The sequence below is a fragment of the Hermetia illucens genome, chromosome 6 (genome assembly GCF_905115235.1).
Source record: "Hermetia illucens chromosome 6, iHerIll2.2.curated.20191125, whole genome shotgun sequence".
NCBI classification, from domain to species: Eukaryota; Metazoa; Arthropoda; class Insecta; order Diptera; family Stratiomyidae; genus Hermetia; species Hermetia illucens.
Genome location: NC_051854.1, coordinates 29,683,380 through 30,829,866, shown reverse-complemented (window position 1 = coordinate 30,829,866; position 1,146,487 = coordinate 29,683,380). Strand labels below are relative to the sequence as shown.

Sequence of the window (1,146,487 nt, the reverse complement as noted above, 5' to 3'; positions counted from 1 at the left end):
TATGATAGCATAGCCAGGGTAAAACTGTACACGACCATGAGGGAATTCGGTATCCCGACGAAATTAATAAGACTGACTAGGCTGACCCTGACCAATGTGCGAGGCCAGATAAAAGCAGCAGGATCACTCTCAAGACCATTCGACATCAACAACGGTCTACGACAAGGGGATGCGCTATCATGCGTCCTCTTTAACCTGGCCCTCGAGAAAGTGATCCGTGAAGCTGAGGTAAATGCAAGAGGTACGATCCTCTTCAAGTCCACCCAACTACTGGCCTATGCTGACGATATCGACATCATGGGAAGAACCACCCGAGATGTACAAACTGCCTTCATCCAGATCGAGCAGGCGGCGCGAGATCTTGGGCTGCACATCAATGAAGGCAAGACAAAATATATGGTGGCAACGTCAGCACCGAAGACGAATCAACCAACAACATCAAACCGCACTGGTCAAACACAAACACGAAGAAGAATAAGGATAGGAGAATACAACTTTGAGACCGCTGACAATTTCTCCTATCTAGGGTCGAAAATCACAACCGATAACAACTACGATGATGAAATCCGCGCACGGTTGTTGTCAGCCAACAGAGCCTATTTCAGTTTACAAAGACTGTTCCGCTCGAAACGTCTCACCATAGGGTCAAAGCTCTTACTGTACAAGACTATGATCTTGCCAGTCCTCATGTATTCCTCGGAAACTTGGGTTCTTAGGAAGAAAAATTGCGAACTCTTGGCTGCGTTCGAGAGAAGAATCCTCCGAAGAATTTTTGGCCCCCTACATGAGGATGGACGATTCCGTAGCCTACACAATGACGAAATCTATGAGCGATACCATGACCGTCCGGTTGTGGATAAAATCCGGCTCAATAGGTTACGGTGGGCGGGTCACTTAATCCGTATGGATGAGGATGATCCCACCCGGAAAGTCTATAAGGGTAATATCTATGGTAGAAAAAGAAGACGAGGCAGACCCTGCCTAAGATGGAGCAATGGCGTGGGTCAGGACGCCAGACAGCTTTTGGGGATATCGAATTGGTGGACCTCGGCGCAAAACCGAGATGTCTGGAGTTCCTTGTTAAGGCAGGCCTAGACCGGATACCGGTTGTTACGCCGTTGATGATGATGATGATAATGATAGAAAGGTGGGTCTTTCTTCTCCCTCCCCCTTCCGGTGGCGAGTTTGGCAAATCAAAGTTTACCATGATGCTACCATAATATTCCCCATTTGCAGCGCCTTTCCAATGGGGGTGGGGGGGTTGAAATTCGGAAAATTATTGCCACCCAAAAAATTGAACATTGTATGATCATCTTGAAACAAGTGAGATGCATGATTTGACAACATATGAGTTTGAGCTTCAACTTCAATTTGCCTCCACTTCTATCTCATATTGCTGGGGCTAATCAGGAATCCAAACACTTTTCACATCCGGAAATACAATGCATGCTTTTAAATGGCATCATTTGGAGGCACGATGGAAATTTAATACCCACATTCGAGTTGCAAGAACACGAAGGTCCAGGCGGTTTAACGTGTGTGCCTGTCGTGTAGGCATAATCCCATTGTCCTCTTCAGACACGGATTGATTTGGAGACCACAATCATAGCCCCTCCGAGATTGGCACAGCGGTGCTGATTTATACTGAATGCATGAGGGTCCTATCTAATACCTATATCACAACTAAGGGGTACTGCTTCCGAGTTGTACAGAGCAACCCTACACTAGAGCCCAAAAAGAGCTCCGATTGGGATATGGGCACAACCAATATCCCCCCAGAATTTCGCTGGAGCATATGATTCAACGGCCATGCCGCTTCCGATGGTACCAGATAACCCCCGATAAGCTCCGTGGTACTAGCCACTTCTGATGAATTCCATTGCAGACTCGGGTCTGATCGCCTTCATCGAGTACGTGGTAACAAAGCGCAAGTGTATCAGCTTCTTACTTCATCCAGTATACGAAGGAAATCCGCAGTTTTCGCGTCTGCCGAGTTCAACTAGTAATAAATAAGTAGTATAAATTTGGTGTTAATTGAGAATTAGTAGTTTTTAGTAATCGCGCCTACCGCGAAAATAACTTCAAAAAACACGATTCTAAGATAACCACGTTTAAAATTTCAAGTTTGTTACTTTGTGTTTAAATTGAACAACTAAAATCGACTCATCGATACCAGGGCTATATAGTATTCGTTCTATAGACTGTAGAACATCGATTTCTCTTGTGGATGCAGCTATAAGTAGTTTATTCAGTGATTAAGTCTATACACAACACTGGACTGACCAGGTAACACGGTCTTAATGACAATAACTTCGGACCTAATGTTGTCCGTCTGTCCGTTTGTCCGTCTGTTTGTCATGCCCGATTTACTCGAAAATGGCTGAACGAATTGTCACGAAATTTGATGAAAACATGTGGTCTCAGCTTCCCTTTATATGCAGCGAATGGCATCTTTTTGTGTTGGGATTAAGGGGTGCTATATTCGAAGGGGGGTGTAATTTTCTCTCACAAAATATAGTGTTGGGTATCAAATAAAAGGGCTCGGTTAGTACTTTTCAAAACTGATCCTATTTTTGATATTGGGTGAAACACAGAGGAGTGTTGACTTAAAATTTGTGCCACAAAAAACCGATAAAACGGAAAAAATACAATGGTACATCCATATGTGTATTATTTGTGAAAGAATATATGAAATCATTGCAGAGACATCCTGTACGGTAACTTTTGTAAGTATAGTATATATTTAGTTACATTTGGCAACCATTTTCAGTTGAAAATTATATATTTTCAGTGCATATCCTGACAACAATAAAAATGACAGGTACATTGAAGAGTGTCTCTTGAGAAAAAGTGCGAATTATCGGCACTTTTAAAAAATAATACAAGTATCAGAGAAGTATCTGATATTGTGGGAATTAGCCATACCGCTTATAAATAGAATAAACTTATAATAAGAAGTTAAGAAATCGGCAGCCATGAGGGCTGAAAATGGTCTGGAACGAAAAAAACTCTTTCCCAATGGGGAAGGGCACCATTGAAGGCGGTACTATACGACAGATGCTTTTAAGGGGGACATCCCGTGTGTTGGATCCGAGGAATCGATTTTTTTTTTGGTATTAATTATATCTAGATATAGTGTAGAATATATAAGCAAAGTGATTTTTCGATATTCGGAGCCGTTCGGAAATTACAGTGTTAAGCATGTAAAATATCACAAGCCAGGTTTTTGTCGATCGCCGTAATAAAGCGCATATTTATCGCTGAAATCATAAGAATTTAAACCAAGACTTTACATGTGTTTTTTGAGGAAACCTAGGGTTTTTGGAATAGGTATAGCAGATTAATGGTTAGTTAAGACTTTATGGTTGAAAATCGCATTCTACTTTTTCAATGCATTTCTCTCGAAATTGCATGTTGAAAATCTGCTGCCACCATAGCACAAAATCTATCCAACGAAATTCTTTGAAATTTTCACGACTTATTCAGAGCATATTTCTACTGTCCGCAAACTAGCATAATTACGATTCATTTGGTAGCTGTTTTTTATTCATTAAAGAAGCCTTGAAAAAACACCAAAATTCATTAAAAAAAAATTTAACAAGGCACCAAAAATTTCGTTTTCAATATTTTTTAATAATCCTCATTTTCAGACTGTGGTTAAGTCCGCATATTAAAATGCCGTTTAGATTTTTTCATTAAGATGACCACAGCGCCCTCTAGCAGCAGGAAACGCTTTTTTTGGAGATGGGTGTATAAGTTGCTCAACATTTCAATAACGAACGATGCTATTGGACTGGAAAAAATACTACGCATGCTCAAGATATTAGTAAATATATGGTAAAAAATTCGTATTTCTACCTTTATCCAGTTCTTCACAAAAAATTTCTAAAGAAAAGCGAAAAAAACGGCCTTCACACGTTCGTACGATGGAAGCCTACTAGAAAGCCAATAATAATAATCGTTGGCGCAACAATCCATATTGGATCAGGGTCTTGAAGTGTGTTAGGGCACTTCATTCAAAACCGAAACGGTACACTACAGTATACTGTAGGAGGCAATGTGGTAAGCAATGCACTCGGCCGAAATTATAACCCTGATTTGACTCAGCTACTCATTCACAGCTGGGTCGACTGGTATCCGACGTCAAATCACGATACAATTCCCACTGCCACCAGTGAGATTTGAACCGCGACCTTCCGTACGATAGCCTTGTGTTCTAACCACTCAGCTATCCGGACACTGCACAGAAAGCCAATGCTCACGCAAAAAATAAGCTTAACCGATTGTTATGGTGTCAGCACCACGCCAACTGGACAGTCGGACGGTCGATGATTGAAAAAGAGTCAGATGAAAGTTTAAATTATAAATAATAATTATAAGGCGGGCAAACGGAATTATAGTGCTGTTCAGCACTATTAAGGATGGATCAAATCGGCGGGAGCTGGGTTGATAATTTTCTTGATGTCATCAATGAATGCGATAAAATACATTGACATCATTAATGCAGGTCTGGTGCCTACCAACAACATCAAACTGCACTGGTCAAACGGGAAGAATAAAGATAGGAGACTACAACTTTGAAACCATTGATAATTTCTCTTATCTAGGGTCGAAAATCACAACCGATAACAGCTAAGATGATGAGCCTATTTCAGCTTACAAAACTGTTCCGTTCGAAACGTCTCACTATAAGGTCAAAGCTCTTACTGTACAAGACAATGATCTTGCCAGTCCTCATGGAGACTTGGGTTCTAAGCAAGAAAAATTGCGAACTTTTGGCCGCGTTCGGGAGAAGAATCCTCCGAAGAATTTTTGGCCCCTTACATAAGGATGGACGATTCCGTAGCCTACATAACGACGAAATCTATGAGCGATACCATGACCGTCTAGTTGTGGATAAAATCCGGCTCAATAGATTACGGTGGGCGGATCACTTAACCCGTATGGATAAGGGTGATCCAGCCCGGAAAGTCTATAAGGGCAATATCTATGGTAGAAAAAGAAGACGAGGCAGACCCTGCCTGAGATGGAGCGATGGCGTACGTCAGGACGCCAGACAACTTTTAGGGATATCGAATTGAGGGACCTCGTCGCAAAACCAGGATGTCTGGAGTTCCTTATTAAGGCACTTCTAGACCGGATACCGGTTGTTGCGCCGTTGATGATGATGATAGTGCCTACAACAGAGGAGGTTCTGAGGGACTATGATGATGTCATATTACAAAACGATTCTGCCCCTTGCAATCAAACTATGGTTTTAAGAACTTTCTACAAAGCTTTCAAATTTAGTTCTTTTAATTGAAATATTTTTGCCCTATCCCCTAGGTTGAAAATTATAGGCAAAATTTGGGCACAAACTTCTTTCTGAGCCTGAGAATAGCCCGGATTTTAATTTACTTTAGAGTTTATCGCAAATTATTAGGAAACAAAATCGAGAAAAAGAGCCTGTAACTTTAAGGAATCTGGAAAAGCAATTTTAGTGATGTGGTATAATGAGGGAAGATAAGAACACAGAATGAAATTACATGAATCAATACGCAGACGTATAGAAGCTGTCATAAGAGCCAAAGGTGGCGCTACAGCAACCAAACTTAAGTTTGGATTTATTTTAGGCACTTCGTATTTCCTAAATAAAATATCATAAAAACAGTTCAGTTCATATTTTGACCAAAAAATTTGAAAACTGAGGATTTAATCTAAAATCATTATATAAGTCGAAATGACATTTTTCGTCGTCCCTAGAGTTTTTTGTCATTGTAACCAGAAAAAATTTGAATAGAAACATTTTGTTTTAGTTTTTAGTTAATTGTATATCATGTGTATGTATACGTGCTATTATTATTATTATTCAGGCATAGATATTGCCTATAATATGTATGTATATCTTATAGTTTAGGAAAATATGAAAGAATATGTTGGATTTGGGGCTATATACGGATGGACAAATGTGCTTAGAAGTTTCTCACATAAGACGAACACAAAATCTTTATACCCTTTATGTAATATAGTAGTACACGGTAATAGGCAAAGTTTGTTGTTTAGGATGAGCAAAATATTTATATTTTTAATATGTATGTACATATATATATATAAAATATTGTAATTTGGCAATATATGAAGGAAGTCCCTCACATAAGATGAATACAAAGCTTTATACCCGAAGCGCCAAACTTCCGGTATTCTGACTTGTTATATTATATTATCAGCGAATTGTGTATTTTTTTATAAACTCGAGTTCACTGAGTACGGTAAAAATATTTTAAAATATCTATCACGTCCAGTTTAAAAAGTTGTTAATAAATAGTAAAAACAAACATTTAATGAAATATAAAATAAATGAAATTAAATTAAATTAATTTTCGTAATTTTTTTAATCTGATTGTCGAAAAGATAGCAACTGTGGTACCCTAAAATATTTAAAAAATGTGAACTGATAAGTTTTGTTAATCACCACCTTTCATTAGTAGACGCTAGTATAATAAGAAAATGCATAGGTGCTTCATCAAAAGTATATAAAAAAGTTAAAATTTGTAAGTTTCATTATTTTCAAATGATTTGTTTTTTTATGCCAACTATTATCTGCATGTATTATTATCAATACCGGAAGCTCAAATCGAACCAGAAAAGGGAGAGAGATTACACAAATAGTTGAAATATGTACAATAAATTAAAGATAAACTGCGGTGAAAGTCATTTCTAGAACAATATGTTTATAGTAATGTAATTTGCTCAGAACTTCATATCTTTACGTTAGTTTGCTAGTGTATTAATAGTAGACATATGGCAGGATCCTGTGAATAGTAAGTGTGTTATCGAAATCTCATTAGCACTTTTACCGATAGCAATATGTCAAGAGGACGGATCCTAAACAAGAATCGACGAAAGACTACAGCTTTCAGCAAATAAAAGCATTCACTCTCCATGTATTGTACGAAAATAACACCGGTTTCACAGGTTGTAATACTTCCATAAGATGATTTATGTCTTTATTATCGATATCTCTTTTATCCAATATGAGGAAATTAACTTGGTTTTCCAGATTTTAAGCGAATTTTAAATCACGAAGCTCCCACAATATGATGTCTAAACCTCAAAAGAACCCTCAACACCGATATCTGATCATATAAATCATCATAATGAAAAGAATAATATACCTTATTTATTATAATATATTTTTACAAATTACCTGGAAATCACCCTTGAGTTTATCCTCGAATTATCAAGTTTTGCAGCAATATAGACTATCCTACAGATCATGGTACTACCAAGTTTAGCAGATCGCACTATTACTAACAAAGTTGTCTCTTGTATGCAAACTTATTGCAATGTAAAACTGAATGTTAATATCACACTAAAGTGAATATTCTGACATAATATATGCATATAAATTACCAACCAGGTGCAAATAGGAAAGAGTCTACTAAAATATTCTTATATAAGAAATACACAAAACCTTTCAACCTGAAACGTTCAGTTTCCGATTTGCCGACTTGTTTATTTTTAGCATTAGAGCCTTTTGTATTTGTCCACATTGTCATGTGTCATGATTTGTCTCTATGATTTTAATGTTACACCTAAACCACTTGAGTTTTCAAAATAAAAGAATATTTTTCTCCCTGCGACCATTTGCGTAGTCCACGAACTCATTTTATACGGCGCCCATTTCTTCTTTTGTTTTTGTATCTCAATTTGAAAATACATTTCATACAATTCTTCGATAGATTTTGAAATACTTTGCAGTTGTTTCCAGTTCCACATATGTAACAAAACTTATCTAAAGAATCTCTGCCCTGGACGAAACCGTCAGTCAACATTTTTGAAAAACTTGGGTGTTTAACCCAGGAAGAAGGGTCCATAGACAACAAGAGAGGAAGTAAGTTGCTTCCCAAGTGATCCGGTCCGTATCAAGTGACTCAGGACTCCCAGCCGTCAACAAAAAAATTGTCTAAAGAATATTTAAATCACGACAAAAAAATGACCATTGAAGGTAATAATAATAATCTTTGAACGTTGAACTGCGTGCAAGAAGGACTATTGCGCCCTTTTGTTGGTTTTAGTATATCTATTAACTATAGTATGTGGTTTAAGAAAATGCTTACCAGCGTGGAAAGTCCTGTGAGTTTGCACTTCATTCTTTAGTTACAAAGATAGAGCATGCAACTTTGAATGGTGAGTACGCGATGAGGGTATTCGTGGACATTGAAGGGACATTTGACCATGCGCCTTTTCAAAAACTTTATGATGCTGCCAGAGCGCATGGCATTGATGATGCTTTAATTAAGTGCTATACTAACGCGGAGATTGTTGTGCGCAATCTAACAGCAGAAGCAACGAAAGCCTGCTCCCAATGAGGCGTGCTTTCGCCACTTCTGTGGATTATGCGCACTACTATGCGAACTGCAAAATAAACATGTAAAGGTAAAGATGAAACGAACTCTCACAGTTTATGGGCTGTGCAAACAGACCTTTGCCTGGACATGGAGACTCAGGCCTCATATGGACGCTGCTATCATTAGGCCGATGTTCATTTATGCATCCGTAGGGTGGTGGGTTAAGAAAAAAAGGTTTTCACCGTAAACTAGCCGCACTGCAAAGAACTGTGTATGGATATCACGGGTGCCATGAGCACGACATCCGGCGAAGCTTTAAATGCATTACTCAATTGGACCCCTGGACATATTTATTTAAAGTACTGCAATGAGAGCAGCTCATAGACTAATTCGATTAGATGTATGGGGAAACAACGGATGTGGGGGGCACAGAGCATTGGAAGAGTTTTTCAAGCCGAAGTGTACGAGCGGTTGAAGGGCATTGAGGCTGCATTGAGAGCGTTGAGTAGTCCTTTGATCACCTCGAAAATCGTTCAGGAACGCAGAAATCGTTTGAACTCTATCTCTAAATTCAATACTATGGAACTACTCTGGGTACCAGGTCACTGTGGCGAAGAGGGAAATGAAATCTCGGATGCTTTAGCGAAAGAGGGGTCAATCTCCCCCATGCCAGGACCGGAACCAGCAATTGAAGTATCAGTAGCATCGGCTAAGGCTGTCTTCAAAAACTGGGAACAAGCTTCCCACAATGACAGATAGTAGAGCCTAAATGCTGCGTGACACACCAAACTTTTCCTGCCAGAACCGAACATGCGTACCCCAAAGTTTATCCTGTCGAAAAGCAGGAGGACTTGCAGGAGTGTTGTGGGCATTCTGACACGTATCCCTCCTCCTGTAATGAGGAAGCGGAATCCACCGAGCATTTCCTATGTGAAAGCGCCGCCTATGGACGCATCAGGCATCAGATCTTTGGTGCCGATGTTCTCCAGTTGCGACGGGTAGCTTCACATCCACTAACAGAAATCCTGCGATACGTTAAAGAATCCAAAATTTCCGTTAGATGGGGGTGGCGAGTACAATGGGCCAACACGGCCTGAGAGCTCAGAAGCTGTAGCTTCTCCCCCATCACACACACAGCATATAATGGACTATATATTATGTTCATTGCTTCCAAGTGTTTCAACCTGACATCCGGTATTAAGCATTTTCCCAGGTACCTCAACCTACTTAGCACAAGCGCCGAGCATTTTCCAAGAAAATGTGTGGGGGTTTCGTTAGGTAATATTGTAGCCTACAGGGACTAGTGAGTATTTCCACTACGATTCGGAGACTCTTCTTGGTGAAATTTAAACAATCTTTCGAACGCTTCGTATCCCCCATAAGCGCCCGGGACTGTTCCCACAGCCCTTCCTCTCCATTTTAAAACACCGTAGCCATGTATCAATTGATTCCACAGAAGGACTCAGCTCCATATAGCGGAGGGCTTTTTTGGCCAGCTTATCCTCTTATCCAATGTGGCTTGGAACCCAGAGTATCCAAACTTTATTGAGCGAGACGAGCATGTTCAGTTTCTCAAAGCATTCTCATACCAGTTTACAATTCACCTAGTTGGACCTAAACGCCTTGGTTATTGATTAGAATAGCAATGTTCTGTCCTTATAGTTCCTTTCCAGGTTGAACGAGGCATATCTATCTGCTGCTTATATTTCCGCCGGGAATATATTAGTGTGATTACACATTGGTTCAAAGTAAATTTTCTCTGAATCAATGACCCTGGCGCCGGCTGTCTCTGTTGTAAGGGATCCGTAGTGAGCCGTTAGCTCCCGCCACGCTCACCCAATTTGGCCTGTTGCTCTAACGTGTTTCAAACTTCTTATCGAAGTGGAACTTCGTTACCATGTTATCGCTTAGAGACCAATTCAGAATACCGGCTAGAAAGAATATCAAACTTCCTTCGATTTAAACAACTCCTCGCCTCATTGAAACTCCCGGACATTCTGAAGATCACTCTTCTTGCCTACATTTTTATGTGCAGATGGAGAGGAGTCAATCCCAGAAGAATTTCTAGAGATGCCGTTTTGCTGATACAGCCGACTGTTTGCGCTGACTGTTTTTTTTTTGGAGAAAAGAAGTCCTTGAAGTTTTTATAACTCCCTTACTATTGCAATGTATATCCTGCGCAGAACTTTGGCGATACATCCCCACTTTTAAGGCTTTGTGTAAAACAATTATTAAAATCCGTTTACTGGCTCTCGATCTGACTTTTTTTTTTGTGATGGGGGAAATCGATCATGGATATGCTTCTGGAATCTGTCGCATGTCGGACTCTTACCAGCTAAAACCTCCCATATTCTCTCCACACTCTCCCCAAGGAGCACTGTTCTGGTATTGCTTCGCGGGGCTGTTCAGTTCTTAGTTATTCATTCTAAAAGAGCTGCTACCACTTTGAGTGGGGGCTTCGGCGTGGTGTTGCATATCAACACGGGTGCCGTACTCCTTAGTTCGGTAGAGATTGGTATGTCTTGCATCGACCAGTATGAATGCTAAGCCATGCACTTGGTATAGACTGATACCGTTGTTGCTTGCCTCAGCGGGGCTCTGATTGTGGTCACAAAATAAATCCGTGCCTTAAGAAGACCGTGGGATTAAGTCACAAGACAGGTGCTCACGTAAAACCCTCAAGGACTTAACTGTACTTCGACTGGGTGATTGGATGTTATGACCACTCCAACGTCATCTGCGAATCTGACGACAACGGCTTGCCTAGTTACTGGGAGCCGTAAAACGCCATTATACATTAAATTCCATAGCAGGAGGTCCAGAACAGACCCCGATCAAGCCGGTTATAGATTACCATGGTGGTCAAATGGTACTATAGGTCCCAGAGCGAAACGTAGATTGGTACCCACGATGGAGCATAAAACCTGGGAAACGCCTGATGAACAAACACCAATAGCTCTACTACCAAACCCTATCTCCACCTCCACGTGGTGATCGCTGGGAGCTCTTTCTTAACGAAAAACTGCGGACGAAGAAAGATGAAGGCGAGGCTCCACACGCCTAAAATCGGGACAAATTGTACCAATTGGTCCTCCAGGTTGGGGGTTGGGTGGGGCTGACAACCCTACACGGAAAACAACTTGTTACGAAGCCACAACAGGAGCCTCGGACTGGAAGGATAACACAACGACGAACCCAACAACGACAACGGATTAACGATTTGCACATTCTCTCATGGAACGTGCGCTCCCTGTACAGAGATAAAGCTGATGAGCAGTTAGCCGATACCCTGTCCCAATATAGGGCTGTTGTAACAGTGTTACAGGAGATACGTTGGACAGGGACCGGTTTCCTACAGAATAGCCGCTACACCATATATTATAGTGGCCATCCAGTAAACCATGTTCTCGGAGTAGGTTTCTTAGTCAGCCAAAAAATTAAACCTGCTGTTATCGGCTTTGAAAATATTAGCGAACGCCTATGCACTCTGCGCTTGCGAGGCAAGTTTAGAAATATAAGCCTCAGCCTACAGAGGAGGATGCAGAGTCGGAGAAGGATACCTTCTACGAGGCAGTAGAACGAACCCTTGAAGCCTGTCCCAAATATGATATCAAAATCATACTTGGGGATTTCAACAAATAGAGAAGGAGCCCGTATTCAGGCGATACTTAGGCTCCCATAGCTTACACCAAAATACAAATGATAACGGACTGCGGATCATTCAATTAGCAGTGTCACACGAAATGGATGTTGAAAATATCTGTTTTGTGCGGAAAGCGGTCCACAAACATGCATGGGCCTCTCCAGATAGGACCACTTTCAACCAAATTGACCACGTGCTAATTGAGCGCCGCCACCTCTCAGCCTTGATAAATGTCAGAACATATAGGGGGGCCAATATAGGTTCGGATCACTATCTCGTTGGCATGGTGCTTCGAGCTCGAATAACAACACCACCCAGAATCCCCTCTGACAATCAGGTGAGAGCTAATACTGAAGCCATCCGCAACACAGCCCTCCGCGACACCTATAAGAGGGAAATGGATGCGGCAATAACTGCAGTCAATACAGATCCTGGAGATGAAGTATCAACAAATGATATTCACAATCACCTGAAGAACGTTATCATAAATACGGCCACAAACATACTTGGCCCCAGCCGCAAAAAGAACCAGAACGGCTGGTTTCACGATGAATGTAAGCAGCAACGGAATGGAATAATGCTGCATACCGAGTAATGTTGCATTCTCAAAGAACGCGGGCACGCCCGGAGACTTACCACGAACTCCGGCGAGCGGAGAAGCGATTTCGCAGACAGAAAAAGGAAGCCTGGGAGAACCAACAGGTCTGTGAACAACCGCACCAGCCGCGGAAGTTTACCAACAAGTCAGCAGGATGAAGCCTTATACACCTCGATGTTCATCCTGCCGAGACAAAGAGGGAAATTTGATGAACTATTGAACAACCAGAACATCGACGAGTTAGAGGTCCCGCCAACTAAAGACGACGGACAAATACTGCCACTACCAAGTATAGAAGAAACAGTCCGTGCAATTCATCGGCTTAGAAATCATAAGTCGCCAGGGCCCGATGGAATTACAGTCCAATTAGTTAAATATGGAGGCGACCAATTACGCCAAATGGTTCATCAACTTGCGCTCAAGGTGTGGGACGGCGAATCAATGCCTGACGATTGGCAACGAGGCATTATCTGTCTCATACATAAAAAGGGAGATATCACACAGTGCAGCAATTATAGAGGTATCATGTTGCTGAGTACCATCTATAAGATATTCTCCGCTATCTTGCTAGGCCGGATAACTCCATACTCTCAGAACATCATTGGCCCATACCAAAGAGGCTTCACTCCACTCAAATCAGCAATAGATCAGATTTTCTCTTTTCGGCAAGCGATGGAAAAACTGTTGGAATTTGGACATCAGCAGCACCATCTTTTCATCGATTTTAAAGCCGCCTATGACAGAATAGCCAGGGTAAAACCGTACACGGCCATGAGAGAATTTGGTATCCCAACGAAATTAATAAGACTAACTTAGCTAGCCCTGACCAATGTGCGAAAGCTGCAGATAAAAGCAGCAGGAACACTCTCGAAACGACTCAACACCAACAACGGTCTACGACAAGGGGATGCCCTATCATGCGTCCTCTTCAACCTGGCCCTGGAGAAATTTATTCGCGATGACGATGTAAATGCGAGAGGCACTATTCTCTTCAAATCCACCCAACTACTGGCCTACGCTGACGATATCGACATCATGGGAAGAACAACCAGAGATGTACAGTCTACCTTCATCCAGATCGAGCAGACTATGATCTCGCCAGTTTTTATGTATTCCTCAGAGACTTGGGTTCTTAGCAAAAAAAAAAACTGCAAACACCTAGCCGCGTTCGAAAGAGGAATCCTCCGAAGAATTGTTGGGCCCCTACCTGAGGATGGACGATTCCGTATCCTACAAAACGACGAAATCTGTAAGCGATACCATGACTGTCTGGTTGTGGATAAAATCCGGCTCAACAGGTTGCGGTGGGCAGATTAGGATGATCTAGCCCGGAAAGTCTATAAGGGCAATACCTATGGTAGAAAAAGGAGACGAGGCAAACCTTGCCTGAGATGGAGCGATGGCGTAGATGGCGAATTGGTGGATCTCGGCGCAAAACCGGGATGTCTGGAGTTCCTTATTAAGGCAGATCTAGACCGGATACCGGTTGTTGCGCCGTTGATGATGAAGATGAAGCTGTCACCCACTGCAACTTTATGCGATCCCCTACAATTAATTTTGATTACATTTAAGTAAAAGTGTACGCTTCCTAAATTATTCGTAGTAAGATGTCACTAACTTGCATACTCTAGATGAGCAAATTATTTGAAATTTCGAAGTGTGCTATCCTTATCCAATACACTGTATACTTGTTTTTCGGGTACAAAATCGACATCGTTTAGAATAATTTGTTGTTTAGGATTTTGGCCACTCTTGCAAAAAATAAGCATATACACAAACCTATCGTTCCAATATCGAAGACACACGGACTTTCCAGTGCAGTTGCTTAGAAAGCTTTGTATCGTTCGTTCTTTTACCTTTGACTCACGGCGTAGAATAAACCCGCACATCTCGTAAAGGCTTTGTTGTAATTAGTTGCTTTCGTTCAACGCTACGGAAAGTTGAGAATCTCGCGGAGTCATTTTGTGCAATCTTATCCCTGTCACTTCAGGAGGCAGGACCAAGAGTATAAAAGCACCTCATTCTCGAGATCAAAAGGTTTTAATTTTTGTAATCCATTAACATTTAAGATAATTACCTTGCCATCTTTCAGGTTCAATTTGTGGAACAAGCCGAAATCAAAAGTCGAACTGCAAAAGGAGGAAGTGGATCAACGGTTCTTTTCGTTTGAAAAACTAAAACGAAACTGTTAAAATGGCGGAGCAACTGCCGTCAGCATCAACACTATTTAGTTTGAAACATGAAAACTACCAACTTCGGCATCAAATACAGCAAGTGAGGAGTTTCGTTATTGATTCCAGAATAAAGCAGATGACATTGGAGCGCAAATTCACAGAAATATCACATTATCCAGATTTCCTGATTGCGATGTAAGTATGTTTTCCCATTTAATTTATCGGGGAAGGGACTGTTCCTTAAGATTTGGACCTTATTCAAATCGATTCAGTGCCGTTGTCACATTCAGTCACATAATATATTTGAACACGGCTGAACTCCTCGATTGAAAATGTGGTTGGAGGCATAAGTTTAGAAGAACTCCCCAGAAGTGTGTATATGGGGATGTAAGGAATAACATAATTCATCATCATCAGCAGCGCAACAACCAGCATCCCGTCTAGGCCTGCCTTAGTAAGGAACTCCAGGCGCCCCGATTTTGCGCCGAGGTTTACCAGTTCGATATCCCTAAAAGCTGTTTGGCGTCCTGACCTACGCCATCGCTCCATCTCAGCCAGGGTTTGCCTCGTCTTCTTTTTCTACCATAGATATTACACTTATAGACTTTCTGGGTGGGATCATCCTCATCCATACGGATTAAGTGATCCGCCCATCACAACCTATTGAGCCGGATTTTATCCACAACCAGACAGTCGTGCTATCGCTCACAGATTTCGTCGTTTTGTAGGCTACGGAATCAATGTAGGGGCCCAAAAATTCTTGGGAGGATTCTTCTCTCGAACGCGGCCAAGAGTTTGCATTTTTTTGCCAAGAACTCAGGTCTCCGAGGAATACGTTTGACCAGTGCAATTCAACGTTGTTCGTTTTTAAGGTTTTGTGTGAAACAAAACCTTATTAGAATCGATTCGATGTCTGTCTGTCTTTTTTTTTTTTTTGAGGAGGTGGAAATCTTCAGACACTGGTCTGGACACACCAGCGTATGGGATTTTTACCCACTAAAACCACCCACGACTCCCTCCATGCCCCGCGGAACCACCATAAGGTATTACATCACGGGGCGGAGTCAGCTCACTCTAGCTTAATCCAATTTCTTCTATACGCGGCACACGTGACCGCGCTTTTCTCCTTTCCTCTGCCTTTCGCAATTTATCTTGAATAGATGCGATCATGGAGTTGACCGCATCCCAATTCTCTTGATGTGCTAGCATTTTCGGTACCAGATTTTCTGGTACCAGCACCTCTCCTAGAGTCTCCTCTAGATTCCTCCTTTCTTCCACAAATCTCGGACAGTGGAAGAATACATGCTCTGGGTCCTCTGGGACTCCATTGCAATTTGGACAATCGAGTGAGGTCTCCAATTTAAACCTGTGAAGGTATTGAAGATATCCTCCGTGTCCCGTGAGAAACTGGGTGAGATTATAATTAATCTCACCGTGTCGTCTCTCCAACCACTCCTTGATGGCAGGAATGAGCCTGTGCGTCCACCGGCCCTTTCCCGAGCGTTCCCACCGCTCTTGCCATCTATAATATTTATGGATCTCTCCCTCTCAGCGTTCTTCGTCCGCGATGAAGAAGAGGTTGGCTTTGCATTGTATATATTCGCCATCTCATCTGCCAAGATGTCAATCGGCATCATTCCAGAGATGACGAATGCTGCATCATCTGAGACAGTCCTGAAGGCAGAGCATACCCTCAGGGCTGTCCTCCTGTAGACTGAACTCAGTTTGGTAGCATTCCCTGACATCCACAACGCCTCCCTCCAAACTGGGGTCGCATAGAGCATGATCGAGGTCACCACCCTGGCTATAAGCAACCTAGAGGTATGCCGTGGCCCTCCCACGTTCGGCATCATCCTGGCCAGGGCCATACTAGCTTTGGATGATTTATCACAAACATACTGTACGTGTTGCTTATAGCTGAGCTTCCTCTCTATCACCACCCCCAAGTATTTGATGGTCGGCTTGGAAGTGATGATATGATTCCCGATTCTAACACAGGCGTAATTTCTCTTCCGGCGCTTCGTGATGAGGACCACTTCTGTTTTTTCCTCCGCAAGCGTCAAACCAGAGCTCTCCAACCAGCATTTGACAGCACTGATTGCCTCGCTTGATTATAACTCAGCATCTTCAAGATGCTTTGCGACAACAACCAGTGCTATGTCGTCAGCGTAACCCACCACTGTGGCTTCCTCCGGAAGGGGAAGATTAAGTACATCGTTGTACATGATGTTCCACAGTAGTGGGCCCAATACGGAGCCCTGTGGGACACCGGCGGAAACAACGTACTCCTGCGGTCCGTCATCAGTGTCATACCATAGCCTCCTTTCAGTTAAGTAACTATCGACGATAGCAGCGAGATAGGCGGGAATACCAATCTTCGCTAGGGATTTGCGTATTAGATTCCAATTGGCCGAATTGAATGCATTTTTCACGTCCAGGGTTACTACCACGCAATATTTACTGGTACTACCCTTTCCGTGAATTGCATCTTCGGCCAAGCCAGTAACCAATTTGATGGCATCAATGGTTGATCTGGCTTTTCGGAACCCATACTGCCGATATGAAAGGCCGCCTTGGCCCTCAACGATCGGGAGTAATCTATTATAGATTACCCGCTCTAACATTTTCCCCACCGTGTCCAAAAGACATATGGGTCGGTATGACGATGGTTCACCTGGAGGTTTACCAGGCTTAGGAAGAAGTACCAACTTCTGTCGCTTCCAAGCCGCCGGAAATATTCCTTCGGACATGCACGCTTCAAACAGCTCAGCGAACATGTCCGGCCTGGATTTCACGGCAAGCTTAAGGGCCTTATTCGGCACTCCGTCCAGGCCCGGCGCTTTATTGTCTCCTATTCTGCTGCAGATCTCCAGCAGCTCGTCTCTGGTGACTGGAGAAATTGCCGTCACATTCAGAGGTGGTTGGAATATGTTGGTGCTCTCCTCTTGCTGGGGGAATAACCCCTGGATGATTTTCAGCAAGAGGGTGGGACACGTGATCTGCGGAGAGGAGCGGCCTTTGAATCGTCCCATCACTATTCTATAAGCACTCCCCTACGAGTTGATGTCCGCTTCTGAGCAGAGCTCCTTAAAGCATTTTGTCTTGCTTCGCTGGATGGCGAGCTTGAGGGTTTTGCGGGCTGCCTTATAGGCGCACTCTTTCTGCCCCTGATCGACTCTACCTACCGCCCTCTGAGCCGCTCTTCTGGCTCGGTGGCAGGCTGATCGAAGACCGGTCAGTTCATCATTCCACCAGTAGTTTGGTCTTCTACTGGGGAATGAGCACCTCCTAGGCATAGACGCGTCACATGCTTTGGCGATGCATTGAGCCAGATGGACGGCTCTTTCCGTAGAGGCGCCCGCTATATCAGGTTGATCTAAACACACCTCTAAGAAGCTCTGCTCATCCAAAGATTTTGCAGACCAGCCTGAAACCTTTTTCGGTTTCGGGCATGATAGGTCTTTGCCCTGTGGCTCAACACATGTCTCAAAGAAGATTGCCTGGTGATCGCTGTGGGTGTAGCATTCGCTGACGCACCAGGACATACCACGCGCCAGCGCAGGGCTGATAAAGGTCAGGTCTACAACCGACCCTGACCCCCCCTTTCTGAAAGGTTTTTACGGCACCTTCGTTAGCCAAAACCATGTCCAGCTGCGCAAAAGCCTATAATAGACTGCGCCCCTTAGCATTTGATTCTCTGCTACCCCACTCTAGGGCCCAAGCATTGAAATCACCAGCAATCACCTTTGGACTTCGTCCCCTTGCGTCGAGAACAAGATTATCAAGCATTTGCTCGAATTCAGGCAGTGTCAAACTTGGTGGGGCGTAGCAGCTGTATACATATACACCACTTATTTTCGCCCACACAAAGCCACTGGCTGCCCGACTTGCAGTACATTGTATGGCTTGTCGACCACAAGCCCATATCGCCGCTCCACCAGTCGAATCTGTGACCCATACGCCACCGTGGCGGTTTCTGTACAGTTCACTTATGATGGCATAATCTTCGAACGTGGTCTGCTCAAGTAAATCCTGAGCGACCCTGCAATGATTGAGGTTTATTTGAATAAACCTCATTTTCTCATTCCAGTAAAAAAACTCGCAAATCTTTATCAACTTACGAACTTGTTTTCAAAAACTTCGAACAATTTTATATGAATAATTATCCGCTTATCAATTAGCACGAAAAACTCTTAATCTCGATGAAAAGTCAAATTGCCAAATAAAGCAAATATAATAATAATAAAACGTTTCAAATTGTTGTGTTCACCACCGCGGTTGGAAACTGAAGAGACCGGCTTATTTCCATGCGGTCCTTACTGTCCCAACCAACGGCATTTTTCCACCGCTAATTCTCCACTCCCTTGGTGCGTTCTAAAATGAGTGAGTGGAGAGTTCCGCGCCATCTACCCGTCCGCATCCGCAACATTCGAAATAAATTTCGAATGCTGCAGATCCTGCCGCTCCACATCACTCCGCCCCCAGACGAAATCTAGGGGGTTTCGGCGACGGATCCCGGAACTCCGTTCCCCGTTAATCCACAAAACGGACACGACGCTGCTTCGGGGTGCACACGGGTTTCAGTCTGGACAAAGATACCGCCTTTTTGTGTCCACCGATCTCGAGCTGGAAGAAATGTTCTCCCCTCTCGAGAACGCGGTACGGGCCCTCATATGGAGGCTGCAGCGGCTTCCGGACGGCATCCGTCCTGACCAGATCGTGCGTGCATGTGTCCAGTTCCTTGGGCGAACAGGCAGGTGTGAGCGAGTGTCGAGTGGGTGGTGGCGCTTTGATGCGTCGGAGATTGTCCCTCAGCAGACGCACCAACCCCGACTACGTCAGACCCGATCTCTTGCCGAAGACCGGATCGCTTGGGAGTCTTGGGTTCTCCCCGTAAACCAGCTCCGCGGGGCTGGCAGCAAATTCCTCTCGGCGGGTTGTACGTAGGCCGAGTAGGACGAGAGGCAAGACTTGAGTCCAGGACGGGTCGTCGCGTGCCATAATGGCGGCTTTCAGCGTCCGGTGCCAACGTTCTAGCATCCCATTGGATTGCGGGTGGTATGCCGTAGTCCGCTGGCGTTTAAAACCCAGGAGTTTGCCTAACTCCGAGAAAAGGGTGGATTCAAATTGCATTCCCTGGTCAGTGATGACCACTGCAGGGACGCCAAAGCGAGGTATCCACTCTCGGCAGAGGGCTTCGGCACAAGATTGCGCCGTAATGTCTTTCAGAGGTATTGCCTCAGGCCACCGCGTGAACCTGTCGATGATTGTGAGGCAATACTTATAACCGTGCGAGTCTCGCAAAGGCCCTATTATGTCGAGGTGCATCGTGTGGAAACGCTTGGTAGTGCGGGGGAATGAGCCCACTTCTTTCCTTACATGCCTGGAGACTACACTTTTGGCATGCGATGCACTCTCTGGCCCAGGAATTGATATCCTTGTTCATGGAGGGCCAGAAGTATTTTCCGGTGACTAACCGGTTTGTTGTCCTGATGCCGGGATGCGCCAAGTCGTGAACTGCGTGGAACACTTCCTTGCGAAATGTGGCCGGAATGTATGGCCGAGATCCCTTTTCCGATTCTTCGCAGCAGAGCGAAAGGTTTGAGCCGAAGATGGGCAACTCCCGAAATTTGTATTTGGGGTGGATTTGAGGCTCTGAAGTGCTGCGTCATCCTCCTGCGCCTTGGCAATAGCCGAGAAATCGAGTGAGGCGGGGATGTTAACCTCGGAGACACGAGACAAAGCGTCAGCAACTATGTTGTCCTTGCCGGACACGTGCTGGATGTCTGACGTAAACTGGCTTATGAAGCTCAGGTGTCGAAGCTGACGAGGGGACACTTTGTCGGGCTTTTGTTTCAAAGCATACGTGAGAGGCTTATGGTCCGTGAACACTGTGAACGGCCTGCCTTCTAGGGAGAAACGGAAGTATTTGATGCTCAAGTACGCGGCGGCAGTTCGCGATCGTAGGTACTGTAGTTCCGTTGAGCGGGATTCAACTGTTTCGAGAAGAAGCTCAACGGCTGCCAAACTTGATCCACCTTTTGGTGAAGGGCAGCACCTACTGCGATGTCAGAGGCATCAACAAAAACGGCTAGGGGTGCATCTTGCAGAGGAAATGCCAAGAGTGTAGCATCAGCCAGTTGCTGTCGGGATTTATCGAACGCGCGGACAGCCTCTTCAGACCACACAATCTCTCGTGTGTCTTTTGTTTTGGGGCCAGGCAAGTACGCGTTCAAAACGGACTGGTGATGGGCGGCCTTGGGCAGGAAACGACGGTAGAAGTTTAGCATGCCCAAGAACCTCCTCAACTCCCTCACTGTTTTCGGACGCGGGAAGCTTGTAATTGCTTGCACCTTGTCTGGGTCGGGCTGTATTCCTTCAGAGGAAATGGAGTGGCCGAGGAATCTCACCTGTTGTTGAAGGAATTTGCATTTCTCAACGTTTAGGACTAAACCGGCCTCAAGGAGACGTTGAAAAATGCACTCGAGATGGGCTAAGTGCTCAGACTCAGTGGAAGAAGCGACCAAAACATCATCCAAATATACGAAACAGAAATCGAGGTTTCGCAGGGCTGAGTGAATGAACCTTTGAAAGGTTTGCGCCGCATTGCACAATCCGAAAGTCATTCGGGTGAACTCGAAGAGTCCAAAGGGTGTGCATGTTGCCGTCTTTGGAATGTCTCAGGAGCTACTGGGATTTGGTGGTATGCCTTGGCTAAGTACAAGGTCGAAAAGATGCGGCAATTCGCGAGGTGATGCGCAAAGTCGTGGATGAGTGGAATCGGATATCGGTCAGGAACAGTCTGTGCGTTTAGCCTTCTGTAATCCCCACAGGGGCGCCATTCGCCATTTGGCTTAGGGACCATATGCAATGGGGAAGACCAACAGCTGTTTGAGGGCCTGCAGATACCCTGTTGAACAAGTTGTTCAAATTCTTTCCGCGCAATAGCCAGTTTCTGGGGTGGTAGAGGACGCACCTTCGAGAAAATCGGGGAACCAGTAGTATTAATGTGCTTCACTGGTTTCGAGATACTACACTCGGTAGTAATCTGGCTGAACTTTTGGAGGAGTGTCCGAACACGAGAGTCGGTGATGTCTTCCAAAAGAACGGAAAGGTTATTGTCAGCGTGAGATACCATTTGGCCCGACAAATTAAGGTTGGTTGTGGGGTCTATAAGGGACTTATTTTGCAAGTCCACCAGCAAACCATAGTGACACAAGAAGTCTGCGCCTAATATGGGGAAGCTGACATCCGCCAGGATGAAACGCCACGAAAACGTCCTACACAAGCCAAGACTCACGTCCACTTGCCTGTACCCGTATGTATTGATGCGGGAGGAATTTGCTGCCGCCAGTTTGAGGGGTTGTGGATAGAGTTTATGATGCCGGGGTACGGGAAGAACCGAAACCTCCGCACCCGTGTCGACGAGGTAGTTGCGCCTGCTGAGGAGGTCGAAAATAGTTAGGCGACGTGGCGCTGCGCTCTAGGTGGCCGTCGCCAAGACCCACCGCGGACCTAGTTTTTTGCGGTAGGCGCGAATTTACAAGGTAGCGTACATCTTGTCGCTTTATCTCCGAATCTCAGATGGTACCAGCAAATACCTTTGTCCGCAGGATGTCTTGACGACCTGCTATCCGAACGCCCTTTTCGTGTGGCAGACCGTGAGCGAGCTCGCGATCTGGCACTCGAACGCTGAGCGTCCAACGTCGCCCGCATCTCGACCACGCTGGCTGTTAAAGCAGCTATCTCGCGCCTTAAGTCGCTCACCTCATCCGACTGTGGTTGAACGGCCGCTATGGTTGGGCGAACGTACACCTCCTGCACCTGGTCGGCCGTCACTGCCAGTTCCTCCAAGGAACCGGAGACGCAAGCTAGGATCGCCTGGGTGCCCTCCGGGAGCCGTCGCAGCCAGAGCGACTTGATCAGGTCATCGCCAATCTTGCTCCCACCCAATTGCCTCATTTCGCGAAGCAATTGGCTGGGAGTTCGATCACCCAACGTTAAAACCGCCAGCAAGTGGTCTAATTTTGCCGACTCGCTTGCCGACAGGCGCCTGATCAACTCGCTCTTGAGCTGTGTGTACGATGCCGACTTCACTACGTCGGACACCAGAAGAATAGACTCTTCGTCCAGGCCGCGTAGTTGAAGCGGGTCGCGTCCGATGTGATGCCGGACATTTGAAACTGCGCGTCCAAATGCACGAACCACAGTTCCGGGTTCCGCCGTCAAAACGGAGGAACGCGTACGGCGAGGGCGGTCACTTGCGGGTCCGATGGGCCTGCCGCGTCTTTACTGTCCAACGACATCTCGAGTAACAAAAAAGTAAGAGTTTTCAATGAACACGCGATGAGTCTGTAACGAAAAACGCGGCGAATTTACTCCGACACGGCAGGCCGCACCCACGAATGACCGCACGCACAAAGTGGATAACACGACCGAAGCGGACGCTTGCTAGGGCAGACCGAAAATAAATAGTTGCCGAGAAAATGGAGAACCCGCGATGAGATAACACCTTGACGCCGTCTCTTGCAGCGATTTTTAATTATTATTATCTGAACTATGAATATAATATAATAATATATATTAAATATACAAATGCGGAATAAATAGTGTAGAAAACTTCTATGTGGTTTTTATAGTAAAAGATGTGGTTGTTGTAGCATTAGTTGGAATGAAGTTGCGGTAGGCTATGCCTGATGAAGACGATGATGATGATGACGGAAGTGTTGGCGGTCAGGTTGTTACTGATGTCGCGACTGCTGATGATGTAGAATTCAGCTGCTCTTGTAGCTCCAGATACTTGGCAGCTTTTAAGAAATTTCGAATGCTGCAGATCCTGCCGCGCCACAGCAGTGAGCGCCTTCCTAAATTCCGGACATTTGGCACTTCCGGCAATGTGCCGGTTATCCTGTCCCTCTTTGGCTACGCACAATAGGCATTTGGGGTCCCTATTGCACTCTCTGGCAATACGGCCTTTCTCCCCACACCTTCTGCATCGATCGGACCGATCAATGTTGCCGGTGCATGCCTTCGCGAAGGGCCCAAACATGAGGCATTTAAAGCACCTCTTTAGTGAAGTTTGCTCCCTTAAACGGCAAACAACCCATCCAATCCGAACCCTTCCGGCAGCTAACAACATCTGCGCTGCCTCCGCTGGCACTCGTATGGTGGCCGTTTGAGTGCCACCATAGGCTTTCCGTAGACCGACAACAGACTCCTCTGTAAGTTCTTTCAACTTGAATTGCTCCTTCAGAGCAGTACAAATTTCTCCTTTCGATGTAACTTCATCGAGATTCTTACATTGTATATAGATCTCATGTTTTTGGGCATGCACTGCGGCATTCTCCCCAAGTGAGTTTTTCACTTGAGTGCGAAAGTCATCAGTTTTGCCACCGCTGGATCTTTTCAGCTCGAACATGAGATCCCCTTTCTGGGTTCTTCGGATTCTGTTCACATTTCCGCTCAGACCTTTTAGGTCGGGATCAGCTTTGACCTTTTTGAGTATCTCCGCGTAGGACAGATTGCCCTTACTGGAGATAACAATCGCATCTGGACGAATTCGCACTTTTGCTTTTCGTTTCGCTTTTTTGTTGGTTACTTTAGTCCATCCATCGTTTTCGTTCGTCTCGGGCTTCGCAACGCTGGTCGAGTTTCCTAGATTCGCTGTATGCTTTCCTCCTTCTGAACTGTTGGTGTTGGTTTTCAGGATGTCCTGTCCGCCTTTTTTTCTCTTAGGCGCCTGCTGCTTATTTCGCTGGGATTCGATGGTAGTACGGTTAGGCGTCACTTGGGTCGCTTGTGATACTGTTGGCACAGCGGGGTTCGGCGTGTTGTTATTATTCTTTTCCTCCATCTGTGATCTATTTTAGAGGACTCTAATGGCCCTCACCATATTCTTTATGGCTTGGTGCACGTTGTGCTTGTCCTTGATAAACTCGGACAGCTCAACTATCTTTGCCCCAAGCTGGGTGAAGAGTAATTCCTCCGGATCGGGACTCCGCTCCTTATAAGTCCCGACAGGGTTACTCCTTTTATACGCTGTTTCACTTTTGCCAGTTATTGATCTTGCCTGTACTTTTTCCTTCATCGCCTTTAGCATTGGTGGAGATTTCAAAGTTGATGAGCTTCTTTTGAATGGATCCTTATCTTGTTCCTGGAGCACCTCTTGCTGTCGCGCATCTTGAACATATGCTGTGGGTGTTGTTACAGTTTTTGTCGTCCAACGATCCATCTTCAGTTCATCCTTGGTTGTTCTTGCTACTGGTGTTCTCGGTAAGGTCGTACTTCGCTTGAACACTTCCTTCTCCAGATCCAATTCACTTGTAACATTATATGCCAAGGTGGCCAAGTTGTCCACCACCGAGGCACTGCGGTCGAGGGATATCGACGACCGGGAGCCCGCTTGCTCACTCCCAAAAGCCGCCGGTACTGGGGTTCCGAGCCCCTGCACCGTAAGTTTACTCCTTCTCTCGTCTTCCATGGTGGTTTTATGTTCTGGGTATCCTTCCCATAGCCATGTTGGTCCACGCACCAGAGATGAGCAAACACTAGCCCATACACAGTCAGAAAAGAAAAGTGCATGAACACATATTTACACATCAATAGGTATGCCCCTATCCGCCACCTGGGGTCGCGCCTGATGGGAGATCTGGCAACTCCTCACAGGCGTGTGGCTTATAGCTAAGCTTCCCATCTATCATCACTCCCAAGCATTTGATGGCAGGCTTAGAACTGATGATATGATTCCCAATTTGAATACGGGCAAAATTTCTTTTACGGCGCTTGGTGATGAGGACCGTTTTTTCTTCCGGAAGAGTCAGACCAGAACTCTCTAGCCAACCCTTAACAGCACTGATCGCTTCGCATGAGTATAACTCAGCATCTTCGAGATGCTTTGCGACAACAACCAGCGCTATATCATCGGCGTAGCCCACCACCGTGGCTTCCTCAGGAAGGGGAAGATTAAGAACATCATTGTACATGATGTTCCACAGCAGTGGACCCAGTACGGAGCCCTGTGGGACACCCGCGGAGACAACGTACTCCTGGGGTCCGTCATCGGTGTCATACCAAAGCCTCCGTTCTTGTAAATAGCTATTGATAATAGCTGCAAGATAAGCGGGAATACCAATCGTCGCCAGCGATTCCCGTATTAGGTTCCAACTGGCCGAATTGAATGCATTTCTCACATCCAGGGTCACTACTATGCAATATTTGCTAGTACTGCCCTTTCCGTGGATTGCATCTTCGGCCAAGCCAGTAACCATTTTGATAGCATCAATGGTTGATCTGGCTTTACGGAACCCATACTGCCGATCTGAGAAACTTCCCTGGCTCTCAACAACCGGGAGTAATCTATTATAGATTACTCGCTCTAGCATTTTGCCCACAGTGTCCAAAAGACAAATAGGTCTGTAAGAGGTTGGCTCACCTGGAGGTTTGCCAGCCTGAGGCAGTAGCACCAACTTCTGTCGTTTCCATGATGCAGGAAATATCTCCTCGGACATGCACGCTTCGAACAACTCAGCGAACATGTCCGGTCTGGATTTCACGGCAAGCTTAAGGGCCTTATTCGGCACGCTATCCAGACCCGGAGCTTCGTTGTCTCCTATTCTAGCGCATATCGCCAGCAGCTCGTCACTGGTGACTGGCGGTATTGCCGTGTCATTCAGCGGTCGGAAGCTGTCTATGCCCTCCTCTTGCTGAGGGAATAACCCCTCGATAATTTTTAACAACAGTGAAGGACACGTGATCTGCGGAGATGATCGCCCTCTGAATCGCCCAATCACGATTCTATAGGCGCTCCCCCACAGGTTTACGTCCGCTTCTAAACAGAGCTCCTTAAAGCATTCCCTCTTGCTCCGTTGGATGGCGAGCTTAAGGGTTTTGCGAGCTTCCACCAATAGTTTGGTCTTCTACTGGGGAATGAGCACCTCCTGGGCATGGACGCGTCACACGCTTTGGCGATGCATTGGGCCACATAGGCAGCTCTTTCCGTAGAGGCGCCTGCTTTATTAGGTTGGTCCAACCACACCTCCATGAAGGTCTGCTCATCCAGAGCTTTAGCGGACCAGCCTGACATCTTTCTCGGTTTCGGGCATGATGGTCTTATGCCCGGTGATTCCACCCATAGCCCAAAGATTGCGTAGTGATCGCTGTGGGTGTAGTGCTTGCTAACGCACCAAGACATACCACGTGCCAGTGCAGGGCTGACAAAAGTTAGGTCTACGATTGTGGTACACCCCCCTTTCTGAAAGGTGTTTACATATCCTTCGGTGGCGAGAACGACATCCAACTGTGCAAAAGTGTCTGATAGACTGCGGCCCCTTGCATTTGCCTTTCTGCTACCCCACTCACGGGCCCCAGCAATCACCCTTGGACTACGACCCCTTGCATCGAGAACAAGACTGTCAAGCATTTCCTCGAATTCGAGCAGTGTCAGGCTTGGTGGGGCGTAACAGCTGTACACATATACCCCGTTTATTTTCGTCCACACAAAGCCGCTGTATGTCCGATTTCCAGTACATTGTATGGCTTGTCGACCGCATGCCCATATCGCCGCTCCACCGGACGAATCTATAACTCACACGCCACGGTGACGGTTTCTGTAGGGTTCGCTAATGATGACAATTTCTACCTCGGATTCATAGACGGTCTGCTCGAGTAAATCTTGAGCGACCTTACAATGATTGAGGTTTATTTGAATAAACTTCATTTTTTTCATTGAAGTCAGCGCCTTCCTAAATTCCGGGCATTTAGCACTTCCGGGAATATGCCGGTAGTCCCGTCCCTCACTTCCTTCGCACAATAAGCATTTGGGGTCCCTACTGCACGCTTTGGCAATATGACCTTTCTCCCCACACCTTCTGCATCGATCGGACCGATCAATGCCGCTGGTGCATGCCTTCGCGAATGGCCAAACACGAGGTACTTGAAGCACCTCTTTAGAGAAACCTGCTCTCTCAGACGGCAAATAACTTCTGCGCGGCGTCCACTGGCAATCGCAATGTGGCCATTTGAGTATTGCCATAGGCTTTCCGCAAACTCACAATGGACTCTTCGGCAAGTTCCTCCAACTTGAGCTGTTCCATCAAGGCAGTGCAAATTTCTCCTTTGGATGTCACTTCATCGAGATCCTTGCACTGAATATAGACCTCATGTTTTTGGGTCCGTACTGTGACATTCTCCCCAAGTGAGTTCTTAACCTGAGTTCGGAAGCCATCAGTTTTCCCCAAGCTGGTTTTTTCCAGCTCAAACATGAGGTCACCCTTTTGGGTCCTCCGAATCTTCCTGACATTTCCGCCTAGATCTTTTAGGTCGGGGTCAGCTTTGACCTTTTTTAGTATCTCCGCGGATGACAAACTTCCATTGCTGGAGATTACAATCGCTTCTGGGCGAATTCGCACTTTTGCCTTTTTCTTCGCCTTTTTCTTAACTACCTGTCTGTCTGACTGTCACAGCCAATTTATTCGGAAACGGCTGGACCGATTGCCATGAAACTTGGTGGAAGCATGTGATCTGTTGTTCCCTTTACATACAGCAAGTGCCGCCATTTTGTGTTAAATTTAAGGGGGGCTTCCCCATACATGTGAAAGGCTCTAAAATTTTTTCTCATAAAATGTGGCCATGTGGGGTATCAAATGAAAGGATTCAATTAGTACTTTTCTAAACTGGTTCCATATTTGATATCGGGGGAAACATAGGGGAGGGGGGGCTCAAAATATGACCCAAAAAGTGTAACAGAACCTATCTAACCGAAAAATCTGAAAAAAATCACAGTGGTGCACCTGTACGAAATCTAGGCCACAAAATACATCCGGTTCCGATATCTGCACAAATAAAGTTAATAATAGCATATTTCCACATTTTAGAAATTTACCCGGCAACCCCCCTTATGTTCATCCCAGAAGTACAAACTTCGGTATGGAAGTAAGGGATAACATAACGCATAACTTGGTCAAGTTTAAAGAAAATCCAGCTATTATTAACAAAGTTATGGGGGGGGGAAACTTTGGCATTTTGGTGAATTTCGTGCATTCTAAAACATGCATGACGTCATCATCAGATAGCAATTCATCAATACCACACCCAAGGGAGTTCGTATGAATGAGGTCTCAAAAAACTATTTTGTTTTAGGTTTTTAGTCATTTGTATATGAATATCAATTACTCCAAACAGACGTGTGTGTATGTAGGTATACACTATATATGCGTGCTAATGAAGTTTGCGGGTGGTGTCTAAGATAGATATATTTGTAAATTAAACTAGCGGGATTTAATATTGGTGTTATATTTGTACATATCTATGATTTTCGATCGCAAATATGGGAACGATCAATTGATGTACATGCATATATATTTACAGTATTCGGAAATAGGCAGTTTGTTTGTTTAGGGTGAGGATAATATCTATGGCTGTAATATGTACGTCTGTCTTGTAGTTTGGAAAATTATGGAGGATTATATTGGATTTGTAGCTATATATGGATAGAAAAATGTGCGTTGAGGTTTCTTACATAAGATGCACAAAAAACCTTTATACCTGAAGCACCAGCTTCCGGTATTCCGACTTGTTTGGTTTTTGGGGCTGGGGCTACCACCATGTACTTCGTCTTGCCTTCATTAATGTACAGTCCGAAATCTCGCGACGCCTGCTCTATCTGGATGAAGGTAGATTGTCCACGTCGGGTTGTTCTTCACATGATGTCAATATCGTCAGCGTAGGTCAGTAGTTGGGTGGACTTGAAGACAATTTCATTCACATCTGCATCGCAAATCACTTTCTCCAGATTAAAGAGGACGCACGTTAGGGCATCCCTTAGACCTTTGTTGATATTAAATAGTCTGGAGTGATCCTGCTGCTTTTATCTGGCCCCGCATATTCGTCAGGGCCAGCCTAGTCAGTCTTGTCAATTTCGCCGGGATACTGAATTCCCGTATACAGTTTTACTCTGGCTATGCTGTCATATGCGGGTGCAATTGAAGGCCATATTCCAGCAGTTTTTCTATCGCTTGCCACAGAGAGAAAATCTGATCTGTTGCTGATTGCCTGGAGTGAAGCCTCTTTGGTATAGACCAATGGTGTTCTGGGCGAATGGAGCTATGCGGCCTAGCAAGATAGCGGAGAATATCTTATAGATGGTACTCAGCAAAGTGATACCTCTATAATTGCTGCACTGCGTGACATTCCCCTTTTTATGTATGAGACAGATAATGCCTCGTTGCCAATCGTCAGGCGTTGATTCGCTATCCCACACTTTGAGCATTAGTTGATGATCCATTTGGTGTAATTCCATCGGCTCCTGGCGACTTATGGTTTTTAAGCCGGTGGATTGCACGGACTGTTTTCTATGCTGGAATAAGTCCGTCACCTTCAATTGGTGGGACCTCCAAACTCGCCGATATTTTGATTGTTGAGCAGTTCATCAAAGTACTCAACCCATCGCTCTGATATGCCTATTCTGTCAGAAATCAGTTTTCCTCTTGGTCTCGGCAGGATGAGCATCGAGGTGTGTAAGACTTCATCCTTCTAACTTGTTGGTAAAACTTCCGCGCCTGGTGCGGTTGCTTCCTCTGCTTTTCGAGCTCACAGACCTGTTGGTTCTCCCAGGCTTCCTTTTACCCCTGTGAAGTCACTTCACCGCTCAACGAAGTTCGTGATAACTCTCTGCACGTGCCCGCGTTCTTTGAGAATGCACCATTCCTCGGTATGCATCATTCTTCCGTTCTTTTGCTAGCTTACATTCATCATCGAACCAGCCGTTCCGACTTTTCTTGCGGCTGTAGCCAAGCATGTGGCCGTATCAATGACAACGCTCTCATGTGGTTATGAAAATCATTTGTTAATGCTTCATTTCCAGGAAATTTGTTAGCTGGGGTTATTGCGGCATCCATTTCATACTTATAGGTGTTACGGGGACTTTTTTGTGAACTGTTTCAGTATTCACTCTCACCTGATTGCCAGAGGAGATTGTAGGTGATGTTATAATTCGAGCCCAGAGCACTATGCCAACGAGATAGTGATCCGAGTCATAAATTGGATTTCTTTTAATTGAATGTAAGAAACTAATTAATTATTCTCTCTGAAAAGGGTCACCCGTAATTTTTTTATTAGCATGGATCAGCAATGTGTTCACTTGATCTTTCGTGCCTTACTCCTCAAATATTTCTTTAAAATTCGTTTTTATATCAGTTTTCATTCAGTAGATCATTCGTCATTCGTTTTCATATCAGTAGATAATTCTTCATCTTCAATTACAAAAAGGAAAAAGCACGTTAGTGATTTAAAACAACTTTTTTTGTTTCTCCCGCCCCGACTATTATTGCCGCCCCGGTAACTCCGATATCAACCAGTGAGTCAGCACCAAGCAACCGAGCATGAATTCAAACAAAAAAGAACGTTACTCCATTTGCACGACTCCTCGCGCCGGGGAGAAAAGGAAAAACCTAACATGTTTAGCCGACTCAAAATAAAAACAAACCCCCGTCGCGTCGGCACACACTGTTTTTATCCTAGGTGCTTAGGTTCGACTCAAAAAGAAAATTATGAGTGTCGGGCAATTGGACTATGAACTTTTAGTAATTGTTTTTGGAAATTGTTAGCGCAACCCAACTATTATAGTATCCACTTGGGTTACAATCCGGATAAAGCGTAGTATTTATTTTATATGAAATCACTAAAAGTCACACATGTTTACACCGAGAAAACATTTTTCGAACTCTTGCTTTTTTTTTCATTTGGAACACTTCTCAAACCCCAAACCTTCCGCTATCCTCTTCTCTCCCAAAAAAAATGTCCCCCGCCATGTTGCGGGGCAAAGCGGAGTAGGGCAGCCACAAGGAAGAATTTCCCTTCCGTGGCCGAAATTTGACGACTCTAATTTGAAATTTCAAATTTGAATCTCAAAATCTCGGAAGTGGGCTGGAAATTATATTAACATAAACAAATCCTACTATTATTAACAAAGTTACAGTAGGTAAAAATTGTCTCTTTTTCGTCAAATTGGTACTCCCTAAGAGATAAAATGTCAGTACACAGCGAATTAAATATCGGGTACGTTCAACGTATATGCACTACGAGTTATGTATAAATTAATCCATCTTGTTCCCCAATACTATAAAATGAAAGATCCACAAAACTTTTCATGACTGAAGCACCGGACTTTCGATTTCCCGACTTGTATCTATTGTAGGTTAACTTCTTCACATTTGCTAATAATATTGAACTCCTCGTGTGAAGCGTATTATCAATATGGTGCTTTGATCAGCCAAATTATTTGTGTAATGTGGCTCTTTCAAAAATAGAGCGAAATTGAGTTTTGAACTATGTACGCACAGAACTTGTCTTTCATTGTTCCTCAGGTAGAGAAACACAAAGCCTTTTATACCTGAAACGTCTACCTTGCGGTTTCTCAACTTTTTTTTTTTAAATAGAATCTCACGCTCAACTTTGAATGAAAAAGGCGAAAGTGAAAGTAGGTGCACGCTGAAAAAAGACAGTTTCGGAGCCTAACTAATCGGGACAAAATATAGATACTTTCATGTAAAATCCGAGTGCCAGCCAAACTACAAGTTATTCTAATGTCCTCAAAAAAAGATAATTCATCTAGGAAACCGAAATTTTTGGGTACAGATGCAGCACTGACAAAAGTATGCGTACCGGCACGTGACATATACGGCACGTATACTAATGCCAAAACAGCAACTCACAGCCATTCTCAAACACGACCAAAGTCTATACATAATTCCAGATTGTTTCCGCTTAAATGACATAGCGTTTAGTAGGCAGTGTCTGTGCGGATACGCTACGGTCACTTCTTATAAATATAAATACTTGCATACTGAATATACGAAAGAATATTTTCCTGGCTGTGACGCTACATACTGCATACGATACGTGCTCACAATGCTCGCTTTCTCCTACTTCAGCGGGATTTCCAATCTAGACATTCTGGGTCCAAGCGAAATAAGGTGGAAAAACTCTGGAGAGTACTTTTCTCCCTCTTGCCGCAATGTGCTTTTGTACTCTGGAAAGCCAAGTGGTAACAGATGCGAATCCGGTGTCGGGTTGCTTCTAACGACTACCCCAAAGCGTGCTCTCTTGACCTGCCACTTGTCTCCGGATTGGGGAACTGCGGGCCCTCAAGTTCGACATCGGCCGCTTGTATGATTCAGCTATCGGTCGACAATGGGAGAGCTATCTTACTGCTCGGACAGTAGATATACTGAGTAACCCGCCTAAGAAAATCAATAACTATTGAACTGCCATCAAAAACGCTCTTTTCTCGGGTGCTATACAGGTCGTCGGCCACGTCCCGAAGGGGCGTCGTCATATCTGGTTGACTGGGGAATCGTGGAAGCGGATCGATGAACGAAACGGACTGAAGGCTCTACTGACCGCTGCGAGTGATCGCGGGCGCTCGAATTCCAATACCCAGCGAAATCCCTAGAAGTTCATCGTAGTGTACGCCGGGACAAAAGGGCATTTGCTATTGCGCTGGTCAGGGAAGCGTTAGATGCCGCAGAACGCAATGATTTTAGAAGTGTATACCACTTCACAGAAGAGCTTGCATATGATCGCAAGCCCTGTGAAGGACGACAATGGTCGACTTCCCATCCACAGTGATAAGCAACTAGAGAGGAATACTTCACGACGGTTCTTTATCATATCACATCCGGTGAAATTCCTCCTCTTGTGGATGAAATGGCTAGTCACCGCAGCATGCGGATACGGACTGTTTCTCCAAGCAGAAGCGAAATCATTTTGGCTATCAATGCATTCAAACGGAGTAAAGCCGCTGGGATTGACGCTGTAACTGCAGTTACTTAGACCTTTCCCAGAGTGTAGAAGAGGCGATGATCGTTAAGATTCCAAAAAAAGGGCACCCGTTTTAAGTATGACAATTGGAAGGGTATCTGCGTGCTCCCTGTCATTACAAAAATACTCCTGAAACCCATGAAAAAACCTCTCAAAAGCTTAATCGACAGAGAACAGGGGGTTTCCGCTCCGGATCCCCCTGCATTAACCACATCAACACTCTACGGATCATTTTGGAACAGTGCGTGTAGTTTAGATGTTCGCTACGCTTGCTCTTCATAAATTTCGATAAAGCTTTCGATAGCATGAGCAGGTAGTATATATGCAGTGCTCTATACAGGAGGGGAATAGCCATTACCAGAGCGACATATGATGCGCAAAATGTCACGTGCTACATCAGAGGATTTTGAGGTCTAAAGCGGAGTCCACCATGGTTGCATCCTGTCACCGATATTATTTTTTCTTGTTGTCGGTAACATTCTTCATGATACCTTGTCCTAAGAACGTGAAGGAATTTAATGGACTTTGATATCTCTCCTTAAACACTTCGACTACGCTGATGACATCTGTTCCCTCTCTTACCGGGTCATGGACCTTGGCCAAATGGCTCCGGATTTGGAAAGACAGGCAAGTAGAGTCGAAGAAAAGAAACATCGAACTCTCCCTATCAACATTAATGGATACTTGCACACGAAAACTGGCCCCCACTGTCACTCAAAGGCTTCAAGCCTTTGTTAACACATGCCTGTGACGTGTCATTGGGGTACGTTGGCCAGATAAACAGCTTTGTCGTCGCACAGTTGCAGTTACTCGTAGACAGTGTGATCAGAAGGTGGAAGTGGATAAGTCGCACATTAAGAAGGAGCGAGAGTTCGTTTGCTAGCTACGTCATGCAGTGAAACACATTCCCAAGAGCACAAAACAGTATAGGAGGAGAGCAGACTTTCGGAAACCCTGGAAGCAATTCAAGTGTTTTTTTAGCGAACCGTGGATGCTGGCTCGTATCCGTATTTGACGCGCTATACCATGTTACATTGATCAGTGTCAAGAATGTATTTTAAGGTTTTGTAAAACTAAACCTTACTAAAATCGATTCACTGTCTCTCTGTCATACACACTTTTCTCCAAAATGGTAACACCAATCCAAAAGAAATTTGATGGGCATTTGGGAACAATGAAATCGCACACATACAGGGAGTAACACAAATTTACGTGAAATTTAAAGGGATGTAAACGTATCAAATGAAAGGTATCAATCAGTATTTCTCGAAATTGATATTAGTTTTGACGTAAATTGTAATGTGATTTTTTTCAATTAAAATAATCAGCCATCGTGTCCGGATAGCCGAATGGTAGACTGTCTTATGGAAGGTCGTGTTTCAAATCTCACTGATGGCAGTAGAATTTGCATCGTGATTTGATGTCAGATACCAGTGGACTTAGCTATGAATGAGTGCCTGAGTCAAATCAGGGTAATAATCTCGGGCGAGCGCAATGATGACCACATTGCCTCCTATAGTGTACCGTTACGCTCTTGAATGCCTTGATCCATTTGGATTGTTGCGCCAATGATTATTATTATTAATAATCAGCCATTTAGCTTCCAACTCAACAATCTTTTCCGAGTTTGCTTTTCTGTCGAATCATTGGTATATGTATGATCTGATGAAAAATTTCAAGAATATTGTACCGTAAAAACGGTTAAGCATTCACTGTTATAGTCTGGTAGGTGATTTGCGATAAAAGTACAGAGCGCCAATAAATTCTCTAAAATACAATGAAGCAGAACGAATACATAAAAGTCGTGGAGACCAGAATGGTACCCAAAGTACACGAATGGTTACCAAAAGGCAATCTCATATTTGTATACGACCCTGCTCCATGCCAAAAGCCCAAAAAAGAACAGAATTAAAAAAATGCCAAACAAGAACTTTCTATCGGCTTAGTATTTCACCGAAATTTAACCTCACTAAAAACCTTTATTAATTCAAGAAGAAAAATATAATGAATAAGATACAGTCGATAGAGGCTGTAAGTTATGTATAAACACTCACAATCCAATATCGATAAGGAATTGCATTTCTTCAACAAACCAAAAGATAAGAAAATAACATCTTAAGAAACAAATGTGTATCTTATCTGATGGTTACGAAGAAATGTAACGTGATCATAAAACGAGGGGATAAGGATCGAACTGTGTTCTATGATGGGAAATCAACAGAGCAGAGTCGTTCTTATCCATACTATAAATATGAGAACGACTAGTATCTTATCTAATGGTTACGAAGAAATGTAACATGATCATAAAACGAGAGGATAAGGACCGAACTGTGTTCTATGATAAGAAATCAACAGAGCAAAGTCGTTCTCTTATCATTTAACATATGGTTACTTATCCATACTATAAATATGAGAACGACTATTGAATCGTTGCTCATTACGTAACTGTCAGTATTAGAGTTAAGATATATTTTTTTTAATAATAAATATTATTATTATCACAATTTTTTTTGTTGTTTTAAATTGAACAAGTATTGTTCATTTAACTGGCGCAGTCGGTAGGATCGCCCAACGTAAAAGTGAAATTACTTAGCATAAAAACGTTGTCAAATTTTAATTTGAAATCGGCGTAGATCCTTATTACAAAGTACAAAAAAAAAAGAAAAATATCTTACACTCACGACTAGGCTGAATTTTCATAGAATTCGCCCCTTGCCGAGAAATTCGAGCAAGTTAGCTTGAAAGCCAACATTTCCAAAATTTTTTTTTTTTCGCTCTTTGCGGAAAATCTAAGCAACTTAACCCGAAAATAATTATTGAAACGAAAATTTCCCAGCAAAGTGAAGAAAATGGCAACAATCAGTTTCAACGATGTTCTACGAGAAGCGAGAAGCATCCCAAATTTCAATGGAACCGAGGAGTATGATCTAGAGTGCTTTTTGGACGAAGGAGAAACGATCATGGCTATGGTTACCGACGCATCGCAAAAGCTGTATTTAACGAAAATTGTTAAATCAAAGATACAAGGACGAGCTCGAGAAGAACTTCGAAAATTGATAAACCCCACATGGAGTCAAGTGAAAACGGCACTTATCAGCAGATTCGGAGTACAGGAGGAATACATGGAGCTAATTAATCAGGTGAATAGTATAAGATATCATGAAAACTTTTTAAATGTGTACAACTGCCTAAGTCAAATATTAGTGAAAATGAATCGGAAATATCAGTTAGACGCAAATAAGCCGCATCAATATAGTCCTGACCGAAACGAATCGTTTGTTTTAGAAAAGTTTAAATCGTGTTTGAGTGAAAATCAAGTTATTTTATTAGAAACTAAAAACGTGATAGAACTAGAATCCGCAGTTAGATTATTGAAATTATGTAATAAAAGGCATCAAGGAAATAGTCACAATCGTGCTAGTGCTAGTTCAACTAAAGATAAATATGTAAATTTTCGTAACACCAATAATTCTTTCAATTATCGTAACATTGATAATTCGCGTAGAAATTTTGAAAAAAAATCTTTTATCAAACCTTCAACACAAGCTTCTAGAAACCGTGAAGAACCAATGGATGTAGATGTAAATTTTACAATACACGCCTCGAAGATATCTTACCGGTAGTCATACTTTCAATTAATAATAAAAAACTTCCAATATTAATAGACACGGGAAGTACTGTCAATTTACTTGATAAACGTGAAGTAAATAATTTATTAAAACTCTCTCAACCTCTAAGAGTCCAAACGGTAACTGGTTCGCAAGTTATAACTCATGAAACTTTGACCGCTTTACCATCAGAATTCAATGACGACGCTAACATGTATTGGAATGTAACTGATTTAGGGAATAAAAACTTTAGAGGAATAATCGGGAATAACACTTTAAAGAATATGAATGCGATACTTCATTTAGGAAAGGGAATTCTTGAAGTAAACGGAAAGCAAATCCCATTTACTTATTCATGTCCATTAGAATATGTTAATTATATAGAACCAATTGAACATTGCGAGTTCAATTTAAGTCACCTAAATTTAGAGGAAAAAAAATCTTTAGGTAAAATATTAAAAGAGTATAAAGGTCTCTTCTATCAGGCAGGAACGAATCTCACAAACGTAAAAGACGTTTTCCACGAGATTGTTACGACAGATGAGAAACCTATATTTTCTAAAATTTATAGATTCCCTCAAGTTCACGAAGAGGAAGTCAAATTACAAATAAACAAAATGTTGGAACAAAATATTATTCAAGAGTCAACTTCTCCATATAACAGTCCGATATGGGTAGTTCCAAAAAAAATGGACAATAGTGGCAAAGCTAAATGGAGAATAGTTATTGACTATCGTAAGCTTAATGAAAAAACGATAGATGACAAAATGCCAATTCCTAACATAGAATCCATTTTAGACAAACTTGGTAGAGCAAACTATTTTTCCACGCTGGATTTAGCAAAGGGATTTCACCAAATTCTGGTTAAACCCGAAGACAGAGCTAAAACCGCCTTTTCAACTAATACAGGTCATTATGAATTCGTGAGAATGCCTTTCGGATTGAAAAATGCACCTGCTACCTTCCAAAGAATGATTAATCATGTCCTTAAGGATTATATTAATAAAATATGTATCGTATACCTTGACGATATACTTATATTTAGTACTTCTCTACAGGAACATATAGATTCCATGGGGAAAATATTCGACAGATTAAAAGAATACAATTTGAAAATACAACCGGATAAATGTAGCTTCCTACAAAAAGATACGGAGTATTTAGGGCATATTTTAACTAAAGATGGAATCAAGCCCAACCCACAAAAAGTTGAAAAAATAAAGAATATTAAAATTCCGGAAACACAGAAACAAATTAAAAGTTTCCTAGGAATAACCGGATATTATAGGAAATTTATACCTAATTATGCGAAAATAGCAATTCCATTAACAACATGTTTAAAGAAAGATCAGAAAATTAATATCAATGACATCAAATACATAAAGAGTTTCGAAAAACTTAAAGCAGTTCTAATATCAGATCCGATATTGAAATACCCTGATTTTAAGAAACAATTCACGCTAACAACAGATGCATCTAACTTCGCAATCGGAGCCGTTTTATCTCAAAACAGCCATCCGATAGCATATGCTTCTAGAACGTTAAACAATAGTGAAACCAATTACGCGACTATTGAAAAGGAGTTACTCGCGATTGTGTGGGCTACTAAGTATTTCAGACCATATTTATTTGGAGTAAAATTTAAGATAAAAACAGACCATAAACCACTAGTTTGGTTAAATAATCTAAAAGAACCAAATCAAAAATTGATTCGTTGGAAAATTAAATTAAACGAATTTGATTATGAAATTGAATATCTTCAAGGGAAAGAGAATAAAGTTGCAGATTTTCTAAGTCGTTTAAAATACGATGAAATAAATCACATTGACGAAAACGATGACGCAACTATGGCAACAGTTCATACTTCTAGAGAAGAAAGAAATGAACATATTTTCATAAATGATACTTGTGTGAATAAATATAAAACACAAATTATTTTGCAGGATAGTCCTAGTACAGAATTAGAAATACATTTTAATAAAAAAAGAGTATTTATTTCAAGAAACATTCTTAACAATCCAGAAGATCTATCTAACATATTAAGAAGATATATATTTAAAGGGGTAATAGCCATATATAGTGAATTGGAAGATCGTGAATACAACAAACTCCAAAATAAGTTAATAGAACTTTTTTCTCATAACACTAGGTTGAAATTTTACAAAACAACAAAATTTCTGAAGGATGTATCTAATTTAGAAGATCTACATAAAATTATTGATAAAAAACATCAAGAAACAAATCACAGAGGTATAATTGAGAATTATGAGGAATTGAAAAATGAGGTATATAACCCAAGCTTATTTAAAGAAATAGAAAAAACTATTAACAATTGTGAAACATGTAATAGGTGTAAATACGATAGAAATCCAATTAAAATGGAATATCAACTTAGCGAAACTCCAAAAAATATTAATGAGGTAATTCACATTGATACATTCCATATAAAACATCATTATTTCCTAACAAGTATAGACAAAATGACAAAATATGCTCACATATCTGAACTAGAAGACAAGACAATGGTTACGGTAAAAGAAAAACTTCAAGAAAGAATGGCGAATTTAGGGAAACCAAACAAAATTATTGCCGACAATGAGTTTAACAATATTGAAATAAAAAATTTTTGCAGGGAAAATAACATACAAATACACTTTACTAAACCAAATACACATACAGGGAATTCAGATGTTGAAAGATTTCACAGCAGTCTATTAGAACATTTTAGGATCCTTAGTGTAACTCAAAAAGAAAATGCTTTCAAAGTAAATTTGTATAAAGCTGTTGAAAAATATAACTCAACTATTCATTCAACTCTAAAAGAAAAACCGTATAACATCCAATTCAATATGAATCCAGAACAAAGGCTAGCAATTTCTCAGAAAAACTTAGAAATAAAGCAAAAACGGCTAAAGTATTTTAACAAGAATAGGGAAAATATAAATTACAACCATGAAAGAGCATTCATAAAAAACTACGAAACACATCGTCATAAACACTTACCAAAATTTAGAAGTGTTCCAATAGATCAGAAAGAAAATAAATTATTTTATAGAAATCGTGAAATAAGCAAAAACAATCTAAAAAGACCTACGAAATTCTTTTTAGGACCCCCGGAACAAGAAAAGGAATTTTCGAAAAGAAGAGGGAATACTAGGAAAGTCAATTATTCAGTTAATAATAATAATTCTAGCAGTAGTACAAGGAATACAAGGAATGTTTCAAGTACACGAAACCAATAGTAACAATGGAATAATCATTTTTGAAAAAAAGAGCAAGTCAACCTAATTTCAGAATATTTCAATGTTTTACACTCGATATGATGATAAACCAATTCAACTTAGGAAAGAAAGTATATTCATTAAATTGCAAACTTTATACCCCACGAGATCGAGAAGAGGACTTATAAATGTAATAGGTACTGGTTTTAAATATCCTTTTGGAATCTTAGATGAAGAGGACAGAGAGAAAATAATAAATTATTTACACACAGTAACATCCAATAATAAAAATATGATTAACACAATCAATAGTCAAAATGTAATAAACTTTTTAATAAAGATTTCACTATAGAAGAGTTGGAAAAAGGCCAATTACTTATTAAAAATGCGAACAATGTATCAATAAATCAAAACTGTAATGAACACGAATACATTTTAAACGGACAATATGTCATCAATTTCGATAACTGTAACGTACAAATATCCAATAAAATATACAAAAATACTAATGACAAAGTACAACAGATTATTCCTAGACCATTATACAATAACATAAAAAATTTAGAAATAATTTATCCAGAAAATGAAATGCACCTAAAACATATAAAAAAAAAAATCTCAAAGAAATAAAAGAGATTAAAGTCGAATACCAAAAACATGTACTATATCTTGGAACATCATTAATATTAACAATGATTCTCATCCTAATAGGAATGAATCTCTATTTTAAATGTAAACAAATGTAAACAATCAAAATAACAATGATCATGAGGACATTGATCAATCTAAGGATGGAGGAGTTATGTATAAACACTCACAATCCAATATCGATAAGGAATTGCATTTCTTCAACAAACCAAAAGATAAGAAAATAACATCTTAAGAAACAAATGTGTATCTTATCTGATGGTTACGAAGAAATGTAACGTGATCATAAAACGAGGGGATAAGGATCGAACTGTGTTCTATGATGGGAAATCAACAGAGCAGAGTCGTTCTTATCCATACTATAAATATGAGAACGACTAGTATCTTATCTAATGGTTACGAAGAAATGTAACATGATCATAAAACGAGAGGATAAGGACCGAACTGTGTTCTATGATAAGAAATCAACAGAGCAAAGTCGTTCTCTTATCATTTAACATATGGTTACTTATCCATACTATAAATATGAGAACGACTATTGAATCGTTGCTCATTACGTAACTGTCAGTATTAGAGTTAAGATATATTTTTTTTAATAATAAATATTATTATTATCACAATTTTTTTTGTTGTTTTAAATTGAACAAGTATTGTTCATTTAACTTGTACGGGAGGTTAAGCATAGAAGCCATAGAATAAAAATAAACTGCATTAAATGTATTGAAAGTATGCCATCAAGAGATAGAATTGTCATCATCATCGACGGCGCAACAACCTGTATCCCGTCTAGGCCTGCCTTAATAAGGAACTCCAGACCCCCGGTTTTGCGCAGAGTCTGCCTGGCGTCCTGACCTACGCCATCACTCCATCTCAGGCAGGGTATCCCTCATCTTTTTTTTCTACCATAGATATTGCCCTTATAGCAGTTTCCGATGAATACATGAGGACCGGCAAGATAATTGTCTTGTATAGTAAGAGCTTTGACCCTAAGGTGAGGCGAGTGAATCAGTTTTTATAAGCTGAAATAGGCTCTGTTGACAGCCAACAACCGTGCGCGGATTTCATCGTTATAGCTGTTATCCATTGTGATTTCCGACCCTAGATAGGAGAAATTTTCAACGGTCTCAAAGTTGAAGTCTCTTATCTTCACTGTTTTCGTTTGACCAGTGCGATTCGATGTTGTTTGTTTTTTGGGGGGTGACGTTGCCACCATATACTTCGTCTTGCCTTCATTAATGTGCAGTCCAAGATCTCGCGCCGCCTGCTCGATCTGGATGAAGGTAAACTGTATATCTCGGTTTGTTCGTCCCATTATGTCAATATCGTCAGTGTAGGCCAGTAGTTGGGTGGACTTGAAGAGAATGGTGCCTCTCGCACTTGCGTCTGCATCGCGAATCATTTTATCCAGGGCCAGGTTGAAGAGAACGCATGAAAGGACATCCCCTTGTCTTAGACCGTTGTTGAAATTGAATGGTCTCGAGAGTGATCCTGCCTGACCTCGCACATTGGTCAGGGTTAACCTAGTGGGTCTTATCGTCGTACAGTTTTACCCTGCCTATTCTGTCATAGGCGGCTCTTTAAAGTCGATGAAAAGATGGTGCAACTGATGTCCATATTCCAACAGTTTTTCCATCGCTTGCCTCAGAGAGAAAATCTTATCTGTTGCCGAATTGCCTGGAGTGAACCCTTTTGGTATGGGCCATTGATGTTCTGGGCATATAGGGCTACCGTCCTAGCAAGATAGAGGAGGATATCTTACAGATGGTACACAGCATTCCTCTATAATTGCTGCACTGCGTGATATCCCCCTTTTTATGTATGAGACAGATAATGCCTCCTTGCCAATCGTCAGGGATTGATTCGCTATCCCATACTTTGAGCATCCGTTGATGAACCACTTGATGTAATTGGTCGCCTCCATATTTAACCAATTCGGCTGTAATTTCGTCGGCTCCTGGCGACTTATGGTTTTTAAGCCGATGAATTGCATGGACTGTTTCTTCTATGCTTGGTGGTGGCAGCATTTGTCCGTTGTCTTCAGTTGGCGCGACCTGCAACTCGCCGATATTTTGGTTGTTGAGCAGTTCATCAAAGTACTTAACCCATCGCTCCAATATGCCCATTCTGTCGGAAGTCAGATTTCCCTCTTTGTCTCCGCAGAATGAGCATCGAGGGGTATAAGGCTTCATCCTGCTGACTTGTTGGTAAAACTTGCGCGCCTAGTGCGGTTGCTCCCTGCACTTGTCTAGTTCAAAGACTTGTTGGTTCTCCAAGGATTCCTTTTTCCGTCTGTGAAGCCGCTTCTCCGCTCGACGGAGTTCGTGACAAGTCTCTGTGTGTGCCCGCGTTCTTTGAGAATGCAACATTACTCGGTATGCAGCAATCTTCCGTTCCGTTGCTAGCTTACATGCATCGTCAAACCAGCCGTCCCGGCTTTTCTTGCGGCTTGTGGCCGTATCAATGATAACGTCCTTCAGGTGGTTGTAAAGATAATTTGTTGATGCTTCACCTCCAGGATCTCTGTTGACTGCGGTTACTGCGGCATCCATTTCGCTCTTATAGGTGTTGCGGAGCGCTGTATTGTGAATGGCTTCGGTATTCACTCTCACCTGATTGTCAGAGGGGATTTAGGTGGCGTCGTAATTCGAGCTCGGAGCACTATGCCAACGAAATAGTGGTCCGAGTCTATATTGGCCCCCATCATCAAGGCTGAAAGGTGGCGGCGTTCAATCAGCACTTGGTCAATTTGGTTAAAATTGGTCCCGTCTGGAAAGGCCCACGTATGTTCGTGGAACGCTTTCTGCGCAATCCAGGTACTTCCAACAACCATTTCGTGTGATACTGCTAATTGAATAATCCGCAGTCCGTTATCATTGGTATCCCTATGTAAGCTATGGGAGCCGGTGTATTGCCTGAATACGGGCTCCGTCCCTGCTTGACTGTTGAAATCTCCAAATATGATTTTGATATCAGACTTGGGACAGGCTTCGAGGGTCCGCTCAACTGCCTCGTAGAAGATATCCTTCTCCAACTCTGCAGTCTCCTCTGTAGGGGCGTGAAAGTTTATGAGGCTTATATTTCTAAACTTACCTCGCAAACGTAGAGTGCATAACCTTTCACTTATATTTCCAAAGCCGATAACAGCAGGTTTAATTTTTGGCTGACTAAAAAACCTACTCCGAGCATATGGTTTACTGGATGGCCACTATAATATATGGTGTAGCGGCTCTTCTCCGGCAAATCGGCCCCTAACTAGCGCATCTCTGCCAACGCTGTTCATCATCATCATCAACGGCGCAACAACCGGTATCCGGTCTAGGCCTGCCTTAATAAGGAACTCCAGACATCCCGGTTTTGCGCCGAGGTCCACCAATTCGATATCCCTAAAAGCTGTCTGGCGTCCTGACCCACGCCATCGCTCCATCTTAGGCAGGGTCTGCCTCGTCTTCTTTTTCTACCGTAGATATTGCCCTTATAGACTTTCCGGGCGGGATCATCCTCATCCATACGGATTAAGTGACCCGCCCACCGTAACCTATTGAGCCGGATTTTATCCACAACCGGACGGTCATGGTATCGCTCATAGATTTCGTCATTGTGTAGGCTACGGAATCGTCCATCCTCATGTAGGGGGCCAAAAATTCTTCGGAGGATTCTTCTCTCGAACGCGGCCAAGAGTTCGCAATTTTTCTTGCTAAGAACCCAAGTTTCCGAGGAATACATGAGGACTGGCAAGATCATAGTCTTGTACAGTAAGAGCTTTGACCCTATGGTGAGACGTTTCGAGCGGAACAGTCTTTGTAAGCTGAAATAGGCTCTGTTGGCTGACAACAACCGTGCGCGGATTTCATCATCGTAGTTGTTATCGGTTGTGATTTTTGACCCTAGATAGGAGAAATTGTCAACGGTCTCAAAGTTGTATTCTCCTATCCTTATTCTTCTTCGTGTTTGTGTTTGACCAGTGCGGTTTGATGTTGTTGGTTCATTCGTCTTCGGTGCTGACGTTGCTACCATATATTTTGTCTTGCCTTCATTGATGTGCAGCCCAAGATCTCGCGCCGCCTGCTCGATCTGGATGAAGGCAGTTTGTACATCTCGGGTGGTTCTTCCCATGATGTCGATATCGTCAGCATAGGCCAGTAGTTGGGTGGACTTGAAGAGGATCGTACCTCTTGCATTTACGTCGGCATCAAGGATCACTTTCTCGAGGGCCAGGTTAAAGAGGACGCATGATAGCGCATCCCCTTGTCGTAGACCGTTGTTGATGTCGAATGGTCTTGAGAGTGATCCTGCTGCTTTTATCTGGCCTCGCACATTGGTCAGAGTCAGCCTAGTCAGTCTTATTAATTTCATCGGGATACCGAATTCTCTCATGGCCGTGTACAGTTTTACCCTGGCTATGCTATCATAGGCGGCTTTAAAGTCGATGAACAAATGGTGCAACTTTTGTCCATATTCCAACAGTTTTTCCATCGCTTGCCGCAGAAAAATCTGATCTGTTGCTGATTTGCCTGGAGTGAAGCCTCTTTGGTATGGGCCAATGATGTTCTGGGCGTATGGGGCTATCCGGCCTAGTAAGATAGTGGAGAATATCTTATAGATGGTACTCAGCAACGTGATACCTCTATAATTGCTGCACTGTGTGATATCTCCCTTTTTATGTATGAGACAGATAATGCCTCGTTGCCAATCGTCAGGCATTGATTCGCTGTCCCATACCTTGAGCACAAGTTGATGAACCACTTGGTGTAACTGGTCGCCTCCATATTTAACCAATTCGGCTGTAATTCCATCGGCTCCTGGCGACTTATGATTTTTTAGCCGATGAATTGCACGGACTATTTCTCCTAAACTTGGTGGTGGCAGTATTTGTCCGTCGTCTTCAGTTGGCGGGACCTCCAACTCGCCGATGTTCTGGTTGTTCAGTAGCTCATCAAAGTACTCAACCCATCGCTCTAATATGCCCATTCTGTCGGAAATCAGATTTCCCTCTTTGTCTCGGCAGGATGAGCACCGAGGTGTATAAGGCTTCATCCTACTGACTTGTTGGTAAAACTTCCGCGCCTGGTGCGGTTGCTCCCTGTACTTTTCTAGTTCATAGACTTGTTGGTTCTCCCAGGCTTCCTTTTTCCGTCTGTGAAGTCGCTTCTTCACTCGTCGGAGTTCGTGATAAGTCTCTGTGCGTGCCCGCGTTCTTTGAGAATGCAACATTACTCGGTATGCGGCATTCTTCCGTTCCGTTGCTAGCTTACATTCATCGTCAAACCAGCCGTTCCGACTCCTTTTGCGGCTGGGGCCAAGTATGTTTGTGGCCGTATCCATGATAACGTTCTTCAGGTGATTGTGAAGGTCATTTGTTGATGCTTCATCTCCAGGTCCTCTGTTGACTGCGGTTATTGCGGCATCCATTTCCCTCTTATAGGTGTCGCGGAGGGTTGTGTTGTGGTTGGCTTCAGTGTTCACTCTCACCTGATTGTCAGAGGGGATTCGAGGTGGTATTGTTATTCGAGCTCGGAGCACCATGCCAACGAGATAGTGATCCGAGTCTATATTGGCCCCCCTATATGTTCTGACATTCATCAAGGCTGAGAGGTGGCGGCGTTCGATCAACACGTGGTCAATTTGGTTGAAAGTGGTCCCGTCTGGAGAGGCCCACGTATGTTTGTGGACCGCTTTCCGCGCAAACCGGGTACTTCCAATAACCATTTCGTGTGACCCTGCTAATTGAATAATCCGCAGTCCGTTATCATTTGTTTTTTCGTGTAAGCTATGGGAGCCAACGTATCGCCTGAATACGGGCTCCTTCCCTACTTGGCTGTTAAAATTCCCAAGTATGATTTTGATATCATATCTGGGACAGGCTTCGAGGGTTCGTTCTACTGCCTCATAGAAGGTATCCTTCTCCGACTCTGCAGTCTCCTCTGTAGGGGCGTGAACGTTTATGAGGCTTATATTTCTAAACTTGCCTCGCAAGCGCAGAGTGCATAGCCGTTCGCTTATGTTTTCAAAACCGATAACAGCAGGTTTCATTTTTTGGCTGACTAAGAAACCTACTCCGAGCACATGGTTTACTGGATGACCGCCATAATATATGGTGTAGTGGCTCTTCTCCAGGAAACCGGTCCCTGTCCATCGCATCTCTTGCAACGCTGTTATATCAGCCCTATATTGGGACAGGGTATCGGCTAGCTGCTGGTCAGCTTCATCTCTGTACAGGGAGCGCACGTTCCATGAGAAAATTCGCAAATCTTTATTCCGTGTTCGTTGCCGGGTCCGTCGTTTTAAAATATGTCCTGTCCGAGGCTCCTGTTGTGGCTTCGTAACGAGTTGTTTTCCGTGTAGGGTTGTCAGCCCTACCCAACCTGGATGTTGGTACAATTTATCCCGTCGTTGTAAAATCCATGCTGTCCGAGGCTCCTTCCGTGGCTTTGTAACATCGGTTTTCCGTTTAGGGTTGTCAGCCCTACCCAGCCCCCAACCTGAAGGACCAGTTGGTACATTCTGTCCCGTTTTCAGGCGCGGAAGACTCGCCTTCATTCTATGATTCCAGCAAAAAATGGCTTGACTAAGTATTACATTTTTATTTTATTTTTGACGGTATGGAATTATTTCAAGTAGATTCAGATGCCTACTCAATGCTGTTCGACAAAATATATAATTTGTAAAAATTGGTAATATGTTTGTTACTTTTCCTTGCATATAAACTAAAATTATGCATTTTTTAGGTGTATCTTATAATTTGGCAACCCAATGCAGTATATTAATATATTTTTAAAGTTTAGTGCGAATATTTTGCGTACAATATTGATAGTACTGCTTGCCCTTAAACCGTTGCTATCGAATAGTAGAAATTAATTTACAATAAGAGTTACATAATGAATAGCGAACAATAACGTAAGTTCAAGTAGCAAATCTAAAGCTAGTCAATTCTCTTTCCTTTCTATCGCAAAAAGGAGGAAAATAAAAACTCATAGCCATCATGCCTTACTGCTTTGTATGTTTATAACAACTTAATTTTCAGTGGACATTATTTTGTTATTTTGTTTCCGTAGCCTACATAATGTCGAAATCTATGAGCAATACCATGACCGTCAGGCTGTGGATAAAACCCGGCTCAATAGGTTACGGTGGGCGGGTCACTTAATCCGTATGGATGAGGATGATCCAGCCCTGAAAGCAATATCTATGGTAGAAAAAGAAGACGAGGCAGACCCTGGCTGAGATGGAGCGATGGCGTAGGTCAGAACGCCAGACAGCTTTTAAGGATATCGGTCAAAACGGTGCAAAACCGGGATGTCTGAAGTTCCTTATTAAGGCAGGCCTAGACCGAATACCGGCTGTTGCGCCATTGATGATTATTATTATTTTGTTTTATGTATTTACTATACAGCTCGATGCAATTCCCACATTAACCAAATGTAATAAAACCCACCTGATTATTATATGTATACAATTTTCCTTTCAGTAATGACCGAAATTCAGCGAAACTACATAAAGTAAAACGACATCAAGCTGGTTTACTAGAATTTGTTAACAATTTAGAAACAAACCGAAACAAAATAACGAGTTATTTTCAAACTTTGGACCAAATATATAATGAAAATAGCCTCAAACTATCTGTTAGTCATCGCGAAAGAAAAAATTATGGTAACGTATTGTTTGGCTACTGACAAGGAGCAAATTGCAAGTTCAATATACATTCACATGCGCATTACTTTCAGATGTCGAAGTATTGAAACTTCAAGAACAAATCCATCAGCAAGACGAAAAACTCGCAATCGCTATGGCGACGCATTGCAAAGATCAACAAGATTTAAGCGAAAATAAAAAAAAACTTGAAGTATGCTATGTTTCTTATAATTAATTGTACATAACTATCCACGAATCTTTTTTATTACATAAAAAATATTTTCTGCAGGAAGCTGAAAAGTCCAAACAATCAACTAAAGAAAAATTTGAAACTATACAGCGTCAGTATAAACAACAAGAAGAATATTGGAACAAAGAAAAGTCCCAACGGCTACAACATTTAGAGGTTTGCATTGCTTCAAGCTCTCTACTCCCCTTTGAAACTGATTGAATTCTTTGCAGAAAATGAAAGAAAAGTTCAAATCTGATATAACGAAAACTGTAGAGGAAGCAGAATCCTTAGACAAAATAAGACATGAAGAGCAGCAACAATTCCATAACTATTTGAAAACTCAATTACAAAGAAATAAGGCGGTAAGGTTCCAACAGTACAGTTTCTGGTTCTAAATGCTATAAGCAAATTGACTAATGCTGTAAACCAACTGTTTATCATAGCTCAAAGCTAAAGTCACAACATTACAAAATCAGATTGAAGGCAAGATATCTACCAACAACACACACCCAACTTCTTCCCAGAGGAAAACACTTCAAGCAAAGTCTCCGTGTAGCGATGTTGGCTCTTGCAAAACATCTTGCCGGAAATCACCTAGAGAGTCCATATTTAAGAGGAGGAAATTAATGTGCTCCGGTAGTAGTAAATCTGAGGTCTCCTCCTTCGCAACCCAGGTATGATTGTTGTTCTCACTAATGACATATTGAAGAGCATGCAAGACAAATTTATTCGTAAAAATTTATAGTTTTCAAGATCCCTGGCACCAATGGGCGTTGCACCCCCCATCGGTAATATGCACTTCAATTCCAGAAAAACATAAACTAAAACTTACATTTGCTGATTCTTCTTTTTTATGCTTTTTACAGTTCGAACGACAAGCTCGAACATCTACTAAAATCTTCAATTTTGAAAAAATACATTGTTTTCCACCGGTACAGCTAAATAACAACCAAACTCGAGAATGAATTTTTATTTCATTGTAATACTTTAACGAAAGAGGCATATTTCATTTCTTATTATTTCTATTTTGTCATCTGACAATATACAATGAATTAAATTAACATTCTACATATTACATGTAATTTCCTGTAATTGGAATTAAAAACTTGTGAATTAGATGCTACTGATATATGGAAAAACTGTTTATACTAATGTACAAAGTGGCCCAAAATAAATAAACCTTTTGGAAAATGGAATAGCCTAAGTAAATATTTGTAAATTATACATAATTAGAATTTGTGTGTGGAAACCGTTGAACACTATACTCCTCAAGAACGCGGAATGGTTCTACTTTTTAAGGTATTTATTTATATATCAACTTCCTCGTGCCCCGCAGACTGCGCGAACATTGAGGAGATTTATGGCACAGAGGTAGACCTCGAACTGTAGGTTCTGCCCAGAATATCCCTTCTGTCACTCAAGATGTGGTGAAAGAGCGAAGTACCCAATTTCGAAATGGTACGTAGACGTGATTGACGCGCTATGACCCATTAAGGAATGAATAGCAACCATATATATAACTTCAAATTTCAAACCTGCACCGAAGCAATCCAGACGCACTTTCGACCGCTCTAATGACCTCTAAAATCACGCCACCCTTTTCCCTGTTCAACCCGACAGAAAGTCACATTCCCCAAATCCTAACAAACAACATTTCTATTCAAGTTCACGATCACCACGCACCAAATACTTACTATCCACGCTTCTGCACATTACCCAATGCGCAATGGAATTAATGCAAACGGTATATAGCATTCAAACACAGAAATGGACTTGAACTATTTGACCACAGCAGCCAGCAGAAACCCACCTTTGCAACAAAATGTTTTTTTGGAAATATTGGACTAATCCTGCTACAACAACAACCGGCCCGACGACCAAGAATAGATTTAACTCCTCAACCTCATATAATCAACTCAACTTCCTGCATTACATACCTTCGAAACTAACTTCTCAGCTAATTTAAGATTCAAAACCCAGTCTGATACTGATAACGAACCGAAGTATCGAAACGAGTCCATGACCATGTGCCCGATGGTACTAATACCTCTATCCTAAAAACTCATTATGAAGGACGAAGCGCATTTCAACATGAACAAACAAAATGTCTGTTTCTTAGCCCAAGAATGCCCGTATGAAGAACCGTTACATCCACTCCATTCACTCAAAGTCACTGTACGGCGTTCTGTTTACTCTTCAGGTGTCATTGACCAATTAATTTAGAACAATTCAGGCCGAACAATCCATGTGAATGGTGAGCGGTACATGGCCATAATTTCTGTGTGGATTTACCAAATTTCCCATCAGGCGCGTTCCTTCGTGCGGATAAGGGATGTATTATAAGCATGCGCATGCACGCATCCGGGTGCGTGGAGACCAAAAGCCCAACCGTCGATAACAATTGGCTATGAGAAGGATAACTAGAAATGAAACCAGACATGGTGGAACAGAGAAGAAATGGTTTGGGGAGGTTTTTGGGAAGACACGAGTTGGATCCCGGCCATTGTTATCTAACGACCGTAGTGCCTCAGTATTGGGAAACTTGACTACTATGGCATCTAATATTATAAGCGAACGGGAGGGACTAGAACTGGTTCCATCAAAGGACCCGTTCAGAAGAAGCTCGATTCTTCACAAAGCCCCACCCATAAGGGCATCAGCTCCTGTGATTAAAAACGTGAACGTGGAAGTTTGGAAAAAGGTGGCACATCAGAAAAGGGGAGATCATCTCCAAACATGGTAAAGGGTCATACACTGACATTCTCAGAAATGTGAAGGCAGACTCCGAACTCACAAATTGGAAGATAATGTTGGTCACAATAGACGATCCCAGAAAAGAGATCTTATACTCGAGCTCAGGAAATGCAAGAATGTAACCGCGGAAAAATTCTTGAGCCAAATAAGAAATTCCTTAGGACAGCAAGCCGAAATAAAAGCTAGCATTATCGGAATAGAAGAGTTGACGGTGAAAACGCTGAGGAAAACTTACGGTGAAATACAAACCGCCATCATCAGTCTACCAGTGGAGGCAGCACTCGAACTGTTGGCATTGGGGAGAATAAGAATAGGCTCAGTTATCTGTCGGTTTAGTGGGCAGATCGCACTAAAGTGGTGCCTTAAATAATCTGTCAGTCACATTGCATAGGCACGCACCAATTTAAATGGCAAGTTGAACAAAGCAGAAGCTGTGGAGCGAAAGGACTGTATTAGCCAAAGGGAAGAAAGCTGTGGACCATCGACACACTGCAGGCACAGCAGCGGAATTCAGGAGAGTCATCAACATAAATCGCAGATAAGGTTGATACAAACCAACGTCAACTACTGCCAGGGGGCGCAGGACCTACTCTCTCAAACCATCCGCGAAAAAGACATCGATGTGGCCATAGTGGGTCATATCGAAATCACGATGATGACATTTGGATCCAAGACCAAATGGGCCAGGCAGCCTTATAGGATTGCGGAGAACCAGCCTTCCGGGAAATAATGAAGCATCCAAAGGATAAATACATCAGAGCAAAAATGAAAGAAATCCAAATATATAGCTGCTATGCCCACCCAGGGCTACATTTACCGAATATGAGCGGATGATGAGCGCTCTGGTTCTGAACGCGCGCTTCAGTATGGATTTGAGATTTGCGCGTTTATCAGTGACAAATCTATATTTGTGTGCATGTGAAATTAAACTGAAGCCCAACTTGGAAATCAGTTCATGGTTGGAAAGGGTAGGTGATGTGTTTAATATTGCAAAACTAATACCATTTTAAAGTGTCATATTGCTTTTATATCACCGAGCACGATCCAAACATCACCCCCATCGCAATCCAGTAGATAAGTGACATCACATCACAAAATATCACCGCCGATTTGATATTTCATCACAAAATATCTCCAAACATCGGCAAGTAATATTGTGATGTATAGTCCAGAACATCATACCCTTACTCCGAGTACAACTGGCGTTGGCGAATATCGATTGCGAATCTGTAAGTGTTATGATTTCCTGTTCACTAGGCTGGCTGGGAAAATGATTTCAAGTTTGAGCGATAACTAACTTTTCATCTATGAGAATGTTTAGCACTATGTCAAGCAAAGCAATAGAGAATGCACGTAATAATAGCTTTCAACCTCCGAATTCTTTCAGCCAAGACCAAAAGTTATATAGCCCCAAGAAACAAAAGTTATATAGCGCCGATGTTCGCCTTTTCTTTTTTCGCCGAATATAGTCATGGGTATCAAATGAATGGTTTCGGGAGTGCGGAAGTCGAAACTGCATTTTTTTAACGGAACTATTCTCAGAAGCTGCCCAAGCGAAAACTCTGAAAAAAACTCATGAAACTTCTATATGTTCTTCAGGGCTGAAAATACTCTCCATTAGTAATCGGAAATATGACTCTTTTCGATGAGTCGGCCCATTTCGACCCACTCACTTTGATAAGTCCGTATTATTTTCATTTCGCATATATAACTATGAAGAAAATTTTGTATTAAAAAAGAAGGCCCCAACAACCCTACAAGGTTTTGCTTTTAAATGTCTGGACAAGTTAAAAAGTGATGAGCTTTCAAAGTAAGAATTTCGAAACGCGAATCACATCTGGCCTTATCAAGGGAAATTTGCATATGTTGTGCAGATGTTCAGATCAATCTTGGCGAGTGAATTCTCGTTAGCGCGAATAACGTTAACATAACATTGAACACGTCTCTCTCGCAATTTTGCCACGAACGGTGCAACTCCATATCGATCACGGATATCCTCATTTCAAATGTGATCAAAAGGTGTCACGCCACTATTCGAACGCAACATCTTCGTCTGCATTACCGCAAGACGCTATTCATTGTCTTTTATAATCAGTCAACACTCAGAACCATAGAGAGCGAAAGGACGGACGACATTGCGGTAAATTTTAGATTTAAGACATTCGTTGATACGTCGATCAAAAAGAACACCAGTTGTGGAAAGCCACTTTATCCAGGTTGCGTTAATGCGTGAAACAATTTCATAACGCAGTTCTCCATTGGCTGATAGCATTGACTGGACATATTTTAATCGCTCAGTTCTGGGCAGATCACTGCCACTGACAGCGATTGTGGCTGTTTCATGGGGATCGGTCGTCGAAAATTCAGCGATCATTCCATTTTTGGACAAGTTTCTCGAGATCATTTTTGCTATCAGATGCTAGGAAAACATCATTAGCATAAAGCATTACATAGAGTGCTGGACGTTTGATGTCCCGTGTCACGCTGTCCATAACAAGCACAAAGAGGAGTGGTGAGAGGGCGCTCCCTTGATGAACACTAACGGAGCTGCGAAGCGGGTTTGATACACTCGCCACACTTCGAATTTTACTTTTCGGATCGTGGTAGACCAATTGAACCCAGTGCACGAGCTCTTCTGGTACTAAGGGTTGTCATAGAGCAACCAAATGAGTTCGTGTGACACACGATCAAACTCTTTCTCAAGGTCCAGAAATGCTATGTAAAGAGGGCGATGCTTCTCATGGTGTTTCTCTATGAATAGTTCCGCAATTCTTGACAAAATCGGCTTGATTCACGATTATTTCAACGATTTCGCGAATACGGTTGTCAAGAATGCATTCAAAAATCTTCATGGTATGGGAAAGTAACTGGATCGGATGGTGTTCTTCCTTCCTAAATAACCCGATTAAAGAATTCACTACGCCACAGTGTTAGGTCCCAGCTTTTCGCTTTCCAGAACTCAGATGCGATGTCGTCAGGTCCTGTGGCTTTCCCCGATTTCATTCGTTTTATTGCCCCCTCGACTTCAGTTGCGCTAATAGGTGGATCTGCTCCAAATGTCGGGAATGATTCTTCAGTTGAAATCTGCTCGTAGTATTCTCGCCATCTATCCGTCGCGGCTCGACGATTGGTAAGCAAAGAACCGTTCTTCTTATTAAGGCAACAGAAATGTTCGATATCCTGTGTACATTCGTTACGGCTTTTGGCATGTCGATACAGGTTTCTCTCGCCATCCCGAGTGTCCCGAGTTTATCGTAAAGATTTTTGTAATGGTCCGCTCGAGTGACAGCGACTGCTTTCTTTGCTTCCTGGGTAGCATTCTTATAAATTTGCCAATTAGCCAGTGTTTTATGGTCGAGAAATTTGTGGTAGAGGCATTTCTTTTCACGAACCTTCATTCAACATCATCGGTCCAAAGCCAAGTATCTCGGTTAATGTACCGATTACCCGGCTTGGTGATCCCGAGAGTTGCAGAAGCCGCTTTGTGGATCATCTCTTTCATTTGGTTCCACGATTCTTCCACATTCTTAATGGTTGGTAATCGCGTAAGCGAAATCATATCTTCTTTCTTCTCACGAAATCGCCACCATTAAATGCGCGGCGGGCCAGTCCGTTCCTCACGCTGTTTTATCGGTGGCTTAATTCGCAGGACGGCAACCAACAGCCGACGTTGAGGTGCGATGGTCTCATTGGGAACGACTTTGCAATCAGTGACAGTGGTAAAATGTCGGCGTCTTATGAGAATATAGTCGATTTAGGTTTTACTATTCCCACTATAAAATGTAAGAAGATAAGACAATCGTTTGATGAGCCATGTGTTCATAAGTACAAGGTCAGTTTGTCCGCAAAATCGATTATACGTTCGCCACCCTCATTGCGCGCTCCGAACCCCTTTCCCCCATGGCACCTGTTACCGTCTGCCTTTTCACCCACATGACCATTAAGGTCGCCGGCAATGATGATATAGTAGTCAGCAGGCACATGACAATTTTTGTCATCGAAAAGTTGCCAGAAGGCATCTTTCTCGGCATCAGGTCGGCCTGTCTGTGGCGCGTACGCGGTGAAGAAATGAATAGTGCAATCAGCTGATTTAATAGTGAGCTTCATCAGCCGATCATCAAATCGTTCGACTTGTTTAATGGCATCACGGAAACCCTCTGAGATGGCAATGCCGGCACCATATTGAGTGTGTGGGCTACCAAAATAGAGAAGTTTGTAGCCATTTTTACCGCGTTCGCGTTCAATGTCGCAGCTTTTGGCACCAAACCATCGGGTTACTTGCAGAGCACAGATATCCATGCGCCTTTCCCGAAGGGCTCTTGTGAGTTTCTCGGTCTTTCCACTTAGAGTGCCAACATTTACCGTGCAGACACGTATTTGTTTTGTTCGAACTAACTTGCTTAAGTCCTGACGACGTCCATGCGTCAAGAACCCTTGCCCATTTCTCAACAGGACCGAGGCCCGTCCTGCCGCGTCTACTGAGGTAGCCCTAGCATTCAACTTCAGTCTACACCACCGCTGCGTCTCAGGGGACAGGTGAGGAAAGTGCAGGAACTTTACAGTCTTTCAGATTACTCACAGAGGAAGCTTTCATCACACCTGGCAGTTAGGGATAATATCCAAATCCATTAGATGAGGAAAAAAAGAAATATCAGTTCCGGTGTGATTTGAAGTGGTCCCCCGTAATGGGCAGCACGGTGTCGACATCGCTAATCGTGGGGCGGTTCGACGTCTAGGCGACCACTTCAGCAGGTTTGCATAGGCAGCGGATGAAGTGGACTGGGGAAATAAACCTCTTCATCATCCGCTCCTAGTACGAAATAATGACGAGGAACGGGTACAACATCTTGCCGTCCCTTGTTTCACTAGAGATTCGTCGAGCGTTTCGCGCAATTCGCGCACGTGACTGCGCAGCGAGTCGCAGACCAATACCACTTTATTTCTTGGAAATAGATCCTTTACATACACCAGGTATTTCCAGGCTCTATGCATCTCCATCAATTCCATCTCAAATCAATAATGAAATTGCATCTCGACAGTGATATGTCGCTGCTACAACTACAATCATTTGTGTATTGTGGTGCAATTACCGCTGTCAGATTGCACAGTCAAAAGATTCGCTTTCGTGTTATTGGTTTCAGGGACCGAAAAGATCCACCATGGAAAATGTACGTTGCTAGACTGATTCAGATTAGCACTGGAAATACCAGCAGACGGGTGAAAAATAAAGTGCAGAGGGTTTACAGGAACTATGCTATCCCCAGTGAAACATCCGTAGTTGAAATTCTGGACACACTAAAGCAGAAACTTTCTGTCATATGCATTCAGTTACGACGTTATGGCGGAAGTCACTCCAGATGTGCCGAAAATGCAACTTACGCGAAGTACCAGCAGAGTTTCTTTAGACCACTCAACGAATCCCAACAGAGACAAACAGACAGTACAGTTTTCGCTGACGGAAGAAAAAGAATATTGGGGTGGACTTGGGGGTTACCCACCCAGCATGGTGAATTAAACACCGCCGAAGGCACCCGCCATTCCACTATGCCTGGCATGAATTTTGCTGCTGTGTTGAAGAGGATCTTCGACGAGCCATAAACAGCTCCTAGGACTGCAGGGGCCTTGGTCTGGATTGGGTGCGGAATTTCTGGTATGAGAAATTTACCAGTATACGCAGTCAGTTGGCACATTGTATATATCAGATCATTAGTCGACCGGAGGAATTTCCACCCTTCCTTATATATATTTCCACCCTTCCTCACTGCGGAGATTACCTACATTATCCCTAAGAAAGACACGGTACTAGACCCCGTAGACACAAGATCGATTATCTGAGTGTAATTTCGCGGTATTTCTAGCTATTAATTATTTGAAATAATAAAAACTTGTTTTTCCTATTCACTAGTGTTGATTTATATTTTACAAATGCCGATATTTCGGGAAACACTTCTTCCCTTCATCAGTGCTAATAAGTCTGTTGGGACTTATTTTTACAGCAAAGAGCAGGCGAGCCTCTTGCATGCAGCTGTCTGTAAGGCAGACTGTAGGCTGACTCCACTTAACTTGAAGGATCGATCTTTCAATTCTCTTAGTGGAGTGAAGTCGGACCAAGAGCGGAACGATGAATGGAAGTCGAAGGTAATGCACGATAAACACGTAAATTGTCTTTGGCAGCCATTTGTCGATTTGCATTTGTCGAACAGATGGCTGTGCTGGGGAGCTCTTTGCTCAGACGGAAGGATTCATGTGTGCCATTCAGGATGACGTGGTCGCCACGCGAGCTTATAAAAAGCTCATAATGGAAGAGCGGGTGGAGAAGGACCAGTGCAGATTGTGTGGTTCGGCGTTAGAGACGTTGGACCATCTCACTTCTGGGTGCACTGTAGTGACACCGGTGCAATACACAAACAAGCATAATGCTGTATCAAAACCTTGCATACAAGGATGAGAAACTTGTCCGGTTTACCGAGAAGCGCAAGGAACATTTAATAGTTCTGCTTACAACATATATTGGGACCGGTATGTTCTAACTTATCACCACCTTCCACACAACAAACCTGACGTGCTGTTAGTTGACAAGACGGGTCGCCCCGCGTATATTATGGATCTTGCTATCCCACATAATAGCAACATTGAAGGAAAATACGTGGAGAAGAATGTTAATTATCAGTAACAGGTATTATACCTTAATTCCTCACGTCTTCCCTTGATGTCCTGGGACCTCATACAGTCAGCAAAAAAACTCCATACTACATAGGTGCTCGATGTCGCAGGGAATTCTCGACGGATTGTCCCATCAGCTTGCCACCACAACCAGCGCCCCTTGATCTTTTAAGTAGATAGGATCCCCCGAACCGAAATACTTGCGCCCGAAATTATTACCCTGATTTGACTCAGTTACCCATTCACAGCTGAGTCCACTATTATCCGACATGCGATCACGACACAAATCTCTGTCACCAGTGAAACAGTCTCTACTGGATCCGTACAAATTTTAGGTTTTCCGGACTTGAATTTTTTCTACCTAAGATAAATCATTCGGCCCACTGTGCGTCGGTGTTGTCAAAGTCATTTCTTATAGTAGTATACAGCAAATTCTATTTCTCAACAATTTTCTGTTTTAATATATACGAATTAAGTCCTTAAAAATTAGTTTACATTTATCTTTTCCCATATAGTCAATAAATTTATTGAAAAAAGTAGACAGTTTCTTTTATAAAAAAAAAATAAAGATTAAACTCTCAAAGACTCGACTTCAAATCTTTAATACAACTAGCCTTCGCGCTATAAAAGGCAATTATGGCAGCCATATTATTAATTTTATTCGTTTTTACGAACTTGCACTTACGTTCCCTTGATTGGATGTATTATCTGCAGTTACACCGCGGACAAAATCAAAAAACTAGAAAATAGGCAAGTTATCATTAGTATTTATTTATTAGTCCCACAAGAGTATACCCGATTTCCGATTACGGAAGGATTCAATACTCTGCGATTGGAGGGCTCACGTATGCTTTCGTTCGATGTCGACCCTTCAGAAGATCTCTTGGGAAAAATCTCGATACTGTCCTCTTCACTAGAGTAGAGCTTTGATACGCTTTTATTTCGGGTGGATTTTGGATTTATGGCGTCCGCGTTTTCAACTCCTTTTTGAACTGACAATTGCTCTTCTAAATTTTTCACCTGAGCTTCCAGCTAGAAAAGGCGTTATTATGATCACCTCCAACATGCAATGTAAGTAAGTACATTACCTGACTGTTATGTTCTGAAATCATTTTCAGATTATTTTGGAACTGTCTTAATTCTTGATCTCTAAGACGACATACTGAAGCTGTTCGTTTTCTGGTCTCTATCATGTCAGCACTAAATTTTTCTTTTATTGCCTGCAAAGAAAGTTTAAAAAGTCGACGAAAGCTCTTTAAATTGCACATTAGTAACCTCCAATTTCTCATCTATTTGCGTCTTTTCTTTGTTCCAAGATTCTTCCTTTTCTTTGTGCTCACAATGTATAGTCTCATGTTGTTTCTCCACTAATTCTTCAACTTTTAAAATATCCTGCAGAACATGTGCATTAATTAAATTTAGTTAAATATGATCTCATTAAAAAGCAAATACTTCAAGTTCTTTTTTCATTTTCTTCAATTTTTGCTGGTTTTTGCAATGCATTGCTTCCGCCACAGCAATCTTTTCATTTCTTTCACAAATTTCTCGTCCAAGCGCGGATATTTCCATTTCCCAGGCTTTCTCTAGATGTAAAGAACATTGTTTGCAACAGAAGTAAATGTTATGGAGCCCGAACTCATTTATACCTTTTTGTTTATACACTTGAAACTTGTTATCCAATTTTTGAAAATCATCAGCATATTTTTGAGTCAAACCATGGAGATAGCTTTCAATCCTTTCTTGATTGGTTTTCAGCTTAGTTATAAACCCAGCCAATCTATTTTCACTCCCCTCCAGGTCCTCTAAATTTGCTAAATTCTCCTCATTACTAAAATCAAATGATACCACTTTCAATATATATAATATGTGTACGTCCTCATAATATCTAAATAAATATATCTTTAAAGGGACTTAAACTTGAAAATTCATGAAAAAATCATTTTTGGTATTTTCTTCAGAAGCGCTTCTCCCGAGGTGTGGGGACGGTATGGAAGGTAAAGTAGATACTCATACTCATTTTCAATCGCCTTGAAAACTCATGCTGCTCTCCCCTAAAAAACCTAAATGCATGCACTGTAATAGCCACAAAAAAATTGCCAACAAATGCCCGTTGCAGAGACAATTTATCATGCGGGGTGTTCCCGCAATGGAGTTTTCGAAGACCGTGAGATCGTCAAGGGCCTCAGCTCACAGGCTCCCTCGGCACATTTATTGGCTTCACAGGCCATGCAAGCCGTTATACCGATTTGTACAGTACCAATAACACAACTTTTATCAGCGCAAATCACATCGATAACTTAATCTTACAAATTTTTAAATCAAAGCAGCACTTGAAGGCAAGTTGGGGGTCTTGCCACTGTTTGGCCTTTCAGGTACCCCTCCAATTGTCAAACTCAAAACGGGTCCCCACCTTTGAAATCTTGACGATCATTCGGTCTCGGATTCACAAGATTTTCGTACGAGTGGAAGTAGCAAATCTGCAGTAACTGCAGGTGCAGCGATAAATAGGTCTGCGGGGAGACCGCTAAGCCCATAGGCTTTACTCCGTTTCAATGCATTGATGGCTGAAATAATTTTTGTTTTTGTTTGGAGGTGAAACAGTCCGTATCTACAGGTTACGGTGACTAGCCATTTCATCCACAACAGGAAGAACCTCACCCGAAGTGATACGGTCAAGAACCATGGTGGAGTGTTCTTTCCACCTCTTCAATTAGTCATCATCGTGGATGAGAAGTCGACCGTTGACGTCTTTAATAGGACCATCGAAAAATGTGCGACCACTTTCAAATTCTTTCGTGATATGGTATACACTTCTGAAATCATTATGATCTGTGGCATCTTCCGCTTCCCTGACCAAACCAATAACAAATTCTGTTTTTTCACGGCGCACACTACGTTCAACTTCGTGGGATTTCGCACGGTATTGGAGGTTGAGCGCGTCACGGACGCTATCATTCGCAGTGGTCAATAGAACCTTCATGCTCGTGCCCATCACATGTCCGAGCAAGGTGTTGTCAGATCCCACTTGACATTTGGATAATCCATCACGATCACAATATCACCTTTAGGAAGCCTCCCTTGGACTGCGTCTAATTACTCGTAGAGAGCATCCTTCTCCACTATATATACTTTCGCGTCCGCGAACAACGTCCGCCAGGCATTCTACACGACTGGGCCGGAAAATTAGCAAAACATTAGGCAGCTGAGAAAGGGCGAAACGGCAGATCATCAGCATTGAGGTTTTTATCTCATGAAGAGTAGCAATTTGACGTGAAAGGGGCAAGTCTGACTTACTGCAACTTTGTTAATGATATTGAGATTTCCAATCAAAAAGCAGCATGATAATTTCTACTAACCTAACCTTTAAGGGGGTTCACAGAAATATAATGATATACTATTATTAACTATAATTAAGCAGATATCGTAACGCGGAGTATTTTGAATCCTAGATATCGCGATTTTTACGTTAGGTAGTTTCTGAGAACGGACTCTGAAACATTTTGGACCCCTGCACCTCTACCCTTTGCAAAACAATGTAAAAACTCATATCTACTTTGAAAAGCACTAATCGAGACCTTCCTTTTGATACCCCTTAAGACTATATTCGGTGAAGAAAAATGCATTGCATGTATGGGAACTTCCCCTTAAGCTCAATATAGAACGATGTTACTCACTGCATCAAGGGGATTCATAGTTCTCACCTTTTCACCGAATTTCGTATCAATAGGAGTAACCGATTCTGAGGAAATGAGTATAACAGACAGATGGACGGACGGACGGACAGAGAGTAAACCGATTTTAATAAAGTTTTGTTTTCAACACAATACTAAAATCAACAGAATCATTACATTAGTTGTGGATAGCTCAGTTCTCATGAATAATGTTGCTCAACTACGATAATTATTTTAGTCATCTCCACGAGTAATTACAATGTTTAAAAAAATACACAAGCGAAACCCAATCTTATCAATGCTAGTATGACAGTTCAACAAAACAACGCCCAAAAAAAAGGATCTCAAGGCAAGAATCATGTAGCTGGTGAATCATCAGAATAAATAGGAAGTAGTTTACAAAGCAATCTAAGCGATCGTCGCTGCCATCGATTATTATTAACATATTTTTGAAAGAGTTCTGTATATGTATATCTTCAGAATTTTCCGACATTCCTCAGTTGTATGGCTTCATTACCTACAATATGTCGGCACTGCCACAGGCCAATAATTGTTAGTAAGTTTTACCGCAGGACTGAGCAAACTACAGACTTATAATCATTGTAAATAAATGAAGACTCAACCGACAAATTGTTGATTAAATTGTTCCTTGTCGTTTGAGTCGTTAACCGTTTAAAAAGGACATGTGGCTCCAAGCAAGGGAAAAATCTGCTCTGAACTGCCGACCTGAGAAGGTAGGCTAAAATCAAGGAAAAGAATTCTGCTTTATAAATAAAGCCGAAATTCTATCTGGATTACCATAACAAGATTTTTAATTGCCTTTTATAATTTTCCAAATATTTTTTCAGAGAAGCTTGAAGAAGGGATTGAGGACAGAGCATGTCCGTCAAGAGGAGAAAAGCGCCAGGCTCCTCAGAAGAGGAGGAGAATTCGGGCGACGAGAGACGCAGCTTCGGAATAACTGAAATGCAGAACCAGCTGATAAAACAATACACCAATTCAACTCTGTGGAGAAGAAGCTTGTGACAACAAAGGAAGTACTAGCGGCGCTACAAAGTGATATAAGTAACGATGTCAATGGTATCAGTGCAAATGGCAGCAAATTAACAGTCATGACCCCAAGAACAACTTCGGAGAAAAATGCATCGGTGGAGGCGACAATATAATTCTACTCGTCGTAGTCATCCTCAAGAAGGCCATCCGCGTTCAGTTCGGCCCGCCAGTTAAGCCGGCAAGAGCCCGCAATACAACCAGCCGCCAGTTGAACTGAAAGTATCACCCACATACCGGCAAGCTGCGTCATCATTAGGACAACTCTGAACGTGGAAAGCCTTGAGACGAGAATTTGAGATCTTTTTGTACGTGGATATTTATCAAAAATGTTCACCAGCGGTAAAGATGCCCGTAAAAATTTCGCTCACAGCCTTAACAAACATGTCTGGCCGGTTAGCCGAAACATTTTCATTCGATCACTAGCCAGCTGAATAGTCAAAACTGGCAGACAAACGGCATCCCATCCCCATTACGGCCGCCAGTCAAATGGGGACTGTTCAGGCGTAACTGACAGGCCGAATTGAAAGTGGATGGAGGACTTTAGCAAGACAGGTGACAGAGGCGAGTTTAACTTCGTTCGGCGAAGGGAAACAAAAAAGGCACAGCTAAGTGCCAAATCGGCTGCATCGGCAATGTAGGCAGTGTTAAAATGCCCGTGCCCTTTGCGCTTCAAAAGGTGAAATTGCTCCCAATTACCGGTTACAAATTAAATGTGCCAGTCTTTTTGAATGTTCTACAGAAAGAGGACTAAACGACACGTTAAAGGATATGCGGGCTAAATGAATATTCGTCGGATCTATCATCAAAAAACCAATTTTGCCAAATTCGAAAGTGTGGAACAGGTTCAGTGCTACTACTGTCAAAATTTAAAGCACATCGCCTTTAACTGTTCCATAGGCTACCGATATCCACTCAAAGCTAACCTCGCGGGGAATGCCCTCCGCAAATACAAATTGAGTCCATAAAAGCTAAAAAAGGTGCGGATAAAATCATAAATGAAGTAGCAATAGCGCAAATTAGTAAAACTACTACGATAACGGGGTAGTATAAGTTCCAGGGCGAAACGCGGATTGGTACCCACGATGGAGCATAAAACCTGGAAAACGCCTGCTGAAATAACACCAACCGCTCTACTGCAAAACCTTATCTCCACCTCCACATGGTGAGCTCTAGGAGCTCTTTCTTAACGAAAAGCTGCAGACGAAAAAGGATGAAGGCGAGTCTCCCGCGCCTAATAACCGGACAAATTGCATCAACTGGTACTCCTGGTTGGGAGTTGGGTAGGGCTGACAACCTTATACGGAAAACCGAAGTTATAAAGCCACAATGGAAGCCTCGGACTCGACTGAAAACACAACGACGAACTCGGCAACGACAACGGAATAACGATATGCGCATTTTCTCGTATAAGGTGCGCTCCCTGTACAGAGATGGAGTTGCCAAGCAGCTAGGCGATACCCTGTCCCAATATAAGACTGACGTAACAGTGTTGCAGGAGATGCGTTGGACAGGAACCGGTTTCCTGGAGAAGAGCTGCTACACCATATATTATTGTGCCCATCCAGTAAACCATGTGTTTGAAGTAGGTTTCTCAGTCAGCCAAAAAATGAAACCTGCTGTTGTCGGCTTTGAAAACATAAGCGAACGGCTATGCACTCTACACTTGCGAGGCAAATTTAGAAATATAAGCCTCATTAACGTTCACACCCCTACAGAGGAGACTGCAGAGTCGGAGAAGGATACCTTCTACGAGGCAGTAGAAAGAACCCTTGAAGCCTGTATCAGATATGATATCAAAATCATACTTGGAGATTTTAACAGTCAAGTAGGGATGGAGCCGGTATTTAGGCAATACGTTGGCTCCCATAGCTTACATCAAAATACACATGATAACGGACTGCGGATTATTCAATTAGCAGTATCATACGAAATGGTTGTTGGAAATACCTGGATTGCGCGAAAAACAGTCCACAAACAAACGTAGACCTCTCCAAACGAGACCACTTTCAGCCAAATTGACCACGTGTTGATCGCTCGCCGCTCGAATAACAACACCACCCAGCATTCCCCCGACAATCAGGTGAGAGTTAACACTGGAGCCATCCACAACACAGCCCTCCGCAAAACCTATAAGAGAGAAATGGATGCCGCAATAACCGCAGTCAACAGAGATCCTGGAGATGAAGCATCAACAAATGATCTTCACAATCACCTGAAGAACGTTATCATAAATACGGCCACAAACATACTTGGCCCCAGCCGCAAAAACAGTCGGAACGGCTGGTTTGACGATGAATGTAAGCTAGCAACGGAACGGAAGAATGCTGCATACCGAATAACACGGTGACGCAAGAAGGCTTATTACGAACTCTGGCAAGCGGAAAAGCGACTTCACAGACGGAAAAAGGAAGTCTGGGAGAACCAACAGGTCTGTGAACTCGAAAAATACAGGGAGCAACCGCACCAGACGCGCAAGTTTTACCAACAAGTCAGCAGGATGAATCCTTACACACCTCGATGCTCATCCTGCCGAGACAAAGAGATTCTGATTTCCAACAGAATGGGTATATTGGAGCGTTGGGTTGAGTACTTTGATGAGCTACTGAACAACCAGAACATCGGCGAGTTGGAGGTCCCGCCAACTGAAGGCGACGGACAAATACTGCCACCACCAAGTATAGAAAAAACAGTCCGTGCAATTCATCGGCTTAAAAATCATAAGTCGCCAGGAGCCTGACGACTGACAAATGGGCATCTGTCCCATACATAGAAAGGGAAATATCAGACAGTGCTACGACGATGAAATCCGCGCACGGTTGTTGGGAGCCAACAGAGCCTATTTCAACTTACAAAAACTGTTCCGCTCGAAACGTCTCACCATAGGATCAAAGCTCTTACTGTACAAGACTATGATCTTGCCAGTCCTCATGTATTGGGTTCTTAGCAAGAAAAATTTCGAACTCTTGGTCGCGTTCGAGAGAAGAAACCTCCGAAGAATTTTTGGCCCCCTACATGAGGATGGAGGATTCGATAGCGTACATAACGACGAAATTTATGAGCCATACCGTGACCGTCAGGTCAGATCGGTAAAATCCGGCTGAATAGGTTACGGTGGGCGGGTCACTTTTTCGGTATGGATGAGGATGATCCAACCCGGAAAGTCTATAAGGGCGATATCTATGGTAGAAAAGAAGACGAGGCAGACCCTGCTTCAGATGGAAGGTTGGCATAGGCCAGGACGTTAGACAGCTTTTAGGAATGATCTGCCATGCCCACCGTCTCAAATCAATCCACACCTTGAAACCATATCTCGTCTGCATTATAGACGGAGACAGGATGATCACAACACGGGTGCCAGTTTACTATTAATGTCCAATATTATTCCGCGGCAGAGGAAATTATTAAAAGTGAATCGTGGAAGAAAACTCAGTTCGTTGGCAATTATAAAACAAGTAGGCCAGGATTTCAAAATCTTCAATCTCTAGTTAAGAACCGATCATCTTATAATTGGCGGGCCTTCAATTAAATGCACATTTCTGGGGGACACTATCATCATCATCATCAACGGCGCAACAACCGGTATCCGGTCTAGGCCTGCCTTAATAAGCAACTCCAGACATCCCGGTTTTGCGCCGAGGTCCACCAATTCGATATCCCTAAAAGCTGTCTGGCGTCCTGGCCCACGCCATCGCTCCATCTTAGGCAGGGTCTGCCTCGTCTTCTTTTCCTACCATAGATATTGCCCTTATAGACTTTCCGGGTGGGATCATCTTCATCCATACGGATTAAGTGACCCGCCCACCGTAACCTATTGAGCCGGATTTTATCCACAACCGGACGGTCATGGTATCGCTCATAAATTTCGTCATTGTGTAGACTACGGAATCGTCCATCCTCATGTAGGGGGCCAAAAATTCTTGGGAGGATTCTTCTCTCGAACGCGGCCAAGAGTTCGCAATTTTTCTTGCTAAGAACCCAAGTTTCCGAGGAATACATGAGGACTGGCAAGATCACAGTCTTGTACAGTAAGAGCTTTGACCCTATGGTGAGACGTTTCGAGCGGAAGCTGTAAGCTGAAGTAGGCTCTGTTGGCTGACAACAACCGTGCGCGCATTTCATCATCGTAGTTGTTATCGGTTGTGATTTTCGACCCTAGATAGGAGAAATTGTCAACGGTCTCAAAGTTGTATTCCCCTATCCTTATTCTTGTTCGTGCTTGTGTTTGACCAGTGCGGTTTGATGTTGTTGGTTGATTCGTCTTTGGTGCTGACGTTGCCACCATGTATTTTGTCTTGCCTTCATTGATGTGCAGCCCAAGATCTCGCGCCGCCTGCTCGATCTGGATGAAGGCAGTTTTAACGTCTCGGGTGGTTCTTCCCATAATGTCGATATCGTCAGCATAGGCCAGTAGTTGGGTGGACTTGTAGAGGATCGTACCTCTTGCATTCACCTCAGCATTACGGATCACTTTCTCGAGGGCCAGGTTAAAGAGGACGCATGATAGGGCATCCCCTTGTCGTAGACCGTTGTTGATGTCGAATGGTCTTGAGAGTGATCCTGCTGCTTTTATCTGGCCTCGCACATTGATCAGGGTCAGCCTAATCAGTCTTATTAATTTCGTCGGGATACCGAATTCTCTCATGGCCGTGTACAGTTTTACCCTGGCTATGCTATCATAGGCGGCTTTAAAGTCGATGAATGGATGGTGCAACTGTTGTCCATATTCCAACAGTTTTTCCATCGCTTGCCACAGAGAGAAAATCTGATCTGTTGCTGATTTGCCTGGAGTGAAGCCTCTTTGGTATGGGCCAATGATGTTCTGGGCGTATGGGGCTATCCGGCCTAGCAAGATAGTGGAGAATATCTTATAGATGGTACTCAGCAACGTGATACCTCTATAATTGCTGCACTGTGTGATATCTCCCTTTTTATGTATGAGACACTGCCAATCGTCAGGCATTGATTCGCTGTCCCATACCTTGAGCACAAGTTGATGAACCACTTGGTGTAACTGGTCGCCTCCATATTTAACCAATTCGGTTGTAATTCCATCGGCTCCTGGCGACTTATGATTTTTTGCCGATGAATTGCACGGACTGTTTCTCCTAAACTTGGTGGTGGCAGTATTTGTCCGTCGTCTTCAATTGGCGGGACCTCCAACTCGCCGATGTTCTGGTTGTTCAGTAGCTCATCAAAGTACTCAACCCATCGCTCTAATATGCCATTCTGTCGGAAATCAGATTTCCCTCTTTGTCTCGGCAGGATGAGCATCGAGGTGTATAAGGCTTCATCCTGCTGACTTGTTGGTAAAACTTCCGCGCCTGGTGCGGTTGCTCCCTGTACTTTTCTAGTTCACAGACTTGTTGGTTCCCCCAGGCTTCCTTTTTCCGTCTGTGAAGTCGCTTCTCCGCTCGACGGAGTTCGTGATAAGTCTCTGCGCGTGCCCGCGTTCTTTGAGAATGCAATATTACTCGGTATGCGGCATTCTTCCGTTCCGTTGCTAGCTTACATTCATCGTCAAACCAGCCGTTCCGACTCCTTTTGCGGCTGGGGCCAAGTATATTTGTGGCCGTATCCATGATAACGTTCTTCAGGTGGTTGTGAAGATCATTAGTTGATGCTTCATCTCCAGGTCCTCTATTGACTGCGGTTATTGCGGCATCCATTTCCCTCTTATAGGTGTCGCGGAGGGTTGTGTTGTGGATGGCTTCAGTGTTCACTCTCACCTGATTGTCAGAGGGGATTCTAGGTGGTATTGTTATTCGAGCTCGGAGCACCATGCCAACGAGATAGTGATCCGAGTCTATATTGGCCCCCCTATATGTTCTGACATTCATCAAGGCTGAGAGGTGGCGGTGTTCGATTAACACGTGGTCAATTTGGTTGAAAGTGGTCCCGTCTGGAGAGGCCCACGTATGTTTGTGGACCGCTTTCCGCGCAAACCAGGTACTTCCAACAACCATTTCGTGTGACCCTGCTAATTGAATAGTCCGCAGTCCGTTATCATTTGTTTTTTCGTGTAAGCTATGGGAGCCAACGTATCGCCTGAATACGGGCTCTTTCCCTACTTGGCTGTTAAAATCCCCAAGTATGATTTTGATATCATATCTGGGACAGGCTTCGAGGGTTCTTTCTACTGCCTCGTAGAAGGTATCCTTCTCCGACTCTGCAGTCTCCTCTGTAGGGGCGTGAACATTTATGAGGCTTATATTTCTAAACTTGCCTCGCAAGCGCAGAGTGCATAGCCGTTCGCTTATACTTTCAAAGCCGATAACAGCAGGTTTCATTTTTTGGCTGACTAAGAAACCTACTCCGAGCACATGGTTTACTGGATGGCCGCTATAATATATGGTGTAGTGGCTCTTCTCCAGGAAACCGGTCCCTGTCCATCGCATCTCTTGCAACGCTGTTACATCAGCCCTATATTGGGACAGGGCATCGGCTAGCTGCTTATCAGCTTCATCTCTGTACTGGGAGCGCACGTTCCATGAGAAAATGCGCAAATCGTTGTTCCTTTGTCGTTGCCGGGTCCGTCGTTTTAAAATCCGTCCTATCCGAGGCTCCTGTTGTGGCTTCGTAACAGGTTGTTTTCCGTGTAGGGTTGTCAGCCCTACCCAACCCCCAACCTGGAGGACCAGTTGGTACAATTTGTCCCGTTTTTAGGCGATAGGAGATAGGGTTTGGTAGTAGAGCTGTTGGTGTTGGTTCAGCAGGCATTTCCCAGGTTTTATGCTCCATCGTGGGTACCAATCCACGTTTCGCCCCGGGACCTATACTACCCTTTGACCACCTGGGGGACACTATCACTAACCGAAATGGAAATGCTCTTTATAATTGGCTCAATAATACTTTCCCATCATCTAATCTTGAGATGGTACTACCCAAAGCACCTACCAGACAATGTAGTCAGTCAATACTAGTTCCTGGAGCAAATATTTAAAATAAAAGGTTGCCAAACACTCCCAGTCATGTCATACCATTTCGCGGCTGAAATGCAACTTTCTAATTCTGAGAAGTTCAGAAGGTAGCTATTCACCACAATAAGATCATTTCCTCATTCTAACCGGGAACAGTCCAAAACAGATCTAGCCCCACAACTCAACTTTGAACTTTGATGAGACAATCAATCTCGTCACTGGCTATAAATACTGCTACACGCAAAAATGTTAAATTAAGTAAAATCGATGAGTTTAGACATAACTCTCTTCCTCACCACATCCTGATTTACTTGAAAGTCAAACAAGTGAAAAACGACCTAGGAACAAAATTACTGTCAAATATAAGGCGCTGCTCTCTCGGAATAACTGTTTGAGGACTCTAACCCGAAAGATGGTTACTAAATTCTATAACAAGGAATGGTCACGGAGATTGGTCGATGTTGAACCCGGTCCTCCGTCAGTCTCTCAATCTCGCAGTTTTGGGTTCGAATCCTAATCGCGATGGGTGTCTGTGTTTGTCTCACTGCTGTAAGCTTATCACTAGCACAGCATCAAATGTGATGATAGTGAAACTGAAGCATTGTCTGATTGTGTAGGTGATCTATACTCCACTAAGCAGTGAACAGGAAACACTAGGTTGGGAATTAAAATCAACTATAGCAAGGGTCAGCGCAATATATTCACAAGAAAGAGAAATACTTCGGATCTTTGTCGAGCCATAAAAGATCAAAGTCAATCAAACTACAAATTGGAGACGCTATAATTGTCCCAACACACTACCTTACAATGGAATTTTATTCCAAGAAAATCTGAAATTCAATCCGCACTTTAAGCAAGCCATACCTAAAGCAAATGGTGCATTAGTCCATTTTCAGAATTATGCTTGCCCTATATAAAACTCGCATCAGACCAATTATATGCTACAGAGCACTCACACAGATCAATGGTTCCGTAACTTTCATACCAAAAGTAGAAAAGTTCGAACTTCAAATTCTACACCAATATGCAGGTCTCACACGTATTTGTAAGACCTACAAGGACGATGGTATGGAAACTCAAGAGTCTACCCAAAGGCAGAAGTCAAACCACTTTGAGAATATATTCTCAACCTGGTTCAACGGTTCTTTGTCAGGGCAGCTAATAATCCAACAGTTCATCATCGCGATTTCACGACGGTCAGGTTGTGGATAAAATCCGCCCCAATAAGTTGGGCGAGTCACTTAATCTGTATCCATGAGATGGTCCAGACGGAAAATCAACTTTGTATAAGGACAATATCTATGGTAGAAAAAACAGACGTGGCAGACTCTGCCTCAAATGGCCGCCAGATAGATTTTAGGGATATCAAGTTGGTGGATCTCGGCCGAAAACTGGAATATCTGCAGTTCTTTACTAAGCCAGGCCGACAGTTTTTAGGGATATCGAATTGGTGAACCTCGATCGAAAACCGGAATATCTGGAGTTTCTTACTAAGGCAGGGCTAAACAGGATACCGGTTGTTGCACCATTGATTATGATGATAGTGATCTGAGGGAAGTTCAGGCAGGCCAGTACGTGAGTGATATGAGGCGCCGCCTAGGAAGGAAGCGTTCTGTTCAGCATATGAACGTTTTTCATGATAAGTGTTCAATTGATGGTCTTGCCGGTACGCGAATTGAGTTATCAATTTTTCATCAGTCTAGCGTCAGTCGGACAAAACTACGCCAAACTGATCGTCTAGTGTATTTTTATGGCAACGACTGATGAAAATTTAAATTTGTTGTTAAATTTGTTTGTGTTACGAGTATATTCTGTATTGCACATGCAAAAGTATTGTATATTGTATTGTTAACCAAGGCCTTCCGCTTTATACCACCCTAACCAAATGCGTCACGAGAAAACCACTCCCCGAACTTAACACCGAATGATGCTAACGATACCATCCAAAAGCTTGTACCGACCCCAACTATGGTTGCCATTCACCAATGTATATCAACTTCCCATATTACGGGAAATAATAAACATAAATTCATATAAGAAATTGACCCCAAACAAATTTAACGATAGATTACATAGATTCAATTATCTAAAAATCAACAACGATCCAAATCTACAGATACGTACATCGAAGCAAAAAGATTAACCATATCTGACTTTCCTTGTAGTTCCACTTGTAGTGATGCTTGCTGCTTCATATTCTCTTCAAGATATTTCCAATATTCCATTAATTCTTGCCGAAGATGAATATTTTCTTGTTCCAGTAACTGTGCGAGGCTGTCAGCTGATTGCGGAAATTTTGAAGGGTTCCCTTTGACTTCCGTATAATATGAAGTCCTTCCGCTTTCGGAACAACCCACAAATCTGGTTTTTCTACTTGATTCCATCTAGCAAAAAAGATAAGTTGCTCTTAAGTAGCTGTGAATGTACTTACATACGTAGCTATATAGTTAACAAAGTGGACTTACGACTCCAATTAACGTAGCGTTACTGCTTTCTTATTTATAGGTCTAGGGACACGGGAAGTTTCTCTCAACCAGAACCAATGAACTGAAAACAAGAAAGCAAATCCCGGGGCAGTTTTAAAGCAACACTCATGAGTTCTGTGACTAATCGTATATTTAAACCTTTATTTCTTTGATTTTTTACAAAAGGCTGCCATTCCCAGAAACTTTCGTTAGCTTAGCCGTGAAACCCACCACTGGGAGTAACAGTCTTATTTATTTGGCCATTACTGTAGTGTTTCACTTTCGTTCAGTTTATCAAGCCAAATTGAATTTCCATGGAAAAGCTAAGATAATATATAATATGACACTTGAAATTTCAACGTTATTTCATTTTTAAGATTTTGTGTAAAACAAAACTTCTCCACATTTGCTAATAATGTTGAACTCCTAGTGTGAAGCGTATGAGGTTAACTATTATCTGTACAGTGCTTTCCAGATCAAAGTATTTATGTAAATGGCTTATAAAAAATAAAGAGCAATTGCATTTTCAACTATGTACACACGAAACATTGCACTCGTTGTTCCTCAGATAGGGAAACAAAATCTTCCATACTTAAAGTGTCTAGCTTCCGGTTTCTCGACTTGTTATTTTTGAAAAAAATACAGAATCTCTAATATGATTTGAATGGCATCTTAACCCTTCACACTCAATAGTTTTAGTTACGTAAATGACCCCAATTGAAAAAAAAAATAGTATTATATATAAAAATTGGTGTAAAATCTGCATATTTAAAAAAAAAACTCTCGTGGTTTGTGTAACACAAAACCCTATTAGAATCGAGTCGATATCTGTCTGTCCGTCTGTCGCACCCAATTTATTCGGAAACCGTTGTTACGATTTTCACGAAATTTAATGAGAACGTATTCTCTGTAGATCCCTTTACATACAGCAAGTGGCACCATTCGGTGTTTAATTTAAAGGGAACTCCCCATACTTGCGAAAGGAAGGTGCACATTTTTTTCATAGAATATGGCTATGTGGGTATGGCTATCCAATGAAAGGAAGGAAAATTAGTACTTTGCGAAACTAATCCCATATTTGATATCGAGTGAACGTAGGAAAGTGAAGGCTCATAATATAACTCCTAAAAAGTCTAAGAGGTCTCGTTCTCAGAACCTATTCAACCGAAAAATCTGAAATCTAACTATTATAAATAAAGTTATAGAAGGTGATACTTTTACATTTTATGTGAATTTCGTGCATTCTTAAACGTGCATGACGTCATCATAACGTATCAGTTCATCAATACCACAACAAAGTGAGCTCATATGAATGGGGGTCGCAGGGAAACATTTCGATTTTATTTTTTAATCATTTATATATCCATATCAATTACCCGAGACAGACATCTGTATGTATTTATATGTATACGTTAATCCAGATAGATATATTTCCGCATTGAACCAGTTGTATTCAATATGCGTAGTTTATATCTACATATGTATACTTTTAGCGCGAAATAAATTGGAAATAGGTGTACAATTGATTTATATACATTCCGTCTTATTTAAATTCCAATCAAATTTTTATTAACTTTATTGTAGATCTTTCATCATATTTTTGCTTATTACTTACAGTCTTCGATTTGGAGGATCTTTTTTGAGTGTGTACTTCAGATGACTTTTACAAATATATTTGCAACATTTACCTTTTTATTGCTGTATGTTTCGTGTGCTCTAAAAAGTTTTTCATTCTTTTTTTGAAGTCAGTAAAACATTACCGAATATTTGATATGTTTTTTGTGAACAAATGGAATCAGCAAATCTATGTTTATATTAATATTTATTATTGATTGATTTTCATAGGTTTGTCTAAATTAGAAGCTGTTTAGAAAACTAACCATTTGCATCGATTCTTACCTCAAAAATACCCTGAACCGACTGCACGTGTTATCTCCCTTTTCCCCAGAGCTAATTGTACTGTAAAAGTTGTCGACATGAGTAATTTCACCGCCTTCGGAGCAACGAACATTCTCTACTTCTTCTCTATCACTAATAAGTTCATCGTTACATAATCCCCTTCTACCGAGGACATTACCGCTCTCGAAATCAAACTTATATTCCAGGCATTTAGATTCCGTGACATTTTTGTTTCAAAGTATTGAAAAAAAAAAATCAATAATAAATTTAAATTAAAAAAATATACATAACTGATTTCATTTGTATTTCTGCTTCTATAATAGCAACGACGTAACAAGATTACTTTAATGAGCATGCACGTAAGTTAAAAAATATTAGAACCAAAATGTGGACGGTGGAGTCCATTTTGACTCCACGACTCCAGGTAAGGATTAAAATACACATGAGTTGGCACTTAAAAGTGCACTTGAAGTTTTCCCTGCTTGTCGTAAAAGGCGACCAAAAGGGATATATAAATATGTAGGCTAGCAACATGCAAATTTCGAAAGTTTACTGCTAACGAAACGTCAGAAACGTCTCCAATAACGGTTGACTTTACCTGACCTTTGGCGGACCATGATTGGTTTCTGAAATGTGCGCACACTCCTCGACAACGTTATCGAAAGTCCGTAGAACATTTTCATTTTCTTCAACTAGAGCGAGCATTCCAACGATATAAGCTGGACATGCAGGATCGAAACGTAGTAAGATGATGAGACTCTGGAGAATAGTCCTCTCCTTCTGACGGCAATGTGCTTTTGTACTACGAAAAGCCGGTGTCGGGCAGTTTTTAATGACTACTGCAAAGTACACTCTTTTCGCTTGGGAGCCGGTTTTGACAGACTCCTGACTACAAGATTCCGATCCAGGTTAAGGATCGTACAGAGTATGCACCAACGGAGACTTTCAATATAGTGGAGAAAGTTGCTTTCTATGAGCAATTACACGCAGTTAAGGAGAGGCTTCCAAAAGGTGACATTGTGAACGTGATGGATGATCTAACGATAATGATGAAAGGTTTTTGGATTCTTACAGCTTCAACCGCCTCAATATTGGTGGCACATTGTTTGAGCATTGAGCTTTCCGTACGGTCACATCCTGTTGAAAAAAATGTAAACCCTCCACTGTAAACCAAGCAGCTCTAAATGTCACTTTTAACTATTCTACTACTATTGTTGTTGCTACTTCCTACTTGACTGTCATATCAAAAGTAGTGTATTCGCACATTTGTTCCTCATAATAAATCGAATATGATAAAGTAGATTTTAGTTTACTTTAATCACAACCCATCATCTACTTTTTGCTGCGTGCTCCCTGCCGTCACAAAGACAAAAGCTAAAATAATCCTGCAACGCATCAACGAACATCTCGAAAGTTGGCGGTAGCACATGGGAAAGGATCCCCACTGTCATCCGAAAGCTCTAAACCTTCGTCAACACCTGTCTGCCCCATATCATCGAAGCACCCTGGCCTGATACTATTTCAACCGAAAAACTTTCTCAACTCACATTTCTGGCACTCGTAGACAATGTAATCGTAATGCGGAAGTGGCAATGGATAGGTCACACATTAAGAGGAGGTAACAATTGCAACGCTCGCTACGCCATGTAGTGGAACTTACTCTGCCAAGATGGCCTATGAGTGGGTCGCCACAAGAGCACTTGGCACAGAATAGCAGAGGAGGGGTACGAGCGATTCGGAAGTCCTGGGGAGAGTTGAAGCGCATTTCAGCGAACCGCGAACAGTGACCCGTAAATATGGTTAATGCGCTATACCACACAACCATATATAATAAAATTATATAGGAAAAAATGATTTACATTAATTTATTTTCTTTTAATGACCAAAGAAATATGATTTCGGGTGTATCTGAATACGGGGTTGCAGATTCTTTGCTTAAGTAAAATTGATCTGTAACCTTATCGCTTAGTAATGAATGCCACATGATTTACGTGTGTATGACTGGTGGCCTAAGTAATATTGTAGTGTTGAATACCATACATCACCATTCTTGTAGTACAAGTGGCAGCGGTTATCGCGTGCCCAGCCGATGCTAACTATCGCTTCCGAATCTGTAAGTAGGTCCGCAAAACTGATTTACTTTGCTTTAAGTAATTAATTTTAACCTATAATTTTATCGCTTGGTAACTTTTGGGTGTACATTTTTTTCAATAGTAAAATATTAACTTCGGGGATGATTTCATCAAATATTTTTGAATATACCTGATTACTTTTGTGATTTAATATGTTTTCGTGGTTTAATATACTTTTGTGGATATAAATTTGTGTGATTTTATCGTGTGGGAAAAAAAATGAATAGTGGGTCCAGTATAATTTTGTACTTTGTCATTATTTAAAAACTTGATAGTAAATGCAAAGCATTTACTTTTGTAGTTTCCTTAGTTTTTGTGCAATTCGCAAATTGTACAGTGCGGAAACACAATGCCAAGGAAAGAACGTGCATATTAGTTTATCTACTAAGAGAAAGTTTTGCTCATTTTAGTGTTAAATGCAAATCCATCAAACGAGGAGAAGGAAAAATGTAAGATCCGGTACGAATATAGTTTATTTTATTTTCAATAAAAATAAACTTTTATTAACGATTAATACTTCTCCTGCTCACTTCTTTGTGGAGTATAGGGCATCCACACAGGTTCAGGTTTCAACAAGATGGTGCCGAGGAGGCCCCGACGTCGAGGCTGAAATGGTGGGGACTTCGCTCGAGGAGCTCATAGCAGCCCTCGTAAAGTAGGCGCAACTGTCTCTGGAAGGTATCCGCCCTAATTAGGATGTGCGTGCAGGAGTCGAGACCCGGTCTATGCCGTCTTTTAAGCATTCCATTGGACTGCGGATGGTATATGGTTGTCCAATGGCGTTCGAAAGAAACCGAGAAATTTGCCTAACTCCGAGAAAAGGGAGATAGATTGGTGAACACCCCTACCTCTTATCTCACATTTTCCACTGCTTGCACTTCTGGCACGCAGTGACGACGGCGGGGATCTTGACCTATGCAACACGTAACAAATCATCAACAACTACTTTATCTTTTCGGACACGTGTTAAATGTTAGAAGTATACTATACCAGCCTGCCTTCAAGAAAATACCGGAACTATTTTATTGTGAGATACGGGATTAATAACTTACGATCGTAGATGCTGCAGTTCCGTTGAGCGGGATTCAGCAGCTTGGAAAAGAAGGTGAACGGCCACTCATGCGGCACAATATGATTCAAAATTTTGTTAGTCATTGAACAAATCGTATCGTCTAAACACCAATCAAACCACATCATCAAGATGCGGCAAAGCTTTTTAATTTTTAAACTTTCCCTTCATCTAACCAACTTGTCGCTCCTTGAGGCAGTCCCTGTTTTCGCCGTACTAGCCACGTCGATGACGACATATGTATGTATCGGCATGAAACAAAGAAAATGGAGTTGGTGGAGGTGACAATCAGGAAAGAAGTGTAAAGAATGAAGAATACCTTTCGAAAATAGTATATATCCGAATGTTAGACGTCTCGGAAGGATGAAAGGAGATATTTTAAAAACAAAAATAAAAAATGGTAATAGCGTAATTACTCTATGTACTTACTATGTGAAATTATCAATCAAACCAAACATTGTTTTAAAACGCTAGTGAAAAAACAATGATTACTTTTTGTGCAAGACCATCAAAAATCTTAAACCATCAAAACCCATCAAAAATATTAACCGGGATTAATAAATATGGCCCTGGGTTTGATGATGACTATAAGCTAGCAACGAAACGGAAGAATGCTGGTTGCCGGACATTACAGCAAGAGAAAAAAGAACGCGGACAGGCGCAGAAACTTATCACTAACTTCGTTGAGGAGATAGCGGCTTCACAAAAAAAGCCTGGAAACAACAACAGGTCCGTGAACCACAACAGGCGCGGAAAATTTTACCAACAACTTTGAACTACTACAATTTTGCGGTTGGTTACAGTTGGATTTTGCTTCAGACATGTAAATAGATGGTAGCTGTCTTTAGATCTCGGATAATACTACTCGCCAAAAATCTTCTAAAGAACCGCGACGTCGAAGTGATGTCTACCAGCAGACCACGTCAATTTAAGATAGGTAACGCCAGATACGACAGCGAGAAAAGCGGAATATACCTGATAATTTGTACGGATTGCGAAAAATCCTCAGTGGGCAAGGCGCTAGCAACTCATGCGCGTGAGTAAAACATTGTTTTAGACTGTAGACCTAGGGCTGAGGTGACTTGCCGCACCATTGAAACCGAAGAATACTTCGAGCTCAATATCATTCGACGCATACACTTTAAAGTAGAATCAAGATTTCGAATATGAAGTTTCCGTGTTAGTAATAACTTTCTTTTGCGTCACTATATATGGCCAAAATATATTAAACCATCACTTTCACTCCCAAATACTTTTCTTTTCTCCTCATTTTCTTTCAACACACCCCGTTATTGCCCAATAAAAATTAAGAAATAAGTTCGTGCATAGGTCGAATAATAGTAGACAAATTGATTAATGGACAACACGCGACCCCAGTTGGATCTCATCATGAAAAGCCAAACGCTACACACTTTTCACCACTCCAACCGTATTGACAAGTACCTCAGAACAGTACAAGGTGAGAAATGCAACCCATATGGAAGGACCTCGCCATCGAATCAATGGGCATCGGCATCGGATATAGAGCAATTAAATATAACTCGTTCTTGTCAAAATTCGAATGAAACTCGTTCTTTTGTAATGCGTTGCTGATTCCATGCCCATTTTTGTCTAAAATTGAAACGCCGAACAACGAAGAGGCTATATAGTCGAGAGAAGGCGAAATCGAAACAGGAAATATAAAAAAAAATCGTTTGTTAGGATAAAACCCGTCCGGCCTTCAGAGCCTTAACATCTTAACATCTGAACATCTTCCTTGCTTCTCAGTAAAAAAATCATTTTACTCTGTATTTCGAATTCAAAAATAAATCGTGCAACACATTCATATTTTACAAGTTATTATAACCTAAAGATACACTTTCTTTCTTTCTACTTCCCATTATAATTCAATAAAATCATGTGATTAAATATTTCACGCCCTTTCTTTAAAGAATATAACATCATCGGCAATAATGCTCGTGCTCATCCTCGGCTTCCCTTCATTATCGGTTATTTCACCATAAGTGATTTTTCCTTGTACCATTGTTCTTTGCCCCTTCTTCAGGAATTCCATAACAGCTTCCCGAAGTTGTGGTTTGAAAACAACTATTCTATGCCAATCGGTCCTTTGTGCCCAATCTCCACTTTCATATCTGCAAAATAAAGTAGAAGAAATATTTATTACCTTCGTAAAACTGATACAATGTATTACGAATAGAAAACGTAGACTTTGAATACCGCAGGGTCGAAGGTGTAGAAAAGATAACTGATTAATCGTTTCAGCTTGCAAATTTACTTTTAATTTTTCTTCTTCTTTTCTCGCAAATAATTACAAGATTATGGAAAAGTTTTATTATTCATTTCATTTGGTTAATTATTTGGCACGTGTCCTATCTCCAATCTTAAAAGGCACCATTGTGGGTTTCTACAAATCTGCTAAATTACAGTAAATTACTTTATAGTATGTGTATGAAATTTCCAGTAAATTTCTAAAATGTAGTACTACACTTGTTTAAGCAGTAACCGTAGTTCCGACCATTGCGTAAATAGTAGATAATCGTAAGACTCCGGAATCAACAAACGGAAACCTAATTCGCACTATTATCAGCAACGACAACATACACTTTAGTTCCATAGATGACGATCTGTTCACCAATATTAACTTTTCTCCAGTAAATTCCCGGACCTGGGAACACCTTGGACGGCCAACAATACAAAAATCCGTAGGACGGACGATTTGCAAATTGAATTTCGACTCATCAGAGAACACAGCTCACCTCCAATCGTACACAGTCCAGTCACGTCGTTAATAATAATAATAATAATCGTTGGCACAACAATCCATATTGGAGCATTGCGCTCGCCCGAGATTATTACTCCGATTTGACTCAGGTTTTCATTCACAGCTGAGTCGACTGGTATCCGACGTCAAATCACGATACAAATCACACTGCCACCAGTGAGATTCGAACCGCGACCTTCCGTACGACAGCGTTGTGCTCTAACCACGCAGTTATCCGGCCAGGTCGTTCCAATTCCAAATGTAGCCTTTTTTCGAGGATAGCCTTCGTTAAAATCGGTTTTTTATTGATCTCCGAGCTCGTCGTGAAGACTCCATCACAGCATTTACAGGTAAAAGAGGAGGGTTTGAGGCAACATACTTCGTACTATTCTCAATAATAAAAAAATGCTAAGATCAGGGAAAGAGATAAATATAGTTGGAGTCATTCCAGTATGCTAAATTCTACCTGATCTCTGAGTCCCGGTCCCGACGTATCTGCACGTTAAATATTGGCACCCTTACTGGAAAGATCGAGAAACTCCAAGAGCCCTTCGGAAAAGGCGCATTGACAGTTGCGCTCACAAGAAACCCGATGGTCTGGTGCCACAAGCTGCGGCATAGAACGCGAACTCGGTAAAAATGGCTACAAATTGCTATTTTGGTAGTCCACACACTTAATGCGGTGTTGGCATTGCAATCTCAGAGGGTTTCCGTGATGCCTTTAAAGAATCGAATGATTTGATGACCGACTGATAAAGCTCACCATTCCATCAACTGATCGCATTGCAGACAGGTCGACCTGATGCCGAGAAAAATGTCTTTTGGAAACTTCGCGATGCAAATGCCTGTAATGTGCCTCGTGATGACTATATCATCATTGGGAGTGACCGTAATAGACATGTGGGTGAAAAGGCAGACGGCAACAGGTGCCATGGGGAAAAGAGTTTGGATCACGTAATGAAATTGACGAGCGTCGGTTCTGCGGACACTTATGACGTACTTGTGAATACATGGTTCATCAAACGATTGTCTAATTTTCCTACATTTTATAGTGGGAACAGTAAAACGCAATTCGACTATATTCTCATAAGACGCCTACATTTTACCATCGTCACTGACTGTAAAGTCGTTCCCTATGTTTCCTGTGAGACCATCGCACCTCAAGATCGGTCGTTGTTTACCGTCTTGCGAATCAAACCATTGATAAAAAAAGCATAAGCAAAGCACTGGCCCGCCGCGAATTAAATGGAGGTTATATCGTGACAAGAAAAGAAAAATTATCTCACTTACGCGATTACCAGCCATTACGAATGTGGGAAAATCGTAGAACCAAGTTAAAGACACGATCCAAAAAACGGCCTATGCAACCTTTAGGATCCCCAAGCCATATAAGTGGTTCATCAACCGAGGTACCTGGCTTTGGAATGATGATATTGAAAAAAAAATAAAGAAACACCTGTAACACAGTTAACGGTGCACTCAGACCTTTATTAGGCCCATTGTACTATCCCCAGAGATCACCTATTCATCGGCCTCTCCCCGACGGCGTTCACAAGTGTTCGCGAATCTGAGAACATTCTCCAGAGATAGATAATGCGCAGATTTTTCGTTCAAGAAAACTTTACCAAGGTATCTTCGTCTGAAGTCAAAGGGGGCCAAGCAGCTACATACGGAGTGCAGGTCCGTCTCTTCTTCCTCCTCGTATTGGCTGCATATGGCCGAGATCACCACTCCGATTTTTGCTATGTGGTAGTGTTAAAAGCCCTACTAGGGTTTTCATGTCCCACTTCTTAAGGGACTACAAAAAAGCCGTTCTAAGGGGCCCGGGTTCGTTCACAAAAATTTTTTGACTACCGGCAAAAGCCGGCTGCGTAAATGCTTGCCATTTTCCCCTTCAGAGTAGACTTGACAGTAGATAGTCGGACGCCAAAAGGTGGTTGTGGCCCCCAACATTGTGAATTCAGAACCTTGGCAAACCAGTCTGTCAGCTTCCACATTACTAGCAATGTTTGAGTGCCCTGGCCCCACACAAGGAATGTTTCGTTCAGTCGAACCAGTTTCAGCAGCATCTAATGACAACCCCACGCAACTTGATATGTCATTGCTGTGAACGTATTCAAATGATGCGATACCTCCAATTTAGCCGAAAACATCCTTCTGCTGCTAATACAATGGCATATATCTCCGCCTAGAATATGGTTGTCATTTTTCCGAAAGGTCGAGCCATTTCCATAATCAGATTTCCCGAGAACACCCCTGCGCCCGATCTGTTTTTCATGATCGACCCGTCGGTGAAGATTATTAAGTGTGTATTCCCAAAAGATTTTCGATCCTCTTGCGTTGATGTTGGAACTTGGCGTTAACATCACATCCTGCTATTATTCCAATGCCTTTACTTTTGCCATGTTCCACAGAGAACTTCATCTACATCATAAGAGAAATAAACGGAGCACCATAGAATCTTATCTCCCTGTTGGCTTTTTATGGTCAATTTGATCGTTTTGTTGTCGTCATCACATATGTCGTTAACCAAGACAGCTGGGAAGTCTTTTGAAACCACCATGCAGGAGCGGGGTCTATCACTTCCAATGGCATGCTACAAGTCAGCATGTCGCAAGTTTAAACCCCTAATTTCCAGACCATTTGCCCGGAGGTTGTTTGCCCCAAGGCTTTATGTCCGGAACATTCTTTTATCCGAAGGTTGTTTACGTCGACAGATGCTTACTCGTAGGTAAGGTATTTGCCTCAGCAGGTGGCGCCAATTGAAGCCCGGGATCAGAAATGCTGACAGAAGGGAATGCTTCGACTCGTCCGTTAATGAATGAATCCAAATAAGGTTGGTTCCCACCTAAATAAGTGTCGAATCTAAGTCTAGATTCAGGTTTTTCTATTGAAGAGCTCAGGATTGCCCCTTCGCTCAAGGTTGGATCGTCATGATCAAAGTTCTGTTGATTTCGTTTGTTTTGTTTTTTAGGTTCTTAGTTAGTTCATAGTTGGCTGACATGGCCTTTGTTTTACCCGGGAAAATAAGTCGATCTCGGCAGAGCCCCTTTTTGTCGAGACAAGGCTAGTTGAAGCTGGTTCGATTGGTACCCAAAGTTCACGGCCACATCTTGACCCCTATGATCATTCAGGCCCCAGCACGGCAGTCAGACCTTAACTTGGGGTTTCGATTACCACTTAGCTTCAGACGTCGCCTCTGGTTTCCCGGAGAATCCTCTTTACTGAGCTCCCTAACCATGACAAGATAGGTAATCGTCGAGAGAGCCTCTCCCAGAAGTTTGTCGACGATAAAACGCTGCCCAATTGGCAAATTTACATGAATGTAAACCGGGAAGCAAAAAAACGCTGTTAACCGAGAGATCCATTACAAAGATCTTTACCATAAACTGGCAAGAGAGATCTGTATCGAGTTGTCGAAACCGACACCAACGCACACAGAATATCGAACACTCCTGTTACGTTAATGACCAGAGCGGCACTTTGCTTACCGAACGGCGACCCGCGGCGGATAGATGGCGAGAATATTTCGACAAGATTTCAACTGAAGAGTTTGCTTATCCTCCATTTCCACGAGTACTGGCGACATTTCAACGAAAGAATTCAGCGCCACTGAAGTCGAGGAAGAAATAAAACGAATGAAATCGAGGAAAACAAGAGGACCTGACGATATCATATCCGAGCTCTGGAAAACGAAGAGCTGGGACCCAACACTACGGTTAAGTGAATTCTTCAATCGGGCTATTATAGAAGGTAGAACACGATCTGACTGGCAAGAAAGTACCACAGCTCCAATATGAAAAAGAAAGGCAGTCTAGCAGAATGCTCAAATTACAGTCCGATCCGGTCGCCGTCCCATACAATCAAGATTTTTGAACGAATTCTTCACAACTGCGATATCGTTCAAATAATCGTGAATCAAGCCGGGTTTGTCGAGAACTATTGAACCCCCCCGGGTTACTCATGGAGAAACGCCAGAACAACTCGCACGCTGATTCAAAATGCTTTACTATGATCCGAAAGTAAAGCTCGCGGCGCAGCGGAGTCGAAGATGTTGCGTTGGAATTGTGGCGTAACATGCCTTGTTTACATCCGAAATGCAGATATCCGCGATCGTTATGGGGTTGCACCGATCGTGATCACGTAATTCCCGTAAACGAGAATTCACCTGCTAAAGGCTAAAGAAAAGGAAGATTTAAATATTTACAACATCGTATGTTCTTAACGTAACTGTGGTGGTTCTTTTCTACCAAAGTTATGTACTCCCCAAAAGTTAGCTAATTACTAGAGTGTTAAGTAGAGCAGTCGCAGCACTACAATGACAAGCAGGTTCGATGTTAAAACTACATTCAAATAAACACATAAAGTTTATGTCCAAGACGTTTATGAAATGTCTGCTGCCACCACCAGCCATACCTGGTAATAAGTGGTGACCCTGAATTCAAAAGGAGAACTGCCAAGTTGAAGGTCAGCATAAACGCAGTAACAATCAGAATGCTGACAACACGCAAAAGGAAATGTCAACGTTCTCGGCCCAGGTTGAATACATAGCGCAACGCGAAAAATTCTCGCCCCCAGGGCATATGTTGGTACAACTAGAGGTTCAATTCCGAAGCCATAAAATGCACGAAACCATGTAATTGGAGAATGCAAATGGTACCGATTCATCCCCTTCACGACGCCTACCCCGTTCCCAATCGTTCTATCAAAAGCCTGATCTAGATGCAGTCGCGAGGCTTTCAAATCTCCATCTAGCTTATCAAACCACCGGTTTCCGCCGGCCTTTTAGTCCGTTACCATCCACTTCGATGTTTAGACCAATCTTAACCAGTTAACACGAATTATATGTCCGCACCATCGAAGAAATTTCGAATGTGATCAAAGCGTGTTATGCCGGTCATTGTTTTTTATAGTCGGCCAAGACACAGAACCGTAGAGGGCGACATTGCGGGAAATTTTAAAATTGAGAAATTCGTTGATATGATCGATGACAAAGAACACCATTTGCAGGTTGCTCTAATGCGTGAAGCAATTTCATAACGCAGTTCTCCATTGTGTGATAGCGTTGACCCAAGATATTTAAGTCGCTCAGTTATGGGCAGATCACTGACTGTGACAGTGCCTGCCTCATTAAAATCGATGGTCAAGAATTCAGTTTTATTCAGATTTAATCTGAGTTCATGTTGCATGTATAGGGCGCTGGACATTGAATGTCCCATCTCACAGTGTCAACAACAAGAACAAAGAGGAGTGGTAAGAGAGCGCTTCCTTGATGTACACCGATAGATATACGAAGCGGTTTTGATACACCCGCCACACTTCGAACTTTACTTTTCGGATCGTGGTGAAGTAATTTTTTGCCGTAGAGCATAACAGATAGTTCGCGTGGCAAACGGTCAAAGGCTTTCCCCGGATCCACAAAGATGATTCTTTCATCCCTCACGCAGTTTTATCAGCGACTTGATTCGCAAGACGGCAATCAACGGTCGATGTTGAGGTGCGATGGTCTCAGAGGGAACATACGGAACGGCTTTACAATCAGTGATGTTAGTAAAATGTTGGCGTCTTATGAGAACATAGTCGAATAGCCTTTTACCGTTACCACTATAAAATGTAGGAAGATGAAACAATCGTTTGATGAACCATATGTTCACAAGTACGTCTTCAGTGAAAACGTTGCACTCATATCTAAAATTTTACTTCATGTCATACAGTAAAACTCACGGTTAATATTGGGTAATTTAACTAGTGTTTGTAAGAAGTATAAAATTATAATAATTATGGCCCAGCTGGACAACAAAATTTAAGTAGGTTTGAACATGATACTCACCTATAATTATTATGAGTTGCGAGAGAAAATGTTACAACAGGATGTTCTTCATTACCGCGCTTTTGTGGATCAGCCCCAGCTCTACCCAGCAAAATAACTTGATTAATACCTGCAAAGATCCTAGACACCTCAAGAATCCTCAATTTCATTAAGACATTTCATATACTCACTTTTTTCCGTTCGTACCGGTTCATCACTATAACCTCTCAATGGTATGGAAGTGATGGTTGCAGGCTTTAAATTTATCGATAGAGCACTCTACAATCAAATAATACAATACAATAAATTTATCTAAAAACTTGGCAATATGAAATGACATACTTTTATAAACTTTCGCGCCAACATCTTGAATAGTACATCTGACGAATTTCACGGTTCTGGATGACAGTTTGTCTTCTTCTTCTCTTGTTCTTCTTTTCAGGTTACATATCTATGATGCATTGCCCTTCAAATAAAGATTGTCTCGTGAAGTTTGATCTGCGATTTTTTAGGTCATAACCATCACCGGCGGAATTTAAACTATAAAATGTGCAATTTCCACCGAAAAGGTTGAAAAATCTCGTCATCGGAGTAATTCAAATATAAACTTAAACTTTCTCCACTGTTATACAATTATAACTGTTCCCTGCTGAATTAGCTGAATTGCTGCATCTTCTGGCGGCGCGAACGTTATTAACGTTTGACAGATTTCTGCGCAGAAAGATGTTTCACGAAGAGTGTTGCGTTCAGCTTAAATTGTTTTGGATTGTTGGCCAGTATTGTGCTGCAGAGAAGGAGAAATTTCGAAGTCCTTTTCAGAATGCCGATGTCAAATGCAATTATGGTCACGATGATAGGAGAAAAATGTAACGACTTTTGCGCAATGTGGAGACGAATGAGTAAGTTGTATTTAATCTAGAATTGTTTAAGGCAAATATCTTATTTAAGAAGATTCTACGTAGAATATTCTGTTCGAGTTGTCCCACTGTCCAAATTAATCTAATATTTCCAATTAGCAAGTATATTCCATTATTATGTCGTTCATATATTCATATAACTCTAGCATTGGGAGATACCGCTTGATGGATGGCGACATTAAAAGAACGAACCTTACTATTAGTTTTCCAATCTTCTATTGTCCAATTCAATGCCTTGGCAAACTTATAGCGTAATATATCAGTATCTTGCGTGACATGACAGGGGCAACGGTTCTATTGTTGGCATCACTTTACAATGGTGAAATGTTTAATAACGTTTTGCGTATGTAATTCCAGCAGGACGCACCCGTGTTTTACACTCCATAATCTCTTAGCGTTTCGTTTGAAACAAAATCCTTGTATGTATACCTGTTGTAGCCTTTTTTCTCAAAAACGACTAAATCTGTTGTCACGGAATTTTTTTAGGAGTTTGCGATTTCTTTTCTTTATACGCAGCTAAAGTTTTGACTTTGTGCTAACTTTACAAACATTGAAAAAGAGGGCTGTAATGTTTTATACAACCACTAGGTATTCAAGTGAACTGGTCCATTATACTTGAAGCCTCACCTAACGTGATACCCCGGGTTCGCTTACAAATCACCGGATTATCGTTAGCGGATGGAATAGTACCCGCGTCTGCTGACACAGATTTAGGAGCTCGGTTGCCTAAGTATTACTCTGGCAAAGAGTATTATTTGGAGGTGAAGTGGAAAGCAGCTAAAGACAATATGGCTTGTGGAAAGGCGGCTAATTATAAGGTCACCATATGGGTCAGGTGGCTCTGATGCCCGCTGATCATATGGTTTCCAGATTTGTCTTCGAAAAGACACGTTAACAAACTGGTTCGCCAAGGTCCTGCATCCACGATGGTGGGACCAGAACCAGCTTTTAGCATCCGGCCATCCACTGTCAAGTCCACTCTGAAGGGAAAAATTGCAAGGATCCACGCTGCCGAATGGAGAAATTTGAGCTTCTGCCGACAAGCGAAAATCCTTGTGAAGGAACCCGGGGCTGCGAGCGAGTGAGATTTGGGTTGTCCCTTAAGAAGTAGGACATGAAAACCCTAGTAGGGCTTTTAACGGGACACTACTCCGTAAATTACCACATAGAAAAATTAAAGTGGTGGTCTCTGCTATATGCAACCCAATATGAGGAGGAAGAGGCAGCTCCTGGCCTCATCAGACCTCAGGCGAAAATATTTTAGTAAGGTTTCCGTCGGCGAATGGTCTGCGCATTCCCCGTCTCTGGAGAATGTTCTCAGATTCGCGAAAGCCTGCATGCGCCGTAGACTAGAGGTCGGCCGCACCCAAACAACAAAGTAAACTAGAACTCCCTGCGTCCTCAACAAAAAAATTACTTCGGCCTAATTTAGGTATGAATATACGACGGATTTCAATTCAATATAATCCGCGTTCATGTTGTGTTTGCGATTATATGTTATATAAATGGAGCTGTTACCACCTGTCGCTACTTTCGGTCACGCTGCCCCCAAGGCAAAGGTTAGGCAGCATCTGATGAGTTGCCTCTGACCTGGATGAAACCGTCAGTCAACTTTTTTGAAAAACTTGTTTGTTTAACCCAAAAAAAAGAGACCGTGGAAAGCAAAAGATGAAGTAAATTGCTTCCCAAGCGGCCCGGCCCGTCATCAAGTGGATGTGGACACAAAACTCCCTGCATCCTCAACAACAAAATAGATTATAAAGGACGAAAAAGCTGACTGACGGTTTCGTCCAGGGCAGAGGCAACTCATCAGACGCTGCCTCACCTCTGCCCTGGGAGTATGCGTGACCGAAAGTAACGACAGATGGAAATCCTCAACAAAAAATAGAATATGTTTGTTTGATTCTTTCAGGAAAATATTGACCTGTTTAGCCGCAGTTGGTTTCTGCCTCTTCATGTGTATATGAAACCTGTTCCTATGCCGGACATAGTAAGGCATCCGAAATGTGATTTCCCTCTATGCCACTCATAATATCATAGTTAAGTTAACCTAATAATACAAAAAAAAAATGAGATTATTGCATTGTACTAAGGAGATTTATTCAAGATAAATTGAATTTATCGCTTGCATTCTAAACATTTATTTATTTTTGCCGGATCTTCATCGCAAACGGGCTTTTTACCCTGAATGCAATACTTTTTTGCCTTTCTTCGTTTTGGAATAGGTGGCTTACTGCAAATTAGGCATGATCCTACTATAACCCTTCTGCCAGTATCGTCTTGCAGTTGGTTGGCCTCAGTAACCTCTATTATAATTAGTTTGTCCTCTTTAACTTTAAATCGCCAATTTCGTTGGTTGATTTCGCAAAATCTGTTGATTTGAAGCGTGATCTTCAATTATCAACATTGCTTATTCTTCTTTAGCCTTATCTTCGTAATAAATGATATAAGCACCAAAAAGGCAATAATAAAGGTGAGCAAAAACCCTAGCTACCATCTGTACGTTCACCGTTGAGCGTTCCTCACGCACAGTGGCCCATGGTATCGACGCAGGTTCTAGTTTTATAATAAAGCATAATAATTTGTGACTAAATCATCATCTAAAAATAAATTAATAATAAATTTATGTCTTATAAAAGCCTTATACCCATAGTACATAAAATGTGTTGTTTTGTATAGGTTACCTCAAAAATTCAGCTCTTGTCAGTTCTATTGTTTTGTATATAAAATGCGAAAAGCCTAATTTATTTTTATAAGAGAACGTTAAATGATCCGATACCGATCAACATACGGAAATATCCGAGCTTTGCTAGTGATAGCTGCGAGACGCCTATATCTTTCTTCTCTGAGTAAACGAGACGTGCTTCAAAACTGTTCCATAATGTTCCTCATATATCTTTTTACTTATCTTTCAGTTCAAAAAACGTGGCCTTACCTGGATTAAGAAAATACACTGAATATTATATTGGGCTTAGGATTACCAACCACTATTTGTAATTCAATAATATAATACAATTCTCACTATATATTATTTTATTCAACTTAAACACCTTCCTGAACCATAACTTTGTCAATATCTATCTAATAAGACGAACTTATTTTGAGCTACAGTATAGTATTACTTATAAGTATGTGCTTGGGTACTCGGGTGGTAAACAACGTAGATATTTTGGGTGGTAACACGAGGATTAATTCTAACTCTCAATTAAGTTTTGTTTTGATTTAAATTTAGTAATTCTTATCTAAGGTAATCATTAATTTCTTAATTGAAATCTAAATAAACAAGTCGGGATACCGGAAGCCGGGCGATTCGGGTAAAAGGTTTTGTGTTCATATTATGTGAGGAACTGAATCCATGCATGGTTTTCTTTTCGTGCATAGCTGAAAACGCAAAATAATCCATCATTAATTACTAAACTGCAGATATACATATGTACATACATGTCAAAGGCATAATTATTGTGCTAATCCTAAATAAGCAAATGTTGGATTCTAGAAATTGATCTAACGTACAAAAAACATACAAATACGTACACACAGGATAGACATGGACACATATACATACACATGTCTGTCTCGAGTAATTGATACTGATATGCTAGAAACGGAAATGTAATATGTACCCATGGACCCCACCGTCCATATAACTTCACTTTATGTGATGATGATTTCGAGAGAATCTTGAGCTTTCCGCAAGACTTCAATGCAACTCGATTCGTCAAACAGTACAGCTTGGTAGCGATAAATATGGTTTCGATCGGACCACGCTTCTAGATTTCGTCAGTCCTTTAATAAAGTCTACAAACTTGTTGCTTTTGAGTTAAAATCGCAGAAGGAAATCAATCATAAAACTTTATTTGATTTTAGAATGTAAATAACTTTATTACATAAAAAATGGAAGAGGAACTAACAACTTTGTGGATACTCTCTTTCTCAAAATTGAAATCTCACTAGATTCATTTTTCAAATTCAATTATTTCTTTAAATCACAGCCTACTCCGCCACGAAGAACACCGGTGGTGGCCACTGTCAATCGAATTAACAACATTCGAAATAAATTTTGTTAACCCCGCTGCGCCACAATGACATCATACATCTCTTAGAGCGCAATAAATATTCGTGAAATGTAAGTTTCAATGCCAATAACTTTGTTAATAATAGATGGATTTCATTGAAACTTCCGAAAGTTATCCCTTTATATTATCTCTTATACCTATGCTAAATCTTGTACATCTAGAATGAACTTAAGGGGGTTTTCCGGCAAATTTTAAAAACATCGAAATATACTATTATTAACTTTATTTGTAGATATCGAAATAAGATCTATTTTGAGGTTTCACTTTTTGGGGCACACATTTTAAGTCCTTACTTCCCTATTTTCACCCAATATCAGAAATAGCAGTACTAATCGAATCCTTTCAATCGATACCCCATATGACTATATTCTGTGGAGAAAAAATTACACAACCCTTTTGCATGTATGAGGCGCCCCCTTCAAACTCAACATTAAATGGCGCCAATTGCCATATGTAAAGGGGTTCATATAACACACCTTCTCACCAAATTCAGTGTTAATTGGTTGAGCCGTTTCCAAGTGAATCGGGTGTGACAGACATTGAATCAATTTTCATAAGGTTTCGTTTCACACAAACCCTTAAAACAGTTGATTTCTTCCTAAAACGGGATAGGTTATTTACTTTTAAATTTTTCGGCCACAAATTGAGTCTTTCCTCAGTATCTGATCAACTGAGATGTCTTGTTCTAGTCTGGTTTTTAAATATTAAAAATTAATATAGGGACCTTTTAATTGCTAACAGATAACTTAATTGGACATCGCGGTTTGCATCACACAAATGTTAACTCGTGCCTCACTAGCCGCCAGAAGCTTCGATTGCACGTTGCCCGTGGTTCAACCTGTTCCGTTCTGGTTCCCTTAGGATCGGCAAGCTTTCATGCGCGTCCAACTTCCTACTGTTTCCGCATGCCTTGATGACCTCTGCGTTGTTCCTTGTGATGCTATGATGCGAAGTTCATCTATTTTACAACCTGCAATACTTTCTGCTTAAGGTAATAGTTCGAAGCGCCGAGTGAAAGAATATGCAACGTACCATTGATTTGATAGACAATTGGTGCTTATGGAATGGGCTCTCAGTAATTCTAAATAAAATCATGATGAAATTATTGCCAAAAAAAGAGGAAAATTTTAGATTTTTGCTTTCAAAATGGGGAACAACCCTCTCAAAGTGGAAGAGATATATGAGCAAGTCATTCTAGGTAAAAAATTTCTCTGGAATAAACGTGGAATTATATATGAAATGGGCTCTCATAACATATAACAACGCTATCAAAAGCATTAAAAACAGCAGGATTTCATTGCCCATTAAACGTTTTTGGTTGATGACTGGACTCTTTGCCTCATTTCAACGTACACGCGGGATGTCCTGTAGTTGGCAGTGCAGTTTTTACAGTAATTTTCGCGTAACCTCGAAAGAGCATCTTCATGATAGGCTTTTCGATATAGAATAAAGATCACCACATATGTGGCATGCTCAGCATTGCGCTCGCCCGAGATTATTACACAGATTTGACTCAGGTTCACACATTCACAGCTGAGTCAACTGTTATCTGCCGTATTTTGTTGGTCCTATTTAAATGTGTATGACTGAAATACAATATGGATTCTGTCGTGAAAATAATTCATATTGCATTTTATACTCTACTCCTAAAAATTCTAAAATTTCCCTAGCCCGCGGGCTTAAACTTGACTGTCGTTAAAATATCTTGAGCTCTGGTCGGATTTATTAACAAGATGCTTTCTTTTTTATATTTAATTTCCAAACTCTTTAAAATGTACTTTTCCGCAATTATGAAGACAAAATATAATCTTGAAAAGTGTCCAATTTTTAGTTTAGAAATGAAGTTTTCTCTTTCCACCTTTACTTTCAAATTACTAGGATGAACTTACTAAAAAAGTTGAGAAAAATTTTCCCTTACGGTTAAAAATTATTTTAAGTAAATATAGTACTTCGGGAACCAGCTATTCCCTTCCTCAGAATGAGGTTTTCCAAGAGTTTTTAGCTTCATTTATATGATATGCTTTAAGCTTAACATGATTACAGCTTCAGGTATGAAAATACTTGAGTGGACATTTGCTCCATTTGTACGTAGCCCGTAATGTATATGCATATATTACACCAGAATATCCACTTTAGATGGTGAAATTTAAGGTTTTAGAATGCATTGAAGCGCCAATTTTGTCATACTATAACTTTGTTATTAATAGTGCGATTTCCACCAAACTAGCAGATAGCATTATGAACTCTATTATGGCTTATTAACTCTCCCCCTGTTTGCACTAAATGCCAGAACTGAGGACAGCATTGAATCTACTAATTGAGACCTTTCATTTAATATACCACATGACTATATTCGAGAAAAATCGCCGTTTAGGTAGGTCGTAACCCTTTGTTCGTCCTGTGAGGGACCTTAAGATCAGGCTTTTCATCCACAATAAGCCGCTAAAGAAATGTAAAGAGCACTTAAGAGCAATTTTGATTCACATAACATCCGGTGGAGTTCCACTTCTTGTAGATAATAGGGCACTGTAATATGGCAAGTACGGGCTGCTCCTCCAATAAGAAGTGAAAATATCTTTGCTTGCTATCAACGCGCTCAAAAGCACAAAGTCGTCGACCTTGACGGTCTCCCTACTGAACTTTTTTGTGCAGCTTCAGTCTCTGCAAAGTTCACACATTCGTACATTCCAAAAATTTGAGATGTTTCTCAATGGCTGACCTTACATGATCAGTATTTCATCAGTCTGCTATGAATCAATCCATCAAAAATGAAGTGATGAAATGTCTATTGAACTGACGTATTTCGTATAAACAAGACGACAAAAAACCACTCTTGTTGTATGTATTTAAAGAGCCGAACCATTCGGGAGTCACCTGCACTACACTCAACTTATTATCAGTCGAACGAGTCTGGCAGATTTCTTCATTTTGCAGGATCTCCAATTCGTCGATATTTTGGTTGTTGAGCAGTTCAACAAAGTATCAACCCATCGCTCCGCAAAGCGTATTCTGCTGGATATCAAATTTTCTCTCTTTGTCTCGGCAGAATGAGCATCGAGGTGTATAAGCCTTCATCCTGCTGGCTTGTTGGTAAAACTTTCGTGCTTGGTGGGGTTGTACATGGGCCCCCTATATGTTCTGGTATCAAGTCTGAGAGGCCCATGTATGTTTGTGGACCGCTTTCCGCGCAAACCAGGTACTTCCAACAACCATTTCGTGCGATACTGCTAACTGAATAATCCGCAGTCCATTAACATTTGTCTTTTTACGTAAGCTATGGGAACTGACGTATCATCATCATCATCATCATCCGTCCCCTACATGACTATTAATGTCGCCAAGTATGATTTTAATATCATACTTGGGACACACTTCGAGGTTCCGCTAAACTGTCTCATAGAAGGTATCCTTTTCCGTCTCTGCAGTCTCCTCCTAGGGGCGTGCACGTTAATGAGGCTTATATTTCTAAACTTGTTTCGCAAACGCAGAGTGTAGGTTTTCGCTTATATTGGATTGGGGAAAAAGAAATGTCGTATTTTGTCAATAGATGGGGACACTTAAACATATCTTGTGTTGTACTTATCGCATCAGGTCATACTATACGGCGATTTGAACACGACAATCTGTGCTATAAGTGTCTCTTTGACAGTGTTGTGATCGTACGTTTCAGTCTCAAGTTATAGCGCGTCAAAGTTGGAGTCCACCAAGCAAAAAATTCGTCATATTTTACTTTTTTGCTACCTGGTGAAAATGCAACGAAGGCGGCCGAAAAAATTTGTGAAGTTTATGGATCCGGTACTGTAACGCACAGCACAGCGTTGGTTTGATTGATTTCGTTCTGGTGTAGTAGATGTCGAAGATATACCCCGTACTGGTAGGCCAATCGCCGTAGAAACCGATAAACTCGTCGAAATCATCCAAGTAGATCGGCATGTAACCATTTGCTCGATTGACCAGGAACTGGGTATAGACCATAAAACCGTTTGGAATCATTTGCAGAAGATTGGATTCCAAAAAAAAGCTTGATGTTTGGGTGCCACACGAGTTGACGCAAAAAATCTCTTGGATCGAATCAACGCCTGCGATGCACTGCTGAAACGGAACGAATTCGACCCATTTTTGAAGCGGATGGAGACTGGTGATGTGTGGATCACGTAGGACAACCTCAAGTGAAAAAAATCGTGGTCGAAGCGCGGCGGGCGGGCACAAATCATCGCCAAGCCTGGATTGAAGGCCAGGAAGGTTTTGCTGTGTGTTTGGTGGGATTGGAAGGGAATCATCCACTATGAGCTGCTCAACTATAGCCACACCCTCAATTCGATCCTCTACTGTGAGCAACTCGACCGTTTGAAGCAGGCGATTGATCAGAAGCGGCCAGAATTGGTCAATAGGAATGGTGTTGTCTTCCACCAGAACAACGCTCGGCCTCACACATCTTTGATGACCCGCCAGAAGCTAGGGGAGCTCGGATGGGATGTCCTATCGCACCCACCGTATAGTCCGGACCTGGCACCAAGTGATTACCATCTCTTCCGGTTCATGCAAAACGCTCTCGGTGCTACTAAGTTGGCCTCAAAAGAGGATTGAGAAAGCTGGCTGTCTGAGTTTTTTGCAAATAAGGAGGGGGGAGGGGGGGGGAGGATAATGAAGTTGCAGCGGGCTTCATTTTTTGGCTGACTAAGAAACCTACTCCGAACATATGGTTTACTCTATGGCCACTATAATATATGGTGTCGTGGATAGGAAGCTAGTCCCCCTTGCAATGCTGATACATCAGCCTTATATTGGGAAAGGGCTTCGGATATCTGCGGAGCAGCATTCGGTTTGTACAGCGAGCGCACGTTTTCGTTGCCGTTAATCCATCCTGTCCGAGGCCCCTTTAATTGCTTCATAACGTCCATTTTGCGTGTAGGGTTGTCGGCCCTACCTAACCCCCAACCTCGCCTCGGCTGGAGAACATGGAGGAGTTCCACTAGGTCGGACTGATGTTTCCATTTTTCCTCTGGAAAAACATAATCCCAAAAGCGGACCCCCTCTGTGTGACGTAAATCATGATGGTTTGCTGTTCTTTTTTTATGTCACGGTTGTTGGCATGGCGCGTCTTTTAAAGAGGTTATATAGTTATAAGTTAAAAACAATTGTATCCAAATATTAGACTTGGGGACCTAACCAGGCAAACTCACATGCTTGAAATCAGCTTGCGCTGGCATATTTTCTTTTTATTTTTTTCCTTGACATACTTTTTATTTCAGTATCTAGACCAAAATATAATAACAACTTCCGAAAATCTTTACTTGCAGAGAGCCACGTGGTTTTCCGTGGATCCAACTTCCGGACGATAAACATTTGATTTTGTTGTGTATGATTGTAAGTAGGTAAGGTTGTTCCTGATTACAACGGCATTGTTCCTGGAAGTAACGATAGGATATCATTGGAGAAATAACCAACGCTAAATCCATTTTCACAATACCAACATAAAGTTAAGGCAACTCGGCACCAGTGCTCTCACATTGCTTATATATGGTAGTAGCACATCTTATTGCAACTTGATAGCACCCAAGTTTTGATGTGCTGCCATTATCACACTAAGGTTCCATTCCACAAATGTAAAACCCACTTAAAGATTAGGATGAGGTGGGGACAGTGAATAAAAGGAGTAACCACTCCGTTGCTGAACATGCAGGAGAAGGTTGGACGATTGTGTGGTCGTAGAAATATAGTCTTCTTTTTTATAAAGAAGGTTGGCTAGTAAATCGAATACGCAACGCAAAACAATCGAAAAAGGGTACAGGCTTCTCGTGAAGTGTTAACGAAGCTGAAGCACATTGCCAGGAGACGGCAACAGAAGCCCATAGTCATGATTGGCGCAATATGTCCTACATAGAGGTAGACTAGAAACATAAATTCTGCATCAATTTTTATAATGCTTACTTCACTTCATAATTTATCATTTGTTGCATTATCAATCAAAGCATGTTTGATTTTCATTCAATCAGAATGGAAATATTGCTTTAATACGAGCCTTCCTTTACTTACTCTTGCTTTCCTCGAACGCGTCATAAACAACCCTGGATATTTCGGAAATTTTTCTGGTTTAGAGAAATAAATGTATCATAGAAACTTTAACCATCTTCTCAAAATGTTTTTTGTTTTATTTTTTAAGGTATTTAATCATAGTAAGTTGTCTTCTTAATGCAACGATGTTATTGCCAAGAATTGCAATATCTATATAGAATAAACTGAAGAGACATTAAAACCGAATTATTAACATTAATATGTAATACAAGACGCTCACCAACGCTGAATACGCTGCTGAATTTCTCAAATGCGAAAGTTACCAATGGTCTACCCAACGTGTTATCCGGATATTACAGGTAAATATTGAGGCTTCCGCAATATATCTTAATTTGGTCGTCATTTTCTTTTCGTATACCGACAGAATAGGAGACATTATTACACGACTAGAGTAAAAAATGTTTAAGCATTTATAGTAGTCCTTGGGTAGTCAGATATGGGCAAAAAAAAGAAAGCCTAAATGAAGAAACTATTCATTTTTTTGGAATACGCTATTTCAAGTTTCCCATTTTTCTCACTCATAATTTTTAGTCAATGTAGATATTTCCGTGTTGATCCTATTTCGACAGCAGGTACAATGTATCGACTATAAAAAGATTATAGTCGTAATTGTAGTTTAGTTTGTTAATGAATGTGCAATTTAACCATGATATAGGTAAAAATATTGGATTCTGTTATATTAGTTTGATGTTAAGAAGGTATAGTAATTGAACCGTATCGTATGGAAGACAATACTGATCAACGTCAGTCAGGACGTCACAGTCGGAAACATTCGACGAATCCAGTTGAAATGATTAGACACTGAGAGTATCGCCGAGAGACTAGTGAAGAAGTATCTTGTTCATAGAACCATAATCGAATGGAAATTTAGATAGATGAATACGGTAAAAAAGAAATGGTTTCGGTATAGGCATATAAAAAATGGCTTACAATTTGTAGGAAAGACCAACCACTTGCGTCGTCTTTGGAAAACTTTTACATGCATGGTAGGTTCTGATGCTTGACAAAATTCAGTTGGAGGAATGTACTAGGAACTTCTGAAGTATGGTCAAACATGAATGCACATCTATGTCGTCAACAATTAAAATGACTTCCGTAAGTGTCCCTCTTAAGCTAATTGGCCCAGGCTATCTTTCACCTAAAAATAACTCAGGTTGCACGAATTTGAATTTCAAGTGTTATAACAGGCGCAACTACTATGGATTTCTTTCTTTCGCCTTTTTGGCGGATCGCCTCGGTATCATTAGAAAAGGTTCTAGGGAGCAAGGAACAAATGGAAGGAAGATCGCAATCAGGGAAACCAAAGATTGACATTTACTAAATTTGTACTAAGATTGTAAGTTGATTTGTATCCCATGCGTGCACTCTCTTCGTGCGACCTGGTCTAAAATACCGCAATAAATTCCATTAATATCCTCTCTGTCCGATATTAGCCCTATTTCTGGTTAACTAACTGTGAAAGGCTTCCACAATTAGCTATTTCCTACAGTACGGAGGAAAGTGCACACATGTTATGATGTTTCTGCATCGTCGGGTGTGTGCATATCCTGCAGGAAACAATTTTTTTCCTCACTTCCAATTGCGCATCGGATGCATTTTTTTGAATTCTTAGTAATGCATTGTTGAAAGCTTTTTTCATGGTAATTTATGTTTGGAGCGGTTAGTAGTCAATCAGAGGTTATGCCAGGTTAAAAAAAATTATCACAAAGATGTTTCTTGATGGTTTCTTCTTCTAATTAAAAATTTGAAACCTCGCAAGTATTCTAATCGACAGAAATAACCACACGAAAGGAAAGATATTCCCAATGTCAATGTGAAAGTTTTGTCAGAAGGACCAAACGGCTTAATTCTATTGTACGAAGGACACAGGATACAGGATACATTAGAAATAGAGTTTATGCTTCCGCGAATGTAACGTCATTTTATGCAATTCAAGCAGCGGACAACCTTTTAGCTCAATCCCCTTTTCTAAGTAATATCCAATAGCATCGATGCACTATTTACAGTGGAAACCCCCTCCTCAAAATAATCATACTGTAGACTACGTCTTTATTACGGATAAATTTTTAACCATCGAACCAATTTTGCTAGTTGAAAAAAAGAAATTCAACCTATTGAATAGGATACTCAAGAAAGGAATTACAACTTTAACTCAATGATTTTTGCTTTTGCGATGATGAATGTGTGAAATAATGTCTCGAAAAATAATATGTTTATATTTCATTGGGGAGTTGAAAACGGGATGATCGTTAATATTATCATCAACGGTGCAATAACCGGTACCCGGTCTAGATCTGTCTCAATACGAAACACCAGACGTCCCGGTTTTGCGCCGAGGTCCAAACGCTGTCTGGCTTATGCCATCGCTCCACCTGAGACAGTTTGCTACGTCTATTTTTCTACCATCGCAGCATATTGAGCCGGATTCACAACAACGGTCATAGTAAAGCACATAGGCATCATAGCGTATCTCTTTATTTTAGACTGTTTTTATCTTATCATTTTAGTCGGGATACCGAATTCCCTCATGGCCGTTAACAGTTTTACATCGTTTATGCTATCATAGACGACCTTGAAATCGATGGAAAGATGGTGCAACTGATGGTTTGATGATTTTTCCATCGGTCCCCGCAAAGAGAAAACTGATATGTTGATTGCCTGAAGTCTCCTTGTTATGGGCATATAAGACTATCCAGCCTAGCAAGATAGCGAAGAATATCTTGTAGATTATACTCAGCATACCTCTATAGTTACTGCACTGCGTGGTATCCATCTTTTACTTATGTAACAGTTAATGCCTCTTTGCCAATCATCAGGCATTGATTCGCTGCTCCTCACCATGAGAGTAAGTTGATGAACCGCTTGGTGTAGTCCGTCACCTCGATATTTAATCAGTTCGGCCGTTACTCCATCAGCACCTGACGGCTTATGATTCTTAAGACGATGAATTGTACAGTTCTTCTATGGTTGGTAATGGCAACATTTGTTCATCGGCTTCAGTAGGCGAAATCTCCAACTCGCCGATATTCTGGTTGTAGAGCATTTCATCAAAATACTCATATATACTCAATACGGTCGGAAAAGAGATTTTCCCTCTTTTTTTCGGCAGCATGAGCACAGAGGTGCATAAAACTTCATCCTGCTGACCTGTTGGTAAAACTTGCGCGTCTGATGCGCTTGGTCCCTGTACTTTTGTAAATCACAGATTCGTCGATTCTTCCAGGCTTCGTTTTTCGATCAGTGAAGTCATTATCCGCTTAATAGGTCTATGTGCATACCCGCATTATTTGAGAGTGCAGCATTGCCCGGTATGCAGCATCCTTCCGTTCCTTTGCTGCTTTTTTGCGACTGGGGCCAAATATGTTAGTGGCTGTATCAATGATAACATTCTTCAGGTGGTTATGAAGATCATTTGTCGATGCTTCATCCTCAATACCTCTGTTAACTGCCCTTATACGTGTTACGGAGGGCTTCGTTGCAGATGACTTCAGTATTCAATCTTACCTGATTATCAGAGGGGATTCTAGGCGGTGTTGTTATTCGATCTCGGAGCACCATCCCATCGAGATAGAGATCCGAGTTTATATTGCCCCCCTACATATTCGGATATTCATCAAGGCTGAAAGATGGCGGTGTTTATTTAAAACAAGTCGGAATACCGGAAGCTCGCGCTTCGAATATAAAAGTTTTGTGTTCATCTTATTTGAGAGACTTCTACACACATTTTTCCATCCGTATATAGCTACAAATCCAACAAATTCCTTCATATTTTTCAAAACAGACACAGATATTATCCTCACCCTAAGCGAACAATCTGCCTATTACCGAATACTGTACATATACATGCACGTGTATAAATTGATCGTACCCATATTTCCGATTTACTTCGTACGCAAAAACATGCATATGTACATATATAGCACGTCTATTGAATACCCCTGTTTTATTGTACAAATATATCTATCTAAATTAAACACTACCCGCAAACTTCAATAGCATAAAACGCACATATGCCTGTCTGGAGTAATTAATATTGATATACAAATGACTAAAAAGCAAAAACAAAAATGTTTTTTGCCAATATACAATTATTAAGTTTGTTTGTGCAGATATCGGAACCGGATGTATTTTGAGGCCTAGATTCCGTAGAGATGCACCACTGTGAATTTTTTCAGATTTTTTGGTTGGATGCTTTACTTTTTGGAGCACACACTTTGAGCATTCACTCCTCTATGTTTCATCCAATATCAGAAAAAAAGATCATTTTCGAAAAGTACTAATCGAGCCCTTTCATTTGACACCTCATATGTCCTTATTTGGTGGAAAAAATGTACATGTAAAGTATGCTCTCCCTACTTAGCTAACCAAATTTTCAAGTATGATTTTGATTTTTTAAATGCATAGCGGTTCTCTTATGTTTTTAAAGCCGATAACAGTAGGTTTTATATTTTGGCTAACAAGGAAACCTATTCAGGGACGTATACTACCCTTTGGTGCTCATGATTATTTATTATGGTTGCAAAACTTCACATACCGCATCAACCACACCCACGCGCAATCGTTGTCGGCTCCTGGCAAAGTGCTCCAGCTGCCTCCACCATTTTCCGAAAAGCTTACACTCTCTACTGCTCTAGCTTACACAGTTCTAGATAAACGCAATCGTCGGTCATCCTAGGATAGTAGGTTCAATTGCATAGCATAATCAGCAATGAAATTTTCGCCTTTCCTTCTTCCGCCTTCTGATCAAGAGATCCACGTGTACCTGGCTCGCAAGCCGACTAAACTCTTCATTAGTTATGGACATAGGCCAGAATAATCCGATAACATGACGCATTTATGAAAGTTGGAGTTTCTGAATAACAAGAGCTGCTACCTTTCATGTACTTCTTCCTTATAGTTGCACCGAGAGAATACGGGCGCGAAACACCTTCAACTTGATGTTGATTTTTACATAACTGAAAGCTTTCCCGAAATCCATGAAGAACCGGTAGAGCGGTGATCCAAATTCCTCGCACTGTTCCAAATCCAAAGGGTGGTAATGTGTTCGCTACAAGAGGACCCTGAACAGCAAGTAACCTAAACTCTGCCGATGAAACTTTCCAGGTGTTTCTTGATGTATCGCAGAATTATTTTAGCTATATTCGTGACAGCAGGAGGTACGCAAATACCACACTCAAGACGTGTACCCTTCTTCGGAATCTTCACGACCATCGGCTTCTTTCAGTCATTGGTATGACGTTTTTTCCCAGGATTTACGAACGCGTGAAAGTAATTCCGCAGGAATATCGGCTGTCGGTTTTGCCCCCTTTGAGTACGCTGATGGCAAAGATAATTCAATCAGGCCTTGTAACTTATTTTGGAAACGACGGCATCGTCGGCACTAAAGACAAAGGCATTTTTGATGGTGGGGTTCAGCGCTCATTAATATACCCTGATGGGTTGCTTAAATGTTTGTTATTTTCGGCACAAAAACGTTTTCTCACTGCTGGACGACAGTCGGATTGCGGAAATGTCTTGAATTTGCCTGATGACGCTTTGTTCGCCTGTGAACAAACTTAAGCTATCATCAGATGATAGTCCTTTCAAAGCCGATACCGGCAGACAATTCTAAAATGTACGCGGTGACACTGGCAAGTCTATAACCCCTCTATTATTATGGTCACCAAGGCCATACCTCGCCATCAAGTTTCCGACCAAGGCGTTGCCACTGTCCAGCTTATGAAGCCTCTCCTGAAATGCGTGTAATTCCTCATAGGAAGCATCCTTCTCCACAATATCGGAAACCTCCGTTGGTACATAACACTTCACAATTGTGATGCTCCTTAACCTGAGCTGGAATCTTGCAGTGAATATCCTGTAAGAAACCGGCTCCCAGGATGAGAACGTGCCCCTTGCGTCGTCACTAGCAGCAGCCCGACACCGGAGTCACGTCTCCTACTGTTTGATCACAGTGGGGCAAAAAGGAGAGGAATACTCTCCAGAATCCAAGCTTCTCACTTTGCTTAGGCCCAGAATATCCAGTTTGTATCTAATTCGAGATGGAGAAAGCACAGTAAGAAATTTCATGACTGCTTAAGTAATTATATTTAAATTCCATTACATTATGCTACGTTTCCTATTAATGCTCTTTAATAATGAATATAATTAAAAAATCTAAAAGTAAATTGGAAATTAGACAGCGATAGGGCAAGAAAAACGAAATCAGAGCTTTGAGTGTTGAGCTAATTTCATGCAATCATTATGTTTATTGTTCTCCGATGCTTACTTACTCTTTTAAATATCCGTATATTCTGGCTATATCGTCGAAAAGACGACAGTGTTTGCCTGCGAATTTTTTATCAAAGACGACCGCCTGCTAAAATAAGGTAGCCAGCACTAGATTTTCTTTCAATAACTTCGCCGGCTTAATCTGAATCAAAAGACGATGATTTGTTTTTCTACAGGTTAGTTTAAGAAACATACTTACTTTAAGTAACGTAAAATACACTTGCGCCTCTCCAGTGAATTTCAGATGCATTTTGACAAAGTCTGCTCATATTCGGGCGACTTACATTCGAATAATAGAGAAGGAAACCTATGATTACTAGATATGGCTTCGTTGTAATTGACGTGATTTTTCATTATTGACGAATTTAAGTACATCTTGCGTTAAACTTGCGATCGGATCATCAAAGTAAATAGAAAGACATGCAACATTTGACCCACAGCATAGAACATATGGTACGAGGGTAGGACAGATGCTAACCTTTCAAATTCATTACGTTCCCGTAATAAATCTGTTTGTAGATATGTTGTGACAGTATATGTATACATATTTAGTGAATATAAAGCCCTTAATTTGTAGCAATTGCAAAAAAGTGGGCGAATCGCTTCTAGCCGTATTATCCGATCACACGGTGATAAAGTGCAGTAATTCCATTATTGGCCATGCCATCCTATCCCAGGATCTCCGACAAGTGTGTCGCTATAAAGCTACCTGCCACAAAATACTTTTTAAGATTTTGTGTGAAACAAAACTTTATTAGAACGTGTGTTCTGTGTTTACCTTTACATATAGCAAGTGTGTTAAGTTTAAAGGAGGCCCCCCATACATGCGAAAGGGGGTACAATATTTTATTTCAGAGAACCTGTTCATGTGGAGGTAGGTAAGTGAGGGTTCAAAATATGACCCCCAAAAAGTGTAACAGGTCTCGTTCTCAGAACCAATCCAACCGAAAAATCTAAACGAAATCGCACTCAAAATACATTCCGTTACGAAATCTGCACAAATAAAGTTAATAATAGTAAAATTAGTAGCAGTAAATTAGAATATTTTAGAAATTTAGGCGGAAACCCCCGTTAAGTTTATGCTAGAAGCACAAAATTTGGCATAAACAGGAGGGATACATGAGGCATAACTTTGGGAAGTTTGGAGGAAATCCAGCTATTATTAGCAAAGTTATAGAGGGCGAAACTTTCACATTTTATATGAATTCCGTTCATTCTAAAACGTGTATGATGTCGGCATAACATATCAATTCCTCAATACCAAAGTGAACTTATATGAATGGAAACATTTCGTTTTAGTTTTTTAATTATTCAGATAAATATATTTGTAAATTAAACCAGTGGTTTTCAATAAACCTACTATATATATACATATGCATGCTTTTGTGCACGAAGTAAATCAGAATTGTGTATGATTAATTTATATACGTGAATGTATAAGTATAGTATTCGGTAATTGCCTACTATATTTGTCTTTTGGAGTTTAAAAAACAAATGAAGCAATATTTTGGGTTTTTAGCCATATACGAATGGAAAAATGTACGTAGAAAGTTTCTCACATAAGGTGAACATAAACCTTTATACCCGATGCGCCAGCTCCCGGTATTCCGACTTGCTGAAAGCACATTAAACGACAACGGTAATACATAGAAGTGGATGACGTACCGATCCCCACGTAAGAAATTTATAGCAACCATATAAAAAGTTGGGCTTAAGAATGCATTCAAAGTCTTCCCTCCTTCGTAGCAACTAAAAGTGATAGAAATTTGTGGAGTAGCATTCTGCAAATTTCGAAATTTTACTGCTACCGAAACGTCAACAAAGCCTCGGATAATGGCTGACCTCACAGCTACGACCTTCGGCTATCGAAAACGGGCCATAGCCATCAATCATAATTAATAATAATAAAAATCGTAGTTGCAACAATTCATATTGGATCAGGGCCTTGAAGTGTACACTTTAGTGGGCAATGTGGTTAGCATTGCACTCGCCCGAAATTTTTACACTAATTTGACTCAGGTACTCATTCACAGCTGAGTCGACTGGTATCTGACATCTAGTCACGATAACAAATCCCAGCGCCTTATCCACTTGAGCCATCCGGGCACACAATCATAATTGGTTTCTAGAATAAGCATGCGCTCCTCAACAACGGCATCGAAAGTTCCCAGAATGCTCACTTTCTCCAAATTGAGCGAGAATTCCAATGATTTAAGATGGGCATCCTAGGCCTTACCGAAATAATATGGTGGGAGTCTTGAGAGTACTTCTCTCCATCTTACGACAATGTGCTTTTTTACTTTGGAAAACCAGGTGGTAGCAAATGCGGATTGGTGCTGACGGCTACCACAAACGGACGCTTTCTTGACTTAGCCGGTTCCTGACAGAATTCTGATTGCAAGATTTCCATCCAGGTCAAAGAGCATCACAATTGTATAGTGCTATGCACCAACGTAGACTTCCGGTATAGCCGAGAATGATGATGCTGCACTTCAGAAGAGGTTTCCTAAAGGTGATATTGTGATCGTGATTTGTAGTCTGAATACCAAAGTGGACTCTTACAACACCTTGCTTCTCACGACCTGGTCATTGATGCCATATTGTTCGAGCACAGAACTTACCATAAGAACCATTGGGTTTCAACTGACCGACACCGTACCAGCAATTCGATTGACCACTGTGCGATCAGCAGTAGATTTAGGATGGTTCTCTGGATGTGCGTAACAAGAGAAACATCGACTTCGGAAGGGTTCACCATCTGATGACCGCTTACCTTCGCTTGCGTGTAGCGTCCATAAATTCTCAAAGAATTAGCGAACTGTGACTTCCCAACTTCAATATTGACCGCTTATATGATCCAGTTGTCACTCGACAGTGGGACCGCGGTCGTGTTGACTATACAGCAAATACCCTGAGCAACCCGCCTGAGAATATCCATAAGCAATGGACTGCCATAAAAAGTGGTCTTTTCTCGGGTGCTAGGCAGGTCATTGGCCATGTCCCGAAAGGGCGTCATAAGATCTGGCTGACTGTGGAATCCTGGAACAGATTGAAGATTCTATTGACTGCTACAAGGGATGGCACTTGTGACGCGCTCAACTTCCGATGGCGAGCGAAATCCCACTAAATTAAACGTAGTGTGCGCTGTGACAAAACGGAATTTGTTATTGTGCTAATCATGGAAGATGCAGAGAACACAATGATTACAGAAGTGTATACCGTATCACGGAAGAACCACGATTCTCAATCGGTCAAGTGTTTCCTCTTATAGATAATCTGGTTAGTCACCATAACATGCGGATACGAATCGTTCTCCAAGCAACAGAGAAATCACCTCAGCCATCAATGCAATCAAGCGTAGTAAAGCCGCTAGGCTTGACGGTCTAACCGCGCTACTACGTCAACTCGTAGGGAAATCTTGGGAATTCGAGATGTTTCGAGGTTGTCCGGTTTCGCGGAGTTTAACACTCTCACGTTTGTGTTCTTGACCCCGAACTACACTTTATAGTTTATCTTTTCCAGTGCCTCCCAAGCACTCTTCCTGTATACGGAATAGAAAAGTTTGACTGTTCGCCTGGGGTCCTCCTCCTTTATAACTATCGAGTCGTCCATTGGAATCCTGAGGTTTACGATGCGAGCGACCGGGCTCCTGGGGATCTCGTCATAGGGGATGATTTTGAGCTTTACAACCTGTCAGGCGGATCTTGTCGTCCAGAAATTCTCGAGGACCATATCCCACCACTTGGCCCGTGCGCTGACTCACACCTCCGACGCTAGTTTCTCGCTAGCGGAATTGCCATTCCCAGTGTCACTCGTGACTCCTGACCATTACGCTGAAGGTTTTCGCAGTTCGTGGTTCGTCGACCGACTGTTGCTGCTTATCCATTTGCAGAGTTTGCTGGCCATCCGAGCCCTTGCACACTATGCTTCTCTTATGCTGTTGTTTGACCTTGAAATCGATTGCCTTTGAAGGCGGTGGGTTTCGCCTTCTGCTCGTCGTCCCGCCATTTACCGCCTCGCTACGGGGTGTCCATGCGGTTGGTTTAAGCACAGCGATGCTACCGGTGGCACCGACTGCACTGCCCTCAAAGGCTACTGTCTTCTGCCTGTATGCCAGCAGCCCGTCCTCCGATGATGCGCCTGGCATTACAACCTCTTCCATCGTCCGTTTTTTATATTTTTTTTTGTTGTGTATTGGTCCCACGAGTAGTCCGAAGGTGCTCAAGGTATTCCGATTCAGGGCACTAAAGAACAAGCTCCCCGTTGGCCGCGAATCCCTCGGCGTATGCTTCTCCATCTTGGCTTGGGGTCCTGTTAGCACCTTCTCCAGGACAAGGAAAACAATCCACGGTGTGTTACTCCGGCTCATCAGTATTCGTCAGGAGTAGATTCCCTAAAATGATACGTACTGCCGGGGACTTATTTCCAAGGCAGTTCGGTTTTAGATCAGGGAGATTCACGATGAATGCTGTCATGTAAGTCGTGGATGCTGTTCATTAAGCCGTTCCGATCTGGCTGGACTTTGTATCTGTGGGGTCGAAAAATCGTTAAATGAAACGAGGAATAAGGAACTTACAAAAGCAAAAACTAGGGCCACATTTAGGGAACTCAATAAAAAGTATGCTCGGAAGATGTGTAAACCAATAGACAGCAAATTTCATCGGTCATTAGTTCATCTTTACTGTTTAAAATTCAGCATTTAAGAATGCGAAAATTGGCTTCACAATACATTTGACTCGTCGCACGTTGCTTTTTACTATCTTCCAGCATTCGATTAAAATTATTTTTGGGATAACAATTTTACTGAGAACATCTTTTAAGATTTTGTGAATTAATTTCGTTATCCAAATATAGAGCTCAAGTTTGATATTCAACTTAAATTTAATATGATTGACACAGTACCTTTTTACACAGTGGTGAAAACCATAATGCGTCGTAAGTCCCCTATGATTATCCTTAAAAAAGGTAGTTTTATTTACTCCGCTGAAGCAAATAGCAATTGGCTGCCCGAAATATGTATTAGAAAAAAATATATCTATCGACTTCAAGGAAACAGGAAATTTTTATTTTTGCTTATGACTCGTTATACAGGGTGTCCGGTTGACGATTGTAAAAATTTTAATCGTGGATAGCACCACTCGTCCAATTGTTCCATGGAATGGCTAATTTTTTCGTTTATCATTACAGAGTTATAGCGCTTTCCATAAATAATGTCAAAAATGTGGGATTTGTATCGTGATTTGGCGTCGGATACCAGTCAACTCAGCTGTGAATGAGTACCTGAGTTAAATCAGGGTAATTATCTCGGGCGAATGCGCAATGCAATACTGACCACATTGCCTCCTATAGGGTACTGTAATCCTGTAGTGTACCGTTGCGGTTTTAAATGAAGTGCTCTAACACCATTCAAGAAACTGCTCCAATTGGATTGTTGCCCCAGCGATTATTATTGTTATAGAGGAAATACACAAAATCTTTCATACTTAAAGCGGTACGATAAGTTAGCATAAAGGGGCAACATTTGTCAACTTTTCAGGTTTGTAAGTTTAAAATACGGTTACAATATTGCATTTTAAAATTTAGATGAAAAATCGATTTTTAAATTTCTGTAAAGTTTGAATAGTTGAATCTTCGAAATAACGGGGAAAAATATCCATATCTGTGAAATTTTATACTGTTGCCGAAACTGGCTTCAAATCTGGAATTAAATGTTTGAGGAAGAGGGAAATTGTGATTTTGTTGGGCAGGGCAAGCCTTTGACATTATTTACGGAAAACATCACTCTGTAATGATAAAAGAGAAAGGGGTCACCACTAAAATTTCTACCACTGCCAACGGAACACGCTGCAAAGAAGCCAAAATACAGCACAAAAAACTGCTGCGCAAACACTATAAAACCCCGCTTAAAGGGTTATATCTGCTTGATGCCTCCAAAAAAAATTTTTGTGAGTATATTTTTAAATTATAATACACAATCAATATATTAGGTTGTTGCACAGGAAATGGCCGATTTGGCAATCAAGTGAAGTTAGTTACGATTTTGCTGTATCAAACCACCATGAGTTTGCGCTGTTGGTGTCGGATAATAAAGTACAACTGCTCCTACATTTAATCAAGGAGTCATTTCAGTTTTGACCATCGTTGTGATAACGTTGTGATAATAAATAAAAAGATAAAAAGGATGGAAAATGGATGGATGGAACTCGGTCATAAAGCAGCGGAGGCGACCAGGAACATTAACAGCGCATTTGGAGTTGATACGGTAAGCGAACGAACTACCCCTTCAAAGCGAGCCACGTGGACATCCAAGACCATTGATTGACAACGGCGAGTTGCGTTTGCTAGCCGAATCTGACACACGTCAATCTGTGGGAGACATTGCAGAGAAACTGGGCGTACACTATTCGATAGCTTCCCGGCATTTGTGACAACTTGGAAAGGTGAAAAAGCTCGACAAATGGGTTCCGCATGCCCTTACGGAAAAAAAACATGGCGCTTCGAATGGAAATTTGCAGTTCTTTACTCTCCCGCAACAGGAGCGATCACTTTTTGCACAGGATAGTGACATGTGATGAAAAGTGTCTAGATGCTGATGAGCCCCCGAAGCATATGCCGAAACCGAGCCTCCATTCGAAGTAATGATGACTGTTTGGTAGTCTACATCTGGCATTATTCACTATTCTTTTTTGACACCTGGAGAAACGATAAATGCACAGAAATACTGTACCCAACTCGAGGAAATGCACCAAAAATTGAGTATTCGACGGCCGAGATTGGTCAACAGAGATGGTGTGATACTCCTTCACGACAATGCACGACCTCATGCATCCAGAACAACGGTTCAAAAGTTGGACGAATTGCAGTATGAGACTCAGTCTCATCCACCATATTCACCGGACCTTTCGCCAACCGACTACCACTTTTTTAAGCATATAGATCATTTTTTTGGCGGAAAAACAATTTAGGAACGAAGAGGCTATCAAAATTGCCTTCCACGAATTTATCAACACCCGACAGTTGGACTTCTACGAAACTGGCATACATGCTCTTGGATCTCGCTGGGAGAAGTATTTTGAATCGACTGGCACCTGGCTGATTAAATAAATAAATTTTTGGAAGCTTTACAATCGTTTCAAATTTTAGTACCAAAACTGGCCGTTTGCAACAACCTAATACCAATAAATTAACATCAATATACCAATAGATTAACCGCTGCAGGAGTAAGAACAATTTTTATTACTAACATTTTTTTCAAAATGACGATTATAGGACCGAAGTTTAAAAAGCTTGTCACTTTTCGAATTCATAACAAATTGTCCATAAGAATTTGTTTAGTTTCACTCTGCTATCCCATCTTCACGCATTTGCTCTTCCATAGCTGCATTTTGTTCCTCCAGCTGTTTTTGGGTCGATGTAATCTTTCGTCGAGTTTCTTTGCCATATTGGAAAGTGAGTGCTTAACGACTTGGATACGGGGTTCTTATTAACAATTCCTCCAGAAAAATTAATTTTAAGAATATTTAGTGGTATTTAGACAAAATCATTATTCATTATGAATCTAGGAATGATAGAGGGCAGATCGGGTTTTTATATTCTAAGTGTCTTGCAAACAATTCGAGATAAGAGCGAATCGAAGAAGTTCGTGTTCGGTCGGCGGTATCTTCTCAACTGGTCGCGTTATTGCGGATTTGGTTGGAGTTCGGCATCGTGCCCTGGCTCGAATCCTAGCCTTCTCATTTTGGCAACCCTATCATGGACACAACCGCAATTTGATCGTTTTCGGGATTATAGTCCCATCCTCTTACAAGTTTTAGAGGTAACGGGCAAAAACCTTTGGCTTCGATTCAAGGAGGAGAATTGACAATAGCCCCACACAATACTAGAACTAGCTTGAATAGCGATATGAAAGCGTGTTCTGGAAGAACCTGCACGCTACTTGATAAAGAGTATTTTCTAATCTCTTGAGGTACAACAATTTCATTTCGGAAATTGTGGGTCATGAGGAGCGAATGTAAGTATTCTAAGGGTCAAATAACATAAGAAATCACATACACAGATATGAGCTATGTATACAAAGCGAATCATTTCACACAAATCAACACACATCTCAGAAAGAAAAACAATGCCATTTAACATAGAGGCAGTACGACAAAAAAAAAGCAAATCGGAATACCGGAAGCCGAACGCTTCGAGTAAAGGTCTCCCTCTTTTTCGTCTTAAGAATGTCTTGAATATAACGTGCCATTCAGCTCCACGTGTCTTCACTCTGCAGCATGGCCTGAATTATGGTATCCGGGGACCCAAGACACCCTTCTATCGAAAGGTGATGACGATGGCTCTCACACATTCTGCAGTAGAAAAAGGTTTGGCAGGCATCATCCTTTACGTCTTTGCAATAAATACCGTCGGGCTACCGATTAAACAATTGCCGCACGTCCTTTATGAAATGCGCGGTCCATCTACCTCACGATTCTGTTTCTTAAGATTGCTGCCCAAAGAGTACGGGCTATCTCTTCACAGGCGGCAGTTTCTTTACTTCCCTCGCCTTTCGTCAGATATATAAGCCACTGCTCGGCAGCGTGAAGAGCGAACAGAATAACTTCACTATCACCATCACAGCTGGCTCCGATTCGGTACGATACGCGGACAAAACTCGCAAAGCCCCTCGTCTTTGTACTTGCGTTAGGCGGTTACCGTACATTTCTTTACTGGGGGAGTCAGTCTATATTTCGGAACCGTAAAGGAGGACAGACTGAACCGCGTTCGTCAGCAAACGACGCCTGCTGGATAAAGAACCTCCGACGTTGGACATCAGCCGGCATTTCTTACGTCGGTCACAAGGAGCACTACTCGCCGCATGAGCCACCTCCTCAATGGCATCAATTGTGGATCGCCCCGCTCTAAAACCATATTGTGTTTATAAGTAGTCTATGTCAGCACATATTGCGTCAGCCAGTCTTAACTTGATATGCTTCTCAAGCAGTTTCCCCGCTGTGTCCAACATACTGAGCGGACGACTCACTGACGTTGCCTCTGGGTCGCTTTTGTCCTTGCAAACTTACGGCGGAAGGGAAAACACCCGCTGTCAAACATACGTTGAATGCATCGAGTGGCGATTTTCAACACTTGGCTGGGAATAATATCCGGTCCTGGTGCTTTTTTGTCCTTCATGGACAGGACCGCCTCCTCTAGTTCCGGTGCAGTAAAGAGCGGAAATTCCTCAGTACTCACAGAGCCACCAATGGACGTCGATTTTTTTGGAAACCAGCTTATACCCGAGGTCCCATGGCTCTGCTTTTATGTCGTTGATTAGCTCCTGGTAGCAGCGTGCCTTCTGCCTATTGATTTCGTTCCTTTATCCCATTCTTATACTCTGCGGTTCTAAGCGTCACCTTGTCTTGGCCTCTTGCACGCTGAGCAATCCGCCGAAGTCTGAGGCAATTCCTTCATAAGCTAGCAATTTCAGCCATCCATCAATACATGGGCAATTTCCCGGGACGCGGTTTCCTTTAGGGAACCGATGCATTACAAGCTGCAGTAATAAGGCTCATTGTTGAATGAGCTAGCGATTCAGTTGCAGTTCTTCTGGCTGTGTCTGGGTATTGTCATTAATTTACCTCTTGAGAAAGCTTTGATAAATTATGTCACGTCAATTTCCCGATGTTCCACCCGGTAAAAGATCCGCAAAAGATTTCCCTTCGTTCGGCTTAATGAGGCCCCTGACCGTGGTTTGGTCCTTCTCTTTTTCTTTGACGCTAATGCCGTAGTCGACTGCCATGTCAGGTCGTCGTCGTTGTCGCCGCTCGCGTTAGTTCATCACCAGGTTGACTAACGGTTATCCGGGGCTACCAACTGGGAGGTGTGACTTGGTTCGGAAATAACAAGGGTCGTTGCCATCCAGCAACTTTGCCCTGTCTGTCCGGAGCGGTTTAGCCGATGCATTGACAAGTACAAGATCGTCAGTGTTGGCGAAATCCGGAAACGTTCGGCACCTTAATTACGTGTTCGAAAGCCTCCACTTTCATGTCATAACAGTGAGTTTTATCAACCGGTCATCAATTGGCTCCATTTCTTTGTTGGAGTTATTCAAACTTTCAGATATGGCAATGCCAGGAGGTGCAGTTTTTGCAAATTTTGTTTTGCTTAAAAATAATGTGTGTCATGGTTGATGTAAGTAAATAACGACGCGATCGTTGAAGGGGTAGAGCGGCAGCCTCTCAAACTTGTTGTTTTAGGTTCATATGCAAGTCGTCGTGGATTCCTGTGTTTGTCTCGTTGCTATAAGCTTATTATTTGCACAGCTCTAAGTGGATGATAACGAAACTGAGGCGCAGTCTCATTAGAGACTTATACTCCACCAAGGAGTGAACATAAAACACTGTGATCCATGTATAAATAATCATACAAACATAAATCAAAATACAGAGAAGGTCGGGTAGGCCAAAAAACTGTAATAGCCATCCAGTGAAATAAAATTAAGTTAGATATAACTAAATATAAGCTAGTATAACTATATTTACTGTTTAGATGTAAGCCAATATTAAAAAAATAAATCAATTCTTACTGTCTTCGCGTTTGATGTCGCAGCTCTTGGCACTATCCATCAACTTCCTTGCAGGGTAAATATCAATACATTCCTTCTGAAAGGCTCTTACAATTTCCTTCGTCTCACCATTGAGGATATAAATTTTTAACGTGGAGACATGGATTTGTGTGGCTCTTCCTGATTTTCTTACGTTCTATTATCCCTTTCTGCCAGTGATTCTCCGTTGACAAGAGAGGTAGATCATCATCATCATCAACGGCATAACAGCCGGTATCCGGTCTAGGCCTGCCTTAATAAGGAACTCCAGATACCCTGGTCTTGCGCCGAGGTCCGTCAATTCGATATCCCTAAAACTGTCTTGCGTTCCGACCTACGCCATCGCTCCATGTCAGACAGGGTCTGTTTTGTCTTCTTTTTCTACCATAGATACTGCCTTTATAGACTTTTCGGGCTGGATCATCCTCATCCATACGGATTAACTGACCCCCCCACCGCAACCTGTTGAGCCGGGTTTTTATCTACAATCAGAAGGTCGTGGTATCGCTCATAGATTTCATCGTTATATAGGCTACGGGATCGTCTATCCTCATGTCGGGGCCAAAAATTCTTTGAAGGATTCTTTTCTCAAACGCGGTCAAGAGTTTGCAATTTTTCTTGCTAAGAACCCAAGTCTCCGAGGAATACATGAGGACTGGCAAGATGATTGTCTTGTACAGTAAGAACTTTGACCCTTTGGTGAGACGTTTCGAGCGGAACAGTTTTGGCAAGCTGAAATAGGCTCTGTTGGCTGCCAACAACCGTGCGCGGATTTCATCGTCATAGCTGCTATCGACTGTGATTTTCCTTTGATTTGACCCTAGATAGGAGAAATTTTCAACGGTCTCAAAGTTGTAGTCTCCTATCTTTATTGTTTTCGTTTGATCAGTGCGATTTGATGTTGTTCGTTTTTTTGGTTTTTGGCGCTGACGTTGCCACCATGTATTTCGGCTTGCCTACATTAACGCGCAGCCCGAGATCTCGCGCCGCCTGTTCGATCTTGATGAAGGTAGACTGTATATCTCGGGTTGTTCTTCCCATAATGTCAATATCGTCAGCGTAGGCCAGTAATTGGTTCGACTCGAAGAGGATGGTTTCCCTCGCATTCACATCTCGATCGTGAATCACTTTCTTCACAGCCAGATTGAAGAGGACCCATCCCCTTGTCTTAGACCGTTGTTGATGTTGAATGGTCTTGAGAGTGATCGTGCTGCTTTTACCTGGCCTCGCACATTGATCAGGGTCAGCCTAGTCAGTCTTATCAATTCCGTCGGGATATCGAATTCTGTCAAGGCTATGTATAGCTTTACCCTAGCTATGCTGTTATAGGCGGCTTTAAAGTCGATGAAAATATGGTGCAGCTAATGTCCATATTCCAATAGTTTTTCCATCGCCTGCCGCAGGGAGAAAATCTGATCTTTTGCTGATTTGCCTTTGGTGATACCCCCTTTTTATGTATGGGACAGATAAAGCATCGTTGCCAGTCGTCAGGCATTGATTCGGTATCCCACACGATACCGTCTTCAAAGGCTTAACATCAAATAAAGCACCGCGTATTGACAACATATCTTCAAAACTCGTGAAAATTGACTTTTTTAATTTGTATTGCAAAACGCATCCATCTGCTGATCTAGCTAATATGGAACAAGGAGAAAGTCCCGTTGGGAATATAAACTTGACGTTTATTAAATATTTGTACACTTTAAGTAGGCATATGGCAGTATTATTTATGCTGTACTGTACAAAATGACGTGCAACTCAACATAACATGGAAATTAGTTTGGCTCATAAAATCGAAGCTGACTGGCACTTACTCCGTATGGTTGAGGATGATCCAGACCGGGAAGTCTATAAGGGCAATATCTATGGTAGAAAAAGGAGATGTAGATTAGGACTCCAGACAGCTTTTAGGGATGTCGAATTGGTGGACCTGGACACAAAACCGGGCAGCCCTAATCCGGATACCGGTTGTTGCGCCGTTGATGGTGATGACGGGCACTTAAGATCAAGTGCCTGATGATATTAACATCTTGTTCCGACCTTTTTCTGAGTGTAGAAGAATCACTAGTAGACGGTATAGGTTATGATGCATCCTCAACTCAGATAAGAAAACCAAATGTTTTCAAAGAAAGAATGTTGGAGGCAATTTGTGGCACACCAAAACCAAGTTGGGACCGGAGCAACCTATCTTTCACAGAATCACTTATTTGGAACCAAGCGGATGTCTGGCCCTGAACCTAACGAATGATGGGCCCACATTGGGTGTAATTTGTAATGACTTAACGGATTGCGCGATGAACAAAAAATCATCCGAATTGGCCAAAGCTAACTAAGGGGACAGGACTATCTCGAAAACCTAAAGAAATGACGAAAGTGACCTAGAGGTCCGCATATAATATAGCTCCACTGAAGTATCCCCTCTTCCCATTGCTCGCTAACTCTCGCAAAACTCATAGTAATAAAGGGTATCCTCCATTTTTGTGGCCAAGGAATGCCACAAAGAAGTGAGATCCCGAAAAGCTACAACTACTCCGAGGCCGGGGAGACATTGAATGAGGATGTGATCCGTCGCGGATTTTCCCTATCGAATGCGACACTCGATTCTTCAACTCCCAAGTAAGTTGGAGCGAACGTTTAAAGAATGGAAAAACCCGAAACTGTGCCATGCGATAGTGTTGCGCAGAAGGAGAAGAAAACAGCAGAACTTCAATGAATTTGTATTCCACCAAAACAATAAAAATTTTGATTGATCTTTCATGGATTCATGCAAAGCCTGTTATCTTCTGATATCACATATTTAGTGAAGAAGACTCTCGTACAGCGCAAAAGCTCATCATCTCTCATTGGTAATAAAAGTTTGACAAAACGTTAATAGTCTATTTTGGAACTCTCCTCGTAGATTGTGCAGTGCGCTGATACCGAGTGTCTGCATCAGGTTAAATGCAAGGAATAACTATGGCGAGGTCGAAATGAAATTACTCTCCTTCATTAATATCTTTGTTTATATCCTCTGCCAGCAGATGGCGTACACTGTTAAATATATGAACCAAAAAAACGCTGAGAACGATTCAAGGCTTGGCAATCATTCTATTTTTGTATTACTATCTTTTAGGAACTCCCCGATATTTGTAGCAAAAAATAATGACTTGTTGAAGGTATGCAGTGGTCACTCCCACAACGTTTTTCTTGCTTACCATTAGAAATCCAATTTATATCATGAATTTTTTAAAAATAGTTAATGATAGTCTTTTCAATCGACTTCTGTTTTAAGCAGATTCCCATATTTCAAACAACCACAGCTTTAATATTCGTCAAAAACTGACTTTTTTTTGGGGGGGGGGGGGGGGGGAAATTACATTGTTTTCGGGTAATAACTCCTTCCTCATTTCTTTTTCAAAACATCGTTTCGTTCATATCCCGATAAAATCTGCCCTTTTGTTAACAATTTGGTCTGGGTAAATGATTTCGGAGAAATTTGAAAGCCTGTTTATATTAAAAATATACTTAACAATTTTTAAATGATGCTAAAAAAGCATCTTTCCGACTTTATATAGATATACGAGTCTATGTAGAAACAAATTTGAATATTCCTTTAGAGATTCATCATGAGCGGACATCGCGAAGCTCCAGCGTGTCAGTTCATTTCTTCTCCGCAATAATATTCCTTACCGCATCGTCTATTATTCAACTTGCCTCGCTCCTACCTTAGCTCTGCGTTTGAATTCTAAGTGAAATGAAATCAAATTATGGAAAGCTTAAATTCATGTTGGGAGCAACAAAATGTCCTAAATATGATAAGCATTGGGAATTCGAGTCTTGGCCATCTTTTCCACGGCTAGACAGAGTAAATGAAAACCCAAGTTGATGGGCAGAAGATACCCGATGAGTCGGTAACAGATTTGTATCTGTTACAATCACTCTTGATAAGAAAAATCTAACCACTTGGCAGTTATGAATACTATCATTGATATTTTCATGCCTTTGGTCGAGAGATAAAAATGAACTCGTTCAAAACGTGTGATATGCCGGGAATTGACGCTGTAGCGCGCCAATGGAAGCTCCCGCGGTTAATAATTGCGACCTTGCAATTGCGATGCGTTGCGTGTGATTTTCCGATGCGTGAAAGCCGATGTTGAAGCAACGATAATGATCAAAGTACGATTATACAGTACTTCCAGTGGGATACAAAAGCAACGAACTTCACGAAACTTGCAACTTGAATATACGCCACAGTGTCCGCCTAATCTATTCAAAGCGAACCAACAAACCATCTTTATGACGCAAAATGTGGGAAAGATGGAAAAATCGTTCCCGTTTCGCCGAAAGATAATTTCCCTAAAAATACTCTGAAGCAAACAACAAGTAAGCATTGGGTTATAGCAACGCGCAAATCAACTGAAACCCAAGTCCAACTCGACAAGTGGAAGTGAATTCAAATTTTCACTTGAGAAGAGAACGAAAATGCGTGAAATGCTTGTACGCTTAAGTGTTTTGAAAAAAAATTCTTCACCTCTAATACTCCTTTGCTAATGGTTAAAAATGTTTACAAAATATGAGTTTTGGGGTAGTAACGAAAACGTGTATACAATTAATTCGCAAGTACGGCCTCAATATTGAATCGAACTTCTATACTATCAGCTTGATGACTCTAATCTTGTGGCGAAAATTCGATAATTCGAGAGCTATGTTCGGAATTACATCGGAAGAACGTACTCGAAGAGATTCTTGCATTTTCATAATAAAGTGCATGCAACTTGTAGGACTCTGGCCCTCTCAAGTTAATATTTTCGAAAGCTATCGTTAACCGAAAATTAACTTGTTGCGATGTGTTTACGGTTTACAGCTTCGCAACAGCATCGTGGAAAACCGCGATGCAGTCATCGGAATCGCAGCAAACATGACTATCGCGTAGTACGTGTATTTCATCTCGAAGTAATGGCATAGAAAAATTACGCTAACCGTAGACTGCCCTGAAAACTGCTGGAAAACATTGAATAGTACACAATATAACGAACAAAGGTTTACATCAGCTAGTGCTGGCTAGGTAGTGGATACTTGACAGCAGTTGCTTCAGAGTCGATATTTCGAGCGAACAGGCAGGGGTAGAGCTAGAAAGCAAGCGAACTAGAGAGCTGCGAATCAACGAAACAGCCAAACAGCCAAAGTAGCGAAGCAAGGCAGCTTAGCTATTCGTGTTAGTTATAATAACTCCATCTCTAAAAACATGGCACAATTGTACGTTGTGGAAACTACGTACTGCAGCGGCGAGCAAGCAAGCAAGCCAGCAACAAGAGGAGCAGGTTGAAATTTCTGAATTTCTGCTTTTGCCCCGTTGTCGCTACTAGCGTCGCCATCGCTGCTATTACTAAACATATTATATTAAGAACCAGGGACGAGAGAGGAGCCTGCGCGGCACGCGGCATACATATCGTGTCATTTTACTTCCCCCATCCCGCCTCCTCTCTGTCTCGTCAACATTCCGCCGTTGCACCGTCCGCACCGCGTCCATGGAACTGAAAGTTTCTCGTGTATAGGGAATGAACATTGCATGAGATCTCTCGAGGTGAATGGTGTGAGGAGGAAATTTTCCATGAAGTTATTTTAGCTAAGTTAAATACAGTAACTAACATTTGAGTTTGTACATACATATGTCTCGATTTCAATGAGTGTAAGTTTAGTGCAAGAAGAACTAGTTGAAAGATGCATGTGATTCTGCCTTTTGAAATAAGAATTTTAAAAAAAGGATGACAAAAATGAGTTGTCAATTATAATCTTTTGATTTGAAAATATAAGACTTTATAAATTGAGAGAGTTAAATGTAACAAGTCGAAAACCGGAAGCCGGGTGCTTTAGGTATGAAAGGTTTTGTTGATTTTTTATTCAAGAATATTTGTGTACCCCATTGTTTCATTGATATAATACATTGCTCGTAGTGTATATACCTTGAACATGGTAGATATTCAATTCGATGTGGTACTCATCATCAACGGCGCAACAACCGGTATCCGGTCTAGGCCTACCTTAATAAGGAACTCCAGACATCCCGGTTTTGTGCCGAGGTCCACCAATTCGATATCCCTAAAAGCTGTCTGGCGTCCTGGCCTACGCCATCGCTCCATCTTACGCAGGGTTTGCCTCGTCTTCTTTTTCTATCATAGATATTGCCCTTATAGACTTTCCGGGTGGGATCATCCTCATCCATACGGATTAAGTGTCCCGCCCACCGTAACCTATTGAGCCGCGGCCAAGAGTTCGCAATTTTTCTTGCTAAGAACACAAGTTTCCGAGGAACACATGAGGACTGGAAAGATCATAGTCTTGTACACTAAGAGCTTTGACCCTATGGTGAGACGTTTTGAGCGGAACAGTTTTTGTAAGCTAAAATAGGCTCTGTTGGCTGACAACAACCGTGCGCGGATTTCATCATCGTAGCTGTTATCGGTTGTGATTTTCGACCCTAGATAGGAGAAATTGTCAACGGTGTCAATATGGTACTGACATTCTATATCTTAGGGAGTAGTAATTTGGTGCAAAAGAAGTAATTTTAACCTACTGTAACTTGGTTAATAATAGGATAATGATTCATATTAAGGGGTTCATCCCGTATGAAGGCTGCTTTGTAAGCTTTTTTAGAAATTTTTTGTGACAAACTGGATAAAGGTACAAATACGAATTTCTCACGATATATTTATTAATGTCTTGAGCATAGTAGTAATTTTTCCATTCCGATAGCATTGTTCATTATTGAAATACAAAGCAACTTATACCCCATCTCCAAAAAAGGGTGTTTTTCTGCTGCCACGCTAGAGGGCGCTGTGATCATCTTAAAGAAAAAAGGTAAACGGCATTGTAACGTGCAGACTTAACCACTGTCTGCAAACTAGGATTATTAAAAAATATTGAAAGCAAAATTTCTTTTTTTTGTGAATTTTGGTGTTTTTTCAAGGAAATCGCAGTTATCCTAGTTTGCGGACCGTAGAAATATGTTTTGAATAAGTCGTGAAAATTTCAAAGAATTTCGTTGGATAGATTTTGGGCTATGGTGGCAGCCGATTTTCAACATGTAGTTTCGAGAAAAATGCATTTAAAAAGTAGAATTCGTTTTTCAACCATAAAATCTTAGCTGATCGTTAACCTGCTACACCTAGTCCATAAACCTTAGGTTTCTTGAAGGAACACATGTAAAGTCTTGGCTTCAATTCTTATGATTTTAGCGAAGTCATTCGAACGCTTTATTATCGCGATCGACATAAACCTGGCATATGACATCTGTTCAACACTGTAGTTTCCGAACGACTCTCTATCAACAAATCACTTTGCCCATATATTTTACACTATATCTAGATGGGTCCTTGATATAATTGTCCCTTTCCGACCCAACATTCCTCTCCTTTGCAACCAATGTCAAAACTAATACCTGCTTCGAAATACCCTTTCATTTGATACTCTACACGGCTATATTCGGTGAGAAAAAGTTTTGCATCTCTCTTTTAGATGTAACTTTGAATTCAACGTGCAGCGATATAATTCATCGCATGTGTGAGATTCACAGTTCTAACCTTTCTACCAAATTTGGAGTCAATAGGTATAAGCGTTTCTAAAAAAGTGCATACAACAGACATTCGATGAACCGATTTTAATAAGATTTTGTTTTGTTTGGAACAAGACCTTAAAAATGCATATTTGGCAAAGGCTTCATGTCTAAAATGTTATAAAATATGTTTACGTGCACTACGCAGTACAAGGAATGGTAGTCCTGTTCTGGACTTTGGATGTTTCAATACATTGATACATTGAAGTATATAAGTTTTAGTGTTCTACAAAAGAAGAAGATTGATGACGAAAACTCAACAATCTGAAAACTAACAGAAAACGTTCATTTTTTTTACAAGATTTTGCATTGCGTTTATGTGAGGAAAATTCGTAAATTAACATGCAAAATTCCACTATCTTATTATATATTATCATTGTTCTTCTTTATTGTTCCACCTAATAGTGGAGTCGGCTCGTTTGCATCACATGTGCCAATTTTCCTCGGTATTACCATTGGTCCGAGTGGCGTTGAGAAGTACTAAAAACACCATGGGGGTGTATCAGGTCGTCGTTCTTTCAGTCGGTCTTTTGGCCGTTTCCCATCGACTTGGATATTCAAGCCGATTTTGACTAGTAAGTTCTCGTCAGCGTGAATTACGTGACTATACCATCAAAAATGCCTCTCGCAATTTTTCCACAATGTATGCGACCCCATTACGTTAGCGGATATCCTCGTTTCGAATGTGATCATAGCATGTTTTGCGATTAATCCAACGGAACATCTTTGTTTCTATTACCGCAAGGCGACATTCATTTTTTGATAGACGACCAACACTCAGAACCACAGAGTGTGAGAGGATACTTGGGACATTCTTTGATCCCTTGATCATAAAGAACGTGAGTTTCGGAACGCCATATTATCCAAGTTCTGATGCTCGAAGCAATTTCATGTACAATTCGCCGCTGGCTGATAGCATTGATGCGGTATATTTGAATCGTTAGGTTTTGAACAGATTCATCATCATCATCAACGGCGCAACAATCGTTATCTGGTCGAGGCTTTCCTTAATAAGGAACTCCAGGTTTTGCAGTTAGATTCACCAAATTCGATAACCCATCTCAGATTGCCAACACAAAAACCGATTGGCAAGAGGGCGCTTTCCCAATGAACAGAGCAGGATGATTCTTCTCACGGTGTTTCACATATCGCAATATCGTAGACCTAACTTAAAGTTCCATAGAAATATAATAGAAACTTATACACTAGAACGCGAATAACTCCACTTATGTTATGCCTGATTACCAATAATTTCAAAATGATAATTCTTTGGTCCGAAACCTAGCCAACAGAAACACTTTTGCAGGTAATCTGCTATTCTACACCACAGGATTGAAAATAATAATAATAAATTAAATAATGTCAATAATAGTATTGCTTCATATTCTAAACATTTACTGCAAAACCTGCCTTAAGTTCATTTTAGAAGCACAAAAGCTAAACCGATCCGAACAAAATTTGGCGGACATATGGGAACTATGAAATCCCACGCATACAGCGAGTGACATAAATTTAGACGGAGTTGAAAGGGGGGCCACCGCATATAGTCGTGTGGGTATCAAATGAAAGGCCTCGATTCGTACTTTCCGAAATTGACATTAGTTTTGGCGTGAATTGCAAAGTGCGTGAGTAAGGAGTCAAAATGTACGCACTTAGTGAGACAGGGCTCATTTTCAGAAACTACCCATCCCAAAAATCCGAAAAAAATCAGGGTGGTGCGCTTAGATGAAATCTAAGCCTCAAAATATGTCTCATTCCGATATCTGCTCAAATAAACTTACTAATAGTATATTACCAACTTTTAGAAATTTACTGAAAAACCCCCCTTAGATTCATCCTAGGACTACCAAATTCCGCGCCAGCATAGAGGACCACATTTCCCATACACATGTTCATTTTATAGAAATCTGGCCATTAACGCCAAAGTTATAGCAGTTCAAACCTAGCAATTTCGCGCGAATTCACTGCTTTCAAAGCCATGCAAATAAGCTGCTGACGTCATAATTAGCGAGAATAATTGACATTCGCGTGAAATATTAAAGTCGCATTTATGAAGAATTTTGTGTAAAACACTTATATGAAATCTAAGCCTCGAGAGATGTCCCATTTCGATATTTGCTCAAATAAACTTACTAATAATATATTACCAACGTTTAGAAATTGACTAAAAAAAACCCTTAAGTTCATCCTAGGAGTGCACCGGCATAGCGATCAGTATCGTGCATACGCATGCCAAGTTTCATGAAAATCCAACTATCATATTAGTGTCAAAGTTATAACAGTTCAAACTTATCAATTTCGTGGAATTAACAGCATCCTAAGCCATACAAATAATATGATGATCGCGAGGCTTTTAAATCTCCATCCAGTGTATCAAGCCACCGTTGTTTCGGTCGGCCTTTTGATCGCTTACCATTGACTTCGATGTTTACACCAATATTGGTAAGTGAATTCTCGTTAGCGGGAATTATGTAACTACACCATTGAAAACGCATTTCTCGCAGTTTTTTTCACGATCTAAGCAACCCCATATCGATCGCAGATATCCTCATTTCGGATGTGATCAAAACGTGCCACGCCACTAGTCCAATGGAACATCTTAGTCCCCATTACCGCGAAACGCCATTGATTGTCTTTTATATGTAGTAGGCCAACACTCAGAAGTATAGAGATACGTCGATCACAAAGAACACCAGTTGTGGAATGTCACTTCATTCAGATTACGTTAATGCGTGAAGCAATTTCATTAGTAGTTCTCCATTGCCTGATAGCATTGACACGAGATATTTAAATCGTTTAGTTCTGGGCAGGTCACCGCCGCTGACAAAACTGAGCGATTTAAATATTTCGAGTCAATGCTATCAGGCAATGGAGAACTACCTAGCCAATGGAGAACTGCGTTATGCTCCTCACATGAGAAAACACAAAACCTTTTATACCTGAAGATTTAGCCCGAACTTGAATGATAAAACCATAATCAATCTGTGTACTCAAAGTATTTTAGAAAAAAAACATTCATAACTCAAGCCCCCAGCCCACATTTCTGGCTTATAATTTCATGCATTCTTTGGCATCAAATTTCGTTATTTGATATCCTTTTTTTAATTGTTGTTTATGAGGTGGGGAGGGGAAAAGCCTCTGAACCTCAAAAGCGAGTGGTCTATTGCTCTTAATGTGATTGATTATTAGTTCTATTTCAAAAGCTATATCTTTTATTTTACCATCTGATAACCCCAGTAAAAATAGGAGACTACAACTTCGATACCGTTGAAAATCTTTTCCTATCTGGGGTCCAAAATCACAACCGATAAAACAGCTATGACGATGAAATCTGCCCAAGGTTGTTGGCTCGCAACAGAACCTATTTCAGCTTACAAAAACTGTTTGGCTCGAAACGTCTCACCATACGGTCAAAGCTGTTACTGTACAAGACTATTATCTTACCAGTCCTTATGTATTCCTCCGAGACCTGGGTTCTTAGCAAACAAAATTGCGAACTCTTGACCGCGTTCGCGAAAAGAATCCTCCGAAGAATTGTTGGCCCCCTACATGAGGATAGACGATTCTGTAGCCTACATAACCATGAAATCTATGAGCGCTACCACGACCGTCTGATTGTCGATAAAAATCCGGCTTAACAGGTTGCGGTGGGCGGGTCAGTTAATCCGTATGGATGAGGAAGATCCAGCCCGAAAAGTCTATTAAGGCAATATCTATGGTAGAAAAAGAAGACGAGGTAGACCCTGCCTGAAATGGAGCGATGGCGCAGGTCAGGACGCCAGATAGCTTTTAGGGATATTGAATTGATGAACCTCGGTGCAAAATCGGGGTGTCTAGAGTTCCTTACTAAGGGGCAGGTCTAGACCAGATACCGGTTATTTCACCATTGATTATGATGATGATGATCACCCCAGTACACAGTAAACAAAGGTATGCGAAATCTAGAAGGCCCTATGAACCTGGCAATTCTCAATGAAGAAATATTAAGGAGGGGCACAATAAATTAATCTAGAAAACCAAACAATGGAGCCATAAACTTCCTTGGTATATAAAAGGGAGAGAGTAATTAAAAATGGAGCATATCACAATGACCGGTTAAATGGAGACGGAAGATGATTAACAACTTGCGTGAAAACTACGTTTCAAATGAGAATCATTTCCTAATGCAGAAATTCGTGCAAAACTGCATAGAATTGTGTTTTAGAACAACAAATTTCAGGTTTACTTATTTTGGATGAAAAGAAAAGCAGGGCAAATGTAGTTTTCTTCTTCTTCTTTTCCTTCTGCCTTTGTCCCGCTCACAAGCGGGATCAGCTCGTCGTGATCGGTTTCGCCATTTGGTTGTATCAAATACCTGATTTTAATGCAATCTCGAGGCTTTTAAATCCCTATCCAGCGTATCAAGCCACCGTTGTTTCGGCCGGCCTTTTGGTCGTTTACCATCGGCTTTAATGTTTAGACCAATCTTGGCAAGTGAATTCTCGTTAGCGCAAATTACGCGACCATACCGTTGAAGACGTCTCTCTCGCAATTTTTCCACGATCGGTGCAACCCAATATCCTCATTTCGGAGTGTCACGCCACTTGTCCAACGAAAAATCTTCGTTTCCATTACCACAAGACGCGACCATACCGTTGAAGACGTCTCTCTCGCAATTTTTCCACGATCGGTGCAACCCAATATCCTCATTTCGGAGTGTCACGCCACTTGTCCAACGAAAAATCTTCGTTTCCATTACCACAAGACGCCGTTCATTGTATTTTATAGTTGGGGTAGTACTAGCTGGAAAATGTGGCTGAGGTTTCGTGGTGGAAATTTAGTACAACATATTAAAGCAGTTAATAAAAGAATTTGGACATACTTCCTTTCTATCTGGCATCAGATTAATTCAAGATCATGGCCTGCAAAACAATTTCCACTTCTTTGTTAATGAAACTGCAGAAAACCAATTTTTTGTCAGGTTCGTATGTTAATACCATAAGAAATGGATTCTTGACGGCAGCTTTCAGTGAACCATAATCTGCCCTGCGGCTACCCCTAACAATATAAAAGGTGCATTTCGTAGAGCTATAGGAAGTTTACTTTGAACCCTTGAAACTAGGAGAAACCTATACCGCAGACATCTCCTCTCTAGAAATAAACCCACTTCATACATCAGTTTTATAAACGCTGTCAGCTCTGGTAGATTAGAGAGGAAAAGATTTGCAGTTTAATAACATCTGACCTCATTCCACCAGTGACCCAATCGTCAATCAATAGAAGAAAGAATGTAGGATTATAATTTGTTGAGCATGATTATGTATATCGTCTTGATAGCCGCTTTCTAAGGCAATTACTAGTTAAAATGTATCATCTCTTTCACCAAGTAATTCCGATTGAAAAATTTATCTATTGATCTATTGACTTTCCATCAATTTATAAAGCTGTTGTATGTATGAAAATTTAAATTTTCAACTGAAGATAAGAGTATAGGTGAATAGTTGATAGTAATACGTTTAAAAATAGTCACAACGAACAACTACGTTTTCCAACTAACTGCAGTTGTTGGAGTCGCAAATAAAACTACAGTAGTTGAAGAAAGGAGTTACAGTGGAATAACTACCATCTACCACTGGTAGAGACTACTTACTGAAATTGTTTTATTCTGTGTAAGATTTTTTTTGAGTAAGCCAACTACATACTTTAGTTGCCTCATCACAACTACTTTTTTCAGTTACTATAATTGCAGATGACTTTTCAACTCCAGCTGCAGTAATTCAAAAAATAATTGCTCTTCACTTTTTCTTCATTCTGTTTATAACCTTTGTGTGATTTAGTAAGGCAATCGGATTTACACCAGGTATAAACACAGTAGGTGACTGTGTTACTTGCTGTTCTAACTTTCAAAGCCTACGTACAAGATATAAAAACAGAAATGAATCCTTTATGTGTGATGATCCAGCTCGGAAAGTCTATAAGGGCAATATCTATGGTAGAAAAAGAAAACGAGGCAGACCCTGCGTAAGATGGAGCGATGGCGTAAGTCAGGACGCCAGACAGCTTTTAGGGATATCGAATTGGTGGACCTCGGCGCAAAACCGGGATGTCTGGAGTTCCTTATTAAGGCAGGCCTAGACCGGATACCGGTTGTTGCGCCGTTGATGATGATGATTAATCCTTTATGTGAATGAGGATCTTAAATACAGCTCTTCTGAAAATTTTTGTTTTATGAATCTCCCCATAATTTCAATTTTTGCAGACTCGGGAAAATAGTACAACAATTTTTTTATTTGCAAATAAAGCTTTCCAAATACAATTGAGGGAAGCACTCAAGCAAAATATTCTCTTGTATCTTGTAAGATTTCCCATTTACTAACTTGTATTTTTAAAAAAAGTTTTGCCAACATTAGTTGCATTTCATTTGTGTAGAATGACTTTTTCGAAATTAACCCGAGTAAACAAAAATTTATCCCCAGATATTTTCTAATAACATAATTGTTTTTGAATTCGACTAACGAGAGCAAAAGTTGATCCTTTAATATTTTTTGATAGTTGCACATCGTTAAAATGAAAATTTTAAAAGTTTTCGTGATTGCAGAGGACCAAGTTGTACAAATGCGGCAATGAAATACTGTATCTGGTATCTTGGCGGCGATTTACCTCGATTCTTGCTTGATTCCAACATTTCTCTACTGGTGGATATACTGTGAACTGTGAATACGACGACCACCATCACCATGTTCATGTAGATTTCAGCCCATGGAAGAGAACTGGTTGAACCATCAACCTTCGCATTTCCCGTCGTCATCGAATAGCTGCTAGCTAGCACGGCAACGAAACGTACCAGCCAGCCAACAAGCAAATGTTCATCATTTCATACGTACATTTCGTTCATTCGAAGAAACGGGCGGACGGCAAAATATCAAACAAACCTACAAAAAATATGAAGGCAGCGCAGGCATAGCAGCAGCGGCAGAGGCAGCAGCAGCGGTGGAGCGGATACAAAACACATTTGCCTGGTTCGGGTTCGGGTTCGGGTTCAATTCCGACCAGTGTTCGTATACCAGTAAAGCAGGCAGCCCACGATCGAAACCAGCCAGCAAGCGGACGACATCGAAAAAGCCGGTCATGCAATTTGAAAGAGAGAGAGGAATGGTGTGTGCGAGGAGGAAAGAGCACACAGTTTGGTGTCGCCGTATATCGCACAATGAGGATGATGATGATACAACGGCATTATATAGTAGCTCATAGCCAAAGGCATACTCGTATTATAATGTAGGCTAGAAACGAGGGACGATAGCGACGACGAGAGAGAAGCTTATGAGGCACAGCGAACAGGTCAGGCAATGAGAAATAGCAACAGCATAGGGTAGAGGAAATTGAGGGTAAAGTTGCACTTGGGAATATTAGGGAATCTTGGAGTTTTGAAAATATTTTAGTTTTATATTTTTATTCTGGAAACTGAATTTATTTCAAAATTCCTGTCGCCGAGACAGTAAACGATGTAACTAACAGAATAGGCAGTATGGAAGTAACCCACGTTTTATTTACGATCAAAAACTCGAAATGATAATGCAGCAAAAGAGTACTATGTTTCATTTTGATTCTGGGAGTTTATAAGGGATGCCTCAAGCGGCAAATATAACTATCTATAAACTTTTGCATGATATTTGAAGTAGTCTTAGGAGAGACTTATTAGGAGCAGTCTGCAAGCTACTCCCGGCTAGTTCCCTGGAACTGGCTAGTTTTTACTTTTAGTACAAAGTGTAATTAAGCAACAGACACGTTTCTCTTGATTGGAAGTACATTTTTATATAAAAAAGGATATTCTTTATATGAATAAAAAACAGGTCGGGAAATCGGAAGCTCAGTGCTTCAGGTATGAAAGGTTTTGTTGATCTTTCATGTAATAATATTCGGGTACACGATGGTTTTATTTATGCATAACTCGCAGTGTATATACGTTGAACATACCCGATATTCAACTCGATGTGTTACTGACATACCAATACCAATTTGACGTAAAGGAGGCAATTTTGACCTACTGTAATTTTGTTAATAACAGTAGGATTTCAACCCCTTTATGACCCTTGACTTTCGCGTTTCGCAACCGAATTCAAAACTAATTTATGATTTGGAAAGTACTAATTGATACCTTTCATTTGATGCTCCACGTGAGTATATTCGGTGAAAAAAAATTTACACCTCTTTTGCATATATGATAACCCCCTTGAGTAGAACGATGTAACTCACTGCATGCGAGGGCGTTCACAGTTCCTACTTTCCCACCAAATTTGGTGTCAATCGGTACCCCCGTTTCTGAGAAAATTGCATGTGACAGACAGACAGTAAGCCGATTTTAACAAGGTTTTGTTGAAAACAAAACCTTAAAAACGGTAAGAGGCAAAGACCTATATGCTTACACTCAGGTTAGATTTCCATTATTATGAGAAATAAGCGGCAACGGATTAAGCTCAGGCGATCACACCAACGACTAAGGTACTTTGGTGATATGATATTTGTGCCATGGTGGGAAGCTTCGCGAAATTATCTCTACAATGTCGTTCATGCATTTATATACACAGAAAAGTGCATTTCTGCCCCTTTGAATCCTATTCTACGAGAATCTCAAAACGTTTAGCGAAAATTGAAAAATTCGAAGCAAACATATTTATTGGTTTTATTCAAAGATTTTTGTCTATACGGCCTTACAATTTCCACATGAGCTTAGGCCAAGTCAAAAAAGAAGAAAATTGTTTAAGAAAAATATTTGTTCCTCCAAACGTTTCACCAAGTTGTCTCGGCATCGGAGATACTGGTCCATAATGATATCAAAACGTTAGAGTTATAAATATTTTTCTTCAACAAACTTTTCCCTTTTCTTGCTTGTCTGTGGAAATGCCAAGTTACGAACTTTTAGTGAGAATTTTGTAAAGTACTGAAGAAAAGAAAAGAGGTTGTTTAATATGCGCAATACTTATAATAAATATGGTATCGGTACGGAAAGTATTTTGGGGCATAGATACCATGTGCATGGGCGACTATATTTCTTTTCAGATATTGGTACCCCCACACTCCTACCATTTGCAACCAATGCCAAAAAAATATTTCAGAAAGTATTCGTCCTTTCATTTGATACCCCACATAACTATACTCGGCGAAAAAAAATTATGAGATTCATAGGTCCCACCTTCCTAGAATTTTGTTTGAGAATTTGTACCAAATTTCATATCAATAGGAGTAACCGTTTCTGAGATAAAAGATGTGGCAGGCAGACAGACAAACGGACGGGCAGACAATAAGCCGATTTTAAAAAGGTTTTGTTTTATATAAAATCTAAACCACTTTTCCACAACTTTAGATAAAAATGAATGGAAGTACTTTCATCTAGAAACGACATTCAACTCCCCAAATATTTTCTACATTATCACTTCCTGGATTCTTACTCACCACAGGTTTAATATATAAAACGAAACATCGTTGACTTCCGTACCAACAGCTTTTTGTAATGTTGCCAAAAAAAATAGTAAAGGGTAAACCCTTTCGTTCAGTAATACAGACAATATGAGTTTCTGGCACATTGGTGTTAATTATTTGCCTTATATATATATATATATATATATTTAGGATTTTATAAAACTTGTAAAAATGTACTGGGTACTTTTAGGTATGGACGCTGCTAATATAGGCCTATATTGTATTCAAACAAACATATTTCGACCAAATGATCAGGAATAACAATATTTTTTCCATTGGTCTCTGGAGTACATCAACTCATTAATCAACTGTATATGCCCAACAAAGCGGATGAGGTAAATTTGTTATTTCCATCATCGATTACTGTATAATAGAAATTCAATTTAAGATTTATTAGCGATTCCGCAATGTGAAGGACAAAAAGTTCCTAAATACCTTATGAAAGAGAAAAATTTAACAAGAGGAGAATTTTCGGTAGAAGTAAGTGAAATTTTATGATTTTTATAGAATATTTTATACACTATATTTATCCAACGGAATCAAAAACCGCATCCAGTTCACAAATGAAGGATTCTACTGTCCGTCCTGGTATTTTAGTAGCTCTGTTAGCTACTTAGCAATTATATGTTAAGACCTGAGTTATGTTAAGTGTTTCAAAATTTCCTTCTTGAGGAGTATTATCGAGTGAAGCTCGATGAAAATCGATGGTAAATTAAGTACAATCATGAGCTGTGCGAACTATTCGACACACCTCCAAGATGATCACTAAAAAACTACTGGCCATGTTTAACGCATAGACGATACTCGAAAGTAGAGTATATGGCGGGGAAAACCGAGGGATGCGCTAAGCAGAATCATCCAATAAAGAAAGCCTGTGGTAGAAAGTAGAGACGCGATCAAAGGATCGAGAATTTCATAGATAAAGCATTGTTAAGACCAAGGTCTATAACTGGCGTAACAATATTGGCAAGAGCGGATTGGAAATATTGCCACAATGTAACCAATGTAAGAAATCTAGTGGAAACTGAACCATGTAAAGGCTGATATGAAAAATGTCTTCGTTCAACCAAAAATATTTGAATGCTGAAGGGTGTATTAGCTTCTAAATTCGGTTGAACATTATAAAGCATTAGCAATTTCGTAAAAGGGCAAATCTTGCTTCAGCAGCGCACTATCGAAAGTTGTCGAATTGAACCTAAATCCTTTGCCAGCAATCTCCTGTATATTCATCACTCTGCTTTTATAACATAGCAGTGGTATCCCAAGCAAAACGGCACCAACAGCAACAACTACCTCTACGGATTTATAGGAACGAAAGCAAGCTATATATCTAGCGCACAACCAAGGGTATATCAGCTCAGTTCAGAAGAAATAGCAACTGCAGGGTATGTTTGTGTCGGTAACCGATTTTGTTATTAAGATTGCCTATGTATGCGTGTCGAGCAGCAATGAAATAGGTACAGCAAAATCGAAGTCGAAATCGAGTAAAGTATTTTGTGTGAGCTCGCAGTCGAATGAAACACATAGACCGGGAGGGTAGGTCGAAGTGGAAGGGGGGAGAAACGTTGTTCAGTCAGGTATAGAGAGTGGATAGAGCGGCGTATGACAGACGAACGAATATACGGACAGGCGGACGTGCCTGAGAAGCAGCAAGAAACCGAGGAACTAGAGTCAAAGCAAAATATTGAAAAATGCTCGTGCTTTCGAAGTGGGTAAAGCGTGTAAAATGAAAAGCAATGGAAATCAGTACGGCCTGTGCATTAGTTGAAGAAGGTTGGGCATGTACATGTCACACGTTTCGGTATTGAAGCTCTTTTATCTAAGAGATGTTTCTGAAGTATAAGTTTGCTAAATAATAGTGTCGGATAGAATTTTGTGCAGTAAATTATTGGAAGAACAAAGATCAATGCTGGGCAAGAAACATTTCACCAAACCTCAGTTAGTGTCAGTGAGAATTCCTAGGAAATCAGTGAACACTGAAACTTTATAAACTAAATCTGACAGCTAATACAGTGGTGAAGTTCTTGAATAAAGACCTACGAGTGAATTGGAGTGATAGTAATATATATATTAATAATTGAATGCAATCTTGGGATTTGAAGACGAATATCTAGAGTATCAGTTTCATGAAGTTTTGTTGAAAGTGGAGGAAAAATGTTCAAATTATCAGACTTAGAAGCAAGAAAATTTCACATTGGCCAGTAGAAAATGTGGACAGAGACAAAAGTAAGTAGAAATTCAAATGGAAATAATTCGGAATCACCTTTGCATCGTGTAGAAAACATAAACATTGACTTAGCGAAGGACCAAACCCGTATCAGAACAATAACAATAAATTGGCATATTTTTAAAATCGCGCGCACTTTTGACATTTCCATCATATTATCATAGTCGTCGTGCCGTGAGTGCACATTGTGTGTTATCAAATCTGTCAAAAGAGTAGGAAATAAGTGCTTAGGCGCTCACACATGTCATTATACCTTTTACTTTAGCGCTTTTAGCTACACTTCAATTTATATACTTACATACAAATAGTAGATTTTACATCTCTTATATATAATCACATTAGTGATTTGCCACTCTGCCATACGCGCTCTTATGTAGCGCATTGATTATGTCTAGTGGGTAAAGTATTGGGCGGCAGGCAATAGTAGTTTTAGCAGTCAGAGTTGTTTTTTCTCAACATATCGTTCACGTTCTTTATTTTTGATGTATGCTCGTGTCTACTATTAATTTTCGCTGTTGCTGCTTTGCTGACGGTTGCTTTTGCTTGCAGATAGTGAACACTTAGGTGCTTGCTGCTGATGCTTATGTCGATATAGCAGCTAGTCGGGTGAGAGCACTCCGTAGCAGAATGTTCAGTTGAATAAACACCAAACAGTAAAACTAAATCGGGAAAACGCTCAGAAGCACACAAACGAGACAGCAAAAAAGTTTTGTGTTACCGTTTTACAATTGATGGGTTGTCTATCGTATATTTACTATGCTTACATTTCTCTTTAAATCTCTTTAGTATCTCATTGTTTTCTTCGTTTGTTGTCGAAAAACTTTAATGATTGTTTTGATTGTTATTCGCTTGATTAGAAATTGTATCTTTGCCAATTGCCTATTGTTTCTCGATCGCTGATAGTTGTTTAAATTGTATGAATTTGCATAAATAGCAGCTTCAACTGATAAGCAAGTTAAGTAAATAAATTAGATCCCTTACTGCAGACCAATATCTTGAGTACAAGAAAAAATGAATCAATTTGGTTTATGATCACAGTAGTTCCAGTAACGTAGATGATCAGAACTTTCTTTGCCAATATAACCTTTCCTGTTCAGCTAACACCAGGTTACAAATGCAACCAGCCAGATTTTCTATATTATTTTTCAGACTCAATAAAATTTCGATGATTTTGGTCAATTTAGAATCAGCCCTTTCAGTTTTTTCGCTTAAGCATACAAGAGGGAATATCCTGTAAGGCTTCTTGCTAATATCTTCCTTGCACAAAATTAAGGACCATATACGCACACCCTTTAAATCTCGCTCTAACCCTGTTCTTCCTCCAGTTTATGGAATATTATTTCAATTATTTTTCCTTGTGATTGTTCGTCTCCAATGGTATTAGCTGTTACCCTTTTTAAAGAGGTTCCTACACCTACACCATTAGTTGCATCAAAAGAATTCACTCTTCTAAAATCTTTTCCTTTTAAAAAATCAAATTGTTCTATATTTAAAGCCAACAACTGCATTTCCACCGTATGTGAATTCAAAGGAATTATTGTATGAAACCTTTCATACAACCCACTTTTTTCATTTCATGATAATATTCGTAATTTACTCCTCTCAAACTTTGCACTACAATCTTTAATTGGTTCCCTCCTTGAGATCTGATCGGTTTGAGATTAAAACCTTTTTGGTATTGTGTCCTACAGTGAATATTAGTATATTTACATTAAGGAGTACTTAACCAATTCCATATTTTTCACAATTTTCTATCAATCATTTGATGAGATTATGTCATCTGACTCGATTTAATCATTAACTCTTAAGTCTTTCCTTTGTATTACAAAATCTAAACGTCAACTCCACAATATACTTAGACACTTCATGTTCAGGTTGCATAAACACATATTTTATGAAGTGCTACTAATATTTTCGAACAATATACATTTTGTTCCGAAAAGACGGATGTCCTCTTAGACGCATTCAAATGTCGAGTCCATTTAGAAAATATCAGAATTTGATTATAATTACTGGGTAAAGTCTCATTCATGCTATCCCAATGCTAATTGCGTTATTGTAACATTCCAACCATATTCACGTTAGATTTATCTGTGTTCTCTTGGCATATACAGGCATGCATATTCTTGACCGCAAGGATTCGATTCCTAGTTTCTAATCAAAAGTCCTAACTTTCATAATAAAATTCGTATCATCAACTTCAGTGAATTGACTGTTCATTCATTTGCAAATGCATTTGGATTCGTCTTCTAAATATATTTACAGAAGAAAGAATATTGAGTCCACTGAACTTCTACCCACTTTGCGCGCAAAACGTCACATGTTCTTCTATTTACTAAGTACGAGAAAATGCTTCTTCAATTAATGACCACAGGCAATTCTATATCAAAACTGAAGCAGTAGAAACTCCCGAAAATTAACTGCGAATTGGTATGCCTACTCCAAGTACCTGGTAAGTGATCGCCAATGCCAAATCGTACTGTACTTAATTGTGTCCAATCGAACGTTTAATATGATAACGTGGATGCTCTGAGAATATGTTGGAAGGAGCTTCTGGAAAAGTTTCGTATGTAATACCCATATTACAAAAAAACTCATATTTTGAGATCTTTTAAAGCTCATTGTGGAATTGAAATTTCGAGTTTGAGTACCCAAAAATGGTAGACATATCAAACAGACATCGCATTCATGGGTATGAATGGCAAGCTTGCACTGCATATACCAATGCAGTACAGTTGTATGTCAGCACTTCCTAATTTTTGGAACTTTAATTGGTGGAGGAGTAAGTCCCCTTCAATGAAATTCTTTGCTCTTTTGCTGATTGGTTTACTTATCGATATTAGGCGCGAAAAATATAATTTTTGCATTTATTATTCATAAGATATAGTGCCTAGTTTCTCAAAACCGGAGAACATGACAAATATTTTCCTAATACAAGCTCCCAATCCTCTTACTTGCTAATGATTTTATTGCCTAATTCTCCATTGTTCACTCTAGATTTCTAAATCAAAAATTGATACCAAAGTCCCAAACAGTCGAGGGATTAAGGTGCAGCGATAATGCAATTCACCTTGTGAAGCTATCACCAAGCAAATATTGCCAAAGGTACTGAGGCAAGAAGAACATCCCACAATTTAAAATTACCCTTTTCGAATGTTTACAACGAACCAGAATCCAATCTTAACATTATTGCACTCTCTCACCTGTTCTCTATAATGCATTCCATTCAAGCCCACTATAAGACCCAACATAAATGCGTAAAGATTTTAATTATCAACAATTACCATATACTCTTTTCTTCGGCTCTTTCTCTTTATTCCGACATAAATTAGGAGAATTTGCCAATTTCATGTTTACCTATGTACGTACATCTCTAGACGCGGCACATCAAGTGTGTATATTACAATTTTGGCGGTGACATTGGTCAGTGTGAACGGAACGATAACCCTTTTCTTGCGAAAAACGCATTGACTAACGTCACCTAACAACTTTAGCGCAATAAGAAAACAAAATGTGGCTAACGAAAAAAGCGCACACAAAATTATTGGAGGAGTCATGTGAATGAAAGGGATATAGAATGTAAACAGGAGTTAGCTGTCAAAGTCCATTAAAAACTTGATCATTGGGAATATTTTGAGGCGAAATATGTTCCGCTTAGTTGAGCTCAATTCCTCCTTTGGCACAAAGTAGAGAGGGGTATTCAAAGTGTAGTAAAAAGGAGGCGAAATTGGGCTCAAAAGTGATGGTCGTATAGCCAGCGACGAGAAATCTACTCGTTCACGAACACCAACTAAAAATATACGTCAAAGCTACACACAAAGATACCGAGGGCGAAGGCGTAGTATATAGCATAGAAAATAGATATATGTATTATAAGAAAAGAGCATATTCATGGTATCCGTTGGGTATATAATGACGAAACTTACTTCTCTTTCTCTGGGAACTCTAGTCGAAACAAGTCGAGTTGGTTTTCGTTGGTATTCCAAACGACGCAAGGCGACCCCTGACGATAACATCCGACTGATCCGACTTGAGTGCTGATGTGAACGATACAGTAACATCATCTAAAATTCGTACAGGCAGAATTCGCGTCAGAAACTAGGAAGATAATCGCATCTTTCAAAGAAGCTAAAAATGCTTGATATTGGAGAAATTAAACGGTTTCTTTTACAAATGAGGGCAGTTTCGATGGCTTACACCTTTCTTCACTACAAGTAGAATATATGCTTCCCATTGCAGTGGCATGACTGGTTGAGCGTCAGTTGTTCGATGACTTCGGATGTGAATCTTGATTTCGATCAGGATATTTGTATTAATAATAATAATCGTTGGTGCGACAATCCAATTGGACCAGGGCCTTGAAGTGTGTTAGAACACCTCATTCAAGATCATTTTAACTTATCTTTTGAAAAGCTCACAATTTTTGGGAAAAGGCAGAAGCATAGCTGAATTAAAATAGAACAGAAATTAAAGTAAGCAAGACGAAACAATGTTGGGTGTCTTATACTGCACAAAGGATTAAAGAGGAGGTATAGAATTTGAATGAAGCTCATTTCTAATGAAAGACTAATACTCACATTTTCGCCAATAGAAATGGAAAGGAATGATTAAAATGGCTATCACCATGTACAATATGGCAAATGGAAATTTAATTGGAAGTTCAGTTTTATAAATGCACATCTTGTTCTGACCTGAAGAAAAAACAAATTCATGTGTACAACCATACTAACCAGACACTGTAAATACGTTGTATTGTATCACGGGTATCCAGCAATTGCGATTACAGTGAAGTAGCGAACTGCGGGACACCTCGATATTCAGTTCGATTAGGAGGCTATATGACGTATAGGGGCCGAGGCTTAGAGTAGAGTTTAGATCCAAACATTTTCCTTTATATTTCGCCGACATCAATGTCGTTGATGCAGTTGTTATTGTTTAGTAGTTGCTACACGACGATATCTGACTGTAGCTAACTGTCTAACGCGTTGCGCTACACCAACTTATCCCACACTTAGTTTGAACTGAATGCTATTGAGGTTCGCCGAGCAACGAAAAAAAAAAAGAAAGGAAAAAAGAAGAACGCATGCATTGAAAAATTCTCTTTACTCGAATCTCTCCTCTTTAGGGCTTTCTCATGCTTTTATATACTTAAAAATATTTGACCGCGATAGCTGTCAAAGTGCTTTCGTTTTATGTAATGTATATGCCAAGGTATATACCGAATACATGGTGCGATGGCTGAGTCGTAAGGAAAGTCCAGATGTGATTGGGACTGGGAATTTTCTTACGTCCTCGCTATCGACGGACGTCGCCAGTGTAACGTCGGTGCTGCTGTCATGGTTTTTTTTCTTGTAGCTTTGCTCTTTCTTCTGCCTACACCTTTGAGCTTATTTCTGTCAATAGAAGGGAATGTCGACAACCAGCAAGCTTTGTTATATATGGGAGGATTTGTTTTTGAATGTGCGTCATAAAAGATACGACATTCTTGCCGTATAGGGAAGATATAGTAGCTGAAAGTGTGCATAGTGAAAATACGTCTACATATTACCAATTACCAAAATTAAAGAAATTGGTAGATTTCCAGGGAAGTCTAAGCCATTATGAAAATAGGATGAAATTATTTTAAGTGTAACGGAAAGATTTCCTTCATTTACTTATTTTAATTTGAATTCACCTACTTTTTGTTAAGTTTAGCATAATCTAATCTCTAATGAAAAATAATTATTGTCATATAAATTTTTTTCAATGAACTTGATATAATATCCTTGCTTAAAAAGAAAAATACTAACATGATTCTCTAGGAAGTTTAAGACACTTAACTCTTTTTTAATTTTACCACATTGGGCGGAATAGACGACGGAAAGCATTTTCTTAAATATTGAGGAGGTTAGAAACCACTGCGCCGTATCATAACATGTGCATCTGATTATAAGATGGAATGGATACACATAATATTATGAGAAGAATTGCATCGCTTTAAAATCTCTCAGCAAGAGAGAATTAAAGATTTTTGTAATTGCGTACGGATTCCAAATCGTCGCTCATAATTACCATAGATCTGAATGACACACGAATTGTAGATGTACATACATATATGCCACCTCTTAGAACGTCTGCCGATAAAAGGGACACTAATATCCGCACTTCACCGATTCCCCCAACTGCATGTCGTTACTTGACCAAGAGAAAAAATACCCTCAATATTTGAATTTTTCTGACTGCAACCAGGTTTTATGTATGTAACAATATTCAGTTAAGAGAGGATACTTCCTTATTTATTCCGGACCTTCGAATGTAGAGATTAGGTTTCGATTTCGCAGGAGCATAGGGAATATAAGCATTAAATAATATAGCAAGAATGAGCATCAATAGAACAAGAGGAGTAATAGAAACCGACGCAAACCCGTTTCCCTTTAAGAATGAGGGAAAGGAATCGGAGAAGCTAAGCATTGGGCTTTGCACTTTTATCATTTCCCTCGAAGGAGAAATTTCAGTGTTAAAAAAATAGAAGGAAATGTCGCGAGTGATTGTATGCAATTGAGATAGGATATTCGAAGGAAGAGCTAGTATGAAAGTCGTTCGATCTATAATTTCGATAAGGTAATATGCGTAGGAAGCGATGTGGAATAAAAGCCTTTTGAGGGGAAGTATAATACCGGCATCGCGATTGCCGATGTCTAGCATTGAAACGTGTGAGACTTGGACTCTTTCATCCTCTATTTTATACAGTGAACCGTGGCGAAAATTATCCTTCCATACATTTGCTAATATAAAAATTAGCGATCCGAATGCAACATTCAACCAACATGTATCCATCCGTCCATCATTATGATGCACTGAGAACAATTTACTAAACATACCTTTTAAAGAGGGTGTAACAGATAGATGGAGATTGAACAAATTTAAAGAAAAGCATTCATATACATTTTACATATGTTTTTAGCTTCAAGATGAAATTATTCGTTTAATTTAGATTAGATTGCGAGGCGATGTTACTATTGATTAAGGGATATCCTCGTCTAGAGGGCTACATTTGCGAGTGTCTTGACGAGTTCGATAAAAAAAGCTATAGTATTCTCATTATTTTTCTTTCAAAACTATTCGTTGATATTTGGGAAACAAAAGGAAAAAATACTGAATAAATAAGTTATAATTTAAAATTTACCGCAATGTGGTCCGTCCTGTCGCCCTCTACAGTTCTGAGTGTTAACCAACTATAAAAGACAATGAACGGCGTCTTGCGGTAATGGAGGCGAAGATGTTGCGTTGGACTAGTGGCGTGACAAGTTTTGATCACATCCGAAATGAGGATATCCACGATCGTTATGGGTTTGCACCGATCGTGGAAAAATTGCGAGAGAGGCGTCTTCGCAATTCGTGCTAACGAGAATTCACTTGCCAAGATTGGTCTGAACCTCGAAGTCGATGGTAAACGACCAGAAGGCAGGTTGAAACAATGATGGCTTGAAACGCTGGATGGGGATTTAAAAGCCTCGAGATTGCACCCAGATCAGGCATTCGATACAGCCAAATGGCGAAACCGATCACGACGAGCCGACCCCGCTTGTGAATCGAACAAAGGCTGAAGAAAAAGAAGAAGAATTTGATAATTTTGGGAGTAAAGAAAAAAATAGTATACCCGTTGACACGAGTAGGGTAACTTATGGTCATCTGAAACAAAATTTAAAAAAAGTCCCTTAATTGGATAGAATGTCATCGTATACTATATCTAAGGGAGCACGGACATTTTCTACTGTAAGATGGTGGCTGTCTGGCAAAAAAAAACTACTTTTAAAGTACATAGTAAAATAAAAACGATTTTGATACCAAAATATAGAGATAATTATACATAGAAGCTTGATGCAAAATTTGGAGTATCTGGGTTAAATAGGATTTGAGATATCCCAGCCCTGCTGAATTATCTTTGAGAGACAGAAAAACAGAATTTTAATCATCTATCGAAAATAGTTTTTTAAAAGTCTAAACTTAAATATTCAAGGAAAGAAATGATTTTATAAAAAAAGTCAAGCGACGGCGGCTTTACGGTTTCTTACCAGGGCAGAGGCAAATCGTCAGACGCTGCCTCACCTCTGCCCTGGGAGCAGCGTGACCGTAGCGGCTCGCAGATGTTGAATGCTCCTTTATATAATTCGTAAAACATGACATGCCTACGAATTATATTGAGCGCAAATCCGCCTTATTGACCAAAGCTGGCCAGGGCTGAAATATTCGTTTTGAGAATGAAGGGGGTCCTAAGTCCGCATCAACTTAATGCAGGACCGGACCAATTGAGGAGCAACTTACTCCTTCTTTTCTGGTCCACGGACCCCTCGCAGGGCTTGCACCCAAACTTTTTTAAAAAAAGTCAAGCGACGGCGGCTTTACGGTCCTGCATTAAGTTGATGCGGACTTAGGACCCCCTTCATTCTCAAAACGAATATTTCAGCCCTGGCCAGCTTTGGTCAATAAGGCGGATTTGCGCTCAATATAATTCGTAGGCATGTCGTGTTTTACGAATTATATAAAGGAGCATTCAACATCTGTGAGCCGCTACGGTCACGCTGCTCCCAGGGCAGAGGTGAGGCAGCGTCTGACGATTTGCCTCTGCCCTGGTAAGAAACCGTAAAGCCGCCGTCGCTTGACTTTTTTTAAAAAAGTTTGGGTGCAAGCCCTGCGAGGGGTCCGTGGACCAGAAAAGAAGGAGTAAGTTGCTCCTCAATTGGTCCGGTCCTGCATTAAGTTGATGCGGACTTAGGACCCCCTTCATTCTCAAAACGAATGATTTTATAAATTTTAACCAAAATACCTGCTCAGAACTAAAATCTTTAATACATCATAATAAAAATTTCAACACCAGTGGAATAAGTGTGTAGTTAGGCGTTGCTTGAGATACTATGATCAATAGGTACACTATAACCAGTAAAAGGGGCACAATAGTTCTTCAAGGACGCGGTGCGATTTTCTCTTAACAGAATAATAATAGGCGTTTTAACGCCTCATTTTCGATAAATTAAACCAATCCAAACTCAGAGAAATTATATATAATATAGAGTTAAATTCATCAAATACAATGATTCGGTGCTGTTAAAAATTGATTTACGTTAGTAAGTGCTTGACGCTAAATATAATGTTCACCAGGAAATAAGTTTCACAAACGCTAACGTTCATAATATATAACATTTCCTCCTAACTTTTGGCTAATTACTTTTCAATCAAAGATAGCAGAGGTATACTCAGTATCTGAAGCAAATTTAAACCGTTTATTTTCAATAATTCTCATGTGAAAGCTTCCAAGCCTGACGATAATCTACGGCATAAATCACATACAATACATAACAATTAGGATTTTTAAAAAGGAAAGAGGATAAATTCTTACAAAAAGAAAATATCTTCAAATACCCTTCCATCGTGTATCGATTTGATTAAATTCTAGTGGATTTCTGCACATCTGCAACTCTTACTTCCCAAGTAAAAGAAATTGAGAATCTTCGTAACATCATACTGAAGTTCAAAAATAGTCAAATAAGATGCATCTTCAATTTATATTTGGATTGTATACAAACAAACCATGCAATTCGTACATGGTGTGATAAGAATAAATTTACTGGGAAATCCCGACAATTTCTGTAACTCTACATAACAACAATTAGTCTTATCCCATGACTCACAGCGACTAGCTAACTTTTTTTCTGAATTCGATAATTTTAGGTAGGATAATATGATGTACTCCTTCCAGAGCGTACATAAGTTCTTGATCTTTTTTCGTAAACTGCAGCAATGGTAAAATGTCCCGGGCTTCACAGCTTTCGCCTTACAAGGAAATTTTGTGGAACTCACAATAACGTGTTCATCCACACATTTCCAGCTAAGAGCGTTGAGAATTTTACGTTTGCGATAAAGTGGCAGATATTGGAAACGACGGAACGCACGTGGCTATGCACTACCTTGACTCTGCTACAGTTGTTATGTAGGCATGAGTATGAAATTATACTGGAAATCTCATTCTGACGGCGGTGTTCTCTGTTCTCTACTATTTCGTAAACTGATAGTCAGCAAACATTCCGCCAATTGTTGTTCGGCACTGATACACATTGGAATGGTTATTGCAATTTGCAATGAAGCCAACGATGCACTTTCGTGATGTAAACAGACACCACGTTTTTTCTTCTCTCCCTCGATTAGATACAGTGAACGTAGTTCTACAGTCGCAAATGTTTGTCGCCTTGTGTGCAGTTTTATCGTAGACATCTTCATAGTTGTCGTAGTCGAAGAATTCCAATCAAAAGCTTTTGGGATGAGAGCGAAAGCATTGTTTTTTTTCTACTGAAGCCAAAATTTATGGAAACTGCGGGAAGATACTTAAATTGAGAGTGAAATGAAAATATTAACAATAAGCGCATCAATTGTGTTATCTCTGCAATATTAGCGAGGTGTATAAACTAAGTTCATACTTACACCGCGAGTCTCAGAGTTCACCAGGCGGATTAAACTTTGCGTGATTCGAGAAATATGTATTTGTTGTATTGTTTCCTGGTTAGGTAAGGCATAGTATAGACGAATAGATGGGTTCCGATGCCTATTGAAATTTAAATGTGGTTCATGCAGTGCCATATCTTATACGACTTTGCAGTTGAGACGGAGGGTACAGGTTAATCTGTTGCGTCCTTGTAAGGTTATTATCAACAAGGTCAATGTTACTTTGTTGCTATTGTTGAATCGTTACCCGTGCATCCTTTTGAAGGACATATCTCTTGATTTTTATTTTGTTTCTAAAAAATATGTTAAGGGAAATCCAATTAGAAAATTCAGTTACATGTAACGATGGAAAAATGGAGAAACGCCGTTACAATCCCTTCACCGTCTGAGCCAACCATCGTTCAAAGTAAAGCTAATGCTCATGCTGATTTTAAGAAAAAATGTCTGATTCATCAATTAATCTGCACGTATGGGTGGCATGAATGCATGACGCAAAATATATTTTCGCGTGAAGTACGGTATTGTGTGGCATTCATGAGTTTTTTAAAGAAAAGGTTTATGAGAGTGTGGAGTACGTAGGGTATTTGATATCAGTATTTTCAGTTTGGCTTTCAAATATTGTTAATCAGTTTGAAGGTATGCTTTACAATTGTTATTCCGTGCCCTAAATAGGAACTGCTATTATATACTAAAATTAAAACTGATATACGTACATCCGGTTTTTTTTTTTGTTATTAGACTATATTCTAGTTTTATCATATATACAATACTACCTGCAGCGGCAGGACACCCATGTCTTTTTTCCAGAAAAAAATCTGATTAATATCCCTTACAATCTTGCGGTCTCTAAAATATTAATCAAATCAATCCCGTGAAATCTAAAATATCTACGATTTTCTTTCGTGAGCACTTTATTTAATAACTGAAAACTATTTCATACCTACACATTTCTAAATTGACACGAGTCAAAAATCACTTTTTTTGGGAAAGTAACGAAAAATTGTAGGTAGAACTAGATTTCAGAATAAGTACAATGACATAAGTGCTTTTTGGCGGAAGGATATAGTGATAACTCAAAAATGCAGATTTCCTATTTATGTCACTTTAGAAATAGGTATGTGTGGGTTAGAGGTGACATAGCGTATATGTATCTGCTTGAGATACTATGATCAATAGGTACACTATACCCAGTAAAAGGGGCACAATAGTTCTTCAAGGACGCGGTGCGACTTTCCCTTAACAGAATAATAATAATATGTATCTAAAGATATCACAGCATATATAGATATAACCATTCAAATCATAAACTATTGTGATAGAAAAGTATTGAAACTCTTTGGTAATTAACACCTGGATGTACTTACAAGGATCGATTATTGAAACTACTTAATGAATTAATATTAATATAGATTTTGTGAAACAAAGTTACTTCAAAATTGCAATCAAGTCTGTGTTTGTGTTTATCTACAGGCTCAGGAGAATTTCAATAATCAAGACATCTAGTATATAAAAAAAATAAATTCACTCAATCATTATATATTTTTTTTCCATTTAATTTTGTTATAGTATATCTCCTCTTTATTATCTCTTTTGCATTAATTTGTGAAGTATAGAACATACACATATTTTTTTCTTAACTGAAGTACAAAATCGAAAATTGACGCTTAGTCAACTCGAAAATCCTTAAGCAAGAGGGTGGCACCAATTTCATACTCCAGTGGTGTCCTGAATTTCTAACAACGTCGGGAATTGCATTCAAACAATTGCTACCGTTAGTAAAATACATCATCAAACTATATTTCTAAATTCACATTCAATTGCTTAAATAGTCAAGATTCTGTGAGTACCAGTAACATATTCGTCTGCATCTCGTTTGATTGCAATAAAGATTGGTTTTTGCGTAACATTAATAGAACATTCCTAAGCTTATTTCTCGTAGCATTTTTCGGCCAAAGTTCTTCTTCATTTCATAACTCCTGCCGCCTTTTTGTTTAGCTAATTCACGGCTATTGAATTCATTTGCGGAGGATGTTTTAAGTATTTTGAATGCCGCATTCAACAGTTGTCTGACCTTTTTCGAGCAAAAGTCCTTTTTTTGTTGCACTTCTCCTTTGTATTTCACGCAAACACTGACACATAAGAAATTCCTGTTACGAGAACTTACTGTGCGAGCCTTATTGCGATTGAATTTATTCTAGAGAAAGAAAGTAGTTCCTGCTTCGCGTATATGACAAGAACTCTATGTGTCGCCTTCAAAATCGCATACCTTGGAAAATTCAATATTGAATCAATGTGTTCTAATTTATCGAGCACAAAAGGACAGAATGACCAAAAACAGTTGTGGGTAACAGAAATTTGGGTCATAATACCAGCATTAATCACCATTAACGATTTACATCGTCTCTTACTTCACTCTTCGACTTTTCATAGTAGGTAGTATGTAAACAGGCAAGTGAATTCACCTTTGACACACAAAAAAGGAAAAATACCATGTGAAAATATGAAGACCATTACGCCACATAGTGTCGAGTAGGCGAACACATACAAGTAAAGGATGGCAGAATATCCGTTCTACCCCCACTTGGCTGAGCGTTAAAAGGGTAAAAATCAGCAAAAAGTGGTTTGCATGAAACTCAGAAGTAAGAGGCGATTGGAGTGGAGAATTAAAAGCCCAACATCTGATAATGATGTGCCCATGCTACTTGGCTATTTCATTATTCAGTTTTGTGTGAGAATCGAATGCTATTGACGCATAGGATGTTTTCGATTTTGACCTGCACCACATATTATGCAATTAGCGTAGCGGGCAGTTATGTATGTAGATTATATACAAACCGGAATAAATGGAATGGAAAAGTTGAACAAGTGAATATATACATATTCAACAAAAATCGTCTCTAGTTAAATTATTAATTATTTTAACATGGAATCATATATATCCCCCACTCATGCTGTGCTATATTATATACTGAGCTATACATTTGTACATTCTGTACCTATTGCCTTTGCAATTCCAGGATACTATTTTAACCCGCCATTATCCATCCAATCCAACCATCCATTTCATCCACCTAACCTGGTATATCACTCTCCAACTTTTCTCTTGCTACATTCGGTACATCTCCTCATTTTGTCAGTATACAGAAACCCAAGCGGTTTTACTCGGTTTCTATTCTATTTAGCTTCTCTATATAGTCCACATAAAATCCACCCTCTTACCACTTGGAATCGAGGGCGAAACAGAGCGCACGGGTGTTTCCACTGCTGAACAGCTCGTTGTATATTGATGCCATTCAAGCTACGCCTGGCATACCGAACCCTGTACGTTCCCAATTTGTGTTATCCCTCCACACCATTCATTTCAACTCTGTTTGAATCCTATCTCCCTTTAGCTTCCTCGTCTATTCTCGCAGCATTATGCCCTGTTTTATATCCCCCTGGTATTATGGCGTCGTTGTTCGGGTGGGTTGGCATCCTCTGTGAATTCTTCACCTCATCGTTCCACCGTCGCTTCGGTCGGTAGAATGCACGATGATATACCTCTGGCTGATATAAGCCCTTGTATTTATGCCCTGGCCGCCCTCTCGGTTCGTTCACTCGCCCCCCGTTTCACTGAATGTCCTACGACATATACATATAGTAATGAACTAGCTAGAGCAAGAGAAATATCATATAGAAGTAGCAACCCGAAAGTGCTCGGTGCTTGGAAATTGTCTATATAACATTATTGTGGATATATGTATGGGAGTATATATGTATATGACACTGAAGACTTTGGGGGAGTCTACTGGTGGGTAGTGAAATCGGAAGGTGGCAAGGTTGGTGTTGGGTCGATTCAGATAGAATAGAACAGGATAGGCAAGGATGGATGGTTGGTTGGATTTAGCTCTCGGTTGATTCCGCTCCTCCGTTCGTAGAAGTGGTGCTGAATGTGTTCTAATAATGTGTCAAGCAGAAGCTGTTCTATGGAGAAGGCAAGCTATAGATAACCCCATTTTCATTTGCTACTAAGAAGAACCCAGGGTTTTCGCTGCTTCTTCTGCCGTTGCTGCTAGAGCTGGCATTATGGTTGCTGGTGCTAGCAATCTTCATACATGCTATAGCAAACATTATAGATAATGTAGCGGTGGTTGTCTGTTTCTTCTATTGTTCCCTTTGAGGTTATACCGTACGGATTTTCAAGCAAGCAGACTCATGGTAGAAGTTTCGACGTTGACTGCTGCTTCTACGGTCGGCGGAGGCATCCCCTGGAAAATTTTAGAATCCAGAAAAACGTCATCAACTTGTTTTTGCCTTCAGCATTGAACTATGGTTCATGACGTATGTGTCTTTTCTATGAAAATCTGAAGACTAATCCATCCATTGCCATTTTTTAAAAGCGTCATGGCTTCTAATGAAGAGGGCTGCGAAGCTTAGGAAAAAAGAAATGCAGTGCAAATCCTTCGACAAGCGATTATTATAAATTTCCAAGTCCAAGTAAGATTTTCTGTTCCGATTTTATTCTATAAGTTTTCCCCACTGTCCTTGTGTTCACTAGATTGACTCCATGGTCCTTCGGAAATTAAGCACTCTTTATTGAGCGGGTGAAATGATAATGAAAAAAATACCTATGGCCCACATTTTGAGTCTTCGTCGTAATGTACACGGCCGTTATCAGCTCCTTAATAACAAACTCGCCACACTCAGCAACGATACCTTCGGACAAGAAGCTTGCATAGCATAGCGGCACATTTAGCTTTCGAAAGTTTTTAATGTGCAACAGTTGTGTAGAACAATTGTATATGCTTCTCCATTGGCTTTGCTTTCCTCGCCTTCGTGGCCGCTATTTGTACATATTTCTCGAATAGCATTTCTTCTTAGGCAATTATACCAATTTGTGCCTGTCCATGACTCGTGCTCGCGAGAAATGGGGTTCGGGACTGAGATCGAGGACGTGGATGGTTTGTTGGGTGGTTCGCTCTCAATAACGCATGTACCCCTTTCATTTGATCCGTTGGAAGAAGCTTTTCCGGGTACATTAAGAGTTGTTTCCTTCGCGCTAACATATAAATGAGCGCGCGGCGGTTTAAAACCCACCACATATTAGGTGACCTTTATCAGAGGTGGAATTCACCACTCTTTAAGGTATTCTAGCCCCGAACCAGTTGTTTATTTATATTTTGAAAATGTGCAGTTAATATTATTATGAATACGTGGGGACCATTCCCATCGGTTTCCCTTCGAAATAGTAGCATTATAAGAAAAAGACACAGAAAATAAAAAAAGAAAAGACGAAAATATCCAGGCAGAGGTTGTATAGTCATTTCTACATAATTTTGATATACATTATACTCAACCAAGACGACGACAACGATAGCGATGACGACGACGTCGACTTGACTCGATTGTCGGTCTCGGATATAACGTGGTAGTTCGTTTAGAGGTGCCGCCACCGCGCCAGCAGACCGACCGAACCGAACCAAACGAAATTGTATTAGTCTCCTCTTGGCTTTTATGAATGTATCTACTACTGCGTTCAGTGTATTTGTTCCCTTACTTTTCGCTTGCTTGCGTCTGTTCTCTCTAAATTGCGCTGTTAATGGAAAACCAAACCCGAGGAATTCGGTCAGACAGGCCGATGTGGAGCGGAACGGGCCGAAGCGCAAGCTGACGGTACCCGAACTGAAGATCGGCTCAGTCGCAACCGTTCGGCTGTGCACTAGACGTATCCGGGTCGTATGACTTCGGCCATTAGCCCGGATTCCTCTGAAGGCTTTCTACAATGGAAATCTATCTACACTAGATGTTGGCAGGAATAGCACACGATAGTACAGTACAGTACACTAAAGCCCCTAAGTATGAAGGCAGCCGATATACAAAATGTACTTACGTATACTTTATTTTATGCGCAGTACAACGATTGAGGGAAGGAACGATGGCGGCGGCGATGACTGTGAGCAGTGAGCAATGGATATTATATGGAATACTGTAGATTGTAGAATAAAGGAATGAAGCTGGCGCATGATTTTTTTCAACAGAGGCGATGTTTTTTAGTCGTTTTTGCTCCTCGTTTCGTTGCTGGCTGGGCTGGTTGCTTGTTTCATTTACCTTCTCGGTTGGTCTCGTTTTTCTCTGCATTATTTTTTGAGAAAATGCAGTGTTTGCGACTTCCCACTAAATTCTTTTTTCGCTGAGATTTCTCGACAGCATCCATCCAATAATGATATTAAATAATTAGAATTTTAAAGAATATTTTTTCTAATATGATATGGCAAGGGGTAGAGATGATTTGTCAATAGCAATAGAAATAAATTATTTCGTATCAATCAGGCAGCATGTTTTCTTATCAAGTATTGTTAAAGGTTGGGGGAATTCCTTTTCGGAATGTGCAATATAATTATATTAGTTTAGTAACTGGAAAAGCTCCTGATTTGTTCCGTTCCACGAGCAAATGGGGAAAGATTCAAATGCTGTGTAAACGTACTTTACGATGAATTCGTATTATCGAGGGTATAATGTTTCGTTGTTCCACCTTGACATGGAAAAATATTTAAAAATTGAATTTCCTCCAAGAAATTGGATTTATCGAATTCAAAAATGACTACTCACCTTTGGGGCATAACAAAAATGTAATTTAGTTCGTTATCACATCATCTGTATTTTTGATATGAGGACAGGAATTGGTTCTGAAAGATAAGACCATACACGAATGTGTCTGACGCAAGTACATACAATGATTAGAGCCTAAATATTGCACGATATACGCTACCAGGTATATATGAGCCATATGTTCAGCTTGTTATTGAAGTTTTGAAGACAGTGGTGGTTAACCTTCACGGTTAAATGGGGCACATAATGGAATGAATAAAAATGTTTTTAGATTGACAATATTGTCCAGTACCACGGGACCTTTCCAGGTTGCATCTCTGCTTGGTATATTGGGTAGCATGGTCCCAGTAATTCTTGCAGCTACGCCTAATATACTGCAGCCCATTCTAAACAAGATAATGAAGTGCTGAGAGAAGTTAAATATTCGAACTTAAGGGCAACTTCCAGAAACAACAAATTTTAAACAAAAGCGGCACAAATTTCATTACAATAAAATTTGTAAGAAATCTCAGTTAAAACATTGCGAGGCTGCTGTTTTACCTTTTTTAACCTTAATCTTGATATGTCAAGGTACTACCGAGAATCTTCGAGGTGCTCATGTAATAAATCCAAAACAGAACATGTAAAAACCTCTGGGCTAACACCGCAATATTCCAGTCAGAACTCTATCTGATAAACCTATGCGTCAGAAGGAAGTACAGACATGATGAAATCCATGTTTTCTCTGACAACTAGCAATCTTAAAAGCTGTTGCATCATCTTAAACCAGATCGAAATTGATATAACCTTAAGAGCCTGATAACTGGCAAAGAAATAACGTTGAGTTGGGTAGCAGAACATCAAAATATTGAAGGCAATAAAAATATGGAAGCATTCTAATCATCATTTGTAGCGGCTGAATTTGCATCTGAAATTAGCATATCCACATCCCTGAAAATCATAAAGGAGTGGAAGACTTGTTTGGTCTGGTAATTCGATGCGAAAGGGCGGTGGGCCCTAGGAAGCATTTCCACACGATCGGTGTCCAAAGCCACAACATGCAATGAGGAGGACGAAACTATGTCTCATATGATACTAGACTGCCCCACACTCGGTGTAGCTATAATACTTGTGAAATAACAAATCCTGAAAAGGGGGCTTGTTCAAGTGCAGCTAGTCGAATATATCCTCAGTAAATTCTGGCAGAGCGTACAAAAGCTGATCCTACAGAAATTACCTATCCATCCTCCCAACCGTTGGAATACAACTGCACTGATCCATTCCGCGATTTGGTTCAGGTGTTGTTTCAATCTACTTTTAAAGATATTTGTTAGCGTAAAGATAATCATCTAATATTTAAGTCTATTGCGATGGACAATTTAACTTATTTTGAAAGTTTGTAAATCCCGAAAATCGATTAATTGAGCAATAGGGAAAATTATTCTGATGGATGAGTTAATATATAGAAATGAAAAAAGTTAGCACATTCATTCAATTCGAATCCTATCAATTTCCTTATTTTTGGATATTTTTTTTTTTGGTATTTTTTCATTCGAAATTTTGCTTCCAGTGTCAGACGATAAACATGTCACTATCGAAGCGAAGATATTTCAAAATTTCAGAGAAATGGTGCCAAATCCATATTGGAAACACATTGCTGTGATCTGGAACATTTATGGTGCGTTTATTATACTGATTACGCGCCTAACCGATCTTTAATTTATTATTTCTCCCCTAGTTCTTCACTACGTAGGAAATTACAATTCTGATCAGTCAAGTTGCCCAATGCATGCTTCTACTTAGAAATGCTGTAATTTGTGATAAAATTATACGAGGTTCGATTCATCCTCCTCCTGAACTTACAGAGCAGGAAATCCTGTTCCAGTTAACAGTTGGAAAGGAGACTGGGGGAGACTACCAATGGTGCCAGTGAGTTCCAGGAGTAAAGCAACAACATAGGCAATGTATTTACGTAGAAGCTAATATTCAAAACTCATACAATTCACAGTGGCCCCTTATAGTATATCTTTAACATGTAGTGGCCTTTTCTTCCTTTTGCTAATTTGATTTATATTGGTAGGAAAAGGCTTTAGTTTTATCGCGTTAATTTCTTGCAAGTGTTAATTCATGATCCCGCCTGGATTCAAACCTGGGCACTTTAGTTCTCCCAATTATAGCAAATTCATATGACTGCACGTATTCATTAGTCTTGCAAAGCTTGGTCGAAAAACGAAGATTGGAACTGTTTATGTAAATTTGCTAAAATCAGCTTTTCTTGTAGTTAGCTAGCTTTTGTGCCAAAAAAGTGTTTGTCTTCTTGGTTAGTGTGACGCTTATTGGTCGTTTTGGAATTTAAGAACTCATATGCGTTGTCATAAGATTATGGATCTACTACAGGAAATATAGTTATCAATCTGAAGCCATTCAGCAGATGCAAAAATCAAAAAGAAATAAGCAGGATCATAGTTTCAAATGGATAAATAATTGGTTTCGGCCTTGTATATACATTTTTTGGCAATTATTTTATTCTGCAAACAGGTTGATTTGTGGAAGGGGTTATTAGTACTATTATCATATGTCAGGATTCAACCTGAAAGGCGCAGTTCGGGGGGAAACTTATGATTGTAAAGTACTGAAACCGAACAATCTAACTTAGAGGCAATCGCAACGTTAGCTGACTGCGATTTAACAATGTGTGAAATAGCTTTGAACGTAACATGGGTTTTTACGTCTGCCAGCATTGTACTGTTACGTTGGTCGGATCGGATGCGTGCCTGAACCACAGCCGTACACACAAACCGAACCCTGAACTGAGCTGTTTTCGTGCTAGGTGAAATGAAAAGAAAAAGTATCTATGAGCGGCCAACGCTTCGACTTGATTCGTTTTCTAATGTCGCCGTCTCAACCTTTTAGTTATTCCCAATAAGCAACGAAACGTGTGAGCGTCGTCATTCGCTACTTCCACACGGAATATATTAAAGGTTATGCATAAAGTGATAGCTGAAGCTCGAGCTAGTCGGCAACCAGTATAACGATCCAGTTGTTGCTATTGCTGCTTCTCATGTACAGGCGAATTATAATGATGAACTCACAGCTCGAAACAGCTAGGCCATTACGATCGTTGCTGTCCGTAAGCAAGTGAGCAACTAAGCAAAACAAGTTGTGAGAAAGAAATGAACTGGCAGTTGGAACGGATAGACATCGAAACAATCAACATTTTTCCTATATTCGTTCAAGAAGCTGCGTCAACCAATATATGCGAGTCAGTTTTGTCAGGGTTGCACACACGGATGTGTTGCCACTTACTTGCTTTCCAGTTAGTAGATATTATACAATATTTCGAAATTGATAGGACACATTCTTTATTTCTAATCTTGATTATATTGGTAAAGAACGTCATCTTATACATTTCTTAAATTGAAACAACTTATTTGCGCAATACCTTTCGTAAATGTATCTGTTACTCTAGGCCTCTTAAGATAAGTCCGCCAAATTAATTTGGCAATTTATTTAACCAAACTTTCCCAATTTTGTGAATCGAGAGATATTTGAAAAGTAAGTTTTGGAAAATTCTGTAGAGGGAGGGTTACGAAAAAGCTTAAGGATGCGACTTAATATTTGTTCGTTTCATGCGCACAATTCAACCCTACCTTTAATAAATCGCAACATAGCAACGATGGTTGTTGCTCCGCGTTTTCCTGCTCGGCCGCTAACTTGTTCATATCGTTCATATGAGCTTAGCTCCCAACTTGCTACAAACTTAGCGCTCAAGATGATGAAGTAAACAAGCAAAAAATAGACTTGGAGAATGGAATTTTAGCGGCCAGAAATAAAATATGTTGATGATGTTGATGATGATGACGACGTCGACGGCAAGCGAAGTCTATAGTAGGTTAAATGTGATATTGTCTGATTTAGCTGTACAGTTGTGCGGCTCAAGATGATTTCTGCTGTTTGTGTCATGATTTCGCCAGCTATGTTCGTTGCTTGTTCATTGAATGTATCTTTTTTACTCCTGAGAAAAAGTATGCTTGTGGTGTGCGACAAGCCAACAATTAGAATTTCTAAAATTGTTCTGTTGTTGGATACTTTGAGATATTCTATGATTGGGAAAACTGACTTGGTGCATTATTACCAATAATTTTTGAAGAACTTCCCGCATTTTCGCCGAGATTTGAGGATATGAGACGGAATTAAATTGTTATATAAGATGTGGCAATTCAACGAAGTATCTTCGTGAATTGGTCAACATTAAAGGGAGGCAATCATTATTTATTATTAATACACAATAATTTAATATTCCTCTCAAATCAAAAGAATTGATACATATTTGCATTTTCCGTCATTTCTGTCCCAAAACTATCATTCGTTGAGTCCAACAATTGCTTCAATATTTTTGTTACAACTCAAATTGATACAAGCATTGATATGACTTACTTGACTAATTTGATAGAGGGACATTAACGTTGTCTGATGCTTGGAACTGCAGCTGTTACAACGCCTAACGATTCTAGAACACTATCGCTGAAGAAAACTAACAATGCTGGCATAAAAAAGCTTTTTTCTGAAGTTCATTGAAAAATGTCTCAACTTTCTCCTCCTGGCCTGTTTGTCTGCATCGATGACTACGGACTCCATACATTGATGCCATGCTGCTAATAAAATTTACTATAGAAGAGACTATGAAACTGCAAAAACTCCTAAGGTCATCGAGAAAAAGAACGAAATATAAACATCTCTCCAAAGCTTTCCGGTTGTGCTGCTTCTTTATAGTTGAGATTGTATATTGCGCAAAGCATCGTGGATTTTTCGCGGTTTGAAAGCAATTATTTTGCAGTCAGCCGGACCGAGTCCCATTCACTTGTTATCTCAAGTCTTGACTGTGTGCTTGATGGCTGCATGCACGTAGTAGGAATTTAGAGATGCTGGCGTTCTTGTTTCCTTGAGATGTAGCCTAGTCTATTGATCTACGAAACGTTCATAAGTAACTTCTCCCATCATTGGCTTCTATGACATTTTGGCTTAGCCCACCAGCCTCTATTATAGCGGCCTCAAAATTTCCTTAACGGTACTCTCCATAATATTCGAATGAATTCGTGGCGATGACGACGGCATCGACTCACAGGCCGCAGCAGTGTATCTGAAATACCTTTCCTCCAAGTGTTATTCACTTCCACAGATCTGAAGCCAGGTATGAGAGAATGGTTTCGCTTTGGCTTGGCCGCGTTGCTTAAAAGTCGGCGGTGACTCGATAGTATCACGCTATAGCTGTATACAAGTTTCAAAACGAAATACCACGCAGGTAAAGAAAATAATAAGAAATGAAGGTATCTTGAGTAACAACACAACAACAGTATCTGAAATGAAATTTTCAAAGTATTGAGGATATACTGCAGAGTAGAAGTATTCTTCCAGGCAACATTTTGTATTAAAAAAGAAAGTATAATCTCCAGATCCATGAAGCATGAATATTCCTTGAGAACAGTTGTTAATTGCATGGAAGGGGCTACTTCAACGCAATTATGTGAGTTGCAGGCTCAGATGCAAATCGAAAAACGCATATTTTCCATTAAACACCGATTGATTGTGCACTAATCTTTGGTGGAAGCATGTACATACTTTTCTATCTTGAACTGTAGATTTCGTTAACGAATGGAAAACTGGCCAACGTCAGCTATTCCTCCATGGATTGGAAAATAAAGGCGGGATAGCATAGCCAACACAGCGGTGGAGTAGACACGTGAGTCATATGTGAAGCAATAATGACAACGAACTGTGTGGTGTGGAAGATGGAAACTGAGCAGCAACAAGGCACATATGAAAGACGAAATATTTTCAGATGTACATACGATACGCCAGGCGAATGAGTGCGACTAAGGCCTAGAGAATGGTGTTGCCTTGGCGGTGGCGGTATGTAGAGAAAATTGGTACCGAGGTTGAAAGACGCACCAAAATGTAGGCATTATTGAACAAGACGGCATATCTATGTAGTACCAAAGCATGGATATATCTTATATGTGGAGAGTGGAGTGAAGTCGGCGAGTTTGTACTGCACTAAGTCAGATCAGTCCCTGTCAAGTGAGACGGTAGAGAATGTCGTGGTAGGGAACGCTATCGAGTGAAGCATTGCTACAACAACAACAACATCTCCACTCGGCCTTAACAAAACCCATCAGAAATGAGAAGAAAAGAAAGAAACTCTGGAACGTAGCTTGCCTCGGTACATGGTTGCAATGTGTACGAAAGAATATTCGACGAACCCATGAAGGAGCCACAAAAAACAGCAACAAAAATAAAGCGTGGGGCGCATTAAAATAATCGAGCTACAACGACGGGTCGGCAACGGCAATGGCAACAGCAACGAGTCAACATCTAGCTAGGGAACAAACCATTGAATTAGCGGGCGGTAGCGTGATGTGGGCTAAGAAGGTCAAAGAGAGGAAAACGAGGGTGGATGCGGATGGCGAATATAGCACGGTTATTCATTGTATTTTGAAAATAAATTCGATATGCCGAGGAATAGGTAGGCATATTTTGAAAATGTATCTTTGGACCTCTGTTTTGAATTACTTGGGCAGAAATGAGTATTTAGAAGGAAAAAAACTTTACAGTTTATTGATCAGTGAGATTAATTCATCCTTCAAAAATCTTTCAATTAATTGGTAATCAATGTAAAATCGCTCATTTGCATTACTTGAATTATCAAGTGCACGAAAGAATATTATATGAAATAATACATTTGGAACTGCTAACTATATCAATATATCACTTCCGTGACTGCAGTGGGTCAAGAAGTTCAAATACGCCATCAGTAGTAAGAGAATCGCGGATGTCGAAAATTACACAAAAAAGCCACAGATTGAAAAATACCCTAGTTTACGGTACTCTAGTATAATAGCAATACCTGAAAAAGAAGAATATTGACATCAACTAAGATGAAAACGACAATACCCTAACTCCATGCTACCATACTCTTGCGATAATTCCCTATGTTCTGCTGTACGTAACTTTCCCTGACTATGTGAGTTTTGCTACTGTTATATTCTACGAGAGAATCGTCTTTTTACCCCAAAAGAAAACCTCATCGTCGTTTTTCGTCCTCGAACTAGTCTTCATGCAACCATTGCCATTGATGACAAAATCGTCGCCCTTTACGTTTCAACTTCTCGCATTGCCGTCAAGTCCTAAACCCGCACCGTCATTTAATTCCCTGACATGGGATGTGTAGAATACAGAGAGTATGGTAGGGCAGGGAACACACCATTCGAATAAAATCACTCGAAAAGAGGACAAAAAGACAAGGGCGACCATGAAGCAAAGGGGATTGGGTTCGGGTGCTTGCAGAGAGAAATGGAATGGATGTGGAAAATCATCCTTCTCCGTTTCAACGAGGACAACAACAACAACAGAAGCACAAAATATAGTATAGCGGAGCATGGCTAAGAGCGGCAGCAACCCTCGGCATTATATTCCCTGTCCTGCTGTTGCTAGCTTGCTACATTATAGAGCAACAACAACTTGGCTGTGGCTGGGCTGCATGTATTTACAATGTATACATACATCCCACTGTAGAGGAAAGTAGCAGAGGGAACGTACAGCATTAGGGATATACAGTTTGACGTAGCTGCAACGTAGCAGGATGTAGATTTTATATACACATAGACGTACGCTTGGAGAGAAAGAACTCGGTCGTTCCATAGTTATACCCTCAATGCTATTGAGATCCCAGGTCTGTGATGTAGAGCGTGGGGTATTTTCAGCTGTTATTCTATGGCATTAAAAGCCTCGGTCCTCCGCCTTGCCGGCCCCTCTGCTGGAAACCTTTCTACGTTGGATGGTTCGTAGGTAGATGATACATTTTCTGCTCTATATTATTCTGATTTTCCATAGGCATAGATATAGATAGCATGTAGTATTGCTATAGCTGTACCTTACTGGATCTGTGTAAATTCTCTTCCCTCATTCTAACCCAACCACCTACTACTCTTCTATTCCACAGCGATATTGGATAGGACAGAACACTCTATGGAGTAGCTGGTTTCACTGTACAGCACGCTATGTTATACTATATGCCACGGTATGATAAAGTATAACGTTTTTCGGAGGTTTTTCTGAGGTTTGGGAAAAGTTCGAATTTTCTATTCGCAGAAGATTCATCCTCACACAATCTCTTACCGTTCCACTCTCATTATGATCTTTTTCGTAGGATAAATTTCTCCAGAGTTTTTGAAACAAGCGGTGAATGGGGGAAAATGTGTTTCAACCGTAAAGAAAAGCAACCAAGAACAGGAAAGGCATGATGGGAGATAGGGCAAGGATATGATGATGATGGTGTTGTTCTTTGGCAATGCTTCTGGCGGGAAAAAATTCAACGTATGAATTTAAGGTTATCAACAACAAACGAATTATATATTTTCATCTGTTTATATTTGTTGCCTATTTCGTCTTAAATTTCGATTTTTTCACACAAATATTGTCATAAAGTGCGACATTTATTTGTTGAATAACTTTAAGCATATTTTTTACCTTTAAATTATGAAATATTTAGAGTTATATAACGCTTCCATCTATATGAATTCATCCGTTAGTTTACGGATATGAATCAGCTACATAATTATTAAGGCACTATTATCAATTTCCTTCAGTTTCGAAGCAAACTATAAAATTGGAAAGGATGTGTCCTTGTTTAAAGATAAATGCCAGATAAAACTGTTCGCTTTTCTAGCTAGATAAAAAAAAATCAACAGAACAATGTGATTTGATATCATGAATTTTATTCCAGGGAAATATGCTTTGTATATTCTACAAAAATATTTCATTAATCGAAAGAAGTTTCAATCATTAAGTTGAGGAAGTCAATGGTTGTTTCAGTAGTATAGTATTTTCGGTAATATATCCCTTTGGAAGTGGTTAGCCCTGTTATCGGTTATAGTTTCACAAAAAATACATTAAAATATATTTGTAAATCAATGTGTGGTATGTTCATATAGAAAATAATCGAGCATCGGTGATTGCAGCTAATTAAAAAAAAATCCTTTGCAATCATTATCATATAATTAATGTTGGTTTTTCTTTCATTTTGCAGGTTATACCCACAATGGGTGTTCAAACAGCGAATCCAGCTGCTACTAAACGTAAATATGAGTTAATACCCGCGACTCCAGAAGAATCTAATGATTTATACATGAATTCATGTTCGCCGAATAAAACAAGCCGATGGTCAGCATCTGATATACCCTCATTACCGCCTCCCGGTACAACAGCGACGACAGTACCGCTTTCTACCATTGCAGCACAAACTACTGTTCCGCAAGCGCTTCAAACGTCGACAACGATATCAAATACGACTCCGCAAAATACAAATTCGATACCGAATTCAAATTTAGCGGAAGCTAGTTCACCAGCTACAACACCTGTGTTGTCAACTGCTTCGACGACACCTTCATCTGGGAACTGTGATGATAGTATTGCAAAATTAGAAGTAGTAGCGACGGTACCATGCACGGAGCCATGGAACACGGAACCTATAGTTGATAGTATATCAAAACTGCAAGCAGTAACTGTACCTGGTGACACGTGGGGCGGAGGGATCTCGACAAGATCAACTCTGGCCACTGCTCTATTAAGTACCGATGAATTCGATGATGATGATGATGATTTCGAAGATGAATTTGAAGACGATGAAAGCACCATTCCTACCTACTGTCCATTAAGGTATCCGCCATGTACACCGCCAACAAAGAATTACATATACCCAGGTGGATATTCGAAACCTCCGAATTTCTATTCGGAACCATTTCCGCAACAGAATTGCTCGCGAACGGCCAGTCAGCAGCATCATCCACATGCAGGATCGCCTTCCCCTCACCAACAACCCCATCATCCTATGCGTATGACGAATTTTGGGGGTTGGAATAACGGTGGTCCACATAGTCATCCGAACGCGAACAATTATTATGGACCACCTCCGCATCACGAGCCGAGCAATACGTATTCGCAACAGACGATACGCTGTGCTGAAAATGGCAAATCGTACCTGGAATTAGGCAGTTCTAATAGTTTTAATGGTAGCATTAATGGTAGCGGTAACAACGGGATAAATATAAGGCATTCCAAAGGATGCTGTGATGGCCGAGGAATGTGGTGCAATAGTAAAATCTGTTACAAGGAAGTCAGACTTAAAATAAGAAACCTATCGATGTTCAAACTATCGAGATTTCGTCAAGTATCCGAACAATCGCTCTACAGGTCAGTGTTAATATGCAATACTTTGAAGCAAATCGACAAAGAATTGGAATCTGAAGGAAAAGATTCTATGATGAATGGTCCAAATTTCATGCCAACTCAACAACAAATTAATGCTCGACTGGCAATGGAACCGAATGAAAGCATGAACCAAGGCTTCAATCAGTCACACCTGCATCCGCCACATCTGCAAGCGCATCCACATGTTCCGCCACAAAGCCAATACAGTAATAACAGTAGCCCTAACGTTAATGATAACAGTAGAGATTTCACGCCAAGTTTCAGTCAAATGAACTCTCGCCTTCCCGCACTGGCATTTAACACGTTGTGCAGCGGCAGTGATTCATTACATCCTTACGATCACCACCCTTTCCGAGATTCACAGTCAGGCAGAGCGACGCCATTTCCTTCACAAATACCAGCCGATAGCGATTCTGGCTACGGCGATGACGACAGTAATCGCACGATAAACTGGAGCTCGGTGTTGAGTTTATCATCGCAATCCGCCCTGGATCCATTGAATAATAATGATCTCTTTTCAACGATACCTGCCGCTACCTCAATATCGACGCCATCGTCGTCGCCGCCCTCGTCAACGTCACCGCTAACATGTTCCTCTTCAACGCCGCAATCTACAACGTCCGCGACAACAACAACAAACGTTAGTGGAACGTTTTCAACACAGCCATATCCAAGTTCGGGTACCACAGTTACACCTATTTCGCCAATCAGCATGGGCTCCTCACCAACATCCACCTGGGAGTATGACTTTTTCGACATGGACCTTGGCATCAGGTCAGAATTCACGGAACTTTTACCCAGCTGTAAGATGTCCTCCTCATCAGCCGACGACCTATTCAAGTCTGTATCTCCTGCGCTGAACGCTGCCCGTTATGTCCATGAAAATGAGTTAGACGCACCTGCACATATTATGGTCGGTAGTTAGTATAATGCGAAATATTAGGCACTTCTTAATTCTAATTGCTCAGGTTGTGAAATCTCAGAACGCTCCAATATTTGGAGTGAGAGATTCATCATATGTCTCTTTAAGAAACACTAAGAAGCGGAGGGAAAATATGACAAATTGATACAAAGTATAATAGGGACATAAGAACTATAACTGGAAATCAATTCAGATGTCTACAAAGGTATATTTCAGTTTCTATCTGGTAGAAAAACATGCAAAATTGTACTTTAAAGATATGATTCAAGTATTTTGCCTCTGCTGGAAAAGAATGTTGCGGATGGACAAATGGTTCACTTCTTTTGTGATTTGTAGTGAAACAGATTCCCGCATTTAGCCCAGAGAGCAGTACGGATAGACATGTACGTTTTTGATTGTAACAAAGGAATCGACCTAAGCTCAATATTTGGGAAGGGAGTTATCATGCAATCGAGGTACAGATAGAACATGAAATGTCGATAAATAGACATGTTAGTTGTATATTTTTCGAAAGGCCGAAATATTTCGTGTTAAAACGGAAGAGGTGCGACTTACGTTCGCGTTTGCGATAACGTCCTTTAAACAACTGTGGTATTTATTTTGTATTTTATTCTTAATGCAAAACATTGAAATTTCTTTATTTAAAAACCTGCCTAAAAGCCAGAAAAATTATTCTATAGTAACTTATTGTATGTGTACATAAAATACTCGTTAATTACGTTATGAAATAAACAATTATTTACTGAAGCTTTATTTTTCACTATGTTTTCTGACCGGAATTTCGATTTAAGCCACTCTTGCTGGAGCGGCTTAAAATAACCCTTTGGCATGTGATATAGGTAATTTTTTGACGGGATCGTTTAGTGTTGAAGTGAAAAAGTCATAATGATTTGACCTAAACTCTTTCCTCAAATGGTTGCTTGAAAGCTCAGTTACTTCTTTGCAGTATTCGAATCATCATCGAACTTTACTAAAAGCTGCAGGAAACCTTGTAATGTTGCGTACAGCGCAAAAGGCACACCAGTATGTGAACCGATTGAATGTTCAATAAACAGAAAATTTTAATAAGAATTAAAAGTATGAAAGATATAAATAATGTATAAAATATCAAATAAAATTATATATAAAACATTGTAAAACTAGTTAAATTTTTGGATGTATATATTAAATGTTTAAGGAAGACGAGAAAGCGGGCGAGTAATTAAGGAAATTATTATGAGAAAGTGTAAAATCTATATAAGAATTTTAGTATTTTATTGAATAACAAGATATTTTGTTTAAATTTATAAACAAAATTGATGTAGAGCAAAGGGTAAAGCGAGAAAATTGAAGTCTAGTCCTACAAAATGCTGATAAATTGCCGACAGAAAACAAAACTTAAAGCAACCAGAGAAAAAGTAAGAACAAAGAAAAACATTACAATGCGATGCGAAATAATTAAATTGAGCGTTGATCGCTAAAATGAAGAAGTGAACACAGAAAAGTCTACACATTATATTTTTATATAATTTTATTATCTTTTATTTTAATTTTTATTGAAATATTTTGAGAAAAACGAAATTTATTTAAAGCATTAGTTTAAAATCTTAATTTTAGAAGGAGGTCAACAAGCAGAGTCAAATTTCGTAACGTACAATAGTCCACAAGAATAAGACAACAAAGAAAACCCTATTATATTCCAAGATAAATTTTACTCTTTACACTTCCGTGCCATCGGTTTTATTCTTTAAAGCAGATATTTAGTGATCTTTTCAATAAATGGCTTTTTCGCAAAGTAATGGAAAATTGTGAATGAAATTCAAAACCCCATGGATTTTTCTAATGTTTCTAATGTTCAATTATTGTGTACAATCAGGCGTATAGTAAAAGGAGAAGCAACATACTCATGCATCTCATTCTTTTTTGATAAAGAAAATGTGAGAAGAACAACTAATGAAAATCTACATAGACAAACAGAAAACATGAATTTGATCTTATGTTGAACTATATACAAATAAAATGATAAAAAGTTGTTATATTTAAATAGTGAGACTTTTCATTCATTGAATTTAACTGGACATGTGATGAGGCAATAAATTTTTCAAATATTCATATTAGAAGTCGGGAATCTTCTTTGATTTACCGTGAATAGAACCTAGGAAGGAGATTAGCAGTGGACAATGAGGTGTCCCTGTTCTTGTGGCATAAGATTGAAGGTTCTATTGACTGCTGGAAGTGGTGTCGGGCGTGACGCGCTCGAGCTCCGGCACTGCGAAATCCTGGGAAGTTCAAGGTAGTGTACGTCGTGACAAAATGAAATTTGTTGTTATGCTACCGCAGAATGCAATGATTTCAAAAGTGTATACCGCAGTACAAAAGAACTTGCATGTGATCGCAACCCTGTCGATGGGCGTGAGGAGGACCTTAGCGATCGACTCCTTATCCACGATGACTAGCAGCTTGAGCAGGAATCCTGGCGGGATCGGCTGCTTACACTGGATCTAAACGAGATGAATTTAAGGGGCTCTGAGAAGCATTATAATAATTCAGTGTATATATGAAAGAGATTCTCTGAATCAGCAGAATAAGAGGATTCATCTGTGAAGCTTGATGTACTTCAACAGGAGACCCTTAAAAGTTACAATGTAGTGTTAATAGAAGATTTGGATGTGAAAATGGATTCTGCAAGTGGTATGAGAACGGCTTGCAAATTTCGAGAATTTGCACCCCTCACCTGTAATGATAAATTCCATTGACTCCATTACCCTCTGCCTTTTGAATAAATGCAGTAATGATGGTGTCGATATTTGAATTAGTAACTGTCTTAAACCCGAAACGGTGCCTTTACTAAGAGAGTAAAGATGGAAAATTCTAAATCGTATTATACCTAATAAAGGATTGCTGGTGAACTAAACTCCAATTAGGGTATGATCCAGAAGAAAATAAACACAAGGGGATGATCCAGAGGAGAATAAACACAATTGCTTTGCGATGAGCTGCTTATGAAGGAAAGAATTGCAGTGAATGAATGACTCAAATTGCACATCTTTGTTTCGTTATTATCTATATTCCGTTCGACTATCATTTTCTTAAATGTAGCATCATTTGTCGGCACTCTTTGATTTAGTGAGAGAGTAGGTAGATTCCTCTCATGCTTTATATTGGTCTCAGAAACCCCAAGTCTTTCTAAGAAGCTTGCACTCTTCATCCATGGCTCTGCACCACGTAGTACTAAGACGAACCGTTCGTCGGGTATCCCTGCATGGCATCGCTGGTGTAGGTGTAGTGTTTAGGATAGATTTCTTGCAATGGCCACTTGGCTTAACTCCATGAGACTGAAAAAGCGGAGTTAAATTATCCACAGTAATTGGCGAATAGTGACCCTATATGTCAGCCAGCAAATATGTGTAGCTTAACTAAAATGTCCCGGCCACACGCACTTGGATGTTTCTATACTAGTCAGGCTCAGGAATATGGGAAAGTTCATTGAACATTTCAGCCGTTCTTACGTGGTTACAAAAAAGAACTGCGTGCCTTGTTCCCAAGCGTAACAGAAATTTCCAGCAAATAAGAATTGCGTCCATGGACGAGGTAAACCGCGGAAATAAGTAGGAAGGGAAGGGGGTAGGAAGAATGCTAACGATTATCTCTTCTACTATTCTCTGGGAAGTGTCCAAGATTTCACTTCTGTTTTGAAGAGCAGTCCGTATCCATGATAAATGCAATGATGTCGCAGTGACGACATGCAACCGATCATCATATGATGTCCTCTTTCGAGGTCGAAGTCAGTAGCCCTTTTCTTATGCCCATCCATGAGATAATTTTTAAATCTAGTACAGAACGCGATGTACTCAAAACCTATTTGACTTACGCTATTAGAATCGATTCGATGTCTGTCTGTCTGTCTGTTTATGTGTCACACCCAATCTATTCAGAAACGGCTGGACCGATTGTCACGAAATTTTGTGAGAACGTGTCGTCTGTGAATCCCTTTACATATAGCCAATGCGCCATTTTGTGTTGACTTTAAGGGAAGGGGGCTCCCCATGCATACAAAAGGGAAATGCAACTTTTTTTCACAGAATTTGGCCATGTAGGGTATCAAATGAAAGGGCTCAATTAGTACTTTTCGAAACTGGTCCCATATTTAATATTGAGTAAAATGTGGCTCAAAATATGATCACCAAAAAGTGTAATAGATCTCGTTCTCGGAACCTGTCTAACCAAAAAATCTGAAAAAAAGTGGTGTATCTTAACGAAATCTAGGTCTCAAAATACATCCCGTTCCAAAATCTGCACAAATAAAGTTAATAGTAGTATATTTCCACATTTTAGAAATCTAGACGGAAACGCCCCTTCAGATCATGCTAGAAATACAGCGGTATAAGGGATAACATGAGGCATAGCTCTGGGGGATTTGAAGGAAATCCAACTATTATTAACCAAGGTATAGAAAGTGAAACTTTTACATTTTATGTGAATTTCGTGCATTCTAAAACGTATATGACTTCATCAAAACATATCAATTCGTCAATACCACATCGAAGTGAGCTAGTAGGATTGGGGGCTCGCAGGGGAACATTTCGTTTTAGTTTTCTAATCATTTATATACCAACATCATTTACTCGAGACAGACATATGTATATATTTATATGTATGTATATGCTGGTGCTCAGAGGTGGCGATGAAAAAGACGGGGCGGGAACCCTGTCGGTTTCATGGGGGTTGTGGTTATGCTCAAGCGAGAAGAGACCTTCGCACCTCGGCGTGGTGTTACGTTTCAACACGGGTGCCGTACTCCTTAGTTCGGTAGAGATTTAGGTAGGTCTTGCATCCACCAGTATGATTGCTAAGCCATGCACTTGGTATAGACTGGTACCGTTGTTGCTTGTCTCAGCGGGGCTTTGATGGTGGTCACAAACTCAATCCGTGTCTTAAGAAGACCGTGGGATTAAGTCTTCCAGACAGGTGCTCACGTAAAACCCTCAAGGACTTAACTGTATGTATATGCTAATGAAGCTTTGGGGTAGTGCCTAATTCAGATAGATATATTTGTACATTAAACTAACGGTATTCAATATACGTGCAGCATATTGACATATGTATGCTTTTTTGCACGAAGTAAATCGGAAATATGCGTACGATTAATATATATAGGTGCATGTATATATACATATGTACAGTATTCGATAATAGGAAATGTTTGTTTGTTTAGGGTGAGTATAATGTCTATGGCTGTAACATGCACTTATATCTTGTAGCTTGAACCAATATGAAGTCATATATGAATGGAAAAATTTACGCAGAAAGTTTCTCACATAAGATGAACAAAGAACCTTTATACCCAAAGCAACAGCTTCTAGTATTCCGACTTGTTTTTTTGAAAAAAATATTTATTATTTGATTCTAACATTGTAAACTTCAAATATATTTTAATTTTTAAAAGTGGTTTTACCACTTTTACTTAGATAATCCCATGCGATTGCTGGAAATTTTCTGTTTTAGCATGAAACTATATTTTTCCATTTTTTTTTCTTAAATTTAAATTAAGTTTTAGGGAAAATTGATAATATCCATCTAATTATTTAAAAAAAGAGCAAAATTTACAAACTGTTGCTAGTACAGAGATCTTTCTGATCTTCTTTCCAGCCGCTTGAATTTTTGATGAGACAAAATTCCCTTAGTTATTGTGTTGAAGTGTCCGGATGGCTGAGTGGTTAGAGCACAAGCCTGTCGTACGGAAGGTCGTGGTTCAAATCTGACTGGTGGCAGTGGGATTTGTATCGTAATTTGACGTCGGATACCAGTCGACTCAGCTGTGAATGAGTACCTGAATCAAATCAAGGTAATAATCTCGGGCGAGCGCAATGCTGACCACATTGCCTCCTACAGGCTATCCTGCAGTGTACCGTTACGGTCTTGAATGAAGTGCTCTAACACACCTCAAGGCCCTGATCCAATATGGATTGTTGCGCCAACGATTATTTCCGGGTTATCGCACTCTCGGCAAATGCCGGATTTTACCTAATACTAGCACTAAGTACCAAAAATTTAGGCTCGGACGATCCTACCTACTTAAAAACTAAATGGGCGCTGGTGGTAGTGGCCGGTGATAGGTCAATGGGAGAATCCGTCGAGTACTCCCCGCAATATCGAGCACGTATGCAGAATGGTGGACTTCTGCATGGTTTGAACCAGACTGTGCGAAAGTCCCAAGACATCAAAGGAAGCCGTGAGGGATTTAGGTACAATACCTGTAGCTGACAATATTATGGGAACTACAACCACCCGCTCGACACGCCAAATTTCTTTGATTTTCCGAGCTAATGGCTCATAGTTCACCTTCTTCCCCACATATTTCCGTTCAATGTTGCTATTATGGGGGATAGCAATATCAATAATATACGCGGAGCAACCCGTTTTATCAACTAACAGTACGTCAGGCTTATTATGTGCAGTATGGCGATCAGTCAGAACTTGCCGGTTCCAATACATGCTGTAAGCAGAACTATCAAGTACTGCTTGCGGCTCATATCGGTAAACCGGACATGTTTTCGGGATCAGCCTATGCTTGTATGCAAGGTTTTGATGGATAACCTTACATACAGCATTATGCCTGGTAATGTATTGCACCGGTGCCATAACTGTACAGTAAGTGGAGTCAGCCCACAGTTTGCCTTACACACAACAAGGGACTCGCCTGCTCTTTGCTGTAAAAATAAGCGCGCAACGAGTCGACTTGGTGATGATGCTGTACCGCCACGTCAACCACGTCTCTACCTCCGATGTCACGAGGCAGGTTCATCCGCTCCACGGCAGACTTTGGATGATGCATTCGGAATTGGTCCGTATACGCCGCTGAACATTTTCCAGATCGGTCTTCATCCACGGCAATATTCCAAATGCATAAGCCAATGAAGGGATAGCGAATACATTCAACGCGTTTATTTTATTCTTCCCCGAGATATGCGATTTCAGCACCAACTTTACACGTCGCAGGAATTCGGACAGCAGAGCAGCTGGCTTCTAGTTGCTTGTCCTACAACTACCGAGTCGATAATGAGTTGCTCTTTGCAACCTCTTGATCCAATTCGGCAGCCCTTCTGCTCCTCGGACAGAATGTTGTTGGTCTCGAGGTGCGCATTGACCCTTCCACTAATAATGGCCGTTATGAATTTTTAGAGGGTTGGTAAGCAAGTAATCGGTTTAGTGTCTGCGGGGTCCTGCATCGTATCCTTGTTAGGGATAAGGGAGGTAATCCCCGCAGTGAGGAAAGGTGGAAATACCTGCGGCCGACTCTTGACCTCATTTATACTGTGTGCCAACCGACTGTGAACGCTGGTAAATTTCTTATACCAGAAATTCTGCACCCGATCCAGACCTGGCCCCTCCAGTTCTTCGAGCTGTTTATGGCTCCTCGAACTTCCTCTTCGGTAACATCCGCAAAATTCATGCCAGGCGTGTTGGCATGGCGGGTGCCTTCGGCGGTGATCCGCTCAACATGCTGGGCGAGTAACCCCCAAAGTCCACCCCAATACTCTTTCGTTTCCGTCACCGAAAACTGTACTGTCTGGACGCTCTGTTGGGATTCGTTAAGAGATCTGAAAAAGCTCCGCTAGTTCCTCGCGTATGTTGCATTCTGGACACGTCTGGAGTGTATTTCCCCATACCGTCGTAACCGACTACATATGACAGAAAGTTTCTGCTTTAGTGTGTCCAGAATTTCAACTACGGGTGTCTCACTGGGGATGGCATAGTTCCGGTAAACCATCTGCACTTTATTTCTCACCCGTCTGCTGGCATTGCAGTGCTGATCTGCATCAGTCTAGCAATGTCCTGCCTTAGTGAGTCCCGCCGACGTTCCAGACGAATTTTCCATGGTGGATCTCTTTGGTCACTCAAACCAGTAACACGAAAGCAAATCTTCTCATCGTGCAATCTGACAGTCGCAACTGCACCACAATACACAAGTGATTGTAGTTGCAGCAGCGACATATCAGCACACAGCCGAGATACAATCTCATCATTGATTTGAGATAGAATTCCCGGAGTTGCTGGAGATGCATAGAGTCTGGGAATACCTGGTCTATGCAAAGGATCCATATCCGAGAATTCTATACACGCTCTTTGGAATTCGTCCCGAACCTCAGCGAAAACCTCAGCTGGACGATGGAGAAGTACTGAAACTGTTGCCTGCAGTGCGGCATGGTGTTGTTAATGCCTCTGCCCCCATCCACTCTCGGTCACCAGTTTCCCTGATGACCACAAGTCGAACACGCCCCTTGATGGTGGCCGGGATTGTGTCGCTGCGAGTAATAAAGTGGTACTAGTCTACAACTCGCTGCACAGTCATGTGCGTGAATTGCGGGAAACGCTCGACGAATCTCTGGTGCAACAAGGGGCGGTAAGATGTTTTACCCCCGCCCCGCCGTTATTTCGTAGTAGGAGCAGATGGTAAAGAGGTCCATTTCTTCAGTCCACTTCATCCGCTGCCTACGCGTACCTACTGAAGTGGTTGCTGTAGATTGTGGCGAAACAGTTGCAGCAGGTGGAGCAATGCTCCTGGTAGTCGTGGCGCCTAGACGTTGAAACGCCTCACAACTAGCGGTTTCGACGCCGGGCTGTCCATTACGGGAGCCCGACCCAGTCGCCAATTCAGACGACTCCCGCCGGTTATCCGTACCGGACCTCTAATTTCTTCTTCTTCTCATTTTAGGTGGTGCATTTTATTCCTAGTTGTCAGGTGTGGGGATAGCCTCCTCAGTGAGTAATCTGCAAGACTGCAAAGTTCCTCCACTTTCCTCACCTACCCCCTGAGACGCTGCGGTGGCGTACAGCCATTCAGACCGAAGCTATCCATCCCTCCTCCTTTCACAATCGGGCTTGGGACCGAATTGTGTTGAAGTGATTCTTCAGTTTGGCTAAGTGTTTATTAACGGAACATTCAATTTATTCTACTATTGTCCTTGTATTTTAGTCTCTATGGATATCAACGTTGTTGAAATACTAGATAGCAAATCTCAGAATTTTGGATTGAGACCGATAAGGCAGATTAATATTGGATAATTTGGCAGAGCCCCATAGTTGAATCCCATAAGTCAATTCAGTCTTAAGCACCGATTTGTGGATCAATTTACAGTTAAGAAAAAGTGGTGACTTTTTGTGAAACATGCACTAAAAATTTTTGAATGGAATTTGAGTTGTTGATTTTTTACTTCTATGAGCCGTTTCCAGGAAAGTCTTCCATCGAGGTGTATCCCCAAGTATTTAATGTTATCCGATTAGGGTATAGCAAGGTTGTTGCTTTTCACTTGGGGACAATTTCCTTTCCGCGAAGTGAAAGCTACTTGCATTTACTTCGACTCTCTCTCTCTCTCTAACTCTCATCCTCCACATTTGGAATCAGATTTCTACTTCCCCTAAATGCGATTCCAGTTGCAGATAAGCTAGTTTTGGGTTTGCATGTGAATTTAAGATTGCGGTGTGGTCAGCAAAGGGAGCTGTGGCAATTAAACCGCTAACAGGAAAATCCTCCAAAGTACAATTTTTAGTTTTTAAATGTAAATAAATATTTCGGGAGCGACTTACCCTCTTCATCAGTAGTAGCTGAAGGGGGTAAGTCGCTCCCAAAATATATATTTACGTTTAAAAACTAAAAATTGTAGTCTAGAGGAAGCTAGTCCTTGTCTATCGATATTACCGAAACAACCAGAAAGTAGCCGTTTGATTTTATTAATAATACCTCTAGAAATACCGCTGTGCAATATCTTCTTCCTTCGAGGGCACAATTTATTTCTGATACCATTCCGTGCACTTATTCTACTCTATTGTGCTGTTTCCTAAATTTGAATTGGTGATCAGGTATAACATTGCTGTTTGCTAGGATTGGCAATATCTTCTAAGTAGTAGTTTTTCGAATACCTTCGATATTGTGGTAATTTGACTTATCGGTCTGTACGATATGATTTGGGTAGCATCCTCTCCAGATTTTGGAATGATTCTTACAATTGCATTCTTTCCACAATTTGGGAAATGTCAGATTTTCAAGAGCGCATTGAAGATATAGCACAATAATTTGAGGAGTTTTACTGGCAGTTGTTCCAACATGAAAGAAGTAACTAAATCATACTCTAGAGCCTTTCTAGGATAGATTTTCTCTTTAATGTTGCTTTCAACCTCTTTCAGGGAAGTTTGCAGGTGGCTCATCTTGGTGCTAATTGGACATCTGCAAAGTTCAAATGGTATTTAGAGATCGACTGGTTGAAATACTTCTTCCAAATTGGCTACGAATGCTTTGGCTTTGTCCTCATTACTTTTAATCCAATTTATAGTGGTAGCTTTTATCAGGGATTCTCTGAACGTTCGCTTTTTAATCTTTTTAACAGGTTCTACAACGGACAGTCACTGGACTCAAAGGTAGATATTCCGCCGAGGTATCATTGAATATCAGAGTCCTGATCTTCTAGAACCGCTGATTTAAGCTGTTTTGTTGTTTCATTGAGTTTGTTTCTTGCTTGGGGAACACTATGCAGTTGCCATCCCCTCCGTTTTCGTCTTTTATCCCGCAAAAGCTTTAAAACTGTTGACTAATAGACTTCTTTAAATTCGGCTCTCTACGAAGTATTTGGTATCGTTATAGAGACGAGAAATAAGCACTTCAATGATATCATATTTACTCCTTAATTAATTACGGGAGAGTGGTCTGCCAATAGATTGTAAATTATTTCCGCCATTGTACATTGGCGTGGTATTCTTTTGGAGACTCCAAAGTCGGTTAGGTGTGGAATTTGTTTGATATCAGTCGGCTGGTAAGCAGGCCGAATCATTCAAAAGTAATGTTTCTATTAACAACACAATGACGACTACACTACACTCAACTTATAATCAGTTCAGTCCGGCTGACAGATTTTATTTAAGAAATTAAATATTTATCCGTCCATCATCATCATCAACGGCGCAACAACCGGTATCCGGTCTAGGCCTGCCTTAATAAGGAACTCCAGACATCCCGGTTTTGCGCCGAGGTCCACCAATTCGATATCCCTAAAAGCTGTCTGGCGTCCTGGATCACGCCATCGCTCCATCTTAGGCAGGGTCTGCCTCGTCTTCTTTTCCTACCATAGATATTGCCCTTATAGACTTTCCGGGTGGGATCATCTTCATCCATACGGATTAAGTGACCCGCCCACCGTAACCTATTGAGCCGGATTTTATCCACAACCGGACGGTCATGGAATCGCTCATAGATTTCGTCATTGTGTAGGCTACGGAATCGTCCATCCTCATGTAGGGGGCCAAAAATTCTTCGGAGGATTCTTCTCTCGAACGCGGCCAAGAGTTCGCAATTTTTCTTGCTAAGAACCCAAGTTTCCGAGGAATACATGAGGACTGGCAAGATCATAGTCTTGTACAGTAAGAGCTTTGACCCTATGGTGAGACGTTTCGAGCGGAACAGTCTTTGTAAGCTGAAATAGGCTCTGTTGGCTGACAACAACCGTGCGCGGATTTCATCATCGTAGTTGTTATCGGTTGTGACTCTCGACCCTAGATAAGAGAAATTGTCAACGGTCTCAAAGTTGTATTCTCCTATCCTTATTCTTGTTCGTGTTTGTGTTTGACCAGTGCGGTTTGATGTTGTTGGTTGATTCGTCTTCGGTGCTGACGTTGCCACCATATATTTTGTCTTGCCTTCATTGATGTGCAGCCCAAGATCTCGCGCCGCCTGCTCGATCTGGATGAAGGCAGTTTGTACGTCTCGGGTGGTTCTTCCCATGATGTCGATATCGTCAGCATAGGCCAGTAGTTGGGTGGACTTGAAGAGGATCGTACCTCTTGCATTCACCTCAGCATCACGGATCACTTTCTCGAGGGCCAGGTTAAAGAGGACGCATGATAGCGCATCCCCTTGTCGTAGACCGTTGTTGATGTCGAATGGTCTTGAGAGTGATCCTGCTGCTTTTATCTGGCCTCGCACGTTGGTCAGGGTCAGCCTAGTCAGTCTTATTAATTTCGTCGGGATACCGAATTCTCTCATGGCCGTGTACAGTTTTACCCTGGCTATGCTATCATAGGCGGCTTTAAAGTCGATGAACAGGTGGTGCAACTGTTGTCCACATTCCAACAGTTTTTCCATCGCCTGCCGCAGAGAGAAAATCTGATCTGTTGCTGATTTGCCTGGAGTGAAGCCTCTTTGGTATGGGCCAATGATGTTCTGGGCGTATGGGGCTATCCGGCCTAGCAAGATAGTGGAAAATATCTTATAGATGGTACTCAGCAACGTGATACCTCTATAATTGCTGCACTGTGTGATATCTCCCTTTTTATGTATGAGACAGATTATGCCTCGTTGCCAATCGTCAGGCATTGATTCGCTGTCCCATACCTTGAGCACAAGTTGATGAACCACTTGGTGTAACTGGTCGCCTCCATATTTAACGAATTCGGCTGTAATTCCATCGGCTCCTGGCGACTTATGATTTTTTAGCCGTCCATCAGACACTGTTATTAAAATATCCTGGACGATCAGGTTGCCATGATTTTGTCATTCTGATTGACACCAGACTGATGAAATACTGATCGTGTAAGGTCAGTCAGAGCCTTTAGCTACGTCAGACCTTATTTTCCCTCCTTCTATCGCGGGAATGGCAGCTACCTTCCCCGCTAAAGCTAGCGTTCTATAACACGAGTCCACACGTTTTATAAAATGAGGACACACAAACTTCCATAATCCACGAATTTTTAAAATGAACTGAACATCTATGAAAAGATCCCGTCAGAGTTCTATTCAAAAAATGCCAGTGACTACGCATTAATTGCATGTTCCTGCTGAGAAAACAATAGGACGTAAATATGAAAGAGTAAACATGGGCCTACTCCAATTTTTCGATTTCTTCGTGACCTTTTTCGTGCGAACCTCATTATTTTAGGAAATTCAAGGGATCAAAGAAAATATTATTAATATTTTTCTACAACATAACCTCCGATGCGAAAAAATTAACGAAAAAAGGTAAAATAAAAGTCTTTACTGAGCCCGAATTATAAGAGAAACATGCATTTGATTATTTATTGTTCAATTGTTTGAAGGTAGACGAAACCCCTCGACAATCCTTTGATTACATCTGTGGGATTACATCGACGATTGACTTCGCAAATATTTCATTTCAATAAAAAAACACATGTCGAAGAAATGAACAAAATCCAGCCGTGGGTGTCCAGGATCTATCATTGCTGTTTTTCTATGTTGATGTTAGATTATGACGTTGCTGCTGATGCTGTTGTTGTTCATGTTGGCGGCACGGCTTCTGCAATTGTAACCTCTCTTCTCTGATATTTCGTAGATCCTCCTAAGGTTGAAGGATGTGTGTCTGCTGCTACTTAAGCTGGTGAGCCATGTAGATTTTAATTCCTTCAGCTCTTGAATTTGGCTTAGAAGGCCCGAGCTCCTCTCCAACCGTTTTGCAAGGCCCGAAATCCCCCCAACGACTCCCCTAGGGGCTTCATCTTTTATCTCTTGGTGTCCCTAAGCCCGTTTTCAAGTGTTATCGGATGGCCGCTGGCTGCTACTCGGATTTCACTATAATTTATGCTGAAACTACGAAAAGAATATCTTTTTCACAAAATAAAATCATCATGTATATCATTTACAAGTATTTATTGAACTTAAATTATCTCAAACATGTTTCTCAAATAACATTTTTTCTAATAAATAAAGAGTTTATAATTTAACTCCGCCATGTTATTTACATAGCATGCTGGTCCTAGTTCCAGATAAAGAAAGAGAGTTTGAGGCAACGTACTTTGTACTATCCTCAGTAAAACAAAAATAAAATGCTGAGATCAGTGAAAGGGATAAATAAAGTATAATTGGAGTTATGCCACTATGCTAAATGCTACCTGATATCTCTTGGTAACAGGTTTCGCGACAGGCCGACCAAGAAAATGCATCCAATGTCGTTAGAAACAAAATGATCTGGTTGAGTCATAAGTCTCGGAGAAATGCTAGGGCGTTCACCCCAGTCGACGGCGGTCGACGATCCTGTCGAGAAATAAGCAAGGGTTCTCAACGCATGGATGGCGTCAGGACGTAAGTAAATATTGACACCCTCAAATGAAAGGCCGAAGAATTCGCAAGAGTCCTTTGAAAAAGGCACATTGATATCTGCGCTCTATAGCTGCGATATAGAACTTGAAAGCGGTAAAAATGGCTATAAACTTCTTTTTTAAGGTTTTGTGTAAACACATTATTAAAATCGGTTTACTGTCTGTTTGTCTGTCTGTCCGTCACACGCATTTTTCTCGGAGGCGGTTGTAGCGATTGACACCAAATTTGGTAGAAAGGTGGGAACTGTGAACGCTCACGCATATAGTGAGTTACATCCTTTTACGTCGAATTTAAGGAGGGCCCTCATACATGCAAAAGGGGGGTGTAAATTTTTTTTTTATCATATATAGTCATGTGAGGTATCAAATTAAAGGTCTCGGTTAGTACTTTTCGAAGTTTTGACATTTGTTGAAAAGGGGGGTTGAAAGTGATCATTTTTTTAAAGAACCCATTCTCAGAAACTACCCAACCGAAAAATCTAAAAAAAAAAATCAGGGGGCTGCCACTATGTGGTGCCTAGGCTCTGAAATACCCTCCATACCGATACCTGTTCAAATAAAGTTAATAATAGTACATTACTATAATTTTTAGTAATTGACAGGAAAACTCCCCTTAAGTTCACCCTAGAATTACAAAATCCAGCAATGTAGGCTACAGCATAGAGCATGATCCTGCCAAATTTGGTGAAAATCGCACTATCACTAACAAAGTTATACTAGGTTAAAACTGTCGCTTCTCTGCAAATTCAAGACTATGAATGTCAATATCACTTGAAAGTGGATATTTTCACATAATATATGCATATTTTACATGCTACATGCTAATGGGACAAATGCACACTCAAATCTCTTTATAAAAGAAATACAGAAAACCTTTCATACCTGAAGCGTCTAGCTTCCGGTTTCCCGACTTGTTTCATAGCCTCAATATAGTGTTGGCATTGCCATCTTAGAAGATTTCCGTGATGCCATTAAAAAAGTCGAACGATTTGACGACCGGCTGATGAAGCTCATCAATATATCACCTGATCTCACTATTCACTTCTTCACCAAATAGGCACCAGATGTTTTCTGGCAACTTCTCGATGCAAAGACCTGTAACGTGCCTGCTTATGGCTATATCATCATTGGAGGCGAGTTTAATGATCATATGGGTGAAAATGCAGACGGCAACAGGTTCCATGAGGAAAAAGGATTTGAAACACGCAATGAGGTTGGGGTTCCAAACGTATAGTCGATAAGAAGGCGACATTTTATCACCATCACTGACTGCAAACCCGTTCCTTATGAGACTGCACCTTATGACACTGCACCACAACATCTACCGTTGATTGCTGTCTTGCTAATCAAGTTACCGATTAAACAACGTGAGGAGCGTACTGGCCCGCCGCGTAACAAATGGTGGCGATTTCATGAGAAGAAAGAAGAAATGATCTCAGTCACGCGATTACCAACATTACGAATGTGGAAGAGTCGCGGAACCGAGTTAAGGACACGATCCACAAAGCGGCCTATGCAACCATCGTGATCACCAAACGGTTCATCAACCGAGATACTTGACTTTGGAATGAAAATGTTGAAATGAAGGTCCGTGAAAAGAAACGCCTCTACCACAAGTTTCTTGACTATAAAACGCTCGCCAATTGGCAAACTTATAAGAAGGTCAATCGGGAAGTGAAGAACGCGATCGCTGTCACTCGAACGGTTCATTACAAAGACCTTTACAATAAACTGGACATTCGGAATGGTGAGTTAGATCTGTATCGACTTGTAAAAAGCAGACAAACGCACAAGATATCGAACACTCCTGTTGCATTAATGACAAGAGCGGTACTTTACTTACCCACCGTCAAGCCGCGACAGATAGATGGCGAGAATATTTCGAGCAGATTTCAACTGAAGAATTTGTCCATCCTCCACTCCCTCAAGCATTGCCGACATTTGGAGCAATTCCACCTGTCAGCGCAACTGAAGTCGAGGAAGCAATAAAACGAATGAAATTAGGGAAAGCAAGAGGACCTGACGACATCGCATCTGAGCTCTGGAAAGCGAAGAGCTGGAACTTAACACTGTGACTCAGTGAATTCCTCAATCGGATTATTGAGGAAGGCGTCCAATCCGGTTGTTGTCTCACACTATGAAGAATTTTGAACTCATTCTTGACAACCGTATTCGCGAAATCGTTAAAATAGCTGTGAATCAAGCCCGGTTTGCCAAAAACTGCGAAACTACTGACGCAATACACGCTGAGCGATGAGCTCATAAAGAAACACCGTCAGAAACGTCGCCCTCTTTACATTGCATTTCTGTATCTGGAGAAAGCGTTTGATTGTGCCACACAAACTTATCTTGTACGACAACACCTAGTGCTAGAAGAACTCGTACGTTCAATTGATCTACCACGATCCGGAAAGGAAAGTTCGAAGTGTGGTGGGTGTATCAAAACCGTTTCGTGTCTCGGTTGGCGTTCACCAAGGAAGCGCCCTCTCACCACTCCTCTTTGTTCTTGTTATGGACACTGTCCCATGGGACATCCAACTTCCAATGCGCTATACACTGCTTTATGCTAACGTCTAATAGTAAAAATTATATGAACCTCTTATCCAAAAATGGAATGATCGTCTCATGCAACACGTTCTCAGATTGAATCTGAATAGAACTAAATTTGTTCGACCGGTGGCAATGATTTGCCCAGAACTGAACAATTTCAATGCTATTAGCTATATAACCTGGATGAGGTGGCATTCCACAACTGGTTCTTTGTGGTCGACGTAAACACGAACGTCTCAAATCTAAAATTTACCCTAATGCCGTCCGCCCTGTCGCCCTCTATGGTTCTGATTGTTGGCCAACCATAAAAAACAATGAACGGCGTTTCGCGAGAATGGAGACGAAGATGTTGCGTTGGACTAGTGGCGTGGCACGTATTGATCACATCCGAAATGAGGATATCCGCGATCGATATGGGGTTGCACCGATCGCGGAAAAATCGCAAGAGAGGGTCTTCGCTCACCTAATTCGCGCTAAGGAGAATTCACTTAAGTAAGCGAAAAAGGGCCCGAAAAAACAGTGGCTGGATGGGGATTTGAAAGCCTCGCGATTGCATGCAGATCAAGTCTTTGATAGAATCAAATGGCGTAACGGATCACGACGTTTGTGAACGGGACAAAGGCTAAAGAAAAGGAGAAGAGGTTCGGCTGTATAGATATAGTTGATACAGATGTATATAGAGCTGTGATAGGTTAGTATTTTTTAGATTATAAACTCTTTATTTATAGGAAAATATGCTATTTGAGAGATAATTTGAGTTCAATAGACTCAACAGCATTTACGAGTTTGCGAGTTCACGTGTGCCAATGGGGACATGTGATTTCGTTGTAGCAGTTACCCGCGTGAATTTGGGTGGGTGTGGCGGGTATGGCCAGTAAGCCTTAATGGATAATGTTAGAATTTGTACACCTAACAGCGCCATCTTCTCGACAAACGATGGTTGGGACAATGTAGGTGGAAACATAGGATAATTGGATTTAGTGAAGGTTACGACCTAAGGTAAGATAATACGGGGATATTTTCAAGATAACCACCACAATTGTCAATGAGTGGCGGGCGAATCAAACGCATTACGGACTGGGCAATTCATTAATTCTAATAAGTATAAAATGAATAGTCTTTTTTTAATATAGGGCCCAGTATCTTGATTTTCAACCTTAGTTCAAATTATATTTTAAGTCAGAATAAACGTTGTTTCAGATTACCGCAATAGGCAATAGGAGAGATGTATAAATATGAATATAAAGTGAGTTTTGTCCAAGAAGATGAAAACACTTAGGCAACGATATTGGCATTCCAAACTACGGAAAATAAATTCAGATGCACAGCGTTTTCGTTTCATTTTTCAAATTTTCTAGTAGAACCATTGAGAGCTTTTTGGGGCGAATGAAACAGAAATAATGTTTTAAAAATCTATTACAATTTGAAATTGAGATATTAATCTGACATCAGTCAGCTGTCATCTGTCATCTTGTGCTTGCCGGTGGATCGGTTTATGTTGTTCGTATAGTTCGAGCGAAATGTCGTTTCATTTGAGTACGAAGGAAAGGCTCCTTCTCCTGATAGATGACATCGAAATTATTGCTAAGTATAGTGTGAGGAAATTCGGATGAGGAATTGCTTTGAAATCAAATGTTTTGCAGGCAACTGATAGAAAATGCGATGACGCCGAAACATTTGCGAGTACCTGCCGTGGAAACGACCGCACTTGTTGATCTGCTTGTGTCGAAAGATGAAGAGTTCCGGTCAATGCTGCAGCTCGCGGCGGAGCAGGAGAAAATCGAACAAAAGATGAATGCCTACAGGGCTCAAGTTGAAATACAGGTAGGTGATGAGTGGGGGATTGTTGGCTGGGTTTAATTGAATATTCTTCAATAATTTCGAAGTTATTGTCATCACCCACGCTGATTTACATCTGAGTTGTCGAGTAGAGCTCCTTACACCAAAACCTGATGGAAAGCCAATTATTTTCCCCTCTACAATTGTCCACCAACCCACCTGTGCTCCTTGAAATCTTGGTCGGATGTAACGCCGACGACATCGAGTTCATTACTATAATCAGCGGAAAATTGCTCCACATGGATTTCTATTCATTGGTTTGCTTGCATGCAAGTCTGCCTTTATTTTCGTGTATTTCTAAAGATTCGATTAGTTCATGACTTATATTTGCTATTTCCTGTATAATGTTCGTTCTGTTCAAAATCTATGGATTTTGATCGGTGCTAAAGGAAGTATCCACGGAATACCCGCTTATGAACGAATTTCACGTTTTCAGTCATATTTTTTGTAACTAATTTAGAATAGTTCCAAGTCGTTCTGCGGTTTTGTCTGACCTCAAGCGATCCAGTGTGCAAGCGTCGTTTCCAGCAATTTTTTCGCATATACCGTCCTGGCCTAAGTCATCGTTCCAACTGTCTCCTTTTTTACCACAGATATTATTCTAGTAGACTTTCCGCGCTGGATCATCCCCACCCATACAGATTAAGTGATCCGCCAAACGCAACCTATTGAGCTGGATTTTATCCACAGTCAGGCAGTCGTGGTATTGTCCATAAATTTCGTCGTTATGTAGGCTACGGAACCGTCCATCCTTTTGTAGGTTGCCAAAATTCTTCCGAGGATTCTTTTCTCAAACACGACTTAGACGTCGTAATTTTTCTTGCTAAAAACCCAAATTCTCCGAGGAATACATGAGGACTGGCAAGTCAGCTGCCACAACAAGAAGCGCATTTCATCGTCATAGCGGTTACCGGTTGTGATTTTCACCTCTAGACAGGAAAAAATTATCAAGGGTCTCAAAGTTGTAGTCTTCTAGCAATAAAGATATTGCTCTCATTTGACCAGTGCTATTTTATGCTGTTGGTTCTTTGGTTTTTGGTGCTGTCGTTAACACTATGTACTTCGCCTTGCTTTCATTAATATGTAGCTCAAGATCTTCCATTGCCTGCTCCATCTGGATGAAGGTAGATTCTGCTTCTCGGGTTGTGCTTCCCGTGATGTCGATAGCGTCAGCATAGACCAGCAGTTGGGTGTACTTGAAGAGGAAGATGCCTCTCGCATTTACATGAGCATCACGGATCACTTTTCCCAGCACCAGGTCAAAGAGGATTCACGATAGGATGTTTCCTTCCCTTAGAACGTTGTTGGTGAGATTGATCCTGCTGCATTCATCTGGTCTCGCATATTGGTCAGGGCCAGCCTAGTCTTTTTCTTCAGCCCCTGTCCCAATCACAAGCGGGGTCGGCTCGTTGTGATCGGCTTCGCCATTTGGCCCTGAGTGAATTCTCGTTGGCACGAATTGCGTCACCATAACATCGAAGACGCCTCTCTTGCAATTTTTCCACGATCAGTGCAACCTCATAACGATCGCGGATATCCTCATTTCGGATGTGATCAAAACGTGTCACGCCACTAGTCTAACGCAACATCTTCGTTTCCATTACTGCAAGACGCCGTTCATTGTCCTTTATGGTTGGCCAACACTCAGAACCATAGAGAGCGACTGGCCGGACAACATTGCGGTAAATTTTAGATTTGAGATGTTCGTTGATACGTCGATCACAAAGAACACCAGTTGTGGAACGCCACTTCATCCAGGTTGCGTTAATGCGTGAAGCCATTTCATAACGCAGTTCTCCCTTGGCTAATAGCGTTGAGCCGAGGTATTTAAATCGCTCAGTTCTGGGCAGATCACTGCCGCTGACTGTGATTGTGCCTGTTTCATGGGGATCGGTCGTCAAAAATTCAGTTTTGTTAAAATTCAATCTGAGACCGTGTTGCATGAGGCGATCATTCAATTTTTGGACAAGTTGCTCGAGATCATTTTTGCTATGGCAAGCAAAGTACCGTTCTTGTCATTAATGCAACAGAAGTGTTCGATATCCTGTGTACGTTCGTTACTGCTTTTAGCAAGTTGATACAGATCTCTTTCGCCATCCCAAGTGTCCAGTTTATCGTAAAGATTTTTGTAATGGTTAGCTCGGGTGACAGCGACCGCTTTCTTTGCTTCCCGGTTGGCATTCTTATAAATTTGCCAATTGGCTGGTGTTTTATCGTCGAGAAATTTGTGGTAGAGGCGTTTCTTTCACGGACCTTCATTCCAACATCGTCATTCCAAAGCCAAGTATCTCGGTTGATGAACTGTTTGGTGACTACGATGGTCGCATAGGCCGCTTTGTGGATCGTGTCTTTCATTTGGTTCCACGATTCTTCCACATTCATAATGGTCGGTAATCGTGCGAATGAGATCGTTTCTTCTTTCTTCTCACGAAATCGCCACGATTTAATGTGCTGCGGGCCAAAGCGTTCCTCACGCTGTTTTATCGGTGGCTTAATTCACAGGACGACAATCAACGGCCGATGTTGAGGTGTGATGGTCCCATAGGGAACGGCTTTGCAATCAATGACAGTGGTAAAATGTCGGCGTCTTATGAGAATATAGTCGATTTGCGTTTTACTGTTCCTCATTTGCCTTGAGTGAAGCCTCTTTGTTATGGGCCGATGAAGTTCTACGATAATAATCAGCAACGTAATACCTCTATAATTGCTATATTGCGTCATATCACTTTTTTTATGTATGGGGCAGATAATGCCTCTTTGTCAGTCATCAGGCATTGATTCGATATTTCCCACATTGAGCATAAGTCGTTGAACTGCTTGGCGTCATTGGTCGCCTTCATATTTAAGCAGTTTGGTCATAATTCTCTCAGGTCGGACTGTTTCTGCCATAGTTGCTGGTATCAGTATATGTCTATCGTCTTCAGTTGATGGACCTCCAACTCGGCCATATTCTAGTTGTGGGGCAGTTCATTAAAATACGCAAGCCATGGATCCAATCTGCCCATTCGGTCGGAAATAAGATTTTCCTCTTTGTCTCGACAGGATGAGCATCGAGGTGTGTAAGATCTCATCTTGTTGACTTGTTGCTAAAACTTACTCCCTGCACTATGCGAGTTCACCGACCTGTTGGTTCTTCTAGGCTTCCTTATTCCGTCTGTGATGGCGCTTTTCCACTCGACGAAGTTCATGATAGATCTCTGTACGTGCCGGTGCTTTGATAGTGCAGTATTCTTCCATTTCAAAGTATGTTTATGATCGTATCACTGATAACGTTCTTTAAGTGGTTGTCAAGAGCACTTATCACACTGCGGAGGACGTTGTTATGACTGGCTTCAGCATTGAGTCTCCTATCTTTATTATTTTCGTTTGACAACGCAGGTCACACTTCCTCAACATAAAGTAGATGATAACGCGGGGAAATGGAATTGGGACCAAATTAGTGAACCCCTTGGTGTCCAGCAAGCGGCCAAATAGTAAAAAGCCTCTCCGCCTGATCAAAGCGAATCCGGAATTGACAGACTTGGGCGGTAGTGTGAGTCGTATCAGGTGAATGCAGAAATGGGATCTAATGTTGGAGTTAAACAAATCCAGCGAAAAGTCAACGGACCAAGAGAAAAAGGTGCTAGGAATAGCAATCGAGTACAAGGACTTAGACGAGCTTACATCACGGGAGGGTATCTGCGTTGCGGGAGGAATGGAACGATTTAATTTTATCGGAATACAAGAGAGTGCGGTAAAGTAAATGAAGAAGGCATATGAGGGTACACACGACGCAATTATTAGCACGCCAGTGGAATCATCGGTTAAATTGATTATCTCGGCAAGGTTGGGTCATGTGCCAATTTAGGAAGCAAGTGTATCTGAAGAGATGCTTCAAATGTCTGGATTTCGATCACTTTGCAATGGCATGCATTAGTCAGCATTTCTTTTTCTTTAGCCTTTGTCCTGTTCATCAGCGGGGTCGGCTCTCTCGTGATTGATTGTGGCATTTTTCTCTGTCATTTGCCTGATCTGGATGCTGGCACGAGACTTTTAAATTACCATCCAGAGTATCAAGCTATCGACCGGCCTTTTGGTCGTTTACCATCGACTTCAATGTTCAGACCAATCCTGACAGGTGAATTAGCGCAAATCATGTGGCCATACCGTCGAAGGTTGAAAAGGTACAGGAAGTGAGAGGGGATAGCAATGTAGACCCACGATGGGTGTTGTGCAAAGGGAAAGACAGAATGGACGACCGCCTGGTGGCAGGTGTCCGGCATATATGAGTGAGGAAAATCGTAGGACTAAGTCAGGTGGATGAGTTTTACCTTAACCATAGCGAGAACTCAAGGTCTGCTTTCGCGGATCATTCATGAGTCGAATGTAGAAGTGACAGTAACTTGCGAACCTGCATATGCAAAGCTGCATTTTAATGCTGCATAGGTGAAAGACCCATCTGGAAAGGCGGGGATAAACCATACAAGCAACAATGAGATTCTCGGAAACCGGCTTTGTACGACCCTGCTACTGCAATATTAGCGCAATATGAGAGGTCAGAACGTGGGATGCACGCCCACCTTCCGAGGTAGAAGTGGAACGGAGGATTTTTTATGGCTTGCTTCACCGTTGACTCTCACCTGATTGTCAGAGGGGATTCGAGGTGATGTTATTCAAGCTCGGAACACCATGCCATGTCTGAGTCTATATTGGCTTCCTATATGCTATTAACAAATGGTCAATTTGATTGAAAGACGTCCCGTCTGGCTAACCACGTACTTCTAATAACCATTTCGTGCAGCACTGCTAATTGAATAACTCGCTGTCTGTGTTTTTATGTAAGTTTTGAGAGCCAACATATCGTCTGAATTGGCTGTTAAAATCTCCATGCATGATTTTGATATCATACCTGGGACATGCTTTGACAATTCGTTCTACTGCCTCGTAGTAGGTGTCCCTTTCCGACACTGTAGTGTCCTCTGTAGGGGTGTGTACCTTAATGAGCTTATATTTCGATATTTGTCGATAACAGCAGGTTCCATTTTTTGGCTAACTAAGAAACCTTCTCCGAGCACATATTATATATGGTGTAGTGGCTAGAAAACTGGTTCCTGTTCAACGTTTCTTGTAACTCTGTTACATCAACCTTATATTGGGACAGGTTATCAGGTAGCTGCTGAGCAGCATTCGGTCTGTAAAGGGAGCGCACGTTCCATGAGAAAATGCGCAAATCGTTAATCCGTTGTACTTGTCGGGTTCGCCGTTGTAAAATCCATCCTGTCCGAGACTTCGTAACATCAGTTGCCCGTGTAGGGTTGTCATCCCTATCCAACCCCCAACCTGGAGGACCAGTTGGTACATTTTGTCCCGTTTTTAGGCGCGGGAGACTCGCCTTCATCCTTCTCCGTCTCCGTCTGTCTGAAGAAAGAACTCCCAGCGATCACCACGTGGAGGTGGAGGTGGAGATAGGGTGTGGTAGTAGAACTGTTGGTATTGGTTCAGAAGGATTTCCCAGGTTTCATGCTTCATCGTGGGTACCAATTCACGTTTCGTCTTGGGACCTATACTACCACTGTCTGTGAATTACTGCCAAAATTCATTGCATTTTTCATAAAAAAAATTTTGTCTCCAGTATATTATTAGAAACTGCTAAATTTTGTATGAATAACTGTATTAGGAATGTTTCTTGTCTATATTTTGCAGGATCGGGAGATAAATCAGCTTCAAAAGCAATTGAAGGAGGCCGAACAAATATTATCAACAGCCCTTTTCCAAGCTCGCCAAAAGCTAAACAGCATTGCTCGCGCTAATAAACGTCCTGTTTCCTCGGAAGAATTGATCAAATATGCCCATCGAATAAGTGCATCGAACGCTATTTGCGCACCGCTGACTTGGATGCAAGGGGATCTAAGACGCCCTTATCCTACTGACATTGAAATGCGAGTGGGGTTCTTGGGAAAGTCAGATTTGAATGCAAATGGACATAGCGTCACACAACCAAATAATACGAATGATATTCATCGAAGTACTGGTGAAGTTCCCGCGGCTTCTCAGAATCAATTCGCTTGGCAACTGGGCGAATTGCATATGATGGGCGGATCAGGAAGTTCAGTGTCACTAGATACACGAGCTCATAAGGAGGCGTCACAGGATGATGTTGAAGTCATGTCGACAGACAGTTCAAGTTCAAGTTCTAGTGATTCACAATGATTTCGTTTTTGGGTATTGATTCTGATGGGCATATTGCTCACACGTTTTTTATGTAAGTTTAATATTAAGATTATCTATTCACCGCAAATATATGTAGTTCCAAAAGAAGTTTTGCATTGTTATCGAAATTTTAATTTAAGATTGCATGGTTTGAGTTTTTTTTCGTTGTAGGGTAGGTGAATGCATTTACACACAGTGTTAATTCCCGGTTCGGTACGTCGACGGACTACCAACTAAACACCTCTCCATCGCCAGAGAGCTAGCCTGGAACCGCTTGTCACATTACTTCATTTGCTTCTAGTTTCAATTTGCCAATATAGTTGCCACTCGTCTAAGGTGCGTTGTCGTTCTTCACGAGCAATCACCTCCCTTGGCTTTTCTCCCCTACGCTTGTAAATGGCTTGACACTACTTAGCAAGAAGGGCAAAGGGTATCACTTCCGCGATCACCATCACGGCTGGTTCAGGGAGAGTGCGATACGCAGATGCAGATGCCGCCCGGAAAGCTCCTCGTCTCTGTATTTGCGCGATACTCTTACGACATACCTCCTTACCAAGGGCGTCAGCCCATACCTCTGTGCCGTAGAACAGGACAGACTACGTCGCCTGCTAGACGTAGGACCCCCAATATTTGCCATTAGCCAACTTAATCCCGAAACTCCAGCTGCAGCCTTGTTCGCTGCTGCTTTGATTTGTTCAAACAAGCTCACCTTCGAGTCAAGAGTCAGCCCGATGTACTTTACCGCCGGTTTTGACTCGATTGTCGACTCGGCGGACGATATGGGATGCAGGGTCGGAATTCTCTTTTTAGTCAGGATGACTACTTCGGTTTTTTCCAGGGCAAGGTTGAAACCATAAGTAGTCATCCATCCGCTTACCCATAAATATCTCGAATTTGCTTTGCGGCTGTTCGACAGTGCGTCCAGCAACAAGCCCCGCGACATCATCTGCATAACCGACCAGGCGCGACTCTTCTGACATGCCGAGCTTAAGTAGGCTATCATAGGTAGTGTTCCAGAGGTTCCGCCCTAGGATGAATCCCTGTGCTACCCCCAACATAACCTCCATCCTCCTCTGAACCTCCAGCAGAGAGTGGTTCTTCAGATAGTTCCTCAATGTCCGTAAGAGATAGTTCGGCACGTGGAAAGTATTGTCTAGGGTGCCTAGAATGCCTTTCCATCTTACGGAATTAAAGGTGTTTCTGACCTCAAGCGTTAGGAGGAGCACCACCCGTCGAGTTGGGCGGCTATCTGCCTCCGCTCGTCGAACGGCATCCACGACTTGCATGACAGCATCAACTGCGGACCTCCCTGCTCTAAAGCCGAACTGCCGGGGAGATAAATCTGCGGCAGCCCGCATCGCTTCAGCGAATCTACTTCTGATGAGCTTCTCGAGCACTTTTCCAGCAGCTTCAAGCATACATAGTGGGCAGTATGAAAACGGTAATTCGGGGTCATCTTTCCCTTTGTAGATCAGCGCAAGGCTCGCCACATTCCAATGAGCAGGGAAAATGCCCTCTTTCAGGCAGGCGTTGAATGCGCCGAGCAGTAGGTCTGACCGGTGTTGGGATACCAATTTGTATACCTCTGGCGCCTACTTATTTTTCATAGAGAGGACTGCCTGCTCTAACTCTTTTATAGAATAAGACAGGCCTCCGCGCCGCCGTCATCATCCCATACGGTGTGCGCAGGGAATAGTGCCCGTACAATGCGGTCTATCTGCTCGGCCTTAAGTGAACAGGGTTGGTTTCCGCAGAGCCCTGATTTTTCGGGTTAGCAGTTTGTAACCGAGTCCCCACGAGTCCTCATTCACCTCGTCGACCAGATCCCGCCAGTAGCGAGGTTTACGCTGTGGAGTCTTCTTTTGGCTGATTTGTACTCCGTCATTATGGTACATGCCTCCTTCCGGTCGCTTAGACGTTGTGTTAAATGGCGGAGCCTGTGACATTCCTTCCGAAGCTCTGCGATTTCCACCGTCCACCAATACATAGAAAGTTTGCCTTGTCTCGATGCCCTCCTGGGCATGGAGGCCGTTGTTATCAGGTCCATAACTGAATTAAGTGTCAGCTGCAGCGCCACCGCCCCCAGGAGTACCCTCCAGCGTGGCCTCATCTGTTGCAAGAGTTTCGACAAACCTCCCGGTGTTCTCTTTCCCAACGTTTCATGCACAGAAGGAGCACCAGGGTGGCGCACACCGAGAGTTTGTGTCCACCATTTCGAAGGCAATGTATTGATGGTCGCTTGCCGAGAAGTCTTCCAGAACTCGCGACCCGGCCACCAGCAAAACCAGTCATTCCGACGCGAAGGTTACGTCTGGCATCGTCTCATTCGGTGTAAGACATGTCCGCCTATAATATGAAATTTTGGCCCGGAGCTCGTCCAGCTCCATTAGTCCGTTTTTCACCCCTTCGTTTTTCTGGAGGAACGTTGCAGATTGCATGCGCTTCACAACTGCCGCGCATTTCTTAATAAGCCTTTCCTCTTCAGCTTGCGCCAAAGAAGTCGACAGCCCTCTCACATGTATTATATAGGAAACCATTTGGTTAGTGCCTGTTTCCGCAATTATAGCACTGCGTGGTAAGGTCTGGGTTCCCGTCTCCGTTGCAGATGCCACATCACTTTGCAAGTCCTTTTCTCCGTTTACCCGACGCGATGTCTCGTCGGGTATTGCAGCCCTTATTGCGTCTTTCGCTGGGACGAGCCGCGCATTTTTGTACTGCGTTTAAACGCAGCCTTGTTTGTTTTGTTTTTATTCTCCATTTAAGTTTTTTATCAGCGCATCGTGTGTAAAGGAGCGGGCCGCAATAGTCAGGAACGGGCACACCCTCGAGGACAAAGCCCCTACCCCAGTTCCCTGAGGCCTGACCTACGATCAGCTGATCCCGGAACTCCCGGACGGATCAGCGCTCGCTCAGGGCAACGCAGTCTACTAATACCGGTTCAATGCATACTACCCGACCAGGGTCCCGAAGGGGCTGGCTCCTGGTGCACGCCACAACTATTACCTCGGCAGAGCTAGACAAGTAGTTGTCGACGGCTCTGGGGACTCCCAATGTGTCCCGGCGTGTATTTGTCATTAACAATTGGCTCTTCACCGAGAAACTTTCTCGAGGCTAGGACGCAGGTATTTTGGCAGCTAGAAGGTCAGAACTACTTGCTCGAGCATCTCGGGGACGCCACTCCTCGTATCGTAAGTGACCCGTTAAGGATCGTTGACGACCCTTGGTTTGAGTTACGAGGTGGTTAGTTAGACAAAGTTTAAGTAAATAATTAATTTGGAAAATAATTTCCTTTATTGACTAATAATTTGATAAAATAAACACAGATACCATGTTTCAGGGTCCAACCGTTCCCTTAGATTTAGGAAGAGGAGAGTTGGTTCCCGAAATGCACTGTTTGTATTTATTTTACAAAATTACTAGTTGATCCCGGCGTGCTTCGCTACTAACGAATACACACATTAAAGCAAATACATTTGGTTTTTTTAGTTATTGCTTTTTTTATTTGGAAATATTGGAAGAAATGAATAATTCAGTCTTATACATTTAAAGTATAAAACATTTTCTGTTTGATTTTGTGGTGTACGAATAAATAAATTTTTTGTTGCTCCCACTCTGGAACATGCTACGTATAATTGTCTATGCAAAAAGTACGTTTCCTCCAAATTCACACCACATACTTGAAACAACAGTCAAAGCAAAGGATGGACGCACGGGAAATTGAAGATATTTGAATTGAAATGACACGTCTGTTGATATTAGTCAGATTCACGGTATCAGGACAACTTCTCTTTTGCTTTGCCAAACAAGTTGGAATTGAGATTCCGAAGAAGTTTTCTTTTAAGAGGTGGAGATCTTCAAAAGGCTAACCTCGAGGTTCACCATCCTTGAGAGTGTGGGGTTTTTACTCACTAAAACCACCTCTCGCCAAACTACGACGAGTTTTCCCCATCTAGCAGCTTCGCATATTTAGGTTTCATTTTTATTGGGAAAAGACCCTGTGATCCATCCCAGCGGTTTGGTCAGCTTTGCTAAGGAACTGGCTATTATATTAGCGATATCAGTCAATTGGACTTCGTTATTCTCATGGGAGCGTGGTCGTTGACAATGTTTAATTACTTGGTCTTTGATGACTTCACTAACCAGTTGTATGACTTTCAGGTTTGATTTTTTGGCACAGCCCGGAGCTGGATGCCGTACATCCATATGTGCTTTAGGATCTGGTTTTAAATTAGCAGCTTGTTGTCGATGGTTAGCTAGAAATTCCTCCCCAATAGCCAGTACATCTGCCTTCATCTGGCATTTAGGTTGTGTCTTTTCCAGCTGAGCTTAGCATCGAGTGTCATTCCTAAATATTTGACCTCACTTGCCAGTGGTACCACTTGTCCGTTTATGATGACTTTATCTGGATTCTCTTTTTTGTTTGTGAAGTTAATGTACGTTGATTTGCTTTCGTTTAATTTTATTTTCCATTTCGTGATCCATTCTACAATGTTGTCAATAGCTGTTTGTAGCTTCATTTTTGCTTCTTCCGCAGTCTTATTCGTGGTAAGGATAGGGGTATAGCAAGGTATATCATTGGTATACAGTAGAAACAGTGTTGGGCCCAAGGCATTGCCCTGCGGTACACTAGCTGCATTTTTTTCAATTCAGAGTAGGTTCCTTCGTATTTCATTCTGAATAGGCGCACTGATACATATGATTTTAAGATATCGGAAAATTCTTTTGATAGATCCCTATTCAATTTATACAACAGACCTTCATGCCTCACCTTATCAAACGTCTGGGCAACATTCCGAAAAATCGCTGAGCGCACCTGCTCACTTCACCTCCTTTCGAGCGGATTGGTGATCCTGCGCACCTGTTGGATTGTTGACTGCTTTTCGCGGAAATCGAATTGGTGAAGTGGTATTAGATTTCGATCCACAATGATTTGCTCCAGCCTCTCAGGGAGGAGCATTTCAAATAGCTTAGCTGTAGTAGGGAGTAGCGATATTGGTCGATACGAGTGGCTCCTTCCCTAGGGACCATTATAACTTCGGCCATTTTCCATTGCCGAGGGACGTATTTTAATTTGAAAGATGAATTAATTGTTTATAATAATTTAATCCTTTTCTGGCCATTCTTTTAGTATTCCTTGTCCTGTGTAGAACAAACCCATCCCGTTTCCCGTTTTCCCGTTGAATAGGTGGAATTTGTTGTCTGGGTCTTTTTAGATCTTCCGTGGCTTTCCACAGAGTGCGACCTATGTTTTTTTGTGCTGTAAGATTTGAGACATATCTGCTGAAGGATTCGTTTCTATATTTGTTAATTAAGGTCTTTAGTTTGTTTGCTAGAAAGTTTAGAGTTTTATTTTTCTTTCCGTTTTGTGGTTTCTTTGCCATGGTTAGCGAACTCTACGTTTCTCTGCAATTATTTCGCTAACTTCTGCAGGACAGTCAGTATATTCTTTATTCCGTCCATGATGAGTAGGAGTGCTTTTCCAAGCCCCCTGTTGTATCTTCATTGCTAGCAGATCGATCTCCTGCTCGAGTTGATAAGCAGTGTTGATTTGCCCATTTATGCAAACGCGTTCTTGGATGTGCTTTTTGAATACTGCCCACTTTGTTTGTCTATTGGTCGTCCTGGGAGGATAAACTTTTCTCTTCACTTTTTCGCATCATAACAGGCGAGTGATCGGATATTATATTTTCATTATTGACAACATGGATGTATTCATCTGAATTCCCCTTAGTTACGAAGAAATCAATGACGTCGGGTGTTTTTGTTACGTTAGTCGGCCAGCATGTAGGCTTACCGCTGGAGTGGAAATTGCACTTTTGTGCTCTTCCTGCTTCAAATAATGCTCTGCCTTTGGATGTTGTTAACCTAGATCCCCAGAATCTATTTTTTGCGTTAAAATCTTTCCTCATAAAATAAGGGAGTTTCCGATCAACTGGAAAATTCGAACAAAATATTCTTTGTTAACACCGAATCGGCGCGGACAGTATATTGAGGAGATCCTCGCAACTTTGTTAAATAGTTGTATACCAATAGCCATAAGCATAAGCATTTCTTCATTTTCAATTTACTGTTCTTCATGGTGTCTGATATCCTCTTTAACGGCTCCTTCCCACCCTGGCTTGTCAAATAGGATGTGCTGCATGATGTGAGCAAAAGCCACGTATTTTAGCGTTCTTAGGCCCCGTGAGGTGGCTTTCTGAGATAAGGCATATGTCTATCTTCTCAGTATTAAGAAAGACTTCCACCACTTGCAGTCCATTTACTTACTCAACTTCTAAGTGGGCATGGAGGTTTTCAGTCTTATCTGCACAGGATTGGAAAGGCGCGATCTCCTGATTGTGTGTTCTGCAATAGAGTGGCGGATGACGCTGAACACACCTTTTTCTCCTGCGAGAGGTGGGACGGCCTTCGCCAGCAGCTTTATGCAGACACAGGGGAGCTCTCTCCGGACAACATTGTCAGAAAGATGCTGAAGAGCGCTGGCAGCTGGAATCGTATTGCGCATTATGTTCGGGTTCTTCTTATTGCGGAAAAGATTGAACTCGACCGGCGGAGGGATCGGACGGTAAGGGGTTGCCTGAACTAACAACAACTCCCCTCCTCCCCTCCCCTCCCGTTGGTGAAAGGAATTCCCTTACCTGAAGGCTCCCAAAGCCGGGAGAGCGGGAGGGCTAGCCCGAAGTAATATGTCAAACGGTTCTAGGCTAGTTCTCTGATGACAAGGAGGTGTTTAGTTGGTAGCCCGCCAGCATGCTAATGCGGGAGTCCAACACTCTGTGCGTAAACGCATTCACCTACCCTACTCCCAAAAAAAAAAAACCAATTGCAATTACGCCATCTGTAGTAGTTGCTATGAAAACTGACGTCCTGATGGATCACTTTCAAGACGTTAAGCGATAACTTCTATACATTTCCCCAAAGAAAAGAACTTTACAAATATGCATTAATTTCATCAGTTGGAGTTGATCAAGGAATAACGGGGAACGTTTCTCGAAAATCACCAGATAGTAATATTAATGCATCGCCGAACAATTATTGATTTCCAAGTAGCTCCTTCATTGTTCGAATCAATGCTTCCGAAAATTTTTGATGGGTCATTGGACATTCTTCCTACAGAATAATTAGTTTTGGAGACTTTTGATGAAAAAAAAACTAATGAAAAATTTAATCGAAGCAACAATTCTCACCTGCAGAAAAAAACGAGAACTTGTACTTATAACGTGTATCCCATTAATTAATCCTTTGCTATGATCATTAATAAAGCTCAAGGACAAACGCTTCGAGTGTGTGGTGTGAATTTGGAGGAAAGGTGCTCTTCTCATGGACAATTATACGTAATATGTTCCAGAGTGAGAGCACCAAAAAATTTATTTATTCAAGCACCACAAAATCAAAAAATGTTGTATACATTGATGTATTAAATTGAATTGCTCATTTTTTCCGAATAAAAAAACCAAATCCATCTCATTGTTGTGTTGATTAATGTTAGTATTCGTTAGTAGCGAAGCATGCCGGGATCCCCTAATTAACGATAATAATCATCGGTTGTTTTCAGCATATGGGTAGAATTCTACCCATAACTGTTATGAAATTGTTTGCAATCAAATGCACCACCAAATAATAGTTGCCACGTAGAAGTGCTTTGAAATCGAAAAAATAATGAACGAAAAATTAATAACTTTTAAATTTTATTTAATTAAAAAAAATTATACAAACAGCATTACCTTAATTCATAGAGCGAGTATATTGGGCAACAGCGATCGCTGCGCCAAATGGGCAGTTACCAGCTAATAGAGTGGTTGACAACTGTACTATAATTTTGCATATTTGTGCCAAATTTGTCATTATGTCCATTCCTTGCTTCAATTATTCAATGATTTGCATGGCAAAAAAAAACAAAAAAATATATTTACACGGCAAATGTCATTTTGTTCAATAAGGAACAATGAAAATATCAAAGCGTGGGTCATCGTTTATGTCCGTTCACAATGCGAGTTCTTCGAAAAATGTTATAGATTTTAGTTGTCGCACGACGTCCCGGCAAGCTAACAGAGAGAGCTAAGTTCTTTGGTCCGGCCCGCGAATATCTGGGCCCTGTGTAGTTAGTCTTTCTGAAGGCTAGATAACCCAAGTATGTTTCAATACGTTTTGTGACGGCACTTGCTAGCACAATTGTGTCGGAGCCTGTCCGTTTTCAAATCCTTGTGGTTAGGTTATGTTGACTATATTGCGTTACTCGTCCGTCATCTAGGTCTGAGAAGACCCCAAGTGAGAAGGACTTTAACGGTATTTAAGGCCAGAGGCCGTTATTTCTTCAAAACTTTTTAGGTTAGAATGTGTATTCAAAGCACGTGCTTATAAACCGACACTTTTTACGGAGTTTTCTTTAAACTGCTTGTTAAAACTATTAACAAAACACCCACAAATATATATACTGAAAACTGCCAGTTTCCATGAGCAATAATTTGAAACATATTGCTCTAAGAAAAGAGTCGGTTGTATATGAATCGGCCTAACGAGCAGTGAGAGTTGAATCGCCCCAAAAAGAATTTTAATATGTCGCTCATTGACAGCTTCTTGTCAATGCACATATGTATTGAGCAGCGCGCACACTGGCACCGATATGACAGTTTTGCTAACGCCCACTTGGAACGACACCAAACCACAGATTGGCTAACGGCGCCTGGCAACGACACGACACAATATTGTCTAGTATATTTGCAACTTAAACATATTGAAAATACTAATACAGACAAATGTCTGTATCTGTTTCACACATTAGGCAGCCAAACATCGTGAGTCGGAATCAAGCAGACAAATGTCTGTTTCAGACAAAACCTTTTTCTGTATCTCGCACATCAGTCAGACAAATGGCTTAGTCGCCAACCGGCAAATGTTTCAAATTTTTCAACGAAATTTTTTTTTCACCATTGCGGGTAGCCTACAAGACTGTAGGTGCCGTAAACATGCTTTTTTTTGCCCAGCTAGCAGCACTCCAGGGTGATTATATTTGCTACACATCCGCAAATCAGGATGTATAAGGCGATTATATCTGGATTAGAATAGCAACAAATCGAGAAACCGCAAGCTTGACACTTCAGGTATAAAAAATTTCGTGTTTCCCTATGTGAGGAGCATAACGTAGTTCTCCATTGGCTGATAGCATTAAGCCCAGATATTTAGATCTTTCAGTTCTGGGCAGGTTACTGCCATTGCCAGAACTGAGCGATTTAAATATCTCGAGTCAATGCTATCAGCTAATGGAGAACAGCATAATGAAATTGCTTCGCGCATTAACGCAACCTGGATGAAGTGGCGTTCCACAACTGGTGTTCTTTGTGATTGATGTATCAGCGCACGTCTCAAATCTAAAATTTACTGTAAATGTCGTCCGTCTGCCGTTCTCTATAGTTCTGAGTGTTGGCCGAGTATAAAAGACAATGAACGGCGTCTTGTCGTAATGGAGACGAAGATGTTGCATTGCACTAGTGGCGTGACACGTTTTGATCACGTCTGAAATGAGAATATCCGCGATCAATATGGGTTTGCACCGATCATGAAAAAACTGCGAGTGGGGCGTTTCGACGGTGTGGTCACGTAATTCACGCTAACGAGAATGCACTTACCAATATTGGTCTGAACATCGAAGTCCATGGTAAGCACCCAAAAAGCCGGCCGAAACAACGGTGGCTTGATACGCTTAATGGGAATTTAAAGGCCTCGCAATTACATCATAATCAGGCATTTGATAAAATAAAATGATGAAACCGACACGACGAGCCAACTCCGCGTGTGAACGGGACAGCTCCGTGTCACATAGCTAAAAATTCCATTGCCCTCTATTTTTTAGAAAGCGATTTAAATAAATCATTTGATGGAAACCCCTGTATTGATAATAGTCAACCTCATACTCTTCACACTCTGAGTTTAATATTATTAACAAATGCCAAGAATGTAACCTACATCAAATATAAAAAAAAACTGGGAGAATTAGTTTCTTCTTGAATGGAATTTTAATATTTCACTCGCCGTCAGCATCTTATTTGTATGGCTTAGGATGCTGTTAATTCGCACGAAATTGATAAGTTTAAACTGCTATAACTTTGACACTAATTGTTGGATTTACATGAAACTTGGCATGTGTATGCAGGAGGCCCTCTATGCCGATGCAAAATTTAGTACACCTAGGATGAATTTAAGGGGAGTTTTCAGTAAATTTCTAAAAGTTGATAATATACTACTAGTAAGTTTATTTGAGCAGATATCGGAATGGGACATATTTTGAGGCCTAGATTCGATCGATTTTAATAAGGTTTTGTTTTACACAACCGATCACGACGAGTTGACCTGGTAAAGGCTAAAGAAAAAGAAGATGGTCTGACCGAACTACACGCGCCCACACGCCCGCCGGAGGATTAGGATGTGATTTCTAGAATAAAAGATTTTATGTTTAGGATTGTACCTGTTAATTTTACCTTACGTTATATGTAATTCTCTTTACTGCTGTCCATTGTATTAAAGTGTGTCAATCGTTATACCGATCCACATTGCTCTCAGCAAACGGGATATCTAACTGAGTAGCAATTAGTGTAACGATAATGGTGAGAGGTTTGATTGACAACAAACATCCCACATCCCAATCCGCAGTATAGTTAGGAGTTGTACATACTCTGGATGTGCAAAACAAGAGGAACGATGACATCGGTCTCGAATAAGACCATCTCTTGATGGTCCTTCTTCCTTCTCTCAAGTATAGTGTCCGCATCTGCCTGTAAGGGTGGGGAACTTCGACTCCCAAAGCTGAACACGGTTTGCTTATGGGACACGCCTGTCATTCGACGATGTAAAAATGATCTTCCTTATCGAATCTTCAACAGCTCGATGGAGAATATTAATAAGCTCTTCTTTCTGGCATAAATGAAGTTGTTGGCCACGTCCGAAATAGCGACAGAATGTCTGATTGACCGCCGAAACGTGGAAGTAGATCGGGAGCATAAGGAAGTCAATGCTCTTATTGTCGCTGCGAGTGAAGGCGAACGCGAACTTACAAAAGAACTTGTAGGCAACCGCAAGTCGAACGATGGTCCTGTGAATGACGCCATCTACGACGATGAATAGCTTAAAAGGTGCAGGGAATCTTACCACGGTCCTCAATCGGATAGCATCTGGTGAAATTCCATCTCTTGTAAGTGAATTAGTCTATGACTAGTCATTATAACATACGGATACGGACTACCCCACCGAATAAAAGGTCATCGATGCGCTAAAGCGGGTCGAGGTTGCTGGGCTAGACGGTCTCCGGCTGCCTCTGTAGAGCTGCATCTTATACTCATCTGTAAATCCTGGTAATCCGAGATTTTTTCTGATGAATGGAAGAAGGGGATAATTGTCAAGATTCCAAAGAAGGAAATGATCGTCAAGAATCCGGAGAAGGGGATTCGTGTTGAGTGCGGCAATTGGATGGGTATTTGCATACTTCCTGCCGTTGCAAAGATAATAGTTAAAATTATCCTGGATTGCGTTAAAGAACATCTAGGAAGCCTAACGGTAAATGTAACCATAACGGTAAAACCCGCAGTGCTTGCCATAGCGTTATTTGAATTTCGGCTGACCGGCAACGAACAGTAGTAATAGATTAAAGCGTAGTCTTCTGAGTCTTTCATATTCATTCTTGGCTGTTAAGGCTTGTGCATAACAGAAAGGGTGCTGATGTTGCCATGGAAAAAGAGCATCAGCTGATGGTCGTCTACACATGCTTGTGTGTTGCGGATGTATCTGCTCGTAGAGATGCCCTCGTACAAGAATTAGTTGGGGGTCATTTCCTTAATCCGATTGTCTAGTAGCAAATAACGACCTGCCCGTGAAGGAGCCGCCATCAAAAAGCTTTTATCTCTGACTCTGACTTGCCGTTGCCATTAAAATCAATTATTAAAATAATAGATTTTGACAGTTTCAAAGATAAGGTAGGACAAAAACTAGCTGCGGGTAGTTTTGGTTATTTAGCTCCTGTTTAGTGATGAAGCTCCTTTGAAAACATTGACAAGCCAGTTTGTTTCCATTCGATGACGATCAGGAGAAAAGTACCTTCCTTCTACCTTCAAGTATCTATTAAGCACCCTCCTTCAGTGTTTCTTTAGTATTACTTAGTCAGTATTTAAAAGTCTTTAATGATAGTCTTCTGCCATTTAAACACAGTATTACTTTGTCAGAACCCGGTAACGACAACGGAATAACGATTTGCACATTTTCTCATGGAACGTGCCCTCCCTGTACAGACCGAATGATGCTGAGCAGCTAGCCGATACCCTGTTCCAATATAAGGCTAATATAACAGCGTTGCAAAAGATGCGCTGGACAGGGACCGGTTTCCTGGAGAAGAGCCACTACACCATATATTATAGTGGCCATCCAGCGAACCATGTGTTCGGAGTAGGTTTCTTAGTCAGCAAAAAAATGAAACCTGCTCTTATCGGCTTTGAAAACATAAGCGAAAGGATATGCACTCTGCGTTTGCGAGGCAGATTTAGAAATATAAGCCTCATAAACGTTCACGCCCCTGCAGAGGAGACTGTAGAGGATACCTTCTGTATCTTCTACCTTCTACGAGGCAGTTGATAGGACCCCCAAAACCTGTCTCAAGTATGATATCAAAATCATACTTGGATATTTCAACAGTCAAGTAGGGACGAAGCCGTATTCAGGCGATACCTCGCTCCCACAACTTACATATAGATACCAATTATTCAGTTAGCAGTATCGCACGAAATGGTTGTTGGAAGTACCTGAACTTTTAAAAAAAGTCAAGCGACGACGGCTTTACGGTTTCTTACCAAGGCAGAGGCAAATCGTCAGACGCTGCCTCACCTCTGCCCTGAGAGCAGCGTGACCGTAGCGGCTCGCAGATGTTGAATGCTCCTTTAGAACACGACATGCCTACGAATTATATTGAGCGCAAATCCGCCTTATTGACCAGAGCTTGGCCAGAGCTTCTCAAAAGTACCTGGTTTCCGCGGAAAGCGGTTCACAAACATACATGGGCCTCTCCAGACGGGACCGCTTTCAACCAAATTGATCACGTGCTGATTGCCGCTACTTCTCAGCCTTGATGAATGTCAGAACATATAGGGGTTCCAATATAGAGTTGGATCACTATCTCGTTGCCATAGTGCTCCGGGCTCGAATTACAACACCACCTACAATCAGATGAGAGTGACTACTGAAGCTATTCACAACACAGCCCTCCGTAACATCTATAAGGGAGAAATGGATGCCACAATAACCGCAGCTAATACATTTCCTGGAGATGAAGCACCAACAAGTGGTCTTCACAACCACCTGAAGAGCGTTATCATTGATACGGCCACAAACATACTTGGCCCCAGCCGCAAGAAAAGTTGGAACGGCCGGTTTGACGATGAATGTAACCTAGCAACGGAACGGAAAAATGCTGCATACCGAGTAATACGCAGAACCTTGCAAAAACTCCGTCAAATGAAAAAGCGATCTCACAGACGGAAAAAGGAAGCCTGGGAGAGCCAACAAGTCTGTCAACTCGAAAAGTAAAGAGAGCAACCGCACCAGGTGTGCAAGTTTTACCAACAAGACAGCAGGATGAAGTCTTATACACCTCGATGCTCATTATGCCGAGACAAAGAGGGAGATCTGATTTCCCGTAGAATGAGCATATTGGAACGATGGCTTAAGTATTTTGATGAACAACTCAACAACCATAATATCGGCGAGTTGGAGGTCTCGCCAACTGAAGACAAATGCTGCCACCACCAAGCATAGAAGAAACAGTCCGTGCAATCCGGCTTAAAAACCATAAGTCGCCAGGAGCCGATGGAATTAAAGCCGAATTGATTAAATATGGAGGGGACCAACTACACCAAGTGGTTCAGGAATTGATGCTCAAGGTGTGGGGCAGCGAATCAATGCCTGACGACTGGCAAGGGGACATTATCTGTCCCATACATAAAAGGGAGATATAAAATAGTGCAACAATTATAGAGGTATTACGTTGTTGAATACCATCTATAAGATATTCTCTGCTATTTTGCTAGACCGGATAGCCCCATACGCTCAGAACATTATTGGCCCATACCAAGGAATCTTCATTCCAGCAAATCAACAACAGATCAGACTTTCTCTCTGCGGCAAGCGATGGAAAAACTGTCAATTGCACCATCTTTTCATCGACTTTAAAGCCGCCTATGACAATATAGCCAAGGTAAAACTGTACACGGCCATGAGAGAATTCGGTATTCCGACGAAATTAATAAGACTGACTAGGCTGACCCTGACCAATGTGCGAGGCCAGATAAAAGCACCAGGATCAGTCTTGAGACCATTCAATATCAACAACGGTCTAAGACAAGAGATGCCCTATCATGCGTCCTCTTTAATCTGGCCCTTGAGAAAGTGATCCGTGATGCCGAGGTAAATGTAAGAGGTATGATCCTGTTTAAGTCCACCCAACTACTGGCCTATACTGACGATATCGACATCATGGGAAGAACCTCTCGAGACGTACCAACTGCCTTCATCCAGATCGAGCAGGCGGCGCGAGATCTTGGGCTGCCCATCAATGAAGGCAAGACAAAATATATGGTGGCAACGCCAGCACCGAAAACGAACCAGCCAACAACATCAAACCGCACTGGTCAAACAGGAAGAATAAATATAGGAGAATACAACTTCGAGACCGTTGATAATTTCTCCTATCTAGGGTCGAAAATCACAACCGATAACAGCTACGATGAAGAAATCCGCGCACGGTTGTTGCCAGCCAATAGAGCCTATTTCAGCTTACAAAAACTGTTCCGCTCGAAACGTCTCACCATGGGGTCAAAGCTCTTACTGTACAAGACAATGATCTTGCCAGTCCTCATGTATTCCTCGGCGACTTGGGTTCTTAGCAAGAAGAATTGCGAACTCTTGGCCGCGTTCAAGAGAAGAATCTCCGAAGAATTTTTGGTCCCTTACATGAGGATGGACGATTCCGTAGCCTACACACTGACGAAATCTATGAGCGATACCATGACCGTCCGGTTGTGGATAAAATCCGGCTCAATAGGTTACGGTGGGCGGGTCACTTAATCCGTATGGATGAGGATGAACCAGCTTGCAAAGTCAATAAGGGCAATATCTATGTTAGAAAAAGAAGACGAGGGAGACCCTGGTGGGATGGAACGATGGCGTAAGCCAGGACGCCAGACAGCTTTTAGGGTTATCGAATTGATGGACGTCGGTGCAAAAACCGGGATGTCTGGAGTTCCTTATTAAGGCAGGCCTAGACCGGATACCGGCTTTTGGGCGGTTGATGATGATGATGATAAGTCACTTTAAGTAACGAAAAAATTGTGATTTTTCGACTGATATACGAAATTATTGGACTGGGAAAAATATAAGAATCCTGAGATAACAAATCCTAGTAAATCTTAACTTATTAAAATGCAAACCCTTAAATATCTCAATTTAGAAATAAACTTTCAAAATGAACAGCTGAATTGACGTATTACTAAGCAAAATATTGTAAACGAACTTTGCTGACTTTTGGTCAGTGAAACTTCAAATTCTGGACATTTTCTTTCTTTCTGCTTCGAAAGAATTCAATCTGTTGATTTGTTATCTTTTATTATTTACAAAAGATTTTGAAACCAGGTTTGTGACGTAAATTATGTTCCGAACTTTAAAAAACTGTATGTACACACTACTACCCTGCGTCTCGCAGGGATTCCCCGAATAAGGGCTATCAATCATCTGTTCGTGTTTTGGTTGGCAGGAGCGTGCGCGAAAAATATCTTTGAATGGAAAGTATGCGTCGGAATTCTTGATAAACTTGAGATACTTTCAGTGTGGCAGTACACGAGTGTACATTGTGTGGTGAAGGCAGGTCTCTCGCCGGCTAGAGTAGATACAGATTGCTGAGTGGCAGTACGAGCTTGTGGGACTCGCTCGAAGAAGAGCGGGCGCAGTGCGGGGACGAGGACAACAGACGAACAGACTCGTCTGCAAGTTTTTTGGTACAGCGAACGGCACGGAGAGCGCCAAGAAAATCAAGTCGAGGGAGTTGAGTCAGTTTATTGTCGGAGGCTGTTGAGTTAAATCGCGCTTGGTGGAGGTTGTTACGCTGCCTGACGGCCGGGTGTGGTTGACATTTTCCGGATTTTCCATAGCAGCGTAAAGTGCGGGCGGAAATAGTGTATTGGAAATTGTGAAATTTTGATGTTGAGTTGTTGCTGTCGAGAGGCGGTAATTGGTTACGAGTGAGTAGTGTTGAGTGGTCAGAGGAAGGGTTGATTTGTCCCCGTACCCATTGTTGACGCGCGTACAGAGTGGCGGCATTGTGCGACTAGTGTGGTGCCGGGCTGTCCGGTGGCAGTGCATGTGTTAGTAGGTTGCAGTCGATCGTAAATGAGGTGCAAGGTTCGTGACAGATCAAGGATGCACAACTGGTCCTCCTCCACGTAATCAGAAAGCAACAACCGTTCGTTTGGCACTGGATGCAAATCGTCTGAAGTGGATGTGTAAGTTGCATTGTTGAGTTCTCATACATATGAGCGGGGAAATGTCTTAGGTCATGAATGAATACGCATAAAAGTGGAAATTACGAGACACTTCTCTGAGATTTGGTAAATTCCACAGCGAATATGTTAGTGGAAGCACTCTTCCAGCAGCACCAGTGCGGCGACTATTTGTTTTTTTCGTAGTGACATAACGGTAAGATTCTTTTTGTGACGACTGTCTTGGACTGACTAGTTTCGTGGTCAAGACAGGCTAACAGACGAGACCATAGACGGTAGCTGCTGGGAGCAACGAGGCAGAACGAGACATATCAACAGATATTGCCGCTAGAAAAGCAGCTCAATCATTGCGTTGCCTTCTCAGTCCGGCGGATCTTCTGGTGATGCTAATTCTCGGAGCGGTTTGCTTGTGGGTTCTTACGGAGGAACAAATAAAACTATGAGGGATGCTTGGATGTTAAGATATTTAATGGTTGTAATATGGGTGGTTGAAAGGAGTGATAGTACTTGCTCCCATTAACAAATGGCACTAATCATTTAGGTACGAAGATAGTTGTAGTTGTGGAGTTTCAAGTTCACAAGATCAAGACTAATTTATCGTGGACAAGTCTATGAATGTTTCCTACGAAGCAGCTTCGTAACTATGGCAAGGGTGTTAATTTCCAGGTAGTGCCATCGAATTAAACATCAAAAGTAATTCTGCATGACCTTGCGCGAGATTTGAATTGGCTCCACTAAAGAATAATAAATAATGGGTAATTATTTGGAAAAGCATCCTCACCTCCGATGAATGATTTTCACACTTGTTCTGCGGGTCATCGCCCTGATCGTTTATATAGATACATATGTGTACAGGAATTGTATCTGTATAGCTTAGCAGTTAGACCCATATAAAGTGTGAAAATTTGTTTTTATGTATCTTGGGTTGTTGGTACTTATTTGGTGCTACACTCGCCCGATATTGACAGGTAGCGACTCAATAAAAGACCATTCATCTCACTGAACACCCGGCGGCCTGTTGCTGCCGTCATTTGACTGGTTAGGTTGCTCCGTGGTCAGGATGATTGGTAAATAAAAATTGGAGAGTATGGGAATGGATGTCTTATCATTGCAGAGATGTTTCCATTCTTTTCCTTGAAATTGATTACAACTGTATTGCGCGAGAACTCTTACACTTACCCTAATAAAATCATTAAGGGAAGCCTGGGTTATTGTTGTTGTGAATATGTAAACTTGAATCACGGTGTTAGTTATAATTTAAAACGGATGAGTTTCAATGGCCGACCCTTACATGATCAGTATTTCATCAGGCTGGCGTAAGTCTGAATGACAGAATTATGGCAAACTGATCGTATAAGGCATTTCTATGACACTGACTACTGAATCGATCTTTAAAATACTAACCTCGAGGTTCACGATCCCTCAGAGTGTGGGATTTTTACCCACTAAAACCACTTTTCGCTACGACTGAGATTTCCCCATCCATCAGCTTTCCTTGCATATTTAGGTTTCGTTTTTATTGGGAGAAGACCCTGTGGTCCACCCCAACATTTTGGTTGGCTTCGCTGAGGAACTGACTGTTTCTCAGTAGCTTATATCTTTAGGCATCATTTATGTTAGCTAGTCTTTCGGCTTTACTCTTTTCAGTCTCCTCATTATATCAGCGATATGTGTTAATTTTCTGATCGTAGTCGGTGGCTACGTTTAATTGCTTAGTCTTTGATGACTTCACTGTACTTTCAGATCCCTATGCAGATCCTTATCATGAATGAACCAGGGAGCGTCTACTATGCTTCTAAGCACCATGTTTTGGAACATTTGTGTGACCTTCGGGTTTGATTCTTTGGCACAGCCCCAGAGCTAGATGCCGTACGTCTATATGTGCCTTAGAATCTGCTTATAAATTAGCAGCTTTTTGTCGATGGTTAGCCAGAAATTTCTCACCAATAGCCAGTACATCTGGCTGCATCTAGCATTTAGCTCGTCCTTCTTTCTTAGGATCTGTCTTATCCAGCTGAGCTTAGCATCGAGTGTCATTCCTAAATATTTGCTCTCACTCGTCTGTGGCACATCTTGTCCGTTTATGATGATTTTAGCTGGATTCTCTTGTTTGTGAAGTTAATGAATGTTGATTTGCTTTCGTTTACTTTAATTTTCCATTTTGTGATCCACTCTACAATGTTGTCAATAGCTGTTTGTAACTTTATTTTTACTTCTTCCGTAGTTTTACCCGTGGTAAGCATGGCAGTGTCGTTCGCAAATGCCGCTACTTTGGCTTATTCACAGCAAGGTATATTATTGATATACAGGAGAAACAGTGTTGGGTTCAAGATACTGCCCTGCAGTACACCAGCTGGAATTTTTTTTTTCAGTTCAGAGTAGGTTGCTTCGTATTTCATTCTGAATAGGCGCACTGGTACATATGATTTTAAGGGGGTCATCCCGTGTGTCGGGTTGGAGAAATCGATTTTTTTTTTTTTTGCATGAATTGTATCTATATAGAGTGGAGAATATGTGGGCAAAGGGATTTTCCGATATTCCGAGTCCTTCAGAAATTACAGTGTTAAACAGGTAAGGAGTTTGCAGCCGCGGCTAGAGCACTCGATGAGAAAGAGTATCGAATCTTTTTTTACCTGTTAGTTTTTTACCTGAACCTTATAAATTTGAACACAGGTATAAATATAAAAAGATGGAAAACCAATCAATTGTCTAAAATTATTTGCTGTTTGGAATAAAAAGGATAATCCAGTCTAGAGTGAGCACCGAAAAGCTTTTAAGCTATACTGAGTTATATTTTGTTGTAAGTATTGTGCTGTTTGTGTGTTCAGTGATTTTTTTAAATGGATCGTACGAAGGGAGATCGCTTTAACGTTCAACGTCATGCTCGCACTAAAAAACGAGTATTTCATGGGAATCGACACTTATCAGAGAAGAAAAAGGACTTCGCATCAACATCAGCAAAGAAACTTTTAGCAAGCATGAACATGGATGTTCCAATTGCGACAAGTTTTGTATATTGTATATTGAATTTTGCTGGAGTTTTCTCCGGTAATTCTGCACATTTCTGCAAATAATAAAATATACGTAGTAGTATTTAAAAAGAATGCGTAAGACACGTCGAGAAGAGAATGGGAACGCGGCTTAGAAATGCAAAGAAGAATCACAAAGCCATTGGTAAAAAAGGGGCTGGAAAACTTACTGATAAGGTTATTAACGACCTCACTACATTTTTTGGGCTAGCTATTCGTTGACACGCAAATTCGATAGAAGGAATAAAGGAAGAAATTGGGGCAGCTTTCTTTCATAAATGTTCTACAGATGAAAATCCTTAGCATCAAAATTGTCCAGCAAGCGAGGACAGTTGGTGCAAATGGCGCAAAGCGGAAGCTAAAGGAGAACTGGATAAGGCATCTTTGACTGAAGAAGTTCAAACAGTCATCAAATCAATCTACGAAGATTTGCCACGAGATGATCTGTTGAACAGCTGTTTAGGAGCAGAGACCCAGAATAACAATGAATCGTTAAATGCATTAATCTGGACTTTCGCTCCTAAACACCTTCATTCTGAGGCCAAGGTCGTAGAAATGGCCACTTTTCTGGCTGTAATTATTTTCAGTGAAGGATTCAATGGCATTCTCAAAATCCTAGTGACAATGGGATATCAAGTTGGACACATATGTCAGGTTTTTGTCGACCACTGTAATGAAGCGCGAATTTGGCGGTCCGAACGACGATCGACTGACCTCGCTAAAAGAGCCAGAATTGAAACCAGAGAGCAACAATCGGCCTTATAAGACTTTTTTGAAGAAACGGAGGGTGCTCTCTATGGACCAGGTATAGCAGATTAATAGTGAGTTAAAATTTTACTCTTGATAATCACATTTAAATTTTCAAATGCGTTTTTCTCGAAACTGCATCTTGAAAATCGGCTGCCACGATAGCTCAAAATCTATCCAACCAAATTCTTTGAAATTTTCACGACTTCTTTAATACATATTTCCACGGTCCGCAAACTAGGATAATTGCAATCGGACGGGTAGTTTTTTTTTTATTCATAAAAAAAGCCGTAAAAAAACACCAAAATTCAAAAAATCAACTTTAAAAGCCCACCAAAAATTTACCTTTTAATATTTTCTAATTATCCTAGTTTGCGGACCGTGGAATATTGTCCACATTAAAATGCCGTTTAGTTTTTTTTCCCCAGATGAACACAGCGCCCTCCAGCGTGGCAGCAGAAAAACACCTTTTTTTGGAGATGGGTACATAAATTGACACGTATTCCAAAAACTAGCTACAGTATCAAGCTGAAAAATTTATCACATATACTAGAGATATAAATAAACATATGGTGAAAAAATCATGTTTCTATCTTTATCCAGTCCTTCAAAATAATTTTTCAAAAAAAGGCAAAAAAAACGGCCTTCACACGGGATGACCTCCTTAAGATATCAAAAAATTCGTCAATTTATACAACAGATCTTGATGCCATACCATATCAAACGCCTGGGTGATATTGAAAAAAGTTATTCGTGACCCTGTACACTTGTTGGATTGTGGAATGCGTTTGGCGGAAACTGAATTGGTGAAGTGGTATTAGATTTCGAACCAGTCTTTTAATGGGAAGCCTTTTAAATAGCGTGGCTGTAGTAGGGGGTAGCGATATTGGCCAATATGATTCAACTGTTTCCTTCCCTGGTTTAAGAACAATTATAATTTCGACCACCTTCTATTGTCGAAGGACGTACTTTAATCTAAAAGCTGCATTAATTATTTGTAATAATTTCTGGAAATTTTTTTAGTATCCTCCCCGCAATAAGTTCATAGCCAGGCGCTTTGTTATGAGGAATATTTGTTTTAATTTTCGTCTTTTTGTCGTCAGTTCATTTAATTTTACATGCTGTATTGGGTAATGGTCATCTTTTCTGACTGGGGTTAAGCATGTAGACGCTTGTGTATCTAGAGGCTGGAAGGTACTTTCTAAATGCTTCGCGAGCAGATCTGCCTTATCCTGTGCAGAATGAACCCATTGCCTGTTTTCTCGTTTAATTGGTAGAAATAGTTGACTGGGCATTTTTAGATCTTTCGCGGCCTTCCAGAAAGAGTAACCTGTGTCTTTTTGTGCTATAAGATTCGATAGATATATGGTGAAGGACTCGTTTTTTAAAATCGATTTATTGTCTGTCTGTCACACGCATTTTTATGGGAAACAGGTATAGCAATTGACACCAAATTTGGTGGAAAGGTGGGAGCTGTAAGCGAGTTACATCATTCTATGTCAAATTTAAGAGGGCGTCCCCATATGTGCAAAAAAGAGGTGTAGACTTTTTTTTCACCAAATTTAGTCATATGGGGTATCGAATGAAAAGTTCCGGTTAGTACTTTCTGAAGCCGATCTCAGTTTTGACATTTGTTGGAAAGATGGAGAGTACGGGGTTCGAAAGTGATTATTTATTTCACGAAGCCAGAAACCACTGAACCGAAAAATTGAAAAAACAGGAGGCTATCAATATAGGGAGCTTAGGCTCCGAAATAAGATATTACTCTAAGTTTTAGTAACTGACTGCGAAATCTCCTTAAGTTCATCTCAGAATCACGAAGGTTTGCAGCGATGTAGAGCATGATCCTACCAAGTTTGATGGAAATCACGCTATTATTAACAAAGTTATAATAGGTTAAAATTGTCGCTTCTGTATAAATTCAAGACTGGTCAAGAATAACTTTACTTCCCGAAAATGGATATTCTGACATAATATATGCATATATTACGTGCTAGGTACTAATAAATAAATATTGTTATAAAAGAAATACACAAAACCGCTCATACGTGAAGCATCCAGCTTCCGATTTTCAGATTTTCTTTATTTGTTAATTAAGGTCTTTAATTTGTTTGTCAGAAAGTTTAGAATTTTTTTCCTTTCCGTTGTGTTTCTCTACACTTATTTCGCTTACCTCTGCAGGACCGTCAGTATATTTTTCATTCCGTCCATGATGAGTAGGAGTATATTTCATTGTGAACAGATTGATCTCTTTCTCGAGTTGACAAGCAGTGTTAATTTGGTCATTTATGTAAACGTTTTCTTGGATGTGCTTTTTGAATACTGCCCATTTTGTTTGTCTATTAGTCAGCCTGGGAGGATGGTGTTTTCCTCTCACTTTTTTGCATCATAACATGCAAGTGATCGGACATTATATTTTCATTGTTGACAACATGGGTGTATTCGTAGGAAATCTCCTTAATTACGAAGAAATTAATGACATCGGGTGTTTTTGTTACGTCAGTCGGCCAGTATGTAGGCTTACCGCTGGAGTGGAAATTGCACTTTTGTGTTTTTCCCACTTCGAATAATGCTCTGCCTCTGGATGTTGTTAACCTAGATCCCGAGAATTTATTTTTTCCGTTAAAATCACCTCCTAAAGTGAAGGAGCTTCCGATGAACTGGACGAGTGGAGCAACATTTTCTTTTTTAACACCGGAACCGGGCGGGCAGTATTTTGAGGAAATCTTCACGGCTTTGTTAAATAGTTGTACATCAATAGTCACAAGCTGCATTTTTTCATCTTTAATTTTCTATTCTTTGTTGTATCTGATATTCTTTTGAACGAAGATTGTAGTTCCCCTTCTGCAATAAGGGACATGTCTACATTTTCAACTACTTCCAACTCTTGTAGGTTCCCACCCTGGCTTGTCAAATAGGATGTGCTGCATGATGCGAGCAAAAGCCACGTATTTTAGGGTCCTTAGGCCCCGTGAGGTGGCTTTCTGAGATAAGGCATATGTCTATCTTCTCAGTATTAAGAAAGACTTCCACCACTTGCAGTCCATTTGCATTCTATGATTTTCAGGACATTTGATTTTCTTGTTGTCGGTTTTGCGTGGCTCAATTTGTCGTTTTTCGGGAGCAGCCAACTTTGGTGGCAGCAGTCCTTTACGTCTTAGCTTCTGTAATTATTTCACTTCTTCACAGCCTCTGTAATTGGCTGAGGTACACATTTTACCGGGGAAGATCTGTCGTTTGGACATTTTGAAAATTCATGGTCACCAGCACATTTCACATAGCTCGGATTTCGATTACAATACCTTTGAGTGTGATTGAAACCCTATCACCTTTTGCATCGGGGTATTAGTTCGCTGGCTTTTCTCAGTGCTTCTATTTTGACCTTCGTGTTCAGAACAGCCGTTCAATTGTGAATTCTGTTTGGATCGTCACTATTGTCGAATGTAAGCATGAACAGTGGGAGTCCTTGCTCATAGATAATTGTTCTTCCCTCTTCATTGAATTTTTTTCTTTCTTTAATATATTCCCAGTGTCTTGGATCTTAAACCCCTTTTGCTTTTGCTCCTGAGAGGGTGGATTTTCCAGTACAACTGGTCTGCTACCTGGGGTATATTCTCCATTGTTTTATTCCATTGCATACGGATGACTGCAATTTATATCTCTTGCCAGGTTCAGCTGTCTCTGTATTAGATTGTGCGCTGGGACGCCGCTCACGTTTGTTCACCGCACGACGGTTGTCTAATGGTTATCCAAGACTACCACTGGGAGAGTGTGAGTCAACTTGATCCAGACATGGAAAAGGATCATCACTGGTCTTTGCTGAGTTAAGGGCGATCAGGAATTTTACCTTTTGTAACTGAACCCATTAAATCCCACAACTGAACTGATGAATATTTAAATTTTTATCTGTCTGACTAATGTCAAGTGTAGTGCAGTCCTCATTGTGTTGATAATCAAAGGATGAATGGTTAGGAACTTTAAACGCATGCAAAAAAATGTTTTTTGTCATTTTGTTTATAATAGACATGTCATATATACATAGGTATATGGTTATCATTTACCCCTTGGTGGGGTATAGCGCGAGTTTTATGCCCACGTTATAGCCGAAGTAAAAAAAGAAGAAATAATTATGTTTTAACTATAATATTTTATTCCTCTTTTATTTACATTAAACAACAAAACTTTATTAAAACTTTATATAAGTTATTTAGTATTAATAATTTCGATTCACCACTCTGACTGTTGGTTTCGCGACTCCTTTAAATTCACATTGTGAAAGGCGAGAGTAGAAAAATGTGTTCATTGCTTGTACTTTCGGGATATTTTCTTCTAGGTATATTCGAGATCTTTGGATTGTACCTCTTTGTCGTTGTTATTACCAATCGGTTCTGTTTTGTCCTCTAGATTGAGTACTGTTGTTACGTCTTCCTGAGTTTTGTCTGAATTGATTGGAATCTTGATACTTAACATATTCATTCTGAGCAGAATTCTGGTTGGTATCGTTTTGTCTGTCGTTAGTATTGTCCTGTTTGCAATGTTCGTGGGTATTTGACTTTTGTCTATATTCATTTTTATTTCTGTTCTTGGAAAGGTAGTTATTGTGGTTAAATTTCATTAATTGGTTTCTGATACACTCGTCCTTTTATCGCCTTAACATAAGTATTCTTGTTTCATTGTCAACATCTATTTCATAGAAGATTTTATCCAACAAAACACTTTGAGTCATTTCCTTTACGACACTGATCAGTAAAGAATTGACGTTTCCTAAATCTATTCCCGTACAATCATCATAATATGTTATCCGTCTTGTGTAAAATAAAACCTTATTAAAATCGAATCATTGTATGTCTGTCATAGGCATTTTTCTCCAAAACGGCTACACCGATTCAAGAGAAATTTGATGGATATATGGGAACTTTAAAGAGGGGCTTCCCATACATGCAGAGGGGGGATGTAAAGATTTGATTTCCGGGCTGATGTCCTTTATGTTGTGCACTTTACAAATGTTATTTTTATTATATGAGCCACAGTTTGTTTTGATTTTGATTTTTCAATTACTTCTCCACACACCAGCCTCCCCATTAGAGAGATTTAACCTATTATGGCTTATCCTTATCCAGGTATTGGCCTTTTTGGCCAAGTTCGATTTTTATGCTTTTTCGGCTTTAAACCGAATTTTTAATTCGCGTCACGATATTCTAAATTAGTTATTTATTAGGGCTTTTTCTGTTTTTACCGACTGCGCCAGTTTTGAGTCGCGAACCAACAGTCTGAGTCGAAATTATTAAATAACTTAAATAAAGTTTTGTTGATAATTTAAAGTTGGTTAAAATTGAAATTTTGTTAAAGCATAATGATTTCTTCTTTCTTTTTTACCTCGACTACAATGTGGACACCAAACTCGGGTCAATTACACCTACACGCCATCATTCGCGGTACCCTAAAATACACTTCAGCTTCCCCCTACTGTTATGTGCCAAGTGCCTTTGGGGCGACCCACCTGTCGGCCATTCTGGGCCCCTCATTAATTTGTGACCTATCCACTGCCGCTTCCGCTCACACCGCATACGTGTACCAGGTCTGTGTGCCAACCAGTTTTTCGTTAGTTCATTTTTGATGGATTGACTTATGGCAAATATGATAAAATACAGATCGTGTAAGGTAAGCTAATTAGAAAAAATACTCCTAAGTCCACCTTAAAAATATTGTTGTTTATTCAACAACACTTACTTTCGTTTCACTTGCTTCTCTAAGGAAGGGGCCTGCTTTTGGTGGTCTCAAAAAGTTGTTTTTTCTTGATTTTTTAAGAAGGAAAAAATGAGCTGAGCTCAACAAAAGTTTTTTCTGTGTTTTGATATACAGTCAAATCTCTCTAAGTTAAATTCTGATTTGCCATAAAAAATCTAATCAACCGATTAATACATTACAAATTAGACAAATACATTAAGTTTTGGAAATATTTGATCACGTTTCCAATGAGAGGCACGGCAAAAACTAACTAATTTAGGTGTGTGCACTAAAACTAAAGTGTTTTTATTGATTATCCCTGCCATCCATGACCGTTTCTTTCCCATATAATCGACAAGCTGGTAATTTATACCTTGAAAACACTGAGTTTTGTTACTTCTCCCTCCCTTTATAGAAGACTTTGACTTGTTTGACGCAGTCACGTTGGCTCTAATCAGCTTTCTTTGCTATGCTTTGTGCCATTTTGGTATTTCCCTGTAGCATTAAACCGCCGACAAGACGTTTACCGATACAAGAAAAAGATAATTGCAATATTGTTTAATAAAGTAGCAGTACTTTATTTTATATAATTAGAAAAAATACTTTGGTCCTTTAATCGCTGCGGTATTCCATGCATCTCTTTTTGGCATTTATTGAGTTGTTGAAATTTGCCTGATGTGATTGTTATTGATGGGAGCAGGATGGTGAAGTCATCTTCGCTTCGTTTTGACGGGATAAAGTGGTGAAGTTGTAGGAGTAACCGTTTCCGATTTCTGTTGATGAGGGCAAGGTACTGCAATTTTGGTTACGTTTCAATGAAAATTTTACTTCCAAATTTTGCTTTGTTACCAAAATTTCTAAAGATAACATCAAAAAGGATTAAAGTTATAAACGAGCTTTGTTTTGTGTTATTTACATTGAGCTCTTTCATAATTTCTAATTAAAGTTTCTCATGAAATTCGTTTTCGTTTATAAGGTTTTCAGTATAGAGGGAAGAACCTGAACCGCAGAAATTTCAATAGAAATGGAAGTTCGGTTGTTGATGAAGATTGCAAAGTTCTCGAATTTAGTAGTAGCAGTAGGATGCCATCTGAAATTTCTTCAACCGAGGTTATTTCCTATTTACTATATTTAATTTGTTTACAAATAGACAGCGAATTTGTGGTTGTGCTTTTGTTCTTTTATTCCATATATCCTTATTCTTAGAACATTACTGAAAGGAATTTAATTTATCAAACTTTGTTGCTGGCTGTTGTTTGTTTGTAGTAAATCCCGTTAATTGTACCCTCAGTGTTTCATACACATGATACGTTATCATTCGAATGTTAGCAACATAAAGGAAGTTATAATTTTGACTTCAAAAAAACTAACCTTCGATAGTTGAATGAATAGTTATAGTTGTCGGGACAAGATTAATGAGTTAACAATACCCAGTCTCACCCAGTGTGATCAATATTTTTAAATCCTTCCCCTATTGAATTTAACTTAAATTGTATATTCCTATTTTCGGTCATGTTGGTATTGTTTTCTTCGTTGAGAAACTGTTGTATTGCGTTGATGATTCTAGTTATGTTATTGATTTCACCACTGTACAGTTTATTGATAAGGACCTGCTTTTTGATGTTTTCATTTACATTGTTCATTTTTAAGGTTTTGTGTAAACACAAAATCTTATTTTATGTAAACACAAAACCATATTAAAATCGGTTTACTGCCTGTCTATCTGTCTGTCTGTCTGTCCGTCACATGCATTTTTCTCGGGGATGGTTGCAGCGATTGGTACCAAATTTGGTAGAAAGGTGGAAACTGTGAACACTCACGCATATAGTGAGTTACATCCTTTTACGTCGAATTTTTTTACATTTTTTTTCATCAAATATTGTCATGTGGGGTATCAAATTAAAGGCATTTTTAAAGGTATTTTTTGAAGACGGTCTTAGTTTTGACATTTGTTGAAAAGGTGGGGACTGCGGGGGGTTGAAAGTGATCATTTTTTTAACGAAGTCATTCCCAGAAACTACTCAACCGAAAAATCTGAAAAAAATCAGGAGGCTGCCAGTATATGGTGCCTGGGCTCCGGAATGCCCTCCATACCGATACCTGTTCAATTAAAGTTAATAATAGTACATTACTATAATTTTTAGTAATTGACAGCAAAAACCCCCTTAAGTTTACCCTAGAATCACAAAATTTTGCAGCAATGTAGGCTAGAATAGAGCATGATCTAGCCAAATTTGGTGAAAATCGCACTTATACTAGGTGAAAACTGTCGCTCCTGTGCAAATTCAAGGCTATGAATGTCAATATCACTTGAAAGCGGATATTTTCACATAATATATGCATATTTTACGCGCTACATGCTAATGGGACAAATGCACACTCAAATCTCTTTATAAAAGAAATACAAAAAACCTTTCATACCTGAAGCGTCTAGCTTCCGGTTTCCCGACTTGTTCATGCTGTTGTCACGAAGTCCTAATGGTCAGGATTGCCAAAAATCCTCTTCCATGAGGCGCCAAGAAAATCTCATGAACGCCTAATTCTTTGCGATTTTACGTTTTGTATAAGGTTTCGAATCTGCTGAAACTCTTTTGATAAATATGATTCGAAAGGATAATGTGGATTTTTTGGGGTACTGAACATTGGTCCTATTTGTTGTTGTTTGTGTACCTTGTACCAATTATGTAGGTCGTATTTATCGATGTCAATTACATTAGCAAATTTAAAATTTATAGAGAAAACCCTTTTAAATCAGCTTATTGTCTGTCTGCCATATTCTCTAAAGCGACTACACGGATTGAAACGAAGTTTAGTGGACATATGGGAATTAAGAAACCCCACCCATACAATAAATGGCATAAATTTCCGTGGAGTTTAAGGGGACATCTCATACATGCAAATAATGATCGTATAGGGAATAGTATCCTGCATAATAATAATAATGGAAAGTTTCGAGGAAGTCCTAGAAGTATCAAAGTTACCAATTTAACGCGAATTTACTGCATTTTAAGTTATTAAAAGAAGATGCTGACGTCATAATTGACGAGAATAATTGACATTCCAGTGAAATATTAAAATTCCATTCATCAAGAATCTACTTCTCCCGAGTTCTTCTTTGTATCTATTTTAGGTGAATTTCTTCACATTTAATAATATTTAACTGCTAGTGTGAAGCATATGAGGTGAAATATTATCAATGTGGTGCTTTCCACATCAAACTATTTGCGTACTTGGCTTTTCACACAGGGGAACGAAAAACTTTTTATGCCTGAAGCGTGCAGTTTCCGGTTTCCCGACTTGTATCCGTTTTAGGTCAACTTTCGTACACTTGAATTTTTTAATTATGTACAAGTGGATCTACCATGTATTTAAGGTACCGGCTTCCCAACTTGTTGATATTACTTTTGTGTACAACTTTGCCTGATTCGGTTGGAACAGTGTCTGTTCCGCAGGGTTAGTTTGGACTCCTTTCTATGTATCGTTAATCTTGACATAGATTACATCCCCTGTGCTATACTTTGTTGCATGCGGTCTTTTCTTATTGTGGTTTTCAAAGTCTGTTATTTGATTTTTAGTTTTTCAATGTTGGAGACCCTTAAGCGGGTCATTCCGTGTGTTGGATCCGCGGAATCGAATTTTCTTTGGCATCAATTATATCTAGATATAGTGTAGAATATATGGGCAAAGTGATTTTTTGATTTTTGGTGTCGTTCGGAAATTATAGTGTTAAACACGTTAGAAGTCATATGGCAGATTTATGTCGATCGGGTGTTTATCGGCCCGAATGACGTTCGAATGACTTCGCTAAAAGGACAAGAATTGAAGCCAAGGCTATATATGTGTTTCTTGAAGAAAGCTAAGGTTTATGGACTAGGTATAGCAGATTAATGATCAGTTAAGATTTTATGGTTTAAAATCACATTCTACTTTTCAAATGCGTTTTTCTTGAAACTGCATATTGAAAATCTGCTGCCATCACAGCTCAAAATCTATCCAACGAAATTCACGACTTATTCAGAACGTATTTCTACGGTCCACAAACTAGGACAATTGCGATTCATTCGGTATTTTTTTTTATTCATTAAAGAAGCCTTAATAAAACACCAAAATTCACAACAAAAAGTTTAAAACGCCGCCAAAAATTTAGCTTTTCATATTTTCTAATAATCTTAGCTTGCGGACTGAAGTTAAGTCCGCACGTTAAAATGCCGTTTATGTTTTTCTTTAAGATGATCGCAGCGCCCTCTAGCGTGGCAGAAGAAAAATACCTTTTTTGGAGATGGGTGTATAAGTTGCTCTGTATTTCAATATGAACTATGCTATCGGGTTGGAAAACTACTACGCATGTTCGAAATATTTATAAATATATGGTGAAAAATTCATATTTGTATCTTTATCCAGTTCTTCACTAAAAATTTCTCAAAAAAGCGAAAAAAACTGCCTTCCTGGATGATCCCCTTAAATTTTTGAAATTTTCGGGGTCTATGTTAGGGACTCAGTCAAATAACAATTCTACTGGTTTCTTAGCTTTCGTTAATTGGAGAACATAGTTCTTCAAACATGTCCTTTCTTTTGTAAGCACCTCATAATCTCGGCAAGGGTGGAGTGCCAGCGTCTAACTTACCTTTTCAACTCGCTCTTGCATGGTGAAGTTTTATAAACTCTAACATGTAGTTCATCGAATAGTTCGAAGGTCGACCTGAGTGAACTCTCGTTGTCAATGGCTAGATCCTCGGGGACGCAGAAAGAAAATAGAATATCTAGTAGGGGTTGTCTAATATTTTCAATGGATTTCGAAACAACTGATCTTGCTTGGCAAACTTCGTAATCTTATCAGCTGCTGTAAGAATACGATGCCATAGGGAAGGGATCTAGATACCGGGCTACGAAATGATTGGTGGGTGTCTATCGCATTTGTTCTCTTTACAGATTGTACACCTTTTGATGATGTCTTTTATCTTGGTTGATATTTTGGAAGAAGTTAAAATTGCGTTAGAATTGCGCTTAGGGAGTAAATAAAAGTATCGGTAGTTAATGAAAACTTCTTTTCAAAGTGTGAGCCAGGATTATATTTTGGATTTCCTAGAAGCATCAATGGCTTTACGATCGAAATTAATAACATTTCGTAAGAGAAAGGCAGGTCTTTAGGAATCCAATTCAATGGCAGGTTGACAGTCGATTCATTTTTTTCTGGATAGTCTTTATACCCTCGTGATTTCATAGTTTGCTACCAATCACATACCCCGAAAATTCAATTCCTTTTGCAAGAAATTAACATTTATTCAACTGGATTTTTATATTAGTTGCTTCCGAGGTTTTGAGAACTATGTCAACGTTAATGAAATGAAATGTTCTTTTTCATTTTTTCCGAAAATAATGACATCGTCAATACAAACAACAGCATGTTGTGTTCTTGAGGAATATCAATGGGTCCTTGTATCCTTCTACAGTTTTTTCGTTATTTTCATGCTCATTGCCCATTTTATTTTTACATTGGTCTCATTGTCTGTTTCTATTTCGGTATGGTGTACTCAGTGCAGTTTCGACAGTCCGTGGGGTCTCTGTGAATCCGGCTGGCTACTCTTTTCACGCCTTCGGTCATTCTGTTGCCTTTTAGTGTAATCGAGAATATTTGTTCTTAAAGATGGATCCGCATTAATCGGTACTGTATCACTCTAGCGCGATATCGGCATGGCCTACATTTTTTTCCGAATGAACAAAGATATTTCATAATACTTCGGTCCTTTTTAAGTAGTCACAAATTTCCAGAATACTGTCGATATTTTTGTGCCACAAGCTAAATTCGTCTGGTTCATCAGAGAAATGTGTTAGGTTCTTTACCAATTCTGGAATTTTATCTATGTCGGCCTTATCGCTATTTCACCCAATATTCATTGGAACGTGGTCATCGTTGTTGATGTCAGCTGCTGGGTTCATAAGGGAGCCAAAAGGTTGCCTTGTCTGAGACTGTAAGGTTCTGTGACGATTCGCATGGTTTGAATTAAGTTACCGGCGGGAAAGCTATTGTGGACGTTGGAGTGATGATGATCTAAGTCTAGGTAGTCTAGAATTCAAATCGACAGATGATGTCAAGGAGATAAATGTATATAAAAAAATTTAAAGAAAACCTTGTACTACAAACAAACAATAAGCACCACAAAATAGCGGTTGACTTTCTGGAATTTGCGAGGCTATAGTATGCATCAGACTTCTGTTCATATCTCCTCCTAAAACACTTTTACTCGTGGTCTTTCTGGTCACCACCCATCTCTACCGTTAACTGCAAATGGCGCTCAACAATGGGCTATTATATTCGATGTGTTCCTCAAACTGTACTGAAACTGTGGAAGATCGTCTAGTCCAGTTTTCTCTTTTGCTTTGGGCTGCTGGATAGAGATAATATCTGTCTATTAATTCTGTATTCTTCCTTGTTGGAGTAACCGCAGCATGTAGCAAGGACTATGCGCGGGTGTTCTCAAAAGCTTCACCTAAATTTACGTCGATTTCGTCCTAACTTTCCCTAATATTTAAGGATTTCAAATTCGTGCTGGTAGTAATGGCAAATAAACCGGATATTTTAGTATTCCAAAGCTCAATTCGTTATCCTTAGTTTAGTAGGCGTAGAGACCGCGCATGTTGGTGGAATAATTCAGTAGAGTTCTACTTAGATCCTGCAGAATATTCGTGGTCAGCTTTCGCCATTTTTCACTTTCTGCAGGTAGTTCGTCACGCTATACTCGTTGTATCGAAAGGGTCACAATGGACCGACACCGACTGACTATGATTAGGGTTTTCTACGTCTCGTTATTTATTTCGAAAAGCCCCACCGAGATTACAAATCAAACGAATCCCACTGGGAATACATATCGAACCTACAATTCCTTTCCCTTCTCCAACTTGGATAGGTATGTTCGATTGACTGCTTACTGAAAAGTAACTTTACTTAGTCATTACTTTAACAAACATCAGGGTTTTAACATTCCACACACTCATCTCCTGGGAAAATACTAGGCGAGACACTGGAAATAATATGGTTCTGAAATTCATTTGATTTTTTAGCCTCCTTGAAACTTCACGTCAGTTTGTTTATATATATATGTATAGTATGTGTATTCGGCGGCAAATAGAAAGATAACTCGTGCCATTTATCCGGACTTGAACTCGGACACAATTGTTCATGCGGATCGAAGAACGGTCTTTTTACCCAAACTGTCAGGACATCATTAAATTTCGAATAGGGGAAATGCTTGAAAGTTTGTTTAAGAGCAAAAAGCGGAACTTGAATTTCTTATATTTGTTTGAATGCCAAACCTGTTGGTAAAACTTAGAAATTAAATGACTGTAAGAACACTTTGTATTATAATAAGATCAAATGCTCTATGACCAATTTATTTGCAAATCATGCAAGCCTCTAAATTAATTAATTGTAAATAATTAGTTTTAATTATTGGCTAATGGAGACTATTATTCTAACTTCATGAGCGGTTAGAACTTTTGCCTCAAGCTCGGCAGAGCAAGGAATGCAGTTGCAACAGTCTTTTATGAGAAATTTTCTGGAAGCAGTCCAATGAATGGAGTCAAAAACAATTACTTCGGATGTATTGTATGGGAATGAATTCATAATTAATGCAGGCAAAAAAGCAGCCCGCTAAATGCGCCAGCAGATTTTTCCCCTAGATAAATGAGTAATTGTGGTTGGGAAGTTTCATAATTTTGAAATAAGAAACTTCAAGAAAAGAAGTGGTGGGCGTATATTTCTTGTTTTTAAACAATGGAATTCAGGTACGAGAATGTTTTTACACAGGCATTCGAGGTTATTGTCTACTTCCTAGCCATTATTTTCGTTAAAATGAATATTTACCAAATGGCCGACCTAAAAGAGTGGGAAGAAAAAATGAAGAAGGACGTCAGTCCATGATTGGATAATATATTTATCACAATAAATAGAAAATCTGTAGCATTTTATCCAAACAACAGCGATGTGAGGCTTAAGGTATATTTTAATAGATTTATATACACATATTTATAGCTAATTTCAGGATCTCCTGGGGGTGCAACATTATTAATATGGATTGCATATTGGATGATAGCACGGGAGCCAAGATAGCCCTCTTGAAGTGAATTTCCCTTTGCGGTGATTTCGTAATGATGATATTGAATACATAAAAATCTTTTTGAGCTCGGCGTATTCGTTCATTAGGGTGTCATTACCTAAAGACGACGGACGCATTGGTTAGTATCATATAGTATGTGACATGATTGTAGAAGGGGGATATTCGCTGATGGGCATCTCATTTCTAATATCAAATTCATAAAAACTTCCTCGTCTTTCTCTGGTTTTCTCTCGATGTAATTGATTTGAATTGAAAAGTTTTGAAGTTTTTGTACTCTGCCAGCAGTTTTTTTCAACTGTAGGGTTTCATCTAATATATATATATATATATATAGTTGCCTTTCATCCCTTGGTGGGGTTAGCGCTTCAACCACACCCACCGTTCGCGGTTACTTGAAATGCTCTTCAGCTCCCCCTACGATTTCCCGAGATGCTCGCACTCCTCCTCTACTGTTCTGTGCCAAGTGACCTCTGCGGGAGAACTTCGTCGGGCGTCTTGGGAGAGTGGATTCCACTGCATAGCGTAGCCAGCACCACCTCCTTAATGTGTGATCCGTGCATACGAGTGCCAGGCCTGTGTACCGACCAAGTTCTCCATTTGAGATATTGTCAGGCCAACCAGCGTACTCCGAAAGCTTAGAGCTTTTGGGTAACAGTAGAGTTCACTTTCCATTTGCTACCCCCATATAGCAACACAGAAAGAACACTAGCACAGAACAGTCTCAAATTGATCTTGGTGTTGAGATAACTGCATTTCCAAATTTTAAACAATGCAGCGAAAGCGGATCTAGCGCGGTTAATGCGTCAGGCGGTATCTAATCCGATGCAACCCTCAGTAGAAACCATGCGTCCTAAATATACAAATTGATCGACGCCCTCGATGCTCTGCTAATTAATGCAGATAGGGAAAGTACGATGAATCGTCAGACTAAAAACCTTGGTTTTGTTGGTGTTTATCTTCAGTCCAACTTGTCTCTCTCCTTCCAAATCCAGAGCCATTTAGCCAATGTCCATGACTCGATGAGATAGCAAGGAGATGTCATCAGGGTAGACGAGTTGTTTGAAAAAAGATGTCATTGGCCATAGTTGCGACACAATCCTCACTGTGGTCAGACCGATTTGCTGTCTTCTAAGCCTTTCAGACACAACTAACAGTGAGCATCAGGGAAGCTACCGACTCTGTATCCAGAGTAATATGACTCATATTATTGCTTATTGAAGCTGGTAGTATTCATTTGTGGGCGTACGTTTTCGTGTTTGTATCGTCCATTGGAAAATCTTGCAGCACGTGTCTAGTTTGTTCGAACAAGTTTCGAGACAGTTATTCGATAAAGATACTAATTTGATAAATAAACGTTTGGCCGTTTGGTCAACAACGAAAATGTCTTTTTGGCAACATAGATTCAGTGCCTGCCATTAGTCCTGTCGGTGTCATCGTGGTTGGTATTATTAAATCCTTTTAGTTTGCCTGGGCTCCAGAGGACTAACCAAACAAAACAACATGTCATTGTCCATTGAATTCCTCCACGTCCTCCGGACAAGACAGCATGAAGAACGCCACTGATAACAAGAAGAAATAATATCGATGATTTTACCTCGATGCAGCAAGTGACATTTTGTGCCGCTGTGATAACAGCTATTAGTTTCCCTGGAATACCAGCTCTGCGCAAAGTACTCCAGATTTCTCGAAATCGATGAAGAATAAGTGCAGCGAAAATCTAAATTCCTGTCCCAAAATGATAGTGTTGATATGGTCAATGCAAGAGGATCTTATCTTGCACCCGTTCAAAAAAGTTTTTTCTTACGTTTGATGGATAACAAAAGTGCAAAACGCTCCAATATCTAATCTGTCCAATTTCATCCTTCCCCCTTTTCAAGGCTTTGTGTAAAACCGTATTAAAATCAGTTCAATATCTGGCTGTCTGTTTTGTTTATTCGGCTGGGGCAATTCCATCACGGATACGCTTCTGAAATCGTGGACCCCCATATCGGACTCTTGCCGAATAAAACCTCCACCTTTTCCAACCTCTTCGCGGGACCACCGTTCTAGTACTACTGCACGGGGCTGTTTAGTTGTTAACTGTTGGTAGTGTTAAAGGTTATAGTTTCGCTTCTATGCTTTCTTTCAACTACTGTCACACTCAAGATTCGAATAGATATTAGAAGTAGAGACCACTGGGTTAAAGTTGGAAGTATCACAAGTAGTGTATGTCATCATTCAGCGATAGAATTGGTGACCGTTATTATCGATGTACGCGTCCAGTCAGGAGGTCTATCTGATGTTTAATCGTTTAAGATTAGGGACCACAATGCTAACTGGATGGGGTTGATCTGGTAAAAAGGACTTAATGGTGAAGCTGTCGGGATGTTGATTAGGACAATAATATATGGATCCCGTTGGTAGATATTCTTTCTCGCGGTAACTGTCGACTTTCAACACTTCTCTCTTAAATCGAGTTGCTTTGTTTATATCTATAATTTCGTTTAATTTACACGGATATAAACCTTAAATAACATAAGATGTCCCTGCGACACTGGGTTGGAGGACTCTTGCAAGTGGCAGCCATAGAATTGAAACTTTTTCTCATAAATAATCAGGCAGCGATTTTATATGGACCTTTTCTTTAAAAAATCAGACGCTTTCTATCCACATAGTCCTGAATGAGACTGATGATATATTCATTTCAATGCTCATCTAAAATTCCCGTAATTTTTTGTAGAACCATTTATCTTTAACCCCAAAATATGTTTCAGTGGGGCTTGGGACCACTCCATCCAAAAAAAAAGTGTTCGCTTCAGTGTCACTAATCATTTTTAAGGTTTTGTTTGCAAAACAAAACCTTATTAAAATCGGTTCAATGTCTGTCTGTCTGTCACAGGTACTTTTTTCAGAAACGGCTATATCGATTGACACGAAATTTGGTGAGAAGGTGGAACCTGTGGACCCCCAGACATGCAGTGATTGATATCCTTCTACGTTGAGATTTATCGGGGTCCCCATACATGTAAAGGGGGTATAAACATTTTTTTCACCAAATATAGTCATCTGGGGTATCAAATGAAAGGTCTTAATTAGTACTTTTAGAAGCCGGTCTTAGTTTTGAGATTTGTTAAAAAGGCGGGGGAGGGCAGGGGTGGAAAGTGATGATTTCTTTAACGGAGCCATTCTCAGAAACTACCCAACCGAAAAATCTGAATGTCTGTCTGTCTGTCACACGCATTTTTCTTAGAAACGGCTTTACCGATTCGCAGGAAATTTGGTGAGAAGGTGGGAACTGTGGACCCCCAGACATGCAGTGAGTGATATCCTTCTACGTTGAAATTTAGGGGGGGGAGGGTCCCCATACTACATGTATGGGTGGGCGGGGTGTAAAAATTTTTCTCATCGAATATAGTCATGTGGGGTATCAAATGAAGGTCTCGATTAGTACTTATCGAAGCCGGTCTTAGTTTTGACTTGTTTCATTTAGTCAAATATGCTTCCTTGGAGTATTTTAGGTATGCAGTCCCCAGCATTCTGGAGTAGTTAGATTCAGAGGAGACGATCAAAGGCTAAGCAATTCAAAGTGCGATTCGGTTATTTTGCCAGGGCACATTGGGCGCATTGTGTTGGTAAAGAAACACTTGTTTCTTTTCCATATAGTTTGGTTTTCGCGAATTCTTCTTTCATATATACAAATAACAGCATACCATTTTCTTTGGTCAGCCTTTAGGTTTGGTACGGATGGAGTTAAGAGGCTCCTAAATCTTTAGCAATCGTATCTAGCCATCGCTTTTCCAGTCGACTTTTGGTGCATTTCCAATTGATTTCAACGTATGGGCACATTTTAACTAGGCAGTTCTCTCTCATCTCAGCGCAGATAACGTGACCATATCATCGAGGATGAATTCTCCGTAATTTTTTCAAGATGGGTGCAGCCTTATATCGACTGGAGATGTCCTCATTTCGGGCGTGATTAGTGTCAGTGTCAATCGCGAGAGTAGTTGCAATAGAGCATTTTCTCGATGAATGACTACCGTCTAGCTACCAGTTTATCGAATTGTTCTTTTTATAATACTTTGGACAATTTTTACTCTTTGCTGCCGACCCAGGTCGCTGATTTGACTCTGAAGTAGACTGATGGATCCACGTTTCATTCATTGGTCCGAAATCACTAATGCCAACCAGGCATTAGTGCCTCGGTGGAATTTTTCCACTAAAAGCCATGCTTTATCTACCTTCGAAGTTTACATTTAATGAACCGATTGACATGTATCAAAGTATCTAACGATTTATTTTTCCTCAAAATTATATAGATTTGTCAGTAGTCGTGACATCTGTATAACAGCCTACAAACCTGGGCCCACAGAAGTCGTCAGGACGCTGTGTTATTTAAATGTCCGCTAGGATAAGATGGGAAGATTGTAGACAAGCGCATCAGTTTCAGTCAACGTAGTTTACAAGAACTTCACAAAATGTTTTTATGAAGATGTGAAATAAAACACTGCGGAAGTTATGTACCATTCGGTGGAAATTTGACTACTGCTAGGTATCGGGATACCCACAAGTACCGTCAGCAGTTTCGATAACTATCAGGAGTGAGTGTGGCTGGTGACAGATAAGTGTCGGCGTCGGTCATGTGTGCTTTAGATTTTTTCTTATTTGATTGGAAATGATGTAGCGAGCTGACAACTTCTGTAACAAATGTGCAGCGAGCTTTATTGACCCACTTAGTAATCCAACCGGACGGTCATGATATCGCTCATAGATTTCGTCATTGTGTAGGCTACGGAATCGTCCATCCTTACGGTGGGGGGCAAAAATTCTTCGGAGAGTTCTTCTCTCGAATGCGGCCAAGAGTTCGCAATTTTTCTTGCTAAGAACCCAAGTTTCCGGGGAATACATGAGGACTGGCAAGATCATAGTCTTGTACAGTAAGTGCTTTGACCCTATGGTGAGACATTTCGAGCGGAACAGTCTTTGTAAGCTGAAATAGGCTCTGTTGGCTGACAACAACCGTGCGCGGATTTCATCATCGTAGCTGTGATTGGTTGTGAATGAAACATTGCCTTAATGGAAAAGTGCGAATAAGCTAGATTTGTAACCAAGGAGGAAAATGATCTAAATTTTTTGGAATTGCAAAAGCCTGCTGCTTGCTGTTTTGCGTGATATTTTCAAAAACAAAACCTTACAATAATGCCATTAGAAGGCTCAATTTCAACGACCAAATGAAACCTTAAGAATATTAAATCCCACAGACCAAATGATGCTGCACTACGGCAGATGGAAAATGTACACAGCAGTATTCGACAAAGAACTCTTCAAGTGGAAGGTTGCTCAGTAAAAGGCTAACATATATTTTGCATGTTTCTGCAGCGGAGTGATACCGGACACCCGGCGAGAGCGCGGCTGGCCAATGGCGGCTTAAAAAGAACCGAGATTACTTCACAGTTCAATCTCAATAATCGCGTGAAGTAGGCCAGGTTTTTGTTTTAAGACGTGAAATTGAAATAATTATCCGATTTTTGTAGAAGATGACCCGATAGGCTAACAATCCAAACGGGATCTGATACTACCCAAGAAGTATACTAAAGGGACTGATGGCAGGCACTTAGCCCATGTTGCCAGAAACACACTATCGATATCTGTCTGTGAGTCTGTCTGTCTGTCACGCCCGGTTTATTCGGAAACGGCTGGACCAATTGTCACGCAAATTGGCGAGAGCGTCGTTGTTCCCTTTACATACAAGAAGTGGCGCCATTTTGTGTTGTATTTAAGGGGGGCTCCCCATACATGTGAATGGAGGGGAAAAAATTACTATTTTTATTATTTAGACGAATAGACTGGACACGTGTTGCAAGCTTAAAGGGTACTAGTCATTAATGTTTTACGGTTATGAATGTTTAGTCGTTATTGAGGTGATAATACTTAAGTTGAGAAAATTAATTCACGCGATGATGCATGTTAGTGTTTTTAAGGTTTGTGCAATTTTTTTTTTATCAAATATAGTCATCAGGTATCAACTGAAAGGTCTCGATTAGTACTTTCCGAAGCAGGCTCCCGGTTTACATTGATTACAATGGCGTTGTGCATCAAGAACGAATGGAAAGACAGTGAACAAGGAGTATTATTTGGAAGTTTGTGTGAAGCAATTCGTTAAAAACGCACCATGATAACGTACTGTCGCACAATACCAGTGAACGAATACTATCCACCAAATTTAGCTCCCTGAGATTTGTTTTTTCAGTCGAGTAAAAAAATTGCGTTTAAGCAGTCGCGATGATGTAATGGCTAAGTCAAAGATGGCTAATAAACATACAAAACACCGAGTAAGAAAATTTTTTTCCAGGATGGAATCAAGCGTTGTCATAAGTGCATTTCAATTGATGGGGATGAATAATTTTGTAGTTATATTTCGGGAACATTTTATCCAAAGTAGTATATTCTCTTCAAGGTGAGAGGGAGAAAAATTTGGCACTGGGGTGTTCACTCGACCTAATTTTGTTCAACACTATATTCTCGAGTTTCTGGAGTAAGCTCTAGGCCTGTAAGATTTTTTTCCCGCCCCTTTCTGTTGTCCATCTTTCCTTGCGATGAGTCTGATTCTTTAAGGTATACTTCGTTGGTTTTGTTTATCGATGGCAGGCAACAAATCTATCAATTATCAAATTGTGTTTTGTAAACATTCTTTTTGAACTTGATTTCTACCAGTCTCGTATAATATATTTATCAATGCATATATTCTAACATTGAGTGAAGATTGGTTTTGATATCCGCATCTCGTTTACCCTGTACCCTGAAATTCACTTCTTACCACCTTATATGGTTCCCTGAGCAATTAAAATTATAGTGTAATTAGCTAATCAGGCCAATCGTTCTCTTTCCGTGCTTGCAAGTATCTTTTTTCAAAGTTGTTTGTTGGAATCTCAAGAGCACTAGAACAGAGTCGTTAGTAAAAATGATGGTTCTAGCTTATACAAAAATGAGTCCCTGTGGAATAACGCTGAACCATTGTTCTACATGGCAAACATTTGTCAACATTCTGAAAATGCTCCGGCACCGAAAAAAATGTAGATACACATGTGCTTCAATGAAATCCCAGCAACTTGAAGTGCTCATATAGTAGACACTTTCATATCCAACAATTTTCACGTGAATTTTGCTGTGGGCGGCAGTGAATTTGAAACTGTTTTGTGTTGCAAGACTCGTTGAACTGTGGCCAGATCCGAAATCTGATAATCTCATTTGTGTAGAGATGCGATCCTCTAGTACGAGCAGGTACCCCATGTGAAGCAAATGATGATAAATAATCGGTACTATTGCGTCCACGTTCTATGAAAGTGGATTAAACACCACTTTGTCGAATCCGACTTCAAAAATATAAATCGAATTAATAATGGCCGGATGACGATTTGATATTATTATCCAGGAACGGATCGCAAGTCCAACACTGTTCACTTCATCTCTCATGCGGGAACAAGTTAAATGCGAAATGTTTAGAATAGTTTTGGATTGCGAGCGCCATCAATTGCTCTCTATAGACTTACCGAGCTGGGTATCATGGAATATGGTGCAGCGAACAATCCGCTATATTCCCACATGAGTTTTCCTCATGTCAGTACACACACACATACGTGCTTGCAAACTTAGATGTTTGGAACTTGGAGCCAATTCACGTTGAGTAATGCAAAAATTCACCATATTTATGTGTTGTGTTGTCTTGTACAGCAAAAGTGGCAACTTTGCAAGTGGGAAAGTTGTGAAACTGGTTACTCTCGTTCATGTTGCCGTTGGCTCTTACCTCGGCTTGAATGAGGAAACAAAGAATGACTTGGAACAAACCTGCCTACCTACAACGTCATTATGAAATACTTCATGGGGGGATTGTGTTGTTAAAAGCTAAAAGCAGCTTCCCATTCTCATTATTTTGGTATTAGGAGTTCGTCTACTTGCTTATGACTAAAGGAAAAGCATGTGCACGAGCCCATAAGCAGTAAAAATGCTTATGTTTATGGTGAAATAAATTAGACACAAGACCTAACTATGTGTACGTTGTATACGCACCAGAACCAGCTGTGTCAGATATTAAAAATTGCTATAGATGGCTAGATGTTGTGCTGTAGATACTTCCATTATGGTCTCTTCTCGGCTTGTTGATGCCATATTTGTTATGTCTTCACTAATAAATTTGCATTCAAAAGAAGCTGATATCGTGAACTCAAAGTAATGAGTCCTAGGTTGAAATAAATTCGATCGCGAAGGAATCAACTCCCTGACTATGTTATCAGGTTTAGAATATAACATTTGACTGGGCCTCAAACTGGTAAAAATTAAGAGTTGCAGCGAAAGTTGCACACCTTCCATTAACATTGAGAGCAACTTTTTCGATAAGGAGTTGTGAAAAACAAGGTCGTTGCGTTACGATAAGAAGAGCGACGAATTTTGCTAATTGCCATTAAAATTTGCATCAGTTTATAAGGAAATCAAATGAGAATCATAGACAGGGAAATATTATATTGTGTTTGGTTCATTTTCAACAGTGAATGAGTTTGGGCTATCAAATAAGAATTAGATTTATTCTTAAACAAAATCTTATTAAAATCGGTTCTGTTTGTCAGTCACTCGCACTTTTCTTGGAAATGGTTATCCCTGTTAACTTCAAATTCGGTGGAGATATTGGAAAAACATCATACGTATAGAAATTTTAAAAAGGAGGATTTGTGAAGGTTTGCTTTTCCTTCGTTTATTAAAACATATGTTGAAAATTCTGGTGGCGCGGCTTGATCCTATTCATTCGGAACATATGTTCGATATTAGACGAGAGAAGAAATTGACATTTTCCACCTAAGTAAGATTTGTGTCAAGTTATCCTGTAGCTTAAATCAGGTATAAAGGCTCATCCCAGTTTTTTTCTCCGCAGAAGTGGTACCTACTCACTCCTCAAACATTCCCCACTACTTAGTTTCCCTTTCCTTTGAGTTCACAGCGATCTCTGCGTGGGTATGCTTTCCCCAATCAGTCGTTAGTGCGCCTCCATTGCTGTAGGATTATTGGAAATTTCGCTTTTCTTTGAGGTTACTTCGTTTGAAATTTTGGTAGTCATTTTGACTCATGATTGGCAAAATGTAAGTTATTAGGATGAGTCGAATTGACCTAGGTTTCTATTTCCCATTTTTGAGGTTTTGTGTGAAACAAAACCTTATTAGAATTGATTCGGTGTCTGTTTGTCTGTCACACCCGATTTATTCGGAAACGGCTGGATCGATTGTCACGAAAATTGGTAGGAGTATGTGATCTGTTGTTCCCTTTACATACATCAAGTGCCGCCATTTTGTGTTAAGTTTAAAGGGGGCTTCCCATACATGTGAATGGAGGGTGCAACATTTTTTTTCATAAAATGTGGCCATGGGGGTATCAAATGAAAGGTCTTAATTAGTACTGTTCCAAACTGGTTCCATATTTGATATTGGGTGAAACATAGGGGAATAAGGACTCAAAATATGACCCACAAAAAGTGTAACAGGTCTCGTTCTCAGAACCTACCCAACCGAAAAATCGGAAAAAAATCACAATAGTGCATCTCTACGAAATCTAGACCTCAAAATACAGCCGGTTCCGATATCTGCACAAATAAAGTTAATAATAGTATATTTCCACATTTAAGAAATTTACCTAGCAACCCCCCTTATGTTCATCCCAGAAGTACAAAATTTGGCATGGGTATAATGAAGAACATGTACAATTTGATTAAGTTTGAAGAACCATTATTTACAAAGTTATTGGGAGTGAAACTTTGCCACTTTTGTGAATTTCGTGCATTCTGCAATCTGTATGACGTCATCATCACATATCAATTCACTTAAATTCATCAATCAATACCACAACGAAATGAGTTCTTATGAATGGGGTCGGGGAGAATGATTTTGTTTTAGTTTTTTAGTTATTTGTATATGAGTATCAATTACTCCAACCAGACATGTGTGTATATAGGTACATAGTATATGTGTGCTAATGAAGTTTGCGGGTAGTGTCTAATTCAGATAGATATATTTGTACATCAAACCAGTCGTATTTAATATACGTACTATATATGTACATATGTATGCTTTTGTGCACGAAATAAATCGGAAATATGGGTACGAGCTTATTTACGTGCATATATATGTACAGTATTCGGAAGTAGGCAGTTTGTTTGTTTAGAGTGAGTATAATATCTATGGCTGTAATTTGTAAGTATGGCTTGTAGTTGGAAAAATATGAAGGATTATGTTGGATTTGTAGCTATATACGGATAGAAAAATGTGCGTTGAAATTTCTTACATAAGATGAACACAAAACCTTTATACCCGAAGCGCGAGCTTCCGGTATTTCGACTTGTTATTATTTGTTAACTTGAATTTGTATTTAGGTAAAGAAAAAAATGGAGGAAAATCAATATTTGACAATAGAAGACAACGAGGAGGAAATTGTACGATTCGACGAGTCCTAACACCGGAAAGCCAAAATAAATTAATATTATTCATATTAGACATGGGCCTAATCCTTCCACGAATTATTCGTTTGACGTCTTGAAATGTTTTGTGCTATTTTTTTCACCTGAAATCCTTAACTTAGTCGTATTTCACATAAATCAAGAAATAAGACGACAGAAATTGAAATATAAAAACCCGAAAAATTCCAGTCTTAACGAAATGAGTAAGAAATCAACGCCTATCTTGGATTACTAACTTTGGCAGCCGCTCAAAAAGATAATCACCTTACGGCAGAGCGCTTTTCCCAGGAAAATACTATAATGATCTTTACAAAGTCTGCATACCGCCTACTCGATTTAATTTCTTGACTAATTATCTAAGGTTTGACGATAAAGAAACCCGAGAACAATGGAATAGAAAGCTTGCGCCAATTGAGGAAATATGCAATATCTTGGTTGAGAATTGTAAATAGCATTACAAACCCGGAAGCTATCTCACCTTCAAAGTCTAACAAGTAATAATAATAATAATAAGGACAAGATGCAGGATAATATTTTGTTACAAAATTGGCTGAAATAGTTAAAAACAGCCATCGTACTATTAGTATGGACAACTAGTTTACCAGCTTGTCACTGTTCAAAAAGTTGAGAACGGAATACGGACTGACAGCCATAGGGACACTAAAAAACAACAAAAAGGAGTTACCTACTGAATTTACAGATTTCAAGTATCGTAAGAGAAGCACAGAATCTTCTTTCTTTCCTTTTCCAACCCCATAACACGGCTGTTTGCTATAAGCCAAAATCTACGAAGTTAGTAACTTTGGTTTCAATTTTACACTGCGACCAATCAATTAACACCAACACGGGTTAACCTGAGATGATACAAAATTACAATTAACAAAGCATGGAGTGGCCGTTTTTAACCAACTATGTCAAAACATGAACGCTAATAGAAAAACTCGAGGCACATAGGCCCTTTTTTACAACATGATAAACATAGCCTGCATAAATGCTTATGTGATTTACACCTGCTCAAACCCGATCTGTGGTAGCAAGAATCGCTCGCGTTATGAAGACATCAGATCAAGGAGATAAAAATCCAAGCCCAAGTCAAAGCTCCAGCAAAAATACCCAATCAAGGAAGTACTTTGCTTTCTGAAGGAAAAGCTTCAAACATTGCTCAGAATTGTCAACTCGTCGTTGTTTTTGGTCGATTGTGATTTCGTACGGTATCCAGTTTGGACAAAGCTTTCGCATACCCAAACATTCATGCACGATATGTCGAACACGTTCCTTTGAAATCTTTAGAGCCTCAGCTATTTCGATGAACTTCACTCTGTATTTTGTGGACTTTTTTGATGTTTTCGTCGGTAACAGTCTCTTTGGAGCGTCGACTGCGTGCATCGTGCTTAGCAAAAGTCCGAATAATATTTATCAAGCCAAGCCTTAGCTTCAACAGTATTTTGTTCGCCAAAAAGCAATGCTTTATTAACAAAAATTGATTCACTCAAAATGCTGTCAACATAAAAAGGGGTAATCATGCAGTGCAGCAATTATAGATGTATCACGTTGTTGAGTACGATCTATAAGATATAATCCGCTATCTTATTAGGCCGGATAGCTTCATAATGGACTTATTATACATCATCATTCCATAGCAAAGAGGCTTTACTCCCCGGCAAATAAACAACAGGTCAGATTTTCTCTGTGCGGTAAGCGATGGAAAAACTGTTGGAATATGACCATCAATTGATTCGCGATGCAGTCCACCCAACTATTACGGTGACGATATTGATATTATGGGATCGAGCAGGCGGCGCGAGATCTTAGGCTGCGCATTAATGAAGGCAAGACGAAGTACAAGGTGGGAACGTCAGCGCCAAAGAACAAAAAAAAACAACAACATCGAATTGAACTATTCAAATGAAAACAATAAAGATAGGAGACTACAATTTTGAGACCGTTGAAAATTCCTATCTAGGGTCGAAAATCACAACGGATAACAGGAAGATGAAATTCGCGCACAGTTGTTGGTAGCCAACAGAGCCTATTTAAGCTTACAAAAACTGTTTCGCTCAAAAAGTCTCACCATAGGGTCAAAGCCCTTACTGTACAAGACAATGATCTTCCCAGTTCTTATGTATTCTTCGGAGAAAATCTTCCGAAGAATTTTTGGCCCGCTACATGAGGTTGGACGATTCCGTGGCCTCTATAACGACGAAATCTATGAGCGATACCATGACATATAGACATATAGACTGTAAAGCGAAGCCAGTAAAAATCTAAACTGGATGACTGCTTTTGCATCTCCATGTCCCTTCGGGACCCTGGTCGGGAAGTGTGCATTGAACCGGTGTTAGTAGACCGCGTTGCCCCGAGCGAGCGCTGATCCGTCCGTGAATTCCGGGATCGGCTAAGCGTAGGTCAGGCCTCAGGGAACTGGGGTAGGGGCTGTGTCCCCGAGGGTATACCCGTTCTTGACTATTGCGGCCCGCTCCCTTGCACACGATGCGCTGGTACCTTTTTCATGGAGAATATTCTGAAAATTATAAAAAAAAACGACGAAGCAACAGACAAGGAGGAAGAGCTGGGTGCGTTTGGGCGGAGCACAAAAATGCGTCGTTCACCGCAGCGATCAGTGAAAGAGGCAATGAGGGCTGATATACCCGATGAGACACCGGGGCGCCCAAATAAAGAGGAAGCCTCATCAAGTGGCGTGACTGACCGTGCGGAGATGACAACTCCATTACCTTGCAGTGCCCCTGTTTTGGAAGTAAGCTCAGTGAGAAACGCTAGTCCTGAGCAGATGGATTTGGACACAAATCGAGTGGAAGTGCATTCGACTGTCCTCGCTAGAGCCGAAGAGGAAAGGCTCATCAGAAAGTGCGCAGCAGTGGTGAAACGTATGCGGTCAGCAACGTTCCTTCAGAGAAACGTCAGCAAAGGCGTCAAAAACGGGCTGATGGAACTGGAGGAACTACTGGATCGCATTTCCTTTTATAGACGCACGTGGAGAGCAGCGGAAGACGATTGTAGAGCAGAAACAGTCGCACTCCCCGCTGAGAATGCTGCTTGCGTCAAACGGACTGCAGATAGCCCTCTGCAAAGTGAACAGGGGAAAAAGCGGAAAGAGGACGACGTGCCTGAAGGAGACTTTGTCGAAGTAGTCTCCAAGGCACAAAAAAAGAAGGCGAAAAAGGATAAAAAGAAACAACGGACTCCGTCGCCAGAGACACCTCTGTCCAAAAACAAGGAGGCTGCCAACCCAAAGCCAGTAGCGGAAAAAACGAGGAAACGAAGAAGGACTAGACCGTCGGCTCTGCTCATTAAGCCGATGGAAGGCAAGACATTTGCGGAAGTCCTTAGTGAAATCCGCTACAGGATGAAACCCGAGGAGAACGGAGCAGAGGTGTCTTCGATACGGAAAACGAGGAGTGGTGGAGTTTTCGTCGAACTGGGCCCAAAGACGACCAGCAAGAGCACGTTCTGCGAAGCGGTCAAGGGGCTATTGGGGGAGAAGGCTCTTGTTTCCAGCCTAGAACCCATGTGCTCTCTAGAAATACGGGATCTTGACTGCCTCACAGAAAAGGTCGAAGTAGAGGAGGCGCTAAAGCGTGAATGTCCAGAGGTAACCAATACCCGGGTAGGTATTACCTCTGTAAATGCTCGAGGCCAAAAACTTGCCGTGGTGGATGTCCCCGAGCAATATGCGAGGAAACTCCTTAACAGCGGGAGAATCAAAATCGGATGGGTAGTATGCAGGGTACGAATGCGGATAGTCCCCACCAAGTGCTACAGGTGTCTGGACTATGGACACACGTCAGCAGCTTGCAAGGGTCCGGACAGGAGGACAGCATGCCGGAGATGCGGCCAAGCGGGTCATCAAGCGAAGACTTGCAAGGAAAGCGAGAGTTGTGTTCTCTGCAGGGATCGTGGCGCGTCTGGCGAAAGCGTCGCACACACTGCGGGCTCGGGACGGTGTCCAATCTTCAGGGCGGAATTAGAGAGGGCTAGGGTGCGATCGCCATGATCCGCATTTTGCAAATTAACATGCACCGGAGTGCAACCGCTCACCAGTTGCTAGCACAGTTCGCTGCGGAAGTAAATGCTGATCTAGTGCTGATTAGCGAGCAATACCGAAACAAGGACCCGTCCTCATGGTATCTCGACTTATCGGGCACCGCTGCCATCTGGGTTCGGGACGACGTTCGACTTCGTGTTCTTGCCGAAGGCCGGGGGGACGGATTTGTCTGGATCCGGTGTTTAGGGATAACGTTTTTTAGCGTTTACCTGACGCCGAATGAGGCGATTCCGGACTTTCGGCGCCGGCTTGATGCTCTAGAGGACGCCGTTTCGAGCACGGAGGGACGAATCCTGGTTGGCGGTGATTTTAACGCCAGAGCTCTTGAATGGGGCATGCCTCAATCAGACTCCAGAGGGAAACGGATTCTGGAAATGGCGGCGAGAACCGGGCTCGTAATTTTAAACACCGGATCCACGCCAACGTTTCGGCGCCCAGGCATCATCGGTGGACGGGTGGCGAGTCCTAGAAGACTTCTCGGCAAATGATCATCAGTACATTGCGTTCGAAGTGTTTGACGCTACTTGCCGGCGAGCACCAACACGACGTTCCCCCTGCGTGTGGAATGTCGCGAAGGTGAACATCGGAAGGTTCGTCGAAGCTCTTGGAGCAGGTAGGGCCGCGCTGGGGGGCACTCCGGGGGGTGGCGGTGTCGCAGCTGACACCGTCGTAAATTCAATGATGAACCTGATAACGACGGCGTGTGAGGCTTCCATGCCCCGGAGAGGCCCCAGGCGCGACAAGCCTTCTATGTACTGGTGGACGGCAGAAATTGCCGACCTACGGAAGGAGTGTCATAAGCTCCGCCGTTTGGCACAACGTTTGTACGCCAACGAGGAGGCATGTGCCATAAAGGAACAATATAGATCAGCAAAAAGGAGACTCCGCAGCGCTATAAATAAAAGCAAAGCTCGCGGTTGGCAAAATCTTGTAAATGAGGTGAATGATGACCCGTGGGGACTTGGCTATAAGCTTGTCACTCGGAAAATCGGGGCTCTGCGGAAGCCCTGCATATTGAGCACCGACCAGATGGACCGCATTGTGCGGGCATTGTTCCCCAGACACCCTGTATGGGTTGATGTAAACAGCGCGGAAAGCGTCGTGGATTGCCCCCTTTTCACAATGGGAGAACTCGAAGAAGCGGTTCTCACTATGAAAAACAGGAAGGCGCCAGGTCCTGATGGCATCCCGGCGGAAGTTTACAAACTGGTGTTCCGCCAACGGCCAGAATTGCTGCTCGAAGCGTTCAACGCGTGCTTGAAGGAGGACATTTTTCCTTGTCGCTGGAAAGTGGCCAGACTCGCGTTGATCAGTAAGGGTAAAGGAGACCCGGAGCTCCCGTCTGCATACCGACCGCTGTGTATGCTTGACACGGCCGGAAAAGTGCTCGAGAAGCTCATCAGGAGTAGACTCGCTGAAGCGATCCGTGCTGCCGGGGACTTATCCGCAAGGCAGTTCGGGTTTAGAACAGGGAAATCTACAGTGGATGCTGTTATGGAGGTCGTAGATGCGTTTAATCGAGCCGGGGCACACAGCCGCCAATCTCGACGGATGGTGCTCCTCATAACGCTTGATGTCAGAAATGCCTTCAATTCCGTAAGATGGACAGATATGCTAGGCACACTAGAGAACTCCTCGCTAGAGGGCCAGAGGAGGATGGAAATCACGTCGGGAGTAGCGCAGGGATCCATCCTAGGGCCGGACCTCTAGAACGCTTCCTACGATAGTCTGCTGAGACTCGATATGCCTGAAGAGTCGCGCCTGGTCGGTTATGCAGACGACGTTGCGGCACTTGTTGCCGGACGCACTGTTGAACAGGCGCAAAGCAGACTTGGCATATTGATGCGACGGGTAAGCGGATGGATGATTGCTCGCGGTTTCAACCTTGCGCTGGAAAAAACCGAAGTAGTCATCCTGACCACAAGGAGAATCCCGACCTTGCGTCCCGTATCGATCGGTGAGTTGACTATAGAGTCGAAACCAGTGATTAAATACCTTGGTTTAATGCTCGACTCGAAGATGAGCTTCTTCGAGCAAATCAAAGCAGCAGCGGACAGGGCTGCAGCAGGAGTCGCGGCCTTGAGTCGGCTAATGGCGAATGTCGGGGGCCCTATATCAACTAGGAGACCTCTCCTCATGGGAGCAACGCAGTCCGTCCTTCTCTATGGTGCGGAGGTATGGGCTGATGCCCTTGACAAGGAGGTGCATCGTAAACGCCTCGCTCAAGTGCAGAGGCGGGGAGCTTTGCGAGTGGCGTCTACTTATCGCACGGTCTCCGAACCGGCAGTGATGGTGATTGCGGGGGTGATCCCCGTTGCCCTCCTTGCCAAGGAGCGCAAAGCTATCTATCGCCGTAAGAGCGAAAGCTTAAGAGAAGTGGTTGCCCGTGAAGAACGTCAACGCACCCTTAACGAGTGGCAACTTTCTTGGCAAAATGAGCCAAGGGGCAGGTGGACTGCGCGGCTCATCGACAAATTAGATCCGTGGTTGAGCAGAAAGCACGGTGAGATTGATTACTTCCTTACCCAACTTCTAAGTGGGCATGGAGGTTTTCAGTTTTACCTGCACAGGGTTGGGAAGGCGCGATCTCCTGATTGTGTGTTCTGCAATAGAGTGGCGGATGACGCTGAACACACCTTTTTCTCTTGCGAGAGGTGGGACGGCCTCCGCCAGCAGCTTTATGCAGACACGGGGGAGCTCTCTCCTAATAACATTGTGCGAGAGATGCTGAAGAGCGCTGGCAGCTGGAATCGTATTGCGCATTATGTTCGGGCTCTTCTTACTACAAAGAAGATTGAACTCGACCGGCGGAGGGATCGGACGGTAAGGGGTTCCCTGAGCTAACAACTCACTTCCTCCCCTCCCCTCCCGTTGGTGAAGGGAATTCCCTGACTTGAAGGCTCCCAAAGCCGGGAGAGCGGGAGGGCTAGCCCGAAGTAATGTGTCAAACGGTTCCAGGCTAGTTCTCTGATGACAGGGAGGTGTTTAGTTGGTAGTCCGCCAGCGTGCTGTTGCGGGAGTCCAACACTCTGTGCGTAAACGCATTCACCTACCCTACTAAAAAAAAAAAAAAAAAGTATAATATACTTAGATCGTGCGCTTTCATGCTTTATATAAATTTTGCGGAATCAATGCTGTCGTTAAAATTATGACTGGAACTACTTGGACCTTTTGTAGACTCCATATCTGCTTCATATCCTCCACTGAGGGGCCGTAGTTCCATATTTTTTTCTTGCTGTATTTTAATATTTTTCTGGTTCAATGGTAAGTCTATACAGATTGAGAGCAAAACTAGAGATGTAATCAACTGTGGTCGGTGGAGATAGTGTGATCCCACGGTAGTGCACTTCTTTCAACTAGAGTTGGCAATTGAGGAGCTATGAAGGATGTACCGTTTATAGTTTTTTTGTTGGGAGCAAAACGTTCTGAATTGAAGTGAGGAATGCTTTAGTCTCGTAGAATAATGAACCATCAATCAAGCATTTGTTGGAGACTTCGATGTCAATGCTCACTGTTGCCATAAATTCTTTGTATGACCTTCATGAATGGGTTTTGATTTCCACATGTTGATCTCCGGTTGGACTGACATTCGACATGGGATCTCATTTTTTTTTCAAAGACGACAATTTATTATCTGCCACGACGGTACCCTAATGTAGTTGGCTAGAGGATTGTTTCTCAAAGGAAAACGAACGAAGAGAGTGCATTTGATTGTAGTGCAACGTTTTTAATCAGATACCCCCTTATGACCTTAGATAGTGCTTTCGATAGCTTTACTATGCATGTTCTTGTTTACAAGAGCTACCTCTATCTGTTTGTTGACAAATTTAGTATTAATGTTTCACTGTGTCACACCGAACGAATCTAGAAGGACGAGAACACTTCCATTACACTTGATTACCATAATTTGATTTTTCCCGAACAGCTCAGTTTTCTACGACTGATTAGTATCTTTGTTTATGAGGATACCGATAGCTTCGTGTTCCAATTTTTCATCACTGTTCTCAGAATGAGAATAACATTCGGGTTGATTTTGATTGTGATATGGACTCAGAGGCTGATTTATAGTTCATATACCCATAGGCTCTCCGTCGAGCGGAGAAGCGACTTCACAGACGGAAAAAGGAAGCCTGGGAGAACCAACAACTAGAAAAGTACAGGGAGCAACCGCACCAGGCGCGGAAGTTGTGTTGTTGTGATGTTCGCGCAGAGAATTGAAGTCAAAACGTTTTAAATAGTTGTTTCCAAAGATTTTCGCAAAACATCTATGCCCTCTTGATGATCAATTTCCAAGATGCACTTGTATGACGCGATAAATCTCCTTTCTCTTCTCTTTTCGACTCTTTTGTTGTGTTGAAACACCAAGCGCGGTAAAGTTCTTCTGCGCATATCACTGTTATTTGCTCCAAGATATTGATGGTTGGATGATTGGAGACGAACAACCATGGCAGCCGCAGCGAAAATCAAACTATGAATCTCTGTCGCAGCAATATGGCTAGTCAAACAGTCACGCTAAATTCTCTCCACCGCAAAAATGATGCTGGTAGTTGTCGAAGTCTGGGAGAGTGTCAACGTATTCTATGAATGTGACCTGGAGTGCCGTCATGGTCTTATTATAAATTGGGCCGACATCCCCAGTCTCTAAGCTTCTAGTGACTACTGGTGGACTATTTGAGTTGCTCCTTTTATGATGACCCCATACAGAGCTCAAGTAGAACTTCTTCTTCGCCTAGTTCATATTCACTACCACCCGGCATTGATTGACGACATTCTGTTCCGGAACATGACTTAGGTCTTTGTCAATGCCTGTACCCTGCTGGATTCTGTTTCAAATCCCTGTCAAGTTAATGGGCGCGAACGGTAAATTCGTTCAGTTGGATCGTCCATCATACGATGATATTATTGAGTGACCCTCAATCGTGTTGGGTGCTGTCTTCATGCTCTGATTGTCCGCGCTACTTATTTACATGATTAACCTGCGATATTCATAGCTAACCCGGTGGGTCATGTGATTATTTGTAACCCATAACACACGCCTAGTCGCATGAAGCTCTGCGTTTGCAGCTCAGGTCGAGATTGATCTGGTACACCAGGCTACGTCATATACACAAACTTGTATTTTTAACGTGTAACTATGACATTTGCTGCGTGCGTGGGGGTTCACAGATCTTAACTTCCCAGCACTAACTTTGAAGCAAGTTTTGTCCCAAATTGTTTGGATTTGTCTCATGTTCTTGATTAGATTCGCCACTGTCTTGATCAGACATGACTGGCTTTTTTAATTGAGGATTCAACGCAAATTATATTTTCGACCTAGTCATTGCCATCTTTGCATTTTAATGCAACTAATAACTCTATGCATTGCTATCTTGTAACAACGGACCAAACACTATGTGGAGTACTTGTCATACATGGCGCACAGTATAACAGGACAGTGTAAACATTTTAACCGCAGCATACAAACTGACAATCAAACTATAAAATTGTACCTTTGTAGTGCCTCTTATTATAGCAACAAAAATATCTATTTTTTTTATATTAAATTAATGTGCATATAATACGACAAATAAACGAAATAAACTCTTACCTTGTGTAGAGATCCGTCCGACTGGCTGTCGCCACTTTGTAGACGGATACCTGCCATGTGCTGCTTTTATTCATTACAAAATAACAGCGTTGTCATAAAAGTACATATATTGCTCTTTTTTCAGAAAAAATCGTTAACAAAGAGTGCTAATGATGCTTTGATATTCCAATTATTTTAAGTCGGACATAGCCAACATTATGCACTAATGGATTAACATGTTCAGAAACATATCTCCAATCTGTTTCCGCATATGAAAAGTCCTTTTAAAGATAACACAGCATACGTCGTAGTTGTTTTAAAGGATATATCCTTTGAATCCTTTCAATAGCAACAAATGTATGATATATTTAAGTAGGAATTGTTTTAGGCAATTAGTTCATTTATAGATCCATTTGTGGGATTATAGTGGAATTGTTATGTGAGATTAAGCGTGACCATCCCTGTGTCGTTTTTTTCGGGGCGAATCAATTTTTAAGGTTTTGTGTAAACACAAAGCCTTATTAAAATCGGTTCACTGTCTGTCTGTCCGTCACACGCATTTTTCTCGGAGACGATTACAGCGATTGACACCAAATTTGGTAGAAAGCTGGGAACTGTGAACGCTCACGCATATAGTGAGTTTCATCTTTTTACAAAGAATTTATGGGGGGGGGGTCCCCATACATGCAAAAGGGGGGTATACATTTTTTTTTCATCAAGTATAGTCATTTGGGGTATCAAATTAAAGGTCTCGGTAAGTACTTTCCGGTCTTAGCCAGTCTTTGACATTTGTTGGAAAGGTAGGGAGTGCGGGGGGTTGAAAGTGATAATTCCTTCCATTCTCCGAAACTACCCAACCGAAAAATCTGAAAAAATCAGGAGGCTGCCATTATATGGTGCCTGGGCTCCGAAATATCTTCCATACTGATATCTGTACAAATAAAGTTAAGAATAGTATATTACTCTAATTTTTAGTAATTGGCTGCAAAACCTCGCTTAAGTTCATGCTAGTACCACGAACACAACAATATAAGGTTTAACATAGAGCATGATCTCACCAAGTTTGGTGAAAATCGCACTATTACTAACAAAGTTATTATACGTCAAAGTTGTCGCTTCTTTGTAAATTCAAGACTATAAATGTCAATATCATCCGAAAGTGGATATTCTCACATAATACAGTCTGTCAATTAAGAGGTCGTGTTAATTTATAAGAAAATTTATTTGATGAAACTTTCATATTCATATATTCATTGTACACATTACAAACAATGATGCAATTCGGTCAATAATGTGTCCAGTCACCACCGGCGTCGATAATTGCCTGGCATCTCCGAAGCATGCTTTCTACTAATTTGACGGCGTATTCTAGTGGCAAGGATCTCCAGATCCGAGGAATATCGTAAGACAACTGCTTGAAAGTGTATGTGCGTCTTCAACGAAGCTTCCGTTTAATATATGCCCACACATTTTCAATAGGGTGTGCATCGGGCGACTGCGACGGCCAATCCAATGTAACGATGCCAGATTGAGTCTTCCACTGAGTACAGACCTTGCTGCGGTGTTTAGAATCATTGTCCTCCTGCAGAATCCAATCTTCATTTCTTGTGATGAACCATCGTTTGGCAGATGGCAGTAAAGCCTTTTTGTAGATTTTTATCATTTTCTCGGCATTAAGGTTGCCAGTAAAGAGGTGCAAAGTGCCGAATCCCTGCTTTGAGAGTAAGCCCCAAAGATGCACGTTTATTCTATGTTTTACGGTCCGTTGAACAAGCCTATTGGTGGAAGTTGACCAGGCTCGCGTGAGGACAGAACGTGCCCATATAGAACATTCATCAGTAAAAATGACATTTTCAAAATCTATATCAATGTCAAATATATTATCTTGTTGTTATACGGTAGGTATCAGTGGCCGCTCCGAGGAGTCCAGTTAGCGCTTTGGTGCGCCGTTTTGATGCCACAAACTCCTAAGACTGTTGTTATAGGGCAGGGAGGCGGAGTCCAGCCGGCTCGGATCTTCAGAGCCAGCCCATAGCATTCACGAAGGAAAGCAGCTCTCAGACCCTGCAGCTAGAAATCTCTCTGACGTCCCCAAAGAATGGTTTACCCAGTGTCCGTAGCCTGACTCTAGCCAGAGCTGGGCAATCGCAGAGAAAATGCATGAGGGTTTCCCTTCCCTCTCCGCAGCTTCGGCAATGCGAGTTATAGGGTATGCCGAGCCTAGCGGTATGATTCCCTATGGGCCAGTGCCCCGTACAGACCGCCATAATCTTGAATGCATTTGCACGCGTCTGGCACAGGAGCTCTCGTGATCGGGTTATGTTATAAGCGGGCCAAATTCTCCTTGATTTGGCACAGCTTGTAAGCCTTCGCCATCTCAGGCCCGCGGCTGCTAAGTAGTGTGAGTAGACTCCGCCCCCGACAGCCGCCAGCGGAGCACCGACTGTATTCGCCGAGGGACTGCCAAGAGCAGAGCCTGGCCTGGCCAATCAGTCAGCCCGCTCATTCCCCCTATGTTCCTATGCCGGGAACCTTGAGCGTGCCGCCCAGATGGTTGAGCGTGTCTCTGCACTGCCCCACCAGCCGGGAAGATGTCGTCGTTGAGTACAAGATCTTGATGGCCGCTTGGCTGTCGGTAAGAATGGCCATATTACGCTTGGGGCTCGAATCACACTCCAGCCATCGACAGACTTCCAATATCGCCAGTACTTCCGCCTGGAATACACTGGCGAAACCTGGGAGACCATACGACTTGGATACACCGTGTGTATTCTAGAAAACCCCCGCGCCGACCCCATAGGCCATCTTTGATCCGTCCGTGAAGAATACTGTGTCATAGTCTTGCAACACGCCGCCGGTCTTCCACTTCGCCCTTGTTGGAAGGTCCACAGCAAAATTTCTCGTGAAGTTCGGCTTGCGTGTGACATAGTCCGCTGGGAATGCCCCAGATTTCCCGAGGTATTTTATCTAGGATGTTGCTGTGGCCGTTGGATTTCGCTGCCCAGCATCCGGACTCACGTAGTCTGACGGCACTGCACGCTGCAACATATTTAATGTGGAGGTCTAGTGGGAGGAGATGCAGGAGTACATTGAGAGCATCTGCCGGGCAGGACTGCAGAGCCCCAGTAGCACCCGCACACGCGGTTCTTTGAATCCTATTAAGCTTCGTTCTATTGTATTTTTTCTTCAAAGCCTGCCACCATACATTAGAGCCGTACGTTAGGATTTTTATACGGTATTTGTATATATTTTTAGGGCTCTCTAACTAATGTAAACCCTTTCATCATATATGGTATATCTATGAGTATTACAGTTTCGAGGGGGTGAGGTTGTAACAATGTTTAATTATAAGATGATCAAAGACATCCATGGTGAGGCCTAAACGTATGAGAAGTGGGGTAATCCTAAATATAACTGGAAGGCTTTCGACCTGTTTCTGAGATCTTCGAAGCTAAATCGATTACCGAATGCAATCGTTGACTGGGAATTTGTGGTAATCCTTGAATCCATATGAGTGCATGCACAATCTAAGATGTCTCCTTACACAAGATTCATAACTGAATTGTATTATCTTTGCTTATGCAATAACACGAATGAAATTTACTCGATTCTCCAACTAACGGATTTATGCAGCCATAATGGAATATTAACTTTAGGGTTAAAAGTTTGACTTTGAATGCAAGAAACAATTACTAATTGAATTTGAATCGGGCATTTTGTGCGGTTACATACATTGCTCAAACCATATGAGGAAAACTGTTAAAGTTAGATGGAACTGCTTTCTATGTAAACTAATGGGTTGCATTACAAAGTTTGTCAGGCGGTTTGAGTTTACTACTTTGTATTGATTTTCCAATTAATTTTGAGTAAATCTGCATGCATGCTGCTCAGATATATTGCGATGTAGGTATATATGTGAAAAAGTTTATGTATAATCCTACGGAATAGTTTCAAAATATGGGTAGATACATGAAACTTTGCTTAAACTGGCGGCTTCAGTCAGTCATGGCTAATTAACTTGGATTAGAGTACAACTGACAAAAAATCTGAGGTTTATTCATAGTGTGACAACGGAGCCAGCCGTTGAATTTTAATAAGATTCCAGATGGGCTTGTGTTATCAACATCCTTGTGTAAATGCACATCATATATTCTCTGAAGTTATGAGATCTGACGGGGACATAACGTAGGAGATTGGAAGAATAGTGCAAACTTCTCAGAGAGTCGGGGGAGGGCGGGCGACTGCGGAAGCACATTTCCAGAAACCGTCAATTATTACATTATTAATCGTTAGTGTGTATACCTTCACAGCGAATTATTTCGTGCACATGGGGTCAATTTGACCCCAGACCATTTTCGACTTCGAATATCTATAGCTATGCATTTCTAGGAAAAAAAGGTTAAGTCATTTTTAATAGTGAACTTAAAGACCGTGAAGTTAGATTTCCAAAAAGTAGATTTATAGCAATTCAAAAACATGCTTAAGGTGGATTGTATGCAAAAAAACACTATTTAAATTTATTCTCGTAAAAATTTGAAAGAAAATCTTTTAGAGTTTTGCAAATCTCTCTCTCTCTTTCTCTGTTTGTAACTGTTTTAAAAAGTATATTTAGTTTAGAAGATGAAATTCGCCATTCTTCAGGTTTTGTGAAAGAAGAAGAATGAGCGATTACTACAACTATTCTAAGAATAATCATCTTAAATCTGGTTTATTTATTAAAAATCCTAAGTCCGCATCCACTTGATGTGGGACCGGACCAAATGGGGAGCAACTTACTCCCTCTTTTTCTGGTCGATGGACCCCTCGTTTAGGGCTTAGCGAACAAACTTTTAAAAAATATTAGGCGAGGACGGCTTTACGGTTTTTTACCAGAACAGAGGCAAATCCTCTGCCCTGGGAGCGGTTCGCAGGTGTTAAGTGCTCCTTTATATAATTTGCAGAACATAGCATGACTACGAATTATATTGAACGTAAGTCCTAAACGCTTTTAGGGATATCGAGTTGGTGGCGCAAAACCGGGATGTCTGGAGTTCCTTATTAAGGCAGGCCTAGACCGGATATCGGTTGTTGCGCCGTTGATGATGGTAAGCCCTAAACGAGGGGACACTTGGGAGTCGCTTCGGTCACGCTGCTCTCAGAGCAGAGGTGAGGCCGCGTTTGACGAGTTGCTTCTGCTCTGGTAAGAAACCGTAAAGACGTCCTCGCCTAATATTTAGTAACATTATTATTCTATTGCGCCGCAATCGATACATAAATATGCTCAATGGGCACAGCACATCGGTCGACAACAGGAATGACACTTTAACTTTGACTTGTGGTCCATGCATCGAACTCTTTTTTCGAATGTCGGACGCTCGTTCTCCGGAGTCGGTACTGGATCAATAGCCAATATTATTTCGATGCTTCTTGTAAACGGCGCTGTAGTAACGGATGTAAAGCAATTCGCTTTTGGCTTTCTCTTCTAGTCTCAGTTCTATCTTATCTTTATGCTGCATTGTGTGACACGTATGAAGAATCTGACCATTGACTGCTGCTTGATCGAGCATCCCTGTTACTAGAACAATTTTATTCTTTGATGTCAAAGGGAGTTGTGCAATATCGTTATGAAAACAGTATTTTGTACTTTTCTCGTTCCATCCTATTTTCATTGGGATCTCACGTTTGTTCTTCCTGATATTACCCGCTGTTTTCCGATTATACGGATCAACCAGCACTTCTTCAATTAAAGAAGTGGAAGGGAACCAATTACCACAAGTTACAGTACAGTTCCATGAATCGGTTCGGTCACTTTGAAACTTTCTTAGAGGTTATGTTGCATGATGTTTTTACATCATTTAAAGTACCTATTTTGAGCCCATATCGATCTGGTTTACTTTTTGCGTAAACAGGAAGGCCAATTTTTCTCGAAAAGATAGTAGCTGCTCATCTGGTCTAGGCCTACCTTAATAAGGAACTCTAGACATCCCGGTTTTGCGCTGAGGTCCACTAATTCGATATCCCTAAAAGCTATCTGGCGTCCTGACTTGCCTCGTCTTCTCCTCGCATAGCTCAGCGTCGTTCCAGGTACGTGAATTTGAATTGATGAACGTCAGGTTAATAAAAAAATACAATAAATATATATCTATATACATTTGAAAGTATACAAAAATTATAGATCGGTACGCAGAGATGAGTATATCCTTACCTGACACTCGCTTTTGAACCTCAAAGTCGTTGAAGGTCATCCTCGCGCTTGTCGTGTCTACGAAGGTCGTTTCCGCGCTTGTTGTGTCGAAGAAAGATGTTCTTGCGCTTACTGTGATGGCTTTTACCTTTTCTGCGCCGATTTTTGAACGGCTTTACTATCTGATAATTGGTTACTTGACGGTCCATTAGTTTCCTCTTCTGACATTTCTTTAAAGAAATAATCATCTTCATCGCTTGAGGCTTCGCCAAAATCATTATTTTCAAGCTCCTGCAGAAGGGCGTCCGCCATGTTCCGCGGTCGTAAATTATACTATCTATACTACACTATATTATCTCTAGATACACAGATGCACAATAAAGGTTAATTTGTTGCCCAGTGGTTATACTTGAATAGTAATGTTATAATAATGAACCGGGGTAAATTGCGTTTCTCGATTCACTTCAAATTTGACACACCTATTTTGTATCTATTTACCTATTGTACTGATCACATTTTAAAACAAACGATTAATTTTTGTCGATTCTGTAATCCTTTTTGCATTTAAAAAAATCTGTTGTCTGAACTAACAGATTTTTCCCCAATATTATGCTTACATATTAATAGTTTCGTCGAAATACATCCTCCAATTTCTTTTTTCATCGCAAGCGCGTTAGTTTTGAAGTGCGTGTCTGCGACACCCGCCATTTTGTATTTTTTTTTCTAAGTGAAACTGTTAACTTGAAAGTCTAATAAATGAGCATTTCAAATCGATAGCTTTTGTCATTGTTGTTTTATGAAAGGTTAGAGAAAAAAGATCGTCTTTCGGGTTTTAATGGACTGTAAACAGTAAAAATTAGCCAAACTTTGGAATTTTTTTTCTTATTGAAACTTTATTTTAATAATTTTTTATTTAAATGATAAACTAAACTAAAAAATTTCAAAATTTATTAAAAATGTTCACCTTTGAATAAAAAAAGTGCAAATTTAAAACTTTTTGCCTTAAAAAATATTTTTCTTTAATAATTTTCGCATATTTTAGGTTAACTAGCAACTATAGTCCACGAACTAATTATACTAGACAGCGAAAATTCTTATTTATTACAAAATTATTATAATTTCATGATTATTTTTTCTTATGCATATTATTTATGTAATGGGAGCATAAAGGCATTTCATAATAATTACTTATTAATCAAATAATAATATGCAACAACAAAAAATGATAATAAACAAACGGTCCGAGCGAAATAATTATGGCGGACAGGTATAAAAATTTCCAAATAAATGTGTTTTATTTAAAAGGTTTCATTTAAACAGTTTGCTATTCTTCTTCTTGTTATTCTACTTTTCATTATACATTTTTTCAATGAATTTACTAGGGCCTCGATAAGCATATTCTCAAGCATGACTCAAGTGATTAGAGCGCTGGACTGTCGTAGCGGAAGGTCGCGGTTTAAATCTCACTGGTGGCAGAGGGATTTGTTATCGTGACTGGATGTCGGATCCCAGTTGACTTAGCTGTAAATGAGTACCTGAGTCAAATCAAGGTAATAATCTCGGGCGAGCGTAATGCTGACCATATTGCCTCCAACAGGCTATCCTGTAGTGTCCCGTTACGGTCTTGAATGAAGTGTTCTAACACACTTCAACGTCCTGATCCAATATGGATTGTTGTGCCAACGATTATTTCCGAGTTATCACAATCTAGGCAGATGCCAGATTTTACCTAATGCTAACACTAAGTGCCAAACATATGGGCTCGGACGATCCTACCTACTTAAAAATTAAAGGGGCGCTGGTGGTAGTGTCCGGTGGTAGGTCAATTGGAGAATCCGTCGAGTACTCCCCGCAACATCGAACACGTATACAGAATGGTGTACTTCTGTATGGTTTGAACCAGACTGGGAAAGTCCCAGGACATCAAGTTAACCCGTGAGGGATTTAGGTACAATACCTGTAGCTGACAATATCATGGGAACTACAACCACCCGCTCGAGACGCCAAATTTCTTTGATTTCTCGAGCCAATGGCTTACAGTTCACCTTCTCCACGTATTTCCGTTCAATGTTGCTATTATGGGGGATAGCAACATCAATAATATACTCGGAGCGACCCGTCTTGTCAACTAACAGTACGTCAGGCTTGTTGTGTAGAGTATGGCGATCAGTCAGAACTTGCCGGTCCCAATACATGCTGTAAGCAGAACTATCAAGTACTGCTTGCGGCTCATATCGGTAAACCGGACATGTTCCCGTGATCAGCCCAGATTTTGATGGATAACCTTACATACAGCATTATGCCTGGTGATCCTACGTCTCTAACATCGAACCACACATTCTGCACTGGTCATTCTCCACTCGTTCTTTCATGATGAGCTTTTATAAGTTCGGGTGGCGACCACGCCGTCCTGAATGGCACACATGAACCCCTCCGTCTCAGCAAAGAGCTTTACACGTCGCAGGAATTCGGACAGCAGGGCATCCTTCAGATCACCGACTCGAGCATGGGTTCCTTGCAGAATTCCTAGGTACTTGTAGAAGTCTGTCTCGGTCATAGCTTCGATGTGGAGGTCACCAATGATATGTCCGGCATGCGGCTCGTGATGACCTTTGCGGATGGCTTGGATTCGACACTTATCTAATCCAAACTCCATCCGAATATCACGACTGAACATATCTATTCGCAACAGACTTCTAAGATGGTCGTCAGTACCAGCATACAGCTTGATGTCATCTAAGTGCATCAAGTGTGTCAGTTCGCACTTATCAGGTAGGCCACACTTTATTGCAAAACCATACCCTCTAGCTTTATTCAGTAGCCATGAAAGGGGGTTCAGTGCCATACAAAACCAAAGAGGACTCAATGAATCCCCCTGGAAGATGGGCTCTGAGGTATTAGCACCCACAGATGTACGCACTGACAAGGTGGTATGCCACCCTTCCATGATTGTTGCCAAAGCTTTATTAGTTTCGGATCAATGCGATACAGTTTCGGATCCATTTGTGCGTTATAGAACAAATGGGGGTCTTCCACAACATCCAAAACCAGCCCATATAATGGTGTCATTAATAATTATCTCCCTTCAAAGTTTCGAGAGTATGTGTTTCATGCTCTCGGCGAACGTCCAACCAAAATTTTTTAAAGCATTAGAAACATCCAAATTGAATTTGTTTTAATTATTAAAGATTACTAATAGCCACACGGTATACCAGACAGAGTAAAAGGCGACTTTTTTTATATTTACTGTTTTTGTTCGAAATTTGTTGGGCACATCTTATTATCACAGATAAAGTTAAAAAATGACGAATTTTTGATAAGCTATTTTTTTTTTGTTTACACTAAGGCTTTTTATTTGTCTTTTCGTCTTTTCATCGATTTTTGGTTGACGGCCAGAATGGTTTTTTTTTCATAACCTTTTGGATTTTCCCGCAATGCTGACCACATTGCCTCCTAGTGTACCGTTACGGTCTTGAATGAAGTGCTCTAACACACTTCAAGGCCCTGATCCAATATGGATTGTTGCGCCAACGATTATTATTATTATTTGGATTTTTCAGAAAATCGTTTAGAGGGCACTTATTTCGGTTCAATTGTATTGCAATTTGGCGAATAGAATCTTGAATAATAAAAATTTCGCGAGCTTAACAATGCATGGAATGTTTTTTATTGCCAAAATAATAATAACAATTTCCAACAAATGTTAAAGCTAAGACCGGCTTCGGAAAGTACTAACCGGAACCTTTCATTTGATACCCCACATGACTATATTTCGAGTAAAAAAAATGACACCCCCCTTAAAATCGACGTAATAATGTAGCTCACTATATGCGTAAGCGTTCACACTTTCCACCAAGTTTGGTGTCAATCGCTATTGTCTCCAAGAAAAATGCGTGTGACAGACAGACTGACGGACAAACAGATAGTAAACCGATTTTAATAAGGTTTTGTTTTACACAAAACCTTAAAAACTTAAAGAAAAATTTTCGAAAAAAATTTATGTCTCTCAAACAGGTATTTTTGTGACCAATTGTCTTCTTTCTTAGTGGGTCTTAGTCCGAGCTCCGCGGTAGACGACTGCTTGGGATGGAATCTCACTCTGTAAAACTTTGACACCAGGAGGGCTTTCAGCTATTCGGAAATATCAGTCCCATACTGTGATCCTTCAGCTTCTTCATGAAGACCGATATATAGGTGTACACTAATTATATATCAGTATATAACAGTTAATCGTCTAAAACGAAGCAGAATGGGAGAGACTCTCCCTCCACTAGAGGCATGGACACTTCTAAGGCTTCGAAATAATTTCGAAAATTGCCAACTGGATTTCATAATTGATTGCTGTCAACAGAAAGGTGAATTATGAAAAGAATAGAAGGGATGAGGGAATTTATTCTCACGCAAGTCAGGAGGTCACTGTTGTTTTATAACATAATATAAATCCTCAGCATAAAAATAGTTATGAGAGAATCGAGCATTTTTATTATTATTCTGTTAAGTGAAAGTCGTACCGCGTCCTTGAAGAACTATTGTGCCCCTTTTACTGGTTATAGTGTACCTATTGATCATAGTATCTCAAGCAGGCCTATAACCTTTAGGAACTTTAATATGTTCCCTACTTCCAGATCTTTCACCCTTGCGTCTGGTAGTAAGTATTCGCCCAGATGCCTCGACCTACTTTACACAAGTGCCGGACACTGTCCCAGGACGTGTATAGAAGTTTCGTCCTCCTCCTCACAAAAGTTGCAGGCAGTGTCCGTCGAGAATTATATGTTTCCATGGCCGTTGCAACCCCATCTCGATCGCGGATATCCTCATTTCGGAAGTGATCGTGGCGATCTATGCTGCTAGTCCAACGTAACATTTTTGGCTCCATTACCTCAAGGCGCTGTTCATTGTCTTTGGTAGCGCCACTGCTCGGAACCATAGAGGACAGAAAGTAAGTTTTGAATTTGAAACGTTCATTAATGCATCGTTCACAAAGAACCCCAGTAATCTGGAACTTCCTCGAAATTGCGCTAGTGCGTGAAGTAATTTCATAACGCAGTTCACCAGTGACTGATTGTATTAATCCGAGATCTTTAAATCGATCAGTTGTTTGCAGGTCGCTTCCACTGACAGTGATGGTGCTTGTTTCATTGGGGTCGGTCGTCTTTATCTAGATTCAATCTGAATGCGTGCTGTATCATTCCAGCTTTGGAAAATTTGCTTGAATACGCATAGTGCATAGTGCGCTGGACGTTGCACGTCCGATGTTGATAACAATAACAAAGAGAAGTGGCGAGGGGGCATTTTCTTAGTAAGTTATGCCTCGTGGATTTATATAATATTTGTCTTAAAATAAAATAGTTTGTAGTACACCTGCTTGTTATTCTAGATATGTCATTGGCTGAAGGCGGCTTCGAAGTATTTTAGTCTGAGCTTCTCACGATTTATTGATTGTCTGCAAAGTTCCCTCGCTCATGAGCTTAACCATCTCTCTGCCGTAATTTCTCCACTCCTACAGTACTTTGTTTGCCTATGAAGGAACAAACGGCGACTTGTTATGGTTGTTTCGTTTGTCTTAACTACCCTTTGACTCCATTTGTTTTCTCTGCTGTTCTTTCTATGGCCTTAATTCGTATTTTTTGCTAGGACCATTATTGTATCTGGTATATGTTTTCGACTTGCTAGTATACAATGACCTCCTTATATCTACGTTTGCGAAAGCAATGGCTAATGATGTAAAGAATTCGTCCAAACGAAAGCAAAAGCTGTCATGCTACCTTCACTCTTAATCGGAAAACGTCCATTTCAATCAATATTCCATAAAGTGGCATTGTCAGATATCTATGCTTCTACCTCGATCGATATTTTATTTTGAGAAGACTCATCCAAGCTAAAAGGACGTAAGTGCAACTAAAAGTAAAAAGTATCTATTGGCTAATCAATTAAAATTCTAGCTTATCACTAGACAAAAGAATATTATTGTAGAAGTCATTTGTTAAACCCATTTCGACCTACAGAATTCACCCCATAGGGTTGCCACGAAAATTCTTAGCAGCAGACTACTTCAACAAATACAGCTGAAGATGCTATGAATAGTAGCAAATGCACCTTGGTTTATTCAAACATTAGCTTGCATCGAGATCTTAATTCTCGTAGATGGCGAAATACTTTATCACTTTAACAAAAAGCCGAAAGGTCAACCAAATATTCTTAGCAGAAAATTGTTGCATGGCCCTCATCAGTAAGATATGTATATGTAGTTGATGAAACCTTCATAATTATACCTTTCAGTATCACTCGAGCTAACCTTAGAATAATAAAAAATTCCAAACATTTGGGAGGAATCTCTATATATTTTTTTTTTGAATATGAGGAATCCTAGGTCCACACCTACTTGATTTTGAACCGGATCAGATGGAGAACAACTTACGCTCACTTTTTGGTCCACGGAACCCTCGTTTTGAGTATGTGACCCAAGTATTCAAAAAACAAGAAAGACGACTAACGGTTTCATTCAAAATAGAGACAGGGCATAGGAGTCCATGGACCAAAAAAGTGAAAGTAAGTTGGACATAATTTGCATCCTTGACGTGTTTGCAATTGTATAAAAAGTCGTTCGGTCATGCTGCTCTCAGGGCAGAGGTGAAGTAACGTCTGATGAGCTGCCTCTGTCCAGGAGGAAACCGCTAGTCCTCTTTCTTGCTTTTTCAGGAATTCATATGTTTTTCCAGTCCGTAAGATTTGATCGCTTATTGTTAGTCCTACAAAAATAGAACATACAACAATAAACAAAATTGTAAAAAAATCTTTCACAAGAACAACGACGCAATCTGGTTTTCTTGTTGCCAGGAAACCTTTCCTTGCCATAACTTCTGTGTCTAACATCCAGTACCGCAAAGGTTTCGAGAACGATCACAGCACGACTAACGGGAATCGTAGTAGCTTTAGATGTGGCTGTCAAAAATGTATACACCCGGCATTGAAGAAGGGAAAAAGTTGTTCCCGAAATATCAATATTTGCTGAATAAAAATTTTTTACTAGCCACGGAGGCAGAGTTCCTACAAAGAGAAAGTTGAGGAGGCCCCGATTTCTTGTATGATCTGTCTCGCAAAAACCCACCTTTGGGCATCACTCAATATATTTCTAAACCAAGCAATGTTTAATTGCAGTACGGTTTAGGGATTACTGACGTTTGGTTTCGAGTTCAAATCCTTATTTATATCAGATTCCTATAAATATAAATATATCGTACACATATGTTTTCCCATGCCCCACATGCATGATGTTTTTCCTCCTATGTAATTTTTGTATCGGTGGCTTTATTTTCAACAATTCCTGCATTTTTTTTATCTCCCCTGTTCGCCGGTGCTCGGTGGTGCCTTTGATTCCAAGGAGTTTAAAAATTTATTCCAAATTATCATTCGTTCAAATAGGTAGCTAGGAAAATCTAATCCAATCATATATTTCTGAAAATGTTTATATGTTAGGTATCTTCGTATCAAAAGATACGTATTCACCTACGTATATACATATATATAATGCATGCATACTAGTACATTCCAGCATCAATGAGATTTTCGTACATTTCAATTTGAGGATACATTTCCTACGGCTTTCTTCATTTTCAGGGTTTTTAGAATGCTGAGAATAACAAAATTAATTCTGAATCCATATAGAATGTATCCTAGAATGAACCCCTATCCACCCCTTCATTATTATAGCAACTCACTAACTTATCAATAACTGAACAGATGTGAACAGGGAGGGAAATGCTAAGGTATTTTGCCGAAAACGAATTTCATACTCGGAAATCCTATTAACCCGACCTCATTCTGCTGATAAGGACCATTAAATGTGATTGAGCGCTTTCCCTTTCTGTGGTTGACCCTTTAGGATGTCATTTGGTGAAATCACCTGTGACCTTAAGAAGTCAATGTATGCCTTTTCCTTATGTCCCTTTAGATTTATAATCTGATTCTTTTGTATCGAATTGATAGGAATGCAAATAACAATAAGAGCGGAAAATCTATCTATGTATATTCTATGTTAAGATGGGTAGGATTTTCTCTCAGTTATTATTGAACTACATATGAATAAAGTTATTTTATTAGTATATTTGGGAAGTAGAATAAAATAGAATAGTGATGAGACAGGGAGAATCCTCAGAGATTTGTGCGTATAATTAGTTGCAGGAGTCTTTCAATGATTGTCATTGATGGAACGTCCTTAAAAGTTGGGACAAACTTTTAAATATTATTCTTGTGAAATGTAAGTGAAGCTTCGTAGAAGTGATCGTCAACAGGTTAAATTATAACCCTTACTTTTGAATCCTTGATATACACCTGCTTCATTACAAATGATGTCGAAGGTGATGTTTGCGAAGAAGAGACCAATTTTGTCTTCAAGTCTTGCTTGCTGTTTTGGCCTGATAGACAGGGATGATAATTTCTATTTTGCAGTGTCAACCTCCCACTTCCCCCAAAGGTCCCCTATAAATTGGCATTCTTCCTCTAACGTTTTGCCACATGAAGCTTAAGTCGGCGGTCATCCCCCAGTAGCAGTAAACCTTTGCACGCTGTGTTTGTGCTGCTCCCATATAGAACAGTACAGTACATTTCTAGATTTCGAACAAAACAGTGACAAGAAGTGATATCAAGTTTGATGTTATTGGCAGGAGAAACAGCATTTGCTAAATATACAGTTTGATCGAAATCCTCAACATCGTGTGCATTAATGCAAACATTTTAATCTTGATTTTGCTCTTACTCAGTGTAACCCCTTCTGAAAATTAAGATCCATTTGGACAAGGTCCATGATTCGGTAAGACAATCAATAGCGCAATCGACATATTCTAGGAAAGATGACATGATCCACTAAATGCTTCTATATCCTCCGACCAAGATAACGTGAAAGGTGTGACCAATAGTGAAAAAAAATGATCCAAAGGGTGTTAATGTAGTCAGTGTGGGAGGACCCAGAGCGAAAACTGATCTGCACTTTGTTGATCAAGTTTATAAGTGTTTCAAAAATATTCAAGCTGTTATCCGTTCAATTTTCACACACCAAACTGGTGGCCCTATCTCGAATTTTCATGGGAATCTCCTTCCTCTACTTCCTGGTAAAGATTTCTGCATCAGTGGAAGTATCAGCAATGTTGAAACTGCAGGGGCAAGACAAACTTTTGTGGAGCACCGCCACGTCAGTCGCCTAGTGTCAGCCCATTAAAAAATAGAATTTTCTGTAAAAAAAAGTCATGTAGATACACCCTTATTCAATTTATATATAATAATAATCTGTATTGCATTGATCCGAAACTAATAAAGTTTTTGGCGACAGTCATGGAAGGGTGGCATACCACCTTATCAGTGCGTACATCTGACGGTGCTAATACCTCAGTGCCCATCCCTATACGGAGAGATTGTATCGCTATTGTATCGATCTTTCAATCCTCTGAGTGAGGTGAAGTCAGACCAAGAGCGGATCAATGAATGGAAGTCGAAGGCAATGCACGGTACACACGTGAATTGTCATTGGCAGCCATTTGTCGATTTACATTTGTCGAGCAGATGGGTGTGCTGAGGAGCTCTTTGCTGAGACGGAGGGGTTCATATGTGCCATTCAGGACGACGTGGTCGCCACTCGAACTTATAAAAAAACCCATTGTGAAAGAACGGCTGGAGAACGACCAGTGCAGTGAATGTGTAGTTCGGCGTTAGAGACGTTGTACCATCTCATTTTTGGCTGTACTGTTATGGCACCGGTGCAATACATCACCAGGCATAACGCTGTATGTAACCTTTGCATACAAGCGTGGGCTGCTCACGGGAATATGTCCGGTTGACCGATATGAGCCGCAAGCAGTACTTGATAGTTCTGCTTACAGCATCATGTATTGGGACCGGCAAGTTCTGACTGATCGCCATACTCTACATAACAAGCCTGACGTACTGTTAGTTGACAACACTGGTCGTTCCGAGTATATAATTGATGTTGGTATCCCCCATAACAGCAACATCGAAAGGAAATACGTGGAGAAGAAGGTGAACCATAACCCACTGGCTCGGGAAATCAACGAAATTTGGCGTCTCCAGCGGGTGGTTGTAGTTCCCTTGATGTCCTAGGATTTTCGCACAGTCTGGTTCAAACCATGCAGAAGTACACCGTTCTGCGTTCGTGCTCGACGTTGCGGGGAGTTCTTGATGGATTCTCCCATTGGCCTACCATGGGCCACTACCACCAGCGCCCCTTTAGTTTTTAAGTAGGTAAGCTCATCCGAGCGTAAATGCTTGGCACTTAATGCTAGTATTATGTAAAATCCGGCATCTGCCGACATTGTGATAACTCATAAATAAATAATCTTTGGCGCGACAATCCAGTTGGATCAGTTGGACCCTGTAGTAGGCAATGTGGTCAGCATTGCTCTCGCCCGAGATTATTACCCTGATTTGACGCAGGTACCCATTCACAGTTGAGTCGACTGGTATCCGACGTCAAATCATGATACAAATCCCACTACCACCAGTGAGAATTGAACTGCGATCTTTCGCACAACAGTCTTGTGCTCTTACCATTCAGCTAACCGGACACAATTTACTTAACATTCTATAACACATACATGACGAGGAATGCAGCTTAGTTGTAAGATACAATAAAACAATATGTTGCTTAAAAGAACATGATCCTACAAATTCCAGGCCCCACGCATTAAAATCACTGGCAATCACCTTCGGATTCCGACACTTGTGACGTGAAAAAGGTTTTCTAACATGATTTCTGAGCTTGAAGTGTGAGACTGGGTTGGGCATAGCAGCTGCACATGTAAATGTCGCTTATTTTTGCCCACACAAAAGCAACAGGCCGACTGACTCATAGTGCATTATATAGCTTGCCTATATTAGCGCTCCACCAGTCAAATGTGCGTCCTATACGCCCCCGTGACAGTTCCTCTAAGGTTCACTTATGATAGCAACTTTCATCGCAGACTCGAAGGTGGTCTCCTCAAATAAATCCTTAGCGATCCTGTAATGATCAAGGTTTATTTGAACAAACCTCATTCTAAAGGCTTTGCCTATAACAAAACCTCATTAAAATCAGTTTACTTTCCATCTGTCTGTGAATATCCACTCATACAGTGAGTAACATCGTTTTAGGTGGAACTTGAGGAGGTATCCATACATGCAAGGGGGGGGATGTTTTTTTTTATAGGACGCATCAAATAAAAGGTCTTGATTAGTACTTTTTAATTCCGGTGACAGTTCTGAAAAAAAAATCACAAATTTGCCACTATACGAAATACCCTCAATATCCGTTCAAAAGACGTAATATACTATTTGTTGTAATTTTTAGTAATTGACTGTAAAATCCCGCTTAAGTTCATTCTATTATAGAATCAGAAAGTGGCAGTAACATAGGCTATAATATAAAGCATAATCCTACCAAGTTTGATGGAAATCGCACTATTACTAAAAAAGTCATAATAGGTCGAAGACTTTGAATGACAATATCACAATCAAGTGAATATTCTGACTCAATATGTATTTTGGTTTTTTGATTTTGTACTTCAAGTGAATTTATCGCAATCTACGTCATCATATAAAGTCAATTCATATCCACGGCGATCAAGGAATATTTCGAATTTTTAGCTATGTACGAATGGAAACACCTGCATGGAAATGTTCTCCCGCAAGATGAACACGAAAGCTTTACACTCGAAGTGTCCAGGTTCCGGTACCCTGACTTGTTGGTTCTGGTGGTTGAGTTTTGTGAGAGGGGTTGAGGAGTTCTTTGAAATAAGATCCCCACCACTCACGTGTTTCACTTCCGCTCCAAGTGATTGCTTTTTCAAAGGGTAGATTTTGATTAATAACCACGCCTCGGGCCCTTCACTGCTTTGTAGGCTTGCCTTGTGTTGTTGCTCGCAATGTTGTCGTCAATATCCTTTAATTCCTCGTCAAAATGTTTTCTATTCTTTTGCTTTAATATTTCATTAGCTGCTTACTGGAGATTTTCGTCATTTTTTGTCTTCGTCCTTGTGTTTCGCACTATATGTTGTCTGTATATCTCTTTTTGGTTGGCAAGCGTTTACTGGCATTCACTATCAAACCAATCATTTCTCCGAAGCCGAAATTGTTTTGATAGTGCGATTTAGGTGATACCAGGTGTCATCTATGAGTCTCCTCGAGTGGATAGGAGCAAATCGTTCTTCCAGTTTCTATCCTCAAATTTTCAAAAAGGGTTTTTTTATTCGGTGGGTCTTTGAGATTCGACACCTGTAAACGATTTGTATAATACCATGCAGTCATCACGTCGTAGATCCTGGATGCTGATCCTCTGGTGATGAGAACTTTGTGTATCTGGTTGAAGGGGATGCCATCTTGGAACGCTTATGTCCTTTTGTGAACGCGCTTATGCGGGAAGCACGGTGTTGGTCGTTGCCATTTGTCATATCATGGGAACTGTGCTCCCAGATCCTCCCTCGATGTGTTTCCTCATTCTCAATCTTGGCATTAAAATCACCATATTGACGTCACTTGGAGGCAATGCGTCATATAATCTTCTTTGGCTATCGTAAAATTGCTCTTTGACTTCGTCGTGGCTTTCTTTAGTTGGGACGGATGTGATGACAAGCCATATATTGAAAACCTTGGCTATGATGCGAAGTGATCACAATCTTCCTTGTATGGGTTTGAAGACAATAACATTTAAAGTTCCTATTTACGATGAAAACGTCTCCAAACTTTTAAAGATTGTGTGTGACCTCATGTTGGTTATCTTAAGGTTGTACTTGCTGACGTGTTTGAAATTGCTTTGACAGCACCAGAATTGTGTAATGATCAGGCACTCCATTCGAACAACTTTTGAGAATTTTTTTGAATAATGTAGGCCATAAATAACGAATTTACGTGACATTAGTCCTATGAAGCTCGTAATTAGAGTTTGCCAACTGCGGGAGGTGTAGCGATTCCAATTTTCATCTGAAAATATAAACCTTAATGCAGCTAAAAATAATCAAAATTAAAAATTTTGCAGTTGTTGTGAAAAAAATATTTAAATTTTTATCATTTTCTTTCACTAGTTGTAGAGCATTCTTAAAAACAAACAACAGAAATCATACCATTGATAATGATCGGTTCATTACTTTTTGAAATAGAATTCTCGGAAATGTGAGAAAAGTCAATTTACGGTGAAAAGAATGTTCCCATCCCCTTTTGCATGTAAGGCGACCCGCTTTTCAAAATTAACGTAGATTTATGTTACTCATTGCATGCGAGAGGTCCCATCTTTCTACAAAGTTTCGAAGCAATCGGAGTAACCGTTTCTGAGGTAATAGATGACAGGCAGACAGATAGTAAACCGATTTTAATAAGGTTTTGTTTTACACAAGTTGTTAAAAAGCCAAAAAAGTAGGGAAAAAAACCTACTAGGTTTCAGAAAATTTTTGCTTTTTGAGTAAATGCTGTTTGATGTTTAAATGTGTTTATTTTTTATTAGTTTATACAATTATTAATTTAGATTTAATCCTAATGAATTGTAGTTTAATAAAATATTTTTTTTTGCTAAATCTAATAACAGTTTTTAATTGGAATTTTTTGTCGTTTTCATGGGACATTGACTCATTTTTGCACCGTATTGTATGCATTTCTTCTATAATAACAACGTAGAAAATAGATTGTACCTTGAAATATTAATTAAATATTATTTACTAATATTAAAATGAAGTGGTTGTTTGAAAGGCCGCAGCAAAAAGCTAATTTCGATTATGCTTACGCCGGAGTGTGGGAGTCCATCCGTGCTTTATACATTTTTAAGAAAAAAACTGAAAGAACGTCTGAGTTGAAAATATTGATTATAAATCTAAATATGTCCTAGTCTAGATGTTTTTATAACTTCTCCTTAAATTTGTTTTCCTTGTTTCATTACACTTCAAAGCCGATAAATGTCTCATCCTTCTATAAACTTTCCAAACTTATTCCACTCTATTTCTCCTATTTTCAACATGTTGATATTCCCACTAAAAACTTTTACATGGTTGCAGGGCAGACGAATATGTATGTGTTTGCGTACGCGTACGTACATAGTTGTGCACAGCTTCCAGATAAACATATGAACTCGGAATTTACTAACTCTTTAAAAAGACAATTTCAGTTTTAACTTTGTTTTCAGTAACGAAAATTATACTTGCCGTCATGCGAGAATTTGATCTATTTAAAAGTTGTTATTTAATTGGAAAATCAGATTGAAACTGTTCTTTAATAGATGTTCGAACGTTACCTAGTTATCGAGGGAAGTTCTTTGGGTTTCGAGGAAAATTAAATTTGTACATTGTTGTCAAGTTTGGAAATATACCTGGATGTACGGCTAAAAGGAGCCTGCTCAGTAAATAAATTGGAAAAGGGGTGAGTTACGTGGGGTGAATCCAATGTCACTGTTAAACAACCTCTTGTGGAGCAAAAAGGAGGAAGAATACATTCGTTTTCGAATTTAATTTTAATTAAAAAAGTTGTTGATTTTGGTACTGGAAAGTTAGTAGGCCCTAAAGAAATCGTTTCGAGGAATCAAATATGCAGAAAAGTATACATACTTTTCTCTTAAGGAATAATTATTTTGTTAAAAGATAGTTGTATCTTCTATTTTATTGGCTCGAAAATACATTATAAATGTTGGGTGTGGGATGCATAGGGATTGGCACCATCTAAAGATATGATAATGTGGAGTATCCTCAAGGATCATGGTGAATGCTGTATGTATAAGCTTTTGAAGGACTTGTCTCCTAAACTTGGCGTAAATTGAGACCAGATTTGGATATGACAGCATAACATAACAATAACAACATCTATTTTCTCAATTTCAAAATATTAAATTTTGAATACTCTCTTATAAATGACGTTATTTGTTGTCCATAGTAGTATGGATATTGCGGAAAACAAAAGACACATTTGTTTTGAGAATGATGGGGTCCTAAGTCCGCATCAACTTAATGCTGGACCGGACCAAATGGGGAGCAACTTACTCCCTCTTTCCTGGTCCACGGACCCCTCGCTTAGGGCTTGCACCCAAACTTTTAAAAAAAGTCAAGCGACGACGGCTTTACGGTTTCTTACCAGGGCAGAGGCAAATCGTCAGACGCTGCCTCACCGCTGCCCTGGGAGCAGCGTGACCGTAGCGGCTCGCAGATGTTGAATGCTCCCTTATATAACTCGTAGAACACGACATGCCTACGAATTACATTGAGCGCAAATCCGCCTTATTGACCAGAGCTTGGCCAGAGCTGAAATATTCGTTTTGAGAATGATGGGGTTCTAAGTCCGCATCAACCAGACCAGACAGACAGTAAACCGATTTTAATAAGGTTCTGTGTTTACACAAAACCTTAAAAAATGAAACCTTCACTCACTTTTGAACTAATTACAGTCTTTAAGGTTTTGTGTTTACAGGGAAAAAACGCTTTAATGTCGTCTGTCTGTCTGTCTGTTAGACCCGATCCACTCGAAAATGGCTGAGTCGATTGTCACGAAATTTGGCGAGAACTTGTGGTCTGAGAATCACTGTACATATAGCATGTGGCGCCATTGTGTTGGGTTTGAAGGGGGTGTAATTTTATTCTCTGAATATGGTCATGTGGGGTATCAGATGAAAGGGCTTCATTAGTACTTTCCGAAAACCTTCTTACTTTTGATATTGGGTGAAATGTAGAGTGGGGAACAAAATATGCGGCCCAAAAATTGAAGCAGGTCTCGTTCTCAGAACCTACCCGACAGAAAGATCTGGAAAAATCGCAGTGATGCGCCTATACAAAATCTAGGCCTCAACATACATCCCGTTCCAATATCTGCACAAATAAAGTTATGTGTGCGTATGTAAAATATACTTTAGTGCATAGAGTAAAGAGGAAATGCGCCAAAATGCCAATATATATAAAAGAGTATTTTATATTTATAGCTATTTATGTGCATAGAAAGTTGCTCATATAAGATGAACATAAAACTTTTTACCTGAATCGATGAGCTTCTGGTATTCCGATTTTTTTTATATAGAGGTAGAAAGCATCGAAAGCGTTATTGTGGGACTTTAACCCACTAAAACCACCTCTCCTCAGTCGCTATCCTCCACGGCGCTCTAACATTCGAAGCTCATGAATACAGCTTATGGTTCCAACAACTACATTCCACACTTCTTGGGATTCGAGCATTTGGGGAATGATCGTCTCCACTTATAAGGGTCTCGTCAAGAGAAGTTGAAGCTGTTCCCTCTCATTTGCACATGTCAGACACACAAAAAATATGTGCTCCGAGTCTCTGCAATCGTAGACATTCAGGACAGAAGGGAGAATCGTCATGTCCAAAACGATGTAAATACCTACGGTATCCACCATGCCCGGTCAGAAACTGAGTCAAGTGATAGTGTACATCTCCATGGCTGCGCATAATCCAAAGCTGGTTAATTGGAATCAGCCTATGCTTCCACCTCCCCTTGTGGGAATTAATTCAACGTTCCTGCCACAACCTGATCCGTCGGTTATCTGCGGCATTTTGGTCAGTATGTACTTTCCAATTGTATAACTTTCACATCTCTTCAACCAAAATATCAATGGGCACCATTCCCGCGGCTATGATAGCTGCTTTGTTTGACGTTGTTCGGAATCTTAACGCGCTCAGACGATATACCGAAGAAAAATTTCTCCCATATGCATGAACATTAAGGGCTTTTGTCCAAACTGGTGTTGCGTACAGCAAAATGGTGAACACACTCTGGCTAGCAACAGCCTTTTCGGTGATTGGGGTCCTCCAATATTGGGCATCATGCCAGTTAACGCAGCTACAACTTTCCCTGTTTCCCCGCTCGTGTAGCTTAAGTGTTTCTTGAAGCTCAATCGATGGCCCAGCATAACGTCCAGGCATTTGATGAAAGGCTTGGACTCTATCACATGCTGTCCCACATGAAATCCTAGAATTTCTTTAAATTTACAACTGCTGACTAGTTTTGTATTCCGCCACCTCTGATCCACTTGATATCAACCGATCCTTTATCAGGCTAACCGATGTGCCCCGACAACATCCTCCAGGTGTTTGTCTAGTACAACAATTGCGATGTCGTCTGCATAACCAACAAGTCGGGAAACCGGAAGCTAGACGCTTCAGGTATGAAAGGTTTTGTTTATTTCTTTTATAAAGAGATTTGGGTGTGTATTTGTCCCATTAGCATGTAGCACGTAAAATATGCATATATTATGTGAAAATAGCCACTTTCAAGTGATATTGACATTCATAGTCTCGAATTTGCAGAGAAGCGACAGCTTTGACTTAGTATTACTTTGTTAGTAATAGCGCGATTTTCACCAAATTTGGCAGAATCATGCTCTATACTGTAGCCTATATTGTTGCAAAATTTTGTGATTCTAGGGTGAACTTAAGGGGGGTTTTCCTGTAAATTACTAAAAATTATAGTAATGTACTATTATTGACTTTATTTGAACAGGTATCGATATGGAGGGTATTTCGGAGCCTAGGCACCATATAGTCACCGCCCGCTGATTTTTTTCAGATTTTTCGGTTGAGTAGTTTCTGAGAATGGGTTCGTAAAAAAAATGACCACTTTCAACACCCCGCACCCCCCACCTTTTCAACAAATGTCAAAACTAAAACTGGCTTCGAAAAGTACTAATCGAGGCCTTTAATTTGATACCCCACATGACTATATTTGATGAAAAAAAAATTTACACCCTCCCTTTGCATGTATGGGGACCCCCCCTTAAATTCGATGTAAAAGGATGTATCTCACTATATGCGTGAGCGTTCACAGTTCCCACCTTTCTACCAAATTTGGTGCCAATCGCTACAACAGTGTCCGAGAAAAATGCGTGTGACGGACAGACAGACAGACAGACAGACAGACAGACAGACAGACGGACAGACAGACAGACAGTAAACCGATTTTAATAAGGTTTTGTTTTACAAACAAAACCTTAATAAGGGCCGCTTGTTGCGGGTGTTTGATGCGCAGCACATGGTCATCATATCACGTTCCAGTGTAGTGGACCAGAACTGAACCTTGAGACACTCAGCCGGTTATCAAATATATATATGTATACGTCGGTGTGAGAGAGGAACTTTCTATCCACGAAATAATCACTAATTATAAAGTGAGTATCCGTGGCCACATTTAGTTGGCTCGAGAATCTTAATATATGCTGCCATTGCGCTGAGTTGAAAGAATTCACCACATCGAGGGTGATAGCACAGTATTTTTTGGTACGTCCCTGCCACCTTTTACTTGCAATTGCTACTTCTGCCGGATTGAACATTGCATTAATAGCATCTACCGTTGATCGGCTGGCGCGAAAACCATATTGTTGTGTGGATATGCCTCCTGCTTCCTCTAAAATAGGGAGCAGCCTGTTTCATATAATGCGCTCCAGCAACTTTCCCGTACTGTCCAGCAAATAAATGGGATGATACAACTGTGGCTCACTAAATGGTTTACCACTCTTTGGTAGTAGCATCAGCACTTGCCTTTTCCACTGAGTTGGGAAAATGCTCTTTTGAAAGCAGGTAGTAAAAGGGGAAACACACCACTCCGGTCCTGCTTTTATCGCCGCCTTCAAAGCCACGTTCGTCATTCCGTCCAGTCCGGGTGGTTTTTTAGCCTCTACCATTTCGCAAGCAATCGTAAGCTCATCCTTTGTTATACTTAAGATATCCTCGGGAGATGCTCGTTTTCGATGCCTTAGCCCATTTGCTTTGTGGTAATAGAGTGGTTACTATTATCCGCAACAAAACCAGGCACCCGATTTGCGAGGACCTGCTTCCTTTCAAGTTAGCCATTAGCGCTCTATAGGCTCCTCCCCACGGATTGATGTCGGCCCCTTCGAAGAGTTTTTTTTAAAGGAGTACCGTTTACTTCTTCGGCGCGTTGCTAATTCCACCACGGCTTCAGTAATCTGTGAGCGTTATTGCTGTGCCTTTGCATAGAGGGATCACAGGCTGCAACCATGTTCCTGACAATTTGCTCAGATTTTTCGCTCGCTGTACCTGTTAGTGTGAAACTATTCCGCGTCAAACATCTTTGAGCTCCGCTACTTCATCATTCTCCTTTTTTCCATTACACTAAACAGCATAGCAGGTAATGTCCTTTATCAATGCACTGCCTACGAAGGCAATATCTACCACTGAACCTATCCTCCTTCATGTAACATTCGCTCATATTCTACACTTGTTGCGCTTGATGGAGCGGTGCAATAATCATGCATCCCTTAACTGGCGTTGCGGTTATTTCTTCGAATAGGGATCGTCCTATCGGCCAAATCGGGCATTCTTCACGTTTGTCGGTGGCCCATACCGCGTTATCTTTTCCTCTGTATGGTTCGCTAATAATCGTCACGTTCACATCGGGTTCTTGGACTGCTGGCTAAAAAGATTATGTGCGCCCTCGCAATATTTGGTTTTATCTGAATGTAAACTACGTGAGGTTTACTCTTTGCTTTCGATACGCTCCTAGACAGCGGGCATTTTCGACTTTCTGTGGAGTGGCTTTATAATATAAGCTACATCTTTACAGAGCATGCATTTACAGTCATTCCGCCGCACCACCTGCATTAGTCGTGCTTGCTTGTGTAAGATGTGGCTATATGACCGTACTCCAGTCACTTAAAACATAATAATAATAATCGTTGGCACAACAATCCATATTGGATCAAGGCCTTGAAGTGTGTTAGAGCACTTCATTCAAGACCGTAACGGTACACAACAGAACACTGTAGGGGGCAATGTGGTCAGCATTACGCTCGCCCGAGATTATTACCCACAGCTGAGTCGACTGGTATCCGACGTCAAATCACGATACATATCCCACTGCCGCCAGCGAGATTTGAGCCGCGACCTTCCGTACGACAGCAAAACATAAAGCAGGAGATATTTTCTCCCGAAACCAACGGACAACCCATTCTATCTCGCGTTTGACGGTTTTCCCTTGACCTTCCGCAGAATCTCAGCATAAGAAAGGTCACCTCTGCTTCCGATAACTATTGCATACAGAGGAGGCTTCCTTTGTTTTACCTGCTTCCTTGGCGTCAGAGTTATCCAAACATTTGCTCCTATCTTTTAGAATTCCATTTGGGAGCTCGATTTGAAGTCCAAATGTTGCATTCCCTCCGTTACTGTTTCTTTAGACTCTCGACTATTCTTTGGTATTGGAAGTTTAACGCCAGTATCCTCCATTTCTTCTCTGATCCTCTTTACGTCCTCTAGGGCTTTCAACTTTGGACTTGTTCCATCCTTTTGAATGATCGATGGACTGCAGAATACTAACATGTTTAGATAAAATCTGTCAATTTGATTGGACCCCTGACAGAGTTTAGTGCAGTTGCCATTGTTATTAGTCAAAATATGACATCTAATTTTGGAGATTTACTGCAGTTTCCTTCAGATCATCCTAGAGCCGTAAAATTTGGGCGTAAAATAGGTTTTCATATGAAACAGCATTCTGGAAATGTGTTGAAAATCCTACTATTATTAACAAAGTTATTGTAGGTCAAAATTGCATCTTTTGCGTCAAATTACTACTCCCTAAGAGATAAAATGTCAGTTTCAAATGTGAACAATGGAAAATTAATGTGCTAAAAAAACACTACACAATCATATTTAAGTGAATTTGTTCCATATCAAGACCATGTTGCGTAATACTCCGGAATTTTCTATAATTGATCCCATCACTTTTACATGTCATTTGAAAGCTAAGCGTTGTCAACTTTGCAGGTTTAAAAGTTTAAAGTACCGTTACGATATTGCATTTTGAAATTTAGATGAAAAATTATATTTTCCAAGTGATGCAATTGAAAAAGTATCCATTTGTACTAAATTTTACGTAGTTTCCGAAAATAGTATCAAATGTGGGATTAAATGGTTTAAGGAAAGGAAAATTGTGATTTTGTTGGGAAGTTCAAGCTTTTTGACACTATTCACGAAAAACGTTATAACTCTGTAATGTAAAATATAGAGTGCCCATTCCAAGGCCCATTTTTCTTCAAACAGGTGGTATTTTGCACCGTTAGAATTTTTCCCATGGTGAACGAGACACACTGTATAGTTATATAAGGTGGCATGTTAGTAAGTGGCAAAAGTTGGTTCTGTTATGTGATTGGGGAAATCTGGCTTGGCGCAATCTCAAACGAAAACCACATCTGCTTACGGACCTGATACTCATAGACTTTAAGAAGGTCGAAATGAGAGAAAGGGCAACAGCTTCACGCGGTGGGATCCAATTCCTGGATGATGTGCGAGTATGTCATCCTAGAAACAAGTCTCGTAGGGCAATGGTGTTGTCTAGGCTTTATGGTAATTATGTATTAATATAGTCTGAACTACCTCATTGCCTTTATTGCAAACTAATTTTCATTTGTAAGTTTTGATTCTTCAGATTTTCCAACAAACTTTCAGTGCTCTTATAATAGCTATTCACATTCTTGCAGTAGTTATCGCTTTTTTTATAAAAACGAGCCATTTTCCTAGATTTTTTTCCATCCACAATGGTTTTTAAATTGTATATGCAATACAAATTTTCCTGCAAAAATCTGACGGAACTTGCGAATCGTTTTGGATATTGTCGCTCCTTTAGGATTTCGTACAATTTTTTTTATGGAATATCCCAGAACTTTTCAAGGGTTCTACTCTGCGCGGAAAAAGTTAGACATCAGAAGAAGTTCTATTGGAACTTTGAGTTGCATCTGTCAGAATACAATTTTCGGAATTCCAAACACAATGAAATGTTAAAAATACCTACATTGCCTTGCTCAGTCATAAAGTCATTTCAACGAATTATCGTTAGTTGTTTCATTGTGATAAAGAGTGCAACTTGTTCGAGTTTCCATTTTTTCCGTGAAATCCCATTCCATATCAAGGAAGTATTTCGTTTAAAGCATCCATATTTATATATATATATATATACTTGCGCTATGGTGCAAAGGAGTAGCGCTCAAAATTGCTTCTTATCCAATAGAAATCTGAAAACGGTAGATAGTAATCATTGAATCCTTTCCTTGTAATCTTCGCTACATGAGACATAAACCTCTTGAAGAAGGTACTCAAATGGTACCGAATAGTCCAGCCACGTCATCTGCAGATACGATATTGGATGAAACTTGACAACTAAGCTCGTCTGAAGGAGTATTGAAGAAATTGAGGCCGCTTTTGGTTTAAACGCATCGTGAAAATGCATTCGAATCCATATGCGACGTTATGATTTTTCTCCTCTCTTATTCGACAGAACTATATTCACCGATGAGCTTATGCCTTATGAGTTCGTATTCAAAGTTAGTAATGAACGATAATATTAGGCTGCTATATTGATTGCCTTCTTTGTTGTACGTCAATCTTATTCTCAGAATCTTCGGCAGAATCTTTCTTCTAATAGCACATCTTGAAATAGAGTTCTATGTATTATATGCTCATAGCCAGATGGTATTTTGACTTTGACATTACACTACCTAATGTCTTTATAATATGTTTTGCATCCGGAGTCTTTTCCAAATCGTACATCTGCTCAGATTCAGATACTGCACGTATGCATGTTATTTACCATTATTAAGACGAAAGCATTTCTTCGAATCCAGTGGTGTAGCTGGCACGTTAGGAAGCGAAAACATCTGCGGAATAATTCAATTTCGAGAATATTTCAGGATTTTCATGAATAATTTGTTACTGCCTGTCAGGATAGATTTTTTTCTGCACTTAGTGTCATTTATTATCAATCCACTTGCTTATATATATATTTATATTTCTTTCTTTTTCAGATTGTACGGCGACTTTACCGTGACAAAATTTGGTATGTACAATGTTTGAGAAGTTGGGCAAAAGAAATTGATTCTAAATGGCATTTTATTTTATGCGATGGAGAGGTTACTTTGGTGATTTGACATTAACCCTTTCCGAAATTGTTGTCGAGTCTTAAATGCCTTATGGAGATGCTGTTGACGATGACTTTTCTAGGTCACGGAGTATCTAGATCTTTTGAGAGGTTTCTGTTTATTCTGCACCATGGAGAATTGATTTGTGATTTCATAATAATTATAACTAAGGGTTTAAGGGTTTGGGACTTGACCTTTGACAACTATAGTCGTATTACCGCCAGTGTCAGACAGTATTAGCAGCTAGCTTTTCTTGGTTATTTTCAAACAATCTTGTGTGCGTTTTGGTTTATACGTTCCCGTCAGCCCCATAAATTGTTTCTTTCCTGGTCAACTGTTCTTCCTCCTTCTTGAGTTTCATGATAGTGAAACGCATCCCAATTCCTCAGAAAGTCCTGCTGACTTATTTCCTGCTTCATTGTCATCTGTTGTAATATGGTCCCGAATCCTTATTGGAAAAACAAAACCTTGTGAGGATTGTCTCACCTAGTTGTTTATTGGGCTTGCGATATTCTGCTATTCTTTCTATCTCTTTTGATGACACTCAAAATATTTTTTATGGACAGATCTCTTGCATCTGCTGCCTCTACTGGGAAAAGTCCTTGGGTATACCAGGTAATCATTTATTATTTTAGGTTCCCAGTCTGTCCTGCTGCTCATTCGTGACTCGTTGTTAATGTGAAACTTTGTTGTCATATTGGGAAAGTATAAAAATTTGTGGGCTAGTAACCTGCAAATTTCGAAACTACACTGCTGCCGAAACGTCAATTACGACTAACTTCAGGGCTATGATCTTTGGCTTCGCCTACGTTCTTCTTACATCTTTCTCTGTGCGCACTGCGCTGTTGTATTCTGGAAACTCAAGTAATAACATCTGATGTTGAACTGTTATTGACGGCTACTGTGAAGCGCATTCTCTCGAACTGAGAGCCGTTTTCTGACAAAATTCTGAATGCAAGATTAAGGAGCATCACAATTTTCGAGATAGTGGAGAAGGATGTTTCTATAAGCAATTACACGCAATTCGGAATAGGCTTTTGATGTGATGGGTGATCTGAATGCCGAATGTACCGGCAGTGATGGGAAGTTTGCGGATTTATGTAACTTCCTCCACCTCGTCATTGAGGGCATATTTTTGGAGCACAGGACTTCCCATAAGATCAGTTGTTTTCAATTGACCGACATCGTATGGGCAATCGGATTGACCACTGAGAGATCAGCAGTAGATTTAGGAGTTGTCTTTTGGATGTGCGTAACAAGAAAGGTGTTGACATGGGTTTCGGAAAGGATCACGGTTTAATGGTCGCCTACTTTCGCTTGCGTGTTACGTCTTTCGCTTTTCGCAGGGTTGGTGAGTTGCGACCCTCCAATTTCAAATTCGACCGTTTATATGATCTAGTTATCGTGTTTTCACTCGATAGTGGGAGAGCCCTCTTGTTGATTGAACGTCAAATACCTTGATGAGAATTTGGTAGACATGAAAAATGCTCTTTTGTTGGGCGCTATACAAGTCGTCGGCCTAGTCCCCAAGGGACGTCGCAAGATTTGGCTAACTGTGAAATGATGGAAGAGACTGCATGTGTGTACATGATGTGCGGCAGCTCCAATACCGTGCGATATTCCGGGAAGTTCAACGTAGTGTGCGCTATAGTAAAGAGAAATTGGTTATTGCGCTTGTCAAGAAAGTCACAATAATTTGCAGCAGACTATGCTGCAGATAGTAGTGATTTCAGCACTGTATGTCCCATTACGAAAGGACTTGCTTGTGGTTGCAAATCTTTCGATGGTCCTGTAAGGGACGTTAACATTCCGCCTCTTGTGAATGAAATGGGTAGTCACTGTAACATGTGTGTACGGACTGCTCCTCTAAATAAAAGGGAAATCATCTCGGCCATCCACTGTAACGAAATAAAGCCATTGGACTCCTGCTGTTTCTGCACATCTGCTACTTTTATTTATGTGAAATCTTTAGGAAGCCGATACCTAAAATAACACTGGAAAGCATCAATTAATATCTTGACGGAGAACAGAGAGAGTTGGACTGAAAATAAACACCAACAAAACGAAGGTTTGCGGTCTGATGGGCCATCGCACTCTCCCTGTCTGCATTAATAGATAGAGCTTCGAATGCGTTGATCAATTTCTAGGAAGCGTGGTTTCTGCTGACGATATCACTCGATGCATTAACGACGCTAGATTCGCCCTCCCTGCCTTTTCTAAAATCTGGAAATACAGTTGTCTCAACAACAAGATCAAATTGAGACTGTTCTGTGCTAATGTCCTTTCTGTGTTGCTATATGGGAGTAGTACATGGAAAGTGACCCGCACTGTTACTGAAGACCCTCAAGGGTTCGTGAATACTTTTCTGGGACGTGTCATCCGGGTACGCTTACCTGATACTTTTTGGAAAGAAAAGAACTTGGTCGACGCACAAGCCGGCTACCCGTGGACGATGTGACCAGAAGGCGGGAGTGGCAATGGATAAGCCATACATTAAGGAGGGGCGAAACTTCCATCACTGGCTATCCATGCAGTGGAATCTACTATCCAATGTTGGCCGATGAGTGTTTTGCCCCGGTAAATCCTGAGGTAAATTGAACGATGGCGGGTAGACATGATTGGTGTTGTGCCCTATTAAGTGGCAATCATATATGGATAATGATTAGATAAAAAATTAACATTCAATTAACATAAAATGCATTAATGATGAATATTTTCCTAGTAGTTTATCGTGGTTTCAACAAATCGATATTTTTTCGTATATTTTGAAAGTATTATACTTTGGGAGACGAAAAACGCATCGTTGAGTAGGTGACGATGCACTAAGGATTCGGATTTAACAGAGAGAGGAAAATGGAAAATGAAAAACCAAGAACATTTTCTTAATTCCACGGCCCTGGTATTGCAGATTGCATCGTAAGTTTCTGCAATCATATTTTATACCATATTTTATCTTTAACCCGTTTTCCCGAAAGTAGATTTTCTTAAATATTGGGGCATCATTTCTGCCAGAAATATTTATCGAATTCATTCAATTTTTCCGGTTGTTCAGTGGACATATTGCTATGACTTTCCGAATCAATTTTTGAAAATTTTGACTTATTGCATTTTGACAACCCCTAAATTATTAAAAGAAGTCGGAATACCGGAAGCTCGCGCTTTGGGTATAAAGGTTTTGTGTTCATCTTATGTAAGAAACTTCAATGCACATTTTTCTATCCGTATATAACTACAAATCCAACACATTCCTTCATATTTTCCCAAACTACATGACGTACATACATATTACAGCTATAGATATTATCCTCACCCTAAACAAACAAACTGTCTCTTTCCAAATACTTCCGAATATGCACGTATATACATAAACTGATCGTACCCATATTTCCTATTTACTTCGTGCACAGTAGCATACATACGTACATTTATAGTACGTATATTAAATACGGCTGGTTTAATGTACAAATATATCTATCTGAATTAGACATTACCCGCAAACTTCATTAGCACGAATAGACTATATACTTACATACACACATGTCTGTTTCGAGTAATTGATATTCATGTACAAATGACTAAAAAACTAAAACAAAATAATTTTTTTCCGACGCCATTCATATGAACTTACTTGTGTTATTGACGAATTGATATGTGATGATGACGTCATACACGTTGTAGAATGCATGAAATTCACTAAAAATAGCAAACTTTTTCAATAATATTGGGATTTTCTTCAAACTTGAGCAAATTGTCCATTATGTTATTACCGAATTTTGTACTAATGGGGTAGACATAAGGAAGATTACCGGGTAAATTTCTAAAATGTGGAAATATGTTTTGCTTGTGCAGATATCGGAACCGGATGTATTTTGAGGCCTAGATTTCGTAGAGATTGCACCACTGTGATTTTTTTTAGATTTTTGGGTTGGATAGGTTCTGAGAACGAGATCTGTTGCACTTTTTAGGGGTCATATTTTGAGCCTTCACTCCCCTATGTGTCACCCGATATCAAATATGGAACCAGTTTCAAAAAGTACTAATTGAGCCCTTCCATTTGATATCCCACATGGCCACATTTTATGAAAAGAAAGTTTGCACCCTCCATTCACATGTATGGGGAGCCCACCCTTAAACTTACGCAAAGTGGCACCACTTACTGTATGTAAAGGGAAAATAGATCACCCGCTCTCACCGATTTTCGTGACAATCGGTCTAGCCGTTTCCGCATAAATCGGGTGTGACAGACAGACATTTACTTGATTCTAATATTCATATAAAACCGTAAAAAAGCGCCAATCACAACTTTTTTATAAAATGATGCATATTTTTGCCAAATTTCAAAATATTATAATAAAAATCTTGAAGGGGAAAACATAGCAATTATTAAGAAATATATTTTTTTTGTGATTTCGGAAAGACAAGGCAAAAGATGACATGACGATAAGATTCGTATATGTGTATATGAGTTTAATATGTTGTTAATGGCGTGGCGAATGAATAATTCATTAATTCGGTGCTGGTATTCTATAGTATCTATAGTATAAATTCCCGCTATATAACTAAATTTGACTTTGGTTAATAATAATAAGATTCCCCTCAATAACATGCCGTATAGTATATTATTCTTTACGTTTCTCCAAAATTTTATTATCCTAGAATGTACTTACGAGAGGAGGGAGATTTATAGTGAATTTCGAAAGTATAGTAACATATCACACTACCATACAATTAACTTTATTTGAACAGAGATCGGTATGAAATGTATTTTTAGGCGTAGACTTTACATAGAGGCACCTTCATGTTTTGTGCGAATTTTTCGGTTAGGCGGTTTCCGAAAATAATTCCTGTCTCGCTTCAAATTTGTATTTTTGTAGCTCCTCACTCCCTTTCACGTCGTTGAAGTTAAAACTTGTAAATCGAAATCTCTCATTTGATATCCTCAACAGCTATATTCCGAGAAAAAATGTGTAACTCTTTTCCTCTTGTATGAGAGGCCCTACCCACATAAAACCTCGCTTACATCGACCCTGGGGATTTTGCAACTATTGACATAAGACATGGCGCCGAAAAATTTCGTGCAAATTTCATTATAATTAAGAAAATTATATTAAGTCATGTTTCTCATGTCAATATATTCCACCGGAAGAGGTCATAGCAGAAGGAGATTGATTGATAAGCGTAAATTGCTTCATTTATCTCCATGTATCCATGAAAACGCTTTAAGATTTTATTTAGGAATAATTCTGTTCATACTTTCTGCAATACAAATTATTTATTTATCATCACCTTCATCAACAGCGCACCAGCTGGTGTCTGCTCTAGGTCTATTTTAATAAGGAGCTTTAAATATCCCAGTTTTGCGCCGAGGTCCACCAATTTGACACCTGGCCTACACAATGGCTTAATTTCCGGGCTGAGTCATTATCATCCATAGGGATTAAGGATCTGCCCATGCAGCCTATGTGCTATCCCTTATAAATCGTGTAAGGGCTAAAAAATTCTTTGGAGGATTCTCGTCTTGAACGAGATTAAGTGTTCATGCGTATTTGCAGCTAACGGCGTAGGCGGCTAGAAGATCGCCCAGATACCTTTTGATTTTAATATGTAAACACACATATTTGTACGCACTACACCGCAACAAAATTCCAACCGTGGCGATTGAATGGAGAGCTTTGGCCCGACCTGCGGTTAGCCGCTGACTTGACTGTACACACTAGGCGTTTGTAATGCGCGGCTAACCGCCAGTTAAGGGTATCTCGCAGGCATAAATTTCGATTGCTGTTTGATGGTTTCAGATAATTTCTGCAGTGATTCATCAACAACGCAACACTCATCACATAAACATGTCTTCTCAGTACTTGAAAACGAATTGCAAATTGACCAGATTCGTAACGTGCTTGGAGTAAAGGATGAATCCAACATTTCTTCCTTTCCTTTCGTTTTTTTTTTGTAACGGAACCATAAATATATAGCACCAGTTAATTCAACAGCGTCCATTTCGTTTCTGAACAAAATACCCTCTCTTCGGTAGCCCAACTGCTTTATTTACGCGATTGAATAACAGCCAGCCATTTAAGTCGCGTCACGGGGCTAGTCGCGGCATCAAACCCTTAAAGAGTAATGACTCCTCAAGGTGGCGTCCTTTGATATCAACATGGAAAAGTTTGGATTTTCAACCCTACTCCGGGAAAAAGAGAGGATGAGAATGTTATGAAGAAGAAAGAAGCAAGTCCTCCCTTACTAATCCCTTGGAAGAATTGTAGCGGTCTTCCCCGCCCGAAAAGTCATGACACTTCAAAATGGGGTTATTTTAATGTCACGGCTATTGAGCTTAGCTTCGAACCTCAATTCCGGAAGCGTAAAGGAGGAAATGAAGGAAGAAGCGGTGGATCCCCTCTCTCAGTCTCTGTTGGAAAATCGCGGCGGTCAGCCCCCCTTAAAAATTATGACGTCTAAAATGGGGCAGAGAAATTGATATCCTTGTATATCAATAATCAATATATCAAAGGTAAAACAACCAGTTCTGTAACAATAAGCATTTTTGATATGGCGTGACATTTGTAAACCAATTGTGTATTGTTCGGCAATTTAACATTATGGGGCTGGACAACCTTTAGTTATTTCAAACGTGTCTCATAGCGCGTTTGGTGGTTCGCCGGGAAGGAAGAAGTGTCTCTTTTTCAAACCCGATAAAAACTCACGGTCACCCACTCTTAAAAACTGAGTTTTTTTTTGTATCATTAAGCCAAATTTTGGATCTTGAACTCTACTTCGGGAAGGGGAGAGGATAAGGAGGATATGAATAACATGAAGAATTGTAGCGATCCTTCCCCTCAAAAAGTCATGGCATCTCAGAGTAGGCTTTTTTTATGTGAAAACGGGTGGGCTTAACCAAACTCCAACCCCTTGTGGCACAGTGAGGTTAACTCGATTGATAGTTGCCACCACCGTGGCGGAGTAGGCGTAGATTAGGTCGCAAAAATAATCCATGTTAGGAAATTAGTTTTTACATAAGTTTTTTTTAATGAGAAAGGTTCTAATTTTGATGCAATGTTAAAAAATAAAAATTCTAATTTTGTTGCAATGTTAAAAATAAAAGTTCTAATATTGATGAAATGTTAAGAATAAAATTGTGTTTCTAGTGCGATGTCTTTTTGCTTTCTTCTAACATTCTCGCGGTACTTCAGTATTCGAACGTGCATTCATTAATTACCGCGTAAAGTGAATCTAGAACAATTTGGTTGTATGCGACCAAACCCTCAAGGATAAAGGAAAGAGTGAAGGAAGAAACGGAGATCCTCTCTCTCAAGCTCAAGCTAACTTTTTAAGGGAGGCCTACGGCCGCGATTTATCAACGGAGCTTGAGCTAAGGCTTGAGCCGGTTGTTCCGCCAATCCCTCCTTTATGTTAAACCCAACTGCTTTAGCTACGCACAACTGCTTCGACATGAAAACAGCTTCACTTTGAGCTGCCATGCCTTTTTAAGGAGGATGACCACCAGAATTGTTCAAAGGTGGGACTTTCTTCTTCATATATAGTTCTTATCCTCTCCACTTTCCAGGTTGAAAATTCAAACTTCACCATAATGATATTAAAAAACCTTACGTTGATTGGCTATAACTTTTTAAAGGTGGGCCGCCACGAATTTTCATCGGATTTGAAGAGGAGGAACGTCCGCCCTCCCTCTCCATAAACTCTTCACTCTCGCCGAGGAAGTGGTAGAAGACTCAACTTTTACCAAATGTGGCCAAATGTTGGATTCATTCAGTCACTGAAATTCAATTGGTTTCATTTCATTTCATACTTAGACTTAGCGGTTCAAGTACCATATATATCACTAACCGATATAGTACAGGTAAAACAACCTGTTCTCTAACAGTAAGCATTTTGGATATGGCGATGATATATGATGACGTCATCCACTTCAATTGTGAACCGAATGAGTATTGTTCGGTAATCTAACCGCCCTATTTACGTGGTTGGACAAACGCCAGTTATTTCAACCGTTTCTCGCGGCACCCAACCGCGTCTGGCGGTTCGCGGCACCCAACCGCGTCTGGCGGTTCGCCGCTCTTTCCACCAAGGCGGTTAATCACAGGTGCGCATAAACCCTAAGAGTTCGCAATTTTTCTTGTAAGAAAACCTACGAAATATACATGAGGACTGGTAAGATCATTGGCTTCTACAGTAGAACTTTAACCTTATGGTGAGATATATTGAGCAAAACAGTTTCTGTGTGGGGATTTCATCGTCATAGCTGTTATAGGTTGTGATTTCTGACCCTAGGTCACTCCAGGTTCTCAAAGTTGTAGTCTCGTATCTTTGTTTTCAGTTGACGAGAGCTATTTGATGTTGTTGTTGTGTTCATTTTTGGCGTTGACTTTGTCATCATGTACTTCGTCTTTAATAATAATAATAATCGTTGGCGCAACAATCCATGTTGGATCAGGGCTTTGAAGTGTGTTAGAGCACTTCATTCAAGACCGTAACGGTACACTAGGAGGCAATGTGGTCAGCATTGCGCTCGACCGAGATTATTACCCTGATTTGACTCAGGTACTCATTCACAGCTGAGTCGACTGGTGTCCGACGTCAAGTCACGATACAAATCCCACTGCTGCCAGTAAGATTTGATCCGCGACCTTCCGTACGACAGCCTTGCGCTCTAACCACTCAGCTATCCGGACAAACTTCGTCTTTCCTTGGTTAATATGTAGCCCAAGATCTCGCACTGGCTGTTCGATCTGGATGGAGGCCGTTTTTTATGTCTCCGGTTGTTTTTCCTATTATGTCGACATCGTCAATTTAGGCCAGTAACTGGGTGGACTTGTAGACCATACTGACCCTCTCATTTATATCGGCGCCGCGAATCACTTCTTCCAAGGCTCATTTGGATAGGATGCATGATCAGGCGTCCCCTTTTCGTAGACAGTTGGTGATGATGAAAGGTCTTCAGAATTATTCTGCTGCTCTTATTTGCTTTACCAGACTGGTCAGTGTTAGCCTAGAAGATGTTATTAATTTAGTGGAGGTACCGAACTTTCTCAGGGCCACGAGAAGTTTTTCCTGGCTATGCTTTCATCGAAATCGATAGGAAGATGGCGCTACTGATGTTCATTTTCCAACAGCTTTTCTATCGGCTTTTCTGCTGATTTGCCTGAAGAGGAATCTCTTTGTTATGGGTTGATGATGAGAATATATTACAAATGGCTAAATATATTCAATCCTGTCTTAGGAAAACACGACGAAAAGTCTTTTTACTCATTAGCCCTTCTTTTACATAAAAAATTTGCCGCTGCATCAAACATTTCCAACCTCAGTGTTGCAATATTTTTCTGCACTTGAAGAATGTGTTCCGAATTCAATTTAGGACAGGATTGCAAATCTATTTCCGTTTTTTATGTGGGCTAATTTTTATCGGATTCGTGAAAGAACCAGGTTTAGGAGGGTGTACTGTACTAGGATTTCCAAATGGTACATGTTATAAAACTAATTTCAGTCAATGGATCGCTCATATCAGCGACATCTGGTAAATATATGCACATTTTTCATCAACAAAAGACAAGAGAAAAAATTGTTTACCAAGTCGTGTTCAGTAATGTAAAATATAACTGATGTGATGACAGATTTTTTTCTACGAGTTCATCACTTTTTCTGGCTATTGGCTTCGCCCAGGGGTCCTGATTTCCCAATTTATCGTATCAAGCCATCCCTCTTTCGGTGGGCCTTTGGTTCGTTTGCCTTTGGCTTAAATTAGCGCGGATGCTATTATTACTGCTATTTTATTATTATTGTTCTGAAAAAAAAATCCAAAAATGTTTGTTTTTGTTCTTCTAACTCTAAAAAGTCCTTGGAGGAAATTCATTAATTTCGTCCTGTAAGTCGACTATGAATGTCGCAGGGCCTAGTTTTTAAATCAATTGCTCTTCCAACGATAAGTTGTTCAAATGTCCTTAACATTACTGAAATATTAAATCAACTTGGTTTGCATCACTTTACAATTTAAAAAATAGTAAAAAGCCAGCAATTTTTATTTCTGAATGATTCGTCTAGGCTTCAGTCCTCCTCCCATTGAAAAACTTTTTGAATTGCTTTTCATAATTCGTATTTAGAGGCGACAAAGGTTTTAATTTTTTTATGGTACATTTCATGATACGATGATTTTTCGTATTCTTTGTGGGCAACTATTATAACAACTATTTCATCCATATTCCCCGTTCTATCAGCGTATCAACGTACTGAGTAGACAAAGGTATCTCCATCAGATGCAAAAGTTTGATTCTTTAGTTTGCTGATACTACTGAGAACCGTTTGGCCAGGACTAGTTGATATTATATGAATAATAGGTTAAAGGTGGATTGGAAATGAGTGGTGAAATGTGGAAAAGATATTGAATGAAACGTTCATTACTTTTGTTGTTATTGCAGGGAATCCTGACTGCAAGCTGCTGGTATTGAACATTATCTTTTATACTTCAATGCCATAGCGTTATATCCTATTTTATCATTTTGTTTAATTCCTGATTAATGAATGGGTATTCATGGAAAATATTGAAGGCAGCTCCAACCGAAATCAAAGCTTTCCTAGTTGAACCATCATTCTCAATAGTTTCGGATATATTATTGCCAATGAATTGATTTTTGTTATGCCTTGAATTCGTATCCATAAAATCCTTTTGAGATTACTTCTCATGTGAATACCTTGAAATAAATTTCACTGAGTGGAAACGTTTTTTAAAATAATTGCTATATCTATATCCGTGCTGAAAATGATTTTGCAGAACATAGGATGGGATTTAAAATTATATTTTAATTGGATTAAATATTTATGGTGTTATCATGTGAAAAGTATTCTGAATCCTACATTAATACAATAATCTGAGCCAATTAAGAAATACCCATGGAATGCGTTTAATCCTGACCGGAAATATGAATATTGATGCGTTTCATTCAGGGATATTTTCAGGAAAAAAATCAGTCGCTAATTATCCGTTTATTGCTATTTATACATTTATTTTTTGTTGTTGTTCCTATCCAGGAAAGGATGTCACATCGCATATCAGGCTATGTATTTATTTTTTGGGATTCAAAAAAAAAAAATATTTTATGTGATTTTTCTTTCTTGTCTATGGTACTGTACATATTAGTCCAGTGATTAAAGCTTTCAACTTCCGAATTCTTTCAGTCAAGATCGATTGACAAGAAATTTGGGGTGGGAGTAGAGGGTGGTATGAGAAACAAAAGTTATATAGCGCCGATGTGCATCCCCCCGGAGAGGAGGTGCCACAATTATTTTCAAGGTCAAATAACATAAAATCAGTAATTTTTAGTGGAAATTGATCTACAGCTCTTTTAAAGTGCTTGAAAAGGCCTTGAGGTACAATAAAACTCAATGTGAGAAATAATTACGGAGCTATTATATAACCAAAGTAATGTAATTACCTGAATTTTTGATAAATTGAAAGTAAGTCGAATCCTCTGAGAATCTGCTGTATTTAGCCCCTTGTAATAAATTCTGAAAGTTTGGTGGATACAGACTTCGTAGTTTCGAAAGATGATTTGTGATTTACCCCAATTTTTTTCTAGTTCCAAAAAAGAAATCAGTTTTTCAAAAATGTGAGGAGCGATGAGTGCATGACAGTTCCGTGTGCACATAGTTAAAAATTCCATTATCCTCTGTTTTTTAGGAAGCGCTTTAAATGGATCATTTAATGGAAAGCCCTGTATTGGTAATAGTCAACCTTATACGCTTCACACTCGGAGTTTAATATTATTAGTAAATGTGAAGAACTTAACCTACTGGCTGGCGCTTCGGGTATAAAGGTTTTGTGTTCATCTTATATGAGAAACTTTCTACTCATGTTTTTCCATTCGTATATGGCTAAAAGCCCAAAAGATTCCTTCCTATTTTTGTCAAACTACAAGAGATACGTACATATTACAGACGTAGATATTATGTCACGCTAAACAAATAAACATTGCCTATTACCGAATACTGTATTCTATATGCATGTACAATATAAATTGGTCGTGCACCTATGCCCAATTTACTTCTCTTGTTCAATGTACAAATATATCTACCTGAATTAAGCGGGAAAAACAATTGCCAAGCGTACGGGCGAGAGAAGCGGACCGCACGCAGCTTCAATGTACGAGTACAATGAAGATTTCAGGTCGGCAAAGCTAGCTCCACGTGGGCAAGATTCGTTCTGATGACAAATTACGCCATTTTCATTTTGGCGACGCTTTTTGTTTTCGACTGCTACTTTTGCCTGTAATTATGATAATTTAAATGAATTCGTTTTGAGAACTGCGGAAGGTATTATTTGCGTTGCAATTATTAATTGCTAATTATTAATTTCACTTGCATTCGTCCCGTTGCTTCCATTCATTAACAAGTCGGGAAGCTTGACACTTCAGGTATAAAAGGTTTTGTGTTTCCCTATGTGAGGAGCATAACGTAGTTCTCCATTGACTTATAGCATTGACCTGAGATATTGAAATCGCTCAGTTCTGGGCAGGATACCACCATTGCCAGAACTCAGCGATTTAAATATCTGCCATTGAAAGAACTGAGCGATTTAAATATCTCGAGTCAATGCTACCAGCCAATGGAGAACTGCGTAATGAAATGTTTCAAGCATTAACGCCACCTGGATGAAGTGACATTCCGCAACTGGTGTTCTTTGTGATCGACGTATCAGCGCACGTCCCAAATCTAAAATTTACTGCAATGTCGTCCGTCTGTCGCTCTCTATAGTTTGAGTGTTGACTATAAAGGACAATGAACGGCATCTTGCGGTAATGGGGACGAAGATGTTGCATTGAACTGGTGGCGTGACACATTTTGATCACGTCTGAAATGAGAATATCCGCGATCGATATGGGTTTGCACCGATCGTGGAAAAACTGCAAGAGAGGCGTTTTCGATGGTGTGGTCACGTAATTCACGCTTAACAGAATTAAACAACCAGTATTGATCAGAACATCGAAGTCAATGGGAAGCAACCAAAAAGCCGGCCAAAACAATGGTCGCATAATACACTGGATGGGGATTTGAAGGTCTCGCGATTACATCCTGATCAGGCATTTGATAAAATAAAATGATGAAACCGATCACGACGAGCCGACCCCGCTTGTGAACTGAAGGCTGAAGAAAAAGAAGAAGATGTGAGGAGCGGTGAGCCTGACAGTTCCGTGTCACATAGTTAAAAATTCTATTGACGTCTATTTTTTAGAAAGTAATTTAAATAAATCATTTGATGGAAAGCCCTGTATTGAAATAGTCAACCTCATACGCTTCACACTCTGAGTTTAATATTATTAGGAAATGCCAATAATTTAACCAACATCAAATATAAAAAATTTTTGAATCCCCCCTTTGCATGTATGGGGAGCCCCCCTTTAAACTCCACCTAAATTTATGCCACTCACTGTATGCGTGGGATTTCATAGTTCCCATCTGTCCACCAAATTTCGTTCAGATCGGTTTAGCCGTTTTGGAGGAAAATGCGTGTGACAGACAGACAGACAGACATTGAATCGATTTTAATAAGGTTTTGTTTTACACAAAACCTTAAAAAGGGCTAGGGAGAATTAGATTCTTCTTGAATGGAATTTTAATATTTCGAATGTCAATTATTCTCGTTAATTATGACGTCAGCATCTTATTTGTATGGCTTAGGATGCTGTTAATTAGCACGAAATTGATAAGTTTGAACTGCTATAACTTTCCCAATAATAGTTGGATTTTCATGAGACTTGGCATATGGATGCACGAGGCTGTCCTCTATGTCGGTGCAAAATAGTACACCTAGGATGAACTTAAGGGGAGTTTTTTAGTCAATTTCTAAACGTTGATAATATACTATTAGTAAATTTTTTGAGCAGATACCGGAATAGGACAACTCTCGAAGATTAGATTTCACATAAGTGTTTTACACAAAATCTTAAAAAGGGCTGCAGATAAGTAGATTCTTCATAAATGCGACTTTTATATTTCACACGAATGTCAATTATTCCGGGTAATTATGACGTCAGCATCTGATTTGCATGGCTTTGGAAGCGGTAAATTCGCGCGAAGTTGCTAAGTTTGAACTGCTATAACTTTGGCATTAATTGCCAGATTTCCACGAAATTTTGCATGTATATACGGAATATTGTCCTCTATGCTGGCACATTCGGAAGTCCTAGGATGAATTTAAGGGGGGTTTTTCAGTAAATTTCTAAAAAGTAGTAATATACTATTAGTAAGTTTATTTGAGCAGATATCGGATTGGGACATATTTTGAGGCCTAGATTTCATCTAGGCGCACCACTCCGATTTTTTCCGGATTTTTAGGTTGGATAGTTTCCGAAAATGAGTCCTGTCTCACTTCAAGTGCGTACATTTCGACTTATTACTCACGCGCTTTGCAATTTATGCCAAAACTAATATCAGTTTCGGAAAGTACAAATCGAGACCTTTCATTTGATACTCTACACAACTATATTCGGTGAAAAAAATTTTTGAATACCCCCTTTGCATGTATGGGGAGCCCCCCTTTAAACTCCACCTAAATTTATGCCACTCACTGTATGCGTGGGATTTCATAGTTCCCATCTGTCCACCAAATTTCTTTCGGATCGGTTTAGCCGTTTTGGAGAAAAATGCGTGTGACAGACAGACAGACAGACATTGAATCGATTTTAATAAGGTTTTGTTTTACACAAAACCTTAAAAATGGATTTAAGCCGGAGGTATGTGCACTCTTATTGGCATTTAATTACATGCAGGTCGATGGTCCGCGTATAAAATCGCGGCATTACACATAATCTTCAAGTTTGTTAATAATAGTTGCATTCCCTTCAAACTTCCTAAATTTATGCCTTATGTTATCGTTTATGCAAGTACAAGTGCCAACCGACAAAATTTCTAAAATATGGTAGCACACTATTATTAACTTTATTTGTGCAGATATAGGGACGGGATGTATTTTGAGGCCTAGATTTCGTTTAGATACACCACTGTAATATTTTTCAGATTTTTCGGTTGGATAGGTTCTGAGAACGAGACCTGTTATACTTTTTGTGGGTCATATTTTAAGCCTTTACTCCCCTACGCTTCACCCGATATCAAATATGGGGGTTTCGAAAAGTGTTAATTGAGCCCCTTAATTTGACACCCCACATGGCCACATTCTGTGAAAACAAAATGTTATACCCTCCTTTCACATGTATTCGGTGCCTCCCAATAAAACTCAAAACAAAATGACGCCACTTACTGTACGTAAAGGAAGGACAAACCACACGTTGTCACCAATTTTCGTAACCATCGGTCTAGTCGTTTCCGACAGACATCGACTCGATTCTAATAAGGTTTTGTTTCACACAAATAATAATAGATCTTTATTTGTATTTCACTTCGCTTGTTGTTGTTGTGCTATTACTGTTCTTATGCGACACTAGACGGAAGGTGGATATAATAAGTAGTTTGGTGAAGTGGCATACAATTCAGAAGTATATGAACTCGTTTCATGTGGTTGGTCGACAGTCAGTGACTCGGTTGAGAAAAAAGAGATTTTTTGGCCAGCAATCTACTTAGTGATTTTGACAGCAAAAGTAAATCGGACGAATATATTAGAAAAGATTAAATTTTAAAGAAAATAAATTCTAATTTCTGTGAGGTAATGTACTTTAAGAAAGAACAACATATAAAGAAGTGGGAAACTGGAAACGGATATCATACCTTACATAACTGCAATCCTAGAATGAATTTAAGGAGAGTTTCCGCTTGGTTTCCGATAAAAATATTAATATACTATTGTACTATTAAATATTAATACACTACTATTAACTTTATGCGAGCAGACATCGTTATCGAGGGTATTTTGTGGCCTAGATATCGTATGGAGGCACTACCATGATTTTTTTAAAGATTTGTCGTTTGGGTACTTTCTGAGAATAGCTCCTTAAAATAAATGACATATTTCTGATCTCCCCGCTCCCTCCCTTGGGATCTTGTGAAAAGTAATAACTGATTTACTAATTGAGACCTTCCATTTGATACTCCACATGGCTGTATTCGGTGGAAAAAAAATGTTCTCTCCCGTATGCGTGTGGGTTCACAATTATTTTCCACAAAACCTCAAAAAAATTCTGAAGGTAATTCTTATATACTTTGAGGAAGAAAGATTAGTCGAAAATATGTCTTCTCAAATCTAAACTATCAGATCTGGGCGAAAACAAAATCAATAATTAAAAAGGGAACGATTACACCGAGCGGGAAGTGGCAAATGTAACGTCTAGGTATAAGAGAGGAGTTTCCAATGCCGTCCTGGCTCAGGTTGTTTCATTTTGAAGAACAAGATAAGAGAAGTGTTGAACACATTTTCTCATCCCCCGAGCCAAACCAAAACGATTTTACATACACCCACGGACTTAGGAAATGAGGCATGAGATGTTGTCATTATTGCTCGTTTAGTCCAAAGACCAGTTAAAGGCATTTTTTGGTATACTTTAGATAATTTGCTTTTTAAGCTTTTGTTTTCAACAAATATTAAAATTGGTTTACTGTCTGAAAGAGGAGTGCAATTTATTTTCATCGCATATAGGCATGTTGAATTATTGAATTAATACTTTTCGAAGCAGGTATTAGTTTTGATATCGATTGCAAAAGAGAGAAGCGCAGAGGTCCGAAATGTGTCATTTACTTCAAGGACCCTTCTAGGAAATGGCCCAACCGCAAAATCTGGTGATCCATACACATAGTATGACAATGGCTTCAAAATACGTTCTGCTACGATATCTACTCAAATAAAGTGAATAATAGTATTTTGATATATTTTTAAATTGACTGCGAACCCCCAGGTTTTAATATGAAGCAGCAATCTGAAAAGTTTTGTAAAAATCCTTATATTTTTAACAAAATTATAGTAAGTCCACTTTCCTTCTTTCGCGTCAAATTACTACTCCTTAAGTGATAAAATGTTAGTATTGCATTCCTCGCACCTGTTGTTAAATCATAAGTTTGGCTGAGTTGAGCAAATAGAGGAAACTGTACCTCCAAGTACTCAAGCATTATGTCTACATATCCAGACAGTTTCCTGGCTGTTGTACTCGTACACTTTTGTGAACCTAAGATACTTCCTTAAGGAAGAAAACGTAGTGATTTCACGGCCCAGCAGTTTGGTTTTAGTCTTTCCTATCAGGAAAGTGGTAAGAAATCTTGGGTTGGTAATCATCTGAACCTGAAAAACCATTCCTTTGTTGGTAATCAATCCAGAGTGGCGAACTTTAACATCTAAACTGCTCGAGTGCAGAGTAAAATGATTGAAAGCGCCTCGTTTCGGAATCACTTTTGACAATAACCTCCGCTTAGACACCGAATGCCTGAACGTCATCAATTGGGTTACAAAATATAAACTCCCTCGTTAGAAATATCCTCGGGTACTGCTCCGTGATCCGATCACCCTCCCATAACTGTGATTGTCTTGGCCTTGAAAAGGTGCAATGTAAGATTGCACTCCTCCTTCACTGCTCTATGCCAGGTAGCTCTAGGGGAACCAATGTTTCGGGCATTTATGGACAGTAGGTTCCATTATTTGACATTACCTGCAATTTAGTTGTCAGCCATCATTAATGTATACACCGCAGCTTATGTTTTCCGATCAACACATCCACATGAGTACCAACGTTTCTTTGGTTTTTGGTCTTTGCCTTTCGGACTTTCCGTGGAAACTATTTTAGGTATTCGGGTGTGGTCCATGCCGTGCCTTGCCCATCATAATTTTGTCATCTTGATATTCTGGCTCCTCAATTATCTCCTACAGTTCATGGTTGTATCTAATTCGCCATCGGTCTCTATCGCGCTTCGTCCTGAAAGTTCTACAAGGAATATTCTTTCATATGCATTCAGTATTTTCTTAGATGCTTGCATGAAGGTCAATGCCTCGCATCCAACGCATTACACAGGTGTTATAATTGTTTTGTAGATGGGAAGCCTCGTACGCCTGTGCATAAAGCTGGCCTTCAAAATTACCATGACAAAATAGAATTCCTTATTTACGAGCTGAATTTGGCCCCCTATTTCATAAGATTCCCTGAAATTTCTTTTCAATTCCGTGCCTAAGAAAATAAAGTTTGTCTAATGGCTGGACGAAAATGATTGTCACAAGATGTTAATGCCACCTGCGTAAGCCACTATTTGGTTGGACAGAAAAGCATACTTTTGACATTTACCGGCTGCAATAAGAGACCCTTCCCTTGCTGTGAACTACCGCCCCATTTCCCTTCTCTCCTCTTGCTCCAAAATCCTAGAAAGATACGTCAACGACTGGTTGACCGCGCACTTCGGTCACCTCATTGCCAAAGAGCAGCATGGTTTCGTGAAACATAGATCAACGGCTTCAAATCTTCTGGTCTTTACCAACTTTGTTGCTAAACGCTTGAATTCACGACAGGAGGTACATGCTGTTTATACTGATTTCTCCAAAGCCTTTGACACCGTTGACCATAACATTCTCCTCTCTAAACTTTCTTCGCTAGAGTTCCCTCCCTCAGTCATCTTCTGGCTTTCCTCCTATCTCTCATACCGTTCCTGCAAAGTTTCTTTTCATGGTCACTCATCTCGTTCCTTCTCTCCTTCCACTGGTGTTCCCCAAGGCTCTATACTTGGCCCGTTACTCTTCCTGTTTTTTATCAATGACCTCGCCTCCATCCTCACCTGTCCGTATTTGCTTTACGCAGACGACCTTAAATTGTTTGCCTCTGTTTCCTCTCCATTGGACTGTGCTCTCTTACAATCCAACCTTGATAATTTAGCCCGTTGGTGTTCGGTCAACAAGCTAACACTGAATGTCAATAAATGCCACTGGATGCGCTATTCCCTGAAACCCTCCCCATCATCCTTTCTCTATTCTCTCAGTGGTCAACCCCTTTCAATACTGACCTCCTTCAAAGACCTGGGTGTAATATTCGACGATAAACTTCGTTTCAATTCCCACTTCGTTGACATCATCAATAGAGCTTCTAAAATGTCTGGTTTTATCCTACGTTCCTCGTCCGACTTTACCTCAATCCAGCCCTCCTTAATACTCTTCAATTCCCTTGTCAAAAACATCCTTGAATACTGCTCTGTAGTCTGGTCCCCCTACCGCATCCGTGACGGCCGCGCTCTTGAAGCTGTACAACGCAAATTCACCCGGACCCTCTTTTACAAAAAGAACCTTCCACGGGTTGATTATCCGTCACGACTCCGCACCCTCAATCTCCCCTCCCTACAGCAACGCCGTATTTTCCTTGATATGTGTACTCTTTTCAAACTCTGCAATGGTCTGATGGACTGCTCCGCCAACTCGGATATTACTCCCCGTATCGCCTCGTCTCATGACACACGTAATGCGGACATTTTTGATGTGCCCTTCGCCGAGCTCGAGATTTACTTTCACTCTCCGATCCCGAGGTTTTGCCGGTCCTACAATGCCCTACAGCTTGGTTCATTTGACTCTATGTCCCTCTCTAGCTTTAAGCGCAAAATATGCCATTTACTTGCTCCTCCCTCTGAGGACAATATGTAATAAGAAATTTGCTTTCTGTGTATTGTCCTCATTAAATAAATAAATAAATAAATAAATAAGATTATACACAGGAGGAGCGACTTCAACGGCAAAGGGGCACAAAATCTTATTATGCATCTTTCTGGTAGGGACGAGGTTGGTAAGTGGTATTGGTATGTCGGTATGTTGATGTCGCCTAGATGGTTTTTTTCTGTGTGTTTCTTCATCTTGGATGCATCTACTCCTTTGCTCCTCACTTCCTACGAGAGCAAATAGGGATCTATTGCCGAGAATGTTGCGCGTGTTTGCTTCCACCAGGCTTCTCATAGAGGAATTTTGAAGCATCATTTGCTCAGTGATTTCATTAAGACAAGATTTATAAGATTTCATAAGATTACCATTAATCCGAAATGAATCTTTGTGCAATATCTATTGTTATGACAACCACGGAGGTGCAACCAATGCGTTGCACCACATACACGGCACTAACACTAGCCCTTACGCGCGAAATTTGACTCGTGCAACTCCCGTCGCGGTCGAACGTATGCAAGATTTTTCCGTCTCCATAAAATTTCAAAGAATGTACTGGGAGTTGAATCTGCTGTGTATAGTCTTCTTGACCGGGAGTATCCGTTTGTTATGTTTTAGTGGTTGATTGAATTAGGATTTTAGGTTCTAATATTTTACCTTAGAGCGGTGATGTATCTCGTTTGTCTTCTTGAAGGCGTTCTGACATTCTCCGTTAAATCAATTATTTCCCCTGCGACCAGATCAATGACTTCGGCTAGTGGAGTTTTGACTGCGTTCTTCAGTCATATTCACGAGACGAGACGATGAGAGAAGCTTTGTAGTATCGAAGTCAGTCAGTTATTCAGCTGCACTTTGTATTTCTCGGCTACCGTGTGGTTTTTCAGATTTGTTGTCTGGAATTTGCGGATATGATCTAACTTCAAGGGTGTCTTTTCTAGATGAGAATATGTCCTATTCGGCTGAATTTAATGCTCTTTTGGGATGGCCAGATTTTATGGAGGTATTTAGATGAGAAGTTGGGCGTTACTATTATATTTGCCGCACCTTAGAAACTGTGACTATCGATTATTCCTCTGTGTTTCCTCATTCCCCTCTTTTGCAAAAAGTGGCCAAATATTCATTTGGTAGCAGTGAATTGAAAACTCTCCTCAGACTGGGAATGGAGATTTATGAGCCAGAGTTTAAAAAAAAATGTCTTTACTTCATTTATGGTCTTGAAGCCTATGATGGTTGGTTTGAATTACTTCTCCACCGTGAAAGCGATTCTAAACTTCTATTTTCCTGATGGTTTCCCATTTTTGAAATTTGTATTCGATTTTATGTCGGTACTCTCGTGGCAGTCAGGGGCGCTCCTTTCTGCCTGTTGGTTTTTTGTAAATGACTTAAAATCCCACCCCTCCTACGCCCCAATCTAGAGAACGGATTATTGTTTCCGTTTCAGGGCGCAGAAAACTTGAAACAGTGCACCAAGTCGAACAGATAAACTGATTAGGGAATCTTCCGGTGATACCTAAAACTGACAGCCAACTTCCTAAGAAAAGCCTGCTCGAAATTACGCACATCGGACACCATATTGAAAAAAGGATGCAATACAATACATTATTGTAACAGCGAAAGCGAAACTTTCCAGCAACAGATAGTCATAAATCCGTAAGGTGTAAGAGGACGGAATGTCGACCTTTTCGAGCGAAACCTTTGTAACCTGTAGGTTTGATAATTCAGTTCAGTGTAGAGATATATGTTATTGTTGTTTTTAGATTCCCAGTCATCGACACACATTTTCTAGTTAATGTTCTGTTGTTTCTTTAGGGAAATGGGAATAAGATATTTCGATTGAGGAGGCTAGTGACAACTTTGAATTTAGGTAACGTGACTTTATTCGTCCTGAAAATTTTTTGGATCTGGAGAGTACTGGCTACGTCGGCTCCTGTCTCCATCGCTTTGAACTAAACATTTTTCTTCGACTGGGTTCGCTACATTCAGCTGGGAGAATATCATGAGGTCGTCGACTAAGTTTCTAGGAGATGAGCAGAAAGCCCTGCGGGGAGACCGACATGACCCTAGAACTCGAGAGGACGACGAAGCGCTAATCACTATTATATGCTATTCTGAATTTTCGGTATAACCAGAGAGAAATGACTTTTCCATTGAATATATTCGGTGTTTTGTGAATCTTATTATTGCTATTCGTGTTTTCCCTTTCACTTTAAGAAGGCTTTCGCGAGTATAACCAAATGTTGGTGCAGAGAATGAGAGAATGGTATTCCTCAGGGTCTTATTATCTTTTTTGATCTAGCCCGTATCGTTTGAATTCTTATTTCAACTAAGGAGTTTGCCGGAGGAGCAAAACTGATAACGAGGAGTTCATTTTGTTAGTTTTTCATTAGGTATCGCATCTTGAAATTTCCAGACTTGAGGCATAAAGATTTCGGTCGTTCTATTCTTTTGGGTCACTTGTTATGCAAAGTAACTGTAGTAATTGGTTTGTCCTGATTTTCCAATTGAGCTTAAGACTACTGTTACTTGTATAATGGAGAGTTGAGTAAAAGCTAAGCGCATGAAATATTTGCACATCATACCTTTTTATTGGGTATAACAAAAAATATTTCATAGTATCCTAGGGCTTCATCCTTTTACCAAGAATGGAATTAATTATGCTCCTCTTAAGAACTGCCCTAGACTAGCTTGCAGCTTCATTGGGTATTTGGTTGATTGCGAAGGAATTCGTATCTATGTTTCTAGTTATTATATTAGAAACAATCCGGGAAACCGGAATCTTGACGCTTCAGGTATAAAAGGTTTTGTGTTTCCCTATGTGAGGAGCATAACGTAGTTCTCCATTGGCTGATAGCATTGACCCGAGATATTTAAATCGCTCAGTTCTGGTAGGTTACTGCCATTGCCAGAACTGAGCGATTCAAATATCTCGAGTCAATGCTATCAGCCCATGAAGAACTGCATAATGAAATTGCTTCACGCATTAACGCAACCTGGATGAAGTGGCATTCCCGATTGGTGTTTTTTGTATCAGCGTATCAGCGAACGTCTCAAATATAGAATTTACTGCAATGTCGTCCGTCTGCTGCTTTCTATAGTTCTGAGTGTTGGCCGAATGTAAAAGACAATGAACGGCGTCTTGCAGTAATGGGGACGAAGATGTTGCATTGCACTGGTGGCGTGACATGTTTTGATCACGTCTGAAATGAGAATATCCGCGATCGATCTGGGTTTACACCGATCGTGGAAAAACTGCGAGAGATGCGTTTTCGATGGTGTGGTCACGTAATTCACCCTAACGAAAATGCACTTTCCAATATTGGTCTGAACATCAAAGTCAATGGTAAGCAACCAAAAAGCCGGCTGGAACAACCGCGGCTTGATACGCTGTCACATAGTTAAAAATTCCATTGCCCTCTATTTTTTAGAAAGGGATTTAAATAAATCATTTGATGGAAACCCCTGTATTGATAATAGTCAACCTTATGCGTTTCCTTCACATTCTGAGTTTAATATTATTAGCAAATGCCAAGAATGTAACCTACATCAAATATAAAAAAAAGCCTGGGGAGAACTAGATTCTTCTTGAAGGGAATTTCAATATTTCGCTCGAATGTCAATTATTGTCGTTACTTATGACGTCAGCATCTTATTTGCATGGCTTTGGAAGCAGTTAATTGGCACGAAATTGCTAAGTTTGAACTGCTATAACTTTGGCGTTAATGGCCAGATTTCCATGAAATTTAGCATGTATATGCGAAATATTGGCCTTTATGTTGATGCAATTCGAAGTCCTAGGATGAATTTAAGGGGGATTTTCAGTAAATTTCTAAGAGTTATTAATATACTATTAGTAAGTTATTTGAGCAGATATAGGAATGGGACATCCCTGATTTTTTGCGGATTTTTAGGTCGGATAGTTTCCGAAAATGGGTCCTGTCTCACTTTAAGTGCGGACATTTTGACTCCTTACTCGCACACTTTGCAATTCACGACCTTTCAGTTGATACCCTACACGACTATATCCGGTGAAACATTTTTTTGAATCCCCCCTTTGCATGTATGGGGAGCCCCCCTATAAACTTCACCTATATTCATGCCACTATATTCGTAGGATTTAATAGGTCTCATCTGTCCACCAAATTTCATTCGGATCGGTTTAGCCGTTTTGGAGAAAAGTGCGTGTGGCAGACAGACATACAGATAGACAGACATTGAATCGATTTCTATAACGATTTGTTTTACACAAAACCTTAAAAGGGAGATGACTAGACGAGTCATAGAGAGAGATAGTTGAATCAATCAAAAAGGTTTTTGTACGTCATAGTTTTCAAGCTCTTCATTCCTTTCAATCATGGTAGATGTACATAGTATACTGAATACTTGTATTACCTAACAAATTATTGCCAATAATGAATGAAATTCTGAAGCCTGGGAACATTTACTCACGGCTTGAAGCCCTTCAAACATTAAGTGTGGATCGGGTATTTTGTTTTTCATTCATTTTTGCGAGCCCACACAAAAAAAAAAAATTTTCTCCTAGTATGGGTTTATTCCTTGTTCGAAATTGCAGAGATGTAAATGTAGCAAAATGACTTAGTTGGAACTCCCTTTACTCCTAGGGTAAACACGTTGCTTTCGAATATTTGAAACAGAATACAAACTGTTGGTATAGGCGTTTCCTTGACGTAATATTTTCTGTAGCCTGTAATAATTAATTCAGCTGTGGGGGCGCCTGTAAACCTGCTTTATCGTGTTATTGCCACTAAAAAAGTACTTTTCACATTTTAGTATTGCAAGGAAAAAACTTGACACCTTTTAGACTGACATAAATATTTAAGTATTCTCAGAAGATGCATTATTTTCGGAAGTACGGTTAACCGTGGAAAAGATTTATACACTCGCTCAGCTACATTGGGGTTCGTTCTTCCTAATAGGAGCTTGTATTGAAGACATTTAATGTTCGTCTGGAGGAGATGACTTTAGGCTGGCATCACTGAAATGAGCCCTGATAACTTGATAGGTATACATAATTGTGTTTTCTTTCCTGAAAAGTTTCGCGGAACTTGAACAGCACTGAATGCTGTTTAACTTGTCCTTTATTTGGTAGAGGTGAGAAAGCAACAAGTATTCATTTTCAAATGCATAAAATATATGGTGAAAAGTATATGGACTACGGAAACTTGTGTAAATGGATAGGTTAGTTAAAAAAAATCAAAAACTATAATTTCCGAACATTATTTTGATCCGGGTTTTTCCGACGTGATCGACAGATTCACCTGCGACAGTGATAAAATCATTTTGGGTGGTAACCCGATTCTCACAATTTGCTTGGGTGGGTTGTCCAAAGTTTGTATCCTTTGCACAGCAAGCAAAACCCTCTGCTGGACAACCGGATTGCGGGAACGGCCAGGCTTGATTTTTTCGCTGGCGTTCCGCAACGACTAGACGCAAAAGCGACACATAAACGAAGGTAATCGACCACTAACTGTTTGTTTTGAGACCGGGGTCGACAAACCTTTTGTTACGTCCATTCTGGCCACTACTTCTCCTGTTGATCACGATGTGGTCGAGGTTAATTGCTGGTCAGTCGAAATCCAACTGACTTTGCGGCAGGCCTTGCGCACGAGTAATGTGCCGGTCAAAAGATAGAAGCTGCGAAAATGTTTAAGCCTCTAACGGTTATCGTTACGGTCATAAGACCGTGCTCCCCCATCAAGGTGTTTTCGCGGAGACCACCTTGGTACTTAAATCACCTGGTGAGTCCGCCATCCACGTTCAATTCAGCATGTCAGTTACTCCGGAAGAGTCCACAATGCACCCGGCCGTCAGTTGAACTGAAAGCACCGTCCATACCGTCAAACCGGAACATCATTAGCTCAACTCTGGACGTGAAAGGCCTTGACTATTCAGGTGTAACTAACAGGCCGAATTGAACGTGGATGGCGGTCTTTAGGAAGCGTCTTTTGGACTGCGTTTCGTTGTTCATATAAAGCATCCATCTTCTCTCCGTTGATGCGTAGGACTACACAACTGTGATGCTCCTTAACTTGGACTTTAATCTTGCAGTTAAGGTAGACAGGCAGCACGTTTTGCGGCAGCTGTCAGCTCAGTTCGGCATAGGATTCGGAGCTGCTATTGGAGAAAAGCACAGTGCCCCAAGAAGGAGTGAACTGCCCTTCACTTCCGTTAGATCCAGAATTTCCAGCCGATATTGTGGAAATGCTCACTCAAGTTGGAGAAAGGAAACATTCATTTTTTAGGTAGTTGTTTAGGATATGCGGGATCCTAAGTCCACATCCACTTGATGGTGGACCGGACTAGATGAGGAGCAACTTACTCCCACGTTTACTAGTCCATGGATCCCTAGTTTGGAGCATAGCACCCCAAGCATTAAAAATCGAAAAATCAAAAATTACGAAACCGTCAGTAATTTTTGATTTTTCTACCTATCATTCTTCAGGACAATAAAGGATCTATCCTCCTCTACCTTTTTATTTGTGGCAGCAGAATGATTACTTTGAACATATTTTACAATTTGTAAGACATGTTCTCGCAGTTCCTTCATATCCAAACCTTTCAAGAGTAAAATTATAATATCCGCAGCATAGCATACATTATTATACCACCTTCATTCTCATTATCAGTTTTTCAGTCTAATCGCATTCTCATAGCTCGTGTATTATCCATAACGAAAATTACAAAGCTATATCTGTACCCGCTCTTGCACGTCGACCGTCTCAAAATAATCCCTGGGTTAATGTTTTATCACTTCTTCTTCTTCTTCAATGGCATGACAGGCCAAATCGACCCTTGGACTCCAGGGTAGACTTCCTCTAGCCATCTTGATCCTTCGATCGCGTCCTCCAGTTAGAAAATTTCAGCAGCTTTTTACTGGACTCGTCGACTGAATCCTCCCATCGTTTGCGTAGCTTTCCCACTGGACGGCGTCCTTCGGGTGTATCTCTGAATGGCTTGAGGTATTCGGTTGTCGTCCATTCGTTCTACATGACTGGTCCACTCCAATTTTCGTAGTTTTACCACCACCGATGCTGCTGCGTCGTCATGGAGCTAGTACAATTTATGGTTATATCTAATTCGCCAGTCAGCTCCATCTTTCACCGGTCCAAGTATTCGACGTAGAACTTTACGTTCGAATGTGTCGATGGACTTCTCTAACGGCTGCGTTAGAGTCCACGCTTCACAACCATACAGTAGCACAGACCGTGTTATCATCCTCAACGGCGCAACAACCGGTATCCGATCTAGGCCTGCCTTAATAAGGAACTGCAGACATCCCGGTTTTGCGCCGAGGTGCACCAATTCAATATCCCTAAAAGCTGTCTGGCGAGGAATACATGAGGACTGGCAAGATCATTGGCTTGTACAGTAAGAGCTTTGACCTTTTGGTGAGACATTTCGAGCGGAACAGTTTTTGTAAGCTGAAATACGCTCTGTTTGCTGCCAACAACCGTGCGCGGATTTCATCTTCGTAGTTGTTATCAGTTGTGGTTTTCGACCCTAGATAGGAGGAAATTGTAGTCTCCCTTCTTTATTCTTCTCGTTTGACCAGTGCGGTTTGGTGTTGTTGGTTGGTTGGTTTTTGGTGCTGACGTTGTCATCACATATTTTGTTTTGTCTTCATTGATGTGCAGCCTAAGATCTCACACCGCCTGCTCGATCTGGATGAAAGCAGTTTGTACGTCTCGGGTCGTTCTTCTCATGATGTCGATATCGTCATCATAGACTTAAAGAGGATCGTATCTCTTGCATTTACCTCAGCATCATGGATCACTTTCTCGCGGGCCAGGTTAAAGAGGACGCATGATAGGCATCCCCTTGTCGTAGACCGTTGTTGACGTCGAATGGTCTTAAATGTGATCCTGCTGCTTTTATCTGGCCTCACACATTGTTCAGGGTCAGCCTAGTCAGTCTTATCAATTTCGTCGGGATACCGAATCCTCTCATGGCCGTGTACAGTTTTACCCTGGCTATGCTATCATTTAAAGTCGATGAAAAGATCGTGCAACTGATGGCCATATTTCAACAGTTTTTCTATCGCTTGCCGAGAGAAAATCTAATCTGTTGTTGATTTGCCTGGAGTGAAGTCTCTTTGGTATGGGCCAATGATATTCTGGGCGTATGGGGCTATTCGGCCTAGCAAGATAGCGGAGAGTATCTTATAGATGGTACTCAACGTGATACCTCTATAATGTGTGGTATCCCCCTTTTTATATATAGCAGGCATTGATTCGGTGTCCTACACCTGGAGCATTAGTTGATGAACCACTTGGTGTAGTCTGTCCCCTTCATATTTAACCAATTCGGCTGTAATTCCATCGGCTCTTGGCCACTTATGATTTTTAAGCCGATATATTGCGGTAATGGAGACGAAGATGCTACGTTGGACTAGTGGCGTCACACGTTTAGATCACATCCGAAATGAGGATATCCGCGATCGTTATGGGGTTGCATCGATCGTGGAAAAGTTGCGAGAGAGGCGTCTTCGATGGTATGGTCACGCAATTCGTGCAAACGAGAATTCACTTGCAAAGATTGGTCTGAACATCGAAGTCGATGGTAAACGACCAAAAGGCCGACCTAAGCAACGGTGGCTTGATACACTGGATGGGGATTTGAAAGCCTCGAGATTGCACCCAGATCAGGCATTCGATGGAACCAAATGGCGAAGCCGATCACGACGAGCCGACCCCGCTTGTGAACGGGACAAAGGCTGAAGAAAAAGAAGAGGATATTGCACGGACTGTTTCTTCTTTGCTTGTTGGTAGCAGCATTTGTCCGTCCAATTTGCCGATATTTTGGCTGTTGAGCAGTTCATCAAAATACTCAACCCATCGGTCCAATATGCCCATTCTGTCGGAAACCAGATTTCCCTCTTTGTCTCGGCAGGATGAACATGGAAGTGTATAAGCCTTGATCCTGCTGGTAAAACCCCCGCATCTGGTGCGGTTGCTCCCTGTACTTTCCTAGTTCACAGACTTGTTGATTTTCTCACGGTTCCTTCTTCCGCCTGTGAAGTGGCTTCTCCGCTCGACGGAGTTCAAAATAAGTCGCATGCTCGCGTCCTTTTAGAATGCAACATTACTCGGTATGCGGCATTTTTCGGTTCCGTCGCTAGCTTACATTCATCGTCAAAACAGCCGTTCCGACTTTTCTTGCGACTGGGGTCAAGTATGTTTGTGGCCGTATCAATAATAACGCTCTTCAAGTGGTCGTGAAGATCATTTGTTGATGCTTCATCTCCAGGGCATTTGTTAGCTGCGGTTATTGCGGCATCCATTTCCCCCTTATAGATGTTACGGAGTAGTGTTGTGAATGGCTTCAGTATTCACCCTCACTTGATTGTCAAAGTTGTAATTCAAACTCGGAGTGCTATGCCAACGAGATAGAAGCTAGGAGGCTTTTTTAGCAGCCTAGTGTCAGTGGATCAAAATTTGAACTTTATGAAAAATAGATTAAAAACTGAAGCGAAAAGATATGTCGCCACATCGAAATTTGTACTTCCTAAACAATGCATTCAATAGAATAGGCGAGGAATACATCTTAAGTTGAATTGTAAGATGTGAAAACTTATTATTAGTTTCTACCGCAAAAGGGTGCAATAAAGTAGATAAGTATTTAGTTATAGAGAAAAAATTTGATGAAGTCTACCAAACGTACATACTTTTCACTACTAAAAAAAAGTTTTCATTTTGCGCAGATACTTGTTCCCTTCATCATTGCTGGGCATTTTTTCATGCATTTTACCATAGAGTTCAAATGTTATACTTAACCCAATTCTGCTGATGCATCAAGCACACAGTGCCCAACCTTCGCAGACATTGTTACTAATGACAAACCTTGAACGTATTCTAAGAGCGCTACCCTTATCCTTTATGAGGATATCTCTTTAAATCCCGTTTTGTGACAGATGGAAGCCCCATCTCCAACGTGCTGAAAGTTTTCGCTATCAGCTTTTCGCCGTAACATCTTAATTTCGCGTGACCGAATATAATCTAACGGGTAACCCTTAAGAATCCCATCATCATTATCATCGCTTCCATCCTTTTCGAGGTTGAGTAAATATTTACGCGCGTTCTCGAGCTCATTAATGGATTGAATTTAAATCCTAGTGCCAGAAAAAAAACCGATACCTCCATCCGACGAATTAAAACTGTCCCGAGATCCTTTATACATCTGGAATTAGAATCATTTTCATGATTGTCGTGCAGGACATTTTTATCTTATGACATCCCCACGGTACAAGGGAAAAGTAAATTTGATAGAATATTTCAGTTTGTATTATCAGATTGAGGGGAAAAATGTAATTACACAAGGACCAGGTATTAACGATGATAAATGCCGACACTTATCCTAATTACGGTCAGAAATTCCGAAATTCCTTTTTCCGGCTATGCCTTTTCTAATTACTGGGCATCTATCAAAACCGTTAAAAAAGGGCCCATTGCCATCAGAGCCCACAGTCCGACCGCCTAACATTTCAGCATACGCATTATGGGGGTGTAATCATTTATTGGACAGGGTTGGACAGGGTTGGCAGGTTTGTGGATCCATTTTGTGGGGCGGGTAATGGAATTTCGAGTCGAGGTTTTGGCACTGACCTGGGAAATCAGCGTGACATCTCTGATATGTCGGAATGTCGTTTGGCAAGATGCGTTTTCTGGCATTTTAGTAGATATGCATTTTTATATTCTAGAAGGAGGCGCAGGAACCTACCCTTGGATTTTTTTTCTTTAGAATGGTTGTTGAATGCACTACAATAAATTGATCCCCAGTTCAATTAAATTTCATTCATGAGATCTGATCCAATATTGTTGGTCCAGTCCAGAGTAGATACTGTTAAGCCGTTTGTACGTAGAATTTCTAGATTGTTATTCATAAAGGGGTGTCCTGCTTCTTGGAGCCTCTAAGCTGAATAAACTCAAAGTACACAAAGTTGATTATCTCTGCTTAATTTTAGAAGAGTTGCTAACTTATTTCTCTTATAATGAATCCATTTTACTATTTTGTCCTCAATTTCGTGTCGTTTACTTGGTTACAAAAGTGGTTCTACGTTTTCAAGCCACGATTTACAAGAGGTAAGCAAAGTATCTACCACAATATTCAGATGCTTGTTGAGCCACTGAGCATTGCTTTGTGAGTCTTTTTGCTTCTACTTTCATAAATTTCAAATTGCGACATTGGCATGTGGCATTGAAAGATGGATTTGTATAAATGTTTGTGCCTCGCGAAAGCACAGAAATAAATGTTGCTTGTATGCACTTGCATAAAAAATTGATTTGCTTGCGTCATGTTACTTGAAATTTCACATTTAGATAAAAGTATCTGCCTTGGATTGTGGTTATTGTTTACATTGGTCGGTGCAGTGACTGAATATCTACGAAAATGCTGGGAAGTTGAAGTTGCTTCTATGGATTTTATGTATTGGAAATTTTCTGGTTTATTGCTGAAAGTTCCAGGATATAAAGTTGATATTGTAGCTGAGGCGGTAGTAAATTAAGGCGGTAAGATATCACCTCTAGCAAACGTAGGGAACTAAAATGGACACATTTAATTTTCTTTCACTCGGATAATCCGATTTGTTGTGCAGCTTATGTACATTAAGTTGCACAGTCTTAATAATAAATAGCCTTGAAGTGTATTAGAGCACTTAATTTCAATGTGGTCAGCATTGGACTTGGCTGGAATTGTCACTCTGATTTGACTCAGGTACTCAGGTACAAGGCTGAGTCGATGTTCGATTTCTAGTCTATTCTACAGTCATGTGGTTTCAGCAATTTTTTTCAGCTCTTCTCAGGACTGCCTGAAAAGCATACATGCACCAATCGTCCTGCGCTATTTCTTTTGTTCTCGTTTTCAAAATCATTATTATTTAGAACAGGGTTTTTGTTTAGTGGTATGCAATCCAATGATACGAGTCTACGTAAAGCAAGTAATCTAACAAGGATGTGTCTACGTAAAGCAAGAACGTAACAATTGGTGACAGCGGTGGGACTGCGTAAGCCAGGATGGTTAGATTCGAGGGCTTGAAATTGGAGCAGCTGAAAAGGGAGCTGTTAGCGTTAGAGTTCCCTACGACGGGAACTAAAGCGGATTTACAGAGAAGACTTCGTGAAATTTTCGAGTCGCGAGTTGTTAATGTCGACGAACGTGAATTCCACTGTGAGCTTACACTGTCTATCGAAGGTCGCGAGGAAGCAGCTGGAACGCCCATATTAAGCAACAAGAACATAGCAGCTCTAATTCAAGCTGTATATAGATTGGAAGAATTATTTAGAAAGCCACTAGAATAATCTAGAAAGCAACGAGAAGAATTTAGAAAACAACGGGAAGAATCCAGAAGACGACATAAGGAATAGGTATGACGTCAAGCCGAAGAACAAAAGGAAAGTGCGTGGCAAGAGAATGAAAAATCATAGTATAAAGGTACTCCAGAAGTAACAGAACAGATAGCGGAAACTGCAAAGCGATTGGGCGATGCTCCCGAAGAACCTCAGGAAAGAAAGAGGTAACTGCAGAGCGGCAGGATGGACAGCCAATGTATCAAGAAGTGAGCATACACAAGGAAGTGATACAGCGTGAGAACGCCAATGAGATTCCAAAGCCGATGGAAGACATGGTGCAAGAAGTTGAAAAACCGCAGGAGGAAGTTGCAACCCAATCAGGAGATTCAAAAATCACAAGACGTGATCAGTCAGGAAGTGACTAAAGAGGAGGAGCGAAACTGCCGAAGAGCGTTAGACCATGGAGAGGTGAAGGTGAAAAATGGTAGGAGGAAGCCATGCGCGAAGGTGCGAAACAGGAGGAAGAAATTTATAATCAGGGTGAGCATACCCTGCAGGACAGTGCAAAGCCGGAGGCGATGATTATTCGAGAAGTGATACGTCGGCAGACGGAAAGTTTTAAGTGGCGAGAAGTGATTGAGAAAAACTTCAGACCGTTCAGAATAAAGATAGCAACAGACATACGCTGGGCGGCAAGGAATCTTGCAACAGTTACATGTTCAACGTTTCAGAAAATGAAGGTCGTGAAGCCGTTCAAATGTTTATTGTTACGTTATGAACAAGGGACATTATTTTGGGACATCATGAAGTAGCAATCAGTGAACATTTGGAGGTTACAGGAACTATAGCGAAGAACCAGCGGCAGTTCTATTCGACTACATGTTTAGGATCAGATTGCGTAAGATGATGCGAGTTTGCAAGAACGTCGAAGGTACGAAAACGAACGGAGATGCTAATAAGGGAGCTTAGAGCTACATTCGAGCGGGATTTTATAATTGAAGCAAAGCCCCTATCTGACCGCAGCTCCTTCAGGGACCAACTAGTATAGCTCCAGAATGTACAGCGCAAGAGCGGAAAGTCACAATCGAAATTGGAAGGACTTCGTTGGGAAATTAAGGAATTTAATGACGCTGTTAACTAAACTAGGTGAATTGGATAAATAACGGATGCAGCTGGAATTGGAGTACATGAAAAAAAACGGCACGATTCGGAACACCAGGCAAATAGCGATGATTCTTGTTCGGGACGGACAAGTTTAGGCGGTGTGCCGAAAATCACTTTGGAAAGTTTTGTGTGACGGCAATGTAATTCGTAGTAATGACAATTGGGCAGGACACTCAAATTGTATAACAGTAGGGCGAATATTTAGTTAGAATAATTGTTAACAGATGACTCTAATGCCATTAAGAAGATCTTGTCAAAGGCGCAAAATAGTATTGTAGTGAAGTGTTTGCATGCCTTTCTGGGATGTTCCGCGGGGTATAATAGGGCCGGAGGTCTGCCCACGGAGTCAGTCTAGTTCTAGAGTTAGAACTTATAATTGTGCCAGTTGAAGGTTTTGTTCTATAATTAATTGTGCAGTATTGTTGTATAATTTAGTGTAAAATAAAGGTTTATATTAAAGTTATACAACCGGTTTTTGTTTAGTGCTACGCAATCCAGTGATACGAGACTACGTAAAGCAAGTAAAGTAACGTGACGAGTCTATGTATAGCGAATAGCGTAATAATACATTAAATTGAAAAATAAGATTTAAGTTGTCGTGAAATGGTCGAAAACTCGACAGCGTTAGCTGTGCCTTGTTGGCAAAAGAAAAAATAAAATAAACTTAATACTTCACTTTATATCTTTTAAACTAGTTCTGAACTTTTACTTAATTTGATTAGAATCAGTATTTCTTAGAACTGTGTATATAAATTTAAACTTAAGTCTAATAGCCAAATATTGCTCTCTTCTTAGCTTAAAATTTAAATTTAAAGCTAATGCATTTATTTATCTTAAAGATAATAAAATGAATAATATATGTGTTTAAAGATATGATTATTCTTATATTTTACAGTTTTTTTCTTTTTTTGATGAATGAATAGCGAAATGAATACAATACAATATAATAGAATATTTAATTCATAACGACCGGAGGTGAAAGCTACACCCGTATAATATGGCAGAACTGAGCACGACTGCCACTAGTCGGTATTTCGAAGCCACCAGTACCCGGGTTTCTGCTTTTCATCCCGCTTAACATGAATTGTTCTCGCTTTCTCCAGTCGAATCCCGGAGCCCTCGCAGTCAAGCTCCGGGGATATTCTATCCTCTTATCGGCGACTCGTCTATATATATACTTAACCGGGACATCGACGGAATCAAGAACTAAACCTTTCCTATCCAGATACATGAAAACTTCAGGAGGCCTGTCGTGAGAGCTTTCTCGGAATACCCGTAATTTGGGCAGAACCGCTGCGAAATCCAAGGGTTCTCACCATGCAAAGGGGATCGCACTATATGATTCCGAAACAATCTAACGATAACTGTGTCGTTTCTCGGGGCAGCAGCAGCTACATTCATCACCTCATTAGAACATACATGTTCAGAATTTGACGAAGCACTCCTGTTAAGTCCCGTAAAAGCGCGCAGACATTTCCTTTCAAAGACATCCGTAGTTGAGTACTGGTCTAACCAGAGCAAGGTAGCAAATGATTTTAACATTTCGGTTAAGATGTGGAGTATAAAAGAGTCTTCGAAGAGACATGAATACCTTGCGAGCGCAACTTTAACGTGCTCGTTAAATTGAAGACATTCATCGAGACGCACACCTAGGTATTTAAATCACTCCAATTGCTTTTCAAGTTCCTATTGGCGAACGTCAAGGGATGTCGAAACAGAATCGTTTCACACTTCTGCGCGTTGATTTATATTCGCCAGCTGTTCGTGAAGAGCTTAATGTCATTGAAAATCTTCTGAAGTTCAACTTGCATCTCAGTTACCTTCTTATGTGCTGTATAGTCTACCGAATCATTAGCGAAGGTAACCAACGACGTTTTCGGAGATTTATTGAACTCAAACAAGTTAAGTAATTCGCTGGCAAATACTGCAAAAAGTGCAGTCACTGTTCCTTGCTGCAATCCGTTCGGAACATGAACTTCTCGATTAGTAGTGAGATTTCCATCTGTGATGACAAAACATTTCACAGTCTACAGATCAGGCCATCCAACCAGACAGTATCGACGGTCTTCTTCATGTCTAGAAGACAAGCACCTACGCACTCACTATTGTTAATCCACCAGCAAATATCAGACGTTACCTACGTTATACACGATACGATACATAAGTCTAAATCGAAATCCGAATTGCGCATTCGACAGTAATTCCTTCCTCTCGATATGTCTGTTCAAGGCTACCTTGCTGATGTTAGGCAGCAAACTGATTGGGCGGTAGCTCTTAGGCTGGATGAATCCTTCCCTTTCTTTTCGATCGGGAACCCCCAGGCTTTCGTTAACTGTCCGGGAAACAAGGAATTGTTCAATGAATGTTCGTTAAATACCTGAGAACTACGTTGGGAATGCTATTTATATCGCATGATCCCTTATTGTTTACCCGTCTAAATATGGAGGTTAATTCCCCACATGAGATAAAGTAATTAAGCAGATTATCACTAGGTATGAGATCAGCCTGCATCGCAGGACTGAACTGGAAAACTGTAGTGCCGTTTATTCCGTTCTTGGGCGATACACTGATCCAAAGCGCTCTCCTATAAGCTCGAGTTTAAGATCATCATCCATCACAATGTCCTGTGCGTCAGCAGTTACACTATTAGTTTCTATACTTAAATCAATAAGGTGTTGTATTTCGCTATAATGGACTCGGCACAGTTAGTCGTGACTTCTTCCGGAATAACGTATTTATCTTAGTAAACATGGAATCTGGATCGCTTGGTGAAATACCCTTTAATTTCTCCCCTCATTGGGAGTTCATTTATGTAATATTGGCGGATGAGATTCCGCGCGATCTTAAAGAGTGATTTGAACTGAACAATATGGGATGATGATAGTATCCATCTCTTCGATAGATTTTGTTGACGCGAGTGAGCAGAATGCTTTTCACTTTTTTGAGCAGTTTTATGGCTGCAGTTTCATATCCTTCCATATTATTCCAAGGTTTAATCGTAGGGATGACTTGTTCAATTCTATCTGGCGTCAAGTTCTCCAGCTTCAGAAAATACTGAAGTATTTCCACGTTGCTCAAGTTCCTGTCACCTGGCGCAATTGTACTATCGTATTCCCCTCTCGATATGCCCGAATAAACTTCCGTTGGAATTTCTTCTAATCTAGTTGTTTAAAATTTAGCCTGTGAACGCCGCTGTCTATCGGCAGAAGGCGAATTTAGCGTTATGGTCGCTATCGTAAGGAAGAGTCTGTAGCTTCCGTTGAGGATTCCTAAAATTAAAGTTCAGGCGCGCATCATCATCATCGTATAATTCGCATTTATACTCTATCTGGTATTGCTCTATCCAAGATTTGAGGAATATCCTTCTGGATTTGTTTGTAGCGTTTAGCCACAAGGTTCCCACTGCCTAGCCTGACAGAATGTAAAAATTCTTCCTCTAAGCAGTGAAAACAGAATACAAGGGACTTCCATACATCCATAGGTCTCTAATTCAGACCTATTAATATGCTTGAAACGATAATGGCGACCTACAAGTAATCCGGCACCACCTCCCCCATCACAATTTCGCTGTCGTCCCTCATAAATTCAAAATCCTTGAATGTTATCAAATGCCTCGGACTGAGGTGGGTTTCTGAAATCAAGACAATGTCAGGCTGTTGCCTGGCAGTGAAATCAAGGAGCTCTGCTCTTCGGTGGATTCCTACGATGGAATTTACATTAATTGCAATGATCCGGAGACCATCCAGCGATACCGCTGTGGCTACAAACCTAGCCGCGGTCATGCTGTTTGTGTAAATATTCTGTTATACTGTTTATTTTTGAATTGTGTACGTGTAGCGTATGCTGCATGTTTTCACACATGGTTAGTACTTTATTGAAGATGGTGTTCATCCTGCAACTTGCATTTTGTTGGGGCTTCTTAGCTCCGCCTTGTCGGACTACTTCTGCAAACGGGATCTTCGGTGTCCGAAGGGACGGTACCGACCTTCGTCCTTTGGGCCGATTTCGACACCTGCTGCTTTGTGACCTTAACATTGCGGTATGCAGGACATCCACTGTACGGAGTCTGATGCCCTCCGCTTCCATAGTTGACACAGAGGGGTTTTTTCATTGCCCTCTGCTTCGATCACCGACCATTCGACTGCGGCATGGTTTTCCCGCACACATCGCCAGGTCATTTGGCAGTTCACTGTCGAGTGATCATAGCGCCGGCATCTTCAGCGCTGGACTATTTCGCCCCCCAGCAGGCGCTCAAAAACAAATTACCTGGCAATTAAGCGACCTGATGCCGGTCAGATCGCTTTCCTGGATCTGCGGGCTTATCTGCACGAGGAAGTGCGTCTGAATTGGTTTTTTCAAAATGGATCTCCTCGTAATAAAAAGCGACATTGAGAGGAACTTGACCTCAGTTCATTTTGAGCAACTCATCGGGCTCTTTCTCCGCATCCAAGCCTTTCATAAGGAAGGTTTGCATCTTCTCTTCCTTTGGGGTGTAGGTAAAGTGAGAAGCCTTCACTTGCTCGAAGACATCCCTTGCTTTGTTGTAATCCGCTATTTGTTTACATTTGATTTTAGTTCTGTAGGCCCCCGTCCTTTTGATAATAAAATTCGAGAGCTCCGCGCTCCCATTAAGTAGAGTGGCAAATCTCTAACACCTAATTCATATGCACCCTTTCCTCCTTTTTTTATTTCGGGTGCCTACTTATGTTATTCTTTTCATCGGTTATCATTTTTTCTGCATTTTTGTTTTTGTTTTCTATTTTTTTTGTTACATAAAGCAAAAACTCACCCAGTTTCCCTCCTCAGGGCTATAATTGTCGCACTTGTCACTATCGCAACCATCGTGGTTAGCGCCCTCGTCTCGGACATTTCCACCGTCACCGTTATCACTGTCTCTCATACTGTCAGTTTGATGGTTTTCTATGTCCTCGCCGCCGAAAAGTTGCTCGCCCTCAAGGCAGCCCGGTTCCTCCATGGCTGCGAAAGTATTCGAAGAAAGCTCCACTTTTTTCCCTGACGTTTGAGAGGTAGCTCCGTAAGCTTTCCGTTTTTCGCTATCAATATTGACATTTGATTTTTCAGATCTTCGAGTGTCTCCGCCAGCTTGTCATTTCTTCTTTCAAGGTTGGCTATTCTTACTTTGGCTCTTTTAAGATCTGGATCCTCCTCGTTACGTTAATTTTGATAAAATTTTTCGGGAAAAAAGAAATTAAATGTAGCTTTTTAAATTTTTATTAATTAAGTAAACTTATTACCAATAACTTAAACTTAATCTTAAACTTAAACTTAATTTACTTTATATTTTAAAATTCTTTATATTAGTAATAATGATTTGTAGAAACGCCCGTTCCCTACAAATGTCTTCCTACTTCTACTCCGCGCTATTTCTAGAGTTTTTGTAAATGGGGACTGTGAGTTTCGGTGTAGAAGATTATTCTATTTTAGAAATTGAAGAAGCGGTTTTGGGATTGTAGGGATAAGAGAAGTTGAGGGAACAGATGCGTGCGAAGAAGATTGTTTTCGGCGTTCTCATTCTGTTTGGCCTGGACGATAAGAGGAAAGAAGTGTGTCTGACATTTGGTTAGGAAATTAATGGCGTGACGAACGAAGACAACGCCGATGCAGGAAGTTTCACAGAAATCGTATAGGATTTGGTTGGAGATATATTTGGAATGGTCTTCGTTCTTGTAGATCCTGGATCACTGGCGAACGATTTTCAGTTCTCCCACGTGGAGCCTTCCTATTTGGGGCGGGAAACTGTCAGACCATAAGATGAAGCCAAAAGTGAGGAGAGGTCTGATAAGCTATTTGTAACAGAACAGCTTAATTTTTTTGGTCGTTGGGACGCTGTATTTTAGGAGAGGATACAGGGATTTGCAGACACTATTTGCACGGTTCAATGCCTTTGAAATGTGGAATACGTGGGAAACATAGGAGTTTATGGTCACCCCTAGGTAGGTGACTTCGTTCATAGTGGGAATGGGTGTGCCATGGATGAATTTTCCGGGAAAGGACAGGAATTTTTCTCTCCTTATTTTCGGTGTAATCTTCATGTTGCGCAAAACATATTTGTTCCACACTTTTGGTGATTAAGTGATAATTTCCAACGGATAAAGTATCTATAAAGGTTGCCCAAAAAGGAATTTAGAAGATAGAATATTCTTGGCGGATGTGTCTAGGGAACGAGCCACTCCAGTATATATTAGAGTGGACATCCAGTAAACAATGTGCTCGGAGTAGGTTTCTTAGTCAGCCAAAAAATGTTATCAGCTTTGAAAGCATAAACACTGCACTTGCGAGGCAAATTTAGAAATATAAGCCTCATTAACGTTCACGCCCCCACAGAGGAGACTGCAGAGTCGGAAAAGGATGCCTTCTACGAGGCAGTAGAACTAACCCTCAAAGCCTTTCCCAAGTATGTTAACAAAATCATACTTGGAGATTTCAAGTCAAGTCAAGTAGGGACGGAGCCTGTATTCAGGCGATACGTTGGCTCCCATAGTTTACATAACGATGCCAATGATAACGGACTACGGATTATTCAGTTAGCAGTGTCACATGATATGGTTGTTAGAAGTACCTAGTTTGCGCGGAAAGCGGTCCACAAACAAACGAAGTCGATATAGCTGGTTCGACGATGAATGTAAGCTAACAATGGAACGAAAGAATGCTCTAATGCGAGTAATGTTGTAGTCTCAAAGAACGCGGGCAAGCGCGGAGGCTTTTTACAAACTCCGTCGAGCGGGAAAGCGAAACAGACGACAAAAACGAAGCCTGGGAGAACCAACATATCGGTCGAAAAGTGCAGAGTGCAACCGCACCAGGCGCACAAGTTTTACAAACAAGGCAGCAGAATAAAACAAAGATGGAAATTTGATTTCTGACAAAATGGACATATTGCGGCGAGTATTTTGATGAACTGCCCAACTGCCCAACTCACCCAATCGGTGAGTTGGGGTTCCACCAACTGAAAACGACGGACAAATACTGCCACCACCAAGTATCGAAGAAACAGTGCGTGCAATTCATCGGCTTAAAAATCATAAGTCACCAGGAGCCAATGGAATTGCAGCCGAATTAGTTAAATATGGAGGCGACTAATTACAGCAACCGGTTGATCAACTTATGCTCAAGGCCTGGGACAGCGAATGAATGCCGGAAGACTGGCAAGGTGGTATTATATGTTCCATACATGAAAGCGGAGATATCACGCAGTGCAGCAATTATAGGTTTATCACGATGCTGAGTACTATCTATAAGATATTCTCCGCTATCTTCCTAGGTCGGACAGCCTTTGGTATCCCGAAGACATTGGTAAGGGTGACTAGGCTGACCCTCATCAACGTACGAGTCTAGATAAAAGGACCAGGATCACTCTCGAGACGATTCAATATCAACAACGATCTAAGACAAGGGATACTTTATCATGCGTTCTCTTTAATCTGGAACTGGAAAAAGTGATCGGCAAGCAAATGAGGTAAATGCGAGAGGTACCACCCTCATTAAGTCTACTACTAACCTATGCTGATGATATCGATATCTTGGGAAGAACGACCCGAAACGTACAAACTGCCTTCATCCAGATCGAGCAGGTGGTCATTGGCGCGAGATTTCGGGCTGCACATGGATGAAGGCAAAGCGAAATATATGGTGGCAATGCCAGCACCAAAAGCCAACCAACCAACAACATCAAATCGCATGGGTCAAACGAGAATGATAAAGATAGGAGACTGCAACAATCACAATCGATAACAGCTATCACGATGAGATTCGCGCACAATTGTTGGCTGCTAGCAGGGCCTATTCCAGCTTAAAAAACCGCTTGAAACGTTTCACCATAGAATTAAAGCTACTATTGCAGAAGACAATGATCTCGCCAGCCCTCATGTATCCCTCGGAGGCTTGGGTTTTCAGCAAGGAACTCTTGGTCGTTATGGATAAAATCCAGCTCAACAGGTTGTGGCGGGCGGGTCACTTAATCTGTATGGATGAAGATGATTCAGCTCGAAAAGTCTATAAGGACAATATCTATGATAGAAAAGAAGACGAGGCAGACCCTGCCTCAGATGGAACGATTGCGTAGGCCAGGACGCCAGATAGCTTTTAGGGATATTGAATTCGTGGACCTCGGCGCAAAACCGGGATGTCTGGAGTTCCTTATTAAGGTAGGCCTAGACCGGATACCGGTTGTTGCGCCATTGACAATGATTAGTAGGCTGCGCCCAGGACGTCTCCGGCTGCGGTTTCTGTCAAAGCATTTGCGCAACTAAGCTCAAAATTTTACCATCCAACCAGGTTTCAGAAATGCAGATGATGTCATGCTTAGAAGCCAGGACAGATAGGTTGAAGTGCAAAAGCTCGTGTCAAACTATTATAATAAAGAATTTGTTTATAATGGTCGGCGAGGTAAACGTTCGGCGTCGAAATTTCCTCGTAATATATTTTTTGGGGAGGTTTGAAAAAGTCTTCTTAAGTTGGGAAATTGAGCAAAGTTTATGAAAAACGTCGAGGTGCCACCCTTCGTCAACTTCACAAGTAAAAAAGGCGACGGATATAAGCTGATTTTTCTTCTGATGTTGTCAAGAACGTCTTCGCAAGAGATAGTATAAGCCAGCCTGAATGTGAAGAGCTTTTTGGGTGGTAAAGCGTTTTGCAACAGCGCACCATAAGAGTAAGTAGAAGTGGAGCCCGGAATTATAGCAAGTGTACCTTGCGGTGCTGTGGTGGCAATGAACGGTGAGAAGCTGAAAGAAAGCTCGGTCGAGCAGTTTCAGTATCAAAAGATAGATCTGTGATGCTGCTCGGCGCTACTATCCATCGCCGTTAAATGTATGGATGAAACGAAAATGCTGAATGAAGCTTGAATTGAAGGGACCATTGGATTGACACCAGGGGTTTAGGGTCTCACGAAAACTGTATGAAGCACTCAGAGCTGAAAATATAAGCGTCGGGGTCACTTAGGTCTGGCACCAGTATTAACCGCAACTTTTCCCGGGATGTCAAGATGGGGAGTGACGGGGGACATCTCAATTTCCGCGGAATCACTGCCGTCTCATAATGGTAATAATGATAGGCAATACAAATATCAGTTTGGGAAAGGACTCAACTTTATGCTGATGTCAAGGAACCATTTTGAGTAGAATATTAAGGTAGGTTTACCGCTGATTATGCCCACAACAGAAACGTTGTATTTTCTACCCAAATGTGATGACTCGTCTGACTGAGAACTGTTGCTTTTCGGTATTTATTTTTAACTCGACTTTTCTTGTTTCTTTTCCCGTATCGATAGTCTTTCGGTACAATTAAGACATTTATGAAGGATTTTATTGCTCAATAAACTTTCCTATGCCTTTATCAGGCAGAATAGAAGGAAGGGATATTTAATGTGCCAAAATATTTTGACAGTTTCTATGTGGGATAAAGGCTTGCACCACGATATCCTTTCTTAGCAGCATATTTGTTGTTTGCCTTTTCGGAATTAAAGATAATAATCAGGAATATTGGCAATCTAAATTTTGAAGTGTTGATTTGCTGTCGCTTTAAGTGGATTTTCCATCGGCTCCTTTTAATGTGCTCCAACACCCCGGTCTACCCATGAAAATCATATTGCAGTCTGAGCAGGAAATCTTTTTCTGTATATGCCACTTTTTCCGGTGTACATCCTTTTTTATCCTTAACCGATTATATCCGAGTCTTCCAGAAAGTATCGTCTACTGGTTGAGGTACCTGGAATCCACGTTTATGTACCTGTTTTTTAAGGTTTTGTGTTCGTTGGTACCAGTGGTGATGTGTTTGATATGTATATACATATGTATGTATATCTAGAGTCTGGCAATTAATAAAGAAATATTTAGCATTTTTAGGAATGTTCGAATGGAAAACCTTTCACCCGAAACGCCCAGCTTTCCGTATCCTGATTTGCCTCAGATCCGAAGAAGTTAATGTTACCCATTGCCTTGGCTCTGTGTTTGGCTCCTGGAGGAATGTCGAAAGTTGTTTTGAAGCCTGACGTTTCCATTGCTCATCTCATCGTTGAGCGGGGTTGTGACCATCCTGTGGATCAAAAAGTTATATGCTGTCATCTTGTGGTGCAAATCGTGGTTTGAGGTGTATGTGATGCTTCGTTTCATTTGAGTCGGTTTCCTGTTAATGTGGAATTTCAAGTGCTTTCGATCCCGGATTGTTGTTAAATGGTAAATTCGATGTTTCTGTGCCCCCAGTTGAGTTTCTCGAGGATCGTTCCTGTTCCTTTCCTTTTGGTAACTGCTAGTACATCGTCCAACATGGCTGAGTTCTGCTATTATCTTAACACCTTTCGAAATTGCCCTTTATTCACTGGTCAGGAATAAATTCTCCGTTTCATTTTAACGACGACATAATTGGTGCTATGTGTGGTCTTTATTCATAATCATATGAAAAGTGTTTTGGTGGCAGTTATGTTGATCCTTTCTTAATAAAGATCCAGAAAGGGAATAAATGTTTCTAAAAATGTCCTTATTTGTGGCTCAACTACAATTTGATTCATGTCTTATAACCTAGGAAAAAAGTATTTACCGTGAGATAGGTATGATGAATGTTTAAATCAAATTTTCTAGCAAAGTACTTACATAGCAAGGCTTGCTGTGGAGCGATATGATGAGGGTATCCTCACTAAACTCTATTATTATGAATTTCTTGGGAAAATGAAGCTGGAATAGAGTGTGTATTCGTACTTCTTCAAAATCATAATTTAGGTCGAATGTTACCATTAAGAGTGTTGTCAGTGTTGGTTGATTTGCTTGATTTAATTTTATTCTTCATAATCATCAACGCCGCAACAACCGGTATCCGGTCTAGGCCTGCTTTAATAAGAAACTCCAGACATCCCAGTTTTGCGTCGAGGTCCACCAATTCGATATCCGTAAAAGCTGTCTGGCGTCCTGACCTACGCCATCGCTCCATCTCAGGCAGGGTCTACCTCGTCTTCTTTTTCTACCATAGATATTGCCTTTATAGACTTTCCGGGCTGGATCATCCTCATCCATACGGATTAAGTGACCCGCCCACCGCAACCTATTGAGCCGGATTTTATTCACAACCGGACGGTCATGGTATCGCTCATAGATTTCGTCATTGTGTAGGCTACGGAATCGTCCATCCTCATGTAGGGGGCAATACCATTGTCTTGTACAGTAAGAGCTTTGACCCTATGGTGAGACGTTTCGAGCGGAACAGTTTTTGTAAACTGAAATAGGCTCTGTTGTTGGTCATCATCGTAGCTGTTATCGGTTGTGATTTTCGACCCTAGATAGGAGAAATTATCAACGGTCTCAAAGTTGTAGTCTCCTATCTTTATTCTTCCCGTTTGACTAGTGCCGTTTGATGTTGTTGGTTGATTGGTTTTTGGTGCTGACGTTGCCACCATATACTTTGTCTTGCCTTCATTGATGTGCAGCCTAAGATCTCACGCCGCCTGCTCGATCTAGATGAAGGCAGTTCTGATCTTTTAGGATTAGTCTTGTTCTTCAATGTAATGAACAAATAGAAGGGTTCTTGTTTTCTAGGATAATTTGCTATGAATTTTCTCGGTTCAGTGGCCGCATCTAGTTGGACAGCCAGGAAAGTAATATATACTTTCATAATCATCATCAACGGCGCAACAACCGGTATCCGGTCTAGGCCTGCCTTAATAAGGAACTCCAGACATCCCGGTTTTGCGCCGAGGTCCACCAATTCGATATCCCTAAAAGCTGTCTGGCGTCTTGACCCACGCCATCGCTCCATCTTAGGCAGGGTCTGCCTCGTCTTCTTTTTCTACCATAGATATTGCCCTTATAGACTTTCCGGGTGGGATCATCCTCATCCATACGGATTAAGTGACCCGCCTACCGTAACCTATTGAGCCGGGTTTTATCCACAACCGGACAGTCATGGTATCGCTCATAGATTTCGTCATTGTGTAGGCTACGGAATCGTCCATCTTCATCTAGGGAGCCAAAAATTTTTCGGAGGATTTTTCTCTCGAACGCGGCCAAGAGTTCGCAATTTTTCTTGCTAAGAACCCAAGTTTCCGAGGAATACATGAGGACTGGCAAGATCATAGTCTTGTACAGTAAGAGCTTTGACCCTATGGTAAGACGTTTCGAGCGGAACAGTCTTTGTAAGCTATATACTTTGCGTCAATTAAGTCCACCTATCGTTAATAGGTGGGTCCTTTCCTGGACTCTATCTCTTTATGTATGGTTAAGGATGTTTCGCACATTCATCCGTTACATATACCTAACTTATTGAAGTATCTAAATAAGCAATTTAAATTCCAACTTTCTTTCATGCCAAATACAGGTTTTTAAATATACCGTAGGGTTTATGCTAACATCGTACAGCGCTGGTTGTTTAGACGTGAACAGTAGCATACCTCTGGTGTCAACTGGTGTTTTCTTGGCAAGAAATTCCAATATCAGATAGGATAGTATAGATATCATCTCCTTCCTTTGTGCCGTTGGTTTGGTTACTTGGACTTCAATATCCATAGTTGGGGCTGTAACTTTTGTAAATGGGACTAGCGTGGATAATAATAATAATAATAATCGTTGGCATGAAAATCCAATTCTATCTGAGCCTTGAACGGTGTTAGAGGAGCCTACAATGTTTCTATATGTTTTCCTTTTCGGCAGGATAAACTTTGCAGTGTGTTTGTTTGGTTCTGACATTTAAATTTTTGGTATGTCCAGCGGTGTTTAGGCTCTTTTATTTGTCCTTACAGGAAGCTTGTTTTCAGTTTTTGATAGGATTAGCCGATGCCTCTGACATTCCAATGGTTGGTCACAGTCCTGGCCTGGGGTAAATTGAACTCTTCTTTTGCTAGGGTATCCGAAATTTCATTTCCCTTTATCCCACAGTGACCAGGTACCCAGAGAAGCTTGACCGAATTACTCTAAATATGGAATTAAAACGATTTCCTGAACCATCTTTGAGGTGATCGAAGTACTGCTCCAGTCCACCTCACCTGACAGCAGTGTCCAAAATCAGTTCAGGAGAAGTATATTCCTGGGCTCATGCGTTGCCAAGCTGCTTGACTTTTCACTTTCTGCATCTGTTCTTTGAGGACCTCGTACCGCTTCGAACTAGGAACTTAGTCGCGCCTTCTTTCCGCATGTTGTTGCTGTTACAAATATCGAAACATTCTTGCGACGTGCAAGAGTGGGCTTTATTTTTAGGTTCGCCATATTTGTAACACAAAGCGCTCCTGTTTTGCCTTTTAGTACGTTCAGTCTATGTATATGTACTATATGTATGAATTATCAATCCGAGCATGATTTTCCCGACATCGAAATCGCTGGTGTCTTCTCACGGGATACTTTTGTCCTCTGGAGTTGAAAGATGTGACCCGTTCCTTCAAATTATTCACATCTAGGTGATTATGTTCTTGTTTGTCCACGGCACAATCCAGATCCAGCGTCCCTTTTGGCGCTGTTGTGGATTTCTTAAAAATCTTCCGCTTCGTTCATTCTCCTTTTTTGGGGCCCTTGTTGATATCGGAGTTAGTTATTGTTGTATTTGGTATTGGTTTATTGTTGTATTTTTCTTTTTTGAACTCGGCGTATGCCCTGTGAGTTGGGGCTTAAGAATACACTCAAAGTATTCCTTGCTTGTCGTAAAAGCCGACTAAAAAGTATAGAAATTTGTGGACTGGCAACCTGCAAATTTTAAATCTTTACTCCTCCTGGAACGTCAACAGCGCCCCGAATATTGAGTGGCCTCACCGCTACGACCTTTAGCTATCGAAAACGGATTACGAATGGTTTCTGGAACGTGCGCATTCTCCTCAGCAACGAATGCTCGCCTTCTCACATTCTCAGCCTAAGTGAAGTAAGATGTGTTGCTCTACCTTTTGCGGTAATGTGCTTTTGTACTCTGAAAAACCGAGTAGTAGCAGGCGTGAATTTGGTGTCGGGTTGTGTCTGGCGGCTACCGCAATGCGGGCTTCATTGACCTGGAAGCCGGTTTCTGACAGACGTTTGACTGCAAGTTTCATGTCTATGTTAAAGAGCATAACAATTGTACACTACAAGTAATTACACACAGTTCAGTAGACACTTCCTACAGGTGAAATGTTGATCGCAACGGATGATCTGAATGCAAGTTGTTCTCTGACAAAACCTTGCTCGGATATGTAATGGGGAAGCACCATCGTGCCGACCGTAATCATAATGGTGGAGGTTTGTGGATTTCTGCAGCTTCCACAACCTCGTCATTGGTCGTAAATTGTTCGAACAGAAAGCTTGCCATAAAATCAGTTGGATTTCAGCTGATCAACGCGTACGAGTGACCAGATTGCCCACTCTGCGATCAGCAGTATATTTAGGAGTTGTCTCCTGGATGCACGTAACATGTGAGACGCTGACATGAGCCTCGTAAGGGATCACCATCCGTTTGTGGTTTAAGTTCGTTTGCGTGTTGTGTTCGTTGATTATTATTTCATTATTATTCTCTTAAGGCGAAGTTACACCGTGTCCTTGAAGGATTATTGTGCGCCTTTCACTGGTTATATTGTACCTATTCATCATAGTATCTCAAGCAAGTCTATAACCGTTAGGAATTTTAGTATATTCCCTACTTCCAGATCTTTCAACTTTGCAACTGGTATTAATGTTCTCCCAGATGCCTTCAACTGCTTTGCACAAGTGCCGGACACTGTCGCAGAATGTGTATAGAGGTTTCATCACACTCCGCGCAGAACCTGCAGGCAGTGTCGGTAGATATCGCGGTAGTGATCAATGAGAATTCCCACTATGATTCGGGGGTTCCTTTTGGTGAGGTTTAATCAATCCTTTGTGCGCTTGGGTTCATATTCCCCAATAAGCACTCTGGACTGCTCTATTCCTGGTAGACCCGCCCAGTATAGTTCCCTCAACCTTTTCATTTTTTAATATCATTGCCATGACCCCGTTTCTGATTTCACAGAACGGTTCTGGCCTGTATAAAGGCGTCCCTGCTCCTTTCTTGGCTAGTTCGTCTGCTGTCTCATCGCCTTTCAACCCAACATGGCCTGGAACCCAGAGTATCCAGACCTTGTTGGACGAGCCGAGCGTATTCAGTCTCTCAAGGCATTCCCATACCAAATTAGAATTCACCTGGTTGCACCTAAGTGCCTTGATCACTGCTTAGCTGTCGATGAAAATAGCAATATTTTGCCCCCCGTAGTTCCTTTGGATATTAAAGGGGGTACATTTGTCTATGGCGTGTATTTCCGCCGGGAGTATGCTAGTGTGCCTTGTTATTCCAATGTGTTTCAAACTTCTTATCGAAGTGAAACCTCGTTGTCATGTTATCGCTTGGCTTCAATAATTCGGGATATCGCCTAGAAAGAATATCAATCTCGCAGCTTTCCGTGAACTGTTTCCGACATGCGTTTTCCAGAGTAATTTTTGGTCTAGTGTAATTCCCACATATTTGACCTTTGCTCCTCATTTCACTTTCATGTCATGTAACCTTATGGCTTTCTGATGATCAAGCTAACGGTATAATGATGTTTTTGGCTAGATTGATACGCAGTCCCACCTTCCTGGAACAAGCGCTAGTAACCCTTAGTTCAGTTTGGATTCTATCACATAAGGTATTCTCATATTTGTCGCTCCAGATTAAAGCAATATCGTCCGTGTTATCGTAGACCTGTATTCCAGTATTTGTTAACACGTCCACTACCATACTTCACATAAGCGGCGATAGTACCCCGCGCTGCAGACAACCTTGAGTAGCATTCATGACAATACAATTTGTACCTGTCTTATACTTCTATTTGACTACTCTCTAGCATTTTGTCCATCTAGGAAGCCAGGGTGTTACCCACTCCCTTGCGGCTCAGGGCATTTTATCTATGTGTGCGATGTATTGTCGAATGTTCCTCCGATATCGAAAAACCCACGTAGTACTTTTTTCGTTTTTTTCTATGGCATCCAGTAGTACATTCGTTAGCTGATACAGAGCAGTTTCAGTTGACTGTCCTGCCCGGTAAGCGTGTTGAAACTGATATAAGGGATTACGGTTTATAACGTTAGTTCTAATATAGTTGTCTATGACCTTCCCCACCGTTTTGAGTACGAACGAATTAGGCAAATTGGTCTGAATGATTTAGGGTGAAAAGGATTCTTTCTACCCGTTTTCGGAATAAAGACCACTCCATATCGTTGGTATATATCCCAGGGCTATGCTGCCCATTACTACCTTCAGAAGGGACTCTAAGATGATTTTTAGGCCTTTGTGGATTAGTGCTGGGAAAATGTTATTTACTCCGGGTGATTTCAGTGGTTCAAAAGTTTCCACTGCATATGCGTCAATGACGACTGTGTTGAGGGTTTTCACCACTGCTTCTAGTTCCAGTTCGCTCTTGCTCTGCCCTCTTGAAGGTGAGCCATGTTGTTGTTCAGGTCCGTGGCATTGGAATCCCAATTTCTTCTCATGGAATTACTTATTATTCTTCTTACTTCGGAGTTGCCCTCAATGTCGAATCTGATTATTCTGTGATTAGACATAGAGGGCTCATCTGACACCCTCCAATTCCTGACCAGCCCGTTCAATAGAGTATTTCCTAGACTTATGTCTAGTACCCCCGTCTAGGACTGGTTACAAATATTGGAGTGTTCCTTATGTTATATATATCTAATTTATTGCTAAGAATAAATTCGGGAAGGTACTCATCTCTTCGATTGGTGCCGCTGCTTCCCCAGACTTCGTGATGGCATCGCAATCGAGAAGAAATGGTAACGCCCTCTTCTTACAGTACTTCACCAGTTTAGCGACTTGTTCCAGTGGAACCCGGATGTTGTCTCCTGGGAAGTATCATAATATCACGACAGCCTCTCGAGTGCTCCTCCCGGCTTCCAGTGGGAATTGAATAGCCACAAGGTCCTCGGTCAAGAACTCTGAAAGACATAAATTTTAAAAGATGTTTAAGAATTATGCAAGCTCTTGGTTTTTCACAAGAGGAGTCCCAAATTACCTGCGTGCTTCCTCCTTGTAGAACGCGAATCTACCCCTGTACACCAAGGGCTCCTGAACTCCTTGGAACTTGAGCTTGTAATTACCGTAGATGCAGGTTTTGCATGGTTGAAGTTTATCTGGGCTATCTTCCGTTATTCCGTTATTGTTTGGAGCTTCTCGCCACTTTCGGAGTATCGCCCTCCTTCTCCGGCATGGTGCTTACCTGTGCGTCGCTGTCCACCCTAAGCCCTAGAAGTCCTAGGTGTAGGGCGTCCAGCTTCTGCTCTTTGTTTGTTTGTTCTTCTACCGTTTCATAGATATTGGGGAAATGGCTCTGAGTTTGAAAGACAGGCAAGTGGATTTGAACTAAAGATAGACATCAACAAGATCAAGGTTCCAGTCTGACGGGTCATCGTGCTCTGCATATCTGCATTGAGGGGCAGAGCGTCGAAGGTGTCTATCAATTGCATATCTTGGAAACGTGGTTTCTGCCGACGGTGGCACCGAACTGGATGTTGTCCGACGTATTTACAGCGTTAGATTCGTTTCCGCTGCCTTGTTTAAAATCTGGAAAAACAATTATCTCAACACCAAGGCCGAGTTGGAACTCTTCTGTGCTAGTGTTCGTTTTCAGCAAATGTTACCCTGATGTACTAAGACTACAGAATGTCAGAGCTTTTAGCTTATATGAAACCCAACTAGAACTGTTTATTGAGCGATCTGAAAATGAACAAAGATCGTCGCTAATCAGCAATTCGGCCTTGCGTGTTCGAACTATAATATTTGTGATGAAGTGAAGTTTGGACAAAAATAAAAGGAAGCTCTTTGTTAATATTGGGAATACCATGGGCTCAATAAAGACGCCAAAAAACTCAGGTGGTATTGAGCCTGGTTGTAATTATCTAGGACGTAAGAACTCACGGTAAAATTTAGATAAGAGAATATGTTGGTAGGAAAGCTGGCGATAAATTTACACGTATTCCTTTCAAACCGAATTACAGCAGGTTGACAACACTCTAGTGGAATTCCCAGACCCATTGCACTTGGTCTACAAGTGGAGAAGATGAAAAGATTCATGGCAGAGGCCCAGAACCAAGACGTATATATTTGCGGCATATCTCGTCATTATAATTAAATTTACAGAAAATTAAGTAACGACTTTAATTTGAAGACAGCAGCAGCTATTAGACGAGCAAGGTTGTGGTTTAAGGTTGGCGCTGAGCACGACAACTGGGTGTTGTGTACTCAGGGGATGTAGGCGGTCGGTAATAAATCTAATTACACTGGCAGGCGGATGACGGTTATTTCATTTTTCTAACTAAGCAAACGAGGGCTTCTTACTGCTCCGGAAAACAACTTGATTAAAATTTAAATGTTTTGATGTGTGCTTGATCGGATTCGCTGAAATGTTACGTGGCACCATATGTGCTTGCTTAATTTGCGTATACTTGAAAAAGGAAATTAAAGAGACAAATTTTTCGAGAGATTTTCCATTTACAGAGGAAGCCGAAAACGCTTTGATGTGAAAAGCTTCCGCAGGAATCTCGTAATGAAAATTCTGTGAGTTTTTGATGACCCAGCCAAAAGGAAGTGCTTTATATCCTATTTGTGGATTTCTTTTTACTCGTTTTCCGGATATCTCCAACTGAAGCTTAGATTGTGATCTCTGTGTGATTTCGTGTGTGCATTCGATTCAGTCGTTGCTCCGCGTAGGGACCGCAATATACCTAAACCGGATGGAATAGCATCCCCATGTGAGTGCACACATATAAGTTATTCAAACTTGGCCAGAATACGTGTATGTATGACGGTTTAGTTGATCTATGTTGCCCATGTTTCTGCTCCGGGGGAAGATATGGAATGTGTTTAGGATTCAAATCGCCTATATAAATGTGCCCTTCGAGTGTTTAACTCGCAGAGCATTTGGAAAAGTTTCGAATTCGAGATCAGCTAATGAGATTTCGATACGAAAGAACTTGAATTTTCAAAAATGTCCTCTTTACTCATCTACTACAGTGTTGGAAGCTAATGTTGTAACTTTACCTTGGCAAACGTGCTCGCTAGATTGCGGGAGCGATGAGAACTTCTGGAACTAGACAAAAACAGATGATGTACAGGCCAGCCCCTGTCAGTGTAAATTGAACTGAATTTACGCAAAATTTAATTAAAATTATTTCAACATTCGTGTCCTACATGGCAGGGTGAACTCTGCCAGGGCCTAGAGTGAGGAGACGTGATCTGGTGACGGTTGAAAGAACGGTAAAAGGACCCTAGACGTCGAGAAAAAATTGTTCGTACCCCATATTACGGAAACTTACGTAGACTTGCTGGAAATATTTACTATATTAAAAGCTCCAAGCAGCAGAAGGACGAAATTGCTTTAAGTGCAATAATAATCCTAACACATATAAGTAGCTTCTGAAACCATGGCTGATAAAGTGGAAACTGGGTGGCATTCAAGATCTATTATCGGAGAAACTTGTGCAGGCATAAAATGTTATGCGATATTTCGAAGATATTTGGGAGTAGCCCAAGGTAGAGTGTGGAGGGGTTTGTAGTTTATTATTGATTTGATATTTCCTGCATATTGTGAGAAGTATTTCGATTTTATTCATTCGGAAAATGGATTAGTTACGCGAATCACGTACGAGTATTTATACAGTCACGGCTTCGATTTCTTTAAGATTTATGTTGTTCTTCTCATCCAGCCATATTTACATATGTTGAATCCTAGCAGCAAAGTGGTAGAAATTTCTTTGTCTAAATTATTACAAGGAAAGGTGAGTTTTTTTTAATTGTTCCAAATCTGCCTTTCAATCAACTCGATTAAATCCGGTACCAAGTCGATTGGAAGAAAGAGGCCTTTGAGGGACAAGGCGGGCATTATTAATAGCAAGCATTATTAATCCTCCGCATCTTCACTTTGAGATAGGCACTAAGAATTGGTTCAAAGTACTACCTGTTTGTCGTAAAATATGATTAAAGGATAGACATTTGGGGGCTAGCAATCTGCCGATTTCCAAACTTTCTTGCTAGTCAAACGTTATTCATGTCTTAGATAAAGCTGGACTTCTCAACGAGCTTTGGCTTTTGTACTAGGATGCACCCTCCATGACAGCGGTATACACAGCTGCCAGAATGCTCGCTTTCTCCAAGAGATTTGGAGCATTACAAGCTCAATATTCTGGGATTAACTGAAATTAGAAGATGGGAATCTGGAAAGTACACCTTCTCTTTTTGCGGTATGGTACTATTGTACTTCCTAAAACCCGACGAAAATAACATTGAATCCGGTGTCCTATTAATGCTTATAATAACCAAAAGCCATGCCCGCAGGGGTAGGGCTGACAACCCTACACGGAAACCAACTTGTTCCGAAGTCACAACAGGTGCCTCGGACTGGACAGATTACACAACCACGAAGCCGGCAACGACAAAGGAATAACGATTTGCGCATTTTCTATTGGAACGTGCGCTCCCTGTACAGAGATGAAGCTGCTCAGCAGCTAGCCGATACCCTGTCTCAATATAGGGCTGATGTAACAGCGTTACAGGAGTTGCATTGGACAGGGACCGGTTTCCTGGAGGAGAGTCGTTACATCATATATTATAGTGGCCATCCAGTAAACCATGTGCTTGGGGTAGGGTTTTTAGTCAGCCACAAAATGAACCCTGCTGTTATCGGCTTTGAAAACATAAGCGAACGGCTATGCACTCTGCGCTTGCGAGGTAAGTTTAGAAATATAAGCCCCATTAACGTTCATGCCCCTACAGAGTAGACTGCAGAGTCGGAGAAGGATACCTTCTACGAGGCAGTAGAATCAACCCTCGAAGCCTGTCCCATATATGATATCAAAATCATACTAGGGGATTTTAAAAGCCAAGTAAGGAAGGAGCCCTTTATTCAGTCGATACTTTGGCTCCCATAGCTTACACCAAAATACAAATGATAAAGGACTGCGCAATTAGCAGTGTCACACTTTAACCAAATTGACCACGTGTTGATCGAACGCCGTCACCTCTTAACCTTGATGAATGTCAGAACATATATAGACTCGGATCACTATCTCGTTGGCATGGTGCTCCGAGCTCGAATAACAACACCACCCAGAATCCCCTCTGACAACCAGGTGAGAGTTAACACTGAAGTCATCCACAATACTGCCCTTCTCAACACCTATAAGAGGGAAATGAATGCCGGAATAGCCACAGTCAACAGAGGTCCTGGAGATGAAGAATCAACAAATGATCTTCACAACCACCTGAAGAACGTTATCATTGATACGACCACAAGCATACTTGGCCCCAGCCGCAGAAGGAGTCGGAACGGCTGGTCTGACGATGAGTGTAAGCTAGCAACGGAACGGAAGAATGCCGCATACCGAGTAATGTTGCATTCTCAAAGAACGCGGGCACGCGCAGAGACTTGTTACGAACTCCGTCGAGCGGAGAAGCGACTTCACAGACGGAAAAAGAAAGCCTGGAAGAACCAACAAGTCTGTGAACTCAAAAAGTACAGGGAGCAACCGCACCAGGCGCGAAGGTTTTATCAACAAGTCTGCAGGATGAAAGCTTATACACCTCGATGCTCATCCTGCCGAGACAAAGAGGGAAATCTGATTTCCGACAGAATGGGCATATTGGAGCGATGACTTGAGTACTTTGATGAACTATTGAACAACCGGAACATCGGCGAGTTGGAGGTCCCGCCAACTGAAGACGACGGACAAATACTGCCACCACCAAGTATAGGAGAAACAGTCCGTGCAATTCATCGGCTAAAAAATCATAAGTCACCAGGAACCGATGGAATTACAGCCGAATTGGTTAAATATGGAGGCGACCAGTTACACCAAGTGGTTCATCAACTTGCGCTCAAGGTATGGGACGTGATCCGTGCTGCTGAGGTAAATGCAAGAGGTACGATCCTTTGTAAGTTCACTCAACTACTGGCCTATGCTGACGATATCGACGAAGACGATATCGATCATGGGAAGAACGACTCGAGATGTACAAACTGCCTTCATCCAGATCGAGCAGGCGGCGATGGCGCGAGATCTCGGGCTGCACATCAATGAAGGCAAGGCAATGTATATGGTTGCAAATCAGCCAACAACATCAAACCGCACTGGTCCAACGGGAAGAATAAAAATAGGAGAATACAACTTTGAGACCGTTGATCATTTCTCTTATCTAGGGTCGAAAATTACAACCGATAACAGCTACGATGAGGAAATCCGCGCACGGTTGTTGTCAGCCAACAGAGTCTATTTCAGCTTACAAAAACTGTTCCGCTCGAAACGTCTCACTATAGGATCAAAGCTCTTACTGTACAAGACAATGATCTTGCCAGTCCTCATGTATTCCTCGGAGACTTGGGTTCTTAGCAAGAAAAATTGCGAACTCTTGGCCGCGTTCGAGAGAAAAATCCTCCGAAGAATTTTTGGCCCCCTACATGAGGATGGACGATTCCGTAGCGTAGATAACCACAAAATCTATGAGCGATACCATGACTTGAGGTCGTGAATAAAATCCGGCTCATTAGGTTACGGTGGTCAGGTGACATAATCCGTATGGATGGTAATTACCCAGCCCGGAAAGTCTATAAGGGCAATATCTATGGTAAGGAAAGAAGACGAGGCAGACCCTGCCTAAGATGGAGCGATGACGTGGGTCAGGACGCCAGACAGCTTTTAGAGATATCAAATTGGTGGACCTCGTCGCAAAACCGGGTTGTCTGGAGTTCCTTATTAAGGCAGGCCTAGACCGGGTACCGGTTATTGCGCCGTTGATGACGATGATGCCCGCAGGCCTTGGGGCCAGTTCAAAATGAGGAACATTTGAATAGTTTACCGGTCAACGGAGACTTCCGATATGGAGAATAAAGTAGCTTTGAGCACTAGAATGCAAAGACATGCTTCTTAAAGGTGACATGTGACGGTGGAACAGGGCCAGCCAGGTGAAAGATTTCTGGATCTCTAAAGTTTTCACCGCCTCATCATTGGTAGAATATTGTTCGAACACAGAATTAGGGTTTCAACTGGTCAGTAATATTCAAATAATCAGACTGATTACTTTGCAATCAGGAGTAGATTTACGAGCTACCTTTGGGATACGCATGCATGAGAAGCGTTGACATTGACCTCCAAAGGAATCATCATCATCCAAAGCTCGCTTGCTTTCCCTTGCGTGTTCTCGGGCGGGTTGCAAAGGTTCGACCATTCAAGTTCAAAGTCGACCGACAGTTCCTGCAGAACTACTACTTTCTGCAGAACTGCTACTTCATAATAACTATGCTGGATTTCCGTTCTGAATTTTCTTGCACTAACCATTTTTTTTTGAGTAGGGAGCTGAAATGCATTTTCTCCTCTGTCAGACAGACTATTAGCTAAAGCACATGCTTGGAACGTTTAGGACTCTGACTCGGAACTATTTGACACATTATCTTAGGCCTAATTATAAAAGCAAAATCCCCATGTATTCCGGAGGGCCATGGCATTTCTCCTAACCATTTCCCTCTTTTTCGTCTTAAGAATGCCTCGAATGTAATGTGCCACTCGGATACACATGACCTTGTTCTGCCGCATGGCCTCAATTATGATGGTCTGGGATGTAAGCCACCCATCTATTGAAAGGCTGTGTTCCCACCTTCTGCAAAGAAAAAGTTATGGTAGGCATCATCCATTACATCCTTGCAATAAAAGCCATCGGGAAACCGTGTTTTCCCGATTGTGTGCAAATAAAATTGATAATACCCATGTCTGCTAAGCCGCTGAGTTAGGTAATAGTCAACCTTATCACGCTTTCGATTGAACCACAGCCACACGTCATTTTTGAGATGCGCGGTCCATCTACCTACTGATTCTTTTTCCCAAGATTGCTCCCATGCGCGGAGAGTATGGGATTTCTCTTCACAAGCGACAGCTTCCTTATTTCCCTTGTCTATTCTGAAGTATCAAAGTTTCCCCTCGGCAGCATGGAGAGCGATCGGAAGAACTTTCGCTACCACCATTGCTCTCTGGTTCCTAGGCGGTACGATAGGCGGACACAATTCGCAGAGCCCCTCGTCTTTGAACTTGCGCTATGCGTTTGGGGTACAATTTCTTACTGAGGGATTCAGCCCATGCTTCGGAACAGTAAAGAAGGACGAACTGAACCGCGCTTATCAGCAAGCAGCGCCTTCTGGATAAGGGACCTCCGATATAGGACATCAACCAGCAAATCTCAAATATTCTAGCCGGATGTCTTGTTTGGGGTGTTGCGAACTTGCCTGAAAAAACTGATCTTCGTGTCTACTGAGGTGTTTCAACGCTGTTTTCGACAAGACCATGGTTTCACCAACCTGAATAGGGAGGACTGTGGCAACCCACTCCTAGGTCAAGACAACAACGTCGGTTTTCTCTAGATCTAGGGTCTGCTTTTCTTCCCTGATCTCGTAGCCTAGAGTATGAAAACGATTTTCCAATGCCTCATGCATGTGGCACCACCTCACAAAATCTGTGGGGTCACAAGGAGCACCACTCGCTGACTGTGGCGAATGTGTGCCTCAGCCAGTTTTACCGCTTGGACCACCTCCTCAATAGCATTAATTGTGGATCGCCCCGCTCTAAAACCATTTTGTGGTCTCACGCAGCACGTAGAACGTCAGTCAATTGTGGCTTGATGAGCTTCTCCAGCAGCTTCCCCGCTGTGTCCAACATATTGAGAAGACGATAAGCTGACTGCACCTCGGGATCGCTTTTGTCTTCGCTTATCAGCACAAACATGCGCTGACCCCCTCCTTTAGTTCCTTTGCAGTGAAGAGTGGGCATTCCTCAGTACTCACTCCTTCCTCGGCAGCGTCAGTTCGGATGGGGCGGAGAGGAAAAAGGGTCTGCTCGATTTCTTCCAGCTTCGCTGCTTCCATAGAACATGGTGACCGATGAGCCCCGAGATTTTTGGTAACCCGAGGTCCCATGGCTCTCTGTTTAGCTTCTGCCAGCAGCGTACCTTCCGCCTGTCGATTTCGTGACCGAGTTCCTTTCTCCCATTCTTATATTCCGCGGATTTAAGCGTCACTCCTCGTCTTGGCGTCTTGCACGCTGAGCAATCCACCGAAGTCTGAGGAAGTTCATTCTTAGGCTTGTAATTTCAGCCGTCCACCAATTCCAATAATTTCCTGTGATGCAATTTCCCCTTTGGGAGCCGATGCATTACAAGATGCACTGGTAAGATTCATTCTTGGGTGGAGTGGCGATTCACTTGTGCGTCAATGTCTTCTTGCTGATTTAACCCTCTTGAGAGAGTTTCGGGAAATTTTGCAACGTCAATTTTCCCGATGTTTCACCCGGTTGGTGTTTGCCGGACGTTTGAACATTGGGAAGGGCCGTTTGTAACTTCGAAGGAAATGCACTGGCCGTGAAATCTTCCAGTATCTTCCATCCTTGGACCGCTGACATTATGGACTCCGTAGCAAAAGTTATGTCAGGGATAGTGCCCTCGCAAGCAGGTCGTCGGGATGTCGGCGGGCTATCGGTATTTAGGAGAATACGTCCTGTTTTGGCGGGCATCTCCGAAACATGTGTGCCTTGAGAATCAGGTTTATGCATACCCCTTTCGAGGACTCTGATATTTAAGTCTCCTCCAACTAGAATTCTTCCTTCCGTGATACTAATCTCGTGCTCCAAGGTGGTGAGCCTATTCCGAAAAGCTTGCATAGATCCGTTCGGTGTGAGCTAAACCCTGAAAAACGTGACTTCCGCACAACGAACCCAAACGAAACCGTCTCCTGGACAAAGGACCCGCTCTTGCAAGTTAACCGTATATTTCATACAGATGGCAGCAGTCCCAGATATATCGGCATATCACAATGATGAGCTCCTATCTCGGTTCTGTTCGGTGAGAAATAACAAGTCAGTTTTTTTTCTTGTACCAAATGCCCCATAAGGTGAGCAGTTACACTCCTATGCATCTTTGCTTGCACGATGCGGATCATGTTGCTTGACTTTTCGTTTTCTCTAACTCTTTGAAGACCTGAACGAGCAGACCGCGGTCCTTGCAAAGGACAGAACACTTTGCCGACTCGCAAGTCTTCGCTTTGTATCAGGGTTCACCATATTTGTAACACAAAGTGCTTCTGTCTTGCCCTTGCAAACCCCTGCTATATGCCCGTATGTCTAGAACTTAAAACCCCGGGTGCTGCTTTTTGCAGAATAATGATCCACTCGATCTTTTTTTCCCCGCAATGGAAAAGTTGGTTCGCTATATTCTCATGAACAGTGTCCAATTTTTGTCTTCTGGAGTTGACAGACATAACTAACGCCTTAAGGCTGCTGGTGCTGTAACCCCTTTTTAACGCTTCCTCCACCTCTTCCATATTAGTGAGACAGATTTCTTACTTCCAGAATGCACGTGTGTTGTAGGCTGGAAACTACTGCTTTCTTGCCTAGAATGCCCTGGGCTGTCTCGCAGAACGTATTCTTCTTATCAGTCTTCAAATCAAGCTCGACAAATATATCACCGGCTCGAGTACACCGGATGTACTCCAGCGTCTATTGGATTCGCGTTGTTGTGGACTTTTTGAGAAACTTCCGCAAAAGATCTCCCTTCGTTCGGCTTGATGAGACGGAACTTTGACCGTGGTTTGCTCCTTCTCTTTACATTTGGCGCCGACGGGACTTTGATTCAGTGCTACAGCCACTGCCGTCGCTGCTCAACTTAGGTTACTGTTGCTGAGTTTACTCCTTTTTTCCACGCTGCTGCGTTTGTGCAATTGCCGACTACACTAGCTCAGCTCCTCTTCGGTAGTTCTTCAGGAGTTTCGCTGGTGTGCGATATGGTCCACCAATTCTTCCAACTCTATTATGCTATTTTTGATATCTATGAAGTTGTTTCGCTGGACGATGGTAGCTACCTTCATTTTTCGTTCCGCACTTTTTGAGAGGCCTTTCTTTCTCTCCACTTATTTTTCAGATTAGGTTCATCCTCTCCGATTCGTTGACCTTGACCGATCCTTGAATTTTGGAACAACCCGGAGATTGTATTTTATTCAAAGGTGTTGTTTTACACGGAGACAACTACTTATCCCGCCAATTGACACTACTTCCTTCGTCTTATGATTCAGGAAGCGGTGACAATCGGAGCCTAGGGTCAAGGGTGCTAGCAATAGTGGACTGCTTCTTTCCTTAAGGACTGGGTCTCAAACGAATTGGTTTCCTATCCATGCCAAAATTTTGATTCTAGTCAGGATCTCCATCGATGAGGTTTTTTTTTAATCACTTCATAATCGGCAGCTATCATCCTTGTTTTACTTGGGAAAGTGCTCAATCTCGGGAGAAACTGTTTTTTGCAAAACCAACTAAGGACTACCTGGTATCCACTGTTCGGGGCCCCATTCTAATCGCTATGCCCACTCAGTCCTCGACGCGTTTGTCACACTCTTTTGGAGTTAAATTATCGTTTTGGTTCGGGTTTCTCCTCTAGTTTCCTCGAAGATCAGTTTGCTCATAATAGCAAGGCAGACAATTGTCGTGAGCCGAATATTTTTTCAACGTTTTTAAATGTTTCATTAGCCTACGTAACAGAACGCAAGAATATTTAAGAGAGAAGGGTTGGTACAAGTTAATAGCACCTGAATAGGGCAATAGGATCACAAGCCAATTACTGTACCTCGCATAACGTCAGCTTCAATTTTATATTTCGTGTTGTAAGTGGTCGCTGTTTTATGGAAAGTAGAAATGACTTTTTTATTTTATACATGGGGGCTCGACAGGGTACCTTAGTCAAGTAGAAATGAGATCCATAGCGAGTCCTTTTCGCAAGAGCTCAAAACTTGGAAGGTCGCCACCGAAGGCAACATTATACCTAGGCAGTCAAAATTCGTCGCGAAACTCGGAAAGGAACTTGGATAGTCCACAGATGGACAGGATTTTTGATGTTCTAAAAGACGAGTGTAGAAGGCAGCAAACTGCAACAGCGTTTCTTTCAATGGGAGAACGCATAAGTGAACTCTGTGAGTTCATCAAGGAGAGTCGGAATATCCAACAAAATAACAGGACTCTGATAGGGTGCATTCAGTTGTCCTATATTAGGGCAGTAGAGGCCACAGACGCCTCCTCAGCATAAGGTAGGTGACAACGGGTGCAAGTTAATCCTTTAGTTCCCAGCAAGTGACTAAAAAGAAAAAATCATTTCGGCGAAGAAAGCTGAGCTAGCGAAAATTCCGGATAGTTCTTGACTAAAGGGGAAGGCCTACAGCTAGAAAACCCGAGAAATGGATCAAGTGGCAAAAAGTGGCGAAAGGAGAAAAAGAGGAGGTCACATCACGAAAGGGTATCTAAGAGAACAATAAAGAGCACGATAAAGAGGATGAAGAAGGCGTATGGAGGTACACACCGCTTGACGGTTTCATTAGAGATTAAACTGATTACCGCGGGCAAGATAAGGATAGGTTGAGTCATGTGCCGACTTAGGAAGCAAGTATCTCTCAAGAAATGCTGCAAATGCTGTACTAGTGACTACGATAGGTCGGGAAGGTGCAGGAAGTGTGGAGAGAGCCATCTTCTCAAACACTGCACTGAAGATTTACCAGGGGTTAAATCCTGCTTGAAACTCACGCGGAGTTGCATTCCGAGGCCAGGCCAGGTTCGATCGTCGATCGGACTTACCGCAGAGCCTCGTTTGCAAGAGAGATGGTCTGACGGGTAAGTGAACACTGCACCGGTAGTGGCCACTAGACCATCTTTTTCGACATCAGGAAGGGATGAGGCAACAGTCGAGTGAGCAACAGAAGTAGAAAAACCAGGGTAGTTAGTTGGTCCACTGGAAGAGACATTATTGGCGGCTTTAGAAGGAGGTTACGACCTAAAGGGAACGACGCCGGAAAAAGTGAGCCAAGTATGTCAGCGGGTAACTGGGGCAATGTGTGATGGAAGCTTCACCATAGTGGGACACCAAACTACTGGTGGAACCAAGAAATCGCGCTGTTGAGCGCATCGTGTCTGCGAGTAAGGAGGCTTTGCCAAAAAACAAGGAGGAAGCCAGAACATTCCGTAATCCTCGAAGTAGCCTTAAGAAGGCTATACGAGAAAGTAAGCAAAATTGTCACAAGCAGTGGTGCCTTGAAGCAAATATGAACCCAAGATTGGTGGACGGAAATCACCCCAACTGACGCGCCCTCGAATCTTCTTCAAAATAATCGCATTCCTTTTCTCTATCGTAGTGGGTGGTAATATGGGTTTCGCAGAACGCGGTCCACAGTCAATGCAATATAAACGGTCGTGGACCTGGCTCGGGAGGCATCGGCCGATGGTAAGAGCTACGCGGTAGTGACGCTGGATGTCAGGAATGCCTTTAACTCGGTCAATTAGGGTTGGATTAAGGGCACCTTGGCTAAACTGGGTGTCCCTGGTTAATTAGCTCAGATAATCGTAAGGTGCATCGGAGAGACTTGTGACAGCAGCTATTCTGCAAGGCGTCGCATTGGGGCCCGTATTGTCGAACAGAATGTATGACGGAGTGCTCATCTTTTCCGTGACAAAGGAGGCAACGTTGAGTGGTTTTGCAGACGACCTGGCGGTGGTGGTAATTACGAAACCTTCCCAGGACGTGGAACTGTATGAAAGTAAAACCATTCATGCCATCAAAGCATGACTCCAAATGGTAAAACTGGACCTGGCAGACGATAAGACGGAGACGCTCCTTATTACCAGGAGGTCATTTAAAAATCGATCATTAGATATCTGCGGGTAATGATCGATGCCAACTTGAGCTTCAAGGACCACCTGGACTCTGCGCGCTAAAAGGCACCAAAGGCTAGCTTATCACTAGCAAGGAAGATGCCCAATATTGAAGGGCCAAAATCTAGTCGCCGGCTGCTTATTGCAGGGTTTGTTAAATCCTTCCTGCTATACAGAGCTCCTCTTTGGGGTACAGTCCCATACTGGTCAATCGCGTTGAGGGTGTGCAGGGCATATAGGGCAGTATCTGCTGTGGCAGTGTGCGTCATCCGCACACTGTATCTACCGGAGAGGGAAGGCGACTCTGGCCGAAGTGATTGCGGTCTTCCGAAAAGGCACTAAGTAGGAGCTATATGGGAGATGGCAGCAACGGTGGGATATTTCCGAAAAAAGGTCTCGGGACCCTTACATTGATCCCGTGTATTGAGAAATGGGTCGTGCGAAATTACGGGTAATTGAACACAGTTCTTTACGGGACACCAGACTGTCCCGAATGCGCCGCTACACCCGAGGACCCGGAGCATGTTATGTTACATTTTCCGAAATTCGCGATTGAAAGAGGGAGGTTAGATGACGCCTTAAACATATTTATCGGACTCCATAATTTTGTGGAGGAGATGCTATGGTCGGAAGAAAATTCGAATACGATAAACGCAGCAGTAACTGCGATGCAGGAAAAGCTGCAGGAACTGGATGCAACCCGGAAAGCGCGACGCGACGTTCGTATGACTTATTCGTGTTAGTGTAAACTAGAGCCCTCCTTGGAAAGTATTAGTTCACGATGGCTCCACAGGGATATGGACGGAGAAGTAGGGGTGGTTTTAGTGGGTGAGAATCCCACACACGGCTACAACTTCCAACCTTCAACACAACAGGATCTTTTCAACATTTCCACCTCCACCCATAAAAAACAAAACAGCATATCTTGAGAATTTTGAGAAATAGGGTTGATTAGTTGTGTTTACCTGCGTCTGTTCAAATATTCGATAATTTCACTTAAGCCGAATTAGTGTGATGGAATTAATTCGTTTAGGCGGAACAACAATAACACGTCGGGAAACCGGAAGCTAGACGCTTCAAGTATGAACGGTTTTGTGTATTTCTTTTATAAAGAGATTTGAGTGTGCATTTATCCCATTAGCATGTAGCACGTAAAATATGCATATATTACGGAAAAATAGCCACTTTTAAGTGATATTGACTTTCATAGTCTTGAATTTGCAGAGGAGCGACAGTTTTGGCCTAGTATAACTTTGTCAGTAATAGTGCGATTTTCACCAAATTTGGCAGGATCATGCTATCTCCTATAGCCTACATTGTTGCAAAACTTTGTGACTCTAGCGTGAACTTAAGGAGGGTTTTCCTGTCAATTACTAAAAATATAGTAATATACTATTATTAACTTTATTTAAACAGGTATCGGTATGGAGGGTATTTCGGAGCCTAGGCACCATATAGTGGCAGCCCGTTGATTTTTTTGCAGATTTTTCGGTTTAGTAGTTCCTGAGAATAGGTTCGTTAAAAAAATGACCACTTTCAACCCCCAGTACTCCTCACCTTTTCAACAAATGTCAAAACTAAGACCGGCTTCGAAAAGTACTAACTGAGACCTTTAATTTGATACCCCACATGACCATATTTGATGAAAAAAAAATGTACACCTGCCTTTTGCATGTATGGGGCCCCCCCCCCCCCCCCTCCCTTAAATTCGTTGTAGAAAGATGTAACTCACTATATGCGTGAGCGTTCACAGTTCCCACCTTTCTAGCAAATTTGGTGTCAATCTCTATAACCGTCTCCGAGAAAAATGCGTGTGGCGGACAGACAGACGGACAGATAAACAGACAGTAAACCGATTTTAATAAGGTTTTGTGTTTACACAAAACCTTAAAAATGGTAGAAGCTTATTGTGGAGTCCTTCCGAAGCACCAGGACCAGAAGGTCATTCATATCCTATACAAGATTGCTGACAGTAAGGAGGTCGGTACGGTGAATGGGCTCTGTTGAAAGGTCGAGGCTAATTATTAGGCAATTGCAGGCACACCGCACTTTTGTGGAAGATCTTCAGCCATGTGATGAGCTTTCATATTATATTCAGCGCTTGTAGATGGTAATTTCACTGGTGTAAACTGTCGCCGGAGACAGTGTGGATGCTAAACTGTCTAAAATGTTGATTTTTCAGTGGATATGGAAAGTTTGGCCTGTTTCGAAAAGTCTTATTAATCCTTCACTTTTTGCCTCGCATGATCATATGTCGAGGAAAAAAATGTTACACCGCCTTTGGTGGTATGGGAAGCTACCTTAAATTTTACATAAAATTGTGCCACAGGTTTCACAAACGACCAAACAAACAACAAATTTCATGCCAAAATGTTCAACCATTTTTGGGTAAATTGGTTCTGACATTCAACCGATGTTAATAAGGTTTCGTTTGATGCAAATTATTTTAAATAACCGCTTGATAGCGGAAAAGATTTATTTACATTTGAAGATTTATATTTTGTGGGCCTTCGATTCGCCCTCATATGAACTTCCGCAAATTCAATTCATCACCCTTGGTATAATATCTAATCAATCCTGGGGCAATGTACAGGCATTTGGGTCGGATTCATTCCACTCGAAATCCGGTGTCCTGTTTGAATAATGAAAACCCAAGGTTTTAGTACTATTTCTGGTTCAGTTGGCCATTTTGCTGTATTGCAAATTCCTAGCTCCTCACTAATTGCTTGAAATGCTACAAATTTCTACTCACTGGCTATAACTAATCTGATAAAGTTCGTTAGTTTCATTTCGGGTATCCCTTCATGTTCAGTCCGTTAGAATAGCAACTCCCATGCAATATTTCACCTGGTACCATTCCGTCATATGCATGGTATGTACTATTACGTAAAAAGCTTTTAGTTTGAATTATTAAAACTTCTACAGCGTTTTTAAGCTAAAGAGGCCTGGCCAGTAATAGTTCTTGGATGTTTGATTAATTATACATATTTGATTATTCCGGGTCGTGGGAAAGTTAATTCAAATTCATGGAAGCATTAGTCACGGATGTGGCTCCTTTCGTGAGCGGATAATGTGATTTTAAGCTAGTCTGATAAGAGAACGCAAATTGGGTTTAATATAATTGCAATGAATTTTATGATTGAGGAAATTCATTTCAAATTGAATCAAACCAATTGAATTTTTCAGAGTAATTCTGGTGATTTTTGCGGGTACCTACTAACACGGAACACCGTCGAATTTTACGCTTCATTGACATGAAAGAGATCTAACCAAATAAAAAGATATCCCTCCGTTTTTGCTTTTTTACGATTGATTTTTGATTTCAACTTTGAACTTTTTTGAATTCAAAATGGTTGGTTGAATATTGGTGGTTAATGAAACATATATAAATATATTAGGATGAATTTATGCGGAAGGGTTTTGCACACGAAGCGAACATGTTTCGGAAGCAAATATTGAAGATTGAATTAGTATATTTACTAATAATTTACTATATGTTTATAAATAACACCAACTTAAATTTCACTGCAAAACTAGATTAAAAACACATAGGGAAAGCTTGGAAATAGGCTGTATTCATACCACGTTTATTGTATTATCCTCTAGTGGGTCTATTCTAAAAATTTGTTGCTTTTAAGGCACGTAAACTTACCCCTCATCTTCACCCGGCAGGAATACCAGTTTGCTGGTATTTTGACAATCAGCTACCGAGCTTCATACAGGATACCTGATCCGATACAAAGACTTGTTCAAACAGTGTTCACTCTCACCTGGTTGCCAGACAGGATTTGAAGTGATGATGTTATTTAAGCCGGGGGCACCACTCCAACGGGTAATCCCATCTGGACAAACGCACGTCTGTTTGTGGATTCTTTACCAAATACATCCAATACTTTCGAAATGTGTTCCGCAGGGGCATAGTACATAACCATTCACTTACCTTTTTAAAGCCGGTAAAAGCCGGTTCTAATTGACTAGGCAACATATACCGAACTTTGGTATAGTCGGTTTTCTCCAGTTATACGATTCCTCTCCAGCGCATTTTTTGTAACGCAGTGGTGTCAACATTACATTGGGACATGATAACGACCATGAGAAAATGCGCAAATCGTTTGTTCTTTTTCTTTGCCGGGAATGTTTCTCAGGTTTTGGAATTTATCCTGGATTGATACCATGCTTTCATATTGGGATTTTGTACTCTCCACTTTTGTAGATCGAATTTTGTGGGACTTTCTGGTAAATTTTGAAAATATGCTAGTGCATATAAAATTATTACCTTTCTATTTTGGGGGCTAGATTTTAGATCATCATTTTTTCAGATTTGTCAGTTGGGTTTTTTTTCTGAGGCCAACACATCAGTTCCATATTTTGCGATTGATGAAAAATTTAGGATCTTATTTATAAAGGGTCTTTTTATTTGAGGATATAAAATTATTCCAATTTATCTATGCGTGAGATTTCGCAGTATATGCATCTTTAGTTCACCAAATTTCGCCTTAACAAGATTAGTTGCTTCTGGGAAAAGTGTTTATGATAATGAGACACGTGGAAAGACAATCAGACATACAACCAATGTACGGATTGTAACAAGAGAGAGGAGAACGAGCAATAGCATGAGGGTATGGGGAGGGAGCAACTTGGTTACGCAAGTGCGAATCGCAGTGGCCATGACATCAAAAAAAATATATATAAATATAATATATTGCGAGTTCAGCTTCTTACGTAATTCAGTTAGTAGTCAACTGATAGCAACGCAAAAATTGGGGAAAACGCGATTTCCGTAGCAGCGCTGATCACCACACAGGAGCTGACAAAGTGTTCGGCTAATCAAGCGTGCTTAGCGAAGGATGTCGCTGTTGATTTTGCTGGTTTTTGTTATCTGTATTTGCTGATTTCCTAGGAGCTATTGGCTCAGGAACTGGTATCCTGTTGGCTGTCACCATTATCTATCAACACGAAAATCTATCACCTGCATTTCAAAAGCGACCACAGTATCATTCACAGTCACAGGGGATCAACAGCCTACGTCTCATTCGCAGGAATAACACACGTTGGCAAATGGTTTATCAACATCAACACCACCATCGATAACAACGTCACATCCAATTTTCAATTCGAGGATATCGCCAGCATCAGAACATTCGCCTGGTCCACCACATCATTTACATCACGCACAGCTTCAGCACCCGCTAACAGCGCAACAACGGCAATCGCAAGTAGCACCTCCAGTAAAACAACTGCAATAACAGCAGTAAATTATACTGATTATACAGACTGCTTTACAACAACAGCGGCGCAGGACCGTTTTCCTTTTCCTCCGTTATTTTTGCTTGTTCCACCTGCGTGTTCTCTCTCTTGTGGGTTGTTCGCTTCCGCTAAACAATGCTGAGGCCCAATTCGCTTTGGTCAGCACCACAGCGGAGGCCGTTCGCTTTAGTTACGTGCTGGTCGGGCTGGGCGAGGAGGCGGTTGAGCTTGTCTGCAATGTCCTCGAGGGTTGCTCTTATACTCGACTAAAAGGGCAGTTCATAGAACGCCTGTCAGTAAGTGAGACAGTTAAACTTAAACACTTGCTGAGAGAAGTGCTGCATGAAATGAAAAAGTCGGCACCGACCTGTTACACTTTTAATGGCTGCAAAAGATTTCCCGGAGAGCACACAGGCCGTCATGAGCTCCATGTACGACCAATGGTTGCTGACGTGTCGTGCGACAACTAAAGCCAGATGGATCAGTTGCAACAGATGATGGTAGCATTAACCGCCATCGTCTCTGAGTTGGCAGAGGCGTCGGTGCTTTCCTTTCGGGAAGTAGAACTAGATCAAGGTCTCAATCCACCTCCCGAAATGGGCGATCGATTATTAGGTCGCCCGGACCTTAGGTAAGTACCGGGTGATGCTGGTACGTAGGTTCGCTGAAAAGATTAAAACATGTACCAGCCCCTGTAATTTCTCACCAAAAAAATGAGACTTGACATCATAATTTAACACTGATATCTGTAAACTGGCGGCAGTAAATTCTTCGTCGATCCGTACGTATCGCTAGAGGCAGGTAGACTTAAGTTTAAAACTTCGACGAGCCTTTTCTTGGCCCTTCATACTGGCGGACATCAGTATAACCACCTTAAGCGCAAATTTCCTGTGCCACTATGGATTGCTAATACATAATATGTTAATACCCCACAACTTCCCTTCAGTCATCAGGAAAAATCTCATCTCGTTCACTCAGCACTATTTCTAGCGTTTTTGAAGATGTTGCCAACAGACGCATTCACCCACTTCACCACACTACCGAGCGTTGTCTCTCCGAGCTCATTAGGTATGATGGTTAGCACCACATCAACACTACTGGATCCCCATTTTCCTCCATTACCACCACAAAAGCTTGTAGTTACGCGGAAAGAGTTCGAAGAGTTTCTTAAGCAGGGTATTTGCAGATCTTCAGATAGTTGTTGGTCTTCGCCACTTCACATGGTCCCTAAATCCAATGGCGAATGGAGACCTACAGACTACAGACGACTAAATGCTCAGACGATTCTATGCCGACACCTCATCCCGCTCATCCAGGATTTTGCGCATTCTATCACAAACTGCCGTATTTTCTGAAGTATGGACTTAGTCAAGGCATACCATCAGATCCCTTAAGAAATTCCCAAAACGGCAATATGCACCTTTCGGATTCTTCGAGTTCACTAGGATGACTTTTGGGCTGTGCAACGCAGTGGAAACCTTTCAGAGATTCATCCACTCGGTGCTACGAAAATTCCACTTCTGTTTCATATAGATGTCCTGGTCGCGTCTTCCTCTGAGTCCGACCATTTGGAACACCTCGTGTGCATTTTTCAACGTCTCCTTGAGGCCGGTCTAGTACTTATAGTTGAAAAGTGCAAATTCCTATAATCGCAGATGAGACCCCTGACTACCCCTGAAGGGATCTAGCCAGACCCAGTCAAGGTGCAATCGATTTTGAGCTTCCCGCTCCCAAAAACTGTTAAGGATCTCACAAGGTTCTTGGACATGTTAAACTTTTATCGACGTTTCTTGCCTAAGGCCACCCACCATCGACCGATCCTTAACGTCTGACGTATCGACTTATACTTCCGTTATTCCTTGAATGCAGGCCGTTCACATTGTTCAGGAACCATAAACCACTCATTTTTACTTTGAAACAAAGGCCCGGCAAAGCGTCCCCTCGCCAACTTAGACACTTCAGCTTTATCAGCCAGTTCACATTCGACATTCAACACTGCGTTACTGCAAAATCTTGTGCAGGGGCCCTCTGTCGCGAATGGATTCCACGCTTTGATGTGCCGGCAATTATAATCACCGACCAGGGAATGCAGTTTGAGTCCTCTCTTTTCTCAGAGTTGGGCAAACTCCTCGGCATTAAACGCCACCGGACAGCTGTGTACCACCCGCAGTTCAATGGGATGCTCGAAAGGTGGCACAGGACGCTGAAGTCCGCTAATTTGTTTCAAACGGGTCTCGTAATTTTTCGATACCAAGTCAATTCGAGAAGAAGAAGGACTTCTCTCTATTTAATTTATATTAAAATTTATACTTTAATAAATAATAAAATATATTAAATTAATAATATAGTAATTTCAATTATCATAGGGGTTAGAATTGGGAGGTGGATTAGGAATGGTCTAAGGTTTTGTGTGAACCAAACAAACCTATAGTGAGTTACATCGTTCTACGTTGAGTTTAAGGATTGTCTTCATACATGCAAAAGAGAGTTTTTTTCCCGCAAATATAGTTATCTGGGGTATCGAATGAAAAGTCTCGATTAGTACTTTTCAAAGCTGGTCTGGACATTTAATACACAAGGGGGAGGTTGGGGACTGAAAGATTATCATTTCTTTTTCCCAGACCCAATCTCAGAATCTACCCACCCGAAAAACCTGTTGCAGCATAGAATGGGTTAAATGTCTTGTTGATATTTACGATAGTGCACAGTTTGAAGGCAATTATGACGCCTGGGTGGTGGATAACTTATTTTACTATGCGGATGGGTGTTGCTTCAATGTTTAACGGTTTCGCTGCCACTCTCATTAGAGGTACGGAAGTCTGCCGTCAAGTTAGAGTTTGACACCATTCATACAACCTCAACCGCTGGCTGTTGGTTTTGCGCTGCTACTACGGAAGGCATAGGCAAACGATAGAAATAGTCTAGTGATTGAAACCTTGTGAAGTTCGAGCGTTTGATACCACTGGGTCAGGACTAGAAAGCCCCGCTTCCATATAACTAATTCTAACTAAAGACCTCTGAAAGAATCCAAGGACTCACTTTACACTCTAAAATGATGATGCTTCCGTATACAGAAGCGGTAAAATTATTAATTTGTTTGGATTCAACTATTCGATGCTTTGCCTTTCTCCACTTATTCTTCTGTTCCCCTAATAAAGAACCTTTGGTTAGTCATTGTTCACCGCATTCATAATAACAACAGCCAATTTTATTGGTTTTCTAAGAGGTGCAAATCTACAAAAGACTAAACTCGGGGTTTACATGCACATTACCCACTAAAATCACCACTCCGCAAGCGACGACTTCGTTTACATATTTTAGCTTTGCATTTATAGGGGAAAGAGCCTCTGGTCCACCCTTAGTTGGCTAATATCTTTTTGTAACTTCATTCTTGCTTCCTGAGTATTTTCACCCGCGACAAGGATAACATCTTTTCAGCATTGCAAGGTGTATCATTGGTATCCAGAAGAAAGAATGTTGGGCCGAAACCACTGTCCTGTGGTACACCACCTAGAATTTTCTTTTCATTTTCCAAAAAATCTTCTGGGGGCCCATATGAAATTTGTATAGTATACTTTGATCTTCTCTTTTTCGTCAGCCTTTGCCCCGTTCGGTCCCGTCGGCTTTTCTTTTTTCTATCATTTGCCTCGTTTGGATGCAGTCGCGAGGCTTTCAAATCACCATCTAGTGTATCAAGTCACCGTTGTTTCGACCGACTTTTTGGCCGTTTTTCATTGACTTCGGTGTTCAGACCAGTCTTAGCAAGTGAATTCTCCTTAGCGCGAATTAAGTGACCATGCCATCGAAGATACCTCTATCACAATTTTTTCATAATCGATTCAGCGCCGTGTCGACCGCAGATGTACTTATTTCGGATGTGATCAAGGTGTCTCCATTACGGGAAAACGCCGTTCATTGTCTTTTATAGTCGGCCAACATTCAGAACCGTAGAGGGCGATAGGGCGGATGACATTGCGGTAAATTTTAGATTTAAGACGTTCGTTGACACATCGATCACAAATAACACCAGTTGTGGAACGCCACTTCATCCAGGTTGCCTTAATGCACAACGCAGTTCTCCATTGGTCGATAGCATTGACCTGAGATATTTAAATCCCTCAGTTCTGGGCAGGTCACTGTCACTGACAGATTACCCAGATTCTTCTGAGTTGCATGAGGCGATCATTTCATTTTCGCCAGGAAAACATCATCTGCATAAATCAGGGTATAGGGTGCTGGACGTTGGAAGTCCCATGTGACAGTGTCTATAACGAGATTAAAGAGGAGTGATAAAAGGACACTTTCTTGATGAGCACCGATAGAGACACGATACATCCGCCACATTTCGAACTTTACTTTTCAGATCGTCATAAAGCAATTGAACCCAGCGCACGAGTTTTTCTGGCATTAAGTATCGTCGTAGAGTACACCAGATGAGTTCATGTGGCAATGTAAAGAGGGCGATGTTTCTCCATGAGTAACCTCGCAGTGTGTATTGGTGGTATTCTACTTTCCTGAATAACCAGATTAAAGAACTCACTGAACCACAGTGTTGGGTCGCAGCTCTTCACTTTCAAGAGCTCAGATGCGATGTCGTCAGGTCCTGCTGCTTTCCACAATTTTATTCGTTTTATTGTTTCCTCGACTTCACTGGCGCTGATAGGTGAAATTGCTGTAGTGGAGGATGAGCAAATTCTTCATTTGAAATCTGCTCGAAATATTCTCACCATCTATCCATCGCGACTAGACGATCGGTAAGCAAAATACCGGTCATTAACGCAACAGAATTGTTCGATATCCTGTCGATCCAGATCTCTCTCGTCATTCCGAGTGTCCAGTTTATGGTAATCTTTGTAAGGGACCGCTCGGGTAACAGCGATCGTTTTCTTGTAAATTTGCTAATTGGCGAGCGTTTTAGGACCAAGAAACTTGTGTGAGAAGCATTTCTTTTGTGTAAAAATGTGTAAATGAGGTCCTTTCCTGTCCTGTATCGAAAGCCAGAAAGCATTTTTCTTAGCTTAGGTTGGCCTGTGGTGCTTATGCAGTGAAGAAGTGAAATCATTCGACTTCTTTAATGGTGTCACGGAAAGCCTCTGACATAGCAATGCCAATACCGTATTGAGTGTGTGGGCTACCAAAATAGAGAAATTTAGAGCCATTTTTACCGCGATCGCGTTCTATGTCGCAATTTTGATACTAGACAATCGGGTTTCTTGAAAAGCACGAATATAAATACGCCTTTTCCGAAGCGCTTTTGCGAGTTTCTCGCTCTTTCCATTGAGGTAGTTAATATTTAGCGTGCAGACACGTTTGTGTTCTGCCTGGACTAACTTACGTCCCGACGTCGTCCATGCATCAAGAACCGTTGTCCATATTTTTACAAGACCGGGCCCTTCCCGTCACGTCGGTTGAGGTGGACGCCCTTGCATTTCTCGGAGGCTTAGGACTCAACACGATATTGAATGCATTTTGTTTGTAGGCTTATCGTGGGACCTGTCCCCAAGAGAGATCAGGTAGTATTTAGCTTATTGGAATAACTCCAATTATACTTTATTTATCTCTTTGCTCAGCACTTTATTTTTGTTTTGTTGAGGATAGTACAAAGTATGTTGCCTTAATCCCTCCTCTTTTTCCTGCGCTGGGGACCAGCGTGCTTTGTAAATAACCTGGCGGAACTAACCTATCACTCCCGTACGATCGGAAATCATGTTTTTATATCGACAAGATGTAGAGGTGTATATGGCTTCATCAAGCTGACTTCTTGGTAAAGCTTGCGTACTTGGTGTGGTTGCTCCTTCACTGACTTATCGGGTTTCCCTGGTTGCCTTCTTGTCTGTGAAGTCTTTTCTTCGCTCGACAGAGATTGTGATAGGTCTCTGCATGTGCCCCCGTTCATTCAGAGTTGTCATCGCCTAGTGTGCAATATACTTCCGTTCTCTTGCTAGCTTACATTTGTCGTTAAACCAAACCGCGACATCCATTTCCCCTTTTAGATATTACGGAAGATTTTTTATGGATGGCTTGAGAGTTCACTCTCATCTGACTGTAAGAGGGGATTTTAAGTTGTGTTATTACGAGATAGTAGTCTGAGTTTTTACTGGCCCCCCGATATGCTTCATCAAGCCTGAAAAGTGGCGGTGTTCGGTTAACACGTTATCAATTTGGTTGGTTCTGTCTGGAGGGGGTCATCGTTTGTTTGTAGACATCTTTTCGCGTAAACTAGAAATTTTCAACGACTTGGTGTGACACTGCTAGTTCGTTGTCATTGGTGTTTATAAGAAAGCTATGGGAGTCGACGTTTCGTAGAAAGGATCCTTCTGCGAGTCTGCAGTTTCCTCGGTAGGGCGTGAGTGTTGATGATTTTCCTTTCAAGCGTAGGGTACATATCCGTTCGCTTATGATTCAAATGCCGGTAACTGCAGGTTTGATTGGTTGGTTAGGCAAGTGCTTTCTGGATTTTATAATCCATCGTGCACCAGTTCCCGTTTTCGCTCTGGAACCCATAGTACTTTTTGCCCGCTGTAAACGTATGGACGTGGACCTTAGAACATTCTTTTCGATGAATAAATAAAAAAAAATAATAATTCCATTTAGCTTTAAATTACAGTGAAAGTAGCCAAAACAGAGGTAGCTATTAAAGGTGCCTTCATTTTCTCTAATGAAAGAATATGTATATGTGAAGAATATCTTCTTTTTCATGGGATGGCTTTTAGTCGTTACCCTCTTTTGCTGTTGATGAGGATTTGATGATATGAGTTCCCTGACGTTTTTACCAGGAAATTGCTTGTTTTGATTTTAAATACAATACTTTCAACGGTGGGATTTGTTTTTCTCATAAAGATTTTATACTTTTGAATTCATTTCAAATCTTTTCACATATTTAATCCATTTAGATGTGTATCTTATGGAATGTTAAACATTCCTAAAAGAATGCCACAAATTGGAAAGGGAATGACAATTGTGTGGATAAGTACACATGCTATTCTGACATATCCTACGTGTTCATTTAGGAACGTGGTACATATCTGCCTTGGGATGTTTATCCTTTGTTTGTCAAGTTAAAATCTGCGAAATGTCAGTTTCTATTACCTGGAAATGTTTTGAACCAGATTTGTAGCGAAAAGAAATAAATTGAAATTGAAATAAATGTGACGAAGCGGTGGCTACATTGTGCAGGGAATATCAAAGGGCATAATTTTCTCCTCGATCAATATTACTGCAACGACGGAATTACAATACATTATTGTATACGAATGAAAAGATATTATAACAAAGCTTTAATCAAAGATTTCGCTCAAAATATTAACCCATATTATCATGAATGCGTTGCATCCTTTCTCCAAACCATAAAAACCATTGATTTCGTTTGCTATTCATCTTTCGGATTCTGCAATATCATTTCACCTTTTTACAATGTATTTTTGCCGCTCATGAAAATTGAAATTTTTAAGTTTTTTTTTATTTTATTTTTGCGAAATTACTCTCTGTTGGCGCATTACTCTCGTTTTCTGTAGCCTTTGAATATTTTTAAAACAGTCTGATAATATTTAGTTTAACAAAGTAAATAAGTAGCAGGATGAATTGCCGACGGGATTCAGGTTACAATTTGTAGTACATACGCGTAAAAACTACAAACCACTCGCCCAACCTGATAAATAAGGGAATTTATTGGAATTGAAAAAATCGAACGCCTCTGGCATTAAGCATGAATTTATTGCTAAAATCCGAACTCCAGAGATACACTAAAAGCTGCTGGGAAAGAAGTGAAACAGCAAGGAGTGTTTAGCGTGAGATTAGGTAGCTGAGTTTGCGAATTATGCTCATCAATGGCGTGTGAATCCAGATGCATTCCGCGTACATAGGTAGACGATCCCACGCGGGGAAAATGCGACATGAGTGGATATGGAAAAGACGGCGATTACTGCAATTCTTTGTGGCTTGGTACTCTTGAAAAGACATCTAGTATCATCATAGGAAACTCCTCTAATATCTGCAGACTCGAAAAATTGAGATTTTTTGATGAAGAAGTGGACGAAAGGGATAATTGTCCAGAGTCCGAAAAAGGGCCCTCGTCTTGAGTATAATTATTATTATTTTGTTAAGGGAAAGTCGCACCGCGTCCTTGAAGAACTATTGTGCCCTGCTTACTGGTTATAGTGTACTTATTGATCATAGTATCTCAAGCAGGCCTATAACCGTTAGGAACTCTAGTACGTTCCCTACTTCCACATCTTTCAGCTTTGCATCTGGTATTAAGTGTTCTCCGAAACGCCTCGACCTACTTTGCGCAAGTGCCGGACACTGTCCTAGGACGTGTGTAGAGATTTCGTCCTCCTCCTCACAAAACCTGCAGGCAGTGTCCGTAGATATCCCTTGCTTCCCTAGGTGATAGTTCAGCCGACAATAACCAGTGAGAATTCCCACTATGATCCGGAGGTTGTTTTTGGTGAGGTTTAAGCAATCCTTTGTGCGTATGGGTTCGTATCCCCCCATAAGCACCCTGAACTGCTCCATCCCTGGTAGGCCGGACCAGTATAGTTCCCTTAACCGTTCTTCTTCATTTCTTAGATTCAAAGCCATGAAACCGTTTCCGATTCCACAGAAGGGTTCTGGCCCGTGTAAAGGCGTCCCTACTCCCTTCTTGGCTAGTTCGTTCGCTGCCTCGTTGCCTTCCAACCCAGAGTGGCCTGGAACCGAAAGTATCCAGACCTTATTGGACGAGCCGAGTGTATTCAGTCTCTCAAGGCATTCCCATACCAGTTTAGAGTTCACCTGGTTGGACCTAGGTGCCTTGATCGCTGCTTGGCTATCGGTGAGAATAGCTATGTTTCGCCCCCTATAGTTCCTTTGCAGATTAAAGGAGACACATTTGTCTATGGCGTATATTTCCGCCTGGAATATACTAGTGTACCTGCCCATTGGCTCAAAGTACATTTTCCTTGGACCAATGACCTCAGCACCCGCTCCCTCTGCTGTGGTGGATCCATCAGTGTACTAAGTAATCAGTTGCTGGTTTAAGCCGTATCTCGCAGCCACGCTCTCCCAGTTTGCCTTGTTACTCCAACGTGTTTCAAACTTCTTATCAAAGTGAAACCTCGTTGTCATGTTATCCCTTGGTATCAATAATTCGGGATACCGCCTAGAAAGGATATCAATCTTCCTTCGATTTAGGCAGCGCCCCGCCTCACTCATAATACCGGCCATCCTGAATATTGATCTCCTTGCCTGCATCTGTATGTGCAGATGGAGAGGAGTTAATCCCAGAAGGACCTCCAGGGATGCCGTTGGGCATGTCCTCATTACTCCACTGATACACACGCAAACCAGCCTTTGGAGCTTATGTAATTCCCTGGCTTGTGTGCTGAGTTTGGTTCTTTCTGCCCAGATTACCGCTTCATAGGTAATCATTGGCCTTACTATTGCAGTATATATCCAAAGTAGTATCTTCAGGCTGCAACCCCATTTTTTTCCTGCTATGGATCTGTAAGTCATCAGAGCCCTAGTGGCTTCCCGACAAGTATTTCTGACATGCGTCTTCCAGAGTAATTTTTGGTCTAGCGTAATTCCCAAATATTTCATCTCTGTTTCTCGTTTCACCTCCATATCATGTAATCTTATGGCTCTCAGGTGATCAAGCTTACTCCTCCTAGTGAATGGTACTATGGTGGTTTTGGCTGGGTTGATCCGCAGTCCCACCTTCCTGCACCGGGCACTAGTACCCCTTAGTCCAGTTTGGATTCTATCACATAGGGTATCTTCATATTTGCCACTGCAGATTAAAACAATGTCGTCTGCGTAACTCTGGACTTGTATTCCAGTATTTGTTAGCACATCCAAGAGTTCATCCACTACCATACTCCACATCAGCGGCGATAGTAGCCCACCCTGTGGACAGCCTTGAGTGATGTTCATGATAATAGAATTTGTACCTGTCGGTACCTCTATTTGCCTGCTTTCTAGCATTTTGCGCATCGAGAATGCCAGGGTGTTTCCCACTCCTTTGCGGCTCAGGGCACCTTGTATCTTTGTGTGTGATGTGTTGAGTATGATAGCTAGAGAAATATATTTGCGTGCTTCTGGCCCTCGCAAGGGTAATGGCCAGTAAACCCCCAGAATTAGATCGTCAGAGACCAGATTGGTTTCCGTTCTGGATTTTCCTGCACTGATCACATGATCATCCTCCGGATTACTTTCTGGGGAACATGCACCTCATGCGACTGTCGTTGCTAGCACAATGTCAGATTTGTCTTTCCTTCAAACTAAGCTTCCCCGCCATATGCCGAGGGCACATCTTTTAAATCTATTTTATTAAATATCAAACAATATTTTATTTTTGGTGTGTCATTTTCACTAACCTTTTCTTTAATTTTTTCAGGTGGGTAACAGCTGTCAAGCCGCTGATATTGTAGAGTAAGTGAAAATATTTTTGACAAATGGTAAAAATAATATAATTGTGCATTTTAAGCTTTAGTTAGAAACCAAATTTTATGTTGTCATTGCTTGATTGCATCCCGCCGGTAAGTTGGGGGCTTAAATTTCTCTGTTCTCTTATTCACAACTGATGGAATTCGTACAGTCAGCCAAAACTGTTTGTTGTAGTATATTTAACATGATGGTCGAAGCAAAAATGTGGGAAAAAAACATTTAGAATCCCTAACCTCAAAGTACTGGTTTTACCGGCGCATCCTGCTCTGTGTACCCTGTTGATATATAAATGGTTGCCATTCACTCCTTGGTAGGATATAATGCGTCAAACACACCTACGTGCCATCATTTGTAGTTACCTGAAGTGCGCTTCAGCTCCCCCAGAACTTTTTGAGACGACCGCACTCCTCTAGTATTCTGCGTCAAGTGGTCTTGAGGCAACCTACTTGTCAGCCATCTTGGAATATTGGATTCCACTATATGGCAAAGCCATCAATGCAATTGTCCCCTCTCCTTAATGTGTGACCTATCCACTACCATTTTCGTCTTCCGATCAAAACGCGAACGATTGCCAAGCCTGTGCGCCGACCGAATCTTTTGTTTGCAATTGTATAAAGCTAGCATACTCCAATGATTGGTAGACAGATGTTGACGAAGGCTTGCAACCTATGGGAACATAGGAAAAACACTAGCACGGAACAGTCTCAATCTGATTTCGGAGTTGCGATAACTGCGTTTCCAGATTTTAGACAAGGCAGCGAAGGCGAAACTAGCGCTGTTATTGTGTCGGGCAACATCCAGTTCGGTGCCACCACGTTTCCTAGATATAAAAATTGCTCGACGCCTTAACAGAGCATCGAGCCCATTAATGCAGATAGAGACAAACTACCGTGGTTTTGTTGGTGTTTATCTTCAGTCCAACTCTATTTGCCTCTCTCTCCAACTCTAGGGCCATTTCCCCAAGGGTTATGACCCGGGGAGAGAGGAAACAGATCAGATTCACAAAAATCAAGAAGAAATAATATCGGTGACAAGATATAACGCTGGTCGACTTTGATTTTGACTTCAAATGCCTCTAATATTTTACCTCGATGCAGCATGTGATATGTTGCGCCATTCCGGAATACCCCTCTTGCGCGGAACACACTAGATACACTCCTTGCGGACGCCGTCGAAATTTTCTTGAATGATCCGTAAAGTGTTGATGTGGTCAATTCAAGAGAATCGGAAGCAGATGTTTTTTGAGGCGTTCCGGCACGCAGATGCTTTTTCAAATGTCACATTCGAAACGGGTGCCCTTATTTGAAATTTTAACGATTGTTCCACTCTCTGGGAAAGGTCTCAAATTCCGAAGATTATCGCACGAGCAAAAGTAGTAATTGCATGGCTAGCGATAAATAACTCGGCGTGGAGACCATCAACCCAGCGGTTTTAGTTGGTTTGAGTGCATTGATGGCTGCACTGTTTTCTCTTCTGCTTGAAGAAACGGTCCGTATGCGCATGTTACGGTGATTAGGTTAAGAACTGTGGTAAAGTGAACCTCCTATCTCTTCAGATTTTCGTCATTATGGATGAGTAGTGAACCGTTAACGCTCTTCAGCGCGGCGCATAGTACCTTAAACTTCCCGGGATTTGGCTCGGTATTGAATATTGATGATGTCACACACATACGTTTATTGATCCGCTTTTATGATTGCGCAGTTACAGATCGGCGCCTTTTTGTAATGTGGCCAACCACTTGCGGAGCACCTGGCCCAGTGCTTATCAATATTCTTAAGCGGGTTATTCTGTGTATCTGCCGTCCTAATAGCAGGATAACTCTCCAACTTCCGATTGAAAGCTAAATCATAGAAGTGTTCGATTTTGAACTTGGGGGTCACAGCTCTCCAGACGCAATACGCAAACGAACGTAACCAACCATCAAATGATGATCGTTAACGAGACTGATATCATCCCATACTTCCGCGTAGTAGACCAGAACGAACTGCGTTTCACTCATTTATTACTAGCCGACTCAAGGCCGAGGCTCCAGATACAGCCTGCTACTTTGATTTGCTCGATAAAGCTAGTCTTGAAGTTGAATCTTAAACCAAAATATTTAACCGTTGGTTTAGCTTTACAATTAACTCGCCGGTCAATATGGGGCGCATACTCGGCATTCTCTGGTTGGTCTGGATGATTACTTCGGTTGTTTCCAACGCAAGGCGGAAATCATAAGTAGTCACTCCATCCACTTAGCCGTCGCATCAATATCCAAGTCTGGTTTGTGTCTGCAATGCGTCTGGCAACAAATGCTGTAACATTGTAAGCATAGTCGACCAAGGCCGTCCCGTCTGACATGTCGGTCTTACGAGGAAGGATCGTAGGGAGCATTCTAAAGGTCCAGCTCTAGGATGGATCCCTGTGCTACATAGTGATCTTCAAATAATTTGAAGTATTATAAGCAAGAGATAATTCGGCACGTGAAATGGATTTAATAGTGTGCCGAATGTATCTGTCCACCTTATGGAATTGAAGTCCTGCCGAGATGGGTGGCAGTACATATTGCTTCAGCGGGTCTGCTCCTGATGAACTTTTCAGGCACTTTTCCAGCCGTGGAAAGCGTTCACAGCGGGTGTTGCAAGATTGAAATCATGAGCAGTTTTTTATCCGCCTATCCGTGCCGTCAATATACCAAGCCTGCTTTGCGCCTGTTCGACAGTGCGTCCAGCAATGAGTGCCGCAATACCATCTGCATAATCTACCAAGTGCGGATTTTTTGGCATGTCGAGTTTAAGTAGACTATCATAGGAAGCGTTCCATAGGTCCGGCCCTGGCGTGACGTGACGTTTCATAGTGCAGGGAGCGGTTTCTCAGATAATCCCTCAATATCCGTAAGAGACAGCAGGGGAAAGTGTTGTGCCGAGAATGTTTTTCCATATTATGGAATTTCTAATGTTGAGCGTTGAGAGGAAATCCACCCGTCGAGCTTGGTGGCTGGGTGCTTCCGCTCGATGAACGGCATCCATAACTTGCCTGACAGCATCAAGTGTAGATCTTCCTACTCTAACCCCGAACTGTCGTGGGGATAAGTTTCCGGCAACACGTATCACTACGAGTCTACTTCTGATGAGCTTTTCGAACACTTTCCCGGCAGTGTCAAGCATATAATGTGGTCGGTATGAAGACTGCAACTCAGGGTCGCCTTTCACTTTACTGATCAGTGCTAGCATCGTCACCTTCCAACGAGAAGAGAACATACCCTCCTTCAGGCAAGCGCTGATTGCGCCTAACAGTATGTCTGATCCATGTTGGAGCACTTTCGCGAAGTTCTAACCACAGAAAGAGCGCCGGGGTGCCGTATGTTGGGAGGTGGTATCAACCACTTCGAGGGCTATGTACTGGTCCACCAGTGATTCCGACGAAAAAGTTACGTCGGCAATACTTCCCTCCCAGTCTGGGCGCCGAATCTTTGGGATGTATCCAATGTTTAAAACTACAAGCCCTGTTCTCGCCGCTATTTCGTGAAATCGTTTCCCTCTGGAGTCTAATTGAGGCATGCCCTATTCAAGTGCCCAGTCCTCTGTGCCAAGTCTGCGTCGAAAGTTCGACATCATCTCACTCTGCGTCAGATATACACTGAAAAGCGTTACCTCGAAATACAGCATCCAGGCAAAGTCCTCCCTTTGGTCGGGCTAAAAACCGAACTTAGATGGCAGCGGTACCATGAATCTGAGTCGTTGCTTCGGTATTGTTCACTGATGCGCACTAGATCAACTTTGATCTCCGCAGCAAACTGTGCTAGCAACTCGTGAGCGACTGCACTCCGGTGCCTATTTATCTGTAAAATGCGGATTATGCTAACCGCGTCTTAGTGCTTACAAGTTTTGCTCTTAAGACTGGATATCGCACCGAGCCCGCAGTGTGCGCAACGCTCTCACTAGACATGCCACGATCCGTGCATAAAACGCAACAATCCCTTTCGTTGCAGGTATTCGCTTTATGGCCTACCTAACCGCATCTGTGGCATGTTGTCTTACTGTCATCCCCCGACAGGTTGTAAACGTGTAGCCATAATCTAAACACTTGGTTACAGCGGGCCAGATTCGCATCTTAAATGTTACTCAATCAATTCTTATTTTCCCGCTCTTTCAATATTGCTCGGCAACTTCCACCACAGCGAGTTTTTGGCCTCGGCAGTTCACAGAGGTGATACCAATCCGGGCATTGGTTACCTCCGGACACTCGCATTCCATGATCTCTTCAGCTTGATTCTTTTCTGTGAGGTAATAAAGGTCTCGGATTTCCAGCGTGTATGTGGGTTCTAGGCTAGAAACCGAAGCTTTCTCTTCCAGTAGTCCCTTGATTGCCTCAGAGAACGTACCTTTATCTGTTTACTTCGGGCCTAATTGGACTAGGACTGTATCACCTTTGGTTTTTTCGATTGGAAGGCTCTTCCTCCTCGCTGTCTTCGGGCTTAATCCTGTAACGATGTTGCGTCTTTTCCCTTTTCGCTTTCTTCTTTTGGGCTCTGGAGACGACTTGAGTGAAGTCTCCTTCAGACGCCTCTTCATCGTTTCGTTTTTGGTCCAGTATGCTCTGCAACGCGTTATCTGCGGTTCTTTTGGCGCTAACGGTGTTCTCAGCCGGGGCGCGGTTGCTTCGGCGATTGTGCTCCCACTTGGCTTATATTCGAAGCCATCTAGTCAGTTTCAGCAGTTTCCACTGTGCCTCTTTCCGCAAAAACAGCACTGCGTGATACTGCCTAAGTTGACGTCTCTGTCCCAGGTGCCACAGCATTTTGCGGGTCTTTTTTTTATTTTTATAAATTTATATTTATAGGTATTTCAGCCTTTGTTACGTCCTTCTTTGGGCGCTGTGGCGTGCGAATATCCGAGTTCCCTGAGGCCTGGTCTACACTTAACTGATCTTGGAACTCACGGATTTATCAGCGCTCGTTCAGGGCAACGCGGTCTACTCATACCGATTCAATGCTCACAACCCGGCCAGAGTCCCGGAGGGCCTGGCTCCTGATACACGCCACAACTACCATAGTGGCAGAACTAGGCTCACATCACCTCATCAGGGTCGGCAAGGGATTATCGACGTCTTTGGGAACTCTCTGTGTATCCCAACGTATATCCATCATTAGCAATTGACTTTTCACCAAAAAACTCTCTAGAGGCTACTACCTAGGGCGCAGGTATGAAGCCAGCTAGGGGGCTAGAACTATTATACTAATCACGACCCCCATTACTCATATCACCTGAGAACCTCATTCAGTAGCGATGCTTCTACTGCAGTTTCTGACAAATTGTGTGTGGATGCGGATTCAGCACCCTCTCAATTCCTAAACAAAAAATATATAAGTAATTTGAATGTTCTTAGCTTGAGCGTCGTCAATTCAAAAATTGGGGAAAGATCTTGCTTTGATCTAAGCAGTTTTAGCATTAGGTGAGAAACAATGGAATTAGTTCACGGAAGGCTCTCGGCGCTGAAGAGTTTTTATGCAATTCTGCATAATCTTCCTTTGTTAAATAACTACCAACAAGCATTTAGTATTTTCAGAACAATACGTTGAAAAAATATGAACTGGTTGTTATGAAATATAAAAATTATTCAAGCGTTCAGGGAAGATGTAGAAATTCACAATTCTCCATTCATCGCCAACATTTGTTTTATGTCAATGAGTCCATTCAGTTTCATATGATCCGAATTGGCCATTGTTCCTGCATTTTCGCAAAGTGAGTTTGAAGATTCGTCCCACACTTTGTACCTTGCGTTAGATTATCCATGCTGCCACGCTGCTCGTGCAATGCAAAATAATTGTGTGCTAAACGACCTTCCATTCAGCTATCCAATTCTCCACCGTTTTTCTTCAACAATTGAATTGAAACTCCATTATACCGTAATTATGTTTGCAGCCGCCATCGGCAGTGCTGCGAACAATATCAAACTCACTCGGGGAGGAATCTAAATCCAAATCCCAACGAGTCCAAAACCTGAAGGTGACATGAATGATTAATTTTATTTATCTCCCTCACAGCTTGATGTTAAACTTTACAAATGCGAAAATATTTTGCTTTTAATGGGATTCCTCCGAAAATCTTTGTTAGCTTGGGATTTGTAGATGCACGTATCTGACCGGTAGGAGACTGGAGTGATAGCAGTGGTACTGATGAACTTTGCAGAAGATAAATGGAGAATGGCGCAGTTTTTACACAGATCATCCAAGTTATGCGAGAGTGGGATTTTGTAGGTTAATATCTGTTATGTAGCAGTGACATCATTTGCTATGGAAATAAATATGCAGAAATGGGGAAGATCGTGGCATCACTGACCGCTAAACGATAACTGGTTGCCTAGAAAATTAGCATAACTTGTTTAGAGGTTGTGTCGATGACTCGTATGTAGGAATATTGGTTGTAAAGCGACTATTTATCATACTGTAATCGCTGAAGAATTATCATCGATGCAGCTCTTAAGTTGAAAGAATGGGAAATATATGTGTTGGTTGACTCTTTTTCCAGCAAAATCCATTGGCAAATCCGGTCATAGATTCTAAAAAGATAGAACTGAGATTATTGTTCACTTGGTAATCACAAATTGAAATATTTTTTATCACATATGGTCTTGTGGGGTATTATATTTTACAATTATTAGGGAGAAACAATTAAAAACAGTTACTACTGAGCAATACCACTCTCAAATTGAAATGATAAGATAAATAATCCTTTTTAAGGTTTTGTGTAAACCAGCATCATTCAAGACAGTCCTGAAGGCAGAACACACCTTTAGGGTTATTCTACTGCAGACTGCACCCAGTTTGTTAGCGTTACGTGAAGCTTGAAATGCCCTTCCCCAAATTGGAGCTGAAGAGAGCAGGATCGGTCTCACTTCCCTAGCTATAAGGAACCTGAAAGCATACCGTAGCCCCCCCACATTCGACATCATCCTTGCCAAGGCCATACTTGCATGGTAAACCAAACCATGTTAAAATCGTTTTACTGTCTGTCTGTCCGTCTGTTTTTCTATTTTTTTTGAGGAGGTGGAAATCTTTAAAAGACACTGGTCTGGACACACCAGCGTTAGGGAGTTTTACCCACCAAAATGATCCCCGACTCTCTCCCTGCCTCGTGGATCCTCCATAAGGTATTACATCACTGGACGGAGTCAGCTTACTCTAGGTTAGTCATCTTTCTGCCATACGCAGCGTATGTGACCGCGCTTTTCTCTTCTCCTCTGCCTTTCGCAGTTTGTTTTGGATAAATGGGATCATGGAGTTGACGGCATCCCAATTCTCTTGTTATGCTATCATTTTCGGCACTATATTTTCTAGTACCTGTACCTCACTTGGAGTCTTCTCTAGGTTCCTCCTTTCTTCCACAAATCTCCGACAGTGTACGAATGCATGTTCTGGGTCCTCCGGGACTCCATTACAATTTGGAGTCAGGTGAGGTCTCCAATTTAAACCGGTTCAGTTATTGGCGATATGCTTCGTGCTCCATGTGAAACTGGATGAAATTATAATTGATGATGATGATTGAGGTTACCACCCTGGCTATAAGCAACCTAGTCGTATACCGTGGCCTTCCCACGTTCGGCATAATCCTTGCCAGGCCGTTTTTTCCTCCATAAGTGTCAGACCAGAGCTCTCTAGGCAACTTTTAACAGCACTGATTGCCCCGCCTGATTATAACTCGGCATTTTCGAGATGCTTTGCGACAACAACTAGCGCAATGTCGTCAGCGTAACCCACCACCGTGGCTTCCCCTGGAAGGGGAAGATTAAGTACATGATGTTCTACAGTTTTGGGCCATACCAGATCCTTCTTTCAGCTAAATAACTATCAAAAATATCAGCGAGATAGGCGGGAATGTCCCCCTTAAGGGCACTGATTACTTCGCATGAATATAACGCCTCCTCCATAATTGGGAGATTTATAACTTCGGTGCACATGACGTTCCACAGCAGTAAGCCAAGTACGGAGTGTTGTCGGACATCCGCGGAGATAACGTACTCCTTCGGTGTTTCATCGGTTTCATACCAGGCCTCAGTTTTTGTAAATAGCTATTGACAATCGCTGCGAGATATAAGGTTTCATGGGTTCAATTGGACGAATTGAATGCATTTCTAACGTGTAGTGTCATTACCACGTAATATTTGCTGGTTCTACTTTTTCCATGAATGGTATTTTCGGCCAAGCCAGTAACCAATGACTTAGCGTTACGGGAGCCATACTCCTTGGCCTTCTTGGCTGTCAACTACCAGGAGTGATCTATTGTAGATTAGCTCTAGCATTTTCCCCGCAGTGCCCGGAAAACATATAGGTCAATGGGATGTTGGCTCGCCTGGAGGTCTTAGGCAGTAGCATTAATTTCTGCTGCTTGCAAGCCGCAGAAAATGTCCCTCGGACATGCACGCTTTAAAAAACTCAGCGCACATGTCCACTTTTGAATTTTATGGCAAGCCTAAGGGCCCTATTCCTTATGCGACCCAAACCTGGACCTTTGTTATCTTCTATTCTACCATAAATCTCCATCGTCTCGTCTCGGATGGCTGGCATGATTGTCTGACTAGCAGTCACTTTCAGAGGTCGCTGGAAGTTGTCAGTGTCCTTATTGGAGGATGATTTTTAAGGAGGAGAGGGGTTGGGCACGTGATCTGCGGAGATGAACGGCCTCCTAATCGGACTATCACGGTTTTATAGGCACTCGTCCAAAAGTTTACGTCCACTTCCGAAGAGAGCTCTTGCTCTGTTGAATAGCCAGCTTGAGGGTTTTGTGAGCTTCCTTATAGGCATACTCTTTTTGCCTCTGATTGATTCTACGTCCCACCTCTGAGCCGCTCTTCTGGCTAGTTTACTATTCCACCAATTCGGTCTTCTAATGGAGAATTAATACCTCCTAGGCATGGACACGTCACTTGCTTTGGCGATGCATTAGGGCACATTGACCACTCTTTGTGTAGAGGTGCCTGCTTTACTGTTGTGTCTAACACCTCTATGATTATCTGCTCATACAAAAGGTTTGCAGGACAGTCTGTCATTTGCCTCGGTTTCGGCCGTGATGAGGCAGAGAGCCTTGTGGCTCCACCCATAGCTCGGAGATTGCCTGGTGATCTCATGGGACGTACTCCTCCCTGTCACACCAGGATGTACCACGCGCCAGTGCAGGACTCACAAAGGTTAGGTCTGCCCCCATTCCTTATGGTTGGATTTATAAAATGAAAATGAGAATGAGCATAAGAAAGGAATTTCTATTTTAAAACAGTTTTGGTATTTAGATTAATTCAGGTCTCGATAAGATCTATCGGCGTCTACATACAAGCATTCCTTCGAATTCGGACAGTGTCAGACTTGGTGGGGCATAGCAGCTGTACACATATGTACTATTTATTGTCGCCCACATAATGTCTTCGCGAAATGACCAAACATGAGGCACTTGAAGCACCCCTTTAAATATATCCGCTCTCTCAGGCGGCAGACAACCCATCCGATCCGAACTTACCTGGCTTCTGCGTTGCCTCCACTGTCTCAATTTTACCATTTGAGTATTGCCATGGGCTTTTCTCAAGTTGACAATAGACTCCTCGGCAAGTTCCTCCAACTTACACTGCTCCTTCAAAGCAGTGCAAATTTCTCCTTCGGATGTCACTCCATCTAGATTTTTGCGCTGTATATAGACCACATGTTTTTGAGCCCGTATCGTGGCATCTTCCCCAAGTGATTCCATGACTTGGGTTCTAATGCCATCAGTTTTTTCCAAGCTGTTTTTTTTTCAGTTCAAACTTGATGTAACCCTTTAGGTGCTTCGAATCTTGCTAGCGTTTCCGCCTAGGTCTTTTAAATCAGGGTCACCTTTGACCTTTTTGCTGCAGATCACAATCGCCTCTGGGCGAATTCGCATTTTTGCTTTCTTCTTCGCCTTTTTTCTAACCACTTTGGACCATCCACCATTTTCTTTCCATCTAGATTTTGTCAATTCGATTGCTGGAGCTCGTACTTGGGGGACTGCCTGCTAATTTCCCAGAGGATCCAAATTTTTTTCCTGCAGTCGCGTGTTCTGTGGCAGGTTGATGGCAATATGCCACTTGGGTCGCTTGTGACACTATTGGGGCAGCAGGTTTTGACTTGTCCTTAGAATTGCTGCGATTTATTACATAACACTGTAATAGCTCAGTTTTTTTCATTGCTTGGTTCACGTTATGGTTGTTCTTGATAAACTGCTCAACTATTTTTGTACCAAGCTGTGTGAAGGGTAATTCCTCCGGATGAGTGCTATATTCTTCATGAGTCCGAACCGTGTTAATTTTTTTTATAAATAGCCCTTTACCTTTGGGAATCATTGACCGTTTTATCTTTAACGATCTTTGATATTGACGGAGAACTCAGAGTTGACTAGCTTCTATTGAACGGGTCCGTTTCTGAGTCCTTGAGTATCTTCTGCTGTCGCCCCTCTTGAGCGCATGAGGCCGCTGTTCCTACCGTTCATGTCGTCCAGCAATCTGCAACGTCTGTCTGTTTACCTGTCACACGCACTTTTCTCAGAAATCGTTATACCGATTGACATCAAATTTGGTGAGAAATTGGGGACCGTGAACGCCCACGGATGAGTTATGTCGTTCTGTGGAACTTAAGGAGGGTCTCCATCCATGCAAAAGGAGGGATGGACATTTTTTCCCATCAAATATATTCATGTGGAGAATCAAATGAAAGGTATGGATTAGTATTTTTCAACGCTGGCCCCAATTCTGGCATTAAATGCAAGGGCGAGGGCTGGAAAGTGGAGAGTTGACGGTTCTTGCAACCCCTTCAACACGCAAGTGTTGCAAGAGGAACTGGAACACTGCGAAAGCGGTTGTTACCCATGAAAAGGTGAGAGCTGCCATACTGTCCTTTGAACACTTCAAAGCACCTGGCATGGATGGCATCTATCCGGCAATGCTAAAGGAGGGTATGGAGCATTTAGAGCGACCTCTAAGAAATATTTTTCGAGGATGTCTTGCTCTGGGCTACGTGCTCTTCTTGGCAACAGGTTAAGGTAGTTTTCATACCGAAACCTGGGAAAGATGGCTATTCTAATCCAAAGAACTTCAGACAGATCAGCTTGACTTCATTCTTGCTGAAAGGTTTGGAGAGGCTGGTGGAGCGTCACATTCGTGGAAAAGCACCTAGGTCACACCCACTTAGTGAAAACCAACATGCTTACCAACGTGGAAAGTCATGTGAGTCTGCTCTTTATTCTTTGGTCACAAAGATAGAGGATGTAACTTTGAATGGTGAGTACGCGATGGGGTTGTTCGTGGACATTGAAGGGGCTTTTGACTTTGTGATGCCGCCAAAGCGCAAGGTGTTGATCATGCTTTAATTAAGTGGATCCATGCTATGCTAACGCAAAGATTGCTGTGCGCTGAGGTAGGGGTTGATCGCTACCTGACTACGGAGGCAACGAAGGGCTGCCCCCAAGGAGGTGTGCTTTCGCCGCTTCTGTGGAGTATGCTGATCGACTCACTGCTATGCGAACTGCAAAATTTGCCAATACACGCTCAATCTTATGCTGATGACGTGGCTGTACTTGCTGTCGATCGGGATCTTGGAACGGTGTATAGGAATATACAGCGTGCCGTTGATTTGATAGACAGCTGGTGCCTTAGACATGGTTTGTCAGTTAATCCAAATAAAACCACAATGGTTTTATTCACAAAAAGGAGAAAACTGGATGGACTTTGCCTCCCTGAGATGAGGGGTATTACCCTTCAACTCTCCGAAGAAGTGAAATATCTGGGGGTCACTCTAGATAAAAAACTTCTTTGGAACAAACATGTAGAGGTAAAGATGAAATGAGCTCTCACAGCTTATGGGCTGTGCAGACGGACCTTTGCCTCGACATGGGGACTCAGGCCTCATGTGGTAATGTGGATATACGTTGCCATCATTAGGCCGATGTTCGTATATGCATCCGTAGTGTGGTGGGTTAATAATAATAATAATAATAATCGTTGGCGCAACAATCCATATTGGATCAGGGCCTTGAAGTGTGTTAGAGCACTTCATTCAAGACCGTAACGGTACACTACAGAACACTGTAGGAGGCAATGTGGTCAGCATTGCGCTCGCCCGAGATTATTACCCTGATTTGACTCAGGTACTCATTCACAGCTGAGTCGACTGGTATCCGATGTCAAGTCACGATACAAATCCCACTGCCACCAGCGAGATTTGAACCGCGGCCTTCCGTATGACAACCCAGTGCTCTAACCACTGAGCTATCCACTGGTGGGTTAAGGTGAGACAAAAAGGTTTTCACCGTAAACTAGCCGCACTGCAAAGAACTGTTTGTCTGGGTATCACTGGTGCCATGAGCACGACATCCGGCGCAGCTCTGAATGCACTACTCAATTTGCAGCTACTGGATATATTTATTCAAAGCACTGCAATGAGAGCAGCTCATAGGCTAATTCGATTAGATCTATGGGAAGACAACGGATGTGGGGGGCACAGAGCATTGGAGGAGTTACTGCGAGGACTGAATCCAGTTCTTACAATGTCTTCCGATTCTCGTGTCCCCATACATCTGTTTGGTAGAAGATATGTAGTTACCCTGAAGCGTAGAGAGGACTGGGAAGACCCAGCGGAATGCGTGGCGGGTTATACGGAAGTCTTCTACACCGATGGCTCAAAAACAGAAGAGGGTTCTGGAGCCGGAGTCTACCTCTCGAATAAAAACGAGAAGTGGGCTTTTCCTTTGGGACAATATGCAACGGTTTTTCAAGCCGAAGTTTCTGCGATCCTAAGGGTGGCAAACTGGGTGATTGACGAGCGGTTGAAGGGCAGGCGCATCGCAATCTGCAGTGACAGTCAAGCTGCACTGAGCGCATTGAGCAGTCCTTTGATCACCTCGAAAATCGTTCAGGAATGCAGAAACCGTTTGAACTCTATGTCTAGATTCAATACGGTGGAACTACTCTGGCTACCTGGCCACTGTGGCATAGAGGGAAATGAAATCTCGGACGCTTTAGCGATAGAGGGGTCAATCTCCCCTATGCCGGGACCGGAGCCAGCAATTGGAGTATCGCCAGAACCCAACATACGTACCGCAAAGTTTATCCTGTCGAAAAGCAGGAGGACTTGCAGGTGTATTGTGGGCATTCTGACAGGCCATAATTCACTAGCTGGGCATATGTTCAGAATAGGAATTACCGAAGATGATACGTGTCCCTCCTGTAATGAGGAAGCGGAATCCACGGAGCATTTCCTATGTGAATGCCCCGCCTATGGACGCATCAGGCATCAGATCTTTGGTGCCGATGTTCTCCAATTGCGACGGGTAGCATCACATCCACTAACGGATATCCTGGGATACGTGAACGAATCCGGAATATTCCGTTAGACGGGGGTGGCGAGTACAATGGGCCAACACGGCCTGAGTGCTCAGAAGCTGTAGCTTCTCCCCCACCATGCACACACACACACATCACGTTTGGTGAAAATCGCACTTTAACTAACAAAGTTATAATAGGTTAAAATTGTTGCTTCAGTGCAAATCCAAGACTTCAAATGTTAGTATCACGTGGCACTGGGTATTCTCATATAATACATGCACATGAATTACACTCAAATATTTTTATACAAGAAATACACAAAACCTTTCATCTAGCTTCCGATTTTCTGGCTTGTTTGTATCTATATTTAGAAGTAATCCAATATCTAAATCGCACAATTATGCCAGTAGATATTTAGAACTAAATTTTCTGTTTGTTTTGGATCTGATACTCTGATTTGTTTTAAGATTCAATTTTCGTTAAAATTGCAAATTGTTTTATGTGATGAACAGTTTGCCTATTATTTTCATCAAGTGGAGCAATGAAAGTTGTATCAAAGTCATTGAAAATTCAATAGCCTTAGGTAGCAATCAGTGTTTTCTTGGATTTCAAAGCAAAAGTGGAGCTTCTTAAATGTAGTTTTCCCACATCTGTGTAGCACCCGAAATTTCATCGGAGTGAACATAATCTTTAGAAATTTGTATCCAAGTATCTATTATTCACATTCTGCAAGTGTTTCTGCTATATTCGAAAGCGAAAGCACCGAGGCATATTTATCGTCGTTATCAAAAAACCTATGACATTTTCATTGCTTAAATTAATGAAGGAGTTTTTGCTGAGGCGATTGAATCTTTTAATATACATAACATAAATATTTATTTCTTCATATATCTTGGAATAATCCAGATATTTTTTTTTCAGATTCCAGAGTTTTTCCCTTGCGCGGGTTTTATTTGAAAAAGCTGTAGCCCTCAGCAGAAAGTTTGCTAGTATTCTTTGGGCTGGTACGTAGGATTTCTAATGTTAGAGTCTCTTCAATCCATCAGCAGATCCTAGAAATATTTACTACATTGGGATGACAGAAATGACGTTTTTGATTAAACATTTTTGATATACTTGATTGGTCCTTTTGATGTCTAGACCACCTTGAGATTCCTGATTCATGATTTGTGACAAGCATTAATTATGATCTGAAGAAATCTTTTCTGGCTTAGTCAATTTTTGAGATTCAAATTGATCACAATTACTCAATTATCTATATATATGTGTACATATATGAACTCTGAGAATGAAAGTGCCTCCGGGGATAGTAATTCCATTGAAATGCCTCTTCAGATTGCTGTCAGTTGGCTGTAATGTAAATGTAACATGAGAGGAGGAGTATGAAAGTTTCCTTTCGAGTGAATTTACTACCCCCAAACTCATCACTAGTAGATTAAATTGAATATTTCGACATACAGGACATACTGAATGCTTTGGTCGTGAAAGCAGATACCAAATATAACATGAACCGGTCCAGATTAATTAGTTGAAATCGAAGAGTTACTGAAACATAAAACTAGTCTTCATCCTATTACCGAAGGTACGTTTTGCTAATGGTAATTGTAGTTAATTGTAAAAAAGATTAAGTTGTTCGAGAGCAAATGTGATAATAAACAAGTAAACAAGCTACTTTTTCCCATTAATTTAATGATGAACTTCTCCAGTAAGTTGCTCCTAACTGTCGTTGTGAAGAGGAATATATTATGTATAACTTTGCTTCCGCTGCGGTAAGTGGTTTGTGTCCTTCGGTTCACAGATGCTTCCTAATATCCACATGTAATACGTAGCGCCTCTGGAGGCATTAAAGTTGAAGTTGGTTTTTCGCAAATTTCGTATGTCGGTTTTAATTGTGATGCGGTGGTATTAGCCGATTTCGTATGCTACCGTCCCCCAAGAATACATGCGAGGACTTACAGTGAACGAAATTTAGATGCATTCGCTGACCGATCGCCCGACCGAAGCTAGTGCTTCTAGGCCATCTGAGACAAAAAAACAAAGAGCCTAATACAGAATCTGAATACCAGCGAGAACAACTCGTGATGTTGACGAAAATCGCGAAAACGTTAGAATTCAAGTTCAGGGCAGTTCTGGCATCAGTAAGTGTCCAAGTGTCTGAAGCGCAACTGACCCGAGTGATTCGTTCAACTTCGGAAGCGCAGGAAGAATCTAGTTAGGCCACAATTTGTGAATGCCCCGCAGATGGTACCAAGCCACTTTCTCAATATACTCGAAATAAGTTTAAAAGATGAAAGTTCCTGCTATCATAGAGCATAATATTAACGTATCCGAATTTTTGAAAACCCTCCAGGAAAAATATAAAGCGTACTTAAAAAACACAAGGGACTGATAAGCATGGGCTTAACGCCACAATTCGAATCCATTCAACCCTTAGGACATTGTGTCAGCGGTTATCAGAGGTCTTCACAGAGAAACAGACCCTGAAGATATCATGTCTGAACTAACCGCGAAATACGCGCAATTAAAATTACGTTTAGTTGCAAACTTTGGGGGGAAGGGAAAAAAAGACTCTTCACAGGGAAAACCCAACGATACCAATCAATTCTTCAAGCCGGGGTACCGTTATGCTGCAACTTTGTCAAACTGGACATCCAGCTAATTTATCGCAGATGCGGATAAATTTATTGAATTAAATGTCGATAACATTCAACACTTCATCGCTGGTTTTACGTGCTTCAGCCCAAGTGTTGATCGATTTTTTGAAAGCAGACTTCTATTGCGTTTCGGAGACACACCTAAAAAGTAGGCATAATGTGAATTTCAACGGATATGATGTTATCCGAAATGACAGCAACACTGCTACTGACTTATTAGCTAGAAAAAAACTATGACTTTGAGGAAGTCGTCATCAAAAGCCTGTTAAGATCTTCTGCTGCTACCGCACCAGTTAAGACTATCGAGAACAGACGGATATTGATAGTCTCTACCTACATAAAATGCAACTCCCCAACTGAGCAGCTGGAGGATGACTTAAACCTCATGACCGATCTCCAGTTAAAATTCAAGTACTTTATTTTTGGTGGCGACCTCAATTCAAGGCACATCTCCTGGGCCGATACGATAGATAATCGAAATACATTAACTCTCTCCATAACCAGCATCAATTAAACTAGCTTGAGATAATCCTATCCGATACACCCACAAGACCCACTAGTCACTCCACGCTTGACTATTTCTTGCTATCTAAGGAAACGGGATACTTTTCAGGTGCAGTTATGTAAAACATGTCAATATGTCTGACCACTTTGCAGCTCAATTCAAACTGTATTTCTCCTCACAACTAAAAACAATTAGATCCTTCGCCCACACTAACTGGGAAAAATTTAAGTCAGATTTGGCACCAATGCTAAACTTGAACAAACTTAACACTGCCTCACGAATAAAAAAATCGACGAAGCTCTCATTTTGGCTAATAGTACATGCAAAAATAATAAATTGATAAAAGTCGATGAGGTGCAGCTTAACAAACTGCAGGATACCATGACACAACTGAAAGTCAGACAGATTTGGCGTAGAAATCTTAAGCGAAACTTCCATAAATATGGAAATAAGGTCAGTATGGAATACAAAGCACTGATCTTCCGGGGTAACTACCTGAGTACTCTAATCCGGGAAATGGTTGTAAAATTCCGTAATGAAAAAAATAGCCGTAAGCGAGCAGATGTTAAGCCCGGGCCAAATATGTTCTCAGCAAGAATAGGGAACCTATCTGCAGTGGAAGCAAGAAAAACAAAATTCCTAACTTCGTCATTGAAGATCTACCAAAGACCTCAATGAAGTTTATTCTGACAGTCTTTAATAACTGCATTAATAATGGCTACTTTCCCAGCACCTGAAAGACAGCGAAGATAATTTCCACAGGCAAAAAAAGCAATTCGCACGAGCCACAAAATTGCAGGCCCATCTCTCCATTGTCTAACTTGGGAAAGCTTTTCGAGTTCGTCCGACACTGCGATCTCAAGAGTGTTATTCCTTATCATCAGTTTGGGTTTCGGCATAAACATGGAATACAACATTCAGCATTCAGCTATCTTTACGATAGCGTGATCAGTAGACAATGTCAATAATGAAACTTGGGTAGCAATTGTAATTATAAATTTCCTATCTCGATTATTAGACTTGCTAGAAACTTCTTCAAAGGTAGACATTTTCATGTCAGCATGGGAAGTGAATATTAGGATCTCTTGCCGGTAACTTGGGAGTACCGCAGGTGTCCATTTGAGGAACAACACTTGACAATATTTTCACGGCTGACGTTCCGATCCCTGAGAGCGGCACAGATGATGCAATTTGTTAAAGGCACACTTATCTTCTCTTCGAAGCTTCGCCCCGACAAGGCAGCCAACGCGATTGAAAGTCCTTGGTAAATACTACCATAGCTGGGGTATTAAAGTCAATTCAAGCAAAACGCAAATCTGTACTTTTCGAAGGCAGTCCAGATACAGTCGATCTAGATCTATTCATAAAAGAGCTAAATGCCTGAAGCTTAACATCGAGGGTACAACAGTGAGCAGTTCATGAACAATGAAGTACTTAGGAATTAGATTTTATAAGTTCCTGATATTTAATCCACATCTTAAGGTTACTATTAGCAAAGCACGCGATACAGTTAGTAGTCTATACTCTATTCTTCTCTTTACAAAGCCCCCAAAAGGCCTATTATTTGTTACGGACCTCCTACGTGGATCACTTGCTCAACGAGAGCCCTAGGCAAATGAGGGGCATTTGAACGCCGTGTCTTACCTCACTGTACCGGTTTGTTCTACAAATGGAAGGCAAAAAGTTGCGGGCGCAGCACGGAAATGTACCGGCGAGCAAAGATCTTTTCGAGAGATCGCTCTCAATGTAATAGAGAGATTCTTCCAATGAATAGAGAATCATTCAAACCCACTTCTAAGGTATATATATACCAACAGGGTAGCATAGTTGGCTTAGTCACTTTTTAAGGTCCTGCCAAATTGTGATCACCAACATAAACTCGCCATTCTTTCCCTGTTTGATACTCCCTGTCTGGTAGGGGTACCCCGAGGTTAAGCACAGTAAATTATAACGTGCTATTCTATTTAGTGGCATTAAGTTAGGTTAAGTTGTAACTTAGTTTTAGGTAGCTTTAAGTTAGTAATATAAAACTTTCTTGTAGTGCGAGTGCAATTCCCTAAAATACTATTTGTCTTAAAAATAAAATTATGATTGATGGATCTCGAAAAAACTATGAAGTTTAAGAAAATATCACCTCATTTTCTAAGGAAGGTTAGCTTGGCCGACTCATCCTATTTAGGAGCTCTGAACAGCCTTGAAGTTTCTTTTTTGTCTTTCTGTTCTTCACAATATGTCCTAAAGGAACATTTTTTGAAATTGTTACAAGTCTCCTATGTCCATACTGGGATTTCTTTTCAGTAGATAGGATGATTGTCCAGCATCACTGGCGATACCTATAATGATGTTGAATTGGACAAGACAAGATCTTATACCTCGCAATTTTTGACTTGCTTTACCGCTAAAAGCTTAATCTGAATGTCCGATGGCTGGAAAGTCGATTCCTCCCAGGACAAAGTATCGGCCATGATGTTCAATTTACCGGAAATTTACTAAATCTTGTTTCCTTTAGCCTTTATTCCGTTCGCAAGCGAAGTCGGGTCGTCGTGACCGGTTGCCCGATTTTATACCATCAAAGGCCTGATCTGGATATAGTCGCGAGGCTTTCAAATCTCCATCCAGCGTATCAAGTCAAAGATATTTCGGACGGCCTTTTGGTCACTTACCATCGGCTTCGATATTCAAACCAATCTTGGCAATTGAATTCTTGTTAGCGCGAATTACATAACCTTGGCATCGAAAACGCCTCTCTTGCAATTTTTCCACGATCGGTGCAACCCGATATCGATCACGGATATCTTCATTTCGGATGCGATCAAGGCGTCTCACGTGCTAGACTAAGGCAATATCTACGTCTCCGTTGTCGCAAGACGTCGTTCATTACCTTTTATAGTCGGCCAACACTCAGAACCATAGAGGACGACAGGGTGGATGACATTGCGGTAAATTTTAGATTTGAGACATTCGAAAACAAAAAACCAGTTGTGGAACGCCATTTCATCCAGGTTGCGTTAATGCGTGAAGCAATTTCATAACGCAGCTCTCCATTGGCTGTTAGCATTGACCCGAGATATTTAAATCACGCAGTTCTGAGCAGAGCACAGCCACTGACAGTGATAGTACGTACGATCGGTCGTCAAAAAATTAGTTTTATTGAGATTTAATCTAAGACTATGTGGCATGAGACGATCATTCCATTTTTGAAGTTAATTCCAGTTTGAAGTTGACCTTTGCTCTGAGGCGCCAGGAAAACATCATCGGCTGGACGTTAGGCGTCCCATGTGACAGTGTCAATCATAACAAAGAAGATTGGTAAGAGGGCGCTTCCTTGATGAACACCGACAGAGATATACCCGCCACACTTCGAACTTTACTGTTCGGATCGAGGTAGAGCAATTTAACTCAGAGCACGAGTTTTTCTGGTACTACGTGTTGTTGCCGTACTCAGGTGCAGAAGTGCAAGAGGGCAGTGCTTCTCACGGTTTTCCTCCATGAGTAACCGCGCAGCGTGTGTTGCGTCAGTAGTTCTACAGTTCTTGACATACACGGCATGATTCAGGGTTTTTTGAATGATTTCGGGAAAACGGTTGTCAAAGATGCGTTCAAAAATCTTCATGGTTTGCGACAGTAACCGAATTGAACGGCAATTTGAACAGGCTGCTGGACTACCTTTCTTTTTCCTTATTGTAGCTGTGTTATTTTCTTGCCAATGGGATGATGTGCTATCTTCGTGATTAGCCCGATTGAAGAACTCAATATTGGGTCTTAGCTCTTCGCTTTCCAGAGCTCAGATGCGATGTCGTCAGGTTCTGTTGCTTGCCCCGATTTTATTCGTTTTATTGCTGGCTCTGACAGGTGGAATTGCTCGGTAGTGATTGTGAAATTGGATGAACAAATTCTTGAGTCGAAATTAGGTCGAAATATTCTCGTCATCTATCTGTAGCGGCTCGTCGATCGTTAAGTAAAATACCGTTCCTGTCATTGACGAGACAGAAGTGTTTGATGATGTGAGCATTGGTGTTGACTTGTGAAAAGTCGATACAGATTTCTCTCGCCATCCCGAGTTCCCGAGTTATCGTTAAAATATTTGTAATGGACCGTTCGTACTCAATCCTCGTTGTAAATTTCGAAATAAATAAAATTTGTCAACGTTGCGTATGGGAAGCCTTATCAGTTTTCTGGTGAAAGACATAATCCAATGAGTTATGACCTGTTTTCAGCACAAAGTTCGCGCCTTCAATTCAAATGGCGAATACTGGCGTAAAGGAGTTCAAGCTCGTACGTACTCTATAGCTTCTATGCTCAAGTCAGTTTCTGCTGAATATTTTTTAAGGGTAATCTACCGTCGTTGCGCTTCTGTTCAATTACTGCTCTTATTACCACATTGGATGCATCAGTAACAAGCGCCGGATAGCTGAGTGGTTAAAGCACAAGGCTGTCGTACGGAAGGTCGCGGTTCAAATCTCGTTGGCGGCAGTGGGATTTGTATCGTGATTTGACGTCGGATACCAGTCGACTCAGCTGTGAATGTGTACCTGAGTCAAATCAGGATAATAATCTCGGGCGAGCGTAATGCTGACCACATTGCCTCCTACAGTATACTGTAGTATACCGTTACGATCTTGAATGAAGTGCTCTAAGACACTTCAAGGCCCTGATCGAATATGGATTGTTGTGCCAACGATTATTATAGTAACAAGCGCATCTGGTCGGAAATGGATGAGTTTTTTATATCTTTGGAATGTTCTGTTCTTGTTCTTGAACTGGTGCAGTTTGTTCAATGGTGCCGGCTGCCCTTGGGGTGAATGGGTGGAAATAATTCAAGGTCTCTAAGAACCTTCATAGATCTTTTACGTAACCACAACTGCCTTGTCCGTTACTGTGATTTGAATTTGGCGGTATCTCTGAATAGATTGATTTCAGAGATCGTCTTTTCTATCAGTCCGGTGGCAATGTCTGCGTGTGTGTGTGGTAGCGGGTACCTTTTAGGCTTCGCGACTGCGTTCAGTCTTCTTCTTTTGTTTGAAGAGCGGCAGAACCTTTTGTTCATCATGACTTCGAACTGCGCCTGGTAATAGTCAATTCGCTCCTTATCAATAGGCGAAGCAGATGTTTCTATGTGTGGTCAGATTCAACATGTTCTGGAGCGTGTGATAGCAGAAAATTCATTCTACTGATGATAATGCTGAGTAGTTGACAACTTTCAAAAAGCCTTTTAAAACGCGTTTAGACGCGGGATTAGCCCTCATTGTTAGACGAGAGATGTGAGCGGCACAGAACTGTCAAGTGAACTTGTGGTGAAGTCCTAAATCGAGTATCAGAGCTTCGTGGTCATATGATAATACTATAAGCGGCATACAGTTGAAATGATGCTGGTTAACATTTACATATTCGTGTTTCCGAGGAACAAGAAATTTAAATCCGCAACAGTGTCGAGATGCCCACGGTTTTTTGATGGTTGTAGGTTTTTGGCTAGTCTGAGTGTCAATAGCGCAACTCACGACATCAATGCGCAGCATCTCAACACCAAGAAGAATGTTTAACGAGCGACTTCCGAATACCGTCTTGTGGGGACTATGGTGATACAGAAATGACTGATATGCCATCCGATCCGATCCGATCTGCCATTTTCGAAAGATTTCAAAAAGCTATCAATCACGTAAGAGTTGGGAGAAGTTTTGGTTTCCTAGTTCAAATCCAACTAATAATTTTCTGACACTATACACGTGTTGTATTTCCCTTCCATAGGGAGTGACTCAACTCTGCCCACCACCTGCACCAGGATTTCGAGGTCCAATTTACTAATGACCTTGTCGAACTTGAGGTCGCGCTTTGTGACTTTGATAGTTGAGCTTTAAGTCAGGCGAGTCATAATGCCGGCCTATTCTTAGAAAAAGTTAGTTTTCGAAAAGGCCTTACTCATTTCAGTCATTTCCAAGCTAGTTAACGACAGCACCACCAGCATGCGATGAGCTACGTTAAAGTTCATAAAAACGGAAGAAATATGAAAAGGAGATGATGTTTGACTGTATGTTTTGGTTTTCCAAGAAATGTGTTTAGATTTCGTCGTTATGTAGGCTACGAAATCGTCCATCCTCATGTAGGGGGCTAAAAATTTTTCGGAGGATTCTTCTCTTGAACGTGGCCAAGAGTTCGCAATTTTTCTTGGTAAGAACCCTGAATCTATGAGCGATACCATGACCGTCCGGTTGTGGATAAAATCCGGCTCAATAGGTTACGGTGGGCGGGCCACTTAATCCGTATGGAAGAAGATGATCCCACCCGGAAAGTCTATAAGGGCAATATCTATGGTAGAAAAAGAAAACGACGCAGACCCTGCCTAAGATGGAGCGATGGCGTAGGTCAGGACGCCAGACAGCTTTTAGGGATATCGAATTGGTGGACCTCGGCGCAAAACCGGGGTGTCTAGAGTTTCTTATTAAGGCAGGCCTAGACCGGATACCGGTTGTTGCGCCGTTGATGATGATGATGAAGAAATGTGGTTGCAATACCACGAAAATGTTTCATGTATCTCACAGCAGGGCCTCGTCGCTACCTACTTCATTTCAAAAGGCCTAAATTTCTATCTTTGCTCCTCAATTCGTGTAAATTCCCAAATATCCAGCAACAGCAAATGTAGAGCTTTAAGCGAAGTGCAGTTTGGAGCAGAAAAGTCTGCTAGTTACATTCACTCAGATGCACATACCCATAAAGTCCTGAGAGCATTTTTTTCTTTCCTGATAATGTGTATAATCCCAAGTTTTCAACAATTTATTGTTGGGTCTAATTAACTCTCGGAAAATCAATATACGGTATTATGTTCGCCCATTAACTGCATCTGCTTGAAGTCCTCTTTCCTGTTCAATTCAGTAGACAAAAGTACAGATAATGCGAATAAATACAATATTTTGCATCTGTTGCTACCCAACAAATTGCTCGGAGGTTGAACTGTTTGAACATGGCTTTGTCTGCAGCAATCGAGCATACAAACATCTACTGCCACCCTATGGACCACCTCTTCCGTCCATTGCAGAAATTGCATTTGCAGTCATAGCTTGCACTGAACGGGTAATGTAATTAATTATTTATGGACTAATTTTTTATACCTGACAAAGGGGACAATGAAGAATGTCGGTTCCTAGTTGGGTTACAGCCGTGGATGCTTCTTCGCTTTTATCTGGAAGATGCAGTTTCATCTAAGTGTGCCTTATCCAACTGTGACTAGTTGGCAGTGTTTGCACCGTCATCACTAGAGCTGTTAACCTTTAATATTGGAAGGTGATTAGTTTTGTGGGCCGTCGAAAGTAAAACCTTCAGAGTGAGGCTTTTTCTACTACGATAATTAACACCTGGTGAAGAGTCTACCGCTATGCCTGGTGAGTTCTTGTTGATATGCAACAGTTCACCTTTGAAGTGCAGTTTCTAACCATTTACCAAACGAATCATGAAAGCGAGCAGTCATAAAACTCCTGCACTGTAACAGTGACGTTTATTCAATTAAAATTGATGGTCATTTTTCACACTTATTTGCCCTTTTGAAAGCTTTTCATTTTCATTTCCCTTTTTTCGTTCTTCATAGCTTCTGTAACAATGATTCATCGTTTCATGCCTTTTTTAATTATCACTCCAACTTTTTTTTTCGCTATTTTTTCTCTGTACTTAATTTACTTGTTTTGAAGTCAAAGAGCGTTCTTTCGTACTACAGATATTCCACATTGTATTCCAGAGTGGATATTGCAAAGTACGATCACGGTAAATTTGTTGGAAATTTTCCTTTTCATTGGTTCTAAAAGCGGGAGCCCATTGTGAGTAGCTAACGATGTAAGTTGAATAAATGTTTTGACGAAATTTCAAGAGATAATGAGTTGACTGTCATGCTGTTGGGGAAAGTGGAATAAAATACTGGCAGAATGTCAGTTGGGAATTTTAGAAACGGAGAATGAAGGATTGTCAGATTCATAAGCAAGCAGGTGGAACTATCTTCATTTCTATGACCCAGATCCCAACCCAAATTGTAATGGATGCTTAACCACTATCAACAGAGGTTGATGTTTTTGATATTATAATGGCATTTAAAATTCAGAGAATGAGGATTTATACAAACACCTCATTTTTAAGGTTTTGCGTAAAACAAATTGGTTTACTGTCTGTCTGTCTGCCCCTTTTTTTTGGCTGGGGGAAATCCATCATGGATACGAATCTGGAATCTAGCACACGCATGCCGGACTCCTACCGACTAAAACCTCCCATATTTTCTCCACACTCTCCCCGCGGGAATACCGTTTCTTAGCTGTTCACTCTGAACAAGCTGCTACCGCTTTGCGTGGCGTTAATTGCAGTAGCTTCCCTTCTATGTTTCCGCTGTACTTCTGCTGATTTTAGTTGCTGGTGGCTCCGTTTCACAATTGCAATTACCGCGTCCCATGTTGTATTTGATTTCACGATGTACCTTATCAGGTTTCCACCGTTAAACGGGTATTTAGCTCTGTTAAATCTGGGGCAGGCGAAGAAAACGTGTTCTGCATTTTCGGCTGTACCTTCATACGTAGGACAATCGGGCGATTCATCTAGACCGAACCTATAAAGGTAACTCCTGTATTCACCGTGTCCGGTTAACAACTGAGTCAGATCGTAACTCCTCTCACCGTGGTTCCCCATAGTCCACATGCTTATGTCTGGGATAAGCCTGTATGTCCACCGGCCATTCTCTACCTGGTCCCATGCTGTTTGCCATGCAGCCAGTGACCGCAAACGCTCACTTTGCTTGTTTAGGCTTGCTTCCTGATTTTCGTACAGACGACTCATCGGTTAGAATATCGACCGGGATCATCAATCAGCAATCATGCATGCCGCCTCATAAGATGTTGTTCGGTAGGCGCAACATGTTCGGAGAACGCTTGTTTGATATCCAGCTTGAAGCTGTCTACGATTTTCTCCGATTTTTATCGCAGTTTATATTAGAGGTACCGTTGCTCATACTCTGGCATGTTTTTTCGGCGTTGACTCCGCCTTCTGGCCTTCAAGCATTCCGTACGACACTTCGCTATTTCAGCGTTCCACCAGTAGTTAGGGTTACGCTTCCGAAAGTGTGCACGTCTTGGCATGGAAGCGTCCCATGCTCGGTATATCTGTTGGTACAGTTGCAATGTTTTTTCTATGGCTATTCCAGTAAACTCGGTGTTCCACTGCAATACCTCGAGAAATGTATCCTCATCAAGTGCTCTTGATGACCAACCCGTTTCTCGTTTCTTCAGGTGAAGATTTATTGTTTTGGGTCCCTTTTCAATAGTAATATATATCGCCTGGTGGTCGCTATTCTTCGCTAACTTACCAGTGTAGATACTTGTCCAACGAATCACTTACAAAAGTTAGATCTACAATGGAGCCTAGCTCTCCATGCCTAAAGGTCTTTACGCTTCCGATGTTTACCAGGGTGACGTTTAGGCAGGAGAAAACCTCCCCTTTCATTTGTTTTCTGGCTTCCCCACTCCATTGTCCATGCGTTGAAGTTGCCACCAATAATTTTGGGGTTGCGATCTTTGGCATCTCTCGCCAGTCTATCTAGCAAGTTGCAATGCTCTAGTATTGTCATACTTGGAGCGGCATAACAGCTGTATATGTAGAGGTCATCGATCTTATCCCTTACAAAATCGTGTTCGTGGTGCGTCATTGCTTGCTGTAAGGCTCGATTGCCGCTAGCCCACACCGCAGCCTTTCCACCTATGTCTGTTTCCCAGACATCGTGATGGAGGCTTTTGTATTGCTTGCAGACAATAGCAGCATCAATTTCCTGGGCGTCCTGGCTTGACAATGATTTAGATTCAGCTGAACGACTCTCATTTACGTAGTATACTTAAAGCTATCCTGTAGGCTGGACACCTCGTGCTACCCGCTATGTGGTTACAATCGTGATTTTTGGTTTCCCTGCATAGAAGGCAATGAGGGTTTTTACTGCAGTCCTTCGCCAAATAATTTTCCTCTCCACATCTTCGACACAGTTTGGATCTATCAATGGTGCTTGTGCAATCCTTCGCCATATGTCCGCATCCGAGGCATTTAAAACACTTTTTTAGTGGAATTTGCTCACGTAGCCTACACACGACCCGTCCGCATCAGTGATTTAACCTGCAGACAGTGCTTTTGTAGGTGAGGTCATAGACATAGTTAGGGTCGCTGTCTGCCTTCCACCATACGCTCTCCTTAGGCCCTTAATGTCCGTTTCCTGCACGTCCTCTGTCTGTCTGTCTGTCCGTCTGTATGTCTGATTTTTCTCGGAGACTAGCAGCGATTGACACCAAATTCGGTGGAAAGGTGGGAACTGTGAAGGCTCACGGATACAGTGAGTTGCATCCTTTTGCGTTGAATTTAAGGGGGGCCCCATATATGGGGTGTACATTTTTTTTCACCAAATATAGTCGTGTGGGGTATCAAATGAAAGATCTCGGTTAGTACTTTCCAAAGCTGCTAGTTTTGACATTTGTTGGAAAGGCGGGGAGTTCGAGGGGTCGAAAGTGATCATTTATTTAACGGGGCCATTCTCAGAAACTGCCCAAGCGAAAAATCTGAAAAAAAATCAAGAGGATGCCACTATATGGTGGCTAGGCTCCGAAATACCTTCCATACCGATAACCCTTCAAATAAAGTTAATAGTAGTATATTACTATAGTTTTCAGTAATTGGTTGCAGAACCCCCCTTAAGTTCATCCTAGCACCCCGCAGGAATGTAGGCTATAATATACAGCTTGATCCTACCTAGTTTGGTGAAAATCGCACTATTACTAACAAAGTTATAATAGGTCAAAGTTATCATTTCTTCGGAAATTCAAGATTTTGAATGTCAGTATCACTCGAAAATTAATATTCCCACATAATAGATGCGTATATTACGTGTTACGTACTAATGGGACAAATTCACACTCAAAGGCCTTTATAAAAGAAATACACAAAACCTTCCATACCTGAAACGTCCAGCTTTCGGTTTCTCGACTTGTTGTAAGGTGGAAAGGTTCAAAACTTAGTGGTGGCTCCTGTAATGCGGAGCACTTCAATCCCTTACGTGTCATTGTACAAAAGTTCACGTTTCAGTAACCGATACGTGGATCCGCACTGCATCTTGAAAAACCAAACAGAGGAGCCTTAAAACTTCGGATCTAAATGCCGCGATCAAGAGGGAAGATCCACAACTGATCGCTTCCTCAATCGATGCTTCTGCTGGTTATGGTTAATGCAGCGCGGCCTTTGGGTTCGCACTCCGCTTGACATCGTTAGACCATTATATTACAGGAGCTTGCGGATAAGAGACGGAGAGGGTAAGGGAACTCCACAAATATAATAAAATTATCTATAATAATTTATTGTCAATAATAGATTTAAAAGAAATAATAAAATAGAACAAATAATAAAATTTAAAGGATAGAATAGAAAACTCAGCCGTAGCCAGTCCCAAGTCAGGTTCTGAAAGGCGGAGGGATGGACAGTGTCAGTTTGAATGATTGTAAGCCACTGCAGCGTGTATGAGGAAAGTGCAGGAACTTTGCAGTCTTGTAGTTTACTCACTGACGAAGCTTTCACCACACTTGGCAGTTAGGTATAAAATGTAAATCCATTAAATGAAGAGAAGGAGAAATCTTAGATTCCATACGGACAATCGGCGCGAGTCGTCCGACTTGGTGATTGGTCGGGTTCCGAGAATGGACAGCACGGTGTCAAAATCGCTAATCGTTCGGCGTCTAGGCGCCACGATGACCAGGAGCATTACTTTATCTTCCGCCGCTGTTTCGCCATAATCTGTGCCAACCACTTGAGCGACATAATCCCGGGCGTCGTCAGGAAATGTGTTTGACTTGAGCTCATCGAGGAAACTGGTGATCAAACGTCGATGGGAGCGGAGGCAGCAGCATCAATGACATCACGCTGCACTGCAAGCAACACTTTCAGAACTCGCCGGAGCACACTTCTTCACCGTCCGGCTGAATTCATCACCGGGGTTCGGGACGAATTCCAAAGAGCATGTATAGAATTTTCGGAAATGGATTCTTTGCATAGATCAGGTATTCCCAAGCTCTATGCATCTCCAGCAACTCCAAGAATTTTAGATCAAATTAATGATGAAATTCCATCTCGACTGTGTGATGATGTGTCATTACTGTGATATAGTCACAGTATCGTTTGTGTTGTGTTACGGCTGCCAAATTGCACGGTCAGAAAACCAACGTACGTGTTATTGGTATGAGGGAGGGGGGAGGTCCACCATGGGAAATTGTTTGGCAGGACTCACTAAGCAGCGCATTGCAATGCCAGCAGACGGGCGAAAAAAGAAGTGCAGAAGATTTATCCGAACTATGCCATCCCTATTGAGATACCCGTTGAAATTCTGGATACACCACAGCAAAAACTTCTTCCCATATATAGCCAGTTGTAATGGTAAGGCGAAAATCACTCCAGACGTGTCCAGACTCCAAAGTGCGTGGGGAACGGGCAGAGCTTTTTCAGATCGCTCAACGAATCCACACAGAGCGTCCAGACGGTACAGTTTTCAATGTTTACCAGGGTACAGGGTCGGTTTGCACGCAGCATAAACCAAGTTGTTACTCGGCCGAAGGAATGTCTACCCTTCCTAATTGCAGGGAACATCTACCTTATTCCGAAAAAAACACGATCGGTTATTTTCTCACCAACCATCTACAAATTCATAATGTCCGTTGTTAGGAGAAGGCCCAGACCAATAACATTCTGTCCGAGGAGCAGAAGGTCTGCCGAGTTGGATCAAGGGGTTGCAAAGAGTAACTCATTATCGATTCAGTAGTTGTAGGACAGGCAATTAAACCTCTTTAGTTGCTCTATTGATTATGTCAAAGCTTCATCTACATCTCTATAGAATTGATCTGAAACTAATAAGATTTTTGGTGAAACTAATAAGATTTTTGGAAGGCTTTCATAACACTTTATCAATGCATTCATATGAGCGTACCAACACCTCAGAGCCCGTCCGTTCCAAAGGGATTCATTGAGTCTCCTTTGGTTTTACATGGAGCTGAACCTTCTTCCATGGCTAGTGAATGATGCTAGAGGGCATGTCTGTGTGCGTGTTTGAGTTGGGGGAGAGGCAAAGTCTCTGAGCACTCAGATCTTAGTGGTCCATTGCATTCCATTCATCCGTCTAACAGATTCGTTTATGTATCGCAGGACTTCCGTTAGTGGATGTGATGCTACCCGTTGCAGTTGGAGGACATCAGCACCAAAAATCTGATGTCTGATTACATTACAGGATGGACACGTATCATCCTGGATAATTCCTATTCTGAACATATGCCCAGCTAGTGAATTATGGCCGGTCAGAATGCCCACAATACTTCTGCAAGACCTCGTGCTTTTCGACAGCATAAACTTTGCAGTATGTTTGTTTGGTTCTGACAGGAAGAGTTTGGTCTGTCTAGCAACGTTAAGGCTTCGCCACCTTTCATTTTGGGAAGCTTGTTACCAGTATTGAATCTAGAAACAGCATTCAATCGGTTTCTACTTTCCTGAACGATTTTTGAAGTAATCAAAGTACTACTCAACGTCCTCAATGCAGCTTGACTATCACTACAGATTGCGATGCGCCTGTCCTTCAACCGCTCGTCAACCATCCAGGTTGCCGCCCTTAGGATCGCATACACTTCACCCTGAAAGATCATTGTGTATTATCCCAAAAGAAAAACCCACTTCTCATTTTTCTCGCCCCAGAACCATTTTCTGTCTTTAAGCCCTCGGTGTAGAGTACGTTAGTATATCCTGACATGCATTCTTCTGGTTTGTCCCAGTTTACTCTCCGTTTCAAGATAATATCATGTTTCCTACGCTGGAGGGCATAGTTTTGCAATCAAATATGGCCTACGTACTAAGTGGGAGCTGACACACCTTTTGTACTTCATCATCGTCAACGACGCAACAACCGGAATCCGGTCTAGGCCCGCCCTTATAAGGAACTCCAGACATCCCGACTTTGCCCCGAGGTCCACCAATTCGATATCCCTAAAAGTTGTTTGGCATCCTAGCCTACACCGTCGTTCCATCTAAGGCCTGCCTCGTCTTCTTTTTCTACCATAGATATTGCCCTTATACACTTTCCGGGCTGGATCATCCTCATCCATACAGATTAAGTGATCCGCCTACCGTAACCTGTTGAGCCGGATTTTATCCATAACCAGGCGGTCTTAGATTTCGTCGTTAGGTAGGCTACGGAATCGTCCATCCTCATGTGAGGGCCAAAAATTGTTCGGAGGATTCTTTTTTCAAACGCGGCGAAGAGTTTGAAGTTTTTCTTGCTAAGAACCCAAGTCTCCGAGGAATATATAAAGACTGGCAAGATCATAGTCTTGTACAGTAAGAGCTTTGCCCTATGGTGAGATGTTTCGAGAGAAACAGTAGCTTTAGACTCTTACATAGAATGTTCATTAAATTCGCTGGCTCTTTTACTATCTCCTCTTCACTTTATTTGGTAGTCATTTCTCCTCTTTATTCTTATCTTCACATCTCCTTCCTGTATAATTCCTCATCCTCTTCTTCTGCTGCTATTTTCATTGACCTATTCTCGGGGGCGATACCGATATAGGATCCTTCCTCCTTCGTCAGAATAAGCTTATTTCAGCTCATACTATTGCTTTTCACATTTGCAGATCTGAAAATCTAGTTGAAAACCTGTTCTGTTCTGAAATTCTTTTGACTAGGGGAGCAAGAGATGTTCAACATCTTCAAAAAGGTGGAAAAATCATTCATCCATGAGAAAACTCATCGCAGATGATGATGAAAGGTATCTAGGCAAAACCAGTAAATGCAGTTGAATTTAATTTCAGTACATGAAATAATCCGTTAATCCTTTTCATTGGTCGGGGACAGTAGATTTACTCAGAGCACTCGGGGCCTATCAGAAAAATCATTTAAAAGGAACGGAAACTTTTAGTCCATTACATTTAGTTCGTTCGTCCTTCGTGATCGCCATATCTCCAAAATGTATCATGAAATCTGCAACACTGCCGAGACGTGAGATGAATAGGTAAATGCCAATTCAAAGTTAGGCAAATGTAACTGAATACAAGGATGACGCACTGAAATTTTCGTCCTAACCATCCAAAAGCACGCATAGTGTGCTCAATGCTGGGAGGAAATACTCACTCGTTGGAGAAGGACATGCTAAACTTATCTATTATCATTAAAAGTAGATTATTCATCTGCAAAGATAGAAGGTACTTTGCAATTTCTTATATACGAGTATTCAGTACTGAAATAAACTCAATTCCATCCTCAGAATTTTAGGAGTTTATTTAATTCTCAGCGAATAAAGACTCGGCAGTTTCGACTTAGAAGGTTTCACATGAAATAAAAAGGGGATACATTCAAAGAGGAAAATGTGAAGTATACAGAGAAGAAGGTCTAAAAGAAATAACAAGTACGTCATAAAAAGATTTGTCAAACTAGAACGAATGCTGAAACTGTAATCATTTATGATTTGCGGTTTCGTCCAGAGCAAAGCAAAGCTCACTAGTCACTGCCTCATCCCTGCGCTGCGAGCAGCGTAATCGAAGTGGTTTCAAGTTGGCATTTGCTACCTTACATTAATTCAAAAACACGACATGTGTATGAATTATAATAAAGACAAAATCGCCTTGTAAAATTCAGGCTTAGGCCGGCCAAGGCTACACTAAAATTTTGTTTGGGAATTGGGGGATGTCGTGTTTTTAAGGTTTTGTGTAAAACAAAACCTTATTAAAATCGGTTTACTGTCTGCCTGTCCGTCTATTTGTTCGTCTGTCACACATATTTTTTTCTCGGAAACGCTTGTAGAAATTGACACCAAATTTGGTGGAAAGGTGGGAACTGTGAACGCTCACGCATACAGTGAATTACACCATTCTAGATCGAACTTAAGGAGGGGCTCTCCATATATAGTTAAAAGGGGGCTGCAAATTTTTGTTTCATCAAATATTTTTTTATTTTTTTTTAAAGGATAGCTGAATGCATTTACGCAAAGAGTGTTGGATTCCCGGTTTAGTACATCGTCGGACTACCAACTAAACACCTCCCCATTGTCAGAGAGCTAGCCTGGAATCGTTTGTCATATTACTTTGGGCTAGTCCCGAACTCTCTCGCCATGCGGAGCCTTCAAATCAGGGAATTCCTTTCATCAATGGGAGGGGACAGGACGAAGGAACTCCGTGCCATCAGGCTCCTCCACCGGTCGAACTCTATTTTCTTAGCAACGAGAAGGACCCGAAAGTAATGAGCAACACGGCTCCACTTCTCAGCACTCCTCAGCATCTTTTCGATAATGTTGTCTGGGGAGAGATCCCTTGTATTTAAATAGACCTGCTGGCGAATCCCATCCCACTTTCTACAGGAAAAAAAAGTGTGATGGGCATCGTCCGCAACTCCATTGCAAAACACACAATCCGGAGATCGCGCCTTTCCAATCTTGTGCAGGTAATACTAAAAATCTCCACGCGCACTTAAGAACTAGGTAAGGGAATAGCCAGTCTCACCATGCTTCCGATTCTGCACGTACCTAAGTTGCCGATGAGGTTCGCAGTCCATCTGCCTCTAGTTTCATTTTGCCAAGAGAGTTACCGTCTAGAGTATGCTGCCGTTCTTCACGAGCAACCACCTACCTTGGTTCTTCTCCCTTGCGCTTGTATATGGCTTGACGCTCCTTACCAAGAAGGACAACAGGGATCACTCCCGCGATTACCACCACGGCCGGTTCAGGGACATTGCGGTACACAGAAGTCACCCGCAAAGCTCCCCGGCTCTGTACTTGCGCGAATCGCTTACGATATACCTCCTTGCCAAGAGCGTCAGCCCATACCTCTGCTCCGTAGAGCAGGACAGACTGCATTGAACTCATCAGGAGACGTCGCCTGCTAGACGTAGGAGCCCCATTATTTGCCATTAGCCTACTTAACGCTGAAACTCCAGCTGCAGCCTTGTTCCTTGTCCGATTCTAGGATGGATCTCTGTGCTACCCCCGGCGTGACCTCCTTCTTACTCTGATCCTCTAGCGTTTCATAGAGCAGGGAGCAGTTCCTCAAATAGTCCCTCAATATCCGTAAGAGATAGTTGGGCACGTGGAAAGTATTGTGTAGTGTGCCTAGAATGTTTTTCTATCTTATGGAATTAAAGGCGTTTTTGACGTCAAGCGTTACGAGGAGCACCACTCGTCAAGTTTGGCGGCTATGTGCCTCCGCTCGTCAAACGACATCCACGACTTGCATGACAGCATCAACTGTGGATCTACCTGTTCTAACACCGAACTGCCGGGAAGATAAATCTCCGGCAGCTGGTATCGCTTCGGCGAGTCTACTTCTGATGAGCTTTTTGAGCATTTTTCCAGCAGTGTCAAGCATAAATAGTTGGCGGTATGAAGACGGCAACTCGGGGTCGCCTTTCCTTTTGCTGATAGGCGCAAGCCTTGCTACTTTCCAACGAGGAGCGAAAATGTCTTCTTTGAGGCAAGCGTTGAATGCGCCGAGCAGTAGGTCTGGCCGGTGTTGGAATACTAGTTTGTAACTTGTGCTGGAATACCATCGCGTCCTGGCACCTTGCTTTGCTCTTGTTTATTGCGCTGTGGAGTCTCCTTTAGGCTGATTTGTACTCCGTCATTATCGTGCATTCCTCCTCCCGGCCGCTTAGACGTTGTGTTAAGCGACGAAGCCTGTGATACCCCTTTCGCAGCTCTGCGATTTCCGCTGTCCACCAATACCACGTCTCAATGCCCATCTAGGCATTGAAGCTCCGCAAGCCGTCCTTTTCAGGTTCATAACTGAATTTACGACAGTGTCGCCGCCTCCAGGAGTACTCTCCAGCGCAATCCCACATGTTCCAAGATTTTCGACAAACCTCTCGGTGTACACTTTTGTGACGTTCCATGCACAGAAAGAGCGCCGGGGTGGCGTGGTGGGAGTTTATGTCCACCACTTGTATTAATGGTCGCTTGTCGAGAAATCTTCCAAACCTCATCACCCTTCCACCACCGACACCAGTGATTCCGGCGCGAAGGTTACGCCTGAAATGCTTCCCTGGCAGCCTGGGTGCCGTAATGTTGGGGTGGATTCGGTGTTTAGAACTACTAGTCCTTTTCTCGCCGCCATTTCCAGAATTCGTTTCCCTCTGGAGTCTGTGTGAGGCAGGCCCCATTCAAATGCCCTGGCATTGAACACCACCGACCAGGATCCGCCCATCTGTGTCTAAGATAGCGTCCTCGAAAGCATCAAGCCTACGTCAAAAGTCCGGCATCGTCTCATTCGGCGTAAGGTAGACACTAAAAAACGTTATCCCTGAACACTGAATCCAGACAAAGCCGGCCCCTTGGCCTTGGGTAAAAACCCTAAGGAGGGCCCCGCCCCGAACCCATATGGCAGCGGTACCTGATATGTCAGAGTGCCATGAAACTGGTTTCGGTACTGCTCACTAATGAGTACTAAATCAGCTTTGGTCCTAGCGAACTGCGTTGGCAACGTGTGAGCGGTTGCTCTCCGGTGCATATTAATTTGTAGGACGCGAGTCATGGTGATGTTCGTTTTGACATCTGTTGAAAAGGTGGGGAGTGCGGAGGGTCGGAAGTGATTATTTCTTTCACGGAGAAACTGCCAACCGAAAAATTAAAAAAAAAATTAGGAGCGTGGCACTACATGGTGCCTGGGCTCCGAAATACCCTTCCTACCGTTATCTGTTTCAATAAAGTTAATATATATATTACATATTACTATAATTTTTAGTAATTGGTTGCAAAAACATCCTAGAATCATCAAATTTTGCAGCAATATACGGTATAAGATAGGGCATAATCCTTCCAAGGTTGGTGGGAATCGCACTATTACTAAAATCTGGGACTGTAGGTAATTCCTGGACATCAAGGATGACGGCATTATGATACCACAGACGTGCTGCAAGGTATCAGAAAATGGTCGAGGTACCGATGGTCGTTTGGAGGAAATGTTAGGAAATATTTGTCACCGCGATGGCTGGTGAGCTAGAGCGCTGACCTCTTGATTGTTGATGTTGTTGTCCAACCAGAAGATGTGTCTGGCCTTCAAGTGGACCCTTAAAATCAAGGTCGAAGGTTGTTCCAATAAAGTCATTGATAAGTAACTTCCGAAACGATATCTGGCCAAGCCGCTTTGGAGCGTGAGAATTTGAACTCCCCCCAAATTTACTTTGCAGTTACTTTTCATTTCTCCATCTGAATACAGATCGCTCTCTCATTGACAATCAGAGCCGTAGAAAGAAAATCCGAGCCGGGGTGAAAATTATGCGGAAAATGGAATCCGAGGTGAAAATTATACTGGTTTGGAGTGTAATTCCCCTTTCCACCTCTCTCTTGTCAGGCATGTTGGCAATCTTAATGTCTAAATTCTGCTATGATGGTATCCCAGAGTTTTTTCTGAGAAATTTCCTTCTTCGAATAACACCAATAAACTGAAGAGAGATTATCAGTCTGTACTATTATTTTGGCTTATTTGAAATCATCATTAACCAAGCAGTAACTGATACCCTACCTTAGTAATTAACTCTAACCATCTTGGTTCCGAGATCTAAAAACTTGATGTTTCCAGCATCTGTCTGACTTCCTGGGTTCCGTCGTATCTCCATCTAAGTGTCCACCGCGTTTTCTTTCTCTGTTATAGATATTACCCCTATAAAAAAAAAATAAAATAATAAAACTTTGCTATCATCTTCACTAATATGGCTTCGATGGTTCGCCTGCCGTAGGCTACTGCGTCAAATTCTATACCCAATCAATCGCCCGTGACATTACTCATAGATTTCTTTATTATCTAAGCTACAGAATCAACATTTCTTCTGAAGGGGCACAAAAGTCTTCGGAGGATTTTTCTCCAGAACGTGGCTAATTGCTCGCAGTTCCTCATGCTAAGAAATTAGATCTTTGAAGATTGTTAAGACGTTTCGAACGGGACAGTTTTTGCAAGCTGCAATAGGCTCTATTGGCTGCCAACAACCGTGCACGTTCGTTTCGGATTCCGTTGCCGTAGCTGTTATTGGTTGTGATTTTCGACCCACGATGGAAAAAATTGTCAACGGTTTCAAATTTGTAGTGTCCTTTATTATTCTCAGTTGACCACTACTATCTGATGTTGTTTCGTTCGTTTTTGGTGCTGACGTCATGTATTTCGTCTTGCTACCATTAATCATTGCCTTGTGAGTTGGGGCTTAAGAATACATTCAAAGTCTTCCTTGCTTGTCGTAAAAGGCGACTAAAATGGATAGAAATTGGTGGGCTAGTAACCTCCAAATTTTGAAACTTTATTGTTATTGAAACGTCAACAACGCCTCGGATTGAGACTGACCTCAAGGAAACAACCTTCGGTTCGTGGTTACCTGGAGCTTCCACCACCAAGTTATTGGTGGCAAATTGTTCGAGCACATAGCCTGCTATAAGGTCATTTGGGTTTCAACTGACCTCGTGATGAGCAGTAGATTTAGGAACTGTCTCCTGGAAGTGAAAGAGGCACTGACTTCGGCTTCAAAAGGGATCACCTTCGTTGCGTGTTGCGTCCGCCACTTTTCGCGGGGTTGTGGAACTGCGACCCGCTAAGTTCAACATCGACCGCTTGTATGACCTAGCTGTCGTTCGACAGTCGGAGCACTATCATGGTGATCGGACGGCAGATATACTAAGTAACTCGCCTAAGATTTGTAATGAGCATTGGGGTGCCATCAAAAATGCTCTTTTCTCGGGTGCTACACACGTCGTTGGTCACGTCGCGAAAGGGCGTCATAAGATCTAGCTGGCTGCAAAATAGTAGAAACTGATCGATGATCGGAAGGGGTTGAAGGCTCCACTAATCGCTGCGAGTGATGGAATGTAACGCGTTCGAACTCCGATACCGAGCGAAATCCCTAGAAGTTGAGTGTAATGTACGCCGTGACAAGAGAGAATCTGCTATTGTACTGGTCAGAGAAACAAAAGATGCTTTCCGGAGATTGGAAGAAGGAGATGATCGTCAAGATCCCCAAGAAGGGGACCCGTTTTGAGTGCGACAGTTGGTGGTTGAGATAAAAGCTAAAATAATCGTAGAATGCATCAAAGACCACTTTGAAAACTTGATCGACAGAGAGCAGGCTGGTTTCCGCTTCAAATCCTCTTTCGAGCTTTCGTGAACGTGAACAGCGAATGTATCTGGAGTGCTCTATGCAGTAGGAGTATTCCGGAGGAATTAAAAGCTGTTATCAGAGCAACATATGATTGCGCAAAATGTCACGTACCGCATCGAAGAAAAATCTAGGATTTTGAGGTCCAGAGCGAAGTCCGCCATGGTTGCAGCCTGTCCCCGATAACAAGAAAAAATAACATCATTTATTTTTCCTTGTAATCGGTGACGTTCTTCATGCTGCCTTGTTCGGAGGACGTGGAAGAATTCAATGGACAAAGACGTCTTTCCGCAAAGATCTTGACTACGCATGGCATCTGTTTGCTTCCTCACCGTGTTATGGATCTTGGAGACAAGTAGGAGTGGACTGAAGATAAACACCAACAAGCTTGACAGGTTATCGCACCTCCCTATCTACATTAATGGGCGGAGCATCGAAGTCGTCGATCAATTTTTATATCTTGGTTTCTACGGACGGTAGCATCGAAATGGATGTTTCCCAACGAATTAACAGCACTAAATTCGCTTTCGCTGCCCTGTCTAAAAACTGAAAATGCAGTTATCTCAACACCAAGATCAGTTAAGACTGCTCTGGGCTTATGCTCTTTCTGTGTTATTATATAGGACCAGCATATGGAAAGTGAATTCCATTGTTACCCAAAAGTTCCAAGGTTTACATTTATTGCGGAAACTATTTCTTTCTTATAGGAGTTTGCTATGAGTGGCTTCAAGGTTTACTGTCCCCTCGTTGTCAGAAGGGATTCGAGGTGGTGTTGTTATTCGAGGCCGGGGCAGCCTGCCAACGAAAAATTGATCCCTGTTTAGATTAGCGCCGTATATAATCCGACATTCATAAAGAATGTGCGATGGCGGCGGTCAGCTCAAATGTGGTATCTTTGGTTGAAAGTGATATCTCTTCCCATGCACACCAGGTACTTCCAACAACCATTTCGGATGACGTTATTAGTTGAATAATCCGCGGATATTTTATGCAAGCTATGAAAGCCGACGAATCGCCCAAAAAAAGCACGCCGTAATTATTGGCTGTTTAGATTTGTAAGTACGATTTTGATATCATATCTGGCACAGGCTTCAAGGGTTTTTTCTACTTCCTCGTAAAAGGTATGCTCCTCCGGCTCTGCAGTCTCTTCTGTAGGGGTCGTGGACGCATATATTTGCCTCGCAAGTGTAGAGTACATGGCCCTTCGTTTATGTTTTTAAGGAAGTTAACAGCGGGTAATGCCCACGGACTATGCCACACGCAAGCTGAACTTGACGAGAAACTTTGCTGTGGACCTTCCAACCAGGGCAAAGTGGAAGACCGGCGACGTGTTGTAAGATTATGGCACAGTATTCTTTACGGACGGATCAAAGATGGCCTGTGGAGTCGGTGTGGGGGTTTTCTCGAATACACACAGTGTATCCAAGTCGTATGGTCTCCCAGGTTTCGCCAGTGTATTCCAGGCGGAAGTACTGGCGATATTGGAAGTCTGTCGATGGCTTGAGCGAGATTCGAGCCTCAAGCGTAATATAGCCATTCTGATTGACAACCAAGCGGCCATCAAGGCCTTGTACTCAGCGACGACATCTTCCAGGGTGTTGGGGCTGTGCAGAGACGCGCTAAACCGTCTAGGCGGGATGCTCAAGGTCACTCTCCTCTGGGTTCCCGGGCATAGGAACATAGAGGGGAATGAGCGGGCTGACGGATTCGCCAGGCAAGGCTCTGCTCTTGGCAGTTCTTCGGCGAGTACAGTCGGTGTTCCGCTGGCGGCTGTCGGAGGCCGAGTCTACTCGCACTACCTAGCAGCCGCGGGCCTAAGATGGCGAAGGCTTACGAGCTGTGCCAATTCAAGGAGAATTTGGCCCGCTTATAACATAGCCCGATCACAAGAGCTTCTGTGTCAGACGCGTGCAAATGCATTCAAGATTACGGCGGTCTGCACGGGGAACTGGCCCATAGGGGACCATGCCGCTAGGTTCGGCTTACTCTACAACTCGCATTGCCGAAGCTGCGGAGAAGGAAGGGAAACCCTCATGCACTTTCTCTGCGATTGCCCAGCTCTGCCTAGAGTCAGGCTGCGGACACTGGGTAAACCATTTTTTTGGGGACTTCAGAGAGATTTCTAGCTGCAGGGTGGGAGAGCTACTTTCTTTCGTGAATGCTACGGGCTGGCTCTGAAGATCCGTGCCGGCTGGACTCTGCCTCCCTGCCCCATAACAACAGTCTTAGGAGTTTGTGGCATCAAAACGGCGCACCAAAGCACTAATTGGGCTCCTCGGAGCGGCCACTGATACCTACCGTATAACAACAAGATAATATATTACCGTTCAAATCAAAAACCCGAGAAAAAACCATGATGACCCCATCTATTGATGACATGAAGATCTCGCTCATTAGTGGGGATAATGGGTTTTCCATAGCTACTCCCGAAGTGGTCTTAAAAAATCTTCCTCGGAAAGTAAAATAATTTTCGTTGATACACAGGCTGGTGATTGCCCAGCTCTGGCTAGAGTCAGGCTGCGGACACTGGGTAAACCACTCTTTGGGGACCTCAGAGAGATTTCTAGCTGCAGGGTGGGAGAGCTACTTTCTTTCGTGAATGCTACGGGCTGGCTCTGAAGATCCGTGCCGGCTGGACTCTGCCTCCCTGCCCCATAACAACAGTCTTAGGAGTTTGTGGCATCAAAACGGCGCACCAAAGCACTAATTGGGCTCCTCGGAGCGGCCACTGATACCTACCGTATAACAACAAGATAATATATTACCGTTCAAATCAAAAACCCGAGAAAAAACCATGATGACCCCATCTATTGATGACATGAAGATCTCGCTCATTAGTGGGGATAATGGGTTTTCCATAGCTACTCCCGAAGTGGTCTTAAAAAATCTTCCTCGGAAAGTAAAATAATTTTCGTTGATACACAGGCTGGTGATTGCCCAGCTCTGGCTAGAGTCAGGCTGCGGACACTGGGTAAACCACTCTTTGGGGACCTCAGAGAGATTTCTAGCTGCAGGGTGGGAGAGCTGCTTTCTTTCGTGAATGCTACGGGCTGGCTCTGAAGATCCGAGCCGGCTGGACTCTGCCTCCCTACTCCCATCACAACAGTCACGGTCTTAGGAGTTTGTTGCATCAAAACGGCGCACCAAAGCGCTAATTGGGCTCCTCGGAGCGGCCACTGATACCTACCTCCCTACCCCTAACAGCGGGTTTCGCTGGCTAGGAAGCCTACTCCGCCTATATAGTGTAGTGACTCTTCTCCTTGAAACCAGCCCCTGTAGAAGTCAACCCTTGCAACGTAGGGACTTCAGCCTTATATTAGAAAAGAGTATCGGCTAGCCGCTGAGCAGCTTTCTTTCTACACAGGGAGCGCATATTCAATGAGAAAATGGGCAAATCGTTTGTCTTTTCTCTTTGCCGGTATTTTTGTGGCTTAGTAACAGTTGTTTTCACAATTAAGGTTGTCAGTTCTGTACGTGAGGGTCCAGTTCATACAGTTCGTCCTGTTTTAAGGTGCGGAAGACTCGTTTTAATCCTTTTCTGTCTGCAGTTTTCCGTTAAGAACGAGGTTTCACCAGTCCTCACTGGGTGAGGGGAGGTGAAGATGGAATTTTATAGCTGAACTGCTGGCGTTGGTTCTGCAGCCATTTCTCAAATAGTACACTCTATTATCTTCAATACGCGTTCGCCCTGGAAGTTTTACTATTCTTTAAACATTTAACACATAGTTTTATACTGTAACTGTGATATATGGTTAAGTTTCCAGCCTTTTTGTTAGGTTAAATGAACAATTTTGTTACATTGCTTGCCTGCATGCTTGTTAGTTCAAATATCTCGCAAGTTACATGCTTTTCCCTTAGATATTTATCAATCATCTCCTATTTATCAATCTTACCAAGTTGTGCCTGTGAAGTATACTTGAAGATTGTTGATTAAGTTAATAAGTGAATTTCACGCTTGCTTAGTCTAATCCTTTATCATATCTACATATCTTACTTATGCATGCCAGCACACTCTTGTACACAGCCATATGTGACTGTAAACTTTAGAAAAGATCTCCCGAGGACCTTCTTGCATAAATCTAAACTTTTCCTTCAAAGTAAATGTAAGTGAAACTTTACATCTTACTTTTCGCTTAGACTGAAATTTCAGTTGAAAGGAATGATGCGATAAGCTTTTAAATTAATGCTTCGTTAGCATTTGGAGATTTCCCTCCCGTTTTTTAGCTAACTTTCCAATTTCCATCACGAATTCTTCGAATCTCTGACAAACTAATCGTTTTTGTCCTGGTTACGGTCCTTTTCGATTTTTTTTTCAGGCTGCTTACCGCTTTATATATCCCTTGGAGGTTTTGATTTGTGAATGGAATATGCTTTGTTACGTGGTTTGGTTGCTGGACAGCTAATTGTTACTAAGGATTTGAATAGTTAAAAGGGTTGGATTCACCGAAATAGGAAAAATTTGATACACGGTGAGTCTTTTAATGTTGTCAAACGATTTTTTGGGAAACACCTGAAAAGGCTTCATATTCGCAAATTTTTCACTTCTCTTCACTTGACTGAAAGTTGATATTATTCTTGAGGAGGTTTTACAAGAAATTGGCTGGTTATGATACCTCTCTGATGTCATCGTCCTGAAGGAAATTTTTCTTAAAACAGGGGTATTTAGAGAAAACAATTGGCGCAGGGTCGATATCGGTCTTTCTGTAGTTCAATCATGATATTATCTCTGTCTTGTCTAGAGTTTGAAATACTATCGTTAAGAGCATTTGTGAAGATGCTGCCTAATAATTATTCTGAATCAATAAAGCCCTACACACATATGTACACCTACAGAGAATGGATTTATTTTCCCCTTGCGGTACCAGTAGTGGCATTGCATGTCACGACCGTATTGCCCGCCATTTGTGCTCTTGAACTTTTTTAAACGAACTTTAACTTCAAACAAATGTCCTGGTCAACGCCACTCACTCTACCGCCCTCTGTGACTCTCAGAATGTGCAACAAATGGCACCTCATGAATATGGAGAAGAGAATGTTGCGCTAGATCTGCTGCTTAATCGGGATTATCATGCAGGCGAGACAACGATGGCTTGAAATATCCTTCCGTTTACGCTTTTCTTGTCAAATAGTGGCCGGCTGACATGATGTGGTACTGTTGTGAAATCGAAGAGAGCATGGCAAGGCTCAGTTCACCAAAGCCATCGAGGTGAGGGTGGAATGACTGGTGAGGTGTGAAAAGTCAGCTGGCGGGCTGTCCCGTCTCACATACAGTATTTATTTGAGTGTTGTTTACAGGAGGCTTATTTCCGTGCTATCTGAAAGACTGTCAGGTCACCGGATAAGGATAAGAGATATCCTTGGTCATACAGAGTCACATTCCTTCTCTCGACCCTTAGTATGGTCCTGGAGAGGAAGATGGTCTAGCAACTGGGAGCAAAAACATCCCATGGCGGTAGTGCTTCCAAACTAGTAGGTCCACCTACGATACCTGTGAAAAATTTTGTTACTCGTCTTTCTAACGAGGAATCTTCGTTGGTTTCAAAGGTCCGTTTGATTACCTAAATTGGTTATCTGTGTTGTCAAAACTTTGTAAGTGTGGTTGCCAGGAATTTGCTCTGTGGAAGAGCTGGGTTCATGCGCATCAATAATGCGTGGTCTGTTAAAGTCGGTGTCGCGATCTCAATGGAAAAACCGTCAGAATGTTGCTAAAAGGCAACCTACGTCATCCCCCTCTAGTTAAGTTATTTCCGCACCTCATCAAGCTCAAGATACGTTTAACTAATTTGGTTTATATGTCGAGGCGTATCATCAGGTCTGCGCAGGAGATTTGCTATATTCATATATGTCGGACTCTTGCTTGCATGCTTTACGTATGGGGCCCCTACATTGTATGAGTTTGCGTTAATGGTGCTGGACATCAAACTGCTTCATACCTGTAAGCGAGTAGCGTACTTAGCCTGTCTTCCGGTTTCCGGTTTCGACCGGCCTCATGCAGGTTTTGTTAGATGTTCCGCCTCTTGATCTAGGGGTGGCCCAGCATTTCTCGGCTTACAGAATGAGGAGGCGCGTATTTGTATTGCATTAGTACTAACTAGGTGATTTAATTAGTAGTAACTAGGTGGATGCGTTAGGACCGGCTGCGGTCAAAAGGCTGTTAGATGAGAGTCTTACTTCTAAGTGACAGGTTAGATGGAACGAATGTGAGAAAGGCCGGGTCACATATCCGTACATAAAATGTGTGTCTGCTAGAGGGAGCTCTATCGTGGTCTTAAGATGAAATGATATGGTGCTTTTTTGAGCTTCTAATAAACAATTGAATGATCTATTCGGACGAGTATTTTCGGCAATTAAACAGTTTGCACGCATCTCTCAGTGTTTCATGTCAGGATGAAGCATTTTTGGTAACCCGTCAGAAATTATTGGGATTTGGATGGGATGCGCTGCCCCACTCAGCATACTCGCCTGACATTACGCTGTCACTAGCTGTTTCACTGTCTTCAAAATTCCTTGAATGGGGTAACGTCAAATTTAGATGGGGCGGTAAATGAGTACCTTGATCAACAATAATCGCAATGTTTGAACAGCCTGATTGTCCACGCTCTATTAAATATGTAGTTATCCAGTGCTCAGGTTAAGAATCGTTTCTGGTATAGACGAAGATTATAAGAATCCCCCTTTGTGTTTTTGAACATTACCACTGCAGCGGAACAGACAAGCAGATTCTCCATGCGGGTTTCTTCAAAATGATAGACTTTTTAGAAGGGGTCTTTTTTCCGCCAAATACAGTCATGTAGGGTATTAAATAAAAGATCTCGATTAGTACTTTCCGAAGCCGGTCTTAGTTTTGACATTTGTTGGAAAGATGGGGAGTGCAGGGGGTTGGAAAGGATCATCTCTTCGACGGAGCTATTCTCAAAAACTTCGTCTGTCCGGATAGCTAAGTGGTTAGAGCATGAGGCTGTCGTACGGAAGGTTGTGGTTCAAATCTCACTGGTGGCAGTGGGATTTGTATCGTGATTTGACGAAGGATACCAGTCGACTCAGCTGTGAATGTAGAGAGAGTACCTGAGTCAAATCAGGGTAATAATCTCGGGCGAGTGCAATGTTGACCACATTGCCTCCTGTAGTGTGCCGTTCCGGTTTTGAATAAAGTGCTCTAACAAACTTCAAGGCCCCGATCCAATATGGATTGTTGTGCTAACGATTATTATTATTATTCTCAAAAATTAGCCAACCGAAAAATTTGAAAAAGAAATTGGATTTTACGTAACGTACATAGAAAGTTTCTCACCCAAGATGAGGGTAAAACCTTTATATTCGCAACAGCTATAGTGACTTTTGTGCCTCTGTTGGCTTCCTTAAATCCTTTTCAGAAAAGGGTTGAGACGAGTATCTCTTCCGAACGACGTAAACTAATCTGAACCAGCTAAGAAATAGGAAGTTCGAACGCCATTTTGCGAATACCCTGGCTGGCAACCTGAGATAAATGCTTGAAGCGCCCGCGGGAAGCTTTTACATTCTTAAAATTAGCTCTGTAATAAACAAGCGTAAACAGAGAAACATCCCTAAAGGTCAAGAATTCAAGGCAATTCACATGAATAATATTGGCTTTGACTTGTGGGAATCATCTTCCCGACAACATTTTTAGGATATAATCTCTTAGCCAAATTGAATGAATGTTTAATTAAAAAACAATATAGCGATATCTCGAAGTATGTACGTATTTGGCATTATGAATTCACAAAAGAAGGATATACTATGTAAAACTTAATTATATAGGTTTATGCCAGGCAATGGAATCCATTATCCAGGGATGGCTTATATATAGATCGTCCTAGAACTACGAGGAGAATAAACTTATTGTATAATTGTGGCGATCGTTGAAGTACAATGCCAGGAACCGACAGTACATAAGAATAGCTTAGTTTATGGCAACCATATTCGAAGAGATCTCTTTCTGCCGCGGTTCTTCGACAATCATCATTGAATTCATTCGATTTAAAAAAAAAACAGACAGCTTGCAATTTCGTCCAGGGCAGAGGCAACTTATCAGATACTGCCTCATATTTATCCTGGAAGTTGTTTGATTGAAATGGTTGCAAGGTGTTATTTGCTCCCTTCATATACATATAAGTTCTTGCAGATGAAATGTCGAATTTTAAAACAACAAGAACAATGAAAAACAACTGTTACTCTTATGCAAATTTTATTAACCAAAATAAGCACCAATAGATTGTACGCATTATCACAGCAAGATACGACAGCATTTATGCCAGTTTCATAGAAGTCCGAGTTTCTAATGTGAAGAAATTCTTCGAAGGCAATTTTGACAGCTGCTTCATTGCTAAATTGTTTTTCACGCAAAAAGTGATCCAAATGCTTAAAAAAGTGGTAGTCGGTGGGCGAGAGGTCGAGTCGAATATGCTGGATGAGGCAGCAATTCGTGTAATTTTTGGGGGCTTATTCTGAATTCATGAGGTCGTGCATTGTCATAAAGCAGTATCAATTCATCTCTGTTGAGCAATCTATGCTGCTGAATACGCAATTTTTGATGCATTTCATCGAGTTGGATACAGTACTTCTCTGCATTAGAGACTCATACCCACTTGCGGTTAATCGCCTTGGCAATTCACTACCGCGTTGCACCGCCAGATGCGGTTCGTGCTGCAGTTAGCTATGAGATGCGGTTGAAATAACTGGCATTTGTCCAACAGGCGTAATAGGGCGGTTAGATGCGGGCGGAACAATGCACAATTGATTCATCATCGCCATATCAAAAATCATCATCATCATCATCAACGGCGCAACAACCGGTATCCGGTCTAGGCCTGCCTTAATAAGGAACTCCAGACATCCCGGTTTTGCGCCGAGGTCCACCAATTCGATATCCCTAAAAGCTGTCTGGCGTCCTGGCCCACGCCATCGCTCCATCTTAGGCAGGGTCTGCCTCGTCTTCTTTTCCTACCATAGATATTGCCCTTATAGACTTTCCGGGCGGGATCATCTTCATCCATACGGATTAAGTGACCCGCCCACCGTAACCTATTGAGCCGGATTTTATCCACAACCGGATGGTCATGGTATCGCTCATAGATTTCGTCATTGTGTAGGCTACGGAATCGTCCATCCTCATGTAGGGGGCCAAAAATTCTTCGGAGGATTCTTCTCTCGAACGCGGCCAAGAGTTCGCAATTTTTCTTGCTAAGAACCCAAGTTTCCGAGGAATACATGAGGACTGGCAAGATCATAGTCTTGTACAGTAAGAGCTTTGACCCTATGGTGAGACGTTTCGAGCGGAACAGTCTTTGTAAGCTGAAGTAGGCTCTGTTGGCTGACAACAACCGTGCGCGGATTTCATCATCGTAGTTGTTATCGGTTGTGATTTTCGACCCTAGATAGGAGAAATTGTCAACGGTTTCAAAGTTGTATTCCCCTATCCTTATTCTTGTTCGTGTTTGTGTTTGACCAGTGCGGTTTGATGTTGTTGGTTGATTCGTCTTCGGTGCTGACGTTGCCACCATGTATTTTGTCTTGCCTTCATTGATGTGCAGCCCAAGATCTCGCGCCGCCTGCTCGATCTGGATGAAGGCAGTTTGTACGTCTCGGGTGGTTCTTCCCATGATGTCGATATCGTCAGCATAGGCCAGTAGTTGGGTGGACTTGAAGAGGATCGTACCTCTTGCATTCACCTCAGCATCACGGATCACCTTCTCGAGGGCCAGGTTAAAGAGGACGCATGATAGCGCATCCCCTTGTCGTAGACCGTTGTTGATGTCGAATGGTCTTGAGAGTGATCCTGCTGCTTTTATCTGGCCTCGCACATTGGTCAGGGTCAGCCTAGTCAGTCTTATTAATTTCGTCGGGATACCGAATTCCCTCATGGCCGTGTACAGTTTTACCCTGGCTATGCTATCATAGGCGGCTTTAAAGTCGATGAACAGATGGTGCAACTGTTGTCCATATTCCAACAGTTTTTCCATCGCCTGCCGCAGAGAGAAAATCTGATCTGTTGCTGATTTGCCTGGAGTGAAGCCTCTTTGGTATGGGCCAATGATGTTCTGGGCGTATGGGGCTATCCGGCCTAGCAAGATAGTGGAGAATATCTTATAGATGGTACTCAGCAACGTGATACCTCTATAATTGCTGCACTGTGTGATATCTCCCTTTTTATGTATGAGACAGATTATGCCTCGCTGCCAATCGTCAGGCATTGATTCGCTGTCCCATACCTTGAGCACAAGTTGATGAACCACTTGGTGTAACTGGTCGCCTCCATATTTAACCAATTCGGCTGTAATTCCATCGGCTCCTGGCGACTTATGATTTTTTTAGCCGATGAATTGCACGGACTGTTTCTCCTAAACTTGGTGGTGGCAATATTTGTCCGTCGTCTTCAGTTGGCGGGACCTCCAACTCGCCGATGTTCTGGTTGTTCAGTAGCTCATCAAAGTACTCAACCCATCGCTCTAATATGCCCATTCTGTCGGAAATCAGATTTCCCTCTTTGTCTCGGCAGGATGAGCATCGAGGTGTATAAGGCTTCATCCTGCTGACTTGTTGGTAAAACTTCCGCGCCTGGTGCGGTTGCTCCCTGTACTTTTCTAGTTCACAGACTTGTTGGTTCTCCCAGGCTTCCTTTTTCCGTCTGTGAAGTCGCTTCTCCGCTCGACGGAGTTCGTGATAAGTCTCTGCGCGTGCCCGCGTTCTTTGAGAATGCAACATTACTCGGTATGCGGCATTCTTCCGTTCCGTTGCTAGCTTACATTCATCGTCAAACCAGCCGTTCCGACTCCTTTTGCGGCTGGGGCCAAGTATATTTGTGGCCGTATCAATGATAACGTTCTTCAGGTGGTTGTGAAGATCATTAGTTGATGCTTCATCTCCCTGTCCTCTATTGACTGCGGTTATTGCGGCATCCATTTCCCTCTTATAGGTGTCGCGGAGGGTTGTGTTGTGGATGGCTTCAGTGTTCACTCTCACCTGATTGTCAGAGGGGATTCTAGGTGGTATTGTTATTCGAGCTCGGAGCACCATGCCAACGAGATAGTGATCCGAGTCTATATTGGCCCCCCTATATGTTCTGACATTCATCAAGGCTGAGAGGTGGCGGCGTTCGATCAACACGTGGTCAATTTGGTTGAAAGTGGTCCCGTCTGGAGAGGCCCACGTATGTTTGTGGACCGCTTTCCGCGCAAACCAGGTACTTCCAACAACCATTTCGTGTGACCCTGCTAGTTGAATAGTCCGCAGTCCGTTATCATTTGTTTTTTCGTGTAAGCTATGGGAGCCAACGTATCGCCTGAATACGGGCTCCTTCCCTACTTGGCTGTTAAAATCCCCAAGTATGATTTTGATATCATATCTGGGACAGGCTTCGAGGGTTCTTTCTACTGCCTCGTAGAAGGTATCCTTCTCCGACTCTGCAGTCTCCTCTGTAGGGGCGTGAACGTTTATGAGGCTTATATTTCTAAATTTGCCTCGCAAGCGCAGAGTGCATAGCCGTTCGCTTATACTTTCAAAGCCGATAACAGCAGGTTTCATTTTTTGGCTGACTAAGAAACCTACTCCGAGCACATGGTTTACTGAGTGGCCGCTATAATATATGGTGTAGTGGCTCTTCTCCAGGAAACCGGTCCCTGTCCATCGCATCTCTTGCAACGCTGTTACATCAGCCCTATATTGGGACAGGGTATCGGCTAGCTGCTTATCAGCTTCATCTCTGTACAGGGAGCGCACGTTCCATGAGAAAATGCGCAAATCGTTGTTCCTTTGTCGTTGCCGGGTCCGTCGTTTTAATATCCGTCCTATCCGAGGCTCCTGTTGTGGCTTCGTAACGGTTGTTTTCCGTGTAGGGTTGTCAGCCCTACCCAACCCCCAACCTGGAGGACCAGTTGGTACAATTTGTCCCGTTTTTAGGCGCTCACTGTTAAAGAACAGGTTGTTCTACCTCTACTATATAATTAGTGGTACACACGGATATCAACCCCCCCCCTTTTTTTAGACGTAATAACTTTTGAAATTAAGCTGACAACCGCAATTGTCCAACGGAGCTTGACAGCTTCCCTCCTTTACCCTGGTGGGGTTGGAGTTTGAAGTTTTGACAAGATAGTAGCCCAATTTTAAGGTGCTGTGACTTTTCGAGGGGGAAGACCGCTACAGTTCTGCAAAAGGATTAGAAAGCAACGACCTTCTTTCGTTTTGAGAATGATACGGTCCTAAGGCCGCATATCTAATGCTGGACCGGACCAAATGGGAAGCAATTTACTCCCTCTTTCCTGGTCCACGGACCCCTCGCTTAGGGCTTGCACCCAAACTTTTCAAAAAAGTCAAGCGAAATCTTTCGTAGTCATGTCGTGTTCTACGAATTATATAAAGGGGCACTCAACATCTGCGAGCCACTACGGTCACGTTGCTCGCAGGGCAGAGGTGAGGCAGTGTCTGACGATTTGCCTCTGCCCTGGTAAGAAACCGCAAAGCCGTCATCGCTTGACTTTTTTGACCTTCTTCTTTCTTCTAATCCTCCTCATCCTCTCTTCGTCCCGGGGTAGGATTGAAAATTTAAACTTACCATGATGATATCAAAAAACTTCACTTTGCTATTATTTGTTGAGGATTAGGTGCCGTGGTTAGCGAAAGACGATTGATTGAAATGACTGGCGATTGTCCAACCTCATAAATAGAGCAGCTGGTCTACCGAACAGTAGACATTCTATTCACAAACGAAATAGTTGCCGTTGAGTTAGCTGGAGCTCTCTATTTGTACTCCCGTTTAAAAAGATGGAAGGAAAGGAAGAAAATTGGAGCACGTTAAGAATCTGCAATTTGTTTCCAAGAACTGAGAAAATAGGAGTATACATTTTTCGGGTATGTGAGAATGAGTGTTGCGTTATTTGATAAATTACTACAGCGATAATTTGGAACCATAAAACAACAAGATACAAAATTTCGTGAGTGTATCAACTATAAATTTCTCCGTGTCGAAATTCATACCTGCGAAGAGCACAAGTACACTATATATATTTATATATATATATATAAACGCGCATTACAAACTCCTAGTGCGTACAGTCAAGTCGGCGGCTAAACTCTGTGCATTTGAAATTGTGTTGCAGCGTAGTGCATGCAAGTATGGGCGGTTACATATTAGAATTAAAAAGCGTTTAGCCGCCCACGCGGTCTCTATACATGTAAAAGGGGGTTGTAATTTTTTTCACTAAATGTAGTCATGTGGGACATCAAATGAAAGATCTCGATTAGTACTTTTCGAAACCGGTCTTAGTTTTGAGATTTGTTAAAAAGCCGGGGAGTGGGAGGGGTGGGAAGTGATGATTTCTTTAACGGACCCATTCTCAGAAACTACTCAACCGAAAGATCTGAAAAAATCTATGAAGCTGCCTCTATATGGTGCCCAGTCCTCAAAATACTCTCTATATCGATATCTATTCAAATTAACTTAATAATAGTATATTACCATATTTTTTGGGAAATTGAGTAAAAATCCCTTTAGGTTTACCTCAGATTTATAAAAGTTGGTAGTAGTATAAAATATAATATGAAGCATATTATCCCCAAATTTCATCAAAATCATACTATTACTAAAAAAGTTACAGTAGCTCAAAGTTGACTCTCCTCTGTAAATTTACTGCAACTAAATATCAATATCACATTGAAGTGTGTAGTCAAACATGCTAAATGCAAATACGTAACGGGCTACGTACAAATGGAATAGTTCTACACTTAGATATACTCACAGAAGAAGGAAACAAAACCTTTCATACCTGAAGCGCCCAGCTTCCGATTTCCCGCCTTGTTTAATTTGGAGAAAGCAGTCCTCAGTCCGACATGCATTTTCTCATTTTTCCCATTGTTTTTGATGCAGGGATCCCTTTGTTTCGGGCTAGCATCCTTTTTTCTAAAGACTGACGACTTGCAGCCATTCGATTGTTTTTTTTTCTACTGTGGCCCTGTGACAATCAGCGCGGGTGCAATCGCACCCTGTTTCCCTGTTGCAAATGCCAATGGGATTTCAAAGTTCCTAACATTTTCTGAGATAGCTCTGCATTCTTCATTTAATTAAATGTCAACCCCTCCATCTCTCGTCCTTTCGATGTTTGCCTTTATTTTGTTCGTGACCTTATCATTTGCATAGCATTATTTGTGATAAAAATGCATACAGTAGCAACAAAAAATTGCGCTGTATCTCCGTTAATATTGAGAATTTCGACAAAAGGAGCGAAATTCGTGATCACTAGGGTTGGGAGAGGGTATGAGCTTCCAAATGGTTGGAGGTCTGGGTGCCAGGAAAATCACTGGAATTTGTGGAATTTTGGGGGTGGGGAGGCTTACGCATATGTACTAATTCAAGCTAGTGTTAGCTCCACTTTTTCGACTCCTAATTTTTTTTGCAGGATTGCAAAATACTCATCATTATCAACGGCGCAACAGCCGGTATCAGGTCTACCAAAAAAGTCTAAACATCCCGGTTTTGCGCCGAGGTTCACCAATTCGATATCTCTAAAAGCTGTCTGTTGTCCTGACCTACGCCATCGCTTTATCTGAGGCAGGGTCTGGCTCTTCTTTTTTTTACCATAGATATTGCCCTTATAGACTTTCCAGGTTGGGATATCCTCACCCACACGGATTAGGTGAGCCGCCCACCGCAACTTGTACTAGGCCATTTTCAATAATTAGTATGATCAGGAATTTGATGTTGGGTAAAGGTGATTTCACATTGAAAATAGAAATTTTTTACGTTGAATTATTTGCTCTGGAAGTGAGAGAGTGATAAGGGCAAGTACTCTTTTCTTTTATAGCATGAGTTCCCGTATATTTTACGTTCCTGGTAAATATTATAGAATCTGATAAAATAAGCCAAAATATTATACGTTGTAGTGAGTGGGCTTCGACCCATTTTATAACCATGAGAATGACATTATTCATTTAAAATTGCATGATTTTCCCTATTATTCGTAAACGTGAAACCCCTAGAATATCACCTGAAAGCATACGTCGCTATAGTTTATTATGGTGCGCGGGTATAACTGATCCTTTTCTTTTGGAGAGAAGTTGCACAATCTCTTTGAGAACAAGTGCACAAATTCAGACGTGAGGAACACAATGGAAGCTCTCAACAACGTTTAGTAGAAAAGAAGCACTTGACGTTGAAAATTTCCGAAAGAACTCTTATAAGAAGTGTATTTTATGGTCGGGAAGAAAACTTGAAGCCGCTTTGCGTCTGGCAGTTCATTATTAAAAATAACACGCAAAACCTTTGGCGTTGTTGATGTTATACCACAAAATAGAAGGACGACGATAATGTAGAAAATTTAAATGTGGAAAGTAACGTAAACTTGATGAGATACAGCGTTTTTGTCAGTAATATCTGATGGTCTTCATTTCGATTAATACTTCTTCAAATTTGCTGGAGACACTTTTATACATATGTCCCTTGAATCATTATGCAGCGCTTGTATCCCCATATGCATATGCATACGTATGAACATTCCTGTAGTCGTCAGGGAGCAGCGTCCAATTCGTTACCTGGAACTACTGTCATAATTATTCCTGGACTAATCGAAATTTTGGGAAAATCAGTGAAGTTCTATGTAAATTAACGAATTAAATCGGATAAGTTAATTGCAAGCTATCGCTGCGTAAAATTAGCAGGGTGAAGTCACCGAGAATCTAATTAGCAGAAGTAAAATATCTATATTCCCATTTGTTATCCTGGGAAGCAAATACGAAGCATTGGACACTATAATAAATACATGTATGTAAAGGCATCTAGCCGCCAATGGGGAGCTAAGTTCCTGGATAGTGGATTTTGTAGTTTCTTTATGTAAGAACCTTTGTGTTCCCTATGGTATTAATTTGGGAAGTTTATCAGTAAATTCTCTAAATGATGCAATACTATTATTAAATTCAATTCATATCAAATGATATTTTAAAATCTTGGTTTTATATAGGATCGTCATCGTGAATGTTTTATGATGCTTCCGTAGGATAGGTACACTTCCTCTCGGTGCTCTTCTAATTTTCACCCAATATCGACAGTAATGCTAGTTTCAAACATAGTTATAAACGTGAGCTTCCATAAAAAAAGTTGGTAACCTCTTTGTTCGTAGTTGTTTTCACATCTGCAAAATGCCAAAATTCAAAATCTCTACATTTTGTCCGCACTAATTTCAGTTAATTTCAATTCATCATCATCAAGGAACTCCGGACTTCTCGGTTTTGCGCCGCAGTCCACCAATTCGATATTCCTAAAAGCTGCCTGGCGTCCTGCCCTATCCCATCGTTCCATCTCAAGATATATAGATATTGCCCTTATAGACTTTCCGGGCTAGGTCATTCTCATCTATTAAATGACTCGCTCACCGTAACCTATTGAGCCGGATTTTATCAACAATCTGACGGTCATGGTATCGCTCATAGATTTCGTCGTTATGTAGGTTACGGAATCGTCCATCCTCATGTAGGGGGCCAACAATTCTTCGGAGGATTCTTCTCTCACGTTGCCACCATATACTTTGTCTTGCCATCAAATTGTGCAGCCCAAGATCTTGCGCCGCCTGCTCGATCTGGATGAAAGGAGTTTGTACGTCTCGGGTGGTTCTTCCCATGATGTCGATATCGTCTTCATAGGCCAGTAGTTAGGTGAACTTAAAGAGGATCGTACCTCTTGCATTTACCTCAGCATCACGGATCACTTCTTCCAAGGCCAGGTTAAAGAGCTCCCGCGTTTGCTAGATAAGGTAGCATGTAGAACATCACTGACAATGACAATAAATAATATCGGCAACAGGCGACCCTGGCGGAATCCATTTCAAATTCTTCGCGGTATTTACCCTTTGTCCGGATAGCTGAGTGGTTATAGCACAAGGCTATTATATGGAAGGTCGCGGTTCGAATCTCACTGGTGTTAGTGAAATTTGTATCTGATTTGATGTTGGATACCAGTCGACTCAGCTATGAATGAGTACCTGAGCCAAATCAGGGTAATAATCTCGGACGAGCGCAATGCTGACCACATTGCCTCCTACAGTGTACTGTAGTGTACCGTTACGGTCTTGAATGAAGTGCTCTAACACACTTCAAGGCTCTGATCCAATATGGATTGTTGCGCCAAGGATTATTATTATTATTTACCCTTGTAATGAACGTTGAAGTGGAGGTTACCCAGAATGATCATCTGAATTGACCATAGGCAATCAACGGGACAAAGCTAACCATAGCAAAGTGTGATGCGTTAAAAAATGAGTTTATTCAGGACTGGTACCTTGTACGGAATCAACTCTCAAGACTACATAACTTATGTATTCTTTGTTGGACCGTATATTGTCTGAAAAATGAAACGAAGCTTCATAAATTTTGCTATGTGATATCAAAAGCCTATGCAACGCCTATGTACTCGTATATATATCGGGGTAATTATTCCTTCATTAATAATTATCCAGTTGAGGCATCGAAAGCCCATGAAATACAGTTGATACCACGATTGGGAATATGTGGCGTAGTTCTACTATTCAAATTTATGTCCCAAATGGTGGAAGGACATAGATGGAGTGAGGTGCCAAAATATTGTTTCACTGATTCGATTCGCGATGTAGAAAGTTAGGTTGGAAATCGTGTGAGAGGGCCGATGGGGAATTAACTTGCAGTTGTTGGACCCAACAATGCTTTCGTGTCGGATACTGATGCTGCATTTGCGAAAGCACTGGAATATTGGTCCTGGACAGGCTTGGGCTTCAAGTTTTTTAACTGTTGCAGTTGATTAGAGTCGAAGCAGCTATTGTAGCAGCGGTAGTTTTAGATGAGCGTCTTCAATTGATTTGTTTTCTTCTGATATGAACCTTAAATCGCATGCCAAGATGAACACCGAATGCACTTGCGTTGAGTTCAGTTAGTTTCGGGGTCACCAATTGTTAAGTTCACTTAAAACCAAATTGGCCAGCGCGATTTGCAATTGCATTCGTTCGACACGCAAGTTGCTCGCTCCGCCACACAATCAACATAACCGTGATTTCCAAACGATTTTGATGCGACCATTTCAGTTGGGCTTCACCTTTTGTACGATATTCCCTGAAGTAGTCGCTTGTTTCCGGGTCGTAAGCATAAATTCAAGTCTTATCTTTAGTCATAATCCCTTTATTAATAGTCAGAAAGCATCTCTTCAAAGATCTTTATTCGACACTCTTTTTCGAAGAAAATGAGTTATTTTAGCATTAGCCGAGACTTTACACTTTTCAGCCCCAAAATATCTTTCAAAATGGTATTGACAGATTCTTTAGAAATACCAACAGCATCAGTAAGGTCTCTAGCAATCATTCGACGGTTGATAAGCACAAGTTCTTCGAGTTTCTTCATTTTCAACACTTTCTCGATCTTTGAACTGTTTATACCACTTGTAAACACTCATTTGCAACAAAGCATGGTCCTCGAAGGCCTGACAGTTTTTGCACCCAAAATTTCATTCCGCAGATAAAATTTAATGCAGGTTCTTTCCTCAATGGAAAAATCACCGAATGTAATTGTAGCGTCGTCCAAAACCAAGCGCAAAACAAAAGGTGACGAATGGTTCGACATAAAAGTTGTTACAGATGTTTGTCACAGCGTTGCCAACGCGCAATTTAAATTGAAAGTTGGTCTTACTTTTTGGACACAGTTGTATCTACAGTGTAGTGCCAGCAAATTATGAACACCGCTCACTTCAATGCAACTATGAAATTTTAGTGTGTACAGTTTTATAATATACACATTTTTTAATCCACATCAGCTTCTTATTATTTGTTCACTTCTTTACTTCCTGCTGACACTAGAAAAAGTACCGTTATGTTTTATTTTACGCTGGAAAATGGCAGATAATAGAACCTCATTATGTGTCGTAGTTTGCAGAATTATCATTTTTTTTATTTTTATTGTGAAGACGTTTGACATCATTGAAAAACGTTTGGCATCAATAACATCTAGATTAAATCAATAGATTTTAACAGTTTTAAAAATCAGCAGCTAGAAAAATGTGCGTTTTCTCCTATTGACAGTGTATGCATAAAAGCTGATATTCCAGCAGCAGCAAAAGGACCCATTCTTGTTCTTATTCGTGGTAAACGGCATATTTACCTAGAATTAACTAATTAGAAGGAGCAAGTGCGAGTACAGTTTCTAAATATGCTAAAAATATTAAGGAGGAAAGAATGACCAACCAAGGAACTGTAAGGGCAAACGCAAAATCGCACCACCAGATTGTGGTTGGCAAATTGTTGGAGAACCATAAAGATACTTTTAAACAATTCGAAAACCGGAAATTCAGTGGTTCAGATATGAAAGGTTTTGTTGATCTTTAATGTAATAATATTCGGGTACACGATGGTTTCATTTATACATAGCTTGTAGTGTATATACATATGTTATGTTGAACGTATCCGATATTCAATTCGATGTGGTACTGGCATTTTATCTCTTAAGAGATATCAGTTTGAAGCAACAAAGGCAACTTTGACCTACTGTAATTTTGTTAATACTAGTAGGATTTCCACCAAACTTTCCAGAAGACTGCTCTATATTAAAGCCTATATTTAAGGGTCTAGGATGAACATAGGGCGGTTTCGCGGTAAATTTTAAAAATAAATTAATATTCTAGTATTAACTGTATTTCAAGAGGTATCAATATAGAAGGTATTTCGGAGCCTTGATGTCATATAGATATACATCATAATTTTTTTCAGATTTTTCTAGTGGATACTTTCTGAGAATGGCCTCTTAATTTAAGTGATCCCCTTATAACACCTTATAGGGGAATCCAGACCTTTCATTTGATACCCCACATGACTATATTCAGTGAAAAAAAAATTTTGCACGCTCCTTTTGCGCTCCCACCTTCTAACCAAATTTGATGCCAATCGGTACAACAATTTCTGAGAAAAGTGCATGTGACAGGCAAACGGACAGATGAAAAGCCAGGCAAACAGATAATAAACCGATTTTAATAGAAACAAAACAAAATCTTAAAGAGGTTATAAAAATTTGGAAACTAGTAGGGCCTTTTTGTCCATTTGAATATTGAAGCGTCGATGTGCTGATTGCTATTTACAAAAACTGGTTCCGGGTAATTTTGACTTTCTAGATCCTGTTAGGGATGAATCCATTTTGACAGCATTGACATACTATTAGATTGTTGCAGATGAAATCTCGGATTTCACAATGAAATGAAGTTAGTTGCAATTTTGATGTGTCAAACTGTCGCGAGGTGGTGCTGGTGGTATTAAATAATAGAGCATAAATAGTCCTTCATTTGGTCAAAGTGTCATTTCAGTTTTAAAAGTCATTGTGCTTTTAGAAGAATAAAAAAGAAAAAAACATGGAAACGAGTGAAAAACGCCTACTTTTCCTTTATGAGTTTAAACTTGATCGCAAGGCAGTGGAGGCAGAGGCAACCACACATATTTGCAGCGCCTTTGGGGGCTGATACGGTAAACGAACGAACCATACAGCAGTGGTTAGAAAAATTTCGGTCGGGCGACATGGACTGTCAAAGTGAACCATGAGGAGTAGTGGAATCAGAAACATTGCGCGCAACCTATTCGACAGTTTTTCGGCACTTGAAACAGCTTAGAAAGGTTAAGAAGCTTGATGAGTGGGTTCCGCATGAACTTACAGAGCAAAACATGGCGAACCGAATGGAAGCTTGCAGTTCTCTGCACAGAATAGTGATATGGGATGAAAAGTGGATATTGTACAACGATCGTTGCAGATCAGCATAATCGCTCGATATTGTTGAGGTTCCAAAACACATGCCAAAGCGAAGGTTTCATCCGAAGAAGGTAATGGTGGCTGTTTGGTGGTCTGCAACCGGAGTTATCCACTATTCTGTTCTGCAACGTGGTGAAACAATTAATGCAGAGAACTACTGTGCCCAACTCGATGAAGTGCATGGAAAATTGCGTATTCAACGGCCTAGATTGCTCAACAGAGATGGAGTGTTACTGCTTCCTGACAACGCACCACCTCATGCATCCAGAATAACGTCGCAAAAATTAAACGAGTTACAGTATGAGACCCTGCCTCAACCACCATATTCACCCGACCTCTCGCCGACCGACTACCACTTTTTTAAGCATTTGGATCATTTTTTGGCGGAAAAAAAATTTTGCAATGAAGCAGCCATCAAAATTGCCTTCGAGGAATTTCTTCACACTAGAAATTCAGATTTCTACGAAACTGGCATAAACGCTCTTGTACCTCGCTGGGGAAGTGCGACCAATCTGTTAGTGCTGACTTTTATTAATAAAATTTATTTACATAAAAGTTACAGTTGTTTGAAATTTTACTAACAAATCCGACATTCCACCTGCAACAACCTAATAGTTTGTTTCCGTCCGACCCACGGTCAGGAGAAAAGTACGACTCTTCCTTCGTTCAAGTAACTGTTAAACACCCTCATTCAGTGCTGGTTTGAGAAGTGGGAGTGAACAAAAGTCCTTGATCCATGCACTTTGTGGAAGGCAGCAAAAAACAGCAACAATAATTGAAAGCCTTGAACGATGGTCTTCTGCCACTTAAACATCGAATGGAAATAAATGGAGATTCTACAATCTTTATGCACGGCAATGTACCCCTACCATGCCGCGAAATCTGTCAAGCAGTTTTTGTGCAATGGAAACATCGCTGTTCTTTCTTGGCCAAAAAAATCTCATAATATCAACCCAACTGAAAATGGTTGGAGTGTTTTGAAGCAAAAGGTTTATGAGAGGCAAACCCTTACGAAGGAAGTTTAACACATAATATTCGCGAAGTATACCTGGACAATCAACTTATCTCGTAATGCTTGATTTGAAACAAAGCTGGATGAACAAATTAATATTTTGTCCACTTTAAGATAAAAACAAATATATTTTTTTTTAAATCGCCCATTTTAATCATTTCATTACCTTTTTATCCTTTTTGAAACATAATTTATTTAATGTCACATTTGAAAAGATAATATATAAAAATTTTCTCAGTGTTCATAATTCGACGGCAATTTGTGTAGGCGGGAACAAACTCTCGGTTGCCAAAAAATACAGGGTATGCTCATGTCTCTAGATATATATATATATATATATATATATATATATATATATAATCAACACCTTCGCCATTCCCGTCCTTCTATACACTTTCGGTGTGATACAGTGGAGTAATACTGATTTAGAAGCTGTCAATAGACGGGTAAGGGTAGTTCTTGCAAACAACAACATGCATAATAGAGCTGCCGAAAAATTGAGGATCACTATCCCACGTCATCAGGGAGGAAGGGGGGTACTTGATTTAAAAACGTTGCACTACAATCAAGTGCATTCTCTTCGTGAGTTTTTCTATGAGAAACAATCCTCTAGCCAAATACATCAGGCTACCGTCATGGCAGATAATAAATTATCTCCTTTGAACTTGAGAAGCAGAGAATGGGATCCCATGTCGAATGTTACTTCAGTCCAACAGAAGATCGACATGTGGAAAGAGAAACCCATTCACGGAGGTCATATAAAAAATTTGTTGTTGTCAGGCATTGACATCGAAGCCTCCAACAAATGGTTGACAAATGGTGTACTTTTCTATGAGACCGAAGCATTCCTAACTTCAATTCAGGATGCTTCGCTCCCAACAAAAAATTATAAACGGTACATTCTTCACGACTCCTCAATCACCAACTCCAGTTGTAGGTTATGCAACTGTGAAGAGGAGACCATCCAGCACATAACATCTGCGTGCAGGATGTTGAGCGGTACCGAGTACACCAATCGTCATAACTCCGTCTGCAAGATTCTCCATCAAAACCTTGCGTTGAAGTATAACTTAGTGGCAACCTACCATCCTTACTATAAGTATACTCCGCAGAGAATCTTGGAAAATGATCGGGTCAAACTACTGTGGGATCACACTATTGCCACCGACCACAGTGTTAATCATAACAGACCCGATATAGTTCTGCTTCTGAAGGAAGAACGAGCGTGCTTTATAATCGATGTAGCCGTACCGTTGGACCGGAACACTGTTGAAAAACAGCACGAAAAAATCCGGAACTACGGCCCCTTGGCAGACGATATGAAGCAGACTTGGAGACTACAAAAGATCCAAGTAGTCCCAGTAATAATTTCAGCGACGGGATTAGTCCCGCAGAACTCACATAAAGCGCTGAAAACGCTCGATCTTAGGGCTGGACTATACATGGAGATGCAAAAAGCAGTTATCCTTGCAACCTGTGCTATAGTCCGAAGAGTCCTGTCCGGCAACAATCTGACCTAATGGGTTTCAGTCTTGATCCGCACTGTCTTCAATATAAGATCCATGTCTCTGTAGTGTAGGACCTCCGCGTCATTGGCTGAAGTGTTTGCGACAATCGGGATGTAGCAATACATTTTCGCATGGTCGCACACACTTTGCGTTAAAACGCATCATCGCTGTGATGCGGGCCTTTGGATGTTGCCTTCAGCCCATCCTTAGGTTGGTCGCCCCTCGGTCCGGTTGGGCGGGAAGAAGGTCCGTGGGCTTTTTGAACTATTTATATATCCTGGTGTACCAGGTTTATCCTCACCTGAGTTGCAAACGCAGAGCTGCATGCGACCAGGCGCGTGTCATGGGTTGCGGATAATGACATGACCCACCGGGTCAGCTACGAATATCGCAAGTTAATCTTGTAAATAAGTAGCCGCGGACAAGCAGAACGTTTCCCTTTGTGTTCGTCCTCCCTTACCGATTCTTCCCGTTCAGGGGGAGTAAACCTCCTTAACAAATCCGTAATCCGGGGTGAAGGGATCGACGCGCCTATCGGATGAATTGCAGTGACGTTACACTGTATTTCAGCGGCTCCCCTCCAAATACCTTCCCTACCTTTGGAGGCAACCATGGGGCATTGCAACATTGGGGCTCTGTTGCAGGGCTGACTGGTTCCCCATTACTCGTGGGAATAAAATTGGGGACTTTGGTTTAAATTCTTTAAATGGGACCCCAGGGACACGAAGACAGTACCCAACACGGTTAAGGGTCGTTCAACAACATCAGAGCGGCTCTTCGCCCTTGGATGTTTTGGCGGTTATGCCGTCAACCACCAGGGACGGGAGACCTAGGCGTCGTATGGTTTGGACGAACCAACTCAACGAATTTATCGTCCGCGCCTATTACCGTGTCACGGATTTGGAACGGAATCCATCAGGGTACAGACATCGACTACATGACGCGTTCATAACCCGATTTCCGGAGCTAAGTCATGTTCCGGAACAGAACGTCGTCAACCAGTACCGAGTGATCGTGAATAACAACCGAGTTGCCTTACCAACTAGGCAACAAATCTTCCAAGAGGTTTCACTTGAGCTCGGGCTGGAGTCATCAAATTACCGGACTAGTCAAAGGAGTAACACAAGTACTCCACCTGTAAGGCACTCCATGAATCCAGTAGTCAGGAGAAGCTTAGTAACTGGGGATGTCGACCCAATTTATAATGAGGCTTTGACCGCATTCCAGGTCGCATTCACAGAATATGCTGAGATTCTCCCAGACGCTAGGCCAAGGATCCCAAAACTGAAGTTTACTTCGGCAACTGCTAACATCATTGCTGCCGTTGACAGAATTTTGGCTGATCGTTTGGCTAGCGAGATTACTGCTACGGAGGTTCACAGCCTGATCTACGTTGCAGCTGCCACGGTTATTCGTCTCCATAACCAACATCTTAGAGCGAATAACAGAGGTATGCGCAGAAGGACTTTACCGTTCTGGGTGTTTCGACTCAACAAAAGAGTCGAAAAGTTGAGAAAGGAGATTGGTCGTGTGACGCAAGCACTTCTTGGAAATCCATCACCAAGAGTGCACAGATGCGTTGCGAACATCATTGGAAACTACCATCTGTCCAATGATATGCCAATCGAAGAAATCCTCGAGGTGCTGAAGCAGAAACTTGCGGTATGCTCCAATCGCATCCGTAGGTATCAGAAAAGCTTTCAGCGAAGGACAGACAACACCTTGTTCTTCCAGAACCAACGAGGATTCTACAAAAATCTCATCAACTCAGGTAGGGAAAGTAACCTCAATCTGGATCAGGCAGAAGACTTCTGGAGAAGTGTTTGGAGCGAATCCAGTCGTTGCAATTTAGAAGCAGCGTGGCTCCCACACCTTATGCGTTCATGCGAGGCCCTCCCCGAAATGACCATGCCTGACGTAACTGAAGTCGACGTTAAAGCAGTCCTTGACAAGGCAGGTAACTGGAAGGCGCCAGGAGTTGACAAGATTCACAACTTCTGGCTGAAGCGGTTCAAGAGCACTCACAGGATATTGGCAAATCAATTTAATCAGATGATTGCCGATCCTGATTTAGTTCCACCATTTTTCACCAAGGGGATAACTTTCCTCATCCCCAAGGAACAGGGTGTCTCTTGCCCTTCAAAATGTCGACCAATTACTTGTCTTCCTACCATCTACAAGGTCTTCACTTCAGTTCTGTGCGCGAACATCTCAAAACATCTTGATGTTCATAAATTGATAGCTGAGGAGCAAAAAGGATGCGCAAAAGGCTCCCGAGGCTGCAAAGAACAGCTTATAATCGATACGGTAGCTGTAAAGCAGGCTGTCCACCAAAAACGAAACATCTCGACAGCCTACATCGATTATAAATCAGCCTTTGACTCCATATCACATTCGTGGTTACTACAAGTGTTACGCTTGTATAAAATCAACCCGAATGTTGTTCTTCTTCTGAGAACAGTAATGAAGAATTGGAGCACGAAGCTATCGGTATCTTCGCAAACATCAGGAGAGATACCAATCAGGCGTGGCATTTTCCAAGGCGACTCTCTAAGCCCACTGTGGTTTTGTTTGGCTTTGAATCCGCTATCCCATCTTTTGCATGAAAGCAAATACGGGTTCCAAGTCAAGCATGGCATATTGTCGAAATGTGCATTGAGCCATTTAATGTACATTGACGACATCAAATTGTATGCCAAAGACGAGAACCAACTTCGCTCCTTGCTGGACATCACCATCCAGTTCAGCAGGGATATCGGCATGCAGTTGGGTTTGGAGAAATGTCGCATAAAAACAATTGTTCGAGGAAAACACACCGACAACGAAGGATACAGCCAAAATAACATCCGAATTGAGGGCATGGATTCGGACGACGTCTACAAATACCTCGGCATATTGCAAGCAACAACACCTGCTGTAGCAATAATTAAATCTAAGTTGCTGGGGGAATTTGAGCGGCGTCTGGATCTTGTCCTTAAAACTGAGCTGTACGGGAAAAATAAAATCATGGCAATCAACACCTTTGCCATTCCCGTCCTTCTATACACTTTCGGTGTGATACAGTGGAGTAATACTGATTTAGAATCTGTCAATAGACGGGTAAGGGTAGTTCTTGCAAACAACAACATGCACAACAGAGCTGCCGAAAAATTGAGGATCACTATCCCACGTCATCAGGGAGGAAGGGGGGTACTTGATTTAAAAACGATGCACTACAATCAAGTGCATTCTCTTCGTGAGTTTTTCTATGAGAAACAATCCTCTAGCCAGGTACATCAGGCTACCGTCATGGCAGATAATAAATTATCTCCTTTGAACTTGAGAAGCAGAGAATGGGATCCCATGTCGAATGTTACTTCAGTCCAACAGAAGATCGACATGTGGAAAGAGAAACCCATTCACGGCGGTCATATAAAAAATTTGTTGTTGTCAGGCATTGACATCGAAGCCTCCAACAAATGGTTGACAAATGGTGTACTTTTCTATGAGACCGAAGCATTCCTAACTTCAATTCAGAATGCTTCGCTCCCAACAAAAAATTATAAACGGTACATTCTTCACGACTCCTCAATCACCAACTCCAGTTGTAGGTTATGCAACTGTGAAGAGGAGACCATCCAGCACATAACATCTGCGTGCAGGATGTTGAGCGGTACCGAGTACACCAATCGTCATAACTCCGTCTGCAAGATTCTCCATCAAAACCTTGCGTTGAAGTATAACTTAGTGGCAACCTACCATCCTTACTATAAGTATACTCCGCAGAGAATCTTGGAAAATGATCGGGTCAAACTACTGTGGGATCACACTATCGCCACGGACCACAGTGTTAATCATAACAGACCCGATCTAGTTCTGCTTCTGAAGGAAGAACGAGCGTGCTTTATAATCGATGTAGCCGTACCGTTGGACCGGAACACTGTTGAAAAACAGCACGAAAAAATCCGGAACTACGGCCCCTTGGCAGACGATATGAAGCAGACTTGGAGACTACAAAAGATCCAAGTAGTCCCAGTAATAATTTCAGCGACGGGATTAGTCCCGCAGAACTCACATAAAGCGCTGAAAACGCTCGATCTTAGGGCTGGACTATACATGGAGATGCAAAAAGCAGTTATCCTTGCAACCTTTGCTATAGTCCGAAGAGTCCTGTCCGGTAACAATCTGACCTAATGGGTTTCAGTCTTGATCCGCACTGTCTTCAATATAAGATCCATGTCTCTGTAGTGTAGGACCTCCGCGTCATTGGCTGAAGTGTTTGCGACAATCGGGATGTAGCAATACATTTTCGCATGGTCGCACACACTTTGCGTTAAAACGCATCATCGCTGTGATGCGGGCCTTTGGATGTTGCCTTCAGCCCATCCTTAGGTTGGTCGCCCCTCGGTCCGGTTGGGCGGGAAGAGGGTCCGTGGGTTTTTTTGATATATATATATATTCTTTTTTGTGCGTATACGGAGGTGGAAGATCTTAGAAAGACACGTCCGCTGCAGCACCACCGCCCGAACGCCGGAACTATAGCGGGCGCGTGTGGGATTTACACCCACTAAAACTATCTGATGTGGTTCTAAAAGCACTGCAAACCCTCAAAGCCATCCGCCGGTAAACCGAGTTCACCTGCTTCCGTCTCTGAGAGTTTGCAAGCGCCTCTGCCCACACAGGCGACGAGTAGGGCAGGATGGAGCGCACCACTCCGGCTAGCACCAACCTCCGGCAATGTTTCGGTCCACCAATATTTGGCAACATTTTTGCAAGTGCTGTGGTGGCACTGGCTGCCTTTTGGCATGCATACTCTAGGTGTTCCCTAAAACTCAATTTGGTGTCAATTATTATCCCCAGGTATTTAATTGCCGGCTTTGATACGACCGCATGTCCACCGACCTCCACTTTCACAGTGTTATTTTTTCTGCGGTTCGTTATTAAGACCGCTTCCGTTTTCACGTCTGCCAAGGTCAGCCCGGCCTTTTCTAGCCAGGACTTCATCGCTCTCACTGTTTCCGTCGCGTAAACCTCCACATCTTCTGGGTGTTTCGCTGCAACAACCACAGCCAGGTCATCAGCAAAGCCGACAATCGTAGTCCCCTCTGGGACGGGAAGAGCAAGCACCCCATTATACATGATATTCCACAACAGGGGACCAAGTACCGATCCCTGTGGTACCCCGGCTATGACAATGTACTCTTTGGGGCCCTCATCCGTCCCGTATCAGAGAGTCCTCTCTGAGAGGTAGTTTTCAACCAAATTCGCTAAATATCCGGGGACACCTCTGTCAGCCAACGCCCCTTTAATTCTATTCCAGTTGGCCGAGTTGAATGCGTTTTTGACATCCAACGCCACCACGGCACAGCAGCCACCAGAAATCAGAGCACCTTTTGCCAGGTTTTACCACCATGTTAATTGCGTCCACCGTGGAGTGGGCGCGTCGGAAATCAAACTGGCGTTCCGACAAACCATTGCTGGCTTCGATGATGGGCAGGAGTCTATCGTAGATGATTCTCTCCATCATCTCCCCCATTGTATCCAACAGGCAGATAGGACGATACGACGCTGGGTTTCCAAGTGGCTTGCCAGGCTTCGGAAGCAACACCAACATTTGCTTTTTTCACTGGGCAGGGAATATTCCTTCTTTTAGGCACGCCTCGAAGGTGTTGGCGAAAAGGTCGGGCCTAGTCTTCACTGCCAGTTTCAAAGCTGGATTGGGGATGCCTTGTTGTCACCGACCCTACCACATATTTCCCGCAGCTCCTCCACAGTTACAGGCGGTATTATGCCGTCATTTAGCTGGACAAAAATTTGCCTTCCCCTATTTTCGTGGTGAGGGAACAGAGTGGTAACAATCTGTTTCAGGAGGCGCGGACAGGTCACCTGGGGTGATTTCCGCAGCCTTTTCATCACCACTCTGTAAGCCTCGCCCCAAGGGTTTATGTCGGCATGGTCGCACAGCTGTTTGAAGCAGTTCTTTTTGCTCCTCCGAATGGCTTCCTTTAGGCGGCCACGCAATTGCTTGTGTGCCTCCTCTCGACCGTCGCCACGGGGTTTTCCCCTGAGCCTTTGGCAAAGCCTCCTTGCCCGAAAACATGCGGCTCGCAAACTTGCGATTTCGTTGTTCCACCAATAGTTGGGTTGCCTACTGGGGAGCAATCGCCTTCTGGGCATGCGATGCTACTCGCATGCTTCCATCACCCATCGAGTGATCTGGGTGGCTTTCTCTCCAGCCGTACCATTCAGGGATATGTCGGATTTGAGCACCGCGGAAAACGTGTCCCCCTCGAAAGCTTTCACTGTCCAGCCAAGCATACCACCCGGCATTCTGCGAAAACTCTTTTTCGAGCTCGATCCGCCCTTGATCTCTATGCAGACTGCCTGGTGGTCGCTGTGAGTATAGTCCTCACTGACATGCCAAGCGATTCTACTGGCTAAACTGGCACTCACGTATGTCAGGTCCACTATAGACCCCAGGCCCCTTCCCCGGAAAGTGTACGAAGACCCAACATTCGCCAGTACCACGTCTAGCTCCGCGAATGCTTCGAGGAGAACACGTCCCCTCACATTAGTTATCGCCTTGAAATCGCCTCCTATTATGATCGGCCAACGTATTTTTGCATCCAAAACAAGAGCGGTAAGCATCCGCTCATACTCGACGAGTGTAGTGCTGGGTGGAGCATAGCAGCTGTTGATGTGGATGCCCTTCACCTTCGCTCTGTTGAAGCCCTCCGCCGGGTGCTCCATTATTTCCTCCTGTCTCTGGACATATAATTGTCGATGTGAAGTCGCAGGTATTTGTCTCTTTCGGCGCCAGGTGGACCTGTTGGAAGCGAGGGAGTTGAGAATGCCGGCGCTATTTTGACTGCCTGGGCTATCAATGTAGTGAAATTTATAACTGTTGTTCCTGCGTTCGCGGTTCATGTTGACTCTGGGTACAGAAATCGAAGCGTCTCCTTCAAACAACCCTAATAACCTCATTCATTTTGCCGGTCGGTATACCAGGGTTGAGGATAAAGACGCCAAATTCGTGAGTTGTTCATCTTCTATTAGTTTACAATATTTATGTCCTCATGTCGTCCTTGCATCAAGAATCGTAGCTCATTTTCCAGGGTATCCGCCTTGTGACATTTAACTTTGGTGGATGGTCTAGCATTCCTCCGAGATTTGCTGTATAATATTTTCATGGCTTAACGACTCTAGATGCCTCCTCCGAGGGACTCGCTAAGTATTCCCATTTCACCATCGGATTCTCTCATATGTATACGGTTATGTAATGGTTTCCTGTACGAAACAAAGGATGCTACTTTATCGATTACTTTTTGATTGCTCCTGCAATCAGTAATAATTTTCATTTCGCTCATCTTCTGGCACCTTCTCTACCCCTAAAACACCGCCCTTGCCTTGATATTTTCTTGACACCATTCTGCACATCGCTCTGGGCTATTTAGTTTCAAACCATAAATTTCCCTCATAAATACTCGTGCACAAATTATGTATGGTCTGTAGTCAAAGCTTAATCAACAGGAGTCAGGATGCCATTTTCAAGTGAATCACTCTTGGGTAACTTTTCATGTGCAAAATTAAATTTTTGGTTTTCTGAGATAACTTCACACCCCTCATTCCAGCGTGGGATTTTTCCGTGGGACCAACCAGCAGAAACAAGGTAATTTCTGGAAGCTCGTTAACGATTTCATGCATGAAAATATTCAATAGTCAAAGTTTCAGTCAGACGAGCTACTGTAAAAATATTGCAAGTATGTACTGAAGTGCATCCTTGACAGAGGAGATGGGTGGATCTCTGGAGGAGTGAAGTTTTCAGGGTAGTTGGCTTCGTTGTATTATGTGCTTGATGGGATTATTTGGGAACTATGAAGAGGTGGAAAGGGAGGTTTGAAATCCTGTTGTTTTAATTAGAAAAGGAGGAAAGCTTGTTTGCGTTGTATGGAAATATTCGGATCAAAGAAGTGGATTCTCACAGCGTGCAGCATGTGTAAAAATTCCTTACCATTAAGGCCCTTATTTCGTTGCTTTCTCTGGTCGTCATGCTTGTGTATTATGTTCACCCCCTACACGAACTAGCTGAGAGCTGGTCTCATTTATGGGAAACGAAAATACTTCTTTGAAGATTGTACTGACATGTTTGGATCAAGGGACGGATTGCCCTTTGAGCAAAGAAATGGAGAAGAAAGTGAACGGTGGCGGTCGTTTCATTTTTCATGTGGGATTAAACTATGCAGGAAATTATTTTCTGAAATGATGATGTTTGCCGAGTGCGGTGGAGGACTTTCAATTGAGGTTGATCACAACTATGTACGGATAGTGTGTGTATGGCTACTCATTGTTTCAAGCGCTCCCAATCATATTTGTTTGCAGTCAATTATCGCACGTAATTAAATCCAAATATTGTCTGCAGAGTACAATTAGAGGGATAATCGCAATATTTACTGTTTTTCTGTGTTGTTTTATCGCTTTGTGTATGATAGTTTTAAATTACGTATGGGAGCTTGGTTTTTATGTAGATATGCATAGTGGTGTTTCTCACTTGTGGTTAATTGATATATAGATTCCAGCAATTGTTGTGTTTCAGTCTGGGTTGTTGATCATACCACGTTACTTTGCCTCTGCCACTGCTTTCGTATTCCGATTTGGAACCGGTGGGTGCTATGGACAAGTGAGGAATAAACGCACATGGGCGGTGAAGTTATACTTATTTTTTGCGTTGCTTTTTTGTTTTGAATATTAACTATCTTTTTTATGTATAACAGATTTAATATACACTTTCTGTTAACCTGAATACTGCTTCCTTCTGTAATGAACGGGGCTTGTGAAAGATAATCAAAAGGCAATCAAGAGTTGACTAGTGTCAACCATGAGATAGAACTTTGCGTTGCTTGGGAAGTTGGCGACTGTTGGAAAGTGGCTTGGGTTGACACTTCAGGAAATGGGAGTTTCGTTCTGCCTACTATTGAAATATTGGCACAGAATCTATTTAAATGAAAGCACAATTGTTCTACTGTTATTAATTTTATTTATTCTTTTCTATTAAGCAAGGAGTGACTAACCAACTTGAAAAAGGTCTATCGAAGACTGAACTTATTGAACAAAACTAGCAGATATGTAACTATATGTACCACAAGCATTTATCTAACTCATTTTACATGCACACTTGTATAAACAGTAAAAGAATGAGTTCCGGACTTTATCTCTCTAAAGGTTTATTAGGGTACAGTAATAAAAGTAGAAAAGAATTAGTTTTTGTTGAAATGTAAATGATAATATTTCAACACTGCCCCTCAAAAACTAATCGTGTGAAATGTAATGTTTTAAATTCTAAGAATTTATCATATCAAAAATGCTAGAGTCACTCCTTTGTATGTTCGTTCTGGGAAAATTACAAAATACCTGTAGTCCAACATTTGTTGCAAGGATTAGGAAAACCCAGTCAAAACCTAATCAGACCACTCACTTAAAGTACCTTATATTACTCCAAGCCGATCGCTGTTCTGAGCTCCTTAAACTTGATTGCTGATAGGGCTTCGTTAGAATATCTGCCTGCTGATTATCTGTTGAAATATAACTAACTTTGATTATTTTTCTTTCTATTTGTTCCCTAGAAAAATGATACTTAATATCAATGTGTTTCGATCTCTTGTGATTGGTCGGATTATTTGCTATGCTGATACAATTAACATTATCTTCATATATTATAATTGGTTCTGGGATATGGAGATTGATACTTTCTGATAAAGATTTCAACCATAATGCTTCTCTAACTGCTTCGAATAAAGCCATATACTCTGCTTCTGTAGAAGAAGCTGCTACTGATTTTTGTCTTCTAGTATTCCACGCTATTGTACAATTTTCAAATAATTTGAATAGATATCCAGTGGTACTTTTTCTATCTGTATTAGCATCTCCTCCCCAATCAGAATCTACAAACCCTATTAATATATTAGTATAATTGTTTCTTGTATATGTTAATTTAATGTTAGTGGACCCTCTTAAATATCTTAATACTCTCTTCAAATATTTCCACAACTCTTGATTATTGTTATTCATGTATCTGCTCAAAATATTAACAGCTACACTCAAGTCAGGTCGTGTACATACCATTACATACATTAAGCATCCAATTAGATTTCTAGAAGGTGCATTGTAGTTCTCTTCTAAACTAAGAGCTTCATAGTTTAATTTACTTTCGAGTGGAGTGGAAACCGCTTTACAATCTTGCATATTAAATTTCTTCAGAATTGTTTCTATATATGCACTCTGATCTAAAGTAATTTCTTCACCATTCCCAGTAACTTTTATTCCCAAAACTAACTTTATTTCTTTCAAATCAACCATTGAGAATCTATTCATCAAATAAGTTTTAAAATTATTTAATGTATCAATATCAGCAGTCACAATCACAAGATCGTCAACATACAGTACTACATATATATTTTTCGAAATATCTTTTGTGTCTAAAATATAAATACACCTATCAACAGGTGAACTACGAAAACCTCTTTCTTTTAAAGCAAGATCGAACTCTTCAAACCAGCTTCTTGCTGCTTGTTTCAAACCGTATAGGGATTTATTCAGTTTACAAACTAAATTCTCTTTACATGATATTCCTTGTGGAACTTTCATATAAATTTCTTCTTTTAATTTGCCATTTAAGAAGGCTGTCTTTACATCCATATGATGAATTAGTAGATTAAATTGATTGGCGAATGCAATCATGAATCGGAAACTAGAAATTCTTGCAAAAGGTGCGAAGGTTTCATTATAATCTACCAAGTATTGCTGACTAAAACCTTTTGCAACAAGGCGTGCTTTATATTTTAATGGATTTCTAAATTCGTCATTTTTTATTGTAAAAACCCATTTACAATCAACAATATTTTTATTTTCTGGTCTTGGTACTAAAGTCCAAGTTTTATTAATTGAAAGAGAATTTAGTTCTTCCCTTATTGCTTCTTCCCATTTATCTTTATCATCACTATCTTTAATTTGATTATATGAAGTTGGAATTTTGCAAATTATTGATTGAGCGCATAAAATATGATCATCATTTATATTATCTTCATTATAATTTACCAATGGCTTACACTTAATTCGATCACTTCTCCTTGGTTCATTAGGAATTTTTTTATCACTATCAGATGAATTCGGACTATTATTCTCTTTTACAGAAGTTTCATTTTCATTTTTTTCACTCATGGGATCTGTCACATCTGATTTACTATTATCAGATTTTTCACGGTCAACTACTGATTTTGACTGAATACCAGCGGAATCAGTTTCTACTTGCACATTATTTTTATCTGATATATTTTCAGATACTTGACCTTCTACTGATTTTGACTTTTTGTCAGAAACATCAGTTTTATCTTCAGAGTTTCTTTTATTAACTCCTTCACATTTCGCAATAGGTCTTGATCTTATAAAATCAAGTTCATCAACAATTACATCTCTTACTATTGCATACTTTTCTTTTTGAACATCCCATACTTTGTAACCATTTGGCTCGTATCCAACTAATATTCCCTTCCAAGACTTATCATCAAACTTTGTTCTACTGTTTTTGTTATGTACAAACACAGTAGAACCAAATATCTTCAAATATTTTATTTGTGGCTTTTTACCATGCCACATTTCATATGGTGTCTTGGTTTGTTTTAGGGCTCTAGTTGGAGTGATATTTATTAAATAGGTAGCAGTGAGAACTGCATCACCCCAGAAAATTTTATCCATACAAGCACTAATTATCATGGATCGAGCCTTTTCGGTTATCGTTCTTACCATTCGTTCCGAAACACCATTCAACTGTGGCGTTCGCGGAACTGTCAAATGATAAGTAATACCTTTTTCACAACAATAGTCCTTCATTTCATTTGATAGATATTCTCCTCCATTATCACTATATAAATTTACTACTTTTAAATCAAAATGTGCTTCACTGTTTGCCACAAAGTCTTTAAAAACCAGGAAAACGTCGGATTTATGTGCAATCGTATATGACACACAATAATGTGTATATTCATCAACAAATAACACAAAATAATTTTTGTTGTTTATAGCCGTAGGAGATATTGGACCGCAAACATCAGAATGAATAATAAACAATGGTCTTTTTACATGACTTTTATCCTTTTCTTTATTAAATGGTAGCTTGGCTTGCTTACCTTTAATGCAAGCTTCACACAAGTCATCACTAGGATTTATGTTACAAATTTGATCTAAATCATAAATCATTTGTTTATTTTTCAATTCTATAAACTTTTGTTTGCCTATATGTGTAATCGTTGATGCCACAGGTTATAATTGACTTTCGTAACATTGAAAGCGCGATCAATATTTTCTGTCTTACAAATTCCAACTTTAAAATTCAATTTCAAAATACTGTTAAAATGCTCACCTGCCATCAAGGTCTTACCACCTTTTGGAACAACGACACCACTTTCATTAAAAATTATCGTCATTCCAGCTGCTTGCATTTTTGTTACAGATAATAGATTGTATGGAACTTCCGGGCAGTACAAAACATCCTTTAATTCTCCTTGTATCCCTATTTTGCTGATTACGTTCAGTTTGCCTCTCTTAGTTGCTGTTATAAATGATCCAGTCTTTGCCACAGATAATTTCAACGGATGTTGAAGATGCTCAAAGTCTTTTGCTAAATCTTCTCTATTTATTATGTGGTCGGATGCACCAGAATCGATGACAAATTCTATTTCATTCTTCACGTGGTCACTCTCATAATTATCACCAATCATAAATGCGAATCCCGAAGCGTAAGCATTCTTTGCTGATGATTCACTTTTCTTATCCATAGTTTCATTCTTTTTATCGAACTTCGATTTAGAGTTTTTATAATAATAGCAGTCCTTTTTGATGTGCCCTTTCCTTCCACAATGGTGACATTCAAATTTTCTTGTACTTTTAGGGAATTTTAATTTATTAATTTTATTATTATGTCTGTTAAAGTCGCTTTTATTCATAGCACCTTTTTGCTTAAATTTCTTTTTATTGTATGACACATTTTCAACATGGAGCACTTGTTCACATAAGTTTCGTCCCTCATTTGTCAATTTAACTTCATGGTCCAACAGTCGTGTTTTAACGAAAGCTAGACTTAAGCTATCATCTGATAATGTCTCTATTGCAGTTATCACACCATCATACGAATTCGGTAATGACAATAGCAAATGTGCAACTTTATCAGTTTCATCTAATTTTGCGCCAGCCGCCAACATGTCGCGAATAATGTCGTCGAAATTAGTGAAATGTTTTATCAGTTTTGTATCACCTTGCAACTTTAAAGAGAGTAACTTCTTTCTTAAAGCCAATTGGGTTGCGACACTTTTTCGTTCGTATATTGCATCTAAGTCACTTATTATTTCTTTTGTCGTATGTTCTTCCTTAGCAAAACTCAAAAAGGAATCACTTAAATATTCTACTATTACACTTTTTGCAGTCCTTTCTGCAATTTTCCACTCTTCGGTTATTTCATCTGGAACTTCACTGTCTACAACTTGCACAACATTTAGTTCGGTTAATAAGGCGCGAATTCGAAATTTCCAGACACTATATTTTTCACCGTCAAAGGGTTTAATGTTTCTTTTCGCACTAACACGATCCATAACTACCTATATGTTATTGTTTTTCAATTTTCACAGAATCCACTATTCTTTGTATTGTTCAAAATTACTTTTCAAAACCGAAACTAATTCACAACGTGTACTGGGCCCATAACCTATTGAAATATTGGCACAGAATCTATTTAAATGAAAGCACAATTGTTCTACTGTTATTAATTTTATTTATTCTTTTCTATTAAGCAAGGAGTGACTAACCAACTTGAAAAAGGTCTATCGAAGACTGAACTTATTGAACAAAACTAGCAGATATGTAACTATATGTACCACAAGCATTTATCTAACTCATTTTACATGCACACTTGTATAAACAGTAAAAGAATGAGTTCCGGACTTTATCTCTTTTCTAAGAAAAGGTTTATTAGGGTACAGTAATAAAAGTAGAAAAGAATTAGTTTTTGTTGAAATGTAAATGATAATATTTCAACACCTACATCTGCGATAAGTGCATTTCTGCACAAGTGCTCTTTGAAAAGTATTTGTATGCTACTGTGGTGACTAGTTCGGCCGTAAAGACTGAAAATTATGAAGGAATATTTGAATTTTTAGCTATATACAATGGAAAACGTGCCTAGAAAGTTTCTCACATAAGACGAACACAAAACCTTTATACACGAACCGTCAAGCTTCCGGTATTTCGACTTGTTTATGTAAGGAGGCAATAAGAATCTCCTTTACCCTGGCTGCAAAGATACCTTCAGGTGGACTAGATAGACTAGTTGGGACAAGAGCAGTTGCAGCGGAAGAGGCGAACAGCAAAAGCTGCGAAAAGTTATCACGAAGAAGTTTACAAGCTGATTGACGGGAGTTAGAAATAACATAAAATTTAATACTAAAAAGTTAGTCCGATCTTCGTAAATTGTTTCGTTTCATACTCGTTGCAAATAAATTTTTTCCTGGAAATGATTGGATTGTTGTCGGTGAAGCAGCAGTCGGACAATCAGAAAGGGTACTCGGAGACTAAGACTTGGGTATCTAGTAAATTTTTTTCAATTTCTTAACCGTTTATATGCCACTGGTATTTTAGTTTCTAAAACAATCATCGCCTTTACACCACTTAAATCATAATAACTCAAAAACTGCAATAGCTAGAGCATCGGAATAAACGTCCACCCTTTGTTTGGTAATTTTGAAACACTCCGTATATATCATTAAATACGAATTGTCAAAGTACTTTTTAATATGCAAATTCAAAATATTCCCTGCCATGTACAACTCTGCTGTTTACATGAGGTCATCATCAGCATCATCAACGGCGCAACAACCGGTATCTGGTCTAGGCCTGCCTTTATAAGGAACTCCAGACATCCCAGTTTCCCGAGGTCCACCAACTCAATATCCCTAAAAGCTGTCTGGCGTCCTGACCTACGCCATCGCTCCATTCCAGGCAGAGTCTACCTCGTCTTCTTTTTCTACCATAGATATTGCCCTTATAGACTTTCCCGGCTTGGTCATCCTCAGCCATACGGATTAAGTGATCCACCGTAACCTATTGAGCCGGATTTTATCCACAACCTGACGGTCATGGTATCGCTCACAGATTTCGTCGTTATGTAAGCTACGGAATTGTCTATTCTCATGTAGGGGGCCAAAAATTCTTCGGAGGATTCTTCTCTCGAACGCGACCAAGACTTCGCATTTTTTCTTGCTAAGAAGTCTCCGAGGAATACATGAGGACTGGAAAAATCATTGTCTTGTACAGTAAAAGCTTTGACCTTTCAGTTTTTGTAAGCTGAAATAGGCTCTGTTAGCAGCCAACAACCGTGTGTGGATTTCTTCGTCATAGTTGTTATCGGTTGTGATTTTCGACCCTAGATAAGAGAAATTATTATATCACCGGTCTCAAAGTTGTATTCTCCTATCTTTATTCTTCCCGTTTGACCAGTGCGGTTTGATGTTGTTGGTTGATTGGTCTTCGGTGCTGACGTTGCCACCATATATTTTGTTTTCCCCTCATTGATGTGCAGCCCAAGATCTCGCGCCGCCTGCTCGATCTTCCCATGATGTCGATATCATCAGCACAGGCCAGTAGTTGGGTGGGCTTAAACCTCTTGCATTTACCTCAGCATCACGGACCACTTTCTCGAAGGCCAGGTTAAAGAGGACGCCTGATAGGGCATCCCCTTGGTCTTGAGAATGATCCTCCTGCTTTTATCTGGCCTCGTACATTGGTCAGGATCAGCCTAGTCAGTCTTATTAATTTCGTCGGGATACCGAATTCGCTCATGGCCGTGTACAGTTTTATCCTGGCTATGCTATCATAGGCGGCTTTAAAGTGGATGAAGAGTGGTGCAACTGATGTCCATATTCCAACATTTTTTTCATAACTTGCCGCAGAGAAAATCTGATCTGTTGCTGATTTGCCTGGAGTGAAGCCTCTTTGGTATGGGCCAATGATGTTCTGAGCGTATGGGGCTGTCCGAGCAAGCAAGATAGCGGAGAATATCTTATAGATGGTACTCAGCAACACTTTTAGCACAAGTTTCATCAACTTTGTGTAATTGGTCGCCTTCATATTTAACCAATTCTGCTGTAATTCTATCGGCTCCTGGCGACTTATGATTTTTAACCCGATGAATTCCACGGACCCACCACCACGGACCTCTACATTTGGTTGTTCAGTAGTTCATCAAAGTACTTAACCGCTCCAATATGCACATTCTATCGGAAATCCGATTTCCCTCTTTGTCTCGGCAGGATAAGCATCGAGGTGTGTAAGGCTTCATCCTGCTGACTTGTTGGTAAAAATTCCTCGCCTGGCGCGGTTGCTCCCTGTACTTTTCGAGTTCACAGACCTGTTGGTTCTCCGAGGCTTCCTTTTTCCGTCTGTGAAGTCGCTTCTCCACTCGACGGAATTCGTGATAAGTCTCCGCGCGTGCCCGCGTCCTTCGAGAATGAAACATTACTCGGTATACAACATTCTTCCGTTCCGTAGCTAACTTACATTCATTGTCAAATCAGCCGTGCCGACTCTTGTTGCGGCCGGGGCCAAGTATGTTCGTGGCCGTATTTATGATAACGTTCTTCTGGTGATTGTGAAGATCATTTGTTGATGCTTCATCTCCAGGATCTCTGTTGACTGCTGTTATTACGGCATCCATTTCTCTCTGTGTTGTGGATGGCTTCAGTGTTAACTCCCACCAGATTTTCTGAGGGGATTTTGGGTGGTGTTATTATTCGAGCTCGGAGCACCCTGACAACGAGATAATGATTCGAGTCTATATTGGCCCCCTATATGTCGGGATGGCTGAGTTGTTATAGCACAAGGCTGCCATACGGAAGGTCGCGGTTTGAATCTCACTGGTGTTAGTGAAATTTGTATCTGATTTGATGTTGGATACCAGTCGACTAAGATGTGAATGAATACCTGAGTCAAATCAGGGTAGTAATCTCGGGCGAGCGCAATGTTGACCACATTGTCTCCTACAGTGTACTGTAGTGTACCGTTATGGTCTTGAGTGAAGTGCTCTAAGATACCTCAAGGCCCTGATCCAATATGGATTGTTGCGATTGTTGTGACATATGCGGACACGTTAAATTCATTAAATGCACAAATTTGACCTTGAATACCTTCCTCAATAATAGTTGGATTTTTTCCAAAATATCCAAAACCATAATGACGGTGTACTTCCATAATGAACTCAAGGGGGTTTCCTGTAAATTACTGGTTTACTGTCTGCCTGTTTGTCTGTCACACGCATTTTTCTCAGAAACGGTTGTACCCATTGACACGGAGTTTGGTAGGAAGGTGGAATCTGTGAACGCACAGGAATGCAGTAAGTTAAATTGTTCTATGTGGAACTTAAGGTGCGTAACCGTACATGCAAAAGGGGATGTGGGTCTGTCTCGATCAGTCATCATTATCATGGTATCATGAAATTTTGTAGTAGTATAGGATATAATAAAAAGCATGATCTTGCCAAGTTTAGTGAAAATAGCACTATTAGTAACAAAGTTATAATAGGTCAAATTTGTCGCTTTAGTCATCATCATCATCATCATCAACGGCGCAACAACCGGTATCCGGTCTAGGCCTGCCTTAATAAGGAACTCCAGACATCCCGGTTTTGCGCCGAGGTCCACCAATTCGATATCCCTAAAAGCTGTCTGGCGTCCTGGCCCACGCCATCGCTCCATCTTAGGCAGGGTCTGCCTCGTCTTCTTTTCCTACCATAGATATTGCCCTTATAGACTTTCCGGGTGGGATCATCTTCATCCATACGGATTAAGTGACCCGCCCACCGTAACCTATTGAGCCGGATTTTATCCACAACCGGACGGTCATGGTATCGCTCATAGATTTCGTCATTGTGTAGGCTACGGAATCGTCCATCCTCATGTAGGGGGCCAAAAATTCTTCGGAGGATTCTTCTCTCGAACGCGGCCAAGAGTTCGCAATTTTTCTTGCTAAGAACCCAAGTTTCCGAGGAATACATGAGGACTGGCAAGATCATAGTCTTGTACAGTAAGAGCTTTGACCCTATGGTGAGACGTTTCGAGCGGAACAGTCTTTGTAAGCTGAAGTAGGCTCTGTTGGCTGACAACAACCGTGCGCGGATTTCATCATCGTAGTTGTTATCGGTTGTGATTTTCGACCCTAGATAGGAGAAATTGTCAACGGTCTCAAAGTTGTATTCCCCTATCCTTATTCTTGTTCGTGCTTGTGTTTGACCAGTGCGGTTTGATGTTGTTGGTTGATTCGTCTTCGGTGCTGACGTTGCCACCATGTATTTTGTCTTGCCTTCATTGATGTGCAGCCCAAGATCTCGCGCCGCCTGCTCGATCTGGATGAAGGCAGTTTGGACGTCTCGGGTGGTTCTTCCCATGATGTCGATATCGTCAGCATAGGCCAGTAGTTGGGTGGACTTGAAGAGGATCGTACCTCTTGCATTCACCTCAGCATCACGGATCACCTTCTCGAGGGCCAGGTTAAAGAGGACGCATGATAGCGCATCCCCTTGTCGTAGACCGTTGTTGATGTCGAATGGTCTTGAGAGTGATCCTGCTGCTTTTATCTGGCCTCGCACATTGGTCAGGGTCAGCCTAGTCAGTCTTATTAATTTCGTCGGGATACCGAATTCTCTCATGGCCGTGTACAGTTTTACCCTGGCTATGCTATCATAGGCGGCTTTAAAGTCGATGAACAGATGGTGCAACTGTTGTCCATATTCCAACAGTTTTTCCATCGCCTGCCGCAGAGAGAAAATCTGATCTGTTGCTGATTTGCCTGGAGTGAAGCCTCTTTGGTATGGGCCAATGATGTTCTGGGCGTATGGGACTATCCGGCCTAGCAAGATAGTGGAGAATATCTTATAGATGGTACGCTCGCTTTAGTGTAAATTCTAAAGTTTCGAATGTCACCCCATTACCCTAAAGTAAGTACTTGGACATAATATATACATGCATTACGTGTTTGGAAGTGTTCCTACCTGAAGCCTCCGGTTTCCCGACTTGTTATATTTTGCTAATTATGGCCTGTAGTTCGTTTGTCAGAAAGGTTATTGTTTTTTTCTTTCTTTTGGACAGTTTCTCTTCAGTTAGTTCGTTGACCTCAACAAGATAGTCAGAATATTTGTTATTCCGTCCATGATGAATAGGAGTGCTTTTTCGAGCGGCCTCTGTTATCCTCATCGTTAGCAAATCGACCTCTTCCTCGTGTTGATAAGCGGTGTTGATTTGGTCGCTTATGCAAACGTTTTCTGGGATGTATGCACTTTGTCAATACTGCTCGCTTTGTTTGTCTATTCGTCAGCCTGGGAAGTTAGTCTTTTCTCCTCACTTTTTCGTTAACCAGCATCATAACAGGTGAGTAATCGGGGACTATATTTTCATTATTGGCAATATGGATGTATTTGTCTGAGATTCCCTTAGTTATGAAGACAACAGTGACATCGGGTGTTTTTGTTACATCAGTCGGTTAGTAAGTAGGCTTACCGCTGGAGTGGAAACTGGACCTTTGTGCTCGTCCCGCTTCAGATAATGCTCTGTTTCTGGATGTTGTTAACCTAAATCCCCAGAATCCATTTTTTGCGCTAAAGTCATCTCCTCAAATGAAGGAGGTTCCGATGAACTGGAAGAGTCGAGCGAAATCTTCTTTTCAAGGTTTTGTGTAAAAAAAAACTTCTTAAAATCGGTTTATTGTCTGTCTGTCACACATATTTTTTTCGGATATGGTTATAGCGATTGACAGCAAATTTGGTGGAAAGGTGGGAACTGTGAACGCTCACGCATACAGTGAGTTACTTCATTCTACGTCGAATTTAAGCGCCCCATACATGCAAAAGAGGGGTGCAAATTTTTTTTCATCAAATATAGTCATGTGAGGTATCAAATGAAAGGTATCGGTTAGTACTTTCCGAAGTCGCCCTTAATTTTTACATTTGTTCTAAAGGTGGGAAGTGCGGGGGGTCGAAAGTGATAATTTCTTTAACGGACCAATTCTCAAAAACTACCCAATCGGAAAATCTGAAAACAATTAAGAGGCTTCCACTGTATGATATCTAGGCTCTGAAATACCCTTCATACGGATATCTGTTCAAATAAAGTGAATATTAGTATATTACTATAATTTTTAGTAAATGACTGCAAAACCCCCCTTAAGTCCATCCTAGGATCACAGCAATATAGGCTGGAACATATAGCATATAGCACTATTACTAACAAAGTTATAATTCGTCCTCTGCAAATTCAAGACTTTGAACGTCAATATCACGCGAAAGTGAATATTCTCACATAATACGTGCTAAGCGGACAAGTGCACACTCAAATGTCTTTAGAAAAGAAATACCTGAAGCGTCCAACTTCCGGTTTCCCGACTTGTTTAACACTAGATTGGCGCGGACAGTATATTGAAAAGATCTTTACAGGTTTGTTAAACATTTATACCCCAATAGTAACAAGCTGCATTTTTTTATCTTTCAATTTTCTGTTCTTCGCGGTGTCTAATATCCTCTTCAACGAAACCACGCATTTTAGCGTTCGAGGACTTCTTTAGATAGCTTTGTATGATAAGGCAGATAAGGGGAAACTCTGTTTTTCGACATTTTCACATTTCAAACAGCTTGGGTTTCGAATTGAATACCTTCAAGTGTGACCGAAACCTCCGCATCTTTTGCACTGGGGTACTTGGCTCAGCACGTTTGAAGTTTGCCGCAACCCGGCGGAAACCAAAGGAAGAGCTTGCTTAAAGATTCATTTAGGATTAAGGGCAATTGATCTTAATGGAATCTGTGAGCAAATGATGCTTCAAAATTGCTCCATAGGAAGCATGGTGGAAATACATGCGCATATACATTTTCAAGGTTTTGTGTAAAACCGATTTACTGCCGATTTTTCCCGTACATGCAAAAGGAGGTGTAATTTTGTTCATCATGTCATGTGGGATATCTAATGAAACGTCTCTCTTAATTTGACATTTATTGAACAAGGGGGGAGTGCGGGGGGTCGAAAGTGATCATTTCTTTAACGGACCCATTCTCAGAAACTACCCAACCGAAAAATCTGAAAAAAATCAGGAAGCTGGTACTATATGGTTTCTAGGCTGCGTACTACCCTGCATATCGATGTCTCCTCAAATAAAATTAATAATAGTATATTACTGTAATTTTTAGTAATTGGCTGCAAAATCTCCCTTAAGTCTTAATCTTAGCGCCAGCAAATTTTACACACAGACAATGTAGGCTATAACATAGAGCATAATCCTATCAAGTTTGGTGGAAATTGCACTATTACTAACAAAGTTATAAAAGGTCAAGTTGTCACTTCTTTGAAAATTCAAGACTCGCTGAGGAAGCTATCACCACACCTGCCAGTTAAGGATAAAATGCACTCCTAAAAATTAGGAGAAAGAAAATTTTAAGTTCCGGTACGGATAACCGGCGGGAGTCGTTCGGCTTGACGACTGGGTCGGGCTCCTGTAATGGACAGCACGGCGTCGAAACCGTTAGTTGTGGGGCAGTTCGACTTTTAGGCGGTACGACGACCAGGAGCATTGATCCGCATACTGCAGCTATTTCGCCACTTCAGTTCGCGTAGGTAGCGGATGAGGTGGACTGAGGAAATGAACCTCTTCATCATCCGCTCCTATTACGAAATAACGGAGGGGGCGGGTACAACAACTTTCCGCCCGTTTTTGCAGCAGAGATTCGTCGAGCGTTCCCCACAATTCGCGCACGTGACTGTGCAGCAAGTCGCAGACCAGTACCGCTTTATTACTCGCAGCGACACAATTCTGGGCATCATCAGGGAGCGTGTTCGACTTGAGGTCATCGCAGAAACTGGTGACCAAGACTCGATGGCGGCAGAGGAGGCGGCATCAACAACACCACCCCGCACTGCAGGCAATAGTTTCAGTTCTCGCCTAAGCGCTATTCTCCATCGTCCAGCTATGGCCTCCGCTGAGGTTCGGGACAAATCCCAAAGAGCATGTATGGAATTCTCGGAAATGGGTCTTTTGCATGGACCAGGTATTCCCAGGCTCTATGAATCTCCAGCAACTCCGAGAATTCTATCTCAAATCAATGATGAGATTGCATCTTGACTGTGTGATGATATATCCCTGCTGCAACTACAATCACTTGTGCATTGTAGTGCTGTCAGAAGATTCGCTTTCGCGTTATTAATTTGAGTGACCGAAGAGATCCACCATGGAAAATTCGTCTGGAACGTCGGCGGGACTCACTAAGGCAGGACATTGCTAGGCTGACTCAATTAAGCTGTGGTAATGCCAGCCGATGGGTCTCGTTGGGGGCAGAGGAATTTGTTATCGTGACTGGATAACGGATACCAGTGAACTCAGCTGTGAATTAGTACCTGAGTCACCTGGGTGAAGAATAAAGTGCAGAGGGTTTACAGGAACTATGCCATCCCCAGTGAGACAACCTTAGTTAAAATTCTGGACACTCTAAAGCAGAAAATTTCTACCGTATGCAACCGGTTACGACGGTATGGCGAAAGTCACTCTAGACGTGTCTAGAATGCAACATACGCGAGGAGTCATCGGAGCTTTTTCAGATCTCTCAACGAATCCCAACAGAGCGCCCAGACAATACAGTTTTCAGTAACGGAAGCGAAAGAATGCTGGGGTAGACTTTGAGGTTACTAAGATCCATGCCACAACGTCTTGCATGAATTTTGCGAATGTTACCGAAGAGGAAGTTCGACGAGCCATAAACAGCTCGAAGAACTGGAGAGGCCCAGGTCTGGATCGGGTGCAGAACTTCTGGTACAAAAAGTTCACCAGTATACTATATATGGTCGGTTGGTACCCAGCATAAATCAGGACGACATCAGGTGAGGACACTCTTAAGAACGACACGGTACAGGACCCCACAGACACAAGACCGATTACTTGCTTACCAACGCTCTACAAATTCGGAACGTCCATTATTAATGGAAGGATCAACAACATTCTGTCGAGGAGCAGAAGAGCGGCCGAGTAGGATTAAGGGGTTGCAAAGAGCAACTCATTATCGACTCGGTAGTTGTAAGCTAAACAACTAGTGGCAAAGAAACCTGTTTAGTTGCTCTACCTGTTATACCAAGGCTTTCGACAGCGTACCGCATACCTGGCTGCATCGCATTGATCCGCAACTAATCAAGTTTTTGGCGACAGTCTTGGAAAGCTGGCGTACCACCTTATCAGAGCCCATCTATATACGGAGGAGGGGGATTCGTTGGATTCCCTTTGGTTTTGCATGGCACTGAACCCCCTTTCATGACTACTGAATGATGCTAGAGGACATGGTTTTGTAATTAAATATGGCCTACGTGCTAAGTGCGAACTAACACATTTGATGTACTTAGATGACATCAAGTTGTATGCTGGTACTGATGGCCATCTTAGAAGTCTGTTGCGAATAGTAGAAATGTTCAGCCGTGATATTCGGATGGAGTTTGGATAAGATAAGTGTAGAATACAAGCCATCCGCAAAGGTCATCACGAGCCGCATGCCGGACATAGCATTGGTGACCTCCATCGAAGCTATGACCGAGACAGACTTCTACAGATACCTAGGAATTCTGCAAGGAACCGATGCTTGAGTTGGTGATCTGGGAGATACTCTGCTGTCCGAATTTCTGCGACGTGTAAAGCTGATACTGAAATCGCATCTCTTGAGGAAGAATGAAATATCGATCTGGGAAACGTCCAGCGGCGGATAACTATGTCCAAATTCGTAATGCAGCATCCAAACTCTATCGTGGAGCCGATGAACCTGCCTCGTGGTATCGGTGGCAGAGACGTGGTTGACGTGGCGGCATAACATCATCGCCAAGTCGATTCGCTACGCGCATATTTTTACAGTAAAGAGCAGGCGAGTCCCTTGCATGCGGCTGTCTGTAAGACAGACTGTGGAGTGACTCTACTTAACTTGAAGGATTGATCTTTTAATCCTCTGAGTGGGGTGAAGTCGGACCAAGAGCGGATCGACGAATGGAAGTCGAAGGCAATGTATGGTAAACACATGAATTGTCTTAGGCAACCATTTGTCGATTTGCATTTGTCAAACAGATGGCTATGTAATGGGGAACTCTTTGTTGAGACGGAGGGATTTATTTGTGCCATTCAGGAAGGCGTGGTCGCCACCCAAGCATACAAAAAGCTCATAATGAAAGAGCAGGTGGAGAACGACTAGTGCAGAATATGTGGTGCGGTGTTAGAGACGTTGGACCATCTCATTTCTGGCTGCACTATTATGACAACGGTGCAATACATCACCAGGCATAATGCTGTATGTAAGGTGATCCATCAAAACCTTGCATACAAGGTTAACCGATATGAGTCGCAGGCAGTAGTTGATAGTTCTGCTTGCAGCATGTATTGGGATCGGCAAGTTCTAACTGATCGCCATATTCCACACAACAAGCCTGACGTAGTGTTAATTAATAAGACGGGTCGAAAGAAATTTGGCGCCTCGAGAAAGTGGTTGTAGTTCCCATAATATTGTCAGTTACTGATATTGTACCTTAATCCCTCACGGCTTCCCTTGATGTTCTGGGTTCAAACCATGCAGAAATGTACCATTCTGCATACATGCTCAATGTTGCGGGGAGTTCTCGATGGATTCTTCTATTGACCTACCACCGGTCACCAGCACCAGCGCCTCTTATAATTTAAGTAGGTAGGATCGTCCGAGCCTAAATACTTGACACTTAATGCTAGTATTAGGTAAAATCCGACATCTGCGGAGATTAATAAAAATCGTTCACGCAACAATCCACTTGGATCAGGACCTTGAAGTATGGTAGAGCACTTCATTCAATACCGTAGCGGCACACTACCGCACTATGTTGCGCTGTAGGAGTCAATGTGGTCAGCATCGCGCTCGCCCGAGATTGCTACCCTGATGTGACTCAGGTACTCATTCACAGCTGAGTCGACTGGTATCCGACATCAAATCACGATAGAAATCCCACTGCCACCAGTGAGATTAACGAAAATCCAGCTTTAGATTAGATTCTCTTACCATCAAAAGCTCCGTTCTTTCAAGACATTCTGAGACGCTTTCGCGTTCCTAAATTTGACCATGATGGAATCCAGTGATCTATTCATCTTTTTCAATGGAATGGTGGGCATTGTCCGGTATTTAAAACGAAGAGATGAAACCAAGCACAATTTTGTAGTATTTAGCTTCGAAAGTGTACGGTATCTACCTCGAGCATTTAAGTTTCTGATTATACTCTTATTAGACAGCTCCGATCTGGTGATATCTGCACAGTGTTTTGTTGTCCCGACTAACCCGTGTATGTTGACAGTTTGAAGTTTTGTGTTGTTGTTTACAATTACGGTAAATCTACCATACAACTAAATGTTCTAAAAGGCTTTCCAAATTGCTCGAGGAAATGATGAATCTTGAGGAAATCTTCGTATCAGCTAGTTGCCTAAAAGACGCCTTCTGGGGGTCATAAATTAGACAAGGGCGGGTTGCCATAGAGCTGCATCGCATAAAAACCTTCAAGAACAAGATGAAAATGAAAATTTCTTGGGAAATCTTAGCGCCAGGATACCTCACTTCGCGGCAAGAACTGGGAAGAATGATATCTAGGTATGATTTACGTTTTCGCTTCGCAAGGGTGTCGGTTACCCGTATACATATATTTTCACTTGTGGTGTTCAAATAGAAGAATAGTAAGTTTATTCGCATACGAGTATGTACATTTGTTACCACTTTTAGATGTATTTCATGCCTACGCAGAGGGGGTTGGCCAAGGATATTCATTCTCGTTTATGAAGACTTAGTCGAAATGTAACTAGACTACTTGAGTTCAGAATAAATGTTGAAATAAAATTCATTTGAAAGCTTAAGTACTTACATAGCCCTCGCACTTCAACAGCTAATTAACCCACAAGAGCCTGGTTCACTTGATTCCCATGTACATATCCGTATATCCTTCAAGGCATAGTTCCAGGAATTGCTCCTAGGACATTATTTGCACAGTCACAGGATTCAAGTTATATTTATTTCCATTGCCACTTGACAAGGATTATAATAGGCAATTTCCAAGGCTTTCTCTGAAACTTTATCTTCAAATGACAAGTTAATTAAGGGAATAATGTAAAATTTTGAAGGTGATTCAACCTGTTGACTACGTGATTACGAGCTTGTTCCCTTTGCGAAGAATGATTGTGAAGCCAGCCTAGGGTGGTTTTGGATGAAAGCCATGACATTTTGTTAGATGACGGGCATTTAATGATGTGTCTTTGCCATTATGATTTAACATTGACTGTGATTAAATTATCGTTAATTATACCATCTCAAGTATTTTTCAGTGGAAGATCAACTGCTTTTCATATGGTTTCGGTCTTGGAAGAGGATTTCTTGGTATTGTGTAACCAACAAAACGTTAATGACTCTTTTCTTCATGGTAGTGGAGCTATTCGTCTACTCATTGAAAGAATTGTAGAGTTTTTTTTAAAAAATCAAAAATAGATAGATGGCACCTGTTAAAGAACTTAGGGGTTAGGTTAGGTAAATATAATTAAAGGACATAAGAGGACCATGGCGTGGATAAAATTAATTAAAAAATGCTATAGCCTAGGTATAATTAATTTGTATTTTTAATGGTATATACGTATTTCGGACACTAATTGCGCCAGTGAAATACGCCCCGAAATACGTATAGCTGCGACAAAATTATAGAAGTGCGTACATCGAGGTGAAGAAATTAAGGAAAAGTCTGATTTTTTTTCTGCTGAATGTTTATGTTATTTTTTATTTTGATGTATGACTGTTAAGAATAAAATTATGGAAGGAAACTGTCGCAAATAATTCATTATAATGTTATTAAATTTACATTTGATGTGAACATTTCTTATACCCAGTCGAAAAAATAGTAGCAAAATTTACAAAAAATAAAAGGATAATGAAAATAATTATTCAATTCCAAGGATTTGGTGGTAAAGTAATAATATTAATGATGAATACTTAGTAGCATATCCTCTGTCTGCTATTGGTGCAGCACATTATCGGATGCACTGAATTAACGATATTTTCACATCCTTCTTTACGTATTATTTTCCACGTCCGTTCTATGGTGTCCCAAAAATGGTTATTATTTGTTGAATTAACAATTGCAAATATCTTCTTCACGTCGCACTACACACTCGTATTCCCTTCTGGAATAAGGACTAAAAACTGTGCACATCATTCCATGACCCCAATGCGATTTTTCTGAAACCACTGCTCCATCAACTTGCTTGTGCGCGTTGGTTCATTATCCTACTTGGAGATCAAAGCGGCGGTATTTTGTCACGGGTATTTGATACAATAATATTCTCCATAATTTAACCATACGCATTATGATCAATGGTTTCCCTCATCCATTATATCAAATACTGGATCCTCCCTGTTTAATGATTTTTAAATTTTTGTATATAACAATGGACAATTTTCAGAATTGCCAAATATTGTATTACTATATATGTGAAACTTGAAGCAAAGTTAAATGTCCCGCCAGGATGCAGACCTCACAAGCAAGTGCAGTTTTCTGACTTTTTATTCACTACCATCGGAACATCATCTACCATGTACTCCTCGAGAGGGAGACTGGGTTTTCTTCTAAATGGTTTTACGCAAATGCGCTTCAAATCCGTTTCAACTCCCTCCAGGATTTCCCAAGACGCCCGCACTTCCCTTCTACTATTCTGCGCCAAGTGTCCTTGGAGCGACCCACTCGTCGGCCATCTTGGGAGAGTGGGTCCCACTGCATGGCGTAACAAGCAATGGAATTGTTCATCATCATCATCATTAGCGGTGCAAAAACCGGTATCGTCCATCGCAACCTATTGAGCCGTGGTCGTGGCATGTACATTTCGTCGTTATATAGATTACGGAATCGTTCATCGTCATCATCATGTAGGGGGTCAAAAATTCTTCGGAGGATACTTCTCTCGAGCGTGGCCAAGATTACAATTTTTCTTGTTAAGAACCGAAGTTTTCGAGGAATAAGGAAAAGGAAGGCAAGGACTGGCAAGAGTGAGTGGTGAGACGTTTCGAGCGAAACAGTTTTTGAAAGTTGAAATAGGCTCTGTTGGCAGCTAACAATCGTCCGCGGATTTCATCGTCATAGCTGTTATCGGTTGTGATTTTCGAACTTAGATAGGAGAAATTTTCAACGGTCTCAAAGTTGTAGCCTATTATCTTTATTATTTTCGTTTGACCAGTATGATTTGATGCTGTTTGTTGATTGGTTTTTGATGCTGACGTTGCCAATATATATTTCATCTTAATAAAAATAATGATCGTTGGCGCAGCAATAAAATTGGATCAGTGCCTTGAAGTGTGTTAGAGTACTGCATTCAAGACTGTAACGGTGCACTACAGGATAGCCTGCAGAAGGCAATGTGGTCAGCATTGCGCTCGTCCGAGATTATTACCTTGATTTGACTCAGGTACTCACCCACAGCTGAGTCGACTGGTATCCGAGATCATATCACGATACAAATCCCACTGCCACAACTGAGATTTGAATCACGACCTTCCGTACGATAAGCTTGTACTCTAACCACTCAGCTATCCGGACACATTTATATTTCGTCTCGTATTCATTAATATGCAGCCTAAGACCTCGCGCCGCCTGCTTGATCTGGATGGAGGCAGTTTGTACGTCTCGGGTTATTTTTCCCATGATGTCGATATCGTCAGCATAGGCCAGTAGTTGGGTGGACTTAAAGAGGATCGTGCCTCTGGTATTTACCTCAGTACCACGGATCACTTTTTCTAGAGCCAAGTTAAAGAGGACGCATTATAAGGCATCCCCTTTATTTAGACCGTGATCTTACTGCTTTTATCTGGCCTCACCCATTGATCATAGGCGACCTTAAAGTCGATGAGAAGATGATTTAACCGATGTCCATATTGCAACAGTTTTTCCATCATTTGCTGCAGAGAGATATGTTGCTGATTTGCCTGAAGTGAAGTCTCTTTGGTATGGGCCAATGATGTTCTGGCCGCATGGGGCTATCTGGCCTAGCGAGATAGCGGAAAATATTTTATAGATAGTAACTCTACAATTACTGCACTGCGAAATATCTTCTGTGTATGGGACAGATAATGCCTCTTTGCCAATCGTGAGCATATGATGATGAACCGCTTGATGTAGTTGATCGCCTCCATATTTAACCAATTCGGCTGTAATTCCATCGGCTCCTGGCGACTTATGTTTTTTAAACCGGTGAATTGCAGCGACTGTTTCTTCTATACTTGGTGATGGCAAATTGATCATTTTTTTCACGGACCCATTCTCAGAAACTACCCACATCAAAAATCTGGAAAAAACAAGAGACTGTATGGTGCCTAAGCTCCGAATTACCCAATATGCTGATATCTGTCCAGAAGAAGTTAATAATAGTATATTACTATAATTTTTTGGTTGCAAAACCCCCCTTAGTTTCATGCTAGTATCACGAAATTTGGTGGAAATCGCACTATTAATAACAAAATTATAATAGTTCAAAGTTGTCACTTCTTTGCAAATTCATGATGTTGAATATCAATATCACCGGAAAGTGGATATTTTCATATAATCTTTTCCTTTTTCTTTAGTCTTTTTCCCGTTCACAAGCGGGGTCGGCTCGTCGTGATCGGTTTCGCCTTTGGCCCTATCAAATGCCTGATCTGGATGCAGCTTGATTCACTGTTATTTCAACGATAATTTGAACATTCTGCCGGACTAACATTCTTTATCCATATTGGAGCTGTGGTACTTTCTTGCCAGTCAGATGGTGTTCTACCTTCCTCAATAATCCGATTAGGGAATTCACTGAGCAACAATGTAGGCTTTCCCCGATTTCATTCGCTTTATTGCCTCGTGGACTTCAGTTGCGCTGACAGGTGGAACTGGTCCAAATGTCGGCAATGATTGTGGAAGTGGAGGATGCGCAAATTCTTCAGTTGAAACCTGCTCGAAGTATTCTCACTATCTATTCGTCGCGGGTGGACGGTTGGTAAGCAAAGTACCGTTCTTGTCATTAACGCAACAGGAGAGTTCGATATCTTGTGTGCGGCGTTTCTTTTCACGGACTCTCATTAGGACGTCGCCATTTTATTATACAACTAAGATCTCGGTTGTTGTACCCCTTACCTGGCTTGTTGACCCGGAGAGTAGCATGGTGGATCATGTCTTTCATTTGATTCCACGATTCTTCCACATTCGTGATGGTTGGTAATCGCGTAAGTGAGATCATTTCTTCTTTGTTCTCACGAAATCACCACCAATTAACGCGCAACGGGCCAGTGTGTTGCCCACCCTGTTTTGTCGGTGCCTTAATTCGCAATCAGCGGGCGATGTTGAGGTGCTATGGTCTCATAGGGAACGGCTTTGCAATCAGTGGCAATGGTAAAATGTGGGCGTCTTATGAGAATATAGTCGATTTGCGTTTTACTGCTCTCAGTATAAAATCTAGGAAGATGAGGCAATCGTTTGACAAACCATGTATTCATAAGTACAAGGTCATGGATGTCCGCAAAATCGATTATACGCTCGCCGCCCTCATTGTGCCCCCAAACCCTTTCCTCACATGGCACCTCTTACCGTCTGCCTTTTCACCCCCATGGCCATTAAGTTCGCCGCCAATGATTATGTAGTCGTCAGCAGGCACGTGACATGCCTTTTCATCGAGAAGCTGCCAGAAGGCGTCTTTCTCGGCATCAGGTCGACCTGTCTGTGGTGCGTATGCGGTGAAGAAGTGAGTAGTGCGATCAGCTGATATAATGGTGAGCTTCATCAGTCGATCATCAAATCGTGCAACTTCTATTTTCTTTCATCACGGAAACCCTCTGAGATGACAATGCCAACACGGTATTGAGTGTGCGGGCTACCCAAATAGAGAAGTTTATAGCCATTGTCGCGCCTTTTAGCACCAGACCATTGGGTTTCTTGCAGAGCGCAGATATTAATCGCCTTTTCCGAAGGGCTCTTTCGTGTTCCTCGATCTTCCCAGTTAGGGTGGCAACATTTAGCGTGCAGACACGTATTTGTTTTGCTCGGACTAACTTATTTACGTCCTGACACCGTCCATGCGTCAAGAACCCTTGCCCATTTCTCGACAGGACCGGGGCCCGACCTGCCGCGTCGATTGAGTTGGACGCCCTAGCATTTTTCCGAGCCTTGTTACTCGGTCCGATCATGTTGTTTCTAACGACATTGTATGCATTTTCTTGGTGGGCCTGTCGTGGAAGCTGCCACCAAGAGAGATCAGGTAGGATTTAGCATAGTGTAATTGCCCCAAGTATAGTTATCTCTTTCCTTGATCTCAGAACTTTATTTTTGTTTTACTGAGGATAGTACAAAGTACGTTGCAGCAAACCCTCCTCCTTTATCTGGGCTTGGGACCAGCATACTATGTTAACAGTATGGCGGAAAAAAAAAAAAGTTGATGCGGATTTAGGACCCCCTTCATTCCTAAAACGAGTATGGCGGAGTTGGATATTTTCACATAATATATGCATATATTATGTGCTAGGTACTAATGGGATAAGTGCACGTTCAAATGTCTTTATAAAAGAAATGCACAAATGCACAAATGGGGTATATGAAATTGGTTTCACGGAATAAGAGGCATCTGTGTCGGGCTTAGAAATTAGGTAAAGCATAGAAATAGAAAAATTACTAATTGAGTCAGTTGCAACCAAAACACCCTTGATGAATAAATTTTCTGCTTTTTCCTAGAAGTCCTGCTTAATGTAAAATTCTACTGACATTGTTGAATACGATATCAATACCGCACTATTTACTTTGGAAATTTGACGAAGGAAAACGGAGTGCACTTTTTCCCCGGCTGAATGTTCCCAACGTAGTTGTACATACATATGTAGATGTAATTTTTTCTATTGTAGTTCGTCCTTGAATAGGAACGGAATCGTCAGGATTGTTCATATCCAATAAACAAACCCCCTAAACTCAGTTTGCGAACGATTGAAGTTGCAGCGAAATATTCTTTCTGCTCTGCTAATGCCCTGTGCCGGATTTGGGCAGGATTTTTAGTTTCCAGCAGTGGAAGCACTGTTGCTACCGTCGAGGGAAAAACAATTTTGCTTTTACATGAACGAGCATCGGAAATTTGCATAGAATACGTACACTTGTACCTGCTCTATTTTTTTATCCTTGAAAAAATACTAGTACCGCCATGAGCTCTAGTGGAATTCGGAATCCGTGCATGCAGACAGAAACGACGCTGGGGCGTGAACGAATCTAATCACACAATTTTCTGAGTTGTCTGGAGGGAAAAGAATTCCATGAAAAGAGTTGAGAGTTTTCTGTAAAAATAAGCATGTAAATGTGTTTGGGTGAATTAAGGATGCTGATCGTTCTTACGTTTTTTCTGATTCATTTGACGTAACGTTTATGTAGCCCACTTATGTCAGCATGAATTCAGCATATTCATTTATGTATGTATACAGCGCCTTTCATTTTAGTTTGTGTTCACTTTGATGGTTTCTACTGCCCCCAAATTGAATTAGGGATTGCATTTTGACGACGAAAGACCTTATTTAATATTAGGTTGCGGAAAAAGTAATGTCGTACTTTGTCAATAAGATGGCGACACTTAACCGTATCTTGTGTTGTACTTATCGCATCAGGTCATACTATATAGTCTCAAGTTATATCGCGTCAAAGATGGAGTCTACCAAGCAAGAAATTCGTCATATTTTAGTTTTTACTACCTGAGAGGTAAAAATGCAACGAAGGCGACCAACAAGATTTGTGAAGTTTATGGGCCCGATACTGCAACGATTCGCACAGCACAGCGTAGGTTCGATCGATTTCGTTCTGGTGTAGTGCATGTCGACCGTTTGAAGCAGGCATGGTGGGAATGGTGTTCTGTTCCACAGGGACAACGCTCGGCCTCACACATCTTTGATGACCCACCGGAAGATACGGGAGCTCGGATGGGATGTCCTATCGCACCCACCGTATAGTCCGGACCTGGCACCAAGTGATTACCATTTCGTCCGGTCCATGCAAAACGCTTTTGGTGCTACTAAGTTGGCCTCAAAAGAGGCTTGCGAAAAGTGGCTGTCTGAGTTTTCTATAAATGGGAAGGGGGGGGCTTTGTAAGAGGGGGATAATTGCCTTCTAAATGGCAACAAGTTTGAGAACAAAACGGTGCATATTTGACTTAAATCCGATAATTCTAAGTATGTTAAATAAAGCGTTAAAATTCGATCACAAATACGACATTACTTTTTCCCCAACCCAATATTTGGTATCTATGTACTGCGTACTTCGATACTCCTCTCTACAAAGCTTTTCCCTATCTTAAAGTAATGAATTTAAATTCATGTTGTTGAATCAATGTATGATTGGCAATCGGTCGATCAAATTTAAATTCAAGTTGTTGGTTTAAGATTTTCAACATTTATCTCTAAGGAGGTAATTGTCAACCGGCTATCAGTTTCGCTGCATTGAACATCGATAAGGCCTTTCCTTTGATTTGGTATTCAAGCAGCCTCGCTGGCAGATTTTTAGGTTGGGCTTTCGACTTTTGGCTATGGCGAGGTTGGCATTCTTTCGGGAGTGTTCATTTGCAGTGTGCGACGAATTATTTTGCCTCTATAGAACTTTCTGCTTCTGATGCTTCATCTGCAGTCCTAGAAAAATTTCGGTAGTGTTATTTCTTTTGTTAAGTAATTTAGCGATCGTCCATCCTTGATATGTAATCGCTGTGCCTTTTGGTGAGCAGCAGAGATATCAGTGAGCGTTCCCATTCGTTGAGGTCGCAGAATAGAAGTGTATCTAAGCCCATACTTTGTTGAGTTACACATCATTCCTGTTAGAAATCAACCACAGCGTCACGAGTCTAATCCCTTAATCAGGCCCAGTGCAGAACTTAGAAAAACTCATTAGCACTCTATGGCAGAAGGCCTTAGTAGGCAATATGATATCATACCACTTTTTCAAGAAAGTGATATTACAAAATAATATCGCAAACATAACCTTTCATAACCAGACCGAACCGTTATAGCATCAACAAAAAATATTAACATTCAGCAGCTCATAGTACTAGATATGGCTTATCACTAGAATGGTTTACCCTACATTTATTACATTCGTAACGTAAAGTATACGGCATCGCCCAATAAGTATTAATGAAGAATAAATGAGCATTTCGTGCAAGAGAAGAGAAAAAACAGTGATATAGGACATTAAATAATACAGTATTTTCATATGAGAAGAACAGGGTAGGAAGTTATCAGTGGCCGTTCCGAAGAGCCCAATTAGCTATAAAGTGCGCGGTTTTGATGCCACAAACTCCTAAGACCATGAATGTTGATGTATGATAAGAGCAAGGATGCAGCATCCAGTCGGTTCAGATTTTGAGAGCCAGCCTATAGCATTTATAAAGGAAAGCAGCTCTTCCACCCTGCAGCTAGCGATCTCTCTGACGTCCTCAAAGAATCGTTTTTTTCAGTGTCCGTAGCATGGCTCCAACTATAGCTGGCCAATCGTAAAGTAAATGCCTATGAGTTTCCCCTTTTCTCCGCAGCTTCGGCAGAGCTAATTGTAGGATATGCCAAATCTAGTAGCAGCAGGCCGAATCCTCCTTAATTTTGCACAAATAGTGAGCCTTCGCCATCTGAGGTCCGCGGCTGCTAAGTAGTGCGAATAAATTCCACCCTTGTAATCGCCAGTGGGACACAGATTATACCCACCGAAGAGCTGCCAAGAACAGAGTTCCCCCCCCCCCCCTGCCAAGTCCGTCAGCCTGCTCATTCGCCTTTATGTTCCTATGGCCGGGAAACCAGAGGAGGGTGGGCTTGATTTGATTTGATTTTTTTCACACCACAGCGAGCCAGCCGAGATAACAGCTTGCCAATCGACAATCGCCTCGGTCATTTCTGCTAGGAAAATTTACGTAGACCAACAGCATATGCACACACTTCAATCAGCACCCGCCATAACAATACCAGGCCATAACATTACAAATCAATTGCTTACAGCCAGGAATCTTCATCCTCAAGCACCCGAAATCATTTCATAACCCAAAATCAACTAATGAACAGGCGATCGTAATAGCAATAGATTCAAGAGCGAAACTCGACGTTGGTATATGTTAGGTGATATATGAAAAAACATTACCTGTCGCAGAATTAATATGACCATCACTTTGGTAATGTGTCAATGTTAGGTAATGCGGTGACGTATGGTAATATGGGGATGTTAGATAATGCGGTGGTATTCTAATGTTTGGATCGCGGACGGTGAAGGTTATGTGATATTACACTTTAAGGTGACATCAGTTTTCTGCTATTACATACTTTACCTATCCATTTTTACCTCGTATGCTTACCACTCCCCCCCTACACATTCCAGTTAATTATTCAGGGAAGGATTTCTGCCTCAGAGTTTTTGTTTTCCTGACCAACATGCCTGTGGAAAACCTTTTCTCGGTCACATCATAAGGAGGCACTATTTTGATCACTCGCTGTTTGATATGCTTGGAAGATCTTGGCTCGAAAGATATTCAGCTACTTTTTAAGGTTTTGTGTGAAACAAAACCTTATTAGATTCGAGACGGCGTCTGTCTGTCCGTCTGTCTGTTACACCCGATTTATTCAGAAACGGCGATTGTCACGAAAATTGGTGAGAGTATGTAATCTGGTGTTCCCTTTACATGCAGTAAGTGGCGCCATCTTGTGTTAAATTTAAGGGGGGCTCCTCATACAAGTGAAAGGAGGGTCCAAATTTTTTTTTCATAGGATGTAGCCATGTGGGGTATCAAATGAAAGGTCTCAATTAGTACTTTACTTTAATATTTGATATTGGGTGAAACATAAGCGAGTGAGGGCTCAAAAAGTAACAGGTGTAGCAGGTCTCGTTCTCAGAACCTATCCAACCGAAAAATTTGAAAAAAATCACAGTGATGCACCTCTACGAAATCGAGGCCTCAAAATATATCCGGTTCCGATATCTGCTATAAAGCTAATAATAGTATATTTCCACATTTTAGAAATTTACCCGCCCCCCCCCCCTTATGTTCATCCCAGAAGTAGGATTAAAATTGGTTCAAGGTCTGTTTTTTCTTTTTTTTTAAGGAGGTGGAAATCTTCAAAAGACTCTGGCCTGGGCACGCCAGAGTGTGGGATTTCTACCCACTGAAACCACCTCCGACTCCCGGTGATAGCACTTCACCTAGAGTTTCCTCTAAGTTCCTCCTTTCTTCCACGAACCTAGGAAGAATACGTGCGCTGGGCCCTCTGGGACCCCGTCGCAGTTTGGACAGTTAGGTGAGGTGTCCACTTTAAACCTGTACAGGTATGGACGGTATCCTCTATGGCCGGTGAGAAAGTGGGTGAGATTATAATTGATTTTCCTCTACTTTCCCTCTAGCCACTACCCCATGGAAGGGGTCAACATATAGGTCCAACAACCCTTTTCTGACTGGTCCCACCGGTGTTGCCATTTACTTATGGATCTCTCCCTTTCGGCTTTTTTCACCTACAATTGATGGACCTGGTGTTATAAATGCTCATCATTTCGGTTGCTAGGATATCATTCGGCATCATTCCCGAGATTTCTTAGAAAGGCGGAGAGTGGGAGGGGCGGAAAGTGATGATTTCTTTAACGGTCTCATTCTTAGAAACTACCCAACCGAAAAATCTGAAACAAATCACGAAGCTGCCTCAATATGGTGCCCATGCCTCAAAATACCCTCCACATCGATATTTGTTCAAGTTAATAATAGTATATTACCATATTTGTGGGGAAATCGAGTAAAACCCCTCTTATCGCGTTATAAAAGTTGGTAGTAGTATAAAATATAATATAAAGCATATTATCACCAAGTTTGATCAAAATCGTGCTATTAGTAACAAAGTTACAGTAGCTCAAAGTTGTCTTTACCGTGTAAATTTACTGATATCAATATCACACTAAAGTGGGTAGTCAGACCTGCTAAATGCATATACATAACGGGTTACGTACAAATCTTCTTCTTTGTCCCGTTCACAAGCGGGGTCGGCTCGTCGTGATCGGCTTCGCCATTTGGCTCTATCGAATACCTGATCTAGGTGCAATCTCGAGGCTTTCAAATCCCCATCTGATAAAGGGTTACGTACCAATACGATTGTTTTACACTCAAATATACTCACAGAAGAAGCAAACAAAACGTTTCATACCCGAAGCGCCCAGCTCCCGGTTTCCCGACTTGTTTAAGAGTGCTTTTCAGCTAAATGGCTGCGGTGTTCCATTCGGTAGGGATTAGTTGTGGTTATGGGTTCAGAGTATTCACTATATATTCCTTTTGTTGGAACGGAGTTTGAGGGCTTTTTTCGAGAGGCTTCCAACCTGTGACTGATTCAGTTTATTTTTTTTTTTTTTTTTTTTGATACCAGGGTTACATCCGAAATTGAAAATCTGTAACCCGGTCATGTGACTGTTGGACTAGAACTTTTATTTTCAATAAATTAATCCATTCTGACCGCCATGTTAGGTACTCTTCTAGTTCGGGGATTGCATATCTTATTCTGTTTGTTTTATGTTGTAGTATTAATCAGTTTACCTTGGAATTCTTCTCTGTTGTTACTTCGGGTAAAATAATGTTTAAAAGTTGCTGCACCAGTGTTAAGTGGTGAAATTGAAATGTGTAAAAAGCTAAAACTGAGACAAAATATGAGCTCTGTCTCTCACTTATTTCGTATTCGGGATGTGCAATGGGAGTTAAAGTGTCTCCGACTCATTGATTATCAATGCGCAATCAGATGAAAACTATGTAATTACATAATTGTCGTGGAAGAGGTTTAGTTAAACGTGTAGGACGAGCATGGTAACACGCAATTAGTAGACGTACTAACTTGTTGCCATAGCTTGCAATCCTACCCAAATGAGAAAATTGGGAATAGATCTTAACGGAGATCTTCCAATAATACATGTGTGTGGTGAATATGTGTGTGTGAAAACAGGGTTAGCTTGAAACCTGTAATGATAGTTATGGAGATAGGAGATCAAGTCGATCCCTTGAGTGGCCGATAACGACCTAGAGGGCAGAGCTATCCCAAAAAGCTAAACAATTTGGCAAAATTTGACCGTGAAGGTCCGCCCACGAAGATTGCAGCTCTATCAAAGCTCTCGGTCGACACGTTCTTGCACGCCTCTGTGCTAGCCAGGCTCGGGAATGTGGGGGGGGTCCTTTGAGCGCTTTGATCCCTCACGCTTCATTACTAAAAACAACGTGTCTTTACCGGTGCGTGGGTCCGCACCGGATTTTAAAATCGAATTTTACGTAGGAATTCGCGACGGCCTATCGAATAAAACCAGAACGCGAGCTAAATTGGAAAATAAAAATAATAAAAAAAAAAAAAACGGCTCGACCGCGCGCGTGGAGCCGTTTGTCTCCGGACCCGAGTGCCGCGATCAAGTAGTGGAAAATCCACGACGGATCACCTTCCCGATTGCCGTCCCTTCCGCCTCAGATCTTGAACAAGGCGCGGCCGGTGAGGTTCCCACCCTTCCTCGACATCCTCCGCCAGTTATTCTTTTAGAGGATGTCCCTTTTGTAAGAATCCCGCGGGAGTAAGGAGGAACTAAGGGGAGGAAGTCCTCAAACTACCTTTGATTATTCACACATTAATGTACTTTTTCAAGCTTCTGAACATAATACAAAGGAAAAAAAAAATTATTACAACCAAAAAGAAATTAAAATAAAGTTAATTAAAATGTAAGTTTAAAAAAAAAGAAAATGAAAATAAAATAAGAGAAAAAAAAAACAATAAATAACCAAAGTGTAAAATTTACCAACGAGAAGGGAAATAAACTAAAAATCAATAAAAAAAAAGAAAAGAAAAGAAAATAAACAAACCACTTACCCAAATGTCACTCCGAGCTCGGACCGATCCTTCGGGTACCTATTTCTTTTTTGTCTTTAAATTCAAATTATTTATAACTAAAAATATATAGTCCTACAACAAAAAAACTAACGTTAGTTCACTTCTTCTCTATGATTTCGTTCCTCATGCTTTTATGAGGGATGGTTTATACACAACGCGCAAATTTCGACACTAGATTTCAGCAATTAGATATTAATTTCTTTCCGTTGCGATTTCGCCTATTTCAATTGTTTTTCTTCTTTTTGCTTTAAAACTCTGTACATTATTCAGGTGTTAACGATTAAACGATTTTAATCTATTCTCGGAATCTTCGTTTTAACTACACTTCAGTTAGCACGATGTGGGGTTAGTTTTCTCGGTCGGATACTTTTATTTTGCTCGCGAAAATCTTCACACTTTAGGATGAATTATCCTCTTCTTTTTCCTCCGTCCTCACTCTTATCTTTCCTCTTCCTCGCCTTCTTTTTCCCCTCAGTACTCGCTGCACCTTCCTTTGCTAAGTTCACCAGACCTCCTCAAGCTCCAAAAGACTACCTCCTCCGTCCTCACTCTTATCTTTCCTCTTCCTCGTTTTCTTTTTCCCTTCAGTACTCGCTGCACCTTCCTTCGCTCAGTTCACCAGACCTCCTCAAGCTCCAAAAGACTACCTCCTCCATCAAGAAGCTCTCCGACCCGCTGCCCTACAGCTCTCCAACCAAACTCCCCCGTTTTTCCTTCCCGCCAAAAACCTTCTCCCAGCAACATTCTCGCTGCCTTTGTTCGTGCACCGCTTCTATTCCCGCTACATAGCCTTTCTCACTCGCTAGGCAATGTTGCGGCAACATGCGCATGCGCCTGCGGATGCGGCAAATCATTCCCCTCCTGTCAAGATCAATTCGCTTGAATACATTGAATAATGTGCAATCTGCGGCGAACTTTAAGGCAATTGCACACTATTAAATGCATTGTTTAAGCAAATTGATTAAGAAAGAGCCGAATGAAATTCCGCTCCCGTCGCGCAGCCGCGGTCACTACAAACCCTTCCACTTGTCCAGTTTTACGCTTTAAGATAAGAATGGATCTCAATCGGAGATACGCGGTGAAACAATAAAGTAGAAGATTTTAGAAGATAAAAGATCTCGGTCGAATATCGAGCACGAAACATTTGAAATAAAGACAAATTGACGGACTTTTTTTGTGTTTTAATATTTGTGCGTTTAAATACTTTACAGCCAGATTCGTCTTCTGCCTATTTTCTACTGCTAACACTAGAGTTCCGTAAAAGTTGTCGAAGGTGTCGCAAAATCCTTCTTTTGGTCCCGCATCATTTTCTGTTAGGTAGGTAGGTAGTTCATGGCCAGGGACTTAAATTTCTTTTGCTGGTGAAAACGCTGTGCGATTGTAGTTTTGTAATGTCTCAGCAAAACCATATCATTTCTTAAGCTAACCTTAGACGATCAGTATTTCATCAGTCTGGCGTCAGTCTTCATGACAAAATTATGGGAAACTGATCGTCTGATGTATTTTTTTGTGTAGAGCAGTTGTCTTTGTCTTGTTAAACATGACTTCAAAATGGTTCGGCTCTATACTAAACACGTCAGTCCATCAGTCCATTTTTGATGAATTGACTTATGGCAGACTGATGAAATACTAATCGTGTAAAGTCAGTCTTAGATTACCGGAATACTGATACTGCATTTTGAAGTTATAAATAATAAAAATGTTGTTTAAGAATTGAAGAATTCATAAGTTCGCCATCCACTTAATGGCGGACCAGACCAATTGGAAAGGAACATGCTTTTTCGATGGTGGTCCACAGAACCCTCATCCTGGGGCAAGCACCTAAGTTGCAAAATATATTTGTATTTGATCCCTTATATTTATTTAAAAACACGACTCGAATTATATTCATAGGCCTTGTAAAATTCACATCTAAGCCAACCGAGGCTAGATTAATTTTTTTTTTAAGAATCGAGGGATTCCTATGTCCACCATCCACTTAATGGCGGATCGGACCAGTTGGAAAGCAACATGCTTTTTCGGTTGTGGCCCACGGAACCCTTACCCTTGGGAAGCACCCAAGTTGCAAAATATATGACTTGCGGGCAGAGGTAAGGCAGTGTTTGATGAGTTGCCTCTGCCCTGGGCGAATCCGCAAGTCATATATAAATAATAGTTCCCGATTTGATTCTGGGCGATTTGGCCTTTGAACTGCCCAAGATTCCCAATTCCTAAAATTACTGTTCGTTGCAATTTAGTCGAAATGTTCTTCCCCTCTCAGTTGAAATCTAGTTACCTTTCAAAGAGTTTTAAATCACTACTCCTATACAAAAGGCGTAGGATAACAGCCTTTTGAACTCATTTCAACGTTAAGCATATCTATTATGACATCAACGTCCCCTGCAGCTCTTTTGTCCATCTGTTGATGGAATTGCTTGGAGCTGGCCCATGGTCTCCACTCCATTTCTAACCAAACTGAATGGATAGTGAGTTTCGTTCACGATAGAAGGAATTTTTTAGATAATGTTTTGCTTTCGTCTGGACCTGCTTCGCACATATTTCAGACTTCAGGACTTCTTTGTATGTTCAGATGAGCATGGCAAGGATGAGAATTATCATGAACTAAACCGGCCACGGAAAGCAAGTTTGTGTTGGCCATTATTTAATCGCTCGGTGGTAAATCAGAAAGCTGCCTTGGTGCATACTATTTCGTGCCTTTATATGTTTTAGCCTGAAATTTCCTATCAGATTGCTGGTAGAATTAGAGTCAGTAGAGTGTAAAATTAATTTTGCTCCTCATTCAGTAGAGATTAGATAAGACGCTGTTTGTCCTGATCCCAGTGGTCATTTTTTTTTGGTATTAACCTAACATTTTGAAAAAATGTATTCAAATAAATTCTTTTTTTTTTATTTTCAGGTGTATTTAACGGTGAGTACTGCTTTTTCTCCAATGACGAGAGTTTTATGAAGAACCTACGGAAGTATACTGACATCGGTTATTTTTGTGGTAACATCCTTTTTCAATGATGAACTGAAATGATATTGTAAGTATTACGTAATTGTCTCTGAGTTACAAACGTTGTATGTTCGAATAAATTTTATTTAGTGCATTTGGTTAATCCTAAACAGTTTCATACGAAATTCCCAATTACAAAACCCTATATTTTTAAGGTTTACAAAACCTTATTAAAATCAGTTTCCTGTCAGACTGTCAAAAACTGGGCGAAATCCATGATGGATACACATCTGTAATCTAGGACACGCATGCCGGACTCTTACCGACTAAAACCTCCCAGATTTTCTCCACACTCTCCCCGCGGGACCACCCTTCCCGTATTGCTTCGCGGGGCTGTTCAGTTCTTAGCTGTTCATCCTAAACGAGCTGCTACCGCTTTCCGTGGCGTTAATTGCAGTAGCTGCCTTCTATGTCTCCGCTACGCTTCTGCTGCTTTTAGTTCCTGGTGGATCCGTTTCACCATTGCAACTACCGCGCCCCATGCTGTATTTGATTGCACCATGTACCTTATCAGATTTTCCACCGTTAAACGGATATTTAGCTCTGTTTCATGATTTCTCCTTGAGCTTTTAAATCTTGAGCAGGCGAAGAAAACGTGTTCTGTATTTTTGGCTGCACCTTCATATGCAGGACAATCGGGCGATTCATCTAGACCGAACCTATAGAGGGTAATTCTTGTATCCACCGTGTCCGGTTAAGAACTGAGCCAGATGGTAACTCGTTTCACCGTGGTTCCGCATAGTCCACATACTTATGTCTGGGATAAGCCTGTGTGTCCACCGGGCATTCTCCGCCTGGTCCAATGCTGTTTGCCATGCAGCCAATGACCGCATATGCTCTCCTTGCTTGTTGAGGCTCGCTTCCTGATTTTCGTACACACGAACAGACTCCTGCTGAACTCCTGCCGTTATTACATATATCTTCGTCCCTTCGTCCGTATCATAGAGTGGCTTCCGCTGACGGATGTAATCGAAGATTATATTTAATATATATTTTGGTGTTTGTGCCGCGATGAGCACTTCGATTCTATGAGAGAGGATTACCAGTGCGCAGTATTTCCCTTTGTCCTAGGCTTTTTTGGCTAGCTCAAAAACCAGTTTGGAAGCATCAACTGCTGATCGAGCCTTCCAGAAGCCAAACTGTCTATTCGATGAATAATCATCACTATCAATTAATGGATATAGCCGGTTATAGATTATCCACTCGAGGACCTTGCCTATTGTATTCAGAAGACAGATAGGTCTATAGGATCTTGGTTCACCTATTGGCTTATCTGTCTTCGGGATCAATATAAGCTTTTGTATTTTCCACTCTGCGGGGAAGAACTCTTCTTTTAGGCAGTCTGTAAATACCCGTGCCAACATTCTTGGTGTCATTCTCATTGCCAGTTTCAGCGCCTTGTTGCGGCATCCCGGACCCTTTTTATTGCGCCCAAGACATCGTCTGTGGTTACTGCAGATATGTCTTCGGCGCTCATTGGTATCATTGGGAAGATTGTTTCCGGAAGTTGGGGCAACAATGTCCAAACTATCTACCACAATAATCTAAGGCACATAATAGGAGTGGACCTTTTGTCTTTTATTCCCAAAATAACGGAATTGCACTCTCCTTCCCAAGGATCGGAGTCTGCCTCATCACAGAGTCACTTGAAGCAATAATTTTTACTTTTCGTGATGGCTCACTGCAACTTTTTTCGTGCCAGTTTATATTCGAGGTATGTTTGTTCATACTCTGGCTGTTTTTTCTCGGGGACGGTTGTAGCGATTCACACTAAAATTGGTGGAACGGTGGGAACTGTGAACGCTCACGCATACAGTGAATTACATAATTCTACTTCGAATTTAAGGGGCGGGAAGGGGGGTTCTCATACATGCAAAAGATAGGTGTTTATTTTTTTTTCATCAAATATATCATGTGGGGTATCAAATGAAAAGTCTCGGCTAGTATTTTTCGAAGCGTTTTGACATTTGTTAGAAAGGTGGGGAGTGCGGGGGGTCTAAAGTGATAATTTCTTTAACAGACCCATTCTCAGAAGCACGCAATCATTTGATGTGGACAATCGACTGCAGTTTTCGGAATTTTACTGGAGTCGAGCCATCAAATAATTCATGATTGGATTTGATTTGCCAGGACTCTCCTGCTTTTGTGGCTCCAAAAATGTTTAGGGGATATTTTCATTCATTATCTGCTTCTTCGATTGCATGGGGAAGATTAAGATTAGAGAGCCGTCTGGACTATGAGCAGGACTACATAAAATCCTTTGTGAGTAGCAGTAATTCCTCTTTTGGTTTCACGTTTTTCATTTCCTTTCAACTGAAATAGTCCCCCTTAGCAGACGAATCATTTCACCAGTTCAAAATATACTTGCTCATTGTGATATTTTGCCTGATTTTTGGTTTCGGGTCATGTTTTTATTGCCTTGACTCTGAGTCCGGCTTATTCTCTAACTCTAACTTTAGGAGCAGAATTACCCATCGAACATGGACGTCATTTATATATGCAATCAAATAAATATTCCAACCTAATTCTGTCCGTTATATCTTAAAAAACTAGTTTTAACCATATTACATAGATTACAATCAGTGTTTCTTAGAACTATGCACCTAATACACTTAACTCAAAAATATAAAATTTATTTATGAACAATATATATATATATATATATTATGTTTACATTTTACAATTTTTTTCTTTTGAAGGTTTTGTGTAAAACAGACAAACCTGTGTAAAATAAAATCTTATTATAATCGATTTATTATCTGTCTGTGGATATTTTTTTAAGGAAGTCGTAATCTTCAAAAGGGACTGGCCTGGACACGCTAGTGTGTGGGATATTTACCCACTGAAATCACCACGACCTTTAGGTATTACATCACTGGCCGGAGTTAACTTACCTGAGCTAGGTCTGCATCTTTCTATCCGCCGCGATCGTAACCACGCCTTCCTCATTTCTTCCGCTTTCCACAGTTGACTTTGGATGGTCGCGATCATGAAGTTGATTGCATCCAAATCCTCTCGGCAAGCTATCATTTTCAGTACAACATTTTCTGGTGATACCAATTCATCTAACATTACCCTAAGTTCCTCCTTTCTTCCACGTACCACGGATATTGGAAGAATACGTGCGCAGTTTGTACAATCAGATGAGATGTCAAATTTAAACCTATACATATTTTGACTATGGCGGTGAGGAACAGGGTGAGATTATAACTGATCTCCCCATGTCTTCTCTCCAAACACTTCCGGATGGTAGGGATTAACCTGTGTGTCTACCGACCCTTTTTTGAGTGGTCTCACCGCTGTTGCCATGTAAATAAAAATCTCCTTTTTGGCTTTTTTCGCTCCCGATAAAGGAGAGATGACCATAATGTTATATATGTTTGGCATCTCATCTGTCAAGATGTGAATCGGTACCATTCCTGAGATGACGAACGTTGCATCATCTGACATAGTCCCTAAGACAGAACACACCCTTAGCGCTGTTCTTCTGTAGGCTGCACTCAGTGTATATACGTTAGATAAGCTATTGAACGTTGATCTTCAAATTGGGACTGCATACAACATGATAAAACTCACCACCCTAGCTACAAGCAGCCTACAAGTATGCCAAGGACCTCCTACATTCAGCATCATTCTTGACAGAGTTATACTGGCTTCGGATGCCTTTTCCGAAATATACTCCCTGTGCTGCTTAAAACTGAGTTTTGCATCTATTATCACTCACAAGTATTTGACGGCTGGCTTGGTATTATTTGGTATTTCATCCAGGCCCGGAGCTTTGTTGTTACGTATTCTGTTGCAGATCTCCAACAACTCATCTGTGGTTACTGCCGCAGTTGCCACCACTTTCAGAAAACTCTGAAAGATGTCAGCGCTCTTCTCTTGCTGCGGAATAACCTCTGGGTGATTTTCAACAAGAGGGTAGCGCACATGATTTGCGGAGATGACCAACGTATGAATTGTCTCAACACAACTCTATAGAAGCTCCCACACGGGTTTACATACGCCTCAGAGCAACGCATTTTGTTATGCTGGATGGACAACTTGTGATTTTTGTGGGTTTCTTGGGATGCACGCTCCTTTTGCACCTGAGCGATCCTACCTATCGCTTTCCGAGCAACTCTTCTGGCTCGGTGGCAGGCTGATCGAAGGCCGGCCAGTTTAGTTTTCTCCAGTTATTGGGTTTTCTGCTGGGAAATGTACATTTCCTAGGCATGGATGTGTCCTCGCTAACGTGCGAGAGCATACAGCGCGTCAGTGCAAGGATAACAAAGGTCGGGTCAACGACTGAAGCAGACCCTTCTTTTCGACAGGTACTCTTTGGTTAGAACTATAATTAACCGTTTTAAAGCCTCTAATAGACTTCGGTCTTCTGTGTCATTCTCTCTGCTTCGGAATTCCAGGGCCGATGCATCAAAGTCACATGCAATCACCTTCAGGCTTCGTCCCCTTGCATCGTGAACAAAGTTGCTAATAGTATATTACCAACTTTTTGAAATTCAAACTTATCAGATTCGCGGAAATCAACTGCATCTAGGGCCTTGTAAATAAGATGCTGATGCCATAATTAACGGGAATAATTAACATTCGAGAGGAATATTAAAGCCCCATATATGAAGAATCTATGTCTTCACAAACCTTAATTTATCTGTGTAAGTAAACACACAATTTCCAATAATGTTGAACTCCTAGTGTGAAGCGTATAGAATAATGCTTAGAAGAGCAGATTATTAGTGTAAATGGCTATTCAAAAATGGTGTGCAATTGAATTTTAATTTGTTATGCAAATATCATGCACTCAAAGTTTCTCACATAGGGAGACATGAAATCTTTCACACCTGAAGTGTCCTGCTTCCAGTTTCCTCGATATGTTTTTTTATTAATGAACAACAACAACGAAATGAATACAACAATATAATCGAATAACTAATCCCTGTTTAATGACAGGAGGTGAAAGCAACGTCCGTATAATATCTACATTTTTACATAATCCCACCAAAACAGAAATGGCAGGACTCAGCACGGTCGTCATTAATCGGCATCCCCATCCACGAGTATAAGAATTTTTCTTTCCTTCCTTCCTCTTCTTTCAGCTCGCTTAACAATAATTTCGCTCGCTCTGGAGTATATCCAGTCGAATCCCAGAAACCCCGTAGTCTAATTCCAGGGATATTCTCTCTTCTTGTCGCCGACCCTACATACAATGATACCGGGGCGCTAATCACCTAATCCGTATGGATAAGGATGGTCCAGCCCGGAAAATCTATAAGGGCAATATCTATGGTAGAAAGAGAAGACGAGGCAGATCCTGCCTGAGATGGGGCGATAGCGTAATTCAGGACGCCAGACAGCTTATGGCTATAGAATTGGTGGACTTCGGCGCAAAACCGGGGTGTCTGCAATTCTTTACTAAGGCAGGCCTAGACCGGATACCGGTTGTTGCGCCGATGATGATGATGATACCGAGTCGATGGCAGAATTAAGAACTAAAACATTCCTGTCCAGATACACGGACGCCTCGTGAGGAATAAACCCTTCCTTTTCTCGAAATACTCGCCATTTGGGTAAAACCGTGGGACTTGTCTTGATTGGTTGCGCAATTTTCGTTTGTGAAAGGCCTGATGTGGATGCAATCGTGAAACACGATCATCATGTACCGTATCAAGCCACCATTGCTTCGGCCGGCCTTTCGGTCTTTACCTATAGACATCGATGATCCGACCATCTTAGCAAATTATTTCTCGTTACCGTGAATCACGTGACCATATCATCGAAGATACCTCTCCTGGAAGTTTTCCACTTCAATTTGCTTCTAATCTCAACATCTCAAGCACGGAATTATGGGGTCCTCTAACTGTGTTGAGTCGTTTAATATCCCTCTCTTCTCTTTCAATCGCGAATCTCGGACAATAGAACATAATATGATCCACGTCCTCGGATGTATGCGGTGCATTCGAGACAGTCTGTGGGAATCATACCATCCGAAGCAATGAAAGTACTCCTTGCATCCGCCATGTCCCGTAAGGAGTTTTGTTAGATAGTAATTCAATTCTTCGTATTTTCGTCTGACCTATCTTGCAATACACGGGGTCAGTCTATGAATCCAGCGTCCTTTTTCAAGATTATCCCTCCGTTGCATGCCATCTCCTGTACAGCTCCTTCGTAGTAGCTTTTCAAAAGCCCGCAGTCACTTCGGCGGGAATAGCCTTCTTTCCCCGGTGGAGACAGTGTGCCTCATTCGCTAGAAATTCCACGTCGGATATTGCCCTATGTGCGCTGCACACCCTCAGCACGAGTGGCCGGTATGCCAGACGTAAACTTCTCTGGTTCGCCGTATTCTTCAGCTCTCCCGCCCAGACAAGAACCGCGTATAATAGGATGGATTTCACCACCTCTCCGATAAGCAACCGGCGACAGGATTTTGGTGCTCCAATGATAGGCGTCATCCTTGCTAAAGATGAGGTAGCCTTTGCTGTCTTTTCGGGCCTATAGTCCAGATGCCCCTTGAAGCTCAACTTGGCAGCGATCATTACCCACAAGAATCTAAAGATTGAAACGACCTCGAATTTTGGCAATATTGTTTTTCCTACCATTGGTAATAAAGAACCCCTCTGTCTTATCTTCCGCCAGCTCCAATTTCACCATTTGGAGCCATGCTTTGATGTATGAATGGTTTCACTTGCATGCAGTTCCACGTCCTGGGGGTGTTTCGCAACTACTACCTCCGCCAAGTCGTCTGCAAAACCAATCAACGTTGTCCCCTTTGGGGCGCAGAGGCTAAATACTCCATCATTCAATATCTTGGGGATTGAGAAAATGTCCTGTTTAAACCATTGTCTGGGTTCCAATTTCTTCCTGTCGTGGAAAAATAATTGCGAATATTTTGAACAAAAGTCGGAGGAACGTCACTTGCGGTGATTTCTGTCCACAAATCTTGTTCATTACGACCTTGTAAGCAACTCCCCACGGCTTCGTATTCCTCTCAAGGCACAAGTGATTGTAGCAATTCCGCTTATTTTCATGTATAGCCTTCCTAAGATTACTTCGAACATCGTGGTGTTCTTTCTTCGGCTGCCGATATTTTGACTTCCATCTTGGTCTTTGACAAAGCCTCCTCATTCGCAGACACGTTGTTCTCAGTAGCGCAATTTCTTGGTTCCACCAGTAGTTTGGTTTCCGACTATAATGGAACTTCTGTCGCAGCATTGTAGATTCGCATGCCTCAGTAACTCGCTGACACAGCTGGCTCAATTTTTCCAGCGCCGTTCCCTTCGGATCATGACCGGCCTTTAAAGCCGCCAGAAATGACTCTTCCTCGAAAGCTTCAGTGGACCACCCAGCTATTCTTGTTTTTCTCTGGTAGCTACTGTGGGTGTAGTTTCCACTCACCCACCACTCGCCGACGATGTACTGAGGTAAGTCAGATCGACGATTGAGCCTAACTCTCTGCTTCGGATGAGACGATGGCCAGCTCTGCGAAGGTTTCAAGCAGGATTTGAGCTCTGGTGTCGCTTTCAAGTTTTGAACTCTCGCGAAAAAGGATCCGGTGTGGATTTCATTTCCATTCCACAAAGATTTCTTGCAGTATTAGATAATGAAGTAACCAAGTTTCCCACAAGTGAGGCATTAGGGTCGCTGGATATCGACGGCCGGGAGCATGCCTGCTCACTCCCAAAAACCGCCGGTACTGGATGTTTGAAATCCTATACCGTAAATAAATTTCCTTTGTCATCCTCTTTATTTGATTCGATTTCGGGGTGTCCTTCCGACAATAATAATAAGGCCTTGAAGTCTGTTAGAGCACTTCATTCAAGACCGTGACGGTACACTATAGGATTACAGAACCCTGTAGGAGGCAATGTGGTCAACATTGCGCTGGCCCGAGATTATTACCCTGATTTGACTCAGGTAATCATTCACAGCTGAGTCGACTGGTTTCCGCAGTCAAATCACGATACAAATCCCACTGCGAAATTTGAACCGCAACCTTCCGTACAACAGCCTTGTGCTCTAACTACTCAGCTATCTGGACACCTTCCTTCTGATAGTTAATTTTTATCCGCGAGTGGGCGTGTGCTCCCCACTTACCCGGCCTGCGCATAAACATGCCCATCGCATATCTCTTGATGCGTTCATATACATTCTCATAACCATCCAGCCAGCATTTCCTCATCCGCATGACATGAGACATCCCTGATGGAAGATTGGGCGACTGCACACAAGAGGAGTGGTGGGAGGGCATTTCCTTGATGAACACCGACAAAGACACGAACCGGTTTTGATATACCCGGCACACTTCGAAATCTACTTTTCGGATCGTGGTAGAGCGAGTTTACTTAGTACACGAATTCTTCTGGTACTAGATATTGCTGCAGAGTATACCAGATGAATTCGTGTGGCACACGGTCAAAAGCCTTCTCTAGATCTAGAAATGCAATGTAAAGAGGGTGATGATTCTCACAGTGTTTTTCCATGAAGATAAACCCGGCTTGATTCAGGGTTATTTCAATGATATCGCGAATATCGTTGTCAAGAATGCGTTCAAAAATCTTCATGGTATGGAATAGTGACTTGATCGGACGGTAATTTGAACAATCTGCTAAACTACTTTCGTTTTTCCGTATTGGAAGTATAGTGCTTTCTAGCCAGTGAAATGCTGATCTACCCGCCTCAATAACCCGATTAAAAAACTCACTAAGCCACAGTGTTGAGTCCCAGTTCCTCGCTTTCCAGAGCTCAACTGCGATGTGGTTAGGTCCTGTTGCTTTTCCGGATTTCACTTTCCTCGACTGCAGTGGTGGTGACAAATGGAATTGGTGCAAATATCGGCAATGCTTGTGGAAGTTGAGGATGAACAAATTTTTCAGTTGAAATTTGCTCGAAATATTTTCGACATCTATCCGTTACCGTTTGTCGATCGCGAAGCAAACTACCGTTCTTGTCATTAACACAACAAAAGTGTTCGATATCATATTTGCGTTTGTGTCGGCTTTTGACAAGTCAATACAGATTTCTCTCACCATTCCGAGTGCCCAGTTTATCGTAAAGATCTTTGCAGTGGACGCTTGGGTAGCAGTGATCGCTTTTTTCTTCCCTATTGACTTTTTTGTAAATTTGCCAATTTGCCAGCGTTTTATCTTGGAGAAACTTGCGGTAGAGGCGTTTCTTTTCACGGGCCTTCATTAGGAGTCGGAACTTCAAAGCCAAGTATCTCGGTTGATGGATCAATTACCCTTGGTGACCTCAAGGGTTAAATGGGTTGCTTTATGGATCCTGTCTTTATTTTAGTTCCACGGTTCTTCGAAATTCGTAATGGTTCATAATCGCTTGATTCATCATCATCATCAACGGTGCAACAACCGGTGTCCGGTCTAGGCGTGCCTTAATAAGGAACTCCAGATATCCAGGTTTGCGCCGAGGTCCACCAATTTGATATCCCTAAAAGCTGTCTGGCGTCCTGACCTACGCCATCGCTCGATCTCAGGCAGGGTCTGCCTCGTCTTCTTTTTCTACCATAGCGACTTGATTTGCAATACCGCAATCAATGGATGAAGTTGAGGTACGATAGTCTCATAGGGAACGGCTTTGTAATCAGCGATAAAATATCGGCGTCTTATCAGGATATATGCTAGTTGATTTGCGTTTTACTGTTTTAAAGTTGGAAGATGGAACTATCATTTGATGAACTATGTATTCCCAAGCACAATGTCATCATGTGCTCCAAACCCTTTTCCCTCATGGCACCTATTGTCGTACGCCTTTTCATCCATATAAGGTTGCAATGACGATATAGTCATCAGCGGGCATGTTGCAGGTTATTTCGTCGAGAAGTTGCCAGGAGACATCTTTCTCGGCATCAGATCGACTTGTTTGTAGCGCGTATGTGGTGGTGGCCGGTTATTAAATTGTTCGACTTCTATAATGGCATCGCGGAAACCCTCTGAGATAGCAATGCCAATACCGTATTGGCTACCAGAATACAGAAGTTTATATCTATTTTTACCGGGACGGTCGTTCTGTCGCGCGGTCTGTCATCAAGGGAGATCAGATAGGTTTTAGCATAGTGGCAGCATAACTTCAATTATTCTTTATTTAATAAATATAAATACTGAGGTCAGGGAAAGAACCCCAGTATTTTATTGATATGTTACTGTCTCAAACCCTCCTTCTCTATCTGGGCTTAATATCAGCAATCTATATAAAAAATGTGTGTCGGTATAGCCGAGTGGTTAGAGCACAAAGCTATCATACGGAAGGTCGCGGTTCAAATCTCACTGGTGGCAGTGGAATTTGAATCGTGATTTGACGTCGGATACCAGTCGACTCAGCTGTGATTAAGTACCTGAGTCAAATCAGGGTAATAATCTCGGGCGAGCACAATGCTGACCACATTGCCTCCTACAGTGTCCCGTTACGGTCTTGAATGAAGTGCTCTAACACACTACTAGGTATTGATCCAATTGGATTGTTGCGCCAAGGATTATTATTATTATTTCCGAGTTATCACAATCTCGACAGATGCCGGATTTTACCTAATACTAGCACTAAGTGCGAAGCATTTAGGCTCAGACGATCCTACCTACTTAAAAACTAAAGGGGCGCTGGTGGTGGTGGCCGGTGGTAGGTCAGTGGGAGAATCCGTCGAGTACTCCCCGCAACATCGAGCACGTATGCAGAATGGTGTACTTCTGCATGGTTTGAACCAGACTGTGCGAGAGTTGCAGGACATCAAGGGAAGCCGTGAGGGATTTAGGTACAATACCTGTAGCTGACAATATTATGGGAACTACAACCACCCGCTCGAGACGCCAAATTTCTTTGATTTCACGAGCCAATGGCTCATAGTTCACCTTCTTCTCCACGTATTTCCGTTCAATGTTGCTATTATGGGGGATAGCAACATCAATAATATACGCGGAGCGACCCGTCTTGTCAACTAACAGTACGTCAGGCTTGTTGTGTGCGGTATGGCGATCAGTCAGAACTTGCCGGTCCCAATACATGCTGTAAGCAGAACTATCAAGTACTGCTTGCGGCTCATATCAGTAAACCGGACATGTTCCCGTGATCAGCCCATGCTTATATGCAAGGTTTTGATGGATAACCTTACATACAGCCTGGTGCCTGGTGATGTATTGCACCGGTGCCATAACAGTACAGCCAGAAATGAGATGGTCCAACGTCTCTAACGCCGAACCACACATTCTGCACTGGTCGTTCTCCAACCATTCTTTCATGATGAGCTTTTTATAAGCTCGGGTGGCGACCACGCCATCCTGAATGGCACACATGAACCCCTCCGTCTCAGCAAAGAGCTCCCCAGCACACAGCCATCTGTTCGACAGATGCAAATTGACAAATGGTTGCCAAAGACAATTCACGTGTTTACCGTGCATTGCCTTCGACTTCCATTCCTCGATTCGCTCCTGGTCCGACTTCACCCCACTCAGAGGATTGAAAGATCGATCCTTCAAGTTAAGTGGAGTCAGTCCACAGTCTGCCTTACAGACAGCCGCATGCAAGGGACTCGCCTACTCTTTACTGTAAAAATAAGCGCGCAGCGAGTCGACTTAGCGATGATGTTGTGCCGCCACGTCAACCACGCCCCTACCTTCGATGTCACGAGGCAGGTTCATCCACTCCACCGCAGACTTTGGGTGATGCATTCGGAATTTGGACATAGTTGTCCGTATCCGCCGCTGGACGTTTTCCAGGTCGGCTTCGTCCACGGCAATATTCCGAATGCATAAGCCAGTGAAGGGATAGCGAATACATTCAACGCGCTTATTTTATTCTTCCCCGAGAGATGCGATTTCAGCATCAGCTTCACATGTCGCAGGAATTCGGACAACAGAGCATCCTTCAGATTACCAACTCGAGCATGGGTTCCTTGCAGAATTCCTAGGTACTTGTAGAAGTCTGTCTCGGTCATAGCTTCGATGGAGGTCACCAATGCTATGTCTGGCATGCAGCTCGTGATGACCTTTGCGGATGGCTTGGATTCGACATTTGTCTAATCCAAACTCCATCCGAATATCACGGCTGAACATGTCTATTATTCGCAACAGACTTCTAAGATGGTTGTCAGTACCAGCATACAGCTTGATGTCATCTAGGTACACCAAGTGTGTCAGTTCTCACTTAGCACGTAGGCCATATTTTATTGCAAAACCATGCCCTCTAGCATCATTCAGTAGCCATGAAAGGGGGTTCAGTGCCATACAAAACCAAAGAGGACTCAATGAATCCCCCTGGAAGATGCCCCTCCGTATACGGACGGGCTCTGAGGTATTAGCACCCTCAGATGTACGCACCGATAAGGTGGTATGCCACCCTTCCATGACTGTCGCCAAAAACTTTATTAGTTTCGGATCAATGCGATACAGATGTAGGATGTCGATTAGCCAGGTATGCGGAACGCTATCAAAAGCCTTGGCATAATCGATATAGCAACTGAAGAGGTTTCTTTGGCCTCTAGTTGCTTGTCCTACAACTACCGAGTCGATAATGAGTTGCTCTTTGCAACCCCTTGACCCAACTCGGCAGCCCTTCTGCTCCTCGGACAGAATGTTGTTGGTCTTGAGGTGCGCATTGATCCTTCCACTAATAATGGACGTGATGAATTTGTAGAGGGTTGGTACGCAAGTGATCGGTCTTGTGTCTGCGGGGTCCTGCACCGTGTCCTTCTTAGGGATAAGGTAGGTAATCCCCGCAGTGAGGAAAGGTGGAAATTTCTCCGGCCGACTCATGACCTCATTTATACTGCGTGCCAACCGACTGTGTACGCTGGTGAATTTCTTATACCAGAAATTCTGCGCCCGATCCAGACCTAGGCCCCTCCAGTTCTTCGAGATGTTTATGGCTCGTCGAACTTCCTCTTCGGTAACATCCGCAAAATTCATGCCAGGTGTATTGGCATGGCGGGTGCCTTCGGCGGTGATCCACTCAGCATGCTCAGCATGCTGGGCAGGTAACCCCCAAAGCCCACCCCAATACTCTTTCGCTTCCGTCACCGAGAACTGTATTGTCTGGGCGCTCTGTTGGGATTCGTTGAGAGATCTGAAAAAGCTCCGCTGGTTCCTCGCGTATGTTGCATTCTGGACACGTCTGGAATAACTTTCGCCATACCGTCGTAACCGACTGCATATGACAGAAAGTTTCTGTTTTAGTGTGTCCAGAATTTCAACTACGGGTGTCTGACAGGGGATGGCATAGTTCCGGTAAACCCTCTGCACTTTATTTCTCACCCGTCGGCTGGCATTGCCAGTAGTGATCTGAATCAGTCTAGCAATGTCCTGCCTTAGTGAGTCCCGCCGACGTTCCAGACGAATTTTCCATGGTGGATCTCTTTTGTCACTCAAACCAATAACGCGAAAGCGAATCTTCTGACCGTGCAATCTGATAGCCGCAACTGCATCACAATACACAAGTGATTGTAGTTGCAGCAGCGACATATCAGCACACAGTCGAGATGCAATCTCATCATTGATTTGAGATAGAATTCCCGGAGTTGCTGGAGATGCAAAGGATCCATATCCGAGAATTCTATACCCGCTCTTTGGAATTCGTCCCGAACCTCAGCGGAAACCTCAGCTGGACGGTGGAGAAGAGTGCTTCGGCGAGTACTGAACCTGTTTCCTGCAGTGCGGCGAGGTGTTGTTGATGCCGCCGCCTCTGCTCCCATCGACTCTCGGTCACCAGTTTCCCCGATGACTTCAAGTCGAACACGTTCCCTGATGGTGGCCGGGACTGTGTCGCTGCGAGTAATGAAGCGGTACTGGTCTGCGACTCGCTGCACAGTCACGTGCGCGAATTGCGGGAAACGCTCGACGAATCTCTGGTGCAACAAGGGGCGGTAAGATGTTGTACCCGCCCCCGCCGTTATTTCGCAGTAGGAGCGGATGATGAAGAGGTTCATTTCTTCAGTCCATTTCATCCGCTTCCTACGCGAACCTGCTGAAGTGGTCGCCACAGATTGTGGCGAAACAGCTTCAGCAGGCAGAGCTGTGCTCCTGGTCGTCGTGGCGCCTAGACGTCGAACCGCCCCACGACTAGCGGTTTCGACGCCGTGCTGTCCATTACGAGAGCCCGACCCAGTCACCAAGTCAGACGACTCCCGCCGGTTATTATTATTATTATTATTAATCTATATAAAAAATATCGCGGGGTACACCTCATAAATTACATAATCTTCATAATTTGACGAAGCAGTCATTTTAAGCTCCGTGCAAGCGCGCAGATATTTCCTTTCAAAGATCCTTGATTTCTTCAGCAAAGCAACGGAAGCAAATGATCTTAACCTTACAGGTAAGATAGGGAGCATAAAAGGGTTGTCCAAAAACATGAAGACGAGAGCTTTCTAGTGTAATTTTAATGTGTTCGTTAAAATAAAAATAGACCAGTTAATTTTTTCCTAAAATGCTTTGAATACCAAAACCTCCAGCACCTTGTTGATGTTAGCCAGCAAACTGCACCGGATGAAACCTTCCCTCTCTTTAAGATCAGGAACCCTCAGGCTTTCTTCCACTGTCCTGGAAGGAATGAATTGTTGAATAGATTATTAAACAAAATGCAATAATTACGAATGCGAACGTCCGGTAGATGCCTGAACATAGCGTTGGAAATGCTATCAATATCGGATATTGTTTACCCGTCTAAATATGGAGGTTAATTCCCTACATGAGACAAACTAATCATCCGGACTATCAGTCAATATGAGATCAGCAGGATTGCAGGACTGAACTGAAGAATCGCAGTGCTGTTCAGGCTTTTTTTTGAAATGTGGATATTTCATTCCAGGATTTCCGAAAGTTGCGTTGGTCCTAAGTCCGTTCTAGGCCGATGATTATTACAAAGTGCTTTTCTATAAGTTCGCGACATGGTATCCGAATCAGATTTGAACCGCGACCTTCGCTACAATAGTTTAATGTCTCTCTATATTACTCCAAGGTCTAAACTTTGGAACGACTTATTCAACTGTGTCCAGCGTCAAGTTCTCCGGCTTGGGAAGATACTGAAATATTTCCTCGTTGCTCAAGTTTTCGCCATCAGAAAGCGGATATTGCTCTCGATATCCCCGATCAAACCTCTCTTAGAACCTCTTCCAATCTGTTTGTTTAGAATTCAGCCTGTGGACACCACTGTCCATCGGCAGAATGTGGACTCTTCGTCCATCAAACAGAACCTCCACCACTAGAAGGGGAGAGGCTGTAGTATCCGTTGAGGATTCCTAAAATTTGAAGTTCAGGCACGCACTACCAATCGATTAGATTACGTTAAACGGTCTTATTTGAACATGTTCTATCGACAACCTTAAATTTCGCCCTGCGAAGCGTTCTTGTTTGTTCTCTTCACGCCTGATATTGCTGGAATTTATCACTTACATGAAGTTGTAATTCCATTTTGACACAAGTTTTCATAGGTGCTTCCCTTCACATCATCACGTGCACAACATTACGCAACCAAGATATCTCCTACGTTACTCCGAGAACTATTTCAGTGTCATTGTAATCTACAAAGGTAACAGAATTCAATCGCTGTCAACTCAAACGCAATCATCTCTTTGTCGAATGCCTCTTTTAAACTAGGTTGACATTACCATTACCTTAGTTCAGCACCAGATTTGCCGGTGGCTACCTAGAACAAATCAAATTGGTTCACAGATCGGCAATGGTAGGGCACTACTTGTCCAAATCCAATTAGTCGTCCTTGTTATTGCTGTCCGAAGTAACCTTTTGCTAGTTATAAACAGCAGGCAGGTGACTTGAGAGAATATGTAATCGAAAAAGGAATTTATTTCGACGACCCAGTGAGTTTGGTCTAACAAATAACATTGGCAATAGTTACTTAGTTAGATAGACTTGCAGAGAATCGATAGACAAGTTACAATGTTTCTTGTATGCCATATTTGTTATCACATTCTATCCTTCATTTAGGTTTTTTTTTGCATATGTGGTTATAATTCATATGCAGTGCATTTAGTAAATTCTGTGTATCAAATGGAGGATGAGGTCAAAGCCAAAGGACGTATCAATGATATGCATTAAGCGATTGGACGTAATTTCGATTCCCATAGTCAAATCATAAAATACAGTGGAGGATCCATTAGCTCATCGTTAGTAGGCGATTCCACGTACTAATTGTAGCTTTGCTCGGATGATGTCAGCTTCAAATGTAATTCATATTGGAACTTATTGTTCACATTATTACAGGGAGAAAATTGGTTTCGGGATTCAAGCGCGAATGTTGTACCGCCTATCATACGCATTTGTACAGATTAATTGAATAATTTGACCATGGTAGAAAGTACTATCGAAAATTCCGCAATATTGTCTCTATTGGCATCGTTTTGTGCATGACTTCCGTAGAATTTGTGAAATGTAATATCAGAATTCCATCATGAAGGTATTTCGCTCATGTATGCGAATAGACTGAATAATACCAGTTCTCATAAAATGAATATAAGCTCGTTGCAGGCCAATTTGACAATAACAACTATTATCCGTCAATAGTTTGAACGTGGTTGGGCGCAAATACAAAAACGCTTCAGGACTAAAAATGTTATTTCGATCCACTTTTGATTTTTTTATTTTCCCATTCTTACTATGCCTTTTATTATCGTTTTTATCTGGATTTCAAATATTTCATTCTGAACATAAAAATGGCTTATGTGTCCGGATAGTTTAGTGGTTAACTATTGTGCCCTTTTATTGTTTCAAGTTTTTTAACCGACAGGAACTTTATTACGATCCCTACTTCTAAGTATTTAAACCTTGCATCTGGAATTAAATATTCTCCTAGGCGCCGCCACCTACTTTGCACAAGTGCCGGACACTGTCCCAGAACGTATGTGGAGATTTGGCCACAGCATCTGTAGACAGTGTCCTTAGATATCCATACCTTCCCCAGGTGATAAAATTATCAGGCTAAACAGCCTTCAGTGACCAGCGCGTATTTCTACATGATCCGGGGGCTCTGCTTGGTGAGGATTAAACAAACTTTCGACTGCTTGAGTTCGTATTCTCTTATGAGTACCCTGGGTTGATCGAGTCCAAGTATGTTCGCCCAGTAAAGCTTCCCTAGACGTTCCCCCTGCTCCCAGCCATCAACACACTTCTGATTCCAGAACAGGGCTCTGGTCCATGTAGCGCCGTTACTTCTCCTTCCTTGGCCAGCTCGACCACTGTTTCATTGCCTTCTAATCCAATATGACCTCAGTCTGTTAAGGCATTCCCGTATCAGCTTAGAATTTACCTGGTTGGAACTAAGTGCCTTAAGAGCCGCTTTGTTTTCGGCTAGAATCGCAATGTTTTGCCCCTATAGTTCCTTTGGAGGTTGAAGGGGCCACACCTATCTGTGACGTATATTTCCGCCTAGAATATAATAGTGTGCTTACATTTTCTCTGGGCCAATGACCCCGGCGCCCATTCCCTTTTTGAGGGATCCGTCAGTATAACCGATAATCAGTTGCTTGTTTATATCGTAAAAGGAACCCTCAGTGTCATGCTATTCCTTCGTTTCAGTAGTTCGAGATACTGCCTGGAAAGAATACGAAATTTTCTTTGACTTAGGCAGCTTTTCTCTTGAGTGATACTCCCGGACATTTTGTATTTATATAAGGAAAGGAATCGATTGTGCAATTCCCTGACTTTTGTGCTAAGTTCAGTTCTGTCTGCCCAGATTGTCGCCTCATAGTTAATCATTGGTCTTACTATTGTAGTTTATGTCCAATGCATTTTTTTCGGGGTGAATCCCCAATTTTCTCCTGCTATGGACCTCTAAGTCATCAGATCCGTTGTAGCTTTCCGACATATGTTTCTTATATTTGTCTTGCAGAGTAGTTTTTGTCTAGTGTGATTCCCAAAAATTTGACTTCTGTTTCTTGTTTAACCTCCATGTTATATACTTTCATGGCTCTCAGGTGAGGTAGAGTGCGGTTCTTAGCGAACAGTATCCTACTGGCCCTGGTTGTATAGATGTGCAGCGCCGCCTTGCTACGCTAGGTTCTAGTAACCCTTAGCCAAGTTTGGATTCCATCACGTAGCGTATCCTTGTATTTGCCCCTACAGATTGAAACAATATTATAAGCGTACCCCTGGACCTGCATTCCAGTGTTTGTTAGCTCTCCGACGAGTGTATCAACTGCCACACGACACATTAACGGTGATAGTATCTGTGTACCCTGTATAAAACCTCGAATTAAGTTTCTGACAATTGAGTTTGCTTCCGTCGGCACTCTAATATGTCTATTTTCCAACATCCTGCCCAGAAGGCCAGCATGTTACTATCCTTACGGGTAAGGGCATTTCGTATCTCTGTATGCGATGTGTTATCGAACGCTCCTTCTATGTCCAAAAATCTACATTGTGATTTTTTTTTCTTTCGTTTCGTTTGCTAATATACGGCCCTTTCGGTTGACATTCTTGCCCAATGAGTGTGTTCACACAGATGCAGGGGAACACGCATTAGAAGGTTAGTTCTATACAGTTGTCTATGACCTTCCCCACTCTTTTGAATACCAATGATGTCAGGCAGGTTAGTCTCAAAAATTTAGGGTGAAAAGGATCCTTTTTACTCGGTTTCGGAATAAAGACCACTTTTGCCATCCTCCATGTCCTTGATATATATCCCAACACTATGTCGCCCCTTACCATCAAGAGGTACTAAGATGGTTTCCAGCCCTTTCTTAAATAGTGCTGTGAAAATGCCATCTACTCGGGATGATTTTAGTGGTTTAAAGGTTCCCATTCATCTTACCCTAGCTTCGGAGTATACCTCTTTTGCTAGTTTCTAATTTTCCTTTTAGTGTTTTTATGATGGCTGGCAAAGTGTTGTTGTCTTCCGCCGTAGGATAGAATCCCCGGAGTTTTGGAATGCAAATGTACCCTGCGGTCGTCATTCTCGGTAAATGTCCAATCTTCCTTCTTCAGACAGACAGAAAATATTGAAGTATTTTTGGCTATAGCTGTATCCCGGATGCTTCTATAGTTTGTTCTATCCAGTCATAGAATTCCCTGGAGCTGTTTCGTTTTGCGTCCTTGATCGCGATGGAATACGTCGTAAGTGTATTTCTGTTTGTTTCTCAAAGTTGAAGCATTTTTACATTTATGTACCCATTCTGGCAAGGTTCCCGTCCAACCAGGGTACAATCGTTTTTGACGTGACTGTCTTAGCCCAGCACCTGGCCTCATATGCATCAATGGCGACTCTGTTGATATCTTCCACCACTGTAGATGAGCCATATGGTTGTAATGTGTTCTACTAGGATTCTTTGGTTTTTCGCAAGAGAAATCCTAAATTACCTAGTAGGATGCGGTTATATGAACAGGAAGTGCATCATGAGGGGCATATCGGAGAAACTAATAGCCATTATCAGAGCGACATATATTGGCGCAAAATGTCATGTGTTGCACCGAGGTAAAATCTCAGAGAATTTTGAAGTCCAAAGCCAAGGTTGCATCCCGTCACTGATATTATTTCTTCTGCTATCAATAACGTTTTTCATGTTGGCTTATCCGCAGGACGTGGAGGAATTCAATTAACGATGACATCTTTTCTCAAACATCTCCACTATGCTGATGACATCTGTTTGTTCCCTTACTGGGTCGTGGAGCTTGGCCCAATGGCTCAGGAAGCGTAGTTTCAAGATAAATTCATATATTCTATCGAATAGGAGATGGAGATCCGAGAATGTATAACTTAGCCAATGCTCTGTACCTCCCACGTCCATTATTTGTCCATTGCAGTGCTCTAAATAAATAAATCCAAGTGCTGGAAATTGAGTAATGCATTTAGAGCTGTGCCGGATGTCATACACAGTTCTTTGCAATGTGGCTAGTTTACCGCGAAAACTCTTTTGTTTCACCTTAACTCACCACACTACGGACGTAGTAGCGAATATCGGCCCAATGATAGCAACATACATGTACATTACTACCTGAGGCCTAAGTCCCCATGTTGAATCAAAAGTCCCCCTACACAGCCCGTAACCTGTGAGAGTTTGTTTCATATTTACCCGTACATGCTTACTTCAAAGGCTTGTTTAGAATTGAAGGGTTGGACCTCTTCCTTTTTGTAAATAATACTATTGTAGTTTTATTTGGTTTTACTGAAAGTCCATACTTGAGGCACCAACTGTCAATCAAATCAACGGCTCCGTGCTTCCTGGTGGCATCACAAAGTTTTTGGAAAGGTGCACAGTCAAACGGCCCTTCAATGTTCCACACTGGTAAACGTGTTGGTTTTCATTTAGTGGGTGTGATCTTAGGCCCTTCTCGCGGATGTGACACTCAACCAGCCTCTCCAGACATTTTAGCGAAAATGATGATAGGCTGATTTGTCTGAAGTTATTTGGGTTTGAATAGCAATCTTTCCCAGACTTCCGTAAGGAGACTAGCTGAACCTTCTGTCTCACTACTCACTCTAAATGCTCTATACTCCCGGTCAGCATCACTGGATAGATGCCATCCATGCGATGTGCTTGCCTCAGTATGGTTGCCTCTCACTATTTTGACATCAGGCTCTCGGTCTCGAGGATCTCTCATCGAAGAAGATTCTAGTCCCCTTTACTGATCCAATAGCACAGATTTTGTTAAAACTTTGATCAGAAATATGTAAGGATTGTTCTGTAACTTTGCCAGCCTTGCTGCCAATTGATAGCAAGAGGCATTGGCACGCTCCAGGTTAATTTGACTAACCTTTATATTTATAGACATAAGTGTAGTCTAACGTAAAAGTCGCCTCTAACTGAAAAGTTTGCTGCGTTCAGCGTGAATCTCACCGGGGCTACCAGCTTGTCCTAACCTTAAGCCGAAAATTCCGCTTGCGTTTGTTTTTTTCTATATACGCCACACTTAGAAAGGATAGATCTGTTTCCACATACCGGAATTAGACCAGTTGCATCCACATCACCAGCTTTTTTATTCCGCTTTTCCTGGTAGTAACGGAAGAGAGGGTACTGTCAGGCAAGCCTGTAGTCTCTTCTCCTTTGCGGCTGAAGTTTCCTTCTGCCAAGCCTTGGCCTTCCGTTTTCTGGGAGAGTAAGGCAAGAATGTCACCGACGGCCCGGTCGCAATCAAGTATCCAGTTCATCTCATTGAGGGAGTTGCTGTGCACCCGGGTGGGGAAACATGAATCTGATGGACGCGCGTCGGCCACGATCTGGGTAGCCTAAATGTAATAGTAAAGTACCACAGGCTCCACCGCCACAAAAAGTCGATATCCAAGTGGAAGGTGGCACTGGGTAAGTCACCCATTAAGGAGGGGCGGTCATTGCATAGCCGGTTACACCACGCAGTGGAATCTCCTCTCCCAAGTTGGCCAATGAGGGGGTCATCAGAAGAGCATTGTCCAGTTCAGAAGCTTACCCCCTCTGTCTCGCTGAAAAGTTATGCAATTGCAATGTCGCCCTATAACTGTAGAGCATGTTGCAGATATTAGGGAAAGTTTCCTGTTATGGGGGTACTAGTAATCGCTTAGATGAATAGTGCAGACCGAAAACTAGCGTTAACCGTTTAACCGGCATGAACGAAACGGGAGCCATGTCTTCGAGTTCAAATGAGAATTTATTTTATTGGTTTTTATAGATTTTTTTTATAAAAATGTTTCTTTATTTTGGCTTATTTAGCAAATTATCTAATCATTAAGTGCCTCCAATAGCCGATTGACTTTGCTTTAAAAATCTTGATAATGCAACATTTTATCCTGCTTTTTCCTTTTCCTGCATCATTTTGTGTATACACTTTGCATACATTCAACATGGATACGTACATATTTATTGCAGTTTGCATATGAAGTCCTTACCTTTTGAATACCAGCGGAATGGTTTGCAATAAAGCAGAAACCATAAAATCATCAATGAGTTGTAAAACAAATAAACGCATGGAATGCCTAATGGTTTGGTTTAACGGTTATTTGTTTACATATGGAATGTTTTCGACGTGTTTTTGTACAGTGTACATATGTGTATGTTACCCTACTCAGGAGAAAATGAAGCTTCATATGATGATTGTCTTTGAGTACAAGATGTCAAGGGCCAGCTATCGAACATGCAGCACACCCTACCCTACCGGAGTTACTTCCACTTTCCGCTGAAGGTTCCAATACCTGGGATGCAGCAACACCCGTGTTCTTATTCCTAAAGAACTTCGTTAATATACCCCATTAAATGAACGTTATATCGTTGCACGTTATGTTCCAGAGATTCGCACCTTGAATGGAACCATGCGCTTCATCAGACCTTGTCTGTATCCTTTGTATCCTACCACGTGTTTCAAATATAAGCTCACGATCTTTTAGTGAACTCTGCTGCATCTTTAGCAAATGTCCTGAGACTCCAAACATGAAATATAGCATCGCTATGATCGCTTTTCCAAAATTACTGATGTTCAGTGTTGCAAGCAGAGCTACTCGTCTTGACAAGTAGTTTATTCGTTGGTTTTCAAATAACTTACCAGCTGGATCCAATTGTAGAGGAATCTATATGCGGATGGCCCGGTGGGATTCCTTTTGCTTCACTAAACGAGATTCACTGTTATTAGGTTGTTGCACATGAAATGCCCGATTTGACAATCAAGTGAAGTTAGTTGCGATTTTGTTGTAACAAACCACCACCAGTTGGCGCTGGTAGTGTCGGATAATTAAGTATAAATACTTCTACATTTAATCAAATAGTCATTTCAGTTTTGACCACCGTTGTGATAACAGTGAATAAAAAGGAAAAAATGATGGAAAAGAGCCAAGAATGTATACTTTTTCTGTATGAGTTCAAACTCGGTCATAAAGCAGCGGAGGCGACCAAGAACATTAACAGCGAATTCGGAGCTGATACGGCAAGCGAACGAGCCACACTACACTATTCAACAGTTTCCCGGCACTTGCAACAACTTGGAAGAGTGAAAAGCTCGACAAATGGTTTCTGCATGCACTTATGGAGCAAAACATGGCGCTTCGAATGGAAATTTGCAGTTCTTTATTCACCGGCAACAGAACCGATCTCCTTTTGCACAGAATAGTGGCATGTGATGAAAAGTGGATATTATACGACAATCGTCGCCGATCAGCCCAATGACTGATGCTGATGAGCCACCGAAGCATATACCGAAACCGAGCCTCCATCCGAAGAAGGTAATAGTGACCGTTTGGTGCTCTACAGCTGGAGTTATCCACTATTCTTTTTTGGGTCCTGGAGAAACGATAAATGCACAGAAATATTATACCCATCTGGAGAAAATGCACGAAAAATTGAGTATTCAACGGCCGAGATTGGTCAACAGAGATGGTGTGAAACTTCTTCACGACAATGCACGATCTCATGTATCCAAAACAACAGTTCAAATGTTGAACGAATTGCAGTATGAGACTCTGCCTCATCTACCATATTCACCGGACCTTTTGCCAACCGACTACCACTTGTTTAAGCATTTGGATCATTTTTTGGCGGAAAAATAATTTAGAAACGAAGAGGCTGTCAAAATTACCTTCAACGAATTTATTAACACCCGACAGTTGGACTTCCATGAAACTGGTATACGTGCTCTTGAATCTCGTTGGGAAGTATTTTGAATCCACTGGTACCTATTTTGATGAAATAAATAAATTTTTGTTAGCTTTACAGTCGTTTCAAATTTTAGTACCAAAACGGCCATTTCATTTGCAAAAACCTAATAGTTTGTCCATATCTCTGGAAAAACTCCTTATAATAAGCAAACATCATACATTTCCAACTTCATCCATGAGCGCTGGATGTTTTAGCTATGTGGCATTAACCTTAAAGTCATTGCGACATGTTGGCACTCATGCTTACTTAGGCGACAGAATGCTGAGTCCGCTAACCCAGAAGAAGTTTGTTCAACATCATGGTCACGGTTTATAATACTGTCCTTAACTAGCTCATCGTAGTGCTTATTGCCTCCGTGGCACTTTGAGCGAAGACTGCTTGCCAAACACGCAAACTTCTTGGAACTTTTTCCAGGTTTCAAGGTTCTTGATTGGGGGCTGCTTATTTGATATTCTATTGACAGAGTAACTCTGGTAATAGGCTGTTCACTGTCCACCAGCTGAGATCCCTAGTCTGAGATCAAATAAGCTTTTTTGCTACTCATCCGTATGGGTCATCAGTAAAATTTCATTGATGATCTGAAATTGCAATTGCTATGGTGGATGCAAATAAAAGTATTAATAATATTTATATGGGCAATTATCACGAAATGCTTATAATAGTTTAATTGGATAAATTACATAAATTACAATTTTAATTACTGATTGCGAAGTTAAAACTGCGACGGGGGTGAATACTAACCGTGCCTACATATATCAATAGGATTTGCTATGCATAAAGCCACTTGTTACCCCTAAAAGTTCATTATTGGTACTTTATAATAACGAGTTAAATTTGTTCTGCTAATTGGTTTTCTACCTCACTGAACATTATTTAAAATGTAAAAGGCAAATTACGGAGCATGGAAGTTTAAAATTGTGCAACATTCCGCAAAAAAAGTTAGAAGTACTTTTGGATGGAAAGTAGGCCAAGTTATATTATGTTAATATTTGGGGTGTGTTGCATTAATCATGGATTACCGCCCGCCAAACATGTAACATTAACCATTTTAATAAATAAATGAAAAGGCCGATAATTATTATAGAAACATAATCGTTTATGCACATTCAAGGTGAGTTGGGGGAATATTGCGGTAAGAAGATATTGCTGTTAAAAAGGCAAATAATATGATTGATAATATGAATTCTATGAACATACTATTTATACTATATTTAAGTATGGAAGACTGAGTCCTAGTTGGAATTTATTCTATTAACTTACAAGTTTTTAGCCCGTTTTTATCTATCTAAGTGTCCACTAATTAACTTGTTGCGAGGTACTACCCAGCTTGTAATGAATTTTGCGTTAATAATCTTTGGGCCTGAAAAATCAATCCCATGATGGGGGTCTAACCGGTGACACGGCGAACGCTGTAACCTATGGGGTAATGAAAAGCTAGACTAAACTAGGAATAAAGATATCCCCATTGCTTATTAGTAAGAATTATCTTTTTAATCTGTTTAAAAAATATTATTTGTTAATCAGATGCTAAGTGGGTATTGCCTAGATTTCCCTGTGTAGTTCAGCTACTTTTTAACCCTACGAGTTCGTTATAAGTATTGAGACAAATTGGTGTTCTTTCGTATCGACACATCAACTTCTTCTTTTTCTTTAGCTTTTGTCCCGTTCACAAGCGGGTTCGGCTCCTCGTGATCGGTTCCGCCATTTGGCTCTATATAATGCCTGATCTGGGTGCAATTTCGGAGCTTTTAAATCCCCATCCAGCGTATCAAGCCACCGTTGTTTAGGTCTGCCTTTTGATCGTTTACCATCGATTTCGATGTTCAGACCAATCTTGGCAAGTGAATTCTCGTTACTACGAATAGCGTGACCATACCATCGAAGAGGCCTCTCTTGCAATTTTTCCACGATCGGTGCAATCGTCAAAAATTCAGTTTTGTTTAAATTCAATGAATGAGACGATCATTTCATTTTTGGACAAGCTGCTCGAGATCATTTTTGCTATGTGATGCTAGGTAAACATCATCTGCATAAAGCAGTGTATTAGGCGCTGGACGTTGGATGCCCCGTGTGACGGTGTCCATAACAAGAACATAGAGGAATCGTGAGAGGACGCTTCCTTGATAAACAACAACAGAGACACGAAGCGGTTTTGATACACCCGCCATACTTCGAACTTTACTTTTCGGATCGTGGTAGAGCAATTAAACCCAGTGCACGAGTTCTTCTGGCACTAAGTGTTGTCGTAAAGCATACCAGATGAGTTCGTGTGAAGCGGTCAAACGCTTTCTCTAGGTCCAGAAATGCAATGTAAAGAGGGTGATGCTTCTTACAGGGTTTCTCCATGAGTAACCGCGCAGCGTGTATTGCGTCAGTAGTTCCGTAATTGTTGACAAATCCTGCTTCATTCACGGTTATTTAAACGATTTCGGGAATACGGTTGTCAAGAATGCGTTCAAAAATCTTCATGGTATGGGAAAGTAATCGGATTGGACGGTAATTTGAACATTCTGCTGGACAACCTTTCTTTTTCCATATTGGAATAGTGGTACTTTCTTTCCAGTCAGATGGTGTTCTTCCTTCCTGAATAACCCGATTAAAGAATTCACTGAGCCACAATATTGGGTCCCAGTTCTTCGCTTTCCAGAGCTCAAATGCGATGTCGTCAGGTCTTATGGCTTTCCCCGGTTTCAATCGTTTTATTTTCTCCTCGACTTCAGTTGCGTAGGTACCTGTCGTGGAGACTTAATCCTACGGTCTTCTTAAGACACGGATTGATTTTGTGACCACAATCAGAGTCCCGCTGAGACAAGCAACAACGGTACCAGTCTATACCAAGTGCATGGCTTAGCATTCATACTGGTGGATGCAAGACATACCTAAATCTCTACCGAACTAAGGAGTACGGCACCCGTGTTGAAATACAACACCACGCCGAGGCCCGAAGGCCTCATCTCGTTTGAACATAACCACAACCTCCATGAAACTCCCACTAGAGGGCCTACCGCAAATAACCGAGCTGACCTCACATACAACGGGAGTTCACCCGAAGTATTAGAGTCCAGGAGCTATCCTGGTTCCCATGGTACCAGTATACCCCTGGTAAGGTTTCGTGGCCAAGTACCACTTCAGATGAGTCCCCGTGCAGACTAGGGTCCGATCGCCCTAATTAGGCCTGTGGAGCACTCGCCTACTGCATCACGGCCGGCAAACCAAAGTGAGTACAGCGTCTCCCGGTGCCACTACTATGGAGGTTCTTCTCGGCCACTTGGTTTTGGTTTGGCCGACAGGGTTGCCGCCCCGTCTTCCTCACCGCCACCTCTGAGCACCAGTTGAGCTGGTCCAAATGTCGGCAATGATTGTGGAAGTAGAGGATGAGCCAATTCTTCAGTTGAAATCTGCTGGAAGTATTCTCGCCATCTATCCGTTGCAGCTCGACGGTTGGTAAGCAAAGTACCGCTCGGGTGATAGCGATTGCTTTCTTTGCTTCCCGCTTTGCATTCTTATAAATTTGCCAATTGGCGAGCGTTTTATCGTCGAGAAATTTGTGGTAGAGGCAGAAAGGGTAGACAATATATTATAGTCGATTTGTTTTATAAAATGTGGCAAGATGAGACAACCGTTTAATGAACCGCGTATTCATAAGTAATATTTGAAATAATAAAAACCTGGTGTTTCTTTTTCGTTGGTGTGAATATTTATTCTTGCAAATACCGATATTTCGGGAACCACTTGTTGCCTTCATCAGTGCTAACAAGTTTGAAAACTTGTTAGCACTGATGAAGGGAACCAGGACTAAAGCTGTCTGGCGTCCTGACCTACGCCATCGCTCCATCTTAGGCAGGGTCTGCCTCGTCTTCTTTTTCTACCATAGATATTGCCCTTATAGACTTTCCCGGTCGGATCATCCCCATCCATATGGATTAAGTGACCCGCTCACCATAACCTATTGAGCCGGATTTTATCCACAACTGGACGATCATGGTATCTACAAATAGATTTCGTCATTGTGTAGGCTACGGAATCGTCCATCCTCATGTAGGGGGCCAAACATTTTTCGGAGGGTTCTTCTCTCGAACGCGGTCAAGAGTTCGCAATTTTTCTTGCTAAGAACCCGAGCTTGCGAGGAATACATGAGGACTGGCAAGATCATAGTCTTGTACAGTAAGAGCTTTGACCCTATGGTGAGACGTTTCGAACGGAACAGTCTTTGTAAGCTGAAATAGGCTCTGTTGGCTGACAACGACCGTGCGCGGATTTCATCATCGGTTGTGATTTTCGACCCTAGATAGGAGAAATTGTCAACGGTCTTAAAGATGTATTCTCCTATCCTTATTCTTCCTGTTTGACCAGTGCGGTATGATGTTGTTGGTTGATTGGTCTTCGGTGCTGACGTTGCCACCATATATTTTGTATTGTTTTCATTGATGTGCAACTCAAGATCTCGCGCCGCCTGTTCGATCTGGATGAACGCAGTTTGTACGCCTCGGGTGGTTCTTCCCATGATGTCGATATCGTCAGCATAGGCCAATAGTTGGGTGGACTTAAAGAGGATCGTACCTCTTGCATCTACCTCAGCATCACGGATCACTTTCTCGAGGGCCAGGTTAAAGAGGACGCATGATAGTGCATCCCCTTGTCATAGACCGTTGTTGATGTCGAATGGTCTTGAGAGTGATCCTGCTGCCTTTATCTGGCCTTGCACATTAGTCAGGGTCAGCCTAGTCAGTCTTATTAATTTCGTCGGGATACAGAATTCTCTCCTGGCCGTGTTCAGGTTTTACCCTGGCTATGCTATCATAGGCGGCTTTAAAGTCGATGAACAGATGGTACAACTGTTGTCCATATTCCAACAGTTTTTCCATCGCTTGCCGCAGAGAGAAAATCTGATCTGTTGCTGATTTGCCTGGAGTGAAGCCTCTTTGGTATGGTCCAATGATGTTCTGAGCGTATGGTGCTATTTGGCCTAGCAAGATAGAGGAAAATATCTTATAGATGGTACTCAGCAACGTGATACCTCTATAATTGCTGCACTGTGTGACATCTCCCTTTTTATGTATGAGACAGATAATGCCTCGTTGCCAATCGCCAGGCATTGATTCGCTGTCCCATACCTTGAGCACAAGTTGATGAACCGCTTGGTGTAACTGGTCGCCTCCATATTTAACCAATTCGGCTTTAATTCCATCGGCTCCTGGCGACTTATAATTTTTTAGCCGATGAATTGCATGGACTGTTTCTCCTTAACTTGGTGGTGGCAGTATTTGTCCGTCGTCTTCAGTTGGCGGGACCTCCAACTCGCGGTTGTTCAGTAGCTCATCAAAGTACTCAACCAATCGCTCGAATATGCCCATTCTGTCGGAAATCAGATTTGCCTCTTTGTCTCGGCAAGATGAGCATCGAGGTGTATAAGGCTTCATCCTGCTGACTGGTTGGTAAGACTTGCGCGCCTGGTGCGGTTGCTCCCTGTACTTTTCTAGTTCACAGACTTATTGGTTCTCCCAGGCTTTCTTTTTCCGGCTGTGAAGTCGCTTCTCCGCTCGACGGAGTTCGTGCTAGGTCTCTGCGCGTGCCCGCGTTCTCTGAGAATGCAAAATTACTCATATGCGGCATTCTTCCGTTCCGTTGCTAGTTTACATTCATCCTCAAACCAGCCGTTCCGACTCCTTTTGCGGCTGGGGCCAAGTATGTTTGTAGTCGTATCCATGATAACGTTCTTCAGGTGATTGTGAAGATCATTTGTTGATGACCTCCAGGTCCTCTGTTGCGGCATCCATTTCCCTCTTATAGGTGCCGCGCTGTCAACCATATTAGTTCTTATTATCTGGATGACGTGGCGAGCTTAAATAAACCATGATATTTTCCTCCAAACACCTCGACTGTGGTGATGATGTCTACTCGTTCTTTCACCGAATCATTGACCTATGGTAAATTGCTTGAATTTGGATGAAAAGGCAAGCAGAGTCCGACTAATGGCCGATTACGGAAACGTCGAGGGGGATTGTCGAGGGCTCTGTTTCGCTACCATATACCACATCACGAAATAGCTTGCGAGTGGTGGAGAGCCCTTCGAGGGTTCTGTGAACAACTTCCAATCTCATCGATTCAAGTCTGCGCCACTACCTGGTCGATACAGGCGGTTCTTCCTGTATCACGGGATCATAATTTAATATCGCAATCGTTGAAACTCACGGCAGTAAATTCTTCGTCGATCTGAACGTACGGCTACAGGCAGACAGACTTGAGTTTAAGGCTTCGACGAGCGTTTTCTTGGCGCTTCATTATCGCGGACATCAGCATTCCCACCTTAGGCGCGGATTTCCTGTGCCACTATGGGTTGCTAGTGGATATACACAAAAGGACCCTCGTTGACCCCACAGTTTCTCTTATGAAGGGGCACTCCACAACAGGTGTCTTTGCAATGGATGTCTCCGTAGGCGTCGTTGGCCCGGAACTCGCTGGAATGGAAATGGAGAGGTCGCCTTGGATTATTGACATAACACGCTATGAGTACGCGTGGCAGGAAGATATTCGCGGTTGATATGGGCTAGGAAATATCGTGGAAAAATTGCGCTGACGAGACCTTTACTAGCTAAGATTGATTTTCCGATCGGAAACAACCCAAGGCCGACCGAGTGCTTAGGGGGATTTTTCCGAGTCAAGATTAGAATAAGAAGTAAAGTATTGGACAATGACGCGGGTAGTCATCTCCGCTCTTCAAAGCGCTGGGCAATTTTGGTGAGGCAGCGGTTGCCGTTGATTCTAAGAGAAAGCAAGTGAGACAAGAGATGGTATTATCGTTTGTAACAACTGAAGAGTGCAGCAATCCAATGATGATTGAAATAGGTGTCCCTTATAAGGATAGTGTTGTATGGTTTATATCCAACGTGAGATGTCAATTGTAAAAATATGTTTCCTATGACTGCAAAATTTGAACTCAAAGAGGCCTCTTGAGATGGCGGGCGTACAGAGAAGAAATCTATCTTAGTTACTCGAAAAGTAGTTTCTGCTACTTTTCGGATCTCCTTCGTATGTATTATATAGTTCGAGAGCTCTAATACAATATCCATAAAACTTTGGTGAAGATCTATTCCTTTACAAATTTTAAGAAAGTAAATTCTGCAATTACCATCATCAAAGCTACGTGTAAAAGTCTATGCATTGTATAGAGATCCCGGACTCATAGAGTATAGTTCCTTGTTCAAAAAGCAATTATTCTTCCTTTCGAGTAGATCACGTCTGAGCTTACCTGCCTAACTAAAACATATGGATGTAATTAGGTTCCCCTTGTCCCCTAACCAAGCAGATACACGGACATGTTCTGGATGCACGTGAAAATTTCCTACCTCTTTGTGTGTCCATTTACAATGCCATTAGCCGTGATTTATATTTATATCTACAATTTACTAACCTTAAGTACCACGCTGAAAGCTTACCAAAAAAACTAAGTATCTTACTACATCACGGCCTTTAAACATTGAAGAAGTCCTGGTTACTGTGGCGAAAAGTACTAATGACTCTGTTCCAGCCCGTCATCTTCCACATATAAATTGTAGAAGCGGGAAAAACATCTTGAGGTTACATGAAAGCTGGTAAATCCTTCAGATTTTTATGTCCTTGGCAACGGGAATGAATATGAAAAGCTACTGGCGGAAAAGAACAATGCGAGCCAGGCGTGTTTGTAAAATATGATGGCTGTTAAGGCAATTATATAAACATGTTTCTCGTGTTGCCTGGAAAGTGCAAATTGCAAAAAATTAAAAAGGGTTTTTGAGTAGAAAGGCCAAGGAATATCCGCGAGTTGAATAAATTACCACTTATATGGTGCAAGCATGTTGTTGGTTATTCTAAATGCCTGAAAGAAGGACAAGAACGGATCAAATTAGCATACATAATGACTCTTTGGAAAAACTCTATATTTGGAAGTTCTTTGGGTTGTTAAATAATGAAAACACCCTTTTCCTGCTTATTAACCTGTTTGTGTAAAGTGAAAGTTGATTATTAACCATTATGTAGATATTCATCAATATTTACAATAAAGAAGGCAAGTGGTATCCTGGATGCAGAAGTCAACTACCCTTTTCCCTAGCAGCTTCAAAATATAATATTTACGACAGCATCCTATTGTAGAGACACAAAGCTTCAGGTTCAGAAATTAGAGGGAGAAAACGTTTGTTGCAAGGATATCCCATTAAATTTGGCTTGGATTTGGAATTGTTAGTATGGAATAAAAAGGCAGCCCAAGATGATACGACTCAGACCAATGCTTGACTAAAAAATTAAAACTTTCAAACGTTGATAGCAATGCGTCTTAAAAGACACATATATATCTATAGCAATTGCAGTTGAAATTACAGCTAGTAGTTAGTAGTTAAGAAAATTAACTATTAGGTTGGAAACTATGAAACAAGCGTTGAATAGAAATGAAAATCGAAAAGCGCTATTTTTTACAATATTTATTATTTTTAATCGAAATAATTTCCATGGGGATCTACCATGTTCTGCCAAAGGCTAGACAAGCCACAAATCATCATCATCATCAACCGGTATCCGGTCTAGGCCTCCCTTAATAAGGAACTCCAGACATCCCGGTTCTGTGCTCGGGTCCATCAATTCGATATCCCTAAAAGCTGTCTGGCGTCCAGATCTATGACATCGCTTCATCTCAGGCAAGGTCTGCCTCGTCTTCTTTTTCTACCATAGATATTGGCCTTATGGACTTTCCGGGCTGGATCATCCTCATCCATACGGATTAGGTGAGTCGCCTACCGTAATCTATTGAGCTGGATTTCATCTACAGCCTGACGGTCATGGTATCGCTCATAGATTTCGTCGTTATGTAGGCTACGGAATCGTCCATCCTCATGTAGGGGGCCAAAAATTCTTCGGAGTATTCTTCCCTAGAATGCGGCCAAGAGTTCGCAATTTTTCTTGCTAAGAACCCAAGTCTCCGAGGAATACATGAGGACTGGCAAGATCATAGTCTTGTACAGTAAGAACTTTCACCCTATGGTGAGACGTTTCGAGCGGAACAGTTTTTGTAAACTGAAATAGGCTCTTTTGGTTGCCAACCGTGCGCGGATTTCATCGTCGTAGCTTTTATCGGTTGTGATTTTCGACCCTAGATAGGAGAAATTGTCAACAGTCTCAAAATTGTAGTCTTCTACCTTTATCCTTCCCGTTTGACCAGTGCGGTTTGATGTTGTTGGTTGATTAGTTTTTGGTGCTGACGTTGCCACCATATATATTGTCTTACCTTCATTGATGTGCAGCCTAAGATCTCGCGCCAATCAACGCAGTTTGTACGTCTCGGGTTGTTCTTCCCATGATGTCGATATCGTCAGCATAGGCCAGTAGTTGGGTGGACTTAAACAGTATCGTAACCCTCACATTTGTTTCAGCATCACGGATTACTTTCTCGGGGGCCAGGTTAAAGAGGACGCATGATAGGATATCGTCGTAGACCGTTGTTGGTGTTTCATAGTTTCGATAGTGATCCTACTGCTTTTATCTGGCCTCGCACATTGGTCAGGGTCAGCCTAGTCAGTCTTATCAATTTCGTCGGGATACCGAATTCTCTTATGGCCGCGTACAGTTTTATTCTGGCTATGCTATCATAGGCGGGTTGAAAGTCGATGAAAATATGATGCAACTGATGTGCATATTCCAACAGTTTTTCCATCGCTTGCCGCAGAGAGAAAATCTGATTTGCTGCTGATTTACCTGGAGTGAAGCCTCTTTGGTATGGTCCAATGATGTTTTGGGCGTATGGGGCTATCCGGCCTAGGAAGATAGCGGAGAATATCTTATAGATGGTACTCAGCAAGGTAATACCTCTATAATTGCTGCACAGTGTGATATCTCCCTTTTTATGTATGAGACAGATAATGCCACTTTGCCAGTCATCAGGTGTTGGTTCGCTGCCCCACACCTTGAGCACAAGTTAATGAGCCACTTGGTGTAATTGGTCGCCTCCATATTTAACCAGTTCGGCTATAAATCGATCGGCTTCTAGCGACTTATGATTTTTAAGCCGATGAATTGCACGGACTGTTTCATCTACACTTGGTGGTGGCAGTATTTGTCCATCGTCTTCAGTTGACGGGACCTCCAACTTGCCGATGTTCTGGTTGTTCAGTAGTTCATCAAATTACTCAACCCATCGCTCCAATATGCCCATTCTGTCGGAAATCAGATTTCCCTCTTTGTCTCGGCAGGATGAGCATCGAGGTTTGTAAAGCGTGATACTTCATCTCTGTTGACTCCGGTTATTGCGGCTTCCATTTCCCTCTTATAGGTGTCGCGGAGGGCTGTGTTGTGGATAGCTAGAGTGTTAAGTCTCACCTGAGTGTCAGAAGGGATTCTAGGTTGTGTTATTATTCGAGCTCGGAGTACCATGCCAAAGAGATAGTGATCCGAGTCTGTATTGGCCCGCCTATATGTTCTGACATTCATCAAGGCTGAGAGGTGGCGGCGTTCGATCAACACGTAGTCAATTTGGTTGAAAGTGGTACCGTCTGGAGAGGCCGACATTTGTTTGTGGACCGTTTTCCACGCATACCAGGTACTAGCAACAACCATTTCGTGTGACACTGCTAATTGAATAATTTGCAGTCCGTTATTATTTGTATTTTGATGTAAGCTGTGGGAGCCAACGTATTGCCTGAATATGAGCTCCGTCGTTCGAGGTTTCGAGGGTTCATTCTGCTGCCTCGTAGGAGGTATCCTTGTCCGACTCTGCAGTTTCCTCTGTAGGGGCGTGAATATTAATGAGGCTTATGTTTCTAAATTTGCCTCACAAGCGCAGAGTGCATAGCCGTTCGCTTATGTTTTCAAAGTCGATGGCAGCAGGTTTCATTTTTTGGCTGACTAAGAAAGTTTCTCCGAGTACATGGTTTACTGGATAGTGTGTCGACTCTTTTCCAGGGAACCGGTCACTGTCTAACGCATTTCCTGCAATGCTGTTACATCAGCCCTATAGACTAGCTACTTGGCAGCTCCATCTCTGTACAAGGAACACACATTCCATGAGATAATGCGCAAATCGGTATTCCTTTTTCGTTGCCGGGTTCGTCGTTGTAAAATCCATCCAGTCCGAAGCTCCTTTTGTGGCTTCGTAACAAGTTGTTTTCCGTGAGACTCTCCTTCATCCTTCTCCGTCTGCAGCTTTTCGTTAAGGAAGAGCTCCCAGCGGTCACCGCGTTGAGGTGGAGATAGGGTTTAATAGTAGAGCTGTTGGTATTGGTTCACCAGGCATCTCCTAGGTTTTATACTCCATCATGGGTACCAATCCACGTCTCGCCCTGGGACCTATACTACCCTTTGACCACCATAAATGCCTTTTTTTTTTAAAAAAAAAATCTTAATTTTTAGAGTCAATAAACAACTCAAAATCTTTTCTAATATAGGTTTGGTTATTGTTTTTTTTTCTTAAAAATAATTCAAAGGTATAATCGGTCAATGAAGTATCTGCAGGATGTGGTAAAAGTTCATATTTTGATGAATCTAACTTGTTAACAGTGACTGAGGCTTTGTGGGGTCTTGCGTTATCTTGCAGTAATATTACGCCGTGCCGATTAAGCAATGTTGGTTGCTTTTTCACAAATTGTTCATGTAAGGCATGGCTTTGCCTGGCTGCAAAAGGGAATAATGGATCACCCTTTTGGCATTCCACCATACGGTAATCATAATCCTTCATAGAATTTCAGCGTAGGGGTATATCCTGGCGGCGTATTCCTATTTACCTTTTTGCCTGATCGTTTTCGATTGTCATACAAGGACCATTTTTCATTGCAAATGATGATTTGGTGCAAAAACGGCAATCTTGTATAACGAATCAACAAAGGTGTGCACTTACCTTTGCAGTCGACCATCTGCAATGACGTTAGTTCGTACTGTAAATGAATCCACGCAAATGCTTCAACACAGTTGTATGGCTAATTCCTAGCTTAGTTCCGAGTTTATGAATGGTAGTGTATGGATCGGATTCCACAATCGTCCTTTATTCCTCGTTATTAGTATGGACTGGAGGTTTTCCTCAAGGAGCTCTGACGATGCTCAAGCTCCCAGAATGAAATTTTTGGAACCAATATCGAGCATTTTTTTCATTGGTGGATCCAACTCCAAAACTTGGTTAATGTTTCTCGAAGTTTGAACTGCACTATGACTCAATTTGTATTCGTACAGAATAAATTGGAATATTGGAAGTTCATTGCGTTCATTTTATGTGATAAAGTTTCTACTATTATTATTCGGTTAAGGGAAAGTCGCACTGCGTCCTTAAAGAACTATGCCCCTTTTACTGATTATAGTGTACCTATTAATCATAGTATCTAAAGTAAGTCTATAACCGTCAGGAACTTTATTGTATTCCCTGCTTCCAGATCTTTCAACTTTGCATATGCTATTAAGATGCCTCGACCTACTTTGCGCAAGTGCCGGACACTGGCCCAGGACGTGTATAGTGGTTTCATTACACTCGGCACAAAACCTACAGGCAGTGTTCGTAGATATCTCTAGCTTCCCTAAGTGATAGTTTAGCCGGCAGTGACCAGTGAGAATTCCTACGATGAATCGGAGGTTCTTCTCGGTGAGGTTTAAACAGTCCTTTGTACGCTTGGGTTCGTATCCCCAATAAGCACCCTAAACAACTCCATTTCCGATAGGCTAGCCCAGTATAGTTCCCTTAGCCGCTCTTCATTTTTTTTTAAAGTCACAGTCATAAACCCGTTTGCGATTGCACAGAGAGGGTCTGGGCCGTTTAAAGGCATCACTGCTCCCTTCTTGGCTAGTTCGTCAGCTGCTTCATTGCATTCCAACCCAAGATGGCCTGGAACTCAGCGAGCCAAGCGTATTCAGTCTCTCAAGGGATTCCCACACCAGTTTAGAGCCCACCTGGTTGGACCTGAGTGTGTTGATCGCCGCTTGGCCGTCAGTGACAATAGCAATTTTCTGCCCCTTGTAGTTCCTTTTGGAGAGTAAAGGAAGCACATTTGCCTATGGTGTATATTTCCGCCTGGAATATGCTAGTGTAGTTACTCATTGGCTCCAAGTACATTTTCCTTGGACTACCAAGTAGTCAGTTGCTGGTTTATTTCACAGCCACACTCTCCCTGTTTGCCTGGTTATTCCAACGTGTTCCAAACTTCTTATCGAAGTGAAACCCCATTATCATGCTTTTCCTTGGTATCAATAATCCGGGGTACCTCCTGGAAAGAATATTAATCTTCCTTCGATTTAGGCAGCTGCCCGTCTCATTGATACTCGCGGCCATCCTGTAGATTCTTCCCCTTGCCTGCATCTGTATGTAAAGATGAGGAGGGGTTAATCTCAGAAGGACCTCCAGGGATGTCGTTGGGCGCGTCCTCATTGCGTTCCTGGTACACACCCGAGCCAGTCTTTGGAGTTTGGGTAACTCCCTGGCCTGTGTGCTGAGTTCAGTTTTTTCAGACCATATTACCTCTCCATATTCATCATTGGCCTTACTGTTGCAGTGTATATCCAAATTAGTATCTTCCAGAGTAAATTTTGGTGTAGTGTAATTCTCAAATATTTGACCTCTGTTTCTCGTTTCACTTCAATGCCATGTAACCTTATGTCTACCAGGTGATCATGCTTACGTTTCCTAGTGAGTGGTACTACGGGGATCTTAGCTGGATTGATACGCAGCCCCTGCTTTCCTGCACCAGCCACTAGTAACTCTTAATCCAGTTTGGATTCTATTACATAGGGTATCCTCATATTTGCCCCTACAGATTATAACAATGTCGTCCACGTAACCCTGGACCCGTATTCCAGTATTTGTTAACTTGCCCAGGAGTTCCTCCACTACCATACTGCACATAAGCGGTGATGGAACCCCGCCCTGTGGACGACCTTGAGTAGTATTCATGACTATGAAATTTGTTGAAATTTGTTGTCGATATTTGTATTTACCTACTATCTAATATTGTGCCCATCCAGAAAGCCAGGGAATTTCCCACTCCCTTACGGATCAGAGCATCTTCTATTTCTGTGTGCAATGTGTTACCGAATGCCACTTCGATATCCAAAAATGCACATATTGCTATTTCTTTTGCTTCTATAGCACCCCGTAATAGGTCCGTCAGCTGATACAGAGCAGTTTCAGTTGATCGTCTTGCCCGGTGAGCGTATTGATGCAAATGCAGGGGATTACGAATTAGAATGTTAGTTCTAATATAGTTTTCAATTACCTTTCCACTGTTTTGAGTAACACCCTTAGAAGGGACTCTAAGATAATTTCTACGCCTCTCTGAGTGCTGTGAAGATGCCATCTACTCCGGGTGATTTCAATTGTTTAATAGTTCCCAACGGCCCACCTTATCGTAGCTTAAAAGCATACTTCTTTTGCTAGTTTCCAGTTCTCCTCTTTTCCACTTTTATTCGTTGTTGCGAGGTCAACCAGAATGTTGTCACCTTCCGCGGTGGTATAGGACTTCGGGAAATGAGTTCAGAGGAGCAACTCTGTCTCTCTAATTCTTAGTAAATGCCCCATCATCCTTCTTCAGACAGAAAGAAGATATTGCCCCGTCTTTGGCTATGGTTTTGTATAGTCTGATTGATTCTGTGGTTTCTTCGATTCCTTCACACAATTCCCCGAAATCGTTCCGTTTTGCTTCCCTGATTGCGTTGCTATACGTTCATTTTTGTGCCTCATTTTCGTACCTCTGTTCTCATTCTGGTTAGAGTCCTAGCTGGACAGTTGGTTTGCGTCAATAACGACTTTGTTGAGGTTTTTCACCACTGTTTCTAGTTCCAGTGAGCTCCTGATATCACCGCCCCTTTGAAGGTAAGCCATGTTGTTGCTCAAGTGCGTTGCATAGGAATTCAAATCCCTTCTCCTGGGATTCCTTATTATTCCTTTTATTTCGGAGTTGCCTTCATGTGAAATTTGATTATTCTGTGATCCGACATAGAGGGTTCATCCAACATCCTCCAATTCTTCACCACCCGTTCATCAGAGTATTCCCTAGTGTAGTATAGAAGTGTTGTATCTCTTGTCTAGTGCTGGTCACGAATTTTGGAATGTTCCCTATGTTATATATCCCCAATTTATTACTAAAAATAAATTCAAGAAGGTACTCAACTCTTTGATTGGTGTCGCTACGTCTCCTGGCTTCGTGATGGGCGTTTACATTGCAAGCGAGAAGAAGTGGTAACGCCCTTCTCTCACAACAGTTCGCCAGTCTAGCGACTAGCTCGGGTGGGATCCTGGGAAGCAGACCGACGCCACGATTGCCTCTCGAGTGCTCCCTTCGGCTTCCAGCGAGAGTTGGATAGCCACACGCTCAGCAAACACATATATATTTTAAATTACGTTTAAAAATGATGCAATCTCTTGGATTTTCGCAAGAGAAGTCCCAAATTACTTGCATACTTCCTCCTTGCATATCACGAATCTGCCCCAGGGCTGGTAAGGAGCCACTTCTGGTTTAGAGCCTTCCTTGAGATAACGTAGTTACTATTCAGCATTTGCGCTATGGAGGCCTGCTTTTTTCCTTACGTCTAATACATTGATCACAAACGTGCTTTCGCTTGTCCCTATTTTTTAAGCAGTGGTCTTTGTTGGTTGTAATCATCGCCGTATGCCAATTTTGACCTTGGAATCACTGTTTGATGTCCTAACTCCTCGCCGCTCCATCTGCCTATCGTTCAATTCATGCGGCACCCATTTTCCGATCTTTTGAACCTTACCCATTGCACGTAGGCGCATGGAAACGGCTTGTTGAGAAACACCTAATTGCTTGGCGAGCATTTTCTGCGTTTGAGTATCGTCCTCGTCCAAAGGAGCCTCCAATTCGTGGTTCTTAACTTTCCTGGGCCGATTTTCACGCTCCTTGTCGTTCAGATCGAAATCGCCACCTATGAACCGACGGAACCAGTGTCGCCACGTTGTTTCCGATAGACCATTGTCGCCGTAGGTCCCCACAAGCATTCGGTGCGATTCAGCGGCTGATTTCTTCAAATTGAAGCAAGGAAGTAGAGCTTCCCGCAAATGCTTTTTTCTGCGAACAAAACTGGACATGATTATTAAAGAGAAAAAATATGTTTTTGCATGAAATTGTTGATATGGACTGACAATTGTTGACAAATGTATTAAAAAAAAAATATGGCGTGCTCATAGTAGCTTGATATGCCCACTGACGCCAACTGTGAGCAAACAGCGGATTTAAATTTGTACACCTGGTACATAACCGCAGGGGCGAACATACTCGTATATATCCATGACCAGGCGGCATTCAGCATTTTTCTACCTCCCTACCCATCACGCTATCCAAATAAAAGAAATATTAAATGTAAATAATGAGATGATTTTATTTCCTGTCCACTTCTGGGTATACATATATCGATATTTCGTGAACGACTCTTGTCTGCCACCTTTGCTAATAAAACCGAAATTATTATAATTATACTAAATCTTAGTAAGGATCATGAAAGTGTTAATAACCCATAGGAGGATATGGATGGATTCATTAGCTTTTAAAATTCAGGTGTAGGTACATATTTTAACTGAGTGCAACCACAATTAATATATATAATTTCGGTTTAAACGATGAAAGGATATTTCGAAAATAAATTGGCGGGATCTAACCGTCCATTAGGAAATTGATACTCAATATTCGAGTTTCCCATTTCAGGGCAGTTTAAATTCAGTTTGTTGATACACCATTTGACGTTGCGATGATTGTTAATTTCGAGAACGTCCATTAGGGGATACAGCAGATCCACATAATGCAGAGCAAGCGCAGCTACTAGGCAAATATAAACACAGATATGCCTAATAATGAACTCATTATCCTAATGTGTACATTGTTTCAAATAGGGATCAGACTTGAAGAGGACAAAGTAGACATAAAATGGAGCATCGACTCGCGAAGTCTTCGAAAACAATGTACATAGTACACGTAATGAACTACATTAGCCCGAGGCATGGCGAATCCATTGTTCCGGGACATTGAAGATAATCTGTTCTGTGAGTATATCTATGAGTGCAGGCTGGGCTCGGCTACCTATTGATTATGTGCTCACTCTCAACAGAATGGTATGGCATTATTTGTGCACAACTTGCACAATGATGGCCTGATGTGGGTAGGGCTGTTCCAATATGTTAAATCTGGAAAGTGCAGACTCAGTTCCCGGAATGTTATGAGTTTAGATAACAGCAGGCATTACAACAAGAAGTCAAAATATGTGAAGTTTTGGTATAACTCAGGATTCAATTTCCTGGCGAGGGTAGGTTAGTATTTTCTCGATTCAATATGTTTCACGTACATACCCATACCGTTTCCCATGTTCATAGAGCTGTCAGAAATATGATATTGTTTCTGTTCACTACTTTGTAAGTGATAAGTCTGCAGCAACGGAACGGATACAAAGTAAACATAAGCATATCCGACACTTGGATTTGAACTTGAGGCAATGTGGTCCGTGATGTCTCTAGGAGGAATTGTTAAGTTTATTACATGATTGGACAGTCCTTTTTAAGGTTTTGTGTAAGACAAAATCTTATTAAAATCGGTTTACTGTCTGTCTGTCTGTCCGTCACACGTATTTTTCTCGGAGACGGTTATAGCAATTGACACTAAAATTGGTAGAAAGGTGGGAACTATGAACGCCCACTCATACAGTGAGTTACATCCTTTTATGTCGAATTTAAGGAGGAGGTCACTATACATGCAAAAGGGGTGTGTAAATTTTTTTTTCACCAAATATAGTCATGTGGGGTATCAAGTGAAAGATCTCGGTTAGTACTTTTACGTTTGTTGGAAAGGTGGGCAATGGGGGGGGGGGGCTCGAAAGTGATTATTTATTTAACGGGCCCATTCCCAGAAATTACCAAACCGAAAAATCTGAAAAAAAAACAAGAGGCTGCCACTATATGGTACCTAGGCTTGGAAATATCTTCCATATCGATATCTGTTCAAATAAAGTTAATAATAGTATATTACTATAATTTTTAGTAATTGGATGCAAAGCCCCCCTTAAGTTCATCCTTCATAGTACTACGAAATTTTGCAGTAATGGAGGTTATAATAGGTCAAAGTTGTCATAATATTCTCAAGATACTAGGGATGTGTCTTGGGTAACTATGATTTTTTCGGCAGGCAGAAACTTAAAAATTGGAAATTATTTCGTAATAGAAATTGGCAACGCTGTGCCTGAATTCCAATCTTTTTGTGTTCGCCGCAGCTCAAATTGCAGTTGACTTCAACTGCCGGCTATCATGTTTGGATATATTGGTCGTAGGGAATTGAGAAGCCATCAAATTTAGTTAGTATCAGGAAAATGCTGCCCTGGGATGATCCGTTCACATCCCAAAAAGACAGTTTAGCATATGACGAGTGATGCTAAATTTCATGGTGTCAGCAAAAATCAGATGACTACCATCCTAAGAAATTCGTATTGGCGGAGGATATAAAGCATCTGATAATGAAGTCCATGACTTATTTGACGATTCTAATTGGGAGATACTATGAGAAACTCCAACCAAAGCACCTGGCTTCTAATCAAGTACATTCTCGGGGTTACAAGAAAAATTTGTTTAGAGAAAGGGGTGCGTCTTAGAACTTGTAATGCAACATGAGACTTTTTCAGAGTAGATGAACCCAGTACCGATTCTCATCGAAACTTATGTAATGTATAATATAAGGTACATCCCGAAGAAAATAATATGAATAATCTAGGATAGTACAAATTGGAGCAACCCAACAACTATTTAAGAACAAAACAACTGGTCTCAAACCTTCGCTAAAATCAGCTAAGTTCAATTTCCGCAACACCTACTTTCAATTTAGTGTTAATTTCAATGGGGATTCATCATCCTTTCCAGTCTCCTTTATAGGTTAAAAATATGGCTGATCTAGCTCATTTCACAGGTGTGTCTTTAAAGTAGCATATAATTAATACATGATGGTCGTGGAGCCATAGATCGCGTTGATTTGAAAGCATTTTGGTCGCACGCTCGCGGTTCCTGTAACTTCATTCAATCTTTCCCCATTTCCATCAATCTTGCTAGCTCCATTGCCAGTTTCCCAATCCGTTCCCGTGATCTATTTTATTCTTACTTCTCTTTCGTGTTTACTTTCACGCTCCTGCCCTCTCTTCTAGGTGTGGACTGTTCTCGGTTGTTCGCTCTTCTTCTTACTTCTGTGCACCTTCTGCTATCTACTGCCATCATGCACCTGGGACCTCTCTCCCCTTTACGCTTTTTCTAGGTACAAACTGTTCTTAACTTCCCTCGTTCTTCGCCTCCTCGTTCCAACTACATCTTCTCTAAGTGGAGACTATTCTCAGTCGTTCGCTCTTTCCCTCTTCACTTCTCCCGTGGTTGAGTTTCTCGTTGACGAACTTGACACCAATTCGAACCTGGTCCCGATATCATCATCTTTTGAAAGCAGCGGGCCTTATTGTCCCTATTCTCAAAAGCGGAGATCCTACTCTAGTTATGAACTACCGCCCTATCTCATTGCTCTCCTCTTGTTCTAGAATCCCCGAGAGTAACGGCAACAATTGGTTGACTGCGCCCTTTATTTACCTTATAGAGAAAGATCGATATGATTTTGCGAAACAAGGATCCTGCGGAATCTTTTACAGTTGCACAATCCAAAGTCAACTGAATCTTCTTTTTTAAATATAACTTTCCCCTTTATACTTCCTGGTCCCGCTCTATCAATTTTCCTTACCTGCAACAATGCGTAGTCTTTCTTGATATATGTATATACCCTTACAAATTCTATAATTGGTTGGTGTACGAGTGTGGCCCCTTTTATATTATCTTCGGCGTTGTCTCCCGTAGCATACGTAGCGGACTTTTTTTAAGCTCCCTTGGTGGAGCTTGACAACTGCTTTCATTCTCCGATTCCAGGATTTTAGATAATTCCTGATAGTAAGTCTTCTCATTTCAATTTTTTCTTTTTGGCCCCTTGCTCCTCTAATAATCAATCGATGTCAAATCTGATATCTGTTTGGAAAAGTTCTTCTGGTTTAATACGGCTTCAACTACAATTGGCGAAAAATTGTGTAGCCCTCTCTGCTCGTATGGGACCCCCTTAAACTTCATACAAAAACCTGTATTTCACTTTTTTCATACATTCACTAAATTTCATTTAAATAGGTATAGCCGTTAAGACAAAACCTTAAAAAGTATAGCGAAACCGCGCTGACCTATCATATCATATCATCAAGAGCCTAATTTCAAAGACGTCAAGGGATAGACCAGAGGAAGCTAGTGCAGGAAGCAGCCCAGTTTGGGGCATTCCACCTTTACTTAAGATTAAGGGTTAATTCATTGTAAAGGGAGAAAAATTGAATAAATTTTCAAATTTTTTTTTAAGAAGAAACGATATTCTCTAAGGAGGTGTTTAATAAAAGCAATTGGGGGTGCTTATAAATAAAAAAAAAGACCTTTCTGTTTATTCTAACTGCGTTGCCAGACCCATGCCAGCAACAATTTCAAAGAGACAGTACTAAAACTAACATTAAATAGGTTTTTCAATTAAATTAATTTTTGCCAAAATTATGTACTTAAAAAAAAAAAAGGCTTTAGCGAAGTCAGTGTAAATGGTATATACTTTTCGCCGTGAATTTAGAAATTTGGCGACAAAGTTGGTAAAGTCAAGCAGGTTTGAGGTAGTGGACCTACGCTTAACGAAGCCATGTTGCACACATAGTGAAGTGTTAGCCAAAGTAGGCGGACAACCAGTCGCTGACATGTCTTTCCAGGATTTTGGAACAGGAGGAGAGGAGGGTAATGGAACGGTAATTCTCGGCAAGCGTACGATCGCCACTTTTTTGTATGGGGATGATGAGTACCTCTTTCCACAAGCCGGGAAAGTGATTCTCTTTGAGGCTTTTGTTGAAAATAAGAGATAGGGGAAGGGACTTTGGGAGTTTTGAGCAAAAAGAGGTTTGGAAGACCATCGTAGCCAGGTCCGACATTGGCAACAAGTTTGCCAATGAGATACTCGACAAGGATAGGGGTAAGAAGGGGAATAGTAGCCGATGCGGGGCAGGTTACATCCACTGCAGGGAGAGATTCGGAGGAAGGAAGGGGAACATAGACTGACGAAAAGTAGCGGCAGAGTAAATCACAAGATAGTTGGTGGTAGTTAGCTGAGAAGCCAGAGAATTTAATGAACGGAGGGGATAACTGGACAGGGCAGCGGGAGTTGCGAATGTGGGACCAGAAAGGTTTCAGGTTTCCGCGCTTGAGTGAGTCTTCCACACTGGTCAAATATTCGTTTCTGGACTTACGTATTAAGGATTTGACTGATGAAAATAGAGATTTAAAAAAAACTAAGTCAGCATCGTTTCTAGAAGACAGGAACTTCTTCCTCGTAGTCTATTTTTGACGTAGTTTTTTGTGAAATTCAGTGGTGAACCAGAAGGAGTAAGAGCGTAAGCACTTAGGAGAGGAGGGAACGTAACAAGGATGATGTAATATCTAAAGGTGGTTCCACGAAGTAGGACGGACTCGGGGGTGGTTTTAGTGGGTAAAATCGCACACACTGGCCTGTCCAGGCAGTGTCTTGTGAAGATTTTCACCTCCTTGAATAGACAGTCTAACAGACGGAGAGACAGACAGATATTTAATCGATTTTAATAAAGTTTTGTTTTACATAAAACCTTGAAAAACCGCTTGTGTAAAGTTTCACCAGCATGCGAAGTGTTAATTAAACTTCTTCGGTTACATTACCATTACAATTAATGCAAGTGATAAGTCAAGGATAATCGGCAACCACAGGCATCTATGACTGGAGCCAGAATTTGACACCAAAGCGCGAGAATGGAGAATCAGCCATCGAACCGCTGACTTTCATAGGTCTAGAAGCTTCATATTAACAAATTGTTTGATTTCTCTCTCAAATTGCCACTTTTTCGATCCGTTGGCGAAGAGCCCCCATCAATTTGTAAATGTTACCATCCCAGCATTTCCATTCCAAGGAACTGTGACGTTTATTTATCTTGCGCATTCGTTCCATCCTATTAAGTCAATATAGTCCAAAAACGACTTATATTCAAATGGGTATATCATTCTTCCTTCCTTGGTTGCATTTTACTATGGAAACTTCCTACGTACGTTGTAAGCCCTAGAATACGTATGCACATTCCATTTAATTTAGTGTAATACATTTCCAAGATGTGAACAGTATGCTGGATCTGCTCCACATTTTACTTGGTATGTTCCGTTATAGGGATTTTTTCTTTAGAGGGTCATTACGTATGAAAGACTTTTTATGCTATCTTGAATGTTCAATATTCATGGATTCAGTCCTGCTCAATAGTAGACCTGGAATATTCTTTTCTTGCTCGTTTTCGTTCATGATTCCTTTTACCTTCCTCATGTGTTACGTACATATTGTCCCTTCCGCAAGCTTGTATAGCACGGCATGGAGTACTTCCCTTCGGGATGCTATTATTATCCAGTCACCTTCTTCAACAATTTCCACTTTATCATGGGTGTTGACGGTAGCAGAATTTTTGTTTCTTGGGGAACAACTTTCTGCCTTTCTACGTAGAGAGATTGTCAGTAACGACCTAACTTAAATTACAACCTCTTCCTCGTAAATGAATAGCGTAGTATTATCTAATTGCCGTTAAATGAATTAATTCCTTGGTACTTGTTAATCTTGTAACCCCACTCTTATTCCCTCCACCCATCCCAACCGTTAATTAAGAATCGAACGGTTCGAAACTGAACCTTTTGATGGTGTGGAGGACATTACCTCATAAACTCGAGTACATTATGGAGCATATATACTTTTATTACACCGGACGGATCCTGCTTCCCATGCTTTCCTTACCCCGCTATCGCACAGCCAACCTACCAGCTGGAGCTACCATTGGAATAATAATTGGTTCCATATAACACTCATAAGTGTAAGAAGGGCGAAAGGCTGGAGTCCTAAGGATACATTCATTTTTTCTCCTTTATACAAAAATTCCGTAATATGATATAAAATTTATATATGGGCTATATGAAAAGGTTTGAAGTGGAACGAGGTCTTGACCTAAGTGCTATTTGAAAGGAATTCGCATGTGATACGAGAAGGAAAGAAGGAGTTGAAGAAAACCCGAAAGCGCTTCCTTCCTGAACCTCGTCAAGATGAAAGAATATTTTTTTGCACTTCTCAAGAAAAGGACCATTTTGGAAAGCTTTTTCTGGCAGCATTCAATTCAGCTCCTACACTTTTTTACCTAAGGTGACGGGGTTTTTATAGTGCATACTTGCTAAGTAACTCGTAGTAGTACAGTCGGGTAGACCTTAACTCCTGCCGTACAGGGTATGTTCGGACGACGTTGGGATTCCTCTATAGTCTGTGGCAAAAATGTAAATTTATGCTGACTGTGGAAATACAAGACATACAGAACCCATGTGTTATTTGCTAATGATGATGAGTGTTATTTGAGAGCTGTAGATACTTCCTGTGAATGTATAAAGCTTGGAGAACGTTTGAAATATTAGATTCTACTTGCAAGTAACTATTTCAGGTGAACAAATCCAAGAGCGGCTCTACCATCCTTGCCGAAGATTTACATAGAATTTATCTTAGAATATGAAACGCTACTTCCAGAATATCAATATTTACAACTACAGAAATCATATTGAATCAAAATCTAGAGATTTTCATCAAATAAGGAAATTCAGTTTTACATTGAATCCTTTGAAATCCTTAAATCCATTTCTTCCAACAAACTGTGTCTACTTCTGTTAAATAACGCCCAGAGCAAGACGGACCTTTCCTTTCTCTGTGGGAGAGCGCCAATGGAAATGATTATACTACACGACGAGTGTTTATTACTGCCAGGGTATTCTTCCTCCAAGAATGTAGAAGCTATTTGAAATCAGTAAGAAAGGGTGGAAATTCCACAAAGGACCGTTTCAAGTTTTTCAACTTTCATATTTCCTGTCATGTCTTGCCTTATGTGAAGTAAAGTACTCATAGACGAAATGGAATTTATAGGAAAGCAAAGAAAATCAGGAGACGTGCAAAGCTTCTCAAGTGAACAGAACATAATTTAATTTACCTGAAATTTCATGATCTAAAATGAGTGACAGTTTCTGTCCTTAACTCTTGGCCAGCATTTATTGATTTGTGCTGCCAACAGGGCGGCAATTTTATAGGTATTCTCTCATACGTGGTCTAACTAAGTATTAAGAAGGAATTTATTATCTGTTGCGCCCAATAGGCATTACCCCGCATGTTTGTTGACAAAATATTCTTTCCATTAAGTGGATAATTCTCGGTATTTATTATAACCGACGATTTATTGTCGACGTAGATGAAGATACATATGTTGCTTTGGCTTAACTCTGGGTCCCTATTCTGGAAATTTATGGTTCCTCCAGAGGCAGAGTTGGAAGCCCTGCAGGTTTAAGGGTTGGTTTACAAGATTATGAGTTCGTTCCAGCTCCGATAACGTGAGACTAAACTATTTTAAGTATATACAATCGCCTGATGATTTGCGATGTGGTCGCCATCGAAGCATAGTCTTTGTCATATTGTGCAATGGAGTTACTCCTTCGGCTTTATAAGGAAAGTGGGTTCCATTGTATAGCAAGCCGACTAACATTTTACTTTCCCTCTTTATGTCTGAATTTACGTAGCAGAAGACTATGTGTGCAATTTATTCAGGTCAGAATAAAGGGAGTACATATATGATGTCTGTAAATATTTGGAATATCAAAACAGAGCTGTGCTTTACGTTTTGTAATCCTAGAATGAATTTAATTGTTCCAGTAAGATTAAATAATACAGCAATACACAGTAGTGTATTGAATTTAATAACCGCTTGTCTTTTCTTTGCAGCCAAAGACTGCTCTAACAAAGATGGGATGCTCAGTGGAAGCACATCTCATTTATAATAATCTGAATTCAATAATTCAAAGGCTTTTTTATTTCGTATACTTGCCTCTATGGTCCGAACCATGATTATAATTTTACCTTACTGAACGTTAAAATGGTAGAATTATAAAAAAAATATCCAAAATGTGTCTTTTTCTCATTGAAAATCCAGAATAAAAATAAGAAATTAGTTGTGCTGGTATTTACTGAAAAATTGTACAAAATAACCCTTGAGCTTCCCCGTAGAGATCGTTTGCAATCACTTACTGACGGAGCTCACCTTAGGCGACCGTTCCCCGAATCAACTGCTGCGAGAGATGAAGGATTGGGCCGGAATAAAATCGGGGTTGAGCTTCGTCGTTACATCGACTTCCGGAAAGCAACCAGGCCATCTTGGCCTTTAGGGACTCCGGATCTTTAGAGGTGTTAGCAAACACTGCTGACAAAATCCGTGAAGTGCGTGCGGACCTCAATGAGTCCTGCAATTTGCTGGCACCACCGCATCTTTGCTCACAAAGTAAAGAAATGTACTAGCTCTTACACGTACACGGCTTCAAAAAACTGAACTCGCCTGGAACTCCAGTAGCTACCCAGAACGCAGCTCTATGTCGCTTAACAATATATGATTCCTTGAAAAGGCACCATTACCCGATTCAAGCGCAGACGTGTCAGTTCTCCCGGTATCGCGAAATCACAAACTGATTCTGCATAAATTCAAACTATTGGCGGCAAACTCCTCAACCAAACACACTTACAGTTGCTGGTAAGTAGACGTAAAGTCTGGGATTTCGGCGAATCCCATAGTAGCCGCAGACTTTCTAGGGCACTATGGATTGCTAGTGGATTTGCAAAATAGATCTCTTACAGATCCCATAACATCGCTCAGATGTTGAGGAAAACTTACCACCTGCTCTACTGCCAGTCTTTCAAACATTATTGAAGAAGTAGTGGACCCTTGCATTCGCGCTACTTGAAAAAGGCAGTAGCATAACTACCGAAAGTAGTCTCTCGCAGCCAGCTAAGCATGATGTACGGCATCATATCCGCACTACTGGGATCCATATATTCTCGAAGGTGCGTTCATTACCACCCAAGAAGCTCACTGTTACTAAGAAAGAATCTGCCACACTTTTAAAGTAAGGTATTTGCAGACCATCAAATAGCTGTTTATCTTCTCCACTACATATGGTCCGAAAGCCCATCGGTTATTGGAGATTATGTGGCGATTACAGACGTCTGAATGTTCAGACCATTCCAGACCGCTATCCCATATCACTCATTCACAACATTGCGCACAACCTCGCTAAGTGTCGTGTTTTAACGATCTTGCACTTAGCCAATCAACCATCAAATCCCTGTAGCTCCAGAAGATATTTCGAAAACAGCAATAAGCACAACTTTCGGACTCTTCGAGTTCACATGGATGCCTTTTGGTCTGCGCGATGCGGCGTAAACTTTTTAGAGGTTCATCTACTCTGTTCTGCGAAATTCTAACTTTTGTTTCGTGTATTTGGATGATGTTTTGGTCGTCTCTTCTTCAGAGTCTGAGCATTTGGAACATCTCGAATTCATTTTCCAACATCTCCTTGAGGCTGGTCTTGTACTTAACGTTGCAAAATGCAAATTCCAGACAAAGTCCAGGCCATTACAAGCTTCCCACAACTTAAAGCAGCCAAGGATCTGCAAAGGTTTTTGGGCATGTTGAATTTCTATCGTCGTTTCTTGCTCAAAGCCGCACCAAATCGAGCGATCTAAAAGATTAGATATATATCTGGGATTTGTAGTCTAGTCTAGAATTGATAGACAGTTTCTTAAAAACTTACCCTACCTTTCTAGCTTTGTACTGATGAAACGGGTAAGTTGCTTCCGAAATATATATTTACATTCTTTGGAGGAAGCTACCCTTTTCTATCAACATCAAGCGATCCTTAAAGCCTATTTGTCTGGTCCTAAGGCTCGCGTGTGACTGCGTGGTCCACAGAGGCCGTCCAGGCCTTTGAGCTAACCAAACGACAGCTGACGGACCCTCACCGCCTCGGACATCGCTACCTTTCACAAAAAGGTGAAACAAATCTGACAGCCGTTGAGCTTCTTTTTCAAGAAACTGAATTCAGCTCAATAGAACGAATCTACGATTGTGAGCAATTAGCGGCTTACATCTTCTTCTGTTTCTTCAGCCTTTGTCCCATTCCCAAGCGCGATCGGCTCGTCGTGATCGATTTCGCCATTCGGCTCTATCAAATGCCTGATCTGGATGCAATCTCGAAGCTTTTAAATCTCCATCTAGCGTATCAAGCCACCGTTGCTTCGGCCTGTCTTTTGGTCGTTTATCATCGACTTCGACTTTCTTGGCAAGTGAATTTTCGTTAGCGCGAATTGCGTGACCATATCATAAGCCAGTTTAGTTCGGACATCCAGCACATGTTCGCCAAGGACAATATAGTTGCAGAGGCTTTGTCACGCATTTCAGAGGTCAAGATCCCTGCCACGGTCGATTTTTCGGCAATCGCCGAGATATAAAAGGAAGACGCCGGCTTCAGAGCCTCAGGAACAACTCCAAATACTTCCCTTTTTCGGCTCAACCTCTGAAAAAGAAAAGAAGAAGCATTTTCCAAGGAAGTATTCCATGCAGTACACGATCTTGTGCACCCAAACAGTCGGATAACAAATGGGCTTGTCACTAACAAATATTTCTGGCCCAAATTGAATCAGGATGTCCGGATGGCTCAAGTGGTTAGAGCGCTGGGCTGTCGTAACGGAAGGTCGCGGTTTAAACCTCACTGGTGGCGGTGGGATTTTTTATCGTGATTGGATGGCGGATATCAGTCGACTCAGCTGTGAATCAGTACCTGAGTCAAACCAGGGTGATAATCTCGGGCGAGCGCAATGCTGACCACATTGCCTCTTACAGTGTACTGTAGTGTACCGTTACAGTCTTGAATGGATTGCTCTAGCACACTTCAAAGCCCTGATCCAATATGGATTGTTGCGCCAACGATTATTATTATTAATGCATAATGATGTTAAATCATGGGTCAGACAGTGCAACGTATGCCAGAAGTTTAAAGTCACCAACCACTTCGGTCTACAAAACGTTTTCACACGATCCACATCGACATCACTGGTACCTTGTGAGATTCGCATGACTTCAAGCATTGCCGCACAATCATCGATAGGTTCACGCGGTGGCCTGAAGCACAATCGCGCGCCAAGGCTCTTTGCTTTGCGAGTTTCAGCTAGGCTTCAAACACCACGGGACGACTGCATACCACCTGCAATCCAATGGGATGCTGGAAGGCTGGCATAGGACACTGAAGGCCGTTATGATAACACACGATTACTCTTCGTGGTCGCACGCCTTTCGTTTCATTTGGCCTACCTACAGCCCATCGTGAAGAGCTTGTCCGAGCTCCACACCAACGTAGCGCAACTCACCACCAATCGAAACGCACCCACCTGAATAGCTCGCTTACCTGTTGGTAGCAGGCTGACAACCACGATACCGGCGTAGCAACTGGGCAGTCTGCCATTAGAAATAAAGAAATAAGAACGACGAATTTCATTCGTTTCAGTTTTAATATTTTGTGAATTAAACAGTTCAGTCGAAACCGACTTGCCTTGGATCCGATCGATCCATCTCCGAATATCCCCAATTGGCCCATTATACTATCCTATGTGCTAATTTAAGGAGTCGCGCCATGATGGCAAGCTGGACCACTTGAGAAGAAACCTTCTCCCACTAAATTAACTGACGGTTTCGTCCAGGGCAGAGGCAAGTTAACAGCAACGTGACCGAAAGTGGCTACAGATGGTAATCGCTCGTTTGGATCTGAATATATAAGGTGCATTTCACTTGATGAGTTGCCTCTGCCCTGAACGAAACCGTCAGTCACATTTTTGAATTTTTGGGTATTCAGCTAAAAAAGTGAGATCCGTGGACCACAGATGTGGAAGAAATTTTCTCCCCAGTTGGTCCAGTCCGATATCAACTGGATGCGGACTCCCTCAATCTTCAAACAAATATAATTTCTCCCACTATTTGTTGTCCACGGACCCCCTGTTTTCATTATCATCAACAACGGCGCAACAACCGGTATCTGGTTTTGGCCTTCTAGGCCTAGTAAGGAACTCCAGACAATCCGGTTTTGCGCCGAGGTCCATCAATTTGATATCTCTAAAAGCTGCCTTGCGTCCTGATCTTCGCCAACGCTCCATCTCAGGCAGGGTCTACCTCGTCTTCTTTTTCTACCATAGATATTGTCCTTATAGACTTCCCGGGCTGGATCACCCTCATCCATACGGATTAAGTGACTCGCCCACCGCAACCTGTTGAGCCGGATTTTATCCACAAGCAGACGGTCGTGGTACCGCTCATAGATTTCATCGTTATGTAGGCTACGGAATTATCCATCCTCTTGTGGGGGCCAAAAATTCTTCGGAGTATTCTTCTTTCGAACACGGCCAAGAGTTCGCAATTTTTCTTGCTAAGAACCCAAGTTTCCGAGGAATACATGAGGACTGGTAAGATCATAGTCTTGTACAGTGAGAGCTTTGACCCTATGGTGAGACGTTTCGTGCGGAACAGTCTTTGTAAGCTGAAATAGGCTCTGTTGGCTGACAACAACGCGCGGATTTCATCATCGTAGTTGTTATCGGTTGTGATTTTCGACCCTAGATATGAGGAATTTTCAACGGTCTCAACGTTGTAGTCTCCTATCTTTATTGTTTTCGTTTGACCAGTCCGATTCGATGTTGTTTGTTGCTTGGTTGGTTGGTTCGTTCACCATATATTTCGGCTTGCACCGTTTGCTCTATCTGGATGAAGGTAGGCTGTACATCTCAGGTTGTTCTTCGCATAATGTCAATATCGTCATCGTAGGCGAGTAGTTGGGTGTACTTGAAGAGGATGTTTTCAATTAGCACCCAGCCAGCGGAGTGTTTTCAAGAGTCATATCATTTCACTTCACTTAGAATATTCAGCCTATATCGGCAAATATCTGGCTCAAGTTGGAAAAATCGAACTTTCTTGTAGCCCTTGATATATCAGGGAGGGTTCGCACTTTACCAAAATCAATTGTAAATCGTTGTCGATAGGCGAAAGTCATAATGATGAGGGCAGTTGATATCCGAAGCGTTGTTAACAGTTGTAATAAATTTGGTAGTCCCCAAACTTTTATCCTTTTTTAAGGTTTTGTGTAAAACAAGTGCCTGTCTGAGACCGCTTCCATTCTTGTTCGGTGCGCGGTGAACCTGGGGCAATCAAAAATTACATGCCCCGTATTCTCAGCCACGTTACCACAGCTTGGGCAGCATCGCGACTCGTCGTGACCAAATCGATGTAAATAAGCACGATAACCTCCACGTCCACTTAAGAATTGCGTTAAGCTTAATTCTCCATGGCTTCCTTCAAACCATCTCCGAATACCCGAAATGATGCGATATGTTCAACGACCAATTTGTGACTCGTTCCATCTCTTTTGCCACTCTTCATTCGCCAAGATGTCTATGCTAGTATGCTTCTCCTAATGTTGTCCGATACGCACTGCATACCCAGAGTGCACTTAGGCGATACGTCATTTCCAATATTCGGCAGTTCACTTTGGAGTTCACACCAGAATAGTTGCTCAAACTGGGGCTACGTAGAGTAGCACAGAGATGGCTACCCTAGAAAGTACAGGGTGCGGCAGCATAACTTCCTTTTTTAAAATACGCGCCACTCAGTTAGTTGATGTCATAGCGGAGCGCTAGTGGTGTCTTTCAAGAGGGGATACTGTAAAGTTTTGTCCCGACACGGTTCAGTCGCCATCATGCGTTGGAATAGTGAAGAGCGTGCCTTTGCCGTTGAGGTTTACTTTTCAAGCGGATGTTCGGTTATTGCAACACAGCGTGCACTTCGGAATCGCTTTAATTTAGCCCCGTTGGCTCCCGTCTCAGACCGCAAATCAATTGTTACATGGGTCACTACATTCAGACAAACTGCAAGTGCGACAAAAGGAAGAACTGGAGTCGCTCGGCCCGTTAGATCACCTGAGAACATTGAAGCAGTGAGAGCGTCAATGTTGCGATCGCCACGGCGTTCTGCGCGCAAACACGCATCTGCCCTTGGAATATCCGATCGTTCTGTGAGAAGAATTCTTCGTGATGATGGCGATAGTGCAGGAACTTTCAGAACGTGACTTCAATTCTCGGATGAACGCGTGTGAGCTTCTTCTTGATGTCGTTCCCGAGGGTGCTATTGTTTTTTAGCGATGAAGCCCATTTTCATTTGTGTGGGTCGGCTAACAAACAAAACATGCGCTACTGGGCTGACACCAACTCTCGAGAATTGCATGAAAAGCCTTTGCATTCACCCAAAGTTACAGTGTGGTGTGCAATTTCCTCAGCTGGAATTATTGGTCCCTGGTTTTTTTGAGGAAAATGAGGTTACAGTGACAGTGAATTCGGACCGGTATGTAAACATGCTACAGAATTTTTTTTTCCCACGCCTAGAAAATTTGGATTTGGGGGACACTTGGTTCCAACAAGACGGTGCAACAGCACACACTTCAAGAGCATCGATGGCTGTTTTGAGGGAACACTTTCCAGAGCGCCTTATCTCAATTAGAGGCGATTTGGAATGGCCGGCACGCTCTCCCGATCTATCCCCTTGTGATTTTTATCTATGGGGTTTTTTGAAATCCCGTGTTTATGTGAACCGTCCAAGAACCCTACAAGATTTGAAGACCAACATCCAAGAAGAAATTGCCAACATAACACCTGCTATGCTAACAAGAGTCATGACAAACGCCAGAAATCGGTTTACGCAATGTATGGAGAATGGAGGACGTCACCTAACAGATTTAATCTTCAAAACAATGTAAATAAAAACTTTAGACATGTACCTACATTATAAAAAATAAATAAATATTTTCCGATGCATACAATAGTTTTTATTGAGTTTTGAAAAAAGGAAGTTATGCTGCCGCACCCTGTATAAGACGCCGAATTTGTCTTGGCCAACCAATGTTCGGTAGTATCCTCGAGATCGTTGCAGTGATGGAAGACGCTTTAGTTGCGCCGTACTCAATGTGTCTTTTGAAGTTGAATCTTCTGTCAATAATTACTCCCAAGTATCTGAACGATGGTTGGGAGTAAATTGTTTGTTCACGAACTTTGATTTTAACAATTATCCAATACGCTTCATTTGCATAGATCTCTATCTCGTTTTGGTGCTTTTCAACCACTGTTATTCCAATATCATCGGCGAACCAATAGTTGTCACGTTGTCCGGAAGGCGTAACGTCAACACTCTATCATACATAACTAGCCACAGTAAGGGACCTAGGACAGAACCCTGTGGCATCCCGCAAGTTGTCGGAAATATTTTTAACCCATCGTCCGAGTCGCATTAAAGTCTTCTCCCAAGGAGAAACTCAACCACAATGCGTACAGTGTACTTCGGTGCCTGTATCTTAGCAAGTGCCTCGATGATCGCATTTTTTACGTCGAGGGTTATTAATGCGCAACATTTTCTTTCTTGTGTTGCAGCCTGAGCCAAACCAGTCAGGCTACGTCTAGAACCTCCTCATTTACCACTACCGGAACTTCGTTGGGATTTAAATGTACTGCAGGAAGACTTGTACAGTTCACATCTACTGGGAACAGAGTGTTCACTATAGTCTCCAACAACTCTGGACAAGTAATCGGTGGGGCGCGCTCGCCTTTTAATGATGACATCACCGACCTGAATGCGCCACCCCATGGATCAGAGTCAGCTTCAGTACACATCCTCGCATTTTTATTTTGCACGTGTAGCTCCTCGAGCTCAGGTCGGTTTCTCCTGCGCTGGGAGCGTCTCCTAGTTTTGAGGCACTTTTTCGGGCATTCCTCAATTTCTGAATTCTACCAGAAATTAGGATTTCGTCTTCAGAAAGTGCTATGTCGAGGCATAGCGGCCCCCTACAATTTTTCCACGACCTGTGAAACTTTTTTTTTGTGCTTCCCGATAGCAATGTATCTGTCCGTCTGTCTGTTCCTCACATGCATTTTTCCCGGAGACTGTCAGCAATTGGCACCAAATTTGGTGGAAAGGTTGGAACTGTGAACGCTCACGGATACAGTGAGTTACATCCTTTTACGTCGAAATTAAGGGGGGGCCCAGTCCCCAAACATGCAAAAGGGGGGTGTACATTTTTTTTTCACCAGATATAGTCATGTGGGGTATCAAATGAAAAGTCTCGGTTAGTACTTCCTAAAGCTGGTCTTGTTTTTGACATTTGTTGGAAAGGCGGAGAGTTCGGGGGGCCGAAAGTGCTCATTTATTTAATGGGGCCATTCTCAGAAACTGCCAAATCGAAAAATCTGAAAAAAATCAGGAGGCTGCCACTATATGGTGGCTGGGCTATGAAATACCTTCCATACAGTTAATAATAGTATATAGCTATATTTTTCAATAATTAGCTGCAGAACACCCTTAAATTAATCCTAGCACCACGAAATGCAGCAGTATAGGCTACTATATTATAACTTGATCCTTCCAAGTTTGGTGGAAATCCCACTATTACTAACAAAGTTATAATAGGTCAAAGTTGTCTCTTCTTTAGAAATTCAAGATTTTGAATGTCAATATCACCAGAAAGTGAATTTTCTCACATAATATATGCGTATATTACGTGTTATGTACTTATGGGAAAAATTCAAACTCAAATGACTTTTTATAAAAGAAATACACAAAACCTTTCATACCTGAAGCGTCCATCTTCCGGTCTCCCGACTTTTAGTTGTCTTCTAGACAAGTGTATTAAGTGTATTTTTACAATAAGTCCATCTATCTTTCACCCCTTGGTGGGTTATAACGCTCGGGATTACTTGAGATGCCCTTCAGCTTCACCATGACTTCGCGAGACGTTCACACTCGTGCTCCACTGTTCTGTAATTAATAAATTTTATTTTGATCTCTCTCTATCCTATAGACTGCGGGATTTATACATTGTTGTTGTTACTCTTACTAAAGCAGACGTTGTCATTGATTTCGTCAATTAGGTCACAAAATGTCTATATCTATCAATGATTATGGCTAATGTTAAATCGAGGATCGTGTTCATGCATAGATTCAAACCAGCTTCTTTTATTTACGTATATTATTATTCTCTCAAGCGGTTGTGTCCATCATCACTGAAAGCGTAAAGTGAGTATGGGAGATACAAACAAATGCGAATTGAATCAAATCATCCTCATCATGAAAAGGATGCTACACTTCAGGCACCGATTAGGCTGGTACACTGACATTCTCAACATAGTGGAGTCAAGAGATAATTGAAAAGACTGACGACGTCTAGGTTTATTCCTCGTCAAAGAATAGACAAACGATAAGGACCTTTCAGCTGAACTCAGACGGGATAAGCAAAATTTGATCCAGTATTCTGTTCACTTGTTTCAAATGGTACAATGTGAAGGTTCAACTCGTAATAGTGTAGACGCAAGACTCTCGTATTTCAAAACTACTCAGATACTGGTTTTGCCACTGAAGTCGTTGCCTTTATTTACGTGGTTTTCCGCTAAGCCTAATAAAGATTTAGTTCCACTGAATTGAATTCTATTTTTTTACTGGACTTCCTTAGATTTGAATTTAGCATTTGCTCTTACTATTTCTGAGTAGCACCATCATTTCTCCGGCCTTGAGAATTTGTTGGAGTCTAAGCATTGAAAAAGTTTTATTTTCAGCATTTCACATTTCACACCGGTAGCTATCTGTTGGCAGCTCTTGTTATACCAGCCAATTTGAGCTCTTGCTAAGCCCTTCTTAGATGTAGCTTCTCAGAAATTTGAGTGGCAAAAGTTTCCATGTGGAAGATTCTCTTCATTCCAGGGCACAGATGAACAATTTAAGTGCGATTATTCTATGTAGGATAGTTTGTAGTGTTTTGAATTGAATGGCCACTTAACATCATCCCCATTGTGCCTTCCACGAAATATGCAATCCATGATTTTCTGAAAAGGGATAATACTAGCTGACGGAAGAAAATTACAGATAGACAGCGAATCCTAGAACGTTTCGTATAATGTTGGAAATTCTCAAATTTAATAAAGAGCTCTTATAGTAGATGAATGAGTTATAATACTTTACAATACTCCCAAGTTCTCATTAGTGTTGTTGGATTATTGTTGGCTCCAGTATCGTACTTCAAAATGCTGCAAAAGTTACATCGCCCCCATTTCAGTTTTCTAGGAATCATATTTATCCCACGATATGAAATATTTCCAGTCGAAAGGAACTTCTGAAATGTTCATCTAAGATACCCTATCTAGAATCTATTTATGGTGCGAATAAAGTCAACACCGCCTCCGTTTTGCCTCCTTTTAATTTTTTAAGAATCACATTTATCTGAAGTTTCAAGTGATGCGCTCCTCTGAAACTTTGACGTAGAAGAGAATCGATTTGAACTTTATTGCTCCGAAGCTATTTTCATCTTATTTCCGTATCTGGTGCATTCCGTAGATTTGTTTTAGTTAGTTAGTTCGCCAATTCTGGAATTGTTGTTGTTAGTTTCACCTTCGTACTAGATATGCAAGCTTTGTGGCAAACCAAATACTGGAGGAAAGCGAACACCAACCCATCTGACTTGTTTCCACTATCGATTTGAGGTACAGAGCTCTATTAAAATAACCATATTATTCCGAGATAGCGTAAGCCCCTGGTTCATCAGTCAAAATTTATGGCTTGAATAGCATTTCTCCGCTGATCCAGTTTACTTGTTTCATTTCTAATGGTGGCAAACGGAGGATATCCTTAGAGATTCCACAGTCTCCCCATCACCTTTGCTCCCTTAACGCTTATAATATGCCAACTGTATACAGAATTGTGAAAATTTCATTGACTGCAATCGTATCCAAACGATGGCAACTTTTAAGTGTTGATTTGGGAATAGCGGAAATTCTCTGAGTTGAGCAAGTCCTTAGAGTTTGCCAGATATGATATAAATTTTTCCCGACATTTTATAGTACTTGAAAAAGGAAGGAATACATTGAAGCTACTGTTCACGCTTCCCCAACGCGCAAACCATAGTCCCTAGCTTCCAGGACAAGGACTGTTCCGTATTATACATGGGACTATGAAGTGTAGATAAACAGACAGTCTGTTGCACTGTCATTAAGGAGGGAAGCGATATGATCCCGTGGCAGTTCCACATTGCGGCACTGCTATTAATATTCATAAATTCATTTAAAATTTCAAATTACCGCCAAGTGTTTTTCCTAGGAAAACGAAGCGGATAGATGATCCCATCCACCTTCTGGACGTAATGCATAGAAATTTTATTGTGTAGGCAGTGAAAAGTTTGGAAGTATCGACTAATCGATGTTTATTTTCGCAATCGATACACTTACTGATTCCAAATACGACTAAATTACATATAATTGTAGTCTTCAAAACAAAAAGTAAAGCTGTAGTTGCTAAAATCGGTTTCTTGGTTAACCAATCTGGTTTTATTAACATGAAGGGTCTCTATTTCTCCGAACTTTGGCAATATCATTTTGAGGTAATTTGCTTTATTGCATAAATTGCGTGTATATAAATAAAATTTAGAATGTCTGACCAAGCTAATTTTTAAGAAAAAATTTGACGGCTTTTGTTTCTTTGCTAATGTTATTTATTTTATTAGCATATAACGATATTTCGGAGACCACTTGTTCCCTTCATCAGTGCTATACTTCGGACGTGTCAAAAAATTTGATCAATAGAAACACTGTAATATTACACTTAGATTATTTTTAAGGTTTTCTGTAAAAGAAAGGGCCATTCATACCCAGCGGAGCTCGCATAAAGTATTACATCACTAGGCGGAGTTAGGCCACTCTAGCCTAATCTCCTCCCTTCTATTTATGACGCTCGTAACTACGAGTTACTTGTCTTTTGAAATTTACTAGCCAGTATAAATTCGATAATGAGGTTGATCACATCTCAATCTTCGTAGTATGGCGGCATTCTCCGCAGCACATTTTCCGAGACCAGCAACGCACTTAGAGTTTCCTGTAGGTTTCTCCTCTGGTCCATGCATCTAGGAGAGCGCAAGAATAAGTGCTCTGGATTCTCCGGGAATCCATCGCAGTTTGGAGAGTTTAGGTATCCAGGTGAATTGTCCGATTTAAACTTGAAGAGGTATTGTCAATATACTGCTTGTCCTTGAGAAACAAGGTGTGATTATAATTGATTTCTGCATGTTATTTCTCCAATCACTCTTTGATGGGGATCACCCTGAGCATGTCAATCGCTGTTGCCATGTATTCATAGGCTTCTCCTTTAACATTTTTCGTCTCCGCGGAAGGAGAGATGAACTTCACATTATACTTATAAGATCATCATTTCGTCTGCCAATATGTCGATTGGCATCATTTTCGAAGTAGTGAATGCTGCATCATCTGAGATTTAGATGGAGTGCCTTTTTCCAAATAAGTGGAAGATCGAGCTCATCACCTGACTAGAAGTAGCCTACAAGTACGCCATGGATTTGCCAGACCCATACTTGTGCCCGTCTATCTACCTGTTACTCCGTCACAAACACCAATCTGAAAAACGGTGTTTACCTATTGACTCGAAATTCAATGGGGAGGTTGGAACTAAACTTGTACGGTTGCAATGAATGATATCGTTCTACATTGGGTTTACAATCAAATGGAATGTCTCGATTAGTAAGTCTCCGAAGCAGGTTTTCGTTTTCACGTCAGTTGCAAAGTAGAGGATTGGGGGGCGATCAAAAAGAGGTCACTTAAGGGAGGTAACCGCAATAGTAGATTAAAAAATTGATTTTTTATTGCATAAATTATTAACTTAGCTATCTCAGAATACAAAAATTCACATTCTTTCATGCGATGATTTTATAAGTGTCGAGTGCTTGTTAGGTACAGGTTCAGATCGAGCATATAGTCGCTTTATGTACTTACATAATCTTGTAACATTATTCAAGTAGCGTTCTTAGAAGTACTTGACATCAGGCTTGACATTGTCTTTTAGAAATGCATTTTTATTTGTGGTAACTGGATTTTTTCAAATCAGAAAGTGGACTTTTCAAACATTTTTTTTTTGCACGTGTTTTCTCTAAATTATTATACTTCGATGCTCAGACCAATCTTGACAAGTGAATTCTAGTTAGCGCGAATTACGTGACCATCCCATCGCAGACGCCTCATGGATATCCTCATTTCGGATGTGATTAAAACGTGTCACGCCACTAGTCAACAGGCAACATCTTCGTCTCCATTTCCGCAAGACGCCGTTCATTGTCTTTTGTAGTTGGCTAACACTCAGAACCATATAGAGCGACGGAAGGGACGACATTGAGGAAAATTTTAGATTTGAGACATTCGTTGACACGACGATCACAAAGAACACCAGTTGTGGAACGCCACCTCATCCAAGTTGCGTTAATGCGTGAAGCAATTTCATAATGCAGTTCTCCATTGGCTGATAGTGTTGACCCGAGGGTACTTTTCGGATCGTGGTAGAGCAATTGATATTGATATTCTGATATCCAGTTGACGTTACCACTAACTATAATGAATTCTAATTAATTCTTCCCAAATCGTAAAAAATATTTCGAATGTGGTTTTCCCCTTAAATAAAGAGGTAATTTTCAGAAGGAAGAAAACCAAAAATTATGGTGATTCCCTCATATTACGTCTAGGTTTCAGAATACATCCTATACCCATATCTAATCCAATAAAGTTAAAATAGTGCGTTTCATAACTATAGGACCATCTCTGATGTATCTAATTCATCCTTTCGTTGTATTCTAAACTAAATGAAACTCTGATCAATGGCCCTACATAAAATTTTATAGACAATATAACGGAAAATAGTAATTCGCACGTTTCATAACTATAGTTTGTCATGAAGCTATGAAACGCACTTTAGTAATATATAATTATATTTTGAAAATTCACTGGAAGGGGAGCTTCCAGTTGTTGACTGCTAATGTTGCCTACTGTGTTGAAGCTAAAAGTACAAAAATGCAATAATATAGATGACAATATATGGGATAATGACTTAATGGGTTCACTAGCAAATAATGAAGTGTCTCGTCTACATACGCTTTATGCCTCTGTTCTAACCAGGTTCGGAAATGAGGGGATCGGGGGGTTCCTTTGGGTTCTCCAATCCGTCTTACGCCATCATCAAAGTTTTTCCTCTTCATTGTTTTCAATGCGTTGGGACTGCACTGGAGCCTGAAATACAAAAAGAGATATCGCCGAAAGTGAAACCTAACTGGCGGAAAGCTGAAAATGGAAATATACATCGGTCTGATCGCACTTGGAGCTGGAAAACTCCAAGTACCGCGGGCGAAGGGTAAATCCAAGATGGATCACATTCTCTAAGTTTTACACATTAAAGTTGAAGGGGGAAGGGGCAGAAACCAAACAAAATAACAAAATACAAGAAAAATAAAGAAAAAATTATAATTTTTAAGGAAAATAATGACAGAATAAATTAAAAATAAAGAAAGAAAAGTATAACAAATAAGCATAAACTCATGCGAATAAAGATAAAAAATAAAATAAAATTATTAATAAAAAAAACGAAACAAATAAATAATGGTGAATAAAAATAACTGAAAATATAAGATAAAAGCCCACTCCCTTTAAAGCAGTTAACGCTTGGAGGTTAGATATTGTCTTCTATTTGTAGTTAAATCTAAAATTGATAGACCAGTAGCTTACTCCAAACTACAATTTTTTTGTATTGTGTATATATATATTTCGGAAGCAACTTACTCCCTTCATCAGTACAAAGCTTTGTACTGATGAAGGGAGTAAGTTGCTCCCGAAATATTAATTAATTAAAATTAATATTTCAAAATTTATTTACATAAAAAGGTTCAAATAATTTGTTATAACTTAAATATATAACATTATTTTCGACAAATTGTTGCCATTTAGAAATCAATTTCCTTATGCCGCTTTCTCCTGTTGTGCCGTTCATTCGAAGAGAGTTTCACACAATGAAGAGCGGTTGACATGAATTAGAAAAGATGGTAATCACTTTGCGTTAGGTTTGGGCTATTAGGTGGATGCATAAGGGCCTTCCAGCTAAGCTCTCGGAGCTTCTGGCAGGCATTCATGGTCGTGTATGGTTTGACGTTTTCCTCTTAAACCACAACGTCTTATGTCTATCATGACCACTTTTGGTTAGCTAATTATGACCACTTTTAGTCGATAGTTCCCTTTAGTCGGTCAGATTGCTGGAAGTAGATGTCCGGATTGACCGATCGGCTTACCAGTGCGTGTTTCCCCTTTGTCATTGGCTGTTGCACTACAGTTCACAGTATAGTTCAGTATCACAACAGTCGGTCACCTTAAAAAGTTAATACAGAGTATTTAATTTGCTAACTCCATCCCCGGAAGGGAGTGCGGAGGAAATGTAGGACGGGTCTCCCCTAACTTACAGCGGTCGCTCCTTCTTTAAAAGTTACAGCGCCCCAAAGGGAATCACGACTTGGAAGGAGGATTGGACAGGACACCGGCTTTTTTCCCTCCACCCACTCGGATGAGTTGAGGCGTGGACTTTATTTAAAAGCTTTTGGGAGTGTGTCTTGTTTCACTTCAAATTTTCATTTACTTATTCCCCTACTAATCAATGTATATTTGAAGGAAACAGTTTTTCCATCTCCTTTTAGCTTCTATGGTGACCTAAGCTTGATACAAAATCATGCTTTTTATTGTATGCGCGAGATTTTATAGTATGCATATGTACAGCAAATTTCATCTTAAAAGACGTTCCCGCTTTTTTTTAGGAAAAGGCGCATAATAGACAGACAGAAAGCTCGTTTTAATAAGGTTTTTCAGAAAATTTCAAAAATTGGTCGTTTGTTTTAGATTTGGAGTAGTCTTCGATTCTATCTGTGTTGTGTATTGAACTATTGGAGCGGGCGAGGGAACGAGATGCGTTTGAGTTTCGAAATCGTGACTAATATCGGGAAGTGCATCTTTCCCTACACGATGACAACCGAGAATTTATTTTTACTCTGGTCGGGGAGGCGGGAGCTCCTGCAAATAATAATTTAGTACGCGGGACTAAAGAATTTGTAAATGGTAGCAAATCTTGTCCGGTCAGGGACATTAACAGTTGCCACCTTATCAACGATGATGAGCAACTTAAAAGGAGGAAGAAGCCGAAATCCAACGGAGCGGATGAAATGGCGGATATAGACTGTTCCTTCAAATAAAAGTGAAATGTCCTTGACATTTCATCCATTTGTACAATTGTTTTTTTAGCCTCTGCTGCTCCTGCAAATGTACTGCTTCCAGTAAATAGAAGAAGAGGATGATCATCGCAAAAGGGCACCCGACCTGAATGCAACCTCAAAAGCGAAGAGCAGGGTAGTTTCCGCTCTGAATCTTACGGTACTTTGGATCATTTTCGAACAGTGTGCGCAGTTTAGATCGCTCCATCTAATTTTCATTGATTTCGAGAAAGCTTTCCACAACATACATACACAATATGCCGCGTGCTACATGGAAGTATAATTTGGAAAGAATTGAACTACAAAGTAGAGGCTGGTAGAGCCTATTATTCTGTCATGATGCTAATCGTCTTTGCCATCGGCGACCTCATTCATGCTTCCTTGTCCGGAGGTCGTAGAAGGCACCAATGGACCATGACACATTTTCTCCTTGACTAGTCTTATAACATTTGCTTTATCTCACACCCTGTCATGGACCTTGACCAAATGGTTTTGCATTTAGAAAAGGAAGCAAGCAGAGTCAAACTCCACATAAATACCAATAAATTCGCGGTTCTCAGTCTCTGACGGGTGATCGCAGCTCCTAGCCTTCGTTAACACCTGTCTTCGCCAATATCATCGGAATACTCTTGCCCGATTCAACCTAAAATGGAGAACTGCGCCATTGTACGGGTGAAGTACCAGCAGAATACAAGGAGGAAGTGACGGCAGATAGCCCATACATTAAGAAAAAAAGCGACAATTCCTTTGCATGGTATCGTTTAACCCAAAATATCCGAAGTTTATCGTCCTACAAAGACGTGGTATAGAATAACTGCGAAGCAGTAGAAGTTTCTCAGAAAAATCAGGAGGGAGTTGAAGCACATCTCACCGATCGGCAGCTATTTCGCATAGGTGTCGTGGCCACGTTATACCCTATTTAGAGGACAATGGGTACGCGTCGTATTAAGTGACACTTGGTATTTGCCAATAATCCGCATGACTTTTGGCGAAAATTGAAATTAACAATATCAGTCTCAGACGGATGAGTGAAACGAACAAATGGTCTAGCAAACGATGATTTACATTTATTAGAAATTCTAATTGCCCCTTACCTACTTAAAGCTTATTATAATGAGGAAGCTATTTATCGTTATTAGATATACAATTTATCTAGAAACAAGTCGGGAAACCGGAAGCTAGACGCTTCAGGTATGAAAGGTTTTGTTTATTTCTTTTATAAAGAGATTTGGGTGTGCATTTACCCCATTAGCATGTAGCACGTAAAATATGCATATATTATGTGAAAATAGCCACTTTCAAGTGATATTGACATTCATAGTCTCGAATTTGCAGAGAAGCGACAGCTTTGACTTAGTATTACTTTGTTAGTAATAGTGCGATTTTCACCAAATTTGGTAGGATCATGCTCTATGCTATCGCCTATATTGTTGCAAAATTTTACGATTCTAGGGTGAACTTAAGGGGGGTTTTCCTGTCAATTGCTGAAAATTATAGTAATGTACTATTATTAACTTTATTTGAACAGGTATCGGTATGAAGGGTATTTCGGAGCCTAGGCACCATATAGTGACAGCCCCCTGATTTTTTTCAGATTTTTCGGTTGGGTAGTCTCTGAGAATGGGTTCGTTAAAAAATGACCACTTTCAACCCCCCGCACCCCCCACCTTTTCAACAAATGTCAAAACTAAGACTGGCTTCGAAAAGTACTAATCGAGACCTTTAATTTGATACCCCGCATGACTATATTTGATGAAAAAAAAAATTATACCCTCCCTTTGCATGTATGGGGACCCCCCCTTAAATTCGAGGTAAAAGGATGTAACTCACTATATGCGTGAGCGTTCACAGTTCCCACCTTTCTACCAAATTTGGTGTCAATCGCTACAACCGTGTCCGAGAAAAATGCGTGTGACGGACAGACAGACAGACAGACAGACAGACAGACGGACAGACAGACAGACAGTAAACCGATTTTAATAAGGTTTTGTTTTACAAACAAAACCTTAAAAATGGACTCCTTTATATGAAGAGGTATCACATGAACTGTGGAATGTATTTTTTTTATTATAACTTGCATTTAGTAATATGAATAGTTATTATCTATATATAATTTTTTGCAAGGCTTATTTTTAAGGTTTGGTGTAAAACAAAACCTTATTAAAATCAATTCAATGTCTGTCTGTCACACGCACTTTTCTCCGAAACGGCTAAACCGATTTGAGCGAAATTTGGTGGAGAGATGGGAACTATGAAATCCCATGCATACAGCGAGTGGGATAAATTTAGGTAAAGTTTAAAGGGGGGCTCCCCATACATGGAAAGGGGGGATTTAAAAAAGAAAATTCACCGGATAAAGTCGTGTAGTATCAAATGAAAGATCTCGATTTGTACTGACATTACTTTTGGCGTGAATTGCAAAGTGCGTGAGTAAGGAGTCAAAATGTACGCACTTAAAATGAGACAGGACTCAATTTCGGAAACTACCCATCCCAAAAGTCCGAAAAAAATCAGGAAAATGCACTTAGATGAAATCTAGGCCTCAAAATATGTCCCATTCCGATATCTGCTCAAATAAACTTACTAATAGTATATTACCAGCTTTAAGAAATTTACTGAAAACCCCCCTTAAGTTCATCCTAGGACTTTCGAACTTAGCAATTTTGCGCGAATTAACTGCTTCCAAAGCTATGCAAATAAGATGCTGGCGCCATAATTAATGGGAATAATTGACATTCGGTTGAAATATTAAAGTCGCAGCTCTTTCTAAGGTTTTGTGTAAAATATTTATATGAAATTATCAAATTTTAGAAATTCTTTTTCTTTTTCTTCGGCCTTTGTCCCGTTCACAAGCGGGGTCGGCTCGTCGTGATCGGCTTCGCCATTTGGCTCTATCGAATGCCTGATCTGGGTGCAATCTCGAGGCTTTCAAATCCCCATCCAGCGTATCAAGCCACCGTTGCTTAGGTCTGCCTTTCGGTCGTTTACCATCGACTTCGATGTTCAGACCAATCTTGGCAAGTGAATTCTCGTTTGCACGAATTGCGTGACCATACCATCGAAGACGCCTCTCTCGCAACTTTTCCATGATCGGTGCAACCCCATAACGATCGCGGATATCCTCATTTCGGATGTGATCTAAATGTGTGACGCCACTAGTCCAACGTAGTATCTTCGTCTCCATTACCGCAAGACGCCGTTCATTGTCTTTTATGGTTGGCCAACACTCCGAACCATAGAGAGTGACTGGACGGACGACATTGCGGTAAATTTTAAATTTGAGACGTTCGTTGATACGTCGATCACAAAGGACACCAGTTGTGGAACGCCACTTCATCCAGATTTTAGAAATTGTCTGAAAAAAGCTCCCCTTAAGTTCATCCTAGGTGACATAGAGGACAGCCATACCGCAAGACGCCGTTCATTGTTTTTTATAGTCGGCCAACACTCAGAACTATCGAGAGTGGCAGACGGGCGACATTGCAGTAAATTGTAGATTTGGGACGTGCGCTGATATGTCGATCACAAAGAACACCAGTTGTTGAATGCCACTTCATCCAGGTTGCGTTAATACGTGAAGCAATTTCATTACACAGTTCTCCACTGGCTGATAGCATTGACTGGAGGTGTTTAAATCGCAGAGTTCTGGCAATGGCAGTAACCTGCGCCTCAAGATATTTAAATCGCTCAGTCCTGGCAATGGCAGTAACCTGCCCAGAACTGAACGATTTAAATATCTCGGGTCAATGCTATCAGCCAATATAGAACTGCGTTATGCTCCTCACATAGGGAAGCACAAAATCTTTTATACCTTCCGGTTTCCCGACTTGTTGTTTTGCTCTGGAATCTTTGATTTTTGGACGTCTATTATTTTTCGGAATACCTTCTATACCTTCTGCCTACAAAAATGACATTAACGCGGAAAAGGTAATAATAATTCCCCATTGGGGAAACATCAGGAGAGTAAGCTGAATGCAGAAGAAAAGTAAATTATGACTGAAGCAGCTTTTCTTCTATTCTGGATGATGTATTCAGGAGGGATTGGACTATATCTATTTGCCAACACAGGTTGCTTTCCAGCATACATCATGCCGATTTCCTCAATATTGACTGCATTAATTAACGGAAAACTACTTGCTACGATGCCACAAAAGCCTGTCCTAAGTATGATATCAAAAGTATGCTTGGCGATTTCAACAGTCAAGTAGATACGGAGGCGACTCAAGTGATGTTTCCATAGCTTACATAAGAATACCAATGATAACGGACTGCGGATTACTCAGATAGCAGTATCGCACGAAATGGTTGCTGGTAGTACCTGGTTTGCGCGGAAAATGGTTCACAAACATATACTGTGAGCGTCAAAAATAAGTAAACACTTAATTTTTTCGTATTTAAGCTTTAGTTTCATAGCAGTTACTGATAAAAATTAACATGCTTCATCACCGGTTAAAAGTATTATATAATAGAAGTTTAAATCTGAAAAAAAGTTAAACAAAACAAAATACCGTTTCAAAAAATTATTAATGCTTCAAAATACTGCTGATTTTACGCGTCAAAAGAAAGTATACAGAATTTACTTCTCTAAGAAATAATATCCAATAATTAATTAGAAATAATTTTTAATATTTAGTTTGTTTTCCATGTGACTTTAGAACAGCATTCAGTCTTTTAGGCATTGATTTGACAAGATTTTTTGTAATATCTGGAGAAATGTTGTTCCATTCTTCGATTAAAGCCCTTTTTAGGTCGTCCTTGTTGGAAATGCTTTTTTGTCTGATTTTCCTGTCAAGGTGCTCCCACAAATGCTCGATAGGATTAAGGTCTGGGGACTGCGGTGGGTGATCAAGGGTTTTTGGCGTTCGGTATAACAACCATTCCTTAACAATGTGGGACGTATGTTTCGGATCGTTATCGTGCTGAAAGATCCAGTTTCCCGACAGCCCCAATTTGTCAGCACTAGGAGTGATATTGTCCCTCAGTATATTTAAATAGTCTATTTTAGTCATTTTAGACTCGATGAAAACTAGATTTCCAACTCCGAATGCCGCCATACATCCCCAGACCATAACTGAGCCTCCACCGTGCTTTATGGTGCTTGTAACGCACTTGTCGAGAAATGCTTCATTTTTCGCTCGCCATATTTTTGGTGGCTTTTTCGCCCCAAAAATTTCAAATTTACTCTCATCGGAGTATAAAATGTTTTCCCAAAAGTGTGGAGCCTCATTTTGGTACTTTCTGGCGAATTTTATACGCTTCTTTTGATTCGCTTTAGAAATATAGGGTTTCTTACGTGGCACTCTGCCATGTAGACCATTTTTGTGGAGCGCTCTTCGAATTGTGCTTGCACTCACTGATTTGCCTGAAGTCTCAGCTATTTTCTTTGATATGTTTACTGCACTTGAAACTGGATTATTCCTTACTTCTCGTACAATTGTCCGCACTTCGGAGTCAGTAAGCTTCTTAGGTCGCCCAGACCGCGGTAAATTTTCAATAGTATGACGAGTCGTATATTTATCTATAATTTTTTTTTATCGTACAATGATTCCTTCTAACGATTTTTCCAATTTCACGCAAAGATTTCTTTTCTTTATGTAAATCTAAAATTATTTTTCGTGTTTCGTTTGTGGTTTGCTTACCCATTATCTTAAATGTTATACTTTTGCACTTATTCAAACAAAAACAAAGAAAATCTACGAAAAATATTAGTGCACTATATTTGCTTACTTCACTTATAAACAGTTTCAAAGAAATTTGTGTGATTCCCGGAAATAATTAAAAACAAAACGAGAAGTGTTGCCACTGTATACTTTCTTTTGACGCGTAAATTCATGAGTATTTTAAGACAAGATGAATTATTTTTGAAAATGTTTTGTTTTGTTTAAGTGTTTGTGCTAACATAAACTTCTATTATATGAGCCTTTCAAGCTATGATAAAACATTTTAATTTCTATCAATAAACATTGTGCAATAAAAGTTTAAATACAAAAAAGATGGGTGTTTACTTATTTTTGACGCTCACAGTATGTGCCTCTCCCGACGGAACCACTTTGAACGGAATTGACCATGTGTTGATTGAACGCCACCACCACCCAGCGTTGATGAATGTCAGAAAATATAGGGGCGCCAATATAGACTTGGATCACTATCTCGTTGGCATACTGCTCCGGGCTTGAATGATAACATCGCTTACAATCCGCTCTGAGAATTAGGTGGAATGAATACTGAAACCATCCACAACAAAACCCTCCGTGACAGCTAAAAGGGGGTAATGGATGCTGCAATAACTGCAATTAGCAGATGTCCTGGAAATGAAGCATTAACAATGACCTTCACAACCACCTGAAGGGCGTTATAATTAATACGGCCACAACCATACTTGGCCCCAGCCGCAAGAAAAGTCGGAACGACTGGTTCGACGATGAATATAAGCTAGCAACGGAACGGAAGAAGGTTGGATACCGGGCAATGCTGCACTCTTAAAGGAAGCGGGGTCGCACAGAGATATATTACGAAGTCCCGGGGGAACAGCGACATCACAGACCAAAAGGGAAACCCTGGCAGATCCAACAAGTCTGTGAACTCGAGAAGTACAGGGAGAAATCGCACCAGGCGCGGAAGTTTTACCAACAAGTCAGCAGTATGAAGCCTTATACACCTCGATGCTTACTGGGCGTGAAAAAGAGGGCAATCTGATTTCCGACAGAATGGGCATATTGGAGCGATGGGTTGAGTATTTTGATGAACTGCTGAACAACCAGAATATCTGGGAGTTAGAGATCCCATCTACTGAAGACGACGGACAAATACTTCCACCACCAAGCATGGAAGAAACAGTCCGTGCAATTCATTGGCTTACAAATCATAAGCCGCCAGGAGCGGATTGAATTATAGCCGAATTCGGTAAATATGGAGGCGACCAATTAGATCAAACGGTTTATCATCTTACGCTGCTCAAAACTGGGACAGGGAATCAACGCCTGACGACTGGGAACGGAGCATTATCTGTCGCATACGTACGCCCAGAACAGCCAAATCAGCAACAGATCAGATTTTCTCTCTGCAGCAAGCGATGGAAAAACTGTTAGAATATGGCCATCAGTTACGCTATTTTGTCATCGACTTTAAGGCCGCTTATATTAGCGCCATTATCATCAACGGCGCAACAACCGGTATCCGGTCTAGGCCTGTCTTAGTAAGGAACTCCAGACATCCCGGTTTTGCGCCGAGGTGCTAAAAGCTGTTTGGCGTCCTGACCTATGCCATCGCTCCATTTGAAGCAGGGCACGTCTTTTTAACCCATAGATGTTGCCCTTATAAACTTTCCGGATCATCCTCACCCATACGGGAAGAGTCAGACTCAGATCCGAATGACGCAGCTTCAGGAAAGGCACAAATAATGAGATGTATAACGAAAGAATGTCATGCCAAGACGGCGAAGAGGTCAAACTGGTGGTGTGAAGAAGGAATCTCGGAATTGCGGACTGCGCGCTTTTGGGCATGAAGATTCCGCCATCGAAGAGTGGCGAGAGATGGACAATGTGTGGGAATCTTCGAGATGGGCTTAAACAAGTTGCACGAATTAGCAGCCAGACTCTGGACTATGAGTGAAAAAAGGCAAAGGTCCGTTTGCACAGCCCATAAGCTGTGAGAGCTCGTTTCATTGTTGCCTCTATATTTTTGTTCCAAAGAAAATTTTTATGTAAAATGATTCCCAGATATTTCACTTCTTCGGAGAGTTGAAAGGTAGCACCCCTCACCTCAGGGAGGCAAAGTCCATTCAGTTTTCTCCTTTTTGCTAATAATACCATTGTGGTTTTAACTGAAAGATCATGTCTGAGGTAACAACTGTCTATCAGATCAACGGTGCGTTGTATATTTTTACACCCCGTTCTAAGATCCCGATCAACAGCAAGCACAGCCACGTCATCAGGATAAGCTTGAGCGTCTATTAGCAAATTTTGCAGTTTGAATAGTAGTGAATCGAACAACATACTCCACAGAAGTGGCGACAGCACACCTCCTTGGGAGCATCCTTTCGTTGGATCTGCTATTAGGTAGCGATCGATACCCACTTCAACACACAGCAATCTGCGTTAGCATAGCGTGGATTCACTTAATTAAAGCATCATCAACACCACGCGCTCTGGAGGCATCATAAAGTTTTTGAAAAGGCGCACAGTCAAATGGCCCTTCAATATCCACGAACACCCCCATCGCGTACTCACCCTTCAGAGTTGCAATTGTTGCATTCTCTATCTTTGTAACCAAGACTGAAGAGCGGACTCACAGGACTTTCCACGCTAGTAAGCATGTTTTTTTTCATTAACTGTGACGAAGTGTCACGAATGTGACGCTCAACCAGTCTATCCAAACCTTTCAAAAAGAATGAAATCAAGTTGATCTGTCTGAAGTTTTTTGGACTAGAATAATCATCTTTCCCAGGTTTCGGTACGAAGACTACTTAAATCTTTTGCCAAGAGGAAGGCGCGTAGCCCAGAGCAAAACATCCTCGCAAAATATTTCTTAAAGGTTGCTCTAAGTACTCCATACCCTCCTTTAGCATTGCTGGATAGATGTCATCCGTGCTGTGGGTGATTCGAAATATTCAAAGGCTAGTATGGCAACCCTCACCTTTTCATTTGTAACAACCCCTTTCGCAGTGTTCCAGTTCCCCTTGTAGCACTTGCGTGTTGAAGGGGTTACAAGAACCGTCAACTCTCCTCCTACTACTTCTCTCACCCGTTTTCCCGGGTGGTGTACTTCCAGAAAGGTCTGTGCTGATTCTAGTCTTCTCCGGAAGTTTAACCAGTCTTCGTTCTTACTACTTTTGCAAGTACGGTCCGGAATTCGCCTGGTTGATTTTCTGAGTTTTTGCAACTTCCGGTTCCACCAAGGAACCGTTTTACCGCTTTGGCCTCGGGAAATAGAACAAGCCTCTTGATAGCTCTCTAGAAGTGTGCAGTTCAGAGTTTCCAATTCATCTTCCAGCGCCAAAGGAGTCCTTAGTCGCCTAGGGAACTGTACTTTATTGCCAAGAAGTTCTTTGAATTTTGTCCATTTCGTTTTCCTAGGGTTCCGTCTTTGTACTGCAGACTGTTCACCCGCAATAGTCGGATTGAATTCTGGGTATCGATGATCTGACAGTGAGACCTCGTCTTGCACCCACCAGTGTGTAATTAACTCTAACACTTTTGAGGTACAGATTGCTAGCTCAATTACTTCGCTTCTTCACGGTCTCACGAACGTAGGGGCGCACCCTACGTTAGCGGTAATAAGACCAGCTGAAGTGATAAAATCAAATAGCTTCTGTCCTCTTGGACTCACCAAATATGTTAAGCACTCGCATCGCAACCTATTGAAAGTTCGAGATCACTTGATTCTGCATACACTACCAGATCCCTAATTTCTTACGTTGGTGGAGGATACAAAGGATTATGGGGTAAATAAGCGGGGGCAACTATGATGTTTTTCCTCTCGCCATTAATCTGAAATTGTACGATGACCGTAACTAAGTCCTGGGAACAGAATTGTCTCAGCATGGTTGCCTCTAACCGTCGTAGACATCAGGACGGGTCTTATGGATCTTCGAAGCCTAGACATCGTATTGTGACAGCCATGTTTTTTTTCAAATTTTTCGGTCTTCTTCTTCTTCGGTTCTTAGAATGAGTCTGTGAAAGACCACTTTCCAATCTTCGCTCTCTCGCCTTCCAATTAAATAATCGACAACTTTCATTTGATTTCTTACATGACTGTATTTTATACCCTCCTTTTGCATGTTTGGAGACCCATCCCCATAAGTTCAATGTAGAACGATGTTACTTACTGCATATGTAGGCGTTAACAATTCCCACCAGACTTGGAGTCAATCGATACAGCGGTTTTTGAGAAAACTTCGTATGACAGGCAGACGGACGTGTTTTATACAAAGCCTTAAAAAGATAGACAGGTTGATTTTAATAAGATTTTTCTGTTTTTCAAAAATGGAAAGACATGTTTCCATTTTACACACATAAAGTAGTAATGTGCAATAACACGTCACTGTGCTTCCTCGGAATGCAAAGATGTTTCATAGAGTTAGATAATTCAGCGATCAAAACTGGCGCAGGATGATGGAAAAATTCGGATAGGTCCCCCGTTTGACTACTATACATAAATAGAATAATTAATTTATGTGAAGATAATTAGCAGTTAGGTGTAATTCCTCCGAAGTGCATCAAGTCCCCGAAGGACAAGAGAGCGCTTAGGGCCAATTAAATATTTGTAAATTCTTTTAAGAGTAGAAGTGCGACGTCACGATATTTATCCTACATAGTTTATGAAGCCTATTAGAACTGAGATTTGGGAGGACTTTCGTATTGAAGATATACTCGTCAAAAATAATAACAATGCATGTATTCTGTTAGGAGACTGAGGTGTCACAGGATAATTCATTCGAAGCAATAGTCCCAATCCGTGTCCTCGGTTCGCTGGACAATGATAATGCAGAATACGGCAAGCCAAAGGCCTCTCTCCTCAATGAACTATGAAAACTACACAGGGCGGAATACACAAAGATGATGGACGATAAAAGAATCCGGAGTTTTCATAAAAAACCTTAAAGCAAACGGAAGGACTCAATTGGCCAGAAAAGCCGCTATTTACCCGAAATTGTAACACGTCAGTGGACCGAGACTGAGGGGCGAAATCCGTTTAGAGTAAAAGGCACGTTCAGTATGATTTAACCAATATTCCACGGCCAATTAGAGTGATTACGGAAGGCATGAATGTTAATTAGCATTTGTGGTGTGTATTGTGTTTGGTGGAACTATTTAGCGTGATCTCTCTGCAAATTTATGCACCTGACTACAAGAAATGGTGTTCCTATTCCAGAGCCCGATGGTGAAACTAGAAATTGAGGGCTCAGAGTTCCTATGCCAGACTCGCTCTGAGTTCAACGATGTTTCCGGTTAATGAAGAGAATTATCAATCCTCCTGGAGCGCTATCGTGCAGGATATTCCCGAAAATATTAATTAGAATTTACGTACAGATTTCAGAAATAATCCCCTGCTATCGATGCTGCTTACCTATCCCTGCTCCTTGTGATTTACGGTATGTACGCTATCCGTGCTCGTACTTATTCTTTGACGGTGACTTATGATGATGACGACGATGATGATAACTACGATAATCACGGACCAGGAGTACGATGCGAGTTTGCTATTGTGTAGGTCTTAACGGCTGGAGCTTAAAGAATCTCCCACCGTCAGATTCGTTAATACGAACTGTGCAGAGAGTGCTAAATTGCCACGGGAGTGCTAACAATTGATTTATATTTGCTACGAACGGAGCTACAACAACTTAACATGGATATAAAAATGACGAATGATTTTCAAATCGCTTAGGAAAATGGAAAAGCATTGGATTATCCGAAGTATAATCTGCGTTTGCACGTTTTATGAATTTATTGTGTTTTCCCCGGTTTAAATAATTGATTGATGATGTGAAGACTGCAATGAATTCCTCAAAGTGGGTTTTGAATTTAGATAATGTTCTGGTTGAGCGTGAATGCAAAGAAACGGGTTTTATGTTAAAAGTTTGCTACTGTCAACTCCCAGTCGACGATTTGGAATATGATTGATCTTTATCTTTTCCTGTAACGAGTAACCTGAGTCTAGAAGTGACTCAGTGTCAATAGAAGTTTTCCGATGATAGCCAGTTGTTTCTTGGCTTAGTGATGCTCATCGAAGAAAGGAAATTATAGCACAAATCAGTTGATTTATCTTATAGATTCTGAATTACGTTCTATAGATACGTATTTTGATTAAAACAAGTCGGGAAACCGGAAGCTGGGCGCTTCAGGTATAAAAGGTTTTGTTTGCTTCTTCTGTGAGTATATTTAAGTGTAGAACTATCCCATGTGTACGTAGCCCGTTATGTATATGCATTTAGCATGTCTGACTACCCACTTTATTTTGATATTGATATTTAGTTGCAATAAACTTACACGGTAACGTCAACTTTGAGCTATTGTGACTTTGTTGCTAATAGCACGATTTTGATCAAAATACCACCAAATTTTATAACTCTGGGATAAACTTAAGGGGGATTTTACTCAATTATCCCGAAAATATAGTAATATTCTATTATTAACTTAATTTGAACAGATATCGATATGGAGAGTATTTTGAGGCCTGAGCACTATACAGAGGCAGCTTCTTGATTTTTTTCAGATTAAAGAAATCATCACTTTCCACCCCTCCCACTCTCCGTCTTTCGAACAAATCTCAAAACTAAGATCGGCTTCGAAAAGTACTAATCGAGACCTTTCATTTGATACTCCACATGACTATATTTGGTGAAAAAAAATGTACACCTCCCATTTACATGTATGGGGACCCCCCTAAATCTCAACGTAGAAGGATATCACTCACTGCATGTCTGGGCATTCACAGTTCCCACCGTCTCACAAAATTTTGTGTCAATCGGTACAGCCGTTTCTGAGAAAAGTGCGTGTGACAGACAGACGCCTTTCGAAAGGGGAGGTCTACAATGGATGCACTTGTCCTAATAGCTAACACACTTACACTTGATGTGAAGAATGCCTTCAATTCCGCTAGATAGAGGAAGATACTTGAGTCCCTAATCAACTTAGGCGTGGCGAAGTACTTGGTGCGTATCGTTGCCGACTTCCTAATCGATAGGATTCTGTGCTGCGAATCAGATGAAGGAATGAAATCATACCAAACGACATGAGGAGTTCCACAAGGGTCTGTCCTAGGGCCACTCTTGTAGATTATTATGTATAACGGGGTACTGACCCTAGACCTTCCTATTGGTGTGACCTCTATTGGTGTCGCAGACGATATTGGTGTGACGGTTGTTGCACGCCTTCTCGAAGAAGTCGAGCTTTATGCAAACAAAGCAGTCTATGAGATTAAATCCTGGTTAGAGAATGCTGGTATACAGCTCGCAGAGCATAAGACGGAAGTAGTACTTATTACCAAACGGAGAAGGTGCACTTCCATGAAGATCAACGTTGGAACGCGGACAATTCATTCCAAGCCTGCATTTAAGTACTTAGGTGTAATGATTGACCAGAGGTTAAATTTCAGATTGCATGTGGATGGTGCAGCAACCAAGGCATATAACATCGGAGCGCTGGTTGCGAGAATGCTACCAAATATAGGTGGCCCAAGGTCGAGTCGTCGACTCTTTATTTCGAAGGTGGTCAGTTCGGTCCTACTGTATGCAGCCCCAGTATGGGCAGATGCACTGAAAAACATAACAAATAAGAGAAAGATTGGAGCTGCGTATCGCACGAACTGAAACTCTCGCGGAATGGCAAGAGAACCAGTGGGACCAGTCAGAAAAAGGCCGCTGGACTCACGAAATCATATGGGATATTCGGAAATGGATCGAGCGATCCTACGGCAAAGTAGGTTTCGACCTAACTCAATTCTGGAGTGGACACGGAGGCTATCGAGCATATCTGTATCCATTTGGGCGTGATGATTCGTCATATTGCTCAAAGTGCCCAAATATTGCAGAGGATGCAGAACACGTCATTTTTCATTGCCCCAGATGCGAAGCCCAAAAGGCTACACTAGAAGCTACAACCGGGGAGCACTTTACACCCGAAAATATAATAGAACTTATGGTGAAAGCAAAGGGGATATGGACCGAAGTCGAAAGATGATTGCAGCCATCGGAAAGAAACTTAGGCAGGAAAAAGTCATCCGAAAGAATGAACGCGAGAGGAATACGAATATTAACATGAGCGCAGTATAAATTCTGATCCAGCTCCGCGACGTAATACCAAATGGGAGTCCCGCTTGGAGAGTGGAAGGGGAAGGAGGTGGTTTTAGTGGGTAAGAATCCCACATAACCGTGTGGCAGGAGCCTGCGGTAGCTTTTGAAGCTTTCCACCTTCCGTCGGAAAAAAAGACAGACAGACGCTGATGATATAGCACTGGTTGTGGTCGCAAAGCATCTCGACGATGCTGAGTTGTACTCAAGCGAAGCAATCAGTGTTGTTAAGGCTTGGTTAGAGAGTGCTAGACTGGCACTCGCGGAGGATAAGGCGGAAGCGGTCCTAATCTCTAAACGCCGTAAAAGAAATTACGCCTGCGTTAGAATCGGGAATCGTATTATCACTTCCAAGCCGGCCATCAAATACTTGGGGTGATGATAGACGGAAAACTCGATTTTAAGCAGCACATAGAGCATACTTGCAAAAAAGCATCCACCACAAGTATGGCTCTGACAAGGATGATGCCAAATGTAGGAGGACCGCGGCATACTTTCAGGCTGCTTATAGCCAGGGTGGTGAGTTCCATCATGTTGTATGCAGTCCCAGCTTGGAGAAAAGCGCTAGGCAATGTATATAAACTGAGTACGGTTTACAGAAGAACAGCTTTAAGGGTGTGTTCTGCCTTCAGGACTGTCTCAGACAATGCAGCGTTCGTCATCTCGGGAAAAATCCTGATTGACATCCTGGCAACTGAAATGATGAACATTTATCATACCAGGTCCATCTCTCCCTTATCGCAGGTGAAAAAAGCCGAAAAGGAGAGATCCATAAGTAGATGGCATCAGCGATGGGACCAGTCAGAAAAGGGTCGTTGGGGGTGGCTTTAGTGGGTAAAAATCCCACACTCTGGCGTGCCCAGAATCTTCTGAAGATTTCCATCTCCTTAAGAAAAAGACAGACGGACAGACAGACAGACATTGTACCGATTTTAATAAGGTTTTGTTTTGCAAACATAACCTTAAAATCACATCCCAGTACACAAAAAATACATGTTCACTATGATACTTAAACATCTTCTCTTCTCTTTCAGGTGAGTTCGATTTGCGACACAATTTGTAAGTACAATTTCTCCTTTTTTTTTTGATGGGATTTCAAAACGAATCTAGGTGGAGACTTTTAACTCCGATAAATTGACCCCACTTGAACACGTTGGGATATGAAATGCTTCATTCTCGTCAAAAGATGTAATCCGTATCTACATATGACTGTCACCAGCCATTTCACCGACTGTAATAGAGTTAAAAGCTAATATTACATTGTGCACCTGAAATCGGGGGCCCTTTTCTATAACGTACAGAAGAAAATGAGTTAATATTTTTAAGTTCTTTTTGAATATTATTATTATTTTGTTAAAGGAAGCTGCACTGCGTCCTGAAAAAACTATTGTATTCCTTTTACTGGATAAACTGTACCTATTGACTATAGTATGTCACGCAAACCTATAACCGTCAGGTATCTTAATTTATTCCGCACAGAACCTGCATGCAGTGTCCGTAAATATCTCTAGTGTCTCCAGGTGATAATTTAGTCGGGACTGACCCACCAGTGATCTCAACATAGTCTGAATGTTCTTCTTGGTGAGGTTTAAACTATCCTTTGTGCGCTGGGGTTCGTTTTGCCTCATGAGCACCATGGAATGCTCCATTCCCGATAGCATCTCCCAGTATAGTTTCCTCAACGGTTCCTCTTAATTTTTTAATGTCATAGCCTCGAATCCGCTTCCGATTCCACAGAAGAATTCTAGCCCGTGTAGAGGCATCCCTGCTCCTTTCTAGTTCATCCGCTGCCTCATTGGGTTCGAATCCAACATTTATATTATTATTCTGTTCAGGGAAAGTTACACCGCGTCCATAAAGAATTATTGTGCCTCTTTGCTGATTATAGTGTATCTATTAATAATAATATTTCAAGCAAGTCTACAACCATTGGCAATTTTAATATATTCCCTATTTCCAGATCTTTCAACTTTGCTTCTGGTATTAAGTATTCTCGCAGATGCCAGACACTGTCCCAGAGCGTGTATAGAGGTTTAATCACACCTGCAGGAAGTGTCCGTAGATATCCCTAGCTTCCCTAGGTGATAGTTTAATCGGCAGTGACCAGTGAGAAGTCCCACTATGATTCGGAGGTCTTTTTGTTGAGGTTTAAGCAATCCTGGACTGCTCCATTTCTGATAGGCCCACCAAGCACAGTTCCCTCAACCGTTCCCCTTCACTTTTTAATGTCATAGCCATGAACCCGTTTCCGATTCTACAGAAGGGTTAAAGGCGTCCCTGCTCTCTTCTTGGCTAGTTCGTGTACTGCATCGTTGCCTTCCAATCCAATATGGCCTGGAACCCACAGTGTTCAGACCTTGTTGAACGAGCCGATCTATTCAGTCTCTCAAGGCCCATACCAGTTTACAATTCACCTGTTTGGACCTAAATGCCTTGATCGCTGCTTGGCTATCGGTGAGAATAGTAATGTTCTGCCTCCTGTAGTTCCTTTGAAGATTGAAGGAGGCACATCTGTCTATGGCGTATATTTCTGCCTGGAATATGCTAGTGTGCTTACCCATTGGCTTCAAGTACATTTTCCCATGCCTGTGAGGGATCCATCAGTGTACCAATTAATCAATTGTTGGTTTAAGCCGTATATCAGAGCCACGCTCTCCCAATTTGCCTTGTTACTCCAACGTGTTTCAAAGTTCTTATCAAAGTGAAACCTCCTTGTCATTTTATCCCTTGGTATCAATAATTCGGAATACCGCCTAGAAAGAATATCAATCTTCCTCATTCTCCCCGCCTCACTGATACTCCTGCCCATCCTGAATATTGCACTCCTTGCCTGCATCTGTATGTGCAGGTGGAGGGGAGGTTAATCCCAGAAGGACTCCCCTCGGGCACCACCTTGTCGTGGTGGGGGAGCTTGTGGTAGTATACTGCTACACTAAGAGTGTCCAAAAACACACGAAGATGAAAACAAAGGATTGTAACTCTGCAAGTGGTAAGAAGTTACAGACTTCGAATCCACCCGCGACTCTGAGAAATCAGGTCATGGCCAAGGCGCGGATTTGGGAGGCCTCACCTAATTCATGTTCCCCCACGGAGAAATTTGTGGAAGACAGGCTCTCCACTTAGTGGAAAACCTACACTCGGTGTCTACGACGCGGTCAGCCAAAAAGAATAGTACAGCAACTCCCTTAACGAGAGCAACTGGAAATCTGACTATGGCCAGTCGGTCGGTGACTTTGTTACCTAATTCTTCCAAAATACGGGGGAGGAAGGCTCGGCAGAAGGAGACTTCAGCCGCAAAGGAGAAGGGACTACAGGCTTGCTTGTCAGAGCCTTCTCCTCCGCATGTACCCAGAAAAACGGAAGAAAGGGAAGCTGGTGATGTGGACGCAACTGGTCTAACGCCGGTATGTGAAAATACATCTATGCAGCCGACGACAATGGAAGGCACTGCGAAAAGGCGCGAAATTTCTTACGAATAAGGACATGGACGTTGCTACACCACCAAGTGTGCGATATCCAGAGAAATCGGACGCAAGAAAGCGGAACTTTCGGTGGAAGGTGAGGACAAGCTGGTAACCCCGATGAGATCCACACTGAACGTAGCAGACTTGTCAGTTAGCGGCGATTTTCATATTAGGCTGTGCTTATGGATACAAACATAAGAGTTACTCAAATCAACCTGCATCATGCCAAAGCTTCTTCTTATCTACTGGCGGCAAAGCTGGCGAAGTTACAGGACTGTCCTTATATATTTCTGATTTAAGAGCCATGGGTTCGTTTTAACAAAATCTGTGGCATTGGATCAGTCAAGGGGACCAGGATCTTCTTCGATAAAAGATCCTCGAGACCGAGGGCCTGCGTTCTGATGTCAAAATTGTTAGAGGCAACCATGCTGAGACAATTCTGTTCACAGGACTTTGTTGCGGTCAACTTACAATACCAGGTTAATGGTAAGAGGAGAAACGTTATAGTTGCCTCTGCCTACTTACCCTATGTGCCCTCCGCCGATGCAAGAACTAAGGGATCTGGTAGTATATGCAGAATCAAGTGGCCTTGAACTTTTAATAGGTTGTGATGCGAACACTCAGCATATTTGTTGGGGCAGTAGCAAATGCCATCCTAGAGGTCAGAAGCTGTTTGATTTTACCACTTCAGCTGCTCTGATGATAGCGAACGTAGGGTGCGCCCCTACGTTCCTTGATATGGCGATAAAAAAAACAGCAGTTTTGAAACGCCATTTCATCCAGATTGCGCTAATGCGTGAAGCAATTTCATAACACAGATCTCCACTGGCTGATAACATTGACCCGCTCAATTCGGGGCAGGTCGCTGCCATTGAAAGTGATGGTACCCGTTTCATACGGATTAGAAATTCAATTCAATCTGCTGTCAGACGCTTGGAAAATATCGTCTAAATAAAGCAGTGTGGATTTGGATGTCCAAAATTACAAACTTGACAAATTTGTTCTAAACTCGTTAAAAATTAAGGTTGTAAAAAAATTGACAAAGCACACACACAACTATACTCAAAACTGTTAAGCTACGACGCTAAAGTTCGGAGAATGGTGCAAACTAACAAAAAACAATAGAACTTAAATCGGGTTCGTATGAATGCTTTTAGATTGTAACAGTCCGAAACAGACCCTGAGAAAAGCTTGGAGCTTATGAGTAACATTGGCGCCACTTTTCATGAGCTAGTGACGGTACAGAAAGGACCTTGTCAGAGAAAACCGTAGGCAAAAAGTTCAGCGCAATTTACAATTGAGGATTAATGATTGAAGGGTTGATCCCGATTAACACTTAATTTTGGCTAACCGATTACGATTAGTCTAAGTTAATCGTTATTTGGGATTAACTGATTATGATGAATAAATGACAATTGTCTTTAACTTAAGTATATTAATCGTCAATTGTCGACCTCGATAATACGTACGTTGGTCGTGATTCGTTAATAGAGGGATTTTTCATTACGTCAAACTAAAAAATAGGAGTCCTGCATGGAATATAAAGTAAATCTTCGTTCGCAAGTCAATCAGTTTATCGATTAGTGGTTACGATTTATTTAATTTTTATTAGTTTGATAAATTAAAATATTGACACTGACTATTGACTATTAACTGACAACCTCAAATTACTACTCAATCCTCTAAATTTTAAATTTTGAATAAAACAACGAACACTGTCAGCGCATTTTATAGCGTATAGTTCGGTGCTACCGTTCATCAGTTGGACTCTCGCTGCCTCTTTTTCCAGGTGCAGAATTGATAACCTTGAGGGAATAATAACTTCAGCAAAATCTGAGAGTTTGGAGAATTACGCCGTTGTCTATTGAACTTCTCGGTGATATCCAGGTACGGCCGCCTGAAAAAATATCACGAGAAGATATGATGTCCGCTACAAAATACAGCTTTGGTGGACACCACTTTGGGTTTGAAACTTTGCAATGGTTTTATCTGAGCACTGCCTACTGCGCTATAGATATACTTACGCTATTTTTATGCAACACGTGACATCCCACCAATGTTTGGTGGTATGGAATATTCGACAAGATTTACACTTTCTACTCAAGGATATCGTGCATATTACTAAATTCAAGAATAGAATAATGCTTGATGCTACTACCCAATCAATATTCCCAATATCGAGTAACTGTTGGGAATATCGATTGGGTAATGGTGCTTTACGTAAAGCATAAATATTCGAGAGTATTTCTTTCTAGATCAAAAATTCTATCACAGGATAACGCCAGTATTCCTTCCGCAAATTTGCATGTTCTAACCAGAAACGTGAAGCATATTTTCTCCCCTCTATATATTATTCAGTACTTGCAGCATACGAAGAAGCTATCTAATTCCTCGGAAGTTTATATGCTGTTATGAAAGAACAAAGGTAAAAAGGTATGTCATGTATGTATCCTGTGACATATATGTTCCCCGGAGTCTTCTTTCTATTCTGAGAACGTGCATTTCCTGACACCAGATTGCCAAAGTTCTACATCAAAAACAAAGAGCTTCCCGCAAGGAACAAAATCTGATTGACTTTAAATTATTTTTTTTTTTGTAATTTCGAAACGGACCAAACAAAGTGGAATCGAGATCGTTTGCCGATATGATAGGGACCAATCAAAATGCACAAAATTCCATTTTATAAAGTCTATTGTTAGTCATGACTGTGAAAAATTCTCTTTCTTATGCCAGTCATTGTTGGAGAAATATTGCTTATCTACGTCGAAGTTTTGCATTGGAGTAGGTAGACGTTGCGGAAGACGAGAAGCTAAAGTTAGTCGTCTCCTACCTCTGGTAGAGAAGATGGGGTCGTTGTGGATTTTGAAGGGAAATAAAAACAAAATTGTTTTTGAAACTTTCGAATTTGTTTATACATACTTCCTTTCGGTGTTTGTTTAGGGAATCTACATAGGCTTTTTGTTTGTTTCTCTTTTCAAAATAAATATGATTGTATCAATACTCGAATCATTCCACTGAAACAGATAAACAGATACAGATATTACTATTAATTGAAGTAATGATTTCATGAGAGATTTGGGAATTGAATTTAAAAATTTAGAAAATATTATTAAAATGGATTCAATGTCCGTTTACGTCATACTCCGTTTACTCGAAAACGGCTAACCCGATAGGCATTCAATTGGTCGTATGTGCTTAATAAAACCGTGTACCCCTATATATGGGGGATATCATTATATAGGGCATCAAACGAAAGGGGTGAATTAGTATTTTTCAGAGCTTCTCCAATGTTTAACCTTGGAGCTCAAAATATACGCACCATGGCAGGTAGGGTAGGCATCGGTGGCCGCTCCGAGGAGCCAAATTGCCAGAAGCTACGGGCCATGATTGCTGTGGTATAAGCAAAGGAATCGAGTCCGGTCGGCTGAGATCTGCAGAACCAGCTCGTAGCATTCACGATGGATAGCAGCCTTAAATATTTTTTTACCTAGCAGAAAAATGTTTCCTTTCCCTCTACTTTCCCTCTATTTTGCAGTCATCTATAGACCCATATACCGTGCAGACCGCCGTAAATCCTGTGCACATTTGCATGCGTCTGGCCCAAAAGCTCTCGCGATTGGGTCTTGTTATCCTTCTTGATTGGCTGTTAAGAAGTGTGCGCAGATTCCAAAGCCGACTGCACTCACCGAGGGCCTGCCAAAAGCCGAGTCCCAGATGGCCAGCCCGTCAACCGCCCCGTTACTCTGTATGTCCCTATGACCACGGTACATCTAATAAGCAGTACCCACACTCAATGGACTGGACTTGCGAATTTATTGAGGAAACTTATCCGTACATATTATAGGCACCAAACCACGTGTAGATACTGCTTGATGTTGAGGGCCTATGATGTGTACGGATAAGCTTTTCCAATACATTCGCAAGTCCGGACCATTTAGTTTGGGTACTGCCTACTATGTAGATATACTGTGCATATTACTGGGAACCCAGAGGAAAATCACTTTGATCATACCGCCCAGACTATTCACTAGCCTGGAGGGTATTCATTTAATACAAGGCCTTAACACTTACCTGGATTCGTCAACTTGGACTTCACTGTATGCATTTTCGCTCTAATATTTATATTTTTTAAAGAACCAGCACGCTCATCTAAGTAATCTTAAAAGTAGGGACTAACGTTTTCGTCCAGGGCAGAGGCAACTCAACAGACGTTGCCTCACCTCTGCCCTGGGAGCAGCGTGACCGTAAGTGGGAACAGGTGAAACCGCCAATAGTTTGCGCCTAAGATGAGGCAGTGTCTGATAAGTGGCCTCTGCCCTGGACGAAACCGTTAGTCCCTATTTTTAAATGCTTGGGTACCATGCCTCAAACGAGGGATCCGTGGACCAAAAAACGTGAGAGTAAGTTGCTCTACCTTTGGTCCGGTCCAGCATCAAGTGGATGTGGACTTAGGATCCCCCACTATCCGTCACTATGCGTCATGTGCTGCGGTGATTGCCGTATGTAGGGCGGTTAGTCTTAGCTAGAAGCAGAAATACAAATAGCTTGCGGTCCAAATGGTTATGGTTACGTGTTTTCTCATTAATGTGAATTTACAAATTTTATTTTGGTTTTTTGTTTTTCATTAATTTGAAACAAAAATGTCATGAAATCTAAATGCCCATGGAGTGTATTTCTGGAAGATAAATTTGATTTTGAGAGCGATAATTTAGAAAAACCAATGAAATGCTATCAATATCGGGTATTTATAACTTTTTTCTTGCATTTTTTTTTTTAAATAAATGCCTAATTTTTTTTAAAAATATTGTGTCAACATTTCACATCCATCGGTAGTTATGAGTGTTTGGTTTTTTAGTATGCAGTTAAATCGTTCCTTTGGAACATGCTATTTTTGAAGACCCTGAACATCATAACTCAGAATCTACTGTACAAATCGTTTTCAAGTTCTTTACAGTACTTCTTCACATAATAGTCCAAGTATCTCTGGTAGCTTTGTGTTTTTTTTTTAATATTTATTAACTTGAAATTTATTTAAATAAGCCAACTTTTTAGCAAAAATCTGGTTTTTGGCTTCTAAGTGCTGTAAAAATTGAAAAAAAATCCTCCTTAATAAATACATTTTGAGTTTTGGGTTTCAGATAATTCTATTGCGAGATATAGTGTACACAATGAAACAACTTTTTCCCGAAGTACCTCAGGAGATTCAATATCACTCGTTCAATTTGAAATTATTTGAAATAGAACGAAGGCTGCTTTGGAAGAAGTTGAAACAATTAATTAGACCAAGAGCATACAGCGAGGGCCTATCTAAAAGGAGCAACTGTGAGTGAAATTCCGAATTACGTGATCCACAAGTTCTCAACGATGTTTGCTGAATAAAGTAATCTAAGGAATTATGCCATAAAACCAAACTTTCGAGCGGAAAATATAGTGATTGATGTCGAAGGAGCTATTAAATTTATGGCAAGTGATGTGAGAGAGGAGATCAGATACGAAGTTGCTAAAGTGTTAGCAACGAGCAAGCACAGCCAGGCCACGTACAATTGCAGAGAAGCTCAGATCGTTAAGAGCCTCAAGAAATACATACATAGATAGTAGGCAATAGAATCCATGATAAAAAGATAGTTCGAAAATTGGAAAGAGAGAAGCTAACTATTATACATTATACTCGCAACAAACACTCCCCTGTGGCACATAAACTACAACGAATCTTCCAAAAATTTGATATTTTTGTCACTGGATCCAGCAGGCCATTCCAACTTAAAACAAACCTGTCTTGTGAGAATGACCCTAAACAGATATCGGAAATAAGCGGAATCTACAAGGTATCTTGTCCTGGATGTCCAAAAGTTTACGTTAACAAACAAAAAGATTGGTGACCACAAGAATCATAGAACACCTTAGGGAAGCAGAAACAGCGAGAAGAAGTATTAAAAAGGCTTTCAAATCCATGGTGGCCAAACATATTTCAGAGGAAGGACACCAGATAGATGTTAATAATGTGAAGGTGCTTAAGCAGGTACAAAAGTGCACTTTGTTAGATGCATACGAAAGCCTCTGGAAGAAGGGAACGAGTTGTTCCCAAAATATCGATATTTGCGTAATAAAATAATCACTACCAGCGACGGAGACGGTGTTACATTTTAATTCCTTATAACCTATCCCTCCCCCTCCCTTCCAAACTATACAGGTTTTCCCCACAATCTTTATATAAACTACTATTTATTTACTTTTTTTCCAATTGGGGTCATTTTGAGTCCACGATATCACACACGTGACTACAAATATCGGCAACAGTTAAGTATTAAGGAAAGCGCACAGCAAAGTGCCTCTTGAAGCTCGGCTAACGTGTGGTGCAGTCCACCGTTATTTCGGCCGACCTTTTGGTCGCTTACCATTGACTTCGAGCCAATCCTGGCAAGTGAGTTCTCGTCCTCGCGAATGATATGACCTTACCATCGAAGACGCAATTTTTCTATGATCGATGCAAACCCATATCGATCGCAGATATTCTCATTTCGGATGTGATCAAAGCGTGGCATGCCACTAGTCCAACGCAACATCTTCGTGTCCATTACCACACGCCATTCATTGTGCTTTACAGCCAACATACCCCAGACTCTTCGAGAGTGATAGGGCGGACAACATTGCAGTAAATTTAAGATTTGAACATTCATTGATACGTCGATCACACCACTTGTGAAACGTCACTTCATCCTGGTTGCGTTAATGCATGAAATAATTTCATAACGCAGTTCTCCATTGGCCGTTAGTATTGACTGGAGATATTTAAATTGCTCAGTCCTGGGTCACTGCCACTGACAATGATAGCGCCTGTTTCATTAGGATCGGCCGTCAAAAATTCAGTTTGATTCAGATTCGACCTGAGACCGTGTTGCATGAAGCGATCATTCCATTTTTGGACAAGTCCTTAATTTTCTTTTGAGAATGGTGCAAGCTCTTGGTTTTTTATAAGAGGAATCCCAAATTATCTGCACATTTCCTCCTTGCAGACCGCGAATCTGTCCCCGATATACCCAGGATTCTTGGACTAGCACTGTTATAATGTTATCCTTGGAGCTTACCCTTGCAATTACTGCAGATGGAGCTTTTGCATGATGGAGGTTTACCTGGCCAATTTTAGTTTTGGCCATCGGCTCCGTTAGCGCTTGGAGCTCTTCTCGAATCTTGGAGGGTTGCTCTCCTCCGACATGTTACTTCCTGTTATTTCGCTGTTTGATTTGAGCTCTAGAACGCCTAAATCCAGGTCGTTCAACTTCTCCTCTTCTGAGGGCAGCAGGTTCATTTCACTGCCCAGTCTTGCTTTTTTGCGATTCCTATGGGGACCTCAGTAGGCTTACCACCAAATGTGTCCTCCAAAGTATCTTTCCTTGGTTTCTCCCTGTGGACGTGCACAGATATGCTACCAAATCTTTAATTGATGAGACAGTTACGACGTTTAACTGCCCCAAGAATCGGTCGTCTACCCTGCTCGTGATGAGTTTGCCTTTGCCCTCTTCCTTGCTTCTAAGATCTCCCCATAGCCGCGTGTGGAGTTCCAGATTTTGAGTGATAAGGAGGCTTTTCTCCATCTCAATCGCTATGGCTTTGAGAAGGTAGACCGTCACAATGTGTGCCTCTGGTATATCGTCCCCAGCACATGTCGACAGTTCCATTCTCTTCCATCCTGGAAGTTTATGGACTATCGTGTCCTCTCTCGCGCTGTCTCCCAGTATACGACCTGGTCGAAAGCGCATGCCGGTGAGCACGAGCTCCTTATTCCATACTTCACACGGCTTCATAAGGATGAAGTCCTTAATTATTTCCTGCTCCTCTTGAGTGAGAAGTAGCTCCCGACTTGACCGCCGCGAGATTTGTCCTTACTTGGGCTCGTGTCTAGATCTCCTGGGATGAAGGCTTAGGTCTGTTCTGACCATTCTTAAGGGTCTTCTCTGCTTTCAGGTCGTCCTTCGACTCGCGGAGATACCATTTAACACCTACGTTACTGAGATCTGTCTCCTTTTTGATGTCTGATATGGTGACTTCAGACGTACCTTTGCTCATCCCAGCTTTTTGAGCGCAGTACACCAATGTTGATCTTTTTGGGTGTGGTCACTTGGTTTTTGGTGTTTGTGTGTGGCACGGGGTCCTGTTTGTTCGATTTGTTCGTTTGTTTTATTGTATTGTTCATATGATTCTCACGAATATGGGGGTTAGGAGGTCCACCGTGCCATAGCCGCCCTAGCACCATAACGTCAGGTTTGCTGAAGCGACCAGGTATCAGTGAGGTTCCGCTCAAATACAGTCAGTTAATCCGACTGTAAACTATTCATTGGAGAAGGTGTTTTTCGAATCTTCGATTTAGATAGTTTTGTTAATGTGGCTGCGATGATCGTGGAAGTATTGGAAAAGAGGCGTCTTTGATGGTATGGTCATGTTTTGGGAATGCCCAGGTTTTTTGATGAGAGTTGCACCGGTCAGGCTGCTGAGTTTTTGAAACAAACTCTATGCAAACTGTCTTCCTTGATCTGTAGTGTTCCGAAGTGGTATGCCGAACCTGGAGATTCATGTAACAAGGAACGCTCTGGCAGCCGAGATGGCTTCTTGATCGGGGATTGGTACTACTTCCGTGCAATGTGAGAAACTGTCTACCATGGTCAGGGAGTAGCATTGCCCCTCGCAAAGGTCTCGACTGGTGCAGTCACATGTCGAGTCACTTTTGATCGCTGACAATTATTGCAACCAATTCCAATGTAAGTTAAGTAAGGTCGGATGGTACCAGTAGATACATCGCCCCATAATTTGTACTTGACCCACGGAACCTGGAATTACTTTAGCCGGAGTCCTGTGTTCCCCTGTTGTAGCGTTTTGAGCTCTTCTTCCGCGAATTGAGACACTGCAAGCTTTACCTAGTTGATAATTGATTGCAACTCCTCAACGCATGATAATGCGTCCGCGACAACGTTGGGTCATCCGGTTACGTGTTTAATATCGGTGACAAACTGTCCATTATAATCTAGATGGGGAATTAACGTGGTGAGCACTCCTTCTTTTTGTAGAAGGCGAAAGTTAGCGACTGATCCGTAAAGATGGTGAACTCCTTTGCCTCAACTATATGACGAAAGTCTTTTATCGCGAGGTACATAGCCAATAGTTCCGGCTCGTACGCTCCGTATTTACGTTCCGCTGGACCGAGCTTTCGTCAAGCTTCAAAGAAAGCCAGTAGTTGCCAGCGACAATTAATCCGTTGTTCCAATCGCAAAGTCAGATCATCGCAGAAAATATCGAAAAGCGCGTCAAACTTTGGAGGTGCAAGCAGTTCCAGTGTCCAGTTGATTGGCGAATCTCCTTTGATTATGCCTTGAAGAATCTCGTTGCTGCTCTGAGTAAAAAGTTAACATACTCAAGAATGCTCTAAGCTGCTTCACGTTGCTTGGTTGCAGGTATGATTGGATCGCGTTGACTTTAATCGGCAAGAGAAATGTCCCCATCTTTAAGACAAGGTATTCTAAGAAACTGACCTCGTGCTGACCAAAAACGCATTTGCTTGGATTCACGACTACTCCGTTTTGCTTCAACCTTTGAAACAGAGTTCTTTAGTGGCAGTCGTGTTTTTTACGTGAAGTGACCAATATGTAATCGATGTAGGCATAGCAGAAGTCCAAACTTCTCAAAGCCTCGTCGATGAATCTTTGCGACGTTTGCACTGCAAATCGTAAAGGCCGAACGGTGTTGTGATGGCAGTCTTTTGTATGTCTTCTTCAGCAACTGGGATCTGGTTTAATCCTCTTATCAGATCTATTGTTGAAAAGACAGTTACCATAGTGCGTTTGGGCGAAATTTTGGATGTTCTGAACCGGGTACTTGTCGGCAAAAGTCCGGGCCTCGAGTGCGCGATAATCTCCGCACAGTCTCCACTCATTATTTATTTTAGGCTGCAAAGGTGCAGTCCACGGACTGTTTGATGGGGGCGCCAATTCTACCTGGATCATGGTTTTGAATTCCTTTTTCGCGATGTCCATCTTGTCCGGAGTTAATCGTCTGGGTTTTAAAGCAACTGGTTGTCCTGGCGTTGTGACTAGATGATGCTTAATTCGATGACACGCCATTTTTCTAGTTCCATTCGAACGAGCTATTTCCGGAAACTCATGTAGGATATCGTGATAAGGGGTTCATCCAGTACTTGTTGTGATGGTCGGGATTGTACATTCTGCCATCTCTCTTTTTCAGGTAAGGTGAGTTGTTAAATCGCGAAGGCAACCGTGCTGAAGATCCGGAAGGAGTCCGTATTGTGCTAAAAATCCGCTCCATCTGTGGGTTTTGAAACATCCGCTATAATAAATCTTCATAAGAAATCCCGACGAAGGTCGAAGCTGAGATTAGCGATTCCGTATGTAGCAATTGGTGTTCCGTTGGCAGCCGAAAGCTTTCTACATGGTTCTTGGAATTTTAAGCGTGGATAAACACATATATCGGCACCTGTGTCGATGAGAAACAGGTTCTTGTATTTTGGTCGAGCATAAACAGGCGGCAGGAAGACGATGAAAAGGGGCCGTTTGCCACTTTTAACGGCCCCCGATGGCATTTCACGAAGTTCAGTTACACGGTTTCACACATTTGGTTGCTACGGCATTAAATCTCCAGTGATACCAGCATATACTTTGGGGACGAAGACTTCTGGGCTGTGAGTTGATTGCGAATGAGAGCGTCAACGTTTACGAACGGAAGAACTCTCGAGTTCGGACTCCTGTTTGACTATTCGAAGCTCTGTAAGCTGACTTGATAATTGCTGGACTAGTTGCGTTAAACTGATTTCCATTGCTGAAGGCGAGGATGTTGTTTCTGCGATGCTTGACGGAAGTGTGGCGTAGACCTTATCAGCCATAATCGGTTGAAGAACATATGGCAGGCGTCTTAACCGTAGACTTCTCATCAGCGGGTCCGGAATTGGGAGGGTTCCTCATCACCCATATATATGTCCCTCATGAGCTGTCGCCTGGCTGCCACACAATTGCTTTATTAATTCCCCGCGTAAGCGGTTATATGAGCTATCTATCACGGACTCTATAATTACGTCGCGGACTTCGGTGACACGTCGCGGTGGCAGCACCATTATGACTTGCAATTTTGCTGCTCTTTTATCTTATACCTCACAAATCTTGCCTCCACGATTTTAAGCCGAATTTTAGGGTCGTGAGAATTGAAGTCTGGAAAAGTTGGTACCCAGTTTACCGCAGTCGGACGCATGCTGCGTGTTCTCGGCATTCTCGTTGTCACTGCTTTTACGTTTACCTTGAACCCGGCAATTTTCCTTTTTTAAATTCGAGGCACCACTTTAGAAATTGCCAGGTTAGGTTGATAACAGAAGTTAAATGATAGCCGTGTTTATATATTTGATATGTTTATTTAAAGCCAATATTGATCCTGCGAGCTGTGAGCCTTTTCTCGAGTTCGAGTGATTGCTCTACTTAACCCTCTAGCAATTAGTTAAACATCGAAGTCGATAGTAAATGACCAAAAGGCCGGCCGAAACAATGGCGCCTTGATACGCTGGACTGCATCTAGATTAACCTTTAGTAGAACGAAATGGTGCAACCCATCACGATGAACCGATGAAAGGGCCAAGAAGAAGAAGATTGTGGAGGGTGTCACAGGTGGGTTATCTACAATATTTTAATTGTTATAAAGCCGGGTCTGTCGGGTTGTGGAATATTACTACAAAAAGAATGCCATTTTGGAAGTTATTTAAACATTTGAAAATTATTTTATACCATTCCTGCAACCATAGAAATTCCCACATCAAATACATTATTCCCTACCACTTTCATTTAATTAATTCCAACCTGGCTTAATGGCCAGATTTAGGTCGTTTGTTTTACTGGCTTCAATGATAATTAGGATTTGATTTAAATATATCGCATTGTCAAGTATCTCAAGTCGTATATTGCTGCAAATATGGACAAGGTACCACAATGCACTCTACAATTGATGGCGGAGCTTCACCAACTAAGTAGCTTCGAGCAGTATGTCTACGATACCCATCATATGACTTCCTGATGGATATGTCAACTCACCATTTTTGGCGAAAATACTTATTTATATATATATATATATATGCAATATATTATATATATTCAGTTACATGGAAAGACATTGATGCATAAAACTTTCAATTAGAGGGAGAAATGCGTAGAATAACCACAACGCCATACCCTTACATTAATGTGCAGACATTGTAAGACTATAAAACTCACGAGGTGGCATTCAGGATCGTGGTGGTTGTAGCACAATATGTTGCTTCTTAGAGGATGTGCTGATAAGGGAAAGAACCTTAGGACTAAGAAGACGAGTCAAACACAGACACTCAAGAAGACAATTTTCGAAGAAATTTTAATAACTCCATTCGAAGGAAGGGTCTGAGTGGGAAGAACTTTCCAAACTTCTATCCATTGTACCTACACTATCTGAGTTCCATGGGCAGAGAGACAATATAGAGAAATGAGTGGAGGGCTCATACGTTTTCACTTTGCAAGTAGTGAAAGGTCAAGAAAACTTCCGAAAAGACACTTATATTGTCTTGTACTACAACTTCCATAGCTTCCAAGATCAGCTCCGCTGGGCAACAGGAGAATGGCGAAAGGAAGGACGTTATTGTTAGTATTGTTGTAATTCAAAGTTGAACTCAACTTAAACTTATGTAACTAAGAACATGTGCTCCATGTCGTCGAAGGAGATTTTATGCTACGCTTCCTGCACATAGTAGAGGAATACATCGAAAGTATTAAGTGTAGTTCGTAAAGATGGCGTTTCTATGTGGCGAATGTATAAAATAGTTGGGATGAATGGCTGCCATTACTCGAGCCGTACTTGTAGAGTACCAGAGAATGGAAGACAAAGTTTTCGGGAACTTGAAATTATTTGAAAACCGTCGGAGAACAAAAATATTTTGGTTGCTTCCTGGGCGGGGGTGGAGCTATGAAAGCAGCTCAAGCGTTTGATTCCAAGCAATTTGAATACATTATTTATCTGAAATAATTATTCAGTTTGGCTTTCCTGTCCTTCTGTAAAAAGCGTAGCTCGTGGGGTGTCCAATTTATTGAGTTAACTTTAGCCGATGGATCATTATTAATGAAAGACGTTCCAATTAGTGGCCTTTCAGCTTCCTGACTTAATTTTATTTGAGAGAATCGGACAAAGCAATGCGGTCGATTACGTTTTTTTCGTAGAGAAATATAAAAATGTTAGACAGGCGAACTGGTGGTTTATATACATATATGTATATGCCAATACCGAATGTCAGTGAGCATGCTTTCCCTATATGAGGCATTGAAGAATGTCAGAAGTTTGGGATCCTCTTCAAGAAAGCATCAAGCAGCCAGGAAGGACCTACGATGTCCATTTCAATTAAATGACAATGTTTTTTTCCACAATTCTACCCAAAATCACTTATCCGACATAACTACAAACATACATTGTGCCCGAAAACTTTCTTTCCACCTAAATGTTTTACGTTATGTTCTAGACAGAGGTCGAATTTCGGAATTCTTTTGCAAATTGTAGACATATGCCTAGGAGGAATTTCATGGTGGGCATGTTCGTATGTGGTATTGTTTTTATATTGAAACATGTAGCTTAACCTTGTCTGGCAGATACTTTAGAAAATTCAGGTGGAAGTATTTGGAAATTTTATAGCTTACTTAACTTAGAGAAAATAGGAAGGGGTGAAAACTACAAAATAATTCATTAGAAACCTGAGTGTTTGAATCTCCCCAATATGATGACCAATGTTAATAAAAGCAATCAGTTGTTTGGATTTTGAAATTCTTGATAATAGGACCTACACTTCGCTACTGTTGAGAGAAAAATATAATCCCTAATCATCTACATTTCCCGGCTTTACTAAATTACATTTAAAGGAATCTGGTGATTGTCCTAATTTTATGTCGTTAACAGTTTCTAACTATGGGCCTCACCTCAGCAAGGATATCTTGTGCGGTTTACACTCCTTTCCAACAATTCTGCTTCATATAACTCAAAGGCAATCCGTTGCGAAGTCAGCAATGCCAATAACAGAATCGTGGTGATAAATGTGTTCTGCCTCCAAACAGCTCTTTTGGAGGTCGATAATATATAATCATAATAATAATCTGTCAAAAGAAGTTGCACTGTATTCTATAAGAACTATAGTTCCCTTTTACTGGTCATAGTATACCGGTTAACTATAGTACATACATATGTCGGCCAAACCTATCTGACATCTGGTATTAAGAATTCTCCCAGGGGCCCCAACCTTTCGCACAGTTAGACTTAATATTGGCTAACGATGGTCAAGTTAATACTTACCGAAATGAGGGGTTGGTTTCGGTTCTGGATTTGACTTTTGTTATTTCTTCAATAGCTCGCGAGATGTCCTGGAATGTCAGTAAACACTATATTCACAGTGATCACCAAGCAATATTCTTTGACATGAAAAACAAGCCAAGCTCGTCCAAGAATGAGGAGAGCCTCAGGTTTGTCTGTGAAAGCGATTGATGAGCAAATATTCATAGATTTGTAGTTGAACGAGGACACTATGCCAGGAAATCCTTCGGCAAGAGCTTTCATATCACGGAGTATATCGCAACGGCATGCGATTCATCATTGGTGGTCCAAGGGTAGTATAGGTCCCAGGGCGAAACGTGGATTGGAACCTGGGAAACGCCTACTGAACCAACACCAACAGCTCTACTGCAAAACCTTATCTCCACCTTCGCGTGGTGACCGCTGGGAGCTTTTTCTTAACGAAAAGCCGCGGACGGAGAAGGATGAAAGCGAGTCTCTCGCGCCTAAAAACGGGACAAATTGTACCAACTGGTCCTCCAGGTTGGGGGTTGGGTAGGGCTGACAACCCTACACGGAAAACCGAAGTTACGAAGCTATAACAGGAGCCCGGCAACGACAAAGGAATAACGATTTGCGCATTTTCTCATAGAACGTGTGCTCCTAGTACAGAAATGAAGATGCCAAGCAGCTAGTTGATACCCTGTTCGAATATATAGCTGATGTAACAGCGTTGCAGGAGATGCGTTGTACAGAGACCGGTTTACTGGAGAAGAGTCGCTACACCATATATTATAACGGCCATCCGGAAAGTGGTCCACAAACATACGTGGGCCTGCCCAGACGGGACCACCTTCAACCAAATTGACCACGTGTCGATCGAACGCGCAATCTCTCAGCCTTGAAGAATGTCAGATCATATAGGGGGGCCAATATAGACTCGTATCACTATCTCGTTGGTATGGTGCTCCGAGCTCGAATAACAACACCAACCAGAATCCCCTCTGGCAATCAGGTGAGAGTGAATACTGAAGCCATCCACAACACAGCCCTCCGCAATGCTTATAAGAGGGAAATGGATGCCGCAATAGCCGCAGTCAACACAGTCAACATAGATCCTGGAGATGAATCATCAATAAATGATCTTCACAATCACTTAAAGAACGTTATCATAAATACGGTCACAAACTTATTTGGCCGCAGCCGCAAAAAGAGTCGGAACGGCTGGTTTGACGATGAATGTAAGCTAGCAACGGGACGTAAGAATGCTGCATGCCGAGTAATGTTGCATTCTCAAAGAACACGGGCACGCGCAGAGACTTACCACGAACTCCGGCGAGCGGAGAAGCGACTCATCAGACGGAAAAAGGAAGCCTGGAAGAACCAACAAGTCTGTGAACTCGAAAAGCACAGGGAGCAACCGCACCAGGCGCGCAAGTTTTACCAACAAGTCAGCAGGATGAAGCCTTATACACCTCGATGCTCATCCTGCTGAGACAAAGAGGGAAATCTCTTTTCCGACAGAATGGACATATTGGAGCGATGGGTTGAGTACTTTGATGAGCTACTGAACAACCAGAACATCGGCGAATTGGAGGTCCCGCCAACTGAAGACGACGGACAAATACTGCCACCACCAAGTTTAGGAGAAACAGTCCGTGCAATTCATCGGCTAAAAAATCATAAGTCGCCAGGAGCCGATGGAATTACAGCCGAATTGGTTAAATATGGAGGCGACCAGTTACACCAAGTGGTTCATCGACTTGTGCTCAAGGTATGGGACAGCGAATCAATGCCTGACGACTGGCAACGAGGCATAATCTGTCTCATACATAAAAAGGGAGTACCATCTATAAAATATTCTCCACTATCTTGCTAGGCCGGATAGCCCCATACGCTCAGAACATCATTGGCTAAAAGGGTTCACTCCAGGCAAATCAGCAACAGATCAGATTTTCTCTGTGCAGCAAGCGATGGAAAAACTATTGGAATATGGACACCAGTTACGACATCTATTCATCAACTTTAAAGTCGCCTATGATAGCATAGCCAGGGTAAAACTGTACACGGCCATGGGAGAATTCGGTATCCCGACGAAATTAATAAGACTGACTAGGCTGACCCTGAGCAATGTGCGGGGCCAGATAAAAGCAGCAGGATCACTCTCAAGACCATTCGACATCAACAACGGTCTACGACAAGGGGATGCCCTATCATGCGTCCTCTTCAGCCTGGTCCTGGAGAAAGTGATCCGTGATGCTGAGGTAAATGCAAGGGGTAGGATCCTCTTTAAGTTCACCCAACTACTGGCCTATGCTGACGATATCAACATCATGGGACGAACGATCCGAGACGTACAAACTGCCTTCATCCAGATCGAGCAGGTGGTGCGAGATTTTGGGGTGCACATCTATGAAGGCAAGACAAAGTATATGATAGCGACGTCAGGACCAAAAGCCAACCAACCAACCACATCAAACCGCACTGGCCAAACGGGAAGAATAAAGATAGGAGAATACAACTTTGAGACCGTTAATAATTTCTCCTATCTAGTGTCGAAAATCACAACCGACAACAGCTACGATGATGAAATCCGCGCACAGTTGTTGTCAGCCAACAGAGCCTATTTCAGCTTACAAAAACTGTTCCGCTCGAAACGTCTCACGATAGGGTCAAGCCTCTTACTGTACAAGACTATGATCTTGCCAGTCCTCATGTATTCCTCGGAAACTTAGGTTCTTAGAAAGGAAAATTGCGAACTCTTGGCCGCGCTCGAGAAAAGAATTCTCCGAAGAATTTTTGGCCCCCTACATGAGGATGGACGATTCCGTAGCCTACACAATGACGAAATCTATGAGCGATACCATGACCGTCAGGTTGTGGATAAAATCCGGCTCAATAGTTTACGGTAGGCGGGTCACTTAATCCGTATGGATGAGGATGATTCCACCCGGAAAGTCTATAAGGGCAATATCTATGGTATAAAAAGAAGACGGGCAGATCCTGCCTGAGATGGAACGATGGCGCAGATCGGGACGCCAGACAGATTTTACGGCGCAAAACCGGGATGTCTGGAGTTCCTTATTAAGGCAGGCCTAGACCGGATACCGGTTGTTGCGCCATTGATGATGATGATGCTATTCAGCGATGCGCAGTAGAAAGGCCAACTCTTGTTGAAGTAGTGAATTGTCTGATCTTCGGTGGGCGTGTTATTAAACCAGACGAGCGGCCCAGAAAGCAATGGGTAGGACTGACCAGGAGGCGAAGCAACGTGTTTAAAACGAAGCTCGAAAAAACTTGAAACTAGCTATACAGCGAAGCAAGAGGGCCTGCTTCAAACAACTCTACGCAGAGCCGGATATTGACCCATAGTGAAGCGCCTATGGAGTCGCAATGGGAAGATTCAAAGGTCAGGCAGCTCAGGAAACTGCATGTCCCGATCTCCTACTGAAAATTGTAGAGGGTTTGTTTCCTCAAGAGAGCACTAACGGTTATCGGTTACCCTACCACGAACCTTTAAATCTGGCTGTAATATTCCCAGTAATAAAGGAAGAACTGAAGCTTTGCAGTAGGCTGGTAGTCAGGAAAGCAACACACCTAGACTGTATACCAAACAAAGCCCTTAAGCTGGCTGTTAAGTCGAGATCATACATATTTTTAGAGTTTTTTAAAACACGCGTGGTGAATGTCATCTTTCCTGAGAATGAAAATGACAAAGATTAGGTCTTACTTAAACCTGGTAAGTTTTGTGGTTACCCATCCCCCTGCAGACATATATGTCTATTGCACATTATGGAGCGAATAATCTATAACAGATTGCTTCCAGTTGTAGAGAGTTTAAACTTATCAGGCCGACAATTCGTCTTCCTTTCGGCCAGATCAACCGTTGACGTGTTTATACTGATTATTGGCGTAGTTCAAAATGCGATGCATGGAAAGGGTGGCACTATCAAGTATTGCGCAGTGATTACTCTTAATGTGCACAATGCATTCAACTCAGCCAGATGGAACCTTATAAGGAGGTGTATTGCGGCGATTGGAGTAGCCAGTTATACGCTTGTCGATACTTTTGTAACAGGTAGAAAGCTCTTGTACGACACAGACAGTGGACCTAGAGAACACATTTTTTAAGCAGGTGTCTTATAGGGCTCTATGCTTAGACCGTTATTGTGGAACATCATGTGTAATGATGTCCTTAATATCCCAGCTGCTAACGAGGCTATAATAGCGGGTTACGCCGAGTACATAACGGTGATTGGCAATGCAAAGCATCACTGCTATAAAGAAGTGACTGAAATATGCAGTTCTTGCACTCGCGAAGAACGAAACAGAGGCGATGCTTGTCACGAACCGCTGTAAGGAAACCACTGCTGGTATCAGAATGGAAAGCATATCCTCACTTCAAAACAAGCAATCAAATACCTTGGAGTGATGATAGGTAGATGCTGGCATGCCCCTGACAAGGATAATGGCAAATGCTGGAGGCTCGAGATGTATCCATAGGTTATTTATAGCTAGAGTGATGAGCTCTATACTGCTCTACGTAACGCAAGTTTACTACATGCAATGCTCAAAAAATGACCGCAGCCCATAGAAAGACCGGCTTAAGAGTGTTCGGTGGTTTTAGAATCATCGCAGACGAAGCGGCCTATGCCGTAATTGGAATGATGGCGATCGATTTTCGGCCGACGAGATGACGCGTATCTATGATGAATCCGATTCTTCTTCTGATCGGTACGTGAAAAGCGGCGAAAGATTTAAACTGGACAGTGGTATTCCGTAGGATCGGGAGTATGCTTTCTTTCATTGTCCTAGGTTTGCAAAGAACAGGATGAGTTTAGATGCGTGCCAAGAGAACTGCAATGCAATTAACTACATTGTGGAGTGGACTCAGTGCAGTGCAGTGGTGCAGTGAGAAAGGCAGATGAGGCGAGAAAGACGGGGTTGCGAATGCAATCGACACATCTGTCTATGGTGTATATTTCCGCCTGTAATAAACTGTTGTGCCTAATCATTTGTTCAAAGTACGTTTTCCTTAGACCAATGATATATGTATGTGCCCGCTTCCTCTACTGTGAAGGGTCCGTCAGTGAATCAGTTAACCAGTTGCCGGTTTACTCTAACTTACGTAAAACTTCTTATCGAAATGAACCCTCGTTGTTATGTTATCCCTTGGTATCAGGATACCGCCTAGAAAGAATATCAGTCCTCTTTCGATTTAACTAGCTACCTTCATCGCTGATACTGCCGGCCACTCTTTCCACTTCTACATATTTTGCTTCTGATGTCATCGCCCACCCGTAGATGAGTCATGTTGTCATCCAGGCACCTTATAAAAGAGAGGCGGTTTTTTGTCCTGGGATAATAAGAAATATTATTCTTTCTACTTCCAAGTTTGCCTCAATGTCGAAGCAGATTATTCTGTGTAACCAGCATTCCGATCCACTATTATCCACAGACTTTCTAAACATTGACCATTTCGCCTGCATCTCTTTGTGAAAATGAAAAAGTGCTAAACTTCAGCAAGCAACATCGAAGTTAGACTTCTGAGGATGCTGTAATACTAGTACCTAAAAGCCTTTAGAATGTAATACTATATAATTTGATAGCTTCACTTTAGTTTGAACCTATCAGTAAATGGTATGAAAGCAATCTTTCTTTGGGTTACTGTTCAGTTGCGCCTTGTGGCACTAGGGTATTCTCGAATTTGCTTCTGTAGATTAATACCATCGTCGATACAACCGATGTTTGTTAATTCTTCCAGAAGATCGTTCACTACGTTGCTCTACATTAGTACCCTATAGAGTGAGATGAGGCCAGAATTATGTGATGTAGAAAGAAAATCGTGTTGAGAGTTGCAGGAAATTGATGGGAAACGGCAAAGATGCCGCGTAGAAATTTATTATTATAATTTCTATTTCAGAATCGCCTGCTTTGCCAATGTTTTCGCCGTCATTTAGTATCAGTTGAATCCCTGCTACGTTTTTTTATCAGGAACAGGAAAGGCAAATATACTTTGGATCTTAGGATTTCGCAGGCTCAGTATGCCAAATTACCTTCTTACCTCCTCCGGATAGAACGGTATATACAACACTATTGCAATGCCTTTCTTGGGAATCGCTTACGCAATTCTCCAGTCATAGCTTTCGCGCGGTGTGGTTCACTTGAGCTATTCTCCCTCTGCGACATCCTGTTCGTCTTGAATTTAAGTCTAGATCATCCTGCGCATACTCCTTGCTAGTCTAACTGCATTCTAACCCATCTGGTTTCATAACTTTGGCAGTACCTTCTGGGATAGTTTTTACCTAATATTATTTGCAGAGGTCTTACATTTTCATCATGCAGTTACTTTACTTTCCTCTTGGGCAGGCAAAACTACCACCAGGTGTTACCTTAGTATGCCAGCCTCAGCACATGCCGTCCTTTTCCCAACCTAGCAATTTAGGAAATAAGGCCCTAACGTGTTGTGCATTGCATAGTAAAGTAACTTTAGCCCTGGTAGAAGTTCTATGTCATCGGTCTTTCATATTTGTAGAGCCATTTCCCTCTTTTTTGTCTTATTCTTTATTATCACAAGTCTCCCAAATAACCCTGGACATTGTTCAATGTATATTAACTGTTTTCACGTAACATGGACACTACTGGTTTAACGTCCATATGAGAAAATGAAACCAGGCGACCAAGACACCGTGAACTTGGGAAGGCTCCAACCGGCGCTAGAGAAAGGCACTGCACAAGAAGGTGAAGCCCCTTGTGACGGCGCATCCGGACGTGGCTGCACCACCAGGTGCGGTAATGTCCAGAGAAATCAGACGTAATTAAGCGGAATCGGTAACCCCGGTGAGAACCACACTGGACGCAACAAGCTCCTCTGTCAGTGGTAATGCACGCAAGAAGCGTCAGACCAGCACATTTGGGGCAAGGCTGCGCAAAATCCTTAAAAGGGATGCCCAAGTTGGACTCTTTTAAAAAACCGGTGGCACTTTCGCGAAATTGAGACTGGAATCAGTACAGACCATCTTGGAACCAACCCGGAGAACTGGTGAGAAGTGGAAAGCGGAGAGTTGGTGGCTCTTAAACTTCCTTCAACACGTAATTGTTACAAGGTGAATTGGTACACTGCAATATGTTTGTTACCAATGGAAAAATGAGAGCTGCCATAATATTCTTTGAACACTTCAAATCACATGGCATGGATGACATTTATTCAGCAATGCTAAAGGAAGGTATATAACACTTAGAGCGACTTCTATGAAATATCTTTCTAGTCCAAATCGAAATATGTTTTACGTGCTCACCTCTTGGTAGAAGGTTTAGATAGCTTGGGAGGAGGAAGCTTGGGAAAGATGACTATTCTAATCCAAAGAGCTTCAGGCAGATCAGCTTGACATCATTCTTGCTGAAAATGTTTGGAGAGAGAGAGAGAGTTGAGCGCCACATTCGTGGGAAGGTTCTAGAGTCGCACCCACTAAATGAAAAACAACATATTTACCAACGTGGAAAGTCCTGGGAAAGAAAAAAAAAGATAGAGGTTGCAGCTCTGAAAGGTGAGTACGTGATGGGGCTGTTCGTGGACATTGAAGGGGCGTTTGTTTGTCCGCCTTTCCAAAAACTTTATGATGCCGCCAGAGCGCATCGCGCCAATGATACTTTAATTAAGTGGATTTACGCTATGCTAACGCAGAGATTGCTGTGTACTGAAGTGGGTTTTGATCGCTTTCTGAGAATGGAAGCTACGAAAGGCGGCCAGCAAGAAAAAGTGTGCTATCGCCACTTGTAGGAAGTAGTTTAGTTTTAGTTTAGTTAAATGGGGGGAGCCGCAGCTCCGAGCACTCAGGCCATTATTAGGCCCATTGTACTATCCCCGTAAGTTGCCTATTCAATGGCTTCCCGCCTACGGTGTTCGCAGGCTTTAGCGAATCTGAGAACATTCTCAAGAGGCAGAGAGTATGCAGATTCTTCATTGAAGAAAACCTTGCCAAGGTGTCTTCGTCTGAGATCTGAGGATGCCGGGCAGCTGCATAAAAAGTGCAGGGCTGTCTCCTCCTCCTCCTCACATTGGCTGCATACAGCCGGAACCACTACCCCAATCTTTTCCATATGGTAGTTAAAGGGGCAGTGTCCCTTCAAAAGCCCTATTAGGGTTTTCATGTCCCACTTCTTAAGGGACAACAAAAATGCCGCTCTAGTGGCCCTAGGCTCTTTCACAAGGATTTTCGCTTGCCGGCAAGAGTCCAAATTCCTCCACTCGCTTGCGTGAATCCTTGCAATTTCACCCTTCAGAGTAGACTTGACAGTAGATGGTCCGATTCCAAGAGCTGGTTCTGGGCCCACCATTGTGGATCCAGACCCTCGGCGAGCCAGTCTATCATCCCCCTCATTACCGGCGATGTTAGAGTGCCCCGGCACCCACATCAGGAGTGTTTCGTTCAGTCGGTCACGTTTCAGCAGCACCTGATGACAACTCCACACCAACTGGCTTGATATGTTGTTGCCATTTAGTGCTGATAATGCCGCCCGACTGTCGGAACAGATTCGAATGGTGCGACCCCTCCATTTTTGTCGCAGACATTCTTCTGCTGCCACTGAAATGGCATATATCTCCGCCTGGAATATGGTCGTCATTTTTCCGAGGGGTCGGGCCAGTTCTATAATCGGATTCTCCGAGAACACGCCTGCACCCGATCCATCCTCCGTGACTGACCCGTCGGTGAAGATTATTAGGTCTGTAATCTGAAAAGACTCATGGCCACTTGTCGACCATTCTTCTCTTTCGGTGATTACGACAGTGTATGTCTTTTCAAAGACGAATCTGGAAACCATATGATCGGTCGGCATCAGGGCTACCGGATGTTTTTCAAGGAATTTCCATATAGACGCATGCTCGTTGGATTGGCCGCCTTTCCACGCCCCAATTGTATCGAGCCTATATGCGTCGTTGGTTGCTTTCCGTTTCACCTCCAAGTGGATAGAGGGTAAATTTAGGATGGCTTCAAGTGCTGCAGTCGGCGTAGTACTCATTGCTCCAGTAATACTTAGGCAACCAAGTCTCTGAATCTGCGTTAGCAGCTTCCTGCTGTTAGCAAAGTTCAGTCTTGGCCACCAGACGATGCATGCATACATCAAAATGGGTTTTATTATGGATGTTTTCATCCAATATATCTGTTTAGGTGAAAGTCCCCAGGTCTTACCTATCGCATTCCTACAGCACCAGAGCAATCTGCAGGATTTGTGGTATTGTTTCTGGGTATGATACTTCCACGTTAACTTGGAGTCGAAATGTACTCCTAAGTACTTGACTGTTTGTGCCAGCTGGATTTCCGCCCCTGCTAAGGTGGGTAGCGTATAGCTGCCCCACCTGACGTTCCTAGTGAACATAACTAGTCCAGTCTTCCTAGCGTTCACCGTGAGTCCATTGCGGAGGCACCAGCTGTGGATTACATGCAGAGTTGCATTCAAGCGGTCACATACTGTGTCCGCAAACTTGCCGGTAATTATCATATTAAGGCTAGGTCGTCCGCAAATGCTTGCGCGAAGACTTTTTTGTCCTCCAGGAGCCACAGCAGGGTATCCATCACCAAGAACCATAACAGTGGAGAGATAACCCCTCCCTGTGGGCAGCCCCTGAGACATCCTGCTTCAATAGACTTCTGGCCGACCGATATGCGGATTTTTCTCTACTCTAGTATGTGAAGGATCCAACTGATTAGCAGCGGTTCGATTCCATGCTGTCTTGCCGCATCACAAATTGCCGCAAATGAGGCATAATTGAAGGCACCTTCGATGTCCATGAATGCGCCTAAAGCGTATTCTTTATCGGAAATCGCCTTTTCAATTTTTGCCGTAAGTTCATGGAGTGCTGTCTCCGTGGTCTTTCTGGTAGGCGTGTTGCCTATGGTGAAGTGGCCATTTAGGAATGTGTGTATCCCTTATGAACCGATCTACTAATTTTTCTAGTCCTTTTAGCAGAAAGGACGTTAGGCTGATCGGTCGAAAGCTTTTTGCGTCTGTGTAGGTGGGTTTTCCTGGTTTGGGAATGAACAACACCTTCATATCCCGCCATTTAATTGGAATATAACCGTGTGCTAGGCATGCACGATATATATTCCGAATGTGTAGACCCAGGGCATCCATTCCTTCTATTACTAGCGCAGGGATGATGCCATCCGGACCTGCAGACTTATATCTGTGGAACGAGTTAAATGCCCATTTCACTCGCTCCAGTGATACCACTTTGCATGCCAAATTCCAATCTCTCGGTTGAGGGCTGTGTGGCGCGGCAGGATCTGCAGCATTTGAAATTTATTTCGGATGTTGCGGATGCGGACGGGTAGATGGCGCTGAACGCGGAAACTCTCCACTCACTCGTTTTCAGAACGCACCGGGGGAGTGGAGAACCAGCGGTAAAAAAATGCCGTTGGTTGGGACAGTAAGGACCGCATGGACATAAGTCGGTCTCTTCTGTATCCAACCGCGGCTCCGAACACTTCGGCTCGCTCATAAAAAAATAGGAGAAATAGGCAGTGTGAAATAGTAACAAAGTGTGGTGCATTGTTTTTAGATAAATGCTTTTGTAAATAAGAAGAAAACGGGTTATAATTTATTTTAAAGAAAAAGACTAAGTGGTTAAAAGGTAAAGTAAAAAATAGGTGATCGATATTGGAAGAATACAACAGAATTTAAATTGTATTTAAAAACTGTAACACAAACAAAACAAAGACACGCAGAAGATCAACTAAAGTGGTGACCCCGATAGAAAAAAGTGACAAATTGTCCGCCATCGCCACCATTGGTGAAGTTCTATTAACGACAAAATTCGTCCGAGCAACACGGCAAAAATAGAACTTCCAAACACCGAGAAATCTATCAAAAACATCAGTAGACCGTACGGCAAGCGATTTTCACGCGTTCGCATCTACAGTTGAGTGTCGAGTGCCGTTGTAAACATCACGAAAACGTGTCGCATCTCCACATCCCGAGTCGGAGCAGAGGCAAGAAAAAAACGCGAGAAAACTTTCTCTACACAGTGTACTGCGCGACCCACGACGGACCCTCACCAGAAGTAGATTTTCACGCGACTTCCCGTACGCGCGCCCTCCTGCACAACACCTTTCACGCACCGGACCTGCCATCATTGCCACGACCTTCCGACAATCTTTGCAGGAAATACTATCCGCGCTTCAGAAGTGTTCCCAATGTGTGTGGGCGGATTAATGGCGTAAAAATAATAAATCCGGAAAATCAGAATTGGGCAGAGTCCAGCCCGCGAGCAGGTTCAGAGCAATTTGGCGCTGCAGCGTTCGGAAAGGATAAGTTGAACAACCGCCTGGTCTCCTCGCAGTCAGTGGCCGCGTCATTGCCGTCGTCATTTTGGTGAGCACATTTTCCTTGAGGCCGGTTTAGTCTTAAACGTTGAGAAGTGCAAATTCCTTCAAAAACAGGTGAGATTCCTCGGCCACTCCATTTCCTCTGAAGGAATACAGCCCGACCCAGACAAGGTGCAAGCAATCACAAGCTTCCCGCGTCCAAAAACAGTGAGGGAGTTGAGGAGGTTCTTGGGCATGCTAAACTTTTACCGTCGTTTCCTGCCCAAGGCCGCCCATCACCAGTCCGTTTTGAACGCGTACTTGTCTGGCCCCAAAACAAAAGACACACGAGAGATTGTGTGGTCTGAAGAGGCTGTCTGCGCGTTCAATAAATCCAGACAGCAACTGGCTGATGCTACACTTTTGGCATTTCCTCATCAAGATGCACCCCTAGCCGTTTTTGTTGATGCCTCTGACATCGCAGTAGGTGCTGCCCTTCACCAAAAGGTGGACCAAATTTGGCAGCCGTTGAGCTTCTTCTCGAAGCAGTTGAATCCCGCTCAACGGAACTACAGCACCTACGATCGCGAACTGCTCGCCGCATACCTGTCCATCAAATACTTCCGTTTCTCCCTAGAAGGCAGGCCGTTCACAGTGTTCACGGACCATAAGCCTCTCACGTTCGCTTTGAAACAGAAGCCCGACAAAGCGTCCCCTCGTCAGCTTCGACACCTGAGCTTCATAAGCCAGTTCACGTCAGACATCCAGCACGTGTCCGGGAAGGACAACATTGTTGCTGACGCTTTGTCTCGTGTCTCCGAAGTTAACATCCCCGCCTCACTCGATTTCTCGGCTATTGCCAAGGCGCAAGTGGATGACGCAGCACTTCAGAGCCTCAAGTCCAACCCCAAATACAAATTTCGGGAGTTGCCCATCTTCGGCTCAAACCTCTCGCTCAGCTGCGAAGACTCGGAAAAGGGACCTCGGCCATACATTCCGGCCACATTTCGCAAGGAAGTGTTCCACGCAGTTCACGACTTAGCACATCCAGGCATCAGGACAACAAATCGGCTAGTCACCGAGAAATACTTCTGGCCCTCTATGAATAAGGATGTCAATTCCTGGGTCAGAGAGTGCATCGCATGCCAGAAGTGTAAAGTCTCCAGGCATGTAAGGAAAGAAGTGGGCTCATTCCCCCGCACTACCAAGCGTTTCCACACCATACACCTCGACATAATAGGGCCTTTGCGAGACTCGCACGGTTACAAGTATTGCCTCACAATCATCGACAGGTTCACGCGGTGGCCTGAGGCAATACCTCTGAAAGACATTACGGCGCAATCTTGTGCCGAAGCCCTCTGCCGAGAGTGGATACCTCGCTTTGGTGTCCCTGCAGTGATCATCACTGACCAGGGAATGCAATTTGAGTCCACCCTTTTCTCCGAGTTAGGCAAACTCCTGGGTTTTAAACGCCAGCGGACTACTGCATACCACCCGCAGTCCAATGGGATGCTAGAACGTTGGCACCGGACGCTGAAAGCCGCCATTATGGCACGCGACGACCCGTCCTGGACTCAAGTCTTGCCTCTCGTCCTACTCGGCCTTCGTACAACCCGCCGAGAGGAATTTGCTGCCAGCCCCGCGGAGCTGGTATACGGGGAGAACCCAAGACTCCCAAGCGATCCGGTCTTCGACAAGAGATCGGGTCTCACGGAGTCGGGGTTGGTGCGTCTGCTGAGGGACAATCTCCGACGCATCAAAGCGCCACCACCCACTCGACACTCGTCCATACCTGCTTGTTCGCCCAAGGAACTGGACACGTGCACGCACGTGCTGATCAGGACGGATGCCGTCCGGAAGCCGCTGCAGCCTCCATATGAGGGCCCGTACCGCGTTCTCGAGAGGGGAGAACATTTCTTCCAGCTCGAGATCGGTGGTCACAAAAAGGCGGTCTCTTTGTCCAGGCTGAAACCCGTGTGCGCCCCGAAGCAACGTCGTGTCCGCTTTGTGGATTAACGGCGAACGAAGTTCGGGGATCCGTCGCCGAAACCCCCTAGGTTTCGTCTGGGGGCGGAGTGATGTGGCGCGGCAGGATCTGCAGCATTTGAAATTTATTTCGGATGTTGCGGATGCGGACGGGTAGATGGCGCTGAACGCGGAAACTCTCCACTCACTCGTTTTCAGAACGCACCGGGGGAGTGGAGAACCAGCGGTAAAAAAATGCCGTTGGTTGGGACAGTAAGGACCGCATGGAAATAAGTCGGTCTCTTCTGTATCCAACCGCGGCTCCGAACACTTCGGCTCGCTCATAAAAAAATAGGAGAAATAGGCAGTGTGAAATAGTAACAAAGTGTGGTGCATTGTTTTTAGATAAATGCTTTTGTAAATAAGAAGAAAACGGGTTATAATTTATTTTAAAGAAAAAGACTAAGTGGTTAAAAGGTAAAGTAAAAAATAGGTGATCGATATTGGAAGAATACAACAGAATTTAAATTGTATTTAAAAACTGTAACACAAACAAAACAAAGACACGCAGAAGATCAACTAAAGCTGTATGCACCTGTTGGCCCCGAGATTAGATTTTGGATGCTGCCTGGGAAGTGTACTTCAAGCAAATGCTTTGAGGTTGCCTCAGGAGAATTAGTCTCTTCGCAAAAGCGTCTCCAAGATGATCGTTTAGCCGATTTTATGCTCTTCTTTAGAGCCTTCTGTGCCTCTTTATAGCGATTCTAGCTAGTGCTTGATTCACCCTTCAGAGCACGATTAAGGCGCATCCTTGTCGTTCTCCTCTGTTTTGCCAAATCCGAGTTCCACCATGGCGTTTTACCTTTTTTTTTGCATCTTAAGTGGAGAGCTTTCTTCGAAAGCTTCTCTCATGCTAGTTGTGATCATCTGGGTTGTCTTCTCAATTCCAGCAATGGATTTGATGCGCCTCCCAGGGATCGTGACTCGGACGCTCAATTCAGTTTGATACATTACCCAATCTGTCTTCCTCGGATTCCGAAATGGAGTGGGTGGAGGTAGATCCATGCCCATAACGAAATCAATGCGTCTGTGATCCGAGAGTGTGATATCGTTTGATACTCTCCACTCTCCGATCAGAGCCGCGATGTCAGGAGATGCCACCGTGATGTCGATGACCTCTCGCCTGACCACGTTGAAGAAAGTGGGTTCATTACCCACATTTAGGATCTGCAAATCGGTTCCTACTAGATACTCCAGTAGTCTCGATCTTCTTGCATTGATGTTCGAACTTCCCCAGCATATGTGGTGAGCGTTGACATCACATCCTGCTATTACCCCCATGCCTCTACTTTTGACATATTGGATAGCTCTGATGAATGTTCCACTGGGAACGTCTTCTGCCTCGTAGGGGAAATATGTAGAGCACCATAGTATCTCTTTATCTCCCTGTTGACTTTTTATGGTTAGCTTAGCCGATGTGGTGTCGCCATTACATTGGTCGTTTACCAGGTTAGCCTGGAAGTCTTTGGAGACTACCATGCAGGTGCGGGGTCGATCGCTTCCATTGGCATACAATAGGACAGCATGTTGGAAGTATAGGCCTCTGACTGCCCCACCAACAACCCACGGTTCTTGTATGAGGTATATAAATGTCTTGCAGCTATTGATCCGACGACTGATAAGTGCAGTCGCCGCTTTACAATGCTGCAAATTTACTTGGGAAATGTGGCACCTCATTTACGTTTCAGATGTAGATGCCGGGGGCTGCATGTTCCCTTCAATAGTTTTAGGAGCCGACACTTGTAACGTGACGGTCCCCAGCCCATAGTAGAGCCGGCAACCCGATTTTTCCCGAACTTTCTTAACATCAGGTTCGGGAACACCGATAGTGAGAAAAGTTCTCGGCCCATCGGTTCTCTCTCCTGTTTTGCTGCCTAGCAGCAACCAGGTGGAAGTGTTAAGGTTGTTCTGTACACCAAGTTGTTCCAGAACCCCGACACCATTTCGCTCTTCTTCTGGAAGCCAGAGAAAGCACTTTTTGATCGATGGCAGCTCAGAGACCCTTTTCAAGGTTAGTCGCGCACCCTCCCACACATCGTTAAGGGAGGAGCAGTACTGCCTGAGCCACTCGTTCGTGTCTTCGTCGGCAAAGTTCAGCCGTAACATTTTACGGTATACACCTACCGACTCAAAGCAAAGCTTAATGCCTTGCGCAGACGCAGTCCTTACAGCTAGGAGGAGTTTCCTCCTAAGCTGTTCGCACTGCTCAGTATCGTAGCCGGATGGATTAGAGTCGTCATCAGGACGCATCCATCGGCTTCGATAGCCTTGACTGCAATTGAAGGACTAGCCGTTGCCGGCGAGCCCTCTTTGCCGCCTTTTGTGTCGAAGAGTTAGGATCGTTCCCCTTAGCCACAGGTGCCCCGAACGCTCCTTTCTCCTCCACCTTGGCACAGCTCTTTGGTTGTGCGTTGCCTGGAGGCGGTTTGCCCGAAGGCGGTTTGCCCGGAGGCGGTTTGCCCGAAGGCGGTTTGCCCGGAGGCTGTTTGCCCGAAGGCGGTTTGCTTGAGGGCAGTTTGCTGTCCGTGGACAGGTGCTTACTCATGGGCAAGACTTTAGCCTCAGCAGGTGGCGCCGATTGGAGCCTGGGGTCAGGAGTACTGACAGAAGGGGCCTGCTTCGGCTCATCCTTTAAGGACTGGGTCCCAATTGAATTGGTTCCCACTTGGATAAGTGGGGAATCTGAGTCTAGACTGAGGTTCTCCATCGGTGAGCTCAGGGTTGCCCTTCACTCGGGGTTGGATCGTCACGATCGAAGTTTAATTGTGTTTGCTTAGTAGCCATGGCCTCAATTTTTCCGGGGAAAGTAAGTCGATCTCGGCAGAGCCCCTTTTTGCCGAGACAAGGCTAGTTGAAACTGGGGGTCGCCTGGTACCCAGAGTTCACCGTTTACGGCCACATCTTAACCCCTGTGACCATTCAGCCCTCGGCATGGTAGTCACACCTTGGCTTGGGGTTTTGATTACCGCTTGGCTTCAGGTGTCACCTCCCGTTTCCTGGAGGATCTTCCTTACTGAGCTCCCTCACCACGTCAAGGTAGGTAATCGTCGAGGGAGTGTAGGGAGTATGTAGATTGACTTGCTACTATGAGAAGTGCAAAATTTGCCAGTACACGCTCCACTTATGCTGATCACGTGGCTGTGCTTTCTGTTGACTGGGATCTCGGAAAGGTAGTGTTGAAATATATAACGTCTTGTTGATTTGATTGGCAGTTGGTACCTCAGACATGGACTTTAAGTGAATCCAAATAAAACCATAATGGTGTTGTTTATAAAAGAGAGGATTGGATGGAGTTTACCTCCCAGAGATGAGGAGTGCAACCCTTCAACTCTCCGCATAAGTGAAATATCTGGGTGTCACTTTTCGCTTCTTTGGAACATGTAGAGGTAAAATTGGATCGAACTCTCATAGACCTGATGCTATCATTTGACCGATGTTTGCTTATGCATTCGTAGTGTGGTGGATTAATAATAATAACTGTTGGCGCAACAATCCATATTAGATCAGGGCATTGAAGTGTGTTAGAGCACCTCATTCAAGACCTTAACGGTACACTACAGTACACTGTAGGAGGCAATGTGGTCAGCATTGCGCTCGCCCGAGATTATTACCCTGACTTGACTCAGGCACTCAGGCTGAGTCGACTGGTGTCCGACATCCAGCCACGATAACAAATCCCTTTACCACCAGTGAGATTTGAACTGCGACCTTCCGTATGACAGCCAGAGCTTTAACGACTTGAGCCATTCGCTGGATTAAGGCAAGAAGGAAAAGTTTTGACTGTAAACTAGCCATACTGCAACTGTCTGTCCGGGTATTATCGGTACCATGAGCATAATATACGGCTCAACTCTAAATGTGTTGTGAGGAAAATCTGATTTCCGACAGAATGGGCATATTAGAGCAATGGGTTGAGTACTTTGATGAGCTACTGAACAACCAGAACATCGGCGAGTTGGAGGTCCCGCCAACTGAAGACGACGGACAAATACTGCCACCACCAAGTTTAGGAGAAACAGTCCGTGCAATTCATCGGTTAAAAAATCATAAGTCGCCAGGAGCCGATGGAATTACAGCCGAATTGGTTAAATATGGAGGCGACCAGTTACACCAAGTGGTTCATCAACTTGTGCTCAAGGTATGGGATAGCGAATCAATGCCTGACGATTGGCAACGAGGCATTATCTGTCTCATACATAAAAAGGGAGATATCACACAGTGCAGCAATTATAGAGGTATCACGTTGCTGAGTACCATCTATAAGATATTCTCCACTATCTTGCTAGGCCGGATAGCCCCATACGCTCAGAACATCATTGGCCCATAGCAAAGAGGCTTCACTCCAGGCAAATCAGCAACAGATCAGATTTTTTCTCTGCGGCAAGCGATGGAAAAACTGTTGGAATATGGACAACAGTTGCACCATCTGTTCATCGACTTTAAAGCCGCCTATGATAGCATAGCCAGGGTAAAACTATACACGGCCATGAGAGGCTGACCCTGACCAATGTGCGAGGCCAGATAAAAGCAGCAGGATCACTCTCAAGACCATTCGACATCAACAACGGTCTACGACAAGGGGATGCGCTACCATGCGTCCTCTTTAATCTTTCCCTCGAGAAAGTGATCCGTGATGCTGAAGTAAATGCAAGAGGTACGATCCTCTTCAAGTCCACCCAACTACTGGCCTATGCTGACGATATCGACATCATGGGAAGAACACCCGAGATGTACAAACTGCCTTCATCCAGATCGAGCAGGCGGCGCGAGATCTTGGGCTGCACATCAATGAAGGCAAGACAAAATATATGGTGGCAACGTCAGCACCGAAGACGAATCAACCAACAACATCAAACCGCACTGGTCAAAGACAAACACGAAGAAGAATAAGGATAGGAGAATACAACTTTGAGACCGTTGACAATTTCTCCTATCTAGGGTCGAAAATCACAACCGATAACAACTACGATGATGAAATCCGCGCACGGTTGTTGTCAGCCAACAGAGCCTATTTCAGCTTATAAAGACTGTTCCACTCGAAACGTCTCACCATAGGGTCAAAGCTCTTACTGTACAAGACTATGATCTTGCCAGTCCTCATGTATTCCTCGGAAACTTGGGTTCTTAGCAAGAAAAATTGCGAATTCTTGGCCGCGTTCGAGAGAAGAATCCTCCGAAGAATTTTTGGCCTCCTACATGAGGATGGACGACTCTGTAGCCTACACAATAACGAAATCTATGAGCGCTACCATGACCGGTTGTGAATAAAATCCGGCTCAATAGGTTATGGTGGGCGGGTCACTTAATCCGTATGGATGAGGTTGATCCCACCCGGAAAGTGTATAAGGGCAATATTTATGGTAGAAAAAGAAGACGAGGCAGACCCTGCCTAAGATGGAGCGATGGCGTAGGTCAGGACGCCAGACAGCTTTTAGGGATATCGAATTGGTGGACCTCGGCGAAAAACCGGGATGTTTGGAGTTCCTTATTATCGCCGTTGATAATGATGATGTTTCAAAGCACTCCCTTTAAGTCCTAGAGGCGAGTGCCAAACACATATTACGAAAGCTGTCACACAAGTCAAATCTATGCACCGATTCTCTTAAAACTGCAGGTATAAATGGCTAAAAGAATGCTGAACACAATTGTATACACTGTTACTAGCTTAGTCAACCCAATTTCCCTCCTTACAACCATCACTTTTTGAGCAGCCCTCGTACATCTATAGAACCACTTTCAGGGAAAGCCCCCATTTTTATGTCAGCGACTTTTTGTAAATGACTTTCTTAACCCACAGTTCCATATTCAGTCTCTAACTTAACTTCGCATCGAGGATTACGCCTGCATACTTTGCATTAGAAGGAAGATGGTAACCAGGTACCTTTGTCTTGTGGGTAAATAGCGTCATATCAAGAAACTAATAAGGTGAGAAGCTGTTTATAGCCCACCTAACTCCTTCCTTTCGATGTTTTCTAGTGACTGCGACTGTATGGTTGTCGAATGGCCTACACTTGTTCTCACTTATGGGAAATGCGTTTAAATTATTAACCCCAGATTCTCCTCAGATTTTTTTAAGGGGGTCATCCCGTGTGAAGGCCATTTTTTTGCCTTTCTTTGAAAAGTTATTTTGGGGGACTGGATGATGATAGAAACGTGATTTTTTCACCATATGTTTATTGATATCTCTAGTATATGTGGTAAATTTGATATCTTACCCAGTTTTCGGAATACGTGTCAATTTATGCACTCATCTCCAAAAAAAGGTGTTTTTCTACTGCCACGCTCGAGGGCGCTGTGTTCATCTCAGGAAAAAAAACTAAACGGCATTTTAATGTGGACAATATTCCACGGTCCGCAAACTAGGATAATTAGAAAATATTGAAAGGTAAATTTTTGGTGGGCTTTTAAACTTAACTTTTTGGATTTTGGTGTTTTTTTACGGCTTTTTTTATGAGTAAAAAAAAAACTACCCGTCCGATTGCAATTATCCTAGTTTGCGGACCGTAGAAATATGTATTACAGAAGACGTGAAAATTTCAAAGAATTTGGTTGGATAGATTTTGAGCTATGGTGGCAGTCGATTTTCAAGATGCAGTTTAGAGAAAAACGCATTTGAAAATTTAAATGTGATTATCAACAGTAAAATTTTCACTCACCATTAATCTGCTATACCTGGTCCATAGAGAGCACCCTCCGTTTCTTCAAAAAAGTCTTGTAAGGCCGATTGTTGCTCTCTGGTTTCAATTCTGACTCTTTTAGCGAGGTCAGTCGATCGTCGTTCGGACCGCTTCATTACGGCAGTCGGCATAAACCTGACATATGTGGCCAGCTTGGCATCCCATTGTCACTAGGATTTTGAAAATGCCATTGAATCCTTCATTGAAAATCATTACAGCCAGAAAAGTGGCTATTTCTATGAACTAGGCCCCAGAATGAAGGTGTTTAGGCGCGAGAGTCCAGATCAATGCATTTAACGAGTCATTGTTATTCTGGGTCTCTGCTCCTAAACATCTGTTCAAGAGATCATCTCGTGACAAATCTTCGTAGATTGGTTTGATGACTGTTTGAACTTCTTCAGTCAAAGGTGCCTTCTCGTGGTGGAAACTATCCAGTTCTCCTTTAGCTTCCGCTTTGCGCCATTTGCACCAACAATCCTCGCCTGCTGGACAATTTTGATGCTGAGGATTTTCGTCTGTAGAATATTTATGGAAGAAAGTTGCCAAAATTTCTTGCTTCATTCCTTCTATCGAATTTGCGTGTCGACGAACAGCTAGCCAAAAAAATGTAGTGAGGTCGTTAATAACATTATCACTAAGTTTTCCAGCCCCTTTTCCACCAATACCTTTGTGATTCTTCTTTGCATTTTTAAGTCGCGTTCCCATTCTTTTCTGGACATGTCCTACGCATTCCTTTTTTACTACTACGTATATTTTATTATTTGTAGAAATTTGCAGAAATATCGGAGAAAACTCCAGCAAAATCCAATATACAATATATAAAACTTGTCGCAATTGGAACATCCATGTTCATGCTTGCTAAAAGTTTCTTTGCTGATGTTGATGCGAAGTCCTTTTTCTTCTCTGATAAGTATCGATTCCCATGAAATACTCGTTTTATAGTGCGAGCATAACGTTGAACGTTAAAGCGATCTCCCTTCGTACGATCCATTTACAAAAATCACTGAACACACAAACAGCACAATATTTACAACAAAATATAACTGAGTATAGCTTGAAAGCCTTTCAGTGCTCACTCTTGACTGGATTATCCTTTTTATTCCAAACAGCAAATAAGTTTAGACAATTGATTGGTTTTCCATCTTTTTATATTTATACCTGTGTTCGAATTCTCATCTTTCTCATCGAGTACTCTAGCCGCGGCTGCAAACTCCTTACCTGTTTAACACTATAATTTCTGACCGACTCGGAATATCGGAAAATCCCTTTGTCCACATATTCTCCACTATATATAGATACAATTCATGCAAAAAAAAACGATTGCGATTGCGATTTCTCCAACCCAACACACGGGATGACCCCCTTAAGAAGGCGTGTGTTCCTATATTTTCTGGATGGAATCTTGCTGAGGTCGCTGATGCCTTCAGTATTTTCACTGCGGTCGGGTCAAGGCGGTATGTTAGCATTCTCGGTGGTGCTTATTTAAAATTTCAGGGAGTTCTTGTATGGTTGTCGGTGTTTATGCTTCTAGTAGATACTGCAAACCTTTAGTCACCTTCTTAAGATTAAACGCGATTTGATTCCAACATGATCCTAGTGTTTTTGCTGTGAGTTACTGGACATGAGACTTTAAACGCGACTTGCATTGTCTTCTCTAAAGTCACAAACTCTGGCTTCAGTTAGTTTACGATGCAAATATTGCCAATAAGAGTCCTGGGAGGTTTACCACTAAAGACATCCAGCTTCCCAGGGTCGGAATAGTTTGAAAGCTTCTACCACAAGGAGTTGAAGATTATTCAACTATGATCTAAGAAAGATCTTTCTTTAAATACTCTGTAGGTGTCAAGGTCTATTTACTGGTAACAGTAAATAAAGTGCTATCAAAGATTTCCTCCCGGCTGTCACAAATCGTTGGATTTGCAAAGCACAAATTATCAAGTGAAAACCCTTATTTGCCGATTTCCGGGCTGCTTTACAGTGTGTTTTTTTTTCGTTGGCATCAAAGCCTACTGTTCCGCTCGAAACGTCTCACCATAGGGTCAAAGCTCTTACTGTACAAGACAATGATCTTGCCAGTCCTCATGTATTCCTCGGAGACTTGGGTTCTTAGCAAGAAGAATTGCGAACTCTTGACCGCGTTCGAGAGAAGAATCTTCCGAAGAATTTTTGGCCCCCTACACGAGGATGGACGATTCCGTAGCCTACACAATGACGAAATCTATGAGCGATACCATGATCGTCCGGTTGTGGATAAAATCCAGCTCAATAGGTTACGGTGGGCGGGTCACTTAATCCGTATGGATGAGAATGATCCCACCCGGAAAGTCTATGCGGGATATCGAATTGGTGGACCTCGGTGCAAAACCGGGATGTCTTGAGTTCCTTATTAAGGCAGGGCTAGACCGGATACCGGTGGTTGCGCCGTTGATGATGATGATGATCAAAGCCTCCGAATAGATTAGCTTTCCGAGCGATACCGATGGGTCATGAGCAATGTACACCGAGGAAACATACAAGTCCTCCGCTTCCCCCAAATATTTGGTTGTTCGGGTTTATATGTCACATATATTGCTACCTTATCCTAGAATGATTCTTGTTGATTAGGTGCTTTTCAAAGACCAGAATTATCTCTGTAGGATTTATTTGCAAGAACTTGAATCTGTGTTGGCTGTTTACATTCCGGTGACAAATTGTTTGTTCCCCTTTCTAGTAGGACTTGGATTCGGCTCCGAGTTATTTCCTTTATCATAACTTACATAGCTTCCTTAACCTCTGATCCCACGCTTTTGAAGATATTGGGCTGTGGCTGCTTTCTCGGTGTCGCGATTGGGGCTACCTATGGACAACAGCAAAGTAATACTTTATATTTCTTGGAAAACGAAGTGAATGTCAAACGCTTCGGGTTCTGTCTCTCAGGCAGCTTCGTCAGTTCCGATTCTTTCCTCTGTCCCTTAGGGTTTGAAAGGTTTGAAAGTTATGAGTAACAGTCGTAACTATTGTCAACTAATTAACATACATTGGGTACTTTCGTTTTAATATACACAGACAAAATTAGATGTTTCTGTTTTGAAGCAGGCCAGTTTCTCTTTTCCGAATCAGACTTTATTGACTGGAGATATTAACAATTAACAATACAAATACAGTCAAATCAAGAAATGATTTAATTAGTCCAGACCTAGGATAACAGGCATTATTGCCTTGTGGTCCTCCGTACATGGTCGTGTGTTAGCATGAAAGCTACGAGTCACCAGGTCATATCCTATAAACATACATTGAATCGATCCGATCTGAATATATTAGATAAATTCATCAGAGCGTGCTACAATACATGAATTGTAATAAAATACCTCCATGTTGCAGGTCAAATTAACCACATTCCTGGAGGCACAAAGATAATAAAATTAAGGACTCCCATGCTTGGACTTAATTTTCATCTTTTGAATGCAATAATAGCTTCAAATTCCTGACGACCCAGATCCTAATTTAGATTGGTGAAATTCAATTTTGATGGTTAAGGTAAATGTCTGTAGAGGAAGCTAAACCTGGGCCGCAAACAATCTAGCAAATTATGAAAGTCCAGCATGAACCTACCAACAGGCGGTAATGCAATTATAAGTGTCGTTTTTGCTCGACCCTGTCATCTTTTGCTTTGGCTATAAACCACATTACCTTTGTGTATTCACTTTGCATTCGTGTTTCATGAATAAATAATTGAATGAAAATGGAAGGTAAAAGTTCCATAAAGTCAATCAACTGGCCAGATGCCAATAAATCTGGGAAATGATTGTCGTTTTCGTCTATGATGTCCTTTTTAATAATGAAATCAGGAATCGGCTTTTTCTTCAAAATGGAAATTCCTCTTATCTCCTTGAAGCCGTTTACGAGAGACAATGTCAATAATGAGAAGGTAAAAAAGAGAATTATTAAATCTTAATTATTAGGGTTTTTTCATTAAAACTCAGTCACCCAATAGCCACTTTGAATATCATGCCTGGAGATGGGAAATACTCTTACAAGTGAGGACACTCAGGATAAAGTAATGGCTTCAGCGAAAGTCAATTTAAGTAGTCCAAAGAAACAAAAAGATTTAATAGACTTTAATGATTAAAAGCCTTTTTTCTTAGGATTTCATAAATTTGAGAGGACAATGTTGCAGATGATGACACACTAAAGGAAACGCTAAGCCCATTTCAAAGCAGGTGAAACCCCTGGAAGCAATAGAATCATTTTCTTTTAAGTTGTTGAAATTGTTTGACCTTTCTCTCCTCTAAAAAAGGGACTAAATCGGGCGTTAAAGCATTATTACCTTTAAGACGAATCTGGCACATGTGCACGATTTGCTGTTTTGTTCGGGACAAAATTGTCCGTTGATTTTGAAAGTCAATTTGAATCGGTGAGCTTTGTGGCAAATAGTAACAGACATAAACTGCTTAGGCCGCGTACAAATTAATAAAAAGTTACGCTGGAAAATAGTCCAAAAATTCCAGGAGAATCGTGGATCACATTAAATAAACCCCAGAAGGATTCACACTATGCCAAACTCTGACAAAGGGCAGAATAATATCTTCTATCTACTTGGCAAGGGGAGATGAATCGTATACTCGCAATAAGAACAAGAACGATGAGATGCACCTCCTTCTCAACACTCACTTCCGAGGCTCCATATTACTGTGGAAGATAAGATACCCTATTGGAAACCCCGGTATCTGCTAGGGGGAACTGGAAATTATCGAAAGAGGTATTTTTGGAAGGTAGATTAAGTAGTCATCTTTAATGCAGACTTCATTTTCCTAGCTCTGCGTTCATTCTACGCATAAAGTGGTCAGGAGCAGAAGACCTAGCTTTGTTTGTGTTTCTGAACATTAAATGTAACTTGAACAACACTTCGCAAGCAGAATGCAGAGCGTACAGACCATAAGGACACTCTTCTAGATAGAACAAGTCGGTAAACCGGAAGCTGGACGCTTGAGCTATGAAAGGTTTTGTATTTTTCTTATGTAAGGACATCTGAATATGCATTTGTCCCATTAGTACGTAGCACGTAATATATGCATATATTATGTGGGAGTATACACAAGGAAGCGACAACTTTGACCTATTATAACTTTGTTAGTAATAGTGTGATTTCCACCAAACTTGGTAGGATCATGTTCTATGTTATAGTTTATATTACCGCAATCTTGTGGTGGTAGGATTAGCTTATTGGGGGTTTTGAAGCCAATTACTAAAATTATAGTAGTATGCTATTATTAACTTTATTTGAACAGATATCGGTATGGATTATATTTCGGAGTCTAGGCACCATATAGTGACAGTGGTTTTTCGCTTGAGTAGTTTCTGAGAATGAGTCCGTTAAAGAAATTATCACTTTCGACCCCTGCACACCCTACCTTTCCAATAAATATCAAAACTAAGTTTCGGAAAGTATTAGTCGAGACCTTTCATTTGATACCCCACATGACTATATTTGGTGAAAAAAATTTACACCCCCTCCCCCCATTTTGCATGTATGGGAAACCCCCCCCCCCCCCTTCAATTCAACGTAACAGGATGTAACTCATTGTATGCGTGAGCGTTCAAAATCCCGACCTTGTCACCAAATTTGGTGTCAATCGCTGTAACAGTCTCCGAGAAAAATGCGTGTGACGGACAGGCAGCAAGAGAGGGGTAGTGACAACTTCCAGCGTCCCCTGAATATGACGCCGATTCCACCAGTCACCAGGGACGAACTGTTGAAGATTTGCAGTCGAATAGGCGACAGCAAAGCCCCGGCTCTGGACGGTATACCGAATGAGGCCCCCAAACTTACCGTCAAATGTAGACCGGATGTTCACGGAGTTATTCGAAACGTGCATGTCCGAGGGTATCTTTCCTGCACCATGAAAGCGGCAGAAGTTGGTGCTGTCGCCTGAGGCTGGCAAACCTCCAGGGGAACCTTCCTCCTATAGACAAATATGTCTTCTAGGCACTATGGGGAAAGTGCTGGAGCCGGTTATTTATCATAGATTACTCCCAGTCGTCGAGAGCTAAGAGGGCCTTTCAGATGGGCAGTATGGGTTCCGTGAAGCTAGATCAACGATTGATGCCATCAAAATGGTTACTGGCTTGGCCGAAAATGCATTTCACGGAAGAGGTTGTACCAGCAAATATTGTGTGGTGGTGACCCTGAACGTGAGGAATGCATGCAACTCGGCCAATTGGAACCTTATACGAAAGTCTCTGGCGACGATTTGTGTTCCCACCTACTTCGCCGCTATTATCAATAGCTACTTGCAAGAGCAAACAGTCTGGTATAATACCGATGATGGACTCAAGGAGTACTATGCCCACTACTGCGGAACATCATGTATAATGATGTACTTAACCTTCCGGTTCCGGAGGAGGCCACGATGGTGGGTTACGCCGATAATCTAGCACTGGTTGTGGTGGCAAAGTATCTCAAGGATGCCGAGTTGTACTGGTTAGAGAGTTCTCAACTGGCACTCGCGAAGGAGAAGACGGAAGCGGTCCTCATCACTAAGCGTCGCAAAAGAAATTACGCCTGCATTAGAATCGGGAATCGTATCATCACTTCCAAGCCGGCCATCAAATATTTGGGCGTGATGATAGACGGAAAACTTAATTTTAAGCAGCACATAGAGCATACTTGTCAAAAAGCATCCACCGCTAGTATGGCTCTCGCAATGATGAAGGCGAACGTATACTTGCAGGCTGCTCATAGTCAGAGTGGTGAGCTCCATCATGCTATATGCAATCCCAGTTTGGGGAAACGCGCTGCAGGTTTTAGGCAATGCCCATAAACGAAGTACGGTTTGCAGGAGAACAGCCTTAAGGGTGTGTTCTGCCTTCAGGACCGTCTCAGACGATGCAGCGTTCGTCATCTCTGGAATGATGCCGATTGACATCCTGGCAACCGAAATGATGAACATTTACAACTCCAGGTCCATCTCTCCCATATCACAAGTGAACAAACCGAAAGGGAGAGATCCATAAGCAGATAGCAACAGCGATGGTATCAGTCAGAAAAAGGTCGTTGGACTTCCAACGCGGAGTGGCTAGAGACGACGCAATTTTCACCTCCTTAAAAAAAATAAAAACAGAGATGGACAGGCAGACAGACAGTGAACCTATTTTAATAAGGTTTTGTTTTACACAAAACCTTAAAAGGTAGTATACAAGAAACTTGTTTAGGTAGGAAGCAATAATGTAGGCATGAGCGCAACCCGAAGTTGCGGAATAGCTATTGCCTATAACGTGGAGCATCATAGTATACCAGTTTCTGGAATAACTGACAAATACTGGATTAGAGTTATATTGATAACATAGTATGTGACCGAATTCAAGGAGCACCTTTTGGATTCACTAAGAAGGCAAATTAAAGCCGCTGCAGTGTATTAACGTGCACTTTTAAAGCAGACAGACAGGCTAAGGATTTGGAAATCAGTCCACACTAGAAGTTACTTTAGAAAGCTCATGCTTGCAAATCACATGCATAGGATGACCTGGTATGGTTTCATATTGCCTTCCTCATCTGACTTTCATTCTATCCAACCCTTGTTAATGATCATCAATTTCCTCGTTCGAAGCATCTTCGAGCATTGCTCCATAATAAAGTCCTCCTCTTGTAATTATGATTGTATTGCCCTTGGAAAAGTTTAACGAAAATTCACCAAATCCATCTTCGTTAAGAAAAACTTCTCCTGTGTGGACTATCCTATCCGTCTCCATTCTTTTAGTATCTCTTATATGAAACTGCCTTCAATACGTATACTCTTTTTCAAATTTTTTTCTAGTAGAAATATTGAATTGTCTTGTTTAGGAATTAATGATCTGCAATTAATGGTATATTTGTAGGTCCTGTTAGGATTGATTTGTTTGTGGTTTGTTTTAGACTCATATTCCTCTTTTAGGCTGCACCAAACAGCGTTTCATTTGTTTCCTACGATCCTTCTTGGTAGACATTGAAGCTCACTATACTTCTCTCTTTTAGCTTGAAGCACGTTCTACGTACTGAAAAGCTTTCCGGTGAACTAATCAGTAAGAGCTATCCCAAAAACCGAAAGAAATGGCGAAACTGCCGTCAAGGTCTGCCCGCAGATATGACTCTTCATTGAAGTGTCTGATTCGCGTTTGTACGCTTCGGTGAAAGCCAGGCTCGGAAATGTCGGGGTATCCTTTTGGACAAGTCAGCTCGTTTCACGCCATCTACAAAATTTCGCGTATCTTGAATGCGATGTATTACGACGGCATCAAAATCTGAAATCTAAAAACGGGATATCGCGCGAAGTTGAAACGTAGTCGCCAGGATAATTTGACGTGGAACCGGAAAACTGGGGTCCTGAGTGTGGCAACTGAGGCGTAAAGATTTTCAGCCGGTGTTCTTCCTGCTTTAGATTTCAGAACGCGCGACCTTTGATTTTCCCGCCCTTTCTTGACATCCGTATGCCATAAAAATGAAGGATATTTTGTATATTCATTGATAACAAAAAAGAATAGTGTTGGCCACGTAATTCAATCTTGAGGGACTTCGTTTTGGATTTAAAATTTTTCCTTGACACAACACGTAACGTTTTGTTTCCCCATATGTAGCCTTCATAATAGCCTTTAGTTTCTTTGGAATTCCCTTGATGAAGTACTTCAGATGCACTCTTTGTTAAAGCTATCGAAATCTTTGATAAGCAGGTGAAGGGTGGCTCTGAACACCGCACGCCGTTCCACAATTATCCACAATAAATTCCTTGTCGATCAAGATTTTGAGGTATTGCTTGATCAGAAGACGGAAGTGATCATGGATAAGTCAAACATTAATGAAGACAACAACTCTACTGCTGGCTAAGATGGTCCACAAGGTGGTGACTCCAAAAACAGTGAAGGAAGAGTGTGAGTTCCTTGGAAACTCCTGGAGGGATTTGAAACATATTTCCCTATGCCGTGAGTGATGGCGCGTAGTAGTGTTTGACGCACTAAGCCCCATTCAGCGGTAACGGGCAAGCATATATTTGCGGCAGCCTGTATAATAATTATTGCCTTCAGGACAAGTGCCCACTCCCCGAGGATTCCGCCATATTCCTAGGACTATTATATAAGTGGTAGTAGTAGGTTTACTGTTGCTGCAATTGCAACGAGCGGGCTTCCGGTTTAGCGTATTGGTGCCCGAAATTATGTTACTTCTATTTGGAGGAGTATCCATATCCGCATATTACCATGCCCACCCATTTAATCCGCAAGAGGTGGAACTTTTTAGCTTTAAACCTCTTGAACAGCTGGTCATCGTGAATGTGGAACCTACGGTTAGAGTTCTTGGCAAGATAATTGAAAAACTTGCATTCTCCTGCAGTTGTTTCTTGATACATCATACGGTATTGAAATTATTATTATTTTCGACGCAATGTACCCTTCAATACTTTTCGCTCATGGATCCACTTCCAAATCTTATGGTGCCTTTTGGGTTGTGATCAATGAGGTGCTGACAGAACACATCAACGACACTCCATTTTCAGGCATTTTAAATGAGTTTACGACGGCAAGACATTAGAAACTCCTTCATTTCCCCAAATGCTGTTTTAACTTCTTCAGCCCACAGCACCGGCGTCTTCCCTTAATCGTTACCTTGCTGCAAATTGCGGCTTGAATTCTACCAGCTTTAGGTATAAATCTTGGACAGAAGTTAATCATGGTTAGTTCAGGTTAGGTTGAAAGTTTGGCATGGAGAAACAATTTCAAACACCAGCACCAGGGCGGTATCCCTCCTCTTTGCATTGGTTAAATAAACCAAAATCATCACCCCAATGCCTCCATGCACTAATTCAAGGAGCGGGGTCCCGTTCTCCCCAGTTCTTCAGGGTCAATGCCGCACCTTGGGTTCTTTCGCAAAGATTTTCCCCTGCTTTCTGGAATTCATATGTGTCTACTCAGTTACATAAACCCGTCTAAGCAGACTTGACAGTAGATAGCCAAATCAAGTTAGACTCTTTTGGTTATGGATGTTCGAGTGCTTTAGTTTCTACATCAGTGGTCCTTCGTTCTGTGGGCCAAAATTTACCAGCAACTAATGCCCGCTCGACACCAACTGGCTGGATAAAATGTTGCTATTTAGCACTGATAAATCTGGTTGACTATTAGAACAGATTTGAATGCTGCAGGATAGTTTCAGGTATCAGAGATCTCATCGCTCCAGTGATATTGCGGCAACCGAGCCTTTGGGTCTATGCTAGCTTCTTCCTTCTGCTAGTTAAGTTCAACATAAGTCACCAGACGATGCATGAGGCATATTAAAGCAGTTCATTCAAGATCGTAACGGTCTACTACAGGACTACAGTGTAACATAGGGGCAATGTGATCACAATAAAAATCCCTCGAGCCAGCAGCCATGGTAAGGTAACCATTACCAGGAGACGCAACAAAGGGGAGAAAGACTCCCTGTGAGCAACCGGTAAGACATTTTTCGTTTGGAGATTTCCGTCTGACCACTACAGCATGTGGCTCCAGTTGAAGGTAACTTCGATGTCCATGTAATATTGCCTTTGCTATCTCCGCGAATTTGTCTTTGTGGAAGGCATGCACCTAGTTAGTTCCCAAAAATATCTCCATGATAATCGTTTAATCGACATTTTGCTCCTCCGCAGAGTTTTCCGAGCCTCTTTGTTCTGATTCCACTCCCCAGCTGAATCAGAGTTCTGGGCTCGGTTAATTAGTGCCCTTGTCGTTCTCCTCCGTTTTGCCAAATCTGAATTCCACGGTGCTAAATGGTGTTTTTGCTTTCTTTTGCATACTGAGAGGATAGCTACGTTCGAAAACTCCTCTTATACTGGTTATGAGGTGAGGTATTTTTTCAATTCCAGCAATAGGTTTGATGCGCCTCCCAAGGATCGTATCTCGGGCACTCAGCAATAGCTTGCACGTCGTCTAATCCCTTCCCTCCCTGAGTCTGAAATGGGGAGGTTGGAGGTAATGAAATGCTGGTTACGAGATCAATGCGTCTGTGGTAGCGTAGCGTAATATCGTTCGATGCCAGGGGATGTCACCATAATGCCAATGACTTCCCGCCAGTTCACATTAAAGAATGTAGATTAACTAACCAAGTTGAGGTTCTGTTGTTCGATCCCTAGAACTTTCCCAACAAATAAGGTAAGCTTTGATTTCGCAACTTGCTATTACCCTCACGCCTTTACTGTTGCCATGGGATAATGTTGCCTGGGAAACTAGCGGATCACCAGTTTTATTTTATTTTTGACTTTTGAAGGCCAATTTTATTGTTATGGTATTGTCATAACTAAGCTACTCTGAAGGTCCTTTGGAAACATCGTGTAGAAGCGAGGTCTAGGGTTTCCATTGGCATACAATAGATCAACATATCGAAATTTTCAGCCCCTTATTAGCTCACCACTAATACATGGTACTCAAACGAGGTATGTAAACGTTTTGCAGCAATTGATTCATAATGCAGTGACCATTTTACATTGTTGCAAATTTATTGGAAATGTATTGCTCCTCATCTATATTTTAATGAGGATATTGTGGACTGGAAGTCCCTTCACTGACGTTAAGAGCCAACACTTGGAGGGTGATGATCCCAAGTCAACGCCGATAATAAAGAAAGTTGCCGGTCTACCAGCATGTTCCCCCGTTGTCTGGCCTAGCAGCATGTAGGTGATTGTGTTGAAGTTGTGTTGGACACCAAGTCATTCCAGAGCCTTACTACCTCATCTAGAAGTCAGAGAACCTGATGGATTGATGTCGTCATAACATATCTATCCATCGACATCCGATAACTTTGGCTGTGAATGAAGACTTAGCCTATGCCGGTCGAGCGTTCTTTGACGCTATTTGGGTTGCGTTCGGAATGTCCCCGCTTCGGTTAACCCTTTCGCCTCGATCTTGATGCAACGCAAGGGTTGCCCAGAAGTGGTTTGCTAGAAGGGGATTTGCCTCAAAGCGTTTTGTCCGGAGCAAAAAGTGCTGCGGATTCGAATCAGTGAGTTCAAGGCTACCCTTTCACTGAAGGTCGGATCAATTCGTATTCATTTTTTGTTTTTTTTTTTCTTTATTGCATAACTGGCTTCTGTATGCTTTGTTTTGCTGGGGGAATTAGATCGGTGAAGTCCTTTTTGCCAAGGCAAAGATAAAAAGCCTGTCATTGTCATTATTTTGACTATGCCAAAATGTCTTAATTTCGCGAACAACATTTTAGGGTAATGTACATGCTCTAAGGAAACGAAGATGAAGGAGTTCGCAGACAGAGGTCTAAGTTACGAAAAAAATCATTCATAAATCCTTGGAAAGTTTGAGCTGTACTACGGAAATTGAAAACCTGTCGTGCTCACAGTCTTGCAGATACTCCTCCTTATGAAGGGTGATTGGGCCAAACTCTCTTGTTAAATTTATGGTTGAACAAATATAATTTTCAAAATAATTGTGAATTTGGCAAACAGGGTACCAGCGAGGCTCTCAACATTGTTCGTCAGTACGAGGTGGTGGAGTTTTATTATAGCGTCAAATCCCTTCCTAGCGGGCAGTAGCCTTTCGATTCGAAGTTACTGGTGAAGCCATTGACCTTGAAACATGGTGGGCCTGACTATCTGTATCCAATGTGAGGATTAGGAGGAGACAACTCTGTCCTTATTTGTGCGCAACTTCCATTTCCTTAGACAAAGATAGTCTGTGAAGGTCTTCTTCAAAAAAGAATCTGCAACCTCTCTGCCTGTTGTTTTTATATTCGCGAAAAGTCGTTAACAATGCAGGCAGGAAAAGATTGACTAGGTATACCAGGTTGTGTAATAGATCTAACGTTTCGTCTGAGTGCTTGAAATTATATCTTCCCCAATTCCTCAATCTAACCTAGTCACCCAAAGTTACTTTACCGAATAGCATAGTCTCCACTGCGCTCTTTAAATCGGAGAAGGCCAGATCCCCTATTTTCGCCAAAATAGTTTTATTGCGTTTCACTGTACTATGACATTTTAATTCCAAACTTTTTACATTAATATCGATAAAATCTATCCTGAATATTATTTCTGCATTATCCTTTTTTATGCATTCAATCAAATTAAAACTTGCTTGAATATTTTATCGTCCAACTTCAATATAAAATATAAATTTTTTCACTGTAGGCTACCGATGTCCATGTTTTTTTTCTTAATATCGATATCGGAATTTCATCGATAAAGTAAAATATTTGCTAGCCCGAGGGTCGCCAATATTCTCAGCGAGTAAAAGGGAAAAATCTCTCTGGGCTGGATAAAGGGAAACTTTATATTCGGATAAATATCCGGAGAAAATTCGCCTTAGAATAATGATTATCACCAAGGAAATTGCGAGTTCCTTTGCAGCATTATACCGTTCATTCACTGAAAACTTCAAATGCTATGTAAACAACAACTTAACTTCAAGGTTCGTTTAAAAGCGATTATTTTCTGTATTTATCCCATGCAAAGTGTCGGGAAACTTTTTTTAAGCAGGAAAGGTTCTCTCATTTCGGAAAAAATTTGGTAATATTCCAGACGAAAACCCAATGTTGGTTTGGTGAGTTCATCACTGGTTGGTTCCTTTTCCGTCGTCCAGTGAAATTGATTACATTAGGAGTGTAATTTGGAGGAATGAGATAAGAGGTTTCCCGCAATATTCGGTTAAATTGCAGTTTAATCCTGTTGGAATGTAGATGAAGGTTCGGAGATGGTTCCAGTTAATTTTGACTCCTGCTTCCATCCCTCTGATGGCTTCGTGTTTTGCACATCAGGGAGGTTATTTCAAATTGAGAGTGCAACTGATCCAAGTTTCACTATGTTTAAAATTAACATAAACAAAGACCACTTCAATAGAGAAATATAAAATATCCTTGCTCAAGGACCCTTCAACAGCCCCCAGTGTACAGGCATTCCTGCAACTGCCCGCCACTCACAGCATCTCATGCCTAAGTGCTGATCAATTGTGAGTTGGCTTTCTCTTCTTTCAAGGACCATGAAGATAATTTGCAACGCCTAACTTTGTTGGGATGACTTCTTTTTTTCAAGTGAGTTCACAGAAAAGTATTAGCCATTGCGAAACTTTCTGAAAGTCCTCCCTTTTTTCTCCACGCAATCTAATGGATTTGCGTTTGAAAACCAAACCACGAACTAACTTTCTTACGAGTGGGCAATAGGATGGTGACTCTTAAATGTCGTGGTACTCGGATAATAATGCAGAGTACTTTTTGCACTACATCACAGCTCTGAAGAGCTTTGTGCCACTTAAAAAGTTGTGAATGTAATAAAATTTCATGAGGATGGCGTTGTGTTTCTCGCACATTTTTTCCCCACCAAGTTTGAGGTTTTGGGTAAACACAAAGGCAAATTGTTAGTCATAAAATTCGGCGGTGATGAGTTGTTTGTCATAAAATGTAAATGTCATGAGTTTTGGCTAACGTATGCTAATTTCATGCACTTCAAAATCTTTTCGAATGAGGAAGTTGTCCCAAGTTATGTTAAGACCAACATTTCTGTATGCAGCACCTTTTGCCTTTGGTAACAGCATTTGAACCTACGAACCTATCCTATATACATAACGTGTAAAACATTGAGCGCTGTTTTCATCCCCGTTGATAGTTTCTACTTTTGCTATTGCTATAGAGCGATCATGCAGATCCCATCAGGACCATAGACTGAAAAGACTATTTCCACCCTACTCCCTACTTCATATTTTTATATTTTTGTGAGATGCTTAAAGAGCTAATCTGGCATTAGAGGCGATTTCATATTAAATGTCCTTCGTAATGGATCGTTATTCTTCATGCTTCATGCGAATGTCCATTCAGATTCGCTCGGCATCATCATCCTGTCTAGGACTGCCTTAATAAGGAACTCCAGATACTCCGGTTTTGCGCCGAGGTTCACCAATTCGATATCCCTAAAAGCTGTCTGGCGTCCTGATCTACGCCGTCGCTCCATCTTAGGCAGGGTCTGCCTCGTCTTCTTTTTCAAACCATAGATATTGCCCTTATAGACTTTCCGGGCTGGACTATCCTCATCCTCAGTTGAGCCGGATTTTATCCACAACCAGACGGGCATGGTATCGCTCATAGATTTCGTTGTTATGTAGGGGGTTGTTATGTAGGGGGCCAAAAATTCTTCGGAGGATTTTTCTCTCGAATGCGGGCAAGAGTTCACAATTTTTCTTGCTAAGAACCCAAGTCCCCGAGGAATACATTAGGACTGGTAAGATTATAGTCTTGTACAATAAGAGCTTTGACACTATGGTGAGACGTTTCGAGGGAAACAGTTTTTGCAAGCTGAAATAGGTTCTGTTGGCTGCCAATCGTCGTAGCTGTTATCGGTTGTGATTTTCGACCCTAGATAGGAGAAATTTTCCACGGTTTCAAAGTTGTAGTCTCCTATCTTTATTGTCCCCGTTTGACCAGTGCGATTCGATGTTGTTCGTTTTTTGCATTTTGGCGCTGACGTTACCACCATGTACTCCGTCTCGCGCCGCCTGCTCGATCTGGATCAAGGTAGACTGTACATCTCGGGCTGTTTTTCAATATTGTCAGCGTAGGCCAGTAGTTGGGTGGACCTGGAGAGGATGATGTCTCTCGCATTTACATCTTCATCGCGAATCAGTTTCTCAGGTTAAAGAGCCGCATGATAGGGCCTCCCTTTGTCGTAGACCGTTGTTGATGTCGAATGGTCTTGAGAGTGATCCTCCTGCTTTTATCTGACCTTGCACATTGGTCAGGGTCAGCCTAGTCAGTGTTACTAATTTCATCAGGATAGCGAATTCTCCCATGACCGTGTACAATTTTACCCAGGCTATGCTATCATAAGCGACTTTAAAGTCGATGAATAGATGGTGCAACTGTTGTCCATATTCCATCGCTTGCCGCACAGAGAAAATCTGATCTATTGCTGATTTGCCTGGAGTGAACCCTCTTTGGTATGGGCCAATGACGTTCTGGGCGTATGGGGCTATCCGGCCTAGTAAGATAGCGGAGAATATCTTATAGATGGTACTCAGCAACGTGATACCTCTATAATTGCTGCACTGTGTGATATCTCCCTTTTTATGTATGAGACAGATAATGCCTCGTTGCCAGCCGTCAGGCATTGATTCGCTGTCCCACACTTTGACCACAAGTTGATGAACCACTTGGTGTAACTGGTCGGCTCCTTATTTAACCACTTCGGCTGTAATTCCATCGAATCCTGGCGGCTTATGATTTTTTAGCCGATGAATTTCACGGACTGTTTCTCTTATACTTGGTGGTGCCAGTATTTGTCTGTCGTCTTTAGTTGGCGAGACTTTCGACTCGCCGATGTTTTGGTTGTTAAGTTCATCAAAGTGCTCAACCTATCGCTCTAATATGCCCATTCTGTTGGAAATCAGAGTTCCCTCTTTGTCTCGGTAGGATGAGCTCCGAGGTGTCAAAGGGGTCATCCTGCTGACTTGTTAAAACTTGCGCGCCTGGTGCGGTTGCTTCCTGTACTTTTCGAGTTCACAGACTTGTTGGTTCTTCCAGGCTTCCTTTTTGCGTCTGTGAAGTCGCTTCTCCGCCCGTCGAGGTGCGTGATAAGTCTCTGCGCGTGCCCGTGTTCTTTGAGAATGCAACATTACTCGGAATGCAGCATTCTTCCGTTCCGTTGCTAGCTTACATTCATCATCGCACTAGCCGTTCCGACTTTTTGCGGCTGGGGCCAAGTATCTTTGTGGCCGTATCAATGATAACGTTCTTCAAGTGGTTGTGAAGATCATTTGTTGACGCTTCATCTCCAGGGCATCTGTTGGCTGCGGTTATTGCTGCATCCATTTCCCCCTAATAGGTGTTATGGATGGCTTCAGTATTCACTTTAACCTGATTGTCAGAGGGGATTGTAGATGGTGTTATAATTCGAGCCCGGAGAACTATGCCAATGAGATAATGATCCTAGTCTATATTGACCCCCCTATATGTTCTGACATTTATCAATGCTGAGAGGTGGCGGCGTTTAATCAGTGCGTGGTCAGTTTGGTTGAAAGTGGTCCTGTTTGGTGAGGCCCACGTATGTTTGTGGACTGATTTTTGCGCAAACCAGGTACTTCCAACAACCATTGCGATACTGCTGACTGAATAATCCGCAGTCCGTTATCATTGGTATCCCTATGTAAGCTATGGGAGCTGACATATCGCCTGAATGCGGGCTTTGTCCCTACTTGACTGTTGAAATCTCCAAGTATGATTTTGACATCATACTTGGGACAGGCTTTGAGGGTCCGCTCAACTGCCTAGTGGAATGTATCCTTCTCCGACTCTGCAGTCTCCTTTGTAGGGGCGTGATATTTCTAAATTTGCCTTGCAACCCCAGTGTGCGTAGCCTTTCGCTTATATTTTCAAAGCTGATTACAGCAGGTTTCATGTTTTGGTTGACTAAGAAACCCCTTCTTCGAGCATGTATGCATAATGGGTCTTCACCCGGAAATCGGTCCCTGTCCAACACATTTCCTGCAACGCTATTACATCAGCCTTATATTCAGACAGAGTATCGACTTGCTGCTTGGCAGCTCCATCTCTGTACAGGGAGCGCACTTTCCATGAGAAAATGCGCAAATTGTTATTCCTTTGTCGTCGCCGGGTTCGTCGTTGTAAAGTCCATCCTGTCGAGGCTCTTTCTATGGCATCGTAACGTTGGCATCGTGGTCACTGGGGATTCTTCCTTCTCTTATCACTCACTCAGCGGCTCGGCTTTTCTGTACTGAGTTCTCTTCAGAGTCCCACCATCTAACTTCACTCATACCCTGAATATTCAGCTTATATCATTGGATTTTCCACTCAATTTAGAGAAAACGAGTAGTTTGAGGAGCGTGCACACATTCCAGAAACCAATTATAGTCCGCATTCGATAGCCAAATGTCTTCGCCGTGAGGTCAGCCCCTATTCAAGGTATTTTCGATAGAATTAAAACTTCAAAATGTGCAGATTTCTATCCCTTTTAGTGGCCTCTTCGACATGCAGGGAAGACTTTGAGTGAATCCTTAAGCCCCAACTCAGAGGGTGCTTACTTAAACAACACAATATAGAAAGTCTTCTTCGTCAAAACTCCTATCCTGACTATCATCACTGACAGGTATTATGTTTAGCTTATTAACAACCCACGTAAATTGTTCGCTCGATTTCACCACCGTCGTAACCGGAGAGTTCAGCTAATATGAGGAAGATAGAATTCGGTCAAGTTGTTTAGAAGATTGCAGTTTATTGGGTAACAAACTTTACCACTTTCATCGTTCTTCCCGGTGTACTGCTTAACGGGCATACTCTCGGGAGAAGTAGCAAATTTAGATTTCATGTACAAGAGTAAACTGTAATCTCCACAGCTCGTTAATTCGTAAGTAAATCAAGATAAATTTGTAAACATCCAACATAAATTGAAATGATTGCCCTCGAAGTAAATGTTTGTGCATTTCACTCGACCAATTACACTTCGATGTAGGTTCTTAGTATGGAATTGTATCAACTGAATTAATAGTCCAGGAGAATATCTGCAGAACTCTGCCCGACTTAATGGCTTATTCGTAAGGACGAATCTGAAAGGATCACAAGAATAACCAACTTTGTTTGCTTAATTCCTCTCCTCAAATAGTTTACACATCATATTGATGATGATGAATGAATCGATAATAACTAAACTTAACTCATTTCCAGCCCATAAATGCTTATATGTATGTATATTACTGCCGACTAGCAGGCGAACACACAAAGTCGACAAAGTCTTGTGTTTAATGAAATTTCCGCAAAACCACTAAAGACACTGTGGCAATCCTGTGGACACTGTAGGTATCCTGCATTCGCATGAACGATAAACGTAACCGCAAATTACGACATAACTAAATTACCTTTTCCCCACTTGCCTAACCATAACCATAACCGAATTCAGTCCGGATAAACATGCTTACATACGTAGTAGTACGTAGGCTGTTTGCCGATAAATACCAGGGAGAGGATTGCTTGAAATCTCAATTTGACTCGAAGTCATTTCTTCAAGTAACTGACTCGAAGTTTCCCATTAGCACATCCCCACTCAGACCGGATCCAATTCCCACATAATTTGGATAACTACGTAGAAATTAGTTTTCCATTGCTTGCACAAAATTAACAGCAGAATCTCTTCAAGATAAATGCGTATGCTACTGAACTCTAGTACAGGACAGCATCCATAACGACGGCCCAGTTAGCCTGAAACTTGCTCAGTTTAATCTTGCTGTTGAGCTGTCTATGTCATTTACTTTCTCGCCCTCCCGTTTCCCCCACCTCCTAATGAATAGGAAGTTAAGTACTTTGGAGCGAAAGATACCACATTCGAAAAACCCCCACTTCAACGTCCTTTCCGAGCACTGAAGGAATTGACACAGCACAGAGAAACGGGAAAGTTTCTTTCCATACACAAATTTAGGAACAGTGCTGGATGGGATACATCTATTTATACTTTCTTATGGATCAATAAATATTGTGATATTTCAGATAAAATTTGACGCACATCGCTTGTGATTCCATCCAGTATGCCGAAGACCTAAAACATGATATTAGAATGTGCCAAATCCTGCCTAAAGGGAGAGCATTGCTAAGGCAAAGCAGTGAATAATTGATATTGTATTGTAATAAAAAATGGATGATCAACAAATGGGGATAAAGAGAAATGCGTTAGACATGGGAAACATGCCAGGATGTTTTTCGAATAAGAAGAGACTTTGGCGATTGTTAGGATGACATTGAGGAGTCAATCCCAATATTGGGTCCTGAAAAGTAATCGTTAAATGTCGATATGATAACGTCATGTGGTAGACATGTTGGCAGTTTTCGGCATGAGTGAAGGATTTTTATGAATGCAATGAGAATCTAGCCACATTCGTAACATAATCCAGCTTAAAGTCTGAATTTTTATTCATATTCTATGAAGCAACAAGGACTCGATTGATTGTGGATGTATGTTCTTAAAAAGAAAAGGGACGACAGTATGACATATCGATTCAAACTGCGATCATCCTAATGCCACCCCGTTAGTTTTTTCGCACTTGATTTATTTATTTATAACGCAGACAACAGGACAATCCTATTAGATTGTTGAATTAAATTAGTTGTGCTTAAAACTATTATAGAAAGGCGAGTCTAGGGGATCAAGGTGTAGTGCGTTGCTAATCTGACATAGTCTCAGAATCAAGGAGTGTTATTTGAGTCGGGTTCTGCGAAAGGCTCCTATATCCGTGTCGCATTTGCTATAAGAAGGTACAGTAGGTAATGCCAACAGAAGTGGAGTAGTCTATCAAGTCGGTAGAGAGTTTTCTTCTTCATTGTTATGGGTAAGGCAGATTAAAAGAACAGAGACGGATAGGGCACTTCACACGAAAAAAGATCTTCTCAAACAAGAACGATCGTGTGCATTTATGTTGCAGCCTTTCAATAGTAAGGCCATCACAATTTTCCAACGAAATCTCCCGTAAATATTAAATATCGCTGCGATACCTGGATTGGTGCCTCACATTCTGACGCAGTTCAATTGTTATATCAGCAGTCTACGGTTCTCACTCCTCCGACAACTTATTTTGCAACATCGTGCACTACTGTCTCGGGTGTTCTAGAGGAATCGAGCGGTGCTACTCGCGAGGCTGAAATTCAAGAAAAGGTGGTTTCTAACATTGACGCTGTACCCAAAATCCCAAAATGAGCCGGATTTTATCCACAACCGGACGGTCATGGAATCGTCCATCTTCATGTAGGGGGCCAAAAATTCTTCGGAGGATTCTTCTCTCGAACGCGGCCAAGAGTTCGCAATTTTTCTTGCTAAGAACCCAAGTTTCCGAGGAATACATGAGGACTGGCAAGATCATAGTCTTGTACAGTAAGAGCTTTGACCCTATGGTGAGACGTTTCGAGCAGAACAGTTTTTGCAAGCTGAAATTGGCTCTGTTGGCTGACAACAACCGCGCGCGAATTTCATCATCATAGCTGTTATGGGTTGTGATTTTTGACCCTAGATAGGAGAAATTATCAACGGTCTCAAAGTTGTATTCTCCTATCTTTATTCTTCCTGTTTGACCAGTGCAGTTCGATGTTGTTGATTGGTTGGTTTTCGGTGCTGACGTTGCCATCACATTGTAAAATACTGTAAAACTTATCCACATTATCATTGCTTACTACATAATATTTTCTCTCATATACTGTACATGCATATGTATCTAAAAGTACAGGCCTACTAAGTATACGTAAATTTTGTATAAAATAGGAAACATGAATTGAGAAAAATATAGTTCGTTAGAACTATCAAAGATAATCACGACGTGTTTTATTTTGTGGAGTCCAAGCAATTGCTGCTCCCAAAAATCACACTACGTGTTTAAATTCTTGTGGAGTTTAAGCAATTGCTGCTCCCAAAGCCGGTTAGCCTGGAGTTTGGCATTTTAGCTGCTCCGACTTTCCATAAACTCATTTAGAGAGAAAGTAAGGTAAAGAGGAACTATCAGTGGACTGGCAACATCACATAAAGTAAAGAGGAACTATCAGTGGACTGGCAACATCACAATATACTTTGTCTTGCCTTCATTGATGTGTAGTCCAAGATCTCGCGCCACGATCTGGATGAAGGCAGTTTGTACGTCTCGGGTGGTTCTTCCCATGATGTCGATATCGTCAGCGTAGGCCAGTAGTTGGGTGGACTTAAAGAGGATCATACCTCTTGCATTTACCTAAGCATCACGGATCACTTTCTCGAGGGCCAAATTAAAGAGGACGCATGATCGAGCATCCCCTTGTCGTAGACCGTTGTTGATGTCGAATGGTCTTGAAAGTGATCCTGCTGCTTTTATCTGGCCTCGCATATTGATCGGCGTCAGCCTAGTCAGTTTTATAAGTTTCGTCGGGATACCGAATTCTCTCATGGCCGTGTACAGTTTTACCCTGGCTATGCTATCATAGGCGGCTTTAAAGTCGATGAATAGATGGTGCAACTGTCGTCCATATTCCAACAGTTTTTCCATCGCTTGCCGCACAGAGAAAATGTGATCTGTTGCTGATTTGCCTGGAGTGAAGCCTCTTTGCTATGGGCCAATGATGTTCTGGGCGTATGGGGCTATCCGGTCTAGCAAGATAGCGGAGAATATCTTATAGATGGTACTCTGCAACATGATACCTCTATAATTGCTGCACTGTGTGATATCTCCCTTTTTATGTATGAGACAGATAATGCCCCGTTGCCAATGGTCAGGCATTGATTCGCTGCCCCATACCTTGAGCATCAGTTGATGAACCACTTGGTGTAATTGGTCGCCTCCATATTTAACCAATTCGACTGTAATTTCATCGGCTCCCGGCGACTTATGATTTTTTAACCGATGAATTGCACGGACTGTGGCAGTATTTGTCCGTCGCCTTCAGTTGGCGGGACCTCCAACTCGCGGTTGTTCAGTAGTTCATCAAAGTACTCAACCCATCGCTCTAATATGCCCATTCTGTCGGATATCAGATTTGCCTCTTTGTCTCGACAAGATGAGCATCGAGGTGTATAAGTCTTCATCCCGCTGACTTGTTGGTAAAAATTGCGCGCCTGGTGCGGTTTCTCCCTGTACTTGTCGAGGTCGCAGATCTGTTGGTTCTCCCAGGCTTCCTTTTTCCGTCTGTGAAGTCGCTTCTCTGCTCCACGCAGTTCGTGATAAGTCTCTGCGCGTGCCCACGTTCTTTGAAAATGCACCATAGAATAGTTCTCCTAATGTGTCGATCCTGCAGACTGCACATGTGGGGTTGTACACATCCAACACCACCCAAAGGACATTACTGGCAGCAATAAGTGGAGATATCACATCGTACAACCGATAAATAAGGTTCCAAAACGTTTTATAACTTCTTGGATAAACTGCTTCCATGCTTTATTCCCATCTTGTGTTATAAGCTCCGTAGATATCCAGTTTGGTTCCCAGTAGAAATTTGTAATGCCTGACATGCGTTAGTTGATCCTGCCAACATTAAACTCCTACCATCCTCCACAACGCTTACTCCCATACCTATTGAAAATTGAACTACGCGAATTTAAGCCCTTTTCGTCTCATGCCAGAACTTTTCGTCCATTGCCAACATAAAATTCGATGATTGTGTTTCATTCTTCCCTAATGCTTCATGTGAGCTTCTTCGAAATTACTTCTCTGCAATTTTTGCATCTACCCTGCCTTCTGTTTCCTGCCATTGTTGAATTTCTCATCGACACTTTTGAGATTAACGGCGGTTGCGATCCTGACGGTCTTCCAAAATTTTTTTTCAAAGAAATGTGAACAGAATATTAGCCTACTCCTTGCGCTAATTTTCAACAAAAGTTTATTTGAAGGTATCTTGCTAGACAATTGGAAGGCTGCTTTTCGTCTTGCTTAAGACATCTCATTGCGAACTTTGTTTTTAAATCCTGCTATGAAAGGATAGACGTGCACACAATTTATACTGACTTCTCCAAAGTTTTTGATTCCGTTGATCCTATCCTGCTCCTTAAAAAGCTTGGTTCATACGGCTTTCCGCCATTTTTATTCTCCTGATTGAAGCCTTACTTTTGGTAGTAGATGGAGTAGGGTTTTTTCAACAGCTTTTAAAAATGTAAGCGCCTTTAAGGTTTTGTGTTAAACAAAACCTTATTAAAATCGTGTCTGCCTATTAATTTTTATGCGTTGGAAGGTGGAAAAGTTAAAAACAACCCCAGCGTCAATTTCCGTCTCTGTTTTTTGTGCGGAATCATCACGCATGTCAGGCAATACGGGGAGTCGTCACGCCCGAAGCGATAAAGATATTCGCGGTACCTTCCGTGTGCGCTTAGGAATTGAATTAGGTCGTAACTAACCTCACCGTGCCTTCGTTTGATCCATTTTGAGGCATCTGGAATAATCCTGTGTGTCCGCGTCCTGATCTTTATCGGCGTTTGCTTCCTTCACTTAGTGATCAAAACTACCTCGGTTTTATGCAAGTGTGCTCGCTTGTCAGTACTTCAATCTCATCAATATTTTGTGCCACGATAGTCACTCCGATGTCATCTGCGAAACCAATGATTGTCACTCCTTTGGGCAGTTGCAACTTTAAAATTCCGTTATACAATATTATCTACAGCAGAGGACCGATGACTGATTCTCTTGGAACCCGGCAAGTTGTTCTATACCTCTTAGGTCCATCGTCCGAATCGTAACACAATAGCCTCCCCCGGAGAAATGCCATGACTATGCGCACCAGGTATTTAGGAGCGCTCAATTTGGCTATTTTGCCGTATTGAAGGCATTTTTCACATCGAGAGTAACTACCGCGCAGGATTTATTGGCCTCCATTGCTTTTTCTGCAATTTACGTTACCGTGTTGATCGCGTTGACAATAGATCTTGCCTTTCGGAATCTGAAATGTCTGCCTATCCTTCTATATGATTGGTACAAGCTTATTGACGATGACAGGTTTAAAAAGTTTACCGATGCCGTTTAACAGGCACATAAGCTTATAAGACGAAGGATCCCCTAAAAGTTTTTTTGGCTTCGGGATTGGCACAAGCTTCTGTTTCCTCCACTTTTCCAGGAAAATCCCATCTTTGAGGCACGTCGTAAATGTTTCGGCGAACCACCTTGGAACTGTTTTGACAGCCACTGTCAGTGCTTTATTCGGAATGCCATCTAAACCTGGGGCTTTATTTTCGGCAATCTTCGCGGCTTCCAGGACTTCTTCAGTGGTTACCTAGGGAATTTAATCGAGATCTATCTGGACAGTAGGTAGGTTCGATTGTCTTGAAACTTGTGAGAAGAGAATACTAATGATATCCCGCAGCAAATCAGGATTGCTGATCGATGGTAAGCGCTTACCCTAGATTGATACCATGACTGCCTTATATGCAGCTCTCCATGGGTCGAAGTCAGCTTCCTTGCATTACCTCTTGCAGTGTTCAGGTTTACTGCTAAAGATGGCTGCTTACAGTCCTTTCCTCGCCTTCTTATATCGGCTGTGCAGCTCTTCAGACTCAGGCCGGTTTCTGCTACCTTGGCTATGTCTCCTGGCTTTAAGGCAAACTTTACGAAGTTCTTCGATTTCAGCATTCCACCAGAAGTTGGGCATCCGTTCCTTGACTACAGTACGGCGGGGCATGGAAGCGTCACATGCTTTTTGCATCCTTTCAAGAACCTGCATCACCTTTTCGCCTGCGTTTCCCACTGGCATCGCTTCCTGCAGAAGTATTTCCTCGAACGTCAAGATTCTTGGATGTTCAAACCGCTACTTCAATTTTTTGATACGTTTTGTTCCTTTCCTACGTTTCACCTGGAAGATGATAGCCTAATAGTCACTGTGCGTACACTCCTCGCTCACCTGCCATCTCTTAGATAATGTGGCGCTAACAAAAGTAAGGTCTATCACGGATCCCATATCCCGTCTTCGAAAAGTATTAACGCCGCCAGTATTTGCCAGAATGACACCAATCTTCGGCCCAAACCTTAAAACCGTCAGTTATTATTATTAGGTTGTGGCGGCTTACTTCGGAAGCTAATTTTTCCACGATCAGTACGAATTAATCTGATTATGTGGATGCCGCCTTAGCTAGTTTACTGTCTGCCTGTCTGCCACACACATTTTTCTTGGAAACAGTTATAGCAGTGGACACTAAATTTGGTGGAAAGGCGTTAACTACGAATGCTCACGAATACAATGAGTTACATCATTCTACGTCGAATTTAACGGGGGTTCCCCATACATGTAAAAGGAGGGCGTACATTTTTTTCACTAAATAGGGTCATGTATTCCCCACGTGACAAATGAAAGTCCTCAGTTAGTACTTTCCAAAGCAGGACGTATTTTTGACATTTGTTGCAACAATGGGGAGTGCCGGGGGTCGAAAATGATCATTCCTTTCACGGACCAATTCTCAGAATCTACCCAATCGAAAAATCTGAAAAAAATCAAGAGACTGCCATACCCTCCATATCGATATCTGTTCAAATAAAGTTAATAATAATATATTACTATAATTTTTAGTAAATAACTGTAAAACCTCCCTTAAATTCATCCTAGAATCACGAAATTGCAACAAGCTATAACATAGAACATGATTCTACCAAGTTTGGTGGAAATCGCACTATTACTAACAGAGTTATACCAGGTTAAAGTTGCCGATTCGGTGCAAATTCTAAGACTTTGAATGTCAGTATCACGCGAAAGTGAATATTTTCACATTTATATATGCATATATTAGTGCTACGTACTAATGTCCACTTAAATGTTTTTATAAAAAAAATAAACAAAACCTTTTCTACCTTCTGGCTTCCGGTTTCTCGATTTGTTTTCCTTGATCTGAAATCCTCCAGAGTTCCATCCACTCGACTTTTTAGCTGAGCAGCCGCTTAGGCATTGATATATCGCACATGGACTTTGAAATTGAAGAAGGGGAACGAAGTAGGGTTGGAATTCTGAGTGGGATTTGTCTATGGGTCTTTTTTTGCAGGGTAGGTAAATGACATCCCTCGAGGCTCTGGCAACAATTTATAAAGAATGCGGACAAAATATGCTGTTTGGCTGTAAGCAAAGAGAGGCAAGGAAGACCATCGAGCTTAGATTCAAATTTGACATCAAATTGTCGATGAGATATTTGACTAAGGAGAGGAGGGAAATACAGAAGGTACGCGGCAGATTACGCTCAGATGGAGGAGAGAAGAAGAAGGAAAAGATGAATTATATAAAGAAGGACCTTCACGGAAAGTCGCACGATAACTGAGTCGAGTTAGCTGTGGCTGTAAATTTAATAAATGTAGGACAAGACTGGACAGAGTTGCGGGTATTATGGACGCAAGAGCAAAGCAGAGAGTGGATATTGCTTTTTTGACACAGGAAATGGCTTTACCGTGAATGAAGGCAGTGAGAGAAATCAACAGACGGAAATTTATAATTGATTTTAGTGGTGAACTAGATTGGGCAAGAGCACAGGCACTTAAAGGAAGGACGGACGCAATAGAGACGAAGGTCACACAGAATAGTATAGATTTGATCTGAGAAACTTGACGAAATTTTAATCCAGTCGAAGCAGGGTGGTCATATGCACAGAGTGCCAACAAAATATCGCGAATGTCCTCATTTAGGACGTGATCGGCTATACAACGTACATATATACAATATATGGCCTATTATGAAAATATTATCAAACGGAAGGAATTCACCATTTGTTTCGTATTGGCGACAAAATTGAGGTATATTGCTAATAATCCATTGTCGTCCTTGTTGGAAGAGTATCTAATCCTGTACCATTGTAATGGTAAACCCTGCCTATAAACCTGATATCGATCGACATCGAGCACAGTTCCAAATTTTACCTTCTTCAATATTATCTCTTCGTTATACTTTTTATACGTTTCTTAAATTAGGCACAAAAACATGAAGAGGATCTTCGTGATCGAATGACTTCGTCACTTCAAAAAGCGTAGAGATGGCTTCCTCCTCGTACCGATTGAGACCTCTATTGTATACGAGCTGGTCCTTTAGGTCGCTTTCCTTCCGTTAGTCCAGCGTTCACACAATATATTTAACTCATTTGACCTTGAGTAACTTAATATAATTCTCGTAACTCATCAAATGGTTCAAGTTGTAATTCATGGTTGTACCTTACATCTGCTGACTCAATTCGAAAGTTAATAGTTAGGTCATACTCCGATTCATACCTTCCGCAGTTGCGGGAGGATTTCTAGTTTCAGTAAAATTTTATGTAATTAGATACGACTAATGCTGCACAAGTTTGACAGAACTTTAAGAAGTGTTTCTATACATCGGCAACGAACGTCTCAAATCTAAAATTTACCGCAATGTCGTCCACTCTAGCGCATAACATCCAACATGAGGATATCGGCGGTCAATATGAGGGTGCCTTCGGTGGTATGGTCACGTAATTCGCGCTAACGAGATTTCACTTACCAAGATTGGTCTGAATATCTAAGTCGATGGTAAGCGACCAAAAGGCCGGTCGAAACAACGGTGGCTTAATACGCTGGATGGGGATTTGACAACCTCGCGATTCCATCTACATCAGCCTTTTGATAAAACAAAATAGCGCAACCAATCACGACGAGCCGACACCGCTTATGAACGAGGCAAAAGCTAGAGAAAAAGAAGTTTCTGTATATCGGTTGTATTTGGCGCACTTGTTTGACTGAAAATGGTTGATGAGCACCCATGATGAGCAGCCATTCTGGTACGCACCTAAGATATCCTCGGTATAAGACGCGAATCATTTTTCAAAAATTATCGTTAGCATTGTGTATGATGTTGAGGTAGGAATACCTCAACGCGGATTGTTCGAAATTGGAAAGTTTTTTGCTTCCGTCACGTTTAGGAGATCCCAGTAATGTTAGATTTTATTCCAGTAATGCGTCTGTCTTCATAGAGAGTGCATCAAGTAGTGATATTTTGTCAGCGTTGAATTTTCGCTGATTCCGTTTACAGAGTTTTATGTCGTCTAGCCACTTCTAGTATTTTTGACGCGCTTGATGTCCACATGTTTGCTGATGTCTTAATGCCTTTATTCGTGCCCCGCCACATTTGCTCAATTGTCGTTTCTGGTCCTATAGGATACGTACGCACGTACTATGTACCGCCATAATTGCTGCCTTCATTTTGCCGGTATATAGTTTGCGTAGTTCGAAATTCTGTACTTTTGTGTGCCAAATTTGGCACCAACATCTGCCTCGTATAAAATAATGCTTCAACTTGTGGTTGACTTCATGTTAAGCTCTTACATCTAGGAAGCTGAAGGCCGTACTTTTCTCGACGAAGTTGTGGTTGATTCGATTGTATGTCCGCCCATCAAATGATGTCAGTGTTATTGTTATATGGGAAGTAAGTCTTAGCTTTCACCTATCCAGACTGGCTCTTCTGAGAGGGGATTGAGCGAAGGGTTGCCAACGCATTCTCTGAAAATAACAACATGTCCAGCAACCTAGGAAACAGCCTCGTATTGGACGAATCAAACGCAATGACTTCGACTCCTCTTCTGAGTCTTGCGATCCCTTTTTCGGAGGGTGCGCTGCGATAGCTTCTCCAGGAAGTATTCCGTAACAGCGTTACCAAGAAACGAAATGTCTCGGGAGCGAAGTAAATGATTCCGGACCTTACACAAAATTTCATCATCATCAACGGCGCAACAACCGGTATCCGGTCTAGGCCTGCCTTAATAAGGAACTCCAGACATCCCGGTTTTGCGCCGAGGTCCACCAATTCGATATCCCTAAAAGCTGTCAGGCGTCCTGACCTACGCCATCGCTCTATCATAGGCAGGGTCTGCTTCGTCTTCTTTTTCTACCATAGATATTGCCCTTATAGACTTTCCAGGTGGGATCATCCTCATCCATACGGATTAAGTGACCCGCCCAACGTAACCTATTGACCCGGATTTTATCCACAACCGGACGCCACAGCTACAGCCACAGCCGAAGGATATGAACTCATTAAATCAATGTGAAAAAGTTGAAAGACAACACGATCAAACATGTTCACAATCAAGGCACATTTCGACGCACTACTTCATGCTGGTCCTGAAGAAAGAAGTGGCGAAAAAATAAGGATGGTATCCAAAGTGCAGCCAAGACGTCCATAGGTATAAAGAACGGAGGAATCGTAACGAATTGTTCACTGATGCCTGCCTGGAAGTGATTAACAAGAAAAACGAAGCTTTCCGACTACTAATCGAAAGACAAACCCGAGCCAGAGAAGACAATTATCACGCACTAAGGCGGCACGCTAAGAAGATCTATAGACGAGAATAACGAAATTTCGATAACAACAAAAATCGAACACTTGACGACAGCTTGAAGAAGAACGATGTACGAGTAGCATTTAGCACATAGAAGCAGGTAAAGATAGGTTTTAAACCGCGAACCTCACTATAGCAATATCATCAACGACGCGACTCAAATAAAAGGAAGATGAATTCAATCTTTTCAAGACAAATCAAGTTCACATAAAGCTTCCAGAATCAATGCCATCCCAGCCGAGCTCTTAAACAAGTCGGAATACCGGAAGCTCGCGCTTCGGGTATAAAGGTTTTGTGTACATCTTATGTAAAAAATTTCAACGCACATTTTTCTATCCGTATATAGCTACAAATCCAACATAATCCTGCATATTTTTCGAGAGACGAGACATACATACATATTACAGCCATAGATATTACGCTCAGCCTAAACAAACAAGCTGCCTATTTCCGATATTTCCGATTGACTTTGTGCACAAAAGCGTTCATATGCACATATATAGTACGTATATTAAATACCGCTGGTTTAATGTACAAATATCTGAATTAGATACTACCCGCAAACTTCATTAGAACGCAATTATTCTATATACCTACATACATATTATACATCTCTGGTTGAAGAATTGTGACTAAAAACCTAAAACAAAATAATTCTTTGCGACCCCATTCATAAGATGAATTGATATGTAATGATGACGTCATACAGGTTGTAGAGTGCACGAAATTCACAAAAAAAGGCAAAGTTTCACACCTTACAACTTTGTTAATAATAATAAAATAATAATGACCAACTTGTGCATTATGGTCTTCATTATAGCCATGCCAAATTGTAAATTCTGGGATGAATGTAAGGGGGTTGCCGGGTAAATTTAAATTAAAATGTGGAAATATACTATTATTAAATCTATTTGCGCAGATATCGGAACCGGACATATTTTGAGGCTTAGATTTCGTAGAGATGCAGCACTGTGATTTTTTTCAAATTTTTTGGTTGGATAAGTTCTGAGAACGAGACCTGTTTCACTTTTTGGAGGTCACATTTTGAACCCTCACTCCCCTATGTTTCACCTAATATCAAATATGGAACCAGTTTCGAAAAGTACTAATTGAGCCCTTTAATTTGATACCTCACATGCCCACATTTTATGAAAAAAAATTTTGCACCCTCCCCTTAAACTTAACACAAAAAGGTGTCACATCCTGCATGTAAAGGGAACAACAGATCACACACACTTACTAATTTTCGTGACAGCCGTTTCCGAATAAATCGGCTGTGACAGACAGACAGACAGACAGACATCGAATCGATTCTAATAAGGTTTTGTTTCACACAAAACCTTAAAAAATATGGAACAGAGTTCACCAGTCTCTAGAAACTAATCAACAGAATCTGGACAACTGAACAAATAGGTGTAATTTGTCCAATGTACAAAAAGGGTGATCGTCTGCATTACAAAAACTAGAAGGAGAGTTTGATTGCTGTGCACGTGCTACAAGGTACTAACGAATATAATCGAATGACGGCGAAGCATATAGACAAAATCATCGAGGAATACCAAGGCGGCTTCAGATCTGGGCGATCAACAAAGGACCAGATATTAGCAGTTAAGCAGGTGGTTAGAAAGTGCTGGGAATATGACATGGATGTTCACCAACTGTTCGTAGACTTCTGGTAGGCGTAGAATACTGTAATTCGTAATGCTCTATAAAGAAAAATGATCGGGGCTAATGGCAATGATTAACAACGAGGGCCAGATAAAAATCCAAAATGAACTGACACAAAACGTTCCTATAGTGTCAGGATTTAAGTAAAGGAATGGTCTCGCCCCCACCCTCTTCAACCTGGTACTCGAATGCGTCCTCTGGAAGGTGGCTTCAGTTGATACCAGAAGTACGTTATTGCTAAATGAGAGTAACTAGTATGGTGGATATTCTTGTCCGATCGATGCTTCGTGCCAAGGAAGTGTTCAAGCAGTTCGAGTCAGCAGCGCGTGAAGTGGGACTCAGGGTCAATGAATCCAAAACGAAATATATGACCCAAACAAGAAAGGCGGCTGCTAGAACGCAGAACATCGCAATGGTGGAGTAATTCGTCTAGCTAGGAACCCTACGTGGACCATGACGCAAATGTTGGAAAAGCAGATCGATATCTTCGAGAGAAAAATCTTAAGATTTTCGGAGCCGTAAAGTGAATCATATACAATAATGCATTGTTTAAATTATTTGACGGCCCACCAGCATCGACATCGGTCAAAATCTGGAAAATGCAATGAGCTGGCCACGTCGAACGAATGCACCAGGGAAGGATTCCGAAACAAGTGCTGAAAGGCAGAGCCGATGGTAACCGACCAACAGGGAAGCCAAGGAAACGTTGGCGGGGACTCAGTCGACAAAGACTGAAGATCAATTCTAAGATTTCTTCTTATAGTAATAATCGTTGCCGCAACAATCCATATTGGATCAGGGCCTTGAAGTGTGTTAGAGCACTTCATTCAAGACCGTAATCATACACTGCAATGCACAGTAGGAGGCAATGTGGTCAGCATTGCGCTCGCCTGAGATTATTACCGTGATTTTACTCAGGTACTCATTCACAACTGAGTCGACTGGTATCCGACGTCAAATCACGATACAAACTCCACTGCGACCAGTGAGATTTCAACCGCGATCTACTGTACAATAGCCTTGTACTTTAACCACTCAGCTATCCGGACACGATTTCTTCTTGGATCGAGATAATGGGAGTATAATCTGGGGGGCCAAGGCTTGATTTGGGCTGTAACACTAACGAAGAAGAAGCAGAGCGCTCATTTCTGGATCCACCCTGGTACTCACCTAAGATATTCTCGGTGCAAGGCGTCAGTCATTTTTCAATAATTATTACCAGCATAGTCTGTGGTATTCACAAAACTCTTATCCCTACTTCGACAAAGGTTGATGAACTGTTTTTCTTCGGATTGTCCGGAATTGAACATTTTTTCTTTCGTCCTGGTCAGGTTTAGGAGATCCTATGAATGTTCGATTTTGTTCCGATAGTGTTACCTATGTCCGCCAAGTCTATAAGACGTTAACCGTATTTGCACTCTCCACGTTTTATTATCATGGAGAATATGCCACCCCCTTTTCTTTAGTCTTTGTTCTGTTCAGTAGTAGAATCAGCTCGTCTTAATCTAGTTCGTTACTGTTGTCAGTCATAAGATTGGTCCGGGTGAAGTCGAGAGGTTTTCAAGTCACCATTTATCGTATCAAGCAATCGTTGTTTCGATCGGTCTTTGCATTTTTTCACAGCAGCTTGGATGAAGCGCGCGAATGAATGATGCAATGCTTTCTTCTTCTTCTTGTCCCGTTCAGGAGCGCAGTCGGCTTATTTTGACCGGTTGCATCATTTTCTTCGGTTAAATGCCTGATCAGGATGGGGTCGCAGGGCTCTAAAATTACTGTCTAGGACATCATATCACTATTATTTCGGCCGATATTTTTCATTCATTACGACGAGCGCCATTCATCGTCTTATAGTCGACGGATACTCAGAACCATAAAGGTGAAAGGGTGGACGACACTGTGGCAAATTTTGGATTTGAAATGATCGTTGATACCTCGATCACAAAGAGTGCCAGTTGTGAAACGCCACTTCATCCAGTTTGGCTGATGCATGAAGCAAGCGTATAATGCAGTTCATCATTGGCTGGCAATATTAATCTAAAATATTTAAAGAGGCCAGTTACTTCCCAATGAAACTATTTCATTTTCGGGCGTGTTAATACGCTGTTGTTATAGATTACATCTTGAAGAAGCCCCGATATTGCAACTAAATAATGTACCGTGCAGACATCTCACGATCCAAAAGAAAAGTTCGGTTTTCGATGATGAGTTTATTGCTGATTGATCCCATGCTCTGTCCTGCGTTATTAGACAATATTTTCTTTTGTCCAGCAAGTTTTCAGCCACTCATTTGTTTAGGTGGACAAAACAATTACCCTGGTTTGGTTTGCTTGTTTTCCATGATTCCTTTGAAAGTCAGCGAAATCAGAACAAGAGGATGCACGATGGGAACTGAAAAGATGAGGGTCACTATTTTCCTACACATTCACCATTGGAATGCATATCACTCCCTTGCGATTTTAAAATTTAAATTTTAATTAAACGTGATTTGAAAGTTAAAGTTGATAATTAGAAAAACTAATGGAAAAAGTCCATCCATCCTTCAGATAAGGCACCAATGAGCTCCATCGAATTCAGTACGATTTTATGAGGGCTAAAAGCCGTTTTCAATATCTTCCCTATCAATCCATTGATTCTTCGGCATGTGCGTCTCTTTCTCGAGGCCGCTGTCAGCCCTTCTTGATAAAAATAAGTCACCTGATTTCATCTATATATATATCTTGTTAGCCAATAAAAACCGGTGGTGGACGTTGAAGAACTTTCCCAACACGTGATGGTTTGGGACTAAGATGTTTCGAGGTAATCCACTTTCTTGGAGTCAAGTCATACAAAGTCTGATATATAAGGGAAATTCTGCCAGAATGAGAGACTAGGCCTTGGATTCCCATAAAAATAAAAGTGTTATGAGAGCGTGTGTTTCGTTGACTTCGACTCTCCGAAATGACAAATTTCAATAGCAATTTGAAGGTGACTGTTGAGGTCGGGCCGGAAAGCGTCCTTAGAATCAGAGTGTCGTCCATAAACAATGCCTTTACCTAATCGTCGTTAGTTGGTATTTCGGCTGTACATATAAAGTGAAGTATCATATTGAACACTTGAAATACTTAGCGAGAATATAGTATTTTTCTGAGAAGAAGTCTATGTGCCTAAATTTCCTCCAAGTAGCTCTCTCGGCGAGGGTGGACAGGCGTAAGTAAAAAAGTCTTAATTTTAATGGTAAGCCCCTTTTGTCAAACTCTATACATAAAGAGCTTGGACAACATCTTGAAATATTGCAAGATAGTATTTTTATCCTTCAAAAATTCGTGTCGTGTTTTTCTTGGAAGCCAAGTAGGTATTACGGTATTATCGTTTAATCTTTGAGTGACGGTAAGATTTTCTAAAGCAGCAACCTCTCAAAGAGTTTCGAGAGAATCATTAGGAGGCTGATTCGTCAAGAGGATTTACTGGTAATGGTTCTTTCTTGGTTCAGAAATCATCGTTAAGTATGACAGCTTCTAGAAGAATAGTGTCTCAGTTCATAAATTATTTTAAAGATATTCTACAAGTGCTCAGCGCGGTGTTTTGAGGTTCCTCGATCATTTCCGGCTTTTTTTTTTATTGGCAAAATCAGATATTGGTGCTGTTGTTGTTTTATTTTGAAAGATTGACCTCGGGTAGAAATTCAACACTGTTGAATATGTATATGTATATATATATACTGTCAATATTCAATATTTTCCTTCAATTTAATCCGTTCAAAGAATACTAGTATCAATGTCATCTTTCTCTATTGACAAAATATATCCAGCGGTTAGTCATGTGTTATCCTTTATCCTTTCAAACATCCTAAGGCATTCCCATGCAAATCAAATTCTATGACATGAAAATCTTCAGAAATGAGTAACTTTGAAAAAATTCACTCTCAGAAGTCTTTACGTTACAAATAAAGGTAATAATGAAGTGCCGCTTTCCAAAGAATGTTTTATATCGTATTTGTTTGGGCTTGATTTTAACGAGGGTGTACTCTCAGTGACGTATTGATCGAAATGAATATGCATGTAGCATATACTCGGTACTTCAGAACAAAAGTGGATTGCAGTCGCAAGAGGTTACATAACTTGCATCCTGTTTTGCATAGTCATGATAGGTAAATACCGTCGACCGACTTCCAGAGACGTTTTGTAGGTGCTCAACACTTTGCAGTAGCGATTGCGTCAAAGAGATTGTGCTTAAGGACAGGCATATGAATAAACTCTTTAAGAATATTGTAAGAGGTGCGACCTAGAAACAGAAAAAAATGTAAATGCAAGGAAGTAACTTCGATAATCAAATACGTCTTTTTGGTTTGGGGAAGCTTTTTGTGATATTTCTTGTGTGGTTCGTTTTGAGTTTCGGCTTCCATTCTGCGTAATAATACTACCAACTGAAGTCAAGACTGAGATTTGCTAAAGGGGTAGTGGATTGTAATGAACCTCCTTCGTCTTTGTCCATTCCAATATGGTAGGAGGAGGTAGGAGTTTAAGCCGATGACGCAAGATAGAGTGGACAGAGAAATTCGATTTAACACACATGTTTTTAAGGAAATATCTCACCGTTCTCATAATTTTCCCTTCTTTTATTAACTCCACTTTTGGGCACATTGCCTAACCACAAACCCATCCGCAGTAGATTTAGGAGTTATCTCCTATATGTTGTTACGCAAGATGAACGCTGACATCGGTTTCCAATTGGATCAACATCTAGTGATAGCTTGCTTTCGCTTGCATCCGTCACTTCTCATATGATGGGGAACTGCTACCCTTGCCAGCCTTGTTGATCAGGGAGCAGGTGTCTTGAATAGTCCGTCTGAGAATATTGATGGGCATTGACTCTACATTAAAAATGCTCTTTTCTCGGTCCCTATAAAGGGGGCAAAGGGCCGTCGCAAGATTTGGCTGACTGCGGAATGGAAGCGCATCGATAAACGGGGAATTTATTATTCCGCTGCTCAGGAAAGCAGCTGGAGATAGCAATAATTTCAGGATCACGAAAGAACTTGCATATCGTCTCAAAACTTTCGATGGCCTTGTGAAGGACGTGAATAGTCGACTCTTCACCACAATTGTTAACCGTATGACATCCAGTGAAGTTCCGTCTCTTGGATGAAGTGGCTAGTTACTGTTACACGCGAATATGGACTGCTCCTCCAAATAGAAGAGAAGTCATCACGCAATGCACGGGAACGGAGTAAAGTCACTGTAATTGACGATCACTTGCGGGTCCTGCAGTTTTGGCAGAGCTGCTATCTCCACTTATACGCAAATCATGGAAACTCGAGGTGATCTTTAAGATACCTCAGTGGACCATGATATCTTGCATCAAACACCTCGACTATTCTGATGAGATCTTGCTCTTTCATCGGGTCATGAATCTTGGCCAAATTACTCCGTGGAAAACAGAGAAATAGAGACTAATTAACAAAGCCAAGGTTCTCAGCCTGACGGGTTATCGCATTCTTTGTGCCGACGGCGGCACGTACGTTTATGTCGCTCAACGCATTAATAGCGTTAGATTTACCTTCACTGCTTTGTTTAAAATCTAGGAGTGGCACATGTAAATTGACCACCAGTATTACTCAAAGTTTAAGGCTTACGCCAATACTTGGCGCACAAGCCCTTTACCAAAGGACGAGTTGGTTAAAACACGTAAGTGGCAGTAAATAGGTCACAAATGAAAAAAAGGTGACATGACACCATGTTGTGGTGGTACATCTTGGGATGGTAGATGGGCGATGAGTGGGTCACGCCAAGAACAGGTTGCGTAGCACAGTTGAGGAAGACTGCAATTGTCTGGGGAAACCCTGAAGGGAGCTGAAATGCATTTCTGAGAACCGCGAATAATGGCGCTTAGGTGCAATTGACGCGCAATTCTTTATTAAGAAGTGTACGGCCACCTTATATGTGCAGCAAATGGAGACAAACAGATATATATCCTGAGCTGAAGTAGCATATTGGGACACCAACGGTATATTCAACCACAAAAGTGAACTGGGAACCTTTTAGACTCTATCGTTTTTATGAGAGAGAATCAATGTGCAATTTATTTTTCTATTGAACAAAAACAGAATAGTCCGATACACTTTTTAACTCATTAAGACTTAAATTAGGCCTAGACGGGATACCGTCTGTTGCGCCGTTGATAATGTTGAAGACTCAAATTCTTAGCAGCAGGAGATTATAATGGCAATTCCCCTACTTGTCCTCTCGATTACCAAGCCCAAAGCCCTGGGTATGTCTTGATAGGTGACAGACTAATCAAAGAACTGCCTGTAGGTAAACGATAGGCTATACTGTATACCTCTAATGCGATCCCAATTAACAATCACTATCCAACAAAGTGGATAGTATCATTCACCAGACTATAGGTTAATGATCATCCCGAAACCAAAAATTCGGTAGCCTATATAACAACGGAATTTATACGGAAAATTAAAATGGGCAATATCTTCTTCTTCTTCTTTTTCTTCAGCCTTTGTTCCGTTCACAAGCGGGGTCGGCTCGTCGAATGCCTGATCTGGGTGTAACCTCGAAGCTTTTAAATCCCCATCCAGCGTATCAAGCCACCGTTGTTTAGGTCTGCCTTTTGGTCGTTTACCATCGACTTCGATGTTCAGATCAATCTTTGCAAGTGAATTCTCGTTTGCACGAATTGCGTGACCATACCATCGAAGACGCCGCTCTCGCAACTTTTCCACGATCGGTGCAACCCCATAACGATCGCGGATATCCTCATTTCGGATGTGATCTAAACGTGTGACGCCACTAGTCCAACGTAGCATCTTCGTCTCCATTACCGCAAGACGCCGTTCATTGTCTTTTGTGGTCGGCCAACACTCAGAACCATAGAGAGCGACTGGACTCACGACATTGCGGTAAATTTTAGATTTGAGACGTTCGTTGATACGTCGATCACAAAGGACACCAGTTGTGGAACGCCACTTCATCCAGGTTGCGTTAATGCGTGAAGCAATTTCATAACGCAGCTCTCCATTGGCTGATAGCGTTGACCCGAGGTATTTAAATCGCTCAGTTCTGGGCAGATCACTGCCGCTGACAGTGATTGTGTCCGTTTCATGGGGATCGGTCGTCAAAAATTCAGTTTTGTTTAAATTCAATCTGAGACCGTGTTGCATGAGACGATCACTCCATTTTTGAACAAGTTGCTCCAGATCATTTTTGCTATCAGATGCTAGGAAAACATCATCTGCATAAAGCAGTGTGTAGGGCGCTGGACGTTGGATATCCCGTGTGACGGTGTCCATAACAAGGACAAAGAGGAGTGGTGAAAGGGCACTTCCTTGATGAACACCAACAGAGATACGAAGCGGTTTTGATACACCCGCCATACTTCGAACTTTACTTTTCGGATCGTGGTAGAGCAATTGAACCCAACGCACGAGTTCTTCTGGCACGAAGTGTTGTCGTAAAGCATACCAGATGAGTTCGTGTGGTACACGGTCAAACGCTTTCTCTAGATCCAGAAAGGCAATGTAAAGAGGGCGATGCTTCTCACGGTGTTTCTCCATGAGTAACCGCGCAGCGTGTATTGCGTCAGTAGTTCCGCAGTTTTTGACAAATCCGGCTTGATTCACGGTTATTTCAACGATTTCGCGAATAAGGTTGTCAAGAATGCGTTCAAAAATCTTCATGGTATGGGAAAGTAACCGGATCGGACGGTAATTTGAACATTCTGCTGGGCTACCTTTCTTTTTCCATATTGGAACAGTGGTACTTTCTTGCCAGTCAGATGGTGTTCTTCCTTCCTGAATAACCCGGTTAAAGAATTCACTCAGCCACGGTGTTGGGTCCCCTCTTTGCTTTCCAGAGCTCAGATGCGATGTCGTCAGGTCCTGTTGCTTTCCCCGATTCCATTTGTTTTATTGCCTCCTCGACTTCAGTTGCGCTGACTGGTGGAACTGCTCCAAATGTCGGCAATGATTGTGGAAGTGGAGGATGAGCAAATTCTTCAGTTGAAATCTGCTCGAAGTATTCTCGCCATCTATCCGTTGCGGCTCGACGGTTGGTAAGCAAAGTACCGTTCTTGTCATTAACACAACAGAAGTGTTCGATATCCTGTGTGCGTTCATCACGGCTTTTAGCAAGTCGGTACATATCTCTCTCGCCATCCCGAGTGTCCAGTTTATCGTAAAGATTTTTGAAATGTTTCGCTCGGGTGACAGCGACCGCTTTCTTTGCTTCCCGGTTGGCATTCTTATAAATTTGCCAATTAGCAGCCGTTTTATCGTCGAGAAATTTGTGGTAGAGGCGTTTCTTTTCACGGACCTTCATTTCAACATCATCATTCCAAAGCTAAGTATCTCGGTTGATGTACCGCTTACCCGGCTTGGTGACCCCGAGGGTGTAGCTTCTGGTTTCCCCACCTGTTTATTTCAAGTTTTGTTGCAGTTTCAAGCTGGTTTGCACAGAACCCTCCGGGCCTTCACGGTTGTCATTTCTATAGATTTTTGGGATAGTTCTACCCTCTTAATTAACTTCGGTAACCCAACTCTGAACATCGCACTACCTGAATAAGTCATTACAGAAATTAGGTGGTAGACCTTCCGTTCCTGCTACCGTTATTATGTCAGTATCCGCAAGTAATTATTTTTGGCAGATAGTCTACTCCATTATTTTACCTATTTTGTTAGACCAGCTGTTTGTTAATCACAAATCTGCTATTAATCTCTTGAGCCATGTTGCCAAAGACGGGTCTGATTCCATATCGTATAGCCTTGGTGTGGTCTGAATGGTCTAGTGCGAAAAGTTCTGACATAGAACGCAAACGTGGTAAAAGTGGGTGTAAACTACTCTATTGCCGACAAGAAGTCGTGGAAGCAGTGAAACGAATTAAATCGGGGAAAACAACAAGATCTGACGATGTCGCATCTGACCGAAACGAAGAGCTGGAACCAAACATTCTGGCTCAGTGAGCTCTTCAATCAGGTTATTAAGTAACCGTCCCAATATGGAAAAATAGCGCTAGTCCAACTAAATTTTCAAATTATCGTCCGATCCGGTTGCTGTCCCATACCATAAAAATTGAACGCATTTTTGACAACCGTATTCGCGGCATCGCTCAAATAAGCGTGAATCAAACGGGGGTTTGCCCAAATTTAAAGTCCGGTGTGCCCGCCCTGTCGCTCTCTATGGTTCTGATTGTTGGCTGAATATAAAAAACAATGAACAGCACCTCACGGTAATGGAGACGAAAATATTGCGTTGCATTGGTGAAGTAATATGCCTTGCTCACATGAACATCAAACATCGAAATCGATGGTAAGCGACCGAAAGGCCGGGCGAAACAACGGTGGCTTGATACGCTGGATAAGGATTTGAAAGCCTCGGGACTGCATTCAGATTAGGCCTTTGATAGAACAAAACAGCGCAACCGCTTGTGAACAGGACAAAAGCAGAAGAAGAAGAGGAGGAGCGAATGTTGAGGGTTATGTTAATATATACGTCATCATCAACGAAGCAACAACCCATATTCGAACTAGGCCTGCCTTAATAAGAAACTACAAACATCCCGGTTTTGCGTCAAGGTCTACCAATTCGATATCGCTGCAAGCTGCCTACGCGTCGCTCCATCTCAGGCAGGGTCTGTCTCGTCTTTTTTTTTCTACCGTAGATTTTGCCCTTATAGACTTTCCGGACTGGATCATCTTTTTTCATACGGATTAGAATCCCGCCCCACCGCAACCTATTGAGGCGGATTTTATTCGCAACAAGACGGTCATGGTATCGCTCATAGATTTCGCCGTTATGGAGGCTATGGAATCGTCCATCCTCATGTAGGGGGCCAAACACTTTTAGGAGGATTCTTCTCTTGAACACGACCAGAGAAAATCTTCTGGACGAATGGGACTATCCAGGCTAGCAAGATAGCGGAGAATATCTTACAGATGTTACTCAATAATGTTAAACCTCTATAGTTGCTATACTGTGTGATATCTCCCTTTTTCTAGATGGGACAGATAATGCCTCGTTGTCCATCGTCTGGCATTGTTCCGCTGTCCCACATCTTGAGTATAAGTTGTAAGTACGCAATATCAATGCGTAAGTAGTGCAATTAAATCCTTGTAATACTACTTTTTTCCAGAAGTGATATGATTTCACATCAACTACTAAGGTGATGTTGTGCCTACCTCTACTTCAGACTTTGAATAAAAATGTCTCCGCGAAAATGTTGATATTAACCCTTGCTCTCGTACTGGCATATGTATTTTGCTGATTAATTTTTGCAAGCATTGAGTATAGAAGTAACATTATTTTTCAAAATATTTGTGCCATTTATCATTTGATATTCACCTAACAAAAAGGAATAGGCGCTGCTCTCGTATAATGCCCCAATTTTTACAATTCAGTACCCTTTTTTCCACGGCTGGCCTTCTGTACATTATTATTCATCTTATGAAATTCGAAATTCCGCTTACTTCGGCTAATTGTCTTGGGTTTTGTTCAATGCCAAATTTAAGGAGAAGATGAATGTGTGATAAAAGTCTCTTTAGCTTCCGAAAGTAAATTATGTAGGCTTGGTGCAACAATTCTTCTTAAGGGATGTTTGGCAGTAAAGAAAATCATGTTGGGAACTGGAACCTCCGCGCCTCTATTGAAAAAAAGGACCCTAACCTTCCTTCCTAAGGATTCCGTTTGTTCATAGCTAGAAGGTTGTAGTATATACGTCTTCTATATGTCAGGCTATTAATGTGGTATTGTCGGTGGTATTGTGTTGCAATGAATTTCCACCAATCACGAAAGCTTTGGGAAAAGCTAATAACGATTGATTTCCATTTCATTTAAACTTTCCAGTATCGTGCCTTATAATACGTCGTACGGAAAAATATATTGATATAGTATTATTAACTTTATTCGGGACCTGTTTTTTTTATAGAGACACCATAATGATTTCGTTCAGAATTCTTGGTTGGGTAGTTTCTTAAAATCAGTCCAATCCAAACCTTAAATTTGCACTTTTTAATGTCTCGATTTCCTACTTTGCAACCGCTGTGAAATCTGAGACCTTTTTCGTAAAACCCTAATCTAGACCTTTGATTTAATACTGCACCTAGTTATATTCGAAAGTGCTAATCGAATTGATGCATACGTTTACCAAATTTCATCTAAATGGCGTTAGCCATTTCCGAGGAAAGTGCCTTGTGGCAGACAAATAGACTAGCAGATACATCGGGAGACCTGCCGGCCACAACAGCAGATTTTACTGAAAATATGCTTTTGGTGTCTAGAATTGATGCAAATGCAGAGAAAAAGGTGAAATCACTAAGGATGGCGATGAAAGGCCCAACTGTCTGTTTTGCAGGCAAATGAATGACTCAATAGCGCCCACATCACAGGGTGCAGCGCAGGTCCAGTGTTTAAAGAATCGATCAACACTATATGCAAATGAGGTCCTTACAACTAAATTTAAACCATTACCAAGCAGCTCAGGACCTGTTCTCCCAGACAATAATTGAAAGTAAAATCGACATTGCCTACGAACAGTACAAAGACTGACACAGTACAACTTGGGTTGCGGATAATTGCGACAAAACGGCGATATGGTCATGTAGAAATCGTGCTATAGAAGGAACAAAGAAGATCCTGGAGAGTGGCTTTACGCGAGCGAAAGGAGGCGGTAAATCTATCTAGAGTGGTTATGCGGCACCAAATCTTACGAGAGAAGAGGCTAGCGAACAATGCAAGAGACCACAACCCTAAAACCGACGACGACTTTAACACATGAACTGAAGAATGGGGCAGCCGAGGAACGATTGCAAGATCGTCTGTAATACTACAACCTTTTTCTGGTCTAAATCTTGTTATAAGAAACACTTGGTTCGGCAACACTTTCCAAAGAGGCAAATGGGGTCGACGATATATGCCACATTTTCTAATAATTCTTTAGTCAAGGATCTCCAGTGACACATTAGTGAAAGTTACAAACGCAGCAACCAACAGGCCAAAATTTTCAATATCAAGCATCTTACAAAAATAAATTGGCCGAGAGACAGCTGCAAAATGGGCAGTCAACGGGTCTGACGAGGAAACTTGTAAAGAGGTCCTGCTGCAAAACATAACGCTAGCAAGAAAAGCAAAGGCTTCCCAGGTTGGCGAAAAGTTGCGACAAGCATGCAACGCGTCTATCCCAAAGTGTGTTGTATCCCAGAAACGAGCACTAGTGGAATCCTGAAATCAGAGAAAGACGCAATATCTGCCTCAAAGTCAGAAGACGCAGTCAACGAAACTGAAACGATACGAGATACTAGCAGCTACATGAACAATACAAAGAGGCGCGGAAAAAAAAGCACGTGGCTATATTAAGATTTTGAAAAAATTAAGACGTTTTTCTATTTTTAGTGATATTTATTAAACTTACATATACAGACATTTCGGGGACTTGGTCCCTTCATCAGTGCTAACAAGTGTTCATCGCAACAAGGACCAGTTAGCACTGATGAAAAGAACAAATGGTTCCCGAACTATCGATATTTGCAAGCTTAATAAATACCAATAACGAATAGAAAAACGCAAAGATTAATTATTTCAAATTTAATCGCTAGAAATACCGCGAAATTACACTTAGATATAGAAAGAAATCAAAGCGAACACTTCAAGCAATGGTAAGCGAGGCCGTAGAAGCTGCAAAAAATAGCAGAGAATAAGGCTCCTGGCTTGGATAGTATCCTCAACAAAGCCCTTAAGGTAGCAGTGAATATATTGCCAAACATGTTTGCCGAGATATTTACCAAATGCCTTCAGGAAGAAGTATTTCCCACAAAGTGGAAAAAGCAGAGGCTGATTCTCATCCCTAAGCCAGACAAACCTGTGGCTGAACCTACAGACCCTTAAGCCTTCCAAATGAGACTGGCAAATTATTTGAAAGCATTAACGAATAATCTACAACAGATTACTTCCGAATGCCAAAAAGGAAGGTGGTCTCTCTGAGAACCAATCCGGATTTCGTAAAAAAAGGTATACGACCGATGCGGTTAACCTGGTGGCTATCATAACTAAAGCTGCCCTCGAAGAGGACCAATGCTATGCAGTCATAACACTTGACGTGAAGAATTCCTTTAATTCTACAAGATAGACTAGAGGCCTTACTTAACTTGGGAGGGCTGAAGTACCTGGTATGAATTATTGGCGGCTTTTTGATAGATAGGGTTCTGTGCTGCAATTTAGATGAAGGAGAAAGAAAAATGGGAGCTGTTCAACTGCACTTCGAGCATAATGTACCTATCGAAGCAGCCTGCGGTATAGCAGGAATGGTGTCAATTAATATTCTGGTGTGACAAAAGCAACGCCTTTATGACGTATTTCACTGGAGAATTTTCTGCGCGTCGGCGGCAGTCCGCCCGGAGTGAAACTCTCACCGAGTGGCAAGAGAGGTGGAATGAATAAGAGAAAGGCCGATGGACACACTGACTCAAATGGGATATTCGGAGATGGATCGAGCGACCCCACGGCTAACAAGGTTTCGATCTAACGCAATTTTTGAGCGGACACGGAGGTTATGATTTGGGCATAACGAGTAACCATGTTGTCCAATGTGCTCAGTGCTCATTGCAGCGGGCGCAAAACACGTGTTATGTATTTCAATACCCGAGTTGCGCAGTTAAAGGAGCCGCAGTAGAAGCTAAAATTGGGGAGCACTTCTCTCGGGAAATCAATTGATCATAATTGTTGATGATGATGTTTAAATCGAAGCAGAAGTGGACTGCGGTCAAGGAAGTGATCAAAGCTAGACAAGAGGAAGTTAGCCGGAAGAAAGAACGAGGACGAGTACAAGATGAATTTTGATCCAGCCCCGCGACATAATACCATATGGGAGTCTTGCGGGGGTGGTGGAAGGAGGTGGTTTTAGTGGGTAGGACTCCCATATAACCATCTGAAAGGAGCCTTCAGTACCTTTCAAAGTGTTCCACCTTCCAATGAAAAAGAAGATATATCGAGAGACAGGCGAGAAGACAGACTTTCCCCGATTTTGATAAGGCATTCTTTTTACACAAAAACATATTTTTCTAATTAAAAATCGCAACGTCTTATTATATATAACAACTCTTCTATTATTAATATAATAATATAGCTTTACGCCCTTTTCCAAAAGTCCTTCAAGTGGGAATAAGAAAATAAAATCTCTTTTTGAAAAACTGGAAACATCATATGTGCACGTATGCATAAATATTTATACGACTAAATGTACCCCGATGCGAACAGACCAACAGCGTTTTCATTTGAACGTGCAAATTCCAATCAAAGAAATTGGGAAATCGTGTCAACTGGTCTGGGAATCAGATTACTTTATATCCTTCGGATTACGAATTAGTGTATAGGATATATAGGTACGTGTGGTTGAGTTTGTAGATTGCCATTTCTCCATTTCACTATATCCGACAAATCTACAAACAGAATGCCATACGTACTTACGAAGCAACGGCTAACATCCAACCATACTCGACGCAATGTCACTCGCTGAGTGAATGGATGGAATGAATTTGAACAATCCAATCGCTAAGATAGATACAGATACACACGCACATCTATACTGCTTTCGCACTGAACTGACACTCTTGCTCCATGCCTAGTTGCTACCAGGAAACAACACCGAATACGATTTTCTTCGGTGCCAATACTTATCCTGCACACTTCTGGTCTGCGGTACCCAACTGCCTCGCTACGTTGTCCCTGCAACGGAAGAGTCCTTAACACATTTTACGACTGAGAATTTCCTTTTTAATGGTCTTTTTAAATCGGCAATAGAAAAACTCAAGTCCGATGGAAATTAAATTTGATTGCGTTGTGTGTGACAATCGTCCCTTAAAGCAGTTTGCAGGATTTTCCGGCATCGCTTCCTAGACTTAAGCAATTTATTACAAATGTGTTTAAATGGATTTTTGTTTGAATTAATGTTTCTATTGTTGTGTATTTCAGGCGAAAATGGCCAGGACATCGGGGCTTGTTTGGTTGATTTTAGTGCTTCTGTGTGCAGAATGTGAGTACCGTCATTCATATTTAATATTTTTATTCAAATTTAAAGCCTATTTGTGTGGTATGTCATGGACCATGTAAAATAAATTGTTCAATGGGAATGTATGCAAATATAATCTCCGTAAAAATAGTTTGAATCCTGTCATGCCAAGTAGACTGTAATGAAATGGATGAAATTTGATGAACCTTCACAGCAAATATGCGAAGCAGAATAAAAGTTCTCCATCCTCCTTCAGATCCATGAAATAATTTGATTATGGCTAACTTAAGAGAAAGAGGATCCTCCATGGCATCATGTTCCATGCTGGATATGGGTTACGTAAAAGGATTTCCAGAGTGATGAGGTATTGGTAGAATGCACCTCTACTACATAACGTGTCTAATTGGACGGAGTTGAGAAGTGTAATGAAGTTTTCAGAAGTAAAAGAGGAATAAATAACGAATCACATAGTAAACAGAATTTCCACGACACTGCGCGCAATATTTGATTACATACTCATATATTACACTATGTACCGCAGCAAACTCTTCAGTTAGTGGCTTTCACATTGTATGTGTATGTATATAAACATAAAGGTTGGGTAAATTATTTGCAGCAGCGAAATATGGTGGCCCTTCACCCCTTGGTGGGGTACAGCGCGTCGACCATACCTACGCGCCACCGCTCGCTTTTACCAGAAATGCGTTCCAGCTCCTTCAACGATTTCCTGATACGCTCGCACTCATCCTCTTCTGTTCTACGCCAAGTACCTATGATCTACTGGTCAGCCATCCTGAGAGAGTGGATTCCACTGCATGGCATATCCCGTAATGTAATTGTCACCTCTCCTCAATATGTGACGTATCCATTGCCACTTCCGTCTTCCTATCACATCACATACGAGTGCCAAGTCTGTGCGCCGACCAAGTTGTGCGTTTTAAATAGTGACAGGCAGGCGTACTCTGATGAAACGAAGCAGACAGGTATTGACGAAAGCTTGGATTTTTTGAGTGACAGTGGATCTAGCGCTATTAATGCTTTAGGCAACAACTAATTTGTGCCGCTTCCTAGATATACAAACGAATGGACGCCTTCAATGCTCTCCCCGTTAATACAGATAGAGAGAGTGCGATAACCGGGACTGAGAACCATGGTTTTGTTAGGGTTTAGGGTGCACCAAATCGATGAAGAGCAGATGCAGCGAAGATCTATATTCCGTGCACTATTCCAAAATGATACGTAGGGTGTTGCTGTGGTAAATACAAAAGTATTCGAGTTCTCTGTCGAACAAGCTTGCGAGATGTCCTTTGATGCGCTTCATGATAATTTTATCTATTATTTTTGCGACGGAAGGGAGCACGCAGATACCCCTACAATTGTCACACTCAAAACGTGTTGAAACTCAACTGACCTTATTAGAGGCTCTTTGCTCGAACAATGTGACACCAACAACGTGACGGTGGCGGCAGAAATCCAGAAACCTCCTACGGTCGCCGAAATCGGTTTTCCCCATCACATGCCCGAGCGGAGTGTTGTGAGATGCCACCTTGCCAGGAAGCTTCGCCTGAACCGCGTTTAGTTGTTCGTAAAAAGCATCCTTCTCCGCTGCAACAGAAGTGTCCGTTGGTGCGTAGCATTGTGCAATTGTGAAAATCAAGAGAGAACGCGCCTTGCGGTAGCCTTCAGAAGCAACCTGACACCGGATTCGCGTCTGCTACCACTAGGCTTTCCAGAGTAGAAAAGAGGAAAAGAGGAAAAGAAGAACTCTCCAGAGTACCACTATCTTACTTCGCTTATAGTCAGAATGTCCAGTTTATATCGCTGGAATTACCGCTGAAATTGGAGAAAGTGATCATTCAGAGGACCCTCGCTACCGTTGTCGAGGGGTATGCGCACATTCCAGAAACTAATCATAGTCTATTTTCGGGACGTTGCCATGAGGTTAGGCCGTATCAGAGGCGTGGTTGATGTTTCGGTAGTAATAAAGTTCCAAAAATTGCCAGTTGCTAACCCATATCCCCTTTAGTCGTCTTTTACGACAGAGAAGGAAGGCTTTGAGTATATTTTTAAACCCCAACTCGCTGGGCAAGTATTACGCAGAGGCAATATCGTAACCGGTTCAACTGATTATTGCTGGTTGAAACTTGAAAACTTTAACCAGAGGTGATCATGATGAGACAATTCTGTTCGCAAGACCTGATCGCGGTCATTTTAAAGTACCAAATTACCGGCAAGAGGAGAAATATCATAGTTACTTCTGCTTACTTAGCTGATGACTCTGGCAAACTCTCACTGCTGGGTAAATTGCAAATTGAATCCCGGAGGAGATTTTCATTTCACCATTTCAGTTGGTCTGATCACCTTGAGCGCAGGGTGCGTTCCTACGTTCGTGGGGCCAAGAAGAAGTGAAGGTTTAATTAAAATGGTCCATTTCTTTGCAAACCACAATTTTTAGGTACACCGGAACATAGACTAGATTTTTACAATCAATACTCGATAGATGTAATAATTATAATTTATTTATTTTAATAAATCAGTAAGAGCAAACGATTATTTACACGTTACAGGCAGAAGAGAAATATCTCGCTTCATCTGTTTCTTTCTGCCCCTAACTCATGGCACACTTTCCTCGCTAGTCCTCCACTCCCGTGGCGAGCTCTACAAAGTGGATAGTTCCGCGCCATCTATTTGTTCGCATTCGCAACATTCGAAATAAATTTCGAATGCTGCGAATCCTGCCGCGCCACATCACTCCGCTCCCAGATGAAACCTAGGGGTTTCGGCGACTGATCCCGGAACTTCGTTCACCGTCAATCCACAAAGCGGACACGACGCTGCTTCGGGGCGGACACGGGTTTCAGCCTGGACAGAGAGACCGCCTTTTTGTGTCCACCGATCTCGAGCTGGAAGAAATGTTCTGCCCGCTCGAGAACGCGCTACGGGCCCTCATATGGAGGCTGCAGCGGCTTCCGGACGGCATCCGTCCTGACCAGAACGTGCGTGCACGTGTCCAGTTCCTTGGGCGAACAGGCAAGTGTGGACGAGTGTCGGGTGGGTGGTGTGGCTTTTATGCGTCGGAGATTGTCCCTCAGCAGACGCACCAACCCCGACTCTGTGAGACCCGATCTTTTGTCGAAGACCGGATCGCTTGGGAGTCTCGGCTTCTCCCCGTATACTAGCTCCGCGGGGCTGGCAGCTGGTAGGACGAGAGGCAAGAGTTGGGACCAGGACGGATCGTCGCGTGCCATAATGGCGGCTTTCAGCGTCCGGTGCCAACGTTCTAGCATCCTATTGGATTGCGGGTGGTATGCAGTAGTCCGCTGGCATTTAAAACCAAGGAGTTTGCCTAACTCGGAGAAAAGGGTGGACTCAAATTGCATTCCCTGGTCAGTGATGACCACTGCAGGGACGCCAAAGCGAGGTATCCACTCTCGACAGAGGGCTTAGGCACATGATTGCACCGTAATATCTTTCAGAGGTATTGCCTCAGGCCACCGCGTAAACCTGTCGATGATTGTGAGACAATACCTATAACCGTGCGAGTCTCGCAAAGGCCCTACTATGTCGAGGTGTATTGTGTGGAACCGCTTGGTAGTGCGGGGGAATGAGCTCACTTCTTTCCTTACATGCCTGGAGACTTTACACTTCTGGCATGCGATGCACTCTCTGACCCAGGAATTGACATCCTTATTCATAGAGGGCCAGAAGTATTTCTCGGTGACTAGCCGATTTGTTGTCCTGATGCCTGGATGTGCTAAGTCGTGAACTGCGTGGAACACTTCCTTGCGGAAGGTGGCCGGAATGTATGGCCGAGGTCCCTTTTCAGAGTCTTCGCAGCAGAGAGAGAGGTTTGAGCCGAAGAAGGGCAACTCCCGAAATTTGTATTTGGGGTTGGATTTGAGGCTCTGAAGTGCTGCGTCATCCTCCTGCGCCTTGGCAATAGCCGAGAAATCGAGTGAGGCGGGGATTTTAACCTCGGAGACACGAGACAAAGCGTCAGTAACTATGTTGTCCTTGCCGGACACGTGCTGGATGTCTGACGTAAACTGGCTAATAAAGCTCAGATGTCGGAGCTGACGAGGGGACGCTTTGTCGGGCTTCTGCTTCAAAGCATACGTGAGAGGCTTATGGTCCGTGAACACTGTGAACGGCCTGCCTTCTAGGGAGAAACGGAAGTATTTGATGCTCAAGTACGCTGCGAGCAGTTCGCGATCGTATGTACTGTAGTTCCGTTGAGCGGAATTCAACTGCTTCGAGAAGAAGCTCAACGGCTGCCAAACTTGATCCAACTTTTAGTGAAGGGCAGCACCTACTGCGATGTCAGAGGCATCAACAAAAACGGCTAGGGGTGCATCTTGCAGAGGGAATGCCAAGAGTGTAGCGTCGGCCAGTTGTTGACGGGATTTGTCAAACGCGCGGATAGCCTCTTCAGACCACACGATCTCTCGTGTGTCCTTAGTTTTGGGACCAGACAAGTACGCGTTCAAAATGGACTGGTGATGGGCGGCCTTGGGCAGGAAACGACGGTAGAAGTTAATCATGCCCAAGAACCTCCTCAACTCCCTCACTGTCTTTGGACGCGGGAATCGTTAGTTATCGCTTGCACCTTGTCTGGACGGGCTGTATTCCTCCAGGGGAAATGAAATGGCCGAGGAATCTCACCTGTTTTTGGAGAAATTTGCATTTCTCAACGTTTAGAACTAAACCGGCCTCAAGGAGACGTTGAAAAATGCACTCGAGATGGGCTAAGTTCTCAGACTCAGTGGAAGAAGCGACCAAAACATCATCCATTTGGATGATGTATATTTATACGAAACAGAAGTCGAGGTTTCGCAGGACTGAGTGAATGAACCTTTGAAAGGTTTGCGCCGCATTGCACAATCAGAAAGTCATTCGGGTGAACTCGAAGAGTCCAAAGGGTGTACATATTGCCGTCTTTGGAATGTCTTCAGGAGCTACTGGGATTTGGTGATAAGCCTTGGTTAAGTCCAAGGTCGAAAAGATGCGGCAATTCGCGAGGTGATGCGCAAAGTCGTGGATGAGTGGAATTGGATATCGGTCAGGAACAGTCTGTGCATTTAGCCTTCTGTAATCCCCACATGGGCGCCATTCGCCGTTTGGCTTAGGGACCATATGCAGTGGGGAAGACCAACAGCTGTTTGAGGGCCTGCAGATACCCTGTTGAACGAGTTGTTCAAACTCTTTCCGTGCAATAGCCAGTTTCTGGGATGGTAGAGGACGCACCTTCGAGAAGATCGGGGAACCAGTAGTGATAATGTGGTGCTGCACATTGTGCTTCACTAGTTTGGAGAGACTACACTCGGTAGTAATCTGGTTGAACTTTTGGAGAAGTGCCCGAACACGAGAGTCGGTAATGTCTTCTAAAAGAACGGAAAGATTATTGCCTGGGTGAGATACCATTTGTCCCGACGAATTAAGGTTGGTCGTGGGGTCTATAAGGGACTTATTTTGCAAGTCCACCAGCAATCCATAGTGACACAAGAAATCTGCGCCTAATATGGGGAAGCTGACATCCGCCAGGATGAAACACCACGAAAATGTCCTACGCAAACCAAGACTCACGTCCACTTGCCTATACCCGTATGTGTTTATGCGGGAGGAATTTGCTGCCGCAAGTTTCAGCGGTTGTGGAAAAAGTTGATGTTGCCGAGGTACGGGAAGAACCGAAACCTCCGCACCAGTATTGGTGAGGTAGTTGCGCCTGCTGAGAGGGTCGTAAGTTGTTAGGCGACGTGGCGCTGCGCTCTGAGTGGCCGTCGCCAGGACCTCCCGCGGATCTAGTTTTTTGCGGCAGGCGTGAATTTGCAAGGGATAGTACACTTGGTGGCTTTATCGCCGTATCTGCGGTGGTACCAGCAAATCCCTCGGTCCGTGGACTGTCCCGACGACCTGCTACCCGAACGTCCTTTTCGAGTGGCAGACCGTGAGCGAGCTCGCGATCTGGCGCCCGAACGCTGAGCGTCCAACGTCGCCCGCATCTCGGCCACACTGGCTGTTAAAGCGGCTATCTCGCGCCTCAAGTCGCTCACCTCATCCGACGGTGGTTGAACGGCCGCCATGGTTGAGCGTACGTACACCTCCTACACCTGGTCGGCCGTCGCTGCCAGTTCCTCCAAGGAACCGGAGACGCAAGCGAGGATCGCCTGGGTGCCCTCCGGGAGCCGTCGAGAAATATCTCGCTTCATATGTTTCTTTCTGCCCCTAACTCATGGCACACTTTCCTCGCTAGTCCCCCACTCCCGTGGCGAGCTCTACAAAGTGGATAGTTCCGCGCCATCTATTTGTTCGCATTCGCAACATTCGAAATAAATTTCGAATGCTGCGAATCCTGCCGCGCCACATCGGAATTGACCTAATAATCTGCACTTCGAAGTTGTTGGAGACTGATGGGTGCTACTGTTGCAGACGAATAGACTGTGATAAAAACACGAAATCGTAAAATTTCAATGAATAAGAATTTCTTTACTAAGAATACTTTCTGTGACTAAGAATTTCTTTAGCAATATAAGATTGGATTTTAATTTTTCACCGGCAGAGGAATGGTTCCCGATCATGCAAAAATTAAAATAGATTTTTTAGACAATTTCCAAAATGTTGGGAAGTTTTGTTGACTGGAAACGTTAGTATATGGAAATCTACGTATTTTGATTCACATCTAATCAGACTAATTTTATTCAATTTATCTTCTATAGCGTGTTCTTCTTGGCATAAAGCTATAACTCAGGCTTAAGAATGAGTACTGTTTGCGGAACTCCGAGCGTGACTATGCATAAGAGGCTTATAAAACGTTCCAAGCGAGACTTTTTTGGAGCAAATGGAAATAGAAAGGCAGATTCCAATGCTGTGCAGGGTCTTTAAAAGAGATGAGCCGGCCAACTAGGACTCTCTTAGAAAATTGGTTGAAATTTTCATTCTAGAAGTACACTAACCGAGAATAAATGTGATAAAAATAGTCGGGGTAGAACGGCATGAAAGTATTGGAAGAAGAACTGGAGCACTGTTAGAGCAATGACTACCAATGAAATAAATCGGAAAACCTGGAGCTGGATGCTTCAGGTATGAAAGGTTTTGTGTATTTCTTATACAGTTACGTCTTTGTGGATTTCCGTGAGTACCTGTCCCGTGGACTTAATCCCACGGTCTCCTTAAAACACGGATTGATTTTTTGACCACAATTAGAGCCTCGCTGAGACAAGCACAACGGTACGAGTCTGTACTGAGTACACGGTTCAGCAGTGGATGCAAGACCTACCTAAATATCTACTATCGAACTATTCAGTACAGCACCGAGTTGAAACGAAACACCATGTTTGAAGCGTCTCTGTTCGCTTGAGCGTAATCACAACCTCCATGAAGCTCTTATTAGGAGGCAAACCGCAACAACCGAACTGAACGCACATGAAACAGAAATTCTCCTGAAATATGTGAATTCAGGAGCTATTCCGGTTCCCATGGTACCAGTGTAGCTTCGGTAAGGCTTCGTGACCTACTGCCACTTCAAATAAGTCCCCGTGCAGACTCGGGTCTAATCGCCTCATTCGCCTGCATCACAGCCAACAAATTAAAGTGATATAGCGTCTCCCGGCGTCATTACTATGAGGGTTATCCCCGGTCACTTGGCTTTGCTGCCCCGTCTTCCTCACCGCGACCTTTGAGCACCTGTATTTCTTATACAAAAACATTTGAGTGGACATTTGCCCCATTAGTACCTAGCACGCATTGTATATGCATATATTATATCAGAATATTCCCTTTCGCGTGCCACTGACGTTGGAAGTCTTAAAATCTGCACTGAAGCGATAAATTTGATTTATCATAACTTTGTTAGTAATAGTGCGATTCCTACCAGACTTGACAGAATCATGTTGTATATTATAGCCCATATTACAGCAAAATGATTCATGACTCTAGCAAGAACTTAACGGGGGTTTTGCAGTCAATTACTAGAAGCGATAGTAATATGCTGTTATAAACTTTATTTGAACAGATATCGTTATGGAAGGTATTTCGGAGCCTAGGCAGGGTGTAGTGGCAACATCGTGATTTCGTCCAGATTTTTCGGTTGGGTAGTTTCTAATAATGTGCCATTGAAAAAGGTGGATAGTACGGAGGCTGGAATGTCAGAACCGAGACCAGTTTTGAAAAGCACTGATCGATATCTTTCATTTGATACTAAATGGCTATATTCGGTAAAAAGAATTGATATCACCCATTTGCATGTATGGAGATCCATCTCCTGCATAAAATTACCCGTAAAATGATGTAACTCACTGTATGCGTGGGCGTTCACAGTTTCTATTTTCCCACAAAAGTTGGTGTTAATTTGTATAACCGTTTGTGAAAAAAAATGCGGGCGACGGACAGACAGAGAGTATGCCAATTTTAGTAAGGTTTGCTGTTGTTATTCAAATCCGAAGAACTTCAGACAAATCACCTTAATATCGTTCTCCCTGAAATGTCTGAAGAGACAAGTTGTCACATTCACGAGAGAACGCTAAGGTCGCACCCACTAATTGGAAATGCTTACCAGCGTGGAAAGTCCTATGCGTCTGCTCTTTGCTCTTTGACTTTTAGACTTTTGGTGTTTATGAACATAGAAAGGAACTTTAAGTGGATCTGCGTTATGCTAACGCAGAGATTGCTGTGTGTCGAAGTGGGGGTTGATCGCTACCTGGTAACAGAAGCAACTGCCGCTAAGGAGGTTTGCTATCACCATTTCTCTGGAGTTGGAGTTGATCGTCTCACTACTATGTGAATTGCAAAATTTGCCCATACACGTCCAAGCTTATCCAGATGGTTTCCGTTATCCGCGCCGTTGATTTGATTGACAGTTGGTGTCTCAGGCACGATCTTTCAGTAAATTCATATAAAACCACAATGATATTAAAAGGAAGAAACTGAATGGACTTTGCCTTCCAAAAATGAGGGTAAAACCCTTCTACTCTTCGACGAAGTGAAATATCTGGGGGTCATTCTAAATAAGAAGCTTCTTTGGAATTAATATGTGCTCAAAAACAGAACAGGGTTTTGGAACAGTAATCTATTTTTCAAATAGAAACCGAAAGTAGGCTTTTCTCTTGGAATGGTCTTTCAGGTTGAAATATGTATTTCCGTTCCTAATGGCAGCAACCCGCGTGATTATATATCTGCTTGCCATTAACCCATTTATGGGCTATAGCACGTTGATCACACCTACGCGTCATCGCGATGTCCACATTCCTCATCTACTGTTCTGCGCCAAGTGCCCTTAGGCAACCCACTCGTCGATTATCTTGGAAGAGTGGGTTCCACTGTATGGTGTAGTGAGCAATGCAATTGCGATCCTTCCTTCCGATCACAGGCCGTACCAGTTCCAGGCTTGTGCGCCGACAAAGTTATTGTTTACCATAATATCAGACCTGCGTACTCTGATGATACGACGTAAACAGGTATTGATGAAGCCTTGGAGTCTTTGAGTAGCAGTTGGGGTGATTTTCCACTAGCACAGAGCAGTCTCAACTTGGTATCTGTGTTGAAATAACTTCATTTCCAGACGGGGCAGTGAAAGCGGATTAAGCGCTGTTAATGCGTCGGACAACATCGAGGTTCGGTGTCACCATCGGCAAAAACTACGTTTTCTAGAGGTATAAATTGATAGATACATTCAATGCTCTACCCATTAATATGTGCGATGACCCGTCAGATTGAGAATCTTGGCTTTGTTGGTGTTTATCTTCAGTCCAAATCTACTTGCCTCTCTCTCTAAATCCAGAATCATTTGGATTTATGACTCGGTGGGAGAGCGAACAAATGTTGCAAGCGTAGTCTAGGTGTGTGAGGAAAGATGCCTTAATCTATTGAAGTCCTCCATGGCTTTCAGACAAGGCAGCATGAAAGGCGTTACCGATAATAAGAAGAAACAATACGCTTGCACGATTCTGCAGTCAGCCAGATCTTATGACACCCCTTCGGGAGCAGCAGCTAAAAAAGCAGTCATTCTTGCTTTTATTCGTGGTAAACGGCATAATTACCGAGAAATCGCCCTATAAGAAGTGGTAACTGTAGGTATTGTTTCTACATATGCTAAGGAGAGAGCGACCAAACGAAAAATCGAGCCGAGCATAGACCGGTTTGTGGCTGGAAAATGGTTAGAGAACCGCAGAGCAGCCCTTGAACAAGTTCAAACAAATTTGGAGACTAGTGGTTTTTTTTGTGCTGCAACTGGTGATGAAAAAAATCCATTTGGGTCAGTTCCATTCCGAGACACTGTTGACGTTGCAGTTGGAGTAAAGTTTCGAAATTTGCAGGCTGCTAACCCATGAATTTCTATTCCTCTTAACCGCCTCTTACGATAAGCATGGAGACTTTGAATGCTCCAACTCACAAGTCAAGTGACAGTCTCTTGACCATACTCAGTCAAATAAGTCATTACGTGTGTCATCATGTCTGAATTCTTGTGATTCTACCACCAATATCAAAACTATCTGCACAAGTAAGCCGTTATACTGTATAGCAATCAGGTGCCAAACAATGATACTGCAAGCGGCCGCGCTTTCGTCACTATGCCACCCACAAACCTTCACTGGTCCTCAGTGGACTCCTGGTTCCTGGTTTTCTCCTCCTCATCCTGAAAATGAAATGCGCTTTGAGTGACATAATGTGTTACGTACATATTGAAAACTTTATTCCGCGCATAAAATTTCATCGGGACTCACCTTCCAAATTGAACTTCATTAATATTGTTTTCTTGTCGTTTAAGGCATCTGATGTCATTAGTATGTACGAGCACTTGTGCAACGCCACTGAAATTCAATTAATGAGAGCACACGGAAACTATTTCCCTCTTTCTTCTGTGGGTTCATGGAATAAAGATGAGTATTCGCGTTTTTTAAACTGAACTTTTTTTTCTGCCAGGATAACCTATTCAAGATCTCATGATAATACGTTAAAAGCACACTTTTTGTTCTTATTGTATTTTCACGAATCCTTTCAAACCGATTTTCAGATGAGTTTCAACAAAAGACTCTGAAACATTTGTTTAGAGAAGAAAACTCTGAAGCCCGCTCAGAAACTTTAAATTACGCGAAACGAATGAAAACTTTGTGGATTGAAAGTGAAATCTGAAGTAAAGCAAAATCTTTGAATGAACTGAAGAACTTAAGTTGGATTTTTTTGTGGCTTTTTGTGAATATGATAAGTTAGATGGCTTAGTTGGTTTGGGTTTATTTAGCAGGTAATTAAAATACCTTAAAAAAGTGGATAATATTTAATTTAATTATTACATGGGTACTGCTATACCTATATCCAATGTCTAGCGTTTCTAGCGTTTCCGTCTTGGCTCGGTCGCTACGTGGAGCTTAATGAGCGCTATCGGGCATTGTTTTAATACCACACCACCACTTAAGACCATGACTGTTGTGGAAAGGGCAGGGGGTCTTGAGGATCTTGAGATCCTCAAAGAATGAATGGCTTACCTAGTGTCTGTAGTCTGACTCTAGCTAGAGCTGGGCAATCGCAAAGGAAGTGCCCGAGGGTTTTTCCCCTCTCTTTGAATTGTAGGGCAGGGCGAATTTGACGGCATGGTCCCCTATAGGCAGTACCCCTTTCAAAACCTCGTAATCTTGTATGCATTCGGGTTTTGTTATAGCCGGGCCCAATCCTGTTTGACTTCGCGCAAGTTGTGAGCCTTCAGCATCTGATATTAGCGGCCGCTAAGTAGTGCGATTCCACCCCTACCAGTTACCTGCCTGACGACGATTGCGCTTCCGAGGGGTTTCAAACACAGAGTACCGCCTAGACAGTCCGCTGATTACCTTCTATGTTCCTTCAAAACGGAACCCAGAGAGGGGTGGCTTTGAGTAGGCCGCCCAGACGGTTCAGCGTATCTCTACATTGCCACTTGCCTGGAGGATGTCACCACTAACTACACGGCCTTAATACCCGCTTGAATATCGGTCGGCAGCCATCGACAGACTAGCAAATCCTGGGAGATCATACGTCTCGGTTACGCTATGTGCACCCCAGAGAACCTCCGCTCCGAATCTACAGACTATCTTTCATCTGTCGATGAGAGATACTACGTCATAACTTTCCAACACGTTTCAGGTCCAACACTCAGCCCTGATTGGAAAGTCCACTGCAAAGTGCCTCATTGTTCCGGACGTGTGTGTGGTGTAGTCTGTTGTGAGAGAGTTCCTAAGGTGCTTCCTTTGAGATGTTATTATGGCCGTAGGACTTCGCTGTTCAACATCATATTTAAGGAGGCCTAGGGAAAGGAGGAGGAAAACTACATTGAGGACATCTTTCGGGAAGAACTGCAGAACCCCGGTAGCATTTACACACGCGGTTCTTTGACTCCTGTTAAGCTTTGTTCTTGTACTTTTTGTTCAGTGCCTGATACCACACAACAGAACTGTTGGGATGGAGCGAACCACGGTTGTGTGCATCCGGAGGACCATTTTCGGCCGAAGATTAAATTTCCTTACAGAGGTCCACTTGCAAGCGTAGAATGCTATACATTCTTTAATTTATCTTAGTATCCAGGATCGTATCTAATGTTCTAACACTGAAAGGAGGAACGAATCTTTGTTTATTTAGTCGCGGGAGATGGAATTCGGATACCCTTACTTTCTCATCGCTTCTATCACTTTTAACCAAAGCATCGGAGAGATGGTGCCATCCCGGGACGTATCTCTGCCCAAGTGGCTGCCTCCAGGATCTTCTTTTTCTTCAGCCTTTGTCCCGTTCACAAGCCAGATCGGTTCGTGGTGATCGGTTTCGCCATTTGGCTCTATCGAATGCCTGATATGGATGCAATCTTGAGACTTTTAAATCTCCATCCAGCGTATCAAGCCACCATTGTTTCGGTCTGCCTTTTGGTCGTTTACCATCGACTTCGAGGTTCAGGTCAATCTTGGCAAGCACGAATTGCGTGACCATGCCATCGAAGACCCCTCTCTCGCAATTTTTTTCACGATCGGTGCAACCCCATAACGATCACGGATATCCTCATTTCGGATGTGATCAAAACATGTCAAGTCACTATTCCAACGCAACATCTTCATCTCCATCACCGCAAGACGCCATTCATTATCTACCTCCCAGATCAGACTAGATTAACCTAGTCCCTAGCATTGATACTATCCAATGCGTAAGATACCCCTACAATCCTTTTCTATTTAGATCTTCCTTGATAGCTTCAGTACTAACGTGGTTGAATGCTCCCTTTATATCCAGGAAGGCAGCTAGAGTATATTACATGTACGGTAGGGACCACTCAACCGTGCTAATTATCGCGCGTAGAGCGGTTTTCTGGATTTGTTTTACAATACGAAAGAGGTAGGGTCGAAGGTCGAAAGTCCGTCACGAACTCATGGCCGCACCTGGCCGCTTTCGGTATAAAAACCACACGCTCACATCTCCAAAAGTGTGGTACGTATCCGAAAGTAATGCTGCGGCAAATTTCTATCAGCGAAGGTATAACCTTTTCTTGCTCTTTCTGTAACATCATTGGTATTATGCCATCTTGACTCGGAAATTTACATGCGGAGAAGCTGTTTTTAGTCCAACCGATTTCACACTAGGTAATTACCTCCATTCCAGGCAAATCTCTGAATCACAACCCTCCTCACTGGCGGGGAAGTACGTCTTAACTAGCAGCTCCAGTGTCCCACCAGGAGATTCCGTCCAAGAACCTTTTGACTTTTTAAAAAAGGATAGGATCCCATATTCTTTGAATAGAATCTTTAAGTTCAGCCCAGCCAGTCCATCTCCTCCCAAATTTGAGGGCCGGCTTTTATAGCTTCAGGCAGTTCGCTTTATGGCGTTAGTATTGATGCCTGCAGCAGATGTTCAAGACTCCTTGCTTAGCTTTCTGATGCTGGACAGATCTATATTCCACCACCGTGGCAATGTCTTCTTTCTATATTTAGCTTTCTGTATTTTCCCAGAGCCGTGACCTGTCATGCTAAAGTTGTCAATTGCGTGCCGGAGAGTTTGTTCTTCATGATCATCGTCATCAACCGTGCAATAACCGGTATCTGGTCTAGCCCTGTCTTAATAAAGAACTCCAGACATATCGGTTTTGGGACGAGGTCCACTAATTCTATATTCCCTAAAGACTGTCTGTCATCCTCGCCTACGCCGTCGCTTCATCTTAGGCAGGGTCCGCCTCGTCTTTTTCTCTATCCTAGATATTGCCCATATAGACTTTTCGGGCTGGATCATCCTCACCCATACGGATTAAGTGACCCGCTCACCGCAACCCATTGAGCTAAACTTTGTCTACAACCAGACAGTGATAGTATCACTAATAGATTTCATCGTTGTATTTGGTATGGAATCGTCCATCTTCTTGCAGGGGGACAAAAATTCTTCGGAGTTCGCAATTTTTTTTTTTACTATGAACGTAAATCTCCGAGAAATACATGAGGACTGGCAAAATCATTTTTTTGTACAGTAAGACCATCGACCCTATGGTGAGACATTTCGAACGGAACAGTTTTTATAAGCTTCGCAGATTTCACCGTTGTAGCTACGACCGGTTGTGATTTTCGACCCTAGATAGAAGACATTATTAATGGTTTCAAAGTTGTAGTTTTCTATCTTTATTGTTCTTCTTTGACCAGTGCTATTTGATCATGTATCTTCTTGGTTTTGGTGCTAACGATGCCACCTTATATTTTGTCTTGCCTTCATTGATATGTCGCCCAAGATCTCGCACTGCCTGCCCAATCTGGATGAAGGATTGTACATTTCTACTTTTTCTTCCTAAAATGTCGATATCGCCAGAATAGGCCGGTAGTTGAGGGGACTTTACGAGGATGGTGTTATTGGTGGGACCTCCAACTGACCGATATTCTGGTTATTGAGCAGCTCATCACAAGTCCCTCATTGTCCCGGCAGAATATGCATCGAGGTGATGAGGATTTATCCTCTTGACTTATTGGTAAAACTCCTGCAACTGGTGCAGTTGCTCCCTGTACTTTTTGAGCTCACAGATCTGTTAGCTCTTCCAGACTTCATTTTTATGTCTGTGAAGTTCCTTTTCCTCTCGACAAAATTCGTTATAAGTCTCTGCGCGTGCCTCCGTTCTTTGAAAGTGCTACATTACTCAGTATGCAGCATTCTTCCGTTCTTACTAGCATTCATTGACAAACCAGCCATTCTGATTTTCTTTGCGACTGGGGTCAAGCACGTTTGTCGCCGTATCAATGATAACCCTCTTCAGGTTATTGTGAAGACCATTTATCGATCGTTTATCTACAGCACCTCTATAGGTTCCCCTTATAGCTGTTACGGATGTCTGTGTTGTCGAAGGCTTCAGTGTTAACGCTAACCTGATCGCCAGAGGAGCACAATGCCAACGATATAGTGATCCGATTCCATATTGGTCCCCCTATATATTGTGATATTCATCAAGGCTAAAAGTAGTCCTACTTGACTGTTAAAATCTCCCAGTATGATGAAAGTACATAACCTTTCGCTTATATTTTCAGAGTCAATAACAGCAGGTTTCATTTTGTGGCTGTCTGGAGGGGCACTATAATATATGGTGTCGTGACCAGTCTCTGTCCAGAGCATCTCTTGTAACGCTGTTACATCAGCATTATATTGGGACAGGTTTTCAGTTACCTACTGGGCTTCGTAACTTCGGTTTTCCGTATAAGGTTGTCGGTCCTATTCAACCTCAAACTTGGAGGGCTAGTTGATATAATTTGTCCCGCTTTTAAGTCCGGAGATTTGTCTCCGCCTGCAGCTTTTCGTTAAGAAAGAAATTCCAGCAACCAACACGTGGAGGCCAGAGATAGGGTTTGGTAGTAGAGCCGTTGGTATTGGTTTAGCAGGCGTTTCCCAGGTTTTGTGTTTTGTCATAGGTACCAATCCACGTTTCACCCTGGGATCACTACCATTTGACCACCTTGATAACTTTACCAAACTTCCTCCAGTCGATCCACCTATACGTTGAAAACAATTTTCCCGCTTTTCCAAGCACGATTAGCGTGCTGGTTGCAGAAGCGGTTTTTATTACCGTTCCTTACGTTTTCAATGATGAAAAAGAAATCATGCTGGTCATCCCCCTCGTTGAGGCGACATTGGCATTTGGTCGGCAATAGTCGAGGGTAACTCCCTTCATTAAAAGATCGTTACATTTTTCCAAATTGACCAGTACCATGTCTGAGTAGGGGTTCCCAATTGGACTTGCCCCGGTGTGTTTGTCAAGTGGTTATCCTACCTGATGGCTTTTACACTGGTAAAACCTATTACAGACGCCGCCGTAGTTTTTTATACGGACTTCGTAAATGTATGGAAATGTGTTTTTTTACAAATAATTGAGTGGAATTCAAATAATGAAATTCTCATTAGCCGCCGAAGGCAAAGGTTAACATTACCTCAAGGCTGAAATTCGCCTTCAACAACATTTGTTCATGGAACAATTCTGCTAATAGCCCGGAGGTGTGCTTATTTTCATTTGCGATGGCAAACATTGCAAACGATTCAGCAAATCCTTGTGCTAACAAGTTTAATTAATTTTCTGCTCAATAAAGTAGCAAAAACATCGCTTTCAGCATCCTTCCATCGAGTCTGGCATAACACAATTTCCTCACTGCGGTAGAAAATGGAGAACATGCATCCTTCATTTAGCAGAACAAAAAGCATGACAGACATCTAAGTGGTTATATGTACTTATTGATACGAGCATGTACCGATAATCAAATTGCAAAACAAAGGACCAACTCTTTGCAAACCCAACATTTGCATGTAAAGACCGAGGAGCGTCTACCAGGGAGTGTATTAAGCACATTTGTGGGCTACAATGGAGTGGCAAACCACAGATACTATTGGCTGGTCGAATAACGAGCCGGAAATGCACACATTTGAACAATGGAGAAGTCCTTTGAAGGACCAAATAACATCCCTTGCAAAGGGGCTAATAGAATGAAAATGGTTTAGCTTTGAAAGACACGTATTATTGGTGAAAGTAACAAATGCGTACATCTACAGATCTGAAAGTAGATTATGGTTGGGTTGGATGTATACATATCTATGCTCGTAGGTAATTATACCCATGAGGGTTTGTACGTTTCTATTTAATATTTCATCATATTATGCCGCTTCGCTTATTCGTATTTATTTGCAGCACCTTAGGACCGCAGTTGTTCTATTTACGGAGAAATGAATTTATAAGCATCCCACAAATCCACGCCACTTGATGAAAATAAATAGCATTTATATACCCCTCGTTGTCAGCTCGACAAATAACTGTTGACAACGCAGAATAAGGTCCTTTAATAGCTGCAATCAGGAGGGAAGTAAAAAGAAAATTTGCTAAATTCTGAAAAATGAGTGGCCAAATTCCGTTTCAACTTAATGACCGTGAACTTACATTAAGATGGAATTCGACGAAAAGATACCATTCCATCAGGTCCTCGCATGGTGGGTGTTCATTTTTAAAAGAGACAAATATGTTTGAACGTCGATGCTGAAATCAGTATTCTTTGAATATTGCTTTACGGTGCAAAGCCGTGAATTTTGTTCAATGGCTTGGGAAGTAGATGTGACCTCGAAGCCCACTTGTTTCCCAACTGGTAAGCAAATCGGTAATCAGCCGCATGTCAATGATTACTTTGGTGTATTTGCCTTTACGCTAGATGTTGGAGATTGTCATAAATAAAATGTAAATAAAATCACTTTTTCACTTTGGTCTGTCCAGCACCGAAGTGACTTCAGTACCTTTCGATATGGGTCTTCCCTTCCGTGATTTTATTCTCCAAGATTCTTGGAATAATATGTTATCTTGGGATGCATGTATAGTCAACCAATTAAAAAGCTGTAACACTTACTGTAGTGGATTTTGAAGTCAAATGTCTCGAGAAGCATATGACAATATCTTATTACGGGGGTTTTCCACCGTTAGTACTATTTTATTAGATTTGAGTTACACAGAAATATTGCAGAACAACAAAAAGGTGAGTTTCTCGCAGCAAAAAAAAAAAAAATCGGCATTTCAAGTTATCACCTTATATCGAAATATGTAACACGATTGCGGCTCAAAAGGAAGTACCGTTATGTGTGGTCTTGTATTTAGAGATGATATAAAAACATTCAGAAAATAGCTCAACAAAAAGAATGCCAAAGTTTACTGTTCATTGCGCAATAAATGAAGAAGCAGGTGCAAACCAAATGACAGATTTTGCGAAACATAAAAAACAACTCCAAGACAACCGCAATATCCATTTCAAAGAATTTTGGTACAAAGGTATACCAACAGCTCGTCCTAAATCCATTTGCAATTTTCCTCACAAACAGGAATTAAAAAAAAAACCATTGCTTGCCGAAAGAAATATTGAAAACGCTCTCTTTGGTTCTGAGTGTTGGCTAACTCTAAAAGACAATGAACGGCGCCTTGCGGTAAGGGAGACGAAGATGTTGCGTTGGACGGGCGGCATGACACGTTTTGATCACATCTGAAATGAGGATATCCGTGATCGATATGGGGTTGCACCGATCGTGGAAATATTACGAAAGAGGCGGCTTCGATGATATGGTCACGTAATCCGCACTACCGAGAATTCACTTGCCAAGATTGATCTGAACATCAAAGTCGATGGTAAACGACCAAAAGGCCGGCCGAAAGAACGGTGGCTTGGACAGGGATTTAAAAGCCTCGAGATTGCATTCAGATCAGGCATTTGATAAAAAAAATGGCTAAACCGATCACGACGAGCCGACCCCGCTTGTAAACGGGACAAATGTTGAAGAAAAAGAAGAATATGTTTTGTTAATAAAACAGAAGAGCTTTGGAAAACCGTTATTTTTATCTGTTCTGATGACCTGTAATTGGCGTAGAGAAGGGTGTTAACTGCCTTAGGAGATCATAATATTAAGCCGACAGTGAAAGCATCACCAGGATTACCGCATATAATCCAAGAAGACATAATTAAAATAAGTTAACTTAGGTTAACAAATTAGTATATACCAGCAACGATTGCTATATTGGACTTGCCACCTGATATAATTTTAGATCATTACAATGATTACAAAACCACACTCAGGGTTGTTAAGAAATTGGTCCTCTATAATGTCAAAAGGACTCTTACTGAACCACCTCGGAACCCGGATTTACATCTTGGTAAAACTCTTGTAGATACAAGTTAAAAAGGAGCTATTCAAAAAGAGAGGTAAAATCCAACAATAATTTAGTCAGTTTTTATGGTAAATTTGTCGTCTTTGTATTAGCCTTCCGCTGTAACTGAGGTAGGTAACATGGGCTGATGCCTCACCCCAACGGATTATTAAGTAAATAAAACCTTTTTTTTTTTATGCGTTTATTTACAGTTAAGTCATCACTTAAATTATGAAAAAATGGTTAATATGTGCTGTTTAAGTAAAACTCTTAATTTCTGAAGCAGTTTGAGCACACCTCTTTGATGATGATCACGGCACGCAGGTTGCCAGCATTGTGTGCAGGCAGTTTTGACTTTTCTATCTTGATTTCTGGGACAAATGTGGCATCTGGACTTTTTTTGCAATTTCGCAGGGAACTTCTGCATTTCTGCTTCTTCTAGTGGCCGTTCCTTCCCGAGATGCTGTGTAACATTTTCAGTGAGTTTACGTGGCAAGTGCTTGCTGAGACCCGGTTCAACATGAGGTTTGAAAAGCTCCTGAACTAAACTTTTCAAAAAGTTCTTCCTAGTATTTTTTGCCCAGGATTCGCAAGCTTGTACTGGATTAACGCATTTATGCCTGTGTGATCAAAAATACCCTACAACATACGAAGAGGCCAGCGCCTAGTACATCGTGAAACACTATATGCATGAACCATTTTGCCGAAAGTATCTACACCACTTTTGGTAGAAGTGTAAAAGTCACTTATCTCTGGCTTCTTGGTGACCTCATTTACATTTTTCTGGTCATGCATTGCAGAGATCAAAATAACAGATTTGTTCTTCTTTGGGGTGAAAGAGACAATGGTAGTCTTCTCATCAAAACCGAACTGAGATGACAGGACTGGATTATTTTTGTTCGGAAGAAAATGAGATGGAATATCTCGCTTATTTTTGCGCATTGTTCCAACAAGTGTCAGACCAAATTTTTTTAGCATTTCTTCTGCCAAGGAAACCGTAGTGATCCAGTTGTCACAAGTTATGTTCCGATTACTTCCACGCACAGTTTTGCTAGGGGTTTTTCATACTATGGAGGGAGACTATCCGTTGTGCTGCTATTCTCCTTACCAATGTATGGGATGGCATCAATCATGTAGAACGTTCTAGCGTCGCACATTGTTACAATTTGGAGGCCGTATTTGTCAGGTTTAGAGGCTACATAAACCCTGAAACCCAAGAAATTGTTCGTCAGTCGTCAAATACATGTGAGGGGTGTAGTTTTTACGACAGTTGTCAATAAAAACAGACCACAAACTTGTCAGATCTGTCACATGTATTTCTGTCATCAAATCTCAAACAAACAACCAAAAATTTGAATCGCATTTTGCTCATAACAAGTCTATATTCAGAAGATTCTGACTACATTTCTTCAGTGCTCAGATGACCATCTTTCCTCATTCCAGCTAAGTTCAATATTCCAATAAGAGCCTTTATTTCAATTTCATCTGTGTCATGAACGAATCGTTGCCCAGAATACTTTACAGCCCGAATAGCGATTTCAATGCTTGTGTGCTGAACAATTATTTCAATTATGGTTTGGTCAATAAGCAAGCTTAGAAAACTGAGTTTGGATGAAACATTCAAAATCGGCTTGGCTTTTGGTTTTTTTGCAAGGTTGCGGGTCTGTGTTCTGGATCGTTCAGGTGGTAATAGTGACCATTTATGGTCATTCTTACCTTTCACAATATTCGAAGCATATTCCGCTTCATCCTCATCATCAGAAGACTCCCCTTCAATTTCGTTTGCGATAGTCTTCTCAAGGGAATAGCAACCTTCGCAGGAAGAGTTGGCTATATGTGGCTACGAACTTATTGGATACTAGTATTACAATGCTTCGAACAAAGTGTGTGGTTGACTAGGATGGCGTCTGCGAAATTGGGAAATAAAGGCCTACAAGACAGCCGTACTATTTGAGGATGGTCTTCACCAAGAACTAATTGAAGCTCGTGCCGAGCAATAGCCGAGTACAGAAGGGAATTAAGATCACAAGAGGTTTCTTTGGTTGGATTTCTTCATCACAACTTCGACAGAATTTGAGCACTCGCCGTCATATATGACACCGCGATATTGAAGATGACAATTCGATGTCGCATGGCCGACAGCAGAATCTGTTCATTAGCCACTCAAAACGAAGCAAAGTGGCGCTTATGGAGTTAATTACGATGGTCGATCTAGAAAGTTGCATCAAAATTGATAAGGAACGTGGTTTTAACCGAAAGGAGAATTGAAACGAGGAATACCGCCTGGTTGTTCACGAGAAGGTGTATAGTCCCCTTTGGAGTATCTGAATACTTGAATTCCTCATTTCCTAACCAGGAAGTCCTTGGTAAAAGGTTCACATAAGTTCAGCATTTTAATTAGAATTTGAATAACTGAGACTAGCTTTTACTATTAATTGAAAACCGGTATTAATAGCGGTCAGCAACTAAAACGGTGTAAGAGCATTGCGATTATCAACGATATACTACCTGGTGATGCCCCAGCTCTTATATCTGCCCGCTACTACAGAATAGACTCACTAACCTTAGTGATTTTCCCGCGGCAATGTTCATCTCATTTCTAAGGTTTTGTGTAAACACAAAAGGTTTTGTGTAAACACAAAACCTTATTTGTTTTGTGTAAACACAAAACCTTATTAAAATCGATTTACTGTCTGTCTGTCTGTCTGCCCATCACACGCATTTTTCTCGGAGACGGTTGTAGCGATTGGCACCAAATTTGGTAGGAAGGTGGGAACTGTGAACATTAGTGATTTATATCCTTTTAGGTCAAATTTAAGGGGGGTCCCCATACATATAAAAGGGAGGTGTAAATTTTTTTTTTCATCAAATATAGTCATGTGGGGTATCAAATTAAAGGTCTCGGTTAGTACTTTTCGAAGTCGGTCTTAGTTTTGACATTTGTTGAAAAGGTGGGGAGTTCGGGGGGTTAAAAGTGATCATTTTTTTAACGAATCCATTCTTAGAAACTACTCAACCGGAAAATCTGAAAAAAATCAGGGGACTGTCTGTTCAAATAAAGTTAATAATAGTACATTACTATAATTTTTAGTAATTGACAGGAAAACCCTAGAATCACAATATAGGCTACAGCGTGGAGCATGATCCTGCCAAATTTGGTGAAAATCGCACTATTACTAACAAAGTTATACTAGGTCAAATCTGTCGCTCCTCTGCAAATTGGAGACTATGAATGTCAATATCACTTGAAAGTGGCTATTTTCACATAATATATGCATACTTTACGTGCTACATGCTAATGGGACAAATGCACACTTAAATCTCTTTATAAAAGAAATACACAACACCCTTCATACCTGAAGCGTCTAGCTTCCGGTTTCCCGACTTGTTTTCAGTTCTTGCAGAGCTGATGCTTCAACTTACATAGAAATTCTAGGAATCCGGGAACTTTCTCAAATATTCTCAGATTTTCGCTTCACCTGCAATTCATCGATTTCAAGAAAGCTTTCAATAGCGCCAATGAGTGTATCTGAAGTGCTCTTTGCATCAGAGCGACTTATGATGGCGCAAAATTTCATCGAGGCAGTATTTCAGAATAAGTTGAGGACTAAAGCGGAGTCGACTTCGTTTGCATTTTTTTACCGATATTATTTTCTTCTTATCTTATGCTGCCTTCTCCAAAGGACATGGAGAATTTCAATGAACCATGACATATTTCGTCCAACACCTCGACTACGCTGATCACACCTGGTTACTATTTCACCGAGCCACAACATTGACCTGGATTGGGAAAAGGAGGCAAGCAGAATCAGATTGAGAATAAACACTATCAGTCTCGCTAATGAACCTCCCTTCTTACTAGCATTAATGGGTAGAGCGTTGAAGGTGTTGATCAATTTGTATATCTAGGGAGCGGTAATTCTGCGAACGGCACTTGCACTGTTTTGCCCAAAATTCGGAAATTTTAAATCAGGTTAAGATTTTTCCGTGCTAATCTTCTTTCCGAAATTCTATGTTGGAGCAGAACATAGAAAGTGTTCGCCATTTTTACTAAAAAGCTGATAATTTTGAACAAAGAACTTGGTTTTAATGAGAAGGCGGAAGCAACAAGGGGCAGGTCACATACTAAGAAAGGGTGGCGGTTTTTCTAAATACTTATTTTACAATATAGGAGAAGAATCATTTTATTCAATATTTGGAAAAATATTTTACATTTATTGACTATCGAAAGTATTAACAGATAAGTTCCAACGGCGTCGTCTAAGCATATTTTGGTCACATTGTGCATGTCCCGCGTTGTAAGGAAATTTACTGTAAATATATATATATATATTGGGAAGGGGACAAGAGATATTGGCATTACAATATTATAGCTATTATATTATCTAATCAAGTATATATGGTTGCCATTCACCCCTTGGTGGGGAATAGCGCGCCAACCACACCGACACACCATCGTTCGCGGTTACCTGAAATACTCTTCAACGCTCACTACGACTTCCCGGGACGCTCGATCGCATTCCTCCTCTACTGTTTTGCCCCAAGTGCCTTTGGTATATTAATTAAAGTAGGTTTAAGAAACCAAAATATTCCCGACTGAAGGAATACTTTTGGAATACAAATTTGGAGCAAAACCTACTTCATTAGTTTCTTTGAATTTACATTTTCAAATATGTAGTTTCATTTTAGGCATTAATTTTTGATGTTTCTCTAATGGTTTCATTTTTTGGTACGGCATTGTCTAATGATCCGGATGCAATTAGCGTTTTCTAAACTATTTTGGTTTCGGGAATTATCTTTAGGGCCACCAAATGAAGGCATATCGGGCTTCAATGATTACTTTCCGAGGTGGGTTAATTTTGGCATTAGTTGCAAAGAGGGGCAATTCCAAGGGCGATTCCCAGAAAATAGTAAACCAGATAATGTGAAAAAATGACGAAACTTCAAAAAAGGCTCCCAAAAGCTGTTTGCTGACAAAGTCCTCTTTAGTGTAAATTGACCCTTCTTCCTCCTCCTCCTTTTTTTCCGTTCAGAAGTGGGGTCGGCACGTCCTGATCGGTTACGCGATTATGCGAGGCTTTTAAATGACCGTCCACCGTATCAAGCCATCGATGCTTCCGCCGCCCTCTTGGTTGCTTCCCATCGACTTTGATATTCAGATCAATGTTGACAGGTGGATTCTCGTTAGCGGGAATTACATGGCCGTACTATCGAAGGCACCTCTCGCAATTTTCCACGATCGATGCAACCCCATATCGATTGTGGATATCTTCATTACGGATGTGATCATTTCCATTACCGTGAGGCACCATTCATTGTCTCATCGTTGGTCAACATTTAGAGCTATAGAGAGTGGCAATGTGTTGATCATAAAGAATGCCACTTGTGAAACGCCACTTCATCCAAGCCACGTTGATGTGTGTAACACAGCTTTACTATGAGACGTCAGAAAAACGGCCCCGAATTTCACCTGAACAAGCAGCAAATCGATCAGAGTAGTGTGCTCTCTTCTGTGGTCCACTGTTGAGATGGGAATGGACAGCATGATCGACAAGGATACTCATCAAGGAAAAAAAAAGAGAAATTGCTGTGAAAAATACAGGGTGCGGCAGCATAACTTCCTTTTTTCAAAACTCAATAAAAACTATTGTATGCATCGGAAAATATCTATTTATTTTTTATAATGTAGGTACATGTCTAAAGTTTTTATTTACATTGTTTTGAAGATCAAATCTGTTAGGTGACGTCCCCCATTCTCCGTACATTGCGTAAACCGATTTCTGACGTTTGTCATGACTCTTGTTAGCATAGCAGGTGTTATGTTGGCAATTTCTTCTTGGATGTTGGTCTTCAAATCTTGTAGGGTTCTTGGACGGTTCACATAAACACGGGATTTCAAAAAACCCCATAGAAAAAAATCACAAGGGGACAGATCGGGAGAGCGTGCCGGCCATTCCAAATCGCCTCTAATTGAGATAAGGCGCTCTGGAAAGTGTTCCCTCAAAACAGCCATCGATGCTCTTGAAGTGTGTGCTGTTGCACCGTCTTGTTGGAACCAAGTGTCCCCCAAATCCAAATTTTCTAGCCGTGGGAAAAAAAATTCTGTAGCATGTTTACATACCGGTCCGAATTCACTGTCACTGTAACCTCATTTTCCTCAAAAAACCAGGGACCAATAATTCCAGCTGAGGAAATTGCACACCACACTGTGACTTTGGGTGAATGCAAAGGCTTTTGATGCAATTCTCTAAAAAAAAACAATAGCACCCTCGGGAAGGACATCAAGAAGAAGCTCACACGCGTTCATCCGAGAATTGGAAGTCACGTTCTGAAAGTTCCTGCACTATGGCCATCTTATAGGGATGAAAATGAAGATCATCACGAAGAATTCTTCTCACAGAACGATCGGATAGTCCAAGGGCAGATGCGTGTTTGCGCGCAGAACGCCGTGGCGATCGCAACATTGACGCTCTCACTGCTTCAATGTTCTCAGGTGATCTAACGGGCCGAGGGACTCCAGTTCTTCCTTTTGTCGCACTTGTAGTTTGTCTGAATGTAGTGACCCATGTAACAATTGATTTGCGGTCTGGGACGGGAGCCAACGGGGCTAAATTAAAGCGATTCCGAAATGCACGCTGTGTTGCAATAACCGAACATCCGCTTGAAAAGTAAACCTCAACGGCAAAGGCACGCTCCTCACTATTCCAACACATGATGGCGACTGAACCGTGTCGGGACAAAACTTTACAGTATCCCCTCTTGAACGAGACCACTAGCGCTTCGCTATGACATCAACTAACTGAGTGGCGCGCATTTTAAAAAAGGAAGTTATGCTGCCGCACCCTGTATGTGAAAAACTCAAAGGAATTTTAATTCTGTCAAAGAAACGGAAAGTGGAGTAGCACGCATCAGTTGAAGGTATAATCGTCAGATGGGGAGGATTTATATCGCACCTCGGTAAAATGGCGCCTCTGAAATGTAAGTTAGTCGGGATTTGCTTCCTAGTCCGTAATCCGCTATCATGTATACTTGCTGGCAAATTCCCATTTAGTTCAAGGAGCGTTCTTCATATGGCCAATTTTATATTTATATACATACGTATTTATACAGATTGTGGCACACCAAGTGGACGGCAGAAACCGACGAAAATTTAATCAGCGTAGATTGTACAATTAAACTATTTTGCTTCCAAAAATCCATTCGAATTAAAATGAAATCGCATTAACAGCCCCGTGTGAACGCTAACCTTTTGATGTGATGCTTAATGAGGCGGATTTATCCAATGACTTATTTGAGTTGATCTCGAGACAAGCAGAACGTGAACCATACATGTGGGTTGGTTGCCTAGCATTCAGTTTTAATTTAAAATATATTGGAATTCGAAAAATATTTCGCCGGGATATCGGGAGAGACATATAATTCAAGGAATACTCCTGTTTTTTTACTTTTGAATAGCAAAATAAACAAAAACACAAAGAATTAGGTACAAAAAGGAGCGATGAAACAGCTATGAGTGACTATCAAATGAACATGAGACTCATCTCTTTCCTTAAAATGTCTGAAATTTGTTAATAATTTCTCTCCCAATTTAAGGTTTTGTTTGTAAAACAAAACCTTATTAAAATCGGTTTACTGTCTGTCTGTCTGTCCGTCTGTCTGTCTGTCTGTCTGTCTGTCTGTCTGTCTGTCCGTCACACGCATTTTTCTCGGAGACGGTTGTAGCGATTGGCACCAAATTTGGTAGAAAAGTGGGAACTGTGAACGCTCACGCATATAGTGAGTTACATCCTTTTACGTCGAATTTAAGGGGGGGTCCCCATACATGCAAAGGGAGGGTGTAAATTTTTTTTTCATCAAATATAGTCATGTGGGGTATCAAATTAAAGGTCTCGATTAGTACTTTTCGAAGCCAGTCTTAGTTTTGACATTTGTTGAAAAGGTGGGGGGTGCGGGGGGTTGAAAGTGGTCATTTTTTTAACGAACCCATTCTCAGAAACTACCAAACCGAAAAATCTGAAAAAAATCAGGGGGCTGTCACTATATGGTGCCTAGGCTCCGAAATACCCTCCATACCGATACCTGTTCAAATAAAGTTAATAATAGTGCATTACTATAATTTTTAGTAATTGGCAGGAAAACCCTCCTTAAGTTCACCCTAGAAACACAAAATTTTGCAACAATATAGGCTACAGCATAGAGCATGATCCTGCCAAATTTGGTGAAAATCGCAATATTACTAACAAAGTAATACTAAGTCAAAGCTGTCGCTTCTCTGCAAATTCGAGACTATGAATGTCAATATCACTTGAAAGTGGCTATTTTCAAATAATATATGCATATTTTACGTGCTACATGCTAATGGGACAAATTCACACCCAAATCTCTTTATAAAAGAAATAAACAAAACCTTTCATACCTGAAGCGTCTAGCTTCCGGTTTCCCGACTTGTTTCTAGATAATTTTTTACTCTAGGGGGAAATTTATTAGTAGCTGTTTAATCGTTTTCTCGTGGACGCTAATCGGATTCCCCCTGGACTGGAGCAAAAAACCACGATTACTTGGTTGCCGTTAAAACGCCAGCGTCCAAATGCTTCTTTGAGGAAATAGTAAGCTCGGCCTACAGTGATAAAGTTCCAGCGTATCTCTTCCATTTTTGTCCTCTAAACTTCTCCGGACAGGGCTTTGCATTGTCGTTCAGAACAGTGATACTTTTCTGTTCTTGTTTTCTTTCGCAATGATAACTTTTACAATGAATGGCACAACGAAAGGTGTTTCGCCTAGGTCTGCCTTAATAAGGAACTCTAAACATCCTGGCTTTGTGTCGAAATCCAGCAGTTCGATATCCTTCTCAGGTGCCTAAAGTCCTGACCTAACAAATCATAAATATCTGATGGGGCGTCTGCCACGAGCTGGTTCGTCGTCACTCATACGGATTAGGTTACCTGGACGAAACCGGAATTTATTTACGTTATTGATGTAACAGAAACATCTATACTCCTGTAGGGACCCATAAGTTCTTTGGAGGACTTTGGTCGAACGTGCCTAAAAGTTCGCAATTTGTCTTGCTAAGAACCCTAGTGTCCTAAGAATACTACTGTGCCCAGAAAGTAAGACCAATTTTTTTTATTTCAAAATTTATTTATTTATTCTTAAAAATCCATTTCGTCGCCTTCAAAGTTATCTCCTCCGGACACAATATATTTACATCAACGCCTATCCAATCTGAATGGAGGCAATCTGTATACCCCGTGTTGTTCTTCTCATTCTCTCTGGCACTCACCTCAACATCTCAGATCATGCATGATCGGCTATCATAGACGGCCTTGGACTCGATAAGAAGCTAGTTCAACCCATGGCAATATTGAGTGGTCTCGCGAGTGACCCTACTGCTTTTATCTGGCCCAGCACATTGGTCAGGGTTAGCCTAGTCTGTTTTATCAATTTATTCGGGATGCTATTCTCTCACAAACGTGTACAGTTTTACCCTGGGTGCAACTAATGGCCATATTCCAACAGTTTTTTCATCGCTTACCGCAGAAAAAAAAATCTGATTTACCTGGGGTGAAGCCCCTTTGTTATGGGCGGATGATATTCTGGGCATGCAAGGCTATCCAGCGTAGCAAGATGGCAGAGGATATCTTAAAAATGGTACTCAGCAATATGATATCTTTATGATCGCTGCACTGTTCTTGGTGACGTAAGAGTTGCACCGACTGTTTCTTGCTGAGTTGGTGGGTATTTATCCAATGTCTTCAGTTGGCCGAACATCCCACCCGCCGATGTTCTGTTTGTTGAGTAATTCACTAGTATAGTCGACGTATCATTCTACTATGCAAAATGGAGGTAAATAAATTTTCCCTATTTGCCGCGACAGGGTGAACATTGATGTTGGTTTTGCCAGAATTCTTTCTTAGAATTTTCTGCGCATACACAATATCCAGCATTACTCTGTTCCGTTACTAGCTTTGAATCTTTAAACCAGTCATTCTGACTCTTTGCAATTGAGGCAAAGCTGTTCAGGTGTCGATGCTTTACCTCCAGGGTACCTGATAATTGCGGTTTTTGTGTCATCGAAATCTTGTAGATGTTGCGGATGGCTTTGTGCTGAATTACGTATTTTCTCTCACATGATTGTCAGAGGAAATTTGAGATGCTTTTATTATTCGAGTCTGAACACCATGCCAAGCATAACGTGGTCCGATTGTGAATTGTATGTTCTGTTCTTTGAACCCCTTTGAGGAGTTATTTGGAAAAATAGCAAAGCATCCAAATAGCGTAGGTACCATTTGGCTCCCGGATCACTTAGGCCTTACTGGCGTTTGCTTTTCATAAGGTGTGCTCTTGTTAATTGTTCCCGATAGAATGTATCTCTCTCTAATTGAGCTTAGATAATCTGGCACTATCTGTCAGGCTCTGCGGTTAAATTCAAAGGGTAGTATAGGTCCCAGGGCGAAACGTGGATTGATACCCACGATCGAGCATAAAACCTGGGAAACGCCTGTTGAACCAACACCAACAGCTCTACTACCAAACCCTATCTCCACTTCAACGTGGTGACCGCTGGGAGCTCCTTCATAACGAAGAGCTGCAGACGGAGAAGGATGAAGGCGAGTCTCCCGCGCCTAAAAACGGGACAAATTGTACCAACTGATCCTCCAGGTTGGGTTTTTTTTTTGCGTTTACGCACAGAGTGTTGGACTCCCGCAACAGCACGCTGGCGGACTACCAACTAAACACCTCCCTGTCATCAGAGAACTAGCCTGGAACCGTTTGACACATTACTTCGGGCTAGCCCTCCCACTCTCCCGGCTTTGGGAGCCTTCAAGTCAGGGAATTCCTTTCACCAACGGGAGGGGAGGGGAGGAAGGGAGTTGTTGTTAGTTCAGGGAACCCCTTACCATCCGATCCTTCTGCCGATCGAGTTCAATCTTCTTCGTAGTAAGAAGAGCCCGAACATAATGTGCAATACGATTCCAGCTGCCGGCGCTCTTCAGCATCTCTCATCTCTCTGTTCAGCGTCATCCACCACTCTTTTGCACAACACACAATCAGGAGATCGCGCCTTCTCAACCCTGTGCAAGCCCGTTTTCATGCGATACGTTGGCTCCCATAGCTTACACGAAAATACAAATCCCCTCTGACAATCAGGTGAGAGGTAACACTGAAACCATCCACAACACAGTCCTCCGCGACACCTATAAGAGGGAAATGGATGCCGCAATAACCGTAGTCAATAGAGGACCTGGAGATGAAGCATCAACAAATGATCTTCACAATCATCTGAAGAACGTTATCATGGATACGGCCACAAACATACTTGGCCCCAGCCACAAAAGGAGTCGGAACGGCTGGTTTGACGATGAATGTAAGCTAGCAACGGAACGGAAGAATGCCACATACCGAATAATGTTGCATTCTCAAAGAACGCGGGCACGCGCAGAGACTTATCACCAACTCCGACGAGCGGAGAAGCGACTTCACAGACGGAAAAAGGAAGCCTGGGAGAACCAACAAGTCTGTGAACTAGAAAAGTACAGGGAGCAACCGCACCAGGCACGGAAGTTTTACCAACAAGTCAGCAGGATGACCCCTTTGACACCTCGATGCTCATCCTACCGAGACAAAGAGGGACATCTGATTTCCGACAGAATGGACATATTGGAGCGATGGGTTGGGTACTTTGATGAATACTCAACTTTTAGTTCCCTGACTTCTTTTCTAATCTCCCATTCTTTCCTATTCTCTCCTTCCGTGTTAGCGAACAGTTCCACTGCTTACTTAAGAAAATAAACGCTGGCGTTCAGATGTTTAAGCTTAGCTGATTTGTACAAAATGAGAAATTCGACCAATAAAGAAGCAGTTCGAATTTTAGAACCGCTTGAGCGCCGATTTTACAAATGATTGTATTCCTGAAAGGATGGGAGAACGGGCGAGCCCAACTAGAAGAATTTCTGGTGAGGTTGAACTAAAAGACCCAACATTTCACCCCTTTGAAAATTTATTTCGCAATGCGGAATGGCGAAGTACAAACAAGTCGGAAACCGGAAGCTCGGTGCTTCAGGTCTTTCGATTTTGCTCAAAATGCTGTTTTTTAAAGCGACAGAATAAAAATAATTTAATGCGATTTGCGGGAAATTACAGCTAACACATGTCTTTCTCGTGTGAACCGCTAACATTAGTCTGTTTTCACTCAGCAATATTTTTCTTAAAAAATTTAAAATCAAAAGTTTTCAAAAATCTTTTAGTTATTTCTCACTTTTTTTTAAGCCGGGGACTTAACTGCGAGGTTCACACGATAATTATAAGTGTCGAGAGTGCAAAGAATTTTCGTTTTTGTGTTTCAGACCGACCGAAGGGCTACAATCGTTTCCGCCAATGGACGCCGTTCTTTTTATACGCCAAACGGTTTTGTGACGTCCCCCCTAGAGGCGCAGGAATGTCTTTTCCTAAATTGAAGCCAAAGATGTGGCCAATAATTCTATTTAAATAATAAATACCTAATTTGCCTTGATTTACTTCTGAAAATAGACCTCATTTAGACCCTTCTGCACTGTACTCGCCCCTTAAAACCTATCTTACTGCAAAATTTCACGGACCTAAAGTGAACTCCCTTTTGGTGCTTGCAATAAATTGTCAAAATGTGAAAATGTACAAACTCTATTTGATCAGATATCGTTACGGATAGCATTATAACGCTTAGATATCATTTGCATGGATCACCATAACTTTTTTCAAATTTTTCGATAGAATAGTTTTTGAGAACGGGTGAAAAAACTGAACTGAAAACTGAACCCCGTACTCCTCTCCTTTGCAATCAATGTCAAAACTAATGCAGTAGAATCCGAACAATTCGTATCGGCAAGGAACTGGCGGTTTGGTACGAATTATCAGGAGTACAAAATAAAAAAAAAATAATTCTGAGGATCGGCAAATTTGTACGAATTAGCTGGAAATACGAATAATCGCGACACGAATTATCGGGATCCCACTGTATCTGCTTTGAAAAGTACTGATCGAGAGCTTCCATTTGATACCCTACATGGCTACATTTGGGGAAAAAACTTTACACCCACCCGTATAGGGACCCCCCTTAAGTTCAGTGCAAAGCAATGTCATTAACCGCATGTGTGAGGAGTTCTAAGTTCTCATCTTCCCACCAAATTGGGCGCCAATCGGTGCAATCGTTTCTAAGAAAACTGTGTGTGGCGGACAGACGGACAAACCGATGTTAATAGGGTTTTGTTATGTTCAAAAAAACCTTAAAACTACGTAGTTAATATAGAAGTTATATTCTAACATGTACATATGGGTAGCGATGCTTCAAAGTGGAAAGTGGAAACATGAAATTTCCAAAAATCCTTGTATTTCGCACATTCAGGCCATCTAAATAATTTGAAAGACAGAGGAAAATTCAGAATTCTTTTGTTGCACGCCATGTTTAATCGTGTTTAAAAATTTTTTACGTTATTAATGCAATATGATATCACAGTTTTTTGAATCAAACAATAAATAGCTTCAGATCTCGTTAACCTAAAGTCTAGGTACACGCTGAACCCAACCCCTGGATGAACCCATTCAAGTGGCAAATTTTATCAAAAAGGATTCCAGTGAAACCCTAGAAGCTCAACACCTCTAACGGGGTAAACACGAAAGTTTCTATCTTAGCTACTTGACACCATTATTTAAACTTAATTTAAATACGAAATTTTATAAAATCCCCACGATGACGTTTATTCACTTTGGCCTTACATCAAATTTTTGGTAGATTAAATTTGCATAGAACCACACCAAGTGGCCGCAGTGTAAAGTGAATGCTCGCAGAGAGAATGAGTGCATCCTTTTCAGAATTTTCAACTTGCTTGGGGTAGATAGTGGTATCCGGCTTTAACCATTTGAGAAATTTTCTGAAGGCAATGGAAAAGACGTGCCATGAATCACATAATTACGTGCAGGGATAAAGTTGAGAAGCATGGTCTCAACAAAGGATGCATCCACGGCTCGCAGACTTAAATTCCTAGACTGGGGTATCTGGGTGAAGTCTTTTCATTTATTAAAGTTATCTTTTGTCTGCAACGAGAACTATTTGAAGGAGCACTCAGTAATTCTAACAATTGTAACATTAGTGGCTTATTTGGGGCTTGGAATGGGATAATGAGGGTTGAGATTATTAATTTCTTCGCGCTATTATTGAAACTTGGAAGAGTTCGTAGGAAGACAAAAGAAAAAAACTTTTTCGGATTTCCGAAAATGTAACGATTTTTCCAAGGATTAAAATTTGCACTCCGCGCAAAAAGACCTTTTCTAAAATGAAAAAGGGGTCCAAAAATACATTTGAGTGTGCTTTTGATATTTGATATTCACTCAAGAGGAAGGGATTCTTGTTACACTGCCATTTGTTTAAGAGGCCCCAATTTAAATTCTTTACAAATCTCACCATAGAATTATTAAAGTGAAAAGGTTACATTTGATCCGAAAATAACATATTTATTTTTCCAGCAACCTTCCCTTAACTCCCCGCCACTTTCCAAGGTAAAGGCAATTAGGCGGTGAGAGGATCACCTTCTATTATGTGTTACTCCATTCACTGATACCATTTGAGTAGATACAAAATGAAATTTTTGAACTCGTTCACTTTGTCTTCATGTCAAAATGGCACCGATTTGTCTGGATTTAAGCAATTTCTCAAGATGTATCTCCGCACTTCAACCTAAATTCAAATTTCGTTTTCCCTCGAAATACACGCTCCTCGGTAAGATAATGTTTCAGATTCCACTTGCTTTCATTTTGAGAAGCACGTCGTAAGGACTGAGCTCCCTTCCTTCACAGCCTTCACCATCGCCTTTCGTTTCGTTGGCTGCCATTCATCGTCGCACCTTTGTGTTTCCTGCTCAATGTTTGCCATTATTGTTATCTAAGTAGAATTATTCATACCATCAACAATGGGAATAAATTTTCTCCGAATGCGAAGTTCTTCTTCGCCTCGTGTAATTTTCCTAGGTGTGAAGCACCGTTGAATAGTAAAATGAGGAATATGAGGCAGCGTATATTGTCGCCAGGTAACGGATATCTGTAACGAGATATTGTAATATCTTGGATAGTATGAAGCATGATATATACACGTCGAGAGTGTATAATTGCCGCATTTAGCACTAACTTAGTGCATTGTTGGAAATTATGAAAGGAAAAGTTCTCTCCTATTCAATGTGAATAGACGACATATTTTATATTCCACATATTTAAAATGTTATTGTTCATTCGGGAAAATGTTCAGACCCTGAAAATTTTGAAATATTTTCCTAGGAACAAATGACCGGAAATAATCTTTAGTAATTAATTATTATACTTTTCTTTCTGAAAATACCAGATTTTTTTGTACAACTCCGCTTCTTATTGTATCTTTTTTTCTCACAATATGCACTTGTGATCAAATGTTATGGACCAAAAACCACATAAGTTCCTCCCTCAATCCGGTTGAATTATGTGTTTAAACACCACGAATGTTAGAGAAAAATGGTCCTTTGACACGTGATATCACCAAAAAATCATCCTCCAATTCTCTATATGAGAGTTCCTAAAGTTTCTTTAGAACAGGGGAGGGTTCGGGGCTACAGTTCAGAACCTTATCGGCCTCTACATGGACGAGTACATTTAATGGGTGTCCCGCATACGCCGGGCACCATAGAACTTTTGAAGACTTAAAAAGGGGGTCAGTAGCAAAGCCATGTATTTCGCAAATTAGGTGATGGGATAGTGTAGTTTGTTTGAGTAATTTACAAGTATGGAGAGACTCTGTAATGATAGCAACCTTCTCCTCACCCATCCTGAAAGCCACGTTAATGGCCTGAATCACGGCAAAATATTCAGCCGCCAAAACCGAACTGACATCCAAGGAAAATCGTGAAACTTGCGTCCCATCCGGACCAACCACCGCATAGGGTGAGTCTGCACACATGATTTGAAGTGCTCCACCGCCCTGCCACACGTAGCCATCTCTCGAGCTCTGCCACAGGTGGCCTCCAAATCAATACGATAGGATAACCTGAATCGTATTATAAGTTGCGGGAATAACATTGAGAGTTACAGTGTCAAACAAGCTGCAGAACGACCTTTAGACCGAGCAGAGGCCATTTTCAGCATCCGGGTTCTGAAGCCTTTTTAATTAAGAAGTTTTTGGCTGCCAGAAGAGGTATTTTGAAATGGAGAAGCTGCTCGTTGACCAAAGCAAAAATCTGGTGCGATGGGGTGATTCTGGTCAGTCCTAAGCCTCTTCTCAGGATATAAGGAGATATTGAGTTCAGCTTGTTTTTCAAATATTTTGGCAGATTCATAGTGGACGTAGCGGCATACTCTATAATGAGCCTTTCCATAGATCTATTGAGATTGATGGCCTTACGGGGTGTGAGACCTAAAAAAAAAACCAGTTGAAAAATTAATTAACCTGCCTGTCTTTACGGTTCTATGAATAATGGAGTTCAAGTGGTCACTGATCGAACTCGTCCTCGTTATCTCCCTGCCTAAAAAGGTGATAGATTTGACATGGGCAAGGGTAAGATTATTAATTATAATGAGCAGGGGTGTTACCTTGCTTCTCTTGAATGATATAGATTGGGATTTGGTTATGTTAATTAGTAAGCCCAATCTTCGGGATTCATCAACAAACGCGTTTACCTGCCTTTGTAAACATTTAGAAGTCGACAGCCAATCGTCTACAGTGGTCAAAATAAGGAAATCGTCCACATATTGGAACATTTCAATGCTATAAGAGCATTTATTATGCAGTGATGTTGTATAGATATTAAACAACATTGAACTTAAAACGAATCCTTGGGGAACGCCATTTCCACCTTAAATGCTGTCCAGCCCTAGTTGTAGGCATCGATTGGACATTACCCTTGACACCCATAAAACCATCTCAGCAGGAAAGCGAAAGTGTGACATTATGTTGCTGAGGGTAGCCAGATCAACCTCCTCATAGGCGTTTTCCATATCCAGCACCAAAGCCAACACCTACTGACCTTTACCTTTTGCTATCGAAATGTGTAAAAGGATATCTGCTTGCATCAAAACCTAGATTTGCCTATCGAGTAGGTAGGTTCTGGGTCCTTAAGTGTTTTTTGGATGGGTACCACTCAAATAATAGACAGCCCTTACCCTGCACCAGATGAGGTTGAGCCCCTGCAGCAGGGCAGAAAATGCTTCCGGCGCCAACCAGCGTACATGGAATATCTAAGGATATCCAGAAGCGAAGAGGAAGGGGGACTGTACTGCCTACCCAGGAAATAAAGATCACCATCATTATCAACGGCACAACAACCAATGTCAATTCGATATCCATAAAAGCTGTCTGGCGTCCTGACTTACGCCACCGCTCCATCTCAGGCAGGGTCTGCCTCGTCTTCTTTTTCTACCATAGATATTGCCCTTATAGTCTTTCCGGGCTGCATCATCCTCATCCATACGGATTAAGTGACTCGCCCACCGTAACCTATTGAGCCGGATTTTATCCACAACCTGACGATCATGGTATCGCTCTTAGATTTCATCGTTATATAGGCTAGGGAATCGTCCATCCTCATGTAGGGGGTCAAAAATTCTTCGGATTCTTCTCTCGAACGCGGCCAAGAGTTCGCAATTTTTCATGCTAAGAATCTAAGCCTCCGAGGAATACGTAAGGACTGGCAAGATCATAGTCTTGTACAGTAAGAGCTTTGACCCTATGGTGAGACGTTTCGAGCGGAACAGTTTTTGTAAGCTGAAATATTCTCTGTTGGCAGCCAACAACCGTGCGCGGATTTCATCATCGTAGCTGTTATCAGTTGTGATTTTCGACCCTAGATAGGAGCAATTTTCAACGGTCTCAAAGTTGTAGCCTTCTACCTCTATTCTTCCCGTTTGACCCGCGCGGTTTGATGTTATTGGTTAGTTGGTTTTCGGTGCTGACGTTGCCACCATATACTTTGTGTTGCCTTCATTGATGTGTGGCCCAAGATCTCGCCCCGCCGCCGATATCATCAGACAGGATCGTACCCCTTGCGTTTACCTCAGCATCACGGATCACTTTCTCGAGGGCCAAGTTAAAGAGGACTCATGATAAGGCATCCGTTTGTCGTAGACCGTTGTTGATGTCGAATGGTGTTGAGAGTGATCCTGCTGCTTTTATCTGACCTCACACATTGGCCAGGGTCAGCCTAGTCTAGTCTAGTCTTATCAATTTCGTCGAGATACCGAATTCTCTCATGGCGGTGTACAGTTTTACCCTGGCTATGCTACCACAGGCAGCTTTAAAGTCCATGAAAAGATGGTGCAACTGATGGCCATATTCCAACAATTTTTCATCGCCTGCCGCAGACAGAAAATCTGATCTGTTACTGATTTGCCTGCAGTGAAGCCTCTTTGATATGGGCCAATGATGTTCTGGACGTATGGGGCTATCCGGCCTAGCAAGATAGCGGAGAATATCTTATAGATGGTACTCAGCAACGCGATACCTCTATAATTATTGCACTGTGTGATATCTCCCTTTTTATGTATGAAACAGATAAGCCCTCTTTGCCAATCCTCAGGCATTGATTCGCTGTCTCACACCTTGAACCCAAGTTGATGGACCACTTGATGTAATTTGTCGCCTCCATATTTAACCAGTTCAGCTGTAGTTCCATCGGCCCCTGACGACTTATGATTTTTAAGCCGATAAATTGCACGGACTGTTTCTTCTGTACTTTGTGGTGCAATATTTGTCCGTCGTCTTCAGTTGGCGGGACCTCCAACTCGCCGATGTTCTGGTTGTCCAGTAAGCTCATCAAAATACTCAACCAATCGCTCCAATATGCCCATTCTGTCGGAAATCAGATTTGCCTCTTTGTCTCGGCAGGCTTCATCCTGCTGCCTTTTTGGAAAAACTTGCGCGCCTGGTGCGGTTGCTCCCTGTTCTTTTCAAATTCACAACCTGTTGGTTCTCCCGGGCTTCCTTTTTCCTTCTGTAAAGTCGATTTTCCGCTGGTCGTAGTTCGTGATAAGTCTCCGTGCGTGCCCGTGTCCTTTGAGAATGCAGCATTGCCCGGTATGCGGCATTCTTTCGTTCTGTTGCTAGCTTACATTCATCGTCAAACCAGACGTTTCGACTCCTTTTGCAGCTGGGGCAAAGTATGTTTGTCGCCGTATTTATGATAACGTTCTTCAGGTGATTGTGAAGATCATTTGTTGATGCTTCAGTTCCTTTTATATTCCTTCTTCCTAATTATGCTTGCTTGAATTCCATTATATTTACGATTAATACTGTAAATCTATGAGGAAATCAAAATTCGAACACTGGATAAGGGAACTAAATCTGAAGTGCCGGAAAATTCGGGCACCGCATCGTTGTTCGGTTGTTTAGATTATTCGAAAAGAACAATAATGTGTCTTGTCTAAAAAAAATATGTGCACACGGATAATATCGATTACATAATTTTCCTTTCCAATAGTTCTCATTTTCGTCGCTCAGGAAACTACCCTTTAAAAAATCTTCAGCAGAAGATCCCATGAAGATGTAAATAGTTGGATAAAGTCATTTTCAACGTAGGACATCGAAATAAGGAAGAAGTGGAAAAGAGACAAAAACACCTATAAAGGCAGCAGTAAAACTGAGAATGGAATGACAAGATATGCACATTTAGACACGTTTACAAGTCAATAAGCGACCTAGCTGTTCCGTTAAGAGGCGATGTGGCGTTTCGCTAATAAATCTCGCATTAAGCATCAAATAGGATGCTTTAGCGTTTTGACATTACGGCCTATTGATGGCTAATAAAATCTTGTTAAGTTCATGTAACTGGTGTTTCGATGGTAAAAGGCTCATCAATAATGGAACCCATTTGCTGGTTATTATCCCGAAAAAAGAATTCAGCGGCTATATAAGTAAATTTAATTGATATGTTGTTGTTTATTAGGAGCGAATATTGAAGAATTTATTGCTCCTACCATAGTCGAAGGTGAGTGTTAGCCAATCAGAAATATTCACTTTATTCTGCTATTTATAAAGATTTGAAAGGCATGTTTGGATGCCCAAACTAATGTCTTTAGCGTAGGCTGAATAAACAAGTCGGGAAACCAGAAACTCGGCGCTTCAGGTATAAACGATTTTGTGTATTTCTTATATAAGGACGCTTAAGTATAAGATACTTAAGTAGGATATTTGTCCCATTTGTACTTAGCTCATAGTGTATATGAATATAATATGTCAGACTATTCACTTTAGTGTGACATTGACATTCAAAGTCTTAGATTGCAGTAAATTTGCAAAAAAGTGACAACTTTCCCATTAATAGTATGATTTCGACCAAACTTGGTGATATCATGTAAAGGTCAATAAGCACTTTAAAAATGCTTTACTAGTGGTTTAAACTGTTGTTACGGGAGGCAAATGATGTAATTAATATACGAATATTCCATAAATAAGTTGGAAATTGCAAGTTCCACGCTTTATATATGATATGTTTTATGTATTTCATATGGAAGGGTATTTCGCTACACCACGATTCAGTTCCTATGTAACTAGTTGTTCCTAATATATATGCATTGAGGCTATTCACTATAATGTGATATATCATAGATGGAAAGCTGGCACATAAAAATCGACATGACTCGTTGCACGAAAAATTTTCCCTGCAAATGGTAGAATTGTCGTCAGTGATGCAACAGTCGAACTGTCAGAAGGCTTACTGGAAAACGAAGTGAGCAGGCTGTCAAACCTGTCAAAATTTTCGTAAGAAAACTAAGTTTCTGCACGGCTAAGTTTTTTATATAGACATCCAGCAAAGACCGACAAATACATGCAAAATATTGGCAGAAAGTTAGACGGAAGACCTATGAGAAGGCTCAAAGTGGCAAAAAACAAATTTACATATTGAGAAGTACTTTTCATAATGGACTCCCCGCATTTGAAAATAACTATACGCTTTTTTGAAGGGAAATAGTAAAAAATGCGGTGATTGACTGAAACTTCATATGATGTCACTGACTTTTGAAGTGATAATTCAGTTTTAGCAGAAAGGAGTGAAAACCTTACGTGGAATGACAATCCCACAATTTACGTTTCTGCAGTAGTGATGACGAGCTATATAGCAACTTCAAATACGTACTACGTCACCGAAACGAAAGGTGTAAAAAACGGAAAGGGCAATGTTTGGCAGAAATAACGCCCGTACACAAAGCGCACAAGAAACTTCACTCGCGTCTTTGCCTCGTTGGTGATAAAACGCATGTCTTTTAGAAAATTCGCGCCTTATGAAAAAGAATTGATTTGTGCTGAGCGGCTTCGAACCTTGGGCTGGTTGAACAGCTTGCTAGATCTCTTCTGTATTATAATCTCATTAAGATTAAATGTTAACTCACATTGACATCATCCTCATATAAACCTGACTGCAAAAACAACCGGATTTCGTTTTTCATCGGGGTTTTAGTGAAGCCGTCTTTCTTTAAAGTTGAAACTCTGATGTTTTCATGAAAAACTGCTAGTAACGGCCTACTGAAGTTTTTTGACTTGACTTGTAACGTCACACAACGTGGCACAGACTTTTCAGTGTGTTTGAATTTGGTTTAAATTCAAAGTGCTTATAATTTTAAATTAGAGCAATCACCTACTGCATCACGGCCAGTAAACTAAAGTCATATAGTGTCTCTCGGTGCCACCACTATGGAAGTTCTCCCCTGCAATTAGTTTTAGTTGCTACCCTGTCCTCCTCACCGCCACCTCTGAGCACCAGTGGCACTGACATGAAGGTACTGGGGGTTTAACGTGAGCACCTGCCGTGTAGGCATAATCCCATGGTCTTCTTCGGACACGGATTGATTTGGAGACCACAATCAAAGCCCCGTCATGACTGGCACAGCGGTACTAGTTTATACTGAGTGCAGGCTCAGCATTCATACCTATGCCTGTCTAACGCCTCTGCCGCAACTGGTACGGCACAGGAGTTGTACAGCACAACTCCACCCTTGAGCTCCAAGGAGCTCGAAGGAGCCCGTGATGTAGGCTTAATTACAACCACCATGAAATCCCACAAGGAGGTCAACCCGAAATAAACGGGCCGAGAGCACATCTTCCAGGAATTCTCCTGGAGCATATGCCTTCAGAGGGCCATCCCGGTTCTCATGGTATCAGATAACCTCCGGTGAGGCTTCGTGGCAAGAGCCACTTCAGATGAGTCCCTTGTAAAATCGGGTCTGATCGCCCTCCTCGAGTACGTGAGGACGCCACTCCCCAACGGGTTAACTGGAATTAACTCGAAGCGGAGAATCGCATCGAAACCTTTCCACCAGTCAACAACCGCTGTGAGTACATACAACACGAAAGACGTCACAAGACAACACTAACACAAAACACATAAGACTGGTGGCTATCCACCATGGCCACTATGGCCATTCCCCCATCATACTGCAGGCGAAGCAGTGTCGAGGAACTTCGTCGGAAGGCAGCACGCATGAATACATTAGCGCATTGAAGTGTATCACTGTTAGGCAAGGCACTGGCTAAAATCAAAGATACCGTTGACCACGTGAACGCCCATGTCGTCTACATTACGGATGTCACAGTACGCTGGACAGACACAGAGGATATGGTATCAGTCCTCTGAGTCTGCCACACATAGAACACAATCCTGACTGGAGGCAAGGCTCCGCGAGAAGAGAAACTCATTCAAGCTACCATGCTCCGTCAGGGGGAAGCCCATCTCAAGTGCACGACGGAACTTCTTCTGGCAGACACATTTCTGGCGTACTCATACGTGACCCGACCTTTCCCACAATCGTTCCATCCAAGCTGCCACTAAGATATTACACTCTCATCTAACACCCTTTTGGATACAAGTGGTCCTAGAACATCCTCCTGACCTGGTTCTGTAGGCCGTGGCATGCCGGTCTACCGGTCAAGAGGGGGCAAGGAAGATTCCCACATAAATGGATCTAGCAGCTATCTTGCTTACACCCCATTCACACCTCATCACACACCTTAACATACACACCAATTTAGTCAACCGAGGCTTGAGCTCGCTCAAGTACAGTCCTACGGACATACGTTCCGCGATCGTAATTCCCAAGTATGCCTCTTTCTGCCGGTATTCATTCAGGTTAACCAAGGGCGGACGACGTAGGGAACTTTTCAGCTTCATCGCGACGATTTTATCCATTGAGACCGCAACACCGACTTTAAGGGACCACGCGTAATGATGCCCATGTACTCAGTACCCTGCTGCTCGAGCTCAAGTCGACTGCTCCCTTCAACAAGAATGAGGAGATCATCCGTATTGGCAACACATTCAGTAACGGGAGAAAGCTCACCTAGCAGTTCGTCCATCATCAGGTTCTATATAGATGGACCTGCAATAGATCCCCGTAGGCAGCCGAGCTCCATGTTCACCCACACACGCTCGTTCATACTTTGGACGAATACGCCTTTGAAATCTACAAAGATTCCAAGGACATACTTGCTATGACAACGGACAACAAAGTTCTTCACATACATTAAGTCGTCGTCGGTGGACCGGCCAGTACGGAAGCCATACTGTCTGTCAGACACCAGATGAGATGCCGGCTATGTCGTGACTACGTTTCACACTGCATATCCGGTAGACCCTACCTCAAGGGTCATCACTACGCTCACCAACGAATCGCCTCCAGTCTTCTTCCTTACACTGCCTCAACAGGTCTTTGCAAGACGAGACACCTCTAAGTTGGCCAACATCAACGTCGGGATAAACAACACTTAGACGGCGCGCTTTTTGGAACCTCTTCCTCAGGCGACGAACTTCCCTCCGCTTAACACGAAGTGCATTCATCCACCACGTGACATGCTTACGAGCCCTTCATTCCAGCTTCGTAAGCATGCCATCATTGACCCTACATATGGACTCATTCAATAGCTCAACCTTTTCATCCATAGACAAGAGGACAAACTCAGAGAGGTGAGAGCGGCCGGCTAACTCCTCCAACATATTCCCCCAAATTACCCCCCCCCCCCCCCACCCGTCTTGACCAGCAAGACCTCAATAGGAGTGTAGTCAATCACATTGCATCCATCCAATAATCTCCATCCCTGGACAAACACCTTTCCTGCTACTTTCACACACAATGTCACTGACGTCGCTGGACCTCTCAAAAGTCGAAACAGTTGACACGACATTTAAACAAAACAAATCATGCTTTGAAAACACTTCGGACAATACCTCCCCCCAATGTATAGCATGGTGGCATGATGGGCGTCCATGCTCAGGATGAATGGTGTTTCTTTTCACGGACCTTCATTTCAAGAGCGTTATTCCAAAGCCAACTATCTCGGTTGATGAACCGCTTACTTGGCTTGATGACCCCGGAGGTTGTATAGGCCGCTTTGTGGATCGTGTCATTAATTTGGTTCTTCCACGACTTTTCCGCTATCGTAATGGTTGGTAATCGTGGAAGTGAGATCATTTCTCTTTTCTTCTCACGAAATCGCCACCATTTAATGCGCGACGGGACAGCGCATTCCTCACGCTGTTTTATCGGTGGCTTGATTCGCAGAACGCCAATCAACGGCCGATGTTGAGGTGCGATGGTCTCATAGGGAACGGCTTTGCAGTCAGTGAAGGCAATGAAATGTTGGCGTCTTATGAGGTTGTGGGTATTCGCAAAATCGACTATATGGTCGCCACCCTCGTTGCGCGTTTCAAACCCTTTTCAAGAACCCTTGCCCATTTTTCGACAGGACCGGGTCCCGTCCTACAGCGTCGACAAAGGGGCCATCCTAGCAATTCTCTAGGGCTTAGGATCTCTCAACACGATCATTTTATTGTTAACGGAATTGGATTCATTTTCTTGGTCGCCTATCGCAGAACCTGCCACCAAGGGGGGTCAGGCAAGATTTAACATGGTGGAAAACTCCAACTATACTTTCAGAACTTTTTTTACTGAAGATAGTACAAAGTACATTGCCTTAAATCCTTCTTCTGTATCTGAGCTTTGGACCGGCATGCTATGTAAATAATATGGTGGAGTTGGATAGGTCGATGGATTATGGTTACCCCCGTCAGTGAAAGATATCCGTTTATTTCAATGACGTAGTGTTAATTTTATACGTAATTTATTCAATCTACTTAACAGCTAATTGTTTCCAGTTAACCAAGAAATTTTAGCATATAATAGGGACTAAGATCCTACATTTGACGAAAACTTTGAAGCTGTAGAAGATTAAATTCTTGAAATTATTTAAATAGATAAAATGATTTATTTGTAATATCTTTTAAAAGTGTATATCTTTTCTGAATTCTGAATTGCCCTCTGGCAATTCAATAATAGCTTTTTAGTATGAATATTTGAAGAAAAGTGTCAGAAATGATGCTAGAATATGTAGGGTGAGAAAAGTGCAGTTGATCATTTAGCAGTGCGCCGCGTATTCAAAGACGGTCTCGCAATTTGCAATCTGGAACTCTTGTGATGCTTGCTTTCCGCACTTTCCACTCCTAAATTCTCGGGAGCTGTAGTTAACGTGAGGCTACTGTACTGCCCCAGCACAAGTGTTGCACTTGAACAATTCCGCATGAAGTGTTCCCTGAAAAACCTAACTTAATCACGGCAAATAAATGTTATCATGGTATAAAAGGCATTGTACCATCTTATCTGTGGTCTCAACGCTTCAGGGATAATACTTGTGTACTTTATTTTGGTAAAATTTCCTCTCAACAGTACGGCTAGCTCCAGTCCCGTACTAGGCTAGAAGGAGAGAATCGGACTAGCAGCCAAAAGGAGAAAGTAAGTCACATCAAGTGAAACTGCCGGTGTGATTCACAACTCCCAAACCACAGATGTCATCAGCGCAGTTGAGGTGTTTAAGGAAAGATATCATAATCCATTAAATTCCTCCACGTCCTCCGAATAAAGCAGAACGAAGAACGTCACCAATAACAAGCAGAGATAATATTGATGGCAGGATGCAACCCTGGCGGACTCCGCTTTGGACTTCAAAATCCTCCAAGATTTTACCTCGATGCAGCACGTGACATTTTGCACCATCATATGTCGCTCTCATAATAGCTATTAGTTTGTCTGGAATGCCCCCCTGAGAAGAGCACTCCAGATTCACTCCTACGATATCGAAACCAACGAAGAGCAAGTGCAACGAGGACCTAAATTCCGCGCACTGTTTTCAACTGATCCGTAGGGCGTTGCTGTGGTTAATGGCGGGGGATCCGGGAGGGAAACCAGCTTGCTTTCCTCCAATCAAGCTTTCAATTATTTAAGCTATTGTCTGTGCGACGGCAGGGTGCATGCAGTAACCCCTCCAATTCTCACACTCAAAACGAGTGCCTTCCTTCGGAATCTTATCACCATTAGGCCGCCATCCCCTTTATACACTCTCTGGGAAAAGTCTCGGATTCCCAAGATTGCCATACCAATGGAAGCAACATATTTGCAGCAACTGCAGATGCGTCCATAAATAACTCTGCGAAGAAACTGTCAACCCCAGCGGCTTCACTTCGTTTGAAGGCAATGATGGCCGAAATGATTTCTACTCTCTTTACAGGAGCAGTTCGTATCCGCATGTTACGGTGACTAGTGATTTCGTCGACAGGGTAAGGAACTTCATGGGATGTAACACGGTTAAGGACCATGGTAAAGTATTCCTTTCATCTGTTCGGTTATTCGTTATTGAGGATGAAGAGTCGGGCATTAATGTACCACACAAAATCATCGAAAAATGTGCGACCACATGCAAGTTCTTTTGTGATGCGGTATACACTTCTGAAATCATTGCGATCTGCGGCATCTTCTGCTTGCCGGACGAACGCAATAAGAAATTTATTTTTGTCACGGCTATTTTGAACTTCCCGGGACTTACGATGGTCTAGCTTATATAGCTGGAATTCTCGCTCGAGTTGGAGGAAGCGAGTATTCTTCTTCTTCCCGGGATAACATTGTCTATGCTACCGAAACGTCAATAACACCTCGGATAGGGACTGACTGCACGGCTACGACCTTAGGTTATCGGAAACGGACTATGATTGGTTTCCGTAATGTACTGATAATCCTCCACAACAGTAGCGAAAGTCCTCAGAATGCCCATTTTCTCCAACCCGATCTGGAATTCTAACGATATAAGCTGGACATTCTGAGCCTTAGGGAAGTAAGATGGTGGGAATCTGGAAGGTACTCCTCTCCCTCTTGCACCAACGTGTTTTTTACTCTGGAAAGCCAAGTGTCTACTACGAGAATCCGGGGTCGGCCTTTTTGTGCCGACTAACGCAATCGATCAGCAGAAAATTTAGAAATTGCCTCCTGGATGTGCGTAACAAGCTGCGACCTCCCAAGTCCTGCATCGACCGCCGTCTGCATCCTGTTCAACTGTCGCTCCGAAGTGGGAAGCTATTCGGCTGATCGGACAGCAGGGACACTGAGTAACTCGTTTAAGAACATCGACCACCATTAGGCCGCCAACAAAAAAGCTCTCTCCTCGGATGTTGCGCAGGTCGATAACCATGATCTCAAAGGGCATCATAGGGCTAATTGGGGATTCGTAGAAGGGAAGCAAAAGATGCCGCAGACGGCAATGATTCCAGAAGTGTATATCGCATCATGAAAGAGCTTACATGTGGGCGCAAATCTTTCGATGGTCCTGTCAGGGACTTTAATGGTCGACTTCTCATCCGTGATAAGGAGCAGCTGACGAGGTGGAAAGAAGACTTTACCCCGGTTCTTATATATTGACATATAATGGTGCAAAATGTCACGTGCTGCATCGGAAGGTTTTGAGGTCCCAAACGGGGTCCGCCAGGGTTGAATCTTGTTACCGATATTAATTTTTCTTCTCTTCTTGAGTGGTGACGTTCTCCATGCCGCCTTGTTCGGAGGACGTGGGGGGATTCAATGGAAATCTTTTCTCAAACAATGGTTGCTTTCTCATCGGCTCATGGACCTTGGCTAAATGATTCTGTATTTGGAAAAAGAAGCAAGTAGAGATAGACTGATACAAGGTTCTCAGTTTAATGGGTTATTGTATTCTCCCTATCCGCATGAATGAGCTGAGTATCGAAAACGTGGATTAATTTGTATATCTATATGGATATGGATTAATTTGTATATCAAAATCGGTGTCCACCGCAAGGTGAGACCACACGCTTCCATCCTCCAGGCTACCTATTGAGGGACTATTTAATTGGGGGGGAAATTTAAGGGTGAAGGTCACATTGGAGGCCGCTTAGGGTTCTATCCTTGGCCCGGACCTTTGGAACGCCTTATAAGGTAGCCTTCTACGATTCGTATTGCCTGATAAATCGCATCTGGTCGGTCCGGTTACCATAGACACGGTTGAGCAAGTTTTGCGCATACTGGGAACGGTGATGCGGCGAGTAAACAGATGGATGTCTGAACATAGATTCTCCCTAGCGATTATACTAAAGTTTTGCTACATTTTACAACTCTATATTATCTCTTGAAAAGCGTATCACGAAATGGATTTCGTATTTGACGGTAATGCCAATGGAAATTTCCACTTCATAGGTGATAGGCCGACATTGAGCTCTTTGAGGCGAGAGTAATGCGATAGGAAGTGTTGCCAGATTTCGCCTAATACATCTGATTCTGTTCATGTTTGGGAACCTCATTTTAGGATCCGACCAAATATTCCGTAGTAATGCCTTATTTCCTTAGGGACGTCTCGTTATTCTTCCTCTCTTCGCTGCATCTCCTAATAATAGCTCAGAGTCCTCAAGAATATTTATGAGGTCAGTTTCTTTTTTATTTTATATTCAAGCGTATATATGTGTGTACTAAAACTTTCTTCACATTTTATGTTACTCTCAAAACACTATCCATACATCTTATGAGTTATACTGCTACGACTTTCGGCTTTCCACTCAGAAGAAAGGTCCATTTTAGTGTAACACTGAGAGGACTCGTTCTTTTCATTTCAGTACTTTAATAACTCCCTGCAAGAATGATATTAATGAATAAATTATTGTCAACATTATTGGCTTGCTTAACCCTAGTAGGCTTCTGATCTAAAGGTGAAATTCCTTCACTTGAACACTTAACATTTAAAACAAGTCGGGAAGCCGGAAGCTGGACGCTTCAGGTATAAAAGATTTTGTGTTTCCCTATATGAAAAGCATAACGCAGTTCACCATTGGCTGATTAACTCGAGATATTTAAATTGCTTAGTGCTGTCAGCTTCAATAACCTGCCCAAAACAGTGCGAATTAAATATCTGGGGTCAATGTTATCAGCCAATGGAGAACTGCGTTTTTAAATTGCTTCACGCATTACTGCGACCTGGATGAAGTGGCATTCCACAACTGGTGTTCTGTGCGATCGACGTGTCAGCGAACGTCTCAAATCTAAAATTTACGGCAATATCATCCATCTGCCGCTGTCTATAGTTCTGAGTGTTGGCCGAATATAAAAGACAATGAGGGGCGTCTTGCGGTAATGGAGACGAAGATGTTGCATTGCACTGGTGGCGTGACACGTTTTAATCACGTCCGAAATGAGGATATCCGCGATCGATATGGGATTGCACCGATCGTGGAAAAACTGCGTGTGAGGCGTTTTCAATGGTATGGTCGCATAATTCGCGCTAACGAGAATTCACTTGCCAATATTGGTCTGAGCATCGAAATCAACGGTAAGCGATCAAAAGGCGACCGAAACAACGGTGGCTTTAATAAAATAAAATTGCGAAACCGATCACGACGAGCCGACCCCGCTTGTGAATGGAACAAAGGCTGAAGAATGAGAATTAAAGAATGAGATTTAAATAAATAATTTGATGGAAAGCCCTATATTGATAATAGTCAGCCTCATACGCTCCACACTCTGAGTTTAATATTATTAACAAATGCCAGGAATTTAAGCTACAACAGATATAAACAAGTCGGGAAACCGAAAGCTGGACGCCTCACGAAAGGTTTTGTGTATTTCTTTTATAAAGGCATTTGAGTGTGAATTGTTCCCATTAGTACGTAACACGTAATATACGCATATATTATGTGAGAATATTCACTTTTGAGTGATATTGACATTCAAAATCTTGAAACTTTGACGTATTATAACTTTGTTACTTATAGTGCGATTTCCTCCAAACTTGATTGGATCAATCTATATTATATCATAGCTTACATTGCTGCAAAATTTCGTGGTGCTAGGATGAACTTAAGGGGACTTCTGCGCTAATTACTGAAAATTATAGTTATATACTATTATTAACTTTATTTGAAGGGATATCGGTATAGAAGGCATTTCGGAGCCTAGCAACCATATAATGGCAGTATCTTGATTTTTTTCAGATTTTTCGTTTTGACAGTTTCTGAGAATGGCTCCGTTAAATATATGATCACTTTCGACCCCCCGAACTCCCCGCCTTTCCAACAAATCTCAAAACTAAGATCAGCTTTGGAAAGTACTAACCGAGACCTTCCATTTGATACCCCACATGACTATGTTTGATGAAAAAAAATTTTACACCCCCCTTTTGCATGTATGGTGACCCCCTTAAATTCAACGTAAAAGGATGTAATTCACTGTATACGTGAGCGTTCATAGTTCTCACCTTTCAACCAAATTTGGTGTGAATTGCCGCAGTCTCCGAGAAAAATGCGTGTGAGGGACAGACAGACAGGTAGACTGTAAACCGATTTTAGTAAGTTTTGTTTTACACAAAACCTTAAAAAGGGCTGAGGAGAAGTAGATTCTTCATGAATGGAATTTCAATATTTCAATTGAATGTCAATTATTCTCGTTAATTATGACGTCAGCATCTTATTTGTATGGCTTAGGATGCAGTAAATTCGCACGAAATTGATAAGTTTGAACTGCTATAACTTTGACACTAATACGACTAGGATGAACTTAAGGGGGGTTTTCAGTAAATTTCTAAAAGTTGGTAATATACTATTAGTAAGTTCATTTGAACAGATATCAGGATGGGACATATTTTGAGGCCTAGATTTTATCTAAGCGCACTTTCCCGATTTTTTCCGGATTTTGGGGATGGGTAGTTTCCGAAAATGAGTCCTTTCTCACTTTAAGTGTGTACATTTTGACTCCTTACTCACGCACTTTGCAATTCACCCCAAAACTAATGTTAGTTTCGGAAAGTACAAATCGGGGCTTATATCCAGTGATTCTTGACGAACGAATTCTTGACATTAAGTATCATACAACGAAAGAGCGTGTAAGTGATCTGGGTATTGTTCAGAAACTCCCACTTGTGAAGATTTGCAACATTTCGCCTCGATTCTAAATCGTGAATATCCTTGCGGTAAGAATGGTCATCCGTGAGCCAAAAGGGTTCCCGACGCCTACATTAGTTGTAGGTCGAACCAAATAATTGGTTCCAAGGACATGACACATGTACCTATCACTTTCCTCTTTTTGGTTATATCATATTTTGAATTGAGGTTACTTTGATATACTCGTACTGTATTCGATACATAATAACTCTCAAGATTGCTCCTGTATATGCTTGTGGCCTATCTATCTTCCACACGAGGCTTCGCAGGCTGTGCTATTTGATTACGAACATGGTTCTCGAGGCATTTATCTTTTCTCCATGATAAGCTAATGATTTTCTTTCTTTGCTGCTTGTTATTCAAATAACTGTTACAAGAATTCTTTTCGATTATTTTCCGCACTTCAATATTTCTCAAGATTCATGCCTTGGGGAGTGTAAATATGACTCGACACAATAATCCTGCAGCGATAGAATGGAAGAAATGAAAGACAAGGATACACTTTCAACACAGTGAATCGAATTCCCCTCTGATTTACAGCCTCTCAGAATTGCGTGGGATTCGGTAAGAAGCACAATTGGAAATCCGCTTAGCGGCTTTCCTTTGTCTTGTCGTGTAAAAGTTACCTTGTAATATTGATCGACTTCGGTATACAAACTTCTTGGAAAATTGAATACAATTCAATTAAAAAGGCAATTTTTCCGTTAATTAAGTTGGAGGTGATTTTAGCTTTTATGATGTAACTCAGGAAGGACTGGTACTTTTAAATCATGGCCGGAAGAAAAGCAACTCCCTTTATAAGCCTACAAAATATTGCCATTGTTCGAGCTGAAAGATGATTATTTTAATCATCTATTGTAATATAAACGTCCCAGTTCTCCACTAATTACTACACAACCTTCGAATATCATATCTAGTTATATTTGCCTAGCTACCCCGTAGACTCAATTTTCCCCAGTCAATAAACTTTCGTCCCCAAATTAGAACCTTCATCCAAATATACATTTCATGTAGTTTAAACTTTAAAATTTCCTAGAATGAAATCGAAACCTGAAAATTGTTTAAGTTTCCAGCAAGGATCTTTGTTCGGCTTTGTCCATCCACATCTTCAGGGTGAGAGCGTACTCATAAAAAATAAGATATTAATATCATCGCAACAAATATTTATTTTCCCCGCGATTGAGATGTTCGCATCCAGGACAGCATTCTGAATTCAGTATTTCATGCTGGATTTCTGATAATAGAAATCCGTTAAAGACCGGAATATTTGCATTTTCAAGCAACGCCAAACAAATAAGATGCTCTGATCGGAAAGACTGGGAGGGGCTGTCTTGGAATTATCATTGGAATTGATACAAAGTTCATGGTAGTAGTTTGTCGTTATGGGTAAATGATGGCTTCTTGTACTGTCGTCTAGACATCTTAAATTGGGTATGTTGACATGGAAGGTCACATATCTACATATATGCACATAGTAATCCAATCTCAAATTCAAACAGAAGATATTTGCTGTTCAGACTTTTAGTGGAAATATGATGTATAGAAGAAAGTTCAGTAGACAAAACGGCAAACCATATATGCATACCTCACGGTCATTCAGTCTTTGTATCTATTTAGCTATTCATTATATAATAAAAAGATAATTCCACTACGATAACAATAATATCTTTTTATTGAAAGGATTCTTCTGTTAGTTATAAAAGGTCACGACCCTGTTTTACCATTACCACAAAAAAGTTAAGACACAAATTTCGTACCAGGCTTTCAAAGTTAGTTAGTTTAGCTAACTGGGGGAAGCCGCAGCTCCGAGCACTCAGGCCATTGTTAGGTCCATTGTACTATCCCCGTAAGTCGCCTATTCAATGGCTTTCCACCTATGGAGTCCGCAGGCTTTAGCGAATCTGAGAACATTCTCCAGAGGCAGAGGGTGTGCAGATTCTTCATTGAGGAAAACCTTGCCAAGGTGTCTTCGTCTGAGATCTGAGGATGCCGGGAAACTGCATAAAAAGTGCAGGGCCATCTCCTCCTCCTGCTCACATTGGCTGCACATAGCCGAAACCACTACCCCAATCTTTTCCATATGTTAGTTTAAGGAGCAGTGTCCTGTAAAAAGCCCTACTAGGGTTTTCATGTTCCACTTCTTAAGGGACAACAAAAATACCGCTCTAGTGGCCCTAGGCTCTTTCACAAAGATTTTCGCTTGTCGGCAAGAGTCCAAATTTCTCCACTCGGTTGCGTGAATCCTTGCAATTTTACCCTTCAGAGTAGACTTGACAGTAGATGGTCGGATTCCAAGAGTTGGTTCTGGCCCCACCATTGTGGATCCAGACCCTCGGCGAGCCAGTTTGTCAGCCTCCTCATTACCGGCGATGTTAGAGTGCCCCGGCCCCCGAGCAGCACCTGATGGCAACTCCACACCAACTGGCTTGATATGTCGTTGCCATTTACTGCTGATGATGCCACCCGGCTGTCGGAACAGATTCGAATGATGCGACCCCTCCATTATTGTCGCAGACATTCTTCTGCTGCCAATGAAATGCGATATATCTCCGCCTGGAATATGGTCGTCATTTTTCCGAGGGGTCGGGCCAGTTCTATAATCGGATTATCCGAGAACACCCCTGCGGCCGATCCATCCTCCATGACTGACCCGTGAGTGAAGATTATTAGGTCTGTAATCTGAAATCTAAAAAGACTCATGGCCACTTGTCGACCATTCCAGGCTGTCAAAGTACTCAGATGGCGGTAATGGATACCAAAAAACAGAATTTGCCTGCGTGCTAGATAAAGCTTTGCAAAACCGACATCATCGGTTGCAGCGCTCCAGTACTGAAAAATCATAGAAAAATAAAGGATTGCGTGATGAGGAGTCGGTTTTCAGTTCGAGTTTCACCAAAATTTTATCGGAGGTAACCTCTGTTAACTAACTGGCGGTTTTTTAAGGTGTTGTGTATAAAACAAAACCTGTCTGTCTGTCATAAGCCCCCCCCCCTCACGAAATTTGGTTACATACGTGTGGTCTGTGAATCCCTTCATATATAGCATGCAGCGCTATATACTGTTCAATTTAGGAGAGCTCTCCATTTTTGCGAAAGGGATGTGAGCATTTTATTCACAGAATATGGTCACGTGGGGTATCACATATTACTATTCTGTGCAAAAAGGGATCGGTTCTGTTGCGGGTGAGTAGACAACTGCAAATTTCCATTCGAAGCGCCATGTTTGTAAGTTCCGTGTTTCTGCGTATAGAAGTACTAATTTGGTCTGTGGTCAGAATGTTACGCGTGGTTGCAGCGAATTGACGCAGCTCGTTGATAGGAGCTGAAGCAAGTACTTCAATAATTCGCGAAAAGCTTGAGTAGTTGGACTGGGAACAAAATGGTCATCCGCTTTAGGAGAGTCTTACGGGCGGCTTGACTGTACGGATCTCCAGGACTTTGTCAAACTGCGATAACTCGCAAGCCAGCCAGCTTGAGACATTCCTTGCGTGAATGATTTCACGCACCCGTGTACAATCATGCAATTTTAAACGACGCACTCGAAGTTCTGGCAATTGTTGGGGCATTCGTTTAATACTCTCATGATAATTAAGGCCATTTTCAAAAAGTGCTAACTGAGCCCTTTTGTTTGATATCATACATGAACATATTCTGTCAGAAAAAAAATGTACCCCCTGCCCCTTGATTCTAAAGCAAAATGATGCCACTCATTGTATGTAAAGGGACTCATAAACCGCATGTTCCCACCAAATTTCGCAAAAGGCTCAAACGTTTCCGTGTAAATCAGGTGTGACGCGATGAAAAGGCAGACAGACGGAAAGTCAGACATTAATTCGATTTTGTCTTGTTTCACACAAAACCCTAAAAAGAGTTTGACTAATACCTCGTACAAAGCTTGTTTAATCTCTAGGGGATCACCTCAGCATCGCGGTTTAATCAATCATATCATTTTACACTATGCGCTCATACTTTTGGCACTGTGTTACGTGACTTACCCTGGGAGCTGTTTTGAGCCTAGCACTTGCAGAGCATCAAGCGAGTTAATAGTGAAACTGAAGAACAGTCTGACCGTGTAGATGTCATATACTACATAAGGAGGGAACAGTAAATACTATACCCAAGGATACTTGTACAATCAGTTTATTTGCCGGCAGCTGACCCTACAAGATAACTTTTGAGGCAAGATGTGAAGTGAAAGATAGTCTTTGTTGGTGCAAAAATTACTGCACTGCACTGACGGTAAAACTATCAGCATACGAGTAGAGGATTTCTACCTTTCCCTTAACCATGCTTAAATACACCATTCTCAGACAGTTTCTGACCTATTCGCAAAAAAATCCCTCCCTATCTGACACGAGATTAACATTTCTCTAGCGAGAAAACTACATATTTACTGACTCACAGATTTATAGCACTCTTACAATCGACCAACTGTCTATATTTGCCTGCTTTCGTACAAACAACCACACATGTGCATATATCAGTGGAGTTTTCAACTTTCCGTTGAGTAAACGTAGTATTTTGTAAAACATTCTAAGGACAGTCTCTGTTACTAAGTAATTTCTTGAGACCCTTCCCTATGCCAATTTCCGCCGGAAAGATAGAATAAATTACTCTCCCCAAGCGTACATCGTTTCAATCCTTTGCGGTTGAACACGAAGATAATTCAAAAAATATTTCCTATACTCTCAACTAAATTGAAATATTCTTCGGCAGCGTAGTGGCTTTAGTATGAAATCCTGCCAACCATCCCCGATCCCAAAATATGCACCAGAAGCACATTTTTCTCGTCCTGGAATAAGTGCCCCATATTGTTTTTTTCTCACTGCAAAGAACAATAGAATACCTAAACAATTTCCCCCGAATATTATGCAGGAGTACCCACTTCATGGACTCATGGACTGACTCACGTAAATTGGAAGACAAAATTCCTTACATCAATATTTCATAACTTAGCCCTTCCAATGACGGAGGCGACGGGACGGAAGACGCAAAAAATGAAATGGAGAACTTGAAAAGAATGAAAAATGCTCAAATTGCAGAAATTTTATTCATTCCTCCCAATAAATCTGCTTTTCTTTTATTTTCCAGGTCAGTCTAACTTGGCACCTGTGTTCACCCAAGTTATGAATAATTTGGCTCTGTCAGAGGCGACTCCTGTTGGCACGGTCGTCTACACCCTGGAAGGATACGATCCTGAAGATAGTGAAGTATCATTTGGATTAGTTGGCACCGATAACTTTAAAGTGGACCCAAAGACGGGCGAAGTGACTATAATTAAAGCATTGGACCGAGAGGTAAGGAAGTGGGTGTTGAATAATTTAATGGATGAAGTATTATTTACATATATTAATTTGATGAGGGTAAGTAAATGGATGGAAGGACGACAAAGTAAGTTTGGGGTGAGCATTAATAATGAAATGCTATTCGATTGGGGAAAAGTCCATAGTAACTTGCTGAAATTAATTATCTTTGTTCTACTGTGCGGGAAAACGTTTTTAGATGGATTTACAATTTTGATACGAGGTTCTTTTAGATAAAAAGGGTGAGAAAGTAAGGGGTTCCTTGGCTGGTTAAAATTGCATCCCGCCGAATATTTGGAGGTACCACATCGCACAGCCAGATTATATTGTGAAGGAAACTGCAGTCCTTATATGAGAACTATAGAATCGCCAGCTGCGGATAGTTTAGTTAGTTTACTGGGGAGAGCCGCAGCTCTGAACACTCAGGCCATTGTTAGGTCCATTCTAATATCCCTGTAAATCGCCTATTTAATGGCTTCCCGCCTACCGCGTTCGCAGGCTTTAGCGAATCTGAGAACATTCTCCAAAAGCAAATAGTGGGCAGATTCTTCATTGAAGAAAACCCTGCCAAGGTGTCTTCGTCTGAGATCTGAAGAGGTCGGGCAGCTGCATAAAAAGTGCAGGGGCGTCCCCTCCTCCTCCTCACATTGGCTTCACATAGCCGAAACCACTACCCCAATATTTTTCATATGGTTAGCTGCCAATGAAATGGCATATATCACCGCCTGGAATATGGTCGTCATTTTTCCGAGGGGTCGGGCCAGTTCCATAAGCGGATTCCCCGAGAACACCTCTGCGCCTGATCCGCCCTCCATGACTGATCCGTCGGTGAAGATTATTAAGTCCGTAATCTGAAAAGACTCATGGCCATTGTTCAACCAATCTTCTCTTTCGGTGATTAAGATGGTGTATGTCTTTTCAAAGACGAATCTGGAAATCATACGATCGGTCGGCATCAGAGCTACCGGACGTTTGACAGGGAATGTCCAGATAGACGCATGACCGTGTGATCGAGTCTATATGCGTCATTGGCTGCTTTCCGTTTCACCTTCAAATGAATGGGGAGTAGATTTAGGATAGCTTCAAATACCGCAGTCGGCGTAGTACTCATGGCTCCAGTAATACTTAGTCAATCAAACCTCTGAATTTGCGTTGGCAGTTTCCTGCTGTTAGCAAAGTTCAGTCTCGGTCACCAGACGATGCTTGCATACATCAAAATGAGTTTTATTATGGATGTATGCATCTAGTGCATCCGTTTGGGCATTCCTACAGCACCAGAGCAATCTGCAGGATTTCTGATATTCTTCCTGGATATGGTACTTCCACGTCAACTTGGAGTCGAAATGTACTCCTAAATACTTCACTGTTTGTGCCAGCTTGATTGCCGCCCCTGCTAAGGTGGATAGCGTATAGTTGCCCCACCTGACGTTCCTAGTGAACATAATTAGTCCAATCTTTCTAGCGATCACCGTAAGTCCATTGCGGACGCTCCAACTGTGGATTTCATGCAGAGTTGCATTCAAGCGGTCACATACTGTGTCCGAAAACTTGCCGCTAATTATTTTTTGTCCTCCATACTGTCTTGCCGCGAATGAGGCATAACTAAAGCCACCTTCGATGTCCATGAATATGTCTAAGGCGTATTCTTTTTCGAACATCGCCTTTTAAAAGTTTGCCGTGAGTTCATTGAGTGCTGTCTCCGTGGATTTGCCTTTCTGGTAAGCGTGTTGCTTATGGTGAAGTGGCCACTTAGAAATGTGCATCCCTTATGAACCGATCTATTAGTGTTTCTAGTCCTTTTAGTAGAAAAGACGTTATACTGATCGGTCGGAAGAGTTTGTCGTCTATGTAGGTGGGTTTCCCTGGCTTAGGAATGAATAACACCTTCACATCAAGCCAGTTAATTGAAATATAAGCGTGTGCTAGGCATGCGCGATATATATTCCGAATATGTCGACTCCGGGCGTCCATTTCCTCTATTACTAGCGCAGGAATGATGCCATCATGACCTGCAGACTTGTATCTATGGCACGAGTTAATGCCCCCCCCCCCCCAAAATCCTTGTCGTTCTCCTCTGTTTTGCCAAATCCGAGTTCCACCATGGTGTTTTACCCTTCTTTGGCATCTTGAGTGGACAGCTTTCTCTCATGTTAGTTGTGATCATCTGGGTTGTCTTTTCAATTCCAGCAATCTGTTTTACGCGCATTTGGAAATGGAGTCGGTGGAGGTGAATCCATGCCCATTACGAAATCAATGCGCCTGGGTTGCGAGACTCTGATATTATTTGATACTTTCCATTCTCCGACCAAAGCCGCGATATCAAAGGTTGCCACCGTGATGTTAATGACCTCTCGCCTGACCACGTTGAAGAAGGTGGGTTCATTACCCAAATTAAGGATCTGCAAATCAGTTCCATCCTGCTATTACCCCCATGCCTCTACTTTTGGCATATTGGGTAGCTCTGATGAATGTTCCACTGGGAACGTCTTCTGCGTCATAGGGGGAATATTCAGAGCATCATAATATCTCTTTATCTCTCTGTTGACTCTTTATGGTTAGTTAAGCCGATGTGGTCTCGTCATCACATAGGTCGTTAACTAAATTAGTCGGGGTCGATCACCTCCATTGGCATACAGCAGGTCAGCATGTTGGAAGTTTAGGCCCCTGACCCCACCAACAACCCACGGTTCTTGTATGAGGTATATAAATATCTTGCAGCTATTAATCCGACGACTGATAAGTGCAGCCACCGCTTCACAATGCTGCGAATTTATTTGGGAAATATGGCACCTCGTCTACGTTTCAGATGAAGATGGCCAGGGCGGTACGACCCCTTCAATGGTTTTAGGAGCCGACACTTGTAACGTGACGGTCCCTAGCCCGTAGTAGAGCAGCCCGATTTTTGCCGAACCTTTTTAACATCGGGTTTGGGAACGCCGATTCTGAGAAAAGTCCCCGGCCTATCGGCTCTTTTTCCCGTTTTGGGAAGTGTTGAGGTTATTCTGCACACCGAGTTGTTCCAGAGCCCCAGCACCATTCCGCTCTTCTTCTGGAAGCCAGAGGAAGCACTTTTCTAACATTTAATGATGGTAGCTCAGAGATCATTTTCAGAGTTAGTCACGCACTTTCCCACACATTGAGGGAGGAGCAGTACTGCCTGAGCCACTCGTTCGTATCTTCGTCGGCAAAGTTTAACCGTAACATTTTACGGTACACACCTAGCGGCTCAAAGCAAAGCTTAATGCCTTGCGCGGAGCCAGCCCCGACAGCTAGGAGGAGTTTCCGTCTAACCTGTTCGCACTGCTCAGTATCGGACCGGATGGAGGAGAATCGCCATACAAGACCCATCCATCGGCTTAGATAGCCTTGGCTGCAAATTAAGGCCTAGCCGTTGCCGGCCGCACCCTCTTTGCTGCATTTTGTGTCGAAGAGTTAGGATCGTCCGAGACCGCTGCCGGTTCGGTTTTCCCTTAGCAACCGGTGCCCCAAACGATCCTCTCCCCTCAACCTTGACGCAGCAAGTGGCGCCGATTGGAACCTGGAATCAAGAATGCTGAGAGGAGAGGCCTGCTTCGGCTCGTCCGTTAAGGACTGAGTCCCAATTACATTGATTCCCACCTGCGTAAGTGGAGAATTTGAGTCTAGACTCAGGTTTGATATGATTACCAATTTTGATAATAATAATCGTAGGTGCAACAATCCATATTGGATTAGGGCCTTGAAGTGTGTTAGAGCACTTGATTCAAAACCGTGATAGTACACTACAGTATACCGAGAGGCAATGTGAACCACCACACTCCCTGAATCGTGTTCTCGGCTAAGCCAGTAACCAACTTTACGGCACTAATGGTTGATCGGGCTCCCTGTTTACTCCCACTGGGGCCACTTTTTCATGGAGAATATTCTGAAAATTATAAAAAAAAACGACGAAACAACAGACAAGGAGGAAGAGCTGGGTGCGTTTGGGCGGAGCACAAAGATGCGTCGTTCACCGCAGCGACCAGTGAAAGAGGCAACGAGGGCTGATATACCCGATGAGACACCGGGGCGCCCAAATAAAGAGGAAGCCTCATCAAGTGGTGCGACTGACCGTGCGGGCATGGCAACTCCACTACCTTGCAGTGCCCCTGTCCTGGAAGTAAGCTTAATGAGAAACGCTAGTCCTGAGCAGATGGATTTGGGCACAAATCGAGTGGAAATGCATTCGACCGTCCTCGCTAGAGCCGAAGAGGAAAGGCTCATCCGAAAGTGCGCAGCAGTGGTGAAGCGTATGCGGTCGGCAACGTTCCTTGAGAGAAACGTCAGTAAAGGCGTCAAAAACGGGCTGATGGAACTGGAGGAACTACTGGACCGCGTTTCCTTTTATAGACGCACGTGGAGAGCAGCGGAAGACGATTGTAGAGCAGAAATAGTCGCACTCCCCGCTGAGAATGCTGCTTGCGTTAAACGGACCGCAGATAGTCCTCTGCAAAGTGAACAGGGGAAAAAGCGGAAAGAGGACGACGTGCCTGAAGGAGACTTTATCGAAGTAGTCTCCAAGGCCCAAAAAAAAAAGGCGAAAAAGGATAAAAAGAAACAACGGACTCCGGCGCCAGAGACACGTCTGTCCAAAAACAAGGAGGCTGCCAACCCAAAGCCAGTAGCGGAAAAAACGAGGACACGAAGAAGGACTAGACCGTCGGCTCTGCTCATTAAGCCGACGGAAGGCAAGACATTTGCGGAAGTCCTTAGTGAAATCCGCTACAGGATGAAACCCGAGGAGAACGGAGCAGAGGTGTCTTCGATACGAAAAACGAGGAGTGGTGGAGTTCTCGTCGAACTGGGCCCAAAGACGACCAACAAGAGCACGTTCTGCGAAGCGGTCAAGGGGCTATTGGGGGAGAAGGCCCTTGTTTCCAGCCTAGAACCCATGTGCTCTCTGGAAATACGGGATCTTGACTGCCTCACAGAAAAGGTCGAAGTAGAGGAGGCGCTAAAGCGTGAATGTCCAGAGGTAACCAATGCCCGGGTAGCTATTACCTCTGTAAATGCTCGAGGCCAAAAACTTGCCGTGGTGGATGTCCCCGAGCAATATGCGAGGAAACTCCTTAACAGCGGGAGAATCAAAATCGGATGGGTAGTATGCAGGGTACGAATGCGGATAGTCCCCACCAAGTGCTACAGGTGTCTGGACTATGGACACACGTCAGCAGCTTGCAAGGGTCCGGACAGGAGGACAGCATGCCGGAGATGCGGCCAAGCGGGTCATCAAGCGAAGACTTGCAAGGAAAGCGAGAGTTGTGTTCTCTGCAGGGATCGTGGTGCATCTGGCGAAAGCGTCGCACACACTGCGGGCTCGGGACGGTGTCCGATCTTCAGGGCGGAATTGGAGAGGGCTAGGGTGCGAACGCCATGATCCGCATTTTGCAAATTAACATGCACCGGAGTGCAACCGTTCACCAGTTGCTAGCACAGTTCGCTGCGGAAGTAAATGCTGATCTAGTGCTCATTAGCGAGCAATACCGAAACAAGGACCCGTCCTCATGGTATCTGGACTTATCGGGCACCGCTGCCATCTGGGTTCGGGACGACGCTCGACTTCGTGTTCTTGCCGAAGGCCGGGGGGACGGATTTGTCTGGATCCGGTGTTTAGGGATAACGTTTTTTAGCGTTTACCTGACGCCGAATGAGTCGATTCCGGACTTTCAACGCCGGCTTGATGCTCTGGAGGACGCCGTTTCGAGCACGGAGGGACGAATCCTGGTTGGCGGTGATTTTAATGCCAGGGCTCTTGAATGGGGCATGCCTCAATCAGACTCCAGAGGGAAACGGATTCTGGAAATGGCGGCGAGAACCGGGCTCGTAATTTTAAACACCGGATCCACGCCAACGTTTCGACGCTCAGGTTGTGAAGGAAGCATTCCCGACATCACTTTTGCGTCGGAATCTCTGGCATCATCGGTGGACGGGTGGCGAGTCCTAGAAGACTTCTCGGCAAGTGATCATCAGTACATTGCGTTCGAAGTGTTTGACGCTACTTGCCGGCGAGCACCAACACAACGTTCCCCCTGCGTGTGGAATGTCGCGAAGGTGAACATCGGAAGGTTCGTCGAAGCTCTTGGAGCAGGTAGGGCCGCACTGGGGGGCACTCCGGGGGGTGGTGGTGTCGCAGCTGACACCGTCGTAAATTCAGTGATGAATCTGATAACGACGGCGTGTGAGGCTTCCATGCCCCGGAGGGGCCCCAGGCGCGACAAGCCTTCTATGTACTGGTGGACGGCGGAAATTGCCGACCTACGGAAGGAGTGTCATAGGCGGAGCTTATGAGCTATCTAAGCCGTTTGGCACAACGTTTGTACGCCAACGAGGAGGCATGTGCCATAAAGGCACAATATAGATCAGCAAAAAGGAGACTCCGCAGCGCTATAAATAAAAGCAAAGCTCGCGGCTGGCAGAATCTTGTTAATAAGGTGAATGAGGACCCGTGGGGACTTGGCTATAAGCTTGTCACTCGGAAAATCGGGGCTCTGCGGAAGCCCTGCATACTGAGCACCGACCAGATGGACCGCATTGTGCGGGCATTGTTCCCCAGACACCCTGTACGGGTTGATGTAAACAGCGCGGAAAGCCTCGTGGATTGCCCCCTTTTCACAATGGGAGAACTCGAAGAAGCGGTTCTCACTATGAAAAACAGGAAGGCACCAGGTCCTGATGGCATCCCGGCGGAAGTTTACAAACTGGTGTTCCGCCAACGGCCAGAATTGCTGCTCGAAGCGTTCAACGCGTGCTTGAAGGAGGGCATTTTTCCTTCTTGCTGGAAAGTGGCCAGACTCGCGTTGATCAGTAAGGGTAAAGGAGATCCGGAGCTCCCGTCTGCATACCGACCGCTGTGTATGCTTGACACGGCCGGAAAAGTGCTCGAGAAGCTCATCAGGGGTAGACTCGCTGAAGCGATCCGTGCTGCCGGGGACTTATCCGCAAGGCAGTTCGGGTTTAGAACAGGGAAATCTACAGTGGATGCTGTTATGGAGGTCGTAGATGCGTTTAATCGAGCCGGGGCGCACAGCCGCCGATCTCGACGGATAGTGCTCCTCATAACGCTTGACGTCAGAAATGCCTTCAATTCCGTAAGATGGACAGATATGCTGGGCACACTAGAGAACTCCTTTCACGTGCCAAGTTATCTCTTGCGGATATTGAGGGATTATCTGAAAGACCGCTCCCTGTTCTATGAGACGCTAGAGGGCCAGAGGAGGATGGAAATCACGTCGGGAGTAGCGCAGGGATCCATCCTAGGGCCGGACCTCTGGAACGCTTCCTACGATAGTCTGCTGAGACTCGATATGCCTGAAGAGTCGCGCCTGGTCGGTTATGCAGACGACGTTGCGGCACTTGTTGCCGGACGCACTGTTGAACAGGCGCAAAGCAGACTTGGCATATTGATGCGACGGGTAAGCGGATGGATGACTGCTCACGGTTTCAACCTTGCGCTGGAGAAAACTGAAGTAGTCATCCTGACCAGAAGGAGAATCCCGACCTTGCGTCCCATATCGATGGGCGAGTTGATTATAGAGTCAAAACCAGCGGTTAAATACCTTGGTTTAATGCTCGACTCAAAGATGAGCTTCTTCGAGCAAATCAAAGCAGCCGCGGACAGGGCTGCAGCAGGAGTCGCGGCCTTGAGTCGGCTAATGGCGAATGTGGGCGGCCCTGTATCAACTAGGAGACGTCTCCTCATGGGAGCAACGCAGTCCGTCCTTCTCTATGGTGCGGAGGTATGGGCTGATGCCCTTGACAAGGAGGTGCATCGTAAACGCCTAGCTCAAGTGCAGAGGCGGGGAGCTTTGCGAGTGGCGTCTGCTTATCGCACTGTCTCCGAACCGGCTGTGATGGTGATTGCGGGGATGATCCCCGTTGCCCTCCTTGCCAAGGAGCGCAAAGCTATCTATCGCCGTAAGGGCGAAAACTTAAGAGAAGTGGTTGCCCGTGAAGAACGTCAACGCACCCTTAACGAGTGGCAAGTTTCTTGGCAAAATGAGCCAAGGGGCAAGTGGACTGCGCGGCTCATCGACAAATTAGACTCATGGTTGAACAGAAAGCACGGTGAGATTGATTACTTCCTTACCCAACTTCTAAGTGGGCATGGAGGTTTTCAGTCTTACCTGCACAGGGTTGGGAAGGCGCGATCTCCTGATTGTGTGTTCTGCAATAGAGTGCCGGATGACGCTGAACACACCTTTTTCTCTTGCGAGAGGTGGGATGGCCTCCGCCAGCAGCTTTATGCAGACACAGGGGAGCTCTCTCCAGACAACATTGTCAGAGAGATGCTGAAGAGCGCTGGCAGCTGGAATCGTATTGCGCATTATGTTCGGGCTCTTCTTACTACGAAGAAGATTGAACTCGACCGGCAGAGGGATCGGACGGTAAGGGGTTCCCTTAACTAACAACTCCCTTCCTCCCCTCCCCTCCCGTTGGTGAAAGGAATTCCCTGACTTGAAGGCTCCCAAAGCCGGGAGAGCGGGAGGGCTAGCCCGAAGTAATGTGTCAAACGGTTCCAGGCTAGTTCTCTGATGACAGGGAGGTGTTTAGTTGGTAGTCCGCCAGCGTGCTTTTGCGGGAGTCCAACACTCTGTGCGTAAACGCATTCACCTACCCTACTCCAAAAAAAAAAAACTGGGGCCAAATTCGAGATTGAGTTCAAGATTACCATTGAGGAACTCAACTAAGTCAGCAATGCCATTGCATGTGCTATTCACTTATACCCTCCCCAACATTCTTTCCGTACCCTCTTGGCGGACAACCCCTTTCACTATTGACCTTTCAAAAGCTGAGTGTAATCTTCGATGACAAACTTCGTTTCAGTTCCCAATTGATTGACATCATCAATCGAGCTTCCAAAATGTCTGGTTTTATCTTAGGTTCTGTCACGCTCTTGAAACTGTACAAAGTAAATTCACGCGGACCCCCTTTTTTAAAAAGAACTTTTCCTGTGTGTACTATCCATCACGGCTCCTTGCCTACAGCAACCTTGATATATGTACCCTTTTCAAAGTCAGCAATTGCCTGATGGATTGCTCGGCCAACTTCAATATTATTGTTCTCATTGCCTCTTGTTGTACACGCAGGATGGACATTTTTGAAGTCCCCTTCACGGGGCTCGACTCTCTACTTTCACTCCCCGATCCCGAGCCTACAACGGCCTACAGCTTGCATACTTCTTCCTCAGTTTTAAGTCTAAGTTAAGGTTACTCCTCCCTCTGAGAACCACATGTAACTCGGAGTTTACTTTCTGTGCATTGTCACTAATTGAATAAATAAATAACTTTCCTAGGCGTTACATGCTTTGGTAATGCATTATATGATATGAAGAGCTTTATTCACGAGACCACCAGCGTTAGTGAGTTGGTCTAGGCCCACTTCCACCTGCTCATTCAATACTTTCATAGACCAACTCAATGTGTCTAAGATAATTGCCTGGTGATCGACTTCGATCCTTTGCGTTATTCTCCCTGCTTTCCCATTCAATAGCCCACGCATGAAAATCACCGACAACCACCTTCAGACTTCGTTCTTTTGCGTCGTAAACAAGATTATCTAACATGAATAATTCCACTGACCAACTGAGTCATGGTGGAAGGGATAGGTTGGTGACTGTAAGTCCTCGTTACCACTCCACAGTCGAATTTGTGACCCATACACCCCGGTGACGGTTTCTGTATGGTTCACTTATGATAGCAATTTTCATATTAAATTAGTACATGAGCTGCTCAAGTAAATCCTGAGCGACCCTGGAATGATTGGAGTTTATATGGATAAACTTAATTTTTTCTCATTGCAGTCAACGCCTTCCTAAGTTCCGGGCATTTATCACTTCAGGTCATGCGCCGGTTATCTCGTCCCTCCTTTCCTTCCCCCATTTGGATTTGGAATCTCTACTAGTATGCGCGCGAAGTGTTCAAGCATCTCTTTGGTGAAGACCCGACGAGAGGGAGTGGAATTCTGTCAAGATCCTTGCCCTGAATATGAATCTCATTTGTTGAGGATGCTGGGAGTCCTGAGTCCGCATTCAGTTGATGACGGTGCGGACCACTTGGGAAGCAACTTACTTACTCTCTTGTGGTCCATGGACTCCTCTTCCTTTTATTAAAAATCTTGACTGAAGATTCCGTCCAGAGCAGAGGCAACTTATCAGACGCTGCATCACCTCTGCCCCGGGAGCGTGGCCCCTCCTAGGGCTGATTTCTTTTCAATATAATTCGCACTTATATCGTGTTTGCGATTATATATAAATGGAGCGATTTTGATCTTTGATAGATCTCATATTTTGGGCTCTTATTGTGAGCTCTTGGCTTAGTTACGAAAACCATTGGTTTTTCCCAAGCTGACTTTTTTCAGCTCAAACATGAGATCCCCTTTTTGGGTCGTTCGGTTCTTGTTGACATTTCCGCCTAGAACCTTAAGGTCAGGATTAGCTTTGATTTTTTTAAGTTTTTGTGTAAAACAAAACCTTATTAGAATCGATTCGATATCTGTTTGTCCGTCTGTCTGTGTTACTTGGAAACAGGTGGACCAATTGTCATGAAATTAGGGAGGAAGGTGTGGTTTGTTAATGTCTTTACATATAGCAAGTGGCATCATTTTGCGCTGAGTGTAAGAGCAAGCTGTTCATCTACGTGAAAGGGGGGTGTAAATTTTTCTTTTCACAGAATATGGTCATATCGGCACCATCAAATGAAAGAACTTGATTGGTATTTTCCTAAATTGATGAAATTTTTTGATATTAGGTAAAACATAGGGGAGTGAGGGCTCGAAAAGTGTGCCCCAAAAAATCCAACTATTAACAAAGTTGTAGAAAGTCAAAATTGTATGTTTCACTTGTATTTATTTCGAGACGTGTATGACGTCATCATTATATAAAGTGAACTCATATGAACGGCAAAGTTGGAGCTTGGAATTACATATGTATGTATATCAAGGAATATTTTGAATTGAAGGTATATGCGAATGGGAAAACCCAAAGGGTCCAGCTTCTGGTATTCTGACTTGTTTAGTATTTCCGCGTAGGACAGACTGCCCTTGCTGGAGATTACAGTTGCCTCTGGGCAGATTCGAAACTTTCTTCTTCAGCTTTTTGTAAACGACCTTGGTCCATTCTTCATTCCCGTTCCCTTTCAATTTCGTCGCTTCTATCGCCGACGTTCCTACTTGGGTTTTTTCCATTCCGTATTTTTTGTTGTTGCTGTCGGAACTGTTAGTGTGGCTTTGTACCTCTTAGGTACCTGCTGATTCCCTAGGGGATTACCAGTCTTTTCGCGTACTCTTTTGTCTGGTGGCAGGTCGATGGCACTACGGTTTAGTTTCACTTGGGTCGCCTGTTACATTATCAGGAAGGACACCTTCGGCTTTTTCTTGGGTTCACTTTCTTTTTCCTACGACCTATTATAGCGGAACTAAATGACTCTCACCATATTTTTAATAGCTTGGTGCACGCTGTGCTTGTCCTTAATAAACTCGAACAGGTGAACTATTTTTGATACAAGCTACATGAAAGGTTATTGCTGCTGCTGGTCAGGGTTTCTGCTCTCAGTGAGCCTCGGGCGGATTACGCCTTCTAAACCTTAAAGGTATTATCATGCCTTTTCAAAAACTCAAGTGCTCTATTCTGCCCGGAAAAGTCATCAACTACATCGGGTGCTAAATGACGCCTTATAACTTTTGAGATGTAAATGAACACTAGTTAGAGATTCCAAGCCTATTGAAGTGAGACCTATTTAATAGTAATATTCTTGAACTTTCTTTTCTTGGAAATTGAAGATCTTAGTAATTCAAAACGTTTTACATCTTCGCAAGCTGCACTAACCAATCAAACTGAAAATTTGTTATTCGCTCTTGGATATAATAATATCGGATACGTCCTAGAGAGAGTATTACTATGCAAACATATATATATAATTCCCATTAATTACCATAATAGCATTGTACTATTTCTATAGGAGCCCGTATGAATCGATAATCCATTGGTGGTAAATATTCACAAAGAAATTTAATAAATGGATTACCATGAGTATAATTGCAGTAATGCTTTCGAGGCATTAAATTAAAATATTAAAACGATTTAAGGGTAGAAATTTTGAATCTTTAATTACATATATTGCCTGGAAGCTATAGCACCGAAACGTACACTAGAAATAGCTCAAACAATATATCTTTTCGAGCGGAATTAAAGATACAAATTGTGGAAGACGATCCCGGGGATTTTCATTAAATGATTTAAATAAAAGCACGTATATTATCCTCTCCCACTTCTTATGCATATATAGAGTTTAGAGAGACAGACAATTTGGCCTCCCTTATATTTGAAAGAAATAAAGGATCTCATAACCACACGGTCCATTCAAATCAGTGTATTTCCGGCAACTATTGCGGATATTTTCAGTCGATTGGGTCAAGTGGTTTCATAAAATGAAATCGATTTACTGCCCTTTTGCTTTCTTCCCGGAGATAGAAATCTTAGTAAAACCATTACGAGGGATTCCTATGTATCGGAAAATTGCACGCCTACAAGTTTACTAAATATCCCATGAGACATGCAAGTGTTGAACAATCTAACGAACAAAAAGTGAATGAGTTCAGAGTGAATTGTCTAGTGGCCGCTATGGACTTTAGTCTTCGCTGACCTGCAAAGACATTTTGGGCTCCCAGTCCAGTATTGACAGTGAATGGATCATGCCCACTTTTTCGATAGATATTTGCATCACTTTCGTTGGGCAGTACCATGGTCAGGGTCATATCCTACTCTCCCTTGCATTTATCTCTCTACTTCATCAATCGGGGTAACCTCACGTTTCAATTACCGTTTGCGGATTTCGCCACTAGCTTATTAACGGATAGTGAAGTTTATGCTTTGCCGGATGCATGCCCGTGTCACTACTATGCTCTCGAATCTGTGACACATCCTTTACGACTAGGGTTTTAAAATGTTTCTTTGGATTAACTACATTTTCTCATTCCAGTTAGAGCAACGGTTAATGACATTTAAGCAAATTTCAGGAAGCATCCTAAGATGAGCCAATTAAAGCATCTCCTTAATGAGCAATTCATAGCAAATTTGGTGGAAAATTGGGAACTGTGAACGCTCACGCATACAATCATTAACATGATTCTACGTTGAATCTAGGGGGAACCCACATATACGCAAAAGGAGGGTGCAATTTTTTTTTTCATCAAATATAGGCATGTGAGGTATCAAATAAAAGGTCTTGTTTAGTCATTTGAGAAGGCGGTCTTAGTTTTGACATTTGTTGGAAAGGTGGAGGTGATCATTTTTTAATGGACAACAGAAAAATCGGAAGGAGGTTCCGAAATACCCTCTATACCGATATCTATTCAAATAAAGTTAATAATAGTATATTATCATTATTTTTCGTAATTGGCTCCAAAACCTCCATTAAGTTCATTCTGGGTCCACGGTGGAAATTGCACTATTCCTAACAAAGTTATAATAAGTGAAAGTTGACGCTTCTATGCAAATTAAAAATTTTTAATGTCAGTATCACGCGGAAGTGGACATTCTCATATAATATGTGCATATGGCTGACCCTGACCAATGTGCAAGGTCAGGTAAAAGCAAGACATTCGACATCAACAACGGTCTACGACAAGGGGATGCCCTATTATGCGTCCTCTTTAACCTGGCCCTCGAGAAAGTGATCCATGATGTTGAGGTAAATGCAAGAGGTACGATCCTCTTTAAATCCACCCAACTACTAGCCTACGCTGACGATATCGACATCATGGGAAGAACGACCCGAGACGTACAAACTGCCTTCATCCAGATTGAGCAGGCGGCGCGAGATCTTGGGCTGCACATCAATGAAGGCAAAACAAAATATATGATGGCAACGTCAGCACCGAAAACCAATCAACCAACAACATCAAATCGCACTGGTCAAACGGCGTTGATAATTTCTCCTATCTAGGGTTGAACATCACAACCGACAACAGCTATGATGTTGAAATCCGCGCACGGTTGTTGTCAGCCAACATAGCCTATTTCAGCTTACAAAAACTGTTCCGCTCGAAACGTCTCACCATAGGGTCAAAGCTCTTACTGTACAAGACTATGATCTTGCCAGTCCTCATGTATTCCTTGGAAACTTGGGTTCTTAGCAAGAGAAATTGCGAACTCTTGGCGGCGTTCGAGAGAAGAATCCTCCGAAGAATTTTTGGCCGCCTACATGAGGATGGACGATTCCATAGCCTACATAACGATGAAATCTAAGAGCGATACCATGACCGTTAGGTTGTGGATAAAATCTGGCTCAATAGGTTACGGTGGGCTCACTTAATCCGTATGTATGAGGATGATCCCACCCGGAAAGTCTATAAGGGCAATATCTATGGTAGAAAAAGAAGACGAGGCAGACCCTGCCTGAGATGGAACGATGGCGTAGGTCAGGATGCCAGACAGCTTTTAGGGATATCGAATTTGTGGACCTCGGCGCAAAACCGGGATGTCTGGAATTCCATATTAAGGCAGACCTAGACCGGGTACCGGTTGTTGCGCCGTTGATGATGATGATGATTCTCAGAAACTATTCAACCGAAAAATCTGAAGAAAATCAAGAGGCTGCCACTATATGGTGCCTAGGCTCCGAAATACCCTCCGTAATAATTTTTTGTAATTGGCTGCACAGTCCCCATTAAGTTCATTCTGGGACCACGGTGGAAATTGCACTATTACTAACAAAGTTATAATAAGTCCAAGTTGACGCTTCTGTGCAAATTCAAGATTTTGAATGTCAGTATCACGCGAAAATGGATATTCTTATATACTATGTGCATATATTATATTGCTAGGTACTAGTCGGACAAAGACAAAGACACTCAAAATGTCTTTATAAAAGAAATACACAAAATCGTTCACACCTGAAGCGTCCAGCTTCCGGGTTCCCGACTTGTTTTATATATCGGTGGCAGTGGAGTGAAATACCGTTTTTGTCGCCAGTGACACCGTCGGGGCAGCAGAGTTCGATTTTTTATTGGGACTTCTTCATTCTCCTGCAAACTATTGTAGAGCATCCTAATGGCTCTCACCATCTGTTTATGCCTTGATAAACTCAGACAATTTAACTACATATTTTCGCTCCAAACTGTGTAAAGGCTAGTTCCGCCAGATCAAGGGTATGTTCTCTAGAATTTTGGCTGAGCAGCTCTTTTTATTTTCTTCCTTACTTTTCAATGCATGCATTGATCTCTCCTCAACCTATGCCTTTGCGGTCGGGTTCTGAATATCTCCTATTCCTTTGTTCACACACTCCTTTTTTCGTATTGTAATTTTTCCCTATTTGATTTTCCATGTGACTGTATTCTGGTACTATTTTCATCAGATCATGATAAGTTAATAGCAACAGAACAACAGAAAAACAAATATGAACATGTATAAAGAACCGGGAATCGGATTCGGGGCAACGAGATTGAGAGGCCCGTAGCCTACACAATGACGAAATCTATGAGCGATACCATGACCGTCCGGTTGTGGATAAAATCCGGCTCAATAGGTTACGGTGGGCGGGTCACTTAATCCGTATGGATGAAGATGATCCCACCCGGAAAGTCTATAAGGGCAATATCTATGGTAGGAAAAGAAGGAAAAGAAGACGAGGCAGACCCTGCCTAAGATGGAGCGATGGCGTGGGCCAGGACGCCAGACAGCTTTTAGGGATATCGAATTGGTGGACCTCGGCGCAAAACCGGGATGTCTGGAGTTCCTTATTAAGGCAGGCCTAGACCGGATACCGGTTGTTGCGCCGTTGATGATGATGATGATGATGAGATTGAGAGGCTGACAGTTAACCAACTGGGTCATTGCATTAGATGAAATCTCAAAATTGATTAACTCTCCTATATAGGTCCACCTTTTGATCCTGAACTACCTCCTGTGGTCCTCTTCCTCTTAAGTAAACGCAATAGGCTTTGTAATCATTTTCGCCGACGAGCGATCTTTTCTTCGTTTACCTTTCTTCGCCTTTTTAGGGGTAATGTAGGTAAGGTCAAATTCCATTTAAACACCTATTTCTATCTAGCTGTTTGCCCTTACCAGCCTTTAAACAGCAAAGCTCTGACATTGAAATGAAACACGTTCGACGTAAGACTTGCAGTTTCGTCGAGGGCAGAGGCAACTCATCAGACGCTGCCTCACTTCTGCCCTGGGAGCAGCGTGATCGAAGTGGTTACAAGGTGGTATCTGCTCCCTTTTATTAATTCAAAAACACGTCATGTGTATGATCGATAGAGGTTTGGTCAATGATCTCCGTGTTCGAGTGAGTATCTGCTGCTATCTCTCCATTATATAGGATATGCTCCTCTTAGTTGTTCGGAATACTATCCAGGCCATGCGTCTCATTTTTAAGGTTTTCTGTAAGACTTAACATTATTAAAATCGATTTATTGTCTTTCTGTTACAGGTACTTTTTTCAGAAACGTTTGTATCGATTCACAGCAAATTTTGTGGGAAGGTGGGACGGGGGGTGGGGGTTTTCATACATGCAAAAGGAAGTATTTTCTCCATGTGGTAGCTTTTGGAGCAATGTAACGCTGAAAGTTCTACTTGGATTTTTGTGTCTCCTTTTTTACGAGAATGCCAGTCTAGCGGCCCCAGTTCTTCACAGTGACTTTTGCGTCCGAGAGTACCTTTACCTTTTAGAGTAGCGTTAACAGTGAAAACAGGTTTTGGATTGAATGGGCTCATACCCACATCAGAAATTTTTCCCTTAGGGAGCCGAGTTTAAGCAGAGTTTATACTGCTTGATTATTGGAACAGATTCAGTACAAATGGCCGCAGACGTCGTGGTGGTTCTCATCGTTTCAGAAATTCTCAGGCAACCTTGCCCTTGGGTCTGTACGCTCTTGCAGCTCCTTCATCATCATCATCAACAACGCAACAACCGGTATCCGGTCTAGGCCTGCCTTAATAAGGAAATGCAGACATTCCGGTTTTGCGCCGAGGTCCACCAATTCGATATCGCTAAAAGCAACGCCTTGCTACTATTAAAGTTAACCTTCCTAGCCACCATTAAAATGATCTTTATTGTGGATGCACACATCCTGTAAACCTGCTATAGTTCGCAGCCCTACAGCATCATAACCACCCGCACAATTTCTGATATGGTTCCTGGATGTAAAGTTTCCAGGCTAGTTTGGAGTCAAGGGGCACTCTTCGATACTTAACTGTTATTGGTAAGTGTCAGTCCATTTTTACCGTAACGCACTAACTGCAGACCACCTGTAGAATTACGCTTTTGTAGTTGCATACTGTGTTCGCAAATTTACGATAGTTACTACGGCTAGGTCGTTCGCAAAAACTTATGCGAAGATTGTTTCTTTCTTTTCACGCTGTAACGGGGCATCATTTATCAGGAGCCATAAAAAGTGGCTGCCTTCAGGGCTTCGTTGAGGAATGCTTCAGAGAATCTCATTATCTCCAATTGCTATCAACACAACTAACGTAATCAGGAAAACTCCTGGCCTGTTCTTTCTTCTTCATTGAGAGAAAAGCTATATTACTATAGCTAGCGGCTCTTGTTGCCGTCTGCAACTTTTGTCTGTGATATTTTACGGTGTACACCTATCGGCTAGGAGCAAAGCTTAGCCTGGTGCAATGATACATAAGCTATTTGCACTGCTTGCTATCGTAGACGGGTTTGTGTCGTCATATAACTCCTTAACATTGGCTTCGATATCCTTGTTTAGGTTAATGAGTTCCACCGTTTTGGTTTGCTCTTATGTATGTGCCCAGTCAGTAGTCCATTGTATTCGATTCCCCCGTAGAACAGAATAATCTGACTACATCGCAGGATTTCCGCTAAAGGATGTGATGCTATCCGCTCCTGCTGGAGCATATCAGCATCAAAAATATCTGTCCCATAGGCGGGACACTCACGTAGAAAATATTTCGTGCATCCCGCTTTCTTCACTACAGGGTTATCTTAAAAAGTTGGAAGAGGCAGTCCTCTCTATGAAAAACAAAAAGACGCTACGACTCGATGATTGCAGAGGTATACAAACTGATGCTCCAACATCGACCAGACTTACTGCTCCTCGCATTCAACGCTTGCCTGAAATAGGGCATTTTGCCTTGTTGGAATGTCGCGAGGCTTGCGCTAGTCAACAAAGGGAAAGACAACCCTGAATTGACTCTGCCGAGCAAGTGCTCGAAAAGCATATCAGAAATAGACTTGTTGAAGCAATACTTGTTGCCGGCGACTTATCTCCACGGCAGTTTCGCTTTAGAGCAGGGAAATCCACAGTGGATGCTGTCATGTAAGTCATGGATGCCGCGCAAAAGTAGAGAAGCGTCGAGCTCGATGGGTGGTGCTCCTCGTAATGCTTGGTGTCAGAAATGCCTTTAATTCCGTAAGAGGGAAAGGTACACTAGACATGTGCCGAACTACCTCTTACGAATATTGAGGGATTATCTGAGAGACCGCTCCTTGCTCTAGGAAACGCTAGAAAGTCAGGAAAGGATGTTGGTCTTAGACTCTGCCTGGCAATAAGAGTCGCGCCTAGTCGGTTATACAGATTATGTTGCAGTGCTTATTGCCGGACGTAGTGCCGAACAAACGCAAAGCAGGCTTTGCTCATCATTCTGACTAAAAAGACGATCCCGACCCTGCGTTTCATATCGATCGGCGAATCGATTATCGAGTCAACACCAACAGCTAGGTACCTTGAATTGATGCTTGACTCCAAGGTGAGTTTTTTAGAGCAAACGAAAGCTGCAGCGGACGATGAACTTTCAGCCTTAAGTCAGCTAAATCTATTACACGACGTCTCCTGATGAATTCAACACACTGTACGGTGCAGAGGTATGTGCTGACACTCTAGGTAAGGAAACATATCGTCAGCACCTTGCGCCAGTGCAGGGACGGGGAGCTTTGTCACTGTGTCTGCGGGAGTGATTCCCTTTCTATCATTAGATGATCGCTTTTCCAAGGTAACCCAGGCAGGGTTTTTCGAAATTTCAATTTTTCACTTTTTGGGACACTTTGAAGTGATAAACGCGATTTTTTGGTAGAAACAACGGCTAATAAGAAAAACACGCTTTAAAGTTTTGAACACTAAAAAATTTGCAATAAAATGTTAATAACCGAGTTTTATCAGCTTAACCCACACTGAATCATCGGTGCTAGGTCCACAAAGGATGCGTTTGCTGATGCACCAGGACATACGACGTGCTTCTAATACATAATGCCCCTTGTATTTGCTTCTCTGCTACCCCACTCAAGGGCTCAAGCGTTGAAGTCACTGACAATCACCTTTGGACCACGTCCCCTTGGGTCGAGAATAAGATTGTCAAACATTTCCTCGAATTCAGAGAGTGTCAACTTAGTGGGACGTAACAGCGGTATACAGCACTATGTTCGCCCACACAATCTCAGAGTCTACTGTGTCCAGTGCGAATCGCACCAGGGCTATCAGCTTATCCTCACCTCCACCGAAATTGTCGCTTTCTTGCGTCCGATATCTGTAGATATTACCCCACTTGGTATTGCATTAGCCCTCACATCTTCATTCCCAAGAACTTCGCTTTCTTTCGCAATACTTCCCATCGTGTCCGGGCTACATGGATCCGCATCCACATACTGTTACTAGACCAGTTGCATTCATATCAGCTCTGCTTTTTGTGGTGGAGGCGGAAGAAAAGGTTCTGACAGGAGACATGTAGCATATTGCCTCCTTTGCGGCTAAAATTTCCTTCTTCCGAGTCTTCCTCTCCTATTTTATGGAAGGTTTCCAGTTCTCCTCATTGAGGGAGTAGGTGTACACTCCTTTCTGGAAGACTACGTCGTAGATGCTGTGTGAAGTGGAGAGCATGTTTTTCAGAGATTTCTCTCTGAAGGAACATGAATCTGGTAAGAATTCCGAAATCTGTGCTTCAGCCGCGACTTGATTGGTTAAAGTAGCGAGTGGGTTGGAAGTCTTTGATCAGTGTTACCGGAAGCGGAAAATCATGATACTAAAAAATGTGACGAAAAAGTACTAAATAGTACTTTTATATGAGCGTACTTAGGTTCACGCAAAACGAAAAGATTTCCGCCTTTGTTGTTGTTGTATTTGGTGTCACGTCCATGTTTATCGTGTAATTATCATCAGTCAGTAACCTGCGAAAAATGGTTCCAGGAGAGAAGTGGTTAAAGAATGCATATCTAAACATATATCAGACGATGCAATGAAAACACGAAAACATGTATTCCTACATAATACAGATCATAAAAGGAAAGCAAGGAAAATGAACACAACCAACTGCAACTAAAATATTGGCACAACAAAACAAATGCACGGATTCTAAGAAAAACCCAATTCGAAATTTAATTTTAATGTTATATATTCAATTATGGCTGTAAACTAACGATTCATCATATTGGAAAGGTATTGAATCACACCGGGGCAAATTTCATTCCCAATAAAGTCACAACGTCTCACAGAAATAATTTCTTGTAGAGATAATACAGATGTTCAACCAGGTTAAGGTTTATCGATTGGGGAGGCATATGGAGTTGGCATGAACATTATACAATTGCAATTCTGGCAAGACGAACGGTTGCTATATACCTAAGGTGGCACAACACATTAAAATATACTTCGTTTTCCTGTTTTAGCCAATAAATATCAATCTATTCACTTTGGTCGCTTTGAAGCCCCGAGTTAACCGATTTCCCTTCCATGTTTGATAGTTGCACCGTCAGTCTTTTCTTTCGTACGCCACTAGTCTTAAACTACCGATTGGCTTTGGCTTTGCTTTCTTTTAAATCCAAGTAGGTTAATTTTTCAAGACTACCGCACTGAATAATTCTAACATTTAGATCTAGGCTATAGCACGCTCTTTCACAAGGGCAGGCTGTTTTCCTGTTTTTTTTTTGGGGAACTATGAAACTTCGGTCCCCACAATACTCTGATCTAAAGTGTATTTGACCGCCCGTGGATGTCGTGACATCTACCTCCAATGTCGCAGGGCTTTCGAACGGACTTTTCTGTCTAGTGCGAATAACGTCACATCATTATCGAGTTGTCAGCTTCCGCAGTTGTTCGTTGTTCGTGCAACTTAGTTTGTTACTTTATATCTTTGATGACGTGATGGGCTGCATTCACTGAAGCCGCTACTTTGTCATTTTATCATTTGCAAAATGTGTTAATGTTTGCAGCTTCAAAAGGTACTAAATTTAGTACTTTTGGTACCAAAAACCTGACATTGTGTGTGATTCCTTACCACTCGGAGACTTATAACCCGTTTTTTCCATCTCCATGTGTTTTGGACACCCTTAGTATAGTAGTGAACTACTACAAGCTATCTCTCCACGATAAGGTGGTGTCCGAAGGACTTACCTTTATCCGCAGATGTTTCGGACGATTCGTTTCGATCAGCCGTGTTTCTTCAAAAACCGGTTCACCTGGAGGCGTTTTGCTCAGAAACATGGACGACCTCAGTCGGTGGCGTCGATCGGAACCCCGTGCTGTCAACACTGTTCGTTGAGGTTCCAATCTGGGATAACTGAGTCTAAACTCCGATGCTGAGTCGATAAATTCAAGATTGCTTTTTACTTGAGATCATCGCTTTTCATTAATTTTTTATAATCGGATGCCATCACCAACAATTTACCAGGAAAAGTAGATAATCTCGGCAGGGCCTCTTTTTACTACAACAAAGCAAATTGAAACTGGTGTCGCCGGGCAAACTTCACTGTTTGCGGGCACATTTTAACCCAATAACACATTGCTTGGTAGCCACTTCTTGACTTGAGGTTTAAGTACCACTTACCTTCAGGCTTTCGTCCTAATTCCCAAAGGGATCTCCGCTACTGAACACACTCACTACGTCAAGGTGGATCTGTAGTTCCTTACGTTGTTTAACGTGATGATTATGGTAATCTGTTACACCAGCTAAAAAACATCGGGTAAAAGGAACCACTAATTTAATGACATCTAACTATTGCGCATTCTACCCGTTTTGTAGAATATCGCTGCGATTTATCTTAAAAAACGCTGACTACCCTGTAGTTGACTCGACTGACCAACTATTTTTTTTTTTTTTTTATGGATGGAGGTGGAAATCTTAGAAAGACGCTTTTGCGCCAGGTTGCAGCAGTGTGTGGGATTCACACCCACTAAAACCATCCCCACTCTTCCGCCCCTCCCCGCGGGACCACCGTGAAGTATTACTTCGCGGGGGAGGCTCTGGTTCTCTGGTTCGCTATACCAGCTCGTCCATGGCACGTCTCCGTCGCGCCGCCTTCCGAGCTCGATCCAACTCCAGGAGTTTCGTCTGCACCACGGCTACTGCCTCATTTACCGCCATCCAGTTTTCCTCCGACTTCAACATCTCTTCCACCAGGTTGGAGGGCTCGATGTCCGCCCCTAAGATGCTGTTCAACCTCCTTTTCTGCTGCAGAAATCTGGGACAATGGAACATAACGTGCTCCGGGTCCTCGAGTGTAGCACCGCATTCAGGACAGTTGGGAGACTCGTCCAATTCAAAGCGATGCAAGTACAGGGTGCGGCAGCATAACTTCCTTTTTTAAAATGCGCGCCACTCAGTTAGTTGATATCATAGCGGAGCGCTAGTGGTCTCATTCAAGAGAGGATACTGTAAAGTTTTGTCCCGACATGGTTCAGTCGCCATCATGCGTTGGAATAGTGAGGAGCGTGCCTTTGCCGTTGAGGTTTACTTTTCAAGCGGATGTTCGGTTATTGCAACACAGCGTGCATTTCGGAGTCGCTTTAATTTAGCCCCGTTGGCTCCCGTCCCAGACCGCAAATCAGTTGTTACATGGGTCACTACATTCAGACAAACTGCAAGTGCGACAAAAGGAAGAATTGGAGTCCCTCGGCCCGTTAGATCACCTGAGAACATTGAAGCAGTGAGAGCGTCAATGTTGCGATCGCCACGGCTTTCTGCGCGCAAACACGCAGTGACAGTGACAGTGACAGTGAATTCGGACCGGTATGTAAACATGCTACAGAATTTTTTTTCCCACGGCTAGAAAATTTGAATTTGGGGGACACTTGGTTCCAACAAGATGGTGCAACAGCCCATACTTCAAGAGCATCGATGGCTGTTTTGAGGGAACACTTTCCAGAGCGCCTTATCTCAATTAGAGGCGATTTGGAATAGCCGGCACGCTCTCCCGATCTGTCCCCTTGAGATTTTTTTCTATGGGGTTTTTTGAAATCCCGTATTTATGTGAACCGTCCAAGAACCCTACAAGATTTGAAGACCAACATCCAAGAAGAAATTGCCAACATAACACCTGCTATGCTAACAAAAGTCATGACAAACGCCAGAAATCGGTTTACGCAATGTATGGAGAATGGGGGACGTCACCTAACAGATTTGATCTTCAAAACAATGTAAATAAAAACTTTAGACATGTACCTACATTATAAAAAAAAATAAATATTTTCCGATGCATACAATCGTTTTTATTGAGTTTTGAAAAAAGGAAGTTATGCTGCCGCACCCTGTACTTCCTATAGCCACCATGTCCCGTAAGGAACTGTGTCAGGTGGTAATTCAATTCTCCGTGCTTTCGGTTGACCCATTTCTCGATGCACGGGATCAATGTATGGGTCCACCTGCCCTTGTCGGAGTTATCCTATCTTTGTTGCCACTTGCCACACAACTCTCTCCTGATGGCTTTTCAGAAATCCGCGTTCACCTCGGCTGGATTTGCCTTCCGTTTTTCGTAGAGCCAGTGTGCCTCGCTCGCTAGAAGATCTATAGGGATCATTCCTGCGATAACACACACTGCCTCCGTCGACACCGTCCTAAATGCGCTGCACACCCTTAGCGCAATTGGCCGGTATGCCGAACATATTTTCTTCCGGTTGACAGCGTGGTTCAACGCTCCCGCCCAGACAGGGGCCGCGTATAGCAGGATCGACCTCACCACTCCCGCGATGAGTAGCCTGCCACTATACTTCGGCGCTCCCACGTTAGGCATCATCCTTGCAAGGGATGAGCTGGCATTTGCTGCCTTCTCTCGCGCATAATCCAAGTGTTCCTTGAAACTCAGCTTGGCATCGATCATCACCCCCAGGTATTTGACAACCGATTTTGAGACGACCTCACGATTACCAACCTGGATGGTAACCGTGTTGTTCTTCCTACGGTTGGTAATGAGGACCGCCTTCGTCTTTTCGTCCGCCAGGTCCAGCTTGGCCATTCGTAACCATGACTTGATGGTATGAATGGCTTCATTTGCATGAAGCTCCACGTCCTCGGGATGCTTTGCAATTGCAACTACCGCCAAGTCGTCCGCAAAACCAATCAGCGTTGTCTCCTCCGGCACGCGAAAGCCAAGCACTCCGTCGTACATTATGTTCCACAGCAGCGGTCCCAATACAGAACCTTGAGGCACACCTGCTGTCATAATGTACTCCTTCGGCCCGTCGTCCGTCTCATACCAGAGAAGTCTGTCCGAAAAGTAACTCTCGATGAGCCGAGTCAAGTAGCTAGGAACACCCAGTTTGGCCAAAGCGCCCTTAATCCAGCCCCAGTTGGCCAAGTTAAAAGCATTTTTGACGTCCAGCGTCACCAGAGCACAGCATTTGCCCATGGCCATTGCATTTCGAGCCAATTCCACGACCTTTGCTACTGCACCGACCGTAAAACAGGCTCGCCGAAACCCATATTGCCGCTCTGAAAGACCACCCGCAAGCTCGATGAACGGGAGCAGCCTGTTGTATATCACCCTCTCCAACATCTTCCCCATGGTGTCTAAGAGACAAATAGGGCGATATGAAGAGGGCACACCGGGTGGTTTTCGAGGCTTCGGTAGCAAGACCAGCTTCTGCCTCTTCCACTGGGCGGGAAACACTCCTTCCGCCATGCACGATTCGAATGTGCTTGCGAACCACCTTGGTCTGGCCTTGACCGCCACCTTCAGAGCACTGTTCGGAATTCCGTCCAATCCCGGAGCCTTGCTGTCCCAAAGTTCCTCTTCGGTAACATCAGGGATCGAGAAGACGTCCTGCTGAGCTGCCAGTTGGGGTTCTCTTTCGTCCTGCTCCTGCTGCGGGAAAAGAGTTGCAATTATTTGCAACAAGAGCCGTGGGCATGTCACCTGAGGTGATTTTCGCCCGCGGATCTTCTTCATTACAACTTGGTAGGCTGTACCCCACGGATTCGTATTAGCCTCCATGTAGAGCTTCTTGTAGCATTCCCGCTTGCTTCTCCGAATGGCCTTCTTAAGATTGCTTCGCAGATCCCTGTATTCCTCCTCACGCTCCTGGTGCTCCGGCCTTCCCCTTGTCCTTTGGGAAAGTCTCCTCGCTCGGAGACAAGAGTAGTTTGGCCTCTTGCCGTGGTGCAAACGTCGTCGTGGCATCGTAGCGTCGCATGCTTCGGTTACACGCTGAGACAGCTATGTGACCCTTTCCACCGCTGTTCCATCCGGATCATGGGCTCCCTCCAACTATCTTAGGCGTAGAGTTCGTAGCTATTACTTTCCATCTGTCTCTTATGACACTTTGCTAAAAATAAAAAACGTGCGTTATACATAAATACCTAAGTTCGTAAGTGAACATGGATGGTAAACACATAGGCATATCATATTACCTTCAAGCTAAGATAATATCTGCAATTTAGGAACAGCATGCCAGTTACGTGTAGGATCCAGGTTGTTCAAAACACTTTTATACTGATTGGAATTATCCACGTGCACGTCTTCGTCAATGAAGTACATGAGTTATAAGGGTCTGTCCGCATCCGCCTATATCTGATTCCAGATTTTGCCGTGAGGAATACACTCCTGAAATGGCTCTCGTCAAAATATTCAACCCTTGAAAACTGAAAAGTATCACGGCAAACGAATTACGGTCGATTAGTCTAATCACTTGCTCTACACACTCCTTGTTTGATTTGATTTTGGCCACGGGAATGGGTTCCCAGTTTCGTGCACAAATCGATTTGATTTTATCCTTATTGCCTCAAATTTCACTAGATGAACCTTTTCATCCGCATAATGCCCTTTTCGCTTGGCAATTTGCATTTTCTCCTTTTTTGTGTGTTGCTTACAAACTCGCTTTCGATAAGATTGCGAATATTGTGAGAAGGCGATGAGAACCCAAGGAAACGTGTGCAGAATCGAAATTCGATAAGAAGGCGTAGATACGATATACATATAATATCGCACTGTGTATATAATGCACATTTATGTAGGTTTCATTTTATCACAAGCACTCTTCACTCTTCACACTTTTCTTTCCTTTTTCACAGGAGCACGATACACTATCATTTTTGGTATCTATAAAAGATGTGGTAAATTCAACGGGGGATTCCCAAAACGATAATTTGGTGGAAGTGCCGGTAACCGTTATAGTCCTGGATGAGAACGATAATGCGCCTCAGTTTGAACAAGTAAGTCAAGAGAATTCATGAATATTTCTAATAGAATTGATACTTTGCACACATCCGTCGTAAAAACAAACCAAATTGTGCACTGCCAGCAATCCTGCCCCGCAGCACTTGTCGGCATTGTACTTTTACTACTTTTACTACTTTTATTATGTTCCCCATGCACATTTACACCCGAAATGTTGATCTGATCTCATCTCGTTTCGTTTTAGGTGCCATATGAGACCGAAGTCTACGAAAATGCCACCGTGGGTACAACAATATTCGATAAGATCCTTGTTACCGACAAGGACACAGTGGGAGAGAATCTGGACATAATGTGTTCCTCGCAAAGCCAAAATCCCGATGGTTGTTCAAAGTAAGAGAATTTTATTCTGCCTACAGTTGTGTTATGTGAAAAGAAATTTAAGGAAGGATTTAGCGAGTTTGTCAGTTTTGTGAGCGTCATAGAGTGGTAAATCCAATTGCAGATTTACTACTGTAATCGGTGCGCCACCTGTAGTGTTTGTCCGTGCCACCCTGCACTAGAATAATGGCTGTATGGAGAGTTCTGTACGGCAAGCTATGAATTTGTACGCAGGCAATTGAAAATATTTACGGCGGCTGAATATAAGGAAAAATCAGGAAAAACTGCTAACAAAAATTGTAGGCCCAGAAACAATAGATTCATGGTCTGCTAAATTTGAAGCATTTGAACAGCCGCTTTGCACGCTGGATTCGTTATATAAAGCACCCTTTCATCTACTAGAAGTGAAAAGAAAGGAAATGGGGCAGAAGCCGATGACCAAACATAACCGAAAAAGAAGCATAGACCCACTATTTTTTAACACTCATTAAAGTGAAGCTTCATCCTAGGATCCTCGTCCTCGAGTTTCAACAGTGATGCCCTCTACCAAGTTTGTTGTTTTTTCGGGATTTCCAGGCGAATAAAGGTCTGAGAGCTAAAATACGTGGAACAAAATGATTTTGGTAAAACAACCTCTGCACGTATTTCAATTTGTATATATCAACGGTAGCCCCCATGGTGTGTTGACTTCAATGTAGAGAAATTGCGCTTATAATATTTCACTTTTCAAAGGTTATTTTTGCTTCCTTTAAACTATCGCCGCACCTTTGTTTACGCCAAGTCATGATAGGTCAGGATAGGAAAAGCAGACAAATAAATTACAAAAACGAAAAGGAACAGTTTTAAAGCCATGTACCTCTCGACTTGTTTAGAATGCCAGGCAGCCATAAGGGGTTTACCACCCCATCAGTCACGCCGGAAGCACTTTGTTTTACGTTAACTGATACAGGCAGCAACTCAAATATCTATGATATGCATTTACCCCTAGCGTGATGCTACTCACAGACATGAATAGAATATCATTTGGAGTCAATATCAATTGATTCGAGATGTTCTCGTGCTCTTAACAACGTGATGCAACGGGATGTTAATCAGTAGCCATTCGATTTCAAATTTCAGCTAATATCTGCCCTGGATAAGCTTAAAATAGTTTTCCTCTTATTGTTCAGCTGAGTCCTATAGACAGTGCGGTAAAATAAAGTCATAATAATCGTGACGTTCATGACGTTATCAAGTCTTAAAAGCCGTTCTGATATTCTAAAAATTCATCTAAATTTACCAGGTTCTCGAAATTAGTAGGGCACTTACGTGAGGTGATGTCGATTTATTGCTGCTGATGATGACCAAATCACTCACTATTCATCAACGTTGCATACACCAGTGAACATAGTTTATGCTGCGAGGTGATCAGGTAATCAGACCTTGCAACCATCAGGCAAATTCGAATTAGAGCTTTATCAAAGAAGTGAAAAGGCAATCTGGCCCTCGAACCGATGCCACTGCACCCACGAAGCCTATGGCCTGAGCGAAGTCCTCCTAATTATCAAACAATTACTATTTTATTGTTTTTTTAAATCATCGTCATCATCAATGGCGCAACAATTGGTATTCGATCCAAGCCTGCCTTAGGGAGGAACTCTAGATATACCAGGTTTGCAACCAAGTTCACAAAATCGATATCCTTAGAAATTATCTGGAGTTTTCGCCTATGCTATCGGTCCATCTAAGGTAGGCTCTTTCACGTCTTCTTTTTCGACCATAGATATTGCTCTTATAGACTTTCTGGGCTCATCCTTGACCATATGGCTTAAGTAACCCGCCCACGGTACCTGTTGAGCTGGATTTTATCCACAACCAGACGGTGGTGGTATCACTAATAACTTTCGTCGTTAACTATCCTCATGTAATTAGGTGAAAAAAGGGATGTTCTCAAGATTTTTTTACGGATACAATATGCCCCAATGACCCTGGAGAGATTTTTTATTTTCGTTTGATTTTTCGATTTCTGCTAAAAAATCGGCTATTTTATCGGCTATTTTAAACAAAATTTAAAATTAGTAAATATTAGAAACAAACACAAAAAAGCTTCCAGGCATACACGGAAAATTACGTGAAGAAACACTATGCAAAATTTCAAAATAATCGGTACAGTAGATTTTGAGTTATGGCGTACACAGACCTCGAAAATAGCAAGTTTCAAAAAAGCGACTTAAAGTTTTGCGCACTAATAGACCCAGCGTAGAGCAACGACGTTCAAATACTCAAAACTTGGTCATTTTTATTCCGATCGATTTGAAATTTTGATATTGTATTCATTTAGAAACAAAAATGGTGTGGATCAATGATGGCCTATTAAGATAGCGGAGAATATAGATCTTAAAGATCGTACTCAACAACATGCTACCTGTATAATTGCTGCACTCACTTTTTATTTCTGGGACAGATAATGCCTCGTTGCCAGTTGTAGGCATTCATATATTGTTCCAGGCCTTGAGCATCTATTGATGAATTGATTTGGTCGCCTCCACATTTAACCAGAGCGGCTCTAATTCCACCGATGTATTGCACGGACGGTTTCTATCATCCTTGGTGGTGGTGTCATTTGTCCATCATCTTCTGCTTGCCTTCAGGGCGGACCCCCAACCAGCCGATATTTTGGTTGTTGAGCAGTTTGTCAAAGTACTCAACACATTACTCGAACATGCCCATATGTACGGTCGGGAATCAGATTTTCCTCTTCGTCTCGGCATCATGATCATCGAGGTGCATAAGGTTTCATCCCGCTGACTTGTTGGTAAAACTTGCGCACGGTTGCTTTCTATACTTTCCGAGTTGACAGACCTTTTCGCCCGGGCTTCCTTTTCTGTCTTTGAAGTCGCTTCGCCGCTCGACGAAGTTCATGATATTTCTTCGCATGTGTCCGAGGTTTTTGAGGGTGCAGCATCGCCCAGTATGCGGCATTCCTTCGTTCCGTTGCGACTGGGGCCAAGTTCGTTTATGGGCTTAAAAATGATAATTTTCTTCAGGTGGTTGCGAAGATCATTTGTCGATGCTTCGTCTCCAGGAGCTCTGTTGACTGGGGTTATTGTCTTCTTTTTATTCCTATCTCATTTTTCTTAGCTTTTTTGAAGTTGTTTGTAGGTCCTAAAAATTAAGTGAGCGCCGTTCTCGCTGATGTTAAGTGCCTATACAATCGTTTGTTCTATTTTTAGGACGGGTTTTTTCTTCTTCTATAAGGTTTATATATATACACTTTGTACTTCATACCAAACGTCTATATAGATCATTTAAACATCTCAGTGATTTCATCGATTCCATTGACTTCCTTTCTACCCGCACTTCCTTCGTGATTAACATCGCGTTGATCCTGATGATTGACATATTAAGAACTGTACTCAATCATTTCTTCTAGATCTACATAATGTTGGTATCCTTTGTAAACACTTAATTTTACCATTAGAACTTTATTTGAATATTCTCTTATTCTTCTTCTTATTCTTTAGTCTTTGTCCCGTTCATAAGCGGGGTTTGTCGTGATTAGTTGCGCCATTTTGTTCTATCAAAAGCCTGATCTAGATGAATTCGCTCCCCATCCAGTGTATCAGCCACCGTTGCTTCGACCGGCCTTTTGGTCGTTTCCTATCGACTTCGATGTCCAGACCAATCTTGGCGAGTGAATTCTCGTTAGCGCAAATTATGTGACCATTCCACCAAAGATGCCTCTCTCGCAATTTCTCCACAATCGGTGCAAACCCATATCGATCGCGGATATCCTCATTTCGGATGTGATCAATGCATGTTACGCCACTAGTCCAACGCAACATCTTCGTGTCCATTGCCTCGAGAGGCCGCTCATTTTCTTTAATAATCGGCCAACACTCAGAACCATAGAGAGCGAGAGGGCGGACGACATTGCGGTAAATTTTACATTTGAGACATTCATTGATACGTCGATCGCCAGTTCGGTTTTCAAAAGTTTTATTGAGATTGAATCTGAGACCGTGTTGCATGAGGAGATCATTTCCTTTTTGGGACAAGTTGGACGGTTGTTCCATAGTTCTTGACAAACTCGGCTTGATTCACGGTTATTTGAACGATTTCGTGAATGTTGAGAATGCGGCCAAAAGTCTCTGTGGTATGGGACAGCAACCGGATCAGAATGTAATTTGAACATTATACTGGCCTATCTTTCTTTTTCCATATTGGAACTGTGGAACTTTCGTGCCAATCAGATGTGTGTTCTACCTTCCTCAATAACCCGATTGAAGAATTCGCTGAGTCGCACTGTTGGGTCCCAGCTCTTCGCTTTGCTGAGTTCAGATGCGATGTCGTCAGATCCTGTTGCTTTCACCGATATCATTCATTTTATTGCTTCCTAGACTTCGATGGCGCTGAAATGACTCCAAATGACGACAATACTTTTGGAAGTGAAGGATGAACAAATTCTTCCGTTGATTTCCTCGAAATATTCTCGCCATCTATCCGTCGATAGGTATGCATTTTCATTAACACAACAAAAGCGTTCGATATCCTGTTTGCGTTGGTGTTAGCTTTTGACAAGTCGATACAGATCTCTCTTGCTATCCCTAATGTCCAGTTTATCGTAAAAAACTTTGTAATGGGCCAATTGAGTGACAGCGATCGCTTTCTTTGCTTCCAATTTGCCAGCCAATAAACTTGTGATAAAGGCGTTTCTTTTCACAGGCCGTCATTCCAAAGCCAAGTATCTCGGTTGATAAACCACTTACTTGGCTTGGTGATCCCGAAGGCTGCGTAGGCCGCTTTGTTCCACATTTGTAATGTGGTTGGTAATCGTGTAAGTGAAATCATTTCTTCTTTCTTCAAATCACCCCGATTTAATATGCGGCGGGCCAGTTCGTTCCTCACGCTCTTTTATCGGTGGCTTTATTCGCAAGATATATCGCACTATAAAATGTAGGATGAGACAATCGTTTGATGAACCATGTATTCACAAGTACAACGTCATGGGTGTCCGCAAAATCGACTATACGCTCGCCATCATCATTGCGCGATCCAAACCTTTTTCCTGCATGGCACCTGTTACCGTCTGCCTTTTGATCCACATGGCCGAAAGGTCGGCTATGATGATGATATAATCATCAGCACGCCCTTTACAGGTCTTTGTATCGAGAAGTTGTCAAAAGGCATCTTTCTCGGCATCGGGTCGACGTGTCGATACGTACGCGGTGAAGAAGTGAATAGTGCGATCAGCTCATATAATGGTGAGCTTTATCAGTCATCAAATCGCTCAACCTCTTTGAAGACATTACGGAAACCCCATTACCTACTGAGATAGCAATGCCAAGACCGTATTGAGTATGTAGGTTACCAGCATATAGAAGTTTATTGCCTTTTTTACCGCTTTCGCGTTGTGTGCCGCAACTTTTGGTAACAAACCATCAGATTTCTTGTAGAGCGCAAATATCAATGCGATTTTTCCAAAAGGCAACCAGCACGCTATTTACATGGCGGAATTGATAATAAAAATCATGATGTAGGGCATCATATTGGAAACTTTAGTTAGAATAAGTCAAACTTGTCTCTTTTTCGTAAATGTAACACATATACACAACGAACTTTGTACATCAAACACCTAAGTATTGTTGATGTGATCATGTGATCATCAGTACATTGCGTTCGAAGTGTTTGCCGCTACTTGCCAGCGAGCACCAACACGACGTTCCTCCTGCGTGTGGGATGTCGCGAGGGTGAACATCGGAAGGTTCATCGAAGCTCTTGGAGCAGGTAGGGCCGCGCTGGGCGACACTCCGGGGAATGGTAGTGTCGCAGCTGACACCGTCGTAAATTCAGTGATGAATCTGATAAGGACGGCGTGTGAAACTTCCATGCCCCGGAAAGGCCCCAGGCGCGACAAGCCTTCTATGTACTAGTGGACGGAATAAATTGCCGACCTACGGAAGGAGTGTCATAAGCTCCGCCGTTTGGCACAACGTTTGTACGCCAACGAGGAGGCATGTGCCATAAAGGCACAATATAGATCAGCAAAAAGGAGACTCCGCAGCGCTATAAATAAAAGCAAAGCTCGCGGCTGGCAGAATCTTGTTAATAAGGTGAATGAGGACCCGTGGGGACTTGGCTATAAGCTTGTCACTCGGAAATTCGGGGCTCTGCGGAAGCCCTGCATACTGAGCACCGACCAGATGGACCGCATTGTGCGGGCATTGCATAGTACGGGTTATGTAAATAGCGCGGAAAGCGTCGTGGATTGCCCCGTTTTCACAATGAGAGAGCTCGAAGAAGCGGTTCTCACTATGAAAAACAGGAAGGCGCCAGGTCCTGATGGCATCCTGGTGGAAGTTTACAAACTGGTGTTCCGCCAACGGCCAGAATTGCTGCTTGAAGTGTTCAACGCTTGCTTGAAGGAGGGCATTTGTCGCTGGAAAGTGGCCAGACTCGCGTTGATCAGTAAGGGTAAAGGAGACCCGGAGCTCCCGTCTGCATACCGACCGCTGTGTATGCTTGACACGGCCGGAAAAGTGCTCGAGAAGCTCCTCAGAGGTAGACTCGCTGAAGCGATCCGTGCTTCCTGGGACTTATCCGCAAGGCAGTTCGGGTTTAGAACAGGGAAATCTACAGTGGATGCTGTTATAGAGGTCGTAAATGCGTTTACTCGAACCGGGGTACACAGCCGCCGATCTCGACGGATAGTGCTCCTCATAACGCTTGATGTCAGAAATGCCTTCAATTCCGTAAGATGGACAGATATGCTAGGCACACTAGAGAACTCCTTTCACGTGCCAAGCTATCTCTTGCGGATATTGAGGGATTATCTGAAAAACCGCTCCCTGCTCTATGAGACGCTAGAGGACCAGAGGAGGACGGAAATCACGTCGGGAGTAGCACAGGGATCCATCCTAAGGCCGGACCTCTGGAACGCTTCTTATGATAGTCTGCTGAGACTCGATATGCCCGAAGAGTCGCGCCTGGTCGGTTATGCAGACGACGTTGCGGCACTTTGCCGGACGCACTGCTGAACAGGCGCAAAGCGGACTTGGCATATTGATGCGACGGGTAAGCGGATCGATGACTGCTCACGGTTTCAACCTTACACTGGAAAAAATCGAAGTAGTCATCCTGACCAGAAAGAGAATCCCGACCTTGCGTCCCATATCGATCGGCGAGTTGACTATAGAGTCAAAACCAGCGATTAAATACCTTGGTTTTATGCTCGACTCGAAGATGAGCTTCTTCGAGCAAATCAAAACAGCAGCGGACAGGGCTGCAGCTGGAATCGCGGCCTTGAGTCGGCTAATGGCGAATGTCGGGGGCCCTATATCAACAAGGAGACGTCTCCTCATGGGAGCAACGCAGTCCGTTCTTCTCTATGGTACGGAAGTATGGGCTGATGCCCTTGACAAGGAGGTGCATCGTAAACGCCTCGCTCAAATGCAGAGGCGGGGAGCTTTGCGAGTGGCGTCTGCTTATCGCACCGTCTCCGAACCGGCTGTGATGGTGATTGCGGGGATGATCCCCGTTGCCCTCCTTGCCAAGGAGCGCAAAGTTATCTATCGCCGTAAGCGCGAAAACTTAAAAGAAGTGGTTGCCCGTGAAGAACGTCAACGCACCCTTAGTGAGTGGCAACTTTCTTGGCAAAATGAGCCAAGGGATAAGTGGACTGCTCGGCTCATCGACAAATTAGACCCATGGTTGAACAGAAAGCACGGCGAGATTGATTACCTCCTTACCCAACTTCTAACAGGATTGGGAAGGCGCGATCTCCTGATTGTGTGTTCTGCAATAGAGTGGCGGATGACGCTGAACACACCTTTTTCTCTTGCGAGAGGTGGGACGGCCTCCGCCAGCAGCTTTATGCAGACGCAGGGGAGCTCTCTCCAGACAACATTATCAGAGAGATCCTAAAGACCACTGGCAGCTTGAATCGTATTGCGCATTATGTTCGGGCTCTTCTTACTACGAAGAAGATTGAACTCGACCGGCGGAGGGATCGGACGGTAACGGGTTCCCTGAACTAATAACAACTCCCTTCCTCCCCTCCCCTCCCGTTGGTGAAAGGAATTCCCTGACTTGAAGACTCCCAAAACCGGGAGAGCGGGAGGGCTAGCCCGAAGTAATGTGTCAAACGGTTCCAGGTTAGTTCTCTGATGACAGGGAGGTGTTTAGTTTGTAGTTCGTCAGCGTGCTGTTGCGGGAGTCCAACACTCTGTCCGTAAACGCATTCACCTACCCTACTCCCAAAAAAAAAAAAATGTTACAAAAAAATCCACAAAACCTTTCATACCTCAAAGACGGGATTTCCAATTTCTGATTTGTTTATACTTTACTACATTGGTTGAGACAGAGACGTTGCTTCTTTATTTGAGCTCGCCTCTTTGCGTCCCTTCACTGTTATGAAAATGGAATAACAAAGTGCTTTTCTTGAACAAATCTTATCCTTATTTTCTTTTATTGAATTTATTTATTCTGCAATGAATATATATCCCTACCTCCTACTGGTTTCCATTCAAGTATTTGTTTACAATAAATATGGACTTCCTCTTACCTTCTTTACATCATTTTACATTCTATCTAACAAAAGTCACTGCAATCATGTGGCGCTTCCTCCCAACTGTTCCATCACTCGATAAGAAATGAAATTACCGTGGATTTCTAGAAGTTTGCCTGGCTTTTTGCACTTTAAATCCCAAGTAAACACAGTAGGTAATTTTATCTTATTCGTGAAGGCAGAAGTCGTTACAGCTTTCAATTTATTCTAACTGGGCCAAGCCGGGAGCAAATAAAACAAAATAGACTATAGCAATGAATCTTGAACACATACATACATCAAACCAAAATTTATCTTATTTTTTCTCGTTTCTCATATTTCCAGATTTATTTTCAAAATTATTGAGAGCTCACAAAATGTTTTAAAGGCGGCTGTTATTTTGAATGACACTCTAGATTATAACAAGCGAATGATCTACCATCTGGAGATAAATGCAACGGTAAGTTGGGCTTTTACATTTACATATTTTATTTAGGGGAATCCGTCAAAAAAGTATGTGCTATTTATAATATATACTCGCATATAAGTGGGTGGAAATGGTGAACCATTCTTGAGAGCAATGCGTCATCCATTCAATCTGATTCTATACTTAATAACTCAAAAGCTGAATCGTTTTCAGCAAAGGTAACAGTGCACATAGGTACCATTACGTCTATCGATTTCAATTTATTAGAAAGCAAACCTCGAATCTTTGATGGAGAGTGGATTTCGTATTACAAAGTATCCTGGCATGCGAAAATGTCAATCAATTTCAGGTGGGCCTCAAATGTTGGCGTGTCAATTGAATGATTGTAGATTTTTCAGGAAGAGGAAAGAAGTTTTTAGCTTTCAATTTCTTTTATTAGCGGTAATTTCAAATACGACTTCTAAACTGCTGCAACTTTGTTAAAAATATTAGCTGCTGCGGTAAAGTTTCCAGCATTGTCTTTTAGAAGAGAAATTAGAGCAAACAATTTATTTACATGCGCCCCATTGAAATAAGAACAAGTGGTTCTAATTTGCGATTTTAGGAAGGTGGCTTAGAAACTTAGTTGTTTCTTTAAAGAAATGGAAATCTTTAAAAGACTAACCCCTGGGTTCACGTTCTCTAAGAGTGTGTGATTTTCACTCACTAAAACTACCTCTCGCCAAGCTAAGCCTGAGATTTCCCCATCATGCAATTTGATTTTCTCTTTTATTGAGAGAAGACCCTGTGATTAATCCCAGTGCTGCCTTCGCTAAGCTTATATCCTTAGGAATCCTTTATGTTAGCAACCCTCTCATTATATTAGAGATCTCAGCCATTTTCCGTACTTCGAGCGTAGTCGATGGCTATGTTGCGTGCTCTTTGATTACTTCTGTATTTTCAGGTCCTTATGCAAGTCCTCATTACGAAAGAACCAGGGAGCGCCTACTATGCTTCTAATTACTTTATTTGGGAACGTTTGTATGAACTTTGGGTTTGATTCTTTGGCACAGCCCCAGAGCTGGATGCCGTAAATTAGCAATTTGTTGTCGACGATCAGCTGGGAATTCCTCCCCAGCAGTCAGTTCATCTGTCTTTATTTGGCATTTAACTTGTCCTTTTTCGTAGGATGTGTCTAAATATTTGACCCCGCTCGCCTGTGGCACATCTTGTCCGTTTATAGCAAAGTATAGCATTGGTATATAAAATAAACAGTGCTGGGCCCAAGACAGACCTGCGGTACAGCAGCTGTAATGTTTTTCATTTCAGAGTACGTTCCTTCGTATTTCACTCAGAATAGGCGCTCGGATGCATATGATTTTAAGATCTCTAAAAATTCATCTGCAATTTATACAACAGATCTTGTTGCCATACCTTATCATCGCGAAAAATGGCTAAGCACACCTGCTTTTTTCCATTGCATTATTTATCGGATTCGTGCACTTGTTATGGAATGCTTTGAAACAGAGTTGATTAGGTGGTATTTGGTTTCGATTCTGAATGACTTGTTTCAGTCTCTGAATTTGAAAGCTACATTAATTATTTGTAATAATTTGATTCCTTTTTCTGGCAATTCTTTCAATATTCTACCTGTAATAAGTTCATAGTCAGGAGCTTTATTAAGAGCCACGTTTGTTTTAATTTCTATCCAATCGAAATCCCACTATTACACAAAGTTATAATTGTCGCTTATGTGCAAATTCAGGGCTTTCAGTATCAGCATTACGCGAAAGTGGGTATTCTCACTTAATATATGCATATACTTGACGTGCTAGGTTCTAATGGGACAAATGTCTAGCCAAATGTTCTTATAAAATAAATACACAAAATCTTTTATACCTGAAGCGTCCTTTAGTTTGTTTGTCAGAAAGTTAAATGTTTTTTTCCTTTCCGTTGTGCAGTTTCTTCATAGTTTTGCGAGCTCTCCGTATCTCTGCAAAGAGTTCGTGAACCTCATCAGGACAGTCAATATATTTTTATTTAGTCCATGTGAGAGATGATTGCTTTTCCACCTCGTGCATAGTTTCCTTTAGGGTTCCCTTTTCTTCTCCATATGGACATCTAATTCACGCTGACGAGAACTAACTTGCCAAGATTGATCCAAACATCGAAGTCGAGGGGAAACAACCAAAAGGCCGGCTGAAACAACGGTGGTTAGGCCCATTCAGATCAAGCCCTCGATCGAGCAAACTGATGCAACCGATCAAGACAAACCGACCCTGGAATTTTTCTTTCAATTCCGATATCATGGCTTTGTTCTGGCCTTCAACGAGCCCAACATCGACACGTGTTTCGCCAGTAGTTTAATTTGCTGCTCACAAGGTAAAATAGTCGTACCACTTCTCTCATTGAAGTTCCTGTCGACCTAAATCTTAAGCCGACAGGAATGTCTCGAATGCCCGTATAAAGCAGCTAACCATCATAACTTCTGAACTTCCAAAGTGCCTTCTATTGTCACTTCATCTATTGCATTATCCAGACGTCAGTTGTTTGTTTTTGCATGCATAGCACACATCGTTATCATTGACACGCCCACAAAGAAACTTGGCCCCAGCCGCAAGAAAAGTCGGAACGACTGGTTTGACGATGAATGTAAGCTAGCAACGGAACGGAAGAATGCCACATACCGAGTAATGTTGCATTCTCAAAGAACGCGGGCACGCGCAGAGACTTATCACGAACTCCGTCGAGCGGAGAAGCGACTTCACAGACGGAAAAAGGAAGCCTGGGAGAACCAACAAGTCTGTGAAGTAGAAAAGTACAGGGAGCAACCGCACCAGGCGCGGAAGTTTTACCAACAAGTCAGCAAAATGAAGCCTTATATACCCCGATGCTCATCCTGTCGAGACAAAGAGGGAAATCTGATTTCCGACAGAATGGGCATATTAGAACGATGGGTTGAGTACTTTGATGAACTGCACAACAACCAAAATATCGGCGAGTTAGACGTCCCGCCAACTGAAGACGACGGACAAATGCTGCCACCACCAAGCATAGAAGAAACAGTTCGTGCAATTCATCGGCTTAAAAACCATAGATCGCCAGGAGCCGATGGAATTCCAGCCGAATTGGTCAAATATGGAGGCGACAAATTACACCACGTACATCACGTTGCTAAGTACCATCTATACGATATTCTCCGATATCTTGCTAGGCCGGATAGCCCCATATGCCCACAACATCATTGGCCCATACCAAAGAGGCTTCGCTGCAGGCAAATCAGCAACAGATTAGACTTTCTCTCTGTGGCAAGCGATGGAAAAACTGTTGGAATATAGACATCAGTTGCACGTACCTATGATAGCATAGCCAGGGTAAAACTGTACGCGGCCATGAGAGAATTCGGTATCCCGACGAAATTGATAAGACTGACTAGGCTGACCCTGACTAATGTCCGATGCCAGATCAAAGCAGCAGGATCACTCTCGGGACCATTCAACATCAACAACGGTCTACGACAAGGGGATGCCCTATCATGCGTCCTCTTCAACCTGGCCCTGGAGAAAGTGATTCGCAATGCCGATGTAAATGCGAGAGGCACCATCCTCTTCAAGTCCACCCAACTACTGGTCTACGTTGACGATATTGACACTATGGGAAGAACAACCCGAGATGTACAGTCTACCTTCATCCAGATCGAACAGGCAGCGCGAGATTTTGGGCTACACATTAATAAAAGAAAAACGAAGTACATGGTGGCAACGTCAGCGCCAAAACCGAAAGAACGAACAACATCGAGTCGCACTGGTCAAACGAAGATAGGAGACTACAACTTTGAGACCGTTGAAACTTTCTCCTATCTAGGGTCGAAAATCACGCGCACGGTTGTTGGTAGCCAACAGAGCCTATTTCAGCTTATAAAAACTGTTTCACTCGAAACGTCTCACCATAGGGTCAAAGCTGTTACCGTACAAGACTATGATCTTGCCAGTCCTTATGTATTCCTCGGGGACTTGGCTTCTTAGTGAAAAAAACACCGAACTCTTGGTCGCGTTCGAGAGAAGAATCCTCTGAAGAATCTTCCGGCTCAACAGGTTGCGGTGGACCGGTTACTTAATCCGTATGGATGAGGATGATCCAGCCCGGAAAGTGTATAAGGGCAATATCTATGGTAGAAAAAGAAGACGAGGCAGATCCTGCCTGAGATGGAACGATGGCGTAGGTCAGGACGCCAGACAGCTTTTATTAATATCGAATTGATGGACTTCGGCGCAAAACCGGGATGTCTAGAGTTCCTTATTAAGGCAGACCTAGACCGGATACAGGTTGTTGCGCCTTTGATGATGATGATAGCACACATCGTGAATCTTCGGCACAATTCTTTATGAGATGATTCTCTTCTCTGTAGTTTCTATACCTTTTCGTTATTTAGACATGCCCACTCCTTGAATCCTGAATACCTCTCGTTATCTGGATGAAGTGGCGTTCCACAACTGGTGTCCTTTGTGATCGACGTATCAACGAACGTCTCAAATCTAAAATTTACCGCAATGTTGTCCGTCCAGTCGCTCTCTATGGTTCTGAGTGTTGGCCGACCATAAAAGACAATGAACGGCGTCTCGCGGTAATGGAGACGAAGATGCTACGTTGGACTAGTGGCGTCACACGTTTAGATCACATCCGAAATGAGGATATCCGCGATCGTTATAGGGTTGCACCGATCGTGGAAAAGTTGCGAGAGAGGCGTCTTCGATGGTATGGTCACGCAATTCGTGCAAACGAGAATTCACTTGCAAAGATTGGTCTGAACATCGAAGTCGATGGTAAACGACCAAAAGGCAGACCTAAGCAACGGTGGCTTGATACGCTGGATGGGGATTTGAAAGCCTCGAGATTGCACCCAGATCAGGCATTCGATAGAGCCAAATGGCGAAGCCGATCACGACGAGCCGACCCCGCTTGTGAACGGGACAAAGGCTGAAGAAAAAGAAGAAGATCTTGTTTACGATAGTTAATTTCGCCACTGATTGCGGCAGTAAACCGATAAAAGGAAAAATTCGTAAGTGGATCGCCCGACTAAATTAATTTTCTTTGGAGTCAGTTTTAAATTTTGAGGATCATTTTCTAAACTTGAACTCCAGTCTTAATTGATTATATATGGCGTGCGTAAAAAGTTCGTGTCATTAATATTCCAATTCAAATCAAGCCACAAGGAAGAGAAACCGCAGTATATCCAACCGGCCCAAGGTTCGAATTCCGCGTAGTGCAAATTCACTTTATTTTACATTATTGTTCCCAAAGTCGTGTAAACATCGTCCACTTTGCGCTTTGATAACTTTTTATTTTTGGGCCGTTGACTTCGCAAGAATTTTCTATATAGCTTCTTACCATTACTGCCAAAACGAAAGGTAACTTGAAAAGCTTTCCTTTCATGCAACAATTTCCCACTTTTTTGTTAAAAACTGATTAATTACTTGAAAAGTAACAAGTAACAAACACCAAACCTAAACCGAATGACTTCACGTAGATAAGATTCCAATTTCTCGCTCCATGACGTCACATGAAATGTCAAGAAATCACTACGGTTTCCTTTCCGCTTTATAAGAATTCAATTGGTTGGTTTTGGTTTTTTTTCAACAGATATGGTAATTGGGAAGGTGGAAATACTATTTTGGACGTAAAAAAACATAGTTATTTTCTAACGCCAACGTCTATTCTACGAGGTTGTCTATTTCCTCAGAGTTAATTCCGGCGTTAGCTTTGAGATAGTAAAGCTTTCGAATTTTTGGATTTTCGTTTGAAAATTACCTATAAATTTTCGACGAGATGAACTGCTGGTAACACAAGACGAGTTTGGAACAACAACTACTCTTTCATTTTTTATGAAGCACTTGTGGTTGTCGTTTTACTTACATCTGAAGTAACTTCCTAACTTTCAAACATATTTCAAAAATTGTACCGTAACGCATTCATATACTTTCCTTCATCCTTCTATTGAGGAATAATAATTCTCCCACGCCACTGCCACTCATGCAACATCAAACCATGACATTACTCTGACAATGGCTTGTAGTTTGCTGCAAACTTTTTAGGTTCGAAACTTTTACCCTTCTACACAAATTTCTTACCATTCTGTCAGAAAAAGTTGAATTTGACTTCGTCGGAAATCAACAAATTTTTCGAGAATGAAAACGGTTTGCTTACATGTTCCCAGGCGAAATGCAATCCCTTTTCCGGGACTTTTTTTCTGTTTAAGGACAAACATTTTTACCGTATTGTGCCGCGACGTATTGTATAAATTCAAGCAGGTCATTTGGCATATTTTTTTCGGATTTTCGCATGATTTTCCTTTGCGCTTATTACAACTTACGGACTATTGCTGGGACAGTGCAGTAATGATTGCACGAATAAACCTTTTTGCATGTGAAATTTTCACTTTTTTGCGATTCAGATTGGATGCCTCTCTTATGACCTTCACTTTTAGAATTAATGCAGAGTGCCGTATATAATTATCAGTTCTTCCATATTCAATACATTATTTATCATATTGTTACATAATTGCTTTAAGTACTATACAAGCCGACATATCAGCTTGGATACCGAAACTTCCTTACTCGGACTGGTTTACGTAAAAACCTGGAAATTTCGAACCCCCGTTTTCTTAAAACCCCAGATTTCCGTAATCGGAATTTCCACATGTAATTCACTACACCCGTTCTGATTTGCACACACCATTCCTGTCCATTCGTATGACTGGATTAAGTAACGCTCTACAAAAACACGTTCTACACCTTTAGTGGAAAGGTTTATTCCACACCTAATTCCACAACGTTATGTACAATTAATTATAGAACTGATACAATTCGAGGCATGTTTATAACCGAGGCGTCCTGCTCTAATTGAAGAGCTAGGCTGACTTCGAGAGCGGACTTCCGGCCCTTTTGTACTCCGCGAAACATTCCAAAAGGCATGCGAATACTTTGGTAGAAAACTAAAACTAACTACTTTTCCCTTTTGACAGATCTCCTTTCTGACATTTATGTCATCTGTTCTTAATCATTCTAACTAAATATTCGCTGGTGTCATTACTCCCATTTAAATATACGTCACACTTACACACATACTTTCCCCAAAGTGAATTTCGTCACAAGATTTTTCCAAGAAATATTCATATTACATAGTAAACAATGCCTATCTTTTCCCGCCCACATCCAACCGATAATGGAAACTGAACTACTCATCGAAACCTCCAGTACCCATTCATTCACTATAACTGACCGTAATTATAGGCTCACAAGCCGCAATCCAGGGCATACCAGTCTCTATTTCAATTCCCAATGGAATATTCAAATGAATTTTAAGATTTTTTTTCCACTTTTTCGAAAGCCAATTAATATTGATCCTTGCATAATACCACCCACAAGCTCTGATTTCCTTTGGTTTCTGCTCCACCTCAGAGCACCACGTGATGATTCATGGATGATTTAAAAATAATCTGAGCATCAAAAAAATTCCTTTTTTCCAGCAGATGATTGACATGGTTACTTTTCATTCGATATTCCCACCTTTTCAATACCCGATTCCGATGCTACTTGAAAAGGAAAATCTTTTACTGATTAAAATAAGGTTATGGCAAGTGAATATATGTATACATCTATTACGCGTTGATTCGGCTTCAGTCGTCCTTATGAAATGGAAACGATCCGCGAAACTTCTTTCTATTGAAATCGAATGCTTCCTCGACATTCAAAGACTTCTGGGGAATGCTTTTTTCCTTGGGTTGTATTTCCTTTTCCATGATTTCCCTCTTTCAGAAGCAAATATCATTTTCCATTGAATTCATGCATTTCATTTTCAATTTTCAGGATGGTACACATTCAACTGCTACTTCTTTTGAAGTTCGTGTTAAGGATGTACAGAATAGCCCACCAGTATTTCAAGGATCATTAGCGGCAGTAATCGAAGAAAATAGTCCGATTGGAACATTGGTCCTTAAGGTTCAAGCTCGAGATGGCGATACAGGAGAGCCACGGAAGATTGTCTATGAATTATTGACGAGTGAGTATCCGATGCGCTTATCTTTCAGATGTGTTTTAGGAGTAAGATAGTTGATAGCTGGAAAGCATCTTTAAATCATCCTTATTCGCAAACAGGTTCGAAAAAATAGCAGATAGTCCTCCGTTTGAGAAACAAATCCTTTGTTTCTGGAGCATTATTTTTTCTCTGAATTTTTTATAACAAAATAACCATATTTTCTGAGAAAAAGTATAAGAGGTTGAGGTTAAAACCTTCGAAAGCCGCTGAATTTTTTTGTTCGTGAACCATTGTATCTACGGCATAGAATTGAAAGATTAACTGACGAGAATTTCAGACGTATGCCCTCATGTATTTATACATACTTACGGGGACAACCTACTGTTAAAACGCTCATAACGAGCATTTTCTTGTTTGTAAATTGCAATTTGACTGCTTATTTATTAAAGTTGAAAATTAACATTTAAATGGCCAAGCATAACAAAAAAAAACAAGATGACGACCGCAATCGTCAAGCGCCGCAAGTCAAGAACCGCAACAACCGTTATCCGTTCTAGGCTTGCATTAAAAAGGAACTCCAGACATCCGCGACATGCGCTGAGGTCCACCAACTTGATATCCCCGTCTGGCGTCTTGACCTACGCCATCGTTCATCGTTCCATCTCAGGCAGGGTCTGCCTTTTTTTTTTATGGATGGAGGTGGGAATCTTAGAAAGACGCTGCTGCGCCAGGTTGCAGCAGTGTGTAGGATTCGCACCCACTATAACCATCCCCACTCTTCCGCCCCTCCTCGCGGGACCACCGTGAAGTATTACTTCGCGGGGGAGTCTCTGGTTCGCTATACCAGCTCGTCCATGTCACGTCTCCGTCGCGCCGCCTTCCGAGCTCCATCCAACTCCAGGAGTTTTGTCTGCACCACGGCTACTGCCTCATTTACCGCCATCCAGTTTTCCTCCGACTTCAGCATCTCTTCAACCAGGTTCGAAGGCTCGATGTCCGCCCCTAAGATGCTGTTCAACCTCCTTTTCTGCTGCAGAAATCTGGGACAATGGAACATAACGTGCTCCGGGTCCTCGGGTGTAGCACCGCATTCAGGACAGTTGGGAGACTCGTCCAACTCGAAGCGATGCAAGCACTTCCTATAGCCACCGTGTCCCGTAAGGAACTGTGTCAGGTGGTAATTCAATTCTCCGTGCTTTCGGTTGACCCATTTCTCGATATACGGGATCAATGTATGGGTCCACCGGCCCTTGTCGGAGTTATCCCATCGTTGTTGCCACTTGCCACACAACTCTCTCCTGATGGCTTTTCGGAAATCCGCATTCACCTCGGCTGGATTTGCCTTCCGTTTTTCGTAGAGCCAGTGTGCCTCGCTCGCTAGAAGATCTATAGGGATCATTCCTGCGATGACACACACTGCCTCCGTCGACGCCGTCCTAAATGCGCTGCACACCCTTAGCGCAATTGGCCGGTATGCCGAACTTATCTTCCTCCGGTTGACAGCGTGGTTCAAAGCTCCCGCCCAGACAGGGGCCGCGTATAGCAGGATCGACCTCACCACTCCCACGATGAGTAGCCTGCGACTATACTTCGGCCCTCCCACGTTAGGCGTTAGGCGGTCTTTAGCGTCCAACACCAGACTGTCTAACATCTCCTCATATTGTGCTAAGGTTGCACTAGGAGGAGCGTAGCAGCTGTAAATATGGACACCGTTGACCTTCGCCCTTATAAAATTGGCTGCCGGGGGGGGGGGGGGGCCATGACTTCCTGAATGGCCTGTCTTCCGCACGCCAAGATTGCGGCGTTGCCAGACGCATCCACCGCCCAAGTCACACCGCCGTGGTTTCTGTACGGCTCGCAAATAACCACAACATCGACATTCGACTCTCGAATGGTTTGCGAGAGCAGGTCCTGAGCTGCCTCACAGTGATTGAGATTGATTTGTATCAATCTCATTTGCCTGTGCAGTTCAGCTCCCTCCTATATACCGGACATCTGCTGCTTCCCGCAACATGCAGGTCGTCCACGCCCTCTTTCCCACTACATAGCATACACCGTGGATCTCCGGTGCAATCTTTGATGAGGTGGCCCTCTTCCCCACACTTCTTGCAACTCCTCGGCCTATCATGCTGGCTAGTGGATGCCGCCGCAAAATGGCCGGGCAGGGTCTGCCTCGTCTTCTTTTTGTACTATAAATATTCCCCTTATAGACTCTCCGGGCTAGATCATCCCCATCCGTACGGATTAGCTGACCCGCTCACCGTAACATATTCAGTTGGATTTTATCAACAAACTGATGGTCATGGTATTGATCATAGATTTCATCGTTATGTAGACTACGGAGTCGTCCACCCTCATGTAGGGCCCCCTACATGGGGATGGACGACTTCTCCGGAGAATTCTTATCTCGAACGCGACCAACAATTCGTAATTTTTCTTACTAAGAACCCAATACATGAGGGCTGACAAGATCATAGTCTTGTACAGTAAGAGCTTTGACCCTATGGTGAGACATTTCGAGCGGAACAATTTTTGTAAGCTGAAATAGGCTCTGTTCGCTGCCAACATCCGTGCGCTGATTTCATCGTCATAGCTGTTATCGGTTGTGATTTTTTACCCTAAATAAGAGAAATTATCAACCGCCTCCGAGTCTCCTATCTTTATTCTTCCCGTTTGACCAGTGCGGTTTGATGTTGTTGCTTGGTTGGTATTTGGTGCTGAAGTTGCCACCCTATATTTTGTCTTGCCTTCATTGATGTGCAGCCCAAGATCTAGCACCGCCTGCTCAATTTGGATGAAGGCAGTTTGTACGTCTCGGGTCATTCTTCCCATGATGTCGATATTGTCAGCATAGGCCAGTAGTTGGGTGGACTTAAAGAGGATCGTACCTCTTGCATTGACCTCAGCATCACGGATCACTTTTTCCAGGGCCAGGTTAACGAGGGCGCATGAAAAAGAGTGTCCTCTTGTCTTAGACCGTTGTTGATGTCGAATGCTACTTTTATCTGGCATCGGACATTGGTCAGGGTCAGCCTAGTCAATCTTATTAATTTCGTCGAAATATCGAATTCTCTCATGGCTGTGTACATTTTTACCCTGGCTATGCTATCATAAGTGACCTTAAAGTCGATAAACGATGGAGCAACTGATGTCCATATTCCAAAAGCTTCTCCATCACTTGCCGCAGAGAGAAAATCTGATATGTTGTTGATTTGCATCGAGTGAAGCCTCTTTGGTATGGTCCAATGATGTTCTGGGCGTATGGGGCGATCCGGTCTAGTAAGATATCGGAGAATATCTTATAGCTCAGTATCACTGAGCAACGTGATAGCTCTATAATGCCTGGACTGCGTGATATTCCCTTTTTTATGTATGGGACAGATCATGCATCTTTGCTAATCGTTAGGCGTTGATTCACTGTCCCACACCTTGAGCATAAGTTGATGAACCACTTGGTGTAATTGGTCGCCTCCATATTTAACCAATTCACCTGTAATTCCATCGGCTCTTGGCGACTTATGATTTTTAAGCCGATGAATTGCACGGACTTCAGTTGGTGAGACGTCCAAGTCGCCGATGTTCTGGTTGTTCATCGAAGTATTCAATCCATCGCTCGAATATGCCCATTCTGTAAGAAATCAGATTTCCCTTTTTGTCTCGGCAGGATGAGCATCAAGGTATGTAAGGCTTCATTCTGCTGATTCGTTGGTAAAACTTGCGCGTCTCTGTTAGCCATTTCTTAATCTTTTTCGAACAGATGGTTATGTGTTTTCCTACACGTCCTACACGTCCTGGGACTTTCGCGCAGTCTGATTCAATCTGTGTCGTTGTTATTATGAAGTAATTACATAATCAAGATTGTTGAACTTTACCGATTTCGCACAAATGATAAGGAGAATTTTCATTCATATTCATATTCCTGACTTAAGTTCCAAATACCTGGTGCGTGTCACCTATGAATATCGCAAGTTCACCATGTAAATAACTAGCCGCAGACAATCAATACGTTACCATTTGCGTTCATCCTCCTAAAATCGTTCTTTCTTTCTGGGGGAATAGACCTCCTAAAAAAATCCGTACTCCGGGGCGAAGCAATCGACACGCCAATCAGATGAATTGCAATGACGTTACGATGTAGTTCAGCGGCTCCCCTCCCTACGTTTAGGGGTATCAATGGGGCATTGCAAAATTAGGGCTCCGTTGCAAGGTTGACTGGTTCCCCATTACTCGTGAAAAGAAATTGGGGACGCTAAATTAAATTCGTCGCCGAACAACATCAAAGAGTCACTTCGCTCCGTATAACCGCAATGTTTTGGCGGTTAGGGGCAGAAGATCTAGGCGTCGTATGGTTTGAGTGGACCAACTCAAATTTTACAAGAAGCTTCGCTTTAGCTCGGTGTCAGGCTCCAGCCTTCACCGCATTCCAGGTTCAATCCACAAAATATGCTGAGGTTAAAGCCAGAGATCTCAACACCAAAATTTACTTCGGCATCTAACAACGTGATTGCTGCCATTTAAAGAATTTTTGCTTTTCACTTTGGTAGCGAAATTTCTGCGACAGCCTGGTCTATGTTACGACTGTCACAATGATTCGTCTCTAAAGTCAACATCTTGGAGCGAATAGCAGAGGTATGCGGAACAGGACTTTATCCTCAACAAAGGAGTCGAAAACTTGAGAAAGGAGATTGGCCGCGTCACACAATCAGACCCTGGAAATCCATCACCACAAATGCACAGATGTGTTGCGGATATTTTTGAAACTACGATCCTTCCAATGATTTGCCCACCACTGAAATCCTCCAGATACTGAAGCAGAAAATTGCAGCATCCGTAGGTATCAAAGGACTTTCATCAAAGGATAGAGAACACCTTGTTCTTTCAAAGCTAAAGAGCATTTTATAAAAATCTCACTAGCTCAGACCGGGAGCGTAACCTCGATCTGGATCAAATAGAATATTTCTAGAGAAGAGTTTGGAATCAGCTCAGTTGTTGCAATTTAGAAGCAGCGTGGCTCCCATACCTTTTGAGTTTATGCAAAGTCCTCCCCGAAATGACCACGTCTGATATAATTGAAATTGATGTTGTAGCAACCCTTGAAAAGGCAGGTAATTGGAAGGCGCCAGCATTTGACAAGATTCACAACTTCTGACTAAAGCGGTTCACGGGCACCCACAGGGTATTGGCAAATAATTTTAATCAGATAATTGTCGATCCGAATAAGTTCCACCATTCTTCATCAGGTCTCCGGATAGCTGACTGGTTAGAGCACAAGGTTTTGGTAAGGAAGGCGGCGGTTCAAATCTCACTGATGGCAGTGGGATTTGTATCGTGATTTGACGTCGGATGCCAGTTGACTCAGCTTTGAATGACCTGAGTCAAATCAGGGTAATAATTTCGGGCGAGCGCAGTGCTGACACCATTGCCTCCTACAGTGTATTTTAGTGTGCTGTTACGGTTTTAAATCAAATGCTCTAACACACTTCAACGCCCGGATTCAATATGGATTGTTGCGCCAATGATTATTATTTCCTAGTTGTCACAATCTCAGCAGATACCGAATGTGACAAAATACTAGCAAATAAGTGCCAAGCATTTAGGCTCGGACGATCCTACCTCATCATCATCATCATCATCAACGGCGCAACAACCGGTATCCGGTCTAGGCCTGCCTTAATAAGGAACTCCAGACATCCCGGTTTTGCGCCGAGGTCCACCAATTCGATATCCTTAAAAGCTGTCTGGCGTCCTAACCTACGCCATCGCTCCATCTTAGGCAGGGTCTGCCTCGTCTTCTTTTTCTACCATAGATATTGCCCTTATAGACTTTCCGGGCTGGATCATCCTCATCCATACGGATTAAGTGACCCGCCCACCGGAACCTATTGAGCCGGATTTTATCCACAACCGGACGGTCATGGTATCGCTCATAGATTTCGTCATTGTGTAGGCTACGATCCTACCTACTTAAATTAAAAAGGGGCGCTGGCGATAGTGGGCGGTAGCAAGTCACTGGGAAAATCAGTCGAGAACTCCCCGCAACATCGAGCACGTATGCAAAATGGTGGATTTCTGCATGGTTGGAATCAGAGTGTGTGAGAGTGCCAGGACATGAAGGGAAGCCATGAGGGTTTTAGATACAATATCTGTATAATGGGAACTACAACCACCCGCTCGAAATGCCAAATTTCTTTGATTTCTCAAGCCAATGGCTCATAGACACGAATCCAAGGACGGACCGGAAAGGGAGCCGATTTCTAATAGGATCTTGATTGCGGGATGCCGACCCACGTTAAAGAGCATTACAAATGTGCAGTACTCTGCACCTAATGAAATTTCCGATATACTAAAGGATGCTTTCTATGAAGAAATACACATAGTTCAGGAGGAATTTCCTAAAAATTACATTGTGATGGCAATTTGAATGTTGTGACGGACTTTGACAACACCCTGCTCGGGCATATGGTGGAAAGGCAAGATCTTACCGACCGTAGCAACAACGGCATAAGGTTTATTGATTTCTCTAACACTCACCGCATCGCAATCGGCGGCACACTTATACACTTGCTTACTTATGCTCTCATATCGCGACTACGTCTGTTTGCAGAGAAAAGAGTGTCGGCTCCCAAAAATTCAATGAACCTTGATCCAAAGGAAGGGTGCAAAAATAGTTCGTGCTGTCTGAGTTTATCAATATCATGCACAGCATACATCAAACCATCGACAACATAGCGAACGTCATTAGGATCTCCTATAGTAGGTTGCAAGGGAAACGGCCGAAACTTGTTGCCCCGTAGTATCATAGGTAACGCCCTATTGTATTGCCATTCAACTAAGGGAAGAGGATCAGAAGGCGCCTAAGCGGAAAAAAGGCCTACTAGCAATTCCAAAAAATGTAACCAAAAATTAAAGAACAAAACAAAGGTGTGAATTCCCCCAAAGGCAATTACTATTTTCACCAAGACCAATCTGAGGTACTCGATTATTACCCCCGCGAGATATTAAAAAAAAGTTAAAGCCAACCCCGACCCAAAAGACTTTTGCGGAAATGTCAGCATAATCAAGTTTGAGCTGAAAGAATCCAGCATAATCAAAACTGGTGGCTTGCGTAATTTGGGGAGAATATCTCAGTGTGTGCTCAAAACATGAGATCTGTCTGTCTGTCCGTCTGCCCACCTGTTTATCACACGGTTATATCTATTGAAACGAAAGTTTGGCAAAAAAGGAATAGTCCCCTTGGATGCAAAATGGGGTTTCAAATTTTATTACACCGAGGCGGGTCTTAGGATAGGAGTGCGGGAATTGGAAAACGATTATTTATTTTTCGAATCTCTTACCTACTGCTCAGCCAGAAAATCGAAAAAAAAATCATTTGTATGACACTAGCTGTCGTAGCTCTTTCTCGGTAGCTACCCAAATAAAGTTTTAAATAGTGCATTACTACCTCCCAATTTACATTGCCTCCTAGAGATCTATTATGCCCCTTCAATGGTTATAGTGTGCCGGCAAGCTAATGATAGCGGTCTGTGTACCAACATATGCCTTCTTCATTTTCTTTATCTTCTATTCCGCTAACGTTGAACTGTTCCCATAGCGCAGCAAAAATAACCTCTCGTGATGTGACTTCGTCTAGTCTTTGCACTCAATTACTATCTGTTGCTTTCGCGCTTTTACTTCATCTTGCTTCTCCATCTGACCGCGAAAACTATCCGCTATCTTATCGCTGGATTTGTTTAGCTCCAGCATCAGATCCCCCTTTTACGTACGCCTAATACGGCTTACACTGTCACCCAGGTTGTCAACTCTGGATCGGCTTTGACTTTCTGAAGGATATCGGCCTAAGACATATCTCCTTTCTTGGAAGTAATGATTATTTCCGGACGAATTTTCCTTCTGCCGCATTTTACCACTCACCTTTGTGTATTGTTCGGGTTTACGAGCTGTAGATTCCTCCTCTCTTGTCAAAGTTGGGGCCGTAGTCGAAGATCTACCCGCAACTTTCGCCGGTGCAGCTTATTGGACACCAAGGGGTTCAGTTATTCCGTCCCTACTCTATTTGCCCGCGTTCTCATCTTATATTGAGGAGGCGTCACCTGCGTCCCCTGCGTCACTTTGCCACATGATGCTTGGGCGTTTTTCCCCTCTACCGCCCTAATGTAGGACAACTTAATGCCACATATCAGAGCTGTGATATTTTGGTGGACATTGCGCCTCCTCTTGATGAACTCACAGAGTTCATTTATGCATTCCTCAGTTAAACAAACGCTGTTGCAATCTGCTGCCTCCCACGCTCGTCTTTTACAGCATCGGTTGCCCTCAGATCTCTTATAGCATTAGGTACCAAAGTAGCGAGGTTTCCCGCTACTGAGGCACTGCGGTCGCTGGATATCGACCCGCTTGCCGTAAATAAACTTCTTTTCTCGTTTCCATATTTGATTTGATATCTGGATGTCCTTCCCATAGCCAATTTTTATACAAAGATGGGCGTTTGCTTGCTTTGCTATCCGGCCTACACATAAGCATCCCCATAAGGCGTCCACCGAGCGTTCCCTTATTCGCACGAAGCGATGCGCCTGATGGGAGATTTGGCAACTTCACACAGGCCATCCAGAAGGTTTGGATGTTCTGCATGCGATGTGCTTTCGAAACCACACCCATCATTCAAAACGGATACAGAGCTATTTCCTTTATATTTCTTGCATTGCGGAATACATATGTCAACTAATAAAAGATAGTCTCCGTTGATCGTCCTGCCTGGTAAGCATATTGACATGAATGTAAGGGATTACATGTTAGAACGTTAGTTCTAATGTAGTTGTTCACGACATTCAGGCAAATTGGTCTGAAAGATTTTGGGTGAAAACGTGCCCATGTCCGGGGTATATATCTCAAGGCTGCCCCTTGCGTCCTGCAAAGAGCATCGTAAAATGTGCTAGTGCTAGGAATATATTATCACTTCGGGTGATTTCAATAGTTTAAAAGTTCCCGCTAATTACCTTAATCTAGCTTGCGAGTATCTGTACCTTCAGCAGAGTAGTAGCTCATAGGCGAACACAAACATCCATGAAGAACCAGGTTTCAAACGCGGGGCAACGATATCGAGACGTTCAACTAAATCGTCTCGACCACCGCATCGACTAACTCCCAAAGCATAATTGCTATCACATGTGCTTTTTGTATGCATATCTTCTTCTCAAGACATTTTAGAAATTGAATAACTTCAACGAAACTAGATAACTTACATTCTTCTATTCAGCGTTCTAAATTTGATTGGCAAGAAAATGTCACCTGAAATCAAGTCCCAGCTTGTAACTCGATTTATTTTGAAGCGGAGCTCCCTCGTTCAAAACCCAAAACCAAGCGTAAACCCACTAAGTTCAACTTCCGCAAAGCCACTTTTGACGGTCTAAACGCAGCTTTTGTGGGGTACATATATTAAGCAACTCATCGTGTGATCAAGTTCGCAACAATTTTTAGAATATCCTCTCTGATCTCCTCTCCTGTTATGTCCCTTCTTCCCCTCCCTACCTACGTTCGTACCCAACTTTGTTTACAACGGCAATTCTTATTAACATTCGCTTGAAACATACACTGCTGAAGAAATTTCGGACTTCTAAGAATGACGTCGAACTTGCTCACTTTAAGGCTATACGCTCTACTGTGAAGTCAATGGTCAGAAAAGCGCGTAAAAGATACCTATTGAACATAGAAGCCGTCCTTGCCCGCGATAACTTCAAACCCTTTTGGTCTCACGCTCGCAATTCTCGTAATCCAACCCAATCTCTCCCTTCTTCTATCAGCTTCCCTGACTCCACTGCCAACTCCCCACAACAATCCTGCGACCTTCTCTGCACCTACTTCTCTTCAGTGGCTCGAGGGAGCCCTCCACCCTCTACACCTTTCATAACTACAGACTCCTCCGAATCTCTAGCCATTCCTTTCCTTACGCCTTCCTTGGTCGAGTTCCTCATTGGTAATCTTGACCCCAATGTCGGACCTGGCCCCGATAGGCTTCCTAATCTCTTCCTCCTTAACTGTAGAAAACACATTTCTTTCCCCCTGAGTATAATCTACAACAAAAGTCTAGATGAATGCTACTTTCCCCGTCTCTGGAAAGAGGCCCTTATCATTCCTATCCTCAAGAGTGTTCGGATAGCTGAGTGGTTGGTACGGAAGGTCGCGGTTCAAATCTCGCTGGCGGCAGTGGGATTTGTATCGTGATTTGACGTCAGATACCAGTCGACTCAGCTGTGAATGAGTACCTGAGTCAATTCAGGGTAATAATCTCGGGCGAACGCAATGCTGACCACATTGTCTCCAACAGTATACTATAATCCGTTACGGTCTTGAATCAATTGCTCTAACGTATTTCAAGGCCCTGATCCAATATGGATTGTTGCGCCAACGATTATAATTATTATTACTATCCCCAAGAGCGGAGACCCTTTCTCTTCTCTCCTCTTGCTCCAAAATCCTGGAAAGAGACGTCAACGACTAGTTGACTGCGCACTTCGGTCACCTCATTGTCAAAGAGCAGCATGGTTTCGTGCAACATAGATCAACGGCTTCAAATCTTCTAGTCTTTACCAACTTTTTTGCTAAATGCTTGAATTCACGACAGGAGGTACATGCTATTTATACCGATTTCTCCAAAGCCTTTGATACCGTTGACCATAACATTCTCCTATCTGAACTTTCATTACTAGACTTCCCTCCCTCAGTCATCTCCTTTCTTTCCTCCTATCTCTCATACCGTTCCAGCAAAGTTTCTTTTCATGGTCACTCATTTGGTTGCTTCTTTTCTTCCTCTAGTATTCCTCAAGGCTCTCTACTTGGCCCCCTACTCTTCCTGTTTTTTATCAATGACCTCGCCTCCATCCTCATCTGCCCGTATTTGCTTTACGCAGACGAACTTAAATTGTTTGTCTCTGTTTCGTCTCCGTTGGACTGTGCTCTCTTACAGTCCAACCTTGATAATTTAGTCCGTTGTTGTTTGGTCAACAAACTAATACTGAACGTCAACAAGTGCCAATGGATGCGCTATTCCCTTAAACCCTCCCCAACATCCTTTTCCTATTCTCTCAGTGGACAACCCCTTTCACTACTAACCTCCTTCAAAGACCTGGGTGTAATATTCGACGATAAACTTCGTTTCAACTCCCACTTCGTTGACATCATCAATAGAGCTTCCAAAATATCTGGCTTTATCCTACGTTCCTCCTCCGACTTTACCTCAATCCAGCCCTCCTTAACACTCTTCAATTCCCTTGTCAGAAACATCCTTGAATACTGCTGTGTAGTCTGGTTTCCCTACGCATTCGTGACTGCCGGGCTCTTGAAGCTGTACAACGCAAATTTACCCGGACCCTCTTTTACAAAATGAACCTTCCACGGGTTGATTATCCGTCACAACTCCGCACCATCAATCCCCCCCCCCCCCTCCCCTCCTACAGCAACGCCGTGTCTTCCTTGATATGTGTACACTTTTCAAACTCTGCAATTGTTTGATGGACTGCTCCGCCAACTCGGATATTACTTCCCGTATCGCCTCGTCTCATAATATACGTAGTCCGCACATTTTTGATGTACCCTTCGCGGAGCTCGAGATTTACTTTTGACTCTATTTCTCTCTCTAGCTTTAAGCGTAAAATAAGCCATTCACTTGCTCCTCCCTCTGAGGACAATATGTAATAAGGAATTTGCCTTCTGTGTATTGTCCTCATTAAATAAATAAATAAATATTTTGCAGGAAGAGCAGCAAGCATAAGAATAGCTGAGCTTACCAAATTTTCAAAAGGGTTTGACAATAGAATATTGTCCATTCCCCCATTCTGATCTATTATATTGTACTTACCTTACCTCTCCAACTGCAGCTTCTACCTTCCGAATAGACACTTAACTCCGAGAAAACAAAACCCACCTATTAAAGCAATCCATACTATGAGAAAATATCAACCTACTCTCATTATCCTGCTGTACTGAGAAGCTAATGATTCAATATCCAAGAACCTGATGGAAACTCACAATTATACCTTCGAATAACAATCTTCTTGGATAAATAAGCAGGATATAAAAGTAACAGGGAAGGCTTCTTCAGCAATCAATAACGTAATAAGGATTCAATCTCTTGATTTTCTCCATGAAAAATTCCAGAAGCTAAGAACTTGAACCCACAATAGCATCACTTATTACAATTAACAATACATATTTCATTTTAATGAAAGCATATTACTGAAATGTCGATTCAATTTGTCATACAATTGTGCAAGATGGCTTCCCTTCGGGGGGAACCTGTGCATAGGTATTCGCTACGAGAGTAGAGATCTTAGCCCTGAAGGGAGAAATTCCGATTGGTATCGGAAGGAAACCCTTCAATCAAATTCCATGAAGTACGCTTCCACTAACTTTCGTCCCAGATTGAAGCTGAACAACGAAGGTTACATTTTCATATCGTCTTTTAAAGCTAACATAACAATACATATTTCCCATTTTCATCGACTTCCGTAACACAACATCTTGACGATATTGATTCTCCTCCTCTGCAGACCCAATGGACTATTTTCTTCTGGATCCAAAGACGGGTGAACTTAGAACGGCCAAACCCTTAGATAAAGAAGCTTTGAATGATGCTACTGGATTGATAACCTTGGACATAAGAGTAAGTTATTCGCAGCATCATAATATTTGAGACATATGTATACAGTGCATTCAGTTGTAATCCATATTCTCTACTCTCTATGGTAAATAGGCCCGGGAACTTGTGGATGGCATCCCACAATCAGATAACTTGACAATGGCCACTACACAGGCATCAATTACGATAAGAGACGTTAATGACTCTCCACCGGAATTCAATAAGAAGGAATACTTTGTATCGCTGGTGGAAAATACAGCTCCTGGCACCCCATTAGCATTAGAAATGAATGTTAGCGATAAGGACGTGGTAAGTAGTTCCCTTCGTTATTAAAGACAGGGAAATTCAAACTAAATGCTGCGGGCGACTGTGGTCACTCTTACGAAACTTTTCAATAGTAAATACTAATATGAGGATTGTAACCATCTTAATTTCTCTGGAGCCACATTCGACATTAATTTCATCCTCTTGTTATACCAACCAATGCCTCGCTAAGTACTCCAAAAACTCTAAATTAACTTTTCAATCCGCTGTATTAAGTTGCAAATGCCCCAGTGAAGGATCGTCCATTATCCTTCGCGTCTGACAGGGTTCAACGTTAATGGGTCCAACCGAACATTTTCCAAGTTTTGAAATCCCTGTCTTAAGCAAACTAAGGGAACTGTGACACAACATCTCTAAAATTAATGACCGAAACATTTAATCTGTGGCATATTAAATCAGGGCATAAATTCGATATTCTCACTGCGACTTGACGACGTTTCGGGTGTGTTCGAAGTCGAGCCGGATGTAGTGAGGGGCTCATCGCAAGTTAATATTCGTGTCGGAAATAGAACTTTGGATTATGAGAATCCGAATCAGAGAAAGTTCATTGTTCTGGTAAGTCGACAGAGTGAAACTTCAGATATCAATCACATTAAATGATTCCATTATGCAGGTGATCGCCGAAGAGACGGAAACCGACCCAAAACTTTCATCAACGGCGACAATAACTATTTCTGTAATCGACGCTAATGATAACAGGCCAACTTTTGAGGAGGAATCCTATTCTGCATCAGTTTCAGGTAAGTTTAAGTTCAATCAGTTCGAGTTCACTTTAGGAAACATCTCATCTTTCTTTTAATAAATAGAAAATATTTAGGTTTAAGTTTTTTTCGAATTTCTATTCCGGGAAAGGCAATTTTTGTAGCCATACAAATATCTGCATAACCCTAAGTGCAGTACCGTGGCTATACCTTTTCCCACCTGTTCTGCGTCACATTCCTTTTGGATGATTTACTCACCTTTCTGGGGTACTGGGTTCGTTGGACAACAGCCTTTTTAGCCGTCTAATTAATTCATCCATATTCTTTTTCGGACCCAAAACCGCACTGGGTTTAACACTCTTAATGCGAGCTACAACAAAAGTGAAATGGCTCAATAGCTTTTTTTCTCTTTGCTCCTACATGAGGGTGGAAAATCTTAGAATGACATGTACGCTCCTGCTTCGCTGTACGAAAAGTCAGAGCTACAGCGGGCGCGTCAAAAACTTGGATCCTTGGATAGTGAAACATTACATGCTTTGGATGCTCCGGTATGCTACCGCATCTAGGATAATTTGGTGAATTATGCAACCCAAAGCGATGCAGATATTGTCTGTAACAACCACCGTATCCAGTAAGGAACTGGTTAATGTGGTAGTTGGTTTTCGCATGTTTCCGCTCAAGCCAGAGCCTTATGTTGCGAATGAGTCTGTGCGTCCACTAACCTTTCGTAGTCTCGTAACATCTGCGTTGCCAGATATCATTCGACTCTAACCTTGCCACATTCGTGCGTCCTGTGTGCCCCTCCATACATCTTGTATGATATAGTACACTCATTTTTTTCGTCAGAATGTCGACAGAGATCATGTCTGCTATTTCCAGTACTGCCTCATCTGATGTAGTTCTAAAAGCACTGCAAACCTCAAAGCCATCAACCAGCAAACCGAGTTTACCTGCTTCCGTCTCTGAGAGTTTGCAAGCACCTCTGATCACACAGGAGACGACTAGAGTAGCTTGATTGCACCATTCCAGCTAGAAGCAACCTCCGACAGTGTTTCGACCGGCCAATATTCGCCAACATTTTTGTAAGTGGAGTGGTGGTACAGGCTGCCTTTTGGCATGCATACTCTAGGTACTCCATAAAGCTCAGCTTGTCGTCAATTATCACCCGCATTTATTGCGCTTGTCTGTGTCCCGCTTTGACACGACCCTATATCCAGCAACTTCCACTTTCACTGTATTCCTCTTTCTACAGTTTGTTGTTACGACCGCTTTGGTTTTCTCGTCTGCCGAGGTCAACCCGGCTCCACATCCTCTGGGTACTTTGATGTAAGCTTCGATGTAGTACTGTGAGACGGGAAGATTAAGCATCCCATTCTACATGACCTTCCACAACAGGGGACCCAGTACCGAACTCCGTATTACCCACGCTGTGACAACGTACTAAGTTAAATGCGTTTTTAACATCCAATGCCAACACAGCACAAAAGCCACCAGAAATCAGTGTGTTTTTTCTCAGATTCGCTTACCATGCTTATTGCGTCCACCGTAAAGTAGGCGCGCCGAAAAACCATTGCTGCTTTTGCCGATGGGTAGGAGTCTGTTGTAGGTGACTCTCTCCATCGAGTGATATGATACTGGGTCTCCAGGTGGCTCATTGGTTTTGGGAAGCAATATCAACTTTTGCTTTTTCCACTGAGCAGGAAATATTTATTCTTACAGGCACGCCTCAAAGGTGTTTGCAAAAGATCGGGTTTAATCTTCACTGTCAGCTTCAAAGCTCTGTTAGAGATGTCATCCGGACCCGGGGGTTGTTTTCGCGGATCTTTCACATATTTCGTGCAGTATTATGCACTCATTCAACTGGACGACCGTTTGCCTTCCGCTATTTTCGTGATGCGGAAGCCGGGTGGTAACAATCTCTTTCAGGAGGTGCAGGCATGCTACCTGAAGCGATCTCCGCAGCATTTTTATCACCGCCCTGTACGCCTCACTCCAAGGGTTTATACCGGTATGGTCACTAAGCAACTTGAAGAGTTTTTTTTACTCCTCCAAATGGCTTCTGCTAATCATCCATGCTGTAACCTGTGTGTCTCCTCTCGACCACTTCTCCCGGACAAATGTGGCTCGCAAAGTTGCCATTCCGTCATTCGACCACTAGTTGGGTTGTCTACTGGGGAGCAGTACCCTTCTGGACATATAGTAGATTCTATCGCCATCTATAATTTTTTGCCAAGGCCCTTTTGCGCAGAGTGCTTAGCATTTGCTCATACTCAGCAAGTATAGCGCTGGGTGGACTATAGCAGCTATATATGCGGATTAGTTTTACTTTTGGTTTAATGAATTCATCTCTCGGATGCTCCACTTTTTCCTGGAAAATTTGTTCTCGGCAAGCCGATAGTACTGCTTGGCTAGTTTTTCCCACGGATGATTTCCGAGAATATTCTTTTTCACCGCATGATAGTGGTTGAGGTGTGGTGGCTCATTGGTTACGACCGGCAAGTATGTGGTCGATATTGTAATAGGAAATGTAAACTTGGTATTACAATAAGCGGTATGGTCACGGCTATGTGTGGAAGGTGAAGGTCCCACGTTCTAGCTGTGACCAAGTAAATGTGTTTCGGTTTTGTCTTGTGCTAATGTAGAATTAAGAATTTGGGTTAAGGTAGGTTAGGACTAGATAGTAAGTACTGATGTAGAATCAAGTTTGCTTTTGAATAAGAACGGTTAAGAACGCACAGTGTTTTATTATCTTAATTTAAGTTAGTCAAATGGAAGTGAAAGTGTTGTAGGATCATAACATGAAGTGAAATGCATAGAGCATTACATTTTGGCGCAGCCGGAAGGATCTTGGACACCTCCTTCACATTTAATAGATTATCCCTCGCATACCTGTAAGCAGTTTGCAGCTTCCTATGGCAAAGCTGATTGTTGTGAACCGTCTCAGGACTTCTATTGAAGCTACTAGGTATATCCGACACAAACCCGAAGACAGTTTCCATCGGACATAACCCGCTTCCGGAATGAGGCGTGTTATTATAGGCGTGAGTTGCCATCCTGAACAATTCGTCCCTATCCCGTGGTGCATCATACACGAAACATCTTATATAGTCCCCTAGGTACGGCATTCGACTTCTCCACAATCAAAAGCTTACACAAAGATTGCTCCCTGATCCGCCACAATAGCCTGTGGCAAAGAATAGCGATTAATTATTTTATCAAACAACATCTTGGGTAAAATCTCGGCATGTCATCCACCATGGAAAGAAGGTGGTTGTTACCCGCCGCAGGCCCCCACTAAATCAATATATATCTTATCGAATGGCTTATGTGACACTGAAATGACTATCAACGGCATTCTTCTTTGTTGATGGTTTTATTCTTCTGGCATTTCAAACATATGGCCACATATCGCTGGACTTCATTCTCCATTCCCTTCCTCCTGAAAAACCTCCTGGCTCTAGCGAACGTTTTGCTGGCGCTAAAGTGACCTCCAAACCCTGAATCATGATAGTCTTTAAGAACTAGCCGCACTTCCTTCGGAGTCTTTATTTCTCGCATGCTTGGTTTCCCTGGCACCTGCCAAAGTCCCAACTCTTCCTTTATTGTCCACGACTTCTTTTCTATTTACCTCCATCCGCACCTTTGACCGCGTTATCAATAGACAGCCTCCGTTGCCTGCTCCTGCTGAATCGCTCTACTCAAAGCATCCGCATTCCCTATCATACGGCTAGGCCTATATAATAACTCATAGTCATACTCAGACAATTTTCGCTGAAGACGAAGCATCCGGCTAGTGATGTCTCCAGCCTTTAGCATTATCTTCAACGGCTTGTGATCCGTAATTTCTGGTTGCCCACGTCAATGCCAAAAGGCACATTCGACTTCCGTATCCCACTGATAGTCCTTCTTGCTCCAATACCGCACCCAGAGTCTCACCAAATCAAATTCTCTATCAAATTGAGGATACGCCAGGACGGGCGACGAAACCAGTTTCCTTTTCAATCAATCGGAGGCATTGTCGCACTCCTCATCCCAAACAAATTTCACATCTTGTCTAACTAAACGATTAATAGGAGCCACGATGTTCGCGAATTCAGGTACAAACCTTCGATAGTAATTAGCCAACCCAAGGAATGACTTGACCTGCTTGGGATTTTTTGGCCGCGCAAAATTCCTGACTTTTTTCTGTTAGTTTGGGATCGGGTATAATTCCATCCTCAGAGCAAACGTGCCCAAGGTAAGTCACCTCTTGCCGCAGGAACTGACACATGGCTGGCTGCCACACATAGCCGTGACCCTTAGGTCGGATATTAGGGTGCCAAAATGTAATGCTCTATACACTTCGTTTCATGTAATGATCCTACAACACTACCAATTTAGTAACTTCAATTAAAGTAATAAAACACTGTGCGCTCTGAATCGTGTCTTTATTCAAAACTAAACTTAATTTTACATCAGTAGGTATGATCTAGTCTTAACCTACCTTAACCCATATTGTTAATTCTACATCAGCATAAGACTGACCCAAAACTCATTTACTGGGTCATTGTGTATCACTCCGCATTCCACACATAGCCGTGGCCTTACAAGCATGCTCCGGTAATTATAATAGCAAGTTTGCATTTGCTATTACAATACCGGTCACAGACTTGCCGGTCGCAACCAAAGAATCACGACAGACGTTGATTTATGTCAACCTCATCTGCGGTTTGTGTTAAAGGTTCTCCTGGATTCCAGGGACCGGCTGCTGCCTGCAATGTGTTGATGGTCCACACCCTTCACCCCTTTGCACAGTAAGTAATTTGGGTCAGCTTCACAGTCCTTGCTGATATGGTCTTCCTTGTCGCATCTTCTGCATCGTTTCGATCTGTCATTTGGAATGGTGCATGGTTTCGCAATGTTGCCAAAGCCAAGGCTCAATGTCTATCAGTGCATAGGGAAAGAGTGCAGATACTCGTCAGACTGAGAACTTCGTTTTTTTTTGGCCGGCCGTCTTTTCGCCAATCGACAACTTCTAAGTTCGTTAATATAATAAGGAGATATGCAAATGTCAACTGAAGAATGCAGGTATTTGGGGAATGTTCTTCTATATTATGCTCCTCGATGTCTTGTAATGATTTAGTCGATTGTGGTATGGCCAAATGACCATACGAATTGGCCGAAGTCAACTTCAAGGGCCTAAAGAAATGTTGAAAATAGCCACCAAGGTTCACCCGCATATAATACAGATCCACAAAAGAGTCCCGTCGACATATATTTGCATGCCTCTGTGCTAGTCAGGCTCGGCAACGAGATACTTTCACGTCATGAAAAAAAAATTCAGGTGTCCTTTAATCTAATGCGTACGGCCGCACCGGAATCTGAAATATAAAATATAAGTAGCATGGGAAGCCAAAACCGAAACGAACGCGAAGCTGAAAATAAGAAACTATAATAAAATTCGATTCGACCACACACATGGAAGTGGAAACTCTGAGAGACCCGATCGATGCTTCAGTTTTCTAAGAGGCACAGTTTTTGGATCTCGAATGTTCATAAGTGATTACAAATGGCGCCCAACGTGAGGCCAAAAACTCTTTAGATCCAGGGTCCAACATTCATTTGATTTCAAATAACTAAACCTATAGAAGATGAACTATTCCAGCCAGTGTGTCGGATAGAGATACATTGGTTTCTGAACTTTGTTCCCGGCTATACTCCACGTGCACTTGACTTCGTATTTTAAACTTTTGGCTGCACGCCTTTTTCCCGGAAACAGAAAGTGTAGCCTTTCCTTTATTGGAATATCTCAAAAGCTTATCCTTTGGCATCCAAAAGTCTCTAAATTGACGGGTCTTTGCGGTTATATGCTGAAAGTCGGCCAAGCTTCTGAGAAGTGTCCTACCCTAGGTTTGCGTGCGAAGAAATCTATTCGTTCAATTATTTGAAAAATTTCATACTCTTACTCGTTCGTCGACATGATGCGACTGATGAGATGAAATTTTATTCGAATACGGAGGCAATCGGCTAAAGTTATGCCCTTTCGACAAACGTGATTTCCATAACTTTTATGAGCTTAACGAACATAAGTCCGATCATTTTTACGAACTGACGAATATCTGAACTATGGCTACGCGGCCTTTAGAATCCCAGTCATGTCCAGTTAATTTCATTTCCGCGGCTCGTGTCCACACAACCATGGGGTGCTGAGATCTGGACTAGGATAACAGAGGAACACCTTTGCCCATCAACCAGTTCCTTTTTCCAATCGAAGCATTAACCCACTCATCTCTTCAGGACTCTCAGGTACTCCTTCTCACACCCTTATCAGATGTAGAGTAACAGATTCCTTTCGGACGAATAAAACCTCCTTTTGTGAGACCCTATGCTAACAGTTTAAGGACCCAACCAACGAACGTGAGATCTACTACCGATTGAAATTGTCCTCTCCGAAATATATTGATGTTGTACCTTCTAAAGCTCGCTTCCTGACAACTGATACCATTGATAAGATAGAGGTGTTATCGTAGAGGCAACCGTTTCTTTATTGTTTGGTGCATTTGCGTTCTTTGACACTAGTTGAGGAAATGCTGTCTTATAAGATTTTATCGATTGGTAAATATGGGCTTCTCAACCAGGACCTCCTCTTGTCAAGAAAGTAGATTTGACTTATTGGCCTATATGCTTTAGGTTGAACATTCTTGCCCTGAATTTACTAGAAAAATCATTCTAGCCTGCCTCCATACTATTGCGTATGTAGCTAGTTGCTGATTTATAAGCGGAATCTCCTGCTGTAGGAATTTAGGACAGCTTCCATCTGGATCAAGTGATTTATACGATTCAACTGAGTTTACCGTCCATGTACTCTTATTTAGTGTCACAATCAATGAACTCGTAAATTTCCAATAACCATTATTTGCCCTTCATCAACTTGTGCTCAAGGTATGGGACAGCGAATCAATGTCTGACCATTGGCAACGAGGCATTATCTGTCTCATACATAAAAAGAGAAACATCACACAGTGCAGCAATTATAGAGGTATCATCGTCTATAAGATATTCTCCGCAATCTTGCTAGGCCGGATAGCCCCATACGCCCAGAACATCATTAGCCCATACCAAAGAGGCTTCACTCCAGGCAAATCAGCAACAGATCAGATTTTCTCTCTGCGGCAAGCGATGGAAAAACTGTTAGATTATGGACAACAGTTGCACCATCTATTCATCGACTTTAAAGCCGCCTATGATAGCATAGCCAGAGTAAAACTATACACGGCCATGAGAGAATTCGGCATCCCGACGAAATTAATAAGACTGACTAGGCTAACCCTGACCAATGTACGAGGCCAGATAAAAGTAGCAGGTTCACTCTCAAGACCATTCGACATCAACAACGGTCTACGACGGGGGGATGCCCTATCAATAATCCTATTTAACCTAGCCCTCGAGAAAGTGAACCGTGATGCTGAGGTAAATGCAATAGATACAATACTCTTTAAGTCCACCCAACTACTGGCCTATGCTGACGATATCGACATCATTAGGAGAACGACCCGAGACGTACAAACTGCTTCCATTCAGATCGAGCAGGCGGCGGGAGATCTTGGGCTGCACATCAATGAAGGCAAGACATATGGTGGCAACGTCAGCACCGGAAAACAACCAACCAACAATATCAAACTGCACTGGTCAAGCGGGAAGAATAAAGACAGGGGAATACAACGTTTGTCGGCCGCTTCCTTATGTTTTCAGTGTCTAAGATAAATCAAAGTAACCCTTCCAATCCATGGTTTGTAGAACATTGATGCTGACATCATCGTTTCTTAAAACGAAAATAACACTGCTCCCATTGCATTCAGAACAGATTACGTCCTGAACCTTATTTTTGAAACCGACGCTTTCTTTGCGCTTCTCTGGACCGTCAGTATTCAAAATGTCCACATTTGGTAACCAGGCTGTCATTTTTGTTGTTTTTAACTCTCTCGCACTGTTCCATAGATTGATATCATTCCCTGTAGTCAATATTTAGTCTACCGATGTCGTAATCAAAACCCCTCCGTCTAAGAAGCTACAACTGAATAGAGGGCTCAAACACCCACACTTCAAGCATAATAGCCGCTTGTATCATCTTGCTTTGTTCTGCATCACAGTCCTTTCCAAATACTTGTCTATCATCACGGGCTTCTTCAGAGGGGTTAGTGTTTCTCTGGAAATATCCCCAATAGAGATTACCTCCGGGTCATTCTCACCCTCCTGTCCTCGGCTAATAAAAGGAATATTGCAACCCTCATACACTCCTGACAGTGTTTCACTTCATTTTCACTTGATTCGGAGTTTGATGCGAGCCTCAATCTTTGACATGAAATATAGTCGCCCACGCGCAAAAAATTTTCCTTTTCCTCCCGCTTGTGACCTGAATCTCTTTTGTATTTAGGGTATTTAGGCAGACCTTTTTTCCTCATACGTTGTGTCTCTATGCAGACATAGTTACAGCCATGGTTTTATCTACACACATCTAGTCCATATTTCCACTACCCTGTTCAGTTGCCGGGGATTGGGGTTCTGTCTCACCCTGAGTTGTGCATGGTTTCATGGATGCTTCGTTATCCCCCGCGCTCAGAAGTCGACTCAACCATGTTACTGGTATCGTCTTTGTTCTCTTGATTTTGTTTTGTTTTCTTGTTATTTGTGCTGCCCTGGAAAGAAGTATGTAAATAAATCTAGCAGATCTGCAAAAACCACAAGGAATGTTCAAAATAAATCCGTTTAAAAGTATAATTGGCCTGGAGAATATTTTATTTATTGGAAAATGCAGACCATGTTCCAATATTCCAGTGGCCAGAATATTAAACTGTGAAGCGGTAAGAGGACTGGAAACGGTTTTTATTTACGGTAATGCATATTTCCTTTTTTCCACAGTGCACTATATGTTGTACTTTATGAGCTTCGCAATGGCACTGAATGCTTGCACCTCACGCTCGCTTCCGCCCTTAGCGATGATTTGCACCTTCACCCAAATTTTCATATTCATCCAAGTTTGGAAGGATATCTTTGCACCAGGTAAAAGCACTTTCAATAAAGACTTAGTGTTCATCTTTACACGCCGGCGGATCGTGGAAGCGGGAAGAAATGCTCTGATAAATAGGCACGGAAGAAGTAGGCAAACAACAGTGTGCCATCATCATATTCGTTAAGGTCAGAAACCCCAGTCTCCATCGGAATTTAGGTTCTTCTTCTAAATCCAGTCCCAAAATTGTGTATAATAATAATAATAATCGTTGGCGCAACAATCCATAGTGGATCAGGGCCTTAAAATGTGTTAGAGCACTTCACTCAAGATCCTAACGGTATACTACAGGATACCCTACAGGAGGCATTGTGGTCAGCATTGCGCTCGCCCGAGATTATTACCCTGATTTGACTCAAGTATTCATTCATAGCTGAGTCGACTACTGACTGAGCTACTTCTGCCAAATAATCAAACGATTACTTTCTCAGTTACAGTTTGGTTATCTGCATAGAAAACCAGATCTGGCAGTCAAAGGAAAGTAGTCATCTTTTGTCATGACAATGTGCATCCTAGTGGGTTTAAGCAGGACCGTTGAGAGAAAATCCAGACCCTGGGTGAAAATTAATCGGAAAAACTGAGGTCAGGACCAAACATTGAGCGTGCCCCCATTATCTCTTTTTAAGATTTTATGTAAAACAATACTTTATTCAAGTCGCTCCGATGTGTGCTTGTGCGTCTCTCTTTCTGTCACCCCCGATTTGGCCGGAAGCGGCTGAACCTAATATCACGAAATTTGATGAGAACCTGTATATTGTGGAATACCCTTCCATATAGCAAATAACACCATTTTGTGTTGATCTTAAGGAGGGTGGGGCATGTACATAGGAGAGGGAGGGAGAGGGAGGGAGAGGGAGGGAGAGGGAGGGAGAGGGAGGTGGAATTTTTTTTCACAGAATATGGCCGTATATGGTATCGAATGTGAAGGCTTAGTCAGTATTTTTCCAAACTGGTCCTATTTTGATATTCTATGAAACGTAGAGAATTGGCAACTCAAACTGCGGAACAGCTCTTGTTCTCAGAACCCATCCAATAAAAAAATCTGTAAAAAATCACAATAATGCATCCTTACGAAATTTTGACTTCAAAATACATCCCGTTCCAATAAGATTAATAGTGGTTACTTATCATATTTTAGAAATTTATCCGAAAACCTCCTTAAGTTCATCCTAAAAATTTGTACCAGTATAAGAGATGACATAATTCTGGGAACTTTGAAGGAAGTCTAACCATTACTAACAAAGCTATGGGAGGTCCAAATTTTGTATTTCACGTGAATTTACTGGGTTCAAAGACGTGCATCATCATATAAAACCTTTTTGTCTTTTTTATTTTTTGTCAGCATTATTTACTCGATACAGGCATATGCGGGTAGGGTCCACTTAAGGTAGTATGTAGTAGTAGTGATGTATACTCAGATGGGTGTTCGATCAATTTTTTTTATTCGTACACGGAAGTGGAAAAGAGTATTACTTCTCGGGGTGGGTTTGTTTTTAGGCACCCGTCCTTCTGACCCTTTTGACTTTCGTCCTTTTTTCCTCTTTCGGTAACTCCTGCCGCATTTTTTCAATTGCGGAGGAAACCGTAAGCCAGTTCTATGTGAACTTCATCATCTCCGCAACTTAGCTCCCCGGACTCACGCCCCTGTCCAACACATGGTTCAGATTCGCCCTCTCCATTGCGATCCTTGGACAGTGAAACATCATATGCTCTGGGTCCACCGGTATGCCACTGTATCTAAGACAATTCGGTGAATCATCCAACACAAAGCGATGCAGATACTGCCTATAACTACCACTGTGTCCCGTGAGGAACTGGAGAATATGGTAGTGAGTTTTGCCATGTTTTCGCTCAAGTCTCAACTTAATACTTGGGGGTAACCTATGCATTAATCGACCCTTCGTGTTGGACTCCCGATTCGGTACGTCGTCGGACTACCAACTAAACACCTCCCCATCGTCAGAGAGCTAGTCTGGAACCGTTTGTCACATTACCGTACACAACCGTACTCCGAACCTTATAACATCGTGAGCAGAATATGTCAAGTCAGCTAGAAGCAACCTCTGACATTGTTTCATCCCGCCAATATTCGGCAACATTTTTGCAAGTACCGTGGGGGCACTGACTGCCTTTTGACATTCATACTCTAGGTGTTCACAAAAGGTCAGTTTGGCGTCAATTATCGCTCCCAGGCTCGGCTTTGACACGACCGGATATTCACCGCACTAACGAGAATTCACTTGCCAAGAATGGTCTGAACATCGAAGTCGACGGTAAGCGAACAAAAGGTTGGCGGAAACAACGGTCTTGATACGCTGGATAGGGATTCGAAAGCCTTGTGACTCCATTCAGACCAGGCCTCTGATGGAACAAAATGGCACAATCAATCACGACGAGCTGACCCTGCTTATGAACGGGATAAAGACTAAACAAAAACATGTTTTAGAAGAATTTATTTATTTATTCAGTGTTTATTTCAGCCCATATGAAGCTGCTATCATTTTCGTGCGAATTTCAGGTTGCAAATTGAAAGTTCGTCGTGAGCACTAGTCTTCCATGCGACTTTCCAACATATGTTTGTTTCGAATCTTCTTCTTTTTCTTCAGCCTTTGTCCCGTTCACAAGCGGGGTCGGCTCGTCGTGATCGGCTTCGCCATTTGGCTCTATCGAATGCCTGATCTGGGTGCAATCTCGAGGCTTTCAAATCCCCGTCCAGCGTATCAAGCCACCGTTGCTTAGGTCTGCCTTTTGGTCGTTTACCATCGACTTCGATGTTCAGACCAATCTTGGCAAGTGAATTCTCGTTTGCACGAATTGCGTGACCATACCATCGAAGACGCCTCTCTCGCAACTTTTCCACGATCGGTGCAACCCCATAACGATCGCGGATATCCTCATTTCGGATGTGATCTAAACGTGTGACGCCACTAGTCCAACGTAGCATCTTCGTCTCCATTACCGCGAGACGCCGTTCATTGTCTTTTATGGTCGGCCAACACTCAGAACCATAGAGAGCGACTGGACGGACAACATTGCGGTAAATTTTAGATTTGAGACGTTCGTTGATACGTCGATCACAAAGGACACCAGTTGTGGAACGCCACTTCATCCAGGTTGCGTTAATGCGTGAAGCAATTTCATAACGCAGCTCTCCATTGGCTGATAGCGTTGACCCGAGGTATTTAAATCGCTCAGATCTGGGCAGATCACTGCCGCTGACAGTGATTGTGCCTGTTTCATGGGGATCGGTCGTCAAAAATTCAGTTTTGTTTAAATTCAATCTGAGACCGTGTTGCATGAGGCGATCATTCCATTTTTGAACAAGTTGCTCGAGATCATTTTTGCTATCAGATGCTAGGAAAACATCATCTGCATAAAGCAGTGTGTAGGGCGCTGGACGTTGGATATCCCGTGTGACGGTGTCCATAACAAGGACAAAGAGGAGTGGTGAGAGGGCACTTCCTTGATGAACTCCAACAGAGACGCGAAGCGGTTTTGATACACCCGCCATACTTCGAACTTTACTTTTCGGATCGTGGTAGAGCAATTGAACCCAGCGCACGAGTTCTTCTGGCACGAAGTGTTGTCGTAAAGCATACCAGATGAGTTCGTGTGGTACACGGTCAAACGCTTTCTCTAGATCCAGAAAGGCAATGTAAAGAGGGCGATGCTTCTCACGGTGTTTCTCCATGAGTAACCGCACAGCGTGTATTGCGTCAGTAGTTCCGCAGTTCTTGACAAATCCGGCTTGATTCACGGTTATTTCAACGATTTCGCGAATACGGTTGTCAAGAATGCGTTCAAAAATCTTCATGGTATGGGAAAGTAGCCGGATCGGACGGTAATTTGAACATTCTGCTGGGCTACCTTTCTTTTTCCATATTGGAACAGTGGTACTTTCTTGCCAGTCAGATGGTGTTCTTCCTTCCTGAATAACCCGGTTAAAGAATTCACTCAGCCACGGTGTTGGGTCCCAGCTCTTTGCTTTCCAGAGCTCAGATGCGATGTCGTCAGGTCCTGTTGCTTTCCCCGATTTCATTTGTTTTATTGCCTCCTCGACTTCAGTTGCGCTGACTGGTGGAACTGCTCCAAACGTCGGCAATGATTGTGGAAGTGGAGGATGAGCAAATTCTTCAGTTGAAATCTGCTCGAAGTATTCTCGCCATCTATCCGTGGCGGCTCGACGATCAGTAAGCAAAGTACCGTTCTTGTCATTAACACAACAGAAGTGTTCGATATGCTGTGTGCGTTCATCACGGCTTTTAGCAAGTCGGTATAGATCTCTCTCGCCATCCCGAGTGTCCAGTTTATCGTAAAGATTTTTGAAATGGTTCGCTCGGGTGACAGCGACCGCTTTCTTTGCTTCCCGGTTGGCATTCTTATAAATTTGCCAATTAGCAGGCGTTTTATCGTCGAGAAATTTGTGGTAGAGGCGTTTCTTTTCACGGACCTTCATTTCAACATCATCATTCCAAAGCCAAGTATCTCGGTTGATGTACCGCTTACCCGGCTTGGTGACCCCGAGGGTTGCAGAGGCCGCTTTGTGGATCGTGTCTTTCATTTGGTTCCATGATTCTTCCACATTCGTAATGGTTGGCAATCGTATGAGTGAGACCGTTTCTTCGTTCTTCTCACCAAATCGCCACCATTTAATGCGCGGCGGGCCAGTGCGTTCCTCACGCCGTTTTATCGGTGGTAGCATTTTCGATTGCGGGAGTTTGTGCCCGTATGGGAAGGGATCTGCAAAGATTCAAGCTTCTCCTGAATGGGTCCATTGTTGGAGCCAATTGCAATCTCTTCCGTACTCTTGATCTTACGGTCGTTGGATATCGACGCCCGGAAAACCGGTTGCACAGTAACTTTATTTCCATTCTGCTCTACTATGTTTTGTTTTGTTTCTGGGTATACCTACCCGGTCTGAGCGTAAGCCATCCCATATACGCGCATCTCAGGATGCGCGCATGAGCATGCCCCGCACGAAGGAACACGCCTGATGGGAGTTTTGGCAACCCCATATAGAGTGTTCGATCAATTTATATATATATATGCATTAGTATGGGGTAATAGGCACCGCTTCCTGTTTAGGATTAGCACAATATTGATGTATTTAATAAAAAGGAAGGAAGGAAGTAGGGTAATTTTACACCCAGTCGCGTTTAAAAAAGTAATCTACTTCTTGTTGTATTGCGCTATGGTATTATGACATATCATCAAATACACCCCCTTTCGGGATAAGGCAATGTCGCCCCCACATATTAAAGCGTAGGTCTCCAAATGCGGGTTTTTAGCAACCATATGTAATAAAGTGGAAAAGGGGTACCTCCATTAAGGTGTTGGTGTACCAGTTATAGAAGGCCCACAAGAAAAAATATTTTAGTGGTTCGTGTTTACTTACATAGTCATACTGTGCTTCAGTTTAGTTACCATCGCAATGGTGTTCAAGTGGTAAGCTCAGAGCAGCGAGACAAACACAAAACGAACGCAGACACCCATAACGACAAGAATTCCAACCCAGAACGGTGATATTGAGGCAGGGTCTGCCTCGTCTTCTTTTCCTATCATAGATATTGCCCTTATAGACTTTCCGGGCTGGATCATCCTCATTCATATGAATTAAGCCAGATTTTATCCACAACTTGACGGTCATGGTATCGGTCATAGATTTCTTCGTTACGACTACGGAATCACCCATCCTCATGCAGGGGCCAAAAATTCATCGGAGAACTCTTCTCTCGAACGCGGCCAAGAGTTCGCAATTTTTCTTGCTAAGAACCCTTCGAGCAATATACGAGGACTGGCAAGATCATTGTCTTGTACAGTAAGAGCTTTGCCCTTATGATGAGATGTTTCGAGCGGAACAGTTTTTGTAAGCTGAAATATGCTCTGTTGACCGCCAACAAGCGTGCGCGGATTTCATCATCGTAGCTGTTATCGGTTGTGATTTTCGACCCAAGATAGGAGGAATTATCAACGGTCTCAAAGTTGCAATCCCTTATTTTTATTCTTCCCGTTTGGCCAGTGCGATTTGATGTTGTTGGTTGGCTGGTTTTTGGTGCTGACGTTGCTACCATATACTTTGTCTTGCCTTCATTGATGTGCAGCCCAAAATCTAGCGCCGCCTGCTCGATCTAAATGAAGGCAGTTTGTACGTCTCGGGTGGTTCTTCCCATGATGTCGATATGGTCAGCGTAGGTCAGTAGTTGGGTGGACTTAAATAGGATCGTACCTCTTGCATTTACCTCAGCATCACCATCACTTTCTCGAGGGCCAGGTTAAAGAAGACCCATTATAGGGCATCCTCTTGTCGTAGACCGTTGTTGATGTCGAAATATTTACAATAATATAATCTTGAAATCTCATATATATTTTCATATCAATAAAAAACAAAAAAATCGCCATTTTTCATTAATTAATATTAACTTTATTATTGTATTCCACAAAGAAGGACAGAAGAAGGGATCTGTATATCTGTGAATACAGCCGTTAATTCTCATACACAATATAATTTTAGCACTTGTTATGTCTTGAAATTTCCCATTACTGCATCCTTCCAGTTTGATTTTTCCGTTCTCATGAAATATTATATTTTCAAGAGAGGTCACAGCACACCATACAGCTCTTGATAACGATATATATTATTTCTCCATTACTTACGTCTTATCGCATCTCCAGTCACTCGCAATTCAGATTTCTCTAGCATCGATTGGAAAAAAGCATCAAAAATAACCATTTACTGATTTCGTAGATATACTTCCTAAATATTTGCTATTTGATTTCGTCCTTAGAATCGGCAGAACCGGGTCAATTTATAACATCAATAATAGCAAAGGACATCGATTCCGGAAGTTATGGTGATGCTGGCATCCGATATACTCTATCCGGGACCGGATCTGAACTATTTCATGTTGACCCTGTAACTGGTGTAATAACGGTAGCTGACTGCCATGCAACTCTTACACACCACAATCGAAAAAGGAGGGAGTTACTGATGCCCGAGGAATTGCAGATTGAAAATGGCAATAATAAGAATATCAATGTGATGGCGAACGGGGAGACCGGAATCGTTCAAATCGAAGTGAGCACGGAGCCAGAAGTGACCTACACTGTCGTATCGGACGAGAGTCCTACGGACGACCACACAGAAATGGACAACAATCTCGACTATGAAGGAACTGATAAGGATATGACGAAGCTGCCTTGCCTTGACTATGAAACGCAGCCCGTATATTTCCTCTCATATAAGGTAATTTTGAAGGAAAACAAACATGGTATGGCTCCCTGGACATACAACCTTGATTGATAATTGAAACATAATTTCACTCTACCATAAAAGTTGTTTTTCGCTTGCTAATTTAACCTTTCAACCCCAATCCCCAATCAATTAAGTGAAGAGCTCTCTTATTTGTCACATTCTAACATTAATTAGCTAACGGATAACTTATTTTCTTCCATCACTTTTCCTATTTCTCCAAGGCAACCGACGATAATGGAAAAGGTCAGACATCGGTAGTATCTCTCCGGATATCGATAATAGATGCGAACGACTCACCACCAGTTTGCGAGAGTCCTCTCTACAGAGCGTCAATTGATGAGGGTGCTTTAACGTTTGATCCGCCACTTGTAGTGAAAGCCAGGGACGTGGATACTGTTTCAGATATAACTTACAGGTAACTCAATAGCCTGCGGCCTATTCCATCGTAGACCCATTAACAGGACTTTAATGGATCCTTTTAAATTTAATTTTTTGTTGCATTTCAGCATCATTGGAAATGAAAATGTCGGGAAATTCTTTGAAATCGATAAACGCAGCGGTCAAATTAATATTCGTCCTGATGCCGAGCTGGATGTTAATCACTTGAAATCGGATTTCATATCATTTAGTGTTGAGGTCAGTATATGGATGTAAAACAAGGCATACGTACATGCATTAGTGGAATTCATACTCGACTGATCTCCGGATTGTATGCTTTCTAGGCAAATGATGGAGTATTTTCTGCAATTTGCGGTGTGAACATTACCATAAGAGATGTGAATAATCATGCCCCGCAGTTTTTGAGGGACCACTATGTTGCATCAGTAGCAGAGAATACTGGCATTGGTAAGTACTTCGATGATTATATCATTCAAATGAATTATGCAAATGGAGAATTGGTTTGGAATATCCAGCGAGAATGTTGTTTCTCTTCAATTGATTTATAAGTACAATCAGCATTTTGGCTTTTGATGGTAACTTAATCGAACAATTTATTTAGAAATTTTTGGAAACCCAAAAATCGTTTCTTAATATTTTCGATGGCCACATTTTTTCTATGGTTACAATTTCTAAGGTAACCCTCTTCAATTTAATAGCAAGCTTTTAGTGGACACACAAAGAAAAACCGATCAACATCTTCAATGCACTGTCCACTAATACAGTTACGTCCTTGAGGGTTTTACGTGAACACCTGTCTGGAAGACTGAATCCCGCGGTCTGGCAAGCAACAACGGTACAAGTTTATACCAAGTGCATGGCTTAGCATTCATACTGGTGGATGCAAGATCTACCTAAATCTCTACCGCACTAAGGAGTACGGCACCCGTGTTGAATCGCAACACCACGCCGAGGCCCGAAGGTCTCTTCTCACTCGAGCATCACCGCAACCCCCATGAAACTCCCACTAAGGGGCCAACCGCAAACAACCGAGCTGTACTCACATTCAACTGGAGTTCACCCGAAGTATGAGAGTCCAGGGGCTATCCCGGTTCCCATGGTGCCAGTATACCCCTGGTAAGGTTTCGTAACCAAATTGCCACTTCAGATGAGTCCCCGTGCAGACTCGGGTCTGATCGCCCTGATTAGGCCTTTGGAGCATTCGCCTACTGCATCACGGCCGGCAAGCCAAAGTGAGTACAGCGTCTCCCGGTGCCACCACTATAGAGGTTCTCCTCGGCCACTTGGTTTTGGTTTGGCCGACAGGGTTGCCGCCCCGTCTTCCTCGCCGCCACCTCTGAGCAATAATACAAGTCAATTAGACTGAGAACCACGGTTTTATTGGTATTCATAATATCTTCAGTATAACTCTGCTTGTCTCCTTCTTTAAATTCAGAGCCATTTAACTAAACGTCGAAACTTGGATGAGGGCAGTCAAAGTGTTTCAGAAAAGACGTTATTCAAGACCTCCACGTTCCGGCTAAAGCAGCGTCGATAACCAAAGGACTAGTATCGGTGGCAGAATATATCCTTGTTGGAACGGATTTCGTTATGTGTCTGCTAGTAGCTATTATTTTGTCCGGAATGTTCTTCTGCGTAGAGCATTCCAGGTGCACTGGATATTGACGCTATCAAAAGCTTTTTCGAAATCGATGGGATGCAGTGGAATCTGCATTATCCTTTTTCCTCAGCCTTTGTCCGATTCTCAAGCGAACTTGGCTCGTCGAGATCGGTTGTGCCATTTCATTCTATCAAAGGCCTGATCTAGATGCAGTTACAAAGCTTTCAAATCCCCATGCAGCGCACCAGCGCGTTTCCAACGGCCTTTTGGTCGCTTGCCATCGACACAAAGAGTGATAGGGCGGATGACACTGCGGTGAATTTTTGATTTGAGACGTTTTTTGATACATCGATCACAAAGAACACCAGCTGCAGAACGTCACTTCATCCAGGTTGCGTTAATACGTCCAGCAATTTCATAACGCAGTTCTCCATTGGTTGATAGCATTGGCCGAGTCGTTAAAAACTCCGTTTTTTTCAGATTCAGTCTGAGACCATGTTGCATGAGGCGATCATTCCATTTTTGGACAAGTTACTCGAGATAATTTGTGCATAAAACAACGTGTAGGGCACTGGACGTTGGCTGTCCCATGTGGCAGTTTCCATTACAGAAGAAAGAGGAACGGTGGGAGAGCCCTTCTTTTATAAACACCGACATTGATACGAAGCGGTTTTAATACACCCGCCGCTTCGAGCTTTACTTTTCGGATCGTGGTAGAGAAATTTAACTCAACCCACGAATTCTTCTGGCACTAGGTATTATCGTAAAGCACACCAGATCAATTCGTATGGTACACGATCAAAGGCTTTCCCCAGTAGCCCTGCAATATAGAGAAGGCGCTGCTCTTCACGGTGTTTCTCAGGAGTAGTTTAGTTTAATTTAATTTATGGGTGGAGCCGCAGCAAACCCAAGTACCAAGCACACAAGGCTTTGTTAGGCCCATTGTACTATCCTCGGAGATCGCTATTCAATGGTCTCTTGCATACGGCGTTCGTAGGCTTCGCGAATCTGGGAACATTCTCCAGAGACAGAGAATGCGAAGACCCTTGGTTGAACAAAACCTTACCAAAGTACCTTTGTCTGAGGTGTGAGGAGACCTCCTCCTCACATTAGCTGCATATAGCCGAGATCACCACTGCATTTTTTTCCATGGGGTAGTTTAAGGAACAATGTCTCATTAAAAGCCCACCCAGGGTTTTCATGTCCCATTTCTTAAGAGACAACAGAAATGCCGGCCCCGCGTTCCTTCTGGCGGAAGTTCATATTTCTCCATTCGGCGGTGTGAATGGTCTTGACAATGGATGGCCCGATCCCAAGAGCTGGTTCTGGCCCCACCATTTTGGTTTAGGAATCTTGACGAGTCACTCTATCAGCTTCCTTGAACGATTTTGCGAATACACTTGTCAAGAATGCATTCACCTTTATGTTATGCGACAGCAACCGGATCGAACGGTAATTTCATTCTGCTGGACTGTGTGGATCCAAGTTCTTCGCTTTATAGATCTCAGAGGCGATGTCATTAGGTCCTGTTCTTTTCCCAAAATGTCGGCAATGCTTGTGGAAGTGAAGGATGAACAAGTTTCGTTGAAATCCTTCTCGAAATATTCCTGTCATCTATCCAGCGCAGCTCGTTGGTCGGTAAGCAAAGTGCCGTTCTTGTCATAAACGCAATAGAAGTGTCGATATCCTGTGTACGCTCGTTTCGGCTTTTGCCAAATCGATGCAGATCTCTCTCGCCATTCCGAGTGTCCCATGGCACCTGTTGCCGCCATTAAGGTCACCTGCAATGATGCTATAGTATAGTCATCAGCAGGGACGTTATAGGTCTTTGCATAGATAAGTTGCCAGAAGGCATCTTTCTCGACATCGGGTCGACCTGTCTGTGGTACGTACGCGGTGATGAAGTGAATCGTGCGATCAGCTGATGTAATAATGGTGAATTTCATGAGCCGGTCATCAAATCGTTTAACTTTTTTAATGCAATGCCAACACCGCACCAAAATACAGAAGTTTGTAGCAATTTCTACCGCGTTCGCGTTCTATGTCGCAGCTTTTGGCAGCGCAGATATCAATGTCCCTTTTCCAAAGGGCTCTTGCGACCGCCTCCCAGGGAGGGTGCAAATATTTCGCGTGCAGACACGTATATGTTTTGCTCGGACTAACTTACTTACGTCCTGACACGTCTATGCTCCAAGAACCGTTGGCATAGTAAAATAACTCCAACTTCACTTCATTTATCTCTTTCCCTGATCTCAACATTTTATTTTTGTTTTTTGAGGATAGCACAAATAACGTTACCCCAAACTATCCTCCTCTACCTGTGCTTGAGACCAGCATGCTATGTAAATAACATAGCAGAGTTATTTAAATTCATGCATATTATTTCACAATGATCAGCAAAGTGTTAATATAGTTAGCACGTTTCATGGCTTAATTTATATTTGCGTCGGCAGGGGCATGCCAATACCCCTCGAATTAATGCATTCAAAACGTTGCCCGCACCTGAAGAAAAATTTTCCACTTCTGGATGACAGCCGGATCGCGAAAATGGCTCATGTTGAATTTAAAGGATCGAAGTTCTGCACTCTTGCGAGCAGATACGAGTACAAACCTACCATCACTATTTTTGTAATTATCGAAACCCACTCCTCTTACCAGGATGACACGACATAGACATGAATTGATGAAAGTTTTGAGCTTCCGAGTAACAGTCACAGTCACTTTCCATGTTCTTCTCCCATATACAATAGTAACATTGAGATAGATAGGTGTAGATTTTCAAGTTTTGAACAAAACAGCGAAGGCGGGGCTAGCGTTGTTAACACGTCGAGCGACATCAAGTTCAGTATCGCCGCTGGTAGGAGCAACTTTTCCTAGATATACAAATTGATGCCTTCGATGTTCTGCCCGATAATGCAAACAGGAAGAGTGTGATGACCAGGTAAATTGAGAGCCTTGGTTTTGTTCAGCCCGACTCCTCTCTCTCCTCCAAAATTATGCCGAAGGTCCGGAACTTCGTAAAAGAGCAAGTAGATGTTATTAATGTAGCCGAGGTATTTGAGGAAAGACGGCATCGTCCTTTGGACTCCTTCAGGTCCTTCAGGCACGGCAATATTAAAAATTTCACCGATAATGAGAAGAGAAAATTTTTTGGCAACAAGGTGCAACCCGTCGTATTCTCTCTGTCATGCCCCTCTTGCGTAGAGCGTTCGGTAGTGTATCTACCTTTCGATGCTGTCGAAAGCCTTTTCCACATCAATGAGGAGTAATCTGAATGGTGATCACCCAAGGATGTTGATGTGATTGGCACTGGAGGATCCAGAGGCTACTGTCCCGGCCAAGATTTCGAGATGTTCCTTGATGCATTCCAAGAACGATTTTAGCTATTATCTCCGCAGTAGCTGTAAGCACGCAAATATCATCTAATTGTCGCACTCAAGATCGAATCTTGACGAACATCTCCTTCTTCCACTCATTGGGAAAAACTTCAGATTCCCAAGATTTACGAATGATTAAAGTTAGCAATTATGCTGCACGAAAAAGTTCCACAAGGAAACTGTCAGTGTCGGAGGCTTTACTCTACTTGAATGGGTTGATGTCAAATCTTTGTCAGTAATGTTATGAGGATGCAGTTCGTAGTCACATGTTACAGTGACTTGCTCCATGAGATTTATTATGTGGTATACGGTTGCAAAATTATTGCTATTTGAGGCAACTTCTGCTTTCCTCATCATCACAATAGTGGGATTCCTTTATCACGAAGTTCATTACCTTGCACTTCTCGTAATTTACTCTACTAATACTCGAACTCGTTGCGCGCACCTGTACTCGTAGCCATCAACAGAACTCTCAGCTCCTTATGTTCATCGATTCCCTTCTTCTTTTCCGCAGTCTGTGAGGTTTTGTAAAGTCCTTTTGGGACCTGGTGAAAAACTTCAACCACACAAAGATAAGAACATTTTTAATGGCTTTCCACTGCTTAATAATATTCTGGTGGGATCGCGTAGACCCATATTAAATTCCCGCCAGCAAACGCAGTTACGACAAGTTGCGATGATGGTCCCCTTTGAGGCCGACAAGACAACTACTAAATCTACTGGTGATCATGATATGATTGATCTAATTAGTTATTCGTTGCCAGTCAGTAGAAACCATCGATGACGAGACTGTGACAGTTGCAGAAACCTACAAACTTCTCGTTGTTGCTGTTACGGTCACCAAGACCATGTCTCCCCTTCACATGTCCGAACACGGTGTTGTTGGAGTCCATCTTGGCATTGAAATCCCCTATCACCATCACAATGTAGCCTTTAGGAAGCTTCTCCTAAATTGCATTAAATTGCTCATAGAAAACACGCTTTTTCTCTATATTGAAAATCTCCGTTTGGCGTGTAGTACTGAAAGTCCTAGGGGTTTAACGCGAGTACCTGCCATGTAGGCATAATCCCACGGTCCTCTTCGGACACGGATTGATTGGGAGACCACTATCAAAGCCCCGCCATGACTGGCACAGCGGTACTGGTTTATACTGAGTGCAGGCTCAGCATTCATACCAGTGAATGAAAGGTCTATCTAACACCCCTGTCGCAACAAAGAGGTACGGCACCCGAGTTGTACCGCGTAACTCCACGCTTGAGCTCCGCCCGCGATGTAGGCATAACCACAACCACCATGAAACTCCCACAAGAGAGCCAACCGCAAATAACCGGCTCGAGAACACATCCTCCAAGAATTCTCCTGGAGCATGTGCTCTTAGAGGGCCATCCCGGTTCCCATGGTACCAGATAACTTCCGGTGAGGCTTTGTGGCAAGAACCACTTCAGATGAATCCCTTGCAGACTCGGGTCTGATCGCCCTCGTCAAGTACGTGGGGACGGCACTGGTGCGTACTAGTGCACAATTGTCATGCTCTTTAACTTGCTTTCGCCATCAAGGTCCATTCAGAAACCAGCTTCCAAGTCATGAGAGTGTGCTGAGGTAACCATCAAAAGAATTCGACGCCGGATTCGTGTCTGCCATAACTAGGTTTCCCAGAGTACAAAGGCACAGTGCCGCAAGTGGAAGAGAGATACTGTCTTGAGTCCCACCTTTTGACTTCCCTTACACCCCGAATGTCGTGTTTGTATCACCGGAATTCTAGCTCAAGTTGGAGAAATACCATTGTCTTGCGTGCTTGCGTACATTCTAAAAACGAGTCGCATCCTACTCGAAGCGTTTTTCAGCACAACGCTGCAAACTTCATGCTTTCGGGAAAATTTTCCCAGTGGCTCAAAAGAACGAGCGACATCAGCAATCAGGAAAAAAAACATTTTAGTGGTTGCAAGACCGCAAAGATGTCATTTGAAAAAGCAGTATAGATCCCAATTCCTAGATTTTTGGCAAGAAATGTGGTGAATTCTGGCGCAACACGTGTTGGTCAATTCCGCCAACTGGAATCGAATTCAAGGTGCACTGGTTGAATATATGGAGTATGGGGTCGTGCGATTCATTATACCATACGTCTAGCGTCTATGGGTGGAAGTGTTTGCAAACTCACAGAGAAAAAAACAGATTAGTTCGGTCGATTCGTCTCTGAGGATCTGGGGCACTTTTAGGGCCACATGAGCAGCCGCGGAATTAGGAGGAACTACAGGTAGACAGATTGCCATATTGCCCAGTTCCTAACAGAACACAATGGTTGCTTCAAACAGTATTTGCACCGCTTTGGATTGAATGATTCCATAAATTGTTGCCGACATGAGCCTGATGTGTATAATTGGAGGTATGAAATGTAAATTTGCAAAACCAACTACTGAAGAAGGGAAAGAGGAGGATAACTGGAAAACTTGGAAACACGACAGCGTATAAAGAAACCCACCCGAGAAGTGACACCTCAAATTGCGTTGATTCAGCGCTAGAGAGACAAACAAATGATCGCTTTAAGCCGTTCAATGGTAAAAAATCGACCCAATTACCGAAAAGGATCAAATAAGGTAAAATGTCCTCCGCAATAATGCCACATCACACACGACGAAATCGGTATGTGATATACTAGAAACAATTAACTGGTAAATGCTAGCCCATGAAGCTAACTCAGAACACGTACTAGAACAGAACTTTAAAGTTGTAATATATGTTATATGTGCAAAAATGGCCCGATGAGTGGTTTTCTTTCTTTCAAAGATCCACACTTTTACTGGTGCATTATTCATAATTACAAAAAATATGGGAAAAATGTATGGTTGGCGTACACTAGTAACGTATTTGAAAAAGAACCACGTTAAATACCTACACACCAGGTGTATGGTTTGTCAATGCTACCGATGTGAAGGCTTTCATTACTGATATGGTTGCTCTGTGCCCCTTCGTAAGACATATCCTTTCTACGAACCTTTGCGATTAATTTCTGGCAGTCAAGAGAAAAAAATAATTTATCTAATTCTGGGCCAAAAAATCAGTTAATATAAGCAGTTCATGTCTCAAATCCAATTTCAATTCCAAACCAACCAGCATAATTAAGTTTATTGTTAAGACCAACCTAATCTAATTTCAAGTCAATGCGAATATTCGCCATTACTTTTGATAGCAGCAAATTTCATTTATCCATAGTTTGAAATTCCAATTTAAAATCCATTTCGGCTTTATTAGATTACTGCCCATTCTGAATTTATTTAATCCTTTTGTGAAAGGAGCTCCGATTTGTACTAATTTCGATCAATTGATTGAATTAAAGGATAGAGGCGCAGTGAATTTTATTCCAACCAGATCCAACAAGTGCGATAAATAAGCTTTAATGTTTTGATGATTATAAAAGTTATTCTGCGAATTAAAAAACATTGTGCTGGTGAAAAATACCTGTTTAGTCTCCTTGAATCTGAATTTATACGAGGCGAAAATACAAAGTCAGGCGCTTCATCGATTTTCTAACGCCGTAAAAATATAATTAATTTAATTAATTAATTAATTAAACAAAAGACAAACAAATAACATACTATTATTGGTGTCTTCTTCTTCTCACGTTTCTATAATTTTTTTAATATCGTTAATACCGTGAAAATTCTTTAACTTTGATTCGTAAAAAAATTCATTCCAAAGTACAATCCATTTTCATTATTGATCAAAACACTATTTGAAAATGACCAGAACGAGGGTATTTAAAAAAATCATTATCGATTCATTAGTTTCCTGTCTGTCTGCCTTTCACACCCCTTTTCTCAGAAACGGTTACTCCCATTGATATGAATTTGGGTAGAAAAGGTGAAACTGTGAATCCCCTCGCATACAGTAGGTAACATCATTCTATGCTGAGTTTAAGAGGGTCCCCATATATGTATATACATAAAAGGGGTTTGTAAATTGTTTTTCCCCGAATGTAGTTACAGTACTCATCATCATCAACGGCGCAATAACCGATATCCGGTCTACACCTGCCTTAATAAGGAACTCCAGACATCCCGGTTTTGCGCCGAGGTCCACCAATTCGATATCCCTAAAAGCTGTCTGGCGTCCTGGCTTACGCCGTCGCTCCATCTTAGGCAGGGTCTGCCTCGTCTTCTTTTTCTACCATAGATCCATACCCTTATAGACTTTCCGGGTGGGATCATCCTCATCCATACGGATTAAGTGACCCGCCCACCGTAACCTATTGAGCCGGATTTTATCCACAACCGATCGGTCATAGTATCGCTCATAGATTTCGTCCTTATGTAAGTTACGCGATCGTCGATCCTCATGTAATAATAATAATAATAATCGTTGGCGCAACAATCCATATTGGATCAGGGCCTTGAAGTGTGTTAGATCACTTCATTCAAGACCGTAAGGGTGCACTAGGAGGCAATGTGGTCAGCATTGCGCTCGCCCGAGATTTTTACCCTGATTTGACTCAGGTACTCATTCACAGCTGAGTCGACTGGTATCCGACGTCAAATCACGATGCAAATTACACTGCCACCAGTGAGATTTGAACCGCGACCTTCCGTATGACAGCCTAGTGCTCTAACCACTGAGCTATCTGGACACCTCCTCATGTAGGGGGCCAAAAATTCTTCGGAGGATTCTTCTCTCGAACGCGACCAAGAGTTCGCATTTGTTCTTGCTAAGAACCCAAGTTTCCAAGGAATACTTGAGGACTGGCAAGACATAGTCTTGTACAGTAAGAGCTTTGATCCTATGGTGAGACGTTTCGAGCGGAACAGTTTTTGTAAGTTGAAATAGGCTCTGTTGGCTGACAACAACCGTGCGCAGATTTCATCATCGTAGCTGTTATCGGCTGTGATTTTCGACCCTAGAAAGGAGAAATTATTAACGGTCTCAAAGTTGTATTCTCCTATCCTTTTCTTCCTGTTTGATCAGTGCGGTTTGATGTTGTTGGTTGGTTCGTCTACGGTGCTGACGTTTCCACTAAACATTTTATCTTGCCTTCATTGATGTGCAGCCCAAAATCTCGCGCCGCCTGCTCGATCTGGATGAAGGCAGTTTGTACGTCTCGGGTCGTTCTTCCCATGATGCCGATATCGTCAGCATAGGCCAGTAATTGGGTGGACTTAAAGAGAATCGTACCTCTTGCATTAATATCAGTATCACGGATCACTTTCTCGAGGGCCAGGTTAAAAAGGACGCATGATAGGGCATCCCCTTGTCGTAGACCATTGTTGATGTCGAATGGTCTTGAGAATGATCCTGCTGCTTTTATCTAGCCTCGCACATTGGTCAGGGTCAGCCTAGTCAGTCTAATTAGTTTCGTCGGGATACCGAATTTTCTCATGGCCGTGTACATTTCTACCCTGGCTATGCTATCATAGACGGCTTTAAAGTCGATGAATAGATGGTGCAACTGTTGTCCATATTCCAACAGTTTTTCCATCGCTTGCCGAAGAGAGAAAATCTGATCTGTTGCTAATTTGCCTGGAGTGAAGCCCCTTTGATATGGGCCAATGATGTTCTGGGCGTATGGGGCTATCCGGCCTAGCAAGATGGCGGAGAATATTTTATAGATGGTATTCAGCAACGTGATACCTCTATGATTGCTGCACTGTGTGATATCTCCCTTTTTATGTATGAGACAGATAATGCCTCGTTGCCAATCGTCAGGCATTGATTCGCTCTCCCATACCTTGAGCACAAGTTGATGAACCACTTGGTGTAACTGGTCGCCTCCATATTTAACCAATTCGGCTATAATTCCATCGGCTCCTGGCTACTTATGATTTTTTAGCCGATGAATTGCAAGGACTGTTTCTCCTAAACTTGGTGGTGGCAGTATTTGTCCGTCGTCTTCAATTGGCGGGACCTCCAGCTCGCCGTTGTTCTGGTTGTTCAGTAACTCATCAAAGTACTCAACCCATCGCTCCAATATGTCCATTCTGTCGGAAATCAGATTTCCCTCTTTGTCTCGGCAGGATGAGCATCGAGGTGTATAAGGCTTCATCCTGCTGACTTGTTGGTGAAACTTCCGCGCCTAGTGCGGTTGCTCTCTGTACTTTTCTAGTTACAGTACTGTGCAAAAAAATCCGATCAGTAAAAAAATCTGATTTTTGCGAAAAAATATCGAGTTGATAAAAAAAGTAAATATTGGGGCTTCCGTGTATTGATATTTTGCACTAAAAATAGTTGTTGGAGGAAAAAAAAGCTATGTTAGATTTTCCAGGAGGGACTTTTATTCAAAATTAGTCTACTTTACGAAAAATAGGTAAATTTGATAACTGTTTCATATCAATCAAAAAACTCGTCGTATCACAATAATTTTTTTTTTGTTTACTTAATAACTAAACAATAAACTCATAAATGTTTAATTAGTATTTCGTGACACCTCCTTTTGCCTTAATTGCGGCTCTAATTCTCGCTGGCATTGATTCCACGTTCTTAAGAGGATTAAATCAAGCTCATGTTGGCTTTTCGGCTAGCTTTTCTCCATTATTGCCCACAAGTTTTCTATGGGGTTTAAATCCGTGCTGTTTCCGGGCTAAGTCAACGGCTTTACTGAGTTGCGCACCTGCAAAGCAAAAAAACTTTAATAATTGGAAAACCTTCAATATTTCTTATAAAACAGCTGGAGAAAATAAAAAAAAAATATTGCTACTATATATATGAGACCTGTGAAAGGGCGCAGAATCGTCCTGAAAGATGACCCCACTTGAATACTGATATTGCTCTTAAATGCAATTAATGAAAGTCCTTTCACACCATAAAACGAAAAACAGCCCCAGATCATCCTGCTCACCGGCTGGCGTACTGTGTGGTCTGAATACACTCCCTACTGAATCGTTCACCTAATCTCCTCCATACGTGGTGGATCCCATCCGAACCAAATATATTAAATTGGAATTCATCGGAGAATATTACAGTTTGCCACTGTTCCAGAGTCCAGTTTTCGTAGTCCTTTGCCCATAAATAGCGTTTCTTCCGCATTCTTCCAGTTAAAAAGTCTTCTTTGCGGGACGTCGGCCATGAAATCCGCCCTCTCTGAGCTTCTGACGAACCATTGATGCATCAATTTCTGTTCCAATGGCATCCTTGAGCTCCTTTCTAATGTCCGATGAACTTTCCAGCCGATCCGCAAGCAGAATCTCCGTATCAGCCTATCTTTCGCTGATGTAGTCTTTCTCCGCCTTCCAGAACCCTGTTTCCGGGCAGACCACCCAGTGGCCCGGAATTTTTTTTAAAAAGTCAGCTGCAGAGAACTGGCTATGTGTGGTATATTTTTTATGAAATAAGGCAATTATTTCTCCTTGGTCTCATTTTACGTGTTTTTGCCATTTTTTTCAATTAACGGACTTCAAAAACTTGCCACTGCGAGAAACTACAATCTAATGATACAAATACTTTCTTCACATTTGTATTTATACAACAAAAAAAACTGCTTGTCAATTCAAATTGAAATAACGGACTTACGCGAGATTAAGTAGGGCGCACTTAGCTGGACTTTTTTGCCAGTATTGTATGTGAAGTATCAAATGAAAGTATTGATCAGTAGTTTCCTCATTTTTGGATTTTAGTGCAAGAGGGGGAAGACGGAAACGGAAAAGTCATGGTTTTTTCCAATGGCTCATAGTTCATCTTCTTTCACGTATTTCCGTCCAATGTTGCTTTTATGGGGAATAGCAACATTAGTGATATATGCAGAGTGACTCGTCTTGTCAACTAACAGCACGTCAGGCTTGTTATGTGGTCTATGGCGATCAGTTAGAACTTGCCGGTCCAATAAATGCTGGAAGCAGAACTATCGAGTATCGGTAAACCGGACATGTCCGTGCTTGTATGCAAGGTTTTCATAGATAACCTTACATTCAGCATTATGCCTGTTTCGTGTAATGCACCAGCGCCATAACCGTGCAGCCAGAAATGTGATGATCCAACGTCTCTAACGCTGAACCACATATTCTACTCTGGTCTTTCTTCACCCGCCCTTTCATTATGAGTTGTTTATAAGCTCGCGTGGCGACCACACCATCCTCAATGCCATGCATAAATGCCTAGAACTCAGCAAGGAGCTACCCATCACACAACCATTAGTTCGACAGATGCAGATCGACAAATGGCTGCCAGAGGCAATTCACGTGTTTACCCCGCATTAATAATAATTGTTGGCGCAACAATCTTGAAGCATGGTAAAGCACTTCATTCAAAACCATAACGGTACATTAGAAGGCAATGTATGCATTGCAGTCGGTCATGATTACTTCCCTGATTTAATTTAGGTACTCATTTACAGCTGAGTCGGTTAGTACTTAACATCTAGCTATGATATAAACCCTCCTGCTACCAGTTAGATTTGCACCGTGACTGTGTGTCTCCCTAGTGCCATTTTCAGTTGCTTTCTTTGCACAGCAATTCTTAGATTTCGGAAATGTATGTGCTTCGTATCGTCGCATTCCCCCCAATCCCCCCAATCAGTAGCGTAGTCGACTCGTTTCGATCGAATGTGATATTTTTCTTGGTCGTAGGGCTGATCTGGGTAGAGTTTCAGTCGGTCTTTTTTTCATTTGCCATTGACTTGGATGCCCAGACTAATCTTGACAACTGAGTTCTCGTCAGTACGAAGTCCATACGATCAAAGATGCCTCTCTCACAATTTTTCCACGGTGGGTGTAACTCGCATCAATCGTAAATGTCCTAATTACGGATGTGATCATGACCACTTGTCGCCACTTGTCCAACGTAATACGAGTATCTTTATATACATTTCCACGACGCGTCGTTCACTGCATTTGATAACCTGCCAGCACTCGGAACTATAAACGGCGATAAGGCGGACGACACTTGAATTTAAAATGGCCGTTGATTGCCAATTATGGAAAGCCACTTCATCAAGTTGCATGAAGCAATTTCACAGCCTAGTTCACTATTGGCTGATAGGCGCACGCATTGAATAGGCCGTGGGATATTCCGTATGACACTGTGTGTGATAGGAACAAAGGGCAGTGGCGATGATGATGATGAACTCCTACAGAAACAGGACTACCGATTACCTTCTCTAGATCCAGGAACACAATGTAGAGAGGACGATGTTTCTTACGGGTTTTCTACATGAGTAACCGTGCAGCATACGTTGCGTCAATATTTCCGAATCTCTTGATTAATGTCGCAAATACGGTTGCTTTCGAAAATTCGCATTATATGGGACAATAATCGGATCAGACGGTAACGTGAACATTCTGCTGGGCAGCCTTTCTTTTTCGATATTGGGACGGTTGTGCTTTTTTGCTAGTCAGATAGTGTTTCACTTTACTCAATAAGGCGATTGAAGAACTCACTAAGTGTTGGGTTCCAGTTCTTCGCTTTCCACAGCTCAGCTGTGATGTCGTCAGGTCCTATTGCTTCCCCGATTTCATTCGTTTGATTGTTTCTTCAACTGATGCTTTTGGGCTTGTTCTTATCATTGACCAGCTATCCAGAGCAACAAGGGGATCGTCGTGTGCAAAACGATATATGGACAATATTGTCTTGACCAGTCAAGAACTGCGTTAGATGGTGGTAAGTCCACAACTTCTAATGAGAACCATCCAAACATTTCTGCTACATCCTTCTCATCATCGTTTGGACCTTGCCATTACTTCGCTCCTGGTCACCGTACAGCCTTTACATTTCCTTCGTTAAAATGGCAATTGGCATCATTCTAGCAATGATGAATGCTCCTTAATCCGATATTCTCCGTGCTGCAGGTTCTCTCATGTTGAACATTATGCCAGTTGTAATCGCCATCGTTGTTGTAATGTCTTTGTGGTAATGTGGTCTTTATTGAAGGAGCCAGAGCGAAAACCAGGCTGTTCTCTTGCAATCAATCTTTCAAGGTGTTTTTACGTACCAGGGTTATTGTGGCTATTATATTGGCGTCAGCCATAAGCATGTAAATACTGCTTCAAAGATTTCACTCTAGACGATAATCGCCTTCTTCCACTCACTGGTAAAGATCGTAGATTCCCAGAATTTCTGAGTAAGGGGAAGTATCCGCTCTGCACAGCGACAGCAAGACCGCGGAAAGGCCGCAAAGACAGGCGGCTTTACCCCGCTTCAGTGGGTTGGTGGGAACAATATTTTCGCTTCTGTTTGGAGGAGCAGTCCGTATCCGCGTGTTACGTGGGCCTACTCAATGTTAGATTGAGAATCGTGGTGAAAAGCTGCTTCCACCTCTTCATCTGTTCATCATTGGGGATGAGAAGCTTACTGTTAGGACCATCGTACGCGATGCAGTATACGTTCTGGAAATTGTTTTTCTACGCCTCCGAGCAATGCTATTTCTTTTGTCACGGTGTACCCTACTCATTCGCTAAAATCTACAGAAAAATTTGCCAGTGAGCTTTTATAATCCTGATACCACCCGTCCAAAGTGGTCTATTAGACAAGATTACATCCTTTGAGGTTGCCGCAATTTCAAAATAAACAAGATTCGAATCAATAATCAGAGTTGGTACTCTAATTGTTTAACATCATTATCAAAACATTTCTTGCCTAAGAACTACGAAAATCTCAATTCATATCCATTCTTAGCTAACTCTAAACCCAATGTGCTACCAAATCAAGGGAGAAACTTCAATGACATGATTTTGTTATATACTGACATCCATATGTAACCAATGCTTGAAAACAATACAACAATAAATTTTAATTGGTCTTTCTAGGGACGAGTGTAGAAATGTTAAAGGCAATCGACTTAGATACTGGTATAAATGCAGAGATCCGGTAAACATACCAATCAACAAAGTAGTCAATTAGTAATAATACGATATTAATTTCGTTCAATAGATATCGAATACAACAAGGAAGCTTTGATGATTTTCGGATCGACGACACAAGCGGACTTGTATCTGTCTCTCGTAAGCTTGATTATGACCGCCGAAATACATACCAAATTGAAGTGCTCGCAACTGATTTAGGTAAACTTAAAATCCTGAAGAAGCTATTATTTTATAATATACACAATTCGCACTCTTTCAGGAACTCCCAGCTTATCGGGAACAACGACACTTACAGTAAGTGTAACAAATAGTAATGACAAAGATCCATTCTTCACTCCATCAACACAACGTGCCGAAGTCAGAGAGGATGCTGTAATCGGGACAATTATCCACAATTTAGTCGCCATCGATCCAGATGTAGAATCTAATGATGTTCTTCAATATTCTGCAACAGAACCTATTACGGCTGTGGATAAAGATGGAAAGGAGGTTTGATTTATTCATCATAGGTCTCTGGAAAAAATCGTTCTAAATTGTATTAAAAAATTTTATAGATTGAGGATGTTGAGAACTTCAAAGATGTCTTCACTGTAGATAGATCAGGAAAAGTAATTGTCAATCAAAAACTAGATCGAAATTTGTTTGCAGTAAGTACCCCTGATTTGAAGCCACTAAAGTGGATGTGTAATGATCTCCTTCAATTTCCTTGCAGGTAATCAGGATTACGGTGTTAGTTATAGACAGCACAGCCTCTACCACACAACAAGGAAAAGGCCTTTTAATAATATCGATAATAGATGTCAATGAAGTTCCACCGGTAAGTAGTTGATATCATGTAGTATGCGCCACAAAGCCAGTCTCATATTCGAATGCCTGAATGCATGAATCAGGTGTAAATCGGATATTGGATCAATATGACCATCGATCATATAAAAATATATAAGAGGAAGCGAAGAGATTCTCACAAATTGTTAATATTAAGGAATGGTATGCCAACACAATTTCGCTTACAAATTTCAATAACAATGAACTCTTCGTACACATTTGAAAGTAGTTCGGAGAGAATCACAATTCAGGTAGAAATTTCCTTAGAGGAGAATACAAAATGGTAAATTGTTAGCTGGGAGGAAGTTGAAATCCTATTTTCCAATAAAAGTCTCAAGATGTCTAGTGACGCGGGTCCTTCGTAGATAGAAATACGATGTGTCAGATCGTTGCCTGCATTCAACACAACTCTAATTATTCGCTCTGTGACGTATAAAAGCCACCTTACGCAGATAATTTCCATAGATTACATCACCGCAAACTAATATCATCAATATGGTCGAGCTGCTTGAGGAAAGATTTCATTTCAGATTCAAAGGTTTCGCTTGGAACTTCAAATTCTACAGAAATGTTACGTCATTGCGGCACATAACCTTCATATGTCGCTCTGATAGCAACCATTAATTTCTCCGTAATAACCCCTCTGCGTACACGTCTTGTTCACGCTGTCGATAGAAATCGAGCCGATGAAACAGTAATCTAAACTCCGCACACTATTGTACAATGATCCGAAGAGTGAATGGAAACCAGCCTGCTTTTTATCGGTCCAGTTTCCTGGTTGCTCCTTAATGCATTGCAGAATGATCTCGTAGTAGTATCTCCGCGGTAACAGGAAGCATGCAAATATCCCTCCAGTTGTCGTACTCAAGACGGAACCTTGACAACCACGCCCTTCTTCTACTCACTAGGAAAAATCTCAGATTCCCAGGATTTATGAATGAGAGGAACTAGGAACTCCACCGAGACTGCAGGAGCTGCATGGAAAAATCCCGCGGACGAGTATAAATTTCTATCCCTTTTAGTCCCCTACTAACCAACAAAAACAGCACACTTGTTTGGTTTTGTGCAGTGCTGCCAGATTATGTAAGTTTAGAAATTTGACAATGAAGCCCTACGGCCACAGTAATATCATAGACGAAGTACTTCAGGAACTTTGGGCATTCCCAATGGATTACACCAAACGCAAAACGTTTCAAACATTTCTTATGAATGGATTATCCTTCTCTGCACTTCTCTGACGGCCTCCAAAAAAAACATCAATATTAACACAGAAAAACCCTAGCAACGGATTATGTTTATTATTCATTAGGTTTAAGAATTGAAATATATTTGAAACTCCCGTAATATATATGATGGCCAAAATATCCTAAATGAAGCCGGGTCGTCAAAATACGGTTCACTTTTCTCCATCTCTTCCCGCTCTACTCTTCTGCCGGTCACTTTGGGAAAGTGACGTTGCCAGCAATACATTCGTCGCCCATTCTTAAAGTGTAACCTATCCACTGCCAGTTCCGCACTTTAATCAACATATCTACCGTTAACTGGCCCGTACGTCATTGAAAACTTTCTCAGGCGAGAGAACATGGTGGAGAAATGTGTCAACGAAAGCGTGGAGTCTTTGGGTAACAGTCTTTAGTCACTTTCAGTGAGCTGCTCCCATACAAAAACACGACGAGAACATTGGCGCGAAACGAGCTCAACTTGATACTGAATAACATCTGGCTCGATGCCACCATCGACAGAAGGAACGCTACCTAGATAGAGGAATCGATACCTTGGACATTCTACCCATTGATACAAATAGGAAGAATGCGATGGCCAGTCAGCCTGAGAATCTTAGTTTTGCTGGTGTTTATACAGAACACAACTTTGCCGAAATCCGCTTTGAACTTCAATTTTATCTCGATACAGTACGCGTCATTTCGCACCATCATATGTCGTTCTGATAATAGCTCTTTCACTAAAATCAAATGATGTTTTTTATTGCTAAATACGTATTTGGGGCACCAGATGTACCTTTCCTGAGTATATAATCAAGTAAGGTTTTTAAGTATATTTTGTTCTTTAAATATCAAATTTTACCCAAAGCTATTTTCATTGTTAAACAATAATTAAATTAGGTTAACTAAGGACATGAGGGTTTGGGTGATAATGATATTACCTGCTGTCTTATTTGCCATTTCTCCTAGAAGCTTCGATTGTATGTTGCAGGTATTGTGGTTCAATCTGTTGCCCTCTGATTCCCGTAAACTCGCCAAGCTCTCTTGCGCATCTAACTTCCTATTGTTTCCCAATTCCTTAACGACATATACATTGTTTCATGTGATATTGTGCCCTTCATCTATGATGTCCTGTGCTATCATTAGTTTTAGCGTTGCGCTCTTCCTTTTCTTCTTCCTGATCGTTTCCACTTCTCTCTCGTTCTCTGCCCAGTGCACCGAAACCAGTCTTTTGATTTGCCATCTTCGGGGAATCCTAACCTGATTTTGACTTTGTGCGTCCTAGTCGACGGAACCATGTCGACGTTCAACCCTTTCATCGTTGTTTTAAGCTTCGACGAAACCGCGCCTTTTTGCTCATGAAAGTTTCAATAATCGATGGTTAGATGCCGTTCTGCACTATCATATTAATGATGTATTCCTCTTCCTTCATAAATCTTTCACCCCGGAGCAGTACGGAGAAAAATCTGTACCATTGCGTGGACCTCTTTAGTTTGGCTGCATACTATACGATCTAACCGGATTCCTTCATTATTTTTCCACCCGTTTGATTGAATTTTACGTTCAAATTCAAAGTAACCTCTATTTCTAACTCATTTTGCTGGTTCTACTTAAGAATGCAAACACTTTATATAGCATATTCGGAAATAGAATGCATGCTTTCAAATAGCATCGTTTCATCATCATCATCATCAACGGCGCAACAACCGGTATTCGGTCTGCCTTAATAAGGAACTCCAGACATCCCGGTTTTGCGCCGAGGTCCACCAATTCGATATCCCTAAAAGCTGTCTGGCGTCCTGGCCTACGCCATCGCTCAGGCAGGGTCTACCTCGTCTTCTTTTTCTACCATAAATATTGCCCTTATAGACTTTCTGGGCTGGATCATCCTCATCCATACGGATTAAGTGACACGCCCACCATAACCCATTGAGCCGGATTTTATCCACAACCTGACGGTCATGGTATCGCTCATAGATTTCGTCGTTATGTAGGCTACGGAATCGTCCATTCTTAGGTAGGGCACCAAATATTCTTCGGAGGATTCTTCTCTCGAGCGCGGCCAAGAGTTCGCAATTTTTCTTGCTAAGAACCCAAGGCTCCGAGGAATACGCGAAGACTGGCAAGATCATTGTCTTGTACAGTAAGAGCTCGCACATTGGTCAGAGTCAGCCTAGTCAGTCTTATCAATTTCGTCGGGATACCAAATTCTCTCATGACCGTGTACAGTATTACCCTGGCTATGCTATCATAGGCACGTGCAACTGATGTCCATATTCCAACAGTTTTTCCATCGTTTGCCGCACAGAGAAAATCTGATGAGTTGCTGATTTGCCTGGAGTGAAGACTCTTTGGTATGGGCTAATGATGTTCTGGGCGTATGGGGCTATCCGGCCTAGCAAGATAGCGGAGAATATCTTATAGATGGTACTCAGCAACGTGATACCTCTATAATTGCTGCACTGTGTGATATCTCCCTTTTTATGTATGAGACAGATAATTCCTCTTTGCCAGTCGTCAGGCATTGATTCGCTGTCCCATACCTTGAGTAGAAGTTGATGAATATAATTGGTCGCCTCCATATTTAAACAATTCGGCTGTAATTTTATCGGCTCCTGGCGACTTATGATTTTTAAGCCGATAAATTGCACGGACTGTTTCTTCTATTCTTCAGCTGGCGGGACCTCCAACTCGTCGATGTTCTGGTTGTTCAGTAGTTCATCAAAGTTCTTAACCCATCGTTCCAATATGCCCATTCTGTCGGAAATCAGATTTCCCTCTTTGTCTCGGCAGGATGACCATCGGCTTCATCCTGCTACTTGTTGGTAAAACTTGCGCACCTGATGCGGTTGCTCCCTGTACTTTTCGAGTTGCTGTTGGTTCTCGCAAACTTCCTTTTTTCGTCTGTGAAGTTGCTTCTCCGCTCGCCGAAGTTCGTGATAAGTCTCTGCATGCCCGCGTCCTTTGAGAATGCAACATTACTCGGTATGTAGCATTCTTCCGTTCCGTTGCTAGCTTACATTCATCGTCAAACCAGCCGTTCCAACTCTTTTTGCGGCTGGGGCCAAGAATGTTTGCTGCCGTTTTTGTGATAACGTTCTTCAGGTGATTGTGAAGATCATTTGTTGATGCTTCATCTCCAGGATCTATGTTGACTGCGGTCATTGCGGCATCCATTTCCCTCTTATAGGTGTTGCGGAGGGTGGTGTTATGGATGGCTTCAGTGGTAACTCTCACCTGATTGTCAGGAGGGATTCTGGGTGGTATTGTTATTCGAGATCGGAACACCATGCCAACGAGATAGTGATCTGAGTCTATATTGGCCCCCCTATATGTTCTGACATTCATCAAGTCTGAGAGGTGGCGGCGTTTGATCAACACGTGGTCAATTTGGTTGAAAGTGGTCCCGTCTGGAGAGGCCGACGTTTGCTTGTGGACCGCTTTCCGCGCAAACCAGGTACTTTCAACAACCGTTTCGTGTGACACTTCTAATTGAATAATCCGCAGTCCGTTATCGTTTGTATTTTGATGTAAGCTATGGGAGCCAACGTATCGCCTGAATACGGGCTCCGTCCCTCCTTGGCTGTTAAAATCCCCAAATATGATTTTGATATCATATCTGGGATAGGCTTCGAGGGTTCGTTCTACTGCCTCGTAGAAGGTATCCTTCTCCGACTCTGCAATCTCCTGTGCAGGGGCGTGAACATTAATGAGGCTTATATTTCTAAGTTTGCCTCACAAGCGCAGAGTGCATAGCCGTTCGCTTCTCTTTTCAAAGCCAATAATTCATTTTTTGGCTGACTAAGAAACCTACTCCAAGCACATGATTTACTGGATGAGGTAGGACTACTATAATATATGGTGTAGTGACTCTTCTCAAGGAAACCGGTCCCTGTCCAACGCATCTCCTGTAACGCTGTTACATCAGCCCTATATTGGGAGATGGTATCGGTTAGCTACTTGGCAGCTCCATTTCTGTACAGTGAGCGCACGTTCCATGAGAAAATGCGCAAATCGTTATTGCTTTGTCGTTGCCGAAAACCCAACCTGGAGGACCAGTTGGAACAATTTGTCCCGTTTTTAGGGGCGGAATACTCGCCTTCTTCCTTCTCCGTCTGCAGCTTTTCGTTAAGAAAGAGCTCCCAGCGGTCACCACGTGGGGGTGGAGATAAGGTTTGGTAGTAGAGCTGTTGGGGTTGGTTCAGCAGGCGTTTCCCAGTTTTTATGCTTCATCGGGGGTACCAATCCACGTTTCGCCCTGGGACCTATATTACCCTTTAACCACCATCGTTTGGACCAACGAATATTGTAAAATATGGTAATTTCGCATCAACATTAAAGTGAAAAGGCAAGTGTGTCTTCAGATTGGCTCACTTCTTCCAGTGCCGGAAAAAAATCTACATGTTTTGCAAATATGAACAGGCAGAACAAGATCTTCCGGGTTCAGCTAATAGGGTATAAAAGTTAAGTCGACAATTCTACCATCCTTGGAATTTGAAGGATACTTTATTTACTTTACTGTTACTTTACTTATTTTGAATACCTTAATAGAGTTCTATTTTTAATAATTCACAAGTTTTCTTCCTACCTTAATCTGAATACCCGGATAGCGACTATCTAAGTAAATTTGCAACTATTATCTATGGTGAATATCCGGTCGGGAAGATTTTCAGTTATCCTTTTTGTTCTTCATCAGAATCCACTCTCCAGCTTATACGGAAGGTCTTAGATTTAAGATCAGAGGTAGGCGTTACAGTAGATAATTCACTAACTGATAGATTCTCAATTGATCCGTCACTGTAGCTTCTAGTTACCAATTTATTATCCTGGAACCAAAGGTGTTATATTATGGAATACATGGAAATCATAGACTAAGCAACTAATTGGAAAATTCTTAGAAAAAAACAAACATAAAAGAGAGACTAAAAAAAAACAAAACCATCACCATCAGAGGAAACTCCAATTTTCGGGGAGTCAATCTTTTCATTCGTCTATTCCTTACGATGTCCTCATTATCGATGAAATCCACCTCGGCTGTTTGATATGTGATCATATTGTAGAACTTCGTAACAATGAATCTGCAAATAACAATAACGTATCTATCGAATCATACACTTAGAGGAAAGGAGCACATACGCATAGTAGCAAGATGTCAATAGAATCACAGTAAATTTACTAATGAAGAGTATGCATGGTAAAATCGGGATTATTTCACCATAGCAGAAAAATATGCCAATGAATAGCTCAACAGTGTGAAGGATAATGTTGCGGAAGATACAGACTACAATCAAAGGCAATAGTAAGTCTGCCATATCTGAATAAAAGATGGGATACCTAGAAAAAATGAGAACTGCGAATAGCCTCAAAAAACTGCAATGTTCATGCTTACAAAGACATAATTTGGCATCCAAGCATTATGTAGCTGGTTGTACATTTGATAACAATGATAAGGGATATGAACAGTTTCGTTATAACATCCACCACACTGTTCTTCTCCTTAATTGTGAGGGCGTCGATCTAAAAACAGTACAAATTTCGACTTGAAAGCATATGCGGAAATACATAGATTCAAAAATGCTTACCAGCTGCAAATCGGAATAAATATTAAATACGCAAGGATCGGTGAGCAAACTGACCATTAGATAAAGGTTGATGATGAGTACTTCCAGAGCAGGATCCACGCCTAAATAACTACTAATGCTGAGTTCCATGTCTTTCTGTCCGAATTTAGGGTTTATGACATTTGTTTCTAACGACAAGTCATTTTGATATTGGTATGTAGTTGGAATAAATTAGAATGCTGGGTCAGGAAATGTTATTGTCATACTACTGTTATAACAGATACTTGCATTTATTTTGACAAACTATTTTTGAGATACCTTTTTTACAAAAATACGGAAATATATTTTTTTACCAGCCCTTTAAACCCGCAGAAAATGTCTCTTATCCCTTTAATTACATAAGCAGATCCCCACCTCCGTTCTAGTCGACTTTCTTGCTACTCCCATACCTGAGCTCGCTGCCTCTTAGGTTGCATCAAACTGAGCAGTTGGATACTCATTCTCCTATGATATCCAAGAATCATTAGTTAGTTTTCAAACACAGTTCTCCTTTTTTAATAATATCGAACTATTCAAAAAAGATACCCTGATTTACTATTCGCACGTAATTGACGCCAATCTTCTGAGTTGAGATACCTAACTAGCAGAAAAGAATCTATTAATTCCTTTACAAGAAAAATTCGTTGTTTCGTCCAAAATCCGAAAGTGCAACTACCTCAAAACCTCAAAACCAGCATCAAGTTGAGGCTGCTTCACCTCCATGTACTCCTGTAGTATTATATACACATAGAAATACCGCTGCTGTTACTCAAAGGCTCGAAACTTTCATAGATTCATTTCTGCGTTGTCATCCGAGTATTCCGTCCAGAAACAATAACGAATGAAGAGCTTCAGCAGCGTACAGGCAAGTTACCCGTAAACGTGTCCACACATTAAAAAAGGCGACAACTCCATTGCGGGCTATGTGATGGAATCCACTAAAACAAAAATCACCCTAGAACAAAGTAGCGTACAATGGTTAAGAGGGAGTGCAAGCTTCTCGGAAAATCGTCGGGGGAGTTGAAGCACATTAGCAGGAATCGACAACCATGGCGCGTGGGTGTAGTACGACCACACATTTAAAACATCCTGAAACTAGCATCACTCTACCAGATAACACTGTTTCATGGGACTGGTTTCAGTAGTGTAGAACATCTGGAGGGAATTTGAAAAAGTCTCTAATCGTTGCAGAGAGTCCCTTTTAATATAATTGATTGAGTGGTTGGAGGGAAAGATACTTGTAGTCAAAGTCCGAATTTTGTTTCGCATATTCGGTGATATTCAAAATCACCTTAACATTGTCTAATAATATTTTTACCTTCAAGTGTCACATTTTGTTCGATGAAATCAAATACCAAATTTCGGAACGCACGAAAACTCTAACGCCGGTGCCAAAGCTAGTAAGTTCATGAATCATGCATTCCTAGTACAAAATTTAAGAAGTCACGTTCAGATTTTCAAAGATAAGAGATATTTGCGACTCTAGCACAAGAAGATTAATACAATTTTATAATAATCTGTAATACAATGTATTGTGTTACTAAATAGAATTCTAAGTCTCCAAACTAAACTTTTTGATAAATTTTCAAAAAACATAATGAAATATCAGATTAGTCGCTCAAAAATTACGACAAGACTTGCTTGTTTTTTAGCGGAATGTTTTTTTGGCATGTATGTATCTAAGGTGGGAAAGAAATCCAGCCTCTAAACATTTACATCGCAGTGGCCCCTTATACTCGACTCCATCTAACGGAATATCCCAAATTTGTTAACGTTCCGCAGGATTTCGTCAGCACCAATACTCTGAAAGGGAGGCACCCAACAGGCACTCATATTGGCAATACTCCGTAAATTTCATTTCCATGTTGCTCATCTTGTAATACCATTATCCTTAACATATATGGAGTTAATGAATTTTAGTCAGTTAGAATGTCCACAATACCTTGATTGAACTCTCTTTTACTAGGTGAATGAAACTTTCGTTTCTCTCTAAGTCAAGGTGACCAGCAGCCCAAAGAGGAGTTAAACCTTATTGGATTTAGATATAGAATTCAAACGACTTCTACATTCCTAAAGGATTTTTAAAGTGGTTATGGAATGGCTCAATGCTCTCAAAATTGCTTAGCTATCACTGCGACCCGCCTGCCCTCCAATCGCTCCTCAACCACAACGTTTTTATTTGAGAGGTAGTCCTCACTTGTTGTAATGAACCTTGTTGTGATTTTGAGTCACCGGTGTAGAAGTATACCCTGCCAAGCATTCTTTTCGTCTGTCCTCATTTTCTTCGCACTTCCGGCTTACTTCTACTTACTTCTTCTCTTACTTCTACCCAACTGATATCGAGATCTGAGATTCAGGAAACATTACCATATTCAATTCCTCAAATAACACTTCCAATGATCTGTGCCCCCAACGGTGCGTTGCATGTTTCTACAGACTATTCCAAGATCTGATCAACAACTAGCACACCCACGTCATCTGCATAAGCTTGATGTATTTGCAAATTTAGCACATAGTTCACATAGTAGTGACTCCACAGAAGTAGTGATACCGCACACCCTTGGCGCACAGTCAAATGCCCCTTCAATATCCAAAAGCACCCCATAGTGTACACTCTATTGCCAAAAAGTCGATTGAACTTTGCCTAATCCGGTTTCCTTGGGGTGCCTCTTTGCATTAGTCTGTTCGTCTTTAATAGTCAAACTTGATATTAAGTGACGCTGGTTTGACAATGAGACTTCGTCTAGCACTCGTCAGTCTCTAATCTAGGCTTAGATCTTTAAAGTATGAATTGCTAGGTCAATTTCTTCCCTTTTCCTTGGTTCGATAAATGTACTCTCGAAGTCATGAGATCAGCTTCTCTCCTCTAGGACTACATTTGCTACTTCCCTGACAAAACTATTGTTTCTTAGCCGCCTCCATCAAAGCAATAGACTCCAAATCGTCGATCTCTGTGTTCTCATTATCAAGTAGAATTTTTGAATCTAATTTTTATGCAATATTCATTTTGGTTGAATAATTATTCTTACAAGAAAACCCCCATTTTTCCATTATTGAATATGTCAAAATGGAGTGCATATAAGGAACGGTCTCCAGCTGCTGTATCACTGGTATTCGCCCACAATTTTAAACCCTCGTCTTACCTCAGAATCATCAAATTAACGTCTGGATGTTACAGGCGATACGCTGACATAAGGATACCAATGATAACGGACTTCGAATTATTCAATTAGCAGTGTCAAACGAAATGGGCACTCTCTCCAATTTTCGATTCTATATTATTGTACTCTGGAAAACTAGTGCAGCATCCGCAATGTAACCTGTCATGACCTTCAACTTCGTTTCTACCAGGAGATTCCGATCACGAATGAGAAACAGGTCAATATTATAGTGTTACACATCAACGGAGACAAAAAAAGGAGAATTTCAATGTGAAACTGGATCTAGTTCAGGATAGGCTTCGAAATTATGAGCATCCTGGGTGGTTGCAGTTAAGGTGGATATGCACAACAAGTTCAACATGGGCAACTTTTATAATCCGGCTGTCGTACGACAGTGGAGAAACTATATTTCTCACCGAAAGACAAATGACTTGAATAGTTCGCCAGAGAATATTGCTGAGCACTGGGCCTCCATTCGCACTAGTCACATTGTTGGCTACGTCTCGAAGGTACACAATAAGATTTGGCTAATTGTGGAAACTAAGGTGGGTAGGTGGCCGCTCCGAGGAGCCCAATTAATGCTATAATGCCACAAATTTCTCAGACCATGGCTGCTGTGGCAAGTGCAAGGGGGTAGAGTCAAGCTGGCTCAGATCTTCAGACCTAGCCCGTAGCATTCACGAAAGAAAGCAACTTCCCAACCCTGCAGCTAGAGATCTCTCTGAGGTTCACAAAGAATGGTTTATCTTGTTTCCGTAACTTACCTCTAACTGGAACTGCGTAATCGCAAAGGAAATGCCTTAGGATTTCTCCCTCTTCTCTGCATTTTCGGCAGTGTAAACTGCAGAATGTGTCGAGGTTGGCACCATGGTCTTCTATAGGCCAATATCCCGTGCAGAAAGCTGTAATCTTATATGCATTTGCACGCATGTAGCACAAGAACTCTCGCGATCGGTTTCTGTTATAGGCGGGCCAAATCCTCCGTGCTGCTAAATTCCGCCCTTAACAGTCGCCAGCGAGACACAGAGTATGTCCACCGAAGAACTGCCAAGATTAGAGCCCCACATGGCCTATTCATTCCCATCTATGTTTCTATGACCGGAAGCCCAGCGGAGGGTAACCTTGAGCGTACCGCGTTCCTATACCGCCCCACCAGCCTAGAGGCTTGGCTTGCGTTTACCGTAGTCCGTGGGAAATGCCCAAAGTTCCCGAAGGTGTATCTACGTCCATAGGGCTTCGTTGTCCAACATACAGACTCGGGTAGTCTGACAGCACTATACACTGCAGCGTATTTAATGTAAAGGTGCAGCGGTAGGATCTGTCCGGCAGGATCTGTCCGGCAGGACTGCAGCGGCCCAATAACACCTGCACACGCGGTGTTTTGAATACATTTATTTACTAAATTTTTTGCTCAGCACGGCTGTGTACATCCAGAGAACCATCCTCGGCCAGTGACCCCATTTCCTTGCAAAGGACCTCTTTCAGGCGTAGAAGACCTTACAGACTTTCTTAACCCTCAGTTCTACGTTCAGTCTCTAATTTAGCTTCGAATCCAAGATAACACTCAAATACTTTACATTGCAGGAAAGAACCAATGTTTGTTCATTTAGCCATGGGAACTGTAATTCGGGTACGCTTATCTTGGTGGTGAATAGCATCAGCTCTTTTTTGGTTGGATTTATGCCGAGTCCGCATCTTACATCTCACAGGCACACTTTTCCTAATGCTTATACTATAGTAACCGCTCAACCGGGCTAATGAACTCGTGCAGAGCGGTTTCTGTTGATTTACCTTTTATGTAGGCGTGCCGAGACTTAAATGAGCGTTCTGGACATCCACTTAAGGACGATTCCATAATCGTCCTTAAGTGGATTTCGTCTTTAACACGAAAGAAATGAGGCTGATTGGTCGAAAGTCCTTCACGGACTCATGGTCGCGCCTTTCCGCTTTCGGTATGAAAACCACGGCACCACTTTTTCTTCCTGCTTCAATAGCGTGACTGGCATTATCCCATCCGGGCCCGAATATTTATATGCAGAGAAGCCATTAATAGGCCAGCCTTGATAATCTGACACGACTGGGGCTACATTTCCTCTAAGCAACGCTCTGACTCGTAGTTCCTCTCGCTAGTGAAGAAGTGCGTCTGAAAAAGAAATGGCTAGTCACCTTAACACCGAAGACATGGGGTATGCAGCCTGTTTATGTCTTCTGGTTATTTCCACTTCTTTGGTGGGGTATAGCGCGTCAACCACGCCTACGTGCCATCGTTCGCGGTTACCTGAAATGTCCTTCAGTGAGTTCTATAGCGAAAAGCGAAATATGTCATAAGATTTCATTTCATGTGATGTTCCTTAGTAAGGGTTTAAAATCTGCTAGTACTTAATCAATAGACAGGATTGTATGCGACAAGCATTGGTTGTCTATTAATGCGTTTCAATTCTTGCAATTCCAAACAACTTTTGCCACTTATAGAGTGTTTTGGAATAGGGTTATTCTACCAAAATTTACCTTAATGCATAAGTTTATTGAAAAAAGAAACGGCAATAAATAGTCAACTTCAAAAAGCCATTTTAGCCAGGTCTAGTAGCCACTTCAATTAAAATGATAGTAGACATCATCTAGTATCATATCTATAATAGTTTATTATAAATAAAATGTTTCATACAAGAAAAGGGTTATTTCTATTTAAAAACATTGTCATAGGCACTTATGTATGCCATGGAAGAAACGATAAATTTGTCTTCAATAACACCTGTAGTGCTATAATAACAGCCCGTCCGAAGCCCGGTTGTGAAACGGGGAAGAACCTATAGCTTCACTCTGAGTGACTATTGCAGTGTTTAAGGAAGTAGGTGAAGAAAGTGGAAGAACTTTATGGTTTTGTAGATTACTCACTGAAGAATCTATCACGGCACCTGACAGTTCGCGATGAAATGCACTCCCATCAAATAAACAGAAGAAAAAATGTAAGTTCTGCTACGGATAACTGACAGGAGTTATCTATCTTGGTGTCTAGGTTGGTCTCTCATTATTCATAGGGCGGTTCGACGTCTAGGTGCCACGAGACCAGGTGCATGCCTCACAACCGCTGCAACTAGTTCGCCACAATCTATGACGACCACTTCAGCAGGTTCCCGTGGGCAACAGATGAAATGTTCTGAAGAAATGAACCACGTTTACCAACCTATCCTACTACCAAATGAAAACGACGTGAGCAGAGACAATATCTCCCGCCCTTTTCTGCACCAAAGATTCATCGTTTGGGTTTTAAGCCATTACCGCTTTATCACACCCAGCGACACAATTCTGACCGTAATGAGGGAGTGTATTCGCTCTGAGGTCATCGGGAAGCTGGCAGGCCAGAATCGATAGGGGCAAAACCGCACATCAGCAACACCAGTAGGTTCACTACTTGCCGAAGCACTCTTCCGCTTTCGTGTTATTGGTTTGAATGAATGAAAATTTCGTTTGAAAAGCCGACGCAACTCTGTGAAGCAGGGCATTTGTATGTTAACAGAAATCAGAACTGGCAGTGCCAGTAACGGATGAGAAATAAAGTAATAGGGTATACAAAAACGATGTTATCCCCAGTGAAACACCCATAGTTTTGGACACATTCAAGCAATCATTTTCTGCCGTATACGGTCGGTTACGACGATAGACCGAAAGTGACTTCAGACGTGTTCAGAATGCAGCTTACGCGAGGAACGAGCAGAAATTTTTCAGTTGAGAATGCAGGGAGTCCTGAGTCTGCATCCATTTGACGACGGACAACATACGACGGATTTCACTTCAATATAATTCGCACTCATGTCGTCTTTGCGATTATATATAAATGGAGCGATTACGACCTGTTACCGCTGTCGGTCACGCTGCTTTCAGGGCGGAGGTGACGCAGCGTCTGATGAGTTGCCTCTGCCCTGGACGAAGCTGTTCGGTCAACTTTTTTTTAAAAAATTTTTCAGGTCATTCAAAGAATCTCACCAGAGCGTCCAGATAACGCGATTTTTGGTAACGGAGCAAAAGAATATTGAAGTGAACTCGCTATATGAATTATCTATCCGAACTCATAACGTTAATTATTATTTGAAGAAACAATACGCGCCTAGAGACCAACGACATTCTGCCCGAGAAAGAGAAAAACTGCCCAGTTGGATCGAGTCGGTGCAAAGAGCTAATCATTATCAGTTCGGTAATTGTAAGGCAGCGCATTGACGGCCAAATTGCCTCCTACAGAGCACTGTAATCCTGTAGTGTACCATTACACTCTTGATCCAATTGGATTGTCGCGCCAACGATTATTGTTATTATTAATTCTAAGACAGATATTAATAATGTCTTTCATCTGTATTGCATAGATCCGAAACTAGGAAAGTTTTTGGTGGCATTCATGGAAGGGTGAGATACCACCTTGACAGTGCACTGTCCATACGCATTCGCGCGTAATTTCCGAGGCGATTCATTGAGTCGCCTTTGATTTTATATAGCACTAAGCCCCCTTCCAGAGGGAGCAAACAGTTGAAAATATTCCATTTTTTATATATTTGTTAGCATTCGAATGCTTTCATGAATACAGGAAAAGTTTTTATTACGTTAACTTTTCCATGTTGAATTATTTTTATTGTCCATCAATGAACAATCTGTCTAAACGCAAAGATTAAACTGCCTACACCGTACACAAAAGCATATCCAGATATTAACAATTCAAATTTCTTTCTGAATTTTCAGAAATTTGCACAACCTTGGTCTGAAGACGATCCAATTCTTAAGTACCAAATACCAGAAGAACAACCAATTGGAACAATCCTTACCACCCTCCAAGCCAGCGATGAAGACTCAACTATTGATGCATTCAACATCACTGAGAATCCGTTCTTTACAATAAACACAACTACTGGAGTGATTGCAACCAAATCGCGAATTGATTATGAACATACGAAGGAGATAAGATTTTTTGCAACTGTAACCGATACTGGGATACCTCAATTAACATCCACTGCTGAAGTGATAGTTGACGTTGTCAATATTAATGACAATGGTCCATATTTCCTGAAACCAGAATATGATTTTACTGTTTTGGAAAATTCCCCATCGGGTACTTTGGTTGGAAAAGTGGAGGCAAAGGACGATGACTTAGGTAAACAACATTACAAATCCATAATTGACTCTTCTTCATAAACATAATTGACTGATAATTTTTAACCAATTAGGAAACTACGGTGATATATTCTACACGCTGGTTGGAAAAGATAGCAAAAATTTCCTTATGGCTCCTGATACAGGAATTTTAACCGTTGCAAACAATACATTCTTGGATCGTGAAACGGTGTCCATGATAACATTAAGTGTGGTGGCAACAGATAAAGCGCCTATGAACCCCAAAACGACAACTGCGACGGTAACACAGCTATTTGCAAAATGAATGCGAACATATTTGACAACCTTTTAATTCCAGATTAATATTAAAGTGCTGGATATAAACGATAATGCACCACATTTCACTCAGAAAGAATACACATCTTCAGTAGCAGAGAACGCAGCTCTTCATCCACCTGCAACCTTGCTACAAGTAACTAATACATTTTCACCCTTTTTATAAATAAGTATCAATAATCAATCCACTTCACTCTTTTATAGGTAACAGCTGAAGATGCAGATGACTCAATATTCGGGGAAGTCAGATATTTTATCATATCCGGCAACGATGAAGAATTGTTCCAACTAGACCCAAAATCAGGCATTCTGTACCCTGGTAAAAGTCTTTTGGGTAAAAAAGGTGAATTCCATCTATAGATTTTTGCGATTCTCACTTGACTAAATTATGCTGGATTTATAGGAAAATACATCTTAGAAGTTGAAGCACGAGATGGTGTCGGAGCGGGACCTCATAAAGAACAGGCCACTGTTATTATTGATGTATTGGGTATCAATCAATATAGACCAGTTTTCTTGATGCCTGCTCTATCAAACGCGACTGTTGAATTACCGGGGGTAAGATGCAACTCTCTGAATTTGTTAAACTGGTTTTATATTAATACAATATTGTCAGGACATTGTCGAAGCTAACTACTTAGTAATGACTGTGAAAGCGATGGACAATGACACAGGCGAAAATGGAAAAATATCTTACCACCTTCAAGTAAGATCACAATTAATTTTTGAAATCCTCGTGTCTTATCCAATTACATTTTTAGGTGAACAATAAAAACATCCAAGAATCGGAAGCATTTACTATCGATGAGCACTCCGGCGAATTACGTACACGCAAACAATTGAACAGAAATATAAGATCAACGTAAGCAGGAATACAATTTCTAAGATTCACATCAAATAACTTTTTTTCTTTAGATACGATCTCATCCTTGTCGCTCGTGATCAAGGGACTCCTTCATATTTCGAGACGCTACGTTTTCTCAGCATTATTCTTGTCGATGTTAATGAAAATCGACCTGAATTTTCAGACGCTTCAAATCCCTACAAAATAACCGTTCTGGAAAATAGTCCACCCGATATACGTGTTGGACGGGTGCAAGCTTACACAAAGAGTAAAAATAAAAAGGATATTTTCTATTATATGCTGTTGGGTAATGAAGATGGAGCATTCTATTTGGATAAGTCAACAGGAGACATTTACACGAATAAGTCATTAGACCGGTAAGATCTTGGGGTATTGAATGATACGCAAATTGTAATTGTGTAACTTTTGTTTCTTTTCCAGTGAATCAATTCCCTCATACAATTTGTACATATTAGCAAGTAACAAAGTAGATTTGCATATATCGGATATAGAAAGAGCCACATTTTCAATTAAAAGCCTAGAGCGAGACAGTTCGGTTGCGAAAGTATGGGTTACGGTGTTGGATGTCAACGATAACCCACCAATTTTTGAAAAGTCGGTGAGTAGTGATGTTACAGATGTACTAATTGTTATAATTTATATCATATATTAGAGCCGATTGCACAACAATCCAATTTAGTTCTAGACCTTAGCTGTGTTAGAGCATTTCATTTCAAGACCGTAACGGTAGACGAAGAGGCAATGTAGGTAGTATTGGGCTCGCCCGGGATTATGACCCCGATTTGACTCAGGTACTCATTCACACTCGATAACGTTGTATCGTTACACCTTTGCTAACAGTCAAAATTGAAAAAAGTTCGCAATTGATTTTGTATCATATAGGCCTCTTAGTGTGCATAGTGAATTCGCCTTTGAAACAGATCCAACAAAACGAATAAACGTTACTTCCAAAAAGTAACGTAGGTTTCTAAAACTGCTACAGAACATTTATGTTATAATTCATCATGATGGCCAATGGTAGAAGGGCCGGTGTCCGGTCTGGGTCTGTCACAATTAAAAACTACAGACACCAAGTTTTAAGTTAAAATCAGTTCGTCCATCATTATTATCACCCTGGTTTTATCCACAACCTAACAGTGGTTTATCTCTCATAAATTCTATCATTATCACCCATTCTTCTATAGGGGCCCAAAAATAATTCGGAGGATTCTTCTCGGGTTGTTCATGTTACAGCATCCTCTTGTTTTAGATCGTTGTAGACGCTGAGAAGCCTTGCGATCAATCCCGCTGCTTCTATCTGGCCTCGCATATTGGTCAGTGTCAGTCTACTCAGTCTTATTAGTTTTGCCGGGATACGAAATTCTCCCATGGTCATTTAAAATCTGGAGATTTAAACCCTTTTAGAATCGATTCGATGTCTGTCTGCCCGTCAGTTTGTCACATCCGATTTATTAGGAAACGGCTTACGAAATTTGGTGAGAACATGTGGTCTGTGAATCTCTTTATAGATAGCATGCGAAAGGAGTCGGCAACATTTTTTTAACAGAGAGAGACATATGTATGTATTTATTTGTGTATGTTAATGAAGCTTTGAAATAGTGCCTGATCCAGGTAGATATATTTGTACATTAAACCAGCGGTATTCAATATATATACTATATATATACATACATGTATGCTTTTATGCACGAAGTAACTCGGAGATATGTGTACGATCAATTTATAGACGTGCATATATAATACAGCATTCAGTAATATGCAATGTTTATTTGTTTAGCGTGAACATAATATCTACGTTTGTAATATGTACGTATATCTTGTAGTTTGAAAAAAATATAAAGGGATATTTTGGGTTTTTAGCCATATACGAATGAAAAACTGACGAATACAAACAAGTCGGGAAACCGGAAGTTTGACGTTTCAGGTATGAAAGGCTTTGTGTTTCCCTTTGTGAGAAGCATGCTGCAGTTCTCCATTGGCTGATAGCATTGACTCGAGATCAGCTCAGCGCTGTCAGCTGTAGTAACCTGCCCAGAACTAAGCGAATTAAATATCTCGGGTCAATGCTATCAGCCAGTGGAGAACTGCGTAATGACATTGTTTCACGCATTAATGCGACCTGGATGAAGTGACATTCCACAACTGGTGTTCTTTGTGATCGACGTATCAACGAACGTCTTAAATCTAAAATTTACCGCAATGTCGTCTGTCTGAAGCTCTCTATAGTTCTGAGTGTTGGCCGACTATAAAAGACAATGAACGGCGTCTTGCGGTAATGGAGACGAAGATTTTGCATTGCACTGGTGGCGTGACACGTTTTGATTACATCTGAAATGAGGATATCCGCGATCGATATGGGGTTGCACCGATCGAGGAGAAACTCCGAGGAAGGCGTCTTCAATGGTATGGTCACATAATTCGCGTTAACGAGAATTCACTTACCAAGATTGCTCTGAACATCGAAGTCAATGGTAAGCGACCAAAAAGCCGCCCGAAACAACGGTGGCTTGATACGCTGGATGGGCATTTAAAAGCCTCGAAATTACATCCAGATCAGGCATTTGATAAAATAAAATGGCGAAACCGATCACGACGAGCCCACCCCGCTTGTGAACAGCTCAAAGGCTGAAGAAAAACCAGAAGATGTGAGGAGCGACGAGCGCAGTAGCTCCGTGTAACATAGTTAAAAATTCCATTGCCCTTTAGTTTTTAGAAAGCGATTTAAATAAATCATTTGATGGAAAGCCCTTCATACTCTGAGTTTAATATTATTAGCAAATGTGTAAGTTTGAACTGTTATAACTTTGACAATAATAGTCGGATTTCCATAAGGTATGCTTCTATTCATAAAACTTGAATTTAAGCCGGAGGTAAGTGCACTATTGCCGGCATCAATGGTATTAACATAAAATGTGCATGCAGGTCGATTTTGCGTGCAAAAATTTGGGGCATTGCAAATAATGTTTACATTTATGTAATTAGCGAATGCATCTTGCTATGCTATAATAAAATCATACAATAGATGTCGGCAATAGTGCACTTAACTCCGGCTTAGATTCAATTTTTATGAATGGAAGCGTCGGAAATAATGCAATTGGGATTCCTAATTGGCAATTCTATGGGTATTGTTAGGTCGCTTTTCCTTGATTTTGTAGATAAATCGCTCATGCCTTGTCAAATACAATCGAGTAATACAGGGGCGGTAGCATAACTTCCTTTTTTCAAAACTCAATAAAAACTATTGTATGCATCGGAAAATATTTATTTATTTTTTATAATGTAGGTACATGTCTGTGTCATGTGTTTTTATTTACATTGTTTTGAAGATCAAATCTGTTAGGTGACGTCCCCCATTCTCCATACATTGCGTAAACCGATTTCTGGCGTTTGTCATGACTCTTGTTAGCATAGCAGGTTTTATGTTGGCAATTTCTTCTTGGATGTTGGTCTTCAAATCTTGTAGGGTTCTTGGACGGTTCACATAAACACGGGATTTCAAAAAACCCCATAGAAAAAAATCACAACGGGACAGATCGTGAGAGCGTGCCGGCCATTCCAAATCGCCTCTAATTGAGATAAGGCGCTCTGGAAAGTGTTCCCTCAAAACAGCCATCGATGCTCTTGGAGTGTGTGCTGTTGCACCATCTTGTTGGAACCAAGTGTCCCCCAAATCCAAATTTTCTAGCCGTGGGAAAAAAAATCTGTAGCATGTTTACATACCGGTCCGAATTCACTGTCATTGTAACCTCATTTTCCTCAAAAAACCAGGGACCAATAATTCCAGCTGAGGAAATTGCACACCACACTGTGACTTTGGGTGAATGCAAAGGCTTTTGATGCAATTCTCGAGGGTTGGTGTCAGCCCAGTAGCGCATGTTTTGTTTATTAACCGACTCACACAAATGAAAATGGACTACATCGCTAAAAAAACAATAGCACCCTCGGGAACGACATCGCTTGAAAAGTAAACCTCAACGGCAAAGGCACGCTCCTCACTATTCCAACGCATGATGGCGACTGAACCGTGTCGGGACAAAACTTTACAGTATTCCCTCTTGAACGAGACCACTAGCGCTCCGCTATGACATCAACTAACTGAGTGGCGCGCATTTTAAAACTTTCTACTTTCCAAAGCACAACTTGTCTGGAAGGCTAACCGATGAATTTAGTCAACAGTTCCATATTTCGTCTAAATCTGAACTGGTGAGAAGGAATAATTTCTTTATTGTCCAAGGGTTGTTGTAGCTTGGATAAAAGGAGTTTCTCGAATAGCTTTGATAGTGAGGGAACTTATCAATCAATAATACGCGACAAGCGTATGATCTTTATCTTCCTTCGGGACGATGGTTATTTGCTACAGTTTCCAGTATTTCGGAAAGTAGCCAAGGCTTAAGACACCATTAAATATGTGTGTCAGTTGCATGATTATATAACTTGATAATCCTTTGATTGATAATAATTTGTTTATAAGGTGGTTATTATTTTTGAACACTTTGGATGATCTGAAACAACACATTGCGACTCCGGTGTTGCATGCAGATCAAGTTCGAAGTTTGATTTCAAGAATACATTTGATTTTAATTGTGAACAGATGTCCCTTCACAGTCCGTCGATGTGGCAGCTCGGTGAATTTTGCCTCTAAGCGACATCAGTCTCGCGCCCCACACGTATTGTGGTGGCATTGAGGTCACCAACTATAATAAATATCCTACCAAGCGTGTGAAAAAGCTTATTAATGGTTCTGCAGAGATGGTAAATCTCGGACGACAATATACAGCAGAAATTACGAGGTGGAAGTAATTTATAGTTGCTTCATTTACAGGAAATCTGATAGTCGCAGCTATTGCGGCACTTTGTTATTAATCGCTTCAGTGTTTACTATCACTTGATATTCGAGGTGGAGTTATTGTTTCTGGTCCGGAGCTCCATGTCAACAAGATAATGTTTCGAGCCTATATTGCAACCTTGTACGAGTATATTTTGACATTCATCATGGCTGACGGACGGCGACATTCAATTAACACATGAACAATTTGTTTAAAGGAAGTACTTACCCCTAAAGAGACCCGTTTTGTTTATGGATCTGTTTTCACGCAAACCAGGTACTTCCAACAACCACTGTTACTTAAATAATCCGCAGTTCATTGTCATTGGTAATTTTATTCAAGCTTTGGCATCCAATGGATCGTCGTTCGTTTCACTGCCTCGTAGAATGTATCCTATTCTGAGTCTACAGTCTTCTCTGTAGAAGCATAAACCTTAATAAGACTTATATTTCGAAATTTACCTCGCAAGCGCAAAGTGCTCTCAGAATGTTATCATGAACCAAAATGCATTTCTTGTAATAGAGGTGCCCGAAGAGTGATATAAGCATCAGTATCTATTGAACTACTTCATATTCTTTGCACAAGACAGAACGGATCACAAACCTAAGGCACAGTGGAATACGTTTCCATTACAAGGGGAAGTAGTCTCCTGTGATATCCTTCCGGATTTTTTTACCGATCTTTCACACCATTAGTTGGAGTTCCTTTGATGTGATGCTCCTTCAAGGATCCGAGTATAAAACTGATGGGTACTAAAAGGCCTCCTGTTGAACTCCGAGATAATCGTCACCCCTGTGGTTGAGCAAAGATGGGTCAATAACCGTACCTAATCATGTAAAGAGAAAATTCAAGTGATTTGGATACTGCCAACACCACCACACGAATGGTGAATTTATATCACCGCATAATGTAAAATTTGGCAAAGTTGCCTCCCGCTGCTCACCTGCCAAATCTTATCAAAGATAGGCATTGCAATAGTTATTTTCTGGAATTCGAAAATGCTTCTCAGATATTCAATAGAAAACGTGCAAATCAGTTAAACAACTGACGCTATTTTGTTTGTTTTGATTGCTTTCAGAGGAATTACCCCCCTACATATGGTTGACAATTACCCCTTGGTGGGATATAGCGCGTTAACCACATCTACGCGCCATCGTTTACATGACATAAAGTGGTCAATTTGATTGCTCGTACGGTATCGGTCAGTTGAAACCCAATTGGCCTTATGGAGGGCTCTGTGCCCGAACAATGTGGCCCCAATGACTTCTGTTTGGACCACATTAACTACAAGAATAAACGAAAAATGGTCTTTCGTAAAAAAAACTGCAATCTGCCAAGAAGATAGAAACTTGCAAATTTCAAATTTGAGCAATTCAAATTCAAATTAAAATATTGTTCTGAAGGGAAAAATTCTGGAATCCTTCAATTTTCAAATCATTTTAAGGCAACGAAGTTTGTAAACTTTTCTCAATTCAGTAGTGGAATCGACTCGTCTGGGTTGGGTCCGTCACTCCTCTCAGTTGTAAACTTGGCTCGGGTGAAGTCAGGAAGTCAAAAAATCACAGTAGTTCCTTTTGGTCTTTGGGTCATTGACTTGGATTTTCAGACCAATCTTAGATACAATTGAAAATGTTTATTTCTCAGCTTCTACACAATAGGAGCAGTGCAGAATCAATCGCGAAAAGGGACAACCTCGCCAGAACTGAGCGATTTATTCACCTCGGACCGGCTTTCTTAGCAAATGGTGAACTTCACTATGAAATTGCTCTACGTATCTGCGCAACCAGGATAATGTAGAACTGGCGCCGTTTACGATCGACGCATTAATGAAAGTCTCAAATCCAAGTCCACCACATCGTCTTCGCACTGTCACGTCCCATAATTCCGAGCGCTGGGCAGCCACCAAACACAATGAAAGCTGCCAAATCAATCGCGAATATATCAAATCCGAAAATTGCCGCAGTGTCATTAGCACTGCTTTTAGTCCCCACGTAATTTCATTGGCATTTTCATATGCAGAATAGCTCTGCAACGGCCGATGATTAGTTGTAAGGTATGCATATGTTATCAGTTACGGTGAAAAAAGTAAAGTAAATGCTATACTGTAGAGATTAAATGAGGACAAATAGATGTACTTTGCAAAGGTGAAGGCCGAGGAGAGCACACAAATCCTATAAGCCTTCTGCGTTTAAATTCTTCTTAGAGCAACAATCAACTAAATTTTACAATTCCTAAAAACCACGCTTGCATTTCAGGTCTATTACGCTGGTGTCAATTCAAAGTCTTCGATAAATGAAATTGTTATTCTGGTCAATGCAACTGATCGTGATTTTGGAGCAAATGCGTCTCTCGAATACATCATAACCGCTTCCAATTTGTATAAATTCGGCTCCTCGAAATCAACTGGTTCCATAGTCCCGAGCCCATTCGGTAGGTTATCCATCACTTCACATCAAATCCGATATATTTTATCATTAACTTCCACCTAAATTGCCTCCACAGCGATTTCAAAGGACGGCCGACTTACTACAGCCACATTTATGGCCGAATACAATCAGGATCGCTTCGAATTAGACATCATAGCAAAAGAAGTCGAACCACCAGAGAGATTTGCTAAGACAAAAGTTTATGTAAGTTGTCTTTTTCATTTTGAATGTCCTTTTCGATAAATGTCATGCATTTTTGCAGGTATGGATTTTTGATTCTGAGCAACTGATAAGAGTGATTTTATCACGTCCGCCATCTGAAGTTCATCAAGAACGCGATGAGATCGTTGCAGAGCTTGGAAATGCCACACATAAGCATATAGTCGTCGATGAGATACGATATCACGTGGATGCAGTTGGACGCATCCGGATGGATTGGTGTGATTTATTCTTCCACGCTGTTGACCTGTCTACAAATGAAATCACGCCCGTGAATAATATTTTGAAAGTGATCGATGCCAATTATGATTACTTGAAGGTACTTACTATCATAAGTATCTCTCCGCTCTGTGACTTAATACTTAGCTACCAATGATAAGGTTCCAAGCTCACTTGAAATATCTTGGAATACTATCAAACTGATCCCATGATTAGATCAATTGTTTTACAGATAATTTTGATTTCAGGATTACTACGCCGGCTTTGCAATAGAAAATGTAGTTCCCGCCTACGCGACAATCGAAGAGGATGAGTTCGATATGGCTCTTGCCGGTTTGGTGGCGCTTATTATTGTCCTTTTTGTGGGTGCTATAAGCTTCATTGTATTATGTTGTTGTTTGAAACAGTGGTTAGTGACTCGATTCTTGATCGTCCAGTGTATTAACTTTTTTCTAATTCAGCAATCTGTCCATACCTCTGGAGAAAACTCGAAAGGAAGCTCTTATCAAAAAACAAATAATCGAAGATTTAAATACCACGGAAAATCCATTATGGATGGAGCAGTAAGACTTTCAATAAACAAGATTGATTCAAATTTTTGATTTTCATCCTTTCAGGAAATTGAAACTGTATGAGGAGCAAGAATTGACAATGCAAGTTTTCTCTGAACCGGAATTTTGTAGTACCTCTGACCCTTCACCGGTAAGCCAAATGTATTCTTACATATTGTAGTTAAGTCCTAGCACAATCGTCTCACTTTTTCAGACAACCCTTGACCGAAGGGACTCATTCGGAACATCGCACGCAGGCGATAACACATATGCAACCATTCAACCACGCAATGGATCTCAAATAGCTGATGTTGCGGATTATGCGACATTGCGGGATAATCGAGTTCCATCCGTAAGATCATGCAATTTTCCTTTGTCCTTCACTCGCAATTTTATAATTTGTGTTTTTACATTTCCTCAGATGTATGAATTCACTGGTTCGACATTCCAAGCGCCAGTCCGGGAACAAGATGATTTCGTTACTGAGTTGATATAAGTTAAAATTTACGTGTGTATGTCTATTGGAAAGAGATTAGAATGAAAATATCGAGACAATAACGATGATGGCGATCTGGAGATTATTTTAAACATAAGAGAAGAAGCAAACAATTTTAAAATGAGCAACTCAGCGTGATAAATGACTGTTGTTTTCGTGTAGTGAATTCTGATTATTTTTCAAGTAAAAAAGAAACGATTGATCAATGAGTGAACAAATTAACATTAAATTATATTGATATTAATTTATTTAAGTAAACTACAAGATATTTGTAAATCGATAAACACCTTTTACTTCTAGGAGCTTACCTTTAGTGAGTGGCTAAGGATACCTATCATTAATCCAGTATAATGCAGATTTCAGTTGATGGAAATAGTTGGTTACTGCTTATTTGGGTCATAATATGATAACGAAGTGTGAAAGTAATGCGCTTACAGCAGCAGAACGTACATAACGACAAATAAAATTTCCATGTCGGAAAACAGAATTCGAACTTTGCATCATATGGAAAGGCACACACGCAACTGACGTGCTCCACGATCGATACATAAACGAACGCCTTCAATCTAAAATTTACCGTAGGATAGTTCACCCTGTCGCCTTCTAAGGATTCAAGTGCTAAACAAATACGGAAGAAGGATGGAATTCACGTCAGGGGTAGCGCAGGGATCTATCTTAAGGCCGAATATCTGGAACACTTTCTACGACAGTCTGCTAAGACTCGACATGCCAGAAAAGTCACGCCTATTGGGTTTTGCAGATGAGATTGCGGCGAGAGGACCTTTTTGAGCAAATCAAAACAGCGGCGGACAAGGCTACAGCTAGAGCCTCATCTTTAAGTCGGCTAGCAGCGAATGTTGGGGGTCCTATCTACCATCAGACGTCTTCTTTTGGGAGCAACGCGGTCTGTTCGACTCTACGGCGCGGAGGTATGGGCTGATGCCCTTGAAGGAGGAAGGAAGGAAATGTATCATAATTGCCTTGCTAAATTCCAGAAACGGGGAGCTTTGCGAGTGGCGTCTGCCTATCGGATTATTTCAGAATCGGCTGCAATAGTGACGACGGGAGTGATCCACGTTTTCCTTCTTGCTAAGAAACCTAAAACCATCTACAGCCGCAACTGAGAAGATTTAAGACACTTGGTTGCACGTGAAGAAATGTAACGTGGAATAACTTAGTGCCAATGATCTTGGCAAAATGAGTCAAGAGACAAATGAACTGCGCGGCTCATAGGAAATTGAAATCTATGGCTGAATTGAAAGCATGGTGAGACTGACTGTTTCTTTACTCAAATTCTAAAAGGGCATGTAGGGCATTACTTGCACAAGATTGGTGAGGCACGATCTCCAGATTGTGTGTTCTGCAATGGTGTACTGGAATTCTTCGATGACAATTCTGCTCTTGTTGAAGGTGGGGTGGATTTCGTCAGCACTTTATACAGAAACAGAGGAGCTTTTTCGAGACAACGTTGTCAGGAAGATGCTGAGGAGCGTTGATAGATGAAGTCGTGTTGCGCATTACTATCGGATTCTTCTTGTTGCGAAGAACATTAAGCTGGACTGGATGGCAAGGGTTTCCTTGAACTAACAACTCCCTTCCATCCCTCCACTCCCGCTGGTGAAAAGAATTCCTTGACTTGAGGGCTCCCTAAGCCAGGAGAGAGTGCTTAAATGCATTCACCTATTCCATCCCAAAAAAATGTCTCATTAGGTGGCAGCCTTTCTAAGAAAAGTGCGTGTGATAGAAAGACAGAAGAATAGACAGTGATCCGATTTTAATGGAGATTATTTTCCACAAATCCCTAAGAAGGATAACATGTGATCGTAAGAGAAATAACCTGGTGACTGACGGCAGAATATATTGTCTCCAATCGTAATTATATGGGATCATATAAAACATTATTGTAGCTGAGCATGCACACAACACATCAAAAACAGAATCTTCATTCAGATCAATGGTCAGTTACCTTCGGGAAAACTAAATCAGCATTATTTCCAGCATTTCTAATTGTCATATCAGCAAATATTCATTTTAATCAATTCTGATTGTAGAAGCACTTTTTGATGTATATAAAGAGCAAAATTATAATAAAAATTGTAGTCTATGGGTGAACAAGTCATCATTATTATCGACCTCAACGTGAGACTGAAAGAGGCACCCAATAAAAAGATTAACTGGTCCGGTTAATAATAGCCACGATGGAGGGTATAGAGTACCAAATACGATTATGAAATAAGTTTACTCATCACTTGGGGGTTAGGATCAAAGCAAGGAGATAAGCTCGCGCCTATGCCTTTTAACCTACTACTGGAATCTGTTGTCAAAAAGGTGACTTCAGTTGATACAAAAAATTCGTTGTTAACAAAATCTGCACATCTAATAGCGTACACTAGCCTTTTCAGGCCACTACTCCAAGTAAAGTCGTTGATATCAATGAATCGAAAAAAAGTATACGATCAAGAAAATAAGGTATAATTCCCAACATAAGGCACGAATTTTGATAGGCCAGAAACGGTATGGCAGTAATGTGGCGCCTTGGATCTATCGTCTGCGCAGGTGCTTTCTGTGCATCCTCATGTACAAGTATTGGTTTTCATGCGTCCAATAGTGGTTGCGGGTATATGTATGGTATCATGATAATCTAATCAAGCAGAGTATAAAGTCAAGAGCGCGGATGAACATATAGATGAAGACTATAGATTACTATATATATCATAAGATATGCGTTACACCTGCGCAACTGCCATCCTCAACGTTCTTACCCCGGTCTAGGCAAATGTTTATTTTTTACTCGCCTTGAGCTTTGAGTTGACTCACTTGTGTATAGTCTTTTTTCACGAAATCCGGATACAAAGGGGTATCCCAAACAAGTAAAACACAGCAATTGGAAATTACAACTTTGAATAAGTAAATCAATTTGTTTATTTAAGGGTCTTACTTTCAAAGGATGTAGTACGAGGTACAATAGTGAATAAAGGGAGCGAATTCCGCCCTATCTAATTTGAATTAGGACTAGTCTACAGAAATAATAAACTGTAAAATATATAGTATTACGAACGTTGCCGTTATATGTATGTACGTATGTATGTGAAGCGTGGACCCTAACAAAGCCGCCGGAAATGCTGATTAACACATTTGAGCAGAAGATCCTAAGGAGGATTTTCGGACTATTGAAAAAAGGTAATTAATGATGAGTCAGAAGTAACCAGACGGTATAATGGCTGAATTGGTTGAGCCACGGTTTCATAATTACGACCCTTTAATCCCAATTACGATCGTGAATGATTGTGTCTGAGGGGATCAAATAGTACAATAGACTTGCTGAGTGTCTCAATGCTAAAACTACGTTTCTGTTTTCGAAAAAAGTGCAACCATGAGTTGTAGGACTTATCTGATGAACCACCATAAAGCTAGACATTTCGAACGAATGCCGGACAGCAGAACTCCAAAATGGGTGCTATGACTCGAGCATAGAAATTCATGAGGACAGGATAACACTTCCACGGTTTTCAAATTGAAAACGCAATGGTTGGACCAAGAAAAGTGAAACTGTCTCAGAGGTAAAAGACGTCACAGGCTAGTACGCTACTGAAAGTTTACTTTTAGAAAGCTTGACACAGTAAAAACCACAGCATCCAATAAAGATACATATGTAGAACGTCCGTTTTAGTTGGAAAAATCGTGCATATATCACAAAGTTAGTCTTTGTTTTTATAATGATAACCGAGAATCATTAACAAAATATCCATCTCTACCTGTATTTCGGAATTTTGACGGACATCCCCTTTTTCTTCTCTCTGGCTAAGATCTTAAATTCCCAAGATTTTCGAATGAGTGGAAGTGACCACCTTGCAGATTGCAGGTGTTGTAAGGAAGAGTTTCGCGGGGAGACCATCAAACCGGACCTGTGATGAAATGTTCCTTTCCCCTCTTAGTTCTTTATCATCACAGATATGCGATCTACCACCAGCGTCCCTGACCGGACCATCGATATACTTGCGACCAATTACAAGTTCTTTCATGATGCAGTGTACGGTACTGAAATGATCATTAATTGAATCAGCTTCTACCTCCCTAACCAGCGCAATAAGAAATTTTCTTTTGTCACGGCGCGGTATCGGTCTCAAGCGCATCGCTTTTGTACCTTTCGGGTAGGGAATAGATAGGTAAGCCGATGTCGCAAATTTGGTTTTCTTGTGTGTGTTTCTGCATCTTATCCCAGCAGGAAACGGATGCATCCTAGGAGAGCAAACAAGGATCTATTGCCGAGAATGTTGCACGTGTGTACTTCCACCAAGCTTCCCAAGCATCATTGGCCAAGTGATTCCATTAAGATGCATTACCATTAATCCAAAATCAATCTTTAAGAAAGCTCCACCTTCGGTACCAGCTAGGATGTGCGAAGCCATAAATACATAAACTCACGGCACTAACATCAGCGCTAATACGCGGAATTTTTCTCGCGCAACTCCTGTCGCAGTCGAACGTGTACAAAACTTTCAAAGAATGTGCTGGGAGTTAAATCTCCTGTGTATAGTCTTCTTGCCACAACATAAGGCTGAACCATAATTGACCTAAATGCGGCTCCTTATATTGATAATGGACATTTATCCGGCCGGAAGTTTCATTAAACTTTCCGTCAAAGGCAATGATTTCCACAGAAAGTGAACTCGACATAAAAAAAAGCGAAATTTGGTTTTGAAATTTGAAAGTACAAGTACGTATAAGTACAACTTTTTATAGATCAATTCTTCGTAATGCAGAAATAGTTGCAATCCATAAAGGTCAATTGGTTTTCAAATTTAAACACATCACTAATTTAAATGCACATCTTCTTCGTTCTCCTTCTCGTTTGGAAAGGTTTGTGGCGCCGCCAAATCTCCCGCCAGAGATTTTCGCTTATGATTAATTCAATCGTAGTAAGGAGTCAGACGCGAATCCTTTCACAATACTTTACGATGTTCTTTTTAGCACTGACCTCCTTTTTTGCGGAATATCATTCATCCATCATTCGGCATCATCATGGCAAAGACCGTGGTGGTCTCTGCAGCTTTTTCACACGGGTACGATATATGCCCTTTGAAACTCAGCCTGGCATCGAGAGTCACGTCAAGGTATTTGATGGATGGCTTTGAGACGCTCATATGGCTTCTAACCCGCAGACTGATCGTATTTCTTTTCCGGCGATTTGTAATGCGGATTGCCCCCGTCTTTCCCTCCACCAGGCTCAGTCCGGCCCCCTCAAGCCAGGACCTTACCGCCATAACCGACTCAGTGGCGTAAACCTCCACATCCTCCGGAAGTTTTGCAACAAATCACTATGGCCAGGCCATCTGCAAAACCGGCTAACGTGGCCTCCTCTGCTATACATCATGTTCCAAAAAGAGGACCCAACACCAAGCCTTGTGGTACCCCCGCTGTGATGATGTATTCATTGCGCCCGTCCCGTACCAGAGAGCCCTGTTCGATAACTCTTGATTAGCTTAGCCAAGTAACCAGGTGCATTAATTCTGGCCAATAACTTCTTAATGCGACCCCAGTTGGAATACATTTTTTACATCCACCATCACTACGCCACAGCACTTGCCAGAAAGCATTGCCTCAAGAACCAAGTCCACCACTCTTCCCACCGCGCCAACAGTAGAGCGAACTTTGCGGAACCGATATTGTTCATCCGCAAGACCATTCCCGTTTTCCACGATTGGGAGCAATCCATTGTAGATGATGCGCTCGAACATCTTCTCTATAGTGTTCAACAAACAGATAAGCCGATAGGATGCTGGGTCCCCGGTGGCTTGCCGGGTTCGAGCAATAACATCAGTTATTGCCTTTCCATTGTGGATGAAATAAACCTTCCGCCATGCACGCCTCGAAGGTATTTATGAACCAATCAGGTCTGGTCCCCACCGCCAGCTTCGCCGCTTTATTAGGGATGCTACCCGCAATAATACCCGAATCAAAATGTGTTTGCTCTGCTTAGTGCAAATCTATAACTAAAACTAAAGCCATGGCCAATATACTTAAAGCAAAAAAAAACTCCGGTGAATTCGACGATAATCTCACAAGATTAATAGGTAAAAACTCCCACTCTTCAAAGGCTCGATCCATTAAACAAAGATTCAAATATTCGGCGAAAACAAGAAGGTAATAGCTTTGACAAAGAAGGTAAAATGTACTACACATATCAATTGAAAAGCTCCAAAGGTTTTACAGTTGTGCAAAAAGAGATCGGACCAGGGGTGGATTTGTCAGAGATTAAAGAAGCTTTGAACGATGAAAATTTTTAGGTGAGGTCGGTATATAATAGTATAAACCGCGATAGAATCAAAAATCATCATCATCAAAAATCGCAACCAAACAATGCATTCAACGGGCCGAAACAAATACCACTTCCCCAGCACATCTGCGGATGAAGGCTCTAAAAACATACAACAGTACGAGGTGAGCCCTCAAAGCGAAGAAAATACAAGTGCCCCGCCCACAATCTGGAAGAGCTTCTTCTTACACTGACCCAAACTCTCGACGCAAAACATGATGCAAGAAATGATGCTTAATCAGACCTAGATCTTACAGGTCCTTCTCAAAAGCAAATTAACCAGCTCAAATTCAGCCGGCATAAATTTAAAAATGTGCCACTTCGTGTTTAACAAAAAATAGATATAATGCTCATATCCGAAACGCATTTTACTCACAAAAACAATTCCCACATTGATGGGTATTGCCTCTATGACACTAAGCACCGGAAAGGAAAAGCCCACGGTGGCACCGGAATACTTATGAGATTCCACATTAAGTATTATCTTCTGGGAAACTGCTGCGAAAACTACCTCCAAGCAACTTAAAATCTGATTACTGGAGGGGGCAGGTGAGATAACAATTACCACGATCTATTGTCCTCCAAAATTTAATCTGACTTTTCAGATCTCCGAAGAATTTTTTAACATATTTAATAAATAATTACCGTTGCTCCACAGCTCTCTACCCTCTTCTTCTTTTTCTTCAGCCTTTGTCCCGTTCACAAGCGGGGTCGGCTCGTCGTGATCGGCTTCGCCATTTGGCTCTATCGAATGCCTGATCTGGGTGCAATCTCGAGGCTTTCAAATCCCCATCCAGCGTATCAAGCCACCGTTGCTTAGGTCTGCCTTTTGGTCGTTTACCATCGACTTCGATGTTCAGACCAATCTTGGCAAGTGAATTCTCGTTTGCACGAATTGCGTGACCATACCATCGAAGACGCCTCTCTCGCAACTTTTCCACGATCGGTGCAACCCCATAACGATGGCGGATATCCTCATTTCGGATGTGATCTAAACGTGTGATGCCACTAGTCCAACGTAGCATCTTCGTCTCCATTACCGCAAGACGCCGTTCATTGTCTTTTATGGTTGGCCAACACTCCGAACCATAGAGAGCGACTGGACGGACGATATTGCGGTAAATTTTAGATTTGAGACGTTCGTTGATACGTCGATCACAAAGGACACCAGTTGTGGAACGCCACTTCATCCAGGTTGCGTTAATGCGTGAAGCAATTTCATAACGCAGCTCTCTACCCTACGCACATATATCGCCAATCTACCAAAAAAAAAATACCGCATAGCATATTACAGCTATAATAATAATAGTCGTTGGCCCAACAATCCAGGCTCACAGATCTGGAGACCTTAAAAACAATTGGACAGAGTAAGTCGGTCGCTCCATGAAGCATGAAGGATCCACGAGAACAGGGGTTACAAAGTTACTTACGAGATTGAACGCCTACTGCATCAACTGATTTCCCAATGGAAAGCTTCAAGAAAGTTGAAGTCCTGCTCAATACGAACCGCCATTGAGATCAGCAGACGGCGGCTAGATAAGAAGTGATGCCGAAAAAGGGGCGACGTTTTCAAAACACCTGCAAAAAGGTATTCTTCCCTCCCTAAAATACCCATGGCTACACCGAAGGGAAGCTTCTCATTTAGAGCCAAACAAGTTGCTCAAATCTTTAGAGAACAAGTGGACCCAAAGATAGCTCCAGGATATGACCTAATCACGGAAAAAATGTTACGTCTCGCCTATTTCCCCAGGGCTTGGAAGGTTTCAGAAATTACAATGATTCCCAAATGTGGGAATGACTTGCTCGCTTCCGAGAGAAGTATGGTACAATAGAACAATTTCACAGGATCGTCTCTAAGATAAGGAGTGCACTGGAGAATAAAGAGTACAGCACAGCGGTCTTTTTGGATGTAACACAAGCCTTCGATAAGGTGTGACACAAAGGTTTTATTTTTAAAAAATAAAGAAGCTGCTTCCAGTACAGTTTCCTGGCATTTTGGTGTCTTTTCTCTTGGAGTGCAAATTCAGCGTGAAATACAAAAGCTTCAAGTCTCACGAATACACCACCCAGGCTGGATTCCCTCAAGGCAGTATCCTTGGACCGACACTCTACCTCATCTATACCTCAGATCTATCAACTGATCCTAATCTATCGTTTAGGAGAGTGAGGGATCCTAAGTCCACATCCACTTGATGTTGGACCGAACCAAATGGAGAGCAACTTACTCTCACCTTTTTTTGGTCTACGGATTCCTCGTTTGGGGTATGGCACCCAAGCATTTAAAAATAGGGACTAACGGTTTCGTCCAGGACAGAGGCAACTAACCAGAAGCTGCCACGCCTCTGCCCTGGAAGCAGCGTGACCGTAAGTGGCAACAGATGGAAAACGCTCCTTTATATATTCGCAAAAACACACCAAGTGTGCGAATTATATTATGGCGGTTTCAATTGGATATAATTCGCACCCTTGTGTTAAATTGTTTGAATCCTTCAAGACCTTAATGCGCCCTCTCACAAAGGAAAATGTTCAGATGGAATTGGTTTTCAAGTATTGGACTGGCCCATGCAGAGCCAGGATTCAAATGTTATTGAGGCCGGATTGTCCGATATAAACCATAGAAATATTATCGATACCAGAAGGAGAAAAGATGAAGCTATTATGATCAATACTAGCATTACATAGATCCACAAACACGACCTGGCAGAAAGTGAGAAACAGTTTTTCCTCAATTAGTTCTGTTCATCATGAAGTGGACGGCGGACTCGGAATCTTGACATCAAAGAAATGATCAGTGTCGAATGTCGAACATTTCCCTAACCATGTTAGTATTGCTCCAACAATAAGCCAGTATGACTGGATAATGTTCGTTTTCTGGGCACTGCCTTCTTAGGACGATTTTCCAACTGCTTTAAAGTCGTACCCTATATTGTGGTGCTTGGTTATTACCAACATGTTGCTAGCTGGTCCTCTGGACACATGCTGCTGAGACAACCATTTCAGTCAGGTTTCATATGTGAAGCATTTCTTGCGATACACTGTTCAAGAAGAAGAGCGCAGTTGACACCAATCAGTTGTTATAATTGTTTGCCGGTCAGCGAGGTCCAAGTTTAGGATGACGAAAAAGGAGAATGTTCCCGATGCTGGGAGCAAAACTAAGATCCCAGTTGTTACAGTATCTCAAATTAACGCAGATGTCATATCACAGGTATAAATTTCACCTTGAATCATCGTCAGTTCCCCTACAGTCGCTATCACAACCTTTCAGTTGGCAAACGTTTACTGGTCGCCGGAAACCCAAACCGAACATCGTCCTTTCGATGCTAGCGTTATAGAAAATGTCTACACAAACGAAATTGCTAATTCGAAACATTCAGTCCGCCGGGTGATGATGCTGGAATTCAGCCAGTACCTGGAGAATTATCTGTGGCCGAATTACAAGGCGGAAAGTTCCAGCCACGCTCATATGATGTCCATCGTTGTGATGGTCAACGAGAAGTTCAGGGAGCGTGTGCCTGTTTGGAGCTTGTTTGAAGGGATGCCGGACGAATTCCCAGGATTTTTCCACAATGTTCTTAAGACCTGTTTGGATAGTCAGCCACTGACTGCGTCCTATGTTCGGGAGCAGACCGCGTTGCTGTTATTCCTCAACCATTGCTTCAATAGCATGGAAGTGGAGATTTGCCGAGATCAGGCCAAAAGGCTGGTTTCGTTGTCAATGTGGGCTTGTTTGCAGCAAAGTATTCATGGAGTAAACTTATATATTAACTAAAATTAAAATGGACTCTCTTTTAGAACGGCGTGACCAAGAATTAAGAAACATCCCGGAGTGGCGGAAATTTTGGAAAAAGCTTCAGAAGAAGGAAAACTCTGAGAAAAAAGTTCGCTTGGATTGGGAGAGGCATTTCTTGCAGGTAAATATAATAATTGACCCTAACTTAACGCAGCTCACACCTTGATTTCTGTGTAGAACTTGATTATAAAATTCCTGCAAGTTCTCGAATCGATTCCCAAGGAAGGTCCCATCGAGGAACATTTGGTTATCTACTGTGAGCGATTTTTGGAGTTTCTTATCGACTTGGAGGCGTTGTTACCGACTCGCCGTTTCTTCAACACAGTTTTGGATGATTGTCATCTGGTGGTGCGCTGTCAGCTGAGTACTCTGTGCAGAAGGGACGAAGGAAAACTTTTCGCACAGGTAAGTGAATTGCTATCTTATGTTGACAATTGTCTGGGTTGGGCTTAAGTTTTCTGCGTTTATGAACAAAACATCAAGGTGCATCAGTTTCCTGATTGGGAAGTCCTGCAGTTTTCACTTGGACTTCATTTATTGTGATTTTACAGTTTTCAAATCCACAATCTACGAAATAAGTTACGATTAGAAAAGATTTCATGCTTGTTAGTTTCGGACGCACTTGTTTTTGTTCTCTCTTTAGGTCAAGGGGGGATTCGGATTTGTCACACGCTTTAATTAGAAAAATAAAATCAGTAAAAAGATTGACACGGCAGGCAAAAGGTTTAAGGGCAGATATACAATTAGACGAAAAAGGCTTATTTTTGAGAATTTTTTTAATTGGAAATTAATATTTCACACTTATGGAACTATACAGACTTGAAAGCAATATATTGATCTGTGAAAAAACATTTTTTGTAATATGAATAATAACAAAATGGCGGAGTTATGGCACATTGTTGCAGCAGCTATTTTACGTTAAATTTGATTGAACGATGAATTCTTCTTTTTCTTCAGCCTTTGTCCCGTTCACAAGCGGGGTCGGCTCGTCGTGATAGGCTTCGTCATTTGGCTCTATCGAATGCCTGATCTGGGTGCAATCTCGAGGCTTTTAATCCCCATCCAGCGTGTCAAGCCACCGTTGTTTCAGCCTGCCTTTTGGTCGGTCACCATCGACTTCGATATTCAGACGAATCTTGACAAGAGAATTCTCGTTAGCACGAATTACATGACCATACCATCGAAGACGCCTCTCGCAATTTTTCCACGATCGGTGCAACCCCATAACAATCACGGATATCCTCATTTCGTGTGATCGAACCGTGTCACGCCACCAATCCAACACAACATCTTCGTCTCCATTACCGCAAGACGCCGTTCATTTCTTTCTATAGTCGACCAACACTCAGAACCATAGGGAGCGACAGGACGGACGACATTGCGGTAGATTTTAGATTTGAGACGCTCGTTGATACCTCGATCACAAAGAACACCAGTCGTGGAACGCCACTTCCTCCAGGTTGCGTTAATGCGTGAAGCAATTTCATAACGCAGTTCTCCATTGGCTAATAGCGTTGACACGAGATATTTAAATTGCTCAATTCTTTGCAGTTCACTGCCGCTGACAGTGATTGTGCCTGTTTCATGGGGATCGGTCGTCAAAAAATCAGTTTTGAGAGACCATGTTGCATGAGGCGATCATTTCATTTTTGGACAAGTTGCTCGAGATCAGTTTTATTATCAGATGCTAGGAAAACATAATCTGCATAAAGCAAAGAACAAAGAGTAGTGGTGAAAGGGCGCTTCCTTGATGAAGACCAACAGAGACACGCAAGGGTTTTGATACACCCGCCACACTTCGAACTTTACTTTTCGGATCGTGGTAGAGCAATTGTACCCAGTGCTCGAGTTCTTCTGGTACTAAGTGTTGTAAAGCATACCAGATGAGTTCGTGTGGCACACGGCCAAACGCTTTCTCTAAATCCAGAAATGCAATGTAAAGAGGGCGATGCTTCTCACTGTGTTTCTCCATGAGTAACCGCGCAGCGTGTATTGCGTCAGTAGTTCCGCAGTTTTTGAGAAATCCGACTTGATTCACGGTTATTTCAACGATTTCGCGAATACGGTTGTCTAGAATGTGTACAAAAATCTTCATGGCAAAGTAACCGGCTCGGAGTTTAATTTGAATATTCTGTTGGACTGTCTTTCTTTTTCCATATTTGAACAGTGTTACTTTCTTGCCAGTCAGATGGTGTTCTTCCTTCCTAAATAAGTGTTGGGTCCCAGCTCTTCGCTTTCCAGAGCTCAGGTGCGATGTCGTCGGGTCCTGTGGCTATCCCCGATTTCATTCGTTTTATTGCCTCCTCGATTTCAGTTGCGCTGAGAGGTGGAACTGGTCCAAATGTCGGCAATGATTGTGGAAGTGGAGGATGAGCAAATTCTTCAGTTGAAGTCTGCTCGAAGTATTCTCACCATCTATCCGTTGCGGCTCGACTGTTGGTAAGCAAACTACGGTTCTTGTCATAAACGCAATAGAAGTGTTCGATATCCTGTGTAGGTTCGTTATGGCTTTTAGCAAGTCGATACAGATCTCTCTCGCCATCCCGAGTGTCCAGTTTATCGTAAAGATTTTTGTAATGGTTCGCTCGGGTGAGAGCGACTGCTTTCTTTGCTTTCCGGTTGCCATTCTTATAAATTTGCCAATTGGCCGGAGTTTTATCGTCGAGAAATTTGTGGTAGAGGCGTTTTTTTCACGGTTTTTCACGGTTGATGTACCGCTTACCCGGCTTGATTATCCCGAGGGTTGCAGAGGCCGCTTTGTGGATCGTGTCTTTCATTTGGTTCCACGATTCTTCCATATTCGTAATGGTGTAATGTGTAATCGTGTGAGTGAGATCATTTCTTCTTTCTTCTCATCAAATCGCCATCATTTAATGCGACGCGAGCCAGTGCGTTCCTCACGCTGTTTTATCGGTGGCTTAATTCGCAGGACGGCAATCAATGGCCGATATTGAGGTGCAGTGTCTCATAGGGAACGGCTTTGCAATGAGTCATCATCATCATCAACAACGGCGCAACAACCGGTATCCGGTCTAGGCCTGCCTTAATAAGGAAGGATTGTCTTGTTCAGTAAGAGCTTTGACCCTATGGTGAGATGTTTCGGGCGGAATAGTTTTTGTAAGCTGAAATAGGCTCTGTTGGCTGACAACAACCGTGCGCGGATTTCATCATCGTAGCTGTTATCGGTTGTGATTTTCGAGCCTAGATAAGAGAAATTATCAACGGTCTCAACGTTGTATTCTCCTATCCTTATTCTTCCCGTTTGACCAGTGCGGTTTGATGTTGTTGGTTGGTTGCAATCAGTGGCAGTGTTAAAATGTCGGCATCTTATGAGAATATAGTCGATTTGCATTTTACTATTCCCACTATAAAATGTAGTAAGGTGAGACAATCGTTTGATGAACTATGTATTCATAAGTACAAGGTTATGGGTGTCCGCAAAATAGATTATTCGCTCGCCACCCTCATTGCGCGAACCCTTTCCCCCGTGGCACCTGTTACCGTCTGCCTTTTCACCCACATGACCATTAAGGTCGCCGGCAATGATAATATAGTCGTCAACAGGCACGCGACAAGTCTTTTCACCGACAAGTTGCCAGAAGGCTTCTTTCTCGGCATCAGGTCGACCTGTCCGCAGTGAAGAAGTGAATAGTGCAATCAGCTGATATAATGGTGAGCTTCGACTTCTTTAATGACATCACGGAAACCCTCTGAGATGGCAATGCCAACACCATATTGAGTGTGTGGGCTACCAAAATAGAGAACTTTATATCCATTTTCACCGCGTTCGCGTTCAATGTTGCAGCTTTTGACACCAGACCATCGGGTTTCTTGCAGAGCGCAGATATCAAAGCGCCTTTTCTGAAAGGCTCTTGCGAGTTCCTCGACCTTTCCAGTTAGAGTACCAACATTTAGCATGCAGACACGTATTTGTTTTGTTCGGACTAACTTGCTTACGTCCTGACGCCATCCATGCGTCAAGAACCCTTGCCCATTTCTCGACAGGACCGGGGCCCGTCCTGCCGCGTCGACTGAGGTGGACGCCCTAGCATTTCTCCGAGGCTTGTGACTCAATCCGATCATCATGTTTGTAACGACATAGTATGCATTTACTTGGTCGGCCTGTCATGGGACCTGTCACCAAGAGAGATCTTTTCATGATCTCAGCATTTTATTTTTGTTTTACTGAGGATAGTACAAAGTACGTTGCCTCAAACCCTCCTCCTTTACCTGGGCTTGGGATCAGCATACTATGTTAATAGCATGGCGGAGTTAAATTTGAATGATTGTTTGTTAAAAAACAATTAATGTCATATAGAAGCCAATGGTATTGTTTAGATATGTAAAAAGTTTCAAGTGAATCGGTTGAAAAGTTTTCGCGGTTAAGTTTTGACACATGAAAACAAATATTTCAAATTATTATACTTACAGCTATACCAGGTCCATATAATAGCCCTTCCTGTTCCTCATAAAACTTATTTTCCGCCATCAAGGATTTCTGCCTAGCAATTCGAGTCGCTTTAGTTCCGGAAAGGTTGCGCTGCCATTGCCGCTGTTTTCGCTCCTGGTCTCTGTTTTCAGCGAAGTTTTTGCACGTTGATCCAATTTGGAACTGCAAATCATCCATAACTCTTTAAGATAGACAAATAGCCTTCGTTGAACATTCCAGCAGTAAAAAAGGCTGGCGGCTGATTCGGAGCAAGAAGCCAAACGGTGGAGTTGAAGCTCTCGTTTGTACTTTGCGTGTGACCACCCAAGCGCCTTTCCAACAAATCACGTTTCGTCAAATCTTCATAAATGGGAAGAGCGCGCCTTTCGAAGTCGGGGTGCAACGGTGGAGGGTGCTGCAGTAGCTATCCATTGGCTCCTACTGCTTCGGTTTTTTTTACCTATACCAGCTGTCAGCTCCAATAGGGCAATATTCATGTCGCGGATTTTCGTTGGTTAAACACCGATGGTAGTAAGTGGCCAAGATTTCTTTTTTCATTTCTTCTAAACTATTAATATTTCTTCTGATTGCTAGTACGAAATATGTAGAAAATTTTTTAATTAGCGCATCCGATCCGATGAAATTGCATATTTCACACTAAACTTCTCTTCATAGTAACTGAGAGTGATAGAAGTAAGTACGGAACCTTCGTGTTTTCTCATGCACTCTTCTATGTAATTTTCAGGCCATTCATCATAATCTTGGGAAGGTGCTTTTTTTTCGAAACGTACACGCTTGGCAGTAACTGTTTTTTACAGGCAAATCAATTACTTATCCGGAGTAATAGCCTATAAGCGTCGTTACACCATTAAGCGATTTGAAACCATGTTTCTTCCAAGGGCCGTCTCCGGAAACTTTAAAATGTTGTATCGGTCGGTCATGATTTTCATTTCCTTTTTTTCTTCTTCAACGGCTTTTTTCGAATATCATCCAAACATTAATTTTTTGCTTTCGTAAATATGCCGAAAGATGTTGTATGCGCTTTCGTTAAGGCCTTCGCACAAATCCATTAAACCGTAAAATAAGTTTAATCCTTCCATGCAAAGTTTTTCCTCTCGAAAAGCATGAGGACTTGCAGGTGTATTGTGGGCATCTTGACAGGCTATAATTCACTAGCTGGGCATATGTTCAGAATGGGAATTACACAAGATGATACATGTCCCTCCTGTAATGAGGAAGCGGAGCATTTTCTATGTGAATGCTTATGGACACATCAGGCATAAGATCTTTGGTGCCGATGTTCTCCAATTGCGTTGGATAGCAACACATCCACTAGCGGAAATCCTGCGATACGTTAACGAATCCGGAATATTCCGTTAGACGGGGGTGGCGAGTACAATGGGCCAACACGGCCTGAGTGCTCAGAAGCTGTAGCTTCTCCCCCACCATACACACACACACATTCTCGGCAAATAAAAAGATTTGAGAGTCCTGTGAATATCGTGAAAAATTGATATGCGTGCATAGGATTACATGGCATATCCTCACTACTTGCGGTTAATAGTTTTCTGGAAGTAGTACTTTTTGTGGTATCTCCGGCGGACTCATTTCTATCTTTCGACGCGCGCGGCCTTTTTCTTTTTCGTGGCCTTGACGATCGAGACGGAAATGTCCTTTCACTTTTTGGATACGTAGACATTTTCACGTTTCTGCGTTTCTGGCAATGCAAAAATTTCACTAGCCGACAAACTTGACCCATGGAGAAGTCCAATAAGCAACGAAACTCAACCGACATGGCGAACCTCGTCTGACTGAAAAATTCTGTTGACTTCGGTTGTAGCTAAACTATAACGTACGTCTGCTCTCAGAATCCGATCAGTGAAATAACAATGAAACTTCTTCTTATACCTGTTTCTCTGCGTATTCTACAGAGAGCGCGGAGCGGTTTAAATTCGAGTATTGAAACGCAGAGTTCACAGGATTGTAACTTTTATAATTTTTGGAATTTCGATTTGAAATTTTGAGGAAATATTCTTGGAAAATAGTATTATCGATTAAAAAAATGAATTTCTGGAAAGTTCTAATTGTATATCTCCCCTTAACAATGAAAATCTGCCTATGCTGAAATTATCCTCAGTTCAATTTTCTTTGCCTTGACATAAGGCCAAGGTCCATGAATACTGGTGTTTTCAGAATAATCTAGCATACAAAATGTCAGTCATCAGAAGAAGACAGGGTGTTCGTTCACTCAACAAATGAAAGACTGTAGTTTCAAAAAGCAAGACGGTACGGACGAGTTTGAATTGGCACCAGGTACCAGACAAGCATTTTAATTCCTTGGTTAGGCCTTCGCAAAGTGAGAGCTGTGAGTAGAGGCTCTTCTGCTGAGTGACTGCTCTACTTAATCCGCTAGCCATTAGCTAACTTTTTTGGAATAGATAAATTTGGTAGAAAAGAAAGGTAATTATAAGTTCTAATTCCAGAGAAGTGTCTGGAAATAATTGGCACCGCCATAGCACTTCCCTACCAGTGGTTGAGTACAAGGAAATTACTATGGTCCAGCTGGCCGTGTCGTGATGCCGTGTCCGTTGTACTGATCACCCGATACCTCAACGGGCTATAATGCGTCCGCGACAACGTTGTGGCAACAGGATACGTGCTGGATATCGGTGATAAACAGCCCAATATAATCTAGATGGCAAAATTGACATGGTGGGCGCTCATTTTTTTGTGGGAGTTAATTTTGCCGTGAAGAATCTCGTTGAGTGGTTGTGATGTGGTGTGTGTGCTTAAATGCTCTTACCGAGTCTATTGTTGAAAAGACATTTTCACGATAGAACGTTTGGGCGAAATCTTGAATCTTCGGAACTGAATACTTGTCGAAGTGGAGTATATTTGATATTTGATGGACGCGCAAAGAATAATGGACGCGCAAAGAATAATGGACGCGCCAAGAGAATTCCTTTTTCGCGATATTCAGCTTGTCCGGAGCTAATTGTTTATGTTTTAAAGAAACTGGTTGTCCTGGCATTGTGACTATATGATGCTTAGTTCGGTGACACGTCATTTTTCCAGTTCTGCTGAATCGCAAAGCCAACCGTGCATACGATCTGGAAGGAGTCCGTAATCTGTTCCAAGAATGTGTTAAGTAACGTCCGCTGTTACAAATCTCCATGGGAAATCCCGTCGAAGGCCGTGTGAGATTACCGATTCCGCATGTGGCAATTGGTGTTCCCTTGGTATCCAGAAGCTCGAACCGTGCCTTTCTGTATGGTCCTTGGAATTTAGAGCTCGGGTAAACGCATACATCGGCACCTGTGTCTATGAGGAGCCGTATTCTCGTATTTTTGTCGAACATAAACAGGTGGCACGAAGACGATGAAACGGGGCTGTTTACCACTTTTAACGGCTCCCGATGGCGTTTCCCGGAATCCAGTTACACGGTTTCACGCATTTGGTGGCTTTGACATTAAATCTTCAGTGATACCAGCATATACCTTGGGGACGAAGACTTTCGGATCTGGGCTGTGAATCCGATCGAGAATGAGAGCGTCGAGAGACGTTTACGTCCGGGAGAATTCTCGGGTTGGGACTCCCGTTTGACCGTGTGTAGCTCCGTTCGAAACTCTGCAAGCTGATTTGATAATTGCTGGACTAACTGCGTTAAACTGGTTTCCGTTGGTGAAGGCGAGGATGTTTCTCCACGATACTTGACGAAAGTGTGGCGTGAACCTTATCGGCTATGTTAGCTGCCGTTTGTAGTGGCTGACCATCCATCGTCGATATAATCGATTTAAGAGCAGGTGACAGGGGTCTTAACCATAGACTTCTTATCAATAGTCTTTGATAAGATGGCCTTCAGCTTCACACTTTCTGCACTTTCTCGACCTATCGTGCTCATTAGTGCATTTGCTGCGGAGTGACCGAAATCGAAGCATCTGAACAACCCTTGAGAGATACTTGCTCCTTCAGACGGCATATGATCCAATCTATGCTTACCTTGCCCGTGGTAATCAGTTTAATCCCTGATTCAACCGGCAAGCTAATAATACCGGTCTTTGTACCCCCATACGCCTTCTTCATCCTCTCTATCGTGCTTTCTTCTATTCCGCTAAGGTTTAATTGCTCGCTTAGCCCAGCACAGATATCCTCTCGTGGTGTGACTGTGTCTAGGCCTGTGCACTCGACTATCATCTGCTGCCTTGGACCTTTTACTTCCGCTTACTCTCCTAGTCAAAAAGATAAATATGAATTTTCCACAAGTAACATTTTCGCGAATACCACAGCCGCAAACAATCAACACCTTCCCAGCTATTTGGCAAGCGTGTTCGTAATGACAAGAATAGTGGGCTAGATGAATATTGCACCGAAATTCACAAATTTCCTGTGTAAAGGAAGGAACTGTCATTTCCCCGAGTCAAATCTTATCGCTCTAGTCTGTTGAAAAAAAAGTTATAACTAGAATTATGCGTAATTTCGTTTTATTCAACATCATCGTTCTCCCGAAAAGTTATCAAATAATGCATGTATACAAAATAAATAGTTGGTTTACAAAATAGATACATAAGTACAGCAAAATAGTCGTGTTAAGAGTATTATTTCGAAAAAATACATTGAAAATTTAAAATAATTTTTAAATAAACTAAAATATTCAGTTACGTCTAACAGTGGAATGTTACACATACATTGTTGTATATAAATAGTTACAATTTTGATTGTTTCGTCTTATAACACTAAAAATCACCGTCGTTCATATAATGTAGCTCGTCGCCCCAGTCATTGTTCGAAGGAGGTTCATTGTAACAGCATGACTTCTTTAACAGAAACGTAACATGTTTTTGTCGAATAACACAAACATACAAAATAAGTGGTGCTTGAATGGCATTAATAAACATGTGCACATAGAGGAGCGCATCGAATCGTAGCCAGGACAGGATAAAAAATAACCATGCAACAGACATGATTATGAGTATCAAAGAGTACATGATGAAACTGAAAGAGAATATTTATTGTTATAGACCCTCTGTTGATTTCGAATTTGCAGGAATAAATACTTTGATTTGAGTTTGTGCTGAATTCTGCCATATACATTTCGTCTGTTTATCAACTTTAAAGTTGTTACATAGAAAAAAATATCAATAATGATGCTACAAGCGATGGGCGTGAAAAATATTGCAATTCCAAGCCAACCTGAAAGAAAAATGTTGTGCTTATTTGTTCATTGTGATTAATTATTTCGAGTACCTATGGTTTCTTGATTCTCGATTATGTAGTTTTTTCGATATGAATCGGAGTCTAGGAAAAAGTGTGCAAACACAGCTAATCCAGCCATCATAAAAGTCATTCCCCAAGCATAACCAGAGTACCAGCAATACTTCCTGCCATCAGTGACTCTTAAAAAAACGTTCCGTGACCTAGAAATATTTCTGCTTATTCCCACTACTCCGTTAAAACAAAATTACTCTCATACCGGAAAGTTTTCCAAATATAATATCCAAAACTGTTGAGCCAGAAAAATGCCGCTAATAGACTTACATATAAAATTGTATCTGTTGAAAATATGAAAGTTAATTAGTTTCTCGAGATGAAATTGCAAGAAATGAAAGTACCTGCAACTAAGAAACTAACATGACTACTAAACTCTGTGAATATTCGCACCAAATCTGCAGCCTGACTTACAATCAGGCATATTGTGATTGTAGTTATTATATTTCCAATCAGATCCCTGGAAAGATAAATGAAGAAATAGGACTTGATTTATTACGTACTTTCATTTTGATTTTTCTCTTACCTTAGTGTTGGGAGGATAAAATATATTATTGCTACAATAAGTAATATAACTATCGAAATCCCATGGAAAATTGGGTTGATGATTTTTCTAAGGAGAAAATCTGTGTCAGTCCACCGTACTACTTTCTCAGGTGAACACACCATGGCAAACATGAACCTTTTGTTGTCTCCGGTCGTTGAGTAACCCTTCAAAGGTGTTGATGTTACGAAATTGGTTTCTTAGCGGAATACTGGAATTAAACATTTATACGTACTATTTCTAGGCAATATTGTCCCTGAACGTGATCGTAGTAAATTGGCTTTTTGTCAGTCTCAAGATCGGTGTCCATCATTGCGCTAGCCGGATTTTGTGTATAATGCCTAAGTTTGCCGTCTTCTAGCAAGACTAGTTCGTCTGAACTCTAAAAATAAAAATAGTTAGGTTTTGAAATTGAAGGGGAATAAAATGGGTGTACCCCTGGATAGTGGTAGATGGGCCATGATTGCTTTGCACTACATGCCGGCTTTCCTATGACAAACTTATAATTGACTTGGATGTTTCCTTGCCCATTTTCGTTTGTAAACACTGGTTGTAACGGTTCTGAAATATTGAAGAAAAGAAAGGGCTCAAATGATATTGTGTTTTCAGTTGCTCTGATATCGGCATTTTGTTGAAAATGTATTTAGCAATTTCTAGCTTACAGTTTGTGGATAAGCAATGACAGTGAGATTCTAGGATAGAATTTTTGGGAGGATTATAAATAAATTTCCACAAATTGGTTGTGCATATTGGGCAACTAATTCTTTATTTCTCAACAAACGTTAAGAAAGTGGTATCATTTTCAAGAACACTAATTAGGATCTTACAATCTCTCCAATACTATAACATTCGCTAGAAAGTAACCCATTGGCGAGTATCCGAACTTCATTTATTTTTAAAGAAATTCATTTCAAATCCGTTTAAGAATTACTTGTTTTCATTTATATAATGTTCAATCCAGACAAAAAATGGAACCCTTGTTGGAAATGCTGTCACATATTTGAAAAGTTGCAGTTTCCAAAACATATATTACTAAAATAAATGAGTCAAATCACAAAAACTACAAAGTTTCTTTCACAAACTACAAAGGATTGCTTAAACCTCACCAAAAAGAACCTCCGAATCATAGTGGGAATTCTCACTGGTCATTGTCGGCTGAACTATCACCTAGGGAAGCTAGGGATATCTACGGACACTGCCTGCAGGTTCTGTGAGGAGGAGGACGAAACCTCTATGCACGTCCTGGGACAGTGTCCGGCACTTGTGCAAAGTACGAGTAGGTCGATACATCTGGGAGAACACTTAATACCAGATGCAAAGCTGAAACTTCTGGAAGTGGGGAACATACTAAAGTTCCTAACGGTTACAGGCCTGCTTGAGATACTATGATCAATAGGTACACTATAACCAGTAAAAGGGGCACAATAGTTCTTCAAGGACGCGGTGCGACTTTCCCTTAACAGAATAATAATAAGTTTCTTTCGACAGGAAACTTGTTGGTTGGTTTTTGGCATCTAAATTTAACCATTTTACTTCAGAACTTATCCGCATCTGTGTTATGCCAATTATCACGCCTCTACAATAAGCGTAGAAGTTGAGGATAGCCAAAATAACCACTAGGGTTGATCATGGTCTATGGAATTGCGAAAATTTTTACCAGGATAGTGACTCGGAAGATGTGCTGCAGAATCCGTTCGAAACGCCATAGCGACAGTGGAATTGTGTATAGGCCTCCCGCCATTGGTTTGCGGACGATGTAACAGATCCTCGGAGTCGTTGCACTGGACGGAAACGTTTTCAATCAATAAAATCAATGTTTTTATGAAATGTGTAGTAATCAACCTCCTTGTTTGTTCGATGTATGACACTCAGAAACCTTATAAATTCTACTCATTTCTGTTCTTGGTTGTCTTTTGGGTCTTTACCGTATGATAGACTGGTTTTTAGCTGGAATGCACATACCACAGGATTTGGCAGACCAGTTTTAAGTGCTGGGGTACGAAATATGCGTACCTTTGTTGGTATTCTTTTGCTTTTGTGGCTCCATCAGAAATCACGATCATCAAAACACTCAGAATTAATACAATGATCAGAAAAGTTCTTCAAGCAGTCCTCATTTTCGACTCCAAGTGGCTATGAATTCTTATCTGATGATTGTGGTAGGTGCGGTAAAACCTCTCATCCCAGATACAAAAATATTTGGTGAGTAATACTTGTATGTGATCTAGCGGTATTATGATATACAACACTTCTTCGATTTGTTAATTCTGGTGTCCCTTTTAGTTTATCAACTCGACAAAAGTACACCTCATCGCACTAAACTGATAAAAAAATTCTTTTTCCATGAAAATCACCTTTCAAATTACTCTATGCAGGTTCATCGTGTTTTTTGTTGTGTTTACTTTAGGGGATTAGGCCACTCAGAATTTTGTTTGTTTTGTGAAAAAAACGCCCTTAACCCCTTAGGAAAGACATACTCAATGGATTAAAAATTATCTAAATATTTCCTATTTTGAATTTTAGAGTATCCCCTCTCAGTCCGTTTCGAACACTACATTTTTCAAGTTGGTTTTTGTTAAAATTGACATATTCAAAAAATCCTACGTACTTCTTTAGCTACATATATGTATAATCAAAAAAATGTCTCTATTAATCGTAAATTAAAAAGTTGTTTGCTATTGGCTTACATGCTCTTCAACAGATCATTTTTTCCTTTTCTTTTCCATTATTTTAAAAAACATACACTTAAACAATTAGGAACCTTTTTACAATTTTTGATTTACTTCATTGTTCCGCTGAAAAAAAATCGAAAATATGCTTATTTATCTCGACGCTACCCTGGCCGAACCTCTTAATAGAGAATCACAAACATCCAATTGATTGGCGAGGGATTTTCTTCTAGGTCGTGGTGTGGATCCCAAATATTTCTTTTGTTGATTGTTTACCAACGCTTAATTTCGATATGCTAAGAAGGACCGTAATTTCGCGAGTTGTTATTGGCCAATTGATTTCGATTAATATGTATTGTCGTCGCCACATACCTCGCACAGCGCAGCATAGTTTGCGCGTGTTTTTGTCTTTTTGAAAGTAGAAGAAGTAGAGGTAGAACTGGCTGAAGTGCTTTGTCATCTTCCATTTCAAAATCGCTATAAAATCTCTGATTCACACGATTTTCTTTTATAATGAAGATGAAATTATTTGCTATTAACACAGTTTTATAAAAGATTGGGTAGAAGTAGCAGAACAAGAGATAATCTGAAGGAGCAAGGTCAGCGGAGTATGGGGGTTAGACCAACCGCAACCAACCTAGTTCCGCAAAAAGTCCTCACGAGGTTAAAACTCTACTCTTAACGACGATGGCGATGTTTTATTGCCAACGTTTCTACGGCATCTAACATTTTTGTAAAGAACACACTTCTCATCTACACTGATCGAATAAAAGAAAATCTTTCGATATTTGTCCATCTAAGTGTGGACGCAACTGTTCAGGCAGTCTTCTTTGTTCTTGAGGGATAACTTGTAAGGAGCCCAGAAATCGAATTTCGTAAGATAAGCCAGTGATTCGCCTTTTTATGCTGACACGGTATATGTTGAACCTCTTTGATAGATCAGCATCAGTTACTTTATCGTCCTCCGCAAATGCCACTCACTATCCGCCACTTTCAAGCCCGTTTGTTCTTCCAGAGTGCGGCTTATCTTCGATCTTTCTTTCTCCACGAGACGTCGGAATTAATGCTAACATACACAAACAGGTTGTCGTAAATTGCACAAAAATTTCGACAAACATACGTTACTGTATTCGAGATGAAAATAATGCAGTAAACACTATCTTAAATGAATTTTATCTATTTCGATGTTGAAGACCTCGCAGTTTATTTGAGACGGAGACTAGGGATCAGAAACCTCTACCTTAACGCTCTCTTTAAATACACCTTCTACCACCCTCGAGCCAAACCAGCTAGCAAGTAGGAAAGGATTGCCTTTAAAGCAATTAACGTGGTGACTTGAGAGAATCGGAAAAAAACTTATGCAGGCACCCAATAGAATGAAATTTGTAGCATCCATTGGAAAAGCGCAATAAGTTTCTATACAACTGTATAACTACATGTAAGATAGTATACATAAAAATATATGAAAACGCCCTGGTGTTGCACAGCTCAATTTCATTATTTCAAATTGTGAACAGCCAGGTTCTGCATAACACACTGTGGCTATGTATCTGGCGGGAGAGAAGCTATAGCCTCTGAGCACTCCCTCGTCTAACGGAATACCCCGGATTATTTAATGTATCGTGGGTGGCACCGGTACCAAGGATCTGATGACTGATGCGTCAATAGGCGTGTCATTCACATAGAAAATGCTCCGTGGATTCCGCTTCCTCATTTCAGGAATGATAATATGAATAATTCCTATTCTGAACATATTTCCAGCTAGTGAATTATGGTCTGCCATAATGCCTACATTACTTTTAGTCTTAGCCAATGGTACTGATAATCCAATCGCTTGTTCTGATCCCGTTATGAGGGAGATTGAAACCTCTTGTGCTAAGGCATCCAAGATTTATTTCCCTCTACATCACAGTGACCAGGTATCCAGAGTCTTTCCATTGTATTGAATCTAAAGACAGAGTTCAAACAGTTTGTGCATATTGTCCCAAAGGAAAAGCCCGCTTCTCGTTACTATTAGAGAGATAGACTCCGACTTTAGCACCCTGTTCCGTTTTTCAGCTATCGGTGTAGAAGACTTCCATATATCTCGCTACGCATTCCACGATATCTACGCAGTTGAGTTGTAAACATGATATTACCGTTTACAAAAATGTCAAATTTAGCGATTCGCCATGTCATCTGATTTGTTATCGTCCAGCATTCCTTCCATTTTACATAAAGAAAGTGTTACTAAAGATGTTCTCACTGAGTTTCTAGATGATACGATCGCGCGCTCTCATTCACATCAACAAACACAGATTCTCTTTTAAAATCTAATTTAAATGATTATCTAGTGGTCAAGCGCAAGTGCATGCGTGTGTAGGGAAGAGTAACTGAGGTTCTGAGTACTTAGACCTTAGTGGTTCATTGTACTCAGAGTCCCCTTCTAACAGAATATCTCGCATTGGTTTATTTATTGCAGTATCTTCGATAATGAATTGCACATCCCGTCAATTGGTACATCAACATCATAGGCGGAATTATTACCGGTCAAAATACCCAGAATACTTCTGTATGTTTTCCTGTTTTAAAACAATTAAATATGCTGTGTATTTACTTGTTTCTGATAGGAAAAGTGTGTGTGTGTCTAGCGGTATTTATGTTCCGTTATCTATTCCTATGTTCAAGTTTAAGATAGTAGCATTAGCCACTACTACTGACACTCAAATTGTCAACGCCGGACCATCTCTTTTCTTTACCACACAAAAGCTGTAGTAGTTCAATCGTATTGAATCTAGATGTGAAGTTTAAACGAGTGCTACATTCCTGCTTAATGCGCCCAAGGCAGTTGACAATCTGTACCTTCCTATAGCAACACTGGATAAATATCATTCACGCCAGGTTCTTTCAAATGCCCAAAGGATTCATTGATGGCGACCGCTCTCGGAATTCTGCTAGTTTTTCTTATTTTTCGGTTTTTATTCCGTCCAGAAGCCGGGGAGACTCGTCTTGATCGGTTACGCCATATTGCTCTGTCAAAGGTCTGATTTGAATCGAGTAACAAGACCTTCAAATCGAGATCCAGCGTTTGCGAAAATTAAAAAGTGTAAGTTATTAACCACTTCAGCAATGCTTAAGGGAATTCTACATTAAACACCGCTGCAATTATTGTTTCCGTGATTTAGAATTACATTATATTGATTCTAATTAATAATCAAGAAAATCTTTTTTACGCATCATCGTCATCAGCAGGCCTTAGTAAGGAACTCCAGGCATCCCGGATTTGCGCCAAATTCCTGCAACTCGATATCCCTAAACGTTGCCTGGCGTTCTGATCAACGCTGCATCTGAGACAGGGTCTACCACGTCTTCTTTTTCTATCATGGATATGTTATCGCCCTTAAAAATTGTCCGGGTTGGATCATTCTCAACCATAGGAATTAAAAGAGTCGCCCACCGCAACCTATTGAGCCGGATTTTATCCACAACCTGACGGCCGTGATATTGCTCATAAATTTCGTCGTTATATAGGCCTCGGAGGGGGAACACAAATTCTTCGGAGGATACTTCTCTCAAACGCGGCCAATAGTTCGCAATTATCCTTGCTAAGAACCCAAGTCTCCGAGAAATACATGAACAAAATCTTATTAAAATCGGTTCACATTCTGTCTGCCTATCAATCTGCCGCACGCACTTTTCTCCAAAACGGCTGCATCAATTCAAACGAAATTTGGTGGACATATAAAAAGTATGAAATCCATAGGGATGGGAGTGGAATAAGTTTATGTGAAGCTTAAAGAGAGCTTCCCATACATGCAACTAGACTGGATTAAGAATCACTAGTGCCTGATATAACAAGGCGAGGCTGGGCATTAATCCAGCTTACGCCACCATAGTACCATTCAGCACAACATTCCTGGAAGCTGGGATTAATTCCTCTTCAGATGCAGGCAAGAAAGGCGATCTTTAGAATATGCGGGAGTATCAATGAGGTGAGGAGTTGTCTAAATTGAAGGAAGATTGACATTCTTTCTAAGAGGAATCCTGAATTAGTGTCACCAAGGGATAACATGACAGCGAGGGAAAAATAACAGATGTCAACTTTAAATACTTGGAAGTAGAATTATGCCTGTATAGCTAGTAAAGGACCATAATCGGTCTTCTAGGACCCAATGCAATTTCCCTTGACAGTAATATTGTTATTGTGCATCAGTATATATTTATAGGCAATGTTGGCAGGCTTGTTTAGAATGAGCAAAATATTTATGTCTTTTGACTTTGATTTTTTGAGTAGAAAAATATGTAGAAAGTTTCTCACGGACCAGGCAGCCGATATTTCGACTTGTTTGCGTTTGTTTTAAGTTGACTTCTGCGAAGTCAGCAAAAAATAATCAACACTACTGTGAAACCAAATACCAACGAAAGAGGACTATTATTATAAAGTTGTTTCCAGAAAGAGTAAATAAATAGTTCTTGACAATTATACATAATTCAATGTATAACTATGCACTAGAGGAAATGTTGTATGCTCAAGATTTCTCCCATAAGAATGCCTGAAACCTCAAGCTTCCGGTTTCCCCTGGTTGTGTTATTATTCTAAAAATGAAAGAATGAAAAACGACTTATAAGGGTTTGGTAGTGGACTTTTAAACGTTAAAAAGTCGTTGTCTACAGTCAGCATTTCGATTTTTTTTAAGAATGAAATGTGCTGATTTCCGCTTATGCGCTTGCTTATAAAGTTGGTCCCCCTGAAAACTGACGGCATGAAGATTTGGTAGTAAATAACCTCCTACCTTTGGCACATCAGGGTAGTCATAATTACTCAAACGATGCTAAAGATGAAGACGCAGAGTATGAAGAATACTTTGAAAACAGCTAAGGGAAAGAAAGTTAGCTGGCGGTTTTGTTTTGATAAACGTGGGTGTTTAACTCGAAAAAGAGGAGTCCGTAGACCACATGAGAGGAAGTAGTTACTTCCCAAGTGGTCTGGTCCGTCGCCAAGTGGATGCGGATTTGGGAGTTCCAGCATCCTCAACAGCTAAGGGAAGATTCTTGGCCATATAGAACCACTTTGATATTAGTTACTCATCACTACTGGTCGGATCTTGTATTTCTGCATTTTCAAATTCATTGTAAAATTGATTCTTCAAACTCTGAATTTATTTTATTATTTTATTTTTCGGTCTACATTCTTCCGCCATTTCCTATAAGGTATATTGTTTCTGGAGTATATTTTTATAATTACTGCTTGTTGCATCCGATAGTTTCGAGTTACTGTAATAATAATAATAATCGTTGGCACAAGAATCCATATTGGATCAGGGCCTTGAAGTGTGTTAGAGCACTTCATTCAAGACCGAGTTACTGTGATACATGTTAATCAGTTTTTCGATTTCGGCTTCAAACGACTATTTTTCTCACCCTCACTCCCCAAACCCTCGCAAAGTAAAGTTGATCGACATAGCTGCGGCTCTCCTGATATTCAAGGAACGTGTTGGACATATGCATGAATATTTGGATATGCGAAAGCTCTGTATGCGCTAGCCCACAATCGACCACAAACAACGAGTTGACGATTCTGAGCAGTGTTTCAAGCTCTTCTTCCATAAAATTTATGCATCGATATGCAAAACATGGCTCCAGTATCTCACACCAGAATCAAACCGGTCGTCATCTGAGTGGACTGCACGTAGTGAACCGACTCCAAAGCTTGCAAAGACGCAACAGTCGGGTGGCAGGCATCAGTATTTTAGGATGTGCACGGTATAATATTCATCGATTATCTTGAGAAGGGAAAAACCATCAACAGTAACTATTATATATCATTATTGAAACGTTTGGAAGGTCGAAATCGCGGAAAAGTGGCTCCATTTGAAGAAAAAGAAAGTGCTGTTTCATCAAGACAATGAACCGTGTAATACCGATCTACCGTGTTCTCCAGATCTAGCCCCCAGCGACTTTCTCGATGATTAACAATTATGTTTGCTGATGATGTTGGCATTTCGCAAGGATCAGTAAATGTCATTTTGAAAGAAAATTTGGGTTGCGGACACGTAAATTCTCGATTGGTGCCGAAATCGCTGAATTTTTTCGGAAAAGATCGAGTTTCTTGCCAAACATTCAACTAATATCATTCCCCAGCCACTATATTCGCCTGATTTAGTTCCGTGCGACTTTTGGCTGTTCCCCAAACTCAAAAGGGCGCTTCTAGGAAATTGTTTTGAGTCGGTTGAAGAAATCCAACGTGCATCGACGCGCGCTCTGAGGGCTATACTCGGAAGTGACTCGAAAAACCGCTGACATAAGTGTGTAGTGTCTGGAGGCGATTACTTTGAAGGGGGCGAAATCGATTTGGATGAATAAATACAAAATTTCTGAGAAAAATTTAAATGGTTCTGGTTTTTTAGAGACCACAGTATCTTTAGGGTGCTTCCTTCTGCATAATTAGTGGGGAAAAATGACCAAAAATTGCAAAGTTTTTGATTTTTACTATTTTGGACTGCATTGATATTCATATTCTTAGAAAATAAGTTGGTGATGTAAAATTTAAATCCTTTTTGGCTTCAGATAAAAATTGGAGTCGTTACATGGTACATGTTTTCAAACAAATTCGCAAAAGTCGTTCGGAATAAGTCTAATAAAATGTCAATCCAATTTGATTAAATTCCAATTGATCCCATTAAAAAAATTGAGCTTCTAATGTGGTTTTCCCGCTTAAAGAAGGTGCGCCTCTTTCTCAGAATCGCAGATTAGTTTTTCTAGGTTCAGGTTAAAAAGGGTGCATGATAGGACATCCCCTTGTCTTAGACCGGTGTTGATTTGGAATGGTCTCGACACCGAACCTGTTATTTTTATCTAGTCTCACACATTGGTCAGGGTCAGTCTTATAAATTTGGTCGGAATACCGAATTCTCCCATGGCCGTGTACAGTTTTACCCTGGCTATGCTGTCATAGCCTGCCTTGAGGTCGATGAAAAGATGGTGCAACTGATGGCTATATTCTAACAATTTTTCCAGCGTTTGTCGCATAGAGAAAATCGTGACAGTTGCTGATTTGCTTAGAGTGAAGCCTCTTTGGTATGGGCCGATGATGTTTTGGGCATATGGGGCTACACTTTTTTCATAATGGTCAGAAAAAGTTACTCCTTCTATCTAGTGTTTTTTTAATGAAATACCTGGTCGAATTTAAACAGCTCTGAAATATCTAAACCAATTGAGGTTGAAATATTATCTACTTAAATTTATTATTTATTAAATAATAATCTTTTTTTAATATGCTAGACGAAAACTATTCTTTGATTTTTGATTGCATCTTAGTTTTTTATCTGCTTTGTTAGGCCTCCCACTCACACAACAGTAAGTTTGATTTGACCTAAAAAATTCACCGCCTGTACATACGAGTACTATCGATTATCTCCCTAAAAGGCAGCTAAACATCTTCCTATATTAAAGCCATTGTCCACGAATGGTATAGAATGTACCCATATATGAATCGATTTATTTCCAGATTAGGAAAAATCATAGGACATATAATCTCATATGTCATATAATTTAATTTCATATACATATAATTTCCTAATAGTTCAGTGTTCTAAGAACGGTTTTTTGCTTCTGAAGATTCATTTTTGATTGGAAGCAGTTCAGCAATTCTTCTCTGGGAAAAGCAATGCACAAAACGTAGATGATAAATAAATAGATATAATAATATGGTAAATAAATACACTAAAATTTCCTAGCGGGTGACAAAAGGGTAGTACCTGAAAAGTTCATTATAATTGCCTGATAAGAATGTCTTCAACGTGTTGTTACAATTTGAAACAAGAATCTTATCTCAATATTGAAATTGCTATCATCTGATATAACAACTAGACATCTGTGGTGTGAAGTCTTTCCTGTCGCCAGATGCATTATTTATAATCCTAAAATATTTGAAGCAAAATAAGGTAAATGAGAGAATTACCGGAATGCGTCTCATTTACATGAGTACAACTGGAATCCAATAGCACTTCGAATTTCTCACAGCATTTGTTAACACGGATTGGTTCCAGTTTATCGGTCAAATGTGCTTGGCTGCTACTATGGTTACCCAGGAACAATAACACGAACGCAATGCGAGTCAAAGTCGGGACGAATACTTTCTGGTGAAACACAGGCACAAGCTGGCGCGGCATTTTGCTCGTTTCCTTCCGAATTCCTTGGTTTCTTCCTCATTAGCAATCAAGTCCCCTTTAGCACTTGCAACTGCAAAATCACTATAATCGTTGCTATATCATATGATGCAGTTGCTCAAACAGGAGGCCCTAGGGGTGCAACTACGTACGTATATTGAGATGCAGATAATGTTGAGTTATGTCTGGGCATACAACTGGAAGCGGCTTTTTGCTTCTTTACCATTCATGATGAGTTTCGACTTGATTGCGGGAATTGAGACGTTTCCTGTCTCATCACAGTCACGTTGATGCGTCTCATGCAAATTAACCCACAATGCTTGCAATGGACAGTTATAATCAGCGTTTATTCGAGAATTAGTTCCACTGAGTAGTTAAAATTGGATGATACTGCGCGTTCAAAGTACACTAATTGGTTCTAGTTTCGGTGAACACATGTTTATCGTGAATAACTGGTTTCGTCTGAGCGCACTAGTGTATCTAAATCTCAGCACAAGTCGGTAACGCACTAAACAGTTCTAGCGAAAGCTTACGACGATGCTTGTTTCAAAAAGTAACGAAAAGTCTACTCAAGGAATGCGTTTTACGTAGAACCTCGCGGAAGGCACACATTACGGTTTCGACCAAATAAGCACTAAAATGTCATTCCTTGGCAGAGGAAAAGAGTGACGAAACGGAGCGGACGCACTCATTACATACACAACTAGAAATACCTTACCCTTACTTTCTTCAAGCGTATGAGTCAAACTTGGAACAAGTTGTATTGTCCCTGGAGTCAGTGTTGCGTAAACTTTTGCGGGTGTAGCCTGCATTTGAGATCTATCCTCAATTCCACTATTGTTCACTAGCCAGTTGAATAAAATCTGTATAGCAATATCATTCTCCACAGAACATTTTCCTTTAATAGAATTGTTTATCACCTTAAGGGGCTACATACAGATGCAGTGAGTGATGTGACAACAATTTCTTGATTTTTTTCGACAGCATAATAAATATTTATTTTAAAAACTGTTAACAACATCTATTAATGTATATTGGGGGCTACGGGAAAAAATTTTGTTTAAGAACAAATGTTTAAAAATGACGGGTTTACAGCTGTTTTCCCGAGCCGACCCCGTTTGTGAACGGGATAAAGGCTGAAGAAAAAGAAGAAGAAGAATGTTTTACAGTTGTTTTCCAGGAGTATTTTTTGGCAATACCGTGCTGGGACACTCTTTTTTAAAGTTTTGTTTGCAAAACAAAACTTTATTAAAATCGGTTCAATGTCTGTCTGTCTGTCTGTCACATGCACTTTTCTCAAAAACGGCTATACCGATTGACACGAAATTTGGTGAGAAGGTGGGAACTGTGAACGCCCAGATATGCACTGAGTGATATCCTTCTACGTTGAGATTTAGCGGGGGTCCCCATACAAGTAAAAGGAGGGTGTAAAAATGTTTTCATCGAATATAGTTATGTGGGGTATCAAATGAAAGGTCTCGATTAGTACTTTTCGAAGCCGGTCTTAATTTTTTAGAAAGGCGGAGAGTGGGAGGGGTGAAAAGTGATGATTTTTTAACGGACTTATTCTCAAAAACTACCCAATCGAAAATCCGAAAAAAATCATGAAGCTGCCTCTATATGCTGCCCAGGCCTCAAAATACTCTCCATATCGATATCAGTTCAAATCGAGTTAATAATAGTATATTACCATATTTTTGGGAAAATTAAGTAAAACCCTCCTTAAGTTTATTCCAGAGTTATAGTTGGTAGTAGTATAAAATATAATATAAAGCATATTATCCCCAAGTTTGATCAAAATCATACTATTAGTAACGAAGTTACAGTAACTCAAAGTTTTCTTTACCGTGTAAATTTACAACCTGAAGTATTAAATCTGACATGCTAAATGCATATACATAACGGGCTACATACAAATGCGATAGTTATGCACTCAAATATACTCACAGAAGAAGCAAACAAAACCTTTCATACCTTAAGCGCCCAGTTTCCGGTTTCCCGACTTGTTTTCCTTCAGCCTTTGTCCCGTTCACAAGCGGGGTCGGCTCGTCGTGATCGGTTTTACCATTTGTTTCTATCGAATGCCTGATCTGGGTGCAATCTCGAGGCTTTTAAATCCCCATAGGGCGTATCAAGCCACCATTGTTTCGGCCTGCCTTTTGGTCGTTTACTTCTGGCAAATGAATTTTCGTTAGCACGAATTGCGTGACCATACCATCGGAAGAGGCCTCTCGCAATTTTTCCACGAGCGGTGCAACCCATAACGATCGCGGATATCCTCATTTCGGATGTGATCAAAACGTGTCACGCCACTAGTCCAGCGCAACATCTTTGTCTCCTTTACCACAAGACGCTGGGACACAATCTTTCAATACGCGGCTCATCTGAAATCATAGTTTCAAAAAGCGTTTGTTAGTACATATATTGTATTGTCTAGTCACCGAAAAGAAGGATTTGTAAAAATACGAACTTTAAAAATGTGGCGACGATTTCAGCAAAATGTTCATCTTCCCCAGGTGTTAAATTTTCGATATTTTTAAATTAAAAAAAAATGTTTTAAAAAAAATGGAAAATCTTTCATGCAGCGATTAGCTATTATCATAATAAATAAATAATATAAATTGGGTGTTGATTAGATTGGTATTTTTTTAGTAATGGTGCCCACCGCGAAGGTACTTTTAAAAAACACGATCCTGAGATAATCGCGTTTACAGTTTGTTCTTCCTTGTTATAAATTAATTTATTTGAATTCACATCAATTTCAGTTTCGCGTAGTATTCCTTCTACAGACTCCAGAATTTCGATTTGATGCTGCCTACGAACCATAAATATAAGCAATCACTATGGTTTTTATTTTTCCGGCAACACAACTCCTAATAGGATGTTTTAACATATCCCCTGATTTCTGATTTCAGGTTTTCTACTTCATTTTGAAAATGAGTCAGTTGCTACAAAATTTCACTCCAAATACTATCATTTTACCTATAAATTATAGCATTTTTATTTCTTTTTTATCTCAAAATATGCATGGTGTACTTCAATCCATTCCAATTTACATCTTCAATTAAGCTAATATATCTATTATATTTTGGAAGTGATCTCTGCGAAGATGTTGTACCACTGATGTATCGTAGGATATAGAAACAAATCAGACTGTCATGAACACATGGATACAGACATCGCTCTATAACTGGCGAGTTTCAGTTGTGACTGTGTTAACAATAATTATTGTTACCTGTGTACAAGATCGGCGTCATCGCGCGGTCATACCTCACCGGCTTCCATTATTCTACCACACTCATCAGAGTTTTGTAGGGGAACTTAACTGCTATGAGGCAAAGTGGACAATTTTAGCTCTTTCTTTCATATGGACCCAAATGAAATCGAGAGAGATGAAAGAATGTATCTTTTTTTTCGCGTTGTGTTTTAAATCCATCTTATGCACTTAAGTGCGTTCTCTCTCCACATGCTTACCAATACATAATGAACAGACCAATCTGGTTATGTTCATAAGATGAATATTCTCTCAAGATCGAGTTGAATGCGGGAAAACGAAGACTAGGCTTAAGATGCGCTCAACTTAATTCTAATTGGTATGCAGACTACAAGGTGCTGAATAAAGAGAATAGGGTCCAAGTGGGGCTTGGTTATAAAGTGCCGGTAAAAATGATAAAGACATCCCACATTTTTTCAAGAAATCGTAAAATAATAGAACCAATTCCAGAAGCTGTATATGTATCTAAGATGATCACACCACATTATAAATATTCTCCTGAGTAGTTTACAGACACTTAACGTAAAACTCTATTCAGTTCGGTATTGTTAAGATAGTAAGAATTATTATTTATTGTATTTTTCCTGGGAAAAGTATATCATCTGGCACTTTTCTACATTAAGATGTAAATTATTATCATTGCACCACTGCTCAAGGGATTGGAGCTTAGATTGAAGAAAGACTGCATCAGAGTGTGTGTCGATGGTATGGTACAGTTTCAAGCCGTCAGCATAAAAACAAGTCAGGAAACCTGAACCTTGACGCTTATAAAAGGTATAAAAGGTTTTGTATTTCCGTTTTTGATATTTAAATTGCTCAGTGCTGTCAGCTGCAGTAACCTGCCCAGAACTGAGCGAATTAAATATCTCGGGTCAATGCTATCAGTCATCGCGCAATGAAATTGTTTCACGCATTAATGCGACCTAGATAAAGTGGCATTCCACAACTGGTGTTCCTTGTGATCGACGTATCAGCGAACGTCTCAAATCTAAAATTTTCCGCAATGTCCGTCTGCCGCTCTCTATAGTTCCGAGTGTTGGTCCACTATAAAAGACAATGAATGGCGTCTTGCGGTAATGGAGACAAATATGTTACATTGGACTGGTGGCGTGACACGTTTTGATTACATCCAAAATGAGGATATCCGCGATAGATATGGGGTTGCATCGATCGTGGAGAAACTCCGAAATTGCTCTGAACATCGAAGTCAATGGTAAGCGACCAAAAGGCCGGCCGAAACAATGGTGATTTGATACGCGGGATGGGCATTTGAAAGCGAAATTGCATTCAGAGCAGGTATTTGATAAAACAAAATGGCGAAACCGATCACGACGAGCCGAACCCGCTTGTGAACGGGACAAAAGCTGAAGAAAAAGAAGAAGATGTGAGAAGCGACGAGCGCATGACAGCTCCTTGTCACATAGTTGAAAATTCAATTGTCCTCTAGTTTTTAGAGAGCGATTTAAATAAATCATTTGATGGAAAACCCTGGATTGGAAATAGTCAACCCCGTACACTTCAGACTCTGAGTTTAATATTATTAGCAAATAATATAATATATAAACAAGTCGGGAAACCGGAAGTTAGACGCTTCAGGTATGAAAGGTTTTGTTTATTTCTTTTATGAAGAGATTTGGGTGTGCATTTGCCCCATTAGCATGTAGCACGTAAAATATGCATATATTATGTGAAAATAGCCACTTTCAAGTGATATTGACATTCATAGTCTCGAATTTGCAGAGAAGCGACAGCTTTGACTTAGTATTACTTTGTTAGTAATAGTGCGATTTTCACCAAATTTGGCAGGATCATGCTCTATGCTGTAGCCTATATTGTTGCAAAATTTTGTGATTCTAGGGTGAACTTAAGGGGGGTTTTCCTGTCAATTACTAAAAATTATAGTAATGTACTATTATTAACTTTGTTTGAACAGGTATCGGTATGGAGGGTATTTCGGAGCCTAGGCACCATATAGTGACAGCCCCCTGATTTTTTTCAGATTTTTCGGGTGAGTAGTTTCTGAGAATGGGTTCGTTAAAAAAATGACCACTTTCAACCCCCCGCACCCCCCACCTTTTCAACAAATGTCAAAACTAAGACCGTCTTCGAAAAGTACTAATCGAGACCTTTAATTTGATACCCCACATGACTATATTTGATGAAAAAAAAATTTACCCCCTCCTTTTGCATGTATGGGGACCCCCCCTTAAATTCAACGTAAAAGGATATAACTCACTATATGCGTGAACGTTCACAGTTCCCACCTTTCTACCAAATTTGGTGCCAATCGCTAGAACCGTTTCCGAGAAAAATGCGTGTGACGGACAGACAGACAGACAGTAAACCGATTTTAATAAGGTTTTGTTTTACAAACAAAACCTTAAAAAGGGCTGTTTAGAAGTAGATTCTTCATGAATGGAATTTTAATATTTCATTCGAATGTCAATTATTCTCGTTAATTATAACGTCAGCTTCTTATTTGCATGGCTTTGGAAGCAGTTAATTCGCGCCAAATTGATAAGTTTGAACTGCTATAGCTTTGGCGTTTTCAGTAAATTTCTGAAAGCTGGTAATATACTATTAGTAAGTTTATTTGAGCAGATATCGGAATGGGACATATTTTGAGGTCTAGATTGCATCTAAGCGCACCACCCTGATTTTTTTGTATTTTTAGGTTTGGTATTTTCCGAAAATGAGTCCTGTCTCACTTTAAGAGCGTACATTTTGACTCCTCGCTCGCATACTTTACAATTCACTACAAAACTAATATCAGTTGCGGAAAATACTAATCGAGACCTTTCATTTGATACCCTACACGACTATATCCAGTGAACATTTTTTGAATCCCCCCTTTGCATGTATGGGGAGCCCTCTTTAAACCCCACCTAAATTTATACCACACTCGCTGTATGCGTGGGATTGCATAGTTTCCATCTGTCCACCAAATTTCGTTCGGATCGGTTTAGCCATTTTGGAGAAAGGTGCATGTGACAGACAGAGAGCGAATCAATTTTAGGTTTTATTTTACACAAAGCCTTAAAAATGGAGGATATCCGATAATGATCGTGATAGGTCAGATATGAATATATTGAAAAGAAGAGGATCAAATGGCTGCCCTATAGATCACCAGAAGACATGAAAACGCTTTTGGATATATGATCTTGGTATTTGACGAATTGAGTTCGATCAAGAAGATAGCAGCAAAGCCAATTAAAAACTGGACCGGATATACCAAAGTTGTGTAATTTGCTAATTAATATTCGATGGTCGACCCTGTCAAAAGCCTTACTAAATTCAATATAGATTGTTCTTCTTGATATCCCTTTTTCATTTCACAGAGGACCTCAGAAACAAGTATTATGAGGTTTGATGCAGTCGATCTGCCCCTTCAAAACTCGTGTTATTGTTCGTTGAGAAGAGGGTCGGCAATGGGCGTGAGTTTATTATAATAGAAACCAATTTCTCGAAGAGTTTGGGGATTGCTGACAAAATAGCGATCCCCCGATAGTTGCCGACTGATTGCTTATTACCGCTTTTATGAATAGGTGTGAGATGGAAGCATTTTCAAAGAGACGGAAAGATACCTTTTGAAAGTGATTAATTAAAAATCATATGCAAATAAATCAATAGTTGGTCCACACAATGCTTTAGAAAATGCGGTGGCATTAAGTCAGGGCCAGGTCCTTTATTACTACTTAGCTCTCGTATAGCTTGAGCGATGTCCTCCTGAGTGAGTGGCTAATTCTTTAATAAGGGTGGTTGAACTATCAATCAGAGGTGTAGAGGAGCTCGGGGTTTTAGGTTAAAGGTATGCGTTTTGGAAATGATCTGCAAATAAGTTGCAAATTTCCTATGGACATGACGGGATTTTTCGGAAATTTGGCTTTGGCTAGCTCATCATATTCCTTCTTTGAGTCTTCGCCGATGTTGGGATTATTTTTAATAGCCTTATAGAGTTTATTTCTTTGGTTTCTTGAATGTCTTAGTTGACTGTCTAGCCAGGTCTCTGCAAGTGTGTTACGTTTCTTTATTCTGGGCACATGAATATTGATGGCGTGGAAAATAACCTTGAAGAAAGATATAAATACATCTGGATCTAGCGATGATAGAGGGGTTGCCCAATCTACAGTGGACAATATTTAATGCGTCCATAATCAGCATTTGAAAAATATACAATTTGATTATTATACGATTGAGTAAAACAAAGATTTGTAGGTGAAAGTTCAACTGTAATAGGAAATGATGAACTGTATTGGAAAAAAAATTCTCGGCTTCAATAGTTGGACTAACAACTATTTTATCATAAAAATTGGTGAAGATCATATCTAACCATTTGTCATTTTGGTTAGAAGTCGGATTAACCTGCTGTAAATCATTGCATAAAATGTACTAATGAGATTGAAATCGGTTGTGTCTAGGAGGTTCACTGGTAGAATACGATTATCATTTTCGTCGACAATAAGCCTGTTGTTGGGATGATTGAAGTCTCCAAGCACAATAATTCTCTTCTTCTTTTAAGGAAGCGATTACGGAGCAAATATTGCTACATACGTCACTATAACTAGTATCATCGGAGCTGGGGTACATAAACAACGCAATTTAAACAAAACTGATATTTTAACGACCGATCCCCATGAAACAGGCACAATCACTGTCAGCGGTAGTGATCTGCCCAGAACTGAGCAATTTAAATACCTCGAGTCAACGCTATCAGCCAATGGAGAACTGGGTTATGAAATTGCGTTACGCATTAACGCAACCTGGATGAAGTGGCGTTCCACAACTGGTGTTCTTTGTGATCGACGTAACAACGAAGGTCTTAAATCTAAAATTTACTGAAATTCATCCGTCGTGTTGCTCTCTATAGTTCTGAGTGTTGGTCGACTATAAAAAACAATGAACGACGTCTTGCGATAATGGAGGCGAAGATGTTGCGTTGGACTACTGGTGTGACACGTTTTGATCACATCCGAAATGAGGATATCCGCAATCGTTATGGGGCTGCATCGATCGTGGAAAAATTGCAAGAGAGGCGTCTTCGATGGTATGGTCACGCAGTTCGTGCTCACTTGTCAAGATTGGTCTGAACATCGAAACAACGATGGCTTGATACGCTGGATGGGGATTTAAAAGTCTCGAGATTGCACCCAGATCAGGCATTTAATAGATCTAAATGGGAAAAACCGATCACGACGAGCCGACCTCGCTTATGAACGGGACAAAGGCCGAAGAAAAAGAAGAATATACAAATAATGTTTGTATAACGAAACTTTGACAAAGGTATGCTCAAAAACATTACCACAGTTGGTTGTAACAAGTTCATTTGAAAAGGAGTTTTGAATGGCGATAAGAACACCTCCTCCCCTGGTAACCCCGTTTGGATGTAATTACGGTCAGTTCTATAAATTGCCCAATTGCTATCAAGGATTTCTTCGTTTTTAAAAGAGTGATTCAGCCACGTGTAAGCGAGTATGTTGAAATGGCAAGATTTGTCGTCAAGGAAGAGTTTATTTTCCCTCTCATGCCACTTCTGTTTTGATAGATAAATCTAGGTGCATTGAGAGGCGATTTGTTGTTAGGAATAATATTTTCTCTGGTACTCACGTGACTTTTGTAACCGGGAAATGTCTTTTGAGTTAACGAAAGAGCGATAAGTTTCGAGGTCACGTTTGATCTAGTCGTGAGTCATTCCAAGTTCTTGGTGATAAGGATTCAAGAAGTTCCGCAAAGAGTTAACGTCAGTCGGCAGACCCTCCTGTTGGATTAATACTTTGAGGCTCGTTTTTTTGTCAATGCAGCCGCTTTCATGCGCATCATGTATGTACGCAAGAAACAAGCGAACACTCGTAAATCGTTGGTTCTCTAAGTATCTACATCCAAGATTATCTATAGAGTTTTTAGAAATTTTTACAAGAGGTTAGTTGTCCTGTAGAAGCGCTCGGTAAATGTTTCCAACTAGATTGTCACACTCATTTTTCTCAGAGACGGTTATAGCGATTGATACCAAATTTGGTGGGAAGGTGGAAACTGCGAACGCTCACGCATACAGTAACTTACATTCTTCTACGTCGAATTTAAGGTGGGATGGGGTCTTCATACATGCGAAAGAAGGGTGTAAATTATTTTTTCACCAAATATAATCATGTGGAATATCAAACGAAGCCGGGCCTAGTTTTGCCATTAGCTGGAAAGGTGGGGAGTGCCCACTCCTTTCTTTCTTGATCATTTCTCTAACGGACTCATTCTCAGAAACTACCCAACCGAAAAGTCTGAAAAAAATCAGATGGTGCCTAGGCTCTGAAATACCTCCATACCGATATCTGTTCAAATAAAGTTAATAATAGTATATTACTATAATCTTTAGTAATTAACTGCAAACACCCCTTAAGTTCATCCTAGAATCATAAAATGTAGCAATGTAGGCTTTAGTATAGAGCCTGATTCTGTCAAGTTTGGTGGAAATCGCACTATTACTAACAAAGTTATTACAGGTCAAAATTATGAAAATTTTAGACTTTGAATATCATCACGCGAAAGTGGATATTCTCACATAATATATGCATATATTGAGTGCTAGTTTCTAATGGGGCAAATGCACACTCAAATGGCTTTATAAAAGAAATACACAAAACCTTTCATACCTGAAGCGTCCAGCTTGCGGTTTCCTGACTTGTTTTTTTTTTTTGCTGTTGCTTTCCACTTGTCCTGCCAATGACTGGATTCTATCCCTCTCCAAGTGTAAGAACTGTCTCCGCTTCGATCATGATTGTAGAATAGCTATCCGTAACGCGTCGGTACAAATAGTTTGAGGGGGTTGGAAGAGGAAAGTTGCAGTCTGATTATTATCAGAAGTGGTCATAGTAACTCCTCTTATTCTGGAAACTTTACTCGTTGTTCCAATCCTTTTAAGTCGGTTATCTCATTCTTCGCGAGACCAATAGGTACCAAACCGTAACATTTGCTGCTTAGGAGAAAGACTTCGAGGTTGGGCAACGAAAGATGCTTTACTAGTGGAACTAGCTGGTTTACTTGGGTGCGCCACCGACGTTACAGTAACGGCGTTTTTGTTGCTGGTGTTTGGGAAAATGTCCAATACTGGAACAGTCGTTAGTGGGTTCGATATGGCGTTATCTGCAGGAGACGAAAAGCTGTCGATTTTATCTAGAATGGAGTTGTAACTGGTTTCAATACTTTCAACTTTTTTTAAGACTTTATTTAAAAGTTCCGTTTGACTGTTGTTCCTGTAATTGCCGGCTGTTGGTAAATTGGCAAATTCGATAGCTTGATTACTATTGATAATCGTCATTAATTTCTTGTCGAGAGATGTTGTCATTCTCTCGATGTTTCTCCAGTCGCTTTTGTCCGATATGGTATTCACCAAGCCATTACAGCATCTAGCCATCTCATTAAAACTATCACCGCTCACCTTTGATTGCGCAAAGTGTTTAGCGACCATATCATCCTTCTTCATATTGTGTTTTTCGATATAGCCGGTAATACTTTCGAAGATGGATCTAAGTGTATTTTCCGTGCTTTAACAATCAAAGCAGACGAAATGCCACAAGATATGGTGAGTACCAGTCTCGTGGAACATCTAAACAGATCACGGTCTTGGATTTGTTGTCGTACGCGGTACAATTAGCTAAATTGCACTTATGACTCATGGCGTAAATTAGTATGATGTTATGTGAGTCAGAAAGTATTGGGGACACAGATTGGGAATTATGTTCTTTAAAGGTTCGATTACACGGCAAATTTAAACTGGTTCATTAATCATAATAATAATCGTTGGCGCAACAATCCAATTGGATCAGGGCCTTGAAATGTGTTAGAGCACTTCTTTCAAGACCGTAACGGTACACTATACGATTACAATGCCCTATAGGAGGAAATGTGGTCAGCATTGCGCTCGCCCGAGATTATTACCCTGATTTGTCACAGGCACTCATTCACAGCTGAGTCGACTGGTATCCGACGTTAAATCACGATACATATCCCACTGCCATCAGTGACATTTGAACCGCGACCTTCCGTATGACAGCCTCGTGCTCTAACCGCTCAGTTATCCAGACAATAAAATGTTTCATTACAAATTTAAAATGTTTCGAGTCGCCATTTATTTCATATGAGCTAAGTATATTTATTTAGTTTAAAATAAAGTACCCAAGCACGAAGTACAACTTGAAACTTAATGTGTGTTTCATTATTATAAGGTAACATGAAATTAAATTATGAATGGAGAAATACGAAGAACGCATCCGAACTGGTTGACGGTTACTTACGCCCGTTGTGCTTTTTCTTTAGCCTCTGCCCCGTTCACAAGTGGAATCGGTTCGAGTTGGTGTTTCTATGGTTCAAAAGATAGCTTATGAATAGTGAAAAATACGCTAAGACACCGAAATTACCTACATATCTACTTGGCTGTGTATTTTATGTTAGGTCCATAAAGAATGATGAAGATGAATCCTGCCTTCTTTAGTCTGTTCTTCAGCTCCGTTCGCCTTCTCGCTTAGCCCACTACTGATTCTCAAGGCTTGCATAAAGTTTATTAAAGCAAAGAACCTCCATTAAAGACAGAGGCTGCCACATAAGTTGCGATCTCAATGATGACAGAAGTTCCACTCAAGTGCTTAGGTGAGATATTCCAAATAAGTTCGAACTCTCATTGTTGTTCTGCGAAAAACCTCCGAAACGTCGCTCCAGGAGGTCATCTTCAGTCTGTATCCTCCTTAGTTTTGCTTCGATTTATCTCAAGCTTCCTCACAATTTTCATAAAATCAAAATGTAAAAAAAAAGTTTAAAAAGTAAACCGAATAAAGATAGAATCATTTTTGGCTTCTATCGCCAAATTAACATCTTGATGATCGTTAAGAAAATGTCCCCCCTTTTCTTATGCAAATCTCGACCATTACTTCCCCTTAAGTGGTTGTTTAACCACTTTACTATAAATTAATTGCACAAGTTTGGTTATTATCATCATCAACGGCGCAACAACCGGTATCCGGTCTAGGCCTGCCTTAATAAGGAACTCAAGGCATCCCGGTGCCTGACCTACGCCATCGCTTCATCTGAGGCAAGGTCTGCCACGTCTTCTTTTCCTACAGACTTTCCGGGTTGGATCATTCTTACCCATGTGTTAAATGATCCGCCCACGACAACCTATTGAACCGGACTTTATCCACAATCAGACGGTCGTGATATCACTCATAAATTTCGTCGTTATATATGTTACGGAATCCTCCATCCTTATGTAGGAGGCCCAAAAATTTCATCGTCGTAGCTGCTATCGGTTGTGAGTTTCGACCCTCGATAGGAGAAATTATCAACAGTCTCAAAGTTGTAACCCCCTATCTTTATTGTTCTCATTACTCACCAGTGCCATTTAAAGTTGTCGCTTCTTTGTTTTTTGGTGCTGACTGCTGGTGATCGATCCGGATAAAGGTAGATTGTAAATCTCGAGTTGGTTTTCCTATAATGTCAATATCGTCAGCATGATCTAATAGTTGGGTGGACTTGAAGGGGATGGTGCTTTGTCTTAGACCATTGTTGATGTTGAATAGTCTCGAAAGTGATCGTGCTGCTTTTATCTGGCCTCGTATATTGGTCAGGCTCAGCCTAGCCAGTCCTATCGTCGGGATGCCGAATTCTTCCATAGCTGTGTGTAGTTTTACCCTGGCTGTGCTATTCCTTTTTATGTATGGGACAGAGAATGCCTCTTTGCCAATAATTAGGCATTGATTCGCTGTCTCACACCTTGAGCATCAGTTGATGAACCGCTGCGTGTGTCTGGTCGCCTCCATATTTAACCAGTTCGGCTGTAATTCCATCGGCTCCCGGCGATTTTTGATTTTTAAGCTGATGGATTACACGGTTTGTTTTGTTCCATGCTTGGTAGTGGGAGTATGTGTCCCTCATCTTCAGTTGGCCGGACCTCAAACTCGCCAATATTTTGGTTATTATGCAGTACAGTCCATCGCTTCAATATGCCCATTCTGTCGAAAATCAAATTTCCCACTTTGTTTCTCCCAGACTCTCTTTTTCCTTCTGTGAAGTCAATGGTGTATTTTTCCGTTCCATTGCTAGCTTACATTCATCGTTGAACCAATCGTTCACACTTCTTTTGCGACTGAGGGCAAGTATGTTTGTGGCCGTACCAGTGATAACGCTCTTCATATGGTTGCGAAGATCATTTATTAATATTGCGGCATCCATTTCTCCCTTACAGGTGTTATGGTTGGCTTCAGAGTTCACTCTCACTTGATTGTCAGAGGGAATTCGAGGTAGTATTGTTGTTCTTGTTATTCGAGCACGGAGAACCCACCACAAGATAGTGGTCCGAGTCTATATTGGCCCCCTATATGTTCTGATATTCATCAAGGCTGAGAGGTGGCGGCGTTCGAGCACACGATTTACTGGAGCGCCGTTATACTATATATTGGGTTGGGGAAAAAGAAATGTTGTATTTGTTATCGAAATTTGACCTTTATTTAACATACTTAGAATTATCCGATTTAAGTCAAATATGCGCCATTTTGTTCGTAAACTAGTTGCCATTTAGAAGGCAACTTCATTATTCAACCCCCCTCCTTATTTGCAAAAAACTCAGACAGCTAGTTTGCACAAGCTTCTTTTGAGGCTAACTTAGTAGCACCAAGAGCGTTTTGCATGGACCGGAAGAGATGGTAATCACTTGGTACCAGGTCCAGACTATACGGTGGACATCTCATCCGAGCTCCGGTAGCTTCTGGCGGGTCATCAAAGATGTGTGAGGCCGAGGGTTGTCCTGGTGGAACACAACGCCATTCCTATCGATCAATTCTGCTCGCTTCTGGTCAATCGCCTGCTCCAAACGGTCGAGTTGTTCACAGTAGAGGACCGAATTGAGGGTCTGGCCATAGTTGAGCAGCTCATAGTGGATGATTCCCTTCCAATCCCACCAAACACACAGCAAAACCTTCCTGGCCGTCAATCCGGGCTTGGCGATGGTTTGGGCCGGCTCGCCGTGCTTCGACCACGAACTTTTCCGCTTGAGGTTGTCATACGTGATCCACTTTTCATCACCAGTCACCATCCGCTTCAAAAATGGGTGGAATTCGTTCCGTTTCAGCAGTGCATCGCAGGCGTTGATTCGATCAAAGAGATTTTTTTACGTCGTGTGGCTCCCAAACATCTAGCTTTTTTGAAATTCAATCTTCTGCAAATGGTTCCAAAGGGTTTTACCGTCTATACGCAGTTCCTGGCCAATCGAATGCACACATGCCGGCCTACGTGGATGATTTCGACGATTTTGTCGGTTTCTACGACGATTGGCCTACCAGGACGGGGTGTATCTCCAACATCCACTACACCAGAACGAAATCGATCGAACCAACGCTGTGCTGTGCGAATCGTTACAGTATAGGGCCCATAAACTTCACAAATATTTTTTGGCGTCTTCGTTGCATTTTTACCTCTCAGGTAGTAAAAACGTAAAATATGACGAATTTCTTACTTGGTGGAGTACATCTTTGAGGTGCTATAACTTGAGACTGAAACGTACGATCACAACACTATCAAAGAGACACTTGTAGCACATGTGATCCGATGCGATAAGTCCAACACAAGATATGTTTAATTGTCGCCATCTATTGACAAAATACGACATTTCTTTTTCCCCAATCCAATATTATAGCGGCTTTTCTCCCAAAAACCGGTTCCCGTCCAGCACATCTCTTGCAACGTTATTATATTAATCCTATATATTGGGACAGGGTGTTAACTAGCTTCTTGGCAGCTCCTTTTCTATACAGGGAGTGGAGGTTCCATGAGAAAATGCGCAAATCGTTAGTTCGTTTTCATTGGCGGGCTCGTGGTTTTGTTTCCAAACCAGTCCGAGACTCCTTCCGTGGCTCCGTAACTTTGGTTTTCCATATAGGATTGTCAGCCCTATCCAACCCCCAATCTGGAGGACCAGTTGATACAATTTCTCGCCCCCTTCCTTCTCCGTCTCCAGTTTTTCTTTAAGAAAGAACTCGTAGCAATCGCCACGTGGAGGTGGTGATAGGGTTTGGTGGTAGATCTGTTGGCGTTGGTTTAACAAGCGTTTCCCAGGTTTAATGCTCCATCGTGTGTATAAATTCACGTTTTGCCCTGGGGCCTATACTACCCTTTGGCCGCCGGTTATTGTAGTACATCTAAGTCTGATTTAAGGGTAAAAATTATTGCATCGGATTCTTCTGTAAATGTCTTACAAAGTATTCAACAAGGGCTGGTACAAAGGTCTACTAGCACTCTTCTCCAAATCAATTTCTCCAATTTGATTCACAGTAGAATTCCTTCATTTCTTTAAGCGATGTCAAACATACCAATTACCTGCACACATGATTTAATACAGTAGAATCCCGACTATTCGTCTCGTCAAGGGACTGTTAATTTCGTAGGAAATATCTGGATTACCAATTATCGGAAATTCAGAATAAAGAAAATTGACTCTGGGGACCCGGCAAATTTATACGAATTATCGGTGTATGAATTATAGGGGTCCCACTGTATTGCATTTAATTCGCAATTAATAAAAAAAAATCTTTAATTAGTTCTAAACACCGTGGGTTACGTGTTGATAAGATTGGTTGGTAGATAAGGGCCATTCTTCGCAGTTATGTCCAAAACCGTACCTTCGGTGTCAGATTTCGCTCGCCTACGGTTATTATGTGATTTGACTGACTGACATCTTGTCACGATACAAATCCCTCTGCCACCAGCGAGATTTGAACCCCGAGACACTGCCGTTTTTTCAAACTATCATTAATGTTTTCCATAATTAGGTGAACAACTTGCGTGTCGGACGCACATAAGTGCAAATCGTGGCGGCCATGACCACCGCGATTCGCACTTGCGTGCGTTGCCAAAGGGGGTCATCCCGTGTGAAGACCGTTTTATTTGGCTTTTTTATAATTTTTTTTGTGAAGAACTAGATAAAGGTACAAATACGAATTTTTTCGCCATATATTTATTAATATCTTGAGCATGCGTAATAATTTTTCCAGCCCTATCGCATAGTTGGTTATTGAAATACAGAGCAATTTATACACCCAACTCCAAAAAAAGGCTTTTTTCTGCTGATATGTCAGATGGCGCTGCGATTATCTTAAAGAAAAAAAGTAAACGGCATTTAACGTACAGACTTAACTACAGTCGGCAAACTAGGATTATTAAAGATATTAAAAGCTAAATTTTTGGTGCCTTGTTAAACTTTTTTGAGCGAACTTTGGTATTTTTTTGAGGCTTCTTTAATTAATAAAAAAAACTACTGAATGAATCGCAATTATCCTAGTTTGCGGACCGTAGAAATATGTTCTGAATAAGGCGTGAAAATTTAAAGAATTTCGTTTGATAGATTTTGGGCTATGGTGGCAGCCGATTTTCAACATGCAGTTTCGAGAAAAACGCATTTAAAAAGTATAATGCAAGTTTTAGTCATAAAAACTTAACTGGCCATTAACCTGCTATATCTAGTGCATAAACCTTAGGCTTCTTCAAGTAACACATGTACAACCTTGGCTTCAATTCTTGTACTTTTAGCGAAGTCATTCGAACGTCATTCCGGCCGATAAATACCCGCTTTATTACGGCGATACTTATAACGTGTTTAACACTATAATTTTCGAACGACACCGAATATCAAAAAATCACTTTGCCCATATATTCTACACTATATCTAGATACAATTGATGCCAAAAAAATTCGATTCCTCCTAATAAATGGATGAAGTTGCTAGCGTTCTCAGACAGCATTGTGTAAATAGCGCTTGGGGAAATTATCTACGACCAACGCTTTCATCGTTTGTCTGGCAGGCATTGTCCACCTGCCTTTTTGTTTTGTCGTAGTTTCATCTGTACTAACAGATCATTAATTCGGTTGTCTTAATTAATTTTATTTTATGAGAGAGATGCTAGATTGTATACTACACCATTTTAAACTCCAAATTATACTATAAACTCCGGTAGCTTTCTTTATTAAAAAATATGAAAAGCTTAAGCAAGTGAAGAATATTATAAATACAAATGCATTGGATGTAAATTAGTTCATACTTAGTACATAGTTAAGATAAGCTTAAGCTACTATACTTACATTACACATTTTCGAACAGTAACAATATGCCATTCGTTTTTAGTAAAAAATATTAAGTAAATATCGTTTCTTACCACATCAAGCTAAAACTAATTGAAATTCGAGATACATATTTGCGTAAAAATTAAAAGTGACCCACATCTAAGACCGTGATTCATCATGATCGGTCTGAGATCTGATGTTTATATTATCATATTTTGTTTCATCGGAAAATCCATCATCTTCTGTATTGTCAATTTTCTTCCATTCTGGTGGAATACGACAACACCAACAAATTTGTTTTCCAGCCAATTCCCGTCGAACTCGTTTTCGAAAAATGATCAACACCAAAAATATAAGTGCTCCGTGCAATGCATTCACTGCGTCTGTAATAAACCTAAAAATAAACGATCAGTTTAGATAATAGTGCTATTCAGGAATAATTAACACTGGTTAAGTTTGAATAGAATATACCAACCAATAAACTTCCCACTCCCTGAATATATAGGAAAACAATTCGAAAAACCAAGTCATCCCCGAAAGAATAAACAAATTGAAATACAGCTGGCACCTGAGGCAATTGAATCGAGTTATTTTCAGTAGGCCAAATAATTAAGATACTTACTTGTGTTTCAGAACTTTTTTCTTGCTTGAACTCAGATGATTGCTTGGATATTTATATAAAGTTATAGCTATTACGACAAACTGCACCAAATTGAGAGTGATCAGTGTTGTTAAAGGTATGTACAAATAGAGCCACTGCGATTCCTCTGTAATTATGCATACTAACGTTATTGCAAAGAATAATGCTGCGTCGATTTCTCACCGTCAATCCAACAGGAATTCTCCCCGATCCTTGGATGTACTTCCAACTTCACATGTTGGCATGCTATTAAAATAATAGTCAAAACAATTGGGATGGTCCATGCATAAACATGATTGAGTATATACCACTTCCTTTCTTTAATCTTCCATTGGGGGAAACTTGAAAAGAATAACCGTTATTCTGATTAGATAAAAGAGGAGTCAAACTTTCTTACACCACCAATTTTAGGACGTTTGCTATGACCATGTTCAACCAAGCAAGGTAAGCCATCAAAAACCCATAAATTAGGAAAGCTTGCAAAGTATAACTGTTAGAAGGTAAACTTTTGTAAAGTCAGTTATAATTACCACATGTGATACACAATCCTGGACTCGGGAAAGAATAGGGTACAGTCTGTGCAAATCCTAGGACAGTAAACGTAACAGCCAAGCATGATATGCAAATCATTGTTACTTTATCCTAGAAGTATATTTTATATTAAATCTGAAATGTTGAAAAGCCGACAACTTACCTGGGTGTCTCGTAGTTGAGGTATTATTTTATACACGTACAATGTAGCACAAATAAAAGCTACCGAGATGAATGCCAATATTCCTTTTATGAATATGCTGGTTTCTTGGCCAGCTTCTTGAAAGCACAGCATGGCGACTTCATGGAGAGTCCCATTTTCGTACACCATTTCTCCAATGCAATAACTAGAATTACGCATAGGATTTCAATTTATGTTATTGTTCATATCTTAAAGTAAACGAAAGAAAAGTTTCATTAGAAAATAGTATAAAGTAGCTATAAAGGTATAGCTAGAGCAGAATCTCGATTTTCGGGCGAAAAAAAGACACCAATTTGCAAATAAATACTGTGGCGAAATAATAGATGAAAAAAACGGCAATAAAATTGATGAATCGATAGCCAAACTCACGATTCACATCAAAATCGTTATCATCAATTTTCAATTTCTGGACAGAAGCACTGTCTCCCACCGAATCATCCTCAATATCAAATCTATTCAACGGCGGTCATCGTCTCCCTGCGGCACAGCTCCAACTCCGCATTTAATATTACTTTTTTATTCTTATTGTAATCTGCCAGTGTAAGCCTGGAAATAATAGACCAAAACTTGACCCGACATAGAAATCAATAGACCAAAAACCGTTCTTTTCAAACGGGAAAGAGTTTTTTCTCAGTATATACTATGCTGACGCTATACTAAAATGTCTTCGTTCGAAATCATCGGCCTTGAAGTATATTAAAACACTTCATTCACGACCGTAACGATACACTTCAGCAATGTGGTCAGCATTGCGCGCACCCGGGATTATTATCCCGATTTAACTCAGGTACTAATTCACAGCTGGGTCGACAGTCAGGATTACAAATCCCTCTGCCACCATTGAGATTTGAATCGCGGCATTCACTTCACCCATACAGATACTCTTATACACATAAGATCCCAAAAACAAGGTTTCATCTTTCCAAGATTAATTTATTCGATTCGCCTCGTCCGCCCACTCACAAAATTTTACGATTGGTACTTTCATTATCCTTTGGACGGCTGAATGTACCAAACAATGGCGGCTTCTTGTTAGTTGGTAACGACTTGACAGGTCTTGCCAAGAGGACCTTTACTACAAGCCACGCGCAGAGCAGCCCCAAAAACTTAAATACAAGGTACTCCCTTCTCCAAAGAACGTTACTTGGAAATCTCACACTTGACGTTCTTTGAGACATCTTCCGATGTTCTTTCCTCCCTCCACTCAATGAGCCACCCCAAGGCTCTGATCGAATCAGTACGATTATGAGGATAAATATTTCGTACTTGGTACACGTGCACGTATCCTTCCAAAGCTCGTTCCTCTATAGTCTTTGCCAGCAGACATTGGCATGCAGGACCGAGCACCAAAAACTCCCGAAAGGAAAGTTTTCGTGCTACAAACGATTAATGCTTCTTCCGGAGTGTCTCTAAGTTCCCCTAGAGAAAAAGGACAAACAAAGGAAAATTCAATCAAGGGAAATGGGTACCAATCTCAATCTTTTGTCGTTTGTTCTCAAAAATGTTAAAAATGAGCGTTGTAGAGAGCTCCTCTCGTCAACTTCCAGAATCTGAATATTTACCTCGTCGAATGGGAATCCACATCAGGTACGCTCTTCTTATTGTGCTGGTTTTCCCTTGAATGTGATTGATTCGACAGAACAACCACTAGTTGACGCTAATACATTAAGCGACTGCAACAAATGTCTCTACACTGTTTGAGAGGAAACGTTTAGGCAAAATCCATGTAATTATACGTCAGTACGGTCAGCAGTGGGAAATGCAGCGTACAATCAAATGAATTCTCACAGCGGCTTGATTCAAAACAATAAAGAAACAAGATGATTTGTGTGTAATCTTTCCTTAAACACCTCACTATGTTGACAACATCTACTTGGTCACTCACCGAGTCATGGGCCATCATGGCCAAATGGCTCTGGATTTAGAGGAGGCAAGCAAAGTCGCCTCACCATTGGGTCGAAGCTCTGTACAAGACAATGATCTTGCCAGTCCTCATGTATTCCTCGGAGACTTGGGTTCTTAGCAGGAAAAATTGCGAACTCTTGGCCGCGTTCGAGAGAAAAATCCTCCTCCTTTTAGGGATATCGAATTGATGGAACTCGGCGCAAAACCGGGATGTCTGAAGTTCCTTATTAAGACAAGTCTAAACCGGATACCGGTTCTTGCGCCGTTGACAATGAAGAACAAAACCAAGGTTTTCAGTCTGAGTAATCATCGCACTCTTCCTCTTTACATATATTAATGGGCAAAACATCGAAAGCGTCAGTCGGTTTGTATATCTATTGCAGAAAGCATCGTTTCTATCGACGGACGCAGTGAACTTGATGTTGTTCGACATATCAACGACGCTAAATCCACCCTCGTTGTTTTGTAAAAAAACTATCAATGTAGCTTCCTCAACATCAACAACAAATTGCGGTTGTTTCTCGCCAAAGTTCTCTCTGCACTATTATACTACAGTCCCTGGCAAGAAAAATACAAACACTTGGAATATTTGATGAAGTGATGAAGTTTTTATTCAATTATATTTTTCAATAGCAAAATATATATATATAATATAGCAGTAGATCTTAGAAAGAGATATATTTATGTATATAATATTTTTTTCATTTACTTTGCTTTGAAATAAGCTATAATGGACGCTTTTACCTCAACCGTCTCACGCCAATTTTTTTTTAATATTATCTATTAACATTTGTGAATTGGTGTTGTGCTCTCTGTGCTCGTTGCTCCATCCCAAATAAAGGGATATTTTCCTCTGACGTCATTTTTTTTATGGATTTCGCTGTGCAGCACGGGCCGCCATCTTGTATAAATGGAGGAAGATGTCAAAAATCCGATTTCATCCAAAGATGGCAGCGCGACGGCCTCCATTTTTTTTATATTGATCCTTTCTCATGGTCTTCTCGACGAAATGAAGAAGTTCTGGTTCCTTTATGCTGGCTGCCACCACGCATCCCAATTAAAGTGTCGGATGCCTAACGATTTCCTTAATGCAGGATCCATCGAACTTCCCTCCCATATTCCTTCTGACAAACGTACTGACTTCTGTAAGCCATTACAACGTCAAATCGTCAGAAAACACTACCTGAAAATATTGAATAACATTGAACATTGACTAAAAACATTAAAATTAACGCTTTTAAATGTAGGGATTCTGAACGAATATCAATATTCATCTATTCCCAATTTCGATTGTTCCTTAACGAATCAAAGCCTCGCTTTTTTCATTCTCTTCGCTTAACAAAAGCGAGTTTTTTTAACGGCCGCCTGCGTTGAAAGCTAGTAACCTCCAATCTCTTTCGTAGTTTAGTTTCCTGAGGGAGTCGCAGCTCCGAGCATTCAGGCCATTGTTAGGTCCATTGTACTATCCCCGTAAATCACCTATTCAATGGCTTTCCGCCTACGAGAAAATTTTCCAGAGGGAGAGAGTGTCTGAGATCTCAGGATGCCGGGCAGCCGCATAAAAAGTGCAGGGCCGTCTCCTCCTCCTTCTCACATTGGCTGCACATAGCCGAAATCACTACCCCAATCTTTTCCATATGTTAGTTTAAGGAGCAGTGCCCCGTTAAAAGCCCTATTAGGGTTTTGATGTCCCACTTCTTAAGGAACAACAAAAATGCCGCTCTAGTGGCCCTGGGCTCTTTCACAAGGAAGGAGTCCAAATTTCTCCACTCGGCTGCGTGAATTCTTGCAATTTCACCCTTCAGAGTAGACTTGACAGTAGATGGTCAGATTCCAAGAGCTGGTTCTGGCCCCACCATTGTGGATCCATACCCTCGGCGAGTCAGTCTGTCAGTCTCCTCATTACCAGCGATCTTAGAGTGCCCCGACACCCACATCAGGAATGTTACGTTCAGTCGGCCAAGTTTCAGCACCACCAGATGACAACTCCACACCAACTGGCTTGATATGTCGGTGCTATTTAGTGCTGATAATGCTGCCGGCCGACTGTCGGAACAGATTCGAATGGTGCGTCCCCTCCATTTTTGTCGCAGACATTCTTCTGCTGCCAATGAAATGGCATATATCTCCGCCTGGAATATGGTCGTCATTTTTCCGAGGGGTCGGGCCAGTTCTATAATCGGATCATCCGAGAACACCCCCGCGCCCGATCCACCCTCCATGACTGACCCGCCGATGAAGATTATTAAGTCGGTAATCTGAAAACACTCATGGCCATTTGTCAACCATTCTTCTCTTTCACCTCCAAGTAAATGGGGGTAAATTTAGGAAAGCTTCTCGTTCGTAAATATGACTAGAAACTAGACTTTTGTTTGAGAATCGGAGGATTCCTAAGTCTGCTATTAAGTGGAACATCACGAACCCATTTATTGAGTTCCCATAATACTCTGCTGCCGCAATTTTCCATTTTGGCCTAGACCTGGTCTTCTTTTTTCGTCAGCAATGTGTTCACCTTGAAGATATCATCATCATCATCAACGGCGCAACAACCGGTATCCGGTCTAGGCCTGCCTTAATAAGGAACTCCAGATACCCTGGTCTTGCGCCGAGGTCCGTTAATTCGATATCCCTAAAACCTGTCTGGCGTCCTGACCTACGCCATCGCTCCATCTCAGGCAGGGTCTGCCACGTCTTCTTTTTCTACCATAGATATAGCCCTTATAGACTTTCCGGGCTGAATCATCCTCATCCATACTGATGAAATGACCCGTCCGCCGTAACCTATTGAGCCGGATTTTATCCACAACTTCACGGTGATGGTATCGCTCATAAATTTCGTCGTTATGTAGGCTACGGTTCCTATACATGCGAAAGGGGTGTGTAAAATTTTCATTCATCGAATATATTCTCCTGGGGTATCAAATTAAAGGTCTCGATTAGTAGTTTCCGAAGCCGCTTTTGTTGCAAAGAGTACGAGGGTGGGGATCAAAGGGTGTCAGTTACTTGGAAGACCGTTCTCAGAAATAAGCCAGTCTAAATATCTGGAAAGCAATAGTGTGGTCCACGCACATAGTATCTAGGCCTCCAAATACTCTCCATATCGATATCTGGTTAAATAAACTTAATAATATTCTATTACCAAATTTATTATTAGTATATTTTTCTAGAAATTGACTGCGACCCCCCTAAAGTTTACCCTATAATCATCAACTTTTGCTATAGTATAGAGCATGATACTGCAACATTTCCGGGAGTTATAACAGGTCGAAGTTGTCACTTGTGCAAATTTCTTGAATTCTAGGACAGAGTGTCAGTATCATACTAAAGTGAAATGATCTGACAAACTAAATGCATAAACATTACGGGCTAGGTACAAATAGGACAAATGCTTACATGAGCAATTCACAAAACATTTCATACCTGAAGCGTTCAGCTTCCGGTTACCCAACTTTTTTTACATATTTCGATAGATAATATGTACATATGTTCAATATTGACTGTGCAAAATATTATGCTGAAATTTACTTTTGTTTTAATCCTGCAAGGATTTTTGGGAACGCGCATCGAACGCTCCCCACAAGAACATGTTTCTTTGATCAGGTAATCCAATATTTTTTTACAAACTGATAGCATAATTATCGACTGCACGCACCTGAATTTACACAAAAATATTGGGAGTTTGAAAGAACTACTCCAAATACGAAATCCTACAAAAACGGGTACGCCATGTTCAAAAGCTTACCAAATTGCCAAAATTCAAAATGTATGGCCAAATTTAAGTGCTTGTGTTTCTTTTACTAATTATTTTATTGAAGAGAATCCAGAACAATAATGATCGATGACATGTAAAGGATCACTTACTCCAATCGTATTATAAAATTATAAAATGCTCCGATTATATGATCAGTTTATTTTAATTGATTTATGTTTATTGGGAATAACAACCTCATAAATTGCTTGCATTTTTTTTTAAGAAAGAATATTTATTCACAGTAAAATCTCTTGATATTCACTATCGCATCGAAGAGCAATGATCCCGATTTGTGTCTGAACTTAGGATCAATTTTTAAATATCTAGTATGCTTCTACAGAAATTTTTCATTGAGTTTTTAACTCGGCGCACGAATTGATATTTTACAAACTAAGACTGAACTTCACAGGGATTGATTAAATCATTTAATAAATTCTAAGTAAGTCTGGTATTTTTAAAGTTTTAGTCGATGTTTGTCTGTCTGTCACACCCGATTTATTCGAAGACGGCTGGACCGATCGTCACGAAAATTGATGAGAGTGTATGGTCTGTGGTTACCTTTACATGGTATTAGGTTTTATATTATATATTATATTTTGCATAATTTTTACTATAGGCCCCCCTTACTATCATCCTACATCCATAAAATTTTGCATTAATATCACATTGGAAAGTTTAGCGGAAATCCTTCTATTATATATACAACTTACTATAAAGTTTTGCATCAAATCACTATTTCCTGCGACATAAAATGTCAGCACTACATTAAACTGAGTATCATGTTTAATATACATAATATACACTATGAACTACAGTGAGCGTAATTTCTATATACTCACCCCATGTGCTACTCGTTCTAACTATATAGAACCCTTGAGAATATAAGGCTTACATAACAGTAAATGTATCATTCTTTAAGTTTAGAATAACAAAAAAATGCCAAAACACACCTTCATTTTTTTAAATTAACAAAAATTAAAATAAATAAACGCACATTGGCTAATTATTAATATTTTGCTGTACTCCCATTACACCTTATGACTTTAAAAATTAGATCTGGCATTGTCGCTATTGAATTTTTCATAGTATTTTCTTGGATATTGTCCCACCATTTTAAAATTTTCTTCTTCCTCAAGTAGCATCCATTCGCATAGGCTTTCTTTGCAAGTATTCCCCATAGATTTTCTATGTCGAATATCCAAATTCAACAAAGCCACTGGTGTCCTTTGTGATCGACGTATCAACGAACGTCTCAAATCTAAAATTTACCGCAATGTCGTCCGTCCAGTCGCTCTCTATGGTTCTGAATGTTGGCCGACCATAAAAGACAATGAACGGCGTCTTGCGGTAATGGAGACGAAGATGCCGAAATGAGGATATCCGCGATCGTTATGGGATTGCACCGATCGTGGAAAAGTTGCGAGAGAGGCGTCTTCGATGGTATGGTCACGCAATTCGTGCAAACGAGAATTCACTTGCCAAGATTGGTTTGAACATCGAAGTTGATGGTAAACGACCAAAAGGCAGACCTAAGCAACGGTGGCTTGATACGCTGGATGGGGATTTGAAAGCCTCGAGATTGCACCCAGATCAGGCATTCGATAGAGCCAAATGGCGAAGCCGATCACGACGAGCCGACCCCGCTTGTGAACGGGACAAAGGCTGAAGAAAAAGAAGAAGAAGAAGAACAAAGCCTTTCATACGAAACGCTGAGTTTCCGGTTTCCGGATTTTGTTGAAAACAAAGATTTATTATAATCGATTCACCGTCTATCACACACACTGTCAGAAGTGGTTACACCTATTATTACGAAATTTGGTAGAAAGTTTAGAGCTGTAAACCACCACATGCGGCGAATTGCATTGTTCCAAGTTGAACTTCCCATACTTGTAAAAAAGGGGTGTACAATTTTTTTCACCGAATATAGTCATATGGGGTATCAAATAAAATGTCTCGATTAGTACTTTTCGAAGCAAATATTAGTTACAAAGGGGGACAGCGCGGGGGGTCGAAAAACGTCAATTACTTTAGGAACCCGTTCGCAGAAACTACCCAAACGAAAAATCTGAAAGAAATTGTAATGGTCTGCACCTAGATATCATGGCCTCAAAAAATCCTCCATTGCGGTATTTTTTCAAATCAAGTAAATAATAGTATATTATTATGCTTTAAAAATTTGACCCGCCTCAAGTTCATTCTAGATCCAGATCGCAGTAATATAAGTTTTAATACGAAACCTCATACTGGAAAGTTTAGTGGAAATCCTACTATTATTAGGAAAGTTATAATAGGTCAAAATTGGTAGAAATATTGCAAGACTTGCTTTTTTCCTATTCGCTAGTGTTATTTATTGGTCTTGAATATACCGATATTTTCGATAATTGCCTCTTTCCCGTCAAATTTCCACTTTCTAAGAGATAAACAAGTCGGGGAACTGGAAGTTTGACACTTCAGGTATTCAAAGGTTTTGCGTTTCCCTAAGTGAGGAACGATGTGTGTACGACAGTTTTATATGTAAAATTAAAAAATTCGATTGCCCTCTATTTTTGAAAGAGCCATTCACACAAATAATTTAATCTGGAAAGCATTGTATTGATTATAGTTAACCTCATATGCTTCACGTTACTAGTTCAACATCATTAAATGTGAAGAAGATCACCTAAAATTGATACAAATAAGTCGGAATACGGCAAGCTCTGCTGTGTTCATCTTATGTGAAGAACTCTCTATGCACGTTTTTCAAATCCTCCATAACTAAGAATGCAAATTGCCAAACTCTAAGATGTACGAGTGATATGTAACATACATACATATTAAAACAAACAAATAAACATTGCCTCTTATATATACACATATATTAACATGTAATTAATACTGTTATACAAATAACTTGAAAAGGTAAAGGAAAATTAAAATGTCCCCATGGAACCCGCAGTTCACTTTATGTGGTTATGACGTCATACACGTCTTAAAGAGCAATAAATTTAAGTGATATGCAAAACTTTGACCTTCTATAACATTGTTAACAATAGTTAGATCGAGTTCCAGAGTTGTGTTTTATTTTATTGCCTATACTGCTACAAAATGTTATACTTCTCGGATAAACTTAAGGGGAGTTTTCAGATAAATTTCTAAAATATACTATTATTAACTTTATTTGTGTAAATATCGGAACGGGACGCACTTTGAGGCCTAGACTTCATATAAATGCAGCACTTTGAATTTTTTCTGATTTTTCGGTTTGATAGGGTATGATAGCGAGACCTATTTCACTTTTCGGGATACACATTTTAAGTCTTCACTCTCGCGTATTTCACTATGAAAAACATTATCGAAAAGTACTAATCGAGCCCTTTCATGCCAATATTTGGTAAAAAATAAATTTACGCCCCCTTTCGCACATAGGGGAGCTCCCCTTAATCCCAACGCAAAATGATTCTACTCCCTGCATGTAAAGGGATACACAGACCATATGTCCTCACCAAATTTGATGATTCAGCCGCGTCCGAGTAAATCGGAGGTGACACACAGACAGACATTGAATCGATTTTAATACGGTTTAGTTTCGCACAAAACATTAAAAAGAGCTTACCTACTAGCGGCAAGGGCCAAAGGGCTGGCGAGGAGTAACTTCTTTATATATGAGACTTTAATATTTCGCACGAATGTCAACTATTCTCGTTAATTTTGACGTGAGCGTGCAACGTGCAATAAATCCCTGCGAAATTGATTATGCTATAACTTTGATACTAATAGTTTGATTCTCACTAAACTTTTCAGTGTTGTGCGCGATACTATCCCCTATGCTGCTGCATTTTGACAAACGAACTTAAGGTTTTCCGGTCAATTTCGAAAAGTTACTAATACACTATTAGTAAATTTTTTTTGAGTAAATATCGGAATGGGACAAGTTTTGAGGCCTAAATATCATATAAGCGCAATGTTCTGAAATTTTTCAGATTTCTGGGTTGGGAAGCTTCCGAAAACAAGTCCCCTCACTCATTTCACAAATTACGTGAAAATTAAAATCTGCCTGTGAAAATACTGAACTTTTAATACTCCATACGGGTATATTAGGTAAAAATAAATTTTACTTCCCCCTTTGCATGTACGGGAAGCCCCCCTTTAAAGCCCAACTAAAATTATGTCACTTCACTATATGTGTTAGATTTCAAAGTGCGCATATGTCCTTAACGGGGTCATCTCGTGTGTCGGATCCGCGGAATCGATTTTTTTTGGCATAAATTGTATCTAGATATAGTGTAGAATATACGGGCAAAGTGATTTTTTGATATTCGGAGTCGTTCGGAAATTATAGTGTTAAAGACGTAATAAGTCACATGCCAGATTTATGACGATCGCCGTAATAAAGTGTGTATTGATCGGTCCGAATGATGTTCGAATGACTTCGCTAAAAGTACAAGAATTGAAGCCAAGACTATACATGTGTTTCTTGAAGAAACCTAAGGTTTATGGACTAGTTATAGCAGATTAATGATCAGTTAAGATTTTATGGCTAAAATCACATTCTACTTTTTAAATGCGTTTTTCTCGGAACTGCATATTGAAAATTGGCTGCCACCATACCCTAAAATCTATCCAACGAAATTCTTTGAAATTTTCACTACTTATTCAGAACATATTTCTACGGTCTCCAAACTAGGATAATTGCGATTCATTGGGTAGTTTTTTTTTTATTCATTAAGGAAGCCTTAAAAACACCAAAATTGACAAAACAAAAAGTTTAACAAGGTACCAAAAATTTAGCTTTTAATATTTTTCAATAATCTTAGTTTGCGGACTGTAGTTAAGTCTGCACCTTAAAATGCCGTTTACTTTTTCCTTCAAGATGGTCGCAGCGCTCGCTAGCGTGGCAGCAGAAAAACACCTTTTTTGGGGATGGATGTATAAATTGCTCTGTATTTCAATAATTAACTATGCTATCGTGCTGGAAAAATTATTACGCATGCTCAAGATATTAATAAATATATGGTGAAAAATTCGCATTTGTATCTTCATCCAGCTCTTCACAAAAACAAAACGTAAAAAAAGCGAAAATAAACGGCCTTTACACGGGATGACCCCCTTAAAAAAGATAAAATATCAGTACAACATCGAATTGAATATATTCAACCTATATCCACTTCGAGCTATGCATATATGCATCCTTACACGAAAGGTCAACAAAACCTTTCATACCTGAAGCATTCAGCTTTTATTTTTATTCCGGAATTATTGTCTAAAAATGTTTTTTTTTTGTTTTGGACAAATAAAATAATTGTTTGCTCTCCACCGTACCAGACCTCCTTCATGTTTCATCGTCACTGTATTCAACTAACGACTGGTGGTGACAATTTTTGTAAAGTACTGTTGAATACCCCATAAAATTCAATCTGTTTCAGAGAAGAACAATACAACAAAAATAATGTTCGAAACACATCATCTCCTATTATGTCAACTTATTCGAAATAATTGATGACCTCAAAAATTGCGGCAACAATTTAATTTTTATATTTCAGCGAAAACAAATCTGACAATGAACTTGGCCATTGCAGACCTTCATTAGGTAAATTAAGTCGCAGAAGGTTGTCTGAATTCAAAAGACGCATTAGTCGAGCTGTGCATTGACACTGCGTAGTTACTTTCCAATTGAAGCGTGGCGACAATTATTCCATGTGGCCATGTTATATATTTTCACAATACATGTAAGGCAGACATTTTTTGGGAGATATTGTATTACAATATGGCTTCTGCTGGAATATGCCGAGGTAACTAAACTTTGAACAGTGTTTTATTTATAGATTACTTCGTTATCAGAAGATTATTCAGATGGCATTTTGTTTGCTTAGTGGATATCCAGCTTTGCTAAACTTTGGAATGCCATGTTTGGAGCAACTTTGTTTTATAAATTGAGCTTAGAGATACAATTTTCTGTGAAGCTTTTTGGTGGTTATGGCCACCTGTTAAGGAGCTTATGTTTTTGCACAAAATAATATTCGACGCGGTTTTAACAGCAACCTAGAAATAAAGGCCTTTCCGATGCACGTAGAACATTCGTTTGGTGGTATATGACTTGCCGGATCTATTCCGTGAATTGGTCTTTTAAATTTGTAATATATTAACTATGGATAATAATTAAGGGACAATATCTTATCTGTTTGTAAATTTTCTTTCCTCCTTTTTAAGGTTTTGTGTAAAACAAAACCTTATTAAAATCGATTCAATGTCTGTCTGTCTGTCTGTCAGTCACACGCATTTTTCTCCAAAACGGCTAAACCGATTCGAACGAAATTTGGTGGACAGATGGGAACTATGAAATCCCACCCATACAGCGAGTGGCATAAATTTAGGTGTAGTTTAAAGGGGGGCTCCCCATACATGCAAAGGGAGGATTCAAAAATTTTTTTCACCGGATATAGTTGTGTAGGGTATCAAATGAAAGGTCTCGATTTGCACTTTCCGAGACTGGCATTAGTTTTGGCATAAATTGCAAAGTGCGTGAGTAAGGAGTCAAAATGTACGCACTTGAAGTGAGACAGGACTCATTTTCGGAAACTACCCAACCTAAAAGTCCGAGAAAAATCAGGGTGGTGCGTCTAGATGAAATCTAGGCCTCAAAATATGTCCCATTCCGATATCTGCTCAAATAAACTTACTAATAGTATATTACTACTTTTTAGAAATTTACTGAAAGACCCGCCTTAAGTTCATCCTAGGACTTCCGAATTTTGTACCAGTATAGAGGACAATATTTCGTATATACGTGCTAAATTTCGTGGAAATCTGGCAATTAACGCAAAAGTTATAGCAGTTCAAACTTAGCAATTTCGCGGGAATTTACCGCTTCCAAAGCCATGCAAATCAGATGCTGACGTCATAATTACCCGGAATAATTGACATTCGCGTGGAATATTAAAGTCACATTTGTGAAGAATCTATTTATCTGCAGCCCTTTTTAAGGTTTTTTGTAAAACACTTATGTGAAATCTAATCTTCAAGAGATGTCCTATTCCGGTATCTGCTCAAAAAATTTACTAATAGTATATTATCAACTTTTAGAAATTGACTAAAAAACTCCCCTTAAGTTCATCCTAAGCGTACTAAACCGACGACAGCTTCGTGGATACACATGCCAAGTTTCATGAAAATCCAACTATTATTGGGAAAGTTATAGCAGTTCAAACTTATCAATTTTGTGCTAATTAACAGCATCCTAAGCCATACAAATAAGATGCTGACGTCATAATTAACGATAATAATTGAAATTCGAGTGAAATATTAAAATTCCATTCAAGAAGAATCTAATTCTCCCTAGCCCTTTTTAAGGTTTTGTGTAAACACAAAACCTTATTAAAATCGGTTTACCGTCTGTCTGTGTCCGTCTGTCTGTCTGTCCGTCACACGCATTTTTCTCGGAAACGGTTACAGCGATTGACACCAAATTTGGTAGAAAGGTGGGAACTGTGAACGCTCACGCATACAGTGAGTTACATCCTCTTACGTCGAATTTAAGGGGGGGTCCCCATACATGCAAAAGGGGGGTGTAATTTTTTTTTTCATCAAATATAGTCATGTGGGGTATCAAATTAAAGGTATCGGTTAGTACTTTTCGAAAACGGTCTTAGTTTTGACATTTGTTGGAAAGGAGGGGAGTGCGGGGGGTTGAAAGTGACCATTCCTTTACGGGGGCCATTCTCAGAAACTACCCAACCAAAAAATCTGAAAAAAATCAAGAGGCTGCCACTATATGGTGCCTGGGCTCCGAAATACCTTCCACACTGATATCTGCACAAATAAAGTTAATAATAGTACATTACTATAATTTTTAGTAATTCGCTGCAAAACCCCCCTTAAGTTCATGCTAGGACGACGAAATTTCGCAACAATATAGGGTGTAACATAGAGCATGACGTTACCAAGTTTGGTGGAAATCGCACTATTACTAACAAAGTTATAATACGTCAAAGTTGTCGCTTCTTTGCAAATTCAAGGCTATAAATGTCAATATCATCCGAAAGTGGATATTCTCACATAATATTGTATATGCATATATTACGTGCTACGTACTAAGAAATGCACAAAACCTTTCGTAACTGAAGCGTCCAGCTTCCGGTTTCCCGACTTGTTTATATTTGATGTTGGTTAAATTGTTGGCATTTGCTAATAATATTAAACTCAGAGTGTGAACCGTATGAGGTTGACTATTTCAATACAGGGCTTTCCATCAAATGATTTATTTAAATTACTTTCTAAAAAATAGATGCCGATAGAATTTTTAACTATGTGACACGGAACTGTCAGGCTCACCGTTCCTCACATCTTCTTCTTTTTCTTTAGTCTTCAGTTCACAAGCGGGGTCGGCTCGTCGTGATCGGTTTCGTCATTTTATTTTATCAAATGCCTGATCAGGATGTAATCGCGAGACCTTCAAATCCCCATCCAGTGTATCATGCGACCATTGTTTTGGCCGCCTTTTGGTTGCTTACCATTGACTTCGATGTTCTGACCAATACTGGTTGTTGAATTCTCGTTAGCGTGAATTACGTGACCACACCATCGAAAACGCCTCTCTTGCAGTTTTTCCACGATCGTTGCAAACCCATATCGACCGCGGATATTCTCATTTCAGACGTAATCAAAACGTGTCACGCCACCAATGCAATGCAACATCTTCGTCCCCATTACCGCAAGACGCCGTTCATTGTCCTTTATAGTCAACACTCAAACTATAGAGAGCGACAGACGGATGACATTGCAGTAAATTTTAGATTTGGGACGTGCGCTGATACGTCGATCACAAAGAACACCAGTTGCGGAATGTCACTTCATCCAGGTGGCGTTAATGCTTGAAACATATCATTACACAGTTCTCCATTGGCTGGTAGCATTGACTCGAAATATTTAAATCGCTCAGTTCTTTCAATGGCAGTAATCTGCCCCTTCAGATATTTAAATCGCTGAGTTCTGGCAATGGTGGTAACCTGCCCAGAACTGAGCGATTTAAATATCTCGGGTCAATGCTATAAGCCAATGGAGAACTACGTTATGCTCCTCACATAGGGAAACACAAAACCTTTTATACCTGAAGCGTCAAGCTTCCGGTTTCCCGACTTGTTTTTTTTTCTAATCCCTAGATTCATAATCAATAGCGTTTTTGTATAAAAACGACTTAGAAATATTCTTAAAATTAGTTTTCCTTTAGTAACTCCTCAGAAGAACACCGCGTTGAAGGCGATAAACACTCACTTTCCAATATGGAGAGGAGACTCGGCGCAACATTATCGCAACCAGAAAAGAGCTGGTAGAGCAAAGTATGGCTTTGGGAGACCCGCAGAATATTGCTTGGATAGCAGAGTCAAGTCATATAATTTTTTAAGAACCATATTAAGATCGGAAAAGTTGCTGAAAAGTTAAACAATTTAAATTATGCCCGTCCGAAAATTACATTAAATCTTTTCTTGTCTTCATCCCGTTCAATTTCATTCAAGAAGAATCTAATTCTCCCCAGCCTCTTAAGGTATTGTGTGAAACAAAACCTCATTAGAATCGATTCGGTGCCTGCCTGCCTCTCTCTCTGTCACACCCGATTTATTCGGAAACGACTGGACTGATTGTCACGAAAATTGTTAAGAGTATGTGATCTGTTGTTTTGTGTTAAGTTTAAGGGGGCTCCCCATACATGTGAATGGAGGGTGCACATTTTTTTTTTCATAAAATGTGGCCATGTGGGGTATCAAATTAAAGGGCTTAATTAGTACTTTCCGAAACTGATTCCATATTTCATATTGGATGAAACATAGGGGAGTGAGGGGTCAAAATATGACCCCCAAAAAGTGTAACAGGTCTCGTTCTCAGAACCTATCCAACCGAAAAATCTGAAAAAAATCACAGTGGTGCATCTCTACTAAATCTAGGCCTCAAAATACATCCGGTTCCAATATCTACACAAATAAAGTTAATAATAGTATATTTCCACATTTTAGAAATTTACCCGGCAGTCCCCCTTATATTCATCCCAGAAGTACAAAATTTGGCATGGGTGTAACAAAGAACATAATGCACAATTTGGTCAAGTTTGAAAAAAAATCCAACTATTATTAACAAAATTATAGGGGGTAAAACTTTGCAATTTTTTGTGAATTTCGTGCATTCTTCAACCTGTATGAGGTCATAATCACATATCAATTCATCAATACCATAACGAAATGAGTTCTTATGAATGGGGTCGGAAAGAATTATTTTGTTTTAGTTTTTTAGTCATTTGTATATAAATATCAATTACTCTAAACAGACATATGTAGGTATATAGTATATGCGTGCTAATGAAATATGAGTACGAGTTTATATACGTGCATATATGTGTACAGTATTCGGAAATAAGCAGTTTATTTGTTTAGAGTGAGTATAATATCTATAGCTGTAAAATGTACGTATGTTTTGTAGTTTGGAAAGCTATGAAGGAATAGTTTGGATTTGTAGCTATATACGAATAGAAAAATGTGCGTTGAAGTTTCTTACATAAGATGAACAGAAAACCTTTATACTCGAAGCGCGAGCTTCCGGTATTTCGACTTGTTTATATCTGATGTTTAACCTACATCAGATCTTGGCATTTGCTAATAATATTAAACTCAGAGTGTGAAGCGTATGAGGTTGACTATTATCAATACAAAGTTTTCCATCTAATGATTTACTTAAATCGCTTTCTAAAAAATAGAGGGCAATGGAATTTTTAGCTATGTGACACGGAGCTGTCGTGCACTCGCCGCTCCTCACATCTTCTTTTTCTTCAGTCTTTGTCCCGTTCACAAGGGGGGTCGGCTCGTCGTGATCGGTTTCGCCATTTTATTTTATCAAATGCCTGATAAGGATGTAATTGCGACGCCTTTAAATCCCCATCCAGCCTATCAAGCCACCGTTGCTTCGGCCGGCCTTTTGGTCGCTTACCATTGACTTCGAAGTTCAGACCAATATTAGTAAATGAATTCTCGTCAGCGTGAATTACGTGACCACACCATCGAAAACGCCTCACTCGCAGTTTTTCCACGATCGGTGTTTTTACTCACCAGTTCCGTTAAACACACTAGTAACCTCGCCAAGAACTATTCTAAGTTTTACTTCCCAATAAAAACCACAAAAACAAAATAATATAGGACGAGTCGGGATGCCAGAAGCTGAGCGAGTGTAAAGGTTTTGTGTTCATCTTATGTGAGGGACCCTCTATGCAGTTTTCCATTCGTACGTAGCCAAAAATGCAAAATATTATTTCATTAATTGCTAAACACCAGATGTACATATGTCCATGCACATCAAAGACATACATATTGTCCTAATCCTAACAAACGTTGCCCATCCAAATTGATCTAACACATCTTCACGTATTTCTACTTTACTCCATGCACCAAAGCATACATATACAAATGTACTTAAAGTAAATACTACTGGTAGTAAGTACACATACCTCTATCCTATTGCACACTACCCGTAAATTTTATTAGCACATACATATAAATACACGTGTCTCTCTCGAGGATTCATAGAAATAACTTAAAGAAAGCTAGTCCACTTTATATGATGATGACGTCATACAAGTCTTAGAGTGCAATAAATTTACATGAAATGCTCTGCTCATCTTAAAGAGATAAAGTAAATGGCATTTTATCGTACGGACTTAACCACGGTGTGCAAACTAGGATTATTAAAAAATATTAAATTTTTGGTCCCTTGTTAAACTTTTTTTTGTAAATTTCGGTGTTTTTTCACGGTTTTTTTAATGAATAAAAAATAAGTCGGGAAACCGGAAGCTGGACGCTTCAGGTATGAAAGTTTTTGTATATTTCGTTTATAAAGCCATTTGAGGGTGCATTTGTTCCATTAGTACCGTAATGTATGCATATATTATATGAGAATATCAGCTTTCGCGTGATATTGACATCCAAAGTCTTCAATTTGCACAGAAACGGAAAATTTGATCTATTATAAGTTTGTTAGTAATAGTGCGATTACCACCAAGCCTGGCAGGATCAAATTGTAGTGATATACTATTATTAACTTTATTTGGACAGATATCGGAATGAACAGTATTTCGGAGCCTAGGCACAATATAGTGGCAGCCGCACGATTTCAGATTTTCCGGTTGGGTAGTTTCTGAGAATGGGTCCGTTAAAGTAATGATCACTTTCGACTCTCCGTACTCCCCACCTTTCCAACAATGTCAAAACTAGCCGGCTTTGGAAAGCACTAACCGAGGCTTTTCATTCGATATCCCGCATGAGTATATTTGATGAAAAAAAACATTTAAGGTTTTGTGTCCATCTTATGTGAGAAACTAAAAATTCCAAACATTCCTTGATCGCAACTTGCAAACTCGCAACTCTGCCCTTCATATTGGGGATACCCACTTTGAGTCCTCACTCCCCTGCGTTTCACGCAAAATCAGTAATGCGATTATTTTCGAAAATTTCAAAATTGAGCCCTTTGCTTTGATACTCCACTTATATACATATACATACATACATACATATTCTGTGAAAATAATTTTGTTTCCCCCCTCCCGTATGTATAAAGAGCCCCTCTCAAATCCAAACTAAAACGATGAATTTCATTGCAGATGTAATGATTCATAGACCACATATTCTCACAAAATTTCCTGACAATAGGTTTACCCATTTCAGAGTAAATCTACTGTGACAGACGAACAGATCATTCCATTTCAGCTTATGCCATGCAATGGGCCCCACTATTCCAGGTGTGGTGTAGAATAGTGGAGGAGGAATGTCAGTTTCTCAGAAAATGGTGGGGACATCTGAAACACGTTGCTGGGAACCGACAGCGATAGCATGTGTCGTACTGAGTTTAAAGCAGATATGATGTTCGACTTTGAATTAATGGAAGAAAACCAATTAAAAAATCATAAACTCAAATCTCATGTGTACATCATAAATATCTGGATACAATCACATATATCATAAATATCTTTAGCTCTTAATTGATTAAAACCTGAAACCTCAGTTTAATTTCCAAAAATAACTTATTACCTCGAAATCTGTTGAGGTACAACCTTGTGATTGTACATGATTTTGTGTTCGATTTAAAGGAGCGGAAGACCCCCAAATCTGTAATTGGAAATGATTTTTTTTTATTATACTTATATAGATTGTACCCAGATGGCTCAAGTGGTTAGAGTGCTGGGCTGTCATAGCACGAAACCGCGGTTCATATCTCACTGTTGGCAGAGTAATTATCGTGACTGGATGTCGGAGACTTAGCTATGAATGAGTACCTGACTCAAATCGCCTACAGAGTACCACAGTCCTGCAGTGTACCGTTACGGTCATGAATGAAGTGCTCTAACACGCTTCAAGGCCCAGATCCAAATGGATTGTCGTTTCAACGGTTGTATAATATATAATATTGTTATAATTAAAAAATATTTATTGAATTATTAAATTCTGGAGAGCTTTCTCAAAACTCAAAATCTGAAAAATTTTAAAAAATTAATTTTTTCTTTTTGAAAATAAACTTGTTGAAAAATTGTGCCAGATCCACTACTATTAATTCTAGGAGGTTTTCCGCATCAATTTTTTGCTTGAAAGATTTAAATGGTTGTTGCTTTTTCGCTAGAATAATTTATTTTATTCGCATATACCGATATTCCGGGAACCACTTGTTCCCTTCATCAGCGGTGCATCTTTCAAACAATTCAATCGCTGGAAACACCGTAAGATCACAATTATGGCTGCTTGAAATTTCGAAAGATAACAGCTTTACGTTAAAGTAAATAATTCGATATATTTATAAATAGTTTATAATTACATTTTTGGCTACTTGCGTATCAGAAATCGATACGTTCCACCTTTCATCCATAAGAAAATTACGAAACCTTTCACAGGAAAGTGCTCAACTGCTAATTCTTGATTTATTTCATTATTTTGTTAATATAACAGTGAAAACTCATTAACCGCATCTTGAACTTTTCCGTCCATTCTCCAGAATATAATAGTTCTAGAGGCATGTATCATTCGATACGATACTTTTGTTTATCATTCGAAAATTTTCTCGTTGTCCGAAATTATTTTGACTACAAGAATGTATGGTGAAAGAGTTTCAACAACGCCAATATTTGTTTCAAGTTTGTTTACAGAGTTTAAAAATTTTAGCGTTTTCTCAAGCGCTTCGTCATGAAAGTATACAACACAAACAAAAGTATACATATCTTTGTTATATATGTTTATAGGGGCATAGTTGCTGAGAGTCAACATCCGCACATAGTTAACAAGGAGCAATGTGATAGCCAATGGCAAAAAAAATCTAAGAACTTTTTTAACATTTTCAAATCTGAATTACCCACTACGGAATGTGTTTTATATTTCAAGGCCACACCCCCAATAAAATGTTATAGAATATCAAAATAGATTTGTTTTTCCAGAATGAATTCCCAGAGATACTTTAACAATATTTTATTACAACAAACCAAGGCAATTCAAAATGCATTAAATTCAGTTTATGAAAGTAGATGTAGATAATGTCCACAGTTTACTGATAAACATTTAAAACAGGCAAGTAAATAAATATATTTTGCAATATATGATACATTTAAACTTAAAAGTAATTGCTCTCAATAAATTTTGAAGGTAATTAGATCATAATTTTTAGATTTTATTATTTTAGCAATTCATGTCTATTAATACACTGTTCCACAATAGTTTAAAGAACCTATACCAACCAATTGTCTCTCTTTAAGGGGGTCATCCCGTGTATGGGATTCGGGGAATCGATTTTTTTGGCATCAATTGTATCTAGATATAGTGCAGAATATATGGGTAAAATGATTTTTTGATATTCGGTGTTATTCGGAAATTATAGTGTTAAACATATGATAAGTCACATGCCAGTTTTATGTCGATCGCCGTAATAAAATGCGTATTTATCGGTCCAAATGACCTACGAATGACTTCACTAAAAGGACGAGAATTGAAGCCAAGGCCGTATATGTGTTTCTTCAAGAAACCTAAGTTCTATGGACTAGGTATAGCAGATTAATAATCAGTTAAGATTTTATGGCTAAAAATCACATTCTATTTTTTAAATGCGTTTTTCTCGAAACTGCATATTGAAAATCGGCTGCCACCATAGTTCAAAATCTATCAAATGAAATTCCTTGAAATTTTCACGACTTATTCAGAACATATTTCTACGGTCGCAAACTAGGATAATTGCAATCCATTCAGTAGTTTTTTTTTATTCATTAAAGGAGCCTCGAAAAAACACCAAAATTCACAAAAAAAATTTAACACGGCACCAAAAATTTAACTTTTAATATTTTTTAATAATCCTAGTTTGCAGACTGTAGTTAAGTTTGTACGTTAAAATGCAGTTTACCTTTTTTCTTTAAAATGATCGCAGCGCCCTCTAGCGCGGCAGCAGCAGAAAAACACCTTTTTTTGGAGATGGGTGTATAAATTGCTCTGTATTTCAATAATGAACTATGCTATCGGGCTGGAAAAATTACTATGCACGCTCAAGGTATTAATAAATCTATGGTGAAATTTGTGTATTTGTATCTTTATCCAGTTCTTCACAAAAAAATTTCTGAAAAAAGCGAAAAAAAACGACCTTCACGCGGGATGACTTCCTTAATTGAACGAGTGCGACGTATAGGCGGCATAAGCAGCATAATCTTTACCTTGTCCAGAGACAATCTAATGGGGGGAAAGCATGTAATAATATGCAATATTCCTTCATTTTCTTCCGTCCTGACACCCCTTAATTTTTCCAATTTACTTCTTTCAATTTCTCAATTCACATCCCTACATTGAAGGTTTAACTTATAAAACGATTAATTTTACTTATTTTAAACAAAACCCAACGTTGGGACGTTATTGTTGTTGCATCTGTCAGGTAGGGAGGAGGTAGGTAAGTGATATTGGTATGTCGACATTGCTTTGATGGTATTCTTGTGTGTGCTTCTTCATCTTATCCCAGCAGGAAACAGATACATCCGAAAGATTGATCCTCATTTCCTAGGAGAGCAAACATGGATTTATTGCTGAGAATGTTGAGGAATTTTGAAGCATCGTTCGCTCAGTGATTCTATTAAGATCCGAAATAAATCTTTAAGGAAGCTCTGCCTTTTGCTCCCGCTTGTATGTGAGAAGCCAGAAACAGCTGTGCAATATCTACAGTTATAACCGATGCTGCCACGCAACCACGTGGGCGCACACCAATGCGCTGCATACACATACTAACACCAGCCCTTATGCGCGGAATTTTACTGGCGCAACTCCTGTCACGGTCGAAAATGTGCAAAGCTTTTCCGTCTCCGTAACCTTTCAAAGAATGCACTAGGGATTGAATCTCCTGTGCATAGTCTTCTTCCATGCAAACTGTGTATAGTCTTCTTGGTTGTATGCTCTAGCCATTATTTGTTTTTGGATGAGGCGTCGTGAGTTTTGTTGTAGTCATTGCTTTCGCTGAGCCGTCGTGATTTTTGTAGTTCAAGGCCCTATTCAGCGGAATCAAGATTAGCCGGATCGGAACCGGCTGATAAGCTGGACACAGGAGAATGTTTTCGCTTTTTTTAGAGTGGATATGACTGAAACATTTGAGATAATTTCGTGAATTTTTTTTTATTAAAACTTTAAATATTCCTTCTGTTGGAATTTTAAATAAGCTGTAGGGATTCAGTGTTTGCCATGGAGTGAAATCTAAAACATTACAAATTAAAATTTCTTTGCTTCAAGCCACTGATATTGTACGAGTAGGTGCTGTGCTTCTATCTTCATAGTGCAACTAATGCCAATTTCGAAGTTAATATGAAATGTAGATGATAATTCCAAGGGTCATATGTGCATCTGTTTCTCTTGACTCCGGTGATAGTGAAAGAACAATAAAATATTTTGTTGACTTGAAATTTAATGATTTCGTGTCCTGGAAATCGTGCATGAGACTCGAGAATGCATGAATTGACTATAAGAATTCATATATTCATTCACAAAAATAAAGACTATTTTCACATTTGGTAGTGAGACGACCGAAAATTTCAAATAATGAAAAAAAGTGGTGTAACGAAAGCGTCACTAGATGGAACATCACCAATTATAATAAGACCATCATCAATTTAATGCCTATGGAAGTGGAAACATTCGCACGTTCTTGGTTGTCCTCAGTGATTTTTGAATAGAAACACAGCTGGAAATTCAGATGCATGTTTGAAAAATTCCTATTATTTGGTGATGTATCTGATTCATCACATATTTGTTTATATGCTCCTCTTCCAATATTCCTCTTTAACCCCGCAAAATTCTTACTAAATAGGGGTATGCTCCAATGCCAAGGCAGGGTGGGAACCTCCAAGATCACGCCTCACCATTGACCGAGGATGTGATCCGTCGTGGATTCTCCCTTTCGTATGCGGTACCCGGGTTCAGAATTTTACAGCTCCACGCGCGCGGTCGACCCGTCATGTTTTGTTTTTGATTTTAATTTTTCAATTTTTAGCTTGCATGTTGATAATTCGGTAGGCTCGCCCGAATCCGCGGACGCACGCATCAGAAAAGACACGTGAGGAGTCGAAGTGGCCAAAATACCTCCCTACATTTCCGAGCCTGGCTAGCACAGAGACATGCAAGCACGTGTCGACGGGGTACTTCGATGGATCTTCAATATATACGGGCGGCCCTTCACGGTCAACTTCGTTATCTTTTTAGATTTTGGAGATAGGTCTCTCCTCTTGGTCGCTTTCGGTCACTTACGATGATTTTTTGGCCACCGCCAATCCCAGTTTGTCATAAGACACTTTGTCAGTTTCTTATAGAAGAAAAACACGAAATCTTTCATAGCACAAAGGTCATCTTTTGGATTCCCCTACTTGTTTATTTGTAAGATTGTTTATTTTCTTGGAATATTTTAATAATAAATTCTTTATCTCTTCGGCGAATAAAATGAATATTAGTCTAGAAATTAAATCACCGGCAAACTTTTTTTTTGTTTATCAATGCGGCTCAAATTATTTTAAATCTCGTAAGTATATTGGGCGTATAAAGATAAAGAATAAGGGTGGGTGGGAAAAATACCTATGCGTACATGATGCACGACATAATAATAAATTTCTACATTTCTTGAATATTAATTATTCGAAGCGGCATACATGTGAAGTGTTAATATTTGTGACGCAGTTGCTCACCATTAGAATATACGATCGAAAAGACACTTGCTAATAAGTTTTACAATTTCAATTATAGGTTCAACTGTTAAAACACCCATATATCGGACTGATCATAATCAGATTGCACATGAATCCACTTACTTACTTTTATTTTATCAAATTATCTAGAAACTGATAAAATGAAATATATCTTCGTGTCACTGTTAAAATAATCTTCACTGATAATGATAAATTTAGTTGATATATTAAAAATCAATTTAGTGGATGCTTCAAGAAATATTCAGGTCATTATTATTGGCGAAGTCTGAAAGTATAACTTGAGAACCTTGACAAATTCTGGATTAATAATGGTATTTTTGCAGCACTCACTATATAATCGGAGTATTGCATACTTGTATGTATATTTAACAACATTATTCTTCACACCATACCCTGCAATCGACTAATAATAGTCGTTGGCGCAATAATCGATATTGGATCAAGGCTTTGAAGTGTGTTAGAGCACTTCATTCAAGACCGCAACGACACACCACAGTACAATATAGGAGGTAATGTGGTCAGCATTGCGCTCGCCCGAGATTATTACCCTGATTTGACTCAAGTACTCATTCTCAGTATGTGAGCTGAGTCGACTGATATCCGACATCTAGTCAGGATAACAAATCCCTCTGCCACTAGTGAGATTTGAATCTCGACCTTCGGCAACGACAGCCCAGCGCTCTGACCACTTGAGCCATCTGGAGAGGTTCGTACATTCAAAAGTGAAGAAAGATCGTGTGCCGCACGAACGCATATGGTATGCTCTCCGACAACAACTTGTGTGTTGGATTCAATTGCTCTACCACGATCCGAAAAGTAAAATTCGAAGAGTGGCAGGTGTATCAAAATCGCTTCGTGTCTCCGTCGTCGTATTTATCAAGGAGGTGCCCTCTCATCGCTCCTTTTTGGTTCTTGTTATGGACACTGGCAACAGGCACCTAACGTCCAGCGCCCTATAGACTGCTTAATGCACAGTGTCTAATAACAAAAGTGGTCTCGAACTACTTGTCCAAAAATAGAATCCTCATACAATACGGTCTCAGATTGAATCTCAATAAAACTGATTTTTTGGCAACCGATCCCCATGAAACAGGCACAATCACTGTCAATGGTAGTGACTTACCGAGAACTGAGCGATTTAAATATCCCGGGTTAATGCGCCAATGGAGATCTGCCTGGGTGGGGTTCCACAACTGCTGTTCTTTGTAATCGACGTATCAACGAACATCTAAAACCTACCGCAGTGTTGTCCGCGCTGTCGCCTTCTCTGGTTCCGAGTGTTAGCCAACTATAGAATACAATGAACGCCGTCTTGTGATTATGGAGACGAAGATGTTACGTTGGACTAGTAGCGTAACGAAAAGAGGATATCCGCGATCGATACGGGATTATGAGAAAGTCGTCTTGGATGGTGTGGGCGCGGAATTCGCGTTATCGAAAAATCACTTGCCAAGATTGGTCTCGCGTTGCTAAACGAAACAAAAGTTGTTATTGGAACTTCCTACTCCACCCGTCGAACTTCCCGGGCATCGCTCCGTCCAACTACCACTCTTTACGATCGATGGTGCAAGTCCTGGTGGATCAGTGAAGTGTTGATCATATGACAATGTCAAACAAGTCGGAATACCGGAAGCTCGCGCTTCGGGTATAAAGGTTTTGTGTTCATCTTATCTAAGAAATTTCAACGCACATTTTTCTATCTGTATATAGCTACAAATCCAACATACTCCTTCATATTTTTCCAAACTACGAGACATATGTTCATATTACAGCCGTAGATATTACGCTCACTCTAAACAAACAAACTGCCTATTTTCGAATACTGTACACATATAGGCACGTATATAAATTGATCGTACCCATATTTCCAATTTACTTCTTATATCTATCTGAATTAGGCACTACCCGCAAAGTCCATTAACACGCATATACTATATAGCTACATACACACATGTCTTGTTGGAATAAGTGCACGAAATTCACAAAAAATTGTAAAGTTTCACCCCCTATAAATTTGTTAATAATAGTTGGATTTTCTTCAAACTTGACCGAATTGTGCACCATGTTCTTCATTACACCTATGCTAAATTTTGTACTTCTGCGATGAACATAAGGGGAGTGCCGAGTAAATTTCTAAAATGTGGAAATATACTATTATTAACTTTATTTGTGCAGATATCGCAACCGGATATATTTTGAGGCCTAGATTTCATAGTGATGCACTACTGTGATCTTTTTCGGATTTTTCGGTTGGATAGGTTCTGAGAACGAGACCTGTTACACTTGTTGGGGGTCATATTTTGAGCCCTCACTCCCCTATGTTTCACCCAATATCAAATATTGAACCAGTTTCGAAAAGTATTAATTGAGGCCTTTCATTTGATACTCCATATGGCCACATTCTGTGAAAAACAATTTTGCAGCCTCCTTTCACCTGTATGGGGAGCCCCCCTCCCTTAAACTTAACACAAAATGGCGCCAGTTGCTGCATGTAAAGGGAACGGCAGATCACATACTCTTACCAATTTTCGTGACAATCGGTCCAGCCGTTTCTGAATAAATCGGGTGTGACAGACAGACAGACGGACAGACAGACATCGAATCGATCCTAATAAGGTTTTGTTTCACACAAAACCTTAAAAATGGGTGTATTCATGGATTGAATCCATGAGGAGTTTTCTCACAAAGGAATACATGAGCTGCCCGGAAGATGGACAAAAGTCATTGCTTTATATTATATCTTTTTACAGTGAAGCATAGAAATTAGCAAATTAGCACATATATAGGAAAGTGTGATCGATTAATATTTGAAAAATCTATGTGAAAATATAAATTATCTTCTTCTTTTTCTTCAGCCTTTGTCCCGTTCTGAATAAATGAAATACGGAAAGTTCTATATCAAGATAAATAGGAGAATGATTGTGCTTACTCAACGTTCGCCTGAAATTCAATAACGCCAATGTCATAAACATTTTATTGGCAATTGAGCTATTCACAACATTCACGATGCAGTGGATTAATAATGAAGACGAAATTTCCATTGGTAACATAACATGTACTAATAAACATACACCGTTATTATTACTCACGCGGATGTTCAAAAGACTAGTTTTACTAATAAGAAGCCTATTTGGATTGTTCGATTTTTTTTCAAATGCTCACAAACTCTAGTAAAAAGCCACACAATTAGTTCTGTAGAATTTTGGAAAATTGATCGAAGGAGCACTTCTCCAATTAAACGTAGATTAAATTGCGTTTGATATGGGTTTTCCAAACTATAAAACATGACATCATATGCCTGCTTGCAAGCCGTCTCTGTTTCTCTAAAAGATTTTAAGTGTTTTTTATGGTCATTAAAAAATAATTAGAAATTAGAGGCTTTCTGGGAATATGTAAAAAATGTTCTTTAATAATTAATAATGTGTGGGATGTGATGGGTGGAGTTCTATTCGTTAAATTAAATCAATTCAATCTTCAATAATTCATATATATTTTTTAATTAATTATAGTTTTCAACTTCCAAATTTTCTGCTTTGAAATTCAAGCACATCGAGTTGGTTGATTAGTTGTTGTTGGTCGGGTTTATTCTTATCTTTATGCATCTCGCGTGCTAATTGTCCCCCGGACCCTTACCAGGTTAGGTAATGCTATGCTGTCGTTCTTCATGTATGGCGCTCCTATCAATAGCTTAAAAACAGCCGACAGTCAATCATTTTATTTTTTCAGTTTTGTCCATTGAAGTTTTCAAGACAATACATATGAATATGTGCATGCAGCACTTTTCGCCTGGCATTAAGGGGGTCATCCCGTGTGCCGGATCCGCGGAATCGAATTTTTTTGGCATCAATTATATCTAGATATAGTGTAGAATATATAGGCAAAGTGATTTTTTGATATTCGAAGTCATTCGGAAATTATAATGTTAAACACGTAATAAGTCACATGCCAGATTTATGTCGATCGCCGTAATAAAGCATGTATTTATCGGTCGGAGAAGAATTGAAGCCAAGGCTGCACATGTGTTTCTTCAAAAAACCTAAGCTTTATGGACTACGTATAGCACATTAATGGTCAGTTAAGATTTTATGGCTAAAAATCGCATTCTACTTTTTAAATGCGTTTTTCTCGAAATTGCATATTGAAAATCGGCTGCCACCATAGCCCAAAATCTATCCAACCAAATTCTTTGAAATTTTCACGACTTATCCAGAACATATTTCTACGGTCCGCAAACTAGGATAATTGCAATTCGTTCAGTAGCTTTTTTTTATTCATTAAAGAAACCTTAAAAAAACACCAAAATTAAAAAAAAAATTTAACACGGCGCCAAAAATTTAGCTTTTAATATTTTTTAATAATCCTAGTTTGCGGACTGTAGTTAAGTCTTGACGTTAAAATGCCATTTACTTTTTTCTTTAAGATGATCGTAGTGCCCTCTATCGTGGCAGCAGAAAAAACACCTTTTTTAGGAGATGGGTGTATAAATTGCTCTGTATTTCAATAACTAACTATGCGATCGGGTTGGACGGATCGGTGGTATTATGCACGCTCAAGATATTAATAAATCTATGGTGAAAAATTCGTATTTGTATCTTTATCCAGTTCTTCACAAAAAATTTCTAAAAAAGCTAAAAAAACGGCCTTCACATGGGATGACCCCCTTAAATCTACGAAATGTATTTTGGCATAACGTTATCAACAAATGAACAGAGCTAGAGTACCTCGAGCAGGATGTGGCGGGCTTTGTATTCACAAATATCAATTCGCCCATAGTGGTTCTAATTAAATTCGCTATATTTTCCCATACTTGATGGTAGGTTATATATACTTGGCTTGTATAGCATAAAATTAATATTGCTAACACACCGCTAATTTTGGCTCGTGCTATTTTCGTTTATCATATATTCCAGTGATCAAACTTGTGAATTTCCTTTTCTTAAGATTTGACGTTTACATTTTCTGAACTAAACCGATATAGAAATACTTTCGCATGCAAAATTTATACTTTGTTAATGCTATATCAGCTGGGGTTGGCAGACCAGTTGGGTTGTTTAAATGAAATAAGATCTCCTTTCATTTCTCTTTTCTTCGTCCCATTCCCATAAATTTCTTCCAAATTTTGCAAATATTTTACCATTGTGGGGCCAAACAAGTTTTTCGAAAAAAAATTTCTACTGTGGGGATTAGACTATTAATTATCCTATTTCGGATTCTATTACCAATGTTAATTTCGACAAATATTGGATTTCATTGACTTGAGCGAAAATACTATGGCTATAGATAAATAGAGGAATGACGTACATATGCATTGCTAATCTTGCGTACCCGAAGTGGTTCCTACATTTTGATCCAAAATTACAGATGTATTTAATGTTGATTGGGAATTGGGATCCTGAAGTGAACATTTACTTGCTAAATCAAAAGTTGGCAGTTGAAAGATTATTTGTACAAAATAGAAGGAATCTGCATATACTCCTGAAAAATGAGTGGTTGTTTCAGATATTGCATATTACTGAGGTATTTCCCCGGTTGCGGAGCAAAGAAAAATTGATTTTGAATTCCTTTTATTCTTTTTAATGTTTTGTTTGCAAGGCAAAAATCGGTTGAAAGTTTGTCTGGCTATTTGTTACATGACGATTTTGACATTTGTTTAACGAACCCATTCGCAGAAAATACCAAACCGAAAATCTGAAAATGAACCTGCTCCTATACGGTGTCCAGGCCTCAAAATATTCTCCATATCGATATCCACTCAAATTAATAATAGTATGTTATCATGCTTTTGGAAAATTGACTAGGAGTCCCCCTTAAGTTTGTCCTAGAGTATTTGCAGTAATATCGACTATGGTGTGAAGCGTGATATCCTCAAGTTTGATCAAAATGAAGTTACAGTAGTTCAAATTTGTCTTTTCCGTGCAAATTTACTGCCGCCCAAAATACTAAATATACACTAAAACGAGTAGTGTGATATGCTAAGCGTAGAAATAGGATAGTCCTACACTCAAATATACATACTTACAGAAGAAATAAACAAAATTGTTCATTCCTGAAGCGTTAAGCTTCCTGTCTTCGACTTGTTTGAAATTGCATATACATATGTAATATAAACAAGTTGGAATATCGAACGCTGGATGGTTCGGGTAAAAAAGTTTTATGTTTATCTTGTGTGAAAAACTTTCTACTATTCTCTATTCCTTGATATTCCTCTCCAGACTCCCCCATTTGTATGAGTGCGGTTTATATGATGATGACGTCGTATACCACATATCTTAGAATGCAATAAATTCGCGTCGATTTCAAAACTTTGGCCTTATGTAACTTTGTTAATAAAAATTGCATTACCTTCAAACTTTTGAGAATTATGTCTTGTATTATCACTTATAATGATGCCATCTAGAATGAGCTTAAGGGAGGTGGGCATGGAAGTTTTCAGTCTTACCTGCACAAGATTGGAAAGGTGCGTTCTCCGGATTGTGTGTTTTGCAATGGAGTTGTGGACGATGCCCACCACACTATTTTTTCTTGTGGAAGGTGGGATGGGGTTCGTCAGCAGCTCTATTTAAACACAGGGGATCTTTCTCCAGACAACATTGTCGAAGAGATGCTGAGGATTGCTGACAGGTGGAACCGTGTTGCCAATTACGTTCGGGCCCTTCTCGTTGCTAAGAAGATAGAACTCGACTGGTGGAGGAGCCGGATGGCAGGGGGTTCCTTGCACTGACAGTTCCCTTCCTCCTCTCCCCTCCCGTTGGTGAAAGGAATTCCGGCGGGAGAGTTCGGGGACTAGCCCGAAGTAATGAGGCAAACGATTCCAGGCTAGCTCTCTGACGATGGGGAGGTGTTTAGTTGGTAGTCCGACGACGTATGGAATCGGGAGTGCAACCCTGTGTGCGTAAATGAATTCACCTACCCTACCCTCAAAAAAAGGGAGGTTTTCGAGTAAATTTCTAAAATGCTTATATTATAATTATATGCTAGATTTTGTATAGATGCATCACTGTGAAACGAGTTTGGAGCGCGCAATGAGGGTGGCGAACGTATAATCGATTTTGCGGACACTCATAACCATGTACTTATGAGAACATGGTTCATCAAACGTTTGTCTCATTTTCCTACATTTGATAATCACAAAAGTAAAATGCGATCCACAAAGCGGCCTCTGCCACCCTCGGGGTCACCAAGCCAGGTAAGCGGTACATTAACCGAGATGCTCGGCTTTGGAATGACGATGTTCAAATGAAGGTCCGTGAAAACATGCCTCTACCGCAAGTTTCTCGACGGCAGATCATCATCTGACTGGCAAGAAACTACCACAGTTCCAGTATGGAAAAAGAAGGTAGTCCATCAGAATGGTGAAATTACCGTTCGATCCGGTTACTTTACCATACCATGAAGATTTTTGAACGCATTCTTGACAACCGTATTCGCGAAATCGAATCGAAATTCAAATAACCGTGAATCAAGCTAGGAACTATTGACGCTGCGCGGTTACTCATGGAGAAACACCTTGAGAAACGTCGCCCTCTTTACATTGCATTTCTGGATCTGGAGAAAGCGTTTGACCGTGTGCCACGCGACCTCATCTGGTATACTCTACGACATTACTTAGTGCCAAAAGAACTCGTGCGTTGGGTTCAATTCTCTACCACGATCCGAAATGTAAAGTTCGAAGTATGGCGGGTGTATCAAAACAACTTCGTGTCTCTGTTGGTGTTCATCAAGGAAGCACCCTTTCACCACTCCTCTTTGTTTTTGTTATGGACACCGTCACACGGGACACTGCTTTATGTAGATGCTGTTTTCCTCGCGTTTAATAGCAACAAGTCGGGAAACCGGAAGCTGGACGCTTCAGGTACGAAATGTTTTGTGTATTTCTTAGTACGTAGCACGTAATGTATGCATATGTCCACTTTCAGGTGATATTGACATTGATAGTCTGCAATTTTCAAAGAAGCAACAACTTCGACGTATTATAAATTTGTTAGTAATAGTGCGATTTCCATCAAACTTGGTATGATCATGCTCTACATTATAGCCTACATCACTACAAAATTTCGTGCCGCTAGCTTGAATTTAAGGGGGGTTTCCAGCCAATTACAAAAAATTATAGTAATATACTATTATTAACTTTCTTTGAACAGATATCGGTATGAAAGGTATTTCGGAGCCAAGGCACCATATAGTGGCAGCCTCTTGATTTTTTTCAGATTTTTCGGTTTGGTAGTTTCCGAGAATGCCCCCCTTAAAGAAATGATCACTTTCAATCCCCCGCACTCCCCACGTTTCCTGGAAATGTCAAAACTAAGACCGGCTTCGAAAAGTACTAATCGAAACCTTTAGTTTGATATCCCACATGACTATATTTGATGAAAAAAAATTGTACACCCCCCTTTTGCATGTATAGGGACCCCCCTTAAATTCAACGTAAAAGGATGTAACGCACTGTATGTGTGAGCGTTCACAGTTCCCACCTTTCTACCAAATTTGGTGTCAATCGCTATAGCCGTCTCCGAGAAAAATGCGTGTGACGGACAGACAGACAGACGGTAAACCGATTTTAATAAGGTTTTGTGTTTACACAAACACAAAACCTTAAAAATGATCTCGAGCAATTTGTCCAAAAATGGAATGATCGCCTCATGCAACACGGTCTGAGCTGAAACAGGCAAAATCACTGTCAGCGGCACTGACCTGTCCAGAACTGAGCGATTTAAATATCCTTGGGCAATGCTATCAGCTAATGGAAAACTGCGAGAGGCGTCTTCGATGGTATGGTCACGCGATTCCCGCTAACGAGAATACACTTGCCAAAATTGATCTGAACATCGAAGTCGATGGTAAACCCCAAAAGGCCGGCCGTTACAACGGTGGCTTGATACACTAGATGGGGATAGAAAACCCTTGCGATTGCATCCAGATCATGCGTTTGATAGAACCAAATGGCGAAACCGATCACGACGAGCCGACCGCGCTTGTGAACGGGACAAATGCTGAAGAGAAAGGAGAAGATTAAAATTTACAATTGTTGCTATGAATCTCTATGTGGGACATTGCGTGACAACCATAACTAACCATCATCGCTGTCTGACAATGTCTTTCCATTGCAGCATAACCTTCCGAGAGGTTTTCACTCTTCATCCACCGTTTCGTGCAATATAGGTTTAGAGGCAACCCATTCGTCAATCATCCTGGAATAGAAGGTTGCATTCCATAACGTAATTCGCAAGGCCCTTTATCAATGTATGACTTATCCGCCGCTACGTTAACAGAAATAGAACGCTGACCACACGGCATAGACATGAGTTGATGAAAACTTGTAACCTCTAAATAACAATGACGGCATTTTTTCCGCTTTCGAATGTCCCTTGTTTGTCCACACAGTCTCTTTTTCGTTCATTTTCAATGAGACCGTGTCTCGGTTTCATCATCATCATACTGAATGTTGTGCAAGTAATAAATCTACATATAATAGCCGGATAGGGTGAATACAGGCCCAGAGACCCATAACCAAGCTAGATTCGGTTTTCGACAACTAGATCAATGATTGATCCTGAACCAACTCAGCCATCGCCCCGTGAACTTTTAAAAATTTCTTTACCGCTTCCTGGTAACTGTATACTTCAGTGACTTAGTTTTCATCGTTCCGTTTTATTTGTTTTTCAGCATTTGTCCATTGCACGATGCATATCTAGGGGGAAAATTTGTAATGAAATTGTCACTGATATGTGCTTGTTTTCCAGTGCAACCCCATATCGATCACGGATATCCTCATTTCGGATGTGGTCAAGGCATGTTATGCCACTAGTCAAACGCAACACCGTCTCCATACTCGGCTAACACTCAAAGCCCTAGCGGAAGACACTGCAGTAAATTTTAGGTTTGAAACATTCGTCGATACTTCATTGCTACTGATGGTGATAGTGCCTTTTTCATGGGGATCGGCCGTAAAAAATTCAGTTTTACTAGACTCAATTTGAGACCATGTTGCATGAAGCGATCATTTTATTTTTGGCTTGGTGACCCTAAAGATTGCACATGCCGCATTATAAATCGTGTTTTTAACTTGATCCCATGATTCTTCTCCATTTGAGATGGTTGGTAATCTCATAAGTGGAATGATTTCTTCCTTTGTCTCACAAAATTGCCACCAATTGTAAGCGTTTAATTGAAAGCCAAACAATAGATTTATAGCAGTGGTTGAGAAATTGGTTTTCGTTCCGCGTTTCCTTTTTGTATCGGATGCATTGCAGCCCTTCACATAGGAGTTGACCGCCGCAATTAGACTTCCCATCTTTATTTAGCGCGTCAATGATAAATTTTTTTTTTTAACTCTTATGACAATGACAATTCTCTATATATAAAACAATAAAGCTAATTCAGTATTTCCTTGAATTTAGTCAATTGGTTTCTGAGAAATGGCCAAAAATATAGGTAGAAGGATTTGCAGCAGTGTGTTACGAAATTATTCATTTTGATATTTATAGATTTGAATTTTCGGGATGGGCGCCTCCCACAGTTTGTTCCATAATTGAACCAATCTGTCTGATTGTTGGTTTTCTGCATTTGATTTACGGCTCGATGCTAAATATGGAAAAGTTTAATACGTTGCATTTCACGTTTTAGCTCTTCCTCTTAGACCTAGGGGTTCGCATATCTAACACTGGCTCAAATCTGACTAACTTTCCTAAATATATAATTTGACTTCATGTACTTGGTATTCTTGATCTGCATATTGACTCTAAAACCGATTCAGACCACAAAGGGTTGCGCTTATACTCTTTAGCAGACCGCGATCCGCTACAATGATAACGTCGCCGGCAAATACTAAGCTACTCTAACAACAAAGTATTCACTGCTTTTCTCTCTGAACAAACCATCGATAATGAAAATGTGACCTTGCAACAACTTTGGAATTCTTCAGGTTTGCTTTCGACGCAAATGTGTGGTAGAAGCTCCTTTATTATTATAGCCTATAAGATAGAGATAGGTGTTCTCTATATTCATTTCCTTTCCCGAATAATCGGTTCTGTATTTTTTATTGATTGATTGCAGAGGTTGCTATTTTCAACATCTCTTTACTTATTCATCTCCGTAACTTTCTTAATTCCCTATAAATGAATGGAATCCTTTTTTTATAAAGCGTAATATGTCCTTTTAAATTGCACTAAAAACATTTCTTTACTGCATTGACAGCTTGCATTTTCTCACTAAATATTGAAGCACCGATTTGCGTAGATATGTTATTTCCTTCATCGGAATCTAATTTTAATGTTAGGTGAAAGGGTTTTCATTATTCCCTATTCTATAAAAGTGATTTTCGCTAAACTGTATAAAGTGTCAGCCAGGGTTGAAATCAATTGGTTATGGTAAGATAACTCAGGGATAAATCATAAATACATATATTTCTAAGTAGTCCAAATTCAATATAACCACATGTGATAGACACACCTATCAGGCTCCACTAGTGAGTTGGAACTATTCATGTACAGATCCCGACCGACAACTGTGTAATCATCCATCTTGTCGAAATCTTTGTCGATGATATAAGCACCCAAGGCGCAATTGAAAGTTGCGTTGAAAGTGGTGTTGCCTAGCAGGCACGTGCTTTCATCAAGAATAATGCTATTAGGCGGGCAACATTTTGGCAAATTCGGATTGTTAACATTGTCACTGTTTATCACTGATATGCACCCAAGGCACAAAAGTACCCACAAGGTAATATTAACTCTACTGAGATTCATTTTTGACATAGGCTTTTTGGCACACTATAGGCAACACATTGGTTTATAATTCCTCTTCGATTCGAAATAAACGCATATTATTTGGCGAAAAGCGATAGATGCCCGAGATACTCGTACACTACAATGTCACATATACAATTCCGGACGGCCCAGTAAAAACCACCTCACACTGCGAGCGATTTGTTGAATACTAAAGTAACGAAGAGCTGTCTGTTGCTCCACTTTGGCTAGCATTGCATTCATGAGAATAACGAACTCTCCCAAGTTTCACTGTGCAAAGTTGTCTTGAAGGGGAGTCTTGCATGAAAGTGGAAACGCGCCTCACATATGAATATAGTATGTTCTCACATGTTGTGTACTATTGGTTGAAAGAATTGGCACCGGCCAAATTATTTTGTGGAATTTGGGAAGGAAGCACATTTTCGCTTTTCCGTAATTTTACTCAGATGAAGGGATACCTGTATATACCCAAATAATGCAAAAAGAAAATGATCAAACTCTTATTCTAAGAGGTGTCTAGAAAAGTAGTGATCGTTTCGCAAACTGTTATCAAACGTTTTACTTAACCCCTTATCAATCTCTACTTTTAAATAACGAATAGAAACGATATAAAGCCAAGTAGTTTCCAAATTTTTTCAGGTGCAATTTTCGTTCTCGTTCCTCGGCTTATATTGAATTAAATGGATGAAGCTTGTCTCACAAACCTTGAATTCCCCATATTTGGTTTTTATATTTATTATGCAAAACATGCACATTTGCGAAATCGACACTAGAACAAAGAGAATATGTTAGATAAAAAAAGTGCAAAACCTTAACTTTTTAAGTTATCGCTATATGGGAAAACGGTTCATTAAACACCAAAATTGTATTAAATGATCTTCAAATACCATCCGTCAGAAAGTACTTATGCCATTTTACTTGGTTTGGAATCCCATTCTACCCATTTTGCATTGTTTCATAATATTCCAAACGCCATCATTTTTTACTTTTGTCACTTTAGAAATACGTGTATGACATATTGGAACATCTATGCCATTTTCACACTCACATAAGTGCGACTTGTGCAACTTGTAGTGCTCTTAAGGGGGTCATCCGGTGTGAAGGCCGTTTTTTTTTGCCTTTTTTTGAAAAATTATTTTGAAGAACTGGATAAAGATAGAAACGCGATTTTCTCACCACATGTTTACTGATATCTCTAGTATATGTGATAAATTTTTCAGCTTGATTTCGTAGCTAATTTTCGGAATACGTGTTAATTTATGGACCCAACTCCAAGAAAAAGTTGTTTTTCTGCTGCCACGCTGGAGGGCGCTGTGTTCATCTGAGGAAAAAAACTAAACGGCATTTTAATGTGGACAATATTCCACGGTCCGCGAACTAGGATAATTAGAAAATATTAAAAGGTAAATTTTTGGTGGGCTTTTAAACTTAATTTTTTGGATTTTGGTGATTTTTTACGGCTTTTTTTATGAATAAAAAAAAAACGACCCGTCCGATTGCAATTATCCTAGTTTGCGGACCGTAGAAATATATACTAAAGAAGCCGTGAAAATTTCAAAGAATTTGTTTGGATAGATTCTAAGCTATGGTGGCAGCCGATTTTCAAGATGAAGTTTCGAGAAAAACGCATTTGAAAATTTAAGTGTGATTATCAACAGTAAAATTTTCACTCACCATTAATCTGCTATACCTGGTCCAAAGAGAGCACCCTCCCTTTCTTCAAAAAAGTCTTGTAAGGCCGATTGTTCCTCTCTGGTGTCAATTGTGGCTCTTTTAGCGAGGTCAGTCAATCGTCGTTCGGACCGCCAAATTCGCGCTTCATTACGGCGGTCGGCATAAACCTGACGTATGTGACCAACTTGACATCACATTGTCACTAGGATTTTGAGAATGCCATTGAATCCTTCATTGAAAATAATTACAGCCAGAAAAGTGGCTATTTCTACGACCTTGGCCCCAGAATGAAGGTGTTTAGGAGCGAAAGTCCAGATCAATGCATTTAACGACTCATTGTTATTCTGGGTCTCTGCTCGTAAACATCTGTTCAAGAGATCATCTTGTGCAAATCTTCGTAGATTGGTTTGATGACTGTTTGAACTTCTTCAGTCAAAGGTGCCTTCTCGTGGTGGAAACTATCCAGTTCTCCTTTAGCTTCCACTTTGCGCCATTTGCACCAACTGTCCTCGCCTGCTGGACAATTTTGATGCTGAGGATTTTCGTCTGTAGAACATTTATGGAAGAAAGTTTCCCAAATTTCTTGCTTCACTCCTTCCATCGAATTTGCGTGTCGACGAATAGCCAGCCTAGAAAATGTAGTCAGGTCCTTATCAGTAAGTATGTCCTACGCATTCCTTTTTTACTACCACGTATGTTTTATTATTTGCAGAAATTTGCAAAAATACCGGAGAAAACTCCAGCAAAATCCAATATACAAAACTTGTCGCAATTGGAACATCCATGTTCATGCTTGCTAAAAGTTTCTTTGTTGATGTTGATGCGAAGTCCTTTTTCTTTTTTGATAAGTATCGATTCCCATGAAATACTCGTTGTTTAGTGCGAGCATGACGTTGAACGTTAAAGCGATCTGCCTTCATATGATTCGTTTAAAAAGATCACTGAACACACAAACAGCACAATACTTACAACGAAATATAACTGAGTATAGCTTGAAAGCCTTTCAGTGCTCACTCTAGACTGGATTATCCTTTTTATTCCAAACAGCAAATAAGTTTAGACAATTGATTGGTTTTTCATCTTTTTATATTTATACCTGTGTTCGAATTTATAAGGCTCAGGTAAAAATAGATTCGATGCTCTTTCTTATCGAGTACTCTAGCCGCGGCTGGAAACTCCTTACCTATTTAACCCTGTAGTTTCTGAACGACTCGGAATATCGGAAAATCCCTTTGCCTACATATTCTCCACTATATATAGACACAATTCATGCAAAAAAAATCGATTTCTCCAACCCGACACACGGGATGACCCCCTTAAGATGAAGTGAGGTTGGCCAAAAACGATTGGAAGTATGAAAAGAGAAACTGTTATTAAATCTAGCAGTAAAAAACATTCATCAAAATAAGAGAAAGTAAGCAGAATAGATTCCAATTGAATTTTTTTCTCATATAACTTCACTAAATATTTGATAGTATCATTCTATTGGAGGATAGCTTGCCTGAAGGATTAATGGGCAGGCGGGAGTACCAATTTTTGCCGCTTCTACGATGGGAGAAGCACCACCTCGATCAGCTTAGCGAACGTGTCTGATCTAGATTTCACGGCCAATTTAAAGACTTTAATCTATTCTATTGTAGATCTCCAGCAGTTCGTATCTAGTTACTGCAGGAATTATCATCGCATACATCATGACAAAGGAGAAAGGTTGAAAGCTAAAGTCAGAACAACGGAGTTGCTGAAAATCCGAAAACTAATTAGCGTTCTTTTACATATCAGCATTTGGTTGAAGACTAACGGCCAAATGGACAGGCCAGTAAGGGAAGGATCAGACAACGTCCTGTCTGTTTCCCTCCTTTCGGAAGTCTTCGAAAATTGCATCATATCTAGTGAAAGTAATTCCTCAACAAGTCGGGAAACAGAAGCTATATGTTGTTGTTCGTTGTGTATTTATTTTATAAAAACATTTTGGAGGACACTTATCCCATTAGTACCTAGCACGTAATATATACAGAGAATATCCACTTTGGCGGGATACTGACATTCAAGGTTTTGAATTTGCATAGAAGCGATTACTTTGATCTATTATAACTTTTTTGGCAATGGTGGTTTCCACCAAACTTGGTAGGATAATGCTCTACATTATAGTCCATATTGCTGCATTGTGCTTCTAGTGTGAACTTAATGGGGGTGTAGCAGTCAATTAATAAAAAATGGGTCCGTGAAAGAAATGATCGTTTTCGACCCTTTCCAATAAATGTCAAAGCTAAGACCGGCTTCAGGAAGTACTAACCGAGACCTTTGATACCCCAACGACCGGTATCCGGTCTAGGCCTGCCTTAATAAGGAACTTCAGACATCCCGATTTTGCGCCGAAGTCCACCAATTCGATATCCCTAAAAGCTGTCTGGCGTCCTGACCTACGCCATCGCTCCATCTCAGCCAATGTCTGCCTCGTCTTTTTTTTCCTACCATAGATATTACCCTTATAAACTTTACGGGCTGGATCATCATCAATACGGATTAAATGACCCGCCCACCGTAACCTATTGAGCCGGATTTTATCCACAACCTGACGGTCATGATATCGCTCATAGATTTCGTCGTTATGTAGGCTACGGAATCGTCCATCCTCATGTAGGGGGCCAAAAATTCTTCGGAGGATTCTTCTCTCGAACGCGGCCAAGAGTTTGCAATTCTTCTTGGTAAGAACCCCAAGTCTCCGAGGAATACATGAGGACTGGCAAGATCATTGTCTTGTACAATAAGAGCTTTGACTCTATGGTGAGACGTTTCGAGCGAAATCGTTTTTGTAAGCTGAAATAGACTCTTTTGGTTGCCAACAACCGTGCGCGGATTTCAACGGCGTAGCTATTATCGGTTGTGATTTTTTACCCTAGATAGGAGAAATTTTCGACGGTCTCAAAGTAGTCTCCTATCTTCATTGTTTTCGTTGGACCAGTGCGATTCGATCTTGTTTGTTTCTTTTGGTTTTGGTGCTGACGTTGCCACCATATATTTTGTCTTGCTTTTATTAATGCGCAACCCAAGATCTCGCGCCGCCTGCTCGATCTGGATGAAGGTAGACTGTATATATCGGATGGTTTTTCCCATGATGTCGATATCGTCAGCATAGGCCAGTAGTTGGATGGACTTGAAGAGGATGGTGGATGGTACCTCTCGCATTTACATCGGCATCGCGAACTACTTTCATCAGGATCAGGTTAAAGAGGACGCATGATAGAGGTCTCAGGAGTGGTGCTGCTGCTTTCATCTGGCCTCGCACATTGGTCAAGATCAGCCTAATCAGTCTTATAAATTTCGTCGGGATACCGAATTTTCTCATGGCCGTGTACAGTTTTACCCTGGCTATGCTTTTATAAGGAGAGGGGGGGGGGAGTTAGTTCACAGTGTTGCCACTATTTTTCATTTCGCATTTCTTTCGCTACGACGCTTCCGGGTTTACTGGCGCAATTTATGGCTATACTGTACACGTCAGATTGAATACCAATTTATATTAGAAAATAATTCTTAGGAGTGCACTTCAAATATTGTTTTAATGATTTAATAGTAAATAATTTGCCAAATTCTCATTATTTTCCTGGGAATCCCTGCTTTTGCATACAACTGTCTACCGTTGGCACAGACTAAAAGCCTCTAGGAGTTTTTACTCATTTTCAATATTGTGTATTAATTAATGCGTTGCTGCTATGCTATTCAGTACCAAATAATACCTTCTAGTGAGTGCCTAGGCATCACCTATCTTATCTCCTATTAAAATCTTAAATTTTAGCAAGTTCTTCTTCCACCTTAATATACTTTGGCGGCTTTGACTTTTTCTTAGAAGTTCATGGTTTTTCATCGAAATTCAATGTATTTGGAATAAAGAAGAACTGATTGAGACTAGGGGATTATTTGGTTTTCATAATAATAAATCACGTTTTAGTAACAAACCACGTAGGTGGTTCCACATCAATAAGAATTTCCAATCAAAATGGTTTATGCACTCTTGTGAAACATTCCTATTTACACCGGTCCAGAATAGAAAGAGGTCGGACTGAGAATTCGCTGAAGTCATAGAGAAATTTGTAATTTATTAGGTGTGAACGTGAAATAGTCTTTAGAACTTTACATTACAAGTAAAAGTAATTTTGGTTATTTAGGAATATTTGAAAGCATATAGCATATAGCAATAATCAAAATAATCAAAAAATTTGGATAATTGGTAATAGTTTGAAAAGAACCACATAAGGTTCATATTTTGTTTTGACCAATATATTTTTTCGATTTGATCTTGATACGCATATTATAGATGAAATCTTCTCAAAAAGGGCAATTGTTGGTAAATTTTAACCGCTATATACATATGCGGGAGTACATTTCTCAATTCCCAATACTATTCATGCAGGAAGTCTTCGAATCGCAATGTTTATAAAACTCAAGCGCCTCCACACGGTCATACATAATTCCATTTCTTACAAGCTCGTTTCAACATCCCGATACATTTAGCACTTAGTTTATTAAAGAGATCGAGCATATCTGGTGTATCAGCTCCATATATGCAATTGTTATTACAGCTCAATTCCTCCTCCCACAATGAGACTATTGCAAGAATTTACATTGGGCTAAGAGCTAAATATACTACAAATACTACGTGTAGAAGTGCGAGAGGCGTAAGTTATTCCAAATTTTATTTTGGTAATCAAATGCCCTCGTTGGAGATGAAAATTCCCCTCAATATGGTATCATTTCTCATATTCAACTTTTTATGAATTTGTCCCTATGAAAATTTTATTTTACTTATTAGCGAAGAACAGAACTTTTCTAAAAATTAATTTCTGCCAAAAAGTGGTCCTTGAGCGCGGTGAAAATAATAGCAGTGAGGAGTTTCATTGCATTATTTTACTATTGTTTTTCCTTAAGACCAAGCTTGTCACCAAACCAATAAGTTTGATCATATTTGATAATAAACGAAATAAAATCGAATTTTCTGTTTGAAAAAGGGAGACGTGAGCCATATTATACTCCTGAGAAGTAATTGGCAATTCCACCAAAATTGGTAGGATCATGCTCTATATTATAGCCTAAGTTGTTCCAATATTTCGTAATTCTAGGATGAACTTAAGGAGGGTTTGCAGTCAATTACTAAAAATTATAGTAATATACCATTATTAACTTTATTTGTACACATATCAGTACGGAGGGTATTTCAGAGCCAAGGCACCATATAGTGCATCTTTCCAGATTTTTCGGTTGAACAGTTTTTGAGAATGAGTCCGTGAAAGAAAAGATCACTTTCGACCCCCCGCACTCTCCACCTTTCTAACAAATATCAATACTAAGACCAGCTTCGCAAAGTACTAACCATATCATATAATAACCCACATGACTATATTTGGTGAAAAAATGTACACTCGCTTTTTGCGTGTATGGTGACTCGCTCCTTAAATTCGACGTGAATGATGTAACTCACTGTATGCATGAGAATTCACAGTTCCCACCTTTCTTCCAAATTTGGTATCAATCGCTGTAACCGTTTCTAAATAATTCTTGTGACGGATAGACAGACCCTAAACCGATTTTAATAAGGTTTTATTTTACACAAAACATTAAAAACAATTTAAACTCGTGGTCCAAAAACTGTTTTTTTCATCTGCAGGAGTAAAATGTATCGTCAAATTTTTAAACAAAAGTCCGTAATTGCACACAATATACCGAATTAAAAACACCATGGATCAAAATGTGTATGCAGATATTTTTCGGGGTGTTATCCTCCCATATGCTAAGTACGAAATGCCTCTTAGAGGACAGTGACCCAAAACATACGGTCTGACTGTGGCGCGGCAGGATTCGCGGCATTCGAAATTTATTTCGAATGTTGCGAGTGCCAACGAATAGATGGCGCGGATCTATCCACTTTGCGGATCACGACACGGGAGTGGAGGACCGGCGAGTGTGCCATGAGTTAGGGGCAGAAAAGAAACAAATGAAGGGAGACGTCTTTTCTGCCTCTAACGTTTGAGAAGCAAGAAGGAATTGAGTTCTCAACCATCAACCGGACTGGTCGTTTTGGTTTTGTATTTCATCTTAAATTAAAGAATAATTGTAAATAATATAAAAAAAGATAAGTTCTATGATTATGTCAATTCAAACGATTCGCTTTTCAAATATTTTTCTTTTGAATTAAATTAAATATTTTTGTATATAAAAGACAATTTAGTGACAATAATGCAATAGCTTTAATAAAACTGAATAAATACTTAATTGGTGACCCCGATTTTAAAAAAAAAGTTCGTGCCCTTCAAAAGTTACAACTGATAACAACACATCTTGATGCCGAATTTCATCGTAAGGTCTATGAATTGGAACGCAGCTTGGAAGAAAGACATCGTGATATTTTCAAGAAACGTTTTGAGATCATAAATGGAGACTATGAGCCAACTGAAGAAGAATGCAATTATTCGGATGCTGAATATACTCTGGACTATACTCGCGCCATAGATGATTTCCCATTGTCAAGTAATAGAAATCCATCCACATCCCGAGTCGGAGCACAAGCAAGAAAGAAAAACGCCCTCCTGCACAACAACAACCACCACAAATTCAACAGCAGCAGCAACAGCCACCACAGCAGTATCAACAACAACAACATCAGTGCCACAACAATCAACAACAGCAACAAACGGACGTCCCCAGCACCGCCAACGCCGCAGCTACAGCCGACAAACTCGACCAGCGCCACCGACGAGGAGCTATACTTAAGAGAAATTATTATTCATTTATATATAATATTTATTTATTTATTCAGTTAAAAAAATAGTAATAAAAAATTTTGAAATCGCTGCAAGAGACGGCGTGGAGGTGTTTGGCATCGCGAGTCCTCCATTTTTGGTGGTGTTTTTGGTCTGCGCTGGATAGCGTCCGCTTCGTTTTTTTCTCGTTTCGTGCGTGCATTTGTGGGTGCGGCCTGCCGTGTCAGTATAAACTCACCGCGTTTGCATCTCAATCTCGTACTTTTAGTGAAACAAGATGTCTTTTGACAATAAAGACGCAGCAGGCCCATCGGACCCGCAAGTGACCGCCCTCGCCGTACGCGTCCCTCCGTTTTGGCGGCGGAACCCCGAACTGTGGTTCGTGCATTTGGAAGCACAGTTCCAAATGTCCGGCGTCACATCGGACGCGGCACGTTTCAACTACGCGGTGGTCGGCCTGGACGAAGAGTCCATACTTCTGGTGTCCGACGTGGTGAAGTCGACATCGTACGTGCAGCTCAAGAGCGAGTTGATCAAGCGCCTGTCGGCAAGCGAGTCGGCAAAATTAGACCACTTGCTGGCGGGTTTAACGTTGGGTGATCGAACTCCCAGCCAATTGCTTCGTGAAATGAGGCAATTGGGTGGGAGCAAGATCGGCGACGACCTCATCAAGTCGCTCTGGCTGCGTCGGCTCCCGGAGGGCACCCAGGCGATCCTCGCTTGCGTCTCCGGTTCCTTGGAGGAACTGGCAGCGACGGCCGACCAGGTCCAGGAGGTGTACGTACGCCCAACCTTGGCGGCCGTTCAACCACCGTCGGATGAGGTGGGTGAATTGAGGCGCGAGATTGCTGCGTTAACAGCCAGCATGGCCGAGATGCGGGCGACGTTGGACGCTCAGCGTTCGGGCGCCAGATCGCGAGCACGCTCACGGTCTGCCACCCGAAAAGGGCGATCAGGTGGCAGGTCGTCAGGACAGTCCACGGACCAAGGGATTTGCTGGTACCACCGCAGATTCGGGGATAAAGCGACAAGATGTACGCTACCGTGTAGATTCTCTCCTACCGCAAAAAACTAGGTCCGCGGGGGGTCTTGGCGGCGGCCACCCAGAACGCAGCGCCACGTCGCCTAACTATTTTCGACCCCCTCAGCAGGCGCAACTACCTCGTCGACACGGGTGCGGAAGTTTCGGTTCTTCCCGTACCCCAGCATCATCAACTTTTCCCTCAACCGCTCAAACTTGCGGCAGCAAATTCCTCCCGCATAAACACGTACGGGTATAGGCAAGTAGACGTGAGTCTTGGCTTGCGTAGGACGTTTTCGTGGCGTTTCATCCTGGCGGATGTCAGCTTCCCCATACTAGGCGCAGACTTCCTGTGTCACTATGGATTGCTGGTGGACTTGCAAAACAAGTCTCTTATAGATTCCACGACCAAACTTAATTCGTCGGGACTTATGGTATCTCACCCAGGCAATAATCTTTCCGTTCTTTTAGAAGACATTACCGACTCTCGTGTTCGGGCACTTCTCCAAAAGTTCAGCCAGATTACTACCAACTGTAGTCTCTCCAAACCAGTGAAGCACAATGTGCAGCACCACATTATCACTACTGGTTCCCCGATCTTCTCGAAGGTGCGTCCTCTACCATCTCAGAAACTGGCAATTGCACGGAAAGAGTTTGAACAACTCGTTCAACAGGGTATCTGCAGGCCCTCAAACAGCTGTTGGTCTTCCCCACTGCATATGGTCCCTAAGCCAAACGGCGAATGGCGCCCATGTGGGGATTACAGAAGGCTAAATGCACAGACTGTTCCTGACCGATATCCAATTCCACTCATCCACGACTTTGCGCATCACCTCGCGAATTGCCGCATCTTTTCGATCTTGGACTTAACCAAGGCTTATCACCAAATCCCAGTAGCTCCTGAAGACATTCCAAAGACGGCAATATGCACACCCTTTGGACTCTTCGAGTTCACCCGGATGACTTTCGGATTGTGCAATGCGGCGCAAACCTTTCAAAGGTTCATTCACTCTGTCCTGCGAAACCTCGAATTCTGTTTCGTATATTTGGATGATGTTTTGGTCGCTTCTTCCACTGAGTCTGAGCACTTAGCCCATCTCGAGTGCATTTTTCAACGTCTCCTTGAGGCCGGTTTAGTCCTGAACGTTGAGAAATGCAAATTCCTTCAACAACAGGTGAGATTCCTCGGCCATTTCATTTCCCCTGAAGGAATACAGCCCGACCCAGACAAGGTGCAAGCGATATCAAGCTTCCCGCGTCCAAAGACAGTGAGGGAGTTGAGGAGGTTCTTGGGCATGCTAAACTTCTATCGTCGTTTCCTGCCCAAGGCCGCCCATCTCCAGTCCATTTTGAACGCGTACTTGTCTGGCCCCAAAACTAAGGACACACGAGAGATCGTGTGGTCTGAAGAGGCTATCTGCGCGTTTGACAAATCCCGTCAACAACTGGCTGACGCTACACTCTTGGCATTCCCTCTTCAAGATGCACCCCTAGCCGTTTTTGTTGATGCCTCTGACATCGCAGTAGGTGCTGCCCTTCACCAAAAGGTGGACCAAGTTTGGCAGCCGTTGAGCTTCTTCTCGAAGCAGTTGAATCCCGCTCAACGGAACTACAGCACCTACGATCGCGAACTGCTCGCCGCATACCTGTCCATCAAATACTTCCGTTTCTCCCTAGAAGGCAGGCCGTTCACAGTGTTCACGGACCATAAGCCTCTCACGTTCGCTTTGAAACAGAAGCCCGACAAAGCGTCCCCTCGTCAGCTTCGACACCTGAGCTTCATAAGCCAGTTTACGTCGGACATTCAGCACGTGTCCGGGAAGGACAACATTGTTGCTGACGTTTTGTCTCGTGTCTCCGAAGTTAACATCCCCGCCTCACTCGATTTCTCGGCTATTGCCAAGGCGCAAGTGGATGACGCAGCACTTCAGAGCCTCAAGTCCAACTCCAAATACAAATTTCGGGAGTTGCCCATCTTCGGCTCAAACCTCTCGCTCTGCTGCGAAGACTCGGAAAAGGGACCTCGGCCATACATTCCGGCCACATTTCGCAAGGAAGTGTTCCACGCAGTTCACGACTTGGCGCACCCCGGCATCAGGACAACAAACCGGTTAGTCACCGGAAAATACTTCTGGCCCTCCATGAACAAGGATATCAATTCCTGGGCCAGAGAGTGCATCGCATGCCAAAAGTGTAAAGTCTCCAGGCATGTAAGGAAAGAAGTGGGCTCATTCCCCCGCACTACCAAGCGTTTCCACACCATACACCTCGACATAATAGGGCCTTTGCGAGACTCGCACGGTTATAAGTATTGCCTCACAATCATCGACAGGTTCACGCGGTGGCCTGAGGCAATACCTCTGAAAGACATTACGGCGCAATCATGTGCTGAAGCCCTCTGTCGAGAGTGGATACCTCGCTTTGGCGTCCCTGCAGTGGTCATCACTGACCAGGGAATGCAATTTGAGTCCACCCTTTTCTCCGAGTTAGGCAAACTCCTTGGTTTTAAACGCCAGCGGACTACGGCATACCACCCACAATCCAATGGGATGCTGGAACGTTGGCACCGGACGCTGAAAGCCGCCATTATGGCACGCGACGACCCGTCCTGGACGCAAGTCTTGCCTCTCGTCCTACTCGGCCTTCGTACAACCCGCCGAGAGGAATTTGCTGCCAGCCCCGCGGAGCTGGTATACGGGGAGAACCCGAGACTCCCAAGCGATCCGGTCTTCGACAAGAGATCGGGTCTCACGGAGTCGGGGTTGGTGCGTCTGCTGAGGGACAATCTCCGACGCATCAAAGCGCCACCACCCTCTCGACACTCGTCCATACCTGCCTGTTCGCCCAAGGAGCTGGACACTTGCACGCACGTGCTGATCAGAACGGATGCCGTCCGGAAACCGCTGCAGCCTCCATATGAGGGCCCGTACCGCGTTCTCGAGCGGGGAGAACATTTCTTCCAGCTCGAGATCGGTGGTCACAAAAAGGCGGTCTCTTTGTCCAGGCTGAAACCCGCGTGCGCCCCGAAGCAACGTCGTGTCCGCTTTGCAGATTAACGGCGAACGAACGATCCCCGAAGTCGCTGAAACCCCTAGGTTTCATCTGGGGGCGGAGTGATGTGGCGCGGCAGGATTCGCGGCATTCGAAATTTATTTCGAATGTTGCGAGTGCCAACGAATAGATGGCGCGGATCTATCCACTTTGCGGATCACGACACGGGAGTGGAGGACCGGCGAGTGTGCCATGAGTTAGGGGCAGAAAAGAAATAAATGAAGGGAGACGTCTTTTCTGCCTCTAACGTTTGAGAAGCAAGAAGGAATTGAGTTCTCAACCATCAACCGGACTGGTCGTTTTGGTTTTGTATTTCATCTTAAATTAAAGAATAATTGTAAATAATATAAAAAAAGATAAGTTCTATGATTATGTCAATTCAAACGATTCGCTTTTCAAATATTTTTCTTTTGAATTAAATTAAATATTTTTGTATATAAAAGACAATTTAGTGACAATAATGCAATAGCTTTAATAAAACTGAATAAATACTTAATGACAATCTAAAGAATTGTTTTTGGACAATTATAATAATAATCGTTGGCACAACAATCCATATTGGATCAGGGCCTTGAAGTGTGTTAGAGCACTTCATTGAAGATCGTAACGGTACACTACAGTAGACTGTAGGAGACAATGTGGTCAGCATTGCGCTCGCCCGAGATTATTACCCTGATTTGACTCAGGTACTCATTCACAGCTGAGTCGACTGGTATCCGACGTCAAATCACGATACAAATCCCTCTGCCACCAGCGAGATTTGAACCGCGACCTTCCGTATGACAGCCTTGTGCTCTAACCACTCAGCTATCCGGACACTTTTGGACAATTAAATTTGCCGTAATGGAGAGGCCTGCTAAATTATCCGACCTCAGTCCAATAGAAAATATTTAGAGAATCGTCTAACAACATCAAGAAAACTGTTTAAAATCAAAAATCAATGAATAACAGTAAGCTTTCGAGGAGTGTAATAGAACGTTCCTGGAAGGTGGTCCCCTATCCAAGGTAATAAAATCTTTTGTGCTGGATGAAACATCTTTGCACTTCGCAATCAATGATCACACAATCAAATTTCTTTGGTAATATATTATTCTCAAACATTCGTTTTTAAGGTTTTGTTTGCAAAACAAAACCTTATTAAAATCGGTTCAATATCTGTCACAGGCACTTTTCTCAGAAACGGCTATACCAATTGACACGAAATTTGGTGAGAAGATGGGACCTGTGGACCCCCAGACATTCAGTGATTGATATCCTTCTTCGTTGAAATTTAAGGGGGGTCCCCGTACATGTAAAAGGGGAGTGTAAATTTTTTTTTCTCACCAAATATAGTCATGTGGGGTATCAAATGAAAGGTCTCGATTAGTACTTTTCGAAGCCGGTCTTAGTTTTGAGATTTGTTAAAAAAGCGGGGAGTTGGGGGGGGGGGGGTGCAAAGTGAAGATTTCTTTAACGGAGCCATTCTCAGAAACTACACAACCGATAAATCTGAAAAAAATCATGAAGCTGCCTCTATACGGTGCCCAGGCCTCAAAATACTCTCCATATCGATATCTGTTCAAATTAAGTTAATAATAGTATATTACCATATTTTTGGGAAAATTGAGTAGAACCCCCCTTAAGTTTATCTCAGCGTTATAAAAGTTGGTAGGAGTATAAAGTATAATATGAAGCATACTATCTGCAAGTTTGATCAAAATCATCCTATTAGTAACAAAGTTACAGTAGCTCAAAGTTGTTACAGTGTAAATTTACAACCCCAAGTGCTAAATCTGAGATGCTAAATGCATATTCTCAACGGGCTACGTACAAATGGGATAGTTCTACACTCAAATATACTCACAGAAGAAGCAAACAAAACCTTTCATCCCTGAAGCGCCCAGCTTCCGGTTTCCCGACTTGTTTATTTCTGAACGAAATATTGAACTGCTATTATTTTTACCGCTCCTTTCTAGACATTATGTCATGAATCCTGCTTCTTCTTCTTCTTCGGCCTTTGTCTCGTTCAAAAGCGGAGTCGGCTCGTCGTGATCGTCATTTGGCTTTATCGAATGCCTCATCTGGGTGCAATCTCGAGGCTTTTAAATCGCCATCCAGCGTATCAATTCACCGTTGTTTCGGTCTGCCTTTTGGTCGTTTATCATCGACTTCGATGTTTAGACCAGTCTTGGCAAGTGAATTCTCATTAACACGAATTGCGTGACCATACCATCGAAGACGTCTCTCTCGCAATTTTTCCACCATCGGTGCGACCCCATAACGATCGCGAATATCCTCATTTCGGATGTCCAACGCAACATCTTCGTCTCCATTACCGCAAGACAGCGTTCATTGTCTTTTATAGTCGACCAACACTCAGAACCATAGAGGGCGACAGGACGGCCGATATTGCTTAATTTTTTTCTATTAAGATTTTCTAATTTACTTTCGTTTTACGTTTGCCATACCTATTGGCTTCATTTTACCACTACATTCTAGTTGTAATCAAATTTTGAAGTTCATTTTTTACTCTTTCGCAGTTCATGAAGTCGGCACTGCTATTTTTAAGGTCTATCTGTCTGTCTGCCTGTCTGTCATACCCGATTTACTCAGAAACCCCTGAACCGATTGTTACGAAATTTGGTGAGAACATGTGGTCTGTGTGTCCCTTTACATACAGCGAATGCCACCATTTTGTGTTGAATTTTAATGGGGGCTCCCCACACATGCGAAAGCAGGGCGTAAATATTCAATTTTTCACAGAACATAATCATGTGGGGTATCAAACGAAAGGGATCAATTAGTGCTTATCGAAACTTTGATATTGGGTGAAACATAGGGTAGATAGAGCACAAAATGTGTGCCCAAAAAAAGGGGCGGGGGTGTATGGGTTTGGCAAAATATGACGGAATATTTTGTATTCTTAGCTATGTACGAATGGAAAATCGTGCATAGAGAGTTTCTCACATAAGATGAACACAAAACCTTAATACCCGAAGCCCCCGGCTTCCGGTATCTCGACTTGTTTTTACCGCTACTGGATATGATGTGCTGGTGTCTGGTTTTTTAAATATATTGAATATTGATGCATTCCGTGCCGTCATTTGATATGATAAATGAATAAATAAATATATAATATGACATAAATCAGGCAGAGAATTGAAACGAGTTTAGCTCATATGTAAATCTAAGCCAGCCACACACAGTGTAAGATTGGACCCGTCAATCATTTTGACCACTTTAGAAACTTTCATGAAAATAGCATCGACAATTTCGGTTTCCTAGTAACAAATAAAATAAATGGTGTGAATGCATTAGAAGAATCAATAAATCAATTAATGCAGTTATGGGGTTGTACCAACGATAAGTTTTTATATACTTTAAAACAAATTCACTCGCCTTGGAAACTACATCATTTATCCGGTTGTAACGAATGCACTACCGGTACAGCAACCATTCCGTTTCTATAAATCTTCTGAGTATATTAGAATTTTATTCAGATTTCTGTTCTAAATGAAGCGTCTTTATTTTATACAGCTTTTCATTGTATCTGAATTGCAAAACATAAATAAACCATTGGAATAATAATAAACTGGAAATCGTAAGCTGGACGCTGTAGCTACGGAAAAAATTGGAGGCACGACAATGCCACTTTAATGAAATATGGAGAATTTATAATGTTTTAGCTTACGGTAAATCACACGAAACATACAATTTTGTCCTATTCCTCCTATTGTACGACATTTTCCAACGTATTATGGCTTGCATTTGTGGCTTTTTTACTAAGTGTGGTGTACTCCTCTTCTTTCAGTGAAACTGTGCTTCAGTTTCACTATCATCACATTAAATACTGTGGAAATTACAAACACGCAGTAACGGTAAGTCATAAATACAGACGCTGACACTCGCTCAACTCGGCATTCCAATCGTTAACCAATCTTTGAAGAAAAAACTTATACTCCTCCCTTTTTTCATTAAATTTCATGTCAATAGGTGCAACCATTTGTAAGGTTTTTGTGTGACACAAAACCTTATTCGAATCGATTCGATGTTCGTCTGACTGTCACACTCGATTTATTCAGAAACCGCTGGACCAATTGTCACAAAATCCTTTTGCATATGGCAAGTGGCGCCATTTTGTGTTGAGTTTAAGGAGGCTCCCCATACATGCGAAAAGGGGTGTTTTACAGAATATTGTCACATGGAGTATCAAATGAAAGACAATTTAGCCTATTAATATTGGATAAAAGGTAAGCGAGTGAGGGCTCAAAAATTGTAACAGGTCTCGTTCTCAGAACCTATTCAACTGAAAAATATGAAAAAATCAGTGATGCATCTAAACGAAATCCAGGCCATAAAATACATCCCGTTTGGATATCTGCACAAATGAAGTTAATAATAGTATATTAGCATAAATTTAGCCGGAAATGGCCTTAAATTAATGCTAGAAGTACACGCATAAGTATACGGGATAACATATCGCATAACTTTGGGAAGTTTGAAGGAAATCCAACTATTATTGTAGTTATAGAAGGTGAAATTTTCACATTTTATGTGAATTTCGTGCATTCTAAAACGTGTATGACGTTATCATAACATTTCAATTCATCAATACCACAACAACACGTAATCATCCATACGGCCACAAATGTACATAGCCCCAGTCGCAAAAAAAAAGTCGGAACGGCTGGTTCGAAGATTAATGTAAGCTAGCAACGGAAAGAAACAATGCTGCATATCGAGTAATATTGCATTCTCACAGGAAGCGGGCTCGCTTCACAGACGAAAAAGGAAGGCATGGAGAATAAACAGGTGGACTCGAAAATTACAGGGGGCCACCGCACCAGGTGTGAAGTTTTACCAACAAGTCAGCAGGATGAAGTCTTATACACCTCGATGCTCATTCTGCCGAGACAAAGAGGAAAATCTGATTTCTAATAGAATAGGCATACTGGAGCGATGGGGTGAGTATTTTGATGAATTGGTCAACAACCAGAACATCGGCATACTAGAGGTCCCGCCAACTGAAGACGACGGACAAATACTCCCACCACCAAGTATAGAAGAAACAGTCCGTGCAATTCATCAGCTTAAAAATCATAAGCCGCTAGGAGCCAATGGAATTACAGCCGAATTGGTTAAATATGGAGGCGATTAATAACACCAAGTGGTTCATCAACTGATGCTCAACGTATGGGGCAGCGAACTAATGCCTGACAACTGGCCACGAGGCATTATCTGTTCCATACATAAAAATGGATATATCACACGGTGCAGTAATTATAGAAGTATCACGTGGCTGAATACCATCTATAATATATTGCCCGCTGTCTTGCTAGGTCGGATAGCCCCATACGACCAGAACATCATTGGCCCATACCAAAGAGGCTTCACCCCAGGCAAATCAATAAAAGATCGGATTTTCCCTGTGCGGCACGCGATTGAATAACTGTTGGAATATGGGCATCAGTTGCACAATCTCTACGTCGATTTTTAAGTCGCCTATGACAGCATAGCCAGGGTAAAACTGTACACGGCCATGAGAGAATTCGGTATTCTGACGAAAGTAATAAGACTGACTAGGCTGATCCTAACCAACGTGCGAGGCCAGATAAAAGCAGCAGGATCACTCTTGAGACTATTCAACATCAACAACGGTCTAAAACCAGGGGATGCCATATCATGCGTCCCCTTGAATCTGGTCCTGTAAAAAGTGATGCTCAGGTAAATGCGGTAGTCAGCATCCTCTCTCACAAACTGCCTTCATCCAGATCGAGCAGATGACGCGAGATCTTGGACTGCACATTAATGAAGCCAAGACGAAAACCAACCAACCGACAACATCAAATCGCACTTGTCAAACGAGAAGAATAAAGATATGAAACTACAACTTTGAAACCATTGAAAATTTCTCCTAGCTAGCGTCGAAAATCGCAACCGATAACAGCTACGACAATGAAATTGTTGGCAGCTAACAGACCGTATTTCAGGTTACAAAAACTATTCCGCTCGAAACGTCTTATCATAAAGTCAAAACTTTTACTGTACAATCTTATCAGTCCTCGTGTATTGCTCGGAGACTTGGGCTCTTAGCAATTGCAAACTCCTGGTCGCGTTCGAGAGAAAAATCCCCCGACGAATTTTTGCCTCGCTACATGAGGATAGACGAAATCTATGAGCGATACCATGACCGTCAGGTTGTGGATAAAATTCGTCTCAATAGGTTGCGGTGGGCGGATCATCTAGCCCATATGGATGAGGATGATCCAACCCCAAAAGGGCAATATCTATAGTCGAAAAAGAAGACGAGGCAGATCTTGTCTGAGTCGTTCAGATAGATATATTTATATATTAAACCAGTGATATCTAATATGCGTACTGTATTTACATATGTATGCTCTTGTGTACGAAATAAATCAAAAATATGTGTACAATCAATTTATATACGTGCACGTATATGTTAAGTATAGTATTCGGCAATTTTTGTTCGTTTAGGGTGAGCACAATATCAAAATCTGCAATATGTACGTACATCTATATACCTTCTGGTGTACCAGGTTAGTCCCGACCTGAGATGCTTCTCAATTACTCGTGGGTAGTACCGGGTGATGGTGAATAACAACCGAATTGCCCTACCAACTCATTTTCAATTTACTAGGCTTGTCGAAGAGCAACTTAAGTACTCCACCTGTAAGGCATTCCATGAACCCAATATTCAGGAAATTTATAATGAGACTTTGACCGCATTCCAGGTCGCATTCACAGAATATCCTGCGATTCTGCCAGAGGCTAGATCAAAGATCCCAAAACTAAAGTTTACTTCGGCAACTACTAACATCATTGCTGCCGTTGAGAGAATTTTGGCTGACCGCTTGGCTAGCGAGATTACTGCGACAGAGCCTAGTCGACCTCGCAGCTTCCACAGTTATTTGTTGCAATAATCAGCATCCTGGAACCAATAACAAATATATGCGCAGAAGAACTTTATCGTTCTGGGTGTTTCGACTCAATAAAAGTGTCGAAAAGTTGAGAAAGGAAATTGGCCCTGGCACATACGCACTTCTTGGAAATCCATCACCAAAAGTGCACAGAGGCGTTGCCAACATCATTGGAAACTACCACCTGTCCAATGATATGCCAGTCAAAGAAATCCTCGAGGTGCTGAAGCAGAAAATTGCGGTATGCTCCAATCGCATCCATAGGTATCAAAAGAACGTTCAGCGAGGAAAGGTTCTTCCAGAACCAACGGAAATTTTAAAAAATTTCATAAACTCTGGTCGGGAAAATAATTGGACGGCACCAGGAGTTGATAAGATTCACAACTTTTGGCTGAAGCGGTTCCAGAGCGCTCACAGGGTATTGGAAAATAATTTTAATCAGATGATAGCGGATCCGAAATGAATTCCACAATTTTTCACCAAGGGGATAATTTTCCCCATCCCCAAGGAACAGATTGCCTCTTGCCCTTCAAAATGTCAACCAATTACTTATCTTAGTACCATCTTGATGTTCATAAATTGATAGCTGAGGAGCAAAAAGGATGCGCAAAAGGCTCCCGATGCTGCAAAGAGGTTGTCCATCAAAAACGAAATATCTCGACAGCCTACATCGATTATGAATCAGCCTTTGACTCCATATCGCACTCGTCGTTACTACAAGTATTACGCTTGTACAAAATCAACCCGAATGTCGTTCTTCTCCGAAGAACAGTGATGAAGAATTGGAGCACGAAGCTATTGGTATCCTCACAAACATCGGAAGAGATACCAATCAGCCGCGGCAGCTTCTAAGCCCACTGTAGTTTTGTTTGGCTTTGGATTCGTTATCCCATTTTCTGCATGTCGAAATGTACATTAAGTCATTTAATGTATATTGGCGACATAAAATTGTAAGCCAAAGCCGAGAATCAACTTCGCTCCTTATTGGACATCACCATCCAGTTCAGCAGGGATATTGGCATGCCGTTAGATTTGGAGAAATGTCGCATAAAACGTTCAAATTGAACAACAACACGCACAGTAGAGCTGCCGAAAAATTGAGGATCACTATCCCACGTCATCAGGCGGAGGGGTGGAGGGGGGTACTTGATTTAAAAACATTGCACTACAATCAGGTGCATTCTCTTCGTGAGTTTCTCCTTGAGAAGCAATCCTCTAGTCGATGACATTAGGCTACCGTCATGGCAGATAATAAATTGTCTCCTTCGTACTTGAAAAACAGAGAATGGGATCGCATGTCGAATGTCATTTCAGTCCAACAGAAGATCGACATGTGGAAAGAGAAACCCATTCACAGAGATCATATCTAAAATTTGTTATTGCCAGGCATTGACATCGAAGCCTCCAACAAATGGTGTATTATTCTGAGACCGAAGCATTCCTAATTTCAATTCAGGATACTTCGGTCCCAACAAAAAATTACAAACGGTATATCCTTCATGACTCCTCAATCACCAACTCCAGTTGTAGGCTATGCAACTGTGAAGAGGAGACCATTCAATACATAACATCTGCGTGCAGGATGTTGAGCAGTACCGAGTACACCAATCGTCATAAGTCCGTCTGCAGGATTCTCCATTAAAACCTGGCGTTGAAGTGTAACTTGCTGGCAACCTACCATCCATACGATAAGAATACTCCGTAGAGAATCTTGGAAAATGATCAGATCAAACAACTGTGGGATCATACTATTGCCATCGACCACAATGTTAATCACAATAGACCCGATCTAATTCTGTTTCTCAAGGAAGAACGAGATTGTTTCATAATCGATGTGGCCGTACCAATGGGCCAGGGTTTTTGTTGAAGAAGCTGCAAGAAGAAATCGGGAATTACGGCCCCTTAGCGGACCATGCCAGGCAGATTTTAAAATTATGACAGGTCGAAGTAATCCTAGTCGTAATTTCAGCGAAGGGATTAGCCCCTCCAAATTTATATAAAGCGCTGAAAGCGCTCGATTTTAGGGGTGGATTATACATACATGCGTTGAAACGCATTATCGCTGGGATGCGGGGCCCTTGGATGTTGCTTTCAGCCTATCCTTAGGTTGGTCGTTTCTCGGTCCGGTTTGGCGGGATAACTATGCATATATACCCATATATACTACAAGGGGTAAACTCGCAGAATTTTATATCAAATAAAGGCGTACGTTACCACTTCCACACACTACTGCAATAGTACCATCACTTTCAGATTTAATTCCATGCGTCATAACTTTGTATGTTTGTCTAAATTGTGTGAAGAATACGAATGACGCTATCAATCTTTTTGATGACTTTTGTTTGGTTTTTAAAAAAAAACTGATGATAAAATTTCTAACTAAATGATGAATATGCTAGTATCAGACTAAAATGCTGACGTAAATTAAAACAGGCATTCAATATCTTCTACCCTGTCATGCTGAAGATTTGATAATGATGTATGGAAAAATATAAGCTCAGAAGAATATTTCTCTTACATGCCGACGATGCATAAATTTAACAAAACTTGACCTATGTGAACAGTTTAGACATTTTCTGAATATTTTCCTTCCAAGCAGAGAACCACTTCCGGCGATTAAAGATTTTATTAAGCGTTTGACGCATATAAGACCAAATAATATCTTTGCGTAGAAAAGAGGTACGTTGATGATATGCAAATGCGTATCTTATCTGCAAACATTATTGCGCCCTTTCCGCATGACAATGTTAGTGATAATGATGTACGTTATATTTAAAATCGATATTTTCCCTTTATGATTAGTAGATAAATACTCACATAAAACAAAATCTTCTTCCAAACGTATTATGTATGGCTTTCGATTACCCGTATTTCATGCACATTCAAAAACTGATGAATCTATGTATGTATAAATGTTTTTGGACTTCCTCATATTTTTCTCGAAAATGTCTCAATTAAGTAGCTTTAGATTCACCACCAAGCCTGAAAGAAAGAGTCCATGCAATTCATCGGCTGCAGAATCAAGTTGCCAGGTGCCGATTGAATTATTGAATTATTATTGAATTGGTTAAATATGGAGGCGATGAACTGCGTCATGTAGTTCATTTTTGGTCAAGGTTTGAAACAGCAGATTAATGCCTGATGAGGCATAATCTATTCCATGCATAAATTGGGGGATATAATTCCGTGCAACAATTACAGAGGTATTACTTGGCTGAGTACCATCTCTAAGCAGCATCCAGCAATGCTAAAGGAAGGTGCAGAGCACTTAGTGTGACTGCTAAGATATATTTTTAAGCATATCTCGCTTTGGGCTAAATGCCATCTCTTGGCACAGAATCAAGGTAGTCTTCATACCGACGCCTGAGAAAGATGACTATCCAAATCCAAGGAATTTCAGACAAATCAGTTGACACCATTCTTGCTAAAAGGTTTGGAGAGACTGGTTTAGAGTCACATTCTCTAAATGAAAACCAACATGCTTACCAACGTGGAAAATCCTGTGAGTCTGGTCTTCATTCTTTGGTTTCAAAGATAGAGTGTGCATCTCTGAAAGGTGAGTACGCGATTGGGGTGTTCGTGGACATTGAAGGAGCGTTTGACTGTGCACCCTTCCAAAATTAAGTAGATTTATGCTACGCTAACGCAGAGATTGCTGTGTGCTTAAATGAGTGTTGGATCACTACCTAATAACAGCAGAAGCAGTGAAATACTGTCCGCAAGGAGGTGTGCTAAAGCCACTCTTGTGAAGTATGCTGGCTCGCTACTATGTCAACTGCAAAATTGACCAATACACGCTCAAGCGCTTGATCGGAATCTCAGAACGGTGTGTAGAAATATACAAAGTGGCGTTCATTTGATTGACAGTTGATGTCACAGGCATGGACTTTCAGTAAATCCAAACAAAACCACAATGTATTTATTTACAACAAGTCGGGAAACCGGAAGCTTGACGCTTCAGGTATAAAAGGTTTTGTGTTTCCCTATGTGAGGAGCATAGCGTAGTTCTCCATTGGCTTATAACATTGACCCGAGATATTGAAATCGTTCAGTTCTGGGCAGGTTACTGCCATTGCCAGAACTGAGCTATTTAAGTATCTCGAAGGGCAGGTTACTGCCATTGCTAGAACTCAGCGATTTAAATATCTCGAGTCAACGCTATCAGCCAATGGAGAACTGCGTAATGAAATTGTTTCACGCATTAATGCAACCTGGATGAAGTGGCATTCCCCAACTGGTGTTCTTTGTGATCGACGTATCAGCGCACGTCCCAAATTTAAAATTTACTGCAATGTCGTCCGTCTGCCACTCCCTATAGTTCTGAGTGTTGGCCGACTATAAAGGACAATGAACGGCGTCTTCCGGTAATGGGGACGAAGATGTTGCATTGCACTGGTGGCGTGACACGTTTCGATTACGTCTGAAATGAGAATATCCGCGATCGATATGGGTTTGCATCGATCGTGGAAAAACTGCAAGAGAGGCGTTTTCGAATTCAACAACCAGTATTGATCAGAACATCGAAAGCAATCGTACGCAACCAAAAAGCCGGCCAAAACAATGGTGGCTTGATACGCTGGATGGGGATTTAAAGGTCTCGCGATTACATCCTGGTGAGGCATGTCATAAAACAAAATGATGAAATCGATCATCACGAGCCGACCCCGCTTGTGAACTGAAGGCTGAAGAAAAAGAAAAAGATGTGAGAAGCGACGAGTGCACGGCAGCTCCGTGTAATATAGCTAAAAATTCCATTGCCCTCTATTTTCTAGAAAGCGATTTAAATAAATCATTTGATGGAAAGCCCTGTGTTGATAATGGTCAACCTTATACGCTTCACGCCCTCAGGTTAATATTATTAGCGAATGAAAACCATTTAACCAACATCAAATATAAAAAAGGGCTAGGGAGAATTAGATTCTTCTTGAATGGAATTTTAATATTTCACTCGAATTTCAATTATTCTCGTTAATTATGACGTCAGCATCTTATTTGTATGGCTTAGAATGCTGTTAATTAGCACGAAATTGATAAGTTTGAACTGCTATAACTTTCCCACTAATAGTTGGATTTTCATGAAACTTGGCATGCGTATGCACGAGGCTGTCCTCTATGTCAGTGCAAAATTTAGTACACTTAGGATGAACTGAAGGGGAGTTTTTTAGTCTATTTCTAAAAGTTGATAATATACTATTAGTAAATTTTTTGAGCAGATACCGGAATGGGACATATCTCGAAGATTAGATTTCACATAAGTGTTTTACACAAAACCTTAAAAAGGGCTGCAGATAAATAGATTCTTCATAAATGTGACTTTAATATTCCACGCGAATGTCAATTATTCCGGGTAATTATGACGTCAGCATCTGATTTGCATGGCTTTGGAAGCAGTAAACTCGGCGAAATTGCTAAGTTTGAATTGCTATAACTTTGGCGTTAATTGCCTGATTTCCATGAAATTTGGCACATATATACGAAATATTGTCCCCTATGCTGGTACAAAATTCGGAAGACCTAGGATGAATCTAAGGGGGGTTTTTCAGTAAATTTCTAAAAAGTAGTAATATACTATTAGTAAGTTTATTTGAGCAGATATCGGAATGGGACATATTTTGAGGCCTAGATTTCATCTAGGCGTACCACTCTGATTTTTTTCGGATTTTTGGGTTGGGTAGTTTCCGAAAATGAGTCCTGTCTCACTTCAAATGTGTACATTTTGACTCCTTACTCACGCACTTTGCAATTTATGCCAAAACTAATATCAGTATCACAAAGTACAAATCGAGACCTTTCATTTGATACCCTACACAACTATATCCGGTGAAAAAAATTTTTTAATCCCCCCTTTGCATGTATGGGGAGCCACCCTTTAAACTCCACCTAAATTTATGCCACTCACTGTATGCGTGGGATTTCATAGTTCCCATCCGTCCACCAAATTTCGTTCGGACCGGTTTAGCCGTTTTGGAGAAAAATGCGTGTGACAGACAGACAGACAGACATTGAATCGATTTTAATAAGGTTTTGTTTTACACAAAACCTTAAAAAGGAGAAAACAGAAATGTGGAGTAGAACCTTCCAACTCTTCGAAGAAGTAAAATATCTGGGAGTCGCTCTAGATAAAAAGCTTCTTTAAAACAAACATGTAGAGGCAAAGTTGAAATGAGCTCTTGCAGCCTATGGGCTGTTTAGACGGAGATTTGCCTCGACATGGGGACTCAGACCTCATGTGGTAATGTGGATATACGTTGCTATCATTAGGTCAATATTTGCTTGTGCATCCGTAGTGTGGCGGGTTAAGGTAAGACAAAACAGTTTTCACCGTAAACAAGCTACACCGCAAAGAACTGTGTGTCTGAGTATTACCGGTCCCATGAGCACGACATCCGGCGCAGTTCTAAATGCATTAATAAATTTGCAGCCCCTGAGTGTATTTATTCAAAGCACTGCAATGAAAGCAGCTCATAGATTAATTCGCTTAGATGGGCACAGAGCATTGGAAGAATTACTGGCAGAACTGAATTCAGTTCTGCAATGCTCCTCGGATCCTTATACATCTGTTTGATAGAAGATATGAAGTTACCCTAAAACGCAGAGTGAGCTGGGAAGTCCCAGAGGAATGCTTGGCGGGATACACTTCTACACCGATGGCTTAAAAACAGAACAGGGCCCTGGAGCCGGAGTCTACCTCTCGAATATGGAGTTGTGGGCTTTTTCTTGATACGATATACAACGGTTTTCATGCTTAAGTATAGAACAGCTGAAGGGCAGGCGCATTGCAATCTGCAGCGGTAGTCAAACTGCACTGAGGGCGTTGAGCAGTTCTTTGATCACCTCGAAAATCATTCAGGAAAACAAGAACCTGGTCACTGTGTAGAGTGTGTAGAGTGAAATTAAATCTCCGGATGCCTTAGACGCCTTTTAAAGGGTTCAATCTCCCCCATGCCGGAACCAAACAAATGGAGTAACAATAGCATTGGTTAAGACTGGCTTCATAAATTGGAAACAAGCTTACCATAATGACAGGTGGCAGATCCTAAATACTGCTCGACACACCAAACTTTTCCACAAATAAAGCGCGGGAAGACAGAAGTTTTTTAGATATTCTGACAGAGCGTAATTCACTGGCTGGACATATGTTCAGAATAGGAATTGTACAAGATGGTATGTGTCCCTCCTGTAATGAGAAAATTGAATGCACGGAGCATTTTCTATGTGAATGCCCCGCCTATGGACGCATCAGACTTCAGATCTTTGGTGCTGATGTGCTCCAGTTGCAACGGGTAACATCACATCCACTAACGAATCCAGAATATCTTGGATTCGAGTACAATGGCCCACCACGGTCGGAATGCTCAGAGGCTGTAGTTTCTCTCCTACCACAAACACACACACACACCATCTATAAGATATTGGATAGCCCCATACGCCCAGAACGTCATCGGTCTATACCAAGGAGGCTTGACTACAGAAAAATCAGCACTTAATCAGATTTTTTCTGTTCGGCAAACGATGAAAAAACTGGTGAAATATGGTCGTTAGTTTCACCATCTGATATGATATGATGATAGCATAGCGATGGCAAAACTATAGAGAGAGGTATCCCGACTAAGTTGATAAGAGTGACACTGGCCAATGTGCGAAGCCAGATAAAAGCAGCAGGATTACCCTCAACTGCGTCCTTCAACAAGGAGATGTCCTATCGTGAATCCTTTTTAACTTGGCCCTGGGGAAAGTTATCCGTGTGTAAATGCAAGAGGTACTCTCTACTTCTCTTCAAATTCACCCAACTACTGACCTATAGTTTGAGGTAAGAGGTAGTTTGTTAGCCAAAGGCTAAATAAACTTAAACAAGTTCTCAAGAGTAGCTCCTTTATTGGCTAAACATGTTTTATAAGAAAGACAAATATCGTATTTCGGGAACCAATTGTCCACTTCTTCGGTGTGTTCCCTTCTGAAATTCAAATTGTTTGTTTAGAGATTTAAATAGGTATTATTGTAGTTAAAACATACTATTTTTTTATTAACTATCCTATTACATTGATTATCTAATGCCTGATTGTTCCGTAAAAGTTTCACTGAAAAAGAGAACAGTATCCGGATGGCTTAGTGGTTAGAGCGCTAGACTGTCGTAGTGGAAAATTGCAGTTTAAATGTCGCTGGTGGCAGAAGGACTTGTATCGTGACTGCATACCAGATACAAATCCCACCATAAGCAGTGAATGAATGCCTTAGTCAAATCAGAGTAATAATCACGGGTGAGCGCATTGCTGACCACATTGCTCCCACATGACACCGTAATCCTGTAGTGTATCGTTACAATTTTGAATTAAGTGCTCTTCAGAGCCTAGATCCAAATTGGGTTGTTGTGCTAACGATTATTATTATTAAAACAGAATAATGGTTGCCCATGTCTGTGTTCAACTTTTTCTTTCCAGGCAAACTTTTGAAATATGGAGGCTCCCATATGGGTCCAGCTCCTTCACGTCAGACACTTTTTTCATGATTTTGGTGTTATTCCAAATGTTGTCTTCATTCAACGGTGTTTAGCTACTGCAGACTTTATTTGTGAATTGCTGTTTTTTGCTGATTCGGTCTCTTTTATTAGGGTTTCATGTAGAACAAAACCTCATTAATTCCGATTCAATCCTTTTTTGTGTGCCACACCCAATTTACTTCGAAACGACTGAACCTATTGTCATGAAATGAGCACGTGCGGTCTGTGGGTCCCTCTATTTGCGACGAGTGGGATGATTTTAAAGACATTAAAAGGAGCTCCCCATACATGCGGGTCATATTGGGCATCGAATGAAAAGAGCTAACCTAACTTTCAGGTCTCATTCTCAGAACCTATTCAACCGAAAGATCTGAAAAAGATCAGTGATGCTTCTATACGAGATCTAGACCTACAATCCACATACATTCCATTCCGATATCCCCTCAAATAGGATTAATAATAATATATTACCATATTTTCGAAATTTACCCCCCTTAAGTTCATTTCAGAAGTACAAAATTTGTCGTCAGCAGAAGTGATAATATAAGATATAATTCTAAAAAGTTTAAAAATAATCTAACCATTATTAATAAAGTTATGGACGGTAAAAATTTTGTATTTCATGTGAATCTATTGCGCTCTAAGGCGTGTATGACGTCATAATCATATAAAATAAACTCATATGGACAACTGGTGGAGTGTATGTGAACATTTCAATTTGCCTTTTTTAGCTTTTTTTAGTTATATGTATATGTTTATGCTAATGAAGTTTGCGAATAATGTCCAAAGAAGATGGATATATTTGTACGGTAGTACTAGCCGTATTCTATTTACGTACATATGTGTATGCACGGGGTACGGAGCAAAGCGGAAATACTCAGATGCATTCGATCAATTTAGATGTGCATATATGTATATGTATGTACATATGTACATAAATATATTTTGGAGTTTGGCAATATATGAAAAAATATTTTGTATTCCTCCTCAGATAAGATAAGCACCAAACCTTTATACCTAAAGCGCCCAGCTTCCGTTACTCCGACTTAGTTGCTGCAGTACCCGGGTGTGTATCAATCGTTTAGTCTATCCTATGTAAATTACTCCCCAGTCTAGACAGGAGACCATGTATACGCCGCTCATTTTTTGTGGTTTCCTTTTATCCTCCAAAGATTATATCCGAACACTGAGTAACTGGTTGCGGTAACATGGACTCCTCGCTTTTGGAGCCGGTTTTGATGCCTTAAGTCAGAGTAAGTTAATGTTACTGATTTTCTTTATTCTATGTTTTCCTATTGGAGGAATGTGGAAAGTTGTTAACTCGAGCGTTGATACATCTTTTGAATCCAATACACGCTGATATTTTTACTGCACCCGTTTTTCTTTGCTATGTTGAGGATTTACTCTATTTCCTTTTGTCTCTCCCTCGTCAAGCAACGTTCTGGCCATCATGTGGAAATTGGTGATTTGAGGTATATTTGATGGTTCATTGTATTTGGGTTAGTTTCCTGTAGATGCCGAATTCACAACAGCCTCTTTTCCAGATTACTTTTATTTTGTGTTTTCCGAAGATCTTGATAAAGAATCTCGGGAGTGTGTAAGCTTCCGCGAGTTCATTTTCCAAGTTCTCCATGAATATTTCATACTATCAATAACTATATCTAACTCAAGTTCTTTCAGTAAATAAATTTATAACTAGTAGAAACTAAAAATACATTCAATTAGCCTTTCCTCGAATCAGCCACTTTTTCTGCTTCAGTAATTAATTTTCTCCAAAAAGGAAAGATAAATCAATCACCCATCGAAGCTACATGAACATATACAGTTAAATTATTCCATGTTATTTTTAGTTGATTGGGCTTACAACAGATTGTTGGAGAATTTATGCAGACAAGAAAAAGAAAACTATTCAATTCGAACGATAAACTACTGCTTAATAAGAATCTGCTGAAATCTTAATTTGTTTCTTCTCGCTCCGCTATATTTGAAAGTGTGCGTGGAGAATTTTATACTAGCCACAGACCTAGTTCTCATAGTACCCAATAATGTGGGATCAAAGAAGTATATCTTGAATTCCTTTCAATATGCAGTAAACATATGGTTTTTGTTGTGCTGGAAAGTGAAATAGGAGGCAATTAAACAAGAGTGGTATTCTTGTTAAAATCATATAAAATTTGAGTGATTTTCGTTGGAAGCATCGTATGGATATTTTTAGGTACATACATGCAGTGCAAAGTAGATTTTTTTTCAGTTTTTTTATTTGATTTTGAGATAAAAATATACATATGAATTCCAAGCTAGGAACGCAGCTTAAGGGGCACAACTAACGTAGATTTTTTCTTTTGTATTTGTTGATAATTTATACTTTTAAAAATAAAATATAAAATTTCAAAGTTTTTGAGTTACAGTCTCCTAAGAGTTATAAATGTGCCCTACCCATCTTCATTCTTCTAAATCTTCTAACTTTCATAATGTTGACTTCGCATTTCCAATCTTGTGTAAATCAAAAATAGTGAGAGATTTTTTATCATCCCCCACATCAACAAGAAAGGTTGACGTAGAATCAAAAGAACTATTATAGTATTCTTCTCTTGGTTCTACGATTGTAAGGCTTAATATTGTAAGGATTAGAAAACAAGTCGGGAAATCGGAAGCTAGGTGTTTCAGGTATAAAAGGTTTTGTGTTTCCCTATATGAGGAACGATGAGTGCATGACAGTTTCTTGCGTACATAGTTAAAAATTGAATTGCCTCTATTTTTAAATAGCAATCTACACAAATAATTTAATTTGGAAAGCGCTGTATTGAGAATAGTAAACGTCATACGCCCCAAACTAGGAGTTTAAATTAACCTACAAAAGATGCAAAAAAGGGCTGGGAAGAAGTAAATTCTTCATAAATGCAATTTAAATATTCCACTCGAATGTCAATTATTCTCGTTAATTATGATGTCAGTATCTTATTTGCATGGTTTCTTAAGCGCGAAATTTACAGATTTGAGCTGTTATAAATTTCAATGTTATAGTTCGCCCCTAGATGACACTGCAACACATCGACTTCCACGCCTTCCGTCCTATCACCATGAAAATTGGTGGAATTTTCTGGCTATTAATGGAAAATATTTCGGTGCTGTCCACGTTGTTGTAACTTGCCCCTAGATAACGCTACAATGAATCAACTTATTTACCTTTTAACCAGTTTTCATGACCAATAATGATGATTGGTGAGACATTAAATTCTGAAAATGATTGAAAATGCTACCCAAAAAATCGAACATAGGAAGATCAACTAAACATGCACGGCAATTTTCAATCAGTAGAGTAACTGAAGTATCTGAAGATCGAGATTCGCGACTGAAAACAAAACGAATAAGATCCTCTACTTCAAAAACTGCTGAAACACCGAGAAAGCGAGATACACGATTTGACAATTTGGGAGTTTGAGTTTCAATTTCAAGGGCTGCCGAAATATCTCAACAATATATATATATAGTATATATAGTATATGAATGAAAAATCTTCGAGCCAAAATGTCAGAAATTTCCAAGGAGTAAGACAAACGACGTGAAGCTGAGCGCCCACAACAGGCTCGATCAGGATTGAGAATCGATCCTAATAAAACAACATACAACATAGTGCAGCAGTTTTTCCGTCGCTTGCCCCAGAGGGATCTGTTGTTGATTTGCCTGGAGTGAAGCCTCTTTCTTATGGGCCAATGATGTTCTGGGCGTAAGGGACTATCCGGCAAGAATATTTTATAGATGGTACTCAGCAACGTGATACCTCTATAATTGCTGCACTACGTGATTTCCCCTTTTTTATGCATGAGACTTATAATGCCTCGTTGCCACTAATTAGGCATTGATTCGCTGTCCCTTGAGCATTGTACAGACAATACCTTCTAGTAAATGAACTTTTTTATTTTTTTAATTTCCCGCACTGTGAAAGCCACAATCACTGCAGCAGTGGGGGAACTGTTTTTCGAGGCTCCGGAGATCGCAGATAGTCTGCTGGGGATATTTAATAATAATCGTTGGCGCAACAATCCATGTTGGATCAGGGCCTTGAAGTGTGTTAGAGCACTTCATTCAAGACCGTAACGGTACACTAGGAGGCAATGTGGTCAGCATTGCGCTCGCCCGAGATTATTACCCTGATTTGACTCAGGTACTCATTCACAGCTGAGTCGACTGGTATCCGACGTCAAATCACGATACAAATTCCACTGCCACCAGTGAGATTTGAACCACGACCTTCCGTACGACAGCCTTGCGCTCTAACCACTCGGCTATCCGGACTCCTACAAATAAGTTTGTGTTTAAGTTTGAGCAAAAAATGATATTCGAATCGTCAACTTGCCTTGAATTCAAACGGGGGCAGCCCTATTTCATCCAAATAACTTGTTTTAGTTGACTGTTATTAGAGCTGTTTCAAAAAGTACTTGATTTGATCTACATGGTTTTATTCAGCCGAAAACTTGCAATGTTCACTATATGACCAATTCAACCACTTTCGAATAAATTCAGACAGGAGAATTGATTTTTATAAGTTTTAATACATGGAAGGTGATTGCTGTTACTCGGAAGCTCTAAGCTTTCATAAGCCCATGTCTGCATTGTATCAACGGGATATGTTGGCTTGGGGCAATCTTAAATGATAAAGTTCTTCGACGTACATGCCAGATGCCCGCGGACGCGTTGATCGAAAGGCGGAAATTGCAGTGAATAGGTCACACATTGAGAAAAGGCGACAACTGGCTGGTTATTCTATGCAATAAAATCCACTATTCCAGAGTGGTGCTAGAGATGTGTGGCACAAAACAGTGGAGGAATAATGCAAGCTCCTCGGATAACCGAAACAAGTCGGGAAACCGGAAGCTGGATGCTTCAGGTACGAAAGGTTTTGTGCATTTCTTAGTACGTAGCACGTAATATATGCATATACAATATTATGTGAGAATATCCACTTTCGGATGATATTGACATTTATAGCCTCTAACTTGCAAAGAAGCGACAATTTTGACGTATTATAACTTTGTTAGCAATAGTGCGATTTCCACCAAACTTGGTAACATCATGTTCTATGTTACACCCTATATTGTTGCGAAATTTCGTGGTCCTATCATGAACTTAAGGGGAGTTTTGCAGCGAATTACTAAAAATTACAGTAATATACTATTATTAACTTTATTTGTGCAAATATCAGTGTGGAAGGTATTTCGGAGCCCAGGCACCATATAGTGGCAGCCTCTTGATTTTTTTCCGATTTTTCGGTTGGGTAGTTTCTGAGAATGTCCCCCGTAAAGGAATGGTCACTTTCAACCCCCCGCACTCCCCACCTTTCCAACAAATGTCAAAACTAAGACCATTTTCGAAAAGTACTAACCGAGCCCTTAAATTTGATACCCCACATGACTATATTTGACGGAAAAAAAATTACACCCCCCTTTTGCATATATGCCCCTTAAATTCAACGTAAGAGGATGTAACTCACTGTATTTGTGAGCATTCACAGTTGCGTGTGACGGACAGACAGACAGACAGACGGTAAACCGATTTTAATAAGGTTTTGTGTTTACACAAAACCTTAAAAACATCCACAACCAAAGACAACCCTGGCAGATTCCGCTTTAGACTTCAAACTTTACCTCGATATAGCATGTAACATTTTGCACCGTCATATGTTGCTCTAATAAAAATTGTTAGTTACTCCCTTATACTCTCATACAATACGTTAGTTTCCCTCATACTCCGCCAAACGGAGAGATGCCAACAGGATAGAAAAGTGCTGAACCACCAAGGGTCCGCCAGATATGTATGCCTAGGAAGTCCTGGTAAACCTATCGGCATATCGGAAAATTTTCGTTTTTTTGCTAAAAAAATGTCTTTCACATTGAAATCAACACATGAATCATGCTTATCCAGACTTCGTAAAACAAACAATAGTTTGCAATTGCTCTTTCGTTCTTATTTTTAAAATCGGTTTACGAGAGCGATGAAATCCCACGCATTCAGTGAGTGACATTAGTTTGTGTGTAGGTTAAAAGGGAGGTTTAAAGTCAAAATGTATCCATGTGGGACATCAACTAAAAGGTCTAAGTCCCTTAATTTCACAGGTAGTACTTAATTTTCACACAAGCAGCCTAAAAGTACAAACTTCAAGTGAGCCCGGACTTATTTTCAGAAACAAATCAGCAGGGATTTCTAAATAAATTCGTGATAATGCGCTTAGATGAAATCTAAGTCTCTAAAAAGATCTATATACAATATATAGACTGTAGGAGGCAGTATGGTAATTTGACTCAGGTAATCAATCACAGCTGAGTCGACTGGTACGCGACATCAAATCAAGATACAAATCGCACTGCCACCAGTGAGATTTAAACCGCGACCTTCCGTACGATAGCCTATGATAATGTGCTCTGACCACTCAGCTATCCGGACACTACACATACAGCAAGTGGCGCCATTTTTCGTTACTTCTAAGAGGGGAGGGGCTCCCCATAAATGCGAAAGGGAGCTGCATTTTTTTTTTTTTTCACAGAATATAGTCTGGTTTGGGATTAAATGAAAGGGCTTGATTAGTACTTTTCGTAACTTAACCAAAAAATCACAGTGGCGCTTCTATTAAAAAACTTGGCTTCAAAATAGATCCTATACCGATATCTGTTCAAATAAAGTTAATAATAGTACATTACTAGTAATTGGCAGGAAAACCTCTCTTAACTTCCTTCTAGAATCACGAAGCAATGTAGGCTACAGCATAGAGCATGATCCTACCAAATCGCACTATTACTAGTAAACTTATAATAGGTTAAAGTTATCGCTTCGGTGCAATTTCAAGACTTTGAATGTCAATATCACTTGAAAGTGGATATTCTCACATAATACAGGGTGCGGCAGCATAACTTCCTTTTTCAAAATGCGCGCCACTCAGTTAGTTGATGTCATAGGGGAGCGCTAGTGGTCTCGTTCAAGAGGGGATACTGTAAAGTTTTGTCCCGAGACGGTTCAGTCGCCATCATGCGTTGGAATAGTGAGGAGCGTGTCTTTGCCGTTGAGGTTTACTTTTCAAGCGGATGTTCGGTTATTGCAACACAACGTGCATTTCGGAATCGCTTTAATTTAGCCCCGTTGGCTCCCGTCCCAGACCGCAAATCAATTGTTACATGGGTCACTACATTCAGACAAACTGCAAGTGCGGCAAAAGGAAGAACTGGAGTCCCTCGGCCCGTTAGATCACCTGAGAACATTGAAGCAATGAGAGCGTCAATGTTACGATCGCCACGGCGTTCTGCGCGCAAACACGCATCTGCCCTTGGACTATCCGATCGTTCTGGGAGAAGAATTCTTCGTGATGATCGTCATTTTCATCCCTATAAGATGGCGATAGTGCAGGAACTTTCAGAACGTGACTTCAATTCTCGGATGAACGCGTGTGAGCTTCTTCTTGATTTCGTTCCCGAGGGTGCTATTGTTTTTTTAGCGATGAAGCCCATTTTCATTTGTGTGGGTCGGTTAACAAACAAAACATGCGCTACTGGGTTGACACCAACCCTCGAGAACATCGGAATCGGTTTACGCAATGTATGGAGAATGGGGGACGTCACCTAACAGATTTGATCTTCAAAACAATGTAAATAAAAACTTTAGACATGTACCTACATTATAAAAAATAAATAAATATTTTCCGATGCATACAATAGTTTTTATTGAGTTTTGAAAAAAGGAAGTTATGCTGCCGCATCCTGTATTACGTGCTACATACTAATGGGACATATGCAAACTCAAATCTCTTTATAAAAGAAATACACAAAACCTTTCATACCTGAAGCGTCTAGCTTCCGGTTTCTCGACTTGTTTGGTACGAAATTCGACAATTATGATGCTATTTAATACTAAGTGACAGCAGAACAAAATGACATATTAGCGAAGCTGCAGAAATGTAGACATAGGAGTCATGCCATTTTTTAGAAGACGGTAAAGGAATTTTATACATGTGATCAGTCCAATTAAGACAATTTCAATTTACTTTAAAAATGAAATATATAGGAGACTCGTTCACAGCTTCTTCGTCTAGTTTTTCGTTTTTTTTTCAGTAAATTATCCAACAGTTTTAAAAAAAATACATTCGAGGTGCAGCCCCTCAAGTGTGTTTACATCCCAGACATAGTATTTAGTATTTATCGAGTCACAAAAGCAATCCAGCTTAAAGCACTAAACGTGTATTCTCAGAAGTAGAGGCAATTATTGAACCAGCAACAGAGTGGAATTTATGATGATTTAAAAATGTGATTCTCGAAACGATTAGTGCTGCTAAATCACTGGCAAAGTGCGTCTGTAAGGAAACATATGACCGAAGTAGAATATGCTAAGACACTCATCTATAATGACTATGAATATGTAAGCGAAAAGTTTAGAATCACTTTGTCAGCAATAATTTACTATGATCGGCAAGTAAAGGTCTTGAAAACTGGGGAAGGTTAAGACACAATTTGAATAAGTGCTTCAAGAATATATACTCTATCGAAGAATGTTATATTAGGTCTTGACCTGACAAGTGAAAAATTATTTTGTTATCATACAATATACGTAAAAAGGTATAGGAAGATATGCAGATTTATTTTTATAATATTTATTAGTGTTATCCGGTAGATATCACTCAACTCAACTAACTAACTGCAATTCTATATTACCGAAGTGTATGTAAAGGGTTGTAAAGGAAAACCTTATTAAAAAGAGGTTATTGCTTGTCCGTCTTTTTTTTTCTGTTGGAATTTCTGTGGAGTATATCATTTTGCACTGAGTGTATGGGGGCTTCCCATACATACTGATATCCAGTCACGGTACAAATCCCTCTGCCACAAGTAATATTTAAATCATGACCTTCTGCTACGAGAGCCTAGCGCTTTAACCATAAAGCCATCCGGATACCCATAGTTATAAATCTACGCCAAATTCGCAATCGAAACAGTTTTCTCGCTCAACTTCGGACCGAGCGTTAACAAACACGTCACTCACTGAGCAGAAAGCTTCTTGAGACAAAAATGTTCAGTTGATATCCTAGTAGCCTCGACTATCTCTTTTACCTGTAATCTGCGATACCACAGTCAGATAGCTTTTAGGGATATCGAATTGGTGGACCTCCTCGCAAAACCGGGATGTCTGGAGTTCCTTATTAGGGCAGGCTTAAACCGAATACCTGTTGTTGCGTCGTTGATGATGATGATTTCGACAATTATGACCCTGACAAGGTTCTTTGCAATTTTTCTTAATTTAGTCACCCAGAGTCTCACTGTTGAATATGTTGAGAAGAGTTTTTTAGTGTTAAGTTCAGTTTTTCTTTGATTTGAAGTGGTTTTTGATCTTCCAAATCGTAGTATTGAGATAGCACGTTTTTCCTTTTTTTTTTGTGTTTTCATTTTCACGTAAACAACCAAGACGTCTTCTTCAATAAGGTCTCAAACCTATACTAACCGAAAAATCAACCTGAAATGGAGGGGCGAGGTCTGGAGCATAAGACGAGTGAGCGAGAACATTGGCTATTTAAGGAACAACTTTTAACCCAAATAGCAACATGAGGCCGAGCATTGTCATGAGGAAATATTATAGATTCGTGCCTGACCGTATATTCTGGACGTTTTTCGGCTATAGCTTTTTTAAAATTTTTGTCTGGAGAAGTCTCCCGTGATGTTTTGCCTAGTCTTTAGAAGTTGGTAGTAGATCACATCCTTTTGATCCCACCAAATACAGAACAATACTTTGATATCATGGATATTCAGCTTCGGCGTTGATGTTCTTGGTTGGTCGATATACGACCTTTGACATTTCAGATTATGTTTTTCGTCTCCGGTTATGATTCGATGCAAAAAATGCTTACTTTTGTATCGTTTAAGGAACAGACATGTAAAATCGTCGTACTATATCTCTCGGTTTCAACTTATATGGGACCCAATTTCCTTGCTTTTGGATGCATTTCGCAGCTTTGAATCTGTCTCTCTCTCTGACCCTAGTGCTAAAACCAATACCTGATTTGAAAAGTAATTCATTTTATATTTCACATGACTATATTCGGCGAACAAAATATGTACACTCTCTTTTGTATATGTGGGGACCCCTTAAGGCGATCTCCTACTATCAAGCGTAAAATTCAGGTTTATTTTTGAGAATTCATTGCAAAGCAACCGCTGAAGGTAATCTAATGATTTGTTTTTATTTAATTTACACATGTTTTGATTTTACAAAAATATATACGCATCGTTTTTATTTGAAACGTTCTTGCCAAGATGTCATGGGCGACTTTGAGGCATCTGATCGGTCATTTTATCTATCCGAAATAAAAAAAATATATTTCTTATTAATATGTCTTCGTTGGCTATGGGATTTTTATTATTTTGAAATTTCGGAAAAATATTCATCATTTCATAAAAAAATTGTGATTTGCACTTTTTCAACCCTTGTAATCCTTGCTGTAAAAATGGAACAAATAAAAATTGTCAAAAACTGGCTCTGGAAGTCATAGCGACATATTCACTGAACAACAAAATTTATTGAATTCGATTTAAATTTTTGGTATAAATGATGCCCTAATTTTTAAAAAAGTCAACTTTCGGGAAAACGCTTGTAAAGAGAAAGTATGATATGAAACACGATTGCAGAAATTTACGATTCAATCTCCGTAGAGTTCTTCTTCCTCGTTAAGAAAATGTTCTCAGTTGCCCGCATTTTTCTCTCTCTATTAAATCCAGACCCTTTTTGCAGCGCCGCTGAAACTACGCTCGCAACGTTTCTCATCTTATAAAGTAATCCCCAACACGGCGATGACTTGCGAAATTGATAAAAATCCTTCGTTCAAGATCATTACTGCTAAGTGTGCTATTTCAGCTGCCAAATACAGTTTTTGAGAGACTCGCTGCTGCTTTGAGTATGTGCACCCCAGCATCTTTTTAAAAGCTGCCAGAAGACAGATTCTCATGTGCCGATTTCATCAACTGTACACCCTGGGCTCGATGGGAATGACATGCCATGCTGAAAACTTGTGAAAGTCTTGTCACTTTCTGAGCGAAGCGGTGTTCATGCTCCCCCTCCGAAGTAACCCTAAAGGAACGTGCTCTTCACGAAATCTTTTTATGGCATATTCTTAACATCATCTACTTTGAAAATATGAGAGAAAAAATCGATTTGTTGAAACCACGACGATAGAAAACTCCCTTAAGGTCAACATAGAATTATGTCATTCACTGCATAGTTGAAACCTTTCCATCAACTTTCGTGTCAATGTGTATAACCGATTCTGAGAAAAGTGCGTGTGATAGACAGACAGCTGAATGGATGGACAGAGGGTTTGAAAGGAGATCACTGGCCGACTAAGGTAATTTCAACACCCATCGCATTCCCAAAGAGGGAGGAGGTACTCCAGGACCAATGCCAAAAATGGCAAAAAATCAGACTTAGAAAAGCACATTAAATTATAGGGGTGAAGGTGCTTTTAAAAGTAGTAATCTAGTCAATACGGAAGTACTACCCTTTACGCAGCTTGGAGCAAAAATATTTGGATTGTCCGATTTTATCGAGAACACGCAACGTGCACTAATCCATTAGAAACACGAAGAGAGCCATCATGGATCTTTATAATAGGGTGCAGAAGGATGAAAGAGATCCTAGGAAAAGCCGAAAATCACCTATTCAACAGTGTCACAGGCGACCCAATTAACATTTAACCGTAATATCTTTGACCTGCCATCCAACAAAAGAGAGCGGGGAAACGATGAGCCCAGCTAGGGAGGGGAGAGAGGGAGGGAAAAAGTCACACTAGCAGTTTCAAAGAATGGAAATAAAAGTACGGAAGGGAGATAGACTGCGTCCCAAATTCGAGCGTCGGCAATCGAAGCGAAATCTAGGTAGACCGAAAATCGAAAAGGTCGGTAACAAAAAGGGGTTATTTTATTCACATTTAGTTGGATTCTGTGTTGCATCGTTCTACTTTTGGGCAAGTTATTCGGGATCAGCTTTCTTATAAGACCCTAGAAAAAGAGTTACATAGAACATTGGGTAAGTCGACAAGAACTAGGAGGTAGCAATCGATTTTCGACTGGATGTGAATTGACCAATGCAAGGCATTTCTTTCACATTCAAATCCCTGGGCGGAATTGCTGGAATGTTGTTTTATTCAAATATGTTGAGTACCTTGTCTTGTAAGATTTTGAAGTTTCACAACCCTCCTTTAAAAATATACGAGGGGACTAACAAATGTTCGGTAAATTTATATAAACAAATGAACAAATGGTAGTTTTTGTCCATCTTTATTAAGCCTTATCAGTTAATGTTTTTAAGGTTTTGTGTGAAACAAAACCTTATTAGAATCGAGACGGTGTCTGTCTGTCTGTCACACCCGATTTATTCGAAAACGACTAGACCGATTGTCATGAAAATTGGTGACAGTATGTAATCTGGTGTTCCCTTTACATGCAGTAAGTGGCGTCATTTTGTATTAAGTTTAAAGGGGGCTCCCCATACATGTGAATGGAGGGTGCAAATTTTTTTTCACAGAATGTAGCCATGTGGGGTATCAAATGAAAGGTCTCAATTAGTACTTTTTGAAAATGGTTCCATATTTGATATAGGGTGAAACATAAGGGAGTAAGGGCTCAAAATATGACCCCCAAAAAGTGTAGCAGGTCTCGTTCTCAGAACCTATCCAACCGAAAAATTTGAAAAAAATCACGATGGTGCATCTCTACGAAATTTAGGCCTCAAAATATATCCGGTCCCGATATCTGCACAAATGAGGTTAATAATAGTATAATTCCACATTTTAGAAATTTACTCGGCACCCCCCTTATGTTCAACCTAGAAGTACAAAATTTGGAATGCGTGTAACGAAGAACATAATAACAATTCAGTCAGGTTTGAAGAAAATCCAACTATTATTAACAAAGTTACAGGGGATAAAACTTTACCATTTTTTGTGAATTTTGTGCACTCTACAACCTGCATGACGTCATCATCACATATCAATTCGTCAATACCAGAACGAAATGAGTTCTTATGAATGGGGTCGCAATGAATTATTTTGTTTTAGTTTTTTAGTCATTTGTATATGAATATCAATTACTCCCACCAGACATGTGTGAATGTAGGTATATAGTATATGCGTGCTAATGAACTTTGCGGATAGTGCCTAATTCGGATAGATATAAGAAATCGGAAATATGGGTACGATCAATTTATATACGTGCATATATGTGTACAGTATATAATAGGAAATAGGCAGTTTGTTTGTTTGGGGTGAGCGTAATATCTATGGCTGTAATATGTACGTATGTCTCGTAGTTTGGAAAAATATGAAAGAATATGTTGGATTTGTAGATATATACGAATAGAGAAATGTGCGTTGAAATTCCTTACACAAGATGAACACAAAACCTTTATACCCGAAGCGCGAGCTTCCGGTATTCCGACTTGTCTTTATGTAATTTCCGTTGATTTCAATGCATTTCTTGAGTTTGCTTCAAAACATTCCTTGAAATCATTTTCTTGAAGCATTTGAATTTTGACTCTGAATTTATAATCGTCTCATTATCACTAAAAATGCTTCCCGTCATTTTGTAAGGTTTTGTGTAAACAAAACTGTTTGTCTGTCTGTCCGCCACATGCATTTTTCTCGGAGACTGTAGCATCGATTGATACCAAATTGGGTTAAAAGGTGGGAACTGTGAACGCTCACGCATACAGTGAGTTACATACTTTTATATTGAATTTAAGAGGAGGTCCTCATATATGCAAAAAAGGGGGGGGGACGCAAATTTTTTTTTTCATCAAATATAGCCATGTGGAGTATCAAATGAAAGGTCTTGATTAGTACTTTCTGAAGCCGTTGGAAATATGGCGACCCATTCTCAGAAACTACTCACCCGAAATATGTGAAAAAGCCAAGGGGCTGCCACTATATGGTGCCTAGGCTCCGAAATACGTTCCATACCGATATCTGTTCAAATAAAGTTAATAATAGTGTATTACAATAATTTTAAGTAATTTCCTGCAAAACCCCCCTTAAGTTCATTCTAGCACCAGCATTTTGCAATAATCATATAGAACATGATCTTACTAAGTTTTGTGGAAATCGCAACATTACTATTAAAGTTATAATAGATTAAAGTTGGTCGCTTCTTTGCAAATTCAAGATTTTTCACCCGAAAGTGGATATTCTCACGTAATATATGCATCCAAATGGAATAAATGCACACTCAAAGGTCTTTATATAAGAAATACACAAAATCTTTCGTACCTGAAGCGTCTAGCTTCCGATTTCCCGACTTGTTTTGTTTTTCGAAATAACCAAAAAACACACGTTGCTAAATCAGCAAGATGGAATTGGACATGGATGAATTTCTTCGATGCTTGAGAGCGCAATAGAGTTATTAGTTTTTCATTAATGGGAACTGGTGCATCGACATGGTGTAGAAGATAGCGTCGAAATTTCTTTTTTGGTGTACTACTACTCACTGTTACTATTTGACCAGTTTCCAGAAGAATAGCAGCTCCAATTTCCTAATTTTTAATGCCTTGCCTTCACGGCCGAATTCGCTCCTTCTAGGCCCCATACTATGGGCTGCTTTTTGGTTTCCGGATCGTACTTATAAAAACAAGCTCCATCACCTGTAACGATTTTGTCTAAGTTGCTGGACTGCCTGTTCTTAGATGTCGGAAGAAAATATTTGACGAAATGAACGCCATGCCTCTTTTGAGCGTCATTTAAAATGCGAAGATTTTTTCGTTGTATCCCAGATGATCAAATATTCAGTTAATTAGCAACCATTCCTAGTCAATCAGGGAACTTCGTTTATTTTAGCTTTAACTGGGTCCACATTCCTTTCAAAAGTCGAAGATTTGGGACGACCTTTGTGCGGTTCGTTCTCCAGAGAAAAGTGTTCCATCACAAACAACCTACGATTTATAAAATTACCCTAATTAAAAATAAAAGTGTCAATTTACCGAACTTTTGTTAGTCCTTACGTAGTGTATAAAATATTCGTCAAAGCATCATCTTTTTGTAACGAACAATCATTAATTGGAATATAACCGTAGCCGCAATGGATAGATTGAGAGAATACTTCACACAGCTTTCAACTGAAGAATTTGCTCATCCTCCACTTCCACAATCATTGCCGACATTTGGAACAGTTCCACCGGTCAGCGCAACTGAAGTCGAAGAGGCAATAAAATGAATGAAATCGAGGAAAGCCACAGGACCTGACGACATCGCATCTGAGCTCTGGAAAGCGAAGAGCTGGGGCCCAACACTGTGGCTCAGTGAATTTTTTAATCGGGTTATTCAGGAGGGAAGAACACCATCTGACTGGCAAGAAAGTACCAATGTTTCAATATGGAAAAAGAAAGATAGCTGTTGGACTATGTTCAAATTACGGTCCGATCCGGTTACTTTCCCATAGCATGAAGATTTTTGAACGCATTCTTGACAATCGTATTCACCAAGTCGTTGAAATACCTGTGAATCAAACCGGATTTGTCCAAAACTGCGGAACTACTGACGCAATACACGCTGCGCGGTTACTCATGGAGAAACACCATGAGAAGCATCGCCCTCTTTACATTGCATTTCTGGATCTAAAGAAAGCGTATCACCGTGTACCACACGAACTCATCTGGTATGCTTTATGACAACACTTAGTGCTAGAAGAACTCGTGCCCTGGGTTTAATTGCTCTACCATGATCCGAAAAATAAAGTTCGAAGTATGGCGGGTGTATCAAAACCGCTTCGTGCCTCTGTTGGTGTTCATCAAGGAAGCGCCCTCTCACCACTCCTCTTTGTTCTTGTTATGGACACCGTCACACGGGATATCCAACATTCAGCGCCTTACACACTGCTTTATGCAGATGATGTTTTCCTAGCATCTGATAACAAAAGTGATCTCGAGCAACTTGTCCAAAAATGGAATGATCGCCTCATGCAACACAGTCTCAGATTGAATCTAAACAAAACTGAATTTTTGACGACCGAACCCCATGAAACAGGCACAATTACTGTCAGCGGCAGTGATCTTCCTAGAACTGAGCGATTTAAATACCTCGGGTCAACGCTATCATCCAATGGAGAACTGCGTTATGAAATTGCTTCACGCATTAACGCAACCTGGATGAAGTGGCGTTCCACAACTGGTGTGATCGATATATCAACGAACGTCTCAAATCTAAAATTTACGGCAATGTCGTCCGTCCTGTCGCCCTATATGGTTCTGAGTGTTGGCCAACTTTAAAAGACAATGAACGGCGTTTTGCGGCAATGGAGACGAAGATGTTACGTTCGACTAGTAGCGTCACACGTTTAGATCACATCCGAAATGAGGATATCCGCGATCGTTATGGGGTTGCACCGATCGTGGAAAAGTTGCGATAGAGGTGTCTTCAATGGTATGGTCACGCAATACGTCCTAACGAGAATTCACTTGCCAAGATTGGTCTGAACATGACGTCGATGGTAAACGACCAACAGGCAGGCCGAAACAACGGTGGCTTGATACGCTGGATGGGGATTTAAAAGCGTCGAGTTTGCCTCCAGATCAGGCATTCGATAGAGTCAAATGGTGTGACCGATCACGACCAGCTGACCCCGGGGGGGACAAAGGCTGAAGAAAAAGAAGAAGAAGAACCAGTATTGCCAGAAATACGCAAACCTTCTTTTTCTCAAACTAATATATAGCAAGGACCATCCTTTTTCATTTTGAGTTTCTGCAAAACTCAACATTTTATAGACACGTTTCTGAAAGGAATATTCTTAACGCCTTACTCTTTTTGTAATTTGTATAGAAATGAAAGTACAACTTAACTCTAAGTTAAGTTAAAAGTTAGGTTAAATATTGACTCAATTACAATAAAGACTTAAAGCAGTGTAAACCTCTAACTAAAAAACCCCCAGTCTAGTCCCCTGTAAGCTGCTGATCAGTCAAGAGCATCTTTTTTTTTTAAACCTAGGTTTAGAAAATATCTCTTATTCTCGAGTATTGATTTGGCTCTCGAATTTAAAATTTGGGATGTAGTACGCGTAGGAATGAAAGTGGTGATATCTCCGTACAAACATCGAAGAAAATGCAAATAGAACCCTTTAGAATAAACGTATTATTATAATAGTATGGTTTGCATGAAATAGACTTTTCAATTCTATATTTAGTATTATTGCACACTAGACATAAAGTTTCAAGTCAGCTTTGGGTAAAGTTGAAGCATATTGAAAACTAGGTCGCGTAGGTGTTGCTGGCGCACTAATTATGTATTTCCATGTTGCACCGCAAATGATGTAAATTGTTCGATGGTCCTAATGTGAACGATAGGAGCAATTAACGCAGAATGTTCAGTTTCCGTTTCCCTTGTGACAGTTTCGACTCCTATTAAAAATAAATTTAAAAAAAAAACGCCCACGCATTCTATATATTCTTATTTCTTATAATTTGCAATTACAGCTGCTGGATATGCTCCGCTTCTACTCACGTTTCGAGATCAACGATGTAACTGGCGATCCACTAACGGATCATGACATGACTCAACTGCACTATTCAAAGATTACTTCATTGCAGGTAAGATACTTTCAAAAATAATAATGAATCTATAAATATGCAGCCACATTACCTCATCAAACAACATCAAAAGTTCGAAACCACAGTCATTGGAAATGTGACCAGATTTTTAATAGTAAAGCAGATTATGACACCTCCAAATAAATCGCCAATAGAACGAATACATCACAAAAACATTATTTTATTGTAGTAATAATTTATGTTTTACATTTCCATTTAAAAATGATTTATATATAGATTAACTAGGGACGTGTTTTCCGCCAGAAACAATATATTTCTATATAGATAGCTGATGTGCATCACGCCCCTTCATTTATAACATTTTATTCTGATCACATAATCTTTTCAGCGTGCAGCGTTTGCAAAATTCCCTGATCTAAAACTATTTGCCCTCTCAAACGTAGCCAGCGTAGATACGAGGGAAGCATTAGAAAAGCATTTCGGAGCATTAGAAGGAGAAAGCTTATTGAAAATCGCATGTTTTTTAAATTTAGTACCAGAAAAATTAGAGGAGCCTTTTCAATGGCATCGACATGACAAGGAATTCTTACGCGAGCTTCTGATATCACGACATGAAAGACGTTCCTCGCAGTTGGAAGCATTAAATGAAATGCCGCTCTATCCGACCGAAGAAATTATCTGGGATGAAAATGTTGTGCCATCTGAATACTATTCGGGTGAAGGCTGTTTAGCCCTACCAAAATTGAACTTGCAATTTTTAACACTGCACGATTATCTATTAAGAAATTTCAACCTATTCCGATTGGAATCGACGTGTAAGTTATTTTACATTTCTCTAAGGAAATCGAACTTAAGAAATCATTACGTTTCAGATGAAATCAGGCAAGATATTACAGATGCGGTGAGCCGCATGCTACCATGGTAAGAAAGTGATATCAACTCTTTCCTATAATTGTATCTATTAGTAGACTTATCTCCGTGCTTATAACTTCGAAGGCCAATTGAAATTTACACAGATTGATATGCCTGTTATAATTCGATATTTAGATTTCATTTAATTCATATTATTACCAGGCAGTCAGAAGACGGAGATATCGTTTATGGCGGATGGGCTAGAATGGCATTGCCCATATCATCTTTTGCGGTTGTAGAAGTAGCTAAACCACATATTGGCGAAAAGAAACCATCTCGTGTTCGCGCCGATGTCTCAGTAACGCTCAGCGTGCGAAAGGAAATCAAAGAAGAATGGGAATCCCTTAGAAAGCACGATGTATGCTTTCTACTCACAATAAAGCCAACTCAACCAATTGGTAAAATTTTCAAAGAAGCAAAGATAATCTCGCCCTACAATGAGTATTAATTTAATCTCTCTTCTATTGAAGGCACTAAATACAACATTCGCGAACCGTTTATACCACAAGTTGGGCTTGTTAACGTACGCGGTTGTGAAATCGAAGGCCTACTCGATGCGAATGGCCGCGTTATAGAAGACAATCCAGAGCCAAGAGCCCCATTACCAGGAGAACAGAGAACCTATAGGGTCTGGTTGGATTGTAATCAATATCGATTGGATATAGATGGATTGCAAGAGGTATGTATTCGATATCAGACTGGGTACAAAAGAGTAAAATAAATATTTTGGAGAGGATCTTTTTGGGGGATTTGATTAGGTAAATTGCTACAATAAAAAAAATTTCAAACATAAATTTAAATACAAAACTAATTCTATAATGTAAGAGAAAGAATATCGACCACGTCTAGATGTATCAAAGTGAGCATTTGTAAACTCAACAATTGGAGAGCGAAAGTGCTTTCGAATGTATAACGTACCAGGACAAATTATTATGTATTCGTTGACGCTTATTATTATTACTATTAGCTCAAATTTTTCACAATCAAATGGTGGACATTTTAATATTTAGCTCTCGATATATGAGCATAGTGTAGTAGATATACCTGCAACCGGGAAAGTGGAACGCTTCAGGTATGACAGGTCTTGTGTATTTCTTATATAAAAATTTTGTCATCCCATGTAAAGGCTGTTTTTCGCTTCTTTTGGGGATTTTTGTGAAGAACTGAATGCGATACAAATGCGAATTGTTCACAATATAGATATTTATTAATATCTTGAGTATACATAACAATTTTTCTAGCACGATATTATAGTTCACTATTCAAGTACAGTAAATTATACACCCAGCTTCCAAAACGGGTATTGCCACTCTAGAAGATGCTGTACTCATTTAAAAAAAGCATTTTAATGTGGGGAGTATATCACGGTTCGCAAACTAGGATTATTAAAAAATATTGAAAGATATGTACATTTTCGGTGCCTTGTTAAAGTTTTTTTTTTGGAAATTTTGATGTTTCCACGGTTTCTTTAATGTATAAAAACGACCCAATGAATCGCAAGTATCCTAGTTTGCGAACCGTAGAAATATGTTCTAAATAAGTCGTGAAAATTTCAAAGAATTTCTTTGGATAGAGTTTAGGCTATAGCGGTACCCGATTTGCAAAATGCGATTTCGAGAAACATGCACTAAAAATTTGAAATGTGATTATCAACCATACAATCTTAAGAGACCATTAGTCTGCTATACCTAGTCCATAAACCTTAGATTTCGCCAAGAAACACATGTACAGCCTTGGCTTCAATTCTCTCTCATTTAGCGAAATGATTTGTACATCGCGTCGTTCGAACCGGTAAATTCGCGCTTCACTATGGCGATCGACATATGACACTATATCTAGATACCATTAATGCTCAGAAGTTGATTTTTAACTTAATGATTCCTACGTTCTTCTTCTTTTGCTTTAACCTTTGTGTCGTTCACAAGTTGGGGTTGGATCATGATCGGTAGCGTCATTTTAATTTATTGAAGGATAATCTGGATGTAGTCACGAGGCCTTCAAATTACCATCCAGTGTATCAAGCCACAGTTATTCCGACTGCCCTTTAGGTCCGTCGACTTCGATGTTCAGACCAATCTTGGCAAGTGAATTCTCGTTAGCACGAATTACAGACCATACCATCAAAGACGCCTCTCTCTCAATTTTTCTACGATTAATGCAATCCCTTTTCGATCTCGAATATCTTCATGACGATTGTGATCAAGGTGTGTCACGCCGCTAGTCCAACGTACGTTCACTGTCTTTTATTGTCGGCCAAGACTCAGAACAATGGAGGTTGCGCTGATGCATGACGCAATTTCATAACGCAGTTCTCCATTGGCTGATAGCATTGACTCGAAATATTTAAATCCCTCTGTTCTGGGCAGTGCGCCTGTTTCATGGGGATCGTGCTCCAACAATTAGTTTCATTTAGATTCACCGTGTTCAACATTTCATTTTTGGACAAGTTTTTCAAGATCATTTTTTGCTATGTCACGCGAGGAAAACATCATCTGCATAAAAGCAGTGTATAGGGCGCTGGACATTGGATGTTCCGTGTGGCAGTCTCCATAACCAGAACAAAGAGGAGTGGTGACAAAGCGTTTCTTTGATGAACACCGACAGAGACATGCCCGCCATACTTCGAACTTTACTTTTCGGACCGCGGTCAAATGCTTTCTCGAGATCCAGAAATGCAATGTAAAGAAGGCGATGTTTCTCACATTGCTTCTCTATGAGTTATCAAGAATGCGTTCAAAAATGTTAATGGTACGGGACAGCAACCGGAATGGACGGTAATTTGAACATTCTGTAAGACTTTCTTGCCAGTCAGATGGTGTTCTACCTTCCTCAATAATCTGATTGAAGAATTGACTGACCCACATCCTTGGGTTCCAGCTGTTCGGTCTCCAGAGCTCAAATGCGATATCGTTAGGTACTGCTGCTTTCCCCAATTTCATTCATTTGATTGCTTCCTCGTCTTCAGTGGCACTGACAGATGGAGTGGCTCCAAATGTCGGCAATGCTTGTGGAAGTGGATGATGAACAAATTATCTCGCCATTTATCCGTCGCCGTTCATCAGTCGTGTGTGTTGGTGTCGGCTTTTGACTACTCGATACAGATCTACTTCGCTGTCCCGAGTGTCCAGTTTATCGTATAGACTTTTGTAATCTGCCGCTCAGGTGACAGCGATCACTTTCCTGCTTCCCGGTTGGCATTCTTGTAAGTTTGCCAATTAATGAATGTTTTATCGTTGAAAAACTTGAGGTAGAGGCATTTCTTTTCACGGACCTTTATTTAACATCGTAATTTCAAAGCCACGTATTCCAGTTGATGAACCGCTTACCTGGCTTGGTGACTCCAAGGTTGCATAGGCTGCTTTCTGGATCGTGCCTTTAACTTACTTTTACGATTCTTTCACATTCATAATGGTTGGCAATCGCGTAAGTGAGATCATTTGTTCCTGTTTCGCGCGAATTCACCACCCTTTAATACGCGACGGGCCAGTATGCTATGTATTTGATCGGTGGCTTAATTCGCAAGAAGTCTGATCGGAGTATCTGATAGGTAACGACTTCGCAGGCAGTGACGGTTGGAAAATGTCGACGTCTTATGAGAATATAGTCGATTTGTGTTTTACTACTATATAATGTAGGAAGATGAGACAATCGTTGATGAACCATGTCTTCATAATTACAGAGTCCACTCGCCACTCTCATTGCGCATTGCAAAGCCTTTTCCCTATGGCACATGCTGCCGTCTGCCTTTTCATCTACATGACCATCAAGCTCGGCTGCAATGATGATATTGTCTTCAGCAGGCACATTACATCAGAAGGCATTTTTTTGCCATTAGGTCGACCTGCCTGTGGTGGTACGTAGTAAAGAAGTGAATAACGGGATCAGTTGGTATAATGGTGAGCTTCATCAGGCGGTCATCAAATCGTTCGACTTCTTTAATGGCGTCACGGAAACCCTCTGAGTTGGCAATGCCAACACCACCATGGACTACCAAAAAAGCATTTATAGCATTTTCTACCCCGTTCGCGTTACATGTCGCAACTTTTGGCACCAGACCATCGGATTTCTTGTAGAGGGCAGATATCAACACGCCTTTTCCAAAGGACTCTTGCGAGTTCCTCAGTCTTTCCACCACGTATTTGATTTGCTCGAACTAATTTACTTACGTCCTGACGCCGTCCATGCGACAAGAACCCTTGCCCATTTTTTCGACCGAACCGGAACCCGCCATGGCGCGTCAACGGAAGTGAACTCCCTAGTATTTTTTCCGAGGCTTATAACCCATCGCGCCCATTTTGTTTTAACGGCATTGGATGCATTTACTTGGTCGGCCTGTCGCGAGACGTGTCACTAAGAGAGGGCAGCACATTGGAATAACTCCAAATATACTATTTATATCTTTCCGTAATCTCAGCGTTTTATTTTTGTTTTACTAAGGTACCAAGTACGTTTCCTCAAACTTTTCTCCTCTACCTGAGCTTGGAACCAGCATATAACACACTATTGTCGTCATTTCGTAGATTTGTTGAATTGCATAGCGGATAAATAATGAACTAATAACCTCTGAACAACGTTGATCCACACTTAATTTATTAATAAATTGCAGTTCTCAGAACTTCAAAGTACTTACAACTCCACACGTTCTATCTACTTCTAAAATTAGACTGAATCTGACGACGAAAGTTGAACCCTCTTTTGCTTCGATTAAAGTTCCAGACGAATATGGGAATATTTTGATTGAAAGATTTTAGGAATCCTCAATGACAGCGAGTCATCTATAGTCAACTACTAAATGTTCACCTCATTTTTTTACAATTCATTTCGACTGATGACACCAATAATGATCAAAGTAACAACATCAATGGTCATAGTTGAATCAAATAAGCGTTTAGATGCAGGGGTCTCCTTCCCTCATGAGCAGATCCGCTGAAGTCGGGAACTTACAGAAGAAAACTGCCAGTGACAATGAATCAAACGAAGTTGGTGTTTAAAACCCTCCCACCGGCACAGAATACGAATGAAATATAATTTGATGCTACTACCGAATGTAAATTATTTCGAGAATCATCTGTTCTCTTCTCCATCGGGAGATCTTTCAAGAAGTACAAATACCTTTTAACAGAAAAGCAGACCTTTTCGTTAGATTCAAATTTGTATGCTATATTGTATTAATTCTAAAGTATTTATGTGGCCTCAAGCTTTTAAGCAACATTCTACATATTCCCTTTAAAGAACGTAGATTTATATAATGCAGCGTTTGAAATATTTTGTACAATTCTAATTTTAGGGAAAACCAGACGTCTATGAAGGATTCAACATTATCATGCGACGTAAACCTAAGGAAAATAATTTCAAGGCAGTGCTCGAAACAATTAGACATTTAATGAATACTGAATGTGTTGTTCCTCCATGGCTTCATGACATTCTCTTGGGCTACGGTGATCCCGGTGCAGCTCACTACAGTCGAATGCCTAATCAGGTATGTTACCTTTCACATTGCCTTCAAAAATCAAATATTTTTATCTATCACTTTCCAGGAGCGAATATTGGATTTCAATGATACTTTCCTCGATCTTAACCATTTGAAGCACAGTTTTCCTACATATACCATCGAAATTAAAAACGAAGGGAAAGAGGAGATTCAACCGCCCTTTAGAACAACATTTGAAGACGTTCCACTGCGGGACGACGACGGTGAAGCAATTAATGAGAATATCCGTAAAAACATTATAGTCGAACCATACGTCTTTGAAAGCAGGGGGCCATACATCTATAATATGCCCAAAAAGTAAGATAAATTTAATTAACTTCAACATTTTAGAGCTTCTTCCAATTACCGTTTTCAACTTGATTATTATTCATACTTGTTTCAATCAAGCGCACAGAAGTGTCAGCATAAACACGAGCTGCTCCCAATTAGATTAAAATGACATTCTAGATAAACTCATCAATGGATTGATCGTATAATTAGCAAAATATTTCTCTTACATTCTAGAAATACCATACGCTTCACGCCAACGCAAATTGAAGCGATTCGAGCTGGCATGCAACCCGGTCTTACTTTAGTTGTCGGTCCACCGGGTACTGGCAAAACAGATGTTGCAGTTCAAATAATATCAAACTTATATCACAACCATCCAAATCAACGGACATTGATTGTAACACATTCGAATCAAGCATTGAATCAACTTTTTGAGAAGATCATGGCCCTGGACATTGATGAAAGGCATCTGTTGCGTTTAGGTCATGGCGAGGAGGCACTTGAAACAGAAAAAGATTTCAGTCGATACGGTCGAGTGAATTATGTGTTGGCAAAACGATTGAATTTACTAGATCAAGTTCAGAAGCTACAAGAATCTTTAAGCGTTCCTGGCGATAATGCATACACTTGTGAGACAGCTGGCTATTTCTATCTGTACCATGTAAGTAAAATCGAATGAATTTATTGAACATGTAGAGCTGAATTCTAAATAAGAAAACAAAGTCTGTGGGGGAGCATTTGTTCTTGAGATTTTAATAGCGAAATGTGGAATCAATTGGGGGCACAGATTTCTCCAGAAGATCCAAATAAATATACATATCTCCAGTTTGCGGACAATGTACCGTGCATGCATGCAAAGTGCATTTGATTATCATTTTTAACTCTCCATTTTCATTATTCCTTGTAGTTTCGGTGAAATTTCCAATTTTTTTATGAACAGATCTATTGTATGATTGAGCCTGCAATTTCGTATGAGTGCGAAGAAATTATTTTTGGCAAAATTCAATGAAATTCCCCAATTGTTTTGTATATCTTCGAAACGAAAAGCATTAAAATTCTCACGCATCAAATTGATATTCTTCAGGTTATAGCCCGATGGGAAAAATTCACATCACAAGTTGAACAAATCAGCCAATTGGAGGATTGGAAGTCAGAATTTGAAGCACAATTTCCATTTGGACGATTTTTCCACGACGCTCCACAACCGCTTTTTAAGGGCGACAGCTTCAAAGAATATATGAATATTGCCGAAAGCTGCTTTCGTTATATATCAAGAATATTCACGGAATTGGAAGAGTTCCGTGCATTTGAGTTATTGCGCAGCGGATTGGATCGTTCGAAATATTTGCTTGTAAAGGAAGCTAAAATTATAGCAATGACATGTACGCATGCTGCCCTTAAACGGAAAGAACTAGTGAACTTAGGTTTTAAATACGATAACATTCTAATGGAAGAAGCAGCGCAGATTTTAGAAATTGAAACTTTCATTCCATTGTTACTTCAAAACCCAATGGACGGGTTTAATCGATTGAAAAGGTGGATAATGATTGGTGATCACCATCAGTTGCCGCCGGTGATTAAGAATATGGCATTTCAAAAGTATTCAAATATGGAACAGTCCTTGTTCACACGACTGGTACGGTTAGGAGTCCCGACTGTAGACTTAGACGGCCAAGGTCGTGCACGACCAACCATGAGTTCTCTTTATAAATGGAGATACAAAATATTGGATGATCTTGATTACATCAAGACAGGGGAAGAATATCAAAAGGCGAACAGTGGCTTTGCCTATGAATATCAATTGATAAATGTCGACGATTTTAATGGTGTCGGCGAATCAGAACCGAACCCATTCTTTTACCAGGTAAGAAATCTACTTTGCTTAGGTTATTCCATTGCTTTACATAAGTTAATCTTTTACATGTATCTTGGTTAGAATTTGGCGGAAGCAGAGTACATAGTGGCGGTTTATATGTATATGCGACTTCTTGGTTATCCAGCAGAAAAAATTTCTATCCTCACCACTTACAACGGCCAAAAACATTTGATTCGTGATGTCGTGAACCTAAGATGCGGTCAAAATCCATTGATTGGTTGGCCGCATAAAGTGACAACCGTAGACAAATATCAGGGTCAGCAAAACGATTACATTCTGATTTCCCTTGTAAGAACAAAAGCAGTGGGACATCTACGTGATGTAAGACGTTTAGTGGTAGCAATGAGTCGTGCTCGTCTAGGACTTTATATATTCGGTCGAGTTTCGCTTTTCAAAAACTGCTTTGAGCTGCAGCCTACATTTAAACTTGTAAGTAAATACAAAGATAGAAGTTGTATAATTACATACTAACGAAATTTAATTGTTTTCCTAGCTCACAACTCGACCTCAAACCCTCCAACTAATCGCAGATGAAATATACCCCGGAGAGAGAAAAGTCACTGATTCTATTGAAAATATTGTCAACATCAATAATATGACAGAAATGGCAGAATTTGTCTACAAAATTTACATGCAAAAAATCGAAGCGTTGAAGGAAAGCATGGAAACAGTACAAAAGATGTACGAGGAATTGCCAGTTGAGAAAGAAGCTGAAGAAGCAATGGAGGTTGATGGCGAAAGTACCAGCCAGGAAACTGAAGAATCTTCAAAGAAAGGAGAGTCAACGAAAAAATTTGTTGAGACGCCTATAAAAAATTTGATCGATGAACAGGACCTTCCTGAAGAAGAGAAGGAATAAGTGCGTGTTTCTCCATTAACACATGATTTATTATAAAGTAATAAGCTTATTTTGCAAATATATTCCCATATTGAAATTATAGTTTATCCTTATTGAAGAAACTTACCAGACAAAATCAGTGTTCCGGCGTGAGATTGGGAACGCCTTCCAGTCTCACAAGACGGCCCGAAAATAAAGGCTTGGAATTCCCAATTGAACTAGTAATTGTTTTTTAACAGATTTGTATGCAATAATTTTGGTTACTACGCTAACTACATTTAAAAAACAAGTCGGAATACCGGAAGCTCGCGCTTCGGGTATAAAGGTTTTGTGTTCATCTTATGTGAGAAACTTCAACGCACATTTTTCTGTCCGTATATAGTTACAAATCCAACATAATCCTTCATATTTTTCCAAACTACGAGACATACTTTCTTATTACAGCTATAGATATCACGCTCACCCTAAACAAACAAACTGCCTATTACCGAATACTGTACACATATATGCACGTATATAAATTGATCGTACCCATATTTCCGATTTACTTCTTATATCTATTTGAATTAGGCACTACCCGCAAAGTTCATTAGCACGCATATATTATATACCTACATACACATATGTCTGGCTGACAAATAACTAAAAAACTAAAACAAAATAATTCTCTGGGACCCAATTCATAAGAACTCATTTCGTTGTGGTATTGACGAATTGATATGTGATGATGACGTCATGCAGGTTGTAGAGTGCACGAAATTCACAAAAAATTGTAAAGTTTCACCCCCTATAACTTTGTTAATAATAGTTGGATTTTCTTCAAACTTGACCAAACTGTGCATTAAGTTCTTCATTATACACATGCCAAATTTTGTACTTCTAGGATGAACATAAGGGGGGGTGCCGGGTAAATTTCTAAAATGTGGAAATATACTATTATTAACTTTATTTGTGCAGATATCGGAACCGGATATATTTTGAGGCCTAGATTTCGTAGAGGTGCACCACTGTGATTTTTTCCAGATTTTTCGGTTGGATAGGTTCTGAGAACGAGACCTGTTACACTTTTTGTGGGTCATATTTTCAACCCTTACTCCCCTATGTTTCATCTAATATCAAATATTGAACCAGATTCGAAAAGTACTAATTGAGACCTTTCATTTGATACCCTACTTGGCTACATTCTGTGAAAAAAAAATTTGCACCCTCCATTCACATGTACGGAGAGCCCCCCCTTAAACTTAACGCAAGATGGCGCCACTTACTGCATGTAAAGGGATCACCAGATTACATACTCTCACCAATTTTCGTGACAATCGGTCTAGCCGTTTCCGAATAAATCGGGTGTGACAGACAGACAGACAGACAGACAGACAGACGGACAGACAGACACCGTCACCATTCTAATAAGGTTTTGTTTCACACAAAACCTTAAAAATGGGAATTCTGTAAGTTGCTGAGTAAGTATATGTACTGCACAGATACTAGATGTTAATAAATTTATTGCCCCGTAAAATAAGCATTGAGTTGTAGAAATTGCAATAATTGTAATACCGTTCAATGCTCTTACATTCCGCCCACCAAGAGCCAAGGGTCTTAAACTGCATGCTCTTCATATCAGGTTGACGATAGGGATGGGAAATATCCTAAAACTACTAACGTAGATAGTAAGAGAGTTGGGAATGATGTTCCTTTGCTTCTATGTGTTGACCGATTTGGGACCTTCTTCTATCGCTCGGTTTGTATGATGCCATCCTGGGATGACGATCGTTTGGCAGCTGAATGTTGTGTTAAGGAATAATTCGCTTCATTCTCTGCTTCTCTACTAAACGGTAAACGACCGATAGCGAGGTCGCTTTGCCATCTTACCATGTAGCTTCAATGATACGACTTGGATAAGACCATCAACAGCAGGGTGTATGGTTAATATTCTTGCTAGTTACTACTGCATGGATGGAATATGGCCTGTCTTGACTAGTACAAATTCTCCTACCTTAGGATTGTCTCTTTGTTTAGCCACTTCGGCCTCTGTTGTGTCAGTGCCATAATGAATGCTTCATGGATTGTATTAATTTCCACTACTTTATAAGAGTTTTACTCGTCTCACTAGGGATCACTTCACAACTCAAATAAGTTGTCTCCGCGGAGAAAATGCCCAGGAGTTAAAACTGAAGCATTTGTTGCATCACTACTGATTTTCGTAAATGGCCGTGAATTCAAGCAAGTCTCTCCAGGCCATCATGAGCTAATACGGCATGGCTAATCTGTAGTGCTCTTCTGTATTCCTTTTGCAACTGTTTGTTGGCAACCCAATTGCTACTTCAATCGCTGTAGATTGTTGTCCCACGTCGAGAAATAATCTGCGAACTGCTGCAATGCATGTTGCTGTGGATAAGTCTGATGTAAGCTCTAAATGAAATCCTTTCGTTGCCATACAAACGAAGATTACTACGTAAGCCTTAGTGGTTTTAATTCCACGCCCTGCGTTCCATTTTATTGTGAATGAACCGACGTAATGAACTCCCATTGCCATGAAGGATTTTTCAAATCGAACTCGAGCCGGAGGTAGGATTCACATTGTTCCCTCATGATCATTTGAAAACAACTTAGGCATTCGTATCAGCGAAAGTCCTCCTATTATCCAGTATTTCAGTCGTAATGTGGTCAAAGGTTTTTGTACACCCCATGGAGTGTTTAAAGGTAAACTTAATAATTATGTAGGATCGCCGTATGCGTAATTTCTTTTCCCCCTAATGCATGGTGTATTCTTCCGTCCGCTCTGAGGATACCCTCAGTATCGTTCCAAGGTACAAGTGGCTACAAAGGACTGGAAGAAGATATTGGCTTTGATTTTTGAAGTTGATACAGCTCTGCGTCAAATATGTATTGTTGTTCTAGTTGGATACATCTGTTGTGTGCAATCTTTAGCTCTTGTGTCGTGAGGAAACTGCGGCGTTTAAACGTAGGATTTCTAAAATTACCTAAGCAATATGCCAGTACCCTTTGTAATTTATTAAAGCTTGAATATGAAGCTCTAGCCGGTTTGTCCTGTCCAATGTAAAATACGATTCTGTACAAGGGGTCAGTCCTTGATAATCTCATCTTCTAAGGGATCATCCCAATCGCATTTTGTCAACCAATTACCTTGCCAATTATTATGGATGGTTGTGACTAGCCGATTAGATCAACCAAATTGGCAATTCCGGTCAATGTGGAACGTTTTGTGTGATTTGATTGCTCTCGCCTCTAGTTTACATCTATCGCAAATGAAAAATTGTTCGTTGCCGTGTGCCTAATGTTTTCACGTTTTCGGTAAGGGCAATGTTTAGAGAAAATTCCTTTTCTCGATCTTCTACTGGAACGTGCTCCAATAGCTTAGGATGATTTTATATCCACTTACGTAAGTGGGCGTCTTCTCTCTTTAGTAGCTGCTGTAGCTCTGATTGTCGTTGTCATCAATATAGAATTCTGAACGCAAATTTAACCTGCTTCCAGAAATCTAGATTGATCATCAACTGCCAATTGTCTACTGTCGGTTCCACTAGATCTGCTTTAGAATTAGAGGATTGAAGACCAATTGCTCAGTCTGTCCACTTTAGTTTTTTACGATTACCGCGACTGTCGTTTTTCCTCTCGTGGTAAGTTGGTATGTTGCGCCAACAACTCGTCCTATTTTAACTTTTTGCATGATTGCGACCGTTCTTGAGTAGCTGCATTACCGATCCAGTGCTCGTAAAGTTATGACTCCGCTTTCTAGTTTAATGATTTGGATCTACACAGTCGCTAATAGTACCTAAATTTCTGAGATCTCAGCAGGTGCGAAAAGATTTTCAGTATTTGTCGGAACCATGCTGAGTGCCTCCCATGTGCAATAGCGAATTGTGCTTCTTCCCGTAGATCTTGCAACCATGTTTCGAAGAGCACTTATCAGCTCTATGATTTGTGCTAAGACAATTAAAGCACATTTTTTTTTTGTCTTTACGAAATCTCGCCGATCTTGTATTCTCGATTCCTTGAAAGTATTACACTCAAACAATCTGTGAGTTTCCTTGTACCTCAAGCACAACCGATCATCTTCTGTCCGGACTTCATGAGCGCCGGCCGATACTCCTTTGCCTGGTTTACCCTTCTTATTCATATGACAATCAGTAGCCGAAAGAGATTCGAGTATCGTGAACCACCGCTTAATGAATCCTACAAACTGCGACAATGACGAAATTCCGATTGCGCTATTAATACTATTCACTATTCCTTGAGAGGCTCCGCGTCCAATTTCAGACTGAAATTGAATTGAATTGTTCGACTTTGAATGGAACCTTAATCCTCTCCAGCTTTAGTGACTCCTTTGAACTGCTAACGCCTGTTGATGCAGTGTCTGACCGAAGGATATTCATCTTTTCCCGGAAGTAGAGTAGTAGAGCATCATACTTTCGAATGCCTCATACTCCTCCATATACTTCATAAGAGATTGCATGCTCTTTATCAATTCCTTATGTGTTATAGGATGTTGGGTTTCGCACTTGACCCAAGCTTCATTCAATTTGCCCAACCTGGTCTCGAAGTATGCCAAGCTCTACTCGTTGCCTTTCCTGTATTTTGTTATGATGTACCGCCTTGAAGTTGAGTTCTTATAGCCCCGACATTATTCTTTCTGCCTAAAGAATTGGAATTAGTATTTGTTCACTTATATCTACTTGCCGATCCGGCTCGAAGAGCCAATGTTCCCGCGTGAGATTGGGAACGTCTTGCAGGCTCACAAGACGACTTAAAATTAAAGGCTTGGAATTTTGTAATTTGCTGTCTAGTATCTGTATAGTACGCATTTTAAAAAAACGTAGTTAGCATAGTAAGCAAAATTATTGTAACAAAAATACTAGTTCAGTTGGGGAATGCAAGACGTTCCCAATCTCACGCCTGTTTTACTTTATTGCCCCATCAAATATGCATTGAATTGTTAGAATTGCAATAAATGCAATTAACCGTTCGATGCTCATAAAATGTGAATAGCTTAAATTGAAGGTTATCATGAAAACAAAAGCTTTATAATTTTTGCAATTATTTATAGATGATGTCTATATTTGCGCATGATCAAAAGGTCGTATCCCTCAATATCCGCAAGAGGTAGCTTGGCACGTGAAATGATTTTTCTAATGCATCTAGCATATCTATCCATTTTACGGAATTGAAGGCATTACTGACAACAAACGTTATGAGGAGCACTATCCGTCGAGATCGGCGGTTATGTGCCTCGGCTCGATCAACCAGCAACCACTGAGGATCTCCCTGTTTTGAACCCAAACTGCTTTGGGGATAATTCCACGGCAGCGCGGATCGCTTCAGTGAGTCCACTCCTGATGAGCGGCCGTGTCAAGCATTGTGTATGCAAACAGGAACTCCGGGGCAACATTGCTGATCAGCGCGAGTCTCGCCACCTTCCAGCGACAAGGAAAAATGCCCTCCTTCAAACACGCGTTGAACGCACCAAGCAACAAGTCTGGCCGTTGGCGTAACACCAGTTTGTAGACTTCCGCACGATGCCACCAGGACCTGGCATCTTCTTGTTTTTCATAGTGAGAACCGCTTCTTCGAGCTCTCTCATTGTGAAAAGGGGCAATCCCCGACGCTTTCCACGCTATTGTCATCTTGTCGGTATTTAGTATGCAGGGCTTCCCCAGAGCCCTGATTTTTCGGGTAACAAGCTTATAGCCAAGTCCCCACGGGTCCTCATTCACCTCATTGACCAGGTTCTGGCAGCCGCGAGCTTCGACGAACTTCCCGATGTTCACCCTCACGACATTCCACAGGCAGGGGGAGTACCGCGTTGGCACTCGCCGGCAAGCAGCGTCAATCACTTCGAACGCAATGTACTGGTGGTCACCCGCCGAGAAGTCTTCCAGGACTCGCCACCCGTTCACCGATGATGTCAGAGATTACGACGCAAAAGTGATGTCAGGGATGCTTCCATCACATCCTGGGTGCCAAAACGTTGGCATGGATCCGGTGTGTAAAACTACGAGCCCGGGCTATCTGCGGTCCATTTGGCGCAAGCAACGTTCTCAGCGGGAAGTGCGGCTGTTTCTCATATCCAATCGTCTTCCGCTGCTCTCCACGTTCGCCTGTAGAAGGAGATGCACTTCACATGGATATATACTTGTATGTACGTTATTGCCTGGGTAAATGTGGGTGGAGTGCTATCATCGCTAATGTGGAGATGATTGATAAACTCGAGGACGAACAAATACTGAATTAATGACGATATTGGTTTAAACTGTAGGGCAAATATGTGAAAGAATCCAAACTGAACTAAGAATCACTAACACCTGATACAGGAAGCCGAGATTGCGCATAAGTTCACCCATTGAGGCTAAACGTGAAGATGTCAAATAATTGGGAATTATAACTACAAGGGCTTTGATGAACTGCAGATCCACACCAGGGGAAAAATGGGGATGCAATCCGAAAATACTCCGTTGGACATCACTAAAACAGTAAGGTCAATGACTACTTGGACGGTGAGGATAGACAGGGAGTTATACAGACTACAAAGACTATTTGTTTTTAAAATTGCCAGATACGAAAGTCAAGTGCAAAAACCTGTGGGACCTGGGGACATAAAGATTTGACAACAGAACACATCATCGTAGTAATAACTATGCAAACAACATTAAAGAAGTACGCGCAAAATATGGAGTATCTTTGAAAAGCTGCTAAGGGAAGATTTTTAGCCATATAGAACCACTTTGGTATTTGCAGTATTGCCCGCCACCACCACCAGTGCTGCATGTGGTTCCAGATGCACTGCAAACACTCAAAGTCATAAGCTGGTAAGCCAAATTCACCTGCTTGCACACAAATGACGAGTAAAGCAGGATGGATCGCACCACTCCAGCAAGAACCAAACTCCGACAATGTTTCGGAAATATTGTTGCAAGTGGTGGCGGTAGCACTGACTGCCTTTTGCCATGCATACTGTATATGTTCCTTAGAGCTCAATTTGGTGTCAATTATCACCAGCAGACATTTGATAGCCAATTTTAATATGACCGTGTATCCACTGACTTCCACTTTCATAATGTTCTTTTTCCTGCGGTTCGTTATTAAGACTGCTTGCGTTTTCGCATCCGTCAAAGTCAACCCAGCTCTTTCTAATCAATACTCTTCAGTTGTCATTGTTTCCGTAGTAGACCTCCACATCTGGGCGTTTTACTGTGATAAGCACAGCTAGATCATCTGCAAAGTCAACAATCGTGGTCCCTTCTGAGGCGGGAAGAGCAAGCATCTCCTTCTCCTCTTCTTTGGGGCCTCATTTGTCCGGTACAAGAGAATCTTCTCTGAGAGGTAATTTTCCACCAGATTCATGAAATGCTCGGGGACACCTATGTCAGCCCCTTTTATGCGGTCTCAGTTGGCCGAGTAAAATGTGTTTTTGAGTTCCTGCGCCAACACGGCACAGCAGTCACCAGAAACCGATACGATATTTATCTCAGAAACAGTTACTCCTATCGATACGAAATTTGGTAGAAAAGTGGAACCTGTGAATCACGTTGCATGCTGTGAGTAATATAATTCCACGTTGATTTTAAGTCGTACTAATCCTAACAGAATTACAATAGCTCAAAGCTGGCACTTTTGTACAAATTGCTTGTGTACCGAGAAATGTCAATATCATGCCGAAGTGAGTGGTCTGATAAGCTAAATGTGTGAACATTACGAGCTAGATACAAATGGGACACTTGTTTTGGATTATATATCGTAAACTCTTTTTTTAAACCGGTGCTGCACATACTGAGGTAGAGCTTATCATTCAAAGTATAATAGGTCCACAAACATTCGCAAGCTGATGTACCTTTTGTTACAATAATACTGTCTGTGCTGCTTAACCAAATTAGGGGTGATGATTTTGTCCTAAATTATAATGGAAGCATATACCCATCGGCCTGACGTCTTCCTACCAACACTTGATTCTGACCCCTTACAATGAAATATGGTAAATATGTAAATTGAATGCTGCTTCATTTAACATTTTGGCGAAAATCTGTATATTTTTTATTTCCATATAAATACGTAAATATTGCACATGGTATTTAGTCCACAGAAATTTTAACAAATTATCAGCTATTTCTGAGATGAAAAGTGACAATGTGTAATTGTCCGACGTTTCCCTTAGTATTAAAAAGTGATTTATCAAAAATAAAAAAGTGTGTACATTTCAACTACTTTTTGGGAGCTGTTATGCCTTCTAATTGTGCTTTCAACTGTGCATTCGTCTTTTTCAGGAAAGCAACCTCCTCGGCACTCTTTTTTTCTTCCGACGCCCGCAACTCTGCGTTCCTTCGCTCTGATTGCTCAGCTTTGATTTTCATATCCGATATAAGTTCTTCCAGTGCTGATTTTTCTGTTTCCAATGCTTTCACTTTCTCCCGTAATTTTTCTGTTTCTTCTTGTGCTTGCAATGCCTTTCTCATTCCAAAGGCCACGGAGCTACAGTAAAGGGTTTCGTAGGCTTCCATTGACATAGCAATTTCATCACGTATCCGAAGAAGTAGAAAACCACGTTCAGTGCAGTTGATTGTCACTTGTCGAATGATTTCATCTTAAGGAGAAAATGTTAAAATGTATTGTGTGGTAAGATTGGCTTAAAAATTAATCTTAGTTAAATAAATTAATAGGGGATTATTCATTTAAACTACTTAATATCTTGATATCGTCGTTAAAAACGCGTAGCGAATTAAATCTTCACTTAAAGTGTTCCTTGCTTGTCATAGGAGACGACTAAAAACGACAAATTTATGAACCAGCAACCTACGTATTTCGAAACTTCCTAGTGAAACTTATGGGCTATGGACTTGGCTATCATATACGGAAAATATTGTTTTAATATATGAAAGGTTCTTATCATTAACCCGATGCTCGTTTCTCCTGCAAAATTCCGATCCAGATTAGGGATCATCATAATAGTGCAATGTTATCCACTAACAACGACTTCTGATATAACTTTCATCATCTCGATACATTGTTCGAGTGAACGCGTACCAAAACACCACCCGTCACATCTCTTGGATGAGCGGAGCAAGAGAGCGCTGACTTCGCTCTCGAAAGTGCCATCAATTGGTTGCTAACCTTCGCTTATGTATTGAGCAGAAGTTTTTACAAATGAAAATAATTTCAGCATTGCATACTGCACTAGGGTTCGGTGACTAAGTTTGTTGAACATTGGCCTTTCGACCTCTCTTGCATGTATGAAGAGACCCCCCCCCCCCCCCCTTCACAAAAAAAACCTTAAAAACATTATTTGAGTAATGAAAAAATAAAGAACATTTTTTTTATGCCGAATAGTCAGTTTTTTATTTCTCATATACCGGTATTTCGAGACCAGTTGTCCTCTTCCTCAGTGAGCTTTTGTCTGAACTACTTATGATCCAGCTTGTCCTTAAATACCTAAATCCAGACTTTATCACCATCTTTATGGAGCAAATAGAGGAATGTATAGAACAACTTGGTATTTTACCAAGATTCTGGGCCAGATATGTTGACGATATTTTTGCAATTGGGAAACGAAGCCAGCTTGAAACCACAAGAGTATTACATTCACCATGGAATTCGAATACAACCACCAACTACCCTTCTTGGACTTACTCATCATCAACAACAGAGGAGAAACCGAATTCGTTATTTACCGAAAACCAACATCCACGCAGAGAACCATCCCAGCAACATCACAACACTCCTTCTCACAAGAAATGGCACCGTACAACGCAATGCTCCATCGCATGCTAAACATGCCTTTATCAGAGAAATGTTTAAACAATCATGAAAAGCCACATCATTGAAACTGCGGCAAAGAACGGGTTCAACAGGGAGACCATAGACGGAATAATCAGTAAAAAAATGACGAAAATGGAAAGGAATAACCTGACGACATTTTTTACACAAGCCGGAACATCTAAAAAACGGCGAGTTCCTATCATCCATTCCCAAATTAGCTACCAGGTGAAAAACATCCTTAGAAAATCTGACATAGAAGTGATATCTACCAGCAGACCACATCAACTGAAGACACGATTAGGAAGCGTCAACACATGGCCTCAAATCATTGGTAACCAGACACATCATCGAAGAGAAACATACATTAACGGAGGATAACCTAAGAGTAATTAAGGAGGTTAATGACTTCCGAAAAGTGGACGCATTGCAGAGTTTCATCATCCACAAGATATGGGAGGAAAAAAGAATTAACAATGATTTAGGGAAGGTCAACATTGGCTTTTTAGATTAATTAGGTAATAAAATTAACTAGCAATTAAGGTCTGGATTTAGGTATTTAAGAACAAGCTGGACCACAGAGTTCAGACAAAAACTCACTGAGGAAGAGGATAACTGGTCTTCGAAATACCAGTATATGAGGAATAAACGAACTCACTATTCGGCATCAAAAAATAAAATTTGTCTTTTTTTTCATTATAAAACTAGCCGGAAAAACGACACACACAACCGAAGAAATGGTTGAGGGTCCTACGCGCACGACGGACCTTGCACGAGAATGACTATCTTTGGAAAAGACACATATTTCCACCGGAGATTCATCGTTCGTTATCGTAATTTTTATCGTTTTTGATTTTCGACCCCAGACAGAGAAATGCTTTCACTTGATCAATGCTATGTTGTTGTTTTTTTGTGCTGAAGCTGCCAGCATTTCATTTATATGCAGCTTGAGATCTCGCCCCGTTTGCTCGACTTGGATGAAGGTAACTCGAGTTGTTCATCGTTATCGTCAAAATAGGTCAGCAGTTGGGGGATGTGAAGAGAAAAGCGCCTGACATTGTCATCATCGTCGCGCATCGTTTTTTCCAAGGCCAAATTAAAAGGGATGGTTGTTGGTAATGGAACATCTTGAGAGCGATATTATTGCTTTTACTTGGTCTCACACATTGGTGCGGTTCAGCCCAGCCAGTCTTACCAATTTTGTCGAGATACCAAATTCCCTCACAGCCGTGTAAAATTTTATTCAGGAAGTGTGGTAATCTCACTACTATGTACGCAATGCAAGGAAATACACTATTCCCTGGCTGGCAGAGAAGTTTTTTCAAAGACTGTAGCATACCGCCAGCAATCGTCAAATAATTTGAGTTTATCATAACTAAGTTAATATCTACGTCGAAAGCTTCTGTCCCATAGATTACCAATTTCAGTCAAGCATTCATTACATTATTTAAGGTCAGTTGGGTTTCAACTGATCGACACGATAGAAGTTGTCTTCTGGACGTGCGTAACAAGAGAGGCGCTGATATCAGCCTCAAGGTGCTCACCATCAGAACATCGCTTGCGTTTGCTTGCGTGTTGCGTCCGGGAAAGTTTAATATAGTATACGCGGTGATACAAGAGAATTTACGGAAGATCCCGCATTTCGGCATTTCGATGCTGATTGTTATTATCAGAGTGACATACTCATATGCTGGCGCAAAATGCCACGTGCTGCATCGAGGTAAAATCTCAGAGGAATTTGAGGTTCAATTATATTATATATGATATTATTTCTTCCTGTTATCGGTGACGTTCTTCATGCTGCCTTGTTCGGGGGACGTGGAGCAGACATTTTTCCTCGTACATCTCGTCTCCGCTGATGACATCTTTTTGTCCCCTTATTGGGTCATGGACCTTGGCCAAGTGATTCTGGATTTGGAAAGAGAGGCAAGTAGAGTTGGGCTGGAGACAAACACCAACAAAATCAAGGTTCTCAGTCTGACGGGTCATCGCACTTTGCCTATCTGGATTAATGGGCGAAGCCTCGAAGGCATCAATCAATTTGTATATTTAGTAAGCGTGGTTTCTGCCAAAAGTGACACCGAACGGGATGTCATTCGACGCATTAACAGCGCTAGATCCGCTTTTCCTGCCTTGTCTAAAATTTGGAAGTCATCTTAATACCAAGATCAAGGTAAGACTGTCCTGTGCTAGTGTTTTTCCTATGTTGCTATATGGGAGTAACACATGGAAAGTGACTACCACTGTCACTCGGAATAATGTTGTAACATGATTCAAACGAAGAACTTCGTCGGGGCACATGCCAGTTACCTATGGGCGATTTGACCGGAAGCGGGGAAGTGGCAGTGGATAAGTGACCCGTTAAGGAGGGGTGACAATTGCATTGCTGGCTCCGGCGTGCAGTGGAACTCCTTCTCCTCCAGATGATCGACCACATTATATTCATTACACAGAGATTCAGTGTGAGTAAAGTGTAATAAAAGTAAATACTATTAGCCCAAGTGAAGTTTACCCCACCTACTCTCTTAGACATTATACAACTATTTAGACTATGGTGTCTATTCCCTCTTTTCCTTCCGAACGGGTTTGTTCTCATCAATGGCGGAGTTTAGCTGTGAGATTCTACTCTAAAATGAGAAATATCTATCCGATAGTGGAGAGCTTTTCTATGAATAACTGAATGCAGTACAGGAGAGTCTTCAATTGAACCCTTTCTTTCTGCATGAATGTGCCCAATATTGAAGGCGTCTTTCAATTTGTGTTTGCGTTATTTCTGCTGATGGTGGCGCCGAATTCGACATTACTTGACGCTTTAACAAAGCTAGGTCCGCCTTCGCTGGTTTGCCTAAAATCTGGTAATGCCAAACAACATCAAATTGAGGTTGTTCCCTGCCAGCGTTCTCTTTGTACAGAACTTCGAAAGGATCTGTGTTTCGGCCTTGTTTGTTTCATCTCCATTTGATAAAATTATTGATCTTTGTTGTAATCAGTTTTTGTTTCGTCAATAAGTCACAGTACCATTATTGCAAAGACCGTGATTCATGCAATAAATCAAGTTAGCATCGAACTACTCCTTATATACCACCTAAAGTGATCCCTCCGGCCATATTCTTAAACACCTCCGTATTTTGCTAGTATACATTCCGAGAACAATATAATAATAATATGTGGACACTCTGGAATTTCAAAATAAATAGGACTTCTGCCCCACTATACTAACCAAAGCACTGTGAGAATAGTTCTCGACGAACCGGACATATCCCTGTTTCTCGAGCTTGTGTTTGTTGCAGGCGAGTGTCGAGCATTTCTTGCAAATTTATTACATCTTGACGTGTAGCAGGAGTGCTCGAAACCTTGAATTAGACAGATATTAAGCATCCATGAACAAACCTTTGCATGCACTTAATACCGTTTGTGTCCACAATTGACCATCCTCTTCCCAACATTTAGGAGGTAGAATTGTATTCAAAATTTCTTCGGTTTCCTTTTTCGTTTCTGTTATAGTCGATGATACTTGCCTAGCGCTCTTATCCCCCTGTACTAACTGCAAAGGGAAGTTAGACAAAGATATATTCAACGAAATTTTGCATTCTGTCTCTATAACTTACGGCGTCACCTGTAGCTTTCCGGTCGGTGTGCTTCACTACCAGGACCGGGTTGTTATATCGGATCAAGGATTGAACGTTGTCGATATTCTTCTCCGCCATGATGTACTTTTCTGACTTTTTAATTACGATTTAAAATATTTTTGTATTTGATTTGAAAAAGACAATTTCATACGTCACATAAGAGGAGTATTTCCATGGTTACTAGGAATCTTGTTTTTGTAGATGTCACAGGAGGACATGGCGGGAAGTGTATGATACTCATCGATCAAACAACATAAACTTCATTATAAAATCGCGTTTATTTACAATAATGTTTTTATATAAAACAATTACAAAAATAAATTGATTGTTTTAGATTTTCTGTGTTAATTCTGGTACGGCTTTGAACAGATCGGCTACCAGGCCAATGTCAGCTACTTGGAAAATAGGAGCTTCAGGGTCCTTGTTGATCGCAACAATAGTTTTTGAATCCTTCATTCCAGCCAAATGCTGGATTGCTCCCGAAATACCGACAGCAATATATAGTTCCTTTTAGAATAAAAACGAAAGTAAAAATTAGTGCGAACTAGATTTTGTAAATTGACGGAATGCTTACTGGAGCGACAATCTTTCCTGTTTGACCAATTTGTAGATCGTTTGGTACATAGCCTGCATCAACAGCAGCTCGAGACGCGCCTACAGCTGCATTCAGTTTGTCAGCCAAGTCATAGAGCAATTTGAAGTTATCTCCAGATTTCAAACCGCGTCCTCCCGAAACAATTGCCTTAGCGCTTGTTAGTTCAGGACGATCAGATTTAGTCAATTCTTGACTTACGAATACAGTTAGGTCTGATTTAAAATCGCCGGCTGGTGCCTGTTCAACTGCAGCACCTCCGTCGACTTTAGTGGCCTCGAAATTTGTACCACGTACTGTGATGACCTTGACAGGATCTTTTGATTTTAAGGTAAGGATAGCATTACCTGAATAACAAAAACGAAAAAGAATACATTTTTATTTAGTGGTTTGATTTCATTGGAATTATTTATCTAATTACATCATATTCATTGTACCAACATCGAAGCAACATGATTTGATCTTATCAAGACTTATCAAACTAATAATTTTACGCTTATAATGGATGTAATAATAACACGTAAGTTCCATATTTTTTATATACCTGGAAACCAAAGATTACCTATGCACTACCAAAGATTACAAAAAAAACGGAATTTTTCTCTCTCACGTACTGTTTTTCTGCTATGACGATTATTTGCACTTAGCTGCTTGTAATTATCTAGATTCGAAGCTCGCTTGTAACATTGATTCAAATTGTGGTTTTGGGAAGTCGTTTGGTCGTCTCCTTACGCTAGAATAACATGACCATACCTGCCTCTCTCTTAATTTTTCTACGGTAGACGCCATCATGACATGTTACTTACCGCGAAGCATAGTTCACTGTTTTTCGTGTTTTTGTCGTAAACCGTGAATTGAAACTTCGTTAATGAGTGAAGTGATCTCATAGCACACTTCCTCTTTGGCTGATATGGTAGCATTGATCCGAGATTAAACTGAACTTAGCTCACGACAAGCCATATCCGTTGTTGAGTCGTCGTGATTGTTGTTATCAATGGACAATGCTCTTCTCAGTGGTCAAATGTATTGAACGAAAATTCAGTGCTATATGGTTCCCCAAGAGGCGAAATCATATAAACAATTGTTATTTCAAAGAATCTTAACTCACCACCCTGTGAGGTACTTGTTAAAATTTTTGGGCCAGCAACCTTTATGAAACTTCATTGCTACCGAAACGTCAACAATGCCTTGGGTAGGGCCTGACCTCACGCCGAAGACCTTTGGCTATCGAAGAACTATGATTGATTTCTGGAATGTGACCTCGACAACGGTAGCGAGGGTCCTCAGAATTCTCGCTTCCTCCAACTTGAACGGGAATTCCACCGATATAAGCTAGACATTCAAAGTGAAGTAAGATGGTGAGACTCTGGAGAGTTCTCCTCTCCCTTTTCCGGCAATTTACTTTTTTACTGTAGAAAGGCAAGTTTTAGCAAATGAAAATCTAGGGTCGGATTGCTTCTGATGGCTACCGTGCTCTCTTGACCTGGGAGCTGGTTTCTGATAGACTTCTAATTGCAAGATTCCGAATAAGAAGCATCACAATTGTTAACGCTAAGTACCAATAGAGATTTCCAATATAGTGGAGATTGATGCTTCCTACGAGCAATTAAACGATGGAAGATCAGAATGTCAAGGTGGGCTTTGACAACTTCTTGCTTGGACATGTAGTGGGGAAACACAGTCTTGACAACCGAAACGGTAATGGTGAGAAGTTCGTGGATTTCAGCAGCTTCATGAACCTCGTTATTGGCGGCACATTGTTCCAACACAGAGCCTGCCATAGGTCAGTTGCGTTCCAACTGACCGACGCCGTAGGTGCAACGAGATTGACCACTTCGCGATCAGCAGTAGATTGAGGATTTGTCTCCAGGGTGTGCATAACAAGAGAGGCGCTGATATCGGCTTTGAAAGCGACCACCATCTAATGGTGGCTTACGTTCGCTCGTGTGTTTCGTTCGCCACTAATCTTACTCTCCCTATCTTAACGGCGTCGATCAATTTGTATATCTAGGAAACGTGGTTTCTGCCATAGTGCTGCTAATGCGTCACTACCAAGATAGACAAATTGATCGACACATGTCATTAGCGTAGTCGGAGTGTTTGAGGAGGAATATCATGGTCCATCGAAGTCCCCCACGTTCCCCGTCCTAGATACACTCCTTGTTCATGTTGTTGAAGCTTTCTCGAAATCGATGAAGAGTAGGTGAAGCGGAGATCCGAACTACGAAGACTGTTCTAAAATGGGGTCAAGAGCATTAATGAGATCAATGCAGGAAGATACAGAAGTGAGTGTAATAATTAGGCAAGTTTTTGCGTGCTCCCTTCTATCGCAAAGATTATGGCTAAAATAATACTGGAACGCATCAAGGAACATTTTGAAAGCAGGCTGATTACTTCTATGGATCCTCCTAAGCCGACTATTAATTTGAATTATTGTCAAGTAGTTTTCGGATATTCTCCCTCCACCTGATTTCCGATTTCGAGCAGACTTTCGATGGCGACAACAGGCAATGTATCTGAAGTGCTTTACACAGGAAGGGCAATTCGTAGAAATAATGAAGTTATGGCAGCATCGCCATATAATGGAGTGACTGTATTATTTCGAGATGTTCCAACACTCGCTGGTGATGATGATACAAGATGTGAACCAGAGTCTATTTCCAAACAACTGTAGATTTTAACAAGAAAATAAGTCTAGTAGGGGAGACCAATTTAAGTACTCTGTCAGAACAGCATCCTTATCTAGCACAGTGGTTATACCGCAGATAGGATGACACGATGTTAACATTTGCCGTGCTTTTTAATACTCGCAAGGAGAATCTCACGAGTAGGTTCTAATTGGAGGAACCAGCCACAATAACCCAGCGAGACAACAAAGTCTGTACTTTCCAAGTAAGTGAACACTTATTCAATAATTCAGTTTGATTAAATACTATTTTAAAAACAATAAACTATATCGGCGATATGACTCCATGTGAATCACCGCACTATCCAAGTTCCCACAGAGTTGATACACATTGTGTATATGGTCACTCATACGGGGTTTCAGATTACAATTTATGAGTCTAGCTATTCGTCATATGTTCGCGTTCTAGTAGACGAGGAGCAGACGAATTTTATAAATGGAAAGAATGTTTGTTTACTATTTGTGCGTATGTTATGTTGAGTATGGGAAACAACTCGTACATTTGTTTTTTTGGTAGATTCAAATTACTTTTGTTGATATTACGACTTACAATATGTGTTTATTATCTGGATTACATCGAAATAGCATAACTTGCAATTGATCTGCTTGCTTCTCAGCGAGTCATAGACTTTGACTTTGGATGCAAAGATGTATGCGTGATCAGACGGGTGACAAATGCCAACGACACCCCAACAACGAACAAAAGGGAAAAGAAAGAACTTGAAACTAGTAAAAGAGGTATGCTAGGTAAGGTGAGGTAGACAGTGGGAATCTCTAAACCATCGAAATCATCCGGGATAGATGGGGGCAGAAAGAACTGAACTCAGCACAACAGCCAGAAAATTACACCAACTCCAAAGACGGGTTTCCGTGTGTATCAGCGGGATTAATTCCTCTCCCTCTGCACATACAGATGCAGGTGAGGAGGGCGATCTTCAGAATGGCTGGGAGTATCAATGAAAAAAAATCGGAGAAACATTTATATTCTTTCTAGGCGGTACACCGGATTATTGATACCAACGTATAACATGACAACGATGTTTCATTTCGTTAAGAATTTTCTGAAATGGATCCTTTGCATAGACCAGGTATTCCCAGGCTTTATGCATCTCTAGCAACTCGGAGAATTCCATAATATCTCAAATCAATGATGAGATTGCATTTCGACTGTATGCTGATATGTCGCTGCTGCAAACACAATCACTAGTATATTGTGGAGCGCGTTACGATTCTCAAATTGTACGGTCGGGCGATTCGTTCTCGCTTTATTGGTTTGAGTAACCGAAGATATCAAATCAGCATTGGCAATGCCAGGAGACAGGTGGGAAATAAAGTGCACAGGGTTTACAGGAACTACGCCACCCCCACTGAGACGCCCGTAATTGAAAATCTGGGCACACTAAAGCAAAAACTTCCTGCGGCATGCAGTCGATTGCGACGGTATGGTAAGTCACTCCAAATGTGTTCAGAATGCAACGGACGCGAGGAATCAGCTGTTTTTTTTTCAGATCACTCAACGAATCCCAACAGAGCGTCCAGACATTACAGTTTTGGGTGACGGTTCGACGAGCCATAAACAGCTTGAAGAAGTGGAGGGGTCCTGGTCTGGATCGGGTGCAGAATTTCAAGTATAAAAAATTCACCAATATACAAAGTCAGTTGGTACATAGGATAAATCAGGTCATTATTCGGCCGGAGGAAATTCCACAGCGCACTCCCGAAAAAGGACACAGTGGAGGACCCCGCAGATAAAAAACCGATTACCCTCTACAAATTCATAACGTTCATTATTAGTGAAAGGCTCAACGCGCACTGAGACCAAAAACATTCTACCATCGGGACAAGGGATTGCAAAGACCATTATCAACTCGGTAATTGTAGCACAGGCAACTAGAGTGCTATATCGATTACGCCAAGGCGTCCCGCACACCTGGCTAATCGATGTTCTGTCTGCATCATATTGAACCCAAACAAATGAGGTTTTTGGTAACAGTCATGATAGGGTGGTATGCCACCTTGTTAGTGTGCTTATCTGAGGATACCAATACCTCAATGCGGAGAGGCATTTTCCAGGGTGATTCGTTGAGACCCGCCCTGGTTTTGCATAGCACTGAACTTCTTCATGGCTACTGAATGATGCTGGCCTACGTGGTAAGTGCGAGTTGACACACTTAATGTACTTAGATGACCTTAAGCTTAGAAGTCTGTTATGAATAGTAGACATGTTGAACCGTGATATTCGAATAGAATTTCGATTAGACAAGTGTCGAATCCAAACCGTCCGCAAGGTCATCACGAGCCGCATGCCAGACATAGCATTGATGACCTCCACATCCAAGCTATGGCCGAGACAGACTTCTACAAATACCTAGGAATTCTGCAAGGAACCCATGCTCGAGTTGGTGATCTGAAGGATGCTCTGCTGTTCGAATTGCTGCGACGTGCAAAGCTGGTGCTGAAATCGCATCTCTTGGGGAAGAATAAAATAAGCGCGTTGAAGGTATTCGCTATCCCTTCACTGGCTTATGCATTCGGAATATTGCCCTGGACGAAAATCGATCTGGAAAATGTCCAGTGGCGGATACGGACAACTATGTCTAAATTCTGAATGCAACATCCAAAGGCGTGGAGCGGATGAACCTGCCTCGTGACATCGGAGGTAGGGGCGAGGTTGACGTGGCGGCACAACATCATCGCCAAGTTAACTCGCTGCGCGCTTATTTTTACAGCAAAGAGCAGGCGAGTTCCTTGCATGTGGCTGTCTGTACGGCAGACTGTGGGCTGACTCCACTTAAATTGAAGGATCGATCTTTCAATCCTCTGAGTGGGGTGAAGTCGGACCAAAAGCGGATCGATGAATGGAAGTCGAAGGCAATGCACGGCTAACTCGTGAATTATCTTTGGCAGCCATTTATCGAACAGATGGCTGTGTGCTGGGGAGTTCTTTGCTGAGACGGAGGGATTCATGTGTGCCATTCAGGACGTCGTGGTCGCCACCTGAGCTTATAAAAAGCTCATCATAAAAAAAAGGGTAGAGAACGACCACCAATGTGTGGTTCGGCGTTAGAAACGTTGAACTATCTCATTTCTGTTATGGCACCGGTGCAATATATCACCAGGCATAATGGTGTACTTAAGGTTATCCATCAAAACCTTGCATACAAGCATGGGCTGATCACGGGAACATGTCCGATTTACCGATATGAGCCGCAAGCAGTACTTGATAGTTCTGCTTACAGTATGTATTGAGACTGGCAAGTTCTGACTGATCGCCATAATGCACATAACAAGCCTGACGTACTGTTAGTTGACAAAATGGATCGCTCCGCGTAAATTTATTATTGAAGGAAATCAAAGAAATTTGGCGTCTCCAGCGGGTGGTTATTGTTCCCATAATATTGTCAGCTACAGGTATTGTACCTAAATCCCTCACGGCTTCCCTTAACGTCCTGGGACTCTTACACAATCTGGTTAAAACCATGCAGAAGTACACCATTCTGCATACGTCCTTGATGCTGCGGGGAGTTCTCGACGGATTCTCCCATTGACCTACCGCAGGGCACCACCACCAGCGCCCGTTTAGTTTTTAAGTAGGTAGGATCGTCCGAGCCTAAATGGTTGGCACTTAGGGCTAGTATTAGGTAAAATCCGGCATCTGCAGAGATTGTGATAACTCGGAAATAATATCAAAAGTCCTTTGTTGAACTCTGTATAAAATTTCAAGAATGTCGAGCATTTTGCACATCTAGGCAGCAGGTCTTCAGTCGAGTCTTGACTAGTTTTCAGCATTTTTTTTCCAATTTCTGGAAACAAATCTACTTTAACTTCAAATGAAAGGTGATCAGCGGCCAAGTTCTCTCTTTGCTTCTATATATGGAAATCACCGCCATCAATCTATCAACACCTGCGACGTGCCACCCGTCGATTCTGATCTAAAGTAATTCCGAACGCAAAATACGTGGAGGTATGATCCCAAGTTTTGTCCAAAATCAGAAAATGTAATTATTGTAACACTAATATCGGGTTGGGGAAAAAGAAATGTCGCATTTTGTCAATACAAGGCGACACTTAAACATATCTTGTGTTGTACTTATCGCATCGGGCAGAAGACGACAATCTGTGCTACAAGTGTCTCTTTAACAGTGTTGTCATTGTACGTTTCAGTCTCAAGTTATAGCGCGTCAAAGATGGAGTCCGCCACGAAAGAAATTCGTCATATTTTACGTTGTTACTACCTGAGAGGTAAAAATGCAACGAAGGCGACCGACAAAATTTGTGGAGTTTATGGGCCCGATACTGTAACAATTCACACAGCACAGCGTTGGTTCGATCGATTTCGTTCTGGTGTAGAGGATGTCGAAGATACACCCCGCACTGGTAAGCCAATCGTCGTAGAAACCGATAAAATCGTCGAAATCATGCAAGTAGACCGGCATGTGAACATTCGCTCGATTGGCCAGGAACTGGATACAGACCATAAAACCGTTTGGAACCATTTGCAGAAGATTGGATTCCAAAAAAACTGAATGTTTGGGTGCCACACGAGTTGACGCAGAAAAATCTCTTACACCGAATCAACGCCTGCGATGCACTGCTGAAACGGAAGGAATTCGACCCATTTTCGAAGCGGATGGTGACTGGTGATGAAAAGCGGATCACGTATGACAACCTCAAGCGGAAAAGATCGTGCGACGAGCCGGCCCAAACCATCGCCAAGCCCGGATTGACGGCCAGGAAGGTTTTGCTGTGTGTTTGGTGGGATTGGAAGGGAATCATCCACTATGAGCTGCTCAACTATGGCCAGCCTCTCAATTTCGTCCTCTGCTGTGACCAACTCGACCGTTTGAAGCAGACGATTGACCAGAAGCGGCCAGAATTGGTCAATAGGAATGGTGTTGTGTTCCAAAAGGACAAAGCTCGGCCTCACACATTTTTGATAACCCGCCAGAAGCTACGGGAGTTCGAATGGGATGTCCTATCGCACTCACCGTATAGTTCGGACCTGGCACCAAGTGATTACCATTCCGGTCCATACAAAACGCTCTCGGTGCTACTAAGTTGGCCTCAAAAGAGGTTTACGAAAAGTGGCTGTCTGAGTTTTTTGCAAATAAGGAGAGGCGGGTTTTATAAGGGGGGGTAATGGAGTTGCCTTCTAAATGGCAACAAGTTTGCGAACAAAACGGCGCATATTTGACTTAAATCGGATAATTCTGAGTATGTTAAATAAAGCGTCAAATTTCGATAACAAATACGACATTTCTTTTCCTCCAACCCAATTTTAAGATAAGGTTTTTCCACGCAAATTGCATCCCTATGCTGCTATATGGGAGCAATACATAGGAAGTGTCACGGTTACTCGAAAGTTTCAAGCTTTCATCAACAGGGGTGTAGCGTCTCAGGAGGAACTCTAGCCTGTCTACCCGTGGGCGTATCAATCAGTATGCGGAAATGGTAATCCGTAAGTCAAACATTGGAGAAAGACATTAATTCCATTGGAGGTTATGACATGCAATGGAGCCCCAATACCAGGATCACAAGGTTCTTTCATGAAAAAAAAAACTAAAGCCGCAATTGGGGAATCAATACTCTTTATCTTCGAGTATTTTCCTATTGTTCCCTGCTAGGATTGATAGAACCATTGCGTGATGTCGGCAATTTCTATACTCGCGCCATCGAAATCAAGTGGCTTTTGGAAACACTATCGCACTATCCGATTGGAGTTTTTTTCGCCTTAGAGACAATTTTTCCACAAGTGAGGATTGTCAAGTTTCCATTTTGGATGTTTAGTTTTCTAACAAAGTGTAAATAGCCGTTCTATAAAATTATGTAAAATTTGATTCACACATTGGCGATCCACACTCCGATCTACTTCAACGTCAGAGTCATCTCCCTATCATTTTTATATCAAGAGAACAAACACTATCAAGCAGAATTACATAAACGCTGACGATAAGATTGTTGGCGATCATACTTAATTGGACAGTGAAAATCGGAGAACTCGTACCATTCTGACGCCTGCGGAAAGTACTTACCGGCATAGACTGGGCGAACGAAAGTGTCCTCTGATTTCACATCAATTATGTCCGAAATGGGCGACACGTCCAATTTGGCAGCAACTCGTGGCAGCACACTCTTGCCGAAGGCCGTGCACCCAGCCAGAATGTGTGTGAACTTGAATTGATTCTGAGCGGCCAGAATCAGTGGAGTTAGCGACTCCGCGGTGAACCCTTTGAACGCTTCATTTTCGGCAACCAGCACCTTCGTGACTCCTTGTAGTTTCGATGCTGCTTCAGAAGCCTGCAATTGAGGAAGGCCTTAATTAGACAATGCCTTCAGGGCGAAACTGGGTTGTATGCAAACCGGTCCACATTTTGTTCCAGCGACCAGAACTGTGATATCGCCTCCGATCTTCTTCGCCGCCGTAATAGTATTTTGTGTCACAGGATTCAGTGCTTCATTGTTGTGTTCGGCAATGACCAAAGTACTCTTCAGTCGGCCCAGCTGTAAATAATTATATAAACTTATTAATAGAATTAAATTGATACAAAGTGTAATTATGCGAAACTGTTTACGAACACGTGGGAAGTAGTTTAAGGATTATGAAGGACTTACAAATTGATTGCGGACAGCTATCCTCGAGAACATATTTTGACCGCTGATTATATACCACTGATAATGTGAAGAAGTCCACTAATTGCTGGAGGAAGCAGATACCACTGCGAGCACGAACTACACGAAAATATGTTCCTCACTTCAGAATAGGTTCAAAAGTCACTTAGTTGAGAAGTCTCCTCCTAGCTCACTATCCGCCATCTGCCGGACAACACAAAATTAACTTCGGTTGATGTCTGCAATTTGCCAATTGGACCCTAGTAGGAGGGTACAGAAAAATATGGAAATTGCACTTGGAATTTTCTGCCTGGCTACGATTATGACTTCGGGGGCGATATGATTTCAGGATGAACTCAAAATAAGACGAAACAAGTTAGAAACCGGAAACTCGGCTCTTCAAGTATCAAAGTTTTGTTGGTCTTTTGCGTGTGAATATTTGGGTGCACGATGAATCCACGTTGGCACGCTAATTGGCACACTTTCGTTAATATTTAATATGCTGTATTTTTTGCAAATGTACTCTATTCTATTAGTTTGTAAACCACTCAACAATTTGTCATTTTCGGTTTTCATTTGTTTGACCAAAAATAATAGCAGCTGGACTCTTTTTTGCATGGCATTTTACTTAGCACACCGTGTTGATTGTGAAGATTTTGCTGTGTTAAAAGTGTTTTATTTTTCTTGAAAGTTAGAAAAACATAGTTTCAAGTGAAAAATCATTAAAAAAAAAAAACAAAAAACAAAATGGGACGCAAGAAGAGTTCTACGGAGAATGAAAGACGAATGATATGGAACATCTATACATGTATTTTTTTTTGAGAATTGTGGTGTCCTAAGTCCGCATCAACTTAATACCTGGCCGGACCAAATGGGGAGCAACTTACTCCCTCTTTTTTGGTCCACGGACCCCTCGTTTTGGGCGTAGCACCTAAACTTTACAAAAATGTCAGGCGCTGATGGCTTTACGGTTTCTTACCAGGGCAGAGGCAAATCGTCAGACGCTGCCCTGGGAGCAGCGTGAACGAAGCGGCTCGCAGATGGTCGGTAAGTGAGATAGCCACGCTGAATTACTTGCTGATAGATTTAATGCTTCGCGATCGCACACCTAACAAGCTGCTTCGGGAAATGAAGCAATTGGATGGGAAGAAGTTCGATGCGTAGCTCCTAAAGTCCTTGTGGCTTCAGCGAATGCCGGAGGGTAGGCAGGCCATCCTAGTGTGTGCAGATGGCGATTCCCTTGAGTTGTTGGCCGCAGCTGTGGATAAGATACACGAGGCGCACTCGCGCCACGTAGTTGCGGGGGTATCTTGCGAATCCGCTGAAGTGACGAAACTTTGGAGACAATTAGACCCGCTTACAAGCAATGTGGCCACACCGACGGCGGTGGTCGATGCTTTGGGTTCGAAAGAGCGGTCTCGAATTCGTTCAACGGTCGCCTCGAGAAATAATTTTTCGGACAGCCGCACGCCGCGGTCGACATCGAACTCCGGCGTGTGCTAATACTACCATAGGTTTGCGGATCACGAAATGTACGACGTTATGTACTTTTAACGCGACACCAAAAAACGGAGTTCAGTGTGGGGCGCGGCGACGTCTACCCCAAGTGCAGCAGCACGTGGCCTTACAGTAAACGACTATCTTAAAGGGCGCAATTATCTGGTAGACACAGGCACGGAAGTCTCCGTCCTCCCCATTCCCAGGCCCAACAAACTATTTCCGCAATAACTGAAATTAGCGGCAGCAAACTCCACGCCCATCGCAACTCACAGTTACAAGCAAGTGAACGTGAGTCTTGGCTTGCAAAAGACCTTTTTGTGGCGCTTCATTTTGGTTGACACCAATGTCCCCATATTAGGCGCAGACTTCCTGTGCCACTATGGGCTGCTGGTAATATGCAGCATAGGTCCCTGATAGACGCCACAACCTCTCTTCGCTCATCAGCGAAATTTTCAATCTGCCCTAACAACAACACTCTTTCTAGCATTTTTGAGGATGTTGCTGATCCACGCATTCGCGCACTGCTCCAAAAATATCGCAGCATTACTACCCAATGTAGTCTCTCTCAGTTGAGCATCAGTACTGCTCGTCCCCCAATCTTCTCGAAAGTGCGCCCTTTCACATCCCAGAAACTCGCCGTTGCGCAGAAAGAGTTTGAATAATTACTTAAGCAGGGTATATTCAGACCTGGCAACAGAAATTGGTCATTTCTATTCCTTTTGGCCCCCAAGCCAGAGAGTACATCGCATACCAAGGGTGTATAGTCACTAGACATGCTAGGAATTAGTAGGTGTATTCTCTAGGTCGGGCGCTTCAACACTATACACCTCGACATTATAGGCCCTTTGCGAGACTCGCCTGGTTACAAGTATTGCCTCGCGATGACTGACCGGTTTACGCGAAGGTCTGAGACAATACCTCTGCAAGACATAACAGCACAATCATTATCTGAGGTCCTCTGTTAAGAGTAAATTCCGCGGAGCTTGGAAAGCTCCTGAAATTCAAATATCGGCGGAGATCTTCATACGATCTGCAATCAAATGGGATGCTAGAACGTTGGTATTGTACGCTGAAAGTAGCCATTATTGCGTGCGACGAACCCTCCTAGTCGCAAGTTTTGCTTTTCATTCTGCTTGGCCTCCGTACAGTTGTTCGCGAAGAGTCTACTCCCAGCCCTGAGGTGATGTACGGTGAGAACCTTCGATTCCCTGTTGACCTGGTTCTCGACAAAAAAGACCGCCTTGGAGAGACCGGATTGCTGCACCTACTACGAGAAGCCATGACCAAATTAAAGCCTTCTCCGCCATTTCACCACACGCAGCCGGCAGTCACATCCCTGGGGAACTTGAAGTTCGTACCTAAGCTCTGACGAGGACTGATGCCACCCGAAAGCCGCTACAGCCACCATACACGAGTCCCTATAAGATACTCGAGCGTGGGGAGCACTCGTTCAATCTGAATGTCAGTGGCAAGACCAAGAGAGTCTCTTTGGATAGGCTGAAGCCTTTCTTCCAGCAGGCAGAAGGCACTGGAAGGAAGCGAGAACGCCGCATTCTTTTTGACGTCTGCAAGTCGACCGTAGCCGAGTAGCCTAACCGAGCATTCTCTCGCCGAAGGTTCCAGCTGGAAGCGGAGTGATCTAGCAGAGCAATATCGGGCACATTGAAAGAAGGCGGAACCTGCTACGAGGCCGGGACTACTTCACAGGGAGTGATCGTTTTTGTGTGAAATAACTATTGCCGTCTGAATTGATTTTTAAAAAAAGTTTTTAAAAAATAATTGAATATGAAGAGTCAGAATTCGAACAGTGAAGTAAGTGAACTCCTCCCTTAAATTAATTAAAAATAACAAAGTAAAATATTTGCATTGAAGTAAATGTATTTTTAATTAAAAAAATAACTATAGTAATATGGTAAACACATGCGCGATGTGTTAGTCTCCGAACTTAATGACAGTATACCATTTACTCTCCAATAGATAAAGTCTGTTGGCCGATTTTGGAGATTTTCAAAGTAATATTCCAGCCATATTGTATTGTATAATTGTGATTAGTAGATGAACCATTTACAAAGCTTATTTTGTATGTAAAACTAAATGAAATTGGGGAAGGGTGGTCCGATTAGGAGATTTGACTATAATTCACTGTCAGTTAAAAGAAAACTATTAAAATTAAAGATTTCCAATTTAGCCATAGAATTGTATTTATATTGAGGTAGCTAACACGTGTTTCGGACACAACATGTGTCCTTCTTCAGTGCTTATTTTGTAATGATTTGTTTTACCTTGGAACTGTGATGAATCTGGAGCTGGTGTTCGACACCTTTGCTCCCCTTTTCGCTGTGGACATTGTTGTCCATCTTTACTCTGGTTGGTTATCGTTCCTCTTTTTTTTTTTTTTTTTTTTCAACAACGTTATAAAACTTATATCTTATACTAGTTATAAATTACTTACAATACTAATAATAATAATTTTTTCTTAACTAACTTTTACTTAACTAATTTTATCTTAACTAACAATATTAACAATATTACTTTATAATACTAATTACCTTAAAATACTATACATTCTTATAATACTAATGCCCTTAAGCTAGGATAAGTTTCTTTTTTCTGTTTTTCTGTTTTTAAGATCTTTAAAGTTTTATTCTTGTGTGAATCAATTTTTTGGAATAATTTCAGGGCTTTATCTTTAATGTACTTATCTATGGTTTCTAATCTTAGATCGCTATGTATATCTAGGTTTCTTATATAATGCGGGACATTGAAAATTTTTCTTACAGCTATATTCTGACATATTTGCAGTTGCTTTTTATATGTCTTACATGTTTGGTAGAAAATACTGCTCCCGTATAGCAGAGATGGGCGAATTAATTGTTTGTAAATGAAAAGACGATTCTTAATGTTTAGTTTCTTAGATCTAATTAAAGGGTAAAGGGATTTCATCGTACCTGTGCATGCATCTCTTTTCAGCTTTATGTGTTCTCCAATTTAGTCTGCTGTCGAAAGCCAGTCCTAAATATTTCGCGGTTGGTTTCCAATCGATGGGCTGATTTTCGAATTAGGTTTTTCCCGGTTTCTGTTCTCTCTTTCTTGTGATGAAGATTGCCTGGGTCTTCTCCGGGTTTATTTTTATCTTCCACTTTTTGAAGTATTCCAACATTGTGTTGGTTGCCTTCTGAAGATTGCTAGTGATGAGGCGTGCCTGTTTCGATGTGTGGAAGAGGCATGTGTCGTCCGCGAATAAGGAGATCCCTGTGAAGCGGTTAAATTGTCTTGGAATGTCCGCCGTGAATACTGTGTATAACAGCGGGGAAAGCGGCGATCCTTGGGGTACTCCTGCCTCTATTCTTTTTTCCGTTGATTGGTGCCCCTCCAGTGCCACCCTAAAACTTCGATCTGCAATAAAGGATTGGATCAGTCTTATCATAGAATCAGATATTTTAAATTTCTTTAGTTTGGCTACGAGCCCTGCGTGCCAGACTTTATCGAAGGCTTTCGATATATCGAACATTAATAGTCCGGTCGATTTCCGCTTGTTCAAACCACTGCGAATGTGCTGGACTACTCTGGCCAGTTGAAGCTCGCATGAATGATCTCGTTGGAATCCGTATTGTTCCTCTGGGATGATGTTGAGCTCGTTGAGTTGATCCTGCAGTGTGCTCCGTATTACCCTTTCTGCAATTTTTCCAATTGTTGGAAGTAGGCTGATGGGTCTCCAGTTCTGTGGGAAGGTTGGGTTCTTTCCCGGTTTCGGCAGAAGGATGATGATGGATTTTTTCCATGCTTTTGGATATGTTCTAAGACGGAGTACTGCATTTATTACTGCAGTGATTGATTCGGCGATGTTATTCGGTGCATTCTTGATGCATTCGTTTGTAAGCATATCCCATCCTGGAGCTTTTTTGCTGCTTAGTCCATGAATGATGGTTTGGACTTCCACCTGATCTGTTTGCAGTTCCCAGTCTTCTCTTTGTGTTGAGTCATCTTGTGTCTCTGTTTCTGACTCGTACTCTTCTTCAGATTCGTCGTCCGATGCGGTGTTCTCCCTGAACTGGAGTTCGAGTGAGTCCGCGAACGCTTCGGCCTTTCCCTCTTTATAAAACTCAAGGCCATTGGGACCATGAATTGTAGGCATTTGCCTTCTCGAGCCTCTTTTAAAATATTTGCTGAGCCGCCAGAAGTTGTTGCTTCCCGGCTCAAGATTTTGGAGAAAGTATTCCCACTGTTCGTTTCTGAATCGGTCAATGTCATCTCTGATAACATTAGTGAGCCGATTCGCTTCTCTTTTCAGGTTGGGATCTCCTGTTATTCTTCCTCTTTTTCTGATGCGATTTCTCTCCCTTATTCTATCTTTAATATTTCTTGAGAGCCGGAAGTATTGTTGGTCGTTTACTTCTCTCTCCGTTGAGCTCTCCTGCTTGGCTGAAGTTAGTTGGGCGGTTAGGTTTTCAATGTCTATCTCTACCTGCTCCGAAGTTTCTAGTTTTGAGGTTGTGGTGTATTGTCTTAGAATATGGCGGTAGGTGTCCCAGTTGGTGGTTTTTATCATTTTCGGTGGATTTTCAATATACATGTTGCATATTGAAAATAACACCGGTTTGTGGTCCGACGAGAGGTCGTCCAACACGTTGATTGTGATGTGGTTGCTGTAATTCTTTGTAATAGCCGCATCGATTATGGTGCCGGTTGTGCTGCGTCCATAATGTGTTGGTTCCTCTGGTGCGTGAATAGTTGCTTCGTTTCCGTTTATGAAAGCGAGCAGTTCTCTCCCCGCTTTGGTGTTTCGGGTTGCTCCCCAGTCTCGATGACGCGCATTCAGATCCCCGGCGAGAAAAGTCGGTCTGTCCCCGTTGAGTAGCAGTTGAAGGTCCTCTGAAAAATTATCTGCTGATGGAGGACGGTAGGCTGATATGATTTTTATATCAGCTGGTCCTGTCCTTGCCTCGATGACTGTCGCTTCCATTCCAGTGATGAGTGGTGTTTCCAGGCGGTGATGCTCGATGCTTCTCTTAATGAGGACTGCGGTTCCTCCTGATTTGTTTTACTTAACACTATGCCTTATATCCATTCAACAGTGATTTGTCCACGATGGCATACATCATTAACATATCTAACCCAAAAAGTGGGCATTATCCCACGCTGTTCCATTAGTTCCTCTAGACCTGCCATAAACATTTCGCTTAGCAGAGGGGAAAGTGGGTTACGCATTGGCGTACCTGTGGTGGTTTTATAGTATGCATTCCGGAAGGTGAAATAGTTTTCACTCATACATTTAGACGCTAGCTTTGTATATTGACGATTCCCCCTCTTTTCCTTGGTTGAGGTGCGGTGTTTGTTGAGTCACGTTTCGAAGTTGTGTAGGGCCTGTTTAACGGGTATACTCAGAAACAATGTTTTCACATCAAACGATTTCATGTTGCCTGATTTTAGTGTCCTTCAGCTTCTCGACCACCTGGAAGCTGTTTTTTCGGCATATTTGCTGCGATAGTCATCGATAGCGTTTACTTCTTGTAATAACCATTCCGCAATATTGTAGGTAGGGGAATTAGTGTCCGCGATAATTTCCCGTGTATTCTGAACCTAGGCAAGGAGGGATTAGGCATGCGTAATGCGGCTATGTTCTTGACAAGGTCAACACATTCCCTTAGTGTTTTCTCTACTCTTTTGCTTGACTCTGGTAAAAGATTTGTTTTTAGTTTGAAGAAGTTGCCGTTATTTAGTTTCTGGAGTGCCAAGTCTTCGTAGGTCGTTCGGTCTAGTATTACCAGCTTGTTACCTTTATCTGCTTTTAGGTAAAAAACTGGTTTCTTATTTAGTTTTTTAATGATCCGCTCTTAATTGTTATGTAATTTATTTGTCCCTTTGCTGTATTGGTGAATAATATTTTTAACGAGGAACCTTGCCTTCTCTCGCTCATCCTTTTCCATAAACCTAATAGCTCCCTCCACGTCTATAATCGTATCTTCGACGTTCATCTTCAAGCCCGGTGTCGCGTAGTTCAATCCTTTATTCAGTACCATCAATTCGTCATCCGTAAAAACTTCCGACGTTTTGTTAACTACAAAGTCTGCTACGTATTGTGGTGACTTATCTTCTGTCCTATATGCTTCGGTTGCGTTTCTCAGGGACATTAGTTTCTAGAAAAGTATCTTCTTCTTTCGATCTTGCTCGCATGTGGTATCTATTGGAATATGTTGCGCTGACATCTCATGCGTTAATTTTAGCTGTGTATGATATGCCAAGAGTTTGATCCTATCAAATTTTGAGAACTTGGATTTAATGCTCTCTTTAATGAGGCTTCTTTCCAGTGTTCTGGTATGTTTGTCGGTATTTCTGTTGGGGAGTCCTGTCTTGATGGAAACTTGGTGTGATTTCGGCACTACTCTGTGTTTAAGGCAGAGCTGTAGGAATTCAATATCTTGGCTCAAGACGGCGAGTTACTTAGTTTACTATAATAATAATAATAATCGTTGGCGCAACAATCCATGTTGGATCAGGGCCTTGAAGTGTGTTAGAGCACTTCATTCAAGACCGTAACGGTACACTAGGAGGCAATGTGGTCAGCATTGCGCTCGCCCGAGATTATTACCCTGATTTGACTCAGGTACTCATTCCAGCTGAGTCGAGTGGTATCCGACGTCAAATCACGATACAAATTCCACTGCCGCTAGTGAGATTTGAACCGCGACCTTCCGTACGACAGCCTTGCGCTCTAACCACTCAGCTATCCGGACACTAGTTTACTATAGTTCTTTTTAAAAGAGAACTATTAAAAGGAAAGGTCTCCAATTTACTTATAGAATTTTATTTATGTTGAGGTAGCAAACACGTGTGTCAGTTATTCACTGTAATGTGTTCTTACCAGGTACGACGTGAACACTGAATGTGTTAACAAATCTACGATTAATCAAATTTCCAATTCCAAGGTTGTGCCTATAATAGAACCAAAAAATCGTTCATCCCTCTAGTTTCCGGTTCTGTTGTCCAGCATTGCAAAACATGTGTCAGTGAAAAGTAAACGCCATTTCATAATTGACTATAAATGTATACTTGTATTTCTAGAAAACAATGTCTCATTTCAATAAATACAAACCACTTTAAAATTTAGCATAGGCAAATCTGATATTATAACAAAGTAGAAACGTTTCAATTTCGATGCGCCATTAAGAATGCGAAACTATATAAAAAGGATCACAATTTCATAAAAAAACTAGTTAAATAATTCAACTAAAACAAATTCAATTTAGTATGGGGTTTCTTCACTAAAAGGCATCGTATTTACAAGGACTTAACTTGTTACATTGATCTCTATTTTTCTCATTGTTTTATTCCCTAATCATTTAATTGGTTGCTAGAAAACAATAGACCGACTCACAATCTATTTCCCATCGTTTATTTCTCAACTTATCAAACAAGCAACACACATAAGTTACTCCACCTAGACCTTACGTTGTATAAATAAAACTAATAGTTTTTCACTATTTCATTTACAAAGAAAAAGCCGCTTTATCGCCTTTCACATTCTACCTAAATATACTTATATTGGATGTAAATTAACTACATGAGGTGATAGGCTCGTCGATTAGCTCTCCCTTCTTCACTCTCATGAATCTTAAATTTCACTAAGAATTATAACAGCTACTACTCAGTCTATTTATAAAAATAATATTATTCCTATTTAGGTGCCATTTTTTTCAAGATCATAATAATTATCATCACCTTTTGTATGTTTCCAGTTGTTTCATAAATATTACATATGTAAATAACAAATCTTCGGAAATCGTATAGTTAATTCTTAATCAAAGGTTTTACATATCTTTGGAATTTGTACAAAAAGTATGAAAGAGAATTGTAGACAGTTTTCATAAAGTGGAGAAAGCCATGGCGAATATCGTGTTGAACTTTGTAGTCGTCCCCAAAATGTGTGTAAAAAACAGACACAATAAATCGTAGTTTATTTTCCGTCAAATACTAAAGTCTCTCTTTCACTAATACAAACTCGAAATACTTTAAACTATTCGCCTAACTCTAAAATGATTCGTTCATCGTCGATATTCACTACAGCTTAGCCTTACAGAACACCAAGAAACATGGGAGTAATATCTATTTGAACTTCGATCTGGAAAACTAATAGTGCAGCTACCGAATGTTAGCTGCTTCAAACAATATGTAGAGAGTTGGAACGGAACGCCTGATCTCTGCGGAATGTGAATTTCTAAATCTCTAAATCCGGGTTTTCACTTTCAGAATAAATTAAATAGCATAAATTAAGGTACAATCATTTTCAAGAAAATAACCATAATAATGCCAATCACTAGGCTCCTTCGGGCTATGACTTTCAACAAGAACACACACGGTTCTCCTAAAAATTTATTTTACAGTTTAAAATCTTAGAGTTACATTAAATGTTTTAATTTCCATCATCTCAAAGCTTGTTTTCGCAAAATTATGTACAACGTGCTTTGATCTAAGACCAGTGAGAGAGGTTTCGGTGATGCGTTCTATTTGCAATCTATTGAAGAGGTTGTCCGACAATCCTTTCGACTCCTCACACAATACACTCCCCAGGCCCACATTGCAATCCGAACCTTGTCGATGCAAAATCAGGAGTGCAGCTCGGGAAGGGAACAGCGGCAGTTGTTCCTCAGTAAGTGTTCGGAAATTTACCAGATGTGTATCACAAGGTAGTGGGTGTTTCAACAGGTGGACAAGTGAATTTAAATTTGCCGGGGGACTATCTTCTGAATTCTCAATAAAGTAGATATTGGCAGGATATCGGAGACTGTTCGCCAATCGGTTCGATAAAAAGCTAGGAACTTCATACTTATTTTTCGCAGGAGTGGACAGGATGGACTCCAATGTGATCCAGAATTTATGACGCGTTAGATGACTGTCAACTATTCCTTCTCCCAGTCCTCGATAATCATCGTATAGAGTCCGTCTATCAAGCATGACTTCTAGTTGTCCAGGTTCCAGGCTAGCTGCACCTTGTGCGTGCGTTGTCAATAGCGTTAGTCGTAACTTCGAATCTTGCATAAACGCTGCTTGAGTTATGGGAAAGTAATTGCCTTCCACGCCGATAGCTGGTACTTTAACTCTTTTGATATACTGGAAACCATTCTGATCCGAGTAGAATTCAGGAGTGTCGCCATTTTCAATTTGCGTCACAAAACGCATAAACAACTCTGTTTCACGGTTTTTCGGTGGCGGCTCGAAGTCTATATCATTTTCTATGTAAATTGCGTCATCTAAGTAAGTATGCGTGTTGAAAATCCGAACGGTGTGAGCTAAAAACGGATTATATAGCACGGTAACGTCACTAGCTATTGGTCCGGATGAGATCAAAATTCGAATGTCTTCATATTGTTCCAAGACATCCTTTTCGGCATCATGTTGCTCCGGGTCTGTTTTGAATAGGTACGCACCGGAGTGGAATTGGGCACTTTTGTACGCTGCAAATTTAATAGCACATTGTATCGCCTTACCAACGTTCTTCTTTGTGATCGTTTTCAAAAAACCCGTCTTTTCGTCAAACAGAAGTCGCATTTTCGAGTTTTCAAGTTGGATGTCTCCTGGCTGCTTCGCTTTGATATCAAATACGCTCGGATTTTTTCCGTTGCACTCATTACAGTAGATGGTGGATAGTTTGTCTTTATAATTTTCGGATTGCTGAACCTTGAAGAGTACTAGTGACAGAGGAGGCAGCTTATATACAAACAATATTTCAAATTGTCTCGGAGATACAGAAATTCGTTCATTGAACAACACTTGTTGATTTTCATAAGCGTCGGTTATGTTCCATATAGGGACGATTTGAATGGGGACTTCCACCCCTTTGTCATCAAACACTTGAACTCCAGGAACAGGTGAATTGATCGTTAGCACTTCAACTACTTCTTGGCCGAGTGGATTATACACAACGAAAAAAGAGTCCTTCTTGTCCTCTAAAGTGACTGGCGTCTTTCTTGGCAGTTTAATATAATTGTCGCGTTCCAATTCACTTAGAACAAAACCGTGCTTATAATCTCCCTCGTTTTCATTCTGTATTAGTAATTCAATAGTCGACTCCTGCATTTTTACCACATCTTGGATGCTCTCAAATAATCGCATTCCATAGTCACGCATGACAGCAGCTTTCGATGTCCCTGTTATGGCATCATGATGTTGGAACAAGCCAAGATTTCTCCGTGCCAGAATCATTTTCTCGTAATTCTTCTCGAAAACTTTCAAAGAATTGTGGTTTTTAGATTGTCGGGCATAGTTGAAAGCAATTGTAAATAAAATTTCTGCTGCGCGAAGATTATGCTCCAGTTCACCACTTAGGATCTTATAGAATGGGCGAGTTGTAAAATATCCAGACCAGTAAGCAGGTCGTCCTTCCGAGAAAATGTCGGAATAGACAAAAAAGTCGCCTTTCAATGTTGGAAATTGCGAAGAACGTTTTTTAATTTCGCGAAAGTAGTCTTTAGGGGTTCCAAAGGAAATTTCCGTCTTGTAAGTCTCTTTATTCGCATTTATGTGGTCTATTAATTTCTTGTAGTTCAAGTATTGCTGGTCGACTTCTCTTTCTTTGTTATATCGAAAATCGTCGCCTATTGGGATTAACGCAACGTTATGAGGAAACAATGATGCAGTTCTTGAGTATTGTTCTAATAGTAATTTAGCCTTCTCTGCTACATTCTCATCCGTTATGAACTGTGCTTTTATTGAATATTCGGTGTATTCTCCGGGGATTTTACGGAAATCAAAATTCAAACAAATCACAGGATGGGGACCACACGAATGCTTGATTGAATAGATATCGAACGGCATGTTATGCGTTAACAAACTATATGGATGGGCTTTGTTGCCTGTTGCTGGCGGCACTGACTGCCAGTATGGAGTCCATAGGAAATCGCCGCTTTGATGACGAGCGAACCATTGCTTCCATGCATAATGAATTCGTTGTATTATCGCCCCTTCAAAATCGCTGCCCGATAACAAGTACGGTACTGTGCTTCCATGACCAAACGGATCTATAGACCACCCCACTTCTGGGGTCACATTTAAGTTTGTTTTTACCCATTGGTGACCTGAAAATGGGCAGAGAAATATTCAATGTTAACTTCACAATATAATCAATATTTTTGTTGCAAGAATGTGTACAAATTGTATAAGTAATAGCGGACACATGTAGGTGTTTTTCACAAAACCTCACGTTTTCTGATAACGCATCAGTTTGTGTGTACTGCTGACTGATAAGTAATGCAATAATGTAACCGCAATGAACAAGAGTATTTGATAAGCATTAGTTAATTGATTTTCTAATTATGTTACTGTTGCCTTCAAATTCTACAACAAATCACTAATGGTCTGATTCTGATGCTAGTGCTTTTGGGTTTAATGTTACCTAATTGGTTAGGTTCAATGTTTATATAAAATGTTGATTAAAATTCGTTGAAATGTTCTAGCATGCCCAATTCGTGTTACTATTCCGAATTATTGAAATGGAAACCAAACTGCATACTCAACATTAGTAAGGGGGAAAGACGAGGGTATTTAGAAGCCTTTAAAGCAATTTGATGTTCCAAATATTGGCAAATGTGTAAATAAACGTAAAAGAGATAACGTGAGCCATTAACTTCGTTCAAGTACAGAATAGGGGAGCAACAAATTTGCGTTGAATCCATTAAATTGAGATATTGAAACTGACGGTCAACTGATGCTTGATTCATAAATGCAGCTGCAGTACCAAGCATTGAACTAATAGCTATTTTTTACAATGAACTGAAATTATTACCTTCAATAAGTTGATCTAACATGGGGAACAGGTGTACATTCGCTTCGTCAGTCATCACCCAACCGCCAGTTGTAATTTCAACACGTCCAGACTGTATCAGATGCTTCAGAGCCTACAACGATTCGTTTTCGTGAAATTTATTCTACTTAATTTATAACAAATCAAGGGTGAAAAACTTACTCTTTGCTTAGTAGGGTGGGCCTGATCCCACCATAATTGTAAGAAGCTTATCTCGGACCATATGAAAGTCATGTCTTTGTATTCTTGCAGCTTAGTTACTATCAGGTTCAGAATTTGCCTAGAGTCCGATTGAAAGTAACTCATGAATGTCTTAAGCCATCCTGGATCGTTGTGAGAATGTGGAACGATGATAACCTAATCGGAAATTAATGTTAAAATTTTGAACAACAATAAAGTCAGGAGTATACCGTGTACCTTGAGAGGGAGTCTTTTTGGATCTTTCTTCTGCTGCTCATAACGTGTTTCGAAGAGTTTATCCCAATATTCTTTGGTGCGCATCCATTCAGGCTGAAAATACAACAAAAATATCAATTAAGTTCGTTGAAAAACATCATCAAATGGTTTCGTGGAAAGTTCGATCGATTGCAAACATTGTCCAAGTATACATTTTCGTTTCTCCAAAAGTCAATTCTCCAATTTTCGACTTTTTTCCGATAGTTCTTCATTCATGATTCTACTTGCAAATTAGGCTGGGATATCGGATGTTATTTTCGCTTTTCTTATCGATTTTTTTCTATTGGTATTTAACAAGGACTTAGTACGATATAATTTTTCTTCTTCTTTAGCCTTTGTCCTATTTAGTTTGAGGACCGGCCCATCTGGGTGAACTCAAGAGGCTCTCAATCACCATCTAACGCATTAAACTATGGTCGTTTCGGCCGGTCTTTTGGTCGTTTCCAATGAATTTCGATTACCAATCTTAGCTAGTGAGTTTCCGTTAATGTAAATTGCATTGAAGATGCCTTTCTCGAAATTTTTACACGAGTGGTGTAACACCACATCAGATGTTATCATGGCATTTTACCATACTGATCCAACGCAACATCTTTGCCTTAATCACATTCAATGTCCAGCGCCCTATACACTGCTTTATGCAGATGCTTTCCTAGCATTTAATAGCAAAAATAATCTCGAGCAACTTATCCAAAAATTAAATGATCGCATTATGCAACACGGTCTCAGATTGAATCTAAACAAAACTGAATTTTTGACGACAGATCCCCATGAAACAGGCATAATCATGTCATGTCAGCGGCAGTGATCTGCCCAAAATTGCCATTTAAATACCTCGGGTCAACGCTATCAGCCAATGCAGAACTACGTTATGAAATTGCTTCACGCATTAACGCAACCTGGATGAATTGGCGTTCCAAAACTGGTGTTCTTTGTAATCGACGTATCAGATAATGTCTCAAATCTAAAAATTACCGCAATGTCGTACGTCCTGCCGTCCTCTATGGTTCTGAGTGTTGGCCAACTATAAAAGACAATCAACGGTGTCTTGCGGTAATGGAGATGAAGATGTTACGTTGGATTAGTGGCGTGACACGATTTGATCATATCCCAGATGAGGATATTCGCGATCGTTATGGGGTTGCATCGATCGTGGAAAAATTGGGAGAGAGGCATCTTCGAGGGTATAGTCACAGAATTTACGCAAATAAGAATCCACTTCAAAATTGCTCTGAACATCGAATTCGATTCTAACCGATCAAAAGGTAGGCCGAAACAACGGTGGCTTGATACGCTGGATGGGGATTTAAAAGCCTCGAGATCCAGATCCAGGTCAGGCATTTGATAGAGCCAAATGGCAAAATCGATCACGACGAGCCGATCCCGTTTGTGAAGGGGCCAATGCTGAAGAAAAAGAAGATTACCGCGAGGTGCCGTTTATTGTCTTTGACGTTCGTTGATGTGCCCATAAAAAAAGGTGGTTGAAGAGCGTCTGTTTATCCATTCCATACATTCCATTCCATTCCATACATTCCCCATTCATTCACAAGGTAGCTGCAAATTTTTTTCACCAAATATAGTCATGTGGGGTATCAAATGAAAGGTCTCGATGAGTGCCGATCTTAGTTTTGACATTTGTTGGAAAGGTGGGGATTGCGGGGGTTCGAAATTGAACATCCCTTTAACGGACCCATTCTTAGAAACTACCCAACCGAAAAATTTGAAAGAAATCAAGAGGCTGCCACTCTATGATGCCTAGGCTGCAAAACCTACCTTAAGTTCATCCTAGCACCACGAAATTATCTCACCAAGTTTGGCGGAAATTGTAATATTACTAACAAAGTTATCATAGGTCAAAGTTGTCGCTTCTTCGCAAATTCAAGAATATGACCGTCAATATCACCCGAAAGTGGATACTCTCACATAATATATGCATATATTACGTGCTACGTACTAATGGGGCTAATGCACACTGAAATGCCTTTATATAAGAAATACACAACACTTTTCTTACCTGATGCGTTCAGCTTCCGGTTTTCCGGCTTGTTCTATATTAGAGCCGAGCTTGATGTTACTCCAGGCATTAACAGCGCTAGATTCGCCTCGCTCAATACTAACATTAAATGGTTCAATGTTCTCTTTATGCTTTTATATGGGTACAACAAATGGAAATTGGCCACCCTCGCGACCCCTACAGACCTTCGCTAATATCTGTTTCCACCATGTCATCGGTGTACTCTGGTCCAACACAATGCGGAACTAAAAGCTGCATCGGCGTATAGAGTAAGTATCGGTGGAAATGTTGACCAGAAAGCGGAGGTAGTAGTAGATATGCTCTGCTTTACGAAAGGGTCACAACTTTATTCTTCGCAGCGATAAATAACAATGCGGGAAGACCATCAAGCTCAGTGGCTTTAGTTCGTTTGAGTGCATTGATGGTCGAAATGATTTCTCTTCTGTTTGGAGGAACAGTCCATATTCGCTTGCTACAGTGACTAGCCATTTCATCCACAAGAGGAGGAAATTCACCGGATGTGATACAATCATGATGAAGTGTTCCTTCCACTTTTTCAGTTGCTCGTCATCGTGGATAAGAAGTCGACCGATGACGCCCTTTACAGTACCATCGAAAGGTTTGCGACCACATGCAAGCTCTTTCGTGGCACGGTATACACTTCTGAAATCATTGCGTTCTACGGTATCCTCGCTTTCCCCACCAGCGCAATAGCAAATTTTCGCTTGTCACGGCGTACACTACGTTGAACTTCTCGGGATTTCGCTCGCTATCGAAGTTCAAACGCGTCACGCCCGCCATCGTTGTCAGCGGATAATAGAGCCTTCTTGTTACGCACCTCCAATAGACAACTCCTAAATCTACTACTGATCGCAAAGTAGTTGATCTGATTGCTCGTACGGTGTCGATCAGTTGAAACCCAACCAGCCGGAAAGACATCGACTGATCCGTCGTAGATTTTATTTCTCGATCGCGGCATTCGAATCTCGAGTTTTCCGGCATACAGCGTGCATTTGAAATTTCAAAATACAAAAAGTTGAAAAATAGAAAAAATACCGATTTCTCTATTTTTCAACTTTTGGTATTTCAAATTTCGGTGCGGTTCACACGGAAGAAACCTCTCTCGCAATTTTTCCACAGTCGGTGCAACCTCATACCGCTCGTGGGTATCCTTATTTCGGATGTGATCATGGCCACTGGTCCAACGCAACATCTTCGTCTCCATTAACGCGAGTCTCCATTCATTGTCGGCCAACACTGAGAACCATAGAAAGCGGAAGGGTGAACAACTCTGCGATAAACTTTGGATTTGAGGCGTTCATTGATACTTCTATAACAAAGAAAATCAGTTGCGGAATGCCACTTCATCCAAATTGCGCTAATACGTTAAGCAATTTCATAACGCAGTTCACCATTGGCTGATAGTGCCGGTGTTATTAGGATGGGTGGTCAAAAATTTTGTTTTATTCAGATTTAATCTGAGATCAAGTTGCATGAGGCGATCAATCCATTTTTAAGGTTTTGTGTAAAACAAAACCTTATTCTGTCTGTCTGTCTGTCCACCACACGCATTTTCCTCGGAGACGATTATAGCGATTAACACTAAATTTGGTAGAAAGATGGGAACTGTGAACGCTCACGCATACAGTGAATTACATCCTTTTACGTGGAATTTAAGGAGGAGGTCCTCATACAGGCAAAAGGTGGGTGTAATTTCTTTTTCATCAAATATAGTCATGTGGGGTATGAAATAAAAGGTCTCGGTTAGTACTTTCCGAAGCCGGTCTTAGTTTTGACATTTATTGGAAAGATGAGGAGTGCGGCGGGGTTGGAAGTGATAATTTCTTTAACAGACTCATTCTTAGAAACTACACAACCGAAAAATCTGTAGAAGATCAGGAGTCTGCCACTACATGGTGTCTAGGCTCCGAAATACCCTACATGCCGATATCTTTCCAAATAAAATTAATAATAGCATATTACTATAATTTCGCCATGAGTAACCACGCAGCGTGTATTGCGTCAATAGTACCGCGGTGACGAATACGATTGTCAACAATCTGTTCTCAAATCTTCATGATATGAAATATGATAGTAACCGAATCCGACGGTAATTTGAATATTCTGCTGGACTACCTTTCTTTTTCCATATTGGAACTGTGTTTTTTTTTTCAGGCCGCCAAGTCATCGCGATTCAAAACTATAATGAATTGTAGAGAGGAAAGAAAATCTAATAACATGATTTCCTAGGAATCATTTATTTCGCAATTCGCACTGTCACTCTCCCCCACTTGAAAGCAATACGTATTAGTGAAATGTTTAAGCTAGAAATAATAAAAGACGTTTTAAATTACCTCGAGCATAAAAATAATACAAATTCTGCATGGTTTTTATATCACTTATCGGGATTTTCTTTGGGGATCGGCAAATTTGTACGTATTAACTAGAAGTACGAATAATCGTAATACGAATTATTGAGATACCACAACATTAAGTTGAGCCACTCGTGTACTTGCATTTATAATGGTACAATAGGTAGGATTGGGTTGAACAATAAGTGTATTGTGGTTGGGTCTTTTTGCCAAGAATGATTTTAAATCAAATAGAGAACTGATAAAACACGTTGAAAAAAGACGATATTTTTTCTGCTGGTCATAAAAGCATGTTTTCGTTTCTTTTCATCATCATCAACGGCCCAACAACCTGTATCCGGTCTAGACCTGCCTTAATAAGGAACTTCAAGCATCCCGGTTTTGCACCGAGGTCCACCAATTCGATATCCCTAAAAGCTGTCTGGCATCCTGACCTACGCCATCGCTCCATCTCAGGCAGTGTCTGCCTCGTCTTCTTTTTCTACTATAGATATTGTCCATACGGATTAAGCGACCCGCCCACCGTAATTTATTGAGCTGGATTTTATCCACAACCTGACGGTCATGATATCGCTCATAGATTTCGTCGTTATGTAGGCTACGGAATCGTCCATCCTCATGTAGGGGACCAAAAATTCTTCGAAGGATTCTTCTCTCGAACGCGGCCAAGAGTTCGCAATTTTTCTTGCTAAGAACCCAAGTCTGCGAGGAATACATGAGGACTGGCAGGATCATTGTCTTGTACCGTAAGAGCTTTGGCCCTATGGTGAGACGTTTCGAGCGGAACAGTTTTTGTAAGTTGAAATAGGCTCTGTTGGCTGTCAACAATCGTGCGCGGATTTCATCATCGTAGCTGTTATCGGTTGTGAATTTCGACCCTAGATAAGAGAAATTATCAACGGTCTCAAAGTTGTAGTCTCCTATCTTCATTCTTCCTGTTTGACCAGTGTGGTTTGATGTTGTTGGTTGGTTGGTTCTGGTCTGGTCTTGCCTTCATTGACGTGCAGTCCAAGATCTCGCGCCAATCGCCGCCTGCTCGATCTGGATGAAGGCAGTTTGTACGTCTCGGGGCGTTCTTCCCATGATGTCGATATCGTCAGCATAGGCCAGTAGTTGGGTGGAATGTCGAATGTTCTTGAGAGTGATCCTGCCGCTTTTATCTGGCCTCGTACATTGGTCAGGGTCAGCCTAGTCAGTCTTATCAATTTTGTCGAGATACCGAATTCTCTCATGGCCGTGTACAGTTTTACCCTGGCTATGCTATCCTAGGCGGCTTTAAAGTCGATGAAAAAATGGTGCAACTGATGTCCATATTCCAACAATTTTTCCATTGCTTGCCCCAGAGAGAAAATCTGATCTGTTGTTGATTTACCTGGAGTGAAGTGAATTAATATTATATATTGTCTGTTGCCTGTTATGCTCGCTTTCTCCCAGTAAGTCCTAGTAAAATTTTGAAAATATGCCATTGTGGACTATGCAAGTTCTGGCCTCCTTTCGGATTCCCAAACAATAAAACTCAAATAGCATTTAGGAGTATGTTACATGACAAGAAATGGTCAAAACTTATGAGCAATAGTGCTTAAATAGAAAGAAAGAATTTTCTTGGTATCCAAAAATCGCTGAAAGAAGTGGAGAAGCTTTTTCAATTTTAAACTCTATTGTAAATAGTTTTTGTATGTACCACATTGTTCTCAATTGAGCTGGAATCATGAAGCAATCGATATATTTCCAGGGAAATCCGTGTCCAAATACGTGTTAAAAATTATTGTTAGCAGACACCACATATGCTTTTTTGTTTGTCTTCGTTTGTTATTGTTGAAAGCTCCGAATATTTTACCCGTTTCTGCAATCTTCCAATGGAACGCAACAACCAATTCTATTAGCACGTTACCCACTTTTCCCCATAGTCCCAATCAACAATATCTATCATAAACTATGTAATCGCAGCTGAAGCCAGCCTTTTGTGATGTGCATGAACAATGGACAATCACGGCATATTGTGTAAAAAAATCTATTTACCTGAAAATCAAAATTTGCATATTCATCTGCAGTTGTTATATTCGTATTCCGTACGCTCAACGGACTACATGTTTCCCAGCCAGCAACAGGACCAGGTGCACTCTGTCTGACCGCAGCCGATTCAGTTTCTTTAAAATTACTTGAAGATGAATCATGTTGAGCGTTTCTAGCGTCACCGGGTGCATTCTTCAAATCGTTGCTTTGTCTGCAAGAGAAAATTCGTGCTCGATTAGTCTGATTCGTAATTTCTTTAGTCTACAAGGTGATTTAAAATAACGGTATTTGGTTTTCATATCAATTTTGGGAAACGCGTAACTTTTTATAGTTGATTCAAAAACATTGCTGAAACTATTCCAGTCATTATCAATGTTTTTTCATTATCAATTTCACAAGAATATTAATAAAAATGATCTCCATAACTCTTCATTTTCCTACTTTTTCCAACAAAATTCGCAAATTTTTCCAAACAAATTCATATTTTTTCCAACTATATTCGTCATTTTCCAATCAATTTCGTAACTTCCCCAATCAAATTCATAATTTCGTAATTCACTTGAATTTTTAGAAAAGCAAACAAAGACAAACCAAATAGTTTTATTGTTTATAATACCTTTTCAGATACTTATTTGAAACTATTCTTAAAGAATTTTAGCATATTATAATTAAACCTTAAATTTGTCAAAAATATGGGTTGTTCGACGCCAATGCTCCCTCTGTGCTGTTATATGTAAACAGCACAAGGAAAGTGGCTTCGATCAAAAACTGCAAGCCTTCGTTAGCATCGGTCTCCCCCGTATCATGGGCGTATTCTGGCCCGACATAATGTTAAACGAACAGTTGCTGGCAAATCTGTTGATAGTTAGAGGTCAGAAATGGCAGTGGTAGGTCACATTTTAAGAGACAGGTCAACGAGCGATAAGAGTAGTGTAGGCCTCTCGGGAAGACGTGGACACATTTCGATAGACTGACAACAATGGCACATGAGCGTGACTGACACGACCATTATATTAACTTTACTTGACTAAAGATAGTTCGATCAATCTTAGAACACAAATTTAATTTACTAGACAAAAATTCTGTCGAAAAATTAATTACCAGAAAGATTCTTTACCATATACTGTATGAACGAGATTTATGATTGTTAATTGTTGTAGATATCACGAGAATTTACTGGCCAAGATTGGTCTGAACGTCGAGGTCGATGGTAAACGACCAAAAAGCAGACCTAAACAACGGTGGCTTGATACGCTGGATGGGGATTTGAAAGCCTCGAGATTGCACCCAGATCAGGCATTCGATAGAGCCAAATGGCGAAGCCGATCACGACGAGCCGACCCCGCTTGTGAACGGGACAAAGGCTGAAGAAAAATAAGAAAGAATTGTCGTAGATATCCCCGCCAGTATTATAAATACGTTTACGAGTAATAATGAAAATTATGAGTATAATTTCTTTTAAAATACAAAAAAGAAAAAAGTGGTAATATTACATTAATTTTCCTTTCACATTGAGCAATTACAAAAATTACTAAATTGCTTGGTAGTAATATAAATTCGCTTCGAAAAATTATAACACTGACTGAGAGGGAATACGAATTTGGTAGGAGAAATTAGGAAATTAATTGAAGAAGAATTTTGGTATCGTTATTTTTCACTGAAGTCCAATTGTGATTAAATAATGACAGACCGGTAGTGAGGAATGAACCATACAATTGCTCGACAAATCTAGCATTCGGTGCCGCAATAAGCAGAAATAATACTACCTAAATATACAAATTGTTCCAGTGAAATGGAAAAATGTTATGCTTATTAATACAGGAAGAGTGTGATAATCGTTCAGACTGCGAACCTTGGTTTCGGTGGTGTTTACTTTCAGTTCAATTCTGCTTGCATCCTTCTCCAAATATAGAGCTAAGTGCCTAAAGTCCTTGACTCGATGAGAAAGTAAGTAGACGTCATTAACGTAGTCGAGGTCGAGGCTTTTCAACGATGGCAGAGCTCCAGTGTGTCGCTCATATCTCCGCTCGCAGCTGTCAACAGAGCACTCAACTACCTACGTTCTTCAATTTGCCTCCACGTTCCTGTAGTCAAATAGGTTTTGTAACGTCCTTTTGGGACATGGTGACAACTTCACTCTGGGCAGGGATAAAAACCCTTATGATGGAGGCCCAGCGCTCATCAATATTTCCGGACGGGTAGTTTAAAATTTCTGTCGTTTCATCCTTCCTATAGCCTTTTTTACCTGCGTTTTGTCCCCAACTACCCGGCCTGCGCATAAGCATGCATATAGCACCTTAACTGACATACATGTCGATATGATAGCACCGTTTAAAATATTGCGTTGCCAAAGAAATTTCGTAGCTGTTGCGAAAAGCCTTTGGGGAGCCTGCACTGACTAAAACTCGGGCATACGGGCTGAATGTCAAACTCGCACAGTGGAAGATTTGCCTAATTTGTACGTATTTATCGGTCACGTAATAAAGCACGTATTTATCAGTGCGAATGTCTTCTCTAAAATCATAATAATTGAAGCCAAGGCTTTACATGTGTTTCTTCAAGAAACCTAAGGTTTATGGATTAGCTATAGCAGATTAACGGTCAGCTAAGATTTTATGGTTAAAATTCGCATTCTACTTTTTAAATGCGTTTTTCTCGAAATTGCATGTTGAAAATCTGCTGCCACGATAGCTCGAAACCCATCCAGGATCAGTTTTTGAAATTTTCACGACTTATTCAGAACATATTTCTACGATCCGCAAATTAGGATAGTTGCGATTCATTCCTTAACTTTTTTTTATTCATTAAAAAAAAGGTAACAGGACACCAAAAATTTAGCTAATAATCTTAGTTGGCGGACTGTGGTTAAGTCTGCACGATAAATGCCGTTTACATTTTTTCTTAAGATGATCACAGCCCCCTCTAGCGTGGCAGCAGAAAAACGCGAGATGGGTGTATAAATTGCTCTGTATTTCAATAAGGAACCATGTTATCGGACTTGAAAAATTACTACGCAATCTATGCGGAAAATTCGTATTTGTACCTTTATCTAGTTCTTCACAAAAAATTTCTAAAAAAAGCGAAAAAAACAACCTTCACACGAGATGACCCCCTTAAGGTCAACACAAAATGGCGGCGCTTGCTATATATAAAGGGATTCATAGATAACACATTCTCACCAAATTTCGTAACAATCGATGATGCTCCAAAGTCATTATACCAGTCTAAGAGAGGTTACTAGTGAAGTTAGCATTGCATATGATGGGAATTTTCATTCGTGCAAAAACGACATCCAAAGACGATTGCTGAGAACATGATTTCTAAAGCAAATAATGAGCCGACCTTCATGAAACATATAATTACTGGTGATAAGACTTGGGTCTCCCCAAAACCTGCATAGAAAGTTTTTAATATAAACTCAACACGTCCAACTTTCAGTAGAGAGATCGGTGGCACAGGCTAAATTTCTGATGCCAGTCGATTTAGGTTTGAACGGGTACCTAAGACAAATCAAAGTTATATTCCCGTGCGCCATGGGGACCACCTGTCCTCCGAGCGTATTGTTGCGAACTCGATTTGAAGTATTTTGAAACCCTTCAAAGCCTAGCTAAACTGCACTGATGCGCTATATCGATTATTATTTAGATCGTCTTGTGCGAAGTTCACACCACGTGCCCCTTTTAAGGCTCTAAGCCTTTTCGAGAACAATTAAAAGTACATATAGGACGAGAGATAATACGTTCAGTTCTCACTATTACCCCTAATAGGTAGTCGCGCGCATTAGACAAATCTTCAGCTTCAGCAGCGAATAAGCTGAAAACATATGGCTGGTTCAGAGTTCGCTAAACGAATTGTAGATGTCGGTAGTATTTTGGGGGTAGTATTACATGAATTTAACAGAAATGGGGGAAATTAATAGGTAATTATCAATTAATGAATCCGATCTGAGTGTTGACGAGGAGCAGAGGTGTCGCGAAACATCTGAACACCTCACGTGTGTCCTTATTTGTTGACTTTGGAAGGATATTTCATGATGCGCGTCCGTGAAATACTTAGAATTCAGATTAGTTTACATTTTAGGTATATTTATCACTATTAAGAGAATTGTAAAGCAGTTGAAAACCGGAAGCTCGGCGCTTCAGGTATGAGAGGTTTTGTTGATTTCTTTTTTAGGAAGATTTAGGTACACGATGATTCCATTTATGTATAGCTCGTAGTGCATAAACGGGGAATATACTCGATATTCAACTCAACCTAATACTGACATTTTATGTCTTAGTGCGCAGTAATTTGACGCCAAAGAGGCAAATTTGACACTTGTTAACAGTAGTAAGATTTAATCTAAACTTTCCAGTATTATGTTTCAAACTAAAGCCTATATGACTGGCAATCTAGGATTTGGGATGTACTTAATATAACATCCTATTATGAACTTAACTTGACCAGAAATCGTAACTTACTAGTAGTAAGTAAATTTGTTCAGATTTTTCTGTTGAGTTATTTCTAAGAACGAGTCCTTGGAGTAACTGGCCCTTTTCGGACTCCTCCCCTCTGCAACCAACATCAAAAATAATATCTGCTACGTACTAACCGAGACCTTTCATTTTCCGCTGTGTCTGATAATTATAGTCCTGTCCCACCTTAAAGGGTTATTTTAGTATTTTTTTTTCAATGGTTGGGTTTTTACCTATTTTGAAGTACAATATGTTCAAGAATAACTATAAAATATTATATTGATATTTACTCGTTTTCCGCAGTAATCATAATAAAAGCTAAAAATATAGGGTTGGGGAAAAAGAAATGTAGTATTTTGCCAATAGATGACGACACTGAAACACATCTTGTAGCGACATGGTAATGACATGACAGCACCAACATGGCAACGCCTTTCAACAGCTGATATGCTCAACAAAGTACCGTCACTATATGGATCGGCAAGGATATAAATTCGACGCCATCCGACTCTTTTATACACTCTTTCTCTCGACCTTCTCGGTGTTTGTTGAATAAATGGGTAGAACCTTAAAAACATACTTTTTCATGTTTCTACATTGGTGACCCCGACGTGATGAGTGATCTTAAATTTCTATACGTTTAATCGACACCAAGCGCGAGTTTCAAAATGGCCACCGAATCCAAATCGCCAGAGACGCCGAAAACATCCCTTCAGAGTGATTTCCTGCCGCCGATAGCTAATCGACCAGCAGGCGTATTCGTGGAAGCGGCACGCATACAAAAATTTCCGTCATTTTATCGACCCGACCCGGCATTTTGGTTTGAGCAGGTAGAGGCTGCGTTCCACACTAATAACATCACGTCGGACGAAACAAGATTTAAGTACGTGATACTATTTGCCCAGCCGGAAATCCTTCCGCATGTGATCTCGATAGCACGCAATCCTCCGGCAACAAATAAGTACGAAGCCGTGAAGGAGAGGATATTGGCAGCATTTGCAGAGTCCGCCGAATCCAAGCTGCGACGACTTTTCCAAGGGAAGAATTTGGAAGGAAAGAGACCATCGCATTACCTGCAGGACTTGCGAAACACTGACGGAGAGCAGGTAACTGACGCCATGCTAAGATCGTTGCTACTTGAGCAATTGCCCGAAAATATTCGAATGGTGTTAGCAATTTCTAACGAGGCAGACGTCGATAAATTGGCGAAAATGGCGGATTTAATGATCGAGATGCAACAACTGCCTTGCATTTCCACCGTTCAGAAGGCACCCACGGAAAATGATGTCTTGGAGCAAATATTGAGCCGAATTGACCGACTGGAAATCACGACACGCAACCGGTCCCCGGAGGTTCGTTTTAGCGGATGTTCGACAACCAATAATCGGTGTCGATTTGCTGCACCATTATGGCTTATTAGTGGACCTACGCAGGAGGAAGATAATCGACGAAAAGACCAACTTATCCTGCATCGCAAAGCTCACCGGTACCATAACTTGTGGCATGACAATACTGAAGTCTAGCGAAAGTTATCATGACATTCTGAGAGATTTTGTCGACATCACAATTCCATCTGACCGAGCGAAAGTGATGGCTCATGATATCTACCACCATATCCTGACTAAAGGACCGCCTGTTTTTGACCGACCCAGACGATTAACGCCCGAAAAGCTGCGCGAAGCAAAGGCCGAATTTGACTACATGCTACAACTTAGTACGGAAGAAAAACGGACAATGGAGACCATGTGGAGATTATCAGCGTTTGAACGCTATCACCGTCCCAGATAAGTACCCCATCGCTCACATTAGTGACTTTGCGCACAAACTGAGTGGATGCAAGGTATTTTCCACGATTGATCTGACAAGAGCATACCACCAGATTCCTGTAGCACCCGAGGACATTGCCAAAACAGCTGTCATTACTCCTTTTGGGCTTTTTGAGTTCCGAGTAATGACGTTCGGTCTACGTAATGCCGCACAAACTTTCCAGCGGTACATTGATCATGCACTCCGCGGATTGGACTTTTGCTATGCATACATCGATGACATTCTTATCGCTTCTAAATCGAACGAGGAGCATCGGAAGCACTTATTGACGATATTTAATCGACTCCGTGAATACGGATTATCCATCAATGTCGATAAATGCAGCTTCGGAACATCTTCTGCCGAATATTTAGGATATTTGGTGAGCGAAAATGGCATCAAGCCCCTTCCAGGACGAGTGGAAACCATTTCTAGGAGCTGTTAATTTCTATAGAAAATCGTTGCAGAATGCAGCCGAAATTCAAGCACCTCTCCACGAGTATCTCATTGGTGCAAGGAAACGGGATAAACGCAAAATCGAATGGAATCCACGGGCAGATGTCTCATTTGAAAAGTGCAAACAGCAAATTGCCAACGCTGCGTTACTACGACATCCCATTGAGAATGCACTATTGGTCATCAAATCAGACGCATCGGACACGGCTATGGGAGCAGTTCTCGAACAGTGGAACAACGATGTTTGGGAACCGCTCGGTTTGTTTTCGAAGAAGTTCTCCGATACACAACGTAGGTACAGCACTTACGATCGAGAACTCCAAGCAATCTACAGTGCAGTCAAGTTTTTTCGCTACATGGTCGAAGGTCGTCCGTTATTAATCAAAACCGATCATAAGCCGATAACGTTTGCCTTCCAACAGAAAGCCGATAAAGCTAGTCCACGGCAATTAAGGCAACTGGACTATATCGGCCAATTCTCGACCAATATCATATACATCACTGGCGAGGAAAACGTTACAGCAGACGCCTTGTCCCGAATTAGTGCTGTTACATTGCCGGTTGCCATAACGCCCGAAGAATTAGCTACAGCGCAACGAAACGATGAGGAACTCCAACATCTACTGCGTTCTGAAACGACCATGGATTTGAAAAAGTTGCGAGTTGACGACAAGGATACAATGTTGTACTGCGACGTGTCAACTTCCCAAATACGGCCGTATATCCCAATACTTCTCAGGAGGAGAATATTTGAGATTACTCACCAACTATCTCATCCAAGCGGACGCGTCACGAAGAAGCTGATTTGCCGAAAATATGTCTGGCCTAGTATGTCCAAGGACATTCTCGAGTGGGCACGAAAATGTCTAGCGTGTCAACGAAGTAAGATTGGGCGACATGCAAAACCATCGCATGGCCAAATCGATATGCCGGACACGAGATTCAGTCATGTACATATCAATATTCTCGGACCGCTAACGCAATCACAAGGTCACTCGTATGTATTGAGTATGATCGATAGATTTACGAGATGGCCTGAAGCGGTTCCGATACGATCAATTACGGCAGATGTTATCGCAGACGCATTCTACACCAACTGGATTTCACGATTTGGAGCACCTACTATATTAACATCGGACCAAGGATCCCAGTTCGAATCCTTGATCTTCTAGTCGCTGACGCACTTAGTGGGTTACAAAAAGATTCGAACCACTGCATACCATCCTGCTTCTAACGGATTGATTGAGCGATGGCACCGATCGATGAAAGCAGCTATTATGTGCCACAACAACCGTGAATGGGTCGAAGTGTTGCCAACGGTTTTGCTCGGTCTTCGTACAAGCGTTAAGGAGGATATTGGCGCAACAGCTGCTGAGCTGGTCTATGGGACAACGATTCGCATTCCTGGAGAGTTCTTTCTTGACGAGGAAATGCCTCCCGATCCGAAATTTTTCGTTGAGAAATTTCGTCACCATATGACGCAAGTTCGTGCAACGCCAATCTCTCGACATGATAGAAGGAAGGTGTTCGTCCACAAGGATCTTTCTACATGCTCACACGTGTTCGTGTGGATTGATCGAGTGAAGAAGCCGCTAGAGCATCCGTACGAAGGACCATATAAGGTGTTAGAAAGACTTTCCGACAACGTTTTTAAAATAGAAATTCAGGGCAAAGCAACAAATATCAGCGTCGAGTGACTAAAACCTGCCTATTTCGAAGTAACATCTGATCCAACGGAAGCAGCCCAACGACCAATAAGTTTGGCTCCCAAAACGTATGCAGGTCCAAGAGCGAAACAAGCGAGTGAGAGGCGAGTAATATTCGATACGTAGTTTTCCAGCCGTTAACCGTCAAAACTACTCAGGAGGGAGCAGTGTAGTGACATAGTAATGACATGACAGCACCAACATGGCAACGCCTTTCAACAGCTGATATGCTCAACAAAGTACCGTCACTATATGGATCGGCAAGGATATAAATTCGACGCCATCCGACTCTTTTATACACTCTTTTTCTCGACCTTCTCGGTGTTTGTTGAATAAATGGGTAGAACCTTAAAAACATACTTTTTCATGTTTCTACAATTTTGTGTTGTACTTATCACATCGGGTCATACTATACGGCGAAGAGACAATTTGTGCAACAAGTGTCTCTTTGACAGTGTACGATTCAATTTCAAGTTATAGCGCGTCAAAGATGGAGTCCACCAAGCAAGAAATTCGTCATATTTTACGCTTTCACTACCTGACAGGTAAAAATGCAACGAAGGTGGCCGAATAAATTTGTGAAGTTTACGGGCACGATACTGTAACGATTCGCACAGCACCGCGTTAGTTCAATCGATTTCCTTCTGGTGTAATGGATGTCGAAGATACACCCCGTACTGGTAGGCCAATCGTCGTAGAAACCGATAAAATCGTGGAAATCATCCGAATAGACCGCATGTGAGCATTCGCTCGATTGGCCAGAAACTGGGTAGGGACCATAAAACCGTTTGGAACCATTTGCAGAAGATTGGATTCCAAAAAAAGCTTGATATTTGGGTACCCGACGAGTTGACGGAAAAAATCTCTTGGACCGAATGAACGCCTGCGATGCACTGCTGAAACGGAACGAATTCGACCCATTTTTGAAGCGGATGGTGACTGGTGATGAAAAGTGGATCACGTACGACAACTTCAAGCGAAAAAGATGGTGGTCGAAGCGCGGCAAGCCGGCCCAAACCCATCGCCAAACCTGGATTGACGGCCAGAAAGGTTTTGCTGTGTGTATGGTGGGATTGGAAGGGAACTATGAGCTGGTCAACTATAGCCAGATCCTCAATTCGGACCTCTACTGTGATCAACTCGACCGTTTGAAGCAGACGATTGACCAGAAGCGGCCAGAATTGGTCAAAAGGAATGGTGTGTTCCACCAGGACAACGCTCGGCCTTATAAATCTTTGATGGCCCGCCAGAAGCTATGGGAGCTCGGATGGGATGTCCTATCGCACCCACCGTATAGTTCGGACCTGGCACCAAGTGATTATCATCTTTTCCGCGCTCTTGTTGGGTTGGCCTCAAAAGAGGCTTGCGATAACTGACTGTCTGAGTTTTTTGCAAATAAGAGGGGGGGGGGGGTGTGTGTGGTTTATAAGGGGCCTTCTAAATGGCAACAAGTTTGCGAACAAAACGGCGCATATTTGACTTAAATCGGATAATTTTGGTAAATAAAGCGTCAAATTTCGATACAAAATACATTTCTTTTTCCCCAACCCAATATAATGCACGAGTTTAATTCAAACTTATCGCATAATAATTGACTGCTTAAGAATAAAATTAGTCAAAAATATTCAATTTTGCAAATTTGAGGGTTACTTTTTCAAATAAAAATATGACATAAATCCAGTACACAATGTTCAAATCAAAAGTTTTCCAAATTATCAAAACTAAAGAAAAAAATTCCGTGAGATTGGCTTTGGTTGCGTTCTCATGCTGCACCATATGGATACTGTGAATATTAAATTTTAATTTTAGGAACTCAATAAAGAGGCATGTAAAGTTTTAAGTCCATAGGTTTCTTAGTTTTTTTTTATAGCAGTTTTAAAATTATGCTTCTTTATACGTTTATTGATCTTCGTCGACACCATCACCTGTTTCTACGCGATTAGTGGCAGTACGTTACTACAGACGGATTATCAATACCTCAAAACTTACATCATAATATGTTAACTCAAGAATTCAACAGGGCAAACTTACAATCCAAATTCACGCCTATAACTGCATAATAAATTCGCTTGTAACTCGCGCAGACTGGTTCGATGTCCAACAGAGGAAGGATTTTCTAGAGCTCAAGCCGATCAATCCGATCAATCAAGCCGCTGGGGGTCGAGGAAACAATATCTAGTAACTAATCCTCAACCCTACCATATGAACTGGCTTACTAAAATTGCAAGTTGGGGTGATTATTACTATGGAGGGATATCTAAATTCCGCCTTCGTTGTCACAATATTTGTTGATTAAATTCCAATACCAAATGACCAAATACCAAAATGAGTAAGTGCAGCCAATCTCCAAAAACTAGATACAATTAAAGAGAGTAGCGACTTCCTGTGGATTTACTTGATCCGAAAGTATAAATACCCGGGATGGTTTCAATTTGAGATAATCAGCTATTTCGCCCACGCCAAGGAAACTTCATCAACGTAATACGATTTAGACGTGCTGAAGTGCACTTTTCCCTTCGTAGGTGGCGAGATGAGAAAAATGTATTAGATATGAGATACAAAATAAGTCAATGCGTGTTTTGTTGATTTATTGGAACAAGAACTTTTAGTATACATAAAAAGAAATTTATTTTAAAATTTGTAAGGTAGTGTTTACCGGATTCTCTTACTTATACACATGCTGAATTTGCCCTTCCTCAAAAATGTGTATCCGGATTCACAAATGATGCTAAATGTTACTATTTTAAGTTGTATTGTAACACAAAGCCAGGTTTTTAGGGTCTGTCTGTCATTTTCTCTAAAGCCACTACACCGATTCAAATGAAATTTAGTGGACATAGTGGAACTATGAAATTCCACGCATACAGCGAATGATATAAATATGCGTGAAGCAAAAAGTGCTGCTCCTCATACATGTAAAGCATGGATGTAAAATTCTTTCCTCCTAATTTACTGAGGTGGCATATTAAATGAACGGTATCAATACTTTCATAATCATATTTTAGTTTCGAAATGAACCGCAAAATAAGGGAGTCAAAATGTGGAAACTTAAGGGGGTCATCCCGTGTGAAGGTCATTTTTTCTGCCTTTCTTTGAAAAATTATTTTGAGGACTGAATAAAGATAGAAACGTGATTTTTTCACCATATGTTTATTGATAACTCTAGTATATGTGATAAATTTTTCAGCGTGACTTCGTAGCTAATTTTTGGAATAGGTGTTAATTTATGCACCCACAAAAAAAGGTGTTTTTCTGCTGCCAAGCTGGAGGGCGCTGTGTTCATCTGAGGGAAAAAAACTAAACGGCATTTTAATGTGGACAATATTCCCCGGTCCGCAAACTAGGATAATTAGAAAATATTAAACGGTAAATTTTTGGTGGGCTTTTAAACTTAATTTTTTGCATTTTGGTGTTTTTTTACGGCTTTTTTTATCAATGAAAAAAAAAACTATCCGTCCGATTGCAATTATCCTAGTTTGCGGACCGTAGAAATATGTACTAAAGAAGCCGTGAAAATTTCAAAGAATTGGGTTGGATAGATTTTGAGCTATGGTGGCAGCCGATTTTCAAGATGCAGTTTCGAGAAAAACGCATTTGAAAATTTAAATGTGATTATCAACAGTAAAATTTTAGCTCACCATTAATCTGCTATACCTGGTCCATAGAGAACACCCTCCGTTTCTTCAAAAAAGTCTTATAAGGCCGATTGTTGCTCTCTGGTGTCAATTGTGGCTTTTTTAGCGAGGTCAGTCGATTGTCGTTCGGACCGCCAAATTCGCGCTTCATTACGGCGGTCGGCATAAACCTGACATATGTGACCAACTTGACATCCCATTGTCACTAGGATTTTGAGAATACCATTGAATCCTTCATTGAAAATAATTACAGCCAGAAAAGTGGCTATTTCTACGACCTTGGCCCCAGAATTAAGGTGTTTAGGAGCGAAAGTTCAGATCAATGCATTTAACGGCTTATTGTTATTCTGGGTCTCTGCTCCTAAACATCTGTTCAAGAGATCATCTCGTGACAAATCTTCGTAGATTGGTTTGATGACTGTTTGAACCTCTTCAGTCAAAGGTGCCTTCTCGTGGTGAAAACTATCCAGTTCTCCTTTAGCTTCCGCTTTGCGCCATTTGCACCAACTGTCCTCGCCTGCTGGACAATTTTGATGCTGAGGATTTTCGTCTGTAGAACATTTATGGAAGAAAGTTTCCCAAATTTCTTGCTTCATTCCTTCTATCGAATTTGCGTGTCGACGAACAGCTAGCCCAGAAAATATAGTGAGGTCCTTAGCAGTAAGTTTTCCAGCCCCTTTTCCACCAATGCCTTTGTGATTCTTCATTGCATTTCTAAGCCGCGTTCCCATTCTTTTCTCGACATATTCTACGTATTCCTTTTTTACTACTACGTGTATTTTATTATTTGCAGAAATACCGGAGAAAACTCCAGCAAAATCCAATATACAATATACAAAACTTGTCGCAGTTGGAACATCCATGTTCATGCTTGCTAAAAGTTTCTTTGCCGATGTTGATGCGAAGTCCTTTTTCTTCTCTGATAACTATCGATTCCCATGAAATACTCGTTTTTTAGTGCGAGCATGACGTTGAACGTTAAAGCGATCTCCCTTCGTACGATCAATTTAAAAAAATCACTGAACACACAAACAGCACAATACTTACAAAAAAATATAACTGAGTATAACTTGAAAGCCTTTCAGTGCTCACTCTAGACTGGATTATCCTTTTTATTTCAAACAGCAAATAAGTTTAGACAATTGATTGGTTTTCCATCTTTTTATATTTATACCTGTGTTCGAATTTATAAGGCTCAGGTAAAAACTAACAGGTAAAAAAAGATTCGATGCTCTTTCTCATCGAGTACTCTAGCCGCGGCTGCAAACTCCTTACCTGTTTAACCCTGTAATTTCTGAAGGACTCGGAATATCGGAAAATCCCTTTGCCCACATATTCTCCACTATATATAGACACAATTCATGCAAAAAAAATCGATTTCTCCAACCCGACACACGGGATGACTCCCTTAAAGTGAGACAGGATTTTTCGGAAACAACTCAACCCAAAAATCTGAAAAGATTTGTGGCGGAAGGAGTAACTTGCGTGTGCAACGCACACAAACACAAATCCGTGCCAGGGCATGGAAAAAGAAAAAAAATTGAAAGCGAAAATTGAAGGAGGAGTGGATACCTGCACTGTAATTATTGTTTAGATTTCAAGAAATTTCTTTCAAAAGTGTAACATTTGTCTGTTAGTTCGACTATTGTTCTTATTGTCTTTTCTGCAAAATTTATCGTTTTGATTAACATTTAGACAAACAATTAAGCCAACAGAGTCATGGAGATGCACTTACATGAAGTCGAGGCTTCAAAATACATCCCATTCTGATATTAGCTTAAAAAATTGCAGCAGTACAGCAAGATTGACAGATTTTATTTAAAATATTTAATATTTATCACTTCATCAGCCATTACCCATAACATATCAGTTTACTATTATTTTGTCATTCTGAGTGATGCCAAACTGAGCAAATGTTGATTGCCTAGGGATGGTCGATAAATACGACGTCGCTCCTTTCGACTCACGCACCCTTCAACGCCAAATAATAATTTTACTAACATTAACCATAACAATCTTTTGCAGGATAGATTACTTGTTTCATCAGTCTTAATAAAAGATATTTTTTTTCGGTTTTCGCATTGCTCCACAATTTCACATCCATATCCCCATCATTTATGAATATACGAGTGCGTTAAAATATACCCCCAACTTTATGTTGGTGAAAAACTGTGGGTCCCCAAAACGAATGAACTCACATAACAAATATAATTTTAAAAAAATCCTAGTGAAAAATTATTATCTGGTGTGAAAACGAGCGCATTTGTTGTAATTGTATTTTGTTGGCAATTAGGAGTGAGAAATGTCTTTATACCGGAAAAGCTAATTTTCGAACAATTTTTTTTTGCAAACGCGCTTTCCACGAAACCACTTTTTACACATTTGCTGGAATTTCAACTCAAAAAGTAATATATCGGAATTTATAAATTTTGGAAAGATTCTTTGTAAAATTACGAAGACCAACCTTTGGGATGATATCGCATTTTTAAGGGTGCTTAATTAGTGAAAAACAAGTCGAGAAACTGGAGCGGGATGCCTCAAATTTGAAAGATTTTGCGTATTTCTTATCTGAAAACATTTGTGTGGACATTTATTTCATTTGTAGCTAGCACGTAATGTATATGCATGTATTATATCAGAATATTAACTTTACCATGATACTCACATTCAAAGTCTTAGAATTTGGGACACCCTTGACCTTCTCCACCGTCCAGCTGAGGTTCGGGACGAATTCTAAAGAGCGTGTATGGAATTCTCGGAAATAGATCCTTTGCATAGACCAGATATTCCCAGGCTTCACTCCAGCAACTCCGAGAGTTCTATCGGAAATCAATAATGAGATCACTTGTGTATTGTGGTGCAGTTGGGACTGTCTGATGATTCGCTTTCGCGTTATTGGTTTGAGTGACCACCATTGAAAATTCGTTTTTAACATCGGCTGGACTTACTAAAGCATATTACTAAGCTGATTCAAATCACCAAGCTGATTCAAATCAGCTCTGGCAATGCCAGCAGACGGGTGAGAAATTATATGCAGAGGGTTTACAGAAACTATGCCATCCCCAGTGAAACACCCGTAGTTGAAATTCTGGACACACTAAAGCAGAAGCTTTCTGTCATATGCAGTCCGCTACCACGGTATGGCGAAAGTCATTCCAGACGTGTCCAGAATGCAACTTACGCGAGGAACCAGCGGAGTTTTTTCAGATCATTCAACGAATCCCAACAGAGCGTTCAGACAGTACAGCTTTCGGTGACAGAAGCGCAAGAGTATTGCGATGGACTTTGGAGGTTACCCGCCTAGCATTCTAAGTGCATCATCGCCAAAAGCACCCGCCATGCCACTACTAGGAAGTTGGACGATCCATAAATAGCTTGCAGAACTGGAGGGGCCCTGGTTTGGATCGGATGCAAAACTTCTGGTAGAAAAAATTACATGGTCGGTTGGCACACAGAATAAATCAGGTCATAAGTCGGCTGCAGGAATTTCCAACATTCCTCACTGCGGGGGTTACCTACCTTGTCCCTAAAAAGGACACTGTATAGGACCCCGCGGACACAAGACCGATTACTTGCTTACCCTATGCAAACCCTATACAAATTCAAAACGACCATCATTAATGGAAGGATCAATGCACACTTCGAGACCAACAACAGCATAAGGGCTGTCGGGTCGGTTTAAGGGTTGCAAAGAGCAATTCAATATCGACTCGGTAGGTGAAGGACAAGCAACTAGAAGCCAAAGAAACCTCTTTAGTTGCTATATCGATTATGCCGAGGCTTTCGACAGCATCCCGCATACTTGGCTAATCGATGTCCTACATCTGTATCGCATTGATCCAAAACTAATAAAATTTTTGCAGTTTTTATCAGTGCATACATCTGAGGGTATTAATGCCTCAGAACCCATCCATATACGGAGAGCTTTGAGGCCCATTTGGTTTTGCATGGCACTGAACCGCCTTTCATGGCTACTGAATTATGCTAGAGGGCATGGTTTTCCAATAAAGTATGGCCTAGATGCTAAGTGCGAACTGACATACTGGATGCACTTAGATGACATAAAGTTATGTGCTGGTACTGACAACTATCTTAGAAGTCTGTTGCGAATAGTAGAAATGTTCAGCCGTAATATTCGGATGGAGTTTGGATTAGACAAGTGTCGAATCCAAGTCATCCGCAAAGGTCATTACGAGTAGCATGTCGGACATAGCATTGGTGACCTCCATATCAAATAGGAATTCTGCAAGGAGCCCATGTTCGAGTTGGTGATCTGAAAGACGCTCTGCTGTCCGAATTGCGACGTGTGAAGCTGATCCTGAAATCGTATCTCTCGGAGAAGAATAAGATAAGCGCATTGAATGTATTCACTATCCCTTCACTGGTTTATGCATTCGGAATATTGCCGTAGATGAAGACCGATCTGGAAAACATCCAGCGGCGGATACGGATTACTATGTCTAAATTCAGAATGCATCATCCAACTCTGCCATGGAGCAGATGAACCTACCTCGTGACATCGTGATTGACGTGGCGGCACAACATCTTTGCCAACTCGACTCGCTACGCATTTATTTTTACAGCAAAGAGCAGGCGAGTTCCTTGCATGCGGCAGCAGTCTGTAAGGCAGACTGTGGACTGACTCCACTTAACTTGAAGGATCGATCTTTCAATCCTCCGAGGAGGTGAAGTCGGACCAAGGCGGATCGATGAATGGAAGTCGAAGGCAATGCACGGTGAACACGTGAATTGTCTTTGGCAGTCATTTGTCGATTCGCAATTGTCGAACAGATGGCTATGTTCTGGGAAGTTCTTTGTTGAGACGGAGAGATTCATGTGTGGCGTGGTGGCCATCCGAGCTTAGAAAAAGCTCATCATGAAAGAACGGGTTGAGAAAAAACAGTGCAGAATATGTAGTTCGGCGTTAGAGACGTTGGACCATCTCATTTCTGGCTGCACTGTTGTGACACCGGTGCAATACAAAACCATGATGCTGTATGTATGGTGATCCATCCAAATCTTGCACACAAGCATGGGCTGATCACGGGAAAATGGCCGGTTTACCGATATGAGCCGCAAGCAGCACTTGATGTTCTGCTTACCGCAAGTATTGGGACTGGCAATTTCTAACAGATCGGCACATTTCACACAACAAGCCTGATGTGCTGTTTTTTGACAAGACGGGTTGCTCCGCGTATATTATTGATGTTGCTACTCCCATATTAGCAACATTGAATGGAAATACGCGGAGAAGAAGATGAACTATGAGTCATTGGCTCGGGAAATTAAAGAAATTTGGCGTCTCGGGCGGGTGGTTGTATATAGTTCCCATAATACTGTCAGCTACAGATATTATACCTAAATCCCTCACGGCTTCCCTCGATGTCCTGGGACTCCACACAATCTGGTTCAAATCATGCAGAAGTACACCATTCTGCATACGTGCTCGATGTTGCTTTGAGTTTTCGACAGATTCTCCCATTGACCTGCCATCGGCCACCACCACCAGCGCCACTTTAGTTTTTAAGTAGGTAGGATCGTCCAAGCCTGAAGTGTGTTACAGCACTTCATTCAAAAGCGTAACCGTACACCATAGTACACTGTAGGAAGCAATGTGGTCAGTATTGCGCTGGCCCGAGATTATTACCCTGATTTGTTTCATTCACAGCTGAGTCGCCTGGTTTCCGTTATCCAGTCACGATAATAAGACCGTCTACCACCAGTGAGATTTGAATCGCGACCTTTCGCTACGATTGCCCAGCGCTCTAACCACTTGAGCCATCCGGACACTAGACAGGCAGTAGACCGATTTTAATAAGTTTTTGTTTTACACAAAATCCCGAAAATTCTTCGATGACTAATATAATGTCCAAATATGATTGTATTCCAGTTAATTCTTCCTACTACAAAAAATTTAAAACTACGTGGAAAAATAAGCCTTATAATGTGGTCCTCCCCTTGAAACCATAGAAATAAGATGCTCACGTCATTATTAACGAGAATAATCGACATAGGAATAAAATACTAGTCTCATATATGAAAAAGCACTTTACCTCGTTTCATTGAAAGGTTTGTGTAAAATAAAACCTTATTCAAATCTATTCAATGTATCTCTACCTATTTGTCTGGCACACCCATCTTTCTCAGAAATGATTACAAATATTGATACAAAATTATTTGACAACAACAGCGTCATCAGCGTCATATGGGGGTATCAAGTGAAAGGTTTACTTCCTAATGATGCTCTCAGTTTTGACATGTGATGCAAAAGCGGGGAGTGCTGGTTATTACTAATAAAGTTATAATAGATCAAAGTTGCGTCTTTTATACAAATTTACTACAATTTAAGATTTTGAATGCGGCGAATAGTCTGACTCAATATGTGCATATACGTTACGAGGTAGGTACAAATGGGACAAAAGCCCACTAAAATATTCTGATGCAAGAAATACACAGTCTTTCACACCTGAAGGGTTTACCCTCGGTTTCCCAACTTATTTGCACACTTGATAATAATGTTGAACTCCTAGTCTGAAGTGCATCAAGTTGACCATTATAATTATTATACAGTACTTTCCAGAGCAACTAATTTGTGTACCTGGCTATTGAAAAATATTGCAAAATTGAATTTTTAGCTAAGCATAAGTGGGACTGCATTGCACAGAAAGTTTTTCTTCTGCGCCCTGGGTTTTTGGAATGCACAACTCGTCGGGCAACAATAAAATTAACATCTCCCCTTAATGTGTGATCTATCCACTGCCCCTTCAACAGGAAACAAAAATTGGATTGGCGGGTTTGCTGAAGACGGGATCCAAGAAAACAGAAGGAATCGCCGACTAGAAATTCCATAAACTCCTTCGATGTTATAACCGTACACCGTTTTATACTCTTGACATTTAAAGAGAGCGAAGCTTCGTACACTGTTTCTTTACAAGCAACCGCGCAGCGTATTTAGCGTCAGTAATTCTACAGAATGCAGGACTGCTTTTCTTTTCCATATTGGAATGGCTGTGCTTTCTTACCAATTAGATGGTGATCTACTTTCCTCATTACCGTTGTTGGATTCCATAGTTCAGCTGCAATGTTATCAGGTCCGTTCCCGGATTGCATTCGTTTCAATGCCTCCCCAACTTCTGTGATGTTGACAAGTGAAATTGATCATAGTCTTCCTTTGAAACCGGCTTCAACTATTCCTGCCATTTTTTCGTCACAGCAAAGTAATTCGCCAATGTTGATCTATATAAGGGATTTAATAATACCTAGAAACCTCAGAGATGCGGCAGCGTCTGATGAGTTTTTCTACCCTAGAAGAAATCGCACGGCACAATTTTCGATAACATCGAATTAGTAGAGAAATGCAAAAAAAAATTGTGGCAAGAAAGTCTAAACATTTCTTACACTGCCCTGCGCCACATGTGTTTAAGATGACCCACTCGTCGCCTAAACTGGAAGCATTGAAGTTGTTGCCATCTATTAAGGTGTTTTCACCCCCACTTTCTGTCACAAATTAACTCGTGCGAAGGCATTGGAATCATAAGCCGACGTAGCATGTCAGACCTGAACATTTAAAAACACGCCGCAAATGTTAACGAAAGCTAACGACTTCCGAAAAGTAGAGAAGTGACTTTCCTATATTACCTAGAAGTAGAAAGAGTATTGATTAACAGCACCTCTAATTTGATGGTGGTGATAAATTACTTGCATTTCCAGTATTTGGACATAATAGCAAAGCTTCTTTAATCATCTTTTCGCGTTGACAGATCCCAGGCCTGATGCCATCGTTAGTAGAAATAACGGGGCCTGGATATAATATTGATCAAACATACAATTTACCGACATATACAGCCCGTCAATCACATCTACGCGTCATCGTTGACAATTTGCTTAAATGTGTTTCAATTTCTTCCAGGATTTCTCGATGCTCCAGTTTTCTACGCTCTATATTTCTGGGAAGACCAACAACAACAATTGTCGCCATTCCTTAATTTGTGATCTATCTATTGCCACTTCTGCATTCTGATCAAAAGGAGTACATCGACGAAGTTCTTTTTTCGGGATTGTATCAGATCATAGTACCCCGATAATATGACGTAGATAAGTATTGTCGAAGCTTGGAGATTTTGAGTACCAGTCACTTTTCAAGTGCTACTTCCACATAGTGGCATGAAAAGAACATAAGAACAGAGAAGTCCTCAAAATCAGCGATAACCCTTGAAATTGGGGTCCTTGATTTTGTTTGTACTATCCTCAGTCCGATTCCCTTTACCTCTCTTCCAAAATCGAAGGTATAACTAAGGTAAGGTAAGGTAAGGAAAGAAAGAGATATTATTAGCGTAGTTAAGATGAGCACAAGAAGAAAAATATCAGTGACAAAATATAGTCACCATGGACTTCATTTTTCCTTGAAGATTTTATGGTAATATAACACTTGATATTATGTGCCGTTGTATTTTGCTTTTATAATACTCATCGTCATCAACGGCGCAACAATCGGTATCCGGTCTAGGCCTGCCTTAATAAGGAACTCCAGACATCCCGGTCTTGCGCCGAGGTCCACCAATTCGATATACCTAAAACCTGTCTGGCGTCGTGACCTATGCCATCGCTCCATCTCAGGCAGGGTCCGCCTCGTCTTCTTTTTCTACCATAGATATTGCCCTTATAGACTTTACTGCTGCACATGAAATGGCTGTTTTGGAACGTGACGAAAGTTCAATGAATGAACGCTAATCCAAAATAGTGGATGTTTTATGTCAAATTAAGGTGGGACTGATACTCTATATAATTCATGTGTCATTTCGTTGGTGAGTTTCTTTCAAGGTGTATTGTAAGCAATTACAGAGAAAATGAATCGCTATCAAATAAGGGTATTTTTTGTATGACCTTAAACTTAGACACAGTACAGAAGAGGCAACAAGGAATATTAATACGGCATATGGAGAAGGAACAGTTAGTGAACAATTCTCAAGGCATTGGTTTAACAATCAGTTGGAGATATCGCAGGAGAATCCGGTGTTCATTATTCGACTGTTTCCCGATATCTGAATTCGATTGAAATGGTGAAAAATATGGACAAATAGGTTCCACATCAACTGACGAAGCGGCATAAGGACAACGATTAAAAGAATGTACTTCTTTGCTTCCGCAGAAAAAAATGAATCCATTTTTTGCACAGAATTGTAACTTGCGATGAAAACTGGGTCCAGTACGAAAATTGCCAACGACCTGTCCAAGCCAAGTTTTCACCGAACGGAAATAATGATGGTGGTGCAGCTGGAGTTGTTCTTTATTCCTTCCTAAACCCCGGCGAAAAAATTGACGCTACAAAATACTGTACAGAACTCCAAGGAATATATAACAAATTATTAAGGAAAACAGCCAGCATTAGTCGAAAGACATAGTGTCTTTCTTCTTTACGACAAGGGCAGGCCACATGTACAATCAAGTACAACAGTCCAGAAATTGCATCAATTGAATTACGAGACTTTGCCTCTTTACCTCACTTGTCACCCAGTGATTACCATTTCTCTAAACATCTAAACCACTTCCTTGCTGAGAAAATATTCAATGAAATGTACCGGAGCTGTTGATAATCATTTTGATTAATAGTTTCAATTTTGACCAATTTTATATTAGTTTGCATTTTTAATAAAACAAGTCGAGAAACCGGAAGCTGGATGCTTCACGTATGAAAGGTTTTGTTTATTTCCTTCATAAAGACATTTCAGTGTGCATTTGCCCCATTAGTACGTATCACGTAATATATGCATATATTATCTGAGAATATCCACTTTCGGGTGATACTGATATTCAAAGTCTTAAATTTGCAAAGAAGTGATAATTTGACTTATAATAACATTGTTAGTAGTAGTGCGATTCCCACCAAATTTGGTGTTATAGCCTACATTACTGCATTGCTGCAAATTTCGTTTTGCTAGGATGAACTTAAGGGGGGTTCTGCAGCCAAATACTGACAATTATAGTATTATCAACATGGAGGGTATTTCGCAACCTGGGCACTTCCACCACCTTTCCGACAAATGTCAAAATTCAAACCGGCTGCGGAAAGTACTAATCGAGGCCTTTCGTTTGATACCCCACATGGCTATATTTGGTGAAAAAAAATTTACACGTCACTGTATGCGTCGGCGTTCACAGTTCCCACCTGTCACCAAATTTGTTGTCAATCGCTATAACCGTCTCCAAGAAAAATGCGTGTGAGAGACAGACAGATGTCCATTGACATCCTGGCAGGAGAGATGGCGAATATATACAATGCGAAGTCTATCTCTCCTTTATCGCAGACGAAGAACGCCGACAGGGAGAGATAGGTGGCAAGAGGGTTGGAAACGCTCGGGAAAGGGTCGGTGGACACATAGGCTCATCCCTGCCATCAAAGAGTGGTTGGAGAGACGGCATGGTGATATTAATTACAATCTTACCCAGTTTCTCACGGGGCATGGAAGATATCGCCAGTACCTATTCAGGTTTAAATTAGATACCTCACCAGATTGTTCAAACTGCAATGGAGTCTCAGAGGACCCAGAACATGTATCCTTCCACTGTCCAAGATTTGTAGAAGAAAGAAAGAACCTAGAGGGTGCTCGTACCAGAAAAACTGGTGTGAAAAATGCTAACATATCAGGAAGACTGGGATGCGATCAACTCCATGGTTGGCTAGAGTGAGCTGACTGGTGGTTGTACGGGGTTTGGGGGGAGTCGGGGGTTGTTTTAGTGGGTAAGAATCCTCCACCCTGGGGTGTGCAGGCCATTGCCTTTTGAAGATGTCCACCTTTTCACACCTTTGTTTTATACAAAGTCTTTAAAACGACCATTTCATGTGCAACTTTCTACGGTTTGCCCCTCCTGGGCAGAATAGCACCAGAAACGCTTCGATACTAACATTGTCAAATGCGTAGTTAAAAATGGAGCGAAGTCTGAAGTGAGCACAATATTCCACAATTATTTGCGATGATATTGGGTTGGGGAAAAAGAAATGTCGTATTTGTGATGGAAATTTGACGCTTTATTTAACATAGAATTATCCCATTTAAGTCAAATATGCGCCGTTTTGTTCGCAGACTTGTTGTCATTTAAAAGGCAACTTCATTACTCCCCCCCCTTCTTATTTGCAAAAAACTCAGACAGCCAGTTTTCGCAAGCCTCTTTTGAGGCGAACTTAATAGCATCAAGAGCGTTTTGCATGAACCGGAAGAGATGGTAATCACTTGGTGCCAGGTCCGAACTATAGAATGGGTGCGATAGCGATAACTTCTGGCGGGTCATCAAAGATGTGTGGGGCCGAGGATTGTCCTGGTGGAACACAACACCATTCCTATTGACCAATCCTGGCCGCTTCTGATCAATCGCCTGCTTCAAACTGTCGAGTTCCTCACAGTAGAGGATCAAATTGAGGGTCTAGCCATAGTTGAGCAGCTCATAGTGGATGATTCCCGTTCAACCCCACCAAACATACAGCAAAACCTTCCTGGTCGTCAATCAGGGCTTGGCGATGGTTTGGGCCGGCTCGCCGTGCTTCGACCACGATCTTTTTCACTTGAGGTTGTCATACGTGGTCCACTTTTCATCACCAGTCACCATCCGCTTCAAAAATGGGTCGAATTCGTTCCGTTTCAGCAGTGTATCGCAGGCGTTCATTCGGTCCAAGAGATTTTTTTAGTGTCAACTCGTGTGGCACCTAAACATCCAACTTTTTTTTGGAATCCAATCTTCAAATAGTTTTATGGTATATACCCACCTCCTGGCCAATCGAATAAATGCCCACATACTGGTCTACTTGGATGATTTTGATGATTTTATCGGTTTCTACGACGATTGGCCTAGCATTAAAGGGTGTATCTTCGACATCCACTACACCAGAACGAAATCGATCGAACCAACGCTGTGCTGTGCGAATCGTTACAATATCGGGCCCATAAACTTCACAAATTTTGTTGGCCGCCTTCGTTGCAATTTTACCTCTCAGGTAGTAAAAACGTAAAATATGACGAATTTCTTGGTTGGTGGACTCCATCTTTGACGCGCTATAATATGAGACTGAAACGTACGACCATAACACTGTCAAAGAGACACTTATAGAACAGATTGTCGTCTCCAAATCGCCGTATATATGTTTAAGTGTCGCTATCTATTGACAAAATACATTTCTTTTTCCCCAACCCAATATGTTAAGTACATGGCCATCAAGAACAAAAATTAGCCGAGCATTCATTTTCATTGTTTAGATCGTTAATCCAAAATTATACATTTTATAAAAATTCTTGCAATCGATTATGGCGAGTGTGACCATTTAATATCTTTCTAACTTGTGAAAGCAGAGGAAAGGAAACGCAACCCGTTTGCAAGGCAAAAGACAAACCAACCCCTTTGTATTTTCTGTTCTCTCCTTGGTGGACCATAGCACATCCACCTAGTCCTTTCTAATATTTGCTTTTCTGACTGCATTTTTGATGCTTCAGTTTCACTGAAACCGCACTTAGTGTTGTACAACTGATAGACCTATAGCCCACTGGATTTGGCATAAGTCAGAAAAAGCTTTGATGAGAAATTTAGTTTTGAAGCAACGGACTCAGCTTGTTTCAAAAAGATGAATTCTGAATTAGGCAGTCAATAAAAACATCCGCTACCTCATTGTTTATACTTACACTATCTCGACTTCAAAATTGCGAAATGCAATTTATATGGTTATTTTCGGAAATTGAATTTATTTGGAATGTAAACAAATTGAAAATGTTGAGTGAACTTAGTACTGAAGATAATGGAAACTCAATCATAACATATTTAAGATTTTCTTACCTTAGTACGTGGGCAATTTTAGGCGGTAGCGCAGGTTGGCCTAATGATATATAGTACAGACACAAAAGAATTGTAATAAACGCCGACAGAAGCCCTATGCATCGCGCCGAACCCCGTCGAAATAATTTCACAGTCATTTTAGATATTTTCAGAACTAGGTCCCCTGTTGCACTAATGCATTGACAATTTTTTAAGTTTTACTGTCGCTATTGCAGTCCTCCTCGTTGCCTTCAGCATAAATATGATTACAAATAATAGCGGCTCCGCGTGGCACGTGTAGACCTTAATTTATGTGGGCACTATATTGGAGATTTGCCAAGTTTTTGAAAGGTATCATTGCATCTGAAAAACAAGAAACATTAAATACTGATTAGAAAACATTTTAAATAATTATTAAACAAAGTTTAAAACAATAGCCTGAAAACGGAGCAATGTTGTGTTACCTATAGCAATTCATATAATTGTCCCAAGGCCAGAATGGCTAATTACATTCACCTCGGACAAGAGCATATCAATGATTGCCTCGAAAAGATAGGCGACAACAGTGAAACGATGTTTATCCAACAGCTAAACATGGGGCCGTGTTCAAATGATGGGAACAGGTGACGGCAACGCAAGCATTGTATTAGGGGCATGCTCCCAAATGACCAGACTCTTATGAAAAGTGTTTCAAATAAGCTAAAAGGTGTTGTATCTATTTCGGGCGGCTAGACACAATCGTTGAACGTTAAATGATGCTATCAGGGGTGGACTGCATCCAAGTAGTTTTTGCTGCTCATTTCCCTAGCATGAATTTTAAACATTGGTGTTCCTACTAAAGTGTTCTCCCTGAAATATGTTTGGCGTTTGTTGGTCTCGTATGTTTATCATAAAAAATGAAATACCATCACAAAACATTTCTTAGTAAGATATATCTAATAAACTAAAACTAAACTGCCACGAAAACGGACGAAACAGTAAAACTGAATCGTAAAAGGTTTTCAGGAAGAACGAGAAATGTAATGATTGGTTTCCAGATTTTGGGACGTTCAAGGATTCGATATTCTCGAAACGTACTTTATGTTGCAGGCATTTTTGATAGATCTCCTTAGTAACCTATTACCGGCCACCACCGCTAAAATCTCCCTTCTTCCTTTTAAGTATTTAGGATCGTTCGAGCCTGTTTGATACTTAATGTTAGTACAGTAGAATCCCGATAATTCATAAATCATTAAGGGGCTAACGATTTGGTACGAAATATCGGGAATACCAACTATAGGGAGGGCAAAATAAAGAAAATGACCTTTGAGGACCGGCAAATTTGTACGAGTTAGCCGGACACATGCATTATCAATTACCGCGATTCCGCTGCATTACGAAAAATCCGGCTCAGCCGATAATGTGACATCTCGAAAAAGTTTGGTTTAGACAAATGTCTACCACTCAGAATGACCATGATGAACCGCATGCTGGATGTAGCCTTGGTGATCTCCACATCGAAAGGATGATCAAGGCAGACTTCAAAAAGTACTTAAAAGTTCTGCAAAGAATGCACGGTCGAGTTGTTGGTTTCAAAAAGGCTCTTCTGTCCAAATTCCTGAGAGATCTGATATAGGCACGAAAATCCTATTTTTCACAGAAAAGCAAAATAGTCGTATTGAATTGCTGTCGATGAAGACCAATTGGTTAAACCTTTACTGCGGATATGTACTTCTATGTCGCATGCATGACATGGAGCAAAAAAACTTCCCTCGTCACATTAGGGGTAGAAGTGTAGATGACATTACGCGACTCACTGGCCGCTTATTATTTTTACAGCAAGAGGCAGACGAGTTTCTTGCAAGCGGCTACTTGTAAGGCAGAATGCGGGCAGGCTTTACTTGATCAATCTATCTCTCAATTCTCTGAATAAGGTGAAATCAGGTCGATCAGTGAAAGTCGAAGGTCGAGGTGCTTAGAAAAAGCTTATTATGAAAGAGCAGATGAATAACAATCAGTACAGAATGTGGGATTTGATATTAGAAATGTTGGATCATCTAATTTTTGGTTGCATTCTGTCTGATGACGTCGATACAGTACCTAAAAAAGGTGTATAATTTTTTTTCCATAAATATAGCCATGTGGGGCATTAAGTGAAAGGTTTCGATTAGTTCTTTTCGAATCAGGTATTAGTTTTGACATTGGTTTTAAAAGAAAGGAGTGCGGGGGTTAATTACTTTAAGGACCCATCCTCAAAAAGCACCCAACCGAAAAATCTGAAAAAAAATCTGGTGTTGTACGTACATGGTATCTAGGCTCTGAAATACTCTCAATTATGATATCTGCTTAGATAAAGTTGATAATAGTTTATTATTATATTTTGAAAATTTATTACCCACTAGAACCACCACCGACTCCCTCATGGAACTACGTTTAGGTATTACATCACGGGGTGGAGTCAGCTTACTTAGGCTAGCTCTCCTTTCTTCAATACACGGCGATCGTAACCACGCCGCATGTCTGGCAATTTGGCGTGGATGTAAGGGATAACATAATGCACAATTTAGTCAAGTTTGAAGATCTATTATATCTCACTATTATTAACACAGTTATAGGGGGTAAAACGTTGTCATTTTTTGTGAATTTCGTGCACTCTACAACCTGTATGACGTCATCATCACATTTCAATTCATCAATACCAGAACGAAATGAGTTGTTATGAATGGCTTCGCAAGGTATTATTTTGTTTTAGTTTTTAGCCATTTGTATATGAATATCAATTACTCCAAACAGACATGTGTGTATGTAGGTATATAGTATATGCGTGCTGAAGTTTGCGGGTAGTGTCTAATTCAGATAGATATATTTGTACAATAAAGCCGCCGTATTTAATATACGTAGTATATGTGTACATATGTATGCCTTTGTGGACGAAGTATGTCGACTTGTTTTCGTTAAAGAACGCAAGTTTACTTTTTTAGTCTCGCCATTTTGTCAAAAACAAATGTAAACTTTTGATCGTGTGTACGCTTAACAGTTTAGGAAATTATTTGTGTAAATCATCATCATCATCATCATCAACAACGGCGCAACAACCGGTATCCGGTCTAGGCCTGCCTTAATAAGGAACTCCCAAACATTCCGGTTTTGAGCCGAGGTCCACCAATTCGATACCCCTAAAAGCTGTCTGGCGTCCTGACCTACGCCATCGCTCGCATTGTGTAAATGGTCCCTTCAAAAATGAAGGGCAATTGAATTTTACACACGAATTTGCCATACATTCATCTTTGTTCACATAGGGAAACACAAAACCTTTTCTATCTGAAGCGTCAAGCTTCCGGTTTCCGGAATTGTTTTAAGCTGCAAACTGATATAACCGCTTAAGTGATCAATGGTCAAAGACCATCCGATAGGACAAATGTTAACTAAGAGGGCAAAGCCAAAAAATGGCAAAATTGACCGTAAAGGTCCGCCCGCATATAATACTCCTCCACTCCAAGCTCGGGATGGTACTTCAGTTCCTCACATGTTATTCACGTACGTAGGATTGCATGGGGAATATTACGGAAATCCAGCGAAAAACACAAGCAAAGCTAAATTGCTAAATAAAATCTGAAGTTTTCTGGCTCCACGCAAAATGGGCTCTATATTCCTAACAGTAAAAAAGTACTGAAAGCTAAAAAAAATATCCTCGCAACTATGACAACATACAACGAACGTGTTCAAAGAACGAATGGCCTAGCGGAAGGCCTATTGTGGAAGTTGATCTCGATTCCCGTCGAATAGCAGTATGGAACAATCTGTCTTGTGAATCAATCAAGAGTTCGCAATTTTTTTTTTCTAAGAACCCAAGTCTCCGAAGAATACATGAGGACTGGCAAGATCATTGTCTTGTACAGTAAGAGCTTTGAACCTATGATGAATTTCGAGCGGAACAGTTTTTGTAAGCTGAAATAGGCTCTGTTGGCTCACAAACAACCGTGCGCGGAATTCATCATCATAGCTGTTATCGAACACGGAGGGACGAATCCTGGTTGGCGGTGATTTTAATGCCAGGGCTCTTGAATGGGGCATGCCTCAATCAGACTCCAGAGGGAAACGGATTCTGGAAATGGCGGCGAGAACCGGGCTCGTAATTTTAAACACCGGATCCACGCCAACGTTTCGGCGCTCAGGTTGTGAAGGAAGCATTCCCGACATAACTTTTGCGTCGGAATCTCTGGCATCATCGGTGGACGGGTGGCGAGTCCTAGAAGACTTCTCGGCAAGTGATCATCAGTACATTGCGTTCGAAGTGTTTGACGCTACTTGCCGGCGAGCACCAACACGACGTTCCCCCTGCGTGTGGAATGTCGCGAAGGTGAACATCGGAAGGTTCGTCGAAGCTCTTGGAGCAGGTAGGGCCGCGCTGGGGGGCACTCCGGGGGGTGGTGGTGTCGCAGCTGACACCGTCGTAAATTCAGTGATGAATCTGATAACGACGGCGTGTGAGGCTTCCATGCCCCGGAGAGGCCCCAGGCGCGACAAGCCTTCTATGTACTGGTGGACGGCGGAAATTGCCGACCTACGGAAGGAGTGTCATAAGCTCCGCCGTTTGGCACAACGTTTGTACGCCAACGAGGAGGCATGTGCCATAAAGGCACAATATAGATCAGCAAAAAGGAGACTCCGCAGCGCTATAAATAAAAGCAAAGCTCGCGGCTGGCAAAATCTTATTAATGAGGTGAATGATGACCCGTGGGGACTTGGCTATAAGCTTGTCACTCGGAAAATCGGGGCTCTGCGGAAGCCCTGCATACTGAGCACCGACCAGATGGACCGCATTGTGCGGGCATTGTTCCCCAGACACCCTGTACGGCTTGATGTAAACAGCGCGGAAAGCGTCGTGGATTGCCCCCTTTTCACAATGGGAGAACTCGAAGAAGCGGTTCTCACTATGAAAAACAGGAAGGCGCCAGGTCCTGATGGCATCCCGGCGGAAGTTTACAAACTGGTGTTCCGCCAACGGCCAGAATTGCTGCTCGAAGCGTTCAACGCGTGCTTGAAGGAGGGCATTTTTCCTTCTCGCTGGAAAGTGGCCAGACTCGCGTTGATCCGTAAGGGTAAAGGAGATCCGGAGCTCCCATCTGCATACCGACCGCTGTGTATGCTTGACATGGCCGGAAAAGTGCTCGAGAAGCTCATCAGGGGTAGACTCGCTGAAGCGATCCGTGCTGCCGGGGACTTATCCGCAAGGCAGTTCGGGTTTAGAACAGGGAAATCTACAGTGGATGCTGTTATGGAGGTCGTAGATGCGTTTAATCGAGCCGGGGCACACAGCCGCCGATCTCGACGGATAGTGCTCCTCATAACGCTTGATGTCAGAAATGCCTTCAATTCCGTAAGATGGACAGATATGCTGGGCACACTAGAGAACTCCTTTCACGTGCCAAGCTATCTCTTGCGGATATTGAGGGATTATCTGAAAGACCGCTCCCTGTTCTATGAGACGCTAGAGGGCCAGAGGAGGATGGAAATCACGTCGGGAGTAGCGCAGGGATCCATCCTAGGGCCGGACCTCTGGAACGCTTCCTACGATAGTCTGCTGAGACTCGATATGCCTGAAGAGTCGCGCCTGGTCGGTTATGCAGACGACGTTGCGGCACTTGTTGCCGGACGCACTGTTGAACAGGCGCAAAGCAGACTTGGCATATTGATGCGACGGGTAAGCGGATGGATGACTGCTCACGGTTTCAACCTTGCGCTGGAAAAAACCGAAGTAGTCATCCTGACCAGAAGAAGAATCCCGACCTTGCGTCCCATATCGATCGGCGAGTTGACTATAGAGTCAAAACCAACGGTTAAATACCTTGGTTTAATGCTCGACTCGAAGATGAGCTTCTTCGAGCAAATCAAAGCAGCCGCGGACAGGGCTGCAGCAGGAGTCGCGGCCTTGAGTCGGCTAATGGCGAATGTCGGCGGCCCTATATCAACTAGGAGACGTCTCCTCATGGGAGCAACGCAGTCCGTCCTTCTCTATGGTGCGGAGGTATGGGCTGATGCCCTTGACAAGGAGGTGCATCGTAAACGCCTCGCTCAAGTGCAGAGGCGGGGAGCTTTGCGAGTGGCGTCTGCTTATCGCACTGTCTCCGAACCGGCTGTGATGGTGATTGCGGGAGTGATCCCCGTTGCCCTCCTTGCCAAGGAGCGCAAAGCTATCTATCGCCGTAAGGGCGAAAACTTAAGAGAAGTGGTTGCCCGTGAAGAACGTCAACGCACCCTTAACGAGTGGCAACTTTGTTGGCAAAATGAGCCAAGGGGCAAGTGGACTGCGCGGCTCATCGACAAATTAGACCCGTGGTTGAACAGAAAGCATGGTGAGATTGATTACTTCCTTACCCAACTTCTAAGTGGGCATGGAGGTTTTCAGTCTTACCTGCACAGGGTTGGGAAGGCGCGATCTCCTGACTGTGTGTTCTGCAATAGAGTGGCGGATGACGCTGAACACACCTTTTTCTCTTGCGAGAGGTGGGACGGCCTCCGCCAGCAGCTTTATGCAGACACAGGGGAGCTCTCTCCAGACAACATTGTCAGAGAGATGCTGAAGAGCGCTGGCAGCTGGAATCGTATTGCGCATTATGTTCGGGCTCTTCTTACTACGAAGAAGATTGAACTCGACCGGCAGAGGGATCGGACGGTAAGGGGTTCCCTGAACTAACAACTCCCTTCCTCCCCTCCCCTCCCCTCCCGTTGGTGAAAGGAATTCCCTGACTTGAAGGCTCCCAAAGCCGGGAGAGCGGGAGGGCTAGCCCGAAGTAATGTGTCAAACGGTTCCAGGCTAGTTCTCTGATGACGGGGAGGTGTTTAGTTGGTAGTCCGCCAGCGTGCTGTTGCGGGAGTCCAACACTCTGTGCGTAAACGCATTCACCTACCCTACTCCCAAAAAAAAAAAAAAAAAAAAAAAAAAAAAAAAGCTGTTATCGCTTGTGATTTTCCACCCTAGATAGGAGAAATTATCAACGGTCTTAAAGTTGTAGTCTCCTATCTTTATTCTTCCCGTTTGACCAGTGCGGTTTGATGTTGTTGGTTGGTTGGTTTTTGGTGCTGACGTTGCCATCATATATTTTGTCTTGCCTTCATTGATGTGCAGCCCAAGATCTCGCCCCAGTTGCCGCCTGCTCGATCTGGATGAAGGCAGTTTGTAAGTCTCGGATGTTTCTTCCCATGATGTCGGTATCGTTAGTATATGCCAGTAGTTGGGTAGACATAAAGAGAATCGTACCTCTTCTATTTACCTCAGCATCACGGATCACTTTCTTCAGGGCCGAGTTAAAGAGGACGCATGACAGGGCATCCCCTTGTCGTAGACCGTTGTTGTTGTCGAATGGTCTTGAAAGTAATCCTGCTGCTTTTATGTGGCCGCGAACATTGGTCAGGGTCAGCCTAGTCAGTCTTATCAATTTCGCCGGGATACCGAATTCTCTCATGGCCGTGAACCACCCTGGCTTAGCTATCGTAGACGGCTTTAAAGTCGATGAAAAGATGGTTCAACTGGTGTCCATATTCCAACAGTTTTCCCATCGTTTGCCGCAAAGAGAAAATCTGATCTGCTGCTGATTTGCCTGGAGTGAAGCCTCTTTGGTATGGGCCAATGATGTTCTCCGCGCAAGATAGCGGAGAATATCTTATAGATGGTAATTTGTCTAAATTATTTCTTTTTAAAGCAGCCCAAACGAAAATGGCGGCCATACAACTTTTCTTTGACGACAACATTCTGTTTTGAATGCAATGTATCAGAAGTACTTCCATGCAAAGTGTAATTACAAATATACCGTTATAAGTCCGGCCAACTTGAATAATGTAGTTTCGAGAAAGACTGATCTGAAGTTCTCGATATGTTCGTATCGGGCAAAGAGGGCTTGCGCCAAAATTCAAACTAAAAAACTTTAGATGCTTTCTCCATCTTAATCCTTTGAGCAGGTCATTGTTGTTAAGGCATTCTTTCAGCAAAAAACCAAAAAAATGGATTTTTAAAAATTCCTACAGTGGCCTAACCCCTTAATCGCTGATTTTCGGAACAGTTCCATCCCATTTTACTCGTAAACAACGAAAAATGTAGCATTGATTGTTTTCACCTGATAAATAATCAGTACAGAAAGATGATTTGGTCAATTAGTTAAATGATGGTTTACTAAATGATATTATATTTAGTTATTCAATTAGACATCCCTAACGTGATTGCAATCTCATTGGATTATTGTAAAAATGCGTTAAAGACGTTGAAATCAGACCATTATCTGTGGAGAAATCAATTCAGGGAGAATTTCTCATGGTCCTCATTTTTTACACAATGATAACCGTTCTCTCGACAGAGAACACCCACCATGAAGGAAAACACTCCATACCGTTCGTAACACACTCTGCCACTTCAATCCTTATTCATTTTTCTCAACGCTATCCGATTCCTTAACATAATTAACACATGAAACAATAAAAGATAAAATTAATATTTTGACGTATAACTTTTACTAATTCTCATACTCATCACACATTCTTATCACGTACAAAGTTAGATTAGGTTAGTTGCCTGGACTCCTGCTGGATTAAGTATTGTCAAATGTTATATTCGATATTTGTTAATAAAAATATTGTATCGAAAACACGTCTCTGACCGCTTTTAATACCATTCGCTCAACCATACCCACATTAATTAGTACACTTCTCTTCCATCCCCCATCGCTACTCTATAATCAGGTGGAATTAATGAAATGGTTTCGTTGATAGAAAGAGCCATTGAATTAAAGCTGTCAATTATTGGAAAATGAGCCATGAAATTTCTTGGATATCGAGTGAATAAACTGGGAACCACACCACTAGCGGAAAACCATTGACAGAAATCAATTTTCAAGGGGTACTAACAGCGAAATAAGCGAGATATTTACTCGGATGACGCAAGTACCTTTGAAATGTTTAACAACTATAAATTGAGTTATTTTGTTTGAGGATTGAGGGAATCCTAAGTCCGCATTTAGTTGATGTCGGGCCAGACCAATTGGGAAGAAAACTTTCTTCCATATTTGTAGCCCACGTACCGTTGTTGAAAACAAAACCTTATTAAAATCGTTTTACTGTTTGTCTGTCACACGAATTTTTCTCAGAAACTACTGACTACTGACACGGCAGTTGGTAGAAAGGTTGGAACTGTGAACTCCCATGCATGCGGTGAATTACATGGCTGCACGTTGAGCTTAAGGACGGGAGACAGGTCCCATATATTTAAAAGAGAAATGCGAAATTTTTTTCACTGAATAGAAACATGTGCTGGTCCACTTCTTGTTTGAGCTAAATACTAAAATTTTCAAAAAATGACTGACGGTTTCGTCCAGGGCGGATGTAACTAATCGGGCGCTACCTCACCTGCCACTATCAATTGCGCCGCTCCTTTTGCCCTGGAGGAACCCACCAGTCATTTTTTTGAATATTTCGATATCCAGCTCGAGAAGAGGGGTTCGTGGAGCACAAAAGTGGAAGGAAGTTTTCTTCTCAATTGGTCCGGTCCGAGATCAACTGGATGCGGATTTAGGACTCTCACAATAATCAAACAAAGTAATTTCGCTTCGGCCTAGTTTAGGTCTGAATATAAAGGCAGATTTCACTTGGATATAATTCGCACTCACGTCGTGCTTGTGATTACACATAAAGGGGCGATTACTACTTGTAGCCCACTTTCGGTTACCCTTCTCCCAAGGCAGAGATGAGACATCGCCTGATGAGTTGCCTCTACCCTGGACGGAACGGTCAGTCCCTTTTTCATAAACGGAGTTTTAACACAAACCGATTTTCACGCAGTCTATATATGATATATCAGCGCTAAACATTCCCCACCCTAAAGATCATTGAGTGAAACTTCATGAAATATAAAAGTTTTCCAATAAAATTTGCTGAAATTGAAATGTATCAAATTCTCTTTTCATTGAACGCAGCAACGTATTGGATGACGTGACAGATATGTTATACATATTTATTTGATGGCATCCATAGCCAATGCAACCTCAGCAGTAAGGTCCTGTGGACTATTCAGATATCCTAAGTTTCGAAAAGGAGAATTGAAAATACTTGTATAGGATTGAGCGCAGTGCAAATATGAGGAAGTTGGCTCTTTCAAAGCTGGTGGGATAGACTTGGAATTTTAGTTCGAGATTTAAGTTATTAATCCTGAAAATGCTGTATGAACAACTTTTCAATATTCAAACATTTTTGCTTTTGCAAAAAGTTTCTATGAAGCAATTTATGGCTGACAGAATGTTGATGATCGATATAAGAGATATCATATATTTCCTCTCTATAAACTTGTGTGTAGAAAATGGTACTAGATAACTTCAGTTTGTTAATGCAGAAGTGAATAACTGTAAAAGATAAATAAAATTGAAATGTAACATTTGAACGAAGAAGTTCTATAACCCCGTCTACATATTTCAACTTCTGTCCAACAAACTTCGCGCTACATATGACGACATTTATTGAAAGTGGAATCAGTCCTGCTCTGTGTCTCGTGTATTTTGAATTGATGTTCAAATGTCTCGAAAAAATATAAATCCGAGGACTATTTTTAAAATAGTCGTATTTTGGGTTCCGATGATCTTTTAATAAACTTTCAATTTATTACTGGTTACGTTGATAGTTGTACTCAGGGAAATGTGTGTTTTACGCACGGGATAAAAATATCTTCGAGACGATATTCTGTCTGTCGACGCAGTATTATGCAAACGTCTAGCGTGATCTTTTTCTTTCCTTGATCGGACCCCACTGTTTTCAGAATATATACGTAGTATACAGGCCCACATCTAATCGTATGTACATGCTTGATTATAAGAAACATTTTGAGGAGTTTTTGATTTTATGAGATATTTATCACTGTCAACGGATTTTCCACGATGCTGTTTTGAAATCGATCTATATTTGTGGAAATAGACATTTCAACATGTATCTTTTAACATCTCGGGAGTATGCATGCATCCGAGAAAAGTCACCATATGATGGTTTTGAATCCATTTAGAATATTTCGCCATGGCTTTCATAATGGGTTAATAATCAAAAAATCTTACACCACTTAACTAAAGATCTACCGCCGTGTGGAGTTGAAATTGCATAATATACAATTTCTTTATTCGAAAAACGATAACTTTCTATGGACTTATAAAATCATGGATGCCAGAGAAGTCAATCACCTCAGTGCTGGGAACACTCTGATACTTTTTCACACATAAATGCTATTTTTGCAAATTTAATTCTATTCAAGCACACCTATCTATACAAGATATAGTATTTGCCATTAAATTTTGATTACCCGTACATAGTGTGAGTTTGCTAATCATTATAAACGGTGACAACAAATACGTAGCTGGATTGCTATAATCTCGAAAGATACGTCATCAATGTCTAACTGGTATTAAATCACAGTTATCTTAATGTCCTACTGTACGAAAATTGCTTTTCAGAGAAGCATGGTCTTTACGGATAAAAAAGAATATCTGAAGGGATATAGAAATCGATAAATTCCGTTAAAAAGGAGATTAAATCCGCGGCGAATAGAAGGAGTTTCCTACCGTTTGCATACTCGTATATACAATAAATCACAATCTTGTCATATTCTTTGTGTGCATATAAATCAACGGGAAGTCATCTACCAGCTAACATCTTGCCTATGTTCATGACACAAATGGCGAACTTCAAAAGTATGAGAATAAAAGAAGGGAATATTCACAAATACAATACTCTGCAAACTTTATAATAGTCAGAATTGCATGGTACAGCTTCAAAACAAAAGAAAAAGAAACGAAGAAATAGAAAAGGAGAAACAGAGATCAAATATTTTGGAATTACGCTAGACCAAAAATTACTCTGGAAGACAACACTTATCGGAAAGCCACGGGGACTCTGATGACTTGTAGATCAATAGCAGGAAAAAAATGGGGTTGCAGTCCAAAGATACTACTTTGGATATATACTGCAATAGGAAGGCCAATGATTACCTATGGAGCGGTAATCTAGGCAAAAAGAAACGAACTTAGCACACAAGCCAGGGAATTACATAAGCTCCAAAGACTTGCTTGCGTGTGTATCAGTGGAGTAATGACGACATGCCCAACGGCATCCCTGGAGGTCCTTCTGGGATTAATCCCTGTCCATCTACACATACAGATGCAGGCAAGAAGGGCAATATTCAGGATGGCCGGGAGTATCGGTGAGGCGGGTAGCTGCTTAAATTGAAGGAAAATTGATATCCTTTCTAGGCGGTATCGCGAATTACTGACACCAAGGGATAACATGAAAACGAGGTTTCGCTTCAATAAGAAGTTTGAAACACGTTGGAGTAACACGGCAAACTGGGAGAGCGTGGTTGCGACATACGGCTTAAACCAGCAACTGATTACTTGGTACACTGACGAATCCCTCACAGGGAGCGGGTGCCGGTGTTATTGGTCCAAGGACGGTTTCATGGCTATGACTCTAAGAAATGAAGAGGAACGGTTGAGGGAACTATACTGGGCGGGCCTACCAGCGATGGAGCAGTCCAGGGTGCTTATTGGGGGATATGAACCCATGCACACAAAGAATTGCTTAAACCTCACCAAGAAGAACCTCCGAATCATAGTGGGAATTCTCACTGGTCATTGTCGGCTGAACTATCACCTAGAGAAGCTAGGGATATCAACGGACACTGCCTGCAGGTTTTGTGAGGACTATGATGAAACCTCTATACACGTCCTAGGATAGTGTATGGCACTTGCGCAAAGTAGGTCGTGATATCTGGAAAAACACTTAATACCAGATGCAAAGCTGAAAGATCTGGAAGTAGGGAACATACTAAAGTTACTGACGGTTATAGTCCTGCTTGAGATACTATGATCAATAGGTACACATAACCAGTAAAAGGGGCACAATAGTTCCTTAAGCACGCGGTGTGACTTTCCCTTAACAGAATAATAATAATAATTTTTTTTGTAAACTTGTAGGCACTCCAAAGACGACTATATCCAAATATCAAACAAACCTAATATCAAAATAACCAAAATTTTGAACTGGAAATTGAAGAGAGCTAAGGAGGGTTGGGTGGAGTCAAAATCAGAGGAGGAGCGAAGTATAAAGCCTGACAATTTTGCTGCTCGATTAATGACATCGAGGCAATGGGTGTCAAAGCGCTAAACCATTAGTCGAGCACCAACGAACCAGAGTGTCCAGGTTAGATTGAAGGGAAACACAATCCATAGGCGACGATATAGCGGAAAACAGCTTAAAGTCATCTGCATAGAGTAAACAGGGACAAGTAAGGAGAGGAGGAAAGTCGTTAATAAAAAATAAAAATAACAAAAGACCCAGAATAGATCCCTGTGGGACGCCAGAAGAGGGGGAGAAGGAGCGGGAAGTACAGCCGTCAAAAGAGACGCGGAAGGGTCGATTGGAAAGGTAAGAGGTAAACCATAAAACAAGTGGTATGGGAACGTTTAGGGACGAGAGTTTGGATAGAAGTATCTTGTGATTTCCAGTGTCGAAGGCTTTAGCGAAATCACCGGAAATTTAGACATTTGGCGACAAAGTTGGTAAAGTCAAGTAGGTTGGAGGCAGTGGACCTACGTTTAACGAAGCCGTGTTGCTCTTTCATTATGTGTTGGCCAAAGTGGGCAGACAACCAGTCGCTGACATATCTTTCCAGGATTTTGGAACAGGAGGAGACGAGGGAAATGGGACGGTAATTCTCGACAAGCGAACGGTCGCCACTTTTGTGAATGGGGATGATGAGAGCCTCTTTCCATAAGCTGGGAAAAAGATTCTCTTCCAGGCTTTTGTTGAAAATAAGAGATAGGGGAAGGGAGATGGACTTATCAGTTTTGAGCAAAAAGAGGTTTGGAAGACCATCGTAGCCAGGTCCGACATTGGTATCAAGTTTGCCAATGAGGTATTCGACAAGGCTAGGGGTAAGAAGGGGAATGATAAACGATGCGGGGCAGGCTACATCCACTATCGAAAGGGATTATGAGGAAGGAGGGGGAACATAGACTGATGAAAAGTAGCGGCAAAGTAAATCACAAAATAGTTGAGGGGAGTTAGTTGAGAAGCCAGAGAATTTAATGGACGGAGGGGATAACTGGGCAGAGCAGCGGGAGTTGCGAATGTGGAAACAGAAAGGTTTCAGCTTTCCGCGCTTTAGTGAGTCTTCTACGTTGGACAAATATTCGTTTCTGGACTTACGTATAAGGATTTGACCGAGGATCGAAGAGATTTGAAAAAAAAACTAAGTCAGCAACGTTTCTAGAAGACAGGAACTTCTTTCTCGCAGTCTTTTTTTGATGTAGTTTTTTGTGAATTTCAGTGGTGAATCAGACGAGGTAAGAGCGTAAGCACTTAGGAGAGAAGGGAACGTAACAAGGAAGATCAGATAAAATGGTATAGAAAGTGTTGAGTGCTTGGTTACACGTAAATGGAGAGAGGAAGGGGACCCAGTTGATTGACGCCAGGGCTGAGTTCAGACCTTCGAAGTTCGTCTTACGAAAGTTGAACTTGGTAGGCTTGCGAGCGACAGGAGAGTGGAGTCGGGATATCTGAACATCGAACTCGAGAGCAGGATGATGGGCGTCAGGGGCAACGTAAGACGGAGCATGAAGGGATTGGGAAATATAACGCACAGGAAGGTAATGCGATCTAAGTGGTTTCTAGAAAGGTTAAACTGGACGGCACCACAGGTGACGGAAGGAGGAAGGGGAAGGGGGCAGCATTGTGAGGCCTAGATTTTATACATGCGCATTTTCTTGAATTTTCTCAGGTTTTGGGTCTCATTTTAAGTTTGAATATTTTGGACCGTTACTTGCAATTTACGTTAAAACTAAAATCTACTCGTGAGAGTACTATGGAGATGGTTCATTTGATGTCCTCCCCCCACATTTCGGTTAAATCGGTTTATATGTGCTAACAAAAACCAGAAGACTATGTAGATAGGATTCAGAAGCATAGATTTTATCTAAAAAAAAAGGAGTTAGACATAAAGAACACTCTACATTTAGAAAATCAAAAAAAAGCCCTCGTGACTGTGCAGCGACCAGCGTTACTCTATTACTGGCAGTGGCACAATTCCGGTCATCATCCGGTAGCTTATTGGACTTGATGCCACCACGGAAACTAGTAACCAAAAAGCGGCAGCATCAAAAACACCACGCCGCTCTGGGGCAATAGTTTCAGTACTCGCCGAAGTGCTCTCCTTCATCACCCGGCTAAAGTTTCCGCTGAGGTTAAGGACGAATTCAAAAGAGCGTGTATAGAACATTCGGAAATGGATCCACACGCTAGAGCAGAAGCTTTCTGTTGTACGCAAACCTGTTCAGAATACAATGTTCGCGAAACACCAATGGAGCTTTTTCACCAAAGAGGAGGTTCGACGAGTCATAATCCGTTCAAAGAAATGGAGAGGCCCTGATCTAAATCAGCTACAGAATTTCTAGTACAAATCTAAAATTTCAAAACGCCCATTATTAATGACGTCAGCGTAAACAGGGAGTGTATTTGACGGGCTTTGTGTATGTAGGAGGGGCTTTCCGAAGAAAGTAATAACTATTATCAGAGCGAGATATGATGGCGTAAAATGTCACATGTTGCACCCCGGTAAAATCTCGGAGGAGTTTGAGGTCGACAGCGCAATCCACCGAGGTTGCATCTTGATGCCGATATTATTTCTACAGTTATCGATGACGTAATTCATGTTGCCTTCTCCGGGAAACGTGGAGGAGTTTCGACTTCGCTGATGAAATCAAGGTCCTCAGTCTGACGCATCATCTTTTCCTATCTCCATGATTGAGCAAAGCATCGAAGGTATCGATCAATTTGTATATCTAGGAAGCGTCGCTTCTGCTGACGGTGGCACCGAACTGGATGTTGCCCGACGCATTAACAGTGCTGTATATATAACACCCAATTTTTTTTCCCGTTAATAATTCATTATCAATCTAATTTTCAGGCAAAAGTGCAGAAACTGCGTAAAGCGTGAAAAGATTTAAGATATTATTCTAGCGTTGAAGCTGGAAAAAAGGGTATTATTTTAAAACTATCGTAACAAAAGAACTTGCTTTTTTGTTGAGTCCTTAATATTAAAATCAAATTTTGTTTTATGCAAAACCTTAAAAATAGTAGTGGTTGGTATACATATTTATTTGTGGTCGATCGCCATGAAAATTGGTATATATATGTGCTTTTATATGAACAATATTTGGAAATTGGCATAAAGGTTGCATTTTCAACCCCATCCTCGTAAGGGGTGAGAAGTTTATGCAGGGGATGAGGAGTGGTTCCCCCTTCAATCCTGATAAAAGCTCGTGGCGGTCACTCCCTTAAAAAGTTATGGTCCTTTTCAAATTGGGTTTTGTTATGTCATCAGAGTAATGTTTGTTGTTATGTGGAAAGGGTATGCGAAAGGAAAAAGAAGCTTTCCTCTTCTAACCCTATTAAAAAATTGCTACAGCCACCCATTTGAACAATATTCAACAACGTAAGTACTGGCAAGTTATTAAGCGGGTGCTTAGGAGGCCACATTCAGAACGCCAATGAAAGTTTTAACGTGGTTGGCTGGTAAACACCTTAATTGCGGCAATCAATTATTTTCAACGAAGATTATTCTCAGGTCTTTAAAGTTATGCAAGAACTAGCACTACAAATCAGGAAGCAAGCTATGGATTACGAGAGCAAAGCCGATAAGCGAGACAGGCCTAGCCTACTGACTGCATCCTTTTGCATTTTTGTTCTAGATCATTTTATACGGCACTCCACTTGGTATCGTAACAAAATGCCTCCTCGACCATCTGCGTTCATAGTACTATATCTTCGCCAATTTCTATATTTTTTTATAACTAAAAATTAAAAATATTCGTTAACTTAAGTATAATATATCGTGAAGGCTTCGAAAAGATTCATCTATTTCTTCCCTTTCAAAAAAATTCTGGAATAACAACTCGATTTCTAAGTAGTTGTCCCCCTTTAGCACTAACGTCAGCACCTATAGTCTCTCTGTGTTACTATGAAGGGCAGAGGCAGTTACTCAAATGCTCCAAGATTTCATTACTTTAAGTTTCGGTCGTGTATATTGGGGTCTCCTATCCTAAAGCATAACTAACGAAGAACTCGTTCGCTCGATTCCTGTGGACGGGTTGTTCAAGGGGCAGAAGCGACAGCGGGTAGGTCACGCATTAAGAAAGAGTGACAACTATACTGCAGATTAGGCCAGACAATTAATCCCACTATCGCAAAATGCCCGACAAGTGGATCGCTCTAGAACTACGTGAAGGGGAAATGCAAGCTTTTCGGTAAACGGTATAGGCAATTGAGGCGCATTGCCGGGAGCCAACAACGGTGGCGTATAGATGCATCTTTTGCCCCAGATAGGCGAGTATTCCAACCATATGTGTATTCGTCAAGAAACTCCGCCATGTTATTTACATAGCAGGCTGTTTCAAAGTCTAGGTAAAGGAGGAGAGTTTGAAGCAATATATTTTGTACCGTAGATAAATAAAGTATATTTGGGGGTTTTCACTATGTTAAATCCTACCTGATCTCTCTTAGTGTCAAGTCGTGCGACGAAAATTAGCCCGAATAAATCAAACACGTGTCTGCACCCTCACAGGAAAAATCGAGGAACTCGCAAGAGCCCTTCGCACAAAAAGGTCGACCTGATGCCGAAAAAGATGCCTTCTGCCAATTTCACGATACAAAGACTTGCAGCGTGCCTGCTTATTACTATATTATCTTTGCTGGCGACCTTAATGGTCATGTGGGTAAAAAGGCAGACGGCAACAGGTACCGTGCGTTGATCGTTTTGCGAATTAAGCAACCGATGGAGAGAGATCTGTATCGACTTGCTAAAAGCCGAAACGAACGCACACAGGATATCGAACACTTATGTTGGGTTAATGACAAGAACGGTACTATGCTTACCATCCGTCGTGCCACGACGGATAGATGGCGAGAATATTTCGAGCAGATTTCAACGAAAGAATTTGTTCATCCTCCACTTTCACAAGCATTGCCGACATTTGAGGTAATTGCACCTCTCGCCGCTGAAGTCGAGGAAGCAATAAAATAAGTGAAATCGGGTTAAGCCTGACGACCTGACGACATCGCATCTCAGCTCTGGAAAGCGAAGAGCTGGGACGCAACACTGTGGCTTAGTGAATTTTTCAATCAGAAAGGTAGAACAACATTTAACTGGCAAGAAAGTCCCACAGTTTCAGTTTGGAAAAAGAAAGGTAGTCCAGCAAAATGTTCAAATTACCGTCCGATCCGCTTTCCTTCCAACGCCATGACGATTGTTGAACGCATTCTTCACAACCGTATTTGCGAAATCATTCAAATAACAGCAAATTGAATTTTTTACGACCGATCCCCATAAAACAGGCACTATCACTGTCGGTAGCAGTGACCTGCCCAGAATTGAGCGATTTAAATAACTCGGGTCAACGAAATCAGCCAATGAAAAAGTGCGTTATAAAATTTCTTCACGCATTAGCGCAACCTGGATGAAGTGTCATGCCACAGCTGTTATTCTGTTTGATCGACATGTCAACGAAAGTCTCAAAGTTAAAATTTACCGCTATGTTATCCGCCCTGTCGTCCTGTATGGTTCTGAGTGTTGACCGACTATAAAGGACGATGAACGGCGTCTTGTGGTAATGGAGATAAAGCTGTTGCATTGGACTAGTGGCGTGACACGCCTTAATCGAGAAAAATTTGCGAGAGACGAAAGCACCTGAAAGGCTGGCCGAAACAACGGTGGCTTGATACGCTGGAAGCAGATTTAAAAGCTTCGCGACTCCATTCAGATCAGGCCTTTGATAGAACAAAACGGCGCAACCCATTACGACAGCCGACCTCGCTTGTGAAAGTGGCAAAGGCTAAAGAAAAAGAAAAATCTTGGTCAATATTTGTTTGCGCCGGGATAGTCTTCCGAACTTCGGCAGCGCCAGGCGGAAGTTCCAGTGGATAAGTCAAAAATCCGCACAAAAACCAGGATGCTCATGTGCTGGTTTCCACAGTTACCACATATCGAAAGAAAATCCTTTAAATAAACGATGTAACCGTCTTCGAGAAAAGTACGTAAAATTTTACAAATGAAGACAGTTGTTTTCTGATGAACATAGAATACGCCAATGTCCGTTAATTGTTCAAATACATGATTTTATTAGATTTCAACACTACAATCATTATATTCGATGTGTCGATATATTCGGGATCTTCAAAGTATGTGCCTAACATAAGTGATAAGTAGATTTCGTTACCATAATTAGTTTTACCGACAAAAGATGTTTTCTTTTGACTTCACTTTCCACTCCCCATTCACTCTTTATGGTGTGATTCCGATTCCAGCGTCATATTTACATTATGTTTGAGTGATTTTTTGCCAATGCTCAAAAGCATTCGACAATTACGGAGTGACAAACAACTGTAATACACTTTGTAAGAACGAACCCATTTTCATTGACGCAACCATCAAATGATAAACACTTTTCCTAAAGATGTTGATAATTTCAATATTCATTCCATTGCAATAACGAATACAATTCCATCCATCTTCACACAATAAAAGATTTTATAACCTACAAAAAGATAGAGTATGCTTTTTCTAGTTGCTAACATCTCTTAGGAACTCCTTACAGACAAAAGAGCTAATACACGTAAAAAACTAGCAAAACAACTAAAAAAATTTCCCAAACAAAATTCTGTTAGTCAAAGTCATTTATGGAATGTAACTAGAAAAGTACACACAATAAGTGCTCTAAGTACTCTTTAGTGTTTTGATATAATTAGCTCAAATTGCTGATAAATCTTGGAAATTGTAAAACTTCATTGAATCGTGGGAGAAAACGACATCATCCGAGTTCCCATCACGCAATTATCTAACACAATTCTACCAATATTCAAATACATAACGGGCTGTGATTGATACATAGCAGTTCATGCTCACCATTACATGGAGCTTAATATAATTCTCTTGTACTCATATAAGTATTTCTATTGAAATCTGATTCATCTGAATACAATGGAATTATTCGTACTATAGAAACAATGAAAGGTCAGCGCAGGGTTATTAGGGGAAAGTGAATGAACGTGCGTATTAACATTTTAGTTGCATTTTCAGAAGTACAAAGTTATTAATATATGTATACCGATACTGTTGAACGTACATACAGTCAACCAATTAAAAAGAGGAAATTACCTCAATACCCTTTAAGTTAAATATCTCCAAAACTATATGATCTTTTTAAAACGAGGTATGAACTTTCTATGGATGTTTTCTACCCTTTTTATTATTTTATTAATTTTATGATACAAAGGAATATTACAGAAAAACAACAAGTCGCTTCAGGTATGAAAGGTTTTGTGTATTTCTCTTATAACAAGATTTGAGTGGACATTTGCCCCATTGGTACCTAGCACGTAATATATACATGCATATATTATGTGAGAATATCCATTTCTGTGTGATACTGACATTCAAAGTCTTGAAGCGACAATTTTGGCCCGTTATAACAGATATCGATATGGAGAATATTTTGGAGAATAGGCACCATATAGCGGCAGCCTCTTGGATTCTTTTTTCAAATTTTTCAGTTGAGTAGTTTCAGGGAATTGATTTGTGAAAGAGACAATCACTTTCGACCACCCACACTCCCCATGTTTCTGAGAAATGTCAAAACTAAGGCCGGCCTCGTAAAGTACTAAACGAGACCTTTCATTTGGTTCGCACATGACTTTATTTGATGAAAAAAAATTATACTCTTCTTTTGAACGTATGTACCCTCAAGTGAGGGGTCATGGAAATCCACAATGACATCTCGATCTTTGTCGATCAATTAAGCGTTCTTTTTTTATTGTAGCTAAGCAGTAAATACTCCTCCAATTACCGCAGTCAAGATGGGTACCATTCATCGAGGTCTTAACAATTATCGCCTATTTCCATTTCTTGGGAAAGGTTTCATGGTTGCAAAATGGATGAATGAAGCACTTTTACAGAGATGGCAGAACAACAAGAATTCCGGGGGCAAATCGGCCCGTCTGACGTGCCATCCGGGAAAAGTAACACCTTATCGGATATTGAGGATCGTGGTAAACTTACTTCTTCATAATGTGATATACAGTACTAAATTATTCTTACATCGGCACATTCTACTTCCCTGGTCAGCGCACTTTCAAATTTCCTTTAGTCATAACGTATGCTACGCAGCATTTCATGGCCTCTTTCATGATATTCGAGATCTAGTGCCTTAAATTCATCTCTGTTTGCAGCGATTATCAGAGTTTTAACTTCTTAGTTCGTCATCGTTTTCGGACGTACCGACAACTTGATTTGTTGATAGACCAGTAGCTTCCTCCTACTTGTAGCTTTGTACTGATGAATGGGGTAAGTTACTCCCGAAATATATATATTGAAAACTAAAAAATGTAGTTTGGAGAAAGCTACTTGTCAATCAATTTTAGGCTAGACTACAAATAGCAGAAAAAAATCTAATCTCTTAGAACTTGATTTGTGATAGTTGTCAAACGCTCAGCAATATTCTTTGACGGGCTGATGACGAGCATTTTAATTAATTTAATTTAATTTTTAATTAATTAATTTGAGGAGAGTAAGCCTACAAACGTAACACCCAAGCGAAAATAAGCGACCCTGGTTTCCTCCGAGAAAAGGCGTTAGTGTCCCTCTTGTTATGCACATTCAAAAGAAAACTCCCTAATCTGTTTCTCACCGTGATGGGGTCGAACTGATTTTATTTACTGCCGTTCAGCTAAAACCCAACTGAACTTATTTAAGGTTCTAAACTCAGACAATATGCCGATATTTGTATGGTCACCAAAACGGTGTCCCTCACGACATATATGAATGTTTTGTCAGAACTTTCTTTGAAATCATATCCCGCACCACAACTATTATACAATGTCAACACTTCTGGATTTCTCAAAGAAATCATTCTTTCTTCCTTTATTGGAAGTCTAACTTGTCGCATTGCACTGTATTACCGTGATGCTCCTTAGCCTGAAATGGAGCTTCTCTTGAGAATGCAGCTCAGATAACTTGCTAATATCAATATGACACCAAATCATTTAATATCGTACAGCTTAACAGATTAAAAGAGCAAAATGCTGGGGGGGGGGGGGGGGGGGGGGTTTACTCAATTTTCGTAAAAATATGGTAATATACTATTATTAACTTAATTTGAACAGATATCGATATGGAGAGTATTTTGAGGCCTGGGCACCATAGGCTTCATGATTTTTTTCAAATTTTTCGGTTGGGTATTTTCTGAGAATGGGTCCGTTAAAGAAATCATCACATTCTACCCCTCTCACTCCCCGCCTTTTTAATAAATCTCAAAATTAAGACCGGCTTCAAAAAGTACTAATTGAAAATTCGGTGAAAAAAAATTTTACACCTCCCTTTTACATATATGGGGACCCCCCCCCCCCTCTAAATTCAACTTAGAAGGATATCACTCACTGCATGCCTGGGGGTCCACAGTTCCCACCTTCTCACCAAATTTCGTGTCAATCGGTATAGCCGTTTCAGAGAAAAGTGCCTGTGACAGACAGACAGACAAACATTGAACCGATTTGAATAAGGTTTTGTTTTGCAAACTAAACCTTAAAAACGAGCATGCTTGATACCGTTGCCTGAAAACAGGAAACTCGTATCGCTTCGCGTAGGAGGAAAGAAGTCCAACGGGCGGCCACTTTCTTTCCTTTTTATAACAGGCTTTCTCTTTTACATAAAGAACTCACAACAAGTTGAAAGGCTGTTTAAAGACCGCCCCCCCCTCCACAAAGCCAAATAAAAAAAGAATTGTTTTAAAATGAGACTACATCATACACACACTTTAAACAAGTCGGGATACCGGAAGCTGGGCGCTTCAGGTCTAAAGGTGTTGTGTTCATCTTATGTGAGAAACTTTCTATGCACGTTTTCCCATTCGCACATAGCTAAAAATACAAAATATTCCGCCATATTTTGCCAAACTCCAAGATACACATATATATATACAAATCAACAACATAAAGATTGTGTTCATCCTAAATAAACAAACATTGCCTATTACCACATTGATAAATTGATCTAGCATATCTTCACGCAATTATACTTTACTCCGTGGACATTGAATCGATTTTAATAAGGTTTTGCTTCACACAAAACCTTAAAAACAACCAGTTATGCCAATATCTACAAAAAAATTAAAGTCCAAATTAATAATGGGCAACACCTCTAGTTTGGTTAATTCTCTGAAAAATATATATATGGTTGACATTCACTCCTTAAAGAGGGATAGCGTGTCAACCACACTCACGCGCAATCGTTCACAGTTATCTGACATGTCCTTCAGCCACGACTTCTCGAGATCCTCGTGCTCCTTCTCTACTGTTCTGCGCCAAGTGCCCTTGCGGCGACCCAATAGTCGCCCCTCCTCAATATTCGGAATATCCACTGCCACTTCCGTCTGCCGTACGCACACGAGATAATTGAATTTGTGTTTGAGATAGTATCAGGCATGCGTACTCCGATGATAGAACGTAGACAGGTATTGATGAAAGCTTAGAGTTTCTGAATAACAGTGGAGTTCACTTTCCATGTGCTACCTCCATATAGCAAACAGGGCAGGGCTGCTTCCAGGGCAGAGGTGATGCAGCGTCTTTCGATTTGCCTCGGCCCTGGCAAGAAACCGTCAAGCCGTCATCGCCTAATATTCTGAAAGTTTGGGTGCTAAGCCCTAGGCAAGGGTCCGTGGACCAAAAAAAAAGAAGTAAGTTGCTCCCTATTTGGTCCGGTCCGGTACTAAATTGATGCAGACAATTCTCAAAAAAATAATTACTGTTTGTTTTTCAAATAAAAAATAAACCTCTAAATTTATGATAAGCAAAAATCTCAGCTTTTTCAGCTTCACTGAGAAGTTTACGTCGTACGTTCTTAATATAATCATTATGCATATGAAAATAATAACAAAAAATTGGAAAGCAATCCAACTCAATAAAATATAACTTAAACGGAAAATTGGACGATATTGGACGCATAATTTTATGGAGATCAGTTTCTCATAAAAATGCAAATCAAAATCGATTATTTTCTGAAATAATAAAGTAATTTGACTTTATGCTCAAAAAAACTAACATTACGTAAAAAAAAGGTATAAAACTGACGATTGAATTAGGAACTCTCATTTCGGATCTTCTTCTTTTTCTTCAGCCTTGGTCCCGTTCCCAAGCGGGGCCGGCTTCTCGTGATAGGTTTCCCCATTTTATTTTACCAAATGCCTGATCTGGATGCAATTGCGAAGTTTTTAAATCACCATCCAGCGTATCAAGCCATCGTCGTTTCAGCCCGCCTTTTGGTCGCTTACCATCAACTTCGATAGTTGTAATTTTGAGGTCCTGGTCGACTTTCAAGTTCTTCATGTACCGTGCTCGACGAACAATCATATATTGTTACTCAGATCACTCTCCGTCAAGACTAAAATTAACTAGGTGCGCGATATCACCTTCAACAAGTAGTTGAAACAAATCTTCAACTTAAATAATCTTTAGAGATAAATAATAACAATTTTTTTTTATGTTTTTAACAAATACTTCCATTTTAAACAGCCAAACCTATATTATAACCTAAAAATATCTGGTGTTGCAGTATTATTCATCCGGTCACAGAAATATACATACCTGTAGGAGATACTCCTCAAGAATCTGCAAAAGTTAGAAGGATACTCATGAGTTATTAGCCGCAAATCAGTTGAAAGATTAAACTTATTTTTAAATTTATTTATAAATTTATATATCAACCCGGTCTATGATTGTTTTAAGTCGGAACTCTATTGAATAGACGAAATAGAAATTCACACTCTATGGATCAGTCATCACTCCTACTTCATCAAGAATTTTGACATTACAGCAGTCAAACTTAAAAATCGAAGGTAGGAGATTAGAGATGGTTAGTTGCCCAGTGAACAGGAAACCACCCCGTTCGTTCGTATAAATAACTTATATCATGCCGTAAAAAAATAAAACAAAAAACAATTGGTAACTACTGCGAAAGTGGATTTCCAGAGCAAAGAAATTTACATGTTTGGTTCTTTTTGATAATACAGCTGCTGAATTATCTGTAATTCTTTTCGGAAAAACCCAAAGCAAATCACTTCGGATTGTTTGTGCCAAAACGACTACAAAAAAATAACATTGCATTTTACTCTGCGCCGCGACTTTGACTATTCATACTATACATTCCGTAGAGTCTTATTTGAGGGCGGGTTATTTTTATAAATAACAACTTATTGTTGATATATTGACTTATTGGCAAAAGAGCAGCGCAGTCCACCATTATCTCATTCGGGAAAGTCCAATTTTCCGCCCCAAAACTTTGTCTAATAAATGATGAACGATTCGTTCAATTGTAAATGAGTTGTCAGCTTTTGTTGCTCCATTGAATCTTATCCTCCAACCTCAATATTACGTAGTACACCACATACATATTATAACAGAAGGTATACTCCCTCTCAGCATGTATAAAAGATTAGATCCAAAAAAGTATAAAATAGTAAAGACGAACTTTGATTTTATTTTAAGATTATTTGTCATATAGTCTAACCTCTCCAAAAACCTAATACAAAAGAAAACACCAAACGTATGGCAGCTCTGTGGAGACAGTTAAATGCAGTTATAGTTTTCGATAAGTACCCGCTCCCAAATATCCAAAAATTGTAACTTCAATGTAGACCCTCATCCCTATTACATCGCATGCCTTTTGGAGTCAAAACCGACGCGCAAACCTTTCAAAGATTCATTGTGAGGCTAAGTTGACTTCGGTCTCACCTTCTGTTGTATCGACGACATCCCAGTACGAAGCAGGAACTCAAAAGAGGACAACCTACACCTATGACTTCTCTGCTCTAGATTGCAAAAGCACGAGATGTAGATCAATCCAAGGCAAATGCACATTTGGCGTTAAAGAAATCACCTTATCTCACCGTAGGGAATAAGTCCATCGAAGGAATCAACACAAGCAATCGGAAATCTTCATCAAGAGTTCACAACGACTACGACGATTTTTAGAAATGATAAACTTTTTATGACAAATTTATACCTAATATCGCACGTATAATAGAACACTATAAGAATCACTGTCAACTGAAAGCAAAAAGGCAGAAACTAAATAGGAATTTTCATGCATGGAAACCCATGAGAAAGCCTTTCGAGCTATAAAAAGTCGTTCGCAATCTAACCCTATTAATACACTCCGATCGAAATACGAAAATTAGTTTGTCTATTGGTGCATCTAATGATGGAGTGGGAGAAGTATTATATAATGAGTGTGGCTACGGGAGGCTAGATACTTCAGGTATGAAGGGTTTTGTGTATTTCAAAGTCTTAGATTGAAGTAAATTTGCATGAAGCTTGGTAGTGTCATGCATTATATCATATCCTATATTACTGCATTTTATGATTCTAGGATGAACTTTAGGGGCTTCCACTTAATTTTCAAAAGATACGAGTGTACTATTATAAACTTTATTTGAGCAGAGGCATGGAGAATATCATGAGGCCTAGGCATCGTAAAGTGACATCTTCGTGATTTTTCTTAATCTTTTTTGGATTAGTAGTTTCTGAGGATGTCCCTGGTAAACAGTGATCAGTTTCTAGCCGCTGCACTCCTCACCTTCACAACTAATGTTAAAACTAATATTGAGATCAGAAAGTACTAATCGAGATCTTTCATTTGATACCCCAGACGACTGATATTTCGTGAAGAAAAATTGTACCTGTTGACTTGGCCTGCCCAGTCTCCGGACCTAAACCCTAATGAATTTTTGTGGGATGTTTTGAAACGCCAAGCAAAGAGCTTTAAAAATGCGTTGATCCACGAAGTATGCCTCACAGAGTTGTCGCTTGATAAAATCAAAGAGTGGTCCAGCAAAATATTAATGATTTTTTACTTACGTAAATAAAGTTGTTAAATTATTAAAAGTACATAGTTTTATTTTTCTCAACATCTGAAATATGACGTAAGTTATAGAGTGCCTAATACTGTTGGTCATGGTTGTATCATTAAACACTTCGGCCATTTAGTAAAGGACAGCGGTCTTAGTATATTCATTGTTTTCTGTTCACTCCTTAGTTGAGACATTCACACAGTGCCTGATGAAATTTAATAATTTAATGCTGTGCAAATAATAAGCGCACAACAACGAGACATAAGACAAACACAGACATCCATGACGACTAGGATTCGCACCCAACGCAACGAGGTGGAGAGGCTGACTCTCTACCCCACCCATCATCTTACGCGCAACCCAATCAGCCGCTAATCGAAATATCACGTTGCCTTCAAGCTCTATCCGAAAAACAGAATCCAGATGAGGAACTTAGGCAAATCCTTCAATATGGAAATAAAGAAAAGGCTGAAGATCGATCACTTAGCCACCGATTTAGACTGAACATACGTCCCTACAACCTTAATAAAATTGTTAAGGAAAGTCGCAATGCGTCCTAAAAGAGCTAACAGACCCCTTTCTTGGTAATAGTATATTTATTAATTATATTATGTCTTTTTTTTGTTGAGGATGCTGGAAGTTCTGAGTCCGCATCCACTTGGTGACGGATCGGAACACACTCAGTTGCTTCAACTTACTTCCTCTCTTGTGGTCCATGGACTCCTCTTTTTGGGTTGTGTGGATGCGTGCTCAGGACTTGAAGCATCCTCAACAAAAAAATTCACTTCTGCCTGGTCTAGGTTTGAACTTAGGACGGATTTCACTTCAATATAATTCGCACTCATGTCGTGTTTGCAATTATATATAAATGGAGCGATTACCACCTGTCGATACTTTCGGTCACGGTGCTTCCAGGGCAGACGAAATCGTCAGTCAAGATTTTTTATATTATGTCCTATAACAGATATGAACTTTATTATGTTTCCTACTTCCGAAGCATGTGTGGAGGTTTCGTTACTCTTCTCACACAGTTTCCCTAGGTGATAACTTAGCCTGCAGTGACCAAGGAGTATTCCTTGTATAAGCTTGGTGAGATTTAACAATCTTTCGAGTGTGTAGGTTCGTACCCCACAAGAGCACCCTGGATTTTCCATTCCTGGTAAGTTCGCCCAGGAACGAAAGATTTTTTAAAATATCACAACTCATCTAAGTTTGTGTTAAGGATTGTAAGGGAGTCCTGAGTCTGCCATCAACTTGATGGCCGACCGGGCCAATTGGAAAGAGACTTTCTTTCTCTTGGTTTGAATTAGGAGATAGTTTCTTAGCCGAAGTCTTGAAATGAAAGATTGCCTTGGAAGATGTTTTTCCTTTTTATTAGCTAAAAGTATTGGGTAATGTATACAAATACGTATTTCGGGAGCCAACTGTTCCCGATTTACAACGAAAGTAGATACCGACAGAATACAGGTATAATCCATCAATTTTTTAACAAATATCAGAATATCAGAAACTTTCTCAGCTACTATAGATAGATTCTAGCAAATAAATACATGTAGGCTTACTAGTAGGACCACTACCTTTTTCTAATGATTGACCACTTGAGTGAGGACCTTTTGCCCGGAAGTGATACCACTCAGAACCACCTAGAACATTCCACATCACTCACAAGCCTATGACTTAGTATGAAAGCTCCATAAGCAATTAAGAACTGCAAAAGGCCTGCGATGCTAGGAAATGTTGTAATGAATTGCCGAAGATACTCTTAGACAGCAGATATGCTTCCATCGAACTAGACAGGGTAACAGTCCATCGGTTATATCCAATTTATAGCTTCAGAGCGCCCTAACAATTTACTTCCTACTAATAGATGCAAAAACTTTACAATGGTACAGATATACCCCTAACTAAAAATCGGAGAACGCACAACAATATTTTGTGCCACAAAGCATAGATATTGCACATACGTAATTACGAAGGCCCATACAAACGGGAAAACACAAAATAAATCTATCTCTGACAGTTCGCACCAAAAGCTATCCTGGATTCTTGATCTAATAATGATAATATAAACTAGTTCATGAATACTATCACCACCATGATCTAGCAACTAATAAAAAGGCAAAATATGATGCTGCAGATTTTTTTAGATAAAAAAACAAATACACGCCCACTGAATGCAAATGGCCTAAGCCAACACAAAGCTGAAGTTATATTTTCTTAAAAATGGCATTGATCTATTTCTAATATCTGAAACACACTTTACGGAAAAAATAATAAGTTCAATGTTCCCGGCTACATCTTTTATGATGCTAAATATATTGGAGAGAAGGACAGAGGCGGGTGTGGCAAATTTTTTCACAGGTTGGAATATCAAATGAAACCTCTCGATCAGTTCTTTCTTAAACCGCTTTTAGTTGTGCTATTCGTGGCAAACGGATGAGTGCGGACTAGAAACTGATCATTTATTTCATGGGACCATTCCCAGAAACTACTTGTCCCACAAATAAAAAAAGAAATCACAATGGAAATCTAGGCCTCAAACTACCCCCCATACCGACACCTGCCTAAGTATAATTGGTAATAGCATACATATGTCTATATTTTTGGGAAATTTAATGGGAACTCTCCTTAAATTCATCCTGTGACCATAAACTTCCAGTAATATAAGCATAAGCCAAGTTTCGTGAAAATCGTAATATTACTAACGAAGATGTAGTAGTTTAAAATTGTCTCTTTTGTATAAATTTACTGCAACCCAAAACGCTCTAAATCTGACATGATGAATGCATATATAGTATATTATGAGTTAGATGCAAAACGAACAGTTCTACACTCAAACCTTCTTCAACAAAAATACACTAAACTTTTTATACTTGAGATGTCAGAAGCTAAGTCCATTAATACGAAATAAACTGAAGTACAATACTTTTAAACAAACATGCGCATAAGTTTGAAGTTAGTATCATCTAAAACCAAAGGTGTAGTAATAGCGACTTCTGATAAAGGGAAATGATGAAGCAGTTTAATAAGGAGTCCATACGCCACTGGTAGCACTACCGGCGCACAATATATCAGGTTGTCATCGGTCATTGTCACCCCCACTGCGAAGTGTCACACGACACAGTTGTAAATATTCATTTGAGTAATTGTGAAAAGTAAAAATTTTGTTTTTGTGAATAAATCAATGACCAAAAGGAATAATGATTTTGTAGTTAATAGAACCGCAATACCAATTCATGTACACTATTCTCAATGAAGTTGACTGTTATATACCAAGGTTCTTCAGCAGTTAAGTATTTTCCAAATGTCCACTTTGAGTTAGCGTTAAGAAGGATACAGAAGATTCAACTTCCAGCGCATTATTCGAAATTTTATGGTGCAGACAAATCATTGCCCATCTTCGATCGCGACGGTAATTGTGAGAACAAAATTTAGCGCATAAGGTCTGGTGTTAGTGTATGTGATACAGTGCATTAGTGTGCGTCCACGGGGTTGTGAGCACATTATGTGGACATGTGGCATTACACAGCTGCTTATAGCTTGTCACATCAGATATGGGAAACAACCGCAAAAAAAAAAAAACAAAGACCATCCAAGCGTCACCGACACGCCAATACATTAACCACATGGGCCCCGGGGCCAGTTAGCCACCTCGTTCCTACCCGAAAAACACACAATGGCATTCCTTGCCTCTTTGCCGCTGGATTCGCTCCTCCTAGTCTGTTTCGTTGAGGTATTGTTGTTTGAAAAATCAAAAAATTTTGTCACCTTCACTTGTTTTTCCATTATCTGGGGAGGGATCTCTATTTCTATGACTTACAATCATTATTTGCCTGCCAGTCGTATCATTTTGTGGAAAGTCGTATTTTAAACTGATAGATTTTTTCAATAAGGTTGTGTTTTTTCTCGGTAAAATCAGGAAGTTAAGCAAGATTTGTAGTATACTTAACAGTACACGTGAGTAAAAACATGGATTTTATTTTGCATAAGCACCTTAGTTTTTTAATAACGGCAAATTAACAGGAAATGGTTAAAAAAGGAGATATTATCCCTTTCAAAAAAGGGAAAATCAAGCTATGTAGCGATTGCCTTAGATGGCGTTTCTAAGTCATCAGTGGCTGAAAAAGCGAGAAGATTCAGTACTGCTCGTGATAAACCAGAGGCTTTTCAAAGTAGTCGAAAAAAACTACAAGTGAAAACGGAAGGCTAGTCCAAGCGAAGACCGACTAATTCTGCGAAAGTCTGTATTTTGGATGACGTAATAGACGCTGGTATTGAGGTATACCATCATGTACTAGGCAGGCGTTTGTATAAAAACGGGTTGAAATGCAAGAGACCAGCTGAACAGCCGAAGTTAACAGAAGTGATGCGGCAGCGGCCATTTTTATGGGTTCGCCTTCACGAGGATTATAATTCGAACTATTGGAAAAAAGGTAAATTGGATAAAATATTTTTTTTCTGGGTTTTTTTTTCGAATTTCAAATTTTGGATTTTTTTTTAATCTTTTGTAAGTTATTTTTAGTGACGAATGCCGTCTAGAGGCGGTGATTGAGGTGGCAAATTATGTTTGGAACAGAAAGGGTGAACACTTGTCTGATGCCTGTATAGTTAGAAAGATTAAATAGCCACCAGCGGTAATGATTTGTAGCTGCGTAATTTGTTGAAGATACGTCACGATATGGGCAGTACATTAACGTAATGCAAAGGGTAACTCTCCGGACTTAAGGGGACGTGACGAGTTCAAATTTTTATTTTTTTCAAACGGTTTATCTTTTGAGAAAAAAGACAGATATTTCGATGAAATTTTGCAGATATACTGTCATAATGTTAAAGTTTAAGAAAAAAATTTATGAAATTTTTTAGGCTGGTTTTTGTTTGCTACAAATTTTTTAATATTTAATATTAATTGACAGCGTGGATGATTTCGGGTCACCGAGGCAACCAAAACAAAAATAAAAATAGAATTTTATTCAGCATAAAATTCTCTACAGAATGAACCACAATGAAAAAATGAAAAAAATAACAAAATGGCGGCGATTTTTAATATTTTTCGGTTTTTGGCGCCAACCAATCTGATGTAAATCAAAATATTTAACACCTATCTCCGTCTTCGGAGTTCATTCTATTGCTTTGAATGTGTACAATAACATATTAAAATTAAAAAGCGAATGGTCAAGTGTTTTTTTCTAATCCTCCACGCCAAAAAACGTTGATTTGAGAAAAACGCGTTTAAAAATTTATTACAGTATTGGCAGTAATGACTTTTTAGTACACAGTCCGAATCATAACCGGTAAAATCAGTTTCCAAAGTGTGTAAAAAAAATTTATTTATTTATTTATTTTATTTTTATTTTGGAACTCAAGGTACATCAGCACAGAAGCACTACGCTTACAAATTTCAAGGAAAACATTAAGGGTATGTGGTTTAATAACATAGATTTAAAAACAATGATTAACAATCATATTCGTAGCATATCTAATCGCAATTAAAAATGGAGGCAGGGTTATAATGTATTAAATGTAAGGACATTTTGGGCTTGAACATTATTACCCACATATGTCACTCAAATAATAAATTCCTGTTTTGTTAATCTAAATTGAAAACTTTGGTTTTTATCGCAGCCTAAAGTTGAAACTTTGTATATTTTCTTAGCATTCATAATTCAATGAACAGAGATTGTATGTTTTAGTTGAATATAAAAATTTCGACATATTATTAAAGCATAAAAGTCTCATTTTTTTGATAAAATTCTATTCTTTTTTAATTTTATAAATTTTCAATATTTATGAGTTCAACGAGAAACGATGAAGGGGGCTGTCATATGTGACGGCTTCCAGAAATAGGTTGTTTTATATACTAGGTTGTTCAATAAGTTTTGCAGTTCGATAAGGGAGGGCGTTGCTACTAGCCCAGTTTTCTTTGTTAAGTTGATACACTCTTTGTACGAACCTATTTGAGGTTTTATTTCAATCTGTCAATTCATTCTTTGTTTACAATGGAAAAAATAGTGCAGTAATTGAATTTTTATTTTTGGAAGGTTTAAAAGGGAAGGAAATTTATGGACGAATGTTGAAAGTGTATTCAATTAGTACAATATAAAGATGGTTGCTGAATTCGCCGTACAAGCCTTGAAGACGATCAAGGACGTGCCATAACAGCAACAACACCAGAAATCGTAGCAAAAATACAGGATATCGTATTGAAAAATCATCGAGTGACTGAAAGAAATTTAGTAGAAGACCTAGGCATCTCATTGGGCAGTGTAAGCAATATTTTAACTGAATTATTGGGTTTTAGAAAGCTGTGTGCACAATGGGTGCCGCGTTCGCTAACAATGAAGCAAACCCACGTTCGAATGCAACTATCTCAGCAACATTTAGAGCGTTTTCGAAGGGATGAAGCGGATTTTGTGGGTCGATTCATCACTATGGATGAGACTTGAGTCTATCACTATGATCCTGAATCAAAACAAGAGGCAAATTTTTTGCACCGTGTCATAAGAACATTTTGACAGTGCTTAAAATCCCTAAATTCACGTTCGAATTGTTGGAACATCCACCGTATTCACTACTAGCGACTTCCATCTGTTCCCAGTTTTAAACAAGTCGGAATACCGGAAGCTCGCGCTTCGGGTATAAAGGTTTTGTGTTCATCTTATGTAAGAGACGCACATTTCTCTGTCCGTATATAGCTACAAATCCAACATAATCCTTCATATTTTTCCAAACTACGAGACATACGTACATATTACAGCCATAGATATCACGCTCACCCTAAACAAACAAACTGCCTATTACCTGCTGTACACATATATGCACGTATCTAAATTTATCGTACCCATATTTCCGATTTACGTCTTATATCTATCTGAATTAGGCACTAGCCGCAAAGTTCATTAGCACGCATATATTATATACCTACATATATACATGTCTGGTTGACAAATAACTAAAAAACTAAAACAAAATAATTGTCTGCGACCCAATTCATAAGAATTCATTTCGTTGTGGTATTGACGAATTGATATGTGATGATGACGTCATGCGGGTTGTAGAGTGCACGAAATTCACAAAAAATTGTAAAGTTTCACCCCCAATAACTTTGTTAATAATAGTTGGATTTTCTTCAAACTTGACCAAACTGTGCATTATATTCTTCGTTATACTCATGCCAAATTTTGTATTTCTGGGATGAACATAAGGGGGGTGCCGGGTAAATTTCTAAAATGTGGAAATATACTATTATTAACTTTATTTGTTCAGACATCGGAACCGGATATATTTTGAGGCCTAGATTTCGTAGAAATGCACCACTGTGATTTTTTCCAGATTTTTCGGTTGGATAGGTTCTGAGAACGAGACCTGTTACACTTTTTGTGGGTCATATTTTCAACCCTTACTCCCCTATGTTTTATCTAATATCAAATATTGAACCAGATTCGGAAAGTACTAATTAAGACCTTTCATTTGATACCCTACTTGGCTACATTCTGTGAAAAAAAAATTTGCACCCTCCATTCACATGTACGGAGAGCCCCCCCTTAAACTTAACGCAAGATGGCGCCACTTACTGCATGTAAAGGGATCACCAGATTACATACTCTCACCAATTTTCGTGACAATCGGTCTAGTCGTTTCCGAATAAATCGGGTGTGACAGACAGACAGACAGACAGACAGACAGACAGACAGACAGACAGACGGACAGACAGACACCGTCACCATTCTAATAAGGTTTTGTTTCACACAAAACCTTAAAAATCATCAATTGATGAGGTTATAACAGTTGTGGAAGCGTATTTTTCAGCTCTTCCAGATTCTCAGTTCAGAGATGGAATTTATAAATTGGAATCACGTTGCAACAGATGTATTGATGTTCACGGAGAAAACACTGAACCATAAAGCGTATTTCAAATCATAAAATTGTGTTTTTATTATCGAACCGCAAAACCGTGCGTATATTACGTGTTACATACTAATGGGACAAGTGCACACTCAAATGTTTTTATAAAGGAAATACACAAAACCTTTCATACTTAAAGCGTCCAGCTTCCGGTTTCCCGACTTGTTTTCAGAATATTTTTAAGATCACTGCTGTTAAGCTGAGTGTGTTTATAAGTCCCATTATTGAAATTGAACAAAATTTGTAAGAAAATGTGTGAGAAGTGATTTTCAGTAGTAATTGAAGTGTGACGAGAATCTGTCACTGACCGTGATCGGGAAGGAAGCAGGATGTAGCCTTTGAGATTTTTGCGCAGATATAAAGACAGAAAACCAACCAAATAAGCAACTTTCCCAGTGTCACCAAATAGATATCAGGTCTAGAAGTGTACATAGACAAGAAATAGCAAAAAATAGATCTTTAAACAAGGCGACCACGAAAAAATTCTACTCCAACGGCTAAAATGCATACTGTTCGCTTAGAATTTACAAAATAATATCAATTTTGGACTCAGATGGATTGAAGGAGAGTTATGTTTACGGATGATGAGCCCGATGGAGTGCCGTACATTCGCCGAAGGGTGAATGGAGACTTGCATCCAAGAACTGTGGTTTCCTGAAATTTGCGTGGTCTGGAGGGAATCTCATATAATGGCTGTAGTAATTTGCCATCGATTGAAAGTTCACTCAAGGCAGATGGCTGCATAAGCATGATAAGAAATTATTTGGAGCCATCTATAGGCAGACTGATTTCTCTCACGATTGATCCAATTTTCCGAGGTGACAAGGGCAAGGAAGGTATTGCATTTTTTTGTGATGATTATTATTATCGCAAGAGAATTACACACTAATATTAAAGTTACTACCTGTCTTCTGCACTAGGTAAAGACATATTTGGAACGAATTAAGCTTTTGAAATAGTCCAGATTTAAATACAGAACAGCTCTGCTATTTTAAAAAAAATATGAGTCGCAAAAACCCCAAAAACGAAATATCTGCGATAAAAGAAAGGTGGAATAATCAATTATTATAGAAAATTGAATGAATCAATGTCAGATAGAACCAAGGCAGTATTGAAGGGAGGGGGTGAGGCCAGCAAATATTAATGTTAATATTTATGTTTATAAGCAATCTAGAAGTTTTTACGTTGACATCATTATTAAATTGACTGTTTTTAAGTTAGGTAGTTGTTTAGGATATTTTTTGATTTTTAATGCTTGAGGTGCTATGCTACAAACTAGGGATTCATGGACTAGAAAACGTGGGAGTAAGTTGCTCCTCATTTAGTCCGGTCCACCATCAAGTGGATGTGGACTTAGGATCCCGCATATCCTAAACAACTATCTAGCTTTAGCCTTAGTCTAGCTTAGACTAAAACAACTGGCGTTTTAGTCCAATATAATTCGCAACCTTGTCGTATTTTTGTGATGATAAAAGGGAGCGTTTTTCCACCTGTTGGCACTTTCGGTCACGCTGCTCCCAGGGCAAAGGTGAGGCAGCGTCTGATGAGTTGCCTCTGCCCTGGACGAAACCGTCAGTCATTTTTTGATTTTTTGTTTTTAAGTTTTAATAAAACATCAGACAAAATTTGGAAAAAGGTTTTAATAAAAGATTAAAGAAAAGAGAAATATAAATTTAATGGGAACGCATTTTTGGAAAATAATAGTTATTCAGTTAAGCTCATAGACAGAAATAAATATGGTCGTTTGAGGTATCAAATGAAAGGGTTCAATTAGTTCTTTCCGAAACTGATAAAACGTTTGATACTGGGTGAAACATTGCGGAGTGAGGGCACAAAGTATGTGCCCCAAAAAATGTAAGAGGGCTCGTTCTCAGAATCTATCCGAACCGAAAAAGTTGAAAAAAAATAATGGTGCATCCATACGAAATCTAGGTCTCAAAATACGTCGCATTCCGATATCTGCTGAAATAAAGTTAATAATAGTATATTACCGTATTTTGAAAATTTACCCGAAAACCCTCCTTAAGTCCATGCTACAAGTACAGTACACAATTTGGCACAGTTATAAGTAATAATATAATGCATAATTTTGGAAAGTTTGACAAAACTACAACTATTATCAAAATATTATGGAAGGCCAAAATTGTGTATTTCACGTGAGTTTATCGCACTCTAAGACTTGTATTACGTCATCATGAACATCGTGAATTCATATGAACGGCGGAGTTGGACTTTGGAAATACATATGTAACGAATATTGTGAACTGGGGGTATATGCGAATGGCAAAACATGAATAAGAAATTTCTCATACAAAACCTTTATACCCTAAGCGTCCAGCTTCCGGTATTTCGACTTGTTTCAACTAAAATTCAGTTGTACCGATCAGCATGAAATTAGAGATTATTTTACATATCTGTAATTCTGGTTCGAACCACGATTAATAATTTCTTATTTTTACTTTGGATGTTGAATGAAAAATAGACACGTTTTTTGAAAGTTTACTTTTACAACTTCGCCATTTTCATATTTAGTAAACTGAAATTATCATTGTGGTGCGGACGATAGAGGCAAGTATCCTGAATAAGAATACGTTTGCATTTTTGTTTTAGCCTTACTAGAAATACTTCCCACCAGGCAACGACCTTTTTCAGGAGCCCAATTTGACCGCAAAAAAAAAATACAAGCAGTTTAATAATTTCATTAATTAACAATTTTATACCATAGTTCAAGACCCCAAAAATAACATATAAAAAGAATACATTTATTTTTATTGTCAAAAAAATGTTAAAAGCGCCACATAGGGAAACCCCCTTAAGAATACTAGGTCGAATACCGATTGGACACCTTAATTGTGACAAGTGAAATATTGCCATTTTTTTAAGATTAAAACAATTATTTAAAATGTTTAAAACATAAAATTTTTATAAGAAAAAATCGCAATATTTTTGTTTTTTTACAAGCATCTGACCTTAATATCAGGTTATATTGTACATATAAGTATTCGTTAAGTATTTTCTCCCTCTAATCGATTGGCTGGAAAATTTGACCTTCGATTGGAGGGTATAACATCGAAAATAATAGTTAAGCCAACTAAGAATAGTATTCCTTGATTTCTGGTTTCTATGCTTTCTTATAAAAGTAACAAATGTATACTTCATTTATGGGCTCAACCTATTATTTTTCCCACCATTCATTCATTCAATTCTTATAAATAGAAACAAATTGTCGTTTCGGGGTTGTAATTACCAGCTGTAGGTTTACGCCCCGCGTTTTATGATTCTTCTAAATAATCTACGAGTAGCGACACGTTTATTGCCCAGACGATACTCCAAATTTTCCTTAATTTTACTCCATATTTCACACATCGTCTTCTAATCATATCTAAAATATATATGTTTGCTATGTTGCCTGCAAATCTAAACATATCGTAAGGCCACTAATTTAGTGGTAAAGAAGTAAGACATTTTATTGAAAACACCGCCACATAGAAATACGTCATCCTTGTCGCGAATTGGTTGAAATTAACGGAGATGACGTCTTCTTTCGCTATTCTTAGCAGCATGTTTTCGCTTGAGGTATATATTTTGCTAGACTTTCACGTGTTTTTACGCATTTCGTGACACTAGACAAAATATGATGAATAGAAAATTATTATCGGTAAATCATTACTGGGTGGGTGTATCAAAGTAATGTTGTGTTTGTGCATCGGTTAATGACCTTCAAACGTAACTTAAGACTCTAAGGCGCCGTAATTTGTACTGAATACTCAGGTATCATTAATAATAGAGCTGAAAACAAAGGAAAATTAGAGCTTATTCAGATGCGCACTTGTTTGAATAGTGTCTTCATTAGTCGGCAAAAGTAGAGAATAAAATAAACTTTTAAGCCGCTTTGTTAGGTTTGACCAACACCTTTCTCGCAAGTTATTGATTTTTGTGCTTGGAAACTGAAAGGGAATCGAAAGGTCGGCACTTTAGGTATGAAAGGTTTTGTGGTTCTCTTATGTAAAAAGAAATGGCTAATGAGGACTCCATTTGTGAGTAGGTCCTGAAGTGCATTTTGTATGAGCCAGATCATGTTAGACTACTCACTTTAATATTACTAACTTTATTTGAGTCGATATCGAGACTGGGAATATGTAAGGCCTAGATGGCATATACAGGGTGATCCAATAAGGAGTTAATTTTTAAGTTGATGGTTAAAACGAAAACGAGGAGATCCTTCTCTAAACGGGTTTTTTATTTGAGAATACATTTCCGGTTAATGGTGGAATACAATATCATTTATATGTGCGCCACGACTGAACTTGGCGTAGCCAATTCTGTAGACCGAATTCAGCACGTTTTCCAAACTTGACGTAGCCTTTCACGCTTCGCCACAAAAAGTAATCAAAGAAAGTTAAATCGCAGTGGCAAAATCATATCATCGAAACGGCTGCTTACGCAATTTTGAAACTGTTCGTGAAAAAGAGCGATTGTTCTGCGACTTGTGTGGCACGTCGCAACGTCTTCCTGGAACCACACGCCACCCAAGTCTTCTTCATCGGTTTCCAGCAAAGAATAGTCGGTCAACATGTTCCGATAGAGCACACCATTGACGTTTGTCGCGCATCCTTCGTCATGTTCGAAAAAGAATGCCAGCAGACAACACACGCGTTGCGGACGCATTGGCTTCTCGACAATTTCATTTGGCTGTTCTGAGCCCCAATTTTTTCGGTAGAAATGAGGGCCTCGTCAAAACGACCTTATCTCCATACACCCAAGTTCCAGCGTGCCGCCCAGATCAGTTGCTTTGGACTATTCGCCGATTGAAGTTTGTACGGTGTTAATCTGTGTTTCTTTAGGCATAGGTTGCATTGTGAGAAAGAGAAGGAGACGATAAAAGAATATGCAGTTGCCTGGCTTCTTCAAAACTTAGTCGAATTTACCCCGGAAGAGTTTTTCAGTGAAAAATCGCACTCTCTGCGAATTCGACTACCAAACTAACCTAATCTAATTTAGGCTTATCGTTGTGGACTTATGTAAATTGAAACATCCGAGTAAAGTGTGACAACACAAACATGGAGCTGCATCAATAAAGGTCGAAATCTGATTGCTTGTAGGGAAAATCCTTTCAACAGGATGTTTTGATTCTTTTTGTTACTCACTCCATTATTATCATATTATTACTAACGGCTGAACTAAACAAAAATTTCACATGAAAACAAAAGACGATTCCCAACTAGAAGCGTCGTTACCCTTTACGACTTACCTAACTATGAATGAATAAATGATTTTTTTACCTAAATCCTATAAGGGTTAAACTTGGGACCTGATGTATGGTGTCAATGGTGCAACTATTCATTTTGGATTTAGGCCTTCTAGTGTGCTAGGGTAGTTTATTTCAAGACAGCAACGGTGCACTACGAGGCAATGTATTCAAGCATTGCACTCGCTTGGGATTATTACCCAAATTTGACGCATTGACAGCTGGCTCTACTGGCATCCGACATAAAACCAGGATGCAAGTTCCTCTGCTAGTAGTGAGATTTGAATCGTAACTTTCCGTTGTGAATATTTGAAATAAACTTCTTTGTTTACTGTCATGCAAAACAAAACTAAGGAGATGGGCTTGTTTAGTTATTTATGATAGCCACTGTATGGTGAAAAAACATTTAGATTTCATGCATGCCCGAATGGGACCCCCCTTAAAAACAACTTGTACATGCCCTATATTCCATAAAAGGGTGAACAGGAGACATATTCAACTCAAGCATAATATTTATATGCAATAATGTCCTAAACACTGTTTAAGGAAAAGCATTCAAGGTAACGTACCTAATGATATCCTTAGCAAAATGCTTAGAAATTTGGAAAAATGATAGAAAAGAAAGCACAGTTCCCATAAATTAATCGTTTCTTCCTGGTAACAGGGCTCATGACGGGTTGCCTAGGCAGGTGTGTTCAATGTCGTGAGCTTTGAAACTCCTATATTATGATTTAGAAAAACACTAGCGCGTAAACCAAAATTGAAGCAACAGAAATGAGCAGAGTGTTGTTGATGCAATGATGGCATTAAGACATTGTTCTACACTATAAATCCAATAAAATTCGCGTCCACCCCTTACAAGGGGCCACAGAATAAATTCATCGGCATTTGCACTAATAACTCGATGGTGTGGCTAAAAATTAATCTACATTTATGTAGTGCAGGCATTGGCAGGTAAAGATATCATCTGATAAACATCACAATTATTTCAGTTGTTCCAAATAGACTATACACAGGAGGACCCGCTAAACTTGGCAAAGAGCACGGAATCTCATTGTGCACCTTTCAGATGAGGACGAGGTAGGTACGAGTAAGTGGGATTGGTGTGTTGATGTCGTCGTGATCTCAGCCAGAAACAGATGCATCCGAAAGATTGATCTTGGATGCATCTATTTATTTACTTCCTAGGAGAGCAAACATGTATCAAGTAGCGAGAATGCTGCGCGTGTTTGCATCCACCAAGCTTTCTACAGAGGAATTTTGAAGCACCATTCGTTCAGTGATTCTATTAAGATCCATTACCATTAACTCGAAATGAATCTTTAACGAAGTCTGGCTCTGGTGCCTCTGGGATGTGCGACGCCATAAACAGCTGTACAATATCTATCAATATGCTGCCAGATGCTCGCAGAAACTAGCAGTCATGTGCTCGCTACTACGTGGGCGCCCACCAACACACTGCATCATATACACGGCACTAACACCAGCGCTTCAGCGCGGAATTTGCCCGCGCAACTCCCGTTGCGGTCGAAAGTGTGTAAGACTTTCCCATCACCATACAATTTCAAAGAATATGCTCGGAGTTCTGTGTATAGTCTTCCTGATTTGATCGCTTGAATCACTTTTTTTACGGGAATGACGAAATGTAAACAGAACGGGATGGACGCTTTTGATCGTACAGTAATATTATCTCCGTTGATGAATAGTTGTTACTTAAAAATGGCTCTAACTTCCAAGTCGATGGAAGACAATCCACAGACTCCAGGTGAAGTGATCTTTAGTTACTAATCGAAAATTTAGGCTTTCATCTTGATGGGAAAATCTTCCGCAGCTACAAACATATCAGTTAGTTTTGAATTGTGCTTATATCAATGTGCGGATGGCTTAGTGGTTAGAACCCGAGGCTACCGCAATGGAAGGACACAGTCAAATCTCTCTCTCTCTCTCTTGTAATAGAAAGATTCGTATGATAACTGGGGGTCGGATTACAGTTTTGAATGAATTGGGTTGTTACGTTAAGGATTATTATTTTTATTATATGAATCTAATGATGAATTGTGAAAGGTAGTACGAATGTCTAGACGAAAAAAATCCATTGTGTTGTCTCGTTGATTACTATTATTATTGACACCAGACATTCTGGACAGAGATCGGATATAGCACTAAATCTCGTTAAATGAGTACTCGGATATCCCGGGTTCTTCATGCTTTAGAACGGAAGGGGGGCCTATTCACAGGAATGGAAGAACTACTAAAAATTTGAGACAGGATAGATGATAACAACAAGAGAAACAATACTCTCAATCACGCTCAGCATAAGCGATAAGTGGAAGCAATCGAAAAATGCAGTAAGAAGGAAAGTGAAAGAGAATATCGGGTATGAGGCCCATCCCAGGAGGAATGAATGGCTTGATGCAGAATGTCAAACCGCCATAGACGCACAAACTGCAATACATAAACATTATAAGGACCATCTGAAGTGGGACGAATGCGTAGACTTGAGAAAAAATGCTGACGAGAAGGAGAAAAAATGCTAGCAAATAAACGACTACTTCCACCAAACGACTTTAGAAATAGAAATTTAAGATACGCCTATAAAATTCACATTACATCCTGCAACGATCTGATAGGAAACCTCCTAGAGTACTTAGAGAAAATAAAGATTAGATGGGCCAATTACTTTAAGGAACTTCTCGACATTACAACACCAGCGGAGTCTCTACCTATGCCAAAATAACCCGATGATACAGTCGAGAGCACAAAGAGCACAAAACAACACTGGACGATTGCAACTATGAATACGTGAATAGTTTCGTCCGCATGGTATCACTGATAACGAACGATAATAAAATGCAGGCGAAACATGCTTACAAAAGAACTTATTACCTGATGTTGCTTATATTGATAGACAATAAGGTATACTGGAAAATGAAATTGGTGTGCCAAACAGGTCGGGGCGGTAACAGTCAATGCCTTCCACCGATGAGGCTTCAGGCGAAATTGGCTCCAATGAGAGGGGATGGCAGACGGAAAATAAGTCACAGCATGGAGTGGTATACCATACAACCATGACGAGCCGGAAGCCTTCATTTTGATATAATCTCACAAACTCTGATAAGCCGACTACGTGAAACATGAACGAATCGGGGATTGCTAGATGACTTCCGAAAGGAATAATAGAAATAGAACCATAACACCTTGAGCAGGTGTGAGGCAAATGGAAGCATTCTGTTAGAAGCTGCGCACGAATAGCATGAATGGGAGACTTAGCACCGGAATCAACCTGTAGTTCCATAGAAGAGAAAAATAATAAAGACTGGGGGTATATTCTTAAACATATATGAAAAAGAACTAAAAATAAATATAACCAAAAAACTAAGTATATAAAATGAATATAACGGGCGAGAATTCAGATAGTATTTGATAGAGCGTCTAAGAAGAAAATGAAAGGCCAATGACGAAATAAAAAAAAATCTTGGAGAGATATTGTCGGCATCGGCAGTTTAAGGTTTATCCTTAAGGCAAGGAAATAAAACAACAATTAGACTACGATATTGCAAACAGAAGAAGAAATGAATATAGCCATGGCGGTTTTAAGAGGCAAACAAAGAAGACTGACTTCCTTTCCTTACTTTGGCAGATGTCACCATTGCAAAATCGCAATAATGTTAGATAAGGTGAAGACAGAAATCATTAGCAGTTGTGCTTACTCAAATTATATACTATGTTGTTTCATCCAATACACGAGTATAATCGGTTATTAGATTACATGCTAAATTCACGTTTCGAAAGATGCTCAGAACTATGTAATGCATTCCCAAAGGTGTGTTTCTAACTTACCATATCCACTTAATAAACACTTACTAGAAATTAATGGTTTCACAAATCGTAAAACTTAAATGGCGTTGAGGTGTGTGGCGAGGAAATGATCGAGACCCAATGTATTCGCCACAGTACCTGTTGGTCATGTTTTTTTTGTTAGCATATACAATTGCTCAGCATATTATATACCTTGGTTTACTTTTACCTCTTTGCTTTTTGTACTATTTTGATTTTCTCATTTTTATTGTTTTGATCGTCAAGAAAACTGAAATAATCTGTCGCGGAAAGTGGACTTACTTGGCAGAACGAACCTGCTAATGAAGCAGCGGACCAGTGATTGCAATTTTATAGGTCACGAAATGAAAATCGTGTTTTGGTATTAACACATTTTAATTTTGCATCTGCAATATGAAGAGAGAAAGAAAATTAACAAAGACGATGGCTTATTTACTAAACTTCAGGTATTTAAAAATTACAGCTCCACACATTGAAATGGGGTCCAAAATGAGCTAGAATCTATGTTGATAGAAAGAAAAAAAGATCGAATTTTCTGGATCACAAAAAAGCTATACTTTTAACTGGTGATGGGTAAGTGATGCACATAATATCACAAAATTTATATCACCTTAAAGTGTAATAACACTGGGCGATGCTAATATCCAGTGCGATCAAAACATTATAATATCACCGCATTACTTAACATCACCACATTACCTAACATCGCAGTGATGATAACATTACTTCTGTGATAGGTAATATAAATATTACCTTATAAAAATAACCTGACATCATTGCACTTCTTAGTACAAGCGGCAGTGGCAGAGTATCGCTTGTGGTTACGATTGCGTGCTCGTTTGGTTAACATATTTCTGCCTTTGGGCAAGAAAACGATTTCGGTTGCATGTAAATATGGGAATGGCTTTAATTGATTTATAATTGCGAATTGATGTGCGTATAGCGTTGGCCTTTGTGATATTTTCCAGTACCGAAGCGATTATCGGAAGCGAATTTGTTCTCGCAGCTGGCTTTGGTGTGAAAAGATGATATCGATTTTATGCCAAAGCAAGATAACTTCTAAATGAAGTAATGCTTGTTGGCAAAAATTGTGATTCCCTGCTCTTTGGAAGTGAAAATATTGTATGTACTATCTAGCATGCACGGGACCTTTTTACCATCATCATTAACTGCAATGGTGTTCCCTTTGAGAACATCGTAACTCGACATGAAATTGTGACGATTCCGTGAGAAGCAAGAAGAAATGATCTTACTTACGCGATTACCAACTATCACGAATGTGGAAGGATCGTCAAACCAAGTTAAAGACACGATCCACAAGCGACCTATGCAATCCTCACCAAGCCAGGTAAGCGGTTCACAAACCGAGATACCGGACTTTGGAATGATGATGTTGAAATGAAGGTCCGTGAAAAGAAACGCCTCTACCACAAGTTCTTTGATAATAAAACGCTCGTCAAACTTACAAGAATGCCAACCGGGAAGCAAAGGAAGCGACCGCTTTCACCCAAGCGGTTCATTACACAGATCTTCACGATAAACTAGACACTCGGAATGGCGAGAGAGTTCTGTATCGACTTGTTAAAAGCTGACACCAACGCACATAGCGTATCGAACACTTCTATTGCGTTTACGGTACTTTGTTTGCCTGCGACATAGCTACTGTGCAAAGGGATTATTAGGACGCAAACCAACAGTCGGTAGCAATGTAAGCTGAGCTCCTGAATTCCGTGAAAATGCAAAAGGCCACCCAAGCGAGCAGAGCAAATGGAGCGTTAAGTGTAATCCGAGACGCGGCTGTACTTTGTAGAATTCGAAAACGCGAACAACTTGATAGGCCACAACACCTTATTTGGATGAACAATTTTCCCCCTCACAGATCGTCCGAATAACTTTTACTTTGACATTGGGAAACTTTGTTGGAATTAAAGGGAAACCGACGAAGATTCATGCAACCGCTTTCATCGGCCTCTCCCCAACATCAACTCAACTTCACAGCAGGTGTCCGTCAACACTAAATGAGAACGTGAAGTTGCCACTTCCTCCGAGTCGGAGTCAAGCTCACCCAAAGCTGCAGAATATTTCGCCTTCCAGTAGCAATCTTGTTCCGCTAAACAGCATTGCAACGATCGGATGATAAAACACTTTAACTTTATTTTTCTCATGCAAATTTTTTACTAAATTATGAAACTATTATGTTATTATTAAATTAATAATTATTGGAGAGGAGCCACCTTCTCCTCCGCTCGTTTGCTTCTTTCTGTCTCGAACTCCGCTCGTTCCCCTTGCGCGTTCTTTATTTTGGGCTGCTCGCTTCCGTTAAACGATATCTTCCGCAGTAGAGTCAGCTCTCTTGGTAACATCCGTGTTGGCACAGGTGCCTCCGTTTTGGCGTAAGAGCCCGGCAGCATGGTTCCTCCAACTCGAGACACAATTCGCTTTGGCCGGCGACACAGTGGATGTCGTTCGTTTCAATTACGCGCTGGTCGGGCTGGATCAGGAGGCAGGTGAGCTTATCCCCGACTTCCGCGAGAGTTGTTCTTATAGGAAATAGAAAAACTCATAAAACACCTGTTAGCGAGTGAGACGGCTAAACATAACCACTTACACTCAAGTGAACTGCTGCGTGAAATGAAGCAACTGGGTGTGGCAAAGTCGGCCCGGAGCTGGTACAATCTTTGTGGTTATAGACGCTTCCGGAGAGCACACAGGCCATCCTGGCATTTGCGGATTCGAGGTCTCTGGATACGTTAGCCGCCATCGTGAACAAAGTTCTCAAGGTCCACGTGGAATCTATGGTTGGTGAGGTGTCTAGCAGCAACTCAAGCCAGATGGTTCAGCTGCGACAGATGACCGACGCCGTCGGTGCTTTGGGTTCGGGGAGTAGGACTAGATCAAGGTCTAAATCTGCTTTCCAAAATGGGCGATCGGTTAGTAGGTCGTCGGGACCTTCGGCAAGTATCGGGCATGCTGGTACGATCGTAGGTTCGCTGAAAATACGAAAAAATGCAAAAGTTCTCGCAATTTCTCACCAAACAAATCAGACTTGCAGGGAGTTCTGGCGACTGCTACCCGAAATACAGACGTCTTACAATCTACGACCCCTTAAGCCGGTACAACTACCTGGTCGATAAAGGTATTGAGATTTCGGTTCTTCCTGTATCCCGGCGTAATAATTTAACACCGCAATCGTTGAAATTCGCGGTAGCAAATTCTTCGTCAATCCGCGCATATGCGTACAGGTTGATGAGTTTCAGTTAAGGAGTTCGACGAGAGTTTTCTTGGCGCTTCATTATCGCGGACATCAGTATACCCATCTTAGGCGCGAATTTCCTGTGCCACAATGCTTTACTAGTGGATAAACATACCATCAAATCCCTGTAGCTCCGGAAAACATTTCTAAAACGGCAATATGCACACCTTTCGAACTCTTCGAGTTCACTAAGATGGCTTTTGGACTGTGCAACGCGGCGCAAACCTTTCATCCAATCTGTTCGGCGAAACTTTAGCTTCTGTTGTGTATATTTGGATGATTTTTTGGTCGCATCTTTTTGAACATCTCGAGTGCATTTTTCCTCGGCCACCTGATTACCCCTGAGGGCATCTAACCAGACCTAGTGAAGATGGAAGCAATTTCGAGTTTTCCGCTTCCAAAAACGGTTAAGGATCTCAGAAGGTTCGTGGGCATAATAAACTTCTATCGCTGTTTCTTGCTCCACCATCAATCGATACTGAACGCCTTTTTGTCTGGGCCGAAAATCAAAGGCTCCCGTCTGATTGTGTGGTTCCCAGAGGCTGTCCAGGCGTTTGAGACCACTAAGCAACAGCTGGTCGATGCTACACTTCCGGCATTCCCTCAAATGCACCTCGAGTCACGGAAGTTGAGGAAACAATAAAACAACTGAAATTGGGGAAAGCAACAGGACCAGACGACTTCGTAATGTGAACTCTGGAAAGCGAAGAGCTGGGACCCAACACTGTATCTCAGTGAATTCTTCAATCGGTTAGAACAGCATCTGACTGCCAAGAAAGTACCTCAGTTCCAATATGGAAAAAGGAAGATAGTCCAGCAGTGTTCAAATTACGCAAAAACGCAATATACACTGCGCGGTTATTAATGGAGAAACACCACCCTCTTTACATTGCATTTCTGGATGTGGAAAAAGCGTTTATCCGTGTACCACATGAAGTAATCTGATGTGCTCTACGACAATACCTATTACGAGAGGAACTCGTGGGCTGAGTTCAATTGTTCTACCACGATCCGAAATAGCTTCGTATCTCTGTCAGTGTTCATCAAGGAAGCGCCTTTTTGCTACTCTTCTTTGTTGTTGTTATAGATACTGTGACCCGGGACATCCGACGTCCACCGCACTATACATGCAACACAGTCTCAGACAGAATCTAAATAAAACAGAGTTTTCCATGACCGATCTCAATGAAACAAGCACTGTCAATGGCAGCAGTACGGGATTTAATTAGCTCGGGCTGATAGCATTGGCCAATGGTAAACTACGTCATGAAATGCTCTCACATATCAGCACATTTTGGATGAAGTGGCGTTCCACCAATCGGGTTCTTTGTGATCAACGTATTAATACACATCTCAAATCGAAAATTTGCAGCAGTCTGTTGCCATGCTGCCCTCTATGGTTCTGAGTGCTAGCCGAGTATAAAAGACAATGAACGGGGTAGCACCAATTGTGTAAAAATTACGAGTGAGACATTTCCGAAGGTATGGACGTATACTTGGCGCTGTCGAGAACTCAATTGCATGGATACATGGATACATGGATTTGCCAATATATTGGTGAAATTGGTACTTTTTTGACTATGATTGGTAACTGCGTGAATATTTTCTTAACTACTTTTGAATGGGGTGCGTGTATGAGCCGCAATAACAGTAGTACCAGAATAGTAAAAAGCCGATTGAATGAATTTAACCGTATTGCCAGATAGGTAGGTGTCGTTTAAATGTTTGGCAACAAGCTGGCAGTTCGTTCTTCATTGAATAAGAACAACTTAGACTCTTGCTACTTATTTATTTCCGTTGATGTATGGAAAAAGACTGAAATACAATGAATTATTTTTTCCTCTGAGTTTAACTACCGCGACAAATGAATTTACGAAATTTTTTTTACAGTGGCCACGGTGGATGGTTATTTCTTTGGCTTAATATTTCATTCTTTCCGCTTTTAAGTAACTCACAAATCTTCACTAATTTACAGCATTTTTTTCCAAAATTAACAACCTATTCAAGAGGCAAAAAATATACCTTGCAAATATTTACATACGTTTGTACCTGAATTTCTCATTTTACCACAAAGGGATACTTCTTGGCCTTCAATATTCCGTATAAATACACTCAAATTGAATGAGACTGTTATTTACTACTTAAGAATCTTCAAATACAATTCCCGGTTGAATCAACTTTCACAACATACTTTTTGTTGTATTACCTTTGTTGACTTTTTGTTTGCACTGAGAACAATCAATTATTTTGTTCTTCAATTTGTTAACTTTTATGAATGAACCTACCACGGTGTATGCATCTTGTGAATGGGACTACAACTGAATGAATGGGGCTACGCCCGTTGAATGTCTTTGAGTTACCTTTTTCATTTAGCATTTTTGTTTTTTTTTTCAAAATTTAGAATCAGTGACACATTTTTCTCGTTCAATTAAATTAGGGCCGATGATGTGTATAGGTAGACCTGTCCAACACATTCACAAGTTCGTGCGTTTTGATGGGACAACAACCCGTTGTCCTTAAAGGAAAAAAGGATTACGAGCTGTGTTACGTTTAAAAGATGATTTTGTCCATGACAATTGGCGAATTTTCTACGAACTGGCTTCCTCTCATGAAGGCAGGATTTTCCAGAATTGTGTGGACTTGTTGGCGCTTCATTTATCACCTATTCCCCGAAACTTCCGGATATGTAAAACCGAAAAGATTGGCGTGCGTTCACGTCTTCAAACGAACGCACAGGAAATTGAAGAGTTGTGTGCTGAAATGCACATTAAAGTGACTTTTGTGAATTCTGTATAAATTATATTGATCACTGGAAAGAAAGACGAGCATTTTTTCGTTTTTTACCGCCGAGCGATTTGAAATTTTTTTCGCAGGATCCATGACACTGAGTTGACGATCACAAATTTTACTGAGGAACGCTTCTAAATGCACGAAAATAAATAATTCGTCCAGAATCGAGTATTTCGTATGTCAAATAAGTCTGCAAGGACAATTGGGGGGATTAAAAAAAAGTTTAGAGAAAAACGCGATTGAAGTTTCATACATGGATAAAATGCAAGACGAACGATGTCAGACTAACTCGGTTTAACCTTTCAAAAAGAATCTACGAGTATCAGGTATATTTTTAAAAGTATAACAACAAAGTATTCTGTTCATTTCTATAGACCGCCCGGAGATTCAATTGTCTGTAACCCAAAAAGCTTTGCTCCCCATGACGTCAAATTTTCTCACAATATTTTTTATAAGTTACAATATTAGAAACAAAACAAGACAAAACCTCCCCCCCCCCTAAAGGCGAGTTAACCTTTGACTAGCTCAAACCAGTATCAAACGAGATAGTTTTTGGCGGAAGAAAGTTGATCCATATTTTACCAAACTAATCGAGTTTATAAAAATACTTTTTTATTACATTTATATGTCAATTTAGTGTCAGTTTCCCGAGTCCTGCTAAGGGAAAATCGCACCGCGTCTTTAAAGAACATTTATCCCAATTTAGCATTATATCTATTTCAACGTGATTTTTATGAATTTACATATGGCAGGTACTACATACCGATAAAAGCAGCGAAGTATGAACCGTTGATGATTAATAGTCGTCAACCAGTTGCCATCAAAAACAGACCAGGCTCTGTTGAAAAAATGCAGCAACAACACGATTATGATATCAAAATAGTAACGTTAAAGTCAATAGTGGTAGCACCAAAGAAGGAAAGCATCAAACTACGACCGGATGCAATCTTAATCAACCTGAATAATTAAAGGTGATTAGCGGCAGTTGTTGAACAAATTCGCCACAGAACCAAACTATTGGGGTAGACTTCAAATCTTACAAGTGTATAGAGTATGGATTCTTCTTTTTTTTCTTCAGCCTTTTTCCCAACCGGGGTCGGATCGTCGTGATCGTTTTCGCCATTTGGCTCTATCGAATGTCTGATCTGAGTGCAGTTTCGAAGATTTTAAATCCCCATCCAGCGTGTCGAGCCACCCTTGTTTAGGTCTGCCTTTTGGTCGTTTACCATCGACTTCGATGTTCAGACCAATCTTTGCAAGTGAATTCTCGTTTGCACGAATTGTGTGACCATACCATTGAAGACGCCTCTCTCGCAACTTTTCCACGATCGGTGCAACCCCATAATGATCACGGATATCTTCATTTCGGATGTGATCAAAACGTGTCACACCACTAGTCCAACGTAAAATATTCGTCTCCATTACCGCAAGACGCCGTTCATTGCCTTTTATAGTTGGCCAACACTCAGAACCATAGAGAGCGGCAGGACGGACGACATTGCGGTAAATTTTAGATTTAAGACGTTCGTTGATACGTCGATCACAAGAACCACCAGTTGTGGAACGCCACTTCATCCAGGCTGTGCTAATGCGTAAAGCAATTTCATAACGCAGTTCTCCATTGGTTGATAGCGTTGACCCGAGGTATTTAAATCACTCAGTTCTGGGCAGATCACTGCCGCTGACAGTGATTGTGTCTGTTTCATGGGGATCGGTCGTCAAAAATTCAGTTTTGTTTAGATTCAATCTGAGATCGTGTTGCATGAGGTGATCATTCCATTTTTGGACAAGTTGCTCCAGATCATTTTTGCTATCAGATGCTAGGAAAACATCATCTTCATAAAGCAGTGTGTAGGGAGCTGGACGTTGGATATCCCGTGTGACGGTGTCCATAACAAGAACAAAGAGTAGTGGTGAGAGGGCGCTTCCTTGATGAACACCAACAGAGACACGAAGCGGTTTTGATACACCCGCCATACTTCGAACTTTACTTTTCGGATCGCGGTAGAGCAATTGAACCCAGCGCACGAGTTCTTCTGGCACGAAGTGTTGTCGTAAAGCATACCAGATGAGTTTATGTGGCACACGGTCAAACGCTTTCTCTAGATCCAGAAAGGCAATGTAAAGAGGGCGATGCTTCTCACGGTGTTCCTCCATGAGTAACCGCGCAGCGTGTATTGCGTCAGTAGTTCCGTAGTTTTTGACAAATCCGGCTTGATTCACGGTTATTTCAATGATTTCGCGAATACGGTTGTCAAGAATGCGTTCAAAAATCTTCATGGTATGGGAAAGTAATCGGACCGGACAGTAATTTGAGCATTCTGCTGGACTACCTTTCTTTTTCTTTATTGGAACAGTGGTACTTTCTTGCTAGTCCGATGGTGTTTTTCCTTCCTGAATAACCCGATTAAAGAATTCACTGAGCCACAGTGTTGGGTCCCAGCTCTTCGCTTTCCATAGCTCAGATGCGATGTCGTCAGGTCTTGTGGCTTTCCCCGATTTCATTCGTTTTATTGCCTCCTCGATTTTAGTTGCCCTGACAGGTGGAACTGGTCCAAACTAGCAATGATTGTGGAAGGATGAGCCAATTCTTCAGTTGAAATCTGCGCGAAGTATTCTCGCCATCTATCCGTTGCAGCTCGATGGTTGGTAAGCAAAGTACCGATTTTATCATTAACGCAACGGAAGTGTTCGATATCCTGTGTACGTTCGTTACGGCTTTCAGCAAGTCGATACAGATCTCTCTCGCCATCCCGAGTGTCTAGTTCATCGTACAGATTTTTGAAATGGTTCGCTCGGGTGGCTGCGACCGCTTTCTTTGCGTCCCGGTTGGCATTCTTATAAATTTGCCAATTAGCAGGCGTTTTATCGTTGAGAAATTTGTGGTAGAGGCGTTTCTTTTTACGGACCTTCATTTCAACATCACCATTCCAAAGCCAAGTATATCGGTTGATGTACCGCTTACCCGGCTTGGATGTAGACCCAAACCTTGCGTACAGCAACAATAAAGCCAACCAGGATCAATGATGTGAACGAATATGCAAAGGAGTGCAACTGCTTACGAACTGATAGAGAAGATAGTATAGAAAAGAATGTTGGTGCTTATAGAACAGTATCCAGATGGGGGCTAAATAACGTGGTATCAAGATATATTTGGAACTGTTGTCACTTTGGTTTGAAGAAAAAACAAGTCGGAAAACGGGAAGTTAGGCGCTTCAGGTATGAACGGTTTTGTTTGTTTCTTCTGTGAGTATATTTCAGTGTGACGTAGCCCGTAATCGATATAGTCATTTCAGAGAAAAGTGCGTGTGACAGGCAGACAGACATACATTGGACCGATTTTAATAAGGTTTTGTTTTACAAACAAAAACGATGTCTTAGGGTGCAAAACGAGACGTCCCCCTTGGAACGCCTAATACAATGGTCAGGTAAATCTCGAGGTGTCTGACGAACCGTTCGTCACCCGATATGGGAGCGATATTTTGGCACTAATTGTCACACACTCGGCTGGGCAAGCATAATGCTTTCTGGAAATAAAGATACGGTGAATCAGCAGATGAATGTCTAAGTAGAAATAATCCCTAACTCTCAAGAAAACCAAAGAATTTTGGTCAAGGAGAGACTGGAAGTTGGTAAGACCGTGGTTGAGTTTAAACCGACTGTGAAATACCTCGGCATCATGATAGATAGGAAGATAAGCTTCTGCAAGCAAATCTGAAGCATTGCGGTAAAATTAGGAGCGGCTTTTGTTACTAGCAGAATGATACTCAACGTCGCAGATGGTAGGTTTGATAACGAGCGCGGCTCAGCCCGTCCTTCTTTATGACTCTTAGGTGTGAGCTGGTGTTTTCAATGAGCGGATGTACTACCAGGCAACGCGCAGGTACAACGACAAAATCATCAAGTTCGACGCCCCGCCGATCCCATAAATGTCAAAACTAAGGCTGGCTTCGAAGAGTACTAATCGAGACCTTTCATTTGATACCCAACATGACGAGGGGCAAGGATAAGCTACCGCGAAGAGATGGTTCACACTCTCAGCAACTCTAGGAGAGAAGTAGATGGACCGCACAACTCATAAATAATGTGCGGACTTGGTTCAGACGGAGCCACGGCTACATACCTAGTCACTGGGAATAGGTGCCTACGATCTTACTTGCACGAAACCGAAAATGAAGTTCATTCGACTTCGTCGACAACGAAGAAAATCAAGTATTTGCAAACAGAAAAGATTGAATATATCGTACATGATTGTTCGTATTTATGTGCTAGTCCTTTTGTTTCGTAAAGCGCGCTGCCACCATCTAGCCAAGGTACATATTTGATACTGTTTTTTGGCACCCTGTACCTCTTTACCTGCAACCTGAATGCTCCAAGATGCTCGAAATTTACAAGATTACCGGCTGACAAACCTCAATTCATAACAAAAGATGTCAAATGGATCTGGCAGGAGAAGAGAGAGACTCTGCATTGACTGAAAGCGGGAAAATGGCATCATATTATACTCGATTGGCCGTTGGTCAAACAAAAGAGTAGAAGTTCTCACGTAAAACGCGTCTTCATTTGCAAACAGCTCTTTGGAGGAATTCGACATATTTGCGATGTATTTTCTCCCAAATATGCTGAAAATTTGAAAGAAAATATGCTTTGGAGAAGCCAAGAGATACTGGAGGTGGTTGGACTAGCTACTATCAGGATCACGAACGCCGCGGAATATTTCAAACGCACGGTATGCGTATACGTATAAAAACCTTTCTTCAATTATTCTGTACACTGTCCTGCCTTACTACTATACATCTCACATTTGCCACTAGTTTTTTTTTCATAAATTAAGAAATAGCATTTGTTTTTAAAACCGATAGAACCATAGACCAAAGGGGATACTTTTTCCGTCCTCGTCATCTTATTACCTCCAGGAACTCAATAGAAAAAAGGGTAACTCCTTTTAGTTACCCCAAGAAGCGCCGAGGTGATTCTTGACCATCAGTTGTTCGAAGCATTAAATGTTCCTATTACGATCAGTCAAGTTACAATTATTCCTTCCTTCTTTCCAAATTCACGGCTCCATATTCTTTTTTTAGCCTTTGTCGCGTTCAGAAACGAGGCCACTTCGTCTTGTTCGATGTCGTCATTTTGCTCGGTTATATGTCTCATTTGAAAGGAATCGAGACACTTTCAAACCACCATCAAGCATATTAGACTACCGTTGTTTCAATCGACCTTTTGGTCGATTCCTATCGACCAATGTTAACAAGCAAGTTCTCGTCAGGGCAAATTACACAACCATACCATCGAGATCGCCCCATATCGATTATGGATGTCCTCATTTCGGATGTGATCATGGTGTTTCACGGCAATGGTTCAAACAACATCTTCGTGTCCATTGCCGCGACGTGCCATTCATTGCCTTTGATAGGCTAACACTCAGAAGCACAGAGGGTAAAAGGACGGACGGCACTGCGGTAGGTTTTTGATTTGAGACGTTCGTTGATGTGCCGATCACAAAGAATGCCAGTTGTGAACCGCAAATGTACTAGGCTTCTAAAAGGCACGTGAATTGTTGGATATGACGTGTCAATGACTGAGGTATCTAAAAAGCCCCATCCATTTCCTCAGACCTGAATAGCATCGAGGTAATCAGACGCGACTAAAAGTGCCAATTTTTGTAGGTGATTGCTCGCTGTTGACCAGTCAAAATATTCATTGGTGTTACATCTAGATCTAGTAACATGTTTAGTATTTGATATTACCATGTTTATACATATTTCCAGCAACATATTAAGACACTACGATCAACGTTAAATCAAAAAAAAATCTTTTTATCACTTTCTTTTGGAGGAGAGATGAAAATTGTATAAAAGTATTTGCTAAGGAAAAAATCAATACGATAAATTCAGAAAGCAGAATTTCGATACGATTTCTAAGTAACTTTCAATTAATTAATTTCTCTACAATTCCGATTCCGATCCGAAAATTAATGACAACTCACTGTACTGAAGACTTCAACACTAACGACTTGAAATATGCAAAAATTTGAAAGAAAGTACAATCAAAATCGTTTTAAATTTAAATGGTATTCAATTTGCAACGTGCTTCATTCAATTTAAACTAATCTGAAAGTATCTTTCTTCTGAATGAATGTGCAACAATTGTACATTTTAGTGAAACTAATTCGGCGATTTCAAATTACTTTGTTCCGCTCCCATTACGATCTGTTGGCGGAATCCAAATCAGTGCAACTGAAGTCTGAACACATGTTGACAAGGAAGCGAATTTGAAAAGCTTGTGCTACTCGTTTTTAGTTGTCGTTGGACATCTTCCGACTATGTAGACTATGTGGCTGACGCAGCCATTCTTAAGAGAGACTGGATTAAATTTTTCTTATGCATTAATATAGTGCATCCTATGTAAACCAATAAAGATAGGAGGCAGAGACTGTGTATTCAATAATACTGTTAAGAGAAAGAGTTTTCTTGTCTGTGAGTCATATGCAGTTTAATTTTGCGGAAGACTCAACTGAAAAGAGAATGAAAAGTCATTATTAAGAAACGCACAGGGATCTTAGGGACCAGTTGGGAAATAATAATAATCGTTGGTGCGACAATCCAATTGGATCAGGACCTTGAAGTCTGCTAGAGCACTTCATTCAGCACTGTAACGGGACATTGCCGTACACTTTAGAAGGTATTGTGGTCAGTATTGCGCTCGCACAAGATTATTATCCTGATATGACTTAGGCAGTCATTCTCAGGTATCCGACATCCGACTGGTATTCGACATCTCTCTCCCATCAGTGAGATTTGAGCCGCTACGATAGCCTAGCGCTCTAACCACTTGGAGAATGGTAGATGTTAATTCCATGGCCTGTGAGTTGGGGCTAGGAAGACAATTAAAGTCTTCCTTGTTTGTTGTAAGAGGCGACTAAATGGGATAGAAATTCGTGGGCAACCTGCAAATTCTGAAACTTTATTACGACCGAAACTTCAACAACGCCTTAGAGAAGTACTGACGTCACGGCTACGACCTCTAGCTATCAAAAACGGACTATGATTGATTTCTGAAATTTGAACACACTCCTCGACAACATTAGCGAGCTTTACACTTTCTCCAACTTGAGCGAGAATTCCAAAGATATAAGCTGGATATTCTAGGTCTAAACGAAATATGATGGTGGGATTCTAGGGAATATCCCTCTTGCGGCAATGCGCTTCTGTACCCTGGAAGAGCAAGAGATCCGAATTCGGTATCGGGGTGTTTCTGACGGCTATAGCGCAGTGCTTTCTCTTGACCTGCGAGCCGGTTAAGAGAAATTCAGTGGATTATGACAGCTTTCCTCAAACACCCCGACCACACTTTTAATGTTTTGCTCTCGTACCAGGTCATCGACCTTGACCAAATGGCTCTGGATTTAGGAAGAGAAGCAGGTAGATTTGGACTGAAAATAAAGATCAACAAAAACAAGGTTCTCAGCCTGACTCGTCAGTCATCTCATTCTTCTACCTGCATTAATAAGCAGAGAATCAAATGCGTCGATTAATACCTAGGAAGCGTGGTTTCTGCCGACGCTATCACCGAATTGGATCTTGCCCGACACATTAACAGCACACTTTTGTTGCCTTGTCTAAAAGTTGGAAATGCGGATATCTCAACACCTAGATTTAGTTGAAATTGTTCTGTTCTAGTGTTCTTTATCTATGGGAGTAGCACCTGGAAAGTGAATTCCACTGTTACTCAGAAACTCAAAACTTTCGAAGCACATTTTGGATAACCGCGAACGATGGGGCTTAGATGTAGACGTTATATATTATCTTGACCAACGACTACTATCAGAAGGGTCTCATTTCGATTAACTACTTAGATTACTTCACAAATTTCTCCATCACCTTCCCGACTGTGTCCGACATATTGACAGTGTGGTGTCTCCTCTACATTTGCTTGTCACTAGTAGCCTCGAAGCCTTCCAACGAATGAGAGAGAAAAACAACCGCTGCCAAACTTGCGTTGAACGTGCCGAGTAAAAAGCTACAGTACGTCGATGGAGATACCAACCGATCCTGACGTTAATTTGTTCTTTATGGGCAAGAACGCTAGAACACTCTTCGTCCTTTAGCGAGAAGAGTGGGTAGTATGTGATAGTCGAGATCGCATAGTGGGTATTACGCTGTGTTATCGCAAGCTGATGCGGCACTTTCACCCGATCCAAAAATTCAATGTAAAGAGACGATGTTTCTCCATGAGTAACCACGCATATTGCGTCAGCAACTCCGCAGTTCTTGACAATTTCGGCTTGATTCACGCCTATTTAAATGATGTCGCGATTGGAGCTGTCGCCTCATTGATAATGATGCTGCAGGATTCAGAAAGTTTAAATATTTTCGTGGTTTACGCTGGTAAATGTAGTGAATTTATACTCAAAATAGGGATAATATTTCCAAATTCTATGGTTTTACTTTTCCACGTGCTTAGCAGATAAAGCCGTATGTACGTACGAGTTCATGGGGGTTATCTTTCTGAAGTCTTCTCATGCTTCCACGTGGGGCATTCATACACATTCTTGGAATTCTAGAGATCAGCACATAAGTTAGTCATATGTACTTTTTGTAAGTCTCCGTTGGGAGCATCGACATAACCTTCTGTGTTTTTCTGTGCCTCGAGATCGACTTGAATCACAAATTACATCTAATTTCGCTAGTTTATGAGCAAAAAAATCGATCCAAGTGAATTGGCACGTTTCATCACTAATTGAGCCATGTCCACTAACACAAAACTACCACGGATTTCCATTAGTAATTTCAAACTACATTCCAATTTCTTGCTTCGCCTAAACATGTACTTATCTTAATCTAAACTGCATTAATGAATTGATTTTATAGCATTTTTTCTATTGTATTAATATATATTTATGAGCATATGATCAGTAATCATCGTTGACCATGCTTGCTAATGGTCAAAATAATGTCAAGAACATTGAAACTCGATATCACTTTTTGCAGCAGCGAAAATCTAAATTCTGGTATCAACGCCAATAACAAGATGGTTTCACTGTCGTTGAAAACGATTTCAGTTGGCAAAAAGATTTCTTCTGGATTATCATTTATGTTTTTTTGAGTTTAAATACTTCTTTCATGAAATATTTTTGGTTGTTCATCAATCATCCAAATGATTATTATTAGAAATCATTATTTAAATTTGCATAAAGGAATTAATCCAGATTACGATCATACTTGCTAATAGCTTTGGAACCAATTTATCGATTGTTCTCCCTCTAATAGCGCACAAAATCCAAAGAAGCAAATTAATGGACCCACCTCTCTAATAACTGAACGTGTGTGTCATCATTTATATTATTGAAAGGGAAAATAGATGGATTTTGATGCGCATTTTCCTGGCAAAAAGTATTGGTTTATTTAAATGGTCTAAATGGACAATAAATTAATACCCTCTATAATGCAGCTTTGGGGTATTTCATATTCCTCAAATTATTTGGAACTTAGTTTTTTGTGGGCTTAATATCCTTTTAACCACGGCAAACTTTACTTGAGGATACCGTTTCCATGGAAAAGGCCCCTTCAAGGGCTTGTGGTGCAAGGTTGGAGCATTATATCAATTAGAGAAGTCAGTGCAGATCATATCACAGTGCAAAGCTACATTGCTGTCTCATCAGACTCTGTCTCACTTATGACTTGGGGGCAGCCTGACCACAAACACATGAGAGCGAATTAAAAGAAGAAAATCAGGTCGTTTAGACCCAATATGACCGAAGCAAATTATCTCAATCCTTAACTCAGAATCTCATATTTTGTTCAGACATTACAAAGGTGATTTTCAGGCAATCATTACACAGAGGACTGCACCAGCTTGATTGTTACTGTTGACAATTTCGTTAAGCTTCGATGTATCTTCTTCAAGTAAGACGTGATCGAAGTGGAAGCCAAGATATTGTCAGTTTGTTATATGCTGATTCCATTTAACGAAATGGGCGGGTACCTTTTTCGATGCAGAGTAAACGCAACGTGGCAGCTTTTGCTCTCGTTTGCGCGAATTCTCTATCATAGTGCTCGTTTACGTTTTTTCAAATAAATTCCACGGATTGGGAGGCTTCCTCAGGGTGTCCGCAACCGTAGAAATAATCAGATTATCATCAACTGGCAGATGCGAAACATATATCAGATACAATAACGGCTGGCCCTTGTACGCTTCCCTGAGGGACACCTGCTTTGATAGGATGACCTCTGGATGTGAAGCTTTTGTATCTTATTTGGAACGGTCGACCTTTTATATACGAATTCAAGATGTCATACATATGTACCGGTAGAATTTTTCTGATCTTGTATAGGATCCCCTTATGCCACACTCTGACGAAAGCTTGGGCGATATTTAGAAATGCGGCGGAACAATATTTCTTTTGGCTGAAAGCCTGCCTTATTGCCGAAACGATACGGTGAACCTGTTCTGTTGTGCTATGCTTTTCTCGGAAACCGAATTGATAGTCGGCGATTATATTGCGACTTGTTAGGAGCGACAGAATCTTTGATGCTAGCAAATTTTCAAATAATTTTGATAAGGTAGAAAACAGGCACATCGGTATAATGCTATTTGCGTTGAACCTTTTCCCGGTTTTGCAACCATAATTGTCTTCCCGCTTAAGATCTCAATCAGATGCTGGATAGCATGAAGAGGGAGTACATTGAACATTTTGCCTGTAATTTTGTCCTGGCCACATGCTTTTTTAGGATTGAGTTCTCTGAGGATACTACCAGCGTTTTTAACTCTGAAACCGAGGTTCGTTTTGGCAGATGAGGGTGAACGTCACGGAAGTTGAATTTTGCTGTTCACTGGGTGGGGTGTAACAACATTTTCTATAATAAATGAGTCGCCAGTGCAGCACCGTTCTCAGCATTACATCGGCCCAGCCGCCATTTCCTAGCTGCAAGGGTGGTGGATGTTGTTTCGGTCTTTTCAGATTTCTACAAGCTTTCTTAATAGTCGGTAACCGCTACCTAAGTCAAATCTCTGAGGTAGTTTTGCATATTCAGTTGGTTTCTATAGTTCAGAGCTTTCCGTAGGCCTTTTGTTGCCTCTGACAAGGCTCTTGGAAAACTACGTGTTCGCCATACACGTCTCAGATTTCGTTTTTTTGTGGATCATCTCTAGGATAGGAGTTGAGGCTTGTACCGATTGCCTACCCTTTGGTTTGGTTTTGTGGATAGTCGTGCAGGGGGGAGTACAGGGCGTTGGTCAAACTTTCCATGGCTAGATGTGTAGAGTGCCCAGAAGAAACGAATTTGATTGTATTCATCTATCGGACGGAAATTTGAACATTCTGCTGGACTAACTTTCTATTTCCATATTGGAATTGTGGTACTTTCTTGCCTGTCAGATGGTGTTCTACCATCCTCAATAACACAATTGAAGAATTCACTGAGTCACAGTATTGGGTCCCAGCTCTTCGTTTCCAGAGTCCATCCTTCTTTGCTTCCCGGTTGGCATTCTTATAAATTGTGGTAGAGGCGTTCCTTTTCACGGACCTTCATTTCAACATCGTCATTCCAAAGCCAAGTATCTTTGTTGACGATGAATACCCGGCTTGGTGATCCCGGGGGTTGCATAGGTCGCTTTGCGGATCGTGTCTTTAATTTGGTTCTATGATTCTTCCATATTCATCATTGTTGGTAATTGCCTAAATGAGATCATTTCTCCTTTCGGTTTACGAAATCGCCACCATGTGGTGCAGGTCAGTGCCTAACGCTGTTTCATCGGTGGCTTGATTCGCAAGACGGTAATCAACGGCTGATAGGGAACGATTTTGCAATCAGTGACGGTGGTGAAATGTCTTATGAGAATATAGTCGAATGTGTTTTACTATTCCTCGCACACAACCTAAACAAACATGTCTTGCTGATTGGTCGAATCATTTTTCATTCGATCACCGGCTCTCGGAAGTGTCCAAACTGACAGGCTAACTGCAGAATGTTCAGTCGTAACTGACAGGCGGAACTGAAAGTGGATCTTAATGCGGACATCAACGCGTTGCAGGAAACGCGATGCACAGGACGGTTGCCATCCGCCAGGCATTGGGAACAGGTTTCTTGGTTTTGCCTTAGTCTTATCGGTTTTGAGGCAAAATAGAAATGAAGCAAATTGGGACAGAAACTCGAAAGAAATAAATTTTGGAAACACTTCAAGGACTCTTTTTTCTGATGGGGGTATTTAATCCTACCCGAAAAGCTGATTGGAATTACTGGTTTGATGATGATTGCAGCCTATGTATTTAAAGAAAAAATGATGCGTTCCGAGCCGTATAACTTCGACGAACTGAAAGACGACTTCACAGACTAAAGAATAAGCATAGGTAAGCCAACAAATTTATGAAATCGATAAATATAGGAAATAGATGTATTTCGTACGACATTGCGCCTTCTATCGTCATTAAGAGGGGAACTTCGATGGAATGCGCGTATTAGATCAACGGGTAAAGTACTTTGATGAACTGTTTAATATTCAGAATACTGAGTTTTCAAATTTTGTCATCTGAAGTTAACGAAATAGTAATCCCGATGTCAACTATCGAAAGAACCATCGCCGTAATTTACAAGTCACCTGGATCAGATGGTATATCAGCACTAAACAAAATACGTAAGCGACAAATTACACCGAGCAATTCATCAATTAGCGTGGAATATATGGGACAGCGAATCAATGTCCAACGGATGGTGCATTGGCCCTTATAAAAAAGAATATATCAGCGAGTGCATCAATTATAGATGTATTTCGTTACTGAGTACCGTTTACTAGATATTCTCCTTTATCTTTCTTGAGAGGATGTCTCCATACACCAAGAACATCTCTGCGTCATTTTTGGAAAAACTTCTGGGATATTATTAGAAGTTGTAACACCTCTTCAACAACTCTAAGGCCGCCTATGATAGCATAGCCAGAGTGAAACTATAAACGGTCACCAGAGAATTCCAAATCCTAACATTGATTAGACTAAGGGCTGACTATCCCCAATAAATGAGGCCACTGAAGGCAGCACTCAGAATCTTCAATGGACTTGAATTATCAGGTGCCTTCTTTAAGCTAGCATTGGAAAAGCGATTTGAAACAAGAGTGAGCATGGCGAATTCAAATCTCACTGACATTATTCAGTTGCTTGTCTATGCTGAAGATATTGATATAACGTGTAGGAACGAACTTGCCTAAATGGAAGCCTTTTTGAAATTAAGCAGGCGGCACTCACACTGGTACTCCATACTAACGGAAGCAAGGTTAAATTTTTGGGCTGGATATCAGCATCGGAAATAGGCTAGAGCTGTATTGGTCAGTTTCAGATAAGAAGAAAATAATTCTGAGAAGTTGAATCAATTCTCTACCTGGTGCCAAAAATCAAAACCGATAAGAACATGAACGGAGAAATTAGCAGTTTACTTCAGTTTATCGAAATCCTTTCACTCAAAATGTCTCTTCATAATATCAAAGCTCTTGTGTAAATCCACAATTTTGATGGAAACTTGAGTCATAGGCAGACAAAATCGCGACACGTGGATTGCGTTTGAAAGGAAGATCTACCGAAGAATCTTCTTCTAATGCGAGGATGGGCAATTCTAATGTCTACATAACTAAGCGGAACCTCCGATCGTATCCTCGCTGGTGGATAAAATTAGCCTCAATAGGCTGTGGTGGGTGTGTCCATAAGGGCAATATCTATCGTAAAGGACGTCGAGGTAGATTATGACTTCGGTTGAGCAAATGAAAAAATATAACGGACGACCTTGGCGCGAGACCGCGTTGCGTGGAAGCTTGGGTTGTGTTAAGTTCAGACCCGAAATCATTTCTGGGGCTATTGATGAAGATGGCAGATTCGACAGGCAGAATATAAATATTGAGAAATTGGATTATAGATGGATGGATTCACCAAGTTTAAGCGAGAGTTCATTGAGCCCTTCATTGAACTATACTTTCTTTTAGCCAGGAATTGCTTAACTGGTAAATATGTCAGATAGTTCCTGCACCCACTACTATGAATGTTTACTTGGCAGCTGGATATTTCGCTCCTAAAATAAAAGTGATCTAATTAATAATATCTGCTTTTTCTGCCTTCCGATCTTCTCTAAGAAGAATATCAAAATATGGTTCTTACAAATCATTGTGATGTGATTAAACTCGTCCGTTCACGAACTTCCGAGAAGTTTGTACTCTTCCAATTCCAAGGCGGTAACATTTCAACGGTAATTTGCAAAATTGGTTTAATGTATGTCTGTCTATCTTTCGTACTTTTCACAAAAATCGTTGTAAAAATTGACATTAAATTTGATGACAAGGTGAGAATTGTGAACGATCACCCATGCACTAAGTTATATCGAATCAGTGCAGTGATAAAGGTTATAATATGAAGTATGATCCTACCTAGTAATGGTGAAAATCTCCCCATTACTGACAAAGTTAAAATATATCAAAGCTGTCGCTTCAGCGCAAATTCAAAGACTTTGAATGTCAGTATCAGGCTAAAGTGAACATTCTGATATAATATATGCATAAATTTACATTACATGCTAGGTACAAATGAAGCAAATGTCTACTCAAATATTTTCATATATGAGATACACAAAACCTTTCTGACCTGAACCGTCTGGCTTCCAGTTCCTGGCTTGGAATTTTATCAAATTGTAATTTCATCATCATCATCAACGGAACTCCAGACGTCCCGGTTTTACGCCGAGGTCCACCAATTCGATATCCCGAAAAGCTTTCTGGCGTCTTGACCTACACCATTGTTCCATCTCAGACAGGGTCTGATCCGTCTTCTTTTCTATCATAGATATTGCCCTTATAGATTTTCCAGGCTGGATCATCCTCATCCATACTGATTAAGTGACCAGCCCACCTATTGGGCCGGATGTTATCCATAACCTGACGGTTGTGGTATCGCTCATAGATTTCGTCGTTATGTAGGCTACGGAATCATCCATCCCCATGTAGGGGACCAACAACTCTTCGGAAGATTCTTCTCTCGAAGAATCAGGACTTGCTTTGACCCTATGGTGGGACGTTCCGAGCGAAACAATTTGTAAGCTAAAATAGGCTCTGTTGGCTGCCAATCCCCGTACGCGGATTTCATTGTCACAGCTATTATCGGTTGTGATTTTCGACCCTAGATAGGAGAAGTTATCAACGGTCCCAAAGCTGTAGTCTGCTATCTTTATAATTCTCGTTTGATCAGTGCGATTTGAAGTTGTTTGTTGGTTGGTTTTTGGTACTAACATTGCAAACAATGTATTTCGTCTTGCCTTCATTGATGTACAGCCCAAGATCTCGCCCCAGTTGCCGCCTGGTCGATCTGGATGAAAGCAGTTCGTACGTCTCGGGTCGTTCTTCCCATGATGTTGATATCGTCAGCATAGGCTAGAAGGAGTTAAAGAGGATAGTACCCATACCGACGAATTGGACGGAATGTTTCTTCTATATTTGGTGGTGGCAATGGGTTCATCAAAGTACTCACCCCATCGCTCCAATATGCCCATTCTGTTCCGATGCGAGCTTAGATTCACCGTCGAACCAGCCATTCTGACTTTTTTACGACTGAGTCCAAGTATGTGGTCGTATCAACGATAATGTTCTTCCGATGGTTGTGAAGATCATTGATGCTTCCTTATATGTTCTGACATTCATCAAGACTGATGAAGATCGCGGCATTCGATTAACACGTGGTCAATTAGATTGAAAGTGGTCCCGTTTGGAGAGGCCCACCTATGTTTGTGGGCCGCAACAACTATTTCGTGTGAGTCTGCTTCATCTGTCTGGTTCATCAAAGTACTCACCCCATCGCTCCAATATGCCCATTCTGTTCCGATGCGAGCTTAGATTCACCGTCGAACCAGCCATTCTGACTTTTTTACGACTGAGTCCAAGTATGTGGTCGTATCAACGATAATGTTCTTCCGATGGTTGTGAAGATCATTGATGCTTCCTTATATGTTCTGACATTCATCAAGACTGATGAAGATCGCGGCATTCGATTAACACGTGGTCAATTAGATTGAAAGTGGTCCCGTTTGGAGAGGCCCACCTATGTTTGTGGGCCGCAACAACTATTTCGTGTGAGTCTGCTAATTAAATAATCCGTAGTTCGTTATCGTTGGTATCCTTATATAAGTTATAGGAGCCGACGTATCGCCTTAATACGGGGGGCTCTGTCCCTACTTGGCTGCTACAATCCCCAAGTATGATTTTGATATCGTATTTGGGACAGGCTTTGAGGGTCCGCTCAACTGCCTCGTAGAAGGTATCCTTCTCCGACTCTGCATGGCTCTGCTAAATCTGCCTCGCAAACGCAGAGTTTAGAGCCGTTGGCTTAGGTTTTCAAAGAAAATAACAATAGGTTTCATTTTTTGGCTGACTAAGGAACCTACTCCGAGCACATGATTTACCGGATAGCCACTATGATATACGATGTAGTTTCTCTTCTCCAGGAAATCGGTTTCAGTTCATTTGTTATGTATACATACTCCAGGATAATCATATCACCTTGTACTTTTTCTGTTTCTAGTAGATTATTTTTATGCGTAAATCGATACACATACGGCTTCATTGTCTGAGTACGCATCAAGCAACATCTTTCAATGCATATTCCAGTCTCCACTTAAACATCTGACAAGTATGTGCCCATAGGTGTCAAGTAGGGTCAAAGGAATCCATTCGACAAAGAAAGAGTCGATCAGGTTTGGCTCCATGGCGCAGTGGATGTGTAAACGAATATTTTTCAGCACTTGAGTTCAGATGGGGCCATCTAGTTTCATAGCAATCGTTTTAAGGAATAAAAATCTTAGCATTCCAAAGTATGAGGCACAATAATGTGCTGGTGATAAAAATGTCAAACACTTACATGCAATTTGAAAAAGGGTCCGCCGTTCGATGATTGCTCACTGGAAAGAAAAGGAGAATTTTCAAATATTATGAAAAAGACAAAAAAATAAAATTTTATTGCATTTGTACACCTCGATAATCTGCATTTAGTACGAGTATGCTCAGCATAAATTGACAATGAGGACTTAATATAGGTTTCATACCTTCCCAGCAACTCTTTATCCGATTGTACTTTTTATTGGCTTTTATTGAGAAGAAATCAAACAGCGTATTATGCAATGTTTTCCCAAATTCAAGTGTATTATAATAATCGAAACAACGCTAAACTTTTGTATCCGCAAAGATGCTTAGGGGTTTTTTCTTCCAAAAGTCTCTCAATCCGTTTACAACGATATCGAATCATAAATTCTACTTAGTAATTTCATGTACAATGAATACCATAAATATTTTTCTCCATCTCAACACGTTGCCCTCACACGAAGTGCTACACTAAGTAATTCAACGTGGGCGGATTTAATTTGCTATTTTCGTGCTAAACCGCACTTCGCAATGAAAGATACTTCCCACAGCATCAAGGCATTACCACGGTTTATAAAGTTTGTAATCAACCGAGCACGAATGTCTAGCTTGTCTGTGCAGAGGGTCAAGGTCTGCGTTTTACTACGGGTTATCAATTTCTGGAGAGATCTGATCGGCGTTGTGGCGGTTGGAGATGGTTATTATTCGTCCCCCAATTTTGTGGAAAATAACGCGAAATTAATTGATATGAATGTCATAGTAGACAATATTTCCATATTTATAAATAATTGCCGTTATCATTATTTAGACTTATAGTATGTACGTATCCAGCTTTGCAATTCCCCATCGAATTCTAATTTGGCTTATAGAAGTTGTGGTGAATAATTATAGACTCACTCCTACCCCTTTGCATATCTCTACCTTTCGTGGTAAGCAGGTGTATTACGGGTTATCCCCTAGGAAACTGTGAGTTACCCCGGTAAACGAAGGACCCAGCTCAGGGTATTATGCGACTTGCGCTGATGGGTGAATCGCACCAGGGGTAAACGTTGTCGTGAAACTAACCTCTGGGGTATCGGGCGACATCGCTGAGTTACGAGCTTTGTGTGGCTATTGAAGTCACTGAACACGTGAATAATTAATTATTTCGTATTCCTGGGATCATATTTGGACCTTAGTACGAAATAAGGAAACAAATAATAAAAAGCAACAACACAGAGGAATTGTCGCGAAGGCTGGACACAGTCAATCTCCGAGCAACGAGAGGAAACTCAATTCCCATAAACCCATTAGCAACTTAGGGTGGGACGAAATCCCAACAAAATTCTCCAGACAAATCCATTGATTATGGGGTAACTAGCCAAATCCGGGTTGAAACTGTCTGGCCTCGATAAAGGACAACAGAACACACGAAGGAAGAAGAGGAAGCTATTAAACTGCAAAGGTGATCCCATTTCTAATGGAAGACCGAAATTGAATACGCAATCGCGAAACAAGTGAATCTAAGACAAGCTGGCTGACGGTTCCAGAACTCCGTTCGAGCTTCAAACTACTGAGGGACCAAAACCGGGAGGGAGAGGGAAGAAAAGCTAATAACGAAATAAGAAAGTGCAAACCATTAATTCTGTCTGAGGTGTGGGGGTGGGAACGCTCAGCTCACGAGTAGCAATTTGACCAAAAGAGTTTTGCTTATAACCTGCGCAAGTCAGTAGGCTAAAAAGTGGCTATGGGCAACGAAATTGCTCATTAGTCCGTGGGGTTGTACCATTCTGCGGGTTAAATCAATAAGATGGTAGTTTCGGTGTGAAATACGCTAGCAGCCCAGAAAAACAGTGCCCTTAGTTCATCAGAATGTCTGTGAAAAGCGAGGAATAAACATGTTTGGTTCCAATGGCAATGATGTGAACCTGACTTTAAGAACCGATTAAGAAAACTTGAATACATTGGAATATAGGGATTGGAAAGGTTACATTGGCTTGTGCCAACTAAGTAAGCGACTTACAACTAATCAAAGTTTACGGTCTGGACAAAGCTCTGATTTCGGAATTGCGGCTAGTGAATAAAGTTGGGTAGGTGATGTATGTAATATTACAAAAATGATATCACCTTAAAGTATGATCTTAGACTACTGTCACCGAGCGCGATCGAAACATTACAACATCATCTAACATTACCACATCACCGCATTACCAAGCATCACCGCATTGCCAAGTATCATCACATTACCAAGTTATAGATTCTAATGTAACGAATTAGAATAAATGTCTTCTGCTGCATGACATTGGTCTACGTAATATTTCCTAGTACAAGCAGCCCAGACGACTATCGAGAGCTGATATCCACTATCAGTTGTGAAGCTGTTTCCTTGGCCAGCTTTGATGTAAAAAGGTAATTTTGATTTTGCGTGTGATAGGCAAAGTACTGCTCGTTCGCAAAAATCACTATTCCTTGTTTTCTGCATAGGAAAATATTGTACAATCTATTATCTTATATCCTTATGGGATATTTTGTTTTTTCTCTTCTCGCATGAAAGGTTCATTCCTTTCTCAATGATACTTAGGCGCTGTCGTATACTTTAATTTTTGAATGTAATAAACGCATGCCAAATTATTCTGGTAATGTAATATTTGGTACTTTCGCCTACCAAGCGTTAACATTCAATGATATAACATCACATGTACGGTTAAGGTAACGAAAAGTGATGTTTGTAATATTACTTTGTAATAATAATAATTGTAAAAGCATACAACGATCATGCTTCTACAGTTCGTATATGCCAAAAGTCATTTCAGTGGTTCAAAGTTGGCGACTTCAGTGTAGAAGACAAAGACCATGGACGACCGAAGAAGTTCGAAGATGCAAAATTGCAAGCAGTATTGGATGTAGACTTTCTCTCAAACGAGGGTCGATCGATCATCTATTACATTCCGTCTAAACGCCATGGGAAAGATTCAGAAGGAAGGGAATTGTGTGAGGGCCATTGGAAGACGCCTGCAAATTTGCGAATTGTTTTTTGGAAGCCATAAAAGAAAACAATACATGCAACGGAAGGCAACGAATGACGAAAAGTGGATCTACCACGACAATCCGAAGCGCAAATCATGGGTTGCACAAAGCCAGCCATCAATATCCCAGCCAAACAGGAACATCGACGGTAAGAACACATTGCCGTGTATCTAGTCTAACGGGGACGACAGGTCTTTACCAGTAGCAACTATTGCGTCTGAACCAGGCAACTTACTAAAAGCATCGAAGACATCACTGTGGCCGATCGGCATTCCTGTGGCGTGTGGTTGATGGACACTAGATTGTCGATATGATTGAAAGAAATTTAAATAATTCATTATCATCATCAACGGCGCAACAATCAGTATTTGGTGTAGGCCTGCCTTAATAAGGAACTCCAGACATCCCGGTTTTGTGCCGAGGTCCACCAATTCGATATCCCTCAAAGCTGTCTGGCGTCCTGGCCAACGCCATCGCTCCATCTTAGGCAGGGTCTCGTCTTCTTTTTCTACCAGAGATATTGCCCTTATAGACTTTCCGGACTGGGTCATCCTCATCCATACGGATTAAGTGACCCGCCCACGGTAACCTATTGAGCCGGATTTTATGCACAACCGGACGGTCATGGTATCGCTCATAGATTTCGTCGTTAAGTAGGCTACGAAATCATCCATCCTCATGTAGGGGCCAAAAATTCTTCGGAGGATTCTTCTCTCGAATGCGGCCAAATGTTCGAAATTTTTCTTGCTAAAAACCCAAATCTCCGAGGAATACATGAGGACTGGCAAGATCATAGTCTTATACAGTAAGAGCTTTGACCCTGTGATGAGACGTTTTGAGCGAAGCAGTTTTTTTTAAGCTGAAATAGGCTCTGTTGGCTAACAACAACTGTGTGCGGATTTCATCGTCATAGCTGTTATCGGTTGTGATTTTCGCCCCAAGTAGGAGAAATTATCAACGATCTCAAAGTTGTAGTCTCCTATCTTTATTCTTCTCGTTTGCCCAGCGTGGTTTGATGTTGTTGGTAGGTTAGTTTTCGATTCTGACGTTGCTACCATATATTTTGTCTTGCCTTCATTTATGTGCAACCCAAGATCTCGCGCCGTCTGCCCGATCTGGATGAAGGCAGTTTAAGTCTCGGGTCGTTTTTCCCATGATGTGGATATCGTCAGCATAGAATCATAGAATCGTACCCCTCGTATTTGACTCAGCCTTACGGATCACTTTCTCCAAGGCCAGGTTAAAGAGGGCGCATGATAGGGCATCCCCTTCTCTTAGACCGTTGTTGATGTCGGATGGTCTTGAGAGTGATCCTGCTGCTTTTATCTGACCTCGCACATTGGTCAGGGTCAGCCTAGTCAGTCTTATCAATTTCGTCGGGATACCGAATTCTCTCATGGCCGTGTACAGTTTTACCCTGGCTATGCTGTCATAGGCGGCTTTAAAGTCGATGAACAGATGGTGCAACTGCTTGCCGCTCGCCTGTAGTGAAGCTTCTTTGGTATGGGCCAATGATGTTCCGGCCTAGCAAGATAGCAGAGAATATCTTATAGATGATACTCAGCGACGTGATACCTATATAATTGCTGCACTGTGTGATATCTTCCTTTTTATGTATGAGACAGATAATGCCTCGTTGCCTGCCGTCAGGCATCGATTCGCTGTCCCACACCTTGAGCACAAGTTGATGAACCACTTGGTGTATTTGGTCGCCTCCATATTTAACCAATTCGGTTGTAATTCAAGCGGCTCCTGGCGACTTATGATTTTTAAGCCGATGAATTGCACGGAATGTTTCTTCTATACTTGGTGGTGGCAGTATTTGTCCGTCGTCTTCAGTTGGCGGGATCTCCAACTCGTCTGTGTTCTGGTGTTTCAGTAGTTCATCAAAATACTCCACCCATCGCTCCAATATGCCCATTCTGTGGTCCATCCGGCTGTCTTGTTGGTAAAACTTCCGCGCGAGGTGCGGTTGCTCCCTGTAATTTTCGTGTTCACAGACTTGTTGGTTTTCCCAGGCTTCCTTTTTCCGTCTATGAAGTCGTTTCTCCGCTCGGAGTTCGTGATAAGTCTCTGCGCGTGCCCGCATTCTTTGAGAATGCAACATTTCTCGGTATGTAGCATTTTTACGTTCCGTTGCTAGCTTACGTTCATCGTCAAACCAGCCGTTCCGATTCTTTTTGCGGCTGGGAACAAGTATGTTTGTGGCCGTATCAATGATGCTTCATCTCCAGGATCTCTGTTGACTGCGGCTATTGCGGCATCCATTTCCCCCTTATAGTTGTTGCGGAGGGCTGTGTTGTGGATGGCTTCAGGGTTAACTCTCACCTGATTGTCAGAGGGGATTCTGGGTGTTGTTGTTATTCGAGCTCGGAGCACCATGCCAACGAGGCAGTGATCCGAGTCTATAAGCGCCGCCCCCCCCCCCCCCCCCCCCCATATATTCTGATATTCATTAAGGCTGAGAAGCGGCGGCGTTCGTTCAACACGTGGTCAATTTGGTTGAAAGTGGGCCCGTCTGGAGAGGCTCACACATGTTTGTGGACCACTTTCCGCGCAAACCAGGTACTTCCAACAACTATTTCGTGTGACACTGCTAATTGAATAATCCGCAGTTCGATATCATTGTTATTTTGATGTAAGCTATGGGAGCCAACGTATTGTTTGAATACGGGCTCCGTCCCTACTGGACTGTTATCCCCAAGTATCATTTGAATATCATATCTGGGGCAGTCTTCGAGGGTTCCTTCTACTGCCTCGTAGAAGGTATCCTTCTCCGACTCTGCAGTCTCCTCTGTAGCGGCGTGAACCTTTATGAGGCTTATATTTCTAAATTTGCCTCGCAAGCGCAGAGTGCATAGCTGTTTGCTTATGTTTTCAAAGCCGATAACAGCAGGTTTCATTTTTTGGCTGACTAAGAAACCTACTCCGAGCACATATTTTACTGGATGGCACTATAATATATGGTGTAGCGGCTCTTCTCCAGGAAACCGGCTCTTGTCCAGCCCATCTCCTGTAAGCGTGTTACTTGAGCCCTATATTGGGACAGGGTATCGGCTAGTTGCTTGGCAACTTCATCTCTGTCCAGGGAGTATACGTTCTATGAGAAAATGCGCAAATCGTTATTCCGTTATCGTTGCCGGGTTCGTCGTTGTGTTATCCGTCCAGTCCGAGGCTCCTGTTGTGGGTTCGTAACAAGTTGTTTTCCGTGTAGGGTTATCAGCCCTACCCAACCCCCAACCTGGAGGACCAGTTGGTACAATTTGTCCCGTTTTTATAAAAAATAATTACCGTATTGAAATACTCGTATGCCCATTCCGAAACTCTACTCATTATTATAAACATGTGGCGGTGGGATCAATAATTTTTTCTATTATTGGAAAGGATATTCGAAACTGGCTGATCATGAATATACCCACAAAATAGTGAATTATGGAAAAAATTTTGTTGATCCTGTCATACACAAAATTTTGAAAGTAGCTGGCGAGTCCTCAAAATGAATTTCTTCAAAGATGAATTCAAAACTGAAAACTTCGACTTACATTTATATGAGTTTCTATGGCTGAAAGGTGACATCGATCCATTTGAATGCTTTTTGTTAAATATAAAAACAATTTATTCTGGAGAATAAAGATATGTTCAAGTCATAACGAAGTGAGTTTTATTATTACATCATACAATTCCGCACAAATTCTGTTGATTTCTCTTCTACAAAATTCCTGTAAATTACTGGTAATTTGCCTTTCAATTAGTGAATTTTGAAAATAAAATAAAAATAAAAATATTCTAAACTGGCCGTTCCGTCTAGCACCACGGGAGCACTTTCTTCTTTTATTGAAAATGCATGAAAACTTGCGATTCTCCTTTTACAGGGTATGGATAAGAATGTTTTTCATTGAGTAACTTCTCACGGTCACCAAATCCTTAAACAAGGACATACCACGAACAAATTTTAGGAGGCTATAGTGGTGCCATAGTCCAATGAACTGACAAACTTGAAAGGATGTGGAATTAAGCATTAACCAACGGTAACGATAAATCTAAGAAATGGGAAAAATGTCCTTTCTGTCCTTATGCAATAATATAATATATTCAACCGAGTATGGTGTCAAATGATAGGTATTTTTAAGGTGCATATACATGTTGACTTTGAGCTCACATCACTTTACCATTAAGAAGTTACATGCAAAAAACGCGATTTTTCCCAAAACTTTGTACCATTCTTTCACCCCTTATAACCCCTAGTCGCGACAAAACACACACAGTTTTGCAATCAGAATCCTATACTTAACATTTGTGGAACTCTTCTATATACCTACCTACACCCCAACAGACTATAAAATTAATAAGAAATATAAGTTTTTATTATATATTATATTTAGAATCTACGAGTATATCAACTTAAATGGGCGAAATTGTAAGATTGACGATCAAGCAGTATAAACTTTGTGATCCCCGGACCGGTACTGTAATCGCAAATTCTTGCTTCCAATGCAAACATGTTAAATTTGGCGAATATCCAGTTGTGTGTTTTTTTATTGTATAGTAACTGTGCAAAACTATAACTGCTATCTCGCTTCATCTAAACAGGTTATCAAAAAATATTTAAGTGCCTTCTAGATGCGACTTCCCAAAATAATTTTCAAGTCACACTTCGCAAAAAGAAAAATCAACCGATCAGTTGCTGTTTTCTTTGGTTGCTCCAGCAGAAACCGAAGAAAAACCTGATCTGCAAGGAAGAGGTAATTCCCCTGCACCAGCTCAGATCTTAGAACTCCCAAATATCCGGAACAAAAACCATATTGTAGAATGCAGTCTAAAAACATCACCAAATCTATGCAAACGGCACCAAAATTGAATAATTACAATTACGTTTTTTACCCTTCTGAACGTATGTGGTGGTAATGGAATTTAAACTTGCGATTGTTGATTTTGGTAACCACTAGATTGCATCCCATGGTTTTCACGGTGTTTACGTTTTTATGTGAATTTTCGACTCCACCATGGAAGGTTAACAGAGCGGAAACGTTGCACATGAGAAACTGGTATCGATGGAGTAAACAGATCGTTTAAATGAATGAAAGAAATGATACGCTGGAGTATGAAATTAGAATGGATAATTGTGAAAACAAGGTCACAAATGTAATTTGGGTAATGAGTTCATTAGAACTTCTCATAATATAAATGAATGCATTACATATATGGAGTCTTAAAACATCGAATCTTTCTTTCTATTGAAGCACCACGAGCGTTCGGATAGGGACTGACTTCACGGCCTCGACCTTTGTCTTTCGAAAATGGTTTGCGATTTCTTTCTGGAATATTCGTACGTTCGTTAATAATGGTACAGAGAGGCTCCCGAATTGAGCCAGAATTTCAGCAATGTAGACTGGACACTCTAGGCGTGAGGGATACGACATGGTGAGATTCTAGAAAATCCTCTGCCTTGTGCGGCACAGTACTTTTGTACTCCAAGAAGCCTAGTGATAATAGACCCGAATATGATATGGACAGGATCTTAACGGCAGATTTCTAGTTCAGATTAAGGAGCTTCAAAATTTTACAGTGCTATGCATCAACGGAGATTTCGGATACTGAGAAGAAGGATGATTTTCGTGGGGAATCACATGCAGTTAAACAGAAGCTTCATAAAAAATATACAGTGATCGTGATGAGCGATGGGAATGCCAAGATGGGTTCTGGGTTCTGCTTGACCATGGTATGGGAAGGGATGTTCTGGATAATGTATAACAGCAATGATGAGAGGTTTAGAGATTTCTGCAACTTTCACAGCTGCATCATCAGACACACTTTTTGAGCACTGGCCCTGTCACAAAGTCCACTGTGTGTTGACTGATCGGCACCGAACAGGAGTTCTTCGCGTCACTCTATCCACATACGGTACGAGCTCTCTGCGACTCGGATGTCGTCCAGCAGTGGGAATTTCTTTTGTAAAACAAGCGTACATCGTTTGAACAACTGGCCCTAGGATATTTATGAGGACCGAGCCGTCGTTAGAAGTACCTCAACTTCGTGCTAGGGTGAAGGACGTCATACGACCTAGCTGACAACCGAAACGTGAAGGTAGATTGGTAAATGTATAGAACTGAGAGCTGTATTAATCGTTGCGAGCGGGGAAGAACGTGACATGCAGGGGCTCCGTCATCGCAGCGTAGCTTGCGACATGATAAAAGAAATTTCACTGTTTCGTTTGCCAGGAAAGTAAAACCTCTTTTTCGATTTTCCCGTGAGGGAGAGTGATAAAGTGAAAGTAGTAATTCCGCATGATTCTCAATTGTATAACATGAAGTTACAGCGGAGAATGTATCTGAATGTTCTATGCAGGAGGGACATTCTGCAGATGCTAGTAGCTATTATTGGAGGGACAGTTTACGGCGGAAAACGTTACGTGCTGTAATGATGTAAAATTTCAGACCAAATTAAAATATAAATTGTAGTCTCCCAAAGTTACATTCTCTAGATGGTATAAAGGTGGAAAAAGTCTCGTCAAACAACCATTGCTCGGTCTTCGTTATGCGTTTTGAAATTCATGTAAAATTTTGACAAAACTAAGGGTTTAATGAAAATGAGTAAACAAAATGTTGTATAGTATTTATTTACACAATAAAGTTGAGAAGAGAGAGATACATAATCGGTTACTGCAAATTGTTGTGGTGTGGACCTTCCAACCAAGGCAAAGTGGAAGACCGGCGGCGTGTTGCAAGATTATGATACAGTATTCTTTACGGACGGATCAAAGATGGCCTCCATAGGTCGCGCGGGTTTTCTCGAATACACACGGTGTATCCAAGTCGAATGGTCTCCCAGATTTTGCCAGTGGGGCTGGTGGGGCAGTCCAGAGACGCGCTGAACCGTCTGGGCGGCACGCTGAAGGTCACTCTCCTCTGTGTTCCCGGGCATAGGAACATAGAGCGGAATGAGCGGGCTGACGGATTGGCCAGGCAAGGCTCTGCTCTTCGCAGTCCTTCGGCGAATACAGTCGGTGTTCCGCTGTCGGGGGCCGAGTCTACTCGCACTACCTAGCAGCCGCGGGCCTGAGATGGCGAAGGCTTACAAGCTGTGCCAAGTAGAGGAGAATTTGCTTATAACATAGCCCGACCAAGAGAGCTCCTGTGCCAGACGCGTGCAAATGCATTCCAGATTACGGCGGTCTATATTTTACCAAGATTCCGGGCCAGATATGTTGACGACCTTTTTGCAATTGGGAAACAAAGCTAGCTTGAAACCATGCTCAACAAATTGGATACGATCCACTAGAGTATTACATTCATCATGGAAGTCGAATACAACCACCCCTTCTTGGACTCACTCATCATCAACAACAGAGGAAAAATAGAATTCGACATTTACCGAAAACCAACATTCACGCAGAGAACCATCCCAGCAACATCAGAACCCTCCTCTCAAAAAATCGCATCGCATGCTAACCGCGCCTTTATCAGAGGAACTTTTAAACAATGAGAAACGCTACATCATTGAAACTGCGGAAAAGAACGGGTTCAACAGGAAGACCATAGAAGGAGTAATCGGATAAAAAGTGACGAAAATGGAAACGATTAACCCGACATTTTTTGCACAAGCGGGACCATCTAAAAAACGTCGAGTTCTTATCATCTATTCCCAAATTAGCTACCAGGTGAAAAACATCCTAAGAAAACGTGGCATAGAAGTGATATCTACCAGCAGCCCACATCAACTGAAGACACGCTTAGGAAGCGTCAAGGACCCCAAAAAAAATAGCGAAAAAAACGGAATCTACCAGATAACCTGCACAGATTGTGAAAAATCATATGTAGGGCAAAGTAGAAGATTAATAACAATGGGATTCAACGAACATGTAAGCGAAGTAAATCTGGCGAAAGCAAAAAGCGGACCAACACATGCCCGCAAATTATTGATAGCCATCATCCAGGAGAAACATACAATAACGGAGGATAACATAAGAGTAATTAAGGAGGTTACTGACTTCTGCAAATTGGACACGTTAGAGAGTTTCATCATCCACAAGATACGGGAAGAAAAAAGAATTAACAGTAATTTAGGTAACGTTAGCAGTTGGCTTTTTGGATTAATTAGGTAATAAAATTATCTAGCAATTAAGGTCTGGATTTATGTATTTAAGGACAAGCTGGACCGTAAGCAGTTCAGGCATGTGAGGTATCAAATGAAAGGTCTCGTTCAGTACTTTTCGAAGCCGGTGTTAGTTTTGACATTTGTTGTCAAGGTGGGGAGTGCAGGGGGTCGAAAGTGCTCAACTCTTTAAAGGACCCATTCTCAGAAACTACCCAACTGAAAAATCTGAAAGGCTACGAAATACCCTCCATATCCATATTTGTCCAAATAAAGTTAATAATAGTATATTACTGTAATTTTGATAATTGGCTGCAAAACCCCGCTTAAGTTCACCTTAATTAAGACAAATTTGGCAATAATGTAGGCTATAGGGTAGAGCATGATCCTACTAAGTTTGGTGCAAATCTCACTATTACTAACAAAATTATAATAAATCAAAGTTGTCGCTTCATTTCAAATTCAAGATATGAAAGTCAATATCACCCGAAACTGAATACTCTCATATAATATATCCCCGTGCTATTTACTAAGGGGGCAAATGCACACTCATATGCCTTTATATAAGAAATACACAAAACTTTTCATACCTGAAGCATCCAGCTTCCGGTTATCCGACTTATTTTCATTATAAAATAAGCCGAAAAACGACAAACACAACCGAAGAAATGATAGCTCTTTGACAAACATGGAAAAATGAAAAAAAAAAAAAAAAAACTCTACAGCATTACCCAGGGAAGCTCATATATTAATAGAGTTACTTTTTTTGGAGACGTCTCGGAAGATTTGCTGCCAACGGCTTAGTACTCGATATTTTTCGCTGAAATTTTTATCAAATATTCTTAACATGTGATTCTATAATATTGTAATAATTTCATTTAATATGCTTTGTCCGTATTTTGTAAAATTTCTTTTAAAAAAGTGTCTTTTTCGACAGTACAGACCGTACTACCGCTTAAAGAAATTATTTGGGGGAAAAGTACGAATTCGCCTGGAATCAGTAAGTTGCCTTGAAAAAATGCAATGATGTTTGCAAAAAGTACGAAATTGACAGAAAAAAAGAGCGAACTTGGCTAGAAAAAAAGATTTATCATCATTCTGTGATCACAGTTGAGGAATATAGGAATCTAGCTTTGAAAGTATTCTGCCCAAACACAATCTTCAATGGAGGAGTATTTGCACCACAGTTATACGGATTAAATGTCGATCTATGGATAGATAAGAACATTGAAATTTTTAATATTTTTTTAAATTTTTTTTAGGGCTTTTCAGGACAGTAGTTTACTGAAGAATAAAATTTCTGAAGAAGATATTCTGAGACGTGTTTGAAAGCAGCCTTAAAATTTAACATATATTCAAATCAAAAGGTGCAAGATGAAATGCAAAAATATTCTTCAATCAAATGGCCCCAAATTATTCCGATTCAACTGCAAACTAACAATCTTTGCTATTAAAATATCATCATGCTTAACGATAGGGTCGAATCTACAACATCAGCATCAGATCTCCCATGAAGTGTAAACAACTATTATTATTCAATTCAGAGGAGACCATGAACAGCACGCCACTTCCGAAAAAAGGTAATCGACCATGCAACAAATAGAAGAATTAACAAACGTGAAACCATCTCTGGGCCCGTGGACTTTAGAATAGTTTGTCTCAGGCTCATGGACGAGCATGAGAAAAGCGCTCAAATGGAGAGTCGATTCCTTCATTTTCACTTTTACTTTTGTGGTTATAATGTTATTCCGTACGGTAGCACCGTGGATGCCAAAGCCGCAAGACTGCCTTGTGTGAAATTCTAACCATATTTGTGTTAATTGAAAGTAAGCACAGCATCTCTGCTCTGCGCTGGTTGGTCGGATTGAGTTAGTTTGGATTAGTTTGCTTTGACTTGTGTCTTGGCATTATCAAGCAGTTAATGGGAAATTTCAACCGGCTCTTATGTGATTCATGGAGACAGGAAAATCTTGCGGATATTCCATTTAGTTGTTACTTAATGGATTGATCGAAGATAATGGTGGGATGATTGACTGCCGACTGCAACTGGAAAGCGCTGATACCCAATATATCATATTACCATAAATAATGTGCAAAAAGGGATTTATTTATTGTTTTTAGTTTGATCTTCACAGTTTATAAATTAGACGGTAATGATTCTGCATATTTTTCGAAAGCGGAACAAACTCCTGCTAATTGGTATAGGTGTACAGATCGTTGCTTAAACAAAATCGCGTGTTGTTGGCCTTGATTTTTGTAAGCACGCACGCTCTAAGGGGCATCATTCATTTGGTCTATATGACTGTTATTCAGCAACTTAACACTCAATTTTGAAAATGTAGTAATCTAATACAATCGAGCTCTGTTAATATGAAATCCGAGGAATGAAAGAATGAGAAATTCGAATTATGAAACATATTAGATACATTTAGATGTACATCCCTTTGATGGGTTTATTTACTATTATTTTTGACTTTCAACAAAATTTCAATTTTATTAAAAACAGGAAAGACGCTTATATGTTGCCGCCGATGTTCACGAAGTCTTCGTAGGTGACGGTTGCGTCCTGAGGTAAATCTGCTTGGGGTGAATAAAATCGCTTGTTTTGAAACAGCTCCAAGTGTCTTTTTGGGTGACAATATCTCATGCACTGGGTTTTAAGGGGGTCATCCCGTGTGTCGGGTTGGAGAAATCGATTTTTTTTTCGCATGAATTGTATCTATATATAGTGGAGAATATGTGGGCAAAGGGATTTTCCGATATTCCGAGTCGTTCAGAAATTACAGTGTTAAACAGTTAAGGGGTTTGCAGCCGCGGCTGGAGTACTCGATGAGAAAGAGCATCGAATCTTTTTTTACCTGTTAGTTTTTTACCTGAGCCTTATAAATTCGAACACAGGTATAAATATAAAGAGATGGAATACCAATCAATTGTCTAAACTTATTTGCTGTTTGGAATAAAAAAGGATAATCCAGTCTAGAGTGAGCACTCACACACTCAGTTATATTTTGTTGTAAGTATTGTGCTGTTTGTGTGTTCAGTGATTTTTTTAAATGGATCGTACGAGGAGAGATCGCTTTAACGTTCAACGTCATCTCGCACTAAAAAACGAGTATTTCATGGGAATCGTTACTTATCAGAGAAGAAAAAGGACTTTGCATCAACATCAGCAAAGAAACTTTTAGCAAGCATGAACATGGATGTTCCAATTCCGACAAGTTTTGAATATTTTATATTGGATTTTGCTGGAGTTTTCTCCGGTATTTCTGCAAATTTCTGCAAATAATAAAATATACGTAGTAGGAAAAAAGGAATGCGTAGGACATGTCGAGAAAAGAATGGGAACGCGGCTTAGAAATGCAAAGAAGAATCACAAAGGTATTGGTGGAAAAGGGGCTGGAAAACTTACTACATTTTTTGGGCTAGCTATTCGTCGACACGCAAATTCGATAGAAGGAATGAAGCAAGAAATTTGGGAAACTCTCTTCCATAAATGTTCTACAGACGAAAATCCTCAGCATCAAAATTGTCCAGCAGGCGAGGACAGTTGGTGCAAATGGCGCAAAGCGGAAGCTAAAGGAGAACTGGATAGTTTCCACCATGAGAAAGCTTGTTTGACTGAAGAAGTTCAACCAGTCATCAAAGCAATCTACGAAGATTTCTCACGAGATGATCTCTTGAACAGATGTTTAGGAGCAGAGGCCCAGAAGAACAATGAGTCGTTAAATGCATTGATCTGGACTTTCGCTCCTAAACACCTTCATTCTGGGGCCAAGGTCGTAGAAATAGCCACTTTTCTGGCTGTAATTATTTTCAATGAAGGATTCAATGGCATTCTCAAAATCCTAGTGACAATGGGATGTCAAGTTGGTCACATATGTCAGGTTTATGCCGACCGCCGTAATGAAGCGCGAATTCGGCGGTCCGAACGACGATCGACTGACCTCGCTAAAAAAGCCAGAAAACCAGAGAATAACAATCGGCATGACAAAACTTTTTTGAAGAAACGGAGTGTATTCTCTATGGACCAGGTATAGTAGATTAATGGTGAGTTAAAATTTTGCTGTTGATAATCACATTTAAATTTTCAAATGCTTTTTTTTCGAAACAGCATCTTGAAAATCGGCTGCCACCATAGCCCAAAATCTATCCAACCAAATACTTTGAAATTTTCACGACTTTTTTAATACATATTTCTACGGTCCGCAAACTAGGATAATTGCAATCGGACTAGTCGTTTTTTTTTTTAATAATAAAAAAAAGCCGTAAAAAACACCAAAATCCAAAAAATTAAGTTTAAAAGCCCATCAAAAATTTACCTTTTAATATTTTCGAATTATCCTAGTTTGCGGACCGTTGAATATTGTCCACATTAAAATCCCATTTAGTTTTTTTTCCTCAGATGAACACAGCGCCCTCCAGCGTGGCAGCAGAAAAACACCTTTTTTGGAGATGGGTGCATAAATTGACACGTATTCCGAAAACTAGCTACGATATCTAGCTGACAAATTTATCACATATACTAGAGATATCAATAAACATATAGTGAAAAAATCACGTTTCTATCTTTATCCAGTCCTCCAAAATAAGTTTTCAAAAAAAGGCAAAAAAAAACAGCCTTCACACGGGATGACCCCTTTAAGAAAACGCTCAAATTCTCCCCTGCTTGTCGTAACAGGTGACTAAAGGAGATTGAAATTCGTGGGCTAGTAACTTGCAGATTTCCAAACTGTATTGCTAGCCGATGGGGACTGATCTCACGGCTACGACCTTAGCTATTGAAAACGGACTATGATTGACTTTTGGAATGTGCGCACGTTCCCAACGATAGCAAGGATACCCAGAATGCTCGCTTTCCCCAACTTGATTTCAAGCGATATATGGTAAGTTGGACACTCTGCCATGCGAAGTAAGATGATGGGACCCTGGAGAGTACCCCTCTCCCATTTGCGGTAATGTGCTTTTGTACACTGGAAAGCCATGTGGTGGCAGACGCGAATCCGGTGTCGAGTTACTCCTGACAACTACCGTAATGTGCGCTCTCTTAACCTTGGAGCCGGTTTCTAACAGATTTCTAGTTGCAAGATTACGGTCCAGGTTAAGGAGCATCACAATTGTACATCAATTGACAAATTTACAACAATGCTAACCGCTGTTACTAGAGTCCATTTAAAAGATCTTTATGATAAATTCAAACTCGGAACGGCGAGAGTTGAAAGCCAACTTGTCAAAAGCCGATACCAGCGCACACATCGATCAATTCTGTTACGTTAATGTTAAGAACGGCAATTTGCTTATCGATCTAAACGTCCTAAACCGACCGTTGGCAGGTGTATTTCGAGCAAAGTTCAACATGACAATTTGCACATCCTCACTGCCGATACTTGGACCAATTACACATGTCAGTGCCACTGAAGCCGAGGAAGCAATCATACGAATGAAATCGGGGGGAACTACAAGTTCTGACGACATCACATCTGAACTATAAAAATCGAAAAGCTGGGACCCAACGCTGGGGCTCAGTTAGTTCTTATTGACAGTGTAGAACTGGCAAGAAAGCACGACCGGTTCAAAATGGAAAAAGAAAGGAAGTCCAGCGGAATATTCAAATTATCGTCCGGTCCGGGTGCTTTCCCATGAGGTTAGATTTTCGTCTGCTACTTGTGGTCCAGCCTAAAATTAATAGACAAGCAGTAGCTTCCTCCAAATCACACTTTTTTTTTAACGTATATACATATTTCGGGAGTGATATACCCCCTTCTTCAGTAAAAAGCTACTAAAAACAATTGCCAAATTTATTTAATTACTTTTATGTTAATTTTAACCTTTAAAACTAATTACCTGCTAATTACTGCGGCAAGTCTTATCAGTTTCGAGGGGTAGTTGCCCCAAACTGTGTTTAATAATCGAGCCTACTCTCAAAATTTCCAAACTTTCCTACTGGTCCAAGGTTGTAGTTCGGTTTGCATGACGCAAGAGCTCAAGATTTTGTGATTGAGTGATATCACCTTCTTCGACTATATGCTCTGCAACTGATGATCTTATGCACGACTTTTGGTTCAGGACACTACTTACCGCTTCCTTGATGTGTTCGTTGAATCTAGCCGTTATCGGGAGTTTAGTTTATCCTATATATATAATTTATTACAAACTTTGCACGTTATTCGGTGGATACCGCCTTTTTTTCCTCCGCTGCCAAGGGATCCTTGACGAAAGGTGGACGATCGACTTGAACATACAACTTCCAGATGAAACTTTTTATTCAATTTCTGATGTTGTTAAATAGGTAGGAATACGGGATTTTTATCCGCCTCGTGGTTGCTTCCTTATGCTGCGAAAACAGGCATGCCTATTATGTTGCTTGATTTTCCTTACGATTGGCTTCTCAATAGTTTGAGGATTATACCTATATAATGTGCTGTCGTTTCTTCTTGAAGCGTATTCCGAAAGAGGGTATGTGATTAGGCGGTGAATCATGCAATTATAGGCTGCCATTTTTTTTGTGAAAATGTATGGTGTGATGTTGCCGGTATCGTTCTCTGCGTTGTTGTTGGCTTACAGTGTATTTCGAACTGCTAAAGTTAACGATATTCAGGTCTAGGAAGGGTAGAACACCATCCTTTTCTACCTCTAGTGGAAACTCGATTTTATGATGAATATTGCTTATCGTGTAGATGACCTTTGCGATATCGTCTTGTCTACATATTTAAACCATACTTTAGGCATTATCCCTCGACTCAATTTCTTCTTCGATTGATGACATAAACCTTTCAGTGAATAACGGCGAGAGGGGATTCCCCACCACTAACAGTTTTCGTTCATGCAGAGCCTGGCAAGGTTTGGATACATTCCAACTTTTCTTTTCATCTCCAGGACAAATCCAAACTGGTTCAGCTACCTTTCGAGTCGAGTCGAAAATTGACTCTTTCACTGGCGTGTTGGGAAACAATGCCTTCACGTGGAACAATAACATCACCTCGTCCTCACGCAGCCTCTCAATGCATTGCAGCTTCTATATTAGTTCAAGGGAGTTAGCCATTGAATACTCATTGCTCGTCGTCCCAAGGGCTTGGCACTCATTGATCAACCGAACAGCCTGGTGATACTTAGCTTTGCCCATAAAGACGACGTTGTTTCCCTTACCCGCATTCAGAAAATATAGCGGTTCATACCTTGTTTCTCATACCATGAAGATTTTTGACAATCGTATTTGTGACATCGTGCAAATCACCATGAATCAAGCCTGATTGTCAAGAACTGTAGAACTACTGACGCAATATACACTGCGAGAGAAATTCCGTTAGAAACATCGACCTGTCTACATTGAATTTTTGACTCCAGAGAAGGTGTTCGACCGTGGCATCCGCATGTTTTGCTGCAAATTAAATTGGTCTACCACGATGCGAAAAGTAAAGTTGTAGCGGGTATATCAAAATCATATTAGACACCAAGGTCTTTGCTGGTGTTTACCAAGGAAGCGCCTTCTGCCCACTCCTCTTTGCTCTTGTTATGGGGGATACAGGACATCCAATGTCCAGCGCTCTCCAATGCTGCTCTTTGTAATGGACGTACCAATGAACGTCTCAAATACAAAATTCATCGTCTGCTTTGTCGCCCTGCATGTCGGTTCACTCTAAAAAACAATCAACGACGTCTGCCGGTAATGGAAACTAAGATGATGCGTTGGACCAGTGGTACAACACGCGATCGATATGGGATTGCATTGTTGAGAAATTTCAGGAGATTCATCTTCGATGGTATGGTCATGTTAATCGTGCTAACGAAAATTAATTTGCCAAGATTGGTTTGAAGATCGAAGCTTCGTAACACCATCCATATCAGGCCTTTGACCAAGCGAAATGGCTAAACCGATATTTGATCTGTTGTCGGTGGTGTTAATTCGTGTAAAAGCAGGCACAATTCTGTGAACTTTTCTTGACGACACAGTTAAAATCTATATATTAAAACCAATGGTATGACATTTGAAGAATATATTTTTATGAAGAAATATTAAAAATGAAGCAATGGCTACAATTATTCGGAGGCATCTCCGAAAAAAATAGTATTGCGGTGCCTTTCATAATTCGGTGCTGGATCTTCATAGATAGGCTTGATGGCATCCAAAACATCCTTGAGAAGAGCATTATATGTATCTTTGAACGAATCCTATGCATTAGCGTGTAATATCTCGCGATGCTCAACTGGCGCAAATCGCGCTAATTTTTGTCTTCACTGGCTGCGACCTTGAACTTCAACTATAAAGTTGGCGGTCGCAAAAGCAAAAATTACATCAAATCTGTTCCCCTGTGAAAACGAAAACGGTTCGGCCAGAAACAAACCATGGCTACAGTATGCATCCACTAATATGCAGAATGAAGAGGCTTGGGTGGTGGAAGAAATTCGACGATATTTTCGTACTACTAGAATATTGCATTCCGAAAACAACAGCAACATTCCAGTCAGAAACAAGCCATGGTAGGTTTTACTCGCAATAGTCAGCCTGGGCAAACTTACGCGGAAGCTAGAGGTAAAAAAACATTTGCAATATTATGAAATTGATATGGCAAAATTTCATTTATTAGAAAATGGATTTTCGGGAGTCTCAGTTGGTAGGCTCAGGAAGCAAAGGGGTGTCAAAGGGTGAAACAATCAAAAAAATTTTGCACTCTACCGAATGGACCCTCACATCAGACTGTTAAGGGACAAGGCAAACGAAATGTTACACATGTCACAAAGCCGCGGACACTACAAGATGTTTTCATCTTCGTGAGCCGTGCAATAGCTTTCCGTATCAGCTTAATCTGGGTGAAGTGACTCTCATTTACTGATATCATTTGTAATTGACTCGTCAACAAACGCCCTCTATCCAAAATTAGCGAAGGGTCATTCGGTCTGTCGTCGTTTCTGATTCCGAGTATTGAGTAGCTAACAAAGGCAATAAAGGAAACCCAATGAATATGCAAACAAAATTTACGCTGCATCTGTGGCATAATTCGTGGGAAGGGAGCATCCTGATAAAGGTGACAGTTGGTTTCCAGAAAAAAGTATTAGTGATTTTTAGCAAATAAAGAATAACTCTCCTCCTTCCTAGCCAATAAAGAAAAACTCTCCTCAAATTCCTTTTTTTGTTTTAATAAATAAGCACCAAACCTCAACTATAACTATGATCGTTTAAAAACTCAAATTCTAGTACATAGATATCATAAAAAAAATTCTTTTGTTGCTTTTTTCATAAAAAAAGGGCATACGAATTATCTCGTAGTTGGCTTCTGGAACAGAAATCTCTTCGCGGAAGCCAACTACGAGATAATTCGTGCACAGACACGTTTCTACCTGTCGCTTCTCTAATCTCATAGATACGCGTGCATATTTCATCATATTTCATCAGTAGTGCTGCAGAACTTGTCGAGTACATCACATTTACGTTCCTCTTGAGTGTTTTGTTTTATAATTATTGTTATAATTAAATTATCAAGAACCCAATATGGAAAAGAAAAGACCACTGACTCAAAATGAAATGGAGTATTACGCAAATCTCAGTGATTCAGAATTTGACGAGATGTTTGATGAGGATGATAACGATAGTAGTGATTATGAACCTTCTGATAATTCAAGTGATAGTGGAGATATGGTCGTCTCCGAATGTGAAGTTGATCCTGAACCTGAAGATAATAACGATGATTCTCAAACAACAACATCAAATGCGAATGATGATTTGTGGACAGAAATTCAACAAAATCCTGAATTATTTATTTTCCAAGAAAATATTGGTGTGAAATTGGATACGGCAAATTTTACGGTACATACGCTGGTGGACTTATTTTTTTCGGATGAATTTCTTGCATTACTGGTGGAACAAACTAATTTATATGGTGCGCAAGAAATGGAAAAACGCAAAGTAATAAAAAAAAATAAAAGGTTATCACAGTGGAAAGACGTCAGTGCTGCAGAGATGAAAGTTTTTATTGGACTTTTGTTGCAAATGGGACCTTGCACTTTTCCATCAATCGAACATTACTGGAGCACAAACAAGCTATATAACTTTTGGCGCTCACATATGAGTCGAAATCGATTCCAGTTGATACTGCGTTATTTTCATTTGGTTGATAACTCAATACCATTTGCCGACAGATTATACAAGGTGAGACCGATACTAAATCATTTCAATCATGTTAGGCGTGAAAGCTATGTACCAGATAGAAATATTTGTATTGACGAATCCATGATGCTATGGCGAGGAAGATTGCTTTTCCGCCAATATATAAAAAATAAAAAACACAAATATGGTATCAAATTGTATGAACTATGTGAGTCCGACGGTCTTGTCATGAAAATAAAGATTTATAGCGGAAAATGTGAGGAAACTGATAATAAAGTAGGGCTGCTGACGTTGTTTTACATTTACTGGAGGACTATCTGGATAAGGGATACGCAGTGTACATGGATAATTTTTATAATTCTGTTACTCTTACAAAACTGCTAACTACACGAAAAACTTATGTGTGTGGAACCCTACGAAGTAATAGAAAAGGAAATCCCAGAGATGTGGTAAATCGCAAGCTGAAAAAAGGGGAGTGTATTTGGCAGCAAAATAGACCCGTCACTGTATGCAAATGGAAGGACAAACGAGATGTCCTTAGCATTTCAAACATGCATGCTGTTGAAATGGTAGAGGTCTGTAATCGCAATGGACAAATTTCTATGAAACCGAATATAATACGAGATTACAATAATGGAATGTCTGGCATAGACCGATCAGACCAAATGCTTTCATACTACTCAACTCTAAGAAAGAGTATTAGATGGCCCAAAAAGGTTTCATTACATATTATAGAGATATATATACACAATGCTCACAAAATGTTTCAAAAAGTTACTTCTTCTAACGTAAAACTAATAAAGTTCAGAGAAGAATTCCTCATCGCGTTGATTGGTGAAGAAATTCAACCAGTTTCAAAAAAAATTAAATTGCAAGAGCTACATTATTTAGAGAGTTTGCCACCTACCGAAAAAAAGAGCGCCCAACAAAGCCTTGTCGTATATGTACCCAAACAAAAAAACGCCGAGAAACGCGTTATTTCTGTCCAGTCTGCAAAGAGAAGCCAGCCCTTTGTGTGGAAAATTGTTTTAAGAATTTACACAAAAAACAATAAAATATTATGCAACCTCTTGAATTTTAATTAATTTTTATAATTATATTTTTTGTTAGTTTCTAAATAAATTTTCTGTTCGTGCAAGCTAGCATTGATTTTTTGTTCTTTTCCTAGAAGCCATCTATCTATCATATATTAGCACTGATATATTACGAGTTTAATCGTAAATGCACAAAAATGGTAAGTAAACATAGGACGAGATAACTCGTAGTTGGCGTCCTAAAAAGATCGCAATCTACGAGTTATCTCGTAGTTGGCAGTCAACGTGTTAATAATATAATGTGATAAAATCAAATTGCCATTTTTGGCCAGATTTCTGAAAATTGCCTTGGCAGTCAACGTGTTAATATGGCGACGCCGGTGAGGTCAGATCATCTGCGCTAATGAGAGCCGCTAGTTATGATTGGCCTGAACATCCAAGCCCCGAGAGAAGAAGCGATTATTTGACAGGTCAGGTGATTTGGAAGCCCATCGGGTACCAGCTTATCGTTAAGAAAAGTAGTGATAGGAACGAGCTGACCGAACGGAACAAAGGCAATAGAAGAAAAAGATATTGAAATTTGATTGCATTTAATGAAACCGTATTATATTGATATGACATCACTGATTTAATGTATTTTCGCCGCGAGTCAGCTTTTACTTTTCGCTTTTCCTAAAACCAAATAACTACAGCCTTTTACCCTAACACGTATGCAAATCTACATTAAACGCAATCATACCTCCTTTTATCGCTAAATGCGCAATATACGTTGATAGGGCAAAGTTAATAATTAAGCTTATGATAGAGATATTTAGTTTATTTTCGCATAAGCAAAAATTTATCCTGAGATAACATGCAGATGCTATTCGCCGGACAGAATTATCTTTATGATGCCAGTCATCACTTTTGGTTTATTACTAGGCAGTCGATCTAAGGGAGTACGTTTTATATAAACACTGTTGTGTTGTTTCCTGTATCTAGTGTTGAATGAAGTTGTTTAATCGTTCTAGTGTTTCAATCACTTCCATATTTCAATACTGCTAGCAAAATATCAGATTAAAATCCAATTCAACTGGTTAACCTATTAAAAAATGTTTGACTGTAGTTCATAATTCGTTTTGCGGAACATTTTAGAGATACTTTGGAGCCAAAGCTTAACTGTAAGCTTATTGTTCGAAAAAAAAGGTTCAAAAGTACATATTTTTCTGGAAGAAACGCCTAATAATTATGAAATAATTTGAGGGCAAATTGAGCAAATGTTATATTATCTGCAGAAGTGCAGACAGTAGACAACTAATTTTATAGTTAAAACTACATGAAGAGAAGAATCGCATCCGTGGTCGCGAGATATTCAGTTGCGATGCGAATGCGTCCCCTAAAGAAGCCCCCAATTACTTTTCCTTAACTGCTAAAGCACACCCAAGGAGAGAGAAAATGGGAAGTCAACCAGAGGAACCAAGCCTAACATTGGCCTGTTGCGAATATCACAATCAAATAAGATCCATAATCAGAAGGCAGAAACTAGAAAAGTACGTCTGAGGTTAGCAAACTAGATGTCGGGAAGGAAATAGGCCTCAGTTGTGCAGGCGCTGAAAGAAGGCTTTTAAACAGAAGAAGCACTCAACATATTATATATACCTAACCTTCAACAGTGGAATCGAAGAAGAGTGAGCGATAGTGATCAGCAAACAAGAGGAGAATGCTCTCAAGAAACCCAAGCCTATGAAAATCTTTAGTAGGTCAGGAGCGACTGTAGGAGCGGGGACACCTGGAGTTAGTTATGTTGACGCGGCGATGGGCATTTTTCCTTTTCTTTTGCCTTTGTCCCGTTCATAGGCGGGTCAGCTCGTCATGATCGGTTGCGCTATTATCATACATTTTTGACCAAGTCTGATACTGATAGACTGCATAACGGAAGACACGATGATGCGGACTAGGATCATAGTCCCCAAGTTGTCAGACAAACATCTCATGATCTAGGTTGATGAAAAATCCTTGTAGTGTATCAAAAGCCATAAGGGCCGTATCAACGACAGACTCGTTTACATTGCGGCGCATGTACATTAGAAGAAACTGAGGAAAGAAACTGCGGAGGATATATCGGCTGGAAAGTCTGCTAAGATTCCTGAAGGAATCGTGGAGGCTATGGGGGTCGAAAGGACAGGATCGAACAAAGAAATGGACCTGCTACTTATTGAGGAGAGGCTGGACGATCTCGAAATTTATGTCATAATGTCTAGGCACAGTAACTGTAAGGGTAATTTACAGTGATAACATTTTAATAGCTTTGATTCAAGCGCCTCGAGTGTACCGGATATTCAGGTATTTTGGGACACCTCTTGTGAAAATCTAGGAGCTTGCGTTAGGCTTGTTGTTGTTATTGTATGTTTTGGTTGCCCTACGACTTCCCGGCAGGCCCACGATGATCGTACGTGGGGACGAGAATTGGCCAGGCCTTTGGCCTATGTGTGCCAGTTGTAACTCGGTTTTCGGGCGCTGGACCTTGTGTTGCCAGACTAGTTCCAGGTTGGATACCCCACGCATGTTTCAATACGTTTTGCGCCAACACTTGCAAGCACAATTGTGTCAGAGCCTGTCTGAACAGACAGGACTCGTGTTACAAATTTCGACACAGTTAATGTTCTTATATGATTGTGGTTAGGTTATATTGTATATTACTTGTTCTAGATTTTGTATTATTTGCATACTTCAGAAAGTTAAGTGATTCGTTTTATCTGAATACAGTATGTGCAATTTTGTATTAATCATTCACATTGATCTTAACCATAGAGGATATATGGGATGAGTGGAATGAAATAGCAACGGTGCTTTGGCCTTGTGGCTTGTGATATTCACATTTTCTCACAAAATGTAAGTTAGAATAAATGTGAAATAAAACGTGAGAGTAGACGCGTAGTCCTAAAGCTTGATTCTTTTAGGAAGCTGTTCAACTTCTCAATCTGGAATTGATTTCCTTCTTTTAAAAAACCCTTAGGGAGTTGAAAGACTCTTTCCAACGGAATTTGTTCCCAGTAAATTGTGCCTTCTACACTCAAAAATAAGGTGGTTTATAGTTACCTGCACGCCACACTTTAGACGATTGTCATTGTTGATTTTGCCAATCTTCGGAAGGAAAGGTTTGCTGTAGAAATGGTTTGAGTAAAGTCTATGGAAAGTTTTCACAATTGCTACACTATTTGTTGAGATGAAAGCTGGAATGGGCAGTTCCGGAAAGATTGCCGCGAAATCTGTGCCTTCTAATTTCGACGTTGCTTGGAAATCATCTTGCCAGTCCTTCCTGATTTTATTCTGAACCACCCATAGTACATCCTCAGCTGCAAAGGTTGAAATCATGGTGCTTCCGTTGATTAGGGGTGCCTTTGTTGCTGAGTCCGCGATCTTCTTCAACATAATTTCACTTGTCCTGAGTTCTATTATTTCATTTGGGATCCCTGCCATTCCAGACCAGCAGGTTTCCCACTCTTCTTTCCTCTTCATAGATCTTGAAGTTATTAAATACTTGCTGGAAATTCTTATAAGTTATCGATAGACCATTTTTAGCAATGGGATCGTCTATGACCAAACCTTATTAGCTCCTTAGAGGCCAATAGCGCTTATGGGGAGGGCGGGGGGCGGGATTGTGGTGGTGATGCAGTGAAGACTTAGTTAAACCTAAGCATTTTTTCAACTGAGACGTCACGATCGTGGCTATTCTGTTGTCCAGGTATTTGGTCATCAAGAGTGTGGAGGCAGCAGCATAATCAAGCACTGGTCTCACAATGGCTCTAAACAGTTTTACGGCTCTCTCAGGTTTTAATCCCCATAAGAAACCTGTGGTAACGTTTACTACCCTCGAAGCCAGTTTCGCCTTTATGATAGTATTATTGACGTGATCTTTCAAGGATAGGGATTTTGCATTTGTTTTGCCCAGAAATGTCATTTCTGGTACCTGTTTTAGAGGGGACTGATGTACCAAAATTTTACATGGTTTTGCCATTATTTCGCCTAAAAACGATAACCCTAGACTTATATTTGTTCACTGGGAGTTTCAGGGTGTTACATTTATTCAAAAAAAAGGTCAACCTGTTTTTTGTAGTAGTCTATCCACCTGATCATCTCCTGTTTCCATAGAAAGGATGATAAAGTCATCTGCGTATTGGTAGATGTCAGTTGAGTCACTCTTACATCCATATTTAAATATTTGTGTATTTCAGATGACTGGAGATCTCGTAGATATCGAAGTTCTATTAGACGTTAGCGGGAGGAATCAAGGGGCAGTCGTGACAACGGACTACTACTACATAGGGAACACACCAAAATTCGTGACGTGTATCAGGCAAGAAATTAGAAAGTGCCGGAGGAATACTATATGTTGACTCACAGGATAAGATTTGATGCTGGGACCAACTCTAAAGTAGAGAATATAGAAAGGAGATAATAGATTGTTGTTCCTCTGTAAAACACCTGAGCAGTAACATGCCACATCTAGAATTGTACGGTGATATCAACAACGAACTGAATAAATTCTATGCAGGGGTTGAACAAATTACATCTGTCTGAAAAAGGCAGGCGTGGTATTTATAGAAAATAAAGAGAGAGGGTATCTCCCTCTTAAAACTGACTCCCAAGTACCCCATGGCGAAGAGGAAGGAAAAAGGGAAATTGAACAAAAGCAAAAGAGGTATACTCGAAAGCTAGAGTAGGGCAGGTAGTAGAAGATTCTGAACCACTGAAATCAACAGTATGGGGTGGTATTTTACCAGCTGTATTCCTGAAGGACTTAGAAATCATTTTGGAATCTCTCTTAAGGATGTTTAGGTATAGTAAAGCCTTGGGTTAGATACCATAACCGCGGGTAAAAAGGATCCTTTTCACTCTAAGCCTTTCAGATCAATTTGTCTGACATCGTTTGTATTGAAAACAATGCGGAAGGTTTTGGACATTAGGACTAATGAACAGGAAGATCAATCGAAACTGCTCTGTATCAGTTGACGAATGTGTTACGCAATGCAATAGATACCATTTCCTTGTTTGTAGTATTTTTCAGGATCTGGTGAGAACCCAAGCATCGGAAAAACACATGGATTTTGGTATAATGACACGTTGGGGATTGAATTTATTAAAGGACCCCAATCCTGACTAGCACAGAGGCGTGCAGGCACGTGTCAACAAGGCACTTCGATGGAGCTTCAATACTTGTGGGCGGACCTTCACAGTCAATTTTGCCATCTTTCTGGGTCTTTGGAATAGCTCTACCCTTTTGGTAGTCTCCGGCCATTCTAGATGGTCATTGGGCCATCGCCAATTGCATTTTGTCATTAAAAGGTTAAGCGAAGATATAAACTCCAAGGACTGTTCCAAAATGGTCCGAAGGGTATTGATGTGGTCAATGCAGGGTGATCCAGAGCCGAAACCAATCTGCTATCTCTCCCCCAACTTTCGAGATGTTCTTTAAAGCGTAATGTATTTGTTCCAGATTATTTTAACTATGATCTTTGCAACCGCAGTAAGCAGGTGCAGCGATAAATCACTCCACGGGAAGATCATTAAGAATCTACGCCATGTAGACATGCCGTCATTTTACTTTACAAACAATGTAGTATTCGACAATACTCCAAAAAGATGAAATAAATATGGTATTAAAAAAAATTTGCTTGCAGGCCTTTTGCAAAGTTCCGGGATGCCTAATATAAATTTATGAATGACTGACATACGTTTTGGTATGGAATAGAAATTTATTATGACCAGAAGTTACTTGGAAATAATAAACATTTCGATTGATACACCTGCTTCCTTTTAGAACTAACGGCAACAAATGATTAACTATATTTATTTATATTAAAACCACAAACGGCCTACACGTTTTGGTTGCTAGAAGCTGTTCGCGTTCATCAGAAAGCAATCTTTTGTATAAAACTAATTCTAATAAATTAATAAATTCGTAGAACAATATCCCCTGAGCACATTCGTTCAAGCAAGAAGAAAACCTCTCGCTTCCAAATGATTCCATTTTTTCATTCATATTTTTTACTGCTCTGAATATTTCCACTTCTACTGCATTGCCGCTTTCGATACGAATATATTCAGAAATTAAGGTTTCTTTAAAAATATGTTAATATATGGATTCGCTAGCATAAATTTCACATGTTTATGACTTTGTGCCATTTGTTTTTTACCTTCCTACTTCATCCATTGATACTTTTTCTATGGATTGTCATTCCGGTTCTATAGTTTGTTCTGCTCAGTTCTCCTATTTATAGTGAGAACAGAGACTGTAATACATGTGCACCCGATTGAAAACAATTAACATTCAATTTTACTTACATTCATTAATTCAACGGCTTAGTCAAGCTTCCTGTTGCAACGGAATCAAGTGCAGCATCCTATTTAGATGGTAGTTTTATGTCTGCCGATATTATTTCTGAAAAAAAAAAAATACAACACAATATTAAACAAATAAAGTACAAACTAAGCTATATTTTTATAAGCCAACCTATAAAATAAAATTCAAGTGCACGCATTTTTAAATATAAGCAGTCCCGGGCTAAATTACTAGATCTACTATGCATTTTATGTAAGTTCGTGTTTCAATGCTATCAAAACCGAGCTTCCAAATAAAATAACAATAAAACTCCGTAGTAGCCGGTCCCAAGCCCGGTTGTGAAAGGAGGAGGATAGCTTCAGTCTGAATGGCCGTACACTACCGCAGCGTCTCAGGGGGTAGGTGAGGAAAGTGCAGGAACTTTGCAGTCTTGCAGATTACACACTGAGGAAACTATCACCACACCTCGCAGCTAGGGATAAAATGCACCACCAAAAATGAGAAAAAAGAGGATTTTAAGGTCCGCTACGGATAGTTGGCGAGAGTCGTCTGACTTGGTGACTGGGTCGGGCTCCCATAATGGACGACACGGCGTCGAAACTACCAGTCGTAGGGCGGTTCGGCGTCTAGGCGCCACGACGACCAAGAGCATTGCTCCGCCTGCTGCAGTTGATTCGCATTTGTGATTTGTGGCGACGGCTTCAGTAGGTACGCGTAGGCAACAGATGAAATCAACTGAGGAAATGAACTTCTTCATCATCTGCTCCTACTACTACGGGGGCAGGTATAACATCCTACCGCCTCTTGTCGCACTAAAGATTCGTCAAACGTTTCCCACAATTCGCGCACGTGACTGTGCAGCGATTCGCAGATCAGTACCGCTTTATTACTAGCAGCGACACAATTCCTGCCATCATCAGGGAGTGTGTTCCGCTTGAGGTCATTGCGGAAACTGGTGACCGAGAATCAATGGGGGCAAAGGCGGCGGCATCAACAACACCACGCCGCACTGCAGGCAATAGTTTTAGTACTTCCCGAAACACTCTTCTCCACCGTCCAGCTGAAGTTTCCGCTGCGGTTCCCAGGTATTCCCAGGTCCTATGCATTTTCAGAAATTTTGAAAGTTCTCATCTCAAATCAATGATGAGATTGCATCTCGAATGTGTGCTGATATGTCACTTCTGCAACTACAATTACTTGTGTATTGTGGTGCAGTTACGGCTGTCAGACTGCATGGTCAGAAGATTCGCTTTCGTGTGATTGATTTGGGTGACCGAAGAGATTTACTATGGAAAATTCGTCTGGAACGTCGGCGGGATTCACTAAGGCCAGCAGACAGGTGAGAAATAAAATGCAGAGGGTTTACAGGAACTATGCCATCGCCAATGAGACACACTAAAGCAGAAACTTTCTGTCATACGCAGTCGGTTAGGACGGTATGGTGAAAGTCACTCCAGACGTATCCAGAATCCAACTTATGCGAGGAACTAGAGGACTTCTTTTCAGATCGTTCAACAAATCCCAACAGGGCGTCCCGGCAGTACAGTTTTCGGTGACGGAAGCGAGAGAATATTGGGGTGGGCTTTGGGGTAACCAAGCACACTAAGTGGATTATCGCCGAAGGCACCCGTCTTGCCACTACGCCTGGCATGAATTTTGGGGATGTTATCGAAGAGGAAGTTCGACGAGTCATAAACAGCTTGGTGGTCAAAGGGTAGTATAGGTCCCGGGGCGAAACGTGGATTGGTACCCACGATGGAGCATAAAATCTGGGAAATGCCTGCTGAACCAACACCAACAGCTCTACTACCAAACCCTATCTCCACCTCCACGTGGTGACCGCTGGGAGCTCTTTCTTTACGAAAAGCTGCAGACGGAGAAGGATGAAGGCGAGTCTCCCGCGCCTAAAAACGGGACAAATTGTACCAACTGGTCCTCCAGGTTGGGGGTTGGGTAGGGCTGACAACCCTACACGGAAAACAACCGTTACGAAGCCACAACAGGAGCCTCGGATAGGACTGATACTAAAACGACGAACCCGGCAACGACAAAGGAACAACGATTTGCGCATTTTCTCATGGAACGTGCGCTCCCTGTACAGAGATGAAGCTGATAAGCAGCTAGCCGATACCCTGTCCCAATATAGGGCTGATGTAACAGCGTTGCAAGAGATGCGATGGACAGGGACCGGTTTCCTGGAGAAGAGCCACTACACCATATATTATAGCGGCCATCCAGTAAACCATGTGCTCGGAGTAGGTTTCTTAGTCAGCCAAAAAATGAAACCTGCTGTTATCGGCTTTGAAAGTATAAGCGAACGGCTATGCACTCTGCGCTTGCGAGGCAAGTTTAGAAATATAAGCCTCATAAACGTTCACGCCCCTACAGAGGAGACTGCAGAGTCGGAGAAGGATACCTTCTACGAGGCAGTAGAAAGAACCCTCGAAGCCTGTCCCAGATATGATATCAAAATCATACTTGGGGATTTTAACAGCCAAGTAGGGAAGGAGCCCGTATTCAGGCGATACGTTGGCTCCCATAGCTTACACGAAAAAACAAATGATAACGGACTGCGGACTATTCAATTAGCAGGGTCACACGAAATGGTTGTTGGAAGTACCTGGTTTGCGCGGAAAGCGGTCCACAAACATACGTGGGCCTCTCCAGATGGGACCACTTTCAACCAAATTGACCACGTGTTGATCGAACGCCGCCACCTCTCAGCCTTGATGAATGTCAGAACATATAGGGGGGCCAATATAGACTCGGATCACTATCTCGTTGGCATGGTGTTCCGAGCTCGAATAACAATACCACCTAGAATCCCCTCTGACAATCAGGTGAGAGTGAACACTGAAGCCATCCACAACACAACCCTCCGCGACACCTATAAGAGGGAAATGGATGCCGCAATAACCGCAGTCAATAGAGGACCTGGAGATGAAGCATCAACTAATGATCTTCACAACCACCTGAAGAACGTTATCATGGATACGGCCACAAATATACTTGGCCCCAGCCGCAAAAGGAGTCGGAACGGCTGGTTTGACGATGAATGTAAGCTAGCAACGGAACGGAAGAATGCCGCATACCGAGTAATGTTGCATTCTCAAAGAACGCGGGCACGCGCAGAGACTTATCACGAACTCCGTCGAGCGGAGAAGCGACTTCACAGACGGAAAAAGGAAGCCTGGGAGAACCAACAAGTCTGTGAACTAGAAAAGTACAGGGAGCAACCGCACCAGGCGCGGAAGTTTTACCAACAAGTCAGCAGGATGAAGCCTTATACACCTCGATGCTCATCCTGCCGAGACAAAGAGGGAAATCTGATTTCCGACAGAATGGGCATATTAGAGCGATGGGTTGAGTACTTTGATGAGCTACTGAACAACCAGAACATCGGCGAGTTGGAGGTCCCGCCAACTGAAGACGACGGACAAATACTGCCACCACCAAGTTTAGGAGAAACAGTCCGTGCAATTCATCGGCTAAAAAATCATAAGTCGCCAGGAGCCGATGGAATTACAGCCGAATTGGTTAAATATGGAGGCGACCAGTTACACCAAGTGGTTCATCAACTTGTGCTCAAGGTATGGGACAGCGAATCAATGCCTGACGATTGGCAGCGAGGCATAATCTGTCTCATACATAAAAAGGGAGATATCACACAGTGCAGCAATTATAGAGGTATCACGTTGCTGAGTACCATCTATAAGATATTCTCCACTATCTTGCTAGGCCGGATAGCCCCATACGCCCAGAACATCATTGGCCCATACCAAAGAGGCTTCACTCCAGGCAAATCAGCAACAGATCAGATTTTCTCTCTGCGGCAGGCGATGGAAAAACTGTTGGAATATGGACAACAGTTGCACCATCTGTTCATCGACTTTAAAGCCGCCTATGATAGCATAGCCAGGGTAAAACTGTACACGGCCATGAGGGAATTCGGTATCCCGACGAAATTAATAAGACTGACTAGGCTGACCCTGACCAATGTGCGAGGCCAGATAAAAGCAGCAGGATCACTCTCAAGACCATTCGACATCAACAACGGTCTACGACAAGGGGATGCGCTATCATGCGTCCTCTTTAACCTGGCCCTCGAGAAAGTGATCCGTGATGCTGAGGTGAATGCAAGAGGTACGATCCTCTTCAAGTCCACCCAACTACTGGCCTATGCTGACGATATCGACATCATGGGAAGAACCACCCGAGACGTTCAAACTGCCTTCATCCAGATCGAGCAGGCGGCGCGAGATCTTGGGCTGCACATCAATGAAGGCAAGACAAAATACATGGTGGCAACGTCAGCACCGAAGACGAATCAACCAACAACATCAAACCGCACTGGTCAAACACAAACACGAACAAGAATAAGGATAGGGGAATACAACTTTGAGACCGTTGACAATTTCTCCTATCTAGGGTCGAAAATCACAACCGATAACAACTACGATGATGAAATCCGCGCACGGTTGTTGTCAGCCAACAGAGCCTACTTCAGCTTACAAAGACTGTTCCGCTCGAAACGTCTCACCATAGGGTCAAAGCTCTTACTGTACAAGACTATGATCTTGCCAGTCCTCATGTATTCCTCGGAAACTTGGGTTCTTAGCAAGAAAAATTGCGAACTCTTGGCCGCGTTCGAGAGAAGAATCCTCCGAAGAATTTTTGGCCCCCTACATGAGGATGGACGATTCCGTAGCCTACACAATGACGAAATCTATGAGCGATACCATGACCGTCCGGTTGTGGATAAAATCCGGCTCAATAGGTTACGGTGGGCGGGTCACTTAATCCGTATGGATGAAGAGGATCCCACCCGGAAAGTCTATAAGGGCAATATCTATGGTAGGAAAAGAAGACGAGGCAGACCCTGCCTAAGATGGAGCGATGGCGTGGGCCAGGACGCCAGACAGCTTTTAGGGATATCGAATTGGTGGACCTCGGCGCAAAACCGGGATGTCTGGAGTTCCTTATTAAGGCAGGCCTAGACCGGATACCGGTTGTTGCGCCGTTGATGATGATGATAAACAGCTTGAAGAACTGGAGCGGCTCTCGTCTGGATCGCGTGCAGAATTTCTGGTATTTTTTTTCTGCTGGGGTAGGGTAGGTGCATTTACGCACAGTGTTGGACTCCTGATTCGGTACGTCGTCGGACTATCAACTAAACACCTCCCCATCGTCAAAGAGCTAGCCTGGAACCGTTTGTCACATTTCTTCGGGCTAGTCCCCGAACTCTCCCGCCTTGCGGAGTCTTCAAATCAGGGAATTCCTTTCACCAACGGGAGGGGAGAGGAAGAAGGGGACTGTCAGTTCAAGGAACCTCCCCGCCATCCGGCTCCTCCACCGGTCGAGTTCTATCTCCTTAGCAACGAGAAGGGCCCGAACGCAATGGGCAACACGGTTCCACCTGTTAGCAGTCCTCAGCATCTCTTCGGCAGAGAGATCCCCTGTGTTAAAATAGAGCTGCTGGCGAACTCCATCCCACCTTCCACAAGAAAAAAAAGTGTGGTGGGCGTCTTCCACAACTCCATTGCAAAACACACAATCCGGAGAACGCACCTTTCCAATCTTGTGCAGGTAAAACTGAAAACTTCTTAAAAATTGGGTAAGGAAACAGTCAGTCTCACCATGCTTCCGATTCAGCCACGCACCTAAGCTGCCGATGAACCGCGCAGTCCATCTGCCTCTAGTTTCATTTTGCCAAGAGAGCTGCCATTCATCTAGAGTGTGTTGCCATTCTTCGCGAGCAACCACCTCCCTTGCGCTTATATATGGCCTGACGCTCCCTAGCAAGAAGGGCAACGGGGATCACAGCCGCAATTTTCTGGTATAAGAGATTTACCAGTATACACAGTCGGTTGGCACATAGCATAAATCAGGTCATTAGTCGGCCGGAGGAATTTCCTACCTTATCCCTAAAAAGGATACGGTGCAGAACCTCGCCGATACAAGACCGATTGTTTGCTTACCAGCTCTTTACAAATTCATAACATACATGATTAGTCAATGCGCATTTCGAGACAAACAATATTCTGTTTGATGAGCAGACGGGATGCAGAGTTATGTCAAGGGGTTACATGGAGCAACTCACTATCAACTCGGTAGTTGTAGGACAAGCAACTAGAGGCCAAAGAAACATCTTTAGTTGCCAAGGCTTTCAATAGCGTACCGTATACCTGGCTAATCGATGTCCGACATCTGCCGGGCCGAAAAAACGTTGGTTTGATACGCTAGATGATGATTGGAGAGGCTCTCGACTTCATTCAGATTAGGGCTTTGACAGGACAAAATGGCGCAACCAATCAAGACCGCTCGACCCTGCTTCTGAACGGGACAAAGACTGTAGAAGGAGAAGTCATCGGAGGGGCAAAGGCGATATCGATTAGAGGTTTTACCGCGACTGTTGAATCTATTCAAATAAAAATGTGAAGACTTTTTCAATCGTATCGTTAGTTGTAAAGAAATATTTGTCCAGTATTACACGCCCTGGTCTAAACCATCAGTAAGTAGTGGAAGCAAAGCAGAGAAGATTCAACAGTGAGAGCCTAGGCAAAAGAAGCAAATGACAACAGTTTTTTAAGGTTTTCTGTAAAACTTTATTAAAATCGGTTTACATTGTCATACGCACATTTCTCAGAAACGACTATACTGATTGACACGAAATTTGATGGGTAGGTGGACCCTGTGAAAGACCAAACATGCATTGAGTTACACCCTTCTACGTTGAGTTTAAGGGAGAAGTCCCCATACCCATTTTGTCGACGAAACCGTGGTTAATATCGAGGCGGGTATAAAATTCTTGGATAACGAAACCAAGGATGAAATTCGTTCGGGTCTAACAAAAATCATTCGGAATAACGCGCCGTTAAAGATTTGTAAACGCGATTTAAAAATAATACGTGAACTTCGTGATAAACCGCTATACTTTCTCAAGGCGGACAAGGGGAACAACGTCGTCGTCATGGAAAAAACTAAGTATGACCAGGCTGCTTTTCGAAAATTGGAGAGTGGAAACTTCTTCGAACTGAGGAACAATCCACTGCCCGAATCCATCAAAAGGGTTCATCGAGCGGTGAAGGAAGCTAGTGCGGTATTCCCGAATATTGGGCGACTCCGAATGCCTAATCCTGCGCTTCCAAGAATCAGATGTCAGCCGAAGATTAACAAGGAAGGAGATGAGATGCGAGAAATTATTGCGGACTCGAACTCACCGACGTACAACATAGCCAAGTGGTTGATTAATGAGTGCCAGAACCTGGGGACGACGAATAGTAAGTACTCAGTTGCTAACTCCCATGAATTAATAGAGAAGCTACAACGCATTGAGAGGATGGGTGATGACGAGATGATGGTGTCGTTTGATGTAAAGGCATTGTTTCCCAACACACCAGTAAAAGAGTCAATTTTCGAACTCGAGAGATGGCTGAACCAGTTTGAATCTGGCCCGGAATGGAGAAGAAAAGTTCGTATCTATGCTAACCTTGCCAGGCTCTGCATGAACGAAAACTATTTTACATTTCGGGACAAATTCTACAAAACTACTTCGGGAGTAGCGATGGGGAACCCCCTCTCGCCATTACTCACTGAAAGGTTTATGTCATCAATCGAAGAAGAAATTGAATCGAGGGGAATAATGCCTAAAGTATGGTTTAGGTATGTAGACGACGTATTTGCGATCGTTAGAAGGGACGACATAGACATGGTCATCTCCTCTATAAACAAGATTCATAATAAAATCGAGTTTACACTAGAGGTAGAAAAGGATGGGGTTCTATCTTTCCTGGATCTAAATGTCGTCAACTCTAACGGAAAGCTTAAGTTCGAGATATACCGTAAGCCTACAGCAACGCAGAGAACGATACCGGTAACTTCACATCACACGTTTTCCCAAAAAATGGCTGCCTATAATTGCATGATTCACCGACTGATCACATACCTTCTTTCAAAAAACGGTTTCAATAAAGAACGACAGTACATTATTGACACCGCTATTAAAAATGGGTATAATTCTCAGACCATTGAGAAATTGATTAGAAGGAAAGTCAGGCAACACAATAGACATGCCTATACAACGCTATTTTCGCAGCAGAAGGAGGCAACCACCAGACGAATAAGTATCCCATACTCCTACCTATTCAACAACATCAGGAATTGGGCAAAAAAGTACCAACTGGAAATCGTAGGTTCGAGTCGATCATCCACCTTGTGGAGTTTACTGGGAAGCGTTAAGGATCCTTTGGGAGCGAACGAAAAAAGTGGGAATTCATTTCAATGGAGGAAATTCGAAAGTGCTAAGATTATATATATATTCTCTTTGACAGTCACGTGGCATCGCATTACTCGAAACCAGATCTGCACTGATATGGAAACTACACTAAAAACTTAAAACCTTGTTTGGGGGGGACATAAAGATATTCATGGCAATAAGAAGTTGGGCAAACTTGCAAGAAGTGGATCACAACCTGGGAGCAATTACTCAGTTATTGCTACAAAATGGAAGACAGATTAAAACAGCCGAAACCCTGACTCAGCAAACTGAGAATGAGGATATTGGTAAAGAAAGCGATTTCATCTTGAAACATTGTGGTCACATTCTATGCCAAAAGTTAAATAGATTATTTACTGAGGTCTTAATATTTGTTACATTTCTGTTTAGGGGAAGCACCTAAAGAAATTTTCCAATTGTGTACATTCATTGTTTTTAATTAATTCTTATTTTGTTTGAATACTGATTTGGCTATCATTTACTATACCGTCAGAACGCTTGATAGTCGCGATAGCCTGAGAAAGCCACTTATATCAATGTGATCTGGGGCAATTTCTACACTTTGGAGCGAATAAACACGCTATTATAGGCTGCAGGCCACACTTATTACTCTGTGATTTTCATCTTTTTGAACCGTTGGAGGAAGTGCTTGGAGGCAGGGGTTTCGGAAACAACGAAATGTTTTTGTGTCTAAAGTAGTTACCGTTCCTGATGCTTGTAGTTCTTTAAATGACAGATAGCTTCTCCTTTCTACAATTTTTTTATTATCTTCCGCAATATGGATTTCGCGAGCTACTCACTCCCTTTTTCAATGCTCAGTTAGCTAAGCACGTAATATATTTAAAAAACAAGTCGGGAAACCGGAAGCTGGGCGCTTCAGGTATGAAAGGTTTTGTTTGTTTCTTGTGTGAGTATATTTGAGTGTAGAACTATCCCATTTGTACGTAGCCCGTTAAGAATATGCATTTAGCATATCAGATTTAGTACTTTGGGTTGTAAATTTACACGGTAAGGCAACTTTGAGCTACTGTAACTTTGTTACTAATAGTATGATTTTGATCAAACTTGGAGATAATATGCTTCATATTATATTTTATACTATTACCAAGTTTTATAACTCTGACATAAACTTAAGAGGAGTTTTACTCAATTTTCCCAAAAATAGTTTCTGAGAATGGCTCCGTTAAAGAATTCATCAATTTGCACCCCTCCCACTCCCCGCTTTTTCAACAAATCTCAAAACTAAGACCGGCTTCGAAAAGTACTAATCGAGACCTTTCATTTGATACCCACCCCACATGACTATATTTGGTGAAAAAAAATTTTACACCCCCCTTTTACATGTATGGGGACCCCCTCTAAATCTCAACGTAGGAGGATATTACTCACTGCATGTCTGGGGGTCCACAGTTCCCACCTTCTCACCAAATTTCGTGTTAATCGGTATAGCCGTTTATGAGAAAAATGCCTGTGACAGACAGACAGACAGAGAAACGAAACAAAAAAATATTGAGAAAACTTAATATGTTAAATTCCAATTGATTGGGAAACCCATCTAAAGTCCGTGTCAATAAGTCGGAATTTCACAACAGTAAAATAACAAAATCAGAATTCTCAATAACGTGCAATGTGTGCAACGACGATGTAACTTTTTTGTTATCATTATTCATTTTATTTAGACTACCAACTCCCTAATATGAAAAAACTCCCTCAAGAGAAGAATATAGCAAAACGTCAGCAGAAAATAATAATTTTAAATTTTTCGACTAGAAAAGACATTCATTTGAATATTCAGAGAATGAATCTGAAAATTGAGTTGTTTGTAGATTTAACAAATTTTCTAATTTTTGAAACTTTTAATTCCATCAGCAAAGGGTCATACACTTCACATTTAATTATTATAAATTATTTGTGATTTTAACTGAAAAGGCTGCAGATGGGTTTGTGGTTAACCGCATCAACTACTGGCTTTTTTTCGTAATTCTTCAAGAATAAAGGTTAATCCTTTGATCTGGTTTTCTAAACCATTTTCTGTAGTTCACATTATATACAATTACGTCGAATTATATTTTACCTGCTACTTGTACTGTAAAAGCAAAACTATTATGGCCCAAACATGAAAGGTTATTTCCTAGAAAATTGAGAAGCACATTTACAATAATTTTTGGATTTAAACCAAAATCTAAATATAGAAATTAATAGCTCAGATTCGTATTCTGCGGTTACAATGGACAGAGCTAGTTAATGTAAAACAAACGAAAACTTTACATCAACGGGTAATTCATTTGCCAATTGCAATAAAGTACTTATTTAGCTGGATCAGTGCAAAAAGGTAAATTATCAAAAACGTTTGATGGGCTGGCGCAAAATCATAAGTTATTACATTAAGGGAATCATCCATTGTGTCGGATCCGCGGAATCGATTTTTTTTGGCTTCAATTGTATCTAGATATAGTGCAGAATATATGGGCAAAGTGATTTTTTGATATTCATATCCGTTCGGAAATTATAGTGTTAAGCACGTGATAAGTCACATGCCAGATTTATGTCGATCGCTGTTAATAAAACTCGTATTTATCGGTCCGAATGCCGTTCGAATGACTTAAAAGGGCAGGAATTGAAGCAAAAGCTGTACATGTGTTTCTTCAAGAAACCTAAGGTTTCTGGACTAGATATATCAGATTAATGGTCAGTTAAGGTTTTATAGCTAAAAATCGCATTCAACTTTTTAAATGCGTTTTTCTCGAAACTGCATGTTGAAAATCGGCTGCCACAATAGCCCAAAATCTATTCAACCAAATTCTTTGAAATATTCAGAACATATTTCTACGGTCGCAAACTAGGATAATTGCGATCCATTCAGTAGTTTTTTTTTATTCGTTAAAGAAGCCTCGAAAAAACACCAAAATTCCCAAAAAAAGTTTAACACGGCACCAAAAATTAAGCTTTTAATGTTTTTTAATAATCCTAGTTTGCAGACTGTAATTAAGTCTGTAAGTTAAAATGCCGTTTACTTTTTTTCTTTAAGATGGGTGCATAAATAGCTCTGTATTTCAATAACGAACTATGCAATCGAGCTGGAAAAATTATTATGAACGCTCAAGATATTTGTAAATCTATGGTGAAAAATTTATATTTGTATCTTTATCCAGTTCTTCAGAAAAAATTTCTAAAAAAAATCAAAAAAACGACCTTCACACGGGATGACAGTCGAGGATATTGATTTGCATGAAAATAGGTCCAATTCGTCCGACAATTGGATCACTAGAACAAAACTTTTGATTATTCAAGGAGACGTACTGTGACTCAAGACCAAAGTATAATTCATGTAAATTGGAAAGTTGATATTATCAAGCTACGAGTATGGAAATTTATACTTGTGAAATGAGGACATCCGCACTCAAAGTTAGGATTGTATCCACCGTGGCAAAATTTCGAGATGCGTCCTGGATGGTGTGGTCATGTAATTCGCATTGACAAGAAATCACTGGCTAAGTTTGGCTCAAACATCTTAGTCGATGGGACACTTCCCAAAGGCCATTGAAACAGCAATAACTTGATACACTAGAGGGTGATTTGACAGCCTTTCGACTCCACTTAGAAAAAGCCCATGACCTAGAAAAATGTCAAATCCGAGTTAAACCTGCTGACACCGTCGTCTAAAAGGAGAAGACGAATATGAACGTTTAAAAGCAGCATTCACTAGTGGGCAAAAAAAGGCATAAGGGAAAATTTTCTCAAATTTTACCTTACCAGGTAGAAGTGTTGGGTAATTCCCACAATAAAATAGATTTAAACTGCAGTTACATGATACCTATCTGCTTAATGTTTCTTGAGTAAATCATTTGTAGATTGAATAATTGATTAGTTTAGACAAATGGAAAAAAAATGAGTTTCGAATAAAAAGCTAACGTAATCCACAATGATATAATAATTTTCTTCTTCAGTTCAGAAAAGGGTCGGCTCGTCTGGATTGGTTGCGCCATTTCGCGCTGTCAAAGACCTGACCGAATGCAATCGTAAGACTTTCAAATCCGCATCCAATGTATAGTCACTGTGGATTCGACCGATGTTTTGGTCGTGTTCCATCGGCTTCGGTGTTTAGACCAATCTTGGTAAGTGAACTTTCGCAACCCCGAAATACGTGACCATACTGAAGACACCTCTCTTGAAAATTTTTCGATGATCGGCACGACGCCACTTCGATCGCGTATATCTTCATTTCGGATGTGATCATGGTTTGCTACCTCACTAGTCCAATCTTTGTCTCCTTGTCTTTTATAGCTGGCCAACGCTGGGTGGAGTCACGAGGCTCTCAAAGCACCACCCAGCGTATCAAGCCATCGTTGTTTCGGCCGGCCTTTTGGTCGTTTCCCATCGAATTCGTTCTTCAATACAATTTTGGCAAGTGAGTTCTCATGTCCCTACCGTCGAGCACCCCTCTCTCGCAATTTTTCCACGATCGATGCAATTCTATATCCTCATTTCGAAGGTGATCAGGATCATCGTCTCCATTATCGCGTCACGTGTTCATTGTCTTCCATAGTCGGCCAAAACTCAGAACCATAGAGGGCGACAGGGCGGACGACACTACCGTCAATTTTAGATTTGAGACCTTTGTTGATACGTCGATCTTCATACAGCAATTTCATAACGCAACTGACCCGGGATATTTCAGTTCTGGGCAGGTCACGGCAACTGGCAGTGGTAGTGCCTGTTTCATTAAGATCGGTTGCCAATAATTCTGTTGTTTTTTTTTCAGATTCAATCTGAGACCGTGTTGTATGTGGCGGCCATTCGTAAAGGATACCAGATAGCACACGATCAAACGTTTTCTCCAGATCCAGAAATTCAATGTAAAGAGGGCGAAGTTTCCCCATGAGCAACCGCACAGCGTGTATTGCAACAGTATTTCCCCAGTTCTTGACACATTTCCCTTGGTTCACGATTATTTGCACGGCGTGGCGAATACGCTTTCAAAACTCCTCATGGTGTGGAACAGCAACTGGATCGGATGATAATTTGAACACTCTGTCTGTGGACTGTCTTTCTTTCTGCATATTGGAACGTTGGTCCTTTCTTGCTAGTCAGATGGTGTTTTATCTTCCTCAATAATCCGATTGAAGAACTCACTGCGCCACAGTGTTGGGTCCAAACTCTTTGCTTTCCAGAGCTCGGATGCGATATTGTCAGGTCCTGTTGCTTCATTCGTTTTATTGCTTCGTCCAGTTCGGACGTGTTGACTGGTGGAATTGAAAAATGAACAAATTCTTCCTTTCAAATTTTTTCGAAATATTCTCGCCATCTCTCCGTCGCGTCTCGTCGATCGGTCAACCGTTCTTGTCTTTAACGCAACAGAACTGTTCGGCATTCTCTCACCGTCTCGAGTGTCCAATTTATCGTAAAGGCACGACTCGAGTAACAGCGATCACTTTCTTTGCTTCCCGATTGACATTCCTGTAAATTTGCCAATTGGCCAGCGTTTTATGGTCGGGAAACTTATAGTGGAGGCGTTTATTTTGGCAGAGCTTCATTTGGATATCGTTATTCCACAGCCATGTATCTCGGTTAGTGAACCGCTTACCACGCTTGGTGACCCTGAGAGTTTCATAGGTCGCTTAGTGGATCGTCTCTTTAAGGAGTTATATACAGTTGCAATGGGTGATATGTCGACATTTTTTCCATTTTTTTCGACAACTAATGTTTAAGAAAAAATCGGTCAATAACTTCGATTAATACAGATTGTGATATGCTTGCAAAATTGTTTGTTAAGAAGAAACAATCAAAATGGCGAATCTACAGCTGTTTTCTAAGAGTACTTTTTTGGGAATGGTTTGCGGTGGACACGATAACTCAATAACGGTTCAACTGAAATCAAACTAATAAAAAAATGGCAGTGATTTTAGCAAAATCTTTTTTTGGTTGTAAAGTTTTCGATTTTTACTTAGAAAAAATATTTCTTATAACAATTGAAAAACCTTCATTCAGCGACTAAATATTATCCTAATAAGTAGCGAAAATCTGGCGTCGATTGAATTAGCAGTTTTTTAATTATCAGGTCCACCACGTTTCAAGTTTCAAGTTTGTGTTTTTCCTCGTCGATTCCAAAGCCATACAATTTTTCTTCTGCAAACTCCAAGCATTGATTTGATGTTGGCTACGGGCCTTTATAGTGTCTCATGTGGCTGTAACTAAAGGCAGTATACACGACGATTAAGGTTCAAAAATCTATGAACAATTATGAGGTATAGATAATGGGTTATAAATAGCTGTAGCTTCGGACCTAATCTTCCGACCGTTATGAAATTCGGTGGGAATATTCTTGAAATAATGTATTTAAAGAATATTCAATAACAATTTGTTCGGTTCCCGCGGCCATCACAACTGATTGATAATCGCATAAGTGAGATCAGTTCTTCCCTTTTCCCCGCGAAAGCACCAGCATTTAGTACGCGGCGGGCCAGTGCATTTTTCCCGCTGTTTTATCGGTGGCTTAATTCGCAAGGCGGTAATCAACGGTCGATGTGGAGGTGAGATGGTCTCATTGGAAACGGCTTTACACTCTTTGATGATGGTAAAAAGTCGGTGTCTTATGAGAATATAGTTGATTTGCGTTTTAATGTTCCCACTATAAAATGTAAAACAATGGGACAATATCAAAAAATCAAAAAAATGACTGACGATTTCGTCCAGGCCAGAGGCAACTCATCAGACGCTGCCTCACCTCTGCCCTGGGAGCAGCGTGACCGAAAGTGCCAACAGGTGGAAAAACGCTCCCTTTTATCATCGCAAAAACACGACAAGGTTGCGAATTATATTGGACTAAAACGCCAGTTATTTTAGTCTAAGCTAGACTAAGGCTAAAGCTAGGTAGTTGTTTAGGATATGCGGGATCCACTTGATGGTGGACCGGACTAAAAGAGGAGCAACTTACTCCCACGTTAAACTAGGGATCCATGGACTAGAAAACGTGGGAGTAAGTTGCTCCTCATTTAGTCCGGTCCACCATCAAGTGGATGTGGACTTAGGATCCCGCATATCCTAAACAACTAAATGGGACAATAGTTTGATAAAGTGTGTTCTCAAGTACAAGGTCTTGTGTATGGGTAAAATAGACTATACACTCGCCACCCTCATTGCGCCTTCCAAACCTTTTCCAGACGGCACCTGTTCCTTTCTACCTTTCTACCCACATGACCATTAAGGTCCCTCGCGATGACGATATTGTCAACAACAGGCAAGTTATAGGTCTTTGTGTCGAGAATTTTCCATGGAAGTAAATCAAGCGATCGGTTGATATAATAGTGGACTTTGTCCGTTCATTAAATTGTTCGACTTCTTTATTGGCATCACGTAAACCCTCTGAGATGACAACGCCGATATCATGTTGAGTGTGTGGGCTATCAAAACAAAGAAGGTTATAGCCATTTTTACCACGTTCGGAGCTTTGGCATTGCATTAACGAGTTTCTTGTAGAGCGAAAATATCAATGTACCTTTTCCGAGGGGCTCTTGCGAATTTCTCTGTCTTTCCAGTAATGGTGTTTATATTTAGCGTGTTCGGACTAATTCACTTGCGCCCTGACGCCATTCATGCATCAAAAGCCTTTGCCCATTTCTCGATAGGAGCGGGGCCTAGATTAACTTCTTCGGGTTAAGCCTGCTTTTCTGCAAAAGGGCCTGTCAGTATATCGTGTGGATTGAGAAGCGTCGAGATCGAGTCACCATATCCGACAAGTGTAAATTTATGTTACTCGGGTCACACGGACGACTTTATGAAAAACTCAGAATTCATGCCCACACTTAAAAGCCCCCAAACAAACTGGATAAATGACAGCTTCAACTAACATGATAAGGCCCCAATGCACACTGCGCCAGTGGTAAATAATATTGCTAACAATTTATAAATTTGAAAAAATAATTTAGCCCCATACAGTACATGAAGAATATAAAAAATCAATTCATACTTCGGATTGGCCTCCTCAAAGCCCTGACGGAAATCCAATTGAAAATATTTTTTGAATTACACAGGATGCACTTAAACACAATTTAGGAACTTTGGACGACATACTTCAAACTTGAAACAAAATGCCGGAGCAATACCTGAAAACGCTAAATTGGCTCAATGTCGACACGATACCCACTTAATTACTAATTGTTTTGTACTAGTTCCTTTAAAACCATTATAACAAAAAATTAGAAAAAAATCCTAAAATAAATTTGCTTAAGGAGACATCTTCGCAAAGAATAGCACAGTAACGCCTCTTTATCAGGTCTCCCTATATTTGTCTGGTTTTTTGCCAAGAGATATTAAGCAGTTAAACCCACTTGTAGCTTCAAAAAAATTTAATTATCTGAAAATGGATCCCAAAAATATCAAGTCGATCCAAATAAAATTGATTGGAATATGATCGTTGAATGAGAAGAACCCGTTCGTTTTAACCCGTTTTTCTACAACTGGGATGTTTGTCCCAAATCGCTCAAAAATGATTCAAACAATCTTTTTGAAACTTGTCAGGCTTAGCCAATACGTAAACATGTAGTGTTTAAACATCCGATTTTTTTCGATAAAAAATGACCGTTTTATAGCCCGAAAACGATTATTTCTCTAGTGAAAATTTGAACCACTAATTTTAACTGTCCACCATTTTGAGAAACAGTATTTTTTTCTGTTAACTAAATCAATCGACATTTTTTGGCTCAGATTTTCCAGTTTCTCACAATGTTGGTCACCACAAAACATAAAAATAAACATACATTTTCTTATTGCCATTTGTAATATAACTATGGGGTCAAGCAGTGCGCTGAAGGATAGAGTGACGCGGGACATAGCTTCATGGGACCAATCTATCTCTCCCTGAGAGTGAGCTGCCTCTCTTCTAGGGTGATGTGTGGCTTTTCAGGGGCTAAGCCTCCCGTCTACTCTACCCTAGTGAGTGGTGATAGACACGAGGTGACCCTACTGATACAAAACGGGACTGTATTCGAACGGAGCCTCACTTATACCTGATCACCTTCGTGAGTAAGTTTGACCTTACCGTGCTACAGCAGTGTATCCAAGGTTTGGCACATTGGCATCGAAGACAGTAACCAACAAAAACCAGTGCTACAAAAAGTAGAGACAAGCAGGACAAGTATGTATTACGGACAGACCTCCTAAACCATCTTTATCGGAGTCAAGAAAGTGGAGAATAGCGGAGATTAGTCCACATAAGGAGAATGCTCCCAAAAAAACCCAAATCTGAACCCAAGAGGGGAGAAAACCCGGGTAGATCACGGAAGCAAAACGGAACAGCTTCAGAGAATTCTGCGAAGAGACAAAGAAGCATCAAGGCTATACAAAGCTAAACAATATCCCCTGCCCGTCTGAAGAAGAGGGATGGAACATTTACCAGGATAATTCATTTTCCTCGGTCCTACCCCAAGGCGGGACGCGACAACATTCTGCGTGACACCCCAACAATGAATCAAAGGGGAAGAAAAGAGAACTTGACACTAGCAAAGTGGGTATACTCGAAAGGTAGGGTAATGTGGGCAGTGATAAAAACGATTTTTTTTACCCTAAATTTTTCAAACTCATTTCCATAACATCGCTCGTACGCAAAACGGTGGAGAAGGTCATAGACTATCTCTATATCTAATGCGCAATACCCTACGTCAGTGTCAACACGCTTACCGGGCAGGACGGTCAACCGAAACTGGCTTGTATCAGTTTATTGATGTATCACGGAATGCCATAGAAACAAAAGAAATAGCATTCAGTGCGATTCTGGATATTGAAGCAGCATTCAGTAAGACACCACAGAAATACGAGATGCCTTAATCCGCAAGGGAGTGGGAAACACCCTGGCTTTCTGGATTGGCAACATGTTAGAGAGTACAAATAGAAGTACCGACCGGTACAAATTCTATTGTCAGGAATACTACTGAATGTTGTTCACAGGGCGGGGTACTATCACCGCTTATGTGGAGTATGGTAGTGGACAAATTTTTGGAGAAGCTAACAAATGGTGGAATACAGGTCCAGGATTACGCTGATGACATTGCTCTTTACGAGGGCTCTGATGACTTGCAGCTCCGTAGCAGGAAAACAAGTCGGGAAACCGGAAGCTGGGCACTTCAGGTATGAAAGGTTTTGTTTGCTTCTTCTGTAAGTCTATTTGAGTGTAGAACTATCCCATTTGTACGTAGCCCGGTTATGTATATGCATTTAGTATTCAGACATTTACTTCGGGTTGTAAATTTACACGGTAAAGACAGCTTTGAGCTACTGTAACTTTGTTACAAATAGTACGATTTTGATCAAACTTGGGGATAATATGCTTCATATTATATTTTATACTACTACCAAGTTCAATAACTCTGGGATAAACTTAAGGGGGTTTTAATCAATTTTCCCAAAAATATTGTAATATACTATTGTTAACTTAATTTTCGCTTTTCTAACAAATCTAAAAACTAAGACCGGCTTCGAAAAGTACTAATCGAGACCTTTCATTTGATACCGCACATGACTACATTCGGTGAAAAAAATTTTTACACCCCCCATTTATCGGGGTCGTTGATCCAAGGAAAATGCACTTGGAACCAATGAGTAAGCACACTAGCATATTTCAGGCGGGAATATATGCCACAGACAGATGTGCCACCTTTAATCTCTAAAGGAAGTACAGGGGGCAGAACATTGCTATTCTCACCGACAGCCAAGCAGCGATCAAGGCGCTTAGATCTAACTAGATGAACTCTAAACTGGTATGGAACCAAAATGTACCCTGTCTAGGTTAATAAGGAACTCCAGACATCCCGGTTTTGCGCCGAGGTCCACCAATTCGATATCCCTAAAAGCTGTCTGGCGTCCTGACGCCATCGCTCCATCTCAGGCAGGGTCTGCCTCGTCTTTTTTTTCTACCATAGATATTGCCCTTATAGACTTTCCGGGCTGGATCATCCTCATCCATACGGATTAAGTGACCCGCCCGCCGTAACCTATTGAGCCGGATTTTATCCACAACCTGACGGTCATGGTATCGCTCATATATTTCGTCGTTATGTAGGCTACGGAATCGTCCATTCTCATGTAGGTGGGCGAAAATTCTTCGGAGGATTCTTCTCTCGAACGCGGCCAGGAGTTCCCTATTTTTCTTGCTGAGAACCCAAGTTTCCGAGGAATACATGAGGACTGGCAAGAACATTGTCTTGTACAGTAAGAGCTTTGACCCTATGGTGAGACGTTTCGAGGGGAACAGTTTTTGTAAGCTGAAGAAGGCTCTGTTGCCTGTCAACAACCGTGCGCGGATTTCATCATCGTGGCTGTTATCGGTTGTGATTTTCGACCCTAGATAGAAGAAGTTATCAACGGTCTCAAAGTTGTAGTCTCCTATCTGTATTGTTCCCGTTTGATCAGTGCTGTTTGATGTTGTTGGTTGGTTGGTTTTTGGTGCTGACATTGCCACCATATATTTTGTCTTGCCTTCATTGATGTGCAGTCCAAGATCTCGCCTCAGTTGCCGCCTGCTCGATCTGGATGAAAGCAGTTTAAGTCTCGGGTCGTTCTTCCCATGATGTCGAGATCGTCAACATATGCCAGTAGTTGGGTGGACTTAAAGAGGATCGTACCCCTTGCAGTTTACCTCAGCATCACGGATCACTTTCTCGAGAGCCAGGTTAAAGAGGACACATGATAGGGCATCCCATTGTCGTAGACCGTTGTTGATGTCGAATGGTCTTGAGAGTGATCCTGCTGTTTTTATCTGGCCTCGCACATTGGTCAGGGTCAGCCTAGTCAGTCTTATCAATTTCGTCGGGATACCGAATTCTCTCATGGCCGTGTACAGTTTTACCCTGGCTAGGCGGCTTTAAAGTCGATGAAAAGATGGTGCAACTGATGACCATATTCCATGTTGAGTTGAAAGACAATTAGGCAGCGGACGAATTGGTCAGAAGGGAGCAGGAACGCCTTTACACGGGTCAGAACCCTTCCATGAAATCGGAAAGGGGTTCATGGCCTTGACATTAAAAAATGAAGATGAAGGACTGAGGGAACTATACCAGGGGAGCCTATCAGGAATGTAGCAATCTAGAGTGCTGAATCATAGTGGGAATTCTCATTAGCCACTGCCGACTAAACTAGTACCTAGGGAAACTGGAGATGTCTACAGACGCTGGCTGCAGGTTCTGTGCGGAGTGTATCGAAACTTTTATACATGTTCTGGGACAGTGTCCGGCACTTGTGCAGTGTAGGTCGAGGCACTTGGGAGAATACTTAGTACGAGATGCAAAGTTGAAAGATTTGGAAGTAGGAAATATACTTAAATTCTTAACGGTTATAGGCTTGCTTGACATACTATAATTACTAGGGACACTATAACCAGTAAAAGGGATACATTAGTTTTTAAGGACACAGTGCGACTTACCTAACCAGAATAATAATATTACATGACTATAATATTTTTCAATAAAAAACTTAAATTACCTTCAATAAAAAATCAATTTGTATGGATTTTAAGTCGATTCAAAAAATCTTGAAAAAAATTCGTGAAAATGACCTATTTTCTATGCAACTAATGGAGTTAACCCCTTAAACAAAAACTTCTGACCTTCATTTTCAGGTTGTGAAGTGTGTATAATTTTTTGTTACAACATTTTAAAAATAGTAAGTAAATAATAAATCTGGAAAAAGGGGCTCTTGAATGTGCAAACTGGGATATTGTAAAATACCATAAACCGGAACTTAGGGCTTAAGGTATGACCATGATTTTCAACACACAGTAGCACATTATAATCGAATGCAGGAAATCAGATCGCGATGCTGATGACTTTGGATTTTGATATTGGATGAACGAAATAAGATAATAAATCTGGCTGCAAATGGATGATGATAATAAGATAATAAATCTTGCTGAACTTCGAACCTACTCAAAAGGGTTGATTTTAAAGTAAGTAAAATCCGAAGTTATCCCATCAATTCAATTTCGAAAAAAAAATACACAATTAGCTTTATTTGAGCAGATATCGATATGGCAGGTATTTTGAGTCCTGGACACATAGTGATTGTTTTTCCAGTTTTTTCGGTTCGGTAGTTTCTGAGAATGGCCCTGTCAAATAAGTGGCCACTTTCCACCCTCTGCACTCCCCCTTTTACAGCTAATGTCAAAGCATTTGGAAAGTACTAATCGGGATCTTTCATTCGATACCCCGCATGATTAAATTCGGTGAAAAAAATCCCTCTTTTTCCGATGCGAACATACTGAGAATTTCAGATGCCTTTTTCTCGAAATTACATTTTGATTTTTTAAGCGCTCATTTTCTTTTTCTAAAAATTGTCATATCTAACAAACCTTTGTGTAATTCTGTAGCCATGTATGTGTATAATTGAAAACAATTTGTTTGTAGGCGAAATTGGTTCGACTAGGGGCCTCCGTTGTCTTTTGCATTGTTTTGTGTAAAACAAAACCTTAAAAAGGACGGGAAAATAATAAAACTCTCCATTATGAAGAAATTGAGAAACTTCTAAAAAATTGTTCAATAATAAAACCTATAATAATATCATGGATGATTGGAAAGGAAGTAGGAAATTGGGTTTAAGGCTTGAGTTCGAACAGAAATTACCACGAGCAAAAAATTAATGGAACTTTACCTAACAACATACATCCTGCAGAAACTTCCTATTCCAAACTACCACACATCTGCATAGAGGAAGGAAAAATTATCATCGGAAATTGAACCAACCACGAGTACGTACTAATTAGACAAAGAGCATGAAAGCATGGTATCGGATGAAAGTCAACTCGAAGCGGATATCGCATTAGACCACAGCAGAGTGGTTGCAGTTATTATCATTCAAAGGACAAAATCAGGGAGTGTTGTTGCACATACCATAAAGGCGCATTTACGGAAGTCTGACAAATATAGCCGAACAGGAATTAAATGAAAGCCACTTTAACGAGGACAAATGGAAACGTATAACGGAGGACGCAAAGTGGAAAAACTGGGTGAATAAAGAAAGTGTAGTTTTAAATTAAAATGGAAATCTAGTTCTATATGCAAAGGGGGTTATGGAAGCGTAACAGGCCTGAAGGATTCCCTGTTCGTTAAGATGTTGCACTTAAAGGATTGGGTGATAAATGTCATTAAAAATACTCAGGTCATATCAAAATCCTCGCACTGGCAATAAAAGTAATCAAATTTGACAGTAAACTGCACCCACAAGCATTGAAAATCATCTATACGACACCAGCATTCAGAAGTTATTATAACCACACAACCACTATCTTTTATCTAAGATAAGATGAGCTTTTACCATTGACGTCGTGTTCATGGAGGAGTGAATTGCGATACTGATTATTAAGTGAAAGCCGCGTTATTGCAAATTTGATGCGAGGGTGGTTACCTGGGAGCCTGCTTCTGATAGAACTCTGAGTGCAAGATTCCGGTCCAGGTTAAGGAGCGGTACAATTGCACAATGCTATGCACCAACCGGGAGTTCCGATATAGTGGAGAAGGATGCTTTCTACGGGGAATTATACGCAATTCAGGAGAGACTTTCCAACGTTACGGTTGGTTGGTTATGGTGGATGATCTGAACGCCATAGGGAAGCACGGTCTTGGCCACCGTAACAATAATGGAAATTTGTAGATTTCTGCACAAAGCTTACCATAAATAATCAGATTGTTATTTCCTGAAGAAAGGCAATGACATCGGGCTCGTAGGGATCATTTGATGGTGGCTTACATCCGTTTGCGTGTTGCATCTGCCACTTCTTGCAGGGTTGGAGAGCTGTTGAATTTCAACATTGCAGCTGTCGCTCGGCAGTGAGAAAGCTATTTTGCTGATCGAAAGGCACATACAGAGTAACCCACCTCAAAATATCGATGAATATTGGACCTCCATAAAAAATGCTCTTTTCTTGGGTGCTACGCAAGTCATTGACCGATTGAACGGAAGGAAATGGAGGCTCTATTGGCGGTTGCGAGTGATGGCGGGAGTTACGGCATCACCTACACCACACGTGCCCTCAACCGGGTCACCATCATAAATTATATCATTTCATTGAACTTTGCAATATAATGCTAACAGAATTAAAATCCATTGTATTTGCACCTTGCACATTCCATTGCGCAACATAATACTTGCACACGCTAAAAGTTAATTGAACCAATAAACCTTTGTAAGCAATTTATTAACTTATAAATTGTAGACGCACATTGCAATAGCTGAGTTGTAATTTGGAAGGCAGAAACTCTGCCAGAATAAAGGTCTAATTTAAAATTTTAAATCCAATCTTTTATTTTTTTTTGGACATAGATCCCCTAGGATCTATAACTGGCGCAGTCTGCAAAGTAAAGGCGGAGGAGATTTTGCGAGTTTTGTGTGTTCGTGCGAAAAGTTTTTCTAAAATCGTCTAATTCCGACGGGTTATCGGTTGGCGAAAGGAAATCGCCCACGGTTACGGATACTTTTCGAAGTGTTAGTGCAAGTGACGAAGGAATATCGTGGCGGAAGCAGGCTCAGCGAGAGAACATCGCTACAGGAGCAAAACACACAGAACGAGCTTAGCAACAAGGATGTTCAAGGTTGCTGTATTTTTCACGTAAGTCAACTTTGGATTAATGCCTCTGTACTCCCAATCCAAAAAATCTCCTTCATTTCGGCCCTATTCCACGCTCCATAAATCTCTTAGAAATAGGCTTAATAACCGTAGTTTAAGTTGTGAAAATTTACCTAGTGAAACTGAAAACTGCACAACAAAAGTGATAAATTCATTCAGTACATCAATTGTATCTCGCGATAATAATATTGATAATAATTCTGTGGTTAAGGAAATGTCGAACCCAAGCGCAAGTGCTAACCAGAATACTGTGTCCTCCGTAGACGTGGTCAATTCATTAAGAGTTCCAGATGCAATCAAGGACCTCCCAAAATTTGATGGGAACCCTAGATTGTTATTTGATTTCCTCGACAATGTCGATGAAATCCTATCTCTCATTCAAGTAACGAGTGGGACACCTTATGGGCAATTACTATTAAGAGCCATAAGAAATAAGATAGTTGGAGATGCTAACGAAATCCTCAACATGTACGGGACCTCACTAAATTGGGATCAAATCAAAGAGAACCTCATTTTGCCCTATGCCGATAAGAGAAAGGAGACATCTCTTATAAGAGACCTTCATAATCTAAAGCAAAATAATGATTCAATTCAGAAGTTCTATAGTGAAATAGTCGAATTACTTTCAAGTATGAATAATCATGTGAATATTCATGAGAATGATAACAATGTGATAACCGCTAAAAAGGCGCTCTTCGCGGAAATGTGCCTTAACACGTTTCTTTCTGGGCTAAGAGAACCCTTAGGTTCAACCATACGGGCCATGAAACCAGAGACGTTAGCTACCGCTTATGCATATTGCATAAAAGAGCAAAATATATTCTACACGAAATCGGAGTCTAATAAACATAACTTAAATCTGATGTCTATGCCTAACTCTAAACCAAAACAGTTGCTACCGACTAAACAAAATTTGAAGTTTCCACAAATTATCTCGCCGAGTTTCCCAGTTCAACCATTCAGGCCCAATCATTCATACTACCCTCCACAGCCGAGACCAGGTTTTCACCAAACAAACTTTCAACCCTCACAATGGGGCAATCAGTTTCCGCAAAGGCCATATCTTACCCAGGGAGGCAACCTAAATTTTCAACAAAGACCAAATCCGTTCCAAAGTGTTCAACCTAAGTTCCAATCAGGTCAAAACGTATCCACGAGACCAGGTAATGCACACCTTGCTAAACCCGAGCCGATGGACATTAGCTCTGGTAGTTTCAGAGCGAACCAACCTCAACCTAGACAACCTCAAAATAATTTTTTCAGAGCATCGAGACCTCCAAACTTTATCTCAGAGGAGTTATTTAATGTCGCAATACCAGGCTATACCCCTGATGCACCAGACACTGATCCAAATTTTGCACAAACAAATAATCCGGTTAACCAACCTTATTACACGGATCAGTTTTACGGACAAAATTTCCAAGATGAGGTTTCACTTCCAGAATTCAATCCACCTGAGGACCCACAGCTCCTCAATGAGAATAACAACAATGCGCAGGTATACAACGTTGAAATCGATGATGGAAATTTTCCATTCAGTGCCTCCAACGACCAATTGGATACCTAGACATCAACAAACATGGAAACACACTTCCATATATTAATATATCATCCCCTTACGGACAACCATTAAAATTTTTAATAGACACCGGCGCATCATCTTCATTCATCAATCCGGAATTAATAAACCCACGTGACATTAAACTAATAAGTCCAATTTCTATTACTACTGTCCTTGCTAAACACAAAATAAACAAAGAAATTACACTTCCATATTTTCTCGAATTTAATCAACCAGGATCCGCAAGATTTTTAATCTTCAAATTTCACGGATACTTCGACGGTTTAATCGGAGTAGACATTCTAAGTGAGATCGGTGGGAAAATTGATTTGAGTAATAATTTACTTATAACCAAAAACGCATCAATCCCTCTGAATTTTAAACCTAATTTTACATCTCAAAGATATATTGTACCACCCCGATCAAAACAAATCGTCAAACTTCCAGTTGATGTAGAGACTGGTGACATTTACATTAAATCCATTAAAGTAACCCCTGAACTTATAATCTCTGAGGGACTATACGCTGCTCTCGATTGGCATGCTATGATCGAAATAGCAAACACATCGAATTTAGAACAATCTCTTTTCCTTGAACACCCCTTAAGGGCAGAGTGTCTTTCCCGCAATTACGAGCAAATAAACAACCTAAACGTAAATTATGAAGCCGAAAATTGGAACTCTTCCATGTCAAAGGATATCATCGAACTACTTCGGACCTCTCATCTAAATCCGGAAGAGAAGAAAGAACTTTTTAAGGTCTGCCGAGAATACGATGATATCTTCCATCGTGAAGACCAAAATTTAAGTTTCACTAACCAGGTGAAACATCGAATAAGGGTAGTTGACGATACCCCCATATATACGAAATCGTATAGATATCCATTTGTCCATAAACAGGAGGTCCGCAAGCAAATATCGAGCATGCTTGAACAAGGCATAATACGGCCTAGTTATTCACCATGGAGTTCCCCTGTTTGGATTGTGCCGAAAAAATCGGACGCAAGTGGAAAAAAAAAAGTGGCGGCTTGTGATAGATTACCGCAAATTAAACGATAAAACAATTAGCGATAGGTATCCTCTTCCCAACATCAATGATATATTGGACAAACTAGGAAAATCTATGTACTTCTCCACCCTAGATCTTGCTAGTGGATTCCACCAAATAGAGATGGATCCACAAGATATACCAAAAACAGCTTTCACTGTTGAAGGGGGGCACTATGAGTATGTACGAATGCCCTTTGGCCTCAAAAATGCCCCTTCAACGTTTCAGAGAGTGATGGATAACGTTTTGAAGGAGTTACAGGGAACTATTTGTCTTGTCTATTTGGATGACATAATTATTTTCTCCACCTCGTTGCAAGAACACATAGAAAATCTCAAAAAAGTGTTCCACAAGTTACGAACAGCTAACCTCAAGGTACAGCTGGATAAATCAGAATTTTTAAAAAAGGAAATCGCTTTTCTCGGACATCTCGTCACGACAAATGGAATCAGGCCCAACCCTGATAAGGTTCAAGCTATAATGAACTTCCCAATTCCAAGAACAACAAAGGAAATAAAATCTTTTCTTGGGTTATTGGGATATTACCGCAAGTTCATTAAGGACTTCGCGAAACTAACCAAACCCTTAACAGAATGCTTGAAAAAGGGGCGGATTATAGAACTGAATAACCGTTATTTAGCGGCATTCAAGTGCTGCAAAGATATTCTGATGAATGATCCACTTTTGCAACATCCTGATTTCAGCAAACCCTTCGTCTTAACAACGGATGCTAGCAACTATGCAATTGGCGCCATTTTATCCCAAGGACCTATCGGTAGCGATAAGCCAATTTGCTATGCTAGCAGAACACTGACCGATTCGGAGATTAACTATTCTACCATCGAAAAAGAATTTTTGGCCATAGTATGGGCCACAAAATACTTTCGGCCATATTTGTTCGGCCGGAAATTTAAAATTGTAACCGACCACAAACCGCTCACATGGATGATGAGTTTGAAGGACCCGAATTCGAGGCTAATACGTTGGCGATTAAAACTATAAGAGTACGACTATGAAGTAGTCTATAAAAAGGGCACTCAAAATAGCAACGCCGACGCTTTGAGTCGAATTAAACTCCCACAAAATAAGGTCGAAATTAACATCAACGAAAACATCGACAACGCAAACGAGTCATTGCAAGGTACTAGAGGGACAACTGTACATTCTGCAGAGGAGAACTTGGACACTGGTATTCCCATTTCCGAACAACCTCTCAACGAATTTTCGCTCCAACTTGTACTTGAAGCTTCAAATAGAAGGTCACAAACAACATTAAAAATGCCCTTCAGAAATAAGCAACGGCGAACAATTCGTATGCAGGAATTCACGGAACCGACGATTATCGAAATTTTTAAAAAATTTATTCCTCCCAATCGATTAACAGCAATTTTAAGCTCAGATGAAACCTTTAGAATCATTCAGGAGGTATACTCAAAACACTTCTCACATTCTAGCAATTTCAAACTTGTTCGATGTATGGAATTACTAGACGAAATAGCAGAAAGCGACGAACAAGACACCCTCATTCGCAACTATCATACAAAAAATAACCATCGCGGGATAAACGAAACACTTGCCCACCTAAAAAGGGAATGCTACTTCCCTTACATGAAAAGCAAGATCACCCAAGTAATCAACAACTGCGAACAATGTCAAACCTTAAAGTATGATAGGAATCCTCAAAAACCGAAATTTCAATTTTCAGAAGCTCCCAAGAAACCCCTTGAAACATTGCACATAGATATTTATACAATCGACAAAAAATATGTTCTTACATTAATTGACAAATTCTCCAAATTTGCTGCAGCTTATATGCTGGTTGCTCGAAATAGCCTGGCGATCATTAAATCACTGAGACATTTTATTAGCCTTCACGGCGTACCTGAAAACATTATAACCTTTGTCACCGATCAAGGAACGGAATTTACCTCCTCAATATTTACAGAATTCTGTAAACAATATGATATTAATCACCATATCACCTCGTTTCAACAAACAAGTAGCAATGCCCCTGTTGAGAGACTTAATTCAACCATAACTGAAACATACAGAATAATATACCATAACCACCGGGACAAAGATCCCGAAGATATCCTGAATGAAGTCATAACAACATATAACAATGCGATACATTCATCCACTAAGTATACCCCTTTCGAATTATTTTACGGAAGGACGTATAAATTCAATAAAAATATAAAACATAACAACCTGCATGAGTACTTAGAAAGGCTTAGGGAATTTCGAGATAAACTCTATCCAGAGATAAAAACAAAACTAGAAGAAGTATCAAGGAAGAAACTAGAGAGATTAAATATGAATAGAAATGACCCCGAAACTGTTAATGAGGGATCCATAATCTATCGCAGGGAATGTAGGAGAAATAAACTAACTCGTAGGTTTTCACGTCAGAAAGTAAAAAAGGACAATCACATTACTATTTTGACTAATAACAATAAAAAAACCCATAAAGCAAAAATTAAAAAAAGACGGAAATTTCAGGCAACTTCTTGCAACACTCGGACAGAAAATAGACTTGCAGGACCTGACCAATAGGAACGGACTTTTACCAATAAAACTTGGCGACGCACGTTTGATTACATCATACAGTGACCTAATACACATAATACGGCTAGACGAGTACAAAGAAAACATTGATAGAATAACTGACTCACTTAGGACTTTCGACAATATTACTGAACTATCGGAATCATTGAAAATTACGGGAAGCAAACTCAAGGAAGTTAATAACAAACTCTTATCCATAATACCTCGCAAACGGACAAAAAGAGGGTTGATAAACGGACTGGGTACCATCATTAAAGGAATCACTGGCAACTTGGATGCTAGCGACGCCGAGAGAATTAATAGGCAAATTGATATTATATTAGGCAATGAAAATAGTTTGAAATCGGAATTTAGTCAACAAACAAAATTGAATACACAAATGATTGAACGATTTGGAAACATAACAAAACATATTAATCAACAACAAGAAGTAATCACTAGGTACCTCAAATATTTGAACGACAATTCCCAGAACCAAATCAGAAATGATTATAAAATTTTCAAATATTCGCAATATTTGAATCAAATTAATTATAACATCGATTTACTGAATGAACATATCACAGGCATCGCTGAAGCAATTGTCCTAGCGAAACTCAATATAATCCCGAAAATGATACTAAACCCTCACGAATTAGCAGAGATAAATCATACATTTGAAAATCAGAATATCAACATTACAACAATAGAACATATTTACGAGTTATTAAGTCTACAAGCCTACTCAAATGGAACGAATATCATTTTTAACATTAGAATCCCCTTTACCCTGAGAGAATCCTACACACTCTTCCATGTTATTCCTCTACCTATCCAAGGAACAAAAATAATCCGAATGAAACCCTACCTAATCCTTAATACCGAGCATACCCAAAGTTTTGATGAAAAATGCAACCACATCGAGGGAACATTCTACTGCTACCAAACGCCAAATTGGAAGAAAGTTAGTCAGTCAAAATGTATTGCGAAAATCATCAACAACGAACCAGCCCAGTGCGAACTCCACGATCGAGATAAGGAAGTAGAAATCTTCGAAGCGGAACCCAATCACCTTATCTTCATCAATATGCCCGAAACCGTGATAAATACTACCTGCGGTCCAAACAACATCAAGATAAGAGGAACTGTTTTAATACGATTCACAAATTGCCAAATTACTGTAAACGGAATCACCTATATATCAAAATCAACAACTTTCTGGGACCAAATAAATATATATCCGACATCATTCAATCAAATAAATTTTACATCTCCCCACATAAACAAGCTACAACTGGAACAACTCGGAACTTACCAATTTACAAAAAACCCACCTGCCAATGCCCTGGTTACCTATGTAAAGCAAAAGGACTTCCTCACCATAACTACAGCATCAATCTGTGTGATAATTGTCGTCATAATATCTCTTCAAATGGTACTTCATCGAAAATCCAGCATCGTACTCACAACCCAGAGCGACCCACTTCCTGCTGCATCTTCACCTTGCGAACCGACTAGGATACAATTCCTTTGGCCATTGCATCCTACTAAGGGGGGAGGAGTTACGGCATCACCTACACCACACGTGCCCTCAACCGGGTCACCATCATAAATTATATCATTTCATTGAACTTTGCAATATAATGCTAACAGAATTAAAATCCATTGTATTTGCACCTTGCACATTCCATTGCGCAACATAATACTTGCACACGCTAAAAGTTAATTGAACCAATAAACCTTTGTAAGCAATTTATTAACTTATAAATTGTAGACGCACATTGCAATAGCTGAGTTGTAATTTGGAAGGCAGAAACTCTGCCAGAATAAAGGTCTAATTTAAAATTTTAAATCCAATCTTTTATTTTTTTTTGGACATAGATCCCCTAGGATCTATAACTCGGGCGTGACGCGCTCGAACTCTGGGAAGTGTAGCCTAGTATACGCCGTGACAAGCGGAATTTTGTTATTGTGCTGGTCAAGGAAGCAGAAGATGCCGTAGATCGCATTGATTTCACAGGTGTATAACGCATCATCAAATTACTTGCATGTTTTCGCAAATGGTCTTGTGAAGGACGAAGGACGACGGTCGGGGCATCATATATGATGGCAAGCAGCTGAAGAGGTAGAAGGGACACTTCACCACGGTTCTTAACATTATCACATCCGGTGGTGTCCCGCCTCTTGTGTATGAAAGAGCTAATCACCGTAACATGCAGATACGCACTAGTCCTCTAAGCGGATGAGAAATTATCTCGGCCATCAATGCACTCAAACGGAGTATAGCCAATGGGCTCGACGGCTTTCCCGCAGTGTTATTTATCGCTGCACCTGCACTTACTGCAGATCTGTTACTTTCACTAGTACGGAAATCCGAAAAATTTGCTAGACAGTGGAAAAGGGGGATGATCGTTAAGATTCCAAAGAAAGTCACTCACTTTGGATGTCAGAATTCGGGGGGTATCGGCGTGCTCTCCGCTGTCGCAAAAATAATAGCTTAAATGATCCTGAAAAGCATCAAAGAACATCTCAGCTTGATTGACAGAGAGCAGGCTGGTTTTGGTTTCGGATCCTCCTGCTTTGACCACATCAACACCATACTAATAATGTTCGTGCAGTGCGCATAGTTTAGATATCCGCTTCGCCTGCCCTTCACGGATTTCGAGAAAGCTTTCGGCAACGTGAACAGGGTGTGCATTCGGCGTACTTTATCCAGGAGGGGCATTCTGGAGGAACTAATAGCTATTTCAGGGCGGCATATGATGGCGCGAAATGTCATGTGTTGTATCGAGGTGAAATCTGAGAGGAATCTGCCAGGGTTGCATCTTGTCACCGACATTATTCTTACTACCGGAGTCTTTCTTCGTGCTGCCTTGTCCGAAGGACGTGGAGGAGTTCAATGGACACATCTTTCCCCAAGCACCTTGACTACAATGAGGGCATGTAAAGCCTTGGCTTCAATTCTCGCTCTCTTATCAAATTAATTCGAACATCATTCGAACTGGTAAATACACACTTCGTTACGGCGGTGGCACTTTACTTGTTTAACACTGTAATTTCCGCAAGACTCGGAATATCGAAAAACTAAACCCAAATATTCTACAGTATATCTAGATACAATTGATTCGACGGATCTGACACACGGGATGACCCCCTTTATAGGTGGAACATCGAAGGCTCCGACGTATATATTGGACGCGTCATTTTTGCCGACGCATTAACAGCGCTAGATCCGCTTTTGCTTTTCCACCAATCGTCCATGCACCGCTGGTAGGCCGGCAAAGGGATGGCTCCGGCTCGTCTTCGAAGTGCCACTTGGAAGATTGTCGAATTTTTCCATGTCAAACTGATTGATTTACTCCTCATTACAAATAATTATCCATTTCATAAAGGTCGGGTCTTTATTTGCTTTTAAAATAATCTTCTCGACAACGGCTTTCAATGTTGTGTTTGCACGAAATTCAGATTTTGTGGGACGAGCCAGGATGCCGCGCGTCTGATACGCCAATTTTCCACCACAATGTGTTGACCGGTTCCATATGTAACCCCAGTTCATTAGCAATTTCTTAGATTGGTATAACAATTTTCGAGTACCATTTCCTTCACTTTTTTAAGGTTTTGTTTGTAAAACAAAACCTTATTAAAATCGGTTCAATGTCTGTCTGTCTGTCACAGGCACTTTTCTCAGAAACGGCTGTACCGATTGACACGAAATTTGGTGAGAAGGTGGGAACTGTGGACCCCCAGACATGCAGTCAGTGATATCCTACCACGTTGAGATTTAGGGGGGGGGGTCCCCATACATGTAAAAGGGGCGTGTAAAATTTTTTTTCACCAAATATAGTCATGTGGGGTATCAAACGATTAGTACTTTTCGAAGCCGGTCTTAATTCTAAGATTCGTTAAAAATGCGGGGAGTAGGAGAGGTGCAAAGTGATGGTTTTTTTAACGGAGCCATTCTCAGAAACTAACCAACTGAAAATTCTGAAAAAAATCATGAAGCTGCCTCTATACGGTACCCAGGCCTCAAAATACTCTCCATATCGATATCTGTTCAAATTAAGTTAATAATAGTATATTACCGTATTTTTGGGAAAATTGAGTAAAACCCCCCTTAAGTTTATCTCAGAGTTATAAAAGTTGGTAGTAGTATAAAATATAATATGAAGCATATTACCTCCAAGTTTGATTAAAATCATACTATTAGTAACAAAGTTACAGTAGTTCAAAGTTGCCTTACCGTGTAAATTTACAACCCGAAGTACTAAATCTGATATGCTAAATGCATATTCTTAACGGGCTACGTACAAATGTGATAGTTCTACACTCAAATATACTCACAAAAGAAACAAACAAAACCTTTCATACCTGAAGCGCCCAGCTTCCGGTTTCCGGACTTGTTGTCATTTTCGTCGTTGTTTGACGATGATGGGCGTTCGGAACGAGGCAAATTCTTTACCGATATATGACTACTTTTAAAGTCCTTATTCGAGTTTGACGAAAAGTATAGAGCTGCGCCAGAATCGATAATCGAATGAATATGGTCAAACCCCAAGAAAGCCATTCAGATAATAGCCAGTGATGCGCTAGAACATCAAGCGTGATGTAAACAAAATGATTTTTTCGATAATGAAATTCAGGAGGCGTTCAAAACCAAGGAGAACGAAAATACGCAGGCAGAAGCAAAGAAATTGAATAACGAGGAAGTATCACGCCTGACAAGAAAATTAAAAAATAACTTACACGAAGAGCCCTGAAAACAGTGAATCAAATGAGACAGGGATATAAACCCGGAAAAATTCTCTTTAAGGATCAAAATCAGTTTATGACTAATTCTACAACTGAACAAAACAACTGAATTCTATGTCAAGTTTGCGATAGCACTATGACTGTGGTGATTTACGAGTTCTCCCGAACTGTCTACTAAGAGCGGTAGTGATACAGACCTATCAGATACGAATACAAAACGAGCTAACTCATAGCTTCCGGACTGAATCAGGACTAAAACAAGGAGGTGAACTCAACTCTAGCATTTTCACCTTAATACCGGAATCTATTTTAGAGTAGCATACGCTGATGCTTTTGACATCATGGCTAGGTCCTACTAGTACACTACTTCGTGTGAAGGAAATATTGCAGAAAATGAAGTCAGCTGAAGATCAACAAATTCAAAACTAAGTGTCTGATCCCAGCACAAAGTGACATTTCCAACACGACATGTGATGTTTCTCCTGTTGGGGATACCGCAGTGTGATAACATTTTTGAATAATTAAATCAAATCCCCTATTTAGGTATTTGCTTTCATGATATTGTAACGAGATACAAGGCTGCTTCTACTATATTATTGCAAAACATGGTTCCTGACAAATACGTCGGATAAGTTGGTTGAAAAATTGGAACGAAAGATCCTGTGGAAGATTTTCGAAGCTGTAAGAAAGAAGATGCATGAAAACGGAAACTTTGTATCTGGAAGACCAAGGTTACAATAAATAAAGTGGTTGCTATTAATCGAGAAGTCAATTTTAAAAAGATTTACGATACGAGTGCTCATGGCGATGAGCAGGATCTGTGCCTACGAACACCAGCACGCCTCTGTTGCACTAATAGTATGAGCTTCTGTTGCAATAATTACATACAAGAGCAGTAAACTCTTTATTGACTGGTAGATTCCGACAAACAGCGAGAATACTTCTAGCAGAAAACAGTAGAAGAATCTGCTCATCACCTATTTCGCAAAAAATGGCGGCATTAGCAGCAATTCCACCTATCGATGTCAGAGAAACAAAAGGTTTAAATGCAATTAAACAAATGAAATGACATTAGAGAAAGCAACCGTATTTGATGGCATTACAACTGTTCGTTTTGAGAATGATAGGGTCCTAAGTCCGCATCAACTTAATGCTGGACCGGACCAAATGGGGAGCAACTTACTCCCTCTTTCCTGGTCGACGGACCCCTCGCTTAGGGCTTGCACCCAAACTTTCCAAAAAAGTCAAGCGATGACGGCTTTACGGTCTCTTACCAGAGCAGACGGTCTGACGATTTGCCTCTGCCCTGGTAAGAAACCGTAAAGCCGTCATCGCTTGACTTTTTTTATTACAACTGTGTTCTAGAAAGCGGCAAACTAAAATTTAGCACGCATGGCCAATGAATTGTTTAGACGCAGGATCAAAAGGGCAACACACTTGTCGTGTTTTTGCGATGATAAAAGGGAGCGTCTTTCCAACTGTTGGCACTTTCGGTCACGCTGCTCCCAGGGCAGAGGTGAGGCAGCGTCTGATGAGTTGCCTCTGCCCTGGACGAAACCGTCAGTCATTTTTGATTTTTTCAACACACTTATTTCAATATGAAAAAAATAAGGTATCCTGAAATATACTCTAACTCTCCGCGCAAAAGGAGCTCTTCCGATGGATTAAAATATTCTACTGCATACAGCATACTGACATATGTAGAATAGTCAAGTTGGTAAACCAGAAGCTGGACGCTTCAGGTATGAAAGGTTTTTGTATTTTTTACCTAAAGAAATACATATTTGAGTGGACATTTGTCTCATTTGTACCTCGTACCTCGAAATATATAATATATCCATATATTATGTTAGATTATTCAATTTAGCGTGATATTAATATAAAAAGTCCTTAATTGCAGTTTCTTCGCTATTTTCCTATTATAATTTTATTAGTAACAGTGTGATTTCCAGCAAAGTTGGTAGGATCATGGCCAATATTATAGCCTATACTATTGCATTTCATGGTTCTACGATGAATTTAAGGGGGGTTTTGTGGTCAATTACTAAAAATTATAGTAATATACTAGTATTAAATTTATTTGAGCGTTTCATGATCTTTTCCAGTCCGTGAAATAAATGACCACTTTTCAGCTCCCACACTCCTCCCTTCACTATTGATATTAAAACTAATACCGGCTTCAAAAAGTACTAATCGAAACCTTTCTTCTGATAATCCATACGATTATGTTTGGTGAAAACAAATGTAGGTCCCGTGTTGCATATACCGAAGCACCCCTTAAACTCACAGTTTCCACCAAATTTCGTGTTAATCGATTTAGCTGTTTTCGAGAAAAATGCGTCTTACACACAGACAAACAGATAATGAACCGATGTCAAAAAGGTTTTATTTTATACAAATTTTTGAAAATAATTGCCTAGCGACGGAAACGTTTGCAATTGCATTTTAACATGCATCTAACAATATTATGAGGGCATTTAATTATCCTGGCAATTTCACGAGTAAACTTAAAATTCTTGAGTTAGAAGTGCTCGAATAACAATAGAGTACAAGATCAAGATATATTTTTGAAAAGACAAGCGTAAAAAATTTCATGTCAAAATGAAGAACTGACGAAACTCGAAATAATGAAAGAAATAAAATCGACGCGATAGATAATAGAAGATGAAATCCTAAAGACTCACACACATCAAGACTGGACATTTTCTTGCTATCGCAGCGAAGGATGTGTTCACCTTTGGAAAGTGACGATTCTTCGAAGTTCTAATTAATCCTACCTGTTCTAGGTATTCGTATGTTTTTCTTGACCACAATCCCTATTCATATAAGAGTCAGGCATAATGGAGAACGAGCTTTGAGAATTTTCTTGTGGTTACTGTCTTTACTTCAACTTTTTGAATTCCAGTGTCTCACAGGAAATTAAACTCAAACTATTCAAATGAATATATCTTTCAATGCTCTTCTTTAGTTTGAATGAACATCTTTTATCTCTCAAAGTAAATACCAAGTGGGTTTGCTCGGAATTAGTCTAGTAAAGACCAATAATCTTTACTTCCAACTTAATTGCAAAGATCCCAGTTTTCGTAGAACTTTACCTCAGATATGAATCTTAATGTATTCTTCTAGAATTACAGAAAACTATTTTAATTGACTTCTTAAATCGTTATTGTTTATCTTAACTACCTCAATATTCTCACTCCACTCTATAAATAGGCACTATTCCACTTTATGTTTAATTTTTTTGAACTCTACAATCTACAATCTAAATTTGGATCTATTCAAATATTCAGATATTCCTCCGGTTTACGTCAAAATCAAATCGTGTCATATAAGTTCATACCGAAAGATGTTAAAAACGAGCTCGTTACTTTCTATTCTCACTGTCATTGCTGTGAACTAAATTTCAGTGTAGTGTTTTCTTGACCTTAAAGCTTTATAAGTTGAAATTGAGATAATCCGGCGGTATTTTCCATAGAGATTCTGGATAGAATCATTGATTAAGAGTATTCTTGAGAATCGAAGAAATCCCCACGATTATATATGCTTTAAGTAGATATTGCACCTTGGAGACTACAAGACGATGGCAATAACGACAAGTACTGTGGTGTTGTGATCCCTAAAACCAAGGGTATGAGTGTGCCAGGAAATTTGATAAATTTCAACGCAATCTTAAATCAGAATGTGCTTGAATACATGTGTAGATAGTATCTTTTTGTAATTATTTGGATAAGCCCCTGAACTACTCTGTTTATAAGGAGATTTTCTTCCCTTTTCAAGATGTGATCAGGCCTTTATTAAAATGAGTTCTGAATAAGGAGCAACCATACGCTCTCAGAAGTATTCAGGAACCTAAGGCCTTTTTGCTTGGTAACAGAACCAATTTCTTAATCCGGTTCACATTTTCATTAAAGTTTTAAAATGAATTTGCTTCTGTTTCAGGGTTCTTGCAAGCATAAATTTAAATTTTAACAGTTCATAGCAGCTGTCAACATACAACTGATATTAGCACGAAGATTAATTAATCTTTAATTATTGGTTATATTGTACTTACTAAACAAGCATTTGCTGTAAAGCTTTTTTCCTCCAATCGTGATTGAAAAAATCTGCTGACATCAATATTTAAAGCAAATAATAATAGCAGTATAAGAAAAGAAAATTGGAGGACTGAGTTAAAAAATGTTTGTTTGTGATACATAACATATACAGCTAATGGGGATATGTTGATTGCTGATCTTTCGATTTTTTAATGTCCAAATCGAAGAGTTCGATTTGAGCTCATTTGTTGCTGATAAAACAAATTTGGTAGAACGCTATTCGAGGGACATTGCAATAGCAGAAAAACAATTATTTAGTGATGCTTCTGTGATTATGAATTTAATAAGAATAATAGATATGGAAATGGGTGTTATATCCTTTATTTGGCTTTATGCCTTTGGATAGAAAATAACGGAAAAATATCATTTCTGATATTCAGACCAATCTTAGCGAGAAAAATCTCCTTAGCGCGTATTACATGACCATACCATCGAACACGCCTTTCTAGCAATTTTTCCACGACCAGTGAAACCCCATATCGATCGCGGATATCCACATCTCAGATGTGATCAAGGCGTGTTACCCCACTAATTCAAAGCAACATTTTCGTTTCTATTACCGCAAGACGTCGTTCATTGTCTTTTATAGTCCGCCAATATTCAAAACCATAGAGGACGATATTGCGGTAAATTTTAGATTTAAGACGATCGTTGATACGTCGATCACAAAGAACACCAGTTGTGCAACCCCACTTCATCCAGGTTGCGCTAGTGCGTGAGGCAATTTCATAACGCAGTTCTCCATTGGCTGATAGCATTGACCCGAGATATTTAAATTGTCCAGTTCTGGGCAGGACATTGCCACTAACAGTGATTGTGCCTGTTTCATGGGGACCGGTCGTAAAAAAATCAATTTTATTCAGATTCAGTCTAAGACCATGTTGCATGAGGCGATCATTCCATTTTTGGCCAAGTTACTCGAGATCATTTTTGCTATGAAACGCTAGGAAAACATCATCAACATAAAGCAGTGTATAGGGCGCTGGACGTTGGATGTCCCGTGTGACGGTGTCCATAATAAGAACAAAGTGGAGTGGTGAGAGGCCGCTTCTTTGATGAACACCAACACGATGCGGTTTTGATACACCCCCACACTTCGAACTTCACTTTTCAGGTCGTGGTAGAGCATTTAACCCAGCGCAAGAAATCTTCTGGTACTAGGTGTTGTCGTAGAGCATACCAGATGAGTTCGTGTGGCAACCGGTAAAATGTTTCTCCACATCCAGAAATGGAACTTAAGGAGGCCGATGTTTCTCCATGAACAACCGCGCAGCGTGTATCGCGTCAGTAGTTCTTGACAAACCGGCTTACAGTTATTTGAACGATTTCGCGAAAACGGTTGTGAAGAATGCGTTCAAAAATTTCCATGATATGGGACGGTAATCGTATCGGACGGTAATTTAAACATTCTGCTGGACTATCTTTCTTTGCCAATTTTGGAACTATGGTACTTTCTTGCTTGTTATGTGGTATTCTACCTTCCTCAATAACCCGATTGAAGAATTCACTGAGCCACAGTTTGGCGCCAGCTCTTCGCTTTCAAGAGGTCAGATGCGATGTCATCAGGTCTGGTCGCTTTCCCCCACTTCATTCGTTTTATTACTCCCTCCACTTCAGTGGCGCCGAGAGGTGAAGTTGCTCTAAATGTGCCGAATGAAAAAATTCTTTCGTTGAAACCTGCTCAAAATATTCTCGCCATTTATCCGTCGCGGCTCGTCGGTCGATAAGCAAAGTACCGTCCCTGTCATCAGGCCAACAGAATCGATATCCTGTATGCGTTGGTCTCGGCTTCTTGCCATTCCGTGCCCAGCTTATCGTAAAAAATCTTTGTAATGGACCTCTCAAGTGACAGCGATCGCTTTCTTTGCTTCCCGATTGGCATTCTTTCGAATTTCCTAATTAACCAGCGTTTTATCGCCGAGAAATTTGTGGAAGAAGTATTTCTTTTCACTGACCTTCATTTCAGCACCGTTACTCCAAAGCCAGGTATGTCGGTAGATGAACCGCTTACCTGGTTTAGTGACCTCGAGAGTTCCATAGGCCGCTTTGTGGATCGTGTCTTTAGTTTGGTTCGACGATTCTTCCACATTCGTAGTGGTTAGTAATCGCATAAGTGCGATAATTTCTTCTTTCTTTACTCGAAATCGCCACAAATTAATACGCGGAGAGCGTTTTATTGTTTCCACTATAAACTATAGGAAGATGAGACAATTGTTTGATAAACCATGTATTCACAATTACAAGGTCATGAGTGTCCGCAAAATCGACTATAACTGTTACGCTCGCCACCCTCATTGGGCATTTTCCCCAATCATCAAAGGCGTTGCAGATCTTTGTTTCGAGAAGTTGTCAGAAGGTATCTTTTTCGGCATCAGCTCGACCTGTCTGCGGTGCGTACGAGGTTCAAAGAACCCAACGCAAAAAAAAACTTTAAAATGTGTCGTAGAGATCCTTTTAAGGACAATTATGGATATCTTGACTCTTTCCAACCGTCAGAATGCTCACCTCAAAAACAGATGAGGAAATATTGCTCTTCATAGCAACGATTCTGTATAATTGACACGACCTGGAAAATGCTCGCTCATCAGGACTAAACTCGCTGAAGGGTTACGTGTTGTCATGGACTTATCTGCAAAACAGTTCGGTTTTAGAGCAGAGAGATCCACGGTGGATACTTCATGCAAGTCGTGAATGCGATTCATCAAGCTGAGGCACACAGTTGTCGATCTCGAGGGATAGCGCCCCTTGTAACGCTTGCTATCAGAAACGCCTTTGATTCCCTAAGAGGGAAAGACATACTAGAAACACTAGAATTCGATATCCCTGGCTATCTCTTGCGGATATTAAGGGATAATCTGAGACTGTTCCCTGCTTCATGAGGCGCTAGAGGAATATAGAGATCACGCTGCAAGTAGCATATTCTAGAGCCGGACGCTTCTTACAATAGTTTGCCGAGACTCGACTTTGGCTGGAAAAACCTATGTAATCATCATCCATTCTCGTTGCCCTACTTGTCAAAAAATATAAAGCCAAGGGAGCTGGTTGTTCGTGAAGAACGGCAACTTGCACTAAATGGTTGGCAACTCTCTTGGCGAAACGAGCCAAGGTCAGCTGGACTGCACGGCGCATTGGAAATGTAGGTCTGTGGTTGAATCGAAAACGTGGTGAGATTGGCTATTTCTTTATACAGCTTCTAAGCGGGCATGCAGGTTTTCAATCTTACCTGCACAAGTTTGTGAAGGCATAATCTGACAGTGTATTCCACAATGGGGTTGTAGACGACGCCGAGCACACGTTTTTCCTTTTGGTACACCTTCTATGAGATAGGTTTTATCAATAACTTTATGCAAACAACAATGTCAGAGAGACGTTGGTATATGAAACCGCGTTTCACATTACGTTCGGCTTTTACTTTTTGTGAAGGTCGGTGGAGGGGCCAGGTGACAAAGGGCTCCAAACTAACAGTTTAGTTTCTCTCACTTCCTCCCGTTGGTAAAAGGAATTCCCTAGCTTGAAGGTACCCTAAAGTCGAAGAGGGGGTGGGGTAGCCCGAAGTAATGTGACAATCGGTTTCAGACTAGTTATCTGACGACGGGAAAGTGTTTAGTTAATAATTTGAGAGCGTACCGTTGCGGGAGTTGTGTTTCACACTTTCGTGAAAATTTATTAAATCATTTTGGACTGAACATGTCGTAATTAGAGAAACAGCAAACATTAATAACTACACTGTACAGACATTTTCAATTTAGGGAAATAAATTTTATTCATCATTTTCATCTAGTCGAGTTTTCCTAAAACAAGTAATATCCAGGATTCGCTCTTTAATTTCAACGGTTTATTTCTGTTCCGTTTGGTGAATTGTTATTATGAATAGATTGAAAAACTTCTTCAAAATACTGGGAAACTATAATTTGAAACACAGAATACGCTTTCAGTTCAGTTTTAAGTACGAATGGGTGAATGAGTGTCAGAATAAGGTCAACATTACAGATGAACTATTCATTCAGAAACTTCAGAAATGAATGCTGACCCATTTGCAACAATGAAAGAAATGTGTTGGTGAATTATTCAAAAAACACTTCCTGAATTGAAAATAGAGAAAATTCTGGCTAAGAATTTATTTAGGTAAGGCAAGACCAAATAAATATGGCAGAACTTTCAAATTAAGGAGTTTCTGTTTTTAGGGTGTGCATAATTTCAGCGGATTATATTAAAAGGCTTTTCTAATTTAGCAAGGAATCGTTGATAATTCCCTTTTGCAGCTTGGGTGCTGACGATAGGTAACAGAATATTTAGCAGTGGTAGATTGTCACATTGTGTAAATTCTATTGATATTTCAAGGGGAGCCCCTTTACTGGGGTGGGACAACACTCATCGGGTTCTTAAACTAACTGAAGTAAACTGACTAAAACATTTCAGAGATTAAACTGATTGACTAAATTTTTTTTACAGAGACTTATCGGTCGCATGACCAAGCTCTTTTCCCTGAACTCAACCACCGCACAATCATTCCTGAAGTCTCATTTGTGTGAAAACCCAAATAACACCACATTTTGACCGAATGCCTTTAATATCTGCGAATTGCTTCGATCATGCTGCTCCCAGGGAATAAGTGAGCCAGTACCAGCTACCTTTGCTGATATGATACAAAACCGTAAGTTACATTCACCTTTTAATTTTTGATAACTTGGGTGCTAAGCCCGAAAAGAGAGATCCGCGAACCAAAAAAGTGGAAGTAAGTTGCTCTCCATTTGGTTCGACCCGACATTAAGTTGATGCGAACTTAGGCAGTGGGATGAATCCTCAAAGCCCGCCCTAGGTTTGACTTCAAAATCATACGTGGATCTCCAAGTTTGATGCACAGCCAAATAGGAATGGAGTCTCCGTATTCATGCGATACATCGTGGATTATTCAAATAGCAGTGTCACATGAACTGGTTATTGAAAGTACCTGGTTTGCACGGAAAGGGTTCCAGAAACACGTGGACGGCTCAAGTGGTTAGAGCGTTGAGCTGTCGTAGCAGAAGGTCGTGATTCAAATCTCACTGGTGGCAGTGGAATTTGTATTGTGATTTGACGTCGGATACCAGTCGACTCAGCTGTGAATGAGTACCTGAGTCAAATCAAGATAATAATCTTTTGAATGAAGTGCTCTAACACACTTCAAAGCCCTGGATTGTTGAGCCAAAGATTATTATTATTATTAATTAGACGCTGTTCAGGGGAAGCTTTTTAAAGGTGACGTTGTGATAGTTATGGGTGATCTGAATGCCAAGGTAGATTCTGACAAGACCATCCTCGGACATGTGATGGGGAAACATGATCTTGGCGACACTAACGATAATGGTGGGAGGTTTGTGGATTTCTGAAACTTTCACCGCCTTGGTGACCCATTGTTCGAGCACTGACCCTGCCATAAGGTCAGTTACGCTTCAACTGACCGACATCGTACGAGCAATCAGATCGACCATTTCGCGATCAGCAGTAGATTTAGGAGTTGCCTTCTGGATGTGCGTAACAGGAGAGGCGCTTACATCGGCCGTTGCATCTGTCACAGAGTTGGGGAGCTGCGACCCCCTAAATTCAACATTGACCGTATGATTCTTGTATTATCCAGCTGTCGCTTGATAGTGCGAAAAGTATCTTGCTGATCGGACGTCAGATGAGATGAGTAACCCGCCTGACAATATCGATGAGCATTAGGCTGACAATAAAAATATTCTTTTCTCTGGTGTTCTTAATCATATCGCATCCAATGAAGTTCCACCTCTTGTGGATGAAATGGCTCGTCATCGTAACATGCTAATACGGGCTGTTCCTCCAAGCAAAAGCGAAATCATTTCGGCCATCAATGCACTTAAACGGAGTAAAGCCCCTGCGCTTTATTATTTATTTATTTCTACACTTGCAGTTACTGCAAGTACAAAAATCTTGGGAATTCGAGACCTTCCCCATAGAGTGAAAGAAGGCGATTATCGTTAAAATTCCAAAGAAGTGGACTCGTTTTGAGTGTGACAATTGAAGGCGTATCTGCGTGCATCCTGCCGTTGCAAAGATATTAACTAAAATAACCCTGGGAATGGAACATCTCGAAAGCTTGATTGACAGAAGGCAGGCTGGTTTCCGCTTCCGATTTTCCTGGATTGACTATATCAACATCTTACGGATAGTTTTGGAACATTGCGCGGGGTTTAGGCCTTCACCGTACCTGCTTTTCATCGATTTTGAGAAAGCTTTCGACAACGTGAACAGGGCGTGTATCTGGAGTGCTTTACGCAGAAGAGACATTCTGGAGAAATTAGTAGCCTGATAATGGCGACATATAATGGCTTAAAATGTCACATGCTGCGTTGAGGTAAAATTTCGGAGGGTTTTGAGGTCTAAAGCGGAGTCCACCGATATTATATCTTCTTTGTATCGGTAGCGTTCATGCTGCTTTGTCCGGAAGATGTGAAGGAATCCAATGAACTACAACAACTTTCTTGAAACACTCCGACTACCCTGGTGACATCTATTGGCTTCCCCGACCTCTCGACCTTGGCCAAATGGCTCAGTTGGACTGAAAATAGGTTTTCAGCCTGACGGACCATCACACTTTTCCTATCTGAATTAATGAGCAGAGCATCCAAGGTGTCGATAAATTTGCATATTTGGAAACGCATTAACAGCGCTAGTTTAGAGCATGGCGTACAAATTGGAAAAGTGGAGTGTGGATATCTGATTGCTTTGAAATGAATTTGTCATAATGGCAAGAAATTGTAAGGATATGTGAACATAATAGGAATTGCATAGCGTTACAAACATGATGATAAATGGGGCGGCCAAAAATTTGCTGAAAATCTAGAACCAACTGGGATACCTTTAAAAGTATTAAAAACGCATGTATCACGGCCCGATGCTATTTTATTCTTCAAAAATCTCGAGATAATCTTTGGAAAACAGGATACTAATATAAGTTAGTTATCGGCATTTAAGTCATGGGTTTCTCGACACCCGAATAAAGGATTTTTTCTACATTTGGCTTGCTCCAATCTAATCTTCGGAACATGCTTGCCAATGAAAAAGCGACAAAATTGGTATTCCTTTTTAAGGTTTTGTGTAAACACCATCACACGTATTTTTCTCGGTGACGGTTATAGCAATTAACACCAAATTTTGTACAAAGGTGGGAACTGTGAACGCTCACACATATACATACATCATTTTACTTTGAATTTAAGGGGTATGGGGACCACCTGCAAAAGGAGGGTGTAAATTTTTTTTTCATCATATATAGTCATGTGGGGTATCAAATTAAAGGTTTCGGTTAGTGCTTTTCGAAGCCGGTCTTAGTTTTGACATTTGTGGGACAGGTGGGGAGTGCGGGTGGTTGAAAGTGATCAGTTCTTTGTGGGAGCCATTCTCAGAAACTACCAGACCGAAAAATCTGAAAAAAATCAGGAGGCTGCCACTATATGGTTCCTAGGCTCCGAAATACTTTCCATACCGATATCGGTTTAAATAAAGTTAATAATAGTATATTTTGATCTATGTAGCTGATTTGATTATGAGTTTAGATAGCCTAAGAGCCTTTATTCAAAAATAAAGTTTTATTTAAATCTTGATTTTTTATTTGTTATAAATCATGATTGATTTAATCAATCCATCTTGCGTTAGAGTGATTCACTGTTTATTTCAATGCCAAATTAATCTTAATTCTTGAATTATTACGACTTTGGTGACTTTAGTATGATAAAGGCAGCGATTTCATAAATTAAAATGTCTTCAACAACTAAAGGGTTGAGAGGTCGAAAAAAAATTTAAGACCGGTCCTTTTGAAACACCCTTCGTATGAAAATGACGTAATATACGAGAAATAATCAAATCAAATAAAATTTGAATTATATTTTTAGAATAACAAAATACATAAAAAAAGTAATTTTTCTAGTGGTGATTCTACACTTTTACACGTTACGAGATATCGGTTATGCTGAGAAACCGCAGCTTTAGTAGGATCTTCTCGTTGTCTAATAAAAATGACTGAGGTTTCCAAATTTCTCCCATTAACCTGTCCAAATGGGCTGTAACGTACACACTGGCGAACTTCTGACGTGTATTTAGACGAGGAACTACGTGGCTATTCATACTCCTCTTCAGAAGAAACAGAGTCATCCAAAGCGTGCGGGAGATATGTACCCACTTGTTCCAAATAAGACGCTATTTGAATTAGAAATCAACTTATCATCATACGTCTTCTTATCGACCGCCGAATAATCCAGATATCTCCGCGAATTCGGGGATCATCAACCTGTACACCACACACGCACCTTTAATTCCAGGCACCTTCTCAATTACCGAGTTACCGGAGAAGTGGTTTCTTAATGCCATTTCAAAATTATGCAAACATTCAGGTAACCCGTGTTCCGATTGCTTCACGTTCTTGCGTCGCCGCTGATCTTTGCCATGTCGTGTGTGTTGGCAGTCGTAAAACTCTTGAGAATATCCGAAATCTAGAACCGCTTCGGTGTCCACAATTCAAGTCAAGTTGACGAGACCCCAAGACAAGAGAGCAGAAACGCAAATGAGGGCTTAAGTTTTCCGGTCAACGGTGAACGACTGACTTAAGCCGTTCGCTCTGTGTTGATTATTTTTCATTCTTGCTTTTTTCTTCGCTCCTCACCTTCATTTTTCTGACATACTTTTTTTTTACAAAAGTCTCCGTACATAGTTCCCACCGTCGACAAAAAGTTGCTCCAACTTTAGCTGCACTGGGTGAAATTTGTTGGAGGCGCAGAGGAGCAAAAACAATGATGCCATTGTAAGGCCGGAGTCTGAAGGCGAATTCAATGGGAATAAGAGGAGTTGACCCGTGACTAATCCCGACAGTAAGGCCCAGGACGAGTGGCAGCCGCTCAGCAGGTAAGTTATAGCCCCTGCTCAGAGGAACGACAATGACGACATCTCAAACTTTACCTTCAAAGGATAATGGCTTTTTTGTTGTTGACGGAGTGGATGCAGTTTAATGGGCTTACATGCATGGATGTTCGTACGAGTACAGACACATGTCGTTCTGATGAACTTGTTTCATGCAAACACGCTTTTGTGTGGAAAGAGTTTCGTTGCTTGTGCACGTCGAGGGAAAAGCATTTGCCGAAATTTCTCAAAGCAGAGAAAATAAACATAAACACCAGAAAATGTTTATGATTAAAACAATCAACCAGGGAGACTTTATGGAGGGCTCTCTGATGAAAGACCCATCGTACGTGCATCGGGAGGATTTCAGGTTTAAAGGGTTTTACAGTTTATTCACCTCCCTGCATTTGGGATGCTTTGTTGTTGTTTGTGCTTTCACACTGTGGAGAACCCTAAGCTTGTTTCGCTATCTTTGTATAACCAAAATGCCAAGTACTAAGGTCTTTATTGGTTTATGGCAAACGACTGTCCATCGACAGGCTTTTTACATAACCTCGAAACTCATTCTGCAGAGGATTACCAGTTTGAGAAAACAGAAAGGAAGATAAATATCACATTCTGAGAAAATCCTTACCAAAAATGTTCTTCTTTATTTATAGACTTCAGACATTAGAATATCGGAAGAAGTAACTGAGATCTATGCGATAAGCAGCTACAAAGAATGAAGACATGTGGGCCATTGAAAAGGTGGAAGATTCGAGGTACGAGGAAAATATGCTAATAGCTGCGGTAATAAGATAAGGAGAGACATTTTTTTGTCATGCAAGTAGTGATTGAAGAGTAAATGCCTGGCAGGTTCTCTCCTTGATTACCATCTTGACGGGATAGGGTACTCTGTATCAGCTCACAACTACACGATTCTTTTTCAGCCTCTGTCCCGTTCAGAAGCGGGGTCGGCTCGTCTTGACCGGTTGTGCCACTTTGTTCGACCAAGGGCCTGGTCTGGATGGAGTCGCGAGGCTCCCAAAGCACTAGCCAGCGTATCAAGCCATCGTTGTTTCGGCCGGCCTTTTGGTCGCTTCCCATCGAATTCGTTTTTCAATACAATTTTGGCAAGTGAGTTCTTATCAGCGCGAATTACTGGTCCCTACCATCGAATACAGCTCTCTCTCGCAATTTTTCCACGATCGATGCAACCCTATATCGATTGTAGATATACTCGTGGCATATTACGCCGCTAGTCTAAAGTAACATCATCGTCTCCATTATCACGTGACGCGTTCATTTTCTTTCATAGTCGGCCAAAACTCAAAACCATAGAAGGCAACAGGGCGCACGAATCTGCGGTAGATTTTGGAACTGAGACGTTTGTTGATACGTCGATCACAAAGAAGGAAAGTGGTGGAACACCTCATTCAAATTACGTTGATGCGCGATGCAATTTCATAAATGCATTGGCTGATAGCGATTGATTCCGGCGATTTAAATCGCTTAGCTTTTGACAGTCATTGTCATTGACAGTGATAGCGCCTGTTTCTTTGAGATCGATTGTCAAGAACTCTGTTTATTTAGATTCAGTCTGAGACCGTGTTGCATAAGGCGATTATACCATTTTTAAGATTTTGTGTGAAACAAAACCTTATTAGAATCGATATGGTGTCTGTATGTCTGTCACACCCGATTTATTCGGAAACGGCTAAACCGATTATCACGAAAATTGGTGAGAATATGTAATCTGATGTTCCCTAGTGGCGCCATCTTGTATTAAGTCTAAGGGGGCTCCTCATACACGTGAATGGAGGGTGCAATTTTTTTTTCACAGAATGTAGCCATGTGGGATATCAAATGGAAGGTCTCAATTAGTACTGGTCGAAACTGGTTCAATATTTGATATTGGGTGAAACATAGGGCAGTGAGGGCTCAAAATATGACACCCAAATAGTGTAACAGGTCTCGTTCTCAGAACCTATCCAACCGAAAAATCTGAATCACAGTGGTGCATCCCTACGAAATCTAGGCCTCAAAATATATCCGGTTCCGATATCTGCACAAATAAAGTTAATAATAGTATATTTCCACATTTTAGAAATTTACCCGGCAACCCCCCTTATGTTCATCCCAGAAGTACAAAATTTGGTATGCGTGTAATGAAGAACATAATGCACAATCTGGACATGACAGGGGATGAAACTTTACAATTTTTTTGTGAATTTCGTGCACTCTACAACCTGCATGACGTTATCATCACATATCAATTCGTCAATAACACAACGAAATGAGTTCTTATGAATTAGGGTGAATGCAGTTATGCACATAGTATTTGACTCCCGATTCGGTACGTCGTCGGACTGCCAACTAAACATTTCCCCATCGTCAGAGACCTAGCCTGGAACCGTTTGTCACATTACTTCGGGCTAGTCCCCGAACTCTCCCGCCTTGCGGAGCATTCAAATCAGGGAATTCCTTTCACCAACGGGAGGGGGAAGGAGGAAGGGAACTGTCCTCCACCGGTCGAGTTCTACTTTCTTAGCAACGAGAAAGGCCCGAACATAATAGGCAACACGGTTCCACCTGTCAGCAGTGCTCAGCATCTCTTCGACAATGTTGTCTGCAGAGAGATCCCCTGTGTTTAAATAGAGCTGCTGACGAACCCCATCCCACCTTCCACAAGAAAAAAAAGTGTAGTGGACGTCGTCCACAACTCCATTGCAAAACACACAATCCGGATAACGCGCCTATCCAATCTTGTGCAGATAAGACTGAAAACTTCCATGCCCACTTAAAAATTGGGTAAGGAAATAGTCAGTCTCACCATGCTTTCAATTCAGCCACGCACCTAAGTTGACAATGAGCTGCGCAGTCCATCTGCCTCTAGTTTCATTTTGCCACGAGAGTTGCCGCTCGTCTAGAGTGCGTTGTCGTTCTTCGCGAGCAACCACCTCCCTTGCGCTTGTATATGGCCTGACGCTCCTTAGCATGAAGGGCCACGGGGATCACTCCTGCGATCACCATCACGGCCGGTTCAGAGACAGTGCGGTACGCAGACGCCACCCGACGCAGACGCTACCCGGAAACATGGGGAAGTGAGAGCTCAAAAAAAAACCCTCAAAAAGTGCAACAGGTCTCGTTCTCCTCCTCATCTATCCAACCGAAAAATTTAAAAAAAAGTCACAATGGTGCGTCTCTACGAAGGTGAAGCTTTTACATTTTGTGTGAATTTCGTGCATTGTAAAACGTGTATGACGTCATCACAACATATCATTTCGTCAATATTACAACAAAGTGAGCTCCCTTGAATGGAAGGTCGCAGGGAAATATTTCGTTTTAGTTTTTTAATTATTTATATATCATTGTCAATTACTGCAGGCAGACATATGTATGTATTTATATGTATATGTAAATGAAGCTTTGGGGTAGTGTCTTTTTCAGATAGACACATGTACATTGAACAAGCACTATTCAATATACGCACTCTACGCACAAAGTAAATCGAAAATAGGTGTAGTATTCGATAATAGGCAATGTTTGTTTGTTTAGTAGATGAGCATTATATCTACGTCTGCAATATGTACGTATTTCTCGTAATTTGGAAAAAGTATTTTGATTTTTTAGGCATATACCAATGGAAAAATGTGCCTCTAGAAAAATTCTCAAATAAGATGAACAAAAAACCTTTATACCCGAAGCGCCAGCTTCCGATAGTCCGACTTGTTTAATATTTTGCCCAAAATCAGCTTTGATAGTTAGTGTATAGCGCTTCATGCTAGAAAGACATCATCAGCATAGAGCAGTGTATAGTGCGCTGGATGTTAGGCGGTCCATCTGACAGTTTCCATAACAAGAATAAAGAAAAGAGGCGAGAGGGCGTTTCGATGTATCTGCCACATTTCGAACTTTATTTTTCAAATCGTGATAAAGCAATTTAATCCAGCGCACGAGTTACTCTGGCATAATAGCTAAGCTTGTGTGACACGCAGTCAAATGCCTGCTCTAGATCCAAATTCAATGTAAAGAAGATGATGCTTCTCACAGTGTTTCCCCATGAGTAAAGACGGGGGGATCTTATAGGTCTCCTAATTGCTCAGAATGGTGATCTCCATATGCGATTATGGAGTCTTCAAAACCGAGGTGAAGGGCAAAGGTAAACTCCTCACGATCGGGGTAGACGACCGATCCTTGGCAATCAAACGTCGAAAATGTTATATTAACTATAGATTTGGCAATATATCTGAGGAAAGGCACTTAAAAGGAGGTATCGGGTGAAAAACCTGCCGAGGTCCTCGAAGGAATCTCGGAAGCCATAGAGGCTGAAAGGGCTGCACTGAGCAGAGAAGTAGATCTGCTGCCCAATGAAGAAAGGCTGGATGACTTAGACCAGGATTTTCTAGGCACAGGGTGGACAGCGACGTACAAGAAAGCACCATGCGGAGGAGAAAAGTGATACTCCGACAGTGAAGAAGAGCTCCAAGCATTAACGGAGCCAATGGCCACCACTAAGATAGCCCAGGTAAAGCTCCGACATGCAAAAGTTGCATCTGTAGTAATTCATCATCATCACCAATAGCGCAACAACCGGTATCCGGTCTAGGCCTGCTTTAGGAAGGAACTCCAGACATCCCGGGTTTGCGCCGAGGTCCACCAATTCGATATCCCTAGTAGCTGTATTCTTTCTACCATAGATATTGCCGTTATAGACTTTCTTCGCTGGCAACCTGTTGAGTCGGATTTTGTTCACAACCAGACGGTCGTGTATCGCTCATAAACTGCATCATTATAGCGACTACGGAATCGTTCATCCTCATGTAAGGGGACAAAAATTTTTCTCACCAACGCGGCCAAGAGTTCGCAATTTTTTTTGCTAAGAACCCAGGTTTCCAAGGAGTACATAAGGACTGGTGAAACGTTTCAAGAAAAACAGCTTTGGAAGCTGAAATAGACTCTGTTAGCGGCCAACAACCGTGCGCGGATTTCATCGTTCTAGCTGTTATTGGTTGTGATTTTCGACGAGATAGGAGAAATTACCAACGTTCGCAAAGTTAGAGTCTAGGAGAGAATGGTGCCTCTTGTATAAACATCTGCAATGTGGATCATTTTTTTCAGGACCAGGTTAGAGAGGACGCATGTTAGGGCATCCCCTAATCTTAGACCGTTGTTGATGTTGAATGTTCTCCAGACTGATCCTGCTCGTTTTAGCTGGCCCTGGGTGTATCGGAGGCAGATTTGCGGTCTGCAAGGAGGAAGCATGCAGGTAATTTGGGACACCTCTTGCGAAAAGCCAAGAGCTTGCATCATTCTTAAACGTAATTTAAAATATATATATTTTTTAGGGTTCCTGACCGGAGAACTTTTGGCTGTACAAATCTTATTGGAAGCCGGCATCCGAGTAGTTACCAGGAGACGACATTGGGATCCCAACGGAGCTAGTCTCTGGACTGATGAAATCTTACTAGAGAAGGGAATACTATGATGAATGGGTTGGTCAAGAATAGGAGGGAGTCGGATGAGCCCTCCATGTCGGATCACAGAATAATCAGATTCGACATGGAGGACAATTTCGAAAGAAAAGGAATAATAAAGACTCCCAGGGCAACGCACTGGGACTCCTATACAAAGTACCTGAAGAACAAAATGGCTCAACTACAAAGCGACGATGACATCACTAGCGAACTGGACCTGAAAAAAGTGATGGAAGACATCAACACAGTCATCATTGACGCATATGAGGCCAGCTTACCCTAAATCTTTCAGACCAATTTGCCCTACATGCTTCGTACTCAAAATAATGGAGAAGATCATAGACAACTATACTAGAACTAACGTTATAAGGTGTGATCCGTGTCAACATGCTTACCGGGCAGGACGGTCAACCGAAACTGCCCTGTATTAGCTAACGAATATATTACGGGATGCTATAGAAACAGAGGAAATAGCATTGTGTGAGTTGTTATTGGACGTCGAATGACCATTCGATAACACATCGCACACAGAGATATAAGACATCCTAATCCGCAGGGAATGGGAAACACCCTTGCTTTCTAGATGGGCAGAATGTTAGTGAGCAGACAAATAAAAGTACCGACAGATACAAATTCTATTGCATTGAATGCTACTCAAGGTTTGTCCACAGGACGGTGTACTATTACAGCTTATGTGGAATATGGTAGTGGATGAACTCCTTGAAGAGGCGACAGTAAAGCCCCGGGTCTTGACGGCATACACAATAAAGCCTTCAAACTTGCCGTCAAATGTAGACCGGATATGTTCGCAGAGCTGTTCGAAACGTGCATGTCGGAGGGTATCTTTCCTGCACCATGGAAACGGCAGAAGCTGGTGCTGTTGCCTAAGACTGTCTTCTAGACACTATGGGGAAAATGTTGGAGCGGGTTATTTATAATAGACTACTCCCAGTGGTCGAGAGCAGATAGGCAGTATGGATTCCGTAAAGCCAGATCAACCATTGATGCCATCAAAATAGTTGCTGGCTAGACCGAAAATGCAATTCACGGAAGGGGTTGTACCAGCAAATATTGTGTGATGGTGACCCTGTATGTGAGGAATGCATTTAACTCGGCCAATTGGAACCTTATACGAAAGTCTCTGGCGACAACTGGTGTTCCCACCTACTTCCCCGCTATTATCGATAGCTACTTAAAAGAGCGGACACTCTTGTAGGATACCGATGATGGACTCAAAGAGTACGTTGTCTCCGCGGGCGTCCCACAGGGCTCTGTACTGGGCCCACTACTGTGGAACATCATGCATAATGATGTACTCAACCTTCCGGTTCCGAAGGAGGCCACGGTGGTGGGTTACGCCGATGATATAGCACTGGTTGTGGTCGCAAAGCACCTCGAGGATACTGAGTTGTACTCAAGCGAAGCAATCAGTGTTGTTAAGGCTTGGTTAGGGAGTGCTGGACTGGCACTCGCTGAGGAAAAGACGGAAGCGGTCCTCATCACTAAGTGCCGCAAAAGAAATTACGCCTGTATTAGAATCGGGAATCGTATCATCACTTCCAAGCCGGCCATCAAATACTTGGGGGTGATGATAGACGGAGGACTTAATTTTAAGCAGCACATAGAGCATACTTGTAAAAGGCATCCACCACGAGTATGGCTCTAGCAAGGGTGATGCCGAACGTAGGAGGCCCGCGGTATACTTGCAGGCTGCTCATAGCCGGGGTAGTGAGCTCTATCATGCTGTATGCAGTCCCAGTTTGGGGAAAAGCACTGCAGGTTTTAAGCAATACACATAAACTGAGTACGGTTTACAGAAGAACATCCTTAAGGGTGTGTTCTGCCTTCAGGACCGTCTCAGACGATGCAGCGTTCGTCATCTCGGGAATGATGCCGATTGACATCCTGGCAACCGAAATGATGAACATTTATAACACCAGGTCCATCTCTCCCTTATCTCAGGTGAAAACAGCCGAAAGGGAGAGATCCATAAGCAGATGGCAACAGCGATGGGATCAGTCAGAAAAGGGTCGTTGGACTTACAGGTTGATCCCTTCCATCGGGGAGTGGCTGAAGAGAAAGCATGGGGAGATCAATTATAATCTCACCCAGTTTCTCACCGGCCATGAAGGATACCGTCAATACCTGTACACCTCGCCTAATTGTCCAAACTGCGGGGTCCCAAGGGACCCAGCGCACGTTTTCTTCCAGTGTCCTAGGTTCGTGGAAGAAAGGAGGAACCTAGAGGAAGTGCTAGGTGAAGTGCTATCACCGGAAAATGTTGTCCGGAGAATGGTAGCTTGCCAGGAAGACTGGGATGCGATCAATTCCGTGATCGCTGTAATCCAGGATAAACTGCGAAAAGCAGAAGAAGTGAGGAAGACGCGGTTACGAACCATGCGGGTAGACGTAAGGAGACCTAGCTAAAGTAAGTTAACTCCGCCCCGTGATGTAATACCTAAAGGTGGTTTCACGGGGTAGGGGGGAGTTGGGGGTGGTTTTCCCACACTCTGGCGTGCCCAGGCTAGAGTCTTTTGAAGACTTCCACCTCCTCAAAAAAAAAAAGACAGACATCGACTCGATTTTAATAAGGTTTTTTGTTTCACACAAAACCTTAAAAATGGAGTGAAAGATATCTGTCATAACTTTTGTTATCCAGAAGGTGAAAGCGCCATTGCTATCACCTTTCGGTGGAAGGGTGTCTTGCATCCCCGGACACCATAATTGAGGCTATGCTGCAAAGCGAGGACAAATGGAGCCGAGTGGCACGTTACACTGAAGCCATTTTTAAAGCGAAAAAGAGGAAGATGGATAGGACAAGGGAGTTCAGGTTCCCTGTATCACGGGATTTTGCTCCTTCCCTGAATAGCGCTGGTCTGAGGTTAGAATGCTTTCATCCTCCTACCTGCAAAAAAACTCCATGGGCTGAATCTGAAAGACAATTGTATTGCCTATTTTGGATGTGCTTCCCTGGAGGGAATTTTAAACCGAAATTCCAATGTGTATCGAGGAGAAAGGACTATGAACATCCAATCTGAAAATTGCAAAAGCAAATTGAAGAATGTGAAGCAATAATCCGAGCTCGATATCCGAAAATTGTAGTCAGCATCCATCTGAATTCGAGTGGAAGCTTCTACGAAACAGAAAATTTCATCCATTCTAGGAGCCTAGGAAGGAATGTTTATGGAGAATGAGAATTATCCAGTCCTTGGAATAATATCTGAGGAAAATGTCAGAAATATTCTGCATTTCAGCAGAACGTCCAGAACAGAAGTATCTCGGATGAGGTTGCCAACTGCATGTGTGTGCAGCACATTGAGTGCATCATTCACTCCGCATTGGACGCTATAAGAGTGCCGTTGCACTGGTACCAATAATTACGCAGCCTTGCTTCGATGGCTCGGCTCCACTCCGTGGCCTTGTGCCGGCAAGCAATGCCCGGTGCTTCTTGTTTGTGCCGCGTAGTGGATGCCGGGGACCGCAGCAATCTTGCACATTACAATCATGCACGGCACGACAATTACGGATGGTTTGGTCTCGTCTCGCGCAGTTTAATTCCAAGAAAACAGCGACAAGGCGAAGTCGTGCAGGCCGGGGCCCTCGAAACCCTTGCCGCATCGCGTTCCGCCAGCTGCTTGCCAAAATGCTCCCAGCAGCCGGTCGCCATCCGAAGCACGGAAGGCAGCGTTGTGAGCCCCGCAATCCAGTTTGATGTTGCTGTACTCGCGCGAAACAAAAGGGAACTTGATTCCAGTTACGAGCGTGGTAACAGTTACCTGCAAGAACAAAAGACTTTAAGTGCACAAGAAGTCTTACAGCGATCGCTCAAGTTTCAGTCAGGCTCCCTGCTCGGTGGCCGGACGGCTGTGGCCCTCTCCAATTCTTTGCTCTATGGAACAAAAAGACAAATCCCCGTGGAGCCGGCTGCAGGGAAGGGGGCCTGCCGTCAAGGTGGAAAGGAATCACTAAAAGGCCCCTCGTGACTGGGGTAGGGGCGCGACACAAGTGAAGGGAAGGACATAGAATGGAAGCTCCGAGTGTGACGGCCGGGGGAGCCCTTCGGCCGATTATCGATTTTCCCAGATTGTTATGGTATTAGATGTGTACGAACCTGCAAGTCCTCGGCTGGTGCTGGCACACAGGTTTCTGGGGAGACACCAATTTAATCCTCACATGCACTGGGGGCTGCCTCGATTCGGCTCGTCTTCCCTGCCGCGCTCGACAATGTCCCAATTGAAATCACACCAAACTGGGCAAACCACACAATTCCACTCATTCAAATCGTCCTCACGGCGGCACAGCGGTAATTCACTTCGCGACAAGAAACCCAATCACAACTTCAGGCACAAGACCCGGAGGAACGACCGCAAAAGGACGAGACAACCGCAGCGCGGCGGCACGCACAAGAGGACGAGTTCGGATCGCGGTTGCTATCGAGAGCAAGCAGAGGAACCCTAGCCGTGTCGTCCACAATAAGAAGTTCAACGCAACCTGTGTAATCCCAAACCGGCTCGGAGGCAGTTCCGCAAGGCCGCTCAGAAGGCGCACGGGGTCTCGATTGATTCTCTGAAGCCGAAGCTGTGCAAGAAAGTAAACAAAAGATTTCGTCGCTGGTTCGAGCAAGCGCCCAGCCACTAACCCCGGCCTTAATTTAATTTAAGCACGACCAAGCTGCTCGCGGCACGCACCGTAGATTGCGAATTAAAACTTGAAACGAAACAACTAGAATTTCCTATTTTAAGTTCGTTTCCTGCACTATCACCGCCAGGAAAGACCGAAATTACAAAGAACTGAAGAGGCACGACTGGAACGGACCGCGGCAGAACGTCAAATAGTCAACCAGCGGCGACGCGGCCTTCTCTGTTTCTCAGGCTCCGCTCCAGAGCAGCATCAAAAATCAATTGATATCCAGGCCACATAATGTGCGGAGCGCAAACTAGCGTGAAAAAAACGAAAGCAGAGCGATGTGTCTTTGGTAACATTTAATGTTGAACACAATTTGGTTCGAAATGGTTCGAATATTGGATATTATTACCTCTCGATTGCATATATTGAGGGCAATCGACTACGCGTAGTTCGAAAATTCACTGCTGGAAGAAGTATTGTCGCATTAGAAATTCCATCGTTCCATACTCTTAATATAATATTGTGAATCGATTTGAAAACGGTTTGAATATTGGACAAACCAATCCGGCTTGCATCCATGGATTGCATATCTCAAGGAAAGCTCAGTTTAAATTCAATCATTAAAATCTTGTGCTCCTGAATCCGTGAATTGCATAAAGCATGGCCAATCCAGTTAGAACGACATTGTGAACAGGCTTGACACGGTTCATGCATTTGATAATGTGACCATCTCAAATTAGACCAACCCTGAAATCATCTGTTATATTATTTTCCCTCAGGGGTCGTCAACCATCCTTAACGGGTCGCTTACGATACGGGGAGTGGTGTCCCCAAGGTGCCCGACTAATTGGTTCTGACCCCCTAGCTGGATTAATACCTGCGTCCTAAGTAGTAGGTAGGTAGGGTAGGTAGGTATCATTGGCCGATCCGAGGAGTCCAATTAGCGCTTTGGTGCGTCGTTTTGATGCCACAAACTCCTAACACCGTGACTGGAAGCAGGAGGCAGGGGAGGCAGAGTCCAGCCG

The 1,146,487-nt window shown here is 41.3% G+C and overlaps 12 protein-coding genes and 2 long non-coding RNA genes across 22 annotated transcripts; 7 read left to right on the top strand and 7 right to left on the bottom strand.

Annotated features, from left to right (window-relative positions):
- Positions 1-14,504: 14,504 nt before the first annotated feature.
- On the top strand, positions 14,505-50,440 carry LOC119660517. Of its 3 annotated transcripts, XM_038069135.1 has the most exons (9): positions 14,505-14,608; positions 14,664-14,940; positions 48,504-48,685; positions 48,760-48,878; positions 48,957-49,073; positions 49,130-49,261; positions 49,343-49,573; positions 49,645-49,687; positions 49,766-50,438. In XM_038069135.1, the coding sequence occupies exons 2-9, from the start codon at positions 14,765-14,767 to the stop codon at positions 49,792-49,794; spliced, it is 1,029 nt and encodes a 342-aa protein (XP_037925063.1). In that variant the 5' UTR covers positions 14,505-14,608; positions 14,664-14,764; the 3' UTR covers positions 49,795-50,438. The 3 variants fall into 3 exon arrangements, with proteins under 3 accessions (XP_037925063.1, XP_037925062.1, XP_037925061.1); XM_038069134.1 differs by having other exon boundaries at positions 49,645-50,440; XM_038069133.1 differs by lacking the exon at positions 49,645-49,687.
- Positions 50,441-79,281: 28,841 nt separating this feature from the next.
- Positions 79,282-86,602, bottom strand: LOC119660553 (single-stranded DNA-binding protein, mitochondrial). Its single transcript, XM_038069194.1, has 4 exons — positions 86,435-86,602; positions 86,284-86,371; positions 86,114-86,222; positions 79,282-79,654 (listed from the first exon to the last, which is right to left on the bottom strand). Exons 1-4 carry the CDS (start codon positions 86,456-86,458, stop codon positions 79,435-79,437), a joined length of 441 nt encoding a protein of 146 aa, XP_037925122.1. The 5' UTR covers positions 86,459-86,602; the 3' UTR covers positions 79,282-79,434.
- A 44,660-nt stretch (positions 86,603-131,262) lies between these two features.
- LOC119660551 lies at positions 131,263-163,537 on the top strand. Of its 3 annotated transcripts, XM_038069191.1 has the most exons (3): positions 131,263-131,391; positions 131,445-131,536; positions 159,412-163,537. In XM_038069191.1, exons 2-3 carry the CDS (start codon positions 131,495-131,497, stop codon positions 161,515-161,517), a joined length of 2,148 nt encoding a protein of 715 aa, XP_037925119.1. In that variant the 5' UTR covers positions 131,263-131,391; positions 131,445-131,494; the 3' UTR covers positions 161,518-163,537. The 3 variants fall into 3 exon arrangements, with proteins under 3 accessions (XP_037925119.1, XP_037925120.1, XP_037925121.1); XM_038069192.1 differs by lacking the exons at positions 131,263-131,391; positions 131,445-131,536 and adding an exon at positions 132,597-133,282; XM_038069193.1 differs by lacking the exons at positions 131,263-131,391; positions 131,445-131,536 and adding an exon at positions 143,803-143,821.
- On the top strand, positions 133,564-134,462 carry LOC119660555. Its single transcript, XR_005250440.1, has 2 exons — positions 133,564-133,767; positions 133,833-134,462. It is a non-coding gene; the product is annotated as an uncharacterized LOC119660555 (long non-coding RNA).
- LOC119660554 lies at positions 149,404-150,068 on the top strand. Its single transcript, XR_005250439.1, has 2 exons — positions 149,404-149,594; positions 149,651-150,068. It is a non-coding gene; the product is annotated as an uncharacterized LOC119660554 (long non-coding RNA).
- Positions 163,538-179,584: 16,047 nt separating the features above from the next.
- On the top strand, positions 179,585-186,279 carry LOC119659361 (mediator of RNA polymerase II transcription subunit 4). Its single transcript, XM_038067412.1, has 3 exons — positions 179,585-179,731; positions 179,787-179,967; positions 185,665-186,279. The coding sequence occupies exons 1-3, from the start codon at positions 179,664-179,666 to the stop codon at positions 186,169-186,171; spliced, it is 756 nt and encodes a 251-aa protein (XP_037923340.1). The 5' UTR covers positions 179,585-179,663; the 3' UTR covers positions 186,172-186,279.
- A 15,791-nt stretch (positions 186,280-202,070) lies between these two features.
- LOC119658982 (cadherin-87A) lies at positions 202,071-784,843 on the top strand. Its single transcript, XM_038066864.1, has 40 exons — positions 202,071-202,700; positions 269,350-269,381; positions 347,791-347,825; positions 450,563-450,574; positions 613,212-613,272; positions 668,700-668,905; positions 695,166-695,306; positions 695,516-695,661; positions 704,519-704,633; positions 712,445-712,637; positions 725,156-725,268; positions 725,359-725,553; positions 725,968-726,123; positions 726,182-726,308; positions 742,101-742,558; positions 742,789-742,982; positions 743,074-743,203; positions 743,290-743,413; positions 758,666-758,726; positions 758,790-758,920; positions 758,982-759,211; positions 759,277-759,369; positions 759,435-759,539; positions 774,257-774,665; positions 774,739-774,926; positions 774,984-775,097; positions 775,166-775,304; positions 775,365-775,519; positions 775,578-775,667; positions 775,723-775,823; positions 775,877-776,182; positions 776,247-776,424; positions 782,908-783,082; positions 783,155-783,282; positions 783,341-783,616; positions 783,765-783,925; positions 783,978-784,079; positions 784,134-784,218; positions 784,282-784,419; positions 784,489-784,843. The coding sequence occupies exons 5-40, from the start codon at positions 613,218-613,220 to the stop codon at positions 784,561-784,563; spliced, it is 5,793 nt and encodes a 1,930-aa protein (XP_037922792.1). The 5' UTR covers positions 202,071-202,700; positions 269,350-269,381; positions 347,791-347,825; positions 450,563-450,574; positions 613,212-613,217; the 3' UTR covers positions 784,564-784,843.
- Positions 765,277-766,557, bottom strand: LOC119658983. 2 transcript variants are annotated; one of them, XM_038066865.1, is made up of 5 exons: positions 766,350-766,557; positions 766,157-766,284; positions 765,904-766,101; positions 765,713-765,845; positions 765,277-765,593 (listed from the first exon to the last, which is right to left on the bottom strand). In XM_038066865.1, the coding sequence occupies exons 1-5, from the start codon at positions 766,476-766,478 to the stop codon at positions 765,441-765,443; spliced, it is 741 nt and encodes a 246-aa protein (XP_037922793.1). In that variant the 5' UTR covers positions 766,479-766,557; the 3' UTR covers positions 765,277-765,440. The 2 variants fall into 2 exon arrangements, with proteins under 2 accessions (XP_037922793.1, XP_037922794.1); XM_038066866.1 differs by lacking the exon at positions 765,904-766,101.
- A 9,098-nt stretch (positions 784,844-793,941) lies between the features above and the next one.
- On the top strand, positions 793,942-925,009 carry LOC119658591 (RNA helicase aquarius). The gene is made up of 15 exons (XM_038066050.1): positions 793,942-794,084; positions 794,145-794,616; positions 794,672-794,790; positions 794,847-795,074; positions 915,451-915,564; positions 915,914-916,340; positions 916,398-916,446; positions 916,600-916,835; positions 916,908-917,116; positions 921,725-921,916; positions 921,975-922,225; positions 922,433-922,859; positions 923,283-924,062; positions 924,135-924,503; positions 924,568-925,009. Exons 1-15 carry the CDS (start codon positions 793,992-793,994, stop codon positions 924,931-924,933), a joined length of 4,332 nt encoding a protein of 1,443 aa, XP_037921978.1. The 5' UTR covers positions 793,942-793,991; the 3' UTR covers positions 924,934-925,009.
- Positions 803,563-816,411, bottom strand: LOC119658592 (probable G-protein coupled receptor Mth-like 5). 2 transcript variants are annotated; one of them, XM_038066052.1, is made up of 10 exons: positions 815,876-816,411; positions 815,516-815,807; positions 805,344-805,468; positions 805,143-805,289; positions 804,890-805,074; positions 804,708-804,823; positions 804,569-804,647; positions 804,343-804,512; positions 804,153-804,288; positions 803,563-804,090 (listed from the first exon to the last, which is right to left on the bottom strand). In XM_038066052.1, exons 2-10 carry the CDS (start codon positions 815,724-815,726, stop codon positions 803,832-803,834), a joined length of 1,428 nt encoding a protein of 475 aa, XP_037921980.1. In that variant the 5' UTR covers positions 815,727-815,807; positions 815,876-816,411; the 3' UTR covers positions 803,563-803,831. The 2 variants fall into 2 exon arrangements, with proteins under 2 accessions (XP_037921980.1, XP_037921979.1); XM_038066051.1 differs by having other exon boundaries at positions 815,516-816,411.
- Positions 832,962-870,262, bottom strand: LOC119658593 (probable G-protein coupled receptor Mth-like 4). The gene is made up of 8 exons (XM_038066053.1): positions 869,771-870,262; positions 834,423-834,606; positions 834,259-834,370; positions 834,126-834,204; positions 833,912-834,069; positions 833,711-833,855; positions 833,564-833,656; positions 832,962-833,482 (listed from the first exon to the last, which is right to left on the bottom strand). Exons 1-8 carry the CDS (start codon positions 870,070-870,072, stop codon positions 833,248-833,250), a joined length of 1,308 nt encoding a protein of 435 aa, XP_037921981.1. The 5' UTR covers positions 870,073-870,262; the 3' UTR covers positions 832,962-833,247.
- A 7,918-nt stretch (positions 925,010-932,927) lies between the features above and the next one.
- LOC119659655 (putative inner dynein arm light chain, axonemal) lies at positions 932,928-938,493 on the bottom strand. Its single transcript, XM_038067863.1, has 4 exons — positions 938,283-938,493; positions 938,084-938,218; positions 937,895-938,027; positions 932,928-933,505 (listed from the first exon to the last, which is right to left on the bottom strand). Exons 1-4 carry the CDS (start codon positions 938,379-938,381, stop codon positions 933,126-933,128), a joined length of 747 nt encoding a protein of 248 aa, XP_037923791.1. The 5' UTR covers positions 938,382-938,493; the 3' UTR covers positions 932,928-933,125.
- A 69-nt stretch (positions 938,494-938,562) lies between these two features.
- Positions 938,563-948,354, bottom strand: LOC119659654 (electron transfer flavoprotein subunit alpha, mitochondrial). Its single transcript, XM_038067862.1, has 5 exons — positions 948,194-948,354; positions 947,942-948,082; positions 947,614-947,878; positions 938,878-939,242; positions 938,563-938,810 (listed from the first exon to the last, which is right to left on the bottom strand). The coding sequence occupies exons 1-5, from the start codon at positions 948,224-948,226 to the stop codon at positions 938,634-938,636; spliced, it is 981 nt and encodes a 326-aa protein (XP_037923790.1). The 5' UTR covers positions 948,227-948,354; the 3' UTR covers positions 938,563-938,633.
- An 8,365-nt stretch (positions 948,355-956,719) lies between these two features.
- On the bottom strand, positions 956,720-1,145,707 carry LOC119658825 (alpha-mannosidase 2). Of its 3 annotated transcripts, XM_038066557.1 has the most exons (11): positions 1,144,948-1,145,707; positions 1,088,611-1,088,707; positions 1,060,058-1,060,097; positions 1,037,415-1,037,518; positions 1,017,882-1,017,905; positions 993,216-993,557; positions 968,349-968,553; positions 961,905-961,997; positions 961,650-961,844; positions 961,470-961,581; positions 956,720-960,762 (listed from the first exon to the last, which is right to left on the bottom strand). In XM_038066557.1, the coding sequence occupies exons 6-11, from the start codon at positions 993,350-993,352 to the stop codon at positions 958,073-958,075; spliced, it is 3,432 nt and encodes a 1,143-aa protein (XP_037922485.1). In that variant the 5' UTR covers positions 993,353-993,557; positions 1,017,882-1,017,905; positions 1,037,415-1,037,518; positions 1,060,058-1,060,097; positions 1,088,611-1,088,707; positions 1,144,948-1,145,707; the 3' UTR covers positions 956,720-958,072. The 3 variants fall into 3 exon arrangements, with proteins under 3 accessions (XP_037922485.1, XP_037922484.1, XP_037922486.1); XM_038066556.1 differs by lacking the exon at positions 1,037,415-1,037,518; XM_038066558.1 differs by lacking the exons at positions 1,017,882-1,017,905; positions 1,037,415-1,037,518.
- Positions 1,145,708-1,146,487: the final 780 nt, after the last annotated feature.

Bases quoted from the DNA above. Each gene is read 5' to 3' on its own strand.
- LOC119659361 (XM_038067412.1), top strand. From the start codon at position 179,664: ATGTCGTTTCATTTGAGTACGAAGGAAAGGCTCCTTCTCCTGATAGAT. The intron at 179,732-179,786 runs GTATAGTGTGAG...AATGTTTTGCAG, and splicing joins GACATCGAAATTATTGCTAA to GCAACTGATAGAAAATGCGA. The intron at 179,968-185,664 runs GTAGGTGATGAG...TATATTTTGCAG, and splicing joins GGGCTCAAGTTGAAATACAG to GATCGGGAGATAAATCAGCT.
- LOC119659654 (XM_038067862.1), bottom strand. From the start codon at position 948,226: ATGTTCTCGAGGATAGCTGTCCGCAATCAATTT. The intron at 947,879-947,941 runs GTTTGCATACAA...CCTCAATTGCAG, and splicing joins CTGGAACAAAATGTGGACCG to GCTTCTGAAGCAGCATCGAA. The intron at 938,811-938,877 runs GTAAGCATTCCG...TTATTCTAAAAG, and splicing joins CAGGAAAGATTGTCGCTCCA to GAACTATATATTGCTGTCGG.
- LOC119658591 (XM_038066050.1), top strand. From the start codon at position 793,992: ATGACGAAAAAGGAGAATGTTCCCGATGCTGGGAGCAAAACTAAGATC. The intron at 916,341-916,397 runs GTAAGTTATTTT...ATTACGTTTCAG, and splicing joins ATTCCGATTGGAATCGACGT to ATGAAATCAGGCAAGATATT. The intron at 922,860-923,282 runs GTAAGTAAAATC...GATATTCTTCAG, and splicing joins GCTATTTCTATCTGTACCAT to GTTATAGCCCGATGGGAAAA.
- LOC119658592 (XM_038066051.1), bottom strand. From the start codon at position 815,726: ATGCCGCGCCAGCTTGTGCCTGTGTTTCACCAGAAAGTATTCGTCCCG. The intron at 805,075-805,142 runs GTACGTATAAAT...ACACCTTTGAAG, and splicing joins GACAATATTGCCTAGAAATA to GGTTACTCAACGACCGGAGA. The intron at 804,091-804,152 runs GTATTTATTCCT...ATTCTCTTTCAG, and splicing joins CAGCACAAACTCAAATCAAA to TTTCATCATGTACTCTTTGA.
- LOC119658983 (XM_038066865.1), bottom strand. From the start codon at position 766,478: ATGGAACTCAGCATTAGTAGTTATTTAGGCGTGGATCCTGCTCTGGAA. The intron at 766,102-766,156 runs GTAAGCATGAAC...CATTTTTTCTAG, and splicing joins GGATGCCAAATTATGTCTTT to GTATCCCATCTTTTATTCAG. The intron at 765,594-765,712 runs GTGATGGTTTTG...CTTTGGTTCCAG, and splicing joins AATTGGAGTTTCCTCTGATG to GATAATAAATTGGTAACTAG.
- LOC119658982 (XM_038066864.1), top strand. From the start codon at position 613,218: ATGGCCAGGACATCGGGGCTTGTTTGGTTGATTTTAGTGCTTCTGTGT. The intron at 759,212-759,276 runs GTTTGATTTATT...AAAATTTTATAG, and splicing joins TGGATAAAGATGGAAAGGAG to ATTGAGGATGTTGAGAACTT. The intron at 759,540-774,256 runs GTAAGTAGTTGA...CTGAATTTTCAG, and splicing joins ATGTCAATGAAGTTCCACCG to AAATTTGCACAACCTTGGTC.
- LOC119659655 (XM_038067863.1), bottom strand. From the start codon at position 938,381: ATGGCGGAGAAGAATATCGACAACGTTCAATCCTTGATCCGATATAAC. The intron at 938,028-938,083 runs GTATTAAGTGCA...GTCTAATTCAAG, and splicing joins GTCAATTGTGGACACAAACG to GTTTCGAGCACTCCTGCTAC. The intron at 933,506-937,894 runs GTTAGTATAGTG...TTTCTCCTTAAG, and splicing joins ACTATTCTCACAGTGCTTTG to ATGAAATCATTCGACAAGTG.
- LOC119660551 (XM_038069191.1), top strand. From the start codon at position 131,495: ATGAAAGAGAAAAATTTAACAAGAGGAGAATTTTCGGTAGAA. The intron at 131,537-159,411 runs GTAAGTGAAATT...TTCATTTTGCAG, and splicing joins GAGGAGAATTTTCGGTAGAA to GTTATACCCACAATGGGTGT.
- LOC119660553 (XM_038069194.1), bottom strand. From the start codon at position 86,458: ATGTTGGCGCGAAAGTTTATAAAA. The intron at 86,372-86,434 runs GTATGTCATTTC...ATTTGATTGTAG, and splicing joins TGGCGCGAAAGTTTATAAAA to AGTGCTCTATCGATAAATTT. The intron at 79,655-86,113 runs GTGAGTATCATG...TTTATTTTGCAG, and splicing joins GCAACTCATAATAATTATAG to ATATGAAAGTGGAGATTGGG.
- LOC119658593 (XM_038066053.1), bottom strand. From the start codon at position 870,072: ATGTCAAAAATGAATCTCAGTAGAGTTAATATTACCTTGTGGGTACTT. The intron at 834,607-869,770 runs GTGTGTCTATCA...GCGTAATTCTAG, and splicing joins TCACTAGTGGAGCCTGATAG to TTATTGCATTGGAGAAATGG. The intron at 833,483-833,563 runs GTTGGTATATTC...GTTTATTTTTAG, and splicing joins AGGGAGTGGGAAGTTTATTG to GTTTATTACAGACGCAGTGA.
- LOC119660517 (XM_038069133.1), top strand. From the start codon at position 14,765: ATGGCGGAGCAACTGCCGTCAGCATCAACACTATTTAGTTTGAAACAT. The intron at 48,879-48,956 runs GTATGCTATGTT...TATTTTCTGCAG, and splicing joins AAAATAAAAAAAAACTTGAA to GAAGCTGAAAAGTCCAAACA. The intron at 49,074-49,129 runs GTTTGCATTGCT...AATTCTTTGCAG, and splicing joins AACGGCTACAACATTTAGAG to AAAATGAAAGAAAAGTTCAA.
- LOC119658825 (XM_038066557.1), bottom strand. From the start codon at position 993,352: ATGACTGTGAAATTATTTCGACGGGGTTCGGCGCGATGCATAGGGCTT. The intron at 961,998-968,348 runs GTAAATAGATTT...TTGTATTTTCAG, and splicing joins ATGCAAATTTTGATTTTCAG to CCTGAATGGATGCGCACCAA. The intron at 961,582-961,649 runs GTAAGTTTTTCA...GAATCGTTGTAG, and splicing joins CCCACCCTACTAAGCAAAGA to GCTCTGAAGCATCTGATACA.